This window comes from Amia ocellicauda, chromosome 23 (genome assembly GCF_036373705.1).
Source record: "Amia ocellicauda isolate fAmiCal2 chromosome 23, fAmiCal2.hap1, whole genome shotgun sequence".
Taxonomy (NCBI): domain Eukaryota; kingdom Metazoa; phylum Chordata; class Actinopteri; order Amiiformes; family Amiidae; genus Amia; species Amia ocellicauda.
Genome location: NC_089872.1, coordinates 11009747 through 12130384, shown reverse-complemented (window position 1 = coordinate 12130384; position 1120638 = coordinate 11009747). Strand labels below are relative to the sequence as shown.

The 1120638-nt window shown below is 37.9% G+C and overlaps 18 protein-coding genes and 2 long non-coding RNA genes across 40 annotated transcripts; 8 read left to right on the top strand and 12 right to left on the bottom strand.

The window, feature by feature from the left end:
* Window positions 1-22465: 22465 nt before the first annotated feature.
* Window positions 22466-27330, bottom strand: prokr1b (prokineticin receptor 1b). Its single transcript, XM_066696715.1, has 3 exons — window positions 27204-27330; window positions 24899-25502; window positions 22466-23612 (listed from the first exon to the last, which is right to left on the bottom strand). Exons 2-3 carry the CDS (start codon window positions 25348-25350, stop codon window positions 22907-22909), a joined length of 1158 nt encoding a protein of 385 aa, XP_066552812.1. The 5' UTR covers window positions 25351-25502; window positions 27204-27330; the 3' UTR covers window positions 22466-22906.
* A 32355-nt stretch (window positions 27331-59685) lies between these two features.
* On the top strand, window positions 59686-70115 carry bfsp1 (beaded filament structural protein 1). The gene is made up of 8 exons (XM_066696689.1): window positions 59686-60224; window positions 61003-61063; window positions 61481-61576; window positions 62820-62912; window positions 63681-63794; window positions 67318-67538; window positions 68169-68260; window positions 68856-70115. Exons 1-8 carry the CDS (start codon window positions 59854-59856, stop codon window positions 69809-69811), a joined length of 2004 nt encoding a protein of 667 aa, XP_066552786.1. The 5' UTR covers window positions 59686-59853; the 3' UTR covers window positions 69812-70115.
* Window positions 70116-70458: 343 nt separating this feature from the next.
* pcsk2 (proprotein convertase subtilisin/kexin type 2) lies at window positions 70459-107361 on the bottom strand. The gene is made up of 12 exons (XM_066696865.1): window positions 106921-107361; window positions 103750-103854; window positions 96865-96978; window positions 96030-96138; window positions 95685-95722; window positions 90275-90351; window positions 88263-88351; window positions 86917-87092; window positions 81932-82147; window positions 80183-80283; window positions 78180-78407; window positions 70459-72680 (listed from the first exon to the last, which is right to left on the bottom strand). The coding sequence occupies exons 1-12, from the start codon at window positions 107101-107103 to the stop codon at window positions 72194-72196; spliced, it is 1923 nt and encodes a 640-aa protein (XP_066552962.1). The 5' UTR covers window positions 107104-107361; the 3' UTR covers window positions 70459-72193.
* A 4744-nt stretch (window positions 107362-112105) lies between these two features.
* On the bottom strand, window positions 112106-146155 carry LOC136719138 (uncharacterized). 2 transcript variants are annotated; one of them, XM_066696982.1, is made up of 10 exons: window positions 146072-146155; window positions 143031-143132; window positions 138779-138841; window positions 134416-134516; window positions 125964-126195; window positions 125137-125210; window positions 124505-124686; window positions 119438-119556; window positions 118190-118271; window positions 112106-112678 (listed from the first exon to the last, which is right to left on the bottom strand). In XM_066696982.1, the coding sequence occupies exons 1-10, from the start codon at window positions 146093-146095 to the stop codon at window positions 112359-112361; spliced, it is 1299 nt and encodes a 432-aa protein (XP_066553079.1). In that variant the 5' UTR covers window positions 146096-146155; the 3' UTR covers window positions 112106-112358. The 2 variants fall into 2 exon arrangements, with proteins under 2 accessions (XP_066553079.1, XP_066553080.1); XM_066696983.1 differs by having other exon boundaries at window positions 134416-134513.
* Window positions 146156-147225: 1070 nt separating this feature from the next.
* LOC136719178 (otoraplin) lies at window positions 147226-150333 on the bottom strand. 2 transcript variants are annotated; one of them, XM_066697032.1, is made up of 4 exons: window positions 150149-150333; window positions 149824-149963; window positions 149256-149366; window positions 147226-147779 (listed from the first exon to the last, which is right to left on the bottom strand). In XM_066697032.1, the coding sequence occupies exons 1-4, from the start codon at window positions 150270-150272 to the stop codon at window positions 147771-147773; spliced, it is 384 nt and encodes a 127-aa protein (XP_066553129.1). In that variant the 5' UTR covers window positions 150273-150333; the 3' UTR covers window positions 147226-147770. The 2 variants fall into 2 exon arrangements, with proteins under 2 accessions (XP_066553129.1, XP_066553128.1); XM_066697031.1 differs by lacking the exon at window positions 147226-147779 and adding an exon at window positions 148700-149028 and having other exon boundaries at window positions 150149-150332.
* Window positions 150334-151506: 1173 nt separating this feature from the next.
* On the bottom strand, window positions 151507-154367 carry snrpb2 (small nuclear ribonucleoprotein polypeptide B2). Of its 2 annotated transcripts, none has more exons than XM_066696935.1 (7): window positions 154267-154367; window positions 153829-153907; window positions 153251-153423; window positions 152934-153068; window positions 152788-152829; window positions 152233-152321; window positions 151507-151976 (listed from the first exon to the last, which is right to left on the bottom strand). In XM_066696935.1, exons 2-7 carry the CDS (start codon window positions 153890-153892, stop codon window positions 151817-151819), a joined length of 663 nt encoding a protein of 220 aa, XP_066553032.1. In that variant the 5' UTR covers window positions 153893-153907; window positions 154267-154367; the 3' UTR covers window positions 151507-151816. The 2 variants fall into 2 exon arrangements, with proteins under 2 accessions (XP_066553032.1, XP_066553033.1); XM_066696936.1 differs by lacking the exon at window positions 154267-154367 and adding an exon at window positions 154245-154263.
* A 1947-nt stretch (window positions 154368-156314) lies between these two features.
* kif16ba (kinesin family member 16Ba) lies at window positions 156315-258183 on the top strand. 7 transcript variants are annotated; one of them, XM_066697201.1, is made up of 28 exons: window positions 156315-156616; window positions 159344-159413; window positions 159728-159841; window positions 163611-163727; window positions 165263-165360; window positions 166823-166932; window positions 167154-167296; window positions 167835-168003; window positions 168450-168581; window positions 169058-169233; window positions 169933-169998; window positions 170363-170422; window positions 194415-194534; window positions 194664-194715; window positions 194953-195090; window positions 198857-198939; window positions 200063-200151; window positions 206762-206794; window positions 207157-207210; window positions 207693-209051; window positions 210017-210175; window positions 210762-210867; window positions 213246-213296; window positions 213784-213834; window positions 220731-220853; window positions 223261-223350; window positions 244214-244297; window positions 252690-258183. In XM_066697201.1, the coding sequence occupies exons 1-28, from the start codon at window positions 156570-156572 to the stop codon at window positions 252846-252848; spliced, it is 4053 nt and encodes a 1350-aa protein (XP_066553298.1). In that variant the 5' UTR covers window positions 156315-156569; the 3' UTR covers window positions 252849-258183. The 7 variants fall into 7 exon arrangements, with proteins under 7 accessions (XP_066553298.1, XP_066553299.1, XP_066553300.1 ...); XM_066697202.1 differs by lacking the exon at window positions 213246-213296; XM_066697203.1 differs by lacking the exons at window positions 206762-206794; window positions 213246-213296.
* LOC136719128 (uncharacterized) lies at window positions 183974-185381 on the bottom strand. Its single transcript, XM_066696971.1, has 2 exons — window positions 185261-185381; window positions 183974-184951 (listed from the first exon to the last, which is right to left on the bottom strand). Exons 1-2 carry the CDS (start codon window positions 185346-185348, stop codon window positions 184041-184043), a joined length of 999 nt encoding a protein of 332 aa, XP_066553068.1. The 5' UTR covers window positions 185349-185381; the 3' UTR covers window positions 183974-184040.
* Window positions 258184-303705: 45522 nt separating the features above from the next.
* Window positions 303706-887678, bottom strand: macrod2 (mono-ADP ribosylhydrolase 2). Of its 5 annotated transcripts, none has more exons than XM_066696761.1 (19): window positions 887469-887678; window positions 881918-882022; window positions 876998-877108; window positions 751987-752016; window positions 695161-695277; window positions 495507-495628; window positions 444002-444032; window positions 431235-431308; window positions 354400-354481; window positions 343991-344038; window positions 334102-334155; window positions 333728-333784; window positions 332316-332387; window positions 328222-328299; window positions 327305-327388; window positions 322699-322755; window positions 309497-309568; window positions 307127-307198; window positions 303706-305280 (listed from the first exon to the last, which is right to left on the bottom strand). In XM_066696761.1, exons 1-19 carry the CDS (start codon window positions 887503-887505, stop codon window positions 305252-305254), a joined length of 1332 nt encoding a protein of 443 aa, XP_066552858.1. In that variant the 5' UTR covers window positions 887506-887678; the 3' UTR covers window positions 303706-305251. The 5 variants fall into 5 exon arrangements, with proteins under 5 accessions (XP_066552858.1, XP_066552859.1, XP_066552860.1 ...); XM_066696762.1 differs by having other exon boundaries at window positions 333728-333781; XM_066696763.1 differs by having other exon boundaries at window positions 334102-334152.
* Window positions 675820-677090, top strand: LOC136719263 (uncharacterized). Its single transcript, XM_066697137.1, has 2 exons — window positions 675820-675940; window positions 676254-677090. Exons 1-2 carry the CDS (start codon window positions 675853-675855, stop codon window positions 677066-677068), a joined length of 903 nt encoding a protein of 300 aa, XP_066553234.1. The 5' UTR covers window positions 675820-675852; the 3' UTR covers window positions 677069-677090.
* On the top strand, window positions 794538-808974 carry flrt3 (fibronectin leucine rich transmembrane 3). The gene is made up of 3 exons (XM_066696649.1): window positions 794538-794822; window positions 803605-804413; window positions 805655-808974. Exon 3 carries the CDS (start codon window positions 805691-805693, stop codon window positions 807656-807658), a length of 1968 nt encoding a protein of 655 aa, XP_066552746.1. The 5' UTR covers window positions 794538-794822; window positions 803605-804413; window positions 805655-805690; the 3' UTR covers window positions 807659-808974.
* Window positions 887679-892030: 4352 nt separating the features above from the next.
* LOC136718983 (nuclear RNA export factor 1-like) lies at window positions 892031-894801 on the top strand. 2 transcript variants are annotated; one of them, XM_066696799.1, is made up of 11 exons: window positions 892031-892461; window positions 892547-892610; window positions 892747-892799; window positions 892934-893041; window positions 893203-893255; window positions 893483-893604; window positions 893779-893821; window positions 893987-894059; window positions 894163-894306; window positions 894473-894533; window positions 894614-894801. In XM_066696799.1, exons 2-11 carry the CDS (start codon window positions 892548-892550, stop codon window positions 894647-894649), a joined length of 756 nt encoding a protein of 251 aa, XP_066552896.1. In that variant the 5' UTR covers window positions 892031-892461; window position 892547; the 3' UTR covers window positions 894650-894801. The 2 variants fall into 2 exon arrangements, with proteins under 2 accessions (XP_066552896.1, XP_066552895.1); XM_066696798.1 differs by having other exon boundaries at window positions 894473-894801.
* A 5464-nt stretch (window positions 894802-900265) lies between these two features.
* ndufaf5 (NADH:ubiquinone oxidoreductase complex assembly factor 5) lies at window positions 900266-905650 on the bottom strand. The gene is made up of 11 exons (XM_066696483.1): window positions 905213-905650; window positions 904833-904873; window positions 904213-904276; window positions 904062-904109; window positions 903133-903236; window positions 902585-902624; window positions 902219-902416; window positions 901624-901684; window positions 901308-901391; window positions 900782-900864; window positions 900266-900381 (listed from the first exon to the last, which is right to left on the bottom strand). Exons 1-11 carry the CDS (start codon window positions 905648-905650, stop codon window positions 900286-900288), a joined length of 1257 nt encoding a protein of 418 aa, XP_066552580.1. The 3' UTR covers window positions 900266-900285.
* On the top strand, window positions 905584-918497 carry esf1 (ESF1 nucleolar pre-rRNA processing protein). Of its 3 annotated transcripts, none has more exons than XM_066696482.1 (14): window positions 905584-905670; window positions 906556-907177; window positions 907300-907616; window positions 907958-908071; window positions 908168-908277; window positions 908855-909007; window positions 909193-909307; window positions 909570-909714; window positions 910079-910237; window positions 913884-914011; window positions 915320-915410; window positions 915725-915819; window positions 916095-916244; window positions 917345-918497. In XM_066696482.1, exons 2-14 carry the CDS (start codon window positions 906601-906603, stop codon window positions 917663-917665), a joined length of 2475 nt encoding a protein of 824 aa, XP_066552579.1. In that variant the 5' UTR covers window positions 905584-905670; window positions 906556-906600; the 3' UTR covers window positions 917666-918497. The 3 variants fall into 3 exon arrangements, with proteins under 3 accessions (XP_066552579.1, XP_066552577.1, XP_066552578.1); XM_066696480.1 differs by lacking the exon at window positions 905584-905670 and adding an exon at window positions 905809-905893; XM_066696481.1 differs by lacking the exon at window positions 905584-905670 and adding an exon at window positions 905814-905902.
* Window positions 918498-922124: 3627 nt separating this feature from the next.
* tasp1 (taspase, threonine aspartase, 1) lies at window positions 922125-961287 on the top strand. 4 transcript variants are annotated; one of them, XM_066696640.1, is made up of 14 exons: window positions 922125-922273; window positions 923400-923615; window positions 924738-924805; window positions 925830-925898; window positions 926451-926571; window positions 927416-927500; window positions 928245-928324; window positions 931243-931349; window positions 937122-937241; window positions 937400-937478; window positions 944329-944439; window positions 947166-947276; window positions 949746-949819; window positions 959271-961287. In XM_066696640.1, exons 2-14 carry the CDS (start codon window positions 923477-923479, stop codon window positions 959382-959384), a joined length of 1278 nt encoding a protein of 425 aa, XP_066552737.1. In that variant the 5' UTR covers window positions 922125-922273; window positions 923400-923476; the 3' UTR covers window positions 959385-961287. The 4 variants fall into 4 exon arrangements, with proteins under 4 accessions (XP_066552737.1, XP_066552736.1, XP_066552739.1 ...); XM_066696639.1 differs by having other exon boundaries at window positions 922125-922316; XM_066696642.1 differs by lacking the exons at window positions 947166-947276; window positions 949746-949819; window positions 959271-961287 and adding an exon at window positions 946639-947151 and having other exon boundaries at window positions 922125-922316; window positions 937400-937465.
* A 7215-nt stretch (window positions 961288-968502) lies between these two features.
* ism1 (isthmin 1) lies at window positions 968503-986231 on the bottom strand. The gene is made up of 6 exons (XM_066696841.1): window positions 985058-986231; window positions 973801-974028; window positions 972431-972692; window positions 970181-970324; window positions 969933-970022; window positions 968503-969548 (listed from the first exon to the last, which is right to left on the bottom strand). The coding sequence occupies exons 1-6, from the start codon at window positions 985193-985195 to the stop codon at window positions 969031-969033; spliced, it is 1380 nt and encodes a 459-aa protein (XP_066552938.1). The 5' UTR covers window positions 985196-986231; the 3' UTR covers window positions 968503-969030.
* Window positions 986232-990855: 4624 nt separating this feature from the next.
* Window positions 990856-1020670, bottom strand: sptlc3 (serine palmitoyltransferase, long chain base subunit 3). The gene is made up of 13 exons (XM_066697386.1): window positions 1020467-1020670; window positions 1020125-1020256; window positions 1016536-1016727; window positions 1014914-1015068; window positions 1014602-1014750; window positions 1009500-1009624; window positions 1008043-1008136; window positions 1002811-1002916; window positions 1001833-1002052; window positions 998096-998222; window positions 994428-994563; window positions 992479-992608; window positions 990856-992269 (listed from the first exon to the last, which is right to left on the bottom strand). The coding sequence occupies exons 2-13, from the start codon at window positions 1020233-1020235 to the stop codon at window positions 992153-992155; spliced, it is 1662 nt and encodes a 553-aa protein (XP_066553483.1). The 5' UTR covers window positions 1020236-1020256; window positions 1020467-1020670; the 3' UTR covers window positions 990856-992152.
* Window positions 1020671-1046425: 25755 nt separating this feature from the next.
* LOC136719457 (uncharacterized) lies at window positions 1046426-1048771 on the top strand. Its single transcript, XR_010805405.1, has 3 exons — window positions 1046426-1047100; window positions 1047810-1047867; window positions 1048392-1048771. It is a non-coding gene; the product is annotated as an uncharacterized LOC136719457 (long non-coding RNA).
* Window positions 1048772-1049085: 314 nt separating this feature from the next.
* On the bottom strand, window positions 1049086-1051467 carry LOC136719458 (uncharacterized). The gene is made up of 2 exons (XR_010805406.1): window positions 1049844-1051467; window positions 1049086-1049358 (listed from the first exon to the last, which is right to left on the bottom strand). It is a non-coding gene; the product is annotated as an uncharacterized LOC136719458 (long non-coding RNA).
* A 43161-nt stretch (window positions 1051468-1094628) lies between these two features.
* On the bottom strand, window positions 1094629-1108542 carry btbd3b (BTB (POZ) domain containing 3b). 2 transcript variants are annotated; one of them, XM_066696554.1, is made up of 5 exons: window positions 1108255-1108542; window positions 1104665-1104914; window positions 1103192-1103282; window positions 1100362-1100480; window positions 1094629-1098499 (listed from the first exon to the last, which is right to left on the bottom strand). In XM_066696554.1, the coding sequence occupies exons 2-5, from the start codon at window positions 1104799-1104801 to the stop codon at window positions 1097467-1097469; spliced, it is 1380 nt and encodes a 459-aa protein (XP_066552651.1). In that variant the 5' UTR covers window positions 1104802-1104914; window positions 1108255-1108542; the 3' UTR covers window positions 1094629-1097466. The 2 variants fall into 2 exon arrangements, with proteins under 2 accessions (XP_066552651.1, XP_066552650.1); XM_066696553.1 differs by lacking the exon at window positions 1108255-1108542 and having other exon boundaries at window positions 1104665-1105740.
* Window positions 1108543-1120638: the final 12096 nt, after the last annotated feature.

The following is a 1120638-nucleotide window of genomic DNA, read 5'->3' as shown; positions in this document are numbered from 1 at the left end:
CAACGTTTTTCAAGTTAATGACGAAAAGTATGACCTGCCTCAGTTTCTTTTGATGTACTGATGTACTTCCAACAGTTCACGGCTTTCAGCTTTTTCTATTTCACAATCCAGACCTCATAACTTATAACATTTAAAATCAAGAATAAAAAAAACTAAAAAACACACACAAATAAACCCCCCAAAATAAAATAATCCCACTGTAGTTACGCATGAGTATCTTAGGTGTTCATAGATTTACACTTTTCAGCCGTGTTGGTGCTAGTGATCAATGAGAACATACTTTATTAAAGTACATTGACTTTTAATACTTCCTGCAAAACATCTTGTTCTAAACGAAGAAAGTCACCATTGTTTATTGCATCGCGTTTCATGCAGCCGAGAAAATAGCTTTGCAGTTGCAGGGAGTATATAATTAAAATGTGCTATAACAACAACACAACAAGAGAGCACTTAAGTGTTAACTGGATTTCCCATTTTCACCATCCATCGCCATAGAAATCATTACACAAAATGACTTTTTTGCTAAGCGAGTCAGTCTCCCCTGAGGTGTGTAATTATACAGAACGCCTCTTAAACGAATCCCCCTTTTTTTAGAGATTTGTTTTGAAGAGCTTGGATTTTATAATAACTGAGAGGAACAATGTGATTTCTATGATCCTGACAGTGTGTTATACTTGTAACGAAGTGTGGCGTCAAAAAGTATTATGGACTATGTATTATAACAGCAGGTGCAAAATTCCTCCTTTTTTATGGTCAGCACCCCCAGATTGACGTGATTTTAGCGTAAGCTCTACTTCATGTTAACGGGCAGTAGTGACAGTTTCCTTGGTTGCCTGCTTGATCCTTTTATAGGGATCTTTACATCTCAATGGAGTTCTGCATTGTGTTCAATTATTTTCTTTGAAGTGAATTATCAATAAATGTTTTAGCTTTTTGTTTATCTTAGTGATATTACATTAAAGCAGGGTTATCTACATTAGTAAAATAGTCTGTTATTGGGCTACAGTGTAGGCAGTGAATATAAAGTCAATTTTTCTGTTGTAAAATAACTCCTTAAATTCTTTGGTGATAAACAAGATTAGACGTGTCACTGAAAACAAAACGAAGAAAGCAAATGTTATATTTTTGTCTGCCACTTTTAAATTTAAATGAATTTTACCATCTGGTTTTTTGTGTGAAATATAAATGTAGCTATATATAATGAATTTGGTTACCGGTGTTAAATTCTAACTAGATTACCTCCCATACAATGTTTCATTGTTTGTTTAGCGCTGCAAATAAACTACGTCATGGAGAACATCTATTTTAATTTTTTTGTATAGCAACCTTTTTTCCCCAAAGCTATAATCAGATAAACAAATTAAGAAGATGTGTATTTATTTGACACTGCAGGTATTAATACAAATAGGTTTAGAAACATGGAGTTCAAACCATTTGCAATTGTAGTCAGGGTGACTATAATTGTTTGAACTCCATGTTCATGTTATTAATGCGCTCTGATGAACTTATTTTCTCTATTCTTCAAGGAACTTGCAGTTTTATAATTGACAGGCCTTGAGGCAAAAGGTCACCCATGCTCTTTCATCATTTAGTGTTTTTTGGGCAATGTTAAAAATTAGCAAACTTTGGAAGGGGTGCGTGCTTTATTAGTTTCCATTACAAACTTGGGAACAAATCTGGACATAGCAGAAATCAGATTGTGAGCTGGATTCTTTAATTAGATGTTAGTAGGATTAAATATTCGATTTAGTAATTTGATATATATATATATATATATATATATATAATTTATATTATACAGTAATAGATAATGTAGTAATTTGCTAATGGAACACATTTCCATAAATTGTTGCTTGTGTAGAGCAAACATTTAGCTTGTCTATAGTGTGAAGATGTTCCCTTTTGCCTTTTTGGGAGACACTTCACAACTGAATCTGCTCTTGAAAAGTCAATAGACTCAAAGGCAGCAGAAAAGGGCATATCTATGAACTATACACTATATATGAAAGAAAAATAGTTATCCTCACAAGTGAAGTCACAATGTCAATGTAATTCAGGCCAATTAAGAGCATGCTCTTATCTGTGCTTATAGTCCATCCATGAGTGAGGGAAATGCACATACAGGCAAGTCAAGAAAATCAATAGTCCTTTTGAGATTAGAGAGAGAGAGCGAGAGAATGAATAGAAAAGATTCTCCCATTCTTCCCGAGTCTTCAAAGTGTGATTAAAAGATCTTTGCAGCATTGTGAGGGACTCCGGTTTGGCTGGAGTTGCGTTGAAAATGCTGTAGTGGCAGGCGAGCATAATTTGTGCTCATTACCAACCCTTTGGAGTGTATGTGCAAATTGAACACCGTCTTTTTAGGCATTATGCTTGACTGTAAAACCCTTTATGAATAGTGCATTAAAATGGAACATCTTTCCATTCTCATTATTTACAAATAAAGTAAAATGTATGGGTGTATACAGACTGAAAGCTACTGGGGGTTCAGTGATTCATATGCAAGCCTGGCTCATTATAAATAAGCATCTTTGTTGCCAGACAACATAAGAGTACATTTAAAATATAAATTAGATTACAACATTGCACATTGACAAGTTGACTAATTAGCACAGCGTGTCACAGTATGGTGCTGGATAGTCCCCGGCGCTTCAATAGTAGTACAATAATAACCAGAGCAATAACCTGGCCTTGGCAATATGGATTAAAAAAGGCAGGTGAAAGAGATTTGCAACCTTTTTTTTAGTAGGATCAGATGAAGTTTATGAAGCATGAATGTCATTTATTCGTCAGCTCCCTCATGCAAATAGTTACTATGCAGAACTGAAGTAATACATCTCTGCTCACAAGAGTGTTTTATCTAGAACTGCCCTTCCTCTTGGTGGCATTGATTAGTAAGACATTTCAGTCTTTTAATTTGTGTGTGTGTGGTTGTTTAATCGTTGTGTTGATTGGTTTGTTAGCAGGTGCACACGTCTTCATCCATGCTCCGTACAGGGGACAAATTGCCCCAGGCGGTGGACTGAGTGTTTGGGCACACACACAAGCATGTCATTAAATCCAAGCCTTCAGCTCCGTTGCACATGAAAGCCAGTGCCTATTACGCCAAATAAAATTCAAACTCTACATCCTTGTTTATTACTTCTGCCCATCGCAAGGGAGGTAGTGCAGTATTGACATGATTTTAAAAGGTCTCTCTTTATTACGGGAATTATTTTCGAAGCTTACAGCATGGCTATTAGAAACCTTCTGCCGTGGTACAAATACTGCTCTGTTGTTCATCAGAGGCAAAGACAAAACCAATAAACTTACCACAGCTTCATCTCACTCCTGGCAGTGTGCCTCCATAAAACACTCAACTTAATAACTTTCAGTCATTCCCCGAGATGAAACTAAATTCAGTTTTCTCACGCCTACACTCACCATACTGTCCAATGACACGTATCGTGACCTCAGTGTTTCCTTGTTCTTTTTTTAACCCTGAGATTATAATCCATGACATGCGTTTCTTGTTTATAAATGGGAGCTAGAAGACGCCACATGGCATGCAATCCTGACATATACCGTCTTCATAAACTGGAGTGCAATGACTTATGGGAACTCCTGTGAGGCTTTTTGTTTCTCCATTTATATCAATATCAATTTCAGCCTTCTTCCACACTCGGTGGCTTTTCTGAGCAAAACAAAGCAAGAAATATCTGTTTTATCTGTCTACTTTACACTTTTTAGATATATAAATGTACTCATTGTTTTCTTTTTGTCATGACAATTAGGTGTGGATGTGCCTGCCTGTCATGAGAGTTATGTTACCCAATGGAAAAACATAATTGAATTTTCCTCCTCTTAGTTTTATAATTTGTTTATCATTTATCATCCAAAGTCTTTGATCCAAGTCATGGCACCAAGTAGTCAGAAATCTGTGGTATGGCTTGCTGTGCAGGATTTTATTTTTCCCCCCCTTTTATTTTGCTCCACTTGTGTTTCTGCATGGAATACGCTGAGGTCTGACAAAAGGAAATCACAACACAATACCTTTCTTAGTGTTGTGTCAGTTTTCCATGCATTTTTTATGTCCTTCGTGTCTTTTGAGTGTGCGGTCTGGTTCACCTGCCAGCGCGGAAGAACTCCTCTACCATGCCAAATGAATATATCCCTGTGGAGAATGCTCTAGCACAGGGGTCCCCAATTATTTTTTTCACCACGGGCCAGTTTCAAAGGATCACATGAACCAACGGGTGAGTTCGTGCTCCATATTCAGAGGAGGTTGAAGTGGAAAACAATATAATCTGCATATTGGCAATCAAGCTGGGGTTATTATTGGCCAAGAATCCATGTTTACACACAGAGCTTTCACACACGTTACAACAGACAAAACTGTATTACATAAATGGAAAGACATTATAAGAAGAGAAGCGAGGAAACACTATACTTGCTTCTTAAAGACAACACTGTCTGCCCTGTTACCTCCAACTCCTCTATCTATAAACTGACTATGCCAGTACTGTACAGAATAGAGGGCGGGCAAGGCAAAACAGTGCGTCTCAGTTAAAATATTTATACTAATATATGTGCACGTAGAAAGACATGTACATTGCTATACACAGCACCCTGTATATGGGTTCATTACAAAGGCATGTGTTAAAAAGGCCTATTTGGTTCGCACCCTCCCCATAAACACAAATACAAGTTTATTGAGATGCCTGAGCATTCACCATGCTGTCTCTTACAAGTTCAAGAAAGGTACTTATCCTTTAGGTACCCAATACCTAAAAAGACACAGAGCTCGTCCTGCAGCACAAACTCTCCAGTACTAAGCCACTGTATTCATGGTTTCCTGCATCACTCCAGTGTTACTCAGAGGCGGACTGGTGAATTATACAGGACAGACATGATCGCCAGTTTACAGCAGCCAGATCATTAACCGAGCCGCTCCGAGAGCCGAGCAGAGACGGCTTTTCATTTTATGAAGATCCAAATTGTCTTTTTTTTTATGTTCTTCAAGAACTTCACCAGTATATTCACCCATGCATAGGAATCAGACGTAACAGCTCCTCTGGATAAGAGTTGCCATCCAAAAGCGGTTATCAATGGAATTTGTTTGACCAGCTCTATGGTGGATATATGGTGGATCATGATTTAGCACATGGGGGAGAAGATTTTTTAAAGCTGCCATGTATGGGCTCAAATTAGCGCCATAAGTAACGAATTCCAAAAAGTATATGTTGTAAACAAAAAAAAAAGTTGAGAAAAAATTGATGTTGAGATCAAAAATAAAAAAAACGAAAGCAAAATGTATAGAATTACACTGAAATAAAAAAAAAAACTTGAAAGCAAAAATTTTGAGCAAAACTTGCTTGCAGTCCCTGTGTTTGGCTGCCATCTTTGCTTTCACCACCAGTTTCTTTGCTTTCGGTTTATTTATTTTTTCGTTTATGAGTTTTGGCGCTGTTTTGCCGTGAGGGCGGGATTTACAGGGAGGCGTGGATCATGGGTCTCCATTGGTCCAGCAGGTTTGAGTGACAGTTCTTCCTAACCCAATCAGTGAGCAGGTGGGCTGGTCTGGTGATCTCTGTGTGGGATGGGAATCGACTGGACAATCCCCACACTGGATCCCACCACTGTCTTCAAAATACACCCCCAATACAGCACTGAGACAAAACACAGGATTCACCTGCTACGTGCACAGTAACATGTTTAATATCATGTTCATATTAATGTCACCTGCAGAGCACTTTAATTCAGCTGCTCAGATAACACAACGCCAGACTGATGGAGCTCACAGCATTTAGCAAGAGGCAAACCGAGGGGCATCGTATTCATTAAGAGCATGTGATGCCCCAGTTTATGTTTAGGTAAGAAACACACACACACACACACACACACACACATATATATATATATATATATATATATATATGCACAGTCACCTACAGAATTACTGGCGCCATTGATAAAGATGAGAATAAAGGCTGTATAAAATAAACACATGTAATATGTAGAAAGCGATTGTCCACAACTTTTAATAAAAGCATGCTTTGTTTATAATTAAATTCCGAAGCCATGTAGCTGCACCACTCAGTCTATGTGTCAGTCAGCGGTGAAGTCAGATGTGTTGCAGAGAGGTGACTGTCAGACCAGCCCACCAATGGAGACCCATGATCCACGCCTCCCTGTAAATCCCGCCCTCACGGCAAAACAGCGCCAAAACTCATAAATGAAAAAATAAATAAACCGAAAGCAAAGAAACTGGCGGTGAAAGCAAAGATTGCAGCATCGCAGCCAAACACAGGGCCTGCAGGCAGCGCGGCAGTGAAATGGACTCAATCAGTTTGAGTTTTGCTCTCGATTTAACATTATTTGCTTTCAAGTTTTATTTTTTTGCTTTCAATGTAATTTTTTGTTTACAATTCTATACATGTTACTTTATTGTTGATCTCAACATCATTTTTTTTGTTTACAATATATATATATATATATGTGGATGTGTGTGTGATGAGAGTTATGTTATCTAATGGGAAAAAAAAAACTTTTATCCTCTTTGTTTTATCATTTCTTTTTCATTCGTATTGCATTTTTTGGAATTTCACATTACATGTTCACGATATTGATTAAGCCGTTGTTGACATTGATGATGATGTTGATGACATTGACATTGTTGACTTTGATGATTTTAACTTTGAAGACTCTGATGATGTTGAGGACTTTGTTGAAGTTTTTGATGACTTTGATGACTTTCAAGACTATGATATTGATGACTTTGATGACTTTCAAGACCTGGATGACTGATGATGTTGTTGGATGTTAATGATGTTGATGACTTTGATGACGTTGTTCATGACATTGTGAACTTTGAAGACTTTGATGACATTGATGACGTACACAGAGAATCTGAACATTCCCAAATCTTAAAACATAAAAGTCAGCTGCTTGAAGCTGCAAATTAAATCTGGGCCGCCTATTGGAGACCTCTGTTTTAGGGTTTCAGGGACGCTAAGAACATAACAGGCCTGATTCCTATGCTCAAGATGAATTCAGTACTGTTTCACACAGGTGATGTAATAAAATGAACCCTAATTTGTATCTCTTTGCTAGGCCTATTTCAAATCCTGGCACGCCAGGTTTGACAGTTTTCTTTGAAATCCTTTTAGTAGATTAAGTTTTAACAACACTGACACTCTACTGTGCTGATTTTAACAACATCAAACATTTGCATATTGTGAGAATATAAATCACAGTCATTCTAATTTCAATACATGCCAAAATAACAAGTATAGTTTGTCCTTATGACTTTTTACAAATGCTAATGCCACAGAACGAGGGCTGATGGGGAGACTGTTTGGGTGTGCAGTAGAGGACTCACTGTGTCAAACGAGCCTGCTACGCTGATGTCAGTCCCCTGGCTTTTCATCATTGCAAAAACCTCTGTGTGCCGGTGGAATGGCTTTTAGGCAGAGCAGTTTGTCACTTATCCTGCTGTACAGATGCAATGCCCCAAGGCAGGTTTAAAGCAGTGATCCAGTAGTTGGGGATTGATCACACACTAGCAGCTCAGTTATAGCAGATAGACTGATCACCACCATTTCAGTGACTGCATTTCTGCAATGTCTCCCGTTAACAAGAATAAAGAAAGCGCACCTGAAGTAAAGAAGGAATTGAATCTTCAGAATAGTGGAGCAAAAAAACATTATTCTACGCAGACTGCTCTATGAGATCATCATGCATTTGTAATGAAGTCCGACATGACCTGGACTTAAGAGAGAAAATGCAAATTGCTGAAAGTACAGTAACATTTAAGATTATTTTTCCCTTTCTTTTTTAATAGTCAGCTTATTAACAATTGGAATACTCTTCTTTTTCTATACATGGTATAGTTTTTTTCCAATTAAACAAGGTTATAAGACTTTTAAATCCCTATAAAAGTATTCAACTAAATAAAGCTTTTCACTTTTCATTTAATTCAGCGAGATGTTCTTAAATAAATCCAAACTCCACAATGTCAGATATTTCTCAGTTTTTGGAAAGAACCACTTTGTGAAAGGTTTGGCATAATTGTAACTTGTAACACATAGATGTCATGTCAAGATGCTTAGACAAGATGATGTGTTGTTGTGGCAGGTTCTGACAGTTGAATACTGAGCTACAGACAGGTACTCAACTAGGTTCAAGAGGTGCGGTGAACCTGGGCCCAGGCCACAAGGGGGCCCGAAAAACACAACAATCATATATATTTGTTTATCTGTAGTGTTTCTTTTAAAACAGAACAAGTATTACGTTTATTGAAACGGGACTGTCCCTGCATGGGTTAAGGGCTTACAGAAGCCAGTATAGCTTGAAAAGTGATATGCTATTGAGCAGCAGGTTGATAAGGGAGCTTTTCAGAATCGCAGTTTGCCTTGTTAATGGAAAAGTTCAAGAAACCTTTGCTTGATATTATAATGTAAGCATTAAAATAATAACAAAAAGTATTATGTACCCGCAAATGTTTCTTATAAAAGAGACAGAGCTGTGCATTTATTTTGTGTAATAAATACATATATATCTATCCCAGGCTCTTTTTTCTCTCCATTCCTGATGTAACTTCGTGCTTATTGCTTGGCAACAAAAATCATACAGCTTTGATTTAACGAGAGCGTGCTCACTGCCCACAGCACCTTAATATACTTTCAATTGTTGTTATTATTATACGTTAATTATATACAGGTGATTTGTTAAATCCTAAATTAGCTGGTATATTTTTAACAGATTATTTTTTTATGTTTCTGTTTTCTCGGTTTGCGTACTGATGAGTACTGATGTTTCATGATTCAAACTGTAAGCGCATTTTTGTTGTTGCTTTTTTGTGCTAAATCTTGGTATCTCCCACAGTTACCTCTTGAACCCCCTCCTGTGAAACACTAGTTGCGCCCCTGGCTACAGAATATAATCTTGAATAACATGGTAGAGAATCTCCAAACATACAATAAATGTAGACAATGGTAATCATTTTGAATGTGAGTACTTGTGAGACCTGATGTGAAAATATTACTCTGAATGTGTTATTCATATATTAAAAAATACATTGAAAAACATTGAAATTGCGAATGCACGATTTTCAACATTATTCTTTCCACTTTTATCTGTTCAGATCCCACCACTACAGTGCCATAATAGTACCAGCGTGGACAAATCTGCTTCCTTTGTTGGGTTAAGAAATAAATTAACTGAGTTTTAATAAACAGGACCCTGATAAGACATCTATATTTTTGTCAGTTGTTTGGTATTTCAGATACGGTTTGAGGTTTGTGTCTGCCATCAAGCAGTTTAATCAAAAGCACCCGACACTCCATAAGTCATATCTGAATCAAATAACAGCCCCATGCTGATAATGGAAAAAGCCTGTAAACTGGAATCTCATTGATCTACCTTGTGCAAATGTCATGTTTTGCTGCATATTAGCGCAGTGGGTATGATGTCTGCATTTCCCAAAAGTAATATTTTATGCAGAAATACAGTCAGATATTTCTAACACATATCTTAGATGTATTGTCAAGCATTGAAGATTAATTAAATATTGATGTTTCTTCTGCACTTCAAGAAGAAGTGGAAACATTACCCACACTACCAAAGTACCCTTTGTGGGAACAGTGATGTCATTACATTGTAATAACTTAGGAAACAGAATTTCTTGAACAAAGGTATCTCAGTACTATAGACACATGCTATTTGGTTTGGTTTAACAACATGTCGTATTAGAAAATATAGCTTGTCTGTCCATTTTTATTTCCTAATCCCATTTTAGGATTTAGATACAGTCCGACGAGCAATTGTTAGGTTGTCAATAAATAACCGAATGTCCATGTCCTCCTTTCTCAGTCCAGTATAATAAATATTTGGAGTATTTTCCTTCTCTAGTTACTATCCTTCCCCAGTCATTTTTATACAGACTGCTGTAAAGTAGACTCTGTTTTTGATGCCATCCCTTTTGCTGGTGATTTTCAGTGACCAGTGTTTTAAAAGCGGTTTCTAATATTTGCTCCCAGAGTGATGAGTCATGGTGAAGCGGCGTGTGGGTGGAGGTGACCTCAGTCTTTCGTTATCCAGAGGTGAACTTAAATAATTCCCAGGGGATCAATTTCTCCTTTTGTGGTATTTCAAAGGAGTCAGCTCCTGATTTTCATGGCTATAACCTCTGGAATTTGCTTAGAGGAAAACCCATTTTGGGATAACATTATGAAAATGAATTATACTGATCCACAGATATATATAAACAAAGGGAAGAAGTGGCTAGTCAAACACATTTTTACAATTTAAACTCCTATTCTTTTACAAAGATAAACCAACAATAAAAAATGTGATTAACTGTTCCCAAAATCAGGTGCTTAAATTAATGCCCAAGCATTTTTGTGTTTCAAGTCAGGTATTTATTAAAACTGACTAAATTATTAAATAAATCATTTCCTGTGGCATGAACTAGCTCTGTATGGATTATCAGTTTTCCATGTTAAGATGTTCTTACATTTTTGTACATTGATCAGTGGTGTTTTACAGATGTCATAGAGTACCACAAAAGCCAAAATAGCTCACCTTCGTGAAGCAAGGTTTTAGTTTCTTAGGTCTGAGTACCAGCTGATGCATTAAAACATATCGTGAGGTCTGTTTACTGCACAAACATATTGAATATTCCATAGGCATGTTTAACATTACTACTATAATGTGATATAACATGTTTCACATATGTATTGTATATATTTTTTATCTGAACCAGTTCTGTGACTGTCTGTAAAATTGCTGAAAACTGGTGAGGGGAGCTTCTCGTCTACAAACTGCTTTCAAGGCATGGCATTTCTGAGGTGTGAAATTATTGAGACAGCAGTTAAGTCACCCGGCTTGATTTTCGAAGTGTATCAATACACCAAAAAGCAGCTCTATTGGATTTAAGTTTTCTATTTAAAAGGAAATCATGGGGTTTTCAGAGCCTTTAAATTAAGGATTTGTCCCCCACAACAAAGATATTCCTTCTACTTTTGAAAGATGTCATGGGATCAGACAGGACCTTTTTTGTAACATTATAGTGTCAACTTATCTCCAGAATAGGGTATTGATTGCTCATTTTTTGTGTATAAGGAAGAGTGCCACCTAATGGTCCTAAAGACCACTTTCACCTGCCACCTGTTTTAATGTCTCCCATCCAAATTTGTAACAGAATTCTGCAGAGTGTTTGTTCAAGAATATATTGTCTCAATGAGATTTATTGACATTTAATGACTGGCTTTTAAAAATACCATGGCATTTCTTGTACTGGAAACATCCAATTGTTGTTTGCTTCTCAGTATTTGTACTGTATTATTTTGTACATAGATTAGCTCTCTTTTCAATGTCTTTTCATGTTTTCTTTTCCTTTTATGGTGTGCCAGCTCTGGTTCTCCAGAAAAGTTTTAAAAATAATGAAATAAAGCAGATCAAATACTTACACAAAAGATGTATAATTTATTTATTATACAAAATGGACATGTAGGTGAATTGCAGGCCTAAGTATATTGTTTTTTAGACATAAGAAACCCACTCAATGAATGGCTCTTACCTCCTGAATAGCACTTATTGAATTTTGCCCTGTTAAATATTGACCCTCTTCCGTCTTTTCTTCTCTCTTAACGAATTGGTTTTGATGAAGTGAGTAAAATCATAATCTTCAGCAAAAACACCATCTTCTCATCAAGACTGAGAGGAAATGGGATGAGTAGAAACCAATCGATAAATGTCTGTCCATCCCTGTGTAATGTATTCCATTTTCTGAAGAGGACGCAGCCTCTGTAATTTAATCAGAAGGAGAAAACCGAATTGATGTCAAAATCCCATTAATCAATACGACGCAAACCATAAAAAAACACCTGATTAGAAATGAAAGGGATATGGGTACCATCATCCATCCTCTCTAAAAAAACAACAACAAAACAGCAATAACACAATGTTAGATTTTCAATTAGAAAAGTTTATTTAATGAATTTTTAATGTTTCTTGTTTATATGAAAAACAGATTAACTGCTAAGAAGAAAAGCACATTGGAAGCAGCTAACTGAACACTAGGGAGAATGAAAAACAGCAAAGTTATTAAAAACATACAGCTGGCAAAGTTTTTAATTATACTTTACAATTTTTTTTTTTTTTAACAATTTCTCTGATGATTTACAAGACTCATTTTTCTTCCTGTGGCTAAAAATCACAAGAGGGGAAACATACGTTTGCAGCTTCAGTGACCCCACAGTGGAAACTCACCATGAGAGATAGGAAATATTTTTTTATTGCACATTTATTAGCTCTTCTGACAGCTAAAGGTATCAGACGGAACAAATCTGTCTGATGTACAGGTAATGGTGGTGTCAGACATGAACCATGATCTCATATCTCAGTAGGTCAAGCCTGAGTAATGACTCCAGGAGACACTGGCTAAGGTAACCGAGTTTCCCTGGGAGTAATGGAAAGAGTTTCCAGATTTTGATGGATTTTCAGTGTATCGGCTGAGGTCCGTATTGGGACTGGGGGAGGATTGACCCTCGCAGCCATTCTGGCAAGGTGGTCAGCTTTCAGAAGGATAAGACCGTTTGGGTAAAGGATAATGGAGAAGCAGATGATGCAGATTAATACTATTGTTTCGTCCTGGATGTACTCGCACCACCTCAAGCTCAACCTCTCCAAATCAGATCTCCTCTTTTTCCCCCACTCTTCCTCACCTTCTGCTGACCTCCCCATCTCAATCCCCTTGGAATCCACACACTCTCTCCTTCTTCTTCCGCTAAAAATCTAGGAGTCACCCTCGATCCTGCGCTCTCCTACAGATTCTTCCTGAGCAACATACGCCGGATCCGTCCCTTTCTCACCGACTACTCAACTCAGCTACTCATCCAGTCACTGGTCCTCTCCCGCCTGGACTACTGCAACTCCCTCCTGGCCGGCCTGTCTGCATCCACTACCCGCCGCTCCAGCTCTTCCAGAACTCTGTGGCTCGTCTGGTGTCTCTCTGCCACGATTCGCACACGCTACTCCACTGCTCCGCTCCCTCCACTGGCTCCCGATAGCGGCACGCATTCAGTTCAAGACTTTGACCCTCACCTACCGCTGTCTTGACCACACTGCACCAAGCTACCTTCAGTCACTCGTCTCTCCATACATCCCCTCCAGACCACTGCACTCCTCCAGTGCCAGAAGACTAACTCTACCTCCTCTCCACTCTCCTTCCTCCAGAGCCCGCTCCTTCTCATCCCAGACCCCTAAGTGGTGGAACGACCTGCCCACCGAAGTCAAAACAGCAGAGTCCTTGACCTCATTCCGGCGCTTACTCAAGACGCATCTCTTCCCACAGCACTTGTAATATTAGTCCTCTATCCCTGCTAGATAGCACTTCAGTTTTATTATGCTTCTCGCGTTCTTGATTGTTTTCCTCCTTACTCCCTTTCCCGTAGCCCTCATCTGTAACCCTACATCTTGACAGCACTTAGCTTTCACCGTCCAGGATGTAGGAAGTCTCTTACTGTACTTGTGTAAATTGTAAAGTGGAATTTGTAAAATGTATTATTTTGAATTGCTATGTTTTAGCTAAGTTGAATTGGAATGATTGATGCCTTGTACTTCTCTGTATTTTTGCACTTTGTTTGCACTTATGTTGGATAAGGGCGTCTGCCAAGAAATAATAATAATAATAATAATAATAATAATAATAATAATAATAATAATAATACTGTTTCTCACTTATGCAAGGTTTATAGTGAAGATGCTTGTGATTCATCCTACATCTACAGTGAGGGAAAAAAGTATTTGATCCCCTGCTGATTTTGTACGTTTGCCCACTGACAAAGAAATGATCGGTCTATAATTTTAATGGTAGGTGTATTTTAACAGTGAGAGACAGAATAACAACAAAAAAATCCAGAAAAACGCATTTCAAAAAAGTTATAAATTGATTTGCATGTTAATGAGTGAAATAAGTATTTGATCCCCTATCAATCAGCAAGATTTCTGGCTCCCAGGTGTCTTTTATACAGGTAACGAGCTGAGATTAGGAGCACTCTCTTAAAGGGAGCGCTCCTAATCTCAGCTCGTTACCTGTATAAAAGACACCTGTCCACAGAAGCAATCAATCAATCAGATTCCAAACTCTCCACCATGGCCAAGACCAAAGAGCTGTCCAAGGATGTCAGGGACAAGATTGTAGACCTACACAAGGCTGGAATGGGCTACAAGACCATCGCCAAGCAGCTTGGTGAGAAGGTGACAACAGTTGGTGCGATTATTCGCAAATGGAAGAAACACAAAATAACTGTCAGTCTCCCTCGGTCTGGGGCTCCATGCAAGATCTCACCTCGTGGAGTTTCAATGATCATGAGAACGGTGAGGAATCATCCCAGAACTACACGGGAGGATCTTGTTAATGATCTCAAGGCAGCTGGGACCATAGTCACCAAGAAAACAATTGGAAACACACTACGCCGTGAAGGACTGAAATCCTGCAGCGCCCGCAAGGTCCCCCTGCTCAAGAAAGCACATGTACAGGCCCGTCTGAAGTTTGCCAATGAACATCTGAATGATTCAGAGGAGAACTGGGTGAAAGTGTTGTGGTCAGATGAGACCAAAATTGAGCTCTTTGGCATCAACTCAACTCGCCATGTTTGGAGGAGGAGGAATGACCCCAAGAACACCATCCCCACCGTCAAACATGGAGGTGGAAACATTATGCTTTGGGGGTGTTTTTCTGCTAAGGGGACAGGACAACTGCACCGCATCAAAGGGACGATGGACGGGGCCATGTACCGTCAAATCTTGGGTGAGAACCTCCTTCACTCAGCAAGGGCATTGAAAATGGGTCGTGGATGGGTATTCCAGCATGACAATGACCCAAAACACACAGCCAAGGCAACAAAGGAGTGGCTCAAGAAGAAGCACATTAAGGTCCTGTAGTGGCCTAGCCAGTCTCCAGACCTTAATCCCATAGAAAATCTGTGGAGGGAGCTGAAGGTTCGAGTTGCCAAACGTCAGCCTGGAAACCTTAATGACTTGGAGAGGATCTGCAAAGAGGAGTGGGACAAAATCCCTCCTGAGATGTGTGCAAACCTGGTGGCCAACTACAAGAAACGTCTGACCTCTGTGATTGCCAACAAGGGTTTTGCCACCAAGTACTAAGTCGAAGGGGTCAAATACTTATTTCCCTCATTAACATGCAAATCAATTTATAACTTTCTTGAAATGCGTTTTTCTGGATTTTGTTGTTGTTATTCTGTCTCTCACTATTAAAATACACCTACCATTAAAATTATAGACTAATAATTTCTTTGTCAGTGGGCAAACGTACAAAATCAGCAGGGGATCAAATACTTTTTTCCCTCACTGTACATCTACATGGAAAAAAAAGTATACAATATTGTCCTGTGGTTATTGATTTCAAAAAACTGAAATGATATTATGTAGACAGACATTATGGCATATCCAGGCAATGATGTGCAGAGGAGGCGCTGCATGCTTTTCTACAAAAACAACATTGTTGGCAGTGACATCAAAGCTCAAAATGCTGCTGTTTTAATTGTTCGCTGCTTTTTATGGACTTCAAAGGAGCTGCCTTTCTCTGTTGCCAAAAATACTGTTTGCTATCAGAAATATATTTAACTGTGATGCTGGAATGACTGTGATCACATTTGAAGATAGCACCTGTAAACCAGGTTTTTTTCTTTTCTTTTTTCTTTTCTTTTTTTAAACAAAATAAAAGCAATTCTAAGAAAAAAGATCCAAAAGCTCACTCCTTCTAAAAGCTATAGTTTCCCAGAGGCACTGGCACATCACACAGAACTGCTGTACCCTGCGGTTACTGATAGTAAGCTTAGCAGAAAATTCAGTTGAAAACAAGTGGGGAAACTAGGCTGGAAACCTCTCTGTTGTAGCATGGACGACCTTCAAATAACAGGTTGCAGCTCAGTCTTCAAAAGGACAGATATAGTAAACAGCAGAGCAGTCCAAAGAGAGGAAGAAGCACTGAACAATACAATTTGTCACCATAATTCTGGCCCATAAGGCTTCCACTGTGCTCTCATGTATGTGGGAGACATCAGTCATTTCAAGATTCTTACCTTTTCCAATAAATCAGTAAGAGATGTGAGTGTGAACTTTCCTTAAACAGATTATATTCTAAAATACCCAGAGAGAGAACTTAGTAATGTGCTTTGTGATTGTTTTGTGTGTTGGTAATAGATGCATAAATAATCTGGAAGAACAATGTTTCCATCTTAATGGAGTTTCTCAATTATCTATGTGTAACGTTCCCTCGCTGCAATGAATAAATATCTCTGTGAACACATGCTGTTCGCACACTGTTTGTTAGACAAATTAAAAATGTTGAACAGTGAGGTGTTTACCATTGATTGATGAATTAAAGCAGTACTCACAAGCTGCGTTCTTTCAATAAAATAGGATATAATGGTTGCAGGACCGCATGAACGATGCAGGGGGTGTTGGACAACATTTTGTGTTTTGAAGGTGATTTTGAAACACTTGAATGGACCTATACAACCTTTAGTTTTTGATTTGCCATGGTAACAATCCATTGAGCTTTTCTAATAAGCACATAAAGTATAAGGTATTGATTGAAGTTAATAAAAATCTAAGAAAACAGAGTTGAAAGGGCTGTTTGTATATGCTAAGGCCAAGTCTATGAAATGAGTTAATATTGCACAAAGAGTAGGAAATTGAAGCTCTTCATATGAGAAAACCATATGAGAGAACCAACAAACATACATTATAATCCCTAATTAACCCATTACACTCAGCCCCGTTATTTTCCAATAAATATTTGGACAGTGACACAATTGTCATCATTTTGGCTCTGTACGCCACCACAATGGATTTGAAAGGAAACAATTTCATGAACAACATCTTTAAGTGTAGACTTTTATCTTCAATTTGAGGGTAGTTACATCCAAATTGGGTGAACGGTGTAGGAATTACTTTTTATATGTGATCCCCCCAATTTTAGGGGTTCAAGAGTATTTGGACAAACTAACATAATCATGAATTAAATTGTGAGTTTCAATACTTGGTGGCAAATCCTTTGCAGTCAATGGCTGCCTGAAGTCTGGAACCCATAGACATCACCAGATGTTGGGTTTCTTCCCTGGTGATGCTCTGCCAGGCCTGCACTGCAGCTGTCTTTAGTTCCTGCTTGTTCTTGGGGTGTTTTGCCTTCAGTTTTGCCTTAGAAATCAAAGCAAACCAATCAGAGAGATAGCAAAGACATTAGGTGGCATACAGAGACCATTTTTGGGCATTTAACTGTTAAGATCTGGCATTGTGTGGAGATATTGGCTTGCAAGGTGGTGGACAAATTGGTGATTTTAATACATAATAAATAAATGATCATAACTCCTTAAATTTGTATCTAATTGTCACCCAATTTGTCTTTAAAGTTGTATGTTGACTAGTAGTTTAAGAGTATAACAAGAGTTTAACTAGTACTTTAAAAATAAGTTTAAATATAATTTTTTTCATAAAATCCCAAAATTATAATTATTCACATTATAATATTATTTATCTTGGAAATAATGGTGATAGTGTTGCAATATAGTGTGTCTAATCATGATCAACAATAATGCAGAAACTGAAATTTGTATGCTTTCATTTCAGTAGTATAATGGAGAAATGCGGGTATTTTGTTGTGCAAATGTTTTCTAAACTTTTCCACATAGGCTAGGTTCTTTCAAATGCACATTATTCCTTCATTTCTTATGCTATTTTCAGCCAACAACTTCTACATATTTCAGTTCGAGTGGCATTTCAACATATTTCCCATAGACTTTAATGGAGGAAAAAGGTAACCGTGTCAAAAAACGTGTTTCTGTTTTTGTGACAAAACTTGATAGTACTGTAATATAGTTTGTCTAATCATGATCAACTATGCAGAATATTGTAGTACAGATTGTCTAGTATAATTTGACAGTTGTCACATACCTGTACTCCTTATAATGTCCATATAAAACACTCGCACATCTAAGAAGTTCCAACCAGACGAAAATGCATCTGAGTAAGTGCTAAAATGCCCCCCCCCGCCCCACACTCATCATTAATTAGACTACTGTGAACACCATGAATAAAAATCCATTACGAGAGACAAATATTTGCAATAAGCACGGCCCGCGATTATAGCAAATAAAAGTGCATGATGTTGACAAAATTACTTTATACCAAATTATCATCACGAGTAACAAATGTTTTTCGAGGCTAGGCAATGATGGGCATCTAGAAATGAATGGGCCCATTAAACAGATTGTATTATGTTGTCTCTCAAAGAAAAAACAACAACAACAACATTTTTCACTGTGCTGCTGAAAAGGTCATTTTTATTTTGTTGCCTATCTACATATTTTATGATCAAATACAACAATAGGGGCGATAGTCAGGAGCTTTTATAGTCTGACATTTTGTTCTGATTAACCGCGAGGCTAACTGCTGCTTTTATATGTCAACAAGACATATCAAAGACTGCAAAATAACAGAATAACAACATTGATATTGATGTCACATCGGGTTGTCTCGGATCTCTTCACCCGACTCAGGTTAGTCACATTAATTTGCAACAGACACCTTTTTCATCGCAATATCAGATATAATTGTCTTCACTTGAAAAATGTGCTCCAGAAATGGTTCTAAAGTAGCTACTGTTATGCCCCTGCTGTAATTGTGCTGTGGATTATCCGAGGGTGTGAGAAAAGCTTTGCATTATTAAGCATAACAGTGTTTTCACCTGACACCTTCACCTAGATGCTGACGTCTGACTGACTCCTTTGAAATCTCTGAATTAAAAAGAATTGTTAAAGTTATATATCTGGTTTGTTTCTAATGCAATGCTTGTTATAGGGATTTTTTTGTGTCTAAAGAAATATCGCTTCTCCGTGGGAAATAGTATTTGATCAGTTACAGTTCCAAGAAGCTAATCCTTAATCACTTAGTCCAGTATGTAAACACATACTATAGTAACATTCTCTTTGAAGGCGTGCAAGTGCTGCCAAATATTTATTTTCCTCTTCCTAATTAGTTGACTCGAAATGCAACACAAACTTTTTACATGCTCAAAATGCCCATTGCACTATAAAGGGGATTTAATGAGTCACACAACACCCAAAATATAGAGTTATCATGACAGCAATTTTCTTTCCTTAGAAAAATTGGGTCTTCAGAATGATCTCATGTATTTTTAAATCAAATCAAGCTTTTTTGTCCTGTCTTCCACTTGAACTCTAAGGCAGCATTACTCTCTGTGGGCAAGAAAAGTTAATATGTTGACAACCCTTTCTTCCTAGCTATTTCAGCAATTAAAATATGTGTGTCAGGTCCCCTTGACTGGGTTACAGTTACAGTGAAGATGCCTTATATTGAGATTAATTCATTCTCTTTTTATATAATACGGCAAGTGCAGTATTATCATTATCATCATTATTACTGAGAAGAGTTTATTTTTTACCTCTGGTGACTTGTATTCCTCTTTTGTTTTACATTGTTCTATTGCGTTTAATTAATTGACTCAGGGAGGCATTATTTCACAATTTGAAGACAGGCACTGTCAAGCTGGGTCCTGGATATTCTTCTGTCTTCTTTCATTAAAAAGATACTCAAAAGATCAATATCTGTACAGACCTGGGCTTGATGTGTAGAAGTAAATCTGCAACGTGGTGTAAACATTTTCTGTAAATGATGGCAATATTTGCTTGAATCAAAAACCTATTTAAAAAAAAAAAAATACTATAACTTTCATTTTATTTTCTTCAAGTTCATAAGGTGCATAAGGAATGGATTCTACATGTTTAACCTGATTGAATGGCTTCCCAGATTTCTTTACAAATGTCAGTCAGGTTAAATGTCTCAGTTTACTCCAGTCACACAAGAAGGCTTGTGACAACCACAGAGGAACAAAGTGGAAAACCGTGAGGGAGCTTTGACTGGAAGGTTGCTGAAAGACCTTTGCCCTTGGATTGCCAAACCATTAGTGCATTGTGTTGTTGCAACTCCTTTGATTAGGAGACCTGGATCCTGGATCAGGGGAAATTGCACACGGACAGCCTATAATGATAATCAAAAGACTCTTCAATTACATCCACTGAATATTTTACATGAGAAGAAATCTTGAGGCAGGAATGAATGATCTCAGCATGAACAGAAAGAAGCAAGGATAATTGAACACATGGCACAAATATTGAAGCTCAGCTGGGCTCCGATATAGGGCCTGGAAAATGCCACACACAACCGTGGCATCTAAGCACAACACCTGTGGTTAGTATTAAGAGGAGGTGTGAAAACAATCCACTCGGGGTTAGTTGTAATTAATATTACCATTTTCTCAATCTGTCATTCTAATTAAAATATAAGGAGGTGCTCATGTCAAGCAATTTCCTATCCAGGGATTAGTACTTCTTCCGGTCATGTGTGAGTCAATTGTGCGTTCCCTCTGGTTGTCAGATACCATAGCAGCAGCTTTGGGACACTACACCATGGCAGTCTAACCCCGGTCACTGTACAACACTCTTTCTTACAGCATTTATGCATAATTCCCAGAGTTACATCATGGTTTCAGCTGGATTGGTAGATCCCTGATTGCAGGATTGCAGTCCAAGTGAGTGCTCTACTGTTCGTCAAACACAAAAGCATTCAAAAGCTTTCTCCTAGCCTTGCTGAAGCATTAGACGGTGGGAAAAAATGAATAAAACACAGCAGCACCTAAGCTACAATGCAATCTCTGAATCTTAAAGTCAGTATTTATTCTTCTGTGTTGTCAGCAAGAGCTGGATGCCATTGAAATGACAATCTGATGGGAAAATAACGTGCGGCATAATGGATGCTTTCCAGTTGGCCGTGGTGTATAGTGGAAAGATGCTATGGCACTGAGATAAAAAAAAAAATCATGCCACAGATCTTGACTTCTAACAAAAAAAGTCAGCACTGTCACATAAGATTTTCTAGTAAGATGATCACAGATATTTATACTGAAATAAAATCACAATGAAAATGTCATATAGGCTTTAAAAGATTAAAAAGTAAGGACATATAGGTCACTGGTAAAGAGACTCAGAACTATTTATATGAAAATATGAATTGAGCATTATCCCCAACTTTAAAACTCGTAGTGAATTATTCACCACCTCAGAAAGCACAGTGATGTGGAGTATAAAGGATTACCCTTCAGTATGAATCTTATTGCTGCAAGGGCTTGCTGATATTTTCCCCCAATTCCTGCATCTGCTGGCAAAAAGATTAGTTTTGTGTGTGATTCACAAATCCTATTATATATTAATACCATTACCTCTTACCTTCAATTTAACCCTCCCTTCTCAAATGTAAATGGTGAGGCACGAATGGCAGGAGCTTCAGTCACATAGAAGCTCAACTGGCTCGTGTTCTCCACAAGTGGGCGAGTGCATGTGTGGGACACCAAGAGAACGGTACAGGCCTGACTGATTGACTCCTACAGTGAGGGGGTCCGGAAGCTCTGTTATGCTGTGGGGGGCATTTTCCTGGCATGGTTTGGGTTAACTTGTCCCCTTAGAGGGAAGGGTCACTGCAAATCATTACACAGTTATTCTGAGTGATCACCTCGATCCTATGGTGAAACATTTCTATCCTGATGACAATGCCCCCATCCACAGGGCACGAGGGCTCACTGAATGGTTTGATGAGTATGAAAATTATGTGAATCATATGCTTTGGCCTTCGCAGTCACCAGATCTCAACCCAATTGAACACCTATGGGAGATTCTGAACCGACGTGTTAGACAGCGCTCTACACCCCCATCATCAAAACCCCAAATGAGGGAATATCTTTTGGAAGAAAAGTGCTCCATCCCTTCAGTAGAGTCCAGAGACTCGTAGAATCTGTGCCAAGAGCACTGAAGCTGTTCTGGTGGCTCATGGTGCCCGACACCTCACTGAGACACTTTATGTTGGTTTTTCCTTTAATTTGTCACTCGTCTGTATATAGACATAAAGAGATAGGTGCCCTCTCTGAGAAACCTTGTTGATTCAGACCTACCTCAGACAGAAGAGCCCAAGTGTCCTGGACTTGCACATTCTGCTTCATCCTTCCTAGTTTCATGGGATATATGTCTTGTGACAAGGTGGTGCCCTAGAAAAATGTGCTTTCATTGATTCTCAGATGCAGAGATTAGAGAAGGGCATGCTGTTTGATCTGAGTCAGAGTTTCACTTTTCCCTCTCAACATTTTAAATGAAAATAAAACAAAAAGAGCCAGATATGATAACCATAAAAAGCTACAGCAAAGATACCACTCGATTTAGAGTTTCATGTTATCTCATTTCACTCTAATCACAGCTTGTTGTATACAGGAATGAGAATCTAATAAATACTATGGTATATAATGAGTGACATCGATCACTAGCATCTCAATGAAAATACCAACCAGCGAATGCTGCGCTGAGAAAGAGCCACTCACGTCTTCACTGCACATTACATTTTTATTTTTGCTGTCACCAAGTAAAAACATACAATAAATGTCTGTACAAATAAAGTTTTAAATATCAAATTAGAATACAAATATTAATACTGTTAATACCAAAGTACTTTTTCTTACACTTAAGTAAACAAAACCGACTGAACAGAGGCAACGATAATCAGAGTTTTCTTTTTTACATTCAGATGACACACACACACGTTTGTATACACACACACCACTACCGGGCAAAATATGACTAAGTATTGTGCCAGCGTAAGGCAGTCGTACCAAAATAAATATTTATTTTTTTCTCCACTGAATTGAATGGTGCTGAAAGTTTCCCTTTACAAAACCTCAGAAAAATAAACTCGAGCCTTCAGCACCATTCAAGCGTGTGACGGCTGGAGTTAGGGTGGCACTGTAACTCGTAGCATAAACGACGTCACACACCGGCGCCTACATCACAGATTTCAGGCGAACGCAGTCGATCTCCTCGGTAACGGGCATGGTGGACGAGCGCACCTCCAGCTCGTCCGTGGTCTTGCTGGAGGCGTAGGTAGAGCGCCATCGCAGGAGGACGATCTTCTTGAAGTACTTGACCGTGTTGTTCTTGACGCTCACGAAGCACAGGGTGTTGATCATGCTGTTGCTCATGGCGATGCACTCGATGATGTAGAAGGCGATGAGGGAGTTGCGTTCCCTGGAGATGATGGTGGGGTGAAAGTCTCGCAGGATGGTGAAGCCGTAATACGGGGCCCAGCACAGGATGTAAGCGGTGAGGATGCCGATGAGAACCATGACGGTTTTCCTCCGGCACCGCAGCCTCTTCCTGATCTGCTCCGTCTGGAAGCCCGGGACGCTCTTGAACCACAGCTCGCGGGAAATCCGGGCGTAGCACATCGCCATCGTGATCACCGGGCCCACGAACTCCACTCCGAAGATGAAGAGGAAGTAGGAGCGGTAGTACAGCTGCTGGTCGACGGGCCAGATCTGCGCACAGAAGATTTTGCTCTGGCTCGTGCCGTGCGGGAACATAGTCTCGGTGGCAAAGTAGGCCGAAGGTATAGAGATGAGGATGGGGACAATCCACACCCCGGTGATGAGGCAGTAAGCGGTCTGATACTTCATACGCGGCCTCAGAGGGTGAACGATAGCCATATACCTGAAGGGGGAGAAAAGATTAAGATAAAATCACAAACATCAGTATGGAGCATTAGTGCTCACTCTCTGGACCCCCCAATCCTCAGCTACAAGATTTGGTTTACAAACTTAACACACTGTTAATCAGTCCAATCACAGTATTCAAGAACTGATTACAAACCGTGTTACTGCTAGAAAAATGAGAAATTCCGTTCTCATAAGCATAGACATCAGTCTTCAATATATAAAGTTGAAACATCCATTGAATTTGGATGCCTGACTAGAAGATTCATTTTCCATGCTGCTCAAAGGTGATTAGAGACAGCATAATGTACACCTTAGGGCAGTTGCGCAGACATTGTGCGTGTCTTGTGGATTTTCTGAAGTACTGGTGCACAGCAAGATCTGCCAAGCCTGATTTAGTCTGTGAATGGCTGTTTAAATAAAGAGATGGATGATGAGGTTCTTAACAAAAAGTGATGTGATGAAGGCAGATTTCCCGTCAAAAGGTTGCTGGCAAGTTTTAACTCCAGGTGTGCAGCTGTTGCCATAAATAATTCACCAACTGCTGTTTATGCAGACGTGGCACGGATTTAGATTAATTTATTCGCATGGTTTATGATGCCTGGAAACACTATTCCAATTAAGATATGTATTAACTAGATTAAGCTCCAAGAATAAAAAGGGGAGGGAAATCTGGCTGCAATATTAGCAATGTAGACGATAGATGAGGCTGTTTAGAGTGTCACTGAGGCACTGAGCAACGTTACAGAGGGATGGCAGAAATTGATCCAGACCTTGGATACCACAGGAGTGTAATGATAACTGCATACTGTAAGACAACCTTCCCAAGATGTGACGTTCCTGACAGCTGCATCACAGCTAACAGATCAACGGTGTGAGTCACTCTTGTGTGAATTTCTCCGCTCTTGGTAACCTAGTCTTTGATTCTTCTGCAGACTGGAAGCAACAAGCACTAATCCTCTTTCTTCAGGGGATATTTTTAACATTTTGACATCAAGATGGTGCATAAAATTAAGCTTTTGTTTGTACATAACCTGATTGTTTCACTTATGTGGTTCAGTTAATGGTTAGCACAGCCAATGGGACACTATATTTAGTTTAAAAACAGTGTGCATTTGACTAATTTGATATATAATATATAGCAAAAGCACTGGAATTCTAGTGTCTTTGTGGTGGCAGTCTCCAGGTGAAAATGCAGGGCTATTAAAGGGGCTGCGTGTTTCTGTCATTTTAAACAACTGCGCTTGAAGGGAGATGCATGCAGTGCACAATCACAAGACTCACCTGTCAACGGCGATGGCCAAGAGGGCATTGGTGGAGACGTACAGAGACACAGTTCGGAGGTAATTGACCGCGGCGCAAAGCATTAGTCCGTGGTCCCAGGAGAGCTGCTTCACCACGTAATAATCCACTAAAAAGGGGCAGCACACGATGGCCACGATGAAATCTGAAATGGCCAGGTTAGCGATGAGCAGGTTGGTGAGGTTTCTCAGTTTCTTGTACCTAGCCAGGGTGGCAATGAAGAGAAAATTGCCGATGCCACACACTAGGATGATGCAAATCAGCACCACACCGATCAGAATTGTAGCCACAAAGAAAGCCTTGCCTTGGGTCGTGTCAGGAAATTCGTCAGCTGATATCCCGTAGTCAGTGTCATAGATAGATGTGTAAGGGTACATAATGTTTCTGGAGAGGTTATCTTCGGTCACGAAAGAGCTGCTGTTATAGTCGCCCATGACTGTCTTGACGTGTTCTGTTCCAACTTTGTGCACTAACTTTGTTTTTGCAGATAAAACTCACACGGTTTTAGCAGTCATTGTTGTAGGTTGAGAAGCAATGTCATTTCAGTCCACATATTACTCAGAAGGGAGAACCTTCACATCCATGCCTGAAATATAAAGTACCATGTTTTATGTTTTTTGGAAAAAAACACCAAAAGAATAACATAACACAGGAACCTCAAACAAAAGGCCTAAGACCTATTAATAATGCTGTTGAGTAGAAAGACTGGATAAAGCTGACCCTTTAATCTCTTTACCTGAATGCCAAGTGTTTACTATCAGAGTACTGTGACTCTTCTCTGAAAGAAATACACCCACATCCTCACAAACATTTCTTCACATCAGCCCAATACATTGATTTATGAGATTATAATGCATTTATCTAGATTCTGTATATTGAGCCTATATTTTCAAAGCCTGTTGATACAGAACGGTAACACCACAACCCTTGGGAAAAATTCATTGTTTCCCATTTCTTATTCAAGTAAAAGGGAGGCATCACATACATCATGACAATGGATTCATTTTGTTTGAAGAGCTGTCAAGCTGTCAGAAAGCTCTGATTGATTATCTGCCCAAACACATCCTTGGAAGAAATAACATTTACCCAGTAGACTTCGCTCCTCAAGCAAATGTATCTAATCAATCCTTTATATGTGTATATAAACAGTATGACAGGTTTATTATTATTACTGGGGTGAACAATATATTTTCAAATGCACATGACACCTCTGACAATGGTATTTTCAAAATATCCTTCCATCTCATTTGTATTTTAAAACTCTTCACTTAAAATTAAACAAAACCCCTTCAAATGTGTGTATAAGAAGAGGTTGTGCTCTGTGTCAATATGAAGGACAAGCTTGCTATAACTAGACATCATTACAACAATTCCCGAAGTGATTCAAGATTCAGTACTACACAAAACAGTCCCAATATTTTAGGAGATTTCTGTAGCATTTCTATTTATACATATACATATACATATACATATACATATACATATACATATACATACATAACTCCAAGACAAAATTAAGCAAAGTCAACATATAAAAAAACTACTTTTATATTACATAAAATATCTCACAAACTTCAAAGGAGAGACAATTCAATTACTCCTCTCCCTGCCTGGTAATGGTTACCTTATACCATCTCATCAGAGCAACTTGATAACTTTATTTAGTAAAATAGCAACTTCATTTGTTTCTGTTTTTTACATGTTAAAGTCGACATATATACATAGGTGTGACGTGTCACTTGATAGTATTGATCCTTAAGCTTGCACACATACCCATATATACAAAAAGTGTTGAAAAAAAAACCCCATACAGAATTAGTTTTCTTTTCTAACTTTAGAAACGTGATTTCGGTTTGATCTTTTTAATACTTCTTTTAATCCATGCCTAGGTGAAAACTAAATATTATTACCAAGAATTATTGATATCATCCAAAATATCCCAAGATAATTGATTAAAGCAAACTGGACGTGAAAGAACAAGAAAAGTTAAACATTTGAAACCATTCAAATTAAACTGTGGACCTCATATGTATGTTAATTACTTTTAAAATAAAAAAAACGGAACAAATACAAAAGTTTTAGAAAATTCAAGTATTTATTTAGTATTTGTAAACAACTATACTCCCAGGTAAAATGATTAATTAAGCAAAACAGGTTTTAGTTACACATCTATGAGAATATTATACCTCTTAATATGCATCTTAATCTTAAATGCATCAAGTGTATTAAATAATCATATAAAACACATCTCCATAAAAACGTATACATAATATAAAATCAAACCTACCTTCAATATCATTCCATAGATGTTCCTGCTATATCTAACCTGACTTTTCCCACTAATTGTGCATCACTGTAGGTAGTGGAATAAAGCCCAGTCCTTGCTTTAGTACTGGACACTTGTCTCAGCTCTCTGAAAGCCCAGTCTGTCTGATCTGGACTTCAGTAATACATGTGCCTTCAGTTTCCCCCTCTAGTGGTGATTTTGCATTACAAGAAAGTCTGACGCAAGTCCAATTATTTTCTATTCGGCTGTTAAAGAGATACGAATCCACTCATCTATGTATTTGTTTGTTGGTTTATTTATTTATTGGGTGCAATCATGGGAATTTGGAGCCACCCTGCAAAAAAGGACAGGTTTTGTTTTCTCTCTCTCTCCAGATGTTAGTATTAGCTTTAAGAACTAGAACCAGGTATCAAAAGTGTCTAGTGAAAGCTCTGGTGCTTTATCTTATTATTAAAATCTGAGACTATTTGTCATGTCTTGTGTATTGATTACAGCAGGGAGACAGATACTGCACAAGTATTGTTACATTGTCTTGGACGAATTGTACTTTTTGTGCACCTTGCTGGATGAATGCAAAAGTTTTGAAAACTGTGAGCGTAGGTTGTTACTGAGTACAAGCTGAATACAATGTGATAGGAGAACAGTCTGTACCATATTGATTAGGGAGAACATGAATTAATATTTGCAATACTTGGTTGGTCAGGCTCCATTTAAATGAAAATACACAGCATTATCAAGGACAATACATGTGCTGGGAATAAGAAATTAAATTACATGAAATAACAGCTTGTATGAGTTATTTACTTTATGTGGAGAAACAGTATACCATTGATATATGTTAAATGTAAAATATGTTTTAGAAACTGGGAAAGGGAATTGTGGTTAAAAGGACCTTGCAGTTAAAAGTAAATACACATTTCCCTGTATGATAACTGCCTTCTTCCTGACGGTCCTGTCGTTGTTCTGATCTGTGTCTTGTGTTTTGTGTTGTGTTATTCTCTCTCCATGTTTTTGGAGACCTATTTTAAATCATATTAACATCCTGTTTTTATGTAGGCTTGTACACTTATTTATATTGTAGTAGCTCTTTCCCTGTCCCTATGTGGGATGTTCTCAGTGCAAAAATGTGTTTGTACCACACCTGGACATAGGTTAACTGAATCAAAATATGTTGTATTGATGTAAATACTGAAAGCTTTTCAGAGAAATATACTAAGGTACAGTCATGAAGGATTAAATAATGTACTGCTCTGTATTACTGGAAATAAAATTCAACCCACAGTATGAAAAGTGCAGCTGTGTGGATTGTTTATTTGTGTCCCCCATCCCCCCTTTTAAAAATACTTTAAAGAACCAGGACTTTGTGACCTGACAAACAAATTATGACCTGGAAGGTTATATATACTTTATATTAGGAAAAGACATTGTGTTGGAATACACTGAAGGTGACCAATATTATCAAAGAGCTTGATTCATGTTAAGCCAGGGCATGCATCTCCTGAAGGACTAGCTCATATCTGTACCAGCCTTATGTTACAGAAACTGAAACCTCATAGCGTTACATGTTTGTTCAAATAGTTGCCGTTAGACATGAATCTACAAGAGTGAATCTGCATTATGTGCATCACTGAGTTGTATGGGTACAAACATTTGTGGTGAAGAGATGGCATAAACTATCGGAGGAAACATGCAACATATTTTGTACTCCAGTTATATCAAAAGCAGATTAAAATGAAGATTAAAACATTATTTTTGTTAATACACATGAAAGGCATGGGAAAATAAAATTAAAAACAAAGAAATGCATGAAGCTAAATTCTCTGAAATCATTCATGGTAAATTTAACCATCGACCCTTGTGGATGTACGTATCTTTTAGCCCTGATCATAAGATATTTTGCTCAACACATTATTGTGCACTAGTTAATTTGTGGGTCTGATTTCACAGGAAAATATGCTTTGGAACTTCAGTTGGGTAACACCCAATATGCAGAAAGAATATCTGCTATTATAATGCTAAATTATTTGAATGTATTATTCCCAGTGGTGAAAGGATGGATCTTTGATTTGATGAAGTCTGAAAGGTCACAGCATGAAAAGACAAAGAAAAAAAGAAGAAGAAGAAGCAGTGTATTTATTAGAAAGTGTCATGGCTTTACTCAGGCACCATATTCATCTCTAGTCACAGTACAGTTGCACCTCACTGAAGAAAAGTATGTGTAATGTATTGGATACAATTTATGGTTCAGCTTTAGTAATTAGATTTTGTACAATTCACTTATGTACCAAGATGGGTAAATCATCTGAGAAAATCTATACTATCGATTCATTCTTTTAAAAGCCCATGCCTAGATCACAATGCTGACATTACCAGTTGTTTTGAACTATTAACACCGTCTGTCTGTATTGTAATATATTGATGAATACCAGCCGATCAGTACTGTATGCGTGGCTGTGCTTTATTGGATAGAGAAGCTGAACTGACCATTTAAATAGCAATGCTTTCCATAAACATCACCACAGGTGTCTTAAGTTCATTTAGTAAAATTCGTGTCAGTTTCAACATTGTTGCCTGCATAGTGTTTAAACTTGTTTGTATAAAGCTGGTCGCTTTGAAGATGTCAGCTTGTAGTGTTTGCCTATCGTGAGAGTTTGATGTATATATATATATATATATATATATTTACATTAGCTAGCCATTTGAATGAGTAGTTTAGCTAGCAGTTTTTTTTTTTAATGGGTAGTGTAAGCTAGCTAATTCTTGTCAGAGGTTTCCAACTCTGCCTCCTTTAACCACTGGATAACAGACCATTTCAGTGTATTTTAAAACGTGTCTTGATCTGAACAATGATAGGAACTGTGATGGGCTTGTTTAGCAGGCAATTGAAGCTCGTCATGAGGCAAGGCTATTTTTGGTTGGAAACCCACTGTCTGCACTGTTTATGAAAATGGGAGCTTCTAAAGCCTTGTGTGTAGCACAAGAGAAAAAACTGAAAAGAAAAGAAATGACAGAGTAGGTCTGAGACTGACAAGTAAGGACATGTTCCAACAGTTAAGCAATAGCAAAGCAAAATAACTTTAGGATTGGCTGTGGGATTGGAGTTAGGGTTGGGTCTGGAGTTGGGATTGAGGACAGGTATTGACGTTGGGGTAAATTATGACATGTTGGGTTCTAATTAATGTTATGGTTTACTATGGAGTTGGGTTTAGCCTAAGGTTTGGGATTCATGTCAGGGTTGAAACCAGGGTTAGAGATGGTATTGTAGGTGTTTTAAAGTTATAATTTGAGTTAAGACTGGGTTACTAGTTGGAACAATGGTCAGGGTTTGTGTTAACTCTGTGGCAATAGATGGGATTAGAGTTCAATTATTGTAGTGTATTCTTAAATAATTACTCTTATAAAAATACCCACAAGGTCATCTAATTGACCTGTAAAACTATATATGAATAATGTTTTCAGATTGCAAATGAAAGGCACTCAGCTTTGTTGGCAGCTCTGTTATGTTGGCTTTCAAAGGTGAGGAAATAACAGAGATTAGAATAATGGTTGGAATAAATGTCTAGCGCATTCCAAAAAATCACATTCTATGGAGAAGGTGATGTATTTTGAGTAACTAAAAAAGGGGAATTGATTTGGAAAAATACAAAGACAACATTTGCAAGAAAGGACATATGAACCCATTTCCATATATTCATTTCAGTACATCATTCTTGGTAACGTGAAGTACAATTTCTTCACATTTAACCAATTTGCTTGGTCTGTCTCAATCATTCTCAGCAATAACATTTAATTGAATTGCATCCTTAATGTGGCAGACGGAGCTGTCACTTGCCTTGAGATAATTGACACCAGGACGGCTGTGGACTTGGTCTCTGTTTGAGGTGACGCTGTCAACCGTTTACAGATGGACTAGAATTTTGCAAATTATCTGAACCTGAGAGGTTGTCATGATTTTCACAGGCTAACTGAGCCATTCATGATTTAAGGGAATGACAGATTTACTGGTTACTGTTTTTTAGAATCGGCAAACCAAATTATACCAGATTATAATCTAACTTTTGCTCCATTGCATATAGGGAGTTTGTATGTGATAAATTCATCTCCCTCAGGAAAGGAGAAAAATGCTTTAATCCTGTCCTATATACTGTATATAGCTGGGACTACTATTGTCTGTATGTTATAGGTTTGAATTTTAATTCTACAATCAGTAATATGTTTAATTTTGCTTTACACTACTTATCTCTAGCCATAGTAAGGACTGACAGTGTCTGCTGTAAGTGAAGTTTTACCTCATGAATATGTAGTCTGCTGGTATAGATTACTGTACTGTACATTGCATGCATAAGGCATATCAATAATCCGCCAAATTTGTTAATCCACCAAATGAATCTGCTAAATTTGTTAATCCGCCAAATGAATCCGCCACATTTTCAGAAAACGAAATGTGGCAGAACATTTGGCAGAGAGTAGACCTGTATATTAAACCATGGCAGCATCTGCAAGGCTGACTTCTGTCCTGGATTCAGAGGGACTTCTTGACCCAATAATAAACTCAGGATGATCGAAAGCGGGAGTATGTGAGCATTGTTTCTGTTCTGCTTTTTCTGCATCTTCCTTATATGGAATTGTTGTTTTGCTACACTTTGCAATAAATGTATGTCATATGATGGTCTAAATTCAGAGATGGTGAGACATACCAGGGGTCTGATTCCCACTGTGTTTGCACTCACTCTCTGATGGTCTTCATAATGAAAACCCGTTGATTCCTCACTCCGGACTCCGACTGCATTTGTGGAAGGATATTGTCCTACAATGATAATCTTCCAATCAGGCTGACTCAATGTGTGGGCTTTTGTGAGACTTTTTAAGGTCACCTCCCAAACTGGCAAATTGATGTTGCAGTCTTGAAAGCTTTAAAATATAGCTTCCATGCCCCACACAAGCCTTTTATAGCATGACAGTTGGAGCCCTTTCTCAATAACGCAGACTTTTTCTGAAATTCATCAGGAACCAGTTTTATTATAACAAATTCAACACAGGCAAAACCTTCACATGGGAGAAAATTTCAAATATCTGCATATAAAGTTGAAACAAGATTTTAAAGATTTTTGTTACTGATACTAAATGAATGCATTACAGAAGAAATTTCACTGACAGTTACCATTTATATAAGTCAGACATCCCACAGAAATCTCTTTTCATACTGGTGCAGTGTATGGCATAAAAAGAAAGAAACAAATTTGCAGTATTTGTAGAGATACTGGTTCTGCATTTTGACTATAAAATCTGTGATGTGTATTATCTGTGATTTCCATATAGAGCTTACTCTATTAGAAGTAATATATACAGAATATATATGAACAAAAACAACATAAACATTACATGAGATGGAGTACTTTGGTGAAAGGGCAGGTTTGCCTTCTTAACACTTCACCGAATAAGGCTTGGTTTTGTCAGTTCTAATCTGTGCATTTCCTCCTTCTGGGCAACAAATACAGTACTTGTCAGAACTAATGCAGAGGTTCGTCTTGAAAAAGAAAATGAAGATCAGGGATGAAAATAGTGCTCTCAAGCTTACTTACTGCACATGCTCCAAAAAGCTTTGTTTTTTAACCCTGATAATTCATGTCCACTCTTGTCAACGTCCTGAACTCAAATGGTGCTCTTGTCTTTTTTGTTTTTCTTGGTATCCTACACAGAAAGTGAAACACAGTTAGGTCCATAAATATTTGGACAGAGACACAACTGTCATCATTTTGGCTCTGTACGCCACCACAATGGATTTGAAAGGAAACAATCAAGATGTGCTTTAAGTGTAGACTTTCATCTTTAATTTGCATTCCTTGGCCACACCTAATGTCTGTGCTATCTCTCTGATTGGTTTGTTTTGATTTCTAAGGCAAAACTGAAGGCAAAACACCCCAAGAACAAGCAGGAACTAAAAACAGCTGCAGTGCAGGCCTGGCAGAGCATCACCAGCGAAGAAACCCAGCATCTGGTGATGTCTATGGGTTCCAGACTTCAGGCAGTCATTGACTGCAAAGGAACTGCAACCAAGTATTGAAACTCACAATTTCATTCATGATTATGTTAGTTTGTCCATATTCTTTTGAGCCCCTAAAATTGGGGGACCACATATAAAAATGGGTGTAATTCCTACACCGTTCACCCAATTTGGATGTAACTACCCTCAAATGAAAGTCTACACTTAAAACACATTTTGATTCCTTTCAAATCCATTATGGTACAGAGTCAAAATGATGATAATTGTGTCACTGTCCAAGTATTTATGGACTGTATGTGTCATATGGGGTGGCACGGAGGCGCGGTGGTTAGCGCTGCTGCCACACAGCTCCAGGTTTCGAGTCCTGGTTGCTTGTCTGTGTGGAGTTTACATGTTCTCCGCTTGACTGCATGGGTTTCCTCCCGGCACTCCAGTTTCCTTCCACCGTCCAAAGACATGTGGGTTAGGTTAATTGGCCATGCTAAATTGCCCTGTAGGTATGTGTGTGTGTGTGTGTGTGTGTGTGTTGCCCAGCAATGGCCTGGCATCCCATCCTGGGTGTATTCCTGCCTTGCGCCCTATGCCTGCTGGGATCGGCTTTGGCTTCCCCGCTACCCTCACCAGGATAAGCGGTTTCGAAAATTGATGGATGGATGGATGGATGTGTCATATGTCTGTATATCAAAATGAGTTTTATAGAATTGTTTTTGTGAGGCATCATCTTTGTGTGTCATAAAGAACAAAAAAACAAACTTGAAATTACCTGAACATAGTCATAGGCATTATTTCACATACAAAATATCCAAAAACAGAAGAAAAATCCAAAAAGCAAAAATCACGTTGAAGTGGAATACATATTTGATTCTCCCATCTATGGCAAATCATATCTCGATGCATCACTTACAGGTACATGTGTTGAAATGCCAGTCTTGTGGGTAACCTGAGGGCCTTGTGAGAGAAGCTGTTCTCAAGTGGAATAACATTAAACTACAAGGGGTGTCAGCCAAACCTTTTCTGTGAAAGCTATCGTTTGAAATTCAAGCATGACAATATCTGCCCATTTTCTGAAGTTTGGGAATAAACACAGAAAACAAAAACAACTAAAGGTTTACCCACTGGGAAGTACTTCCAATCCCTGGACTATTCTGTACTATACTCTGCACTATATATATAGTGATTGAACAGTTCTTTCTCCTTTGATAAAAAAATCTATTTTAATTGAGTGAAGTCTGAATCGAAATGTTCACGACAATGCAGTTTTTTGTCTTGTAAGCATAAAGGAAAGGATATTCGCTATATAGAGGAATTATATATGCGACAAAGTACTTTTCAAAGCTTACCCCATTTCATCGCTCCTGCTAAAAACAAGAGCATGATCTCACCCCAGGGTCATATCTCACCTGTTATGCAAGCGACCTTGTTAAAAGTCTGTAATTTATAAGACCTTTTCCCCTTGTTTACAATGCGATGACATTTAAGGTGTGCTTCCTAAGGTCCACTAAATCCAGGTCAAAAGAAAATAGTTTTATTCCTTTCACCTGTCATTCAAAGGACAAGAACATATAATTTCTGCAGTAGTAAAGTGCAATACACATTGAGGTTATGATAGCGGTGCCCCTCAGGGGTCTTTGTAATGAAAATGTAATTGGTAGAGTGAAAGAAAAGCTTCTGAGTGAAAATGACAAACTGCACTGAGAACAGCAAGTTATCTCCCGGCATCTGATGGCTCAGATCTAAGACCCAGATTTGACTGGTTTTAGGAAATGGAATTGAGGGAAAACAATGGCCAGAAGGGCAGGTTTGAGGTTTCACAGGTGCAGTCTGGACAGGTGTGTCTTGAGCAGAGTGGTCGGGATTGGGTGTAGGGTGAGGATGAAATGATCTAGAACTTTCCTAAACTGCCCAAGGGTCTTTCATGAAATCCCTTTACTTTGCATGACTGACGATGCCCTTGATGATGGTGAATATTTACGCTTGGTCAACTTTATTACCTGAATTAACTTCACCATCAAACAAACTGCCAATCAGAGATTCCAGTTCTAGAGCTTAGTGGTGATTTTCCAACGGTCAGACACCAAAAAGCCTCTGGCAAACAGAAAGCTTCAAGTGAGATTTTTGGAATTTGCATTTTCATTGAATTCATGTTTTCCTGTAATCCAGGCTATTTTTAATTTTAAGTGAGATATTTATTAGCCGGGTCTTATGAAAACAACTGCTTGTTATTGGCAGGATTGCAGTCAAATGTGCTCCTGAAATTACCAACCAGATCAGTTTTGATCCACATGCAAGCTGACTTAATCAATAAAATAATCAAATTCTTATCATCAGAATAACTTCTTGTTTAGTGTGAAATCTAATCATTTGTATTTTTAAGGCACACAATCAGCATATTCAAGAAACTATCAAATAATGAAACATTTCCTTTTGTCTGTATTTTTATACAACTGATACAAACACAAACAAGCACTTTATTGCTGTTGTTAGAGCACTATATTATGTCTGCGTGGTTTTCAAAAGACTTTGGCATTTAGGAAGCATTTCAGCACCACTCAAATAAATGATAGCCTATTTAGGAGTTGTGTAGCTCTTTGAAACATACTTCCCCCCTGATTTATGGTGTTTCAAGTCTGCTGTAAACAATAGCTGGGAACTGTTTAATATCTAGGAAAAAATGTTATAAGACCAAAACCATTGAACCGTGGGAGCATTATCACCTGGTAATGAAATCCATCTCCTGAAGAAGTGTTCATCATGTTACCAGACGCCTGTTATCGTCAGTTGCTCGGTGTCATGAAAACACTGTTGCAAACCCGCTGACTGGCCTTTACTCTCTGTCAGCGGAGAAATCCTATGTCTTGGTTTGAGAGATATACTGTATTTGTTTATTGACAGTTACATCTGGACAACTTTACTGAAATACATCAAATGCAAAGAAAAAAGCACATTGGACATTTTGTTCTCATTTTCCAGCAGAGATTGTTTATCTGCAAGTTCTCCAGGTAACTCCATAACCGTGACCCCTGATGCATATGTACAGAATTTTAAAGTAAAAACGATATTAGCACTATATAAAGCTGGCAATATATTTTCCAGTGACTTTGGAAGCCTCTATTATGTAAATAATATGTTTTTAGTCAGTTGAGTCAAGAAAATTGTAAGGAATTGTAAAGAAAGTCATTCCACTTTAGTGGTCCGGTAGGCTTCGTACTTGTTGTTTACTTTGGTACCTTTATGTGATTTGCATGATTGGCACACCCTGTACCTCAACTGAAAGTGTATTTCCTGTTTGCTAAGAGATTTGATGATGGCTAGCTGTAAAAAGCCCTTTTTGACAAAATGAAAATGGGAATAGGCAAATTATAGTGTTTTGGAGATTGCTTCTTATTTACATAGATCCCTTTAAGAGCCTTTTAGAATGAAGCCATTTTAAGTCGCAGGAAGGTATGAAGGTAAATGCAGGGCTGCTGTGAAGCTCTACTGGAAAGCTATAGTCTGTAGGTCTGAAACAGGCAGATTGGGTTATGACATCTCTGAGAGGCTGCAAGAGCAGATGTGTTGTACTGTAACAACCTGGGATCGATGTAAGCTCCTTAAACTTTGGTAAATGGAGCTGCATCGATTGGGTAAGGATGATTCCTGGGTGGAATTGACTAATATGGCGATGAGGTAAGTTAACCCCAGGTGGCGGCCTTCAGCGCCCAGCAATAATGAAACCTCGATTGAGTCATGATTTGTATATGCGGTCTAACAGCACACACTATAGCGGCATAGCATACTATACATATATTTTGCTTATTAAGTTTAGGTATCGGCCTCCTTGGATGGATAATCTTAATTATTCTTATACTTTATGATAAATTACTCTTTGGGAGTGAGTCAGTCTGTCCTGACAATTGGTCCAACATGATTGCTCCCCATTACAATTCGCCCTTCCTCTCTTTAAACTAATGCTTGAATTCTGAGAACAAATTCATGGAAAACGAACAGAAACAATGTAATACATAATGCAACAATCCTGGGGCTGGCTCAATCAGATGTCTTATTAAAGCAAGAAAGTTATTTTGTTTTAAACTGGTTACCCAAAGCCTGTATGGTGGGATGACTGTTCATAGAAATATGTGTGATTATAAAAGCATTATGCAATTCTGTGCAACAACCTAAAATAAGGCTACCATTGACCATTGAATGCTGCATATTTTATAAGCAAGACTGTGCAACAGATTGGGGACCTGGAACTAAATATCAGTTTTCAGCCATTTGGCAGTACACATTTTATATAGATTATTTGCATGATTCAAAATATTTCTCAATAAAATTCCATTGATTGATTTTTGTCCAGTGTTCTAATGATCAGTACTCTGATCTCAGACAAGCTTTCCTCCAATCAAATCATCTGACATTGTAAGGCATCAGTGGAAATAAAAATGTGCTGAAATATGTTTTGACGCCCTTTATGAAAATAAACTTTATTTAATTTTTCAAAAGATGAAGTAAATGGTATTTCATAAGGTTGATTTAAAGCCTAGGTTGACATTTAGCCACAGATGTTTGTAGATTGTCTTGGACCTGCTCATGACACAGCCGTCATTCCTAGGCCTGAGTGCCAATGACAAAAGTTCCAGTTAATTACTCTTTAATCTTCCTGCCATTTCATTTTGACCTTGTTTGGTAAATTAAATTTGACATTTTGTGGACTATGAATATTCATCTCTCACAAATTACGTGTCAAATATGCTGTTAGAAAAGAGGATAATTCCAAATATTAAATTTTTGGCAATCATCTAAAAAATCGGAGGTCCAGATTATGAAAAAATAATTACTAGGATATCGTTGTCCAACCCAAACTAAAAATGCCAATTTGGTGAGAATTTATGTATGTATCTATGTATTTATAAATTTTTTTTTAAATAAAAGTACTTTCTTCCTTACAAATATTGAGATTTGCTGACATATGCTCCAGCACAAGAAATGAAACTCTGGATACCAAATATGACTGATATATTAGACCCAAAGTATGTAAATGGGGCAGAGATTTTCCCTTTTATTTGTATTTTGCAAAAGTGACCTGTCAGGGTTCAAGAGCCTTTGACTGAAATATAAAGCCAGGCTTCAGATACGTCTGCATGGCCTACAGGGCATATAGAAAACTTCAATCTCCGCTACTGTCATTTTCTAATCTTTCATAACCTCTCAATATGTCACTTCAGATGAATGAAGACACTATAAAAAGATGTAATGGAAGGGGCTTTATGAACAATGAATTATGTATTCTTCTCTTCCTGAAAGGTGTGTCAACTATGCTTCGGCATGAATATTATAGGATAAAGATGAGGACGGAATTGGTTTTGAATTCAAAATATATTTGCCGATCTAAAACAGGCTTGAGGAAATGGAAGGAAAGACTATGGCATTGACTGCTGTAAATGTGGGTTACAAGGTTACCCTTCAATATTAATGTCTTAAATTCATGATGTTTTGATCTGTGATTTATTTATTACTTTGTCTTTAAATACAGTTATTGTGGCAACGAAGAAATAAATGCCTTGGGCTCCTCCGCCTAGACCAGATCAAAACTTTGACCTACTTGTGAATAGCAAGTACATATTTGTAGACAGTCATGGTTTATTTTATATAGTCCATCAAAAACAAGAATACATCCTGGCCCTAAGCTCCATAAGGCACCAATTAAAGATGTTATCATAGAACAACATCTTATCCTTTCATTTTTCTTGCCATCAGTGCTTAATATAATAGGAGACTTTAATAACTCCAAAATCAATATAATAACCACAATCCTTAGGCAAACAGAAAATGGCTATGCATTAACCTGACAATAGACGCAAAATAAACACTTTACCACGAAGAAGTGTATTCAAATTATTGAAAGCTGCAGTTGTTTTTTTCTCCCCATCCCCCCGAGTAGCATGTATCTGCTCTGAAATGAGGTTCTTGAGAGAGCGGACACACAAATGACAAATTGTATCATCAGAAACTTGCTATTAAAGAGATTGCCTGTAAACAAATAGCATGATAAAATGTATAAGAATGAGGTTGCTTCCACACCATCAAACATTATAGAGACTGAGTCAGATGGCTGCAGTGCATTTTATGTTAATGTAATATTATCTCAGGAATGCTAATCAGATCAAAAATGTTGAGATCAAATGTAAAAACCTGGAAAATTCTATGTCCATTATACATCTTTATATTCATGAACATTAGTTAATGGCTCATATTTAAATTACCTTTTTATATGTCTATATATATATATATATATATATATATATATATATATATATATATATATATAATGTTTTATTTCCCTGTACTAAGGCAGTTTTGTACATGGAGTACATGTGCAGATTGAATTGCCTGTCCTTTGTTTAAATGCTTATTAGCATTAGCAAGACTAGCAGTTTTTATTCATTTTTATTGGTCAGGTTAAAAAAGCAAAAGTACAACATGTTCCTGAGGAAATATTTGCTTGTTAGGACTAAAAAAAACATACCTCTCATAAAAATAAAGTGCCTATCGAAGAACAAATGATATCAAGCCAAGGTTTCTTCTATTTGTTTTAGTAGAAAGCTATTACTAATAATTACAGGATAGTGTGCCAGGCCTGACTTGCCAGTTCATAGCAGAGTGTTTGTTTTGTGTAGTTGTTTATTTGTATGCACTATTACGGCAGTATATTTAATGAACTGGCACCAGGCGATGGGACTATTTGATGTAATATAAGTTAGGTCCATAAATATTTGGACAGTGACACAATTGTTTTGGCTCTGTACGCCACCACAATGGATTTGAAAGGAAACAATCTAGATGTGCTTTAAGTGTAGACTTTCATCTTCAATTTGAGGGTAGTTACATCCAAATTGTGTGAACGGTGTAGGAATTACACACATTTTTATATGTGCTCCCCCCAATTTTAGGGTCTCAAAAGTATTTGGACAAACTAACATAATCATGAATTAAATTGTGAGTTTCAATACTTGGTTGCAAATCCTTTGCAGTCAATGGCTGCCTGAAGTCTAGACACATAGACATCACCAGATGCTGGGTTTCTTTCCTGGGGATGCTCTGCCAGGCCTGGACTGCAGCTGTCTTTAGTTCCTGCTTGTTCTTGGGGCGTTTTGCCTTCAGTTTTGCCTTCAGCAAGTGAAATGCTGCTCAATTGGATTCAGGTCAGGTGATTGGAGAACATTCCACTTCTTCACCTTAAAAAAGTCTTGGGTTGCTTTTGCAGTATGCTTCAGGTCATTGTCCATCTGCACTGTGAAGCATTTTGAAGCATTTGTCTGAATCTGAGCAGATAATATAGCCCTAAACACTTCAGAATTCATCCTGCTGCTTTGGTCAGCAGTCACATCATCAATAAATACAAGGGAACCAGTTCCCTTGGCAGCCATCCATGCCCATGTCATAAAATGCTTCACAGATGAGGTGGTATGCTTCGGATCATGAGCAGTTCCTTCCTTTCTCCATACTCTTCTCTTTCCATCATTCTGGTACAAGTTGATCTTTGTCTCATCTGTCCAAAGGATGTTGTTCCAGAAATGTACAGGTTCTTTAGATGTTTTTGGCAATCTCTGATCTGGTCTTCTTGTTTCCTGTTTACATCTTGTGGTAAACCCTCTGTATTTACTGTGGTGAAGTCTCCTCTTGATTGTTGACTTTGACACAGATACGCCTGCCTCCTGGAGGGTGTTCTTGATTTGGCCAACTGTTGTGAAGGGGTTTTTCTTCACCAGGGAAATAATTCTTCTGTCATCCACCACAGTGGTCTTCCGGGCCTTTTGGTGTTCCTGAGCTCACAGTGCGTTCTTTCTTTTTAAGAATGTACTAGATAGTTGAATTGGCCTCACCTAATGTTTTTGCTATCTCTCTCATTGGTTTGTTTTGATTTCTCAACCTACTGATGGCTTGCTTCACTCACAGTGGCTGCTCTTTGGACTTCATATTGAGGGTTAACAGCAACAGATTCCAAATGCAAATGCCACATTTGAAATCAAATCTAGACCTTTTATCTGCTTACCTGTAATTGAACTAATGAGGGAATAGCACACACCTGGCCATGGAACAGCTGAGACAGCTGAGCAGCCAATTGTCCCTAAAATTGGGGGGACCACATATAAAAATGGGTGTAATTCCTACACCGTTCTCCCAATTTGGATGTAACTACCCTCAAATTAAAGATGAAACTCTACACTTAAAGCACATCTTGATTGTTTAATTTCAAATCCATTGTGGTGGTGTACAGAGCCAAAATGATGACAATTGTGTCACTGTCCAAATATTTATGGACCTAACTGTATTATAGGGATTTGTACCTGTAAAATTTGTAAATTTTACTTATGTAATTGCTTATGCTCCTATATATATTTATAACTTTTAATACATTTTAATACTCCATAAGATCTTAAAGCTGACTATTACCATTATGTATTATTTGTATTGGAATCTACACTTAATAATACCTAGCCAAACCCAATTTACTGTTTTATATATACATGTTATACATTATTTAAAGGACTCAAAGTCAGAAGGGAAGGTGTATTTGTTTTCTTGGATTACCTTTTTCTTCATAAAGTATTACAAATTATACCTTTTAAGAAGATATCTCAGACCCACTCAAAACAACACATTACCATTTGAGCTGGGAAAGGGAATTAAACATGGTGCTTCCTGACAGTTATTTATTTTATGGCATTTTTATTCTCTGCTACTGAGTTATCTTAATAATAATTTGCAATTAGATGAGAGCTTGATGTCAATCGGATTAAAAGAGATATAGTTTTTATTTCTTTGGCAGCTCCCATTAGGCAGACAGTGTAAATGGTTGTTTTGACTCGCTGACTAATATTCCCTTTTATTCATAGATCTACTTGACAAATGACAGCTTTTTAAAACCATTGTTCATTTTGAAGATCACCATTATCTCATGGCTACATCCTGAAATATTTCCAAGGCATATGTGACTTAATAACTGTGACTGCACTTGTTACCTCATTGTGCAAGGATGTATGCTGATTGAATTTTGTTTTGATTGTGTTACTATAATTTTTTAGTGCTTTACTTTGTATTTTTGTATTGATTGTTGTACTGCACTGTTGCTTTAAAAATGCTTCTTGTGTAAACCGTAAAATCGCCCTCTTAAGGGAAATCGGTAATCCTCTTAAGGGAAAGTTTCTTTAATGTGGTGAACTTGGACTATTTAATATCAGCATCTGCATTAAATTGCATTGACCATCATATTAAAATTAAAAGTATATTAAAAGCTTCCTGAAACTTCATGGTCTCTGGAGGCTTGACTAATGGTTAACATAACGGGCTTCTATAAGGACATCCTGGTTCAAGCCCTGGCTCTCAGTCTGTGTTCACCAGAGACAAATATCTAATCTCTCTATATTTTGTGGTTCAGAGGCCATTCAAAACCAAAGTTCTATTGAAAATGACTCGACAGAAGCAGCTTTTGATGCATATCTCACCCCTGCCTTCGAAGTCAAGTATATTCTACATGTAGTTATTTTACACAGATAAGAATACATTCAGAAATTACACATACAAAGTTATGTGTTCAACACAATACCAGTAATCTAGAATGTGTTGTAAATGAACAGCAAAACAATAGATATGCCAAAAGATCCAAACTTAGCTAGAGCTACAGTATAGAATGATGCTGAATATTAAAAATAGAAAACATTGGACCCTGTCAAAATCTATGCCTTTTAGCTGGCTGGGATTGGCTTTAAAAGCACTTCATTACTGTAAAATGACTTTCAGCATTGACTAAGACATACTTCAAATCAAACAATGGAAAACTTTCAAAATGATGGCCAATGTTTCACTTGAATACAGACTGAGCATCACAGGAATAGAAGCTGAATATTCTGAGACTTCCTCTGATTTCTAGAGGAATGCTTTATGTTTGTCATTAATTTCAGTACTGACTGGGTATTATTACCTTAAAGTGTTATTGCAAAATTATTTAAGGGCAGACTTTTCATGTTAAGCTGTCAGTAATGAATTTATCTGCAAACTATATTTCTGAGATTATATCAAAGCAAAGCAAAGACAGTACAAGTCTGGAGGTACATGAGTAGAGTATATCAAGAGTCAGTAAGAAAAGACTGAAAACTTAATACTTTTTCTTATTCACTCATCATTATGTCTTTTCTTTTTGGGTCCTTTAGCTGACATTAGCCCCTTGTTCATTATGTTAAGATAATAAATGTCAATGGATGCTTCACCAAATGGCATGCTGTAATATAATACGCACAAATGGTCTTTAGGGTAAAGTACTTTACTATGCAATTGTTCAACAGCCTTGCAGAAATCCCAGACTAACATTTAACCGATTTTTTTTCTTTTTTATGAAAGAATGAAGAATTAACTCACATTCTGACAGATGCTGTTTTGTAATAAAAGCTTCTATCTAGCAAACAAATGCCAAGTCCAAGCAAATCCTATGCTAAAAACCACTGCAGATGGTATTCCTATCTGTTTCAAATATTCATATTCATGAAGCCACAAATTTGAAAGCTAGTATGTTTGGCATTTACACACCTTTGGGACTACAAAGCAATTCTTTCTTTCAGGAATCTGTAAATGTGCTACAGACATTTCTGGGCAATTAAGCGGAGAATATACAGATATCATGGAATTATTACAACAACAATTCTGATCCTCTCCTGCAGGAAGACTCATTTGGAGTAAAAAGGAAGGCCAACAGCTGTTTCAGCGAGCTGATGTTATGATGACATGGTTTTACATGCATTGAGAAATTACTCACAATCCTTGTTACCTGGGGAACATTTAAAATTAGAATGTTCCAGCTTTAGATGTTCTCTGCCACAAGTGGAAGATACCCTGGATAGAAAATGACTTTACCTCATCTCACATCTGCCTTTCCCTGTGCAAAATTCATTTTTAAGGACATCTAGGGAAATAGAGCAAATATGACGTATAAAAGCCCTATAAGAAGTATCAAAGCTGATTTATTTATATGGTACATTTTTTAAAATATGGTAAAAATGTGGTACAATCATGGTAAAAACTTTGTAAACACACAGTAAAAACTTGGTAAAATAAAGGAATGGAATTTTGAGTGTTAAACCAGAAGGGATTTTTGGTGTTTTCGATCCATTTTAAATCAAGAAATATTGATCATATCCATACAAAAAGCACAAGCAACATAATCTATATCGTGGTGAATCTCTTCAAAGTTTGGTCTGTGTAGGGCATGGATTGGCTAGCGAGGGACACCCAGGAGAGGGAAGACCACAGTTAGCAGCACCACTTATAAACTTCCTGACCTTCTTGCTTGCCTGTATCATACAATTATACTGCCTGGAAGGGATTAGGCCTAGGCCTTAAACCACGGACCCCCAGAGATTTATTTTCTCCTATATCAATTTGTCATCCTAAAGGAGTTGTTGTTTTTCTCTTCTCTGTGCCTAATGGTTTATTTATTTATTTGGTTTGTCTGTTTATTTTCAATCTGTAAAGCACACTGTATGGCGCTATACTAAATAAAAAATGATTGATTGAATTGATTTGCTACAGGATACCAACATTTTATCTCAGTGACAGACGACTATTCCTTGTCTATCTGAAAAGGACAGGTGTTCAAAAGTGCTTGTAGCAGGCCTACATCTGACGTCCAATTCTTCTGTGTTCTGCATTTTACAGTTATTATTACCCCCTGGTACAGTGAATGAAATCTCCAATAGCTTCCAGCGGATCATTTTTCAGCCCTGTCACAGATAATATAATAATATTCCATTGTGAAAGTTCAGCTGTAGTCTCCCATGAGCTTTTATTGTGAGGAAAAGGCTCAATCTTTCATGTAAGTGGTCCTCGTGACATGCCTATGTACTTCACATCTTATTCAATTTGGCTGAAATGAAAAGTTTATCTATCAATCCTTCAAATAGCAGAGAACGTTGATTTAATATCCTGCTGTTTAATGGAAGAGCCTGCATCTCTCATAAATTTCTATCATGACAATTTAAGGTGAAGGAAATGATAATTAACTGTACTACAAAGTAAATCACACTCACGGGTTGGTTCTTGGCATCCATATAAATTAATATTCTTTGTTTATATTTAACACTTTATATAACAGTGTGATTAATAAGTAATTGATAAATAGTTTGTATAACAGTTATGAAACATTAATAATACCATTTATAAATTAGCAATAAAGTGTTATAAGTAATTATATGTAATAAAGGTTTATTGATACATTATAAACATGACTATAAACTATTTACGAATCATTTATTAATGATGCCACAATATAAAGTGTTACCAAGTTATTATACCAGCCCTAGCATTATATGAATTATCATATATATCACTTTTTCTCCAAAGACATGTGACTTCCGCTGACTCCCCAGTGATCACAGGAAGACTGGAGTTCAGATAGTTTACTGCTGCCTGTAACGGTCTGTGGGAGATCAGTTAAGTCATCTTCCTTCCTTTGGTGTCATCTCATAAAGTAAGATGATAAAAGCATTTATAGATCTTTTAAATTGTCATATAGTGTGATTTAAAATGTTATGTAATTCTTTTGCGAGATATAATAGTTTGTGTTTGAGATAAGCGCATTGCTGGTGCTGGTAGTAAATACATATGTGCTTTGTTATCTCCATATCAGTACATGCTGTTTTTAAATCAATTAATTACTTTCTAACTTTGAAAAAGTCAGCCCATATCTGGCGTGAGAGGGCTATAACAATTCATACTGCTTCTTTGGCTGGCATTACAAAAGTGAGGTATTTTATTTTACTGCTGAAATGCTGGTGCTAAAGCAACAGTTCTGAAAGGATTGTACAGCCAAATAGCAGACAGCGGGCTGCCATAGCTGTCAGAATGAATTGGTGACATTGGCCTACATTACTGCTGGGAATTTGAGATCTTATTTTCTTTCTGCAGAGAAAAACAGTTCAATAAATTCAGCAATTTTGCATTTAGTGTGCTGTAGTGGGAGTATGTGTGACAGGTATTTTCATTTTCTGAAGTATACAGTGTGCTTCAAAATGTAAGGTCCAGAGCCATTTTAATCTATGCCCTTTAAATTGACACACACTGTGTAGAAACAATTATTGTTTTTGTGTTAGGTAACCTGGTAAAAAAGACAACAACAAAAAAAGACTTTGTTGTAAGCCTGAATGCAGGCACCTTCACAATCCTCTCTGTTTGTTTGTGCCAAAGTGGGATTCCCTGGATACTAATGATTAGCATTTTGTCTGTCTCTTATTATTACTTTACGGCTTCAGCTTTCACTGGATAAAGGTACTTTTGTATGCACTTCTGCCAAAGATAGTTTTAAGTGAGAATGACAGTATTAAAGCTGAGTGATATTAATGCAAGTGGGAGTGGAACAATATTGTAATATTTTGAAAAAGCTGAGATTAGAGTGCATTTTTAGCATTTGGTGCAGAGATGCCAAAGAAGGAGATACTTTTGAAGTTCACCTGCAGCTGTTTTTTTTTTGCAAGCTTAAACCCTCACTAAATTATATTTTATTTGTCTGTTAAAATGTGGAAAGGAAAAGGAAACTTCAAGGAAATGTTTTATACATGATTTACAAAACATACCATTTAGCTTTACAATTTACAATAACACAGCAAGCTAACTAGTAACAGAATTGCTTATACAAAATGTTATCAAGTTTTTCTGCGAATCACCCTCAAGTCAATTATTTAATGGAAGTATGAAAATCATCTCCTTTTTTTTTAAATTGGGGGTATATTTATTAAGAGGGCATACAAGCTTTTTTCCTAATCTATCTAAATGGGTTTGCAGTATTGTCCAGAATAGAGAACTGCCAAACAGATTTCCAGGTTATTGAAAACCTACAGCTAATGCCAAACACTTTCATAGTCGTTCTGCAGCTCGTATGTGTCTCCTTATGAAGGATGTTTTTGTCAAATTAACAAACAAACAACCACCACCACAAATGCATGTATTATCCCTGTATTTCAAACACCGAATGTAATACAAATAATAATACCAATGCTTTGGCTTGAGCACTGAAGGAAATAAAAAGAAACTGGAACTCAGACTGATGTGTTTTTTGTTTTGTGCTTAATGCACACTAATTAGTCTGGATAAGTGATAATGCATCTTATGTAAGTTTATTGTCAAAAATCATCACAGTGCTGTTTGTCTCTGATGTGTATAGACAAATCACTATCAATGCATTGTGTGTATGAATGTGTGTGTGTGAATTGGCCATCAATGGACTGATACATTCAGATAATGTCCATTCTATGGTTGATAACATACAGATCGGGGGTCGTGTGGCTGTCTAGTCCTGCTTCTGACTTCCCTTGAATCCACAATAATAACAATAAGTTATTAACAGAAAGCAATTTAGCAGGAGATACTGAAAGGCTTATCATATCATTAAGTCTTAATAAACCTATCATTCTGAAGGTCCGTACCCTCGCTCTGTTTAATGAATCCAAGCTAATTTTGTTACAATAGCCGTTATAAATGTCACTGTTGCTATGTCAGATGCCGCCACCATTTAGATGCTAATTATAATAGCTAATTAATGTTGCTGGAGACACAGACCAGTCTCAAAATAAATATTTGCTAAAAGCATAACATTTGGTTTGGTACATACAATGTAGTCAAAGTTCAGCAATCTAGATACATGGAGTTCCCATTAGCCTGATATCCCTTTTGCAGGTAATTGCGTGTCCATTTATTTTTGTTGGCTTTGATAACAAAACAAAACAAGAAATGAGATATCTGCATTTCATTATGTCTGTACACATACTGAGCTGTAATTGTGTCGTCAAAACAAACCCAGATCATGTTTTTCACCTCTTGGCACCTTTTAGTTTTGAATTTGATTTGAGTGGTTTTCATATGGTTGTACCAATGTTTTTATTCCTAAACCAAGAATAGTGTAGACCAAACATTTTTTTTTGTCCTTTACTACGCCATTCTAAGAACTTCTGGGCCGGTGAAGATGAATAAACACATCCCCTTACTCACATCAACCTCATGACCCAGGTCTATTTTTGTCTTTGATCTCTTAGAGTTCCTAAAAGCCATACCTCACTTTTTCCCCCTGGCAGTCTGTAATAATAGCAATTGTGTTAAAAGTAGCTGTATCTGTCATGGTTCATTTTCTTCAATAATTCTTCTACAACGTAAAGAGATTTACCAGAGATTTCTAAGGCATACTGGTACTGTACTGTAAACATTGTTTTTATATTGTAAGGTCTCTGACTAAATAAGCCTATTGCTTGAGAGAATTGTATTTCACAAAGCAAAGGCACAACAGACAACTGCAAATAATTATATGGACGTTTTTATGCAATTAGTACGCATTTTAAGAAGGAATTGTCAAATCTTCTAGACACAGAGTATATTAATAAAATAATTATGACATAAAACATTGAGCTGCATTAGATGTTTTCGTGGTTCTTTAGGAATCATATGTCTGGCTTAGAAAGATTCAGAGTCAGCAGTTTAACACATGCTTTGACATCCTTTACTCTAACAAGACGACATGGATGGCAGTGTCTTTGATGCTCTGCTTTACCTTCAATTCCAAATCAGCAGAAAGGCACACTATCAGGGTATGAAGCCCCTGGCCATTAGAAACTTCAGTGTTGATGCAGAGTCTTTGATGGAGATTATGTTTGCTGAACTATTGCTCTGGTCCCTTCACTCCTCTCTTTTACCAGACTTGACAAGCGACACCCAGATCGAGATTCAGACAGAAACATACAGATCTATTATCAGCTCAATGTGACAGGAGTATGCTTTGATACACACTAGTATTATGGCTGGAGCAGATTAACAGCACTGTCTACCAAGGTCGAGGCCTCTTTTCAAATAGAGTGGATTTATGTTTTAACAGCAGTAGTCAGTCATTTGATCTGAGACAAGCCATTTCACTGGGTGTTTGGATGACAAATCTGCTCCGGTGCTCTCTTTCATTTCCATTGGAAGGGCTAATATTAAACAGCTCATATACAGCGTGGTGCATCAATAACCTTTTTGTTTCATGTGTTTCTTCAGAAGCTTTTTGACATACAGTATTCAATACGAATGACTCAGCTACTGACGGCCCACAATTGTGTTTTTGTTCCATATCAGGCTTGTGTTTTAATTTCTCACTGGCCACCTGTGGTTTTTATCATATCCAAAACCATCACTGGTGCTTCAGCCAGACTCTTTAGCACACCAACTGCTAACCAGCTGGTTGTGTTCATCCTTGGAATAGCACTACATGAAGTGCACCATTATGATAATAATTATAATTATGATCAGTTAAGTTCATTATGAGACTATGCAGTTCCTGGCCAGCAGTGTGGATGCAGGGTCTGTAATGGTGATTGTATTTGCTGAACTATTGCTCCAGTCCTTTCTCTTGCCACACGGATAGAGATTCAGACAGAAACATACGGATCTAATATCTTCTCCAGTTCAGTTCAGCTACTGGTGACTTATTTACACTGAACAATAGTTTCAAATGTAGTTTTCTTCCTCATTTCTAGGTTCCCTGTAACTAAAGTATTTCCACACGTTTACTCCTCTTCAGTCTCCAGATCAGTAGATAATCCCCAGGAGGACATCTAATTAATAATTATCCCACCATGAAAAAGATCTGCGGGTAATGATTTTCAATTGAAATGCTAGATTTCCCTCCATTTATAATTATAGAATTAGTTTGTTACAAAGACACATTGATATTCTGGAAAAGTGCTTACTGTGCAATTAAACAGCATCTCAAAAAACAGTTTTATGTGTTTCTAAATACGTATTGTACAAAAGTATTTGTATTCAGGTAATCCATTTTCTGTGAAACTGATTTTAATGACATAGAGGAGGCTGTCCTGTGACTTGGCTTGACTTCTCTAAGTAATGAACATAATGATTTTTGTATTTCATCCCTTTATTTCACTGAAACGACAAGTGAAGATGAATGTATAACGATTAGCTGATTTATTGTTGCTGGTAGGGAAGAAAGTTCTGCTCTAATATAAACCAAATTATAATTGATTTATACAGATCTCTGGTGGGTAGAGTCTCAGACATGCAGAGAAGCATTGCCAGTGAACCAGCAGCATTGGCTTAGCTGACCTTAAAATCACCTGGGCCCAGTTTTTCAAAACTTTTCTGATAGGATTTAAGTAATTGGATTGGATTAAATTGGAGAATTGGGTATTTCAGAACTTAAAAAGGAGATTCTGATCTTTGAGATTGTGATTTGGATCTGGTAATCCAATCCTACCTTTAATCAAGCTTAAAAGGTGTTTTGGGTTTTTCTTGGGTGACATAAGGATAGTTTGGATGCTGAAAATCAGGATAATCTTGATCGCACTGGTAGGATGGATTCAGGGTGGATTTAGACACATATTGTGATGTTACTACAGTGGGGAATCTTGGGAAAGATATACAACTTGACTATAAATCATAAACATTACTTAATGTTTAGATTTTATTAAATTGACACAAGAAATAAGATGTGTGTGCTGTGGTATCTGGCACCAAGACGTTAGCAGCAGATCCTTTAAGTCCTGTAAGTTGTGAGGTGGGGCCTCCATGGATCGGACTTGTTTGTCCAGCACATCCCACAGATGCTCAATTGGATTGAGATCTGGGGAATTTGGAGGCCAAGTCAACACCTTGAACTCATGATTCATCAGACCAGGCCACCTTCTTCCATTGCTCCGTGGTCCAGTTCTGATGCTCACGTGCCCATTGTAGGCGCTTTCGGCAGTGGACAGGGGTCAGCATGGGCACCCTGACTGGTCTGCGGCTACGCAGCCCCATACGCAACAAACTGCGATGCACTGTGTGTTCTGACACCTTTCTATCAGAACCAGCATTCACTTTTTCAGCAATTTGAGCTACAGTAGCTCGTCTGTTGGATCGGACCACACTTTAAGAGTAGGGCTGGGCGATATGACTTAAAAATAATATTTCAATATTTTTAGAAGTTTGGGCGATACACGATATATATCTCGATATTTTTATCCAATCAAGCTACAAAATAAGACCAAAGACATTCAAACTACAAGTATTTTGTTAATCTTTAAATATGCAAAACGTTCTAATACCACATGCAGGCTGTCATGGTAAATATATACAGAATGTAACACATTACAGCGCAAGTGTTGATTACTATTACGCGTGTTATGTTATTATGGGATATATATATACACTCACCTAAAGAATTATTAGGAACACCTGTTCAATTTCTCATTAATGCAATTATCTAACCAACCAATCACATGGCAGTTGCTTCAATGCATTTAGGGGTGTGGTCCTGGTCAAGACAATCTCCTGAACTCCAAACTGAATGTCTGAATGGGAAAGAAAGGTGATTTAAGCAATTTTGAGCGTGGCATGGTTGTTGGTGCCAGACGTGCCGGTCTGAGTATTTCACAATCTGCTCAGTTACTGGGATTTTCACGCACAGCCATTTATAGGGTTTACAAAGAATGGTGTGAAAAGGGAAAAACATCCAGTATGCAGCAGTCCTGTGGGCGAAAATGCCTTGTTGATGCTAGAGGTCAGAGGAGAATGGGCCGACTGATTCAAGCTGATAGAAGAGCAACTTTGACTGAAATAACCACTCGTTACAACCGAGGTATGCAGCAAAGCATTTGTGAAGCCACAACACGTACAACCTTGAGGCGGATGGGCTACAACAGCAGAAGACCCCACCGGGTACCACTCATCTCCACTACAAATAGGAAAAAGAGGCTACAATTTGCACAAGCTCACCAAAATTGGACACTTGAAACAGAATGAGAACATGGATCCATCATGCCTTGTTACCACTGTGCAGGCTGGTGGTGGTGGTGTAATGGTGTGGGGGATGTTTTCTTGGCACACTTTAGGCCCCTTAGTGCCAATTGGGCATCGTTTAAATGCCACGGCCTACCTGAGCATTGTTTCTGACCATGTCCATCCCTTTATGACCACCATGTACCCATCCTCTGATGGCTACTTCCAGCAGGATAATGCACCATGTCACAAAGGTCGAATCATTTCAAATTGGTTTCTTGAACATGACAATGAGTTCACTGTACTAAACTGGCCCCCACAGTCACCAGATCTCAACCCAATAGAGCATCTTTGGGATGTGGTGGAACGGGAGCTTCGTGCCCTGGATGTGCATCCCACAAATCTCCATCAACTGCAAGATGCTATCCTATCAATATGGGCCAACATTTCTAAAGAATGCTTTCAGCACCTTGTTGAATCAATGCCACGTAGAATTAAGGCAGTTCTGAAGGCGAAAGGGGGTCAAACACAGTATTAGTATGGTGTTCCTTATAATCCTTTAGGTGAGTGTATATACATATATATATATATATATATATATATACAGTATGATTTACTGTTACATAACAAGAATAACACAAGTAATAGGCCTAGTAATCACGCAACACATGCGCTGTAAAATGGTACAGATTCACGTAAATTTATCACATCCGGGTTTATAGTGGTGCATTAACATCTACTAGACAGGTACATTTCTTCTCTGACTGTTATGTTTCGATTCTGCTTACCGGTACAGCACATGTTAGTACAAAATAGTTATAATAATAATAATAACAATCAAAACTGTTGTACCACTTCACCATCTTAATAAAAATAATCTGTTTGCATTGCTTTCCAATTTATTAAAATGCAAACAAACTTTATTATTCTTTAATTTTATACAAATTATATACATCTAAATTAGCGGGGGTGGCGGGGTGCGATAGCGTATTGTCAGGGGGGCTTGCAGATCGAGTTTAGCCCGGCAGCGAGAGCGGGGCGGAATGTGTGCGCTTGTGCATTAAAGTATCTTTTGGTTATTTTGGTTATTCTGTGTCAAGTTCACTCTCCTCCATGTTTGTTTGTGTTTCTGAATTAAATTTCTTGCCTGCATCCGGCACGTATGGAAGAACCGGGAAGAACACAAAGCATCGTCCAAATGATTAAACATATTGCCGCAAGGAGTGGGATTTGCGACACAACAAAATGAATGATAGAGCATAATATGAAACGATAGATGTTTTTCTATCGTCACACGATATATATCATCATATTGCCCAGCCCTAATCAACAGGATCAAACGCAAGTTTTTTTATTTGGGAAAAATGCCAAATACTATTGGGGTGATGTATTGCACCCATGTCCACATCCAGACACCCCATGAGAGGGAATGGGAGTTTGTGAACAGAAAGGGGTGGCACAGCATCAATGTGCAACTTGAGGGAGATGCAGACCTCATCATAACCAGCTGTGTGGTGAAATGGCCAGGGTCTGTCCATGACACACAAATTCAGAGTATCTTCCAAATCTTTCAACAAAACCCCCCATAGGCCATCGTACTAGGTGACAGTGTGTACCCACTCTTACCACGGCTAATGACACCTTTTGCCACAGCAAACACTGATGCAGAGGAAAGATTCAACATAGAACAACCAAGAGCACAATTGAGCGCCTAAATGGAGTGTTGAAGAGGCACTTTGCATGTCTGAACTACCTACGCGTTGAGCTACAGTGAGCATGCAACATAATTCTCGCCGGTATTGTCCGTCACAACATAGCTCAAACACACACAGTTCCTCTCCATGATGACAGCGGTGATCTTCCACAGCCCCAAGTGGATGGCCCTGTCACACCACTGACAGCATTGCAGCTGAATGGACCAGCTGGAAGGTCGATGAGAGATGCTCTAGTGAACCTTTATTATTAAAAGGGTCCTTGAATTAATTAATTATAACATTTTTCAGTGAAATGTGAAGTTTTGTGTTGTTAGTTATTTTGTTATCCATTTGAGAGTTGAAGTTTGTCTATACGTTATCTTATGCATTACATTTATGTATATGTGAATAAAAGTAACATACAAACTTTGTGTTACACTTGTTCAGTCTAGTTCACTCATGTCTTTTTGGCCTAACATGCTAAACAGAGGCCTATTCAAATCCAGATTCTGTAATCTTGATCTTGTGGTATCTGGATCAGAATGCTTCTATCTGATTAATTTCTGAAAAATCAAAATCAAAACTGGGCCCTGGACAGATGACATGATTGTTGATTAGCAGTGTTTTTAATTTTGCAATCATGAAAACATGTTATATTCTTAGTATAATGTGCTGTGCCTCTTTCATACTTGTATTGGATTTAATTCTCTCTTTCTTGGATTTATTTTAACCACACTGGGAAAACTAAGCTTCATATACTTCCGTTTGGTGGTATTTTTACCCAAATACATACATTATTTCAATTTTCTGCTCTCTTAGCTTTCTTCCAGTGTATTTTTTATCATGAATAGAATATGTTCCTGTTCATTTTTAATATCCTTCAGAGCACACACTCTCCTTTTCGCTTCACAAGTTCCCATTTGAACATTATGAATCTGTACATATGGCTTATGCAACACACTACCATTGAAGGCTATCAATACCTTTTGAATCCCAAGGCATAAACTGTCAAACACATAGACTGACAGCTTGGTTAATTGTACTTTATGCACAGGATCTTTGATGAATCATCTCTTCATTTCAAGGCTTGTACTCCCACTCATTGAAAATGTGTTTTTGGTCTTAGTAGTGTTAATAATATATCAAATCCAATGACAAAGCTTTTGGCAACATTTTGAATTTCCTGCCTTTCATATTTACTGTGAAACTGGAGACCATTGTTTCAGATAACAAATATAATTGAATGAGAGACTTTCAATGTTCATGTTATTTAAATTGTAACTAATTATACTATCTGTCTAGGGAAAAAATAAAACAATTATTCAATCTTCTCATAAAATTACAATGTTAGAAATAATGTTACAAATAATTATAGTAGTTACTATATAAGTTACAGATGAATTAAAAATGCAAATAAAATTCACTTTCATATTTTGCTCAGAATTTTATCTAATTTAGCTTAATGTGTATGGCACATTTAAAGCAATAACTGAACAATTAAGCTAAAATAAAAGTAGGTACAGAACAATTGAAATGTAAGATATCCTTCCCACCTGTTTGGTAAATCTGAGAATACACATAGATTTCTACATGCATTTCTTGTTTAAAATAAAACCTTACTGAATTGAATGTAAAACATAAAACTGTTTTCAACTCATGTACACAGAACTCTCTGAGGGTAAAACTAGATGAAAATTATCCTATCTAGAAATCAACACAGCCTGAAACACAGTCCAGCCAGTGATATTTATATCTCTTGTAAGTCAGGAGGATTCGTAATTGAATTACTTACCCTTTATAAGAAGGCATTTGACATTTCCTGAGGAGAAACACCTGACAATTACAAGATATCACACAGTCCAAAAAACTAAAACAAAAACAGGCCAGGTGCACCTAAACATGTCTAGCAATATATACCACTAAAATAAAACTAATAAAATGCTACACTGCAGTACAGCACAATTCATAATATTCTGCATTCATTAAAGTAATACACATTATTTTCCTATCAGAAAAGGCCTTTATTGTAGTGTTGCTTTATCACCAGATGTTTAAAATTAGAACAAAATAAACATTTCATAATCAAACAAACAAACAAAAAAAACAAGGACAAGTAGATCATGCAGTGTTACCCAGTAGCTTTATTTCTTTGATAAAATCAACCAACCCACCATAAATCAATGAATCCACAGGACATGATAACTGCCAAAATAACTTTTGAATGAATGTTAGGAGGATTAGCTGCTGTTTGATATGCATTAGTTGGTGACATTTAAAATGATTTACAGCCCAGACTCGTGTTCCTCAGACCAGTCACTTACATTTAAAAAAAAAAACTCATTATGACCATAAGAAATATTGTCCAGCTACAATGGCAGACCACTTGTCAACAATACGGGAGTTGCGACTTCCATGTGTCGTAAATGGCAGTGAATCTGTCAAAAGAGTCAATATTGAGAAACGTAGCACGGGTCTCATTTGCATGCTTATTGAAAAAGAAAGTAAGGACGTGTTCTAAGCTGCCATTACTCGTGATGTAGCTCTCGTTTAAATTTGCTGTTTAATTCTAGTGGATAGATAATGTGATCGCTATGGCTCCTGTCAGTACCTTTAACAACTCCCAGCGTTTTTAATTGAATTGCACAATTCTGTATATTTATCTCAAAGCCATTATATGTCAGTGTCTGAAAGGCACAATTTTAGGAAGCGAGGAAGATTACTGTGACAGAAGAGAGCTATCTTTCTTTGCCTATTGTATTATTCAATGCTAATGAATTAAACCTGTGCTGAATACACCCGGCATGCAGCACTATTCTCTTGAGAAACACTGCAACCTACTGGCACAACAGAGCTGTTCAAATCTATCCAGACTTTAAATTGGGCTCTAAGTGCTCTTACAGGTACTCAGTCTGTTTACCCACACTCTGTTATAGCCACTCTGAATATAGACTTACACAAGGAAGAAATCTCAAATCTGTCAGTCTCAATTCACCAATTCAACTAAGGGGGGTACACAAGGTTGCATTTTCAACAGTGCAGCTAATTCAGTAGACACAGACACTTGGGGTCTCGGGGTGTGGTAGCTCAGCTATTCAACTGTTTGCAGCCCTCAACTTAATTCTCTGCTTCATCATGCAATAAACATATTTGCTGTACACATGACCACTGTCTCCTTGGTGTCTAAACCCCGCAGCACAGGAAACTCAAAATTAATAAATGAGACAATTGAATGTAGGCTCTTAGCTAGTAGGTGCTTTTTCAGTTCCAGTCATGTCATCTACAGATATCCGTCTCTGCCTGAACATGTTTAACCTGTTGAAGCTGGGCACAAATATACTATAATCTGGATCAAAACTTCAACAGTTAATATTCATAGGGGAGTTGAGTAAGATAACTAACATAAAACAAATGAGTACCACCAAGCTGGTGTCTAATTCAAAACCTATTAGTTGGCAGGTAAATACAATTTCAAATTATCTTGAATGAATGTTAACTTCATTTGAAGTCAGTTCGATATTGTTATCTGATTATTTTAAATGTTCCTTGGTGTCTATAATTCATTTCATTGATCATTTGTCCAAAGATCAATGTTGGAATGACTGTAGGTCAGAAGTTGAATTTTGATCACTTTTAGGTCACTGTGTTGTGTTATGGATCTAAATACCATTATTCTGCATAGGATTGTGTATTTTTGAAAGTAATTGTTTTGTAAGTGCAATGTGAACAATGGGTAATTGGGTAAAATTGGATCAGTAATTGAAAAGACAGATTCAGAGAAACATTGTGTTTTAAATCTGTACAAATTTCAGTATTTTTTAATCTTTAGGAAAATGTCAAAACACCCGCAGTGTCTGAGAGTTGGATAAATGGTCATATTCTAGTTTCTAATTTCAAAGGTTTAAAAGTACCTTTTCCACAATTGATGAGTGGGTTCAGTGAAATCAGTGTACCTCCATTTACTACACATGTAATCAGCAATAGCATGAAAAGAGAAGTCAAGGGCCTGGTTTCGGTACATGAACAAATTTAACGGTTTCATTGTGGAATCTATAAAGGAACACAAAGAATAGGCTTGAATGTGAAAAAAGAACCTCCATGTCATTACTTTTTCGCCCAAAAGCTTTTATAATTCAGGCAGCAAACGTTTATCCTTTTGAGATTAGCGAAATTAGAAATTACGACTAACAACCTTAGAGAGATCTCTGAGACTGATTTTTGTGTGTGCTGTATGCTTAAAAATACACATCTTTTTACAGGATCCTGTTTATACACTCGTAAAATGCACAGCCAAACCTTCCAATATCCTAATTACGACTCCCGCAATCGACTAAGTACTGATTTTGATTAAGCTCCAACTCCCTTTCGTGCAGAAGCAGCTGTAATTTAGCGTGTAATTATCTAGTTAGAAATGCTGAACACAAAGTTGAAACATTCCCGTTTAACTTACAATTAAGTTTTATTTTATTTTACATTTTTATAAGACCTCCATTTACATCCAATACAACACCTTCATGGGCATCTCAAGAAATCCTTACAATTTTGTTGTAAATTTACTATAGAAGCTTGTGGCAGCCAGTGGAAGTCTACTAACTGCTCCTGCATGCCTTTGAATGTATACAACATCTATCAGACAAGTATAGTCTGACCTGCCCCAGTATGAACCTGTAATACTCCCTCAGGTTCAGCACTGAGCAGCAAGCAGATTACTCATGACATGTCTAAATCCCCAAACCCGGCTGACCTCAAATGAAGCCAAGAAGGCAATGATGTTCTTGACATTGCCTGAGGCATTCCAAACTGCATCTGCATTTTACTTTGCTAATCTTTTTTGCAATACAATAAGTCCATTGGGACACATTAACATGTTAATACCTTTGGTCTGTTACATTCATATATTCCCTCCTACAAGCTTTCAGGATTCGTTTCTAGGTGGTTCATTCAAAACAAGATAAGGTGTAGAACTAAATGCAAATATTTTTCTATACAAGAAAAGATTAAAAAGAAGTTGAGAATTCTATGACTATCAATATTGAATACAGTTCAGTTTATGAATATCCAGTATTCTGCGAATTTTCATTTGGCTTGAATAAGTAGGTTATTCTTGTACTTTTAATAGGTTCATTAGGGACCAAGCTTGAACTTCTCAACAGAGGGTGCCAGCTGTATCGAATACAATACAATATCACAGGATATTTTTGAATCCATCTGTCCCTGAATTATAAAAATGTCAACGGGACTGGAGGACGTGATACAGCCCTGAAGCAAAACAGATCCAACAGATCCAACTCCATCAATGGTCTGAAAAGGAACTGGAGGCTACTGTGTTGTCAATACAATATATATGTGTCATTTGTGTCAAAGGACAGTGATTTTCTTTATATATCTTTATATAAGCTATTATTTTTTACCATTGAATCTTTATTTACTGTGAGCATCAGGCCCATACTGACTAAACAGTATAAATAATATAATAAATCATTCATCAATCATATTATAATAATTTTGTAAAACTTTACATGTCGTCATTTATTTTATATTTAAAGGGACACTCATAATGTGAGGCCCTCAGCTGTAGTTTGGTGAGTTTATGCATAATTCCAGCACTGATGCTACAAACTTAGATTGTGTTGAATTTGACATCTACATTTTAATGAAATATACCATTCAACTGGAGCACCAATATGTGCTAGTTTGACTTATGTTCTGCTGTAACATATCATAAGTTTAGTTGGACAAAAAATAAATCTAGTTCTTTCAGTGCCCATCAGCTGTAAACTGTATAAAACAACAAAAAAAAAAAGCATTGCTTGCTTTTTTCTTTTCACCCTGGGTCATATGACTTACTATAGTCACAAACAAACCCCACCAAAAACAGCTTAGTGGAAACAAAACAATTACATAACAGATCATTTGACACAGCAAAGCTCATACCATTATAATCATTTTGATAGTCGACAATGGGTCTTCTCTTTTGTGAGTTAGAACTACAATGTGCTGACAAACTCTGGAAGGAACGGACGCATGGCTGGATGGTGTGACTTTTACTTATTTTGCAGAAACACAAAGTGGCCATCCTTTAGTGTAGCATGCGGCAGTGAAGGGTGAACATCCCGGTTTTCACACATTAAAGGGGACTGAGAATATCATCAGTTTTGGGGAAGGAGAAGAATAAAGCAGGAGGGGGATGTTTAAGACAAGCTACCTGCATGAAGTGCGCAGGGAAAAATATGAACGCTCGGACACGTTTGAAGAGCAAAATGCCCCCGACGTCTCCAGTCTGGGTTCTGCCATTCAAGGATGGGAAAGTTTACAAGACTTGAACGACCGCTTCACCAAGTATATCAATCGTGCCCGTGTCTTGGAGCAGAGAAATGCCGTATTCCGGAAGCAACTGGAGACCCTCCAGAGGATGGAGGAGATCGCTGGTTTGGAGGAAGTGTTTGCCGAGCAGATCAGTGTCAATCGCCAAAGAATCCGGGAGCTGTCATCAGACCGAGCCAGGCTGGAGAGAGAACTGAAGGATGCGGAGAGGATGCTTGATGAATTCCATATCAAGTGAGTAAGGGACATCCTGGAAAGTGGTGCATACACATTGATTTGTAATATACTGGTTCATCAACATAATGTAGAATAAGGACACATGAGGGCAAAACGCTGCCAATGTTCTGGAGCTGAAGAGCAGAAGATAACTTTCCACTAAACTTGAATATTCTTGTTCTTGTTCTCACACATAACTGTGGCCAAACATTTGTGATTACATATTCCATTGCCAAAGTACTTCTAGGTGTTTCTAGAATTTTTAGGTGAGATAGGGGTGCGAATTCGTAAGAGGAACAGAGAATATTGCAGGTGTGAATTTATTTCTATTACTCATGAGGTATACTAGTAATAATCTTGTTGGTGACTTGAGTGAGTGAGAATAAGAGGTTAAAATTTTTTACAAAGTGACTAAGACAGATGTATAGGGATTTTGGAACGGGTCAGTACTAGGATAAATAAGACAGATGGGGCTGCTTAGGTTAGGACAATGGAAGATTCAGTTCAGTGGAATTGGCGAATGAGGGCCAGCACAAGGATTATACCCAGAATGGTGAAGATAGGGTGATCTTAAAGGTATGCTGAAGAATAAAGGGTTAATTTGCACAGTGCTTTCACCTGACATGGAAGTGTTTATTTCAGATTCCCTCTAAGGATATTCAAAGAAATGTATCACTATGTACCCAATGGATGGGCTTTTTATATTGTGAGACAGAACTGCTTTGGGAGACTCATTTTTTGGGCATTGATGCAGTGACGTCTAAAAAACAATTTTCTTTCCATCTGCAATTTTCAGATACAAAAATGAATGTGAATATCAACAGCAGCAACGAGGGACCCTGGAACAACTCAATAAGGTAAAGTGATAGACTGGAATTTGTATTACAATGACATTGCATTCAAAATAATTGTATCCCTCCGTGTGTTCAGAGTTATACATCAGATGCAAAGAATAAAAGACCACATTGGTATTCCTAAGGTGAACCAAAGTTTTCCCAGAGAAAAACAAACAAACAAACAACTACAACAACAGAATATAACTATAGATTTTTGGATTTTGTCCTGAGAGCAAATAAGTCTAGACCTTATCCAGTTAGTTGCAGAAAGATCCCAACTGACTAAACTGAATGACCAATCTCAATCTAAATTAACTCTAATTTAATTTAATTAAGCTAATTCAGATTAATAGGACAGTTACCTTTGTATGTGATTGATATGCATTTGAATGTGGTTTATTCATGTGTTTGCTTGTTTGTTTGTTTGTTGTATTCCAGGAGGCTGACGATGCTTTGTTGAGGAACTTGGAACTTCAGATACAATCCCAGTTTCTGCAGGACGATATAAATGCCACTAAAGATAGACACAGAAAGGTAGGCTGTTGACTAAGTTTGCATCTATTCATGTGTGTTGCCATAGTGCCAGTAAATCAAGTATTATTCCATATTAACCAACCTCAGGCTCTGCTGAGCTTCCATTGGATTGAATCATATTAACCATGCTTAAATATTGATTAATGCTAAACCCCTTCACTTGTCATTCCTTCTTTAATGTATCTTCCTAATTTGCAATATTAATTGAGGAATACATCGCTTTCATTTGATGTTCAGCGTGGAAGAACTAAAACTGGACAGAAACGTTATTCAAAACCCTAACACTGTGGGAGTTTAGTTTTATTAAACACCTGCGACACATCTGTACATTAATCTTTGTTCACATCAATGCATTGTAAGTTAATGGTTTGAGGGAAGTAATGATTAAAATGTAAGTTATTCGTCCCCCCCATTAATTTCGATAAGAGGTGGGTTGGTTAATGATCAGGGTCTTTAAAACATAAGTTGGGTATAGAGCTTGTGACAGAAATACTGCTTCTTTTCTTTTTTTTTTTACTTAAGTGTTTCTCTAAATAAACCACTCACAATTATTGAAATCTGGTTCGGTCATAAAGTGGCAGGTTTCACCTTTCTGTTCAGAGCACAATTCATGGCAGGGCAGCTCTTGAAAACCTTTTCACAAAATTGAGTTAGAGCTCCTGTCATTAATCTCAGATTGAACGCCAGTCAAGTCTGTTCACTGTTCACTCATTAGATAAGAAGCATGAAAAACAGGATTTCAATATAGACGTGACTTACCTTTTGCATTTATTGTAATTTAAACCCTGAGACCAGTAATTATGTCTAATACTAATTATACCCATTCACATTCTCATGCAAATTCAAATATATTGTTTTTCAAGGCTTCTGATATATATAGTCTGTGTTTATGCTTGTTATTTTTCTTTCCTTTTTATTTTTGTTATTATTTAAGAGATATTATATAATATTTCCAAGATCCCCCCTTCACTTCTGCTTAAATATGTGCAGATTACATTGAATTAGTAATATATATTTTTTTATTTTAACTCCCTCAATACTGTGTAGTTCACCATTCATCTAAAAAAGCCCTGTTGATGAAACAATGCACAAATGTGTCTTACAGGCAGTCTTATTAAAACAAAAAAGTCTGTTCTTAAACCATAGTTAGTTCTTCACACTTGACATGACAGGAAACAATGAATTTCCCTCTGTTATTTCATTATGTTTCTCTTTGGTTGTATTCTCCGCATCCTCCTTACAGAACCTTGCAGAAATTCAAACCTATGTCAACATCCTGCATCAGATCATACAGACCACCCCTCGTGTGCCAACCATGACTGTTGGCGTATCTGAGGTAAAAAATCACTGTCATTTTCTTGAAATGTAATGCTCCCTGTGGATGCAACAGCAACCCCTGTGCCTTACTGTCTGTCTGTAGGGCTGTAGTGCCAATAATGTTAACAGCATCAGCCCATACATTTGCAATGTGTTCGTTGTTAATAATAAGTAAACTGTCTGCCAGTTCACATTTAACTGTGTAATTTACATCCATGTCTCCTCTGCTAGTCCAGGAGTTGTAGCAGTGAACTTAGCTGATTAACAGTTGGCCGTCACAAACTTAAAACATTAAATAAAGATACATAATTTGACATTGTAAATTAAAGCACACAAACAAATAAACAAACCAAAAATTTCCCGGGGGCAAGTGTTTAGCTGAAGGGTTGCTGATTTGGGTTCGGCTAATGCAATTAAATTTAGTGTCACTATCTGTTTTACTGATCCCAATATACAGTGGCACAATGATAAGTTAACATGACAGCTGAGATGTGACATAGAAAGCCTGAGGACATATTTCATAATTAAGGAAAAATGGTAACTTCCTATGATTAATTAAAATGCAAGAAAAGAAATGGGAAACATTTCAGCTGCTTTTAGAAGGAATAGTTAGTGACTGTCTCGGTGTAAATAGAAATATGTGAAAATGAGAAATCACAGCAACATAACAACTTCCTCTTACCATGTTGTCATATTTTGCTCGAGCTGTTCAGTTCCATGTGCAATGAAACTGCGACAGGAGTTTTTTTTTTTTTTTTTTACTTTTTCTGTCTGCTTTACATCCCAGGAGCAGGAGAAGTTCCTGGCACAGAGACGAGTGCCCGCCTTACAAAGCCAACTTGAAGAGTACAAGAGTGCCCTCTGTCAGCTGCAGACGCAGAAACAGAGGTTGCAGGCCGAGGTATGTAGCCATGGCAGCAGAGCAGCGTCTGTGCTCAGTTCCCTCGGTCAGCACTAGGTGTCAGCATGTGTTGGGTGTGGTGTCCTCTGAGCCACTGATGGCTAATTATAAATGTTCACAAAGCCTGGTGTGCGAATTGAGAAGGCAAACCAAACCAAAACACTACAATTGTCACTATTCACTGTTAATCTTTGCTCGGATTTGTCCTGAGGATCCCACTACAAGTGTTTGGACTGTAAAAAGACAGAGAGCAGTAGATAATATGGTCATGAGTCATGAAGGTTTTTGTGTGGGGGGGGATGGGGGGGAGTATGAAATACACCTATAGTGGATGGCTAAAAAGTATGACCCCAGTTTCTTGAAACCAGTATGATAGATCTCTGTGCTTCTGTCATGGTTTTGGCAACAATAGAACAACAATAACAAGTGATAAAAACACAAAAAAACAGAATGTGAAATAGCACTACTCGACAGCCTCTCTGCTGCATAGCTCTTGGCTTGTTCAGTAAGGACTGTTCGAGGACCCTTTGAGTTGAATTGTATAATACTGCAGTTGTAGATAGCTCCTGTTTCTTGTGTGTCCAAATCAAATGCCAGTCCCGAATAGTGCATGCTAACACACACACATTTTCCATGTAGGAGCAATGTGTGTTTACATGTATGCCTAACATGAACGCTTTGAGAACTGAAGCTTTACCGTAAATATTTAGTCTTGATGGCTCAAACACAAAGCAAAGAAGCAATACCTAAAACAGATACTGTAATCATGGATCCTGAGGAGGGAATTAAAGAGAGAGCTTTAACGAGCTTTAACGCCCTGTCACATCATATTGCACTGAGATATGAATTCTTAATTTCATTCATGTTTTCCTTTTGCAGGTAGTGTTAGAAGATCTGCCATTGCTGTCTGCCACAGTATTATTTCTTACTATTTTATTCCTTTGCAGCTTGTATATTCTGTTGTACAGTTGGTAACCCCGAAGTGGCAGCAAACAAACTATATTTGCAAATTGGGAGTTTCTTAGTCTGTAGAGCCCAAGTGTATTAAAATAAATTAGCACAGATGCAAGTTCAAAGAAGTACAAAATAACGCATTTTTCTAAAGCAACAACTAAACTAATAACACAACTAATTCATTCAAGATACTAATAGTATATATGCCTAATGTACTTTTAGGCGTTAGTGACTACAATAATTAATGAAGATGAGGGTTGATCTTAATATTAATATTGTTAGCCTGACACAAATATCTAATTGAGTTGCTATTTTGTGTTAACGAAAATCATTATATCAGTCTCATTATAAAAGATTACAAAAGATAATTAATGTACAAATTGGTTGCTATCACTTTAGATACAGACAGAGTTTAGACACAAACCAATCTACTATTAACTCCTGTTAAAGGTAGATTGAAGAGTGATTATCTTTAAGTGCACAGTGGTAATTAACTAAAATTACACACAATGTACATTTACAATCATTCTCATTAACCTCAAACATGAAATAAATGGGGATGATATCTTAACAGGTTATATCATTAATACACTGATATGATGATGCTTAATAAATGACTAATATTAAATGACAAGTGATAAGTGTTGCCATTCCCAGGCTTGTGGAGATGTTATGCATCTTTCAAGGGTGCTGGAACTGTTTCACACTTTTAGGGGTCCATCGATCAGAGGAGACTCAGTTTGCAGAAAGGGTTGCAATTAACGCTCTTTGTTTAAAAGGATTTATTTGTATGTTCCCTGTAACTTAAGGCTAGCTGTTGGATTGTCTTCATTTCTGGATTAGGAAATTACAAAGTGGTTTGTCTGAATTGGGGCCTTTCTTGGAGGTACAGAGTGCAGCATATGGAGGTAGAGTGAAGTTAGTAGCTGAAGTTCAATTGTGAATTTATCAAACTTCTTCACTCTTCGGTTCCTGTTCCAAGTCTGTTGAGTCTCTAAGCTCACAAATCTGTATTTGTGTGTGTGTGTGAACCTTTGTGAAAAAGTTTCCCCTGCTGTGAACTGAGGCCACTAGTTCTTTTCACACTTTCCTTATCTGCGGTGATTGGACAGTTCAAATTCATATGCTTTGATCTGAGGCGATGTGGTGACTCCTCGTTGGCCTTTCTAGTCAGAGGACAACCCACCACGGTCGATTGGTGTTGGCTGACCTGCTTGTGTCAACAGATTTATGACTTGATAGCCCAATCTCTCTGATGACGTTGTGCCGGAACCCCTGTTGAAATGAAGTATCCTGCTCGGCTTTGTGTTTGGGACAGGCTTTCACCTTGTTTGTATCAGCTGGTACTTATTTGTAAATATTTTAAAAAGAGGATTTTATCACCTAGCGTAGCCTATGTATATATGTATTTATGTTTTTCTCCGTTCTGTCAGTGCCATCCAGTGGCAGAAGTATCCCATTGCAAGCTCTAACCTTGAAACAATATATTAATATGTAATAAATATAACATGTTTTAGCTAATACCAGCTGACGGTTGTGATTCAATTATAATGTGAGTTTAAGCTACAGAGACTAATTAAAGCTTTCAGTTAACATTTGATCTCAGTAATGCCTGTCTACAAAGAAGAAGTCCCAGTCAGCACACACAGACTGGGGGTGGAGATTGGCATAATGCAGTTGTCCTTAATTACAGTCCATTGAGAGGCACACAGTCAACTAGTCTTCACTCCACCCAAGCTCAGTATTATGGGATCAGACTAATTAAGTTCTCTGGATCAGTTCCCCAGTCTAATGCAGATAATGATTTAAAGAGACCTAAAACCTCCCCAGGGGTTGTCCTCTCGGACCAGACTTGAGAAACACTGGACAAATGGCATTTATTAAAAGGAGAAAAAAAAGGACGTTTTGGCATTTCAGTGAGTTATTAGAGATGTATGTTACCCTAGGCAAGGGTATCAGCTAAGAAATCATTTAAAATAATAAGTTTATTATGAAGGGGACATCAGCTAAAAACATGTTTTATGCATTATGAGCTGTTTTTCAATTTGTTATAGCAAGGCTCTAATTTAGTTTTTGTGGTCGCAAAGTAACATTTCAAAACATGGTATTAGCAGTTAATTCAGCTTTCATAGCATTTCTATTATACTGTTATACCTAATCAGCAGTCATTTTTAAAGACTTCAGCTTAATTCAGCAGTTTTCATACAAGGTGTTGATGACTGTACAACAGGAATCTGAACTATTATCTGCCAGTTTTAGATGACGAAAGCCATCGATAAACCGTTTGTAGATTTGTTTGTGTTTGCAACATTCAAACTTAGTGAGAATGTTATGAAAATGCTGATGCTTGTAAATGTGCTTCAGTGTCAGTATCTTTCGCACTGAATCACTAAACACCATGAAAGCTTGTTAGAAAGCTTGTAGTAGTTGTATGAATAATGCACTTCAGAGCCAAGAAATGTGGAAGGTTGACATTGACCTTGCCAGAATTAAAAGCACTTCACCTGAAAGATGTATGAGTGGATATTCACTGAATAAATAACCGCTATTCTCTGGTGCACTCTTCCAGACTTCAATGCTGGAGCAGGCTATTAAAAACACCCAGGACAGTTACGATGACGAGATCCAGTTGTACAACGAGCAGATTGAAGCTCTCCGCAAGGAGATCGAGGAAAACGAGAGGACTTTGGAAAAATACACCAATGAGTCCCGCCATCTGGCCATGTACCAAACATCATTGGAAAACGAGCTGGAGAGATACAAGAGAATCATAGAAAATGAAGACAACAGGTACTGTAAAAACAACATGGAAATCCCATTTACTGTGCTGTTGGACATGCAATCACACAAGTGTTTTTCTTGGCTGTGTAGTGTGTGTTGTGGTTCCACTTCTGTGTTAAGTACAAGTTGTTTCTGGTGCTTGTATCATCTTCAGCTCTGAGAAATGGTAGGAACCGTTGGGTAAGTGATGAAACGCACTAAATTTGTTCTGTTTGAGGTGACCACAGGGTGGTGCTGATTCACTGCACACAGCACCGGCCGCAAATCAACCGGAGCACACCTTTCCACAAGAGAAATCAAACCCACAAGAATATACTGGTACAATTAAAATGGAAAACCATAACACTCTGCAAATGGCAAAACTTTCTATCCTCTTCAACTATTGCCACCCACTTGTTTTCAATAAACTTTAAATAATGTTAAATTTCTTCATGGATAGCTGCATCCTGTACACTTATATCACACTCTTACATAAGATTGGCCACATTTGAGGCACAGTTTACTGTGCAAACCATAAGGAGAATGTATGTTTCTTACTCTTGCTGATTAACCTTGTTGAGAATAGTCTCACAGAGATGCGATTATTTGCTAATATGATTTGACTATATACTTAATTATACGTTTTTTCTCCCTCCTCAGATTAAATTCGGCAATAATTGGAACTCCTATTACTTTGTTTACAACCAGTTACCGAAGCACTCATAGCCCCTCGGTCACCAAAAGAGGCAAAGGTAAGAAACAGGGGAGTCTTGCTGAAATCCTTTGCTCTGCAGTCATGTTGATTAAATGGTGTGGGTGAGGGAGACAGCTGCCGTAGACAGAGATTTTCCAGTGGAACCACAGCAGTGGCTGTGGGTTGACCTCGGCTTGGAGCGTTCCTTAATTTCAATATATTTTGGTTCTACACATCGAAGAAGTAAGTTGGTCATGCAATAGCATAACACACTACTAATTTTACTGAAATAAACCCCTCAGTACCTTAGGAAGGGATGCATTTATCTAAGAAACTTATTTCGCAGCAAATGTTTGTCCTATAGAATGCTGGCACCAATAGACAGTATGTGTGGCTTGGAAATTGTACAAGAATTGTAAACAAAAGTGTGTATTTGTATGGTTAAAATGTGTTAACTTCTCTGTATGTAATGTCCACATCCAAAAATCAGAAGATCAGCTTATGTTTATAGAAAAGATCAAATACAATAACTAGTTATCTGCAAAATGTATTTTTCTCAGAACATCATTATGTATTTATGAAATGAGTAAATTATCGCCACAGGCTAACGTCCAATCTCAAAATGTTATGTAAATGTCTGCTTTCTTCTGTAGACATCACCCAAGCTATGCAAGATATCACGAGTGCAAAACCCAGACAGAAGAACCTTGCCAAGAAGGTGCTGAAGAAGAAAGAGATCACCATGAAGGATGTGACGGACAGCAACAATGAGGATAAGACAGGGGACCCGAAGGACGAGCAGGCAGAGGGCATCGTAGAGGAGGAGGAAGTAAGGAGGGAAGAACAGCCCCTGCATTACCATGATGTCGCCCCCGAGGACGTGCCGGACGGGGCACAGATCAGCAAAGCATTTGACACCCTGTGTAACATCGTGAGGGAGCGGATGAGGAAGTACAAGAAGCCAGAGCCCATCGCTGACTTCTACACGAAGGGACGGTATGTGCTGGTGACGGGCGAAGCCAGCTATGTAGACCCCTTCTTCTGCTCCTCTTCGCCTTCGGCCGGCCAAGTCATCGTCACCATCAAGGACGGCATGATGGACGATGATTTCCGTGAGGACGACGGCAAGCCCAGCCCTGCTCCTCCTCCGATGCCAATGAGAAGTGGGGATGGCGAGGGGGAACATGGAAGAACGGCAGACAAGAGCAAAGACAAGGACGGAGCTGGGGGCAGAACTAGCCAGATGGGTGGCAATGGAGATCAGCCCAAGCCGACGGGCAGGAAAGACACAGGCCCAGGGGGACCTGGCCCAGCTCCAGCCCCCTGCCCACAACCCAGCGTACCCCCGAGAGACCCCGGAACTCCAGGGAGTGACTCCAAGAAAAGCAAGGACAGACACCAGGATGATACCTGCAAAAGAGACATGCCCCCCATGCCCAGAACCAGCCTCCCAGCCGACTCCATGAGCTACGAGAAAGTGGAGGTGGTGGAATCGGTGGAAAGGTTCTCCGACAACGACAGAGTGCAGGCCTACGAGGAGACGGCCATGATCGTAGAGACCATGATCGAGAAGACCAGCAAGAAGAAACATGGGGACAGAAGCTCTTAGAATCTTAGTGTCCCAGCTAGTGTTGTGCACGAGGTTGAGTAGCTTTGTTTTACACTGCTGTTGCAATTTACATTGAAGTAAAATTGGCCTTTAATGTCCGAAAACCTGGGAAAACCTGACAAACAAACAAAAACATTACAAAAGAACAAAAAAAAGCAGATGTGGTGTATAATTTGCAAAGCACAGATTTCCATTTTGTATTCATGCTGCCTGAATGATGTCATCACCTGCCCCTGAAAGAGTTTGAGTTTGCCATTGATTTAGTCAGTTATTCTTTTTTAAATTGGATTCAAATGATTTACTATGAAATGGTTTAATAAAATATGCTTCTTTCCAAAATGTTTATTTTTCATGAACGTGTCTTCCTTGTTGCATTTCAACTAAATATCTTTTGGTTTTATTTGTACCAGATAAATCTGTAGGCTACCTTCAGAAAGTTACCTTCCTGTGCACTTATAATGGTCCTACAAACCACTTCATTCTTACATCCGGATTCTTCTTCACAATGTCTCTAAATGCAAACATTTCAGATGCTACTGCAGACCAAAAAAAAGGTTCCTCACCAAAATATGTGAGCAGTACTCTGGGTGTACACCTTGTCATTGACCCTGCCTTGTTTACACAGAAATAATTCAGATTGTTTCAGATTCACTTTGTTATAATGCTGGAATAAAGCAATTTATTGATGATAAAGATTAAACTTTATCATAATCAGAAAGACTACAGTAACATAATAGGCTCATTTCATTCTATCAGAGATTGAAGAGTTTGGCAATAGTGTTACTACGTGTCACATGGTTTGTGTAGACATTTAATGGCACCATAACAATACTTAAATAAGACTTTAGTACACTCAGGTCTATAAGCATATCAGTTGTGTAAGACTCCCATTGGGGCTTGTCGAGAAATTCTGTGGCACATTGTACAAATTCAGTGCCTGCACGATTTAATCAAAGACTGAAACATACTGAAGCACTTGAACTTGGCAAGGCTCAAGTATTGTCCATATCCAGAGAAATTACAATTGGCTGAGCCGTACAGTACATTTGTTTTTCAGCTGTGAGTGCGACACACACATGTGCACATGTACGTCTCCGAAATACGGAACTCAGGAAAATTGTGACAGGCACCCCATCTTCATAAATACATTATTATTTATTTATTTTGTATCGTAATCATCATTAGTTACAAATAATAACCAAACCTGTAACAGATTAATAAAATGCCATTGCTTAACCTTGTTTTCATGGAAAAAGCCACATAATCATTTCCCTGCCTATCGACAAAGCATGTACTGGCAAAAAACAAATGGCAATGTACCACCATGCTAGTAACTTTGCTGTTCAGTAAATTACAGTCACAGGAACCTATTCTCCTTTGAACTATAAATTGCTGTTTCTGGACTTTGTTTATTGAGTTGTCCAGAGTTGATCAAAAGGTGATTATTGTGATTTAATCTCTGTGATGGGCAGTGGAATACAATGAAATACTTCCATATGGATTAACAGCCCATACGGAAAGCATTCAGAGCAGATTGGTAATTGTTTTATTCCGGTTAGTAACTGTGGTCAGAGGGGCTAAGGGGGCCAATTCCATGAAAGCAAGGTTTGTAAAGAGCCACTGCTATACAATAAACTAGATGTTGCAGTATGTGGTGCTTGTCTTTTATTTCCTGAATTCTTTTATTGGCAAACCTTTTCAATAGAAGTGTTAATTGTTTCATTTGAACAATACCCTGATGTTTTCATGCTTTACTTCCACGGCTGATTCATAAGGAACACTCTGTACAATAATTTTGTCTTAGTTACTTTGTTTTGATTTAGTTCATCTGTTTTAAACCAAACGATATCTCTCAGTGTAACCGCTACACGCAGTGGCACGTCCTTCTGAATTAGTCAAGCGTCTTAGCAAACGGCTTCACAAATTTATTGTGGGGGTACGAAATATGCTCGAGAACCACAGGCTGCAAAATTGACCACACATTTTCTTTCCATTTTTATATAAACAATATTTATCACAAAAATATAACGGAAAAAAAAATGTCACTGCTCTGTTTGCAAGATATTAAACTTTAAGTAGAAGGACACAGAGAATCATTTACAGTCACAAACTGTACAGAGGTTGCAGTGGAGGAGCAACAACATAATATCGTATATATATTGAAGTGTAAAAATAAACCGAACAAAAACAAATCAAAAGGGTTGATTTCTTTCTTTTATCTGATGATAGACTGTTGTAAATTACAATTGGTAATAATCTGGTTACAAGAAACATTCATTAAATAAGGGCTAATAAACACAGAAAGGATGTTAGAAACTTGGCTAAAGGTGTATAGAAGGGGGACTCAGGAAAGTGAAGACCAACATGCACATGACAGGAGGGCTAGTTTTTGCTCAGCAAACTCTTCAGACTTCTCTCCACGGCCTCGTCCAGTTCCTCTTCCAGCTCCTCCTTTTTGGACATGGCCAGTTTGGACTGGTAATCTCTGACGATTTGGTCTATGTAAGGGGCACTTTGTGTTCCGTGGAGCATCAGAGTCCATTCCTTGAGCACGCCTTTCTGCAGGGCCCCTCCCTCGAAGCCGACCTCCAGTACCCAGGTCCCACGGGGGTCCTCCCCCCAGGTGTGCGTGGTCATGAACGGCCACTTATCGAAGCCCACCTTGGAATCCTGGTCTCGCGGGCGCCGGCTCAGCAGGATGGACTTGGTGCCCATGGGTGAGGTCATGTTGATGTTGAGATCTCCCCTCCGGGAAGCGTTAACCGTGATCACAGCCTGGACATGCTCCAGGTAGCGGACAAAGTTGTCCTTCCCCTCACAGGCATCGGTAGTGATGGTGAGGATCAGCTTGCCGTCTGAGGGAATTTTGCTGCGGGGACAACAGAAAGGTGACATTATAAATGACATTATAAAATCTGAAACCTAAAACCATTTAAGCTTTTGATAACTCCCCATTGTCATTGATTAATAATAATAGCAGTAGTAGAACCTGGCTTTTCCTTTTCAAAACCTATATTCTCATTCCAGTTCCTTAAAATATCCCACCATGTTGACTTTTTTCAAGTGGTTGACAAATAGTAATAGAACTACTGCTCACATATGTTCAAAATTCCTCTGATCTGGACAAAACATGTTCTTCAGTGAAATAATGCAAATCTCCTTTTACTAATTCTAGTCACATAAAACATTATTAGAATTCATTCACCAAGGTTGATATTCCTTGGTTGTTTGTATTATTATTATTATTATTATTATTATTATTATTATTATTATTATTATTATTATTATTATTATTATTTATTGTGCTGTTATAGTTTGTTCAGTCTTGTATGTATTTTCAAGGGCTGTAAACATTGTGCAGATGAATAACCCTGCTTTAATTACAATTTAGTACACTGACACAATCCTCTCCAGGCTTACTCCATCCCACACAGTTTATAATTAGACAAACTAAAAGCTTAATATTTTTTGATTAAGTGTTTCTAGGCTGTGGTTTCCAAATGACAATTGTCAATATTGTTTAGAGGCAGTTGAAGAGCAAAAAGCCCCCACAGCAACTAAATATCCATCAAATGGAGCACGGATAATCAGCCCAAAGATGAAATTAATAATTTACTACACTGTTAATGCCGTTACATTTCTCAGTGTGACTTCCTTATTGATAGTTATTCTAACATTAAGTAACACTATGCTGACAGGAAACCAAGTTAGCTGGAGACACTTAACTGGCCCGAGCCTGGATAAACATTTGGTACTGACACAGAATTCTGTTAATGAATTAACATATGTGAGGGAGACGGCCTTATGAGAAAAAGGTTTCATTAAAACATGTCAAGACATTACACAAGCTTGTGAAGTTAAACAAATAATTATCGTAGCTAGGAAACAATTATTACAGTTGTTTTAATAAACTGGTGTCAAAGAAAAATAAAGAGCATCTGACTTGCAGATACAGTATTGCACGGCAACGACGACCGCCAAATAAATTACTTTTTTTTTTAAATATTACTTTTGTGATTAAAATATTCTGGAATTAGTATGGAATACCGCATTCATCCGTAAAAAAATAATAATAATTAAAAAAAAATAATAATAAAATGAAGACTTCTCACGGGATTGAATCAATTCATTTTCTCTTAAAAAACAATATAGTGTAACAAAGAAGCAAATAATGAATATGCTACAATAGTTATGAAGTTTTCCTTTTCAAGTAAGTAAATATTCTGTTTCTGATGTTTCTGAAGTGTGGGAGTCATAATGTCAGAGCATCCACATCACAGCTAAATTGCTCCCATTGGAATTGCATTCAGTACATAGTACACCACATGTCCCTGTGAGAAAATGAAAAAATCTTCAAAGAGCCCTCAGCGGAAAAATGATAGGGCTGACATGCACTTTAAATTCAGTAAACGGCAGAAGATAAGGAAACTACTGATTAAATGCTACATATATATATATATATATATATATATATATATATATATATATCATTCTATATCATTAGTCTTTCTTCCCCCAAAGCTCTCAAGATGTATTGTAAAAGCAGGAATAACAGCAATCTCTCCACTCAATATTATGTAAATCAACCTACAGGAAAACAAACAATTATTTGCGTAACCAGCCTACAGTTTAGTTTTGTTATGACCTGCATTAAAGACTGTAATTACCTTATTAATGTAGTACTTAAATGCACCATATTTGTGCATTCATTTATTATTGTGGTAATAAGAATTATACATACATTAATATTGTGATACATGTTTTTGTTTGTGCCTTTTGATGCTAGAAGAATGATATTCAAAATCATTATTTATTACTTTGTATATTAAGATCTATGGGGGAATAAATCATATTTATATGATGTATATACACTCATTCGAGCACTGACATCAAATATTAACACTTGCTTTGGATATAAATCAGCCAACAAGATAATGAGAATTGTTGACCCAAGGCCAGTGTGAGCCTATACAGTCTTCATGAGATTAATGTCTCCCAGTTTCATTGAAGGGGTCAGATCGGTATTAATAAACATGCCCTCCTACTAGATTACAGGGAGATCTCAAGTTTTGATGGTCAGATTACAATGACTGTAAAATTAACGAGGTTCTGCCCAGTTTGGCAAGAGCATTAAATCTTGAAAAGCCATCACAAATGTCATATATTCCGTTGGAAGGTTTGAGAATTAATATACATTTCGATATAAATGCAGACTAACAAAATAAAATGATTTGCTTTGATCATATTACTTTTTGATTCCATTATTAGTTCGAAATATTTCAGTAATATGGAGTACAAAAAATTAAACAATGCAGGATTGCCTGGATGGGGCTGGTTGGCTGATTGACCGGCCGGCATGAGAATGTGAAATGTGAATGCTCTCTTCTCATTGGCTGCTCCTACAATTGACCTGCTCAGACTAAACACTATAAAAGGTTTGCATGTGAGAGTAGGTTGTTCCTTATTTTAATTCACTAGAAAAAAAAGACAGAGGTTAAGCTGATAAAGGTTATATAGAATCTGAACATTTTCACATAAAGACATTCACTGAATCAAGAGTGGTGGTGCCAGCCAATTAATTTTTAAAACCATGTAGCTCAACAGTCTGACAGTTGCTATAACTGCTCAGAAATTGCTTTTCGCAGCGTGTCTCAGCCTTACAGAGATCTTGGTGCTGTTCTCACACAGCAGGATTGGACGAGGAACATGGGGGTGGCAAAGCTTTCTTCCTCTGACTACATTTTTTAATAGGCCTGTGGAAATGTGAATCAAGAAGGGGTCCATCTTACATTTTCCATAAACTTGTGTATATTTATGTATGTAGATATACATACACGCCTATCACTTGGTTCAGTTGCATACAAGTATGGTAGGAAGGGAATCTTCATATCTATAATCTGGAGACTAATTGCATTTTCCAGTGACCATTTTCAAATAAGTGTGGGGGGGGAATTGTAAGGATGTCAGCAAAGGAAATACAAAAGCTTTCAGATCAGATACAGGAGTGAGCAGACTGGGGAAATGAAATGGAATATAAATCAAGTTCATGGCCTTTCATACCGAACAATTTATTTTTTCTTCAGTGGATGAGTATTAAAGGAGAATAGGAACTCTAATATGCACCTCGTGCCACTGAGATCCTTATAGTTCTACACAATGTGGTGAAAGGCACAAGCCAACAGGGTTATAAGAAGGTGTCCTTCAAAAAAAAAATGTGGTTAATTACCTAGGAAGAGAAAATATTTGACTGGGTTTTAGAAATGGGATCATCCAATGTGCTCTTAAGTAGTGCATCAAAAGGCAGAGTGAGTGATTAGTAAGCACCTAGAAACTCAATTTAGGGATTTGAGAATACAAGTAGGGTGTGATGGAGAGGATAATGGTTCACTAAACAAAATGCCAAGCTTTAATATGGATAAATATGCTGCGAGCAAAGAGACATGCATTATCAGCATTTATATGTCTTATAGCTACAGTCTCCTCCAAAATCATTGGCACCCTTGATAAAGAGATAAAATAACACAGGTAATGAACAAATCTGGAATTGTCCAACATGTGGAATATTGTACTTTATGAGTGATTCAAGGGAATCAACCAAAAAACATTTCTCAATTTATTCCCCCCCCCCAAAAATGTCACAATTATTGGCACCCTTGTTTTCAGTCGTTGGGCCTCCTGCCCTTGCAAGGATAATGTCACTGAGTGTTTTTCTGGACTTTTCTATAAGATTTGAGAACACTTAGGCCATGCCCCAAAGACAGCATCTTAACAGATCGTTGAGATCCTTCAGTCTGTGCTTATGGACTACCCTCTTCAATTCAAACCACAAGCTGTCAATGGGTTTCAAGTCCAGACACTTAGTTGGCCATGCAAAATGTTTTTTTGTGGTCAATTAACCATTTTTAAAATGTCCTAGTCCTTGGTAGAGTTCATGATGCTTTTGAACTAAACAAAGGGACCCAAGACCAGTGGAAGCAAAACAGTCTGCATTTTGTGGATGCAATTTTGGTCACAAAGAGGCAAAACAATTTTAAGAACATTTGTACACTAACTTGTATGTCAAGATTTATTTCAAGATATTGCATTTTGAGGTTTAAATGCTTCTTATGATAAAGCACAGAGTAACTGGTTATAATATGGTGCACAATGCTGAACAAAGTGAGATTAATTCAAATTCAAAACAATTCTCATATGACTGGCTACCATTAATTCTAACATGTTGCTGTGACACTGACTTACAGTTGGGTTAAAACTTGAAGAATTGCATTTTAACTGTCAGTGAGTTTATTAACACTGCTGGCTGTATATTTACCCTAGCTTGTTTCGTCTAATTGACTATGTGTTGCTATGGTACAGTGCACTCTGCAATGAGAAGACTAATTATAGAATATGTCTGAATCAACTATACACGGGTGCATAAGCAACACACAACTGCATTAAGCCAGCATTATAAGGAAAGATATAGAAGTTATTAAGAAGCTACTTTCTGAAATTATCCAACACCTACATTATTTCAAGTAATGGGATTAGAAGGAACTTTCAATAAATAAAAATGTGATTTCAATATATTATTTGTAGACAGATGCTCTTAAGAACAAAAGCCATTTTTACAGTTAACTTATAAATACAGGCTACTGTAGTTTTGCTGTAGCATCTGTTTCAGGAAAAAAACATGAAAAAATCAGCCCCTTGCCTCCAGCCTTTGTGCCTCAATTAAATTAATATCATACTTTCTAGTTGCATTTGGGTGATAAATAGAGCATTTCAAATAATTGTGTTGTAGTATACACTGCAAAAATATTTCTGATGGGCTTTTAGCACTCTGCCGAAACAGTCAATGACCTGATTATGAGTAAGGTGAGGAAGGACTGAAATATGTATTATTTGTAACACACCGAAGACCAAAAGCTGATGTGAATATCTTGAGTGAGAGAGGGGAAACTGCACAAGGAAGGCTTTCATTTGCAGGTAGCGAGATAAAAGCCATTTGCCTCTTTCCAAACCGAGAGAACTTGGTTCACAGATAATTCACTGTGAAATTACAGAAAATGAACAGACATTCAACGAAGCATAAGAAATCCTTTAACAAAGCACTGAATACAGTTTTAGTCAATGTTAATTGCTTGACACTTTTGCCCACTAAAAAAAAAGTTTTTGAGCTCCTGGAATACACTCACAGCCTAGTCAGCAAAGCCTGAGTACCATCTTAATTAGTATGTCTTTAGCAAACATTAATGAGGATGGTCCCCAGGCAAGACCGACCATTTTGTGCAGGACTCTTGTGAATACTCCAAGGGCATTTAAGCAGATAAATGGAGAACATACATGTGTGGGTGTGTGTGAGAGAGAGATTGTCTCTCAGACTTACTGTGTTTCTTGTATTGAACCTCCAACGCAGTGGAACCTCTCTGGCACAGTCTTCCAATCTTTGGCCATTTTCACCATGCCTCCTGCATCCAGGACGCCGTACCCAAAGAGGTGGTTGAACTCTAACCCAACTCCATTTCTGCGCCATTGGTGAACCTCATCGTGGAGTTTATTCCTCTTGGAGGTCAGGACCGCCAGGTGCTGCATGTCACGCCAAGTCAGGTTCGGGCTTTGGATATCAATGAAGAAATCCAGCGTCAGAATATGAGAGATTTCATATGTGTTGAAGTCCTACTTAGTGGTAGGAGATGTGTTAGGCTAACCCAAACATCAAAGGCGAAGAAGTAAGACCACAACCAAAACAATCAATCGATATAGGCTGATGGTGATGGTGATTCACATATATTTGATGTTATTGTTATGTTATTTTTGCAACATGTCCAGCCCATTGCCATTTCATATATGTATATGTATACAGACAAAGATATTCCGATAAACTGGTTACATTTTAAGCATAATCATAGCATCAAGTATTTCCGTAATTTCATATTAAATTCTGCTTGTGATAGGAGATAATTCAGAACAAGAGTTGACTTCTCTATTACAGAAACACTCACAGAAAAAAGATTCTGTGTGAATCTTAAACTATCACATCCAATTTAAAATTGTACCACAAGCCCAGGCAACTGCATTAATACAGTAAATGTCTGATTCTAGACATCGTGAATGGCCATAGTATTTCATTCTGCTGCTTGCGCTCTGAGAGATCAATAGTGGTTAGGATCTCTACAATAGTGAAGTGTATTGGGCTGTAAAAAGGTCTCACAATCAACAACTGCTGTTTACCCACTGCCCAGCCTGCACTCCCACTCTCCCGCCAACCACATCATTATTCTGCACTAACCAAACAGGAACGTAACAAAGGACGTTCACATGATAACCCTTCACTCTGGAATCACATAGACACTACTTTCCCTGAGAGAGTAAAAATATCAACTCTACACAAAAGATAACCTCACATTCCTTTCACTCATGTGTTCTGTAATATTTAGCAATGATGTTACAGATAATATCCCATTTTCATTAAAAAATAAAGACAAATATGAGAAAGCTCCTCTAGTAGAACAGTTGCTCATTACTCTACACCTCTCCTGTAACCTTTATATACATGCAATATTATTTTTTGCAGATTGTTAGATAAAGGGAGTTGGTGCATTGGAAAAATATGATCGGTTATTAACTGTTTTAGAGTTTAAGAAGCATAATATTTATGTATATAACTGTAAGGACTCCATTAGTCTCGGATTCTTCTCACCATGACTCACTTATATGTTCCATGACTCATTTATAAAATATAACATGAAAATCTGCCACCCACCACTCGTAGCTTTGGGGCTCCACTTTAGCATATTATAGCAGTGCTTTTATTATTGCATACAGGGCATAGTCTAGTGTTCATAAAAAATTGATGTGTCCCCAAAGCAGTTAAAGTGCAAGACAAAAAGCATATATGCACATTCTCTATTAGTAACAGATGCCTATCAACATGCTGATTAGAACAAATTATGATTTCTTAACTGGCATCCAAGATGTGTCTCGATTTTGTTTGTTTTTGACCAAGAAGACCCAGTTTTGGTAACACTTTATAATGTTTCCCAGTTACAGTGTATGCACATTGTAATTACTCAGTAACTACATATAATAACAGTGTAATTGTGCATTATTGAAATGTACATAAGGTGTAAAAATGATTAACGGTTGTAACTACATTGTAACTACATTTTTAACTAATTTTTTTCTTAAATGTACACGTGATTTAGCTTATGAAAATGCAGCCAAATTAATTTACGGAAGGAGTGTGCTTCAGCTCTGGGCTCTGCATTGATGATTTGTATCTGTACCTCTGTAACACATTTTAAATGCAGCTTTTCAACGGTAATTTGCCCATGAATTTTTCAGTAGTAATTTTCCTATGTGGTGGAAAATATTGCACAGTGGTCATACTTAGCCTCCAAAGCCAAAGCAAACACGCCGGCAGCTTCTGGAGCAGCAGCAGATGTTCCAGAGTGACGCAGGGTGCAGTTTCCATATAGATCCGTCGTAGCCTGCAACAACATCACGTCAAAACCAGTTAAGTCCCAAAACAGTTAAGGAGGAACATTTAAGCCTGTTGATCTAATTGTCGGCAGAAAACAGTACAAGGATTTGCAACGGTGCTCAGACATCAATTACAATATTTTACACGCATGCAGTGACAATTCTGACAAATATTAAAAGAAATAACTAATCCCAGAAACAACATTAATCACAATATTTTCCAGGCATGCAATGGCAATTCCGGCAAAAATAACAATTAATAAATTATCCCAGAAACAACGTCGATCAGTATCTATCAAACACAACAGCAAAGGTACTGGGTGCAATTTCTAATGTATGGATTTATTGTTGAGTTCTGCTGAAACTGTATTGAACAACTGATTCAATGCATAAACCCCCCACCTTTGTGCAAGTTTCTATTTCAGTTATTAGGTTATTAGTAGCATATTACATATGGCGCCTGTGTATGGAGTAATATCCTTTACTGGACATACCAATGGAATAAAATATTGCCTGCCTGTTAATTTTGAGATGAATGAGAAACATCTGGTTCATGAATTAATACGAAAGTCGTTTTTGTGATGAGGAAATAGTCATGAACCACGATGTATCCAAGGAAAAAGGGAGCCAACAAAGTCCTGCTTAAGTAACTAACTACAAAACATCCATCCTGGCTTCTAATGCACTGCTTAGTTAATAATTTAAAACACACAAAAGCAGCTGTTAAGTGTACTTTTTTCACTTTGTTAATCTAATTATCTCCTTTCCGGCTGGCAATGCACACGCAGAGAGTGTTTGCCAACCGATTTGAAAGATCCTTTTCTGGTTTCCCCTCTGAACGTTTGCCCATCCTGTAGCAAACGTTAGCTAGTTATTTTTATTATTATTATTTCTGAATTTCTCCCCATCTGTATCAGATCAAAACATTCCTTACACAGCAATCACATGTCAGCTATTGAAAATTGGACTTGATTATATGTAAAAATAAAAATAGCATATGAAAGCAATAGAGATTTTGCTAAAAAGATTGCTTTCATATAAACTTTATTAGAGGATAAGGATTCTAGGTCACAAAGAAGCTCAGGAATAGTGTCTTAAAATGTCAATTTTGACAGTAGTTAGGGGCACAAAGTCAATGTGTTATGAAAATGATCAAAAAGGGCCTAGGGTTACTGCTGATATTTCAGAGCTGTCACAGTGTACATTTATTTAGAATTCTCTGATAATCCAGTTTTATTTATTTATTTGATTTTATTCACTGTGCTGGATGGCACGTACCAGCTCTCTTAGTGCAGGCCTACGTGTGCATGTTATTTACAATTAATTTCTTTGGAACTGTTTTCACTTGGATTACAGGAGCTATATTGTGCAACAGGAATCCGGAACAATTACCAATGCACATTCAAGACCTATTCACAAATATATATATATATATATATATATATATATATATATATATATATATATATATATTTATAAATGCTGTACTTGAATTTCCAACTGCAGAAACAATAGGTCTTCCCACCATTGTAAGTATATCATTGGTGTACAGATGAGAAACCATTAGCCATTGTCAGTTTTAAAATTGCTTTCAACAATAGGAACATCTGCTGCCTGTTTGAAATGGGGAAGGAAAACAATAATATCTACACCCACCACACCGGCTTCAGGGTTCCTCTTTCTCCCATTGCTGAACGTCGACGCCAGGGTTGAGGAACAGCTTTCGTCGTAAAGGGCCGTGCGCCCATCGTTGATTGCCGAGTTGATGGAGATGGTCCACATGCTTGACGCGTAACCGTCACAGTTGCAATCATCATAACTGCCTCCATCACCCGAAGCCCAGACGTAGATGCTTCCCTTCCCGCCTCTGCCCTGTGAGAGATAATGAATCTGTCAAGTTAAATTATTCACTTTGGTGCGATCGCATTGCGCATCTGACAAGGTGCCCCAGGAAGGGTGAAATTTATTTACAATCACACCTCCCCCCCACCCGGCTTGAGGCAGCACACTTCCCTTAGATTGCTAACCTTGTTTGGCCAGATTGATCATTAATCAGAGGACTTCACAGGGCATCTGTTCACGGGGGACTGAATCTGCCCCTCGACCTTTCCACCTTCTGCATTTCTGATGACCTAATGTTTGTCTCGAATTCTAATATTTGTATACGAAGTGTACCAAAACATCATAAGTCATAGTATTCACTATCAACTCAAATTTTAAACTCTTGCTTTGAGTGTATTGAAAGTTATGTTCTGTTTAGTACAGTTGTCAAAAGGTGACTAAGGTTTCTGCAGTAAACATCTAATGTAGCATTGGCTGGGTTCCATTGTGGCGCACACTGTCTAGCGACATTAAATGTGGCTGCAAATTATTATTTACCACAATACCCCCATTCAGTAATTATTTCCACACATCCAAACTGCCATTTTTTCCTTTCTAGAATATCCTCATAATAGTGTGAAAAGAAATATAAATGGTGATTCGGATTTTATCATGGAAGGGGAGTTCATATGTAAGCCAGCTGCACTTGGAACAATACTATCACAATTTCTGCGTTCAAGCTAATGAACGTCTTTTGGCTGATGATCTGGTTATCTTGTTCCAAGTTTGGTCTTCTTTACCTCAGGCATCTTGATTTCATAACATTATGTATCCAAGTAAATTAAGGAAAGAGAGCAGGGATTGAATATTAGAATAACAGAAAGCTCTCCATATAAGCTGAGTATGAGAAAATATCAGTTACAAATTGCATCGCGGATACTGAAGTAAGTACTGAAGTACTGGGAGTACTGAATTCAATACAGTACAGAAACGGCATTGTCAGTCTTTAGCTTCTCACAAATATGAAAAGTATCAGGAGTCTTGCAGGCACTTTTTAATTCAGGAATTAAATTAGAAGGGTTTACTGATTGCAAGTTCTAAAGGAAGAGATGACAAACCTCAATTTTGCCTCTGAAAGATTTCAATTTATTTTCTTTCCCCAACTTACATCTGTGTTTCCTTTCTTTTCCCCTGCACAGTGCTCAGCTTTTATGGTATACTTAAAAACACATTGCATGTAACTTTACTTACAGCCTATGAGAATATATAATACTCTGGCAGCTAACTAAAAATCTTTTTCACATTAGCAATGTTTTTAAAAAGTGCAATCCGGTCTGTATTATTTTGGAAAGCCTGAGTGCAAATACTCCTGTTTCATCTAACACTTGCATACCTCTCAAGATATCAGAAACATATGTTTCCCATTTAAAAAAAGTATTTTTTAAATTGGTCAGTCACATTACAGTGTTAACTAACTTAATTCCTCTAAAGTCATTAATGGTATTCTTTGCGTTAATGACTCCAAAGTCACGGAATCTTTTAGCTAGTGCAACAAATGACAAGTACTACCTCTATGATTAAGCCAACAGGATACTTGGGGGAAATATGCCTTTTATAAACACGCATAGGAAGTAATTAGGGCATGGCATGACATTTGCTTTAATTACATATTATGAACAACATTTCAAACAAGATTTACTGAAAGGTAATAGGTGCTCTTTTTAAAAGCTAATCTTTTTCGTAATTTGAATTAAAAAATATACAAGGTCCAATGATTCACTGACACAATAAGAGAGATTCAAATTAGGAAAAGGCCTGTTTTTCCAAGTACATATCCCACCCAGTTTGCAGCTAGAGTTTGCATACATCACCATCCAGACATTTCCTAAGGGATATCTCTCCAATGTGTTTGATGTTCTCATTAGTGGGGTGAAGATTATTTTCCTACAATTTACAATATCTAATCCAAACTCTTAATGATTCTGTTTTTAAGGCGTGCAATGTATGTTTGCAGATGAATCTTCTTTCGTATGGTGTCTGGATGAACAGCTATTGTAGATTCTATGGTTAGATTTAGCCTATCAATTGCTTTGTCTGAGAGCTGCCTTCATTTCTGTGGCAGATTGAAGCCATGGTGTCTGTTGGTGACGTTGCTGGTGACATGTTTGTCAGGCATGTTGTTAATTGACCAATTCAAGCAGTTGTTGTATGGTACTCTGTGGCTGAGGGCACTAGTGCAATGACTCATGATCACATGACCAAGACATCCAGCCCACATGTTTTCACCAGGTGTTTTTAGGATGAGGTCAGCCATGTTTTGATGTCACTAGTGTATCCATTTTTATTAAAATCCAGTATGCAGTCAAGAGTCAAAGCAAGGCAGGTGGGGTAGGAGTAGGCAGATCGATGAACGTTTGTATCTCACCACCATTTTGTATTTGTTTCAACTCTTAATAAATGGTACATGTATAATTTAGCTACTCCATTGTAAAATATATCTTTATAATAATTAGACACACTATTACAGTGAGGGAAAAAAGTATTTGATCCCCTGCTGATTTTGTACGTTCGCCCACTGACAAAGAAATGATCAGTCTATAATTTTATTGGTAGGTGTATTTTAACAGTGAGAGACAGAATAACAACAAACAAATCCAGAAAAACGCATTTCAAAAAAGTTATAAATTGATTTGCATGTTAATGAGGGAAATAAGTATCCCCTATCAATAAGCAAGATTTCTGGCTCCCAGGTGTCTTTTATACAGGTAACGAGCTGAGATTAGGAGCACTCTCTTAAAGGGACTCTCCTAATCTCAGCTCGTTACCTGTATTAAAGACACCTGTCCACAGAAGCAATCAATCAATCAGATTCCAAACTCTCCACCATGGCCAAGACCAAAGAGCTGTCCAAGGATGTCAGGGACAAGACTGTAGACCTACACAAGGCTGGAATGGGCTACAAGACCATCGCCAAGCAGCTTGGTGAGAAGGTGACAACAGTTGGTGCGATTATTCGCAAATGGAAGAAACACAAAATAACTGTCAGTCTCCCTCGGTCTGGGGCTCCATGCAAGATCTCACCTCGTGGAGTTTCAATGATCATGAGAACGGTGAGGAATCAGCCCAGAACTACACGGGAGGATCTTGTTAATGATCTCAAGGCAGCTGGGACCATAGTCACCAAGAAAACAATTGGTAACACACTACGCCGTGAAGGACTGAAATCCTGGAGCGCCCGCAAGGTCCCCCTGCTCAAGAAAGCACATGTACAGGCCCGTCTGAAGTTTGCCAACATCTGAATGATTCAGAGGAGAACTGGGTGAAAGTGTTGTGGTCAGATGAGACCAAAATCGAGCTCTTTGGCATCAACTCAACTCGCCGTGTTTGGAGGAGGAGGAATGACCCCAAGAACACCATCCCCACCGTCAAACATGGAGGTGGAAACATTATGCTTTGGGGGTGTTTTTCTGCTAAGGGGATAGGACAACTGCACCGCATCAAAGGGACGATGGACGGGGCCATGTACCGTCAAATCTTGGGTGAGAACCTCCTTCCCTCAGCCAGGGCATTGAAAATGGGTCGTGGATGGGTATTCCAGCATGACAATGACCCAAAACACACAGCCAAGGCAACAAAGGAGTGGCTCAAGAAGAAGAACATTAAGGTCCTGGAGTGGCCTAGCCAGTCTCCAGACCTTAATCCCATAGAAAATCTGTGGAGGGAGCTGAAGGTTCGAGTTGCCAAACGTCAGCCTCGAAACCTTAATGACTTGGAGAGGATCTGCAAAGAGGAGTGGGACAAAATCCCTCCTGAGATGTGTGCAAACCTGGTGGCCAACTACAAGAAACATCTGACCTCTGTGATTGCCAACAAGGGTTTTGCCACCAAGTACTAAGTCGAAGGGGTCAAATACTTATTTCCCTCATTAACATGCAAATCAATGTATAACTTTTTTGAAATGCATCTTTCTGGATTTTGTTGTTGTTATTCTGTCTCTCACTGTTAAAATACACCTACCATTAAAATTATAGACTGATCATTTCTTTGTCAGTGGGCAAACGTACAAAATCAGCAGGGGATCAAATACTTTTTTCCCTCACTGTAGTTAAATTAGGAGCAGCTCCAGATGATGCTTTTGCGTTAGCTGATCTGGTCCCCAAATTTAAATTGCAAAGTGGGATTTGAATCATTCCAAGATTACCTCGCACTCTGCTTTGGACAAGGGCCTGTTGAGTACGGCACTCGAATCCATTTGGTGCAGCAGAGGGACGTTGTTTTTTTTATTTTTCTTCTTACCAGAATTTCAATTTTCAATTAAATGAGTTTGGAGAAGAAATGTAAGTGACATGTTGACACTGGAGTGATTGAACCCTCTCAGTAAGCAAGTGAACCTGGAGAAATGCCCAGACAACAATTCCCCTTTGTAAGTGTGTCCTCTTCTTTTTTTTTTTTTTGCATCTGTTCTCCCTACATACACAATAGTTGATCCTACGCATGGAGGCGGTCCAGAGCTTGTTTAGTTTATTTATTTTACTCATTTTCAGCTTTTTACAGTGAGTGGCTCCTTAACACATTCTTTGCCAGGCTTTGTGCTCTGTTCCCCCCACAGCTATGGTAATGATTAATAAATCACTTAATTAAAACTGTCACCACAAGCACGGTTAAGTGTGCGTGGGATAAACTCAAATCACAGTTGTTCTTCACTCTGCTGCTTTATTTATCATTGCCTCAACATCATTTTGCCTTAGCCTTGTGGAAAATTGCATGGAATGTACTGCCCTTTTCACTTGACAGAGCTATTATTTTTCAAAAAGACACACCTTGTTCACACCATCTGCCATGGCCTGCAATGTCAGCTCCCTGGGTCCATCCACGGTCTTGCCATCATCCGTCGGGCCCCAGCTGGCACTGTAAATGTCAATGACTTGAGGCATGTGGCTAATTGACGATGCTTCTATGATGTCTGTCATGAAAGGCTGGTCCAACATTCGAATACCTATCCGGGAAAGAAATGCGTAAAAAAAAAATCTATGAAATCATTCTGGTAGCAAAAAATCAATAAGAAAACTGACACAAGATTTATTGTTCTGCCATTTTTGTTGTGTTTCTGAGGTTTGGATGTGTTTCGGGGTTTCGTGTGGAATAAATATAACTGAGGACTGGGATTTGGTGTCAGCAAGACCCAGCACTAAACACATTCAGCATTTCTAAGCAGAAGTCTGTGTGTCTTCAAAGGGTAATCCTTCAACCCTTTTCTCTCCTGAAAAATAGTCTACAGTATCTGCTTTTTCAGTTGCCACTCAAGAGGCTGGAATATGCATTGTGAGAAGTGCCACTCAGCCACTGGCCACCTTCACGTCTTTATCCCTAATAACAGGGTATTTATTTCGCTGTCAAAGTAAATGCTCCTTCGGTAATCCTATCACTTGAGCAATGAGTGGTGGTGCCTCTACATTGGTAAACCTACTGTGTGGAAATGCAATTCTACATTGCAAAGGCGTTGACACTCTGGTAACCAATTGCCGAGTGTGACACCGAATTTAAAGTCACCAACACCCAATAAACATGGTCTTAAAACCAAAATATATTATTATTAACTCATTGAGTTAAAGAAACCAATGCAGCTGTCTCCAAATTCATCAATGAATTATCTGTCCTTGTGTGGTGAGATTTATGGCATTTATATCACAGAAATCTATTAACACAGTTGTCAAAATAAAATGGATGACAAAACCATGAAGCATAGTATAGTAAATAAGAAAATTCTCCTCCACCACTGCTCTACAAGTGAGTTCTGTCTTACTTCTTTGTGATAAGGACAACATGTAGAAACTAGTTATAGAAAGTATTTTATCGTGTACAGCTGAACCGTATATATATTAGCTTCTTAGTCATTGTGTACCTCACCTTTGTCAGATCCAAACTGCCAAGACAGTGATGAATCATGAGACCTCCTGTTATGCGGTCTCTTTCATGCCAAACAAACCACATTTTAGGATTTTATTCACACCTCTTTGTGACTGTGAGAGGAACATCAAACACAGAGTTCCCTTAATCCAGACCCACATCTGCACCACTGCCTGAGATGTCAAACTTGGCCTGGCGTATTCATCCAAGATGATGTATAACTCAGCTTCGACTACAGATGACCTGGCTGTGTGCGTACCTGCCACCTTGGAGTTGTAAGCTACTCCCACACCACAGATGTTGTTGTTTGCTGCGGCTGAAACCTCTCCAGCACATCGGGTTCCATGGCTGCAAGTATATAAAGACATTCATCAGGAACACTATACCAAATCACAGAGAAATTACAGAGAAAACTGATTACTCTGAAGGATGGATGGCTGTTGTGATTTGGTCTAATGCCTTCAATCCTTGTAGGTTACTCCATTATTTAATGGCAGAAGCAGTTGAACCCTGTTGTGTTTTAAATTGCAAGCTGTGAAAAGGAAAACTGAGGAAACTATATGTAGGTTTCATTAACAGAAGACTAATTTATAGTGGCAGAAGTATGGAGTAGTGGTTTGGGCTTTGGAGTCCTGTGCAGAGGATTGTGGGTACTATCCTCAAGATATGCCCACCTTACGGTATTAACGACAGCAACTTGAACTTTGATCTGCAACTTATACAAGAGATAAAACGTTCTCCCGATTTTTGTCTTTTGTCGTTTGAGACAAAAATGAAATCAGGTGGGTATAAAGAGCATTCTGCCTTCCTGCAATCCAGTTTGTATTTCCGCAAAAACCAAAAAAAAACTTAAATGTGAATTGTGGGGTTGGCAGCTAGTATTTGCACTGAATTGTTACTAAAATGAGGGGTGAAATCATTTTATTTCTATTTTTTTTACAAACCATCAAAATCAGGCATTACTTCCAAAAATAACAACCAACTTAAAAGCTATAATAGCACCCCTGTCTGTTTATGTGGCTCACGATACCAAATGGCAGACTCTGTTTGCTGGCCTCATCGGGCTTGGCTGAAGCACGATGCTATTTTTAAATAATCAGCTGATTAGACTGCAGACCACACATGCCACACGCTGAATACAGGGATACTGTTAATCAGTCCTGTAAGTGCTTTCGAAACACACTCCTGTTTATGTATTCAGAATTGAGGCATGTATTGTTTGCAAATAAAGGACCCAAAAAAACACACACAAAAACAACAACTTGTCCTTGAGCTCCCCTTGAATGCCTCAAGCTGTCGGCAAAAACAATAGGGGCAGGGTAATAAAATCTTCGACAGAAAGTCACTGCTGTGCAGCTCACTGGCGCGTTCAACTGCCATCCCTGCATGCCCTCATATACTCCGTCTCAGAATATTTCAAAACGAAACGACTTTTCCACTACTGTGGGGAGATACATTTTCCTGGGAATAGTCGAAGCTGCAGGAAACAAGTCGAAGCTCCAGCAATAGCTCAAGACTAGAAGGCATCGCTGATATTGCAATCAGTGGAATTGGTAAATAGAGATAATAACACTGAATTGAATTACTGAACACTTAGGATAATGTTATTATGGGTCAGATGATAAGAAGTAGAGATATCACAAAACCAATTTTCCCAAAACACAACGTCTTATTTATGTTTTGATTCGATTTGATTTTGCAATATATGTATTACAAGATAACATACATAAAGTATCCTGTTACACTTGTCGTGCAGTAATTACTTACGAGAAAAATTTTCAAAAATAAAAAGGTTTTCAATCATGTGTATTTGAATAGTTATTAAAATCAGTATGTGTGACATATACTATTTTCTTTGCAGTTTATGCTTTATTAACATTATTATTACATTTTTATTAGGAAAAATGATATAGCTCTACAAGCTATTTGATCGATATATAAATAAATATATACTTTTACAATAACAGAAATGGATAGATCAGTCTGTCTCTTGCTTATGTCTTCTTTGGCCCTAAAAACAGGATAAAGCATATGGATACTGGACACTTCATATTAATGCAGCTGAGTTGAGTGCCTTGAGATATGGCTTAATGGAGCAACATGTAAGGAAAATCAATACCCCTGACTCGGAGTACCGTCCGTTAGAAAGCTGCAGTCACGGCTACAGATCTGTGTTTAGTATTAAGAAACTGAGGCTGCTTTGGCCTTTCTGCCAGGTCCCTAATGGTCTGCTGACAATACAACGGTGCCTGGTGACCAGCTTTAAATCACCTGTTAAACCAGTCATCCGTGTAGCGGGGGTACGGGAAGGGGTCATTGCTGCTGAAGTCGTAGCTGGCCTCTGCATTCTGAAATAAAAGACGGAGCAGGATAACAATAGCACAAAATAGAAAATAAAAGCAACTATATATATAGACAGATAGATAGATCAATCATTTATGTTGAAATGTACTCTGGGGAAAAAAACTGAAAAGGTATAAACTGAAGGAAAGCAGTTCACATTTGGCAAAAAGGGTCACGGTAATCCAATCTATCGTTCTAGTGTCTGGTGACAGTTCATGGATTAAGACTCAGTCTTTAAAGCGCATACATCGATAGAGCTACGGGGCCAGTAATAGCATTTGAGATGCAGTTAAATTGTAATTGAATAAATCAACTGGAATGAAGAAAAAAGGGAAACACAATTAAATTAGTAAACATTAGTGCATGCAAAGCTATACAGCAATAACAATAACCACAATAAAACAATATCAGAACCTGCCTCGGATTGAACAGCAGCCAATAATTTGATACAGTATCACTGGAGACCTTTCACTGCTGCAATAGAGTATTCTCCCCCATGGTAACCTGCAGTTCTGTAGCTTTTGACAATTATATCATCATGAGAAATTCAAGTGAATCATGCTTATTTTATGCAAATTAAAGGATCATTATTGTTTGCACTGTAAGGCTTGACTCTGCTGCAAACCTATTTGGTTTAACAAGCTGCTTTTGTCCCAGACTCTGGGAACACTTTTGTGATTGTCATTCTTTATTTAGTTTATATATGTATATGTGTGTATATCTATATAATTCCTTCAGCTTCAAGGAAGAATGTTTCATGTCAAGGTTATCTACACATTTCAGAGATCCTAATTAGTATATTTTAAATGGATATTTACGAATTGTTTGTTCTGTGCTGCATGTAACAATGAGGAACTTGAGATCACCATTTACATTTTCACTATCAACAGACAACCTTCTGATGCTCTCAAATCTGAATAAATAGGTTAACTCAGGTATCTTCACAATAAACGTTATTTTGCAGCACATGACATTAAAACCCCATACATATTTGCAATCACAAAGTCACCAATGCACTACGTAGAATATATGCGATGCCGGTATTCAGTCGAGTGGCTATGAAAATTGGAATTTTAAAACATTCTCTGTAAATCGTTTTGACAGTTTGAACATACAAGCCCTGAAATCTCAAGCTGTTTCCTTCTTGCTCCTTGCTGAGAACACAGTCTCACTGGAATGTTACTTTACTGCAAAAGCATTAGCTATGCTAGCAAGAAAAACATAATATTTTCTAATATGCTAATAGCTGTGTATGGATCTTGAAGTGATGGTATTTTGGCACTAAGCATAATGTAATGCCAAGACAGATTTTACAAACATGACCACACAGAGAAAAGAAAGCTAAAAGGCATCATACTACTAATAATGTGTTACGAAACAATGGTTCCTTAGTAGCTAATCTTAGGTAATAAAATGCATTGATTTTCAACACCAGGCATCATTAGGTAAAGTTTAATGTGAAAAAAGCGGCTCCAAACTGAGCTACATTTGCTTATGGCATTTTTGCTTCTTATGAATCAGCAGCCTGGAAATGCGGAACATTGTTTCAAACCTAGTCTCAAGGTTGCAGGACTGAGGCGTATAAAAGTAATCAAACAGCCTGGAGGAATTGTTAAAAAATAACACGTCGATTTGCAGGGTTTTGCTCCCTAATTTATTCACTGTAATCCATCTTCACTGTTACGGAAATTAGAGTTTTTGATGAAGAGGTTGCAGTTTGTGTGTGCCTCCCCACCTCCTTCTGCTAATATCTTCATTCTGGCAAGAAGTCTGCTACCCTTGGATTACCAAACAACACACGACAGCAGCAAAGGAAAAAAAACTAAAATCAATGATGAAAAATAATTACAGAGACAGTGAAATATTTCCTAAGTGCTCAGGAGGAGATGTGGAGGTGGTTGTGATGGCGGGGGCTGGGGGTTGCAGTAATAGAAGTGGGGGCTGCCTGGCAGTGGGCACAAGACCACTTTACAGCCCTCTGAATTTCACAGGGTTATCTTATTGATGCCAAACACCAAAATGAGTTGAAAAAAACAAACATCCCACGAGGCAGTGGTTATTTCTGTGCTGTTGAATTTTGTAAGGCCTGTCGGACTCCAAAATACACACTGAAATATCCCCATCATATTTATGTAGTCTACTGCCTTTATACAAATCACACAGTCATCATTTATTATTCCAATTGAATAGTTTCTAACCTCCCCAATTATATAATAAATACATCAATGACACAATTATTTAGGCTATCAGAAAACACATTTTTAAATCTATGGCAGGAATACATATCCTTTTAAATAAAAACAAACAAACAATACGTACAGCGACAGAGCACTGACTTTTTCATTAATGTCGACATTAAAACCTGTTATTACTACATCATCATTTGGAGAATCTGTGAATAAATTTATAAATTGTGAAAATGGGCATTATTCCACTCAAATAGAGCTAATCCTGAGGAAGATGACAGGAAAATCACAAATGCCAGTAAAGGAAAGACTGGAATTAATATGATGCACCCTGAGTGAGGGGGGTTATGCTAATAAGGAGATCACTAGTTTATTACTTTGCTTTAGCACTAAAACACTTGGCTGCCTCAAAAATTAGGAATAGACTGAATATAAAACGTGCAATGCAGACGTGCAATGGTGTGTGGATCTTTCGAACATACACATGAAAGATAGGCTGAAAATAATTTAAATTGTTAAAGAATTATAGTGATTTAAAAAGCCTTTAAAATAGGGCGGATCAAGACCGGTTTCCTTACAATGATGTTCAATTCAGCATTAAAACTTAACAATGACAGAATTGTATTAGAATTGGGGCATCCCATTTGTTATTTATATCCCTTCAATACAAACTCTTACATAAACAAGTTTCAAAAGGAGTGCATTTTTGTTCAGCGATGAATAATACATACTTTTAGGTAAGCCTTAATATTTGCATATGAAATTTTGATGATATCTGTAGGAGACTTTTGCAATATGAAGTGATGTCAAAATATATAACAGCATACAGATATGATCAGACATGGGCTTGAGATTTCAGCAATAATAAAACCCAGTTACTCAATAATACTCAGATTTGTTCTGTATATTTTATTAAACCGTTTTCATTAAGGATAGCTTTGGGGGGGATCAAGCTGGCCCTAGACTTTACTGACTGACTAGGATATAAGGATTGTATATTTATTATATTTTTCTTGAAGGAGCTTGGTTCTGATCACGGAAATAAAGGCTGAACCTGAAGCTTATTACCTCTCAGTGTATTACTTACTTATATATTCATGTGTGTGTTTTTTCAAGTTTTGTAATATCTCTTATTTTGAGGGGGGAATAAAACATGGTCAGTATAGAAGTTATACATTATTCAGTACAATACTCTCACTGGATTGAGATTAAAAAAACATGGATGGCTTTATTATGAACCATAACATCAGGCTTTCAAGGTTACTCTTAAAAGTAATAACTATTTAATACATTCAGGTATTTAATTTCTGAGGTCCATTTTTTTTTTTTTTTTTAGTGTATCTTGCTGAGATCGGGTATCTAAAAAGGAATTAACACAATTAAATGCAAACAACATAAGCTTTCTACTAAGATTACACAGGGAGATATGATGATATAGAATGATTGCTCGGACTGTGGCTTCAATTAAAGCTTAATTTTCAACATGAATATTTTATTAATGGGTTTTCCATTGCAGACTAGTTGGTAATGAAGGTTGAATCTTTTAGCACCTGCGCTACCATATTACTCGATGATCCACTCTGAGCATTGATGAGTTATTTTCCACATTTCCAAGCTATAAGAATGTTTTCCAGCTTGAACAGAAGTGTGACCTGGACTCAATGTCTCTGGGGGCTACCCTGTGATATGCCAAGCCCGAAATTAACTTGTCTTCAAATACGAATTATTCAGAAAACAGTGCAACACACAAGCTTGGCTGGAACTGAATTAATCATGAGAGCGCAGAGAAGAAGCATCAAAAGAGATTGTTCCCTAGGAAATGCTCCAGTGTTCGGGAGCCAAAAGAATTTTCCTCATTAGCAGGTGAATGCAACACCATAAAAACAAACACATAACAAACCTTTTTTAGGAATTAATGAATACTGATTGCAGTGGTTTGCTTCTTTGTTGCGATTTCAATTAATAAAATGCAAGCAGGCAGTGGAGATGTGCTCGTAGATCAAATATTAAGATCTGTCTGAGCTCTGTGCTGCCGGTAAGATAAGCCCAGTGGTGCGTGGGTTTGCATCCACTACCCACAGCAGCTGTGCTGGTAGAATGTTATTTTTGGCTTCAGAATCATCATCCGTAATGTCAAGTACAAATCCGCAGCGCCAGTCTCCGGTTGAGAATAAAAGGATATTTCTGGGGTGTTCAGAGCCTTTAATATCTGGCATAAAAATTCCCATTTCTACTTTTAAGAAGCACGATTAAAAATATATAGAAATAAAGTGTCTCCTTCATTTGCATATTCATGATTTTGCATCTGGCATTCCCCTTTAACGAACATTGAACACACCGTTTCTTAGGACTGAATTAAATTCCTGCACCATACACAAACCTAATTCATATGTGTTCTTTGCTTTTACTTTCACGGCATTGACAAAGATTGACCATAGCAGTTAATTCTCTTTACACAATGGCAGAAAAACAACACACAGCAAGCTGCTCAGAAAACAAGCTCGGCCCCAGTTAAGGCCATCATTTTCCAGCGAATCTTGTTAATATCTTTCTTATCTTCCCTTGAAACATCAGCCATTAACAATTTATGGTGGGAAGCTGCTGCTCTGACTGTATTTATTGCCAAAGTACTGCGTATTCCTGTCCCACTGGTTTCGCTGACCGCATCATAAATATTCAGATCCTCCCCAATCAAATGCATGTAACAATGTTATGTAAGAGGCAGGCAATGTTATGTGTTTCAGCAACCATAGCTACCAAGGTGCATTGCTGCACTGTAATCAATTTATGGACTTTATCGGAACACAAATATAATACTGTACATACAAAAGAATGTAATTTGTTTTTATAGCAATCCAATAGTGAGGAACTCATTGTATGGCCCTGCTGCATACAGATTAGCTCAATCTATAATTCTGCCATAGCACATTGTAATGTTGTGCTGTTATCTTAATCCTCTGACTTAAGTTGTTAGCTACCATTAGCATTAAACAGCGTAAACTTAACCAGTCATGGCCAGGCTCCTGCAGTTGTTTCCTCAGGAAAATGTGGGAAGTATACTAGATCATTTGTAGGATTCATTATATTTCCAGACAGTAAATTACAAAATATGGTTCTGCCTCTGAAAATAAATAAATACGGTATATACTTACATAGTTTGATGCAAGATCTGGATGTAAATAATCTATCCCTGTAAAAAAGGAGACCAGGATATCAACAGTCAGGTTAAACTGATCTTAACAATTTCAGATAAAGTTCACAGAGTGATAGAAACATCTGTCAGCTTCTGAAGGAATTTAGGTATTTAGTGTAGTTTAGTTTAGAACAATGTAGAGAAATGAATATCTGTAATATACTGAGTTAATAAATAATTTTAACTTTGATGCCCCCCCGCTATGTTAAAACTTATAAATGGTTGTTCTTCTCTCATGTAAATACACTTTCAAAACAGTGAAATACAGTTTGCAGATTCAGTAGACCAAGCTTCAAATTCTTACCATCGTCCATGATGGCTATGGTCACTCCTTTCCCAGTAAATCCCAGTTCCCAAGCCTCCGCCACATTGAGATCCAGTCCGGGAGTGCCATCTGCTTGACCTGTGTTGATCTAATCAGTCAAACAATATGGAGGCACTCTATGAACACAGTAGCCCAGGCGTGTGTGTTACAATCACACAATGTGAGGTGTAGTCAGGATTATAAATGTCACCAGCATTGCATTTGTCACGGCCACAGACTGGTCCCAAACCTGGTTCCTTGCTTCCCTCTGGTCCTCATATAAACCCCTCACTGTCTGTCACTAGTCACAATGTTTTGTTAGTGTAAACTACATTTCTGAGCTGTCTCCCCATGCCTTGTTTAGCCTTGAATCTACCAAGAATCCTTGACCTCCCGCTTGACTTCACGACCACGACTTTGCTCTTCCCCTGATTGCCTGTTTGCCTGATCGCCCGGTCCTTGCCCGTGACCACGATCACTTATTTGCCCTGCCTTGATTGTACTGTCCTGCCGGTATCCGACCTCTGCCTGTCTTGACAATCCCACCAGCACCGCAACTGCCCATGGTACATTACAGCACTGACTAAATGCCAGCTGGAGATTACTTAAAATGACAAGCTAAATAAAGACAAATTAAAAATATAAATGAAGTCCAGGCAGCCACTGAATAAGAGCTAAAGGTACAGTGACCTTCTTGGTTTAAGAAGTTGTCAAAATAGCTTAGAGGGAACAATTACACCGAAAAAGTTGTTTAAGTATGTAAATGTCTTTGTACATACATGACTTTGTATCATTAGATATGTATTTATGTGTTAAAATATATAAAATGACTTACGAGGTACCACTGTTTGGTAAATAATGGATCATTCATGTTGACCTCAATTTCATTTATGTTTCTATAGCCTCTCTTCTTCCGCCCAAATCCTTCCTGCTGTATCACATTCTTCACCTGGAAAGGAATAAAATACAAATCATATTCTTTGCACTTGTTCTGCTAAGAGAAATAATACAATACATGATTTCAATAAAATATTGAAACAGAAACTGGCAGAACCACAGAAGAGTTTAAAAAAGTAAACCTGGACAGGCAATAAGTTAGACAAAAAGAAGGGTAGAAAGATAGACAGGTGAACTCTGTGACCAGACATTCAAATGCATAATCCTAATCACATTGTTACAGCTCTTCAGAATGTTTTTCAAAGCAAAATATTAGTTATTTTTTTCTCTTTTCTGTTTTCATTCACTATTCAAAGCCTTATAATGTGGCTTATTAAGATTTAAACAGAATGCAAGTGAAAGGCTTAACTAGGTTGTCCTATTCACTGAACCATCTAGTCTAGTCTAGTGATATGCAAATGAAAATTGCAATTTAATTAAAATCATGGTGTATTTTTACAATTGAAGTATCTATGATTTGTGCGGCTTCACAATACCTGACTAATTTGCTTCAGCCAACTGCACGAAAAGAAAAAACTGTTTACATTAATGCAATTTTGAATTCATCAGAAGCTTTTAATTCCTTTAACAAAGACTTCAATTGAATTATGGTGATTGTCCCAGTGCAGGAGCCAGTCAAAGCTTTTAGATAACACACTTTCCCAATCCAACTCAGAGTGGGAAAGTAGAACATACCTTTTTTGTTCTAATAACTCAAAATATAGAAGTGCATTTGCTTTTAAACAACGTGGGTCCTGCGAAATGTCATCTCTCCTTTCTCAGGTAAGGCTTTGCATAATAATATATTCTTTTCAGAGTGAAGCGTATTGCGCAAGCCGAATGATAGTGTTTGTTGTGTGCCTGTAGCTGTGCTTTCATCTGTTCTTTGTGAATATACTGAGTTGACAACAGAGCCATTCCTTATGCTGGCATTAAGCCTATGTTGTTTTTCAGGAACATAACCTAACGGAGATAAAACGCAGACGCACTCAGTGCCTTTTTTTTTTCTCGGCAGAGTGTTTCCAAAGACACTGAGTGCTATTCACAAATACTTTAAACAATATTTAGGTACAGGATGTTCTCCAGAAGCCTTTTTGTGCTATCAAATTAATAAATTAAATTAATTTAATCACCATTTACTGATCTGAGGCTGTTAAAGAGCAATCTGGAACAGCTGGCTGATCAAATAAATCCTAATGAGAAAATAACACGCTTAAATACTGTCATCTTTAATAGTACTGTGGGGTTCCAGAAGATTTTTATTTTCCAACAACACATTTCAACAAAACATCTCTGTTTGTGATTCCAGCCACACAGGCAACAATGTTTTCTTAGCAATCTCATGGAGGAAAGTACAACACTATTTTCCTCTTCCCAAACCTGTCCTCATCAATATATTTATTACTTTTTGTAGCTGTTTTCTGTTATTAAAATTGTTTATAAAGTTGTAATATAACATAAAATTGCATTCATCGCATCTGCCATCTATCCACCTCTCTAAAAATAGGACTCAGACGAACAGAGTGAGAAATTAAACTGATAGCGTGACCACCAGTGGAGGCAGATTTAATTTTGGCTGTCATCAATCATAATCCAGTGCTGATATTAAATTTGGATCACTGTTGGAGGTAAAAAAAAGGCAATACTGTAGGGCAATGTAAATAATAATTATAGTACTTGATGTTTTCAGTCGGGAAAAAATATATCTGTTAGACAATGAAAAGGGTTTTTGTTCATGGTTGTGCATTAACACTTTTCTCCTGCGTGTCTTCCATGTTTAAAGACCATGACCTGTTCCACTTTCAAAACCCAAAGATCTAATAAAGAATACCACAGACACACAGGACTAGACAATAGAAAATATATGTAAATTGTGGTGCTGCATATGACCTCCAATCATCCCAAGTTTCCACATTATGATCTCCTCTGTAATTGTGGTCTTTCTTCACAACCTTGGGCACTTCCTGTCCTCTCCTCACAATCGAGCTAATGTGTTCGACATATCAAGTCGGTATTTATTTTTTTATTTTTGTAGAGCAAGTGGCTTTTCCATTACTCCAATGAACAAAGATAATTATATTTGAATGTAAAGTTGTGCAACGGAAAACACTGGCAGGACCGATGGTATTCAACGTACGCCTGATTTAAGATGTAAATATTGGTGTTTAATTGTTTTTTTTTTATTAGGTCTTGAAATGAGACTTCAACCTTCTCCATTAAAATAAAACACCTGCATGTTTCCAAACCCAGTAGAAAAGACATCCCAGGCCCCCAGGGTAGAATATCTGAATGGTTACTGTGCTACACCTATCAAAACGTACGCTAGCAACCGGTGAAAATAAGACCGGGCAGATATTATCAGTGCAACACATTTCTCATTGTGTTTCTCCAGATGACCATTCAAACTGCTACAAACACGGACAAATAACCTTTTCAGATAAGCACTATCCCTTCCAATATTTCTAAATTTAGCTTGCAAGTCTAGTAAGGCTTGGCAATGGTCCTTGATTGAAGCAGTGAGAATGTTAACAATGTCTTTAAAAAAAATGTTTTGACAGTTACAGGGCCAGTCGTCTGAATTGCAATGAGTGCAACAAATCTGCCTGAATGTCCCATAAGCTCTGCTCACAGGTGAACGTTGTTATAATGAATTGGCAATATCTTACTTACAGACCATTTAATTGTGGCTGTTCTGTAATAAAACCCAGCGAGCGTATACCATAAACTGCTCATGTTTACCAGCGAAGGCCTTCAGTCACTGCCGCGTCATGCTTGAATTGTTTTTGTTCATTCAGTGTGCAGCTGCTAATTGTATGGACATGTAATGGTAAAATTAAAAGCTGCTGCTAATCGTTAACAAAGCTGTGTTACAAGACCGCAATATAAACCTGTAGTTAATTATATTTGTCATGGAAACAAATTATGACAATACTCACGATACTATAACCAAATGGAAAATGTAATACATTTCAATAATTTTGCGACCCTAGAATATCTTCCTTTGTTTACAGGTTTATCTTTATCAGACGCATCCCAATTAAACACCAATATGTCTATTCCTCTTCTGGTTGAAAATATGGATGCCTATGGTTAATCCTACAGTAAACAAGATTAAACAATCTATGGTGCATGCCATACCTACTATAGATCTATATCGCAACATCTAATTGGACCATATTATAAAGTGTCTATGTGATTGTCGCGGTTATGACACAATGCACTTGTGTATTGTTTAGCGTGTAGCATATTTGTCCTATATATTTCCTCTTCAGATTTGTGGATTTACCTCAACAATATCCCACAGGATTCCCTAAAATCTGACCAGTCTAATTTCTACTTTCTCATCACTCATGTTGCACTACTGGTCTTGTCCCTAGTATATCACTGAAATCAGAGAGCCCCATTTGATGCTTTTCGTCCGAGTAATCTGTGATAAATCCTCGACTAGAACAACTACAAGATCACCTTTAGTCTGTCCATTGTTTGCAGGAGCAGATAAGCATCAGCAGTTAAGCATTTGCTTTCAGGAAAATAAGACTCAATGTTTGCATTACAATGGGAAAATATCACTCTCTAGTGCCATTCTCTTTTTCCTCTCACTGCCTGACATGTGGGCATTACTTACATCTGTCAGCACTTACAAAGCAGGGGGGGGTTGTGTGGCGATGTACTTCAGCAACTATACTGAGTTTAATTCAGCCCCTGTTCTTTAATAAAACATTACAGACTGATTAAAGGGAAAATATAATTATACGGATGAGGAAATGAGGAGCTGGAGCTGGAAAAGTGATCTGAACCCCAGAAAGCCATGGCAGGCAGCACGGTAATATTAGAACAGAAGTTATATAACTCACTGACCCACCTATGTGCAGTAGAAGAATCATGTAAAGATCAAATAAATAGATCACTGGTAAAGTTAAAGGAAAAAATATAAAAATCAATTGATATAATGTGTCATCTGTACATGTTTTTTAACTCAGCTACAGTCTGGACCAAATTAAGACCTCGACCAGCCAACTGATAATAAATGTATCGTTCCAACACTCTGTGAATTTTTTTTGCTTGACTTATTGCAAGCCCTGTGTTATTAATTTGCAATTTAGTTTTTATGAGCCTTGCCTTTATTTGGACTGCTGTGCAAACAACACACTGCTTGCATATATATATATATATATATATATATATATATATAAACTTTTCTCTTTTCTTTCTTCTCACAGTATGTTAGTTCTTTGTTCTGTTTTGATTGCATAACCAGACATTACATGCTAGAGTGGCTCACCATTACATATGGCCACTTTTAAATGGCTCTGTTGACATTTCAAGCACTCTACTTTGCATGACCTTTCTCAGAATTCCAACGAGACACATTAGATTGAGCACCTATGGGATGACCCAGTGCGGCCGCCTGGTTCACTTAAAATGGCCTGCTAAGCAAATGAAAGCCCGGTGTTGTTTAAAATCAAAGCTCACTTCAAGACACTTTACCACTGCCAGACAGATAATTTAATATCTCACAGGATTAATATAAAGAGGTTTAGAATTAATGTATGTACATCCCTGTTTTCCTGCAAGCTAGGGGGGTGAACAAATCAAGTCTGCTGTGGAAAAAAGGCAAATAACTATATAAATAAAGAAATGCACAGATAATGAAGTTCAAACACGCTTGTGAACGGAAAATGTGTAATTTCAAATATCAAAACGATGGCGGAAATGGTATTCATTTTCCCAGCATGCTCCAGTCCCACCCCCCTCTCTCCGTCTCGCCATATCCATTGCGCAGTTTTCTATCATGTGAGGCTCAGTGAGTTGTTTCCCATGAGACAGTCAGCTGTACTGAATTCAGCACCGCCAGGCATTTCGTTTTCTTGTGTCTTGATCATCAAACACGGGGAGATACTGAAGAACTGTTGTTGCAAATGTATTTAATCAAAACCATCATTATAGGAATGGAAATCCACTTTTTATTGTAGTTTTGGTCTGTTTTACAACTTAGAATAAGACTTAAAACTGAAAGCCACACACGTAATAATTGATCCAATACACGGAAACAGGTTTCTGTAGTTCTGCTGGTGTGAGGCTGGCCTTGGCTCTCTTTAATGCCATTTGCCTGACAGGGACATGTTGCGAATGTAAGTGTTGCTGCTGAAAGGTCATGTCTAGCTGTACCATACCTGTTTCCCCTTAATTTAAAGGTTTGATGGAGATGTCAGACTAACAGGGTTATTATACAATGGCTAAAAAGGTAAAGAAGACAGATAATGTCAACAAGCGATAAAAACAAACACCGGCTAGTGGTTAAAATGGACACACTTCCACTGCAGTGCATGAACATACATGACACAAATCAATAGGTCAGCAGGAATTGAATTGACATATCCCACAAGACTGGTGTATATATTAAAAGAACGAAAATTAGTAAACATATAGGGCAAGATACTGCACATGTTTTGTTCCAGTTTCTCAAGTCTTATTCCATGCAAAAACAATGTGATAAATATGATTCTATTTATTCTTCATTTTATATTAAATTATTGTATTATATAACATATTATGATTAATTTACTTTATTTAAGCAGTGCATTTCAAGAATAGGGAAAGAGCTATTAGGGATACCTTACCACTTACACAATAAGTACACAGTCAAGTTGGGTACATAGATTTTTGCTAAGTATCCATTGCAGACCGTAGATACATATCAGATTGTTAATTACATATGAGTAGCAAACAGTTCCGTTTGAGTCCTCAAGTTGTTTATTCAGCTTTACAGCCATTACCCATGTTAACACAGGAGAGTAGATTTATTTTATTGTCATTTACTCTGCCAATAGAAGAAACTGTACCAGTAGTACATTATTACAGCATTAGTACGCCGGTGTTTCTGTCTTTGCCAGTACCAACATTCAGCTTTATTTTTCAGCTAAAATTGGTTCCAAATGAAGATGTGCTCATTGAGGCTATGTAATTGAAAATAAATTAATGATATCCTGTGCACCTTACAACAAACAATTACTTTAGTGTACATATCTACCAATTGTATGCTATAATTGTATCTAGGAGTATCTTACAGTGGTAGATATTTTCTTCGAAAGGGAACCTGAACTTTCTCAACTGTATGAGCCTATATGGTGTTGGGGACTTCAGAGTTTTGTGATTCTGATGGTTTTGATTTTCACTATGTTATTAGTCCATGATCTGTGTTTTGCATCTCTGTTTTCAAATGTATGGGTCAGAGGAGTAGGAGCTAAATCACGACTGTGTCAATTTATGAAACATGATTCTTTGGGCTCCTTATCTTTGCGAGATGCATATTTAAAACATGCATCTCATCAAACATGCACACGTAGTCAGAAGGTAAAAGGAATGTAAATTAAACGGCATATTTTTTGGTATTGCTTCAACACATGCCAAATGATTTGCAATGCAAATATGTCAGAATCCCTCCTCTAATTAAAACCTAATAATCATAATTTACTGAATACATTTAATCTGCTATTCTATTCTGCTTCCAAGATTATATTTTCTGTATACATGGGGAGTTTAGATTAATCATTTAGTTACGAATAAGAGATTAAGTAATTAAGATCTTTTTAATTTTCGTGAAGGTGCTGACATTCCATAGATATTTAAGGACTAATGATGATTTACTTTTGTTCCAGCTCTATATGTAGGAATAGCCCTGAAATTAGCCATTGTTTTCCCCCTGATTAGCTGACCATTTACAACCCAGTTTCTATGGAAACCACTGTTAGAAGGTGGAAACTATTAGCATCAGGCAGCTCACCCTGTGGTCCTTTTCAAGTCGTTGCTTGTGTTGAAGGCTACGTCTTCTCCTTGCCTTTGGAATACCATTGTGATAAAAATGGAAAAGTCCCTCTCCAAAAGGAAGCTGAAGGGAAAAGATAACAGGGTCAAACACATCTTGTTTAGAGCTAAAGCTACACTAAAAATCCCTCCATAGCACCACTACCTTGAGGGTACTCTTCTACTTATACAGTCATCCCCAATAAATTACCTTTTTTATTCAGAGAAGAACTGTAGCAGTGAAGCACATTCAAGTCCAACGACAAGACCGCTCTCATTTTGTTATAGTCTCGGGGTCACCAAAGCCATTTTAATTAATATTTTAAAGGAGAGGAAATCAAGTCCTTCATGGAGTACTACATGGAGAATTTCACTGATTTGAAAGGAAAGCGTTCAACTACGCTGTCAAAAAAACAAGTTAAATTTAAAATTCTCCGCGTGCTTCCGTTTACGTCTCAGCTACGGAAATTATGGCATTTGTTACACTTGGGACGTGCGGCTGCTGCGTGACATAAATCTGTAAGAGCGATAATCTAATGTTCAGTCTGTAGATTAGGTTTCGTAGGGTGACGCATGGGAGAAGGGAAGTGTATTTAATCAGACTTCAAAGAGCAAATAGTGGGGTTCCAAAATATTGCGTTTTACATCAACACGGTGCTTCAGCCATTTGGGTGACACAGTGGTAATGTCAGTGTTGGAAGTCTAAAGCTTTCAAGATGTCAGCTTGTATTCGTGCAGGTGGTGGGTCCTCAGGGCTTCTTTTTATCTGACGTCTATCGCATCTGCTGCTCTAGGCAGTCACAGAGAATGTCTCCCTTTATCAAGACTTAATTCCAGGCTAGGCTTCAGAGTGCCAAGCAATACAACCCAAGCTTTCAAACAGAATTGTTCAGTATACTACCCATCTCCCTTGAAATGAGTTATTTATAGCACAGTTCAAACATGACCTTCCCAACATCAAATACAACCCTTTGTTACTTCTTTTGTTTTGAGCTTGTAGAATGCAATAATCCACACAGGGTGAATCAAGGGGTGCTTTCAAAGCAAGAGAACAGTCATTTGTAAAGATGTCCAAACCTCTTCTCATGTTACATTATTACACTGGTACAAAAACCAGATTGGAGGAATTTAGTTGTCACAAATCCTGTATATTCAATACAATACATGGACAATGCACCTTAGGAGTTTGAAATTGTAATGACCCACATAGTTTTGTTCCTCCCTTTTAAAACCTCATCAGTCCCAGAAGCAATGTAAATTGATGTTTGCAAGCCCTAAAATATCACTTTTAGCTACAAATCTCAAATTTGAATGGATATCTGACTAAACCCCCACAACCTGAACTTTGATTTGATATTTGTTGAAATTGGATTTTGTATTCAACCCCATTCATCAGTACACACCTGTGTCTGAATTATTCTCCTTCATGATGGTGCAGGTTTTTTGTTTTTTAACTAACTGAAATAAAATAGCTTAGAAAAGGTAAGGCCACTGTAAATACTCTTGGCTTGTTAAAATATCGAATTATTATCTAAGTACTATGAAATTCATAGTGGAGAATGTGGTGATCTATATTTTGATATGTATACATTTTTCACCTGTCAAATGTAGTTCATTTAAAAGGAACATAGACCTTTATTGTATGTGTGGGGGGGAAAAGGACAGCTGAAAGTGCTACCTCTGGAGCAACACAAATTTAAAAAATGATATTCTTTTGTTCTTGTGTTCTTTTCAAATAACACACCAAAGCTGTTTCATGCTCAGGGACAATAAGTTACTTCATGAAGACTCTTTCATATGGAAAAAATAAACACTTCGTTTTTGCCTGGTTATCAATAATGGATTACTTGATGTATAACTCAGACAGTATCATTTATATGGCTCTCATCATTGAATGTATTCAAGTTAATGCAAAGTTAACTCTTAACTAAGAGAATAACATGTAACTGTCCTTTTGTTGGTTTGTTTGTTTGTTTAACATCCTACTTGACTTATGATTAAGCAGGTTAGGTTATATTATCATTATATTTTCATATATGTCGATTAAAGTAATGTAATTATAAAATGGTCTGCAAAAGTCCTAATCCTATCAGATTCTAATGTCTCTCAGAAGATACTTTCAGCTTTCAATTATCCTATTGGATTCGGAAACGTCCCAAAGGGTTCCTTAATAACCTATAACAGAATAGGTTCTGACTGTCTGTGTATTGAACAATGTGATACAATTCTGTTAAAGGGAGTATATTTGTATTGAGTTATGTCACAAACACATTTTACACTGAATTATGCATATTTACATGTGTAACTAATAATAATAATAATAATAATAATAATTATTATTATTATTATTATTATTATTATTATTATTACATTATTAATAGTAGTAGTATTGTTTTAAGTTGTGTGCTATATGATCTTGCATTTTACACACACAACTGTATGTTTTATAAGTTTTTGTTTTCTTGTAGTGTGTACACTTCTATTCACCTCATAGCAATCCTTTTTTGCTTGCATATTTTATATACGTTACTAAACTAAGTTAAAAATGTCTGTTGCTGAACTATGGAAACGTTAATTGCGAGGTGATGACATTGTCAGCACAATGTAAAGCTTGATGTTGTTGTTGTTGTTTTAACAATTATGCTGTACAATTGTGTTCTGTATATCCAGCACAGCTTTCGTTTAATTTTCTGTCACTAAAATACGATGTCAGTCAATTGCTATTCAGCTACTGTATTTTAATACAATAAATCACACCAATTAGCTGGGCAAATGACAAACCATTTTAATAGGTTGAATTAATCATGGAATGAATCGTCTTTTGATGTAGAACAAGATCCGACCAATGCCTCAAAAGTCAGCATGAGATTCTCCCATGTCAGCCTCGTTTCCTTTACTCTCTCCGAGTTATAGCCTATATCAAACAGTAGCCGTTTATTGTCCCAGCAATACATATATTTGTGAAAGATGTAAGTCAAGCTCTGCTGAGATGAAAGGATGCAATCACAAATATATCAATATACGACTGAAGTTGAACTAACAAATAGGAAAAAAATAAACAAATACAATAACTTTTAAACTGAAGCACAAGCAACATCACGTTTATTGCATTTTCGCATTTTGAGCTTTGGCACCAGCCCTCATCTCTTACCTTGCGAACATTGTTGAACCCGTTATCCACTGCAACTTGGCTGCCTACATCGTCCTCCCCTTCATGCAACTGAACCAAAAAATTATTGGTATAGATCCCCTTCTCCGTAGCTCGGGTTGCAACAATAAATGCATTCAGCAAAATCAAGACCACTGTAGTCCCATCTCTATTGAATCCCAGCATCGTTGCTCCTTGCACAACGCAGAGATGGATTTCAATTCTGCAAATGTTCTGCTCCACGGTGGACCTGAATCAGCGCTTTGCGGGCTGCATCTCGTTGTTGGACTGTGTGCCTGTGCAATGCTGGTTGTGTGTATGGCTGTGTGCTGGTGTGTGGCACCCAATCTGCATTTTCAGCTTCCCTTTTCATCTAAAATCCAGCAGCGCGGTGGTGAGGGTTGCACACCATGACGTTCCGCTCCGCACGGTCCAATACGCGGGCGCGGGTGTGGCCGCGGCTCCCTGCGCTGAAACCTGCGGCGGCTCCAGCACCCTGGACAGCTCCTCCATTGCGCACTCCGGGGTGTACAGGGCTGTCAACATACCAGAGGAAACCCCGAATTCAGTACTGCGCACATCATGTCAGTGCATTACATAGGCAGGGGGATTTGTTTCATGTGTTGGGTTTTCCCTGACTTCATGTTAGAGATGTTTCTTTTCTGGGAGGCTGGAGAGTGAAATAATAAACAAGCCGTCACGATGAAATGTAAGATTGTTTCTGTACAATGATGATCCGCTCCATTATTGTTATACTTTTTTTGTTTTCCCCAGCATGTTGAGGGAACATGTTTTAAATGCAATTATGAGTATATTATTCACACATTTTTTTGTAATTCGTCACTTTAAAATAAAAGTGTTTCCAATGTTTGAATGAAGGATTCGACTTCATCCTAATGATTGTCTTTGTATGATTGACGTTTGTGTTATCTTTAGCCAGTCTTCCTAGAAATCTTCAAAGATGCAAGGTCTTGGTCATGTCTTCAATCACATCAAACTTTAATAAGAGTCCCCTTTGGAATAAAAATAATGTTCAGCCTTTTTGCTCATTTGTTCTCATTTAGAGAATTACTAACATTAATAGCAAAATTTGATATGCATTCACGTAATTACAAAAATACACATTGTCTGCCGACCGAAAAAGTCAGCACACAGTGTGGCTGTTGCCTAATATCCAACAGTGAGCTGTTTAAAATATGCATGATGACTTTCTTACTAAACAAACTGATGATTCATCGAAAATGATTGACTGTGGGGCTTGAGGGTCACTCTTTCCTGGTATCCATTCTATCCAGGTTGTAAATGACCTAACTGGGCTATCAACGCCCTGCATGTTTGTTTGCCTTGTGTCAAGGTTGCTCTAAAGCTTGCTGGACCTGGCTCATTCAGGTCTAAAGTAATGAACCACAGGCCTAAACCTCGCGGCTTCTGCGCTACATGATGCATCCTGAGGTGAGAAGAGGTACAAACCTGCTGTGACTGCTGTGAAGTGAGAAACCCCACAGTGCAGTCATGCAAATTGCACAAACACACTTTGACTAGAGAACCAGTGCAAATGTTCAACTATATTTTACATGTACAGATTCAGATTTTCCTTTAGTACACTTCATGTTATACACACACAAACATAAACACTTTAAATTAATTTAAATAAACATGTTTTTGATCCACTGCTGGATGTAGCAGTGGAGGAAGAGGATATGACTCGCAAACACAAATGCATCACAATTTTCAGGTCACTTGGAAATGGACACTTTTACTGAAATACAACTGGGAACAGGAGACAGTGAGAAAGACATTGGAGATGCCCTTTTTCTGCTTCACTGTTCCAGTTTATCACACAGTTCTTGCCCTTCCCATAAGATGCTGTCAATGCTGACCGTACAATTCATACTGGTAGTCATTGTGCACAAAATACAAATGATAAAACCCCACCAGCTTCTTCAGTAGAGCATCACCTGCAGTAAAATATATTTTCCCAGCAGGGGAACTCATTTACCTTTCATTAGGGCAATATAATGTAAGTACTATGTAAATGGTTAAAAATGTCCTTCACAAACTCCTACTATCCTAGATCCAGGCCCTCGAAGTGAATGTGTTCAGTCAGGCAAGGCTCTAGAGCCCACACTTAGAAACATTACAATTTACTTTGGTATGTACTGCAGACTGTTAGTGGCATGAATTGGGATTTATTTTGTCAATTATCAATCTACTGCTCTTTCAATCATAGTTTATTTGTGTGAGACAAAGCACAAGGCAGATGAAAGCAGTAGCTCTTAGGCAGTGATGGAATGGTTGAGGATGTCTTTACCATTTGAAAAGAAAAGGTTTATCATATCATATTTTGCTCTATTCATAAAAATGAAAGATAACATGCCATATAAATCTAAGCATCTTTTATACCCACTTGGATCTAAGCTGTTTTGTGATGTCTCTTTTTGTTGTTTTCTTTTTTTCTACCGGAGATGAAAATTGAGTTGAGATGGTTGATAGCAAATCACAATGCATGCTCCCTCTTCCTGTTCCTTCTTTTATTATTGCTAAACCTCAAAGCTGAAAAGCAAATAGACTTGTATCACAAATCAGAGACTTACAAGAACGAGTGGACCTTTCAAAATGAGTCAGATCTAATTTTCAGTCCTAAACAGATCTTTTTTCTAACCTGTTTATCTGCATGAAAATAAAAACTATATATATACCAGTGATCCTGACACAGAGAAACAGAACAACAGCCAGATATATAAACACAGACACAGTCAATTGATTTACATTCACATAGAAATTAGGAATTGACCTTGTAATACAATATGAATCTTTTGTTATTTTGAATCGTCCCTGCTGTTAGCATTCTATACTTTCCCTTTTCAGGAAGAAAATGTTCATAATACTTTTTTAAGTTATTACAACACATTCAATTCAATTTGCAATTATCCTTTATAGCTTTCATTAACAAAAACAATTAACTTCAATGAGGCTCAAATATAATTTTCTGTAGCTACATCAAAAGAGTTTCGGGAGAATTCTATTTATATGCTCTTCTCCAGTATTGATTTGATCATATCCTCCTTAGTTTTACTCAGCCAAGGTTTCCAATAAGCAAAAATAAAAAATCTTTAAGTCCTCCCTGTGGCTTACTCCATGCCTCAACCAGTATACTGCTTTCAATGGTACTTGCTGCAGCAACCTTGGTTAGTGAATCAGAATAGTAAGTACATAGAATGAAAATCAGTATTCTTTATGAATTGTGAAATTTTGGGATTAATTGACTATCTTTTGTGTATGCATATAGTGACGAAACTATAATCAATCCCTATTAAAATGATATTAATGTACACTAATCATGTAATTTGGGCTAATACTTAATTCCCACTACACGTAACATGAGTGCACCCAATAGGGAATCTCTTCACAAGGAAAGAAAAATCTCTACACTACATCTTTGTAATACAATGAATCTAAATCATGCGTATCTGCGAAATGTCTAAAGAAAAGGGATAATTTATTGCAAATTTCCAGTGGTCTCATCAGTGCTCACCAGTAAGAACATACAGTCCCCAATTAAAGGAGTGAGGCAGATGTACCAAATTGCTTTGCAATTCCACAAGGAGGTTGTTATCCTATATGAAGCACATTCAGAAACTCGATTTGCTCTTCTTACTTACAATAATAATGTCTTTAAAGTGTTATATATAAATATACAGACAGGTGACAAATTAAAGGAAAAACCAACATAAAGTGTCTCAGTGAGGTGTTGGGCACCACGAGCTGCCAGAACAGCTTCAATGCTCTCGGCACAGATTCTACGAGTCTCTGGACTCTACTGGAGGGATGAACACCATTCTTCCAAAAGATATTCCCTCATTCGGTGGTTTGATGATGGTGGTGGAGAGCGCCGTCTAACACGTTGGTCCAAAATCTCCCATAGGTGTTCAATTGGGTTGAGATCTGGTTACTGTGAAGGCCATAGCATATGATTCACATCATTTTCATACTCATCAAACCATTCAGTGAGCCCTCGTGCCCTGTGGATCAGCATAGAAATGTGTCACCATAGGATAAAGGTGATCACTCAGAATAACTTTGTAATGATTTGCAGTGACCCTTCCCTCTAAAATGCCCCCACAGCATAACAGAGCCTCCATATATATATATAAAAAAGATGTCTACTGTCATGCATGGTGTTCAGTGTCTTCTTGGTATCCTCGCTGCCCCTTTTACAGAAGAAAAACAAACTGCAACATTGACCAAATCAAACTGAAAATGCAGAAATAATGAAATATACTATTACATGAACCAGAAAAAAGTGTCATACTGAAAAAGCTGTAGAGATAGAGGAAAGTATTTTTCTGAAGCCCTGTTTGCTATTTGTGGTGTCCTATTTACCAGACCATTTTTTTCTGGAGGTTTTTATATTAATTCAGTGACGGACAGTTTCTCATGCATCTTGATTTATAGTGTGGAGAGCAAAACTTTTGATTGCATTATGTAAATTGTCTGCAGTACTTTACGGAATCCAATAAGCCAATTAGATACAGTGAAATGGAGGAACAAGGATTTTCTGTGAAAACGGTGTCAGTAATATAGCTTTGATGAATAGGGATGCGGGAAGAGATTTATAATTTACAATGCCTTGACGCAAAAGAGTTTTGACTGTGCCAGGCAGGCAAGGTGAGCTCAGGCATAGCGTCGCCTTTCTGACTTCAATGCAGGGGAATATGGTAATGAACAGAGCAAAAGGTGAAAGGATGCTGAAATGAAGGTGGAAGTGGCAAGGAAACAAAGGACAGGGAAGCTTAAAGAATCGTTGTTCTTTTTTCAGTTTTTTTACCCTTTACAACTAAGAAACATAACGGAAACTAATTAAAATATCTAAAAAAGACAAAAATGCCATGTGACCTTTCTGGGATTCTGTCTGGTCAGCTGTAAAGGTGTACAGATGTAGATGTGCACCGTCTGGAGCAAAGCAGACCATGAGTGTGTGTTGATGTAACTCTATGTGTTTTCTTTGTTGGGTCGGTACAGGTCTGCAATTTACCATTGTGACCGTATATACACTTACATATTTTCTTACATTTGCATATAGACTCATTATCATGGCTACAAAGGTGTCTGTGTATGTGTCAACAGGGTTTATGTATATGAATGTAAAGTAACATCATTAATACCATTAATATTTTCCAAGACCATATAAGATTTGATATCTTTGAGGTTGTAATTGCAGGTAGCTCATTTGATGGTATACAAAATTCCTTTGTGTGTCTGAAAAAGTCCTGGAGTGAACCCTAGTTTATAGAAAATGCACCTAAATTTTATTGTTTTTTCTCCTTTATCTTCTTATTTTGACTATGGTTACACAAATAGAAGGCATATTACTCTAACTTAGTAAGTAAAATGGACATTTAGGCATCTGTTGTTGTGGAACACACCCAAAACCACTGTGCTCAGCCCTCATCTGAACAGTCTGACTGAGTGCTTTCTTCTTTGGTTTTCAGATTAATGATAACCTCAATTTGCTTTGCATGCCGTGTCTCTCCATTTAAAGCGGCAGGTTGCTGTGGCTCTGTGGCTTCGTCTCCAGCACATGTTTGAGAAGTGACTTGTTGTGAGAAATGTCTCGCATTATTCACGGGATCACAGCTGTCAATTGGTTGGTTGTTCTTTTCTTCGTGCTGTGTGTTACGAATGGTGTCCATAGACCCTCCAGTAGCTGCAGTGTCTGTTAGGGAAATATGCTGCTCTTGAACAGCAAGTGCATCTTTTCCTGTAAATGAAGAATATTATATTACATATCCATAGCACAGAAAAGCACTTTCCCAATTTGTAATGCATCTCAGGCCTGCACAGCATCAGTCAACAACAGCACTGGAATAAAAACCAACAACAACAAAATACAAGTATAATATATCCAGTATATGTTTCTACACAGAGTATAGATATAAAGTTGCATTCTGTTCCTTGTAACTCCCACACCATGTTAGCAGAATACACTACGCATAAACACATTCTCATAAGCATGTATACTTAACATGTGTGTAACTCTTTTTTTCTTCTTCTCCAACATTGGAAAGTAAGAATTTACCTTGTGATTCCATTTATACACTGTACTACATGCAACTGCATTACAAAGCCATTTTTATATACCTTTAATTGCACTATAATAATATTAAAGGAATTGTGGATTACAATACATTTTTTATTGCATCTGTTTGTTTTTCTGGGTAGTTTAAAGTATATTCCATAAGCTTTATATTCTAGTGTAAATGATATATAGAGTAGGTTGTGTCAATGACTTTCAGAGACAGCAGGCAAATACCCCTTTTCTCCCTCCTCATAATAACAGAACAAACTATTATTTTTCAAGACCGATACAATACATATTTTAACCTGAATTGAAGTCTTATTGCATTGCCCATGACAACCTAGAAACGCATTGCGGCTTCAAACCCTACGAACTGAGCAATTAGACTGGAGCTCTCATTTCAGCAGGGACATTTTTCTTTCCAACATGGTGAGCGGTTAGTAAGAGCAAGACAGAATTTCATTTTTCCTGTGCCTTTGTTGCTTTGCAGACTAAATGATGGCGTTTGTCTCCAGAAGTATTAAAATGCCACGGCAGTTTTCGTGCAGACAGCAGATGGGAATTGATCTGAGGCTGATACATGACCACCGAATCTGCATTATTTAAACACAACGTGGTGTGTTTAGATTGATGTTTATGAGCTGCTTTGTGAAAGTGCACTGAGAACAAGACAATTTTAGAATCCAGCCAGCAAATTAATATTTTGCTGGTCTCTTTTCAATAGCTCTTTCTAGCATGACTGTAAAAGCACACCGCACATCCATTTGTTCACATTTGAACCAGACATTGGAGGACATTTTAGCAAAACACTCTTCTCGATGCTATACAAATGTAAACTCTGTCATTTATTTGATCTCTTTAGACCCAGGGTCTCTCTATTTATAAATCACCCATATCTCTTAGTGTTTAGTTAATATTGAAAATGAATGTTATTGTGTATACTATGCTTTGGAAGCTTATTTTTCATCTAATTCAATTTAACTAATGAAATATAAAAGTGATGGCATTTTATATTGGCATTAGGAGGTAAAACCCTTCTACTTTGAATCAAACAAACATTGGAAATGCCTGTCTTGTCATTAAGGTGGAAAAATACATTTATAAAGAATTATGGAATTTTGCTTTCTCTCTCCAACTGGTGGAAATATATAAAATTGCTTTTCACCCCACCCTGTTCAAAGCTTGCCTTGACCCAAGTCAATCATATCCCAGAGAAGTGGCTAAAATTGTTAGGGAAAATACAGCTCTGGAAAAAATTGAGACCACTCCAAGTTCAGAAATCAATGGTAAGTGGTCTCTTAATTTCTTCCAGAGCTGTAGTCCTTTCAACCATCACTCAAAAGCTGAGGGAGCTTATCTGCTTGCTTTCCGAACTGCCGACGTACTGTTGAGATGGTGAAGGTGGTGATTACTCATACTCCTATCGTACTGGTGTCTAATATTAGGAGAGGAGATATTGGATATGGGATACTATCTTATTCCCTTGCCCTTAAAAGCAAATGTATTTCTACCCCTTTATCTTTCAGAAGAGTTATATCTAGGTGGTGGATCTCACAATAACATATATAAAGACAGGGAAGGCACAGAGTTTGGCGATTATTGCGTGTCTCCGGTAGCTCTATTGACACCAACTGTGCTTTGTAACTCTGTACTATTCATATATTTTATTTCACTTCAACTGACTCATAGATCAACTGAAACATTACCTACACATTGTAAAAAATGTTTTGATATACACAACATGGTAGGTGTGGTTTGGTATGGACAAGTATGGAACTACAGGTAATGTTACGTAAGGACAAGCCATAAGGTTTGAGTTCAGTTTGGGCTTGAGTTGTATTTAAGGTCATAATTAATGATTCAGTTTGGTTGTATCGAATTATTTTAGTGAAAGGTATCAAGATAAATGATGTATGTTCTTGAAACAGACGAAACCTAATAAATTAAATGTCACACTGTCGCGTTTCTGTGTTTTATTGTCAAACTAATGAAGGTTCATACTTGAGAGTTAATCTGCATGATTATGAAAATGGATTTCTGGGCCTAATTTAAAATTTTCTAGACATGACATCCATTTTAAACTGTCCTTTAATTATAAAACTAAGCAAATATCAATATTCTTCAGAGTGGAATTACAAAACAGGGAATAAATGATCTCTGAGATGAAACAGAAACTCTTCAGTGTGTTTGAGGCTCTAATTAAACCCTGTCATTCTAGTTTTCTTTATAAAAATAATACAATTCCTTCTACACTTAATTTCCTTTAAAATTAAAAATGTATAGAGTCCATGCAATGTACTGTATTTAAAACACATCGTACTAGTTGAATACTGTTTTAAACAGTTTATTTTTCTTTTAACCAGCATCCGGTCATTGTATCTTCCTGCTACTACAAGAGATGTGAAAACAAAATCAATCTGCAGCACAATCAATAAACACAAGCTCAGAATTCATCTTCCTTCCATTAACGTACAGTATTGATTGAACTATGAAAGAAGTTTTTTATATATATATATATCATTTAAGTAGGTCAGTTCCACTGAAGGAAAGCACGATCAGTTTGATAAAATAAATGGGAAAATCCTCTCAAAATAAACTTCTGCTTAGATATATTTGAAATCCAGTGTCTGTTTTAACCAGTGGATTCTAAATAGCAAAAGCAAACCATTATGGGGCATTTCACTAACTTTGCTTAATATTGATTTTAATTAAAATAATCAGTAGTATAAACAATGTAATGTCACAATAACTCATGCACAAGGTAATAAATAGTTTGCATCGGATACAATATTTTAAATCTATATATTTTTTTAGAATTCGCATCTGTTTCTCATTGAATTTGAAACTGATATATTTACTTTTAACTAATATAATCATACGGTAACATTTTTTTGTATGTGAACTGTTGCTTGTGATTCATACATAGAATACAAAACAGCTTTACAACTCTGTGTAGGTTTACTGAAATAATTTTAACAGCAGATAATTATTAACAATTCACTAACAAGAAACCTTTCATGAAATGTAAATCAATAAATGAATGTTTATTGATACGCTAATCTTAGCTGGAATCTACAAATACAGTAATATATATGTATGTGTGTGTGTGTGTGTGTGTATTGGGTAGAGTGTTCTGCTCTACGACTAAGCTTTCTCAACACCTATTTCAAACATGATTTTCTTTTTATCTATAACCTTCAGTGTTTCACCTTTTTCTGTAATTGACATAACAATATACATTCATGTAATGTGAATGGATTGACACTCAGCTGTTATTAATAGGACTGAGCTAATGGCTTAGCCCTTCTTATCAACAAAACAGCTATTACATAAATTCCAATGCAGGAATGTGTAGCATATCCTCCGCACATTGAGGCGGTGAGTAGTAATCAATGCACGGGTTTAAAGCTCATTCTTGAATATGAACCTATGTCATTTCCAATTCCAAGGCTGCTGTGACGGACAATTGCAAACCGGACTTTCCTGGACATACTTTACAACCACAATCGAAATCAATGAACTCTGTATGTGTTTTCCTAACAGCCCTTTCTAGCAACAGCCAACGTACTCGGTCACATGTTTCTTCCCACTGTTTCCAACATTTTCGTCTGAATGTCTTTACGCAGGTTCGCAAAATATGTACGGATTTCATTTTTAAGTATAAAACCACTGCGCTGGACCTCTAGGACTTGATGTTGGCTGCTATTAGAGAACCAATACAATGTTATTTAAAAGGCTATTTTGTTTTGCCAATCACGATTCTAACCACTCTAGTTCCATACATTTATTTGCCAACTAGCAATTCCCATTATGTGTGTGAAGAAATACGTCTAACTGCAGCAATTTCAGATTGAGCGAGAGATCATTGTACAGCACCAGGGCCTATATTAGATATATTTTCATAAAACAGAATGCAGAGTTGAAATTGACGCCCCAGCACTCATCAGAATGCATCAAAATCAATACAAAATGTGAATTATCAGTCAGCCCAACAATCACTTATCATGATTATCCGGTATGCATTGTCACATTTCTCACACTGGATGCACTGAAGCATGCTCATCAAGCCACTTATTGCTACCATTTAATTTCCACTTGGTAGCTGGAAGAAGGGCTGCAGATACCTGCCTCACTAATCAGGGATATTGATTGCCATGTTGTGCTGAGCTCCAAAACAAAGAACAGTGGGGCGATATGTAGGCTGCACAAACAGATGGCCTTTCATGTTGGATTTTAAACCTGTCAGAATCATTTGCTTTTATGATTCAACGCCAAACCAATGTTGACTTTTGTGGAATTAAGATTTTGCTGTTGTGAAGTTGCATGTGCTATTTAAAGGTTTTGATGTATTATTTTTGTTTCAGATTCTGGGGTTGTTAAGAAATCTTAATTATACATTAAACACAACAGGGACAATCTATGTATATGTGAATCCATGAAATCAACATATAATTCAAGGCTTTAGGAAAAAAAAAAAAAAAAAAAAACCTTTGTTAGTGTTAGCCTGCACTGAGAGAAGTATTAATTAAAAAAAACTATCAATTTGTAGACTGCTGCTTATTTTATCTATGCCTGCCTTATCAGATTATGCATTCATGAATATTGTGACCAGTATTGACAATTGTATATCATTTATAAATGTCAGCTTGAAGTGGGACAAAATCCATCCAAGAAAAAGCAATAATGCTGCTCTTCCTTATGTTTATTTCCATGATAAGGACCAACTGAACACCCAGCATGTACTTTTGATAGCGTTGTGGGCTGCAATGAAAATAAAGCACTTGAACTAAACTAAACATTTTCGAGAAGGAGCTCACCATACAACTGATGACTTGCTTACCTAATATACTTTATAATTAAGCCATTTATGTTCTCGAGTGTCTCTCAGGAGCTTCCACGGAAATAGCAATTGCCAAGATGGTGGAAATAATGAAAAGATTCACATTTCCTTCAATGGGAATTGAGGAAAACACACACACACAAACACACACACACACACACACACACACACACACAAACACATAAACAAAGGTAATAATGTATGAATTGGTATGGTAAGGTCTAAAACTGCTTTTGAAATGACCAAATTTCAAATTGTTGATGTGCGATTGTTTGGTTTGTTTATTTTGTTTTTGTTTCCTATGACTATTTCATTTGTTTGTACATAATTATTTATTAAGACTAAAAACGTACTTTCAATGACGTCTTTACTTCTTGCTCTAGCAGATCCTGGGCTTTTGTGTGGGTGTTCGGTAGCTGTACAGTCTTCAGACACCTGTTTGGTAAAAAGCATTTTAATACTTAAAAGGAAAAAAAAACACCTCAAATGACATAATAGACTTTACACAAACATGACCCATTAAAGCAGAACTACTACAATTCTGAACATCTGTCTTTCTGTCAGAGTGTACAAGCTGAAATGTAACATCTGCCATCATTTAGTAAGTTTTAAATGTTACATTTTTTAAAGTTACTTATTTCATTGACTCACCACAACAACAGCACCACAGAAAGACACATAAAACAGTGATTTTAGGAGGCGTACTAGTTCCACTTTAAGTATATTATGTATGAATTAGGTCTGTAATAGAATCTCGGGTGTCAGGGTGATACTGTAAACCATATTAAAAGCATGAATTTTATTATGTTCACCGCACCTCCATGAAAATACATTACTCGGGCTGATTAGCCATTAATAGTAGAATCTGTTTAACCACATGCAGCAGGGCTGTAAAAAACAATTCTCTGAAAATATAGTGATTTATTTATCAGTTAAATGCTATGCAGTCATGTGAGTTCTTTGTTTTCCATTTTAACTTCTGATTTTGTCACTTTTATGGGCCGCCATTAATGTCGCAAGTGGAACTTCCGAGAACTGAAATTCCTCGGTTTGTAAAACAGAGAATATATGTCAAGGAAACCTACAGTAAATACATGTTATTTGCTTAAAGTCACAAGCTGTTCTGTCACTTAATTTTGAGCATTGCATCCCATTCACTGATGTACATTTCAGTTTGGGAACAAGCTTATTTTGATTACTTTATGTTGCTAACTGCACTCGTAGGATAATGGTACCATTCAGTTACACTAAAACACAGGCATACAATACAAGGTCTGTTTTTTTTTTTGCTTTCCTTCAAAAAGTGCAGCTAATAATAGTGTTGGCCACATCTATTGTGCCGGTGGGTGTGTAGTACTCTGTTTGCCCTATTTTGAGGCAAACAATATTTGTGGAGTAAAAAGCAAAATCAGTAACAATGCAAAAAATAATTACAACCCAGATTTATATTGTTTTGTGAGCAAGACAGATTTATTTTGAATACTTTTGTATACAGTCTGAAAGTCTGGTGCCGACCTTCTACTTTGCAAAACCATGTATTTCAAGTAATTATTCTTGACATAAAAGGGACTCCTCTGCAAACAGTCGAGACTTCTACTTACCTGAGGAAGGCTTCCGTGTCCAGTTAATCTTCGTTTTAGCTCCAGTGATCTGGATACAAGACTGGCTGGCACAGATGATACAGCTATTGGCTTTCTGTTGCCTGGGAAACAACTGTACCCTAAAAATAAAACATGGTTCAGGCCTTGTGACAAATTCACATCTTTCCATCCTAAACAATTCCCCTTTCTCATTCTCCCAGCCTTGATTTACACTAACAATTTCCTCCGAAATGTTTAAGGCTAGCTGGCAGGCTCTCTCGGGTGCTGAAGTATGGGCCGCAGTGTTCCTCTATTCTCCGGCACATAATCACTGCTATTAAAGCTGCATTGATCCAGGGTTGTATTCTTAGTTGAGACAGCACAGCAAATATTGCCTGAGATCTATTACAATAACGATGGCCAGTTTAAACTTCGCCTTTTGGTTTCTGAATATCCTCTGTAACACTGCTAAAAATAATCTGTTCCTTGTGATCTAGGCCTTGGGTGTGATGTTAATGTGCTGTGACCGCTCCTTTATCTTCCCGACTTGACCTGAAGACATATAACACGTGTTTACTCTGTTGTGTTTGGTTTTTCAAAGAAAATATTAAAATACACTGAACATTCCAGTCCAACATACAATAAACTAGGTAATGTGCTGATTGTGACTGCATTTTCAGTCTTGGTGCAAGCCTAAGATTCATTCAACTTAAACACTAAAAGAAATTCAGCAAGAAAACTGAAATATGGCGACTTGAAATTAAAACAAGAAATCTGGCCGCTAAGTCAAGAGTGCTATACCCTTAAACATAGGTTGTCAAGTAAAATGTATAAAATCAGTTTTACCTATTTTTTTTCTTCCCCCAGAAAGGACTAACTTGTCACAATTTCATCTATAAATGTGCAATGCATCAATTTAGATTCAAGATTTCTGCACCGTGTCTGTGATGTTAACAGTCTCCTGCTATACCTTTCCGTGCCCACTCGGCTGTAATTGGCATAGTTACACAGCGCCTCTGAGGAAGATAATATATTTTCCAGGCTGGGAATCCCATTCTGCTGTTTTTAGCAGTGCTACAATTCGGCCTTAATACCAGCTATAAATCTCAATTTTTAAAAGGACAAGAAGGCGAAAGGGCTTTTTGAGGAACAAGAGAAAATAAAGTCACTTTAATAAATTGAATAAGTCAAGTCTTATCGTTGTCGTAACGTGAAAGAATAAGTCTGTATTTTGATGTGACAAAAGCTGTTGGTGAACTCCCAGCTTTTACACATTATATTGCTTTGTTCTGTGTACATGGATTCAAACTGTCAAATGGGGGCACAAGGACCTGTTCCTGAGTGCACAAGGGGTGCATATTTAATCGTGAACTATTGTGATACTTATGCGCAGAAAACATGATTAATTATACCAGCTAATTAGTTCAATAAGGAGAACAATACTTAAAAAAAAAAAATGCTGCTGCCTTCCAACTGTGGGAGGCCTAGCTAACGATTTTCCGTAGGATTTGTGAAGAAATCCTACAGAAAATATTTGTGTTTTTATGTGAAAATATATAAATAGCTATGGCAACACTACCTACATTATGTTCACAATAGCATTCACCCAATGTGTTTAATAACAGGCTACTGCTTATGTCGTTTTCCACAATGTGTCTTCTGCCATGATTTCAGCTCAAACAAGTCTACTCTTTTCTCTTCACTTCTCCAAATTGATTATATTAACCCCACTAATCAATTTCACTTGTTTTAACTTCTTATCCTGTGGTACCTAACAACTTCCAATCATTATAATGGCAAGAACTACTATGGTAACATCGATTTTTCAGCATTTGTGCGGATACTAAACTAATATGGAAGTAACAGCATGGGATTTACATGGAGACTGATGTCTAACGATGACAACCGTTCGTATTTCCAGATCATTATCGTTCTCCTGCCTTACTCGTACGCCATCAAATGAAGTCAGCCTATGATATGAATCATGTATCTTCTGTATCATCTCATTGGAAGCCTCTGTGACTCCAGTCAGATTGCTATCACCTAGCCTGGCAATTTACTGAGCCTCCAGCTAGACTAAGCCCTCTGTTTCAACCTTCCTCTCGGAGATGACCAGCACTCGCTCAGTTCAATCTCCGGTGAAACTGGGCAGCCACTGATTGGCCGATTGCTGTAGCGTTCTGCGTTGGATATCATCCAGACAGAGCAACATGGACTGGCCATCTAGATAAGAACTGAGCAAATTACTTATCTTAGACATAAAACCAAGATCCTATAGTAAACGACTCTTTGGATAAAAGGATCTGCTAAATGAATAATTATCATTAATTATTTATTGGACTGATTTGATCAGGCCCTTAGCCATCATCTCTCTCACTAGCGCTTACCAGAGATTGATGGTTGAACTACCATTATGTCACCTCAGTATTAGCCTGCTGTTTGTTTTGCCCCCCCAGATCCTGACATGCAAATCTTTCAAGTTGCAGAGTCTGCAGGGTGATTCTTCAGCCTGTCAATCAAAGCCTCTCTCTCTCAGAGCTCTGTATTTGACTGCCACAGGGACTCCATTAAAGCCATCTAGGGCTGAGTGTCAGACACCTGCAGAGAGGTGCCGATTTGCTCTCAGATTTACTTCCTCACAAGATTTTCTTCAAATTTTTCTTCATGTTTATATTGCCTTTATATGCAGATTACAATAAAGAGCAAAATGGCTCTGTTTGTATCTGCAGTAATCTACACCATACTGCTTTCTGAAGATGATTTCTTTGCCATCAAGGGACTTTTATTACATCGCACTGCCCCAGATAATGAAGTACATGCGCTTTTCTTTTCCAGTTTAAAGGGAGATGCAGTTCTTTCTCTCTCTCTCTCTCTCTCTCTCTCTCGCTCTCGCTCTCTCTCGCTCTCTCTCTCTCTCTCTCTCTCTCTCAATATACACTTCTTCATTACGGCTACATCCACAGATTTAGACAAAACCACAGGTAACTGAAGCCACCTCAGTCAGCCCCGAGGTGTTACTTCTACTTGATATGGAGAGAAAATGTATTCATCAGGCAAATTAATTGTTAAATTGAACCTATTAATTCATTTTTCAGGTCTTAAGAGACTCACAAGATAACAATTTGGCAGATTCATGGTTTACAGTATTAACGTGAATGGAGGACATGTTTATTAATTAATGTATCTATTCATTAAGGTTTGGAACAGGAATTCACCAATACACCATCTCACTTAATGCATTAACTACAACTGCTCATCTTATACACAAATCCAACCTCTGCTGTTTCTTCAGGGATCGGATATTTTACTGTAGGGGTCAATTATCTAGGTCTGAATTGTGTTATTGCTATTCTGAGCACAGGCACAGCAAGCAGTCTGAATGTGGGATGTGCAAATACAATGAAGGACAAACAATACAAATATAAAGGAGCAACAGTGGCAGCTTAATTTCTTTTGGGAGATGACATCCATCCCATTCATTCACCTAACTTAATTTACATTTTAAAGCAGTGTAATTGGTAATTGTAATGAACCAACAGCTATTGAGACACCGAGACTGATATCTGAAGGGATTTGGAGGCAGTTAAGGAAAAGGAAAAGAAATTGAGGACATTTAGTTGGATAAATATTCCGATCTTAATTGGCATTGTAATTTGTTGCATAACACTCCCCTGCATGTTCACAGTACCATAAACACAGCCACAAGTTCTATTTAAAACTCTAGCCCTCTTCTGATCACCTCGAGCGGCTGGCGGTTGCTGTTTCAGATATTTCACAGGGTCTGTTTCTACCTTGGTCCGTGGCGACAGCAGGATTGTCTCAGATAATTAGTTAAATAATCTCTATTTACTGCCAACAGGGCATCACGGTGTCTCTAAAGTGATATTAAAACTATTATAAAATATCCATCACACGCTGAGTTCAAATATGGAGTAATCTCTCTAAACTTTAATTGCAAAGCTTTCTATTCTAATGAGGCTCGAACACTAGATGAGGTTCTTCACTGTTAAACTGCAGGAGGTATTGAGCCAGTCATCGTTTTTCTATTAATTACTTTTAAGACAAAGATTCACCCATAGAGATATTTTTTAAATCTAAAGGGTATATTGTTACTTGTTTTTGTTAATAAGGCAGCACAATCAAACAGATTAAAAGGCAAATGCATATTTGTGTCAGGAATTAAAAGCAGAATTTCAGATTGAATTAGTGCTGTTCATTTTTCATAATGGTATTGTCAATAAAATACATTTAACTTGTAATTTACCTTTTGCTGTTACAAATAAATAAAAAATGAGGGGTGGGGGGGGACTATAGATATTAAACCTGATTAATAGACTCCCTTCAGATCCACATAAACCAATTTGCATTTATAGTATATTAAATTAATCCATAAGTAATGCATTTATTTATTTACAAAAAGGCAGAAGTAAAGGCAACATACTATATATATTTGGTTAACACTTTACATTAAGTGTCCGTAATTACTGTGTATTTCACTGTTATTACTTGTTACAGTGTAAATACAGTGTAAATAGGCATAATTACACTGGTAGTTACCATTTAAATACACAATAATTAGGGACACTAAACGTAAAGTGTTTCCGATATTGGTGTTCCTCAAATGTTCTGAAATGTATTTATTTTTTGTTTTGTCTGTTAGTTTTTCCTCAAATTTGAGGCTCTCAATCGATATAATATGTATTAAACAGTAACAGTCATCAATTATCTGTCAACTATAAATGTCATATTTCCAAATGACTCTCATAAAAATCAAATTAATGTATTTATTTTTCCCCAATTTTAAATACATTCAGTGCTTTCTTTTGTGTATAGAGCTAATCAAAACCTGAAAATGCTACATATTAATATCGAAATTAGGACTTTCATGTTTGTGTCTAAAACATCTTCAAAATAACCACTACTATTAGTCCTGCAGGGCCACTTCACTCGAGGATAGAATTCACCACTTCTCTCCGAGTTATTAAATATATTAATTGGAAATGTTGGAGGAAAATTGAGCTCCAGATGGGAGGCAGCAAATCAATAATTTCTCCTGCCCATGTCAGAGCATTTCATTTGGAGCCTTACACGGTCGCCCTGCGTGTCTCACTCTCTCCATGGAGACTGCGGTGCGGGGGAGAAATGCCGGCACCACGCTGGCATTCACTGACGGCAGGAGGAATTGGTTATTAGCAGACGTCAACCAGCAAGAGCTTTCGAATCCAGCAGGCTGGGGCAGCTTTTTATGCTCCAGATGTATTTGTAGATTCCTGTCAAGATGAAAATGAATCAGGATCATCATAAGGAGCGGGGAAGCAACGGGACTCCAAACAACTGGGGTTTTAACATATGCAAAAGAGTGGCTAGTTTTCAAACTGATTTAAATAAATGTCAAGTATTGGTCTTCGCATAGTTCAGACTGTGGCATAAAATATTATACCTTTATCAGCATAGGAACAGTCTTTGATAGGGCTGATGCTGTTATCAAAATAGACACAGTGTAAATCTGGACCAGGCAGCATTTATGTATAGGGATGGTGTAATTAAAAATCCATTGCCAGTATATGCCAGTCTGTGCATCATAGACATCAAACTTGTTTACTGAACTTGAATTCCCAGGACATGGATTTCAGTAATTAGTCTATCGTAAGGCAAATAAACAGACATTTTTCATTAGAGTATATCAACAAAAAAGGGGCTTTAATAAACATTTTTCTTACTGTATTGAGAGAATGCGGTGAGAGTCATGTGACTGCCTGTGGTGTTCACTGCACTGAATACCGTGAGAATTTCCCTAAGGAAATAAAACATAATATAGAGCATAATTTATATTATTTAATTGCTGGTAATGCATCTATTAAAACAGACACATGCAAAGTCTACTGACGCAATTTATGTTTTCTTAATAATTTGCAAATGAATCTCTAGAAATATCTTTCTATCAATAAACACACTGTCTAAATCTTACTGGATTCCTTTGCATTAGTCAGATGAGTAAATAATTCTGAGGTTTTTGAACTATATATACAGTTGCAGACACACACACATATATACAAAGACTAATAGGTCATGTGAAATAGCAAAACTACAACAATATTCAATTCCTTCTCTGCTTCACAAAATAGCCTTGCAACCACATCACAAATGGAGACCCATAAATTGGAATTCAACTTTTCCTAACAGCGTTTCTAGCACAGTAATGTTCCTCGTGTGTCCCAGTGGAAATCAGCCGATTTCATTTCAAAGCCTTCTGCTTCAGGCTGAATTCTGGGGAATCTGGTGGTTTCCAAAGTCAGCTGCCTTTCCTTAAATATTTCACATCCTGAGAAATGTGATTTGAATGCATGTCAAAGTAGAATTGTTTATTACAGTACGTGGCCAAATTTCCTCAGCTACTGAGTGTTAAATGCTCCATAGCAAGGATGTCCATGGCTGTTTCAAAATATGAATTAATTAATTGATTGATTAATTGATTAATTCATTGTATTATTCAATGTACAATTTGTACAGTAATCACACATACACATAGCATTCATTTGGACCTTACATGGGAATGCTGATGAAGCTGCACTGTATCACCGCTCTGCTTTCTCTGTTTATTGAGCACAGTTTTCAGGACTGTAGCCTCCATTGCTCCTGCACTGTTTTTGGGCAAGTTGACAAAGGGGTCTTTACCCCAGGATTTCCAGGAACAGGCCCTGAAGGTGCAGCATTGGACGATCCTCGGTGACCCCCCGCTGTCCTTCATAGACGGAGTGGCATACTCCCTTAGAATCTTCCTGTAACAGACACCGGCATTTTTTTGTGGTCATTGGTAGCTGACTGCTCTGGTCAAAACAAATCAAGCCTAAGAAAAAGCTTGGGACTTTTTGTGAATAATTTCAAAATAAAGAAAAGCACAACTTTAACTTGCAGAAAATGGATGAGTCATTTAAGTCACTTGAAAGTGGCATTTGCCTGGCTTCCACTATCTTCAGTAAGGTACTGTTGAACTTAAACATTGCAAATTCGCACGGAGAATAAACAGACAGCCCACCTTGAGAGAGAAACATGTAATTACAAAGATGGAGGCTGATACACTGTAAACTGTGTAAATGTCATGTTCGCACTTCAAGGTAAGACCTTACAAAAACAGTGAACATCATTCTTTGGATTTCAATGCTTTTCCATTTTAAATTTAGATTAGTGCTAATGCTAATGGGATCTCACATCTTCGGCACATATGCCAGCATTTAACCTTTAAAGGAAAAAAAAAAAGCTGGCAAAGTACAGCCTCCATTAGAAAAGCAAACATATACTTTTAGAAATGAAAGGTATGGGCTCAACATGTTTCCAATCTCTAAGGAGGCATTTGAAGTAATGCACAGCGTCTCTGGCACGATGTTTACTCTCAAGAGCAGTGCATGCATCATTATGGCAGAAATGAAAAGGGGGAAAAAGGTAAATGAAAAATGAAAAAAAAACATTGGAAAAGCTTGTAGCCCTTTCCCTTTGTATTTTAAAGATTAGACATATAGTAGATGGACAAGTGACATCAGTGGAACAATGAGGAACTAAAAATAAAAACGGAAATGAGGTCCCTGTTGGAGCAGGGAAGTGCGCCGTGCGACCTTATAGTTCGGTGATTTTAAAGTAATTTCCTTGGAGTTCGGTAATGCTCAGCAGTCAGGTATGTAATAGTGTAATATCTCTCCACAAGGCTTGACCTCGACTTCACAACCCGATGAGCGGAATGCAGCTCAGAACGGCATTTTCATTAAAAAAAAAAATCACATTTAAATATTTATTTATTTCCCATGTCGTGTTGGTAATAAACAATGCTATTACCAGACTATTTAAACTTGCCTAATATAACAGAACATTGATTTCTCAATTTCCTAAAGCAGATATTTCAACTATTATCTCTCTATCTCTCTATATCTATCTATCTATGTATCTATCTATATATATATATATCTTGTAACACTATGGTGGTTGACCACATTGCTGGGCTCCTTAAACAGGCAAGGTCTTTGGAGAACAGACACACAATAAGGGAAATATGGAGCAAACTATGTGCTTTTATTATATACAGTACTGGGTGCTGAATATTTCTCCTTTTCTCTTTCATTAGCCAGCTCCTCTTACCCCCCAACAACAGAGGTGTTCCTGCTCCCTTCCTTTATTCTGGCACTGGCCAATCACGGGAGCCCTGCAGGTCAGGTGCTCCCACACACCGATTCACCCTCCCAGGGCTTCTGTGAGGTGTAGTGCTCGTCTGTCAGCCATTTTGTGCCCCTCTTAGTACCATGGCACGGTATATATATCATATATGTATATCAGCAGCAGCCTTTATCGATCCACTGCTGGATGAAGGCCTCCCCAGGATTTTTGTTTCAATGTACAGCATCTCTTTTCCATGTCACACCAAAACCCCCCATTATACACTCACCTAAAGGATTATTAGGAACACCATACTAATACTGTGTTTGACCCCCTTTCGCCTTCAGAACTGCCTTAATTCTACGTGGCATTGATTCAACAAGGTGCTGAAAGCATTCTTTACAAATGTTGGCCCATATTGATAGGATAGCATCTTGCAGTTGATGGAGATTTGTGGGATGCACATCCAGGGCACGAAGCTCCCGTTCCACCACATCCCAAAGATGCTCTATTGGGTTGATCTGGTGACTGTGGGGGCCAGTTTAGTACAGTGAACTCATTGTCATGTTCAAGAAACCAATTTGAAATGATTCGACCTTTGTGACATGGTGCATTATCCTGCTGGAAGTAGCCATCAGAGGATGGGTACATGGTGGTCATAAAGGGATGGACATGGTCAGAAACAATGCTCAGGTAGGCCGTGGCATTTAAACGATGCCCAATTGGCACTAAGGGGCCTAAAGTGTGCCAAGAAAACATCCCCCACACCATTACACCACCACCACCAGCCTGCACAGTGGTAACAAGGCATGATGGATCCATGTTCTCATTCTGTTTACGCCAAATTCTGACCATCTGAATGTCTCAACAGAAATCGAGACTCATCAGACCAGGCAACATTTTTCCAGTCTTCAACTGTCCAATTTTGGTGAGCTTGTGCAAATTGTAGCCTCTTTTTCCTATTTGTAGTGGAGATGAGTGGTACCCGGTGGGGTCTTCTGCTGTTGTAGCCCATCTGCCTCAAGGTTGTACGTGTTGTGGCTTCACAAATGCTTTGCTGCATCCCTCGGTTGTAACGAGTGGTTATTTCAGTCAAAGTTGCTCTTCTATCAGCTTGAATCAGTCGGCCCATTCTCCTCTGACCTCTAGCATCAACAAGGCATTTTCGCCCACAGGACTGCCGCATACTGGATGTTTTTCCCTTTTCACACCATTCTTTGTAAACCCTAGAAATGGTTGTGCGTGAAAATCCCAGTAACTGAGCAGATTGTGAAATACTCAGACCGGCCCGTCTGGCACCAACAACCATGCCACGCTCAAAATTGCTTAAATCACCTTTCTTTCCCATTCAGACATTCAGTTTGGAGTTCAGGAGATTGTCTTGACCAGGACCACACCCCTAAATGCATTGAAGCAACTGCCATGTGATTGGTTGGTTAGATAATTTCATTAATGAGAAATTGAACAGGTGTTCCTAATAATCCTTTAGGTGCGTGTATATGTGTGTGTGTGTGTGTGTGTGTGTGTGTGTGTGTGTTACTAGAACAGTGTAGAAAATGTCAAAATTATGCTTTGTATCCCTGTGAGATGGTTTGTAAATTCAGTTGGCTTGAGTTCATAGTTTAGTCATTACTGTAGAGGTATAAAAGACACTAAAGCCATTTTTAAATTTTTGAACACCAGCATTGCGGGGTGAGCTAATGTAACACAGGGTGGAATTAATATTATATAAATGATTCAGACGCAAATATTCAAAAATACTCTTAAATGTCAGCACTATTTTATCTTGGAATATATTTATCTTTGGAAATCCTAATAAAACCTTTTGTTTGCCTCTCTAAACTGAGTTTCATTTTTAATAACCGAGTCTATTTTCCAGCCATTAAAAACTAGTAACCTAGAAATGTCTTGTTTGCTTACAGGCTGTGTTTGTATTTCCCTTATGTAGCATTCATGGATTAACAGTACCTTCCAACTTTGCTCAGTATAATGTGTGAAAATCTACTTACAAAGCCAGCCATTCACTGAGCTCCCGTTAGATAGAGTTATGATACTGAAGCATTGTGGTTGCAGCTTAGCATGACAGTGTGTAGTTCAAACTTCATGCTGAATCACATTGCACACTAGAGAGGTTTAAAAAAGATCATACACATGAACAACAGACACCATTCTGCCAAGCACATTCACATTTATGGGCTATGACCGAAAATAACCAAATTCCAGATTCTTTCCTGTAATTGGTTAAGAAAAACACATAAATACCTACTCCTCCATTCCAGAAACTGCTACATTCACTCTTAGATCTTTCCAAAAAGCACTCATGATACTGCTTCTTCTGAAGGTTATCCTAAAGATCATAAATAAATGCATGTCTAAATAACCATCTTCTAAGACAAAATGATCCAGGAAACCACTTGGAAAAAAAAGTCCATGGCACCAGAAACTAGTTTATTTTTGCAATGATTTATGAATGCCTCATGAGGGACAATGAATCCTGCCACCCAGCTATATCTGACAACTCTACTTTTGCTTCTTCTCTAACCTGAGTAGGTGCGTGCAATTCGATCAATAAATCAACCTGAGCAATCTATAAACTTGTTGAGTCTGCACATAAATACCAGAATATCCCTGGGAAACATCGAGTTTCTCCGGAGGTCTGTATGAAATGGTATGAAAGGGAACACTTTGGGTATGACCTAGTCTGAATTCCCATGTGTCCCGCCAGTATACAGCTACAGAAATATGTATAATTCATATATTCATTGAGATAGGAAGAGTCCCAGCAACAGGTGGCCAATGTCCATACTCTATATGTGATGAAATCCAATCCTACTGGAACTCCTACAAGTTTTGGATACATTGTTTAATTAACAACTCATTAAGACCTGAGGGAAATTACTATTTGACCAGCTAAGTAAATTATGACATAGATGAAATCCAGACATCTGTTGGGACTGGGACTGATCAGACTTATATAATTTTTCCTTTTGATATTGGTTCATCGATATCGTTAAGGGAGATTTCCTCAGCAGGTTGACAATTAAAAAAATGTTCTCGTACCACTTAATTGCCTTACTTACCCCTTCCTGTTTGACTCCGCATAATTGGTTGTCATGACAAATGTTGCGTAATTCAGAAGCAGGGGTGTGAAAGTTGCAATAAAACTCAAGAGAGATTCATGCTGTAAGTGTGCAGAAACAGGCAATTTCTGGCTGTAATGTGCTGTGTCATTTCTTCCAACAGATGGAAATTGCTAACTACTGTGTTACATTTCGCTTGCCTCTTATCTGGAAGAAATCCATTGCGGGGTGACATTTTAAACGCAGGATCATTTACGCTTGCTTGCAGTTTTCTTGCTTCAGACAAGACAACCGTGTCTAACAGCCATGACTTTTGACATTCAACTGTCTGTCACATAGGAAGGAGGAAGGTTTCATATTTTTTGCAGCTGGCGGAAGATCTGGACTAATCACAATAGTGATAAGCTAGCAGGTGCCTGTGAAAATTAGTCATCTTGAATTATCCATAAATAAAAATTACCACACTAAATACAGGGAACTGACCAGTACATCAGGGTTTGGGGTATTTTCTTCCTCAGGATTAGTTATATTTTATTGTTCGTTCTGACATGTTTAATCTATCTAAAACTAAACCTCATGACCTTTTAGATGTGTTAGACAACTAAGTGATGCTATTTATGGTTTAACCTGAAGATAAGGAGTTGACACAGCCAAAGGCATGTACCTCAAACCTCAGCACACACTCTGGGATCATACAATAAAGCTTTTATGAGGAGCCAAATTATGACTGCGTTTATATTGTGTTAGATGCCCTCAGAATACAATCTTTGATGCTAACTGTATCTGGCACTGGCAAATTACCCTTTGACCCACTTGGCCTTTTTATGGACGTCACCAAGATCTTTCTGAGCGTTATATATCCTCTCACTCAGCATCTGTGAGCCTCGAGGGGGCAGCCGGCGCTTGACCTTGTCCGTTGTGTTCCTGTGCGGAGCGTCATGATGAGGGCCGACCGTGTGAGATTGCGCTGTTTGGGTGTGAGGTTCTGGGGCTAGCGGAGGCGAGTGGGACTAGATCAGGTCGACGTGCTCGAGACCCCCAGCACTGTGAGGTAATTATATATTCCCTGTACTAGCGAGATTCGGGCAGGCAAATTGAATTAAATAGCCGCGATAATAAAAGAGATGTCATTGGTTATTATCGCCACACGCCGAGGAAATGAACACTATCAGATTTAGCTGCATTCTCTCAATAAGTAACTCATTTGTTACCATCATCCTGGGTTTATTTGTACTATCCGTTGGTGGCCTGTTACTGATATGATTTTTGCTGCAGCTCCATATTGGATTTTAGACTGAATGATTCTTTTGACCAGGATATACAATACCTTATTATTCTTCCTATTACATTTGGTTTGTCCTACATCATGTTAGCTCTGGGACTCCTTTCATTGTATTCTGAGTTTTGTAACAACATGTGTGCTGAAAGGTTTTGTAGGTATCTTTTCTGACATATATTGATTTAAAAATCTCCAGTACTCTGCCTCTGTATGAGTGGCCTCAAATCTCAAACACTTTAGATGGACATTCAAGTAGATTTTATGTGATTGTCAAATGTATTCTGCTATTATTAATTATGTAGAAAGGGAATCTGGGTATTTTATGTTTGCTTTTGGTTTTTAGGTCAATATGAGGCAAAGATATTAATCCATATTTATCACCGAGCTAATAAATATCAATATTAGTTTGATTGTAACACTACTTCAAGACAATGGAATGTGTCATGCACTCCATAATTCATCACAGCAGTGCACAGCAACTGTACGTTTCGAATATAACTTGATTAATGATTCATATAGTTGAAATGCAGCCGCTATTACGCCTCCTCACTACCTTCAGTTAAGGGAATTCCACTCCGAGTGATGACGTGATTGAGTTTCTCCCCAGGATGCTGGGTGTGTACGTGCTAGGCTCCCCTACTGTTAAATGGTTGCTCATTCCTCCTACCTAAACTCAGCTGGAATGGATATTAAAAGCGAATCAGGCTTCAGATTAGCTTAATAATACACAGGGGCTGAATTACTGAGTGGGGAAATAGTTATTTATTAATTAACTTGGATTCTGAAAGTCCGCAATGCAGTGATTGATATTTATCAGGTGTTTAGGCCATTACAGGAACTAATTTGAAGGTTTTCATTCAAATACAGAAATACCTGGAGAAAAACAAAAGCAAAGTGAACTAGCCACTACTCATAGTTGTGTACCACGGTTCCTTCTTTTTTCTTTTCGGTTTAAGATGTTCTTGACAGCTTGAAGCACATCTCCTGGTGTTTTTCTCTTCTGTACAATCCTCTCTGGTCTTTAATTCAGTTCGCTCCCATTCTTTAATGAGGATGGCACAAAGAAGGGTTTGAAGGCCAACCACTGTGTATGTGAATCTCAAGAGGTATTTACTTCCATTTAGCATGCTGTGTCCAATGCACCAAACAGATGTACTTCTATTTCAGAGATGAAACTCTTCTCCATTTACCAGACTGCTTAACAAGAAAAGCACTTTGGTCACTAACCTTAGATTGAGCTTCGCAAATAGGTATCCTTTTATTACAGGCTTCATCACTCTGTCAACTAGCACTTTAATTAGCGATGCAGTCAGTCGAAGGATTTGTTTTTCAACTTTGCCTTTTGCTGTCTTCAGTGGCATGGTTTCAATTTTGAACAGCCACCATTACACACGTAACACAACACAGTTCTTATTCGGGGACAAACTGGGGTACCAAATTGCTGCTTGAAAGCCTTTCAAACCAAGAAACCATTTGCATTCTGTAGTGTCCTTTCCCTAAAAATACTTTACAGAACAAAAACTCAATGAAACAGTCAACGAGCTAAATCGAACAATATATATAAACTGCAGGAAGCGGTGCATTTTATAAGAACAAAGACAGATTGTTTCAGTTTCTGATTTATTTTGTCAATGTATGTGTCTGTTGTGAACAAATTGAAGTCATAAAAAGGCAGGTGGTTGGGATGAGAAAACAACACACCATTACCAACAGCAGTAAATGCTTTTGACAGCACAATAGGTACACATTCAGTTAAACTCAAAATTGAAATCACTTATTATCACACAATAAACAGTATAATTGCATTAAGTGCAGTAAGTGCATATAAATTACTGTTACCAATAAACACATTCTTACTCTTGTATATGCTACAGTCATAGGTGACATTTTAAAAACTGGTAACAATTCTACAGTAACATTAATACAATAGGGAGGAGCCTATTTCAAATTGAGAATACTGTACCTAATGGTAAAGCCCTGCAAAAATGAATTTATAATTTGCAATATGACAATAATATACTTTTTAGGACTTAAATTTGGGAGTTGCGATAGGATCTATCAACTCTGCTGCTGATTCCTTCCTGTAATCATGAACAATTACATGGAGTACAGTTTTACAACCTCTGATTTTGGTAATTGATTAACAATGACTTATTATGTGAAGGGGCGGGTGAATTTCAATTATCAGACGGAGATAATGCAAACGGTGAGAGTGTGTGGGGGTTGTGTGCTGATGCATTTCGATTTCCATGGCTTTTAAATGTAATGAAAAAACAACAACAACATAGAAAATGGTATCAGGAAATAAGGACCAAAAACAATGATATACACTGGACAACCATGCCTCCCTCCTGACATTCGTTTGCTTCAGGTAAGAGTTTCAGCGGATAACACACAGATAAGTAATTTTAAGGCCCTCAGATCAGATTAGCAGTCTTTGCTCCTGCATTCCTGACCGCAAACTATTTTAAAAACCACTCAGGTCCGTAATGTATTACCTTGTCAGGATCTTAAGCTCCTCTGTTGTGGGGAAACTCTTCTTAGTCAGACTGAATGGAGGCAATCCTTCTTCTTCACCAACAGTCTTCACCTTTGGCTGCTGGGAACGGGATAATGAAAATGTATGAGTGCGTATCATTACCGACTACTGTTTAGCGTTTGTAGCAGGATATAATAGGAAGCTTCACAAATAGCTTGAAGACTTCCATTACAATTTTGAATGCCTGACAGGTGAGTAGGAAGTCCTCGGTTGTACAAAAGTGATTAACTGGTGCAACATAGCTCGACGTCCCCCTGTCTTTATTGTGGTTCAGAAGATCATCAGACTAAGGTCAAATGTGAAAGATCACCTAAATTCCATCAACTGAGTTGTTTAAAAGAGATTCAATTTTTGAAAACGGTTAAGAATGTATTATTTTTGGTATGCACCGTGGAATATCACATTCCACAATATATCAACCATATACTGCATTTTCCAGCTGATATGGTGATATACCGTACCGATACATGTATATGCATATCAAGCTGTTCCTCGGGTTTGCCTGCTGAATAAGTGGATGGTCTCTGTGTGTGTTTGAAATATGCTTTAAACATGTTCTTGGCTAGCCTGGATGCATACATGAGGCTTGAATAAAAACTCAAATAATTCTGATATTTTAATGTGATCTTCAGCTCTTTCGTCCTAAAAATGTATAATTTTCATTGACTTTCAAATGAATTATTGTGCTGCATACAGTTAGAGAGTGAAAACAGCTTTGAAAGGAAAAAGGGGAGGGCATTTTCCCTCTTTTTCTTTTTAATTGACTTAATTTGCTTTCCACAGGGGAAGCAAAGGTCACACGTCGCTTAAACCACACCTCCTTATTTCCACTTCCTGAAGCATGGTGGTTACCATGACAGCAGTGAAAGCAACAGGGGGAAATTAAGCGGTGGACATTAATTAAGACGTGTGCCGTCACAGTGCTGTCTGGGAGCCAATCTTATACGACGGGGCAAATTGCTCAGCAAAAAGAAAAATACAACATTTTTGATCATTACCAGTAATTAACAATTACTCCGTAATTAAACTCCATTACAGTTTCCTTAATTTCCCATGCTACAAAGACTGTATTCAAGAGGTTACACAGGGGGGAACACAGAAACAACACCTTTAATTTGGAATAATTTCTGTGTTGAATAGTGTGAATTCATGTATTATTAAAACAAGCAATTCTGCTCTTTAATGCGACCAATATCCTGACATTAATGGATCATACCAGAGATGTTGAGCTATTTAGAGGTTGTTTTTGCCTTATTTTTTATTAAAGGGCACCATGACGACCAATACACATTGGGAAGAATAAACCAGGTATTTAGCAGGGCTTTCCCAGCATGTGTGCTGTGCTGGACTCTGTGACTTTATCGAAAATATACATTGGACTCCAAAAAGCCAGTAAGGTCTACCAACAAAACGTCCATGAGTATTAACTAAATTCTTATATGTGTCTACATAAATAATCCCTGGCCCATGTTCTTCAACTGTTTTCCTTCCCAGTTTTGTGAACGGAAGTTCCCAAATGTCACTTTAACGCACAAAACAACCCACTGGAAGATCAATGATGACGGCACATGGCCGAGATTTTGCCAGTGAATTGAGAAACCCATTAGGCCAGACACATTTTAACTGTGAGTCACAGGTACGGGTTACGGACTCGGATGGAAGACGCAGCTGTCCCCAATGCCTGCTATGACATCAGCGCTAATGTGATGCCTGCAACGAGACAATGGGGGAGAGGGCTCACTAGGTAAATAGACAAAAAACCATCACAAAAGGTAGTGCTGATGAATACCTATGTGCTTTGTTCTCCGTATGAACCGGAAAAAAGAAAAAGCTTTCTCCCTATAGTAGATCCATCGAGGGCAGCTCACAATTCTTCCTCAAGGAAAAAATCAATGCCCGGAGACTTTAAAAAACCACAGATACCACCTTGATACTTTTAAACCACTATTCCTGCCCAGCTGCATTACACTTCTACCATCAGCCATCAATTTATTCTTTGTTGCTCTGCTGTTTAAAGTGCAGCCATCTCGGGCAGTACAGCAGCACACAGGGTCTCCAAGGGCAACAACAACAAAGGGCAATTTAACGTCTCAATGACTTATTTAAATAATAAAGATATATGCATCAGAATAAATAAGTTGATAACATATAATGATAAGAAGACAGAGAACAGTTTAGCGCTCCCGTGCATGACAAATTAATCCGTATGACCTACATTATTTTTTAGTAGAAATTATTAAAGAAAGGAATAGCTAGTGCACCCACCAGTCCCTGATTTCATAGTCTGCAGTAACAAACTATGGGACACTGTAAAATAGACCAGTTATCCTGTTTAAGATTAGGGAAAACAGGAGGGGGGAAAAAAGACGTTTAGCTAGTACCTCAAATTGGAGTAATGGTATTTTTTTAATTTATTTTTTCAAAGTGAGAGAAGTGGAAAGATCCTGTTTCAGAACTGATAAGATCTCCATTTACACTAGAAGACTGAGAAAAGGCCAGCAAAGGAAGCACTAGGACTGTGACACATTATAAATGGTCAAAGAATGGTTTATCTGTGGGAAAGAAAACCTGCTTAAGTTGACCTCATGAAAGGCAACGGGGCAAGCTGATGCTGATAACGTGAAGCTAGTTGTGTTGGGCTGATCTGTACTAGGATCTGAAGAGGAGATTGGAGTATGACAACATGCTGTACAAAGGAAAAATAAAGCCTTGCTCTATAGCGGAAGACTGGAGACTTCGTGTCTGAATACAATGAGACTGAACACCTTTAGCACGAAGTTGGGCAAGACCAGATTCATTACGAAAGCCTGAATAAGCAGAAGCCAAGGAGGACACAAATAAATGGCATTAACCTTTCAAATGTGCTGCCTTAGAGATTGCAGGGCTACCTAACATGACACTGCCCCCACTATTAACATGTTCAAACACTTTAGCGCTCATTGATCATTGTGCTGTAGAGACACGGGGCTCTTAGCGATCAAAAGGGGGAGATAATTACAAAGGCCACCTGTCAGGTTGACCACTAGTGAACAGTTTTTCCACGAACGAAAATCTTGTGTCAACAGCACGCTCTGCGGCTGAAAATATTTGTTCATTTAGACCAATGAACTGACCATAAAGATAAACACTTCAGGACCTCTATGCCTGGCAGCCATTTTGTTTGCACTTCACTCTCCAGTTGAAGCCTGTAATGATTTTAACTATTAGAGTGATTTTCCTGATTTTCCTTATTTATTTGATCTTGTTTTTTAAATCCAGTGCTATACCCAGTGGTTCAGAATTACATAGCTGTATCTCCTCTCAAAGTCAAACAAACCCCCATGCTTGATTTAAAATAGCAACGTGTAACAACATACATGTTTCAAGTCATTCTGGAGTTTGTTACCCTTGTGTCTGTGTGTGAGGATGTGAGAACATGAGTACATGCGCTGGGTAATCCAAATGTTGATATTATGATATATTATGATATTATTATGATACTAGATAGGCAAAATTGATTCACCACTGTGTTGTCAGGAGTCCCTGTTCCCCCCCCGTCCCCGTGTCATCGCTCGAGAAGATTCTGTCAGAGCTGCCACTACATTTACTCGCACTGTGATTTCCACTAATCACTCTCTGTCACTCAACCCTGGAAACCTGCATGCTTGTAGTCATAGAAACCTCCTTAGAGCCATCTGATTGGCATTTTAACAAGACAGAACGTAGGCCACTCGAAGACAGGGAAAAAAAACAAAGTCGCAAACACTGGAAGGGGAAGAAAATCAAACTTATTATAGGCTTAATGTATGACAGCCCTGATTTATGATTGATTGTGTCATGTACTCAAAATATTTGTGGGAGAAAACCTTTCAGATTACTTTTAATATTATATAAAATCTCATCATTCAAATGAGCATATCATTAATGTGGGAATAGTTTGTGATTTTCAATTACTTTTAGACACATTGTTTGTCATATCATTACAATACATCTTTCCTGTCCTCGTTTAGTGACAGCTTGGCACAGTACACCTGAAAACCCATAGTCAGAGTTTAATGTGGCATGCTAAGAGAAAACAAATTATGATTTTCTTTTTCTTTGACGTGCCCCCATCTGTTTCAATAACTTAAATCTGTTAACTTTGTGTTACATATTAACTGCATTTATTTTTGTAATGTTATGTATTGTTTCCATTGGTCTCTCTAATGGAAATGCATGTTCTAATATAGTACAGTTGTGAACAACAGTATAGAAGTGCAAATTATTGTAATTTAAAACAAAACACGAATTGTATAAGGTACAATTACATATTTTAGTATGTTCGACACATGGTTCCAACTCACCTTGACAACGGCCCCAGTAAATCCTAACTGCGGCTCCTTTACCCGAAGTAACTCGATCTTATTCTTGGGGGACAAGAAGATGGGAAAAAAATATTTATTGATTTGGCATCAAATAAATCTGCAGACCTTGGTTTTCAAATGCATATTGACCAGCAAGGAGAAATGTGTAATCTCCTTGGAGTGACAACTTTGTGCCAAAACATATAGATGTTTTTTTCGTATCTGTTAAGTCTCAGCGAGACTTAAGTGTTGCAAATTACTTGCAGGAATAAAGTATTTCTGAAAGTGTGTATTTGACAGAGAATGCTCTGTGATGAGGGACACATATCTCATTCTTCCTACAAGAGAGATTCATGGGAAAGTGCAGAATGCAGTATTGGGTCTGTCATCTTCCAAATAATTGTGCAAATGTCTACAGGCACATAAAATGTATATACGGTACATATGTGCTCCTTTACATGATCTGCTATATTGTAAGGTCACAGAATGGTTCTCACACATGTACATCGGTTAATGGAGCAGAAGCATGAAGGAAATTATTGCTATTTAATTTGATGTATTCTGTGTATGTTGTTTTTCTTCTTTAAATGCATATATATGAGAGTTAGAATGTAAAGATATTGATGTTTTACAGCAGCAACAAAGCAAATACAAAACAGTGTAAAACATTCTCTAATTCTGTGGTTTTTTTTGTACAAAGGTGGGCTAGGAGTTTGATTTTTATTTCTAATTTTTTACTGGGATCCGGTGCAACTGTTAAATGAGATGTCTGATTAAAATGTTCCCCTGTCATGAAATAGTCAGACAGTTTCTGGTAAAGGGTTCCCTCAAGTGGTAGATAGTGGCATTTCATAATGACTTCACTCAATGCTTCCCTGAAAATATCATCTTGTGGTTAATATTGCAGCTATTTATCTTTAATTATTGGTAGTTCAATGGAATAGTAAATAGGATAGTTCAAATTAGTAAATTAATCCAACAGCTGAGAACAGGAAAAGGTTTATTCTTTAAAAATCATTATTATTATTATTGTTGTTGTTGTTGTTGTTGTTGTTGTTGTTGTTGTTGTTGTTGTTGTTGTTGTTGTTGTTGTTGTTTACATACTTGGACTGTGAGAAATGCTGGAAGATTCAATTAAAATAATATTGCATCCCAACCCTGTAATACCTAGATATGCTGACAGAAAAAGAGACTGAAAAACAGTGAACTGATACATTTAATACTGTTCACTTTAAGTGCCTGCTCTGCTATTTGAAATGAACAGACTCTTCATCCAGTATAATTGAAAGGTACGGAAACACACTCCTGGAACTTAATTGCTTAAAATCAATTGAACAAGAGCCTTTCTGCTTTTTTAGAGGTAAAGAATCTGTCTAATAGAGTCAGATAGTAGCCCAGGTTTAATAGCACTTAATAATACACAGTCAAAGACCACAGCAATCTTTGAACATGTGAATATATTATAAAAAAAGAAAATACAGCAATTTTCTATTGTTAATCAGCAAGCATTTTACTGCAGGCATTTATTGCTCAATTTATCTTGAACCTTTTGCTCTAGGGTCACCCAAAGCTTTATTTCTGTGACATACCACTTATTACAGGAAATCAATACTCAATTTGCATTCTGCTCTGCTTAAGATCAGCAGCTCCCCATTAAAAAGACAGTTACAATAAATATAATTCCCTAAACCACCACCATTGACAACTGTCTGTTTTGGATATCTTAATTACATGTAGGGCATAAAAAGGGACACGTGATTCAAATTTATCCTCAGGCAAACATCATGTGCATACCTCACTTCATGCCTATAAACACTATTCAAAGTTTGCTGTCGTTTAGGAAGTTTTGAGATCCTCGACACTGTAATGCCGGCCTTTTGCAAAATCAATCCAAATGAACCTTTCCCTGATTGTGTCTTTCCCCATAAGAAAAGAAATCACAAAAGTTCAGCAACACCACAGAGACTATTAGAGGAGCCACAGCAGGTTTAATATGAAGTCCTGCAGCTTGTTGTTGTGAGCGCAAATCCCAATCTAAGATAATGAAGTCATGAAAAGATTTCCTTGGGGTGGACATGCTCTTGAAATGGTTGCCCTAAAAAGGCCTGTTTCAATCAGACCTGTGCCGATGCAACAGGAGGGACGTTTATTAACAAAAGCATTTATTTTTTTGCATGGCAGCTTTAACAGTCTCTGTCAGCGTCACTGCCTGATGGACAGTTGACCTTGTTTTTGTTTAGTGTCCTTCACAGCGTGACTCTCAGGTATTGCCAATTACTCTGAAGATACCGTTTTCTGTGTCAGGCATTGATATTTAATTATAGTGGCCGGATTTTGGCAGGTATACCTTTACTATATCACAAAAGAGTCACTGGGGCTGAGAGCTTGGTGGTAAAAATACACACTTTCAGCCAACAAGGCCATATATATACAGCGCAGGATAAATATCTTTGTGTCCAGGTAAATATATAGATTAAGAGCTTCAAGCCATTTATTTATTTACTTACCTACATATTTGTTTATTTGTGGGTGGGAGGGTTTTTACACTGGTAGTACGTATTATTTAATCAATTATTCAAGCAATATCTGCAATTTTATACCAGGCTTTCGTCTTGACTCTCCTGAATCAAACAGTCGTGCCACTATAAACAAAAAACTATGCCGCCACATGTTCTACAATAATCTTCTCCAAGATTATCTCCTCTGTCCAGTATTGAATTGCAACAGAATAGACCGGATTACACGGCTTCTTTACACTATAATACAGCTGCTTGTGTCCACCGTTTCTATAGTTGGCTTTTGTGATGCTCAGACAACAAAAACATGGAAACAAACACTAATCATTTGCAAACAATGAAGAGGATATTTAAAAGTTGAATCAGGTACACTGCCCTCAGATAATTCCCTCATGCACCTGTAGTTGAAAAGAAGATGTGTGTGTGGGGGCTGTTTGCGCTTCAGGACGCATTACTTTAATTATATTTGAGTGCAAAAATTGTAAAGGTTCATTAATAACTTACCGAAAAACCCGGCTTCCTGGGAAGTGATGTCATTATTAGGCAGTGTGAACAATCTCGAGCGCATTTATTTGGATTTATCTCTTCACAAAGCACATATGCATTGTCACTACACGATGACGTCTGCTCAGAAATGTTAGGGGATTAATTTTGTGCCTCGAGAACACGAGCACAACAGTAAGCATCAAAGGAGATAATGATCCCGAGTTTGGTCCTGAAGCGATTGCTAAATGAAACGGCAAATGTCACACTTTGCTTTAATCAGAATGATGTATAATGTATGCAAGGACATGTATTTCAATATGGATACCTGCTGCACAAGGACCCTGACTCATACACCACTGCCACTATTAGATTAGACTCTTGATTATCACTTCTATATGCTCAGTCACACATATACCCATTCTAGCACTGACATTTAAACTCCTTTATGGGATCTGGTGTGTTTTTGGTATTGTAGGGAAATAATAGAAGGATTAGGCGCCCAGCTACCGTGAACGTCCTTTTGTGACATCCTCGCTGCTTTTGAACGTTAATCAGATTCCTACGGCATTTGAAAATTGAATTCCTCAATGTATGAAGTCTTAATTATCAAGCTGTATATATTATACTACTTTTTCCCATTTGGTTGTCAGTGTATGCCAGCTTGTTGCCCACAACGGGTCTGTCTGAAACAGTGATGTTCAAAAGCAAGATAGTTTGTCTATAGCTTCACTCTTTATGTAGTCAGAGGACTTCAGATATCAAACTAGTACCAGAAATGGTGCATTTTGATACGTGACTGTGGAATCTCTGTTTGAAACCAATCACAGCCACATCTGGCAACACAAAAACATCAAGCTATTGCACATAATTCTACCAGGAAAACCCACAGCATAATACATAACCTATGAATGAGTATGTGTGTTCAAACTTTATCTTTGATCGTGAGCACCTCAAGCTATTGCTTTGGAGCTGAAAAAAAAACCCACCATCTGTCAATTGAATACTTTCATTTCTTCCGCACTGGAGAATTTCTTTCAAAGTCGTCCAGCTATGTCTTATCAAAACTCAACACAATATACCTTTTCTTTTTCAAAACTGCTCTTACAGTTCCTCTAGAGAAAGAGTTGAATGTTTTCTATACAAACTGTGAGGTGGTGTGAGGATTGAAGGTCTCCACAGAAACTCCAGAGCCCACACAATGGAAAACTTTAGAGCGAGAGAGAAAGTATGCTGGGAATGGTCCTACGCACATAGCAGCGGCACTCTGTTGGCGTTTTGACGCTCCATCTGCCTCGTCTGTAGATCCTGTGAGAAGTCATGGTGGGATGTTTCACTCTGGGAGGGACCCCATCCTTGAGACAAACAGGGAACATGAGAGTATTCCTATATTATATTTTTGTTAGGTCAGTGGTGACTGAAAATATGTTCTTCATTCACAAAGTATGTGAAAAGAAATAGAGCAAATCCATAGGAAAGTGTTAGTCTTAATAATATATTAAATGTATTTTGTTGCTAAGTATTTATGTATCTTTCTGATTCCAAGCATTAAATGACCTAGTCACACACAAATTGCCACTATTGTCAAGCAGGAATTGAGCACCTGTGTCACACTGTTTAAATATAATTTATAAGTAGTGCATATGTTTCAATGCCATTCAGAACCTCCAGAAATAAACTGCCGTGCCGTAGGAATGGAATAGAAAAGCCAAATGGAGAGTTTTCACCCTAACCATTTTGCACTATTGTCTGTACACCTACCTGTCACTAACAAAGGATAGTTTTCCTACTGTATTGTAATGGTTGGTCTTTCCACAATGAATGAGTTCACCTTTGCCTGAGGGCAATTGCGTCCATTGAAAAGCATGTCATGTCTATTGAGATATTCATTGTCACCTTGAATCAGGTTTTGACTGCATTTTTAAGCTACGTGCTTATATGCCATGTAATTAAATTATCATTTTGGGGAGTGGAACTTCTGGGCCAGGTTTCAGGAACTACTTTATGGTCCAGATATAGTATTGAAACATTGCTTTAATCAAGAATTTAATTGGAATTGAAAAATCATCTGGTTAACCATACCCACAAATCACCATCAAATATCCAATTCGCTAAGAAAACAAATATAGATATTTTAATTTTTTACATTTTTGTATTGCTTTCAACTTTAGCACTTAAAATTAAAGAACTAAACTAAATAACTACATCTTTTTTTTATCTAAGCTGAACAATATTCTACTCACAAATTGCATATGTACAGACGGGTGACAAATTAAAGGAAAAGCCAGAACAGCTTCAATGCTCTTGGCACAGATTTTACGAGCGTCTGGACTCTACTGGAGGGATGAACACCATTCTTCCAAAAGATATTCCCTCATTCTGTGTTTTGATGATGGCGGTGGAGAGTGCCGTCTAACACGTCGGTCCAGAATCTCCCATAGGTGTTCAATTGGGTTGAGATCTGGTGACTGCGAAGGCCATTGCATATGAGTAGCATCATTTTCATACTCATCAAACCATTCAGTGAGCCCTCATGCCCTGTGGATGTGGATTGTCATCCTGGAAGAGACCACTCCCATCAGGATAGAAATGTGTCACCATAGGATAAAGGTGATCACTCAGAATAACCTTGTAAAGATTTGCAGTGACCCTTCCCTCTAAAGGGACAAGTGGACCCAAACCATGCTGGGAAATTCCCCCCACAGCATAGCAGAGTCTCCGGACCCCCTCACTGTAGGGGTCAAGCAGTCAGGCCTGTCCCATTCTCTTGGTGTCACCACACATGTACTCGCCCACGTGTCGAGAATATGACCATATCACTTTTTTTCCACATCTCTGTAGACCAGTGTCTATGGTGCCCCAATAATGACCCCTCTTTCAAAGCCACTTCGATCCTTTCCTCTTGCCATCTTGATCCAAAATCGAGGTCAACTGGGCCTGCTCAGCATTTTTATACATGCCACAGAGCAGGATAGGATGTTAATTGCTTAATTGTATCATGCAGTACACTTGTTTGGAGGCATCTGCATTCGTTGTGTTCCTCGACTCATTTATTTAGGGTTTTCCTTTAATTTGTCACCCATCTGTATATATTAATATAAAATGTTCAAACTGGATATAATTACCCTGTTTTCCCATTGTTAAGTTTTAGGGTTTATGGCTCATTCTTAGGCAAGAATTAGGCAAAGTGCATTAGTTGTCAGTGTTCAACCACCCCTAGTGAGGCAAGTCAGAACATGTTCTCCTTTCATTCAGTTTCACTCTTTGCCACATGGCTTCTATTCAGATTGATTTAAATGAACAAAACAAAATGCTCTTGGAAGGTTTTGGTAGTTCTAGAAGTTCTAATTATAACACTAAAGGCTTGGGAATCCTGTTTCAGGCGCGACCTGTTTGAATCTAACCTTACAAAAGTTACATCAGCCAGACATTGAAGCAACAGCAGGCCAAAAAAACAAACATCCTTTGTGTTCGCAATTCAATTTGCAATTGAAGGTGTTTCAGCATTGTGCTCCGAAGCCATAGTCAATGTCCCTTTCATAAGCAATTTTCACATGTCCTTCACCGGCTATACCTATTCAAATACTGTTGACATTTTCATTAGAATATAGTCGCAAACAAAACACATTATGAACTGTGGGATTCTGTGATGCGTTTAATTAGTGCACAACACAGAAAATAAATATACTCCTCGTGGTCATAAAAGGGATTTTCAAAAAGCCATTAATATAGTAGTGGAGGGACTAAGGGAAAATTTGCTCTCTAAGATAATTACATGCAATTTATCAGCTATTCAACAATGCCGTTCACACATGATGTATAATGCAAAGCCAGTAGTTTTGAGATGAGATCATATATGCCTTGTTTTTAAAAACATAAAATTGCATAAATTCCCTCAACACTGGAACAATACTTTCTCTTGATAATTTCTTCCATCTGCAGCTACAATCTAATTAAAGCATTGAACAGTAAAGAGAGATCACCAGAATTCGTGTTGCTTTTTTCCAGTCTTTTGAGCATTCAATTAATAAGAATGTGTATCAAATTATATTTCCCTCGAAAGGTCATGCTACCAATATGATTAATAGCAGATTACAAAAATGAGAAAAGACTATCCCAGTACTGACATACACCAGTGCAGCTATGGATGTGTAACCTGTTGATAATATAGCTGAACTTATTCTTTAAAATGATACAAGATAATACAAGATAAAAGACTTGTAATGGAGTTCAGCATAACAAAGTAGCCAAATTATGAATTTCTATATACTCTTTATATTCCAAAAATACATACCATTCCTAAGTATACTCCAATCATGTTTCAGGCTGTGAGAGTCCAGCACACAAGTCCTCCCTCACAAAGTTCCCCTGTGAACTAAAACAGCCTGCAGCACTTTTTTTTTTTCAGGGCAGTACACAGACTCTTAGTTACTGAACTTTGAAGGGGATCTGTCTCTAAGCAAACAAATGGCCGTCATGGGTCTAATAAGTGACTGCGGGGTGGTGAAACCCAATGAGGACAGAATGTTTCCATTAACAGTGAAAGGCGGTAGATTCCTCACTGTTCCGGTGAAATAATGGTCGAAGCCATAATCCGTACCATTGTGAACAAAAGGACAGAAGGCGCAAACAAGGGAGAAATTATTAGCACACCATTTTATAGATGGCATGAGCCACTTATCTGGCTCTGCCGGAGGCTAGGTCGAGAAACGTCTGCTGTTTTAATCCCTTTTATATACAAATCTGCCCAATTCAGTCTCAAAGGTAAGCACATGTGGGGGGGAATAGAATCCATAGTAACTGTCTTGTTGTTTCCACCATTTAGGAAAAGATGAGGAAAAGTTACACCTGATTGAACTGTCTTACTGATACCATATTAGGACTAGAATTGATCAGTAAATACAGTGTGGTTGTTTCACTAGATTAATCCCGGTCGATCCTGTTGGAATTATACTCACCTGGAGGCAAATTGTCCACAGTCGTATCAACAAAGAACGTTTTTTTTTACCCATCTTTGCATATTTCTGAACTAATCACAATGATGATAGTCCCTGGACAACCAGTGTGGACATCATAAGTCAAGAATGACTGACAGAGAAGCAAATACAGTGACAGAGGCTGACCTATAACTGGATATTGCAATTCTTCTCCCACCAAGCATTCAACTGGCAGGAGAAAAGGACAGTGCTTGACAGTCTTAGGTTGTATATAGGGATCAAGAACAACAAAAGCTGCTGTTCATGAAAAGGCGCTGTGCGAGCCAAAGCATTCAAGTCCCTGTGAAAAGCTTTACTACCCAGCACTGTTCTAAGACTGTTTTCAGCCAGGAAATGTCACTCCCAAGGAAATGAAAATGATCCAGTGAGGGATTGTAATTTCTGGGGATTGCCACTTCCAAGTCCAAACTCATATTCTGGCCAGACAGTTAATTAGGAGACAAACACATAATATTTGAATATTATTTATTGGTCTTTCAGCCAGCAGAGGGAGACAACAGCACATGGTTTTAGGTCCTGTGCAAAGCCAGGCATCTTGACAAGGAAGACTTATCGGACATTTATACACCTGGATGATCCGCTGGTTCGCTACAGGATGTCTGTAGAAAAGATGTTGCTTACATCACTGCCACAGACATTAATATTGTGTTCACAAGTACATCTGCCACATCAACACATCTGCCTGCTCCTTCTCATACTTTTATTGCAGTGGTCTGCTTTTTCTCAGTTGGGACTGTCTATACAATTATATGTAGATAAAAGTGTCTTTTAACAGAAACACTTCTCTTCTGAGTGTCAAAACACAAAGGGAAATCTGGCATAGGCGCAATATACTCAAGAAAATGCTCAGAATTTTGGTTTGTAAACTGCTGTAAAAGTTAACCTCACTGCATTATCTAAGGAGGGTCCGTCAACGTCTTGTTTAGTCTGACACGTCTGCATTTGCCTCTTCGGCTGTCGGTTTCTTTCTTCATTGCCTCTGCCATCCATCACCTGCTACAGTCCCTTCCATTATAATTAAAATAAAAGAGGCTGTATATTTAGTAGCGAACAAAGGCTGGAAAATAAAATCACATCTTGTTATTTTTATACCATGTGTGGCATTTTAACTGAAATTTTGCAAGATGGGATAGTTCATATAGTTCTAAAAATACAGTAATAACTAGAATGAAAATAGTTTTTTTCTGTTAAGTGTTTGCAAGGTGGAAACTGTAAGCAACATTAATCATTTGTCAAACACATTTAACAGGATGGATGTTTTCCTTAGTTTTGTTTTCTCAGTCAGTACTGCCCGAATGATCGTTCCTGAATGGTGTATCAAACATTTTTGAAAAAAAAATGGAAATTTACAAGTCTCCTGTTTACCTATGTTAGGCAAAATATTTTCAACTACTACACAAAACACTGCTATGTTGCATTTTTGGACGATTTCCTGAAAATTGGTCTAAATCAAATTTTCAACCTGCATGTTAAAACAACAAATGCGAGGATGTGATACATTACTGTTAATCTTAATGGTAACACTTTATATTGCGGTGTCATTAATAAATGGTCGGTAAACAGTTAGGAACCATTAATAATTCAATCAGATAAGATTATAACTAGAAGATATGATTTATCATTCAAGGAGACAAAGCTGCCAAAACACTATTTTGTTTCAAGTATTTATTATAAATATTAAATAATATATTATAAAGGATTATTGATAATTTATAAATGAAAATATTCCGAACTATTTTATAATCTATTTACCAATCATTTATTAATGACACCATGATATAAAGTGTTACCATCTTGATTATAGCTAGATTTTTTACAATTACTAAATTGAATAACAAATCCTCTGAAATGTTTAATGAGGTTTCAGACCTGTGGAAGAAAAACATGAAAATAGTTTCTAAATGAAGACCAGTTAACACATGCAGCAGAATTGTCTAGTACAATTTTATTAATAAAATGACACAAAGTAAAGAAAATACAATATGAGTACAAAGTTAAGTTTCATATTTCGGTGATAAAGATACTTTTTTTTTAATGACATAATTCACAGAGACCTTTTTTCACACCTATTGCTGATATAATTGTGCTCCACATAAATGTAATTGATACTCCTTTGATTTAGAGCTTTAGAAAACAAGGTAGGACATTCAGAAGCAATGTTTTTTTAAAACATCTGATTACATCTTGCATACTTCAGGATTATATATATAAAAAGATCCTCCACTTGGTTTTAAACACAGTAGAAATCAACTTCCTGTTAGGAGAAAAAAAAAAAAGAAATTGCTAAAAAGTGGCTGAAATTGCACATTAATTTCATGTCACATACAAAGAACAATACTTAAAAGCTACCACTGAAGTGCAGTGCCGTAAATCCAGTCTTAAACAAACATCTAAAACGTAAATCAAGCATATAATCTCGTATAGACTCTCTTAAGATCTTGCGTGAGTTACGAGTTGACAGGAATTTATGACTCTACTTACGCTGGTGGGAATTTCAATGCTGCCTTCTTTGTAAACTAGCGTTTCTGTGACCAAGGTGCTGGGGAAGTAGCCGATAATCCCCATCTGGTCCACATACCGGTCACCATAAACCTGCCAGGGTGCAGAACCACACGGTGATGAGAGACTAATAAAAAGCAGATATGTCTGGAAATGAACACAACGACAGCTGCTGTACCCCACTCTGTTAAACACGACGTGTGAAATAGTGTGTGGAGTTACTATGAAAGCCATAGGAGCGGTCATGGTTGTGAATATGTGAGGAGCAGACCTCTGTTAAGGGTCAGCGCTCATCCATCAGATGCAGAGAGGATCTCAGACTCGGAAAGTTAGTCTGCAGGAATTCTAAGACTAGTGTTTAAGGTACAAAAAACACAAACGTCCAGTGCAGGCTGAAGAAAACTAACTTTTTGCAGACACTGTACACCATATAGTTTATAAAACCAAATTACTTTCACCTTAGATCCTTTGCAAATGTTTATAATCTGGATAAATTTAGAAATAAGGACTAAAGAAAGCTAACAATACACACACACAGAAATATACGTACACTTCCAGACCAGAACTCTCCCGTCCCTTCGTCAGGCAGCAGTTTGGCATAAACGTAGATCTGCTGGCCCTTCTTTAAGTTAATGAACCTGCAGTCTGGTGCATTGTAGTCATCGTTAGCAACAGCCAGGGAAATGACATCTGAAAGAATCCAAACTGAGTCACAGAAACCAGAAACAGACTTCCACCAGTATCCTAACAGAAACATCTTATTAGACGAACAGAAAAATGTATCAAGAAACAAAAATAAAGAGAATATGGCTATTTCTGCAGAACATTTAGAGTTACAGTATTTCGTCACTCTCCATAAAACATGCAACACTCACAGGAACACTCCTCATCCGCACAGAGCTTTGTATTTGAGATTTTATCCATCTTAACCCCGCTAACACTCTGGTATGGAGAGCAGAGCAGAAAGAGCCCACAAACAAGGTAGAGAAACTTTGGCATCCTGTCAGCTGTGAATGAAAACTTACTCCTGTGAAATATTCTCCCAACTCAAAGGCTTCTTCAGGAACAGGGGCAGGACATCTGGATGAAAGTCTCTGACCAATCATTGCAGATCGGCTCCAAATTCCAACGACTGTTCCAGAAAGCTGCTGGCAAAGGGGCCACACCGGATGTTTTTGCAAAACAGATTCGGCTTCTGCTTCAAATTATCTTGTCAACACATATACAGCCCTCACAATTTATGTACATGATTTAATTAACTTTCGGCTCAGCGTGCATGCTTCATAACCGACTGGGCTTTTAAAATCTATTGCAATGCCTGCTATTATTGTCCCTCCTGAAATGAAAATAGAAATGCATGGTGTGAAAATAACACACCTGCACAACCATATTTAGCTCCTTTCTTTTTAACAACTGTAAATAGGACAAAAAAAAGAATAGCAGAGAGAACATCAAAGGGTAAATTGAATATTAATTCAGTATTAAACTGCCACAAACACCAGCCACAGGCCCCAGAGATGAGAAGAAAGCGACTGCCTTAAAACTGTAATTCATACTTCACAGAGACTGCCAGAAGGGAGAGCTCTACACCTTCTAATAGAGGATCACCGAAGCTTCGAGCTTTGAACATTCACAGCATTTTAAACTATGAGAAAGTGTGAAAAAAAATATTAATTCCAATTTAGAAGTTATCTTGAGGACATAAAGCTACAGTTAGCATATGGTTTGATTAAACTTGTGGAAACTTGGCCTAATCAGTTACCTTAGTAACTTCTCACCCTAAGATTTTCAATTTAAATATGAAGATGCTAAAAGTTGAATAATTCACAAACACAGTTCAGTGCTTATGAACCTGTGTTCTCCTCCCAGAGGGAATGTATCGGCAGATGCAACCTGTCTCATTTCAGAAAATAGTTTTAATCATGTTTTTCACAACTGTCTAATCAGAAGATCAAATGCAAAAACCCTTTCAATCCTTCTGCAAACTCCTTGTGAATAAACTGATAATCTGGAAAATTCCAAGGAATTGATGAGAACATAGGGACACAAGAGCCTAATCCATTAAATCCCATTTATCAGTGGGTGAACCAGCTGCATTTGGGCTGATTTCAGCTTTGGTTCACAGCACTTGCAAAGACAAGTCCCTAAAATCACATGCAGTACTTGTCTGCCAATGTTGAGAAAATGCAATGGATCATTAACTTGGAATAGCACTCAGGAAAAAACAGCAACATTCAGACAAAATCTAAAAACTTTATTTTACAAAAAGAAAAAAGGCATTTGTTTATTGAAATTAAGTTATACTCCCATAATCCCTCAAAAAACGTAGCAAAGATCGATTGCTGTAAACTTAACAAAAGTGGTCAGCTTTGAGACAATCGTGACACCAGTCCAAGTTCATCCAAAAAAGCAAGCCTTCCAGGGCCACATATTGCTGGATTCACAGGAGCCCTTCTTTACTCTGAACATCTTGGAAGTTTAAAAAAAAAAGAAAAGGTCACAACTTAGTCCAGAGAGATCCCCTGATGCGAGGCCCCTGGGGGTCATTTCTTGGCGTAGGTGATCTTCATGGCGTTAGTCGAGGTGATACGGAATCCCTGAAGGGCGTCCCTGGCTGCTCCCGCCTGCCCTTCACTTTCAAACTCAACGAAGGCAATGTCATGCCTTCCAGGCACGAGGCGCACCTCTTTGAACCCGGGGAACCTAGGAAATCAAATGAATATTTAGATCCTAGCAAAAGGCAATGTTCTTCTGAGGTTATTCGATATGTATATCATATCCCTAGAGGAGTTGGGACTCCTGCCATCTTGTGTCCAATTAAGGTAGGGTGCAGATGGAGTTATGACTACCCTCAAAATAAAATTAAAAATGTTCTGATTCTAGATTGGATTTCTTTCTCAATAAGACATGGCATGTGCTGCATATTTTAGAATCACAGGAGAGAAATATCTTCACTTACTGGTTGAAAAGCATGGACAACATCATCTCATTGGTTTCTTCTGGCAGATTATCAAGGAATAAGATGTAGTTTGGTGGATTGTCAGGTGCCTACAAAGAAAACAAGGTTCGTCAATAACTGTACAAGAATAACAAACAATTCACAGAAAATGTTTTAATGTCAAAACATACACGTACATATAGATTTTTTTATTGACAAAAATAAATGCTTAAAATTCTTAATCCTTTTCTGGCAAAGCAGAAGCACTTCAGACAGATGGGACAGTCAAGACTGAACTTGGAGGAATGCACCAATAAATCAAAAGCCGTTTACACTTTATATGAAGCTGCTGTTAAGCATTTCATAATTCTTGGTTTAGTAGCCTTATAGGAACTTGCAACACTAGAAATAATAAATCAAGACAGACATCTCCAGAAGGGGAGGGGAACATTTTGTTTAATTAATCAATAAACCCTCAATCACATCTGCAAGTAATTTAAAACTTCCAAAAAACAAAAAACAGAGCATCATCTAGAGAAAACGTGCCCAAATGATTTTAAAATCCAAGACACTTACCTGCTGTGCTTGTGGAGCATTTGACTGCATGTTCGTAGATGCCTGCAATACGAAAAGGGTATTCATGAAATTCAAATTAAAGCTTTAAAACTAGTTCTGAATATAACTCTCGCATGTATAGCACATTCAGCATTCGGTGTATTTACCTGGGTAGGTTTCTTGGCTGCATTTCCTGCCTGCTCTTGGGTTTTCTTCTTCTTGTCCTTCTTCTTGTCTTTGTCCCCAAAGGTTCCTCGCATTTTAGAAATCACATCAGAGTCCGTTTTTGCATATTGGATGCGCTAAGAAACATTAAAAAGGTTGATAGATATTGAGTGTACACGGCAGAAAGACTAAGAGTTTCTTCATAACATTAGGAAGATTAAAGAGTTACAACGCTTAAACGATATACTTTACAAAATTAAAAATATATTACCAGTGGCAAACCTGCAACATATGCCTACAATCTTGATTTGAAACTCACCATTGGCTTATCATAAAACGGAAATCCTTGTAGCTGTCTCAGAGCATTTGTAGCAGAGCCCAGTTCTTTGAAGACAACAAATGCCTGTCCCCTCATCTTCATGGTCTTTAAAGCTACAATATCAACTACCTGTCCGAACTGAGAGAACAGGGCATACAACGACCTCTTCAGCTCTAGTGAGGGACAAAAAGGGACACCATTAATAAGACACAGGTTTTGATGTACAAACTACAGTCAATCCCACCAAATCTAAATACACAAAAACAACAACAACAAATAATCTCTGGAGACAACAAGCTATTACTATGAATAGTTCAAATTCTGTTTCAAAATGTTTCAGTTTGGTGTTGAATTTGACATTTGAGCAGATCTTGCCAAATGTTTGAATTATTTTTTACATAATAAAAACAAATACACTTCTTGTTTTTGACACGTTTGTTTCCCAGGAGAGAAAGAGAGCTAGATTTCAGATCATAATCAGATCTAATTTTCACACGTGTGTTAATCTACGATCATACAGTCATGCTTTACGAGTAGTCTTTCTTTTGATACACTTTAAATACACTATTTCTGCTTACCTTCTTTTTTGATTTTATCATTTATATTATTAATATAAATGGTGTGACTGGGTCTTATATCCATGATGGTATTTTATTTCTAAGGAAAACAGAAAACAATCGTCAACACAAGTAAGCCGATGTAAAACATACATTTATATAATTATAGACACGTTTTTTGTTTAGTTTTTTTTCCGGAATTCAAAAAGTAAGCAACATAAAAATACACAGGGCTTCAACTTAAATATGTCTTGATTAAACATAATGCTCCGCTTGTATGGAAATCAATAGAAAACGTGCGTGCGATTTGTAAAGCACATTCCAATAGCAAATTACCCAAAACAGATCTAATAGTGAGGTAGACACTAAAACATAGATGTACATTGGACACAAAGACCAGAAAAACAAACAACAACAACAAACGAAATCGCAATTACAATATATGAGGTATAAACTCACGCCACTCTTTCGAAAAAGTCCACCGGAAGTAGTCGGCAATTTCTAGTTCCGGTGTACCACAAATACGCGTCCGGTGTGTAACACAAATACGCGTCCCAGGCAGAACTGGCTGTGATGTTTAGTTCCTACCGGTTTCTGACTCCCTCTAGTGACACCAGATACATGACACGAATGTAGTATAGATGATATGTTCTTATAAAGTAGGTTGGACAAATAAATCAAAATTGCCAGTGCTTTAAATGCTATAATCTTGTATTCTACTGTTACATTGTGTAATATGCTAATGATGGATTTAAGTCTCACAGATATCTACATGTTTTCAAATTTGATATTGGCACATCATTTACATATAGAACATATGCATTCTTTGTGTTTTGCATTGCCTTAGATGAACATTTAATGAGAATTATTTTCATTTCATGTAAAACAACTAAGACGCACCTGCAGCAACTTAATTTTCTGCATGCTTTTAAAATGGCAAACCACATGCAGAACACCATAGGCAGGAGTTGTGGAGGTCTTTATAGCAAGCTCTGGTCAACACTTCTGTGACAGGATGGAATTTGTTCAGCAGCTAAGATTAGTATTCATATGTCTGTTTAATAAGCAGAATTAACTGAACTGAACTTTAAGGCACAAACCTTTTGAAAGCATTCCACTTTGAGGCGTGTTTGAAGAAGAAGAAGAAAAAGAAGAAGAAAAAAGCTGAGCACATAAACTTTTCTGGAGGGATATACCTTAGTAAGGCATACGAGTAAATTATATCAAGTTGCAGATTGTGATTATTGGAAAACTATAGGTATGTGTTCACTACAATTGTGTAGGTATTCAGATTCTCTTTGATTTCAGACTGTGTTGGTATGCTTGAATTCAATTTTTGCATTGGCAATTGTTTCTTTTATGTTTGTAGCATATATTTCTACAAAATACTTCTAAACAAATTGACACATGCAGATAAATAATACTATCTTAAGGCATACATGTTTAAATCTAGATCAATTAAATCTAGGTCTTATTTATTTATTTATTTATTTATTTATTTATTAGCAGGTGCCATTATCCAGGGCGACTTACAAAACATACCTCTAATAGGGCTCCCAGGGTCGGTATTGTCCAGTACTGTTTCCTTTCAGGTTCGTTCCTAAAAGGTTATAGATCTTAGACCTGCTTTTAAACACTGAATGAATGATTCAGGTGCACTGAGAGTTAAGGATCAAGCCTTCATATACAGAGCATGCTTCTTATTGCTGTAAATGTATGGTTCACTTCAAAAGATTGAATACTTAAGCAGCAAAGCCAGCTAATTTTAATTTTGATCATTTCAGGCAAATCAGAATGACATAAATAGATCAAGAAGTACCTTGGCCATTCTTCAAATACATTGTGCAGAACACATACTGCAGGAAAACACCCCACCCATGGTGATTTTAAAAAAAAATGATTTAAAAACAAAAACAAGGTACCCTGTTTAAAAGGTATAGTTCAACTGTGCTCTAACTGTAATTTGTTTTTAGTGCACTACTGCAATAACCACCACAGTTTTTAAATCTGTAACCTATTATCTTATTCCTATTCCTGTCCCTTTTCTCATTGTTCATTAATCCGAAACCAAAGGTAACTTGACATGGCACAGGATCAATAAAAAAAAAAAACATAGAGGAAAGCTATAATGCTAACTCTAATCCTAATCCGTTGCCTTCCCTAACCCTGGTTAGACTTTGCAGTCTTTAACCCAAAGTCATACAGAAGAACCCAATTGTTAATCTATCTATCTATCTATCTATCTATATCTATATATATCTATATATTACAAAACTAAATTATTTTCTCTCTCATGTATATAAATTCAAATTATTGATATACATATATACATATATTAATATTTGTCTATTGTGGGATTCACATCTGTACCCTCCACACTAGCTGCCCTGTGGTCTATTAACTACTCCCGCGGTAGAGGAGGGCGGTTTGAGCAGTGATTTCTCACTTCCCTTTTTTGAAACGCGTTACTCAATTGAGGTAGTTTGTCCCTTCCCTGCTCCCGCCCTTACTTTGGTGCTTTGTCAGCTGACGACGGCAGCAGAGTTTGTGAGTTTATCCAAGGGGAGGAAAGTCTCCTAAAGCAGCTACACAATGGAGCGAAAAACAAGGAGTGAAAGCCCATAGCTGCTTCGCAACGTGTCTTTGCCCGTAGCGAAATACACAAGCGCTATTGCATCGTTGTCTTTGACTCGGTCTTTGACTTGCATCCGTCCGGCTGTATCGGTAACAGGTGAAGTGACCCACGGCGACAGGGATGTGCGATGGCATCGGTGAAAGTGGCTGTCAGAGTCAGGCCCATGAATCGGCGGTAAGTGTCAAAACCCAGTACCTGCTTTCTGCATTTATTTCAAATCGACTGCAATACACTGCCTTCCTCTCCAATGCTGTGGTTTTGCATACTGGTTATGCACACGGATGCTGTGCTTTGCAACCTGCCTCTCTTTAGTGCAGTGCATTTCTGGTATTGCCTTTCCTGTACTCCTATTAAGAAGGGATTTGGCTAATGCTGTCATTCACATTATTTATTGACATACTTTATTTATAGCAAGAGTGCCAACAGCAACCTTGCACTGGATCATAAAGTATAGCTATTCTAGAATGAGTGAAGAGTGCATTGTTGCAAATGAATGTACTAATTTACCTGATTTACATATTGAAATGGTTATTCAAAGCACTTCTTTGGGCTAGATGCCTGATCAACAAAGCAGCCCAGTCTGCTTGACCGCAGGAGGTCAGTGCTGTGGCCATGGGGCATTTAAACACAAAGTCAGATGCAGTGATTTGGGTAATGTCTTTGTGCTGCAAATACAAAGAAGGATTCAAAACACAACAGGAGAGGTGGCTGCCGGCTCTCATGCAGCCTTTTCTGCTAATGTCACAAGTTGAAAAGTGAAAGTTGCTAAATATGTACATGCTAAACACAAATATAGAATATAACATAGGCAATCGGTAAAACAATGACGTAACAAGGTTCCATAGAAGAGAGATGGACCCTAAGACCTGTAGGATTTGAGGAACTGATAAAGCAAAACAATATTAATCCTAAATCATAGTTTTTTTGCACTCTAGGAATATTTTGTGTTTCCCCCTATTGACAGAGAATTTTGCTTCTGTACTCATTTACTTAGACTGACAAAACTGTACATTTACATAGACTATATAGCCTATATTTTGGAATCACCTGTTCAAAATGACTTTACAAAATTACAAAAGTGCCAAGTCTAGAGTGTTTACCCAGTACTGTGCACACGGGACAGCTTGTGTTTGTTTTATGTGGAAAACAAGGTTGTAAATGCATCTTGTTCAAATACAGAAAGGCCCAATTGGGACTGACCCATTTGCTAGTGTTTGTATTGATTTAACCCTTGTCCACACTGAGGTCTTTTCTGTAAATTCACAGAGCATAAAAAGCATGTTCTTCTTTTATTGCTGTATTTTAATCCCATGTTTGTTCTTCCAGTTTCAGGCTTGGTTCATCCTGATATTTGTCTCGTATTGTAAACCACTCTTAAGTAAATTTCAGTAGGATATCGGCCTGTTTGCTTTTGGGATTACATAGCGAGAAAGAGAGCCTGCATGGATAGACAAAATTACAATACTGCGAACTTAAATCGTATTCACAATCAGATCAATTTATCTATTTCCCCCCCCCGAACCTTCTTTAGAAATGATAAAATAACCAATTTTTTGCTGTCCTTAATTCGTCCCCTTTTTAGTCAACTAGTAACAGCAACATGTCTCAAGTGAGTGATTAATTTGCAGATTTGGTAAAATCTGCAGTGATTACTCTCCCATTGTAGTGTGAATACATAAGTTTAAATGATGGAGATTTATTGAGATGCTCCCTGGCTTCTGCCTCAGTGCAGGCTATTGCCTATGTCTTGCTATAAACTCAAGTGCCTTATTTGATCCTCTTCTGTTGGAGTTCAGGATAGCTGAAAGAATGATGCAACAGGATCATCTGTTTCTACCGGTAAAGCAGCTTATTGTGCCTGTCTCATTAATAGCGCATTGTCAGAAGTTAGCTAGTTCAGCTGAAAACTTCCAGTCTCAATGGAGTATGGTTCATATAGAGAAGTAGGGCCTATATCCTATTTCACTGGCACCAAGGGTGTGGTGTTTTTCAATGGCTTTATTTTTATATCCTAGGATTGCCTGCAAGCACACAACATTTATATCGTCAAGTGGTTTTTATGCTGTTGTTTTCAAGGAGTATGTTTTTGCAGAAATTGCAATACTGTACTTGTTATGTTTTTCAGTAAGATCAAACCAAAAAATCAAACCCAACAAATGCACCCTTTTTTATGCAGTGCTGTTATACATGCATTTTGATATAATTTTTTGTCTTCCAGATATGTGAAGTCTTATTTTTTGCAGTGTCATCATTTTGGCTTGGTTTATCAATCACTCATGCATGTGTAAAATTGCAGAAGTATAGTGATTGACTTCAAGGCTAAATCTTATCTCATCTAGACATGGCCTGAAGTCATACTGTAATGCAGGCTGATGTTTGTTCAGTGATGTGTTAATTATTAAAGATTATTGCTGCAAAAACTGCCAGGTAGTGGTCTCATCGTTGCAGTAAGACAGAAGTGTAATACAATCAATCCCAGCTGACATTGATGCTACACTTCTCTCTTCATGGCATTGCACATTGTGTACTTTTTGTTTCCTTTTGGAAGTGATAACATTGACCCGAAGCGCACACAAAATAGTCATTTAAAAACACTTTCTGTTCTTATCATACCATTGCACCTAATTTTCAATGCAGAACTGAGAAGTGATATTCCTGGTAAATCTGGATCTGAAAACTATAACTGATATGAGATCATAGGTGATATTTGTAGGGCTGGTTTCACAGATTAAAACAGGTCTTGGACTACCCAATGTTGTTTTAGTTAGGGTACATCAAGATTAGTGCTGATTAAGGTCTGGGAAACCCCTTTAATTCTAATTATGTGCTGTGATTGAAATAATTTTCCTGTTCAGTAGACAGAATTGTTAATGTACAATATATTCTCAAATTGTGTTATAGGGAGAAGGATTTGGATGCAAAATTCATCATTCAAATGGAAGGGAACAAGACTTCTATAACAAACATAAAGGTATGCATTTTCTTTTGTCATATTATGTTTTCACAGATTCCTGTTGACTTCCAAGAAATGTCCTCCACTTACTGACCATTATCTATTAGATGAGTTAATGCTTTGTAACCTACATGATGCTTTTAAATTGGTTGCTAAAAAGGTGCTTTGTATTGAATACAATACCCAATTACATTTAACCTTTTTATATTGAACTGTGTGACTCTCAAATAGAAAAAAACAACTGTAAGCCTTATTGCATAACGGGGGAAAGAAATAAGGTAAGCTCCCCGAGGTCTAAAGACTTTGTCCATTTTATTTTTGATTCAACACAGATACCAGAAGGAATCTCGGGAGATACTGCCAGAGAAAGAATCAAAACATTCACATACGACTTTTCCTACTCCTCAGCTGATAGTAAAATCCCAAACTACGTATCTCAGGAAAGGGTACGTTTATATCTTCCCTTCCATTTCTCCTTTAACAGAGACCGTAGGACGTTGGAGTGCTGGGAAATGTGGTGCCCAATAAACTGATTTGGCATATTTTAGACGTGCATATAAACAAATATCTCTTCTGTATGTATTCCTATTATGTTGTGCAACACAAACCAAATAAAAGACTTGTTTCTGATCAGTGACCGATTTGAAATATTTGAAAGTGTATAAATCCAAAAATTATATTGTGCCCTTTTTTAAAAATGATAGACCTGAGAATTGTATCAGTAATAAATACATGATTAACTGAATGTATTTCAGAGACTGCATTGTTTGATTTATCTCCAATCAATTTAATTTACAGTCTCTGCTATAAAACCGATAATAGTTTAATGGAGAGGAGGGCTTGCTTTTCACTGAAATTTCAGCTTTGGGTTTTGGCTTGAGGGCCCCATCTACTGGCCAGATGTAGCTTACAGAAAAAAGTTTGCCAAATTATTCATCTTCTTTAAACTGTTACATTGTGTGATATATTGTTTAAATAAAAAAAGTTTTTTTCTATTAATTCATAATTATGAAAACATCTTATTGGTTTAATTCAGTAGTTTGGGTTTCTTTTGTCTAAGCCGATTATGTAGTCCAAGATAAGTTTTCACTTATCAATTGGTGTTTGGTGCAGTTTGGATTGCCAAATTTCTCCCACTTGACACATTGTTTTATGATTTTGAAGAAAATACCAACATTAAATACATTAAACATTATAGATTTGTCTCACTGGAGTTCATCAACAGCTATTTCTCAACATTTGAAATCGCATTGGTTAACTTTTTCCTGGCACCCATGCCAGAGAAACGCTTGTGTATTCTTGGCTCACTTCGCTTCTGAAGATCTGAAATACCAAATACTTGTTGTTATCTGCGAAGAATATCAATTTAACTTTTTAATTAATTCAGACTTTTTTTTTTAATTATTTTCGTACAATCTGTTTATTAAAAAAAGTGTTTGTGATGGAGTCGCTCAATTAATTAAAGCTACAGCAGAATTAAAATGCTAATAGCCTAACCTTTCAGACTCTTCCTGCTAAATATCTGAAAACTTTAATTAAAAATGTTGCTACTATTGTCTTACAGAGAACTTCACACATTCTTATGGAAGGCTGGGAAAAAAACTAAAACCCTCAGTAATGTGATTAGGGTAGAAAGCAATTATGTGGAGAAGCATAGGGCATGCTGTAACTTAGATTGAATCTATCTTGATATTGGTTTCAATTTGTATGCTATCTAAATAAAATTAAAAATAAATGTTATATATCCCCTTTGTGAACTCATTACTTGTATGTGTAAAATATTTGCATAGCCTGGTGCCATTCTTTAATACAGCTGTAGCCCTTTTTTGTTCCAACATCAGCCTTCATTATTTCTTGTAAGCCAGCATGTTGAAATAGCAATACGGTTTGAATAATTTCCTCCTTTTAATGTCTACTTGAAACCCTGCATATAAATAGGTGGCACAATTCGTTTTTATTATTTACCATTACTAAATGGAAAGCTTTCCCATGGAAGCAAACAATAACAAGAAAGTATTATTTTATTTTTAAAATAGACGCTGGCCTCTTATTCATGACTAAAATGTCCCGCAGGCACACACATTGAAGTCTTTGAACAATTGTGCTTTGTTGCTCAGGTTTAATTACTAATGAACCATTTTAAAATTGACAATATTTTAACCACTTGCTTTCTGACCTGAATTTGAAACACACAATGGGTTTTCATCATTAATATCTGGCAAAGAACAACACAAACCGGCATCTGTGAGCCGCTGATCTTTGATGATGTTTTAAAACCAATTGTATTGTATTGCCATTTGTTTTTTAATGTTTTACATGTTTTGAAGTTATTTGTCGGTTTCATTTGACAGGTCTTTAGCAGGTAATTATTTTTATATCAAACCATTCTCTTGGGTAATTTCTATTGCCACTGTAGTTTTAATGAACGCACATTCAGAAGTAAAGTCACCTTTGAAAACTTTACAGTACAGCTTGAAATGTGTGACCTTTTAGTTGTGTTTTTCAATGTGCTTTGTAGCATTAAATACATGGAAGTCGCATCAAGTGTTGGCAGGAACAATAAACGGATTCGAATGAACTATTGAGGCATTTGTTTTTGACAGGTACTGAAGACTACACTTGATTTTGGAAGCCTTGGAACTTTCAATTGTTAATTCTCCCAAATTTAGATTCTCAGACTCAATTTGCAGCATGTCATAAACAGTTGCGAATTAGTGTTGTTTCCGCAAAGAAGCGAGGCACAATATTAGATACCTGTCATCACCTTCGTGTGGAAACCTGGAATGGCCTCGATTGTTAGAGTAGTTAAGATCAGATCTGACATGCTGTTGGCACTTCAAATTGAGAAACACAGGCTCGCAAAGTGCCTGGAGAACAGATCAAAACAACGTCAATATGCAGTGCAGGTGAAACAGTTAAAAAGACAGCAAATGTTAACAACACCTTTTGATGAATGGCATAATAATAATTATATCACTAATACTACAGATGCATGTGGTTTTCTAGGTCTAAAACTGAATTTAGTTGCACACCACATAGGAAAATGTATGATTTCTTACTTATGGATACTCCATCAAAAAATGTGATTGTCACCCCTATTCTGAATTATGTTTAATATATTTACCTCTTATTTAAAAGCAAAGTGGAAGTGAAACTATAAGAGAACACATTATTTTTTTATTTGTAGAAGGGATGAATGCATAGTCATCTTGCATTCTGAAACGGACCACCACTCCTCCCTTCTCCATTAGCAGGGTATTAGAAATGTACAGAAAACTTGGTGTGAATACAGGTATTAAGAATTCTCTGAATACAACCTGTTCTGTGCCGTATAAATGCTGAGAGAGGCCCTGACGGCTGCTGGCAGAGTTTTCTATGTTGGTTGTTTTCCCCAGACTTTAATTATACACAATCAGTTTGCATTTTAACAGTTACTTGTCCATCCACCTGAATTTCAATTATGATAAATGCTTTTGGAGGTGGGCAGCTTGCATTTTAATTAGCCAGAAACCAATTTAAATGCAGCGAGCCTTACTTTTCTGTCCTATTTACATCAACAGTACGTCCTCTTTTCCGCTAACTTTCAATGCGACTGTTTGAAAAATGCAGCTGTGGGTTTGTTGTGTACAGTTTCGTTAGCCTTACCCCGCCCCATTCAGATGGCAAAAGCATGTATAAATAAATGTAGTTATTTTGAGTTGTTTTTCCTTTCTTTTCTGCCTGTTTCTGTTGCAAATTGGCACCTTTGAAACTGTGGTTTTGAGAAATTCATGGAGTAAACACAACAAGAATGGCTAAACTGTCTCACTGATCGATAGCAAGGTTTAGTCTTGGATTCCTCCTCTGTTAGGTGTAGATCATTGCTGCAAATGCTTGAGTACTTGTAGTTGTAACTCTCGGTGTATTGCTGAGTTGGCTGCTTTGTCACCATTGTAGATGAATGATTATGGGACCACCTACTATCCTACTGCTGAAGAAGTCCCCCTTTTTAAAAATGTCATTCTAAATTGTAACTTGGCTGGTCTGACTCTGCCTTTTTGTTCCTTCCCTTGTAACTAGAGGGACTGCACTTTCGGCCATATAGACTCTGAAGGATATTCAGACCGAACTTGGATTTAAATTACCATGCACGGGCTGCCCTTCACCTGCACTCTGATATGTCGTAAATCTGCGTGTGATCTATCTTTTTTTTAAATATCTTAATTGTCATTTCAGGTTTTTAAAGATCTTGGCACTGATGTGCTTAAAGCTGCTTTTGAAGGTTACAATGCCTGCGTCTTCGCCTATGGTCAGACTGGGTCAGGAAAATCCTACACAATGATGGGAAACCCGGTGAGTTAAGGGCATTTTTTTTTTTTTTTTTTAATCTCATTACCTTTCATAACAGCCACACTAGACCTAGGATTCACACATCATGACATGGTTGTTGCAGTGTGGCATTAATTTCCCTTGGTTCGATATTCTTATATAACGTACAAATGTTATAAGTTTTCTGCAAAACTGTTCAGCTTGGATTTACTTTAAACGTTCAATTAGGAATGTGCAAGAACCACTGCGAGAACATAAAACCAATCAAGGTTCACAGTTTATGGTATTGGTGAGTACGAATAACTTGATGAATAGCGAGCGATGATCCACCGCCGAATAAACAGATGTGCATCACAAGGTTCTGCGAGACGCTGCCACCTTTTCTGAGTTTTGCCACATCGTAAATAAACTCATGAAAAGCAAATGGGGTAGGAGGCCTCTGTGTGACCCTGGTGGAGATGCTGTTGAATAATAGAAAAGGCAGCGAACAGAACATGCTTGCCTGTCTCTTCGGAGGGTCGCTGGAGGAATTCAGACAGTTCTTGTTCGTTTCTTTCTCTGAAAGGCGAGAACGAAAATGGAAATGAAACTAAGGATGTCTGTGTTTTGATGACGGGGCGCTTTTCTTTCCGACACACTGCAGACATGATACTCTGGGGCTGTTTCCCTTTCCCTCAGATGTGGGTTTTCCTTGCTTGTGGCCTGAGTGAAAGTCATATTAATAACACGTGTTCATGAACTAGGTTAATTAAAAGAAAATAACCCTTCCCTGAGTGATCCTCTCATTAGTGGGAAAATAGACTGTATAATGTCAAGCCTCATCTAGTAATATAATGTCATTGTTTTCCCTGTTCACGAACAATTTTCTGCATTGTGCTTGTGTGTTCTTTTTTCAACTTTCTGCCTTTTTTCTCTTCTTCTCCCTGTGGCTCTGAACTTCTCATCTCAGCAGACACATAATTCAATGTGTCTCTTCTAACTAGTAGAATAAGTCTTCTGGTTTCAGGTTGAATTATAGTCTCCAATACAATGGCATTACACAATTCACCATAATTAAGTATCTCCGAAGCCCGTAGATGACAGGTCAAGGATTAGATAAACCTGAAGTGTGAAGCAGTCACTCACTCTCGGACTGAGTGATCGGCCCAGGGCCAGGTTGAAACGTCATTTTGAGGATGGTGTGATAGTCAGCCACAATCCTCGGTATTTGAGAAATATATGAACTGATAATTACAGTGGCTCAGACAATAAGGGAGTTCATATAAAGCCATGGCAAGCGCAGTAGTTGATATGTCAGCCTGACGTTTCGAAGGTTTCATAAAAACCCTTTAGCTTTGACATTTACAGTCATTCCTTAGGCAGTAACTTAACTCTTCCTACATTTTTCCTTTTGATTGTTGTGTTCATGTTAACAATGGGGAAAGTTTTCAACAGTCGGGCACCTAAGCAATGTATGACCTTCTGAAAGCTGCTTGAAATGTTTGTTTCTCTCAGATTTAAATAAAATACGACAAAGTAGAAGTTTATATGCATTAGTTTATTGATTTCGTCTTCTAAAGGGCGACGCAGGTTTGATCCCTCGAATATGTGAAGGGCTGTTCAGCAGGATCGCCGGCATGACGCGCTGGGACGAGGCCTCCTTCCGCACTGAAGTGAGGTGAGCATCTCCGGACGGCAGGGCCGAGCCGCGGCAAGCACTTCATCATCGTAATCTCACGCGGTGCAGCAGGCGGTGCGGCCAAACTGTTAATTACTCCGCGCGCCTGGCTTTTCCAGGAAGGACCGTACCCTCATTACCGGCCCACTCCGGAGACGCGGTTATTTAGCATGTTATAATGAGGTACAAATTAGAGTGAAGGTCACTGTAGGACGTCGTGTGGTACTACAGTGGATGCCCCTGTCAGCGCCAGCAGGATACCGGAAGCTCCTGAACTATATTGGTACGTTTCTTTGAAAAATGGGCAACTCTCGCCAGTGATCTGGATTAAGTCTTAAAAGGACTTTGAGTGTAAAGCTACAGCTCAGGTAACTTCATGTGTAGCAACAGAGATGTCCTTTGCTGATATCACATCAAGTGTGCGGCGGCTCCTTTGTGAGACAGATGGCAGCCTCACCTCCTGATTGATTTAAGCGATTAGGACATATTCTTAATCCAAAGCAGAGCAGGTGAGGAGAATTAATTATGCAATAGCCCATTACGGTTTGAGTTTGGCAGTTTGCAAGCGGAAAAGTACGATTGCTTCTCCTTGATGGTAATTTAAACTAGGCCAGACACTGCCACTGAAAGCCTGTCTTGAGATTTTTGCTCATGTTGAATGTCATCATTTAAAGTGAACCAGTATTCGCAATTCTCATAATATGTGATAGGGTTTAATAACATCTCTTAGGCCAAAAAAAAAGTACACTTTGAAACATTGCAGTAATTAAAAACTATTGGGGCACATATGTTAAAAAAAAAAAACTATTTTAATGTATGTATTAAGTTAAAGACAAGGTTTGTTTTTGTACTTCTGTCTAGTAACAGTATGTGCCTGCTGCAGAAGACAACGAGAATTACTAATGAGCAGATAGCTATAAATTATACAATTATACTTCAACATTTTCAAACAATTGAGCATAGTTTTTCACTGTCAGCATTCATGCTAATATCTGGTCACTCTGCCAATTGCCAAATAGAGATTTGCATTAGAACAATAGGGATTGGAAGCGGGAATGTACTTTTTAACTCCATTGGTATGCAAATCTAATTAGAAAAGCATGACTTATGTCTTCAAAAGTTGTTCCTAACAAGGGGGGCTTTCTGACTGGTTGGTTTTAATATCAGTGTTTAGTGTATTACAATTTCTGCCGTGTGAAGCATCAAAGCGTTTCCATTTATTTTATTGACACTGCTCATTGGAGCAAGGCTCTGGGGAGATTAGTTTGAGTTATTATATCATTTGGAGTTAAGGCTCACACAAAGATATTACTTCGCAAGGAGCTGAATTAAAGGACAGAGTAAAGGATCGTAATAAAAGATTGATGATGACTCTAGAAACGGTTAACTGGCTTCACATTCTGTTTTGCACAGCAGGCTTAAACTAGTTCTGAAAGTTTTCCTTCTCCTTTGATGTCGACAGCTACCTGGAAATCTACAATGAACGTGTCCGGGACCTGCTCAGGAGGAAGTCCACCAAAACCTATAACCTGCGAGTGAGAGAGCACCCCAAAGATGGGCCTTACGTTGAGGGTAAGATTTCATCGGATGACTGCCATGTGCAAGGGTTGAATGGAAGCTTTGTCAATTTAAACGTCAGTTGGTGCTGATGTAAAAAAGGTACTTAATTAAATATTGAGGTTCAGTTAGGAGCACCCCGAGAGACTAAATTTAAGGCCTTGTGGCAGCAAATTGCCCAGCTCTCCAATTGAGCCAGTCGAATTCCAGGAATGAATTGTTTCACAACCATGCAGATTTGTCGAAACACCTGGTTCAGAACTACAGCGACGTGGAGGAGCTGATGGAAGCTGGAAATATCAATCGAACCACCGCCAGCACAGGGATGAATGATGTCAGCAGCCGGTCCCACGCCATTTTCACCATCAACTTCACTCAGGCAAGTGGACTGAGAGGAACATGAATGCCTTCAGTGTGCAACGCACACCTTGTCGTCTCAAATGTCTGGCTCTTATGCTGTCATAGAGTATACTAATTAATGTATGACGTGGATCAGCCATATAATTGGCTAATGAGAGAGAGAGAGAGAGAGAGAGAGAGAGAGAGAGAGAGAGAGAGAGAGAGAGAGAGAGAGAGAGAGAGAGAGAGAGAGAGAGAGAATTGTGGTTCTTCAGTAAACGTTTATATATTTATTCACTTATCGCAGTCACAGGTGAGGGGATTTCGATTGCTTCAGTATAAAAAAATTATAATAATCTGAGCACCTTTTTGACCATTCTTCTGTTGCTCGCCAAATTAATTTTCAAACCCCATTTCAGAAGAAATACAAATGTTAACATTTAACATGGTAAACTGCCATCATAAATTCTTTAAACTATAGCGCTGCCCTTTTGCGGCTCTTGAGGCATTCAGTGAATTGGGCACTGTGTCGGCTCGAACTGCTCGTCCTTCACTTAATTGCGCTCTTTTGTCTCCAGGCCAAATTTGATGCTGAAATGCCCTGTGAAACAGTCAGTAAGATCCATTTGGTGGATCTGGCTGGCAGCGAGAGAGCTGATGCCACGGGTGCCACAGGTGTCAGGTTAAAAGAAGGAGGAAACATTAACAAATCTCTGGTCACACTGGGGAACGTCATATCTGCTTTAGGTCTGTATGCCTCACTTAGCAAGGCTTATTGTAGACATACATACAATTACTTAAACAACTCTTAAACACAATTTTCTGACTTATATACACAAATTAATATATTTTTTGTAAGAAACTATGTGTATATGTATGTGTATACTGTATATATTAATACCATATAAATATGCAACACAATACATGTTTTATAGATGTATATTTTATTCTCTATATTTAAAAAGTGGTTCACATGGAACAAACAGAAAACGAACACAGCACATTATTATGCATTATAAGTATTATTGCATTTGATTTGTCTGTTTTCACACAAACTTTAATGGTCTGGCTTATCTAGAGATGAAGCTTGAAGGGAGTCTTTTCAGTTGATTGATATTTAATGAATTTCTGGGCTTGATTGTGTGTTGCGATTCCTCTTCAGAAGATTTATTCGCCCTTTTTTCTCCTCGTAGCTGATTTATCTCAGGACGCTCTGAGCTCCCATGTAAAGAAGAAGCAGGTTTTTGTGCCTTATCGAGACTCTGTATTAACGTGGCTTTTGAAAGACAGTCTTGGTGGAAACTCCAAAACTATTATGATTGCAAGTAAGTGCGTCTGATTTTCTGATGCCTTTGTGTTTTTACTGCTAGTCGTGTTTGACAAAGTATGTATTTATTTACTAATTAATGAAATTAGAAATAACAGAAAAGCTTATTGGGTGTTTCTGTTGTACTCTTTGAAATTCCCTTTGACATAAAGAAGTACAGAAATAGCTATTTTTGCCCTTAAAAGTACAGCCAGAAGATAATAAACATGTTATGAATGTGTTGAAGTGTATTTTGATTTAGTAGAGCACATTGCATGTTCAATATGAGCTTTTAGAGATATTTAAGTGTACTTGAGCTGCATTCACTTGATAATTATATAACACAAAGTTATTGGAGAAAAACTGTTTTTTTGTTTTTATCATTGAATATGTTTTTTATTCCCCCATACCCTTTAAGTCTTTGTGCTGGGATATGAATACATCTCTATTGTATTATGCAAGTATTATATTGTGTTATTTGTCTTGTGTCAATAGCTGTCTCACCTGCTGACGTCAACTATGGGGAGACTTTAAGCACACTTCGCTATGCAAACAGAGCCAAAAACATCATCAACAAGCCCACCATTAATGAAGACTCCAATGTCAAACTGATCCGGGAGCTGAGAGCCGAAATAGCCAGGCTGAAAGCACTGCTAGCCCAAGGCAACCAGGTTTGTATTAATTTCATAGCGGGAATCCATAATTATACTCCAAACACAGCAAGGTTCTTTGTGCTACTGGTGCAAAATCCCCAAATCAGTTTTTAAGTCAAATGAAAAACCCCTGTTACTACTATACAGTTGATGTTTAGACGCACAGAGCTCTATTATTATTATTATTATTATTATTATTATTATTATTATTATTTATTTCTTAGCAGACACCCTTGTCCAGGGCGACTTACAAAATACAAGAGAGATACAAAGTGCAATAATACAGTGCAATTCAAGGCATAATACATTTTACAAATTCCAATTTACACAAGTGGATGTGAGATATACAGTAAACAATATATGAGGTCTTACATTCTATGAAGAATAGTCTGAAGATGAAATTAGCTCTGAGAATGAGTTTGACCGTGTTCTGTGCTCTGGATAAAAAGGCAAAAAGCAAACAAAACAGGTTTACATACTTTAAATGGTGAAATGTGGTCATTTCAGTTTGATTTGCTCTAATAAAAACCTAATACATACATGGAAAAATGATTAATCTGTACTTATTTTCTTAAGGCATAATTCAATATGTATATACATATATATTTAGCTTAATGCTATTAATTTGATTCTGTGATGCTGTATGTATTTCACAGTCTTCTGCACGTCTGTATTTGTTCTGCCAAGACCAACATATATAATTTTTTCTCCTTTCAGATTGCTCTCCTAGATTCCCCTACAGCTTTAAGTATGGAAGAAAAACTTCATCAGAACGAAGCCAGAGTAAGTAAATGTCAGTGTTTTATTAGTTACCCAAGTAATTCCCTTTTCCATATATGCTCAAAGCATTGATTTATCAAAAGATTAATTTAATTCATTATCTTGTGCTTTGGTGTATTAATTCCTCCCCTTGTTAATTCCAGCACTTAATTTAAACTAATAATAGGCTTGCACACAAGGAACTGCATTACATGACGGTTTCAGTGGAAAGTCTGCGATTGATTTTATTTTTGCAGTCATTATGCATATTAGAAAGTCCTGATTTATATCCCTTTCTGCAGTCTGGTTTTAATAGGCAAATTTAAAGCCTTATTTATTCAGTACAGTTCAATTCTTTGTCATTAATAAGCTACTTCCTGTTTGACAGGTACTAGAACTGACAAAGGAATGGACAAACAAATGGAACGAGACCCAGAACATACTCAAAGTAAGAGCATACAAGAAGTATTTGTGTAGTTGTTGATTACTAGGGAAACAATACATATTTGTGTTATCTTTAATTTATAATATTACATAATCTATTCACTCCATCTTCACATAAGCACCGTCTGTTTCCTCAAGCATCCGTATGCAGTTTTGGATGTAGGATGCATATGTTTTGCTCTGTCTTTGTAAAAAGATTTTCAATGAATACAGTTGACTTGGATCAATGACAACTGCTTTATTCATCCATTACACTGTTGCACATTTCATTTATTTTGCTTCATTAGAAAATGCCTGCTACAGATACATATTCATTCATTTTATTTAAAGAGAAGACATGCTTCATTGTCCTCTTACATCAATACTAACAGAGCCATCTTTGTTTGTTTTGTTTGCTGTGTAGCTTTTTAATGTTTTTGAACCCAGATGCTGGCTTTTCCAGTTTTACTCATTAGTCAGTTACACATACGGCTGCAAAATCATACTTTGCTTGGCCAGGCATAGCTTATTATATCCAGGAAACTGTAGCTAATTTAATCTTTAATATGATTAAGATGAACTAGCTACATGATTTTTATGACAACCCTTAAGGTGTTAAAAAAACAGTTTCAAATGAAGTGCCATTATTTCAGCGATGGTGGCCAACGGAGGCGGTTGCTGTGTGGCGCTATGACAGGGACATTGCCTTTCCAGTTTTCTGCTCATTACAAGACAGTGATGTGGTCACAGCTTTGAGCTCTAGAGCGTTATCCGTTTGTAATGAGGCCGGGATGCAAGCAGCTCTAGCAGACTTTTAACTTATTGGATGTGGTTGAAAAAACAAATCAATACTTCTTCCTTGAGCGGCCTGAGGAAACATATTGGCACAAAAGGGAATTGGTAACAACGGAACTACTGATCGGATCTTCTTGGTGTCAACCGCATGACCTTGTGAAGATTTGAAACCAAAATAGGAGAATCACAGTCAACTGGGTATCATTTACTCTTAGGAGATATGTTTGTTCATACATGTATATAATTAATTAAAGAAGTTTACTAGTACTTGTATTTACAAATGGATGTTTTTCTGCATGGGTGCATATGGTATTTTGTCCTTTACCCAAAGTAACTCGGAGCATGCTGTGCTTTACCAAAGCTGGGAAACCAAGCCCCCAGCACATCTCCTTCATTTCTAGAGCTCCCCAATATCATCTCAATTTCGTGTTTCTACTCCCCATACCAGCAGCAGCGGCAACATTTGCAGGCTGCCACGTGTTAAAATAATGACTTTGTACCTGACAATTTCTGCCTTTTTTTCCATGCAGACTTAGTTTTTTAGCTTTATTTTTTGCTTAATTTTGCACAAATACATAATGCATGATAGGATACATGAGCAAATCTTCATTATAGAGAAAAGCATCTAATTTCCCTGTTGAATTTGGTTAAAATGCAAATGAAGGAATCGTTTGGCCACCTGTGCTCAAATTGAACATTAGAAGTTTGTAGAAGTGGAAACAAACCACTTGAAATACACATTTATGACTTCTATCTGCAATATATACATTTTCAAGCATTTCTCAGTGTCAAAGTTGTTGTACTCATATTAGGTAAATCTAAAATGGCTCATGCATTTCACTGGAATTGGTTTTTCTAAAATACCAGCAGTGCTTGAGTTTTTGTTTTTTTTCTCGTGGAGATCCAGATGACTTAACAAGATGAAATGGAAAGTAGTTGTTGCTGGAGATTAGAAGAGCGCAGCAGATGGCAAAGTGCAGCGAGACAACTTTGCATAAAATCTGTCCAGGGACCCGGCCCGTGATTAGTGCAGAAAGAGTCACAGTGTGCTGGAGTTTAGGTCTGAAATACGAAGTCTGTTCTGTTTCATGGCTCAGTCATTGCTGGGACACCTTAATTGCATAGCAAACCACAAAAATATCTAGAGAACAATTTATCGTTGGCTTGTAATAGACTGATAGAGACCCAATTGTTTTAACGATCAGCATATAGGATTTAAATGAGGCATCTGGAGATCAGTTGAATTTAGCACATATATTAAAGGTTATTCATTTTTATGAACTGTTGCTGAATGCATTATCAGATTACCATTAGATTTACACATGCATATAATAGTCATACAAGTTTTTGTATTATGGTTAGATAAGGGAAGCAATTCTTGTGATAATTGCTGTATAATTATTTACATACTCAGTCTTTTATATATTTCATTCTGGTACCTGGTTAATTAAATGCATGGTTATAGCTTTCCTAATTCAGACTGCATATTACCTGGCAGGATATTTTATACATTCCTGTAAAGCTGGAGCACTAACTAATTGAGTTATAGCCCTTAATATTACATAGTAAGACCCCAAAGTCCTATACATATGTTGTCTGTTTTCTATGGTGACTGTTTAGTGTTGCCTTTTTAAGCATTTCTGTGTTTTCCAAAAGAGTCCTGTTTATTTTTAAAAAAAATTTCCCCCTATTGCGGGAAGCAGGTTTCCTGCAGAAGGACTATCATGTGTTGTGGAATGAAGGTTGTCTGTCTCCCCCATCCCTCCCTCATTACCAGGCAAAAAGAGAAATGTGAATAAACACAGAAGGCTTGGCCAAAATATATTTATATTGGAAAGCACTGCCTTTCTCTCTAATGCTTCATGATAGGCATCTAAAAAATGGACCAAACAAACAAACCAAAAAATACATTATTTATTAGTTAAATTACACTGTAACAGCAGTCTGAATTACTCCGAGGAAGCAGCACAAATTCAAAATGCTTGTTTGTGACAGTTAATCAATTATTTAATCACAAGCTTTACATAAACTGATTGTGTCATACTTTTCTGAAACGTGTATGTTTGACATGCTCTGTTCTAAAGCTTGCTAAAGGGCACAAGTCTCTTCTTTAAGTGAGGTTATGCTCTTAGTGATTTTTTGTGATGTAGATTGATGGTTTGGAGATGAATTGATTTGTTGTGGAGATGGCAATATGGACCCTATTCGAGATCCAAATTGTGTTTGTATTGTAATGGAAAACATGATTAATGCAAATTTGGGATCCCTTGTGTAACTTTTTGATTTGCATATGTGCAACTTTGTTTTTAAGTTATTATTTTATTCAGTCCAGGTTCTTGGTTTGATGTTTTTTAGGATTTGGAGAGTGAAATAAATGCAGTAGTGAAAAATGCAATGCAGGAATAGTCAAAAAGTGGAGAAGATTACAGGGTTAATGTTTTAGTGCTGGTTTCTTCAGGATCAGTAAAATTGTTGTAGTTTTTGCCCTCTGCTTTGAGGGTTTGTGGTTGGTATGTGGCACCACTAGATGTCAGTGTAGTATCATGAAAACACTTTAGCAACCCAGAGGACACAGAAGACGCCTTTAAAGTTAAATCCAAAAAGTCAACCCAGCGTTTATATTTAATTTTCCAGTTATTTAGATTAGAATGGCTTCCAACAAGCATTAAATCAGTTTAATGATCCTGAAGTCTACTGCTGACGCACTGCACATAACGAGAGAGGTGTACACTGGATCAGAAAGATATTTATTTCCCTGTATGTTGGTGGTTGATTGTGTGTGAGCTCTGTATTTCACGGTTAACTCGTATAACGAACCAGCAATTATTATTTTTACCATTGTGTGTCATATATATATATATATATATATATATATATATATATATATATATATGGCATGGAGGCTGCCTGGAGAATGCTCTTGATCTGTTGTGAATAATTCTGTTCAGTATTGTGGTGGTGGGGTGGGACTGTTTCTTGTGGTTTGGACCTGGCTGTTTTTTTTTCCTACACCCTATTGTGGGTCAAGGGTTTGTTCTTCAGCATAATGACCCTCAACATAGAGCCAGACTCATACTAAATTATTTAGAAGATCAACATGTTTTTCTTTTTCTGACCTTATCCCATTTAAATGTTATGGAACGAGCTTGAGAACAGTGTAGCCATCATGGGTGTGCTATGAGAAGTTGAGTTAAGCGACAATGTAGACTGCTAAACACTGCTTAAGTAGTGGGACATAATTTATATTTGCACTGTTCTGCTAAGAGTGGAATATTTTCTAATGAGAGAAGTTGGCAAAGAAATGCAGGTGAAGTATCCTCTGATGCATTTCCCTTTTGAAATGGTTCATCTTAACATCTTAACTCAAATGAAGTGGCACACATTCTTTTTGATATATAGCTGCAGGAAACCCTGAAACTCAGTTTAAGGTATGTGCGAATGAACCTCCAATATTTAAAGTGCACCGTTTAAAATACAAAGTCAGAGCTTCTGACATTTTCTTAACAACGACCTAGCAGCATCGCCGTTCCTAGAAATGACATGCCACTGACCTAACATACTCTGAGCAAATGCACTGACTTCTGCAAATACCTAGGCAAACAGCCGACACATCTTAACTGCTGTTGAGAGTATTTTCCACGTGAGGGAAGGTCGATTTGACATATCAGAAGCTATATAATTATAAATTTATTGGGCTAAAATGAATGTTGGCAGCTCTACATGCTACACTACATTATTTGTGCAATTATTATTTTAATTAGAGCAGATCTTAGTCAGCTAGTTATGACTACATTTCAAAATCAGATGCTAAAATGTTAGCCTATATATTGTGCACTTTCTAAATAGAGAGAAGCTTTGAACTGCCAAACTGATGAAAACCGCTGTCCTTGACTTACAAACGGTAAACACCTGTTTTTGTTCGGCAGAAGAAAACACTAATGGAAGGCCTTGTCTACTCAATTCACAGAAGAGGATGTGAATGTCTAGGAAGCAAGTGTATGCCAAATTGTATTGTAAATGGATGATTTAACTTGATTCTGAGAACAAGGAAGGGATGGTAATCACGCCGCTCTGAGTGACTTCAGATTCGTTTTCTTTCCTGTCGAGTTGGTGGTTTATTTTTTATCTTGTTTACTCAAAGGTGTTGATGCGCAGGAGTCTTGAAGACACACAAAAGATACTTTAAAAAAAAAAAAAAACAGGAGAGGGCTTAGATGGTATTTCTTGTGTATGTGTGGAGAGGGTGTAATTGTGTGTCTTTCGGGGGTGGTGGCTAATATTGGACTACCATTACCTTTTTTAGTTATGTTTATGAAAAAGAATTGGCACTCTCTGATCTCAGCTTTTTCAAAGACCTTTTGAAATTTATTATTTTACCTGTCAAAGGCTGTTGACAGTACACAGGGAGAGGGTGGTGTATTTTTCCAGTAACAGTAATTACATGATGGATTGGCCCGCCACTTGTGGTCATTGTGTTGTTTCTCCGCAAATATGAAAAGCAACCCAATTATAAGTTATTCAGGCTCTCTCTCAGAGCTGTGCTTGGAAATATCCACCTGTTTTCTTGTGACAGAGAAATTGATTCGCCAAATGAGACGAGGAAATGTTGGGGATATTAAACATGGACACGTGACATGCTTTCTCATGTGGAGTCGGGTACACGTGCAGTAAAGAAAAAGGTCGCAGACAAGACTTTAACTCGAGCGTTGCTTCACCTCTTGCCTTAGGTCGTTCTCATATTTAATGCTATTTCACCCTGATTCGATTCACTGTATCACTCAGACATCACACATTTTTGTAGCAGCTTTAGAACTATTTAAAGATCTACAGTGTGAGGGAAAAAAAAAAAAAATCAAATGTTACAAGATTATTGCATATATAATGTTTTTACCTGTGCATCCTTGGGAAACATTTAACTTTTGTATTAAAACAGGAATTTAATTATTCATGTATCTTTCATTTTGACAATTTGCAGTCAACTCAACACATCTGCCGATTGAGTATAACAGAAACTTTATCACATTCAAAAGTGAAAGAGTGATGCTAACATGTACTAATGGATTCTATCAGTTTCTTGTGCTTGAGTTCCTGAGATTCCCATTTACATTGCGTTGGTTTGTGAGACAGTTTTGCAGCAAACGCTTTTGTTGAACGTTTCTGTACAGTGTTTATTTGAATGAGAAAACTGAACTACTGCATAGCTTTAAGGTCTTTTGATCATCTATGTAACTCAGTAGAGCATTATTGTGGCAGTTAATTAAATTATTTAATTTGCCACATATGGTGTGCTCCTCTCTAAACATTTCCTACATTAATTAATCTTGACCTGAAGCAATAAATCTCACATTACGTGTTTTATGAAAAGATTTCTAATTAAGAAATTAATATCTGAAAACTGATTGTGACCCGCACAAAGCCCATCGCTCTTACGTTTATCATATGCAAGTTATATCCAGTTTTATAATTTATGAGCATGTGCAAGCAAATTACAAAAGATCTCTCTTTAATGGAATACATTTTTTCACAGTGCAACTAATCATGCAAACTAGAGTAATGTGGCAGTTTTGTGATTTGTGTATTAATATCGGAATCAGTATTTACTAATACTATTATTCATGAAGGAAATGTGGCCGTATTTAGCTTTAATAATCCTTAAAGGAAAGTGTATCCATTTGTTAAAAAGACTGAGGACCTCACTTGGCCTTTTCCATGGGAATACAGATTTCTATATCTGTAAAACACGGATGGATATGGATTTTGCATCCATTTCATGCAGCCTTATCTGCAAAGCTATTTTCTCCTCTGTAGGAAATCATTTAAGATAATTTGTAATGGAAAGGCCAGCCACTTAGATTTGTTGTGGAAGCCTCGTGTAAACTTGCCTCCTTTAGTTGCTGGAAAAATAAAACGGCATTATCGCTGTTTGTTCTGAAAGAGAATAAAAAAAAGAAACAAACATGTACAGTTGTTCCGGTAAATAAACTACCATATGACACCCAATCATTAAGGTAATAAGTAAAAAGATTTAAATAAATATTTCCTTTACAGTAGCGACTAAAGTTTATCGATGGTATAAAGTTACTGTCTAGTACTGTCTAGCTTTACCATCAATATAATAAAATCAGCATTTTTGTGTCTTAATTCCTGTCATGTGTTATTTTAATATAGCCTACTGTGATTTCTGATTCACCTACCAATCTACAGTGGTTCGTTTGCCCTGTGCCATTTTGTTGTTGTTGTTGCTGTTCTGCAAACACCACCTTTGTTGCTCTTTTCTGCTCATTAAAGTGCACCCCACTCCTTTTCTTCAATTACTTTTCTACTGCCCAAGAAAAATGTAGCCAACTAAGCCTTCGTGAGTGTGACCTTATGTAGAGCGGGTACAATTTCCATTGGAAATAATTCTGGTCATGGATAAGAATGCAGACTTAAAGCAGCGTTTTCTTTTTGAAAGGGGAAGTGATCATATATAAGGACAGCACTGGGGAACTATGGGAAACAAAACAGTATTTGAAATGCCAGTAATGTCTTCCCAAGACTCCTGTATTTTTATGTAAAAAATACATTTTGTCTTGTTGCTAATTACAATAAATGACAGTTTTAATACAATATATTGATGGGAAATGTTATCCTATGTGTGACTTTTTAAAGGTTAGTTGTTGCAGATTGTGGAAAGAGGGTTAATTCCATTGATGAGTGTATTTGCTGAAAGCGAAAGTAAATTGCTACTTTTGTAAGACGAAGCAATTCTTCAGAGGAAAGTAAACAGAATTTTAATTCCATATCCAGTGTATTTCAAATGCAAAGTTATTCAGCTGTGAATTGCGAGATTGGTTACAGGGTCTACAGAAAGTGAACGTGATAAATATGAGCTGAGTCTTCAAGCGACCACTTTATGAAAGTGCTCAATGTCTGGTTTCGAATTGTTTTCTTTATACAGTGTGGCTGGTGAACCATGCTGAAAGTCTTGAGGGAAAAAGAGGACGCAGGCCCTTTATTAGTTTTACAATATTTGTAAATTTTAAAGTGCACGTTCTTCAGGATACCCAAGATTGATGGTAGACATGCTTCCTAACTGAAGTAGTTTATCTTCTAGGGAATCGCGCCATTTGTTTTCATTTTCACAAAAGCTGGTGCAAATCTCCAGGGAATAAACAGTTTCATGTTTATGTGGCTCTTTAAAACCCGAGTGTTTCTGCTTATTATTTCCAAAACTCCTTCTTTCAACGCTGACTTTTAATGAAGGCAATAAAAAAGAAGAAAAAAAAAATGTATATTGCATTTGGATGACTTTGTGAACTAAGGACACTTTTGTATCTGCCTGATTCCACTATTAATCAAAATTTCCCTCAGAATGTGTTAAGATAAATCTATTTCAGTACTGCAGGAGGTTATTGAAATATGTCATGCAAATCTAGATTAACAATAATGTGTGAAGTCATTAAACATTACTCTTCCAAGATATGTTGATGGCACACAAGTCTGACTTTTAGAGCTTGCTAATAGGTGAGTACGTAATGGAAAAAAGAACAGGATGTTTGTGTTTGCATGCAACATAGATGCAGTGACAACAATTGTACATATGAATGTATGGATTTGGTTTTATGACATTTTTAACTACAGCTTTATTTTAAATGCAAAGTTGTGATTACAGTCGAAACCCCTATAGGATATGGGACAAGTTTATGTTGCACGTGACCCGAGTTCTTCACTGGCAACTAATGTGAAAGGGCAGCAAAATGTTTTCAGTGAGTTTACTGTGAAGATGACATAAAAAAAAAAAAAAAAACATGGCACAGTGTTTCTCCACTAAAGACTCCCAGTTTCATAAGGTTATTGTTGCTGTACATCTGTTTTGTAGGGGGATTCATCTGGTGGACAGAACACATACACACATTTGAAATAATGACAATAATCATACTGTTTTCGGTCACATAAATGCAGTAGTTGCCCTCTCCTAACTGTAGCTTAGGACTTTAAACAAAGTTCAAGAAAGTAGGAAAAACTACCTGGGGCTCAGGGACTGTGAATCAGGCTGCTGTCTCCACCACTGCCTTTGTTAATACTCTGTTAGTGGTTTCAGCATGAGAATGTGTCCCAAGGGATGTCTCTTGTCTAAACCAGGGATAGTACCCGTCTTAAAAACGGTGTGATAAACAATTTGCAGCTCCAGTGAGTGTTTTGAAAGACAAGGGCGCTCAAGAGTCGAGTGTGAGCATGCAGCGTGAGAACCACCAAGGTTCAGGTTTAGGTTACGCTTATTGATGCAAGATATTAAACATGATTGTTTTTATAATATATAATATTTAAAACAATTGCATGTGTTATGGGAAGAATCTTGTGTTTTACATGACTTGGCTTGGTTTTTCAGTCATGCAAAATGCAGGAGCCTAGTTATGGGGACCGAGGACTGAGAACTTGTCTTTGATATCTTTGTGCTGTGTTAGTGATTACTCCAAGACTTCAGGAACCTTTTCTGCTACTTCTGCTACTCTAATTGACATTCCAGAGATTTATCATTGCCTGAGTTAGCTGCACCAACAGTACCTTTTTTCAGCATTGAACTGTTCAATGAAAACTGATTTTTTTTTATTTATTTTTTTAATCTAATGGTTTAGACTGATTGATGACATGGCCTTAAGCAGCTGGAAGAAAAGAGGGGGGGAAAGGTGCGACTCAAAGTGTCTTCAGACCTGAGGACTGATTTTAGTTGATCATGATCAACTTGTTTTCATAGTACAACTGTCAATATGTAGTGTTAACACAGTGAAGCTCTGCAGCAGATCAGTCACTGGTAGAAACGTGTCACTGCGTATTAATAGTTTTTTGGTCCCAGGGGGCAGTTTGTCAGTGTTGCTCTGTATTTTAGGCCCAAGCATAAAATATGGTTGCTCTGCCCATTTATGAAATCCAGTAATTAATGACGTGCCTTTTGTCTGGACAGGAAAATGGCTAGATATTATTGCAAAACCATATTCCATGTTTCAGTAGTCTTTTAATTAAATTAGATCTTATTCACAGAGGAAAACCTATTCCCCAAACATTTCTACAAAATTGTAGAAGCTCATGTGGGGCCACTTGAGGATCAGTCCTGGTCAGTGCATTGCTGTTGCTATACAAGGCTCTTTCAACGTGTAAGCAGAATCATTTATGGCTACCAACTGTAGCAACTAATTTGCATGGAAAATAACCACTTATGTGATGTAATGATGCAGTATGGGATTACAAAATGTATTGTTGGGAGGGTATTTTACTGCTTAGGTTAATGTTGGCTGTACTGCACTCCTTTATTAAGAGCTGCCATTCCCACAATCCTGCTTAACTTGGTGGCAAAACTATTTAAAAGAGAGATCATGTGAATTACAGGAGAAGTACCCTCTGTCTTTAATAAAAGTTTAAGGATCTTTCATTTTCATCTCTCTTGTGCTTTGCAATGGTTTTTGACCCATCTCCACTCCTCTCTTGGCAATTGCACCATATTTAAGAGGTCTGTCAGTGCTCTAACCTGTATCTATATCTATACATTTCAATTTTGAATTGTGAATGCAGATACAATACAAAATGCAATACAAAAATTATGACGAACTCTACAGTCATATTTCACTGATCTTTGCCACCTTCAAAGCGGATGTATGCTCTTGCATTGCTTTGATTGAACCACATTGATGAAACCAACATTTTAAAAGGTTAATCTAGAATGCATCATGAATTGCAGGTCGGATTACCACTTGAAGTGTAATTTGTAGAAGTCAGATCATGACATTTTTATGAAAGAGTGTGTAATTTGCTCAACTGTAAGTGCATATTATTGGCCAGGTGGTCTGAATGTAAACTGAAAAATGGCCAATTATGAAACGACTTGTTAAGTATTTGTTTTTAAGAATATCTGTGTCTTTGTGCCTCCTGTGAGAGATTTTTTATTTATTTTTTATTCCTTTATCAATTGCTTTTTTTTTACCTCTTTAAAAACATTCTCCATAGATTAATTTTCTGGGTTTAGCACTGAAGTCCTTTAAAGTAATTGTGAGTTCTTAATCGAGCAAGCTGCATAACAGCATCATTATTGTAATTTATCTTTAATTAACCTGGTATGATTAGCCTCCAGGAGCATACATAGGAGGGGGAAAAGAAACTTGCTATGGTCTGCTTACTTCTCATATTTTTAATTATTATTATTATTTGTTGATGTTTTTAATATATTTTAATTTCTATAAACACCAATCCTTTGATTAATTCAATGTATATGTGTTGTGCTTGTGATCTGTCAACTACAAACAGTGGTTTAACGCAGCATGAGGCTGTGAACTCATTCTGTTTCACTCCACAAAAAGGCAAAGAAATATGGTAATCTTTGACAGAAAAAAGTAAAACGATACTGTAACTGTATGATGAATCTAACATATTCCATATGTCTGTTGATTTACAAAGATGGCAGCATAGAAAGCCTTGCATTAATGCCTGACAGGCTTTTATCAAATTCCCTGTGACAGAATTCGTCTGCAGTTTCATGGCTTTATTTTATTTCAGAAATAAAACCCAGATGAGTGCCAAGGAATGGAGTGATGCACTTTACATACTTGACATTTCAGAAAGATGATTATTGAGTTTGAAATTGTGTAGAGTAATAGGCTCGCTGTCGTAGGATGTGTAGTATAATTATTACAGTATTTCCCGTTTGGTCTCTTTGTATGTGTTGTAGTTTAAACTAAGGACATCTTATGTTTGCTGGCTTTTTTGTTTATTAATTCAGCATGGAAATACCGTATTTTGTTGAATGCATCATATACATTTGTACATTTCTAAAGGCAATAATGGCCTTTCAAATTTGAATGTCAGTTCTTGAATGATAGGAAAATATTGTGGTGCTGCATATTATGTTTGAAACACAGTACTACTAGTAGATCTGCAATTTACCCTTTATAGCATATGTGCATCTTATGTGACCTCACCCATGGGACAGAGTCATTATAGATGGGTACATGGGTGACGGACGTTATCCTGATAACTTTCCACTCTATGCTACAAGTGCCGACATGACCTAATGATTTTCCTTTACTGCCAGGTATTCATTCGAGATTTTGTCATTAAAAAATAAACGGTTGCATACTGTGTACACCATTGGTACTGTAATTGGTCTTACTACTGGGGCTATTAGGCTTCCACTAATTTGCCGTGTTATCTTAAACAAAGATTTCACTCACTGAGGTATTTATTCTGTGTTTATAATGAATGCTGTATGAAACCCACTTGACATCCTCACTTGATGGAGGAAATTCAAAGTAGTTTCCCCTTCTGTGTTTTGCGTATTGAATTGCACATAATGTCTGCCATTGCATAGGACTTTATCACACATATTATAGCCTAGCATGTATTATCATACATTATCGTACATATTATATTTTGTCTTAAAGCCTACAGGTAAAGTACTACAGATGCAAATCCCTTCTCCTTTATTTTCCATTCACTAATGTTTTGCAAAGAAAAACAAAACTGTTCTTGATATGGATTCAGTGGATTCAGAAATGTAACACTTAGTCTCTGTGTTTGATCTGTTACAACTGAGAAACCGAACTTTTGGGGACCTATTGGCAACTTTTTGCACATTTAGTAGTTACAGAATGTCAAAGTTTTGCATGCATGCACTGTTCATTTCATGTTTTTAATTAAATGCATTTCAAAAAATCCAGTTCATGTAGTTCTGTGTTGATCATAATTGAATACAAAAATAACTATTGGTTTAGAAAAGTATTTGCTAGCCTTGATTTGATTACTTATAACTGATCAAATGAGTAGCAATCAATTGGATCAGCCTTGAGGGAGAACACAGTGAAGTGAATTACAACTCTTGTGTGAGTAGAGGTTAAGAAAATGTGAAGTTTTTTTTCCCACTTTAAATCGTATTTCTTCTGTCAAAACTGCAATAAAAGTAATGAAAGGCATGCACTTAGACAGATTATTTTTCCTGAACACTGTTTTGCAGTGGACCGTTATTGCAGAAGAGAAATGTGGTTCAAGAGATGGAGCAAAGAGTCTCCAGATATATTTTGAGATTGGAAGTTAAGGGCAGATATTCCTCACATTGTTGACCGATCTCATTTCCTAGAATACCGGGGAAAGACAACTACTTCAAAATGTACTTTCTTATACATGTTTTTAATGAACAAATTAATCAATCACTTTTTATTAAATGTAGTGCCCTTTTTGCAACAAGTTACCAAAGAGTGCTTCACGCTAACAAAAAAGGGAAGAAAAACAATGTATGAATGGAGAAGTAATATACTGTTAATAAGTAATACTGTTAATAAGTATAGTACAAAAACACAAAAAAAGGGGATGGGTATCCAGTCACTTTTCATCACCAGCGACAAATCACCACCAGCAATTCATGATGTACAATAAAAATCATAAATAGCAGATATCGTACGTATTCAATTCAGTAGCTACATACCCTACATTAGTACATGATGTCGGTACCCAGAACAATGCCATGGTTTTTAGGAAACTGCTGTGACAGCACAATCTTCTCAATGGCATTGAGGTGCTTTAAAGCAACTGCTGCTCGTAGTTTGGGACAATAAGTAGGAGGGGCACTCTGTTTTAAATCAATAAAATGCCCATCAATAGGCTCTTCTTGATCAGTCTTGTAACATTAGATGTGGAATCTGACAGGTGGGATGAATTCACAGTAGTTGTGTTTTTGTTAGTCTAATAATGAAGACAGTGCAAGATGTTTTTATAATTATTACATTTGTATTATTGCAAGAAACAATACACACACAAAACACAATATATTTTTTAAAATGAAGCTTTGAATGGACTTGATTGCCCTTCAGTCTTGGACAGCGAAGTCACTGGCTGATTTTGTCTGTAGGCAGTTGAGCTGATTTCCTGCTCTTCTTCCAGCGCCTCCACATTGCCCTCCAGGGTGCAAGGAAGCAGGAACCATTGCCCTTTCCTCTGTCCTCCTTCGATGTGAGGCCCACTGTTGGTGCCCCCTGAATTTGGGGATGCCAAGTGAGCTCTTCCATTCCCTCATTTGGCATTTGATTACCAGCAACACATTGATAATTAGTTGCAGTTGTAGTTTTGTGAGCTGAAGCCAGGTCTTCAATTGCTGCAAATGGTTGTTTGTCACCAAGCACATGGTCCTTGATTTGTTCACTTGAGGTTGGTTGACAAGAGGCAGGCTCTTCCACTGATTCCTGTGAGTGGTTAGCACTGGCCCAGTATTGATTTAGGCCAGCTGGTGTTTGGTGGCCAGAAACTGAATCTTCAATCAGTGCCGGTGTGGTATTGCGGTCTTGACAGGTGGGGTCGGCCTCAACTGGTGCACTCAAGGTTTGGTCACTAGAACCGTTTTCTTGAAGAGTAGGCTCAGCCTTCTGGGGCAGAACAGGTTGGCTCTCCTCACAGGGGGCCAGGTCTTCTAGGGACAGTAGCAGCTGGTAAAGTAGGGAGCTGCACGTCAGTATAGGCTCCCATTGATCATGGCTGTCTGAGCAGTCCTGGAGGCAGGGAGGCTGCATGATTTTTGGGTATGGAAATGAGAAAGGTGTGGTCCAGCTGCCAGCCTGGGCAAGTCTGCAACGAGGTGGGGTGAAGCAAGGCACAGAGGGGGCGTAGGCATATTTCATGAACATCTGCTTGTGGTCATGAAAGGTGAAGGGAGGAGAGGGGGTCCGCAGATCGACCGCAGGGTCAGAGCGGTGAAAACGCGGGAAACTGGGTCCTATCTCCACTCTGGGGAGGTCTGTAGTCTCTGTAAAAGAGACAGGAAACAGTGTTGTAAGCAGGGATACACCACTTCACAGTAAACAGTAAATTTCCCCACAGCATTTACTATATTTACAATCCTAGCATATACTTTTCTCAAATTATGTAATTAGTATGATTGTGTGTTACACTGTCTATCATTGCTTCATGTGTTTTTCTATTTACAATAACATTTGTTACATTTAAAACATAAAGCATAATTCATGTTCATATTTAAGTAATTAATAAAGCCTATAGCCTGAATCACAAGTCTAAATCTAAGAAGACAGATTTTATAGTGATAATAGCTCCTTACCTGGTTTAAAGAAGAAGGTCGGCTCTGACCTTTGCTGACTTTCTTGAAGTTGCTGTCTATCACGGTCCAAACAATATTTCTTGTCCATTTTTAAACTCTTATTTCTCTGGGTAATAATGAGTTGTTCTTCAGAGCTGTATGTGAAGTCAATGGCAAATGCGTTTCTGATGGTGCATGAAGATTCTTCCGTTTCCATGGAGATTTGAGTAAACAGAACTCTTCTGCACTTGGAAAGTTCTAAATGGGCATGTTGAGCATTCTAGCACTGTTGGAAGGGTTCCATGTCATAATGGGGGTAATACGTAACAAATAACTGTTAATACCTTTATTGTTTGATTGATTTGTGTATTGATTTATTTGTGTATTTAATTGAGGTATTTATGTTGATTGTTGAAACATCATAATGATATGTATAGGACATGCATTGTGATTGGAAAAGCAAATTAGCAAGTTTTGTTACTCTTACTCAGGGTTTCCCACAGTGTTTTACAAAAATCAGTGCCGCCTGACCAAACATGCATGAAATGAACAACTTTAAAGTACAAGCGCACATGTTCTGTCATCTGCTCTTATTCGCCACGGCTAAACCCCATCCACAATATGCAATCCCCCCCCCCCCCACTTAACAGTACGCACAATTTAGTATCAGATCACCTTTACTATGCTATGCGGGAAACACTGATTACACCAAAGTGAATGTTATGTTTTAAAACTCGTTCTCCAATCAAACCTTTTAGGGATGTCTTTACATTTCTGAAGCTAGATATGGTGGATTAAATGTGCTTGTCGACACCATCTCAGATTCTTTGGACACCATTTAGTTGTATGATTACATTTTTGTATCAATAACATGAATTTCATTATTTTTCATTATAAATGCTTCTGCACATAAAAACTTATTCTTCTCCATAATATGGTTTGATGCACATTACCATGCTTAGACATGAACTTTTAGTTAAATCTTTTGAGATTAATTTTAAAATTACATTACTGCAGATGATACTTTAATGGGACTATAAACGCCAAAGAAGCCTTGTTCCAAGTTAAGAGCAAAGTTAATTATTTTCACCAGCTACTTTCAGCATTCATCACTTGTAAAAGGGGAGAAAAAAAAAAAAGTACTTTAACTTATCAAACACCGAAGATGCAACAGCCCGAGAATGAAGTGTGTGCTATATACCCTTGTTGTGTTAAAGCCTCATTTATACTTGATGTTTCATAAAAATGACACATCACATTAATCTGTGAGACTACACTTCACCTCTAATGAAGTCTTTGAAGAATTCCTTTAATTAAATGTGGGGCTGAAGTAGATGTCTTCCCTGTTAGTGTGTTAAGGAAGGAGCTTTTCTACTAACTGTCGATGGGTGGAAATGGAAGCATCGTTCACGCTATAGCCCAGCTGGTAAAGAGATAAAAAACTCATTTATGCACGGTATTGACTTTTTGCCGTGATATATTTTCACTTTATGGTTCCAACTTTAAATGAAATACGTACAATAATCCATATAAATGTAATGTGTGCCTCTGAAGCTTAACACAGAAAAATGGTTATGACAGAGCTGTTACACTCATTTTTGAAGTAATTTCATTGCCACTGGGATGGAATGGGGAAAAGTGCATTTCTCCGCATTTAAGGTGTACGTTTTAAAAAATTGATCAGCATTTTAAACCTGTCAGTTTATGCAGATTTGACATGAGTGTGCTATAATCATTCCCTTTGCCACACTTGCCACACTTATTAGTTTTTTCATCCCCAAATTGGTATTCATGTAGTCCAACTCACTTTGCAATCTTATTTCAGTATGCTAACAGTGTTTAATGACTTTGAAGTCACTTGTACTGCAAATTGCTGTCATTATTGAGTCAACAATATTGGAATTCCCACTTAGGAAACAAACACATTATTTAAAGTAGAGTTTGGTTGTTTATGAGCCTATAGCCTATGCTATTCCTGTAATCTGTTTAAATAAGCCAAGGGAGGACTGCTGACTTGTGAACGATTACTGTTAAATTGCACAATAGCACTTATTTCACCCTCATTTATGTATTAATCACTTCATTTATAAGCATGGCTCTAGTGACTCAAAACCTATATCGGCACACAGCCCTGCTAAGTTTATCAATAAACATTGTTTGCTTTATTAGTCTGTTTCTTGACTATATATTTGATTAAATGGTTTTCTTTGCGGTCTATACAATGTTTCCCCCCCCCTGTCTTAGCAGCTCAGAACATCCTTTGTTGAGAACATGTTTGTAGCATCCCACTCATGATTCTACAACCTTCTGTACTTTTATGAAAACCAATTACATTTGGTCTTGGAAGATTTTGTTGGCACACCATGAAGGTAGTAGTAAGTCTTGATCTCTCAGTGTGTCATTGTGTGAAGCAAACAGTCGAGCCCCAGCTCCTGCTTTAATCCTCAATAAATCATGAGTGCTGTGTTTAAGCTCAGTGTAGCAGGGCGTAATGTTTCAGAGAACATGGATATCCCTTTTTTTTCTTCCCCTTTTCTTTTACATATATTGCTACAGGCTTGAAATTATGCACAAGAAAAGGTTGAAATGGAGGTTATTGCATATTTCCAGAAAGTTTTTACACATACACAGGCTATAAGATGTACCAGTAAATACATAAACAATTAAAGGCTTAAGTTTCTTGTCATATTTCTCTGACCATTTTCTTCCCACTTTTGTGAATTGGGTCATTTTCTGTTCAGAAATGGGTAAAGATTGATTTTCTCTTAGGGTGTTAAAAGAATGAACTGTAGATGAGTATCTTTATTTTTTCTATGTGGTCAAAATATACTCTCTGTATTTTGCTTTACCTTTCCAGGTTACAGATTATTTTGCATACTGAAGCAAATCTCTACCATTCTCTTTGCTGTGCTTAACAACTGTACAGCTGCTAGATTTTGCTATGACATGTTTAACATGTTTCCTAGTAGTGTCACTACATTAGGTTACAATACAACCCCCCTAAATAAATAAATAACAGCAAGGTAACAAAACCGATGCATGACAACACCGTATCAACAAAATCTGTTTAACTCCTGTGATCACATTTCTCCAAAGCACCTGAACACATTGCTTGCAAATGTGTCTTTGAATCTCTCTTAGAAAATCAAAGATACATTAATATTGCTGTCTTACAAAACATTTACAACATTTCGAAAGAACTATGCACTGCATGGTTGTTGTCCGATTTTGATTTGTTAATAAAACTCAGTTGAGAGCTGAAAATGCCATCAAATACATATTTAGCAGTTATTTTTTTCCATGCAGAATGACTTTTTCTCTTGGACAGTGATTTAAGAGTGACTTTTAGTTTTATGATGTGCCACTTGTAATATCTGGGTATAATTGACTATAATCTGAATGTCATTGCTGTAGGGCAACATTAATCATTAATTCATGTGTATGGATTACAGACTAGGTATCCTTTATATTATTCATGTTTTTGACATGTTATTTGTGTACATAAATCCCATTTCTGGAAGAAGAAATGCCTAGTGTGGTAATGGTTTTCTGAAACACTGTCATGTTTTATTAGAATTTGCAAGTGTTAGAGGGGGGGAGCAAAGTAAAAAAGTAAAATCATTTATTGTAATGATTGTGTTTCTCCATTCCAGAAAAGGGAATACAAGCAAACTGTATTAAAAATGAATGAACATAATCTTTTTACCCAAATGTTTTCTCAGTAGTAAACCATATGAAGTGTACATTTAACATGGTTGACATATTACCTATGACACAGCAGTGTAGGCTTACACTCACCTAAAGGATTATTAGGAACACCTGTTCAATTTCTCATTAATGCAATTATCTAACCAACCAATCACATGGCAGTTGCTTCAATGCATTTAGGGGTGTGGTCCTGGTCAAGACAATCTCCTGAACTCCAAACTGAATGTCTGAATGGGAAAGAAAGGTGATTTAAGCAATTTTGAGCGTGGCATGGTTGTTGGTGCCAGACGGGCCGGTCTGAGTATTTCACAATCTGCTCAGTTACTGGGATTTTCACGCACAGCCATTTATAGGGTTTACAAAGAATGGTGTGAAAAGGGAAAAACATCCAGTATGCAGCAGTCCTGTGGGCGAAAATGCCTTGTTGATGCTAGAGGTCAGAGGAGAATGGGCCGACTGATTCAAGCTGATAGAAGAGCAACTTTGACTGAAATAACCACTCGTTACAACCGAGGTATGCAGCAAAGCATTTGTGAAGCCACAACACGTACAACCTTGAGGCGGATGGGCTACAACAGCAGAAGACCCCACCGGGTACCACTCATCTCCACTACAAATAGGAAGAAGAGGCTACAATTTGCACAAGCTCACCAAAATTGGACAGTTGAAGACTGGAAAAATGTTGCCTGGTCTGATGAGTCTCGATTTCTGTTGAGACATTCAGATGGTAGAGTCAGAATTTGGCGTAAACAGAATGAGAACATGGATCCATCATGCCTTGTTACCACTGTGCAGGCTGGTGGTGGTGGTGTAATGGTGTGGGGGATGTTTTCTTGGCACACTTTAGGCCCCTTAGTGCCAATTGGGCATCGTTTAAATGCCACGGCCTACCTGAGCATTGTTTCTGACCATGTCCATCCCTTTATGACCACCATGTACCCATCCTCTGATGGCTACTTCCAGCAGGATAATGCACCATGTCACAAAGGTGGAATCATTTCAAATTGGTTTCTTGAACATGACAATGAGTTCACTGTACTAAACTGGCCCCCACAGTCACCAGATCTCAACCCAATAGAGCATCTTTGGGATGTGGTGGAACGGGAGCTTCGTGCCCTGGATGTGCATCCCACAAATCTCCATCAACTGCAAGATGCTATCCTATCAATATGGGCCAACATTTCTAAAGAATGCTTTCAGCACCTTGTTGAATCAATGCCACGTAGAATTAAGGCAGTTCTGAAGGCGAAAGGGGGTCAAACACAGTATTAGTATGGTGTTCCTAATAATCCTTTAGGTGAGTGTATGTTGGTGTTGCTTTTCTCAACTTTCTCAGCAAGGGGATATCTTCTAGATAACTTTTTTCTTCTTCCAGATGCAAAGCTTTGTAGAGAGAGCTGTTTAAAGCGGAATCTCATGTTCCACATTATCCATGTTTATAAAGCTTATCTTCAGGGAATGTGTGCAAGTGGTTGACTAATCCGAAGGCTGATTGCATCTCACAAGACACTTCATCATTTTGCAACAGCTATTAAATGATTTATAACAGTGATTGAAAAGAAAACCCTGCCAGACCATAACTTAAAGATATCATGATTTCTGGCATATGGAATATGCAAAATTAAAAATTAAAAAATATTTAGCAACATTCTAACATATTAAAATGTTTCAAAGCTTCTGAGCAGTCACAAACTTAATATGATGGTGATTATTAATAATAAGTATTAATAATAATGCTTCCTGTTGACTCCAGGTTGTCCTTTCAAAATTGATTGTGGCAGGACACTTCATTATAAGTATTTCCCCTCTGATATTGTGCAAAATAAAGAATCGTTGGCACATTTAGATCAACCTAAGCCTCTCGTAAACTCCATGGTGCTTTATGACTTGTCTCACAATTAAAAAGTAAACTATGTCATGTCTCTTGGCTGTTGCCTGCATTAAGGATACTACCTGGGGTCCCAGTATAACCGCACACACACAAAAAGAGCAAGATAAAATTAGGTCAACTTCCCTTCTTATGTATTTGTTAAGGATGTAACAATGGTGACAGCTACGGAAATCTCTACCAGTCTTGCTGATGGTTCACTATTGGCTACATTTGTATACTTTCTTATGAGTTTAGACACTTTATTAGTTATAAAGTGGCCTCAACATGAATTTGCTGCCATTCTGTTCACCTCTCTGCTCTTATAATTTGGCTGACATTTGCAAGTATACAGTAATGCTTAGATAGTGTAGTCTTGCGTATGTCTTATGTGGAATAAGAGAGAGAAAAACTTCCCTAAGTAGTGGTGCATTGTATTAGCTGAAATGTGTATATTGCATTGCATATACGTCTATGGTTTTGGCGAGTTGTTCATGGTGTGTCTGTGGCTCGCTTCAGCAGGTTATATCTGCAGTGATTTGCTTTGTGAATGGGCTTCTGCATTTTAGAATTGTTACTCATAAAGTTGCTCACTGAATCGCAATATAAACTATAGTAATAGACCCTATCCAAAACATGATGTTGACTTTTTTACTGCCCGAGAAAACAAGGTGATAGTTTTTATTTTTTTAAAGCTTTACAATAACCAGTCAGATTTCAATAACCAGATTCCAATACTCACCAGGTCTCAAATAGTCGCCGGGTTGATTAGCATAATCATGTAAACAAAAGCCGGTCTCTAATAAACACCGGGTTATGCATCTTTCTTGTTTTCAGTAAATATATTAATTTAAAAAAACACAATTTGTATTAATTTATTTCTCACTTTAACTCTCTCTCTCATATATATATATATATATATATATATATATATATATATATATATATATATATATACATAGCTCTGGAAAAAATTAAGAGACAACTGCAAATTTTTCTTAAATCAGCATCTTTACATGTATGGCAACCATTCCATTCCAGTGTCTGTTGAATTCCATTCCAACACAGGCACACCTCATTCTACTGCATGAGGTACTGATTAGGTGATCACCTGAACCAAATCTTATTTAATGAGGAAAAGTATAAAAACCAGTCACCACTGTCCTCTTGCAATAGGACCAGCTGGATGGCAAAAACAGTGCTATTTACCTCAAAAGTAATTGGAATCAAAAAATAACTATTGACCATGCCAAAAGAGTTGAAAAGGAAAGTTTTGAGTGAGGAAAAGAAGGGTTCAATTCTGGCTTTACTGGCAGAGGGATACAGTGAGCGCCAGGTTGCTTCCATCCTTAACATTTCAAAGATGGTGGTTCATAAGAACAAGGTCAAGCAGCAGACATTGGGGACAACAAAGCTATGTCAGAGGGCGAAAACGACTTGTCACTGAGCGGGATGACTGCCAACTCATGCGAATGTCACTCAAAAACCGTAGGTTGACATAAAGTGACCTACAAAAAGAACGGCAAACGGCAGCTAGGGTGAAGTGCACAGCGAGGACGGTTTGAAACGGGCTCCTAGGGACAGGGCTGAAGTTGTGCAAAGCTAGAAAAAAAACCTTCATCAATGAGAAGCAAAGAAGACCTAGACTGAGGTTTGCAAAAGACTGTAAGGATTGGACCGTAGAGGATTGGAGTAAGGTCATCTTCTCTGATGAGTCCAATTTTCAGCTTTACCAAACACCTGGTCATCTAATGTTTAGACGGAGACCTGGAGAGGCCTACAGGCCACAGTGTCTCGCACCCACTGTGAAATGATCGGTGATGATCTGGGGGTGCTTCAGCAAGGCTGGAATCAGGCAGATTTGTATTTGTGAAGGATGCATTAATCAAGCCACGTACAAGGTTGTCCTGGAAGAAAACTTACTTGCTCCTGCTCTGACAATGTTCCCCAACTCTCAGGATTGTTTTTTCCAGCAGGACAATGCTCCATGCCACACAGCCAGGTCAATCAAGGTGTGGATGGAGGACCACCAGATCAAGACCCTGTCATGGCCAGCCCAATTTCCAGCCCTGAACCCCATTGAAAACCTCTGGAATGTGATCAACAGGAAGATGTATGGTCACAAGCCATCAAACAAAGCCGAGCTGCTTGAATTTTGTGCCAGAAGTGGCATAAAGTCACCCAACATCAATGTGAAAGACTGGTGGAGAGCATGCCAAGACACATGAAACCTGTGATTGAAAATCAGGGTTATTCCACCAAATATTGCTTTCTGAATTCTTCCTAAGTTAATACATCAGTATTGTGTTGTTTAAAAATGAACTTATTTTCATTGCATTATTCAAGGTCGGACAACACTATCTTTTTTGTTATTTTGACCAGTTGTCATTTTCTGCAAATAAATGCTGTAAATGACAATATTTTTATTTGGAATTTAGGAGAAATGTCAGTAGTTTATAGAATAATAAAAAAAAAGTTAATTTTACCCCAACACATACCTATACATAGTAAAACCAGAGAAACTGATAATTTTGCAGTGGTCTCCAGCACTGTATATATATAGCTGTATATTTGTATTGCTGTTAATTGTTGTGTTTGAACTAACTGTCAGTTGCAACATAAATAATGCATTAATGAAGTATAATGTTGATGGTTGGGTTTAATGCGTATTTCCACATGTTTTGTTGAAGTGCTTTTTGTTTATTTAGCGAGAGTATATCGAATCTTAGACTGCAAACAGAATTACTGGTATCTTGTTTTCAATCCAGTGTATAGTTCAGCATACATTGATTTGTTTGCATCTTTGGAAAGCAAATTATTAAAATAAATAAATAAATACATAAATACATAAATAAGCCTGGCCTGTTAGCCTACTTCTACAATGAAGCAATGTTTCCAGGCTTTTCTTACCCTGCATGAGTGCATGATGTCTTTCTATTTATGAATGTTCAATACAAACGCTGATCTTCTACAATTGCCAGTCTCCAATTGATGCTGGGGCTTCTTACAGTTATTTGGAATAAACGACGGTGGCATTTAATTGAAATTTTACAGTATATTATATTAGTGTATGTGGTTGAGCAGTTCAAGTTAATAAAGTGCATTTAAGCTTCATTTATTTTCTATATTTTAACAGTGTTCTTGTAGAGTTTAGGAACTCCAGAGTATCTGCTTGTGCTAATGGTAGCAATAAATATATATGATGTTTCGATAATAAAGGTGTAATTGTATTTCCATAAGTTAGCAGCTGATACATTTTTAAAACGTAATGTAAGAGGACCATCCAAAATGATATTTGGGTGATTTACAGGAGGTATCTTCCTCGCAGCCAATTATGTACTATATCAACCTCATTCTGGAAAAAATTAATCTGAGCAACACGATTTTTCACAGTGACTTCAAGGCCAAGATTAAGGCTGTCTCATGAAACAACAGCAGTTTCACAATGAATAATAGATGCACACTAGTGATTGTATCTTGTTTTTGTGTTGGTGCACCTCTTAGTATCAAACTAGGGACCTTTAAAATAGATTTTAAAATGAACATTGAAATGCAGTCACACAAATGCTGAGTGTGTTATTTTGCTCTTTGTCCCCCTAGGAGGAAACCCTTGCACTACGGAAGGAGGGGATCGGCGTGGTTTTAGATTCAGAGTTGCCTCATTTAATTGGCATTGACGATGACCTGCTTAGCACTGGCATTATACTGTACCATCTGAAAGTAAGTGGGTTTTTGAAGAACCAGACAGACCTTTAGTTCCAGTTAGAATCACTGATTGTATTTACTGCATAAGAGCATGTGAATATCATGAAATGGAGGACTTTTGAAAATTAAACATTTTGTTTTTAGGAAGGAAGAACATACGTTGGCCGGGATGATGCCCCAACTGAGCAGGACATCGGTGAGTGAAAGCTAGAGAAAAACAATGTAGAGAGACAATTAAAGAAGCACCACTTTATACATCTGCTCTTTCATCACAGACTAGTATCACTGAGCTCTCAAAGCTTACGGTATTATTACGCTGTATTCTATTGTGCAACAACTGAAAACGTTTTGGAAAGTTGAACTGCGACTTAAAAATCCAAGCTTTCTTTGACTGATTAAAGTCTTATTTATTTTTGTCTCCTGTCTCTCCCAGTTCTTCATGGTCTTGATTTGGAGAGTGAACATTGTGTTTTTGAAAACCTTAGTGGTACTGTCACCCTCATTCCACTCAACGAGGCTCAGTGTTCGGTGAATGGAGTGCAAATCATGGAGCCGTCGCAGCTCAACCAAGGTATTCTGACTTTCAAGGGCTGCAGGTATCGGGCCTGATCTTAGAAGTGATGTTTCAGTTTTACTTTGTTTTTCAAGCCACCAAAAGGAACATCTTAATATTATATTGATTTTATGTGTCACATTTTAGATAATGATTGTTCATTGCACTTGTCAGTGGGCAGTAATATCTGCCCTTTAAGAGGTGTTTAGCTTAGTCATTTTAAATTAATTATATCAGTAGGTGTGCTTCATAAAATTTGGTGACTGTTACATACCGTAGGGGGTCTCTACATTTCAGAAATTGGGACCAAATATTTTCTTTTTTAAACAAAAAATGTAATGTATTTACAAGCTTATGAGCATATTGTTTGTGTCTGCCATCAAGATCATGTGGATGTTTATGAAAGAGCAGGACCTCTAATCTAACTTGCCATTAGCTTGTTGATCCAGGAGCTTTTTCATGTTTGCTCTTCAAAGACCACAAGGCATGCTTGTTTGCTCCACAACCCCCCCAATACATCTGTTTAAAGAAGAGTTATCTTATGAAAACACACTAAAGTACAAAATCCTTTGTAAGAGAGTTCATGAAGAAATGTTGTTGGCTTCTCTATGCATCTGACTGTAACAGTCTTGGAATGTAATATGGAAAGTTGGTCTACTTTTACGAAAGACATTTAATCTCCTTTGGCAAAACACTCCCAGGAACATATTGGCAAGGATTAACAATTTCACAACCTCGAGAAATAAATCCCTTGCGTCACAAGAACAACATACTTCCCATGTCAAGATCCTTTGCAGTGTTAATTGGAGTTTGAGATTAATCGTATGGGGGAGGAATATATATTTTTTTTATTTCAAAATATCTGTTTTAATTTACTAGCTCCCTAATGTAGCACATGCATATACCTCAAGGCTGAAGTGCCTGTTTAAGTATCACACTCTACAGAACCAATGTGAATTCTATTACAAAACATTTGTACGGGCAGAAGGCACTGACAAAGCCCCAGGCTTTGCAATTTAATTGGCAGATGGAGTTGATAGCACTGCAAGGTTTAAGTGGGAAGAGGATTAACCTTTCACAAGGAAAAGTGGCACTGAAACTTTTAGCCCCAAGAGAGCATTGTGTCTGGTAGCAATGGAATCTATTCTCACCAGTTCCAATAAGATAAAAAAGAAAAAAAAAGGACTACGTATCAAGGAAGCATGCCACAGTAGCTTTCTTTATAACAATTTCAATTTATCCAATATCCCCTTTAGAAATTGCTGCATCTAAAGCCATTTTCTTTGTACAAATGATAGTAATTTTCAGTTCTGCAGCAGCAAAAATCCATCAGAAGCTGTCTTTTCAGGTGTTTTGTCAGTCGTCAGAAGTCATTAATAGCAGGTGGTTTTGGATTTGGTTGACGGAAAAAGACTTCTTAGGAGTGAAAAATAGAACATATATGTTCCAGGCTATATGTGTATATATGTGTGTGTGTATGTATATGTATAGTAACACCATGCAGGGTGCTTGACTGTGGGGATGGTGTTGACTGGGAAATGCGTTGACTCTGTACCAAACGTAACGCTTCGCATTTAGACCAAAAACTTCCAATTTGGTCTCATCTGACCACAACACCTTTTTTTAGCAATGACTTCCTTCTTGCCACCCTACCATACAGGCCAGTTTTGTGAAGTGTTCTGGATATTGTTGACTGATGCACATTTGCATGTCAGCCAGTGAACTCTGCAGCTCTTTAAAGTTGTTGTTGGTCTCACAGTGGCATCCCTCACCAGTGTCCTCCTTGCCCGGCTGCTCAGTTTGGAAAAATGGTCTGGCAGTGTCTGGGTGGTACAATGCACCTTCCATGTCTTGATGATTGAGTACACTGTGCTCACAGGGATATTCAGAGACTGATATTTTTTTGTACCCTTCTTCTGACCTGTGTTTTTCAGTTACTTTATCCCTGACTTGTTTTGAAAGTTGATTTGTCTTCATGGTTGAGTAATTGCTTGAAATTCACTTCCTGACCAAAGATCCTCACAGAGACGGGTGTTTTATTCTGAATTAATAAAAAACACTATTATTGCACACAGACAGAGACCATTCAACTAATTGTGTAACTTGTTAAGATAATTTTGTCCACCTGAATTAATTTGTTTGGCACACCAAAGGGTTTACATACTTAGCAATCATGACTCTTCCATTTCTATCTCATATTAATTCTCTGTTTACATGTTTCTTTTTGTTTTTGATTTTGAATGTAGCAAGTAGGTTGCATATATAATAAAATATTTCCTACTTCAAAGTGTCATGATTGTAAACATCAAAGGAACAAAATGGAAATAATCTTTGAGAGGGTCTGAACACAATTTTGCAACTCACTGTTTAAACAGAGTTAAGATCATTCATTAAATTAACCTTTTTTCAGCTTAAAATGACTAAGGGGAACTGGTATATATTTTCAATGGATTATGTATCCTTGCACTTTATGATTTAGTTTTTAAAAAGTTATTTGAAAGTGCATCTGAACTCTCATAGTCACCTGAACTTTGCAATGTAAAAGATTCAACTCTAAGCTCTGTTACATAAAAGTAAATAATATAATTTTCTATTTACAAAATCAAGTGTTTTCCTCCCTCATTCTCTAATTTGTATATACATATTTTTCATTAAACATTGTCCATATCCTAAATTGTCTCTTAATACAAATGGGAAGGTAATTTGTGACCTCCCATTTATCATATGTGTCCCTTCAATTTTATTTAAACTCAATCACCCCACACCATTAAGCATTCTCTCACAATATCCTCCTACACTGCTTGTAATAATTCCTCAACCTTTTTAATGTAAGTTACCGGCCAGTGTTTTCTAATAAAAATTAACAAAGCAAACAAAAAACAAATACAAAAAATGTCACAAAAGCCTTTTCTAATGTTTACTTTTTTTTTTTTTTTTTTTTTTTTTTTTTTTTTTGACAAGCTTTTTATCCATGAGTTAAGTTTTTACCTCTGGGACAATAAACAGCTGAATTTGCAAGGTGTAATTTTAGTATTCATGAAGTGCAATGACAGACTTGTTAAAATGAATGTAACACCTGGTTATGAAATGTGAAATGACTGACAACACAGCTCAAATCTGGGTCTGAGTCACAAAGCAAAGAATTTCTCAGCATTATATGAATTCTTAAATCAGGTTTACTTGTCAGATTGACCAGGGCCACTCTTGATGGTTATTGGACACTGTGTACATATGCTTTGAAAATGCCAGGAGTAGGCAAATATGAATGTTAATATCACCAATACAGGAGAGATTCCTTAATATCCCCTCCCCCCACACACTATTAGTACTGTAGATTGTTTGCTTTGTTTCCTAACCTTTATCTTCTATGTGTGTGTGATCTGTAAGGTAAATAAATACGATCCCTCATTTAATTTGCTTTACCTACCAAAGATCATGACTCTAATTCATTTGATTGCATTCATAGGGTGTTTAATCAAAGACATGCAAAATTCACTTTTATTATAGGTTTATGTAATGTAACCATAACTTGCATGCTTTTTTTTTTCAAGTGAATGTATATTAACAGAATTTGCATTTCTTTAATTCACTAGTGCAGAGGTTTAAACTCAAATGTGCATGCTGGGTGTAGAAATATTGTACTTCTATAGCAATTGTTGGCAGTAAATATACATGCACCCTTCAATAAACAGACTTGACACTAAATTGGAAATGACCAAGAAGGTAATCCAGATATATTTTTTTCCCCTCCATTTCTAACAACTGTGCTTTTGTATTCTTCAAGGTGCCGTCATCCTGCTTGGGAGAACTAATATGTTTCGATTTAATCATCCCAAAGAAGCAGCTAAACTCAGGGAAAAGAGGAAGGTAATACAAAATGTAAATGTATACCTAGGTTGTGAAAGTACATGCATTTGAAAAGCCTGTTCAGTGCTTGGGCTCTTAAGGTCAGGGTTAGTCCTTATTCCGCTTTTCATTTCTTATCTTTTTGTTTTGTCCTGGTACAAAATAATACTATAAACCATTAAAAAATATTTCCCAGAGTTTTTTTCTTGCTGGCGATTAAGTGCATTCCAGATGTCAGGTCAAAAGAAAAATATAACCAGGATATCTTCTCCAAGGAGAGAGTTTTCAATTGCCATGCTTGTTTATTAGCTTGAATCTTGTCTGAAAGGGAAGGTGTTTGTTCTCTCAGATAGGTAAATAAACATAATTACATTGCCGCACATTTCGCTTTCAGAACCGGGAAGAGTGGTAGTGCCTTTAAGCTTTAATCTGTGCCTCTTATTCTATATTTCATACTTATCCCACCAGATGCTGTTTGCTTTGATGGCATTTAAATATTTGCACATAACAGAGTACATTGTTTTTGTTCTATTCTTGGGAGAAAGGTGCATTCGATGCCAAGGCTTGTCCAAGTTCAAAACAACCTTAGGCAGTTCTGGTTTTGGAAGTTAGTCCTTTGTTTAAATGAGCATATTGCTTCCCAATGGCAGTGGCATTAGTGATTCATACCCTGCACATTTACAGCTGTAACTCTCTTTTCAGTCATGAGAAGTCTTCTATTGTCGCATATTACCCAATGTTGTTTGGCGGTGGTGAATTTTCAGTGCACCCTTAAGACACCTGTACTAGTTTGTATTCTGCATTTCTGTTTATTTCTTGTTTGTCTGCCGTTTGCATCATTATAGGGAATGGTATTACTGGAGGAAGGTTGTCTCTTAAGAGCATTAAAGGATTAAATGCTCCTCCTCTCAGCTGAGGCAAATTTTGAGATGTTAATTTGAGAAAATGTGACATTACCCAGAGTTAAAAAAGCAACCACTTAGCATTGATACATTAGGATACAATTAGGCAATCTTTTAAGTCGCTTGCATTAATGTATATTATTTCTTATTCTAAATATGTCATTCAAAAATAAATAGATAGTAATAAAATCTATAAATAGCATCCTGTTGATTTGAATTGTGATCCCTGCTTGATTTTTCAGAGTGGACTGCTTTCCTCCTTCAGTTTGTCAATGACAGACCTTTCAAAGTCATGTGAAAATCTGTCTGCTGTCATGCTCTACAATCCTGGGTAAGTAAAGTCCAATGTTACAGAAAACCTGTTTTTTTTTTGTCTGCATGTTCTCAGCGACGGTCTGTGAAAGCTTTGACAGATGTTTATTTTTAGCTGCCCCCCCCCTTCACCCTGCTACACCCATTATTAAGTAACTTTGCTAAATTGTGTTTTTTTTGTGTCTCGATTTTGTAAATAATTAAGCATTCGGATTGTTAGGACCCTATTTAGAACAACAAAATGATGATGATTATAATAATACCAGGCAGTTTAAGACTAGACCATTTAACCATTGTGCCATATAATTAGGACAGAAGCTGCAGTTTCAGAATTTAACAGTAAATCCCTTAAATCTATTTAACATTAAGAATCTCTTGTAAATCCTGGGAATTTCTTTCTGATCTTGCGAGTATTAAGTATTCTTTAAAATCCTCTCGAAAGCTCCCCAACTCTATTATCTTGATCTTTAAAGCATAAAGTACATTTTGAAACACTCTCCTAGCAGCTCTGGAAATAGCAACCAGATGTGGGTTAAAAAAAAAAAAAAAAAAAAAAGAATGAAGAAAAGAAAAGATAAAAGTAACCATCATGAATTACAAAGGAATTGGGGAGGGGGGAGAGGGGGAAAAAATGTAATTATTTGCGCCCTTGTGGATTCAAAAAACAGATTGCCGCACAGCAATCTTCCTTCTATGTCTTTGTGGAGAGAATTGTCACGTTGTCACATTGAGTTTACAAATGCAGACTTTATGTGCCTAAACTATTTCAGTTTTCCTCTATTCAAACTCTTGGGAAATAATAGATTGAAATTTGAAATTCATATCACCGTATGCATCTGTCCAAATAAATAAATATATTTATATATCTATATATAACACAAAAACTCCCTTTCCCTTACAGTTGTCAGTACAAAGTAGATGAGACCATGGTCAAATGTCTCTTTCTTGTTCACCTGATGCTTTAGTTTGACTGTTAAATATCCTTCGATGCAGCTCAACAGTAAACTGCAGAGATGACACATGGCACGTTGCTGTATTTAGTGCTTTGGGTGTGTGGATAACTGTTACCTCACACTTGTTTTTTTTAATTTTGAATCCGCAGTCACACATGGCACACACTGCGAGGAAGTGCTGAGTGTGTTATAAAAATCGCAAGGTGATTTGTAAGAGGTAACGGGGAGTGTATTCAGCAGTTTGTCTGTGACTGTGAAAACAAACTGTCCTCAATCCTCAACGGAAAAGTTATTTCTGACACGCTCCAGTCTGCAGGTCTAACTAAGCACAATCCGCATGCACATTCATATATGTGAGCTCTCTCCGGATTCAAGGGGAGCTGGTTTACCCTGCTACCAAAAATATTGTAAATAGATACATACATTTCACTCAAATTTGCATAAGACTTTATTTTTATTTTTTAAATGTGAATTACGATGATAATGATGATATAATTATATATTTTAAAGTTCCTTATCCTTATCTTAATTAGGTTCTTTATAAACTAATAAAGCAAAGTTTCTTATTGATTTAGACTTTTTCAAACTGATTTAGTCAGAAGCTTATGGTTTTTCACTTTTATCATACTTTTCCTCTCATGGAATTCCAGTGAGGTCTCAGTCATTAGTTCATTAATTCACAGAGCAGAAATGATGGCGGATGGTTTACCTTGGAAACTTGTAAAAATATGTCTTGAATGCTACTCCCGTCTTCTTGCCAAGCCTTGATTTTCCTCTCCGGGGTGTTAGAATTACCTCGAGCACAAGAAAACGATTCCCCTGAGGCTTTCATTTTTACACCCACGTGGCTGTTGAAAATGTGTCGCAGTTCTCGGAGGATGCAGTAAGCAGAAGGTGCCAGTCGATTAAGGTTTCATTAAAAGAAGAACATATGTTTCTCCCCTTCCTCCCGTCATAATGTGTTAATATTTCAGAGGGTCAGAGTGTTTACTCATCCCGAAAGGTTTTGCCCCCCCGGAAGGAATTTGGCTCTTTTCTGCTTGAGTTCATGCTTTGAAGGGGCAGAGAAATCCTTTCGGGTTACAAGGTGGCGCTTACTGTTTCTTGCATTGACTGCGCACGTCTTTCTCTGCAGTGGTTGCAAGACGCGTTAAATTATTTTTGGTTTCCTTACTTTGAGCAGTCACTAAATCAGGTCAGGGATAAGTTGCATATTGATATGTTAGAGAAAAGAGAGAGCAGATAGAAAATATTCAGAGGATGCACTACCTGGTTGCGTCACATGGAAACAAGAAGATCTAAACTTTTAGCTCTTTATATTTTTCTAAACAAGCAAAACAAGCACCCCTAGTCAGGCGTGGCGCTTAAATTTCTCACCGCTTTTCAATAGCACAGATAGATCATCAAGCTTTTATTCTGAAAACAGAGGTGAGCTATTCTTTCTCAAACTGAGCTTTGGGAGGAGGTGATAAACGACTCAATGATATGCATGAACAGGTATGCTAGATTCCACGCTTACATAAGCAGCTCTTGCATTTTCTTTAAGGTCATCATGGACCTGAAAACATGTCAGCCTCCTAAAGCTCATAGAGGCATATAGAACAAAAGCTTTTTCTATACAGTTTTGTAGCTTCTTAACTTTATCAAACATCTGCTTCAAACTACTGTCGGTTGACTTTTATGAGAATTTTGTGTTCCGTTGAGCCGAATAACTTACAGCAGACATCTCAGTGGAGGTCATGAGGAGATCAGATAACTTTCAGTTAACATTTCAGGAAATCTCCCAACAAGCACACATTTTGCTGCTCAACACGATTTTTGCGAAACTTGAACCGATTACATTTTCCCAAAAATACAAAAGTAATAAATGCGGCAGAACCCACTCAGGATTTATGTCACTTAAGCAGTCTGTAATATTGAATGAAACAGCAGGTAAAGAGCTGGTCTGCTCTCATAAAGCAATTTATCTCTGGTGGGCTACAGATAACTTGGAGCTTCCACCCCACTGCACTTCACAAGTTGGATTTGCCATTTTTTTTTCCCTTTCCCAACAAGTTTAGTGATTGACTGAGGGCAGGATCCATTACTACAGACCCTTTTTTTTTTAACACAATTTGATAGATCTTGCTGAGGTTAGTTGTGCGTTCCAGGCATTGTGTAATGCAGCTGGATAAACCCTGACCAAGGAATCACGTTTGGAGTCGCGGTTCTGGCCGGCTACGTGAATTGGCAAACCAACTTTCGCTTTTTAGTATTTCACAGGGACAGATAGAAATTCGATGTCTGGGACACTAAATATAAAAAATGTCAACATTTATTTTGATTTCATTTTCAACCTGATGGGTAAAGAATTTACGTTTACAATATAAACCAAGCAGGAGAAACATTCTGTAATATGTAAAAAAACACACACAAAAATGTTTTTTTCTCACTCACTTGTTTTGGTGAAATGGTAGCTTCATACTTCACTTGATGCTCAAGTTGACTTCATTTTATTTGTAAGCTGGATGAGTATATTTAATTTATTCATGTATAATGCTGTATAGCTTTTTATATTATTCCAAATGTGCTATCCCATGCTTCACCTGTTAGCTGTTAGAGAGCAGCAATTCATCTCATTAGAGATTAATGGATTTAGTCCAAGCTGAATCTTTCCTTGTGTTCATCACATCAGCTGCTGGTCTTGACCACAGTTACGCATCACTTTATGCGCTGTGATTTTTTTTTCCTCCTCTTCTCCCTTCTTGCAGTGTGACCTCAGTAGTACCCTACTCCAATTATATTAATTCAGTTCGTTCTCTCCTTGTATAATGCCTGTAGCCAGTGTAATGGGCCAAAGAGCATGAGCTTGAGAGATGTTCAGTCTCAGACCTAGGAAGATGAAAAGGAATATGACTGGTTTCAGTACTGAAGTAACCTTGGAAACCTTGGAATTAAAAGACAAGCTTTGTATACCGATGAGATCGGAGGCATGAAATATTCTCCCAAGCCGTATCGGTGCCTTTTGGTCATTTTCTGAATCAGTGACTGTACTTTTTTTTTTCTTTTTCCATCAAATAGTCTACTGTCTGCGGTTCAGTTAAAGTTTCTTCCTAAACGACTTTGTTGCAGTGTGTGCAATGTTAGACGGGGGAGTTTTCAATAAAACTATTTACATTGTATTGTCTATTAAACTATGCTTTTGACATTTGTGATCTTAAAATAAGAAACTTCATGAGGCAGAGAATATCTTCTCAAGTCTAAATCGCAGTCCTGCTTACTGCATTATGCCCTGTCTTTGAAGATCCTAGCTAAACTATTATGGCACATACGCAGAGCTTTGAAAATGTTCTTTGTCGGTTTTAATCTTCTTATGAAATTAAGCAGTTTGAGGAAAGAACAATGACTTTGGATCGAATAAATATTGCTGAAGTTTTTTTTCAGGTGATTCAAAATGGATTTATTTTAGCTCTTGCCATCAGTATTTCCATTATTATTATTTTCTTCTGATTTCATAGCACCATCTGTAGTCCAGATCTTCAGCTACGTTACCTTTCATAGTGCCAGTTAATTGCAGCTCTGGCTCTGTGAGGCTTAACATTTATACAAGGATGAGCCGGTGTAATGGCCTTGAACATGCTCTTTAGTTTTACTGAATGAAAGGGTGTCAGTGAGTTTAACATTTATTTACCTAAAGGAAACCAATAAGTAGTCTCAAAAAACAAATCTCATCTCTTCTGTAAATCAAACCACCACAAAGACTGGGATTTATAAAGGGTTAAAATTCAACACACTCTCCTGAAAATGTACCTTTACATCAGAAACCCTCTTTTTAATGATCAGCTATTATTAGTTATGCACTACTTGTATCCCACAAGTTCATGAATCCATGTAAAATCAATGGTACCCATGTTGAATGGAGTTTATTCTTTGTACTTTTTGGATTCCATCCGTAAACATGATATACAATAGTTCATTAAAATAATAAAAGCATATTGATTTCTCCATCTGCCTGTCTATCTGTCTGTCTATGTATGACATAATCAGAAGCAGTAGTCTTTGGATTAATAGTTTTTCCTTCCTCCTTCCTTGCTTTTAGTAAATGGCAAAGAAACTGCAATTTGCAGAATAATTCACACTTCCTGAGCTATAAGAGATGATGGCTGGTGTTAGCTGCCTGCTAAGTATTCCCAGCACCAGGTGGTATGTGAGCCCGTAGGTATGATAGACAAGTCTCTCCGAGCATGCTCTCCGGATACGAGAGTCCACTGGCTCTTCCTGAGAAAGCTTTGATTCACATCGGTGCGGCTTGACACAGTAGTCGTGCCGAGCTATAGTCACTGTGCAGGATGAATTTGCTTTAGTGTTATTGTAATACCTAGTCTTATGGAGCTATCAGGAAAGAACAAATGTCGAGAGACTAGTTCTATTGATTTTCGAATTTGATCGAGCTAGTTCATTTATAAATACAAGTGCAAAAGCTACTAGTTTGTAAATGAATCGCCTGTTTCAGTTGGTTTTAAAGCGAAAAGGACTTGAAGGACCAAATGAATATAAAATCACAGCCTGCAAAAATGCCTATTTGAAATCTAAGGAATTAAATCTATCACTGACATCACTATTTCTTAAACCCTCCTTAAGATGGAAAGTTGTTATATTATTGCATGACTCTGATTTAAATGTGTTGAAAGATAAGTTGCATATCAAGACATCATCTTTGTAGTATTATAGTTTAAAATCATTCTTGATATGCTAATGATCATTACACAAGCAATAAGGTATTGTAATTGTACAGATCTTGCAGTACAAGATTTCCCTTGTGCACATCTGGTTTATTGTCCTTTTTCCAGATGTTTCGATGTTGAAGACTGCTGTTTGTTGTATTGTACAGGCCCGCTTTAAAATGCGGACCATGTTCTGATGATAAGACTGAGTCCATTGCACTTCGATTGGATTTTCTTTCCTAAAATACTATCGGATAGAAGTTACTTTTCAGAAAAAAAGGTTATTAAATAAATTTGAAAAAAGAAAAATCAATAATGCCCTCTGAATATAACCATTGTCCAGAAAACATGTGAAGCCTGGCTTTCAAGGAACGAGAGGACCACAAACAAAGGACCTGATGTATGTTTGTAAAATCTTCCTCTCTGAACCTCAGACAACAGCCGAGGTGCTTAATCTTAATGACATCATGGATCAATCATAGCTCAGCAAAAGGTATGAAAGGAAGAAATTAAAACCCCGCATTGGAGGTTTCATTATTATGTCAAGGGTTGTGGAAATAGATTATCGTGTGCCACCCTGAGGTATTTCATATTATTTAGCATTTGACTGAGGTTTAGCTTGTGACATTTATGTAACTCTTTATTTTAATATAGAGAAAAGGGTAGTGGTTGAAAGCAGTAATTTATGGTTCTCTTAAGGTGTGCCTGTGTGTGTGTACCATATATAGTATATTAGATGTTTAAAAAAACATTGTGCTATTTGGCATGTTAAAATTTGCATTAACTACAGTCTTTTCTGACAGCTTTTTGGTTCTTTCCACCATATCATTTCCCCCAATTTGTTATCTGTACCTTTGCAATCGCTGTAAGAAAAGGCTGTCTGCATGCACATTTTGCAGCATGCTCTTTGATTAATATTTGACCCATGACTTGTTTTAATGGATGTCTTTGCTTTCCTTGAACCTCCTGGCAGTCTCTTCACTGTAAAGGGACCAATCTGTCTAAGGTAGACAAACCTAGTGTTTCTATATTGATTGCTTTGACTGCATGCAGCTAACCTAGCTTAAGAGATGCATTTATCTTGGTTGACTAGTACCTGAAACTGTAATGTTGGATTACATTGGCTCCCATCTCCATGTCACTTCATTTGGCTTATTTAGCGGCTTGTTTTGCGAAAATGGCTGTAATTGTAATAACTAAAGAGACGCTCATAACATTGTAAAAGCAGCTTTTTTTAAATTCACCTTCACGTTTGTGGGCTTGAGCAATCATATTCCATGACCACATTGTGGTATTTTCAGTCACACATGTTTTGTTAGCTAGAACTAAACCAATTAACAATAACCTACTTCCATGTACCATCTCTAGGTTGGAATTTGAAAGACAACAACGAGAGGAACTGGAGAAGTTGGAAAATAAAAGGTATGAATAAAAGTCTGTTTCTTGGGAGAACTTGTATTTATTTTATTATAAGACTTTGCAGATACACTACATCAGCTTAAGCAAAATGTGACTGATCAATTTATAATGTTGAAATTCCCAGTAGGTATCGTTAAAATGTTAAATCCTGCTACAAAATACAATACTGTACTATTTAAAGTGTTTTTTTTATTAATCTCCAGTTACAGTGCCGTATAATTTCAAGTATAGAGAGCATTTATTTACTTCTGCTCCATTCATTCGTGTATTCATCTACTGGTCAATATTTTAATAGGCCTACAGCACATGCTTTTCAATTAGTTCCAATTAGTACAATAAGCAATACAATTACTCTCATTAAAGTATTTTTATGTCCTTTCAGAAAGGGAGTATACTAGTACTAACGTAAAACTTAATGCAAGAAAATCCCCTGCCTACATTCAACTTGTAAAGTTTAATAATCACCCTTGGTCCATTAATTGCAGGAAACTGATCAAAGAGATGGAGGAGAAGCAGAAATGCGAGAAAGCGGAGCTGGAACGCATGCAGCAGGAGGTGGAGTCCCAGCGCAAGGAGTCCGAGCAGGTGCAGCTCCGGATCCGGAAACAGGAGGAGAGCCTCAAGAGACGGAGCCAGGACATCGAGAGCCGGCTGAAGGACCTGCTGGCCGAGAAGGAGCGCTTCGAGGAGGAGCGGCTGCGGGAGCAACAGGAGATGGAGCTGCAAAAGAAGAAGCAGGAAGAGGAGATCCACAGCCGGGTGCAGAAGGAGCAGGAGAGGCTGCAGGAGATCCACCAGAAGGAGAGGGCAGAGAAGATGGAGATCTTCCGGGAGCTGGATAAGCTGAAGAGGGAGAGGGACGAGCAGGCAGTCAAGCTGGAGCTGGAGAAGAGGCGTCTGGAGGAGCAGGAGCGAGACCAGCTGAGCTTGGTGTTCCGGCTGGAAGAGCAGCTGCGGGAGAAGCAGGAGATGATCAGCCTGCTGAAGATCGACGACGTGCAGAGGGTAGAGGGGGAGAAGAGGGTCCTGGAGGAGATAAGAGGGGTCCTCCTCAAGGCGAAAGAGGCCCGGCCTGATGGAGATGAGGAGCACGACGATGTGAGGGACGCCAAGCAGAGATACATGAGCTTCAAGGTGAAACAGCTGGAGCAGCTTCAGCACTTGGAGACGGGACTGTTTCAGCAAAAAGAGCACCTGGAGAAGGATATATTGAGCGAGCGCAAGGCTCTGGCTCACCTCCTCCAAAGCCATGAGGAACACCAGGAGCTGCTGAGGGAGACGCAGGAGAAAGGGTCTCTAGATGCGGCCAATGTGGTCCAGGAGAAAGAGCGGATTAAGCAAGCGGAGCAGCGCCTGCAGTACAAAGAGCGCCAGCTGCACTGTCTCACCGAGAACCACCTCCCCACCATCACAGAGGAGAAACATAGGTCCACCGAGATTGTGGAGAAGGGTCTGCCCGGGCTGGACAACACCTTGTACCAGATAGAGAAGGAGATTGAAGAGAAGGCAGAGCAGCTGGCCCTCTACTGCGCCAGCGCCGACCAACTGCAGCAGCTCCAGGAGACGTACGAGTTCACGGCCAACGTGGCCCGCCAGGAGGAGAAGGTGCGCAGGAAAGAGAAGGAGATCCTGCAGTCCAAGGAGAAGCAGCAGAGGGAGGCTCTGGAGCAGGCTGTGGCTAAGCTGGAGCGTAGGCACTCGGCCTTGCAGCGCCAGTCCACCATCGAGCTGGAGATCGAGGAGCAGAAACGGAAGTTGGCTTCGCTGAATCACAGTGAGGATCAAGTAGGGCTACAGGCCAGCCTGGAAGCCGAGCACAAAGCTCTGGAGCAGGACAGAGTCAGGTGTGTCTGGAGTTTACTGACCATATGAAGTGAAATTGCCTTCTAGTTTTTAAATAACATCTGTGCATCTGTTCATAACCTTATTTAACTCAAGTCATTAGTGTTAATCAGAAAGACAGGGAACTTCTGATTCTTTGTCACTTTAAGAGAAATTTACGGTTAATTTCTCCTGTGAACTCGCCCACTATCACTACCAGGATGACTTAAAGCCAAAACACTTCTAATGTCAAGGTGTTAAAAGGGTATTAGACTTTAAAAATGTGAATGCATTTTCACTGGCTGTTACACAGTTGAAGGTAATTTCACATCCTTCACACTGGACTGCTTTTTTAAGATCAGATTGTAGCCTGTTACAGACATGTGAAAGCATCATTTACTTCCCAGGCAGGCTTTCAATATGCGTGTGATGCTCGTATTTCCACCATCATGATTGATTAATTTTCATTACAATAAACTCAAATTAAAATTCCTTTTATACCAGAGACAAATATGCAGGCACAATCATTCCTCCAGCATTGTTCCATTAATAGCATTCTGCAACAGAAGAAAAACTGGGCTCACTCGAGGCTATCATTTAGCAAAGATACAAGAATGACAAACATATTTCATGTGGGGTTTAATTAATTAGCTACATATGAAATTATTTGGAATACACCTCATATTGTGTGATCAGGAACCTTCTGTTTGTCCTTGCAGGCAGTGATCAGAACTGGACTAAGAACTTCAATAGATAGCACTTTAGGAGTTTTAGTCTTTATTTTTGAAGTTACCAATGTTGCAGATATATATATATTCTTACTATATAAAGAAACCATGGCATGTCTTTTGTAAATTAGGATAATTTGTTACCGGTTTTACACACTGTGCAATATCAGCTATCACAGAAGGCCATTAATGTCCCGGATCAGAAATGTAGTAAGATTTAAAATGAGCAATAATGTGATTCTTTCTTTCCTGATACCTAGACTCGAGCGTGAAATTCAGCAGCTCAAAGAGAAGATCTGTGAGAACGATGGCGCTCTGAGGAACCTGTACACAGGAAGTGACGATAAACCGAGTCATAGCAGCTCACCTGTGAGTCCTAAACAACCCCTGCCAAGCCTGATGCCAGTTGTGGACGACCGGTAGGTGACTTTATATTGTTGATGTACAGTTCAGCCATTCACATGGTTGTTCAATTGAAAACAAAATAAAATTGTGTTTGTTAATTGACTGATTAGGTGGATGATGGCTATAACTATCATTTTTGAGGGCGATATGCTTTACAATACGATATACGATATAAGTTACATAAGCCAGGATGATGTTCTCTTGGTCTTTGTCTCCTTCTGTGTCCCTGGGTTTCCAATATAATCTTCTATACAAATCCACATGGGCAAACTCCATTTAATTTCACAGCTAGTTGAATGGCTTTATTCTCCTTCAGACATTTGCTCATCAAATCAAATAAATGGTTAAGAAATGCATTAACGGTATCATCTTATTTTGTCCATAAACAGTTTGAAGTCGGCAGCCCCATACGACGCAAAATAATTAAAATTTCTATTCAATACAAAAGACTGCAGCTGAATATAAACATAATTGCTTTGCTCTAGTTTGCCTCCTTGTAAATATCCTTGATATTAAATGCTTTCATTATAATAAAAATGAGAAGTATAATTTTTTTCCCTTTCAGCAAGCTTAATGAGTTGATCTTTTGTAATGAAACAGGATCAATGCGTACATTGAAGAAGAAGTACAAAGGAGGCTACAGAAGTTGAATCAGACGAATGGCGACAGTAACATCGAGCTTTCACTGTCAGCAGAAGCCTTGAAGGTAAATATATTCCTGGAGAGATGAGACATCCTCCCACGTCCTCACAGTCCTCACAGAAGGGGCTGCAACACAGAGCTCGTGGGAACCAGTTGGGATCTGATCAAAATGTTTAGAACACATTCAGTGACAGCTGGAGAAAAGGATTTTAGTTACGGGGAATAGAGACACAAAAACATTCCACTGTGTCACGCTGTCCACTCCAAGCAGGATTTCCTCCAGTAAACATTCATACGCTGGATACTTCAAAACAAATAACCAGAGCTGAGTATTTCAAAGCCCTGAAGAAATTCTATTTGATCCTTTTACTTCGGTGGCTTATTGTGTACCTTAAATACATAGAAGACCGTCCTATGGAAACATAAAGCATGAGAACCAGAGCTCTATAGAAGAATGAAAAGTGTATGATTGTGTCACTATTATGTATATTTTTAATTCACAGTGGCACTAAAACCTTAGATGGTGATATAAGCTAGATAGAGTTAGGATGGGCCCTGTGTTTGTGTTGGTCTCGACTGGGAGGTGGATGAAAGTTACAGTACATTAGTAAGGCTGATGTTTGTGGGGAACATGCTAAGAAACAATTCTGTGTAAAGAAATGCAGACTGTTGTCCTTGTTCTTTGCAACAGGCAACTTAAATTCTTCCCAACGGGAGTGTTCCCGAATGAAGACAGCAGTTTATTAGGCAGGCAATGACACCTTGTAAGGTTCAGGAAGCAGAGCGATATAAGTACTTGACAGATACAGTGAGGGAAAAAAGTATTTGATCCCCTGCTGATTTTGTATGTTTGCCCACTGACAAAGAAATGATCAGTCTATAATTTTAATGGTCGGTGTATTTTAACAGTGAGAGACAGAATAACAACAACAAAATCCAGAAAAACGCTTTTCAAAAAAGTTATACATTGATTTGCATGTTAATGAGGGAAATAAGTATTTGACCCCTTCGACTTAGTACTTGGTGGCAAAACCCTTGTTGGCAATCACAGAGGTCAGACGTTTCTTGTAGTTGGCCACCAGGTTTGCACACATCTCAGGAGGGATTTTGTCCCACTCCTTCTTTGCAGATCCTCTCCAAGTCATTAAGGTTTCGAGGCTGACGTTTGGCAACTTGAACCTTCAGCTCCCTCCACAGATTTTCTATGGGATTAAGGTCTGGAGACTGGCTAGGCCACTCCAGGACCTTAATGTGCTTCTTCTTGAGCCACTCCTTTGTTGCCTTGGCTGTGTGTTTTGGGTCATTGTCATGCTGGAATACCCATCCATGACCCATTTTCAATGCCCTGGCTGAGGGAAGGAGGTTCTCACCCAAGATTTGACAGTACATGGCCCCGTCCATCGTCCCTTTGATGTGGTGCAGTTGTCCTGTCCCCTTAGCAGAAAAACACCCCCAAAGCATAATGTTTCCACCTCCATGTTTGACGGTGGGGATGGTGTTCTTGGGGTCATTCCTCCTCCTCCAAATACGGCAAGTTGAGTTGATGCCAAGGAGCTCGATTTTGGTCTCATCTGACCACAACACTTTCACCCAGTTCTCCTCTGAATCATTCAGATGTTCATTGGCAAACTTCAGACGGGCCTGTACATGTGCTTTCTTGAGCAGGGGGACCTTGCAGGCGCTGCAGGATTTCAGTCCTTCACGGCGTAGTGTGTTACCAATTGTTTTCTTGGTGACTATGGTCCCAGCTGCCTTGAGATCATTAACAAGATCCTCCCGTGTAGTTCTGGGCTGATTCCTCACCGTTCTCATGATCATTGAAACTCCACGAGGTGAGATCTTGCATGGAGCCCCAGACCGAGGGAGACTGACAGTTATTTTGTGTTTCTTCCATTTGCGAATAATCGCACCAACTGTTGTCACCTTCTCACCAAGCTGCTGGGCGATGGTCTTGTAGCCCATTCCAGCCTTGTGTAGGTCTACAATCTTGTCCCTGACATCCTTGGACAGCTCTTTGGTCTTGGCCATGGTGGAGAGTTTGGAATCTGATTGATTGATTGCTTCTGTGGACAGGTGTCTCTCCTTTAAGAGAGTGCTCCTAATCTCAGCTCGTTACCTGTACACCTGGGAGCCAGAAATCTTGCTGATTGATAGGGGATCAAATACTTATTTCCCTCATTAACATGCAAATCAATTTATAACTTTTTTGAAATGCGTTTTTCTGGATTATTTTGTTGTTATTCTGTCTCTCACTGTTAAAATACACCTACCATTAAAATTATAGACTGATCATTTCTTTGTCAGTGGGCAAACGTACAAAATCAGCAGGGGATCAAATACTTTTTTTGATCATATCTATCATTAGCAGTCACCTCTCTGGGGATGTTGAAAAATAATAAGTCAATAAAAGTATGTAAATGAAGTCCTTCTCCTCTTCTGCAGGAGGAAGAGAAGTCTAATACTGATGGTAGCTCTCTTAAATTAACAGATGAGGTAAGTATATAGCATCTACCAAACACTCTGCACATGCAGCGCGTCTCTGAGAGCGTGTTATGTAAATGGATCAATCGTTCTCAAATGTGCCCCCCACTCAGGCAAGCACAGAACCGGTTGCATAATACTGGCAACACTTGCCTTTCGTCTTTGTGAAGTAATGTTACAGATGTTGGCAGTCGTGTAAAATGTGTTTGATATGTTACACAAGCCTATAAGGTGCTTTTTCAGTGCTTGCCGAGGCATTAAATTCCTTGAAATGAGAGCTAATGACATTGCGCAGATTCAAACCAGCCATCTGCAGACTGCAGAGCCGAACCTGCACTCAAACTGCAGGCCTGTACTGGTGGGTGGATTCACGCAGGACCCAGATGCATGCATTTTTAATAATCAGCTTCTCGATTATCTACACTTCATGCTCTCCCTTACCAGCTTTTTTATATATTAAAATACATATATACAAAACATATTCTCTATTACTTTACAGGAAGACGAGCTGCCACACAACGGGGCTGATCCACGTAAACTAAAATACGAGGTAGGCACGAATTATTTTAAGATTTTGCTGGGGGGATGGGATGGGTGTGCGGGTGATTGGGACCAAATACGACCTAATTACATGCGTTTGCCAATCAAGAATAATTTCACAATCCAATAACTTGTATAGTGAATTATCTTAGCAAAATTAAAGGACCCACAACACAATCTTTGCTTGCTGTTCATCCTCTGCTTTTCTCCACGTTGGTGTGCTTGAGTTGATCGGGATGGTGTTGGCCTTTTTGTTTCCTCTTTCCGTAGCAGTATCCCATTTTTTTTGTAGAGGCTGCTGTTTTTTTCTTTGACAATGCAGTGACGTAACATTTTTAAACCCTTACATCCTTACAGATCCCCTATATTAGAAGCTAGTTGAGCTCAGTTGAGCTCCGTATAAGTGTTTGTAGGCTAACTTCGTGAAAGGAAATGAAGAGGAGGCAGGAAAGTAAACCTCCCTGGCTGTGATTTTGCAGTATATTATTATCATGGGGTTTTGTTGAGTCAGGACTGCTGCCAGCAGGTGTCGCTCAGACATAGTGATGCACCAGAATACATTAAACATCGGCTTTTTATTCTTTTTTTTATTTTATTTTTTGATTCAGGTATATCTATTTTTGTGTAAGTCCACTCTTAATGTAGTTAGTCATTTGGTTCAATACATCTGCAGGTACATGGATAAATTCATGGATTCGTACACACTGAGAAAGTAGCTAGGAACAAAGTGTACCCTTTCCACAACATGAGAAATCTTAGCTAATAAATTCACAAAGAGACTAAAATGAAATGCATCAGTGAAATGGATCTAAAGGTTACAAACCACATTTATGGAACGATTCAGCAAATGTTTCCAATAAAAAAGTGACAAAATGTACAATATTATGAAGTGGAAACACAGAGATGGATTAGCTAATGCATTATGATCAATAGCATTTTCAAGGAGTGTATATTTGAAGGCTGTCAAAACGAGCAGAGCCAAGAAAAATGGATACTGTATGGATTCTTCAGAGGATCTAAAAATGAAAAACTTAATCTTCCTCTATTAAAATAACTGTCTTCTTCTTCTACCTTGTTCTATACTTCAAAAAAATGGAAAAATCTGCAACATAAAACAATCATCAATAGATTAATAACGCAAGCATTTAACTGGAAATCTTATCATTGAGCTTAAGCCAAAGAACCCTCTTTTCACACAGACAAACCCCATCCCCACGCCATGGCCTAGCTTCCCATCTCTACCTGGAGCGGTTACTGCTTTTCTCAGGGACTCTGAAAAAAGACCAGGATCTGAAGAACAGGAGGGGATACGTTGTCTTAATGAGCCATGCTGGCCGTGTGATTGGGGCTATGATAATGACATGGAAAAGGGTCACATTGCCGAGGAGAAGAAAACTGTGACAAAACAGACTGCGAAAGAATGGGATTTGTCACCTCATAAATCAACCGGTGATGAAATACCAGTGGAATTGCGAGGGGGACTGAAGCCACATCAGAATAACTATGATTGGGACGCGGCAAAAGTTCAGCTGTGGAAATACACATCCGTCTTCGTAGGGAGTGATGGAAATAGCAGCAATCTGTGTCATGCACATATAATACAAACTAACAAGAGTACAGATGTCCTAGCTGACTTAAGGCATTGTTGCTCAGAGTCTGAACCTGGAGGGACCTTGTTAGACGATTTGACCAACCAACATCTTGCTAATGTAGAGATTGAGCAAGGAAACGCTGATAGCCTGGGTCTCCCTGAGGCCAGAATAGACTCTGAAAGCCCTGCACAGGAGCACAGCCCATCAATTGAAATCCCTGTTGAGGGCCAATTTGGCCACTCTGTGATCTCCTGCGTCTCCTTTGAGAATGAGTCTGGGAGAGGGCAGAGGAGCTTTTCGCAGACCGAAATTGTTTCTCCAGATCTCGAAACGGAGCAGAACTATGGCCTTGGGTATTTTGTTAGCAAGCTCTCTTGCATGTACAAAGACGCTAGCCGTCATCTGCAAAACACTCAGAAAGTTATTAAGCAGGTTAGAGAGGGAGACTTCCAGAGCCGCAGCAGCTGGTACGAGCAAATGTATTCGGCAATAAAAGAGCTGCCGTTTGTACAGCGGATACGTCTTGAAGTGACTTTAAAACCAGATATCAGGCAGACAAATGCATGTTTCTCCGACTCGCCCAGAATTCATCTGTATGAGATCAGTAAGCCTGCTAATATATTACCATCAGAGAGTATCACAGGGTGTCTTGGATCACCAGTGAGTTCTGTGACAGCGTATAAAAGTGAAAATCTTCAAGTGTTCTGCCAAAGGCTAGTACAATATCCTGGGGACCTCCTTAGGCTGCAAACTCTCCCTGTGCAAAAGTTGTTAACCTGCCTGGGCTGTGTTTTACCACTACCTTATAAGCCACTCCATGGCATATATTGGGTGGCAGTGGCTAATTGTGAGCAGCCTGTCCCGCAGCCTGGCGTTGTGCTGCTCTATGGCTCGGTCCTGTATGCAGTCACATCCAATTCCAGCTTGCAGAATAACAACGGCCACTTTTTGGCAATATTCCACGAGCTCTCTCTGGAGCTGATTAAGGAAATCCACATCGGTTTTGCTGGCCAAAATGTTAGACTTCTCGGGCCTACGGAAAACAGCATATTGACCATCTGTACTTTCAACAAGCACTTGTCCCAAGAACTATGTCGGACTCTGTTAAGAGTTGTATCCTGCAAATCGGCCAACTATAAAAGCCACCCCCTTCTACAAGCAGACCTGATGCAGCTCTCCCTGGACTGGAGGTCTGACGCTCCGGACCTCCTCCTGCCTGGGGGCCTTCTTGTCACCTGCAAATTCAAGAAGATCCTCGCCGACCTAGTTTATGTGCTTCACGGCAATATGGTGAAAGACAAACCCTCTCTGGGGGATGTCAACCTGCTTCTGTACACGACTGTGGTGGCAGAGGTGACATCCCACACGCACAGCACATCCTTCACTCAGTTTGTCCTCACCGACACGCAGGTCGGGCTTGTGCAAGAAGACAGCGTGTTCTTTCCCCTCCCAGACTCTATCGTCATGGTGCCGAAAAGAGCCCAGTTCGATAAGATTGTGCTGCGCAGCCGTTCGGACCTCAGGTGTGTTCTGGTTGCCGACAAGGAGAACTCCACGAAGCTGGAGCTGGTGTTTGTGAAGAGTGCGGAGAGTCGATCACAGCCACCGCAACACAAAGGTCAAGATAGAAACCGAATGGAGGTCATCCCATCTCAGCACGGTGGAAATGTACCCCTGCACTCCGAAGTCTGGAAATTAACTTTTGGCACCACAGAAGAGGCGGCTTTTCTGATTCATAACTTGTCCAGCGCATGATAAAATGTCTAGTGAAATAATTACTACCGCCAAATCAAATAAATACGTAAACTGATATGAAATGTAGAAGTGAATTTCTGAACCTCATAACATTGTAAGGGATTTTTGGGTTTGTTTGTTATTGAATAAGAAATATACGACAGCATTTAGGAGCCAAGTGTATTTGCTTATTTAAAGATTACATCTCTAGAAATTCACTCTGGTTTTATTCCAGCACGTTATTAAACACGGATTCATTGCTTGTTTTCTTGTGGGTATTGTATATCTTGGAAAAACACAGCTGTAAGCATGAGAGAAAAGGAAAAAAAAGGCATTTAAAGAATACATTTCTTTTTATACCAGTGTGCATAGCTGAAAAATCATTCTTAGCACCTGTTTTGTAAGATAAAGGTTTAAAGATCGTCTACATGCTGTTGTTCCCTGTACTGCCATTGAGAATGACGTTTGCAGACATTTTTAAAAGCTCTGGAAATAATAACAGTGGGGAGAAAGAAGAACAGAATGTTTCCCACGTTGCTTATTTTTCCCCATTCTCATTCAAATTGACAGACACTGCTTTGTGACTAATTACACCCATTGCAGATCTCACAGCTGACAATAAATGTAAACTGATGTCCGATTGGAATTTTTACCTTGACGGCAATTGTGCTGTTTGGTAAAATTTGTAAGCAGTGGGAGGCCAGAGAAGAAAATAATGAATCCTGCAGGGATTGAAGTTGACGTACCATCATTTTTTTAATATATATATATATATAATTGTCAGTAATAAGAAAAATAAATACATATCATGCAATTTTATCTAGTCAATGGTTAAGCTGTTGAACTTCTGGATTACCCCCCTCCCCCCAAAAAAAAGATTGATTGAATTAATATTTAATTGAGTAGATCCTATCCTCAAAAACTGAAAGCACTTTGTATAGTTTTCCAATTAATACCACAAACAATTTTGCAACTCTCCATTTCACATGTGTACCCACACTCCTGCAATTGCCTGTTTTATTACTGCCTTTCAGTATAGCATGAATTAGGTTTTTAACAATCAAACTAATTATGGGATGAGACCGTCTGCTACAAAGTATTGTTATGGCCATTTTGTTTTTATTTTATGTTTGGCCATTTTTAAACACGTTTCATTTGAATCCAAAGAGGAATATCATTTTTTGCACTGCCACACCTTTTTCCCCATGCTTTGTAACTGATGGATACACATTTGTGCCAATTTGAAAGATGTACATACAAATTGCTATTTAAACTAAATCACCACCCTTTCCAATTATAGCATATGCATTTTATGTTTGCTGCCACAGAGAATTAAAACATCTTCTTTTTTTTTTTTTTTTTAGGGAAAGATTATACACTTTAGAAGTAGGTTACAAATGACTTGGATGAAAAACTTCAGAAAACATGATTAAACAGCAGAACATTAAATGGCCAGTGTTTTATAATATTTACATATACATTACTAATATAGCTGCATAGCATAATATAATGCATAGTGCTTTTAATCTTTCAACAAAATGAGCTAAGTAGAGTATGTGAATCATCACTGGTTGTTTGGTTAGCATTTCAGAATACTGAGAAATATAAAGCACACCTGCTTTTGTTTTGCTTTATGTTATTGGTTTTCTTTTTCTTTATTTATGCAGAAAAAATGGTACATTAAAGTGGAAGGAATGTTAATTAAATGTAATAGATCAAATGCTACTTATTTTAATTTCAGTGTGTTGTGTTTGTTTGCATATAAACCTCTTCCTTTTGTGTGTGTTGACTGATGTGAATGAAAATAGAGCTCTTCTGGGTTTAATTATTTGAGTATAACAATATAATATATGTGACACAGTTATGCAGATCACTTATTTTAGTATTAACTTGCCTACAGCCCAAAATGTTTTAGTTTATTTATACACAATCTAACATTTATTGTATGAGTATTATTATTTTATTATAATTAAAACTGGTTTGGTTTACTCATCCACCCATCGCAAATCGCAGACCTTCTCATTTCTGTTGTGCACACCAGCCATCAAGTCATCAGTTTGTAATTTATTGTTGGCAGGTGTGTCAAAGTTCGCCATTGGCCCACATTCATAAATACAGTTAAGGGCACAGGATACAAGTGATTTATGCTTTTGTAACCTTATATAATGGATTAGTTTCAGGTCTAATTGGTAATCTCTGTACATGAGGTGTTGTATTGTAATTTGTGAGTTCGTAAATTGGTGTATTTCTATGGACTTATATTGATACATTAAAAGGAAATTACTACATCTTTCTGGACAGATGTTCAAAAGCCTGCGTTGTTACAATAGGAGTCTACAAATCATTTTACTACTCACTATTCAAGCAATTTAGGACCCAAGGAGCTATCTTATTTTCTTAAGAATTCAGCATTGATTTGGTGGCTGAATGTTGCGCATTTCTTCATATTGAATTTCAAATCCAAATGTGCGGTTTCCTTACTGTGCTACTCCTTATTGTATCCTCAGGATAAAGGCTGTTAATAATTTTTTATACCTGAACTTCTAGAGTTTAAGTATAAAAGGAGTGGTAATGGTGAGCCATTTCATTGCAGTGAATAGAAATGTATGAAAATGATATGCTCTGATGAATAAATTGACTTCACTTGTGTTAATGCACTTAGACGTGGCATTAAGTAATCAGAGATCATGTCGTGTTTATGTAAAGAAATTTAAATAAAGATCTTCTTTATCTGGACTTTCACTCTGGCCCTTTTCATTTTTGAAGCTTTGCTGGTTCGGTGTCTTTCTGCTGCTGTTATTTTTATACATTGTTGGGTTTGGAATATTTTGGTAATAAAAGCTTCAGTTCAACGAGAATATAAATGCAAATCACACATCTACATATGTCAGACACAGACACAGAACAAGCACATGAAAAAAGGAAACGGCTGAGGGGCTGTCTGAAAACTGTCTATACATTTATATGCAAATAGTCTTTAGGATGGTGGTGTATTTAAAATATACATGTGTTCTCTATACCCGCTGTTTCATAACCGTCGAATAAGTACTCTTTTTCAATTCAGCCGCCAGTTTCACAATACTGCTGGCGTTTATGCATGGATACTCGTGTGTTATGTGGGTCGCTCGAGAGTACTTGCAACTGCAGTGTTTAAGTGGCTCAGAATATGTAAGGAATCACAGTGTTGCATGTGTGTTTTTCCAGTCCTGCCAACTAGATTTCATATGACTGGCACCCCGGTTCAGAATACACTGGCGTGGAATATGCCAGCACTTAACTGAAAATCTGTCATCTTCCTACTGTAGAGACAAAGGGCAAAACAAGATTAGTATGAATAATAACCTGTATGGGCATATTTTTAACACTGTGCTTGTATTTAAGGAATTCAGTATTCCCTATGTATGTGAGATTTCACCTATAGAAATCAATGGGACTAATTGTATGTGGAAAAACTTGCTCTTTATCTCCCTGGGCACATGTTTTGCATCAGATCTGAAACTGTCAACGTGTTGTGCATTATTATACGTATTACTGATCCTCTTTACCCTTCGCTCTTCCTTTCTGGTACTTACTTTGGCAGCGACTTGTTTCTCGTCCTCTGGGAGCCAATCCAGACAGCCTGAAGGACCCGGTTAAAATTGGCATCCCTCGCTATGTGCTGCGCGGCCAGGGTAAAGATGAGCACTATGAGTTTGAAGTAAAGGTGAGTATTAATCTCGATTTAGTCTTATTTCTGGTCTCATTTGTAAATGACAATCTTTATGGACTGTTTATTTATTTTATTTTTTATTGATTTCTTATTACCCAAAATGACCAAGCAGGAGTGAAAATTATCTTTTTTTTTTTGCGGAGTAATTTGCACATCTAAATAACCCGCGTATTCAGCATTGAAGTGCCCAGGCAGGTCTTCAAACACATTTCCCATCTTGAATGAGTGGTGCTATTCAGCACAGCAAATTACTGGTTGAATTGTGCAATCAGGTTTCACTTATCAAAAGACTATAGGTTAGAGAACAGCACATGAATGCCAGCAGATACTTTGCTTTTGAGAAATGAGTTTTTTAACATGGAAAAAATAGCTCTACTCTAAGAAGGGTTTCTTTATCGGCAGTACTTGTTTTTAACATTTAATTAGTATTAGTTGCATCATCTTCAAATTCTGTCATCTGGAGTTAGTGAATAAAGTAGTCTTCAAACATGTAAATTTGCTTAAGATTGCAGATACTGCTATTATTACACACACACACACACACACACACACACACACATATATATATATATCCACCGATTAGCCATAACATTATGACCACCTGCCTAATATTGTGTAGGTCCCCCTTTTGCCGCCAAAACAGCCCTGACCCGTCGAAGCATGGACTCCACTAAACCTCTGAAGGTGTGCTGTGGTATCTGGCACCAAGACGTTAGCAGCAGATCCTGTAAGTTGTGAGGTGGGGCCTCCATGGATCGGACTTGTTTGTCCAGCACATCCCACAGATGCTCGATTGGATTGAGATCTGGGGAATTTGGAGGCCAAGCCAACACCTTGAACTTGTGATTCATAAGACCAGGCCACCTTCTTCCATTGCTCCATGGTCCAGTTCTGATGCTCACGTGCCCATTGTAGGTGCTTTCGGCAGTGGACAGGGGTCAGCATGGGCACCCTGACTGGTCTGCGGCTACGCAGCCCCATACGCAACAAACTGCGCTGCACTGTGTGTTCTGACACCTTTCTATCAGAACCAGCATTCACTTTTTCAGCAATTTGAGCTACAGTAGCTCGTCTGTTGGATCGGACCACATGGGCCAGCCTTCGCTCCCCACGTGTATCAATGAGCCTTGGCCGCCCATGACCCTGTTGCCATAATGTTATGGCTGATCGGTGCGGTGTATATATATAGGTGTGTATGTACTTGAAATCAAATGAAAAGTGAAAATGGGATGCAGTACATTTAGAAGGGCACTGTATTGAAAGAAAGTCTTTGGTCAATTTGATCAATACATACTACCAGTGTTCACTCAACCTGGTCACTAAATGCAAAAATGATACAGCAACTGCAAACAACACAAGGAATCATGGGAAAATGTATACGTGGAATAACAAGAAAAGACAAAAAAACAAAGAAATTGATCAGAGAACAAACAAAAGTGTGTGGCATCATTGAAAGTGTTAATATGACAAGGGACTGGACACTTTGCAAAATGAATTGACAAAAGATGGACAACGTAAGTTATAGAACGGATCCCAAGAGGTGAAAAGAAACTTGGAAGGAGACCACATAAAAATTGGGAAGATGAAGTAATGGCATGACCTAGAAAATAGATGCTGAACATGGAAATGAGGGGAAATATCTGGGGGAGGCCTTCATTCAGCAGTGGATCGATAAAGACTGCCACTTCTGCTTATGATGATGATGTAATAACAGATTCAAGTATTACAGTTATGTCATCATGCATTCTGTCAGTTCATTTTTGTCTTTAATTCTAATATGTTACTTGGCCTTGTAGAGAGTAAATATTTCCACAACTATTAAAGATTGAGAGGTGTTAAACTCTATGGCAACAGTGATAAGGTGGACATAGCTTTTAAATATAAATGGTAACATTTCATTAGGGCATATAGGTGATACTTTCATCTTATAGGATTGTGTGTTTATTATGGAACAGGTAACCCTTAGTTACTCAAAGAAGCAAGCTTTCCCCATTGTGTTTTCACATCTTCTCATTCCTAGGGAGGTTTTAATATTATTAACTAAATACGTCATTGTTATTTCTTGCTCTCTATGGCTCTTTTGTGTTTTTCTTCCACCAGGGCTAAAAGCTTTTCTAAAACATGGATTAGAACTAGAGGAGGGATGTCAAGCGGGTGTCTGAACTTGTTGACATGTCAGATGAATGTCACATAACTTAGTAAGGAAAGAAAACAGGGGTTACTAAAATCCTCCCAGATTGCTGTCCCTGGGCTGAAAATGTCATGCCTGTTCCGAAAGTATTGTAGATTCAGATCTGAAAAGAAACATTCATGCAGAATCCAAACGCACACCTGTGTAATACGGGATGCTTCCAACTTTTTTTGTTTCGGCCAAATCAGTTGTATTTTCTTTCTTTTATAGATCACAGTCCTGGATGAAACATGGACAGTTTTTAGGAGATACAGTCGCTTTCGGGAAATGCACAAAACGCTCAAATTGAAATATCCAGAGGTAAGGCCATGACTATTCAATCCTTCTCTTTTTATCTGTTTCTGTTATGACTCTTTTCTCTTCTCAATCCAAAGTTTCCTTAGTGTGTGCGTTGCAATATTTTGTTTTTGTTTTTGCTTTATTGTGTACTGTGCTCCTCAGTTTTGCAGTGCAAATCTTTTGATAATTGACTTCATTAATATATGTATCTATATCTTTTTACAATTCTCGGTCTGTTTTCTGGGGTACTTCATTTATTTTTAAACAAAGGCGGCTACTTTATTTCATGTTTTACTGCCACTGCATGAAGGTTAAACGCACTACCAATAATGCCTGTGCAGAACGAGTCGACTGCAGACCGCAAGAACAAAACGCCACCTAAAATGGTAGTGTCGGGATATCAGTGTGATGCGGCTGAGCTACACCTGTATTACCCTCTGCACTGTTGCATTTCTTTTGGAAGTGTGAGATTCAAATGTACCATTACAGACCTTTTCATTCTGTTATTAAGTGCCAGCAGTCTGGGAGATATCAGTCAGATAAACAACATTGATGGTAGTACTAAACAAAACCGATTTAGCTTTTTTGGCTCCGTTATATACAGATGAGAAGTAAAAATAATAATAAAGGAGACCTGGTAATGTGGGAGGTTGTCCACAAGCACGGTGATTGTTTTTTCCAAATATGTCGATGACCTATTGAGTTGCATTTGAACTTCCATCGTATCCTCAGGCGGTTTCTCTGTATTTCTGTTCTAATCTCAGCTGTATCTTGTCTGCTGATGTTTACTCCTTAATGCTTGCTCTCCGCCAGTTAAGAAATGTGTGAGTCATGTGGAGAGATCTTCTGTGAAGTGGATGTGGTCATGAAAAGACTGAACTTTATGCAGATCTTGATTTCTCCATTGATAATGTAATTTATGGGCAGGTTGCCTTTGCCAGACTGTTCCAGGTGTGATTGCAGTTAATTCACAGGAGGCATATTGGGAATCTGACAAACTGCTGCAGATTTATTTTATTCGGCGGAGTAAGGATGCTCTCTACTGTGTGATATTACTGGCAGGAGAGACCAAGCGGAGCAGTGGCTCAGCCCTGAGCTAAGAACCTGCTTTTAACCCTGGAGTGGGGAGTTAATGATGTTCAGTTCACCCCCCCACACTGTCAGAATTATGGCAGTGGAAAAGCGCAGGGTTAAGTACTGAAGTCCACTTTAAGATTTTCCCCCTCCGGATTTGCTGTGACCAAATCAAACATTTCTCCCCTCCTGTAACAACAGCTGTTAACTTGCTATATTAGAGCCAAGAGTAATGAAAAAGTGCATCTTTAAACAATGCTTTAAAAGGGCCTTATAGACTCGCAACTTCAGAATGCTCATTATTTATCGTATTTCGCCCAGGGAGGGGATAAGGAGATTGAAAGTGTTGGAAGTGATTTTGTTTTATATTGGATCTCATGCCAATCATTACATTATACATATATCACTGTCCCTAGAGTTAATGATCTATAATCTCTCTAGAATACTGTGATATATCACAGTATATATAGGTTGTTTGTCAGCCAGTCTCTTATAACTGTATTGATGGGCGCAAGTAATCGTACGACAGTGGGATGACAGAATCAAACCAACACAGCTATTGAATTATAAATGGACCAGTTGTTACAGAAAAAAGGGTTCATAGCAATTCACAAGCACAGTTCTGCCATAATGTAAATTGTAGTGAGGTTGTGCAGTAAGAGTCCATGTTATGGGGGTTTGATACAGCAGTATAACGGAGCCCTTGTTGAGATTAATGTATTCCGTGTAAATAATTGATAGGATCAATTACGTGAGCCTTTTCGTTTTTGAAATATCCAGGGGATAAGTTACTATAAATCGGTCATTTTTCATTGCCGTCTTGCAGGAAAGCATAGAGATCTTATTAAATTGTTTTTAGCAGCCTGTGAAAAGGAAGATATCACCAAAATGCGCAGCGATAAGTGAGTGCAAGTGCGAGTTCCTTTAAAAACTCAGGAATACTTTTATTCAGACTTCATCTGCAACTCACTGTGTGCTACGATTCGCCACAGGGAGGATAGCATTGCTGTGGAGAATGTGTCATTAAAGTAACAAGAAATGTCAGGTTTCAAGATCGAAAGATTAAAAAAAAAAAAAGGTTTGCTGCTTCCGCTTGTATCATTAATTAAAGTGCTGCAACAGAAATACGTGAACCCTTAATCTCCGCCGAATTTCTTCTTTTCTTCTGAGCACCTCGGTTGACTCTTTTGAAAGGAGTTATGCACTGAAAGAGACTAATGAGAAAAACAGAATATATTAATTGTACGGGCAATACAAAGGGAGACAGGGAAAGATACCTTTATTTATATATTTATTTAGTTTGTTATTTAAATGAACCTTTACAGCTTTTATATCTGCAATGACTGAACTGTTGGGGGGGGGGGGGGGAGAGAGGAATATCGTGTTATACAAGCTTATGAAACTGCTCTCTTAATGCTGTTGAGGTAATTACCATTGACCTTTTTGTGTGCTGCAGTACATCGAATCTTAAGTAGCATTTGGTGGAGAGGTAAGGCAGGCAGCTGTAGAGTGCCTCTTGTTTTACAGTCTCATTTCCCACAGCTGCAGGCCTCCATTACAAAAAAGACTCTTTATCTGAATTATGCGCACTTTCCAAGGAGCTGAATAGTACAGTGCCAAGGGTCCTGATAACCAGTCCTCGAGAGAGCCACTTCAGAGAGCACGGTGCTCCTTTCTGGATCTCTCGGCGCGTACGGATGGCTGTCTCACCTTTGTGAAGTATTGTTCCGCACAGCATTAACAGGTGAACTAATTACCATTGCTTGTATTGCCATGATCCTCTTGTCGGCAACGAGGCCCATTAATTTGAAAGGTCCAAAACGTCGGTTTGCAAGGCTGAAAAATGATAGCGACACTTGCACGTCTCCAAAGCATAGTCTGAAATCTATAATGCGGTCAAAGGTATTGCTGGATCTGTTTTCAATTTCCCTAACTTGTAAAGAATTTGTTTTTCCGCCCTTGATCCCCACTAATTATGTTATTTACTTATTACTCCAATTATGTTTGGCACAAATGCTGATACCATTCTGTCCTTTGAAATATTCTTAATCTCCCCTTTTTCTATGTGAGTGGTTCTATTTGATAGCTTTATTTAGATTTGTTTTTAATAACTTTTCATTTTAAGCGTATTTTATAAAGAAGTCTTGGGGGGATTATTGCTGCAGCTGTCGTACAAAGGGAGAAAGTCATTGCAAAATAAAAGGACGTATTGATTTTCTGGCTAAGAATACCTTCTCGGTCTGCCGAGGATTAGCTTTACATACATTCATTATTATAGTTCTTAGCTATTCTGTTAATCGGCATTCTGCCTCCTTTGTTTTTCGACAGTCTATAAACCGATCCAGTGATATTAGACAGCCTGTTTGCTTTTCAGAACATGTAGCGATTGCTTTCCATCCAAGTTCTCTTAAATGACATTGTGACTGTCTGTTATGTTTTGTACCTTTGAAAAATAATGTATGTGATGTGTCCCTGAAAGGTCCTTTCTCCTTTCACTGCCCAGTCGCTACTTGTAAGCGCCGTATTACAGTTTTTACTAATAAAGACAAAGCCCGCGCATGAATGATGCGTGATAAATCTGAAATTGGCTCTGACAGGTACAGAGCCTCATTACCTGTAATTTAGGATGAATGAGATGTGTCAGTTTGAGGCATCAGTAGCGTATTATCTCTCTTCTGCAGCTCTCACGTTTTTAATATATTATTTCTGTGGCTGTTATTAGCTTAAAAATACATGGAGGAAGGGATGTTGGCAGGTGGTTAGAAGCATACCTCAAGGGCGCATTTGGGCTTTGAATAATTTGGCGGAATATGAATGTGTGAAGATGTATTACAGATGAGGTCTGATTGAGTTATGTCCTTTCACACCACACATTGTTTATATAGCACTTTCCTCTCACTTCAGTCTTTACATTCATTCCTTATCCAATGGTATTATAAATAGAAAGCTAAGACTGCATAAAATCTATATTGTACCCATGACAGAGCTGAAATGTTCTGTATTGCATCATTAAATATTAAAACTTCCCATTTAGCAGAGATGTCATAGGATGAATTATTGTAGTCGAAGGCTTGGGCCTGTGGGGGAATGGCAATGTGCTGTGCCTGCCGTTGCCCTGCAGGGTTTAGGTAATTTGAACACATCATTTGGTCTTCTTGTAAAGCAGTCGTGGATGCTCGAGAAGGATCGCTTGATATGTAATAGTTAAAGATGTAGAATCCCAGTTCTGTAGGAGGGAAATATTCAAAAAAGGAAAAAGAAGGTCACCTAAGGGAGGAACATCTAGAAAAAATGAAATTTGAGCATTGGCGGGTTGTACTTTGACTATCTGCTGTTCAAGAGCAAATTGGGGGGATACTGGATATGTTTTGTTTAGGTTAATTTCTGTATTTTTCATTTCTTGTACCATCCAAAATATCCTTTAAGATCGGACAGTTCCTTCCTCTCATTATACTCAAGGACATTGGTACCAAAGAACTGAGAATGGAGTATTCCCTCTGGTGAGTTCAGTATCGAAGCAGACAATTCACAGCTCTGCGTCACTTTCATAGACATCCTATTGCCTGCTGTGGCATAGCATGCTGTTCTCAGAGTGCTGTCTTTTAAGAATATTTTCTTCTCTTCATGTCATCAGATTTGCAATTTTGTAGAGGAAAAAAAGGAAATAAGAGAGAGAAATAAATAAACCTTTCCAAATTTTTATATTTTGTTACCTGGAATTTAAAAGTATTACAATATATATATATATATATTTTTTAATACAATTATGGACACATCCTACCCCACAATTTCCAAGTGAAAATTACTTCAAAATAAAAACTGAAATAGCCCACAGCAAGTTAAGTGGACCACCTGTGTTAAATTGATTTGAGGATAAATTCAGCAGTTCCTGTAGGTTCCCTCTGGGACAAAGTTGTTGAAAGGCACAGATCAAGGGATGTGTATAATAAAATATCAAAGGCCTTGAATATCCCTTGTAGCACGGTCAGGACGAGTAGTTAGAATTGGAAGGTGTATGTCACCACCAAGACCCTGCCTAGATCAGGCTGCCCCTTCAAACTGGATGACCAAGCAATAAAGTGACTGATCAGATCATGGGCAAATTTGCAAGAGCTATAGGCTTTTATGCCCAAGACTGGTCAAAGTGTGTATGTGACAACGATATCCAAAGCACTCCACAAATCTGGCCTGTATGGTTCACAAGAAAGCCCACATTGAATCCCATTGGAAATATGCAAAAAATAACTAAAAAACAGGAAATGTTGTAGCCATGTGACCAAATGTTTTGTGGTCTGCCGAAACTAAAATTTTCGTTTTAGGCCTAAGTACAAAGCATTATGTTTGGGGGTAAACCCAACACAGCACATCATCCAAAGAATGCCATCCCTACTGTGAAGCATGGTGGTGCAGCATCATTTTATGGGTTTCTCATTGGCAGGTACTGGGGAGATAGAAGGGAAAATGAATAGAGCAAAGCACAGAAAAGTCCTTGAGGAAAACCTGCTGCCCTCTGCAAGAAAACTGAAATTGGGACAGAAGTTCACCTTTCAGTATGACAATGACCCGAAGCACACAGCGAAAGCCACACTGGAGTGGCTAAGGAACAAAAATGTAAATGTCCTTGAGTTGCCCAGTCAGAGCCCCACCAAAATCCAGTCCAAAATGTGTGGCATGACCTTTGGATTGGTGTCCTTCAATGCTTTCCAAGGAACCTGACAGAGCTTGAGTAGTTTTGTAATGATTGGTCAAATATTGCCAAATCTAGGTGTATCAATATAGCCAAAATCCCAACAGCCCCGACTTTTATATATATATATATATATATATATATATATATTTGTGCATAGATCATTGTAGACCATCCTCTATAAATGCATGAAACTCTGCGACACTGACGCAACAAAATGCGATAAAGGTTCAAGGGTCTGTAGACTTTCTATAGGCACTGTATATTATATCTCTCTCTCTCTCTATATATATATATATATATATATATATATATATATATATATATATATATATATATACACACACACACTGTTAAATATATACACTACGGGTCAAAAGCTTTAGAACACCCCAATTTTTCCAAATTTAAGCAGTTCAAGTCCAGTGAATAACCTGAAATAGTACAAAGGTAAGTGGTAATCTGACAGAAGTCAAACGCATCTTATTTACAGTTTCAGTGTTGCCCACCATCATTCAGAGCCCAGGGGGTAAACGCGCAGTCTGCACGGGGAGGGTGGTGGTACTTCTACCAAAACGTGGATGGTCTTGTTTTGATCAGTAGACTGTCTGGTTCCAGAATATGTCAATTGTCAATATTTTCTGAGATTTTGTATTCCTACGCAGACCAAGTACCTCCCCCCCCCCCTTTCAGATGCGAGGTGGGGGGCATAAATGCTGGGGGATATAAAAAAAACATTTTGTTCACATCATTAGAAAGCTGATAGTCTCAGCTTCATAAATTTCAATAAAAACTGGAAAAATGTAGGTACTGTATTTATAAAGAAAACCTTCCCCGTATGTTTCTGCCAAGTTCAACTAATAAATTGCATAAGTTACAGGTTACCATAAATACTCACCTTCAGACTTATAAGTACAGAGAAAATCTTCAGGGAAAAAAAACTGAACAAACCAACCTTCTTGGGTATAGAATGAGATTTGAATGGGATAGTGGAGACGTTTGTTAATTGAACTGAGCTGGGAATGGAATAATTAAAACTGAAAGAAAATAGTAAGAATTAAGCTTAATGAGGTGAAGTAATCTGTTAATTGGTACAACACTAAATATATGTAAAAATCAATTTATCATTTTTTCCTTACATTCACCAATTAAGTAAACAGGATGGCTGAAACATCTGTTTTAGTTTCTTTTTTGGATTCAGCTTTTAGAAGGTTTTGTAGCAATAGGAATATATAGATAGATAGATATGGTTTTCTGATATATACATACATTTTTATTTCTCAAACAATAACTCGAGATATGTTTTCAGTGTAGAATTATATTTTTGTATTTGTATACTTTTTATAATTACTATTGACATTTATATGAATGATATTACAATAAATTTGAATAGTGTCTCAAATGTAATCCTGTACAAAATGCTTAAATTGGACTATTATATACTTTTGTGGCTTGACTACTTTACATAGAAAGATTTGAAGCACTTCCACTCAAAATCTGTAGGCCTCAGAACACCCACACCAGATATCACTCACACGGTGTTGGAAGACTTTTTCTTGTCATATTTAAACAAAAAAAAAGGGATTACATGCTCTGCTTACTTGTTTTACAGATTACATATTCAATTATTTTCCTGTAACAGATTTATTTAATCTCAGCCTCTGATGAAGGCTCCAGTCCCTAAAAACAAATACTACATTGCAAGTTGATTGCTGCCTTTTGGTTTCAGTAATTCTGCCTAATGAAGATTTTGGTTCGGCTCTGTTCCAGACCTTCCTAGTGGGCAAGGTGTGTGGTTTGTATCTGTTCATACAGTAGCAGCTGTGTTTTGCTATTGAAACCCCGCTGCGAGGCTCAGAATTAGTTTAATTGAGAATCCATCTCATGTGAACTGAATTCACGGTGCGAAGAACACGCCTAAAAACCTCAGAGAGCAAAAGAGAAGAACTGTAGAAGGTGGCATGTGATGTACACAGTGGGATATTACCTCTTTTGGTTAGATTCAAGTGATCTGGGGCATTTGGCATGCACTTGGCGTGTGCAGAACATTTGAGGAAATCTTGGCAGTTGATGCAAAGAACATCATTCAGACTGTTGAAATTATTCTGTGTTCTATATGTATATTTCTGCATACTTATCACATGTGAGTGTTTATATATAAATACACTGTTAATTTCCTTTTAAATTTCTCCTAAGCTTTTAAAAGCCCTATGGCAAGGACATATTTGTAGTACTATACTAGCCACTTACAGAGAAATCTTTCAAGTGCAGCCTAATGATAGAGTTGAATGAAGTGAAGATCCTTTTTTAACTTTTTTTTATTTTATTTTTTTATTTTTTATTTTACTTTTAATGAAACTCAATCTGTACCAACAAAGGCAGTTTTATCAAAACCTCTGATGGAATTTGTCGGCGGCGAACCTCAAAGGAGAGCCTCACAATGGTTTGCTGAATGTCACCCGTGTCTTTGAGACTGGCTCATTTGTAAATGCTTATCCTCGGGCCAAAGAAATAAACTATATCATTTCAAATTTCAGTGCCCTTTAGAAAGTGATGTTGTCACAGAGTGTCATTTTTAAATTAAAATAAGAGTTTCCTTTCTTTTCTTTTTCTTTTTTGTTTTTTCTTTTTTTTCCTCCCCCCTCATGCGTGACCTCGCCTGAGTGTTATTACCATTTTCAGGAAGTGCATGACAATCCCCCTGTAAATGGTGACAGATATCACAACTGTGACTTTTGTCCAAGCCTTGAGGGAACTTCGCAACACGCCATCTGTTGATAAAAATAATAATTCAGGATCTTCAAGTTGCGGCGTACATTTTTTTTTTTTTCCCATTTCTTTTCTTTTCAATCATTTTAATCCTATGAAAATTGCAAAAGAAGCCAGCTTAAGGCTATCCATATCTGTAAACCAGGTCGACATCCATCCTGAGGGCATCGCTGGAGATAGTCACTGCTAAATTGACAGATTCAGAGAAGACACGACTCCAGTGCAATTTCTTTAATTGTTAATTGAATAATTGACAGTTTTTCAATAAAAAAAAAAACTAAAATGTTTAAAAAACACTTTTCCTTTTTTTACAATCTTAACTTGAGACGGTTTTAAAATTCAAAGGAACTTAAGACTCAAGACCCAATACAGTGACTAATGTTTCAAATCAGATTAAAAAGTAACTATCAATAATGTCAGATAGTAAAGCTCATGAAATAAGTGAGTAAGTAAGCAGGGTAAACAGTATATACCACGACGATTCTAATAAATGTATTTAATTTGTCTCGTGTATGATATATATGTTATGGGGTGTTACTTACTGGAATAAAAAGTGGATATATGTTTCCATATATTTTCCCACTAAAAGCTAATGGTTTAAATGTACTTCTGTGATGTGAGATACAGAGGCAGGTTGCAAGGTCAAGGTGAGTCCTGAGGGGCTGAGCAGAAATGGCAACAGCACAAACAAACAGAGAGTATGTGAAATAGAAAACTGAAAGGCAATCTTTTCTCTTGCTGGGCCTCTCATTTGAGTGAAAACTGAGGGATTTGTCACGCTGCTCTGTTCCTGGAAAGAGTTATTTACTGTAGAGGTACGGGGGGCAGACAGGGTGGGAGCACTTTGTTGCACTTGAGTAAGATCTTTTTGGTGTTAGCATTGATGCTGGTCTTGCAAAGGTTTTTTTTTTTTTTTTTTTTTTTTTGGAAGTGGATACAAAATTGTTCAAAGTGCATGAACATGAGTCATTTTACGGTATTGTATTCTCATCTGAAAATACCCTATAGTTAGCTATTATACCCACACATACCCGGAGAGTTCTGTTACACAACTCTCCTTGTGTATCATAGTTTATTTTTCATAGTTTACACTTAATTATATACTAGAGCATAGCTTTGCTGGTTGATATATTGTGTAATGATTATTGGTATAGTAGATAGTTCATATCATATTAAATGCAAGTAGTTAAATGCTTTAAATACATACATAACATTATCTTGAACTTTTTAAAACATGAAAAGCCATTAGGTATATGGTGATTAAATTGAAGATAATAATCACCAGTTAGACATATTTCTTGGGATCAACCCATTTTTTCGCCCCTGTGAGCATGTTGTGCCAATATTATTTTATAATTACTAATAATAAAAGGCTTTTGCTAACTTGATAGAATGATGGTCGTCCCCGTGGGATTGTGTAAAACATCTTGGGCAAAGGATGTTTCAGTGTGGGTGTCTGCCTAAAAATTAAAAACCTAAGATAAGCTGATGAAAGTCTCACCAGGAATTTTTAATTTGTATTTAATCTTTCCATTTATTTATTTATTTCTTGTTTAAATATTCATTAGCGTGCCATACTTAAAAGCAGTATTTTTTTCTTGCAATAGGCACTTGATGGGAAGACGACGTGTTGAAAGTCTTAGCGGTTTGTCATTTTATTGATTGAAAATATTTAAATACTGCAGCAATTCTCCATAGCAGCCTGGGTACATGTTGTTATGAACCTCATGAGAACAAATAAAAGGTTCTTCGACTCAAACTAAAAAACAAGAATGATAGAAGATCTCCAGTGGCATTTCACTGAAAACCCGTATCTCCGATCACTATCGAGCAGTGATGGTGAGAGGATACTCAGAGGCACAGTAGCTCAGCACATTCCCTTCATTAGTTTTGCCAAGTGGAAAGTCCATCTGGCTTGCAAGAAACCTCAGGAGACCCATGTAAAGGTCAATGATAGGGTCATTATTATGTGGGTTTTGACAGAGAAATGGAAAATTAGTTGCATGTTTGGGGGAAAACAGACTGAAAAAAGTAGATGTATTCTGCTCGTCTGCCCCATAGACCCTGGTATTCTGTCTAGCTGAGTATACACTAAGAAAAAACATAAAACCTAGACCTGACCTCTGAAGGAATTTTTCGACAGGAAGTTGTGACCTGCCGGGTCAGGAGGACACCGATGAATTATGAAAAGCGTTCCAGAAACTTCCTGCCCATTTAGTATCAATGCTGCTTTTGTCCTATCACTTGAACCACAACTGCTGCAACGTAGAAGTGCATGCACACACACAATCCAGACACTATGTTTGTATAGGTACAATAGGTACATACAAACACAGATGCACGCAACAGGGAGCATTTTATCAGTAGCAATTTTCTTTCATGGACATTGGTGTTTCCAGTGGCCTATTAGACACCCTGCTAACTCTCTCGCTCCAGGTGCACAAAGTCCAGCGGTTTCAGCGCACACTGCAGCTCCTTGTGTTTGTATTTGACAGCGGGCAGAAACAGATGACATTTTCTATTGTTTCACCTGAAAGAAAACCATGCTGAAACTTCTATTTACTGGGTCGCTTACACTGTGAGAGATGTCTGTGTGGTACTGTGTTGTGCAGCAGGTTACCAGAGTTTAATTTAAATCGGTTCTTACCCTCTCCCTACCAAGGGCAGAAGAGACCAGCAGAATACTACTTGGTTAGTTTATTTGAGACATTCGGAGTGAGATGCATATAGAACACATATTTAACTGCAGTGCCTTTTACATTTGAGTGAACTCCCTCTGTAATGCCAACAAACGTTAATTAATTTGTAATATGCACCACTCTAAATATATTAAAAGTTGTGTGACTGTAAAGTATGATAAGGAAATTAATCTGGTTCTTGCTAAAAGTCTTATTTTGTAATATATTATTATTCATTGTTAGTGTGCTTTTCCTTCTTGTCATAAAGTCTTGCATATCATGTTTGTAGAATTAATCAGTTGTCTGGCTGAATCTTGAAGGTACTGCTCGGCTCCTTTCCTGATCCATTCTTAGACTTATTTTTGAAGTCATCTCTTGGGTAAGGTATCAATAGGTGGCATTTCCACGCAGAGGGGAGTTGGGAGGGAGAGATCTCGCGTTGACCTCTGTTCGGCAAATGTAAGACATCTCAATAAAAAAAAAAAATGACAAATTACTTTTTTTTGTGGTAAATTTGCAAAACCTTTAATGATGAGATTTTACTCCTCCTTTGATATATAAAGTACATTATGTGAAAGGGGGGTTATTTGACAGATACTGCTATGGAAGATAAAAATATGCAATATAGCTTTGAAAACTGTTAAGTATTTAATGTTGCCACTGGGCCCCTTACTTCCATATGCTGCTCATGTCAGTACACTAATTTAAAATGTATCCACTAGGCTTTGTTCCATGAGCTGTTTGGACTTTAACAGAGTTCATTATTAAGCAAAAGCCTTTGCCTTTACTGGATTATGCTGATTTCAATCTGTATTTAAGTCAATGGTGCGTTATTAACTAAGATTGCTAAATTGTACTCTAGATTGGCAAGATTTGTTCTTTCTCGCACTTTTAACGCTCAGTTTTGCGAATTGCTGAAAGATTAGATTGGCTTTCTGAAGATGTAAGCATGAAGTTAATTGGCTTAATATTACTTTCATAAACTCAAAGGGACTTGCTGCCCTCTATTAACTCCTGAATGTTTTGCATATTTGGTATGTCTCAGAAACCGTTACAGCTACTGAATATTAGACAAGTTAAAGGGGCAAAACGTATGAACTGTTTCATACATCTTTTCATACCTATTATTTCCATTTGGTGCTTCCTGAGACTGGAAAACTGTATTTTATACATGGTCAAACAATAGGCGTGGGAAATGTAGAGATGTGTAATGTTGAACACACTGGAAAATACATATTTTGAGTCAGACACAAAGTCACAAGGGCAGAGTTTTAATTAGGTAAATATCTCAAATGAATTGTTTCACTATATCGCGTTCATCTGTCCAGGGGCCTGACTATAGACATTTTCAAGTATTCTGGTATGAGATTCTTGAAGACAGTCCCTGATGAAATAGACCCCAAACACGTCCTTCAAATATATCACACTAATACTACATTACTGAGACACTCCAGTTAATTAGTACAGCTTACTTGCGCAAAGCAGTATTTTATTTGCACAACAAATCAACTTGCAGGTGGAAAATAAAAGGAAAAATTAAAAAAAAAAAAAAAATCTGTGTGTGACAGAATATTTTACAGTGACAGCTTTTCCTTTAGGACCCTAAAATGTGCTGTATTTTCAGATCAGTCACCAATGCATCCAGCTCGTCTGCAGGGAGAAATACAGCTCTGTCCGTGATGAGTTTTCATTACGGACATGTTCCGCAGCCAGAAAAGCAGAAATTTACGGCGTACCTCTTGACAAGGTTGCGTCAGAAACCGTGCCAGTCTACTGCACTATAGGGGAACAAGTCACTGAGACGAGGAACAGCTACAGCGGCTTGCGGATGGAGAAAGTTTCCTTCCTTTTCTCCCCCCTTCCCTGCCTCTAGCTTTAATATGATAGTATTAATCAAACGGCAGCAACAATGTGTTACTGGAGGCGTCGTGGCATTATAAATTGCTTTGGAAAATTCAAAATTAGTTCACAACAGATTTCTTACAGCTATCCTCCATAGAGTCATATTTGTTCAGATGGCTTTTCTTTGGGGTTATTATCTTGCGGTTTTTACTCTGAGCCATGTTTTATTAAAATACTGTAGTGAGCATTTGCATAATTCGTACAGAAACCTTTAACTGGTGCCATGTGAATAACTAGAGCTCACTAAGGCAATTAGGGGCCTTAGATGAGAAAAGTACAACAGCATTAGTTCTCCTAATTACTCATATTAGTTCACTAATATTGTTCTTAATTAGTACATCGAGATCGATGAAGATACATCATCTATATCTTCTGTGATGCTTTTGCTCGTATTACTGCCAAAATTCCTGGTGTTCTTGAGTTATGTACACATATTTAATATAAGGTCTGATAAGGCCTGGTGACAAAAGGCATCTTGGATCTCTTGTGAAGGATTTTAGTAGTGCATTAGTACTAAGCTATTTAAATGATCCTTTTCTGATGTTCACTTAATACATTCAGTTTTTGCTATTGTCAGGTTTTGGGTAGAAACCTTCAAAACCTAGACAAATGTTCATGAATACAGACAATGGCACAGTTTGGGTGCCAACGAATGCAGTGTGATTCTAGAAGTATGACCTTTCACGTTTATCTTTCAGAACATTCAAAACCTCCCAAATGAAAGAAGACAATTACATGTTATAATGCATTTTGTTTGGGCACAGATAATGTCCAAAGCAAAACATTTTTGTGATATAAAGAACAAGGGCATTGAATATTTCTTTATCGGGAGTGGAAACCTGTACATTGTAACTTGGGTTTGAAAATCCAATATTTTGAGTGCTTGCAGAGTATATAGGATTGAACTTTAAAATTCACCTCCGGTCTTAATTCGGTAGAAAGTTTAAACTTGGAACATGACACCAGTGATATAGCAGTTAGATTAATTTTGAACTGGACCATCTATATTTTGCTGTTTGAAGAAGGGCAGATGTGTTTATGAAATAAAGGGAACTCTCTACCATCAAGGATACAGGGAACTCTTTATCTGCTCTGAAAAACCTTGAACGATTTTTAAAATGTAATTTCCTTGTAGTTTAAGGAAGAAGATAAGTGAACTTTGTCTCAGAAAAGGGAATATTTCTCTGAGTTTTCTCCATTAATATTTATGCTGTAAAGTCTCCTTAACAAGAATTTTCTACTCTTCATCAGATAAACAGGGGTTTTTCTTCCTGCCTATTTCTCCAAAACACCTTTTGTTTCAGCTTGTAAATATGCAGGCTGGAGAGATGTAGCAGGTTATATACACCAGGCTAATCATAAGTCACTATTTTGGGGGAAAAGTATTGCAAAACTCTCACTCTTACTACTATATATTACATCTTTCTTCTGCTAGCCCATGTCACAAAATGTTTACTCTGCACATTTGTACAACAGAAATGCATATTGTAGTATGTTTGAGCTGCAAATGACCTTTTTTTATACATCTGCTTTTATATGTCCTAAGTTGCAGGGACTGTGCTATAAAGAAGTGGTAGATTTACCTTATAAATGATTTTACACTAGCATTATCACTGAAACAAGTACCTGTCTTAAATGATATGCAGCAGCTTGATGCAACTCAGAAAGCAAAAAAAAATCAGTGGGAGTTTGCTTGAGGTACAGGAGGTGACAGTCATTTCTCACTTGGTAGAATGCCATACTGTTTTCACAGCAGGATTACTTCTGTGCCGCAGGCACAAAGAAATCTGCCCGCGCGTTTCTTTTTCTTTTTTTGCTCTCTTATAAAGTGTGGAGAATAACAGATAGCAGAAGCGAAAATAAATATTATGAGATTCAATTGCATTCCACATGGACCAGAGGTGTGGAACTTTGTTCTTTTTTTTTTCTCGAATGTAGTTCCATAACTTCAAATTTCAACTCGGCTTTCCACGGGTCATTCTGCTAATAAAATAGGTCACTGTATCCCTGTCTTAGAATATATGTGAAGACATCAGTATGGAAGAAAACAAAATGAAAAAGCTGGAAATAAACCCAAGAAACATCAACCCATTATCAATAGCTGCTGAGCCTGATTGTATAGGGTCAAAACAATAGGCCATTCCTGATATAGGCTGTATACACAAGGAAAGTGCATCAAGTGCTTTACGAAAATTTAATCAAACCTCTTTTCTTTCAAACTTAAAATAACCAGAAAGGAAAGATTTATTTTGGGGATAAGTTGGGTTTTCTGGCAGCTCAATTTACCTTATTATGTTTTTCTATCTGTATGCCTTTAAGATGCTAATTACTGTCACCTTCCATTGAAATAAAATTGGGAACGTTTTGATGATAAGCTTCAAGAGATTAAGTGTGAGTCCTGACTGTCAAGACTAAATTAGTCTCTCTCCTGTTTTTCTTTTGTCTCTGTTTGGATTTAGGAGGATTAATAAGTATGTTGTTTTGTTTTCTTTTGTACTCATAAAATGTTTTGCAGAGCTATATAGTGGGCTACTAGCAAGTGTTGTGCTTTTGATGGTAAATTACGCCTCGTTTGGGGAAGCATTTGTGAGGGGGCAGGAATTGTATTTTTGTTCTTTTATTGTTCTCCTCGTCATTGTAGCCAAGCCAAGTGCGCAGCCAAGCAACACGTTTGATAAAACTTTCATATTCTGTGATCATTCACTTCAAGCAATCCAGTTGTATAAAATATTTTTACCAGGCAATGGTTTGGGGCTGGTGGATGTTCTGTAAACTTCACTAGCTGGAATATCAAGGTGTTTAATCACCCTGTGAAATATAATGAAGTCCTCACTCACCTTCAGCAACTCAAGATGGACATTGTATGTCTACAGGAAACACACTTCCATGCTTTTGATCACTCCAGGATTCGAGAGGGCTGGGTGGGGTAGCGTTTTTAGTCAAACTATCATAGTAAGACTTTTGTGTCATTCCAAATTACTGCTGATGCGAATGGAAGGTACATTATAGTCACTGGGAAAGTTTTCAAAACTCCCATTATTTTGGCCAATGTTTATGCTCCCAACAGTCATGACAGGGTTTCATTACTAATTATTTTCTCCTCCCTACCTTCCGTTAACTCCCACCACCTCAGAGAATATTTTAACTGTTCTCTTGACCGCTCTTCCAATACGTCTGCCCCTGATTCTACAACCGCATTAACTATTAAATCTTTCTGGATTTCCTATGTAATCTTTGACCCTTGACGTTTCTTATTTCCCTCTCCCTCTCCCAGGCCCATCACACTCCCAGATTATTATTTTTTGCACAATAAATTACTCCCTTTCATCCATTCTAGTGCATATGGCAGCATTACCATTACAGAACATGCACCTCTTACCTTAGTTAACTTTTGCTAATATAGATCTCTTTTTGGAAACAAATACCACCCTAGATATTTCTCCCTACATTCTGCGAGAGACCCGTAAGGCCTATCTGTGTGGTCAAAACTGACAAATCACATCTGGCAAATAGATTAAGTTTATGCTAAGACCCCCACACTGGAACTTCACAAGGAGCATCTAGCTTTGAAAACTGAATTTTATCTCCTCTCCACAAAATAGGCGGAGTATTCACTATATAATGCTCAACATACATTGTACGAATATGACGAAACAGCCAGTAAAAAACTCGCCCATCACCTTCGGCAGTTGACTGCTTCACGGCTTTTAGAACTTCTACTCTGCACTATATGCATCGGAATCGCCTTAATTGATTCTATAGTAACCTCAGTGTTCCCTCTATCGACATGGATGCTAAGTCTTTATTAGAAAGCTCACCCCTGATGAGATTACCAAGGCTATCAAGTCCATGCTGAGCAGCAAATCCCCTGGCCCTGATTGCTTCCCCATAGAATTTTACGATAGGTTTTTCCAACAGCTTTCGCCTGTTCTAGGTTCTGTGTTCCTGAATGCTATTAATTCCTCAACTCTGCCCCCATCTCTTTGTCAAGCTTCAATATGTTTACTGGAAGAAACAAAAAACAAAAAGAACACAGCCGCAGGTCCTGTTGTCCCATTTCTCTCTTAAATGGGGATGTTAAAATCTTAGCCATGCATCTCATTGTGTGTATTTCAGTTAAATGAAAATCTTTTTAAATCAAATTTTACTCCACCTTTAGAACACACTAAACAAGACTTTGTTTGTTGGTTCGCCATGCCCTTGTCACTTGTTGGCCGAAGAAACTCCATGGCTGCTCTGCCCAATTTTTTGCATCTCTTTAAGTGCACTCCATTTGTTATTCTTAAATGTGTTCTTTAACAATCTTACTCAAATACCTCTTCCTTCATTTGGAATGAAAAATCCACAATCCCAAAGTTTTCCTTCAAAGACCAATAAAAATGCCATTACTTGACTTTCAGATGAATTATTGGGCAGCTAATATTCAGCATTTGTTAGGCTAATGCCAGCCCCATTAACACTCCAGCATGGCTAAATATGGTTGCTAATTCCTGTATATTTTCATTTTTATTTAGCCAGAATCCCATAGTTAGACACTCTCTCAGAATCTGGACTGAATTTAGAAAACATTTTCACCTGATGTCACTCTCTGTACTCTCCCCTATTGACATTAACCACCTGTATCCTCCCTCGCTTACACACCAAATATTCAGTGTCAGGTGCAGAAATGGTGCAACCATTCAAGACAACATTTTTATGTATTTTGAACAGCTTGTAAATTGAATCTACCTTTTTTTTATACCTGCAAGTTAGGCACTTCATATGTAATTGACTCCCCCGATTTCCTTCACTTTCTCCAATAAGGGACATGGATTCTATACTTTGAATGCTACCAAGTGACAGGCGTTATGATAACCCAAATTAATTCCACTATTTTTCAGAATTAGTTAATCAGTTAATTATGGTTGTATTCTACAAGCAGATCTGTAAGAAGTTCATCTTTCATTGCAAGGGGATGAACCCCCCGATGACTCTTCTCTCTCACAGTCTCACAATTGAAATGTCCCCCTTAAACTATCAAAGGATTTCAAGAAAGCAGTGTAAATTATTGGGAAAGAAAGGTAGCACTCAATTGAGTCCAGCAGCTCCAACAACAAGCATTCTTGATACACATCCTATTCTAACCATCTGCACCATGATAACTTCAATCACAGCCTATTGAAAACAACAAAGCTGATTTGCTTGGATTCCAAAAAGTCGACCTCGTCATCAGAGAAAATTCCTTTTAACAGTTCCACTCTGTTCCTGAATTCCCATGTTACAAAATAAGTAATTGCACAAAATATAGGTATGCCTTTATTTTTGGAAGATTTCATTACTTCTGGCAGAATAGTAAAGATTTTTCTTTTCTTTCTGTCAAGTGATGGATGGAATAGATTTTTCTTTGTGATAATAGGCTTACAAAATCAGCCTGGCAGCACTGTCAAACTGATTAAGGTTTAAAACACTTGCCATTGAGCACAAAGTTTCTGTGTGGGTCAGAGGAAGTTTTATCAACACAGTTTATGTAGGTGTGGAGAGTTGGACACGTACCATAACTCCAAAACATACTTTGAATTATTATGAAGTTGGACAATGAGCAGACATCTGCCTTGCTTTTTTATAAGGTGCAGTCTTTTGAACATGTTGATGAGTGTTTCATTCATCTCTGAGAGCCAGTCTGCTTTATCATCCACCTGTCCTCCCTTGGGCTGGCCAGCAGAAACCGTATGAGCAGTCCTTTTTTTATTGCACTTTCTTAGTTTTTCAAGAAAGCGTGGACTTGGAAAGCATTCAGTGCAGCCTGAAATAGTTTAGAGTCTGTTTTATGTAATATTCTATCTCTTCCATTCTGGTACATTGTACATTGTGAAGCAGAAAAGACGGAAATGAAGTTCATGGCTTTCACCTAGCGTAGAATAGGTATGTTGCTTTGCAAATAATCCCATCCTTATCTCTCATGAAAGGAGAGTGCTCAGTACTCTGTAAAAGCATGCAATTGGCACTCTTATTACATTATTTTAGAAAGGTGTGCTTTTTGGGTGAAATATGAGAAGGGAAAGGTGTGAAATATCTGTGGCAGGCTGCTGTATGCTCCCAGCTCATAATAAAGAATTACTACTAAGATATCCTCCAATATAGTGTCTTCTGCTAGTGGTAATTTAGCACACAATTAAGGCCATTTGCCAGCCCTGGATGTTTACCTGGGGAGCCCTAACCCTCTGTTTAACGACCTCGCCAAGTTGAATTTTTAATATTCTTAAGAAAGTTATTGTATTCTAGATTGCTTGTGTTCTCATCTTCTATATTCTCATTTAAAGATAGTGCTATTCATATTCAAGGTGATCTCATTTTTCCTAGTGCCTGCGGTTTAAACTCGTTCCCCCATCGCAGCAGAACCCTGAGGGATTTAAAAGAATCACTATTTAAATGTTCTACTCTAGAAAATTCAAGCATGGTTTCCTCCAGGATCGGCAAGACCCTGCCAGGCATGAGGCAGGCTTTAAGGGTCTGCGGTAGATTAGTGTTTCTGCATGTTCCTGTTCTTTTAGTCTGTGTTGTATGTCCTGTTCTTTTCCTGCTTAAAACATATTCCACAAAATGTGCCGTTTTGATGGCAAAGGAAGGGAAAACAGTATCACAGTCCTCTGAAATGGTAGCCCTTACTGTAATAGTAAGTACATGAGTACCATCTCAGCATGAAAAACAAGACGATAGAAAACAGGCTAAGAAATTATACAAAAGGAACATTTTAAATATGCCTTTAAGCTGTATTTTAATTGTCGTAATTACTTGCTTTTCCTCAATGCTTATTAAGGAGCAGATTCTAGATTTGTATCTCTAAGAAAAGATGCTTATGCATAGCTTTTACATAACACAGTGTTACCCAGTCCCGAGACACAGTACATCTTCAGATTTTTGTTCCAACTGGAAATCATTTATTACTTAGACTTATTCAGATCCCTAAATTTAATGATTTTCTTAATGATCTGTTTTTTTTAAGCTTTTCCTGCCCTCAGTCCTGGGGTTTAAGGAAATGCTCTGCTTCATGTTTGTTGTTGCCCGGACATTGAGCAGACAGAAGTCTGCCACCTTCTTGATTTAATAAACCTTTGCTCTTTTAAATCTGTCTGAGCCGAAATTGGTGGTAATTATGTTGTATCCCATAACAAGGCTGGTTCATTCTGTATGGGCTCAGCTGCTTACCTGGTTATTTACATTGCTCATACTGACTGAGGTTAAAGAAATTAGGAAATGTGTTAATTGTTATAGGATGAATGCTTTTTTGTTAAGAACTGGAATAATACCACATTACTGTTATAGAGGTACACATAAAACGTACTTAGTGGGTAGTGTGAACCTGCTTGCTACTGCATGATTTATGGTTTCTTATTAAACGGCATTACATATATGCATTTTTTAAGTACAGATGACCAAACATACGAAGACACCATAGATCTCAAGAACCAGGCTTGGGAAACACTGCCTTAGCAAGTACATCATTAAAAAGTATATACACTGCCATTACATATCCAGTTTTTTCCTGGATTAGTGTTTTTTTTTTTTTTTTTTCTCTCTCTCAGCAAAGTAATGTCAGCATGACCAGTCAGGGCTGTCACTGCTTGACCAGCACAGATCCAGCTCACACTTGAGTGATTGAGCAATTTGGTCCAAATAAGTGACACGTGGTTGACGGCTCCTGTCTGCCCTGCTCTCCTTTTTCTGCATCCGCGTCTGGTTTCATTTAATTTTTTGACAAAATGGCACTGATGTTATCTTCTGATCTCTGTTACAGCTTGCTGCGTTAGAGTTTCCTCCGAAAAAGCTCTTTGGAAACAAAGATGAGAGAGTAATTGCTGAACGACGGAGTCACTTGGAGGTATGGACCGCTGAGCTTTTTCAGACGAGCAACAATTGACTTGTCCTGTCAAGTGCCCTGTGAAACCCAGTGTTGTTTTCAGTTTAAGGGTCATCGCTTTGCATTAGTTCCTGAGCATGTTACAGTGCTTGAAGAAGAGTGATAGAAGTTGTGGACCAAAGTACTTCAAATGATACTACAGGTTTCAATAAAATAGAAAACAATTTGAATGCTTTTAGCTTTGGCTCTTGTCAATTTTAAAAAAGAGACACACATAGAAGTGTTGAAAAAATAAAAGTAGCAAATGTATTTATTTACTACTTAAGGAACATTATATGTATGTATTCCTTCTTCTTCCAATGTTCTGACAGAAACCATTTATATTCCCCTCATTGCTTCTGAAGCATTTATAATGGCAAGTGGGCTTTTTATTTTGTATTTCAAGTCAAAAGTGAATTATGGTGAGTTTGTTTTTAACTCCAAGAGTCATTAGACTTGACGAGGGAGACTGGCACGTCATTTCCTGCTATTCGGTCTGTGAAAAATAAAGTTCTGAAAGAAATTAGTCTTTGTAAATGTTAGTGAGGATGTTGTAGAACAGAAAGGGTAAGTCCTAACCACAGTTTTTAGCAAGTAGTTTGGTCCTGTCTTTCAGTTCTGAGCCTGTTCTTGACAGCAGCCAGTAAGAGGCAGTATACACAAACGTCCATTGTGGAAGGTATTGTCACCACAGAAGCCTTGTGAACATCTGGATTTGCATAATCTCCCTTTTAATTAGTTATAGGGTCTTCTCCATCTTTTCAAGCAATATAGCTAGAATTGATTTGAAAAATGAAATAAAACGATAAGGCAAATGATAATCCTTTAAATTCAAGATCGAAGCTGTCAGTGCTTCATCTTTTATCTTCAATTAAAAACCTGTGCAATTAATAGGTGAAAGGCAAAAGATTCTTTAACCCTATTTGCCCCTAACAAACAATTGATCACTTCCCTGCTGAATGTTCCTGTCAGTTCATGTGTTAAGGTCCTTGGTAATTACACAAAGAGGTTAATTTCCTTTGCTCTGTCTTATGGAGGTTTTCCCAAGCACCTGCTTTATAAAAGAAAGACATGAAAGGGACGACAGTTAAACTGTGACTGTTATGTAGTCTTGTGACTGTTTATTTATACACTGGGTGGTGTGAAAAGAATCGATCCCCTCTGAAATGATGGCATGCAATCACACATTCACTCACACAGCAGAACTGGAATAGAAATTAAAGAGACCCACTCTAACGTATTCCAGTTCAATAAAACTATAGTTTATGTGGCGCAGACAGGCTTAACACCTGAAGCGCAGTGAGCAGATTTTCAGATTAGCAAAATCAAATTGAAAAAGAAAATATTGTTTTCCATTGAATTTAGCTTTTGTATTTGTTTCACTAACTCTAATCTGAAATGCTTTTCGTTATTTTTTCTGTTCCATCACCCCCACTGTCAGAGAGGCACACAGTGGAGGGTTGCTTTGTCACTAGGAGCAGCTGCTTTTCCATGCCACTGTTAAACCCTGTAATGGTGTCCGTCAGAGCGTGTCTGCTTCGCTCTCCAAATGACTCCTACCACAGTCTATCACCAACCGTGCGCCCAGAACTCTTCTTACTAGAAGATTATTCCTGAGCTTTGCGTCAATCCCAGTAGACATATGCCACATATGGGACTGACCAGCCATGGCAAGTGTGTTTGGCCAATTAAAACAAAAGCCAGCTGGTCTCCCTGGCCTGCCTGTGCTTCCTCTCGCCTTTCTTTCCAAACTCCACTGAGTGCTTCTCTTCTCTGCTCAAAACGGCTTCACACTACACCATTGCAGAATGAAGAGAGAGAGCACAGAAGGGATTGTATTCACCTTATTTTCTCTTCATTTACTCTTAAGCATCATTCTGTTGAACATCTTTAATGCTCCCCCGCTTCCTCCCAATTTTCTCCAAAGGAAGATGTTACATTAAACTATTAAGGGAGAAATGTTTAATAATAGAGCTAAGATAATTTGTTATCTATGTACCATCTCACTGAAGGCTTCCTTTTGCAAAGCTGTCTGGATCATCTGTTCGCTCACAGCAATGTTTATTGTTTTGTTTATTTTATTCTTGTATATCCCAATTAAGAATGACCTTTTTCTTGAAATCATCATTCATCCGGGCTTAACTAGCAAAACTAGCACAGAAGATGACGTCAGAAAGCACTCACTTCACCAGCAAGCGCGCTCTCTGAAGGCAACCGTTTCCTTTCAAGACCCAGATGTTGACAAATCCTTGGTCAACATCTAATCTGGAAAACGCTGGGCAGCGCGCCAAGGCCATTCACATCAAGAAACTCAACTGCAGACTCAAAAGTTATGCAGTGTAAAAGGGGTTCAACAAAAATATGACCTAATGCAATTACTTATACAATGGGCCAAATACAGCCCAGGATACAGCAACTGCAACAAACCAGGTGAAGGATTATAATACCATGCACTTGAATAACCAGAATGTAGTAGATTTAAGAATGATCTAGGACTGTGGGATGTATTGGAACGTGGCCAGTTTTAAAGACGGCCAGCCTTGACAAGTTGAACCATTCATGAGTAACACATACTGCAAAATTAAAATATTAATAAAGTATCGTTAGGGTTAAATTGACAAACTGGCTGTAATGTTACTTGCTGTCCGAGTTGCAAGATGGCTAGTTTGTACAAGTGCTCCATTTGTCCACAGAGCAGGTGTCTTCACACTGGGGGGCACTGGAGGAAATGCACACTTAGAGGATGAGCGAGTGTTGCAGTCCGCACCCATCAATCTTTGGCCTGCCCTGGTGCTTTAATGTGGTGAATCATGTAGATTGATGTCCTTTGGGGTTTAGAGTAAGACCATAAAACTAATTTGACTTGTAACCTTGTTAGAATTCCAACAAAAAAAACTTAAATCTGAGCTAGAAAGGAGGAGGAGGACCATCTGTCCCAGTTGATGCCCTGTGAAAATTCCTCCCCTTCGCGAACTCGCCTTTTCTGAACCCTCTGTGCCCTGGAATACATCTACCCCCCCTCCTTAAAATCGAGAATCATAAAACTGTCCAGATTTTAATCAGTACGACCTGACTATTTGTGAAATGCACTGTATGCTTCAGTGAGTCTCTGGGATGTCAAGAGAACCGAATAAACGTGCAAAGTAAAATAATGTGGGTGAAAAAGCCCTTTGGTGAATTTGTTAAATTTGTATGAATAAAAAAATGTATATTCTAAAGTATTACAAAAAGCAGAGCAAAGCAGGATCAGAGCAATACATCTCATTGAAGTCAGAGTGATTACCAAGAAGTAGAAGTTTCTACTCTCACCGTATCTAGGGCCATAACTTGTAAAGATTTTCCGAAGATGATAAAAATAAATAATAAAAAAACAAAATAGCCAGGCAAACGATTGATGGGAATTTAAGTGTAAAAGAAAATCAGATGACTAGTCTGATGATGTTAATTAAAATGTCAGCCCTCTCTAGCTTCAGGAAACGTATTTTAGAATTAAAAACCATCCTTTAATTAATTCATACTTGTAATTTTAAATTGAATTACTCCCCCACCAAATAAAAAAAAAGTGAGACTGCCATTAAAGCAAGAATCGAACTTGGCTGTAATGAAAATAAATTGAGACAAGCTTCTGGTAGATATGCTCATAGGCTGAAGACTGCAGCAAAAAATAGTGGAAAAGTTAGTGGTTACGGGTGCTGTGTCAGAAGTCAGAACTTTTCCTTATGCATCTCATTTCTCCTCATCGGTCCTTAGAGCGAGATTAAGTTTGCGGAGGAGTTCAAGTTTACCATTACGATTCCTGAGATGCGAAAGCAAGGAATGTTGCCCTATGCTGCTCTCTTTCTTTTTTCCCCTGTATTTCTTTTTTCATCATTGCCGGTGATCAATCATCCTCCCTCTTTTGATTTCACCCAAGGATGCTGTATTCAATTAAGTGAAGACACAAAGGTGACGTGTGTCAAGCACCGTGATAGCCCATGTCATGCCCATCGCAGCACATGACAGACTGTCAATTCGGGCCCAGGGATGCGGGGTAAACTCAATCCTATTGTTGTCATCTGGAGATAGTTTCTGACAGATCTTGTTGTGGTTGGTCTTTTCCGAGACTTGGGGAAGAAATAATTGATTTCTTTCTTAGCCACTCTTCTTCTTCTGTCTGAAGAGGGCTATTAAGTGTCCAGGGAAACAGATTAAAAAAAAGAAAGGATCCACACAGTTTATTACTAACAATGTCTCAGAAGAGAGTTGGTCAAAGGACAGACACGGCAAGCACAACTGAAGTTCAGAAGTAAATCCTTTATATACAAAATAAATAATTAAGAAAACCATAAAAGTTCACCATCTAGTAAATCTGATTATTTTTATTAGTATAATTTTTCTACACAGGCAGTTAGTATAATTATGCATGCAGGCTTCTTTTTAAGCAGGCATTTGCATTTTGGTATTCAAATGAATCATTGATTATCAGAGTTCTTTTAAATCTCTATTTATAATCGGAACAACACATACATTTTATGCATGTCCGTTATTAAATATGTGCAGATTATTAATTTATTATTATCTTCAATCACCCTAAACAATCTGAATTCATGTTTAGTAACAAACCAGGACCCAGAGACAGTTTTGCCTACATTTTAATTCTCTTTAAAAATAGAATAATGCACTATTATTTAAATAAAACAGCAGAATGTTTAATCCCATTTAAAATATTTCTGTTTCATAAAGAAAGATGCGTCTGTTCATACTTTTCTTAAGTCATCTTACGTGATTGAAAAAATTGCAACAGTTGTACTTTGTAATATTATTGAGGCTCTTAACAGCTTTCTCTTTTCTTCTTGGTAATCAGATTAAAATACTTTTGTACCCTGTTCTCTGCTTTAATTTCCTAACTTCAGTCTTAAACCAATTTATATGCATGATTCGACTCTGTTTTAATTGAAAGAAGAAGCGATTTTGTTGGGCATTTCCTTTATCCTTGAGATTCAGCCTTTTCCCATTACATTTGCTGTCCATTTCAATTACGATATCAGTTCCAACTCTTCCACCTGAGTGCCATACAAACACAGGCATAAACATTACGGTTTTTAAGTTTTAACAGCACAGTGGTGTGAAGGCACAATATTTCCTTTTTTACTACTGTATTTTACTGCTTGTGCAAGAATTTGAATAGACTGCAAGATAATCCGAGCTGTTGTGTCTATAGATATTTTGTGTTCAACGCAAACAGCCACAGATTTCTGACCTGAGAAAGAACCCGAACCAGATCTCTAAATGTAATTGTAAATATTGAGCTACTGTTATTTTTTACTGTATGTGTTAACCCACCTGCCCACAACTTGCCCTGGATTTTCAATATCAAAGGGAAAACTTAACAATCATTGGTATAGACATTGTTAATAAAGAATATCTTTCCAGTTATGAGCTCAGTTAAGAGATCTCAACTAACAAAGGAAAATGCATGTTTGCTGTTCACCTCTGCCTTCAGCATACATTTCATACTAGTATCCGCAAGGATTGTGTCATCAGACTTAAACAGCCATAGTTCTGCAGCCATTGTGCCCAGTCCATTCACTTTTAGACAATTGAAACTGCAGAATAAAAGAAGGAAATAAGACTTTTGATATACACTCACCTAAAGGATTATTAGGAACACCATACTAATACTGTGTTTGACCCCCTTTCGCCTTCAGAACTACCTTAATTCTACGTGGCATTGATTCAACAAGGTGCTGAAAGCATTCTTTAGAAATGTTGGCCCATATTGATAGGATAGCATCTTGCAGTTGATGGAGATTTGTGGGATGCACATCCAGGGCACGAAGCTCCCGTTCCACCACATCCCAAAGATGCTCTATTGGGTTGAGATCTGGTGACTGTGGGGGCCAGTTTAGTACAGTGAACTCATTGTCATGTTCAAGAAACCAATTTGAAATGATTCGACCTTTGTGACATGGTGCATTATCCTGCTGGAAGTAGCCATCAGAGGATGGGTACATGGTGGTCATAAAGGGATGGACATGGTCAGAAACAATGCTCAGGTAGGCCGTGGCATTTAAACGATGCCCAATTGGCACTAAGGGGCCTAAAGTGTGCCAAGAAAACATCCCCCACACCATTACACCACCACCACCAGCCTGCACAGTGGTAACAAGGCATGATGGATCCATGTTCTCATTCTGTTTACGCCAAATTCTGACTCTACCATCTGAATGTCTCAACAGAAATCGAGACTCATCAGACCAGGCAACATTTTTCCAGTCTTCAACTGTCCAATTTTGGTGAGCTTGTGTAAATTGTAGCCTCTTTTTCCTATTTGTAGTGGAGATGAGTGGTACCCGGTGGGGTCTTCTGCTGTTGTAGCCCATCCGCCTCAAGGTTGTACGTGTTGTGGCTTCACAAATGCTTTGCTGCATACCTCGGTTGTAACGAGTGGTTATTTCAGTCAAAGTTGCTCTTCTATCAGCTTGAATCAGTCGGCCCATTCTCCTCTGACCTCTAGCATCAACAAGGCATTTTCGCCCACAGGACTGCCGCATACTGGATGTTTTTCCCTTTTCATACCATTCTTTGTAAACCCTAGAAATGGTTGTGCGTGAAAATCCCAGTAACTGAGCAGATTGTGAAATACTCAGACCGGCCCGTCTGGCACCAACAACCATGCCACACTCAAAATTGCTTAAATCACCTTTCTTTCCCATTCAGACATTCAGTTTGGAGTTCAGGAGATTGTCTTGACCAGGACCACACCCCTAAATGCATTGAAGCAACTGCCATGTGATTGGTTGGTTAGATAATTGCATTAATGAGAAATTGAACAGGTGTTCCTAATAATCCTTTAGGTGAGTGTAGTTTCAAATATAGAATGTACTTCTACTCAAGGCTCACAAGTTGCTGTTTTTCCCCTGTACTTTTCAGAAGGAAGCCTGTAGACATTTTTAAAACCATTGAAGATACATTTTTCCCATTTATTTTTTTCTTCCATTGTTTCATTCAAATTGACAGACTGCTTTGTGACTGATTACAACTATTGCATACCTCACATTTGATAATAAATCTAAATTGTTGTCCGGTTGGCATTTTTACCTTAATGGCAATTTTATGAAAATGTCACTAAGCATTAATTTAAGCAATGGGAGGCCAGAGGAGAAAATAATGAATCCTGTAGGGATTGGACTTCTCTTGCCATCATTTTATATATATAGATGCATATGCAGCTCTGGAAAAAAGTAAGAGACCACTGCAAAAGTATCAGTTTTTCTGGTTTTACTATTTATAGGTATGTGTTTGGGTAAAATGAACATTTTTGTTTTATTCTATAAACTACTGACAACATTTCTCCCAAATTCCAAATAAAAATATCAGTGGAATGGAATGGCTTCCATATATGTAGAGATGCTGATTTAAGAAAAAACTGCAGTGGTCTCTTAATTTTTTCCAGTGCTATATATATAATATACATACATATATACACATATATATATATATATATATATATGTAGATGTGTGTGTGTGTATATAGATGTATAGATAGATATAGATCTTATACTGCCTGTTATTAAAGACTTTTTTTAATACTACCCAAGCTGAGACATGGTGATGTTTACTGACCCAAGAGAAACTAAATTCACCCTCATTGTGTTTAATCACGGAGGACAAATTAAGCAATAAAAAGGCCTGTGTGTGCTATATCATAGACATTGGAATAGCACAAGGGAAAGCCAGGTGAAATACTGGGTCTCATTCATTTGTTTTTACTAGCCTGCATTTGGCAACAGCGTACTGATTGTTATTGCTGTGAAACCATTAGGCTTATTGATAAATTCCAACCCCAGAATGTCTTTGGAAGCATTTTGTTCTGCAAAAAGAGAACCATTTTGGGGAAAGTGTTCAACAAACAGAATTATCTGCTAATAATTTAACATCAGCAGGTCCTTTTAATGTATTTTCTCATTATGGTTCCCCTGTCATTCTGCTTCACTGTGCTAAGTTTGAAGACAATCACATATGCAGATAAAAGACTTAGAATAGCCTGTGAGAAAGTGAATTGTGCGTTAATTGGTTGTGGCACCTTCCTCAGGAACAGAGATCTGCTTTGTTCCTCCTGTTAAACTCTCTTGCTATGCAGTCTCCAAATTTTGCCTAGGGGGACTGAATGTCTATACATATGGATATAACAGAAAGCAGACCTTTTCTCGAGTTTAAACAACGGTTTGGATGCATTGATCGTGTGAACAACTGTTTGGTGGCATTGTTCATCTTGCTATTGTCAACTGACTTGTGCTTCCCCCCCTTTAAAATAATTCCCCTTCAAGTAAATTGTATTTTGTTTCCCCATCCCTTGTCTCCATTAACTCTGTTTTCTTTCTTCTTCCGACAGAGGTACCTCAGGAACTTTTTTAAAGTTATGCTGGAGTCTCCCCTGTCTCCTTTGCACGCAGACAGGACTGGCCTACAGTTGTCAAAGCACACCATCTGTGAGTTTTCACCATTCTTCAAGAAGGGCGTGTTTGACTACAGCAGCCACGGGACTGGTTAAGTGTGTGCCATGGGGGACCTGCGCCCATGGAGAAGGACCAAAAAAAGCAGTGCCTTTCCTAATCTACATTTCAGATTTGCAGACCACTGATCTGTGAACAGAAATAAAGCGATGTGGCATGGTGGGAACTTACAAGGGAGCTCGGCAGAACTGGATATTTTCAAGTCTCTGCTTTTTTAGTTTTCCCTCTCCCTCTCCCTCTCTCTCTTCCTAGCATGCAGCACTAACACTTTTCTGAATGTAAGATGTTCAAGCACTCCAGCCTTATTCATTCTGAGAGAGGTTCAGTGGAAGATGACAGCTTTTGCCCTTTCTAGGAACAAAGGCAGCAACATCTACATGTTGTTGTTTCTTTTTCTGCACAGTACGTACTGAGGCTTGGAGTTTGTCATGACAGCATCTGAGTCTTCAGTATTTATTCTCCTGTCGGATCTTACCCGAATGTCGAGCGCTGTCTTGACGGTAGCTCCGTGCTCTGTAGTGGCAATGAGCTGCTTTTAAGCTGTCGAATCCATTTGCTTCACACACAAAACACACGAGTGCCCTGATCCACTTTTACTATGCAGTGCGTCTGAGGAAGGTGGGACAAATCTACTGTTCAGGTAATAATAATTAATAATGTAACCTCTTCCAGCTGTACACTTTAGGCAGCAAAACTACAGGCTTGACTGTTATAATTAATTGTTAAATGGAAAAGAGAGAAATCAAGCCTGAACTGGAAATATCCCAAACTAAACCGAGACACTGTTGAAGTACTGGACAGCTCAGGATGTTTGCAAAATGTAATCTGCTACTTTAAAAGGAAGTCAGGAACTGCACTGCACTCCTCCTGTGATTTTGTCTGAATGCTTCAGTCTCTTCAGGTTTCTAGATAACCTGAATCTGCTTCATTACTTAGTTCAAAAGAACATGTTTCAGTAGCTGCCTGTAGTGGCATTTTGAGATGCATCAACAATGTTTGTAAGTAACTGCATGTTCTTAATCATCTCTCCGGCTCGGCTACAGTAACGCGTGTCAGATCTCACTGCCATGCTCCCGTTACTAAGGAAACTGTCCATGGGCGCAGTCGAGTATTGTACAGCTGTGAGGGGAACGAGGAGAACTTTAGGCAGAGATGAAAGGAGCTGTGTTTCCAGCGACAGCCCTTTTTCATTTATTTAACTCGGTTCTCTCGCACAGTGTTGACTCTTGGAATAAATTAGCTAGAGCTTCAAACTTTATGATGATTATAATTATCACCACTACTAATGTAACAGTGTCAATAATGATAATAATTGTTTTTCAGAAAAGTTGGTGCTATATTATAATAAAACTGAGCATGATTCAATTCCAAAGGTAACTAGATATTTCTCCAAGATATTTTCAGACAATATCGGTACACTCTTTCAGTTTTGCTGTGAAAGCACCGACCTCTTGGCCCCAATTGTTGGTTGCTCATCTATCAGACTTAGGGCTAGCTGGTGGACCTTAATCCTCAATCCCAACCCAGTGATGAGGTCTGTGGAATTGAGTGTCAGGATCGGTTTTTGGATTACAAATGACTAGGTCCAATTGGTTGAAGGTCTGGGAAAACACAAAAGGGTTGTCCCTCATCTCTGCTACTCATTTGGTTTGTGTATTGAAAACAACATCTCTCAGCTGTACAAAACTCCCTACAAACTTTCAAAATGTAGGTATTTCCAAATATTGAGTAAATAAGTGTACCTTTGTGCCAGACTAGTTTATATGGGGCACTGGACAAGACCATCTATTATTGTTATTATCATTATTAGTACCAGTATGTGTTTTAATTGTTATCCCCTGTTAACCCCTTTTATCCCCATTTTGGGATATCCATTTAAAAATGTACCTCATCTCTGCAGTAGATGCAAGAACACTGTGTTTTGCATGCTCTGCTAACCTCAGTAAGATTACCCAGTGAACCTAGTGCCCTACAGCTGAATAATATTCGGCCTTTCCTCCCTCCTGTAGACCAGCCAAGCTCAATAAAGTAGTCCCCGTGGTGTTAACGTCAGGACAGGCCACTCAACACATGGCATTTTGGACTCGCTGACCTGCGGGTTTCACTCTAGACAACCAGCAATATGCTCTTTCAGGCAGGTGAGCCCCAGAGAACGGCAGCCAGGTGTGTTGTAACGATTTGACTGTTACCAGATCAAAATGCTTCCGGTTTCTATCGCTTTTTCTTTTTCTTTTAATGTTTTATTCAATTATTTGCAAGTGTTTTAATAGATACCACATTTATACATTGTCGGTTGTTAATCAACACCAGTTGTCTCCGCAGTACTGCACTGACCTTGGCTCGTTATCCATATAGCTTTAGAGCTGTTAGGCCAAATACTTGTTTTATTTTACTTCTCACTGTGATTCAGATGTCATAGAGGAAGGACAGAGCCATAACTAAAACCACCGAGTCCCCAAGTGGAAAGTCCTCCCTGCTCTTGGCCTCTGTCTGAAAGGGGCACTGGGACTTCCATCTCCAGACCGCTGGACTCCTCCTGAACTCTGGGTGGAGATATCTACTGGATGAGTCATTCAGGAGCCCTGAGGCAGCCCGTCTTGTATATTCATCCTCGTATATTCCCTTCATGTCCCGGCAACTGCTTTAAGGAGAAACGCATGGGAGGCCCTCAAACACCAGACGTAACTTCCTGAGCATGGAGCTGTGAAGAAAAAATTCTGGAAGAAAAAGAAGTAAACCCCAAAATGGTTTTAACCACTCGCCACGTAAAAAACTAAACCATTTAAAGTGTGTGCATATATTTATTCAACTTTTATATGGATAAATGTATATTTGTTTTATTAAACCAATTAGATTGGCAGTACATAATTAAATAAAACCTCACATAAATATAGTCTTTGGAGCTTTCAATAAGCATCTGTTATTGCTTATTAATACGCCACGGAAGCTTCTTACAGAAAAATGTCAACAGCACCAATTTATGTTTAAAGAACACACATTTTAAGCTTTCATTTCCATTAAAAGTTTATGGATAACAGAATACGGTCCAATATGCAAAGGGAATCACTAGTTATTACTCTTGAACTTCAGCTTAGGTGATCTGTTTGGTGTAAAAAGCTGTATAAATGTAGTCGGCATGGATTTGCATACTTACACTTTTCAGAAAGCACTAACAAAAATGATTTATCGGAACAAAGCTAATGCATTTATTAATGTCCAATTTAATTGCCAAACATTTCTGAAATATTCCTTTTCATTTTCATTCATTAAGCATTCTGTGCGGTTGCCTGTGAGAAATCCAGCAAAAGGAAATTTAATCAGTACTGAAGAAGAAACTAATAAGAGAAGCTGCAAAGATTTTTTTCTTTCCCTAAGTTTCTTATTTCATGTTTTAGGATGATAATTAAAATGCTTAAAAAAGGCAGAGCTCATTAAAATGTAAGTGAACATCCACAGTTCTCCTTTTTATTCTACAAATCTGACCTCAATTACATAAAGAGATGTGTATATTTTAAAGAACATGCTTCAGATAGGTGGGCATTGGATGATGAGAGCATTTAGTGAGTGGGGTTTACGATTTGCATCAAATATTGATGAATACACCACAAGCGGAGGAATGATCGCAAAGGGGTTTGAGCACATTAAATACACAAAGACCGGCAAAATACTGTTGTTCTTGAAACGGATGAAAGTTCGCTCTGACCCATTTTCTGCCCCGTTTGTCCTCCCCCCTCAATACGCAATCAAAGGCTGTGGTACTGGAGCTTGTCAGACAGTACTTTCATACCCACGGGGCGGCCATGTTCCCTCCCCCTCAGCTGTGAGAGACGAACTGAATCATTCCACATTGATCAGCTACCATCCAAAGCTTTCTGTACCCTGCTGAAAGAAGAGTAGTTAAAGAGGCCTGTTTCATATACTTGTCTGTGACACACTTTCCCTTTCAGATTTACATTCATAGCCCAGTGTCGGGTAGTCTTGTAAAGTCTTGTATTTGTCATTGTTTGTTTTAGGTTTATTTTCCAGTTTTCCTCTGCATTCGATAATCACAATGAAGATGCAAATACTCAAGCGCTGATTGTTGTTTTATTTTCCCTTTGGAAACAAATTTACAACCCAGCCAGTGTGTTATTTTACTAGAACATTACACTGCAAGACATTCGTCAACGGACCCCTTTCTCTCTGTCTTTTCTGGCGTGCGGTTCTTTGTTTGCTAGTTGTTAGGCATTTTTTAATATCAGCAGGAATCAGCTCTGATTGCAGGCAGAGTTGTATGCATGATGGGTTTCTTTGTCTCGTTTGTACAGCAGCTCATTTCCCCTTAACTTCTGCAGTTAGAAGATTTGGCAAATAATAATTTTCATCATAGCGCAGCGGTTTGTGTGCGAGTGCTGAAAGGGGCCTGTTGCTTGGTTATCGGCTAGAATGAGGTTTGCTTGTGCAATAAACCTAATCTGTGCTTTTCAACCTCAGTCAATTTCGTGTATTTGCAAGTTACACGGGTAATTATAACTCAATGTCTTCCATTTAAAACACTGCTATATACCAATGGTTAAAATACATCCTGAGCTGAGTGACTGAATAAGCTTTTGATTGTAATTATTGGCTGCAGACTGGAGTAGAATACCATGCGAGTCAAACGGCATTTCAACCTGATGGTTTATGTATTTGCTCGGAATTGGATGTAACATTTTTGGGCTAGGCTGTAAATAGTTTGTCAGCAGTACTTTTTTTATTGCTTCTGAATGATAAGCCATTTTATATCTGTAGCCATAAATTAAAAGATGTTTATGTTTACCAGGTTAAAAGTGATTTGAAGTGTCTGCAAAGGTCGGTTGAATGTCATAAAAGGAATGGATTTGAATTACTCACAGGGTTGTTTTTTTCACGTGGAAGGAAGGCTTAACACAGATGTATTTTCCCCCCTGTGTTATTCCATTTAAATGAGAAAAAAGCCCTGGTTTGAGTGAAATCCTCAGTGTGACAATCGTGTTCTTCCATTTCTTCCGTCATTTAGGCTCGTGCTAGTTCCCCACTTGAATCATGCATCCATACCAATCTTAAGGTATATTGGTAAGAATTCATGAGACTGTATACAATAAAAAGGTATGAGTTAAAATACTGTAAAGGACAGAAGTCAAAGTAGTGCATTCAATTGATGAAGAAGAGAACATGTTTATTTTATAGGGAAAAATGTAATGTAGGGATCTGTCTCTGGACATTGGCAGCAGCTTGCGTAGTAAATATCTGGTTGCGTAACTCAACGCTTCTTATTATATATTTGTTCATTCTGCTGGCTCTGCAAACTTTTTTATACCTTGTAGACACAACTTGTATAGTTACTGAATAAAATGCTCTTTTGAACAACTTGCAGATGTGTGTGTCATGAGTATTTTGTTGTGTTTTACCTGGCAATTTGTGTATTTGGTATTGGGGTTTTCTTGTCAACACTAACAATAAAGGATTGAGAAATGCATACCTCTGACACGGTGGGAATAGCACACCCCCATGTGGGAGGTGTAACATGAATAGAAAATAATTTGTCAGGATGTCACAAACAGCAGATATCAGGACGTGCCTACTGTACAATGCTGTTGCTCCTGTTTATGTTAAATGTGTTAGCCTACCCTTGTCTTTCCAGCACTTTAACACTTTTTTCTCAACCTCGCTGATTGCACCTCCTCCTGCTTAATACGCTTCAAAATCATTAACACATGCTTGTTAGAGGTAAACAGTGATCGACGTCGCACAGCTGCCATGTCTGCACGTTGCTTTCTAACTGCCATCCCTACAGCGTTAACCAAACCGTAAGGATTTCTGTTCTTAAAGGTCTTTTTCTTTTGTTTTGTCGAAATGCAATGGAGAAGTGCGTCACTGTACAGTTGTGGAGTTTAACATAAGTTACACAAAAAAGAAAAGTTTCATGAAAGTAGATACCACAAACAGCATTGCAATTACTATACATAGAACATCGCAATATTGCCTGAAGACTGTGACAGCGGCGCTATCTCGCAGTTTGCAGGCTGATGTTTTTTTTTTTTTTTTTTTTTTTTTCGGTTTCACTTTTGTGACAGTCTCAGTCCTTATCTATGACTTCTTTTAATATGTTATGTAAATTGTTATTGCATTGAGCCCCAAACATTGGAGTGCTACTACATCTAACATCGGCATGTCGCACAACTACAAGTTGGATATGTTCACATGTATTGACGCAGAATTTGTTACCATTGTACGGGGAAGATTTTTGCGTAAAAAAAGCAAGTATGTTCAATGTGCAGTCATGATCAATTCGCAAGATATCCCTATGAAACTACTCAGAATGTGGTATGGTACTTTGTTAATGATCATAATAAAAAAGCTACATTCAGAAGGCTTTTACTTTATTCTATGAATTCCTGTCACTTTGTGTGTATTTTCAGTCCAATAAGCATCAATAGTGTTTAATCATATTTTAAATTCCAGTGTAGATGACACATCTGTAGACCATGCAAGTCCAAGATCTATTCTTATTGGAAACCAGTACTGTGATCAGGCAGGGGGCGCTCTTGCTTTCCAGTGGCCTAGATTGTGATGGCAAAAAATGAGCAGTTCAATTTGCCTTTGCTCACCTGCTTCCATTCCAGGAAAGAAAATTAAAAACAAATCTGCAGTACATTTGTCAAAAAAAATCTCTTGACTCATTTAATTTCCCCTTATTCATAAATGGGTGGGGGGAATCTTTTCATTTTTCTTTAACTATTCTGTATGACCTAAATTAAGACGTGTTGCCCAATTGGCCTTTCTGGATGTCAGGTTAATAACAATTAGGAATATGTTAGAGCAAGCGATTTTCCCTCACTGTCTGGGGAACCTAGAGCAATTTCCTTTGACAAATGCTTGCTAACGTCAGATTTATGAATTCAACTCCAGCATCTCTCTTCGACTGTTTTATAAATCGGCATGTGCAAAAAAAAAAAAAAAAAAACCTTCTGTCCAATGACACGGCAGGCCCATAATTATGTTAATTTATTCTGTAGAGATTTTATAAAAATGTTTATTGTACAAATTATGTCATTGTACATTTTTATAACCAAAATAAGTGGATAATATAGAAAATCATTAGGATTAGTAGTTGTCATGCTCTCTCTAATGCAGCTACATCAAAGCACTTTATCTATGTTCTTGATCAAACATTTAGCTGTCAGTCAGTACAAAATGCTTTAATTCCTCAAAGGGGTTTGAAAGCCAAATTAAAGGTCAGTTTCAAAATGATGTATACCTTTTTTTTTTCAGATGAAAACAGAAGCCAGTGCTTCTCGATGAAGCCATGTCTCAAAGGTGCATGGGAACTTTTTGAAACAAACATCTTCCCTATGAATCAATAACGTTTAAAAATCAGATGTTCACCTCTAAGAGCTAACAAGGAAACAAGGTATATCCTGCTAAAATCAAGAGCAATGTTTGAAGCAGCTGAGAAGGAAAATGCAACAATACTTCAGTTTTAGTGCTGACACTTTATCCCACAAGGGGAGCAAGTACACCATGGCCAATCAGCAGCTTGAGGAACATCTTGTCCACATGAGGCTACAACAGCACACCTGGAGAGAAGCGCCTTTGATAGCTGCAGTGTCACACACAATCCAGCACGATTTGACGCAGTAGAAATCACTGCTCGGCAGGAAGTTGACACGTTGGCCACAGGCCTTATAACAGCATGGTTGGTTGTAGTGTTCGTGTACCTGCATGTCATGATTGTATATATATCATAGATGTTAAGGTCATTTTTGTTTTTGGTTGCCTTGTTTAATTTATTGTATTATTCCTTTCGTACAGACTTCAAAGCAAAATACCACTCTTCGCATTGGAAGTCCACACTCGTCAAAAAGCAATCAAGTAGATCACTTATTCATATTTGATTTTTGAGGTTATAAAGAACAAAAAATGAATGTTTCAACCAGACAATGGCTGCCCTCCGCGTTTCTCAAACGCTTCTCAAATATGAAAGTGATAATTTTTTTATTATTTATGTAAGCAATCTTTTTTTTACCTCTTTATTTAATTGTTTTCCCATTCTGACCCGATTTCATTTATTTTTCTTTATTTGATATATTTAGTTTTATAATCATTGTGCAGATGAAAGTTTTTTTTTTCTCTCTTTACTTTGAACAGATCTTGTCATTGCTTGCGAACTTCCAAGTAAGTTGAGCAGGTTTTGTCATCTAAAAAGCGTGTTTTCCTCGTTATTCTGGTCCTGCTTTATAGAATATGCTGAACTATAGTTCATATGATTGATGTAACATTCAAAAGCTTTCCTCTGTTCCCGTGGGACTGTCATTAAAAAGAGATTGTACATCTCATGAGGCTGTACTGATGAGCAAAGTTTGTACGTTTATTTTGATAACATCAACAACTTGTCATTTGTGTGAAAACTTTTCAAAGTAACGTTTACATTGAAGCCAGGAGGAGTGAAACAGACCCACTAATGAATAGCATAAACCCAGTGTAGTGATCGACAGCAATTGCCAAAATTGTGAAGGTGCTTTGTGAGCTATATAGCCTACTATATAATGTGATATATTCTGCTCATAAAGAATGTATTAAATATATGAATTCACAGCTTTAGGTCTAACCTTATAGTTTGTGCAGAAACTGTGTATGTTTGTGGAATTCCTTTTCTGTAAAAATTATAACAGATAGATTGGCTCCAAGTATTACTTGTAGTAAGGCATGTATTTTAGTAGCTGTGTATGAATTGCTATTAGATGTCAATATGTTTTATGCACTGTAGCAGAGGACACGCTATTCCTTTGCATGTGTAGCAGGTGACAGCTGATATTGCAGCAGTTGTTCATTATAAATTATGAATGTGTAATTATTTAGTTTTACTAATTGCAGCTCTTGATTATGTTTACTGTGAAATGGCACGCAACCTGATAGTCAAAGGGGGTACTATCCTATATTTAGGAGCTGAAGTAAGTTTAGTATACACAGGTACACACCTTTAACACAATTATGGAGGGATAGAGAACAGTTTAACTGTCCTGCTGGAGATTACTTTATTCAAACTCATTGAAAAGTATTTAATAAAATGTGGGAGTATCAGTCCTGGATTGCAGATGAATTTCCTGAAAACAGTGGCTATATCTGATGAGGTGCAAAGAAAATGAAAGGAATAGACACGGATGAAAAACAGCAAGCCAAAGTTTTCTGACATTTCAGAAACGTTCAATGTGAAAGAAATACCTTGACTTTAAGGAAGTAGTCCCGTTGATAGGAAAAATCTGTGTTAAACCTTTTTTTTTTTTAATGTTCCATTGTTTCTTCACTGGTGATGACATTTGTGTCCCTATTTTGTTTGTTTTAGTTTTTTTACCCGAAAAGGCAGTGTTTCCCAATTTTCAGACCAAGCAAGGATAATAGTCTGTACTTCATGTGTTTTGTTATTTTGTTTTCTTGACTTTTATCGCTATCTCACATATATGTGCATTGGGCCTTAATTGCTTGTAAATACAAAGGAAGAGGTCACCTTGCTACAGAAAACGTTTAAGCTTTATTCAGTAGGGTCCTGATACAATGTGCTGGGCCAGCTTTTTCAAAGACTGCACTTGAAGGATACAGCTTACTCACAGCTTTTGCGAAATGGGAAAGTAGCATGTTTGCATTTCAAGAACAGTAGCTACCCCTGAACTTAAATCTAATAAGATAAAGCATACTGGTGAAGCTTAATCCTGTTGTAGTGGAGACCATAGCTCTGCAAAATCATCTCATTAGGATCATCAAGGGGGGAAAAATAGATAAACAGAGCTGCCGTGTCAGCCAAATGAGTGAGAATGGAATGAGATCAGTGGACATGTCTCTTGATTGTTCCTCCTATGTCTTTTCCATACTTAGGAAGACTCTTGCTATATTTTCACCTTTAGATGTGTCTTGACTTCAAGAAAATGTTCTCTTAGTACTGAAGGAATAAATAAACACTCCTGCAGTTTACAAGAGATACAATCAAATTCTTCTCAAGGGATATTGGTGTCCTGCTATAAGCTATATGGACATAAGGAATTATTCTATACTTGTCCCTAGAACTTATTCCCTTTTCCAGATCTGCTATAACCTAAGGAATGAAGAACTAAAATATCTGACATTAATCTAACATATAGACACCAGATACCTCAAAACATGAGCAAATCTTTGCAGGGAAAATTGCGTAAATCAACTAAACTTTTATTTGCTTAAAATAGTTTACCAGGTGGTATAATTGAATGCTAGAAGAATAAGGTTGAGTCTAACACTGTGGACTCTGTTTGCATTCGTTACATGTAGTGTTTGGATCCTTTAGTCATGGAGATAATAAGGTCTGAATGGCCTGCTCTTGCTTTTGACTCTCCTTATATTCATATGAGTTTTGCTGTCTGTTTCAGAACAATGGCAATCTATCAAATTATTACCTGTGAACAAACTCGTCAGCGTAATACGTCTTGCTCCGATCATCTGTCAGAGATCCTTTCTGGAGAGCAGAAAATCCAATGCTTACCCAGGGGAATGAATGGAACAGAAAGGGAACAGGTTCCCAAATAAACCCTCTCCTTATGTATTTATATATATATATTTAAGCTGTTTACCATTCTAGGTTGCATACTTCCCTTCATATGAAAATTATTTGAGTAGCCCTTTTTTTTCTGATGCCCAACTTCATGAGTCAGCACAAAGTAAGCTTCCTCATGTCTCAGCCATGCAAAGCCCATTTTGCTTCTACATTAGCAAGCGGCTGGTGGAAATATTATCACATCAACGTCCACGGCGGAGCAGCGCTGTTCGGTAGAGATTATTCTTTAGAGACAGCAAAGTGCTCAGCACACCACAGGAATATCTACACTCAGCCAGTGTTTTAGTCCCCTTGACCTTCTCGAGGGTACTAAAGTGTTTTTTTTTTTTTTTTTTCGTTTTTTTTTTTTTTTCTCCCCTTCGCTAATTATTTCTACATTAACAAAAAGCTGAGATTCCGTTATTAGGGATCTGACCCCAAACAAAAAAGAAACCCATTTAAATGTCAATGGATACCTTCAGCGTGTACTTAGTTATCACTTACAGTATCTAATGGCATTAAATAGCTGTCAGAGATCATTAAATAGGAAATTGTTTGAATGAACTTCAGAAGATGAAAAGCCAGTGTCTTTTAATAACACTATTTAAAAGCAGAACTTTCTATGACTCAATTTGTAAATGCTTTCCCTTAAAATGTTCTGCATTTGCAGTATTATTATAAGCAGAGTTGGAAGACTGACCCTGAGGAAGGGGAAAAACAGACATAAATACATGCAATAAGAGAATCTATTCTGTGTTTCTCATCTTTTCTTTTTTTTTTTTTTTTTTTTTTTTTTGAATACTCAAAATACTAGCAATATGACCATTCAAACTTCAATATGTTTCTAAAGCAGGAATTTAAATGAATGGAAATACAGGAATTAGAAGATATTAAACAAAAACACCAAAGCAGCATTGAAGCTCAGGTAAAAAGTAAAGCAGAAGGAGATGTCAAACTCCATATCAAAATATATAGAATACAGATTCATTTTTACTTAGTTTTGGATTTCTTACTTTGAGGGATGTTTTATACCAATTTGAAATGAAAATGTGATTTATTTTGCACTTGAACAAAATGTGAGGCCCATGTAGACCTCTTCAAATGCATCTTTGAAAGATACCTTGCGATTCTCTATAGAAATATTGGATACCTCTTGTTTGATGTGGAAGATACCAGTCATCACATCACATTACAAAGTTAATTATGAAAAAAAAATACAACAAAATGTCATCTAGATCCAGTGCATGTCAATTAACCAGGTGTTGATAATGTCTGTAAAAAGATCAGGAACATATACCATGAAACAAAAGCTGACACCTACACTCACTTTAAAGAAGCTGCCTAAAGCTTATTGTTGTACTCTTTAAAAACATAAACAAAAATACAATAGGAAGTTGTTGTTTTTTTTTCATATAAAAATATTGTCTGTGTCTCCTGTTGATATTTCGCTTTTGAACGACTCGTCTTAGATCTCAGAACACATCTCTGGCATCCTGTGATCTCTGGCAGGATGGCTTCTAATTAAAAATATGCTCCGTGTGCTTTGATATTTGATGTGGAATTTTGAAACTATAAAAAGCTTTAGTCTGATGAAACATCCCCACAACATGAAACTCCTTCTATATGTGGGGCTACCCTTTTTACTGTTTAAGTTGAAGACATACAATTAGGTCCATAAATATTTGGACAGTGACACAATTGTCATCATTATGGCTCTGTACGCCACCACAATGGATTTGAAAGGATGTGCTTTAAGTGTAGAGTTTCATCTTTAATTTGAGGGTAGTTACATCCAAAATGGGTGAACGGTGTAGGAATTACATCCATTTTTATATGTGGTCCCCCCAATTTTAGGGACAATTGGCTGCTCAGCTGTCTCAGTTGTTCCATGGCCAGGTGTGTGCTATTCCCTCATTAGTTCAATTACAGGTAAGCAGATAAAAGGTCTAGATTTGATTTCAAATGTGGCATTTGCATTTGGAATCTGTTGCTGTTAACCCTCAATATGAAGTCCAAAGAGCTGCCACTGTGAGTGAAGCAAGCCATCAGTAGGTTGAGAAATCAAAACAAACCAATGAGAGAGATAGCAAAAACATTAGGTGAGGCCAATTCAACTATCTAGTACATTCTTAAAAAGAAAGAACGCACTGTGAGCTCAGGAACACCAAAAGGCCCGGAAGACCACTGTGGTGGATGACAGAAGAATTATTTCCCGGGTGAAGAAAAACCCCTTCACAACAGTTGGCCAAATCAAGAACACCCTCCAGGAGGCAGGCGTATCTGTGTCAAAGTCAACAATCAAGAGGAGACTTCACCACAGTAAATACAGGGCTGACCACAAGATGTAAACAGGAAACAAGAAGACCAGATTAGAGATTGCCAAAAAACATCTAAAGAACCTGTACATTTCTGGAACAACATCCTATGGACAGATGAGACAAAGAACAACTTGTACCAGAAAGATGGGAAGAGAAGAGTATGGAGAAAGGAAGGAACTGCTCATGATCCGAAGCATACCACCTCATCTGTAAAGCATGTTATGACATGGGCATGGATGGCTGCCAAGGGAACTGGTTCCCTTGTATTTATTGATGTGACTGCTGACAAAAGCAGCAGGATGAATTCTGAAGTTTTTAGGGCTATATTATCTGCTCAGATTCAGCCAATGCGTTAAAATTCACTGGACGGCACTTCACAGTGCAGATGGACGATGACCCGAAGCATACTGCGAAAGCAACACAAGACTTTTTAAGGCAAAGCAGTGGAATGTTCTGCAATGGCCAAGTCAATCACCTGACCTGAATCCAACTGAGCAGCATTTCACTTGCTGAAGGCAAAACTGAAGGCAAAACACCCCAAGAACAAGCAGGAACTAAAGACAGCTGCAGTGCAGGCCTGGCAGAGCATCACCAGGGAAGAAACCCAGCATCTGGTGATGTCTATGGGTTCCAGACTTCAGACAGTCATTGACTGCAAAGGATTTGCAACCAAGTATTGAAACTCACAATTTAATTCATGATTATGTTAGTTTGTCCAAATATTTTGGTGCCAGACGGGCCGGTCTGAGTATTTCACAATCTGCTCAGTTACTGGGATTTTCACGCACAACCATTTCTAGGGTTTACAAAGAATGGTGTGAAAAGGGAAAAACATCCAGTATGCGGCAGTCCTGTGGGCGAAAATGCCTTGTTGATGCTAGAGGTCAGAGGAGAATGGGCCGACTGATTCAAGCTGATAGAAGAGCAACTTTGACTGAAATAACCACTCGTTACAACCGAGGTATGCAGCAAAGCATTTGTGAAGCCACAACACGTACAACCTTGAGGCGGATGGGCTACAACAGCAGAAGACCCCACCGGGTACCACTCATCTCCACTACAAATAGGAAAAAGAGGCTACAATTTGCACAAGCTCACCAAAATTGGACAGTTGAAGACTGGAAAAATGTTGCCTGGTCTGATGAGTCTCGATTTCTGTTGAGACATTCAGATGGTAGAGTCAGAATTTGGCGTAAACAGAATGAGAACATGGATCCATCATGCCTTGTTACCACTGTGCAGGCTGGTGGTGGTGGTGTAATGGTAGGGGGGATGTTTTCTTGGCACACTTTAGGCCCCTTAGTGCCAATTGGGCATCGTTTAAATGCCACGGCCTACCTGAGCATTGTTTCTGACCATGTCCATCCCTTTATGACCACCATGTACCCATCCTCTGATGGCTACTTCCAGCAGGATAATGCACCATGTCACAAAGGTCGAATCGTTTCAAATTGGTTTCTTGAACATGACAATGAGTTCACTGTACTAAACTGGCCCCCACAGTCACCAGATCTCAACCCAATAGAGCATCTTTGGGATGTGGTGGAACGGGAGCTTCGTGCCCTGGATGTGCATCCCACAAATCTCCATCAACTGCAAGATGCTATCCTATCAATATGGGCCAACATTTCTAAAGAATGCTTTCAGCACCTTGTTGAATCAATGCCACGTAGAATTAAGGCAGTTCTGAAGGCGAAAGGGGGTCAAACACAGTATTAGTATGGTGTTCCTAATAATCCTTTAGGTGAGTGTATATGTGCGTATGAATAAATAATATTTTGTCATGGTGCGGTAAATGCATGGTATTACTCTACCATAACACTGCAGCTTCCAGACAATTTAACACTTTCTCAAATGATATTGGTGTCCTGCTATAAGCTATATGGACATAAGGAATTATTCTATACTTGTCCCTAGAGCTTATTCCCTTTTCCAGATCTACTATAACCTAAGGAATGAAGAACTAAAATATCTGATATTAAAGCAACATATAGACACCAGACACCTCAAAACATGAGCAAATCTTTGCAGAAAAAATCAGGTAAATCAACAATTTCATATAAATATTGGGGTGAGCATTAATGATAGGGTCAGCCGAAGTATTGAAGTTTAGGTTAAGGTACTGTTTAGTAATATTAGCTTTAGTGTGTTCCAGTTGGGTGTAGGGCTGGGATTATAGTGTATTGAGTTTTACTGTTATCTTGTTTCTAACCAGTATTCAAGTACAAGCAGTGTAATGTTCAATATTTATACTCCAGGGTTCTTTAAAATAATCCCTCTTTCTCTCAAATATCACCGTGCTTAATAAATAAATACGAGAGTAAAGGCGATGTGGTTTAAGTTTGCTTTTCTCCTTGTCCCCCCCCCACCACCAGACACAGTCGGTGAACGCACACTTCTCTCCGGTTTCTGATGACTAATAAGTTTATCAGTTGGCTTTGAGATAATGTCTTAGCCTCTTACCCTTAATCTTTGTCTTCTGATTTTTGCATTTTGTAAATGAGAGATTAAATTCAAAGTAAGCCTGTGAATCTGAAAGTCAATTTTCTTCACTCATTTCAATAGCTTCCTTCTGCCTTTGAACACAAGCGTGATAATGAATGCCATCAATTTTCATCCCAATTAAAGTGTTTATCACAGCTTAGTTCACCTATAGTGTTTCCTTTGGTGGGTGCAATGATGAATTTTCATGAAGGGCAAATGCAGTACTTCAGCTCAAAGATTACCCTGTACTGGGATTTAGCTTTTGAGCAGGCATTAATTTCCCAATTTGTTTGCATTTTCAAAAAACAGACTTGCAATAAGGGTCCAGTGCCTTGGGGTATTATTTTTCTATTATTTATATACAGAATAGAAATAACTTTTCAGAAAGGAGATTATGGAATGATGTTTTTTTAATTGACATTGGTTGTATAGATGTTTTGGTGTAAGGGCAAATAAATGATTCAAAATTATAAAGTAGAAAGGATAATGTCTAGCGGTTAAAGAACATTTCTACCCGCGTTGTCCCTTAGTTTAGTCCTGGCACATGTTTTTATTTCAGTCATACCACTATATAGACAGATCACTCAAGTACATTTTATTTAGCTAGACTGCATGTATCTTTTTTGACAAGCAAGGTTAATTCCATCTTTCCTGTCTGCTGGGTTATTTGTCAGTCCCAATGCAGACCTGATACTACCCATTAATCTAACCCGCTTCTTTGTTCACTGTCTTCCATATGAAGAACAGCAGCCACAACCCCTCTACAGTTTCCAGGTCCTTGCATGTGAACTGCATGGAGACCGATTCAGTGAAACTCTTGGCCTGTTAACCCTGTGAAAAGGATTTGTCTCTCGTTCTTGATGAGTTCTTTCTCACCTTCCTGGAATTCATTTTATTGGCTCAGTCATCAAAACTGCAAGCCCCCGCCTTCCCAGCATGGAAAAATTGAAAATGTCTTAAATCTACGAGATTATCATCTACATCGTGATTTTCCTGATACTTTTATTTATTTAAAAAAGATGACAGCTTAGACATTCATCTGCACATGAAAGGTTTGTATAGTAATGTGCGTCAGCTTGCTAAGCCCACCGAGAGCAGCAGAGCTTGTTTCACACAGGCCTCACAAAGCAAAAGCACAAAGACAGCGATTTCTTTATCGAGGGATATGTAACTGCACCAATGGGCCTTATTATCCGCCAAATAGTAGGTATAGGTTTGACGGTATAAAAAGTTTTTTTTGTTTTGCTAAGTTTTTTTTCATTCCAGAGCAGGTTTCATTATTTCTGTTCAAACTTCAAATAACTATATATTTTTTTCCCCAAATATTATTTTTCTCTTTAATTTGGAATCCCTGTTCTGCGAAACACACTGTTACCGCAGCTCTCAGTACTAAACTCTAGCCATTTTAAACTATTTACTTGAAAAACTCCCAACGGGAAAACTGTAATGCAATGTTGTGTGCTCACCACTTGTTGCGGAATAAAACAACTGCCATTTTCCATACATATGAGTGTTAGAATAAATGAAGGGACCAAAATATCAGGAGCTCCTGAAAATTAACGTTATGCAACGTTCACAATGATTTTTTGAAGAATAGCTGGATGGATTGGAGACGATTGTAAGGAAACACTACAATATGACAATTTCAGCACCAAACATTCAGATTGGTTTTTATTTATTTTTGTTGTTATTTTGGGAGAATTAATCATCAAAGCTAGTTTAAATCTGTAGCTACAAATGCAGTACAAAATGATAGTGATTTCAAACAGGAAAATGAATGACTCAGACACTTGATACTTTAATGGATTCTGTTTGTTTTTTTGGTTTGTTTGTTTTTTCCCGTGTATCACTCAGAAAGGGGTATTTTTCATATTAGAAATGTTGCCATGTGGAAGATGTTTTGAACTGGTATTGCTTTATCACTGTTGTTTTTCTCCTAAAATCTGATGAAGCAATATATAATCAGACAACTGTGGGATTTTTGAAATGGCAGTTAAACACTTGTAAATAAGCATGTTTTGAAGCTGTTTGTTTGGGCTCAAGTGTATAAGAATGTCCTATCAGTGATAAGGATACAAACAGACACCTAGAGCAATTAGAAATATTAGAGATGAAGTTGGCTCGTTAGTCTGAATGACGCACATCTGCAGTGTGAATATATTACAACCCTTGCATGCTTTTAGTCTGAAAACAGGATATTGATTCTAGTTTTATGTTAGTTTTTGATTAAACTGGAAGCAGTTTTAATGTATTTATCACTGTCCAACCTGGCAGTGCATATTGTATTTTAGATCAAACTGACTGGAATAGTTAAGAAAAGTTCCATTAGAGATTTGAGTGAAATTAACTAGTGCAAAAATGGGTCATTTGAAGTTGAAATGTATATATATCTTTTCAAAATGGAAACATGTTTGGAGATATAATGGTTACAAAAAAATGAACTTACAGTGCTCTTGAATGTACGTCTGCACATTCTAAATGCAAGTGTGAAAGACTTGATTACAATTTAAAATAATTGGGAATGAGCAGAGATCTGACGATATAACACTCTGGTTAGCAAGTTATTAAAGATAGATTTTTATAACACATTTTTCTAATTGTAACATACACAATGATACAAATATATCTTCATATTAACTATGTCTGATGTGCACTGTGCATAACAACAGATGAGTATTCTTGCAAAAGTTCAAGACTTTAATGCCTACACCAGGCATTAAAGTCCAGCTAGTCACTGCAGTAAAGATTTTCATGTTGATTAATTGAATTTTGAAACACAAGTCACACATTTTTTGTTTTCGAACCGATATCCGAGCATTTCCAAATTTGTTCATTCATATTTAATAGTATTCCAAGTTATACGCATTTTATTCAAACCTCTAGTTTGTTGCCACAACTTGAATATTTGCCATATACACTGACATTGCCATTGAAAAGGCAGTTTAGCGTCATGCATGTTTAATGAATTGTCTGCTTAGAGATGCAACATTTAAATTAGAAAATTAAAAATTTAAACCAAAATGATTTCCCTTGGAACAACAAATCCCATGGGCCTTTTTCGAGTGTAAACATAAAAATAGTTGACGTTAATGTAACACGCACATCATTTTACAGTCGCAAAGATATAAAATAGGTTGTACTTAGTCAAGGAGTACACTAACTGCTGAATGCCAGGCTAATATTGAGTTGAGAAATAAACAATAAAGGATCATGTTATATATTCTAAAATGGCTTTGCATTCATTTCAAAGAAATAACAATAGTTTCTGTGGGGAACCATTTTTAAGCAGATTTAGAGAGGCATCACTGGTCAGATAATGTGGTTTAAGTGTCCCCCTAAATATGTAAACTAACAAAACAAAACTGGCAATTCTATCACTTTGTAGCCTACGCTCATCAGATCTCAAGATCTATGTAAGTGTGGGCCCAGTAACTACTCTGATGCAGACAGCTTTAAAAAATCAGCTTTCTTTCGTACCCAGTGTTGCCATTAGTTGACCACAAGGTGTCATTATTACCCCTGGATCAGATATTCCAACCCAAATGCCCCATTGTGGTGGAACGGGGTACTTTGCTGTTCAGTCTTACAAAGGAGACCTTAAACCAATGTTCTGCCCACACTTTAGACACTGGCCTCACGTGGTATTTTCGTCAAAAGCAGGGATGACAAGAGAACAGAAGGCTAAACCTCCTGTACATTAACTGGGATTAAAGAGCTTTGTCCCGGGAGAAGAGAATATCTTTATTGATGATCATCGGAAACGCAATGATTCATATTGAAGTCATTCCTCACACAGTACAACATGGGCACCTGTATGTCATATAATATTGTCAAGATATCGGACTTCACTCCCAAAGCCGAATCTGATTTGCTTAGTAAACCTTTCTTGATCCCCAGCACCGACTAATTAAAAAATATATACATAATACAGTATTATGACCAACAACAACAAAAAAGTCCATTCTTGAGAAACTAACAAAGCAATCCAGCAATTGTATGTTGTCATCTTCTAGGTCTGTTCCTCTGTCTTCTTTGTCCATCTTTGATCTGTTCTTGCAATGGGTCCGGCCCAATCTTTCAATGATTTTCACATTTTCATTTGTTTATTTATTTCTCTCTACTTTTTGATTCCATGCTTCTTTGTGTCATCTGCAGTTTCTCTAATATTTTTGAGTTTAGTGACCAGGTTTCACTGAAGCAAAGGTTAATGCCAATTGCTACTTCCTGTTGGGAGAGGTGTCCCACAAGATGACACAGCAATAGTTTGATAAGCAATATTATCCATGGCCTTCTCAGTGACCAGATCTCAATCCAATCGAGCATTTAGAGGATATTCTGCACACCAGCACCTGAGACGGCCTTTATCAACCAGGCGTGGGTAGACTGACTTTCTCCTTTAAGAATGGCGCCGCTACCTTGATGAATCGATTAATCGGGCCTATTAATCAACTGCCGAATTGATCGACGATTATTATTTTTTCTATTTCATCAAGCAACATTTTTATTTTCCGCTCTCATTATAATTACTGGCGATTATACGGTTAAATTATAAAGTAGGCTAATCACATGAGAAGTTGCACATCACGCGTCACATCGCGAGAGCTACAATGAATCTCGCTCTGGATTCACAGGATTTGGAAGGAAATGAAGAAAAATGTAATGCAACAAATACATGTATTACAAGGGCAGTGTGAGCAGTTTACAGTATAATTTGCGACAAAACACCTGTTTACTGTAGGAGGTGAAGGACACTTCACTGGAGAAACAGTAGTAGGCTATTGTTTTTGTGTATTTTTTTTTTTAACCATTCTAGTGTTGTTATACTGTAAGATCAATGCCTAGTATTTAATACAGTATTACTGTGTAGCACAACCACTTTAAGATGTTACACTTATTTTAATAAGTGCCCCATTAATCTACCGATTAATCAACTAATGCCATTGATTAACCGACCAAATATTTTAATTGACTGACCGCCCTATAAATAAACATATTCCCTGGTAACCTTCATTGTGGAGACAATATAAAATTCACACCATAAGTGTATTATATGCCAAAATAATTGTTTAATTATATTATTATTAACAGATTATGCTTTGATAAGGCCTGCTTTTAGTTTTTGTATAATTAATGCAATAATTAATGTTCTAAAACGCCTGTGTTTGGCAGAAACTGTAAGAAAATAAAGAATTAATTAAATCTGGTTTAATCACAATCTGGATATCTGCAGTATTACACACACAAAACAAAAATCATCACACATTTTACTTTTTAAAGTATCTAAGATCTCGAGAGCTATCCCTGCAGATCGAAGGGGCTTTAAAAAATAGCAAGTAATATAGACATTGATGTCCAACTTAAAACACTATTCCAAAAGATTGAGTAAATATTAGAGAGACATGTTTTTGTATCCCTTAGTCAAATATCGACACAATGTCATTTTCTTTTTGGTATGGCTTGTCTCCTTAGGTTACAGGAATATGTGTATGTGTATATATATATATATATATATATATATATATATATATATATATATATATATATATATATATATAATATGCAAACATTTTAGACCCTGAGATTTTAATCAGCTTTTTTCAATCGTGCTCAAGATGGGATTTCCACTCTTGAACAATTTAACAGTTGGATCCATTAGGCAGGGCACTTGCTCTCACTTTGCATGTTGATTACATTCATTTTATTTGGGATTTAGGGCAGAGTTTAAACACCTCAGCTCTCTCCAAAAAGCGTGCTGCAATTACACAGTACAGTGTCAGCGTTACCTACTAGTACTATAATTAAACTTCGTTTATTTTACACAACTTTACTTCACACTCACCAATTACAGCCCCCCCAACGTCAATGCAAAATTAAAAGCATACAATTAAGACTAAAGAAGTATAGGAAGATATTTCTCTACACAAGAGGTGATCTTAAAAGATTGCATCCCCAGCTCAGAATAATGTATATTTGTGCAGATATGTTCTCTATAGTTGGGGATAGATGAGCATTTATTAACAGTGATTGACAGTTTCTGTAGCTCTGGGGGTGTAGGGTTGTGTTGTTTAAACGTGTTCCATAATATGTAGCTTTGATCACTCATAATTTAAATCAGAAATTTGGTATTCATGAGCCAGTCTTCCAATATCCAATACCAGGCATGTATTAATGATGTGGTTGTGAATGGCCCTTGATGACTTTGGTATTCTTTTCTTTAAGCACTTCAGCATATTGAGGAAGTGTCTGTCTCAGGGCGATTGCATGGGTCAGCGCAATGAAATTTAATTGAATTCTGCTACACGCTCATTTCATGTCTGTTGTGTTGGATATGAGAAATTCAACATGTGTGCTGTTTCTGGGATTGCATTAAAAGAGGCATCCTGGCCTTTCCGCAATATCTGTTCCTTTTCTCTTCGCTTCTGTGTGCTTCTGTGTGTCCTAAAGGAGAACAATGCGGGGAAGTTTGCTACCAGGCTTTTTTATACAGAATATACTGTGATGGATGTTTGAAGTTAGAATGATACACTGCTAGATACAAGAAAAACCTGAGGAAATATACTATAAAAAGTCTCGAGGCTGTTAGTAGTTTAATGGTATATACTTACAGACAGATGCTGTGGATTAAATAAGGAGCAAGACAGATCTGCTGGCAGTTTTTCATTTTTCACTAAACAACTGTTGAATATTAATTACATTTTCAAGTGAGACAAATGTTTTTAAAGTGTTCTTTTAAATACTAATAACAACTAAATATATATGTAACTAATTCAAACTTTGATTTAGTTTGTTTTGGAGAATACAACTTTACTTTTTCTTTAAGTCTTTTCAAGGCACTTGGTAAATCATATGGTTAGGTTTGTACTTACTATAAAGTTCTGAATGTATTTTCACATAAAGCACCATATGTTCTTATTTTTCTGAATTATCTCTGAAAAATAACTGTCAAATAAAAGGAGGGGGGGAAAAAATCTAGTTATAATCTTTCCATCTCTCTTCAAAAGCTCCCTTTAAACTTTTTATACTGATGGATTTCATTTCACTGTTTAGACTGACCAGAGTCAATCACAGAGGCTTTAACAGATAACCGCAGGATTGTTTTTCACAGAATTCACCCACTATTGACTTGAATTAAATATCTTGAAAAAAAGTGCTTTTACTTTTGAAACATAACAGACTCGATGCTGGCAGGAGACGCACTGTGTGGAAGGAACACGAGTTGCCACACAAAGCTGCACTTCCTCTAATTACTGTAGGCTTGGGTGTGTGGTTTTCAATACTTTTTTGGCTTATTGAAAAACTTCTCGTTTTAGTCGAGTTAATTGGCGACATTTAGACATATGCTGCATCAAAAATTGAAATTAGGCTTGCTGTTGAATTGCATCATCTGAAGGTGGAATTAATGTAGCCTCCCGTTATCATTTTCTATACAATTTATGTCTGCCACTGTAGCACAAGGCATCAGATCTCAAAATTTCTGTCTATTGTTTTGACATACACTTTCTATTTAGTTGAACCCTTTTTGCAACCCTCTTTAGCTTAGTTTTTGTATTTATTAGGCCTATGTATTGAATTGCATTTCCCTGCAGTAAATTGATTAGCTAAATCTGAAGGAGTGTCTGTGAGTTCTCCATTGACGTTTGCTGTGCGGTTGCAACTATTGTTTGTAAAGGCTACTGTCTTTCTCCCTCTCTTTTTTTTTTTACTTGACATTCTGTGAGCCGGTGGGTGGACTATAGTTTGCTCAGCTTGCTGTTTGACCTTCCCATACTGTATTCTACCCTGCGGCGCTACTAAAGGCCAGGCCTGAAGGGAGTCCCACACCGCTACCCATCTGTTTAAGCCTGCCATTTCAAAACCCTTTGCCCTGAGCAAGCTTCATCAGCTGAACATGACGCGCAGACAAGAAAGAATAATATTGACAGTGCACACAGCATATACATACCGCAAGAGTTTAGTCTGGGAGCTGTGGGACTCGCAGTGTTTTGAATGTTCAACAGAAATATCAAATATTAACAGTGTTGATTGCCAAACTGCTGTTTGCATTTAGGTGAAAAAGGGGGTAGGTAACTGGGCTTAATAATGCCATACTGTGCTAATGAATGACTGCCGTGTTTGTTGTTGTGGTGGCATCGATTTGGGTTGTTTTGAAAATGAATGCAGGGAAAAGCATAATAATTTCAGGAGTAGTCTCGGTAGAACCAAAGGATATTCAGGTGAGTAATACATCTACCATCGCATACAGCAACATGATCTTTGAAAAGGCATCATTATTTTCATTTCACTGGCTTGCAACTGTGGGAAACCTTGGCTGTTTTGTGTGGTAGCTGATGCACAGCACTAATGTTTGAGTCTTCAACGAAACAAGCAGACTTTTTCCATCACTTCCAGTGAAGAGTAGAACTTCCATTCCCAGAATTCCAGAAATGAAAGAAAAGTTACTTTTCATAGTTTGTTTCCTCCTGTTTTCTACTAATTATGAATGAATTGTTCTCAAGTCTAAATCGCTCAACATGCTACTCAAAATGTTCCCAAATATTAAGGACAGATGGCACAGGGAAGAAAAGACCTAGAATCAGAAAATAGACACATCACATGCAATTTTAAATTGAGATGAAGCTTGATGATTTATTTAACTTCAGGAGGAAAAAAAAAAGTGGTATGTCATGTTTTTTCTCACTCTGCTTTCCATTTTGTTATTGTCATTTGCAACTGTATCTTTTATAATTCATTTTTGGTATCTCTTTTGGGAAGAGAAAATAGGTCAGGATTACACAGCACAGACTTTAAAAATATTTTGTGTGACAAGATTTTACAGGGGGAAGTGTTGCAATGAAAATGCTTACTGCTATAAATAATAATACTCAAAAAGGCTCCTGTTTAATTTGTTTCAGTCTGTTTGAGACCCAGAATCATTTGACAACATTCTGCTTTGTTTTTCTAGAGTCCCACAAAGCATGGCTAAGGTTGGGGGCTCTTTCTTGCAAAAATGCTCTATTTCGATTTGTAAAACTGAGAGCGTCTCATTAATCAAGCAGATGCAATATTTCAGATAGGGAACGTGGTCTACTTTAAACTCATTATCAGTAAGTACAATTCAAGAATACATCAAGCCTATCCTTGACTCCTTTGAGTTCACCTTCCTACATGCATCAGTGCTTTGTGATCTAGACTAACTAGGAACCCCTTTTGTTATTAAAAGAAGATCCCATAAATGGCAAGAAAACCAATGTTTATTTGATTGGTTTTACCTCAAACCAGTGTGCTTGTTGCATATTTGACTACTCTCACCTCCTCAACCCTTGTGCTCCTTCTGCTTTAAAACTGGTTACTATTAAGTAGAAACATGATGCTATGCTGTCTGTTTTTATGCTTATTACCGGTCCTCCATAGAAATAACTCGCTTTTAGTGAATAATGTAGGAAAACAGCAACCAATCATATGTGAGTCCATTGCCCATGCCTGGTCTTCAGTCAGAAAGTGCAACAGTTACTGATTTCAATTGTCGCCTTCTATACATCGTGGGTTTAGGTTTTGAGTTCGTAATCGACACCAGAGAGCCACATACAGCTGAAAGTCAATAGATGTTTCGAAGAGGCTCAGACTCAACTCTGGCAGTGCTCGGCTACCGCAGGAAGCCTCTCTCTCTCTTTCTCTCTCTCTCTCTTTTTAAATGTATGTATTGATTAGCTGATAATGAGGAGCAGGGAATAAACCTTTAATTTGCTGCTCGGCTCAGTCTGTATGGATGGATAGACATAATTGAATATTTTTAACATAGCAAAAAGGCAAGTGGCAGATAAGGATATCTGAGAGGGGCAGCCTGAATGCTGAGATAGATATTCAATAACAGTTTTGTAGATTGCTAGCACTTACAGTGGACTTTTTCATATTTTCCATTTTATTAGACAATGGAGGGGGCAAAATCCATAATGGGTGCATCAATGAGGCATTGCAGATTGGCAGAAGATGTGTATTAGCCAATGGACCCTGGCTTTATATCCCTGACATCACTTAAGAACATAAGAACATAAGAAAGTTTACAAATGAGAGGAGGCCATTCAAAGAGGCCATCGTGCTTAGCAGCCGTAGTGTCACAGTAAAAGTTATTCTTTGGCATAGTTGTTCTTTTAAAACACCTACAGTGAATGCTTTTGTTTCCTTCCACAACTGAAGGAACTTTTGTATTTATATATATATATATATATATATATATATATATATATATATATATATATTAATACATTGAAGCTAATTAACAAGTAAAAAAAGATCAATATATCCTGAGAATCACTTGATGGATCTTGTAGGAAGCTGCTCATGGAAATATTTCAACAATTATTCAAAAGCTCCTCTTTTTGACAGTCCTTCCAATTAAATTGAACCTGAGATGTGTAACAGTTTGAGAGATTCATACACACGCACACATGCACACACGCGCACACACACACACACACACACAGAAAAAAGGAAAAGAGCGCACGCTGAATTTTGGCATGAAACAACAACATAACAACAGTGCTGTGAAAGAACACACCATTTTATTTGACAGATTTTGCAGTCAATGACAGTTCTCTTGTCTTGTGACCATATGTAAACAGTGTTTGTATATGTTTTGTTTATATTATACAGTTGGCTTCTCTCATACTCCAATTCCGCCTTATTAGGAAACACAAGTGCATATGCTTGAACATGAATCTCATTTCTTAAATTGCCATTTTAAAAGCAACTTCAAAGAGCTGCCATTTATTCCTGTTCTGGGTAGGAAGCTGATAGCAACAGGTACAAGAGTAATGACTGAAAAGTGTGAAGAACAGGAAATTAGATTGTGACTATATATGAACATGCATGTTTTGTTTCTCTCTAATCCAATCAATCCCTCTGTCTATCATTTATTTCTTGGCAGACACCCTTACAGTTAATACAAGACGCATTTTAAAGCATTACAAAGGTGCAGTAGTACAGAAAACTAAATATAATAGGCATACATCTTAGTACAAAGGTGGGCAACTCAACTTCTGTCACAGGCCGCATATCCAAAATAGTTAAGGTCTTTAATTCTGTCTTTCCTGGATGTTTCTCTACCTTCAGGGTAAGAACTTACTAAATGCTCTGTGAATTGGGCCCTTAACTCCATAAACAACTCAACAAAGCAAACCAATTTTATTTAGTGATTTTAATTTGGCATATATCAATGTGACCTTTCTATGTAATAATGAAGCCTGGCAGAGTAATTTCCTTTAGTATAACTGTATATCAGTTATCTGTGCAATGAACTTATTACAAAAGAAAAAAACAACCGTAAATCTAAAGAAAAGCTTTGGCGATGCCTTGATTTCCTCTCCGCTATGCCTGCAGTGACATCAACAGACAGCATGCATGCAATCTCAGTAACAGGAGGAGTAAATGGTACTGTTGACACTTATATTGGTCTTAGTGCTTCCTGGCCTCTGTCTGTGTGGCTCCATTAATCTATCAGGAGGACACTTGACGAACCATCTTAAGATGCTCCTCAAATGGTAAGAGCATTTTACTTACAGGGCTCCTGCACTATTAAACAGAGGTAATGAATCGGACAAACTATGAGAAACGAAATTGTTTAAGGAACAGTAATATTCCCTTGGAAATGTTGTGGGCAAAGTGTATACCGTTCATGTTTTTGTCACAGACGGTTTTACCAGAGGCCTGCCTGTCTGCTCTTGACATGAGATTTCTTGTTACAGTGGGGCTCGTCTCACTATGCAAAATATTCACTTCTATTCAGAAAGATTACTTATTCTGAAACATGAGCACAGAAATGAACCTTGACATATGCACGACTGCAGGACAAGTGGCAGGATTGGAGAATTAAAAAGACGAGGGGAAAGGGAATGGGTTCGCAATGCTATTTGGGTTTTTTTCTCGGAGGTTTAATTCTGGCCAGGGCATTACTAATTAAGTTATTTGGTTTGATAGTTGCCTATGGCAGTGGTGTGTAGTGCTGTATTAGTTCTTACAGGACTTTGTAACATCAAATCATTTTTTAGTTTTCCCTTTGTGAACCAAATCTTTAGTTAACTTGAAGCCATACTGTGTCACACACTTTTTTTTTTTTTTTTTTTTTTTTAAATAATTTAAACAATTTAAGTCCTAATCAAAGACTTTGTACATTTTATTTATTTATTATTATTTTTTAATTCAAGCCTAGTATATTGTAATGATATTGGGCTGGCCGATTGCCCTGAATAATGGATTGAGACTGCATGATTTCTGTAATGTACATGGAAATTCCTGTACCTTTGCAGCTTGCTTCTAACACAAGCCTTTTAGACCACGGGGAGTCCTGTAGTCTGCAGCTTTTCTGGATGCAATTCCATCTGCAGGTAGTCATATCAAAATCATGCCTGCCCACTATCCATTAGGAAGGCTTAACAGGACTTTATAAAACATGAAGTATATGTCTATGAATCTAAACATTATTACATTGTTTCTGAAATCCTCTGTAAGGCTGCTTTTTTTTTTAATTATTGCTTGCAGTACAGCCAGTAAGCGAATTGCTAACACAGTGAGCAAAATAGCTATTTTTCTGTTACATCATTCTACTTGTTCTTCCAGTGTTCTACTGAAGATGAGAAATCTTTGCTTATATATATAAATGAGATAGATAGATATAGATATAGATATAGATATAGATATACAGTTAGGCCCATAAATATTTGGACAGTGACACAATTGTCATAATTTTGGAAACAATCAATATATTTAATTTAAGGGTAGTTACATCTAAAACCGGTGAACGGTGTAGGAATTACACCCATTTTATATGTGGTCCTCTCAATTTTAGGGGCGCAAAAGTATTTGGACAAACTAACATAATCATGAATTAAATTGTGAGTTTCAATACTTGGTTGCAAATCCTTTGCAGTCAATGGCTGCCTGAAGTCTGGAACCCATAGACATCACCAGATGCTGGGTTTCTTCCCTGGGGATGCTCTGCCAGGCCTGCACTGCAGCTGTCTTTAGTTCCTGCTTGTTCTTGGGGCGTTTTGCCATTTGTTTTAAAATTATAATGTTGTATACACTACCGGTCAAAAGTTTTAGAGCACCCCCATTTTTCCAGTTTTTATTGAAATTTAAGCAGTTCAATTCCAGTGAATAACCTGAAAATGTGCAAAGGTAAACGGTAAACTGACAGAGGTTAAAAAAAAGTTTAGTTTACCAAAAACTGAAAAATAATGTACATTTCAGAGGTATATACTGTGTTACTACACCTTCTTAAGCATTATTTGGCAGGGTTACGCACTGGTCCTGTGCATAGAAGTTAAACTGTATTCCTACAATGCGCACATCGTTTGAAAGCTTATTCTCTTGGCTACCAGCACGTTTAATTCTCAAACACATCCGACTTACAGTTTCTGTGTCGTCCTCCATCATTCACAGCCTGGGGGTATTATTTGATGTTCTATCAAACACAGAGAAATTCAGATCCAATTATGTAAAATTGTTGTGTATTAATACACTGTAAACAGAGTTTTCCATCTTGACATTTTTCTCTCTCTACGGGTGTGTGTTGCTTCTACCAAAATGTGGATGGTCTTGTTTTGATCAGTAGACTGTCTGGTTCCAGAATATGTCATAATTGTCAATATTTTCAGAGATTTTGTATTCCTACTCAGACCAAGTATCCCCCCACCCCCCCATTTCAGAATGCAGAGGGGTGGGGGGTGTAAATGCGGGGGGTATAAAAAACGTTTTTTTCACAGCACAGAATACTTCACATCGTTACAAAGCTGAGAGTCTCACTTGGCAAACAACACAACAGTGCAGAGTACACATGGGATTAAAGAGAACCACACAGAGTTGGTGCTCTTTTAAGGGTACCAGAGGGGATTCTCAGCTTAAGGGTTACGTTTTGTTCAACAAAACGATTCAATGATTTCATTTTATCTCCAATTGTTTATTTGTTCTATGCTTTAATTTCAGAGTACATTGAGACATTAAACTGCATAAATTACAATGAAAACTGGAAAAATGTAGGTGTTCAAAAACATTTGACTGGTAGTGTATGTTACATGCTGAAACAATTTGAAGTTAACTTAATTAGTTGATTATTTTAGTGTTGCATTGCTAATAGCTTTCTCAAAGAAGTCAATACAATATACACTCACCTAAAGGATTATTAGGAACACCTGTTCAATTTCTCATTAATGCAATTATCTAACCAACCAATCACATGGCAGTTGCTTCAATGCATTTAGGGGTGTGGTCCTGGTCAAGACAATCTCCCGAACTCCAAACTGAATGTCTGAATGGGAAAGAAAGGTGATTTAAGCAATTTTGAGCGTGGCATGGTTGTTGGTGCCAGACGGGCCGGTCTGAGTATTTCACAATCTGCTCAGTTACTGGGATTTTCACGCACAACCATTTCTAGGGTTTACAAAGAATGGTGTGAAAAGGGAAAAACATCCAGTATGCGGCAGTCCTGTGGGCGAAAATGCCTTGTTGATGCTAGAGGTCAGAGGAGAATGGGCTGACTGATTCAAGCTGATAGAAGAGCAACTTTGACTGAAATAACCACTCGTTACAACCGAGGTATGCAGCAAAGCATTTGTGAAGCCACAACACGTACAACCTTGAGGCGGATGGGCTACAACAGCAGAAGACCCCACCGGGTACCACTCATCTCCACTACAAATAGGAAAAAGAGGCTACAATTTGCACAAGCTCACCAAAATTGGACAGTTGAAGACTGGAAAAATGTTGCCTGGTCTGATGAGTCTCGATTTCTGTTGAGACATTCAGATGGTAGAGTCAGAATTTGGCATGAACAGAATGAGAACATGGATCCATCATGCCTTGTTACCACTGTGCAGGCTGGTGGTGGTGGTGTAATGGTGTGGGGGATGTTTTCTTAGCACACTTTAGGCCCCTTAGTGCCAATTGGGCATCGTTTAAATGCCACGGCCTACCTGAGCATTGTTTCTGACCATGTCCATCCCTTTATGACCACCATGTACCCATCCTCTGATGGCTACTTCCAGCAGGATAATGCACCATGTCACAAAGGTGGAATCATTTCAAATTGGTTTCTTGAACATGACAATGAGTTCACTGTACTAAACTGGCCCCCACAGTCACCAGATCTCAACCCAATAGAGCATCTTTGGGATGTGGTGGAACGGGAGCTTCGTGCCCTGGATGTGCATCCCACAAATCTCCATCAAGTGCAAGATGCTATCCTATCAATATGGGCCAACATTTCTAAAGAATGCTTTCAGCACCTTGTTGAATCAATGCCACATAGAATTAAGGCAGTTCTGAAGGCGAAAGGGGGTCAAACACAGTATTAGTATGGTGTTCCTAATAATCCTTTAGGTGAGTGTATAACATGCTGTAGTATCTGGATACATTTACAGAACATATTATTTTGTTAGGTTTTAAGTTTAAAGATTCCAGTCTATATTATTTATTTCAAATAATATTTTTATATCAAATTGATTCTTCGATCTGCAACAATAGCTTGAATTTTTAACCCTCTATATCTTAGGTAGTTTAAAAAAGTACATTGGGAAGATAAGGCTATTTATGATGATTTTTTTTTTAATTCTGCAGATATCCAGATAGTGAGTACAAGGTTTAATAGTATAACATTATATTAATGTAATTATTATAATTATGTTCTATATCATTGCAAAAACTAAAAGCAGGCCTTTAATCAAAGTATAATCTATTTATAATAATATAATTAAACTAATAATCTGTCTGCATAATATATATAGATATAGATACAGATAGATATAAATGAATGCAGTATTTTTGTTTGTAGACTGTATTTACAATGCACAATGCACACGTTTTCATCTTCCTTTTCAGTTGGCTCACTGATGGCCAAGTGGGAATGATTGTGAACCTACTTCTATTAGGTTACAAGCTCCAGAATTACCATTAAATTGCTACTAATAGTGGCAGCAGTTAATTGACAAGTGAAAATTAGAAGAATTGCCAGCCATTAAGTGCTGGCAAATATTGACTGTGAGTATTGCTGGCATTAATAGTGGAGTGTAAAATCTGCATACTGTGAGGTAGATCATTTCATTGTAAGCTGACCTAATTAAACAACTTGTCTACCCAGATTTGTGATAACGGGGAACAAAATGCTCATGTGTGAATGAGAAATCATTAAAACCATGTATTCTGCACCTTTATTTGTATATTTTACATGCCAATAGAAAGAAGACTTCAAGGGCCCACTTTGTCCCACATGCTTTGGGATCATCGGGACCTTTTTATCTCGTCACAAGGTGAGGAACAGTTGCCGTCTGAACACCGGTAGGTGTAGGAGATCAGAGTCCCAATCTGTTCTGCATATGAAATAGAAATGCCCTTCACTCTTCAGGGCCTCCAGCTCAGGAGTTTGTAATAAAATTCTCTGTCAGACTGTGATCTCTGGAGGTACAGGACCTGCTTTACAATTGATATTTCGATTTATCACCAAGGCTCTTAGCATCAGCATGAAGCAGACTTGTACACATGCTTTCTGACGAGCTCGGGGAGGTCAAGCAATACAGCCCATGAACATTGTTGGGATGAGTGACCGGCAAGCGATTCATCTTCCGTGTAAAAACAGTTTAACTCTTTGTGCCAAAACATCACTGTGTTTATCAGACTGAGGGATTGCTTTGTTGCAGCTTCTATTTGTTTTGGTGTAATCTAAGTAGTTATTGCATTTATGATACATTATTTTTAAAAATTGCACTTTTTGCACCCTTAGGTATGTTTAAATAGTATATTCACTATTGTATAAAACTTGAAACTACTATCAAGATACATGTAAGTATGCTGTAACAGAGGAATGAGGCTTTCCTGTTATTGTATTTTAAATTCTCTGCGTTGAAAGTTTTAATCTCTGCAAAAACAGGTAAATATGTTTTTAGTGCGCCACTGTGTCTCAGCAAGTGATGCTTTTGTTTGTGTGATATCGCTTTATTTTAATTCGCTGAGCAACATCTGAACAAAGATATCAAGGCTGTTTTAATGATCTTGAAATGTGTTGCAGTATTTATTCAGCCTCACACTAATAATTAACATTCAGGGATGGTGAAAATATGCATACATATTGTTCTACCCTGTGGACAAGCTCTACGGTACCAAGTACAGATAAGAATTGCAGAACAGAAATGTTCTTTTTTTTTATCAGCTAAGGGACATTTCACTGAAGCCTAAACCACAATCCTTGCATCTTGATGTCTTGATACCTGAAGCCATTACATCACCCCTCTATATATAAAAATGTTCATTTGTTTGTAAAATAATGGCAAGAATACTATACTATTATTATAATATTATTTTGTGTTCGTCAGATTTTATATATATATATATATATATGTATCGTATGGGTTAATATTATATAACCTTTATTTTGCAGCAGATTTTGAGATTTTGCTGGCCACTAAAAAGTTAGCCTAAGTCTGATTCCCTTAACTTTCACTCTCCAATCCACTGTTTTAATAATTTACAAACCCCTGACATAGGGGTCGTATCCATAAGCCGTTAAAGCTGGTAAAAATGCATTGGATCACAATTCATTTACTTCCTAATACTTCCTAATATTGGCCTGGGGCAGCAGATATCAGGAAAGTAATTATAGTGGGAACACTGAAAAACCTAAAACAAGCTTTCTCATTTATATTGTTTTATTTGAAATGGAAGGAGGGGAGGGGATTTTTTTTTTTTTCTGACTTTCAGTTTTCTATTGTGAATTAATGAGCCTGTATATTGCAATATAATCACACTGATTTAAATTATATATGCAGTGTCAACTCCCATAAATCTACGGTGTGGTCTGGAATTCGTTGTGGTTTACCCTGTGAATGTAAACGAAAAGAAAAAATATAAGCTGCGGTTAGCAGTTCATTAAACATCAAGAGTATAAGGAGTTTACCATCCTCTGTGAATCATTAAAATCTTATATTATACATAATATATCTTTTTTAAATAGTCTGCAATGCACTGTTAATTAAGTGTGCAGCACGGCATAAAGATTTTAATTATTTTAGATTATTTATAGAGAGATCCAAACTGATTACAATTATAATCTTAAGTATCTTCCGAATACTGAACAGTATGTCAACTCTGGTTCTTGGGGATCATCCACGCTTCAGTTTAACCATCTCTCCAAAACCGTATTGTCTGTTTTCAAATTCAGGAAGAAAATCACTTCATCACACAGAGAAGGAATAAGCCCACTGATTGCCATGAAAATAGTACAAAGCTAGAGTATGTAAACACACCAAAAACACCCCTGCCATGTATTTGAATTCACCTCCACCTCCCTTGCATCCACCAACATCCTGTCTCCCAGCTCTGCCCCCTGCCAGAAGTTGGTCAGGCATGCCAATATTACCAAATTAACAGTGGGCAAGGAACCCTTGAATGTGAGGCCAATGCCAAAAGCCTCTGTTAAATGTAACCCTGTAAATAAATGATTACGTTATCGCATGAGTTGTCCTGACTGATATAACAATTTGATCACAGTGCAGATGAAAATGCCCATCATCTTAGTTGTAATGGCAGAAGACATCTTCAAAATCTATTTTCAATTACAAACTCCAATTTGCATAACATCAAAGCTATTTCAAACTTACTGCATGCCTTCACTGACGCAGCAATGGAAAAAATGACTATTATTTTTTTCCCTGTATTATTATTCATTTTGGGATCATTTTTGTCCTTCATTTCTTGTTTAATGGACTTAGCCTCAGGTACATTTTTCTCATTTATTATATTGTTTCGACACTTTTCTTAAAATAAGATTTTACGTTTTTTGCTCTTCTCTTTTTTAAGTTCTAATCTAGTCTTTACTGTGGGAATATGATGTATTCCTATTGTACAATTCTCTGCGGTGCTAAGCAAATCTACCCCGGCAAGCTGCTCATTGTTCAGACCAATTAATCTCAGGCGCTGGAGGCTACTGTTAGCCCCTACCTTTCAAGAAACAAGGAACAAGTAATTGCATCTGCAGCCTTTAAAAATTGTATCATTTATTAACAAACAGGTTTATTGTTCACTGCAAACATGTAATTGCTACAAGGCATTTCATTGTTACCAGACCAACAATAATGAAACCTGTTACATTATCCAGATAAATGTTACCATGGACATTTAAATAAGCAACAAAGGTTACACACACAAAAAAAGAACTTGTTAGTTTCCCAGCCAAGCTACACAGAGACTGATGTCGAGTGAAAGTCATCCAAAGCAGCAGAATAAAAGCTTTTGATCTGGAATGAATGCACTGAGGAATAAAAGATCAGGACGTCTCCGAATCCAGGTACTGGAGCGGATCAATACCTGCGTGTCTTCTAGCTTGACCTGTATCGGGGTCAGGAGTGAAGTCTAATTAATGTACACGTCATATTGTCTTTGCAGTGAGTCTTTAATTCTCTAGATCTAAAGCCCTAAGTGGGAGTGTCTCTTTCAGCACAGCAATAGTGCATCTGCTTTAAGTTCAGGGAGTTGGGGTTTTGCATCTTTCACTAGGCTAAGAGCAGGAGATTTGTCTCAAGTGTTGCCAGGACAGGAGTGGACAAGAGTGAGTTAATGGGGTGCATCTGCCAGGTGTCTCTTTGGTCTCTAGTAAGAGCTGGTTTTGCCGCTTGAGAAATTATCTTTGTCTACCCAGGGGAAGAAGCACCAATCCACCACCCCTATAAAGAGGCCAGGTGTGTGTGTGTATAATGGATTGCAGGGGACTTGGGTTTGCATCCCTCCTCATAAGTCATTTAGCAGATGCTTTAAACCAAAGTGGCTGAACTATGACTTATCAACTGGTGCTGAAGAATCACTTAGAATTAGACTGCAGTTGCATCTCATCTGAAGGACAGAGGATGAAGGGGTTAGGTCACTTGCTCAGGGGACCTCACAGTAAATCAAGGCAGAGTCAGAGAGAAGTACTGCTGACACATGTTAAGGTTGTCTACATATAAAGGGCTAGTTTTGTTCCCTTTGTCAAACAATTATGTAGAAGCTGGGTTTATAGTGCTGTGTTTGTGTCAGGATGTTAAAGCAGAACTGGTAAGACTGAGTGCTCAGTGCTTCGCTTTATAGCGTGATGGTTTACTAGCTAACAGATCCTCGCTTCAACTCCTGCCTGAAAAGTCAGCAACTAGAATTCTGTGGGGATCCTATGTGAGGGGATGTCATATGTTATTTCTGCAATGCTAGAAATAGTCCCAGAGAGGGCAGCATGAGGTTGATATTCAAGATCATTGAGCACCTGAACCATGAGTCCAAGGTAACTCGTGTGTTTGAGTGCTACAAGTCCTGCGTGATGGTCTGCCTCGTTTGTGGTACTATAGGGCTGTAGTTTAGTGCTTGGGGGGCAGCATGAGATTTATATACCAGAACTTTCCTTAAATCAAAGTTGAGCCCCTGGTGACCATTCTTGTGGAGATATGGTCATGACCCTGTGGCTTCAAATCTTGGGTGTGGAGCTTTTTTCAGAATTCCTGCTGTCTTGCTGGTACTGTGTTTTAGGCCCACAAGGGGGCAGTGTGAAATTGATGTACAAGACCATAGAGGGTATATGTTGTTAGTCCCTGGTAGATCACAGCTTTGGTCACTGGCCTTAAAGTTGGCAGGTTGTAGGATCAAAACCTGTGTGACCTGCTGTCTTCTGAAAATTATATTGTTTGTGTGCTGCTAGTGCTTTGTTTTAGTGTCACAGGGGGCAGTGGAAGGTTGAGATACCAGATCTTTGGAGTGGAGTGCTGCTCTTAAAACTAGCAGGATGTGAGTTCAAATTGAGCTTGTGATGCTCTCTTCTGAACATGTGTTGTTTGTCCAGTTTTAGTGCAAGAGGGGGCAACGTGAGATTGATTGTCACAATCTTGGTTAATATTAGAAATCAATGCTATGTAGACGGAAGGATATATGTGACAAACATGGTTCAGGTGCTTTTGTACTGTGCTACTACTGCATTATTTTACTGACCTAGGGGGCAGTGTGAGGCAGATATACCAGATTATCAAGGTAATAGACAAGTCATAGATGTAAAGTTAGTAGAACTTGGTTTCAAATCTTGCTGTAGCACCTGTCTTTTGAATGTAAATTGTCCGTATTCTGTTTCAGTGCCTGAGGAGGTAGTGCCAGATCTTTAAAAAAGCAGAAGGAGAGTGATTTGTGGCTCAAGACAAAGAGTGACTCTCTTTAGATTGGCAGAGACAAGGTTCAAAGCCTAGTAGACATTCTGTCTTCTTAAAATAGATCTAAGTTGTTTGTTGTTTAAGTAGCAGGGGGTGCAGTGTAAGGTTGATATACCTGATCTTTGAGCACATCACAGGTGAGTGATGTGAGCCTCACTGCAGTGCTGACCTCAAAATTAACACATCAATTAAAATCCTGGTGCAGCATCAGTTTACAAATCTGAAAATCTTAGTGCAGTATTTTTCTTTCATAAAGCTGTAGTTTATTCAGTTTTTGTGCTAGAGGGGTTGCTTTGAGGTGGATATACCAGATCATCAAACACCAGCTCTAACTTCTAAGTTCAAATCCTGGTGGATCAGCTGTCTTCTGAAGATCTGTTGCTTGTGCATTGTTTTAGAGTTAGAGGGGGCAGTGTGAGGGTGATATACCAGATCTTTGAGCAAGTAGTAGGAGAATCCTTTGTGGCTCACTGCATGTGGTGCTTTCCTGGAAGAGGGTAGGACCTGAGTTCAAATCCCAGTGCAGCACCTGTCTTCTGAAAATCCATTGTTTGTGGTGTGTTTTAGCGTCAGAAGGGGCAGTGTAAGGTTGATATACCAGATCTTTGATCAGGTAAGTGAGGTTCAGCTTTGTGGCTCACTGCATGTGGCACTTCCCTGTAAACTGACAGGACCTGGGGTTCAAATCCTGGTGAAACACCTGTCTTCTGAAAATCTCTTGTCTTTTAAGTTCTCTGTTTTATGGTGAAGGGGGGCAGTGTCAGGTAGATGTACCAGATATTTGAGTAGCTACTAAGGGAGTCCTTGGTGGCTGACTGCACAGAGTGCTGGTCTTGAAGTGAGGAGGGCCTGGGTTCAAATCCTGGCCTGAGGTGGTTGCTGGTGACAATAGTAAGTACATGAAGACATATAATAGTAACCAAGGTTAATTGGGCTGTGTATATATTTCAGGTGGGGTAGGTGTGGATGCAGTGAGAAGGGTCAGGTGTAGGTAAAGGGTTATGGTGGTAGAGGAAGGCTAGGATACAGGGGTTGGGGACACAAAGGGTTAGCAGGTAGAGGGGCTTGTGGTGGTTTTGTGGATGGTGAGGGATACAGGTAAATGAGTGGAGCAAGCTAAATTGTCTGCCCTATACCTGTATCCCTCTGTCTACACCCTACCTGCCTTCCCAACCCCTTTACCTTCTCACATCTCTATCCACCACACCCCTGAAATCTACACAAAGCCCAATTAACCTTGGTTACTATTATATGTCTTCATGTACTTACTATTGTCACCAGCAACCACCTCAGGCCAGGATTTGAACCCAGGCCCTCCTCACTTCAAGACCAGCACTCTGTGCAGTCAGCCACCAAGGACTCCCTTAGTAGCTACTCAAATATCTGGTACATCTACCTGACACTGCCCCCCTTCACCATAAAACAGAGAACTTAAAAGACAAGAGATTTTCAGAAGACAGGTGTTTCACCAGGATTTGAACCCCAGGTCCTGTCAGTTTACAGGGAAGTGCCACATGCAGTGAGCCACAAAGCTGAACCTCACTTACCTGATCAAAGATCTGGTATATCAACCTTACACTGCCCCTTCTGACGCTAAAACACACCACAAACAATGGATTTTCAGAAGACAGGTGCTGCACTGGGATTTGAACTCAGGTCCTACCCTCTTCCAGGAAAGCACCACATGCAGTGAGCCACAAAGGATTCTCCTACTACTTGCTCAAAGATCTGGTATATCACCCTCACACTGCCCCCTCTAACTCTAAAACAATGCACAAGCAACAGATCTTCAGAAGACAGCTGATCCACCAGGATTTGAAGGTTAAGACCAGCACCCTGCATGGCAAGCCACAAAAGACTTCCCAAGTGGTTGTTTGAAGATCTTCTATATCCACTACACAGTGAATCCTCTGGCATCAAATCACAGCACACATACATTTATGGAAGAAAGATACTGCTTTTGGATTTGCACCCAGGTCCTGCTAGGTTTCAGGCCAGCACACAATAGAGTGAACCAGAAGGGTCTCTGCACTTAGTGGCTCAAATATCTGGTATAGCCATCTTACACTGTAAAGTTAATGTCTCAATGTCATTTAGCATCTGATCTATCTAACTGGAGATGGGAATCTGGCACAAACCTGTTCATATGTACAGATGTACAACTGAATGCAATTTAGTTTTCTGATGAATCGCTACAGATCCGAATGAGTGCGTACAAATTGGTCTGCTTCTTTGGGACAGACTGTCCATAGGTCAATTTAAATCATAAGCTTTATAATTTTATATTACCTGGATGTTTACCATTGCATAAACAAACTTATTATGTTGTTTATACATGTTTAAAGGTTTCTACTGTATTACTTAAGAACTCCCTTTTTCTCTTCTCTCAACTAATTGGCTGCAAACCACTAATTAAGTACTTTTCAGAAATAATCAGTTTAATAATGGTATATATTTTTTGTCTCATTAAAATAACAGCAAGTTAAAATGAAGAAAGGTGACAATAATAAAACGCTTCTGTCTTCCATCGAGGAAGAACGTTCCACACTCAGAGCTGGCTGTAGTTCATTGTCATTCTTTTTTGCTTTGTGGACTTGATAAAATATTTATTTGATTGAGCCTGGTGTTTGTTAAATAAGTAAGCACACCCACAACACATGCTTGTAACCCCACCTCATCCCCATTCCATACAGAATGCACTATTGAAATAAACCAAAAGAGAAAGGGTATATTTAATTCTCCGAACTATAGCTTGTTGATTTTTACTTGTTTGTATTTATGCCAGAGCATATCTCTGCATTGCATTTGCTGAATCAACTATTAGTTACACTTCACAATTGGTCTGAATATATTTGCAGGATACTGTATACACATACACACACATGCACACTCAGGGAGCAAAACCAGGGAAGCAGGGAGTCTGCTTTATTCCAGTGCCCCGGGCAACTACGGTCTCATTTTGTTCTTCGTTTTCTTGCCTGCTCAACAGGGACAAAGGCAGAAACATTTCCATCGTAATTAATGAAGGATTTAAACACTGGATAGAAATCACATCACCGTGCTACAAAATGTTAGGAGAATATTGTTTTCGAATGAGGCAATGTCCAGTTTGTCCCAGGATTTATGCAATTGAGTGCTTAATGCCTGGAAAAGCTGATAGAACAGGAATGGCAATCTGTTTCTTCACTTGCAGTTCAGTGGACAGGCTGCTGATTACCTGAATGTCACCACTCATTAGATGGAATTTGATTCTGGTTGTGGATCCTGCCCCCCGCCCCCCATCTCCTCCTCCATCTCCTCCTCCATCTATTCTGTTTGGGATTGGAAGATATTATTCACTAATCTTTATTTCTGAGCTTGAGAAGAATGATTATTCTGTATCAGATAGGTTCAGTGTTAGTTGTTACCACATAAGAAACAAAAAAGTTTGCAGTAGAATCACTTCTTCAAAAATATTTATAGAGATTGGGTTTATATAATCTAAAAAGACGCTGAAAAAGACCATTTAATTATGATCACAGGATGTAAAGGTATGGATTATAAGTGATTATTGACTGCATGTCTTTGTTAGGTTATCTTCTATCAAAGTCAAATAAATTATAAATTTTCCTCTGAATAGTCTCTTTGATGAATTATTCGCTTTTTTCATTTTTGAACCTCATACACAGAATGGAAAATAAAGTTTTGTATAGAATGAAAAATAAAGTTTGGGGTAAAGAAAAAGAAAAGCTTATTTTATTAGTAGAAAAATAAAGCTCTTTTTTTCTTAAGATAGACATCTGTCAAAAGTGCTATCTTTTGAATTCACTTAGATGGATATAAATCGAGACATGGGAGCTTAAGAGATGTTCTACTAATTATTTCCATCTAATTAAAAAAAAAATGTATAACTGGATTACCTAACTCGTGATATTTAATTTTGTATTTTTAGGCTGATTATCCATATAAAGGTTTTCTTTTCTAGACAAACTGATCAAAACAATACTTTTTTCTTAAGCAATGTATGATTTGAATTATACATGTTTGTTTAGTTTGTGAATGTATTAATTTAGTGCACTGCTCATATATATATGATCCTGTTTTCCAGTAAAGTATATACAATTTAAGAGCATGTTTCTTAGTGTTTGGTAATCCTTTTTAGATATAAAAAATACATTAAAAAAACTTTCCCAAAGTTTCTATGGGAGGTTAATAGTGGATGTTGGATGAATTATAAAATAAACAACACAAGCTACTATATGTTTTTTCTGCTCTTGCAATGCACAAATATTGATACATAACTTTACTATCATTTAACTTCACTAATTTCCTTAAATACTGCACACACAACACACTCTTTTCCCTAAACATGGTTTCTTGTTAAACTGGGCAATTTAAAATTCCTCTCTCACATCCTATTTGTTCCAGTTGGTTTCTTTGCAATTTATTTTCATAAGATGCTCTAGTTTTTCATTGAGTAATCCTAGCCTAAATCTCCACGTTGCACACTGACATATTTCAAGAACTATTTAAAATATAGTGCACGTCTAAGCTTCAAGCAATACCTGTGATAGCAGAATTAAGGGGGAAATGTGTCATGGAGTGTTTTACTTTTACAAAATCTGAGTGCTATACCCCTTCGTTCTGCTTTTGTTGTAAATCACTCTTGGAGAGACATTGCCACTTTCATGGAAATAACTGACTGAGAGCATTTACATAAAGTCATAAAAGACTCCTTTTTGGAAACAGTTATTAAATAAGAAAAGTACACTCTAAGTGGATGTATCAGGTAAGAAAATATTAAAATAAAATAAACTCGGCTGTTCCTCCCACCTGGTTAACAAGACCGTATCAATCATTGCAACTGTCAATGTTTCACTTCAGAGTTCTTCACATATATTTAAAGGAAGATGCTTACTCTTTATGCGACTTTAACACATATGTTTTCAAACCACTACAATTATATAATTCTCACTTTATTTTTAAACACCAAAAACACAACAAAGGGAAAAGGAAACATTAGGCTTAGTTTTACTTATTACTTATTAGTCTTACTACTGTGTATTTTACATTTAACCAGACAGACTGATTATAATGCATATGCACACACTGAGTTTGAACTTATGCATGATCCACTAGTGTCACTATATATTTGTCTATCTGTCTTATCTTATCTTATCTTTTCTTATCGTTCCACCACAATAAATGCAAAGCTATTCACGTTCAGAGAAGTAGATACCATAACTTGTGTTTGAAGGCAAATACATGACACTTAATTGTCTTCCAAATGAAATCACAAACATGACAAGACTGTGCTGTTGGGTACTGCAGTGACAGAAATAAAAGGTAATTTATAATAACTTGCTAGCTAACTATAAATAAATGGATAGGAACACATTTTAGTAGAGGTGTGATTTGTAGATTTGATTTGATTTGGCTGTAAAGCTGCAATTTAGTAGCTAAAGCCATTTTTACTTTGTTTGGTTGTTTGTTTTGGTATCAAGCAGCAAATTAAAAGATGTGATTGACTCGAAAAGCTCCCCAGTCTTGACATCTGAGCTTCTGTGTTTCCATGCTTGTGTTTCATCACTTTAGAAATATGCCTTCATCATTCTGTCCTATGATGTCTTGCAGCCTCAAAATGTTACCTACATATAATATATGATGCAACACACATTAAATCGAGGACAATTAAAATGTATTTCAGGAAAAGTCGGAATACGTGCTTTCCTTCCTTCTCTTTAAGCATGAAGATACGATTTCGTATTTCTCCAATGCGAACATAACATACATAACCTACATTCCAACTGCCTCTCCCCTCGGAGGCTGAGTACTTTGAAGTTGACCTTAGTGACCTTGAGATTTCGAGTTACTCTAAGTATCCTAAAGGGAGGTTAAGAATCCTTGGAGGAAAGGGGAGTCCAAGACCAAAAGAAGACGCCTCAGATGGAACTTTAAATCTCGTCAGGCTTGAACTAAAAACTTTAATACAATATCTCTGATTACGGGGGTTTTGCAATGTTTTATCCTGCCAAGGTCTCTTTGAACATCCTTAATAGTATATAAAATAACAATGATCCGCAGACTTTAAGGATAAGAAGTGATTCATCAGCTTCACAGCACAAATCCATAATGTTGAAGGACATTTTTGTAAAGAGGGTCATTTAAGTATATTAATGAATCATATTAGGTGACTTTTTGGTTGTGAAGGAGGGACTTCAATTGTTTTTCAGATATTCTTTCTTTTCAGATGAACATTCTACCACCTACATATGTAATACACTTGTACTAGAAGAAATTAAGTCATAGACATACTGGTTGATATGGAGACTGGATCACAGTTTGTAACCATTTACATACTATTAAACTGAAATTAACATGACTATTCATGAAATCAATTAAAGCTTCCTAATGTTAAATATGCCATAATGTATATGTACTGCTTAATGTACCCCAACATGTATTTCTTCAGGCGCCATTCAATCTGATAAGTGTACAATTTTACCAACAGGGTTCTTACACTAATTTGTTTGCGTGTCTTTAGGGGTCTTCAATGAGCCAAGCTACTTTCACAGCAGGAGTGGTATTGTGAATTACTGGTTTCATTAGCGTCTGAGCATAACGGGGTTGCCCTGATAAACCCAGGCCATTTGAGATATTTGAATTCTGTGGTCAAGGGCCTTGAAACTTTGTGTCAACTATAATTGCCCCAAGGCTTTGGACTGAGTCAAAGAATTCACTTCCTTTTAAAAGTCAGCCCCCTGAAAATATGTGGATATGCCTGAAGAAAAAACAGGATAGTGTACCAGCAAAGACAAAAGTAGGCTTAAAGACAAAACTAAGTTGGATTTACTTTAAAAATGAGATGACTTGTGAAAGAAACAGTTGTGTCCGCTTTCCATTTCCCAGTAAAACCATGGAATTATGATTTGTCTTGAGAGGGAGCAGTATAGAGCCATCTGGTGAGGCTATTAAATGCATTGTAATGCAGATCGAGAGAGATTTGTATGTTTTCTTAGCAAACTGTTGGCAATGTAGATAGAATTGGCTTCTACAATGTGATCCAAAGGATTCTGTGGATTATTACATTATTATATTCTTGTAATATAATTTTCTTGTTGATCTGGCATTATATTGTAAGCACATATATATATATATATATATATATATATATATATATATATATATATATATATATATATATATATTTTTTTTTTTAATGTGACCACTAAGTGAAAAATGTGTAATACAATCCTTATACACCACCAACATTGTACTGTATTGAATAACTCCTGGGCCTTTGTGATGCTTATTAGAATGGTGCATCTTTAGTACTTTTTTGGCTGCAGTTCATCTGAATATTATTGAATATAAGTATGATACCAGTCTACTGTGGGGAAACAAAGGCTTAAATAAGGTGATCAAGTTCCTCATGTCTAATGGATAGGATTCACGTTAGGATTCAATTATAAATGTAATAATTGGTCATACATATGTTCAGACTGTGGCCTAACACAGCTCTTTTTCAACTTTACAATATGTACACTACATACATCAATTATTGATTTGTGTGTTCCAGTAAAGTCAGCAACAAATTGTAATGTATTTATTTTTTTGTTTGTTTCTTTTGTGGGCTGATGACTTTGTGAAGTCGCAAAAGACAAACTTCAAGGGGTTACAGACTCGGCATAATTAAACACTGTCATTTGTCAGGAACTTGGAGAAAAAACAAATCGACAATGAAATCAGCCCTCATTCCTAAAATTGGTTGGGAACCTTAAAAGATTGAACAATTTCACAATAATAGACAGTCGGTTACACAAAAAGTCTCTGTGGGAAAAACTAAATCAATAAATAACTAATATCTGAAAATAAGAATCCAATGAGCATGGGCTTTGCTGAAAACCTGGTCCTGATGTGCTAAATCTATATTGATTGGCTGTACAATATTGATGGTGCTTAGTCAAGACCACTTTAAAAGTCATGAAGAGATAACTGGTATAGAAATAAGGTCACCTGTTACAATGAAGAGATAAAAGGGTTAACTGAAGTTTAGAATTTCCTTCAAAATCTCAACTAAGCCAAAAGCAATCTATAGCCAAGGTAATCTGCCTGGACATGTGGGAGTCGGAAACAAAAACTGAAAACCCTGATGGAGGGGACTGATCAATTAGAGAGAGAGTGGTAGAGAACAAAGCAATACAAAATTGTTTTAAAAATCAATACGTACACTCACTACACATTTGGTTTTGAAACCTGAACGCGTCTCAGAGTATGTATTTGAATGTCTGATCGTGGAACGGTTATTTTTTAAAGCACCACACTCACCTGGGTAGTGCAAGGTTTTCTTCCAGGACTCTCTTACTGCCTTCATTTGGTTTCCTTGGGTCATCCTTCCCAGCGTCTCTGCTTCTGTATCCATACTGTCCATCAGGTCAACTCCAATGCCATAGACTGAGTGAGTATGTAAATCCCATTCTCCACCAGCCTTCACCAGTCATGATAAGACTTGATGTAAGGGCTACAAAGTGTTGCAGTCATTTCCCACAGTGAAAACCTTGTATTTTGTGTGACTTTCAGTTTAAGAAATAAGAATGGTCACTTTAAGCATTAAGCAGAGGATCTTATACAGGTAGGATTAAAACAAAAAAGACTTTCTAAGTGTATCTAAAATGGAATCTTTTATATTACTATTATCCCAGGCAAGCTTTGACTGTCAATAAATAGATAAAATCATACATACATGTATACATAATGTGTGAAAGAGGTGTAAAGGTAAACATAAAATATTTGTAATGTGACAGAAGTTTATAATGCATATATCTCAAATTAAAATGTACAGAATTCTACCACTTCAACTCAATAAGTTAAAGTTAAAAATAAGTGTACATGTCTAAATATATATCCCAATAGATTAAAAACAGATTTAAAACCTAAACAACAAAATCATCTAGTAACTAGCCAGCATGGAATGGAAGATACTATAATTGACTGCGTGGGAGAATCTAATCTGTAGCTAGAAGATGCCACCTGGGGAGAGTCACCTTAGGAAATAATTATATGATATTAAACATTTGCTAATAACATTTGCATGACTCTGGTCTGTGTGGTTTGGGGAAATCAGACATTACAGACATCTTGTGCTCAAAACCAAGGAAAAAATGTATTGGAATCAGTCAGGTTTCTAAGGATCTATACAAACAATGACTGGAGATAATAATTGTATCATTTTACTGTTTACTTTTTTTATATGTGACTCTAATAAGGCACTGGGACGGAGTTTATTTTTCCTTAAACAGCTGTTTGAGCTATCCCCCCCTTTTCCCGGCTAATCTTCTCACATAATTCTCTAAACATGACCTGCTTAATTAAATGCAACAATGTAAAAACTGATGTCCACGGCAGTCAAAACCATCTTTGTTTTTCCTTTTCTTTCTGAACACTCTGTGGGCTCTTGAGATATATAATGTATACATAATGTTATTCAATTAAATAGTGCTTTTCTGTCCCAGAGGATCCCAAAGCAATTGCAGATCCGTGGGGAGTCGCTCTACCCCACAGCTGGGCTACTATATCCTCACAGCAGGCACGTGGCCCCAACACCTCAGTGCAACACAGATAATAGGGCCAAATTAAGGAGGTACATCACAGAACGCAGGCAGAGCAGACTGTGGAATACTGAATTAGACTTTAGCCAGGACAGAATTAATGGGATACTTAAATGGCCTCAGTTAAACATCTAAAAATAAATTACTTACTACAGTACAGCGTCCTTCACATTTCAGGGTCATCAGATTGACATTTCTGGACCACACTACCTAGTAATTGATGAATGCTTCCCCTTCCAGTCCAGGTTCTGATGAGGCCCAGTCCGGCCTAGCTCATCAGATGTGGTTTTGAGGTAGTATAGCTGCTGACTAATACTTCCGAAAAAAAAAAAAGAAAAGAAATCTAAGCTAGTTTTCTAACATTCACAGCTGGATGATTGATGGAAAATTGAGTTCCAAATATACAGTATTTCATTCATCAACATTGTCAAAACTGACACATGAATAATTTCTAGGAAGTTCTGAAGGTCACTATTCTCAACAGTTTAAAATGGAATTATAGAACTCAGTGGGAACAAAAATTAACTTTGAAATAGGTCTAAAGGTCAGAAGAAAATCAATTAAAGACAAAATGATTCAATATGAGGCAGCATATGATTTCGGCCCCTATTTGGTTAGCCAGAGCTGCTGCTGTATTTTACCCATGTAAGAATAACAGATTTGATGCATGAGACCTTTCTAAAATATATTTTTTGTTATCTCACAGTGAAACACATTATGTTTGCAGTCTGTAAAAATGTATAGAATGGCTTAAGATCTTGCCTTTAATTTCCTTTGATTTTGATCACTAAACTGCAACATTTCATATCATTAAGTTGATCAACACGTGTGCCTATGAAAAACATGTGATTTATATTGGTTAAACACTTTTCTCAAATGGTAAAGCCAAAAGTTCTTACCTGAAACCCCCCAGAAAACATTGGGGAAACCTTTGTTATAGAAATATTACAGTTCAGAATATGGTTGAATAAATATGACAGTGACATAACATTCTCCTGAATTATGATTATTAATCATAATAACATTGTTTCATTAAATATGAGGAGGAATTTGCCCATGGGACACTTTGATACTATAGAGCCTACGTAGGATTACATGAGCAAATAAAAGGCAGTCTACAGAAGTATTTGGCAAATGGTGATCAGCTTAATATATTTTTAATTAATATAGATCATATAATACAAGCCAAATTACAGCAAAATGTCCTTGGAAACATTAAGGAAGAATATAAGCTGCTTATGTTGCAGTGTTGGAAATGTTTGCAGTATATTTGGCATATCTCAAATGGTATAGTCATCTTTTGTATAGTTGATTCATAAAACAAATAGCTTGGAGCTTTGGTGGCAATATATTACCAACTCGAAGCTTCCTTGTTGCATATAAAGGACATATAATTGCATTTTAATTTTTAACAAACTCTACAGAAGAGGAGTTTGTTCAGATTTAAAACTAATAAAATAAACAGGGAATTGTAACAGGAAAATATGTGTTTTGTACAGAACAAATAAGCCCCTGTAGGGTACATTACTTAGACAGTGTTATTTGCTGGTGTCTTCTGTACAGAAACCGGCGATAGCTTATATCTTTTCTTCATGGCGAGTAGTCACCCTTGAGCAGATCCCTTTGACTGTGGAAGATGTTAAATGCAAAATTAAAAAGTGATCGTCCCCGAAATCCCTGTTAACATCATCTGTGCACTGAGACATCTTCATTCTGCAGTTAATGTGTGGCAGTATTTCACTGAAGGCTAGCCACTCAAAAAGAGAACATTTACTATCTTCCTCCTCCTCCCACACCTTGTGATATTCTTTTATCACTCACTAGTTAGCTTTTAAATGTATCTTGACTAATATTCCTCAGTCCCTTGTTCTTTAACCATATGATGCCCAATGCTCAGGCTAGGCAGCTGGTACTGGTCCCCCTGGACAGGAGACTATATCCAAAGCTACTTTTCTCCAACACAATATAATAAGATGACTTCTCCTTTAGTTTCCCCATCTTTGTGCTTGTTATACAGTCTAATTGGCTCTGGCTTCCTGTTTTGAATGTGCGCTGTCAAACCTCCCTTTTAACAGTGCATATCTTTGTCTCAGTGCCTGTAAACATTGTCTTTGATAAACTTGAGATTCCAAGTCATCCTGATTCCACAGTGATTCGAGGAGTTGTTGTCACTGCGGACTTTGAAACTCGAGTGGAATAGAATCGAATTTCACGCCTGTGACATCACTGCTTGTTATACAGCAGTATAACACAGTCTTGCATTGCATAAACAGCTAAGATTTGAAAACTATATTTAGCGCTTTGTTTTTTTTTCTTAAACAAAAGTTCCTAGATCTAATTCTAATATCTCTAAGTGTTTGGAATTGTATTTATTTACACACCAACAGTTTTCTGAGACAAAGACACCTAATGCTTCATGACTGGTTCTCCGAAAGGGGTGCTCTTACTCTTATTAAAGATGTAGCCTAGATGTCCTTTTCATCTACAATAGATGCATCTATTCTGATTTGAGAAAGTGGGCTGTTTTGCTGACATAGCTTGTTATAGGTTATAAATGACAGGATTTGGGAGACTGAATTATTGGATTCTTTCGTTAAAGGTATTCTGCTTTGCAGGATGAGTTCTATTTGTTATAATATTGTACAAAGCTACACGCCTCCTTAAACCCTATTTTTCTTCAAGACATATTCTTTCTTTTCCCCCACTATAAAAATTCCAAACATTTCCTTCCTAATCCTGGCAATTTATACACGTCTGTATCTTGGTGGCAGCCCCTATTTAGCTTTGTGGAAGATCCATGTGAATTGAAATGTTACCCTGCTCTTGGGTTTTGGTTTTGCTCTCCTGTATATATTTCCAAGACCGGTACAGAAACGTTTGAAATCAGAAGGTTGCTTTAAAGTAGTCAGTGTCTAAAGGTACATATTCTGATTTGTGTCCAGCACCCTGAATTTCTATTGAAAGGAATTACTCTAGTGGAAGAAGAATCTTGTGGATGGTTTCTCTGGATCATTTCTTTTTTTTCTCCCCACCTGATTAATTCCAAACACAATTTTCACGCTGGAACCGAGTCCATGCATTATAATTCAAACAAAACGAGGAGCTGTATTAAAAAATCATACCACACTGATATATTTTCTCAACATTGACCACAGTGCCCGAAGACATGATTTATAGCTCCTGTGGTCTTTCAATAAGAGACTATATTAATTCCACTCAATTTGAACCACCTTCAGACCCTCAAGTTGGTGAACTGCCAGTGTAGAGCATTAATTTTTTATCATTAATCTTATTCGCTTTCTTCATAGAAAATGTAGCTATAGAAGGATTTTTTTTTTTTTTTTTAACAAAAGTCCTGCTTTGTATATTGCTTCATTTAATTTCACGCCATGACAACTGATCAGGATTTAAGCTATAATTCCATAACTCAGTATGGGGAGAAAACAATTTCTGTTAATATGATAGTGTTATTACAGGGCCACATGGAGTATAGCATCTTGCAGTTGTTAATTTACCCGAGTATGTGATAATTATTGTAATGCTTTTTCTTCCCTTCTCAAAACTGAACAAACATTCTGAGTAGATGGATAAACACTAAAGTGCTACAGATACTGACATCTGTGGTCATTAACATACTCGCTTCTGATTTTTATCCAAATTAATAATAAGCAAACTGAAACCTTGATTAAACAAATAATTTGCTGAATTAGACCTTTTCACTCATACAATGTTACAGATTTCACTTTATGTTATATTTGCTTGGAAACATAACTGTTTCAGAAGGGACGCAAGTTGAAATAGATTGCTTTTAGTGACATTATGTGGATGTTTATTAACTTATTTCTGTAAGTTTGAAATCTTGAAACTGTATGCTATTTCAATCTTCTGATAGAAACATCCTTTTGGACAATTTGACAACTGGAACCTATGAGCAAGGGGTCTGGAAAAATCACAAGTCTCTCTGTTTTTTGCTCTAGCCGAGCTCTGAATGACTTCACTGGGATATTATTTGCTTAATTAGTTTACAGTAACATGTGCTGCACATCCCTACTAAATGACCATTTTAAAGAGAATTGAAAACTGGCAGGGCTGTAATGCTCTTAGTTCTGGTTTAAAGGAACTTGGATATGTGGTCTGATTGTTTAAATGTGATAAGTAAAAAGTGACTGAATGCACAATCCTATCTAAACACTTCTGCAAACACCCCCTCTGGGTTGAAGTCACCAATTTAGAAAGATAGATTGGCAATTCCTCTGTTGCCTTCTGCAGCCATTGGGTGAGGTAGCCTAAGGGATGGCTGCTGATGGGAAAAGCCATGACTCAAGTAGTAAGCTAACAGCAAAAATATGCTGGGCCCAGGTGGTTAATTGTTATTGGTTTGTTTGTTGTTGTTTTTTTATAATTGATTTCTAGGGGAATTTTTTTTTTAAACGTGGACAGGAAAATTGTTATTATTATGAATAGAAAAACTAAAACTCCTTAATAATAAAGTGGGGTATTCTCCAGCACACATATCCTACAAGTGGTCTAATAATAATAATAATAATGAGTAATAATAGTAATTTAATATATCATTAACCAATATAATTCAGTCTAAGAGGCAACTGAGCCATGCATAATGTTTCAATATTTGTTTTTTAATAAGATAAATGCACATTTTTCAGCATTTTCTTTTGAACCAGGGCCCCTCAGAAGATAATACGAGAACCCCCCCAAAAAAAACTAAAATCAAACATTGCAAAAGGAACAGACTAAAGAGATATCGGACGTCAGTTCTCATGACATTTAATAATGAACATTTTACAGAATAACAGGTATTCAGGCATGGAATCAACTTTCACTTATTTTATTTGTAGTTTTTTGTCATTTTTTAACAAACATCATAGTATGAAGGCATCAATTATTTTAATAAAATCTGAAGTATGGCACAGATCAAAGGAAACCAAAACGATTAGGAGAAAGAAACAGAAACAAAACCTATTTTGTTTGTCACAACTTAAAAAACATAAAAGGCGGCAGCCATCACATTAGGTACTAATAATTACAACTCATTTGCAAGCAACGCACTACAAGTATTTGCACTTACATGGTCTTTATAGTATATAATTATTTTCTTGTGTGTGTGATCATGTAGTAAAATGTCAAATAAGGCAAAGGCATGAAATGTCATAAGAAACAATCTATTTAACTCAGAGAAAGTGTCATGTCAAAAGCAAAGCAAGCATGTAGTGGAAATTTACATAGAAAGCATACCTCTGTTTTAAACAAAGCATACATAATCTAAATAGCATTAGCACCCCAAAATAATCAACGGGTCCTTTAGAAAAAGCTATACATGTTGCTGTAACCTAGATCAAAACAAAACAGTGCACTTTAAGATACAGTGTGATGAAAGCTATATTGAGACTATATTGCCAATTTCAGTCCAGGGTGCTCTCAGGCTGGTGAGTGAGCGAAAGCAACACGGTTAATGCACTCTAGAATGAAGGTCGTTAGAAGAAGTGACAAATGTACAGAGATTAGGGTGTAGACTTTCGTTTCCACCTCCGGCCTTAAATCACTTGGCCTCGAAGCTCCTGACCAAAGCTCTTAGTGAACACACTCACAATTGGCTGAATCTGTAATATTTCCGCTTTTGTTTTTCAATAAATGGTAATGTTTCACGTTTGGTTTTGTTTAGTTGTGTATGATCTCAATAGAACAAATTAAAAGGTGTCGACCGGTACCACAGCGTAGTCGCATTGCATGGTAGTGTTCTTTGCTGCAAGCCGAGCTGTAGTAGACCTTCCAAGTAAATGTGTTCAGGATATGGATGATTGGTGGGCATTGGCATACACAACTCCAGCATGACATAAGCAACAGGACGGGCTCAACACCTACTCTCAGATGCACCATTGACACAAAACATCATCATCTAGCCAAAGGATATTCCGGTATAGCTCATGATTGGCTGCAACCAGTACTAAGCATATGATGTCACACTGTACACCACTCACCCATGAAACCTTTGATATGTTTATTTTTTTAAGGTTTTTTTTTTTATATATATATATATATATATATATATATATTTATATATATATATATACACACACATACATATGCATATATATGTATATATATATATACATATATAAAACATTCATATATATGAAGGAAAGCAATTTAAAAAATCAAGATACGTAAAAGTTGATGAATTCATCCTCTAGTTCCTTAGCCTATAAGAATCCTCCCACTGTGTACATATTGGTGTAATGTGTGCCTTCACACAATCTGATGTCTCTCAAAATGTAGCTGATTGTCATCGTATCCTCTTCACGGGTCCTTCAAGTCTCCTGCATCATCTGTGTGAAAATAAACAATGAAATGGGTTCAGCTGGGGAGGCATATAGCATTGCAATTACCTGTGTGGAGCTCTCTCTCGGCACAGCATCAGATTTTTTTTTTCTGGCGGTTTAACGCTTTCCTTCGCCAAAGCTTTGTTTGCAGCATGTGGAAGTACTGTTAAAGGAATGGTTATTCTGTTCAAATCTGGTTCCTGTAAGGAAAAGAGTAATACATAAATACACGTATCTATTCAACCAAGCCAAGTATCACTTAGAATTTAAAATCTAATGTGTATAAAATGTGTCATTTCAGACAGAAGTAACATGAACTCCTGTACAAGGAATGAATATTAAAAACAGTCCATGCTCATAGCTTTTGGGTTCCTTCTTTTTGTTTGGGTGAATGCATGAATTTTGATACATCAATTATATGGAAATGCCTGTTATCAAATGTATCTGATTTCAAAACAAAAGAGAAGACGGAAGGCAGAATGGATTGCTGCAGGTCCGAGGAACATCCTCTCCTAATGAGCCCTCAGCTGGCTGCGGATTTCAATTTCACATCAAATCTTTCCATATTAAGAAACTCTCAAATATTGGGCACCGGACCACAAAGTCAAAAGAGCACTGGATTAAAATGTTATGGACACATGAAATATGTTTGAATTTCAAAGATCCCAGAGGAAACTGCGTATACATTTATTTATATGCATCTACATATTGTAACGCTGGGGGGGTTCCACAGTGCTGGGCTCATAAATAGGCGCAGTCTGGGAAAACAGGGCAGGGATGTGGTGAAAGGAGAGTGATTTATTGTATACAGTAACGTGACACAAATTAAACCAACCCAAATCGACAAAACAATGTCTAGCTCCCTGAGGCAAACAGTCCAAATCGTAATCCGAGTGCAAATCCAAGTCCAAAAGCCAAAGTTCAAAGTTCTTTACTGTTATAGTTTTTGTTCTCTTTCTGTCCATTTTCCTCAACTCCACAGTCAATTCTCTCTGACTCTCCACACCAGAAAGCAGCCCCTTCCTGCTGTATCAAGCCGGGGAGCCACTCACAGGGGAATCTGGAGAGGGACGTTGCTTCCCGGGGTGGGGTGGTCCTGTTGAGCCCCTCCTATGTGTGTGTGTTTGTGTATGTAACATTCATTGTATGTTACTCATACTTTTAACATTTAAATAGTAGCTTATTACATGTAAATACATTCTTTCCATGTTGCGCTTGGAATGCAATTTGGGCACTCACTTTAACATTTTCACATATAAAATGTGTTGTCTATGCACTCGATGCATTTTTAATCCTATAAATTAAGCCTTTTAGTTACATAAATCAGATTTTGCAACCTAGTTCCTCTGTTGTCCCTATTGCAAATAATGCTGTATTTATTAACAAACAAAATTGAATATATAGTGTGTTAGAGTGTTATTTGTAGTTAACTTTGTGATGTTTTTTCATATTTGAAGAATAGCATTTATAAAATGGCCAGAAAAAGTAAGGTACTGTGTGTACTATGAGAAGATTTAATTGTGACATTATATTTCTAATGGTGTATTATGGTCCAGCACCAAAATATGTGCAATATAAAGCCTCAATATACACTGATATGTTTGACAGTCACAGAGGATTCAAATAGGTGAATGTATATATTTACAGCTACTGGTGTAACACAATTGTCCAAAAGAAACAAACAAAGCAACAATGAATGAATACATACATACATGAATACATAAATAATGGAGAAGGTTTCTTTTTTCAAGGTTAGACTGAATTTTAAATTAACAGCTGTGCCTTCTAATAAGGATCTTGAAGCTGACAGATGAAAGTGACTGAAAAGCTCTTTTGTTGTTTTCTCTCTTACCTTTGGACTGATTGGGTTCTGGTTGAGTTAATTCAGACACTTGCGAGTCCTCAGTCTGAGTGTTCATTTCAGCTATAGTAGGTGAAGGAGAGAGAGGGGGGGGGCATACAGTTTTATAATAACAGACACTTTCTGAAACCCTGTTGGGTGCCACAGCTACAATTAATTTACTACCTATATTGCAGGAGATTAGCTAGAATGGTGGTGGATAGCTGGCAATGCTTGAGGACTGGGGGAGTGCAGATTCAAATAATCAAATTAGGGATTATTCTGACTCGAATGAAGCTTGAAGTGAAAACCCTTGTGCAGGCTACCCAATTGTCCAGGGGCACCGCAGATTAGTTATTTGTTTAAAAATAAATGTACTGACAGGCTGACGATGGAACTCATACTTCAATTACACAGACTTAACGCTTTGGAGGAGATCAGGATTTTAACCTTTTCTTCGTGGTATGTTTTCAAAGAATTCAGTATATTTTTCATGTGCGTTCCTGAGCTGGGAGGCTCATGGTGAAGGATTTACTATAGCTTCAATAATAAACTTTAATAAGCAATACTTCCCCTGCAGACTTTAGAAGATACTTAACAGAACAGACTCTTGATGTAGGGCTTAAAGTTTTAAGATCAGATTTAAAACTCAAGAGATGTTCTAATTTCACGCTATTAGGTCCACACTGCTAAGAGCTTGTTTACATTTGCTTTTTGGTGGTTAATGAATGAAACAAACCCGACAATATGATCTGACAAGCCTGCAACATGTTGTTGAAATTCATCAAAGTGGGATATGTTTGATCTCAGAGGGGAATCTATGAACAGTGCCCTCTTACACAATCTAGGAGGTGCTTTTAATTCTATATAAAAGGGGAAAGCGCCTTCAAAACACACACTACTTGAGTCAGTGCCAGTTTAGAAGTCTTCACTCCCTAAAACATAAGCCGTCTGTGATGTGCAGTGTATAATAATCCTATCAGGTCACTCAATCCTCTTTTTTGGTGATGTCTCCCTAAAGGACAGGTTGGGGCCATGGTTGAAGAACAAAGTGACACATGCCCATAGATAACATTAAAAAAAACCTACAACATACCCCAAGGAAAGCCAGCCAAATAATGGACGTCACTGATAATAAAGGATCACAGAGTGATTGCTGCCCACTGAACTGCACCGACGAGTAGTCCATCAGGGTGCTAAACTATTATTTATTTTGTGCTCGCATCTATTGTTTTTCCTTAGTTCAAATTGTGTTTTAATACTTATAGACCTTATAGAATAAAGGAGAAGCGTGACTGCAGTCATCTTTGTGATATAACAATAGGAACTGGAAGATAAATCCTGTTAAGCACCCCATTCAATTAACTTCGGGCTTGGATAACAAAAAGACTTGGGGGTTTTACCAGTTAAACCAATCTTTTTTAATGATGAATTAAGTTAATGAAAATGTTTTTACATAAAAAAAAAAAAAAACTTAACTTCCTGATAAAGTTAAGTTCAATTTATCTAAATGAAATAGCTTTTGTTTTTCACAGGGGCATGTAGCCTAACAGAAGTCAGAGTTTTTTAAAAGATTGTGGTGAAATAGGGCTTTGAAGTACATACTGAAATATCTTATCAGTTAAGCCAGCTATTTCACAGCTGACATGCGAGTACGGATTCAGTTGAATTAAGGAAAGAACAATTAATTCCATTTAAAAATGTGTTTATGAAAGCATTTATCAAACGTGAAGCTAAAAAAAAAGCATTAGTGTCTGTTATTCTAGTGAGGTAAGCAGAGAAATGCATTCAATAGCAGATGTTGTCCCAGTTTTATGTTTTTTAATTGTGCACCACATTATTTTGATGCTGGATGCATACTTATCATAACTCAAGTCAGTGACAACCTTTTTCCTTTCCTCTTATAAATCAGATTAACTGCATGCATGCATGTATCAGGTTCATATTTGGGCCTGGCCTGCAGGAGCGATAAATTCATCTGAAAAGGCTGTCCAATTCTATATTGGCGTTGCATGCCATACTGCAAGTCAAGTTGGGATAATAATCACAGAGCTGATCCAGCAGGTTACTGCAAATAACAGTGTCAAGTAAGGGCTTTAGTGGGGTGGGTGCCTTCCGGGAAGGAAAACATAAAATGTAGTTATATAGCAAATGATTTCTGGCAGACTGCTTCACCAGAAGTGGATCCCATCTGGGTCTGGCTCCAGGGGTGGACTGCAATTTTCACATTATTGTTGAAGAAATACGAAACGATGTCTATGCCTTTCCGAATTCACTACATCAAAGGATACACAGGATCAAAAATACCTTTTGTAATAAAATTACCTTTTGTAAGGCTTTTTGTCCGACCAAAAAACAAAAAACATCGTCTCCCAGACTCACCTTCTTCAACGTTACAGGTTTCTTGCTTGCCTGGTGGTTTGTTATCCGTGGGCACAGCTACTTCTATGACACCTGGCAGATGAAATTCAATGTGGAAAAGTGCAAGGTATTACATGCAGGTAACAAAAATGTCCACTATAATTACACTATGGGAGGAATAGAACTAGATCTAGGAGTCTACGTGGACTCTTCACAAAAGTGTAGAATTTAGATAAGAATAAGGTTAGTAATGTTCAGACTGTACAATGCGCTAGTTAGAGCTCATCTGGATACTGTGTGCAGTTCTGGGCTCCACACTTCAAGAAAGATATAGCTGCTCTAGAGGCAGTTCAGAGGAGAGCAACCAGACTTATTCCAGGTCTGAAGGGAAAGTCCTACTGAGAGACTGAGGGAACTGAACCTTTTCACCCTGGAACAGAGGAGACTACGTGGGGACTTGATCCAAGTCTTCAAAATCATGAAAGGCATCGACCACATCCAACCAGACAAGCTTTTCCTGATCAGCAGGGACACACGCACCCGGGGACACAAATGGAAATTGGACTTCAAGGCATTCAAGATGGAAAACAGGAGACACTTCTTTACACAGAGAGGCGTCACAATCTGAACAAACTCCCCAGAGATGTGGTTGGAGCTGAAAATTTGGGAACATTTAAAAATAGACTGGATAGGATCCTTGGATCACTTAGTTATTAATGGACACCAAACGAGCACGATGGGTCGAATGGCCTCCTCTCATTTGCAAACTTTCTTATGTTCTAAGACATTTTGTAAACATGATAAAACAGGCACAAGACGATTAAATCAAATAATATGAATTTGATTAAAATCCTTTTTTAAATCCCACAAACATTACCCCTTTTATTCTGACTGATACATGACTGAGAAAACGGCTGTGTGTTTCTTATTGGCTCCCACATTTGCAAAGGATTCAAGATGCTGACAAGTCCTTGGGATAGTTGGTGCTGTACACTTGCAATGTGGAGCTCTGTGGTTTAGGTTTAGCCATATATCACCAAAAGGGATAGAGATATAAGGAGCAGTAGGAAGCCCGAAGCAGGCGAGATGGCTACTGGTCTGTCACCAGCTGCGAATTGAGAGCATTCCATTCTCAGCTCTCCAGACTGTCACCCAGCAACAAGAACAAACAACAAACAACAAAACCCCCCACGCCCCCCCCCCCAGAAAATCAATTACAATTCAAAACCCAAAACGGAAATTTACATCAAGAGATGGATAGTACTTAACGCATCAAAGTCGTTCATGCCTGGAAATTCAATTCCTTCCTAAAGAGTCTACTTCAAAACAACAAAAATGCAAATAAAAAGAAAGAACCATGCAAAATTAATTACAGGCTGTTTTCAATCTCTGGCAAGAAAGACTCAAAGGAATCCACAGAACTGTTTTCATTCCCATTCTCATATCAGCATTCAGAGTTGTTGTTTGCTTTTCACTTTACTTCCACACCAAGCCATACGATAAAAATAATCTGCATCCCTAGGCTGTACTAAGAACGATGTAAACAAATGCAACTTCACATATCAAAACATAATAGCTAAAAAATAAATACAATTGAAATATTTGAATTTCAGAATATATATAGACTCACATTTGTATCTTCACACTTTATTTTACTATTCTCCTATTGCACTGCGTATGTCGTCCGTATACTATAGTTAGGTTGCTGCTACTTCACAGTGACGGCAGCCATCATAACATCAGAAGCTCACAGGGGATAAACCAGGCTTGAAAGTCTAAATGGCTTTGAGGCTACTCTTGATGAATATGCATCAATGCTGTATTACAACTCTGAGTATCACATACGGCTAAAATTACAAACAAACTTTTCCAAACTTCGCGAGACTTGTGGGTTAAAAAAGGTCTTTCAAACTCTGATCTACCTGTGACATTCTGCACAACCTCTTACTTCCACAACTCTCACATGAAACGACAGAGAAACACAATGAAATACCTCCAAAGCCCGTACTTTACTATTAGAATTAAGCTTCACCGTGGCAGGCAATCTCAATTATGCATAATTCCACAATTTTTTGCAGCTGCAGGATATAAAAACTTTAAGAGCAATCCACTTCTACAGACAGCGGGTTTAAAATACTGAGGAAATTGTCACACATGGGTTGCATTCTGGTGTTTATACATTTTTAAAGGAGGTTGGAAAGGGTAAAGCAGAGACTGTATGCTTCTGATTAACCGCGAGAACACAGTATGGAAATTAAGGGCACTTTTACGTTTGCCCACTGAAAAAGAAATGATCAGTCTATAATTTTAATGGTAGGTGTATTTTAACAGTGAGAGACAGAATAACAACAAAAAAATCCAGAAAAACGCATTTCAAAAAAGTTATAAATTGATTTGCATGTTAATGAGGGAAATAAGTATTTGACCCCTTCGACTTAGTACTTGGTGGCAAAACCCTTGTTGGCAATCAAAGAGGTCAGACGTTTCTTGTAGTTGGCCACCAGGTTTGCACACATCTCAGGAGGGATTTTTTCCCACTCCTCTTTGCAGATCCTCTCCAAGTCATTAAGGTTTCGAGGCTGACGTTTGGCAACTTGAACCTTCAGCTCCCTCCACAGATTTTCTATGGGATTAAGGTCTGGAGACTGGCTAGGCCACTCCAGGACCTTAATGTGCTTCTTCTTGAGCCACTCCTTTGTTGCCTTGGCTGTGTGTTTTGGGTCATTGTCATGCAGGAATACCCATCCATGACCCATTTTCAATGCCCTGGCTGAGGGAAGGAGGTTCTCACCCAAGATTTGACGGTACATGGCCCCGTCCATCGTCCCTTTGATGCGGTGCAGTTGTCCTGTCCCCTTAGCAGAAAAACACCCCCAAAGCATAATGTTTCCACCTCCATGTTTGACAGTGGGGATGGTGTTCTTGGGGTCATTCCTCCTCCTCCAAACACGGCGAGTTGAGTTGATGCCAAAGAGCTCGATTTTGGTCTCATCTGACCACAACACTTTCACCCAGTTCTCCTCTGAATCATTCAGATGTTCATTGGCAAACTTCAGACGGGCCTGTACATGTGCTTTCTTGAGCAGGGGGACCTTGCGGGCGCTCCAGGATTTCAGTCCTTCACGGCGTAGTGTGTTACCAATTGTTTTCTTGGTGACTATGGTCCCAGCTGCCTTGAGATCATTAACAAGATCCTCCCGTGTAGTTCTGGGCTGATTCCTCACCGTTCTCATGATCATTGAAACTCCACGAAGTGAGATCTTGCATGGAGCCCCAGACCGAGGGAGACTGACAGTTATTTTGTGTTTCTTCCATTTGCGAATAATCGCACCAACTGTTGTCACCTTCTCACCAAGCTGCTTGGCGATGGTCTTGTAGCCCATTCCAGCCTTGTGTAGGTCTACAGTCTTGTCCCTGACATCCTTGGACAGCTCTTTGGTCTTGGCCATGGTGGAGAGTTTGGAATCTGATTGATTGATTGCTTCTGTGTACAGGTGTCTTTAATACAGGTAACGAGCTGAGATTAGGAGCGCTCCCTTTAAGAGAGTGCCCCTAATCTCAGCTCGTTACCTGTATAAAAGACACCTGGGAGCCAGAAATCTTGCTGATTGATAGGGGATCAAATACTTATTTCCCTCATTAACATACAAATCAATTTATAACTTTTTTGAAATGCGTTTTTCTGGATTTTTTTGTTGTTATTCTGTCTCTCACTGTTAAAATACACCTACCATTAAAATTATAGACTGATCATTTCTTTGTCAGTGGGCAAACGTACAAAATCAGCAGGGGATCAAATACTGTTTTCCCCTCACTGTAAGCAACACGAAACACACTATCATACATGTGTATCATATTTAGTTACAAAATCCTGGCTGTCTGTAGATGTGTAAATATCATAATCTGGTTCCCTTTATAAACGTAAAGGATCATTTGGGATCTATGTATACATTGTACATGCCGGTAAATTAAACGTACTGTAGAGGAATTAAAGAATGTGGAAATGGAAGCATTTGGGGGAGGCTGTGAGAAAAGTCAAACAGCTCTGTCAGCCAGAGTATCAGTAGGTAACCAGCAATTACTTTCTTTAACATCTGGTTGGTCTTAATCTGTCATGTAACAACTACCACCTTTTGTTAAGATACAAATAAGCATTTCATTATTACTTTAAGTGCACTTCTGTGTATGTATGTATTTTTAGCCAAGGCATATGGCACACGAGTTTTCACTGCCATTTTTGGTCTCGTATAAAGACATTTTCAGGTTCACACAGCCTATTTACTAGTTTTAAGGACAAAAGCTGTTTAAGTGTTCAGTTAAGCAGAAACTATGCCCTTCACACTGCCTGCAAAGCAGAAACCCAAAGTGTCATTTATAATAACAGTCCCCGGTTTTAGATCCAGTTCTTATTTCCACATAGCTTTCTCCTGCTGGGTAATAATATTGAAGCTTCGGAGCGATAGTGCTATTTTTCGTTCTAATGACCAGCTCTGATCAAAGCAAAAAAGTGCTGAAACCAAATTGATTCTGCATTTGTTTCACCCCCCACGCAGGCTGATGAAAACAGAACTGGCTGACTGTCTCCCTAATTTGCTACCATTAGATGGCTGTTCTGGAGACAATGGCAGCAGGGCAGTGATTCGGAAGGGCTACCGTAAAAGTGCAACCCGGAGATTTCACCTTGATTCAGGAGAGAGATTATGCCAAACAGCACTCGCAGGTTAGTTTTTTCATCACCTTTCGCATACATGGAAAGACACGGATGAAAAAGACCCGGCGCCAGCCAGGAGATTGTCAGGCAATATGCAAACCTCTCACAACACTCACTTTAGCAGCAGCACAGATTGCCGGGAATGCCAGCATGCAGATTGCCTAGCTGTGATAGAAGTTGCTATCTATCTGACATTATTCATCCCGTTTATTTATTTATTTTCTGCTTTTTTGTGTCACTGATGGGTAAACAGCCTTCTTCCAGCTGTATATCATCAAAATTACTAATGAGTTTATGCCCTACTTTCCATTTTGTTGAAGTATAGGGAAAGGGAATATGCTTTTACAATCATTCCTCCGCCACAGCTATTATTTACGGTGCCGTATTCATGGTAAGGAAAGATCAATTAGCATTAAGTTTGAAAATGCTACATTGGCTGCTGAAAAGCTGCTTTGTAATTATATGAAAGGCAGTTTACTACGAAGGAATAAACTTACATTTTGCATATTCTCAAGGTGATTTTTCTCGTGTGTTTATTGTAAATGAATGCCACCATGCCTTAAATTGTGAGAACTTTTCTTTTGGTGTCTCACTGATCGATTGCTCTGCATCACATGGTAATGAACGTATGGACACTTTTTGATCTTACTCAGTATCTGAGGGAACAGTTTAATAGTCTTGCGATGTGGGTGGTACAGTGGCTTTCAAATCAGTTTAGGCTGCACTGCCTTGCACAGAGCGTTTTTAAACTGCTAGAAACAAACTTCATCACAGAAGTGGCAGCGGGGGAGAGAATGCATTATAAGTCATATTCATATTCAGACAGGCAGAAAATTAAATCCCCACCCCTTGTTCTTTTAAGTTCCAAGTGTTACTTGTAGTTAGTCAGCATAAATCTAAGAGACCACAGAAAAACAGTGCCTTCAGATGCCACAGACTTAAAAATGTTATCAATTATAAAGCTATTCTATCCTTAACTTTTCATAACAGGTTGAAATGGCAGAACTGCAGTTTATCTTTGTTCTCAAGTTTTCTTTGTGTACAAAACTCCAATGTTGAGACTTCTCTGCATTTGAATTACTTTACAGTGGAAGTTTGCTACATCAAAAGCAGTGATACTAGTCCTTTGTTTCAAATCAAATACGGTTCTGTTTCATTAATCCGTTCTACTGTGACAACTTGAACTTATACCAAATTGCATTCTATCGTGGGGGAAAAGAAAAAAGACTTCTAACATCAATACTGAATATAAAATACTACACAAGATATGACTAGCAGAAGCAGTGCACAGATATAACCTTTCAGTACATCTATACTGGCAAAAGGATAGATTCACCACGATACCATGGCATATACTGTGCAGAATCTATTTTGGTCATTTTAAACCTGTCTTTTGCCGTCTTATCTGATTTGCCAGTACAAACGCTTGCATTGTAGGGGCTGCATTACACTGCTACAGCTCAGAAGGAAACAACCTCTCGAAGCAAAAGAAAATATAGCCTTTTTTCAACAGATTCAAAAGCACAGTTTGTTCATTAAAAAAAAAAATCTCTGCAATGGAAGAGGAGAAATCTGCATTGACTAGTTTAATTGTTTTCATCAGAGTGGAGCCACAGTTGGAAAAAAAATGAAGGTGTTGCAACAGTATTTTAAACTCTGAATTAAATGCCCTATTTTCTTTTTATTCAGCTCGCGTTATGCCACGAGCAAGAGCTGTTTGTCATCTGTTCAGTGCACTCAATTCAGTTCCCTTAGTGGTATTTTGTGTCAATCTAAATTTTGTGTCAATCTTCGCTTCAACGCAAATGCACTACACCTTCTTCATTGAGAATATTAACTCTGTGCATTCCAGATTGAACTGGGTATTGTGGTTATCATTAGCTGTTACAGGTCATTGTCACCTTAACAAAGCTAGAATCTTAGCACATCTCAAAAGACAACAACCTGTGAAAGCTCCTACCCTTTCACTACTTCCCCAGAAGTTTGAACAGGCTAGAACCTGTGCACATTGAGACGTTACTCACCCAGCCATCACAAAGGGTTAATATTATTATTCGCTTTGCTAGTCTTCAGGCAGGCTAGTTCCCCGGGGTGTTTTGTTTCAGTGTGAGTTTTGGCTTTTAGGTAACAAATGAAAGGTAGAGCCGAGATTGTTTCTAGCCATTAAACCCAATGCCCTGAGCGGCAAGAGGATTTGACACTCTTTATGCTCAAGTCTCATTAAAAAGTTTCTGCTTAAATAATACTGTTTGCCAGCTCACAGCTATATTTAACCTTTATTAATACCCAACAATAAGGAGAGGACAGGGCTGGCTTTCCCAACGGCCGCATTTTAATGAAGATGGGGGTCTGTCGCATCTGGAACGGAAGGCAGAGCAACGTAATATGTAAAATCCTGCTCACTTCCTTGTTCAATATTTTAATTAGGCTAATGGTATTAAAAATGTAAAAAATACTAAAGCAAAGTAGACATCTTTCAAGTCCTGCTTCTCGGTTCTTGAACCTCTTAAGGATCTCGAAAATCACAGAACGTTTCTAGACTCAAAAGCCTGGCTTTATCTGAATTCATCTATGTGTCTGTCTGTCTTTATTTGAACCTCATCAGATTTAAAATGGGTTTTCATTCCTAAAAAAATGAATATAGCTGATAGATGCCTCATGATGCTAATGATTGAGATGGTTGTTTGCGTGCCAAAATTGAGTAACTGTAGTTAGGAAGATATATGAGCACTATTTACGTGTCAGTGGGTCCCGTCAGCTCCTAAAGTGTTTAAAATGGTCATTTGGATCTCTGAAGAGTACATTTTAAATTCTACAGATTTAGATAAAGATTATCTCTAAACAACTGCGCTACTATCAGTCTTCCAAAAAAATACCTGAGCGTGATTTCCTATCTGGGGGAAAGGTACATCAACCACAGACAGTCCTCCATCTGTTTAACCACCACCTGTGTCTAATCCAGGCATATGGAATCTGTTTTCATTACCATTAAATGTCATTTAGAAAATTTGTTAAAAAACGACAGTGTAATTCACCCCTGAAGGTTACAAGTCTGCCCCCTCCATCAACCACCCCTGATATTAGCTCAGAAAGGCTGCTTCCCAAAAAAATAAAATAACATAAAAATCCCTGCGATATTAAACTGTCAGCTTATTATCTAGAAGGGATGAAGCTTAATAACAAAAATGTCACCAGAGATTGCATTCCTGGGTGAAAGATTGCATTATTAGGCATAGCCAGTCACTGAAAATTATCCCTGGAATGATGGCATCCCTACAAGAGGAGTGCATCTGGATCTGACGGTTGATTTCTGCCGTCATTTTTTATAAATTTAGGAATCAGAAAGTTTTAAAGAAGACGCACAACAGCTTAGTGTGAGAAATGTTCAGGTTTAGTCGGAGAGACGTGCCACAGCCAAAGTCCCTTCCAGTACACTCTGAGTACACTGCTGTAGCCCTGGTGCGTTTCATCAGTATTTTATGTGCTGTGAGAGTCGTGTGAGCGATACTCCAGCAATGCAATGGAAGACACTCTTCTGTTTGGCAGCAGAAGGTAAAAACCTAAATATCGAGCTTGGTTACTAACACATAGCTTCTTAAACTGTCATCCCTGCTTAACCTTTGCCTACAAGTGCTGACAATATTATCAAAGACAATAAGAGTATTTTTATACAGCTACTTTCATTGTCCTCTTCCTGCAGCCACTGATCTGAGCTCAGCGGCACGTTACACGATCAAATCTCCTCTCCCTTAACAGGATGAATTCTTTCTGGACTTCCGCACGGACTGCTGCCTCCAGTACATCAAAGTCGAGAACAGGTTGCTGTTTCTTAACCTTATTATTCTGCACAAACAAACCTGTTCATGCTAAAGGCAGCCCCTCTGTGTTCTGGTCTTAAGCCAAATTTTAATTTGCCATGGCACCTTTTTTCTTCTGTTTTCTTGACTGTGCACCTGGAACACTTCCTATAAACCATTCTTTGAAGAAGGAAAAAAGGAAAATCAATCGGAATACCAAAGTGCATCTTATGCCCAGCATTCCACTGGCGCACCCAGACTAATATCTAAGGAGAGGGCCTTTATGTTAGTTAAGCATGTCCTCCCCTTCCTGAAACCATGCTGACTGTCCTTAATCCAGCTACGCCTTCCTTGTGTCCGACTGCTAGATCCTGGCAGGATTTTCTCCCTCCGTCTGGCCTGTATGAAAGCATCATTAAACGGCACCTCTGCAATGCCCATGCAGATCTGTCAGAAATGCCAATCATAAATAAGCGAGAACTTGCGTCACTGTCATGGGAGAGAAACTCAAGTCACCTTATTTAAATCCTACCAAAGAAAATTTAAACTGCCGCAAATCTCTCAGATGTCAGGTATATTATATACATTGCTTAACCATTAGAGTCACATAACAGATGTCATAACAGACAAAAAACAACCAGCATTAACTAGTATTAAAACTATGCAAAAAATATGAAAATGAGATCACCTTAATCGTATTATATGTTAATCTAAAATTGAATTATGGTTATTAATCTACTACAGTTTAACATCTTAAACTTGTACATGTGTCTGTCTAAGCTGGATTTGGAGCAATACAAAAAAAAAAAAACATTCAATTTTGTACGAAGCACTGTGAAGTTCAAGCACATCATATATTTAAAGGGACATCAGTCCGTTCAGCAGATACAAGTGGATTCCATTTTAACTGTAATAAAGACATGTGGGTGGTCTGACAGTTCTGTGTGTTTGACCTTAACATTGACCAAATATAAAAGGTATCAAATACCCTTTTACTTCTTTCTTCCAAAATAGTTTCTTGGCTCCAAGCTGCCTAACTATCCTGCTGGGACGTTGTCTTAACATGGGAAAGCTGCACTGTTGATCTACTGAGAATTAAAGTACTTGCCCCTTCATGCAAAATATTCAGAGTGAGTCTGAAAGGGCTTACTTTCAAGACTAATGAAGTGGTAAATTTGGAAAGCAAACCATTTTCATATGTAAATAATAAAAGGTCGTAGGTTTTGAGTGTAAAAAGCTCCTCTGAATGAAGCTACACGCTTAGAAGAAAGCACTTTGTGAAACACTTGATTGTGTATACAGTTTTTATAGCTTGGAGATAATATAGGATCTCATAATCTAAACCAATTAAAAAGTACTGAACTGTGACCTACCCTGAAGGAAGGAGACCCGTTTTTAATGCCCCAACCTTCCCAACGTGCTTTCAAAGTGAAAGCCAAACGAGTCCTCATCAATATTCTGCGATTTAAGAGAAGAAAGGAGAAAGGTCTCCAACGCTAAGTGGTATTGTGCTCTCCTGCGGATTTGCCTAACCTTACAAGCTTTGCTTTACAAATCTTTTATTGAAATCACTCAGGTCTTTAACCGATCCCCTGCGTGGTCTGAAAAGCCTAAAGCTAATTACACATAGCTAAGACATGCTTGATGAGATGGGAAAAACATGAAGCTCTTTGAAGGGGTGAAAAGAAAAACTCCGACCATCTGCTCGCAGCGTTGTGGAAGATGGAATGAGGGAACAGAAACAGGGGGCAGCTAGCCAAAGAGTAAAGGTAGAGAATGCATTTAATTAGCGGGTCAATGAGAGCCATCAACTTGAGGAAAGCCGACCAAAGCCTGCCTCCAATAATACTGGGATCGAAAAGGGGGCTTTTCCAACAACAGACAAAATCTGTCACAAACTTGGTTCGCTGAGGACCTGTTTGAAAGTCTTTCATTTAAGAGTTTTTCAACTTGAAGAGAGATGCCCATTGCTTGTCACGATGATCTGTGAAGAGTGAATATTAAAAATATCTTAATGAAATCCATTCCAATTATTTTGCCTCCTGTTCCCTCATTTTGATACAAAACAGGTTTCAAAATGGTTTCACAAAGCTACTTTAAAAATATTTGTATGAATAAATGTGCTTTTAACAAAATTGTCTGAAAAGTTCATATCTTTAAATGTAGAGTGATGGCTTACAAGTAGAAGTTGGATTTATGTATTTATGTGTGTATACTTAGGCTTCTGCATTTGGTATCAAATGTTTTTAGTGCTATTTATAACCGGAAGCATGTATTACCCAGGTTTGTTCCTCTTATTAGTCTTTCTGCATTTTCTATTCTGCCTGGAATCGCTTGGATGCATGAATATCCATCATCCTATAGGAAGAATTAGACCCTATGCAGTCAGTAAGCGTGGAACTCTAGAAACTTAATAACGATGGATTTTGATGTCATATTGTAAAGGTACGCATCCAGCTGCAGAAAGGTCAGACTCTGGGAAATGCACATAATATACATGGCACATAGTGACAGGTGAGCCATGTACTGTAAGTAAATAAGAACTCCAATAAACACAATTACCTGGTGTGACAATACATACACTAACAGGAGCCATACACCCTGGGGATTAAAACACCACAATACAATACAGTACAAATAAACAGGTACACTATACACTGTCTGAAGGGCTGCATTATTATCAGCAAAAGTAAATGCAAGTCATATAGACGAAGGTGACGTTTTCAATTTTAAAATTAAAGTAATTCAAAAGACAAAGATAACAGTCATAATAAATAAGACTAGTCAAAAATCCATACAAGGTATTTTAATTCCCAACTCATTAATTAGAAGTGGCACTGTTTTGCTTGATATCAAGTCAGTGCTAGACAATGTAAGTGGAGGTGTCATTAATTCTAGATTTTATATAAAAATATCTGAATTGACATACATAACCATTCAACTATCAAACATTAAATAACTCACAGTGAAAATGATAAGCAGGTATTCAAGACGAGTAATCGTCCAGTGGGAAAAATGGGTTGTTTCACAGATGTCTGATCATCCAAAAACCAAAATAGCAGCTTGCTAAAAATACATAAAGTGACACCCACCAATGTGCCCTACATACCTGCGATACCCACCTGTCAGTGGCTGCTATGCCATTTGTGAATTACTTTGCATAATCCTTATTGTATAACCTATACGTCTCAAACCCCCAATCAGAATAAAATAGTTTTTGTCTGCACTACAGCCAAAGTACAGAACACAACAGTAAGATCCAGAAAATATGAAACTGCCAAACGCGCCTTGAATAAAATGGAATTGTAAATGGCAACCATTATTTAATAACTATGACCTAAAACTGCAAAAGTCTATCCAGGCTTCCAGGTTGATTGATACACACTGATAATAGTTTTCAAAAATACAAGGACAGGAATTCATCTTCAAATTATTAATTTCCTTCAACAGGTCTGTCATCTCTGTGCGTTAGGAGATGAAAATGCCATGGTCTATCAGTAAACTATGGACCGTTTCAGTCAATCCTTTTATCTTCAACTATGAATCCGTGGAGAAGAAATAAATGCTTTCGTCACAGCGGCTTTAAATATTATGAGACTTCTTTATGTTGAGAAAGTTTTTTTTTTCTCCACTCATTTTATTACCCCTTCAAACAAAGCTCCTAAAAGAGATGTTTTCTGATTCTTCTCAGATCACATTTTCAGCCTTTGAATATATCACTTTGCCGTTTTAGCACTTCATCTAAATCAAATCTGCTTTTACAGAGAATTGTGACAGAAATACAGAAATGCAGGCAGACACCAGACAGCTGTTTCAATTTTCACCTTCTAGCACTTGTTAAATTCCTGAAGGCCTGTTTACAAACACTTATTATAAAAATTGATATTTGGTTGACACAACACAGATTTCTCAGTGATATTATACGTACATATGCAAATGTATGCAAGTTATTTATTTAATATGTATTTAATATTTATTAGGACACCTCAAATTATATTTCTCTTCTGTTTTTACTTAATGCAATGTCATCATATCATGGAAAGATGTTTACATTTGAAATCAACATAAAACACGGTTGCAGTATCCTGTACTTCAGGGCTTCAGTACCTTCAGGTTTTCTTCCAAACAGATTTGTGTTTCCTTTATTCAACTCATTATTGGCTGAGCTGCAGCATGTTAGCAACATTCCCATATTCTGAAATATTTTGTGAAGTCTGACACACCGGGGCCATGATAATGCAACCCTAGTTAAAAATAATATATATTTGCTCATTAGGCGCCGTGTACAGTGCAACTATGGGAAAACAAAACTTCTGGAAGGTGCCATTGTTATTGTGTACAATTGAGCACAAAACTTAGATATTTAGGTTTGTTATTTTACTGAGTTGCTTTTCCCCATCTTAAATAGCTCATTCAAAGTAAAATAAACTAAAATAATTGAAGTTTGTGTCTAAATTGGTCAAAGTGGCATAGTCACACAACAAATGATTTTATCTGGTCATACTGTCAAGCCATAGTAGCTTTTTAAACCACAAGAGTCATTATTTTCAAGCCAGAGCTTAGCTACACATGGTTTCCTTTTGTTTTTTCTACAGAATAATGCATCTATTACATGAATCCTAATATACAGCTCTAATGCTCTAATGAAAACATACTAATGTAGCTCAAATCCATCCAAATGTGGAATGAAAGCTGCAGATTGAATGGGATCTTACCATCACACTCCTTTGGCTCTTCTTGTGATCTGCAGCCCTCTTTGACACTGTCAGCATCTGGTTGGAAAACGACGGAAAACAAAGCCATTCATTAGCAGTGTTTATTTTGCTCAACGAAGGGGTGTCAAAGAGTATGAGTATAATCTGCATTAGGGTAAATAGGGAGTACAGTTACTACTCATAAATGACCTGTTATGTTGTTTTTGATTTTGTTTGTTGAATAACTTGAATACGTGTCTGACAGTGGAATGATTACAGTGCAGTGTAAACTCAACAGCAGCCATTAAACACACAATAAAAGCTGAATTAACCCCCCCTACAGTCACACACATATTCAAATTGACACAGTTCCTATTACATGCACACTCCACTATATTTAAACTACATTTTATCATGTTAGTTAAATACATGAGTCAACACTATCAGGATGCATAAGTGATTTTCCTGTTACTGTTACACAGAACTGAACTCGCTGTAGTGGATGCAACCCACTTTTTAGATAGTCTGGGCATCCAAAGTAAGATGAGGTAATTAATAGAGTGAGGGGGAGAGTAAAGCAGGAATACAGGCCATTGTATGTCACATTGTACTGTACGTCACGTGTAACTAAATTATACTCCATACCAGCCTTGCCCCAGAAAGGGCAAACGGACAGAAAATGTGATGAGTGACACCAGGCAGCTGATGCCACACAGAGGGGTCTGTGGAGCTGGTGTTGAAATGAACTCGCTAGACAATGGAGTAGCCCTGCTTTGCTACTGGCAGCAAATTATTCCATGACCTTGAATGTAATCCTCTCTCATTTCCCCGCCACAAAATAAAAAGGACTGGGGAAAAAAAAAAAAAAAAAAAAAAAAGCCACTGATCAAAAGAGTGTCTTCAAAGCTACATTGAACTGATGTCCCTCCAAGCCCATTTGTTCAAGGCATGTCCTGCGATACTTTCTTTGATGCTAACATGGAACAAGCCGGGGGTGACCAGATAATGGACGCTACATACAATGGCCTCACATCACCACACTGCTGGCCAGATGACTCAGGAAGCCGTTTTGAAAGTCCTGTGTCTCTCAATCAATCAGAATGATACTAACATCCACTGATATAAGCTACCTATATTTAGTCATCACCTGTTTGCAGATCGGAATTTGTTTATTTGCTACTTGTTTGCAAAAGTCATGGTTTATCTATATCCCAGACTTTTATTACAATCATTTCAGAAAAAAAAACAAAAAAAAAACATATGTACCCATTACTTTACTTCCTTATATAATTGATACAGTATGGAAATGATGACTGCACTACTCAGGTAAATTATGATCCCTCTCCAAATAATAAAATAAGCGTGGAAGACATTATTTTACATTTCCGTTGCTTTGTATGCATGTGGTAAAGATAGTGAACCTTTCTTAAATGTTCAGATTCCAAAGATTTATTCAATGGTTTCTCAGCCAAGTCTCTCAGTATATAATGAGCCAAATCTCCTCTCAGTTCAGCAGGATTTGACTGTCCTTAGTTAGCACGTACAGTAAGCAGCACAGGGAAATAATATATACAAAGCCCAGCAAAATCATCTCTTGAGTCCCACTCAATGATATACAAACATAGGGCAACTGTTAATTTTGTTCTGACAACGCTTACCCAGAGGCCATTCCTACTGAGCTCTCCAAAATTACATTCATGTCAAACACGTCCCACTGTGAATATGGGATGACCAAAAAGTGGCCCAAAACAGCCAATTAAAGAATTCTCCAAGTCACAAAACCAATTCCTTGGTGGAAATTCCTTCCAGTAAAGAATATTCCTCTGTAGGAAAGCTCTATAAAATGCACTTCATGTGAGACAAATACTAGGACAAAAGCTTCAGTGTTGTCTAATATTATACAATAAAGAAACAGGAAAAAAGGGCAAAGATTGATTTTAATAGTAGTTCCACTGTGAACAACTTAAGCTGTGGCCTAAAAAGAACACCAGATTGTTCGCTGTATTGAAGCCCACAATCCATCCCTCATGTTTAAATAGTGACATGTTGTATTGTTGTATCATCCTGTCTCCCATATGAATTAGCCAGCAATGCATAAGAGGCTGCTATTGCGTTTGGTGTTAGAAATGCTGTTTGTTTGCAGATGCAACTACCAGATTCAAGAGAAAAGGTTAACAAAGAAATCAACCACAAAAACAAGCCACTTGCTTAAAATCTCACTCTGATGTATGAAAGCTAGTGTGATGATAGATGGAAAAAGGTCACAGTGCAAAAAGATTTGAAAGCCATGCCAAGTTTGGTGCAAGTTTTTCCTTATAGAAGGGAAAGCAAATTATTCATTGTTCAGAAATAAATAAATAAATACATAATAGATTAAAATGCTTGATTAAAAATTCTCATCACAGCCTACGACTTCGATGCCTTGTTTCCTGGCTATGAAAATTGGATAAAACGTGTCTTAAAGATTAAATACATTACAATGAAACCCACTTGACCAAATAGACTTTTCTTTAAACAATTGAAGTATTTCCTTCCAGTCTAGCCAAGACTGTGTTAAGTTACTTTGTTTAAAAAAAAGAAAGAAGGAGCACTTTTGATAAATTAATATCACTGTCTTTATTTTGGCACACTAACCTTTCTGATTACTTACTGCTCAAATCTTTCAACTACTGTTCATCTGCCCAGCTGTCTGGGCACTCTGCCTGGCTGGCTCTTTCACACTGCATTGCAATGTCATTATTCCCTGCCCCCTGTGACCTTTTCCATCCACGATTCTCCCGCATTTTCGGGTAAATCCAAAACAGAATGATACAAGCAGGCTCTGCTTGTGCAAGACAAGCACAGACAGAACTAGACTGAAAGTTTTAAGTTCTGTTGTTGGAAATGAATGAGAATGGTAAAATTGGATTGCTTTCGCCTTGCATGCTGCAGTTTAATTACACTGAATATGTAGACTATAATTTAATTTGTAATGCTATTCATCTTGGAAGCAATTTGGAACCGTTTTTTTTTTTTTTTTTTTTTTACAAAATGTGTTTCTTAGGGAACAGTAAGACTGAGACCTGAGAAGTGTCAATATTCACAGGTTCAATATTTTCCTCCCACAGATACATTCATAAGAGATGACAGAGCTACTTAATCTATTGCAATTTCAGACATCTAGCTTTATCACTGTTCTGTCAATATCCAGTGTTCCAGGCTTTTAGTTTTAGAGAAGCAGTCTGCAGCTAGGTAAATTATATCTATTCATGTGTATCACATGAATGATGCAAGAAGTGTCAACCATATATAAGACAAAATCAAAAATAAAGCAAGAGTCACTGAAAGGAATTGGTTTAAGATGGTGTCGCTTTCTTAGCTTGTCACGAAATGCGGAGAAGTTGCTCCCACATAGAAAGTGCCGGGGGGATAAATCATAATTAAAAATCTATCTGGGAAAATATCTCTAGCAAATGCAAAACAGAAAAATAAAATACATGTCCAAAACAAATCATTTCTTAATACATGGATTTTACAGTTTTTTTTATGAATGTTACATTGGAAGCTTCATCTATCTGGTGTTTTTTGAACGTTTTACTGAACTTAATTTATAATTCTCTGACAAATATTTTAAAAGCTTCCATTAAGTCAATACGATATAGACTTCACAGTTCTTAGACTCTGCCATTCAAGGCACTGAAAATATTGATATAATGCTGCAGAATCCATGCAGCATGAAGGAAATAAGACAATTTATATTTTGAAAGTGATTTTCTTCTTTGCCTAGGGCTGAAAAAAGGCTAATTTAAATGTATGCATGCTCTACAAGAGTTCTCATGGAAATTCTTTAAACCTGATACATCTAAGTTGCTCTCAAACATGGAGGTAGTACATATTATTGTATAATAGCTATATATATAATATTAAAACAGTTGCAAAAAGCTGTGTACAAAATATCTAAATAATTGTAAACTGGAATGCATAACAATCAGCTGATGTGAAGCACAATGAAGCTCAGTTATAGATTTTAAGGACATTTTTATTTAGAAGAATTCGGTGTGTGGCCAATTTTTTTTTATAAATTAAATGCAGCACTTTGACATTCAACCAATATCTAAAAATAAATAACATTAAAAAGTCTACCCAGAGGATTATATGAACTTTATTTACAGTTCCACTAGCTGAAGGACCCATTTCCCCCTTGTTTAAGCAGGTGTCAGACAGATGGCGCGGATGAAGCTCCCTGCTCTAGTGTGACATGGCCGGTTTAAAGAACAGATGGTGATGGGGAATTTGAAAAAGAGATCCCAAGCCAGTGACAATGCTGGTTTCAGGTGTATAACTGAGACTTGAGCCTTAATGGTCTATGCTTCAGTGACCTCCATCGCCAGCCCAAGACTGAGCTTCGAAAACTGCCAATAATATCATCTTTCTGCCACAAGAGCACAGGACGTTTTGACCCTCCGTATTATTTCACTGTACGTTTATTGCCGTCGCGAGCCGCACCAGGCCCCACGATCCCACCGTTATTGTGCCGCAGCTCTGATTGTCTGTGTATCTTTAAACTCGCCGGGGTAGTTTTCCCGTAACAATGGCAGCCATTAAAAAGGACTGCTGCCAGCTGCCGAGTGAGCCGTATTGATCTTACCTTTATTGTGACACTCGACTGCCTCCGTTTCCATCTCCGTTAATTGAGATTTCACTTCATCTTTATTTGAACTTCTCTTGCTCTCTGTTATCAGAGAGAAATAGGGAGAAAAAATAAATAAATAGTGACCTTTACCTTACTATAAAAATAATTATTTTGATTTAGTTTTTTTCCCCTCAATAAATTTAGGTGTCGGTAGCTTTTGTGGTTATTATTAAAACAATCGTGATGAATAGATTGGAAAACAATTTGGGAATTTATATAGAAACACAGTGGACAGATTTATATAAAAATACCCCAGCTGTGTACTCATTACCTACTCATTACCCAGTGAGATCCGGCATTGTGCAGAAATGTTTCTTTCAAACCGGCCTGCCTATTGGAATTTTAGTTTGGTGCCTGATTGGCAATTATATACATCTGAACGTTTTTTTTTTTAAATGTTTTTGGCAGTTCCAGGTTTTAAAAAGTATCCAACTAAAAGCACTACTGTTATCTGTGTGTCAGTTAGTGTGTAAAGGTATTAAGAGTAAAGTAACCTTATGGGAGATTACATAAAAGAGATTACTATAATGTAATTATATGTCCTTCAGAGAAAGTTATAAATATAAAGGTGATAAAGGGTGAAAAGCACTTATTATGTACTTGGTGGCTCTTAATTAAAATACTGCTGGGTTTCATTTCATCAGGGGACAAGCCCAGTGCCCCACTATATCCCAAAAGGGGATTATTGTTAATTAAGTACATAGTGTTTTTTTTTTTAATGCCTTTTACACAAGACTGTCCTGGCATTTGTTAACTAGGTATAGAAGAAAAAAAGGTGGGAGAGGTAAAGTAACTGCATTGCAAATATAACAGAAAGCATTGTGTGCAATGCCTGGAAGTAACATTGCACTCTTTCAACAAACAGTTCTCACCTTCAGACTCGGTGTCTTCCATTGGATCGTCTTCTTCAGTGGGTTCCTGGGCCAGTTTGTTCTCTTCTGGACTCACATCTTAAACAAAACCAGACAATGAAGTGAAACTGCTGTTATTTCACTGGTCTGCAAACTATTTTAAACCTTGAAGGCCACATAGATTGTTGTAGAAGGTTGTCCCTTTTTTTAGAAGTTCTGAATCTGGACCAATCCCAGGTCAAGCGAGTTCTGTGATCCATGCATAGGGTCTGTGGCATCGCTCCACATTGGACAGTGTTACAAAACATCTGTCTTGGTGGTAGGCCCAGAACCCTGCAGCAAGGGTATTGAGGTCTATGGTAGGTTTCCAAAATCAACATATCAACATCAGTATAACGATGGAAAGAAGACATTCTCTCATTAGAAGTAAATGAAAAGTACAGGAATTTAAATAAACTATAAAATACATCAACATTAATTAACCAAACTGCAGGGTTAACAAAAATGGATACTACAACACTACTAACACCTCGTTTGTCACATTTACAGCACACAGAATATGAAGAGGCTCAAAAGCTGCAAAGAAAAGCAATCTTTACATGCTCCCGTACTTGCATTACCAAACATGTAGTACACCACAGTGACCACTGCTTTCTTTAACAAATTGTACACGGGTTGGCAGCAGAAAAACAATGGACAACCGGAGCCCACAATCTCTTGCTCCTGGCACATTGTTTAAGTGGAAACAGGTGTTTTGGGTTTCCGAGACTATTGTTGAAGATTTCTGTGACTTCAACCACTGTAGCATGACTGTTCTGTGTCACAGTACGCTGCACATGCCTTAAGCCTCAATTCGTCATGACCTGCCTGCCGAAAGACGGGTGCATTCTGGGGAGAGCGGAGACTAGGGGGGGATTAAGACTGCCATTATAGGACAATCCAAGAAACTGCCTGAAAGAGCATGCAGCGCCGAATCCTATTGCACAAGTTTGCATCCGTTCCCTTTGTGATGTCACCGCACTTTCCCCCCTGCTTTATCTTTGTCTCCTAAATTTGGCACATCTCTCTCGTTTAACTTCCAGACATCTTTGGAAATGACAATACATATAACAGAACAGGGTACATGCATATAGTTGATTTTATTGACCTGTCTTTAAAGGTGTTCAGCTGCATCTCATAATAATTATAATTTTTCTGTTTGTTTTTTTCCTTCTCAGAAACTGGACAAGCAATAGGAGCAACTGCAGTGCCAGAAATTATTAAAGATACTACAATAGTAGCAAGACACATCAAATGATTCAATTTTCAGATTCCATCTGAGGCGACCACAGAAGTGAGAGAGAGAGAATACTGGCTTCACAACAGAAACGCATTAGAAATATAATAAAACACTGAAATGTTACACTAGTTTCTCAGTTTCTTTTACATACATACACAGATGTCATACCAGATTACTTGCCACAGAACTCTTGAGCAATATTTACTTTTTTGTTCAACTTTATTTATACTTAACATAAGCTATATATTTTACTTTCTCTGAATTCATAAGATGTCCAATACTTAATGCTCTCTTAAGTCATTATCAAATTCCCAGTTAAGATTCAAATGAAAAGCAAACAAACACACAACCAACAAAGAAACAGTAAGCAGCGAAATAATTAACAGTCAGCAATTTATGACAACTGTGCCATTTGTAAAGCTTTCATGAATCCTGCGAAATCGATACTGTTGGTAAAACAAGGAAATTGCTGACAGCATTTGTACACTGTACAAGGAGAAGTCTACATTATTTCCAAATGATAGTTCATGAAAAAGCCCCAGGCAGGAAAAATAAAGAAGAAAATTAACCACTTTGCAGGACACCAAAAACTTTACCCAGAAAGGAGTACAGTTCAAAAATGTGTTTTCTGATTCTGAGTCTCGCATAAAAATCAATCTCTTAAAATAATTCATGAAAAGCAAACCCCTCATGGGGAAATTACCAGGATTTACAATTTACAGACCACTGGGTTGCAAAACATTTAGAAATGCCCTACACATCTCTACAACTGTGTACAGTGTAGGATATTTCAGCTACTGTTAAATCAATGTGGAAATATCCGATGTGTTAAACATTATAGGACTGGTATATACAGACCTTCTTGGTGCCATTACGTGAACTGAAGAACGCATGTGAGTTAAGGAATTTTTCCAAAAATAATTGTGTAAATTTGTTGACCCCATCAAAGTTGTTTTGGGTGGATTAACATGGGTTACATCAAACTTCAGAACATTTGGGAGTCTTATTTTTCTTTTGAAGACCATTTTTCCTGATTCAAAAGCTAAGTGACCCAAGTAATGTGGTATGATATGAATCTATCTTTTACTGGTAGGAAAATTGCCAGCTATTGTACTGCTATTTGCACAGAATGTAAAAGCACCCGGCCCTCGCCGACCTGAAGACGGTAAGAAACAAACTGGGCACAAGGGTCAATTACCTCACATCACAATTCTCATCATCTGCCACTTATGTACTAAGGCCAGTTACCTGCCACCAGCCATGACAGAACGGGCAGGACGGCACAGAAAGCATGCTCAGCTTGAACATTGATCTGCCTGATATCTACATTCCAAGAATTGATTTTGAGCAAGATCAGGAAATGATTTCCAGATGCATGCAAGCAGATGGCACACAGTGAAAAATGCAATATTCCAACCCCGTGGCATCACATCCAATCAGGTCTGGCTCTGTTAATATTTGCAAGGCAACAGCCAGAGCACCAAGATGAGATATCGTTCTTACACCACAAACAAGGCTGAACAACCATTACGATCCGCACTGAAAGTCAACTGTGAACGAGCTGCCAGTCACACATGATGAAATACATGAAAAATAGCACTAAAAGTAACCCCATACACACTTTTTTTTTCTTTACTACCGTGGCCATTTAATTTATTTTTAAATTTATAGCCTGCTTTTCAAATATAGCCTTGCTTGTGCTTTTAAGCGTTGACACTGACATGCACAAGATATGTCCATTCCTAATGATTATATATCCTGGTAGAAAAGAAAAACAATACTGACAGCGTATTTAAAATTATGTTTAGTTAAACAAAAGCTTTCATACCTTTCTTAAACATCAGCACTCTTACCTTTAAAATGCTTCATTTTTATCAAACAAAATCTAACTTAAAATACTCTTTGGATATTTGTGTCAGGTTTTTTTTTATGTTCTGAGAAAAGCAAATAAAAAATAACAAAAAAGAGTTCTGACTTCTTTTGTTGAGTGCGCTCTTTTCAATGAGTGTCAACTGTCACTTCAAATACGGGAAAATGATCTGAATGTCTTTTTGAAAGTCTTCTGCATTTCACAGATTCTCTTCCCGATTGGGGGGGAAGATTAAAAAAAAATTGGCAGCAAAATAAAATGCACATTAATGTTTCCCTTAATTGCAAGGTGATATGCTGGATTCCATCAAAAACTCTTCAAAGCCGAGGAAAGAAAAACGCACATTTGTGACCTGTGGCTTTGAAATTAATGGCATGTCGCTAAACAACCATTTTACAGCTGCTCAGGCACTGTCAGCATCTGTTTCAGAATAATGTCTATAATCACTTTGTGTTTAACATGAATTTACATTGCTTCTGATTGCGATGCTACGATTGGATCAGCGCTCGGTTCCATCTGGGCTTCATACAACACAATACGTAGAGGCAGCGCCCTGTGTCACAATTGGAACGAGCTCAACAACTTTGCAGCTGTAAATCTATTAATCCTGCAGTCCACACACACACACACAAATCAATCTTACAGTGGGATGCGTGGTATTGATTTTGTGATAGCAGTAGCACTGATGAAGGTCTAAAGCGACTTATCAACATTGACTTGCCTCTATCAGCTTCAATCACTAATTTAGCTGCATTTTGCTGGGGCTCAGAGACGGCCTGCTTAGGTAAGAGAAACCCAGGCCATGCAGATTGAGTGCACTGGCAGCTTTTCGAATCACCCCATCTCCAACAGCAGTGATACTGGAGATACAAACTCCAAAATCAGCTCAGGCGATGTCAGGGGCATTTTTCACTCCCTCAGCTGCTTTATGAAGAAAAGAGACTCCGAATGTAAGCATGGCCTCACCTGAAGCTGGGACCTTGTTGTTCACCTCACTCTCATCCTTCTGTTCTTCTGAATTTGGATTGTTCTCAGGTTCTGATAAGAGATCAAACACAATGATAAAACAAAATCCATGTTCTGTTAGTCAATACAAGTGTCGCTCTGTGCTGGTGGTAGTTATGTTTGCACTTGAAATGGATTGCTATCGACATATTTTTTATTGGAAGAATGTGGTTTTGGCCCCCAGAGAATGATGTTCTCCTGTGCCATCAGAGAACACCCCCATCTTCACAGCTTAGTGTAATTGCCTCTTGCTCAGAAAATCATTACTGAAAATTTCTGTTTAAGCCGATCTGTGTTCACATATCCTGGGCTCATTTGTCATCTGCAGAATTATGACCAATGCCATTCCTATCCGTGCCATTATGTTGGCCAAAAATACTCATAGGTAATTGTATAGACAGCCAAAGATTTAGAAATGTAACTGTTTCAATGGTTAAATGATTTTGTGGCTTAAAATAAATCCAAGTCGTCATCAGTGGTGTCACTTTCATTTCAGAAGTGTGTGTGTGTGTGTGTGTGTGTGTGTGTGTGTGTGTGTGTGTGTGTGTGTGTGTGTGTGTGGGGTGGTGTTTGAGTGCTAAATACGTCCACGCTTGAGTGTAGACTTTAAAAGCACGAGACATCGCTGCCAAGCCAAGCCCTGCTATTATTGGACAGTCCCCTTACTCAGGTTGCACAGAAATTGACTTGTTACCCCTTGTAAGTACTTTGAGCCTGGCAGTGCCTTTGAGAGCATTTAAATGTCTCAAAACAATATCGCTAATGTCCAATCAATGTCCAAGGCAATGTGCGTTTTCTGACACAATTCCATAAATGGATATAAAGATTGGAACAAGGTCCTAATGGAAACAAAAAGTCTTCAAATGTGCTGCAAGCTGCCACTTAATGTCCAAAATATGTTTTTGTACATCTTTACTTTTACAGAAATCACCCTGTTTTTGTGTCGTTTGGTGGATTTAATGAGGCATTCATCACGGATAGAACTGCATAGAAATGGAGATTCCCCACTTATTCCTATAGTTTCCATGACCACTTGTCAAAGCCATAATAGTCTTGTTGAAAGGGGTATCATAAAATAAATGTATGTATGTGTGCATCTTATTTTGAACTGTGGGTACATTTCTGATAAACCAAGTTATGAAACACAATCCATCTATGTACAATTTAATTGAAGAATATGAAATTCTCCATCGTACAAATGTTTTCATAATGAAACACTTTAGCTTTACTTTAACACCTGAAATCTGACGCACATAAGACAAAAATGTCAATAATCTAAAGAACAAATTGTATGCCTCTCCAAAAAAGTACTTCACACCTTGATGTCACTTATACAGAGCTTTTCACAGGACACAAGCAATCATGAATCATACCTAAATTCTGACTCTCCATTTCAGCATCTGCTTTGTCAGTTTTGATTTCATCGTCTGCTAAAGGAAAATACAAGACATTATATTTTGTTCGATGATTAACATGGTATTTTGTACATTTATACTTTATTAAAATGTCCAGACGGGCTTCATCTTTGGACGTATCTATCTGTATTTATGATATGTACGTTTTCATACTACTACTACCACCATTACTGCTACTACTACTAATGATATAATAACTCATCATGTCTGAAGATAAGCCATGAGAGGGAGTGGAGTTGGAGATGCCAGGTGCTATCTGAATAGATCAAGTTCACAGAAGAAACACTCCACTGGAATAAACAAGCCGCTTTCACTTGTGGTGGGAGCCATACCTCTCTGGCTTTTCATTTCGGCTTCCCCAGATCCCTCTTTGTCATCCTCTTCTTCTGGGGGAGAAACAGAAAGAGGAATAGATAAGCGAGGCATAATCAGGGCTGACCTGGAATACAAAGAGCACTTAACCTTTCAATTTGTGTTCTTTACGGGTCTCTGCCATGTCTCCAGATGGCTATTATCGGTCAGACTGAAGATGAAAAACAGGCAAAAGGTAGGAACCTGTTAATCAACCTGAGCACTTAACACCAAGCAAACAGGCAGGTCCGGGAGAAGAATGTGTGCCCATGAACTGAAACCTTGAACTGCTGATCTCATTTCACTATCCATCCCTTCTATCGCTGCATGTGCGTTCTCTTGGAAAATAGCTGTATCCCATTTACAATTCAACTACTCATCTGTTACACTATGAGTGGGACAAATCCACAGATTTTTAAAGTCTTGTTTTAAATGCTTGTTGTGCATCTATTTTAAGCTGATCGTAATGGAGATCTGAGGAAGATAACTAACCTTCTAGGTCTCCATATGAGATTATTAATAAATTATGTCAACTTCAAATGAAAAGTTTAGTACATGAAACAACCACACCCAAGACTGAATACACAATTTTAGTAATAACAGTCAGGGGCTGTATTTTCCTCCGTGAATCAACACCATGAGAAATGAATCCAATGCTTACAGTGCAATACAGTAGAACTGAAGTATCGGAGGAGGACTGATAGAGTAGCCCATGACGCACATTGAAACCAAGTGCTGTAACCCCAGTTACACTCGCCAATCGTACACTGACCCCTTGTCACGGAAACTAATGACAACCTTGGTTCGAGCCAGAAATGCCTGGACTGTAGTCCCCAACTTGTTCTCCGTGTCAAGGCCCTGACTGGACGAGCCACCTGTAAGACCTTATTCATGTTTAGGCTACATATTTGGCCATCCAATAATCATCCCTGGTTCCTTTATTACATGTTATCAAATATCTCTACATATCTGTTTGCATATGACAAGTGTGTTATATTAAGTAAAGTATTTCCGTCGTGGGAGGAAATAAGTCAGATAAAAAAGCCAGGGAAACTGTCTTTCAAAGTTAAACAACAAAGTTCATTTCGAGAATGCAAAATACACGGACACTTCAGTGGAAATGGAAGAAAGAAAGGGAGAAAGGAAAAAAAAAAGACAAACCATTAAGGAAACGGTGATAACATAAGACCAAAGTAATTCACCCTGTTTATCTTGTTTCCATCTGATTAAAAACGAGACCCTATTTTCATTAGAAAGGGGGAATGGAATCATGGGCATCAATGACTGTTCTGTCTCCAAGGTGACGCGCCGAATTAGAACCAGATGAGTCTTATCAGCCTCATAATGCTGCCGCAGCCTTTGTGCTGTCAATCATGATCTACAGGAGCAAATGGAAAACTCATGACTCACTTGACGATTATATTTATCGATTCGCTCAATAATACTTTAAAGATATATATAAAATCTCTCTCCACACACACTGCCACCATTCGGGTCCCTGCCTGCACTTCCAGTTATTGGGTGTCGGGGGGGGGGGGGACGGACAGACAGAACGGTGGCTTAATTCCATAGATTGTTACAGCGTTAACCTCTAGAGGATTACAATCAAATCCAGTTGAGGTCAGAAGTGAACTGAAATGGGTTGACTCTCACTTTGTAGAAATTAGTTTAAGAAAGAAAAAAAATAATAATAATAAAAAACCTTCAACCGCTTTGATTTAGTCTTCCACTGAGATTTGGAAGTACAATTGGATTAGAGACTCATATGGGGCTGTATTCACTTTAGTCTCCATTTCCACAGAGGTTTGGAGATGAATCCATTAATGTTAATTGGTAATGCCTTTCTTATTTTTGTGTGTGTGAGTTTTGATAGAGTTTTCTGGTCCACAAGGGTAACTGATAAAGAACGGCCTCAGAGCATTAGGTGCCTTGGTGGCTCATAAAAAAAGATGACGGGCTATTTCAAGTGAACTGTAGCGGCAACCTGCAAAATTTGTTTGACCCCAGAGATAGCATGACAGATAATGTAGATTGTCGGTATTAAACTGCGGCCAACCGTGTAAAAGAGTAAAGGGAACCCGTCAAGGTTCGGTACAATGTTATGGGATACACTGTATAAAAGGTAAGGAGGTAAATACGTGGATTTTAAAATAACATATAAAGGGTTTAAGCTTCAAATGCTTCTGTGAATGACATAAAAGGCTGCAAATAAAATAAACAACATCATTTCACCTCCTCTGATAAACCACCACCATAGAACAGACTCGGAGACTCAGACTCAGACACACAAACACACACAGACACACACACAAAGCTCACATGTGGAAGTTATATCTTTAACCTGAAATACCCATCACACACAGCGCCCTGCTTCCACTCCTGTACACATCTACCACATCCCCCTTCCACCCGAGTAAGTATATTTTTTGCCCAGCAGGTGGCACCAACGTAATGGCGTTTCACCAGCAGTGGCCTAATTAACAACACCCACTGACTGCCCGCTCAGCGACTGGTACAAATCAGCTTCACTGCAGGTATGGATTTGTGACCTTTTTTTTGTATTATTATTTTTTCACTCCGATATCCTCTGTATGGCTGAACATTTACATAAACATTACCTTTATAGTTGTACAAGCACTCCCCTGATTGACATTGGGGTGGTAATGGGGTGGGGTGTCATGGTAGTGGTGGGGGCCTGTAATAGATCTAATAGCCTTAAGTGAAAAAAGCTCAGCTGCTCCCTCCCCCCTTCCAGCCTTCTGTTTGGATCCTAAAAAGCTTTTATTCAATATGCAAGCTACTAGAGAGAGCGAGAGAGAGAGACTTGAAAAATGCATGAGGAGATCTGCTCCCCGGTGACGGGACTAACAGCTGTCGCTCACAGACACCGGGAGTGTGACGGCCAGGCTCTCGTCATTCAGGACGAAGCTCAGAGATGTGATTCGCAGCGCCGGTGACATGGGGTAGTGTGCCTCCTGTGGGGGGGGGGGGGGGGGGGGGCTGCCGGGATGGGCAGCCGGAAAACAAACCACCCTCTCCACCTCCCCCCTTGCTCGGCGTAATCACATTTATGCCAAAATATGAAATCAATATGATTACTAGTCATTCCACTGCTTGTTGTTAGAATCCCGTCTGTGGGATCAGTCCCCGTCAGGTGCAATTCTCTAAACGAATCCTGCTTTAACGCGATTTCATTTCAATTACATAATAAGGGAAAACCTCGAAGGTGTCTGCTACACTGAAGCCATGACTGCAATAGTCCGACTGTAAACATGTTGGCTTATTTTTTCTATTTCATTCACTGTGGGCACTGAGGAAAACACTGGCACAGCTGCTAGCTGCCTTGACCCAGTGCCTTGGAGGTCTACCCTATGTTCCCCCTATGCAATTCTGCAAACATCTACTACTACTGCTGTTACATCCATATGCAGGCAATAAGAAAGAAAGGCTGGAATATCCCCTGTGTTCAGACGTGGAAATCTTCAGTGATGCTGCATTTCAAATTAGGATAAAGAGTTCATTTAACCAGCCAATAATTAAATCCTATAAATAAAAGTGGAATTCATTTTTTGAACCTGAAGCGAACAAGTAAGCAGATGTATCAAATGATCTGTATCAACTGAGAGAAAAAGACTAACCGGAAAACAAACAGAAGGAATAAAACAACCACTCAGTTGCTACCAGTCATGGGTGTTGTATTTTCCCCTCACAGTGTGATCTGGCCTTGTTATTGGAGTAACAGCAAGACAGGCGACTGGAAATCACAACACTGTCACCGGCACGTTAGACTTACACTTCCCTGAGAATGGCAGCACCTGTCCAAAACTTTAAATCATGCAGAGGTCAACATGATCAACCTGTAACCCAGAGGGACGAGCCATTGATGGGTTTTATTACGGGAATGTTTCCACCAGCGCCGGTGAATCCCCCCAACTCCGAATGAAACGCCTGCTTAAAAGATACAATCCCCAGATGTCTACAGAGCGGTCTTCATCAAATCCAGAGGGATTGCAAATGCTGTGATGTGTGCTAATAAATCAAATGCTGGCTTATCCTGGAGGAAAACTGATCAAATCAAACCATGGAGTGCAGTGTGCGTAACTCAATGGGGCCGCACGCTTGCACAAACACAGACATTTCACCTTTCGAATCAGACACTAAGTAAATATCTTTAAAAGCCTTCAAGTGAGAGATAGCGAGACGATTCTGTGGTCTCTAAACAATATAATCCAATTTCAGAGGTGATATTGCAAACTAGTAAAGAAGAAATAAGAATCAAATTTTCAAGAAAGAAGAAATATAAAGGAGCAGATATGGTGGGTAGGTCCGAGTGTATTTATTTAGGTGGATTTTCCTGCTACGATCATTTATGTTTTGACTAGATAATTTTGATCTGAAAGGCTGATAAAATCTATAATACATATTTAATCACTCTGAGAAAGTGGAAAACCTTTCTTGGCATTTCTTTCTCAGAAGGTGAAAGAGATGATTGCAGTTATGGAGCTGTATTGTTACCTTGAGAGTATAATGCTATCTTTCTAGGTCTTTATAAGATGCTATTTGGTATTCTATATTAAAGTCAAAAGGCTGTTTCCCCATAGAGAATAGCATTGGCTTATATAACATTTAAATTTCCCTACGAAACCTTAAGGCTTGAAGACAAATGGATGGTATGTGATGTTAATTGCTTATTTTTTTCCCCCCAGTACAAGAATTTAATTATCTTTGGTCCATCTTATTGGAGAAGGCAGTAATTGTTTTACATTGTACAACTAAAGGGGCTGAAACTGCAAAATGGTCAGATAATGGTTTCTTAAACAACTTTAACTCAAAGGAAAACATTCTTTTAAACAACGCTCCAGCTTCTATTCAGTCGGCCAGATAAGGATCTGCAGCTATATCCTGATGTCAGCAATAGCAGCAAAATTGCATGTCTAACAGAAATGAAGTCAAAAGTTATATTTATACATTCAATGCTACCGTCACCTTTGCTGGTTTTCTTTGTTTTGGATTTCTTAGTAGGGGGTGAATATTTTTTTACCTTGGGGGAAAAAGCATATTATGAAATGTAATACAATAATTGCATCCTCCGATATATATGTATCCAACGATCGGTGTATCCAATACAATGCATAGATGCACTAATAATATGTATGTTAATGACAATTTCAGAAAAAACAAAACAAAAAAACAACACTAAAAACACACAAAAAAAAAAAACTGCTTTTATTCTACGCGAGAAAAGACGTTATTTATAAATTTGAATTCGGTCCAGACTTCACAGAATGAAACCTAGTCTGACTTGAAGAGTGTTAAAGACCAGTCCTGGAACGGGTTCAAGCATTCGTCTAAGCTGGAGTGAATTAGGCAGGACTATTCGGGGAAAAAGCACAGAAACAACAATGGGGATTCTGGGTGGTATCTCAAAGCAACGAACTAGCCTAGTGTGTAAGCAAGGTGGAGAAGCTGGCATCCATTCACACTATACAGTCCCTCTTTACACAAGGACATATAGGATCACTATGCATAATGTTATTAAACACAATTTTGATATTTAGATACTTTACACACTGCTATCTGTCGACACTGTAGAGAAAGTTATCTGACTGTTGCTGAGAAATGCTGTAATTCAGAACAACGAAACCAGACTGTTGGCCAGCTACTGAAATTCACAGCTTTTAATAAGTGTTAGTCGGCAGCGTAAAGTGTCAATTACTGCAGAAATCGTTGAGAAACATTTTATTTTTCACAGAATGTAATAGCAAAAAGCTGTCCTTTAAAAAAAATCCATTTAGCAAACTTAACAACTACATTTCAGAAGTCTAATGTAGTCAGGATGTAGTATAATTACATGCTGACCGTGTTGTGGTCATTCAAGAGGCAATGATATGCTCCTAAAATACTGGTATTTTGTCATTGTTTAGATATGTTTGTTGAATTTGCATTGCAATGATTCCACAGAGGGCCTTGTACGTTAACAAAAATCTCCTTGCTACGCCTACTGCAGTCATACAAAGCTAAAACTATTTATTGCTATATGCACATATGCTCAGATTTTGCTGAGGATGCATGCCAAAACCAAGTTCTAAAAAGATAAACAAACAACATATAAAATTCACAGGATAGCAGATCCAATAAAATTACCTAGACATGCCAATTAGTCAATACACATTGTAAACATATTGCAATTGGTCTTGCCCTAGCTTCAGTTGTTAATGTTTAAAGACCGCTGTGCAACTCGTAGCTTATTAGCAATGTACCGTGATCTGTTGGCAATATTTTAATTATGACGTAAAGTTAAAGATTCATAAGTCTATAAAATAGTGTTTTCGGCATACTTTAGTTCTCCCGTTTTAATGGTATTTGATATCAGTTTCACTGCATTGGAATGGTAAATCAAAGAATTCCCTGCCCATGTAAAGTCTTGTGATGCTTTTGAAAAAACTACCAGATAAGCAACATATATAAATAACTTATTACAGGTGAGTTTCCAAAGTGGAACACTAGACGATATTCTCATCCCCAATAAAAAAAAAAAAATCACAAAATCCACTCCAACTAGGAACGTCAAACAATGAATAAGAGACTGGTTTACATATGCGATGGGTTTTATTTTGCTTAAAACACATGCTTTGTAAAAATACTTTCAGGCACTGGAAAATATGACTTCAACAAGAGGCCAATACTTTGATGTAAAGAGCTATAGATTTTTTTTTTTCTCTTTGGCAGAGGAGTTGTATATATGTCATAGGACTCCGATGTAACTCTTGGGTGTGAAATAAAAGCCTCGTTTCTATACTCAAGGGTGCAAGGAGGAAAATATTGCCAGGTCTCTTATAGGCGTCTTTTAGCCCACAAGCTGGCTCTGAGTAATGGCAGAAAAGAGTTAATATGCAATGTGCACCATGCCAGATGCTTGTGTTTTTATATTTGCCAGCAATAAAGAATAAGACTGGAGGGAAAGGGTAGAAAGAAAGCGAAACTGGCATGCATTAATGAGAGAATGTGTTCACAGCATCTGCATGTCTCCCTCAGAAACCGAGCACAATAGGTGGGAACTTCAGTGTATAGAGTCCCTGAGTGTTGCCTACTATGTCACCAGTTATAAAAGGTGCACTTCACAGGGCCGATGAGAATACTAAGCTAAATGGGATTTCTCTACAATAACTTTCGGGCCCATAAATTTCTGAGCTGAAACCTAAGTTGCAAAGATCGATGGGGCACGTAGGTTTGTGTTATTCTCTGGGATGGAAAAGACAGTGGTACAGTAGCAGTATTGATCAGACGGTCAAGCCAGTGCCCATCACAGCCCATATTGTAGGGGTTTATACATTAACATTTTAGTTTTCCATGCGTTTTATTGATTTCATTTCTGTTCTTTTATTAGGTGCCTGGTTTTCCATTTGCTCTGATGAAATACTACCAGCAAGTGATGAAGGATGTTGTTATTAATATACTTTTCATGTCCATGTATTTATTTTTAAATAAAGAGAACAAAAGATAGACCCTAATGGGAATAAGTCTTCAACGGTGATCATGAAAAGAGTCTGTTCCTCTGACAGCACATTCCTTAAGAAAGTTGGATATACAAGAGGAATGCTGCACTCTTTCCTTTTCAGATAAAACTTTATGAACTCGCGCCAGACCTTACCTTAGAAATCTCAGAGCACACGAGGAACAAGTTAAGTCATAAACCTCTTTGTCTCTTATCTAAAAATAAGTTCAAACACATGATCAATTTGTGCTTCTGGCTGGAAGGTACAGGTAATGCCAGGAATCTAGGGATTGAATACATTCCTTTTCAGTGCAAGAGAGAGAAAAGCGTCTTCAACTTCATGCCGAGAATTTTCATTTTTATTTCTTTTGAATATCATTTTAAATATTGATTCAACTGATTCAGCCTATGCAGCGATATTTGAGAGACCTTGATTTTAACAGACAATGGCTTTTAACTGTAACCAACCCTAATCAGAAACATAATCCATCTACCTCCTGTTAAAGACAATGCAGCTTGTCTTTTATGTTGCTGCCCAGTCAGTGCATCATTCTATTTTTGGCTAATTGACCTAAATATGCCGATGCAATTTGGTGGACAATTTAAACTACCTTGTTCATCCTTATTGATTAGTATAAAGAATCTGCCAAATGTACAGATTGTGTCTTTATTTATAAAGAATGCAAGAAATTCTCAGAATGTTTCAGTGATTCATGAGGTATGTTATTGTCCCAGTTTATTTTTTGATTTGGCCAATATCATTTTGTGATAATAGCTCATCCGGAGATTATTTTACATTGCAGACTTGAGCATGGAAGTAATTGAACAGTAATATTTCTTATTTTGTGCTGTTTATTGTGTATAACTTACAGCCCATTCAGAGAGCAGAGAAAATCTGGAACGACCAACAAATCTGACATCTTTCAGAGGGAAGATTATGCTTTTAAACGACACTAAACTGGAATTTAAATGTCATTATCAACATTTCTTCAATTTATACAGACAAGACTGACATTACAAAAACTGATTGGGAAATGCTCAGGAGAGAGAAAGCCCCGGTAGTCTGCATCAATTGTACTTCAAATTGATTCATACACTTGCTCTAAAGCACTCAGATGTGGTTGCATGTGATTAGCTAATAGCCAGTCAATCTCTGGGACAGTGCCATATGTGTGCAGTTTAAAACCAGACTATATACACATTTTTAATTCCCGTCACTGACTGGTGCAATGATAAAAGAAGGTAAAAAATACCTTGAAGTCATTGAAACCTTGATGGAATACACTATTTTTGATCTGTACAGCAGAACAGATCCAGCAAGCAAAATGCATGTCTCTTAAGAATTTATTTCATCTCGGTTTCTTAAAGGGGGAGTAAAGTTCACAAAACACAAGTTCTAATCCAAGAAGTAATCAGTTTTTTGGGTAGGTACATAATCCAGCAGGGAACTGGTAAATAAGATGTTAAAGTAAAGGCATTACTTCTCGCATAAGAGTAATACAGCAGAAATTAGTACAGAATGGGCTTCTTTGAAGGCAAATGTGAAGCAAAGTAAGACAGCACCAGGAGACTGATGTGCATTCAGCTAGTGGGCAAGTTTGCATTCTGTATTTTGTGATGTTGTCAAGGAATACATGCCTTTATACATTTTAGTTTTGAGATTACCTGGGCATAGTATTTGCTTCTGTACTTTACATTTTTTTACCATTAAGTGACGGAAAACATTAAACCTTTATTTTTATGGACCATTTTTACCTTTGACCTAAAGACCTATATGTCTTTAAAGAGCCTATGTCAACCTATTCCAACAGGAAGACAATTGGACATACGTACAGGAGATTTCTAAACTGTTCTGCATATTTTGTGCTTTGTGTGTTCATTTGTCTCAGATTGGGAGTAACCATAGTTATTTCTGTGTTAAGATGATTCACTTGGAGACATTGCGACGATCCATCTTGCAACCTCCCTCCCCCGCCTCAAAGACTTTGGTTCTATATATTGATTATAGTGTCAGCAGAACTAAAAATCATCATCATGCTGGTTTATTAAAAGTTGGAAAATAAGAAAACGTTTATATCAGCTTTAAAAACGTGTTTTAATTTTATGTTTTTGTTTTTTTTCTCTGTGATGTAGTCCAAAGAGGGTTACAATCCTACATATCCCATCCCATTTTAAACATTGGGTGAATAAGAAAATAAAAAGTAAAGTTACCATAGACTGATTGGTATTCATTCGTCCTACTATACATATGAAAATACCATTGGAAATTGATAAGAAATGAGAACCGGGTTTGCCGACAAACATAATCAATAATAAGACCTTTAGAGGAGGAGAGAGATGCATAGACTTCATACAAGAAAACAGGTTTCACAGACCTTCTTCCTTAGTCGGTCCCTCAGCTGCTTCTTCATTCAAGTCATTTTCTGTAGGGGGGAGAGAAAAGAAAGGGAAAATGTTACCGGCTGGTGTGAAAAGACCAAAAGGAAGGGATTCTCATGCCAGTTTTCATCGACAGCACTGCGTCCAACACAGCTGCTAGGCAGACCAGTACCAGCAGTAGGTGGGGAGTTCTGACTATATTGTGACAGCCCAGTGAGTTGCCTTTGCCAGTCCGTTTCATGTCAGAGAGGGGGCAACTCTCTCAATGCAGTTTGTGGACTTTCTCAGGAGTTCGCACTACGGCTACCAGTGTCTCCAGACATCCCCCCGCCATACCCACCCCCCGCGCAAGCCAATTATTTAGACCTAGCCAATAGGCCCCCTCTCCCCTCTCCGTTCCCAGTCCCTGATTCGCACTAATCCGCGTGCGGGAAGAAAAATGATTCAGAGATGACGAGAATCGCTGCAGTGTCAGTTATCACTTAGTGTTACACGGGACATAACACGGAAAGACGTGTACTCTGTCTGGAAGGAATTCTTGCGAAAAAGAAAGCATGTAACTAAGAACAAATCCTCCGCTGTGCAAATCAGAGAGCTTACCTAGGTATCTCATGTCAGTTACTAATATTATTTGACATGCTGTAGGCGCTATGTTTTTGTATTTTCCAGTATAGCTTTCAAGACACACACGCACAAACATTTACAAACATATTATACAAGCGCTGCATGTTGTATTTTGAACTGAAAAGGAGTTGTATAGTACAGTACTAAACATCTACCTTAGTAAGCTTATCTCACAACTGACATTTCAGTTTCAACCTTTAGCTTTTTTTTTTTTTTTTTCATCCTTGCTGATGCCAGAAAACCTTGTTGGGACCCCATAAATTGTAGAAAAACTATGCATCTATTAGCTGGTTTCGATTAGCTAGTCCTGACATTTTTTGAGCTATTATAGAAAATTATGGAAGTTCAAATGCAAGGGACATTCCTTTCCAATTAGTCACAGTCTGGTGATTCTGATGTGAAATAAAATCTCTTATTTTTACAAGTCATTTAGCATTCAGTGTTAGCCTGCTTTCTTTCCTTTTCAGGGGACCCTTTTTATTGACCTCTTTTGCATCAGTACAACAGGTTACTCAGCAAATTTAATTCAGCCCGCTTGTAATAATACAGTGAAACTTAAGGACGGGGGTGGGATTACGTGAAGGCCACAAGCCTGCAAACCAAAAAATGTCAGAAGCTGTAGCCTGCCTCCAGCGCTGACTGTTCACAGGGAGACTTCGATATCATTAAAAACATTGAGATTTATAAAGCTCAGGACCCCATGCAGAGTTTCATGTCAGTCCAGCTACTGGTTGCGTACTTTGAGATGCCTCTGAACAAAGCCAGGACAACGCACCGCCGTCTAAACACAGAGTGATGCGGCGGTTAAAATAACAACAAAAAAACTACTTCTTCATCCAAGTTATATGAATGTTGTTGTGATAACCTTGAGCATTTAAACACATATGAGTCATTCCCCCCAGTGAGACGCTCCCTGAGTTAAACTTAGTAGGGTTTCAGCTGTCTGTCAGTAGGGGGGGGGGAATTGCTTTAAGCCTTAACAAAAAAATGTATAATTATGAGTATTACCAGTTGTCACACAGCTGGTAACTGCAAGTGGCAAGTGGCTATTGATGAGAGAGAGACAGTACTTGGAAAAGAATGGGAAGCTTGGAATAAAAAAGGGTACAAGATTACTTTTAACTGCCAACTCCATAGCACGTCCAGACTGAAATTTGTTTCAACGATGTGTGTGAGCTTTTCAGCAATCAAAACACAAGCCTGTTTCTAAAATGAACAGGCTTGTTTTCTGTGAAAAACTGTGCTCGTCTTTAGCAACATTTCCTGATAGGCTAGAGTTATATGAAACTATTGCTGACTATACATCTTTCATTGTTAATAAACTCTCATTAAAGCCATCATTACCAAACACCTCTTTTCTAGCCAACAGTGTAGAAAATACATGGCTACCGCAGGTCAGTGACATTATTGCATATAAACAAACAACACAGCACTTCTATTATTAAATCATACCCTTTCTTAAAGCAAATAAGAGGTCAGGTGTTAGCAACTATAAGAAGGGGAAGCAGGAAATGGAGATTTGGTTTCTTGACACAAAGGGGATTAACAAGATTTATGGATAATGAGGGCTGGATTCCAGAAAACATCAGGTAGCAAAATAATAAGATGACCTTCATTTATTCTAATCTAGACCAAGTTCGATGCACAGAGTTGCTTATAATGATCCTTACAAAGCAAAACTGAAAAGAATTCTGTACCTGTACTCATTATTCAATACGTGTCCCCATTTCAAGTGATCAACATGACCACATGGACAATTTTACTGAAATACAACTAAGAAAAGATCAGTATAAACTATTCTATTCTATGTATTTATTTAATCCATTTGACAGGGAACAAGTTACAAATGTAACACATAAACATGTCATGAGATTTCACTCTTTAATAACAAGCTAATTTTCATTGGCAGTGCCTGGGCATGTGAAAACAACAACCACCACCACCACACAACACTATTTACAATAACAGAAAAGTAAAAAAATGATTGTTGACTGTTAATTCAAATGAAAAGTTCTGAACTTTCTGAGGAGAATATTCAAAAGTGGACCTATTCTGTTACCATTTACTGCAAACCATTATATCCAACACCCCTCGCCCATTGTAATATATCAAACAATTGAATACTCAAAGCATTCTGACATCTAATCATATGGAAAACATCAGCACTATAAAGACTGATCAAACAAGAATTAGATAGATTGAATACTGAATTGTGCAGCTGGAAGAGGATACAGTAATTGATAATACAACCAGACCGGAGTTTGTCAAACTTCTTGTAGTGCCTGTATTACATGTGTGAAAAGTGTAAAAGTGTGAAAAGGCTTGTGGTTGTTTCACTGATGCACAAACATTAGATATAGTGACGCACAATGCCATACCACTCAACAGTATCATGCAATACCCATAGGAAGGTGACTAGAGGATAAGGGCTTACTTCTGAACAGGTTGCCAGACTACATCGAAATTACTTCAATCAGAAAGAACAATAGGTTTTCAAAAGGTCTCGCCATTCACCTTACCTTCATGCCAGATGAATTGTATTTTTAAAAAGAGAGAGGGGGAAGAACTCCCACCAGGTTAAATAAGCTCAAATCCAACTATATAGGATGTTTGCGATGATGTAGACAACAACAGACATTGGACTGTTACGTGTGTGACAGAAATGTGTTCTGTTTCACGATGGTTTATAGACTTTCAAAGAGATCTGTCATCTATGCAGATTCTTCCTGTCTGCAGCTGAAGGCAATCAACACTTAGAATGACAGTTGCATCAGTAAAACTGTGAAACAGGACAAAAGGAGAAAGGTATGGCATCCAATGGCTATAATATTTCCTGCTTTTAATGCACTGTATGGTAGAAATTCATGAACAAAAACAAAGACGATGCTCTCACAATCTTATTTTGATCTGGGATGAAAACCATGCCCAGGCTTAATTTTGTAGCTGTGAGAAAGTCTCATTTGCTTAACAGGTTTTCAAAAGATTTGACGATTCACCATCAAATCCTGTTTAACAAATTGCAGGCTTGAAAACTCACAATAAGAAACACAAACAGACCATAACAAACAGGGTGTATATTACACTCAGCAGGGTATCCTTACAAGTAAGACAAACAAGACCATAAGTACCATGTAAACAGCCAGCTATTTACACAGTAACTGAATCATAATCTCAAATGCACTAAACATAGCATATTACACTGATATTAGCAGCAATGCAGCCAATTCTAACCAGGAAAGAGCAAATTATGGAAATGTGTGGGCATATAGTCCTCCAAATATGTCTGTGATATAATAATACCTCATAATTACAACACTTACAGCATGTTGTGTTTACAATTATAAGTAGAGAAAAATCGGATCATCTGTAAAACACTTAGGGACTTATTTTTATATAGGAAAGTTTCACTAATCTCCTGACAGATGCTCAACAGAAACTATCCTAAAGGTGTCTGTTTATTAATGGTTTAATATTAATAGATTTGTTTTTAACTACAACAGAAAAGCACATACCTTAATAACACACAGTTATTAATGTTTGAAACAGGTGGCATTACAAGATTAATCCTCTTACAGTTATTTTAATATTAAAGCAGTAACATGAGATTCAATTTTTGCCAGTGGCTCGAAGCAGACAATACCCATTAGATCACAACTGATATTCTTAATTTGAAAAAATAAAAAAAATTAAAAAACGTTTGTGGGGGATAAATGTATTTCTTTATTTATTTGGGGAATTAAAAAAAAAAAAAAAAAAAAAAAACATCTGCTCTGAATTGTCTTCCTTTAAAAGCAAGACTGAGGTCAGCATCTTACACCCAGCATCTTCTCACCCAATCTGGGACTGAAGGACTAGCGAGTTGGTGTTAAGCTACCATCAGTGAAAATGTTGCTTTTGCACCTAATCCTGTTGAGCCAGTTGTACGTATTTATTTTTCTATTCAATACCACAGAGTGATTTCCTAGAGAAATAACAGATGCCTCCATAATTGGAATTTATTTTCCTTGCCCAGTCGGTACATACTGAACACTGCACCGGTTGTTCATTGTTTAGTCTTCGATTTATTGTAGCTAATTCTTCTGAACTGCTTTACAAAGCTATGTGTTTGAATACTTATAATTTATATTTGTAGTACAAGTAATAGTAATTTTAGGATTCTTAAAAGATTTATGGTCACTCCCAAAGGGATTAACAAACAAACAAACAAACAAACAAACAAAGCTGTCACATTGTCTGAATCAGAAATGCATGTTTTTGTATTCTTGTATTGTGAATCCATTAGAAACACTTTTGAATCACTGCTGGCCCTATGAGATCATAGGAGCTGTGAATTTTGGACCACACTGCGGACACCAAACTGAGAAAGACACTTTAGAGATATCTTGATGTAAAGTTAGTCCACAGTGGACAGTGACACAATTGTCATCATTTTGGCTCTGTACGCCACCACAATGGATTTGAAAGGAAACAATCAAGATGTGCTTTAAGTGTAGACTTTCATCTTTAATTTGCATTCTTTGGCCACACCTAATGTCTTTGCTATCTCTCTGATTGGTTTTTTTTTATTTCTAAGGCAAAACTGAAGGCAAAACACCCCAAGAACAAGCAGGAACTAAAGACAGCTGCAGTGCAGGCCTGGCAGAGCATCACCAGCGAAGAAACCCAGCATCTGGTGATGTCTATGGGTTCCAGACTTCAGGCAGTCATTGACTGCAAAGGAACTGCAACCAAGTATTGAAACTCACAATTCATATTCATATTCAACATTCATATTAATTAATTAATCATTCATTCTTTCCTTTCAAATCCATTGTGGTGGCGTACCGAGCCAAAATGATGACAATTGTGTCACTGTTCAAATATATATGGACCTAACTGTATCTACGCTTCTTGAAATGTGCACCTCCAGACAGATTAATTTGCATATTTATAAGTCATTAAAACCGGGTTACTACTACATGAAAATGTGCACAAAACCTCTAAGCTATCAGAACTATTGGCCTTCTTTGAGGACCATTAATTACATCAGCACACACAAAATCCATTACGTTCAATTCCCATCTTGATGTGCATTCAAGATCAAAGTGGGTATCAATAACATCCATCTGTTTATCCAAAAACTCATAAGTCTTCAGTTTCTCCGCTGCCATCCCCATCATTGGAATGAGCTGAACTGTTCACATGCAGGTTGCGAAGAGGGTCAGACAAGTCACTATATTAATGAAGGAAAGAAATTAATGTTGTACCGGGATGCTTAAAACTGTCTTCTGTGTCTCATCTAGTTCAGCATTGACATCCCAGACTTAATGGAATTCACTGCCAGGGTTGCTATTTAAGCCTATTTGAGCTTGAAAGAGCTCAAAAACATTAACTTTCAAACAAATGATTCCACTGACACTTACATCTAGCATTTATTTGTTTTTCTGAAAATGCATTATCTGTAGGGCGTTTGTGTTGGACACTTGAACAATACAAGTGACTGAAGATAACTAAATGCAGTAGACAGCAATATTGTGGCTCTCATAAAACTGACAGTGTTTTAAATCCCCGATCTTCACTGCTAGGACCCTATCAATATCAATAAAACTTTGGTTGAGAGGAAAAGATCCTGCTTCGGCACAGACAATTTGGCTGTTTTTAGAAATGCCTTTCTAGAGTTTCATTAAAGTTATATAAAGGAGAAAAGGAGACAATTTGATGTTTAATATGCACATCTCCAGATAGATACTTTATGTTACAAAAATCGAAATGTATCCATTACATTTGCATTATATTGAGATACATCTATAAACCGAGCAGTAGGGCTACAGAAATTCACATTATATATATATATATATATATATATATATATATATATATATATATATATATATGTTATACAAACACACACCCACATACATATTCCTCACATCAGTCTAAATACATTCCAATAGGCTAGGCAGATTTTTTTTTTTTTAACTGACTGACAAATGGTGGCTTTTGACATGAATATTAGAATGTCAAACTGCACTTGTGAACAATCAAAACGGCAGCTAACAGACAAAGGCGACGCACTGCTTGGCAATATTTGCTGGTAGATGGTATGCTTACGAGTAGAGACGAATTTGCATTTTATTTCTGTAGCGCTGTACGATGATTCATAGTCAGTTGGGCTGCTTTCCTCTATTGTTTAGACAGTGAAGACGGCGATGCAGTGTTGTAGACAGGGCATCATTATTTCAAGATGTTTATTTAAGGTAGTTCTCGGGACACATGTGGATATTCTAATTTATAGTTCCGAGCAATCACCCAGCCATGGAAGATTAATTCTTTATTTCTTTATTTTTTATCCCATTACCTACTTCAGTTTACGAGAATGTAAAGCTTTGAGGATCATTTTAAAATCTCAGCAATGTAGATGCTCAAAAAACAAAACGCAGAACAACAGATTCACAGAAAACCGATTCTTACAAATTCAGTTGATAATAAGGAATCTATATTGCATTAGTGCTTTATAGTCAATACTCCACCTCATCTTTCACTAGAGCCAAAACAAGTCACAAACACGCCATGGTGAAGGACCAGTGCCCAAGGGATTTTTACAGTCTAGGAAAGTAATGTCACGGAAACTGGGGACATATAAATGAGCCATATGTTCCATCTGTATTGTCTTACCTTAACAATGCTTATATCTGGCTGTCTCTTCTTCCTTCTTCAAGGTTTGCTTTCTTGATTTCTGTATTATATATTTTTCTACTGGACCTAACTGTGTCATGGCATCTGCTGTTGAGAAACATGCCTCCTCTGACTGAAAGGTAACCCACCCAAGTGGACCTCACACGAAGAAGCCCCCCTCAGGTACTCTGGCACCAAAAAATACAAACAAAAGAGCCGATACTTCACCTGCTATCTGATGAGAGTTGCTTCTTGCTCAATGTGAGATACATTTATAACAATAAAGAATAACAACATCTATATTTGTTAAAAGGCTACATTTTTTTCCCCCAAAGTGTATGAAAGGAGCTATGAATAAGCGTTTGAAGATACAGATTATGGTAAAGATCTTTCCTTGGAGCTACTCATGTGCTGCACATATTAATCTCAGACTCATACATCTATATAGCTCTATCAGAACGGTGGCTGCCAGTCTGTTGAATATGAAACTTTACTTAGATTTCTGCAGGCTGAAATTTAAAATGAAAGCTGGGAACAAGCCCATAATAAACATTAACTTTAAAAACAAATAAAAGCATCTGTCTGAATGAAACAGGTGATTTATTAAGCACAAGTACGTACTACATAAAATGTTCTAAATGTATGATTCATCTCATATTGACTTATTAGCTATAAGACCTTCAGAGCGTATCGACCGTATGTTGGATTGATGATTGGATGTGAAGGTCATAACAGCGACTGCAACATAGCTGTACCCGAGGTGATAGTGTTCTTTTGATATGTGATTTTACATGCGCATTTCCCAGAAGATATTTCAGTTCAGTTTTATACATAAAGCAGGTCTGTATTGTGTTACATTGCATGGCAGCAAACTCCAGCTAACAGAAATTTAAAAATTAACAGACAGAGATGGGACACCAGTCGCTATTTTGTTTTGTTTTTTAAGAGGTTATGGATGTACCTGAAAGAAAGGGAATCTCAGTAAATATGCCACATCTCGTATGCCCTCAGCGAAATAAAAGAACAAAACATCAGTGGACCGAAGCTAACGAAAATCTATTTCTTTCCAGGGCATTTTACAGCCCTTAAAAAAAAAAAAAAAAAAAAAAAGTAGACCTTACTCTAATGACAGAAAACCTAACAAAGTCCACAGCAGAGAGTGGAGGGCCGTTAGATAGATGAGGCCGCAGTATCCCTTCAAGCAGGAGTTGAACTGGAGTGTGTGCATAGTACCTACTCAGCTACTTATGCTATTAAAGGCTGATGAATGACATTAATCATACAGGTTCTCCACATGCATATTTACCATTTCCAAGGCCTTAGAGGAAATAAAATAAATGGCCTTAACCTCACGGGTCAAAAAGCACATTCAAAACAAGAATGCATTATCCGCAGTAGCATCGTTTGGATTTACACAAGATATAGAAGATGCTTTTCTCTTGAGTCTTCTATTTAATTTGACTTAAAATGTCAACTGCTTACACTTCTATACTATAAGCATTAGATAATTTATTTTATTAATTTTATGCCAGAGAGCCAGGCTGCCCTTTGCTCCCCCCTGGGGTTACATTATAGCATTACAGGTTTATCTGTAGATTGCATGATCTTCATTATGGGATATTTAATGTATCCATCTTTTTTTCCCCACCTGTAATTTAATCTTGGAAATGATCAGCTATAAGCTGTATATATCCCTGTACCCAGAGGCTCTATTAAATATTTTCTGGCCAAATAAATACGAAGATGACGTGATATGTGTTTAATAAGCACCAGCTAAGTGCATCTGAATATGTGGAGGAGATGTGGAGACCAGCAGCTAATAGTTATACAGAGGCTCATAGAAAAAAGCAATGCACCCATGCTGGTGAAAGCTAACACTTTTACAAATTATGGTAAAGATCTTTCCTTGGAGCTACTCATGCGCTGCACATAATAATCTCAGACTTCTATGTCTGGAAGAAAGAGGTGATATGCCGAGCATGAGGGAGAGATGAGTTAAATAAAGAAGAGTAATGAACTAACTTCTTTTGAAAAAAGACATTGACATTTGCACTGTACTGGGGAAAATGTTAGTTTAAGTTTGGGATGTAAAACCCAATAACACTTTCAATGCAATATCTTATGAACTATATGAGTCTTGTAAGAAGGGGGCAAATCAAATATCATGGAATGCATTTATTAGCTCTGGTGGCTGTCATTCTGTAGTCTGCCTGCAATGTACATACACTAACCCCCGTGCTATAGGAAAGGTTCAATAGGAGTGCTGTGACTGCCAGGAATGTTTACTGTTCCTGTTTTAGACCGCTTGTTCGCCATTCACAAAAAGACAAGCGCCCGAGAAAGGTCAATCAGTCAAATCATCTGCTGCTAACCTTCTTTCATTTCAGGCGTGCAAGCTAATCTCCAGCATCTATGATAACCCCCTATGAATCAATCTGTAAATATCTGTTCGGAATGTAACAACAAGATCAGCCGGAGATGTTTCTAAAAGCTTTTCATTTCATTTTGACATTTATTTCTGTTACATTGATACATTCTATCAGTCAGGATCTTATGGTTTGTCTAAAGTGTTATTGTACATATGTAGGGAGCAAACGGCGAAAAAAAAAAAGGTGATATAGAAATAAGAACTGGCGTATTGTTTTTTTTCGGATCTATTTTTATAGAGGGCAATATATCGCAGCCCCATTGTTCTGCATTGACACTTCATGAGAGAGACTATTTATAAGAACTTACATTGTAAAAACAATCATGCGTAGCTATTTGGGTTGGCTCGTGCCGGCAACGGAGAGGCAGCTGTGCAACGATTCGCAGTTAGTCATGGTTTACAACATTCATTAGGGGTCAAACTGCAATGACTTTCAAATTGATGAAAGTGTCTCCTCTCATACCCAATGAGCTATTTGTCTTCCAATTTAGATCCACTGCACATGGGATGTTGCGTTTTGGATGAGTTGTGTACATACATCATGCTCACCTACCTACCTCTTAGTATTGTAATAGTATTATTCTTTTTTTCATATGTTTTAGAACAGTGTCACTATGTTTACCAGTCCCGGTGAGCATTGGAAATTCACACAGCACATGCAGACTAAAGGCAGAAATAAAGAAATAATGGAGCACATACCTTGCGAAAAGAATTCGGCCATTTTTTCCTTGTAGATCTTGAAGTCCGTTTCCAGGAAGACACAGAATATGATACGGTCGATCTGTGAAAACAGAGGGGACTAGCTTTAGTAAGGCTGCATGTGATAGCTGAGGATTGCTTACTGGAACCTCAGATTCAGAAAGTCACAAACTCAATTACAAAAGTCATAGTTTTCAAATGTATTGGTCAGCATGGGATTATAGAATACACTTTTCACATATTGCTCCACATATTCTCCACATATTGCTACTACTAATTTGCCTGTTTATATTCATACACAAAGTCTAGTTGTCATTTTGGTTATGACAAATAGAGAAGTTAAAAATGTGTCTGGAAACACTAAAATCCACATTTACACTAATTCAAATAGAAGAATACCTACTACAAAACCAAAGCATTTTTTCAACCTAATTTCCAGTCCCTTTTAAATAGGTAAATACCCTTCAAACTGTGGACAGGCTCCATAGTATATTTCAGATTTCTTAATGTGCACGGTCTCCTTAATCATTTAGTGAATGTAGTGCTTAACCCTAGCATTGCCCCAGTCTAATTTAATTGCCCCATTTCCTCCCCGTTACATGCCTGGGCCAGTTTAATAGCCCAATTTAGGTCCTGGATGTGAGCCATTAAAAATGAAACTCAATGGTGCCTTTGAAATCTTAGAAGCAGCAAACTGTGAAGCACGTGACGATGGTAAAAAGACGAGTTATTGATTCAAGTGGAAACCATGCTCATTTTCATCACCGTTTCTCTAGCCTCATGCTTCTGCACCAGAAGGTGAATGATATTACTTTCCCTGGGTCTGTTCTCATGTTTTCTCTCCTGATGGGGAAAAAAATAACTGACAGCTGTGTGTAGATAACGAACAATCTAATTAGATTATATATATGACCGTTTTCCAAAATGGGACCACCCAAACGGATTGTGTATGAGGCTATGGTGTACGGGATCATGTCTGTCTGCTGTGGGATGGGGAACCAACGGTTATTTCGAGGCAGTCAATGTCAGAGCACGCTTCGTAGGAGAGAACGATTTACTGTTGCGGTGGCAACTCTCAAGGCCTGTACAATTCTGCACTGCAATTGTGTCCAAACCTCAAAGAGTTTATTATTTTTTTTAATGCTGACACCACATATTGCCAATTGTGTTTTTTTTTTCTTTTCTATATTGGATTGCTGTGCTCACGTCTAAGTGCCCTTGTGGAACTCCATTGCAGCTGTATGATTTGGATTTTAAAAGGAGTCCCTTAGTGTAGGCTGGGCTATAGGTTTCACACAGCATTAAGGGTACTTAGGTGCAGTTTCCAGTTTCTAAACCAGTTACACTCGTCGTTTATCCCTTTTGAAAAATGTGTAATCGAAAAGGCAAGCATTATAAAGGTATTTGAGCTGAATATACTGTACTGGTAAGTACGTCCATGCCCCTGTTGAGCACTTGAATCCTTAATAACAACTGTATCAGATATTCTGTACTATTTTAACTGTAAATCGCATGAACATTCATTTTTACTTTCTACGAGATGCTGAACATTTATAAGCAACAGACATTACTGTGCATTTGGGAAAATAAATAAGTAAATAAATGCATTATTAATGTGGTCAAAGCTGCAGTGCTCTCTATGTAGAAGTGAACACCCGAGATAGTGAGCGAGGAAGTCCTGATGTCCATTTGCCTCCCACAACAAAACCACACGTCCTTGTCTCCTCACCTTCTGGGAGACTAAATTGATTTATATCGCATGACTCCGACACAATACTATCCCAGGAAAATACATTCATCACCGGCAGAAGTGGAAGTGCATTTTCTTGGCAAACTCAGTATATAATCGCCCCCTTAAATATTGCAATTTTGAAAACAGGTCGGTAATGAGTACTCTGAGCATTTACAGGGGATTCTGGAGAGTAAAAGATAAAAATTACGGAATGTGAGAATACACCCCTGCATTTAGATCACAGACACGGTGTGGATTTAAAAAAAATATATATCAAAGATGAAACACTGTAGAAAAACTAAACAAAAACAAACAGAGAATCTAAAACTGTCTGACGTATGTAAATATTGGTTTGGGGAGTTAATGTAAGAAAAACAACCTCGTCTTAAATTTTCAAAATGCAATGATGCAAGATTATCCTGTGTACCTGTGTGATACAGAACAGGTATTTCAGACTATTGGAATTTGCACTTCTGTGTTTAGACTGTTTTATGATCCCACCGAGGGCACACACAAGACACTACATGAATGTCTTATGTATTTGAGGCTTCTTTAGTGGACTTTTTGGGATTTTCTGTCATGTTTACCCCATATGACAAGTGTTTAATCACATGAGTTTATGAGCTGAAGAATTAATAGGGGTTCACTACACTTCTACCTAGTTCAAGTCCCCTAAAGAAAATAAAGAAGATATATTTAAAAAACATAGACATCTAGTCTGTAGTAAACTAGAGGAAAAGAGAAAATTCCCCATACAGCTTTCTGAAGACACTCAACGTGCCAAGGGTCATCAAAGAATGTGGCCCTTTAAAGCTGAAGGGCTCGGAGACTGCGATAAATTAGCCAAGCAGAGAAGCCAGAGGAAAGCACTGCACTATAAATCCTGACAGTCGGACAGAAATTCAAATTACGCCAGCATTGTTCGAGCTTCAACGCCCAGCTAGGGGTACTGGTTTAATAAATAACAAATGTCTATGATTAGTATTTGTATTTCTTCTGTTTATTTCCTTTTTGGTTGGTTTTTCTCACAGTCTCAAAATAAGTAGGCGATTAAAAAGTACTTTCCAAGTTCTGTCCCTTCACTGCCGAATTCTATCAGATTTGTAAAGGCTTATGCTTTTCAAGTCTGTCTTAAAGCATACATACACACAATGTCCAAAACATCTACATACAGTGCATGGCTAGTGGAATAAACTCAAAGGGATTCGCAAGTTTGTTTAATTTGTTTGTTGGATTGTTTTCATGGTGTACCCCTGCCCTTAAACCTGCATCCTTTGAGTGCCATTGCTTATCAAAATTGTGCTCAAGCATGAGATTAAACAAGTACATATATATTTGTTTTTCCAGAAGCTCAGAAAAAGCAGGCCTTACAAATAAAATAAACCTTTCCCGTATTGATAAAGTTCTGCAAAGAAAGTCAGGTCCCTACAAATGAGCTCCCAGAGACCTTAAACATGACCCTAAATATACCAGAGTTTAATGGATCCTTTGAGGAACAAGACATCCTAAAGAGTCACAGTGAAATTCAGATTACCTGTACTATAGTTTATTCTAAATGTGTGAATGTGATATTAAAACAGGGACAGTTTAATTTTGTGTATTACATTTTACACAATACATTCAAACTCATGAAGACATTATTTCATTTGATAAAAACTATATTTTTATATTACATTCCTTTTCTTTATTTTTTTGGCAAACTCAGTGGCACAATTAAACCGTACTGTGTACACAGCGATACAGTGGAAACTTTAACTTGAGTATTAATTATCTTTTGCATATTTGCATATTACATCTCTTTAAGCTTTGGAATGTGTCGGTGGGTAATATTTTACTTCCTTTTTTTCTTTTCGTTAACCATTCCAACCTTAGGCATTAATTACTATAATGGTGTGCAGCTGTCATTGTTGTTCTGTTTACTCGATGGTAGTCTGAGAAAATAAATGCAGGCTACCCTGCTTATTTCGGCTAAAGATTGCCTAATCTTATAATACTGGTCTAATTTTCATTGGCTTTGAAGATTTGCTTACATCTGTCACTAAGACTCGAGTGAAATCAGAAGCGCATTAAAATAAAGGAAGCCACCGTCCTTATTTTCATCCTATGTCAATGTCTTTTTATCTACAATTTATAGAGTCGATTTTCTTCATTTTTTTTTGTTTGTTTATTGTACAGTGATTTTCCTCCACTTTATTTGAAAAACTAATGATCCATTTGATCAGACTGGAGAGAGAGAGAAAAAAAAAAAAAAATCCAGCAAGATATTCAAGACCACGCATGTCTAGGAGTGTTTATGTGAAGCAATGTACCATTCAACGCATTAATGCAGTACCAGCATCATAGAAGCAGTCCCACTGACGTAGTGTTGTATTTTATGAATTATAACAGACATCGATGATAATAACAAATTGCGGCATTCATTTTTGTTTTGTAAAGTAACACTGGGTGAAATTCAATACACCACCGTGTGTTACAGCCTTTATGAAGAGGGCTTCTTATAAATATACTGTAGCCTAATCTCCCACTAATTGCTGCCAGCATTAAAGAAGATTGAAATGTAATTTGAAGTTTACAGTTGAAACATGCTTACAGCATTAATATGGCATGAGAAGTTATAAACAGTCCCAATATGGTGAGATATATTTATAGAATGGGACCCTTATAATCCCTGAATCATGATGTATGCTGCTTTTTTTAAGATACCTGGAGAGATGCATCCCCAGGAAAACAAAGCGAGCTCCGAATCTTGCTTTACAAACAGTTTAAGAGTCCCAGCGTTCTCCCAGAAAAGTGTACCTTCATTCTGAGTAGCTAATGTGTAGAAACACATCTGGGTAACTCAAAGTCCCACAGCACATATTGAGAGCCTAAATGAAACGCAAATGCTAAAGATCTGGATGGTAAACCCAATATGTTTAGCTCCGTATCTGGGGTTGAAAAAGCTAATGGAAGTCTAATTAGGAAGCTAGGTTCACTACATGTTTCGCAGTGTGGTCATCATTCATCCTTGATTGGAGAAATGTTGCCAAAGGGAAAATATTCGGTTTCTGAGTCCCACAGCTCCAGCAGGAGCGATCGTGGGTCGCTCCAGCGATAGGAGGCTGTCTAACACAACAAGTACTGGGATAGAAGAGGCAATTCGGCCCATTGGGGTTCATTTACTTCCAACTTAATAGCTACAGGGCAAAATCAAACTATAACTTGAGTGATCCCAATATGGGAGCGATTTAAAATTCACCCAGAAACATGCATCCTATTTGTATTACTAGTTGTGCAGTTGTGCATTTCCATTTACAAGCCAGGAACTAAATATTTGCAGTTATGGATGTAAAGATAATTTAGAATTTACAAGTGTTATGTATGCATTTAATCAAGGATTCTTCCGATTTCCCCAGCTAATTAAGTTTTCTTCCTTTGTTAGATTTGTTTAACTGATAATTACGACACAAACGTAATGAATATATTTTTCTTTTCACTTGTGGACAATTAACTGGAGTTTATTCACAGTAACTAAAAGTGGGGCACATTTGCACTGGAGCAAAAAGCTTTGAAATTGATTTTGTATATTTTTCGCTGCTTATTTGAAGAACTTGGATGCAAATGTATCCTGTTTCTCTTTGAGACAAAATTGGGGCAAGTGGTTGTATGAATTCCCCCGAGGAGAGTCCACCGAAACGGCAAACACAATGATGAAAATAAAACACAAGTATGATGATATCAATCAATTTGTTTGAGAAGTTGTTTTTCTACGTTCAAGCGAGGGATGCTTCTTCGTATCCTCTATATTGTGAAGGTCCTTTCACACAGACAATTTGGCAAGATAAAAATAGTTTAATGGTCAAATTGTTTGTCTAACTATTTGTTCCCTTCCTCTAGTCATATTTTTAGTAATTTCTTTTGTACATTTTTTTAAATAGTTTTCCTTTAGTGAATAATCTGACGGATGCAAATATTTAGTTTAACAGGGGAATAACGGATTCACAAAATTAACAGCAGCTTGATTTTTTTTGCATAAGTAAGAAGATTGTCTCCTTATAGAAATTGCCAGTGGAGTGCACAATACTCAGAGACGTGAATAGCAGATGCATTGCGGGATGCCAAAAGCTCCAGCAAACAGATGATCTATCTTCACTTGCGCACCCATGCTCATAATTGAATTCAGGGCAGTGGCAGTAATTAGAAGCCGTTGGCTTTTCGCATACACTTTGCTCCTCATGTTACCTTCTTGATGCTATCAGAGGAAATAACCAGGAATTATGCTCTTGTTTCTCTCCTCCAGTTTTGAGACCAAAAATAAAAATCACCAAACTCAGACATTTTGACATTAAACGTGTTGCCACGGGACACGCTTAGTGGTAAAACATTGCTGAGGTAGAGGGTAATCATAGCAGAGTATAGGGAAGCACTGTGCTGACATGTCATAAAGCACAATGAATACCATAACAAATGGCAGTAAAGCACAGCAATACTGGCGATAGTTTAACACTGACAGACTATAGAGCAATGAAGGTTCACCTTGCAAATATATGAAAGGATAACCTCAGAAACTCAAGGCATGCAGGTTAACAGAACAGTCTGTATATTTCTTCATTGACTCTTTGGTTTATATTGATATATAGGCAGTACAGATGCCTGGCTACCCTGCAATGCACAGAATCTAAGGTGGCGCTGTGTGTGCATACCCATAGGCATGGACATTCATACTGGCATGGGCATTTGAAGGGAATTACAGCAGTAATGGCTAATTCAAGTAGCCGTGTGTAAAAATGTCCAAAGCAGAAATATACAAACAATGACACGAGAAGACAGGCTTCTACGGTATATCAAACACTGGCTCTTTTGCAAGGCGAGCTCAACCCACTGCAATCAAATTGATCTAAAGAATAATTAAGTAATCACCACATCGGACACAAGCTAATTATAAGGTATCCGTGAATAATGTGGGACAATTACAGCTTGTGATGCATTTTAAGATAACGCTTAATGACAGTAGGCCGATACATGATGCAATAGTAATATAAACTGACTGTGAGGAAGAGTGTGTCATATAAAAGGGGTTTATATATATATACACACACACACACACACACACACACACATTTGAAAGGAGGGAAAAGTCACTGACCAAAACAAAAATTCTTTAAATGCATACTTTGGGATAAAGGGAACGCACTTCCAATACAAATGCCACCGGCCATCGCAAACCCCTAACCACCTATATCTATTACATGCATCAATTGTAGAATGGACATAATTGTCCCTCATTGTTAGGAGATAATTAATAGTCTTAAACTCTTAAGTCCAGCTGTTTCTTTAAACAGTGTGGAATAAGTGACAGCAAAGCAATATATTTTTTTCTTATGGAATACATAGCTTTAAAACACACACACACACACACACACACACACACACACACACAACAATTGAGCTTCTTTTGGTATCAATGATTCACTTAAGAAACTGGTACTGGTTTAACAATACTAATTACAGCTTTAAAGTTGAGTGGACAGATATAACCAGCAAGGCAGGCAGTGTGCGCACGTTGAACTGTGTGGGTTCACTTGCATAATCGAAACAATCAAATTGCCAATTTGTATATCCGTACAGTATGCATTTGCGAATGTATGATTCACTACGATTCTGCTTTCCTGCGTGAATACAAGTGAAGGATGAAGTATGTTGAAATCCCTATAGAACAGAGGTCATCATGTAGCAAAATCAATTTAGGAAAGGTTTAACTCCCAATATAGAAGCTCATTTACAAGTGAACTCTCAGGTTTGCTTCAATTTAGAAAGATACATTCTGCCTCAAAGTGTCCCTGGGATTGTGTGGCCATCTGGTCCCCTTACTGTGGTTACTACACCCAAAGCAGTCATTTAAACTATAAAGCAGTGGTATCCTTTCCTCCTCCTGGATGGCCCAAACTCTTCCTGTTTCATAAGTGACTTCAGCGAGTTGCTAAAGATCACGTTTGAATAATGAAGCCAAGAGTGGGTTCAATTAAGTAACAGATAGCTTGGTTGGAATGATGACCTGCCGGACCCTGTAGCTCTACAGCATTTGGGCTGGAGATTCCCGCTATGAAGCAAATTAAGCCGCAAGTGATTTTAAAATAACATCTCATTTTGGAAGGAAGGTGGTTGTGGTAATTTCCCCACAAAGTGCGATCCTCTAAGCAGCTGTGTGATTCACGGAAGGGCATTAATGGAAGGGAGACTCCCATCGCGAAGCAGGTGGAATCCATCCAGGCTTTATTATGGGGCTTAATTACACACACCTGAACTGGCTCGGTTTAAACTGAAGATAATTAAAATTAAAATAAAAGCAGACCAACCACTCCAAAGGGAGCTTTATTTCAGAGCCTGGAGGTAGCCACAGAAATAGTCAAATAAAGTATGCAAATATATACTATACATATATAAAGGGACCTTTTCAACAAGAGGCTAGAATTGCCATGCTGCTGTATTCAAACACACTGCTGGAGATCTTTTAATAATTTCACTCTTTTATGAAACCTCTCGATTTAGACTTGGAGTTACATTGCATTTCTCTCATTATTGTTTGGAGAAATTCAAGAGAATTGACATGCTGGTGAGCTGGCACTACCCTCCATACACCTGTGCTGGTATAGCGTTACCATGGTTTAATATTGAACAACACATACTATCCACACCGAAGATCTATTGTGAAGTCCCAAAATGTTGCAATGCTTTCAACCTAACATTGATTCTGTCATGTCTGTCTGGTACACAACAAAATCCTAGCCAATTTGTCTTGCTCCCATGGAAGCTTTGTTTTGTGTAACCAGCATTGAAACAGACCCCCTCCCCAAACAAATAACTACTCAATAAAATAATTGAACACATACATCAGCCTATTTAGATAGCTATCTGGTCCATCATATGAAAATCACTGATTGTCTTCATTGAACAATGTCTCCCATTTCCAGAGAGACTTTAATTCTGAATAAGAGAAGGTCTTTAATCTCTCATATCTGTGGGTCAGGGAGGGTTTGACACAATAGAGATAATTTTACATCAAATGAAACTAGGATGAAAAAAAAAAAGGATTTTTGTGATGAATGTAGGGCGCTATGTAAATGATAAATGGCGATCGTGACGACAGATAAAGCACAGGCAAATACCCTAATAAAACAAAGAATGTTGAAGGATCATGTCCTATAAATATTTGATAGGCAATTTTACATCAGTCATACATTTCTCTTCGAGACGGACCACCAAGTCACATTCCGTTATAAAAATTTAAACCAGTACTACATCATGAAACCGATTCCTCTTTCTTTTCCACAATATGTCTTCCCTGATTTGTTTTTTATGCTAATATGCTGGAGGCGAAATATTTTTTTTTTCTTGGTGCAAAATCTGTTCATTTGAGCAGGTCTAAGCAAGCTGCTGCCAAATCCCCAACACATTCAGCACATTTTTACAAGATCACCCATCAGTCGGCACACCTCCGTGCCCTGTCAACAAAAAAACATAGAACTTCTCGTTTATGTACTTTGAGTAGAAGTGTGGTGGTGTTGGCGATTCAGTGATATGCTGTCCAGTTGATGGTTTGGCTATGATGCGCATCTATCAACTCTGACTTACAGATTTACCTTAATCATCTCGCAGTCTATTTATATATTTCTAAGTATCTGTCAATCGGGGAAAATGATAAGTTGAGTGATGCTTGGTGACACAGCCTGGCAGAAGTCTTTCTCGCCCAGGGTGAAGACATGGTCACATAATCAGGTTGACAATGATAGACTTTGGCTGTCAGAGTACAGTGTTCAACCTGGAGCGATGAAATCAGCATTTTAAAGAGGTATTTCCAAAGGTCAGCCCTTCAGAAAGTAAATAAATAAATTAAAGGTCTGGGTTCCCAGTAGCAAGGAGAGAGCTTGAGTGCATGGTTTAAGAAAAGGACCATGAGATATTTCAGAATACCATTAAGTGTTGAAAACAGACTGTTTACTTTCCACTGCTGTCTAATTTGGCCAAACATAAGTGTAAACTGTTCGATGATGCAGATATAAAGCACTCAATTGTGGATATGGAAAAACAAATGCTAATAGCCAAATGATGGGGAACTTCAGAACATCAGAATTAATGTCTGGGGGTTACTTGGGTTAAGTATAGAATTTAATGATTCTAAATAGACATGTTAGCATATTAAATGGAACGCTTTCTGTTTAATTTACCATTCCAGGCTATTTTTTTTAAACACAACACTGTACTTTTTTTAATGAGATGTGATGTGCTTTCTGGATGCCTGAGACACGGTTAGATAATAAATAAGCATGGAATTAAACCTCGGCCGGGTAAAAGCGGTCGGTTTTAAAAAGTAATTTTCTGAAAATATGTTTATTAAAGTCATTTATATGTAAATAGAGTATCAACATTTGTTTATTGTTTCTCGGTAAGCCGTTTCACCGCAAAGCAATTAAATCTTTTATTTCCCAACTGGCCTTCTAGTCGGACAGATTAAATGTAGTCCAAGACATAGTGTAACGGGCTGACGTGTCCTAGCTTCCATCTGCAATAGGTGGAACAGTTGTCAGCTACATTTTAATGCTACAGAAATTTTTTGCCATCAGTCTATTCGATAAATTCGACTCCTGTTTCACAAGCTACGTAGCCAACAGCAATAGCTGCAGCAACAAAACAAAAACACCGCCAACAACAATTACAACAAAAACAAGAACACATAAGAAGTATAAAACGCCTATACTGAGTATCTTTTTTTTATTTAACAATGTGTTTACTGGACTGGCTTCGATAGACCGAATGCTTTGATCTACAGTCTTGATGTATGTACTCCAGTGGATTTTGAAGTGGGTCCTTTACTATATCTTGTTTTTATAGCATCATCAATGCAGATCTCAATTTGAAAGAAGCTTCACCCACAAACATGGGGAAGAGCAGCAGTGATTGTCAGTTGTGTAGCTGAGAGATGTAAATAATAGTCTACGTTATTATTTTTTGTTTACCTATCTGCCTTTAAAAGAAATAGCTGACATAGGTTCAGTGTAAAGCTGTATTGCCATCCAATTCTGAGCTTTAATAAGCCCCGAAACATAAGATGTATTACAATGATAAATTAATGAATAGGAGGAAAAACCGCCCCAGGTTTTCTGCAGCATAATAACCCTGTGTTACCTCTTGTGGCTGCATTAAAGAAACTGTTTGCAGGTTTGTCGTGTGCAGATGGGCCAAACTTCTGTTTCAGCATGGTCCTAGATCTGTATGCTGTTGCTCTGTGCTTCACTGTCAACAAAGGGGCTCATTAATAATACAAAGGCAAACTGAACTCGTAACACATTTTACCTGTATCAGACTTTAGTTCAAGGGAATCCAAGAAAGAAACTGTGCCAACTGAAGATGTTTTGAAATGTAGGTAGTCAAACCCACTTTGACAGCCGAAAAACTGCCGGCTCTACTAAAAGGTCTGCTACATTGTCATGCCTCAAGCGGTGGTCCAGTGAGATTTCAGGCATACCTTTCCGTCTGTTACTTTTCCTCCTGTCAAGATGGGTTATACTGTCACAGGCAGCCATATTACTGTAAATCAGTAAAAAATGACATTTATTTATGCTCTGTTCTGCAGCCACTGACAATGCAGGTGGTCATGGGAAGAAGTAGAAAAACATGGTCTAGATTTAATTATGAGAAAGTGATTGGTTTACATCAAACACCAAGATATTTTTACCCCCAACTAAGTGATGGTTGACATATCTGCATTCATGTCATTACAAACAGGTTTAGTAAAAGTGAGGCTTACTGTTATTAAAAAAACACATCATTTTCATTTCTGTCTTTGAGTAAACAAAACTATCTTTTCACCACACTGTAAGATGTAAAATATCAACTGCGAACCAAGAATGACAGACAGCAAATTTCCATAACCGCATTTCAATTCTATTCTGCGTGAGATTATTACTTGTGAATGATTTGTGTACCCAAAGTGTCTTTAAAGAAATCCACGCTACACATTCAAGTTAGCTAGGTTAAAATGCAAGAGTAAGAAACCCTTGGGAATAACTTCACAATAAATAGGAACTGAGCCGACAGGACAGCTTTGGGCGTCCCACAGACTCTTCTTTGATGTTATATTTTAATGCAGCTTTAAACAGTTGGTATTTCTCTGATTTATAATTACATCAGTTTGAAAAGGTTAAACGCAGTAGTTCACTCTGCGCCGTTTAAAAACACAGGCACATTTTCCCAACACGATTTTATTGCTCACAATCCCGCAAGAATCTTGGAAAAGACGGCTTCACACGCAGCCCAACTTCCCGAGCAACGCACCACCCCATAAATAAAAAGCTAGGGCATTAACAGTTGAAAATGTCACGACATAACGCTTGTCTCACGGGACACGCCACTCTTTGAAAGGAAATCTGCAAGTAAGTAAATGTCAGCCACAAGACGAAGCTTCTCCGGAAGACCAGAAAAAGGACGCCTCCTCCCCAGGATTACTTGCAAATGGATTTTAATTGATGGTAATGGACAGACAGCTTTCCCAAAATAACCAGCAGATGTTTAGCATTTTGACAAGTTGTGTTGTCTTTTTGAACTAATCCTATAAAATCCATCTTAAAGACCTGATTCTGTTTATGAATCTCATTCCTGAGGCCGGCTGACGGAAACTGTCCGCCTATAGGTCCTCAGATAGGTAATTACAATGATAAAAGGCTTCTTTATGAATCCATTTCTAGGGTGTGGGGGTGATCAGGAGAGAAGAAATAAAATAAAAAAAAACAGGAAGGCTGCTGCTCGTATCAAAAGTGAAACACAAACAAAGAACAAACATAATCATGGGATCCATAACTCCAAGGTTAATACTGACTTTAGGTCACAAGGCAGTCCCCAAAGGTCATTTCATCTTAATGTCAGAGTAGGGGAGGGAGTTATTAAAGTGGATGTGCGATAGGGAGTCTAGTTGCATGACTGATCATCTGAGCCCTGTGAAGAGTGAAGCTATTTATTTATCTATTAGCCTGCTTCCATTTCCATTCCACGGGGGGGATACACAGCATTGCAACTGCTTCGTTTCCAGAGGCCTGTATTGCTGACCTGGCTAGTTTTAAGCTATGCCCAGTGTGTGGGCAGAGTGATGGCCTGGGAATTGCATTTTACCCTTAATGGGCAAAGAACAGCCACCTCGGCAGTATAAAATCATCTCTATATTGCTTGACCAAAAAAAAAAATATATTAATACCAAAAATAAAATAGAAATAAAAAACGAAAAGGGGTAGCTAAGCAGCTCTTTCAGTAAAAGTCCTTGCCCAAAGAGCATAGAATAAAGAAACTTCATAGCATCTATCTAAAGGTTTCAACTGATGATGACTGCATTCTGTATGGTACAAGATGCACTAAATACAAGGAAACTGGTAATGCTTGTCCCTTTACATTGACCAGTCTATACACACGAAGGCTATGCTTTGTCATTCCGTTGAAGATGTTGTGAAGTAAGGGCATCAAAGTTTCAGTTTATTATGCCTTTAAATGTGTCACGGTTTCTTTGCATTTGTAAACAACCTAGGCAGGATTTACCATAATCTGTTGTATAAAAGTGACAATCAGGCTTGAACCACACAATGTCACATTTTTAAATCTGTTGGAGAAATGGTCATTTCAAATTTACAGTGTGGTCATTCACAGAAAAGTTAACACTCTTCAGACTTTGATCGAAAAACTAGGTGTGAAGGGGTAGCAATTTATCGCATTTTTAGTAATAGTATTTTATTCTTTTAATTGCTCTTGGAGAAATGTGGTTTTCAGCTGAGATTTTATTTGAATCCCCCCCCCACTCAACAGGACTATGGCGTAAAGTGTCTCAGTGCGAACATACAAGCAGAACCTTGCAGATGTATCTACCCTGGGGCCACTGAATCTGAAACAGTCCACAGCTCATGTTTCTCACTTCCAAGGACATCTGGCGTTCAGCTGATTTCTACCATGACTTTCTGTCTTCTGGGCATCTGCTACAAATCACTCTTCTCTACGGAACCGACAATATTTGATCACTGTAATCTACAGAGTAAACACTATTGGAATCCCAAACCAAGAAACAAACATTGTAAATGTTCTCGGCCCAGATGTCATTATGCGATGTTTTCAATGTCTCACAAAGCCTTTTCTCTAAATTGCCTCTGGAAAGTACTTTACCCGGTGGCATAACTTTTTAAAACAGCAATCGCAGTGGTTGATGTTGACAGAGGCAATGTCTTACCAAGGGACTCTCCAAGAGACGCATAATGTCTACTGTTTTCTCAGAGTATTTCCTACTGGGAAACCATGTCTGATCCGGCATAACAGTCTCCTCCTTTAAGCATCTAATATCAAATAGTAATGTGATGTATAAATAGGATTGTCATAAACATATATACAAATATACATTTAAATATATTCAAAGCAGCCAATTCAATGATTTGCATTGTACTTCCAAGTTTTTCTTATGATTGGTTTACGGACTGACTAACTTATCCCAACCAATAGCAAATACCCTTTAAAGGAATTCAAATCAGTGCGGCCAGAAGAGTTACTGGGATGGCTAAACTCTAACACATTACCCTTGTTCTTAATCCTTTTATTGACTGCCAGTTGGGTTGCATTAAATGTCAAGTTCTATTATTGGTGTTCAAGTGCTTACACACTCAGACTCCTTGATAATCTTTGCAGCACCATGGGTTTATATAATCCGTCTTTGTTTTTCTGGGTTTTACAAAAAACGTTTCCTTCATAGGCCTGAGAGAGTGGCCAACATTCAGGAGCTACACAAGACTGTTTTAAGGCTTAGCTCTAACCATGAAACAAATTACCCCCCCACCCCACCCCACTCCCTTTTTTCCATTAAGTTTAGAACTGTTTTTATTTTTTATGAGTATCAAATCAAAATGATTAGATGTTGCAAGAGACTGGCTGTAAAGAGAACGGGAGAAAGGGGTAGTTAGAATTGATGTATGGATTGCGTTGCCGTATCTGTATGTTAAACTCATCAAGCTTTAATTGTACTTAATTGTACTTTAATTGTACAGGCGAGGGTGGTTATAGTGTGACGACACAGTTATAGCAGAATGTTTTACAATTTATATATTTCCACTTCTCTTTTTTTTAGCTTCCTTAAAGACCCAAGGCCAATTTATAAACCAGGAATTTGCTGATAGTGCAAAGGTCTGAAACCTCAATTATGTTACTTCTTCTCGTTGCCATATTATTTGTGACAGATTCGGCACTGCCCTGCTGATTATCTGAGAGAAAGTCGCAGGGATGATAACTTGGATCTGCTTCAATGAAGTTCAATTTCTACTACATGACAGGGGTATTAGGAAGACAACTTTAAGTGGAATACAGAAAAGTTTTATCTTGATGAATATATCAAGTAATCCCAGTATGACAGTTAAACTCTTGACTGTGGTTGGCAATGTTTGTGTTTTGTATTTATGTGGGCACAGAACGTACACATTAACATTAAATGTAGTCTTTTTTTTTTTTTGTAAGTATTATATTACCCATAATTTCAGAACTTGAATTTGCCTTTGATGGTATTTTTATATTTTGCTGAAAAATGTATATGCAGCATTTATTGAAGAGTTGTTTTTCTATTTTTGTAGATAGGAGTAAAACACAAGGTTTATGTTAATGTGAATCAAAATGCAAATCTTTGTTTCTTTTAGATGTTTTCATGCAAATATTTCTTTTTTAAAAAAAACTAAAATTTCCTTGTAGAACCTGTTACAAATTGTATGCAGAACCCCTTTCAACACCACCATCTAAACTTGACCCTTTTCTATATAAGAAATGAGAACTTCAATGAAACATTTCAAATATATTTTATGGGCAGCCAAAATGTCAATATACGCGGAAGACAAATGGGAGGAATTACAGCCAAGTTACACAATACTTTCAAAGAAGCAGGAAAAATATATTACATATACCTATGTAATAATTCAAAGATTTTAATTTAGCAATACAGGTGTCATTTTGAAATGTGACAACTTTAGTCATTAACTATTTTGTTTCAATGTATAGAGCATTACATTAAGTTGTATTAATAATATTATTGCTAAACAGCTGTTTTCATTTAATGTGAGTTACCTTGGATAAATATAACAATAAGACGAAACAAATGAATACAGTAAATAGCAGGACCATTAAAACTATATATACTATCTCCAATTGGCTGGATTTAGTCATAATTTCACCAGAGTTTTGCCGTTTTACAGAAATTTAAAATAGAAATAGTGATTTGAAAAAACAAAAGCTCCCTTAAGCCGAAGGTATTAGAAAAATCTGCCAGACTAGAAACAGTCGAATCAAGGTTGCCTGGTGGTATTATTACATGAGCTCCATTCAAGGCCTTAAAGACCTCAAAGTAAACTGGATAACAGACCACATGAGCTGATGAACAACTGTTAGGAAATAAAATAGACGCTTTTGTTAAGGCCCTGAAACCTGGCTAGGCTTCAGAAAAAGCTGGTTCACCACGAATTCAAATACAGCTTTTTATGTGCACTGCCATTTCTGTTCCTAATTTATTGTGGCATTGCGCTAGACATGCTATCTCCAGTTAACATTTGGCTTCTGTGAGAAAAGAAATAGGAGTATCTGTGGTATTTTGCAGCCAATCCCTGTTAAAACTCTCCCCCGCTGGAATGCAGATTATTTCCTCGCGAGTCTGCTGAGGTTTACCAAAATGTGCAATTTCTGCAGCACAGCTTAGGTTAGGAGGTCCACAGTGAAGTCATTAAATAGCATGTTCCTCTTATACATCTCTTGGTAAATCTATTACCTATGATTATTTTATTAAAATGCACGGTTCAGTTTTGACAGCTTACAGAGTATATTCTGAAATAAAAATTATTATAATTTTCTCAGTAGTCTAGTTAGAATGGCTACAATAACTTGGAGTATAGCCCTGGAAATTGAAGTGGCTAGGCATGGTTTTTCCAGCTTTTCTGGTGACTGGGGGCCCATTAAATCAAGCAGAGGTGAGGTAAGGAGCACAATTAACAAGCCCCCACTATTTCAAGGAAATTGGCACTGTTTAGCTGCAATACTGCAATGGTGTCAGGAAATTGTGTTACCAAACCACACCTTATAATTTCAGAACTGTGTGCTATTAAAATCACAATTTCTACTGCGGCCAATTTAACAATTTCTTCTCGTAAAAAAGCAACAGTGATTTGTCTTTTAGTGTGTATGAAGATGCAATACCTCAGAGAAGGAAATTAAATGGGAAAAAATTACAACAAAACAAATAAAGAAATACATTTAAATGCAGTTTGTAAAGTGACAGGTGAATTTCCACGCAGTTTGCTTCGTATCCTAAGAGTGAATATCCAATTCCACACTGGAGGTTGACTTGTCACCCGTGTCATCCATAAAGCAGAAGCTTGACAGCAATAAAAATGAAACCTATTGCTCATTTGAGGGTCAGTGCATCACATCGTTCTAATCCTGCTATTAACTGCACAGACTACAACATTCATTACATAAGAACTATAGTCAAAGCTATGGGAAATATACTTCAAAATAAAATAATATCCACATAGCCCAGTCTTATTACTACAAACAGCGTAGTTCAAACATTATATTTGTGTTTTATTAATGATTTGTGTGTAATGACAAAAGCACATGTACTGTTACAAAACATTATGTTAAACCTTTACTTAAATATAACTGACTTTTTATTGGAGAGTAGCCATTTCATATTATGTAACTATTGTATTGAAAAAGAAAAGCATTTGTGTTTCTCTACAAATTGTTAGTGGTTTCAGTAAGTTCTAGTATTTTTTCTAATTACAAACTTTTAACTAGTTTTAATTGTTTCATTTAAAAAAAGGAATCTCTGCAGCTGATAGGAATAAAGCATACAAAACACGTAGTTAAACAATAAATGTTTATCTTGATGAAACATAGTGATACCAAAACCCGGCTTTAAAATCAGTGTTTAATATCTTAGTAACAAGAAACCTGCACCGTTAATGTTAATAAAGGTGTTGACAGAGGGTTAATGAGCAAGCAGACACATTCATAAATAATTAACATGCAAGCATAGTCTACCCTAATAAATACATTAATAAATAAGCACATTAGGCACAAAGATAGGGTTATTTCTCAATGTACATGACCCAATATTATTAACATGTTATTATAAAAAACAATACAAATGCACCATCCTATTTTCAAACAGCAAGCACCAATTTCACAGTTGGAACACTGGGGAGAAAACAAACAAAAAAATAAAAAATAAATAAATAATAATAAAAAAAAAATATATATATATATATTAATGGATTTCTGTCCTGGTGAGACTGTAATGGAAAATAATGGATAAGGAAAAAACAATGAGAACAAAGGAAAAAGCGATTTTTACTTTACTGTACTGCTTCTACCAAAGAATGCAACTTCTTACTAAATAAGACACTTTTTTTTTTTTTTTTTTTAAACACATTTTCTTTTTTTGACTGAAGATACGATCTCTGTTTTATGAGAGACTTCAGGTAGATTAATCCTACAGTCCAAATGTGCAGTGAATAGAAAACTAAAATTACAACCAAGGGATATTGGTCCCTTGAAAGGGTAGGTGAAGGGCATACAGAGAAGGGAGAAAAAAAAAGTCCTTTTAACAATATTCTTTTTTTTATATATGTACGAAGTGTCAGACACCCCCTTATCATCACTGGATCATCTCATGTGTTCTGTTGTGTGTAAAGACCCCTGAGGCAAAGTTAAATAGGTCTAGTAGGGAACACAAAGCACGGGCTACTTTTACAATGATAAGAGTCACTCATGTAGGGCATTCAACTCATCTAGTCCAGGTATATTATGGCTATGCAGAGAATTAAGTATTTACAACAGGGTTTTGTTATACAGATGTGAAAAAAGCAAGGCTGCATGAAGCACAAAGGGATTTGCGCTGAAAAATTTAGTTTTTCAATAGTACTTATTGGCAGTTAACTGTATTTTGCAGACATACAACACCATACAAATATGAACAAATAACTATATATATAAATATATAAATAAAAATACAACATTAAGCAGCTGCCTACTTCTGAAAAGCAATTCTATTAGTATAACTTACAATCACTACTCAATACCACAGATTTCATTACTTTATGGGCATTCAAATCATAATTATGAAAAGCCAGAGGACAGAGTGCCTTCATTATACTTCTTCTTTAAAGGGTTGCCAAAATGTAGAGCTATTCTAATGACTGTTGGACCTCAGTGTAGGTTGGGCAATTATGGGCAAACATCTTGAATCTATAAAAGCCATGAGGAGGTTAACACTTTGCAGTATCTGGCATCCTCGCTGTGATATGATTTCACACACACTCAAATATTTAATCCCTGGGAGCAATGCTTCTACACACACTCTGGTATCGTGCCCTAGAAAAGTGATACACATTCATTCTCACTTGTCGTTTTAATCCCAAAAGGCAGATACCTCAACACAAACAAATGGACTATTACACGGCACACCCTAAGAGTGATAAACAGTTCAAAGGTCTTAAATTCAGAGCCTCAGGATTACTCTTTTTCTGGTTATTCTTTGAAACACTGCTCTCCTCAACATGAATAAACAAGCTCCTTTCCTCTCGTACACCTTGGTGTTTGATTAAGCCCATCCACTGTGCCATTGAGAACGTGTCTGACTTTATACTCTCCATTCTAGCGAGCGACTCTTGTTAAGTTGATATGGCACTAAGTGTATCAAGGATTGCTAGCATACTTTGGGGGACTTTCTTCTGTAGGAGAGAGTGCTCCTGCCTCGAGAGCATGGGGTCAAAGGCTCGCATCTCAGCAGGGAAAGACGAATATTCCAAACAACACTAGATGTTAATTCTTTACAACTGTCGCCCAGCTTGTGTTTCGCGTCAGCCCCACTGGAACCTCACTACCAAGTTCAGTTTCTGCTCAGCTTATTAGCTTGTCCGAACGCTGCTGGATGTGCTTGGATTTGATACGCTCCAGGCTAAGCTTTCCCTAAATGGGGGACAAATGCACGGGGCGATCTCTGCTGAGTGGATCTCGCCTCCACAGAAAGGCACTGAGTGGAATTTCCTCTGTAGCGGAGGCACCTCTGGAGCAGAGGACGGCGGCTTTGTTGCCTGAATGGGGACATCAAATAATAAGCCTGAAGATTAATTTCTTATACTGTCCTCCCAAGTCCCTGCTCAGCTGGCATAGGATCACTAAACCCATCTTATTTTGGCAGGAAAAATAATGTTTAATAACCTCTAACACTGCCTCAAATAAATTACTTCCTCTGACCTGCAATGGAACTGCTGTCACACATTATTGTACATACTGGTAACTGTCTGTTACAGGAGTATGTCAAAATAAAGATGCAAATAATCCCTCCAAAAGCCAGGAGCAACACCCAGTAGGTCTCATTTAAGGAGCAACATATTTGTCTGTCCACAGCAATGCATAAGAAATGGATTTGCAGGAGTTCAAGACACAACTTAAACAATGCAACCTGTCATTTTCCCTCTGCCACAGATTCGGCTATAGTATGAATTTGTCAGTGGCTGTGTGTGTAACAGGGGATCAACTCAAAATAATATATATGATAAACAGAAGCATCAACTATTTTCAAAGTAATTCATGTATAAAGGGTACTAATTAATGTTTCTGATAAATACACGCCGTTAAAGAGGTGCCAGGGGACTAATTACAGTAGCTTCTGAAAACCACTTGGCACCGCATGTCTTTATGGAGAAAATGAAGTGAAATGCAGTAACACACACTCCGTCACACACTTCAGCGTGGACTTATGGAAATATGTGCCATTCCAGGGAGAGGAAAACCGCAGGCTAACCTAATACCTTGAGATCTATAAGTAGAACCCCTGCTGATATATCAGTGGTGAAATAATTAAATGTAATTTATCTTTACCTGGCAAATTGCCACTTAAAACAGTGTTTCCATTCTCCTGGCGAAGAGGGTGAAAAATAAGAATGGTGGTAATAAGGACAAACTTTTAAAAAGAGGAGGGGGGAAAAATACTTCCCCTCAGCTTCTACAGTCTCGGTTTTAAAAACTGTAATAACATTTATATGGAAGCAGACATAAATTATTATAAATAATCCTCTCCATTTATTTTAATCTTTTTCTTTTCCAGACAAAATATGATTTTAAAATTACATTTAAGACTATTGTATACTGGCACATTGACAGACTGTATAGTTCTCACAGTATGACCTCACAGAGTGCAATAATATTTATTGTAATGGTAGACCACGATATTTTGGGGGGGGGTTATTTTATTTTTTAACATGTAATTATGTAGTACTGCTTTTCTAAACCTTAGGTACTGCACAGAGTAACGCAAATCAGACACAGACACTCACACACAGACGCGCACGAGCCCATACACAGAGAGGAATTACCAAGAACCGAGAAGAGAGCCCCAGGGTGAGCAATATTGATGAGTATAAAGCCCAATTTGACCTTTTGACTTTTCAACTACATTCCTTTATTACAATTCTAAGCAGTTGTGCCTTAACCTTTGAAAATGATTTTAAAGGTCATGTGTGTTCACACATCTGGCACTTATATGAAGCAAGAGCAAAAACCCTGGAAATCCCAGCCTGGCTCACACGCTACATCACCTACAGTTTTGGGGTCTTTAAAGCGCACTTTGCTGCTCTGTTTTGTTCTTATTTAGCAACTGCGCAGCTGAAGTAGGATATGTTGCAATTAAAGTGTGAGAGCAATGAGAAATGATCATACTGGATGGCATAACCGAATAACTGAATAACTACTTAAAATAGTATGTACTAGTCCACTCAGACTCCATACCTTAAGAAACACTGAGTTCTCAATACATTTACAAAAGTAGCTGTTGGAAAATGTTGACATTTTAACATGTATTCTATGATTTTTCCAGGGAGGGGTGAAGCTAATCTGGATCTTTGAGTGTATGGTACCTTTAAATCATTAGCCATATTATAGGGCCAATTAACCAATTAAGACATCCATAGGCTCATTTAAGCAGGTAATTAGTTACAGAGCTCAGTGAGAACAAAGAGTCTGTACCAAGTGACTTTGACCTCTGCTTTACACACTTCTGATGCTTAAGACAGTGACCAAATGTGTCAACATATGTAATGTTTGACTTTTTCAATGACTTTCCAATAGCATAACATGCTCCTCACAAGGCATTTCAGTACAAAACCACTGAACGTGAACTTGAAATTGAACTTTAGATCAATTTACATTAGAAATAGTGTGTCCTGACTTTGTGTTACATTAAAGAGAACGAATGTCGGAGAACATATAAACATGCGCAACCTGTCAGGGAAACCAGGATGTAATCCTGAGAAGTCAGCGTGCTGTCTCATAAAGCATTCAGCCTCCAAAACCCTTTCCCTAAGGTGTATTAATCATATACAGTAGCATCCACCCTCACCACTTCCTGAAGAACAATTGGCAATATATTTTGACCCCTCAGCCTTCCAGCATCTACGTCCTCCCCCAGGATTTCTGGAATGAATTCATGTGTCACTGGTTTGGGATGGTAACAGAACAAAAAAAAAGAAAAGAAAAAGCGAGTTCTGTCACTTGCTCTCTTGAAAAGAAAAAAAAGGCCTTTTCTGCATTGGTAATGAAATTCTAACGGCTCCAGCCAAGCTATAGTCACAATGGAGAACTCAAGCTTGAAACCGCACATCTGAATTTAAAATCCAGTAATTATACTGTCTAGGAACAGATGCCTTTTTTTTTTGGTGCCATTTGCCGAGTGATCTTTTTGACGATGCACTTGATAACGGGTGCCAAATCAGAACAGCTGTCAATATGCACGGCCACCTCTTCCCCGACTGGTCCCTGTAATTCACAATCTAGAGACGTGTATGATAAGCAAGCTCCAGTGTACAAGCCAACCAAAGGAAGTCATTTTACAAAGGGGGCTGCTGGTAGCTGTGGTGATGTTGCAGCTGCAGAGACAGAGACACAGAGATCTCTCTGTGGTCGTCCCGTCACAGTCGCGATGTTTGCATTCCATGAACTCACAGCACCAGCTTATTAAGAGCTTAAGCGGACCGGGCTGCTTAGGATTCTCCTGCCAAAATGTCCTTCACCCCCCGAGATGCACTAGCGATTGAACCCCAAGGTCTCCAGATGATAGATGGGAGCAGTCAGGAGTTGGGGTTCAGACCCATTTGTAAAAGCTTCCTGAGATGCATGGCCATTGCAATGAATGAATTATTGAGATCCTGCACTGACTGCTCGTGCAAGAGCTTTGTTCTGCTCTGCCACTGTTTATCTGCTCTTCATTTCAATGAAAACTCAAAGCCTAATTTCATATAATCAATCTATATTAAACCTAGTCAAAACATATTCACATGAGGGTATCGTTCTACTGAGCTATTTCATTGGCTCATAGCCTTCTAAGGATTGTAAATGAAGGTCTAGCCTTGATATTAAGACCATTCCTCTTGTGTAAACATATTTTGTCTTAACTTCCTATGTTGGCATCTAAACATATTTTCATTATTTTTTTCCAGTGAGATCTGATTAAATGACCATATTAACAAATGTTCTGCTTTAGAATCATAATTAGGATGGATGATTGAAGTCAAAGTCAGTTTATAAATTAGTTATATTTATCTCATCAAATTAGTTATGCATTGTATTGAGGTGGTTAATTAGCACATTTAATAAATATCATCCAGTGTAAAAACAAAAATAAACATTTCTGACAAAGATACAAAGGTCACAGAGATAAATGACTGGAGATCATTGTAGAAAGAAATCTGTCTCACAGGGTTAAAGCCTTTGTGCGTCTCTAATGGGATGCAGAACAGATGTATGACCCAAACCAATCTCAGGGTTTCTAAGACAGTTTCTCTTCTTGAATCAGTGAACAAGAAGCTTATTATTCCAAAAAACTTTTTTCTCGATGTTGTATTCATACTGGCCCATGAAGCTTTTCATAGTTCTTTGTACTGGTTGTGCTACCATAAACAACAATCAATTAACACATATTTTAGCAATTCAAATCCATCCAGCACCCAGATAATGTTTAACTTTCCCTCATCTGTTTTCACTGTTTGTTTGTTTGTTTGTGTTTTGCTTGTTAGTTTCAAAGCAGTTTTATGAAGCTCTTGTTATTGGGATCATATTTCGCCACAGCTGCTAAGCCACCCAGTACAGTCCTTTGCTGGTAGAGATGTATGGCAGGATACATTTCTGGGATGGCTTTCTCTTCCTGTTTTGAAGGAGCAAGGTCAGACAGGGCAAGAGCCAGCTTATGCACTGCAGCCCACACAGTGGAGCCAGGATATGACTTGGTCACTCTTTCATAATGAAGAAATAAAAAAATATCACAGCACAGCAGCTTTCAAGACAGCACAGCGCCTGATAAGTCTCTGCTCTGTACCCTCTTGTCTAGATCTAGGAGGGATGCTGTCTATAGCTCTCTGCCCAGGCTCAGCTAGATGGCGGTCAGATGAAAGTCGGAAAGTATGATTTTCTATCTGATGAAGACAGATTTATTTTCACATGCTACACATGATATAATAGTGATCCCAAATTTGTATTTGATTTTATTTCACTAGAAAGTAACAAACTGTAATATGCAATTCAACACATTGCATATATATATATATATATATATATATATATATATATATATATACATATATATATATATATATATATATATATATACATATATACATATATACATATATTTATATACATATATATATATATATATACATATATACACACACACACACACACACACACACACACACACATATTAAACACACATTTTTATATTTATATGATTGCACCACTGAATTACAGCTAGCCACAACACAGATACAGCTACATCTCAGAATTATGTAGATTTTATTATTATTATTATTATTATTATTTATTATTATTCTTTTTTCTATGCTAATTGAATGTTTTTCTATGTGCCAATATCTCTACTTCGGATTAACATTAACTACAGAATAAGTTGTAACTCAGCTTCATATTTATTTTCGGCGGCAGCTGTCAGAACTTCACTTGTATTTCTCTTTTAAGAACTTTAGGAACTTTTCCTTTGTCCAAGTATATGACATTCCATGTATTATGTAACTAAAAGAGCCAGAAAGTGAAATATCAAAATGCTCTGTCATTGTGAAGTCAGCCATTGCTGTGATTTTTGTGACACTCTGTAACCTTGGATATTGTCTGAGGGATTTTCAATCCAATATGTTAAAAAAGGGTGTGGGGGATGGAGGGCTTTAATGTTGTCAAGAGTGCAATGTTTTCTGAAGCAATATTCATTTGAGCCATCAACCACTCGATGTTATGACATTACCAACAGCAATGAAATCTAAAAACAAACAGGGGCTGACATTATTTAATTCAACACTCCCAAACCCAGACACACAACCACAGATCCAGCCCCACAACCCACAAGGAAAATAACAAAACAATAGACATTTCTGCTTGTAGAAAAAAAAAAAAAAAGCTAAACTTTATATGTTACATAAGTTGTTGTAGTTCCATTGCTTAAAATCAACTTTTTAAATGTAAAAGTAATTTACAATCGATAAGATTATGGATCCAGAACATTAATCTTATACACATACAAGCAATTAAAAAAACAGAAATTCAACAGAACAGAAATCATAATTTAATAGTTTGTCTGGAATTGATCTGGATTATCTGATAACAGCAACACTGGTACAAATGGCTAAATGTCCTCCTATTGTTTGATACATGATACAATTAAATGATTAATACCAACATCCTAACATTAACATACACAATAGACTCCATAAACATGCTTAAAGCTATCAATTAAATGTTAATAGTTTTGAACAAGAGTGGCATTACTCTTTCTATCCGTTGTCTCAACTTAAATGGAAAAAATTCTGTATTCTGTAATGTCTGTATTGCCTTATATATATATATATATATATATATATATATATATATATATATGGAGAGGAAAACTCTATAGCTTTTCAAATTTTAATCTGGTGGAACAAGACAAGATTAAATTGAGAAGAGACTGTTGTAAGCACTCAAATTAGGAACAGATGCGTTCAATTTCTCCCTTTTTTATCAAGCATTTCTTTGAGCTACATCATGTATATTTTTTTTTAACAAATGATACATTTTCTAACAAATATTAAAATGTCAAAGTCAATCAGCTTCAACTGTGAGAAAACACCTATCCCCGCCAACGTTCAGACAAAAAAAAAAGGCCTTGAAAAAACATCTGATTTTCTTTTACTAACTGTTTAGTTGATATGTCTTACACACTGTCATTAAAACATCCAGAGTTACAGTGTGTTAGAAAAATCAACGATTTGCCAGCTGTCAGAAGACATTTACAGTTGTCTCTGGGGCATTACAGAATTAAAAAAAAAACGGATTTGGAGCCCATATGAAAAGGCTGATGGAAGCCCTTCTACTCTGAATCACAGGACAGCCTCCAAAAAGTGGATTAAGGTTCAAGTCCCATCTGTGTCAGAGACATCAGACAGAGCACTTAGCAGACTATTATAATCCTTTAAAAGGTAATAAAATGCTATCACATCACGGCTTCTGCATAACCTCTCCAATACAGGCTCCGAAGGACAACTGGTTAATAAACTATTTATCTTTTACTTTGCATTAAATACTAAAGGGTAGACGGTACTTTAATTCCTAAGCCAAGACAGACAGATACATTCCATGCAACTGCTTTCAATTTGAAAGTTTATGATCCACACCTTAAATCAAATTAATAGTGTCTATAATGGGTACCATTTTTATTTTTCATGGCTAATTCCTATAGGTGAGGTTATGACCTCGATATCAGTTAACCTATTTAAATGCTTGGCGGCAATCCTTTCCTGTATTACAGTTCTTACGTTCTTGTGTTTCACTTCCTCGCCATCATATAAAAGTAAGGATGTTTCAATGACACAACCTCCACCCTAAAATATGTTGCTTCACAAACAAGTAAACTATATATATGTAAAAAAAGTTTTATACATGTTGCCTTAAACTGAAAAAAGTGCTTACTAGCAAGCTTGTCCAGGATCACCCTGGATGAAAGAAAATTATTTTGGAAAAATCATGTAAGAACAAATCTGTGCATTTGACCAGCCTGTTGTTCAGAGGCTTTCATCAGCCACAAAACTGCTCACTGGGGACCTTATTAAAAGATACTTTCCTTTTTAGTGAGTTGAAGTTCCTCCTTTCCAGCCTGAGAACAGCACCAGTAGGTGCACTGGGAACTCTAATAAAGGTCAATGAATACCACATTACTGCCCAAGATACTGAAGCTTTTCCCATTCCAGGAATCACTAGAGTTGATGACAGGATGGGATTCTTCAGAGGGCAAATGACCTCGGGGGCCTTGTGAAGTCTTGATGTAATATTAATACCACGAGCAACCTCATTAGCTGGACAGAGGATACCATGGGACTTGGGAATACAATGCAAAGATTGCTTAGGGGGGACAAAAACAACCAGGCAAACAAACAAAATGCGGTCACTTTCATCAGTGGAAAAAAAAAAAAATCAGTTTCCTCATAAATATGTACATTCCAGCCAAGCCGTAAACATTTGCCCCTGTGCACTTCTGAGTATTGTTCTAATGTAATGGCTGTATAAAGGGGCACTATAAATACTGAATGAAGTTCAAAGGGAAAGGCAAAATGAGATGACTAATCACAACAGTACAGGACTGGAGGTGCTGTTTATAGCGAGAATGAAATTCCTAGACTTAGCGGTTTCAATGTTAAGGTTCAGACTCCCTATGTATTTATATAGAAACGTCTCAGTACAAAGTTCATAGGCTTAACGTAATTCCATTTCACCAAAATGCTTTATCATTCACAGGCAAGTATATTTGGATTTAAACAAGACCTGGTCAACAAAGATAAACAAGATGTGAATAAAGGTTAATCCAAGTATGGAAGAGTAAATAGACAGCGGGGACGATGAGCTTGAAGACAAACAAATGTAAGGTTAAATATACAAATATACTTCGCCTGAGGGACAGAAACCATATAATCTGCCAGTAGCTGGATGCCATAACAATTGTATGTGTATTTTCCCTCTTAAAAATAAAGACTATGACAGCTGATGTATTTTTACCCAATCTGGGTTTTTCTTGAAATGTTTCTTAAAAAAAAAAAAAAAAAAAATACTCTGGAAATGTGTCAGATTGTCTTATTGATACAAGATGAAAAAGGACTCTTCAAATAGGGTTGCAGCCCACAGACAGAGAAGGCTTATTTGTCATTCTTCTGAGTTTTCATTCATGCAGATACAGCCATTGAAAAGCAATAATTTAATTGGCGGTGGATGGAAATTAAAGTCAATTATTCAAAACCACATTAAAAAAACACTTTTCATTTCTTAGAGAGCCCACTTTTTTAATTTCTTCATTAGCTCTTGTGGCACTAACAGTGAGATTTAATCTACCCCCTAGTGTGCAGTCTCTGAATAACATATCCAGAGGTTTTAATCCACCAACTTTTAAGTACATAGAAAAATTGTCCTAAAGACACAAGCAATTAATTTAACAGGCCAGTTAAAGACCTGATATCGTGGATGGCCGCAAGCTACCCTTTCTCCTTCATGCAGCAATTATTAATAAATGTATATCACATCGCTGAATCAGCCTGGTGGATGTCTAAATGGAAGTAGGTTGGGGAAATAAGCAGCATGAATAGAGTACCTACAGGGTGCAGCATTGAAAATACTCTCTTAAAACAAAGTAATGTGTTGGCATATGCCAGGCAAAGCAGAAAAAAAACAAATGTTATCATACAGACATTCACATGTGAATATAATAGTTCAGTCAGATCACATTAGCTGAGTTCAGTGCAAATCCTCATAAACATTTATGTGATTGACTGGGACACATTTATGGTCGATGTATGAAAAGGTCATTTTTATTTATTTATTTTAGTGGCAGTGCTAACATGGCATCCTCTGGTAACAACACTTAACATGCAATGTAACTTGCCACTTCCGCAACAAGACGCAGGATGTAACAAAGGAAAGGGAGATAATCACTGAAAGTCTGAATATAATCAGGGTTCCTCCCATTACAGGAGAGCGCTACATGCTTTAATATAATGCTTCATTCTCAAAGCATTCAATAACAAAGCATCTGCATAAATAAAAAATAAAAAGACACAAAGACGTTTCCAATGCCTGGGCCTAACTTTGACAAGTAGCTCTCCCTCTCATTGAGCAATGGATAGTGGCTTTTATCTGAGTACCTTCATAACTAAAAGACAAAGGTCAAGGAAACAAGCCGGAGAGCATTGGGACCAGCCTGGAATTATTTTATTATTTTCTAAACAGACGTATTTTTTCCCACAATTTGAGAAGGGAGTTAATCATTTCTCCTCAGCTATGCCTTGTTCAGTGACGTAAATGTACTGGGAAATGACAAGAAAATGTGATCTAGGAAATGATCTTCAAAAAAAAAAAAAAGAAACAAACAAAAAATACACAAATGGCAGGCAGAGGATATCTACAACATTTTAATCAGGTTACATTGTGTTCGCATACACAATCACTAATAAGCACGCACACACACACCTACACACTGCTGTCACATTTTATTCAAATACATCTACAGATATGGTTTGTCATTCATAATATTATTATAATGTATTGTACAAAAAAAGAAAGAGTCCAAAACATGTTTGAACTTTCTCATGTCTTCTGGTCTTGACTCGTGTGCTTAGCCTTTCAATATGAAAACACCTTAACATACTGCGCTACCATGCCATTATACTAACATTAATAATCTCTGAGGTACAATGGTACTTTCCACATAATATAGGGATACATGGGTAATTACCTAGTTATTGTGATGCATATACATGTCCAGTAATACTATGATGCTAGCTATGATTTGCTATAGAAGGACCGTTTCAAATGTTTTGTGTTTCTGATATTATATTAATTCCACATTAACTTTTGACGCGAGTTAAGGCTCGCTGAAAGGCAAGATTCACATTTTGTTGGCACTATTTAAAGTACCCTTCAGCTGTGCACTTTTAAATGCGTGATTTATCTTGTGGTCAATGCGTGTTTTGTACATTAATATACCAGTAGTAGGGTTAATAAATGACACTGACAAGAAAGCCCCCAATCACTGACCACTCACATGTACGGCAGGTATGCTTCTCTTATTCTAAACACCTTAAACTTAATAAAACCACAATGATATTTCATAAACAGGAAAGACCTGAGGCTTAACTTGCCTGACCCTTTAGTACTGCCTCCTGATATCAAATTTCTGACTAAGATTTTTTTTTTTCTCATCCCCTCCAGAAAGCAAGCAAGCTCCCTCAATACTCTTTACTTCATGAGCTGTTTAGTAACCAATTCCACATGTTTAATACAATGTGTGGAAAATATCTGTTAACATTAGCAGATGGGTAATTTCCCCTTAAGAAATGCATATAATCTAGGCATCACACACACAAAAAACTATTTCACACACTATATATATATATATATATACATACACAAACACATATATTTAAAAAAATGTCAGCCAAGATTGTTATCCACTCGCTACAACGTAAGATTATTAAATGCAGCTTGCTGGGCTTCAATGAGTGAAACAAGAGACTTCTGACAGTTTTAGGAAGTTTATTATTAATGGAGAATCTGCCAGTTTCACATACCTTGAGGGAGCTCTAAATGTAAGTCCACTAGCAACAGGGAGTAAATCATACAGTCTTTTCCTTTACAGTACAGCTGCAAAAAATCATTAACAATTTTACAAAATGGGATGTTCCTTGGCAACACTTCACTTTAAGTGGTGACAATAACTGATGTTTCCCCCAGGGATTATAGCCCAGTAACCCAAGGACTCTGGCAAGGCTTTATCTGGAGGCCATGCTGCTGTTAGATGTCAAATAGAAGACTCATAAAATACCCAACTTGTCTAAACAATTCTGAATTGAAACCGTCTGCAGAGAACGCATCTTGTGCACAATAAATCCCTTTAGCCTCTTAATTTAGGTATGAATAGCATAGGCACAGTAGACAGAAAGTGAAAAGTATGAGAGTAATTAGACAGCATTGTTGAACGTTCAGCACATCGTATATAAAGTTTCTAACACTTAAACTCCCCGTGACACTGGTGCTGCTTCAAGGAGGAACACATGCCAACAAAAACATGAACTGCCATCTGAGTCTGCTTTGGAGATTTTATTTATTTAAAAATGTAAAACAAGCCTTTAAAGAACAAAGAGGGGGTATATTTATGGCAGTGCAAAACATGAAAAGATTGTCAGTTACAGCTGTACCATTAATATTCTTTGCGGATATTTAACCATTTGACTGTCAGGATACATACACAGATATGTACAGAACATGGGGGGAAACTTGCTTTATTTAACTATTGCAAATGTATTCATATAAAAAAAAAAGCCAAAGAACCAATAAAACAAATACATAACGATGTAGGTATTTCATAATGAGGTAGGTACTGAAAACTCTGAAGAAACATCCCGTTCTTTCTTCTGCGATGTTCCTCTGCCGTGACAAACCGAAAGCGCAAGAGCTGGTTGAGTTTGGAAATGACATAATACACCATCACACAGAACCAGCTACATAATTGTGTCATCAACGATATTTAGCCTATTACCTAAAATTCCATTCCTCACACAACTGCACTCAAGAAACGCTGAATTAAAATAACACTGGCTTGACAGTTACTTCCCTCCTCCTATACGAGGTTTTTCTTTTTTAAGGAAATTCTATCATCCTTTGCCAACATGATCAAGGTTACCAGGAAGAGTAAAAGACCAATCAAAAGGCTGAAGAACCCACCAAAAACCACAGTGGAAGAAGAAGTGACAAAGGCAATTTAAATTAGTTTTTCTTGGTCAAAAAGGTAACAAAGATGCATACCTTTTCCAGCTACTTAAAACCATATTTTGCTACACTATTTCATTCTAAAATGTAATAGGATTGCGTGCTGTCAGGTTCCCCTCATTAAAACAATGCCACCCAGTTTTACCACAACCAGAGTAAATGGATAACATCTGGGATATTGCTGAACTCCTGGGGTATCTTATATGTCTTCGACAATTACAACCGATTACAAGTCTGAACACACCTCACATAAAGCAAACAGCACACTGTTGTAAGCTGGGGTTTGCGATTGTCTTGATTTTCCCATCTGCGTTTTTGCCATTGGATCGCTGAAAAAACTAACAGCTTCCTACACGCCTGATACACCTCTGCTGCAATTTGATAAACTACTGCAACAAACAAGGGCCGATAACCTTTTCTGTCACTCTCCCATTCTCCCACTTTTAAAATGCATAATGATAAGGAGGTAAATAACCTCTCCAGAGGACAATGCATCTTTTATATAAATACCAATGCCCTCACTCACACATTGAGCTGTCCTGTGTTTCTGGCATAATTTACAGAGTGGTGCCGTGTCGGAGGGTGCCAGGGGAAAAGGATGGGTAAAAAACCTGCAACAGATGGTAGCCGTGATGAGGAAACAACAAAAGAAATGTTTAGTTAAATCAGATTTTTTTTGTGTGTGCACAAATCCGGGAAACCGCCCAAAATAAAATCGAAATAAATAAATAAATGATAATGCAGATCGCTACTCTTGCCAAGTTCTTTATTTGTCTTCATTTTTTATAAAAGTTTGAGGCACACGCTGAAAACTGTGGCCGCTACACATTTTTCCATTCATTTTTTTTATCTTCTCTGACAAGCAAGCAGGATCAAGGACCTTTTATTCTCTATTATCCGAAGTAAGCACTATGTCACATTCATAGATATAAATTTCCTCCTAAACTGAAAACATTAAACTTGAACTGCGGGGTGGGAAATAATGAAAATGGACAGCCTGTGGAGATTAAAAGTAAGAAACTCCTTTCAAGTTTATTTATTAATTACTTCAAATAAATGTGCCCATATTAAATTTAAGACTTTTTCTTGCCCACTGCTCTCTTTACTAAGATGTTCCCTCCTAATTCTTGTCTCGTCTCTCTATTTCCTCTTGCCCTCAAAGTTCCTCTTCTGTAGGTCGATTAGTCATGCCGTCCCCCAGGTGTCCGACTGCTTGGGTTCGCGCGTCTTCATTTTGTTATTAGTGACATCATTAGTGGGAATGGTGTTGTGTAGATCTGGCTCCGGTTACCCCAAAGCCTTTGTTGTCCATTAAGTTGTATATTGTATTCCTCTTAATAGGGCATCTCTCTTCTTCTGTCGATGAGCTCCCTTGGATCAATTCTACAACATGCTCAGATATTTTCCCTCCATCTCTTCCCCTGAGAATCACTGTGGGTTCCCTCTTCTCATCCTTATAAGCTCCAACCATGATGAGTTACTATTAGCCTACATCAATTATTTTTGCAAAACATACGTTGAAATGGTGACGTCTTGTTTTGCAACTTAGATACAGAAATCCCTTTTCAGCGCATTTAAGAAAGAAATATATTTCTAAAAAAGATACAAAAATATGATGTAGAGTTCATTTGTATTAAATTTAAATGAAGCTGAAACTCAAGGTTGTTTTTCTGGGCTGGAATGTTTTGCGTTTTCTTTCTTTTCATATTTTAACTCTGCCAAAGGCAAGAAAATCGACTTCTTTCCTCCCACTCCACTATTATACCCCAGATCCCACTAATAATGACTACTGTGGACATTTTGCACCAATATAGCTAAAAGGTCAAGAAAGTTACGTTTTTTTTTTATTTACTATATACTTTAAAGCATTTTTCAGTGATTTTAGGACATACAAAGCATCCTTCCTTTTCTTAACCTGTAATTTTTTTTAACCTGTATTTAAGATCATTACATGGGGTCTGGATTGGATTTGTTTTATATGATATGGATTCATAGAATTGTTTTGCACCATTTGGATTCAACAGATTCAAATTATCATTTCTTCAGGTGATTTATAAAAAAAATAGATTAAATCCACCTGACAAACCATCATAAAAAAGACATGCAGAATATATTTTGTATTGAACTTTTATTGAAAAAATAAAATACTACTATTAATAATAAAAATATATCTATATATCTGGAGTCAAACAGACATCTGACCTCTTGATTTACTCTCGAGTTTTCTATAGGTGCAGTTTTCTATCAATACTCTGCACCGCACTTCAAAAACACATGCAGACTCAGGGATGCTGGGGAAAAATGATTACTTAATGTTTAACAAGAAATGGATCACCTTTTTCTTGCTTTTTCTTAATAAACCAAAGCCAGGCATAGCAGGAGAGGATTATTATTGAATTTCAGGCCTGTTGTGTCATGTGACCCTTTATTTCCTCTTTGTGAATCGATATAATTGTTCTGTTAATTAAAATAAAAAGAAATCTCTGCACCAAAGTGAATTATTATTATTATTGTTATTAATAATAATCAACACCACAAAACCATAATTTGCATAAGTTTTGAATGTACATTTTTGCTATTCATAGTTCAGAATAAATTAAGTACAGGGAATATGACTAACAGGGAATAGCGAAGGACTATTGCATTTCAGTTGTGTTTTCTTTATTTTTAGCCTTGTGACCCTCTGTCTTAATGGTATTTGACTGTCTAATTCTGCTCCTTTTTAATGCCCAGGTGAAATTTGGGGCCAAAGCCAGAGGGCATCGCACCGTACAGCTGACACTGTTAGGTCTGGCGCCCAGCTGTAGATACAAGTGTGTAGCTTAAACAGTAATGGCATTCTGGACATAAAAAATTAAAAAACAAACTAAGCGGTCGGTGACTGAGTAAAGCAGTCCCAGGAGCCTGACAGGAAATTCAACTTTACTGGAACATATGCATGACCATTAATTGTAAATTAGCTTGTTAGGGGTTGTGCTGAATAAAGGAAGTGTGCCAGGGGAACAGCCTTATATTGATCTGGTCTTGCAGAGACTTTTAATTTACCCTTATTTTGTTTCACCACTGTGTTTCGTAGTGTTGGCTCCTACATCTTGCTAAGAAAAAGAAAAAAACAAATCTGTTTTGGAAATGATTGATAAAAATCTGTTTAAGATCAACATCCATTGTCAATTTAATGTCCGTTAAACATTCCAGCATTCGTTCTACAAAACCAGTCTTCATACCAATAATGCCATGGACACGGGTCAGGCATATTTCCATTCTCAAAACATCTGCCCGAAGCCACGGAGGGACGACTGAATTCATTTCCAACCATCCATTAACAGGAAAGGTTTCTCCAGAATGAAAGAACATACCTGCTTTCAAAACACTGAAACCGTGCAGTATCTTCACCCACAAAGGCAGACGTTAAATTGCGATAAATATACATGGTGTGGTTTAAACACATATCGAGACATCAGGCATTGTGACATTTCAAATTATTTCACCAAAACAGCAAGACAAATTCAGTCTCTACAGATGCAGAAAAGAGACCAAAAAGACTCTCAAAAGGCAGCAAATGGAGGGGGCTTCATCTTGCATGAAATACTACAGTGTAATTGTTCTCCCTGTATTCTGGCTGAGAGCTTTATTTAGCCTCAATCTACCTCAATATTGAACACAACCTAGAGCTTGTAGAGCATTCAATTTAACTGGGCTGCCATTCATGAACACAGCAGCAACTCCCAATTTCTTCTGACAGTGTCACCTGTACGGTTTCTGAAATTCAAAGCCTGTAGCTAAGGGATGCCTTTTTAATATCAAACTGTCTTAGTAGACTTTGGCGGGCTGGAAATGTGGAATGAAAAGAGGGAAGAATGCATAAGTTGATTTGCACAGCTTGCTTCAGGCAAAGTAATGCTGCTATCTCTTCTCAGAAGTAAGAGGTTAACTGTACCAGCCTTCCAAGAACAGGAGAGAAAGGTATGATGAAATGGAAAAAACTAACCGGTGTGGCTGAGTCCCAAGAGACATTAAAAATAAATGACGTTTGATAACAACACAGCCGTTGTCCCAAAACATATCCTTAAGAAAAGGGAACTTGGCACTGCAGTCTACTGTCACTGGAAACATGCTGTGCTAGACCGGCATTGGTTATACAGGAATCCTTTAACCTCATTCAGTATAAGCCTTTCTCATGTGAAAAACAGACAACCACTCTTGTTTGTCAACACTGACATTGCTATAACTTCCTATCTTTCCTCCTGAACACATATTCAGGTCAGATGTTTCATCAACTATTATATTTGTGGTGACTAGGATTAATTTAACTCCTTATCTTCAACAACAACAACAAATACTCTTCAAAACCTGGATCAGCAAGAACTGAAGCATAATATGCATGTATCCATTTGTAAGAATTTCCCATGGACACTAAAGAACATACGTTTAGTAAAAAGGAAACGGGAAAGGAGGTCAAAAATATAAATTTCAACAAAATGTCAGACCCCTGTCTATGAACAACTGTGGAATGTCTTCTCTGTGGAGTTCTCAGTGAATCGCCAGCAATGAGCTTAGCTTTGGTAACAGTGGGTCAGAGGTCGTTAAGCCAGGCTTTGAAGGCCTGAAGGTACATCTTTAGCTCTAACTTATTCATTTCACAAGCAGAGAATATATCAACACCATGGAAAAAAAAAAGGATTGTTAAAGGCCAGAGATGCCAAGCCCTGGACTACAAGAAAGGGTTGAATGCAAACATGCATTTATTTATTTTATTTTAAAAACCTTCTCTATACCACAAGTTAATCATTTCCTGTGTATTTCTTGAAAGGGTAAAGTCAGTAAGTTTCAAATATAATAATGGAATTTATATACACTATTTACACTGTGATACTAAAATACATCAGATAAATACCAACATGTTAAAAGATGGTTTAAGTCCTATTTCTTCATTTCCTCCCACAGCACATATTATAGTCCAGCATTAGGTCATCCATAGGTATTCGATGGCATTTAGATAAGGACTTTAAAAAGATGATGAACATCTTATGAACAGAATATTAACAACATGGTGTGCTATTGTGTTGGTAGATGTCTGAGCCCTCAAAACTAAATCTCAGATTGTATACTATTGTCCAAAATATCACAACAGAGACCTGGCCTCTCTGACACAGTCCATTGAATTGTGTGGGGGGACTTGTTGGATTACATTTAGTGATATGGAGTACAAAAAACAAATCCAGCTGGTCTGACATCACTAGTGAATTATGAAGTACCATGACCATAAAGTATAGGGTTTGAAAACAAGGAATCTAAACTATCTGATAAAATATGGACTTGCACAGAGAGGATAATATATACAATCTGAAGCTGACAAACACATTTCAAGCTAAGCATTGCTATGAACTAAAAGGGAAGTTGCCAAAGTTGTTTTTTTTAAGCACTTTTATTAAGCACTAAAATAAAATATACAATCATAAAATAATACCTAGGAGTGCGTGGAATTAAATGTACACCTTATGAGGAGGCAGAAAATTAGTCAAAGACTGTCGAGTCTAATAGACACAAATGGTTCAACAACTTTGCATCAGAAAAGCCACCAACCACCCGACACGTTACAGGGTTTCAACGCCGGCTATTTAACAAAGAGGGGTGATTGTGATTGTCAGCTCTCAATTGGTTAATCTCACTGATTTTACCAGGCGCGAGGAGCCTGACATTTAATTAGTGACCCAATTATATCTTTTGCTGTTGTCAGCTCTTTTTTCATTTAAAGTGAAGGAAATAAAATTGAGCCGCGATGAGAAGGAAATTACTACTACAGTTATTAGCTGGTGCCTCATTCTCAAAGGGGCTATAACTAGGACAGAAACCCACAAGCTCCTTTAACAGCTGGAGGAGTTGTGAAAACATCCGCTGAACCCCGCTGCATGCAGAAAAGGGCACAATAAATAAGTTCAGGCGAAATGCATCTAAGTGTCAGTGATGAACTATACTGTATATCTCAGTTTTTTTCCTCTTCTGAAAAGCTCTCTCAGTTCGGGGCGAGAGCTATCATTTAGCACTGTGCTTCAGTATAAGTAGACGTGCTGCATTGGTAAGGATGCAACAGATCAAATCCTTCGTGACTTCTTTGCAGAGTCAGAAATATGTCCAGATTATTGCATTGTATAAATGTTTTTAAATCAGGTGAAAAGTGATAGGAATATTGGGTAGGTTGAAACCCTGTAAGCAAGACAATTTTGGTGAACTTTGGTGAACAGGGTACTTCTGTTAACCCTTTCTTGTTGTTGTCTTCTGATCCAAGAACTAGTCTAAGCTGTCGAGGCCTTGCATATTTAGGCAATACTGGAAGATTTTAATTACCAACATGTTATCAAAGGCTGGTTGTTTACACAAATATAGCACTACATTATGCTGTCCATTTGCCAAGATATATTTAGTGGTTGTAAATTAGATCTCATAAGATTAGAACTGAGATAAAGTATATTCAAAAATAACAGATTGCGCTTTTAGAAAACCAGGAAATGAACACAAATACATTAAAGAACATCGGTGTAAGAGGTCAGGCTAGGCCCATCTGTTTTGCATCTTACAAATTAACTCCTCCTTTGTTTTATAAAACGATATGCGTTAACAATAGGCTTTTTGTTTTTGAGCGGAGTAAACCTAAAGTAGCACTTTGTAACCAGGTTTAGAGATTTTAGAATCAAACAGACTGCAGCAGCTGTGGACTACTGTGTCTTTAAAACTAAATAAATACAAATAGAAAATATGTAAATGCAGAGAAAATCAACCCCCACCATCTTTGAATACTATAAACTCTTTTTCACATGAAACATCTCCATGAAAATTAAAATGACATGGATACTAGGCCATGCCTAATGAGAAAAACTCTGAGCTCAGACACAGACTTGAGTTGTGTTAAGAATCAAAGTTCCCTGCATACCAGCTTTCTGGGGAAGGCAATATTTTGTGAAGCCCTAATTATGAAGATGATGTCTTTCATTATTCCTGATCGCCATGTCCAAGAATAAACCCCTTTGAAATCCAACTCTTAGACAGGCTGATATAAAACAACCATCCCTTCAATCCCACTGTTTTTCAGATTCGCAGTATACAATAATCAGTGCCTACAGCACGTAACTTGCAGACCTCTCCATAATGTTGTTTAAAGCATAAAATTATTTTTTGACAGAATGCAAAAATAAACGGCTACAACTCTGTAAGGGAATCAAACCAGAGAAGGAGTTAATAGGAAACGTTGTTTTCTTCCCTCTTGATTTTACCAAAGCAATTAACAAAGCAAGGGGTGCATCAAATTACTTTCATTTGTGCCAATTGATTTTTGTCAGTGTAATTATGACTATCAATATTACGTCAAATTAAGCATTAGACCCTCTCCACTGTTACCAGTTTTAATTTAGCCACAGTGTGTGAGCACAGCCAATAATGAAAAAGGGCAGCGTGGAAAAAGGGACAGCAAACTAATTCGGTTTTTCTGTCTGCAACAAGTAAATATCCTTAAATATTCCTTTTTTTTTTTTTTTTTAATCCGGCTCGAGCAGACAACCTCAGAAATGTAGATGGAAACAATATTAGGAAAGCCAGGTATTGATGTATCAACTTCCTGGCAGTAACAAACATTGCCAAAATGCGTGCAGACTCATTATACACTGCCCCTTATAAGCAGATTGGAACGGCTTTCTCTGGGGGAAAGTACAGTGCTTGATCAAAGGCAAGCGATGGGGAATAAAACCAGCTAATGTGACAGGCTAGGCTGAATGAGTTTTCCTTGATAAGAAACTGCTCTCCTTGTTTTGGCTTATGCATCCCCATCCCCCCCAACCCTCCGCCTCTTTTCCCGGATTTACGGATTTCGCATAATGTGAACATTTTCAAAAGTAATTAAAATTTAAATATTATCTCTGTATATTTGCTTTGTGTTTTATTTATTTTGTTCCCTTCATCATTAAATTATTCCCCTTCCTGTTGAACACATTCCCTCCATGCTTATGATTTACATTGCAAATAAGGCATCAAGCAGAAGAGAATTTCTAATACAAATTAATAACCGAAGATTTTCAGCTCTAGCCTCAGATTGAACTCCTGTTTGTCCATTATCATTGAAAACTTAAAAATAAAATGAAAAATCCGACATTGTGATCATGAGTAAAGATTTGCTATACATCCCTAAAGGTTTACTTAATGATCCTGTTATAACCCTCTACTGTAACTCACCATGACTGCATTGTTGTGAAAGGAAACCGGTTTCCTCAAAATTCAGTCTTGCCAAACACAAGCAAGTAACTCACCAAGGTACATTTGTTTGGCTTTCAATTGTAAATCCATTCTCCAAGTACATATTTTCTCAGAATAACTCCATATCTTGAATAATTGAATTTGCATCGAGTCTTTCTTGTGGCAAAAAGACTAGAAAAATCAGCTGGCGGTAGGTTCCAAATATGATTTTTTTTCTTAGCATTTAATCTCAAAATGCAATTACAACCATCATGTTTTGCAAAATGAGAACCATACTGTATGGAGGATTTCTTCTCGCATAAACCGGGGGATTTTACACAGGGAAGAGAAGTTGGCTTTCCCATTCCTCTCAGGAAAGGTCAGGAAAAAAATAACAAATTCTCATCAAAGAATATCATGAAGCAAAGTTTTATATCTCGCCTAAATGAAAGCAACATGTTCTTCTTTGGAGAGTCACATCAGAGAAGGAGTACATCATACGGCAAGCTCCTTATGCTTATTAGGGTTGAAGTGAGAAGCCCTCTGATAAAAATAAGAATATATAGTGCTATATGAAGTCTAAGTTATCCTACAGGAATTGATACCAAACATGAAAGGCACTGTATACAAGGGGACAAGGAATTAAATAAACCAACCTATCTTTTTCAATTCAGACTCTTATTGTTAATCCTTATTGAACCTGATCACCATATAAAATAATCAAACAACCTGAACGTTAGTTTGTGTAGGCTGTTTACAAAAAATTAGGTGTAAGAGCTTTCAAAATTCTCCAGCCAATATAACCCTCAAGCATAAGGTTTCAATATTAGCATCAGATGATCAACTGGCATCTGAAAACCTGAAAGCTTTAAACCCCTGTTCCAATGCGTGCATATCTAGGTTTGTAACTTTGTGATCAAAAGCTTTTCTAACGTTTTGAATACTTGGTAGTTTTGTGATGTTTTGCGAGTCTGTCTAACTCGCTCTTTTTTATATGCTACCTGATTTTGCTCTGCAGCAGCAGCCAAGCTTATATCATCGTTTTATCTTCTATCAGACATATAAAACAGCTTTGTGTCTCAGAAGCAACTGTTCCTTCACTGCTTTTTCTGCGTTTTCATCCTTCATGTCTGACATAATTCCGATATATCATGAATCTTACTAAAAAGCAGCATATTCATCAATAAACAGTGGCTTAGAATCTAATTATTGGAGCCTCCCTCTCAAACAGATCTTGTTACTAATACCTAATGTGTACAGCTGCTCAAGCACTAATTCAGATACAAGACTGACAGATAGCTGTGGGTTTTTATAGTAATTCTGTGGTCAGGCTCATTGAATGATGTATTAATGTATTTATTCCTTTATTAAGTCTTTTGCCAATCAAAGTTGCCACACTTCCTTGACATGCCTAGAGGAATGTTTTTCCTCGCCTGTGAATGAAGAACACTGTTACTTCTTGCTTGCCCTACAATTGGCTGCAGGGAAGGAAAAGCGATTGCAAGGTTGGTATGCACGATTGTTACGTTCCCTGACTTTGCAAAGGCCACTAACCAGATGCTGCATATAACAAGAAACATATTCAGGGGCTGCAGCAAGCCTGTTTTAGGAAAGTTAAAATTGTCCATCCCCAGAATGGAACAATAGTTGAAAGGTATCAAGGGAGGGGTCCATCAGGGAACACAGTTAGGGCCACATCTAATTGTGATCTTGTGATTAATGACCCTAGGACCTCAAGTTGTAATGTGTTATGTGTTGGCAACATCCCAAATTATTGTGTGTGGAAACAGAATGGAACCCCGCAGAAGGATTTGAATGCATTGGAGGGCTCTACAAACACAAATGTGACAAGAATCAATGTAAAACTAAAATGGATAATACAGAGAAGATTACTTACTATGCTGAATTTAAAAAATACAGAATTGTTTGGGTACACTGTACTAAATTCATAATGCATAGCTCCCAACTTGTTCAAACTTCAATCTTGTCTCATTTATTTTATTCCATTTGGGCCAGTATAGTTCATTTGGGTCTTGTCGCAATATGTTGCAAAAGTCTTTGGGCTCCATCCATCATGACCCACTTGTGACCAGAGCTGTGCTTTCTGGTGCTGGTTTTCTGCAAACGTTGCCATTTCAGGAACACCCAGGAGACTGCCATGATAGACAAGTTGGTCAATTCAGGCACCTCCTCGAGGAATGAGCTGACTGCATACAGTAGATTCTCTACATAAAACCACCACACTTAAAGTCACAGAGTCCCATGTACATGCATGAGGGTGATTTTTTTTTCTTTTTTTTTTTTAAACCAATATGAAAAATAAAGGACGTGAGAATACATAAAACTAAGATTAAAATAAATTAATCTGTGTACATTTACTAAAAAAGGGCTGAAATTGAACTACGTACAAATTTGACATAATCACATATTCTGAAGTGATAGGTCTACCACATAGCCAATAGACAAAATCTAAAGACTTAAAGAACTTTATGATAATTTACACCATTCTCAATCATCGCTTTCAAAACTAATTATCACCATATACACATGTATATTCATGATGTTTTCCTTTCATATGTTGAAATAGCTTTTTGTTGGAGTTCTTGCTGAATGTAACACCCACAAAATATAACAATATAATAAAATAAATCATCATCACCACCACAGATTTCATGCACGATCGATGACCTCAAAAACCACATCCCTAAGACACTTGTTCCAAAGATTCAACAGAAGGATCTGATGATCCTGGAAAATAAAAATGGACTAGGATGAAAACCAGATGGTTAGAACCCCAGGGCCTTTGACCAAAAAGTTAACTTAAAAAAAAAAAAAAAAAAAAAAAGATGTTTTGAAACAGCTCAGTGTTGAAAACCCTGCCACAATTTGCCAATAAGGTCCGGACCACCCACAGTGCAGAATCAAGATAACTTACTAGCATGTTCTTACAAGTGATGCAACTGAAACACCTGTGTTATTGATAATAATACTAATAATAACAGCTTGAGTGCATACACACACACTCATGTACACATTAAAGACTGTCTGTAATTAACATTTAATATGAAAAAGCAAAGTACTTATTGTAAGCCACTGTTGAAAAACAAAGACATTTCTTTTGTACTGTACAATGTGAATAAGAAATTACTCCTTAAGAGCTATAGTTGCTTCAAATAGATTATGTATTGGCTTGGTGGATAATTAAAACAACTAAATAGAAACACAAAGTGCATAACATGTCAAATACCTTTTCACATTAATACATGAGAAGAATTCATAATAGGTCCAGATTTATAAAGAACATCTAACAAAACAAAAACGTATATATCTATGGCAGTCGTGAAACTGAAGCGAAAATTATTATTATTTCTAGCAGCATGCATACAGAATATTAACATACCAGACAAATAGATTATGAATCCCCAGATGTGAATGCAGATTAAACTCTGGGACAAATAAAAGTTACAGCAAGACTAACTTTTACCAGCCTGTAAAGTAGGGAGTGTTACATAATTAATCTCTATTGTTTATCGCTAAGGATGGCATTGCTAATGAAAGTTAATACCTCCAGATAAAAACGCACTTAGATTAAAAAATAATAATAAAAAATAAAAATAAAAATGCTTGGGATTAAAAATTCAACTTTACCAGAGAATTTAGTAGAGATGATATAGAGGTTGTGGGCACAGCAAGGATGAGGCAAAGCTCCCCACATTATTCACTGTTGTCTACAACCTTGCACAGCTGGAACTGGGTCAAAATAGAGACGATGGGAAGATTATAATAAACTGGCCATATGAGTTTAATCAGCAGTCAGTATGAAGAAACTAATACAGCATATATACAGATATGTAGATGTACTGCATTAATAACAATACCAATAAAAATAGAAGTAGCAGTAAGAAGTTAAGGATTATTTTTAAAATTAAAAACATTGGCATTCTAAAAGCTTTTATTGATGCCCTCCAAAAACAAAATTTCAGGAAACTGTTCCATCATACTAGGATCTATGTCACCTTTCAAAAACATGAAAACATGCATTCTTTGGCACTACATAATTTCTATAATTTTGCTCGTAACAACCACAAATTCAGAGACTTAAATGTCCTAATGGTTATTCCATCATTTATTGAAAACTGTAAATTAATGGCAGGGTAGATCAAAGGCTTAATGAGGTGCTTTTAACTGCGGCAAAAGACATTAAAAAAATTCTCTCAGCACAAAAATTGATAAAAACGTGGAGATTCTTTGTTCCTATTTCTCAACCGTATAATATAAAAGCTGACAACAGTTGGGAGAATTAATTAATGAAATAAAAGCACCTTCTCCCTGGCTCATGTTTAAACTCATCTTGTGTAATTTCATCTTTTCACTCTGTTAGTTATTCCTGTTTAAATGCAAGAATGTCTTGCATTCTGGTTGAGCGACACGGGCGGGAAGCAATGTTGAGCAGAAGCCTGTGCTTGATGATTCAGTTAGTTGTTGTCAGCCCAAAAAATGATAATAAATAAATAAATAAATAAATAAATAAACACAAATGTATCTGTGTGAGATCAGTCCAACCTGTCAACTCTAATGAAATGGAATATTAAATGCCATATAAATATGGATTGGTGACATGTAAGTGGAAGCACTGCAAAATTAGTCACACATCAATTCAACAGTACTGCTATGAAAAATAATCATCACAGTAAACAGATAAAAATGGTTCTCTTGAGCAGCTCAACTGGCAGTGATGCACATTGGGCTCAATGCTCCAGAGACGGCCATGTGAGACTGTGAGCTCCCAAAGTGGGGACGGTTTGCTGGGTTTGAAGACATTACATTGAATGTTTTTAAATGCAAATCTCTGGTTCCAATGTAATACATATATCAACTTCCAACATGAAGAAGTAACAACACATTGCTACTGTGAAGTTGGCAACAATTTGAACACTGAATTATTGATTTGTCAACGCTGTCGATATGAAATTATTATTGAACCACTAGATTTAGCAGATAAGCTTTGACAGCAATTTGTTTAGTAAGGCTAAAACGATTGATCTCTGTTAGAGTTAACAAATGTATTTCAAGTGGACTCCAAAGACTATTGTTAAACTAGCTGTACAACAGCATACACATATACTTTGTAAAATGGGAATATACGACCCAAAAGACCTAGCTGGTGCAAAAGAAACACAAAAGGTAGCTTTAAAAGTACCAAAAAACATTAAACAAACTCCTTTCTTTATCTGCAAACCAAACAGACAGAAGCGTTACAAGAACATTTTAAAGATGCCAGTTTTAGCGGCAAAACATAATTTGTTTCACAACTGAACCGATAATTCCTTTAGTTCGTGGGCATGCACAGTGAAATGGCTGGGGACTAATTAAGACTGATGTTTTGCAGGGCTGATGTGACTGGTGTCAATTAGATCTTCTACTGTACTAGTACCCTTGGCCCGTACCAGGCATGGCATCATATTTATTCATCGGAAGGCATGTAATCCCAAAACGCCAAGACGTCTCATAAAACTGCAGCTCTCTTGGTTTAAAATGGAAATTAACACTGCTCTAATGCACAATCACCACATGAAGCTGAGGCAATGAAGAAAATAGAAAATAACTATTTATTAAAACTGATGCGGTAATACAAATGAATAACTACCAGAGTTTAATTACACAGAACTGTGGTGCAGCTCTCTGTGGAAAGTATCCTGCCCGACTCCTATGCCTCGCGCGGCTGGATGGCACTCACAGGTCATTTGCCAAAGAATTGGCTGGCTCGACTCCTGAGTGGTTATGTAGGACAGAACTGGGTGGTGTGAGGCTGGATTAACAGTATCTTCCTGTCAGGATGATTTAAACCAGCAAAACAGTGAGCACAGAAGTACCTGACTGACAACCACTCAAAGCTTCATGAATAACATGAGGGTTTTATGTCAGGGGCTTCAGCCAGCCTCTGTCAGAGCACTTTGCAGGATGGTCGAAGACAGCAGAGAGAAAGGGCCCCTGGGAGATTAGCATTCAAATTAAGTCTAAATAGAAACCTAATTCAAATGAAAATGCATTATAAGCAATGAAGCACACCAAGAAAAAAAATAAAATAAAAAAATCATAAATCAACTTCAACTACTAAAGACCACAGACCTAAGATTAATAAACTCATCCGCTTTAATTATTAGACTAAGTTATTTATAAATCATTACATTCTAACTAGTATAATACGTTGAAGGTAAATCAACTAGGGTTCATCTAGATGCTGATACTGAGATATTAAGAAGCCATACACAATACCAGGACATAGAAAAGAAAATCGTGATAGTATTTAACTGTAAACCAATGCTGTGTGTGCTATTTAAAGATAAATGGCAAAAACAACACAAACAATAACAACAACAACTAGTCAGGCAACAGTGTACTCTTAGTACCTCAGCTGCTGCTGCTTTGGAATAGTCTCTAATGTCTTTAAAGGCAGAAGAATGTGATGTTTGACATCCATGACAGGGAAATTGGTTCATAGTCTCCTATTTACAAAAGAGAGAAATTCCCGATAAATAGCATTCTCCTGGTCTGTTCTTTACTGGCAGATGAACAGTGCATTACATTTGGAAACTTCTTCTATGAATGATAGTCAATACACAGAAGTATACACAAAAGTTTCTCTGGAAGAATAAAACAAATCATCAGATCAAGTTGTTGTCTCAACAGTTAAGTTCTGAAGAGGCCAGAACATGGTTACAGGAGGGACAGTCCCAGTATTAGATTATTAAAATCATACCAATGTTTTTTTAATGAAAAGTATTTACAGGTATTCCACAGAAATTACAGTCTATTTTTTTACAGCAGTGCAGAGCAGTGGCGGTTATTTTTTACGAACATCATTGTTTTATGTATATTCAGACGCTTTTGCAACACTCACAGAACAGCTCATCAAATATTCATTAGACTCAAGGCAGACATATTCATGCGGGAATGGCCGAGTTAAAATTAAGGCAGATCTCCACTGAGTGATCAGGAAATTGCACGTTAGAAATACATTTGAAAACCGCGTGTGGGGGCTGCGGGGCCTTGCAATGGAGTGTAACCTTAATCAAGGTCCAATCCTGGGTTTTGAAGGAATTCATCACAGTTCAGCTTTGCATGTAGATTGCTTTAATTGTGCGTGGCTCTCAAGTTTTTTGTAAATGTGATGTGATGAAGGTAGTGCAAATAAGATGAAGTCAAAGTCACTGTGTAATCTCTTATGAAACCATTTGGAAACCTATAAATCAAAACCTAAGGGATTACATGCTTTAATTTAAAAAGAACATACTGTTACATGCACACGAAATTGGCCCTTTAGCTGGTTTAATCTTTAAACCTCAAATATAGAAATGCATAAAGTAAATGCATGCATTGTAATTCATATGTGCTGTGCAATTACATGCAAATCATTTTCTAAGTGTGTAAACTGTCCATATTCAGATCTTCTTCTGCTAAATACATATCATATTCAAGCAGTCATATTGTGTATTGTATTTACAATTTAAGTACATTAAATCCAAACATTAATTATGAACATATTAAAAGTGAAAGAAGGACGACGCAACTTGTTTAAATAACTTAAAACGTATAAATGGACAAAACCTGGCTTATATATGGACGAGCGCTGCCTGATAAAATCAGAATACTTCAGGAAACATAAGTAGCAAATATCATCATCAAAGCATCACAGACAGAGCTGCAAAACTCAGTCAAAAGTGTGATTGAATTGGGTCTTACTGCCTCAATACTCTGTAACATTCATCAATATCCCTGCCATGAATTTGTTTTCTGAAGTTCTTCTCTGACACATCCAGAGCAAGGTCATATAAAATAACAGCCCCACTAAATGCAATCCCTGAAGCACATACTACAGACTACATTTCCCCTTTGTTGTTGTTTTTTATTTTTATTTATTAGGTTTTAATAGCACTTTATTCACAACAATGCCAGACTTTTTTTGAGGGGGGGACCATGTCTGAGAGGCTTAAGTTGTCATTAAATTGCCAGCAACTGTATCTTAAAAGGCAAAAAAGAAAAAGAAAAAAGGATGACATATATACAAACTCTGGAATTTGTGGTTCAGAAAAAAAACTTAAACTTTCCATGTAATGTCTGCATTTTCCCAATAATGTTACATAGCACATACATAAAACAGTGCATACATGTTAATTAAACAGTATAGGAATGTTGCAGACAGTTGCATACCAACAAATCTGCACAAATGTTTCTAAAACAATATAAAACAACTACATTTTCAGTGCATACAGGGGAGAAAATGGTGCATCACAGAGCACTGCTGTCAGAGGCACTGTTCTTTGCATATCATCCTCCACTAGGATCCATTGATCTTGAAGATTACATCGCAGTGTGTTCTGAGACTCAGTGTTTCGCTGTCTTCCTGTCCTTGTAAAGAACGGCAGTATATCAGTGGATGTCATGAGAACACACACCTATTCTAACAGCAAAACACCTATGACACAAAAGCCTATGGTGTTGGGTAAGTGGCTTTACTGAAGGAATAAAATACATTTCAATTAAGGTGACTTTTAAGGGTAGGCATCTCTCCCGGAAATCAGACTCACAGCTGGATCTGTGGGGAACTTATGAAGGACTTGCGGGCACAGAGATGGAGATATCAAGCGCCATTCCTCATTAAAAACGCATTCATCACTGGTTTGTGATGTGTGGATTAAACTGAATTTCTTGATGTTTTTCTCCATGTCATACCTTGATAATCCCACTAATGAGGACCTTTTATACTTCACACAGAGAGGATTCATAACCTCTTATAATCACATGAAAGAATGTGCCATCAGACAGCAGAGTTATTCAGAGAATACAGATCTCTTAATTGATCCCCAGCTGTTCAAATCTATCTGTATTCATTTGTTTCGCTTTCAGATAAGTAGTAATACAGTGTTCCCATTATCCAAGTGAGGTCTGCACACACTATCATATTATGTCTGAGAAATAAATGTATCTATTTTTTTTTTATGGTCCACCTCCTTAATGGACCAATACACACAGGTGAAAAGCTTTCTGTTAATTTGTAACAATAATCATAATTTGAGATATATACCACCACCATCAGCCTATATCGAATCACTACTGGATGAAGGCCTCCACAAGATGTTTCCAATACATACACATTTTTATTTTTTATTTAAACCATGTAGCCAATTTTGACTCCCACTTTCAGGACAGTCCCAGAAGTAACATGCACTGTGCCACTCTGCTACTGTGCTTCAACTTACTGGCATCTCAAAACAGGAATTTGCTTGAGTTTTTTGGTAATTGAATATACTGTAGACATGGGTAACTCTAAATTGCCTCTTATATAAGGCATATCAATAAAATGCTGAGGGACTCACATGCTGGCAAACAGACACTTAGCAGTGCCATTTATTGATATGGTCTGACATACTCCTACATTTGCTCTACTATTCAGCGTGTGACAAATCGCACAGCGGAGAGTCACTGAAAGTATATTAGGACGGGAGGAAACAGAGGTGCGTGTTTCAGTGCCTGACGAGGGAATGTAGCCCAAAGCTAATAACACCGAAGTGATGGTCTTCGTACCAAAAATCATTTAGTATTTTTGTGCCGCTACCTGGAATCTGGCAGACTGCTGATAACGCTATTGTCACACTCTGTGTGGTGCCAAACAACTCTCTCTCGATCTCTAGTGGAAATCCTTTCAGCATGATTTGAGCCAGCTGCAGCGCATGACAAAAATATGACGAAGGCCAAAGAGGCTAACCATCACAAACTATTTTTTCATTGCTGATTCCATTTTGTCAGTTTGTTCCTCAGTTGTTACAGGAATTTGTAAAACATTTAATCAGTTAATAAGAAAGAAGACAAAACAAAAAGCAGACTGAAAGCACCTTCAAGATTGGATTCCTCACTTCCTTTTATTTAGGACTGACCCCTAGATGCTTATGCACCTGCTCATTGAAAAAGCAGCTGACTTCCTGTGTCCTCCAGTACCCCGTAAACTTGATTGTTTCCAGCTGACGGAGCAACAGCTTTGCAAGCCCATATGAACACTGTTAAGCTAATCAGGACATAATGGTTTCATGAAAAAACGAAGATTGGTACTATCATGGAAAGTGATTACAGAGATATGGGGGACGTGGGCTATTCAAAAACAGGTGATTTGACAAGATTAAAAGCCTTTTACCATTTAAATATGCATTAACTTTTTTTTCCCCCAGTCCTACACGAATCAGGTAATTAAAATTCTTTCATTTTTGCAGAAACCCCCATTGGAATTCCAAAACACAAATGACTGAGAGCAAAACAGATTTCGAAAAGGACCTTACCTTGAATCCTGGCGGGTAAATAGTGCATTTCATTTTTCAGATCATGCAAATTGTTCAAGGATGTTCCTTCTATACTCTAAGGTATGTACAGCAACAGTTATTAGATAAGATACATAAAACCTTTAGCCTAATTTAAGTGTCATACTGCGTGAATGAAGAAAGGAAAGTGCATGAGTATTGTGGAGGAAATGGTATTTAAGAGCACAGCTGGTAATTTAAGGTGGGAATGAAAAACAGTCATAATAAAATGCCACTGGTGACGAAAGCTAAATATATATATATATATATATATATATATATATATATATATATATATATATATATATATACACTCACCTAAAGGATTATTAGGAACACCATACTAATACTGTGTTTGACCCCCTTTCGCCTTCAGAACTGCCTTCATTCTACGTGGCATTGATTCAACAAGGTGCTGAAAGCATTCTTTAGAAATGTTGGCCCATATTGATAGGATAGCATCTTGCACTTGATGGAGATTTGTGGGATGCACATCCAGGGCACGAAGCTCCCGTTCCACCACATCCCAAAGATGCTCTATTGGGTTGAGATCTGGTGACTGTGGGGGCCAGTTTAGTACAGTGAACTCATTGTCATGTTCAAGAAACCAATTTGAAATGATTCCACCTTTGTGACATGGTGCATTATCCTGCTGGAAGTAGCCATCAGAGGATGGGTACATGGTGGTCATAAAGGGATGGACATGGTCAGAAACAATGCTCAGGTAGGCCGTGGCATTTAAACGATGCCCAATTGGCACTAAGGGGCCTAAAGTGTGCCAAGAAAACATCCCCCACACCATTACACCACCACCACCAGCCTGCACAGTGGTAACAAGGCATGATGGATCCATGTTCTCATTCTGTTTACGCCAAATTCTGACTCTACCATCTGAATGTCTCAACAGAAATCGAGACTCATCAGACCAGGCAACATTTTTCCAGTCTTCAACTGTCCAATTTTGGTGAGCTTGTGCAAATTGTAGCCTCTTTTTCCTATTTGTAGTGGAGATGAGTGGTACCCGGTGGGGTCTTCTGCTGTTGTAGCCCATCCGCCTCAAGGTTGTACGTGTTGTGGCTTCACAAATGCTTTGCTGCATACCTCGGTTGTAACGAGTGCTTATTTCAGTCAAAGTTGCTCTTCTATCAGCTTGAATCAGTCGGCCCATTCTCCTCTGACCTCTAGCATCAACAAGGCATTTTCGCCCACAGGACTGCCGCATACTGGATGTTTTTCCCTTTTCACACCATTCTTTGTAAACCCTAGAAATGGTTGTGCGTGAAAATCCCAGTAACTGAGCAGATTGTGAAATACTCAGACCGGCCCGTCTGGCACCAACAACCATGCCACGCTCAAAATTGCTTAAATCACCTTTCTTTCCCATTCAGACATTCAGTTTGGAGTTCAGGAGATTGTCTTGACCAGGACCACACCCCTAAATGCATTGAAGCAACTGCCATGTGATTGGTTGGTTAGATAATTGCATTAATGAGAAATTGAACAGGTGTTCCTAATAATCCTTTAGGTGAGTGTATACTGTGATAGATCATGAAGTAAAGAATCACACTGATGTCATGTGAGAGATTATTATGAGGTTTTTAAAATGTCCATCTTTAAATCAATGAAAACAGATTTGGGGACAATCTTATATGGGTATATATGGAAGCCTATGGGACACAACCAGTCTTATTAAAATGTATCATTTCAATACTCAACAGAAAATAAGCTTATTTCTTGATAAAGGGAACAGAAATGTGCACGAGATGAAAGCAGACAATGTTTAGTTCATTATTGTAATCTACAAATGTTTTACATCCATATTAGCACTTTAAATATTCCATTCTAATTAAAAAGAGAAAAGTTCCAGGGCAATTCTACATTGCAAATGCAGTGAGTATAATGATAGAGATCAGTCAGTCTTTGCAAAGCTAGCAAACAAACTATATGTTAATCCTTTCCCCAGAGTAGTTGTCACAAAGCCGAGTCTGCAAGCAGAAGCCACAGCAGTTAACAATTTCATACCAGCAAACTGCGATTATAGAGCATTTATAGGCGGTGTTATACAGCTATTAAACATAATTGTGTGCATGACAGCTTGTCAAAATCTGTCTTACTAATAGGACGATTCCTTAAGTATAAAATATAATATTTTAATGAAAAGGTTATAGGTTAGCAGAATACCTGTGAAAAAGGATAAAATAATATGAAAACTTGGAAAACAGATATACAACTTTTAGCTGAATCAGATTTGATCAGATTTATGAAATGCAAACTAATTGTTAAGCACTATATAACCGTTAGAAACCTTTTTTTGTACTTGAGCATTGTTTGTAATCTCTGCCCTAAAGCAAGTATTAAGCATTTGCAATGGCTCATTTAGTTTGTAATTTAAGATTCATAGGTACTGTATGGCTGAACTGTGACTCATACTAAATTGGATATAATCGGATTTACATTTTTTAATTACATTACACATAACCGAAATAGCCACAGCACATTTCAACAACTCTCCAGTGAATGTATGAAAATATGTATGTTCAGATTTCTCTCCTCCTTGAATAATCAGTTACAAATCTGATTCCATACAATCAGATTGACTGACATAATGAGAACAATTGCAGCTTTTGTCCAGTTTAGGAACAATTACCTTTATGAGTGTCATGTATAAGACTACTCTCTCTGTGAAGATCTCTGTGACAGAACACCTGTTTAAACAGCTGATGCCAGTTTTCAGTACATCACCCTGCTTAATCCATGCTACACAATTGTGTGATTACCCGATTACACTCCTGCCTGCTGTAGGGAATGAACAATCACTAATTCTGTGGATAGATAACTATAAAACCACCAAGAGCGAAGTTGCAGAGACATTAAACACCCTCGCATGAGTTGGTTTTATTCCACTTAGCCCTTTGCAGAGGTAGAAACAATATTTCGCCATCTTAAAACACCTGCACACCATTTAATGCAGTTTGTATTACTCATTATGCTTTCTTCTGTAATGGGTTTGTAAATAATTATGAGTGTCATTTGAGGTTTTGAAACACTAGGTTGCCACTGGGCATTTGATCCAGATGAGTAAGGTACAAAATAATGATTACAGACACAGGAACTGAAGTGACTTCCCTATAATATGTTTCAGTTTTTCTTCATCCACACAGCATTGTGACCTATATATTTATTGTATATCGATGTCACCATCTGCATTTACATATTATGCACACTCTTATGCCCTCTCTCTCTCTCTCTCTCACTCGCACACACGCACACACACAAACACACATAATTTGCTCTCAATGTGTAGAGAATTAAGCTAAATGCTGATAAACAAGCAAAAAAAGAAAGAACAACTTTGAATTGCAAAGGTTGCATAGGAGAAAGGCTCATTTCACATGTTTAATGCACCTATGCTAATGGGATCCTACAGCAGCAATACCAATTCTGTTCCTCAAGGTTCCCAGTTTACCTGCATGACTTCATAAAATAACTCATTCTAATGCGATGTATAAAATTGACCATTATGCTGCACTAGAAACATTAGATGCTTATGTATACCGGGGCTTATACTACGGTGTGTCTTTTTTCATCACGTTAACATAACAGTGTTAGTACAATGTTTCAATTTTTTTTTTAATAACATTAAATAAAAGTGGCAGTTAAGGTATCATCATACATATATATTTGACTAATAAGTAAATAATAATAACTACTATGCTATGCAAATGTAGTAAACAATGTTCAACACACTAATGAACTGATTCATGTCAGCATTACATTTGGGTTTCATTAATTTGTTTCTAGTTTATACAATTTATTATTACTAGTTTGTAATGGTGTTCAGACTGTTTTGGGTGTGGGCCAGGTCTTTACTAATATTTGTCTCTGTGCGTGTGTGCGTTTTTATGGCTTTACATTTGTATTTTGCATATCTTAAGTTGGTGTGGGCTGGAAGTCAGGCCTAAAAACGTGATAAACAAGGTAATAGTAGGCCAAAGATTAGGTTTAGAAGAACTGGAAGATGTTCTCAATCTGAGTTGCATAACGGAAGTCAAATGTTACACTACAAAAGTTTGAATGACTTAATAAATCCCTTTTTTACACATGGGAGCACTATACATCTTTGAAGAGGAGTCAACAAATACATTTAAAAAAAAAGATGTCAAAAATGTGTCCCTAAGTTTCCAATACAATTGTCTGTTTCGCTGGAATGGAAATAATTAGATGCATTTTAAGACGGACAGTATTTTGATCTAAGCATCAAAAGGCTGATTTTCTCATTCTTCTCTCCTGCCGGATTTGGCAAACAGGGGAGCATACTGTGAATAATGCCACTTTGAGAAATGGTCAAAAACATAGAAGGAATTGTGGCAGAAACATTTTATAAATGATTGACTTATAAGTCCTCTAGCGCTCCATAGGCCATGCATCCGCTCACAACTGTTTATCTCCTGTTATTTTTAACCTAAGACCCGTCACACCCCATTGGATATACTGTTTTAGGGTTAAGAGAGAAAAAAAAAAAAAAAAAGCACATAAAAGATTTCTGATGGTGACTGGAAATAAAACCCTGCCACAGGACTTAAATGTCAACTTGAAACATTTATGCAACTAGTCCTCCACAGACCCGTGGCCACAGCATTTCAGTTTTCAAAAGACCTGTCATTTCTAATAAAAAAAAAAGAAAGGATTGCAGCCGTAAGATATCAAAATGTTCCTGTTCTCTAACTACTTTTTCCCATCCTGAAGGTCTAGGTTGATGTCAGTTTTTACCAGGGCCTGCAGTGCCTGTATATTGGAAATACAAATAGGTCTAAGAGTACCAGACATTGTTCTTCTTGTACAATAATGTTTCATTTTTACTCCGGCATTTTATCTATCCCTCTGTTGCTTTTTTGCTTGTTTACATTCATCAAACAATTTAATTTAGCAAGTATGCAAACATTTATTTTTAAAATAATCTTAAAGTCATCCGACTGATAGCGGTGTGTTTCAGAGGAAGTACGATAGACACAATGGCTGTGCCCCTGTGAAGTGCACTAATCTAGTTCGCCACTGAGAAGAGAAAGAGAATAAGACCTTTGCTGCGATCAGATATCCAATAAAGAGTAGGTACAGAGAGACATGTGTTAAAGGAGCCAATGAATGAAATCTCCACAACCTCCAGCCTGTGGCCATTGACCTTTCGAAACTGAAGTTTCAACCTCTGGTGAATAATATAAATCAAATAAAAGCCCATAAATGTCTCTGCTTTAACAGATTAAGAATGTAAACAAACCCTTTTCCTGACCAAATGCCCTTTTAAATAGATGGCTAATAACAAGCTGCTGCCTGGATTTTTAGGAATAGTCAAATTACAGGGAATTACACAATCAAGAAACATTATTTTATTTCTAATTGTGTCACAGCTGGAGAAACTTTCTTGAATTTTTCATGCTTTCACAGATTTGTGCAGTCCAGTCATGTCGTCCGACCGATGGAATCTTAGGAATGGCCTAAAGTGGTATAAATGGACTCTTATCAGGACCTGTACTTCTCCCTCTCCACAAACACCAGATAGTAAGGATACCAAGGATTAAGCAAAGGAAGATGATCAATCTGCCAAGATGGACTAAGTATGTCAATATTAAGCTGTGCGGGGTCACCGCATGCGCCAGTGATCATGTGCTGATACAGGCCGAAGCGCATCGACATAAAAAAAAAGTGAACGGATAATTGCTTCGTGTCGTGCGCCCGCAAGCTATGACAGAGAACATGGGAGAACCGGCACCCAGGATGCCGTGTATCTCGGCACTCTAATTATCAGCGCAAAATGCTTCAGACTAAAAATATGTTGGTGATGCTTTTCTAACCTTGCCAACAAAGGGAGACCAATGAGCTGGGGATGCATGGGGAAGGCAGTAAACTAGAGAGATTCAGCCATCATCTCATTCAGCTATCATATACGTGTCCTTGTGCTGTTATATAGAACAGAGTCCGGAGCATCAACACTGAATCAGGTTACCCACCATACATCAGTGTTACAGGACATCCCTGCACTATTATATTCACAATATATTTCACAGAGGTTCATATCCAGTGACAATTTATATTTGAACAGATCTGTCAGTATATTTTTTTCTCCCCAAATCAAGTGTTCTATCCGAGTCTCGTAAGCATCTGCCAATAATATGAAATGTTAATTACACGATAAACAAGTGGCATTTATTATGAAGTGATGTGTCACTCCATATGTATAAATATATTATTGTTAGTCCTACTGTGGAAACAAAAAACGTCATAAGCCTAGTTTTTGGCACCACATTGAAAGTGTCAGGTACAGTAGGATCTAGTCTTTTATCAGACGTTTCTTCTAACTGAAAAAGAGGTCCACGTCAAAACCTTTTCTGAAATGCCAAACAGAGCAAAAGCTTTTTTTTTTGATAGCTGCCTCATTTAACTGATCTAAGACTCGAGCAGCTCTTTGAAGACTCCTTGCTAACGTGAACATAAAAGTAAAAACTGCCCTGTCCTTGCTACAGATCAGAACATAGTATCCATGCAAAGAGAGCGAGATATAGTCTGTCATGAAACTTGCAACGGACTTCATCTGCGGAAATGTCTTCCTGTAAATCATCTGTGAAGCTGTGGTAACGGTGGGAGCATTTCTGGAGTAACCTTGACTTCTTAGAGACCATCAGCAGCTAAACTCCCAGCTTATATATCAGGAAAAAAGACAATTTTGATGACAGAGGATTTGTCACTTATCTGTACAATATAATTTTCATGAAACTGAATTTGTGTCCATGATTTGGAACCAAAGCTCAGCAAGGAAGCACTATATTTCTCTACATGTTAACTGCAAAAGCAAACATAGCAGGAAAAGCAGAGCAAAGTACCTTGCTTGGGGTTAGATTTTGCTCAGTGTAGATTTAGAACATGTGGGTTAATATCTTGTTTAAACAAGAATTAAATTAAAGCAGAATTCTGCCTTTTCTGAACACTAGATGAGTGGTTTCCTTTTAATCTATCACTTATCGGTATTAGGCGAGGATGGCTACTGTGCAGTGAAACCTTTATTTTACTGATAAAATAAACATTACTATGAGTTTGATCAAATATGAATGTATGCTGCTTCAGTCTCATGGAATTTCTTTTATATAACCTCAACAAAATCATTAGATCATATCAAAATCCCCAACTCCACTCTCTGTAAGCACAATGTCCCATAAAGTGTGCAGCTGGGTTATTGACATGCATACATTTGTACTGTACCTGCAGGCTACTAAAGACTGTAGACATTCAGTATTCAATTACTTCTGGAGTTTCACCAGTACATTCAATCCAAATGTGAAGCCTTGTTTTACCACATTAGAAAAGTATACAAGTATGTCAAATTAAAAGTCATGATGCAGTACTTATTCCATAACACTACTTTTTAGATTGATTAACTACTACTACTACATTGTATTTTAAAGTGTCAGGAAGTAGATTATGGAAAGAATACACCAGAGACTTTAGTTGTACGTGTATATTTATACTATATGAAACATGTATTTACATATTTCTCTTATGTCTGCAATAGTCCTTATACAATCAATCACTATTGTTTTCCCCATTACGAGACATTTAAGATTGTTTCATATGGTTAAGTGTTCTAGATTTACGGTGTCAGAGAACTGTTTCACAACACTGTCACAGCAGTTTTTTATGTCAATGAATGGTTGTAGAAATGTTGCCTTTATATTGCAACTATATTCTATTTATGTTCCCACAACATTCAACAATCCATTGTACCCCGAGTCTACAAATTCACATTGTCCAAATTTAATTTTACATAAACAGAATGTTGTGACAACCTTAAACTGCAAACTGGGATCCTACTATATTATAAGCTATTGCCGAATGAGTTCAATGTGAAAACACATATTAATATGTCTGGCAAAGACCCTGACTGCAAAGCTAATCCAAGAGCTATTTATTTCTTTGGTTTGGTTTCACGTCTAAAAAAAAAAAAAAAATGTGTTGGCCTTGTTATGACCAATTATCGAGACTGCTGCCAGATAAGCAAAGCCAATCACACAAAAAAAGACAAGATGAATGACAAAAGTCAAACTTTCTATTATCTCAGACTTCCTTTGGTGAATAGGGGGCGTCTACTACATTTTTCAAAGTATTTCCTCAGGAATACACACACACACAATAGGAAAGTCTAAGTATCAAAATCCCTAGTTGAAAAGCTTCCTTCTGCACAGAAAGGGTATGCTCTGCATTTCACTACCTTAGGAGCCAGCAGCACTCATAAAAAGGCTCTGATGAGTATTTCTCTTCTTGGATGCGTTGCATAAATATGTGCAAAGACAGGGGCTTCAAACACTGATGTACTGTCAAAGATCACTACATAAATAGAAATCCATAGCCACAGGCAAAGAGAACAGCAGAAGACTTCTCAAGACTACAGGAGTATTAGGCTTAAGAGAACCCCTACCACATTACAAACGAAGGAAGGCACAGCGGAAGAGCTGTGTATTCATCCACGGTTATTAACGCTGCTCTTCGCTGTTTAATTCATTTGAATTTCAAACCAAACATTATAAAATAAATCCAGATTCAGACCAACCTGTTTTGTATTTCCGTTTCTTTTTCTCTCAAAAGACTAAATCATGATCTCACACATTGTAGGTCACATTCAAGTCCGTTACTGTTTTGGGTTATTTGTTATGTGCAGAGAGGTTCAAAGCTTAAACAATCAATCACTGCCAGATATGAATTTGCTTTTTATTCTTCCTTTTTTAATGATCCCATTTTAAGCCTCAATGGCAACTGTTTTACATTTTAATTCACACTCAATCTTACTGCCCACTGTGTATGCAAAGTTTTTGATACTTTTAAATACTACCTTTTTCTATATGATAGAGGGCAGTGTGTCAGAAGACCTGAGGAACAAGCACATTGTAATATAGGCCACTGTACACTGACCAATATAGCAACTGCCTTTTCAAATCATAATTCAGACCATACAGACTTGTCTTGTCAAGTTACTTCATGTTGACAGAATGCCACATGCTTCAACTTGACATTGCAATTGTGGTTTTATATTACCTTGATATATTTGTTGCTTATTTGTGTCAGACAGCCAGAGGAGCAAGTGTTAGATTAAAGGAAATTGTTGTTCCATGTGACCTGTTCAATTTGCACGAAAATGTGATTACATACAATCTAATCAAAGTAATAGTAGGCATGCAAGAACATTTCGTCTTTAGCAAGAGATCTACATTCATAAAGATCTCTCTCTAATCCATAATATATATTTTACTTGTGAAAAATATATAGAATTTGTCCAGTAGCTCGTTAAAGCCAAGACCAAATTAAAATGGAAAGTGAAACCTCTAATGCAGGTGTATATTTCAGTTAACACACAATTAAAGCAATTGTAAGGTAATTGAATTATGTTCTAATTGTTCAACATTCATCAACAGAGGAAGTGATGTTTTCTTTTTGTTTGTTTGATTCTTAAAGCAGTAGAGATTTTTAGCTTAGAAGAATTTCCTAAGAAGAAATGTAGGATATTATAAAACATACAAAAAAAAAAAAACTTATTTGGAACATTTCTTTTTGTTTCCATTACTTTGCAAACCTACCATTCCCCCCCCCTTTAAAAAGCATTAGCTTAATTAGATGGAAACACTTTCAAACTACTACAGTAGAATTCAATTACGTGTTTCAAATAACACATTATATAATAAGAAAGTACTACAACACAAGAAGGTGAGAAGATACTGTAACTGCTTTCATTGGCAAGTGCTGGCTATCTTTGCTGAAGGGTGCTGGTGTAAAGCATTGTTAATTAACTCTTCTCACTGACCTCTTCAACACCGCTCGTTAATAACTGGGAAATGCAGCAACAGTTCCAAATTAGCCTGGGCCTTTTCATACCTGGCTCATTTTGGAGAGGAGAATTCACACTCGAGTTAACACCATCGGTTCTTATCGTTTTGTCAGGTATGAAAAATCTAAAATGGTAGTCCACACCTTTACGTGCAATTCATGTGAAAATACCCTCATTTCATTTGTGTCTGCTATCAAACAATGTACACTTTTATATGAATAATGTATCAAAAAAGCTCAATTTCCAGCGTTTTGTTTAACTGAAAACCAGCATACAGATGGATAACTAGCCTAGCCATACAAGAAGAAGAATGCCTGAAAGAAGTTTGTTCAAGCAGTCCTACTGAGCTAATGGATTACTTTCAATTTCTGAAAAAGAAATGGAATAAAGTACCTTGTTTACTGCATTTTTAAAAGCAAAGTTTCAGATGATTCAGAGGGATCCTTCCATTTAATTTGCAAAGGAAGCTCTTAAATATGAACCCTACCACCTGAACGATATTTTCAAAGGAAGGAACTAAGTGAACACCAATTCCCTGGGTTGCTACGTAACTCGTGGCCTTCCTCCAAACCTCTGACTTCACTGTGCAACATTTTCATAATCGGTCTAGGAAAATGTGTTCAAAGTGCTAAAAAGAGAATGTTTGTAATGCACAGCAGCCTTGAATGATGGAACATATCCTCTAATGAGGAAAGTGTATTCATATATACAGCTCATTTTCTCTGGTTTTACTATTTATAGGTATGTGTTTGGGTAAACTGTACATTTATGTTTTATTCTATAAACTACTGACAACATTTCTCCTAAATTCCAAATACAAATATGAATGGAATGTAATGGCTGCCATACATGTAGAGATGCTGCTTTAAGAAAAATTGGCAGTGGTCTCGTAATTTCTTCCAGAGCTGTATATCTCCATGGTGTGTCGTATTAACGTGAACTTTTATTAGCATGCATATACTGCCAGAGAAATGTCTCCGTTTCTCACGAGGACAAGTTAACACAAACGCATGAAGGAGCAATTTTTCTGTTACCACATTCATCAGTAAATAAGCAGTTATTATATTTGTCTGAAAAAGCACCGTCACAAAAGAGGAGATAATAGCCCACTGTTCTCTCAAGCGTTCCCTTGCCCCACCTCCCATTTAAGAATCTGCTTTCAATGCAGGTTCCAAATAATTGTTCTATTGTACTGTTTTATTGTACAAAGTAGGTAACAACCATTGTTTTCTAGAAAAGGGAGTACAATAACAAATCCATTTTTTTTATCCAAAATTCCAAATAAAATGCTTCTAGGAAGATTCTCACATCATCATTCAGTCTCTGAGATAATTGTTCCACTTCAAAAAGATACATTATTTCAAACTGAAAAAACATGTAGCCATTTGAGTTATCTAAAGTTTTTTTTTTTGTAACAGGTAACCAGAGAACTTTAAATAGTACAAAAACAGAAGTGAAAATACAGACACCAATGGATCAGGCAGGTTGCAAGAAAATAGTTCTCTCACAATTACATTAAAGTAGAAATAGTCTCTCTCTGTCTGTTTCTCTCTAAAATAAAAGACAACTGTTGCACTTCTGCTGTACGCCTCACTGCTGCAATGTGTTAAAACGGGTGCAATTTGTAGCATATGTAATGGCGATTTCATAAACAGAGTTCAAATCAAAGGTAGCCTGTTGAACTGCAGATGTGTCACATCTCCTAATGCCCTTCACAGCTATAAGCATAGACAAATTACCTTTGCTTTTCCTGCTTAACTTTTTTTTTTTTTTTAATCACATTTACTTTCCTTCCACACAATGGGCTCCCCAGGCAGCGCAAGCCCTACACACATCAATCGTTAAAAGAAGTAGTGTGCGAACAGCTTGTGAACCCCAACTGTTCGACAGAAAGTGAGTCACGCACCGATTTCACTCTGCATGGAAAAGCCGGCTTCCGTAGGGAGGGCCTCTCTGTCAATCACTAGTTCAGAGATCTAGCAACATGCCGCCGAAACAATGACATCAATTAGAAAAGTTAAAAATATAAGCGCCGCGCACGGCACCGCGATAGGGATGGGAGTCGAACTGTGAATGTGTAGGTTCTGCCGTGTGAAGCCCTGATAATAATGCACAGAGGTATTTGGTTTAAAAATTAATCTCAGCGGCTCTCTAATAAGTTTACATACCGAGCTTGACAGTTTTCGGGGATGTTGAAGAAGTGGCCCTGCAAGCAAGGTGCGGCACGAAACAAAATCTGCTTTCGATGATCATTAGCCGAGTGGAGGTAGACTTTCCACACCAACCATCTGCCCCGGCAATCTTAATTTACAGGGCTGCAAAATCAAACAGGTGTTGCTGAGTCCTCAGCCACACGCTGTGCATGAGAGTCACATTATTTGCATCCATTAAAACCCCAAAAGTTTGCAAAATCTGATTTCACTCAAAGCCTGACACTGCAGGTCAATATGAAGGAAAAGAGGAAAGTTGATGCATCAACATACCAATTTCATATACTTATTTGGATACTGCCTAAGGTGGAAAATAGAATTTGTAAAATAATTTATGAAAGAAAAGAAAAAAAAAAAAAAAGGCATGGGCTTTTCAATGTAATATCTAAAAGAGCCTGTAGCCACATCAGCTTGGAGCCCGATGCTCAGGTGGGAAACCTGCGAGGAGTACTGCAGGACGCGGCCTCAGCTGGCTCATTAAGGGAGCATTGCCCGTCTCAGAGATGGAGAGCTATACGGCACAGAGTAGCAGGAGGGATCTTAATTTGGGCCAAATGTTGAGCAGGACAATAACGCTCCATCTTGCACAGAGTGGTGATGCGATGCAACTGGATAACCTTGGTGAATAAAAAATAACAGGCCGGATTCTAGTGCTCTAGTTTTTTCCCCTTCATGTTACAGAAGGCACTGACAGAAAACCAGTCCTAAGAAAGGTCAGACATCATATCATGGGATAAACGGTAAACCTTGCAGCTGGTAAAAACAAATACTCTATATCTATCGGGCTGCAAACATGGCACTGACCACAGGGAAGCAGTAGCAGCTATGCAGAAATTACACCCAGCATCAGCATGAATGGAGAAACTGCCTCCTCACATTTGATTAAATCCTCTAGATATTTCAATTTACAAATTTTCCATATCATCGAATTACAGTTGTCAATTTACATGGAATTGGGATGATTGCATATAAATGGGATGGCACATAAAACACTTAAAAATCTGCAAGTGTGCCGTACATTGCTTGTTTGTTCCCCGTCTCATTCATATTACTTGTATTTCCCAGAAAAAGTGCCTTGAGGTATTGCATAACATTTATTTCTATAAAAGGAAAGCACAGCAAGCAAAGGGGGAAAAAAAAAGCTGGGTTTTCATTCGCATCCCACTGTAACAGTGAAGCAGCGAGACAGAATCAGACCCTTACAGCTGTGACTGTGTCGAATATTTCCTATCTCTGCTTGGCATCATTGCATTAGCCAAGGTGAATTGGTGCAAGTGTATTCAGGATGAGCGCATGGTGCGAGCGTCGTTTTTATTCCGCAATTACTGAACTGAAAAACTGGACTTTAATACAATTACTTTCAGTGTAGAGCACAGAGTGAAAAGGATTTGCTATTCAATAAAAATATACAATAATGAAAAAGAAGGCTGGGAAATTCAGAAATATCTGGTTTGCTCACATATATTAAAATAGTTGTACCAAGAATGATATGCCTTGGGATGAATGGAGTCCTGCCATTCTTAAAATTTCAGTAAACTATTGAGAATGGCATAAAAATTGAACACATTTCTTCCACAGAAATAGCAAAACAATCTTTCCAAAAAAATATTTCATGCATTGCAAAACGTTTTCTCCCAGAGTTTTGACTTTTTTTTATTGTTTTTCTGCGCATGAGTTTACAGACAACCCACATTGCACCTGACAAAGGTGCTGTATTATCTCCACTTTAATCTGCAGCATGAGAAAGGCACTTACTTCCGGGATTTCCTAGTGCTGTAATTGTGATTATTTTGCAGGTGAAATAGACTGTAATCGGCGGAGGTCAAAAAAGTTTATTAGCCACGATCCCTTGCATTTTCTAAAGGTTAATATCATAGGATATGATGATAGAAAATCCTAGCAATTTAAGAGAACAGCGCAATATTTTCTAAATTCCCAAAAAAGACGATTTTTCTATTATCTTTGTCAACGGAATACACAATGTGCTTTGAGTAATGATAGTCCAGTTTTACAGGAGAGAGAATTGCTGACAAAGATTGCTTTGTGGCTCAAGGTTTATGGCTTAATCCATATTAATATGAGCATCTTGAAAAAAGGCAAAGTGGTCATTACATTTTCCATAATCTTCATGTTCCTGCAAGCCACAGATAGGGAGCATAATTAATACCCTTGACAAATGGAAAAGTGACGTGCCTACTGTCGAGGTCTTTTTTTATTTTTTGGTGGTGGTTTTGTTTTAAGGAGCTTAATACGACATTTTGGGTTCGTCTTACTCGCGGATAACCCCTTTTTAATAAGCAACTGCACAAGGGCTTTCTTCAGAAATACTTAAGATAACAGCCTCAATTGTTTCACAAAGTGGAAAGCAAGTATTTCACTTGAGCGGTTTGTGCGGTGCGGAGTTTCGGCAACAGTTGAGGATTGACACGCCTGCCCTGAATTCCCCTTCCAAGCTGAAAGCGAGGCGCAGAGTGACTTTATCACCGGGAACCAGCCACTGACTGGCTCGGTATCTGCAAATTAATTAGCATGCTATTAAGATAGATTGTCAGAATATAATCCCCTCAGAAATGGAAATGTTGCCGGACAAAAGGCAAGGAGGAGCCTGGTTTTGCAAAATAGTTCACTGCTCTTCAGAAATGTCAACCATTTCACCTCCTTGTAAGCAAACGAGGGTCCACACAGGGTTGTTTTGATAAACAAGAATCAAACTAACCTTTCTTTCTCTCTGAATTAAAAAAAATGAAATAAAAGCACCATATCTTGAGGAATGTCTCTTCCAGTGAAGCATTTTTCTGATATTCTTTGATCTTTGCTTTGCTAAGTCACTGGAGTGTACAAAAATCAATTAAGCATATTGATTAAACTGTTTATGCACCCACTCCTGATAAGACTGGTAAAATTATTTCTGTCATAGCCACGTATACGTCCGATGTCATCCTTGAATACATATAATGAACCAAGTCTGGAAAATTGAAACAGAAAATAAGCAGAAATAAGAAAATAAATATTCAAACTGCACATTAGTAGCTATTACGGTGCATTAACATTTATAATTTAAAAAAGTCTTCGGTCTGCCAGAAAATTCGCACTTCACAAGAAACGAGGACAAAAAAAAATATGGCTAAGCCAGGCGTGTGTAGTCATACAGTGTGTACCGATATCAATTTGCATAGATCTTCTTGAAATTGATGAAAACAAACAACAAAGCTACATAACTGTTAAATGCTATTAACAGCTGGTATAGACTTATTAAATATTTTATCTTGCAAATAAATGTATTTAGTTAAATGGGCTGTCTACCAAATGTTTGTTTACCCCGCAGAAACATATGAAGCGCAGTTTTAGCTGAAGCAGTCATAACACAGTAATGGTGTTCTAGGAAAAATCTGAAATATCCCTTCAGGTTGTTTATAAATACTGATGCTGGTCTGCTGAATCACTAAAAAACTTTCTTGTTTTGATAAGTGTTCATACAGTATGTTTTTTAATTTCTATCTCTAAGTCCCTTAATGCCTCCTCTCAGAGTTAACCTGGAGGAAGTGTGTGCGAGAGTGTGTGTGTGTGTGTGTGTGTGTGTAGGGGGGGGGTCAGTAATTAAATTGTTGTACAACATTACTTTTACTTGGAATGAGGCTCTCCTTTGGGCTATATAATTTGAAATCATTATGGAGTTGTAAAAGGTTCGTCTGTGTAATTGATTTATGATAGCTGTTTGCTAGGTACTCCTGTATATTACAATGAATGATGAACTTCAAGGTTAGATTAATTTAAACATTCAATCTGTAACAACAAAGTTCTTCTTGCAATAGATTGGAAAAAAATATGGTTTACATTCAAGACCTTTATCCTACAATTGAGGTCACTGAACTGTTCTGAAAACATTTGCATACAAAAAATGAATGTTTATTTAGTCATTTACTGAACATAAAAATCTCATTTGTCAGGAGAAACTATTTATCATACAAATAATTAATTCAGTTGAAAGACACAAACAGTGAATTTGAGCTCATTTTCATACACTTTTACTTGCATATGGCTTTGATACATATCTTAAAGCTCTCCAAATGCATTTATCAGAGTGAATAACAAAATATGAAGGAGAAATCCGAGATATCATTACATTTTTGCTCTGGGCTACTTTTCAATTTTAGTTCTCAGTTCTAACACAAGGATTCATTTTTCTGCTGACGTTATGTGTCGTTTTCTGTATATTAAGTCACGGGACCTTCCAGAAACTTCTTAAACAAAATTGCAAAAGAACCCAAAAATCTACTTGCTCAAGACTAAGACAGTGCTGCAGGGTCAGAAATCCTAAAAGTCAACACTGCATAACACTACTAAACAGCCCTATTCCTGGTTCCCCAAAGGAAATGACACTTGAACTGTACAACTTCTGCAATGTATTAAAATGTTAGCAGAGCCAAGAATAGCTTTCGTAACAAAGTACAAACTGCTACACAGATCCATTAATGATAACTTTGGAATAAATATTAAAGAGCAGCATTTCCCACAAGATGTTAATGAGTAGCCCTGAGTTGTTAGGCTATTCTGTCAGATGTGTTTTTGTATAGAGATTTAGCAAGTTGCCAAGCTCCGCCAATTCTCAGCCAGGGACTAGGTTTTCCTTGGCGACAAGCAAATATGAGGACACCAGGGAGAAATGGATCCTGAAGTGGCAGTCACTTCTGGTCTGCAGACCAAGTTACACACATGCCAGACAGGAGCGCCAACTGCTGCGGTCTCCAGTGAGCAACGTCACTCGGATCTAATTAATCATGTAATTAAAGAAAAAAAAACACTCCCATCCTATAAATCTTATTTGTGCGGATACCACTTTGTGAGTTTTACTTATGCGTTACATGCCTTTTATGAGCATTAAATCTACAAGGAACATGTAAGTATCAAAACTTTCCCAGAACGTTACAACAACATGTCACTTCTCAAGCATTTAAGGGCTGAAGGAGACAAGTACAGTTATTGTAGCCCTACATCGTTTGGGCTGGCTAAATGATACAGCACTCCTGGGAGAGGTCCGGTTAGACCTGTGTGTGCATTAGTGCTCAAATCTGGGCCATTGGAAAAAGAAAGGTACGCAATTTGGTAGAAATCTTCAGTTAACCAGCGCTACCACTAAAGGATATACCCTTATTAAAAGAGAACACAGTAATAAATGGGTGACTCATTTATTTCCTTTTTTCCCTCCTCTGGGACCATAATTACTGTCAATTATTGTCAACAAATGTTTCTGTTATTTTATTAATGACATTTAAACCTCAAAATAAATTAAAATAAAGAATAATACAATATATAATCATGATACCTGGAGATGCCCAACAACCACCCCACTGTGTAAAATCACTCCTTCCTCCTGGCTCATTACACTTCCATATGGTATGCCACACAAAGCATTTCTGCGCGAATATCTCCTGCAGCATCATTTTACTCTAAACACTGCTGCTCTGATGCTTCTGTTGCCGAGACGGCTTGTCCTGTATGAACATACGTCTTTGATTTCATGCTGTGATGCCCTTTCAATTATTTTAATGAGCGCATTTAATAGTTAATGATATTGGTTCAAAATGAGGTGCCTTGGTAGGATACCCCTTAGATGTCCACAGGCCGTAGAGAGCAATAAAGAATGCATGTAATGAATTTCTTTCAAGTGGAACCAAAATATGCTCATGCATACTTTACAATTTGTAATGGCATTAAACAGCATTTAAAATGACCAGTTTTGTGTTCTCTCGCTTTTTTAAAGTCTGTTTGGTAGTGAAACCTAAACTAAACTAACGGCCAACTTACTGATGACTCTAATTATACAATTACTTTGGGGTCGTTATACAGAGGCACTTTAGATATATTTATGTTTTCAGACTCAGAAAAGGTCCAGACCATTTTATCAGCCCAGTGAGCGTTAGTTAAAAAAAATGAGCAGAGATTATATTGTAACACAGAAAGGCCCTGAAACCTCCATAAACTAATCCACTGAGTAGCATGTAGGTTGTGAAAGTGGGTCTTGGTGGACAGTATACCTGCTATTTAGAAAAACAGAACCAGTCATCGCATTTCACACTGTTACCATAGCAACAACCAAGACCAAAGCAAAATGCTATTGTCTTTCAATTAGAAGAAAAGTTGTCTTAATTGAAAGACACAATAACATCTGAATGCGTTTCTAATGACTCAAATGACCTGAAAAGAATATTTAAAATAATATGATCTGTGGTTTATACATCTCTACAAGCAGCTTAATTAAGAAGAGAGCACACACGTCAAGAAACTGTGCCTGAAGAACAGCCAACTGTACTTATCTTTTTTCCTTGATTTTTTATATGTAATATTTACTTGATCTTTCATGCTAGTTCCTGTTATCCCTTTTTTTTTTTCTCTCACCCGGAAATTAAAGTATATGCAAACAGGCACACACACGAAAAAGGCCTTAAATATGAATTTATAGAGACACAGACAACAGTGGTAACGAATGCATGGAGTTAACATGTACTGTGGTTTTGCAGACTCCCCCTGCTGTGGTATCCACTTAACACTTTTCAGAAGAGATTTCAGGGTGCATCAGAAGCAGTTAAATCAAGTCTACTTCTCCTTCAAAGGCAAATCAACAGGATACATGAAAAAGACAGTGCACTCCAGGTACATAAAAAGTACACTGGGTTTACTGAGAAAAGCCTCTGCAGAGAAAGACCTTCGCCATTACCATATCTGTAAAAACCTTATTTACTTCACATTCTGAGGAGCACACTGGGAGCTTATTAAGATCCTATTTAAATCTAATTCCCTGGCTGAATTTAAATTGCCGAGATAAATGATCACATCAGTGAGTTGCATCCATCTCAATACAACCCTACTGAAGTAAAATAATATGTAGTATGTTTTAAGAATGGCTATCTACACAAAACCACCCAGTAAGGCCCGATAAATATGAATCTGTTTGTCTGTCTGTGTCTGTCATGCTCACTCACTCTCCCTGTATCTATCTGTCTGCATGAAACAATAGCTTGATTAAAAAACTAAAATAATAATCATAATAAAAAAAGGAAACTGAACATCCTGTTCTCTCCGTGTCCTACAGCATCCAGAGCCAGGTTACGACCTACCCTTTTTAAATATGAAATATTCTGGTACTTCATCTCATAATAAAGTATCTGTTCAGTTCCATGAATTAGTTTCTAACCCCTCAGCTTGTACTGTGCCCCTTCTGTGTCATCCGCAGTTCAAAGGGATTGACAAAGCTGCTGAAAGACAGCGTGGTCTTTGAAATGTTTTTGGAAAGTTTTTCAATCCAAAGTTTTAAGAATATATGTATATTTAAGTACAATTTCACACAACAGACTAGAATTAAGACCAATAATACTTCATAGTACAGCATGATGTTTTAAAAAGTCTTGGGTAGTTTGTAGACTATTCTAATTATTCTAAATATTTACATTTGGACTAACACTAAAACCATCAAGTGACCAGAAACTGACTGAATACAAAATGTATGAGGCACTACCCAATGGGGAAGGAGTCTGTCTATAGGCAGCTTTGTTAGACAATCTGCTCATGAGTTCCATTGTAACGCGGGCTGTCCCATCCTCCTTTGGGTAGTATTCCCCCTCTCAGATACCCGAGGTTACGTTCAAAACCAATCGCTTTCTTCAGTGTACCGGGTGCACGTGAGCCTGCGGTGTTACCTTAGAGAGTTGCATCCATCCATCATCCAATTATAACTGTCAATTGTCTGTACAGTGTTCAAGATACCAAAAGCATGCTATACTGTCTTTTAGAAATTGTATGTCAAAAGAAATGTGAATGCAAAATGCATACATTATTTTCAAATTAATGTGTCAAATCTAATTTCATCTCCAGATTAAACCTATCTAAACCGGCACAGCATTTCAGAGAAGGAGAGGTAAATCTTCCTATATGCATATTCTCTTGGTACCACCTGGGCCACTGCCACTGCCACAGCACTGTTTTCTGTCACTGTTGATATACATGTAGAGATGAAAAATTAACTAACAATCACAACGAGGCGGGAGGACTTCTGTTGATCTGGTTTAATCCACATGGAGCGCTCTGGAGTCAGCAAAAATCTAATGTAACATATCGCACGTTAGTAATTTTCCCAACCATCCAACCCCTGTCCCTGTGTCAGCCCTCCATGTTTTGTCCAGGAGATGTGAATGTCCAATATCAAACTTACGTTCCATTTGAGTTTTTATTTCTCATGCAGCAGTATTACAGCATGTGAGACACGTTCCTAAAATCTCTCCACTCAAAGAGCTTCCTTTATTAATTTTGTGCTCGTTTTCAAGCCCTTAATATGCGAGCCATCTGTTGCCATACCTCTATGTCCTTGCGTGAAGCATTTACAAAACAAATACCTAAATAAGCACGCTGTGTGTCATGCATAAATAAAGTACTGCATAGGAAATAAAGTTTTATTATTTACCTTTGATTGTGCAATTAAAAAGATGTGTTCAGCTTCTATTATGAGCATAATTAATTAGTCCCGTTTGAATTCTGTGCTCTGGCTGCAGCCTGAATGGACCAGGTGTTTTAGGCTGTTGCTAAATTGGGAACAAACCAGACAATAATAGGAGCCAAGCATGATCTATATCATTGTTTAATTTCCATTGCTTACTAACTGCATTAACTAATTGAATGAAACCCCTTTTTTGCACTAGTTTCTGTCAAAACCATAATTTAATTTAAAATATATTCTCGTAAACAGTTATAAATTTAAGGATTTAGTCACACCCACATTTCTGGTCTTCACTGCCAATATATATTGTCCCAAAGTGATGGGAATGTTTTAATTTTGAGCCATTAATAACATTATTCCAACCATATAGCTCTGTGATGACATCAGACCCCAGTATTTCCGAGTTTGACAACAATAAGTCGTCATGTCATATGTCGCAAAAAAGATTTGTGTCATTGAAATGTTGCTAACTGTAGGTTAGATCTTTTTTGAAGTACATTCAAGTCACAAAGCCACAATTTGGAGTTTCATGCAAAAATGTACCTCCAATGACATTGAGGTACTGATGCTTTGATTAAATACAGCCCTTATAAGATTAAGGGATCTTTCAATGCTTGCTATCAGACTTTGTTCATCTACTATCGATTATCCAATATTAAAAGTACACTCATATGTAACTTCAGACTTGTTATTAATTTAAATTGGGATGCATTTGCCAGTCCAAGATAATAACTTTTTTTAATCAATCAGAGACGTCTTTTTTCATTTCGTGCACCTTCTTGGTGTTCTGTTTGTTTATGAATGAGTCTGAAGCAACCGATTTACTACTAAAACAAATTCAACAAAATCCTTAAAGATCTCACTCACATGCTCTGCTGAGCTTCTGTTTTTGGCATTGCACTAGTTTTGTAAATCTGTGGAACAGGTTAGGGAAATGCATTTTCTTTTTTTGAGTCTAATAAAAGGCATGCTGACACCTGTCACAGGGAAGTATTTGTTGCTGCTCTTATCGATGCACAAAAGGAAGGACAAGGCGCTCTGGCCTTCCTGCACTCGCGTCTCAGATCATCCGCCAGGCCATTGTCTGCAATTTATCACGCTTGCACCTGAATAGTGTTGTGGAAATGGTGTGAGACAGCCTCATCTCCATAGCAGCTCTCTTATCAGGCCTACAAGATGACTTGTCTGCTAGGGAAAAGCACTCTATCTGGGCGTTGGGGACACTGTCAATGTGCCATGAGACCAGGTAGAAAAAAAAGCTTTGAGTGTAAATACACACACACACCAACCTCACAATCAGTGCTGCATTAAAAGCAGTCTAATCAAAATGTCAAAAACTAAAAACACAGAAAAACTGACAAAGAAACTGCCATCACCCATCAAGGAGGAGGATTATAAACCAAAAGAAATACCAATATTTCGCTCGGTCGCTTAACTTGTCGTCAGCGATTTATCTATAGCTAAATGCAAGGTCTATGAAGTCCAGGTTATGCTGTCTGTCTAATGCATGGGTTTTCAACCTGTAAGTAAAGGCTTATACATGTCAAACTGACAGACTTACTACTAGTTCTTATACCTCATTTCCATAGGGATCCCTCATAGAATATCTACCTAAATCCTGTGAAAGGTAAAGGTCAAGGCATGCTGACTTCTCACAGAGAAACACAGCCATCTCGTGTGTGATAGACACTTTACTGAAGACGAGAAGACAGCCATACTCAAGCTGTTGATTAACACTTTGTACTGTCAGCCATTTTTATTAAGTCACATGACCTTTTCCTCTGACAGCACAACTGAGCATCTATTTTCCAGCCACATTTTCCCTCTCATCTTCCGAACAACACATGTTCAAAATCCTTTGATTTATGTAGGAAAATCACACTGAAGCGCCGAGTATTAATTTAGACATCCACCCTTCAATTTGGAGGATATATAGCTCCATCTTTGAAGGTTTAGAGTGCTGCTGTATAATAAGATATTCAAGTAACTATAGCTTTCTATACGGTGCCCCAGTTTTATTTTAAGTTACACATCAACATTAATGTAGAATTCATATGGTGAAATTCACATTTCCATGGCTTAAGGACATGTATTTTTTTATCTGCAGTTGTCTGGTGAGGTGCAGTCTTCACTCACATGGGACTTGGGGACACATTTCCAGACCTCATTGTAGGTCAAAGGCTGGTTCTTGATGTTCAAGGTGAACATAAGTGAATACTGCAATCTTCATCAAAAGTGGTATTTAAAGAAATGAAGGAAAGCATGGAAATATGGTATGAAAAAAAAGATTCTCATTTTAGTATATCTCGGCACCACTGCATTGTCTATCGCACAAAAAAGCGATGTATTATATCACAATGTCTTTGGGCTGATCCTTGACTGAGATCCTGGAAGATTATTTTGCTCTGATCCTGATAAACTAAATTGGTAGTAAAAATTCCTGGCAAACTTCCTGTCATCTGTGGTGTCAAGGATTTGTCTGCATCCCACCAGATGAAAAGATTATAGCATGACATCCTATTAATGATCTGAAATGTACTGATCATGCTCCACAACAGCTGATGCCAATGATGAACAAAACCCTATGCTGAAAAGAAAAGCTGCAGCTTTTCACAAGGCCTGGATATCCGGCACAATCCCCTGACCTTTCAGATGATCCAAGCGCCTGGACCAGCTAACCATAAATAAAGGCCTTTTCTAAAAACAATCCCCCTTGATGCAGTGGTCTTCAATCAAGGTCTCGGTGTGTCCAGTTCTTCAGGTTAAATGGGTGATTTTGGTAAATTACTACGGGAGGCCCTCTAGCTCTTCGGGATCAGGGTTTGAAAGCAGGCAAGTTCTGAAAAGACTCAAAGGACTCGAAGTGCAACCATGCATTAGAGAGAACCAGACCTCCGGTTTCCTAGAACGACTGCTTTATTTCTACCGAATGTTCAAGTTCTTCCCCCTTTTCATTTTTGATTATGTAGGCATTTTCGCATGATGGTTGTACTTTCCGGCTAGATTGTAATGTAGCCTACTGATTAACTACACCGACAAGCAGAATCTCAAAGCTGATTATGAACAAGTGTGTAGGAAAGCAAATTACCACTATACTCTGAAACTCGGTGCTTTGACCCATGTGCAACACCGATATGCTTACTCACTTTATTCCCTCACACTCAGCCATGAAATAGAAGCTATTTTTCTTTGCATATAATAGAATCAGAACAAAAAAAAAGTATATAGAAAATCACTAAGCGTTAACACAGTAGGATGTGAAACAAGTACGACGTAATATGTAAATGAGTTCTAAATGGAATCTAAATGCATTCTGCTTATTTTTTTTTGGCTATTTTTCACTAAGGCATGTATGCTGAAAAAATAAACTATTGATGAATTCATACTCAGTTACTCAGGGGCTTTGCTAAATAGGAAAATATTAAAAATGAATATCTTGGGATGGATTCATCAAGTGCTTTTTTAAGTACATTAAAAGCAGCATCACATTTGGTCTACTTAGATGTTAATTAAAAAGGAATAAGGTGTCATTTTGAGATTCATGAGATTCACTCAAGGGGCTCCTTTAGTTGGTTTACTATGTTAAAAGCTCCGTTTACAAAACATACAAATTAGAGTTCTAACTAAAGACCACAATGCATTCCTGCTGAAATGCCTTATACATATCTGAAAAGATAATTATTTTACACCGTATTGCAGGTCAGCACAGGTCTGTTAAACACGGGATGGAAATCAACAGCAAATCTGAAATAGTCTAATTAGTGTTCAATGACATTCATTATAAATGTACAAACTTTATATTCTGTTGTTGCCATCACACTGTTTTTTGAGATCTTAAAGCAAAACATGTTTTTCCCCATTTTAATCTGTTAATTGGTGCTTTGATAAATGCTGTCACCTCTTTCTTGGTGCCACTTTCTTTTCTAAATAAGACAATTTAATTCCCGTGGGTTTCCAAAATAAACTTCGCAAATAGTAAAACGTGTATTATTTTGTCTGTCCCATCTGTGTCAAACGAGCTATTTGCATTAACAGTCCCATTTTTTTTCAAACCTCTGTTTTTTTAGTAGTTTTTTTGTAAGATGCTTTTAACAATCTGGCTTTATAAAATAAACACATTTATTTTTTTCCTGTCAATACCTGCCTATGTCTGTGTTCTGTCAGATACAATTAGCACATTTGTAAACCAATAGGAAGTGTCACCCATGCATTTGAATTCAAAATGCCACAATACAGAGAAACAATTTTTTTTAAGGATTCGTTTATCTCTGATTCTGCTGTACTGTACATCTGGTTTCATGAAGATAGCAGCACACCGCTGAGAACAGATTCATCTTACATCACTTTCTCACATCCAGCCATTTATTATCAGCAGCCAATCTACCAACAGCAGTTTACCATAATGTTCGGGGCAGACAAAGGCACCCATAAATCTGGGAAAGCAGCTCTAACATAGCAGATCATTCCCAAGACACAAACAGACACCTATATATATTTATACTTTACAAAGGCAAATTTAAAATGAATTCCTTAACTTTAGAAATTTGACATGTTCCTCTATGAAAAATGGCTTTGGATGTAAATGCAAAAAACATTGTGTAGCTTTTACTTTGACCTGTGTTTGTAAGGTTAGATCAGTTTCGTAAAATATTATAATGCACTGCTGGGAAGACAATGGGGCCTCTTGTTTGTTTGAGGATTAATTAAACCTCACCAGCCAAAACTCTATATATTTAAGAACAGTTTAGTAAGGGGGCACTCACTTTAAACAAACACAAGACACTGGTTGGATCAAAAATCTTTCAAATAAATCTTTTAACTCAGTGGAGCAGTGGAGAATACCTGAAGTTGAAGTTGCTATAACCCTGTCTATCATAGTACATATATATTTTTTTTTCAAAGCGTCACAGCCAGGGGCAACTGATAATTTTAATTTATGCCATGTGTAAAGGTTAAACCAGTCAACAACATCCCCAAATGATCTGTGTGTTACCAAGGCTGCAAAAGACATACAGATTAATATAAAATCCAAGTTGTTTACATCTCAGGTAATTAACTATTAAATAATTACCCATTAAATACATAAATAAATGTTTCAAACATAACAGCGAGCCAGCCAGTGGTATTCAGGTGGAACGATTCTGATTTCCTAACACATATCAAGACGATGCAGTCGAGACAGGAAAATGTAGTCCTATAAACTGCAGCCTGCACTGTTTATTCAAAGGCAAGGTCTGACACAAGCTCTTTATCTTGCATAGAGAGTGATGAACGCTGTAGCAGGGCCCAGCAGTGCCCAGGTACACTGGTGTAAATACCACTCTGCCAGCATGCCTTAATCCTGGCCTGGGGGCGGTGCATCGAACGGTCCCCGGACACTCCCACACATTAATTAAGTCTAGTTTGTTGTTTCCTGTATTAGTATGTCCTGTGTTCCTTGTGCCACAATGGACTGATATAATTAATTCCTGCTGTTTAAAGAAATGTGCCCCCCATTTCTTTTTTTAATCCTTGACTTCTAATTTATTGGTTTTCCGTCAATCTGGGGAAGACTGCGTATTCATTAACTGTCACTGACATTCATTTCACATGGAAAACAAAAGCAAACACTTAATACACACCTACGCAATAGACCTTTCAAAAAACATCAGTAGCATATATTCATCTTGTGCCTTCACAAGAGCCTTATTGATAAGGTTTGCTTTTGCCCGGTTTTACACGAACACACAAACTGAATAATTCTGCATAATCTAGAGGTGTTTCGTTCATGCTTTTTGTAGCTCAAAGAAGTCCCTGAAGAGCACCTATTTTGTCTCCTTCATATGAAACAAGAGAGCCATCACTCTTCACCAACAAAGGTCTACATGTGGTCTGTTAGTCAGAACGATATGATAGAATCAAAAAGCAGTTGAGGATTTGCATGCTTTGAAATACAGAATGCCTCGCTCCACAATGGCGTTTACTCATATGCTTCTCAACCATTCACCACAAGTGCTCTCTCTCGACTCTTTAACACTCAACCCTGCTCTTCCAAATGGGCAATGTTTAATACATGAATTAACACACAACAAATCCGAATGAAAACCGGACATACCTCATCACTGTTTTTCTGGATCCAGTTCTTGACGGTCTCAAGGGCAATCTCAGCAGCTGGCTCGTTTGGAAAGCCTAGAATTTAAGATGAGAATCATTAAGGTTGAGTCTATTCAGAGTGAAGTAAACACATAACACCACACACACTGGATGCAGTGGTTCGTAAGATATGCATTTTCCTGCTTATGTCATAAATAAAAACAAACGGATAAACAAATGCAAACATGGGCATAAAAAAAGGGAACCATTAAGAAGCTCTACCAGTATTTTAATCGGTAGAGATCTGGTACATCATCATCCAGAAAAGTTATTAAAAAATAAACATAGTTCTGATGAGAGATTATAGTAAACACAGAAAAATATGACCTATATCAGTTTGGGAATAAGGTCTGTGAAACCTTGAGGGTTAAAGAATGGAAGGCTATAAGTTCAGCATATTTTTGGTTCTTCCTTAAGGATCGAGTCTCAGATCGGAGGCTCTGCTTCCGAAGGGCTTGGAAGTTCAGAAGCCACCCAGATGTAGAAAATGTGGAGGAGAGGAGAGGAAAAACACAACATCGAAATAAAAATGCTTGAATCGGAGCATGTATGTGGCAACCTCAATAAAGAATGAAAAGGAGAAGTCCTCTCTGGAAACTGATTTCACACTCTTAAAACAGCGTGGGAACTTGATTTGTACTTTCAAAGTGCAATGACAGTGGATTATCCTTCCTACCTATAACAATGAAGGATGATGTATGCTCATGAAAATCATGATTTTAAGGAGCTAGCTCTACATCAATACAACCATAAGGGACCCACACTCATATATATATATATATATATATACACACACACACACACACACACACATTACATGCATATATCATGAGGAGGCCTTCATCCAGCACTGGATCGATATAGGCTGCCGCTAATGATGATATACATATGAAGTTAGCATTTGTATGTTTAAATTACATTCAGTGAGTGACTGCCATGTTTGTATGTTCTTCTGGTAGGATTGTTTCACTTCAACTGTAATCACCCTGCAGTGTGAGAATATCATTACCAAAATGTATCAGAAATGTGACAGATTAGAATTGGGTTAAACAAAAAAAGGAAATACTCTGCAAGATAAATCAAATGATTCTGTCTATTCTGTCTGCTTTTCTCAAGTAGCTTTTGTGATACCTAGTGGGTGCTTCTCATCTTCGTTTACAGTGTACCTAGTGCTTATACCTGTCATTACTAATTGCTGCAACTCGCTCAAAATATCAGAGTATAGCCTTGTAACGGAAAATGGAAGACGGCAGACAACCAATCACTGTAGTGACCTTCATTATGCAGGGTACACTACCACATGTCATTCAGTAGATCATTGCTAATAACATTTATTCTTATTTATTATAGTTCCTGAAGTTATTTGCCCAACCAAACTAAACCTATTGAGACCTATTGATCCACAAAAGATTTACAGATCTAGCCATGTATGAATACGTGATCTTTTATGTTTTCTTCCTGCGCTGTACCATTCCACTGTCATAATGAAAAAGTAATGATGTATTGAACAGCATGGCGAAGGAATTGTACTGTTAAATGCTATATTAATCACAACATTTATACCAAGGAGTGGATAGAAATGCAACCTCCGTGTTAACACCCTATATTGATCAAGAATACATTGATTTAGAGTGGATTAATTTTTCATAAGGCCCAGCATATTTTGCAGTCTACAACACTCAAAGATCTTCTCCTGAGCTGAAGTGTGCTGACCCTGTTGCGATAATAACCAAACAATAGCACATTCAAGACCAGGGGTCTCGGGGTGGAGAGGGAAGGTAGATGAGAAGGGATAGAACTGTTTTTTAACGCTGCATTTGTCAAGCTCCCGGCCTCTCACTCCGCCTGTCCCTGCATTTCAACACAAACCAATCTCCTGACGTACAGGGGAATCAAATTACTTGAGAGACACAGAACGCTCTGAAGGAGCCTCCCAGTTAAGTGATTTCTTGAGCAGTGGCTCAGACAATTTTGACAAAGGCTCAATTCCACAAAAGACAGAGAACAGGTAAAGTAATAAGACAGGCTCGGGCCCTGGCTATAGTGAGTGAGCGTGCGTTGAATACTGAAGGGGGTCCTTGAGAGCGCTGACAGGTGCTCGTACAGCGAAGGCAGACTTTAAAAAGTCTGTCAATAATTCTGTTTGGGGGGAAAGTTAGAGAGAGTGAATCCTCCTAGGCGTTTTGTAGAGGTTGCATTCGTTTTGGCAGTTTCTAGCTATGAGCACCTTTAATTTGATCAGAGGTGATCAACCCAGTCCTATGGAGACTGCTGCATTTCATTCCAACCTGCCTTTGAAATGACTTAATTGATCTCATTATTTACTTAATTGGTCAGGATAATCATTTTTTCCCCAAGTCATAATGAGTTGGTAATTAATTCAAAGATACCTATAAGACCTGCAGGGTTATGGCCCCTGAAGCCCTGTGTTTAACAGCCTGGGTTTCCTTCTTCATTTTCCCCCTTCGAAGTAACAATCATTTAGATCAATTTCTCCTTAAATATTGACTAATGTAAAGCTTTTCCAGGGAATATTACAAAGTATAGGCCACGTTCAGTGCGCCTTACTCAAACTGATACACAACATACATGGTCATATAAATAATTGTACGTACATACATTCATGCATTTCAATTCTTGACAGTCAATGGAAGGACTTTTTTAAAGCATGGATAACATAATTCAATACCAGAAAGAAGAGGTATAACTTTTGTAAAGCTAGCACTTGCAGAAAGTCATTGTTGATCTATTGAGATCTCTCTTTCGCCAAACGGAAAGTGTTCATGAAGTAATGGCTGTTTTTTGTTTTGTTTTTTTACAGTCTATGTTTCTGTGGGCCTATAAATGTGCACTACACTCTTTAGTGACATGAACTAAAGGAGAAGTTACTTCTCACCTACCTGCACTTACCAGGTCTCCTAAAACTAACAGCAAATTTAACCTCCTCTATTTCTTCCTGGTTGTACTTGCAAATTCGCCACACAGCAACAACAGGGACAATAAAACAAAGCCTCTTCATTCCCGTTTCAGCTTTAAAGAAGCACAGTCTCTGTGGCAAGGAACTTCAATTGCATTGAAAGTGGGCTTCAAGGTAAAAAAGAAGAAAAAGTAAGACAAAAGATGGAAGAAGAGGATATACAACTTGAGAAAAAAAAAAAAAAAGACAATGATGTTAGTAAATGCCAGGCTCCCTGTTTATTTACTCTCCCCACCCATAACAGCGAGGCAGCCAGTGGTAAGCAGCATTCAATATTTTATGTTGAATAGGTCTTAATCATAAGAGATAGGGCAATCCTAGCCAAAAGGAGCAGTGGATTGCGCTGAGTACATTTAATCTATTTAGCGAACAATTTCTACAAATGCAATATTGATTTTTGTTTCATGTGCATTAATCATGCTGGGAAGGGTTCCAAGCCCGTGACAAGCCAAAAGTAGGGGTCAAACAGACCCACGGCGGCCGAGAGAGAAAACGGGGAGGTTGAAAGCGGAGAGACGAGACTATGTACTTACAAGGTCAACAATGCCAAAATTGTAACGCATTCCGGTTTCTGTTTGTTCATCGTCTCCTGAAAACCTACATTGTCTGTGATGCTGCCAAGCTTATTAATTTCTTTCCCTGGCGCTTTCTGATTGATTCACTGCTCCCCTCATCTTTATACACAGCTGTGGTACTGCCACCCCTCCCCACCCAACATCTGAAGTGCACAGTTCTGTGTCAATTACAAGCCACACAGCTAACAAAAGAGAAGACTAAGAGTTATTTGTTATTGATTATTTGTTGGGGTTGTCGATATGCATTTTTATTCCTCTGTGAAAGTTCCTGCATTTGTTTTATGGTGTACATGTGTTATACCACTATTTGGTACTGTCCGATGTAGTTTGCTGCATTACAATAACATCATAATTATTAATGTATCAAACCACCATAAAATGTAAAAACAATGCGTATACGTCTGGAAATTAATAACATTTAATTAACAGGAAATGTTGATAAAAGGAAATTCCTGAAATGTTTGTACCTCAATGCCAGGAGTATAAGGAACAAGATGTTAGACCTAGAAGCCACAGTGCTGGTGTGTGACTATGATGTTGTAGGAGTGACAGAAACATGGCTCAAAGAAAATGATGGGGATGAATACAAGTTGAAAGAATACACACAGTTTAGGAGAGACAGGCAAAATTGAAGTGGTGGTGGGGTAGGATTATATGTCAGAAATGACATTGAGGCAGAAGAACTCAAATCAGATCCTAGTAACAAAACAGAATCTTTGTGGGTTAAACTTTTGAATAAAATATCCTGAGGATTAGTGGTAGGAGTGTGTTACAGACAACCCAAGTCAGATATTCAGAAAGATGTTGCATTGTACAGTGTAATCAGGACTGCATGTAGCAAGGATGTGGCTGTTATAATGCGGGATTTCATTTTCCCAAACATAGACTGGGAAAGCCCAGTTGGGACTACAGAAGCAGAAATAGAAATGGTTGAGATGGTAAATGACTGCTTTCTAACTCAATTTGTCAGGGAACCAACCAGACAGCATGCATGCATGCATTGACCTGATCTTTTCAAATGACCAATATAGAGTCGGAGGGACACTAGTTAGAGAACCAATGGCAAACTGTGATCACAATATGATTAGCTTTGAGGCATTCTTTCAAAAAACAACGACCAAGTCTAAAACAATGGTCTACAATTTTAGAAAAGCAAACCTTGATGGTATGAGGCGGCACTTAGAAGAGGTAGACTGGAGCACACTGGATACAGATTCAGTTGAAAATGGATGGTTATATTTTAAGAATATACTACTTGAGGCTCAGGAGAAATTTGTACCAAAACTTAGCAAAATGAGGACCAAAAAACACTGGCCAGAATGGTTTAATAGAAGTATGCAAAAAAATATCAAGAGAAAGAAAATGTTGTATAGTGCATATAAAAGGGTTAGAGACAAAACAAAATACAAAGAATATGTTGAGCTGCAAAGAGATCTTACGAAAGGGATCAGGAAAGCAAAGATGGAAATAGAAAGAAATATAGCTCCTGGAGGTAACACTAATGGATTTTTCTAGATGCAAACTAGAAAAATATTAATGAACAAAAGGTGATGAAAAGAACAAAAAACTTTCCACTTTCCTCTTTCGCTCTCATTTTGTTCCATATGCAGTACAAGTTCACAGAAACCCTATCTGTCAAGCGGTCGAATACCCACATCAGCCCTGGACTGATTTGATTGTCTTCTGGGTTCCTTCCTGTGTTGCCCTATGCTGGGAATACTGCGGGCCCAAGAAGATTTGTCTTTTCAGATCTTGTGATATGATCTCCACGGTGCCTGCTGCTGATGAGTACCCAGGTGACACTCTGTTATTTCTGCTACCAGTGCCGTACTTCATCATAGGTGGTTCCACCAGAGAGAGCACAGCTACGGATGTCACCTGCACACCTTCCCTGCTGCTGCTACTGTGCCTAGGGCCGCACTTAGTAGGAGTCAAGGGCAAAACTGCCGTTGGCTTGTGGCTGGTGTATAAAAGAAAGTGGGCCAGCAGGGGTTGTTATAAAAAAAAAAAAAAAAAAAAAGGATTCACAAGCTTGTCTGCTCTATCCCCTTCTACAAAAATTTAAAAGCGAACATGAATAAAATATGTCTTTCTACTGTCTTGTTTATCACCTACACCTTCAGTTTTATTATTCGGCGTGCCTTTTGTCTCTGGAGTACCTCAGCTTCACAAAGAGAAATAATAATCATCTAATTCAAGCAGCTTTAGTTCACTGCTTTAGAGTGACGTGGCGGTTCCAAAAGATAATTTTCACATTCAGAAATAAATAATAATTTCTTGTATAAGTTGTTATAACAATAACAGTACAAACTTCACAGCTTTACTTGATATGAGGTGTTAATGAAAAAAGGCGTTTCGTTCCACATTCATCAGTAGATGGCACACCGGTCACTGATCATAGACTGATCTCTAGTCAACGATGAAATGGTTTACAGAATATAACACAAAACTATATGCTTAGAACAAACAGCTGACCATTTCCACCGAATCATGAAACCTGTGCCGAGTGACAGCTTAAGCTTAGCCATCATGTTAACCAATAGATATATTTATAATATGGGATGTTAAAACAATTATAATGAATAAACAGTTATGCCTCTACTCGTTTATTCATTTATTCTTCCCTCACCATGGTTCACACAGCATAATGCATTTCAATGTTTCGCCCTTCAAGGAAAAACAATGTATTTATTTTGTAATAATAATTTATAACTTTAGTTGTTCATTTTGAAGCTCAAAATCAGGGCTTACAAAGTGGTTAATCACATTTAAAAGCCACCTATCAGAGCGCAGCATAAATCCCATGCCTTTGGTTGGCACCTCCAAGCAGCAATGCGACATGGGATGCGTTCACTGTGTTTTGGGTTTAGTGTCAGCTGGTCTATCCCAGCTTACTGTGCAGCAGTGTCTCGGTCTCGGGCCAACTGGCTGCTGGACTCTGCAACTGGCTGTTATCACCAATAGCTGCATTTGTCCAACAGTTGACACACGAGCACCAGGATAGCAGTGATAACGCACACAAAGGACTGCTCTGCAATGCCCTTCTCATGCCTTCGTATCTCTGGAGGCCTGCAGCAGTAAGCTGGGCAGAACCACCTCTGGCTCTTCCAAAGCAAGACGTTTAAAACCACCTGATTAAAATGGAAGAGGTGCGTTTACCACCACCTACCAAGGCACACACAACACGTCATCCTTGAAATGCCTAACCCGGAGTTAAAAGAAAATCCTTGAGCGCGGCCATGGGCTTTCACTTTGAGTACCTCTCTAAAGTCCAGACGGGAGGAAGCCAATTTTCCATAACAGCTGCTGGGGGTTAAAGAGTATGTACTACAGCTCTCAGGACCGTATCAAGAGAATTGGCATGCGGATGACAAGTCGTACAGTGTCGGTAATGTGCTTCTCTGAATGGTACTAGCTGGTTTCTGATTCTTTCTTTTTCTTTTTTTTCTCTCCCAAAAAGACCAAAAGGACAGAGGGCAAGGAGTCAAGTCACATCCGCTTTTGTTTTCAGGTCAACAGGGATCTATGGGGATGGAGGGAAAATATTCTGGCCCTAAATTTGCTCTGCAGATGACCTTGGACACATTCCAAGTAAGTGACACTCACTTGTCCTACATGCTAAAAATACTACAATACCACAATTTAACGTAGTGAAAACAAAGCTCTTTTTTAAATGAATGACCTTGCAAAATCACAAAATTTCCTCAATGGGTCAGTCTATTTCTTTTTTCCGGTTTCTTCCTCTCTCACTTTCTTTTTTTCTCTCTCTTCTTGTTGATTAAATATACTCGGATGCAAGATAAGAAGAGAACAAAACAAAGATTAGTTACATAACAACTCAAGGGTTGCGTGTGTGCAGAATGAGAGCATTGAACAAACCACACTGTTTTCTCTATATTTTAGGAGGAGAAACCTGGTTTTGGAGGGGGATTATTCGCCATGACAGCAGCGATGCCAGAGAGACTGTGGTCAGAACAGAATCACATTAATAAATGACGAGAAACCCAAGTGTACCACCACTGCTGCTGGCAAAGCTCACCTTGGTGTCTTCAAATAGCAGGAAACAGAATGGTGATGTTGAAAAACAGATCATCAGAAACTATATTAAATGAACTTGGACAAGCACAGGGGTCCAAGTCAGATGCATATTATATGTGAGGGGGAAAAAGGGCGAGAAGTAAATGGTATATTAAAAAAGAAGGAACTGAAGTTGCCTACCCTTTGACTAAAATATGAAACAACACCCTTAATTGTTTTTTTTATTCTACAGTATGACCACTTTTAAAAGCTGTAGGTTCTCCTGTATGTGACAAGGCTACAGCAAGCTCTCTTATCCCGTAAACTGACAAAGTAAGCCACACAAACACACTGGTGGGATTTTTTATTTTTCATTTATTTTTTTGACTTTGTCTTCTGCAGAGTGATGTTCCACTCTGTGTACCATTAAAATCCTAGCCAAACAGGCTGAACTCCACAAGTTAAATCCTCAGATAAAACTGGACATCCTGCAAAGCACACCATAAGCCAGCGCTGAAAAGATAAGGCGGCATGAAACAACTTCTTTAATCCAGAGCAAGGATTGAGGGAGTCAGCATGATCGCTCAGCATCTGAAAACACTAAGTGCGCTGACCCTTTGATCTCAGATTGGAGATCGGTTCACATCCTGACCACGCCACCAGGTTTTGGATAAGAGCTCTATCTAACCGAGCCAGAGTCCATTCTCAAGACTTAAGGGTCAAAAACTCGACACTGTAAACAATGCAGCTATGGCATTGTCAGGACACAAAATAGATTCTTGTCCCAAGTTAACAGGAAGCTATTTCCACAGCTCCTACAGTACATCAGGTATCGGCACAAGCAATTGAATGAATAATTTCAGTCTCACTAGCATGCCTGACTATATGAACTTTAATAATCCACTGAATTCAAATGAAATGCAAAAAGGCAACTACATTACCCTTGTATTCCATTTCAGCGTGAACTATAAAGGAAGTTCAGTACATAATTTCGGTCATAAAATGTGTTCAGTACAAATGGGGAAGAAAAAAAATTAATTTAACAAAAGATATGTGGGAATTGTGTGTAAAATGTTGTCAAAGATTACCAGCAGAGCATTTGATTATGTTTGTGTAATGGAGGAAAATGAACTGTTGATAGAGTGAATTGACTTTATTTGTCAGGTTGCAGTATTCGTTGCTGCATTTCTTTTAATCTATGCCAGTAAAATTCATGTTCGATTTACATTTCAACTCATTTACAAGCTCACAAAAATGTAAAGCTCTGAGATAGAGATTCCCTTTCAGCACTGGGCTTTAATGACACCGCGATGAGTGAAATGGACTCCACGTCCCCACTCCCAGACTTATCAAAAAGCAACGCTAATGTGTAAACTTGAAGATTTCTCTTTGTTCTCCAGATAAACCGTGTTGTTTGCTGGTATTCCAGAAAGATAACCTGGTTTCTCGGCAGGAAACCAACGTCTCACCCAAGGCTAAGATCCACATTCATTAGCTGCTGATATACTGCGACTCACTACATGTGACAGAACACACGAGCATGGCTGCCGCGGATCTGGACTTTATTACAGATGACAGAGACGTAGCTGTAATATGCACACTCATTATCTGCACCTCAGCTGACAGACTTGATTAAAAAGAGAGCTCTGGGTCTAATGAATTTTTATTAAATGATGCTACTGGCTACTAGTAAATTATTTCGCTGCTGAGGGGCAGGCTTCACTGACAGCGTTTGTAGAGACAAAATTTATGTACTCAGTCGGTGACATTTACAAGCTTCTTATAACTAGAACTGTGGCTCGTTTCATGTTTGTGTGTGTCAGTGTAGAGGGGGAGTGTGAGGCAATGTTTTAGTCTTTTTTATTTCCTCCTGCTGTTTATCTGTGAAAGCATCAGCGATGTGTTTATTAGCTGTGTCATGCTATGTTATAATGCAGTTCAAACCCTTCTCCGTGGTAATTGCAGGGCTCGACCAAATAAAAGTTCATTATGTTGAATTCATATATCATGGAAAGATTATTATTATTATTGAGAAATGAATAAGAAATATTTATACTAGTACTCTTAATTGACAGCATATTAAACTGTGGCATAACCCATAACAGTTTATATTGACTTTTTTATGCATGATCTTTAAATATTTATTAACTGTTTTAAAACCAGCTGTAACGTTTCAATGGCCGACCTGCACTACATGATTAAAGCAGTGTCCTTAAAACAAATGCATGATTTTATTCTTGAGCGTTTATTCCCGAACTCAATAGCAGACAATGAAGACATAAATGCTGACATATATTGCCCCCCCACCCCCTCTCCTTCAACTCTATGTATTACAGCGCTGAGTGAATTTGTTGACAATAGGGGAAAATGGGAAGGGACGGCTGGCAAAGCTCGTAATGTTATATTCCCTCTCAGAGCGAGGAAAAGGGAAGGACACCCACGAGAGGAACTCCACTATCGGTCTCGGGGATTTAATTCAGGCTGTGCTATCAGCGTTGATCTTGTAAGACATTGAGTGGTGTCTCCTCCTTGGGAGAAATAATCTGTTTGAACCTCAGCTCCTCGGCACTGATTGATGAGCTGGCGGACCGGCACTCAATAGCCTTTATCACACTGCCCGACCCCGGAGCCCGCTATGGTGCCAGTTTGTTTATGGGTGGTACCTCTGACACGCTAACTGCACTCGAACTCTGTTGCATCTAATGGGCTGGACTGAAGGATTGGTCTGTCAGGCCGGCGCGGGGCCTCATTTTTCTTCACCGTGGCGCACGTTACCCCTACACTTCCTGCGCCCTGATTGTGATTAATTTGTCAGTGATGGCCGAGCCTGTGGAAATTAAGAGAAAGATTGCCAATTACCGTTATTCATCTGACAAACCGGGCCTATTTCTGTAGCAATGACAGTGTGGCAACAATGTTAATTGAGCTGCAGTCGGAGGCGGTTATTGATTTATTTTCTAGTTTTTTTTATTTCTGAAGCACCCAAAAAAAAGTATGCAAGGTGCCCTTCAATGTCAATTTGAAAATTAAAGAAACATCCTTGTATAACATTTTTTTTCTTTTCTTTTCTCCAAATGCCAACACATCCAGGATCTTACAAGCTAGATATGACTGTGTATGCCCACAAGTAACTCAGATAATGATCTCTGCACCACTGGTGTAAACCCCCGATATGTGAAAATGTCATCGATCACTGTTGCTTCCTGGAATCTCAGGAATCTCGTTTGCTCCCTGTGATGATATCAATGACAGACGAATTTAAGATTGCATAATGTATTGATTGCTAATGAATGACTTACCTCATGAATACATACATAAATATATATGCATCTTTCAGTTGAACAAATTAGCAATTAATCTTGGTCATGAAGAACAAAAACAAAGTGATAATATTTAGATTACATACATTATTCTATCTCTTTTCACCTACAAATCAATGGATTTTTTTTTCGATAGTAAAAAAGTCTGCTAGCCTTTCGTTGACATGTTTTTGTTTGTTTGAAGCTAAACTCAGTTCATTCAAGGATTCAGATGTTTTATGTTTCTGACGCATAGCTAGTTGAAACTGCAGCTGCTAGGAGAGTTCATATGAGAGGAATATGTAGCGGAGTACCTTATTTAAATGACCCAATACATAAAAAGATAATGATTTATGTAAATTTCGAGCTCAGCAAAAGCAGATGTTACAGGTACTTTGCTTTATTATAAACATTTTTTTTTATTTGAGAAGATCAAGCAACGTTTAGAAAACACATTGCACAGAAAACTATAAAAGCTTTTACTTTGTTAATTGTAGTGATTATTACTGTTATTATAATTATTTTAGAATAAATGTTTACATTAAGTCATGACCTAATTGTCTGATCATGCTGACATGTTTAAATAAAATGAATTTGCCACATCTTAGCACTCGCTTTATCATGTCATACCACAAATTCATAATGGTTATATCACTTCCCGTAAATAAATAAGACATCGCTGGAAGACCGCGATTTAAAAAGGCATTGAAACACACCTGATACATGGCTTGGCCTTTTCGATAGTAACAGATGGGGCAAAGGTACAAGAAATTGATATAAGAGTACAAGGAATGAATTCACTCGGTGGGTCTGCAGCTGCATCTCAAAGGTCAATGCGAGCAATTATGAAAAGCCTTGTCTGTTTTTCCAATAGGAGTATAAATAGCCATGGAATTACAGGATCTCAGTGCAAGTGGTATATTAGGAATGCCTTATAGAATAATATTTAATTTTGTGTAGTGGCATTGCTAAAGCCTTGTTGGGTCATCACTGGATGGGAACAGTGAACTGAAGATATCGTACACTTATGTGCCTTTAGATATGTTCGGCAGCCCCCGGAACATTTTAATTGGCAGATATAGAAGTGGATACGCCGATTCATCTCTGACATTCAACAGCACTGTTACACTGCGCACACATACACCGCTGGAGTAGGCCGGCTCCCTCTGTCTGTAGGGCCTCCAGCCTCAGAGATCACGCTCCTCTACTGCCCACAGAGTAAACACATTTCTTAAGGTCAAAGTGTAAAGACATTGTATATATTTAAAAAACAAACAAGTTTATTTCCACCCTCACCCTCCTCCCAAATGTCTCTACTGGTAAAAAGCTTCAGGGAGACCCGAAGTGATAGAGAGTGAAAGAGTCCTCAGGCTGCCACGCAACAGAAATCCTGGTTAATGACAATCGCAGAGTGATGGAGAAGGCCCAACTCACAACACATGCCCAGGAGGACAAAGGTGTATATATATGGCTCATCGGGAGGCAATGGGTAATTGGGCTGTACACAATTTCAGAAGATAAATCAATGTATTGAATTGTACCCTCTTATAGCTGAAAGCAAAATGTTCTGCTATCTTTTCTGAATAAAACCTGTTGCAGTCTAACCTTTATGTAAATTCACATACATCCACATAGAAATTAACGTTTTAATAATTAAGGAGACCTCAGAAGACGCTCCGGTAAAAACAACGTGTTGTTTCACGTGTTGGTGTGAGTGGATGTTGATTGTCATGCAAAGTGAGATTGAGATATCTTTTTTTTTTTTTTTTTTTCAGGAGAAAATGGGTGGATTTACATCATATCTATAGCCATAGTACATATTACCTTTTAAAATAATTAATTTTTGAAGATAAAAGCTTACCATAAATGCCGGTGGATATACATGGGAAGGCCTGCAAATCAAACAAATACACAATAAGTGAATACACACAAAACATGTACATTGATATTGCAAAAGAAAAGGACGCATACGTCGCTATGGCAGTGCTGGAATGAAAAGTCAGTTTAAATGTAATATTTTAATGGAATTATTGAAAACAAGTCAATACAACACAGTATTCTATATCTGGACTAAACTAAAATAGTATGAATAATTCTAAATTGTTAAATGTACCTCAAGCATAATCTTCTAGCTAGACCCAGACAGCACTGATAATTCTATAATAATTAGTAGCTTTGCAATGATTGCTTATTAAAATTACTCATAATTACTCAGTAGGAAAAAATGGCCATTTTGAACCATATGTGAGACACACAAAGAGGAAAGAGCAACTGTTCCATTAAATTCGGCTTTTAAATTAATTCTGACATTGTAAATCACATGCTACACTTATTTTCCTTAGAGAATTAGACTTTCTTTCAGTTGCATTTATGAAAAGTCATTTTCAGTGCCAGAACTGAATACATGTGACTTTCATTAAGGGAGAAGTAATCAAATGTATTCGCTAATTTTGTTCAGTTTAAATAATAGGCAGTATTGAAAAGGTGGTATTCTGCCCAAATGTACTGATTTTCAGATTAAAAAGATGGCAAACAACAGCATTTAAAACAAAACCTACAAAAAAAAAACTAAACCTGTATAATTAAGCAATTTAAATACTATTGTAAACATGCACATTGAACAACAGATCAAATTGACTTAAATAATAATAAAACATAATAAAATAAAAGCATATAAAATCAAAACATCCCATTTAGTTAATCTGTATAGTATATTCTTGTAGATTTATGATTTTTTTTTTTAATAATAATAAGAGAATAAAATTAAACAACTGTAGACCTTGTTTCTTTGAGGGATGACTGAAGGACTGTAACATTTATTTGATTTTGTAAGCTCCCTGAGACCCCTTGGATTCTCATTCTAGTATAAATTCCTTGTGGGTGCTTTTTCACAGAGGCCTCCAATTGAAAAGGAAATACCTGCAGTTTATCACATGCACAGTATCACTCGAGCCCAGCTATTGGTGCTGCCAATCTGAGTAATTCAACCCAGAGTGGAGAGAGTTCTGACTCTGCAGCCCACAGAAACCAGGTACCAACTCAACAGTTTTGCCTCATGCTTCAAAGTAACTCCAGGGAAACATATTTATTTTTTTGCTAACGCACTGTTAAGAAAGTCTGACTGTGCGAGGGCATTATTGGAAATTGTTATGTAGACCTGAGACTTTGTGTAGCTCGTGACACCAATCACAACTACTTTTGTAATTGCACAAAGAATGGTCTTGCATGCCTTGTGTATGTGACCAACGTCATTCTCAGACCTAATCAATAGATTAGTCATTCAAAACAGATTAGTGAGTGATGGATAATATAACATCAGACAGCGTGAATAAGCAATAACGTAGCTGTTGATACGGGAACCGATTCTATATATTAGAATTTATAATTGAATTAACGAATTCCACCTATCCACTTCCACTCGACAATCTACAAATACTAATGCACACACGTAAACCTGTGTGTTTTTACAGACTGAATTCTTAACACTAACCCTATCCCTAAGGCAAGCAATACAGTTATAAGCTAGCCAGGTACATCATTTTACGTTTTGTGCCAAAACTTACATGAGCCGAGGTTGGCGTTTGTTTAATTTCAGCACATCAGGCTTGCCGTCTGTCACTGCTGTTGCAGCTCATTACGGTGACTGCCGGTCACCTCCGGTCATTACAGCACTAAATGAAATATTTTCACTTCACAGGCCGATTAGGAGATAACCCAGAGAAACAGAACGCTTCCCCCAGGATAGGGGCGTCCGGTTGTCATATTTGCTTCTCTGTGGCCAACACCTGTTTAACTTTGAGATACCATCAGGAAAGCTCATTTCACACAGAAAAAAAGTTACAGGGGGCAAACATTAAGTGCCCTAAAGTACAATCTGGTCCACTGCACACTGTTTTGCTGCATCTCTAATGCAGCCAACTCCACGAGCTACAATATGTAGAATTACTCTATGCAAACTGGGAGAGAGAAGTAAAGAGTATATACATAATATTTATTGCAGTCTCTTTTAATAATTAAAAAAGCTACAGACCTATAATAGGTATTGCTTTGCAGCACTTTATACCAGATACATTATTCAGCTGCTGGTGTATGGCTGAAAATAGTTTCATTATTCTTTACTTCTGTGGGCATGTGTATTATGATTCATGGCCCTGATGTATGGCACAGTATAACACATTCATCTTTTAAAGTATATTAATAAACAGTAAAGAGAAATGATTTTTTCAAAGTTCCCATTAATCTTGGAAACCAGCTGAATGTGTGCTTTAGTTACTGTATTTATCAACAGGCCTGACCCCTTTGGTAACATAATGCACCTCGTAATGAAAAACACAGTTTCACTAAACCTCACTTCCAAGGATTTAGATTTATTTAGATCGCTGTAAGAATAAAAATAATAATTTGTTAATAACCAAAAGAAAGGAAAAACAAGGTATTACAGGGTGGCTAGGCTAGATTTACAAGCACACACCTTTAATACAGTATGACATACAAATGATTGTTATTATTTTTAAATACAGCATAATTCAAAGCGATGGAGCATTCGGCTGGATGTATTTTCATTTATGTGCTGTAAGAAGCGACGTCAATCACAATCTCACCACTACTATACTAACACAGAGCACAAACATGCATATATCGCAAAGACATCTTTCAGACGGCTGTTAGCAAGACAGAAGTAGAAATGAAGTACATTCATATTTAGAGAGTCAATTTTTGGATGGACAGTGTCCTCACCTCCCAATTGAAACAGATGTGTAAAGGGCATGTTGCAAGCTTTCTGTAAAGCAACACATTTTTGCACTTTTTTCTTATGAGTAGCAAAAGTAAAGTAGTAATGACTGGACAAAATGCTGCTTGCACACTGATTTATACGCTGCATCAATCTGCAATTTAATCTTTAGCTGCTATAGACCTGCTGAATTTGTAAATTATAGCAAATTTGCACTTTAGGAAAATCTGATGAAACACATAAGCAAGCATGAGAGTCCTTAAGGGCTTTCTTCAAAAATTTAAATAAAATAAACGTTAGCGTAACTTTTTGTTTTATTCACGGTGCATTAGTACAGAATCTTTCAATAGAACTATAGAAACAAACGTCAATTTCTATTTTTGTAACATACGATATGTAAATGTTCATAAAGGTTTATGACCCAAGAAGTATGCTGTCTAAGATACGTATATATACAAATGTGTAAATTCTTAGCATAATTATAAAACCACTCACAGTCATACATATACAGTAAAACTTGCAAGTGAAACACGACTTCTGAGAGTTTAGATCAATAGCCTTTCTGTTTGTCCATAAACCACCAGGGAGACAAGCCTTCCGGCAAAGGGAAACCCGGCAGCGTCCCAATTTTGCTCCAGCACCTGAAGGTGATGTGTAAGGCAAGAGGAGAAGGAGACTGACGGTGAGCGGCCAAATTATAATTGACAAGGATGTCACTGCAGTTTTCTTCTCATCAAACACAATGCAGATGGCACCGTGGAGAGGCCAGATCCAGTTACACTGAGATAACAGACCCCAGAAAACAACACCTCCAACTTTCAAAGTCTCAGCAGGACCCCAAGATTTATAAAAAAAAAAAAAGACAGAATAAATCTTTTGAACATCTGAAGAAAAAAAAAAAAAAAAAAAACACTCTGAGGCATAAGTAGTAAATTAATAGAGGACAGCCCTGTTTTCTCTGCAGGTTATGTTGAAAGATGCAGGAGCGGGGGCTTATAAAAGTGCAGGTTGCAAGCAACAGCAAACGATCGACTGTGAAGTAAGGAGAATAAAAAGGTGCCCTCTTGAAAATGCTGTTTGACGGATAAAGCCTGCCCGCTGTGAAAGAGTAATGTGTCAAATTCGGTATCACTGACAACTCCCCTAAAATGCTAATTCACGTTAGCTCGGAGAGTGACTTGCATTGCTTGCAGAGATTAAAAAAGAAATACCTAATTTCTTCTCTTACGAATTTTAAAATGATCTTCAATTGTATTATTCTGAGTCGTAATGTAGTAGTCGTGACTTGTTTTTAAACTACGTCGTTAACTCAATCTCGTTTTGCTTTGCTAGGTGAGTCTCCATGCAGATCAATCATTGGCCTTTGATTTAAATCTTTCCTGAAGGTGTCAGCTTGCACCAGACTGGGGCTCATTTTCAGTGATGGATCTAGGTACACAGTGAAGTAGAAAGGGAATACCTAATACACACATTTCTGACTTAAAACCAGATCTGACTCGAGACATTCTGCAGTAAACAAGTATTGATTGAATCCACATCATCAGGTAGCTCCATACTTCCGAGTTAAAAATAACTGACAATGGAATGGTAATGAGAGCAACAGAATATATACAAGTTTCAGATTTCCATCCCAAATCGATATCGTCAACTAACTCCAAATCCCATGCGACTGCAATTTTAAAACCAGGAATACCTCTTCTGCATATGTTCCACCAGGGCCAAACAAAAGAAGGCGAAAAACTGAGAAACTACTTTGACATGTTTCTGGGACAAGGCACCGTCTTTTGTAAGACTTAATTAAATTAATTAAATGTATCGACCCTTGACATTAATTCAAAAGCAAAAATAAATTACATTGTAATCTTTATTAAAAAGCAAAAGGGGGATCTTCCCAGCTGTTTTAATTCTTCTGAATAATTTTATTTTGGTGTAATTTATGCAAATTATGTACTTTGTAATTGTTTTCGTTGAAAGGTATATTCTAGTCTTTTTATAGATCCTGGTTACTTGCATGCAGATATCAAACCGTAAAACTCTCAAGACTGTTTTATTATAAAAAATATTATTTAATTTAACATTCATCCCCGCCACCCAACACCCCCTTCCCTCCATAGAATCAAATACATTGTTTTGTGGAGTGCCTTAACATCTAAATAGCACCAAGCGCACATATTACAAGAGCTGGCTCTTTTTCTCCTGCTCAGTTAATCCATAAATCATTAAAATATTAGGAAATAAATAACTGGAGGAACTTAAGTGCTCCGTGTACATAACCGTCCTGTATTTAATCAATGTGTGGAGGCTGCGGGTGGCTTTCCATTTTCACCAAGGCATCGTCTGACATAGACAACGTTATGGCATTTCTGGTAACACATAACACTGCCCGTGAAACTTAAAACCGATGGGATTTGTAAACGTAATTTATGAAGAACACAATAGTACGCTCAAGTGACAAGAATAATGAACCCGTGAACTGACAGCAGTGTAGGATTACCCTCAGATCAGGAATACTGTATCGTTCAGCTTCATCGTATCGATTCAAATTTATTCTCAATCAACAATGGATTGCTGCTTTCGTTTCAGATGAGCACCATATTATACAAGACATATGAACTATTACATTGTGTTTATACATGGACACACCAATACCAGAGCTTTTCAATAAGCTCACTGAACGCATGTCCATCAGTAATGCAAAGTGCCAATGTATGTAAATTGTAGAGTACTTATTCAAACTCACCATGAAAGGTATTAAGCTAAAATAAAAATCTCTCTAAAATAAAGTCTCTGATATGGATTTTCCAATGTCAATGCAGTGGGTTATGCAAGATACATAAAGGATATATATATATACACATAGTGGGCATTGTATAGTGCTAATTAAGAGTCGTGACATTAACTTACACTACATTCATGAGCTATGATCCCTGATTTTTGCTATTATTTCTATCTTGTCAGCTCATTAAAAATAAATCAGTTTGTAGCCCTATCCTTTGACATTACTCCTGTACCTGCTTTTTTGCTTAAAGAAATATCCAGAAATTGGTCTACAGGGATCTAATTATGTTGCCATAATTCTCCTCTAATCAGTCACATTTCCCTGCAAAGTGGGACACTCCTTTAGCCACTGTGTGTTCTGCAGGGTTGTTAAAGGTAAAATACGTTTTAGGACACAGTAAAAAATAAAATAAAATCATGACAAGTGAAAAGGATAGTAGTTAGCTGAACTGTTTTTTTTTTTTTTGTAAAAGGTTAACAGCTTTACAAATAGATGTGTGGAGGGGATGACATTTGTAGAGCATGATAATGAATAATTAAATTGTAGTAATAAAAAAAAAAACATCTCTCCCAAAACAATAAAACATATCTCTTGGGGAAAGACGAGTTGATGACATGGCCTAGTAACACACAAATAAAAACAGACACCCTTCAGACAGCACACAGAGGACTTTTTTAAACTTCTGAAGGGTTCAACAGAAAATGTCCTATTGATTAAATACAACAAAACGACTGGAAATCCTATAATTGTAACACATGACCTTGTTCTGTGAACTGGACTAATTTAAAATGCCGGAAATCAGGTTTATATTACTACAGCTTTTAAAAGCGGCTTATTTGCAATGCCAGATAATAATGACGATAAGAAAAACTTAATTCACTCCAAATCAAACCTAAAAACCCAAACTACAACACAAGCTCCTCTGAGATGACATCATAAACAGGACGTCCTCACCCACTCACATAATTCTTTAGTCCTCAGAAGCTGACAGCTGCAAGATGCTTCCACTGGTACCTCAACTGCTGTGCTGTCATATCCATAACCTGACAGGACCTGAATGCCGTGGCTGCAAGGGAGGCATCTTGTCACAGTAAGTGTGTCGTACGAGGGCTCTGTCCCCAGTGCTGTGCTCAGCGTCATCCCACGAGCAGAGCAATCGGAGGCATCAGTGGAACAGCTCTGTAAACAGCGTGCAACCTGGGAGCTTGACCTACAGTACAGTAGTTGGGAATGTATTTGCTAATGGAAGTAGCTGTTATAAATCATGTTAGCAAGAGGAGACCTTTTGTAAATGAGACCAATGCCTCAGTGGGAAGAGCTGACATAAATATGAGAGCAATATATTATGTGATACTCTTGGACCTTACTTTGTTATGTATGCATGTATGTATTTATGTATTTGTTTATGTATTTATTTATTCATTTATGTGCGTAAATAGGGAGCTGTTAAATATAAACTGCACAAGCTTGAAGATTATTCAAGATTTCAAAAAGGGAAACTCTTTAAGGTTGTATTTGATGAGGAAAAGTTATGGGGAAAAATACTGAATACATATTTTCAAATTCTCTACAGTACACAACTCTCAGCTATTCACGGTATATTAATTTCAATGTCATGAAGTATTTTCGAATGTTATGAAAGCTGAAGACCATATTTAGATTTTTATTAGGGTTCTCAATAACTGACTCAAGTTCCAAATAATTGGTAAAATTGCAGGGGGAGGGGGATAAATTACACTGCTAAGTAGATATTCACTGCTCATTACTGAATGTAATTAATGCATTAGCGTACTGCCATGTTGGAACTTGGAAACATCATCAGGATTCATGATGGAAAGATATCTTCTATACGTATTACTTTGGTAATTGTTAATGCATAAGCATGTGTGCCTTCCCAAAGACATATTGATGTGACTGTCTATTAATATGCAGGAATAATTCCGATTAAAAATAAATGGATTGTTTCACAGACCTTGACCTCATGGGCATCCTATCGTGATTTACGGGAAGGAGTAAATCTAAGGCTATTGCTGATCAAGATCTATAAAAGCTCTACAATTTAAATATTGCATTATTGTTTTTACAGAGCAATGGAAATTAAGACTAGAACTAAGCAATCCTATATTCATTAATTCTAGTTTAAATCATAAACACTTTCTCAGGCTATTTATAAGAGAACACTTAATAGCATTCCTGTTCCCACCCATTTCTTTATCAGTAGGCCAGACTTTTACAGACAAAGAGTTACTGAACTTAAAACCTTTTGTTCTTTAGGAACAACTTCTTCAACTAGATACAGTAGCTATTTTAAAAGACCTGTCTTTTTCTTTCTTTCTTTCTTATATCACACAGGCAAGCACTGAAAGAAGAGCTACAGTAAACAGACTATGTTTTGCTGATTCAGAGGGAAAGCTGAAGAAGATGAATGGTGCTACCTTACTTATTTTTTCATCCTTTTATGGTATCAGAGAAGAATTTGAATGTTCATAAAACTGCATTTTTAGCTGGAAGCTTTGTTAAAAAACAGAATGGAGATGTGAATCATAAAGCTGAAATGTAGACTCGTGTGGAATGCTGACATTATTCTGAGTTTCTGTTCGTCTGTATGAAGAGATACTTAATGCACTTACATAACATTATGTCATGCATGAAATGTATCACTCAGATCTTGCAAATAAATTATTCAGAGTAAGACCTTTTCACACTTCAGGGCAAGAATTAAATGGACTCAGTAGCATACAAATAGGCTTGTCTGTCAGTTGGCCGCCTGCAAAAAGAAACAGCTGATAATACAATGTTTCAATTTATAAAGCTGACACGAGTTCTATATTCTTTATTTTCATATGGGGAAATGTAATAACTTTGAAAACCAAATACAGGTCTATTAGTTATGACTATTTAAAGATAGAGGATTTACTTAAAACACACATTTGACAGCAATATTAGATTTTGGATCCCTCGTTCAATTCAATAGTTTGGCTAATCATGTAACTATCAAACTGACTTAAGGCACAATTGACAGAACCAATGCCCAATTGCAGTGCACTCATGGTTTGTGTTTCTTTTATACTTTTAGCACTACCTCACACCTGCAGATTTATTTTCAAAACAAGACACATCTGAAAAAAAATCTGCATTAAATTAATAGCTGTACATAAATCCCCTGTCTTCCTACAAAGTACAAAAACAAAGCATCAGTGGGGATACCAAAGAGTATAATATCAAGTTATAACATCTAGATTTATGTGTGTTCCCTTGAAATAATCAAATAACTCCCATCTGCATGTCTGGCATCCATATCTCCGAGATGCTGAAGTGATACTTCACAGAGATAGCTTTAAAAAAGCCAGAGCAGCACAGATAATCCTTATAAAGCCTCCCTTCAAACATGTAATAAAATGGATCAAACTGAAGTTTCACTAATAACACAAGTCTGCCTCCCTCTAACTCCAGAATGATCATTCTAATTTTTAGCTCACCCTAAAGGCCATGTCAGTCTACAGTTTCAGTAATCTCATTCTGCCTCCATTTCATGACATCTGCTTAGGTGCAATCCTGAACCAAGTCTGGGGAAAACCATTATACTTTATTGTGTCTAGCGTGGCATTCCACCTACGCTTCACGCTGACAGAGTGACAAACCATTTCTTTACTAACCCTATTAATTTGGAAGGGATAGCGACTAATCACTGTACAGAAGGTCTTGCCCAATAAATATACCTTGCCAAAACGAGTTAAATTGTCCTGTGTTCCTGTGATTTAAACATTGAAGAATTCCTATTAAACATGACTGCAGAGTTTGCTCTTTCTTCACCCCTACTTTACATACCAGAAACCAAAATAAGGCTTCAAAAAAATACATTATAAAAGAAATTCGAACCCAGGGGTTTTCAAACCTGTCCTGGAGTACCCCCTGCCCTGCTGATTTTTGTTCCAACCTGGGTCTTAATTACTTAATTGATTGGTATTTTGCTTTGTTAGGTCAATTAAGGGTTCAATTATGCAATTAAGACCTTGGTTGGAACAAAAAACAGCAGGGCAAGGGGGTACTCCAAGACCGGTTTGAAAACCACTGTTCTAACCTATAACACAATGTGAATTAATAATAAGCAAAATGAAAGGTTTACAGAATTGTTAAGAGTAATTATCTCTTAATTTGTGATTAAATTATAGTAATACAACTTATTATTGCATGGCATTATCACTTGTTATGATTTGTGTACATTACAGGGCTGTGGAAGAAACAGACAGCTTACATTTATTTTAGTAGAAAAACAGAATCATGGACATGTCCCAATTCTTCTGGCTATAGGTTCAATTTTGGGATTTGTTGATCTTCTTTGAGGTTCGGCAAATGTGTTTGTTTTCTTAAGCAACTTTAAAAAGTGAGTTAAACGTTCAATTTTGAATCCTCTAGTCATTCTCCAACATCAATAGAAAGCAAGGAATTTGATTAAAAAGCTCCATTATGAGAAAGCGCTACAGAAGACTATTTTTGGCGACACCTTTCCCCCCCCTCTTCTTCTCTGCATCTCAGTTAAAGAATGAACACTAGATGACTTCGGTCCTGTGATATTTTTTGTCAGGTAGAAGTCTGCTGGGATTGCAATGATGCGGTAGCACTACATGACACTGCTTTTCAAATTTCACAGTGCCGCATTTCAAAAGTTACACTGTGTTCATTGATCGCTTTAATCACAGATAAATGGTACATGCTAAATGCAGACACACCTCCGTCACGCAGCCCGCGCTGTGTCAAAATTATTAAAACTGAAAAAAAGTGATTTATCACTATCTGAGATCATTGTGTTTGGACAGCCTGTTCATATGCTATCTTTGTACTTAGGCCAAAAGGGAAATTTAATCCAGACCTGGGTTTCACAGAGAATTACAGACCAATTGTTCAAATATAACAACACCACCTCACGTCTGTCAAGCAAAAGCCTCTGCACACGTGAGCTGGAATGCACAGTCAAACGGCAGCATGCCTGAGGACAAATGAGCATCATGTCAGGAACAAAACCTCTAACTGACTAAGCAGCTGGTTTAATGGTTTTGATTAACATGAAATGGCCTGCTTAAATCTAACCAGCTCGATTTGATTACAGCATTAGCAACATAGATGATCGCATCCTAAGCTGGTCTATCATTGTGCTTAACACACTTTATTAATACTTGCTGCAAAATAAACATCACAGTTCAAAAGAGAAGAGCATTGGCTTTGTAAATATAGGCTTTGCAAGGCCGATGCATTGCAAGGCCAATAAGATACCTACCTAACATATTATTAACAACCCCAACCCAAGCCAATACAGACATTTTAAACTACATCCAATACTCAAAAACACATGTCTCAGTTAGGGGAGGAACTACATCTCTAATGAAAGTCTAAGTTTACTGGGGAGTTTCACCTGCTAAAATCATAATAGTTTAGTCTAAGCTAGTTACATTTCTTCAAATTCCCACAATTACTTGAATGCCCACTTAAAATGTAACCTTAAAAGCATTCATACCATTACCTATATCATATATCAAACTTAAATGGAGGAAACAGAAAAGAGATACGTTTGAAAAGATGGGTAGTAGTAAGGAAAATGTAAAAAAAACATTTTGAATGGTCACTAAATCAAGACAAAAAGATACTGGAGAATTAAGGTATAGACAATCAATGAAAAGAAAAATAAATAAATGCAACTTAATTTAGCATGTGAGAAAAGGTAAATATTTTGTATATTGCCTACAGGTGGAAGTGGAAATTTGAAGGGGTTGTTTTGCTGCTGAAAAATAAGATATCTTGAAGGTTCAATATGTAGACCTACAATGTTTGCAGTAAGCACAATTTGTCTTTAGGAAGTTAATAAATGTCCAAACAAATCAAGACTCGTAACAATGATGTGTACATGAACATTAGAGGTGCACACACAGTTAATCACAGAATGAAAGATGGATTTTAAATGCAACAATCAGAACAGATTTTGTGCCTTTTCTTCCGATCAGGTTCGGAGCACTCAAAAGCACTCATATGTAATGAAAAGACATTTCCAGCTTTATCTCGACTTCTGACCTTCTCTATAAAATTGAGTCCAATGCAGTACAGGATAATATAACATATCTACTGTGTTAGGCTCATAAAATGGAGGCAAACGTGAGTGGCTGGTCAGTTTTCTCCACTTTTTAAAATGAATTCTATTGATTTATTCTTTTTTTTTTTTTCTCTCATGAAACAAAGCATTTCTGCTCCACTTGGTAGCGTGTTTATCCATAGCGAGCAACAACAGCATGTCTTGTGAGATGAACTGCCACACTGACAGAAGCCATAATGGAACCGCTCCCTTCTTATCCGTTTTACAATCTCCTTTTTTAATAAAATGTCCAAATCAATTTCTTTAAAGCTTTGAACTTTACATTGATTAAGATCTTTATTCTGACATGTTGGTAATGATCTTATTAAAGGTTTTATTGTATTTATCATGAGAGGTATGACATTATAAATTGAAAAAGGCATTTGGAACCTGCTTTCATATGCTGTTGATAAAAAGAAGAAGTAGTAGTATAAGAAAATGCAATTTTCTGCCGCAACAGAATTCGGGAAATGCAGGCACAGAAAGAATGGGAGAAGATGCTGTTGGTGTTTTTTATATATATATATATATATATACAGATTAAATGTCATTTTGCATTAAATCTACAACAGAAATGGGTGGAGAAGTTATCACATTGATGTGATCTGTATGGACTTTCAACAAGTCTTTAGCTCGATACGATACCTCCAGTGAGACGCATTTCGAATGTCATAGATATATGTTCAGGGGAAAGACTGAAACAGCAGCCAACATTTGATATTATTCAGCGGCCGATTGAGAGGTTCATTTTGGTTTTCATGCACTGGTCAGAGAAAATTCAGTCCCTTGATGGTTTTATTTATTTTAAGATGAAGTAAGAATCTGGATGTGAAGGGCATTTAAAACATTACGCCATTGCTTTGTGTGTCGAGAAACTTGTTCACAAGGGACCTTTCATGTAACTGGTTCAGTGGACTATATTATTTTATTGTAGAGTGGTTTAGAAAACAATATTATATATAAATAATAATACATAAACTACTGCTTGGTAAACACTGAATATATTCTTATATTTGTAATCAAGACATCTCTCTCCTCTGTCCTAATTAACACTTAATACATCCAGTGAACGCCCTAGAGATGCACATTTCAATTTGTTCTCATTTGCTGCATATGAAATTAAAAAGCACCCTCTATTTCACATTTTTTAATTTATTTAATTTTATATGTACACATCCAAGTCTAGTTTAAGGCCTAATTGCATGAAAAAAAAAAGCTATTATATTATTTTATATTTTAGGAAAGCGTATTATAATTGAATAGCTCTGTGCCTTTATGAATTACAAAACAGAAGGCTAAGATCTATGCTTTTAAATAAAGAATGCACATTCTTGGTTATCCCTAGCACTGCCGTTCCAACTTGTAAGTACTTTGGAAAACGATGCATTCACACTCAATAATCGTGGATCACTTCTCTACATTGTTCCTGCCCAAAGGATCAACTATTAGTCTACTTTACGCTGCTTCTGTGAGCTCCAATCCATTCAAAAAAGGAAAAAAAATAATAATAATAACTCGGATTATATTTTATTCTCACATCATTACAGAAGACATAATTTATGATCTAATGTAAATTAATAGAAAATTCTTCAGAGGTTAATCTAGCCCAAGTGTTAAATAATAATGAAGAACCTTTTTTAACGTGACATTACTTTCATTTTCATACATAAATCAAACTTAATAGCATATTTCATGAATAGCAGAATTCAAGCCCCGGAAAATTCGCCAGTGACAACGCGTTTCTTTTTCAAAGTTTCCAGCTTTTTTTTTTTTTTAAACGTAAAAAGGAACTCTGACTAATTAACCGTTATTTCCTTTAAAAGAAAAATTGTCCTTCAAAAGTTCAAAAGATCGAAATGAAAGCAGGTTCAAAGGCAAAACACAAATTAAAATCTTAAAGTGAGTGAAGATTATCCAGATTAAAACATTTCAATTATTAAAAAAAAAAAAGACTTGTATCCCTAGAATTAAAAATCAGATTACTACTAAGATGATTTTTCATTTTGCATTTTTACGAATGGTAATAAATGATCGTATATAGCCTATAGATTTGCTTTGAAAGACACAACATTTAATATTAATCATCTTGTCCCTCCTAATAAAGTTACATTCATTCTTCCTGATGTAGTCAGAATTAACATATTTTGCCTACAGTGCCTATATTATCTTATATTACCATTTGCTCCTATGACTTGCATGATAAAATGTATATTATCTCAATGGCCACTGAAGTCAGTTTTAATTATATGCCCATATCTAGTCGTTACTCAGGTCCTATATTTCGATGTCCAAGTCACATGACCTTCATTGAACCTCATTACATATCATTAAAACATAGTTAACAAAATGGAAATGTTTATGAGAAAGAAACATGTTCTACAGCAAACTAAAGGGGCACTTTAACGCATTCTAAATTTTTCTTAATCGACACTCATTATAATCTAAAAGCCAAAGAAAGCTAATGACTCTTTGTGCCTTTTAGCAGGGTCCCTCTCATTACACAAAGAGTGGAAAAGCTGAGACGGTGAAATGAACATCTAAATTGCATCAGCTGGAATCTTTGGTTCATTAACATTTCGATTAAAAATTATTCATTAGGCTCAGTATGTAGGTGTTCTTAATAAAGGCCTAAACCTCCATTAGACGGAGCCCAGAATAATCAAAAGGTGATTAGAGTACGGTCTCCAACGTGTCCCATTATGCACACTCTCATTTCTGCATACCATGACATGTTTATCGATACACTTGAGTTCACCGGCACAAATGACCCTTCAAAACCTATGATGTGTAAATACACGATGAACATTGTTTCTTAATGACAATGAATAGGCACAGATGATTTTAAAGTAGTGATTTTTTTTTATTATTGTACTAGCAGGTTTTATACTGCTGCAAAAGGCCACTCTAGGTTCAGTATATAGTCGACAGTTACTTTTCTAGACAGTTTTCTTCATGTTCTGTCAAAGGAGAAAAAAAAATAGCCACTTGCAGAAAACAGAAATGCCCAAATCAAACCGTTTGAATTTAAATGATGGTAGTCACATGTCTAATGGACTTCCTAGTATTAGAAATCCCAAACGAACAGTCGGATTATTATTTTAATCAACCTATACACCGATCAGCCATAACATTATGACCACCTGCCTAATATTGTGTAGGTCCCACTTTTGCCGCCAAAGCAGCCCTGACCCATCGAGGCATGGACTCCACTAGACCTCTGAAGGTGTGCTGTGGTATCTCGCACCAAGACGTTAGCAGCAGATCCTTTAAGTCCTGTAAGTTGCGAGATGGGGCCTCCGTGGATCGGACTTGTTTGTCCAGCACATCCCACAGATGCTCGATTGGATTGAGATCTGGGGAATTTGGAGGCCAAGTCAACACCTTGAACTCGTTGCTGTGTTCCTCAAACCATTCCAGAACCATTTTTGCTTGGTGGCAGGGTGCATTATCCTGCTGAAAGAGGCCAATCCCGTCAGGGAATACTGTTTCCATGAAAGGGTGTACATGGTCTGCAACAATGCTTAGGTAGGTGGCACGTGTCAAAGTAACATCCACATGAATGGCAGGGCCCAAGGACTCCCAACAGAACTTTGCCCAAAGCATCACACTGCCTCCGGCGGCTTGCCTTCTTCCCATTGAGCATCCTGGTGCCATATGTTCTCCAGGTAAGCGACGCCCACACACGCGGCCATCCACGTGATGTAAAAGAAAATGTGATTCATCAGACCAGGCCACCTTCTTCCATTGCTCCGTGGTCCAGTTCTGATGCTCACGTGCCCATTATAGGCGCTTTCGGCAGTGGACAGGGGTCAGCATGGGCACCCTGACTGGTCTGCGGCTACGCAGCCCCATACGCAACAAACTGCGATGCACTGTGTGTTCTGACACCTTTCTATCAGAACCAGCATTCACTTTTTCAGCAATCTGAGCTACAGTAGCTCGTCTGTTGGATCAGACCACACGGGCCAGCCTTCGCTCCACATGTGCAACAATGAGCCTTGGCCACCCATGACCCCGTCGCCGGTTCACCGCTTTTCCTTCCTTGGACCACTTTTGATAGGTACTGACCACTGCAGACCGGGAACACCCCACAAGAGCTGCAGTTTTGGAGATGCTCTGACCCAGTCGTCTAGCCATCACAATGTGGCCCTTGTCAAAGTCGCTCAGATCCTTACGCTGCCCATTTTTCCTGCTTCTAACACATCAACTTTGAGGACAAAATGTTCACTTGCTGCCTAATATATCCCACCCACTGACAGGTGCCATCATAACGAGATTATCAGTGTTATTCACTTCACCTGTCAGGGGTCATAATGTTATGGCTGATCGGTGTATATTGTAAAAGAACATTGGAAATGAGCATGCATATAAATGTTGATAACATTGGTCAATATTTACACATTTACGGAGTATGTTACGTTAGCTGCCAAAACGTGGAAATGTCATTGTAGCACGATACCTTCAAGAACAAAAATGTGAGGAGGTGGGAGAAATAAGTAAATGATATCTCAAAGTATATACTTGTTGAACTGAACTTCATAAAGATCCAGAAACCATCTCTTCTGATATTGGAATCTAAAAAGAATGTCCATTCCACATTCTGCAAATTAGACATTTTCACAAAACTTTTTATGTGAAAGTAGTAGTAGCAGTTAATAGATATTTTTTAAATGGGGGGCAAGTTTGCCCCTGCAGAAACATAAATGCAATTAAAGAGCAATGCAAAACTTTTAATACCTGATCTCTTGCTGACTCACACTACCCTGGGGCTAAAAGACACTTTCCGTATAAATCCAATTTCTGTTATAATAGCAGACTTAAGCGTTTCTCCTTAATTGCCACCAGAAAAGAAATGAAAAAGGGAGAAAAAATCGTATGAAAAATAATGAATTCAGGTGTAAATTAGAACAGTGATTAGATGCAATTTAATATCTCCTGAACTCTTCATGTGAAACGAGAGACTGGCTTTAAAAAGTATCCTTCTGTACTGAAGAGTTTGGTGCCAGGGTTTTCAAGAACTTTGTGAGCAATTCATACCAGATAACTAATAATGAGCAGATTACCTAATAACAATCATTAAAGTTATATCCTGTGCCAATGGAGATTAGACTGAGGGAATGTATTGTGAAATTATTATATTTTAATGGGAGTATGCACAACAATTTGAATCCACTCCACAAACTCCATAAACAAGCTTTTTCTCAGAGGACACAGGAGGACAGGGTGTGGGCTAATACATTTCTCAACTTCCCTTATGTCTGTATTTAATTTGTAAATGTATCTCATGCTCTTCGGTCACAGATTATTGCCTTAATCTCAAAAGGAATTTTCAAACAAATATGAAACTTGATGCGAGATGTTGATTCAGGTTCAAGGACAGCATGGTGCCCAACCGAATCTTCTTCACATACACACAAAGTCTCAGCGGGTAGCAGACAGGACAGCTGAGGTGAAATGCAATCCAGTATGTATTTCAGAAATTTGTTTTATCAGTGCCAGATTTCTTTAATACAAATTGCAGTTATTTAATTCTTAGAGGCATTCTTTCTTAGAATTTTACAATATTTCGAGTCATTTGAAAAAATAATAATGAATTAATAAATAAATTAAGCGCTGGACAACATGTACACCTACCTATCTGCATATATACATATTTACACACATAAATAAGCATGTAATTTCATTTAATCTTAACCAGGAGGAGATGTGCATGTATGGAGTAACTACAGCTCATGTTTAGTGAATATTGTTCTTTAAAGAAGGAGAAGAACAGGAGACCAGGCTGTGACAGGGGAGACTAGGCACTTAACTGCTTTGCCGTTAAGTTTCCCTTCTCTCACCTGACAATATATGTGCATAAATCTGTAGGCGCCCTAGGGTGTGCGGCGATAACATTAATTGACTGTTGTAAGTCTAAGGTCATGGCCTGAGGAATAAAAACATACATAACTGAACTTTCAACTCATATTCTGGGAACAAGCCAGATATAATTTCTGTAAGAAGACTTCACAACCAGGCTCCTAGAATTTCACTTAAATCCCTAAACATATCCCTTTGTGTTAATCTCTGCACACTCGCTTTGATCTCAGACAGGCGAGCGACAATAAAACACCACGATTTAACTGGAAGGGGAAAAAAAAGGTTAAAAAAAGAACATTATCCCTAAGGCTAGATTAAGTGACCTTTTTCTCTTTCTTTTCTCTCTTTAGTGTTTGGTCCAGGTGAATTTAAAACTAATAGTAAGTCCTGGCTGGATGCATTGTTAGCAAGTGTGCAGCTGTCAGTCATCACATAACTCATTTGTTCACCGCTGCCAAGCTTTGTCTCGAATGCTGAGTCTCGGGACATTCTGCTTTGGAAACAGGGACTTCAAAGTCCTTGTGTTGAGGACAAAACTGCCTTTATTGCCCTCGGTACGTGAGCCATGTGCATTTAAAAAGTACTCTGGCTTTTCTAGTGCATTTATCCTTTACCTCTGTAAGGTAGTCACTAGCAGGGTGGAAGGAAACATGGTATGTCGCTGCAGCATATTATATGAAAGGTTACTGTTTTTGGATTACATATACTATAGGCCAGCATACCTGACATCACATATTATGAATGATAAGAGAAGCTGCACAATGACAAAGAGGAACAACTGTGCACATCGCCTAGCTTGGCGATAATGGAATATCGCTGTGTGAAATAACAACCGTTTCAATGAAACCAAGATACAGTTCATATCCAGCTATAATGGCTGCTGTGCTTCATTTACATCTGCACTTTTTTCATATCAAGCCACATGAGGATCCAGGGACCCATTATGTGAACCTGTGGGTAATGATATTCACACCTACGGGAATGTGAAACACTCTTTATTATTCTTTGTCTAAATGAAAGCACAGTTATTCAACGGCTCTCAGAAGGGGAGTGTGTTTTTGTTCGAAGGCTACAGAAGGCTGTCTTTGAATGGTTTCACCCCTATTTCAGCCCACCAAGATTGTAGAATTTTGTATCGCTTAACAAAGTAAATCAATCAGACGCAAATGTATATAAACAAAACGGTCTAATAATGGTGGCAACGTGCGGGGTGTTGTCGCTATGGCGGGACAAAGTGGATCCCCCTGCTGGCATCACCTCGCCACCACATGGGAGATTCCACACGGGCACCTGCTGGTAATTAAGGGAACCCTGGTGCTGTATAAAAACCCGGCACAGACCTTCCCTCAGGGGAGTGGACTGGAGGGGAAGTGTTGACAAGCTGTATAGCGACCTCTATTGATTTCCTTGTCATTGTGGATTCTTGGCTTGACCCTGTTTTGATTGAGGACCCGATTAGGATAACAATCCCGGATTGGAAGACGATTACAACCACAGAACAGGAACACAAACCGCCTGGACTATGAGACCTATTCTTACTGGGAACTGTTCAGCAGCCCGACGGATAGCTAGGGTTTTACTTGCAGATACAGTGTTAGCTTGCGCCCATGCTAGGTTTATTTAGTTTTTGACAGCTTTTTAAAGGCTAGTTTTGTTTTGTGCTGTGCCAGCTCCCACAGTGGCTGTAAATAGGGCAACCTGACCCCCTGTCACAACACCTATGGTGCTACAAAATTGATAGATGCCAAATTGATTTTTGCTTTGTTTTAATTATGTATTGATGTGTTAAAAGCAATCAGTAAGGCAATCAAGAACAGGTTCACTTTGAGGCTGCCAAATTTTTACAAATTAAAAAAAACAAAAAAAACAATGGAAAACAAAAAAAACTACTTAACATGAAAATCACCTGGAGTTTTATTGTAAATACATACATTTATTGAGCAAATGTTTGCTCTTCAGAATCTGCTGCATAATAATGCTTTAAAGATTGAACTGACAAGCATATTCAGATTTTCTGACAAGCCTTCTCTCAATTATAATTGGATCAAGGGCCTGAGAATCCTGAGGAGGAAACAATGTTTATTCCCACCGTGCAGCACTCTTTGTTCGCACCTGAAAGAAGACCTTGAAAATATTAAACACGAAAGCTACTGTTTTGAATTTAATGAGCCACGCCAGCCCCCAAAAGGTTGTCATGGAAGAAATGATCGTTCAGCACCTGTGTCTCTCCAAGGAAACTATTTTATTCACACAATCCCCACAATATGAAAGATCAATGAAAGCCCAGCATTTGGTAGGTTGATTCTCTGGGGCAGCACTGGCATTTCCTCTTCTTTTTTTGTCACACATGTTGCCATCATGAATATCTTGAATAAGGAAGACTAGAAGGCACTTGAGAGCATTCTTCCATCCTTCTTTGCACTGATATCCAGAAGGCCCTGTATTGATCTTGCATTGTGTTTAATTAAGCTGTAATTCCAGAGGTTGAAGGAGGCCAGGAGCTTCCAGGAGCCACTGCCCTTAACAGCAGCAGTCATTAAAACAACTGATAGAGCTGCGCCTGCTTTAGGATCCGATCGGAGCTCTCCAATCATCACTATCCAGTTTCCAGGTAGTGTCACCTTTATGCTGCATTACTTTATTGGACATAGGGTACCATTAAAGAACACAGCTGTGGAAGTAAATGACCCTGGTCAGGTTTGTAGGATAAATGTCCACTGCCGAGGCACCCTGTCGAAGTAAAAAGAGAAGGGCCTGACCCTGAGTGCATTTTAATATCTAACATTTGTCTTCGAGATTGAGCAATGGAGGTGACTTCATTGTCTGCAGGCGGGTTTCTGTGAAGCAGTGGAAATCGATATTAAAGGATTCCTTGACTAATCTGGTTTCGTAAATGTTAAGGATGTTATTTTATTTACTTTTTTCATATCAAGAACCACTTTAGTCCACGGACATCCATCATTTCAGTGGATTTTACCTACCAGCGCAAAGACGGTTTTCCGATCCTGCTAGTTCCCACTGTTTATGTAGGTATTACAGAGGTTTTATGACAATTTAACTTACAAATACTTCATAATATACGGGCCTGTTGGTGGAAGTAGCTACGGGACCTTCTGAGATCGCTGGCCTCAATGCACCGTGGTTAATGTTCATATTTAGTGAATTGGATGAGCTAGCTTTATTTATACATTTTTCCAGGCTGTCTATTGAATTATAGATATGGTGATAGAGTTAAATTAAAAAAAAGAAGAAGATCTAAATAAAAAGGTTTAATCACTGTTATTCTACAGTATGCTATCCTGTTGCTGTCGATTGAGACTATATTCATTGCTGCAGGGCTTCTGTATCAGAAATATGAATGGCATGCAAGTTAATGATGGAGAACAAACTCATGTTGGAAGATCAGTGCAATGGTGCAACGTTGTAGTGTAATGTAGAAATGGGAGCATTTGCATATCCTAAAGCATTTCCAGTTGCACTTCATAGACAAAAAAAGAACAGCTCAATCTGGCAACGCACACTCAGAAGTAAATGCTCAAATGGCTATCATACTAGTCATACAAAGAAAGATAATTTAACAAGTTAATCCCCAGATCCCAATGTCCTTATATTCTGAATGCATGGATTTTCGGATTGAACATCTGGCAGAGATCCCAGAGTTGTTGACTGCAAACCCTAATAGGGAGGACTAGAATTACACAAAGACCTATAGGAAAACTATTATTAGCTGCCAAATATTCTGAAAAACAAAGCAACAAAAATAAATAAAAAAAGTACTGGTAGTCTGCCATCTAAGTTTAATGAAGTCTTCCTTGAATGCATGCACATTTTCCTCCACGTATGGCCTTTATGAGATTTCACAGATTGCCAGGCATTGGTCTTGGTAAAGTAAAATATTGGACTGCCAATTGATATCCTAGGAAACCCAGGATGAATGGAAATAAGGGGCTTTGAAAACAACTAACGGGCAGGGACTGGACAGGGGTCTCAAATAAAAGGAACATGGAAAAGACCCAGAAAATAAAGTTTACAGGGAGGGACAACAGCTGCACAAACGCCACCCAAAATAGGGAGGGGGGTGGAAAAGAAAATCAGACACAAGGTTACGTTTAACACCTCTAGCGCAGCTCCCTGATTGATTGGGTGTACGAGAAGCATCTGGCTGGGAGGAAGTAGGAAGGTAGCTAGGGAGTCACCAGGTGGTTTCAATGAATTATAGTCACTTTACCAGGTGCCTAATTTATACTTTAAGTACTATCTGGAATGGCTTTGTTCATCAGGCTGATATCCTTTGATTTATGAATGTTTTGTTTTCTATGAGATTGCTAATCATACAGGGAACCTAATTTATACATCAATGTATGGTATGCACCAAATGCAGCACAACGTACTTCATTGTAAAGATTCAACTTCGATTCCAATTAACCCTTCAAGATTTCTGCCTGTCAGTTAGGAAGAGCTCCTGGCTTTTAATCTATTTATAGTGCTGTAATTTGTCTGAGCCACGCTGCAGCTTGAAAGCATTGTTTGTATGGTGGATCCAGTATGGTCTCTGTGGTTTTGTCATTAAACAGTAAGATTATGTCAAATTGAAATACTTTCAAGCGTTTGAATTTGTCCTGCCATGAATATTGATTCTCCATAAATTAGCTTTGAAATTTACCAACTACTTTAACTAATTATAGTACTTCTTTTACAGAGCACCTGGCCCATATTAAAATGTATAAGGCAAAATGTCCTAATTTATTTTTATAATAAGGCAAATTACTCAGACTTTCTCAGAGTAATGCCATACAACTTGTGGTAGGACAAATAAATTCACCATACTAATCAGATAATATTTCAATTTCCCTTTTCATTTGCATCAATTCACAGTTCGAAAAGAGATGCACACATTAGAGGGAAGTAAAGAAATTTGTACGGTTTTGCAAAATTATTATCTTCGCCACCTGCGTTATACAACTCAGAGTGCTTCGGTTTTCCAACCACTATATATAAAGTGCTGTATTTACATATTAACAGGGTATCACAGTCACTGCTATTATCATCCATCTGCATCAAATCAACTCCCATTAGACAATTTCACTCTCCTAGTGAAACTCCCACACAGAGGAAATTTAACCTACAATCGAACCTAGGACTGGAAGTACATAATGCCCCATCCCGTATAAAACTAAGCTAAAGAGACAATTAAAATATAGATCTGGCCCGGCAGTTATTGTCTTGTTGACAATGGCTTTCCTAAACCCTCCGATCATGTATGCAAGCCTCTAAGCACTTCACATCAATTACATAATGTTTCCACTCAAAAGCTCTGCTCTCTGAGTTTAAAATGCAATTTTAGTTTTATTAACTGCTGAAGCATTTAATTTGTGTGATGTTGAATCACAAACTTTTCAAAGTCCAAATCTAAAATGCAAATATCTGCATCACAAAACAAGAGTCTGTGTTTTGAGCTCCGTGAAGTTGCCCCCCCCACTTACAGCACAAACGATAAATTCCATTTCATTCGTTTGTGCTATGTTTGTGCCGGTTTGTGCCGTTGAAATAAACGTTTGTGCTGCTTTGGTTTTGAAGATATTAACATTTATTTATTTTCGGCAAGTGACGTCACTCAGGCCCCCCACAACAATAGAATCAAACCAAACATACCTCTTTCGTTTGTGCTACGTTTGTGCTGGTTTGTGCCATTGAAACTAATGTTTTAACCATTATGGTTTTAACTTTATACGTGATTTTTTATTAGACGAGTGACTTCACTCAGCCCCACCACAACATCAGAATCAAACCAAACATATCTCTTTAGTTTGTGGTACTTTTGTGCAGGTTTTTGCCATTTAAATGTTTCAGCTATTCTAATATTAAAGATATAACAAAATTAAATTATAATTACATTATTTTTGCAGAAACTCCTATTGCATATGAATAACAGAAACAGTAGGCTACAGTCCTAGCAGTAACAAGATAAAAAAACAGGATCAGATCCAGGCTCAATAGATCCAGATCATGAAAAGGCTTTGTATGAAGCAGATCAAGATCCGGCAGCGCTGCGGTGACTATGATTCTCCTGTTAAACCAGCTGCCTGACTGCTGTTGTATCTGAACGTGGCTCTACCGCTACAGTGAAAGAGTGAATAATACAACTTTCACAAAACGAACGGGATCTGTGCTCCGATTTTGATCTTGATCTCAATTGTGTTGTACTCAACGAAGTAATGCGACTTAACTTAACGTGACGGATACCGTGGGTATATAAACACAGGCAAAACCCTTTAGAGGTGTTTGGTGAGCAGAGGCGATTCAAGGGTACGTGGGGGCCCCAGGCAAAATAATTCCTGATGGTGATGCCGCGGGAGGGGGGTGGGGGTGCGGTGGAGTTTTTTTCCGTGAGAGCGGGACTACTAGGACTGTAGCCTACTTTGTCTGTTATTCATATGCAATAGGAGTTTCAGCAAAAAAAAATTAATTATAATTTCATTTCATTATATCTTTAATATTAGAATAGCTGAAACATTAGTTTCAATGGCACAAACCGGCACAAACGTAGCACAAAGGAAAGAGGTATGTTTGGTTTGATTCTGTTGTTGTGGGGGGGCTGAGAGACATCACTCACCGAAAATAAATAAATGTTAATATCTTCAAAACCAAAGCAGCACAAACGGGTATGGGTAAAAGGGGGTGGTAACATCCAATAAACACCAGCACTGTCGACAAAAAGGGGAGACACAGTTTAGAAAATGGCTGTTGAAAGTTAAGTGTTGTGCCGGAAATGGGGTAGACATTACCAGGTCACAACAGTAAATACAATCTACAATGTGAAAATAATGTGTAATAACATGCATAACAAAGACAAATATATACACAATACAATCAAAACAGACTTTTTTTATTATGTAATCTGGCTTTATCATTGAAGCAAACACTCAAAACACAAACTATCAATTGTTTTAATACGTTTATCTTTTCTCCCGTGTGATGTTTTTAGTTTTATGACTTTTTCTTTGATCTCATAAAATTCCTGGCTGTCCAGCTACACTTTGTCTTTTCCTCATTGTGCCCTATTTGCAGATTATTTAACTTATCAATAATAATAATACTAATACAAATTTTGGCAAAGGTAAATTCACTCGTATATAAAAAGTGTTAATAGACTTTATTAGAATGCAACCAAACCTTTGTATTGGCTATACATTTCTGGCACAACATTTTACTTCTGTCAGACATTTTCTAAACTATTTTGGCAGCCTTGATTTGGATGCACCGCTGCTGTGTTTTTACCACCCTCAGGCACTCCCCTCTGGCAGGCGTTGCTTTGCACCTGTTGGCTGCTGTACGTATACACATAAATGTATATGTTCATATTGGTTAAAAACTATGTCCAGTTGCCATAATTCACTAAAAACAGCAGGCTCCATGATAAAAAAATAATTTTCCAATGAATCTGTTTTCAGTTACTTTATAGCCAATGTAATTAACTTGCAAATGAATTTGCTTGCTAAAGTTTTACCAGTGACAATTGATTCAATTCTAACAAGAACTTTACTGCAGAGCTTCCTCTAATAAAATGGAGATAATTCATCTTCACTGTAGCAGGACTCAGGTTTAACAATGTGCACCAAACAAAGTGCATAGAAAACCACATCTGGTGATTTTACAGCATGTTCACTCCATGGAACATCTTCAGCATTACTGAGAACAAAATTACATAATTTTTTTTCCAAATTCATAACAGAACAAGTGCTACATTTTGCAACATCCTAGGTAATAACTCCAACTTCGTTAAAAGCATTCTGTCATCTATTTGTGCCAGTTCCCTTGATTCCACATTCAATATTTTCCTCCAAGGAATAAAACATTAGATGCTATTTGCATTAGTTATAAGTGCTGTATTTTTCATAAAGTAGAGCGGATCACAGAATGAACTGTATTGAGACTGTACATTTAAATCCAGCTTTAAAAGAAATGTTTATATTAAAAATATATATATACAGCATAAGTGGGTCTTGGGCATGAGTTTCAAAGTGTAATGAATGTTGCGAGGGTCTCCAACCCTGACCCCAGAGAAGCCCAGCCATTCAGGGTCTCTTGCCAATCAATTGCTGGAGGGCAAATTCACATTGACTAATTAGGAAAATAATTGGTGCAGCTAAGTAATTAAGACCTTGGTTGGCATGGAAACCCATAGGTCCTGCAGCTTACCAAAATCAGGAGTTTTTTAAACTATATATTACCCACTGACTCAGGAGAGCGTTCTGGATAAAGCACATTCAGGCTTGAGACATCCACCCTGTCCAGGTCCAATAAAACAGTTTCCAAATCAAGGGTTCAGATTGGCTAATGACAGGACAATGATACTCACCCCTAGCCCTGGAGATCCAAAAGGTCATCTGATTGTCATTCTATCTGAACTCCTAATTACTTAATTTAATCAATAATTGACTTCAATGTCCTGAATTACAGGTTTCAAATTCTTTAGTCCAATTCTTTTTGCTTCTCTGGAGCAGGAGTGGATTCCCACTATACTAAAAGGTTTGTGTCCAAAATAAATGTTACGGTTTCAAAAATTGAAATATATTTAATAAGAATTACTCAAAAGACATGGAACTTATGTAATGCTAAAATGTCACATTATTTTCAATTACTTCTTCAGGGAAAAAAAGAACATGTGCATCGTCAAGGACTACTTGTCTATTAAACAGACAGACAAAGAAGAATAAGAAAAAAGCTTTTAAATCTAATCAAAATAGCTGTCAAAACATAGAAAGTAAAGTCAAATATAGCTTGGATCTTGTTAGTAAAGTAAATGTTAGTAAGTAGGGCTTAACCACTGCATAGCATGTATGTATACATATACATACTGTAAAGCAGGGTTCTCCAATAGGCAGCCCGCAGGCCACATCCAACCTGGGAAAGCTTAATTTGTGGCCAGTGCAACACATGCGGTTTCAAACAGCTGAATTTTGTAATGTATTGTTGTTTTGTAATGTTTGGGAATGTTTAAATTCTCTGCATATTGCAAAGTGAAATAACAAAAAATAAAGAAAAATGCAATACAAGTTAAGATGAAATTAAAAAACAGGATAAAAGTAGAACACATTTTTTTACATTGGACAACATAATTCGGTAGTGTTGTTCAAGTCAGCACAGTGTTGTTAAAAATGCATCTCCAAATGCATATGAAATAACCTTGCATGACTCCAGCTGAAGAGTCCTGGTCTAGATAATGGGTTTAAGGTAATAGATTGAAAACCAATCCAATTTAACCTTAGCTATATACTTTTGAGCCAATGTAAATACCAGGGTTTTTCCTGCATAGAGGAATATTTGGCACCCCCAAAGAGGTTTTAGTGAGTGCCAAAGGCAAATCACCAGTGCCAAAATGATAAGATTTGAAAAAAAATAATAATATAGCAATTCAAATCCTCTCCGATTGTGTTTAAGGTCTGCCCTTTGCAAATCGTCCCGGGGGCGGTATGAGCATTCTACGTCATATTACTCTAATCCTGTCTCCCATAGGTGCTCAAAGCTGTCACTCCCAAAAACCACATATCTCTAGCTTTAGAATGAGCCTAGTTAAGCCATTTCCTTATAAGCAGAGCTGAGCTACCTCCCCATTAAGAAAAGCGTATGTTGATCTTGGTGATGACCCAGAGGGGAGAGGGGGGCCGCATTCCATGCCCTGTTATCCAAATCCTGTCACTCATTGGCCAGCGGATCTGTCATTCATACAGGGCAGGGTTGTAGCTTTCCAATGATACCAGACACGCCCATATCCGAGTGCTAGGCTGCCCCCAGCTGTGTGTTTGTGTGAGAGCAGAAAGACGCGATACAGCAAGAAAACCAAATACAAAGTAGAAAAATGGAATCTGACACAATAAAACAAAACACCTTACTCTTCAGAAACAAATCGATGCTGAGTGTTTTCACAGCTCTATGAGAGCCACTGACAGTGCTAGAATAAAACACCATGGCAGTGTGCTGGCTGGGATGAGTTACTGCATCAACAGACAGGAGCTCTTGTAAAGAATAGCATGCGTCTATGTAAGGCCTAAATTGACAATATTCAAAAGGCAGATGTTTGGAATTCTGTTTCCTTGTTTAGTATTCTTTTTCACTTGTATATAGTTATTCTGGTTGTTGGTAGTCTAATATACTACCATGGCCTTGTCAGATCCTTTTATTTAGTTAATAAAAAGAGGAGGGTGAAATGCTCTGAAGCAGGATGTGACCTCTGCAACTGACTGCCTCCCCTCTCCCAACCCCACACCCCTATCCCTCAAACTCACTCCCCATAAATGTATTGTTTTTGACATCAAAACAGTTGTCCCACAATGTGGGATACTCAACTGAAGACAATGCTGCCCAACCGCATCTGAATTGGTAATGTTGACTGTGAACAGGGCTTTTGGATGTTAAAGTATTATTGAGAGGAGGTGTTATGTCTGATTGTGCTTCAGGTGAAGTTTTCTTTTTCAAAAGAAAAATTTGGAACTTCACAAAATTAACTCAGTCATTACCGATGGTGCTCCGTCTCTGCTCGGCTCTCAGAGCAGCTCAGTTTACCACCTGGCTGCTGTAAACCAGTAATCATGTCCTGATCACTGTGTACAGCAATGTACGTATATTTCTATGTGAGCTTATATTAGGATAAGTTTTATAACTGTGACACACTTTTTTGCCTTGCCCACCCCATTTTGTGTACTGTATCCGTTAGCATAGTCAGTTTATAGAGAGAGAAGTTGGAGGTAACAGGGCAGATAGTGTTGTCTTTAAGAAGCAAGTATAGCGTTTGCTCGCTTCTGTTCTCCTAATGTCTTTACATTTATGTAAAATAGTTTGTAAGTCTGTTGTAACGCGTGTGAAAGATGATTAGTGACAAAGCTCTGTGTGTAACCTTGGATTCCTGCAGAATAATAAACCCAGCTTGATTGCTGCTACACAAATTAATATTGCTGTTCACTTCAACCTCTTCTGAATATGGAGCACGAACTCCATACCCTATCAGACATTGCGTCGGGGGCAGGGAGGAGCCCCGTCTGGTCTGGCCCGTTGGTTCATGTCATCCTTTGAAATTGGCAAACAAATAGAAACTACCAAAAATAAAAAAATAAAGCATTTTGCAATTTGGTAATATGAAGTATTACTAAAAGTGCAGACTGAAGATAACTGTACAGTGCACCTTCACACATTAGCAAATGACCTGAAGTATTTGGAAGTAATGGCAGCACAATAATTATCTAATGAAAAATAAATTGAGTAGCTCAAAACTTTCTCAGAAGCCTTTTTTGAACATGAACACTCGACCACCTTTGAACACATCTACTTAACACCAGTCTGCATGGCAGGAGGCAATCGGTATTGGAAATTACAATGGATTAGGTTTGAAGGGGGGAAATATCATGGTTTGAACTTAGATCACAAATCAAGCAAGTACCCATGTATATAAGGTTGTTAATATAGTTAACAGAACAGTACAGAGAAGCTGTATTTTTGGGAATAGGCAAGTATGCATGCATGCTTTATAACAAAATGCCAATAGCCTCTGACAAGCTATCCATTTCATATTCATTAGCTGCTGTAAGAAGCTTATCTAATATGTGCTCTTCTGGAACATCAGCTTGAGGAGACCTGAAGAATGCCACCCTACAGCTGGAGCTGGACTTCAAATGCTGCTCGAACTGGCCAATCAGACATTGTTGGCATTTCGAACACAAGGCCATTAATTATGCTATAAGACTCAGGAGGTTGTAAAGCAGCCATCAAACCAGATATTATTGGATACTTGACGCAGCTCAGTTACATTTAGTGGAATGTCTCGGAGGAAAATCAATACTTGTAAAGTGCCACATTGTTGTTTGAATAGGATACAAAAAAATCATATAAAAATCAGAAATGACAAGCATTTGGACCTGGGAGTAACTGATCTCACACAACAACTAATTATTCAAGTCTCAGAATGTAGATTTCTTGTATAGATTTCATCGTTATGTGTGAAGAACAAAGGCAGTGAAAACAATCTAAACAACATAGTTCTTCTGATCTAGACATGTTATACAATTTATTTTGTTTACCCAACATTAATTGAAACTTAGATATTGGGTAAAAAAATAATAATAGGATATCCATTGCACTATTCAAAATTAAAATAAACATACCTTTACTTTTCACACATTATATGCTCCTTCTGAATAACAGGCTGCGGAATTAACCAACTTAAAAATAAATACATGCATAAATAAATAAATAAGAATGAAAAATAAAATACCTCTCACAGACCTGGTGAGGGTTGATATAGTCCAGCTTTATCATATGCCTGTTTGAACAGGTCTCTTACGCTTGAATTTATAATGCAGAAACAATCAGCATGAGCAAAGCATCAACAAATAGCTCTTGTTAAATTTGACCTTGAATGATAATAATGACACAAAACTGGGTATGTGGTATAACAACTCCATGATTAAAGAATTACCGGGAAAGCAATAACCGCGGCCTGCTTATAAATGAACACGGCTCTCTGTGGTACTCTCGGCGCTGCGGCCTGCGAGAGCTACGCTCGCATAGATTAAGTGAAACTAAAAGCTCTTGGGCTGCAGAATCCTGGAGTAGATCCATTACAGACGCATTTATGCTTTTATTGCATGCGTTTGGCTAGGTTTTTAATCAGGGCAAGTATGCTACATTGTACCGAACGCAATACAAATCATTATCATTTGCTCGTTGATTGTACAAGGTCATCCTCTTTTCAGTTCACACAGTAAAAGTTATTTAAATAAATTAAACAATTAATAAGGGAGAGAATAATAATAATAATACAGGGGGGAATAAAAGTTGTTCACTGGACCCAGATCTGTGTAGATGACATAAATGGTACTGTCCATTTCAATTTGTGAAACACAGAACTGCGGGCTTGACAGGTATCTTTAAATCATCATCGGCTTAAGATGTGTGGAAGCGCTGGTATGTTTTGTTTTAACATATTCTTCAACAATGTACAGTTTCAGATTAAACAAAACGACCCCAGGTTCAAACGGAAGTGAGTATTCCCTCAACACAAACTACACTTTTCAATATCACACAGAGACACAGAGCACAAAAAGCACATCATCACATCTGAGGAGCAGATGAAAGAAACAGAGCCCCTAAGGACGGTGCGCCACAGAGCCAGGGTGATTTCAAGGGGGAAGCAGAGGCGTTGCCTGTGTAAATGCAATATGTGTGTTTACACAATGTCATCCGGGCAGTTGCTCATTAATTTTTTACAGAACATCAGATCAGAATAATTAAATGAGAGCTGTGTTATGTGCACCCTATCAAATATTAAAGACAAGAAAACAACTAATGAATAAATAGTAACAATCAAATAAATTAATATAACAACAGGAAACAAATAATGCCGGAATTGCACAGAAGGAAGGACGTTTCATGTAACGAAGGGGGGAAAAAAGTCAACATGTAGAAATTAATGACGGTGAAGAATTAATAAACAAAGAAATGAATGAATGAATAAATAAATATGTATTCTGTGGATGGATAACCTGTTCAGAACATTGCAACATAGGGTGAAAGAAACTGGTGGATACATGGGAAATATTGGGGCATATGGAGTTCAATGGAATAAATTACATACATACATACATTCATGCAGTATATCAACATATACATAAAATGAGCCTCTGTGGAGTTATGCTTTAAAGTAGTCTTAGTATTCAGTCAAACTCCCTTCTCTAATACTCTGGTGTCTTCTAATACTATATCTTCTTCCTACCTCCTGGCCTATTTGTAAGAATTCAACTAACTACATGCATTATAGAATGATTCTCGCAGCCAGCCAATATAGGCCTTTCCTTCTGCAAATTACTGTAATATACACACAGCACCTACAGTCATTGAATGTGAACATATTGACAAATGGGAAATGCACATGCAGTAATATGTTACATATTGCGTTATTAAGCATAACCGCAATTCAAAACTTTTTTATATACCTGGATTTCTGAAGGTTCAAAATCATTTTATATATCATGCTTGAATTTAAATGAACAAACAAGGAAATGTATTTCAAATATTGCAACATAGCACACCATTAACGTGACCACAGATATGATGCATTTTGTATCACACAAAGTACAATTATCATGACATCATCGCGATCCTACACACTGGGCTTTTTATTTATTAACGGATTTATTCCTCTCCCTTTCGCACACTCTTGTTTTCAAGGTATTTCACAGCTCATTAGCTGGAAAACCATCTGACAGCTGAGTAGTCTTGTCAAAATGACAGGCCATCAGTCAGATCACGTTGAATATTGATACACATAACAGTGCATGTTAATACACTCACCTAAAGGATTATTAGGAACACCATACTAATACTGTGTTTGACCCCCTTTCGCCTTCAGAACTGCCTTCATTCTACGTGGCATTGATTCAACAAGGTGCTGAAAGCATTCTTTAGAAATGTTGGCCCATATTGATAGGATAGCATCTTGCAGTTGATGGAGATTTGTGGGATGCACATCCAGGGCACGAAGCTCCCGTTCCACCACATCCCAAAGATGCTCTATTGGGTTGAGATCTGGTGACTGTGGGGGCCAGTTTAGTACAGTGAACTCATTGTCATGTTCAAGAAACCAATTTGAAATGATTCCACCTTTGTGACATGGTGCATTATCCTGCTGGAAGTAGCCATCAGAGGATGGGTACATGGTGGTCATAAAGGGATGGACATGGTCAGAAACAATGCTCAGGTAGGCCGTGGCATTTAAACGATGCCCAATTGGCACTAAGGGGCCTAAAGTGTGCCAAGAAAACATCCCCCACACCATTACACCACCACCACCAGCCAGCACAGTGGTAACAAGGCATGATGGATCCATGTTCTCATTCTGTTTACGCCAAATTCTGACTCTACCATCTGAATGTCTCAACAGAAATCGAGACTCATCAGACCAGGCAACATTTTTCCAGTCTTCAACTGTCCAATTTTGGTGAACTTGTGCAAATTGTAGCCTCTTTTTCCTATTTGTAGTGGAGATGAGTGGTACCCGGTGGGGTCTTCTGCTGTTGTAGCCCATCCGCCTCAAGGTTGTACGTGTTGTGGCTTCACAGATGCTTTGCTGCATACCTCGGTTGTAACGAGTGCTTATTTCAGTCAAAGTTGCTCTTCTATCAGCTTGAATCAGTCGGCCCATTCTCCTCTGACCTCTAGCATCAACAAGGCATTTTCGCCCACAGGACTGCCGCATACTGGATGTTTTTCCCTTTTCACACCATTCTTTGTAAACCCTAGAAATGGTTGTGCGTGAAAATCCCAGTAACTGAGCAGATTGTGAAATACTCAGAGCGGCCCGTCTGGCACCAACAACCATGCCACGCTCAAAATGGCTTAAATCACCTTTCTTTCCCATTCAGACATTCAGTTTGGAGTTCAGGAGATTGTCTTGACCAGGACCACACCCCTAAATGCATTGAAGCAACTGCCATGTGATTGGTTGGTTAGATAATTGCATTAATGAGAAATTGAACAGGTGTTCCTAATAATCCTTTAGGTGAGTGTATATATCTGTTGATAGGAGTCGTTGCCCCTTTTTCAATATGTTTATCTGTCCTTTGCTATTTTATAGCATACATCACTTCCGTACACTGTTGAACAGTACTGTGTTACTTTTTAATTTGGGTATTAATCAATTCATATATGAGTCTTCAGCTAGCACCACCTATCCATTTGTTACAGATGTCAGATACTCCTAAATTGGTTAATGAGTTTCTTTCATTGATAAACTATTCATTATGCATCGCTTTCTGATTTTGGATGAGCTAGCTTTTCAGCATTGCAGAAAGTGTATTGATTAAAATAATTGTAATAATAATGTATTGTTTAATATATGTTTGTGTGTGTGTGTAAGGAGTTTGTAGGCCTCTTCATTGCCTAATGTAATCTCCTGATGGTTTTCACTTTAATTGGGTTAGGCATCTATCCAAGATAAGTTGGATCATTTTAGCTTTCCAGATATAGAGCAATTATTTCAAATTGCACTTAAAACAAACAAACAAACACTACTGACAGGAATTTCCTTGCAGATAGAATTGGATGGGGCTAGAGTTTTAAGAAAATTACCCAAGAGAATCATACACGCAAAGCATTCAGAAATGACGTCTTAGAAAAGTGTTTTGATTTCCTCCCACAGGATCTGCCCGTCTCCTTCCAGCCTACCGATGCGGAGGCCTCTCTCTGCCAGCACCTGCCGCTGTCCACACGCCACGAGATTGTAAATGTCAAGAGAGCAAGCTCTGTTTAGACATTGGCAAAGCTAAACAGGGATGAAAATAAAGACCTGCTGCTTACAGGGACAGTTCTTTTCAAAGCCATCATGCTTGAAGGGAAAGCAAACAAAGGCCTGACCTGACAAACTGTGTGCCATTAGAACTGTAAATGTAAGGTATCTATACTGCTGTCCCTACTTTTGGGAAAAAGTGCTTATGTTTTGTTAGTTAGTATTGAACTACAAATACATTTACGGATAAAGATAAGGATTATTTTTAATTTAAGGACCAATGTTACCAGAGTTTGTTTCCCCACTTTGATCTTCACCACTGGAATACAATTTCCAGTAGATTATCAATTCAAGTATAATGCAGTAAATACTTTTTTTTTTTTTTTTTGTAATGGATGGTGCTATACAGGAGGAGGTAAACGGTTTCAATTTGCAAAACAAAGAGGGTTGAAAACAAACCGAGAAATCATCTCCTGCCCGTCATTATTAATCCCCGTTTTACACAAAACTGAGATTTTGCTCATGTTTTAATTGCATTCAGTACGCCTTGTGCTTTAATTAAAGTGGACGTGATTATTAATCTCTCAATAATAACTGAAATAACCTGTGTGGTATAATTTAATTGACAATCCCTCGTTTCATATTGTCATTAAAATAATTGCAGAACTACTTAACGAGAAGCGAAGCGAATGGAGAAAGCACTGCAAATCAAAACAATTCTTTGGTAATGCAAGGCCAGATCTTCTGTTAAGCGATGCTGTTTAACCCCAACACAAAGCTCAATCTCATCCACAGGTACTGGCCCAAGAGCCACACAGAAATGAATGGCATAATCTCCAAAATGTTGCAGGGAAAGTATTAATAATAAAATACCAGGGTAAAGGTGCCCCCTAACAAGAGGGGTGCACAGTTCCCCGCTGGACTGACTTTATTTATTAATTAGCCGTAACGATGTAAACAAGGACTCATCCCGTCAAGCATCAGAGCCACAAGAAAGCAATCAGTAAAAACAATCACAGTGCATCCCAAAATAAATAAATAAAAGGAACTGCATGCTTGGCTAATTAGATATTACAAGTACATTTTACAGCTGGATGCTCTTAATTTACTTCTGAAGAAAAAAGATGCTGGTTGAGAGATTAAATGCAGCTGCTAATTTATGACAAACACTGGGGACTGATTGTGAGAAGCCTGTTGGCACAATTCTGCTTGCTACACAGGAATATTTTGGCTCTCCTTTTCCTGCGACCCATGAACGGAAAATGACACCGCGTTGAAACGATTGAAAAAGAAAGAGAAGCAGCAAAAATTACCATGGTTCTTGTTTGCTCTATAAGAGTTCATACGGTGCACTGCTTTCATACATCATCAGCTTATTAGCTATATCTTGCATCGTAGACCATTTATGATCCTGATATATGCTATGTTATAATACATTTATTATACTATGCCAAGTTTTCACCTCACTTTCTTCAAATGGCACTGACTGTACAGTATTAATTCAAGTGGCTATGTTTTGAGAATATTTTAACCAAGATCCTGTGCCTTATTTGGGATACCTTTGTTACTGACACTTATCAACTGTGACACTTGTCCCTGAACCTTGAACATTAATATATTAATCAATTCAGTCATTAAAAAAGGTACCCAATGTTGAGTTGATACAGAAATGTTACATCTCTTGAATTAAACTAAATCAAACATCTTGGAGGCAGTGGACAGAAACTGGAAGGAAAGGAGCCAGAAAACACCTACATTAGGGAAACCAGGATACAGCTGTCACTAACTTTGAATTCCCCTGACAGAGCCACACTGTCACGAGACACGATACTCTCAAGCCTCCAATGTTTAATTAGAGTTGATTGTCGAGATCTGCATATGCTAAATGGAGCCGTTAAGATATTCAGAAACGTCAGTCCCTCAGGCATTATCATCTTCACAAATACAATATTATTTTAATTTGATTGAATATAAAGTAGCTAATCATGACTAATTGCCAGAAACAAAAGAGGATGTGTTCTCTGGGTATTTTCTTTTTTTTGTGTGTGTCTATCGTCTGTTATTTTTTCTATTTTTATGTAGCATTATCTCCGTCTTGCATCAGCTCCGGAGAAGCTTAAAGCCGCAGTAGCAGGGAGCGATTTCTGTGTGATTTACAATACAATCCCCTACAGTTCAGTCCTCTGTGAGACAAAAACACTGCTTGTTTTTCAGATTGTTCCAGAATATTTACATTCTCCTCAGGCAGCTTTAAATTCACTACAGGAATTCTTGTCCCCCAATATAATACTAATATATAAATATAAAATATAAAAAAACTAAAAATCAAGAGCTTACAATGACAACACCATCAGGGAAACATCCAATTTAGCACCGTCTCACCATACTGTACTGTGATTTAGTCTGTGCCATGAAGGAAGCCTACACTTATTAAAATGTTTAAAAGCTTCTGTGATATATGAAGAGAGCAAGCGTATATATTTGGCTTCATCTCTCCCAGGTTAGTATAAGGGTTAGAACACTGGGCTGTGATGATTAATAACAACCGGGGTGTACAGAAACAAAATAACCTGCCAATACATTGTTGAAATAGCAGTATATAATGGGAACTGTCATGTTACACATTTGGGTATAAGCCTCTACTCTGAATACAGGATGAGGACTGCAACCGGGAAGGCACAGGGGATTGCCTGGGATTGTGCGTGACAGTCGGTCCCTGTCACTGGAGGTCTGACTGCAGGACTGTGCTGCTTCAGTGGTCTGTTCTACAGCTGTCACTGAGACTCATAGGTTTCTATTCTGTACGTACAGAATAGAAGGATGTAATAAGCTTTCAACATGTTTTAATACAAAAGGGTTAAACATAACGATAAAAACAAGGATTGCTATATAATTTCCCCACGAATGCTATAAACACAAAAGAAATATGAAAACTAAGGGGATATAATAGTGTAAAAAGGACTGCTGGGAAACACTAAGACACTACATTCTACATATTTCATACACTGATAGTAACTTCTAACGTGAACTTGTGTCAGGAAACAAAAAAGTAACAAATCAAATTTACTTACAGTACATTTTCGTATCTATAAAAAAAGTGACAATTAGCCTTTCCTTCCGTTTTAATTGGAGCAGGGTGACATATCACTAAACCCCCTAATTGGAGTTAATTAGCCCGATGTTGCTGATGTTTCAATGCAGATAAATAGGAATAGCAATATTAAATGCCATGATGACCTTTTCAAACTGTCCTTCTAATTAACCTTCCAGATTTACATGCAGGTGCCCAGAAGTGGAGCACAAGAAGACCCTGCAAGGCCTACACGCCATAACCCACAACTCTCTTTTGGCAGGAAGAGAGAGACTAACACGAAGATGAGGAAAACTGGGACACTACTAGCTCAAATAGCTACAAAGGTACCTCAGCAGAAACAGAGCTTTGGAAGTAGAAACGACATACAGGGCTTTCGAAATGAACTAGCCATAGACATCACATTTTTTTTGTGCCGTATTTTTTTTGCTACTAAGAAAAAGCATGAAGGTTTGGAAAAGCATCACATATAAACACATTGTTCAGCCTAGGGGAGAGAATGAATATTTCTGGGCAAACATTACTTCAGTTTCAGTAGACCTTTGAGTGCGTATCACAGTGAGATTCACATGAGCTTTAGTCTTGCTCCGAACACTTGAGGTGCGAGAGGCTGTGACCAGCTGGTAATTAAAGGATGTCTGTTTCACACGTTGATGCTGTTTGTGCCAAGAAACACAAAGCAGAGATGTAAGTTCTTAGAGCAATCTGGAGCTGAAACCAGGTTCAGCAAAATCAGACTGTTATCAGAAGCAAGCACTTAATCCTGTAAACTTAATTAAGCAAAGCTGGTTATATACAGCTGTCCTCACACGTTCGTTTCTTTACAGTCAGCACAGCACTCTACATTTAAGGTGGAGTTCCTACTCTTCAAGCACTGCACTGTTTTGACCTTCCGCCATTTTGTAATGGTGTCTCCATGTTCCAGTTTTTAGTTTCATAAGCTCTGTGAGTCACCAGTATTAGAAACTGAACCCACATGTCATGGGGAAAAAGCTGGGCCAATTAAAACTTTAACAGAGGACAGCGATTGAAGTCTTCCCCATCCCAAATGAACGAAGACGATAAATATGCCTCTCATCGATGCAGAACTCTTAGGGGATAGCTAGGCTGTACTCTTTGAACTACAACTCTGGAGGGACACAGAAATAATTATTACTGCAGCTATGACATGTGCACTACAGTCACATTTCATTACATATTGAAACTCTTTAGGGGTTTCTTTGGGTCTGTCTTCTCTTGCATTCTAAAACTCCCCAAAAGTATGCAATGCCTTTTTTTTTGTGTGCTATCAAACACCAGGGTATTTCTTACAAATATTGCTGAACTTATTAAAGTTTTCAAAGCATATGTATTTTGCAAACCTTTGTCAATTTATATTTTGTGTCTTTAATATTATACAGACCTTGTAGACCTTGCAAACAAGAGTCATATCGATGATGTTATTTTGAAGCTAAAGAGGCAAGACTTAAAACACACATAATATGTTCTTTCATAAGCAATGTAACTTTAAAATTGAAAATTCAAAAGGCCTCATCTGTCACCTAAACCTTTATTCTACCTCTGGCTGGAGTGATTGTAATGACCCAATGAAGCAGAATACCAAGGTTGAATGGAAACCATAACTCCCCCTGCAAGACATTCAATCCTACTCACATGGCGAGCCTTCAGGAGGAAGTCATCCTACAAGAGCAGGAAATGTTTAGCTTCTCTACACCGTAGTTTGACTAGGTGGACTGGGGAGTGGAGAGCAATTCTTTCTCTCGGGAGAGACAGAGGCGCAGCCCAGTGCATGACTGTGACACAGTACCCAGACACTCCATCACTTTAACAGGTGAGTGTTTAAGAACAAGCACAGAAACGGTTTCTATGACATCAGTAGCAGTGATGAATACTTCTAAGTGGCCAGCCCTTACTTAACGATTTAAATAATTTATCTACGTATTATTGTGGAAATATTGGGCACAAAGAAGTTCCTATGTTTATAATATTAGTAGCTATTCCATACCATAGCATATACAAGACAAATGTTAATTTGGTAGTAGTTCATATTATAAAATAAGTACACCATCCATCCATCCATAATACATAAACACAAACATACATACTGAAACAAACAAATACAATATTAAAGCAATCTTAAAGCTTAAACACACTAACATTTGGTATTATTAAAACCAAATAAACTTAATAATCATAATCATATTAATCATACAATAAAAACAGGGGGAATTCTCATTAGCGTGCATTTGAAAGGGGGACAGTAACATTTTGACAGGCATTGCAATATTTTTTTCTCTCCAGCATTTATGTTTCTTGTTTTTTGGCTTCTGATCAAGTAAAATGGTAAACAGGAATATGAAAATCAAAGCTTTATATCCCACACTCCCTCTATATTACTGGATATGGAGACTCATTCTGGGATACACGGTAATTAGCAAAAAGAAAATGAACATTTCTGCATAATGTGTTAAGTACATTAATGTTAATTAATTAGTCACAGGGGAAATTAACACACACTATTAAAAAAAAAAAAAAAAAGTTAATTACACAATATTAACCACTGGAAAACATTACAAAAATATACAATGGAGCACAATGGAGTTAACAACTATGGATAAAATGCTGACAGACATTTCAATAGTAATTTGTAATATATATTGAGAATAAGTCCATTATGCTGTAAAATGCTACATTATCATATCATTCGAGATCTAGACACATGCCTACATACATAATACAAAAATACAAAATGTAATTCTAGACTCACGCTTTTGAAGAGATTAGACAACAATTGTGTGTTTGTTCCTTTAAAGACCTGATAATTAAGTTGTTTCTATAGAAACTTAAAAGTTAAGGTATGCTTACAAAGTACAGTTTGTAACAGGGTACTGGACTTTAACTTGCACAAAGGCTTGAAAGTACAGTATCCATGAAGTAGACCGTTAGTGACTGCCAAGATGTATTGTGATAATTTGCTCAACACTGTAAACACTGCTTACATCTACAATAATGTTGCGTGACAAAGCTGGAAGTGGAACAGTGGTTCAAGAAAAAAAGTATTCATGAACTGCTTATAGTCCTAACAAAATGACTGAAGTGTTCATTAAAGGACAAAAGTGTTACTTGTTAAAAACACTGAACTGCTGTCTAACTTTCATGTTTCAACACATTTTGTGATCTAGTGTTCATCTCTGAGCCAGTGGAGGTTAACCTTCAAAGAGCATTACTGTTATAAACTGGATGTAATAATTATTTAGAATAATTTAGAAGTGACTGCAGTGAAACGGGAACATCCATACCAGCAGTGAGCGACACCAGGGATGTTTAGAAGTTCTGGCGTCGCTCAGTTTGAAACTTTGTTTTATTCCTTGCACGACTCGAAGGAGACTGGCCAATCAGTGTTAGCCCCCTTGACTCACATCATACACTGAAAAAAGTTACGGTAAAAAGAATAAAAAGACTTGCAGGGCTTTGGATTATTAAAATTTAAGTAGAAGTCTTTTTTGCACCAGCTGTAATTGATACTGGGTTTTGAATTAGATGCTACAGTCAGAAAAATCTCTCTTATTTCTCTCTTACAACTTGCAACTACTCTGACAAAAGGTATTTAAAAAATATTCTCACCGAAGTATAAAATTCCAATGCAGCCTGGTCCAACTCACATGTCTCTACGCTGCCTGCCAGAGATTACGTCAGACATTAAGATAAGACAGTAGCAAACACAAGAGGACCTGACCCTACGAATGAAGACTTCATCAGAGACCTTCTCACAGTCTGTGTTTCATCATGCATTACCCTTCCACCTTCCACACGGGATTAAGAAGAGAAGAAACAGTCTCTTGGACAGCATTAGCTTGTTTTGCACTTGAGCAGGCACAGTCACTTTTGGTTAAATGAATAATCTATTAGACTCAAAGTTGTCAGACGTGGTCACCTTTGAGCAATTGGATTTCAAACTTTCATGACTGAATGTCAGCTGCATGACTAATGAGAAATCTGCTGTGTACATTTTTTCGGACATGATGGAATAGCTTGTTTGCTTTTGCGCACCTATCCCTGCCATATTCCTCGCCGTGTTAATAGGACTGGAGATAAGCCGTGCAACCTGTGAGCTGCTGACTTCTGTCGTGTCATCTCCGGTTGACACCTGGTCCCAGCAATCCCTTGGCTAGAAGCAACTAAAATGTTAATCATAACATTTCACGGGAAGTGGAAGACAACCTGAAGGAATTACGCACCTTTCAAGATAAAAAAATAAACTATGAATAGAGGATTACACTTATCACTGACTACAAAGCCTAACACTAACACTGACGTGAACACCCATAGGGACAAATCCTTCAAGGTGGACTGCCCGTCAAAACCACTTCCCTTATTAGGAGCACCCAAAGTAATAGCTTGCTCTTACTCTGCAGACTCACTATTCCAGAGAGATCTCTTAGCCAGTTCATCACAAACAACGAGGATGATCCCAGACTGTGTTCCTCCCTGAGGGATAGTCTATGCCAATAACTTACACTGTCTGTAAAGGATTAAAGGAGTAACAGAATCATATATTTTTTAAAAATAACACTAGACCACCCTTCAATGACTTTGATATGCAGTGTTTTTAAAAAGTTGCAGGCTGTCTGTTTCAGATTACCTTGGATATTTGGTTATCTGCCAAGTAATGTGCTTGCAATCCATGTGGCTGTTTATGTCTCTTGACTTTTCTATGGCTTTAATCTTCATTTCATGGACACCAGTTATGGCATCTTATTTCAGATGCTGATAGTTCCGTGCACATCTGTGTCCTATTAGAGATACAGTAAAGTATTTCTCATAACTGCTCAAAGATCTGAACCTTGTGTTATCTATGGAGTGAACAGCTTTTGTTATTACCACTGTGTATAGAGCACTCTTAAATTCTTCACAGGGAAGCAAGCCTTGATGCATTAGTGATTTTTAGTCATTCTTGTCAGTAAAAAGCTATAAGTGTCACTTTTGTGATCCTTCAAACAAACCGAGTTGTGGCATTTTGCTGCTCCTTTGTTGTACTAGTATAAATAACTCTTGTCTTCAAGATGGGCCTATCTTTTTTCCTGCAGTTCTTTACAAGTGCAGGCTAAAGGAACTGAAATAAATATAACGCGGTTCAGCCACAAAGTAAAAAGTGAAAGTTTTCATTTGATTTTACTTTAAGACATAATGGGGACATTTGTACAAGACGGATGTTGTAAAGGATTCGGTAAAAAGAAAGAAAAAACAATTTGATCAATTAAAACAAAAATTGTATGCTGAAACTATGAGATTGATACTGATTGATTTAAACTGTGGGATATAAAGCGCAGACTGCTAAAAGGATGAGATTTTGAACATATTTGATCTCATTATGCTGCACCACCATCAATGCAATAGCTTCCAGAGTTTTTCAGCAGGCAATATGTGGGATCCCCAAAGACTCTCCCAGTGTGCCAGTGTGCTAAATAGCAGAGCAAGAGCACTAATGATGCAACGTCAGGAAACTGAAGAAGTACCAATGAAAACAGCTTGCTGTACTTGCAGTGTCCAAAAGAAAAACAATCAAACACTTGTAAAATATATATTTTACTGAAATACATTACAATAACCCAAATTACACACACCAGAAAGGAACAAGTAGTCATAACTGATTTGTACATTTGTACAACTTTGTCTTTGAACAAGACAGATCTTAAAAAATAAATAAATCAGAAACTCAAATACACTGAGCCTTTTAAAGTGGAGCTATAAAAGTCTTGCTCCAGTTTATGAACCCACGATCACTGAGACTCAATATGGTTTTGTAGTCACAAAGCTCACTCCAGAAGAGCAAATGGTTCAACAGAAGGAACCCTGGGACTAAAAAGGACTTCCAGCTTCTGATGATAAAGCCAAACATTCACCACACTGGCATTTAAAGCGGGACGACTAACTAGATGCTTGCCCTTATGAAAGCTAAAAAAAAAAAATACTTAAGTCAACATACAACATAAAAAGCAATGAGCTCTTGATGCCTTTTCAGTGTGGAGCATATTGTATTTTATGTGCACTGTGGAGAGTGAAACTGCTGCACCCCACATGACTAATAAAGTAAGAAAAGCTAACGATCCACAACTTCCCAGGGACCCCCTGTTCTCCAGAAACTGCTCTCCAGCATAAATGACCCAGTGCTACTACTGGAGCTTCGGCCCTTCAGTTCAGTTCATTTCAGTTCAGTTTGCTCTGCTTCCAAGTTTCCATCACGTACACTTTTGTCCTTTCAAAAAGCAGGCTTGCCAACTCTGTTAGGATGTTTTCTGGGAGGTTTTATCATTATGACATCATGGGTTAAAGGACAGACTCTCCAGTAATCTGATACTCGTTTAAAGCGCTCTTTGCAACCTGTGAAATTAATTAACATTTTCAAGCCCATTGTTAATCAGAATGTGTATGTGTGAGACTTTGCAAGAGAAGCCTTAAAACCTAACCAATCCCAGCCACATCAGGACATATACACTTACCAGTAAAACCGCCAGAAAATATTTAATAAGCTGAAAGCCATTTTTCCTTTTTTTATTTATTTTTGGCTTTTTGCTTCCTTATTAACTTTTCTGAACTGGGAGACTGAATTCCCTCTCTGTACACTACCTGGCTCATTCCCACAGACTGCATTTACATCACCCATCTTTGAAAATGAAGAATCACATGCACATATCCTCACTCCCCACCCCTTAACTCTGTACAAGACTGTGGAGTCCCGAGTTTCCGAACAACACCGACTGCCTCCAAAAGGGACATAATAAGAGGACCCTTCCATTTATCATGATTCCTGAAATGTGACCACTAAATGTGTCCTGGCTCGCGCTAGCATAGACAGTTGGCTCCAATGAATCTTCCCCACCAGCTGGGCTGACAGCTCTGTGCAATTATTGCAGTTTAACAGAAAGTCGCTCAAGCTTTAGCCTACTTCGATGTATATAAATATATATTTTTTTAAATACCACTGTCAATTTTAGTTGACAGCACATTAGAACGCAAAAACTGCAGCTGTGGAGGTGTTGAATGGGGGTCTTCAAAACAACGGAAATCTTGTGCGGCTTCTTCAGCAGTTGGGATTCCTTCACCTAACCTGTATTCCCCAGTGTGCTGTTCCCCAGCCCAGTGTTTCGAATGCCTCTGTCCCTGGGATCGGTCTTGCACAGACTACAGGTAGTTGGAGGAATTCTGCTCTCAGAGGAGGAAAGACAGTCAAGACTACACTTCCATTTAGCGAAGGACAAAAAAAAAAAAAGTGTCAATTCTCAGCATCTGTTATTGAATACATGCCCCTAGACATTTTCTTACACTTACTTTATGATGAAACAAAGAAAAATCATCGGTCATCATTTCTAATCTTAAATCCATAGATTGACCAGATTTTCTTCAGCCTTTTATTTCACTTCGCCTTCTATTTTCTTTATTACCCAAATTGAACTTTCATGCACAGGTAATTTAGTGAGATTTAGTGAGGTAATATGTTGGGCCCAGCAGGACTTATGAGTGAATTTGTATGAAGGGAGAATGACATCAAGGAGCTGAAATGCTTTTCAAATGCTTTGCTAAAAATAGTATGGACAGATCAAATCTTTTAAAAAATGTATTTACGAAACCTCTGAATGACTACTAGCACTATTAGTACTCCAATCTCTATTAATATTAGTAATACCAACACTAATAATGACAATTCTTGAGATAGTAATAGGGGTACATTAAATTGCAATAGATTAAATTCAATAGAACATGTTCTTCTTATTAACTGGCTAATATGTTCCAATTCACCAAATAGAGATAATAAATGTGAGGGTTAAGTAATTGCTGATTACTTTGCTTGCTGTGGAGTCTACACTGACCTCCTGCAACTGGTATATTAATTTGCCGGGAAACAGTCCGGTGAACAATCTGAGGGGAAAAAAAACAGGATCAAATAATGAGTTTAAATAATAGTTTCATAAAAAAAATATATAAAACAGGGCTTAGGGTCTCTGACAAAAACTGCTTATTCATGTATTTTTCACAAATAAATACTTATTATAATTTAGAGGTGCTTTAAAGTTTGAAACTTTCCTGGCATTCAATTGTACTTTCTAAGTCAAAGAGTGTCTTATCAGTTAAAAGCAGCAAAAAATCTAAACCAACCTAAACATGTCTAAACATAGCAAAGAAGTACATTACAGATTGTAAGTTAAAAGCATGTCTTTCATCTTGCTTTTTTATGACTACTTGATTCCCATATCATACTTCAAATGCCAAATATTGAAATATTGAAATGCATTGTGTTTTCTTTCTTCCATTGAACTTTATCATTCTTTGCAAATACAGTCAAAAGAAACTAAGATTTGTGGTAGCTTGATACAAAAGCCAAAGAGAAAGGAGAAATAAAAGCCCAAACGTATGTAGTTAAATAAGCACTTTTGCGTAACTATTTCACACTATTTCCACAGTCTCATTAGTAGCAGTTCTAGAATTGCACGGGGAGGGGCGGGACACAAATGCAATAAACTCCATGTACGCTTTTTGTTCTAAGTTGGAGTCCGAGTCCGGGCCTGTAACTCTGAAGGGTGTTTTTGATTTTAAAGTCCGGGGATTAGTTTACAGGCTTTGCTGGGTTTAATCTTTTATACTCAAGTTTATTTTGCTTTACATTTTGTTGCGACATTTATCCCTTTGTAATGCCTTCGAATCCCCATTAGAAAGAACCTCGTCTAGGGTTTCCAACAGCAGCCCGTTTCACTGCTGTATTGGCTCAGACTTTCTCTATGGCTAGTACCCCACAGTAATGTTACCCAGGGCATTTGCCAATGCCTAGCTATGCAGAACAAAAAAGCGATTGCTTTCCAAAGAGCTTAGCACTAATCTGCCAGGGAAGAATCAGGCACCTTTTTTGCTTCTAAATCATCATAAAAGGCATAAAACGAATACAGACATAAGCTACATGTTATTAAGAAGTATACACAGCAAAGTATTCCACTTCATACTTCAGGCTTTCTAAAACTTTGCTTTTATCGTCCTTACCTTGTGGCACTTTTCGCTAAAAATCTGTTGCAAGTCGTCACTAAGGGAATAAACTGTCAGAACGTATCCATTGTGTTCCAGTCAATCACAGAACTACAGTGTTTCTGTGGAAGGCGGTGGAGGAAGAAGCAGCTGTAAAAATACATTCCGAAGGGTTTGGCTCTGTCTGAGGAAAATCCAATTTTATAAATAAGTGAATTATTGAATAAATAAATTAGGAGAAAAAAGAAAAAAAAAGGAAAGCACTGGAATGTGTCTGAATGCAGTAAGAAATGTCACGCTGCTGTCGGATAATGCAAAATAGCTAAATTGCTTCCTACTGGTGCTATACTTATTTTCTATAACTTCGAGATTTTTTTTTTATTTGCTTTCCAACAACATCAACAACAACAACACAAAACACACAGATATTGCGATTTAAGAGGATGAGTATCGAGCAGTAAAAGTCAAGGACCATAAAGGGATAGGTTGTATACATTTCCACTTTCCTGTGATTTAATTTCTACCTCTCACATTTGCGGTTACATATGTTCAGCATAATGTTATTACGAAGACTTCAGGAAGAAAGCGCACTGGGGAAGCGTATAGTAGAAAATCCAAGCAGGTAATCCTGTGCAAAGCTGATATATTAGCCATGTCCTTGCCTGTTATTTAGATTATATTTGTCCTTTCACTAGATATAATATGCCACAAAACTAAATTTGCAGGCATTTTAGGTTTCTTATTTGCACCATACACTTATTTTGTTCCTTCTTAATTGGAGGAATAGACTCTTTCTTTCTGGCAGCTGTATTTTTATTAAAAGAAATTTAGAAATGAATAACTGACGCAGATGGAATTAGCCGAGTTATTGGCAGAGGCCGGCAGAATATTATCATGAAAAATGTAGTTAATAATCCCTGTAATGTTTAAATACTATACGCTATAATAAATACACATAATGAAATACTAAAAACCCACACAAACTCTTATTTTTAACATTATTAAACTACAGGTAATATGATAATTCATAGCACAATACATTACAAAACTATACATATCTCAGAGAAGAATTAAAACAAGAAATGCAAAATTATAATTCATGATCACAGATTTGTCTTTATTTTAATCCTTTTTACTTAAAAGTAGTTTAAAATCATGAGAATGTATAATTTAATAATTAGTTGCAAAATTAGGCAACTTTAATTAAATGTTGACTGACTAAACTAAACTCTAAACTAACAAGCACATGAATTATTTAAAAAATCATCAACTTTTAATAGTTACATGGTGGTGACATCTTGATTACATTATGGCTATTTTGTTTAAATTTTATTTTTGAATACTTTGTTTTCACAAAGAGGCTTAATTGCAATCATACGAGCTTGTGACCAGGTACCTACGCAGGTAGTCTTTGATGACTGAAATCAAACCATCTATTATGCAGCTCCTGTCCGCGAAACAAGGTAGGCCCACCCTGTGCATTTCTCACCACTGACGTCTTCTGGTCTGCTTTAAATCTGAACACTAAGCTTCCCTTCTTCTTTGAAACCAGAGCCATTCCCATCACATCTCCCCCAAACCTCTCCCATTTACACTTTCAAACATGAATACAGCTACAGCTTTTTGAGGCAGGAGGCGAGGCATAAAGCGGGTTTGATGCTAGTTAGCCGAGGCCTCCAGGTGCCATGCCAATGTACCAAGCGCCCACTGCTCTGATTCCTAGCCAGCTTTGTTAAGCCTAATGCTCCATCCAGCTGGAGATTCATTTAAGAGCGCCACCCCGTACACACCAATGCACAGTAAAATACAGGAGTTAAAAGCTAGACATCCTATGTGTATGAATTTGTTTCCTAGCTTTGAAGCAAATTCATCATATTCCAATAAACACTTTGGTAGCAGAGGACGCAGCACCCAGGTATTCTATCAAAATGCAGGTCAGTCATCTACATAATACTGTTTATTTTGTTCTCTTTTTATTATTTTTCTTTTCCTTTAAATGTTTCCAGCAGCTTGTTGATTATGCCAAAGAAGTGCACTACTAACTCACCTTCTGAGTCCCAGATTATTAAAATGTCAGATATTTCAGAAGGAATATATCTGAATATATCTCTCTCTCTCTGTTAACTCTCAGCTTCAACGCTACAGAAATGGTCTAATTCCTCACTGGAAAGCTTTAAAAAACACATAAAATAAAAGAAAAAAGACAAAGACCTGATGTTTTTACATTTCCTGAGAAAATAATATCTCCAGGAAATGATTGAGACATACTAGGGGAAAGTATTGGGTGATAAAAATTTTGATTTGGTTTTAACATGTTTTATCTTTATACTTGTTTAATTTCAAAACCCCATACCAATAATGCAAAAAAGGTAAATTAATTACCTTTAATTTTACCTTAAGGTAAAATAAAAAAAAAAACACTTAGACAATTTAGGATCACAGTTGTCTGGATACAAATTAAGAACTATTATATTAGCCATTTCAAAAAGGCGGGGTCTTAAACACCCAGACCTGCAGAAAACCTGCAACTGTGAGAACATCTCCATGGATCTTCCCTGAGTTCTCATCACTGTAGCAATATATTTGATTGTTATTTATTAATTTATATTCATACATATTAGAACAGACACACCATCCTGTCTTTTCACACATGAGGCAAAGCAGTAATTGGTATGTAAATATAAGAAGCACAAGAACTGTGAGCTAAGATAACGATGATCTTCTGAAGTTATGGGTAAACAAAAGTATGTCATATAAATTAGAAGAAAATGGCTTGTAAAAGGTTTCAATAGCCCCATTCACATGCCGGAAAATAACAGGCAACATTTGCCTGCTTTTCTCCTGTTGCACCCCATTCACACTGGCTTTGAATGCCGGAAAACTTCCGGCAAGGATCCATTCACACAGAAAACAGAGACTGTCGGCAAGAGCGTTGTGGCCACGGGAATGAGATGCTACAGAAGCCCGTGGATTCGAGAGAGGAGACCCGGACCGACACTCTGGACGTGTTTGTAAAAGTGTGATCATTTCCCCGTTTTGCCAGTTTCCTTCCATTGTGTTTACTGGGCTATTGGTTATAACCAGAGTGCCGGTTTGGTTCGGACTCACTAGCAAGAACTAGTCAGGAGGGAAAGGCAAATGATATGTCAATCTAGGTGCGTTTCGCGCTATGACCAGTTCACCAGGCTGTATGGTTGTGTGTTTTGGCGTTGTGGTCACTGGACCCAGCGATCACAGAGCATTTGAACCCAGTATGAGACTCGACTCAACTGAAATAAATGAGATAAAAGCCTGACATTACATGTGTGTATATCTACATCTTCCAAAAGTGTGGGTTTGCCGATCTGCGATTGATTGATTGCTCAAGTTTGACATTACTGCATTCAAATTAAATTAAATAATTCGAAACAAACTACCATCAGAGTCACTGTAATGCAACGAAAGAGCTGGTCTCGGTCCGTTTGACAAAATCCTCGGTTCAGTTCGGTTCGATTGGAAAATTTGAATGTGACACAGGATGGTCTCGGTTCTTTTTCAAAAAGAAAACAAAGTGCACATTTCACCCAAAAACATGTACAGTACCAATTCAGATAACACGCATTTGTATTTGTTCATTTACTTATTGTTAACAGTAACATCAGTAATCTGACAATTGGATATTGGGGTATATTCATCAAAGGTGTTACAAAGGTATTTCTATTTTTTTTTTCTAAATGGAATATAGTGCAAATTAAAGTTAATACATCAGATCGTACATTTTTATCTAAAGATGCTGCATGTGAGTGAGTCATTTTGCGACTTATCTGTACTTTTGTTTGTGTGAGAAAATAAGTGTCAGAAATAAAGAATTGCTATAAAAAGCCTTAATTTAATGTATTATGTAAAGTAACACTGTATGTTTAAAGGTATGGCAGTAGCCGTAAGATACTCCTAGATGGATATTTAGGGGATGTCACACCGTGTTATTGTATATTTGTATATAGGCAAAACAATCACCATTCGGCAGCACAACACTGATTATAATATTCACAAGTATAGCAGCATATTGTTGTATTCAATAACTCCATACAGTTTGTTTAAATATTGGATGCATTCATGATACAGACAATCATCACAGATTGTGAAAATGAATCACTTTGCTGTTCAGATCTGTGAACATTCTGCACAACGTGAACCCATGTATTATTTGGTTGCATCAGAAGTAGACTGTCAAATGTGTTAGACTACTGCATGTAGTTACTTTATTGCCATCGTATGTATTTGTTATTGTACATATTATGATGCCATTTCTTATGCACTAATGATGTAAAATGTAAATATCTGTTGTTTTATTGATACAAAACTAACTGTGTCCACTTCATTATTGAAATATGATCTGAGTCCTGGGAAAACACGGAAGTGAACCATGAAAATGAACCCAAGTTACGAACTGAGCACATTTGTACACAAGGCAAGTGTGAACAGCGAGCACACTGACTGATACATTGTTTCACAGCAAACAAACTAAACCGATTAAGTTTGAAACGATCCCAGTGTGAGGAGGTAACATGTTTGCCTGTATAGAGAGATTATATTTTGCATGATTTATTTGTATATAACATCTGACATATGTGACAATACTTAGCATGCGCCAACCTGTTAGTTCATCAATAACACTCAGAATTGCTGTGACTGTATTAATTAAAACCTCCGTCATTTCTAACGACATGGTCTGTTTCTCGTTAGGGTCACAAGTTCTTGGTCAAAGGTGGATTAACCTTTGTGTTGTGGTCTCAAAAACGCGCCCATATTCTGACTGGTTAGGTCAGTTAGCTGACGCACTGCTTAGACCACGCAAGGACGTGACGCGTCATTTGCCGGCAATCATTTTCCTGCTCCATTCACACAGACCTGTTTCCAGCAAATTGCCGGCAATTAGACTAGGAACCTTGCCAGCAATAACCCGTTCACACAGGCCTTGCCGGCAACAAAATCCTGCCAAATTGCCGGCAAATGTTTCAGTGTGAATGTGGTTAATGACAACTAAATATATTTATATGAGCCGTGACCAATAATGCACTTGTCAAGATTATTTCTCAATCATTACTGAACCCAGAAAAATTAAGAGTTACAAGTTTAAGATCGTTTTGCAGACAGACTAAAATAAATGAAAGATTTGCGACATTTCAAGAAATAAATAGCTACAGTTACTATAAACAAGAAAGCAAGACAAATCTATTTAAAGCTATACAATAATAAGGGTGAACTAATTATTATTATTATTATTATACTCTATTATACTTTAATATGTTTGAAACTCCTTTATTCCTAAAACGTGTTATTTTCCAGTTATTCTGTCAAACCTTACATATTATACCAAACTGGGGAGATTTAGAATAGAGTCAAGCACTACAAATGGGACTGGAGTTCAGAGATTTCTCCAATGAAAAATGTGATCAAATATAGTTACCATGGAGATGCTGTTTAAAAAAAAAAAAAAAAAAAAAATCTACTTACCACGGATCTTAATCCATTTTCCTTTAGCAGCTTCAAGGAGTTTTCATAGCAGTCTTTAAGAGATTCCCTCTGAGACTTCCCAACATGGCCTCGTGCTACAGGGCCCACTGTGTGGATGACATCTGTTTGGGACAATCAAGAAATAGGAGTTAATATCAAACAGCTATGGTTGGTACAGGCACTAATTTTTTTCCCCATTATGGCACAGACAATACAAATGATGCAGATATAAATCATACAGAGCAATTGAATTTAACGCAACAGATTGTCGTAAATACTTCAGGTCCATTCAACACAACAATATATATCAAACTTCATTTTATCCTCTGTAGAATGCGTTTAACTGCTAATACTTTATTTATTGATTTAACGTTACTTTACTTACTTATAGTACCAAACTATCATACATGCAAAAACACAAAACATTTTCCAAGTTCCTGAATGACTGTGAATGAAGAGAAATGGCTTTTGTTTAGAGTTTCAGTCTTTTTCTTCAGGAAATGAATTGAGGATTTCAATACAATTTCAATATATATATCTATCAATTAGTGTGCGGATGTGAAGCACACAAACACCCACATGCTTTACTACATTTTTTGATCATTGCCTGTCATTTTAGTTTGTTTGCCTTCTGCTTTGTATTGTTTTTTAAGAAACCATACCACATGGTGCACATTTCCCAATGAAACATATGTTACCCCTTCTTATACAGCTCCTGCTATGAGAAATGTATTCATTAAACAAGGATTGTACATCAGAGGCAATCAGTTGCTTTAAAAACACATAATTTAAAGAGTTCCATAGATTCCTCTGAGATAATCAGAAATATAGCCAAACAGCAAACAGAGGTGGAGCAGACCTTGCTAAAGCATTATAGCAATCACTTCTGATGAGAAGGGAGGAAAGGTAAAGAGAGACATGCGAGTCACCTGTTTTTCATGGGGGGGAGAGATACGAACATGGAACGCTAAACAAGATTTGAGTTATGTCACCACAAAGGGACAATGGAGACATTTTTAATAATCCCTTGCCCAAAATGAACACATTCATTCTGTTAATGAAATGGCAGGCCAGATAGAAAATCAATTACAAGATTCTTTTATCCTATCTATTCAAGTATTCATATCTCTCATTCTTCTCTCCCAAGCTGCATAGTAATGTGCCTCCCTGTCAATCACCATTCAATTGGTATGAATTAAACGACCACAAATTCAACTCTGTTTAATTGAATCATAAGAGCAATGACAATCATATAGGAGAATATAAGGTCCAATTCAATGGAAAAAATATTCAGTTATTTCACAATGCTCACCAAAGCCATCTTATGGAAAATCGCTACTCTAACATTGCAATAAAAAAAACAAATGACACCTAACACTTGCTACTTGGCATGTACAATGTAAATCTCCAGCCTTTATCGTTCTTTTTGTCACTTATTTTACCATTGAAAGAACGTGTTTTTACCATATTGCAGCTATAAAGGCCATGACACACACAACTAGGAATGAACAGCGACCACAATATTATATTTAAGTGATTAAAAAAGGGTGTGTGTCAGCATTAGAAATGAATGGTCTGGAAATTGGGGCCTGCATTTCAGAACAAGCCTGCTTTGGAGGTAATTATGAAAACGGCCAGGTGTGTTGTAAAACACATTTTTCATTTCTCCCTGTTGCCTTGAGAATTCCTTAATGGTACCTGACTAATGAGCTAACGAATCATTTGCCACATACATTTCACTCCACAGGACAACAATCTCCACACAGAGGCAATTCATGTATGGTTTTTATTATGGCTAGGTCAGCACTGCTAATTTTCATATTACTAGGTTATTATTGTGTTTTACCTCCAATGTATTGTCTAAAACACAGTTAGTGTAAAATCCATTATAGCAAAATAAATTGTCAACTGTCACACATTTACAATGTTGTCTCTTGCTAGTTTTTTTTTTTTTTTTTATAGTAAGACTGAAGTGCATTAACTATATATATATATATGATGTAAAAGGGACCATAAGTTTGATTTACCTAATGAGATATATATTGGTATTTTCACAGCTCACAAGTTATGGTTTTTGACCTTTCATGGGCAAATTTGCAAGTAAAACTTTGAACTGTTTATGGTTTCCTGAATGCATAAAAAGTAAGAACTGTCCTGTAATTAATCCTTGTTTGCAATCATTTTATGAAAAAAAGGGTTGTTATTTAGTGCAATTAATGCATAACTAATTGTCCATTCTTTCCATTATACATCTATATATAAGATATAATAAATATTTAATAAGATTTATAATTCAGTTATGAGACTGTTTTAGATCTATAAAGCACACTTTACATGCTTTTAAAGATGGTTGTGTGATGTTTTATTTGAAATTTACACAGCAACATATCACATATATTTATTAACTATAAATAAAAGAACCTTAACCAATGTCACACACACACACACACACAATTGTTATTAGTTGATATGCACATCAACAATGAATATGGCAAAAAGTCAAAACACATAGAGTTACAACAGTCTTTTTGTTACTATACTGTTTGTCATAAATGCATTTTCTAATTGGATGTGTTTGTTTTAATTTGATAGTGTATTCTTTATATACTGTCCATTGTAATGGTCTGGTTGATGTTGGTCAGATTGTTCAGGAAGTATTGTTCTCTGCACAGTGCTAAGGAAAGTTGTTTAAAATTATACTTGTGTGTGAGTAGCAAAGTCAATCGCATTAAAAAAATATATACATTGATACATATGGCGAGTTCACAGAATCTGGTTTACTGGGATGCTTTGACAATAATCTGAATACAGACAGAATAGTTTTGTTTTTCCTTAACTTTTTTTCACAAATGACAACAAATGTCAGTTTTAATTCAGTACATCCAAAACAAACAAACAGTGCTGGGAAAGTAGGCTGCTAAATTATTATTCCATGTACATTTATTCATTTTTTTGTATTCTAATCAATCACAGCAAAATTATTACTGTATTTTGTGTTTCTTCATTTTGTAAACAAGAAGCTTAAAGAACATAAGGTCAAAGAATCATGCGTCTTGTTACAAAAAAAAAACACAAAATGTTTATCTAAAACAGCTGTTTTGCATCTGTCATGTTTAGCCTTTTGATTCAGGATTGATGACTCAGAGAGCTAAGCTTCATTTTATTTTTTTGATTAATAAAAAATAACTTTTTTCGTAATGCAAGGTGAGAGCATCTTTGAAAAATAAAGCTTTCAAATTAGAGGCACAAAGGGTGGGTATGTAACAGGATGGTACCCATAATACTATGCATGTGAATAATATAAAAAACCTATTGCCAAACTGGCCTTACTCATTCTGAATGCAAAACTGATAATACATATACAGCAGATATCTTTTATATTGATTCTTAGAAGAATGGGTGTGGTATAAGTTTGTAATCAAGGAGTAACTCCACTTTTTTCCCCTTCGAGTTGCTTTTTTCCACTCTTACTCCCACTGACCTGAAAAAGCAGAGCTATACAGCCAAAGCACAGCTGAGTTTAGGGCACTATTTGCTGCTAATGTTTTATTATTCGCTGAAAACTGTCAGGCCCAGCTCTGAGTCTCGCCAGCCCAGGCTAGAGCAATCACTTTCAATTTGCAACTTCATTAGTAGGCATAGAGGCTATCCTGCATCTATCTGGAAAGTTAATAAGTAAGCAGATCGTGAGGTTAACATGCCGGCATTTTTTATTAAGACTCTGATAGAGGGCAGGACGGGGGTTACGGAAAAGCGATCGTGGAGACTTGGCTATTGGGGACAGCTGAAGGCACCCGTTTCTGTTAGGGTGAGCCAAAAAAAAAACATCAAGAGTACAATATTAAAGAGGATCAAGTTTTTTCTCTACTACATGAGCTCACCTACATTTTGTAATCAGCTGGGCAGCAATCACTTGATTCTGCTAAATGCAGACCCCGCCGTGATCGAGAGAGAGGAATTAACAGCGGTAAACAAATGTCAGTCTTTCTCGTGAAGATTGTTTTGTGAAAATAAAGACAGCGTCAAGTTGCTCAGGTTTTTCCTGTGTTCTTTTCAGTGGCTGCCTCTTTGTTTCCACTGATCCTATTTATAAAGTTACTATAGAGAAACATGATGACTTATTCAGGAACCACAAATAATCCATATTGTGTTATAGAGATACTCATAAATCAGCCCGCCAAAATTAATGGGCCCTTCTTTAAACTAAACAAGATGTGCTTTCTCATACATCATCTTTCCAATGATGTCTGTGACAACGATCCTTTCAAATACTACTTGGTTGTTTCCCTTCATATCTGAAGCAGATGGGTGCAAAACTGCCTGGTCTTTTTTTTTTTTTTTCTTTTTTTTTGTTAAATTGAGACACATGGCACGTTTACTTTTTTGTGTTTTTCATTACTAGTTAATTTCCGAGTAAGGATCTTGAACTGAAGGATAATACTACAATTACTATAATTACATTTTTACATTCGATATTCTTCATGTTCCATATTTAGAATCTAGCAGACGATGATCACATTATGATACAATCCATTTTCTGATTGTTCATAATGTAATAACTAAATATAAACTTTCATTCATTAAATCTGGACTCGGTTCATGTAAAGTTATTAACAACAACTCAATGAATAAGTTTGAATATATATATATATTTTTAGAAATTTGCCTTTTGTTGTGGGGGGTGCGGTGGAAGACATTTGATCTTTAATTTTCTAAATCCCGTTCCTCACTAAGAGAGACATAACACATTGAAGACTAAAAAAAGACTTAAACTGACATTGATTAACCTTTCTTCAGTCTAATGGTTCAAATAAATCTTAACAATAATAATAATAGCACAGTAAAGTTCACGTCAATGGCAGCTACTACATTTTCAGGCTCCCAATATACCTCTCGAATTCTCACTTAAAAATGTTTAAAGTTGAGTGATTTACTGTATGTCAGCTTTGCTAAATAGCAACATCCCTCAAAAAAGCCATTATCAAAGACAAATATGCTTCACTCGAGCTACACAGCGAAATCAAACTTTTTTTTTTTTTCCTCCAAATGCCAACAAGCTGGAGATGTGTATTGGGAAGTCTGCTTCAAGCTGTCACTTGTGTAACCTCACTGTTCAAATTGCAGAAACGATATAATTAGAAAATGACTGCTTTATAATAGTGTGACTAAACTGTTCTAAATTAGACTGGATGCGATCTCACCTTGGTGAAGTGCAAGCTGAAGGTTAGTTATCAAACAAACATGGATAATTATAAAGAATTAGACCTATATGCATGCACAGGCATACCCAAACATAAACAGCGTATATGTATCCCGTTCTGGCACTGTAGAGCATGTGGGTAAATATTGATATTGATCATTTTGAAGAGTCTAAATAAATAAATAAATACATTGACAGATAGATAAATAGACACTCAATTATCAATTTCAATTACAATACCGCTGCAAAGTGACTATTCAAAACAACTGAAAATAATAATACTACAATACTGACACTTTTTTGCTTCATACTCTGTTTCTGAGTACAATAGGACACCTACAGTGACCATCCCCCCAAGGAACAGACTGGTATTTTTGGGATCTGCTTGAGACACATCACCTTGTAGAAGCTTTCCAAAACAAGGTAGAAAACAAAATTTAACATGGTGCACTCCAATATATAAAGGTATTGGACATAATGAGGTTGAGGATATATATGTTTGTTCTGCTTACAGATTTATTTGTTATTTACAATGTCAAATATCCATTCTATTTTTCTCCTTTAAAACCTTTAGAATCTGGGATGTATGTTTCCCTGCTATTACTTGAAATCCCTGCACTTTTCAACCATCAGCAACACAAGTTAACAATACTAGCAGTTACAGGCAGTAGCAGGTTTTAAAAAGAACACACTCAACTACGAGAAACAAGCACTTAAGCAGCTTAGAAAAAAAATATGAAAGTGAAATTGGTTGATTGATTAGCCTGCTTTTATTGTTACTGAACGTAGGTGGAGAAACAAACAAAAAACGTAGGGAACAAAATTACGGTCATCAAGCATAAGCTTACAGAACTAAATTAACTGAATAATGTAATCAAGAAACACTCTTCAAAAAATTGCATATGGTACAAAAGCAAGCAAGACAAGCACTTACACAAGGAATTAGTATGCACTGCGTTTACTGTACGGTTTGCTGTACAGTATTCAGTATAAGGAATGTGATGGTTGGTTTTTTAATTCTGGATTAGAACTAGATTGATATTAGTACTGGGTTTGGTGTAAATTAGTTTACATCTGGGTTGGGGCTGGAGGTTGGAATGAGAGTTCATAGAGACGGATTAATGTTTTCTTCCAATCCAATTCACACACAACTGAAGAGGAACATTTATACCACCACTAAAGTATAACACAACCTAAAGTCATGTCCCTAGAACTTAACACTCCACACTTAAATGATAGTTGAGAACTTTCTGCGCAACAATCACAATTTAAAAATGCATGCTCTTTTACTGATTCTATTAAACTCAACTCGACTACAGTTTTACCAGGCTGTATTTTACACTTGGGTAACTTACAGAAAACGAGCGGTTTCTTCTTTCAGTTTTGATGTTGCAGATGAGATTCATAGACCACTGCAGTGATTATGACACTATTGTAGCGAAGATTGACATGTAAATCAAGGAGAAACATTTTTTTTTCATCCAGAATTGACAGTAATTAATCATAGAGTTATTGCTAATTATGTACCTTTCAAACTTTTTCCGATTCACTGCGTACAAGTATTACGGTGGTAAAATATATTCTTACAGTACATGATAAAACATCCTTACACTCCCGGAGGCAGTTTCGATCTTGTTTTGTTGCTGCTGTAGGCAATTCACAAAGCACAGACTGACACCAGTACCTGTTACATCTGTTTGAAAACAGCATGTAGCCATTTCCTAACTAAACCACTTACATTCGCAAAAGTAGTAGCATTCAGACGTCTCCAAATACTATAATTATTGTACCTGTGTGCATTTCTCTCTCTTTCTAAGAAAAATAAACTCGATGTTGAATTAAAAGTATTGTAAATCCTTGGGCCAGATCAAAACAAAACGTTGATCCAACTGCTACTTGTATTTCAGTATCAAACTAATTTTGTAGAAGATCCATTTTTGTTTTATTCATACATACACACCATGAGACGCATGTTTGTAGTTTTCTATTAGCAGGTGGGTACAGGTTTTGATTTAATCCAGTACTTTCTCTGGGTTCATATTGAAAGAACTAAGATGAAATAAAAGTAAGAATGGAAAATGAAGGAATGAAACCAAATAATTAATCCAGAAGAATCCCACCATACATTCAGAGCAGATTTGTCATATTCCTTTTTCTTCTTTTACAATTTGAATTCCATCAGACAATGTCTTTCGCTACATTATTTGAAAATATTCAATATCATTTTTATCAAACTGGAATCTATGACACGTTAATGGAACTTGGGACTATCATACAAAGGATTTATACTGTAAAAGATGGAATATGCCAAAACTACTTTGAATTCACACACAATTATTTATTAGAAGGACAAAAACGAATATTCTGTTCATGCATTTAGACATAATCCGGTGGTTAAAAATGAGGGGCCCATATTGAAACAGTACTGAAATGTAACAGAAGGAAGAATCACAATGTATTGGATGTATTAATTTAAAAAGCAAAAGATTTATGGACTGCAAACTTCTTATCAGTATCTAAGCAGTCAATACAGCATATATGCAAAGCATTCTGTCACATTAGCAGTGTCACAGTTTGTCTATTCACCATATACATAACTAGAGCCAATTGATCTTTCTTTCCGGACTGTCAATCTCATACTACAATATATGATTTATTAACATTCCCTTAAATTATCACCCTAATTTTGTATCATCTGAAGTACACAATTAAAGCAACTGAAGTGTATGAACATATGAGCTTCAAACTACAAAACAACTGAAAACAAATCCGTAAAGTCTGAATCTCAAAGCTTTTGTCCGTATAAGTTATTGACCGATTACATGACGTTGGGAACACAAGTGCCTCCTCTGTGTTTTTGCAAATTAACTAATTAAGTATCTATTGATGTCAGACCTGTTGCGCACTGCATATACTGTAACTATTTGATTTTGGATGATGCTTACACCATCAATACCAGTTACTTGTTCTGTAACACCTTCAATACATTGCTTTTGTTTCACCGGGATGGGTTGCACGCACAAAAATCGAACAACACATCCCAGGCTACCCCCGTGGAATGAAAGATGATATCATGCTATCTGAAAATCTGGAAGGAACACACTGCTCGTGCAATGGAGGCAAGGGAAACGTCCAGTGTGACTGAAAGATGGTGAGGATCAATCCCTGCTTATAAGAACAGGCAGTCTTCTGGTAAAGCATGTCCAGTGGTGTGCTATTAATACAACTCAAGGGGGGTACATTTTCTTTTCACCTTGTAGGCTTCACTACTTAAAACTGATGCAAGCATGATTCATCATCATCACCACTACCTGTCATGCCTCTCCTGCATAATGGAATGAAACATCCCGTCTAATCACTCTGCATCTATAGTAGCACTGTGTGGTGGATTTAGATCTTTGTTTTTCATGTACATTTTTCCGAATGTTGTCATCTTCAAATCTCCCACACATTAGTGCCTTGGGAAAGGGAAGGGTGATGTGGATATCTACACAATCATAAGTGACAAGCTTGAAAGTAACATGGGAATATCTGCATCACGAACACAGGAATATTAATAAAGTGTGCTGTATACGACCACCATGTAGTGTATATATTTATACATCTAATATCAAAATAATGGCCGCTGACAATGGTTCCTCAATGCCTTTGTATAGCCAAGTCTGCAAAGTACCGTTGCAAACACATGTTGATTTTCTTAGGGAGAACATGCGGAGATAAAGGTAAATATGCAAAACTAGATTAAAAAAATAAAAAAATAACAATAATACATTAGAAGATACTGAACATTTTTGACATATGGTAGTAACCCGTCTTATTTTGGGCATTGACATATAAAGCAACAAACTAAAATCTAGACAAAACACACACACGCACAAATTTATTATTTTGTATTTTTTTCTTTTATAGACTTAAATATATGAATTACCTCCTCCACTGGAGAGTTGCTAAACTCATTAACACAGCCAAGTAAAAAGCAAATACAGGACACACAGCTTTATTTTGTATACTTTAGCCTGTCAAAATACCACTGCACTGGTATCTAATCTAATTTTATAAAAGGCGCTACATAAAAGCCATCAGTCTCACAGATGCGTGTTATAGAAGAATGTCTCAATGTTAAATCACACTCAGTCTATATCGGGAGAATGCGGGCGTTGTCTGATATCTGCAAGGTGTCATTTATTTTACAATCATTTCTAAGAAGTGTCAAAATAATGATAACAGAAGAAAGGCTTTGTAGCACCTTAAACATCAATTAATTACTAATGGCACTTTTACAGGAGTAATAAAAATGGATGCAATGGTTAAATTCTACATTACGTTTGTATTATCAAGGTTTTATATCTGTAATTGTATATTTTCTTCACGCTTGTGTTACTGCAGGGAAACGACTATATAACACCTCCTGACATACTGAAATTAGAGGGAAAAAAGCTACTGTATTAGACTGAGCTTCTATTTCTATCCAAAGTCAGAGCAAATAAATATCCAGTCATCATTTCTTAGAATTCACATAAATAGAATCAGCTCTTTTGATGTTCCAGGTGAGAAGAGAAAAACAACAACTCTGCACACACCTTGAAATATGATGAATCACTAACACCTTTTAAGACACACCATATGACTCAAATGTCAAAATATGCATAACCTGAATAGGATTATATATTTTTAGGGATCAGTCAACAACAACAACACTTAATTGCCCATAACCGAGTGTAATTTTTTTTGTGTGCTGATCAGTGTCCAGCTATGCCTTTATTTCACCCTGTATTCTGGGTGAATAGTCCATTATCATAACCTAATTATCCCCCCCCGTATGAACTTGATCAGAGCTGAGGAGATTCTGAGTGTGTACTGAAGCACATTATTTTAGTAGTACCAGGCTGAATCGATTATACAGTCATTTGTGTCTTTCACTTCGCTCCCCAGACACCGAAAGTCACTCCCACGAGCAGTGTGTTTCCTCAAGATGCTGTCGAAGGAAAGGGCTTTTATTCAATGTGAGTAACGTTGGTCCTTCCTGCCCGTGTTTACTGCATACATCTGCATGAATTAGTTTTTCTGCATGATAAACGGTTTCAATATGTTTGTAAAGCACAGACGCCTTATTCCTACCCACAAATAATATACAGAAACAGGCGCCAAAAGCCGCTTCCGAACTTCCTGCCTCAGTTTAATCACCCTAAGATCTGGAAGGCAATGAAAGGACCTTATAGTCTTGTTTATATCATAATTAGTAATGTATCTAAAGCAGAAGAGCTATACATCAATCGTTGCAGCACATTTCCTGTCAATAGGAACTCCGTTTAATGTCTCATCTGAAGTTTCATCGAGTTGCTTAGGGTAACAGTTACCAAAGTTAGCAAATGCCTTTTTCTGTCCTGCAGACAGATCCACATTTTATTCAAGTCAATAAATAAGAACAACTGCATACATAAAAACCCTGCATGTGCACAATTCATTATTTTTTTTATATACAAATACATAATTATCACATTTCTATCACCGCCGCGGACGTCCTACTTCAATTTCTGCTCTCCTACAGCAAACATCTCTAACATAACAGATGTCTTTCTGATAGGCAGTTTACAGAAAGGGCATTATGAGTGATTAAATCACATTTCACTCACTATGCACCACATTGTTGTCACTAATATTGAAGACAGGAATTTAAATGCCTCTCAGGGGACCGATAGGAATTGCAGGTTGTGTGTAACTAGTTATTCAAGGGAACCCATCAGAAATAATCATGGAATCCCTTCAACTGCCTGTATGTTTGGAGAGGAAGCCCATTATAACACCTAGTTCAATCTTGTAGAATCATGTATTGAATTATTTTAATAGTAAGGCAGTCAGGGATGGTTACACAATGAAATATGAGTGCGGGGAAAATAAAATAAAAGTATTGATAATGTACTCTATCACAGGGTTTTATATATTTATTTATATATAAAAAAAAAAAGATTCATGACTTGTATTCATCTACTAAAATAGTTTGAGACATTCAGATTGTATGTGGCTTCCCAACAAATCCCGAATACGTGTCAGTCTGAGCTCTGCAATACAGTCTTTTCAAGCCATGGAGGTATTACTAAAAAGGGAAACCATGACTCCTGCTGAACAGCACTTTCTGCCCTGGAGAAGTCAAGGGTTTTGGTCACAACTCCCTGGCCTCTAAATGCGAGCCTGGTGCTACTTTGTGGGTTCACTGTGAATTATTTAGCATTTTTGAAGTAGCATCATGCCATCCCTGGGACTGAAGTGGCGGGGGACTGACAAACGACTTCCACCACTTTGTGAGCAAGGCGAATTCCTGCCACCGATCCTCTGCCCTCTCAGATCAAACCCTGCTGAATTAATGGCACATCCAGCGTAACAGCGTGGCGTGTGTCACTACACAATGCCGGCAGGAAAGGGAATCTCATCAGTTTCCTTTCACCGTGTTCATCAGCATTCACAAAGTGTCTCTGCTCCCTCTTTCTCCCATTCGTAGATGGATGCATGCCCTGTGCGCTCTTTTCAAGGATTCTTTTGTTTATTTTAATTTCATTCCTTTTCATTTTTAAATTTGACAATCTCTGGCCATACTTTGTGCAAATGACTCTCTCTTTATAGTTAATTTTACAAAACACACAATAAAACTAATTTCTAAAGAACTATTAACAATTTCATAATCTACTTTTCTGCACATTTCTCTCCCATCCTATGGACAGCACTGACTGGACCCCAGAGAATTGAATAGGACCTACTATATATACTCCCTATAAACATTTTTCCTATCCCATTAATGTCTGCACAGGTAACGCTGCTCAGCTAAAAACACCTCCTGAATCCCCCTGCCAATACTTCGGGGTGCTAGTTGGCTTGCTGGCTAAAACGAGACCAAAGCCCCACCGCTGTGAAGGTTAGTCGGTTGGATCAGGGACTCCTGTTTGGTGGCAGTGGTCAGGAGGAACTGGCTCTCTCCTGGGAGAGAGAGAAATTGGAAATAGAGACAGTCCACATCTGCTCGGGCGGCAGACACTGTTGAACAAAGAGCAGGCGGTGACAGAGAGCGTCTGTGCAGCAACTGGCAGCTGCTCTCATACCTCACTCTCCCAGCAGGTCCAGCTATTAGACACTGGCGTTGGGGGCGACTCACATTGGCTATAAGAATAAAAAGAAATACTCTCCATTACCATATCCCTGAGAGCCCTACAGGGGCTTTGTACGGCAGGTATAACAGCCTGCTTCTTTTAAAAACAGACTGATAGAGAGGGAGAGGGGCTGGAAGCAACCTGTTGCCTTTGAAAGGTACTCTCCCTACAGCCGGATCCGAATTCCACACACGTCACATGGAACAAACTGAAGATTAGGGTTTTATTCTGAAAAGTCACTTTATTTCTGCATCCGTAGCTCTGCCTCCACACTGCAAGTCGCAGTATGTTGGAGACAATGAAGCTATCAGTGCATTCCTTCAAGAAGGGGTTTAAATCCTGCTTCCTTGGACCCAGGCCAGGAAAATAAACCACTGCCCTCGCCAACATACTGGTGCTTTATTCTCACAGGGAAAAACAAAGACAGAGCTGACAGTTGTTCAATACAATATAAGCCCTATTCCGCGAAGCTGCATTAGAATTTTAATATATTGTACTTATGCTTTTTATTTTCTAACCCCACTGCTATTTTGAATGGCTTAGCGTGAAAGTTGTCAACCAAGTTTGTGCTTCTCTTGAGATACTTGTCGCAGGCAAAACTGTTCAGACATCTATAAATACTGCTACCCGTTTGTCAACGTCAAGTCCCATTTCCCATCCTTCCAGGTAAAGAGGTCAATAGACTAAAGAAGCCCACCGGTTTATCGTAGGTTACCTCGGGTAGCCTGTTAAAAACACGAGGGAGATGACTTGGGTGCCTCGTCTCAAAGCTGACAGCAGTGCACATCAGAGTCTGTCACAAGGGCTATTCATCACCGATTCAGACACTCTTAGAAAGATGCGGCGAGGAGTGGGTGGATCTGGGGAGTGAACTGTCCAAAGGAGAATTATTACTCCAGGGTTGCCTGCAGGCATCCCAATGACTGTGCTCTCCTCTCCGCAGCTCTCCAGATCCACACACAGCTGCAGTCTGTGCTGCCGTCATTACAAGGCTTTTCACATTAACCTGAAACGTGGAGAAGAAAGTGAAGCTTAGGGGACACGTGACGGTTCTTTCAGACTCAGACTTGGCATCCGCAGAAGGAGAAGGCGGCAGCCATCCAGTTTTTTCCCTCAGAGCTGGGCTAAAGCCTCAGAAAGGGTGTCCCTGCGAAAACAACATCGCAGCAGGGGGAGCCGCCTCCCACAGAGGAAGGAAATTAGCTTAAATGTAAAGATTGCAATAGGAGATTAAAGTGTGACAAGCTTTTAGTAGGACTAGTAAAGCCAAAAAACATATCTTCAAAAGGAAATTACAGAACACAATCTGACAACTATCAAACACGCTGTAGGGTAAATTACAGGGCTGATCCGTAATGGGGTAGCTGTGGAATATCTCTTGAAAATCCGGATTGGGACCTTGATGCTAAAGGAAATTAAGATCCATTCCCTAAAACACAAACACTTTTGGGAGCAGATCGTGAAATTAGATGGGTTATGTCTTCTTTTTTTTTTTTTTTTTTTTTTACCCGCAAGAGTGTATTAACAGTGGCTAACCAACAAAGTTAGAAAATTTTACATTTCCATAACCACAATCCAAACTTAAACAGGTTTGTGGTATATGGGTTTTGGCGATACATCCAAATCTTTTTTCTGCATAAATGATTTTCAATATGATGCATTCAATGTTGACAAAAAAAATGAAAATGTATAAACGACAGTAACAGACTTGACTTGAATGAACTGCATCTATAGATTTGGATTTGCGACTGGGATTGTCAGCTGTGTGTCTTGTTTGTACTATTAGTTACATGTATAGAGAGGGTGCAGTTTATGGATGTAGAGTTTTGTTTATGTTTTTATATATCTGTTTATTTTGACCACTTATGCACTGTATATAATAAAAGCACATCTTTGTACATACCCCTGCCACTGTGTTAACTAAGTCCCGCCTGAGAGTCCCAGACACTGTGTCCAACCCCACACAGTGTCACAATATATACACATATAAATATTGTCCATTTTATTGACTTTGTTGAGCGATCAAGGTGCCTTTCATATCTAGACTCAGTTGATTTCAGGAACAAGTTTTGTAACAGCAACATGACTGAGCTCAAACCAATTTCCTTTAGGCTCTTAAATTCAAATTTTGTACTTTTTGTTTTGCTCATCTACTAAAACTCTTAATTTCAGACAACATTGTCCTGTAACTGTGATACACAACCTATTATTCATCCTGGATACAATTTCAGGACCTTGGACATTTTAATTAAGTACATTAAGATAAAGGTATATAAACAAAATGTATGTAAGTAAAATACACATTCAGTTTTATAATTAGAATACTTCATAACGGCAAAAAAAAAAAAAAAAATTGGCTGAAGGACACCAGGCTACTATTGATTGTCACAAACAAATGGACATACTTAACATGTCTGAGTCCTTCTTTAGCTCAGGAAGCAAAATATTTATTAAAACCATTGAGAGGTAGCCATTGTTTTCCAAAAAGCTATTTTTGTGAGATAATGAGATATTTACACAACTGCTATGTTCCATCTAAAACAGGAAAGTAAAACCCTTCATATAAAGCACGTGCTCAGGATGTACAATTAAATTGGAACAAATGCCAAGTGAATCCTCAAATTCCACCAGACGCATCTTGAATGGGAACACAAAACAGTACACAATATATACAGTAGTAAGCACTGGTATAACTGAATCAATATTTGTCTTAAAGCACAGGCAGCAGGAAACCAGCAGAGAAAAAAAGTCAACTTAATTGAGCAAAAAATAAGTGTCACTAATCGTATATGATTTTTAAAACTTGTACACCATTCATAACACCAATACATTTCATCTCATCCCATTAAAGAAACAAAGAGTATCTGAACAGGCTGTCGTGCTGCCAATACCTTATCTGATACAAAGAACCAAATTTAGACCATGCCTCCTGTCATTATTAAATGGCTAACTCCCCTTCATCCTTTTAAGGGGTATATTAAAACACACAGTTAATAAGAGGAAAGAAATGATGCTGAGATGATGAATTGGCACTATGCAATTAGACCTATTAGAATTCACAAGAGCCGACTGACAATAATCAAACCACTTTCATGCTGCCCATTGCAATTATCTTTGCACTTAAGAATCAACAAAGCACATAATGACTTACACTCGATTAAGGAATTCATGAGAAATGGAATTTGAATGCGAGTTCGGGAGACGGCGCGGTCCTCGTCACTCTCAGCGGGACAACCGATGGCGGGGAAATCTGCTGACTTGTTAAGGCCAACTTGAGATGGGTGCAATTTCGAGACAAGAGCGTCTGGGTGATCTAATCGTGCACAGCTGAAGATACAGACATGGCAGAATGTGACAAACAACAGAGCACATGGTATTCAAAGTTGGTGTCTATTTTTTGTGTATTTTCCTTTTTCATTTTTTTAAGGGTACTTTCACAAGCCTATTAAAATTACAACAGATCCTTACAATGCAACGCTCCTCAGTCAACTTACAAGAAGCTTATCTCTACGTTACACTTTTTTCAAATGACTCCTGGCAGACTCATTCCACCAGACAGATCTCTTCCTCCAAACTGCTAGTACAGAGGAGAAGTTTCTAATACGAGTAATGTATGCCTTTGGCCATGAAGATGTCATTTCTGCAAATGGCTTAAAGTCACTACCCCTCCTTCTCCCCTAACTCCCGCTGTTTTTCTCTTTCATCACACAATGGTGCTATAAACAGCAGAACATGTTCTTGAAGCTTCCTTCGGTTTTTTAACCTGTTCCCACTTACAACATTGACATTGCATCTTCTCCTGCTGGATTTCCATGCAAGCTTCGAGGGTATTTTTCTTTTAAAAAGAAAAATCAAAACACTTCTGTTCTGAACAATGCTGCTAAGGCCTCTGTTGAGAAGGATGTAGGTTGCACAGTAAGGTTCAGCTTCAACATATCCAGTTTTCTTCAAATACAAGGGTTTTGATTTCCCTACCTGGTGATGGGGCTGTACATACACCACATCAACTCCAAATTCACATCCACCTTGGCTCTTTGTCCTCTTAGACAAACTATATATTTCCACAGAAAACGAAAACTAATCCACCTTTATAGACATGAACTGCCTCTATTTGCAGGAACCACAGCAGACCTCAAGCCCCAGCAGCGTTAACAGCCTCTTTTACTCTTCAGTATTGGGTTGGGATCTTTTTTTGAGCAGAAAAGCCTAAATGACAAAATGCTGGAGAACCTGAGCCCTCATTAACATCTTTATTGATATCCTGCCTAGGCAATCAACACCTAAGTGACTAAATGTTTGGGAAATCACAGCTACATTTGCACATCTGAAACCAGTGCTTGCAGTAGGAGGGTATTTAGGTATCTAAACTTATCACAACTGACTCACAGGCTTAACAACTCAAACACAATGCATTTGTGTTTATTTTTTATTTTAAAATGTATTTAATTTAAACAGGGAGGGAGAACACCTGTATCTATATACAGTTAATGTTGCCAAGGAAAATTACATGATTCTTGTGTCATAATTGTTTATAGTTGGTAATGATATGCAAGAACAAGCTCATTTATGGAATTGCAGACGTTTTCAAGGTGTGAATGTAAATGATTGAATTCCAAATGCGTTACAGTTCCTGGTTAGTTTCCTGAAAGCTGATGTCAGGCCGATCACAGACTGGGAACAGACTGGAAAGCTTGCATAGATACAACAGATGATATTGTACACCAGAAAGGAAAAACATAACAAACGTTACAAAGGTGTAATTGCAACCACTCACATTTAATGAGTTAAACCCTGCAGGCAACAGGTCCATGATTGCCCGTATTTGGTAACAGAAGACGTATACATTCTAGACTTCCCTCCGAATATCTTATTAGAAATCCCATGATAAGCAGAGATATTATGGGAAAATATCTCCTTGAGCTGCAATGTCCCCCTCAGGATTTGTTGACCTACATGAGCATTGAAACATTATGTCCCGGGCTAGAAGGCCTCAGTTTATTTTCAATCTCCTGAAAGAAGGATGTGCTGTAATGAGCAACAAGTGAAAGGGCGAAAGCAGAGCAAGGCTTGTCTCAGAAGATTAGGTAAGAGAAATAAGCCATCTTTGACTCTTATGGAAAGTCATTTTTGGTTCCAGGACTGCAGATCCTTTTTTTTTTTATGTATGTTTGTTTTTCTAGGCTACACTTTTGTTTTGGAGTTTCAGAATGTCAAACATAGCCAGTCAAAAAAAAAAATCTGAGTCATTCCATACCTAATTAAAAGATTGTTGCCAACTTATCATGACCTATACGATACCTCCCTCCAATTAATAAGGGGTTTGCAGAGTTTCAGTCTTTTGCCAGACTCAAATTTTCACCCTTTTACTTATGATTCAGGAAGTGGAGTCCAAACTAGCAGAGTGTTGTAATGAGAAAAAATATATAGAATTGATATTCCGAACGTGAACGTCCGAACAAGACAAGCCTCTGAGAACCCAGAAAAAGAAAGGAGACCTTCATGACATGTGTACCTGACACCCTAGCTCAAAGATTAACCATCTCTCTCTTGGTCAAATATGTACAATTAGGCTGTTTTTACGCACATTTTCTTTGTAAGGACTTTAGCAGTATTGTACCCAGTGGGTGTATGGTGTCAGAACAAACTGCACTTCTTTTCTGTGTATTAAAATTAAAACAAGCGTGCTTGTTCTCATCTCTTCATCCCTGCAGGCTTTGATCTCCAATTGAATTGACCAGAGGTTGGAGATATGTAAAAGACTGAAGTTTACAACAATGTCAGATCCTACTTTGATTACTTCAAAGACAGAAGGGTCATTCAATATGTGTATGTGTCAGACTGATTGAACACAAAAGACTTACACCGTTTCTGGTAACTAGCATGCACATTCTTAAGATTTGAAAAGTGTCACAGCATTGGGTATCCCAGGAACAAAAAACAAAAAAAAAACGACTAATAAAGCAACTACCACAATACATGTATAATGCATCTATTGTCACACACATGTAGATGCCAATGAAGCTGCAGTTTATGATGATACATTAATACTGCACTTTGACAATCAGTTTAATGTTGACAGTTCTGCGTCTGTAAATACAATTGATCAAAACACAAACAAAAACTCCACTTTACTCCATTTTACCAATCCACTTAACTTCTGATCCTTTCATTTTAAAAATCCAGGAAAACTTAACAAAAGTCTATTTATATATAAAATAAATAAATTCAGATGTCCTCCTCATTCCCATTCCAATGAGAGCAAGCTGACATAGACAGAAGAAAAAAGCAAGCTGCTTAACTTCACTTCACAGGGTAGATGTAAGGCATAACGCTCCGCACTAAAAGGGGGGATTACTTGACATGTATGGTTAAGCTGCCGATAGGAGAACTCTGACTTCTGCAATGCTCCAAAAAAGGGCAGGTGCTCAGAATGACAAGCAGGGCTGAGTGGTGATGTTAAAACACCCAGAGCCCCTGCAGAAAGAGAGAGAGAGAGAGAGCCTGCAACCAGCTAGGGATTCATCTGGGCAGGTTTTCTAAAAAAATCTAAATAAAATTTATAAAAACATTTTCATTGCCTTCCCATTTCTCTTTGCATAGGTTAATTCCATTCACAGCAAGCAGACAGGGAAAACACCATGGTGCACACAGTTGGGTAAACGATCAGTGAAGTCCCCTGCACTTTGCTTTTATTACTTATTTTGTTACTGTGGCAACTTCGGACTTACCAAGAGGCGAGATCAAAAACTTAATGGATCAGTCAGGATACTCCTACATTCATACCACTTAGTACAGTCATAATTATCAGGTGAATGTGTTAGTTTTAATTTGTATATGTATGTGTGCAACATAACTTACTAAATTAACATCAGTTGCTTACTAAAAAAAGAACAATCCCATGTGTATATGAACTATATACATGTTGCTCATTTCACACCATTCCTATAGTCTGTAAATCAGCATTGCGTAACAAGGTACCGACGTGCCACTTCTTGAAAGCTATTTCAGTCTTGGAAATTCCTCATCACCGATTACAATTCACTAATAATACAAAAATCTAATGCATTCAACTGCAAAATTAGAGATTTTCCCTTTGTCTTCTGAAGGTATTTTAATAGAGACTAAGGTCAAAGAGTGTACTTCCATACCACTGAAACAGGCCAAGCAGTTTAATTAGTGAGGTTTATGTGCACACTAGTACTTAGTAAATTACAGCACTAGTCATACCTTTCATAGAACTGTGACATTTGCTTTCCATAATTGGAGTTAATATTAAACTGTTGGTATTGTAGCAAAGACTACTGCAATGCTTTGTCATGTTAAAATGGATCATCCACAGTATGTTTTCACCTGCAATAAGCAACCCAACACTTTTTTTTGGTATGATGCATGAGTACACATAAAAAAAAAAGGATTAAATAATTAAAATCATTGTATTGTATAATTAAATTGTAACAAATATAATTAGTAGGGATGTCACCATTTTTGTACTGAATATGCATCATTTAGGACTCAAAGGATTTCATAAATTCTCTATCATGACTACAGTGTTTAAGAAAGCATGACAACTTTTAGTATTCCAATTAATCTCAGGCACTACAAACTGTCTTTACTCGGTTGCTTTTGCGCTCTTATTAATTATTCCTTTGAAAAAAGCATTTTGATGCTCCTGCCATGCTCTCGTGGTGGTTCCTCAGCTGTACCCAACTGTCTGGGGGGTTAGACTGAATATACAAACAAAAGCACCAAGACGTGTAAAGAAAACAATACAAGAAAGGCAGCCAAATGGAGATTACGCCCAATATTCTTGCTTAATGTTCCTGAATAATTATGAAGTTTGAAAACAATAAGACACATCCAAAATAATGAAAAACAAAGCTTTGTACACCGCTGCTGCTACTAAACTACTACTACTAGTAATAATACTCTTGATAAGTCATTTACATATATTTGCAAAAATCAAATACTTTTTTTCCCCACTGTTTTTGTCTTTATGTTGCAGTCTTTTTTTGATCCATTTCATGAAATCCCTCTTCTTACATGTATTAGAAGAAAAATCTAGAAATCATTTCATACATTCTATGCATAGCTAATCTCAATTTGTAGCAGGTCATTTCCACTGACATTTCAGTATATGACTGTAAACATTGTATATGTAAATATAGATATTTAAATATATAATGCCACCAGTTTATGCTATATACTTAAACATCTTAGAATTAGAAATTAGAAAATAAAAATATACAAAAACAACTTATTCCCTCATTTTAAATGCATTTATTGCTGGGTTTACATGAATACCAACAATAGCAAAGAGAAGCAGCTCAATTTATACCTTTCACGCAAATCCTCACAATGCAGTCAGGAAATGTGGAACAAATGACTGGTCTGGCCAGCCAGAAATAGGAAAAAAAAACGACCATAATCAAAAGCTAATTTCCATTTTTACTATAGCGCCACAACAGCAGGTGCTAACCTGTTTTTCCCCAGACATATCAATACAAATAGCTGCAGTTTTGCTTGATAATATGGCCATGTTTATCCTCTGAATGTCCCCAATATAAAACCATTTTAATCATTTGTTGCCGTTGTAAAAGCTGATCTACTGTGGGAAAGCATAATTAAGTGTCAGCGTTTCAAAATGTACGGCGCTCAACACATTGCGCAGGAACCAGGTTGTACGTCTCTGATAATTCAGTTTATGGCTCAGTGATAATGGAATTCAAGATTATCAGCTGAGAGGCACAATATTTTACCTCTTAGTGTCAGGCCAAAAACGGCAGCTGTAAAAGCTGGCAGGGACCACAAAATAAAAAAAAGGTAAAGACAGTCTGCCCACAGCCCTTTGCGACAGCCATGTGGTTGGGATTAAGGTGTTCAGTCACAGAGAGACGGCCCGTGCTCTGTGCAGTTTGGTGTAGTATTAGTTACGAAAGATTACAAAATAAAACACTGTGCATTTACTCGGGCTATTGAGCTAGCAAAACACGGGTCGTCATGGCAACCGTGACTGCTGCGTGAATCCCAGGTTTATGCAACTGTCGGCCTGAAAAGAAGCTTTTAGTCAATACGGAATTAATTTGATGAATGTCAATGACTTTAATTTGGACACAGTTGTTAGTACATTAATTTCCTATTATTTTGGGGGGGATTAGTTTGTCATTAATAGATATTTGCGCACATGGCCTGTGTAAGCTTAAGAAAGTTTAATGCCGTGATTAGTAGAACCTTTAACACGGATGCTGCTATTTTAAAAACCCGAAATAAAAGTGTATAAATACAATCCCACAATTTGGCTGTTGATGGATTTATTTTTAAAACGAAATTAGGTAATCTGTTTTCACATTTATTATCTGCAAATTAGGCAAATGCCTGCTTCAGCACAATGTGGAAGAGATTTATTCATATTGCATGTGTTTATATAGTGGGGGGTTAGAAAATATTGAACCACCAGGTGAAAACCCTTTCCCCCCCCCCTGAGTTCATGCCAGTACAAACCTATTTTGTGTCTCCCTGGGGATCCCCTCTCAGATGTGAGACAAACAACAAACAAATCAATTCAGAATTTGCTGTTAGAGATCAAAAATAGATTTGCATTGCTTTCACAAAACAAAGCAAAATCCATCCAAACTAGCATGCAAATATTTACTAGCTCACTTTTACAAGGAACTTTTATTCCCCCCAATACATATGCATTTGCCAAAAATGAAAGGATGTAAAATATGTGGACAGCCTTCGTGAAAATTAAAATTCACCAGGTAGCACTCTCATCACCTCAGGTTGTTAGTCTTTTTAAGATGCTCCTAACATACCGTCTGGTGTGAGTTATATGCAGAATAACACAGAATTTCACACGTGGCTTTGCGACTCAATTTTAGCATATGTGGATGTTATACAGAAGAAGCTGAATATTAGTGAAGTTATCTAATCATCACACAGAGCATTGATTTAGCGGTTATTTTTCTCATAAATCACCCATAACTAAAGCTGTGCTTCTTGTCAAACCATGTAAGATGATGGATGTGGCAGCAAGGTATTTGTTAAAAACCACGTGGACAGAGAGTCAATTAAAATAATAAAGCAAGATCGGCAACAATACGAAACTGTTTCTGACTCAGGCTGCACATGTTCCTGTTCCTTTTCAGAGCAAAATGTTCATCAGTCCAGCTCTGCAAAAAAGCTTTCGGATACTCCCTGGGGAAGAGTGTTTAATTCTCAACCAATATGAATTATCTTTACCATGTAAAAAATTCAACAGGACGATATTGAACAGATGTCAATAGCCCTGCGCCTGATGTATAAATCAGCTAATTTGTTAAATACATGGACAAGCACAGACGAGAAAAAAAAAAATGATGACACAAACGTCAAAGCATAGCTCAGCGTAACCAAGGCATAAATTGGCATACATACTGTCATACGCTGTCAGAAATGTCATTTGGTAAAATCACAGGGGCTCTCTCTAATAATATTCACTTAAAAAAAAAAAAAAAAATCTTTGATCCTCCGTAAACTGCAGACGGATGCACTTGTATACTTTAGGGAACTTCTGTTTGTTTAATTATCCCCCCCCCTCCTGCATTTTCAAACATTAATTATCAATGTTTGGGTGGCCTCCTGCCAATCAGGAGGTCTGTACAGGAGCCATGCTTTATCTCTGTCACCTTTTAGGACTGGATGTATTTAATCTCAAACAATGCTCAGAAACACCCGCAAGTGGGTCAAAAGCAAAAGTTGCCAAGTATAAGCGTTCAACTGCTAAATTATGTACGCTTTAATGGCCTATGTTTAAAACCACTTACCTTCATTTAAATTATGTTGGGTGCTCCAATGTCTTTCAACCTCTGTAATTTTAAATACTGGGTAGCCTTTCATTATGGAAAAGCACCACTTATCTGCCATTTTTATAATCTTACTTCATTATTCATTTTGTACTGTAAACCATTTTGGATGTCCACAGGTTATTTATTATTTTCTTTCCTTCACTGACGCCTTACCAGCTGTTTGCCAACGTTTTCATTTCCATGACCTGACAAGAAATCAAACTGAACTACATGGAATTACAGTCAGGAATTCTTTCTGTTCAAATATAATTAAAAACACATTCTTAACGCCTCTTCATGTACAATCCAATTGATGCAATTACAATGCACCAATGCAGTGACATATATACTATTAACAATGTAAATGAACCCTAACAAATAATGTATTATGGTCGTTATTATCTATAGATAGATTTAATTGAACATTGATTGGTGATTGGGGGTATTTTTCAGGGCGGAGTATTATTTCCATTGGTCATTTTAACTCTGAAGTACATTCTGTTGCCTACTGCAGTCAAACTGACAACCCATTATCATATACAAACAGGCAGAAACAAGGCCAGTCTTTGTCAAAGATTAGTCAAGGGGTAGGGAGGCTTCAAGTTCGTGAAGCTGATTGAGCAACAAGGCTCCCAGAGGGCCTACAACTAATGAGAAAAAACAAAGCAGCTGCCTGCTCTTTTAATCCACAAGTTCAGTTTAAAGTCTGTGTATCTTTGCATCTTCCTGGGATTTACATTTCACTGCAGCCCAGCGTTTATGTTCTATCTGCATGAAAACAAACACCAAACTGCAGAGCAAATAACCTATCAGGAATTTCAAATGTGCTTTAAGCCTGGTTAAAATTAATATCAACCAAGTGACCAAGCCAATTACTCGGCCTGCAGGGCCTGGGCCTCCATGGAAAGTGAATTCCAGATCTGGAATGGCAGTCGAGGAAATGGAATAACAGGGCTAAATTATGAAGGCACAGACTTTCCTTTTAAGGCAAGGCTGGTGTGGGAAGTAGAACTTTACAAGTTTCATTTGTTTATTTTCCTTTTTTAAATCAGTATTTGTGTCACCGCATTAAGTGTTTTAATAATATTCCTCCTAGCATCCATGGGGAGAGACTTACATATAAAAATCCATAACTTAGCCCTGGACAAAATACCTTCTGGTTCCCTTTGAATTTAATTAGATTTTTCCTACCTCAAAAAAATGAAAGAAAAAACAAAAAAACACAACTCAACATTTGCTATGATATAGATATACTGCATAACATTTCCCCATCATGCTGTGCTTACTGTTTGTTACAAATCCCTTTGTCGATGAATCTTATTACTAGCACATTCAAAATTCAAGCAGCGCATTAAAGCAGACAGCAGATTCAAGTAAGAGCAAAATAAGAAGGACTGGGACTTGAAACACTGCATATATCTCAATACATTATCAATATGGTATAACACTGAAACAATCTCCCAAATACTGGAGCTTTTATTTGGGTTGAGAGAATTAAAACATGAGAACGGGGTGCTGTCTTTGTCAGCCTATTTTACAGTTTAGCAATATTATTTCAGGAAATATTAGCAATTATGGAGTATGAACACTTAGGTAATTCCATACATATAGAACGAAGTAATTTTTTTTCCCGGAAAGTTGAGAACAAAGAAATTCATTGTAGGCTTAGCATTCCTACACATTCAGCCAGAGGGAGGAAAGACAGATTCATTCCAAGTATTTTATTATATATATGTATGTGTAAGAGTGTGTGTGTGTGTGTGTGTGTGTGTGTGTGCGCGCATCTATGCATACATACATATACACACATGCACACATACATATACTATATAGTGTTTGGGTCAAAAGATTTGATTTGAGATTTACTTCAGATCCTTTCCAGGGGTTAAACAATGAATTATTAATGGACAAAATTGTGTGAAAAATTGAAATATAATATGTGGCAAATAAACCTGATTCTCCACAAACTAAACAAAAAACAAATGTACATACCACAGTATAATGAAACTATTTTAAACTAGCAGTCACATTATACAATTGTGTCATCTTATGCTGTGTATCTGTGCATGTTTATTCATTGGTGCTCCAAACACTTTTTGTTTACCAAGTGCATAAACATTGACTGTAACGCTGTGAAAACAACCTAAATAATACAATGGGAAACCACACAACCCCAATTAACAAAATAAGCTGGTAAATTGTTATTTTGCAAAGTGAGGTGTCTACAGTATACACACAGATGTTTACCATACACCTGTGCACCTGGTATACAAATACTAAATGGAGACACTGTATCAACCTCTTTCTGGGATTGCTTAAAAAAAAAACTAAAAAAACTAAAAACAATGTATCTTTATTCATTAATGCCAGTGTTTTTCATAAAGCACTTCCAATAAAATGTTGCAGTGATGCTATCAAGCTGCAAACGTGCTCTGAATAGCATAAGCTGAGGCTTATTACACCAACTGATTTTACACTTAATTAATAAGTGGTGGCCTGTGACCCCTGCAACAAAAACCTCTTCCAAATCAAGGCGCTTGCGGCATGCCTGGAAACTGAGACAAAATTCCGCACAGCTCCACAACGGGGGCTAGTGTTTTACAAACCACGGTCTCGATTATTTAACATACACAACTGACCACTGGCATGCACCGCACGGCCAATCCATACCCCAATAACTAGCTCAAAAGAAACCGCAGCAAAATCCCTAATAAAGGCATCTCTGTTTCAATCCACAATAGTCATTTTATGCAGGCTTCACTTTTACTGTAATCCCTCTACACAGTTCTTCTGCCTGGAATCAAATAGAGATGAAATATGTAAAAAAGGAGAAACAGGGGCAGCAAATTCCCTTTACTGGCTTTGCCTTAATTTCCATACTAAATGTAAGAGTCATCCTTGATCCCCTCTACAGCCAAGTCTAGAAAGAAGAATCCTTCTCCGATAAAGTGCACACCGGTTATGAAGTCAACAGATCCTACTACACTTCAGTGTTTGTCCAAAATTAAAAAGAGAAGTGACACAATAGAACAGTTATAACAGATTCTGCCACTCTTCCAGCAGGGTTCTGGATGTCCAATACTATGAAAAGATTTCTACGAAAGAAAAAAGTAAGTTAGAAATCTCCTCAGTTTCTTCAAAACCTGAATGTGATTCACACTTTCCCCGAATGTTAACTGACACTCAAGAATGCTTTGACTGGAATGTCTTGAAGCCAATTAAACCAATTTCTGTGAGGGAGAGGTGGAAAACGATTAATCAGGAACATTTTTAACTGTTAGATCTCGGGTTTTGATGCGGCATATTTCAAATCAGAATTACATTTGCTGGTGTCAACGTTTTCACAGTATAGGAAAAAATATATATCTAAAATTCAGTGTAAATGGGCAACACCTTACCAGAACAATGTATAAACTACCTCTCCAGCTTTGTCCATGAGAGAGTGAACGGGCTAACACATATCCCAAAATAATACTGCAGAGGTTTACATATTTCTTCTATGTGATGACTGTGCAAATACACCTTTCCAGTGACCTGCGCTGTACTTAAATTGAATTGTTTTCAAATGTGTCCACCTTACAGCATGGACCATTCAGACAAATGACTGTTGTTAAATGAACACCACCAAATAAATCATACTTGAAAAATCACAAATCTAAGAGGATAATTTCCTTTCACTGCTACAAAGACAATGGACTAGAAACTGCAATTTTATGAAGCGGCAGATCTCAAAAGCAGACTCCAAAATAGCGTATGCTAACTGGTTCACCGATACTACCCTGCAAGAAAGAGCTCATCACTGTGTAGTTTGAGGTGGAAAAGGTTAAATCTGTCATTTGTAAGGAATTCAAACACTGCTGGCCTGACCCACGTTGGATTCAAAGCAGCCCCAGTATCCCAGGGCTGTGTCCAGAAACAGATTAGCCAAAGCTGGACTTGTGCAAGAATAATAGATGAGTTATAAGAGATTAAAACCACCGTGATTCCAAAACATCCCCAATGACACGCGATAACATCAGAAGCTGCTGCATACACATAGCTTTGTTTTCCGAATCATTTCATCTAGGGAATTAAGGGCAATTTCAAATAATGAAGCGTTCCTCTGTTTTTTACTGGGGCTTACTAAACTCTACAATGTTTGTCGCCCCCCCCCAATCAAAATAGCGGTATTTCAATTCACTGCTAAAGGGAAGGGGAAAACAAGCCAAAAAACTGCCCAAACACTATGTTACAATTAGATTTTACTGTCAGGCTGAAATGGGAAATTGCAGATTAGATAAACCTCTTTCAGGATTAAGAGTTCGAAAATCAGCATGGAAAGAAAGCAAACTGCGTCCCTCTGAACAGTTAAAATGCATGTGCATCCGGGCACTTGGTTCAGTCTTTCAACAATAAAATGCAAAACCAGACAGATTTAGGTTTTCCCTCCATTTACACAATGTTTTACAATTTCCACTTACATCTTCTTAATAGCTGCAGCGACCACAGCAAGACTCTGATAGACTAAAGGCACTTGCACAAAGAAACCTAAGTGTTTCATTTGAACTGAAGCCATTTAAAGAAAACAAACCTTCCAAATAAATCTATTAAACAAAATAAAATGTTCATAGAAGCATTTGCCCAAAAACATTAGGGATTTTACATTCAAAACACTTTTTTCTCTTCTGTGGTAATGAAATGCATGCTGTGTATTAAATAAGTACACTTTTACCATCTACAACAAACATTAAAGAATAAAAAGTAATGGTAGTGAGAATTACCAATTTAATATCAGCTGCATATTAGACATACTAGATACTCACCTACAGGCTGTGGACACGTTACATGTTACATACAACACACACTCAAACATTCAGAGGGAATATCTTGATTACTACTGAGATATGATTTCAAACCAAACTTGTTCTTATATACATACAAACACGGTCATGATCATGTTATGAAGAAACCTGGGTATGTTTACTGCATAACAATTTGTTGCTTTACATTAAACACCAAATCTTATGACTGAAAGAGAATAATTGCTGTAATCATTTGCCAGGTGCTTTGTTGTGTAGTGGTGTGTGTGTGTATATATATATATAGATGTTTTGTTTAATATTTAAAATTCTAGTGTCTGTAAAGATGTCTTAGAGAGTTATGTTTCTCTGCTTGCAATAATAATGATGAATAACTTTGGAAAAGTAGCATTATAAAATCAAATAAATAATCTACAAGTTCAGCTTGTACGTGTCCAAATGCTTGTAAATTACAGAGGCTACAAATATTGTTTGGACAGCATTAATGAGAACAAAATGTCTTGCCAGGAAGTTTCCTGGAGAAAAGGAGGAAATCATTTTAGTATTAACAAACTTTATAAAGCATTTGTCATTTGTTGTGGGCTATACGTGTCAGGAAATAAGTATACAGTTGTTGCAGAACAACTATAAAAAGTGAAGAAATAAGTTGTGAATACATTACAACAGCCCAGCATGATGCAGAAGTAAGTGATTTACAAGTAATAGCTACTGAATTGCAGCTGCAGCTTTTGACGGATGAAATCAAGACTGCCTTTTCCACAGAGACAATTAGAAGCTATTTGAATTAAGACCCATCCGCATCTACAGTTTCACAGAATAAGACATTGCAGGTGAATGGATTAAGCATTCGCTCATTCCAGGAATGTGTGCTACATTCTAGAAAGGTGAAATAATGCTTAAGGTTTTATTTATGCAAGGAAAGGATGAGACAAAGAGAGTGTACCACAATCTGTTTTTATAACTGCTTTGTGTACAGTACTTATACTTCTGTTTTATAAGGCCTGCATGTTTTGCATCTGGGAATGTCTTTTCAGCCTCTTTAACAGAATCTAAGACTGGGGTTGTGGGTACAATATTAATTTACTGTGATGTCTCCCTCTGTACTTGTATATCCTGAAATCATTACTTCTTTCCAATCTGAGACTTTTGAATGGGTATACACTCACCTAAAGGATTATTAGGAACACCTGTTCAATTTCTCATTAATGCAATTATCTAACCAACCAATCACATGGCAGTTGCTTCAATGCATTTAGGGGTGTGGTCCTGGTCAAGACAATCTCCTGAACTCCAAACTGAATGTCTGAATGGGAAAGAAAGGTGATTTAAGCAATTTTGAGCGTGGCATGGTTGTTGGTGCCAGACGGGCCGCTCTGAGTATTTCACAATCTGCTCAGTTACTGGGATTTTCACGCACAACCATTTCTAGGGTTTACAAAGAATGGTGTGAAAAGGGAAAAACATCCAGTATGCGGCAGTCCTGTGGGTGAAAATGCCTTGTTGATGCTAGAGGTCAGAGGAGAATGGGCCGACTGATTCAAGCTGATAGAAGAGCAACTTTGACTGAAATAACCACTCGTTACAACCGAGGTATGCAGCAAAGCATTTGTGAAGCCACAACACGTACAACCTTGAGGCGGATGGGCTACAACAGCAGAAGACCCCACCGGGTACCACTCATCTCCACTACAAATAGGAAAAAGAGGCTACAACTTGCACAAGCTCATCAAAATTGGACAGTTGAAGACTGGAAAAATGTTGCTTGGTCTGATGAGTCTCGATTTCTGTTGAGACATTCAGATGGTAGAGTCAGAATTTGGCGTAAACAGAATGAGAACATGGATCCATCATGCCTTGTTACCACTGTGCAGGCTGGTGGTGGTGGTGTAATGGTGTGGGGGATGTTTTCTTGGCACACTTTAGGCCCCTTAGTGCCAATTGGGCATCGTTTAAATGCCACGGCCTACCTGAGCATTGTTTCTGACCATGTCCATCCCTTTATGACCACCATGTACCCATCCTCTGATGGCTACTTCCAGCAGGATAATGCACCATGTCACAAAGGTCGAATCATTTCAAATTGGTTTCTTGAACATGACAATGAGTTCACTGTACTAAACTGGCCCCCACAGTCACCAGATCTCAACCCAATAGAGCATCTTTGGGATGTGGTGGAACGGGAGCTTCGTGCCCTGGATGTGCATCCCACAAATCTCCATCAACTGCAAGATGCTATCCTATCAATATGGGCCAACATTTCTAAAGAATGCTTTCAGCACCTTGTTGAATCAATGCCACGTAGAATGAAGGCAGTTCTGAAGGCGAAAGGGGGTCAAACACAGTATTAGTATGGTGTTCCTAATAATCCTTTAGGTGAGTGTATATTGATTAAAACCCAAGCTCTTTGAAGTATGTATGCAGGCAGGTAGTAAGTATGTATGTACCGTGAGGGAAACCTCATTTGCCCACTGACAAATAAATGATCAGTCTATAATTTTAATGGTAGGTGCATTTTAACAGAGAGACAGAATAACAACAAAAATATCCAGAAAAACGCATTTCAAAAAAGTTATACATTGATTTGCATGTTAATGAGGGAAATAAATAATTGACCCCTTCGACTTAGTACTTGGTGGCAAAACCCTTGTTGGCAATCACAGAGGTCAGACGTTTCTTGTAGTTGGCCACCAGGTTTGCACACATCTCAGGAGGGATTTTGTCCCACTCCTCTTTGCAGATCCTCTCCAAGTCATTAAGGTTTCGAGGCTGACGTTTGGCAACTCGAACCTTCAGCTCCCTCCACAGATTTTCTATGGGATTAAGATCTGGAGACTGGCTAGGCCACTCCAGGACCTTAATGTGCTTCTTCTTGAGACACTCCTTTGTTGCCTTGGCTGTGTGTTTTGGGTCATTGTCATGCTGGAATACCCATCCACGACCCATTTTCAATGCCCTGGCTGAGAGAAGGAGGTTCTCACCCAAGATTTGACGCTACATGGCCCCGTCCATCGTCCCTTTGATGCGGTGCAGTTGTCCTGTCCCCTTAGCAGAAAAACACCCCCAAAGCATAATGTTTCCACCTCCATGTTTGACGGTGGGGATGGTGTTCTTGGGGTCATTCCTCCTCCTCCAAACACGGCGAGTTGAGTTGATGCCAAAGAGCTCGATTTTGGTCTCATCTGACCACAACACTTTCACCCAGTTCTCCTCTGAATCATTCAGATGTTCATTGGCAAACTTCAGACGGGCCTGTACATGTGCTTTCTTGAGCAGGGGGACCTTGCGGGCGCTGCAGGATTTCAGTCCTTCACGGCGTAGTGTGTTACCAATTGTTTTCTTGGTGACTCTGGTCCCAGCTGCCTTGAGATCATTAACAAGATCCTCCCGTGTAGTTCTGGGCTGATTCCTCACCGTTCTCATGATCATTGAAACTCCACGAGGTGAGATCTTGCATGGAGCCCCAGACCGAGGGAGACTGTTATTTTGTGTTTCTTCCATTTGCGAATAATCGCACCAACTGTTGTCACCTTCTCACCAAGCTGCTTGGCGATGGTCTTGTAGCCCATTCCAGCCTTGTGTAGGTCTACAATCTTGTCCCTGACATCCTTGGACAGCTCTTTGGTCTTGGCCATGGTGGAGAGTTTGGAATCTGATTGATTGATTGCTTCTGTGGACAGGTGTCTTTTATACAGGTAACTCCCTTTAAGAGAGTGCTCCTAATCTCAGCTCGTTACCTGTATAAAAGACACCTGGGAGCCAGAAATCTTGCTGATTGATAGGGGATCAAATACTTATTTCCCTCATTAACATGCAACTCAATTTATAACTTTTTTGAAATGCGTTTTTCTGGATTTTTTTGTTGTTATTCTGTCTCTCACTGTTAAAATACACCTACCATTAAAATTATAGACTGATAATTTCTTTGTCAGTGGGCAAACGTACCAAATCAGCAGTTGATCAAATACTTTTTTCCCTCACTGTATGTATGTATGTATGTATGTATGCACATACCGAGGGACTTTTAATTTTTTTTAACATAAGAAAGAAGTACAATTAATAATTTATTTAAAAAATACTGTGATGCTGTGTTGGGCGGCATGGCGAGGGACTACCCTGAACTGCCCTGCACACCTCCCTGGACGCTGGTGGGAGGAAAATTACTGGGGGGAACACCTGACCGCTGTTCCCACCCTCGATAAAACAGGAATCCCTGGTGTGGAGAGACAGGGAAGAGAGTCTGGGAGAGAGAGTGATATATATATATATATATAAACCCTGCCTCAGAGCCCCAGACACTGTGTCCAACCCCACGCAGTGTCACAGTACATAAAAGCATCCACACCTAAAGATCTGACTGAGATTGTCTTGAAAACATTTCTCAAAACCTATTCATTCCATGCAGGAGTGAAATAATAACCAACTAAATAATGTAGCCCATTGTTTATGAGATTTAAAATTAAAGGTGTGAGTGTGAATACAAACTGAAATGGAATGATTCAATGATTTTTAATGCAATAAGTAGTCTGTAGCTTTTGACGAGAGTCCCTTGGAAGTGGAATTCAACTTTAATTACCATATAAGATGACATCAAAAACGAGAGACAAAGGACCAAGAACAGTGAAGGAGGCTTTTCTGCAATTAAGGGTTCTTGCTTCTGGAGCCAAAATAATTGAGCTCAGTTTCTTAAGGTTAATTTCTTGTTTTGTATGTGCAGGTTCGAACGTTCAAAACCGTGCACATTTTTACATCTCTCTCGTAACCCTGCTTGAGTTGTGAATGAATTAATGTGAGTCAAGGAGAAACTAAATATATATCACAGCACTGTGGAAGTGACTGAATTAACAATTTAACACGGGGAAGTAATCGCAGATCTCAAGGTAGAAATAGACCGCAAATAATTCAGGTGTGCTTACAGAAATCTTGTTCTCACAAAATAACTTCTGTATTGAGGGGCAGAAAATATAATTTTACAGGAAGAATGTAAGTCATATAAATAAGGTGAGGGCAATATTTAGCCTTAAATGAACAGTTTTGACAAGACTTCTGTGTGTAACACTTGACTATTCATTGTGTAACTCCACACAAAGATCAGAAATTATGTCTTTGTCTAGATGATATCAGTTAAGGACTTCTTCAGCTTACAAAGCATAGAATACTGTAAAGAATTCTCTTATGCATACATTGAAATTAATATGCCTGTCATAAAATCTGCAAGATTATTGTATAAAGACCCTTAACCTCACATTGACCTTCATATTTGTCTAGCCTATAGCACAAGCAGTAAAATATGCTTAAGACATGCTTCATCAGCGAAATACAAGTTATTTACAAGCAACATTATATTCAAGTAATTTTCTAAAAGAATAGTGTTACCATTATATTTTCTGAAGCTTATAAACACACACTGTCAGATTAATGGGAAAAATAAAACGGCATTCTTCTTATCACATCTTTTGTGTATTGTAGGCTACTCCTCTTTGAAAACAAAACAAAGATAAGGCAGAATTTGTGTTACATGCATTGTATGTATATTCAGTCATAACAAAATGTCTTTCTTGTTGTTCTGTATTAGCAGGTATAACTGTCTGAAAGCGGCATTTACTCTTTAAACAAGAAACAGAAATTAGTTTGTGATGCTGACATTTTTACAGGATTATTTATGACACCTCACAATCTGTGAGTAGACGAAACATGCACACCCTTTTTCCAGCATCAATTTTGCATCTCTCTTCTAAGCTTTATTACTTCTCATAAAGGATTTGTGGATTTGTCCACAGCTCACCTTGCAATACACACAACAAGCTTGAATATTTGACCTCAAGTTATTTTATAGCTCATGTGAACAACTGTAGCTTAGTGCCCCTATAGCGCAGGCCCACTTTCCCCTGGCATATGTCCATATTATGTCGAGCACCATCTGATACCTTTAGGATGAAAGGAACGTGGTACCAGCTGAGAAGGTGAAGCAGTGAAAACATGTGTCAGCAAAATACATGATAAAGACTCCATTTCATCAAGTAGAACCCAGCTGCTGCCAAGAATATGGATTTTATAACAAATTATCTAAAAAGCCATAGCACAGATTTAAAGAAGAATGTCGCATATTATCTCCAATGCCATCATCGTTGCTCTTGGCTAACACACGGGCAGATGGTTTAAACTGAGACAGGCAAGTCTTAACTTATCCCAGAAAGGTCTACCGTTGACAAAACACTGATTAAATAATTATGACGGGGTATTCACAGAGTTTGGAGGAATCTCATTATCACTTGCAAAGCTTCTTATAAAGTGTTTTCAAATATTCCAAAGGGAGGCAAATGTAATTACAATGTAATTATCGCACGTCTACACACTGAAGGGGTAGAAATAAGACTACAGCATTGTAGTAGTTAGACCTACTCAATGTTTAGTGAGCTGCAGGTCCGTACAGAAGTCAACACTAGGCGTGCATGTGTCCTATTTATATGTACATTAATATAGACAAATATGCGACCTTAACGTGACATTTACAAACATTTGTTTTTGTGCATGAAATATATAATATTATGTCTGCAGCTCACAAAACCTGTAATGGATCCAAATGGCGAATGCAAAAAAAAATATATACCTTTACATATGTGTAGCATCATACCATTTTAAAGCATTAGCTTAGTTGGTTGCATTGCCCCTCGTCAGGATGTGATATAAATGAACTAAATAACAGGAACATAAGCAAAGCCGTGCACATTGCCCTCTGTTTTGGTCTCTCAAAGAGCCATATTGGACTCTAGATGATAGGTAGGGCCTTAATGAACACAACCTGCTGTTGGTTTCCAATTACACCCCATTCAGTTTGTGTCTGAAGGTCTCTTAATAAACACACTGAAGTGCTGCCAAAGAAAAGATGATAGTAACCAAACGCAGGGACTGAAAAGATTCCAATTTGAAGCCATAGTGTGCTCTGCCAAAGATAATAAGGAAGTCCTTAAATCTTTAAAAACTAAATGAAAATCATTACAACACAAACAAGGACAATATCTGTACAATCAAGCGAATGCTAGCACTTATTTCAGGAAGTCTAAATAAATGTTCAGCGTATCTATTTCTGTATTTTTCTGATCATTATTAAATTAGAACACACTGCTCAGGAGATTGACAAAGAAAACAAAAATCCATTGTACACAACAAACATTTGCTTTATTAATTTTCAGATATGTATTTGAGAACTAATTAGTTGCTCTGTAAATAATGACTGAAGTGCTTTTTGGTTTTGTTTATGATTAGGTTTTTAATTGATAGATCTACTTCCTGTGATATTTTATTAATGTTCTCAAGATTAAAGTAATATTTTAGTTGTACACTTAAAACGACTCACTGAAACTTCAGAGCTCAAAGAGAAGAACATTCAAAGTTAGGCGTAAGGTTGGGATACATGAATTGCCACTCAATTCAGAGTCCATTAGGAATTGGTCTGAGGTTATACTAGGTTTCCTGAGATGGACTGAAAAAAAAATGAAGACAATCACTCTGAAGACAATTTGATGGGCGTCAAAATCTTCATCCAAACCTAACCCTAGCTCGGGCCTAAAAACAAAGAAAGCCTTTAGTAAACCTTGACACTATAAATGACTGTCTTTAACTCAATTCCTACATGATATGCCATGATATAACCCCATCACGCTTTATCATTAAAAAGACCACTGAGTCTTGTGCTATCTTTCACAGACACTGAGGGATATATCTGGATATTCTCAGGGGGATACAAGGACAATGAAAATCCCACAGCTCTTATATGCATCTGATGGTTTATCGGAGGCAGTTTAAATTCACCAATCAATCACTGCCACCCAGACAGCCCATCCATAGGAGTAAAATAAAAATAAATAGAGGTTACCACTTCCCTCCCAAAGAGTTTTCCTGTCCAGAGAGGCAATAAAGAAGATGCCTGACAAACGAAGACAATGTGTTTTTAAAACCTATGGGACAACTTCAGCCCGGTATCCATCACAAAGCATTGTGGGAAATTTTTCATGTGCTCCTTGGTTTGTTTTGTTTTTTCATTTATTTTTAGCAGAACACTCCATTCGCTGAATTCTTAATCATGTGTCATTTGTTTGGCGGTGAGCACGATGGAGCCAAATAACCAGACATGTTCTCATTAACGCGCTGCTCTGATGGGGAACAAAAGGTCACATAGGCCAGGCTCTCACCAAACAATAACATTACAGCTATATATATATATATATATATATCATATCAAATATAAGCGTTTACACATGTGAAAGATATCAACGGCATGCATATACTTTTCCTTATTATCCAGACAGAAATCCCTCTGAGAATAATAGAACAATCTACGGGAGAGATTTCTTTTTTGCAGGTTGACAGCATACAATTCTATTTAGTCATTCAGAGGAAGCAGAAAGGCTCAGGGGACCAGCATGCTCCATTCTTCGGTCCTTTAAAAATTAAGTGTTTGAAGAATTAGAACAAAGTTTATTTCTGCTCCTGGATGTCACAGATGTCACATTCACAAGTAGCATTAGAGCCCCATTTACCAACGGGCATTTCAGAGCCGCCGCACTGAAGACCAGGCGGTTAACTACGCAAAGTGTGATCGGAAACAGAAGCTTTCATTTCCCCTCTCAACAGACCTGTCACCGAGGCATTGTAGAAGGAACATTTAAATCACCCTTGGATAAAACAAATAACATATATTATTGAGGACACTATATTTGTCCACCCCAAATGAATGTAATGAAACCCACATGCAGGCGGAGAATAAAAGCCAAACTATTGTCGTAGAAGTTTCACAGTCTGTTTAGACACAAGTTAAAAAACAAATAGTTTAGATATCAGGAAAATAATATTATTAAATCAATCAGTATCAGTATGAAATGGGAAACCAAATGTATTCCTAGAGATAATCACAAATGGTCTTTAAATCCCTAAGCATAAGGCACAACAAGCATAATAGCATTATTTAATGGATAGTAAATCCATAAAACTGAAAAGAATACAGCTCTTTACTCTCTCCTTCACCACTTCTTAATATTTGCAGACAGGGCCCCTGCTTTAAAGGTAATTATGTCCACAAATGTAAAGAAAATAAACTAAATTATGACAATTAAATAAGACAACACAATGCCTACAAGAGGTTAACTGAGAGATTTAAACATTGAGGTCAAGGAAAAGAGAACTCTCTTGGCAGAATAAAGGTCCTATTGTTGGACACGGCGAGGATTGCAGGGGTCGCGAACATCAGATAACCAAAGCAAACATGAGATAATAGATCGCAACTGTATCTTTCAACATGATGGTATTAATGGACAGAATAATAGCCATACTTACAGATGTTAGAGATTTAAAAGACATTGACCGACTAGAAACATTTCCTTATATTAAATAAACACATGTGGCCCAAGGGGCATGCATGCTTTTATAAAAGTTAAACGTGTACAGTGCCAGTGGCTGACCATTTTTAAGAAGCTCTTCTGCTAAACTGTTTTGCATTAAGCCACATCCACAGTTTTATCTCATAAGCAGCCCCTGTTTGAAAAAGAAATGGAAAATAAGAGCCAGATGCTGACTTACATCCATCATTCCTTCACAAATAACTGGGGTTAATTGAATCATAAGGCCAATATACTGCTTTATAGTAAATAAATATTCCAATTCCAATGGTAAAAATAAATAAAGGTATACTCTCTTTCTATATATATATACACACACATAATACAATTATACAAAATAATGTAATGTAGACTCAACATTATATTGAAGAGCCATAGTGCTATAGAGAAATTCAAGTAAAAAGCAAGATTTCAATGAGCAGGTGTGTTTTCAAGCTAGGCACAATTCAGCTAACTAAACTGTCCTTACCAGGGATTTAGTGTGGATTATATGACTTGCATTTAAACTTTTCTTTTTATCTGACTTTCCTTTTAACACTCGGGAAAGGCTGCTAATTATGAAACAAGGTCCCTTGTTTTTGCCTTCCAATCTTGATGGAATCCCTAATTATTTTTTGCCTTATTTCTTAATGCAAATGTAACGTTGACAGATTATGTTAATTGCTCATCTCTGATTCTACTTTAACTCACATGGCATTCTTGGACTTGCCTAACTAAGCATCTGAAGGGGTAGTTCATCATTGTGCTTTTATTTTCCTCATTATTTTTGGTTTAAGTCTTGACAACTTGTTTTTGTGCATAAAATACATTAGAGTTTACATTGATCATATTTACATCTTACTGAATCCATCACAGAGTGCCATGACAGTTGCTGGCAAATGAAAAAACAAGACCGCTAGTCTAGTACTACTGAGTGATTTAATAAGCTACAGTGTACAGTAGTAGATACCCTGTGGGTACTAGTAAAATAAGTTACACAGTGATACATATACACTACATTACACACAAGTAATCACTAATTGTTTAATTCAGGCTCACAATTTACAATCAAAAGTACTGCAAGAATCATTTCATCAATGCAAAAGTTGAAGCAGTTTGTATGTCTCCAATATGTTTGTATTACTACTAAAACCCTTCACAAACCCACAGGCGCTTGGTAGTGGCACTTGCATTTTCTTTCCATACTGCATTCAATTTCACTCTCTCTTCTGTCTTTGAAAACACTTGTATTTCAGATTGAGTATAGATATTCAATAACATTTCAGTCAGTAGACTGGGAAGGCCAGCTTAGAAGTTAAACCTGATTTTTTGCAAACCTGCACCGCTATCATGCGGTCTGTGAAACCGAGCATTTCCTCGCTGAAATCGAAGCCGATAAGACATGTAAGTAAGCAAGCACATATTAACAAGAGGGGTTAAAACTATTCTGATGCATAATTCCAACCTCCCACAAAAACTGTTTTCCATCCTCAGCCAGCTAAAGATGTACACAATAAGATTATGATGCATATATTGCAGTTTTTAAAAGGTGATACAGTGCCATCAGGGAGAATAAGAATAAATTGAACAGCATAATGAACTTGCATATATGTGGTTAAAATGTAATTATTTATTATGTGGTTCCAGTCACATGCATTAGTTCACCAGCTCTGAAGATGTTCCTGTGTGTCTCAAATTGAGATGTTTAAATTCCCTGTCTTAAAATAATTCTGCACCTGAAAACATTTATCTTGTGACGGACAATTCCTGGCAATAAGCCCCCTGACATATTACATCTTGTCGCTAATTACTCCTATCAGTGTCCAATTGTCTTCTCGTGGATTTGTATCATAATCATTATCCAAGTTCCTAATCATTTTGGCCTAGGGTATATATATATATAGTATGTGTGCACGTGTGTTTTACAATCCAGTTTGCTGTGTAACTAATTGAATTACATCACAGGCGTCCCGTGTACATATTTTACAGCTGGTGCTTATTATGAGAGTATGTGAACTTAGAACAATGTCTGAACTAGTTAATTCCATATGAGTATGCATTGTGCTTCTAACTGTCCAATTATCTCAGTATATTAGGTATGCTTATATTTGCATACACAATCAGAAGTGGAAGAATGAAAGATACACCTCCGCATCTTCTGAAAAGATCTCTCTTTTTATTTTTACAAATTCTACAAAACCAAATGCTTTGGAACTCCCCAATCTGCCCAATGATTCCAATAATTATAGCCCCAATGCTTTTCCCCAGTGAGAAGGTGATTGCGCATAATGACAGAAAAAGCCACGAGGCAGAAGTAGCTAAAAATGTTATTTCTGGGACTGCAAAACCACTGCAGGTCAAAAAACCACCCGCATCAATCCACTGCATTTGTGCTGGTCAGTTGTCAGCACGTGCCATCACACATCGTTAACCTCAGCGGCTAACAAAGGTCCTCACTACAGCAGTTGTTTCAGAGAGTGTTCCTAATTATTTCTTCAAACGGATGGCATTTTTTTAGGGACATTATGAAGGTGGCTGTTTATGATAAATCCATCCCGTTTATTAATAATGGAAAGCGACAGTTCTATTCAGTCATATTCTTTTCAGCCCCCAGCTATACAAACATCTGTTCTCTGTATTTTTCTAAATGATAATAAATGGGAGAAACAGGATGCACATAGCTGTCAGAGGGAAAATCCTTTTAATGATTTGGGGCATTATATACCCCAATCATTGATACAGCAACCAGCAGAATAATGATATCCCAGTTCTTAGTTCTTGTGCCGAGAAGTGAAATACATGAACTACTTTAAGTCTCATCTTTGTTAACCTGACAAAAGCATCTTGTTTGATGTTCTCTTTGCGTCTGTCGCAACCCCAGAGATGTGATTCTGTGTTCTCTTACAGACTTCTAGACAAAACCGTACAGAAACTACGCCTTCACACGCGGTATCTTGAAAGCTGTGTCAGAAGATTTTGGCTTTACTTCCAGAGCTGTGAACAAGAAAGCTCAGACAGCACAGGCTGAGTCAAGGAGCAATGCTGTGTATGTGTGCGTTTGTGTGTGTGTGTGTGTTTTAAGGTAGGAAAACAAAACAAACAACTATACGTATACATTTTTGCATGACTGTAATCCAGTAGATTTGTTTTTGGTAAAATAATGATTTAGCACTGCTTGGGAAATAAAATTACAAAACGAGGGCTGGAAAATTAATATCAATGCTCAGAAGCCACTGTTTTTTGAAGAACAATGCTCTCATGAAAAGCAGGTGGTTGGTTGACGTATTTAATGTTTCATCTCACTGATAATGATCTGCACGTGTAACCAAGAGTTCCCCTGCCATTTTATTACAGCACTTCTGTTTACCTTTGGGGCTGAGGAACAGGGGAAGTAATGCAAAATACTAATAATAGACATGAATAAATAAATATCTGCATAGCGTCATAGCGACGACAAACTATTTTAGTAGGCCTTCATTTTACCATTTGTTTTCTCGTGTGGAAGCTGTAACCACGTAAGCTGCTATTTATTCATGGAAATGAACCTCACTAATTGACTGGCATCACACTTTTGAGTTGTCATACTCTTTGATATGCAAGATGACACTAATGGCAAAGAAATTAAACTGAATGAATGTGCTGACATTTCCCTCCTGCTACTGCTTTGCAACTGCTGGTGGCCTTTTAAGTCACCTAAGAAGGAAACTCGAGTCTATTTGACAATCAGCTGAGGAAATTAATGAAGTATCTTTTAATGAAGAACTAATTAATTAAGTTCACTTGGGTTTCCAAGTACACAACGTGGACGTGCTGTCTTGCATCTAGTTTTAAAAGTGAAATATTGCTTTAATGAGCCGAAGAACGTTCAGTGTGAATATGCGAGACAGATTTCAATTAAAATTGTCAGCTCAACAGGTCCTCGCTCGGCAGCCCTAGCCGAAAAGAGCTCTTCCGTATGCTAAGTGTTAACTTAACAGTTGTTATAGTTTATTTAATTCCTCATGAAGTGTATTGTTGTGCCACTCCAACATTGTTGTGCAGAACACAGCAGTAATTCTGGAGCTCAGAGAAGGAGAAGGCAGATTCTTCTGCCAACTTTAACAGCTGCAATTCACGACTACAGTGACCTTTAAAATCTGTCTCTCCTTCTGATTTTACCTTCAAAGCTCATAATGCTGAAAATGTCTAAACTTAATAAACTGCGAAGAGGAGACAGGAGCAGGTGGCCAAGTTCTCCTGCCGAATCAGCTCAATAAAACAGGACAAACTGGGGAGTAAAAAATAAACACAAATTCCAGCACCGTGGTGATTCATTGATTGTTGGATTGAATAGGCCATCAGAGATTTCTTTTTTTTTTTTTTTTGTAATCCCTTCCCAGCTCCCCGCCCCTGTTTTGTCCATTTACCACTTCCTGGTTTTCACAGGAAAGATTCAGAGAGAGACTGGCAAGGAGAGCAGATCTAGCTATAATAAAAAATAGGATAGAAGCATGATAGAACATAATGTAACTTTTTATAAGAACATTCATGATGTGCATATATTATAAAGTTGTAGGTCTGCCTGACTTCTTGACAGCTCTGTACTATTAAAACTTTCAGTGAACATTGTTACTCTTGGCCGGCTTAAGAGATGCTGCTTTGAAAGAAGACTCGGCAACAAGACCTCAATTGACAGCAGTGATCTGGTCACAGGTCAGCCAGATTCCAATGCCATCCGAGTTCTATTTGTGTGCATTCCTTGAGCTGAAGAGACACAAACCTACCTATCACTGAGATCTTCACAGACACGTTGAGGATTTATACAGTTAGAAATCCTCCATGGAAATCAGTTTTAACTGTAACTTCCAGAGAATGAGTTACTTCTTACTTTAAGATATCAAAAGGTACAACTTAGGATTTAGTTCAAATCCCAAGCTGACAGCTTGAGCAGAGATCAAAGCTGTGCAACCTTTGATGCACTTATTTGTACCATCATGGTACTTTAAACGTGATCCACGACATTTCACTTCTGCTCTCTTTTAAGAAATGCATTAAAATATATGCTATGCCCTATTTATAAAGGAAAACCAAAATAATGAAGGACAAATGTTGATTTATATGGGAACTGCATTCACTTTTAAATCACATTTTATGTGGTCATGAAGGCACGATGCATTTGAACCTCTTGATCTAAGTACAGGTATCTGATTATGAAAAACTACCATCTATAACTACAGTGTCACTGAGATAGATGCAAGACTGATAATTTGGGAGGGATCCGAATTACGTTTTACTCAAATAGAATATCACTTGACAAGCCTCTGTCATTTCTTAGTCATTACAGGTATATGAAATAGAAAAAACAAACACGTAACATAACTAACAAATAAATAATGCAAACAAGTTCATATCGTTTTTCTTGCGACAGCAATATGCACAACAATGTTGTTCTCCTGTTATTTATTGGACTTTGCTTCACCCTTAATTATAGCATCTCCATTAAACATGTAACTGGAAATCAAGAGCCACACCATGGCTTTGAAGTCCTCGCTTCAGAAGTGCTATCTCTGAGGGACAGCTGTTCTCCCACAAACCTTGGAGCTCCACCTGGCAGAGGCAAAGACACAAATCAGAGAGCACCCAGGGCCCTGAGCTCTCACTGAACAAGACACCCTCTCTTACTGACCCAGGGCAGCACAGAGCACTCAGCATGTCCTCACGGTCTACGCAACTCTTAAGGTGAAAATGCACACACACAAAATGGCATAACAAATTATTTATAATGTTCATATCAGCACAGTCCCTGAACACGTTCCAGTGTAATCTAATTGCAGAATGATTATTGTTCTCCTGGCCTTACAGCAAATCTTAACTGGTGTCAGAAGGAGGGATAGTGACCCTTGTGTTCAAAAGGCAATGTACACTTTAAGAAATGTCAATTTGATTTTGTCCACACATTCTGTAAACAAGTAAATGTTATTATTGACTAAATCTATATGCTTCTGACACATCTCCCTGTGACTCATCATACTGAGGCTACCCCCAAAAGCCTTCAAGTCTGAGATTACATTTTGATTCTGCTCCCTTTATTGTGGTTCCATCGTGATCAAAGACCAAGCCTTGTACTACATGATCAAGAAGACACGGGCACTCCTGGAAATTTGTCAGCAGCTGTGCCAGGGAGAGGTGGGGATGGGTTTTTATTGTATTACAGGACCGTTGCGTTAAAGATCAGAGAGCACAGGCACGAGCACTGCAAGTTTCCTGCCGAACAGGGACCGTTCCTGTGTAAACATATGCTACAGGAAAGAGCTCTCAGACAAATTCATAACATACTCCAAAAGACCCTCCCTTCGGTGTCCTTGCACCCTCGGTGGCTGTGGATCTTAATGTAGCAAACAAGCAAACAATGTTTACGTTTACGCTGTCATTTTACGTCCTTGTTCAGATTCAAGACGCGCTTGAAGTCAGAATTGTGCAGTGTGTAGATCTGGGTGTGTGTGCATGGGGGGGTTGAATAAAAAATGCATAGCAGACACACACACACACACACACACACATACACACACACGAAAATGCACAGATGGCCTAGGGGTTGGTGTTCATATCTGCCTTGTGATTCAAAGGACATAAATTCTGCAGTTAGCTGCGGGGTGGTGCAGTTCAAGTCTAAGTTTAGTATCGAGACGAAGGTTGGTCACTTGTCCAGGAGGCAGGTAAATCCCTCTTCATTAGAGAACAATAACCCCAGGGAGCAAATTATACACTGCAGTCCCACACGTCCTAGTGGAGAAGAGACGGCCAATCGAAGCAGCTCACTGAACCTGCAACACAATTCTGCAGAGCACGCGGTCGGCTGAGGGGTATGGGAACATGGTGAGAGATAAGGGATAACAACAGACTGTTGGTAGTAAATACATCCATTTTTGCCAGGATGTATAACAGATGAGCCATCCTTATTTTAAGTTGTTTGTCTGTACCATACAAAAAGGCACATTTCGGATTACCGATTACGGATTCATTGCATTATTTTCTCCTAGTTATATTGTTTACGATTTGGCAGGTATTAGAGAGACGGAAAGGGACCAGTTTTTGGAAAACTACTCGTTACTCAACCTCCTTTTTAGTCATCTTTCCCCACCCGATTTTATTTATCATTTAACTTGCAGGCCTAACCATTTATTTAAACCTTTAAGGATTCTTAACATTTGGCGTGGAAAAGAGCTTCGTCTCGGGCTAAAAAAAGGTTAGAAACACCCACACCGAGCAAATGTTTTTAGGACCAAAACGGAATACTGCTGGTAGTCATGGAAACAGCAACTACTGGAATAAGGAAACTAAACCTTGCACAAAGCATAGTCATTGGGATGTTAGCACCCTTCATCAGAGGTTATTTTTAGTAAATAAACATTGCAAATCATTGAGAAATAAATATTTCTGCTGGAAGAAAATATTGTAATCATACTAAATGATACAATCATAAGGGAATCGCAACAGAGTACAAAATCCATTACATTATGAGAGTAATGTGGCACCATTGCTGGGGAATTGTATATTTAAAGATAGACTAGGAGCTATGTGAAGGTGATTATGTAAATACTGCGTACAACAAGGAGAGTCAAAAAGCTTTTGGTATCTTAAAAATGAATTGTGCATTGTTATAATCCTATAGAAAAGTTTAATTATACTTAGTGTTTAACATTAAGATCTCAGAAGGTTTAAGAGCACTTGATATCAGACATTATTCATTATTATAATTAGTTGTAGCATCCTAGTAGTAGTTATTGTATTACCTTTTCAAAAGTACTTTTGTCTTTCCACTATCCAGCACCATTAGTTATGAACAATAGCGCTCTTAGCTCTATATGATATTATATGTGGGCACACTGCTGTGCCATACTCCTTTTCAAACTGCTGAAGAACTGTGCATGCCTGAGGCACGGAATGCATACCTTCTCGGTAAAACCGTCCTGGGTAAATGGAAACGGCTTCACAACATTAGTTGGCTTTAATCAGGAAACTAATGTGAAGCAGACGGACGCTCCCATGTTGAGACTTGGAAGCACTTTTCTGCAAATACGGCAGAAAGTGTATGACAGCAAGCTTAATTATTGTTGGCTACAGCAGGGCCAGTAACTGCCTCAGCGAGCGTCCCGATTCCAGCTTCACAGGAGGAGGTAACCCCGATGCAGTGTCGCTACCAACTGACCTCTTTTTTAAACAGTCGGAGCAAAAATATAAATAATGTTGTAGTTCAAGGGAGACGGAGCAACAAAAAATCTGTTTTATCCGGCTTAATTCTGGTTTGCTTAGTTTAAATAATAAGACATTTGTAACCGCGAGAGGCTTTACCCAAAAACCTGCTAAGAGTTACTGTTCTCTGGAGAGAAGAGTACGGCAACTTAAGAAAAACAGTGCCACAGGCTGCCAAGAAATAACACTGCCTGCCAGTCAGGCACTGGCAGTTGAGATTAAACCACTGTGAATTCAGTGCATTTCAAGTCTGTTGTCAATGTTCACAAACCTTGGCTTAAAGTGTTACAGGGCTTTTGAAATAACTTGCACTGTATTGGGTACAGTGGCAAATGTTTCTAACAAACTTTGTAATGTTTAGCAGACAGAGCACTAACATACAGCTTGGCAGGCCTATAGTAACTGAACACACAAAGTTTAAACCACACTCCAGGGGGCCACACTAACTGGGGCTCGGGATGCCAACTGGCCCTATAATCCCAAGATACTTTGAGTGGATTTTAAAGTTGATTTTAAAGTTGAGCTGAAACTGAAATACATGACAGTGTAAAAGTGAGCGTAAACCTGACACTGATGCCTCATAACAGTGCAAGCCTAATAAAACAAGTATTCTACATATGAAAAAAAAAAAAGAAAATGGCATCTTGAATATTTCTATTACTTTGCCATTTAAATCTACCTAAAAGAAGGGTTATGCAGGATTTAAAACAAGATTTAACAAGACCACTTTAAAAGTATGGATATCTGCACACTTTCAATTAAATGGAGTAATTCAATTTTCAAGATGCCTTAAGTATTCTTACATCCACAAGATGACTGATGTCTGGTCATGCCCCAGACAGCAATTAAGCGGTAATATTAATTTAGGAACGTTTAAAGCTCAATTTAAATGTTAATTCATTTCAAACTTAAAACTCAAATTTTGTCGCAAAGTTTCCTGTGATTGTGGTGAGCTAACTACCCTAGATGGGGTCATTATATCTCTAAATCTCAGTGTATGTACAGAGATTCACTTTTTAAGAACCAAGGTGAGTTACCTTAACTTCCACAAAAAACATAAGAACACAAAGCTAGTGAGAAATACCCTTTTTTTTTTTTCCTTAAGACTGCACATCTGACAACACTGGAGTGAAACTGTGGCTTTGGTTCAGTCAGTTCTCCTGCCAGCCACTTCACTTTAAGATAAATCGAGAGCGGGTCCTCCTTTATAGACGCACACAGATGTTACAAAGTGGCACGTATTCAATGACAGGCATCCTGACAGACACTCAAGCATAGGCGTCTGATTTGAGTTTTATTTAGGTCCAATGGGGCGATCCAAATTGAAGCTCACCGGGAGGCATTCGAGCGTTTGATAATGATAAATCCCCTTTACTTCATTAGTGCCTCGATTGTTTGAGCTGCCACCACTGACTGACCGGCCTCACCAGTGCATTGTAATTTCATCTAATTAAAGTTAATTTGCAGGCAGTGGCTCTGCAGGTGGTCGAACCACACGGAGCCCTGCGATGGGACTGTCAACGGCATGTGCGTCGGTCCACAGTGACGAGAGCTCTGCCCTCCCAGTCTCAGGGTCATGGCACCAGCATGACCCCCCGCAGGTTGGACAAGTGTGTTCACAACCTGTGGCACACCGGATTAAACCCCCCAGCAGGCACACGTCTTCCCTTTGTCTTAAGCCAAAAGTGTTCATTTCAGAAAGATAGCCTGTTTTTTAATGTTACAAACTGTACTTTGTATACAAACCGTTTAGTATTATTCTTTGCAGCAGAGAGGTCACTGCCTTTCCTAGATCCAAACTGTTATTGCTGGGGTCAGTTTTTCTCTCATTTTTCTTGCTCTGGCTATGAAGGGCAAGCCACTCAAAGCATTGATTTATATTATTCAATGCTGCTTGCTGGAGCAGGTTTAGGAGAAACCTTGTTACTTGAAAGCAACCTTGACACAATTCCTACTTTTAAAAAGCACTTTTTTTTTTTGTATTTACATTTATTTAACACCTCTATAAGTCTCTAAAAAATTGTATGTATCCATATTTCCAATACTGCATTGATTGCATTTGACGACATGACAAGTGATCACAAGGAGGAAGATTAGGGAATGTTGCTAAAACAGGAAAAAAAAAAAAAAAACAGCACTGCATCATGATTATGGATGAAGTTAAGTGCTGCCAATACTTTACAGTATCATGTTTATTCCTTAATCAGATCAAACGCAAAGAACAAGGTGTGTAATCCTTCATATGATTGATTGCTCCTAACTACATCAAGCGAATAAAAACTCTTTGCTGCGTACCTGTCTGAAAGATAAAGACACCAAGTTAAATGCCTATACTTATGCACAGTAGCCATATAAAATAGAAAAATCAAAGTGACTTTTTGACTTTTGCTAAGGGTTTAGATAAAGTAAGCGAAAACTGAGCTAAAGCACATTTAATGAGGGCTTCATAGGCTGTTCTTTCAAAAGACACTGATCCATATCTGAACCTAGGACGCCCTTCACAACGAACAACACCTACTGCAGCCTAGATTATCTTTGTGTTTTTAACGATATCGCTCATCTTACTGGTCATACTTCAAATATTACTTCAAGAGCCTTGTTCAATTTCCATTTACCTCATAAACTTGACCACCCCGCAAACAACACAAAAAAGATACATTGGCAACACTCAAAGTTATGTTTGCTTTTCAGATGTTTAGAAGTCATAAAGTTAAAATGTATCACATTCCAAATTAAAGACAAGTCTGGGATTAAAGATCAAAGATCAAAGATCAAAGATCAGAGAGATTTTAAATGTAACGGTCTCTACTGAAATCAACCCAAAAATAAATTGTAAAAAGGTTCCTATGAGTTTTATATGTTGAGCACACTGACTTTGAACATGTATAATGCATTTTATATTTCAAATAAAGGCCACAAAGTTTTTCATGATATATGTTTCATGAAGTAATAGTGTTACATTTTCTCATCAACAGGGGTCAGTGGCAGCAAGGCATCACAATGCAGAGCTGCTTCATCCTACCTAAACACCTTCAGTCAGTGCCATCATCTAAAGCACCAATCAGCCGTCAAGATCAGAAACCTTTTGATTTCAGATGCCAGATACTCTTCAGTGAAGATTTATTGGACAGAACCGTGACCATCACAGTTGTCGATGGGAAGGAAAGAAGGCCGCTTAAAGAGAAGTATGTCTCTATAACTGAAACAGTGCCAAGAATCCATTATTTTATTCATGCTGTGACACTGTTCAAGGCTCCTCAGCACCCAGACGGCCCTGGTTGACAGCCTGTGGGGTGAAAGACACAGCTGACAACAATCAGCTCATCGCATCCAAGCACTATATAGAGACCACTCCCCCGCTCTGTATGCTGCAAAGTACCACACAGCCAAAAGCAGGGACAGTGTTTGGAACGAGAGAGAGAAGGAGAGAAGGAGTGCAGAGGAATATGACTTAACGACGGGATCGAACTTTGGATTTAAACATTATTTAAAGCAATGATACAAAGCAATTCAAGGCATAATACATTTTACAGATTCACCATTTACACAAGTGTGTACGAGATATACAGTAAACAATATATAAGGTCTTACATCCTAGAATGAAAAAGCTGATAAGTGCATACAAGATGTTAAGTCAAAGTTAAGAGAAAGGGAGCATAGGGGGATATTAAAATAAGCAATACAAGTGCAAGTAATGCAAAGGCAGTAGTATGACAAAACGTTGTATATTTCAGACTATGGCTTGTTTGCCTGAGTGTTTGTGTGTTTATGATTAGTATGTGTGTAGTTATGGACCTGTTGCTGGATTTAGTTTAGACTCAAAGAGGAGTTCAGTTTTCTTTTCGGTTTATGTCTGTCTTGACTGAGTTGGATCACAATAACCAACGATACACGTGCCACGAACGTCACCCCACCCTATCGTGCGTTTCCTAAACCCCATCTTCAGAGCCCAGACACTGCGTCTAACCCCACACAGTGTCACTATATATATATATATATATATATATATATTGAAATGCTGGAGGTGGGTGGCAGTGGGTGATGGAAATGAAACCCTGATCTCCTGTCCTGCAGTCATGCAAGATACCAATTTGAAAAAAGGTCAGGACCCACTCCAAGGCCATGCTGATTCCAATATTGTCTATCACAAATTAACTGGAAAATAATCTGAGAGTAAACATGTAAACAACACAAACAAGCAATAAAAGACTTAAGAAATTATCCTTTTTATGACTCACAGCCAAACGACTGCATTCAGATACAAAGAGGAGGACTGTGGCATGAATCAGTCTTCGGGAAGTGTGAACTGACAACAAAGCTGGGTTTGACCTCCAGTGGATTACACTGTGAAGGCACAGCACAAGCCTGAATAAAAGGCAAAGGCAGTAGGCTACTAGGACTTGTACAATAGATACTGTAAGGAAGCCACAAATGAAAGGTTAGGTTTACACAGGAAGCATATGGAAAAGCAGCGTGCAGTCATGAGGGCACTTCAGAGATGTTTACGAGGAATGTGAAGGGACCGCAACATCGGCCGGCGAGACTCTCGGTTTCAACTACAGAGCCGTTGCAATCCCAGATTTCTGTAAACATTATTTGTTTTGGGGATCTTTGCTTCCTGTCCCTAAGTCCGAGACGTTTGAGAAACATGTGAATAATTTAAGGACTGTATCCATAACCAAATACAGCTAGGGATCATTACCATTACTGCACGAAACACCACCAGAAGAAAGTTATTATAAAACATCCCCCACCCCCTAGTCTGAGGCATAAGACTCAAAGGCTTCTGCAGAACATGTTCAGTGAGCAATGAATGTCTACAGCAGATCACGTATCTGGCTCTGGGCCTTGAATAGACTCTCCTTCACAAAAGTTAGACAGCACACAGAACTGGTAAGAAATTCAAGTTAATTTCACCTCTCCCCCTGCCAAAATGTATGATTCAAACATTCTCCACTGATGGCTTTTAAGTAATGTGACTTACTCACTTTGTTTGTGACTTGAGACAGATGTGCGTCCGGTCCTCTACACGATAATGGAAGGCTATTGAATGAACCCACCGTTTAACACGGTGGTAAAACCAAAAATAATAGACATAAAACAAATAATGAAAGTGCAGTACATTCCATAAATCTACTGCACTTAGATTTTAAAAGGCATTTAATTTTCTTAAATGTCATATTATGCATGGCTATGTATTTTGATTAGCTTAGTCAAGACTGTAAAACATGAGTGTCTGCAGGCTGGTATTTAGACGTTGAAGGGTTTCGAGAATTATTATTATGATTACATGTCATCGAAGGTATGACAAATATTTGTTTTATTAGTGTTATTCCTCGATTTTATATATGTATTTACTTATGATTGGGTTTTGGGCGATTGCCTAATAATAAGCAATTCATATTTAGCAATCAACACAGCAACAATGGTTTTAACAAAACATAATTGTAAAAGTCTTCATTGTTGCTCATATACAAATTTGGCCCCATTCAAAAACAGTTTGAATTCATAACAGGCTTTAACAATGTGCTTTGACCAACATGCCAACATGCTGTGATTTCCAATAACCCTTCTATGATGAAAATGTGTAACAATCTGTAGTTAAAATCTATCAAGGAAATGCTTGACTTCTTTCACAAAACTTACATTGATTCGACGACAGAGAAACAGATACTCTTGTTTTGAAAAGTCACGTCGACTACTTAATTACAGAGTAGGATTAAAACGAAAACGGAGCAAATCATCTGATTATCAAAGCCGTTAACAAGCAGAGCAGAAGTGAGTTAGCAAAGATCCACTGTATGGCAGGAAAATCCTCTCGTTGTTTATGTTGGTGGGAGTCGGAGAACAGATGGATTTAAGACTGGAACCTTGAGTTTTGCGTCTTCAGCAAAAAAAGGAAAAAGGAAAAAAGTGTTATGTCTGGAGCAAGACAGAGCATGGAATTTATTTTGTTCCTGAACATTTCATTACGATTACAAGCTGTTAAGTATTCAGCACATTTCGATTTGAAATGTTCCCTAAAGTAATGAATCTTCCAAAGGATAATCAAATTACTCCTGCTTTTATCACTGTGAAAGTGGGACTTTTCTTAATAAATCAGAGATGAGAACTCCATCCCACATGTGCTCATACCATTAGTGCCAAGCTGTATGTTTGCGTTTCCATGAATTCAGACATAGTCCAGACCTTGATTTCACATAGGACACATTTAGTTTGTTTTAGTGTATGACGAAATAGATTCTGCAAATGATAACTATATGGCAGGCAACAAGAAGTCAAATGTACAATTAGCGTAGTCAGTATGACTAAATTAATTAATTTAACCACATAAATCTAACAAAAGCCCACAGAAGAAAGTAAGCCGTTGCATTTAACAATGTTAGAAAACTAAACATCTGAGTCATGTTTTAAGTGTGTAATTCAGGGTTAAAGGTCAAGTCCTTTCAATTCCAAAAGGGATGTGAAGGTATTACAATTTCAGACAAAGGGAGCGGGAGGGACAAAAGCCTGGTTAGTACTTTTGCAATTTGAATTAAATTTACTATTCTGGAAACCTATACATGGATTTAATTCACAAGTCAGATATAAAAACATGAGCTAGAGGTTAGCTCGACTTCTCCTCCTTTGTCATCTCCACGAATGGTCAGAATTGTTATAAAGATAGTTGACCTATTAAAAAAAATATTTGGTAAAAGGTACACAATGGAGCAATGAAATGTGGTACACCGACAAAATGGGACCACTGGGAACATGCCATTTGACATTGGATTGGTGTACTGAATTCTTAACCTGTTAGTGCAGCTGTCTCTTATGTGTTCCCATGCATGCAACCATCGTGGACATACACTGCACCTCCTGTTAGTGTGTACTGTCATTACACCCTGTTCTTATCACCCTTCTGGGATTTTAAGCGTTATCGAAGAAAATTATCAACTGTAATTTACGCTTACTGCTTTATTTATTACTGTGTTAATCTAGGAGTTCTAGAAAAAACAACAGCTGGAAGTGAAAAAAACTACTATACTACTACTACTACTCGTGATAATAATAATAATAATAATAATAATAATAATACATGAATTTGGGATTATATACAGGTTCTATGAGGCATACAGTATTAGAGAGAAAGACTAACATATGCCAAAGCACAAAACTCATATTCGATTACAGTGGTTTTGCATTGAAATCTGTTTTGTGTTTGTTTTTTTTTGTTTTTTTAAACAAATCAAAATACATACAAGTATATGGAAATATTAGCTTATTTCCAGCGAGTGCATGACCTGAACTAGAGTCACACAAACACTTTATACTAAGCACTCCCCATTACTGGAAAAGCAAGCCAACATCTGCCTGCCATAGAAGGTGCAACACAAACCACTAACGATAATGGCAAAGAGAAATCCTCAAACAGCTGCGCAATGTTCAGCGAGAAACGTCTAATTCAGCAAAGCGCCTCGTCTGCCTGTAAAGCTGGCTGTTTTATGTCTGTTAATTACACCAAACGTCAATATAAGGAACTTCAGACTCGTCCACTTACCCTTCATACCACCTTCTAACTCTTGTGCTCAGCAGTCTGCCAATAAGCGATGACTCAAAGTCTCTGGCTTTGATTTTGTGCTCAATTTGGTACGGTACACAGGCAGCGCCACAGTGAATTCTCATATCCTTCCAGGGGCAATCACCACAGCAGCGCCTAAATCATCCCCTGCTGTCCCACCTTTAATGGTTTCTATCAACACTCGGTGGGTATTCATTAATTTAGCTCTATTGATAAGGTGAAAAGCACATGTTTATACTCCAAAAAGAAAGATTAATATGTGTGATTGTCTCATCTCTTCAGAGCTGAAACTGAAATCCACAATAAACTCAGTGCCAGAGGCAGCTCTCTTTCACATCATCATTAATACCTAAGAGCTACCCAGCTGCTCAAAGTAAGTGAAAGTTTCTAATAAAGCAAATGCATTATCTGCTTCAGTGACATTTAGCCTGCCGTTGGAAGCGCTGACTGTCGAACAATTCCTGCTGCTGTCAAAAAAAAAAGTTTCTCAAAATGTGCTTCATGTGAATGTCTTTTTTCTTTTTCCAATTAAACAAAAAGTCTTGGAAGGCAAGACGATCAAGAAAAGAAAATAAAAGAAAAAACACAGGCCTTTTGATTTAAGTTTCTAATCCTACCCAGAAAGCTGTGAATAAAATATTTTGTGGATATGCAGGGAGAAAAAAAAAAATACAATATTCACAAACAATTAATCCTGTGTCTTCGATGAATACAAAATGAAAATGCTGTAGCTGCAGGCCTGTGCATTATTTCATGTCTTTTGTGGCTCATGTCTCTGTATTGCAACTGATTTGTACATGTGCTACTTTATTTCTTGATTATTTCTCTATTTAAGCTCAGAGGAATCCCCTGTTACATTCAATCACATTTTGGGGACAGCGCTGCCAACTCACCCTGGCCAGCACATGCAAACCACGACTGGCCGAGGAGAGCCATAAACGCGCCCACACACGCGCCCTTTGAGACTTGTGCTGTCAGGCCTATTTTGTCTTTTAAAGCATTGTGATTTCATAATGGATACAGCAGTCATTAAGCTGAAACTGAAGGACAGAGAATGTTCCTCTGTTGTAACGCAGTTTTACATACATCTGGCCAACCAGAGGGGTCACTATTGTCACAGCAAGATGAGGTCTCCCCATATCCCACACAATATCAGTCTCTGGTCGATCACAGCTACCTCCGACTGGATTGAAACTTGTGATCTGTAGTTACATTCATGCCTTTATTGAGTCCAATTCAAAGCACAAATGAGAAAGTGATCAAACACGAGCCATTTAAATCCTTATTTATTAATCAACAATTTTTTTCGAGGTTATGCATCCTGTGGCCGTCTTCAAGGAGCTATTAATTTTAGAAAGATTTTGATTATATAGAGAATAAAATTGCTTCAAGAAATATGAAATCCCATCAAAGCATCATGGAAGTCAACCACCAGAACTTGTCTAAAGTTTGTCATAGGCACCGTAGCTTAGCAACAGAATGATACAAAGGAAGAGAGCCCTGCTTGCAGTCGTTGCTAGGGAACTGTCTGTGAGTTTTACCAGTACAGAAAGAGGCTCAATACATAATAATAGCTTAGAACTGATGCAGCCCTACCTATCAGGATATGAGGAATCAGGGTGGAAAGATTTTCTCTCTCATAACCCAAAAGAGAAGTTAAATTCAAAAAGGCTTGAGACCTGAATTTATTAGTGCTCATAATAATAGGACAGTATTTGCATGTAGCATGAAGCTGAATTATCCTAAGGTGAAAAGAACAGAGTAGGAGAGAGAGAAGGGGAATTTGCCTGCCGGCCAACACTATTAGCAGGTTTTCTTTATACAGGAGAGACCTGATGTGAAATTGTAGTTATTTGACACAAAGGACATTCTACCTAATAGTTAAAGGTCCCTTCATGGATATGCCTAGGGGAGAGGTTATTCCCAAATGATGAGCAAAGACTGGGAAAACAGGACCGGATAGAGGGGGAACAAGGCGTAAAGCAAGGTCAAGGGGGTGAACGGAGCAGAGAGACAAAAAAATCTTCACGGTTTATGCACTTGTCAGCTAATGTAGAAACAGTGTAGCATATGGCATAATCACCATACAGCAGGGTACGTTCTGCATTTTAAATTCACTTTGAAGTTGATCATATTCTCGAAAAACACCACAATAACAATAAAGGATGAAAACACTATTTTTATTTCAGTTCGAAGTAAGCAAAAATGTGTATTTAACCTTGCTGACTCTTACAATTTTTCTTTGTGAACATTTTAGCATGCAAAGTGTTTGGCACTGCCACATCAAAGAGGAGTCTCGTTTCAGTTACATGAACTGAAAATTGTTTTCCTACCTGCAGAATGCTGTATACAAGACTTGGGAAACAATTTCACATTACAGAAGACACTGTCATTACCCCGTCTGTGTTGTGGTGCCCACACAAGGTGAAAATCACTTCTGTAATGAGCGGGAGAGGTGTGACAAGTGCACCGTCTCTTCTGACAATCAAATCTATAACTCAAGGCTACTATAAGTTTAGATTGTTTTCATTCTCCCTGTGCAGGCTTAATATGGAAATCATTAAGCCCTGACACTCTTTAAAGGCTAAACAGGGATCTCTTATTAGTAATTAAGGCAAATGGATTCACTACGCACCTGTCTTTTCTAATGACAAATTCAAAACATTAGTATAGAGGACAATCCAGGCACAACTTCACATCTGGTGCAAAAGCTATGCAAAAGCTTGCATTTAGCCATTGTCATGCATTTCTGTGGTGGAGAGAAATAACCCAAGATGGTTATAAGAAAGAAAGAGTCTTCACATAATTAACGAGATGTATTGTTCCACAAGAAGATAGGAAAGATGCCTAGATCTCTGCAGGTTTGTTCCTGACCCAAAGTGAAGTGCACAAGGTTGAGAAAGGTTCACGCTATACTGACCTCGAACGATCATCTTGTGTACATTACAACCTATTTGTAGGCCTGTATGTAACATAATAAAAACACAGCAAAGCTCAGGAGAGGCTCCATTGATTATGTGTTTATACAGCCTGGTAAATAAAGGAAATCATATTTCTAGGTCAAGAGAGAAATGTCAGACAGTAAACAAAATTCCCTGAATGTCTTATGTTAAAGATCTATATCTCAAGCAATAAATCAGTGTTGAATTTGTTTGGTATAATTTACGGTATTTGTTAAAAACTATATTGACAAAGATGCCTCTATTTTTAACTTCCTGTACAAAAAACTACTGTAAACTTTCCTTTAACTCAGACAAAGTGCAACAACACTAATTGCACACTACATAGAAATCAGCCAAGGGTCCTTCAATCAGACAAACACATTCATTACCTAGAGTTTAACGATCACACCTGGATGGTGAAAGTCACACGTTTCAAAAGGTGTCTCACACTCTCAAGTTCACATCAGTGAATGTAACGCAATAAACTGACGCCGTCTCCTGTGTTCATTAACAGTTATACCTGTCAACCACAGCCTATATTCTTTTGATAGACCAAACAAGTACAAGCCTGAGATGTAAGTAATGTATAACGCCGTTATGAATACCGGTATTATGAAAAGCAGGTCATAATCCTATGTGGAAATGATTACAGAGCGAGGGTTTGGAGGGATTATGATTTGTGCTGATATTCACCTGATAAAATATTACAATTTGGTTTGTATGTGTGTGCATTAGTGGTACAGCAGTTGACTTTTTTCATTATATTGTCCTTTGTGTACCTCATACAGAAACATAAGAATTAGCTATTGTAAAGAACAACGGACAGCAAAAGCCTCCTTAGTAAGTTAATTTCAAATGCTTAATTAAAAACTTCACATGAGCCCCATTCAGTTTGCTGCAATCTAATATTAGAATTTAAAATACAATACTGCGTCTGACAGGTCACACCATTTATAATATACAACCTGGGAATCAGTTCTCAGCTCTTAATGCAGGGTTTAAGGGAGATTGTCCCATATAACCAAGGAGCTCATGATACACATTACATTTTTACAACACTGGATACGTGTTTTAATCATTTAACAAAGACTATTAAAACCCTTGACTGACCATTAGCAGAAGTGTTAACATCAAATGCAAAAACCACCTCACGCTTTTCAGTGGCAGGTTGGTTTTTATACTCCAGCACACAAGTCTGAAATTAATTAACACTAGCTGAATCATTCATATTAATGTGCCATAGAAAGCTGTAAAATCATTCATGGTAAAAGCCAGCCCCACATATGTTGAAAATATGCCTGTTTAAAAAAAACGAACTGCATGGAAACAAAATTAAGTCAAGGCTTCCAAAAGTTCAGAACAGTGTAACTTTTCTCTAGCGCCTGAACTCCACAACTCATCCATTAAAATAGTCTAAAATAGCTTTTACATAACATGTTACATCCAGGAACTGCTGGGATAAAGGACTCAATCCTGGTATTGAAAATCCCCAAAAGCTGATTCTGTGTCCTATTAAAACCAGTCATATTTTTGTTCCTGGAAGCTGGCTGTTCGCATCGTATGCAGCAAACAAATGGTTGCATTAAGTCTGTCTACATTTGCAAAGTTGTAGCAAACTCCTCCTTTTTCATCTTCAGGCTATGGAGTTGTTATTTTGATCTTTCGAATAGAGCATCATTGGCCCTGGGTGAAAGAATGTTTGTTTCTTCTGTTATGAATGTCGACACACAAATAGGAGAGCTTAGAAATTTGCATATTTGCACACGCCCCATAGAGCAATTTGGAAGTGGAGTGAATCAATGATGAATTGTTTTCTCCTGACTATAGACGCAGTTTTTGCTGCAGATTGCTGTGCACTTCTTCATTGTACAATCTCATATCTCGAGTAATACACGCAAGTTTTTGTTTATTTGATTTTTGTTCAGCTCTTTGTTTGTTTCTACCTTCCAGATGGTGCTTCCCAGACTAGATTAAATACTGTGGCTTCTTCACAGCTTCATGTGCCCTATAGCCATTCTACAACTGTGAATACGGAATCTCACATCCATCGCAAATACAAACTGGAATAATTGCAGCAAATAAACCTAATTAAATCAAAATAGAAGCAAATGATTGATGAAAAAGGAAAGAGTATTCTCACATACTATATTATGCACAATGCATTACAACTCTTGTCCATATCATAAGTAGAGCAACATACTTTGTGTTTAGTGCAATATAGCAAGAAAGATGCAATTTTAGAAAGATAAATATCTTCTATATGTTTTGTGCTACTCAATTTATATCTTCTGTCATTAAAACTATCAGTTTCTGTATAGCAGCGCTGACCAGATTCTATTATTGTATACATATTTAAAGGAACACAATATGTGCAATGCCTTTGTGGAAAAAGAAAATCGAATCTAGCAATTAAACTGAGAGTCTTTATATAAAATCAGACTTCCAGGTATGCAGAATAAATGACAGGGCAAAAACAACTCCACCTGGAGATAAAGGTTAACATTACATGTCACAGCAGTGAAGTCCCAGCTTAACTTCAGCTGTCAGGGAGAACAATTTTAGCACACATTTCATCAGAGTACTGCAGCTTAGCTATTCACTCTGAAAAGTTTTATACCTAGAGATCCTTGAAAAATTACAAGCCGTCATGCAAGAGACCCCTGAGAGTTCCCGTGCCGAGTGCCTGGGATCAAGTGCTCTACCCACAGTGCACAGCAATCGTAACACCTTGCATGATTCGATCCAAATAACTTTGCAGGAGAAGATTTCAAGATGATTGATTCCTCACCAATGAGAGATATTTGTCACGGCACGTTAACAGCGAGGCAGCCCCTCCGACGCTGCCAAGGAAGATATTGCATTTAGGCACAGCGGGTTGCAACTTTTAATTTTCTTACCCTCCGAATGCTTTGTAGAACACACAGCACATTAATTGAGGTCAGCTGCAACCAGCTGTTTTAGATCAAGTATGTCCTTATGTATTTTTTTAATGTTCCAACGAAATAAAAACGAGTGTTTAACACTAGACTCACGTTCAGTTCTGCTTCTGGAACCGAAAAATACAAATACAGGGACATTTATAAAGATGTAGGTGTAGGTTTGGCCAATAAAGAAGTTAGCCATGTGAAGGGCAGGAGCTGACACAAGAATCTTAATAGAGAACAGTCCCAATATCTTTTCTTGCTTGACATCCATCCATCTCCTCCCTTACGACAGGTTCTCCTTTGCCAGTCAGACCACATATACCATGACAAAGATATTCCGGTCATAGATAATAAACAACCATGGATATATTTAAACCCCCTATCTTCCCCCAGCCCTAAAGACTATTTAAATAAGAAAGTTTAAGATCTGCCACCCTGGAATTAACCCCCAAAACCATTCAAGCAAGACATCTGAATACGAAAGCACACTTCTATTCCAGTCCTGTCACAGAAGAGCATTAATATTCAGAGTTCACTGTATGCACATAAATTAACCAAAAAGGGAAGGCCTCCAGATAAGTCTTATATAACTGTGACACATAAACTGTGTGGCTCTTCTTCCCGCAGACAAACTATGTGGGAAGCCGTTCTTAACAGTAAAGGGTGTTTCCTGAAGTAAGCTCTTACATTACGAAGCAAGCATGGAGTCCACATCATTTACAGAGCTGCCAGGCGGTTTCATTAGTGGAATGAAAAAACAACAAGTCACTTGGCAAGGACAGAGCCAAGGTTTTATCCAGATCAAAATAGATCACCGTTAGAGGGTCTCTCGAGCCCGACCTGATAAGCTGCCAGAGAGCCATCCAGTGAAAGAATGACTAGTCTGACCTGTATGAGTTCAGGGATATCAAAAATAAACAGAGCTGCGCTATAGTAAAACATCCTCTTGGACTGCTCCAATAGTTATAAATAACGACAAGCCCATTCCTAAAGACAATACAAACTGCTTCGGTGTGACCTTTTAGATGGACTAAACTATACTCAAATTAGCATGCATTAATAATCAATTCAACATGAATTAAAAGGGACAGAGTCTTCTAAAAACAATCCAACTGCTTCTAAATAGCTTACCCAGTGAAGAAAAGTTTAAAACATAATATATCACGAGTTATGGGTTTCCCAAATAACAACTTGTGATATAGTTGAGCTTGTGCCGTTTATTTTCATTTTCCTTGACATTTTAGTTATTATATTGTTATCTGAAGCCTGATGGGACCCGCCTGCTTAAGATTTACATGTCAAGTGTGAATGCGTGTGGACAGCCGATACCTGGGCTGCTTCTCAATACCCAGTGAAAAAAGTGTTGATCTCTGATGTGAGCACATTTGAAACGTTCTGGTTCTCCCTTGAGTGCAAGCATCACAGTAACAACCTCTACACAACAACGCCACATTTGATGTCTGTTGTCAGCGATTCTAATAAGAAAAACAAACGTGTGGGAGCGGCTTGATTCAACAATTTAGCACAGATGTTGCGTCCCACGGATTTTCCCTTATCCTTTGGGTGTTATAAAGCTTCGCAATTGATAATGGTTTGTTGAGATATATTTTAATTAAGTTCCCCCTAACAAAAATTAAAAGTTAAATAGACAAAGACAGACAGACATGGAGACAGACAGACCATACCATTTATACATCCTCTGAATTAGAACAATCTAAGGCAAGCGAGAACTCGAGCAGCTCTTAGGGCTGACTGAGAGGAATACTAATTCGCACGTCTTTATTTTGAATTCACTGTGGAAGACGGGGCTTGATATGGCTTGATACAGTCCCTGACCCTGCATGTGCTTCATAATTATTTTTCGGCCTGTGCAGGAATAATTTTTCCCCAAATGAGTTGCTTGCTCTGGCAGAGCTTTAGGGCGTTCAAGATCATTATGCTTTGCAATAGAACTCTAATGGAGATATTTTAAATTATTTTTTTTCATAAGAAGAAAAAAAAAACATAATTCTTATGGTTTCATTGCGTTTTCATCTTCTACAGTTCTCAGTAATTATACAATACTACAATAAACCATATTTAGCAAGGATCTTTGCACAAACACTACACTTCAGCAGTGAATGTATGTTGAGTTTGTGAAGTATGATCTAGCTTGACCCCACTTATTTCTCAGAACTACCCAAAGTAGTTAACGATGATTGTAACTCATATGTGAGATTGGTTGTTACCAGTTGTGTAGTCGAGTGCATAAGCCAAATGCCCACTTAAATATAGAGGAACTTTGCATATGCCCACTTAACTTTGGAAGATATTGCATATACCCTAATATAATTTCCTAATACGAATCATGTCATCGGTCTGCAATTTCCCGCTCGACGAACGATGGAAGGGTGCATTATAGACTACTGTTGGAATGTGAAGTGTTTCATAGACCTTGCTTTAGGCATTTTTTTTATTTATTTGAAAATGTATATATTCCAGGATGCAATTATACTTTTGGGCTATCACTTCTTTGCCAGCAACAAGACATTCTATTGAAACAGTTCGTCAAGCGGTGAATCTGGAAATCTTTAGTTGGCTAAAGGACTATATAAAATGTGTGCTCATATAATAGTATATTTATAGCATGGAAGCTTAGCAGTTGATGAGGTCCTTATGGGTAAATAGTCTTCAAACATCAATGTGATATATAGCATGAGAAAACTGTGTGTGTGTGTGTGTGTGTGTGTGTGTGTACATATGGGAATCTAAAATATATTAAAATCTTTGCTAGCAAGAGTGTTAGCACGCAAATGCAGGTGTACACTACATATTTTTCAAAATAAAAATAAAGCAAAGTATGCTTGATAGTGTTGCACGACCCTTACACAATTGAGAACAAAACAAATCTAGTATGCTGAAGACATTTAATTAACTTTAAAAACCTCTGCACACTGTGACCATGAGTGCAATATAACATGATTTAAGCATCACAGAGTTTGCAGCATACATGGTAAAGCCCTACCACTGTTAAGAAACACCTTTTTTCCAAGGACAGAAATAAATGGCTCCCCTGGAATTTCAACAGAGACATTTTAAGTAAAGACAGAATCTGAGCTTTCAGATACAGGTGATACAGTATTTCAATAATTCATACAGTTGTGTGGGCTCAACACTTTCTGCCAGGTTGCTTGGGGGTATATAAGCATAAAAAAAAGAAAAGGAATGCTTGGGTAAGCCCACATATTGGTGTTGCATGGACAATATTATATGAACCTGTCACGTTGTTATGTGAAAAAAGCATCAACATACAATGCATCCGGAAAGTATCCACAGCGCTTCATTTCTTCCACATTTTGTTATGTTACAGCCTTATTCCAAAATTCATTATTTTCCTCAAAATTCTACAAACAATACCTCATAATGACAACATGAAAGAAGTTTGTTTGAAATCTTTGCAAATGTATTACAAATAAAAAACAAAAAAAGCGTAAGTATTCACAGCCTTTGCTCAATACTTTGTTGAAGCACCTTTGGCACCAATTACAGCCTCAAGTCTTTTTGAGTATGATGCTACAAGCTTAGCACACCTATTTTTGGGCAGTTTCCCCCATTCTTCTTTGCAAGACCTCTCAAGCTCCATCAGGTTTAATGGGGAGCGTCGGTGCACAGCCATTTTCAGATCTCTCCAGAGATGTTCAATCGGGTTCAAGTCTGGGCTCTGGTTGGGCCACTCAAGGACATTCACAGAGTTGTCCTGTAGCCACTCCTTTGTTATCTTGGCTGTGTGCTTGGAGTCGTTGTCCTGTTGGAAGATGAACCTTCGCCCCAGTCTGAGGTCCAGAGCGCTCTGGAGCATGTTTTCATCAAGGATGTCTCTATACATTGCTGCATTCATCTTCCCTTCAATCCTGACTAGTCTCCCAGTCCCTGCCACTGAAAAAAATCCCCACAGCATGATGCTGCCACCACCATGCTTCACTGTAGGGATGGTATTGGCCAGGTGATGAGCTGTGCCTGGTTTCCTCCAGACATGAGTTCAATCTTTGTTTCATCAGACCAGAGAATCCTTCAGGTGGCAAACATCAGGCAGACTGTCATGTGCCTTTAACTGAGGAGTGGCTTCCGTCTGGCCACTCTACCATACAGGCCTGATTGGTGGAGTGCTGCAGAGATGGTTGTTCTTCTGGAAGGTTCTCCTCTCTCCACAGAGACACGCCGTTCAGTACCCTTCCTCACATCCGTGCCTCGATACAATCCTGTCTCGGCGGTCTACAGACAATTCCTTGGACTTCATGGCTTGGTTTGTGCTCTGACATGCACTGTTAACTGTGGGACCTTATATAGACAGGTGTGTGCCTTTCCAAATCATGTCCAATCAACTGACTTTACCACAGGTGGACTCCAATCAAGTTGTAGAAACATCTCAAGGATGATCAGTGGAAACAAGATGCACCTGAGCTCAATTTTGAGTGTCATGGCAAAGGCTGTGAATACTTATGTACATGTTTTTTTTTGTTTTTTTGTTTTTTGCAAAGATTTCAAACAAACTTGTTTCACGTTGTCATTATGGGGTATTGTTTGTAGAATTTTTAGGAAAATAATGAATTTAATCCATTTTGGAATAAGGCTGTAACATAACAAAATGTGGAAAAAGTGAAGAGCTGTGAGTACTTTCCGGATGCACTGTATGTGCTGCTAATTGTGCCCTGCTACTTTGAACCAATTTGATATTTTGCATTTTGAAATACACCACACAATTATGTTCAGCATGTATAGCAAATTGAAACAAGTTGCCTTTTGCGTTAAACTTTCCTTAATCGTGTTACATTTTGCGTTCTGTTGTTAGTTGTAAATGCAGTGTTAATTCTCAAACATGTCATTCTTCCTCATCCCTGGAGGCTTGCGAAGTGCTCTGTTATATTGCTCTCAAAAAGAAAATGATATGGGGCTAAGATGTCACAAATTACACATAGTGTCTTAGAAGGCAATTCAACGATGGAGAATAACATAAGGAAAATACAGGTAGGTGACAATTTGAATTCTCGACATTAAGCACGCATTATAAATAAACAGTACAATATTAACAGTCACATATTGTGTCTTATTTGCAAGTGACTTCTTAAATCTTGACACTTACAAATGTTGACACGTTTTCTCCAATATGCATGTGTTTGCTTTCTCTGTTCTCTATCCGCCATTGTTTGTGTATTAATTCGAAATTGAACACAGACATTCCTTATTTGGGCTGCGTGTCAGAAACAAACAAATATGCCATTCAGACTCGGGGCCTGCCATCTGTTCACAGCATTAAGGGGAATTTTATCATACCGTTCGACATTCAGCACTACAACATGTTGACAATTAAGCTAACCTTTTCTGTAACTTGAGGTAGTAACACACCAGCAAGGTTAAATGGCAGGTGCTGACAGAAAGGCATTATATACTGCGCTGTAATGTTAATCCCTCAATTGAATTAAAACCCCGGGCAGACAGACTTCTCCTACATACCTCACAGTTCCTAATACTGTTTTAGTGCTCACACTACACAGAAGAAAGCCTTACAATCTGTTTATACAGAAGATGGAGAATAGATTGCCCCAGTGTTATCTTTATCTTAATTCTCTTCATGGCTAGAGGGACCCACCCTTTCAAATATGCACAATAAGGTCATTTAATTCTAGTTGGTTTTGACTGAGTCAACTGTTTCTTCTTATTATTAATGGGCCTTCTCTTGTTTATTATAATATGAAAGATGGAATTTGGTGGCTCAATCATGTATGGCCATTGTGTGTTGACAGCCTTGTTTACTAGGGGATATACTTTTTTACCTGGGAGTTCTGGAGCAGTGGTGGTTTCTGGCCTCTATTTCAATGTCACACATTATATATTTTTAATGGAATGCAGGCTTAATTACTGAGCAAACACTATCAGTGTTTAAAGCCTCCTACATTGAGAACACAGACAGGAATGTCTGAAGCAACAACAAAGACAAAGCATCTTTACATGCTTGCCTGCAAATGGAACAAAACTATAAAAATTGTTTATACGAGAAACCTTTTTTTAAATGCATTATGATTGCAATTGCGTGAGTTTTAAGTGTAAACAGGTAAAGTGAATCGCTGTGTGTGTTCAAACATCTGTGAGCACATAAACAAAAGTAACAATGGAGTTCAATACAGTGCTTCTGGAAGTACACTGGTCTCGGCATATTTAGGAGGTAACAGCTCAGAATAAAGCATTTCGCAGCTGCTGAGCATGAAAAAATAATACTTTAACTGAGAATTTTGTCCTGCCTGTTTAATGGCTAAAGAGATACTTGATTACTGCTGCCAATTTGTAATTGTAGAGAAATAATAGCATTCTATATTGGGTTGTATAGTGACAAGAGTGTACTAAAATGACACTGGCATTTGGAGGGGAAGGAAAAAAAAAGCATTAACACAGCACAGAGAGTGCATTATGAGTGAATAATGCACACTAATACAAGTCTGGACATGAGGCAAAGTGAATGTCAAAACTAATTTTAACGCACATTCTTCAGCCAAATTACCCCAGCTATTATGCACTACAAACATGTAACGAGTGTTTCTTTCTTAATTTGATTGTAACCCTTTGTCTCCTAAATAGCTGAGTATGCGGGACAGATGCATGTACACTAACAGGAGGACAGACAGAGACAGACAGTCAAACATCAAATAATACTAATATCAACAACAACAATTAATGTAGGAGGTACCTTTCCCTTATGTATGTTTTTCCCCAATATTAGATCAATACCACCTAACTCACTTAGGTCCCATCCTGTCATGAAAAGCAGCTGTTGTTCTCCGGTTGACAAGGCTTTTGCGGGAGGTCAACTTTCTGACACACTGGATCTGCACACAGTTTACTTAAACCCAGGGGACAGGGGTTTGCGTTATAGCTGTATAAGCTCTATATGAAACTTCCTTGCTGACGATGGCATGTGGGTTTATTTCAGCTGTTCTTAGCAGTAAGACAAAGACAATTATCCTTTGTTCCTCCCGCAGACCAACACCACGCTGTGAAAATGTAGAAAAGCATAAGGAAAAAATTAAGGCCCGTTTTAACCAGACGGTCCTCTTTTCAAAAGTGACTTCAGAACTGTCAGTCTCATTAAAGCAGCTGTGCACACAATTGGTTTATATAAGCAATCGGATTAAAGTACACAACTTTTGAAGATGACAGAGTATCTTGAACCTTTTCAGTGGCACAACAATCACTCTTTGTTTGGCATAAATTAGTCCAACTGTAATAACATTTAAATAAGATCTTTTTTCTATTAGTGTCAGGAATGGGGTCCAAGATGCAACATCTGATAATGTGCATATTATGGGCAAGGAATCAATCAAATAAAACCAAGAATTACCATTTAATTCCGATGGCTAAATATCTTGTTCCTATCTTGGTAAGCTCTCCAATGAGGACTATCCACTTTCGTCCTCATAAACCAGGCATTTAAAAAACAGTTTAAAAAACCCTTGGATTGTCAGCAGGTATCATGTCTAAATCTCCAGTATCATTATTAACTTGTCTTGCGTACTGGAAAAACACCAAATGGCTGTTTAATAAAAAAAAAAAAAAGGTAATGATATGCTAATGCTGAAAAAGAGGATAAATGATAGAAATGACAAATTACAAGCCAATTTCTCCCCTGTCAGTTATTTTTTAAGCTCTAAAGAGGTTTCTTCATTCGCAGGTCTATGATTACCTTTTGTGACACAACCTTAGAAAAGGTAATAACAATCTGACTTTTGACCGTTGCGTTTTTTAGCTCGACTGCAATCACCGATGCCATTGTATTTAAGTGAACAATAGCACTGAAGTAAACTGCACTTCTGGCCTCCATTTCGTGGGCTTCCAAAAGACTCTGATTAATAGAAAGAGTTCACTTGCTTCATATTTGAGCTTTAATGACTGCTGGGAGAGAGAAATGACTGATATTATCTCATAGATTTCAGGAACAGAACTGTCACACTATTGCCAGGGGCTGCGTCCCTCCCAATGACTTTGTGAGGTCACGTATGTTTCATTTTCAGATCTGAGCTGATCTTCAGACAAACTATAAAATCGGTAAAGGCTACAGAAGTTCTACCAAGAACAAGCTTAGTTGGCTTTAATGTTGGTTTTATAATGGTTTCCCCTCATTTGTTTGTCAGACTTTGCACAGTAATTGAAATGGTAGTTCACTTCAGTCACAAGAGTTGAGGGTGCTGGCCTTGACAGGTTTCTCAGATGAACCTCAATCCACTTTTTCAATGCCACTAGCCTCACTAGTCTGTCTTTGATCTCTCCCAGGAGAAACGACAAAATAATGTGATGTTGTGTGGGACAGCAAAGATATGGACTCATTTTCCCTTGATGTGGAGTGATGTTCACAAAGCGCCTAGGTGGCATCGCTGAACCCATATCACTTAGACCTCATTCATACTGGAACCATGGCTGCCAAAGTAGAAAGCAGCGATTTTCTCTCTGGCAGGTGTTTTTATACATTTACACAAACTGCTCACTGTGACATTGAAACGGCACACATTTCGATTTGAAAACAAATCTTATGGATCCGAAAATGTAATTCCAGATGACTCATAATATATACAACAATGGGGTGGTTAAGCATAGCTTCCTGTAGTGTTGCCAAATAAAATAACAACTTTTGCACAGGCCAAAGCATATTTAATTGTCACAGAGTAAGGCAAAAAGGGAAATTAAGATCAATTGGGGACAATACATCAATTTGCCTTTAAAACACAGATGGAGAAAAAAAAAATCTAATATTAGAGCTCTTACTCTAATAGCAGCACTGCATTTAGTCTCAAGGACATGCTTCTTGTAAAGGGCTTTATTAACAACAATCAAAACTGATTGGTTAGTTAACAAGGAAAATATGTGGAAGGGAAGTGCGTTATTGACTTATTGTCACCAGCAAACTCCATAGGTATTCGAAATAAGGTTAAGATTAAAAAATATATACATTTTGACTATTGCTTGTGCCAGAACAGTATGATTTTCATACCACTGATGATACATTTACATCATATCATGTTACTGAAGAAATGCTATTGTGAGAGAGCCTCCTGGTTGAACAAGACTGACAAGTAATAAATGCAGATTGTGTTGGAATTATACGGTGTTTCACAGACTGTACAGAAAGAGGCGTGATCACTGACAATTTATTCTCCACTTCATGTCTTTTTGCTCACAAATTCAAGAGATGCAATGTAAGTCAAGTTGTTGGCTCCTAAGGAAACAGCCAGCATGCAGTTTCTGAATGATCATCGCAGGAGTTTAAGTGTTTAAAACATATCAATTATTAATGAACAGTTTTCTAAACAGAGATAATGATGAAACTCTCGGGCTGAATGGTAAGCCTTACACAGATGCTTCGGCGGAGCTGCGGTGCGCTTCTCTTAAACTGAAAATGTTTGCCTCCAGGGCACTTCTTTGCTATTCCAGACTCCCAAATGTAAAACTATTCTGCATGAACTCCTCCAGCAGACCTTTCCCAAACTTGCTCCTCGTTTTCCCTTTAGGCTCAAGTTCCTGTGAACCCGGCAATAACCCACCAGGTGACTTCTGGGCCAAGGTGAAATAAAGCACATTTCTCTACTTTCCAAACACTGCACACATGTTTCATCTGTCCCTATTTTATCTTAAAGGCATTCTTCTCAACATAATCGCCATTTCTCTGATTCAAAACCTCAAATAGGCAAAACTCCTGGTAATGTTTTGAATACTTGGATTTTTATATGCTATTCTTTTGGACACATAATAATCTGTGCAGGAAAGAGATGAAAAAACATCAGGGAGGAGTGATTTTGTTATCATAGGAATCTTTTAATAGATGTCACTAATAAAGGATTAGGAAAGTTATAACTGATAACAGAGTAAGGTTTCAGAAGGGACTTGGATCCTTACATGTGTGTGTCATACATGTATCATCTCACCACACCTCCATTTGTGTCTATTCAGGAAAACCATTGTGCGTGTTTTCCAGTGTTGTTGGTTAGTGAAGGAGTGAGAAAATGTTATATTTTGACATTTCTCAGGACTAACCAATGAAATACCTGCATGCTTGTGTTGAAATGTGTGTTCACATAACTACTTCAACACATGGAATATAAACAGCCATAACTAAATTTATTCTATGAAAAAGTTAAGGAAAATAAAAAAATATCACATCAAATCCAAAATTCTCCTGTTATTTGTTTGGTGTATACACCTTATCATCACCCTGAAATTGAACAAACATTAAACCTCAGTACTGTAAATGCCGAAGCTATTACACAGCATTTAATTCCCAGCAAGATTCAAATCTATCTGATGTGAGTTTAACAAGCAAATAATGTGCCTGAACAGGGTATAAATGGGAATGAAGTGTAAAGCAGCCTATAGTTAATGGACCCTATTCTTCACTTTACAACCTTTAAAAAGGAAGTAGCAGATCACTGTTGGTCCATTTTGCTTTGCATTCCCCACCAGCTAAAATAAGCAAGAAATAATTGCGATCTTTTATCAATGCATAAAACAACAGGCTTGTTAATAGAGTACCAGCATGCACTGACTCATCAAGATGGCGATATGCCATTGTGTCGGAAATCTTCCCTTTTCTAAACCTTGTAAACATCATTAAAATGTCAGGGCTAATAAAACATTTTTATGAAGTAATCTGGCAATTTTACAGGCTTCGTATTATTGCTACTAAAATGTATGCCATTCCCTGTTGGTGTATTTCAATAGGAGGACAAATGAAAGAGATACTAGATGCTTTTTTCCTCCACAGCTGACAGAAAAGGTCTTTCTGTGCAGCTATTGCTCTGTACTTAATGGGAGTTTCATATCCTATTGTCTTTTGCAATGAGGGTCCACTGTGTGGCGTTTCCAGGCCTCACTGTGCAAAGAAGGCCTCACACTCACTTGAAAAGCCATCCCTAGTTAGCATTCAACTCATTGTGGGCCGCTGTCAGAGGTTAACACAGCAGTTCCCCACGCCACATTTTCTTATTTAATAACTCTCTAGGAATCTCCCAAGTTATGCCGTGTGGCACTGTTTATACTTCACTAAAGCGTTGAGGAATAAACTGTCGGAGGCCAACATTAATTTTGCTGTGAGTTAATACACCACCATTTAAGAAAAAAACTAAAAAAGCCTCCTAATCAAATTGGGCAGAAAAAAGCCTCAGTTTGTAAAATCACACGGATTTAGCTAAAGGCATTCATCACTGTCATGACGTGTGCAGCTTCCATACTCTAACGTGTCCTGCTTCTTAAAGACTTGAAATATATTCAGCGTTGAAGACCAAGGGGCACGCGAGTACAAAAATACATCTTCAGTGTTAGTCTATCTAGTATGGCAGTCACCTTCTCGGCAACCCCGAGCGACTGTAGGTTTTGTTATTAAATGATAAATAGGCCCATCCTTTGATATTTAACAAATTCTCTTTTGCAGTGAGTTTTCAATAACGAGGGCTGGAAGACACCCTTGTAAGAAGTCTTGAAAGACTGACACGATTTCTGCAAGACTCCAAGAAACCTTCAGATGCTTTAGCCCATTTTAAAATACTGATATTGATTTAGTACTCGAAGCATGTAATTTGAAGGAACTCTGTTTGCAGCAATAAAACATTTAAAACAACCAAACCCCTTGCCGCCAAACGGGATTCTAAGACTGGTTTATTTCTCTGAAAAATACAGTTTAATGACATTCGTTTCTCCAGTTTTTGATACCACTGGTTTTTCCAAATCACTTAAAATGCCTTATCTCTGTTTATATAAACACTGGAAGATTTTAGACACGTTAGCCGTTACTTTACGTGCTGAGTGAGACGCAGTGCACTGTTTGAATAACAGTCTGGTCTTGCTATGTCTGTCTAGGCTTGCAGAGGTTTGGAAAATGACCGCCGTGTAAAAGTGAGGGGAAACCTCGGAACACTGTATTCAAATGAAGAACAGCAAGCGACCTAAATTCGGGCACCTCCCGCTGGATTAAACGGCGACCGAATATACAGCGAATCTGTTTTGATAGACACCCTTGGTATCAGCTACGAATTCCCACATGCTCAACATGACAACCTGGCCTCCGTACAATAGATAGGGAAAGCCACAGCAGAAACAACGCATTCCATGTAAATCCAAAAGCCACAAGCGGGTTATTGCAATCATTTGAATAAACAGGGCACCCTGTTGAGAAACACAAACCAGAAGTAAGAAAGACAGGGAGCTAGGTGGATGAGGTTATAGATTTGTTGGTTTCATACAGACAAGTATTTGGCTATTTATACTGGATTCTTAAACAAAAATACTTCTGAACTATTTATCTTATGCCGACTTATTTTGGTAAAGGATATTTCAATTGAAACACATTTAGTGCAGTAAGTGGTATTTAAACATTCTTTATTCATCATAGATAAGATACAAAATATAAGTCAATATTTCAGGGAAGGATGTTACACTGACCATCAGCAGATTCCAATTACTGAAAATGTGCTGGAAAATACAGGCAGACACTTAGAGAAAAGGCTGTTTTCCAGGTTCTCTTACTGTACGATGTTAACAAACCTGTATGTAATCAGGCATGGTCTATGGCTAGGATGCCTCCACTAGGTTTAGCACGGTGACCTGCATAAACCTGAGAGAAACACAACTGCAGACACAGTTGCCATTCGATTTGAGTCTCCTGTCTCAGAGAGTAAATGAATTCTCCAAAGCTCCAGCACCTTCCAGGAAAATAAATAGACGCGGGGGGGGGGTTGGTAAAGAATGAAACTCAAGGACATTTTTAACGATATGTTTGCTGAGGAAATTTTTTATTGCAAGCTGTTTTTCCCTGAGGACTCGCTTCTATCCCTCTGTTCATGAAAAATTTAGCAGGGGGAGTTTGTTTATAACTGTATCTTTACAGTCCTCTGTCACACTGTACCAACCATGTGAATTGGACATATAGGAGAGGTATTGACGCATGACACAAGCTTTCAAAACTCATTATTTCTTAACCCGTATGGCCAAAGTCGCTATGAATATGTTAAAAAAGCAAATTTACTTGATCTGCTAATCTAAGAAGCGTCTCCTTTGAATGAGAGGAATAGAAATACTTGATAGAGTCATGTGGAATCGCAGTGGGGGTTTAATTCATTGCTTGTCAAACAATACTTTGGGATTAGAAAAGGGCATAAAAGAGAAGATGATAATACAGGGATTCTAGGCATAATGCAATCTGACCATTACCATTGTAATCATTCTTTCGAATATCTAGAATAACAGGGAAAAAACCTCTTGGAATTCCTCCCTACGTATTTCTGTCCTTTTACGCATTGTAAAAACCTTGGCTGGCAAGTGTTTTCGCAAGGCATTCTTGACACTGAACTCATTCAGTCAGCTGTAATGAGCACCACAGTCATGACCAAACAAATGGCCTTGGGACAAAGCTGGAGAGAAATAAGTTAATTGGGTGTGTGTTCATGTTAAGCAAACACAATTGTACACCAGTAATTATGGCAATTGCATGCTACTGATCTCCAGTGTAGTAGAAGAGTATGTTTTGCACTTCGCTAAAAAAGTCAGTGTGCTGTGAGCCAACACTTAAAGCAGAAATCATCCCCTTTTGCACAGGAAGTTTGCATTTAAACAACGCAAACAAAACTTTTCCACTTAATGCGAGCAGACCGAGGATTTATGTAATGAATTATGCAGAATGTTCTGATAGATCTAAAGTCATATTGATTATTCCATAGGGGTGGTTTAAGATCTAATCAGAAGTTAAATAAAATCCAGCTTGCTCATGCAGTTCACTTTTGATTTACAACACATTTTTTCACCACTATTTTCTTACGAGGTAATATGACTTTAATATCTGAAACGATAAATTTGAGGCAAGATGGCAGGGGTGTAATACGTTAAGCCATCCTAACCGTACCGAGAGCCTGGGAGCTCTGCCAGGAATTTGCAAATATGTACTCAGAGCGAGGCTCCATATTTTAAACAAACTACTACGAGAAATGATTTCATGGAAAAATGAATTGTAACAGCATGCAACTGCTGAACAGTAACAGCATGCTACTGCATTGCTAAAAGTTCAAGCACCTTTCTTTTGTTTTCACACTAGAAAGAAAGTGTCAGATCATGTTAAAGCCTACCGTGTTTACCCAAGAGTCCCCGGTGCCGCTTTAAAATCAGTCCACAAAGGGACTCACTCGAACACCGTGTCTTGGTTAGTGCCGTGCGCTTCGGTTTCAACAAAATCTATATGAAATAATTTTCTTCACAGCGTGCATTCTTCTATGTTTACTGTGCCACTGTTGACAGATGGAAAAGAAACCTGTAAGAAATAATTTGCATCCTTTAATTTTAGCCCCTGGATAGGTCGTTTTCAGTAGGAGATTCTAATGGACAAGCTGGAAGAACATTTTAAGAGAAGAGTGACATGTGAAGGGTGACAGATGCTTGCCAGCCAGATTAGTGGAGAGGAAATGACAACTTTCGGACTTTGGAAAAAAACCGATATACACTGATTTTTTTTTATTGCTTTAAATTAATATTTGCATAGAAAAGTACACAAATTCCAAGATTTATGTGAAAGATATTTTGTTGATGAGCTTCATACCTTTCAGAAAGCAGGACTGACCAGACAAACCCTTCTGATCGGGCTTGAGCATAGGATGATGGAAGTGGCATCGGTCCAGCTATTCTGAAATGCTAACCAACGCTATTTCTTTATAAATGAATAACCAAGGAGGAAAGAACCAATTCAAAAGACATTTGGAGTTTGCCATTCCTCATCTGGTGAGGAGCAGGACTCGCCATTTTGTCTACTGCCTCCAGGTCTGCCAAGTCAAAGTCATAGCTAAGATTTATATACACAATCTTTAAGCAAAGGAGATCAACACAGTAGCCTTATGTTCTCTTGGTTTGCTCAGGGCTGTCTACCTCTCACAGGCATAACAGACATAAATGCATCTTTCATCCCATGCATCTCTGAGTCTATTTATGAGACTAAACACAATCCTGGGAGACGACTACAATGAACAATTCCAGTGTAACGCTGGGCTCCGGGAACCTTGAGATCTTGTTCTAATGAATGCACAAAGGCAGGCGCTCTCACTGTGAGGCTTAATAAGAAATGGAAACAAAACTTCCACTTCAAGTTAGTTGTATGCTTTCATGACTAGCATTTAGTCTTACATGAGTTGAAAAATGGCTCATCAAAAGAATACAATATCCTCCAAAGAATTTCATATATGAACTATTAAACATGCATTTTATTCACATCTGTTTCTGTTGTGGCCCGAGTTTTTTTCTTAACGTACAGTAAAAACATTCCTGTTGTCTCAGGAACTTAGCTTAAAATTAAAAATTAAAAATTAAAAATAAAAACATGCTTTAGAATATCTGAATCTGCAATTTCATGCTCTTGAAATCCGAGGGAGATTTTCACTATAGATTTCCACACAGCTCAGTTTCAAGGCCATGTAAACAGAGGATGCACAATTCCTGTTGGTTTGTTTCACACAGAACCTAATTACCGAAATGCCTCTACTATATCTTTTCGTCTTAATTTACTAGAGGAAATAAAGTATAGCAAAAAAAAGGTAGTTGACTTGGAAAGGTGTAATTAATTAGGTTTCTCATTGCTCTTAATATTTTCTCAACCAGACAGACCCAATCAATATTGAATTTAATGTTTTAGTTACCAGTACTGTTCGCATGTTAACAGATGGAATCTCGGACACAAAAAAACTCTTCAAAAACGAGCAACAAAGGCAGACAGCAAGCTGCTCGACCAAATGCCAGATAAGCTATAAAAGTCAGAGGTGTAAACTGCCTACACAGAAGCAAATAAGCAAGAAGGAAATCCACCCACTGTATAAACCTTGAATTCCACCTGTAATGCGCATCAGTTGTTTGACAGCTGAAAGTAGATATATCCACCTCAAAACATAGGCCTCTTTAAGTTGGAAAACCCTGAATGTAACATCCTGTAGTTTAGGTCCTTAAAACTTTCCATTAAAGAGGGCGTCCTTAGTTCAAAATCCTCCAATAATCAATTTTCGATTCGTTAACAGACCAGGCTCTAATTGCAACCAGCAGCAGACACAAAACGGCGCTGTTTTCCGCCCATCATTTTAGAAAATGAATACAAATTAAAAACAACAACAAGAATAACAACAACAAACAGGTGTTTCTACTTTTTGTTCTATGCAAAACCAATCATAACAAATGCAGATAGTATACATGTTTTTAGGCATTGGTATTTGCATGAATGGTCATGCCCACATTCCTGCCAGAAAGGCTTCTACAGCTGTCATTGAGTCACTGTGGTAACTGCCAAGTCAGGTTATGAGCAGACCATGTAAGGAATGAATAAACTCTGTCCCTGTACTGTACATAGCAATCAGTAAACCGCAACAGAAAACAAAACTGCAAAGATTAACAGTGGATGGGCAAATCGCACTGCAGTTCAATGAGGTCACAGCCTGAAGGCTCGATATCGCAATGCATCTGGGAGAAAAAACTCCACAACTCTGGAATTCAAACACTCTATCAAAGATGCATTAAGTGTCAGCACCTTTGTGTGTTGTGGGATATAATTATAAGAGATAGGGAACCAAGAAAACAGGGTTTAGACCGGAAGAATATTGACCAGAGAAAAATAAATAAGATATATTAAGAAGCATATGACTGCTTCACAGAATTACACAAGGTACATAAAGCAATTGAAGAATGCATTAAAATATCTGGAAGATGAAATTTAAAGTTATGGAAAAGCTCCCCACAGAACTGCTTGGATCATGGTGAGCAGTTTTTGCTCCACTTTAATAGCTTCTCCCTCATTGGATTATGAAAGCGAGGGACCCATCTGTTTTGTTTTATAATGTTATCTTATTATGATTGTATATGTATGTGTGTGAATATATATATATATATATATATATATACGGTTATAAAAACATAAATACAAAAAATAAATACAAATAAATCAGCAGGTTGAAGTGACACAGAATATCCTGACTATTACTAGGGACTTGTGACATAAATTAATATAAATACCCTTATAACATAAAAATAAAAAGTGCAAAAATGTACATAGAAGAAAACATGGGCTCTGCAAGTCTGAAGGCTGTTCTGGCATGACAGAGAAGGAGATGGAGCTGGGTGGGATACATCTGCATCTCAGCAGTGTCAACATTGCACTGAAGGCCTGCAAGGACAAGCATGGCTGCCTTTGCCATTCATCACTTCCTCTGGCTGACCTACGGAGCAGGTAGGAAAGCTTCATTTATTTCCTTTGCTGTCTGCCATAAAAAGCCAACCATGAAGCCAGTAACATGGGGGCATTCAAATGAGCGAGTGAACAAGCCAAATGCTTGGAAAAATAAGCCAGGCCAGCTGGGAAACATTTGGGGGGTGAGCCTATCTTTTAGCCCCGCACGTCGGGACAAAAATAACAATGAAAACCAGATGAAAACGCACACCAGGGAAAAAGATGTCCCTTGCATTCCTCGTTTCCCACAAAACATGCCTAATTAGGGACATGGCTTCTTCCCGAGGAACTGAAGAGGAATATTCTCTTGCGATTATTTTGGCATGACATGACAACAAACGAGGGGATTATGAAGCGACGTCCTCTGCCAGGAAAGAAGTTCGCTACAGGGCGAAGACTGAGATTGTTTGGACGGTTTCCATGCTGAGGTAAATCAGTTTTCTGAGCATCCCAACCACACAAGGCCAAAGTATCACTGAGCTTACCTGTGAGGAGGACTGGGAGGATAAATGAGTGCCTTAAGCAATTACTTATTTGTGTGCTTTTTCTTTTTTGGTCCAGCTTTCTTCAGCCTCCCCGGTAAGAGTGAAAGGAAGAGCATAAAAGGAAAATGCAAGAGTCTTTTTTTTTTTTTTTTTTTTTTAAACTTGCTTTAACATTGTGTGATTTGATATCATTAAACTTCTCAGTTCAATTCAAGGGTGCTTTATTGGCATGACAAACAGTTTTGTAGTGTTGCCAAAGCAGTTGATATTATATACATACATTGAAAAATAATAAAAGGTAAGAAAAATGAGAAAAAATTAAATAAAAAATTGAAACAGTACAATATCATTTATAAATAAAATCTTAATAGACGTACATTTACTTTATTTATAGTTTACAGCTGGTGCTCATGTATGGTTTCACATACATACACTCTCTCTCTCTCTCTCAGCTAGTTATCATAAACTGCTGCTAAATCCCCCGGTGTCACACCAGTGCAGTCAAATGAAGTATAAAGCAATCATATTTCCTGATTAAAAATATAATGCAATCCGCTCTCTTGGACTGCTGCCAGGATTATTAATGCATAGATGGTATTATGTTCCCATTATAAAGAAGTGAAGAGGCTGTTCACTCATGCAGATATTATAGCTCCCTCCTCCCACTATTTTTTAGGAAGAAAAGCGATGATCTGCTACTGACCATTTTACTGTCTCATTCCAGACGGTGGATGGGGCTAGTCCCGACTAGACTGAGTGAGGCTATTATTTAAATGCAGAAACTATTACCTATGAAGCTATATATGCTTTATATCTGTGTTGCAGTACTCTATATATGTATTTCCCCTTGAAAAACAAACTGAAACATTTGCAGGAGATTATGTAACAAATCAAGTAATTCAAAATAATCAGTCAATCAATTAAAATAATGTTGTTTGCACTCCAAACTGTGCGCACAGGCTTTAGACAAACATAAGGAAATAATTTTGAGCAATTAGCATCACCATTACCACAGATGATGCTTTTCTGGAAACAAGATGGCCATTAGAGATACTTTGAGAAAGATGGCAGATTTCTGGCAGCTTTATTATTCTTATTTGTTTCCTTTATTTATTTATTTTTAAATACCATCGAGCTGAAATTATGTTTCTCCAGCACATTTATGGGGATAAATACATGTTTGCTGTAGTAAGAAACAACCTGTTCGCAATATTTGCATACTGTATCTTTTATCATGCACACATTAAAACTTAAAGGAAGATAGGAGGAGTTGTATATCATTTTTGTTGTTGTTGTTTGAATATATTTCAATCCCTTTGCTGCTACAGGAGGTACCTACTTAATCCAGAATAGGAGTTCAACTGGTGCCCCACAATGCACTCTCCTGGGGGTCTCCTTTGCTTTCGGTTTTCCATATGGAACCGAGGGTCGTGGAGGGGGTGGGCAGGGAGCCGGCTCCGAGAGTCCAAGGTCACAGTGCAGATCTGAAGCTGGGCAGGGGATTGGGAAACCCAGCGAGCTCTGGCTCTCTCGGTCTAGTCTTGGCCGCATTGCCAAGCGGTCAGTCTCCGAGGAAAGGCGCTCGCTCATGCAGTGTACAGGGAGGCAGGAGCCAATGGTTCCTTCGGTCTTTCCATCTGCCTTCGGGGCCTTTGGGGCCTCCATTTGCAAACAAGCTTGTACCGTTGCCAATCCTCTGTTAGTGCTCTTATGATGGTATGTGTACGACCCTGCCGTGAGTACTGAGGGGAAGCTGGGGGTTGGGGAAACAGCGGGGTTGAAATTCTTCTTCTTTGCTAAACGTTTAAAACCAATCTTTTTGTTTCTGGTTAACTTGAGATTTGAAATCTCACCACACAGCCAAGTCAGCAAGCTCGAGTCAGAGGAGTCAACTAATAAAAACCTCTGTGGAAATCAATAAGAATCTGGTATGAAGCCATAGCTGTGCCACGGCAAAGGTTGGGCTCCAGATGCTTGTTTCTCCCGTTATATTACATTGTAAAACACTGTCTTTCGCTCATACATACACACATGATCACACTCCATTGTTTTATCAATACCATAAATTGACAGTATGAATGCCCTAGAGGTTCCTAAGGCTTTATGCACTACAGATGTTCTTCATATCAATATAAATAAATAATGAATGATGGCTCTCCAACAGCTGCACAGTAAAGGGAAGACAAATAAGCTGTAGGAAAAGGATTCAAGGTGGGAGACAGTTTGTCAAAGCAAGGCCAAATAACTGAGTGGGGTGTGAGCAGACTGAACCAATTCCCAGATGCCATGTTGGCTCAGCAAGGCTTTGGAAGATGTGGCCTCAACAATCTAATTTGAGGAAATTAAGTCCGTTTCTGATCAACCTCAAGTTTTCTAACGATTCATAAAAATATAATCAGACAGCGGGCAGATACAGAAACTCCAATTTGTATAAGACCACATATTAGATCAAATGTTAGCTAAAGGCAGGCTTGGTGATAATGTTTTTTTCAATGCAATTCCAATAAACAGGGGATAACAGTGGAGAAGACAAAATAGGGCAGGCAGGAGATGAAAGGCAAGGCACCCTCAGAGAAACGAGAGGGAGAGGAACGCCGGCACATGCAACGCCTCACTGAAGGCTCTTTCAAGGAGAGCTTCATTAAAGCAGCCGATGGTGCGTTTTAGTTCGAGGCCTTTACAATGTGATCTACTGGGGAAATAAATGTCTAAAGTAGTGAAAACCGCAGCTTCAGATCAAATTCCTTCTAAACCTTAATAAGTGCCATTGAACATCGGAATTGAATCCCATCCCGGCCTTTTATTATCTAAATATTGCATCTGTATATAAAAAGTTGTTAGAGATCTGCAGGGGAATGGAGAATAAAGGACATTATTGCTGTTTAATCACACAGATGAAGCAAGGAGACCGCAACATACATGTACAACTAAGTCACGGGAGCAGGACTCGTATATCAACTGACAAAATGATCCGAGACGATCCCAAAGCACGGCTGATAGGTTCAGAGAACAAACAAATGAAAGAGCATGGATAAGATCAAGGTGTCAGTTATGCTGAAGTATCTAAAGGATCAAGTTTTATTAAGGCATCTAAACCTAACCCAGAAGTGGAAATCTACAAGCCAGATTAAAACAAAGGGTAGATGTTTTTTTATGTATTTATTATTATTATTATTATTATTATTATTATTAAATATGACCCTATATCTGCAGAAACATCAGTGCAGTGAGACATCTTTGGAAGCTTTCAGAAATAGCGAAGGAAAAAAAATGACAAACATGGAAATTATACCATTTCAGGCTCATAAATAGATTCAGAGAAGGGCTATTTTTATCATGTCTGGATTGTGGATTCCTTAGAATTTCAGAGTCAAACCTTATCCGGTCCAACATTATATATAGAAAAATATATAAAGATAGGGCCTACATGACTAAATAGGTCAATGATATGTCATTCTTTTTGATTAAAAAAAAAACAAAAACAAAACAAAAAAAACATTTTGATGCTTTCACTCAACTCAATGAAAAACACATTTTTTGCAGCGATAACATCTCCAAAAACAGCCGAGACGGTATGTTTCCTATCTTGCAGTACTGAAGATCACACCAACACCCGCAAACTGTCACTCAGGGTGATTATTGATGTTTCCTTTAAAATGCTGGAGGCAACAAGAGAACAGAACATCCCCTAAGCCTCTCAGTCACGACGGACACGAAACCCATTTTACCACTAAATGAAGCCGCATTGTACAGGACTTTAGCAGACTTACAATTCTGATATACGGATATCATTAGTTAAAAGGTCGGACACTGAAAACGCGTCTGAGGCCGGCCTTGAATCCAGGTTTCGCCACACAGCAGACGCGCTCTGTACAAAATTAAAAACAGATGCCTATAGGTGGAATACACAATCCTGCAACCAACCATCTGATACAATAAAAATGTCTGACCGCCAAAATCCGTATAATGAACAGCCATTTAGATAAACATTAAGTGCTGCACAGATGGAGAAAAAAATAATAAAATAAGGCTCCTAATTTTCTTCATTTTCCTGTTGCATGTAATCTGATCCATACTGATGAGAGTAGGCTGATGCACTTGGAGTCTCCTGACAACTCTTAACAAGAACACAGAGCTAAATGAGTAGGCAGAAACTACGGGAAATGTCATTCATGTAATCACAAGTGCTGTTGGCTGGGGAACTGAGGATCTTACCCAGGCAAAGAAAAATAATATAAAATGAAGAAAGAAAAAAAAATAAACCAAACACATTTTGGAAATTCTGTATACGAAATCCAAGCTATAGTTCGGGGACTTTGGGGGGGCTAAGGGAAAATCTGATAATTGAAACCACTAGTAAATCTTCCTATAAGTAATTTTCTACTGGTAAATCTAGTGCAATTGCCAGTGGAAGCGCAATGAAGCACCGTTTCACAAGTGCGTGGGCTGCGGAAGAAAGATCAGGGCTCCGCACGAAGGGACAAGTGACGGAGAGGGGAGAGGTCAACGGCAACAGAGAGCGAGTTCGAAAATTAAATATTTAAAATGCACAGCATGCATACACATATAAAGTAGCCTTCCACTAGCGGTTTGATAATGGTCCAGATATTTAAAGCAGAGTCAATATTGAATAAATATACCACTCATGCTCCACCACTCAAACCTCTCCACTGAGAGTTCAGAACCTTTAACAAACAAGAGTTTTTGAGTGCATTCAATTTGTTTTGTTTAATTTCTGTCGCTGCTGTTGTGGCTGTAACACAAATAAATACAGTTTTCCTTCTTCCACTTACTTACAAGGGGAAGGTCTAAGAGACGCATCGAGATGGCGAACAAGGTTTCTCTGCTGGTCTGACAATTCATTGAAATTATCAGCCAATTATGAAAATAATCCGGTGTAATTGAATGCTATTCTACTCCTATACCACTCATTAAATGGTTCAACAATGCAAGCACTAATTCCTCCAAGGGATTTAGACAGTGCTAGACTACGGGAGCCTTTGGCAGACCACCCTTAACTCACATAAACTGCCATAAAAATGTTCCATTAAAGTGCTATTTTCACTGCAACAGACAGAATTAAACTGCAAAGACTTCCGTTTTGTTCTGGGCCTGTCTTTGGCTTAGTACGGATTAAGGGGCTAGACAGCGAGTCTTCACAGATGTATACACAAATGCACACATGCATATACACACCAGAGCATGCAGGCACACACACACACACACACACACACACACCTGCCATTTGTTTGCCCTTGGGTGGGTACAGAACCCTTAATTCTCCAGGGATTTGGGCAGCAGTAGATAAGCCCGGCTTCCTTCTACGAATCATTCCCAAAGGAGGAGACTACAGGAGGGGCCGTGACTGAGGAGACTCTGTCTTTTGATGTTCTTACAAGTAGCAAGAGCTGTGGGAAATCTCAGCAGATGGTATAGTCTCACATCCACCAAATGAACAGGCATCGCTGCTCTGCTACTTACTATACCTGGGTGAATGATAAACACATTTACAACAGAAATATTACAACTGCACTTCCATCCCTTTTCATAAAAAACAACAACTTTGTTTTACAAAAAAACCAAATCCATACCTTCAACAACAAGGTTGATGATGACATTCATAATATTTGTTTTTCAGTAGCACAGGCAATATGTTGCATTTGATCCATGATGCATTTTCACGGCAGTAGAATTTACCATTCTATTTTTGTGTTTGTGTTTTTCTTTTTAAAAATATATGTTTAACATATATTTGAATTGTATATTGGCAAAACCACTCACAGCACTAAGTTTCTTATAAAAAGAAAGTTGTATCTTTAAAAAGGTACATTAGGGGAGAATGGTGTTTTTAACAATGTGTCAGCGATAATTCTCCCTAAGACACACTCCGACAGCAAATGGCTGTGGCCCTCATTTCTATTAACCGGAAACCCTACTGGGTGGTCCTAAGTGTCAGACTCAGTCATTTCTACCCAGTTGACATCTTCTAATTTCAGGGAATCCAAAGAAATGGTCGAAGCTTATACTCACAAATTGTCACCGTCTCTTTGTGTACACAGACGCATAACTCTGACGGTTGATCTGAAAGGTTGATCGTTATTCTAGCGGATGCTACCTATTTCTGACACCACCTCTGAGTCCCAAATACCTATAAATCTCATGTTTTATACATTTTTATTACTCTATGATTCTTTCCACTTCTGTTAAGCAAGTATTTCACATCACTCCAGTTACTTTTTAACAAACCTATTCCCACATAAAGCATTTCTAAGATTTATCACTTCTTTTAATACGAAGGTTCAAAGGCACTTCTCCCTTGGCATTTAATTTCATTATGCATATCAGTAAAGGGGTATATTAAAAGTGATATTTCAATATCAGTCTCCGAATGAAAGGAATTGAGGTTTCAAAAGATTTGGGGGGGGGAATTAAAGAAATTATAAAGATGCATCAGCTATTGTGCACAATAAAGTTAAACCAATCTGTTAGCTGTTTTCTGAGGTGCCAAGCAAATAAAGCTTGAGCGATAGCATGAATATCCCAATGGACCAAAGCACTCTTTACGTACAGACTTCAGTCTGTATACTACTTTAAAAATGAGGGTCAATGCACCAGATTTAAACTAATTTAAAAGTTTCCATTCCAGTGTTGTGTCAATTAAAGCAATTATAGAAAGAGGACAAGCTGTCTATGATCTTTCACTGGGACAGCACAGTAATTATAATATCTGATTGCTCATTATTTGTCCCTGGGAGAATATACATCCATACTGCTGATCCCACAGTACACTAACCACTAATCACAGCCCAATCAGTGAAATTGTAACACTGCAACTTTTGGCAAAGTATCCTCCAATCTATTTTTTTTTTTTTTTTGGTGCTCTTTGGTTCGCTCAGATCCAGTTGCCGACGGCGAACATCACAAAGACACCAAATGAAGAGAAAATCATTCTCTTTGCTTCTATGCCAGTGCAGATCTACAATAGTGAAAAAGCCATGATGTCACCAACGTATTGTGTTATGTTTGTTGCTGTCGTGTTGTTTGTTTGAACCTTTTTAAAAGCCCCACAATCTCTGTGTTCGACTTTTCATCAAAACCTTTCAAGTCAATCCCAAAGGCACGAGGGAGAGGAGATAGATGGACAGTCCTGTTCTCTGGCTTCCTTTAGAACCTGCCTTAGTCTTACTTAGTCAATCACAAAATGCATTCTGGGAATTTTAAGACACTTGAAGAAATTAAAAAAACATGGAGGACGCTTCTCTTATACAGCAATAATCCCAGTTTACAGTAACTGAAAATCTGTTGGAATATAATGTAGGAAAATATATACTTCTGGGGACATTTTCTGAAACTTACACTACTTAACAGCACCAACCTGCTTTGTATGCACAGCAGTCTGTAAAAAACATGCAGAAACGATGAAAGAATGCACTAAAACAAATATTTAAGAGGAAACATTAAACTAGTCTAACAGTCAAATTAATACTAGTCTAATGGTTTAGTCCAATATAGTTTTATGCAACCCCAGCACTGCTGGCACTTCCTTCAGCAGTACGCTGATAAACTTCAGTACTTAACGGACTGAACCCTACTGGTTTTATATGTAAACACCAATTAGCAAATGCCTTAGACCTGGAAAAAATTATACTGAATTAGATAAAGTAAAGAAAATTATTGCTGTAATTAAATAGTTAGCGACTCGTGTGGAACAACATTGAGAAATCACCGGAGGCGTTAACCACCCAGAGTGCTTAGCTGTCTCTCAAGTTACCCCCTACCCTTGAAGTAGTGTCCTAATATGGCCAACTGCCAATGCTGTCCATATCCTGTGAGGATTTGATGAAGGGCACTTATTAGAACTTTATGTACTCTACCTTGCCTTACTTTAATGGGTACAAGCAGTGGACAATTTATAGATTTTGATTAGTTTGGCATGGGAATTGTGCCCATGCTGTGCGTTTGAGATGAAGACCCAGAGCTTCCCCTGCACAAGCTCCACAAATCAACGCCCTGTATTAAGTCAGTTTTACTTGAGTGGTGAAGATCTTTAGAAATTAAGTTTTTCAGCTCGGCAACCACTTTTGTGACACCTTGCGTTGCAGTCAGAATAAGATCTTGAGAGAAGTTATTGAGAGTTCCATCACAGATAAGACATATAAATAGTTAAACATCCTGACATGTAACAGAATCCATTATAAAAGTGATTTTGTTTATTATGGGTAAAGGCCTCCCGCTCTGGAGACCCAAGCCCTCAAGATTATTAAGAGAGCACTTACGAAAACTACTGTGGTAATTAACTGTACTGTGTGAGAAATATGTTCTGCGGTGCATAAATGACAGTGGATTAGCATATTTTTGATTTTCCCTGTTGTTTTAAATGAAATATGAAACATCGGGTTAATTCTTGGTTGCCTCCACAATCCTCCTGCCTCTTACTACAATCTACAATTGCTCTTGTAAAAATAATCAGAGTACTAATTCAGAGCAGCCTGGAGCAACATTATAGCCTAAAATATACTTTTTTAATTGTCATATTCAAATTATTGCTTTGATGGTCCCCTTGGTAGAACTGAACATTTTTCATTTTAATGATGGTGTTTGGAATATTTGTGAAAATACTCAGTTTGGAGAACAATACATACATTTTTTTAGCTATGAAGAAAGAGGAAAACTAATACTCAATGCCTGTAGTGTGACTTATGGCTACCTGTCATCTCTCTCCTAAGCAATGGTGTATAGTCTCATTGTATTCAAAAGGCTTAATGTGCACAACTGTACAACCCCTGGATAAACCTTACACTTTAGGTGACAAGGATGTCCATGAAATAATTACAAAGGCATTTTTAACAATACAAATGGAAGAAGCAGTGACAGCATCTTCAGACAGACAGCAGCCTGAGGAATACTAGCTGATGCTTTCAACTGATTGCATTACATTTCAAACATATACATTTAAAAACTCATCAGGATGTGAGCAATGAAAAGGAAAATGACTCGGATGTTATTTAAACAGCTGAAGCATCACATATTAATATACAATACAATCTTTCTGGAAGCCTCTTTTAAGGAAAATGGTGCATTTTTACGATATTATTTTGTCAAAACGTTGGTTAAACGTTTCAGGCAATGAGAACGTTAAAAGTGCACGTACTGAAGTAAAACACAAAGTACAATATTAGTTTATTACATGTACAATAGCTGCTTTGATACATTAACCTACTATGAAGTCTGGTATAATATTTAAATGAGAGGTGCAATATATCTATTATATGCATAGATAGATGGATAGATGTAGTACTATTAGTGTTCTCAGCATTTTTTGACATATAGACCAGTTAGCTGAAGAAGCTGCATATTTAAAGTGACATTTGCAATAAAGTTTAGTTCGACAATGACTCTCCTGAAAACAAAACTCATGTGTCTATTGCACAACTTCCCTTAAGTTAATTTTAAAAATCAATAAACAAATACAAATTTGATAAATAAAGAAATAAAGAAACACAAGGCACAGAAGCCAGGCCTTTTCTCTTTTGATCAGTTCTCGAAATCTCCCCAATATGCATAAAACGTTATAAATTTGCTTTGTCCAAATTGTATTTAAACTTCCTTTGACATATTGCTTGCCTGAACCAACTTTATTAAGCGTTTCCACACCTCCCAGTTCCCTGTAATTTATTTATTTCAAAGAAGTATATATTTCACAAATGTCATTTTGAGAAGAGGTTGCATCATTAATCTCCGTGGCACAACTAATGCCATTCCCAAGTTAATCTTGTTGTAAATGCAGAAGTCTGGCGCGGTTTCCTCTCTGCTTCTGTAAATAATTTAGGTCTTTTAAAATTCCAATCTCAGGTAATGCCCTTTTACCTTGTTGTTGAGTATTGACAGCCTACTTTATAAAAATGTCATTACCAGCTGTAATTGATTCTTTTTTTAAAACAGACAAATATTTAATAGATTTTTTCGTTTGAGATTCATGTGGCTAAACAACTAGGACAATTCTTTGTTCTACATATTTAGCCCCTACTCCCCATTCCCAGCAGCACCACTAAATCCTTGAAATAATCATGGTTTGAACAGTTTGATAGTTTACCGCTTCTTATTCTGTCAAAAACAAAACAACATTGTGTTGTACTTCATGATGTGACACAATAATAATAGCATATATGTGTAACAATAAATCATGGACCTTCACTGCTTTAAGAGACACTAAGAACATTTGTGTACAAATCTGAATCTCACAAAAGCCCAAACCTGGATACTGTGACCTACCTGTGTCTGTTGTAGAAACTAAAGCACAGGGCAGTAAAAACAACACACAGATAGACCAACATCAAAAATTAAATATGACTTACCTATTTTGATATCCAATGTCCAGACACAGCAAGGGGTACATATGGGAGAAAAAGAAAAATATTGAATACGTTAATATAAGCATCGATTATACATCTTAAAAGCTTAAACTGAGTTTGATGCTGTTATTTATCGGCTGTATATTGTATAGTGCATAATTACCTGGGCTTGTCCGAGAACATGCACTCAAAATAGGCCCAGTTTAAGATATGGGATTGTTGATAATTAATAAGACTTAAACAACATTGACTAGAAAACCCAGAGAACATGAATGGCCACAAAGAGTTCAGAGAGCTATACATCTTCAATTGATAATGCACACAGATACTCCAGTACTAAAGATTTGTGACTGGATAGCGATGCAAAAGTTGCTTTTAAAAAACAATTTCATTGACTTTTTCTTTTTATTCACGAGTATTTGAATCCCTCATTCCAAAAGAATTCTGCTCTTCATAAGCAGTTCTTAGTTCTTTCTACAATGGCGATGGCGGCACAGTAACTTTGATCGGGCCCACCTCTCAACGCTCTCAATCTGTCAGTTATACCAGTCTGAGCAATGGGTTTTTACTGGAGACCGAACAGATTGACCATACGGAAAGGCAAAGCTAAGAACATCTGTTTTGCTTATCAAACATTGATGGACTGCACGTCAGTCTCTGAATTGAAAATATACGGTTATTAGATAAGCATTGCATAATTATACAGTGCACAGAACGTTCCAACATTAGTCATGTACTTTCCCTGATAAATGTTGTAACAGTAACAACCCAAGTATGTTCTGAAGGCCAGCATGGGGAAGATTGTTTGTTTCTGTTCATTATTTAACATAATATGATTAAAGAAATTGTAGACTTTGAAACATCATCAAATTGATACTTTGATTATGTTTTGTTTTAGTACAATATAGTATGATGCACAGCTCTGTCTATTTCTGTGCCAATCACAGCTTTGGTACATACCAGCTGCCTGTCAAACACATCTTGGAGGGAAAACGGAATGAAGTGACTTTGCCTCAGCTGGTCAGAGCCTGCTCAACACGCAGCGGCTCATATTTGATCAGATCACTTCAGGTGCTGACTTCCAGTGCCCCAGGGACAGCACAACCTCAAAACATTCACAGGGCAAATAAGGCTGAGAAATTCCCCAGCTGTGCATTTGGAGGACCAGTCAGTCAAAGTCCATCATTAAAAATCATGCCACAATTTTTACATCATCCCAATATGGAATATTCCACAGAGGGAACTGTGTTTCAATCTTATGCTGCTTTGAATCCTATTGTATGCATGCTCATAGATGGTAAGAATGCCTTGTAATATTTCATCAAATCCATGACATGTTTCTCTGGATAAACAGCAGTAAAGAATGACTTCCGCTGTCCCGATGATTAAGCGATTCCTCCTCTCAGCAGCTATCGAAGACGAATTTCTAATACCTACATTAAGAGTGACAGTCATAAAGTGATACTTTAAAGGAACACAGTGAAGTCTAGTTTACTTGTCCGTTTCCGATAGAAACCCGCGCTTAAAGGAAGGGAAACCGCCTGCACGTTGGCACTCTGTTGCAGTTACTAACGGCACGCATCGGGTGCATGTTTACAGCTCCCTGTTGCCAATCAGACAAGATGTTTCAATCTCCACACATTCCTGTGTTACAATGCACACCTGTGAGAACAAAAAGAGCTTTGTGCTTAACTCATTGTCGCAATGATTCTGATTGATTGGGGTTAAGGCTAATTTACTTGTGTTTAATTAAGGACTACTAAGAAATACAATTCTGCCAATTGCCTTTCACAACAGACAAAACGCAACATAAACAATGCAATTGAAGAGCAGGAAAACAGTGTGATACGCAGCACACTGTACAGAAAGGAAGCGCCTAATTCATGAGTCTGTCACGTCAGCTGAGAATGCATGAACATCTCCGGGAACTAATGGTTGTCTTGAACAAGGACACACGTTGTCAGCCATGAAAAACTAAAGGGGTCTCCAGTTAGTTGTACTGCAGGGAGATGCAACTGGTTTGGGAGAAGATTTTTGCTGTTATTGTTTTAGTTTTGTTTGGTTTTAATCTCACCGGTTGCACCGCCATACAGACATAAATGTAAACTTGTATATAAAAGAAGAAGCTGCAGGTCTATGTAGGTCTGTTTCAATCACAAGTGTGCTTTGCAATAGCTCTTTCTGTACAATCAAATCAAATCTTATCTAGATTTTTCTCTAAAGTGAAATTATAGCATGATTTGCATATCAATAGCTAAACTGAGCAATAAGAAATGACTGGCCTTCACTGTATAATTCTTGTTAACCGAGATTAGACATTTATCTATTCCTCATGCAATGGAATCACTAATTTCATTACAATCACATCCTGGGGCTGCAAAATCAGGAGCATTCAAATGTTGTTTGCTGTGCCTGTGTTTTTAACTTCAAAGACTGGGAAGAATTGACAAAAGAAAGAAACAGTAGCCATTGTATGCAATTCCTAATTAAATGATCATTGCATGGTATAAAAAAATACACTTCTACTTGTCCTGAGCTGTACCATCATATTATTTTTCCTATTGAAAACTGAAGATATAAAAAGAAACGTGTCGTTGCTCGAGTTCTTGGCCGGGACACATTCAGCACTGAACTACCCTCCTGCTGTGAGATAGAGTTTCTTTATTTGAATGGGGAATTATAATGTTTTCCATATAATTTTCATGTTTCTCTGAAACAAAGCAAACCTATATGTAAAACAAGAAACTTCAACTCTCAACAGGAAATGCTATCTGCCTCTGGGGTGAGACAATTGCTTTGGTAAGCTTTTTCTTAGTGTCAGAATAATAATAAAAAAGAACACAAGCCGTAGGAAGCCGTGTTGGTGTCTTGGTATGGGGCACTCTCCCCTTAGGGCTACATCTCTTCTAACACTTCTGCAGGTTGCAATGGAGGGCTGTGCTGTTCATCATGTTAAAGATGGGGGTTGCTACTGTTTATACTGCAGATGATACCCTGTATTCATCTAATGAAGATCAGTGGTGTCAGACCTCTGGCTGAGATCCAGTGACTTGATTGCACTCAGGAACCCAACACAGAAGCGCCATTAACCCAGATCTGTATTTCTTTAATTATGTAATGATACTATTTAAGTTGGATCACTTTAGATGTCTAATAACATAATACATTTATGGAAAATATACTTTGCAATAAAATGCAATCTTTATAATTAGGTTGAGGTAAGCATGGTTCATCTCTGTATATTCCAAATCCGCCCACCGAGATCTTTAGAGAACATGGCTCATGCATCCAAACAACCCACTGTCTCTTCACCACCAAGAGACTAGATCTGCGTGCAACTGTTCTGTCTGAAGTGAAGTAAAAATCTGGCATTTGGTTTATGATTTCATTCCAGTCTAAATATCTACTAAAGCTTCCTTCACTTTGATGGTTTGTCTTTTGGCCAAAATGCATTTCTCAAGACAAAATATATCCTTTAAATTGGCGCACTGCATTTCAATCAATCTTGCACCAGCGAGCTTAGTGTCATTTAATCCACATGCACTTATGGTGTTTCACAGCAGGCATTTATCAGGTCCCATGAAATATATATTACTTAAGATAATTTCCTCATTTAAGTATTAAAATGGCTCTTTATAACTCTGATACACTCAATCAACCACCATTGGTTTTACATTTTCTTCACATTTAAAAAGATAATATAAACCTTTTCATCTTCGGTGGTAAATTGTCAAGCCTTGAACATTCACCTTTTTATTTCACGCCTGCAAGAGCGTACAATAAAAAATGTGTTTTAATTGAGGGGAAAATGGCAACAAGTCATTCAAAGGGAGAACTGAAGTTTGTCTCTTAAGAGTGTAAAGGAACTAGGATTCATTTTGAAATACTATATATGTATATATTCTGGGAAGCTAAGAATTTGTAGAAACAGAACATTTATTTAATTCACATTTGAAAAGCAAACGTGCTTCAAAAAATAAGGTTTGTCCATTACAAATTCTGGAGACAGATTCAACAAACAAGAATGGTATGTGAGAGCAGTTACATGAAAAAGCCTTTATATAAAATGCAAGGTGGCTTTCTTTTAAAATAAATTCTAATCTGACTATATAATATATGAGTCCCAATTACTAATGACGATGATCAAGGATAATAAACATCAACACCAACACCAGCATTTGTAGCTTCTCATTTTTCATCTAAAGCACCATTTACTTGTGATAAATAAGTAAATAAGTGTACCACAACATGTTGCCTATTAACAAAGCTCAGAAACAATATTCAATACTGCAATTAATTTGTCTTGAAGAGTTAAAGGGGTATTTGTCACACTTGGAAAGAGATGCACAGAAAATGAAACTCATAACAAATCTAAAAGCACTATTATGACAGCCATATAGAGGAAAAGGCAACCATAAGAATGAATGATGATAATGAATCCAAGATTGTTCCCTTTCATCCACACCCTGTATGGTATACTATAGAAGCACATGATATGTAATATGAGGAAATATGAAGGAGAACATTACATAATGTCTTGAGCTCAGAGGAACTGCAAAGTCCAAACGACTAGCTCATGAATGAAAAGGAAATGTCACACTAATATGTATTAAATACATTACCAATAATTCATAACAGAAATTCTATAATCAGACAATGATCGCAAGTAGGATTTCAAAGCAATGCAAGGAATTTTAATTTACGCAATCGCTCACACAACGCAGCACTGTACTGCATTGCCTCCATTTGATTTGGAGGTCTGCACTATCCGTCTCTGATCTGCTGCCAAATAACCAAATCTGGTTGCTGAGAAAGATCAATCACCTTGTAATATTCACCTTCTAATAAGCAAGAATACATACTAGGCTTTGTGCTGCAGCCCGAAAGACTAGCCTGAGGTCTGATAATGAATTTTAATTTGCTCCCTTCTTTTGTAGCTGGAGCATTGGTTTCCACAAGGTAAAAACTAAGGTGCAGGTTCTCAGCAGAGTATCTAGGCTTCAGAGAAATAGAAGTGATTAAGCTGTGAAAAGTCAGAGTGAAACTACAGAGGCTTGGCTATTCTCATGGACACAGCCCAACGAAGGGAGTGAGATATAATTAATTTGGAGGAGGCGGTGATAATCAAAACCAGATTAATTTCACATTGACCCTAATAGAGAGAGGAATGCAACATGTCTAGGTTTGAGAGTGACAGATCGATAGATAGAAAATCACACCGAATGTCAGTGTTTACATGTATTGAACCTCAGACAGAAGATCTAATATATGCGATTTTAAAATGCATATTAAATAAGGTGTTTGTCTCACACCACACACATTGCAATTTACACCACTAATGGGGGGGATTTGCATTTTAAATAGTTTTAACTTCTGTCCATTTGTCCTCCTTGCAGAAACTCTATGCCAAGACTATTTAATCTACAAGATAAACCAATTTGGACCTTCTAATAAAGTAGGCATTTGTGCCACTGGAGTAGCTCCACCTGGAGAAGATTAGCCCTCAAAGACTAGGATTGTGCACAATTAATACAATCAATTTGTCCAAAGAGACAACTTGCTGACAGCACACCTATCTCTTGGAACATTAAAACAAATAAACACGTCTCACATTTTAAATTAATCAAGTTTCTATAGTCAACTAGGGCAAAGAGAAGACTCTTCTGAGAACAAGAACATGTCAAAACAAAATCCTAATTAATCTCATTCTAAAGTGCAGATGAACTTTAATTAAGAGTCCAATTGCATTTAATTATGTTCTGACTGAAAAAGTGGTCACAAAAGCATTTAATGAAGTCATTAATGATAATTAACAGCAAATGCTACTCTTAAACCATTGTTAATGTGTAAAATGCAAGAAGAATGCGCCAAACAATTTAGTGCAAGTGATCAGAGTTTTACCTTGAATTACTATTAGGAATATATTTTACAAGAATATATACAAGGCAGACACTGAATTACCAATTGAGATTTAATTTCTCTGATGCATCGACCCTTCCTCTGTTGGCTGCAGATTTCAGCGCAGATTTCTGACTTACATTTTGACCACTGCCATGAAGCCAGTCTTTCATTTGAATGTGAGTCTGTGTTTATAGTCATTTACACCAGAGAGCAGAAAAAGCCAGAGTCTTTTGTAACTTCAAAGAATTATAAACGGCACAAGCATGTACGCATAATACGTTTTTTAACCAGATATTATACCATGTTTGAACTTACCTTGACCCTGAAAATAATAATGCAGGCAATGTTTATCTTATACACACACACACACACACAAACATTAATTAATTCCTAACAAAAATTCTTGTGCCTTGGTAGAAACACAATTAGTAGTTTTATGGGGTGTTTTTGAGGTATACGTTACAACTTACAACACTGTTCATGCAGATATCCACAAAGCATTCCTTATCCTACGAGAGAGTCTTATCAGTTAAATGTAAAGCGTCTCAAGCATCAGACAATGCCTTCACTCACTGCCAGGAGATAATGTTTTCCAGGGGACATCCCAGTGACAGAGGACTGGATTTCTTGGGGAGCCCATAGTGTGTTGCCAAAGATAAGGTTGACCATTAAGAGAGTAACAAACAAAACTGAGTTGCCGCTCTCCAAGGTCGGGCCACTAATAAATACGAGCCAGTGCGAGATTGTATACACAGTCCCCAAGGCTATCTTTAAACACTAACCCAGAGGTCAGTCATTAACTATGGCCAAGTATTCAATAATTCTCAGGGAAAAACGTATTTCTGTTAATTTTAGCAATAAAGTTATTTACTAGTTTTACAGATGTAGTCCCCAGTGCCTGCTAGTTACTGTGTGCATCATTGGTGTGTGTGCTTGAAGGACTGATAATATCTTTAAAAGTCATTCAACGAAAGAAGAAACGGTGACACATCTATAAACAGCGCTATCCTTTCCAGGTATGCCTGCATTTTGCTTTTGTTGGGAAAGTGATTGACCACAACAAGGTGAGGAACCTCAATCCAGCTCAGGCACACATTGGACAGGCTCCTGTGAGTATAAGGGCTTTAGCACCTGCTTCTTAAAAGATAATACACAGATATAGATTTTGCTCACCTGCTGTCACTAGAGATGTCACTTGAGATGAGCGCGTGCACTGTGAATTAATACAAGACATTCACAGGGTTGAGAGAAGCAGGATAATAAATAGGTGAGAACTTGCCAATGGGTGGCAAAAAAACGAGGCCAAAACGAGACTGTAATCTTTCCCCAGTTTGGGCTGATTAACAGCTAATTCACATTACACTTTACAGGTTCAGAAGGAAACTGGAAAAACCTCAGGTAGGTGCGCTGTGGTTTAATCAGGAGGATGCAGAGCGCTTCACAGATAAGTAGGATTAATTTAAGTAACGCTCTCTTTTTTAATCACAGTTAAAGGAAGAGGAAAAGTTAACTGGCAGAACATGTTTTCATCACGAGGTGCAGTAGAAATGAAAGCTACCCAGATAGGAAGTCCTCAGACATCTTGCTGCCTTTTCATCAAAGGGAGACACGCAGGGTTTTGTGCGCCCTGTAACATTATCGGATAACACAGTGCAGGCAGACGTCTAAGTGCGGCACAGAAGTTTTGAAACGCCAGAATACAGCCCTCTTTCTTCTCTGTGAAAGCTCAAACGCCTTCTATGGAAACCATGCACTCGAGGAGGAAAAGTGTTCCCTCAAAATCACTGGTTTATTGACCCTAATTTTAATCGGCACTTGTCTGCCTTCCTGTATACTCAGTGAAGACAGCATCATTAATGGTCAATCTGTGAGGGAATCAATGTTGTGTTTATCTTTCTTTTCTCTCTGCTGAACACAATACACTGCATGTCAGATTTGGATATGTACAACTTTGTTAAAAATAAAAAAAAGTTAAAAAAAACATAAATAAATAAAAACACACAACACACACAAGAAAATCTGGAACAGAAATTCTTGCTGTCATAAACAGACAAGAAGGATGAATTTAAGCCTTCAAACTAAAAAATAAATAAATAATAAAAAATAATAATAAAAAATGTCAACACTGTCAGCTCAAATTGCTAGGAGCCAAATGTTCGCTAAATCCTGACACTAAGTTGCTGTCAAGTTGCCTGAAGAATACTCAGTGATATTTGGTTGGAGGCACAACTCCACGTTTCCTGACCCACACGAGGCAATGGCCATTTCTGCCATTATAGACTCCAGAGGCCTTCACAATACAAAATTAAACATTTATTCTGTGATAAGTAAACAGTGGAAGTTTTAGTAATAGCCTTTCCACACAGGGGGAAATAAATAAATAATGAAAGAATGACTGAATGTTGATACCTGAAGTTGCACTGTTGCAGTCTGAAGTTAAATCAATGTTCCCCTTCGATTTCCTGTACTTGCATACACTCAGCAAACACATTTTAAACATGTATGTTGTTTTCTTAATGTGAACGCTTAAGAGATCTTTAATACTACTGGCACAGCTGCTGAGGTTTTGTTTGTTGTTGACATACAGACGTCAGACTTTCATTCCAAATGTGTTGACCAAAGACATCTTGTAACTACATTGTTTAATCCTGGTCAAGTCATTTTCTGTGCATACGGAAATGAGCTTCCACTGTGCATGAATAGTGAACCTCTCTTTAATGCAGCTCAATTCTTCGAGAATGGTGTCCTGCAAGGATTGTCTTTATTGACTTAATGAATCATCTTGTATGTTCCCAGACAAATGAAAAGCTCTGACTCACACTCTAGTCATCTGAAAATGTACAGTGCATAACCCATTCTGGTGAAATGTCTCAAAAAAAAATCTCAGTGTGACCTTTATGAAGTTTTTGTGTAATTACACCACTTAGACACCGGGAGGTAGAGTGTTCCATATTAGATTTTCATTATTTGATATAGTATTGGATTATTATTTTTTTATTCACCCGACTGACAAAAATACACCTTAAGTCATAGTCCAACTGAAATTAGAATATTATAGTAAAATAAACGATATGGTGATAGCAATAATACAGCAATGAGTATAAGTCACGGCAGAGGTTCAACTCAGAATCCAATAAGGAAGGAAGTGAGGGTCTGTCACACAGGACTCAACATGACCTTACATCAGACTAAAACTATTATCATTGCCTATTTGCAAGCCCCATATGCTATATAAGGAAATGTGAGCCAATGAATCTGGGCAAAATATCAAAAGCTATATGAAGCTGAAACAGGAATCCTACAGGAAAGCCAGAGGACAACATATTGCTTTTCATACTTTTCAATACCTTTATCTGGCAACAGGAAATCATCTTACTGAAACTGGTTGTATTCAAAAATGTAATAGCTTTAAAGTATTGTTTCCTGTAGCACAAATGGTTCAACTTGGTGAACACTTGGTGAAAAAGATTTGATAAGCGAGAAAAGACAATTTCTTTGTTTCTTTCTTACAAGTCCCAAAGACTCTTGTAAAGCCTCAGGTCAGTGTTGAGGAATTTGTGAGCAGAAGCCAAAGCGTTTCACCGGTGTCAAGAAGAAAAAATTATATTTATTTATTTTCTGACGGCTGATATATGTCCAAAAACAACGGTGAACTGCACCAAGCCAATAAAAATTATGAATGCTGATGCCTGTACTTGGAGCCTTGGAGTTTCTGATTGGCTAAATGAAGCACAAAACATCTTGTCTGCAAATTCAAAACAGGTGATTCCTAAATGCCAACAGATGCCTCTGCCCCGAGAAGAGCCAATCGCAAAACAGATACGGAAACACTTGCATCTGTTTACCATTTATAGTAATTTATACATAAAAATAGTTTATCAAATACAATTCAGATTTGGGACTGCATCAAACGGCATTCTCTCCAACAGATATAGCATTTCATCTTAATCATCAGCTTCTGTCAACATTTCTCTAGCCAAGAACTGGAAATCTTTTGAAGTTCCTTAGCTTATTACATCCAAGGGCACTCTAGGAAAAACAGTGTTTCTAATGCAGTCTTAAAGATGTCCATTACTTGAACAATCTGAAGCATAAATACTTCATTCTCTTCGGCATTTTTTTGTTATTGTTGTTGTTGGTAAATCTAAATGTCTCTGTTTAAGTGTCTTATAAGATTGTATTGAGCTTCACCTGGCTTACCCCACTGTTTTCCCATCTTGCTGAGTGAAGACACACTTAGCAACCAAACCCTGTTCCAGTGAGCTTCATTCGGTGTCAGGATGTGTTGACATTTAAAGGCCCTCCAGCAGCTAATCCAGACATCATTAGGTTCTGGAAATTTCATCTGGGGCCCTTTTATTAAATTATATCTGTACAAAAATCAACTGTCTTAAGGTATTATGTGCTTTAATTCTGCTTCCCCCCACATGCATTGTACCTCAGGGTTTCGGTTACAGATCTAGGACATTTAAAACACTGTTAAAGCCGAGTCTCTGGCTTTGCGGACCTGTTTAATTAATGGATGGTAGGCTTAAGGAGGCTAAATCACAAGGTTTTTCTTATTTTTCACTACCACACCTATCCTCTCCCAGAGATCACATCTCAAAGTGGAGTGAGCTGCTTAAATTAGCCCCTGGTGATCATTTGCTCACATAACAAACACACCAAGTGGTTAGGTGAGATGCAGTTCAGTAGATTGTTTCATGAAGTCCTAGAACTAGATTAGTGGGACTGTTTCATCACTATACCAAAAAAATAGGCACCATATACTTTCACATGTACAATCATAACACTAAATGGTCAACATGTAAATTATGGTTCCAAGGGTTTCTGTTCTTGTTGTTGTCTGGTATTTCCTCAGTAAATCTTGCAGTTATAGGCTATGTTATTCTTTCCAGCATCCCTCATCAGCTAGCCAAGGTATATAAGCAAGTTCAAACAAGGTACAAATAAAGCATGAATTTATAGTAAGCCATATAAAACCCAAAAAGGATGAGTAGGATGTTTTTTCCAGTCAGTATTAACAGTAAATATAGAAGAACTTAAAAAAAGAAAAACTGTGTGTATAAAAAACAAAGTTTATACCAGTAATTTTGTCCAGCCAGCGGAAAATCCTTTTTTACAATCCAATTGGTATTATAAAGCTATATAGTATTGCATTCTAATGAAAATAATTACATTTTCTTTTCATTCCCTGACTAAATATTTTCATCAAACCAGCATCTTCTTGCGCAACCATCCCATGTGAGAGAAGATCCAATAAAAGCACCTTTTAGTTACGGTGATGTTTTTCTACAAGATGCATCTTGAACGTCTAAAACATATGTTCCCATAATGTGGGGATGTAAAAGGACCCTCTTATTCAAGCTGGCACCCCGAGGACAGATGAAGAGGGTCAGTTTGGGGGCACTGAAGCGTTCTAACTCCTCTTCAGAATACAAAACCGAATAAGTAGGACTTGTCAACGATGGCTACTACACAACAAATAAAGACAGTACTCCAATCTCATATGCCACTATTTGTGTTGTGTAGAAACCGGTTCAAAGGTGAAAAACATTGACAGAGCTCCACTGGGAAGATGCCAGGAGGCTCTGGCACACAGATTACTGCCATCAGGTAACACATTTTAAATCCGCGATTGGCAGATGGGCTGAAGACCTGATTTAATCCACGCCAAAACTGAAAACGTGTCAATGTATATATTTTTTAAAAAGAATCTATTCTGATTCATTCCTAATTGGCTAGGTTGGGTTCTTGGCTCTTGCAGGCAACTGTCCAGAGGTCTGTCAGTCTCCTTGGCAATATTGGGGAAAGAAAAGGCCGACTTCAAGAGCTCGGCAGACTCTTTGTGCAGTTGGACTGATCAGCCCCCTGTCATGTGAAACAGCACACATTGATTCTGTTTCAAAGGAAACTGGAAGAAAATAAAAAATAAAGTATTCTACTCTTCATAGTGGAAGTATCACATGTCCAGTCATGTCTGGCAAAATGCAGTGCGTGCCTACATAATAATACAATTTCGTAACATGTATATTTGCCTTGAGATTTCCTCCAAAACTGTGCTAATCTCCAGCCCTTAATTTTCCACTCGACCATAATGATGTTATACAAAATTACTTTAACAGCTCTCGCCTTCACACCTGAAAACATTTAACATAATATAGAGAAATTCTATTGTATAACCACCAGCGATAAAACATACCACAATGGTATTTAGCTGTGCAGAGAGGAGTTCAATTTATTACTGCAGATGCCTTTGAGGTTGACTTTGCCAAGAGTTACGGCAACTTCTGCTGTCAAACTCAGAGTCTTTGAAATTACCCTTCCCTCTTTCTATCATTAATATTTTTTATTATGTTTCACTTCCGTTTGCAGGTTTAATCAAATCTTGCAATTATAAGGAAATTAGGAGGACACAAACTGAAGTACAATATTACATTTTTGCTAATACTGCTTATAACAAAAGAGGAAGGGGACGTAAAAGTAATTTATATTAGATTTAATGAACTGATACTCCCTGTTACAGCTCTATATTTATTTTACTTCCTGCAGCCTTATAGTCTCAGTATCTGTCTTGTGTGAGGACTGCTTGGTGACATTGCAGTGCCTTAGTGGAACAAAATAAACATGTTCAATAATTCAAAACACGCTGCTCAAATATATTTAATAATTGGGGCTCACTCGGTTGGAAAGCTCTGTGGTAATGATTTGGGTTTGGGCAGCAGTTTATGGCAGCAGAATGATTCTGCAAACACACTCTACTGCCCCTGACACGCTGCGCCCAGAGTCAACACCTCACATTAACAACTGTAAACTATTGTACTTCCACTGGTGGTGGGGAATTGAATTTACATTTTAAATTTACTTGGTAAACACATTTAGAGATTATTGATTTTGTCAATAAAAAGCCCTTACTTCTCATTCTTTGGGGAAAGGATTGAAAACAAATGAAACAAAGAAAGCTAGATTTGACAAATTATAAACATAAGTGAATGAATATGATTTCATCTCAGACCACACTTGCCAATCACACAATACATAATCAGCGCACAGTTTTCCATCGGTTGGAAGCAAGAACCCCATGGCGGACAAAAAAACACCACATAGCTGGTCAGTCAAATGGTGAGTGGGTTGAAGTCTTGATATAATCAGGGTCATCATTTGACTCTCTTTTTGCAATCAGAAGATAGTGGTTTAAATGCACATAAGTACATGACTTTCCTACATGAAAACAACCGTGCTGAATAATCAAAATCTAAGTTTGGAAGAAGAAGAATCGTTCTTTTCTATATTACAATAACTTTCTAGATCTGTCCATTTAAACTTCCAATAAAAAGTTTGTTCTCCAGCCAAAGATATGAAACCCCCCCCTAAATTGTTACTTTTGAGGTACAAAATAAATAAACAATAAATACATAAAAAATAACACTATTATATATATATACATATATATATATATATATATATATATATATATATATATATATATATATATATATATATATATATATATATATATATATATATATATATATACATATATATATATATATATACATATATACATATATATATATATACATATATATATACACTCACCTAAAGGATTATTAGGAACACCTGTTCAATTTCTCATTAATGCAATTATCTAACCAACCAATCACATGGCAGTTGCTTCAATGCATTTAGGGGTGTGGTCCTGGTCAAGACAATCTCCTGAACTCCAAACTGAATGTCTGAATGGGAAAGAAAGGTGATTTAAGCAATTTTGAGCATGGCATGGTTGTTGGTGCCAGACGGGCCTGTCTGAGTATTTCACAATCTGCTCAGTTACTGGGATTTTCACGCACAACCATTTCTAGGGTTTACAAAGAATGGTGTGAAAAGTGAAAAACATCCAGTATGCGGCAGTCCTGTGGGCGAAAATGCCTTGTTGATGCCAGAGGTCAGAGGAGAATGGGCCGACTGATTCAAGCTGATAGAAGAACAACTTTGACTGAAATAACCACTCGTTACAACCGAGGTATGCAGCAAAGCATTTGTGAAGCCACAACACGTACAACCTTGAGGCGGATGGGCTACAACAGCAGAAGACCCCACCGGGTACCACTCATCTCCACTACAAATAGGAAAAAGAGGCTACAATTTGCACAAGCTCACCAAAATTGGACAGTTGAAGACTGGAAAAATGTTGCCTGGTCTGATGAGTCTCGATTTCTGTTGAGACATTCAGATGGTAGAGTCAGAATTTGGCGTAAACAGAATGAGAACATGGATCCATCATGTCTTGTTACCACTGTGCAGGCTGGTGGTGGTGGTGTAATGGTGTGGGGGATGTTTTCTTGGCACACTTTAGGCCCCTTAGTGCCAATTGGGCATCGTTTAAATGCCACGGCCTACCTGAGCATTGTTTCTGACCATGTCCATCCCTTTATGACCACCATGTACCCATCCTCTGATGGCTACTTCCAGCAAGATAATGCACCATGTCACAAAGGTCGAATCATTTCAAATTGGTTTCTTGAACATGACAATGAGTTCACTGTACTAAACTGGCCCCCACAGTCACCAGATCTCAACCCAATAGAGCATCTTTGGGATGTGGTGGAACGGGAGCTTCGTGCGCTGGATGTGCATCCCACAAATCTCCATTAACTGCAAGATGCTATCCTATCAATATGGGCCAACATTTCTAAAGAATGCTTTCAGCACCTTGTTGAATCAATGCCACGTAGAATTAAGGCAGTTCTGAAGGCGAAAGGGGGTCAAACACAGTATTAGTATGGTGTTCCTAATAATCCTTTAGGTGAGTGTATATATACATATATATATATACATATATATATATATATATACACACACACACACACACACACACATACACACACCGATCAGCCATAACATTATGACCACTGACAGGTGAAGTGAGAAACACTGATAATCTCGTTATCATGGCACCTCTCAGTGGGTGGGATATATTAGGCAGCAAGTGAACATTTTGTCCTCAAAATTGATGTGTTAAAAGCAGGAAAAATGGGCAGCGTAAGGATCTGAGCGACTTTGACAAGGGCCAGATTGTGATGGGCGAATGGGTCAGAGCATCTCCAAAACTGCAGCTCTTGTGGGGTGTTCCCGGTCTGCAGTGGTCAGTACCTATCAAAAGTGGTCCAAGGAAGGAAAAGCGGTGAACCAGCGACAGGGTCATGGGTGGCGAAGGCTCATTGATGCACGTGGGGAGCGAAGGCTGGCCCGTGTGGTCTGATCCAACAGACGAGCTACTATAGCTCAAATTGCTGAAAAAGTGAATGCTGGTTCTGATAGAAAGGTGTCAGAACACACAGTGCAGCGCAGTTTGTTGCGTATGGGGCTGCGTAGCCGCAGACCAGTCAGGGTGCCCATGCTGACCCCTGTCCACTGCTGAAAGCGCCTACAATGGGCACGTGAGCATCAGAACTGGACCATGGAGCAAAGGAAGAAGGTGGCCTGGTCCGATGAATCATGAGTTCAAGGTGTTGACTTGGCCTCCAAATTCCCCAGATCTCAATCCAATCGAGCATCTTTGGGATGTGCTGGACAAACAAGTCCGACCCATGGAGGCCCCACCTCGCAACTTACAGAACTTGGTGCCAGATACAACAGCACACCTTCAGAGGTCTAGTGGAGTCCATGCCTCGACGGGCCGGGGCTGTTTTGGGACCTACACAATATTAGACAGGTGGTCATAATGTTATGGCTGATCGGTGTGTGTATATATATATATATATATATATATATATATATATATATAAAAATAACATTTTATTTCAAGAACTAAGAGCACCTCTGGAGTGCTTTTTGTCACTTAAGACAATTACAGGATTCCCTCAGAATACGGCTTGTTATTTTAAATTATGGAAGTGCTCTCAGGATATGGTTTTAACAAGTAGATTTTTTTTTTTTAAGTGGGCATGACTGGGGCGGATGTGTAATGTAATGGCACACAATGCTGACAGATGAGAAGTTCGGATCTAAAGTGAACAGCACCACGTGGGTTATTAAATGGTTCCCTTGTGCTCCTTAAGCCATGAGACTGTTTGAAAATAACATTTTGGAACCAATTTGACTAATCAAAAAACAAGAGCACCAAGGGATTTTGAAACCAAACATTTTTATGGGGCATTAAAGGCACTCTATAAATGGAAATTTAATTTAAGCTTTCTTCCATTATTCTTAGCTTAGTTTGCAATGCCTTTACTTAAGCATATTGAAGAGAGCGGCAACAATAAAAGCGATTCTTGCTTTATAGGCATGCACGAATATGATAGTCATTGATTCTGTATTCTACATTTTCAGTTTCAGGCCCTGCAAATGTAACGGGGACAGTTTTAAGCAGAATGTGTCCAAAATCCTACACTGCTCGTCTCTTCACTTGGGTTCTGATGCTCTTATATTGACTTGAGGGGGAAGCAGTGTGTAGGGAATCAAACTCCTTTCTCCCCCAGCTGCAAACACTAACGCATCATGTCGTAAAATAAAAGGTCCGGGCCTATTGGCAAAGCAGTTATTCTCAGTGCTTACAAGATTGTAAAGCTTTGTGTACCCACTGGCATTAGCCAGGATATGCAAGTTTTCTTCATTATTATTATTTGAAAATGTCATTGTGTGCCTCAGACAGGGGACTGGTGGGTTGCCAAATTTCACAGTGAAGGAAACAATCTGTCTTGTCAAAAATGCCCAGGGAAGCCACGGAGCATGATAACAATATTGGAAACAATAGCCCATCCCTCATGCCTGGCCGTGTCATATGTGACACACTGGAAGACGGAGACTGCAGGGGTCACTTCCTGCTTTCATCAGTTAGAGGCAAAACTACCATCACTGCTGCCCCTGGGGGACTAACAGTGCAGTCACCGTAAGCATCGTACCGTGAATGGAGTGATACTTGACTTTAAATGGTGGACATGTAAATCACATTATTAAACTGTACAAAACTGAAGCAGAGAAGGGGAGTTACAGTTGTTTTTGTAAAGGTTAAGTTTCAAAAGTGTTTTTTTTTTTTTTTTCCTTTTTCAGATTATTCTAGGTTTAACTTTATCAAAACTATTCATTAACCTTCCACAGCACAAAGCGGCTGTGTCACTTCCTTATCACTGAAACCACGTGTTATGCTGAGATGGGGATATCTAAAAAGCACACCATAGTTATCATCATTATAATGACTTATTATAATAATACCACTCGCACCACCACTAATAATAATGCTTTGACACAGTAATGTAAGGGAATTGAAAGAAAAAAAAAAATCTTATTTACATTATAATATAAATGCAATGTGATATTGTTTAATGTCATAATTATATTCAGAGAAAATTAACATCATTATCATTATTCAAATTATTTAGCTAAACTATAATTGTATTACATTTTCTTGCCAACCAGCAAATTCTAATATTCAATTTAAAAGGCCAAGGAATATATAAATCTAGTGATCAAAGGGAGAAAGGAAAAAAAAAGTGCCAATGTAATGAATTATACCTACAGGCAAAGCCCAGAAATTTGCTTTAATAAGTTACTTTTGCCATGGGCTCGGAGGGTTGCCTTCCCACAACCCTCAACCATGATTGATCATCTCAGCTCCCTGGAAAGTGCTTGATAAAGCAGTTAAGACTGTCCTGGACCATCAGTTCCACTAGATTAGAAACCTTTTAGGTAAAGTTGGAACAAAGAGCACTAAACAATTGCACTGATAAAGAGAACATGCTGGACTAAAATCGGGACTTTCGCTCATCTGTTACTCAACTACAACTTTCGCTATGAATTAGAAACGAAAGCCAGATATCGAAGTGGTTTCACTCGTATTAAGGAAGTAGTTATGGTAAAGGTAGCTTTTGGCACTTATACAGGCCTAACTTTTTACATATTAGTTGCCAATTTGAATTTTGATTATTGATGTCTGTGTGTTCATTTTTAAACATATTTGTTTGTGTATTTATTTACTCATTAAATCACACAAATGTGGAACTGCTGCTATCCATACTGTGTCACGTTTCAAGAAATCAACCACATGGCCTATATATAAAAAAGGTGTGAGCTGCCACAACTTAGACATAAACCTGATAAAAAATAAGGGGGAAAGAGTTATAAAGAATAAAAAATGCCCCCACAAAAAAAAGAAAACCTGTAATTTCCAGTGCTATAATTAAGCATGATTATACATACTGAGACTTAAGACGGTTGTCTGCTGCTGCTGGTTTCTAAACTGAACAAAAACTTTATTTTTTACAAAGTGGGGGGGCATTAAGATGGGAGCATGCTGTGCTTTTCCCCAGTCGTGTCACATCTCATTAGCTTCGGCAGTCTCTACTCCCATCAGTAATCACAGTTAAAACAATTAAAATCCCACAAGGAGGCATGCTAATGGGACATTACCCAATGACTTAAATTTAACATGACGAATAGCATTCCTCTCCCTTTTATCCAACCCCCTCAAAACACAGAAAAACACGTATGGAGAATTAACTGGGAGCCGCAAATGGTCTGGGGTTGAATTTATGTCTAAAGAAACTCAACAAAGGCCGTGGACAAGTGTGTCGCCCCAGCGCTTTGGACTGAAGGCCTGACGTTTTTTTTTTCTCGATGGGTGGTTTGATTACATTTATGGAGATGTCACATCCAGAACTGTCACCATCTGCTGCTCTCGCTGGGCCTCCGAGGTGGTCATGTGATTACAGTATGTTCAGGGGCAAGTAAGCTAAGCTTTCATTAACCACCTACAGATACATCATTGCTAAAAAAAATAAAAAAATCACCAAAGAACATGTGAGCACGGTCTACAGAAGACTGCAACCAACAACATGCTATCGGCATTAGCCAATCTGTAGTCGGGAGGATTGCATTTGATTTTAGATTTATCGTAAATTCTATCAATTGTGATAATCAATTTCACCATTCGGTTTCCAACTGTTTAATGAACTATTGATCTTTGGAGGGCTGATTAAGCTGAAGATGGCAATCACAGCTCATGTCATTCATGTACTCCACTACTTTTCCCCCCTCAAACCTTTTGAATTCATCCTCTGAAAAAGTACATGTAGTCCTCTTGATGATAGGTTCGCTGCATTTTCTATGAGTGCAATTCACACCATCAGAGAGACATACTTTGTGAACTATTGATTGGTTTTCTTGGCAACTGCTCAACAAGTCCTTTAAACTAGTTTAGCTATTTTATCTGAACTCCACGGGGAGCCACATTTGGAGAAGCAACCTTTTCAGTCTGACTTTAGTAACCGTTATTCCTCGAAATCACGGTCAGAAATGGTTTCTGTTAGTGTCAAAGTCTTTATGATCACAGGCGTGTGAAAACAATGCGTGCACATAATCCATTACCTCACAGGAAATCTAAATTCTTGTGATCATTTTTAGATCCTTTTTGTATTTGAATCAACATGTGGGTTTGAGAGGATGCGACATCTCAGAATGAAAGTTAATGTATGTATTTTATGTGTTTTGCTGCTATGCGCTGGCCAAAACCATTCTAATAAGGTTCAGTAGTTTCTACAGTTGACTTGAAAGAGCTTAAGAGATACAGAGAAACAGGGGGTAACTAAAACTCCACTTCAATGAATTAAATTATAGCCACAGACTAGTCTGTTGTACAGGAAGAATGCTTAAATGAAAACAAAAAACATGTAATTGCAAAATAAATAAAAAAAATGGTGCATGGAGAAAAGTTAAACCCATTACACCTCTTGACAACATTTACTGAATGATTTTTAGTGTACTGGACTCCCTGGAGCCAGCAGGTATAAATTACTTTGTGCTGCCAATGATCAGCAGAGGAACAAGACCTGCCTGTGAACCTCTAAATAAATATCCAACAAAAAGCTATTTAAAACATTTTTAACATGTACAGGAGATACACAATACTTAGGACTGACAAGCTAGTAAGTTGCCATCGACAGATCCCCCAGATTATTCTGAAGTCTGGTGTCCAGCAGTGGGCTATAATTGATTTATTGATCGTTTCTTTATAAGTGGTGTGAAAAGCATTAGCTTTGTGACTGTTCTGGGATGACTAAACCGTCTAGGGTCTGCGATTTCCCAAAAGCTTTTGGCTAAGGAAGAAAAAAATCTGCCGAAAGTCATCAAAGGTTAACTTTTTGGGTGGTTGTACTTTTTGGACAAACCTTTTATTATGTCTGTTTACACCATGTCATATATATTTTTTTCTTTTTCATTTATTTATTGTCTTTACTATGCTGATTCTGCCCAGATCATAAAAAGAAAAAGCCTACATACATTTTATATCTAACCATACAGTAAAACATTTTTCAGGGTTTCACTGCAGTATCTTCAAAGGGCTTTTTTTTGACGCAGCCATGGCCGCATCTGATACTACTCTTCTTTTGGAGCAAACACTACAGTAAAGCAGTGTCTTGGGATTTCAGTCTGACTACCACATGTCTACACATTTTATGTATTGTGTGTGGCTCTCTTTCCAGACTGTAAATAATGAACTAAATAATTAAATAAATACACCAAACAGGACAAGGAATCTATCCTCTGTTGGCTCAGTCCCTGTTAAAATTGCTCAACAGTGTCCTATGGGGAAGCACATCACAAGGGGGTGTCATATTTATTTCGTAAAGGCTGCCCCTCGATTATTTCCACTCCTCCCACCTCCAAGATTGATTCCCAGCCACTTCCCATCTCAACAGGCTACAATCGCCACCATCTCTCCTTTTTGCTCTCCCGTACAGCAGAGAGATAATTAAACACACAGAGATCCGATTGCTTGAAAGTTGGTGACGTTCTCATTTTCCAGACACTTCCCCTTTCAACTGGAGCATCTGTCTCTTGAGATTTTTCCTTGGCTACTATGATCCAGAAACACTGCCACGCAACAGATGAGGATAAACAACTCTGGCATTCAAACCCGCATCAAGGTGTTTGGAGACCAGAAGCCCTCGCCCACACAAATACAAGCATTTCCGAATACAAAAATATCCATGCAAATGTAATACATGCACCGGAAAGGAAATTGTTGCCTCTTTCAACGTAATGAAGCACCAGACTCCATTAAACTCCACGTGCCAGATTATAATACCAACACCATCTGCATTCAATCTCACCTCTGAACTGCTGAAGGAAACAAATAAAATATATGCATTCATTAGAGGTGGGGATATTGCACCTTAAGCAGTTTTAACATTTAACAAATGCACTCATCAATGTAGAGAGGAAAGATTTAAATACTCTGAGAGAAAGTAGGGGATTATCTTACATTCTGTCACTACAATACCTTTTAGAATAAATAAAAAAACACACTTGTTTACACTTCAAAAATAACAAAGGGTTATTTATTCATTGAAGCTGAGTCACCATCATTTCAGCACAAGAGGGCCTTCATCAGGGGGGAAAAATACAAAATAAAAATACTTCAACCTTAAAAACAAAACCAACAACAAACTAAAGCACAATGTTAAAAACATAAATGAATAATCATAATCCTCGTCTTTGGTTGTGTGCTGAAAATATGTGTATCCTGTTCAGCAGCTCAACTTTTAAAGATTGACAATCATAAATGTGTCAGTTTTCTTCTCCTGGGAATTTATACATTTCCCATTTTCGACACTCAAAACAGACACCAGATGAAAGTGACCGCCATCAGTAAAGCGTTCTGTGTGCAGGAGCCAGTTGTATGTCACTATACTGTATGGCGATCTTTCACTAAAGATCACATGTCCAACTTAAAACACACACACATCCTTCATATAGTACTGCAAATGCTGGTTTTATTCACAGTGTGTATTGTATACAGTATGTTCTTTGGATCTAAACTCACCCACAGGTAAGAAGTATTAGTTGAGATTTCAAACAGGTTGCAGAGAGGCTGGTTTCGACATCAAACCTCCGTGTGCAGCCCTGTAGTCTGCTGAAGAGAACTGATAGAGCCGTGAATATTAGCATCTGCGTTCAAAAACCTCCGACAGCTCCTTTCTGAGGGCAGATCAAAGCTCAAAGCAGCCATAAACCCTTATCTTAATACAAAAAGCGCTCTTTAAAATACATTTTCTGTTTTGCATTGCTGAGTAACAGACGACAAGTGTGGGGTGGCTGGCGTCTAATCCAGAAGAACAGTGAATGTCTCCTTAAAAACTAATTCCAAATTAAAACATATGGCTGATGCAGATATTGGCCTATAGTGAGGATGGGGAGAGTGTTTTGTTTCACTCTTTGTTGATTGCGTACTTCTCTTAACTTTTAAAAAGGATTCGTTGGTGTTTCATGTCTGTCGGCCTTATTTTTCAGCCGCACAAACAATTATCTGGATCAGTGGGAAAGCTGTCAGAGAATAAATGACCATATTTACTTGAAGTTCTGGACATGCTGCTACATCCAGTAAACAACCACAGGCCACGAGCTAATTAGAACCAAATGAGAGAAGGTAACATCACTTGTCAGTAAGTAACTACAAATACACAGGATCCAGAATCAGAGGAGGGTCAGTGAATAGCGAATTCACGTGGAGCGAGCATTTGAATCACTTGATGTACCTACGGTGCGGTTTTATTAAAATGGCCTTTTAAACAGCCCATAATTCCTGATCACAATGCTGTGAGAATTCAGTACAATTGTATAACAAGCTGTTGCAGTGTTCAAACAGCCAATCTGTTTTTGAAAGGTCTACTGTATTTACCACATACTACTGTAACCTGACACACAATAATCATAATAACATCAACATAATTATAAGGGTCCATTTCTTTAAAGTCTGGGTGTGGAGAATTTAGAATTTAGTAAGTAATGAAAGAGTTAATCCCTTAGAATACCTATTATTGTTATTTTTTTAATTACTAAGAAACTAAGCAATCATGCATCTCATGAGCAAAACTTATAATTAGTTGCTATAACATGCTTCGGTTAACACTTTTAATTTGTGCTCTTCTGTCTGAATAATAATATTTACACAGGCATGTCAAAGATGTTTTTCACAACACTGACAATGATCTGACCCAAAACGATACCCACAAAAAAGGTGTGGAGAATTCATACCTTTCAGTCTCTGCAAAAAACAAATATTAAGCCTAAAAAGCAATTGCATCAATGTACTTCAACAAAATCAAATAGCAAGGTTAAAATAAGCATAATAGGCAAAATTGTTACAGCTTAAATAACATAATAACACAGAGGATGGTGATCCACCAAATAAAATTGTGTGTGAAGCCCCTCTAGAAAAAAACCCTGCCCTCCGCTCATGTTTTATTATAATTGTTTTGTCATTTTGAGGGCAGTTACAGTAGGGGAACAAAACTGAGGACTGAGGATGGGGATAGACAAACAGCCACAGTGTGTGAATACAGTGCAAATCCCAAGAGAACAAGGAGGGCGGAGGTTTAGTTTGGTTATTATCTCATCTGTAATCATAGAAAAATAAATTACTGACCTCTGCCCTGAGCCGGTTTAAAGAGCGCCTGCTACTGAGATTCACAGGGATTTCCCCGTCCGCCTGTATACCTGACATTACAATATTACATAACTCGGCTACTGCAGGACAACATAATTGGAACTGCAAAGAAAACTCATTTGGAGAAGTGACATATAATTAGAGGCTCTGGGTCTCAGTTTTTATTTCTGATTAGCCTACTTCCTTTTAAGTCATAACTGATTGGTACTTGTATCTCTGCTGCGCAAATATTGCAAAGGTTTTTTTAGAGGAGGGGAAAAAAGATGTAGGTGAGATGTGGATAAACAGCTTTGGACACCAGGCAGCTGTTTAACGTCTCCACTTTCCACCCACTGCCTGTACCAGCTGATACATACAGACTCCACGTAGAAGTGTACAGAAGCACACAGCCTCCCAATCTTCACAACAACAATTAACTTAATTTGTGTATCAACTGAGATAAATAGTTTAAGAGCAATCAAAAATGACCTTAACTGGAGCTGAGAGATCAAAACTCTCTAAGATCACATATTATTTTGTGTGGAGTCAGTCGAGTGGATTGAGCAAATAATGTGACTTTTAGGAAGCTGCTGCTTTGGTCAATAACTAATCAGGAGTTGCACAGTTCACTGGAATGAACGAGTAAATGCTCATTTCTTTCAGTATATAAACAGCAGAAGTCAAAACCTGTGCAAACTTGGCACATTTTACCCATGTCAGTCTTCTTTTTCAATGTTTAACTTTTATATTTCACCCTTTTTTAATTGGTTCGAGTGCGTTTTCAAATTAATGGCACATAGCACATACATAAATACGCACATGACATTCAATTATATCTCAGTTTAATTTGCCATTTCAACTGAGCAAAATATTTGATCCTAAAAACACTGCAGTTAGACGTGAAATACAGATTTATCGTGCCAGGGTGAGACCTCAATAGATTATAATTTTTGATAACTGCAGCTTTGATTTCACAACTTGATGCAGGAGCTATCGAACCTTGCAGACAAATCTAGGAGCAGTCCTGAGATCTGGTTCACATTTTAATTAAATGTAAATTGATTTTATAATTTAAACGTGTTAAAAATGAAAGGGGAAAAAAAGAAAAACTGAAAGAAAATCCTATAATGGGAAGATGAAAATTGCAACTAAAATGAGTTCAGAAGAAATCAGAACCTGTTAAAAGCTTCTTGAAGCAGGTCACCATAACCATTAACTGCATTCTCACGATTAGAAAAGTAGGTGGAAACAGATGTCATTCAGTTGATTAATGCAAACTGCCAAGTTTGTAACAGCAGGTATAGACTTGCATCTCAGAATTAATTAGCATTTAGAAAGCCGTCACATTAGACGATAACATTTCAAGACAATCCTTGTCCTTTGCCTGTGCATTTCCATATGCAGAAATATAGACAAGGACAGTGTGAACTTTCTAATTAGACCAGAGGAAAACTGTTTGGAAAGTCTACATTTGGTGTTAATTCAAGGATTGTTTCTAAAGAAGAATAACGTGAAATCACATAAATAGCAAAGCCAATGGAAAGGTTTCTGATTAATATGAAATCTACCAACACACACCAAAACAGTTGATTTTGTTTTGCGTGTCTATATTGCGTGTATACTAGCTTAATGCTTTACTACTGTTACACATTCATTTTTGCAACCTTTTAAAAATTTAATGAAGAAGTAATGAAAAATTAGATGCATATTGTCTAGAGTATAAATATGGTACAAACAAACAACAGTGATATCCTTTTAGCTTACACTTAATGTAAATATTGGGAAAAGAACCACATGTAATATCCTTTAATCAACACCAGTAAGGAATCAGGCATCACATCAGTTATCAATTGGAGTCTAAATGACAGACTAAAACTGCAACAGGGTGGAGTCAAGAAGACAACACTAGATCATGACATTAGGATGTTTGCAGGTGCAAGCTGGACCAGGAAAACAGAAAACAGATGAAAACAGTTAATCTATAAAAGACTCTAGATCATGATTGACAGACATTTAGGTAGATAGTATAAGAGAGATGGAGAGATAGACTAAGATAGAGACAGATAAACAGCATTCCTCTACTTTACTGAGCCACGGTCCATAGCAAAAATGTCTTTTATGAAAGCCCAATGCCTCACTGTAGCTCAAAAACGATTCAATTTAAACGCGATTTTAATGTAAATTTTTGCAATTTCAGTAATCCATTAGACTACATTATATGGGGAATATGGGGATAAACTTTAATCAGACAAGTATCAAAGCTCAGTTCAGTTCTATGCTTGGGGAATCCAGGGCAGGAAAATTAGAAATTACTGAAATGTGGAATAATATCAAATACTTATATTTATACTTATGTTTGATATAGCATATCAAAACTTACAGTAGCATTTTAAGTCGTTATTTGAAATTATTTCAGTTAATCTACAATTTTATCATGTATTCATTTATTTTTCTTTAATCAGATTTCTGAACGATTTCTTCAAACACTCAAGCATAAACTAAGTAGAAAATATGGTATTTACGGGAAATGACAGGAAATAGTCACAGAGGACAGTTTTTCAAAACTGTTAAGAAACCTGAAACATTCAACACTTATGTATGAAGTTGTTTTGATATTGATTTGTTTATACTTCTTGAACAATCACAGCTTTTTGTAATTTTTACACCAAAAACAAACAGGCAAAAAAAGCAAACTGAACTTCGTTTAATGTGCCTGCCTTAAATTCCTTGAGGATTACATTTCCAAAAGATTGTCAAAAAAAATCACACCTAAGTGTAAAAAAAGTGAAGATCTCAAAATAAGCAATGCCATGCAAATCTAAATACCTTTTATTGACAGCAAAGAAAGTCAGAAGTGTGTTCTCCAACTTTTCTAAAACGGTATGCTGTAAACCTCCTTGATAGTCTTGCTGTTTGTTTCATTAATATGATGGTTTGTGTGACTGCTTCATTGTATAACTGTAGAAGGAAAACTGATCCCAATCAAGTGAAATCAATAAAGCATGCAATGCTGGAGTACTGACTTTAGCACTCACATCAAGCATCTCAGGGGCATGATACTTCACTCACCAGATTGAACACTTATTTTTCTTCTTTAAATCAACTCGATGAGTCTGAATTTGTCCGTTTCTTAAAAATCTAAGAGTGCCACTCAAACCGTAGTCATCCAATACTAGAGACTGCCAAAACTTTTTATTTCAAAGCACAGTTTGTGAATCTCCCGAGCTACACAACAGTGTTTCTCTCGCTCTCTCTGTGTGTTTTCGAGGAGACTATAGTGAATGACCTCACCAAGAATCTAAGAAACACCCCTAGGCCCTTTTAATCCCTAATGACGATGTAGCATCATATTAACTGTAATCTTTCCCACAATACATAATAGCTGTGTGCTCAGCAGTTACTCCAGAAAGAAAATATCCATGGGCAACCAAAGTCAGCCAGTTGACCTAGTTTGATTCCCCCATTAGGTCTTCTAGTTCCTTTGGAAAAAAGAAAGACGCCGTCTTGATGTGGAACAAATGTGTAAATGGTCTTATTGCTAACTTGGTATTTGTTTAGGGGTTGATGATTGTTAGCATCATCATTAAAATTATGATTTTATGGAAATATGCATCACAAGTATCATGCCAAAATTAAATTCAAGTGTTTGTTTGTTTTTGTTAATATTTTAATAGTAAATGTTCCTGTTAAATAAAACATGAAGTAATGTAAGTGGTGTGAAACATCACTCAAATGTCAAAAGCATTTATGTATTTAATTAGGTATCTTTTATGTGTCTTTGTATGTTGATGACATTATCAAGCTTAAAAATGTAAATTATGACTGGAATTTCAAAGAGTAGAAACGGCACATATGCACAGATTATAAATCCCCATGTCTTTAAGGGTGAGTCCTGTGATTTTGCCACAAAACCTAATCATTCTCATTAGGTTTCCTCCCTTGAAATTTACCACCATATATATTTCCATAGTTTGAATTATTAACACGTTTTTAATGAAATAAGATTACAAACTATGATCAATGATGGAATTTTAATTACTGGTAATAAGTGACCATCTGTCGGGTAGCCAAGGGGTAAGACAGAGACACATAATTTGTCCCCAAAAGAACGGGGGATTTAAATTTTAAATAGCACATAAAATGTTGCTGCTAATTAAAAGGCACATTACAGTTGTCTAACAGCTCTGTCGCTGTGTGCTGCCAAACTGTAATCATTACCAGGGTGCAGTACATGGCTGACCTGGAGATATGACAGTGGCCCAGATGTGTCGTTTGGATCTGGTGCTCCGGCTCTGCACACGGCCACACTCACACCGGACAACGGAGACAGCTCGTTATCTGGCATGTCTTCAGGAGCCTCTTCTATCAGGCCGATAATGGGCCAGCGGCTTCTTCAGGGTACAGCTTATCTCTTGTGAAGATAATGCCCTAGCGTTTTGTGTGGTTGTCAGGAGGGCACTAATTACGAAGCAGATAAATACCTAAAATAAACCCAAATAAGAACATTTATGGGCCCAAAAAGAGCATGTGTGAAGAGACTGCCTCATCATGGAGAGTGTTTTATGTTTTATTGGTCTCAGTTGTCTTGTGTGTGGTTTAATTTCTTGATTTTGGTGCTAGTGGTGATGGGGGGCAGGTTGGTGACTGGGAGAAGGGAAATCTGGGTCTATTGAGATACCAGAGGCTGACGAATCTAAAAATAATTTCCTCAGGCAACAAATCCAGATGGTTAAATCTGCAGATATAAAAAGCAACATGTCTGTGGGAAAACTAATGGCTTGTCTTAGGAAGACCAAAGGTAACCCTGAGATAAAGTCCTCATGGTCATGGGACTCAAGCAAGGCAAGGGTGGGGGCAGAATAGTTGTATGTATACTTTCTTTTACTTACTAATTTATTTCATTATTTTATGGACTAGTTTTTTTTAACTGAGCTGGTCTGAAATCCATGTGTCCATAAAATCCAGGATTGCTCGTGTAAAATCAGATAAAAGTGTTAAGAGTTTGGCTTTGTTAATGGCTTCACTTGCGGTCTACGAAGAGTTTTATTGAAAGTTTCAATTTAGCTCCACTGTCAACAGAATTGATGGAAAGTATCTGTGGACAGGGTGTATTGTTGACAGATCACACTAATGCCTTCAATTTTTTTTTTTCCATGGAAGACTGTTTCCTAGTGGACCCATATGAACACAATGTGTCTCCCTAATACATTTTTCATACAAAGTGGATACGAATCATTTATTTTTCATACAAATCCTTCTCACACACAGTCGGAACACTCTATATATACACATACAAACATACATGCTCATATGTACTATACACAGATGCTTCCATGTCTGCACACATTAAAAATATATATTTAAATGCACTGAACAATAAAGTTGTATATTTGATCAATCTCAGTTCCCAAAGAGCTGACAATTCTCCTGTTATTTCCTACTGAAAGGGAATTCAGCAGGTTTGTGATGATCCATTTCATGTCAGTCTTCTCTTATAGCTTTATTACATTAAATATTGTTATTCTTACAAAATTGTGTATATCAATACATTGAACCTTATATCTTATTGTGAAAGCATGTAAGCTGCTTTCAGTAAAGGCATCTGGTGTACAACGTAATATTAAAAACAATCCCCGTTTTTACTTTTCCTTCACTGGGTTGTGTTTTTTTGTTATTTACTACTATGGATGGATATTGAATTGAAGTCATGGTCATAAAAGCAATGATACAGTATGTTCATGCATTATGGAGTCATAACCATTTGCCAGACTAGACCCAATTTGATACAGTGGATTGGTCGATTGGATTGTCCAAAAGACGGAGAACAACAGAGTGCATTAGAGCAATGGTCTGAGAGGAGGCTAAAAATGCAGACTGAATGTGTTGTCTAGTTGAAAGTTATTAAAATAGCACCACAAAATGTGAACCAAACCATCTACTAAGCACCTTTTTTATAAAGCTACACATTTACAAGGAGTATTTTGATCTGCACAGCTTTGTGGTTGGATGTTATTGGTACAGTTTATAATTCAGACACCTTTACATTTGCCATTTCTTCATGATGCGATTTTACACAGAACACTAGTTATAAGGTTTGCACAAATATTTGAAAAATGTAATACAGAAAACAGCTACTCAGCTGAGCTGAGTATAAAACACAACCATAATTCAAATATGGGAACTAATCAACCAGGGAAAGTTTTTTTTTTATACACTTTGACAGTGAATCTACATGTATAACACATTTTCTTCAGCCTTAAAAGTTGTGAAATGTAGCATCTCACACTTCTTGGGGGAACAAAAAGGCAAACGTACAGTATAGCTTTCACACGTTGAAAACAAACACCCTCTGTGAACATAAAAAGGAGTATGCAGACAAAGACTGAAACTAATGACCATTAACATATTAAAAAGTTACTTGTGTGCTTAGAGTGCTGGGTGGTGATGTGTTGCAGTTGTGGTTGGGAGTTGACTTGGCTGTATTGAACTGGAGGGTGGGATTGGTCTAGGGTTGCCTACTCTACTAGGATGTGGTCTGGGAGGTTCTCTCATGCGACAAGAGATTAAAAGATCGATCCACTAACAAATCAGAGCTATTGTTTGGGATTGGGCTGGGAATTGGTTTGATTTACAGTTCTTATCCATCTGTATAACTGTTTGCGTGTGCGTGCGCGCATGCATGCAGCTTTAGCTGTGAGTTGTTCTAAACGTCATCTTTTGGTTGGGTTATTTACTAGGCCTCAAGATTCGGAAGGCAGGATTAAAGTATTAAGTGTAGGCTTAGAGTTACTATAAGAAAGGTTTTGATTTTGAGATAAAATTGGTAATGTAAAGGTCAATAGATTTTGTCTTTGGTGTGTGGGTTTGGTTAGAATGACAGTGTACATATAATATATTTAATATGAGAACCTACCAAAACACCAAAGTCTCATATGCCCAAATTTAACTTACGTTAACAAAGTATAACCATAAGACTATGCCTACCTTTACCTGTATCCCTACTCAAACATAAGCTTAAACCCAAGTCTGTCTTTAAATCTAGTTCAGATATTACACCTGAACTTAGAACTTATATTAAGTTTGGAGTTTGAAACAAAGATAGGCTCCATCTTAGCAGTTAATGTATTGTCCTTGTATGTTCATTCCCAAGTTCATTCAAGTCTGAAAACTAAACACCACCAAGATGTTGGTCAGAGAGGACAAACGCTGCCTCAGTTTACCTTTGAGACACCTTGATACAAAACTGCGGAGAAGATCACAACAAGATACTGCAATCTATATCACTATTAAGAAGACATTTAGATTACTCCTGACAGAGGGTGTTTTATCTTTTTCTTTTCCTGGGCCGCTCCCAGCAGCATCCTGGAGAATTCAGATCTCATTCCTGGGGACACAAGTTCAATCCTGGAGGGTTGTCAAAGCTGGCTGGGTAGAATTTACTCACAGGACGGAAGAGTGATCGCTCATTCTGTGTTTATTTGCAGTGTGAAAGAAAGGGCTCAGCTCTGCTATTGCACTGCAGACTTTAACATCCAGAGCTAATCCAGGCTAGGCTCTAAACATTTCTTCTGTACGTACTAAGGACATACAGATACAAGCAGAATGCATTACTCACCAGCTCCAAGACAAGATAGCTGGACACATGCCTCTTTATCTGCCCTAGTAGACCGCTTTTCTACTAGAGTTGCTGATAATATAGCAGACATTGGGCTGATGTTGTTACTACTGGTATCAATGAGAATAAAGGGCTACTAGCTATTGTCTTGCTATAGATTTATTCCTGTTGCTCATAATCAAGAGTGAAGCAAAGTGTATGTAAGGAAGTGCATCACCTTCAGGTTTGAATTATAGCCTCCAGTTGATTTCAGCAAAAAGCAGCCATCATGAAAGGGGCTGTGCAAAGCTTCCATTGCTAAAGGCAATTTTCAACCCACTTGAAATTGCCTGGGGAAGCTCCTCAATACTCTATAGTCTCAAAGTAATTTGCCAGCTAAATAATGCAGCTCATCTTTCATCAGCCACTCACTATCCCTCCATGTAAAAGGAAAAGGAACGTATGTGAACAGAACTATACAGTAGAACCCTTTTAATGTTCATTTGATAGGACTATATTTAAATGGTTTTAGTTGGACGTGTTGACGTGAGTGGGAACTCCACAAAAAAGTTTCAGAATCGTTACCCGTTTTCAAAACTGATGCCGTGTTTCCCAGGAAGCTGCAGTGCCAGGCGATTTTCTATTTTCATCTGAGATGATTTTTTTTATAATTAAATAGACAATGAGTATGTGCTTCTTTTCTGTTGTTGGCCCTACTCGTTATTTTATACCAATTACTTCACACATAAAAGACGTCTTTATAAACAGCATATCAGGTCTTGTCATTAAACTTGCCAAAGGCATTACAGAGAACAAGATTTGAAATAATACGATGTGAAAGAGCTTTGACCCAGGACTGTGCCACTCCAGGCTTGGGATAGAGACCAATAAAAAGCCACAGGACAAATTAATCCAATGCTTTTTCTTTTTCATTCTACAGATGGAAGTCGTCACCATGAGGATAACTCAAAAGGAAAAAGGAGACGGGGGTCTGCAAGCCCATCCGAGGGGCAGATTACACACTGACAGATATAACATATCAAAAACAATCTCCAGATGTACATGCGACTCGCTGTATCAAACAGAGAAATGCAATTGTCATAATCCAGACTCTTTCCGAATCTGATGAACCAAAATAAAAGTTCAAATTGGAAAACTAGTAGATGGTATTTTCAGGGTTACAGAATTCCCGGAGCTTGGCAGTATTATAAATGCTTCTTTTCTGTTTCCTAGTAACACACCTAAGTCACCCTCAGATTTAAATTGACTTCAAGCCGACAAGTGCCCAAGCGTAAGATTAAACCTATATTTTCTCCACTGCTTACCAGGGCTCTAACAGCAGTAGGCTGAGTTACCTGATCTATTTCCCCCAACAGGAGTCAGCTGCCCAAGTTTCTCCATATTAAAACCTTGTGGATCAAGACTGAAACTCACTAAATCGTATAGTTAAAAGCCACTTACATTAGTGGAACACTTACTTCTTGTAATTTTCCTAACGTGTTTCTTGTGATCCCAATCAGAAGAAGAAAAAGGAGGGGGAGATAAAAAATAAAAAAATAAAACGACATCAAAAACACCAGGCCGGTGAAGTGCACCTCGGAGATGGGGATGACCACATACAGGATCTCTAATATCCTTTTTAATTGGCGGTTTGATGATTAATGGGTGCCGTCGTGTAAACCCCGGGAACGCTCATTAACGAGCAGCATGCGGCCGAGACAGATTGCGCGGGTGACCATTACCTGTGCGCGGCAACAGGCTCGCATGATGTTCTGAAGATAAATTGCGAGCAAGGGTAAGCCCTCCAAAAATCAAAGTAAACACCACCGCAAATAGCAAGCTGATTTTCTCAGTGGCCAGCTGTTGATTACATGTAACGAGCCAGGGTACAGTAAAAGAGGAGAGATGTAGAGAAAGTACTAGAACACTTGATTGGCACAGTCCCATGTTCTATTTGTGATTTCAAAAGATTTTTTTTTTTTTTTTTTTTTTCCGTCAGCACAGAAATTCCACACAAAATATAAATTTCAGATGGGCTGCCGACCTGTGATTTTCGTTTGTTAGATGGAGCATCCTAATCATTTCAAGGGTGCATTACCAAGGAGCGGGCGCTTCTTGGATCGTACTTCAGAAAATGAGATGGCTGGCCGGTCTCTAGAGCTTCTGCACACTGTGAGGATTTTTGTTTCCATTTGCTGACACAAATGTGAAATTGTATTGTTATCAAAAGTGGCAACTCCTTGCAGATGACTCTGGTTCAGAAGTCAAGACACCTCGTGCACGTCGATGCGTCGGACCCCTCCCTCCGTTTCTACCTCTGCACCTTTTAACTCAACGCTCACAAATGTGCACTTGCAATAATCAACAAACACATAACTCATTTACAGGCATGTAAAATTAGAGGAGGCTGTTTTCAGTTTCATTGATAGCTCACACATCGCTGTATGTGTTGAAACATGCAGAAAACATAGTAAAAAAAATACTACAAATCAGAAAATCAGGAAAAACTGTGTTTAACATACATATATTTTTTTTACATTCTCAAATCAGGTTGGGATGCAAAACAAACACACAAAAACGTACCTAAATAACGGCTTAAGTGTGTTTTGTTCAATTTTCTAATGCTCAGCAACTTAAGCACTTAGAGGTGCATTCATTATAAATTGCAGTCACTCAGAAACTGAAAATGTTCCTCAGATTTAAATTACAACTTAAAATACTACTCATTATCAATATTAAACACAAAGAAACATTATGCAGACTTCAAAATCACAGCCACAACCTCCGATGCAGCGAGCGCAAGATATTCAAGGAGAACCTTTTTATCTGTAATTGAAGCAATAAACACATTCAAACAAATTAAAGGCTCACCTGTGTATAAGGAAACTCACTAAGCCCGTGCATTTTCATTTTTAATTGGAAATGGGAAATGGTCAATGTCATTAAAAAAATAAAGCATATCAAGTGTACTAGGACAAAAGTGTTCCTTAAGAGGCATTAAAATACAAATAGATGTTCCTTTTCTATTGTGCATTACAAATGCAAAAGAAAGGGCTAACAGGTCAGCTATTAGCATTTAAGAACAGTAGACATTACCTGATGCCATTTGCATTAATTTAGAAGAGAGCAAACAGATTTGAGCTTCACTAGATTTACAAATTACATAATCGGGGAGCTTGGCACTTAGACACAAAGAGTGGATGGCAGGAGAAAGACAACCAAGAGAGAAGCTCAACTCCGGTCTTAACGCCTGAAAGATATTTGGAAGTGCTTTTGAAATCGCAAACCACTTTAAAAATCAACACTGCCAGCTTCCTGAAGTTTAATCTCTTACAGAAGCCCCAATACAGACAACTGAAATCCTGGCTCACTGATGCAAACCCCAAAGCAATGAAGACCTAAAGACACAGTCCTATCACACTCGCCCCAGAGGGCAAATCTGTAATCACGAAGGACGAGATGTTAGTGGGAGGCCTAGAACCCTGCGTAGGCCAACGTCGTCCAACATCGCTGTGCTTCCTTTGTAATGCATAAGGTTCAACGGGTGGGGGGGAAATGTGATGAATTGACGTGTTTGTGCAACCCATGCAACCCCCATCTACTGTTAAGTATATATATATATATATATATATATATTCTGTGGAAAACAAAGAAAGACTAAATCCACCTATTTGAAAAAATCAATACAGGGAAAGTAGCTAATTAAATGCACACCAGGAACGATCATCCCTCAACAGATTTTAAGCCGTATTTAATGAACCCCTTGGTGTAAAAAGACAGGAATAGGTAGCGGGGATTTTTTTTTAAAATGTATTTTATTTAGGCAATATATAAAAATATAGCAATGCATTATTAATCGTAAAATACTAATTATGCAGTAGCTTATAAATCTTATATATATGCCTTCACTTAGCATGGGCGCATCCTCAGATATCAGCTTGACTTACCAAGGTCATTATGGGATCAAGCAAACTTTGAGGAGATTTTAAACAGGCCTGGTTTTTGTTAATGGGCCTGTTAAGGTACCACCATTGACCTGGGTTCCCGATAGTGCACAGATCCCCCGTGTCAAAAGGGGTCAGGATTCTGGTTTAGCAAGTTACTGAGGGTTGTTACACAAAACCTCCTAGAGACTCTGAACCGGAAAAGAGAAAAAACGGTTAGTCTGGAGGCAGGGATATGGCCGCGGTGCCCTCACTCTGATGAAATAATTGATGGTATATCAATTGCCGAGGGCACTGCAGGGTTTAGAGGGGGAAAGTGTAACAATATGTATTGTAAGCTTATGATTGTGAAATTGCTGTCCGGGGTTAATTAACTCTCATGTGTGTGCAGGCTGGACTTGTGGTGTAGCTGGTTTGTTGCTAGTTGACTTAACAGAATAAATACGAGAGATTTTCTCCTTACTCCAATACGTTGGATCCATATGACACTAGCGATGAAAAGCCAAAAGGTTGTCCCCTCAAACATTAATGAATACTAACAGTATGTAATTTACCAAACCGGACAAGGTTACACCTCTTACATGCAGCAAGTCAAAAGTTAAAGTCTTCTCATCAGAAGGACCTTCTTAATTCCGTTCTCTGTGCAAAAGCCTATTGTCGAGTAAAATTAATACATTCTGGAGTGTGGGTTTTGGGTGGTAAGAAGAGCCCTGATCAAAATCTGTCTGCAATCAATCCACAAAACTGCCTGATGTGCTACACACCCTGCTCGGCTTGTCAAGAAAAGAAAAATCTCATAATCAGTTTTAGCACCCCAGAGCCTCTCCAATTCTCAAAATAATATTGCGAACAGCTCATGTACAGCGCCGTTGTACGTAATGCAGCAGCCGGGGTGCTGTAACACTATCAAACTGCTGAGCTTCCCGAGATAGGCGCTGTAAATTTACACAATCCTGTTAGGCTGTCCCTGCCGTGATCTGAAGCCCAAATTATTGTTTCTCTCTCGATCCGCTGGGTTCCCACAGGCGTGTGGAGCTCAGACAAAAACGCACCTTTTAACCAAACCATTGTAAATCACTTTGGTAATGCAAAACTTTATGCCAAGTAATTTTTTTCCGGACAAACCTCACATGATCAGTTTGAAAGGGATTATAGAATGTCTCCCCTGTCACACATCAGTTGAGTGTTGCTCGGTGATTCACACACAGTATAACGTTTCAGTATGAATTATTTATCTGGAAAAAAAAAAGAAAAGAAAAAAGATTTATGGAGCTAATCAAACCTCAACTGAAGCTAATGATGTCTGAATCCAGAGGACCTTGTGCACTTGTCACCTGTCCGGCTGGCACAAATACACACACACCTGTCTTGCATTAAGGACTGGCATAAAATCACACCGCCAAAAACACTCGATGAAAAGTACCTGTAAGGAAAAACATGGAGGGTGAATCGGTGAGAGAAAGGTACTGTATAAAGAGTCTGTATGTTTATTTCACTATGTGTTTTTCTTATGTCCTACCATTTTTGAGAGAGAAACACAGTCCACTTGTCCCCACCCCACCCTGGCAGTATTTTTATTGAATTAGATTCCTGGGAGCTTCCTTTTCAGTACATAATCTCTTTATCAATTTAATTCTGTGAATCCCCTTTTTTCCTTCCTCTCCTCTACAAAAGTCATTAAAATGAACAAACAAATCCCTGGATATCAGCCTTTATTAAGTATTTCAAAGAGATACACCAGACAAGAAAATCATAAAACGGATTACAGCCAATCCAAGTGGGGGGAGGTGAGGTGAGGTGGGGGGGGGCAAACTCATCAATACCGACATCTTCAATGAAGACAAAAACAACAGAGGAATAAAACCAACTTATTTTAGTTTAATCCATGTCAAAATATAATGGCCTAATTTATGTTTATCAATATCGCATCTTAAAACATTGTAATCCCAATGGTCATCTTTGCTGACGCCAGCAGTAAAATATGCAGATTACGAATAAAAGGTTGACATTTTCCATCAATAAGGTCCCCAATGCAACCCATTACATAATTTGCGGTGACATCCTTTTTTGTTTGACAGACAAAGCCATATTGGACATGCTTGGGACCTCTGATAGTAATAATAATGGGATGTCATTATGTATTTGACTCACTTCCCAATCCCCTGATGTAAAAATGCAACTGTCAAACATATGCGGTGTAGTTGACAAGTGATAACAGGCAAGAATGCCAACAATTCTTAAATAATTCCTTCTGTGTTTCATTGATTTAGCCTAGTTACGATTAACTGCCATAAACAGCATTAGTCTTGACAATAGTTAATGATCTTTTCAGTTTTATGTAACATGGTATGATTTTAATATCGGTGCAGACTGCACATTACTACAAAACACACTGGTGTGTAAACAATCCAGTTCTTGTCTATTTAAAGTAATGATTCCATACATACAGGGTGTTTTTACCCATTTCTATTTTACATCTTTGAATATAAATATGAATTTGGCACTAACTTAAAATTAGTCTTACAATTTCTAATGATATTGAAAATATCAATAACGTGTCTCACAAATGTGTCTTTAAAAGCAGTATTATACATTATGTATTGGACAGTACACAATATTTTTTAGATTTACTGAGATGGAACTGATATTTTGTATTGATAATAAATAAATGTTGGCATTGTGGAAATGATATAGGAGTGTATTGCTATTGTCGGAGCAGTCTCGTTTATTTAAAAAGTTCAGTGTTGACAAGTGTGTTCTCTGAATTGTAAAGAGATAAAATGATGGACTTTTGGTTTTAATTTGACTTCCAGGCTGACAAACCAAGAATCCACTTAATAGTATGGGTCATTTTAAGTAGAATTTCAATATAAAGTACTCTTTAACCACATAAACATTTTAGTTTGTACTTGGATGCTTGGTAACTTTGAAATTGATTGCCATATTCATAAATGCCTGCTGTAGTTCTCTAATTTAATACACTCAGTGCGCATTACATTCGTGTTAAGGATTCTGCACGTGACTGAACATTTTTATGAGCAAAGCTAAACACAATGTACAGAGCAGTAACTTTGTTGGGAAGATCAATACATTAGAGTGTTAATAAATAATCCATAACTCAAATATATTTGATTTGATGAAGGAAAAGAGCGGGTTATATCGGGACATTTATTCACTGTACAATATTCCAGAGGATCACGTCTTCTGAACAGCTGGGTATTAAATCACAAATGTTTTAGAATAAGTGCTTAGTGCTCAGACTCTGCTTATTATATATTTTTTATATTTTATTTACGTTGTTCAGCCCCAGAGATGTGCCATAATTTGCATTGAAATATAAATTATAAGGCATAGGCTAAAACAAATAAATACATAAAGACCTCAACATCGGAATACAAAGAAAAGTTGCATAAAAGTGGGACCTGTACCATTAGATCATCTCTGGAATTAAATAAACTCTCTTTGAAGTTTATGGTCAAATGGCTTTGATGGGATATCCAATGTAAACTCTGCAATTTTAATCTTTAATTGGATAAACTGCCTCCGGTGACCTTGGAGAGGGCAAAAGAGGACAGGTCCTTCAGTGATGCGAATACCTTTTGGGACGTCCCCATTCAGATCTAAAGATGTAATTATCTGCAGTTGTATGGCACTTTGTCACTTTTAATCAATTACTGAGTGAAATATATATATTTAAAAAAATCAGGCTTGTGGAACAATATTAATGCATGAATAATGTATCAAAATATAATCATCTTATTTAAATGCAGTTCACTCCTTGCTAGTCCTTTTGATTTTTTTTTTTTTAATACAAGTCTCCAGACTCCAAATTTCAATTTTTTCTTTTTTCTTTTCTTATGTCCAGAAGCTATTGTTCAAACATGCTGTACAAGGTCAGAAGAAGAGCAAATATATATATATATATACACACACACATTAAAAAAACTTTGTTCCTTTATTTTTTTTGTCCTCAATTGTGTTATAGTAATCTAGTTAATTTCAAATTTGTATTTGATGTTTTTCTTTGATGGCCATATTTTTGCATAATTCAGCCTGATTCACTCAATTATTTCAACTTTTCATTTTCCTATCGTGCAAATGTCAGTAAAGCCTTTATGGACCCACATTTTAAAAGCTAAATTCCTGTGGATTAACATTATTTTCCCTAATCCCAAATAATCTCTTTACATTTTCTTCATGAGCCCCAGAGGGCAATCAATTACCTTTTTAAAAAATCACAAATTTGTCAGTCACAAAGTGTAAGAAATCCCTCTGGTCCACTAATTAGCGAAGTGGTATCAGAAATGAAAATCAGATTCAGTGTTTTGAATCTGGAACCAGACCTAAATGAACATAAAACAAACACAATAATTTGTTTCCTATGCATACGGAGCATTCATAGAATATTATGTTAATGATATGCCGCTACATTTTAAAGCTGACACATGATTTATAATCTTAAATCAATACACTTACTCGAATAAACATTTGCTTAAGAGTCTTTAATTTTCTTGTTAATGATTTCTATTTAGTATCCCTGCAAGGAGGAATTGTGATGCATGTTTGAGAGAAATAGATTCTGGTGATATCTGGAGGAGGTTATCGAAGGTTGTTCCTTGTTTGTTTTGAGCCAGTCCAGTGATTATTGTCCCAACCATTGTCAAACAATATGGCTTTTTAGTCTTTATCTTAAACTTTACAGTGCCCCGTAGACAAAGATAAACTTAGTGCCAAATGCGATTAACATACCATGAGACAGACCTAACGGAATATAAAACATATGGGATTGTGAGGTTTCAAAAACAGAATCAAAAGGGTTGTTTGCTTGTTTGTTTTTTAAATATCATACGTATGTAAAAGGCAATAGAGATCCATGCATTCAAAAATCTGCATACATATGACTTGTGAGGATAAGTAATTGAATATAGTTTTAATTAAGTCTGTTAATTTAGCTAACCCTGTGTTTGTGCCACAAAATCCCCTCCACTTAAGTCTGAAGCACAATCATCCACTGTGTTTGATTGAGATGCGCTTGCAATTCAGCGGGTTCATGAATAATCCAACTCGGTGACATAATGATTTGCAATTAAAATGTAAAAACCTTTGCAATGTGTCGGAATTTATCACAATCATCTCCCTCTCAGACCCGCTGCTGGTGTGTACCTGTTATTTCTAGGACAGCAGCTTTAGTGGCTGATTTTAAAATTCAATTAATCATTATAATTGTATACTGTAGTGCCAGCTATTTTCTTACAATAATTTATGACCATTTACTGACACAACATATGACACGGTCGTATTGGAAAGAATTATCTGAACCAGGCTGTCCTGCGCTGTGTCCAAACACTGCTGTTTTGGACTAATTATTCACACGAGCAGGGAGGAAAACAGCCCAAATCCAGTAGGTATTATTATTTCGATATTAAAGTTTTTACTTAATCACATTACAGTGATTTATGTCTATCTGTATCCAGACATTAATATTGGCTGAAACTTTTTCCAAACACTTCCTAGTATTTGGAGGATTTTGTTAGCAATTAGATTGCCTCTCTAATAGCTTTAATCATATTTGTTAATAGCATTATGAAAATGAATCATTACTCCTGATGACAAACAAAACACAGCTCTTCATAATTAAAAAAAAAGAAACCATCTCAGACTGAATTTGCACATTACAAATAAAATGAGTGTGTGTGTGTGTACAAGAAAACACACAAATAATTACATTAACTAGTAGCAACACTAAGTTGCCGAAACAAAACTATATAGGGATGAAGACAAATTTGGTGTCATGTAAGGCAATATAGTACGATTGTAGATCTACACTTCTCTGTTTATAAAGTATTATTTGACACGTCTGCTATTATACGTCTTGTGTGTGGTTGTGCTTATATTGCTCTTTGCCACGTCGCCCGACCTCTCCAGTAAAGCTAGACTGCAAACAGGCCTCGCAGAAATGACAGGACTGAGTGTGCAGGGGAAGTAGATTATTGTACCTTGCTGTGAAAGCACTAGTGGAAAGTTAAATTACTGATGCTGCAGTGATCATTTAAGGGAACATAAAACACAGCTTCTTAAAGGAGGGGATTCTGACACATGCAAGCTGTATCAAGCGGTGACGTGCTCTGTTATAATTTGAATGGTGAAAAATGGCAGCCTACATTTTATTTGTCTGACAGAGTGAGCAAAACAATCACACAATCCACCAGGGAGGTGGTCCGAGAGTAGAAATAACAGTAAGCAGTAGCAGACAAGTTTATTCCTGCAATATGTTGTATTCTACTTAACCATCTGTCTCACTGAATGTATTAACAATGTCTCCTGAAGTGTCTTGCACAGCTTACTACAATCTTCTATGCGGATTCTTGATTAAACCAAAAAAAAAATAATGCCTTCGGGCTATTTTTTAACAGCATTATGGGAAAATACAAATTGTAAGTACATCTTAAAGAAATATGTTATGTTCAGAGTCATATTCGCAAAAGTACCTACTATATATATATATATATATATATATATATATATATATATATATATATATTAGTTATAGTTGGACAATATGAACTCCCTCTCAGATAGCTGACTAAAGTAACAGTGATGCTGTTTTAAATTTTCAGTCTTTACTGCTTATTAATTAAACATCCCTGCTCCAGGAGTCATGTCACACAGAGAGTGAAGTGAAGTAACAATTGGCACCTCGGTCTGCAGGTCATTAACATGGTTTCAGTTTGGAAATGTCCAAGGGAGCAGCCATTAAAGTAGCCCACCCAAGGCAGGGCTGAGATTTAAACAATCTTTTTCTTGTTATTTGGGGGATGTTATGAAATACAGGTATGGATGGTACATCCCCGCTAATATTTGAAACCTTGTAAAAGCTGCTCATCAAACACAGGCTTCTAGAGGTCGTGTGATGAATTGAAACTGATGGTCTTTTCATTCCTCTTCTGACGGAAAGGCGAAGAAAGGATAGACAGACCCCTCACACGACACTAGCTAGGTTAAAACATTAGGTCAGGGTCAAAGGTTGTCGTTTGCAAAGATGCATCAAGCAAAAAGTTACTGTGTTTCCACAGGGGGAATTGTGAAAACCCCCGCTGCTACCAAAGCTCATGGTTTAAATAAATACTTCAGTATCACGTCAATCCATTTACTCACACTGCCCTGCGTTCTCGTTGTGTGCTAATCAATATCAGCACAAGAACTGGTCCCCTGTTGGATAAAAACATTCATGAACTGTGAAAGACTGCATTACTGGTAAAAGAAAGTGCTTGTTTTTCGAATAAGTAATGTTTTTGGTACAGCCTTGCCACCATCCCCACCACAACTCATAACTTCATGTTACACAGTACAACCTATATATATATCTTTCTATCAAATGTATAATATTGTGTATGTATTTTCATATACACACACACACACCTCCTTTGTTATGGTCTACATATGTATTTATTTGTATGTATTATGTTTTAGCAAATACTCTGAAAATATTCTTAAGGGCATTTTAAGAAGTAGCTACATAAAGAGCACAATTTCCCTTGTTTCTTTGTTCTCTCTCTCATGCCCCTATACAGATTCCCTCTCAAACAGAATATCAACGTAACCCTTAAGATATTCAGTGTGGTTCAGATGCCAGGTACTTCCAGTGATGGTATGCAAGGGAAAGGGGAGATGCTTTCGGTTTTCTAACCACACCAGTTTTGACAGCAAATATAAGATTATGAAGCCAGTATATACTGTGCGATGCTTCACTGAAAACACATGGCTTTGGGGGCAAAGTGGGAAGAATGTTGCCGTGAAACTGGTGAACGAAGACTTAGTGCCCGAAGCAGCGTGCAGTAAAGGGCTGGAGGCTGAAACATGGTGAAAATTAAGGAGAAAAAAACTGATTTGCATCGACATCTGGAACACTGACAGAGTACAGCAAAATAATAACCAGCGAGATGCAGGAATCAGGAGTCAAAAGGAGTGAGTGAGGCGATCTGTTCCTCTCCTCTGAGCAGCGGTGCGCGTCCACCTGCTGCAGGCAAAGGCAGCAGACAGATAAAAGGCTGAGAGTAGTATGGCTTGGATGCCATCAATTAAAGAAAGGTTGCTTCATTAATCTTCTCTGTCAATGCTCCCGTTCTGCTGTGTTGGCTGCTTTGCACACTGTTTGTTGCATGTGTTTTTCTTTTTTTTTTTGTTTTTTCTCCCCCGTCTGACAAAATAGTTTCCGAGTTCACCTTGGGGTGTTCGAACTCAACAACTTTCTCCCATGGAAGGAAGGTTTGGGATAGTGTGGGGTGTGGTAGGAAGGGATGATGATGGGATCTGTCATTATTATTATTTTTAATCTTGGTGTATTCATCAGGCAGCAACCACATGTTGATATTTTAATGCTGTCCGCTTCAAAAGACAACTAAGTGCTGCCATTGTCTCAGCAGCTTAAGAAGCACACAATTGAGCTATATGCAGCATAATTAAAATGAATATCAAAAGGAATATTGCTGGAGCAGGTTACATGAAAGACATTGCGAAACCTGGGCTGGCAGCACTTGACAACCTTTGTAAAGGGCTTTGCATTTTGGTCCAGAGAGGGGGCAAGCAGTGCACTGTTTAATGGCAGCAATGCTTTCATATACCTTTAAGGCTTTCAGGAGAGATAATGTAATTCATCCTGCTTTGCATTTTTCATTGCTTTTCGTCCTTGGTCAACATGTCTCAATACAATTTATTTTATTTCAGGCTGTTATTTTGTCTGGATTTGGTGATAAAAATACATATAATACATTTGCATGAAAACAGCATTGCAGACAAGTCTGAATTCATCTCAATTAACAGGTACAGTTTGACTGGTGAGTGTGACCTGTGGCATGGAGCTGAAATCTTGTAATGCCACCAGCAGTAAGAGGATATGAACAAATCAGTAAAAACAGGTTATTAGCAAAACCCACAGTAGTCACTGTAACAACCAAGGATGTTTACTGTATCTATATTTCAGAAAACCTGATCTTAGCAATCACACAAAAACTGTTTGCTGGTCTAATAAGCTGTGGAGATTGCTATTGCAGATTGTCATGAGACTGAACTATGCCCAGCTAATGAAAAGGTTACTTTACTGACAAACAACACTGTGAAGAAATCTATGGATTATCAGTTTACCATTATATAGGACATGTTTCCAAATATAAAGACAACTATGGCATATAAAATTAGAAATATTTAAAACTGATCAGGCACACCGTTATGTGGGCAGAAAGAAGGAAACAAAGTGACCGACTGACTGAAATATTGATAGTGTCTCTCTCTCTCTTTACAGAAATTCTGGTCGGACAGATATTCTCGCATGTAAGTCACAGGAAAGTAAAGCAAATCGCTGACCCCAGCATGACCCTATTGCTTGTGCAACAGCAGTAAGTTTCCAGAATCAACTTTATTGCACGAGTGAACAGATTTGACATTTGAAGTCACCCGCTCAGTAGGAACTCACGAAAAGACGTGTTGTAATACATAAAATAGAGGGAAAAAAAAAAAATGTTTCAAAGGAAAGATTCTCCAGGGTGAACAACTCAGTAGCTATTGTCATCAGAAACGCAGATGGCGACAACCTTATCCTGCGAAGGATACTACAGTTTGCTGCATAGATAACATTGTGGCATTGAAGAATGAATTCCAACGTCTAGGTATTGATCCCATCGAGCATGAGTAAAACTTGCGGAAGGATGAGAAATGCACATAAATATGCACAGTGTAATATTCTCCTTTATCTGTTGATGCACTAAATGGCAGGCTTTGTGTATCCTGTTTACCTCTGCAGAACTGTTGACTGTTTTTTATTTCCAGGTGACAGTAATTTGGTCACAACTGAAATAAAAAAGCCATTTAAAATTGGTGAAATGTTCTAAACTGGTATAATATAAATCAAAACCTGTTCCACAGGATTTGTTCAATGTAGTGCAAAGCCAAGAGCTACTACCATCATGACTGACACTCTAATTATTTTGCGAAAACTCTTGTCACAAACTGAAGCATGCAAGTATAATCAGGATGTTATAGAGAACACACACACACAAAAAAACCATCTTGTCAGAATTGCTTTTTCTGGCTGGTCTGATTCAGGTATCTCTAAGGACATTATATATAAGGAAGATGTCTACTATATCTGCTAAGCATACATAATAGAAATGAAAACAAAAGAAAGGCATTGCATTAACATTCAGATTGCTTCCTGGATTTTCTAAATTGACACCAATGGAACGCTGCAGTCTTTTAAACTTTGTGTATTATTGAAAGGGGTCACGCCACACTGTAAACTTGTACTGTAAGTATGAACGCTTAACAGCAAATGGTGTAAAATATGAAACACAAATAGAAGAATACTGAATGTGGTTAGTCTAAAGGACGGGTAAGTGGAATTCAAAAGAGAGAGAGAACTACATTTTTCTTTTTATCACCGCATTTGATTAGAAGAAAAAACAAAATGTATGCATTGATAATAAAACAAACATTAGGTGTGGCTGGCATCTATATCTCTGGATTAGCATGCATTATAGATGGCTTCTTTATTCAGACTTCATATCCCAGGTGACAGTTTAAACTGGCAGAAGTGTTTTTTCCTCCCCAATTTACTGTAAATGGAAGAATTTACATAGCTATGCTGAGCACAAACACCTGTCTCTCGTCAAGTAAGAATTGTCATGCTTGGCATTGTATCTTTAAGATGCTTTTTAAAAAGGGGAAGGGGAAAAAAAAAAATTGGGAAAGTAATTGCATTGCCATTTGTGATTCACATCAATTTGCCTTGCATATACCAGCTGCTGTAAAAATACTGTTTTCAAAAGAAACGCAATAATTTCAACGACAGACAGAACTTAGCTGTCACATTTTATTTACAATAATGGCAAAAAAAGGTTGTGTGTGTGTCTGTAAAGTAAAATAAAAAATATTTCCCAGATAATGATAAAAAAGTATTATATTGGACTGGTTTATGTAGCCATTGTTTGGGTGGGAGCATAATATAAAATCAAAACCAATCTGCAGAATACCGATAAAGACGGACCTAAAAATGATTGCAAGTGAAAGTGCTAGATAAAAGAGTCATGGATAAAAGCAACAGCTTCATCATTAACCAGAAATCAACTTATTAAAGGAGTCTGGAAGCACAGAAACATTCTGCTGCTGCTTATACCTGCAGAAAAATCCTGTTTACCAAGGGCTGACACGGCAGTCTTGCGCAGGGTTGACTCCCGACAGTCCCAGTGCTTAATTGAAGCAGCTGCACCACAATCAGGCACATCTACTTTACAATAATGAACAAAAAGCAACTTGACTGCACTTAAGTTGTGACAGTGCTAAAACAATAAACCATTTGCATGCCTTTAATTGAGCTTAATAGAACTGCTGACATTCTTCTTACTCTTAATAGCGTCTTGTGTACCCGGGAACAAAACCTGGCATGGAGAGTAATTACTGGGTAATTTATTGAAAGACACCTGTTCGAGAAATGTATGTGGAAAATTAAAATAATTAAATGCTGTAGAGCTGACTATCTAATTACCTAAAGCAATTTGTTTACGTTGCTACGTCCTCACCCATTCCTTTCTTATAATTAAGATGATTCCCTTTTGTTCCTGGCACACACTTCAAACCGCCTGGAAAGGACCATGAACTGGTTAATTTTTGGAAATAAAAATGGCACCGGTTAGTCTTAAAAAGGTATTAATTGGTTTGCTTTTATGCACTGTTTCCATTCCGTTCAAAGCTTTACGTAAACCTTGTCTATCGACGGCACTCTCTGGATTCCAAAACAATGGACCCCCACAGTCAGGACATCATCTGGGGTACAAGCAGACAATAATGACAGAAGCTCAATTAATATTATACTAGCCATGATCTAGCAGGCTACTGGGAATATCAGCATCTGTTCACACTGAGCCGGAGAAGAAAGTGAGGCTATTGTCGATATACCATTCCAGGCAGGTTATTAAAAACTACACAGAAGGGATTTGGAGAAATCTGATATAATGAGGGGGAAGAATTGTCTCCTCTTTTGTGCGCTGCAGATTGAGGAGGATAATAGCTGCTTTGCATGGGAAGATGATGCTGTTTTTAGGCCTTTGTTGGTGGCAGAGTTGGAAGCGTCAGCAGTGCACAGACTCCGGGGGTCTCTGCCTTGTGCTAGGTCCTTTCTTCTCCCCCCCCCCCCCCCCCGCAGCATGGTGCTTCATTTTGATAGGAAGTTAGTTAAGTCTGCTGAGATTTGGAGCCATCAAACCATGGGCCCGTGAACTCGGTCACTTGTGAACCAGCTGCAAAATGATTGTTGATAGTCTAAATGAGCTTCACATTAAGAGATGTATGATGATGATGATAATAATAACAATAATAATAGTAATAGGACTGGTCTCCAGATCTGTGAACAGTTGGCAATGCATTACCAGCACATTATTCCCGGCAGTGCAATAATGCTCTCGGAAAAGAAGGCATATGTACGTATGTGTGAATGTGTTCTGCCTATCCGGTCAGATTCCTGCAGACGTCTTCACCATGGATCCATCATTATACCTCCTGTCTTCGCAACAATATGCTGATAAACTAGAGGAGGAGATACATTTAAACAATTATTCCTTGCCGCATTTCTGTCTGTCAACCGAATAAATAAATAAAAAAGTCCAGGCTCTGATTAAAACATGTAACGTGCCGAGCTCCAAGAATCAAATTAATGAAAAATCATCTCCACTACAGTGTGCTGCTCCCATTGAAAATGGTAATTAACCTGTCTTTGAAGTGGCCTTATTTGCATTACAAACACGGTTTTATTATAAAAATGCAACCTTCTGCTGTGGATTGCTGTATTATGCATGCTGAGGAAAACTTCAAAAACATGAAGGCTCTACATCCACGACAGAAGAACCCAGATCTGAAACCTCGATCAAAACTAACTTCAGTTACTTGCTAATTTAACCTTAATTCTAAACAAAAGATAATCTTCATACGTTCATCTCTTGCCAAAGATGTACCTCCTGGTACCTGTTCTCAGGGGATGGAATGCCCCCAAAGGAACCAATCATTAACATTGATCAGTAACACCTCTATAGCCTTCACAGCAGGTTGGGGAAGATGGTTGAATATATTTCATCCAAGGGTTTGGAGAGCACTTAACACCTTCTGGAACTGGGATCAATGAGATCATATGACACTGTATGGTCAAACAAACTATAATCTGTTATTTCCTTCATCTGAAGGTACAGTTTCTTAGTAAAAACAAATGAGCATGGAAGGACTATTTTATTTTTCTGTTTTTGTTCTAGTGTGTGTTAACCATACTAATGAAAACATTATGTAGGTAAACCATGTAGGTTTGCATTTATTTAAGTATTCAATTGAATCTGCAGATGCTGACAAATGAAAAGCAGGGTCTACTGGTATGTAGAATCTGAACGTTAAGACACATAAGTTCATTGTATAATTTGATGGGCTAATGGGCTGTGACCGAATGTAATGTTATTTTAGTAACCAAGGTATTGATATATGAAAACTAAATGAACCACCACATATTCACACACAAAGTATAATTATAGAATAATTAATTCAACGGTGAAGAGTTGGGGAACATGGACAGATATAACAGAGTCTAGAACCCAGACTATTTTTACTTATTTGTAACGTAGACACATCCAGAGTACTTACAGTCTTAAGGGAATAAAATAATGATCATATACTGATATTTACTGTTCTTGTTGCAAATGACACTGTTTTATGGTCAGGACCAAATCGGGGAAGGGAACACCAATCATAGCATAAATGATGAGAACATTTTTAAAACCTGCTGTGGAAGCTTTTAGATTTTACAGTAAAAAGACAAGTAATTGTTGAAAAATCGTAAATGTTTCAGCATTATTTCAGGCAAATATTCTTCACTGAATAAATCATAAACCGTACACAAAAAAGGCTATACAAACAGTAATTGTGCATATTTAGACCCAAGCAACAAGAATAAGGATTATTTTAAAATGCTAAAAGAAAATTACAGAAAGATACATATACAGGTCTAAAAGGATCTTTATTTCTTACATCTGGAGCAATTTAATCCATTGATAAGTGTTTGTTGAGTATTTACCATTAACAGCCTGTATTTATTTTTTTCAAACTCGAGGGCTCAGTGCTGCTTGAATGATTCAAACTACAGTATCACTTCAGAGCTCTGAAGTGCTTTATCTTCTGTTTTTAAATATTGATGGCACAATGGATGTGAGTCTAAGGGCTTTGGGACACACGGCAAGATCTTCAACCCCTTGAACTAGTATTCCAGTCCTTTCTGTTGAATTTCATTTCATAAATATGATAAATTATTGAGCGTAATATGCATTACCTTTTAACCTAAGGGAGACTTGGTTTCGACAGATGTTTGTGGACGCTTGCAGTCCTGGATTCATGGTAACGTGCTTTCCAAACAGCACAAGGTAAATATGAAGCAGCTAAAAGAAGGTTAAGCAAACACATCAAGTGTCAGCCTTAAACAAAGCACATTGGACCCCACACTCCTATTAATTCATGGCCGTTACTGCATGATAGACTCCCTTCTGTTTGTTGCAAAGCACAGTTGTCCATTCAGACGGTTTAAATCATGTTTATTTTGAATATACACTCACCTAAAGGATTATTAGGAACACCATACTAATACTGTGTTTGACCCCCTTTGGCCTTCAGAACTGCCTTAATTCTACGTGGCATTGATTCAACAAGGTGCTGAAAGCATTCTTTAGAAATGTTGGCCCATATTGATAGGATAGCATCTTGCAGTTGATGGAGATTTGTGGGATGCACATCCAGGGCACGAAGCTCCCGTTCCACCACATCCCAAAGATGCTCTATTGGGTTGAGATCTGGTGACTGTGGGGGCCAGTTTAGTACAGTGAACTCATTGTCATGTTCAAGAAACCAATTTGAAATGATTCCACCTTTGTGACATGGTGCATTATCCTGCTGGAAGTAGCCATCAGAGGATGGGTACATGGTGGTCATAAAGGGATGGACATGGTCAGAAACAATGCTCAGGTAGGCCGTGGCATTTAAACGATGCCCAATTGGCACTAAGGGGCCTAAAGTGTGCCAAGAAAACATCCCCCACACCATTACACCACCACCACCAGCCTGCACAGTGGTAACAAGGCATGATGGATCCATGTTCTCATTCTGTTTACGCCAAATTCTGACTCTACCATCTGAATGTCTCAACAGAAATCGAGACTCATCAGACCAGGCAACATTTTTCCAGTCTTCAACTGTCCAATTTTGGTGAGCTTGTGCAAATTGTAGCCTCTTTTTCCTATTTGTAGTGGAGATGAGTGGTACCCGGTGGGGTCTTCTGCTGTTGTAGCCCATCCGCCTCAAGGTTGTACGTGTTGTGGCTTCACAAATGCTTTGCTGCATACCTCGGTTGTAACGAGTGGTTAATTCAGTCAAAGTTGCTCTTCTATCAGCTTGAATCACTCGGCCCATTCTCCTCTGACCTCTAGCATCAACAAGGCATTTTCGCCCACAGGACTGCCGCATACTGGATGTTTTTCCCTTTTCACACCATTCTTTGTAAACCCTAGAAATGGTTGTGCGTGAAAATCCCAGTAACTGAGCAGATTGTGAAATACTCAGACCGGCCCGTCTGGCACCAACAACCATGCCACACTCAAAATTGCTTAAATCACCTTTCTTTCCCATTCAGACATTCAGTTTGGAGTTCAGGAGATTGTCTTGACCAGGACCACACCCCTAAATGCATTGAAGCAACTGCCATGTGATTGGTTGGTTAGATAATTGCATTAATGAGAAATTGAACAGGTGTTCCTAATAATCCTTTAGGTGAGTGTATATATACACTCACCTAAAGGATTATTAGGAACACCTGTTAAGTTTCTCATTAATGCAATTATCTAACCAACCAATCACATGGCAGTTGCTTCAATGCATTTAGGAGTGTGGTCCTGGTCAAGACAATCTCCTGAACTCCAAACTGAATGTCTGATTGGGAAAGAAAGGTGATTTAAGCAATTTTGAGCGTGGCATGGTTGTTGGTGCCAGACGGGCCGTTCTGAGTATTTCACAATCTGCTCAGTTACTGGGATTTTCACGCACAACCATTTCTAGGGTTTACAAAGAATGGTGTGAAAAGGGAAAAACATCCAGTGTGCGGCAGTCCTGTGGGCCAAAATGCCTTGTTGATGCTAGAGGTCAGAGGAGAATGGGCCGACTGATTCAAGCTGATAGAAGAGCAACTTTGACTGAAATAACCACTCGTTACAACCGAGGTATGCAGCAAAGCATTTGTGAAGCCACAACACGTACAACCTTGAGGCGGATGGGCTACAACAGCAGAAGACCCTACCGGGTACCACTCATCTCCACTACAAATAGGAAAAAGAGGCTACAATTTGCACAAGCTCACCAAAATTGGACAGTTGAAGACTGGAAAAATGTTGCCTGGTCTGATGAGTCTTGATTTCTGTTGAGACATTCAGAGTCAGAATTTGGCGTAAACAGAATGAGAACATGGATCCATCATGCCTTGTTACCACTGTGCAGGCTGGTGGTGGTGGTGTAATGTGTGGGGGATGTTTTCTTGGCACACTTTAGGCCCCTTAGTGCCAATTGGGCATCGTTTAAATGCCACGGCCTACCTGAGCATTGTTTCTGACCATGTCCATCCCTTTATGACCACCATGTACCCATCCTCTGATGGCTACTTCCAGCAGGATAATGCACCATGTCACAAAGGTGGAATCATTTCAAATTGGTTTCTTGAACATGACAATGAGTTCACTGTACTAAACTGGCCCCCACAGTCACCAGATCTCAACCCAATAGAGCATCTTTGGGATGTGGTGGAACGGGAGCTTCGTGCCCTGGATGTGCATCCCACAAATCTCCATCAACTGCAAGATGCTATCCTATCAATATGGGCCAACATTTCTAAAGAATGCTTTCAGCACCTTGTTGAATCAATGCCACGTAGAATTAAGGCAGTTCTGAAGGTGAAAGGGGGTCAAACACAGTATTAGTATGGTGTTCCTAATAATCCTTTAGGTGAGTGTATATATAAAAAAACAGCATGAATAAATCACATTTCAAGATCAAAATGCTTTAAATGTCAGTTGTTGTTTCCTTATTGTTTGTTTTGTATTATAAATAATCATGGTGAGGAAATTTTGAAGTACAAGTCTTTGAGCTTCCCCCACAGTTGCTAAATGTGCTTTGATGAAGAATATTAATCTGAACACTTGTTTACCTGATTTAGACTGTTTTCGCTTTCATTTGTTACAAACCTATGGCTCCACAGGGGCTGTGGCAGGGAGGGGAAAAAGCATCCATCTGCGTGAAATTGGTGACAACACAAGATTTACAACAGCCAAGGTGCCGTACGCTACACTTTCCATCCCCAGAAGACAATAACTGCTTCATTATCATTTTAAATGGAGGCTTTTGTCAAATAACAAAACAAACGCAGCATAAGTGAAAAATGTGAAACTATAACACCCTTTCCATGATGATGGAAACCTTTTGAAGGAGATTGAAATAATGTAAATACAAATTTTAAGATTTATTACGACAGCAGGTTAACTTGACCGCTTGATGTATGATATTTATATTAAAACTGAAACGCATGTACACCACCTGGCCAAAAACGCAGAAAACTTTCCAGCAAATGATTGGGGTATTTTTTAAGCATGAGTGTGTAAAACAGCTGTCCACATTCAATCACGTGTTTCCAAAATAGCTGGCATAGCAACAGCAGCAACTTTTAGCCGAACATGTCATGGATGTACAAAAAATACGGGTGTTGGATAGGAAAAGCACATCCAGGCATAGGATCACAGACGGTCACTTCTAGCAGATGGAGATTGAAATTCCTCAACAAGAAATGTGAAAGGAAACAACTACAGAAGAAAGACTTCTGGTGGACCAATAGAAAACATTTTGTGGACAGATAAATGCCAGTTTATGCGTTTTGTCTTGATAGGAAGTATCTGAAACTCTGCACTTTAGCAGTATATGCTTGAACTACAGAGCAATGTTGTTCACTTTAATGAGATAAAATACTCAAAACTGTAAGCCCAGACAAAGTGGACAAACAAGAAAGACAGCAGGATCGTGTTGAATTTTGGCGTGAAAATAATGAGGAAATAAAGACTCATTGAAAAAATGCTCTGTGAGCTCCTTATGGTTGTGAAATGTGAGGTTTCAAAATGATTTGCGGTCTGTAATCTGATATCAAAAGGTCATTAATTAGGCAAGCATACAAAAGTTAATCAATCATGCCTCTTTTTCTATAGGCATACCCTAAAGACATCTGACAGGATCGACATAGTCCTATATACACAAGAGCAGTTTGATTCACTGATTTAGTAGGAAATAGAATGGCTTACCATAATACAATCACTACACACACCTCCATACTTCAAGCAAGCCTGCTGGTATTATGAGTCTCCAGACTAGGCTTACGCTAAACAAAATATGCTAGAATCCCGCACAATATAAGCTTAATTGGATAAGTTGATTCCTAGATATGAGACAAATTATAAATATCCCTGGAATGTAATAATTTCAGCTCCGTTCGATGAAACATGTCAATAAGCCAAGCACATGTGCAAGTAGAGGCTTCTCAGATATGTCACTGACTAAAGATACCCATCACACATAAATGACAAAGGGCTTTCTTTGAGGAGAGCACTGCATTCCTGTGCTAAGCATTATACTTATCCATTTGAATCCATAGGACATTCTGCATAAATTCACTCTGGATTACTATTCATCCCATGAACATACCTTTCATGCTAACTTTCAGTGTTACTCAATATTAAAGAGGTGATTACTTAAAGGCTTACCACAGTATAAGACTAAATTGCTGGCTGGTTCTGTCAACCACAGACAGTGAAAGTCCAGAACAAATTAATAATGAATCGATATAGTTTATCTGTTCTTTTTTTTTCTTCTCTAGGCTGATTTGAAAAGTCTTTGGTATGCTGCTAATGACAGGTGTGAAATGAATATGCTCGGAGGCTTGAAGTAGTCAGGTTAGCTTCCAATGTAGGGAGATTCAAATGAGGCCTACTTTCGGGGAAAATCTCGAGGCCGCCCATATTAATTATCAGTTTACACAGCTCATTTCACAGCTCTTCTCCCTTTGTAAGTCACTTAGTCACACTGCAGAGGACAAAGGGACAGCATAAGGTGTCTATTATTTCAGGGGGGGGGGGGGGGGGGGGGGCAACAGGGCAGGTCGACCGATTCTTTAATTTCATGACTGTTTCTTTGTGACCCGTAGCATCTGTCTTCTGTTACTGGGAGACAATGTCAATCCCAGATCAGCAATTAAAAACTGAATCCAAAAAAAGTTGGACTCTCCCAGTCCTGGGCGACTTCTGGAACGGTGTGTGCGAGTCATCCAGAGGCCTCCCGAGCCGGGGGAATTTGATCCGCGGCGCTCAGATGATATGATATGAGTAGGATTGTAATGGCAACCTCTCCAGTGCTGCCTTATCTCTTTCATCTCCTAAACCTTTAACAGTCAAAAGGGACATGCGGAGAGTCTTGAGAGTATCATTTTCCAGCTCGCCGCAAACTTCCCGTGCAACTGAAAGCTGTGACATGAATTCAACCTTCCCCCTCCCCCTCCGTGTCCCTTCCCCTTTCCCCTTTTGTCTCGTGTTTTCATGTGTCGAGTAAATATAAAACTGCGAGTAAGAAAACAACGACTTCGCCAGCCTGCCTGGATCGGATAATAAAAGCTAATGTGCTGAAACGTTCTGTAAATCGGTGCTGGCATCGTTTATCTGATACGTGTCCCATAAAAAGGAAAGTCAATTTAAATTAGTTTTGCAGCACAAGTGTCATAACTGCTTCTTGTAGTCCTTTATTAAAGCCTGCACAGGTGCCTAACAAATATGTTTCCTGCTATAAAAAATGACACAGATCAGCTCCTGTTATCTGGAGCTCTTCCCTTCCCTGCAAACAAATCACAAAAACTAGAAGCATCCAGGTCCGATTATTTAACCTGCTGGATTTGTACCCCTCTGAAATTAATTCTAACAATTGTTTGTTACACAAGTGCCTCCAGTGCCCTCCCTTTCCAGACATAAACTTAGGATATTACATTGTGATTTGCTGGGAGCTACAAGCAAGTACCTCCCAGGGATCAACAACAGTCGTGTCAAAGTGCAGAGAAGTCTTCATGCAAAAGTTGACCTCTGATTTTAGGAGCGATTGTACAAGTGTCAATTTGACAGCGTATTTCCCGGAGTTTCGGATGTGAACTATGCTGACATTTCTCAATTCTTTTCCCTTAAGAGTGCAGAGCAACAAGATCTTAACAACAAACAAAGAGCCAAACAGGAATTGTTTTTCGCTGTTTTTCTTGTTTTTGTTTTTATCCCCCTTTGTAGGTATATCTAGTGGATTGCCAATAGTTTTCTAGTCATAGGCTTGAAAATACACATTTTTTTTATCTCTGGGTGCTGGTAAAAACAATAGCAACACCCCCCCCCAAAAAAAATAATAATAATTTTAATGCTAAATAAAGCAAAAAAAACACCAACTATTCCTGCTCTCTACCTGCCCCTTCACATCGTATTGCAGTTGTAGCATTATCTTTGAGTCAGAAACCCTTCATTAAGACAGCATGGCTCATTAGAGTGGAATAAACCACAGTAAAAAGAGGGCAGCTCTAATTAATTGTTAGAGCAATTTGGCGAACTTACATCAAAATATAATACAGCTTCCAGGCAAAAGCAAGAGTTGGTAATTTGGTTAAACATCATCCAACTCTTCTCATAAATCATAGCAACAATTTGTTTTTACGATATGCAATTTCACATATGTTCAGGAGGCGATAATACACACATACACACACACACACACACACACATTAAAAAGTAAGAACTGAATGCAAATCAGATATAAGCCGTGTTATGGTCGCACAATTATTTTGCAGTGGACCATCATTAACAGCAACAATAGATGGCATTGGTAGGTATTGTTTTAGAACAAGATATTACTCAGTGTCTGCTTCTGTGATTAAAGTTTTTGTGTACTACAGATATACATTTTGTTCAAGAACATTACATATATATATTTTTTAAATTAGATGATTTTCCAGCATCTTGGGTACTGACATTAAACCACCAATTTCCACCACTCGTTTTCCTCTGCTTAAGCACCTCATGGGTTTGCAAAAGACATCACCGTATGAGAGATCATCTACATGCCATTTTATCAGACTAATTTGCCTGGAAAATGCGATTGTACGGATTCTTAAAACACATTAAATTGTACAAAATGAAAACAGATTCCTGAATAGACAGGAAATCATTTCACCCCTAACAGGGATGGCAGTGTTTTATGAGAGACTAGAGTAAAAGGTGCAGCCAAACATTTTTCTTGTCCATCATGGCATCCATTTCTCAGTTAATCATTTAGACTTGACAGGTTTTGTATTGGCATAATCTTTCATTATGACCCTGTTTACAAGGTCAAAAAAAAAGGAGACGGGGAGGTTATTTTCCCGGCAGATACATTATATCTATACAGTCTAAGAAACTTTTAATGTTCAGTAATATTTTAGCTAAGACAATATATTTTAGTAAAATGACCTTATATGCACCTTGCCTCAGAAGAAATACCAGCCAGAGACGTAGGAGTCCTGTCTGTAGGCAAACTTACATACTAAAATAAATAAATACAAAAATGCCAGGTTTCTTATGGCTTTTATCCAAGCGGTGCCTTATAAAGGAAAAAAGAGAAAGAAATAGAGGTGTATTCATTCCGAACAGATGCAATCTAAATCCAGAAAATAGAAATCTAATTCTGCCGGAGCACTCTATATTTGAAGCTTTATGAGTGGCAAAGACATTAAAAAAGAAAGAAAAAAAAAAAGAAAGAAAAGAATGAAAGGAATCAGATTTGCACTTCGAGCCATCTCAGTGGTCACCTTGCACAAAATGCTATTGAATACTTTATCACATACATTAAAAGACATTTCATGTTCTGTACAATGCAGTAAAAGTTTAGTTCCACTTCAGTACATCTTATCTCCATTCTGCATTAACTTTATGGATCAGAACAGCAGGATTAGCACAAAATTTCTATTTCAAGTCCTATCAAACATTTTCTCTCCAATCTCTGTTAAATCTGAGGAAGGATTATTTAGGCCGCTTCAAACGTGACATTGCACATGCATGAAGTTCTCTCTAATGGATGTTATAAACTGGCAATCAAAAACGAGCGCAAAATAAAACAAAGATGAATTCTTGCGGGCGGAAGAAAGGATCTTCTGTTAGTACTTCCACTCTAATATACCAGGGAATGATAGGCAAGAGGCATAATACTTCCTTTACAGTTTGGATACAGAGCGAAACATCGGCAGAAAGAGCAGAGCGTGTCTTTGGCAGAAGAAGCATTTGAAGCATGTCGTGTTCTGTGATAAGCTTTGGGCTGGATTCATAAACCACAAAGGCTTGTAAACACTGTTCAAATAACCACCAGTATTACCTCATCTATAAGGCTAGTTGCAAGGAAACTGTAACCTTTCATAGCTGACTATGTCCCGACAGAAAGTCTGGAGTCAATAACAGTAAGACCAAGGTTTTATATTACTTTGCATTACTTTATTTATGAGGGGGAAGACCTTTATTTTTTTTTGTTGATGTTATTTATATATATTAAATACAAACTCATAAGTCAAACAAACTAGATTCTGAATTGAGAGTCTTTTAATTAGGTCTGAAAAGTCTCCTCTGGGCTTCTGTAAAAAACAAAAAACTTGAAATCTATAAAAGGTCGTCTTTATTTCAGAAATATGGTGCTGGCCAAGTATTGCTCATACAGATTGAAAGAAAAGCCATTTATATCCTAGTAATTACAAATCAGAACTTTTTTTTATTTTTTTGGCAAAACGAGACCTCTTGTTTCCAGTTTGTCTGGTTGGAAGAAGAGGGGGATATAAAGACTATTTCTCATATAAAGTAGAAGCTCTCCATTAAAGATCCACTATAATCACAGGTGTTACTTATTTATGAAACCATAGAGACCAGTCTTTAATGCTAAAAGGATAATGTGATGCATTTTGATGCCGAACTGAATCAGAATGAAGTTTTTTTTTTTTTCCTTTTTCAAAAATCAGAGATCACAGGTTTCATATTGAATTTCCTGGACAAGCACTCAAAACATGTTCATAGCAGAGAGTTGAAAGGCAGCGAGGAAACATGGAAAGCATTTACATGTGTGATTTCTTTAAAGGTGATAAAAAAAACATAACCTTACTCTTTACCGTGATTCCATTTTAATTTGATTTGATCACACAGTATATCGAAGACTAACAACGAATCCCCAAATTTTCAGTTTTCTTACTGTAGCTTCAGGGCTCTATCCTAGTCTGTTAGTAAACTGTGAATGACCTCATCAATTGCAACAGGAGAACCCAAAACAGTTTTCTTTTTTTGCTGTGTCATCGAAGACTCAGTGTGACATGGTTGACTGCCAAACTTAGCAGGAAGACAACAGGAGGACAGCCCAATCCATCAGGCGGCTGCCAGAACCGGAGGTGGCCAGCAAGCGGGAGGTAATAGCCAGTGAAGAGTCAGCACTGCTGGGCACTTTGGATCCATCATCCTGCCAACGGTTGCATGCCGGAGCAGAAGATATTTGATGGGTCCTAACCATACACAGAGAATAATGGGGCTCCACCCCAAGTCCTCAGCCAATACAAAAGTCTAAAAAATGCAGAGATAAGTCAAAAGAAAGGAAAGCGAGCATGTTCCCCAGAAGAAAGTAGCCAAGAGCGAACGAAAAAAGGACAAATCCACCCTTCTGCTCGCGCATATTTTCAAGACCCAATTAAAGCTTTTAAAAGTAATTCTTCCCTGACACCCTTACAGATTAAATACAACAGTATATTTAGCACCCTGTACAGACTATACGAATTAAAGTTGTAGAGTTGATTAAAAAAATTGTAATGTATTATAAATTGTTTACTAATTTGTTCTACTGATACATCAATCTACTTATAGATAGATAGAAATATGTGGTTAGATAGACAGACAGCTAGATGGATGGATGGATAGATAGATCGATAGATAGACATGGATACAAAGACAGATAGATGGATAGATAGAGAGGCACACATATAGAGATACATAGATAGATGGATAGAGCTTGGTAACAGCTATCATTAATGTTCACTTCTCTATCTGCTCGGCACCTCTAATTAGCTCTTTCCCAACAAATCCATCACTGTATTATTTCTGAGTGTTTGCTTAGCAGGATGTGCAAAGAGCCCAGATGCTCACAGAGTTCTCTGATTTGCTCCCACTGAAAATGCACCGCGCCCATTCATTCACCTCCACAGTCACCATCAGGGTTTCCTTTCCCCTCCATCACTTTACTGCTGAACACAGCTGGGAAACGCATCTCATTAATGGTGGAGAAAAAACACACGAACTAGCATGGGCGATGTGTGAAGCTGGCACTTTCAATCGCAGGGGCCTCAATGCCATCATCGGTTTTTAACAACATCATCTGTAGAATATCAAGTACTTGTCCAATTGATTTTGATGACCATGTATACGGTAAATATCTCAAGAAGGCAACCAATGCTTCCCAATCCCTACCAATCACATATTATGAATCTAGTTGTAATAATTATAGCTACAAGCTGTGGGCTATAGCTGTAGATCATTCAGGGGCATTGGATTTTTCCACACTCCTCGTATGTAAAATATTACCACACTTATAAAAAGGTGTTTACTGTTAATCGTGGCAGACATCCAACTGGAAGGCAAAACACAGTTGCTACCGAGCCTTACACCTAGGAGTAATCTCTGCTTTGAAAACTGCAAAGCTGCCAGTTGTAGCACTAATGAAGCGTGAGAACCTGCTGAAAGATTTCAATGTTTCTTGAGTGAACAGGCAGAAGACTTGGAAAGAGAGAGAGAAAGAAAGGGGGGAGAGATTGAGAGGGTGATAGATTGTAAGCATCAAACAATATGCAAAGACTAAAGAAAATAATGATAGCTTTGTATACTCATACACACACATTCTGTGACACTGTTATTTAAACCCAAAGGTAATACATTTTATATGAACCAAACCAATGAAGCCACAGCTTGCTTTCAGTGCTAAACAAAAATGCTCATTTAAATCTACATTCTGGAAATTCTCTAAAGATCTGACTATATTGTTCACTCTAACACAAGAATGTGTAGGATTGGAAGTATACAAATGCATGCCTGACTGAATGCAACAGCTCAACACAGCCTTTTTAATAAATAAAAAGACACTGACAATGAACAATTAAGCGTACCTTGACTTAGGGCTGTTTCTATGAAAGAAGAAACCAAGAAATTCATGTTATAGCATAAGGAGATTATTATTATTATTATTAAAATACAACACAAGTGCATGACCTTCAATAGCGCTTCTCCATGGACTATTTTCACAAGTTGCTGTACTGCATTTGACTCTGTGACTCTATGTGTTAAAATATTCGAAACACAAAAAAAGCTGTACTGTATTCAGCTATATTTCTACCTAATTGGATTCGATTTAACGGAATACGTTTTGTGAGTGTGCATGCGTTATGTAGAATTTCTTTACTTCTTTTGTTGCATAACCATTTGATCTGTGTTTCAGAGAAAAGAAAGGGAATGGTATTACATTTTTGTGCATTTATTTTTCTGAATAATAATACAAAAAAGTCTAATTAGCTGTGGTAGTGTAAGCCGTAGTAAGCTCTGCTATTTACGGAAGGTTGTTAGCAACATCTGCATTGTAAAATAAATACATAAATAAATCAAGCAAATAATCCTAATATAATATAATATAATCCTAAATAATTGTACTGTTATAATGTAGAGGTTGCCAAAAGAAGCACATTGAGATGCCTGGAGATACATAATTTTTGAAGAAATAATGAAAATACCAAAAGAATATGATATGATTTTTTTATGCATGTATCCCAAAGGTATAAAACATCCTTGAATGTGTATTACCTTTACAATTCTGCCTACGTGGTCAGAATTATGTTATTTCATAAACTGGGAAATGTTGCATGTTCGTATGATGCCCAGAGCATTTTATATGTAGACACTGTTTTGGATGTGGCATCGTATTTATCAGAAACCTTACAGAACAGTGAATCTTTGGACACAAATCTCACAAATCCTTGCTCTTTGGGCTCATTCACCAGTATAACTGAACCCTAAAAACTTCAGATGGTTTGGGGGGACAGCACTGTGCAAACAACAGAATATTAAAGTCTTCAAAACCGAAAAAGAGGAAAACTAAAATAAAAGCAACCATGAAAAAGAGGAGAAGAAAAGTCCCACGTGGGAAGCAGTACGCGAGGCAGTTTGCTCAGCATGTGATGGTTATCCATGTCTAAAGTGTTTCAAATTGCACTGGCAAATGCCTGATATTGTGGGTACAATAATGTAGTAATTTACCACATCCTGTTTATTCAGAGCAGGCCTTATTCGCTTTTGCATACACTGTGCACTGGGTAACTGACAGATTAGGCGAGATTTCCTTTGTGTTTTGCATTATTGTGCTAGCAGGCCCAAGGTGTGAGCAGTGCAAGTCAACCATTTAAAACACTCATAGAAAAAAGATGTCTGGTGATGGCGCATCTAAATAAGGCAAGAAGTCAGTTTTGTTGGACAACAGCGCCAGCCCATCCCTTCTATACTACACAAATACTTCTCCCTTAATGTTCTCCATGTTGTCCTAGGGTTATTTTTTGCCCCATTTACCTTGTCTTCCTAATTTTAACCTTTATGGGTAGGAGATTTAAATTGTGCTTGCTTACACTCCTTGGGAAGATGTGTAACACAAAGAGCTCATTTTACCGCTGGTGACAGAATTTAAATCAGCTACATTAGACTTCCACAAACCTCAGGGTACAATAAATTAATTAGGCTACATTTACTGTATAATAAGTGCAGTATCATGTCTGGTTATTACTACAAGGTTGCGTGGACTGATTTTGTTGCTGCTTTTATCACAGAAATAAGTGGGGGGGGAACATTCCTCACAGCTGATGCCAAGCTAAGTCAACAAAACACAAAACAATTTGACAAAAAAATACAGATCTTGCTACAGGCGAAATAGCCTATCAAGGTCTGGAATAGCTGGAAATGAACAGTGGATTCTTAGAGAAAAAGGTATCGCTGCGAGCAGAGCAGCCAGTGCTATAGTGTGAATACGAAATGCTCTTCAAATCAGAGAGACCAATATCAAGTAGAAAATATCCCAGTTCACTATGAGGTAAAAACAACAGCTGGGATTTGGTTTTTGGTGTTGTTGTTGAAGCGTTCACAAGCTGCAGGGTGAAAAGAAGTAAGAACGGCATCAGAATCACCCTGTCAGTAACCCGAGAACGAGAGCAGGAAAAACAGGGATATTTAAATGCTTTTCCATCAAACCCTGAATATGCCATGGCATGTTTATGAACTAAGAGGAGCTGCACACCTCTAACCACATTAAACAAGTGTCACCGTTGTCTCCAATTACTGAGCTGTAAACCCTGTGTTATTGTTAAGTTTGTTTCTTTTCATAACACCGTGATGTCTTTTAAACTTATATTTATGTTTAGAATTCCATATGTTTTGAAAGTCATATGCATGGAGATTGAAAAAGTAAGTGTTTGGATTGAACTCAAATCTGTAGCTGTAACAGTTAGCAAAGAAAAAGGCTCCAATAAGTACTGTAATACTTTGTATACACTTTTTAGAGAAAGTATTGATATAGACAATTAAAAAGGGGGTTTCTGGGAACTGAATCTTTAAGTCCATGACATATACGGGTCTGGCAGTTAGGAACACCCTGTGCATTCTTCACACTACAGTGAAAATAAAGTACATTTATAAATGCATGCAGATGCAATTATATTCAAGAGCAAGGATATAGTTCATTATTTAATGTTAACAGGCATTCAATGTTTTCAAATGTGAAGTGGGAATTGGGATACATCAATGGTATAAAGATGCCACAGTACCAAAAACAAAAAAACACACTTATTTAAGTGGAGAAATCCAAAAAGGCAGACACTGGGCTCATAAAACTAATGACACTTGACTACTGTTCCTTAATTACCAGTGTTCACTTCACAATAAAACAATGAAAAACAACGCATTTCTGCTGTTGTTTCTACTGACAGTACAATTAGCTGAAAGATCATTGTAAGACTGACAATGCAAATTATATTATTTTTATTTAAGCAATTACTCTGAATGACTGCCTCAGCGTTTTATCCCCAGATCAGTCAGGGAAATGCAGAAACACAATCAATCACCTTCTACAAAAGGCATAATTTTTCACTTCATTAGCAAATGAAGACATCATAGCAACAGAGAAGCAGGTAGTATGTAATAAATGCATACAAAAGGGGCTATTTTAAGTTCACACATTTACATCAGCATGCCTTTGTGTGATTTCAATGCTTTCCAGTTTGAAAAAAGGTTAACTTTCTTAAATTCTTGTCAGTGGGAAAGCAGACAATGACCTTCAATTGGAGAACCTCATTTTCAAAGCTTACTGGTCACAATTATGAGCTCTGTTGATGGACTGGGGGTGTAGGATCTCTGCACACCGCTCACAGGTAATTGCAACCTCATTCAGTCTTCGTTGGGTTTAATTAGAATAGAAATATTCAGGATTACATTATTTAAATCAAATAAAAAACAGAAACATCCTGGAAAGGCATACTCATTAAACTACCAAAGGACAAAAAGGAAGACTTTAGCAGCTGATATGCAGTACTTAGCAGCTGCTTGCCACACACAGGAAACAAATCATTTCTAATTAGCTTTATCTTCAAACCTGATGCGGTTTCCTGTTCTCATTGATAAATGATGCTCATTTTCAGGTGTTTTGCTATTTACAGAGTCACGATCCGTTCAAAGACAGCTAACACCTAACCACCATTTATCAAAATTAAAATAACGGAAGCGCCCTGGTAAATTAGGGAGAATGGCTACTTTAGACAGAGCTCAACTCTAATTACGAACCAGTGGATGTTATTCATGCTACAGGAGATCTAGTACAATGTGGTTGAGTACATTATCACTTCTCTAATTGGAGAGCATGCTGATATTTCAGTACCTGTACCTTTAAGCTGCCCTGGTATTTGGGTGATACATAATGAAAGCTATCATTAATTTCCCACTCCGATAACACTGCCTTTAGGCAGACTATAGTGAAAACAGCCAGTTCAGAATTCAATCAAATTCTTACAAATCACTCGTGCCTAGAAAAGGGTGTTGCTTTAGCTAAGCAAATAATGCACAGCGTCATCTCTGGCATTGCAGCTTCTTTCCCTGATGAATATATGAATGACATTAGGCCAGGCTGTGGAAAAACAGGAAGTACTAGAAACAGGAAAGCGAAAGTGTATGCTATATATATGCAATCTTCGCCAACATGTAAAAGGGATGCAGGGGGAGAGGGAGAGGTGTTTATTTTTAATAAAGAAGAGTAAGCTTGTCGTATGATCTCTCAAATCTCTGCAATGTTCAATCAATGACATCAGACTGTGGCTAAATTGCAAACATGCCCATATTTAATTTAAAAGCCAATTCTAATAAAGCGGGAGTGAAAGTACAATATTAAAATCTTACAAAAACAAATATATTTGATTGCCTTTTCTCATAGTTTAGGACGAAGTTTAAAATATGAAACTTTTAGAAAGCTCTGCACGTTCTGGGTTTTGAAGATCTTTCTGATTTGGCAGCAACAGTAATAAACTGTAACACTCCGGCACAGACAAAATAAGGCCTCAATTAAACTGTCTTTAATGGCTTCGGTTATTGTTTATCAACAGGATTTTAAATAATCCTCGATCCAATTCCTCTAGTCGCTGGAATTGATCTCGATGTTTACCCTGCCTCAGTTGGTCCTGGGGGAGTCAGGGCCTCCTTCCGTGTATGTCTCCCCCAGGAAGTGTTGTCAGGAATAATGGAAAAATCCATCACTACCATGGTGATTGAAAGTTACCCATATTGCAGCTGACTGGTGCCACATGCAAATCCATACAACTAGAGTGCGGCTGTCGCCAGTTGCACAATAGTAACAAGTACATTATATCAATGAGCCATTCGAGCAGCCATTGATTGTATGGATCGTCCACTAAAGTAGTGAAGCCTCCTGCAACAGGCACCTACAGACAGGTAATTGAATTTGGTGACACTTACACTTAAGACATCGGCAGGTGAAAGGGTATGTAGATGAGAGACAAGGTCAGATTCTTCAGAGATACAAGCCAAGGGTATTTCTGAATTTTTTTAATTTTTTTTTTTTTTTTTTTTACAAGAACTGAATTTTTCCAACGCTTCGAATACAATAAGTTGTCTAAAATGGTGTTTAGGCTTGAGACATTTACAAGGTGTGTGAAATGCACTATACAACAATTGTTTCTACAAGTACCTTATGAATATGCAAGCTAATGTATTATTCATAATAAAGGTAAAAAGGTCTACGAATATAGTGACAGGATGGAGATATGGGAACTAGGTATTTACGAGTCTCTGTAGCTGTATCAAACTTCTCAGAATTTCATTAAAAGATGTTGTAAAAAAGAAATGTTAAAAGTGCAGGAGGGGAAATAAATTATCATCTTTAAAAATGTTACTTCAACTCCGCAAGGGCGTCACTAAAACTTAAATTCAGTCTGCAGACTGCAAACAAAGGCTATGCTTGTTCTTTGACCATCTGTCAGTAAAATTAAACAAGAAAGAATAAATGAAAGTGGACAATACAAAAAGAAAACACTTGATGGTTCAAAAAGCATATCCAAGAGTGATAAGCAAATTATTATCATTAGCTTTTTGGTTTTGGCTTTAATTATACTAATACTGAGACCAAAACCGTTACCAAAGTCAAAGAAAATATCTTAAAATGTCCCTGACTTGTAATGACGGGTAAATAAGATATGTGTTGGCCAGTTTAATTGCCATTCACAGTCAATAAAACTTAATTTGAGATCTCTCACTTCAGAGAGATTCTGTAAATAATTAATTCCCTTTTTGTTGCTTGGTGGCAGGATAGGAAAACATATGGTAGAACAGGCTTTAGTCTATCCTACAATCTTAATTACAAGCCACAGAAAATAAATACTTTTTCTGTTGTGTCTTTTGAGAGATCCACTTTCCTGCTGTCAACCTCCCCCCACCAACCCTGGTAAAAATACATACATAAACAAAGCACTACCATATTAGACTTTTACAATGGTATATGCTTTTAGGAAATACAAATGTATTCATTAGAAGCAAATTTAATTTCAAAACAAACAAACTGGAATTGTGCCTATTTAGAAAATACACTGACAAAGTTCACAGCCATTTTATGTTTCATTCAGAAACATCAATCTTAACTCAATTTAACACTTACTGCTGGCTTTAAATTAGCACTAATCTTGGACTGCCCAACCTAAAATAACATTGGGTAGTACATGACTAGTGACTAGCCCAGTAGAGATTAACAACAGTCAAACTGTGGTGTACAAAAAACATGGTTAAAATGTATCCTTAAATAATATATATGCACTGTGTGTTGACAAATGTAAAAAGAAGACCCTTAAAATAGACATATTTTTAAAGATGAAGCCAAAGTAATGTCTGGCCTCTGTTTGTTTCACCTTCTTTGTCTATTGAGATGCACAGCACAGGCTTGGTTTAAAAGAGAAGTCTCACAAAAGGGTGTCTTTACAATACAATCATCACAGCTTAGAATTACCAAATGATTTCCTCAAAAAAAGGCATTCTGCTTTTCTTTTCATTTTTTCATATGTAAGCTTCTTTTCACCCATTTCAAAATCAGTTCATCGTTTTAAGAAAGATTTACCTTGACTATAATGCTATGTAATCCTCCTCCTTCTGAGCCACCTTGTTCTAACATAATGGTAAGGCAAGAATATTTCCTCCATTAACCCTGCGACCTCCACAGCTAATGGCTTCGCGTTCAGTGGAAATCAACAAAAATGGCTTCCATCTGAAACGAGCAGAAACCTTAACAGTATGATTTGTTCAATTACACCTAAAAAGTTTCCCCGGCTTCAATACATTGTTATATAACACTAACTGACAGTGACATGGTCTGTCTTTACCTTCGGGTTTTACTAGACACCCATCTACAGAACAGCAGGTACTAGATGAGACAGTGGTGCAAAAAAAGACATTGTGAAACATTGGATATCCTGTATACAGTCCCTGCCCTGCTAATTGTTTAATTGTCATTTAATTGCTGTCGTGAGGCCCCTAATCGAAGACTGTGGAGCATAAAGGTGTTGCACAAGACACCTCAACACATTGAACTAAATATGCTACTAGATTTCATACTTAAGTTATTGAAGACTGCAGGTGTTGTATACAGCTAGCCCCAGGTGCTTTGCATACTCTATCCTGTACCTCATGATAAAGAATGATGAGGAAAGAAATCATATCACCTGTTTTCTAAAGACGGAATGTGTGTCAATTTTCCCCATGAGCAAAGAAATGAACATCAGTCCAAGGCTAAATTGATAAACTCATTATGGAATCCCTGTCTTTAAAAAGTAAAGTCTGTCGTGCACTTTGTAATAACAGTCAAATAGTTGACAAAGTTTGGAAAGGCCAGCGATCTTTTTACAAGGTTATTGCGTGTGGAGAAGGTGGCGAAATACTATGCATGAATACTGCTGCATCACGATATGTAAACCGTGTGCGTGTTCGGTCGTGAAATACTCGGAATCTGTACATCCAGTGACACTTGCAAACTGGGTGTCTCTGCCAACAGATTATGCAGCACCTATAAACAGTGACAGATATCTGTGTATCTTGCAGTGCTTAGAAGAGATTACTCGTGTGCAGATATCTGTGTTTACAATAGTCATGAGAAGGTTTATTTGGCCCTAAAGCAGGGCACGGCAAAACAGATGTGCAGTAATCCTATAGTCAGCAGAAAAAACAAGAACACTGCCTTCTCTCTTCCTTTATTTGGTTTCGAAGCTGGACAGTTGCATACGTGACAGCCCGCAGATCCATAACTGTCACAGGTATGAGAACGCAGCTCCGTTCCCGCAGTTCCATCATTTATCAGACTAACATGATAAATGGTCACATTCACTGTTCGGCGTCTATGCATGCATCATCTTTTTACACAACAGAATTCTACACATGATCATATTTTACTCCATCGCATTAGAACTCCCATTGTATGCACAGTGTTGACATACACTTGCAAACCTACTTGGCCTAGACCATTTAGTTGATACAAGACACAAAATTGTATAATTTGGAGAATAGGTCACTGTAATTCTATGTTCCAATAATTTAATAATAGCAATAATAACCAATAGACAGGCATAGAAGTATAAATGGCATAGAGATGTTGTTTAATCAATGACCCCTGTATCAGAGGGAAATCCGGTTAATGCAAATACTTTTACAGCCATTATAGATATTGTAAGTCACTTTACAGAGTGCTTTATAAAACAATGTAATGTATATATTAAATGGAATGAGACAGTTGCATTCCTTGATTTGTGCTGCAGTATTCACCCAAGCATGCAGTACTCATTTGAGTATCAGGAATGGATGGTGAATTGCAATTGTTCAAAGACAAAATATGGAATACAGTTAAATAACTTAAAACTCACAGTGTGTTAGAAAGAAATGAAAGCAACAGGACATACACTCAACCTGGTGGTCATAAGACTTTACACAAACTTTAAAAATCTGAAAAAACACACAGTCTTAGCTCAAGTACATCCTATTTGTGTGACAAAAGACAAAAGTGAAAAAGAGGGCAAACTTACGAAAATGTCAATTTGCAGACAAAGGCAGTTAATGGAATGCTCTCTTCCTGAGACAGGTATAACTAACTTGGGCCAGTACAATACATTTGCCTTTCAAAATTGTCAAAGTAATGCAGTTCACTATCTGTTAATAAAGCTGTTACACAAGAGCTGACCCTAATTTAGATTTACAGCTCAAATATTTGCAAAGCATAGCAAACCTTGGAGAATACCCTTCACGAGCTGCTCTCAGGATGTCTAAAAAAAATCTCAATTTATTACACATGGAGGCTGCGTTTCACAAGGAGAGGAGCTGTATAAACGTCTTTTATCACGAGGGACAAATAGGCCTGCTTTTGTCAAACAAAATGTCGTTTGAATTCCTGAATCCGAATTCTTTGTGTAACTGGGTTTTATTCGTAGGTGGTTTCCTGTATTGTCTTACACTCGACAAATCACAGCATTAAACTTTATTTTTTGTGAAAGTCTCTTTGGACAATGTGAGGCAAATACATAACTACATACATACTGAAATTGTTTTAGGATTTTCACGTGATGTGGTCAAAGGATTGGATATCTTTAAGTGCAAATCCGGTTCCTCACTACTGTTTGGAATTAAGCAAACATCACTATTAAATTACACATACTGCCACAATTGCAATTAAGTATCATGTATAATTGGCCTGTGTTTAGAGAAATAATCAACTGCTGTTTTATAGCTCATAAAATGTAAGTAATAAATACATTTCATGATTCATCTTGTTAGTGGGATCATACCTCCTTGTAGTAGTGAAAAGAACACTTTTCTGCAATGGTCTAATTGTGCTTTGTATTTTTCTTATCTTCTAAAATGTACAGAGGCTGTCTTAGAATAACTAACACTGACTGTGGGAATCTCATTTCTGAGCCTTGTGTTGTCCAATAGTAATAATGTATGCTTTTAATATACCCAGCAATGTAGCCTCTCAACAGCTCTTTCCATTGTATTAAGAAAACAGCAGGTCAATGTCAAAGAAGCACTGATGCCTCAATATGAAAAACAATGAATAGCGTGTGTCTGCGTGTGTCTGCGTGTGTCTGCGTGTGTCTGCGTGTGTCTGCGTGTGTCTGCGTGTGTCTGCGTGTGTCTGCGTGTGTCTGCGTGTGTCTGCATGTCATACTCGTAAGTGATGTATGGTAATCACAAGCTTTCTTTGCTAATGTTGGACTCCTGATTAGTTTTACCAAACCATTATCACGGAAATTGCATTTTTCCATTACAACATGGCTGTTTTCCTGTGCTGAATTAGTGCTCTGTTTTAGGGAACACGAACCAGCTATTTAGTAGAATCCCATTTATTGAACTGAAAACTGAGCCACTCATATCTCAAGAGTGAAAACAGAATTGACAAAAATGGTCTGGATCCACTATTTACTCAACATGTGCTGCTCTAGATATACTCTGCTATTTTTAAACCTGTGTGTTGACAATAAATACATAAAAAGGAAAGAGCACATTTTCATCATTAATGCAACCTGAATTTCACACCAAAATGAAATGTATTTTTTACTTGATGGCTTCATTATAATCCATGCACACAAACTGATTTGTTCTAAATATAATTGAATATGGTTTAAGTTTGTGCTAACACAAACTGTAACTGGTTTCAACATCTACAGCAAATACAATTAGCAGAATTAGCAAACTCATTGTGTGGAGCCAAGCTTTATGTTAAAATGGAGAGAAAATAAACATGAGTTCTAATTAATATTTAAACAGGGAGAGAGATGAACCATAATTAAGGTCTGTCTCCATTATGTCTAACCCTTAGAGATACTTACACAATATATAATATTAAATCTATACTCATACACAAAATTACAAATTATGCATAAAAAAGTATATTGACTATTTAATGTTTCCCTTTTTGAAAGTCACAAGTCCTAAAAAAAAAAAAAATACAGATTGTGTATAGGATAACAGGTGCTTACATTGTCAATGGATTCAATGTAAATGCATTATGTACATTTCCTGTTCGTGCCCAGTTCCCAAAAACCAAATGATCAAAGAACTACAAACCTTTGAAAAGCTGATAACAGGCATGACTGTTTCAGTGTCTTAATTTGGGAAAGTCCAAAATCAAAGAAGTGAATTTAAATTCATGTAGCATCTTACCTAAGCTCAGCACAGTTTAATTTAAACTTCCTTCTCTTGGGAAGAATGAGGTAGTCCATTTTTTTTGTCTTTTTAATTTGCATACCAGCTCATTCACAACTAAGAGATTTTGATTCTGCGGTTTTAGATTTTATTTGTATTCATTTTTTTCTTTGTAAGGGGAAGGTCCCAGAGGTGAAAATCAAGCGCTCAAGGAAAGTTACCTCCTACTCACCTTATTTAATCATTCACTTATTAATTTATTTGGCTAGAGCATTTATGAAACAATGAGCTTCTTTAAATCAGACAAACTTAATGGTATTGAAGCAGGACAAGAACCATAAACTCCACTGTCCAGAAAGAGCCTTTTGTAATTGAACACTACATCATTTTTAGTACTATTGTAAGACAAATATTGCTCTAATAAGCTGAATCACAGGGAAACAATTCCTCAGTTTAAATGAATATTTACTTAACATACTACTTTATTCCTTCTGGCCAAAGGCTAACATTCTCCTCACCACACGGCTCTGTCTTACAGCACACAAAACCTATAATATACGTTTTTAATTTACCCACAAAGCAGAAAGGTAAAGCCCAGTACCCAAATGCAGCCTTTCATTAAACATTTTAATGAAACTTTGCCAATGCAATTTTAATTTTGTCACTGCAAAATTTAGCAGTGTAAAGACAAACTTTATTTTAAGCTTTTCCATCACCTGGTAGCTGATAAAAGGTCCTTCAGAGCAGTAATTGCTTTCAAATATCACACACTGATTTTAATAACTGTATTTGTTGTGAATATAGTACTGTAGATCAATCAGCTATCTAAGGCCAAGACAAAATTATACCTATAACACACTTCTACTGAGAAATTATAATTCCAATATTTGAAGGCAGCTTTTTTGTATAAAAGAGGATTCTTTCTTCTGCTTAATGCAAACCCACCATCAAGTACTGGGAGTTTAATTCATGATTGCGAGATGAAAGTTTGAATTTAATATTTGATAACAATGCTATAAAGATGTTTCTGTGGCACTGAAATTTAAAATAAATGACTAAACATAGTCCTATGCAATACCTATATGGTTCAATGAAGGAAAAGTCTGTAGCATTCAAACAATTCACAATTGACTGTATTTTACGACAGAATGCAATCCACTGTTGTGGTATTTTATTATTAGCCAAAAGTTTGTGTGTCGGTTACTTAATTATTTTCAGATCAATGTCAGTCTGATTTACATAATCCACAGCGGTCTGTGCCATGCAGGTAAGGAAATCAATCTAATTCACCTGGAAATTTTGCAGGGCCCTGCAATCTAGGATCTATAACCAGGTGCACTATTTGAAAACTACCACCTACTATTTATTTTAAATTTAAACTTGTAACTGGACCTCTTGCAGAGAACAAGAGACATACTGATAGATTTAAAACGATAGGGTTATTTTCCTCAATTGATACACAGCTTCAGAAGAATACCTTTTAAAAAAGGGAAATCCAGTTGTTGCACACACTTTAAATCATCCAGATCAAAACATTGTGGATTAACATTTCACCCTCCAGTTTAGTTAATGGGACCTTCACTATACATATAATTTACGATTTCATACGTCTCTACAGTACATTTTATTCATTGCTTCGCTTTGGGGAAGGAAAAAAAAATGAAAATAACCTTCAGGCTGAGCATCAATTTATAACAAAGGGGAAGGGCTTAAATTTTAGTTGCAGAGCAAAAAAATGTTATTTTTCCTTGTAATTAATGGAGGGAAAACAACATGAGTAATCAAGATTAAACTATGGAGACACACCTTCAGTTAGTATTCACATATATAAAACTGTTCAGGATGAAGAATTAGCTGTTTATAAAAATACCCAAATTAGTCATACTTAATGTCCTATGCATACCGTAGTACTGAGCACAGCAAATACTACAATTAATAGGGTTTACTGCTAGATATGAAAGGTGCTGAATATCATTTTTCAGCCAGCTAGACAGGCTTCAAATGAGATAATTTACTCTCTTTTTTTACACATGTAAGCTTTTACATTTATTTTCCATTGCCTGCCATAAATTATTGAAAGACAGAAAAAATAAAAACACAAGTACAAAATAAAAATCTAATTACTTATAAAGCCATTTGTATCATTTCCTACAGAAACCAGGCACAGTTTTGCACTGTAATCAGTTATTTTCTTTTTTTTTGTGTTGTAGTGCCGTCACACTAGGAGTCTTGGCAACTTTAAAAACATCTACAGAGCCTCTGAATCCAGAAGAGTGAAACTCACTGTAGTACAAATACCTCTGAATATTTCATTCGGAGATGCTTCACACTCTCGGTGTAGATATGACATCAATAAATAACAACAAAACAGAGGTTCATATAGTGCTAGGTGAACCCAGGTGAATAAAGTTGAATTGTAAACTCCCTGTAGGTTTATATGGCTCCAGGCATAAACCCAGGTCTGTGACGTTTCATATCAGCGATTTCAATCGGCTTCAAAAGTGGGCATAGATGTCTGCAAGCCACACTTAACGACTGCTGTACGCTGCAATATTTCTTTCATCTCCTGCAGAGCAAGATTCAAATGCATGTTAAAGACGTTTTAGTTGCCAGATCGAAAAGTTGCGGCCCTTGACTGGAAGCACGTGAAAGTAATACCTAAGAATTCTCTATTGATTTTGTTTTTTCTTGCAATATAAAGAGATACATTTGTTTACTATCTTTCTATAATACTACAGAGTAACTGCACAGCTGGGCCATTATTACCATAACGCTACGAGTACGAGCACCAATGCCGTCAGAGAGAAAGGTAGGCCAGAATCCCATAGCATTTTCTGCTCTCATTTGAGCGTTTCTTTTCTGGGTTCTTTGAAGTTAGTGAACAGGATGTCCTCGTTTAATGAATGTAATTGATAAACAAAGCATCAAAGAATTGGGGAATTGTGCCTCTGAGGGAGGAAGGAGAATGGCTCAACCTGGGGCTCAACTACTCTTCCAGTTTAAAAGCTTGCCACCCACCAACATCGACAAACTCCTGGATTTCAAAACAAAAGCCGGCACTTCAATTTGCATAGCCTCAAAAATCTCCTTGATCCCAATCCGCCCCCGAATACCCACACGTTCAAAGACGTTGAGGAACTTGCCTTTAGTACTTCAAGTATTGTCCAAAGCTCTTATTCAACAGCTACACGCATGAAAAAATGAAAAATCTAAAACGACTAAGGCTAAGATTTTAAATGTGTGTACTGTTGGTGAACTTTTCACTTCTGGTGGTGGGGTTGATATGGAATGGTAAATAAATAAGCTTCACAAACATCCCAGCCAGACCGATGATGCAGTCAGCGTCAACAAAATTGGTATGATGTCATAGGACTCTCAGGGCTTTTATAACACAATTGCCAAAAGTCACACTAACTGAACAAATGCATGCTGTTGTTTCTTTAGTGTTTGGGATACAAGATACTATATAAATGTGTACACCTAAATATAATGTTTGTTTCTATACCTAAACAGAATCTATTCAGTCTATTCAGCTGAATCACACTACTGTAGAACTTAGTTTATGTAGTCATCCTGGACTATTTTAAGTTGATTTCAAGTTTTTTTGGTTATTTATTTTTTTCCCATGCAATGGGAGCTTGCCATGGAAATTCCCACAATTTGTTTCGGGTTAAATGTTTTCTCATGATTAGAACTTCTCTTTTAGGAGAGTAATCCAAGCAATGTGTTTTTCCAATAGACTTTAAGGTATTTCCTAAGCCTGCAGTCAATATTACAGGAACTCTAAAGACAACATCAGTGAAACCATATTCAGTAACAATGAAATACAAAACCCTTGAATTACAGATAATGAACGATTTAACGTTTTTCTCAACCAGGATACTTCTTTATGCTTTAAGGTTGTATATGCAAGACGCCTTGCACACATAAATCAGACATGCTACAAAGTCCCAGGTTCATGATTAAAAAAAACAAAAAAACACCTTAAATGAACTTTGTCATCACCACATATCTCAGACGAATAACCTAGGGTAAAACAGACTAAATTACTCACATTGTTATGCCACCACATGGTGTGGGATAGAAATTGATAACTATGGCCTTGACTAGCACTGACCCAGTCTTGGATGAAACCGATATATACAATGGAAACAATGGATGAAACAAAATATAATACATAATTTGAAATAAAGCAGGCAAAGTCTCCCATTAACTTTAAGAGGTTGTGCCAGAAAGCAACTATTATGTTGAGGTTGTTTTTGAGTGCCTGTTGCAATATTCTGGTAACCCTCAACTGACAGCATTTACTTGTACAGAAACCTCATAACTAAATTTCAATAATACAAAAACATCCCCCTCAAAAATAATAATAATGATAATAATAATAATGTGTCTGCAGCATGCTCCAGGAAGCATCTGGCACTGAACATGCAAAGAGATTTGTAAGCACTTCAGGTGTGTTTGGAAAGTTATTAAAATGTCTCCCCTAGAGCCCCGATTTCATCAGGGAAAGCTAGTATTACTGTAATTATAATCAGAAAATATCCCTCCTAATAATATTCCTGAATAGGTTTCGTATACAAGTGAACACCTCAGGATATATACAGTGTGTTCCTAGCTTTTCCCTTGCCACCAGTCACTGATAAGCAGTACAAACAAACAAACAAACAGACAAGCAAGCAAGCAAACAAAGAAATAAAATACAGTAAGCACAGGATTGGACATCCTTGGACAACACAAGGACTCAACAAAATAGTGTGCTCCCTGATATTCTGCAGTGTCTAAAGTAAAACAGCGAGGGGCACAATGTTAACATACGTGTTTGTTTTAGGAACTCGACTGGGCATAATTGAGTGGGCCTTGTGTTTCAGAAAGCTCACAAAAAGATGGAATAAAGACTTAATAGGATTAAAACTTCAAAATTCAACATTAAGTCTAATTATAGATTTGTGTTATTAAAAGGTCACTTTAAAAAGTCTTCTTTCCTGAGAAAATGGTGTCAAAGGCCTCACATACATAATTCAGAGGATTAGGAATCAGGTCTTTGGCTTTGCAGATCTACTGTTTGTGGTGTCACCTCATGAGTCACTGAATTGCACCAGTTGATATTTTAGGGGGGGCTCTGTGGCATGAATTCAATTATTGACAGGAAGCACATATTTTGGGAGGGTAGCCACCGGCAGTGCATCTCTGGGGCAGGGGATCCTCAGCTGTCTGAAAGAGGAACTGATATAGCCAAGTAAGTGCCGTAGGTTTCACGAGCCATAACCTCTGGCCTCGGATGAGCGAGAATTTTAGCCAACAGATCCTGCGTATTCGTCATCAGCCTCGAGGCAACGGGAGTTCAAGCAGAGGTGTCAGATTGGTGAGCAGAGTGTTGACAGGACAGTCATTCCAAAAGCTTTTTTTCCCAAGCAAAAAAATAAGAACGACAGGCATAATAAATGTATTATGTATTATCTGTGCTTTGAATCCATGCTGCGAGTTCGTTTGTGTGCCTTTAAAGGAAGAATAATCAATGTTAATTGTAAAAGCGCCCATACAGCCAATGCAGGCTCCATAATGAGTCTAAACTCGGCGTTGCTTATCTGGAAGGTCCATCTGCTTCTCTCGGCAGTTCCAACACTTTTCAGTGTAATAGAAACCCTTCGGGGCAGGGGGGCTTTGCTAGTCTGATTTTCCATTTGAAGGGGACTTAAAAAAAAAAAAAAAAAAAGAAAAAGACAGTCAATCGTAGGGGAAGCATTAATTGTACCTAAATGCCAAATTTGCTCCTGAGCCATCTGTTTAATGCCTGTGTTTTATAGAACAAAATTATTTTACTGAAGTGCATTGTATATATATTCACTGATTGAAAATAAACACAGTGAAGAACACCACCCTAAATATACTCATGAAAATGGCTTTCCAAATACTTAACTTTAATAAATAAATACAAATCCAAGCAAATGTTTATTTAGTCAAAGAATGAACCAGGTTTATCCAATACCTTTGCCTCAATAAAATAAGCAAACAAACATAATTAGAACTAGAATACAGAACATTACACAAAATGTAATTACTTGGCTTTCCACAAAGAACAAAAAAATGATTCTGTACATACTTTTGGATATAATAGTACTTTAAGAGTAACAAAGCAGAAGTTGCTGATTATTCTGCACTGAGCTGCTATAAGAATCAACACAAAGTCAATGCCTAATTCATTTTAAAGGAAAACAATTAAGTCACATTAGATTATAAAGCTGACAACAAATGATAACACCACTGAATTATAAATGACCTCTTTGTAAGGAAACTTGAAAGCAGGCCAATATCCGAGGCATCAGAAGGAATACAACAGTGAGATGATGAAATGAGTGTTCGGCTTTGTCTGTGCGTGTTTGTTCTCTGTGTTTCTTTCTCGGGGAACTGTCCATAAAAGAAGCTTCAAAGGTTGCTCGTAGATTTTAAAAGAGTGTATTCAGCGGCGTTGTGGTTTCAGTCCAACAGTTCTTTTCAAAAGTGACCTACAGATATGACCCACTGAAACCCTAAGAGCCGCCAAACGGTACTCTGCAGCAGGTAACACAAGAGAGAGGGGTAATTTCGTCTGAGCATGCCAGCAAACCATGTCAGAAGCAAAAGATTACAAAGCACACGTGAACAAATGAAATGTTTCCTATTTCGGGACGGTCAGAATAACCTTTTTTTTTATCAGTCATAGTTGTGATGGTACTACTCATCTTTTTTTAATGAAACACATCTGAAGTCCTAAAACTCCATATCTAGACTGGAGGATGGATCAAGAAAGATTTTAAGTGTAAGAACAAACAATATCTCCCGCGAGGGCCAGCACTTGCCCCAGGAGTTTATGGCAGAGATGTGTGTAATCTTTACGGTGTCTGACATTCTGCTAGGAGGATGACCTTCACTAAATCCATTTTTAAGCATGCTTTTGTAAAGATTACATCTGCAGATAGAATCCTCAAGGACTTTGGGAAAGTGTATCAAAAGACGGAAAGTGCTAAAGAGGTCCACAAGCCATCTCAGCGAGGTTAGGGTGTGCTGAAGGGAAAAAGTCAAGTGCGAGCCAGGTACCACGATATTGAAAAGTGTTCCAGTGAAACAGTAGGTTAATCCCAAATGTCATCACACGCTCATAAAACAGAAAGAGGACACAAAATGCCTGAATGAAAGACATTTAGAATTAAAAGGTTACTAGATAAGAATTAAGAAAAAAGCAAGCAAGAAAGAATAGTGGGATTGTTAAATCATTGGTAGTCAAATGATACTATCTAACAAGAGATATTATGTTCAGACTACAACACCAAATCCCTGCCTGACACACATTCATTCACACATGATGAGGCAAATACACCACATTCTCACAAAAAAGGGTAAAAACCAGCTATCATAAAGAAATTCCAGTACACTCTCAAACCCTATTCATTGTAGTGGATTAAACTCATTATGGTCATTTACCCAAAACAGCAGACAAATAAACCCCAAGACATTCAAACAAATATGCACATCGCAGCAAGTAACACTGTGTAAATAAAAGAAAGGGTCCTTACTTCAAAGAGACTTCAGTATACTTCCTCATTGGAGGAATTCAATCGTTAAACAGAAATTAAAGACTCTGCATTGAAATGTATCCATGGCAAAACTGTAAATTATCTGAAAAATATGGGCTAAATTCTGGGCTCTCCTCAAGATCTTTATACAATCTAAGGTCATTGTCGCTGTGCCAGGTATTAGAGATTAATTAATCACTTTCTAAATCCAATTAAACTTTCTTCATAGGAATCTGTGCTCTCCCTGCCACACAATCCCTAAGTGTGCATAACCACACTCACACCACAGTCAACATTTAATTGTGTACCTCTTGTAGGTCTTTTTGTAAAACAGCAAAAACAAACATGGAACAAACTAGACAAATAATTCAGAGTCTAGATGAGGTCATCTGAGGACGTCAGGAATTGTTAGCTTCTGAAAAACACAGTTCTGGGTTTTGATTTATAGATACTTATCTACCGAATAGAGCAAGCATATAAATTAAGTTAAGCAGACATATTATTGAATGCTGGATTTCAAATTACCTTAAACATGACCCCTGTACATGAATATATATCAAGTGTGATATTCTGTCAGTTTCATTTCTAAAATGCTACACTTTATAACCTGACTCGTGCCATATTGCGGGTGCTCTTTGTGAAGACACCCCTGGGGCAGAAAGAAATCTCCGCTAAAGCTCTGTGGATGTGAATCTTTCAGAGATGCTGTCCTTAAACTCATATGTGAAAGAACAGGAGCCGGACAAAAGCCTTAGAAACATTTAGGCTGTATTAAACGTATAACTGTGTCTCTCAGGGACAAGGCATCTGAGTAGAGCTGATCCAGGAGTGGTTTATAAAGACGTTTTCATATAGCATCCAATAAAGCTGCTTAAACCTCTTTAATCCTGTCTTTGGTAAATTGCTTTTAAAATTCTGATAATAAATTGCACTGGGTTTATCAGTGAAGAGTAGTGTGTAGTGCACATATTCATTTTTATTTTTAAGGCTAAAAAACTTCCAGGAATGTACTGTGACCTGACACATTTTTACTTTCTTTAGCATCGTAGTGCTCTTAGTAAAAGCGAATTTGAATTTTTATCAATTCCTTTGAATATGCTGGCCACTAATAATTTGGCATTTAAATATTCTGAAAATATGATGAGTGTCCATTGCAGGGCACAGAAAACAAACGCATGAACATGAAATTGTAATATTCACAATAACAAATGACACAATGTCAATGACTGTGGGTCTTGCCTTTCTACAAGGGCACGAGATTGATCCACCTATAATCACACTTCACACAAACCTCGGACAACCCTTCAGTAATGTTATTAATAATAGATGTTTCACACATCTATTCTAAAAATCAATTAAGAACAATATCAATGCGAAAAGATTTAAAATCTGGGGGAATGGGCACAATCTGAATTATTTTTGTCAACTGATGATTGATCACTCACTGTGTGGTCATCAATATTCAACAGGCTGCATTCCAGTCGGGGGTGTGGGTGCCGAGTGCCAGTGTAAGATACCAAAGCACGGGCGATTGTGAAGGCAGTTCTCAAGGGATGCCGATCCCCTCCAAAGCAGTGGCAGAAAATGGAGAGCTCGACGGTGTACTGAGGGATTCGGCACAGATAGTTTTCGGTCTCTGAGGACTTCTAGAAGAAAACAAGGACATTGTGCGGCATGTACACGCACCCTGAGGCATGGGGGCATGTGACTCCGAATGTCATAACCAACAACTCATTTACTCAACTTCAAATAGATACCCTGGCACCGCTCTGAATAATTCCCACACACCCTTCGGCAACAAATCAATATGGCAATGGCTGCGGAGGGGGCCAGGCGGCGGCGGACACTTGTTCCCAAACAAAAGACAAAGTGTCGGCTCCAGTGTTGACACGCAGCATTCATCAGTCATATTGACAAACAATCTGGCATAATACAGCCTCCCTCTGCTCACTGTCCCCTTACATTAGTGTCTGGACATGCAAGCCTGTCTATGCAAAGAAAAAATGAAAATGTTTGGATAGTGTTGGTCTTAACCCTTACTTGTCTTATTTTTTTTTTTCCTTCTTGCTACTTCTTGGAGTCGGCCCTATTCTTTCCTCTCTCAAGCAGTGATAAGTGGTGAGGTAGTCCTAGATAAAATAATCGATGTAAAATAGATACACTAATAACTATGTGGGCAAGAAGACTTTTTGTGTTTTTTTCCCCATGGGGACAGGGAGAGAGAGAGAGAGACAGAGTGGGAGAGAGAGGTTAAAAGAGAAGGGATTGGAGAGTGGAGAGATAGGTTAAAAGATAAGAGATCCATGATTTTTCCATTTCATTAGCAAAATAAGATCGTTGACCCCAAGCAGATGACATTGGTTTGGCCTAAGAGACCACAGGTGTCCATCCTGCGGGTCCTTCATCGTCCTCAGCGCCACCATCACTCAGAACTCGCCAACATGTGCTTCAGCCAGGCTGTGCCGCTTGCCAGCCTGCTGTGAACACTTTTCCCATCCTCACCTATTCCAGCTGCCCAGCACTTCCATGCACAGACAGAGGAGTCTGGCCAGGCCAGCGCTGTCCTGGCACGGAGACTTTGTCACAGGGGAGAAGAAGTTGGTGTTGCGAAACCGAATGGAATTTAAATCTGTTGCATAATTACGTTACATTTACATGTATGTGTTTATAATGTCAGTCTTTATATAACTCCTTTATATAACAGGTTATGCATTTCTTCAGAGCACCCTACAGCACACTGTTCAATATTCTAAAGGGAGTTTTAATTTAGACGTGATTAATGAACCCTGATAATTTTGTGTTAATGATTAGGAAGCCAACGTGTGTTCTTTATCTTTCTCTCCTTTTATTTTTTTGTCTCCAATGTGGAAAATCATATCAGGTCGAGCATACAGATCCAATTCTTGAGTTTTAATGGGCTAAAAATCAGAAATTGACTCATTTTTATCAACAATGTTTTAAAGTCTGTTAAATTACAATCCTGTCTGGCATCATTCCACATAACATTTAGCTGACCTTAAATGATTACTTATTAGACCCTCCCCCATTAAGTAATTGCAATTGTTTCAAATTGGGAATTCACACCTACTTTCCCAATTTGTATCGCATCAGATTAATTCCCAGAGATGAATGTGTGCGTCTACAAATGGTATTGCCTTTCATCTGCCATTTATCTGCCAAACCCTCCAGCCCAGCTCTGATGATAGCACTATACAGAAAGATCATCAGGTTTAGCATTCAAGTCTATAATTATATCATCTAAGTCTTTACCCATTTTTATAAAGCATGGATTCCTCGAAAATTATGATTGCTATTTCATGTCCTTGATCTTAGCTCAGAATAGTAATCTATTACAAATAGCTCTCAAAGCTGAAAGAAACCTAAAGCGAATACAAAAAAAAAAAAAAAAATGTTAATCAGCAATAAATATTTTAGCACACCATTAAAGATTAACTAAATACAGGCCATGAGAACCCTTAACAACTGCTCTTCCATAATGGATCAGTTTTAATCAATAACAAATAAAATAAAATAAGCGCAGTTACACATCTCGAAAAATTACAGCAATGGGGTAAATTCCAGGTGGTGCCAAAAGCAGAGCTATTGCTATGAGTCATGTGTTCAGTACCAGTCTGTCATGGGAGAGAAACATTCAAAGCAATTGTATCATTTCAAAAAAGACAATATAAGATGTCCACCCACAACCTCCAAAATGAATTGCCACATTCGCCAAGCATTTACCACCGAGTTAAGTTACAAGGATTGCTTTTGTTCCGTTTCTTTTTTCCTTTTCTGCCGCGAAAACAAAAGCAGCATCGTCTCAAGTGCTATCAAAATGCCCAAGGGCTTTACATGAAAAAGCTTCCACATTCACATTGCATTTTTTGATTGTTCTTAAAAAATCTGAAATACATTTCATGTTCTACAAAACAAAAAATAGGCCAAAATAAGACGTCTGTGTGCGAGCATGACAATAAATCAGACGATCATCAGGAAGTGCCGAAGTCAGATCGGTGTGCAAACAAATCAGCAAACACATTGTTAAAAGAACAAGATTTAAAGTGATCCTGTCAAAATATTTTGCAAAACAAAATACTACGAACGTCAAAGCATACTGACAGCTAAACCCATACCACTCTGATATTCACTCCGGGCCCTGGAGGGATGTAATCCGGTGGGTTCAAATTCTGAAGAGCTAATCATAGAAATAATGGTAATATAAAACAATTAAGTCAGGAACGGATTTAACGAAGTTGTTATAATGACGGATAGAATGGAGACGCACTGCGACCCTCCATGATCAGTTAGTGAATATCACGGAATGACCCGCATAAAAAAAAAAAAGTTTGTTCCGACATATAAATACACAATTAAGCCCGCCCAGTATCTGCCCGACCGCCACTGATCGACTCTCAGAGCCCTTGACTTGTACGGCGTGTTAAGTCTGCAGTTCATTTGGTTAAGACAATTCAGAAATAAATTTCTCGCATTTGCTTTGCATGTATCGAGGGCAAAGATTAAATGAATCCCCGCCACACAGGGCCGCCCCCAGTCCATCCATCCATGCAGCGGTATGCAGTTGTAATACTGCGTGCTGTGAGAATGGCATTTACCAACATCTTGAGCAGCAGCCTGGAGACTCACGGCAGGCAGTCTTTTCTCCCTCCTGGGAATTGGGTAGAGTAAGCCCATTTTATTTATTTATTTTAACGAGCGGTGGAAACAGACGCAGGAAGGGACTGAGAACAGAGAGAAATTCCTATAGCTTGGCGTGAAACCACTCCATTAAAAAAAGCAAATGCGTTATTATTTATTAATTAAACTAATAAAAACTAAAATCCTGAAGGCAGAGGTGAGGTACCAGAACATCACAAGGTTTAAATGGTATGATCCGTGTTAATGAAAGCACTTTCCCTGTGTGGTCTGCCTGGATGAGTATCAGCACGGAGGATTTACAATTCCACTGTGCAGCTGTTGTTGGGGCACAGGCCCAACATCAGCTGTAGAACAGAAGCAGAGCACAGACACGGCATTAATCTCGTTCAAGCAGCTGTGACTGCATGGCGTTGCGTCTGTGTGATTGCAGGCCTCAGCCCCAAACAACACATCTTGACTAATATCTTAATCACCACAAAGGTATAAAGTTACTCTCCAGACACTCTGATTAACTGGACACACAGCGGGGTCCGTTCCTTGGCAGTGAGCTTGAAACGTCTTCGTGAGGGTGAGAAAGTTTCAGCTGCCACCTCTCTCTAGGGAATTGGAAGCCGAACTTTCCGCAGTCGTGCCTTTGTTTAAATTTGACAATTTATAGACGAGACTGCTGCCATATGATCCACTATTTAATGTAACACTGAACCGTTTATTGTTTAGCCATATTTATATTTAATCAAAAAGGGCCTTGACATCTGCATCTCATTTGGAATAGTATACAACCCACTTTAGACAATTTAGACATTATCCGAACAAGGCATAATCATAGAATATGTATTAAAATCCACGAACATTGTTGTGTGACTTATTATCTAACTAATATTTACACACCCCTCTATTTTTGTTTCAGAACTTTGCAATTTTTTTTTAAAAGATCTCCAGAATTATATCAGAAAGGTGATTTTCCCTCTTTTTCAGCTCTAAGCTTCAAGCACCCAACTGGAATAAGATGTATAATTACTGATCTGATTGTGGATAAAGTGTATTAAACCTCTGAGGACAAATTGCATGCACTGCAAATAGCACCTCTAGGCCAAGAAGAACCAACAATCCAATACTCGTATACAGCTCAGCGCAACAAGATGTGTGAGGACAGGGTAAAATAACCCATACAAGTGGCTACTTCTAAACTGTGACCTCTTCGGTGGCAATTAGGGAATTTAGATGACAAATATTGTCCTCCTCAATTTCCAAGATTTCCTTCAGTAAAAAATGGAGCCGTGCTCTTCATGGTAACCAGAGAATCCTGTAAACCTCCTCTTCATCTATATTCAAGCCATGTGAAGTGAAGAAAGAAAAAAAATTATTCTAACGAGTCCCATTAACTCTGGATGCAAAGATCTTCATTTCAGTTATAGTGAGTCTTGGGGTTGGGATTTTACAATGCAGACATACTATCACTGAGGTTGTAATTGTCCCCAGCAGAGCTGAGAGAACAGGAAAGTTCACAGAGGTGACTGATCCAGTAAGAAATTCCGAAAAATAATTGGAAGGTCAGATTTAATAATGGCCACTCGACAGAATGCAGGAATCTAATTGGTGTGAAGGCCATTTGTTGAGTTTTCAAGGTAAAGCGTGAAAACATTCATTATCTCTTTTCACACCGATACAGCCTACTTCACATTAAAAGACAGGTAATGTTCATATTGTTTATACTTTTACAGAAAAATACTGAGAGAGAGAACAGCCATTTTTGTTTCACAGCAATGGTGAACAATGTAATATATGTGTGTGCATATGTGTATCATGTTTAGGTATGTTTAAAACGTGCATGATAGACAGTTTACTAAATGCAGTACAGTGTAATAGAAAAGGCAAGACATCAGCTCTTCAAACACAATGGCAATAATGATGTTATTATAACTATTTATAATAAGTATTAGTGTTAGGCCTATTGTTTTTATAATAATAATAATAATAATAATAATATAATAATAATAATTATGATTATTATTATTATTATTATTACTACATTCACATGCTTGTGGATTTGCATTACTCTCTAACCGATTTTTTCATTTATTGGAATTGAAAAAAGTGGAAAAAGTTACTTGCTGCAGCATGCGAATGGAAAACGAGCTGTGAGTGCAAAAGCGTATGCAAATCGTTCATCTGAGCAAAAGTGTTAAACTTTATGAAGATGACTTTCATCAGCGGTAAATGCGATCCTCCTAATTCTGGCCACGCCATATGGGAAAACAGGTGATCGGAATGAAGGATTGCTCCCAGTCCCCTGGTTCTGAAATAGACACTATTCCCATTGTGTAATACAGTCGCACAAGAGCTCCAGCATTTACCTCTAGAGACCCAGTGTTTGAATTGTGCTCCATCACAAGCTTGGTGGTCTCAACACGTTGCCTAGCAGAGTGCCGCTTGAATTGACACAATGTCTCGGCTTCCAAATTCCACTGGATTAAAAAAAAGCTCAAAAACTGTGCATTCAATTACTTTATCGCCACGGTATATTGCTGGCCAAAAGAACTGGTTCCAAACTTTAGGAAAGCAATTGCTAAACACGTCTCCTTGTGTATCTCTTCAAATAGCACTTGCACAGAAGATCACACTGCAAGAACACAACCAACACGCCCCTCCTAAAGATGGGTCAGTTTCCCTCGCAAACCACAACACATCCCATCATTATACTCGGCAGCAATACAGGTTTATCTCAATATTAGATAAAATGTTACCCATCACCATCTTTACTTTTTAACCCTACTGTATAAGGAGTAACCAGGAAAGGTGAAGTGTTTAGTTTGATTTTCTTTGAAGTAATATGAATAAAGCATCATTACTATGAGTAGTAGTATATAATAACCTATGTACAGTGAAATTAATCAAACCATAAACATGGTATGGTCAAAGGAGATACCTCAACAGTTGACACCTTTTCTCCTCTTTCAAAATAATGCACTGAAATTCTCGGGAACGTCTGTTCTTTATCAATGACTGCTGCTGTAACCTATCAAGTGTCAGGTTGCTTTTATTCAGTTTCCTCTCCGGCGCCTTTGAATAAAACAAGACCCCATGAACATCACCATTATTTATATTATTTTTCCCTTTTGTGACAGCTTGAAACCTTTCTTGGAGCATCCTGCTGTTCTAGACGGGGGATTTTATAAGGTTTCTCAGCTTACAGGAAACACAAGGGTCATTTTCTGTACACTAACCACCATTGGGGGAAAAAAAAAAAAAAAAAAAAAAAAAACTTTAAATCTAATCAAAATCATTAATCACTGGGACTTGGTAATCATCGGGGATCATTGGTAACTCTTCATTGGCTTTGACTAATTAACCTATAATCATTCTTTAGTACAACCTTGACTGTAATTGTTTCGGTCTTTCAAAATAAATTTAAAATGCTGTGTATATATATGGTTTAATGAAATCTGCTTATGGATCCGATTCCTAAGTGTAAAATAACTTTACAAATGTTATATTTCATTCAACCCATTACCAACATATGTAAAAGAAAACATTTCAGAGCATTATTTGGTAAGCTCTAGCAATACAAGTTAATCTCAACACAAACCATTGTTACATTTTGATTGCCATTGTAAATGGTGTGCTTGGCTGACTCACTGGAAGCTAAATTATTCAGCATCATCCAATGTACAAAAATAAATAAATAAAATAAATTATACCCTTAGACACGGAAATGAGACAGAGAAAAGGAGTGAGGGAACGGATGGGTATTTGATGTCTATAAAGATGTAGTTAAGACCGTTTTATTCAAGCATCCCATACTGGAACTTGTGCACCTGGGTTAGCAAGGTTAATTAATCCCCTACGCCCCCACAGATTACCTCTGAGGGATACTAATTGAGCAGTCTAATGGAAGACGCGTCTCACATGATCATACCCCTTTGTGCCCCCGTGCTACAACTTTGACAGGCTTCTTTCCGGAAGTTAAGACACCTGATGTGGTTTGACAGCACATCCTCAACACATTTCCAAGATGTGACTGTGCAGTGGAATTATACAGGAGAAAAAGCCTTTAGTCTCTATTATGCGTGGATAGAAATATGAAATAAACATGAGAAACATTTCATAAAGAGAGATAAGACATGAGAATGTACTGACTTTATTTATGCCCGACTTTGTTCAGCGTTCCACATACTTAGAGCAGTTGCAGATTCCCTGGTTAGAAGAAGTAAATTAGCAGTCACACCTTAATGGGCAATATTTCACTCGGTAATGGTTTCAGGAAACAATGCTTAATATGATTTCAAATGAGTGGAACTGTATATCAAATACAGTACATTTATATTGTCTCCTCATTAGGATTAGCCATTTTATTGTGGTTGAAACAGAGAATCAAATATAAGCTTCCTGTCTTTGCAGATGTTCACTGTACATTGCTTCAGCAGTGTTGTATAACGAGTAATTAATAAATAAAAGACGTACTCATGTCACCTTCATAGTGCGTGCAGTTACATATAATAATAAAAGTGTTTCAAATCAATTTGCCGTCACTGCAGGTTACCAAGGTGAAATGTCAGGAGATGTCAAACAATCGGGAGTGTAAGAAAATAAAAATAAAACAACGGCACAACAACAGACTGCATTATTTCTTTCATAAATGTTAGTGCCACTTAGTCTTTCATTACGTTAGCAATAAAACAAAGTATGAATGGTTGGATATTCATTTCAACGTTATTTTCAATTCAAACTCCCTCCATGCTTTGGGATGGGTTAAATTCCACAGCCTGTGGAGTTATCAACAGATGGCATTATATATCATATTCTATGTTTCTGTCTGTGACTAGGTTTCTTGGCCCTTTGCCCTTTGAAATATTTCCTTCATAATTTACTTCAGAGCATTCTTGCTAAGCCTGCTTACATTGTATTGAATTCCATCAATTGTGAGCAAATGCACTATGAATAACATGGTACTGGTGGTGTTGTAAGAGTTTACTGACAGACAGAAAATGCCACAGTAATGCTATTTTGATTGATTTTGATGTGGCTGTCATTTTAATAAAGACCAATGTAATTAAGGGTAATAAAAGGAATCTGTGTTATACGTCTAAAGCCTCTTCTTTCAGAAGGCTGTCACATAGGGGTTTGGTTCAAACCCAAAAAGTAATTATAATAAAGACTTGCATACAGAGAGCACCGTCAAAAGGAACATTAAAGAAATTGTTAAAATTAAAAATGTAAACAAGCAAAGAAATAAAAGAAACTTAACACCATTCTACAAATATAATTTTATATTTTAGAAATCTACACTTTTCAGAAACAGTCATGGGGAAATGCTTTTTTCCCCCCACCTAATAGTAGCTCATGTTGTGGTTTTATAGGTGTTTGCAAACAAATTGCGTGTCATGCTGCAAGACCTCTCTGACATCATTAAAGACTCTCTTTTCAAGTTGCTTTCACATTCTGGCTTTTCTTGATGGTCTTGCAAGTCCTTTATCATCGACAAACAATCACCAAAAGCAAACTATACTGTAGCCTTTTCTAGATGACATGCTTAACAAGTGGGTTTCCATTAACAAAAAAAACATGTCAAAAGTATGACCTATCACTTATCTCCACGGGATGAAGAACATGTCTTGTATATTTTATTTGTATGCCAGACATCTATTATTTTTATTTTTTGTCTGTATTCTTGATGAAAACACCACTTGGCAGGAGCGGGGATTTATTAACTGTTTATGGAAGGTTTAATCTTTTCTACCCTGGACCACAGTCTCACTCACTGACGGATTTAATGCAGTTTCCCATCCATAATTTCAGACTCTGTAATAAGTTCTTGACCAATAATAAAAGTACACCTCATGCTGCCACAGTCAGGAATTTGACAGAGAACAGAAACAACACATTGATCAAGCCTCTCCTATGTGGTGCTTATGTATTCGGATTGTCCATTTGGTGTAGCCCTGTTTCACCCCTATTGCCTGAAACATTTCACACAAGGTCTGCTGTGCGTGTTGAGTGCTTCTCCTAATATTAGACATGACGCCTCTTCTTATTTGCTATAGCTCATGCATGGAAGAATATCAGACAAAAATAAAAGTCAATGACCTTCATCTGGTGATATTATCAAAGAACTGAGACAGGCTTTTCAATTCAGATGAACAAACTGTTTTTCTTTTTTTAACTGATTGACTTGTGAGTTACAGAGGACACTGCATTAGTTTGCTTTTTGAGCTGCAGCATTTTGTTGATGAAGCAGCAAACAATAAGTATCTGCTGAAGGCAAAGACGCATTACCATTATAAATGAGTTGTTAGCACTGGTACATCAGTAACATATACGCTTACATTTTCCTTTCTTAATTCCTCTTTCACGCAGAACATTCTAGTAGTATTTTCCAGTCAAAAGAATACATAAAATAAATACTTTAAATACTTTACAAGTCTTGTATTTTTTATTGGTTAGATATTCTAACCTGTGCACAAATATAACAATATTTATGCTTGGTATTAAGCTTATTGACATTTAGCTCAGAATCTCACTGCTGAATGGAACCAAGATGCCATCAAATGAATTATGCATTAATGATGCAAGAGTGTTAAGAGCACTTGAGCAATCATAATTGAGAAGGTTTAAAAGACAATACCTGCTGGGTCAAAAATGATGGTACTCTGCAGAAGAAACAACACACTTAAAATCTTCCACTCTTCTGAGGATTTTAGCTACACTACCAGTAGAGACCAGATCTTGTAACTAGAACAAAACAAGCCGGTGTATTAACCAGAATGGAGAGTATTGTCTCAAGCTCTGGTTTTATACTGTCCAAATGAAGAAAGTGTGGGGCAGTAGTGAATCTTCCCAGCAGGGGCCGTCTTGCCACAATCTTTCCAAGAGCAAGACGTAAAATCCAGGAAGTCACAAAGAACTCAAGAAAACATCCAGGCATCTGCAGGCCTCTTTCACCTCGGCAAAGGTTAATGTTCACGACTCCACTATCAGGTAGACACTGGGTAAAAATTGGATTCATGGCAGAGTTGCAAGGTGAAAACCTCTGCTCACTAAGAATCAATGCTCTTCTCAAGTTTGCTAAAAAGCATCTGGATGATCCTCACATTTTCTGGAACAATGTTCTATGGACAATCCTGCATTCCACAGTAAGAACCTCATACCAATGGTCAAGCATGGTGCTGGGAGTGTCATGGTTTGGGGATGCATCATTTCATTAGCTAAAACTGAAGCGCAGCAAGAAAATGATCCCAAACATGCAAGCAAGTCTAAGAATGGTTGAAGAACAGGAACATTTTGGAATGGCCAAGTCAAAGTCCTGAACCCCATTGAGATGTTGTGGCAGGACCTGAAATGAGCAGAGGGCCAAAATTCCTTGACAGCACTGTGAGAGAGTAATCAATAACTACAGGTAGGGTTTTGGTTTCAGTTATTGCTGCTAAAAGTGAATAGTTCAAGAGTCTAAGGGCACGATTGCTTTTTCACCTGGGGGCATTGTGTTTTGCATAACTTTCTTTAATAAATCATTGACATAATTATCAATATTTTGTGTTATTTGTTCATTCAGGGTCCCTTTTACCTAATTAGGTTTTGGTTGAAGATCCGATAACATTCAGTTTCAAAAATGTCCACGGCACTTTCCACATACACACACACACATTTGTTTTTCAAAGAGCTACCCGAGAACTGCAAACAGCACAGTGGTGGGAATGAAAGAGCATACCTAAATAGATGATACTTAAAACTAATCTGAGGCCCACAGTTAATATCCACCACTGGAAGCCATGCTGTGAAGTCGTTGTATTTTTCATAATACTGTCAGTTTGTGTAAACTACCTGACATTATTCATGACTTATTTAGCTGGAGGAGGTTATTGATTTTTTCCCCCCTTCATAAATCTGAAAACGCACTCAGCCTTCCCAAAGGAGCCATTATGTTCATTGGTCTCTATCCCAAAACAACAGTTCAAGGTTATCACTATAAAACTGTTCACTTGCGAAACATTTTTCACATTCAGAAAGTGAAATTAATTATGCTCTTAGAATAGTTGCAGCAATGAGGACACCTCGGCAGGTTATAACTAATATACAAATGCATGGCGCGTCTTGTTATTTTACATCAAAAAAACACCTTTTGGCCCACATAATACAGGAGATACAGTAATTGCCGCATTTAATCTTCCACTGTCTTCACTGGTTAATCCACAAAGATAACTTGATTGTATTTATTTATTTTACAGAAAGGCCTGTTGAGGTGATGCTGGAGATATTTAGGGCAAGGGCTCATAAAAAAAATAAAAAAATAAAAGTTTACGAGCATTTCACATGCAGTTTCCGGTATTCTCCCACACAAATATTTAATAGTTTTATAGTTTCTGGTGCTTCTTCTCTCAATTACTGGAACTTTCTAGTTGCCTAATAAATTAAGATTTTAGATTTAAAATAATAATACAAAAAACTTTTGCTAGCATTTCCAGTATTTCTCTGGAGATTAATTACCCTATGATCTGTTTAACGTATTCTGCTTACATGTCCCACAGTTTTATTACGGTGACATTGAGAGCCTCATTTCGATGTATATGGCATGTTTGTTGTCTATCCAAGTTCGTATGCAAAAAAGCTGGTGTCAGTGGAGATCATAATTCTGCTTCTCAATAGCAAATTCAGGGCCACATTCGGGTTACAGAGTGCGAGTAGTTACTAACATTACTACACTACTTACTACATTAGGCTTGTGCTGAATCTTATGCAAACAAGGTAATGAAATCACAAATGAAAATCACCAAAGTGCATTTGTTGATGTTGCATTCAGCAAACAAAACAACTTCTAAAAATAGATCCGCCATTACATTTTTACATACATATACACATATATATACATATACACATATATCACCATCACACTAATCACCATCAGCCTATATTGATCCACTGCTGGACGAATGCCTGCCCAAGATTTTTCCCCTTGCTTCGATCTAAAGCTCTTTCCATGTCATGCCTGCAAAGTTTCATCTCTTGGTCTCCATTCAATAGCTTCCTTTGTCCAGCTTTGATCTGTTCTTCTTGCAATGTGGCTGGCCCATTGCCATTTTAACATTTTCACTCTTTTAAAGAGGTCACATATTTCTGTTTGTTCTCTATCCATTCATTTCTTTTTCAATCTCTTTTTATTATTCCACGCACACATCTCTTTATGCTGCTTTGGGTCGTCTGCAGTTTCTGTATCATTTCAGCATTAAGTGACCATGTTTCACAGCCATAAGTGAGTAATATATTACTGATAGTAATATATATGTATAAATAAAATAAATACACCTTTATACAAACAGTATACAGTTGTTTAATTGTGTTTTCTAGATGGGCAAACTGTCCATGTTTGATCCTATAAGGAAATCCTGTAAACACTGGCACTGGCAGATTCTGCTGAGCTACACTTTGACAACAGCAAATCTACAGAAAGCTGGGGCAGGGGTAAAGAGCATAGTAAGGCATAAGTGTGTTTGGAGATCCGCCAGGGCACCGGCGGGTTGTCCAGTGCAGTGAACGGCAGTAAGTGAGCTCCCCAGGCCCAACGGACAAGCTGAGTCAGAAAGTCACGCTTGCATGATCCAAGAAAATACATAGAAACTCATACCAGCCCAGGGTGGATTTCTAGATATTTTCACTTGTCTGCACTGTTCTGCAGAAGCAAGAGAGTTTCTGAGTTGAGCTTGAATCAATATTTTATGTCCCGTTGGAAGTTGACTGGATTTTATGGGAAAAAAAATGTGTTTTGGATTTACAGCCTTCTTTTCACATTCAATCTGTGAACCAGACCTCACACATTCATATGCAGACAGCACATACATTCAGCAAATAGCTACAGATACAAATTGCTAAGGAATCCATATAAATTATTAAGTGTTTTAAGAAAACAAAATGTGCTCATTTGCTTTTCCAATAACAATACATGCCCTATATACATATCAATCAATATGATGTTTCAACAATCAAAAACATTTTTGACTAAAAACACAAATATATACACAAATCAATCAAACAATAAAGGTATTAACAGTTATTTGTTACGTATTACCCCCATTATGACATGGAACCCTTCCAACAGTGCTAGAATGCTCAACATGCCCATTTAGAACTTTCCAAGTGCAGAAGAGTTCCGTTTACTCAAATCTCCATGGAAACGGAAGAATCTTCATGCACCATCAGAAACGCATTTGCCATTGACTTCACATACAGCTCTGAAGAACAACTCATTATTACCCAGAGAAATAAGAGTTTAAAAATGGACAAGAAATATTGTTTGGACCGTGATAGACAGCAACTTCAAGAAAGTCAGCAAAGGTCAGAGCCGACCTTCTTCTTTAAACCAGGTAAGGAGCTATTATCACTATAAAATCTGTCTTCTTAGATTTAGACTTGTGATTCAGGCTATAGGCTTTATTAATTACTTAAATATGAACATGAATTATGCTTTATGTTTTAAATGTAACAAATGTTATTGTAAATAAATAGAAAAACACATGAAGCAATGATAGACAGTGTAACACACAATCATACTAATTACATAATTTGAGAAAAGTATATGCTAGGAATGTAAATATAGTAAATGCTGTGGGGAAATTTACTGTTTACTGTGAAGTGGTGTATCCCTGCTTACAACACTGTTTCCTGTCTCTTTTACAGAGACTACAGACCTCCCCAGAGTGGAGATAGGACCCAGTTTCCCGCGTTTTCACCGCTCTGACCCTGCGGTCGATCTGCGGACCCCCTCTCCTCCCTTCACCTTTCATGACCACAAGCAGATGTTCATGAAATATGCCTATGCCCCCTCTGTGCCTTGCTTCACCCCACCTCGTTGCAGACCTGCCCAGGCTGGCAGCTGGACCACACCTTTCTCATTTCCATACCCAAAAATCATGCAGCCTCCCTGCCTCCAGGACTGCTCAGACAGCCATGATCAATGGGAGCCTATACTGACGTGCAGCTCCCTACTTTACCAGCTGCTACTGTCCCTAGAAGACCTGGCCCCCTGTGAGGAGAGCCAACCTGTTCTGCCCCAGAAGGCTGAGCCTACTCTTCAAGAAAACGGTTCTAGTGACCAAACCTTGAGTGCACCAGTTGAGGCCGACCCCACCTGTCAAGACCGCAATACCACACTGGCACTGATTGAAGATTCAGCACCTGGCCACCAAACACCAGCTGGCCTAAATCAATACCAGACCAGTGGTAACCACTCAGTGGAATCAGTGGAAGAGCCCACCTCTAATAAGCAATCTGCAGCTGGTGACCAAATGCCAACTGAGGGGATGGAAGGTCTTGCCTGGCATCCCCAAATTCAGGGGGCACCAACAGAGGGCCTCACATCGAAGGAGGAAAGGGCAATGGTTCCTGCTTCCTTGCACCCTGGAGGGCAATGTGGAGGCACTGGAAGAAGAGCAGGAAATCAGCTCAACTGCCTACAGACAAAATCAGCCAGTGACTTTGCTGTCCAAGACTGAAGGGCAATCACGTCCTCTCAACGCTTCATTTTATACCCTATATTGTGTTTTGTGTGTGTACAGTTCCTTGCAATAATACAAATTTAATAATTATAAAAATATCTTGCACTGTCTTCATTATTAGACTAACAAAAACACAACTACTGTGTTTCCCATGAATTCATCCCACCTGTCAGATTAAACACCAACCCAAAAACACCAAAAAACGTTTTTTTTAAAACAACGACACATTTTTGTTCAATGACCCCTCTAGGTCAGTGAAATGTGTGTCAGTCCTAAATTAAGACAGAAGCTCAGCTACATTATCCATGTTGTCCATTAGGGTTTAAATGTCAGATATGTGCACTTATTAGAAAGTTAATGGTATTTGAAGACTGCAACTCAAAATCAACAGCTTTCCTGAGACCATTAAACCTGAAAGTGCTCCAAAACACTACCTCGGGATAAGATGGGTCACATTGTCATGTTATTGTAGTGGGACTATAAATACTGCCTGCTAAACAACCACATATTGTTTTGAGGACGTTGATGGAAGGAGGAAGACACAGTTGGTCTGATTCTCGTTCTCATAGAAATTGAGCAGTATGTGATGAATTGATGTAATTAATGATTAATAGATGTATTTCACATCGTTAATAAAAGCCAAAATAAATTAAACAAATGTTGTCCTTATGCCTGGGACTGCAGTTTAACTTGTGTCCAACTTTTGTAACAGTGATTAAACAGGAAGGAGATATAGTAGTCATGAGAGCCATATAGGTAGCCATATAGTAGCCCAAACTCTTGAACTATCAGTATGTATTCTACAGTTGGAGACAGGAAGGGCTGAACAGTGAAGGACCTCGTGAAATGTTTGGTTGTTAGCCAGTTCTCCTATTTCAAAAGGAGCCATTTGTTCCTTCTGCATTTTGTTTTATTTTTCCTATTTATTTATTTTTCAACTTAAAAAGAAGTTGCAAACGCTATTGTATTAGTAAATGTTTTGTACTTTATCATTGTTCTTGGAATTGAATTTGCAGTGTTAAGTAGACTCCAGAGAACAGAAAGAAAGGAAAAAAGGTTTAGTAAAGACTAAAGCAAAATCAACCTTCCACAATCCCTTGCTGCCTATGGCAAAGTTTTATGACACAAACGTATATCCTTCACCACAACATTGCCTCTGAGAAGCCCTTTCAGCAACCATTTTGTGTGGGAATGGAGAGTTATTATGGCAGATGGCAATTTAAACACAGGCAAGATTCAAAAGCACACACAACGCAGTTAACAAAGGTAGCAATAAGTACAGAAAGAAACCTTCCACTATCTGATGCTCCTTTCAGAGCTAACAATCAGAAGGACTCGTGTCGACACAAGCAGATTAGGTATACAACTGAATCTGATGTTACTGAAATGGGAAATTTGAAGGGAAACCTTGGGGGACCCTTCATCATTAGGTAGTGACTTTAAAGCTCTTTGAAAGTTACCATGTGCAGTAATTGATCCCACCAGGTAATACATGGTAATGACACGTTCCTATATTGTAAGCATTTGATCAGGAATCTGTGGCTTCTGTGTTTACCGCACACCATTACAGAATGTGCTGTGAATGTACACAAATCTGTGGACTTTTGATCCTTCCTGAACTGCTCAAATGGGTCGGAAATGACAGTTGATATTATTGTGCAATACATACCTCTATTAATTTAACAAATTTAATCTGAAATACTCCTTATGAGCTTTGCTGAAATCAAAGAACCTCAGTATGAGTTGTATTACAGAGAACCAGAAACAAATGGTGCATGTGCGATAACAAATAACGCTCCAGTTTGTAGCGTCTGATCGCCGTGCTTTGTTTTCCTTATGCCGGAATTTGAAATGTATTGCATGTTTGCTTTACTCTTTGATCTTCCTAAAGACTCTGGTTCAAATGAATACCCATAAAAAGTAGGAAAATTGAAAGCAGGAGGTGATGTGATTACAGTCTATAAAAGCGGTACAGAAAACAGTTAAATTATAGACGTTTCCATGTAATTTTTTCCCCTTCTTTTCATTGAGAAGTAAGTGCTTGTTCAGAGCTTGGGACAGTGACACTTACTGTGTCAGTCATCCATGGTGCCACGAGAGCAATAACATCTCAGCAAGCACCCTGCACTTCTGACCTCAACAATCCCTGCCATTCACGCTTTGGCCTCCTTCACAGACCTGAGCTAGTGTGCGGCGCTATCATGATGCGGAGTTGCGGTTTCAATTCTTGCTGATGCCGTGAAATCACTATCTCATACTCAAGTCCCTTTAGGTAGGAGGCGAGGAGACCTCTGTTAAAGGCAGCCTAGAAAACAGGTTATAAGGAGCGAAGCCAGTGAACAGACACATCAGAAACACTTGGCCAGGACAAAGCACCACTAGCTGGGATTTTTTAATTATTAAAAAATAAATAAACCACCTCTAAAAGATACGTCACAACCACATCATAGCAGAAATTACACTTCAGTTGAATGTATACACTATAAGACACTCCGGTTCCAGCTATAAACAGTGCACCGTAGCAGTAATTTACACCAACAATGACTCATTGTGCAGAATTCTTAAAATGTAACCACCTTTTAATTGCCAGCCCTCCAGTCCTCTAATGGGTTTTCCGCAATGTTCCCCATGACAGATCACTATTTTGCACTTTTCAGACAGTGTGACAGCTGATGCCATATAATTACTGTATCACAATTTAGTAAAAATGACTAAATTATGATCACCCTCCTGCGGCTGGATCATGCGAGAGATCATGGAAAACACAGTGGGGGGTGGGGGGGACAAGGAAAAAAAAACACCTGCTGCTTCTTTTCAATAGAGTTTTAAAATTAAACACATGGTTATTTTTTAATGCTTTAAACTATGAGGGGCAATTATGCAAAATGAGAAAAAAAAATATTTTCATTAGCAACTGAGCTGCGCCAGAATTTCCCAACTGATGAATTGTGCTACGCCTGGATGTGGCACTTCCTGTTTTCTCTATTTTTTATTTATTTATTCATGTATATTTGGAATGTCTTCAGATTAAAGTTTAGCAAATTTAATAAGACACACTAGCCAGACATTTTTAAGGTAATTCCCTGTTGGCAGAAAAGCAATCTGCTGTGGAGTTATCTTATCTTTTTCCAACAGTTTGCTGCATCAAATTATCATCACTGGGATAGACACACTAAAAAGTGCATTTTATATTATTACTCTCGCCATAACGGCAATGATGATTGTCATTTTACAATCACTGTCTCCTATAAAAGAGAATAGTGAACACAACATTAATATTTAAAAACAATTTATATGCAACCCTAAATGCTGCATACATTAAAGGGATTTTAAGTAAAAACACATGGCATCTGACAACTGAAATTAAGTTCTGAAAAATTATGCATGTAGCAGAAAACAACACAGGGTAGCATAACATTGTATAATCAAGGTAGAGATGCAAGTTTAATTAGGCAAGGGTTATAAGGCAATTATCTGTTGGCGTATATACTGGAAGAAAGGTTGAGAAAAGAATCTAAAACTCAGTTGCCAGGACTTCTGGGGTTAAACCTTTCTTCCATAAAAAATGAACATCAAAAATTGTTTAAGATTTTTTACCACATTAACTCAATTTGGATTTTTTTTACCATTTACAAAGGAAACCCAAACAAAAAATGTAAACAGAGAAGCTTACATCTTTTAACTGAATCCATACTTAATCTGGTGTCTAGATGAATGGGCCCACATTTTTAACTGCCAGTATATTAGAAAAAACCAATGTGGTGTGATTTCACATGCTATCAAAGTGAATGATGAATTCCACATTTGACAAATTGACCATTTTCGTAGGCTGTTAATAGGCAGCCTTGTTCAGCGCTCGGTCCTCCTCCTTTCTTAATTTACAGCACAGCTGCCAGTTGTAAGGCATTTTGTTTTTTATTGCCAACACTTTCCCATAATATCCCTGATCAAGGAGGTTAAAAATCAAATACTCCCCTTTGGTTTTTACACGAGATATGGAGCTATTTTATGGCCTGTGATTTCCATGGTTTGCAGGGTATGCATTTGAACCTGGGCAACTGAGTGTGTAAGCGATAATGCAAGATTTAGTTAAGACATTTCATTACAGCAGCTACTCAGATTCAGAGGACAAAATTCCACACAACTGTTTTTTGCCATTTTCTGAGCAGTATTAGTGAATTCAATGACATACAGCACATTATAAAATCAGCCTTGGAATACTGGAGCTATTTATCTACTTTAGAGACACCAAAAGTAGTTGATTATGGACAGAACCGGGTTTGGAAAAATGTCACAAATACTTTATTCTTTATTTACACATAGATGTCATCTGTACAGCTCAGTGCTCAGTCACGGTACAGGGTGTGGGAGCTGAAACCTTCAGGCCTTCTGCTCATTAACTACAAAAATATGAAAATCTTGTTGATCCTTATTTATTTTTTTCAATCAAAATATTGTGTTGTTTGGCAGTAAGAGCAAGCTATTCCTTTGATGTTGACGTTTCCCCCTAACCAACATTTAGTTTGATTTATTTTCATTGGCTTCAGTGGGCAGTACGATGTTTATTGAGTGTTAGCTAACGGTTAACAGATTTTCGTTCAGCTCAGCAGGCATTAATATGTCTGTAGTCAACTGGCAAGGTGAAGCGCCCACCTCCTATGAATACAGACGAAGCTTTTGCCTTTTCATACTTGGCGTAACTCACTGATTTCTAGTCTGTCGGCCTCATACATGTATTTTTTTCTTGGGACCCGAATGAGAACAAAAACAAAACTAAATTAATATATTGCTGCTGTTGATGGATTCAGACCGATTGCACATATGGATTGATTTCCGAGACGCAGCACAAGAGATCCCTTGTATTCGAGTTTCTATTGTGTCCAAAGTGTGTTGGATTATGTCACCAGAACTGTCACCAACTATCATGAACAGAGAAGTTTATTATTGGTTATTTTAGGTAATTAGTAAAAAGTAAAAACATAGAAACTAATGCATGCATAATTGAATGTTTCGTGTCTGTCATAACTGGTTAGCAACAATATAAAAAGCCTGTTTCTGCATATGCAAATCTTTCTAGGGGACAGTACTGTTGCATACATGGATTTTTGCTCTGCCGCTGTCATCAAATTCTTTACATTTCTCTTTCCATAAGGCTGACAGATGATTGAACTAACGCACAGTTTATACTAAATGAAGCTAGCAGGCGTTGCAAGAAGAATACATTAAAAGCTAAAAGTTAGGCATAGAAACGTTTTCATCAAGTTTATAAAAGTGTACAAACTTAACATGGCTTTATTTATTTGTATGTATTTTCCATTTGCTTTCTTGACAAATTACATACAAATCACACATTTATGCCAAAGAAAAAAGGCATAACAACTTTTAAATTAAACAGTACTTTAGAACGTCCAACAAATTACAAAAAAAAAAAAATCTTCACTCAGACATGTCAACTTTGACATTCTGTTGATGTGAGGACTTGAGTTTAGATAAACACATAGAGCAGTATGATAATGTTTTGGGTAATTTAATCAGAAAAAATGTCAAGTGATGCATTTCCATGTTTGAATGCTTTAAAATACTATCAGGCACAAAATACACTCTTCATCCAATCATCAACTTTGATGGAATGTTGTTCATCTGAGGTCATAGCAAAAATAAATAAAAAAATTAAATGGGGGAAAAGTGTATTTATTTTAGTCATACAACAACAACTACACCTGGGTATATGAAACCTCTTGTTGCGGTTTGGAAAGAAGTTGCAAAAAAAAAAAAAAAAAAAAAAAAAGCCCAGGTGCAGAGATTAGTTATGGTGTGACATGATTTAAAGCAAAAAGAATTGTCAAATATCTACAGGCTCCGACTTTAGATAGTCACATTCGCAAAAATAAAAATGAAAGCGCAAGAGAGAGACCTTCAATGGGCTGAGCTCTCAATTGTAAAACACTTAAATACAAATTACAGCACAATTGTACCATCGTTTTAGATTACAAAGCAATCTGGACTTTGTAACTTCTCTGATATCACACGGATAACAGTCTGTACTGTGCAAACTCAATTGGCTACTAAAGATACTGATACTGCACCGCTGCAATCATTGAGAGCAGATTGTGTGTTAGAAGCAAAATGTTTACCTCATTTTCCAGAAGTTTAACAAAGCAAGCCAAGTGAACCAATTTCTTGGCAATATACTGCTCGTGTGTTTTTCATTATCTACTACCAGTGACAGAATTTTACATTGGAAGAATGCACGCTCCTGTTCTGAAAATATAGCGTACGTTATATAGCTTCAATAAAAAGACAATTACTTATACATATATACCATTAGCAGGAAGTGAATGAGCAGGACAATTTTGAACAAGTTGTTTTATTGAAACAAACAAGAACAAATATTCTACATGCTTACTATTGTTTTTAAGCTAATCTTTTAAAATGCTTTTCATCTGCAAATAACATTACAGCATTGAAAACCTGAATATATCTTTTCCATTCCCAGTGCTTTTTTTTTTTTTTTTAACAGTACTTGCACCAGTTTAATGCCAGGCAATTATAAGCATCTGTAAAACCGATATAGTATTTAGTGAAAAGTTCAATATTTTTCTCATGCTGAGAAATGTTTGCTACATTTTTGTCATATTGTTTTTGTTGTTTGATGATTATTGTTCTCATAGCAGCCAATACTGCATGAAATTTATTTTCACAGTTTTCAAGACCCATCAGTTTCTCTGGAGGTACAAATCAAATTCTCAATTATGAGGTGAAAATAAAAAGCAAATCTCTTAAAAACCACTTAAGCGAAGAATGACATTCAACTTTATAGCGGATTTCTGGTTCGGCATAGCTTTGTTTTGTAAATAAAACAATTATCGGATTGGATCCAGCACGTTGAAAAACACAATTCATATAGGAAAATCATTGAAGTGTTTTAATTCACCGTATACCAAAACATTTGAGACGTGATTCTCAAAGCGGTTGGCTCCAGAGCAAAATTCGTTCCCAATTTTCTGAAAGTAATTGTAAATTTGTGAAGGTGTACATCTATCAAGATTAGCAAGCGATGGGAAAGAGGAATAAGTGACAGAACATGTATTGTTAGCTCTTTTGTTTATTGTGACTTATATTCCTTTAGCACACTCTAGGACTTGACTGTATTGTGTCTGCACTTGTTAGCTCATTTGTACTATGATACATGCTTGTTGTTGGTTGTACCGATTGTGTTACTGCACTTTGTAATCTTTAATTTCCATTTAGGAGCCTTGTTAGCTTCACAAATAATATTACATTATGTAACTTCTTTTTTTAATATTGTTATTTATGTTTTTATTAAAATGTTATGATACAATCTCATTCTACACTTTAATTAGCCTCGGGTTTATTAAAAAAAAGTCTTCAACTAAATTTAATCAACATTAACATTAGTATGTTTTCATTAAAACATCGTTTAAAGGTAGATTTTACCTGGAGATGGAAAGAATACATTTTGCACAGGGAAATCAAATGCAAGTCTGAACACAGAAACAATTTTCAGAGTTCAGAGACTTGTCAGAACAATGAAGAATTCACAATTTCAGGTTTGGACTCTTTTTCCAGAAATGGCATTAATGCTATTTATGTTGTCACCTTAGCTTTTGAGATGTCAAAGATGGGGCAGGCTGCTGGCATTATGGGAATAATTCCCAAACCTGTTCTACAACAATATACAGACAAAATGCATTTCCAAATAAGTGCTTTAACAGTCATCTCATTCATTTGTATGTAAACGTTATGGGGGAAGAGCCACTTGCTAACTAAAAGAAAATAAACGTGATGTTTAATTACTAGTGTCAATAAGATTAACAAGGTATCTCTCTGCGGAATAAAGTTTATAACACCAAAGATTAAATATTCATGAAATATGATTATTGTGCATATGCTGCTTTGGCTCAGCACAAGCATTTGCAAAAACACAGGTGGGGGGAGGAACAGTCATTAAATGTGCATAAATTAAGGAAATCCTCTGTGACAGTCAAAGATAATATGAAGTAAAGTACATTGTGAAGCTCTTATCATCCTCTGATTAATTGGAAACTTTCGGTAGGATTTAGGGGGCACGGAAAACATTTGCTACGTTATCTTGGCATTATGATGCATTTCTGTTTGACGTTTTTGCTTTTAGTCTGGCAGGGTTTAAGCCTTAACCCCCCCCCCCCCCCCCGAAAAAAGGCCTAGATATTGTACACGTTTTATAGAGCAACCCTCAGCATCTACAAACAAAAAGATCTGTCTGCACTCAGCTCTGTAAGCACTAAAGGTGTTGGCGGTGAGAGATAACGTGCTTCAGTGGCTTTTACCGCACGAGAGATACCAACCTGATTGCCCGTCTTTTGCCAACAAAATCTGAGAAATAAACCATATAAGTTATTATTAAACTCCAACTGACATGACAGATAAACCTCTCTGGCCAGCATGTTTCCACTCTGCTCTTTTATTAGACTTCAAAGGTTCTCTCAGATGTGGCCTGCTGAAGCAAAGACAAGAACTAGGGTCACACAAAGCAAACATTTGATTCTTTACATCTGCTTAAAAAACAGCACCCAGACTAAAACGTTGATTTTGGCAGTCTGAAACGTATAGTTTAATTGCTTCTGTCCATCCGTCAGACAGCCCTCCCACACATAATGTTGACAAGCCAATATTTATACAACATCTGTAGGATCGGTTTTGTTTTTTCCCCCTCCGGCCATTCTCTGTTTAAATGCTGGCAAATAATAATCTCAAATCAAGAGCGTACTACTAAAAACCTGATCAAAACAATAATTACAAAAATCGACCACTTAATAAATGAGTAAAATCCTGTCCTGTGAGAAGTCATCGGTATCATTAATGAGAATCAGTAATAAATTGAAGACAGTTTATTATTTTTACAGACCTAGTGGCTTTGATTATCTTCCCAATAAACGAGAGATTCAAGACAGCAAAGCTATCAAAATGAGAAACATACAAATATATATTAGAAAGTGTTTACGCTTTTGTATTATTGTTGTGTAAAGTTGAACTCTGTGATGTGTATATCAATATATAATATAGTATATATACTCAACAGTATCTATATCCAACTATAGCCTTAATCTCATTAAGCACAATTTAATTTGGGATTTAAGGAGAAATTTGAGTCAAAACATAAGATTTGTTCTTGTCCATCTTAAAGCTCCCTTTGGGATACTTACTTTCATGACAAGGCCTCAGGGCTTTAACAATTCATGCTGCAGAGAGTGGAGAACACCACTGTGAGAATTCATGCTTAACAGGGTGCGCTGTATCCTAATGCTTGCTCAAAGGATTTTTGCTCCAGCTACAAAACACACATTAATAAACATGGCTTCCACTGAGCTACAGGATAAATAATTAAACAAGACGAACAACAAAAAGGGGGCTTCTGACAACCCCTGTCCGCAGTGCCCGGGAGTTATAGGAGCCCTATTGCCCTGCGGCGCAACACAATCATTTACGGCGGGAGTCTCCGCGTGTGCTCGGTCTAGTGGGGACTCTCTGAACACCGGTGCTGCCGGAATCAACACCTTCAGTGTGAGTAATGAGGCACAGCCTAATTTACACTAAAACAACTCTTAACTCCTCATACTTTTAAATATAGGTTTAGCCCATGGATCACATGCAGAACTATATGCGCTTGCCAAACATCGGCTCCCAGAAACAAGGTTACATTTTGTTTTGTTTTGTTTCTCCTCAAACCGTTTTGCTATTTTCCCCAACGGTAAACCCACACGGACTTTCACCTTGAACGCTGGGAGTCCCAGAAGCAAGACAAATGTCCCGCAGAGCAGGAAAAGGAAGACAGGATCAAACAACACAGGAGCATTATCTCATTGGCAGGTAATAATTAATGTGGGAAACATCTCTGAAGTAACATACTGGAACAGTCAGCAGAGAGAATTAGTGTTGATTAATTGCCAACACCGGCATTTAAGCCATTTCAGTGCAACAAACATCAATGAGACGTAAATCTGCAACCTTTCAGAGGATTATCAATCATGCCCTACCAAAGAATAGATTTCTGTATTCTCTAAAAAGGAATTAACAAGAAAATACAGTACTTACTTATGCCAAGAAATGACTTGTATAAACAAAATGTCATTTTAAACTAAATAATATTTTTTAATAATGATTTCAAGCATTTAATTTGTCTTACTAAATAAAGAAAGAAAGCAAGAATAAATATTTACAAAAATAATGTGATTCTCTTGTTTTTACTTAAGCAAGCAGCATTTTTTCAAACCTGAAAAGGTATCTGCTGGTCTTAAATGTTTCCACTTAGTAATGAAATCTATATAGAGAAAACCTGTTTGTAAAATTAATACAAAGATTGATTCATGACTTTATCGTAAAAGATAAGTTAATGGAGATGTTGGGTTTGCTCCAATCTAAAATTTCCCAGAACACTTATAGAGTGAACATTAAATTATGAGGAGAAGATATTGTATTGAACAGAGCTCACAATGAAGCCACTTTCAATGTTAACACTTCAAAATATTTGGGGAAGTACTTTGCTTCCACAAGACATAAAAAAAAGAAAAGATTAATTTTACATTACATTTATCAGCTGTGCCAACAAAAAGGTCTTTCTCTGTGCAGTCATTATTTACATTGTATGAGAATGTTTGAGGCTTTTCACATACCTCTTCTATTTTAATGAGGAGACACGTTTCTTGTGTATAACATATGGCCATATTTCATCCTCTATCTAAACTGAATTCATATTTTCAAAGAAAACCAATAATATTTAACTATGTTTTTTTTTTTTGGTCAGGGCAAATAGAGAATTTCCTTCAAAAAATTATACAAAGGACACAGTTTTATTTTGTTAGTTTGCATTATATTAGGTGGATAATTACAGTAATTTATTAATAACTCCCAGCCCGCTTTTAATAATTAATTCCAGATGTGCCTGCATACATTTAAAGAAACGGCTGATGTGCACAATCACTTTTATAAAGAATCGTGTTACTTTTCTGCTCAGAACAAATTGACTGAATACAATTTTCATGTCATTAAAGAAATTACAAAATGACAGTATTTTAAACTGTCATTTTCTATTGCCATGTTAAGACAAAACTTCCAAAGGAGAGAATTACATAACATTAAACCATTAGTTTTAGAGTGAGGAAAGTATTTCCTTTAGGTTCTATACCCATTTCCAAGCAATTATGGCTACACTTACTACTCTGCCTAATGTTATTTTAAGCATACTTTTGTATTACTACCTGGGCACTGAAAAGTTTAATGACAAAAAGTTTATAAGTTTAAGATTTTATGAAAGCTATAAGGGTTTAATTACAAAGGGTTTCCATAAGTTTATGAACAGTTTATATTTAAAAGTAATAAATCAGACTATACATTTAAGATGGAAATATATATGCCATATCTAGTGACCGATTTATTATTAACTAATTAAATGTTCAATGCATTAGCAAACAATAAATCACTATAAGTATTATTTTTGGATACTGTCCTATAATTAAAAAATCTGACAAAAATGTTTTAATTGCATTGTTTGAATCAAACCCAGTTTCCAGTAACATCCCAGTTCTTTAAACAAATTTGTTTTCCAATTATAGATTTTGAACTTGCTCCATTGCAACATTATATTTTTGTTGTTGTAGGAGTTTCTTCTAACTGCAGTGAGGTTGTTAGTGGAGTTCCACAGGGATCAGTACTAGGGCCTTTGCTTTTTCTAATCTATATTAATGATCTGGACTCTGGGATAGTTAGCAAACTTGTCAAATGTGCAGATGATACTAAAATAGGTGGCTCAGCAGATACAATCTCAGCAGCACAGGCTATTTAAAGGGACTTAGATAATATTCAGTTGTGGGCCGACACCTGGCAGATGAAATTCAATGTGGACAAGTGCAAGGTATCACATGCAGGTAACAAAAATGTCCACTATAATTACACTATGGGAGGAATAGAACTAGATGAAGTCACGCATGAGAAAGACCTAGGAGTCTATGTAGACTCCTCACTTTCTCCATCCAAACAATGTGGGGAAGCAATAAAAAAGGCAAACAGAATGCTACGGTATATTGTCAGAAGTGTAGAATTGAGAACAAGGGCAGTGATGTTCAGACTGTACAATGCACTAGTTAGAGCTCATCTGGATACTGTGGACAGTTCTGGGCTCCACACTGAAAGAAAGATATCGCTGCTCTAGAGGCAGTTCAGAGGAGAGCAACCAGACTTATTCCAGGTCTGAAGGGAATGTCCTACTGAGAGACTGAGGGAACTGAACCTTTTCACCCTGGAACAGAGGAGACTACGTGGGGACTTGATTCAAGTCTTCAAAATCATGAAAGGCATCGATCACATCCAACCAGAGGAGCTTTTCCAGATCAGCAGGGACACACGCACCCGGGAAAACAAATGGAAATTGGGCTTCAAGTCATTCAAGACAGAAAACAGGAGGCACTTCTTCACACAGAGAGTTGTCACAATCTGGAACAAACTCCCCAGCGATGTGGTTGAAGCTGAAAATTTGGGAACATTTAAAAATACACTGGATAGGATCCTTGGATCACTTAGTTAATAATGGACACCAAACAAGCACGATGGGTCAAATGGCCTCCTCTCGATTGTAAACTTTCTTATGTTCTTAGTACATTTGCATCTGGTCAGTAGAATCTAAGATATGTACTTGTTTCAGTTATTTTAAACCCATAGTGATGTTCACAGGGGATTTGAGTTGCCTGTAGTGTCGATGCTATGAATGAACACATTGTACCACAACACACTGTTGTGTGCATGACCTCAAGGGTGTTTTATTCTTTTTTTTCCCCCTCCGTTTTCATGTTTGTTTTGATTTTGTTTGTCTGGTCTTCTTTCTTTCAACATAGCCTGTCTTATGGATAGCAGGAAAAAAAGAGACGCACTTAGTCGCATTCATGTTGCTGCCCCAGGGGCCTTTCCACACATCTGTCCAAGAACAGAGACGTGGAGCCCTCAGCGGTTCAGTTTCACAGTAAAGATGGGAGCACAGGGTAATCAAATGGCCAGTGATGTACCTAGCTCCGATAAAGTGTTCATTTTTGTTCAGGATAAAAGGGTTGACGAAGGCTTTGATTTCAAGAATGTTCATGAAACAATTCTTTAAAAAAATTGTTTTCCAATTATAGATTTTGAACTTGCTCCATTGCAACATTATGTTTTTGTTGTACTTTGTTGTACAAAACTTCAGGTCGTTTGATTTTCACATCAAGCACGCTCATTTGATTTTGTGAAGATTAGTAATGGCACTGTTGTCATTTAAAACTGAATGCTTCCTTTGACATCTTATGAAAAAGAAGAGAAAAGAAACACTTTGAGAACAAAGAGGACTCCTTTGACTTTGCATTCATTCCTAGAGGAACTCCAAGGTACAATGCAAAAGGTGTATTGTAATTTCACACAGAACACATTTTTTACATTAATTTAAAGTCACCTCTGGGTATGCAAGTATTCTTTTAATATTAGAGCAGGGAAGCACACTACAGCCCCTCGAAGAACTTTACATGTATACCACTTTAGGATCCCCAAAATGAAAGCCCAAAGCCCAGCAGTATTCAGTATGCATACTCATAAACACCATTACATACCACTTAAATTATTTTTAAACCAGCCTCTGCCACCGAAACCTGTGTTATTATTTCAATAAAGCAGCTTCGGATCTCACCCATCATCTGTAACACAAAGCAAACCTACTCAATAAAAACAACTTCTGTATTCCAATTCTGCAAGAACTTTGTCTAACTAATGGTACATTTTCACTTGGAGGACTCCATTTCGAGTATCCCCCTGTGGGCTGCGGGCTAGATTAGTCGGCTCATAGTTGACTTGTGTTATTGTTTACCGCCATGATTTCTCACTTGCAATATCTGTAGTGCAGAGGAACAAGGTAGGCAACATTTACAAGAGTCACAGGAACTTCATAAAAAGAGCCTACAGACTGGACTGGTTGGCACTTGCTCTCAGACCACAGACTGCACTACAGAGTGTCTCAGTTCTTTTTAAGGTAAACTCTTTAGTTTCGGGAGAATGGGGCAGAGTTATTTGTATTAACAAAGACAGCACTGCACAACTTAGGAAAAGTATTACCATGCTTTGGAAAAATGGAAATGAAAGAAGGTCTGCTGAGAAAACATTTGCCAAGAACATCTGTAAATTAGTAGAGTGTCACTTATACTGGCTTAACAGTTTGTAGGATACAAATAGATATCTTCTTGTAAGTGTATATGTGTGTGTAGCCTATATATATATATATATATATATATATATATATATATTAATCTATATGGGGCTAGAGCTGCTTCAGCGGCTCAATTAAAGACATGTTTTCCCACAGACACAGCCATAGCAACAATGACTTAAACCAGGCTTCTCTCCGTTTATGATATAGCCAGGTTTGCTGCGGTGCCCGAGGCGTCACATTTTCCTTTTCTGCCATCTGCACAGCTTCATCAAACCATGGGTTTTCAAAAAAAGGAAATGCCATAATTCCCTGCACTAACGGGGAGATCTTAAACTTATTGATGTCCTTAAAATATGGCATGACTACGAGACCAGCCCGGTTTGATCACTGGGGCCTGTGCTGGGAATCTGTTGACTGCTTTCTCCTGCTAGGTAACCCACTTGATCTGATCTTTCATACATTCATACATCTCATACTTTTCACTGGTGTCCTGCTTCCAAAAATGCCTTTGAGGATTGAGGAGCTATGAGGCGCTGCATTGTGTTAAGTATAAAACACTGCATAAAGCTCAGTGAATGTCCTGAAATGTCGAAAATGTTTGCTATTACAGTATTTATTTATTTATTTTTGGTTTAGTAAAATGGGTTATTATAATTTTTTCAAGATGTATAAATCATGTCAACTGTGGCAATGTCAAGTTAATACTATATTCTGTTGAAATAATATTAAATACATTTTCACATTACATCAAAAACAAGGGATGTTGCCCATAAGAATTCAGAAATGTGAGATTATCTGTGTTTACAAACCAGACCATCTTGCCTGACATGATTACACAAGCGTCAATTATGGCTTGTGTTGATTCAGCAGGATTTTTCCAAATGAATTAAGAAGCAGATGGTGAATCCCACTAAATAATATTTGACTAGGGCAGAAGATGCATATTAAGCAAGAGATACTGAAATACTTGACAAAGCAAACACTGGTGCATTTTGATAATCCAATTACAGGTAAGATGCACTTTGCTTGCATTGTTTAATCATTCAAATTGGAATTCTCATTTTATTTTATATAAAAAAACACAAATCGAACATCATTGTCATGGTCAAACTAAAACTGGTGTAATTACATACAAGGTTGCATTTCAAGGTGAATTCTGACACAGCTATTCACAGATTTCTCAAAATAATACATCTGATAAGTAAATCAATACAACATAATAACAAGGTCAACAGTCTGATGAAAATTGTAAAGGCCTTGCATTGGTTAATGTATACCATTCATCACAATAATAATATATGTCTGTATGTAGAGGCCTACAAAAATGTAATGGAAGTCTCTGATCAAAACACCAGATATTTCAACAAAAGTCTGAGCTTGCACTGAAATGAATTTATCAGTAGGAAAGTTGTGTGCACCTTTAAAAACTGTCATATAAAGTACATGCAAAGACCCTAACACTGAAATCAACAAGTGACACACATAGAAATGGCAAATCACTGTTTGTACAGACTTTCACTATCCTCTAATACCCATTTGCCTTTTGATTAGCTGGAAAAGGCATTTTACTGAAAGAGCTTTAGTTGATTTAAAAAGGTCTTAACAGGATGTACCGCGATTACATCTGTCCAAAGACTTTCTTTTTTCAAGGACCAAAGACAGAGAGATAGAAGGAAAGAATATTTAATGAACACTACGTGAAAACAAACCGCTTTGTTAAAAAGGAAAGGGGATCTGACCAAAGGATAAATTGAGATAAAACAGAAATATGACATTAATATGGCAACCAGAAATGAGCAAAAATTAGATATTTAGCCTCTTTATAACAAGACAGATGAAAACAGTGAAGGATATGCATCTCTTAATTTCATATTAGATATCCATTAGAATGTTTTCTCTGAAAACAAAACCATAACAATATATAAAATGGTTATTTGAATACAATACATTATATATAGTATAACCGTTAGTAAAAGTAAAAGGTAAAATACCATATAGAAGAGACAGGCCATGTGAGAGATGAGACAGTTCTTTGGATTTTGACACACACTTGAAAGAAAGGAACAAAGGTGTTCATGCTTAAAAGCAATCTTCAAAAAAGGGCCAGACTTTGTGTCAAATCTTTTTGTACAAAACTAGGTGTAACAGCTCAAGGATATACTTTGTTTGTTAGCTGCAAGACATCAAAATCAAAACATGAAATAGTAACTAAAAATGAGTCTAAATAACTGACAGCTCCAAAATATGTGCAACAATGTGGTATTTGTGAAAAAGCAAACAAAAAAACACCCAATATGATTTGGGTTAATTGCATCCTAATCAACTGATGACATCATGGTCTATTATACTGTCACATTACTGCAGTGCCTAAGGCAACTAACCTGGCATCAGCAAGTCTACCAAGACATTGCACAGTTTAATCTATTTTAGAAACCACTTCTTTGTGGGGGAATGATAGAACAAGGAAGCTATGGGATTGGAAAATTCTCCTAAGTACCTCTATCATTTTAGAAGCCTGAGATCAATAATTCAACAGCTTTAGCACTCAATGGTATTCTAACAACATTATATACATTAAAAAGAAAATGTATCTGACCTTGGCAGGTTAAAATATTAATGCGGTAAAAATATTTTACCCCCCACTGCCACCGCCTCCCTTTGTAACTTATCTGCCATTTCAATAATTCCAAAGCATTTTATGTAAAGACCTCTATGTAAAATATAAAATGAATATGTACATACATATTCACTGATAAGGTTTATTGTAGCTCAATATAAACGAATACAAACCAGAAGATCACGATAATGTAAAAATTTTAAAAACGTATTCTGAAACGTACATAAAGACTAGACCCTGCGCAAAGTTTCTGTTCCCGTCCTCGATGAAAAAAGGCATTGATAATACCTTCTGTTTTTCCAGCTTTTCTTGGAAGGGCATTTCAAATAGCACTCCAGAGTGACAGGTGCATTACCAATAATTACCCCACTCCCGCTGACCAGCAGCTGTATATACACTCCCCTCACTTCTAATGACTGCTGACCCAAACTGCAAAAGGGAGCACGCCTGACTGGAGACGCACACCTAATAAAAGTCTGTCAGCAAACACCGGCCCAGATATATCATTAGCTTGATTCCCATTAGGGCATGCATGCACACTACAAACCGATAAGCTATATTTTATCCAGCACCAAGGACAATCGTACTTTTAAGGTATTCCCCTTCGATACCCTTTTATTGGACCCGCTAAAGACTCAGTACCCTGTGTCAGGGGAGAAGAGCCCTGTGTTGATTTCCTCCCCAACATCAGTGCATTGAAAGGTAACATAATTGGTGCAGCCGTGTTTTAGCACCGAATGCCATTACTGTTGAAAGGAACTTGATTCATATTTTGTATGCCGTGGCAGTGTTGATTAATTGTCACCGGCTGTTAAGCTGTCTGCGAAGAAATCTATTAATTCAGTACAAACGGCATTTCACCCAACCTTTTAAAAGTACATAACGTCTGTGTACATTAGCATGATAAGTGTTTGTCTGAATTGTACAGGTTCGGCGCCGCAATTACAATTGCATATTTCTCAAATGTTTTCTGTGAAGCATAATGAAGTAACAAAGGCAGCTTTTTTGCAGAGCGTTTAAGACCAAGTTCAGAGCTTGTAAAATTGTGTCTGTAAAATTCTTGAATTCTGCACAGACAAAGCAAGATTCCTAGAGAGAAGCGCCGTCCATGAATCAATGCCACTGGACTCTGGACCTACCTTGTGATGGGCCCTAAAGTCTGAAGACTGGCCGATTGCTGCAAAGTCAGACACCTGAAGAGGGATGAATTCTTTACTTGCAACGGGTAGAAAATAGTTTGTCTTTGGTACTCACACTTTGCCGGGAGATCGTAGCCACAGGTGATCTTGGCGTGCCCAGTCTCACAGCCGTTCAGGGTATGGCACTCGTCAAACAGACAGGGGCCCGCTGCACGGTGTATGCAGCCATCCACTGAAACAAAGGAACACATGACAGATGAAGCCTCCATTTCAGTAACAGCACAACTACAATGCTCAGCAATCTGTGACACCAAAGAAAGAAACCAGTGTATATTTTTAAAGGTAGTTGGCACGAGACACTGGGGAAGCATGTCACCTTCAGACACAAAAATGCTAAAAACACATCTGAAGTTGGTCTTCTACTTCAACACAACAGTTAAGTCCTTTGTTTTCTTCTTTGCGGTTAACCTTACAACAGATGGAGTATCGAAGGCATTGATGAAGCACCATGATACTTCCAAGTGGTAAAATCTCTGTTGCTCTGGGTGGTGTAAGATAATACAGGGTGACTTCTCCATAAACAATGTTGCTTAAGACAAACTGTGTAGCAGTAAGTTAAACTCAATTCACTGAATTAGACCTCCACAAAACACCGGGCCATTGGTTTAGGACATAGCCACTGTGCTGCAGGAATGGCACTTGAAAACTTTGTTTTTTTTCATCATGAAGCCAAAACACTGAACAGATGTTTCTCATTTTGTTCTATCTAGTTTAGGATCATTATGTCTCCTAAATTATAGTAAGTGGCTTAATTGTCACATTACAATTTTCAGCTTTTGTTGTTTTTATGTGCACACTAAACTGGAGATAGATAGGCAAGGGTTTTCAGCCCTCTTGCATATTGACAAAACCCCAGCATTGCATTTTGAAGAACCGTTATCTTTCTTTTCACCCTGACATAAAACTCCAACACTATAATTAAGATGGAATTATGAAAATAAAACCTATTTTCTTAAACAAAAAGGTCTGATGTATGTCTGCCCCACAGGGAGCCAGAATGAATCAACATGAAATAATAACAGCTCAGTATGTCCCCTGATAAATGAACTTAAAATAAATTAATACATCAAACAAACACACCAAAGAATGCATACATATATGTATGTATGTATTTATGTATGTCCACATGTATGTGTGTGTACATCAAAGCAGGCCTGCGTAAAAAGCATTTCCACCTACAAAAAGGTATCCATATATTAAACTATTAGTTATAAATATATACACAGTCCAGGATTTTAAAGTGGTATTTTTCATTCTGTTAATCCTAATGAAACTGAATGATGTCAATATATTTATTGAAGCCCCGGCACTGTGAGCCCTACCTCATGAGGATTTAATTTCACTTTGTTAGAGTAGAGTCCCAGTTGATTGATAGCACATCTTGCACAAAAAGGCAGAAAGATAGAAATCCAAATTATCCATCTCCAAAAGCTGACACCCAGCTATGAGCTGGATATCAATCAAATGTAAAATCGTAGGGTTTAATTTGTGTTATTCTGTAGCACTACTATTGCTGCTCATAGAGAAACACCTGCAGCAGAGATAATGCAGGTAAACACTTTCTTTTCTAAATTGGTTTTAACAAACAGGACCGTCGTAGTTTTAGCCCCATTAACTGCTGCTATTGACCTCCCTTGCATCAGTTTGTTCATTCAGCTCATAAACCTACTGTAGCATAATAAAAACTACTATGAGGAATACTAAGTTTTATTAAGAGGTGCCTATGTCTGCACTTCCTTGATCAAATCTGAAAGATCAAGATGGCCTCAGTCATATTTCAGTCACAGGAGCACTTCAATAAGACTACAAGCATGTTTAACGAAAGTTGTACATCTTAAGTTTAAAGTCAAGGGAATTTGTTTAATAAAAGTTGATATCTAGGGAATAGTTTTTTACTTTAAAATATTCATTGTAACTTCATAATGTTTGAGGTTTTATTTCACTTCATATCTTCATATGGCAAAGAAAGAAAGAAAAAATGAATGACTGCCCACTCAAAGACATCATATATATATATATATATATATATATATATATATATATATATATATATATATATATATATATATATATATATATATATATATATATATATATATATTTTGGAAACGGCTCATATATAAACATAATAAACTTAATTACAAGTCTTACATGCCATTTCCAGGCCTAATAATCGTGAATCTTATAGGGCAGTGTCAACATTTTTTATCTTTCTTATCATGACTAGAGCCCTATAAGACAACAGCTGGAATGAAAGAAAAAACAACAAAACAACATATCACAAAAACAGACCTATTAATCATCTTTAATGGACTGAAGTACAGCAACTGGGTATAGATTGATTTCAACAGCAGTGTGGAAAGAAACAGCAATGAAAAACAGCGGCAATGCATCAAAAAAATGGGTGAGAAACCGATGTTTTCACCATATCTCTGGATGTTGTTACTTAAAAAAAAAAAAAAAAAATCAAGATAACACTGCCATTGGTCACTGGTGATAGGTGTAGTATTGGATGTCAAAGTTAATCTTGAATGAAACTATCTGTCTGGAGGAACATTGTGTTTGAGGATTTCAAGCCGTTGTCATCCTTGTTACCCTTGACAGATGCAAAAGTAAGAGTGCGAAAGTCACCCAATCCTTCTGGCTGAGTTTGTCATTTCTCCTTTATTCCTTATACCCACTTCTGTAAAAGGGGTATTGGAAAGAATAGAACAATATTGGTTGGCTTGGATTATTGTTTATGTAGGCCTACACTCAATATGTATGTACTTTATTGATTTATTCATCGTACTAAAGAGCAATATACCACAAATTTAAAAACTGTAAGTCAAAGCTGTCACGCAAACACGTTCATTTAACCTAAATACTCAATCTATGAAAAACATTAAGACAGACATTGTTGCTATTTTATTTTAACTGAAAGTTAGAGGGTTTAATAAAGGACAAAATAAAAAGTCACAGAAATAATTGAGTATAAAATCGAACAGCAGCCACAGCACACTGCGGTGGCGATAAAATAAAGGTTCCTTGTTTCAAAAGGCTCTTGCTCTTATTAATAGCATCCATCCGCTTCTCACAGCTAAATAGATTCATAAATCCTGCATCTGAGATGTGGAGAAACGCAATCTCAAACCATAATAATGAGACACAGGTGTGAATCCCGTGCTGTCTACTTACTTCACAGACATATGGCACTTTGTCAGGCAGTTAGATGTGTGCAACTAACTATCTGAGAAACACTCAATATTTTATGTGACTGTTTGAAAGACACAGTGCTTGCTAGGAAATGTCTGTCATGTGACGTGTAGTGCTTTGGGGAGAAAACATAACCAAACTGGGAGTTACTGAAACAAGCTGCAAATGTGAACAACTCAGGGAAAGAGAGATTTCCCAGCATCTCTATGAACACAACAGAGGGTAGACGTGCAGGTTCACCCTCTACAGCTGCGCTACTCAAAAACACTTCAAGATCACATTGACGCAGAAACACACATTACATCAAATCTGAAAGACACACTACTGTTCAATAATACTCCTCTGTATGGATATAAATGCACCCCTCAAGACAACCCGTTTCGAATCACTCCATCTAATGAACCGTTTAGTGCTGGTTTGTTTTGCTTGTTTTCGTCTTTACAGTTGCACGGCTATAACAAGAGGAGACATGACGTTTACGTGTTTTACATCTCCTCAGACAGAGGAATCAGACAGTCGATGACTAGTAACATTACATGAGTGGCACTCCGCTCAGTATCCAAATGCACTCATTAAAAAAGAAAACCTGCTGAAATGTCAGAAAGATCAATTTGCTGATGTGAAAATCTGGGTCGGAATGCAAAATTGGGGAGTTTGATAGACTTCTCTGTACCCTCTGTATACAATTGGCAGCTAAAATCTGCCAATACTACACAGGGTGATATATATATATAGGTGTGCACAGGATGAGGGATGATGTGGGTGTCATTTTCCTTCACTAACCCTACCTCCTATAGTGTAGTTACCTCATGAATAGACCGATAAGCATGTTTTTTTTTTGTTTTGTTTTTTAAGATCTCGAGATTTAAAGATATAGTTATAGAAATACTCTGCTCTATGTACTTGGGGAGTTGCCTTATGTATTTGTTTATTTGCCTGATGTCTTTAATCCAGGGAGACTTGCATTATAAAAAATAATAATTGCCTTATTAACTTAAAAATGTATAAAGCTACAGCGTATAGTGGTTTAACAAAAATGATATAGCATACAACATAATGGAGCAAGAGAAGCCAAGATAAAGTACAAGTTACAGCAGCTACAGCCTGTGAAGTGCAGGATTGAAATAGCATAAGCATTAGTAGCTTGAATAATTGTCATAATGCATGGTCACCTTCTACACCCTGGGGAAAATAGAAACATGCAACGGCTCAAAGATTACAGAAACATTACATAAGTAAATGAGTTGCTGGTACTTCTGAAAAGACACATACTGAATACTATAAGAGGCCGTGTGGTATATATAGTATACAAAATATGTTATATTTATATTCAGTAAGCACAGGAGTGCACTTTGTGGATCAATTAATATACTACCTCAAAATACAATCAGAATAGTGTAGAGTGAGTATATACTTTTTGCACAACAACAAGCATCAACCTGATTCGAACCTGGCAGCCACTTTGACAAAATTCAATAGCCAGCCTAGGGAATATCAATGCTATTGTCATAGAACAGGCAACACAAGAAACATGTACTTATTAAGTTAATTATGAAGAAAAAATGTATGGAGATGGGAAATATAATGTTAGGTAACACTGGATGACTAATAAAACAGTGGAAACATTTCTTAAAACTGAGAGAATAAATATAGCCACAGCTGTAAATTTGAATATGCTATAGATACTTGCTTCCTCATGTTCTCCTGTTTATTATACATAGGCACTTGAGTCGCAACTATAAAAGTGAGGAGTCATCTTGGAGCAATTTTTCATTCTTGTGTTCAGTTCTCCTGTAGCAAACTCATCTCTGCTAAAAGCGGGCAGGCGAAAAGCGCCACGTTTCTATTCATCTACGGGCGGGCTGAAAAGTTTTCAGCCGCTAAACAATTCTTCATCCCGAGCTATGAGCGATTGCTTTAAACATACTTTTATTTATTTATTTTCTATTATATGTTCATTTTATGTATACAGGAGGCATGGGTTACAAAGCCGCAGAGTTTTACCTCATAACAAACCCCACTGAGATGAGACAGACTGACTGGCTGATTTATAGCAAGGTCCAATCCAGTCCTAGCAAGCGAGACAGGAAATACAAATCATAAAAAAGCAGTCTGGTCAATACTAAGATGGAGCATAAGGCTTTGAATGATTTGGTCACATGGAAAACGCAACGACTGAGACTCATGTGTTTGGTCATCACTAATCATCATAAGATCACGGGAAGCTGGACTGTTTTACACCGTGCCCTGAAGCAGCGGGTCAATGTGCAGTGCGAGGGTGAAATCAAGTCACACTATAGCAGCATACATGCATCCATAATGCATGGCTTCAACATCGATTTCTCACTGCCAGTCAAACTATTTAGGTCAGACACCCACAAAAACCCATTCCAGGATCCTGTCTGTCTTTGCAGTCCCAAAAATGTAACGCACACACAGTGCATATAAAACAGTCGATTTAAACTGACAATGACATTTTAATATTTGAGATTTAATCCCCAACCTACTTATTTTTTGCTCCCATACTGTGTACAATGTCACATACATCATTTTTACACCATGTGGAAACTAATTAAAGACGATCAGAACTGTTGGAATATTACAGCATGTAAATTAGGTGACGGTAATAAAGTGAAGATACCATTCAAATGAGGCACCAAAAAAAAGGTGAAGTTTCCATTGTGCAAGCTTTCATGGATAACTGGTTCTTAAAAATAGTGTGTGTGTGTGTGTGTATTCAAATTCCTGTACTGTAGGTTTTCTGAAAATTACTTCAATAATAACATCACAAGTCCCTTTGTAAATAGCTCCGTGACAGTAGCTGTGAGGCACTGCACTCCCTCTGGCCAGCACTGTCCCAGCACTGTATCGGGATCCCGTTCTGCCCCCTTGGCTTCGCTCCTGGGACACTTCCACTATAAGTATCACTGCACTTTGCCTTTGGTATTGATTATCTGAACTAATCTGCTATGGAAAGCATCTCTGGGTTCTGTGGCTCGCCTCCAAAGATTACTGAAGTGCACCTGGGTTCATCTCTCATGGACAGAATGATGTTCTTCGCAATCACGGACTTTGTCCTGTCCTTGTGCTGGGATGCAAGTAAGACATTGTATGGTAGTTTGATCCTTTCCAGGTTTAACTGAGAATGCTCTTGTACACACTGTAGGGATAAAAACGGAAACAATAACGGTTTTAAATATTATTTCTACTGCAAATACAATAACCAAGAGGAAATGTCCATCTTGTGGCTTTGGCTTACAGACATCTCATTCAACATGAAAGGGTTGAGACGCCAAGTAACGGCATTCTCACTTCCATTCCAGTCAAGTAAATTTCACACAGTCTTCATTTGCTTTACTGTCAGTCAGCTATCAAAAACAAACAAAACCGTACAATTCACAAACAGTTATAGATGGTCGGTTGCCAAAAACCTACCTTCGTCCCATAGTAACTGACAAACTGTTCGTATGTAAAAATGTGTTGGCTTGCATTAAAAGTTATGATAAAATGAATGAATAAATACTGTAAATTCATAAAACCCAAATTAGAAAGGATCGCAATAACTTTGCAGTGGGCTATGCTGTAATGCTCTCATGCCATGGCAGAAATAAATGGAGATGAATGTTTGCCATGGTAACCTTTCCCTCTTTCTCCCAATAAGAGCACACTCAAAATGATTATAATCCATCTCCAAATTAGTCAAGGAATATTGTGTCACCGTTCCTGTATAATAGTTACAGGCTGCAAGTCACTCCAGTGCCTTTTAGAAAGGTGTGCATTCATCCTCCATGGTTAAGTGCCAGGGGATGCCGTCCACAATGGTGCCCAATCAGAAAGGTCAGTGGCAAGTAATTTAACTGTGAATCTGAGATAAATTCAGAATTCATCACCGGTTCTCCCTTATGCCTTGAACAGTGAAGAGACACATCTTTCAGCATTAAAATAAAATGAATAACATAAAATACAGGTCTCCAGCTTCCGGGAAAGAATGACCCAGATGGATTCTCATTATCAATTTATTTTCCAATATCATGGGGCTTAAAACTGTGTCCCAGGTACCTCTGGAGTCGTGTGATAACATTGATATGGACTCAGATGTTCATTAACTAAGTAGGTGATGCACATTCATCTTTGCGGGCAACATGTGTCAATTTACCATTCAGAACCTGAATACATTGTCCTTAACTTAATATGTGAAGATAGACTTTTATTGATGGCTACCAATAAACAATCCTTCCTTGCTGTTCTGGAAGTATTTGGTCATTGCATATTGTGTGTGTGTGTTTCAGAAACGGTAACAATTATACTCTACAGCAACTACAGCGTTGACGAATCATGATTGTCACCCAGACAAATGGGAGTTTACCTAGAGTTCAAGGATCACAGAGGCTACTCTGGGCATGTGCCAGTGCATGAGAAGACGACAAGCAGAAACCATGAAAGTAAATTTTTCCTGGATCAGGACAGTATACCGAGAAATCTGATTTGTGACGTTGGCAGTGAGCTGTAAATTCAGTTGTTATGGAGCATACAATTACTACACATTGACCAAAATACATGTGGAACATTTTTTCTATTTCATTTAGATTAAAACTGTAATACTTTAACCAGTGCTGGATTCAGATATACAGATATTGTGCTTTTTGAGAGACCACGTCACTGCAGCAAAAAAAAAAAAAAAAAAATCTGGGGTCTTTCTTTCCTCCAATCACTTAGGTTTTAATTATGTTTACTGAAAGACAACTCGATTTCTGTAAGTGAGAGCTACAAAAGATCAATCAGATTGTAAAATAAGAAGAAGCAAGCAAAGTCCTGCCTTTAGCGCTGACTTCAATCTTTTTTATTTTTTTGCCTTTGTAGGCGTCTCACATTTCTAAGCTTTTTTTGGACCGCTGCTTTGCAGCTCTTGGGGACAAATGGCCCCTAAGCACATATGTAAATTATCCTTTAACGCTGATGGTCCCACATGTAATATGTAATTTATTGAATCGGTGACAGTATGTTTAAAGTATTTCCCCTTTCATTTACAATTCTCAGAGTAGCAGTAGATTACTGCAGAGAAACTAAAAAAAGCTACTACTAAGTGATGCACAAATGATGGTGCCCAGTACAATATTTCAAACCACATTTCTTTTTCTGCCCCTTAGACCTTTTAACTGTGAAGTTTTCATTTAAGTGTCCCAGCCCGAGCTGTGCAACATCTGCTACTGTCCGGTGCTGCGCTCCTGTGAAATATAACTGCTAATACCTCATCTATCTCTCCCTTCACCTCCTCTGAATTCCAGGCGGCGCACTATGTGGGAAGGTGGATTTATTAATCTTCTTTCTTCGTTTCCTCTGAAGAAAATTTCCCTGCAACCTCTCCCCTGAGCGCACGTCTCTAATGAAGATAACTTTAGGCTGTGTGTTACTGGTACAGTTCCCAATTTAAATCATAAAAAAAAAAGATTAGACAGAACACTTTTCTGATCGATTTGTTTTCCTCCGAGTTGAAGACCTATAAATGTACGATTGAGGAACAATGCACACTGGAGTGCTTTGTATGGATCCAGTATTCAGTCAAATCTCCTTTAACAACCTTGGCAGTGAAATTCTTTTGGGTACCTGTGTTTAGTTTGTGTCCTTATCTACATATCCCCATATGCCTTAAAGCCCAGAAAGCTCTGTTTACTTGCTGTAGGCTTTACTTCTTGTCGGAGAGCCCAAGATCCACTCTTTGCAAAGGATTCCCTTTCTGCCATTATTAAAACGCCAAGCTTTTCAGAAGTGGGGTCAGATGCAATTTTCCTTACTTAATTATTTTGAGCCTCACAGTGATTTTACGAACAGAATTCCAGGGTGAAAACAGACAACAAAGCTAGTATTACCTTGTCAAAAATGTTCAAAAGGAAGACTTTCCTGTGGCTGCATCTTAGAGAAGAGGGATGAACCTTTAAATTGGTGAGACCAGACTTTGCAGAGGCCATCAAGTACCAATTGGCAAATGCAAATCTCCACCTCATCTAAGACTCAACCGGTTAAAACAAGAGCAGGCTTATTCCATCTTAAAAACAGAACGGGGGCAATAAAGCACTTCCTTCACAAATCAAGTGCAAGATGTAACACTTGCACTGCTTTGTTTCCATTCACATCAGTACTTTGTATATCAAATTAAACCACACGAAATTCTCACATGCTTTTTCCTCTTGGAGCTTAAAAGCTGAAACATTGTTTCATCTGTTCCTAACACCCTTCTCCTTTCAAGTTCTGTTGGTTGTGGTTTGCATTCCAAGAAACAACATCGAGACTTGTCTTGCACTTTCCCTCTCAGAATACTCTTCCCTTCTCTGGGGTAATTATGTATATTTTCGCTCTTACTTGCAGTCATGGTTACTCATTTGCTGTACATCCCTTTGCCACAAAACTTTTTCAGGGCTCCATGCATAAAACAAACCAAAAAACAAATAAACACAAGCTGAGCAGCTGGCCTGTCTGAGATTTCCACAAGTCCAATGTCAGTTGGTTTTAGCACCTGCTTTCTGAATGAGAAGTACACACTTAAATGCCAACAAAATGAATATTAAAAATAAAGACCGATGGATAGATAATATGAATAGTGACTACTACCAGAATAGCCATGTGTATGAAATACAGGCTTTAATCCATGCAACAGTAAGTTGTTAAACAATGACCGACAGAAAAAAGGAAACTAAAGCAATTTCAATTATGTAAATCACAGCTACATACAGATTAATCAATATCATGACAAAGGAGGATATATATACCAAATCATAGCAGCGTCTGTGTCTCTAGTTCAGCCCCCCCTGGTGATTTATAAGACAATTTTCTACCCAACTAATTTCACTAAAGGAGATAATGACTTGAATGAAATGCTAATCAAGTGCCAATCAGGGATCCTTGAGGCATAAATGTCAGATATTAGACTTTTTTTTTTCTGTTGTTCTTTTAGAACTCATAAAACATTTACATTTCCAGATGTATGCCACCGAATAATGGGAATTAAATGTGATAGTGATGAAGCATCCTTGTTTTACCAGTGTATTTCCAAATATAGTCTTTGGCATTTCCAAGCCTTCATTACGATCCCAGCACCAATTACAGTGTTGGGGCTTGGATTAAAATAATTAGCTGTGTAAGTGTAAATCACAGAGGATGATGCATCAAACAGGGTATTGCACTGTAAGTCCTCAGCTTCCTATCTTTCAGTTCAGGTCACTGGATTTTGGACAAGACCGTAAAGGTGTAATGCCTATAATTTTTCAACTAAGACGATAACTGACAATTGGAAAACGATATGAATGCAGATTTTGTTCTCCAATACATATTCTATTGCCTCACCACTTAGCAAGAAATCAATATTCTGCACAGCAAGGGAACTCATTGTGTAGAGATTATCATAACTACATATTAGGATATGAATTCAGTCAGATTCCATGTTTCTCTTGGGATGAAAACACACACCCTTCTTAACTCTAAAAATGGCATCAGGCCATGGGTGACTATGACACAGATGGGACTTTGAGAATAAATTAACATACTCTATTTGTTAGAACATATGAAAGTGTATTCAGCACATATTGCACATCGAGTTATAAGGAGTTTAATGATCCAAGAAGCCAATTGAGTTCTGCCAATGGATCAGTATTGACAACTCAAGTTGGCAGATTGTTCCATACACCCACAAGCTTCTGAGTAAATAAGTGCGGTCTGGTTTCAGTCATGAACATGCCCTCTGGTCCTGATCTTTATATTGATTTTAAAGAAACATTCTGAGCTAACTGTGTCACAACCTTTCAGAACGATATGCCCCTTGATCAAATGTCATGTCTGAATTGTTCCAGGGAAGAAAAAAGATTATTGTAATATATACAGTACTGTGCCAAAGTTTTAGGCAGGTGTGAGAGAATGCTGTAAAGTAAGAATGCTTTCAAAAATAGACATGTTAATAGATTATTTATCAATTAATAAAATGCAAAGTGAGTGAACAGAAGGAAAATCTACATCAAATCATTATTTGGTGTGACCACCCCTTGCCTTCAAAACAGCATAAATTCTTCTAGGTACACTTGCACTTGACCACCCTGAAGAAACTCGGCAGGTAGGTTGGCCCAAACATCTTGGAACACTAACCACAGTTCTTCTGTGGATTTAGGCGCCTCAGTTGCTTCTCTCTCCATGTAATCCCAGACAAACTTGATAATGTTGAGATCAGGGCTCTGTGGGGACCATACCATCACTTCTAGGACTCCTTGTTCTTCTTTACGCTGAAGATAGTTCTTAATGATATTCGCTGTATGTTTGGGGTCGTTGTCATGCTGCAGAATACATTTGGGGCCAATCAGATGTCTCCTTGATGTTATTGCATGATGGATAAGTATCTGCCTGTACTTCTAAGCATCCACTCTGACCAAATCCCCAACTCCATTTGCAGAAACGCAGCCCCAAACTTGCAAGGAACCTCCACCATGCTTCACTGTTGCCTGCAGACACTCATTTGTGTACCACTCTCGAGCCCTTCGGCTAACAAACTGCCTTCTGCTACAGCCAGATATTTCAAATTTTGACTCATCAGTCCAGAGCACCTGCTACCATTTATCTGCACCCCAGTTCCTGTGTTTTTGTGCATAGTTTCCACGTCGGAGGTATGGCTTTTTGGCAGCTAGTCTTCCATGAAGGTCACTTCTGACCAGACTTCTCCAGACAGTAGATGGGTGTAGGAAGGTCCCACTGTTATTGCCAATTCTGAGCTGATGGCACTGCTCGACATCTTCTGATTGCGAAGGGAAGTAAGCATGATGCGTCTTTCATCTGCTGCAGTAAGTTTCTTTGGCCGACCACTGCGTATACGGTCCTCAGCGTTGTCCTTTTCTTTGTGCTTCTTCAAAAGAGCTTGGACAGCACATCTGGAAACCCCTGTCTGCCATGACATTTCTGCCTGGGAGAGACCTTGCTGATGCAGTAGAACTACCTTGTGTCTTGTTGTGGTGCTCAGTCTTGCCATGGTGTTTGACTTTTGACAGTAAACTGTCTTCAGAAACCGCACCTTGTTAGCTGAGTTTGGCTGTTCCTCACCCAGTTTTATTCCTCCTACACAGCTGTTTCTGTTTCAGTTAATGATTGTGTTTCAACCAACATATTGAATTGATGATTAGCACCTGTTTGGTATAATTGTTTAATCATACACCTGACTATATGCCTACAAAATCCTTGACTTTGTGCAAGTGTACCTAGAAAAATTAATGCAGTTTTGAAGGCAAAGAGTGGTCACACCAAATATGGATTTGATTTAGATTTTTCTTCTGTTCACTCTCTTTGCATTTAGTTAATAGATTATATTTATAAATTAACAAGTCTATTTTTGAAAGCATTCTTACTTTACAGCATTTTCTCACACCTGCCTAAAAGTTTTGCACAGTACTGTATGTATTACAATAATCTTGTACATTGAATAAGTTGAAAATAAGTTGTAAGTTGTAATTGAAACCATACATCTAAATTGAATTAAATGTGTATTCTCCTCAAAAATCCATTTAGATTTCCTAACAGCATTAACAAAGAAAACCTTTTCATATGACTGTCATCAGTAACACAAAAATAGCTCTTTTTTAAATAACCTCTACTACAAGCTAACAGAATCAGTCAATTCCACCTCATTGTTGCAGACTGCAATTTATAGTACAGAAAGGTAAGCAGATATTGCTATACACCGGAAAATGCTCCTGCCAAGAGTAATCCAAATATGTTGTGAAAGAGAAGCTTACTGTGGAGACAGCTTGTTTGTAACGTTAAGTATTCTTGACTAACAATCTGCTGCTCACAGCATTTGGAGAAGCAATCCCTGGCAGTGTTTTGGGATGATATGCTGAATTGCGAAACAAAATTCATAATAATACGCTCGGTTTTGTTCACTTTCCCCCTTCTTCCACTCTTAGGAGTCAAGGACTTTAAACGCCTTTTGGGTTGGTAATCCCTGACTGGCATTAGTTTTGCATGTTAATCTCTCTGACCCTGAAGTCACATGCAATACATTATTAATATACCATTAATACTTAATTATTCTGTTTAATTTAATACTGTTGGTGCTTAAGTTTTAATGATCTGTAAAATCCCCTGCTGAAAATGTTAAATTCGGCCTTTTTATTTGTTAAAGGTCTTTTTTTATACATTTTTATTTTTAACCTAGACAAAGATTTAATAATTGTCTTTAAATATCAATTATTGACTAAGTCTATCGTTTGTATTGTACTTCCTCTGCCTCAATATATGAATCAAATTAAAAGGGGTTTTAAAAACACTGGGGAGGTAATGGTTATTCTTGACGCCTACAGAATATTGTTATTCTGAAGATGCAGAAAGGTTTAGTGTTATTACAATCTGTACAGTAACAATATTAAAGTCATAATAATAATAATAATAATAATAATAATAATAATAATAATAATAATAATAAACCCATTTTACAAATCAAAATCCAGTGTTAAACGATCAGATACCTTCTTTCAGATCACCTTCTGAGAATTAAAGAGTTTAAACACAGATAGCTTTTAATGTACCTAATTTCCTTTTAGTGTGATGCAGTCAGACAGGATAATTTACACCTTAAAACCCTGTAAACCGGTCTGTTGATTTTATTATTATTATTTTAAGAACCTAACAGAAATAACTGCTTATAGAATTTGTACGGGAAATGAAATAAAATATCGCCGAGTATAGTTTCATGCACAACCAAGATTACAATGGCTCAACAGGTTAGGTTACAGCAAACTATAATCCTTCTGTTGTCATGTTCATTAAATCGGACTGTTGAGGTTCGGTCGGTGCCAAACCCTTGTGGCGACAGATTCTTAGACAAACCCATCACATCCCTATGCTTGCCTGTTGTTTTCATAACTCTAGCTGTGCCCCACACGTGAGATATTTGCACCATCTGCAATTCAGAAAGTCTGTGACTTCAGTCCTATCAAAACACAGTCGCAATCTGATTTCCCAGCAGCCACTAGAGACACACAGACACACACACAAACCCCATCTCGGAAGCTCCCTGCACATAATCATTTTTCAACTTGTCTCCCTTTACTTTCAGCACCTTTCTCTCCCATCTCACATCAAAGCCTAACAACCTCTTTCTCGCTTTTACTTTGTAATCATCTAGCTTCCTTTCTACTGGCCAGCCACACGTGTTACATGATAAATTATCCTCGGTATGAGCTCTCCGAAGCGCTGCCTTTGTGCTGTGCTCTTGACCACTGCAGTAAACACGGAGGTGACCCTTTCACAACTTGTTTTCTCCAGCAGTCGCTAACTAGCAAATGCCCCTCCCCTTCTTCTTCCACCCTCTATATTACCCTCATTTTTCACCTTCGACTCTTCTTTAATCTTATTATAAATGATCCTTCTCTCTATGTGGTTCATTATCGACTTTGTCCTTACTTTCAGCAAACAGCCGCAACATTTACAATTACTGCTACAGCGTGAGGAACACCGGGCGAACAAAGGCCTGTCATTGGCTGCCGTACTCATTAAACTGATACGAATAGGGCTGTAAAAGTATCACCAATACAAGCTGGAGGGAAAAAGGACCAATTTCAAGTAGGTTCCTCACCAAAATATTAATAATGTATTGGGGGAAATAATGTTTAAAATGCTATTACTAACAATATCACAGTTGATCCCTGCTTGAACAAAATCAGGCATCAAAGGCCAGTAGTATATATAGAGACTTCTTCAAAGCTGTTAAACTACAAAAGATCTTTTGCATGCGCCCTCCCCTACACCAGAGTACACTCCTCCCACATAGCTTTCAACCCCACATGCAGATCTCCTCTCTACAGAATTGCATTCCATTGAACTGAAACAACTGAGAAAGTCTGGCTTTTTATCAAATTAAAATTAACCTTGAAAATCTGTCAAAAACAAACAAACAAGCCAGCGAGCAAACAGGGGAACAATCTTAAAACTAAAGAATCAAATCAAGGCAGGTGAGAAAAGAAATACTAAGTAACATTAGACATCTGTTTTCGAACTTGCTCCTGCATATTGACTCGTTTACTTTTTTCTTTTAAAAGTTTTAGTTAATTCAAATCAGTGCTTGACGTTCAAAGATTCCCCTTTTCGATATAAAAGTTTGGCCCTCATTCTGCCGTTTTCAGCAACCAGTCTAGAAACTGCAATTGCAAAGGATCAGAAGACAGCCCTATATTAAGCATAGTAACCATGCAGTTTATGGGAAATAGTGGGGTTAGAATTGTGTGGAATTGGTTTAAAGGAAACTATTACTATGGAGCAAAGGCAGATGACACAGAAGAGAAAATTAAAGCTTCAAGGGGGGTAAAACACACGGACCATAGCCAAGTGATGAGACGATAAAAGATTTTACACCTTAAAGTGTTTGCCAGCTATTACAATGCCACTGTGTGCATCTGATAAACTGTGGTTTACAACAGGCCAAGGAGTGCACATGGTTATTGTTCTATGAATCAAGTTTTATGGTTTCCATTTACAGAGAAGTGCAGCACCGCATCGCACCACTAATATTGTATGATCAGTCAACGTGAGGGTCCCGTGTTTAACATTTTTGAATCGCATGAGACGCAAGGGAAAATGTCAGAGAGAAGGGGAAAGGAAGCCCCTGACAGACAACATTAAACGGTAACCGGGAGTCTCCGAGCGTGCAAAGATCACATCTCAATGCAGAGAAGGCGGCGTTAAAAAAAAACGGATGCCTGCGGTACACGGGAGCTGCTACCTCAGAATGGATTACTCTTCTCTGTCAAACCAAGCCCCTCGCCCCCAGGCAGGAATTTAAACAAGGACAGGATTTGTTTATTTTTCAAATGATCAAATACTAAAGAAAAAGTCAGTGCATGTACAGCAGAAAGATCTTTAGCTCTGATTCTGCATTTTTCCAACCCCTGCTCCTTGCCACAAAATTCTCTTGGTCCTAAGCAGTTACAGCGCCCTACAGCCCAACCCCTTTCAGGAACCTGCTAAACGTTTTACAATTATTTCGGAAGGATGCTAATTGATATGCAACTGGTTGTATAAAGAGTAGGACAAAAACTAATTGTGTTTAACAGAGGATTCTAAAAATGTTAAGTTGTTTCCAAATACTTTGAACAAGGCAATAGTTTGTGTTAAATGTGTTAAGCTGTTGCATTTTGTTTTGTGAATAACTAAACAAAAAGGTGTTTCCATGTTCGTATTGCAAACCAAATTCTCTTAAAACACATTTTCTTAACTGGATCAAGCAGATTGCTGGGAAGAAACCACAAACTTATTGGAATTTGGTTTATGTTTATCGGCATATACAAGGTCAGCTGTGAGTCATTTAAATACGTTTCTTTGTAATTAATAAGTATGCTGTATTTCATTCAAACAACATTTTAGATGCATTTAGAAAAAAAAAAAAAAACACATGCTAAAAAGTAATAATTATAAAGAAGCCATTAATGGATCAAGATGTTGGAGAGTCTGATTTGAACTTCTGACCTTTAAGGAATTATGGTTATGCTATAATAATTACAGATCAATGGCATTCCTTTGGCACCACTTTAAATCAGAACTGAGGTTTAACATGAATCCAAATGCAGTTTCTTCTTTCAGTTCCTTGTATTGCATGCTTCACTACTTAATTGCCTATCTATACTTACATTACAGTATTTATATGATTGGCACAGTGAATATACTGCTCTAATGCATTCGGCGAGGCTGGCTGTTGTAAATATGTGCACAGTTCCGATAATTAACTCAATACTAAGCAAAGCTAGCATTATGGTGTATGGCCCAAGAAGCCTTCATATCAATGCTTGTTTGGCAAGGCCACTTAGGGGCCCCTGTGCTTTCTGCCAGTGCAGTGTCATACCTTCAGCATAATTTCAAAGTAAAATAATGTAATATTGACCCAAATCATGAAAATTATAAGGGGCTAATTAAGGGCAATTTGAAGTAGAAAAGTGCCCCCATTTAAAGGCTAAGGCAATAACTGGTATGACGATGTTGTTTAAAATCTGTTTGCACAATGACCCGGGGTATAATCGCCGAAGCAATTTCATCATAAATGACTTCCTTCATCGAAAAGTTCATCTTAATGTCATAAAACAAAAAGGGACGACTGGACCGTATTTAAAAATTGCACCCGAGACAAAGGTAACACTTTGTCTAGAGGGGAAAAACGTATTAAAATCAATAAAACAAAGAAAAACAACAGAGGAATGCTGGTACGTCAAAGTGCCCTGATGCTCTAATGGTCGGGCATGTGACACTTGACATCGTGACACTGTGAACTATTGATCTAACCTCTTTCTTGTTCTTTTCCCTCCTCTTTTAAGAGAACAGTAATTACAAAAATGAAGAAAAATTTAGCAATATAAATGAAGGCTGCTGTTTTGTGTTTAAATACATGAACAGCTGGTGTTATTATGCATGCTTTTACTACAGAGTAAAATCAATTCAATACTTGTCCTTGGCTAGTTTTGTCATGTCATATTTTTATGCATAAGTAAACCTGGCTGATCAATCTATTTATATCCAGCCATAAACAGTGATTGAAGGCTCACTATTACATTTTACAAGCTGTTTTTTCTCCAACAAAACATTTTGAATTATATGCTTTAAAATCAAACACACTACGTATACATTTATTAATGAGTAAAAGGAAAAAAGTCATCCACTTAAACTCATGTTCTTTTTTAATTGTTTAATGCATCAACAAAAAAGTTGACACAGTAATGAATGAACACATTCTGAACCTTTAAGATTATGAATGTATACGTTTTAATACAGAGGAGAGCGAAAATAATGTGTATTTGAATGCTGCAAACAGAGTTAGGTTACACAAGTTGGAGAGTAAAACACACAAAATACTGTAGTCTTGTTAACAAATTCAAGGACTTTGGAATCCCTCCCCCAAGCATAGCTGGAGATCCGCTAGCATCAATGTTTTCTTCATTAAAGAAATGTACTTTTTGCGGAGAAATTAGATGCTCAGAAAAATCTTCCTGAGGTGTGGAGGCAACAAACAGATACACATCAATATGTTGCTTTTCGCACATTCAAAATGTCAATAATGAAAGTTTGTTTATTTCATTTTTCAAGGTTTTTTTTTTGTTAGGTTTTTTTTGGAGGTAATGTTAGGATTTTGACACTGTTCTCTATTCAAAGTGAACTAGTGCGGGTGCTTATATATCTGTCTACATATGCCAGCCTGTGTCCTTTCTAGTTCATTGACAGTCACGCACGGCAGTCTTGTAATAGTGCACTGTCTTTGTGCCTGGAATGATTACATAGCACTGGCTCATTAAAAAAATAAGCAGAACAGAACTCAACAGATTTTTTACCAAATATTCCAAATAAAATGACTTTTTGTGTTTTTTTTGTTTTTTTTGGGAAGAAATGTTTGCACAATCTTTCACAAACCAAGATGACCGTTACGACTCGGAGCTATTTCAAGTATACGACATCACAATAAATAAAGATGTTAATCTCGAGCAATGTGAATAAAGCACGATATTTTTTACCCAGATTTGATTTTGTTGTAATGCTTTTTAGACACAAAAAAAATAAAGTTGCGGTAGTGTCAGAAAAAGGCAATCGTATTGAGTGTGTGTGTGGTGGGGGGGGGGATGTGTCATCTGGATACATTTCCAGTAACTGTGGATTAAGATTGAAAACATAATTTGTGCAAGTACTATTTTATTACAGCACACTTCGAAGTACAGTACATCAACTAATGCACCAACTCAGATCATAACTGAAGTTAAGCTTGTTTAATCAGTTTTGTGCTTCGATTTGGCATCTTATTTCCTAAAAGCAAATAAGAGATAATGCAATGTAATGCTAAATATTATATTACAAAAGGGTAACCAAGCACAGTCGAAGGAAAGTGTTTGCTGATGCACCAGCTACCTTTTTCAAAATGGGAAGGATCCCACAACGACTGCATGTCAGGTTTCCTTGTCTTGAGATACAGCTATTCAGACCCGTCAGTTAAAATGGATTGCAAGCTTAAATTGAGCTTATTCAAGTAAGGCCGGCAGGATTAAGTCAAACGAGCAAAGAACTTTCTTGTGTCTTGTTTAACATTATATTTCAGGTATATTGTTGTATCTCTTACTGATGCACATTTTAAAACAAAATCTTTACAGAATGTGATGTTGTAAAGTCGTCTGTAATCTCATATTCATCTCTCATATATGTAATCTCATATTTTAAAGAATGTCTGTTGCCTGATGGACTAAAATATGTGCCGTCGAGAAAATTATTTCCTGATCTCAAAAAATAGCTTCTCTGGGGTATTGAGTTTATTTGTGACACCCAATAAAGTCAATATTGCCTGTTGAAACCTTTCATTTGTCTCAGCCATCTTCCGTCTCTATGCTGACAAGGTTTGCAATTACTCATGCACATGACAGCTCTGATATTTATAAAAACCGATCCCCTTCTGAGTCCTGGTCTTCGCAGGTTATCTATCAAGCAACACTACCAGCCTTGAAAGACTTCACTGTTTAAAAAAAAACAACAACATGAAAATGAAAAAGTTTCACGCAACTGAATAGAATAAAGGCACAGGAATCACACTGTAGCTTTAAAGCACATTTCCTTGCTTTCTCTCGGTGTACTTAGCTCAGATACACTCAAACACTTTTCTGTCTTTCAGGTGAGGCGTTCTACCATGATGACGAGTGACTAACCACATTGGCGGCTCTTAAATCAAAACCACTTCCTTAGGAATGCAAGAGTGACTTTGGGAAAAACCACAGAGAGATATACACATATTTGTATGATTAGTAGGAGCAGTAGTAGTAGTATTAGCAGTAGTAGAAATACTAGCAGTAGTAGTAGCAGTAGTATCCATTTAAAAGTCTACATTTTAATTAAGATAAATTAGTTTTGTCTTATTTTGACTGGATTGTCCTTGGGCTTTCCATGGTTATATTTGTCCAAGGGTTATACTGCATATTTTACACTCTTTACACACTTTTATGCCTTTTAAAAGTAGTATCACACTCAGTAAAATGCTCACATCCAAATGTCTGTGGCCATTATTAGGTGCATTTTTAACAATAGTACAGTATGACACTCCCAACATGGATTTTATAACCAGATTTAACCGAGTACTTTGGATAACTTACAGAAGTAACTCTATAAATAAGGATTGTAACCGTTCTATACTCTAAATACATGTCCAGTAGGTGAGCATATGAGAACGTATACCTATTCATAAATGAGTGTTATCATGTATATCCTTCTAAAAACCTCTACATAATTAAAGCTTTGCTGCTCCCTGGCCTGTAATAGAGGATTGCAGGCTCTTAACGTGTGGAAAACCCAAGGACTGAACAAGAGCAACTTAGCAACCACTATCCCAAAAAGATCCATTGATCACGATGGCAGGAGCGTGGCCTAGATACAGTTGCAGTAGCTATATAATACTAAAACTTTAATGCCCTCTGTACTTCCCCTGTAAGGAGACGCCAGCATCAGACAGTTGTACGTTAAGAGCTTAGTTTAAAAAAAAAAAAAAAAAAATCTTTGGGAATGACACCAGACAGTGCCATTAGAAACCGTCATGCTTTTTGTGTATGTCTCGTTGAGGAAAATAACCCATTATGCACGGCAGACACCTTTAACCCATGACGAGAGGCTAATTGACAGAAGGACACTTTTTGACTTGATACTGCAAGGTTAGACGGGTGAGGGTGGGACTTGTGACACAAAATGGCAAATGGTGTTGACTTAGTAACCACAGCAAGCAGTTCAACAGATTTTCGAAGTAAATGTGCCCCGAGAGCAGAAACTATTCCATACGCATTTCCATTTACTAATGTACATTCGATCTTGTTTGGGTTATTTCTGCCGTTCGTGCCTGTGATCAATGGCATATTTGCATTCACAGCATTAATTTCCTTACATTTTCATCTATGGTATAAATTAGTCTTGTCCACAGGCTGTTAATATCATTCTACCAGATCTGCTGCGTGCTTTTTACGCAACGGAGGGGCATGAATTCAATGGCGTAGCGTATACCTCCTGTGTTGTTGTTCTGGGAGTTAATGACAGAAACAGAAGACCCCATTTCACTGCTTACAGATGAAGGTCCTTTGCTGCTAATGGGCCTTGATGAAGTGTCGTGATCCAAACCAACACACGATTCTGGAAACAGACGTCCCGTTTGTTCAGTGGCTTTCTGCCCAGTGACAAACTGTTCCGAAATGTATCGTCACATGTGGCAGACGCAAAAAAAGGCAAGAGAAGGACATGGAAGTGTTACAGTGAAAAATGTATGTATTTATACCAGGCACCTAATAATTGCACTATTGAAAAGTACGACAAATTGGTTCCGAGGTCAACAGAGTACTCTGAACGAAAAATACATAAATCGGTCAATAAATCTATCAAATACTGTGTAACAAAAAGTAATGAGACGTATGGCAATGCAATGAAACAGAGGTTGGTGTGCAGAGTGTTGCGTAGGGCATCATCAAATACATATTGTAATATTATTTTCAACACCATTATACGTCCAGATCTGACAGAATTATACAGTCAATTATATTTTGTAATCAGGATGGTTTCATGTATGTATGTATGTATGTATGTATTATAACATAAATGCAAGTGAAACATCTCTCTCTCATATATATATACACACACACATATATATATATATATATATATATATATATATATATATATATATATATATACACACACACACACACACATTATATATATATATATATATATATATATATATATATATATATATACACATACATATATATATATATATATACACATACATATATATATATATATATATATATATACACACACACATACATACATCATACATACATACACACACATCATACATACATACACACACATCATACACACACATCATACATACATACACACATACATACACACACACACACGTCTTTCTGTCTAATTAGACTAGAAAAGATCTGGATAACTTAGCCTACTTGTTAAACTACATTGGTTAAGCTTGGGCTTATTGTAATGTAATTTTCTACTTTTTCTTCCCCTTAATCACTTTAGGGGCTCTCTGGGTGTTATAAACAGTGAAGCTTCAGAGATTTTTCAATTGCCAGAATAGCCCCCAAGGGTGAGCTCCAGCCTTCAGCTTTATTTTGGGGGATCCTGGGCTGTATAAAGTATGCAAATGAAAAGACACAGTCGGGTAAAACTTTTTCGAGATTACAATAAGCCAGGAACCATGCTTTTTTTTTTTTCCTCAAAGACCAGGCACTTTGCAGCCCTAAAAGAGTAGTATCAATGAATTCTGGTGATGTCAGCACAAGAAGATTAAGCATTAACAGCTGTCTGGTGAAATACCTTCTTCGTTCCCAGCTGTGCAACACAAATCAAGTGGCATCGATGCGCGGCGCCGATGAAGCGCAGTATTTTTTGTGAGATAAACAGAGTAGTCAGCAGTACTCAAAGAACCTAAGTTGAATAAACCTTTTGACAAATTGTCTCTTAGTTTTGCTCTGTGAATTCGGCTGTCTAGATGTTAACTCCCATAAACCCCTTCCCTCCCTATTCCAAAAGACAGAGCAAGAGTACCAGCAGAGAGACATGAAAGAATGTCTGCTCCCCAGAATTTATGACCTGTTCGCTTCAGTTATTTATTTATATGCCTTTCAGATGAACGTGCAGAATTACAGATTCTACATGAAACATTATTAAACTAAAAACACATCCATAAATAAATGAATTTGTACTGATTGAGCTAAAAGCGAGGTGTGAAACTTGAGATTGCATAACTTAAAGCAGTTTTGAATACATTTGAAATAAATAGATAGGTTAGTCACTTTTTACCTTGGTCCCTTCAGGAAATTCAAAGCAAAATACTACAGTACAATATTGTTTCCTCATTCTCCTCACAGTAACAAGTCTCTGCAATCCTAGAATCGATAATGGAGAGAGAAGGATTAGTTTGAGAATGTCTTTAATAATTATACTGGCTTGATCCCAGTCTCTTCCTGCTGGTCTTTTTAATTAAAAAGATAATTTCTCTCTGGGGACGGTGAGGTATAACACACTTACAGGGTGATTTGCTAAGCTGCTCACATCAGAGCATATTTTGTTCCCCGTTTTCTTGAAAACAACCGTAAACTTAAATCAGTGGAATGTTGGTATGGATAAAGTTTTAGAGTAATTTGAGATACAACCAAAATTAAGTGAATTGCGCATAAGAACACAAAAGCATTGAATGATTTTCTGTCAGTATTGTCCCTTGGGGTGGCACTTGGGTCTAAAATGGTTAGTCAAAATAAAAGGCCCTACCCCCTCTCCCATATGAGTTACTAAGAGTTTACTCAAGAGTAACCAATCTCTCCACTGAACCCTGGCACATGACCAGTCATGCAGGACTCCTGTGTGAAATCTAAGGAACGGAGGAATTCATATAGAAAGAGCAATGACAAAAGGATGATAGCACAAAGCTATATCTAACACATCTCAGCAATTTCTGGAGCCCCACTTTGATCTGTGTTGGATGGGGATACCTCTAACATAAATATATATTGTAAGTTACACACATTAAAGGAATGTGCATGCTCAGTTTTCAGACAAGATCCGCATACACATTTTGAGAAATTTTTCAGGTGTTTGTGGGCCTTTAATAATGAGTAGCTGGTGCACACAACTGGAAAATAATTTCTAGGTCCAGGTCTTTAAACTTCAGATATCTGGTAAAGGTAGAAACAATTCATGTAACTGTTTTCAGTTAAGAGTGCATTGAGAGCCATAAAGAGCTATAAGTGTTGGATTGGTACTGAACTAATTTACAGTTCTCATGCCAAATGGCACATGAAACAGCAGATTATTCAAAAGATTAAACACTTTGTTTTTCATTCCTTTTTGATAGAGGAGAAATAATTACCTCATTAGTTGTTGTTTTTAGACTTAAAGAGTATACTATTAAATCTGTGTGCAGTCCATCTAGTCATTATAGTCTTATTATACAATTCCAATCTCGCCTAAAAGGACGGTTTCTTGAGAGAATGCACTGAAAACTTAAAAAACATCTTAAAACACAAACTTTGCAGATGACATTATATATATATATATATATATATATATATATATATATATATATATATATTGCCCTGCATTTAAAAATACTTGTCAGAACTGCATTAATTCAGCCACTGGAGCGAATGCTACACAAAAAACCTAATCAGTCGTCTGGAAGCAGTGTAAAAATTAAGTGATAAAAGATCTGCATTTACAGTAGGTGATGGGATTTCGTCTGTTCAGAAAAGTCCATAAAATTTTAACAACTTCTCATGGTAAGTGCTAAAGCTGCAAGTACATGACAATGATCCACTTGTATGAGAGGTAGGTTTCACAGTTGCAAAATCTGTTCAGAAAGATGGAGGCACATTGTCTTTGTTTAGAAAAATATATATACATAAAATAAAAGGCAGAGCTTTGGTTTAAATAAATAAATAAATAAATAAAATATATAAATGTGTATTATTAATTTGTACTCAAACAGAGGATTATGAGTTCATTAAGTCACGATTAAGGCTGCTATTGTGTCTCACAGTGTGCCTCTCTCATTAATTTACAAAAGAAGGCCTGAATTATTAAACTGTCCTTTTAATTCAGAACAAGGTAAGTTTACAAAGTGAAAGGAGTCTCTGAAACCTCATCATTGCCCTTGCTTTAGTCCCAAGAAAGGAGAAACTCAGTGTAGTGTTTGCCCACCAATGGATCTGGCATGTTTTGAGTAAATATCAGCCTCTTTGTTCAGGTCTGCATTGGCAGTTAGACATCATACACACTCAGTTTACTGAACCACCAACTGAGAGTGTTCTCTTTCACTAATAAAGCCGGTCCTTCTGGATGGCTTACTATTTTATATTATATATTTATTTTTGCTAACAGGAGGGTGAAGTGTCCAATTTCTTTGATTTTGTACAAAATGTTAATAAGAAAGGGTATTTTATCTTATTTTTAAATGTATGCTTATATCACTGCACATTGGAGGAGTCATTTATCTAAATACCAGAAAAAATGTAAAGACCGGTGAAAGTTGAGGTAAAATTAGCCATAAAATAGATGGAGATTTGGTTTTTGTGTTTTTCTTTCATTTTTGGAGTGAATGTTTTTAAATACAGTTTTGTGAATTACATTGGTTCTCTTATTTCAGACATAACCATGAGCTTACATATAGCGGTAAAGGGAAAGTCGTTAACTTAATGTATAGGTCAGGGGTACCTATAGGGTAATTATAGGTCTGGAAATGAATTGTTATGCCTTATGTTGCAGAAGTGGTAATTTGCAGACGATCCATTAAAAGTTTTTCCCAAGCTACAAGTTACAGGAAATTTACTTTCCAATCTATTTATGATTTGTTTTAAATATTTACTGGTGAATTTGGGTGCCCTTGAAAGACCCTGTATTTGCAGTGCTAGAGAACAGAATCCGTCTGTTTGATTTGCAAGGCAGAACGGGGCAGGCAGTGGGTAGATGAGCTTTCTTGCTTCACTCCTCAAGTCGACCTCTAGCCTACCTTGAAGGCTGAAAAACAAGTGGGTGAGGAGACAAAGCCACTCTCACTCGCAGGTCGTGTGCACAACCCAGCTAAGCAATACTTGATTTCTTGTTCATCTCGCTCATTGTTTCGTCCTCATAGTTCCACAATTTTGTTTCACGGTTTCTTTCTTCTGCATACATTTATACCGTTTAATGAGAAAACTAATCCAATGCGAAATACTTTTTATTTCGGCGTACACAATTACCTCTGCACAATAACCTTGCAGCATTTGCATGATTGTATCAGGTGATTACATCCGGCACTTGCACAATATATTCCAGGTCTCTGTAGCAGCAGTACTTTATTCAGTGCTTGCTCCGGTTACTGTAGTAACACACGGAAATATGCCAGAAAAGAGGCAGGCATTAACCATGAAGTGCAAATCATAAAGATGCACAGCCAAAGTGGTGTTTTCCCATTAAAGAAAGCTGTATATTGGGATAATACGATTTAACCACCAATTTAATATGCCTTGAAACCCCATTTAGGCTGGGAGCCACAGCTACCGAATGTTAAAGGTCTACAACATCAACTAGGAGGGCCCATCGACTCTAATATATGGTCTAAGTTTCAAATCCACACAGCCTAATCAGTCTTTCACCAAAACCATTTGTCTTCATCTTAAAGTAGTACATTCGCACTCTCTCGTAAAGTGCTCACATATAGTACCCATGCCATGAGTGAATTACTGCCAGTGTTTGGAAAACCGTTGATAAGAAAAAGTAAACTGTGCGTTTATCAAGTACAAAGAACACACAATCTTTTGCTAAAGGAAGAGACTTATAAGACTTACACATCAAGTCACAAGCAAGGCAGGAATTAAAAACGCCTTTCTAAAGTCATTTAAAAGGCTAGAAATTAGTTTCATTTAATTAAGGCCTCCAAGGAAGGGAACGCTTGCCCCAGTTATGTTTTCAATTTAAATGTTAAGAGTCTTGAATTAACTTGTTTGTTAGAGCTAATCAAATTCAAAAACAAATATGCTGATGCAAACTGTTTCTATAATTTGTCAAATGAATGACACTTCACAGATTATTTTATCGGAGAGAAACATTATGTAGGATGGTCACTGTTCCCCCAAAAAAACAATTACCTAATATCTCCCAAATCAGTGTGTTGGGACATTCACATGTAGAGCACAAACATTTATCTTTTTACTATTTTCTGGAGCGATAAAAATAGGTCAGTTCGGGGGGAGAATTACATGTGACATGAAAAGACATCTTGCTAGTAATAGTGTGTCATGGGATTTATTTTTATAGATAAAAGATTCCCCATTTCTCGCTCTTTTCTTGTTTAAATCAGTTTACTAGGATCAAGTTTATTGAGTGACAGGTTAAGGTGAAAGCCACTTTTAACACCGTTAAGTTTCCACCAGGCCTTGAGAAACAGAAATGGCATCTGAAGTTGTGGAACCTATTAGGTTAAAAAACAAATCCACCACATCCAGTTACACAATGATTTAAATATCTGTAGAGAAACACAGACGTGGACGTTGATAGAAAAAAATTAAAATGGCTCAAACATATTGAAAGCAGACAAGTATTGTAAAGGAAAACCTCAGCAGGCGACTCGTTAAACACTGCAATGGCTGTCCTGTGTACAAATATAATTCATCAGTGTTTGTATGTAAAAAGCCTACCTCCGAAAGCTTTTGCTGACACCCATTTTTATTTTTAAATTGTAGTAGTCTTCACTACTAAAGACAGCATAAATATTCATATTTTGTTGCCTCATTCTTCCGAGCAGACAATACGCAGTGCAATGCTATGCACATCCCTGAATTAAACAAGCTGCAGGTTTTGTTGCACACAGCGCTGTGCTTTTGAGACTTACACACTGTAGGATAGCAAACGGCACTCTTGCGGCCTTCTATTTATGTACGTCTGCACATATGTATCTATTTATTTATTTATGCTGCCAGTTTAAGCTTGACACTTAATTAAAATGTACCAATAAAAACATCCTTTATTGCTAATGAAATGTATTGCTTGGTTACCTATCATCTAGGTCATATTGTGGCTGGCGTTCCACTTGTTTAATTCATTCCTTTATGTATTTAATTATTTTTATGTTTGCAACATTTTCCTCATTAGATAATTCAATCACTTGATTATGACACCTAATGTCAACAAAAGCCACAAAACGTACGTCTCTAAATACACACTTACTATGGTCTTCATTAATACTGTTTATATTAACGTCCGTGGGTTTCATTTGCCTTGCAGAGAAGTACCTAGCAACTCATGTTTCTAAATGAAAGGGAACCACCCTGTAAATATTCACGCATTCATTACAAATATTAGAAGATGAAACCATCAGGGATTGGAATCTAACCACACATTTCTACTAACCACTCTCTTTTTCCTTTTTTGTTAGTATTTTTGTCTCCATTCTCCCAAAAATATCTTGGTTTACAACACTGAATTGAGGTCTCAGGCTGGATTACAAAATCTTGATACAATCAAAAGCCAAGGGGCTCCTCTAATTAACCTACCCCAAAAACTCTGCTAATCAGCAACTAATTTTAATTATCTTACCCTTCATTGTGTAATCCCTCTTCAAATTAGTTATGAAGAGCATCCATTCACTGGTGCATTATATTGAATAAGTTGTGCTTAAACAGCATTGCTTTGATTGCCCCTTCCATCACACATTCAGATGGTGTGAGCATGTGTGTGTGTATGCATATTTTTACATACACACCCACTGAATTTAAATAATAATACAATATGTATATGAATGTGCCTTCATTGTTTGAATTTAAATGCATCCTCCCTTGAGAAAGATGCTCACATTTTATATGGATAATGCCTTTATCCGAGGCAACTCGCATTAAAATCTCTTAATATTTAAAGAAACTGAAATTATGCACTAATTTGAAGAAATCATACTGCAATATGCATGCAAACTAATAATGCTGTCACTTACTAAGTAAACAAAAACAATAACATGCACAAAGAAAGATACACTAATGAAAAAGATGATGAAAAACAATAATGGTACACTTAAAAACAAACAATATAAAACAGACAAACTTAATCACACAAGTAAACATTCAAACTCTTGTATAAAACAAATAGTCATAATATAGAAAATATGTAACAACAATGTAATGCCATTATCAGTGTAATATGTCTAGTTAATATCTTTGTTTGCTGTTATTTCTTGAAAACGTCTTTTTATGTTGGAAATCGTTCACTGTATGTGGTCCATTGCCCCCAGGTAATATAACAATTGTGACAAATTGGGAAAATGAAAACTAGATGTAGCACAGAACCGTAATTGTTAACAGGACCTACAAAACGTTACAAATGGCATTGGAAGCTATTTAGTCTTTATTGAAGCCAGTCACATGACTAGTTAATTAAAAAATAACAGGGGAAGGAAGACCAGAGGGAGAAACAAAGCATTGCCTCACACACTTAGTTTGATATGGAAAGCGCTGAAGTCTCACAGGATATTGCCCACACCTCCCAAGCCAGTCAGATTCTTGTGTTTTTAAACTTACAATTAGGCCTAATTGTAACGTCAACAACACTTTTTTTTTTTTAAATATATACTGAGCTGTCATGGGCTTTAGCTTGCATGTGGAAAACCTGTGAACTAGGATTTCTACACTTTTTCCAAAGGCATCCCCCAAGGGGCAAAATCCAGAACCGGCAATTAGTTTGGCGTAGACGGTTGCCATACCCCATCCGTGACAAAGTTCGACAAGTTGTGCGATTTGATGTGCCTCATTCTGCACCACTGTTGTACTCAGCAGGTTTCTGACCACAGGACTGCCGTTGGCTGGATGTTTTTTGGGTGGTGGACCATTCCCAAAACACGTGTGACGCTGTGTGAAAACCCCAGAGGGTTTGCTTTTTCTGATGCCAACTGTCACCAACTAACATGCCCCATTCAAAGTCTCAAATCTTTAAAGGCTTGCCCATTCTCCCTCTGAGTTGCACCCACACAGAATCCATAGGTACCTGCTGCCTGCTTAAAATAGCACAGTTTGAACACATGGTGCTGTCACTGATTGCATGTACCCAATAAAGTGGCCACTCTGTGTATAATATACTATTAAGGAACAAGAATCACCATAACACAATATAGAGTTCAAGCCTGTTTTGAGGCTGCATTTTTTTTGTTCTTTAGCAAACTACCAACATGACAAATGTAACAAAGGAGCACAGTTGCTAAAAGCTTTTTGCAAGTCAGCAGCTCGGATTTTTCAATCATTAATGTGGAGAAACACCTCTGCTTAACATAGGTTTAACACAGCCTGCACCGTTAAAAACAGCACTGCCTTCACAATGAATGCATTTACCATGAAATATAATTAGTTCAATTATAAAAACAAACCAAGCTTTAAACTAATCCTGCTATATTGAAACCAGTAATAATAATCTGTGTAACAACACAAGAGCATGCGGTATTAAAATTGCTGATTGAAGATAAGCTTACAGCACTATTAACAAGGTTGCGATATTGATCTTACATCACCTCTCCTTTTTAAGTTTGGAAAGTACTATGAATACACAAATACTTATGTAAATAAGGATTGTCAAGTCAGAGTGATAATACAGCAGCAACATACTAAATCCCTAATAGAGAACCATACCATTTTCATGCTGATACTAATTTGTACCCATTAGATGAAAAAATTATATAAAATGTGATATTTAAGTAACAGCAGGTGTCTAGTTCTGCTATTCTTTGTTTACTGTATGAACCCCAGACTTTCACTTACACCCGAACCTTCTGTCCCAACCAATTTTCACCTACAACACCTAAAGTGATAATTATTATTATGAATACACACAATATATATTTTTATTAAATATACATATTGACCAAGTGAGATAACTACAAACTGCAAATAATTATAAGGAGGGGGGGAAAAAAACTATTTCCAATTTTAAAATGCCAGAAGGAAGGAAGGATGTGAATTCACACCTATCGCAAGTGTAAATATACTAAAACTAGATATATTTCAGATTTGTCTTTAGTGTTGCTGTTATTGTTTGTCTGGGGATAATGGTAGTAAATCTTCTGCACATTCAGCTTCCAATAACACTGTCATTAGAAAACTGTATCTTTAAGGTGAGATGATTGATTTCTTAACATTTCCCAGGTCATTCTTAACACATATTCTTTTTTTCAGCTAGGTGGCAGAAACCCCTATGGTATACAGTATCAAACTTGGCTGAGGAAAAGAACAAAACTGTTTCGTTTGAGCATTTTACCATATTTTTAAACATTTGTTCCAATCACATTCATTTTCCACGAGTGTAGAAAGGTTAGAAAATAAATTAACTTTTTCCTTCTGCAAAAAACAAAATTGAGGAAATGTTTTCCAGCTCTAACTGGCCCTTCCACTGTCTTTCATTTCCTCCGCATTGTCTGTATGGGGTTAGGCAAGAGGTGACACTTTTACCGAAGTCATTAAATCTACCTGAGGGACAAAACGTTTCTCTTTCCTTCCTACAAGTCTTTATACTTGCTCCTTCACCTCCAGTGAAATACTTGCTTCAGTTTTATTATGTCTAATCTTCAAATGATATTGTCTAGACAGCTGCTTTAATCTACGCCACACATTTCTGAATCATTACACTTGTGTCTCCGGCGAGAAGCGGCACACGCCTAAAATCTGCAGCCGTAAAAAAAAAAGTGTGAAATCAGAAGTCAGGCTATAATGATGACAGTTGTATTTGAATTTCTTTGATAAGAAGGGAAATACAAATATTTGTTGTGTGTCAGAAATATATTTTACGAATGCAACCCGCTCCTCATTGCAGGAAGAAGAAGAATACATTATTTTTTAAAGCATATTTAAATTAGAGAAAATACAAATACAGGTTTCTGAAGGGAGATCATCTAAAGTACCACAGTATTGTCAACCCACTCAGTGCAAGTAAATGATTTACAAATAATTGTACAGGGTAGGAAAAACAGTAATTTGTTCACTTCTTCCTTAAGGCTCTGAAGTATACAGCAACCCACACCAAGCCATAAGAAACACATCAGTGTATAATGATCTTTAAGAATCCAGACAAGACCATTTTTTCTTTGGGTTTTCCTGCGATGCTGGGCTCAGAAAATGTTTATTCATGAAGAAATGAACGACCAGTGTTGAGTTCTCATTGCAACAGAAGCGGCTGTGGTGAGCTGACCTCACCGCGGCTGAAAAGATGCTGGCGCTGCACTTGGAGACCCTCACTGCCTTTCCTGGCATCACTGGGTACTTCTTCATATTACTTGTATGCAAGCCTTTCTACAGCTTGGATGCATGGTGCCAGGGAGGGAACTGTGGAGGCATGGACTACTGCCACTAAGGCAATTAAATTGTTATTGCATCTGACTCCAAATATTGTATTATGTATTTATTTATTGTAATGTATTATTATTATTATTATTCTTTTTTTTTTTTTTTTTTACATGTTTCCCCTCTTTCTTTGAGGTCCCTTGGATGAAAATATGAAGGACCAGGGGGAGACCATCATAGGTGGGGCGGGCAGTGTAGACAATGTCCCCTATAAGCTGTACACATGTGTCCAAATATGAAAATAACATCTTGTTGGCCATAACTTCTAGATAAAACTAGAGAGGACCACTGGGTGGTGGGGTTTTTCTTTGTGGGGTTAAAGTTGTTGTAAGAAAACATATTGTGACTCAATATCCTGCACTTCATTACATAAAAAACATCTGATCACAAAAATATTATAAAACTACCAGAAAATGTGAATTCACAAATAAATAAATGCAGATATAAACTTCATAAAGCTTTTGCATCTTAAAGCGAGTGTTAGAAAGGCACATTGTTCTCATACCCTGGGTCAGCTGCCCATACTAATATTAGACATGAATTGTCTGCAGAGTTAGCAAGCGATTGGCTTTTGTATCAGTCGCCTTTCACTCCAGATCCTTCAGGTTGTGTCACAGAAGTCTCTTTTTACATGTGAAAAGACATTAAATATTTGCATTACTCTCCACTGTAACTCAATATTCTATATGTTCTATATTCATGGTATTTTATGGTGCAGAATGTATCCATTAACACACCTTTCTGAAACTTATTTATCAGAGATAAATGCTCCCCAGACAGCATTATATAAGCTTTTATCACAGGGACAGAGGCCAATTTGCAACACTGGGTGACGGCATTCACTGCAACACTGTGAGAGGTGAAAGCAGTTCCCATGCAAAAGCAAAATCAGAGGATATACAGTCAAAGACACATGAAGGCGATGCATTTAGTATGACAAAGGGCAGACGTAGAAAGAAAAAAGGTACTTCATCCACTTTCCTGCCGGAACAAAGCATTGTGTGTAAACCATCCATATTTTGTTATTATCAAAGTGGAAGGTACATTGTACCTTGATGGTACCTATTTAACAAACAATGCATTCGATCCCTATTTAAAAAATAAAAACAGTTTAATAGCAATTTCATTCCCCGCTTCACTGAGAAGGGCAGAATACGTGAAATTGATTGTCCAGAAATGTGTTAAAAGAAAACCGGCCATTGTCTTTGTGTAATGTTCACACAATCAAGCTTATTGCATAATTTAAAACCATTTCATATCGGATGAATCCCGCATTGCTCAAAGCGTGTGGGCTACTCAAGAGAATGAAGAGGACCGCTTTGAATGCAACAACAGGACAGAGAGAAAATTAAGTCACACCATCTAAGATAAAGTGTTCATTCACGATGTGACCAATTTATTTTATGTCACCCGGCATCTTGTTTAGATAGCCTCGCCAATTGTACTCATGATCCAAATATGGACTTTTTAATAACCTTTGAGTCTGCATGTGGTTTGAATGAGAGAGAGACGGTTAAAGAGCATCTGATAGGAAAGGAATTTTACACAGATTGTTTTCAACTGGATGCACTGAAAAGAAAATAGCTCAAATAAGCAACTTGGGCACTTCTTAAATTTTGACTGGGAAATACAAATTTTGATTTATTTCAATCCTTCCAATTAGGAAGTGTCAGTAAAGCAACTATGATTTCAGCATGGGAGAGATGAAAAAAAATTTTAACTCTTCGGTAGATAACCAGGATTTTGAGTTTATCAGACCCATGCCAGAAAAGAAAACATCTGAAACAAATCTATTTCTAACATGGGAGTTTTCTTTTTCTTAAGATCATTTGAGACTACACAATTTATGTGCCACTGTCGTGTACGTGGAAGACTAATTAAGTATCAAATAAATTAGAGGAAAATGTTTCAAGTTTATATTCAAAATATGAAAGGTAGGAACCAATTGATATATTTGAAGCATTATGAGAGAAAACTAACTCAATAGAGCACTGTTATTTTGATTAATTTACTGCTCTCATGGATGATTGACAACCTATCTTGGAATCTGAAAAAAGCCTATATTGTATGATCTAGCCTACTGAATTCATTTTGCTTCTTAGGCTGTTTGGTACAAACAGACTAACTAACTAATTACAAATCTACAAAGTCAGCTTTAGCTTAGAAATTTCAGGTTGACTTGGCATCTGCTAATGGGATATACAACAGGCTTAAGTCACACACAGAGAAAGCCTTCAGCTTAGGTGATCTGAGGTATCTAAGGAAGTACAGTCATCAATACTTCTGAAGCAGATCTAAACTGACAAGGAGGGCCGCTAATGCTCTTGGGGTTTTTTTTGTTCAAGTGAAACCGTAAAACAAAAAGGCCGGAAACAAAAGAACAGAAACAATCAAAAACAAATAAGAAAACCGAGCGACAGACTGGAACTCTGACATGTTATTAGCCAGCAATGTCTAAATCTCCCATTGTCTAAAGCTCCCATTGATAAGCGTATGTGCTTTGTGTCCCCCGATTTTCATGGTAAAATAGCAAATATGCAACAGGGTTCACTATTACCATTTAACCTTTCAATATCTGGTCTATTTCACTTTTTACTATACTTGTTTTTTAGACTATATGCTATCGAAAGCGACAAAATCTGTGTCTCATGTGGAGGTTTGCTTTACTTAATCATAATCAGAGACTACATCACTATCATCCTTTTGAGGGGGGGGGAAACAACACATTGACTTAAAAATCTAATGCTCAGGGCTGTCCTGGGTGTTTGCCATGTACACACCATAAATTCATAGAAACCAAACATTAGTCAGATGGTACTGACTGCTATTTAGCGCCATGGGCATGGACTGTATTTTGATCCGAAAGTGTAGGTGTCTCAGTAATTAGGAGAAGTAGTGTTCAGAAACGATCAATACCATTCAGTCAGCGCACAATAATCACAGAGCAAGTAACTTATTGTAAAATCTTGCTCATAGTACATCATCCCACCCCCAATGATCAATGCAAGCATATTAATCTCAATATAAATATAAGTAAATAACCCATCGTCTCAGAACTCGAATTTAAAAAAGGAAACAAATCTACAGCTGCCTCATTATACAGTTATCGGAGTCACTAGTCCAAGAGGGCCAATTTTTCCAGCTTCATTGATGATAACTCCATGCATTGAATAAGAGATATTCTTTCACAGGGGTCACGCTTTTGAGACTGTGAAGCTTCTGCCATTAGGTAATGTATTTGTTCAGACTTGAGAAGAAAGCAATACTTTCCACTCCGGTTTCTACGATTAGATACGCAGCCGCTGCACAGACTCCTGAGATAACATGAGCTGCTGTCCATTATAAAAGTCCTTGTTATCTTTACTTACTGATATACATGACCAAATGCTAACAAAATAGTTTGGACTGATTTGTTTCATTGAAGTCAAACATGACATTTTGGGCAACATTATTCCATCCCGTGTGAAGTGAAATAACTTAAAACATATTCACTAAAACAATAAATAAAAGCTAAAAATACAAAACCAAAAGCATTTTAACAGAGCCAGAATTTTTGTTCTCAGACCATTATTTATTGTAAAAAGTTAACTTTGAAGCAACAATTAAGTGAAGATTGAAATTGTATTTTAATTGATCTACATTTCAAAGCACTGTCTTTAATATATGCTTTACACAAAAAATATTTATTTTATTCCTGGTCCTTTACTTAACCTCTGTTTTAAAATTGTAGGTAAATCATGAATGTAAAGTTTGTTTTGGAATTACATATTAAAGTATTATGAATTCTGGTATCAATATGTTAAACCTTGAAGGGTTCAAACCTTGAGAAAACCCAAGTGACTAATACACTGAAATTATCTTAATACTCACTAAACAAATTATATTCATGAAATCCTATCTAATGGAAATAATTAAATCGTTACAATCAGTCAATGCCTTTTCCATCAAGTCAAAAGTGGAAGTATAATAAGAGGAGAAAAATAATTATTATTATTAAGCTGAATTTCATGTAAATATGCCACAGTACATTAACCCTGAAAGACAGACCGATCTAAAAAGGTACCTCAGATAGTTTTCAATTACTTAGTTGGTTAGTTTGTTGGGAACCCTCAGATTAACTCAAAGTACTGTTTTCTTTGGAACAGAACCTGATATAATCTCTGCTCCAAAAATGACGGTATATTGCTTAGCATTAAGTGGCTCTGAAATCGATTTTAAATGTTTTGGGGCTGCGTAACTCATTATAAATGGCGTTTATTTTCCCAACTGTGAAACTATGTTTTTGGAATCGGTGTTCTTCCCCCTTGGTAAGAGCTGCCACATGTAAAAATGGGCTCCGTTCTAATAAATCTGGTTTGTTTTTCTGAGATACTTTCCTCTTGAGTGTACTTCAACACAGGAAGAGAAGTATCTTACAAGCAGTCAGAGTGGCCATACAACTCCACTTTGTTTTGTAGTTCTCTTATTACATCATTAAAGGGCAGCCCGTTCTCCACACCTTTAACTTCCTTATTGTTCTATTTATTGCCGTTTATTTTTTACCATTGCTATTTCCTGTCTTAAGCAGACCGTCTACTACAATTAATACGATGCCTTGCCAAAGAAAGCAATAACATTGGTAACAATGTGTGACCTAATCGTACATTTCTGATGAATAACTGAGCCGTGTTCATTTCAACAGTCATTATTTTCTCTTGTCAGTCTCTTGAGCATTTTCACGGTTTAATACGATAACAAAGGAGTCTAAGTGGGACGGTACTTAAAATCCAGCTTGTAACAGAAGTGAAAGGAGGCCGTTGGCCCGAGTGTAGTCTCCTAAAGATATCAGAACAAGAGACCCAGGGATGCATTACAACACTGAGGTGGTGTTTGTTTATTTCTAATGCCGTTGTCTTCGTTATTTAGCAATAAATACTCCGGCCCCATTTCTAAGACGTACTTAGTACTTTAATGTTCAAATGTATGCATTTGCAGAATCATGTGTAAACAATCAGGCAATAGCTATGAATCCAAGTACCGTGAGATGTTGAAAACTTATTTGAACAAAATATTAAGTGACTGAACAATTATATAAACACAATACAAACTAAAACATTCAGTCATAAATATTACCCTGTTGATTTAGGACTTATACAAAGCAGTTACACATTAGGCTATCTCTATGCTAAACTATTAACAAAATAATTTTGGCTAAAGTACACAGTAATAATCCTAATATGCTCAGAAGCCAATCAAAATGTAACAACCCCAATCTCAGCCAGAACCAGATCAGTGATTTCATGTGTATTTTGTTTATTATGGAAACTGGAGAAACTGAAGTCACTGGTATATAATGACCGTTTTTTTTTTTTTTTGGCCGTTTAGCATTTTCCCTCCAGAGATTACCGTAAAACAGCCACTTTCAAGGCTGACAGTGTTCATTTGGAAACTGTAGGATATCTGTAGAGAAATGAGCACTTGACCCGTTTCCTAGTATCGGAGTATCCTTTGCACAGTAATAGCATTGTGCCTAATGCTATTAAGACACTGAAAGCATGAAATCTCTGTTTCAGCAAAGTTTTGTTGACGCAGATAAAGGGAGAAATAATGCCCTTGTAAAAACGATTCCCAAAGACAATTTTGAAATATTGTAACTGGAATATAAGAGAGGTCAGCAACCAAAGCAGAAACCTTCCTAACTCGCCTTCCAGACGGAAAGGCTGTCAGAAAGCCTTAAAGAATAAATCACTTCGCTACAGCTGCAAACTGTGTAATTCAGACAAAGAGTAATCCCAGACCTTATATGCATTTAGGATTGTTAATGATCGTAAATGCTCCATCAATCACCTTTCGTTCATTTGAATAGTAGCGGGTTAAACCTTGTTGTAAAGGGATCCAACCTTTATGACAGAGCCACCACATTTATCTTAAACACCTGGCTTGCATATCTTAAGAGCTGAGACAGACACAAGGCAGGGACAGGGAGGGGAGGAGAAAAAAAAGTGAATGTCCTGATCAGTGTAACCTCTATTTGTCATCAGGTGGCAAGGAAAACAAATTGGTATTTTCATCGCCAGTTTTCTGCTGTTGAACACATATGGCCCTTGGAATAGTAAGAGTGAAACATGTGACCTGTTAGTGTAAGAAAAAGACTGGTGTCTTTGGAGGTCTGCTCCAGGATTCACACAGTCTGACAGTCAGCATGCAGGAGACACCTATGGAAAGTCATGACCCCAGACAGGCACTCCAGGGTTCCTGGAGAAACATCTGACCTCACTCCCGGGCAGGACAGTTCACGCCAGCTGTAGCATTGATCGTATCGGCTCAGATTTCAAAACTGAAAAACAATCTTCTTGCTGGCAAATGGATAGCATACCTTTTCACCTTTAGGTCGCCAGTTCAATTGCCGGCCGGGAGAGTGGTGACTAAGTTATGTAGACAGAGACACTATAGTGTGCTACTGTGTCAATGTCTCCCAGTGACCACTGCCGGGCTGAGTTATGCCACAGACCAGTTATACTACTCTACAAACAGAGGCTCTTCCATGGGTCATTGAATGGTTCAGTCATGGCGATTTGGCCTTGGGACATCATTATTAATGTTTATAACACACAGTCACCACCCAAGATCAAAATGTAAACCTCCTATACCCATCCAAAGAACTAACATAGAAGTTAGTGACTTCACACTGCAACATGACAACATGGGCTGGTCCAAGATTTTAGTTTTCAAAAAATTCAAGCACCCCTAAAATTCAAACTCCTTGCCTTTTGTTAGGGTAGTTCACAGCAGAGTTCACTATATCACAATATTAAAGTATAGTACCATAAAGAAAACATTCACTTTGTTGTGTTTGTTTTTTTCCAACTGAATTCCCTATAATGGCTTATTTGCATTGGAGAAAAATCATACTTTCGAAGGTTATCACATCAGCAATGATAGCTTCATGCTTGTATGACTCGGCAACATCGCTTTTGACTGTAGGTGACTCCATCCTCGTAATCGGCAGAAACATATTTGTGACAAACCATGCCAATGAGAACCACATAACGTGAATGCTTATACTTCATTTTCCCCAAGGAATATATCGCCTAATGGATTCAATTATGTCTTTTCCTGTGGAGAAGGCTATACGCCAGTGAAATCCTGGGTGCTCAAGTACAAGAGGAGGAAAAATAATAATACAGGAAGGGTACAGAGACAATTGGTCATCCACAAAGAAATTGAGGTCAAGGGGGAGAGAGAGAGAAAGCGCAAGAGATTAAAAAATGCCACGCTGAATATTGCAGATTGGATGACACATTATCTCACTATTTGCATGACATCTTTGAGCCATCTGTACAAATAAGTGCAGGGGAGTACTTTAGGTGGTAGAAATCCACCCAGCCAAAGAATCACTAGCTTACACAAGTGAAGAAAACAGTCTTATACGTGGGCAAATGTTTGCAAAGCAGATGTAAAACAGTGTCAACATATTAAAATCAAGGAAAACAACTGATTAAAATCAACCTATATGCACTTGGATACAAAATGGAAAGTAAGTCTTCAAAAAATGAAATACAAAAATAGAACATGTTGAAGTTCCACATAACTGGAAGGACTAATGCACTTTCATTAGTCCATAAGAAAGTTAATATTAATAATCATAACAATAATAATAGTATTGGAAAAAAAACACTTCTAGAAGTGTTATACATTCAACAGCTGAATGTAAGGCTGAACTGTTATCACACATCTCAAACTGTACAGGTGTTAATGTTTACGAAGGATAACAGATGACCCAAATAACACTGAACAAGGATCACGCCACACCTCTTTACTCAGCCACATTCATATTAGAGCGAAAGAGGGTCAGCCCGGGGAATGTCTTGGTCTCAGAGCTCGCAAAGAACAGTACAGAAGTTGCTAAGCATTTATCTGGGGTGGGGGTGTCTTGGCTTGCTAATCGCCTGTGAACGCACCATGTTATAATCTGCTCTGCTGTTGGGGCTATATTACTATTCCATTGTCCACATGCAAGGAGCTAGTGAACCTCCATTGTTTATCTTAACTATTTGGTTGGTCATTGATTTGGACTCATAAATATTGACTGTAGGTTAGATATGGGTATTTAAAAATATTGGAGGGAAGAAAAATTGACAATAAAACAGAACTAAGGACGAGGCCAGAGAAAAAATACTTTTTATCAAGCGTCTTTAAATACAAAGCCAACTGAAGGCTGGTACGGCAGATTAATTAACTTGTGCAGCTTCGATTCCTAAAGAAGATTCAATTTCAGATCCCATATTTGGAGTATGGACAGTTCTCACTACACAAAGTCAGAGTCTGTGAAATACCCACAATGCCTGACTCGGTTTTAGTCACGGCACAGTCCGTTTCGCCGTTCTTTTCTCTCATTTTCTTGGTAGTTTGAGAGTTATGGAGTTCTTTTCTGAAGCCGCCTTATCATCGGTCTTATCTCCCTGAAAAAAAATATTCTCCATTTGTTGAATAAAGGTGAGTCAATTTGTTTTTTTCTCATCTGTGGCTTCAATTTGTCACCTGGTACCTCCATGATTAGATTTTATGTCCTCTGCAGATAAGCTATATCTATGATGGCCAGGGGTCTGTGGATCCATCTGCGCCACTAAAGGAATACCTAAAAGCTGTGTCATGATGTGATTACATTAATTTAAAATACCACAACTAAAAGTGAGGGAAGTTAAGCATATTCTGCAGCTTGCTATTTAGATATAGTGGAAAATGTACATAAAAATCTAAATAAAGGAATTATTTGGTACTGCATCTGCCAAGCAAGGTATACGCATATAGCATCTTACAAAAAGAGACATATTTACAAAGTCAAAGATGGAAAAATATCCAATCTTATATTAAATGCCTACTATGGTGCACTTATGTGTGCCATTTTTAATATGCCAGCTATATTCCTTGATGCTTTCCAGGCCTCACCAATTAAATGATCAGGGTTTGTTCCACTTTCCACTGATGTGATACTGCAAACGAATAATAATAATTATAAATCGTAATTATAATAATAAATGGCAAAATTGTTTATTTTCACACATCCTTATCAGCACCCAGTCACTGACTGCCCCCGGAATATTCCAAACACATGAACCTTAAAAGAAAATGAATGTGCAAATAAATCATTCAAGAGCGTTTTTGCTTTAGTTGTTCTCTGCTCATTTAATAGCCTGTAATGGAGTTATAATACATAAAGATGCCAGGCTGTTTTCTCACACTTTAAAAACAAGCCAAAGGGGACAGCTGAACCCAGAGCTTGTGTTGGTATACTGCAATCGGGAGGAAATAATTTGCCAAACCGCTAAAATCAACCCCACTGCAAGATACCTACAAGAAATGTTGCAGAAGAGCTATAGTTCAGACATATAATCCTTTGGTGATTAAGGCTGTTCAGGTAGAGCTCTTTGTATTTCCGCCAGCGAAGACTGCTAAACATTTCATTACACGCATGCAACACAGACTGCAGTGTGTGAACGGCACCAAAAGACCCTGCAGAAGAAGCCAGCGCTCATTCGGCCTAGTCCTGTCCTGACCCTCTCTCTGAACCTGTGGAGACCATCTCTAGCTCTCCTTTCTCTGTTGTAATTCTGTGAGGCAATTTCACCGGCATACGCCAAAGGGCGGAGAGCTACAGACTGATCTAAATCAGGATGCTCGCTGGCCTGCCAATGAATTGCATTCATCTAAGCTAAATAAAATAATACATTGTTAAAGGCTCTAAATAGGAACACGTCTTTTCTCAGTAGATAAGTATATACATTTTTATTTTAATGTTTGTTCGGTTTTCTTGATTTTGTCTTTTCACTTCAGAAATGTACTTTGTTTTCTCTCACGTGGGAGTTCTGAAACGAGTCAGAGACAACGAGTCTGTACGGTTTCGACATCACAATCCCATCAAACATCTGACATCTGCCATCACACAGAATCTTTGTGCAGATAAAAGACTAACACCCACGTGGAAAGGAGCAACCTTGTGGCAAGCATTAGAGGCTGAAATAATAAATGCATCAGTGACAACCTATCAGTCTGTCAGTTGTGGAGCATTTTGTTTTTATTGCTTTTATTTATTTGTATTATATATTATGGAAGCCAAATCTAAAATGATAAATGTGTAAGCTCAATGCAAGTTAATATAATCCTGCTTCCTTCATAATAATGCAATATAAAATCGAATTAAGGGAAGCAAACATTGAAACACACACAAACACTATTTACTACATTTTAAAATATGTTCCATTTCATTTATTTCCCATCTGTTATTAATTAGTACATACTTTTCATCTCTCTCATTTGATAGTTAAAGATAGATGGATAAATAGATATATTTGATAGAACATTAGTGTGCCTTTTCCCTCATTTTACTATAACCGCTACTCAATGTATTGCAGATTATTGCCTCTCGCATCCGATAATTGCATTACACGGCAGATAAAAAGTCAAACATTTGCTCACAAAGAAACAAATGCAATTAAAGCAAATTAGGATAAAACTGGCACTCACTTCATGAATCACAATGACCTGTTGAACTTTTTTAGTGACCCATGTGTTTGTCAGCAAGAATCCTTTAAGAAAGCTATTATCTAAAGGATAAAGAAGTGAAGAAGGCACTATTGTATGTATTCCCCCAAAGAAACACTACAAATTGCCATGTCAGGAGCTGTGCAACTTCAACACATTATTGCAGGACCTTTTGCCCTAACTGCAACCTTTAATATAAGAACTATGGAGCAGGGCAGAGCAATTGAGTAATTCCTTCTCCAAGTCAGATATGATCACATAAAGGAGGGCACCCATGTGCAATAACAGAAGTGTTTTAACAGAGACCTCATTAATAAGATTAAATAACATTCAAGACATTTCATCTTCAGGAATGCAATGAAAAATATTGTTGAAAGTCTTGCTGGCACGCTATAAGCTGAACAAACCCCTGGATGTGATACAAGTGACACAGACCAGTCCCATCCAACTATGTCTGTCTTTTGAGAAGTCCCCAAATGGTGATAAAATTATTTCAGAGATTTCAGATAAATTAAATAAACGCATAACATTGTATTCAGTATGATTAAGTTGTAAGCAATGTTACAGTCACGTACTGTTGTGCATCAGAGGATTGAGGATAGATTCTCATGACCCTTTTTTGAGCCTTCCCCAACCCCGTCCCCTCAACTAGGACAAACATCTTTCTTCTAAAACAGTTATTAAGGAAGGGTTTGGAGAAGGAAAAAGATAGATTGCCCAATTTAAAACATGGACTATTTCAAATTTTATAAATGTATACAAAAATAAAGTCGTACATTGAACCTAAACAAGAGTATTAACTGCAGCTGAACTATTGGCCTATAAATTGATGATATTTAAAAAGAACAAATATTCAATTATGTGCCTTGTTACATTTTTTGGGGTCCACTTTTCCACCGGTGGTCAGTAATCCAATTGTCCATCTGACTGCTAACATCATTAAGGTGATTTTCCTCTAGAGCATTCAGTGTTGCACTAAGTGACTAATCAAGCTTTGGTAATTAGGCTTTTAGCTATTCCTGTGCAGTTCAGATTGACAATAAGATTAATGACCTTTGCACCATGCATGAGTAGAGGTGAAATATTCCACTCATTGCTTCGGAGGTATTTCAGAATCATTAATGCCACATCAGTGCTAAGGTGAACTTCTAGTGTGTATATATAGATAGATATAGCTATAGATATATAGATTGGAAATGGCAGGCTTTTGAGTCACAGGAAATTAAATGGAAGTCAGATATCCACGTGGTGTTTCCATTTTTAACAGCTAACTTTCTAGATACCTGGATCTTTGACACGTTTGATTTTGAAAAGGATTATGATTAATATCATCAATAATAATACACTAATTAAAAATAACTTTCTCTTAAAATATACGGCATGCTTTCATTTGGTTGTTTACATTTCTACACTTTCCCCAGGGGCCCAAGAAAAACAGGATACCACATATTGTACATTTCTAATCAGCTTTAACTTGCTACTAAATGACAGCAATAAAAACTGTAAATCTTACAGGCAAATAAAAGGCTCAGTAAAATGAAATGCAAGTTTAATAGCCATCCGCCTTGTGCCCAAACAGACCAGAATATAATGCGCTATATGTGCGATGAATGGCAATATCCTTGTTCCGTCCTAGTTTCGTTCCTGTTGTGTCCATGAGAGTTAAAAGACGAGGGGGTTGGGTCACCACCAAGGATTAATTTCTGTTTAATGATCTTCATTGTATTCTAACTGCAGCTTTATGCTCCCATACTGAATAGTTCAAGTTAGAACAACGTGTCTCATGAAAACTGTATGACATAGAAATAGTGCCTCATCTGGGGCTGAGCTGGGATTTAAGTGGGCCTTCTTATGAAAATCAATGCATAATGCTGCCCCAAAGACCAATTTATGGCAACTCTGCATTACTGAAGGTGTTTTAGACAGAAACACTGTTGATATCTAAAATATATTTTCTTCCTGTTTTGCTTTGGGACTCCACTTTGGTGTTCGGTGGATAATGCCAAATGGACAAGGACCACTTAAAAAGGAACAAGTACTCTACCCATCGCACACAGACAACAAATGCGTCGCAATATTTCGACCTGCAGAGCAGCACAAGCCAGCATTTCACAAAGGCGAAATTCTTATCTAATCAAGAGTTGGTAAATAAAACATTTAACAGCTGCAACAAACCCAGGAATTCATTAAAGTCCCGCTGACGTGTTAACAGCTCTGCCTTCACACACCATTTTCAAAGCACAAATTTACAGTACACAAAAGCCTGCTTGAAAGTGTGCGCGCTGAATGAAGACATTCACAAGATAAGCATGCACTCTCTGGGCCACGGAGTTCAGATGGTGTAATTTGCATAAGAGTAAAGGCTTGTTGTCATCTTTTCATTGATAAAACAAGCTAATTTAAGAAGCACGGCCCCCCCGCTAGTGAGGCGGAAGAAATCTCAGGTGGTAAAACGCAGCTCACATGCAAAAAGGAGTCTGAAAGGAGTAGTTCTCGATTCATCAGGCCGCCATTCAAGAAGGTAATCAGTTCCAGCTCTTACAGTTTGCCAGATGTAGGAAGGTTTTTCTTAAGGTTTCACCCTTTAGTGGGTATTTATATTTCATGCACAGAGTCAAACCAGAAGGAAGCATGTTGTACACTTTGTACATATTTATGTAATTATTTCAAACGATAAATATCGGGTTTGCCAACCATTTTCATCAGCCAGCTTTAAGTTCTCTTATTCTTGTGCACATCAGTTCTTTAAAAAAATAAATAAATAAATAACCTTCTCAACAAACTTACATTTGCTCGATATTTATTTTAGTATAAATGTCATATCTATCTAGTTTAGACCACTTATTCAGATGCATCGGAGGTTGTATTCACCGCATTTAGGTCACCTAGGTCAGCTAACTGACTCGCATCGCTTTTTGAAGTACACAACTACACAATGCACTCGCACAAAATGTCAGTTCTGCCGGATGCTTCCTCTCTGTGCACCGACAGTGATGTAAGCTGTGCAGAAAACTAGAAGCAGAAGTTTTATAAAAAATATATATATTTTTTTAAATGTAAAATTACAACCTCTGTAAGCTTTCGCTGATAATCAGATTTTAAAAGATTGTAGCCGTCTTCATTTAGACAGCATAAATATTCATGCTCTGCTGCTTCACTGCTAATAGACAACATGTAGCGTGATGCCAGCTATGGGGTTTGTCGCACACAGTCCTGTTCTTTAAAGATTTACATACTGTAGAATAATATATCCACTCTTGCGGCCTCTTACTTATAATAAATCATGTTGTTATTTAAACCTATTGTTTGCTTACTTATGTTGTGGCTCGCTTTGATTTTTTATTATGCAAAGCCACAGATTTCACGCCTTTTTCAGTGATGTTTTGGGGGAAAAAGGGTATTGCAGTAAATTACAATCCCTGATAATCATGCAGATGGAGGTTTAATAAAGCTGCAGAGTGAAATACTAATTGTAATAATATTTCATCATTTTAACTATGTTAATAATTAATATGAAGGCACCTGTGTGTTTCTGCAGGACACGCTTCTGTTCCCTTCAACAATTCACAAGCTAACAAACAACAGACAGGGCTTCTTGTTTCAAATTCAAATAGATAGGACTTTGGCTGCAAACCAAGAGTGGATTTGCCCGTATTAGAGTTCTTATTATGGGAAGGTGCATTTATATTTATGTATATGTACTAACTATTGGTTGGAGGTTATATATATTTTGATGTTTGTTTGCTAGGGGTTGTTTGATCAATTCATTAATTAATTAAGTGAAGTACAAAATGTTAGACATAGATCAATCAAAAAAGTGGCAAAAAAGCATTTAGATTTAGAATTAACTGTTAAATAAACATCTATTACCAGGACCACCTGCACACAGAGCGATGTTCGAGACATAGCAGCTGCTCCATACTATTAAGTTTGAAGAGGATTTATGCTGACCTTTTCAAGCCAGTAATTCAGCAATCCCAGGGTCATATGAAAGAGACATTTTAAAAAGGTGGGCAGGCTGTATTCATTTTCCTTTATGCCCTTTTAAGCTCTTACTCTTATATACTCTAAATAAATAATAAAAATGCTTCAAACATAAATAAGTAATTCTAAACACCTCTTTGAAGAGTGGTTGCCGTTTCCTTGTTGAGCTATTGAAGGCTGGCTGCCAGGGCAATCAAAACTGACAACATTTTCTGGGACACTGAGGAAGCTTGATTTGAAAAAAATAAAATAATCTGTTATATATAAATCATGTTGAGTTTGATTAAGAATTGAAGGGCTGATGCAACTTGTTGATAATTTTTAAGTTTGTTTAATACATTGATGCAAATGTCAAAACCACTTAAAAAAGGTATTAACAAATAGTATATACAATATATTTATATTTAAATTCCGTTTCCAGGAATGTACTTGTTGCAGCTTATTTACAATCATTATTTAATTAAACTTTTTTATAGCAATACGTACCTAACAACCACAATCAAGAGAATGAAACAAGCCTAAAACCTGTCAAATGTATTTTGTTTGAAATCAGTCCAACAGAAAAAGACTAAACAAAACAAAAACAAATCCCAAAAATCCAAATTGAAGAAAAATGTCCTTCAAACTAAATGGTTGCATTCCCTGGATACTCAGTCGAACATTCTGGAAGCGTATGGAATTCGCTCTATGCATTATACATAACCCAACACACTGCGCTTAATTTGTTGGGTTTTGGATTCTCCATGCCCTTAAATGAAGTAATATTAATATTCATGCTTCATTTCAACAGCATAAGACAGTAAGTTATTCAGCACAAGTGGAAAGGAAGCCCAAGACAAAAGCAGCTCTGTTTCAGGCGGGTTTTAGGCACTGGCCACGATTACAAACACTTCATCATAACGCCTTCTCAGCAACGTTAAAGAAATCCAAACCCGGTAGGTAGTCTTACTGTTACAACCACACATTTTAGTGTTGATTTTTTTTCTAATACAAAAAAAGAGGGCTTGGTTTTAAGTAATTGAACAATTCTTTTTCTAAAACCGAAATTGCAACAGTTTTTTTTGTTTTGTGTCTTTCCAATTTATTTTCAGTTCCGACTGAGACCTGACTTTAGCGGGAGTCAGGCAGTGTGTGAAAATCTGTCCATTTCCGTAACTGATATTGATCCATTTGCCACATGGCTTTTGGAAATTCCACTCTGCCCTTTAAAGTCTGTTTACGCGTCGTCGTTAAATCGCCACAGTGTTAATGAAGTGGCTCAAGACAGGGATTATACAGAGTGCAGCAGAGGGATCCCACGGCTTTAAACAGGGAGCCCTGAGAGAAGTTGCACTTCTGATCTCCAGGGGGACTTTAGCTATTGTGTGCTTGATCTGAAACTGTTCTTATCCCTACAGCCTCCTGTGATACATGCATGAAACCTGTAGTAACCTCACACAGTTCCACTCCTTTACTAATCAGACAAAAACTAAATAAACAAGCAAATTATGCTTTCATCACACTTCTACAACTTTTCACCACCAACCGACCTCCAGGGCTAATTCTAAGAGAAGTGCGCTTTCCTCTATAACCCCACTTGTACTAGGATGCTGTTGACAGATAAAACAAACTAGACTGCCCCCAGTGAGATGCAAAATGCTTGACAGTTCTTGCTGGTTAGCTAAAGGGCACAATTCTAAGGCCAGCCTCACTCATTGTCAGTGTCAATAAGTTGTCATCATTTACACTGCCTTCCCTCTTCATTTATGCTCACGTCTCCCACAAGTAATACGTTTTCTCTTCTCAGAGATGAGATGAGATATCTATCTATATATATTGCAATAGTCATTTATAAATAGCAAAGCAGAAGAAAGCCTCCACTTTTCTAAACTCCTGCCATTTACTGAAACGTTTAGAATAAATATTAAACAGGAGCTGGTCACAGAGTCTAAGGGCTAACTTTGACTTTTCCATTGCCTTATTTGCACAATGTCCTTTATTCCACAATATTGCCACTTTTAAAACGGTTTCTCAGTAACTGCTAGAAGGCCTTAGACAAGAGATGGATATCTCAGCAGTTCCCAGTTATATAAATAAATAGTCTGAAGGCTGCAGACCAAAGCACCAAAACACATGAATAAACACCAGAAGAAATAGAATCGCTTTGTATAAGTAAACTTAAGAAAAACATATGAATCATAAGTTAAGTACATTTATTTATTTATTTTCTTAGTAATGTACTTGTGGCATGATCAGATTGGTATTTATTTATGGATTTATTATTATTTTCCAATGACATGTTTTACACTTCATGCCTGCTTGGAGAACATGGATGTCAATTGACCACTGACTCAATAAACAGAATCATTAATCTCCAGTCATGTTTGTGCAGCTCCAACACAATGAGTATTTTCTGTGTTAATAAATAAGCAGAGCATCGTAACCAATAGATGCCGACATGAGGTTCAGATACCATTCTAGCTCGGGTTATGGTACAGTAGAAGATTTCATGCACAGGTTGTTTAAAAGAATTGAATCTGTGCTGCATACGTTCTCAAACGTCAATACAAATGTGGAGCGACACCGCTGACACGGGTGTGCGGAGACTGATTGAGCGATGTTGTAGACCTGGGGAATGATGCGTGTCATAAACCAGCACTAGTTTTAGCCATCCTTGAACCCCTTAGGAAGGGAGAACCTGGCACTGAAGAAACAGACAAGCACAGGAGAGGCATGTCAGGGATGATGTGTTTTCTGATTGGTGGTGTAGAATTTGGAAGTCAGGAAGCTATCTGCATTCTGAGCTCTCTGCAAATATTTAGCACAAAATGTGGATAAAAACTGCAGGTCAAAATAAATAAAGTCCATTAATTTACCTGTTTTTATAGTTTTTGAGATTTTGACTGCCAACATACTGAATAAGTAACTGAGTAAACTAGATTAAAAAAAAAGAAGTCACATTTAGCTTTTCCAGCAGGTTTCTAATGATTGAAACCACCGACCGCATTTCCTGCTTTCACTAAATGAAATGCTTTTGGTCAGTCACATGCAAGAAACACAAGCAAGTTCATTTTGTTTATTAATGTGTTCCTGCAGGGAATGCATTACCAGCTTAAAGAGAATGCCAGATCACACATTATCCTTAATTTCTATTCTATAAATGCTTGCTAAAAGTTTTACACTCAGGGTGGCAATGATTCACGCACTGTAGATAAGTTTTAAAGATAGCAACAATACATTTGCATTACGTTCCAAACAGAAAATCAGTGTCCTAAGAATATTTGTCTGCATTGATTTAACAAATTAATGCAGTCCAGGGAATAGTGCATTAAATAGGGTGGAATTATTTAATCCTGCCAATCCTTTTAAATGGAATTACACATAAAAGTAATAGACAGCTATAATCGTCTGGCCTCCTTGCCTGATTAGTAACCAAACCAAGTCTCAGATTTTGTAGGAACCATCCCCGGTGCTTTTTAAGCAGTTTCACTGACATCTAGCGCGGAGGCAAAGATCAAGCGATGCCATTGACTACCTAATGACATGCCTTGCCGTTAGCATCAGCAAGCCTCCTGATATATGTGGGTAGACAGGAATGAATGATTCATCCCTCGGAAAGGTAGTGAGGCTACATGTAACTCAAAATTGCCTGACGGTTATTCGCCATACGGAAGCTCAGAAATTATGTTTTTTGTTCCGGTCAGCCTAACTGGCAATCATTAAGTACATTTATGGATAAGTGATACCAGATAATTGCTTACATGAAACATGTATGACTTTCTTGCATCTCTTATGCAAGCAGTGTGTGTGTGTGTGTGTGTGTGTGTGTGTGTGTGTGTGTGTGTGTGTTTAAAGGTTTGTTCCCTTAATATTTGGAGAAATCTTTACACAAGGTTACAGGCCGTGCCTTTTATCTGACTAACAAACAGTTTATATATAAACTGAAGGACCTCAGAGGTACTCCTCCTGGAATTGTAAAAGCCCAAAGAGCAGGTATTTATTCTCAAGGGTCATTGCAGATGGGCAAGAACAGATCAATAGGTGCAAGTTGCTGGGAAGTTAAAGATCTGGTGCAATCAACTCGGCCAGACTCACAAGGCCTGTGACTCAAGATGCCGCAGTCAGTAGTGTTGAAGATGTAAAGCCCAATCAACAGAACATGTAAAGAACTCATCTACTACAAAAAGGACTATTTTTTTTTTTTTTTAAATGACAGACTTCAAGATCAGTAATTTCACACTACACTGGATTGGGCTGGGCATGTATGAGAAACACAGATTTTAGGTGAAAACAAATTATGTTCTCAATGTCCTTGAGAAACACGATTGTATGATAGATCCTCGAAATTGTAACCTCCATAGGCAGCTTTTCTTCGAAACCAGGTTTGCTGTGCGTCTTGCTAAGCGAACAAACTGCATAATAAATCACAGCATCGGCTGAGTCTGGAGCTCTGTATACTAATTGTTTTGCAAAGCTGTCATCTACACAATATTTGCCTGACTCAAAAACCTCACGAGCATGCAAAACTGTAGTAAACCTGCATGCAGCTCATTTTAAAGTAATGCAGGTTTTCCTCTTCCATCGTGAACCATAAGTTAAAGTAGAAAGATTGAAGAAGTAAAAATGAATCAAGAGGGTCTGATCACACTTACGGTAAAGCAAAGTTTCCATAGGTTTAAGGACGTTTTTCCAAATTAAATAGTTTACAAAAGGCCCACCTTTTGACCCACCAAGATCCCAGTCATTCACACTTAATTAATAAAAGTGTGAATAAATAAATTGTCCCAGACTGCACTAATCCTGTTATGTGTCACATTGAAGAAAGACAATCTTAAACATTTCAAGAAATCGTTATCACCTGGGGAAAAAGGGTTACATCAGGAGACTTTCTTTTAAATGCAGGTCAGAACAAATGCAGTTAGAACCTGGTATTAAAAATTTGGAGCCCCAAATCAAAGTTAACGATAGGAACTGGAAACAGCGCTGGTTGTGATTATGACACAACTGTTTCGTAAATTGAGCTAATGGAAAAACACTGCAATTCAGTAGGAGCATTCTTCAGATTAGACTTCAATAGTGGAGATCAAAGCCCTTTTAGTACAAGCATGTAGGATCTAAGAGGGGCAATTCTTGAGTGCTGTAAACCGTCCGCGTGCATATTGTGATGAAAAGAACGCAGCTGTAAGAACAAAACGTCCATATCCGAAGACTTGTTATCGTGGATTAGCGTCTGAGATCAAGATGTCCAAGGATGAAAAATCGAATTGGCTGTAGAACAGTTGCTTTGTTGGAATAATTGAAAAACTTACAGCACTAAACCTGATAAAGGAGGGACATCTTGTAGGAAAAAAAAGAACAGGTGGTGAAGTCCTGGAAAGAGATTAACAGGTTAATGGGGGGACGGTCTTGACAGTAACGGGGGCATCACAACATTTCAGCAGCTAAACCAACAGAGCTTGTGGTTGGTGTTGCCGTGGCCATCGCTGATGTGTGTGCCAGAGCTGCTCCATCTCCAATTCCCCCTTAATTAAAAACCCTCAGGAATTAGTTGAGGTTAGCACATCCGGGGGTTGGGAGCAGCAACAAAAACAACAACATCGCCAATTACAAGGCACAAGCAGTACCACAGAGAGAGGAAAAAGTGATTAAAAATCACAATCATCAAGTACAAATATTTTGGTTAATAAATAATACATTTCCTCAGAGAAAAATGAGTGGGGTCAGTATTTTGTGACTCATTCCCTTGCTTCATGCAATGGCAGTATTGTGTGGATGACATCAAGTGGGCCAAATTATGGGATTTCATTCCTGGCACAGAATGGATGTGTGGGAATCCTCCAAATTTAGTGGGACCGTTACACAAGGGAGAATAGGGTCCCTAAACTCAGTTAAGCCTATGACTGGTGCAGATTCTTTCTCTAGTTTTCAGTTGCATTGCACTGGCAGTATAATATATTAAACCACTTTCCACCCATATTCTAATTTCAAAGCAGGTGAATGTATTAGGTGTCAGGTATCATTAGCATGGTTAGATGTGTGAAGAATCAATTAAAAAGAATGCCTTTGTCCACGATTGCTCCATTGCTCTGTTGTCAGCTTCGAGGTATGAAAGCTAGCATTTTAGGAGTGGGAGTTTCACCTGTATACCCATGGCTGGCTTTTAAAATGCAACCTATTACACTTTCCATGAATCCGTAAGCAATTTAAGCTAGTCCAAGTGTCACTTCAGTAAGAGAAGACCCCTAGGCTGGTGTAGCAAGAGAACGGCAGTGAATTGGCCTTAGAAAATGGAAAGGAATAATTTAACAGTATGTTCTTGAGTTGTGAGGGAGAAATTATTATATTGCGGCTCATTGAGAAGTAAGTACAAAAAATTAAAATATAAATTGAGTTTTGCAGTATAACAACTATTTATGCATACAGTATTTTTGTATTGCTTCAGAAGAATCTCAGAAACACTCTCGTTTGGGTGGTCTGAGCAAGGCTATAAGCGAAGTCATATTTATAAGGTTCGCAAGCCTCATTTTCAGATAAATAAAATCAAAGGCTTTCTGTTGAACTTTCCTCTTTTTAGAAACAACATTCCATGACTAAGAAGTTGCTCCGTGTCACAGAGGCCAGTTCCTCTCTCACAGGCCTGAGAAGAATTTCCCCGTTGTACCCACTCCTTGGCTATAATACTAATCTGAGTTATAAAACCGCCGATTATGTATGAAGTGCTGAAATCCATTTTTGTGCAGCACTTCACAACTGATATGTATGTATGAGATGCTCTTCTCTGGTAAATTGTACCCTGTAATGCTGTATGAGGTTTACAAAATCAGCATGATGTGAAAAACAGAATGCTTTTCCACCTGCATTTCTCACAATTATGATTAGAATTTTTTCAGGAACTTCTGTAAAGTAGCTCAACAATTTGAGGAAGTTTAATAATCACAACAATTATTAAAATCATCTTCATGTTGTAAATGAGGATCAGCCCGGTCTTAAATCTATGATTTAACCCACATTTTGCTGTATTCATTAATTTAACTTGTAAATGCCGTCCATACTGATGGTCTCAGTGGAGCTGTTGTACATCATTCACAGGACGATAACCTAAAACACTGTCCAGTTGACCATAAAATGCAAACGTTTTTCAGCTGCTGCAGCTCCGATTATTATTGTCCTTCATTTATTTAACTTATTTATTTAAATCTATGTTCAGTAAGAACTCTGGCAAGTTTTTCATACGTGGATATTTTGCTGTACGATGTACGCATTCATTGTTTCTTCTTGATCCCACACGGCACTTGAGATTCTATCTTCCGACATAATGTAGCTAATGCATCCCTATTCCGTCAGTCTACAAGTCAAGCACACACCTCCACCTCTGAAAATGACGCATTCCCTTTGTGGGCGTGCTGGCCGCTTCGGGCACTGTCTGGTAGCAGAGAATAAAGCGAGCCAACAAATGCGGCAGGCCGCTTAGTCAGTGGAACCGGGGCATTAAAGCAAAGAAACTCACTCCATTTAGAGAGACGAGGCCCAGTAGTTTTAATATGGAATGTAAAATCAACATGGCTCTAAAACTGGAAAGAGTGGTCCAGGGTACATTTAAGGTTGCATCAAAAAAGCCATTACAAGCTTAGATCCAATAAACGCTAGAGTACGTCATGACTCTACAGGATAAGGAGTGAGTATCAGTGTCTTATAGTATCCCAGAGAGTGACCTGAATCAGATACCAAGAGACATATATAGAAATACCACATACAACTGTGAAGTTAACTACACTACTCTTTTGGAAGGGTAATGATGCTGTAATTCATAAAGAAACGAACAAAACAAGAAAACCCAGCTATCAGCAGATCTATGTGCACAACATTTACCCCCCAAAAGACCACCACACCCTACATGTCTAAATCAGTAATCATGTGGGGAAAGATGCTGAAGCCAAAGATGAAAGGAAAAAGGAAAAAACATCACCATTAGACACCGTCAACAACCACTGATTTCTTTTTTGGTCGATGGTAATGAATTTGATTGTGTTTACGAGAACCGTGTTTTGAATAAACTGCACTACATATTGTAGGAATTGGTTTAACACGGGGCAAGATAATTAGGTACAAGATTGCAATAGTCTATTACAAAATGCAATCAAGACAGGCAATGGACTTTTGACTTAATGAAACGATGCACTGTTGCTTCTCTCATGCTGCCGCCACAGATGTATTGTAACCTATTGATGTCGAACATATTTTATTTGCTCCGTCGCTTCGTTTCGAGTTCAGGAGGAGCACAGATCTTTGATTAGCTGCACAAAGTAACCGTAAAGAAATAAGGGGAAAGACTGCAGTAAACACAGCAGCTGCTTCAGCAAGAGTAATTCAGCAAACAGTGCAGGAGTCTCCTCCATGACTATGCAAGGCTCAAAGACATTTATATAGTGGGGGAAAGGGAGGGAGGGCTACAGTAAAAAAGAAAGACAGACCAGAGGTGTTTAGCTACTATTATCTGCCCCCGAGCTTCATATTTTTGAGAGATAAGCCCTTCTTACGCAAACTCGGACTGAGTCGAGGGGATAGAAGGCCTCATCTCTGGTATGTTGAATGTGTTGCCAAACCCCTGTCTCAGTGCCGACAACAGGGATCCTTCAGCAACATTCTCGCTGCTGTTTTCTCAGAGTCCAGCATCTCTTTGTCAGTGACAGATTCACAATAGAGTAAAATTCCTTTTCTACGGATAACTTTTCCTACCCGTAAATATATCTCAGTGATTTATTTATGTTTTTACACCAAGTCACACATGTTTGTATTTTTTTAAAACTATTAGTTGTGTGGAAGTTTGCAAACTATACAGGGAACCACACTGTGGCTGGTAAGAGGTTAACAAGATCTTTTTTGTGTGCTAATTAACCACGCAAAACAACAGAAAAGACCATTTATAAAGGATATACTCTGGCGGCGAGATTTGATTATCATGCCTTTATAGTACAATACCTCAGAAGTACACGTTCTTCTGGGACTGTAAACTCTTTTGATCCATGAATACACTCCTAATGAGATTTCTTTCAACACACTTTTTACCTTAATAATACACTTCTACAGGACTGTAAACAAAGTACCACACCTGCACTGCCACTAATTTGAAGCAGGAAAATGTTATTTTCCTCATCCGTTACATAAAGAACACATTCAGAACAACAGGTTATCGGTTATATGGTTTGTCGAGTCCACATAGCTTACGGAGAGCCAATAATGGGGCAAATAAGCGGGAAGCAAATTCAATTTAAAAAACGTAACGATTTAGTGTTCATGCAAGTTTTTTACATATTTTAAATCAAATCAAATCAGTAGGCCTATATATCGTGATGCAGAACCTAAGTGCAAAATTCAAGTATAGTAAACAGAGGAAATGTGTTCATAAAACAGACGGGAGAACTGACGCTCCGTGCAATCGAAAAACCACTGTTATGTCTAACGCTGTGAGAAACAGTTTATGTTATGCAAGCATTCACATATTTGCTCTGTTTTTGTTGGCCACGTCAAATGCGTGACCTTTGATCTTAATCAAACAGTCTTTAAATTTGAACAGATCATATGAGCGGTGTCCTCTTTCAAAGATAAAAACCAAGACCAGAGTATCCACCAATATAATAGGTCAAGCTCTGAAGACTTAACCAAGCATTAGATCAGATAAAAAGCCCTTGGACAAGTGTGATTAGACATGGATAGTGTTTCAGCTGAACATATAGAACTGTTAATTGTCTGGCAGGACTGCAAGACGAGGCATACAGATGGACTGGCTGGGGACTTTAATCTTCACTGACAATGTGATAAGAAAAAAAATTGCCTGGTTTCAGTGTTTCAGGATTCCTTGAGCATATTCAATGTATATGTGGATCAAACTTCTGGCTCTAATTGGGTTAATTTTATTTCACCCCCCTGGGATGATTATTTTAATCATGTCAATCATGGAGTTTCAGAACAAGGGTCTCTAGAATAACCAGTTCTGAAGTATGGATGCTTGCTTTCTTGAATATTTTCATGGTAGGTCAAGTCAAATCTGGCTGCATCACTTGAAAAGCTCTCTTAAGTGTGGAAAGGTAATGGTTACTATCATTAAGAAAGTAATAAATAAATTATTCAGAAGATTGTACCCTCAAATGTAGTTATAAGTAGCATTAACAGAAAAACAAAAATGCTGTACATACAATTATACTTGGATACAAAGTAGAAAAGTTCATAATGTAAAACACACATAAAGCACATGCAGTTTAGAAATGCATATGAATGAATTAAATGTTAGATAAAGTAAGAAATAGGTTCTGACTCACCTCCTCCACCCCCCAGGAGGCTGGCGTTTGCTGTGGAAAACAAGAAAGAAAAAACAAGCAATAAGCACTAATGAAGCTGCTGTTTGATAACTTTTAGCATCATGGATTCTATTTTAGGAAAAACGGTAGAAAAACGTCTCTAATTAATTACGAAGTTGTGTGTGTGAGACAGTTAAAAGAGTAGGCTCCCCCAAAAAACACTGTTCTTCCAATCTACTGCTACAGCTTTTCTAGTAACATACATGGCATTTCTCATTACAATAGTTAACATCTGGAGTACTTTTGTAAATGTGTTTTTCCTTACGTGAAAGGTAAAAAGTAACACGGCAAGAATGACCCATGATATAACCGGGAAAAGGCACAAAACCAAAATGTTTGATTTAATTACTCCAGATGTTACTTTGATCCTGCTGCTGGCTTTTAAAAACTTTGGCATGTTGATCAGTAAGTAACAGTTAGACATTGTTGTGCCCATTGAACGGGATTCCCTTAGGCAACTGCCAATTTGACTGGAACACAAATTCCAGTTGGTCTTGTCCTTGCGAGTTGTAAGAGCCGCTGAAATGCAGACACGCAAAACCAAAACCTCCGAATCTGCTAAGAAGGTCTGTGGATCAGTATCACAACTCCAACTGGCTTGTCATGAAAACAGAGGGAAATGTGTTTATTCAATAAATCGGTTTGAACCCCCATCTCCCAGTCAAGAAATGGTTTGGTCCAGGACTGGCTTAAGATGACCTACAGTGCTTTAAATTCTATCCACCGGATGACATTTATACATTTAACATAATAGAATGTTTGGAAATGCTGCTTTGCGATTGGCTGGTCTCTTGTATGTGATTTACAATCTCTTTTACAGGTCACAGTCTTAAGTGACTATGCTAGTTTCCACATCAAGACCTTGACTAAGTAACACCGGAGCAGGATTTGAATTACTTGAAGAAAAAAAGATGAATAGGGATTTAGATGACACCAATAATGCAGGTGTTATTGAAAAAATATAGTGTGCGAGTGTTTTTAATGCAGTGCTAGGTTACAAAATTCAACTTAAACATCTCAGACTTAACTGGCTGAAGATTACAATATCCAGTTCCATGTTTCCATGTGTTTGAATCAGAAGCAAGGAGCAGGCAAGGGTTATTTGCTGTCCAAATCAAATGAACCAATGTTACTGTTCTAGCTGTTGCCATCATATACAGATAAAACGCTGGCTTTCCACCCATAAACAAATTATCTGCGTTCTGAATTTAGTTACAGACCAAACCCAGCACAACTAGTTCAAAGCAACTGGCATCTGTTGAAGGCACCCGCATGTCCAGGCCATTTGCCTCAAAACAACACACCTCACAATTTTCCTATTTAAATGTACTCTTATTCTACAGCTGACAAAGAAGAAAAGCTTGTTTTGGCTGACATTCAAAATCCACGCCTTTGGGCCTCACCAATAATAGCCTACATTGTACACAGGAAAAACAGACGTGTGTGTGGTAAGTATACAAAGAAAGCTCAATTCAGAAGGAATGTGCATTTGATAGTATCCTAACCCAAACACATACACACACATGCGCTTCCCTAATGATGTCACTCGTCGTAAAATATGTTTCAAAGTTATGTGTTAATTGCAGACTTCTGTCCTCTTTTCCCCATGTAATTATCCCTAATTCAATCCAACCATGCTTCAGCAACGAGTTATACAGTAACCTCCTGACTCCTAGTGAGTATTATCACGTTTCAATATGAGTTAAACACTGTTTACTTCAGCGGCTAGTGTTATGGAGTTCTTTATATTGTATATATTGCATTTACATTCAAGCACAATAGAAAATAACTATTAAGCACAGGATATGACTAAACCGTAAATTATACAGCGCAAACCTCCAAAGTATAAAAAATACTAGATTAAAAAGCAACGTGTGTGCATATAACAATTCAAACCACAAATAAAGACATTAAAAGAGAAAATATATAGGAATGACCTAAGGACTGAGATAGACCAGGTTCTTGGTTCTTCTCATTAGAGTAGGCTCTACGCTGAACCAAAACCAATACTTTACAAGTGGTGAGTAGGGAGGGCAGAGATCAAGGTCAGGAAGAGCAGGAATGGAGTATTATCACCTGCATCGAGTAGCATATTGGCCGTCCATACCAGTTCTATAAATGGCACTTACTCTTTAGAAACAGAACTATAAAAGTAGGACAAAAAAAAAAAAAAAAAGAGAATAAATGCTCATTTCATACATTTTGTTCATCTGAAGGACATCCAATACTAACATGCAGAATTATAACAACCAGGTTTAAATACCTGAAAGTATGGAAATAGAACGTTCTGAAAGCAGTTAATTAATTCAAGATGCCATACAGGACAATCAGTGAATCTCCAAACAATCTATTTTACATCACAATAATAACTCAAGAGCTATCTCTTCCCCTCTATTCATGGTTATAGCGCTGTCCACCACTATACACTGTCCTCCACGAGCAGATGATCCCACACTGTCTGCATGACCACAACAGCAAAGAATGAAAAGGGAATTGGTGCTTCTAATCTCAGCAGGGATTTCAGTAAATGTGTGTGCTGTGGGGAGAATGGCGTGGGCTGTTAGTGTTTCTTTTTATTTTTTTATTATTATTTTTCCTTTGTTATGTGTCTCTCTTCCATTCCCTTTGATCTCACCAAGCTACGTCTACGTAGAATGTATACGTTACCTACACAGTCGAAAAAACAAGACACCGCTTCGACACAGAGGATATATCAAGAGCTGCATTAGTACAACAAGGATAGCGCTCTAATTTAGGAGAGAGAGAGAGAGAGAGAGAGAGAGAGAGACAGAAACACACTGCAGACAACATGTCAGCAACCATTTTAGGCAGCCCAAGGATTACATTCTGTAACTGTAAATATATTTGAGCAGAAAATACTGTAATTAAAGACAATGCATTCTCTGTCTATTCTAGGAACTAAACCCAAAGATCAATAGTATGTGTTTGAGAGTCATTTATTTAACTTGTGCTATCAGAACAGAGCACCATATTTCTTCAGATTTCATTTTTGTTTTTATATATTTAGATAGAGGTACATCTGGCAGAGGGTAATTCTGAAGACATGAGAATAATGAGTTCTTTCTTTTATGCTCAGCCAAGCCCATTTCCAACTTTCCACCAGGGACTTCAGAGATCAAAATTTCCTCAAGCGCCCCCCCCCACCAAAACCAAAATAAAAAGGGTCTCAATGGCAGTATTAAAGGGGAAGATGAATAATTTCACAATCCCTTGACTTCTACCCAAGCTGTGGTGCAGGCAGATAAAATATCTAGTGAATTCAGGCACTTTTAAAATCTCCACTTTTACATCTTTGTGGGCTACAGATTACAGTCTGTCTTAGAAGTTAAGTCTCTCACTCTATTGAAACTGTTTGCCTGAGACACTGTCTCTGATACTGACAGACGGAGCATCCCATTGGCTCACAAACACACCCCACTCACATTGGCTCACACACACTCCTCTTTCCCGTCCACCGGCAATCCCCCTAAACATCAAGTCTCCCCCGCGACAATATTTAACTAATCCTGTTGAGGGAGGTCCTCCTTTGATTTTTTCCTTCAAGTGTCTTACATTTCCCAGAATGCATTTTATGATTGACTAAGTATGACCAGTCTAAGTAAATACAGTTTTATAACTGAATGTTTATCGTTAGTATGACCGATCAACCATAACATTATGACCACCTGCCTAATATTGTGTAGGTCCCCCTTTTGCTGCCAAAACAGCCCTGACCCGTCGAGGCATGGACTCCACTAGACCTCTGAAGGTGTGCTGTGGTATCTGGCACCAAGACGTTAGCAGCAGATCCTGTAAGTCCTGGAAGTTGCGAGGTGGGGCCTCCATGAATCGGACTTGTTTGTCCAGCACATCCCACAGATGCTCGATTGGATTGATATCTGGGGAATTTGGAGGCCAAGTCAATACCTTGAACTCGTGATTCATCAGACCAGGCCACCTTCTACCATTGCTCTTCAGCATGGGCACCCTGACTGGTCTGTGGCTACGCAGCACAATACGCAACAAACTGCGATGCACTGTTTGTTCTGACACCTTTCTATCAGAACCAGCATTCACTTTTTCAGCAATTTGAGCTACAGTAGCTCGTCTGTTGGATCAGACCACACGGGCCAGCCTTCGCTCCCCACGTGCATCAATGAGCCTTGGCCGCCCATGACCCTGTCGCCGGTTCACCGCTTTTCCTTCCTTGGAGCACTTTTGATAGGTACTGACCACTGCAGACCGGGAACACCCCACAAGAGCTGCAGTTTTGGAGATGCTCTGACCCAGTCGTCTAGCCATCACAATGTGGCCCTTGTCAAAGTCGCTCAGATCCTTACGCTTGCCCATTTTTCCTGCTTCTAACACATCAACTTTGAGGACAAAATGTGCACTTGCTGCCTAATATATCCCACCCACTGACAGGTGCCATGATAACGAGATTATCAGTGTTATTCACTTCACCCGTCAGTGGTCATAATGTTATGGCTGATCGGTGTATAATTATACTTCGATAAAGACTTCGTCTATGTTTATACAACTGAGCCCAAATCTGTACTGGATACACAGAAATATCTATAAATATGAAAAGGAAGGTATGTAGGAAACAGAAAGCCAGAGTCTATCAGGATCCTTGACTGTGGTGCAAATGGACAACCGGGTTTTGTGTCAAACAAACAAACTATACCTTAGCCATGGCCAGAAGGGAAGAGTTACTGTGGGGGAACGGGGGGAGCAGGGATGTTAGCCTTCAGACACATTGCCTCATCTTGAACTCAGAAAGGAAAAACTTTGCAGACGGTCACCATGTAGGAGTCTTGCAATATACCTTCATAGAGTGAGTTATTTATGGAGAGTGTTACAACTTGTCCCAGGCCAAAGAGAACGAAAATGGGCAATACTTGCACTTCCCCTACTAAAGGTAGTCAAATCCACATGTGTGCTGCAGCATGAACATCACTTAGTTGTAAACTGAGAACATAGATTGAAAACATGTGCTGATCACCCCTTTTTTAAAACATTCTTCAGTGATCTTCCATAAAGCAGCAATAAAGAGAAATATAGATTCATTTCTCCATCTCCCGACAACATAAAACAGCGGGTGCACGAAACATTTCAGCTTTAAATATTACAAGCTGGATCTCTGAAGAGCCAAAACACACTGTTGCCTGAAAATCATGCAAATATTTAATCTGGATTAACCTGTGGGAAGTGGAGGAAAAACACAGAGTTGTCACATTTCCTCAACATATTTGTGACCCCTTTTACACCCCTGAAGGTGTCCAACTGCGCTTTGAGATATACTAACTCAAAGAACTTCTTTTGGAAAATCTCCGTAAAGTAAAATGCTCAACTAGACTAGTTTCCATAGCCTCTGTGCAGATGAGCAGTTCTCTCTAGTGCATCAGAGCCGATAATTTGATGCTGTTTCTCAAACACGCTGTTTGTATAAAATTCCTTCAATGAAGTGGGTGCCGGGTGAAAGTGCTCCAGGTTTGAACTACTTCAGTTATGACTAACAGACAGTAATGAATGTGGTATTGTAGTGACTCAGCCGAGAGAAGGTACCAAATCAAAGGAATTCTTTCCAACTGATGCTCCATGCATGACCCTGTTAGTAAAATTTAAATTAGACTCAAGGTTGTTTATGTACTTTCTGCTGTTTAACATAGCCTATGAATATGTTATATGTTAAAAACATGCAATTGGTGTCGAGTCACCATGCGGAAGCAGCCGCTGGGTCACTGGACAGAGCTGAGTAATGGTCCAATCTCACCAGTTTCACCCCACTGATGAATGTCATGAGCAACTAAATGTAAACTAATGAAGCCAAGAGGACAGCATCTATCTTAGGCTATTGTACACTAGACTGGCTTCAAAAAGCACCTGCTCAGTAGGGTTCAGTGTGTCACAGAGAGATGTCTCGCATACAGACGATTTTCCTTTCATTCCCCCTACAGGAATTTCACCGCAGGGCTTCAGTCAAGATGTGGAACTTGGTGACATCAAAGATCAAACCAGCAACCCACTGGATGCATTATTCACAAGTTACTACAAACAAGGAGCGCTTGAACCAGGTGAAATGTTATCAGTGCAGTATGTTTTCTTTAATTATGACGTGATTATTTTTTGCCACTGCTGCTCAACTTTCAACTGAACCTTTAGGTCAAGAGAATTAACATGCTGTGGCAGACAGGACTGAAACAGGCCAACAACAGTGCTACAGGAGTTCATCAAAATTAAGTCTGACCAAGAGGCTGAAAGAAACTAAAGAAAAGCATGACCACAGAGAATCATCTTGTTGATGATAATTGATACATGGATTTCAGATATGCAGACTATTTATTTTATTGGGTGAGAAACTAAAACAAATGTACCCTACAACATATCCCAAACCCTCATTCCTGACACTACAAAAGACATATCCTTTTTTTCCATAACCTAAAACGAAGCACAGATTTCAAATCATGCTAATAAAAACAGCCATCAGATGAAGAACTTAGTACAGTATTTTTTATTTGTACTGCATTAAAAATGCATGCCGTTTCAACACACACAGTCTTGTCCAATAAGTCACGTACACTTTTAGTTTTCTTATTGCGAAGTTCAGTCCTCTGGGACCGGTTTGTGGAGATTGTAAAGCCAACACAAGCAGCACTGTCAAAACCTATAGAGCTCTACAGTATCATATCTCACAAATCTGGGCAGCTGGAGCTATAATACAACAGCAATAAAATTCCAGGTCAAAAGCACCATTTTAGAAATTACTTTCCCAGTGATGTTGTTTCTTTCAACTGTATATCACTGATTGTCCTACATTCACTAAGATACTGTTCTTGGTGCGAAGTGTAGCACATGCAACCAATCACACACATCCCAAGGTACTGCATTACATAACTTGTACATACAGTGTGTTAACCTACATGGTACACTACCAAGAGACTTCTGTACTACAACTATAGTAGGAAAGTCAATTGATTCCCATATTCTTTCACAAGTGTACTGACCAAACTTTGGTTTGTGCTTCCTGTCAAAAATCTTTTTTTAAATAAATAAATAATGCATCGCCCCATGAGGTCTTAAAGAGGAAACCTGCGTACATTCTGAGGAGATCTGTGGTTTCATGTGTTAAAACTGGTCTTGCCAATAGACTCTACTCGACAGCCAAATATGATACTGCATGGTTAAGGATAACCTATATAGATGGGCAGTGTGTCGGTTAATGAACTCCAACTTAAACAAAATACAAATAATAATTTAGCATGTGATCATAACCTCTAAAGACTTATGGAAAATGTTTCTAAATAGGTGGTGCCCCCAATTTTAGGGGCTCAAAAGTATTTGGACAAACTAACATAATCATGAATTAAATTGTGAGTTTCAATACTTGGTGGCAAATCCTTTGCAGTCAATGACTGCCTGAAGTCTGGAACCCATAGACATCACCAGATGCTGGGTTTCTTCCCTGGGGATGCTCTGCCAGGCCTGCACTGCAGCTGTCTTTAGTTCCTGCTTGTTCTTGCATACAGAGCCAAAATTATGACAATTGTGTCACTGTCCAAATATGTATGGACCTAACTGTATATATTTTTTGAATTATATAATCTTTACAAAGTAACTTTTAAAAATAGAGAAACAACCAAGCTCTTACTATATATGGTTTCCAATCTCAGAGGATTGGATCAATTTTAAACGTGCGCATTTCAATCACAAATCCAATGCTTCAAGGAACTCAGACAGACTTGTCAAAAACTTTACAGTAAGCTTCTGTCAGATTCTGCTTCATTATTAAGAGCCTCCTGCAGCAAGAAATGATTTCTATTAAATAATGTATGCTAACCAATGCATTTATTGTCTTTTGCACACCATTTGTGTTTTACAGCAAAGCACTCAGACAGGAATGTGGAGCATTTAGGATTTTGGAATTCATCAGCTTTTCGATGCACTAAATTAATGGTCCTAATAAAGAAGCGTTGTTTTGCACATCTTTGTCATTCCGACTAAATTGCAAATATGCAACAGAAATCCAAGTGGAAGACATGAATGAGACCATTCTACAGATTTTTACTGCATAAATCGAAAAACAGCAAAAGGTACTAATAGGATACATCACCATTATGAGGAGAATTACTTGTGTTATTATTGGCCAATTCAGTAATATAGCCTTTAACGTACACTTCATAATGCACATTGATATGCACTTCATTACCAAAAGCACTGGGACAAGCCATGATCGAATTGTAGCAGAGGTTGTGAACTGTGGCTGGTTTGTGTGGCGGGAGCTCTCTGCGCCAGAGCAGAGTGTGATGTTTTGGCCACTTGTGTACTGCCAGCATTCAGGGGACTTTCATGGCCAGGGCCTATAAATCTACCTACATGATAACAGACCATGTCACAAAGCTTGGAGCGTAACACATTGATTGAAGGGGAATAGAGTTGAAAACATTTCACAGGCTGCTCAGAATCGTGACCTCAATCCCATGGAGCACCACTGGGACGAACTGGAATGTCAAATCGGCTAGAGGCTGCAAATACCAACTTCCCTCGCTGCACTGCGGAGGAAGGACACTGTATTCCTCTGCTAAAGGGATTGCAACAGTAAGGCCTAGTCTGGGCTTAAACCCGGTTAAATGCATTGGCTGTCTGTATATACTTTTTCTGTTGTGCCAGTGCATTTGGCATTATAGGAGAGCACTGAACTAGAAAGCAAGACTAAATATAAGCATAAGGATTCGAGGTGCATTTCTTTATTTGGTCCTTTTTTAAGGATTTTCATTTTTTAATCATCTCAGGATTACATCTTCCACACATGTTAGAAATGGAGGCCTCCTTTTATTGCAGGTATGTCTTTCAATTCCAAAAGAGGATTTCATCGATTTCAATCAGCTACAGCAATGGATTGGTGAAGCTGCCGTACTCCATAATATCTACGCCTTTTCTCCTAAAACATGCCTGCTCAAATTGTGAGGATTGCTTCCATCAATAAGACCTTCACAGCCTGCTGCTTTAGATTATTTATTTGACAGGCTATGAGAAGTAGGGTTATGCAGTATATTAATAACAACGTGGACAACCTCTTAGTGGGGGAGGAAACTGATGCACTGTTTAATTGGACACACTGCTATGCTGTGTTACCTGCAGACTTTCCAAAATATTACATTCAATTAAGTTTTGATAAAGAAAGGGTTTAATGGGACATCCCTTATGAAGTAATGAAATGATAAATTTGCGGTGGACCACTGACTGCAAACAAATCAGCTTTTAAAATAAAATGCGTTGAGCGATTTTGAGAATGCAAAAGGTTGCCACCATTAACAGATTTGACTTGTAAGGCTCCTGTACATTTTTATTCCTGCAGAAAAGAGCAATTTTTTTACAGTTAGTGAAAATGTTGTGCTGAACATGTAGTTTTCCTCATATCTTATGGAATACCCTAATCAGTGGGATGTATGCTAGACTACAAGAGTCAGAGTGGAATTATTTGTATAGCAGCAGGGGTTACAGAATGGACCTTTCTTCTGTTGAAATTGTTGAAACAGTTCAGAGAATTGCAGGGCTCTAGACTGAGGTTCCAGGAGGGACACACTGAATTCTGGTTTGTGTATAACAGTGTTTATAGGTCTTTGACAATTGATGGCTTAAAGTATTCTTTTTACTCAAGGTGCACTGCCTATAACATTACTTCCACCCCAACAGAGGAGGATTAAACACACCTATTTATTCAGCTAATCAGACCAATTAGGTTCCCGGGAACTTGGTTGGTAGAAAAGCCAGAAGACACCACCCCCTAGTTATTGAGCGTCAGTGCCCTGCTTGACAGTGATTATCAGCCACATTAATAAAGCATTCGGTCATGTTCAGCAAAAGTAATATGAACTTCAAAAGGACCGGATCAGGGAAGATTAGCCGATCACAAAAGGTGACATCTTTCCCTGTGGAGATCAATACAAAAATCACAGAGAGGGTCTACCTCCTAGCCCCCTTCCCCTCTCAGAGTGTGTATATTCTCTGTGCATTAGATTGCACCACTGTTGTTTTTAAAAAAAATGACATTACCTTCATATTTGGATGCAAGTGGTTTCATAGATAGGTGGAGAGTTATGATAGTGCACTACAGGGAATTCTCTTAGCAGGTTCACTGATCTAGTCTGGGCATTGCTGCATGAGCAACAACGTCCCTTTTCAGATTTCGTTGTTGTTGACAGCTCTGAGTTTTTGGGTTGGTTTTGTTTCTGCATCAAAAGCACTGCAACAATTAATAAATGATGTGATGAGGAAACACAGCTGTGGAAAAGAAGCCCAGCTTTTATCCCCAGGCCTCTCCCCCAGGAGCCCCCGTGCACAAACACTGCCTGGCTACAGTTGCAGAGTAAAAATACCAAAACAAAGCTGACACCGTAGAGTAACATTTTTCTAGTGATGTGACACCACGGTTTCCATAAGGCAATGGCCAATCCACGTTTCTCTCCATCCTGTCAGAAAGTTGTGTCCGCTGCCATTTCCAGGTGAATTGCTTCAGTTCTATTTTACACTATAATATAAAGCAGGAAGGCTCCAGATTACCAATGGAAGAATGCGATTGCTTTGTCCTGAAGGCGTCAAGCTAGATATCAAACGAATTATATTAGGTGGGATTGTTTTATGTTTTTATCTGCCTCGCTTCACTTCAAGGTCACGCAACTGAAGTCTTTGATTTCAGGTCTAAAGAATTGTTTATTCTAATCAATCACTGAAGACATCTTGAATAAATACTTTGAGACGACAAGAGGGAAATTTGCAAACAGGTACAATAAAAATGTATATAAATGTTAATTTTGAAATTATCCAAAAATAGCTTAATAAAGAAACCCTACAGGATTATACTGACTATCAAAAATATAATCAACTACAATAATACACTCACCTAAAGGATTATTAGGAACACCATACTAATACTGTGTTTGACCCCCTTTCGCCTTCAGAACTGCCTTAATTCTACGTGGCATTGATTCAACAAGGTGCTGAAAGCATTCTTTAGAAATGTTGGCCCATATTGATAGGATAGCATCTTGCAGTTGATGGAGATTTGTGGGATGCACATCCAGGGCACGAAGCTCCCGTTCCACATCCCAAAGATGCTCTATTGGGTTGAGAGCTGGTGACTGGGGGGGCCAGTTTAGTACAGTGAACTCATTGTCATGTTCAAGAAACCAATTTGAAATGATTCGACCTTTGTGTGCATTATCCTGCTGGAAGTAGCCATCAGAGGATGGGTACATGGTGGTCATAAAGGGATGGACATGGTCAGAAACAATGCTCAGGTAGGCCGTGGCATTTAAACTATGCCCAATTGGCACTAAGGGGCCTAAAGTGTGCCAAGAAAACATCCCCCACACCATTACACCACCACCACCAGCCTGCACAGTGGTAACAAGGCATGATGGATCCATGTTCTCATTCTGTTTACGCCAAATTCTGACTCTACCATCTGAATGTCTCAACAGAAATCGAGACTCATCAGACCAGGCAACATTTTTCCAGTCTTCAACTGTCCAATTTTGGTGAGCTTGTGCAAATTGTAGCCTCTTTTTCCTATTTGTAGTGGAGATGAGTGGTACCCGGTGGGGTCTTCTGCTGTTGTAGCCCATCCGCCTCAAGGTTGTACGTGTTGTGGCTTCACAAATGCTTTGCTGCATACCTCGGTTGTAACGAGTGCTTATTTCAGTCAAAGTTGCTCTTCTATCAGCTTGAATCAGTCGGCCCATTCTCCTCTGACCTCTAGCATCAACAAGGCATTTTCGCCCACAGGACTGCCGCATACTGGATGTTTTTCCCTTTTCACACCATTCTTTGTAAACCCTAGAAATGGTTGTGCGTGAAAATCCCAGTAACTGAGCAGATTGTGAAATACTCAGACCGGCCCGTCTGGCACCAACAACCATGCCACGCTCAAAATTGCTTAAATCACCTTTCTTTCCCATTCAGACATTCAGTTTGGAGTTCAGGAGATTGTCTTGACCAGGACCACACCCCTAAATGCATCGAAGCAACTGCCATGTGATTGGTTGGTTAGATAATTGCATTAATGAGAAATTTAACAGGTGTTCCTAATAATCCTTTAGGTGAGTGTATATATGACTGTATTCAAATACATGTTACTGAGAAAGTCATAGGTTTATGTTATTAAATAGTGTTGTTTTATAGATAGACAGATAGACAAAGAAAGAAATGGAATGGAGTGCTAACCTTAACCTAATGTAATCAGTAAAGAAAAGACTATCAAATAAAAGGTACAACAAAAAAATAAATTAGTTTGAATCAGATTCTAAGACATAACCTTTAAAATAGTCTCACCGATTTATTTCACCCACTGCTGAATGAAAAACAACTGCTCAAAAGCAACTGCTACATTGTGCTTCTGTCCAATATCGTTTTTAATCAAATGCGATGCATCTTAAGTCACTTTTCTTGTCTGTTTTACATAGATGCCAACACGGACATGCTTTATTTCAGCATCTCTCAAATCACATTGTTTTTTTTAAATTATTACATGTCAAAATATCATCCACTGCACAGATGGAAAGATGAAACATAATTACTGACTTTATCAATCTGATTAGCATTATGTTGCAAGACAAAAAACTCAGAAAATGGTGGTGGGGCTTTTAGGACTAGATCATGAGCAATTTAATAATTTTTCTGGGGAAGGGGGATATACACAGTACTGTGCTGATGTTTTAGGCAGGTGTGAAAAAATGCTGTATAGAAAGAATGCTTTCAAAAACATGAAAAAAAAATGTTAATACATTATATTTATCAATTAACTAAATGCAAAGTGAGTGAACAGAAACAGCACCAATTGTTCTAGGATTGTGTAGGCACATAGACTTGACCATTGTGGAGGGATATGGGGAGACAGAGAAAGCAAGTTATCTCATTGTAATGGATGTATTGACTACATAATTGCTATACGTGCTAAAACTGCATCCCATCCTAAGACTTATTTTACTCAAGAACCTGCTGTGCTCAGAAAAATCCCTGTGCTCCTGCTGGCCTGGGGTGCCCCTTCTCTCCATGGCTATGCATATTTAAACACGTTTTACCATCTAACTAAAGCACCACACTTTCAGAGAGAAGCAAACAAAACAAATGCATCCGACAGTACAGTTAATCCAAAAAGAATCAGACATTGCAAAATCGATTTTCACAGAAGGCATTGTTTTTAATTGACTTGATCGCACTCATTTGACTCAAGTAACCATTAGAATCCACCCACCTGCCATGCTAACTATTCAAGCTGTTTTCCCCGAAAACGCCTTAAGAGAAAGAGGATGTTTCAGTTCAGTAAAAGAACACGGACTGTACAGTTCTGAAAGTAGGGACCCTGCTAAAATTACTTCAGTCATTAGAGGGATTTGGAAACATGGCTTGAGATCTGTAGCCACACCAAGGGAACAGCAGTAGCAATTCATAACTGGTAGATAGATTTTTCACAGAGTTGCCCTGCAGGCATCATTAGAATTGAACCCTGTGTGGCACAAGCTAGACATACTAATGTTTAGAATTGGGCGACGAACAAAGAGTTCACATTAATTTCGCCATTAAGCAATGAAAAGGCACTCTTCCAATTTGTAAAGCAGTCTCAAGAATATTAGGGATTTTATACCAGCATAAGATCTGCAATTAGAATAGTACGGATTCCTATAAATGGATCAAAGTAAAGTTTGAAACATACAAAAACTAAAAAAGGTGTTCATCTTCCATTCTGTAAAAAACAAACGTGTAGAGTAAAAAGCTTAACAATTTTCTGTTTTTTTATAGAAGCTTGATTGCGGCGAACACGTAAAAAATCCTTCTTATATTAATCACCAACAGAACTTACACTGATAAAGAAAGCCGTACATCAAAAGAATAGGAATATTTTGTAATATAATTACTGTAAAATTCAGTTTCAAGCATATTAAGAGGCTAATTTACATAGAGTGTGGTTTCAATTTTGTGCTCATTCGAACTGTATGAAATCCAAAAAAAAACGAACCAGAAAAAAAACACACATGGGAGTTTGAGAGTGCTCATAGTTCAGGACTGCATTTTAATTAAATGTTGTTAAAGCAATAGCACAAATAAATCTCTAAAATATAGCAAATATAAAAGTGTTCCAGGTTAAAAAAGGAAGGAAAAGGCAAAGCAAATAGCAGCATAAGCCTTTAAAACTCTTTTTCTTTTCTCATGTACAACACTGGCATTTCTAATGAAACGGGAGACTTTCAAACCGTTTATGGTGTTTTTTCAATTATTTTCTGTAATATTCTTGTAAGGACTACATTTAAACAATAATGCCTAGGGGATTGCCTGGGAGAATAATTTCACTTTTGTCAGATGAACAGCAGCAAAGTAAGCCTCGGTGTCAGAGGGAAAGTCGCATATTCAACACGGATGTCATTTTCAGAAAACAAGACTCATTAGAAGTCTGTCAGCTTGCTGCTATAAGACGGAGAGATTCTTCACCTGTTGTCCGGGCTATTCGGTTGTAATTTGCTGCATACCTTTTCAGAATTTTGCCTCCTAACACCTCTGCTGGATAGCTGACACTTCCCGCTACACTTTGTCAAATGAAGATTGTCTTACGCTGGTTTGAAATCTGTCGGCAACAATACTGTCTGCCTTGGGGAAGAATGGACTAAGTTAGACAATAGCCGAAATCAAACCCAGCAGTGATAACTTAGATTGCAGAGGGGGTGAAATTGTTTCACGCATTGACAATGTAACCTTGACAGGAAAGCAAAATGCAGCAGCATCACTTTATTGAAGTGGATAATTGACATGCCAATTTTTCCCCCCATCAGAAGTCTAACGTGTTAAAATAAACACTTGGTGAATGGTTCAAACAGCGTTGGGACCTAATTTTGGATTTCCTTCAGAAGCCGGTGACTGCTTTGAGTCGATACTTTCCTGTATGCATCCAACACCTTTTACAATACTGCTCATCAATTAAACAAATAAATAGTGGAAGGGTAATTAAGGTGAGCAGGTTATATGGAGCCCCTTATTAAAAGAGGGTGCCATCAAAACTCATACAATTTGGAGGATTTTTAAGGTTTTTTTCCCCACCACCTCACTGCTTGAATCAGAGCTAAAGCCATGAAACTTGTCTGAATGGTTAGATTTCAGACATAAGAAACAAGCACAGGCAAGCACTGTAAGTCAAGAAAATCATCAGGGAATGCAAAATGTGTTGAGGGAAAAACACTAGTTCTCATTCACTCAAATATGTGTTGATAGTCTAGCAAAAAGGAACGGATGTAAAATCATAACCCTTTACAGTAAATTACTTTTTCCAAAAATATCTCATTAAATAAAAGACTTGATGCCAAAAAAAAAGGAATCGACTTATTTCTAGAACAATTTCTGTTTCTGAAGTTCAGCTGCTGGAGACTACAGATCTCAACAGATTCCTCATTCCTCGACTAGTTGTGTTAGCAGGTCCTGTTGGTCTCCTGGCTGATGTTCATTTTACAGCCAGTATGTTCATCAAATAAAACAACAATCGGAGAGCAATTTTACCTAGAGCAAACACTTCACAGTAACCTTGCATTCCAAGGACAAATTATTTGCAATGCGTTGGCTGTCACTGTGCCCTGATTTATCTTTTTCCATGTTAACCTCTGAAGGCTTTCTGTCACAAGCCCATCAGAGTATATAGAAGCAGACAAGCAGTGCCACGCATTGCTTAATTCTCAACCCAGCTTTCATTCTGCCCTTTTAGTGTTGTGTATACTCTCGCTGTTTGGCTTCATGCGTGTGCACTTTGAGGCTGTAATTGACTGACTGTGTCAGGAGACCTGGGGTAACCAAACCTAAATTCCGATGGATTAATTGCAGCAATTTTACGAGAAGGATTAATAGCTGCAATTTTCCAATAGCCTCTGATCATATGAGGCTTCATCTTCACCACCCCCACCACCACCTAACTCCTCTGCGACCTTTCACCCCAGGTTTCTCTCATACGTTTAAAATTTGTATGACCATCAGACCATCAATTCAGGATCTTTTTGTGAATGTATAAATGGTTTCAAAAGCAACACTGGAAAATAAGTCCTTGCTCAAATACTGACAGATATAAACGTGACCGTCTAGAGCTCATGAGTATTGGGTCTACCACATGTGCTATGTATCTGTAGTGCATTGTGACCCATACCTGTTGTGTTGTAACAGCTGCATCTTGTAGTGTGTAAAGTAATGCATTATGCTGTATCATACATATTTAGTTAAACCACCATACACTGTGTAACGGCTCCACTACAAAACATTGTAAAGTCCCCTTTGGGTTTATAATGGAATTGGACTGTTAAATGTGAGCTGGTCAGACAAATAATACATAATAAAACAAATACATATTCTAAAGGCGTCTGTAACTAACACAAAAGATGAAAAAGGAACACCGTCAATAAAAAAAGATATTCTGTTTCCGTTTCAGAACAGACACCAGGGTTACTCAGGGTAACATTAGAGTAAGGGCGAAATTAGATTTTTACTTACAATTTACAAAACTACAAAGTAAATATCAACACAGAGAGGTAAAACTAAAACGTCCATGAATTTACATGGAAAATGTATCTATATTAAAAAAAAGTAATTGATTGTTTTGGAAAGGCTCTATTAAGAGAAAAGGGGGAAACCATACATAATTGTATTAGTGTAATCAAATCCTTGAATACTGAATTTAAGACCTAGAATAATGGGTCGTGCTACCATACAATCACCAATCCCTGAGCTAAAATGACATTTGGGTCCCAATCTGCTTTTTTAAAGACATTCCTCCCTCTATAGAGGAGAAGAATGCTGTACACTCTGGATTAGGAGTTGACTTCAAAGGAAAAGGGACTTTGTGATCGTTAATACAAGTTATAATTACAGGGACGCCACCACCAACTATGAAATCTCATAACGTTTTATAAAGTACGAAGCCAGACTACACAGAGAAGGAAAATAAAAATTGAGTAAAGTACTAAAGCATTTAATTGGTTTATCTCAAACGAATATGCCACTACATTTCCTCTATTTAAAGAGATGCCAACATTTTCCCATGGCTCAAAATGCACAGAACTGCACACGTGACTTTTTTTTTTTTTTGCTTCATGATAAACCATGCGCAGAATTGAGAGAGCAATAAGATTCGTTTTTAACCCTAAAAAACAAACCAAAAAACACTTCCCTGCCATTGTTGTGGAGATAAACTGTACAATCAGGCATGATTACAAAACACCAATGTCTAACTGGGTAACTCAGCTTGTGCTGGAGTGGGCTGGAACAATGGTGTTAAAGGCTGAGCACTGATAATGAGAGAGATAATGGCCACACTCCTTGAAAGCCAAAGCACCATGTGCATATCAGTTTGCTACATCAGATATTTCACGTCCTGGGTGACACAAAAGATAAGCCCTCTTTGTAAAGACAAGCATTGTTGGTTAAATCAGATTTATTCACAAGCAATAGATTGGGAAGGATGGCATGCTGGCAACAACGCTCAAGCAAAGGTCCGCTTTGCCATTTAGTCGCAACATTAATTAGATAAATTCAAGACCAGGGGTAATCAAAATTCTTTGGCACCACTGGATCTTCTTTCCTGGCCAAGTTCCAGCTTCCAATTCTATTTTCATCACAGCTTTGTGATGTTCTGTAAGACATAATCCACTGACAACATACATTCAATTAAATCTCAAGATCATTCATGCATCAAACGGAAAACTGGTAATGATGCTTCATGCTGTTCTCTACTTTTAAAAACTTTGGTAAAGGCCCCAGAAACAAAAAGCTATAGCTATAACAGTCGGTCCAAGATATGAAACGCTAAATACACCCAGACGAAACAAGGAGTCTCGTATTAAATGACAAATAGAGTTCCGTGACTTAATACATCGTTTCTAACCAGATTATTTTCATATGTATGAAGTGGATTCAATGGAGGGAAAATCGGCACTAAGATTATACAAATCAGCAACAAAACTGGCCTGTGACAGCCATTACAAAGTAGGGTTACCCTTTCAAAAGCAATCACAATGAAGCAGCATGCCACTCTGTAATTACATAATATAAAGTAAGAAGGATTTAAAACAGCTGCTTAATACATTATTTTCGCACCAATGCCAACATTACATGTAAATGTGTAATTTATTTATCTACTTATAATAAAATAAAATGACAAAATATTCTCTGTTGCTAAGCAGATTAGTGATTAGAACCCTTTTTTTTTCTCCTTGCATGGCCAACCCCCACTACTCCAAAAAGTAAGCCCATTCATTCACCAATTTCAGGCTAATCATGTCTGAATCAAGTAACAGCCTCATGTCAATCTCAGTGTGCACTCAAATTGCAGATACCTAATCTCAAATCAAACCTCCTGGGTATATTTAACTCCTACATAAATAAAATAATTGTCTCATATAATACATCACTGTTATCCAGACAACACAGATATGTTACTTTAAGACAGTCTAGACTACTAATATGCATTTTAAAAGTAAGCCTCTGGAAAGATGGGGGGAAACTAAATCTTACTTTTATTTAAATAATTTTTTGGGTGGAGGGATATTAAAATTCTTAAGAGTAGTAGTTCTGAATTCCATTCAAACCAATGCATTGGCAAGGGAAAAAAAGGCTCAGGAAAAACACAACCTGCCAGTATCTTTTTAGGTGTCCCACTAATCAGAAGATAATTATAATTGCTGCAAAATAAATGTATAGCAGGATAATGTACCTTTTGAAGGGTGATTTATTGAGCTTGAATTTATATGCTAGCAGTCCAAAGACACAAAGGGGAATACACAAGAACCATTTGGCCCGGGGTGTCTGGTGGTTTACTAATTTAATCTATGATCTTTTGGATACCAATTAAAAGGAGAAAGTGCCCCCAACAGCTGTAAAGTATAACCTCCCAGGAAAATGTTAACCATTTTTAATGTCAGAAGTCTAATTTAACCACAACATCTGTTAAAATTACTGCTTAAGATATCTGTTCAGATTAACCACACACTCCTCGCCATCTGGCTCTGCTGAGCTGATATCTCTGCGCCAGGGAGCCAAGTTCACCATTATTTACAGGCTGCCACGAAACATTTAAATAAAAATAATCTCGCACAGGAAAAAGACGTCTCCGCAACACTCTTTACATCATCGTGAAGTAATCAAAGTCTCTGTCTCGCTTTGGTATTTCTTTTCATTGAAGTGTACCATTCATCTGTCTAGCATTTATCTTTCCTACTTTCCTAAAAAAAAAAAAAAGTGCCCTCCCCCCGCTCCGCACACATACACACACAAATCTGTCAGCTTTGATCACATCCTGGGAAGGAGCTTAAATAACATTCAGGTGACTAATTCCACACATTTTAGAACGTGCTGCCATAAGTCTTCCTCATTAGAAGTTTGCCTTTTTGTTTTCTTCCTAGTCCAACCCTCGATAGCTTTTACTTTTACATCACAAACCTACCCTGGAATTCAAGAAAGTTTGTTATTTGAGGAACATCAGTATTCCACAATGAAGAATACACTGTTTTATTTTCTTTTGAAAGAATCCATATGATCAAGTACTCAAAATATTAATAAAGCTGTATTGCAATCTATGTAACCAGCAGAAGTTTGGGAAAGGTCTTTATGATGTCCTGTTCTACACCTGAAAACAAGGAGCCGAAAAAAAAAAAAAAGCAGACATTTAAAATTTATACCCAGCAGAGCAGACGCAGGACTATTGTAAAGGGGTTTCTCATCAGGAAGACATAAAGAAAGGATTTGTTTTAAAGTGAGCCATGTGTTAGTCTTTAAAGTACAATTTTGGAGCTGCTGTTAAATAAACACGTAGTTGAAACATTAAATGATTGTCAATTGCCTTAGAGAACATGAGGGTCTGTAACAGTTGAGAAAAGCTCCCTGCTGATTTTGTGTACATGTGTAGTATAATTTCAATTAGGCAGTGAAAACAAAGCTAAATATTATATATATATATATATATATATATATATACATACATACACACTCACCTAAAGGATTATTAGGAACACCATAATAATACTGTGTTTGACCCCCTTTCGCCTTCAGAACTGCCTTAATTCTACGTGGCATTGATTCAACAAGGTGCTGAAAGCATTCTTTAGAAATGTTGGCCCATATTGATAGGATAGCATCTTGCAGTTGATGGAGATTTAGGGGCCTAAAGTGTGCCAAGAAAACATCCCCCACACCATTACACCACCACCAGCAGCCTGCACAGTGGTAACAAGGCATGATGGATCCATGTTCTCATTCTGTTTACGCCAAATTCTGACTCTACCATCTGAATGTCTCAACAGAAATCGAGACTCAATCAGACCAGGCAACATTTTTCCAGTCTTCAACTGTCCAATTTTGGTGAGCTTGTGCAAATTGTAGCCTCTTTTTCCTATTTGTAGTGGAGATGAGTGGTACCTGGTGGGGTCTTCTGCTGTTGTAGCCCATCCGCCTCAAGGTTGTACGTGTTGTGGCTTCACAAATGCTTTGCTGCATACCTCGGTTGTAACGAGTGGTTATTTCAGTCAAAGTTGCTCTTCTATCAGCTTGAATCAGTCGGCCCATTCTCCTCTGACCTCTAGCATCAACAAGGCATTTTCGCCCACAGGACTGCCGCGTACTGGATGTTTTTCCCTTTTCACACCATTCTTTGTAAACCCTAGAAATGGTTGTGCGTGAAAATCCCAGTAACTGAGCAGATTGTGAAATACTCAGACCGGCCCGTCTGGCACCAACAACCATGCCACGCTCAAAATTGCTTAAATCACCTTTCTTTCCCATTCAGACATTCAGTTTGGAGTTCAGGAGATTGTCTTGACCAGGACCACACCCCTAAATGCATTGAAGCAACTGCCATGTGATTGGTTGGTTAGATAATTGCATTAATGAGAAATTGAACCGGTGTTCCTAATAATCCTTTAGGTGAGTGTATAACCAAACTCTAAAACTATTGTACACAACATACAAAAGATGCATTACACACCTATTTCCTTAAACTGCATTTTCCCTTTTTCATGGTTTTGAAAGTCAGTATTTCAAACCGTGCCATTAATGATGGTTTATAAAAGCTCTAGGTTCAAGGTCTTAATAATCAAATAATCAATTAATATCACTTATGTACACGGCTGTTTTATCCTAGGTACTTTACCTTTACTGATATATAGCAATTACGCCCTGGATAAGGCTGCTAAGATGCACTACATTGTGTTACTCTGACAGTTGTTAAGTGAGGGGTGGTCCACTGCTCAGAAAATGACCCACCCACATGGTGACTGGAAACACCACACATGTTGACTGGTAATTTAAATTTACAACAACAAACAAAAACGTTTAAACAAATAGAGTGAGAGAAAGATAAATCTGTTCTCCATTCAATTACAACTTTGGTAACAAACAGCTTTTGTCAGGTACTATGCAGAAAGAGAACCACATAAATGGCCAGACTTAAACAGGCTTAAAACAGTTGAAAGTGCGGCACCGGGAACATTTTTAACCATCAAAGTCACCTCTGGCGCCCTGATTCTCCCTGCTTTATGCGACTAATCTTTAAGGTCCACACCAATTCAAGATTTGAGTTACAGCTGCAGATGAGCAAATCCTGAATCTGTACAATATCCACACACCCGTCTGTACAGTGTGGCTAAACCTGCTGTTAGGCATTTCGTCTATTCCAGCTAAGCTGCTTAAAGGAAGGAGAAAAGAAAAAAGAAAAAGGACAAAACCCTTCCTGAGGAACAGGTAGCAAAAAAAATATAACAAAGCACTAAAGATATAATACTTGCAGACAAACGGTGAGAGATTTGGGCAAATTAATTTGATGTCTTCACAGCATTCTCTCCTCACACAGGGACACGGTTTTCCATTCACTTTCCATCTAGTTGCTATTTCTGTGTTGATTCTCTGTTACTCGTAAAGAACATTTTTTTTAACGGTGAATAAAAGAACATTTAAACAACATATAAATGTAATCAAATGACCAGTGAAACATCTCGTAAGATTCAACATTGCCCTATACCTGGGAAGGTAGACACTAAACTGAATTCAAACCCAATACGTGTAATCTTACTGATATTGAGGATTTAAGCTGACTTTTGCCTAAATATATATATATGCTCCCTCCATATTCTGATTATTTATCGTGAAAAACAAGTAACAGTAGCCCGTGTCTTGCCATTTATTTATTGATCTATTGAAGGAGGAGGGGAAATAACAGACAATATCGCCTTAACTTCATCTTCTGATTAAAATGTATACACCACTGTGACTTCAACTAAAAAAGTAATTTAAACAGCTGCAACTGAGTATTGGCTTCATTGCACATGCATTAAAAGCTGATGATAAATTGTGCTGCCTTTCCCTTCCCTGCAGTTCCCATCATATTTGGTGTGAGAAAAAGACTAAAGGAATATGTTTTTTCATCTCACCACTGAAAAAACTTAAGCATGTGAAATGATATTATTACTTTTTCCTTTGAAATGCATCTTCTCCTTTTTCACACTATTTCATCGGTACTTGGTTTAAAAGACAGTGAAGGAAATTGAGTTCTGCATGCTTGTTTATTAAATTATATTATATATATATATATATATATATATATATACACACACACACACACACACACACACACACATGTATATATATATGAATTCATAAAATTACAGAATTCTTATTTTTTACCTTTTGTTCTGAACTTGAATGCTAAAACTGAAGATTAAGAGATGTTACAGTCAATGTCAGCATGAACTAAAGAGAAAAAACTGAAATGTTGATTGCATAAGTATTCAGACCCGTCAGCCTAATATTTAGTGGAAGCACCTCTGGCAGCAATTACAGACAAGACTTTTTTGTTTAAGTCTCTACCAACTTTACACACCATCTTGGCACAATTTTTGCCCATTCTTCTTGACGGATTTGCTCAAGCTTGGGGATCGCTTAAGGACAGCAGTTTTCACAGGGCCACTGACAAGGACATTCATTTTCTTATTGTTAAGCCACTCCAGTGTAGCTCTGTCCTTGTGCTTAGGATCATTGTCCTGCTGTAATGTGAATTTTCAACACAGTTTAAAGTCTTTTGCACTGAAACAGGTTTTCATCTGGTATTTACCTGTAATTTGCTCCATCCATTTTTCCTTCAATCCTTACAAGCTTTGTACTGTACTGAGTAGAAGCATCCCCATAGCATGATTCTGCCACCACCAGGCTTGACTGTAGGGATGGTGTTGACTGGGCATCTGACCACAACACCTCTTGCCACATTTTTGCAGGATGACTTGGGTGCTTTGAGATTACTTATTTTCAGTATTTTTTGTTTTGTGAAGTTGTCTGGATATTGTTGACCGATTCACTTTTTCTCCAATCTCAGTCAGTGAACTCTAGCTCTTTAAAGTTGTTGTTGGCCTCAGAGTGGCATCTCTCTTCAGTTTCCTTTGTGCCCAGCTACTCAGTTAGTTAGGAGGGACGGCCCAATCTAGGCAGTTTGGGTGATAGAATACACCATCCATTTCAGACTGTGCTCATAGGGATATTCAGACTCTGATATGTTTTGAACCCGTCTCCCGATCTGTGCTTTTCAATGTCTATTCCTGACTTGCTTTGAAAGCTCCTTGGTCTTCATGGTTGAGTGTATGCTTGAAATTCATTACCTGACCAATCAACCTCACGGAGACAGGTGTTTTTTATTCTGAAATCATGCGAGCCACTATTAATGAACACTGACAGAGGCCGTTCAACTAATTATGTGGCTCGTTAAGGTCATTTTGTGCATCTGAATTAAATTAGGGTTGCACACAGAGAAGGGTTTGAATTTTTATGTAATCATGTTTTTTTTTTTTCATATTAATTGTCCATTTACGCCTGTGTTTCTGTTTTTGCTTTGAATGTGTGGTTGTGTATGTAACACATGAAGTCCTACTTCAAACTGTCATGATTGTAAGCTTTAATGCAACAAAATGTGAAATAGATACATATACGCACACACACATACATATATACATACACACATATATATATATATGCACACAGACATGTATTACAACAAATTACAAAACAGAACTAACATGCACTTATTTTTGGTTAGTAATGAAGGAACTGGATGCAAACAGGTGAACAGGCTCGCCAAACCATAATACATTTAAATTGCCTGTGAAATGTGCAGATACTGCAGTCCCTGTAACTTGGGCAACTAATCTGACTAATTTCAGCATTCAGACACTTCCCATCTGGGAGTGCAGTATTGTCTGGGTGTTTGTTTCCAATATTTCAATATGCAAATGTGAAAAAAGGGGAGAGAGAAAGAGACAATACTAAGCCTTGCAGAAAAGCGGTTGGGGACAAAGTATTTATGTATGATACAAAAATAAAAAAATAAAAACATCACAGCTGGTGTGCCATCTATGTAAATACACGGTGATAGAAGCCAGTTGAACATCAGGTTTAATGTCAGGCTGGGGTGGAGTTCAAAATGTAATACATGAAAACACTAATAGTTATGAGAATCAGCCACATACTTGAGTCTGTACATTATATAAGAGTATACTATAGCAATGAAAACACTTTACAACAAAACACTCTTACATAGAATGTCATGTTGCCTGTGACCAAGATAATTCACAAATGAGTGATAGCTAAAGAGCTTGCATCCCCAAAAGTATACTTTGCACAAAATGTTCAAAAATATGGTGCCCATTGCATGACTCAAGTATTTAATAGTATTTAGATAACGGTTCCCAATTAAATTCAGACTCATCATCTAATGGTGAGCCGGCACTTAGTGTAAAAAATGCACAATGACTCTTCCCTCCCTCAACTCAGCGTTTCTCAAGTATGTAAAGTGGAGCACATTTGTCAATTTTAACAAATTAATTAAGTAAAATGCAACACACTCGAAACACTGTATGTAAATTGTGTTTGTAACTTAACTCAGATGTTTAATTCATCAGCGAGTCTCTTAATGACTGTATCCCAAAGTCTGTGCCTGCTTGAGAGGCCCGAGTTTCAAAAAATATTTAATTAATAAATAAAATCCTAAAGCTCCATTGTGAAAGGTCTACGAGACACTGAATAAGCACATGGATAACACAAACTTTGGCTTCTGTCCGGATGCCTCAAACAACAATCTGCGTTATTCTGAAAGCTGCTTCAATATTACAGAACCGTGGAAAATGCCGGCGCGTCGACTTCTTTGATGGAGTTCTTCAGCAAGGCTCTGCAAGCTCCATCACATCGCTTGTCATTCTGTCAGAGTTGTGTTTCTTGGACAGTAGTGCTGAACGCCTGCAGGGGACAGGCCAGAGTCCCAATTTAAATCACTTCTAACCACCCTACAATGATCCAGAACGATGGTCATGGGGGTAGATTGGCAGACCAGAGAAACCTCATTGAACCTGCCAATGTTCCTTGGGCTTCCACGTCGCCAGCTCACCTCGCATGACTCGAAGCACCCGAAACCACTGACAAGTGCTTATTTTATTTTTTTAACTCGTTTTCAGATAAAAAAAAAAAAGAAAAAAAGAAAAAAGGAGAGCACTGTCATTACCCAAGCAGAAGGGTTTATCGTGGCCTCGCCCCCTTCGGCTCGGCAAAAGTTATGTGTCCCTCAACCAAAAAAAAGGGTGAAGAAAAAAATAGGGTGTCAACTTTCCAACACTCCTCCAGGTTCCAGTGTCTGTATAAGTATTTTTTATGAAATCTATTAATCCAACCTTAACTAAAATAAATGCACAGAAAATAAAAAGATTAGCCTGACATTAGACATTAGAAGTTAGCCTGACATGATGACACATTTTCATATATTAAAATAGTGACCGAATACATGTCAGCTTTGCCACTGAACTGGCCAAGAGACTGCCTGTGGCTGAAATACTCACACAGGTGTTTAAGAAAACACAGAGAAAATACATAAATAAATACATGAACTCTCTCTCACACACACACACGTATTTTTGTTTTTATAAACTGGGGAAACAACGTGCTCAGTAAGTCACTCATTCCCACAGTGTGCACTAAGAAACCTGGTAAATAGATGAAGTGTCAGTCAATGGCTAAAGTAAGCTTACACATTGTATTCAGAGACTGGTGTTAACAGTATTACTCCGGTGGTTTCTCTCTTTCTTTGCATTAATCCTTTTAATACAATAAGTAAGGTATTTCAGTGCACTGCCACACCCACAGTGAATGCACCCAGTGTCTCCACAAGCAACATGAAGTGCACAGATCCAACATTTACACAGAGCTAGGGGCGCTAGACTTGTTCGTGTTGGTTTTTTGCTTGGTCTATTCTCGCTTTACGTTTTGAATTTCCGTAACCTTCCACGGGGAGGAGTACAGAAACGGACATACATCCCACATCTCAACAGCATAGTTGCCAGGTCTGAGCTCATGTGGTTGCCATGCAGAGTTGCTGGCCTTGGCTGGAGACCCACGGGCCACGCAAAACCACCATCTGTGCTCCCTGGTGTAAAGCAGGGATAACAACCTGCAGTCGACGTCCTTCATTGTGCGAGTGCCATTACCACAGAGCGGGCTGAGGAACAGGCCCGGTTGAGGTCTAGGTTAAGCCCGTTGCCCTCCTGCTTGATTACTCAGCAGGTTCAGTGATTAGGTTAGCTGGGAGAAACAGAAACGCTCTGACTTGGTAATCACAGCAGAATATCCTAAATTGCCAAGAAGCTGCCTATGACTCCATAATGCAACAAGCACCCAAGGTCACACATGGAAATGAAGGGTATGTGCATTTCGGACTGAAAACAGGACAGGCTTTCTTGTACAAAAGACTAATGAATATCTAGAAGAAACCATCCATAATTCTTCTCCGTCTTCACTTTTTAGGAAGTGGATGTATGGAGGTTATGAAAATAATAATGTAATGGGTTTCTTTCAGTTTGTTTGGTTTCTTTTATGTTTGAATTCCTTTTCAAAAATAATGATCACCCCCAATGAAGAAAAGACATCCTTAAAATCAGTGAATAGACATACAGTTTGTTTTCAAAGTCCATAAAGTAAATTTAAGAGGCATCAGAAACTGGAAAAGCTTCACAAAAAGGACAAGATAAACAAAAAATAATATATGGATGTTTTTAAAAGTGTACTACTAATATCAAAGGCAGATGTATGCTAACTATCAGCTGAAAGTTATCGCACTATAGATGTTGGGAATCGTACTTGTCCGCTGCAGTTCCACTGATGATAGCACGGTCACAAATTTAACTAATGATGATCCACAACACTGGGCATTTATGGGAGAAAGGAACACCACAAGCGTGAGTGAACAAAAGTTGGCGTAGAGAAAGGGATTAAAACCAGGCTCAGAGAGACTAAAGTCACTGTCTGTAACAGAGAGATAAAAAAAAAGTCACTTCAGTTTCTTTTTAATCCTTCAGTTTGTCCTAAAACAATGTGGTTTATCCTGTTTCCAAGTTATTACAAAAGTAACAAATATGCATGCATGCACATCACACAAGTATGGAGATATGAATCGTACTGCATAGTCATATGTAATCAAAGCAAATAAACTCACATTGACGGTAAAAGAGGTCAATGGAGAAAACATGCAATGAAAGGGGTGGGTCTGACAGAGGCTTGGGAATTGAGTTTCCAGTGTCAAGCCAAAATTGATCACCTTGGCCAAGGCCGCTTTAAATGAAAACGTTTTGCTTAATACTTGCTAATGCATCGCGCCAATGCAAATAATCACAACACTGAAATTCAATCTTTGACCTGAAGACAAAGAGGATAACTCCACTGAGGATTAAACTGCACCACGACTAAAAGTGAACTCAGCAATACAACCAGGGTAATGATTTGAATGGTTATGATCTATATTTAGCTTTCAGGCAAAAGGATCAGGAAACAAATAAATATGTAAACAGGATGTACAGAGGATCCAGCATGTCAAATACACACCATACGAAGCAATGAGAATGCAACAACACTGACTGCATAGCAAGTTAGCACATTTAATACAGGACTAAGGAGTCTAGATGACTCTGTGTCTCCCATTTTCTGTCTTGAATGCCCTGAAGCCCAATTTCCATTTGTGTCCCTGGGTGCGTGTGTCCCTGCTGATCAGGAAAAGCTTGTCTGGTTGGATGTGGTCGATGCCTTTCATGATTTTGAAGACTTGAATCAAGTCCCCACGTAGTCTCCTCTGTTCCAGGGTGAAAAGGTTCAATTCCCTCAGTCTCTCAGTAGGACATTCCCTTCAGACCTGGAATAAGTCTGGTTGCTCCTCTGAACTGCCTCTAGAGCAGCGATATCTTTCTTGAAGTGTGGAGCCCAGAACTGTCCACAGTATCCAGATGAGCTCTAACTAGTGCATTGTACAGTCTGAACATCACTGCCCTTGTTCTCAATTCTACACTTCTGACAATATACCGTAGCAGTCTGTTTGCCTTTTTTATTGCTTCCCCACATTGTTTGGATAGGGAGAGTGAGGAGTCCATGTAGACTCCTAGGTATTTCTCATACATTACTTCATCTAGTAATTCCTCCCATAGTGTAATTATAGTGGAAATTTTTGTCATCTGCATGTAATACCTTCCACATTGAATTTCATCTGCCAGGTGTCGCCCACAACTGAATATTAACTAAGTCCCTTTGAATAACCTGTGCTGCCAAGATTGTATCTGCTGAGCCACCTATTTTTGTATCATCTGCACATTTGACAAGTTTGCTAACTATCCCAGAGTCCAGATCATTAATATAGATTAGAAAAAGCAAAGGCCCTAGTACTGATCCCTGTGGAACTCCACTAACAACCTCACTGCAGTTAGAAGCGACTCCTCTAATCGACACCCTCTGTATTTATCCTGATCTCTCTTATGTTATCTGTTTTTTTCTTATGTAAAAACCTCTGTGATATACAAATTTAGATCCTTCCAATTTTGCCCTTTAGCCATTTCACTTTTTCCTTTATTGACCTCTTGCTGTTGTAGTATTGAAAAAAGCTCTTTGCATTACTTTTAGCTCCAAGAGCTATGTTTCTTTCTATTTCCCTCTTTGCTTTCCTGATCCCTTTCTTAAGATCTCTTTGCAGCTCAACATATTCTTTGTATCTTGTTCAGTCTCTATCCCTTTTGTATGCGCTATACAACATTTTCACATACTTCTATTAAACCATTCTGGCCAATGTTTTTTGGTGGTCTGTAACACACTAATACCACTAATCCTCCAAATCTTTTATTCAAAATTTAACCCACAAAGATTGTTTCATTACTAGGATCTAATTTGAGAAGAAGGCAATATAATTTCAATTGACCAAGTATTTCAACACTTTCTTGCACTTTGTTTTGCACTTATGTTGTAAGTCGCCCTCAATCAGGGCATCTGCCAATAAATAATAATAAAAATAAATAAATAAATAAATAAATAAATAATAACAACAACAGCAGCTCAACCTGCAGGAACACTAGCTATATGGGCCCATGGACGGCCTGTATCATGCAGACATTTCACAATTAGTAAGTGAGACAGCAAATTTACATAGAGGAGTACATGGGAATCCCGGTGGTACAATGGTTGGTTAGTGTGAAGGAAGTTGCACCCTGCTAAAAGAACAGGAAGCAATCCAGTTGTGTGTCGGTCTCTCTTATATCCTTGAGAAATTACACCTTAGATGAAAATGTAGATTACCTTTGCATGCAAGTTCAGTTTCGCATGGTAACATTCTTAAGCCGCCAACTCACAAAAACTTGGGGAGAGGAGATATAAAGTAAAAATAAATTATATTTCTTAAACCTAAAATGCATATTCCTTGTTGGTCTCAAATGAATAATCTGAAACACAGCTCAAAAGATCCATCGCATACAGACTTCTCAAGTAAATGTATAAATGGAGTGAACATGAATGTGCTTTGTAACAACTAAAAATGAATTTTCAAATGCAGCATCAGAAATGCCTCTCCGACTTCATTTCCAACCATATCATTCTCCACATGGAAGCCCCAAAAATATTAGAATTATTAAGAGGTTATGATGCTTCAAATGTAGCCACTCTTGAATCTTGAATAACAGCAGGGAAAGATTTAACGGCACAAAACTGTGTTTACTGCTTACTTATACCTCACTATAGTATTAGAGGGGATTGGGAAGCATGAAGGAAAATGCTCCTTTTAAATCCAGTGAACTTTAACAGCAAGCAACTCACCAGAAACTAAAATATATTTTTATGAGGCATGAACAAAGAAGTGTTCTCCATTGTTGTATTGAATCTTCAAAGACTTCATTTTTTTTTTCCAGTTTCTAGGGATCTTGTGAAGTTTGTCAAGCCCTTCTGGTAAACTAGCCCGTGTGACCTGGCCTTGTCCAATGCAAAGCACTGTCAAGCTGCGGAGGACGTTTTTAAAGATAAGGCTGAAAATGTCAATCCGACGCGCACAAAAACCCCAAACGTACTCCTATCAGGCAAAAATGTAAGTTCAACTTTAGGAAGGCACTATTTTCAGATGCAATGGCAGCATAGTAAACAATGAAATTAATCAATAACAGATGCGTGGTAGTAATGATCTAGTTTTATACATTTTGAATATTCATAAGTTTCACCTTAAGTATGTTATTATTCATCTGCTGTGCTGGGTCTGTTGTGTGTGTAAAAAAAATTGTTTTAATAAAATCAGGAAAGGAACAGCTGCTTAAATTAAGGGAGATGAGTAAAAAGTTACCAAAACAAACCACCCACTGTAAAGCTCTGGCCCAACAGATAGACAAGTACTCAGTGTTTTCTGATGACTCAAGTCTCCGTCCATGTTTGCTGACAAAACACAACAAAGGATAAGGCCCTGTGTGTAACAATACTGTGGAATAAAAACAAATAATGAGAGGCAAAGGGTATCTAAAGAAATTAATTATTGTTCATTTGTATGTTTTAACCTAACTGTCAGCACCCCACCTACCACTGTCAAGTCTCACAACAAATAGTTGCAGCTAAAATCCTACACTTGCCGGCTTAGAGTTTACAGTGTGTTTACTGATCCGTGGGAGTGTTCAGAATGTGTGTAATTTAGGGATATTGAAATTCTATCACCTGCCTGGAATCAATGGATTTAAAACGCATTACTGCTGCAAGTTTAAGCAGGATAATGCTGGAAAAACTCAGGACTGCAGCTTCCTGAGGATCTGTGCGTTTTCCCCTCACTTTACTTAAATTAGCAATTTTGTCTGCGCCCGGCAATTCACCGTCGTGTTGCAACTGAAAGGAGCACCTGGTGAAGTTTATATAAACAAATAGCTTTTAAAGCACATTACGAACATGAATGGGCTAACGAGGAATATCATTATGTGCTTTCGGTTCGAGGTAATAAGCGGCTGGTCCGAACTGAAAAGCCTTCTCTTTTGTTCCAGTTTAAACAAAATTATATGTATACATTTCTTGATAACCTTCTATTATACGATTTTTGGTGTGTGTCCTGTGCAGGCATATAGAGATCTTATAAAAGAGCTGAAATTCAGATCCGTCTCACATATAATAAACAGAACAGCTTATACATCATACACTGATCATTGCCCTTTGTTTTTCGGTTTTTGTTTTTTTAATAGTCATTTTCTATAATAATGTAGGCTCCATGGATCTCTATTCTTAACTGCTAATTGTAATCCACTTAGAACATCACTCTTTCTGTAAAGCACCAAGTGTCAAAACTAACACCTAATTTGGCACAAGAACCAACCCGAAGCACAGTCTATGGGATGTTTATTGCAAGTGTATTGAGGCTAAGCAGTTGAAAAGCAGTTCGCAGAAAAAGGGTGTGTGCTCTAATCACAGAGCCTGGATCCTCTCTGTCCTCTCTTTTGAAGATGATGTTGATTGCAATTTTGAAACTGACAGCATTTCCCCTTGATCAGCTATGCATGCCAATTGCCACTTAATCTATTGATTGGGGCTCAGGGAATTCGCAAAAAAAAAAAGTAAAGAGCAAACAATTATAACAACAAACAAAAACAAAAAACCAAACCACATCATGTAAAAGTGAACACTTTGACTAGAAAAAACAAAGACACTCAAGAGTGTGATGCAGTATTGTTTCTTTTGCTATCTTGCAAACGGTTTCTGCCACTTCAGATTCAGCCACCCAAAGATGACAACCAAAGTTAAACATTCCTGTCTGGCAGTAAAGGCCCTAACTACTGAGAGCTGTCCCCACAAATCGAATTATCAGTGCGAGCAGCCCATGCTTTTGTCATTTTAATTGTGGTCAGCTGCTTAGCACATTGCAAAAGAGTGTTGGAAACATTTAAAAATGTGTTTGACATCATTACACTTTGTGAACTATAACCCTTTCATCTCAGATTGTAGCCATGGTGACCATCGGTTGACCCAGAAATGCTGCAAGACCCCTTTCAAGCGTCAGTCTGTGCTATTGTGGGTCATGCCAGAGGGTCACTAAAGTGCTGAATGACTAAAGAAAGACGTGGGCCTGGTTTGCTGAACACCGAGTGCAGGAGGTCAATTGGTGTAAATGCAGTCATGTGACACAGGAAACATGGAGATATATATACGGAGTTAGTGAAAATTGTGTTCTGAAACTGTGCTGAATGCTAGTACAGGCAAGACCGCTCCAGTGTTCATAAGATGGCTTTTTCCCAATTTTTTCCCCCTCCGTAATTAACTGAAGACATAACAAAAACACTATAAGAAGCGCGTCTTAAAAACTGTCTGGCGAGACTCACTCACCTGCCAGTTAACTTAATAAAAAAAAAAAAAAACAGTGCGAGAAGTTTACGGTGCGACATTAATAAAACAGCGTGGTTCAAGCGCTTTCTGGGACGATTCACTGCGGACCACATAAAAACGTTACTCTGAATTACAGACAAACGCAATTGAAAGCAACATTAGATGAGAGACTAAAACAACTGTCCTGGGATGAGAAAACATCAAATCAAATTTACAGCAACAATATCATGTTGCAATATCATATCATCAGCACAGCCCCTATTAGCAGTGGAGCAGCAGAGACAGTAGTAGTATTAGTAGTAGTACAAGTTATAGTAATAGTCGTCGTCACAGCAGCAGGAAATGCAGAAGTATTTGTACTAATCGCAGTAGTAAGTGCGATGAATTTGTAATTTTGTGTTTTTCATCAGGAAAAAGGTATGGCAGACCGAGCCACTGGTATGAGGCCAATGGAAGTGTTAGAAAAGGTGTTTTTTGTTCATTTGTAACAGGATTTTGAGCTTGTTTCCATTTGGGACTAATTTTTCTCTCACAAACAAGATTTTCAGTGACTCGCAAGCCGGTGGCACATCAAAGTTACGTGAGGGCTGCCTGTCACATTAGCAGAAGTGTCCTTTCACAGATTGCTCAAGCGTTTTATTTCACTCTGTAACTACCGCAGCTGGAGCTGGAAAAGGGCAAGTTTCGTAGATTGACAGGTGAGTACGTCTATGACGTGCTAAGTGATCAAATCGGGGGAACAAGTAGGCCAGGCAGATGTTTAAAATTACTAAAGATTAAATAAACGCATGGAGGCTGTGTCTGCGTACAAAAACGACATCTCAATTTGTACCCGTGTAATCACATTTCTGTAGGTAGTTATTTCCCACTACAATAAAAGTAAGGCAAAAAAGAAATGAAAGAGCTTCTATCAAACTCAAACAACTTGCAATACTATCATTTTATTTAATATGCACCTGAAATGATATAAGTAGCTGATGGCAAATCCACTGCATGCAAGTATACTGTGATTGGTGTGGTAGTAGAATTGGTATAAACTTGCACATGATGGGCTTAGAAACCTTGTGGAATCCATTTACTACTTTAATTATGATGATTAAACTAATGTTCACAGATGCTATGGAGTTAGACAAGTCGGAGCAGCCTATTTTTCGTTGGCTGCTAAAGGAAAGACGAGACAATCCAACAGTTTGTATAGTCATTATAGGAGAGATGCAGTTCAGCAATAAAATACCACAAGAGACTGTTGATCACTAGCGATTCCACAAGCTGCCTAACATCATTCTGATCAATAGTCTTAAAACCTCTCTCTGGGTGTAGAGAAACAGACAGACACAAAAATAAAAATCAAGCACACCTGGTAGAAACCTACTCATTTTCCCTTTTCAGTGTAACGCATACCATGGTTCCATGAGATGCAATTTCCATAAAATGGACAGAGGGGAAAGAAAAATAATACAATGTTATAAAAAATGAAATAGCTGTCAGTTTGCCTCTGCTTAATTACACAATAGGCAAGAGGCATAAAAAAGAGCAACATCTGAATTTAATGTCTCTATAAAGGACTGCCATCTACTCATAGAATAATGGCAAGCAAGTGTGAAATGTTTCTGTTGCTCTAAAAGTATATTCGTCTTTTTAACCATGCAGTACTTTATATTTTAATTTACATTTGTGCTTTGCAATACATGGTGAATAAATCAGTATGGATTATGGAGCCCTTTGTTACAACCCCGGCACACACAGTCCCCCCAAAGATACTGTGGAGTCTTGCTGGTGTTGTTTCAGTTGCTATCTGTCCTTTAGATTGAAACACAAAGAAGGACACAAATAAGGGAGACTGTTACCACAGCACCTAAGTCAAAAGTAAACAGATTCCATCCCATTATTCACTGCAGTCCCACCCATGAACTACAAAGAGGTTTCGAAAGTGGCAGCCGATCTTAAGACGGCACAATTAAATGTTTGAGGAGGGTCAGCAAATCCCAACTAACTGCATGTACAATTTCCGATCAGTTTGTTCGATTTTTTGAGTTTGGGATTTGTTTGGCAAAAATACCAAAACAATACTGCAATATTCTCCGTGGATATTAGGCAACAGGGCAGACATTACTGCATCAGGGCGCAACATGAACATTTTTCCAGTCAAACACGGGCAAACAAATACACTTCAGTACATCTAAAGATCTTTTGTTCTAGAAGGTCACAGAAACACGACTGCTGGGGGTAAAGGAAAATAAACTGCCTTTTCAGTTTTGTTTTCTGTATTCTTTATTAATTTAAAAGCTTTTGCACCAGTGTCAACTAAGCAGTACTTTATCTCTTAAAGTTGAAGGGAGAGGTTGTTGAAGAGCATATTGTTATTTCAACAGCAAAGAAAACTGCTGTTTTTAATTGAGAAACCCATCCGTTACTTATGTTACTTTTTCCTTTTCTATCTGAAGGAGAAGACAGATTAGAAGTGCTACAGAGTTTAAGAACATGGACTCAATGTATTGAAACTTTGTCCCCCCTTTGGTCTTCGTAAAGTAGGCATGGCCACTAATCCTCAGAGGTTAAGTGGAACCACTTCCAAGTGTTTTCACTTTTCTAGGAACCTCATACGCAGCGCCATGTCAATACACACAACTTTCAGGGCAGTTCAATAAATAAAAACTGTTGGGAGGTTGTTTGGATGAGGGTCACAGTTGCAGTTAGGATCCAGAACTAATGTAAAGATCTTGTATTACAAGTCTAACTCGGAAAAGATCTCCAATGCTGCTTTTTCTGCACTTCATATGGCACATGACCTTTAAACAAATTAGGAGTGACTCAGGATCCACTACAGTCATGCAAGCTTGATACCTTAGGCATTGAAGCAGCTGCCACTCAATCAGGGGAGATGGTTGTCTCAGATGATGTATTCTTCTGGAGTGTAATTTACATTTTAAATGACAGTCATTTTCACACCAAAGCTGTGAACGCAACGAAGTCTCCCAGGGCCTTAGGGAAGTAAAAGTTTATTTTTCCCCCCCCCCGTACTTCCAAAGAGCACTCGAGCAGATCTATTAAAACTAGTTCACAGGATGTCAAATGCTTGCTACCAAGACTCCTTCTACCAGACTAGAACTGCTCTAAACGAACATGCTGGGTTACACCACAGGGGAGCCGTGAGACTTCACAGAGAGGGAACTAAAAAGTTAGTGTTTGCATCAGGAGAGTGATGGAAACAGCAAAGACCTCAAGGACAACACAGATTCCAGCCAGAGATTATTTTAGCATTTCAGATGGACATACTATACTCTATGCTGTCATGTTTTCAGGATATGATTAGTTCAGATCTGCAAATGCCTAGTAATGATCGGTTTCGTCAATAAAACTAAATGCTCCCTGTCAGAGGCCCAAGTAGGTGTTTCATGCGCTTAAATTGGTCTGACAGCAAGTAATATTTATATTTACTAGCTAGTTAACATGATGATGGATAAAGCGATGTTGCCTTTCTTGCAATCACTTCTCAGTCAAAAAACATTTATAAGTGGAAAAAGTAATGTTTATTACGTTGTAAAAATAAATAAAATAACAGATATTATAATCAATATGTGGAACATAACTTTGGGATTGAAAACACACACACACACAAATGAAGAGGCTGGACATATTTATCTAGTTAAGGGTTCAGATCCTTAACAGAAAAACTGGTCCAACTCCTCAATATGATGACAGCACTGGATTAAAGAGTTTCTCGAGTTTCCTTGTCGTTTTTCAAGGTCAATCATGATTCGGTTTATGTGACTCGCTCAAGTGACCGATATTAGCCAACATTTTCATAGGGAAACAATATACAATAATAATAGGGTGGACGTCTGAACCCTTTTCATACCTAAAGTCATAAACAGTGCTTGTTCTGAAACAGCAGGCCTGAACAGTACCTTTTATTCAACTGTCATCACCCTCCTCGTCCTCTTTTGAGTGTGGTGATCGTACTTTAAAAGCTTTTGGGAACATACGATACTCTCGGCTGAACACTACAGCCTGGGGGCTCCAGTCAATCTTGAAAGCACAGGAAAGTACCCCATTCACCCCATTAAACGTATGCTTTAGCGTAAATAGAAAAATCATTGAAATCTACTTTGATGCTGACTGAGCGCTCCATATTTATTTTTCCCCGAATGCAACTCACTTTCACATGACAAAGTGGAGCAGTTGTTACATTGAAAACATGTCCTGTAATATCACTGCATGTTTTATATTCATGAAGCTACAGAAAATCATTTTAAGGAGGTAAGTACTAGGAAGTGTCAACAAGTTACTTTGTGATTTTTGGAACACTCACTTCTAACTAAAATCAGGAAAATAACCTTTCACTTGGGTTAAATCGGGAGTCATCCATAAAAAAGGAAAAACGAAATACGTATTAATGAGTGTTGTTTTAATTACAAATCCAAATGCTGCGCACATCATTCCTCACATCATTTTCTTGGACATATGGAGTATTTCATGCTTTTTCATTTATTGTATTTTTTCCCGGACGTACATTGAACAAAATAAATAACAGTTGCATAAAAAAAAAAAAACACACCAGCATGCATGGATGGTGTTGGTCACAAGAAGAATATAATCAGCACAATTTGAAGTCAAATCAGCAAGACAGACTGAATGGATTCCATTCAGCCATTCTGTGGATTAAATGCACAAGAAGAGAGGGGGGGACTTCCAGGATGCGATACAGGGTAGAGGTCAAAACTGGGGTCATTCTGCATATCCCTAAGGGTATATGTTATACCTAGAATGTTAAAATTAAATGCCTTTCAATAAAGTTGAGCGGTTCATTTTGCAGTGTCAGCAGCAGACACAAAAACAGAATTTTGTTGGGCACCACGGTTTTAGGTTTCTCAGTAAGAGGTTTCCCCACAATCTACGTACAATAAACAGTTGTTTAACCACAACACTTAATGGAAAAATACAACCAGCAAATGTTTTTATTTACCATTTTGTAAGTTGTATTGCATCTGGCAGGTCTACCAGCAAGGCAAGGAAAACCTGCGATCAGTGTTTTGTCAGTAAACCATAATTCTACCACAGAATGCAAAGGCATTTTACCACAATGGTAGCAAATTCAGAGTGTTTACTCTTGTCTTTTTGATGGGAATTGAGCGGTTTCACTTTTTCCTGCAGAACAAAACGGAGCACTTGAGAAGTAGGCCACTGTATAAAAAGTTAAATTTGGCACAACCTCAGTAACAAGAAAAGAGTGCTGAACATTGTGGAAGAAATTCCATCATAAACACACATGCCACCCTGCGCTACGGTGTGGGTTGAGGCATAAACCAGGCACATGTGTCCCTAATTTCAGGGAAGTGCACACCCTCCTAAAAGCACAGCGCATGAAAAGTATCACATTATGTATAAATCAAGTGAAGTGTGCAAAAAATGAGATCCGCTTCTAGGAAAACCACTAGGTTCTGAGTAGTAAGCATACATATATTTAACTTTAGTGCACTGTATATATACGGTATATAGAGAGAGAGAGATAGAGAATTTGAAATGTGTTAGACAACCTGTATTAATAAGAAAGTTGAACAATTATATTGTCTTTTGACACACACACACACACACACACATATATATACACATATATATATATATATACACACACACATATATACACACATATATATGTGATCCAATTTGGATTAAACTGATTTCATTATGATAAACCAATGTATTCAGGCTTTACCAGTAATCTGTGTAAATCATCTTGAGAGATTACATTAACAAAATCAAGTGTAAAGTGCCTCCCATTTCAATTTACCAGGAAATTGTTAAATCAATCGATGTTGTTGTTATCGATGAAAAAAAATGAAACAAACAATTCAACCTCTGATTGTGCACTAACATAGTGAAGCCATAGTTCAATAGCGACAAATCTTTAAAATATCAATAAGTTTCTATGTCTTTCCCCTGCTAGTGTGATATAATTAACACTTTCTTTAGAAACCTATATGCATTGGTATTAAAAACTTGGTGCCATAGGTCTAGGAGATGTTTTTCCTTCTAAAAGTGAACACATTACAGTAAACCATCACAAGCCATTGAATAATTACAACACATTTATCTAACAAAAGCCTTTTCTGCATTTAATTTCCAAAGAAAGTTTACATTCCACAGGGAACACGATAAAAGCCACAATATGATTTACAGGCGGCAAGATAATAAAGTAGTTCTATCTATCCGAGAAAGTATTTAGCATAGAAACAGTAAACCAATTAAAGAAATGGTGAGGGGGGAAAACAGTGAAATATTCAGGCATTGTCTGCTGATCTCCCTTTTCTTTATTGTTTTTGTCTTTGTCGAGCTACTCAGTGAGCAGGTCTATCTAATCTGATCAGCTGCCTTTGTCACTGCGGTCATTAGCCCCAGGGAAGAGGACCAGGCTGTGATTACATCAGGGGGCACCTCACAGTTGACAAGGCAGACCCCTTTGCTGTGGCCAGCACAAGAAAAGACGAAACTAAACTAAACAAAAGAGAAAAGAAAAACAGCTGAGAAGGCTATTTGTGAGGCTTCTCCTACATAAACACAAGAGAAGACAACAAAAATATCTCCTGACCGGGATTCCCAAGACACCCCTATGGGAGGATATGAGCCTTTTTTTTTTTCTTGTGCAGATCCCTGGAGAATCCCCACTAATTCTCAAACTACATGGTCCCAGTGGAACTCCTAAATCCTGAAAAGGGTTAACACGTAACAGATGTAATCAGCATTAAAAAGGGCGTCCGGTGAAGTGCTAAAGATGGTATGCTTCAGTCGAAAGGCCGTCACCATATTGTTTTTTCTGTCACCATGCTCTCTGTTGATCCATACCAGATAGCAACAAGCTGTTTTAAAACCTATATCAATTTGTGTTACCATATTGTCTGGCCACTAGCATATTTTAACGCTGGCTTCTTTCCAGTGACTCATGTTGAGCTAAACTTACAAGGTCTCTGTGAAATGCATCGTGAAAGCAGGAGTAGCCCAAAGCAGAATACATGCTAGAGAGGGAGATACCATGAGGAATTTTGAAAATTAGCCTTAATGAATGTGTATTGAAATCAAGTGGAATGTAAAAAGAAAGGTCAACCTGAATTGAAACAAAACACTCCCAATTAAAGAACAAAACCTTTTCATCCTCTCTTGATTATAGATGCATCCACAATTGAAAGAGTTGGAAAAAATACGATGTCCATTATACGGATTATATAAACACGTGCAACACTTTTTAAATAATTTTCTTTTTTTTAAATCCAAAAGGTGGCATGATGTAAAGTCAAATAAACCTGTCCCAAAAGAAACCAAACACGCTTGAAAAAGTTCTATACACAGTCCTCTTTAAAAATAAATATATGTTTATTTAACATTTACTAGTCTCTCCGTCTGCACAGAAATCCTGGATTGTAAGCGTTCCCACTGCATGAAGCATCTGTCTAACATTTTTGCATTTTATTACTCACACATTACTTTTTCAATCTGTTTCCCACATGTCTGGTTCCTTTGAGTAACTCAGAACTGGGAGAGCAGTATCTACTTATCTCTATCCTGTGTTACTTTATGGGTTGTACTGTGACTTTGTTTCATATATAGTTATGTGCTGCAGGAAATGGAGGAGTGTCGAAGATATCTCTGGTCAATTCATTGTTTTTATGGTTTCATACCCAGTGGGCAGACAACCTCCAAGCATACCGACTTCTAAACACGATTTACTTGGTATTGTTCCAGGTTAACGTTTGCAGCAGAAACCCGTCCAAACAACAAAGGTAGCAAACCATTTGCATGCCCAACAAAACCTGCAAACGTCCCTTTCATTCAACTGTAATTACTGACAGAGAAAAGCATTTTTGAAGGTGTTTAACGCAGAAACATAAGTTATCTATATTTTGATGCAAAGGAAAAATTCTACCCAAACTGTAGACCTGTAGAACTGTTGACACAGGCTTATACATAGTTTTTTGGGGGGCTTTGTTAAAGGAAGGAGAGAAAAAGAAATCTTGTTCACACTTAACCAAATCAAGTGGTTTAATAAACTAAGCTATGTTCCCCTCACGCACACACAAAAAAGAAGAAATCAACCTAATTTAAACTCTTCAAAGACGTGTCTGTTGTCAAAACACATTGAGATAGTTCAGATAATATAAATTGCATCCTCGGGAAAGACAAGTACCAGCCACAAACAACAGATGATCTCCCCAGCAGACCTCTACAATCTTGAGATAACAGAAACCGGACACTGCGTCTTTTACAACGGCCACTGAGGCTCTTTGTAAGGGGGGACAGGTCAATCGTGATATGTTGACAGACAAACTAAGGTTAAATATAAAGAAGGAAGCGACCAGGGTCAGAACTAGAGCGCTGCCCTGAAGGAAAGGGGCTCAAATGCTGGCGAGCTGCATTTATTTCACACCTTTTCCCATCAAAACAGGCTGCTATTCGTATTTGTCTATCACACTGCGGTCTCAAATACCTCTTGCTTAGGCAGATTTCCCTCTTATAAACAAAGGAATGCACTTTTCATTCAAAATGTAAAATGTCAAGGTGACTTTTTTTGAAATGAACATCTATCATTTTCTTTGAAACAAAATATGCTTTATATGGCATTTTAGTGGTGAGATTTATATATATATATGTTGTGCATTTCAACAAAATTGAATTCTATAGCTACCTATCCTATACAAAAACAATGAAGCGAGATGTCACAACAGTAGTAGTAAATAGACAAGCATCTGAGATCCAGCTTGTGTTGTTTTAAGCTTACGTTTTTACAAACAAACCGCATGCGCAGACTTCACAGATTGTGGGCTGAGAGAGACACAAACCACTACAGCACGAGCTGAGCAGACCTTGTTCTCCTGTGATATCTGCTAATGCGTATTCAATGAACAATTGAGGTCACCACTGCTCTTATCTGGTAGTGCAGGGCTTTCACTTTGATGGGTCCAAATCCTGTGAGGTGTCCGTTCCTTATAGGAGGAGGCCACTGGCTAAGAGATTAAAAGAATGAAGCTAATAAAGAGCCAATTACCAAAATCAATCAGGGAGAGAGGCAGAGAAGGATGACTAAATGCTTTTAAAATAAATATTCGAAGGCAATAACGCATTGGACTTCACATCACAGCGAGCGAACAACATGTAGGGCCAAATAAGCAGTACAGAAGGCTACCTCTTGCTGTTGTCAGTATTGGCCCTCTGTGGTCTTATTCGGTTCATCCTGATCTATGCAGTTTGTTTGACTTTTGTTATTAATATGTATACGTGTTCAGTCATGACCTAGTGTGTGTGTGTGTGTGTGTGTACAATAAAAGGAAGCTGTGGTACTGAATCACCTGGGTCAGTTTCCCTTTTTAACGCATCCAAAATGTGGGTTCCATGGAAAGATCTGACTGGTCGTTATTTTAAATATGCAAAAAGTCAGTGTGAACATTTGTATCCAATACTTTCCCCCTAACGTGACAGGAAAAAACTAAAAATCCCAACCGTGTACCGAAAAGCCACGCTCGGTAAAGTGTCCAGGCCTCAGGTGTGGGATATCGGAGCACAATCATACATCTCCCTGCATGCATTATGGATTCAAACTGTGCCTTTTTAACCAAGTGAGATGATCATCATAAATCCTGGGGTGGCGAGCACAGTCATATCGCTTTCTTTCGCTCCCTCTAGTGCTGGCAACCCGCACTGCCGTCTCTCCTCCGAAGCTCTTTGAGAGAGAGAGAGTGAGAGTGAGAGAGCGAAAGGGGGAGTGTGAGGGAGAAAGAGAGGAAAAAGCCCCTCCCACCGATGACATCACTGTTCTATTGAAGCACAGCTAGAGGCTGCTTTAACTTCAGACTTGTGGTGGGCTCTGTGCAAGTGATTGCTCCACTCTCCCAGTCTTTCTTAGTGCTAGCGGAGTGTGCGGACTGACACACCACTACTGTTATTACCACTACAACAAAATATCCATTGCTATCATCTTCTAGTTGGCGTTACTTTGGTTTTTTTTGTGTGCTTTTTGGAGCTGAAGAAACTTGAGGGCTATGTATTACAGCAGATACCCTTTCATTGGAATTACTCTTGTGGCTGTCTTTTAGCAGGATTTTAATGTTTTGTTCTTGATTCACCAGGTAAGTGTTTTGTTTTGTTTTTTTTGTTTTTCTATGGGGGGTAGTTTGCCTCTCTGTGTTTGAAAGGGGGACGATTTCCTATTTTTTAATTTTTTTTCCTTCGCTCTACTCTAGCAAAAACCCATCATGTTTTAAGGCACCGATATGGATATTACAGCTGATGTGACCACTATTGAGTCACTTATTGATTGATTCATGGACAAGGCTACACACAAGTATTTACTTCCAGTTATACGTTGCAGTACTAGAAATCATGTCTAATTGTTGTTAATGAACCGATTCTCAGAAATTCTTTGTCAATTTCGTGGGAGACTGCTGACTGTAGCACCCTGTGATATATAGGCTATACTTTTTGCAAATATACCTATTTCAGATTGCTGTAGACTTAATTAACATTACAGGGAAATTAGGAATTTGTATGTAGGACTTTCAAATGGCCAATTACTTTCGATTGTGTGAATTTACACAGCTAGGTAGTCACAGTACAGCGTTCTTCGGACCCGATTTCTGTGAAGAATCATCCTTTCATTAGTAGTTTCCTCCTGTGAAAGGAAATCAATGAGTCTTCAGCATATGCACACTACCTACATGATGAAAACGCATGAAACTCAGAGCCACTTGATCTATGTTTCACAAAACTGCCATTCTTTCACCATGTTACAGCCTACACTTACATCTACAGCAGCAATTACTCCTGTTTACATGCCTGGGCTGACTCATTTAAATTCAACTTTCAATTATACATTCAAATGCCATATACAGCAGGACGAATTCAGCTCTGGAGGCATAAATAGAAAATACTGTTTTGACAAATAGACACTGGTGTAAAACAAAAAGATAAAAATAAAGAAGAATCTAATACATACATGGCATACAGCTTTCGAAGTAAACTCAAATGCATAGGCTTGGTAGCTTGTCTATGTGACTGGCATGATTATTTTTCAAGCACAAGAGTAACACGTCTCATATTCGGAGACATTTTTAAGAACGGAAAAGTGAAATTAACATGCAGCCAACACAGTCTACGGCCTTGAAGTATATACAATGTAGTATTATGTAAATCTAAATATAATGTTATTCTATTGAAGTAATTTTGATAGACTACTTCCACCAGTGAATGCCTGAATCTCCTGTTTTCTCCCTTTTTTTTCTTTGAACTCATCAGTTGCATTTATAGCTCACAGCAGGGTATTTATTATATAGCCTACATACATACATGCAGAAGCTAACTGTATATAGACCTATAAAGACTAGTTTTGAGCCACAGTAAACTGCAATATATTCAATAATATTGTCTTCAAATGCAGTTAATACTACAATGCAAGGTTTCATCCCTAAGTAAATAATAATACTAATAATAACTCCTTTCAAAACAATTACATAATAACTGAGTCCTTCAACTTGTCTTTCTACTGGTCTCTGAATCTTAGACATTTGAATTTATGTAAGCTTACAGCAGTGCAGGGCTTTTGAATGTGCTACAATTATTCCTCCTTAAAGATACAGATCTGTTTATTTCAATAGGCTTCCACTAGCAAAGCCCAAGCTTAGATAATAATGCCATAATAAATCTGATCGAGATGATCAGATCAGTTTAAACATCTATATTCAAACAGTTTTTGGCTGCTGTAGTTCTAAGCCTGTTAGGTCCATACTGTACAAGTCAGGGGGGATATATTCTGGCACAAAACTCCAGGACTAATTGGATTTCAAGCTTTCTATTAATAAAGCTCGTCACCAGCTTTATTTTCCTATTTGCATGACTGAAAACCATGGAAGTTTCTAATACATTGCAGTTCTAACCCACTGGTGATATTTGCGTATTGGAGAAAGTGAAAGAAAATGAAGACACCCATTTTTCTGCTAATAGGTGTTAAACAGGATCTAGCCAAGTCCTTCCAGACTGAATCCACAATTTAAGACATAATTGTCATTTAGAAAAATACATACTGGTTCGCAGTAAGCTGCTACCCCTGTGATCAGTCTTATTTTACACTAAATGTAAGCTTTTTTCCTAGCACAAAACAAGTAAATCCTAATAAGTATTTCAATTAAATGTTAATTATATTTACTGACATCCCCACTGGGGAACTCCCATTGTCCTCAGTGTCAAATGCCTAAGGCATACAACCTCAATGGTCAATTTTATTCAATGGGAATCATAATAAAATAGATGGATCATTTATGCCTTCCAGAGAGAACTCTTTCAGTCTTTGTACAGCGGACAATGATAGACATGATTTTTTCCTCAGTGGCATTCATTCCAAACCTTTTAATTAAAACGATTAAAGCCAATTTTAAGTCGTTTAGTATGATGACTTCATTAATATACATTACAAAACTACAGCAACCATAAAATCCATACATTTTACCAGCAATCCCCAATATATGGACTGAAAGGTAAAAAATAAAAATAAACAGACAGAGAAGGGCAGTTCAGTCTAGAGACGGAGACTCTGCTAATATGCAAATATACAAAGGAACAACAATTGCCGAAGTCAACACTAGCGGGTCAGCGTGGCAAGTTTGGCCGAGTAAATCAATTTTCCTGCGATTCATGACTTTTCCGTTTGTCCCGAGGCTTGTGCTGTTCTGCTCAGTGGGGGGCTTTGTCATAATTAAAGGCGAGTAAAGTGGACAGCAGCAGTATACGTCTGACCTGTGATAGTTGCAAAGCCGGCTTCTTGCAGTGCGTACCACCCCCAAGTGGGGAAAAGCTATGCAGCTACAACACAGCTCCTTTTAGCCCTGCAAAGAAAACACCACTTTACCAGTAAGAGTAAACAAAAGAGAAGGTTCATCTGTTTAACACATTGCAGCAAGCAACAGCAGACTGAATTTAGATTAGTCAAAACCCAGAAAAGAGCTTATGTGGTTTAATTAGACCTGTTTATTTTTACAGTTTCACCATTAATCTCAAGACCCGTGCTGTGAAAAGGATAGCAGGCACACAGACACGTATACATGCATAAATATAAAAGTATCATACACATACATGTATTATTCTTAGAAGAAAGATCTTCAATGTTTATAGTGTGGTTAGCTGAGACTTTTTAACCCCCTTGAACTTTCCTGTAAAGTTTTGAATCCTCAGTGAGAGTGAGGGGGAAAAAAACAGTTGGTTTAAACGGTTCTTATATTATATATCTATTATTCATAACAAAAATCTGTTTCCTTGTATAAAAGCAGCCCTAAAACAATCCTTTCTAATCTTAGCTTTAATTTAGAGCACAGCGTATTATGTTTAAGACACAAAGTAACGTCCCCCCTAGTTGATACACACCAAACACTAAAGGCTTTTAAAAGGATTAGCAATAGATATTGGAAATGAAAACAGAAAAGTATGTCACCATTGTTCGAAATCCACGCCTTGACTGGGTTTAATGTAAGCAAAGTGTCTTGCTATGGCTTTTGGGTGAAGTGTCAGGAATTTGTTAAGGACTTTCCCAGGTAAAATTGCACTTAAGTTCAACAAGGTAGAAAAGACCGGCTGTACTTGATAAAACAAAACCTGCCTTTGTTCTCACAGATTTGATCCAGACAAGTTATCCCCAGACACTAAAGCAGACGTCTTTCTTGCGTTTTTCTTTTCTTTCTATTTATTACACATACTTTTGAATAAATATTTCTAAGCAAAACATCCTTTGTATGAAGATAAGAATACTTTAACATAAATCTGTTTTACAATATTACTAATAATGAAGTCAGTGTCCATTTTTCCCCAACCAAAGATGTCTTTGCTTGTTAATGTTATATTAGTGCTGAAATAATGTCTTCTTCCTTTTTTAAATGACACTGGCCATATTTAAAAGGAGCTGTAATTCTTTAAAATCCTAATTAAAAAAAAAGATGATTCATTACTTTTTAAAATATACCCCATAGTCTTAAAATGATGCATCTCTAAATGAAAAGGAAATATGGCAGCTACATTTAAGCAGCTATTGTATTCATTTCTTTAACTAGACTGAAACTGAATGATCTTCTATTTATTGTACAGAAAATGTCTGAATACCACATGACAGGCATCAAATTGTTGCCTCTTATTTTTCGTCTGAATATCTGACTCTAGGGTGAAAAGAAAAGTCTATAGACCTATTATTAACGATCCTAATGTGCATTAATGAATTGAGCATAGCTATCACTTCTCCCTTTATATTAAGCCTAATGCCTTTTAATGAGAGGTAAAGTCGCAAATGTACATTTTCATTTTAAGAATGCTCAATTTAACTTTACACGACAAAATAAATGAAGCATAAGTAGGTTCATCCATTAGAAACCTCTGAAAATTACCAGCAAAACTTACGAAACCGTCTCTAGTTTTAGCATGCCTTTTCCCACAAGATTGAGAAGAAAAAGAAACAAAGAAGGATAAAAGAGAGCGAGAGAAAAAGTTTTACAAATGGCGAACTGCTAATATAGGGCATGAAAGCACACTTAAATTTTTAGGAAAAAAAAACTCCCAAACCCCCTCGAAGCGAGATTCAGAGGTCCTTCTGCTTGCCTGGTATTAAACAATGGACGGGGCACTTTTGTGAAATCCGATGATCGTGGAAAAAAGCAGCCATCCAGGCAGGCCTGATAGAAAAGCAGTCTAGTCTCAACGTGAAGCCACCAGGCCTGGCTTAGTTAAGAAAACTGCCATACACACAAACAGACACCCACACACAGACTCAGACACAACTCTGACTTTGGCAAAGCCTAGTAACAATTCTGTATAGCAGTACAGATGCAATCTTTTTTTTTTTCTTGTTTTTCTTCCCCACAAACAGAGATTCTCTCAGCAACTGATTCAAACCCATTTTTGGGTGTAAAGTCCTAGAAAAAACAAACAAACAGAAATCATCTGAACAGAAATGTGGAGGCCATCTGTTTTTATGGAACACTTTTAGATGTGTTCTCAAAAGGGAACGTGTACCAAGTTCGAACTGTAGAAACCAATATTGTTTTTGCAAATCATTACAAATATTTCCTTAGCAGATAGGAAAAGATAATTTCCAATTGGAAAGTGTTTGCAAAGCTTGCAGTAGGTGTATATCTCTAGGACACTTTATATTCAGTTCCTTCAACTACAATTTTAATAAACTCTCTTAGGTTTTGCTGCTAACTTGAGTTAATGTATGTGGATTTTTATTTTGTTTAGTAATGTAGCCTTGTACGTACATGGAACACAAACAGGCTACCACCCTGTCTTGGCCTCACACACTAAGCAATCAAATTTTAATAAACAAAAAGCAATTAAATTAATTTTGGAAATTGAAAAGCATTTTAGCACCTTGCTGTTTCCCTGTTACCATGGCAAAGTGAAGTCAAGCATCATGACAAGCTAATTAACAAACTGATTATTCCTCTCTCTATTGCTAATTCATAGTTTTCCATAAAAAAGTAATACAAGTAAATATTAAAGTTATGCCCAAATTCATTGACTCAAACCATTTAAAATAAATCCTCCTGCTGTACTGAAACATAAATAATAACTCACACTTTAATTTTTTTTTTTCCAAAAACTAAAATGATTGGAAAAGCAGTCATTTTTGATTAAAAGAAGGAGAAAAAAAAAGTGAAGAATGTCTTTTAAAGTGAATTAAATTTAAATGTGCATTAAGGTTCATTGCATATTAAAGAGCGTAGCACAGAAAAAAATAAGGAAAGCAACCTCACAGATGACTAACAGCAATGGTGCATGGAGCAGTGTGTTAATTGTATGAAGCTTTCTGTAAAGCCAACACTTTTAAGGACAGCAGCCTCTTAGGATAGTAATATAAAGTTTTCATGTTGCTAAAGTGACATCTTAAATAACAACAGGGTGGCCTTCTATGCCCGATGGTAAAAATGCATATTATATATTAACTTGAGAGTTGTCAAAATGTAACATCCAGGGGAGGCCAAAGAATTCTCAAAATCATATTTTTAGTGGAAATGTCATCTGCTTCTGAAAATAACCTTTTTAAATTATTTGTTGTTTTCTGTTTTTTTGGATTGCATGTCCCTAATTATAACCAAGCATGTGTTTGTTCTTGTGTCCAGGTGTTTACATTGGGAGTAGATTCCAGTTTGCCATTCTGGTTTTAATTACCAGTTTTTAAATACCTATAATGTGTCACCTTAACAAGGGCCTCCTTCACACACACTGGTAGACTTAAAAACAGTAGGGTTGCTGCATTGCTTGCTATTGTTCAGCCTCTAATCTATAAATACAGCACTCGAAGCAGGCTGGCATTCATACACTATAGAAGCCACAAGTAGCATCAATCATCTGAATATTAAAATGTAAATCAGAGTTACAGATCTCTTGCAGTTGTTTCATCATCACAGCTTCCTCACAGATTTGGTTTTGTGTTTCAATTTACTGACAGACTGTGTAATTAAAGGAAAATAGACAGCAATAGACTTGTTGAAGTTTCAAGGAGAGCATGCATTGTCGAGGTATCATCAAGGGGTCCCATCATTCCATGCGACTAGAAAGGGGAAGTTCAAATTAAAATCTGTATACATGGTAGATTCAAGGAACAGAGAGGTTTTTTACAACGTTCTGAAGGAAATTGTGGCATGAGGTGCCGGTTACTGTGTTTAGGATGTTAGGGATGTGGTTCATCTCCAGTTTAAGATTTTAGCAAAGCATGCTTTATAATTAATGAGCTCATCGTCAGCCCCAGGCCCAGCCAGACTGCTCAAGGCGTAGGGATCCCCTTTCCTTTTTTCACTTATGCCTAAAACTCAAGGCAGTCTTGCATAACGCTGCCCAGTGAATGGAGCGCGACAGAGACTGAGAAAGGCGAAAGGCAAAAGGACAGCCCCCCCCCCCCCCCCGAGCCCTCCTCTGTGGTCGTATTTGGACTGGATTGTTGTAGCTTTTGATATGCAAAGACATTCTTCTCTGCCATCACCATAGAAAAAGAGGAGGAGGGCAGGGCAATGCACACAATCACAGACGTGGAGGTTGGGGGGGAAAGGTTTTATAAAAATCCACAGCAGTCCGGCTAATCCAAGACCCAGAAATGGTGTCCACTATCAAAGAACCCCTGTCAGCCCTTTTATCTCTGTGTAATTTGGGTAAAGGAAGAGAAATCCTTTGGTACACACCAACTTAATAAGCTTTAGGAGCTTTCACCTATTTTCTTTTTTTTTTTTTTTTTTTAATAAAACCACTGTTGCAATACTAGGGAAACCAGTGTTTGCATGACAAAAAAAAAGTAGAAGCGAGACGATTTCAAAGGTGAATGGAATTAAGCAAATACCATTAACTCCCACTGTGGTTTCCAAATTCATCTCCTAGCACCACAAATTAAAGACCATGTAGTGCATTAATGTGAGCATGAAAACACCAGCAACCATGGTATGGAGTGATAGGGTGAGCTGCATTAGGAAGGTACGAGATATCAATTATTTATTTTAAAAACATGTCAAACGTAATGGCATAGTCTGTTATGTAATGAAAAATTATGCATTCAAAAATCTTATCTGGTTAACATCATAAATCTGTAATTCTTCAATGTTTATACCTTTCGATCTCTATTCCAGTCTTTTTCCTGTAGGCTTGAAATGCTTTGAAGTACAGTGCAATAATCCCCTCCTAATTTCAAAAGAATCACTTCATTTTACTTGCATCAGTTCCATTATCCTACCTTTGAAGATACCATGTCCAGTCCCGTCCCCCCACACCGCAGCCTGATATTGATAACATGTTCTCAGCAAAAGACTGTGCAGCCATGCTACCCGATACTAAAAAGTACAAAATAATACTTTAACTAGAACAACAAACATTCGATTACACTAAATGACTACAGGGCCAGGTCCTGCTTCCTTTTTTTATATATATATAGAGAGGATAAAAACACCACTCTTTGAGCTTTTATCTCCCCCACCCCAATCCAGAGTTTGATTTCTAGGACAGATGCTCTCCTTGCAGGATGCTCTGTAATTACTGAGGGGAGAAGCAGAAGTGCAGTGGCAGCACTCAGTCGAATTCCAGGGTCAAGCAGGCCCGTTTTATATAAATGCTATCTGTGCGTCTTGTGAGCCTGACCTTGCTCAATCTGGAGAGGAAGGAGTCTCACCAGGGATCCGACATCTGCTCGCCAATAACAATACATTAAAAAAATTATAATAATAAATACGTGTGGCTTTTAAGGATGTTAACTTTGCAGCCAAATGCAACTTGGCGCTTTTCAGCCAAACCTGTGCTGCACTGCACTCCTGGGCAAAAGTTGATCTTGAACTGCTTCCAATGTTCGTTTGCTTTGGCTTGTGGATTTAGCGCATTTCTGTTGTATCCTGTACAGATATGTTTTGCATACGGGAGATCTACAGAGCTGGCTCGACTAACCTGCATGTCCAGAAATGTGTCAGTGTTTAAATTCATCGATGAAGTGATTCTGATTAAAATCACGACATGTAGGCAAAATTATTAGATTTTGGTGTCAAGTAGAATTACAATGCACAGTTTTCAAACAGGGTATGATTGCAACAGGGGAAGAAAACACTTGTGAAAGCCTATAAATGAATTAAAAGTAACACAGTTGGAAAATAAAAATGGAATTGGAGCACCGATTTCCTGTGGGGTCCCAAGTCCAGCATGAATCAACATGAAGCCTCCTTGTTTATCTCAGATTAACATTCCATACATTTACATAGTAATGATGTTATAGCGAAGACATTTATTACCCTTCAGCCATACTTGTCAACAGTAATTGTTGCGAGGGATGATATATTCACTTCTAATTATATCAAGATAAACTTGCTCACGTGTCTAACTTTGCCAATCTTACAAATTGTGTTTTTTCAGGCTCAAACTTGGGAGAGGGAGACACTTTTCTTCAATATGACCAGACTGGCAGTGAGAATCGAGGCCCCACAATTCGGCCTTTGAGAAGACAACCACACGACCGCAGCAGAAGTAGCAACTTTTGCTCATGGCGACGGAACTGTAACCGATGACCATGTGCAGGATAAATGCTTTCTATCAAAAATACCTTGGAAGTTACAAGTTGGCGTGAAGAAATCAAAAAGAGAAGAAAAAAGAAAAAAAAAGACACTTTGGAAACACCAGGGGAGATTTTCATCTGGAATCTGTCTACCATGTTAGATTTACAGTTGGATAAAGCATGCTAGCTGCTCCTCTGGAGAAGACACCAATGTTTGTGGCATCAGCAGAATGAATGGTTTCCTATTGTCTCTCTCGTTGCAGAAAGGAGATTTTACCAGATACAAAGGGTCTAATTTGGGTTAGCCCCAACAAAAAAGGAGTCTGTGCAGTGTTTTGCTGAGAACACGCACAGGGTTTTTAATATTAACTGAATCCCATTCTCGAACAAGAGCAGGAAGCCAAAGGTTCGTCTTCAAGCAGAGGTGCTCTTTATATGCTTATCTGCCGTGGCAAAACCTTTGTAGTAATGATCAGTGGAAATTGTGGGACAAGCCAGGAGGTCATCCGTACAAACAAGGATCAGTTGAGCAAACAGTGCGAGGACAGGAAATAACCAAAGACACCAGACCGTATTGACAGACTCTACTGAAAAAAACCCGTCTTATAAGCTTAAATTTATCTTCATTGGATTTCCGCAAGCACAGGATTTACCGGTTCTTTTAAATCAGGTATGACAAATATTGATGCCTTTGCCTTTTTACGCTTCAGCGACTAAGATACCATTTATAATGAGATATGCTGGAAAAGAGGTCATGACAGGAATGCATAATTGGAGTAATAAATCTGTATTAGACTAATTAAAAAGAAAAACAAATCAGCCTGCCACTTTGCAAATCTACCACTCTTCAGTGGATACACAGACAATAACTACAAAGAAAATAAGAACAAAAAATATATAACATGTCAATAGTCATAGTTCATACCTCCCAGAGTGCAAATTATTTAACAACACATTCAACTCCAGTATGACTCACCATTCTCATTTCACTTTTAAGGAATTAAGATGAAGATATGGGGAAAAGTTGATGTACTAAAAACTGTATTGTGTTAATGTTTAATCGCGGCAGTTTTGTCTTATTGCACTAGATTGATTAGATATCTCAAAGCTTCTCTCATACATGCACTGAACCTATGCTTTCAGTTTAAATGGATGGGTTACTCTTTTGACTGGCTAAAGACCATAGGCTTCTAATGCTGAACAGTACTGCATGGACAAACTACTTCTAGTATCACTATTTTGCAAAATATGCAAGACCTTCCTGTTTTATTTCATTTTGTTGAAGAAAGCTAGTCCAGAGGAACGTTGCCAAATAATGCGCCTAATGGCTTTCATATGGAAAAGAAACAGCAGAGACACATGACTACCTAACCAGGACCTGCACGATTCGAAAAGCAGAAGTGAAATGAACAGGCTTACTCTACGGTCAGAGCTAAATATTGCACTACACAAGCAGAAAACTAAATAGAGGACATTGATTCCACAGAATGGTTTGAGCTTTAAGTATATCTGGTGTATTAAAAGCTATTTGTAAGTCTCAAAGTATTTAAGCTATAGTTTATACATCTAATTTGGTGGGCTTCATTGATTGAATTAAATGTTTTACAAGGGCTTCAAGTTTTATCATCATAGCAATTCAAAACAGGCTGATAGAATCCAAACACGTGTGCCAATATTTTATTCTGATTTGTTCCTTTATTCCTGCTTCCATTTATCGTACAGGGAATATAACTATGGTTTGAGTACACTGCTGATTGGTGAGGATTTTGGCATTAAATAAAAAACAAAATTGCTTCAGGCAATGGAACATCCTCAAATTCAAATTTTTTACTTGTAGTCTGCACTTTTCTGCCTTTTTCCCCCCCAGAGTACCTTGTATATTAATCTCTTCTTCCATTTGTCTTTCTCCAGGGTGTTCAGAAGCTGCCAGCTGCCCCACATAATAAAATGTCACCATTAAGAATGATCTGCAAGTACAAGAGCTTCCTTCTCCTCCTAACGAGAATAGGGCTATTTCTCGGCTTGACAACTCCATCCGTCAGCTCTGCTTCCTGCCCCAAATCGTGCCGCTGTGATGGAACTTTCATTTACTGCAATGACCGAGGCCTAACGTCCATTCCCTTTGGGATTCCCGAGGACGCCACAGTCCTCTACCTGCAGAACAACCGGATAAACAATGCGGGCATACCAACAGAACTGCGCAAGCTCAACAAAGTGGAAAGAATCTATCTGTATTGCAACAACTTGGACGAGTTTCCCACCAACCTGCCAAAATATGTCAAAGAACTTCATCTGCAGGAGAACAATGTGAGGACTATCACACACGACTCGCTGGCTCAGATTCCCTACATAGAGGAACTTCATTTGGATGATAACTCCGTTTCTGCTGTCAGCATAGAAGAAGGAGCCTTTCGAGACAGCAACCACCTACGACTGCTATTCCTGTCTCGAAATCACCTCAGCACTATCCCAATAGGTCTGCCGAACACAATCGAAGAGCTGAGGTTCGACGATAACCGTATTTCCTCCATATCTGAGCAATCTTTACAGGATCTTATAAATCTGAAGCGCCTGGTTTTAGATGGCAACCTATTGAACAACTTTGGAATAGGCGAGACGGCATTCATGAACCTCGTGAACCTTACAGAGCTCTCTTTGGTTCGTAATTCACTCACTGCTCCACCAAGCAACTTGCCAGGCACAAGTCTTGAGAAGCTTCAGCTACAGGAGAACCACATCAGTCGTGTTCCTGCTGGTGCGTTCTCTTACCTCAGACAGCTTTACCGCCTGGATTTATCCAGTAACAATTTGACCAGTTTGCCCCTGGGAGTCTTTGATGATCTGGACAATCTAACCCACCTACTGCTTCGGAACAACCCCTGGTACTGTGGCTGCAGGATGAAGTGGGTGCGGGATTGGCTGCGTAGCTTGCCATCTAAGGTCAATGTCCGGGGACTGATGTGCCAAGGACCTGACAAGGTCAAAGGGATGGCTATAAAGGACTTGGCCACAGATCTGTTTGACTGCACGGAAGCGGACATCCCTCCCACCTTCCAGACTACGACTTCCGTTTCAAACACATTACCCCCTTCCAGAGGCCAGTGGCCTCCATCCGTCACCAGAAGACCAGCAGTGAAAGCGCCAGATCTAAGTAAAAACTACTGGAGTACGACCCCTTCGGGAAGAAAAATCATCACAATAAGTGTGAAATCCATTAGTGCAGAGACGGTACACATATCCTGGAAAGTTGCACAGCCCATGACTGCCTTACGACTAAGTTGGTTGAAAATGGGCCACAGTCCTGCTTTTGGGTCCATAACTGAAACGATTGTTCAAGGAGAGAAGACAGAGTATTTGCTTACTGCTCTGGACCCAGAGTCGTCTTACTGGATTTGCCTGGTTCCCATGGAAACCAGTAACATTTACCTGTCAGATGAAAAACCTGAATGTATCAAAACCGAGACTGGATCTTTAAAAACATACAACCCTACAACCACACTGAACCGAGAGCAAGAGAAGGAACCTTACAAAAACACCAGTCTGCCTTTGGCAGCCATTATAGGGGGAGCTGTGGCACTTTTGGCAATCATAATGCTGGCGCTAGTCTGCTGGTATGTTCACAGGAATGGGTCTCTCTTTTCCAGGAACTGTGCGTACAATAAGGGCCGCAGAAGAAAGGACGACTACGCAGAAGCTGGAACTAAGAAGGACAACTCCATCTTAGAAATCAGAGAGACCTCTTTTCAAATGATACCAATAAATCATGGACCTGTGTCAAAGGAGGAGTTCGTAATACACACCATATTCCCACCTAATGGGCTGAGCCTATACAAGAACAATCACAGTGAAAACAGCAGTAGCAACAGAAGCTACAGAGACAGTGGAATACCAGATTCAGATCATTCTCATTCATGATAATGGATACATATTTAAGACTTTTTATTACAGATATGTGACTTGAAAACTGGTTTGTCTTCATTTGCAAAACACTGGATTTAAAAGACTGAAGAAGCAATGTTCTGTACATTTGCCATATAATTTATATTTAAGAACTTTTTATTAAAAGTTTTAAATTACAGGTCATCACTGACCAGTCAGTGTATGTCTTGTCACTAATTGCAATTCTATATTTTAGAAATTTGTAGTAATTTGTACTGTATTTTCTTTGCTTAAGGTTTCAGACCAATTAAAATTTTGTGTTCTACTGAAATATGATGACTTGTCAACTGTGAAAGTGGGTTTTTATTACTGTGTTGAACAATCAGACTTTTTAAAGAGACATTGACCAACCTTGTAGTATAAGCACAGGTCATTTTTCACTTTGTTGGTACTGAAACTGTCAAAAATAAATCAAAAAGTTCAATGACAAGTTCTAGGTTAAAAGGCCACAGCGGGGTGACCACTGAAAAGCTGGTGTGCTGTGAACCACAGCCATGGTCATTTTTTTCAGAAGGAGAACAGAGAGTCACAGTCTAACATAGGAAAATTAGTTTTATAGGATTTTGAGTTAAAGTACAAGGAAACTCCAGGCATTTTCTGCTATATTTCACACGGTGGAAATAGAATTTTGCATTTAAATGACAACTGCTTTTGAAAAGCGAAGATGTCACACCATTGTAGAGTACAAATAGACCATGCGGTTGTGCTGCCACATAACCCTAAGGTAACAGTACAAAGCAAATAAAGCACACATATGATTATAAGGAAAACCTACTTCAAACGGTGGAAACAAGGGACTGACACAGACGTTTATCAAACAGAGTAACTCACACAGTCAAGGTGAAATTAAAATGCAACGTTCTTCAGTGCAGTGTACAGTTTGTCATTGTTAGCGTTGCCCTTTCATTTTACAGTACTATATTCTGGGTAAAAAAACAAAAGGACAAAAAAAAAAAAAAAACATAAAAAATACAAAAAAAATTGAAGTAAAAAAAAATGCATTCTGGCTTTTTTTTATATAAAAAGTGTCAGCTGTAACATTATTTTTATTATTTTTTATTATTATTTTATTTTTTAATTCAAGCCACTTTTTGTTGCCACAATTGAAAGGTAATTGTTCTTTACAACTGAAAACCAAAGTGCATTGTACGCCCTTTGGCCAGTCTTGTATGTGCCTTGATCCAATGCTTATTGTATTTAGCTTTTAAAAAAATCAGTGACTTAACTTCTTTTCATACACACTTGAATATGAGAAAATATTGGTCATATTGCAGAATAAAAGTGGAGAAAATACAAAATTGTGTGGTGATTTTTATCTCCTGAATACTGACAGGCTACCTCTCCGAACAGTGCTGGTTTTACAGACTCCCAGAATTCCCCCCAAGTTACAAGACATCTATCGAAAGCAATTACTGGTCGGGCTGCAGACCTCAATTGGTCTTTTGTGTGGCAAAGCCCTGAAATGCATCCCCGCTCTGCCTGATTGGACAAAGTAGAAGATATTATTCAAAATCAGAGAGAAACTAGATTAGCAGAAGAGAACACATTGATGCTCAGTTTGATATACCTCCCAGGCAGTAGAATAAGCGGATCTCGTTGCTGGCCACCATTTGTGCCATGTAAACTCTTCTGGCTCCACCACCAAGCTACAAGTGGGCAATGTTTTCACCAGGAAATTAGCTAGAGCTAAACAGCTGAAAAATGCAGTCATGCTGATTTTAATTTTGGCCCAGTCTCACACAAACATACAGTTCGAATGACTGTGTAAACATAATCAGTTTAAATACACAGAAGTATGACTGAATTCACATTTTTTCCATGAACATACAGTGACTTTTTTCATACATCAAATATTTTCAATGCAGTTCAAGGTATACCCTTTTGTAGTCCGCATTTAGATTTTATCTGAAAGATCACATCACATCACATCAATTAAGAATAGTTCTGCTGAAAACATGTGCATCTTTCATTTGTTAAATTATAAATGCATACATGTATATGTTGATTAATCAATTCTTGCTAAATGGAAGGAACATTAAATGTATATATCTTACTAAAAGGCCCATATATTGTGATTACCAAACAATAGGTTAAAGAGCTGGACATGAGATAATCGATGAGGGCTTTTTGGCTTCGTGAAATGAGGTTCCACTCACATTATCAAAGCCATGTCAATGGATGAGATCATTGCAATTTCATTAGCAGGAAAACAACCTTTTACCTCCTACATTTAAGACTATGCCTTTGATTTTAATGGACAGTTAGTAAATTACACTGTAACTCTTTGCGACACAAGCGTTTCACCAGCTATAGGGTAAACAAACACACAGAGGATGGCCACGATGGGAAAAGGCAATAGCTGTTTTGTAATATGATTTCAGTGCAGTTCAATCGAACAGCATGATAATAAAAATAAGCACAAGGCTGTTGTAATTTATTAGCCTTTTAGGTTGCCGGAATAAATACACATTTATGATGTACCTGGAGCCAGCATCTGAATATCACAGGTCCCGTAGATGTTGGAAAACCCAGCTGCATGAAATAATGCTTGGCAATATAAAACTAAAACTCACAATGGACCATAAAAATATTTTCAGACAGTTATCATCACATAATAGGATCGTCCTGTGCTCAATACAAACACATTTTACTGTCAGTCATCACTGGGATGTAATTGATCGGTTAAGAGTGTTCAAACCGTGTGATAGGAACAATCACTATTATTTCTCCTTCATAGAAAAATGTCGTCATGCATTTGAAAAAAAACAAAAACACAACACACAGTTCAAGTCAAAAACCAGCGGGCGACCCAGTCAGTCAGAGGCCGCTGATTTGTAAATTACCATGCTTTAAAGGGGATCATTTTCTCAAACTGAAGAGTGGTTGCTGATGGATTTCTAACAATGTCAATTGGAAAAATACTGAAACCCTAGCAATCAACTCCATTAAAGTGATCAAAGAAAGCAGTAGTTTTTTTTCTGACACTGACTTATTAGATGATGCAGAGAACAGGTGAAACACAGGTCAAGGATCCAAAGAATTTCAAAAGTGCTCCATCACAGGAGCAGTCGATTCTCCCACCCAGTTCTGGACTTTGCAAAACAGTGAACCACAACAGATAGATTTTTATGATTAGTAGTAGTAGTAGTAGTAGTAGTAGTAGTAGTAGTAGTAAATCATTGTTATTAATAATAATAAATGTAATAAAAATAAAAGACAACTTATAATAACAGCAGTCATTCATTTTTTGGAAAGTGGCCCAGCAAGGCTTACACAAAAACTACAGAAATATAGCTAGGCTACTAATCCATCCTTCACTGGCATCTGTTTAAAAAGGCTCTGAGATCACTACACTAAAATTACTGCAGATGAAGTGGTGAATATGGGATATAATATATATTGTTTGATGCAGTTGAAAACTTTTCTTTTTCTTAATAAGATTTGAACTGGAGTTCCTTTTACAATTTAACTTCACTTTGAAGCATTTCTTATAATAATCTGCATCTGAACATTGTTTGAAAACGTCCACCGATTATGTTCAATGATTAATGGTCGGAATATGGTTTCCAATTAGCAACATTATTGTTTAACAATAAAAAATTAAATGCTTTGTACTGCTAACCGGTTATGAGGCAAAATCTTATTAACTTGGCTGATTAATAAAAACGATATTATAAAAGAGACAAATTAAAGTTCTCTGGATTAAGCACACACGCACACACGCACACACGCACACACGCACACACGCACACACGCACACACGCACACACGCACACACGCACACACGCACACACGCACACACGCACACACGCACACACGCACACACGCACACACACAGCTGGGCAAGAATAGCCCGACCTGAATGGCACAACATCCACCAGAAGCATAGAAGGATGATTCACTCTGGGGAAGCACATGACGTTCAAGGTTTCCCTAGTGGCCTGACCCTGGCATATTCACAGGAAGCCAGTACTCCTTGTTTGTTGGAGAAGCAGGGAGGCATGCTAGGGGAGTTGGAGAGTGAAGCAAACAAACAAACAAACAAACAAACAAACAAACAAAAGAAACTGGTGATTGAACTGCTTTGGACTTTGAGCTTTGGAACTTGGCTTGTGATTTGGGTCTTGTCTGTTAATACTGCATGTTTGGAGCGGGACTTGTGAATACATTAGTTAGGCTCAAAGAAGAGCTGGGGGTTTGTTTATGGTTTTTGTATGTTGGTTTCTTTTGACAACACCAGCAGTGTAAATAATAAATCTGTTTACCTAGATGAGGGATTTATCCAGGTATATTACCAAAACTGCTTTGCCAACACCAGAGGAAGTAGAACACAAATGGTTAACTCGCAACTTGCTGTTTAAAATGCTCTAAAGTTTGAACTGCACTTTTCTTAGAACTACCCTCCTACCAATATTTAGAAAAAAAATGCGATTAAGAGAACTTTGCAACTTGTTCTGATGGCAGATGAAAGGCTTGTGTATTTTTCTGTTTCAAAGGGGACAAAAAGACTCTCGGGGGTATTGATCCAACAGTAGGAAATTATTTTGGGAAGAATCGTAACGTGTTTTTTTCCCCCCCGAGAGAAAAAGTCACAGCCAACTAAAACAAAACAAACATGCAGTAATAATGGAGACCATTGTATGAAAAAGAAAAAAAACAAGAACACCTAGCATCAATGCCTTGTCATTTCAATTTAAAGATGGCGAAGTTGTCAAACAAGATATCGTACTTTTCAGACATGAACTCAAATGAAAAGCCTTCAAATATCAAACATTTGCTCAGAGTACTGAAGCTTACTGGCAGCAGCAGGGCACTGCTCTCTACCTGTTTAGAAGCAGCTTAATGATATTGTCTTCCATCACCTATCAGATATCAAACCAAGCAAAAGTCATCAACAGCCGACGCAAACTGAATAATTTTGCACTCTCAGAATATCAGGCATTTATTGCATGCTGCTATTTTTATTGAGGTGGACTCTGAAAAGAACCCATCTTGAAATTTTCCATTTCATTTCCATGCATGCCTTGTGATCCTATGACTACACAAACACAGAGCAATCAGTTTTAGATTTAATTCTGTAACACAGCCAGGAGGGAGCTGTCAAAAAACAACATATATAAAAAAAAACAACATGCTTTAAGAGTCAAGATTTAATATAAATACACACTGCCAGTTCTAAAGTTTCACATTGTCTCCATTATTTCCACTACGACAACTTGATCATTTATTCAAAGTATTGCATTTATTTGGGCCTCTTTTTCAGTAATTTTTTTGGACTCATTCGAGGCATTCGACTGTTTCTGTTGTACGCCGTCCAAGATGTCTTTCACATCAAAGAGAAGAGTCTAATTTTCATTTCTTATAAATGCTCACTGGAATGGAGGTCAGAAGTCAGGCCATCGGTTTCTAGTCCCTTCCAAAGTCATTTTTCTCTTGCCAGTGGTGCATTAACAGCCTTTAAAGATAAGACGCCACTGTGTAACACAAAACAGGGCAGGGGGAAAAAAAACACACAAAAAAACTAACAATTCACTGCAGAACGGGAAATGAACCCTAACATCAAGCCATAATTCAGAGTACTAAGTGCATTGCAAATATATCTAGACCACTTATAACTTAAAATCCACACAGGCCTCCACTGAGTAAATTACAGCCAAATCACACCTCGACTGATATCAGTACTTATGTAACAATGGCGTTTTAAAGTGCCTTTTACTGTGATGCCGTGGCAGTGAGGGGAGGCGATTCCAGCTACACAGATGTATACAGAGACAGACTATCAAGGTGTCTGTCTGTGCCACGTTTCTCTGTCCGCGAACTCCTCAGCTCTGACACTCCTCAACCGTAAGAAGAAAGACATTTCTGACAGTGGCATGCATCTTTTCTTCTTAATTCACTTTCCACCCACAAAAAGATCTCACCAATAAAGGTCAGATTATCAGCAGTGGATACGTGGGAATTTAATTTCAACTTCACCTCACCTCACCTCACCTAACCTCCCCTCCCCTCACTCAACTTTTGGAATGACACCGAGTGCCTCCAACTGAACAGTCGGCAAGCATTAAAAAAACAACAACAACTGCAGTCGGGAAGCAAGAGACGATTCATCAATGAAAGTACCTCAACATGTGGGATCACGGCTCTGCTTTCAACAGGCCTGGGAACTCTGCCGGCCTGCATCATGTCATGATGAAAAGTAATAGCACGATTAGTAGCAAGGCACAGAAAGCAATGACCTGAAACTATAAAGACCAGGCGGGTCCTTTTCCTATCTCCTTAATGAATTCAATTGTTTGCTTGAAGGCACAGAGCATGCACATACTTGTATCCGGCTATAAATCACTGCAACGATTGTAAATGTGGGCCTGCTTTTATTCTTCTATTTAATTTCGGCTGCAGTATTTCTCCAGTGGGGAGGTCACTGCTTTAAATACGTAGCTGGTTCGAGGGATCAGGTGAGCGAATTCAGAGGTGGCACGTTTTTAATCTTGAACATCTAAAATGTGAAATTCGTCCTGGTTTTTCTTTGCCTTGGCCATAAAATTGGATTTTTGAAAAGTTCTCGGCCATTTTTCAACTGAATATATAATACACTACGCAAAATGTCGGTATAATTGACTACCTCAGATGGGATACTTTAATGCATGTCAGCCATTAACTCATTTTAATGATTTTTTTTAAAAGGTGATACATCTCACAATGCCCTTTTCAGAGTCAACATATTGTCCTCGTGAGAATTGAATTTGCCCCTCTTGACCATTTTTCTAGGAAGCAGGATCCTGAAATAATTATTAAAATAATTACAAAGCCATGTACATTACAGCGTATCGATTCACCTAAAAGGCCTTTGCTTGGAATGTGAGTGTTGAGGAATGAAATGTTCATTTTCCTTCCCCTCCTTTGGCTCTCCCTTTTATTAATTGGCACTTCTGATGTTCCTACTGAAGTGCTATAGTAGCGAGAACTGCAAACTGCATACAATTTAAAACGGAAAAGAGTTATTATACCGCATGAACTTTAGAAAAGTATTCTAATTTAAAACAGGGGCTTATTAGAGGCTCATTAGTGTAGTTAGTTGGCACCCTTTCATGAAATAGCTTGTCAATCCTACCAAAACTTTGTATAATTAAAATCTCAAAGAAAAGAATGCAGCTAAATTTTGCAACTCGGTGAACTTTTACTCCACAGGCTAGACATCACTATTGTGTTGACCTGAAAGAATGTGCAGCAAATTCCTTTTCAATACACACCTAATCTACTTTTTATGCCCTTTTTCATTGCTCTAGTAGTTTCCAGGTTTCAAGGAGATCTTGCTTATCCGATTTATATATATCATCACCATCGTCGTCATCAGCCTACATCAATCCACTGCTGGATGAAGGCCTCCACAAGATGTTTCCACTGGCTTCTATCTACAGCTTCTTTTTTCCATGTCACGCCTGCAAAGTGTATGATTTCATCTTCCCATCTTCTATGTGGTCATCTTCTATGTCTTGTTCTATCTCTTGGTATCCATTCAACAGCTTCCTTTGTCCAGCTTTGATCTGTTCTTGCAAAGTGTCCGGCCCATTGCCATTTTAACTTTTTTAATCTTTCAATGTTGTCACATATTCTGGTGTGATCGCTGATGCATTCATTTATGTATCTCTCTTCTTGTTATTCCAAGCATACATCTTTCCATGCTCCTTTGTGTTGCAAACATGATACAGAAACTGTGCACATTCATGTATGCATTGATCAAATACTTTTGTGGGTTTCCATTGATCTTTATTTTTCTTAGACTTAACAAAGCTGCTACACATGCATGATGATAGATCTATAAATTCCAAAGCTAGCCAAAGAGAGCTGTAAAACAAAAGGTATGTGTGAAATGTGCACCATATTCTCTGTGACTGCATACAATCTGCTGCCTTTTGACACTAGAAGTCATAAATGCTTGGTGTGGCACTGTATATTCCTATTCCATCAGACACATTATGCAATAGTATTCACTGGAACGTGGAATTCGTTTGCCTTTATTACATGAAACAAGTGAAACCCCAAGGGCAGGTGATACGTCTTATTTAGCTCACAGATGACATGCATTCTTAGCGTCAGCTGGTTTTACGATTGTAAATACGCAGTGTCACAATTCATCAGAGCGCTGCTTGCGGATTGCAGGGCTTCAAGGCTCTTTCATGCCCAGTCTGCAGGTTGGGAAAACTTGGATTGAAAAGTGAGTACAGATGAGTTGTGTGTATGAGTGTTGCGGTGGGAGATTAAGTCAAAAATTATATATATATTATTTTTTAATTAAACAGTGCTGTATAACAGTATCATAACTCACATCTCAGAGAGTTGATGCCTAGCCTAGAACCTGACCTTGATACCACTAACATTTGCCTTAAAAAGAAGATCTAAAACAAAGAGCAAGACATATCATTTATAATTTCATGGAACTTTACACACACAAAAAAAATCCCTGAAAAAAAATAAAAAAATCCATCAAAGCAATTTCAATCCAATGATCCGCTACAGAGTGAAAAGATATAAGCCACTCTAATCCGATGCTTTCAGCTGCTTAAGACCAGCCTCTAGCTGCTAGCACCCAGATGACAAGCTCTTCAAAGACAAAAAGAGGACTCTGAATGTCTGGCGACAAGGCGCTTCAGAAGGGTTTTAAACTGACAGCTGCTTGTTTAGGGCTTGATTCTTTTTTTCTTTTACCCCATAGCAAAAAAAAATCTGAAAACAGTGACAGAAATGACATTCGGTTCCAACACTTCTCTCGTAATGATTTCCTTTGCAGGGTAACTGTAACACTTAACATTGAGCCACATTCCAGTCCTAGTATTACATGATGAATAGCTGGATGACATACTGTCATTAACAGGGAGAGTGAACAGAAAGTGATGGCGTGGATTTGGGGTTAGTCGAGGTAAACGCTACACCTGGGTGAGCTGGCGAGGAGCCGCTACTTGAATTAGGCATGCACCTTTAAACATTAGGTGTCTATCAAACCTCGCAATGATTGACAGTGTCTGGTGTGATGTCAGCTTTCAATTTCAATTTTCACTATAGTTTAATACCCAAAGCACATTGCCCCGCAACAGCTGTACACCTGTATATTTCAAAAACGAATACAATGCAGTGAATAAATGACATACTTGGCCATTCAAATTGAAAGGGAAAACATATACCAATGATAAACCTTACAGATTAATCTGAGCTCTTCGGAGGCTCAAAGGAAAACCTGCAATGGATTGGCCTGCTAGAGAAAATGTCAGTATTTACTGCAGTAAATACTATTACTGTGAGGCAATAAAAATCATGACACGAGACATTCCTGAAGATTGCTACATTGTTACCCATTTACAGCATAAATAATAAATATCGCACTGAACACAAAACTAAACCCAAAACATTCAAACACCAGTCAGCTCCACATTGATTCCCGCTACACTGCTTGAGAGAAGGTTGTAATTAGATTTCTAAAGCTTGTTTTCCAGACTGTTCTCAAAATCACTTTCGAAACTCTATTCATCTATTGCAACTCCTAGGCCCTCCCTGGAGAAATTAAACTCGCCAGCCAATATGCTATAAAAAACATGAATTGCATAAGAACCACCAAAAAAAAAGGAAATAAATATTGAAATGTTGCCCTTTAAAAAACAAAAATCACTCAGAAAAAGGTGGGGTGGGGTGTAAAAAAAGGCTGCAGGTTTATACAAGCTGTTTTAAGGATTCAGACTTTCAAATACCAGGGACGTAACTGTAAATTCTGTAATGATATGGACGCTTAAGTAATGCTTCAGGTGTAATTAGCTTCATTATTCATTTAAGAGTGACAGCCCCTTGATAAGTGGAGTAACATGTGGCACGTGGTGGTACACTTCTAAAACTTTGCTGCACATAATGCAGTTTTGATTCAATAACTCAGAGAGCGTCTATCGAACACTTCATTATAATAATGAATGAATAATGATTACTCATTTTGATTTTCTTTGGTAAGTCTGTGCTTTTCTAAAATCTATCAATGTGACACTGCAAATTGTTAGGTTGGTTATCATGTGTGCGTTTTTTTCTACCACACGGAAATATGGTTTCAGCACAGGTATACGTGTATCATTTTCATTCGAATCTCAGAGCATTTCACCTTCGGTGCCTGATCAGAGCAACGCAAGGTCGATTTTCTGCAGTGATCCTAATAACCTTTGGCAGGATTCATTTCTATGGAAACTGGCTGTTTTCTTCTTATTACTATGACTCCTAGAGCATTTAATTATCATGGAGGACAGAACAACACAACTGTGATCACTGATTATGCGCCTTATGATGATTTCCTTAAGGAAAAAGGAGTTGCTCATGTTAGTTAAATACCCAGGACACACCGGCTATTTCACTGCAAGGGAAGATTCCAGTAAAATATAGATTCATTCACACATTTTAAAAGTAAAGCTGAAATTCTCCTGATATTAAAATTAAATAAAAAGTTTGGTATTATGCAGAATGCGTATCCATTAGCCTAGACACCAACTGATTCATTATGTTATTGACAAACCCTCATTAACTAATCACTGAAATGTAAATCCCAAATCAAGCTTTAAAATATTATTTTAATATTGATGCGAGGTGATTAGGAGCTTCATTAACATTGTAAATGGGAAAACATGAGTCAACAGGTGGAAAAACAGGCAATTTGCTTTTGATTACAATATGGCCCTTGCCTATCCTGAACCCACTAATTGAGAACACAGAGTGCAGATGTAAGCATGGGTAAAAAGCATTACGATCACTGCAGGAGAAAAATGCCTACATATCTGATGATTTCCAGGAAATGTATGTAGGCCCAATATTTCATACTGTGCGGAGTATCAATAAGAAAGCAGGGATGTCAGGTGCGGTTCATTTCTGGACGCCGACAAATCTGAGTAAGATACAGAATTGGTACAGGGCCACAAGCGCTACACAATGCCTCCACCCGCCGGGCCATTAATCATGTTGTCTTCCAATGTGCAAACAGACTGCCGTCATATAAAAGGGCTGGAATAGGGAGGGTGGGATCTTTTTAACTCACAATCTGGGTTCATGAAGCTCAATGCAAAGAGCGAAGAAATGAGTGCATTCATTACATTAAATTGGGTCACCGAAGCAAACGTATTAGTATCAGTATGATGAACTTTTTTTCCCGTGTGGGCTGGGGTGGGGGGAAGAGAATAGTCCCCATTTGCTACGTTAGTCACTCTCAGTTTACAAGGAATCTGTAGTGAATAAGTAGAAGAATCCTTTAAATTGCACAGGCCTCGCTTAAAACTAGCGTTAAAGAAACCAAACCTCTCGTCCATGTTCCACAGAGAACCAATTCAAATGTATAACACGTTCACGTGCCCAAATCTTTCGACCCTGGTGAATTGACTTATTTCGCATGAGATACACAACAGGAGACTAGATTAGATTAGATTGCGTTAGATTGAAAACAAAGTGAAATTATGTGTAGAAACAACCGTAAAATAATGACAAAGGAATAGGTACACTTGAAATCAATCACTCTATCAATCGAAGAATCCTTATCTTGGTGCCCAGTATGTCTAGAGAGGCGCCAGTGTGGTCGTGTAGGGTCGAAGGCAGGGAAAGATATTCCAGTCTCGCTTTCCAAACTCAACCGCCAACAGCTCAAAGGAGGCTTGTTATGGGCATTCTAATGGAGAGTACCTCCTCAAGCCAAATTCGGCTTTTGTGTTTTAATTACCCCTGCAATGACGGAGTGAGTTTGCCACTGGCTCTAGTGCGGGCTTCGTGCCAAGTGCCCCCACTGAGTCCTGTGGCTGACTCAGTCAAAGGCATGTCTGTTTGGACAAGTGCCCTCTGAATTCTAACAAGTCTTCAAATCGGACAAGCCTGCACTGTGGTCTGGTACAGGAGGGCTAGCACACATCGGCATTGCTCCTCAACAACAGACAATGCTTCATATACGTGGGGGGTGGGGAGTCTATCATTTCCAATTACGGAATTGCAAGACAGACGAAGTGAAATGGCAGTACAGTGCCTTTCTGCATTTGTTTTCTGCAGGATGGCAAGTATTAAAATGCTCATTGTTGTAGTTTACCAACATTCAACACGTTACAAATAAGCAATTTAAAAAATGCCAATTCTCATTTTATGATACTCATGTTTCTAAGCTGGAGTCCATCCAGTCGAAACGATAAGAACATAAGAAAATGCATGGAAAGTCAGAGGAGGGGAAAGAAGCAGAGGTTTGTGCTGCAATAATACGTGTTTAACATTAATAATTTAGAGGAACAACAATAAAATGCTGTACTCAATACCATCGGTTATTTAAATTACTCCAACAACATGGCAGCCAGCTTACTCACCGTCGTTATTTATTTTGCAGTCTATATTGAAAATTTAAATTTTAGTTAAAATGCAGATACAAGTTACACACAGACAATATAAAGTCACTTGAGTGGCAATGAGGGAATTTATGCATCACACATTTTAAAATCAAGAAAGTAATAACAACTAGGTACTTTTCAGATGGAGCCAAATAAGAGTTATGCACCAAAACTCTTGCTACACTATATGCATGTAGCATACTAAATAAGGTAAGGTTGTTGCCTTTCAAGTTAAGAAAACATTTTCACTTTTTTAGTTTTTCCTCCATCTGCTCTTCTGCTGGAATTATAGGCCATTGTATCATACTAAATTGTATGACACTCAGTTATTCAGAGTTTCAGCTCCTGTTGACGGGCTGTGAATGATGGATGCGGACTAGTGCCATCCAATCGCTAGAAAAATCGATCCACCCGAAATCACATGGTGTATCTAGGGATTCGGCTGATCTGTAGGCGAGGACTGGAGCCCTGACAGTCAGAGACAATGATGAGAAAGTCCTGGCTCATTTGGCTGAAAAAGCCTTTTATGATTGTTCATATTAATGACCACTACATTGATCTCCTGCTATAAAATGGCAAAGATCCTGCCAAGAAGTTCTCTTGACTTGTCTTCTAGAATACCACTAATTTATTACAATCATACTGTGTTTTATGCCATCATTAATGTCACAGCGTTAGCAAATGAATTAATCAAGATTTAGATAAAAACAAACTACGTTGTCTAAAACTTTTCAAGAGACATAATGCATAGAGAATCAAGCATCCATATTCAGTATATTTTGTTCACAGGGTGCAGACATCTGTTCCAAACTAATTCAATTCCTAAAATCACCCGAGACTTTTGTGCATTGTTACCGCTGGGCATTTGCATTACAGCGGTTTCTGATGTGAAGCTCTGCCCAATTAGGAATATTGAACAACTTTTCAGAAAACTAATCTCAGACTGTGCTAAGTAAAAGGGCTTTGCGTGTCACTCAGAACCTGGGCTCAATGCATTTGACTTACACCGACGTCCAATGTGACCTATGTGACAGCAAGCATTGCTTCTGTCTGCTTTAACGCACTCGGGGGATTATATATTATGAAGTGTGTGAGTGCAAGGCACACATCAACAGCCGAGAGGATGAAACCAGAGATTTTTTATTTTTATTTTTATGATTGATTGAAAAAACAGCCTCAAAACAAGTTAAGGGTTGACATTACTGTTAACACTGTTTAAGCCGGGGAGTTCCAGCAGCTACAGCACAGAGATAAAGCGTTGTGCTAAAAGAGCAGAGCGCTGACACACTGTGACGGTACAGATGCTTCTTGTACAAGAGAGCAAGCACTCGTACATCGCAGGGAGTTTAAGGAGTACTGCCTTATTAGCGTAACACACGTCAACCTGCTGAAACCAGCAGATGCAAGGAAAATGCTTGAAATAAAACATTTTCAAAAAGATTTGAAGTTCGGTGTAGAAACTACAGGAAGGCCTGCCAACATTCTACTCAAGAAATCTGGGGAAATGTTGGCAACCAGCTTATTTTCTATTAGTACACCTCAAGGTGGTATGATGAAGTGGAATAACAACAGAGCTGGATCTTGAGGCTGGTACAGAAAGCAAATTTTCCTCCCACATGCATTACTCAATACAGAATTCAACGTGCAAAAACCTGAAAGCCAAAAAATAAACCTACCAAATGAATGACCCCAATGCCCCCTGGTAATTTATAAGATTACAAATTAGCAAGGAACTGGGTTTAATAATCAAAACTGAATATGAATCAGTCTGCTAATACAACCGTGCAGAAGAGAGAGAGAAGTTTGAGATCTGATTTTACAAAATTAGTAGGGGTTCATTTCTAGATTAAATTAATTCAAGATTGTAAGAGTAAAAGTAAATATTAATCACAAATAAAATAAAATTGCCACATTAAAACATAATAGTACAGATTTGTCAGCTAGAAATGGTTTTAATGACACTGTAAATGTCAGTGTGCAAATTAACAAAGGGCAATCCCACTACAGATGCAAATGTACGCATAATTCACCACAAAGTTGAATTGAATATTCACACTGTATACGATGCATAATTAATAACATATATTGCACCCGGTCATTGAGTAAATTATAAAGAATATTATTTACTTTATATATTATCTTTACATATAGAAATTGTTATAAAATGCCTAGCATCATCTCTCCCTCTTTTCTCCCCTTCAACACCTTTACCATGGACTCTTATCCAACTCAAGGTTTTCTGCCCATCTCCCTCGTACTTTCAGTCCCTGGTCAATCACTATGCTCACACAAGGCTCTCTGCCTTGGCACCTACACATTGTTATCACCAGCGCTGAGCCACTTGACACTGTCACCTGCAAGAGGATCAGATCTCAAGTGTCTCTCGCTGAACTCCTTGTCCAGCTGCCTGCTTGCTATTCAGGCGTACAGTAATGTAAACCCACATCCTGCACTGAAATACGTGCAACAACGTATGTCTTTAGATTTATGCTGTATTCTGCAGTTTATTACACCACTTTACTCACTAATGAACTGCATAACCTTTCTTGTTTGATTTTATAGGTAGCAAGGTAACGGAATGTTCCACCACATATAATTAAACTATATTAATAGCAAGATGCCTTGGATAAAGGCCTCAGAAAATACATAAATATATCAATAAAATTAATTACAATCACAGAATACAGTAATCATAGAAATATAAGTCTTTGCATTTGAAATATGTTTTAAGATATGCTGATACAATAAGAAATATGTTAACAGCGCAAATTGCTTTCCGGTAGTGTACTGCATGGGAAGTGTGAACTATCAGCACTATCTTCCATTGTGCACAAGTGACTATTTAATAGACAAACAGTCATCCTTCTTGTGGCAGCTTCAGTTTCAGCTTTTCTTGCTTTTGTTGTATTTTAAATTTTCTTGACCATTAGTATTAATGTTTCATGTCAGACCTGAATAAATCACACACCGAAAACCTGCTGAACAGAATATTGCTAAATATATCAGCTCATAAGTCACATTAGTATAGATTTTTTTTTTTTAAATGACACAAAAGGGGATGTACTACAGCACAAGCAAAACAAACTCTGCAGTTTAAGCTTAAAGGATCAATACTGCAAACATTTGCAAAACAAAAAAAGGACTGTAATTTAAGGTTACAGACACTGTATGCGCGGTTTCCTGAAAGTCCACGTCATATTAGGACCTAACAATAAGAAACGTTTTCAGTATCTTTCTGGCACTGAAGGTTGTTTTTCTTAGAACACTGAATCCTTGCTTTTGTGACAGAGGAGAGTTCTCATGCCTGGTCCTGGGTTGGCCATTTTTGACTGCCGATTTACTTTGCTGGCATCGTAACCGAAGCATTAAATTTGCTTAATAAGATCTTCCTAGTTCTTTTCAGTTCAGCTCCTAAGCGTTTTTTTGTGATTCCCAGTTATTTACACAGAAATTGAGCAGGTACCTTGAAATCTTGAACTGCTTGAAATCTGAAAACAGCTCAGTTTAATGAAGGGTTTGAAGAAGTAATGGAGCTCAATTGGCATAGAAACTGACCTGTAGCACGATTACTAAAATAGATCTTGAGGCAAATGGACAGTTAAATAAAACTGTTCGTACTAACCGTTGGGTTTTTAAAAACAAAAATAGAAATTGTACAAAAAAAAAAGCACTAAGGGAAACACTTTGTGACTACATTTGTTGTACTACTTAGGGTTCCATTTAAATGTTGTTAACCATAGCTGGATAAAGACCCGCCTCCATTCAAAATCCATTAAATAGCCCTCTTTGATTAATTTGCCTAATCCTCTGGTTACCATCTTTGATTATGCCACTTATTTCCCACCCCCACCCCTAACATGAGCAGGCCAGTGATGTTTTCGGCGTGCACAGTCATCCATTGTGCACATACAGCTACAACCCACATTAGCAGTCGGGCTTCTACGTGTTTTTCCTCAGAGGCCACTCAGAGCCGGAGTGGATGAAATCCCAACACTACTGAGCACAGTTACAAAGATGATCTTTCATTAAAGCGAGGAACCGTCTCCAGGGCTGTGTACCACACATGAAACCAAACTCCGTGGATGACGGTGAACTTGAAGCGGCCCCCTCTAAATACATGCGCTCTGGGAAAAAAAAACACTTGTTTCCTGGTCTGCCAAAATAGGGCCCTGGGGATGCGTCGAGGCCTGCAAGAAAGCCCCCGTTCTCCGAGCCTGATATTCGGCAACACTGAATAGTTCAGCATGGCCAATTACAGACTCATTCTACAGTGTAGCTTTTCCGGCAGATTTTCAAGTACAGAGGATGTACAGTATTTCTCCGACCTCATATCGGGCTATTATGTAATTGCCTGGCCGTGGGTATAATCAAGAGAGCTAGGTAAGGAAACGGACTGTATTCACAAAGAATTTCATTACTTTCTTTGTTCACTTACAGAACTTACAGATTAGGTGGGTTTGGAAGGTTTTCCAATTATTTTTATTTACCACTTTCCCTGCCGAGGTATCACGTGAAACGGAAAGCAGCCCATTAAAAGATAAAAGGTCCAGTTCTTCCTGAATTTCCGTCAAAGCTTAGCCCTCATCAACGTTAATGACAACGCCTGTTCTGATGACCTTCATTTACATAAATTCTCTGTGCTTTTTACAGTGGCTTAATTCCTTGTTGATCACGGTTGCCGTTTATTTGTTGACAATTCTAAATTGCGAGACATGGATCAAGCGTTGTGCTTATAATAGACACATTCCTGTTCTGAATAAATTAAAATGCCCCTATTTTTTATGTGCAGATTAAAAACACAGAAGGAGGCATGGAATCTGAATTAGCAAGTCTTTAACAAGGTAGTTTCAATTTTAATGGAGACGTCAGCTTGAAACCTGATTCAGGAAAAAAACATTCAGAAACACATTAACTGGTGGGGTGCGTGTTCACCTAATTCAAATACTGCCTCAGGTTTTTAATAAAACTACCCATATTTCTAAAATTGCTTGTATTATCTTGGACATTTTCATTATGGTTCACCAAAGGTCACTTTATCTTGTAAAAAAACAAAATAACGGTGAAGAGAGGAGAAGGAAATGAGAGAATACCCATAGAGGACATTGTTTAAATCAGGCTGTTGACAACTCCAGAGTTAATTTACAAAAATTACAAATTCCCATAATTGGGAAACTGAAAATTACTAAGAGTATAAATGCATTATTCACCAAAATGCCCTCGGCTGTCCCCGCTCTTATATTCTTTGTTCTTTGCCAGTAATCAGCATTTTGCCTTTCCTAAGTAGGGGTGTAAGAAACCCATGTCCCATTGCACCAGATTTCTACATTAAAAAAGAATGGACTTTTCATGCATTTGGGTACAGCAGTTAATCAGAAGGAAATAGTTTGCCCTTTTCAAAGAGCAGAAATTGAATGCCTATTTTCAAAAGCGATAGGAAAGCGAAAGTGAAATTTGTTCTCTCTAGAAAAGGTGCTTTTGGCGACTTCTGATACAGGCCCAGGTGATGCAGAATAGGAATTAATGTAGGCCAGCATAAGTCACCGTTTAAATAAGGTTGAATGCTCTCACCACAGCCCCAACAGAAAAATAGTGAGAAAATATCAGTGCTCTGCACAGCTACAAAAATAATCATTCTGAATACGCAGTTAAAAAACAATGGGCATTCGAACTTACTGAAATTAAGCACATTTTCCATAAAAGTAAAAAAAAAAAAAAACAAGCTTGAATTTTACAATTAAATGAATCTTTAATTCTCTGGTGGTATTTCAAAAATGTGCCTGGCAGAGACTATCTCAGGTCTGGCAACGTCTCAACAACTAAGGCTCATTAAGTTTGGCCACCAAAAAGCTGTTGAACTTGTTACACTAAATGCTCTGCAAGAGCCAAGGACCGCACAGGGATCTGTAACACAGACCATAAAGCACTAATGTTAATTGACAGCAATAGTTCAAAATTTGTATTGGGTGGTGCATTTTTAATTGACACCAACAGGGAAAAAAAAAAATCAGACGTGTTTCAAGGGGTAGAAAATAAAGTGTAAAAAGTACTATTATTAATTGAAGAGGCAACTTTAAAAAAAAGAAATGTGAGCAACTAAGTGAATCTGTGGACTTTTTTCTATCTATCAAGGTCATGTGTATTCAGGCCATGACAGATTAAAAGACAGTGAAGGTGAAATTCCCTGAGAAAGCTATGCAAAACAGTGAAGCAGGAAGGGGGAAGTCAAGGTGTTTGTGTGTGTAGACAGGGTTCTGTCTTTTAGTGTGAGAGTGTTACCTATTTTATTCCTAATGAGCTAGCGGTCATGTGCAATACAGCAGCTTTTGTTCTTGATTTACATTCTCACAGAATACAAATTAAGTGAGTTTCGTATCATCTGGGGTTGCTGATCAGGTTGGCCAACACAAAAGAAGACCAAACATGTCCTGGAAGTAAATCAGTCAGAGTAATAGTTTTCTAATGGGCCGGGCCTCATACAGTACATCTTCAAAGGAGCTAGAAATAGACTGCAAAATACCGGACTTCTTAATGAATCAGAAGATACTAAAAATTCAAATACGGTTCCTTATAAGAACACTCTAGTTAGCGATTAAAAACAATGTACTCTAAATGCCGTCAAACTATACACATTCGCAGCCACACAGTAATCACTTGGGAGCAAAAGGGCCCCAGTTGGCGTGGTCTTTATTGATATTGCCATAAAGATGAATTGTTGACTGTGATATTAAGTAAACCAAACAAACTGGAAGCAGAGCCCCGAGAATGTTTTTCTATAGCACGGAAAATAACAAGGCAGGATAAATCCAGAGGAATGCAAGACTGAATACCTGTAATGCACACAAAACAACTTAATATCTCAGTGTTGAAACCTTAACAGTATCATGTTAAAGAGTGGCCCCGAAAAACAGTGGCAAATAATCCACTAATCTATCAACAGAGATTATACATTCTAACTGCGATGTTCCAGAAGAAGTTTTGAAAGAGTTTGTACTTCTTCACATAGATTAAAGTGCTGTTTCTTAATACTTGCCAGAACTTGCTTCAGACGCTATCATCTCATGTCAGAAAAACACAAATGTTTTACCCTATCTAGAATTAAATCTCCAATGTGGTTACCTTACCATTTAATATAGCTAACAGTGTAAAGCAACATAAGAATGCATGAATAAAATAAAGTTTACCAACTTGTTACAAGGGAGTAATAAATTCACCTTTCACACTTGATAATCGATTCTCCATTCTTTTCATCACCACTCAGACCTCCATAAATATAGTCATCGATTTTCTACAGACTTTTTCCTGCATGTTTTTGGTTTCCATATTCTTACCATTAACACAGTTTTCCAAGTTAAACCAGGAAAGCATTTTTGAGGCATACATTCATATCGGGCACCATCACGTCTAATTCTTGTTACAATTTTAAGGACCACACAGCCAACATGTCCCAGTACTTAACCATGTAATTAGCTTTAGCTAATTATGCAACATAGAAATACACTGGAAGAAAATCACAATTTTCAAGGTACTAAGTGGCACATTTTCAACAATGTGGTAATAAATAAATCAAATCAACCAATCCAGCTGAGACTTCATCCAAAAACTGTTTTTATGCTTTAGTGCAAACTGTTGATCAGCAATTTTCTTATTAGCGTCCCCCTCAATTTAATTGAAAGAGACTGATTGGAATTGAATTCTTCAAGTAACTTGAACTACACATACTTAAAGAATCCCAACAAATCTTACCCATTATACGTGTTTATTAAATTGGTATGAAAGCAATGGTAAACAGACTGCAAAACCATTAACTGTCACAATAAAAGGTACATATTTAAGCTGTGCAATCACACTGCTGGAGGGGTCTCAAGAGTATGAAGTGTCACTGGTCTGCCTTTCACAAATGCAAAGCACTGTAATTAATTTTACAGTTGTCTGCAGATTTTTAATTAACATTTTGCAGAGTTCCGATTGTGCAAAGAGTACTTCCTCGCTGAATGACAAGCGCTGTGGACTCGGTTTTTCCACTTGGTCGGGGAGGTACGCTTAAAAGAAGAAGACAGTCTGTCATGCCAGGCTGACAGAAAGACCGGATTGAAATTACTTGGCTGGATGCAAGATCAATAATCGGTCAGTAAGCGATCAAATTAAGGCAGCTGGGTTCGGGGACCGGTAATGTAAAAGGCGTCTTTCAAATAGTTGCAAAGATTAAAGGGTTCTAAGGAGGTGGAAAGGCAGAGTCTAAATCAGATGATACCAATCACTTGCCGATGTTCAAATACATCAACTGACCCAGATACAAATACATTTGGAAATCCTACCTATTGCATTATATAGCAATAAAGTGATTTAAAAAGCTATATCTAAGAATTGCCATCACAAATGTTTTATTGAACGTTTTAAATACATACTTTTCTTGAATTAATTATAAATATACAGCAACATAGAACTTCATACTTGTCCATAGGCATTTATCATAAATAAACAAACACATACAGACATTTATTCATTAACAGTTCTATAAAAAAAAAAAAAACTAGAAAATTATTCAGTATGCTCCAGTACCTTTTCACAATATTTATTTCTGCTATACATACAGTATTTAGCACAACCTAATTTTGTTAAAAGTATGATACATAGTGAACCTGGAGTGTTTCTGCACAGTCTATTCATTTAGACACATCCAGCAATCAAAGCGTAATCCTCTGGGTACGGGATATCTATTAGCGGTTTATTCCAGCAAGGTGTAAGATATTGCTGTCAAGTGCACCATATTTTCAGCAGCCCCCGTCCTTGGGGAGATCTGAATCCGAGGAGGAACACTGTGAGAAACACAGCTAAAAGGCCTCAATTTATCTACAGTCTTCCATGAAATCTGGCACCTCCAAAACATTTCTAATTTATTTTTCTTTTATTTTCCCATCCTCCCCATTTTCACAGTCCTCCTAGCACAGAACATGGAGTCTGCATCCATCACCACGTTGCACCCGAGTTCTCCTGCAAAACCTCCACGTTTTTCCAAGTATAACCAGACCTGCAGAGATTAATTCTACGGCACGTCCACGTGAATCCAATCTGATGGACTAGGATGGGACTTGGCGACTCTGCAAGACCCTCGCGACTTTAAATAATTACACTGATTAAGTCGAGAAGAAAACGAAGATGAAAAAGCACTCTGTTTAAAAATAGGAACAAAAAAAACAGAACTCTAATTGAATTCAGAAATGGTCACCCCTTGTATTTGCACATGTTAATTGGCAACTAAAAACGATATCGTCTCCCTCAGAACAGCATTAGGCTGATGTTTTCTCCTTCCAGATTGGAACTCGGAAGTGATGTTGATTTAATAAGGTGGAGAAGGCATCCAATTATGCTGACCAACTTGAACGTATGGGCTAATGGATATTGGGAATGCTATAAAAACATGTGTAGAAGGAGTCTGAGCCACAGAGCTACCAGGAGTGATAAGACGCATGTAGATAATCACAGAACAGCAGGCTGTTAATGTCACCACGGTTCTCCCTTATTGAGTAATTGACCTTTATCTGGCACGTGTTAGATCAAACGCTGATTCAGGCTGCATACTGGAGCCTTTCATCGACATTATTCTATCACACTAATGTTTCAGAAGTTGTTATTTTTTGGTAGGTATGCATTTAGTGTCTAAATGAGCCCACATTATATTTGTTGTAAATTGGATTGCCAAGCATGGTTCCACAGGGAAGGTTAAACACTATTCAAAGCGGGCATGCAATTTAGTCTCAAAGGGATTTAAATCTAGAACAAAAATTACAGCAGCAACCTCCTGTAAGGATAAGTGTTACAAGCAGGTATTGAACGGTTACAGGCAGTCATTTTTTTCTGCTTCTTTCTCCATTAATAAAGATAATGGGGTGTCTTCTAGGGGGAAGTGCATTCCAGTTTATAAGACCTACTCTTTCTATCTATCAGTCTATCATTAGACACACAGAAACACTGCTTATAGAAAGTCTATACGCCCTTCAACTTTTTCGCATTGTCTCAGTGCCTCAGAGTTTCATGCATTTAAATTAGGATTTTCCACTTATCTAAACACCATTCTCCACACTGTTAACGGAGAAAAAGTTTGTAATATGAAAAAAATACATATTAAAAATACAAAACTGAAAGATCATAACTGAAGAAGTCTCCACCCCGATGAGTTAGTATTTGGTAGAAGCATCTTTGGCAGCAATTACAGCTGTGAGTCTTTTGGGATAAATCTCTATCAACTTTGCCCAACTAGATTTGGCAATATTTGACAATTCATGGACAAGAAGACTTTATATACACACAGTGTCTATATATGAAATGGAATAAACATATTATGTAAATATAAATACACAAACTACTATTTCCTTAGAGAAAAAATAAGGCCTATTATAATATATTATAAAAATACAAACTAGTCTAATAAAATCTACAGGAAATTTCCTTAAACAGTATTGAGTTGTCCAGTTTCGCCAGGCATATTCCACTTGTATAGATGCATCCCATTCACATCCATCACAGCTCATTCAAACTGCATTACTCTACATCCAGTGAAGGATCCATCACACTGGGGTTTCTGTAGGATAAATAGTGTCTTCATTTATTACGAGAGAAATCACCGCCATTTTGAAGTATGGCCGGATAACTAAAGCCAAAGGAAGATCAGTCAACACAGAAGCTAGGGTTGTACGTGGGGCCTTATTAAAAGTCTTGGGCGATGGCATCTTCCAAGCCAACCCTACTAAAATAAATCTGCCAAAGCCCAAAATAAAAGCCATTTATCTTGAAGTGTTTATTATTTGCTGTGGCTTATCAGAAGGGCACTCCCCAAGAGACCTGCCTGCCTCTTCGAGGAGCAGATTTCACGTTTGCACTGTCAGCACTACAGCGGTGAGATGATGACTGCAGTTTTGTCTCTGTCCATTAACTATGTTTTTGGGCCTGTATCCTTGAAATATGCAGCTCTGACATTCATTGTGCACACACTAATAAGGCTTCAGCAACAAGACATCAATTGCCTTATCACTGAAGTATAATTAAAGAATACAGGGTGGTGAATTAATTGCACAATGCTCTGCTTTTATAATAACATAAGTCCAGAGCTGTACACAGGAGTAAATATACATTTTAACAGATTAAAGTTTTAATCAGAAAAAAGCCTTCAGGGTTTTCAAATTAAGGAATGTATGTAAGTATACATGTACGTGTGTGTTTATTACTTTTATTATTGCCATTATATTCTAAGCCTCAAAAACAATATGGAAAATATAATATAATACATAAAGCAGCTTTGTTTTCTAATATGTATATCTCTTCCCTGCACTAGAAGAATATTGTATAATAAAAAATATACTTCTCAGTTGTAATTTTAAATAAGGAGACTTCCCTTTTATGCAAATTAAAAAATGTAAATATGAGCAACAGCAAAGCATTATTGCAGCAAATCTTTTATAGTTTTCATTCTAATTTCATCCATCTCTTTATTCAGTTTGGCATCTCAGATCACCACTGCCTATATAAGCACAAGTCAATCAATGAATTCCAGTTCAAAATTCCTAAAAATCAAAATTTTACTTTACTTTCCCATTAATAATAATAATCATCATCATCATCATCATCATCGTTAAAGACATGACAATATCATATTTGGTTTCAAAAAGGCTCAACTTACTTTGCAGTAGCATTCCCTAGACCTAAACAAAAAATACAGACATAATATGTTGTGATTCACACAATCCCACAATGCATCACTGAGTGAACCACAAACCAGTGTTCTGAGTTCTGTCTGTTTGCCTGTGGACCCTTGGCTTTCCAATCCCAAAACAACCCCATTCATCGCATTTCAGTCACGTCCAACCGTGCTGTTGCTTGTGTGAAGCTGGACTCTTAGTCACAGGTGCACCCAGGCTCATTATACATGTAACCTGCTTTTCATAATGAATGCTTATGATGTCCTGTGGGCTTATACCAAGACCCACAAAAGCAAATAGATTTATGAAATACATTTTAAAAATTATTTTGATTGTAAAACAAAGATGTCTACACATTGCATTTCTTAATGTCTTGCCTTTTTAAATCAATAACATATAATGAAACCATTGGTTTCGGGGCAGTGTAAGTGGCAGCACTGTATATGGGAGAGGGGTACTTGACAAAATGTTTAGGTTCAGTGAAGCTGCATTACACTTTGTTTAACATGAATCTGTCAAAACCATGACCCACCAGTTAGCTTTCATTTCAGAGGAATCCCTTTCAAGTTTATGAGGGCAGAGAAGGGGAAAAAAGAGAGAGAAGAACACTTATTTAATAACAAAATGGTGTATTTTCATAAACAGTATTTTTCTGTGGCATTTCTCCAAGGCTTTGCAAACACAGATTGCTACAGTAGAAAGGAAGGCTCTTTGTGTTCGACTACAGAGGGTTTTACCATTTTTCTGCTTTCATGATGTTATGATCTTCTAATAGTCGGTATACTGTACATATAGAAAAAAGGCCAAAGCTTATGAGAATGTTTGGATATCCTTCTGAGCAGGCAAGAAGCACACTTGTGTGTCATTTTCCCGTTTGTTTTTTTAAATTACAAACCTTAATTAGAATGTACCAAAAATGAGTATTCCTGTAACTTAATGCAGTACTAATGAAGCATTTTTAATAAGGAGGACTCTCCACCCATCATCTTTAAATATAGCGGTTAACATTTAAGATCTGCTAGCAGTTTCAGAAAACTATTCCATCACAAAGTTAGTTTAATCCCTCATAATCGTAATATGTATTTATTTAAAAAGCTTTAAGAATTACACTCCAATATGAGAGCTTTAGCAGCAAATGATGGAATCAGCATACACGGATTTGGAAGAAATTCAAAACATAGAAATAGGGGATTAAGATTGAATTACCCCAAATGTTCCTTGGAAGAAAAAAAAAGTCGGGGGTACTATTGCACCAGACTGCTAAGCTAGTAAATCGACCCTTGTATCAACAGTTTGCATCAAAGTCTTGCCGTTGAAGTTAAAGTTTAATACAGAAGAAAACGTGTTTGATTACAAGTCGGTGCGTGCAATCTGAGACTATCTTCAATTAGCAACAACTGGAAGCCAGACCTAAAACTGAAGGAAAAAAAACATCCAGATGCATCCTTCATTAAATGCGTTTGCTGGATGCCGAGATGAAAGCCTGGCATTGAGAGAACGAGGAAGTTTGAAGCTAATCATATTCAAAGGCCGCCTTAGCAACCACTCTGAACTCCTATTATCATTCATCTGTATGGCCATCTCATTGGCACCATGGTTAACAAGCAATCTTAGGGCAAGAGATTAAATTTACTCCTGTTACCAATGGGTCTGGTGAAGCACTGAAATCGTACAAAATGACGGATTATCAAAACAGAGAGCTATTCAACTGTTCTATTATTGGAATGGGTTCATAACTGCATTAATCTTCAAAAAAATAAGTAGCAGCTATGCATATTGTATTGCAGACCTGTACATTTGTGCTTTGTAGCTGTAGAGATATCTGCAAATTGGCATTACTATATTTGATTTTTGTTTTTAAAGACACAAAGACACTTGTCCTATTAGTGTAAAAGTTAAAGCAAAACTAGCACGGTTCTTACAAAACTCAGGACATACCGTATTATTAAGGTAACATTAAATTAATCAGCACACCTGATGTTGATATAAATGTGTTGCCAGCAACAGCACGAGAATGATGTATGACTTGAAGCCACTGTCTTGTGCACCTCAGCACTACAGTATGGAATGGGTTGAAAATAGAAAAGGGCGGCTTGGTCTATTGAGATAAAGTGCCTGTCATGTGTACAGCATGACTAATAACGCAATGCTGCTTTGGCATTATTGTCAATGGTGGCCCAGAGGTTCCATTACCCTCCTCTGGAATGACCACAATATCTGTAAAATTATCTTATTGCTATATTTACAATGGTGTCGACGCCATGTAAATAAATTAGCATTGCTCAACAAGTGGGCAATAAGGCTTGATATGCACCAGATATATTGTTCCACGACAAGTTCATGACAAAAGCATTTATTAATTTTTGATTTATTATATATTTAAACTGGATCAGCCCTCTGAGATTACAGGCTCATTTCAGCATCCTGTTTGGCAGGCAACTGCAGTGCAGCACAAATTGCAAAATTAGCACAGCGCAATGGTAAGCAGTGAACTTAAGGCAATAGAGATAAATTATATTAAACTAGCCACCAATTGGACAAACTGAATCAGAGGTGAGCACAAAATCGCTAGCAGATTTAATGCCGGCCTGCGGATCATTCTGGAAAGCAAAGTGATCGATATTTGCTGATGAGGAGGAAAATCACTCCGACAGGGAAGACACAAGAAAAAACGTATTTTGCGAGATATGAATAATCTCTCTAAAATAATACCATTCCATCCCTGCTCGGTCTACACATAAACAAGCCTAGCTGGGGACCAGCTGAAGTGATCTGTGGAAATGTGCAGAGCCCAATCCTGTTGGAAAATATGTCTTATTTGTGGAGGAAAATAATATCCAGGTATGACACACTAAAGCTGCTCCCGTCCTGAGCAATGACATCACAGCTGGGAATTAAAAGTCTCAGGTCTTCCTTGAAGTTACAGCTTTCATGTGGTTGTCTATCCATTGTTTTGTCAGTTTATTTTTCTTTCTCCGTTCCAGATGATACGTGACAGATAGCATGTGAAGAGGAAACATGTCTGCCTTTGTGCGTCCTGGGTTAGGCTAGACAGTCTTTGGTGCAGACAGAGTTGAGCAGTTCAGGGGTTTTCCCAAGCTAAATGTTTTTTTAAATAAAAATCGGATGCTCTTCCAACAGTAAACGGCAGTATTTCAGTGTTGAGAAGTTCCTTCTTAAGAGTTTCCCCTGCCAGCAGGTGTGCTGTGCAGGTGTGTCTGTATATACATAACGCAATAACTATTTTAAATGGAAAAGATTAAGATCATTTGTATAACCAGAAACCGTGGCACCTTCAATCTAACCGATGGTTCCTTTGACAGATATATGAAACTAACCTTTGGATTACACATAACTTACCACAGACCTGTTTTTTTACAGGCAGAGTCCAAAATTCTCTGTCCATTACATGTCAGTTGGCAATGTGAATACCAATCACACCACCACAATGCTGAGAATCGTGGCACAAGTGCGTTTGGCCTTGACATTTCTGGAGCAGCTTATGAGCATGTTTGCGGGGGTAACTTAGTGACGGCGCCGTGTTGCAACTGTGCGCTGCCCCACCGTGGAAACCATCCATGTGAAAAAGCAGGAGAAGAATTCCAGAAAAGCATATAGACGAGGAGACCGAATACCTCACAATAGGACCACGACATTTACGTACTTTACCCGTATAATCGTTACAAAATGTCAAAAGGAACTACAATAAGGCTACCTCAACTCATGTGTCATACCTTCCGGAGAAGGAAACCGTTTTGTTAAAAAGATCTTTGTTTCAATCCCTTTTTTGAGTATTTTGTGTTCCTCCGATTGTGCCGATACTAAATCCTGTTATTTAAGCTGTTGCTCTAATTTCCCCCCATTTCTTGCAATTTACAATTCAAATGACTACTGTAAGAGTCTTAATGAAAACAGCAGATGTGTTCAGTATGGAATGGCATATCCAACCCCCCACCTCCACCCCTGTGCATTTGTCAACCTGACCGCGGCACGCCACACCAATCAGAAGAAAATCACATCCAGGTCTATATTTAGAATGAATTCAATACCAGGAAATCCACTCATGTTCTCCAGTGCTCCCTTCTTACCTGGAAGCAGAAATGAGTTAGTGCCTGACAAACACAAATGTACGGCTTGTTGTGAAGGGAAAAAAAGTGAAATAAAATAAAAAGTTGAAATACTGCGGGTTAAATTTGCAGCCAGTGGCCAGATTAGCTGTTAATCAGTTTAGTGCACTAATATACAAGATAGATTTGCCTGAATATATCGAGGTCAAATTTAAATACAGGTAGAGGCAGAGGTTCGCAGACATGTAAAAGGTAAATATAACTATGACCGAATTAAAAAACAGAGCATTATCCTACAAATCTTGCCACTTGCCTTAATTAGAGTTATAGTATACCTCCCATATCACCAACCCTATCAGGTCAGCGTTGTAAAGATTTTAATCGGAGTTGGTGGTTAAATGGTAAATAAAACAGAATGCATAAAATGTACCCGAGTCCTGGTAACACCTACTTCCTTATCCAATACCACATTGACTAAAGACTTCTTCCAGACCCCTGCAAGGCTGTAGATTAACTGATCCCTGATTGTCCTGCTGAGCTAATCTCATGATACTTGCACTCTCTAGCTGTTCCATGAAGATGCAGCTCACTGGGCACTACCCCTGAAAGACTGAGCCCTTAAACTGTGAAAACTCACCAACAAAGAGCATAAAAGTGAGAAAGAACCCCTCAGCCCTTCCCCGGTCACACCTCAAAAAACAAAGCCTGCACATCTATCACGGAATCCAGTTCAATATCATCGGATTAGGAGCCAGCCTGCCTGCGAATTTCCCTCCAAGTGACTACGACTGAGCTCAGTCCAGTTAATTTATGTGGATTCAATTAGGTGTTCTCATTGTAAATCACCCACCATGTGAGGTAGGGAAAAAGACGGCGGTGCATAAAGTGAGGAGGAGAAAACTGAAGAGGCACCGCATATATGATTGAAACCTCATCAACAGACTCGCTGATAAACATCAAAGAAGAGTTTACAGGAGAGGGCCCAAGTTTGCTTTATTAGGGCTCGATCAATACTGCATTAAAACAATAAGAGTCCTGTGTGAGACAGAATAAGAATATGTGACAATGTTAAAGAATGAAGCTGCTGGTAGACTAGCAGTCCTATATACGGGCTCCAAGGAATGTACAGATTGTTTAATAATGTATGTGGATTCAATTAGGCAAGCTCGCTGTAAATCACCACGTTTTTTTTTTTTTGCAATTGTTTATCTCAAGAAAGCTCTGGTTGCTGGGTCAGAAGATTCAAAGTCTCTTTCAACCTCTATAGGCTGGCTGTATTATCAGCAAATGTATAAGGAGTTGAGGGAAATATATTAAAAAAGAAAAAACAGGAAGAAGTATGAAACGGAGATCTTATTGTCATAAGGGAAGTGAAAGGTATGTGGACTGGGAGTTCGAATCATGAGAACAAAGCGAGACAGAAGTGAACTGTTCTATTTTATAACATTGGCTAAGCCACTGTCATATATTTGGTCTCTTCAGAGGCGGCACATAATTAGTTGAAAAAAAAAGCGGAATCCCCTCTAGCATGAAAACATTACAAAAATGCAATTAAACAAGAGAAAGAAAAAATACAGCAACAAAAAAAAAAAAAAAAAGCACTGAGTTTTAGCAGACCGTACCATTGAAATAGATTGGGCTGTAGTCAAAGCTGCATTCCTTGGCTGGAAAAAAACATCATCGTTGGCCTGAGTATTACGAAAAGTCTCACAAAAATGCAAGACGTACAATATAGAAGGAAAACCATTTATCACGGCCAAAAGAAAGGGCAGATTCTATTGAATATGAATGAAGAAATGCTGATGGTGAGGTTTTTGAAATGTAAAATATAATTTTAATGGTGTTTAACAACTGCCTTCCATAATGACCACGGGGTTTTTTTTCCTATATAGATGTTGATGTTGATAATGATGAAGATGATGTTTATAATTTGGCGCTCTCATTAGAGTTTGATTTAAGAAACCCCCACTTGTGCCTCACTCATAAAAGCACAAGGACTATCCTTACTCTTGTATAAATCAACAGCTAGTAAATCTCAATTAAAAAGCTTTTAGTCACCTGACACTCATGGACAGAGCTTTGCACTGTTACATGTCGTTTTTTTTTTTTATTAAAAAACCAAAGAAAAGAAACTGCCTTCTTTTTAATATATATATATATATATATATAATATTATATTATATAATATAATATATTCAGGTTGAGCATTCTGCAATAATCTATCCTATGTATCCTTCAATAACATTAGAAAAAAAAAAAAAAACTGTTAAAAGAGTTGCAGGATATTAACCTACTGCAAGTAATGAGCCGCCCATTTATCAGATCGACTGTTCATGAATAATTGAAAAGGATACAGCATGAGGTCTTATCAATATACATGTGTTTTGTGTATTTGTTTTGTATTCTAAAATCATAATGGCTCGTGGGCTCATTAAACCAATGCTCAAGGACTCGGCTCAGTGAAGGGGAGAGTGTGACATTGCGAACTGCTGTACATGAGGTTACACCCTTCTGTATTGTCGCTTGCTCAGTGAGATCAGCGTCATCACAATCTCCTGGAGCCCACTGAGTTTAGGCCAGCCACGCCTTCTTTTGTACAAGGAGAGCCATAACGTCTACCGATTACAGGGAAGGACTTTGCATTTGTGGCATCACTCATTCCAAAATAATGTTCGTCCGGGTTTTGTGGGTCATCAGACCTTGTAGAGTCCAGGGATTACCTTTGATTTCTGCTGGTGGTAAATTGAAAGACAAAATAGATAAACTGCTAAAAGCTGAGGAGCAGCAGTGATTCCCATCCATGCAAAGCCACTTCCGCGGAATAGAATCCGTGTTCAGAGGCATATATGCAAAATCACAAAAGGCTAATTCGTCTACTATTCCCAACCTGATAAAACAATACATGTATTGAAGGGGAAAATTAGGCTTTGTGTCATACAGCCAATGAGTGTTAAGGTCTGGCCTGAAAGAAATCAAATTCAAGAGATCCCATGGGTTACCCAGAGTCCCAGATGAAGCCCACAAGAAATACAAGAGGGAGCAATTTTAATAGAGGCTGAGACCAGAATCAGACACCAATCAGTGCAGAACATTTTCCTAACGCACTTCAATATACTTACACCCTATAGATTTCACTACTGAGGCTAATGTATTATACATCATCAATTGAGATTTCTTCCATTTGGCCTGATCTGTCAAATATCAAAGCCGGGAAATGAAAGACATGCATGTAGCAATGTCTTCTTATATGTATTCCGCACATTTTGTAATTATGTTCTCCCGGAGCTGACAAAGTTCTCCTCTTATTTTTTCGTTTCATATATTGCAACCATATAATCTAAGTCTACTGATGATTTAGACTAATCTGTGGAAACGTTTCTTGCATTCATTTTTACATATCTGTTAATGGCTGGTTGTCAATTTACCTGACCTGAATCTGTGGACTATGCCATAGGGATTTAAAAAAGAAAAAAAAAGACATCATTCAATATGAGCAGAAAGGTTTTCCCTTGGGCCCAGGGTTTCCTCTAACCTGGCACAAAACGATAAGTTGCATTTGCCATGAACTCATTTTTTATGCCTGCTTCATTACTGTGAAGCCTGTCTGCTTTTGTGCAAAAGTTCAGTGTTAATATGCCACATTTTAAAGCCCATTCCATATTTAAGAAATATGCTGACCCATAAACAAACTCTTTTCTTCCAAGTGAATAAGCAAGGAGAAGTCAGGTTAAATTGCTGAAACCACTGTCTATTCCTGTTAGATATGCTTAAAGGAAAAGCAGGGCATATAACTGGGAGTATTAGATTACATTACTTTGCTTACTTTGAGGTCACAGTTTTAAATGAGACATTTTCCCCAAATCTATATCATCAGAGAAGAAGCGTGGATGAGCAAGTCAATAGACAACTGCGCTTCTTGCAGTGTGAGGTTTCATATTCATCAAAACTTCATCCCTCTGACAGGCTGGGCTGAAAAAAAAGCTATAGATCTGCAAGGGACACGTACTCACAAATATCAGCGAGAGCCAGAATGTTTTTCTCTGTGTAACTCGAGCCGTGTTGTCCCTGGATGCAATGTGATTACTTTTCAGATTGAAAACCAAAGGCAGCCACGCTAATATTTGAAAGAGATATCCATTCAGGACTTATTGCTTTTCAGTATATTATTTCACCGGGGATGGCCAATCTTTAATCTTGGGGACTGCCATATTAAGAACTTTGCATAAGAATAGACAAAATAAGCACCGACTTAGCCATGCCGGAAATGTGTACCAGTATTAGCCCATAACAGCTGGATTTCCAAACCTTTATTCTCCTTGGAAACCACAATATAAAATCTTCCCTTTCAGGAAAAAAAGACAAGGCCTTGCTTTACCAATCATCACAATAAGCTACAGAAACCATTTTCAACAGCAACTGCTGCTTCTGAGAGATCTGTCATGCATGTAGTGACCAGGCCTAATCCTGCTTAGTTTATAGCATCTAATGAGATCAGAAACCAAAGGCACAGGGCTCCAAGCTCTGGCAGGAGTTATTTCTGATAATGAACAGAAAAAGTGAAAACCATTCAAACAATTTAGCAGTTCAGGCGCATCAACAAGGCGGAGGGAAACCAAAGGAAGTCGGTTGACCCGTCTTTGCTCTGTCACACTGAAGCAAAGGCGAGGACTCATTGTTTTCAATTGTGAAGAGAAACAAGGCCGAAATTAGTTTTCAGACCTTAAATATTTAATGGAGAGAACTATTTATGATCCACTGCACTAGTGGCTGCACAGGGAATAAAATGGGGGAAATAGAGAAGGGCATTTCACCTATTACTGATTTAAGTGTCACGTTTAAACAATACAGTTAAAAAAAACACACAAGCCTCCCTTTTTACTTACTGTATCTAAACAGTAACAAAAGAGTGGATATATTATTTGGACCCCCTTTATATGATCAAATGTTTGATGTGCAGAAGGCCAGATCAGCCATCGTTTTGTTCCGGGACTGTACATCTGAGGCATCCCTCTAAATCTCTTACAGTCGGTGTCAGTTATCCATGTTGCACTCATCTGCCCCTATCTGAGCCAACACAGCGAAAAAAAAAAAAGCCCAGATGCTTTGCTTTGCTTTTGTTACATGTAGACTACATTTCTGTGACAAGTTGTTGGCTACTCTCGCCAAAACAATGTTATCACAGCTGTCACTGATGCCAAGTTTACAGTTTTGCAATTTGACTCATCTAAAAGGTGTGCAACTAAAAAGACCCTGATCTATCCTTTGTTCAGTGGCTGAAGGCTAAACAAACAGAAGACATATGCTCAAGGGTATATGATACCTTAAAATGTTTAGCCTCTATTTTATTTTTTTTAATGTATATATAATAAATGTCATGAAGTCTGTGTGAGGTAAACTGAGCTAAACACCCTACTCTTCCAGGCCTGATCTCAGTGTCTTCATTACATACTGTCCTTGGTTAGATAATTCTTTGCAAGTCTGGAATGAAGTAAGGAGTTTCATGTCAGTCTAAATTAAACAGTTTTTTTTCGTTTTTTCTAACAGAAGATATTTTTCTTAACGGCTATTCTGGAATCATCAGACATATACGCATACTGTAGACCTGGTTTTTGAACCTAGATACTGTATACACCAATTGTTGTTATTACACAATACATTTTTCTAATTTCCCTGGGTTTTTATTTCCTTTTGTTTGTTTTTGATATGTACGATTCCATCTGAGAGGAAAGGGCAATGGAAGTTATTAACTCAGTGAATAAATGCACTGACCTTGCATGGAGTCACTGCACCATAAAATGGCACAGTGTTAAAAAATATGTTCCCGACAACAATATATAGTCCCTTTATTATTTTAAAAGTGAGGTATTCCAAAAATACATGTCACCATCCCCTAGTTTAAAGTTTAGTTTACAGAAAGTGTAATGTAGCCTATTAAACCAAATGAAAACGGTCAAGATTATAAAACCCCAAAAGAGCTTATTTTTCTGCAGGTACTGCACACATACCTCTTGCAAATCCCTATTTCAGTAAGATAAACTCTCTTCTGCGCACCAGAACAAAGCAAGGTATTTATACACTGTGTGGTGCTGGGCTTAAATGGAGAAAACAAAACAAACTGATGTTTTTTTACAGAGAAAATATAGGACGAATGGTTTAATGTTAATCCTATGGGTGACGTATGGCACATTGAGAACAGTGTTTGCGCTTCAATAAATCCAAGACTTTGTTACTTCATTTCTTCCTTGATTGATGTAATCAAGTGAGTATCACGAGCTCAGCGGATAATATTGATCAAAACCACCTCGACTGTCACTGTAGTGCTGGTTCATAAAGAAGGTTTCTACAGATTCGGAGGGGAAAGTAGTTCTACCCATAGCTTTCAAAAGACAATTTCACATAAATTGCAAAGATTTTGGCTATAATAGAAGGTGAACAACGTTGAATTATTCTGTGGTATCTGTACCTAGTCTACACCATCAAGAGAAGGGGTTAAAATTTTATATAACGTCACCAATGACTAAAACACAAAAGGTGCTTAACTGAAACTGCATGAAGCTGGTGGAATCAAATCTAAAAACACTAAATTGGTACTGATCACCTTGTTGTTATTGTTATGCAACTGCCTACAAATAGTCACCAGGTAAACTAATTTAAGATAATCGCTTAATTTAAAAACTAATTTTACCAATACAAAATGCAGAGACAACTGACTTTCCATGCATCGCACTAACCTTGGCCTTGAATTTTAATGAAGCCAAGTCAAAATCAATTATTGCCTACTCTTTCAAAAGTGGTCCACTGGCTGATAAAGCATTTGGTTTCAAAGTGTGTCCATTTGCCTGGAAGTCTCTCAAGCTTCCCTGCTTAGTATGCTTCTAAGAAAGAGGCTGGACATCTCTTGTCTAAAACATAACTTCAAAATGAAGTTCAATATTTAAAACCAAAGCACGTGATTAATAAAAGAAACCGTGCCTCAAAAGGATTCAAAATATAGGTTCTAGAGCAGAGAAACCACAAATGCCCTCAGTTTATCTTTCATTACATACAGTTTACATAACAAGGGTACCAATCTTCAGAGAAGAAAAAATGGGAAATTGTTGGAGATTGGAGAAATAATGGTTCCCATTTAAAATCAGGCAAGATTATACTAAAGTACTTTTTGTTCTATTACCATTATGTAGGCTAAAACTAGTTAGGCTATATGAGGAAAAATAAATCTAGCCTATGTATTATTTATTGCATGTTACTTCACTGCTTTTGTGCCTTAGATTGAACATTGTTCATTTAATTACTTATTTTTAAAACTTAAATTATATCAAATATTCTCACATCTTCAAGTGACGATGGATCTTCAAACTAATATTTAACTAATGTGCATAGTATATGTTAATAAAACCAAAAGACAACAGCCTCAGAACTCTGTGAAATCCCCAGTAATCCCATGAGATTTTGTATTATTATTACGATGATGTCTTTCCTCCTGCAAGGAAATACCTGGGATGTAAATAATAGAAAATGGTATTAAGAGTCTCGCAAGGATTAGTCTTCCAACATAAGATCTCATTAACAAATCCATATCAACAAAATCAGGTCAGTTCAAGTAAAAACAAATCCATGAAAGCTATGATTTAGAGTGTAGCAAGTGAACATTTTGTCCTCAAAGTTGATGTGTTAGAAGCAGGAAAAATGGGAAAGCGTAAGGAGTGGTCAGTACCCATCAAAAGTGGTCCAAGGAAGGAAAAGTGGTGAACTGGCGATAGGGTCATGGGCGGCCAAGGTTCATTGATGCACGCGGGGAGCGAAGGCTGGCCTGTGTGGTCCGATCCAACAGACAAGCTACTGTAGCTCAAATTGCTGGAAAAGTTAATGCTGGTTCTGATAGAAAGGTGTCAGAACACACAGTGCATCGCAGTTTGTTCGTATGGGGCTGCGTAGACGCAGACCAGTCAGTGTGCCCATGCTGACCCCTGTCCACTGCCGAAAGCGCCTACAATGGGCACGTGAGCATCAGAACTGGACCACGGAGCAATGGAAGAAGGTGGCCTGGTCTGATGAATCACAAGGTGTTGACTTGGCCTCCAATTTCCCCAGATCTCAATCCAATCGAGCATCTGTGGGATGTGCTGGACAAACAAGTCCGATCCATGGAGGCCCCACCTCCAACTTACAGGACTTAAAGGATCTGCTGCTAACGTCTTGGTGCCAGATACCACAGCACACCTTCAGAGGTCTAGTGGAGTCCATGCCTCGACGGGTCAGGGCTGTTTTGGCGGCAAAAGGGGGACCTACACAATATTAGGCAGGTGGTCATAATGTTATGGCTGATTGGTATATATATATATATATATATATATATATATATATATACACATACATACACCAATTAGATTTTTTTTTTTTAATAATAATAACAAACAACAACAACAACAACTACAAACAACAACATACAACATAGTCCACTTAGTGTCTATTGATATGGTGATAGCACTCTGGCAAAATTTGCCCAGTGTACTAAACATAAAAGGCATGCAAAATAAGTGCCAAATATATACATGAAAGAATAACTGCTCCTCTGGTTAGGAAATATAGCTGCTGCTTTTTCTCCAAAATGAATGTTTCCTTTGTCCTTTGAAGGGACTCTTTCATCCTTGGGAATAAACACACACACACACACACACACACACACACACACACACACACTTCGTTCTTGAAGAGGGGACATGAAGGCAGTACATTTTTGTATTTCTTCTAATAATCATATCAAATTGTAGTGCAATTGAAGGGGCTGTGGCAATTTCTCCCTCTATACTCCTGGTTCACACATACACAGGCACCTGGGAATTACTCAACACAGTTTCTGAGGAGCAGTGAACAAAGCTCAGGTTAAAGTTTCTATAGCAAAGGACAATGTCTGCGTTTACAGAAGTTCGGCATTCTCAAGGAACCAATACTTATTAGTAATTAGTAAAAATAAAAAAAATGAACAAAGCAGCAGCAGATTAAAAAGCTTAGTCTCATCTTGAACACTTACACACTCATTCACCTGACAGAACATTAACAAAAACTCCTTGAGATTTTGGTTTTCCAATCTGGGCTTTGGAAGGTCCACAGTGAAGATTCTAGCTGTGTAATAATTCAAATAGAAACTCAAACACATAAACCAAAAGGGGCTGTGAACGTGTTACCAGACATTTTCCAAAACTAATTCCAGATTGTCACCCATTTGCATTTCAGTTTCCACACTTTATTTACTCAATTTGTACAAACTGTGAGCACTGCTGTGTGGAAGGTACATTTGATCTCTTTTGGAGCCAAACTTGTCCAACTGCCAAGAGAGTGCTCCTCAAGCCTCCATCATTTGGCCTGAGCTCACATCTGGCTGAATCAGGTGGTTAATTAATAACCTTTGCAGAGAAAGTCGAGCGGTGACTGACATTTTATTTGACTAGAGCCTTTCCACTTATGATTCAAACCACCGTTCGAATGTGGTCATTCACTGGTAGAAGGCAAAAAGGACCCCAAAGTTTTTCAACAGCACCATTTTCAAATCCACACAGACTTAAAGGAAGACAATACTGGTTTCTTTGAATCGGATTGTCCAATTACACTCGTTTGTTTGATTTGCTTTCCTGTGTGGTTCAGCTGAATTCATTTTCAGTTTAATAACACATCTAGACAAAACATTTTGGAATGATGCAAAGCAACAACAAAAAAATAGGCCTATACACAAAAATAAAAATAAATCACTACTCCAAGGATATATTCCTTAAGAAGCATGAGGAGGACAAATAATCGGTAATAGTTGTAAAGGTCCATTTGGAATCTATGAACAGGTTTCATATAAAATGCCCAATGGTGCAAAAAAATAAATCTAGAGCAAATATATTTTAACAATAGCTGTAGAAATTCAGAGGCAAGCTTGCAGGGAAATGTTCCTTTGAAATCGGTCATTACCACTGTTGTAATAATTTTGTGCTCAATGCGTGTTACAGAAAAGGGAACAAATGTCACTATGAGTGTGCCGTTTCAGCAGAATGTATTCTCATGCTTATGAATTTGAGGCTAGGCTCCCTTATTGCCACTGATCTCTGCAACAAAAAGGTTTTTAGCAAAAAATATAATCCATAATGCCCAATAGTTTGCATCTCAGTTTGAACAGCTATGTGTATATCTCGGTTCTTAAGTAAAAGCAGCTGTAAATGTCGAATTTGTTCTAGCAGAGTGTGTGGTTGCCGACTTGAAATTCCAGAGATTGTTGGAATACAAGATCAGTACAATCTGAAAACACATGGTCCCATCTCAGTCTGAAGGGAAGACAAACATACCAATTGCTTTTAGAAACAGAATACACAATGTTTTCACTACTTACATATTTGTGAACCCTCAAAAACCAAGGATAAAACCATAATAAACAAAGTCCAGGTCTTGAGGAGATTTGGACTTCAGCACTTCCATCTGCACATCTCAATCTTTGACAATCATTTTAATTATTTTTTATTTAAGACAAAAAATATCTAAAAATGGATGAAATGTGCACTGCAATAACACATTACCTTGATTTCGATGGAGAACCAAGGTTTTAAATGAAGAAAATAAATTTGAAATGGTTTTCAATGACAGAGTGGGCGTTGTTTTGATTACTTTTACTTTTCTTCCTGTCCAATCATATTACTGTATGCTGGGCCATGACAGAGTTGCTATAAGTGTGAATAAGACTTTAATTCTCAGATTAATAAGAAGAAAGTCAATAGATCTTCCAAAAATATATACATTTGCATGAAATTATATCAAATGCACTTCAGACTAAAGAGACCAAAAAGTATTCAAGTGAAAGCAGTATCCCCTATTTAAAACTAGGCAGCTTAATTTAATTGGCTTAAAAGACATTTGAGAGAAAGGTTTAGAAGCTATATCCTAACTCTCAGGCACTTTCATTGTAATGTCATGTCATGTCCTTCACTGTCCATCCCATAATTCTCCTGAGTTTACATCAGACACCACTGGGGCCTGCTCTCGGATTGTTCAAGGCATCCGAGAATCGGGTTGAAGAGAACTGACACTCTGCATTTTACAAATTAATGTATTTTCAAAACCTATCAAAAATATTAAGTTGGCAAAAACCGACACGCCTGGGAGAACATTTTGTTTTTGAATATAGGGCGAAAAAAACAAAGGTATTTTTGAAAGATATTGTGCAGAGCTTTCAAAATTAACATTTTTTAAATTTAATGCAAATATATGCGGTTCTTTTACCCCCCTTCTTTCAAACCTTTGGTCTTAAAACTGCAGGCAGACAACACTACGCAGTTTAAAATTCATGAAACATTTATTTAATTCACTAGGTATAGACCTTTCCTACAACCTTATACTTCATTGCATGTGTGCTGCTGGGATAGTCTGACATTTGTCACTGACGTGTCTAATTTGATGTATGTTCAAGGCAAGATTATTTTATTTTATCATTTATACAGCCGCTACGTTCACTCGCCTTACACACACATCATCTTAAAGGATTTTCAAGCACGGAATAGCAACGAAGAGAATATGAATCTGTACAAAGAGAAGACACTGACTGCAACGGAAGAAAGAAATCGATGAAAGAATGTTTTTGGTGGCCAACATGAGTTTGGAGAGGATGGCTGCCTTCAACCATTTATTTAATGAGGCACAGGGGTCTTTGCACAAGTCACCAAGGAGCGATGGTTCAGGAAAGTAATCATTGCATTTGATAACAAATTACAGCTTCAATTAAACTTCATGGGTAGAAGTAAATTGTTCTGCTGACCTGCTGCGAGTCTCCCTCTATTCACACCACTAGTCAGTTCCTTCCATTTTCATTTGTTTCCCCTCTTTAAAAAAAAAAAAAAGAAAGGCTTTCATATCTCCACTTACTTCCCCCCCAGCTGTCAGCTGATCCCCTCGCAATTGACAAGACCACAGAAAAGAACATCCACACACACATCAGTCCTTTCTTAAGCGCTCCCTGCTTTTCTTTGGGTTCAGACTCTGTAAAACTCATCTACGCCTACCTAAACAATCCTTGGCTTCAACCAGCCAAGGCTCTTGCGGCAGGACTTCCCCCTCAGGAGTGATTCTGCAGAATTCCCAGTGGGACCCAGTCAATGCGTGTTCCTACACTTTAACAAGTTATTTGTTAAGGGATATTTACACAGGGTAGAACTATCGGCACACATTCCTTTTCCCATAGATGTTGCTCCCAGAGCTGGGGGGGGAGACGGGGATTTTCCCAGAGCATATGTTCACACCACAAGTTGAAAATGTAATTCATAGGAGCATCTTCTCTGTGTCACAATGTATTCACTCCTAACTCCAAAATAGAGAGGAAAACACTCAAAGTTGCAGAAAAAAATCTACATTTGGATGCATTTAACTCCAAGTAATGCAGAATTAAATACATAAATAAATCGGTCCATCACTGAATGTGCAATTGACAAATCTTGCCTACAAAATCATAATATGCTTGTAGGCAACTTCCATTTCAAAACAAGACAGGAAAACAAATACATTTTTTGAAACTGTATATGGAAAAGATTTGTTTCTATGTAATGACTGTGCTGAACAAAATGCACAGCAAAAAACACACCACAGTATTGAATTTAAATCCACAACTTGCCAAACTAGCATTTACAGAATTTTTGATATTATTATTTCATTTCAAATTGTTTCTGTAGTTCATTGGGAGTTTACAGATACAGTAAATAGGAGGAACATTTGCCACAGTGATGGATTTGTTTTGTTTGTTTTGTGCAAGTTTCAAACATGGTCATGAACAAACCTGAAATCTGTCGAACAACAAAAAAAAAAAAAAAAACGCTCCACGGCAGCTGAACGACAGACTCCTGATGAATACAGTTGTATCTCCTCCTCTCCCACCTCTCCCACTTGCCGATTGCAAAAAGAAAGGCTTATTCCTGAAGAGATTATCAACCTAATCGCTTGCCCTGATTAATACAATTAGAAGCATGACCCCTTACTCCACACACACACAGCCCTAGATCACATAGGTGTCTGAAATCTCTCCTGCACAGCACCAGAAATAACTTCACAAGCCTGTCAGGAGGGTTCAGAAATGAAAGCAGTACAGGACCATGGAGCTTTGACCTTTGTGATGGACATCAGGGGAAACAGGAATGGGCAATAGAGGAAAAGCTCCAATGGTTTGCGGGTGTATTGGAGCAGTGTTGATACACAGGGGGTTGGAGTCTTCTTTGTTGGTTGGAATGAAGGGAAAGCAGCAGGAAGATTCAATGTGGGGGGGGGGGGACTTTTTGATGTTGTACTTGAATTCCCCTTCCATAGCTTCGTCATACAAACGACAGATCCATCCAAGCTTATTTGGATTGCTGTTGCAAAAACACTAAGTTTACAAGAACGGCAAACTAGTAGTGTGGGCTGTATTGAAAGGACTTGCAACTGAAGGATGAAATTATTTAATTATTCATGGATAATATTTACATGTTTTTTTTATTGTTGCTTCTGGTAGGTGAAAAATAAAAAGCAACTTCCATAGGTTCTTCTACCAAAGCAAAAATGTTAAACTTGTTGTTAATACTTGCTGAATTCAGGAACATACATTTCATTTTTTGGGGGGCTTACAATGGTGATCAACAACAGCAAAGCCGTATCTGTGTAGACAACACTCATAAGACAAAAGCCTCCCTTCCCTTCGTTGAGTCATGCTTGAACGAAATCCTGAAATTCGCGATTCTCCCCAGCTAATGAAACAAACTTTTCCACAGTTAGAAAGAGCTGACAGGGCCTAGACAGGCAGCGCTCTTCATAATGAGGGTAGTAAAGCCTTACAAAGCCAGCAGTACACAAACCCACAAAAAAGCAACACACCACAGAGAGGGGTTATCTGTAATTTCAATCCATTATCCTCCCTCTTAATGCCAATAGGGGCATCTTACTTTCTTTTCATTTGTTCTCTTTTTCTTCACAGAGAGGCCCAGCTGTCTCAAACTAGGTTTCAAAATACATTAACACTTATAAAACATCAGAGGAGTGGAGTAAAACATATGACATTCTTTCCTGGTATGCATTATAGATGACAGGTTATGCATTCAAAAACACGTTATCAAATGTGGACGTATCACTGAATTCAAAGCAGATATTTCAGTACAAAAGCTTTTTTTTTCTTTAAGTAAAACCTGTGCTTTCATGCTGCTGAAAGAAATTCCTTTCCTCCCTATAAAGAAAAAGAAAAAGTGACAGAAAAAAAAACTAAATTAGGCTACAGACAAACAGCTAAAGAAATACACAGTCAATCCTGCACTTAGATTTGTATCCTGGAATTTCTCTCGCGCCATATTAAATAACCACTAAACTTAATAAATATGGGAATTTCATAATGCATGTTGTTTTACATTTAGTTCACGTAGCAGCGACAACTGATGCCTACTCGTCGTTAAATTTCAAATGAAGGTTTCATTTCCAATACTCGATAAGTGTTGAATTGGAAAATGGAACGAACACCACAAAAACAAAACTGGACTTGGACAATATTTTAGTTGCGCTATTCATCTGCATCAGCAGTATTATTTACCATTCAAAACTGGATTTTCTTTTTTTATTGTAGTTTTAACTATAATTATTTCCCCTCCTTTTAAAAGTGTTGGCAGAATCAGAATTCAACGCGATAGTCACACTCTATAAGGCATAATAGACTAAGCAATTAAAGATCGGGTTAATTAACTTGGAACAGAAAGCAATGAAAATTTTATGAATGCTTTGCAAGACTGAACAAAAACAAGCATGCAAAAGCAAAAAATAAAATAAAAATCGGCAGTCGCCTATGAATGAGTCTTTTTAAAGGAGCACCGATTCATTTTGCATTTTTTGTTGCCTGGTTTATAGCTTGGGTGACAAATAAGCTTTTAAATCAAGTTGAAGCTGGAATTTAAAACCTACTGAACCCATTATTCTTAGATTTTGTAAAGCAAAGAAGATTTTTTTTTTTTTTTTAAATACTATGGTTATAAAACACACACATACAAATACGAGGCTGTGTATGTATATATGCATGTATACATGTGTATTGTTAATGCTTGGTGAGGGCTAACTAGGTGTTTATTCCTTTGTAACCAACAGCTGTGACCTGGGCTCAGATAATGATATGGGAATGCCATGGAACAGAGTTTCTTTTATTGTTTCGACATCGGTTTCCCTGCCCTCTACCTCGACAGCGGATAGTCTCCCTCCTCCTGATTACACTTTTTAGTCTAGTTTTTTTTTTCTTTGCGCTGCCATTATAAGCTTAGGGTCCTTCAATAAAATAAAATGAAAGAAGAAAAAAAAAAAAAAAAAAAAAACACCTTGCCTAGGCCGCTCATGTGGAAAAGCATTCTTTATGATTATTCAGTGCTGAATGAGTCGCCGGGATCCCCTGCTTTGCCAAAACCCGCGCTCTGCGGCTCTGGTTAAGTTCCTCCTCTGTGAAGAAAGTAAAATTGCTTAAGGGGACAAGGACAATGGACTCCTGCCCCCCTCCGCAGAGAGCTAGCAGTTATGTTTGTCCACCAAATGAAACCAGGGTCAGTTCCCAGGGCATGGCTTAAGGTAGGGGCAGTCACACTCCTCACACCTCTTTGTTTTATAAACACGCTAACAGCTGAGCTCCACTTCTCCCTTCCTCCAATTTCAGGACGAAGTTTTCCCCAAAATAAGAAGAGAACTTTTAACCCTTACCATGCAGCCGTCACTTTACCTTTCCCAAACTTGAAGCGAACGACCCAGTTTCTGAGCACTAGAAAACACCCGAAATACCAGTGCTAAAAGAATCTCTCTTTAAAAGGGAGGTGTTAAAACATCCTTGCCCCTTCCTGCCAAACTGTCTCTCTCTATAATCTTTAATCACATCGCTTATTGAATTATGAAAATTAGAATTTCATAAGCGTGGTTAAAAGACAGAGGAAAGATGTTGATCCTATTGAGGAGCATACTAGTCCATCTCGGTTAAATCTCTTCTTAAAACAAAAGAAACAGTCACAATACCTCCCCCCGCCCCCCCCGCCACCACAACCACCACAACCACCACCACTCACCCACCTCTGTGAATCATCAGCTAATGGCTGCCGACAGAAAAACAAACAAGATATTCCTCATCACTCTGCCTTTGACAGGATTTTTTTCCTGGCACACTCCCTCATGATTTGCTAAAGGATGAAGGAGCACCTTGATGATATCGCCAGCATTAAGTATCATACAGGTAATTGCTCACCGTCAGGAGAGGCAAGCTTAGAAGATAAAAATCTCTTTGTTTAGAGGGAAAATATATTGACCTGGGCCTTTGGGTCAACTTCCTAGGGTAAAGGAACCCTTGGGATCAAGCTGTTGGTTGTGCTATTTTTCTCCCAAGAAAGGCAGCATGACATTTAGGAGCACTGCAGGCATTGTGTTAGTGAGGAGCAAAAACCTAAGTAAAACTGGGCTGTAAGGCTTCCTTTAAGTAGCTCTCAAAATGCATAAGGGCCATCAGCCATTGCATTATATGTCTTCTCCATGCACTGCATTGGAAAACAAGGGGAACATTTCACTTTATTGACACGGACCGCATTTGTAAGTGTAGTGGACAAACAATGGCGACCCTGGTTAAAAATAAAAACACACACACCCACCTATATATAAAAAAGATAAATACATCATGTTGAAATTCATTGGAGCAGCTGTCAGGAAAGAAAAAAAAAAGTATTCCACAATCTTTGGTTATTACAGCAAACTATTACTATAAACCCTTTCATAGTACTCGGCAAACTTGCACCATCAGAAATGGACAGAAATCAGGTCCATAACAAGGATGAGTCACATCCACAGCGCACACATAAAAAAGCACAGTGAAGGTCAGCACAACGTAACTGGTCGAGCAGAAACACTGGGATGGACTCTGACTACTCGTCTTGTACGCTTATGCCATTCTGGACTAAAGGCACTAAAACAAATTTTCTTAATTCTTTCTGATAGCATTTTCACTCCCAGTCACGCTCCAATAAATTAAGATGGGTGCAAGTGATAGTACTAACTTCAAGAAGCTAAGCTAATGAACTTTGTGGACTGCCAATTTCTACTAGATTAATTCACAACTGTCTGAGAATTCCAGTGCACTATTTACTGTAGGATAAATACCTACATGGATATAGAAATATGGAATAATATTCTTTCCAGACACACATCAGAAATTCATCAATATTGTCTGTACATATATTATCCAGTAAGCAAGCAGGTGCACAGCTAGAGAACCCATATTTAATACAGGCCGTGTGTGTGGTAAGATATGGAAATAATATTCATAAAAATGGTAGCAGGTTTTATTTTTTAATGAAACTAACAGGTGATTTTCTTCATGGAGAAGAAATTACACGTGTCCAAGTCTAAAGTCACCTTTCTCACGGACAAAGGTTTATTGTACATCATGGAAAAATAGCATCTAACTATAACATCGCCTGGGACTGAGTGACAGGACAGTTTTAAAAGGAGAGAAGCATTTCTAAGACTTATCACTTCATAAAAAGATATGAGTCATCTCTGTTAATGAAGGTTCATTTTCATGGAGGAATTTAAGGACTTGCTGGGGATTAAGTCTATCACACACTGCGGAGCAGCTGTCAGTCAATCCCAGTGCCCTTTTACTGGAGCCTCAGTGCATATCTGACTAAAAGCCTCAGAGAGCACAAAGAAATCAAGTCTTGGATCCAACCTTCATAGATTAAATATCTGCAACAAAAAGGCTGCAATCATAAATCAATTAAGGAACAGTAATATGTTTAAAGCAGCCTTGTGCTGCAGGGGGACAATATATAGACTGTGAAATCTCCAGAAAGGTGGATTTGACATGCATCGAGTTCAACTTTACAGCAGTGGATTTCAAACTAAATTTTATTTGCCGACCAGACGAGTATTGGGTAAGAGGTGTGCACGCCACATGATTGACAAATATTTCAGGAATGAAACTGGATATAGCCATAGACTCTGCTGTTGCCGCTTTAGTCCCACAATTCTGTCAACTTTCCATAGACTGTGATGGAGAAGAGCTCAGTTTTACCGTATTTCTGCAAACCCATTACTTGTATCCCTATTATCTTGACAGTTCTATGTCCCTGCCACACACATTGTCCTTTGATACGTCACGGTCTTTTTTTGAAAATGTTAAAATGGCAATAGGCTGGACACAGTGCAAGAACAGACCAATGTTGAATGGATCCCAAGAGACGAAAAAAAGACCTAGAAGATGAGCATATAAAAGATGGGGAGATGAAATCGTAAACCTTGCAGGCGTGACATAGAAAAGATAAGCTGCGGATCGAAGCCAGTGGAAACATCTAGGGGAAGAAGATGATCAAACGGCCCACCTCCCTCATTCTCATTTAAAACAGAGAGGTTTAGAATGTCATGAATTAAGCCCTAGACCACCAGAACACACGTCAGAAAAATGTAATGAAGAGAAAAGTCTACTACAAGTCTCCTTCCTCCTTATTATTTATTGTTTTTGTTCTAATTGGACTTTGTGGTGTTCGCAAAGTCTTTCCATACTTCTCATTGCTTGTGTCTCCTTCCTTATGTTTTGCCAAGCCTTCATTATGGGAAACCTTCCTAATTAAAATGTGATGTAAAAGTACATACTACTTAATGGAAAGCCATCTGTCTTACTGTTGTGAAATAACAATGCAATCAAAGACAGACACCCAAAATAATCTGTTAACCACTAATTACAATCATTCTGTTTGTGTAATGAGAACCATGCCCTCTCTGGTTTCCAACAAGCAACATTATCTGGGGAAAATTGAAGGGAACCATACATTTTTTGTTAGTTTAAAACAAAACAATTTTTTTTCTTCTTTTCTTGCATAGGCAATGATCTCTGCCAGTCACCATCATGCGCTAATAATCTTTTAACTACAGTAATTAAGAAAGCAGATAAGGCGTAGTAATACCTTTCATCGGGATCATTAAACATATACTATGCAGTTTTGTTCAGTACAGAGTACAGCGGATGCCAGGCAGTCATTGCTTCTCACTAGGCAATGACCAACCAATTGGAGACCGAAGCGCACTCCATTATGGTTCATAATATTTGTATTATCTGGCACGCATCACGGTTGCCATACACTTCAATTTAAGCACCATAATTCAGCACCTTACATCACCTAACCGATATTGAATTACCTGTTCTATTTTAAAAGGCCAGCTCTCTCAAAAAGGAGCGTGCTGAAGGCCTACTTTAAATACAATTCGCAAAGATAAAAACAAAAAATCTAATTTGAGCAAAGGCCATTTGACTGCCTATTAACTATCACCCTTTGTTTTTTTTTCTACAGGCAAAGAGGTATGTGCTGTTCTTTTGGCAGGACACAGACAGGCAACTTATCATGTGCCAGATGTTCCTTCTATTTATTAATTAAATGTTATTTTTCACCTCACACTAAGAACAATTTACCTCACTGAGCAGAAAATAACAAATAAAAAAAAAAAAAGAGTGGCACTTCCGATGAATTATTATTATATTTCTTAGCAGATGCCTTTATCCAGGCGACTTACCATTTTTACACTATGTCACATTTTTACTGGAGCAATCTAAGTAAAGTACCTTGCTCAGAGGTACAACAGCAGTATCCCCCACCTGCGATTGAATCCAAGACCCTCCACCCAGAGCCAGAGCTCTAACTACTACACACTGCTCCCCAAACTATAAAATAGTTTTACTCTGTAATGGGTTATTTAAAGGTAGCAATATTTACCCATCTCCTTAGTTCAATTACTGTGTGAGTCAGGCTTGTTTTCTACAGTTATTTTCTATTAACATTTAAACTGCTGGTTTTACAGACCTTGATTAGGATTAGTCTAGGACTACCTGAAACAACATTGACTACTGGGTGACTAGTGCTAATTTGGGTCTGTGAAGCCTGCCCAAAGAGCGGATTTTAAGCTGATGAGGTTTTTAATACATCTTCCAATCCATCAAGAGGATATTGCCTTTTCTGAAATACATCTGCAATGAGTGATCAACCTGTTCCTTTCACAACCTCTTGTCTTCAAGATCCCCAGATTAAACAAACAGGAAGGGCCCAGTGGAGTTTACCAATTAAACATTTTGGAGGAGTCCAGATGGTTGAACTTTTGAATAATACATCTTGTGCATAAGTGAGTATGGAAGTTTCCACACTTTCAGAACGCCATGGACTTGCCAAATTATAATTTTTTCCCACCTCCACCAGTGCCTGTTTAATAACAGCAATCAAGGGTTGTAATTAATCTATTTCAGGCTACAGAGAACATTGCAGAAAGATAACACTTTAAACAGACAAATAAAATAAAAAACATCAGTCTTTCAATTATTTATATTATAAATACATATGGTAAAAAAAGTAACAAAAAATAACATCTTTCACAATTAACCAATCAATGCTAATCAATGAAAACAAAAATTGCAAGATAGATCTCTCACCCAGGTCTACTAACAAATCGCAATTGCACTGTAATACACCCACTGAACAAAGAAGTCAAACAAAATCAAATACCACAACAAAAAAATGTTTTTTGACATATAAAAAGTAATGACTTCCTCCAAGTCCAGAATCTGAGCATATAGGTTCCCTAGAAATCTCTCTTTGGAGTTTTAAAAGGGAGCTCTATCTTTAACAAGCAAAACTTTTCCATTTAAACTGCATTCTGAGTCAGTCCCTCCCCGGTCTGTTCATTGTGGAGTTCGCTCACGACTCCCACAGTAAATGTGACATTCAGGGCTCCAGCGCGGCTTCGCTGCAGAATGGATTTCTCTACTTCTTGCAGAAAATCTCTCCCGCAATACAGTCACTGTGTGTTGCCAATCAGCCCTGATACCTGGATTCAATTCTATAATATAGTGGAATATTATTAATGATAACATTTACGTCAATGATTACTTCAAGATGAGACCGATAAGACCGATTTTGTGGCTGATGTTTTACACACATGCAAAAAGACTCAGTAGGGTAGCACTAAATAGAAATCCATTTAAATCCATGGAAACTAGACATAAAAATGTAAAAAGATACACGAAGTACTCCATCATCTCAGCTGGCGCCATCTTCATCATCACTTTCACAAAGAACCAAAAAATAAATAAATAAAGGAAATCAAGTTTCCAGCAGCAAAAATTACAGCCACTTTTTATTTTTTTTGCAAGTGTGTATTTTTTGTACCTTTTCAGACCAAAGTACCTAACCATGATAGCCTAGCATGTCAGCCAGGAAAGTATGATAAATGGGCCTCCAGATATTAATCTCAGAGCGCTGAAGTTGCGAACACAGCTGTCTTGACTCCATATAAAACTGTCAAACAGGGACAAGCATAGCCCAAACATCGCAGATGAATGAATGAGGAAAGGCATCTGTAGAACAAGGCTCAATGAAGGTGTGAAGACGTTTCAACATACCGACACACTCGCTGGGCCAGACGGACATCATTTCGAATGCAAATTTAACGGTAAACAATCTCTAAATTGAACCGCTCCTGGGACAGCTCGGAAGCCTGCTTCTGAAGCCAACATTCACAGTTGACTTGCTCACATTTCCACAGTTAACCTAACTCTCAACATTATTAATGCCAAAATCCCAGAGTTTAGTTCCATTTTACTGTGCCCCCCCCCTCATAATCATTTAAATTCAAATGAGGTGGAGGTATACAATTTTTTGTGGCGTCTTAAATTGAAACATGAAAACCCTTGCTGCAATGGTCAACATAAACGCATACTATCATAGGTATCATAGAGAAATGTGGGCCGCAGCTGTGACCATGTCCTAATTTAATCCGTCGTAAAGAGACAACCGACATCATTTGCAATATATTTTGTATTTTATCACATTTGTTCGTTTACCTTTTTCTAAAGCTTTTCTAACTATTGTAGAGAAAAACAAAAAGTGAACCAACACTCCTCATGGTATTGAAAAACAAAAAATATAAATCGATTGTGAAACACGAAAAAACATGTGCATGCAACCCATAATACATAAAAATATCTGGGGAAACGGATGTCTGTATCTGCACAACATCAAAAACAAATCCACAAACTGAAGATCACAAAAGATTTTTGTTTTGTGCGTGTATTTTTCTTTTAGACAACATGAATTGATCATCATTTATTTCAGTCAGGACAGACGTGCTAAGTGCTCACTGTCACCGGAGTGAATCTCCACAGCTTGGGCCTGAGGGAGGCAAGGAACAACCACATTTACATATACCCAGAATCCACCGTGTTAATAAATAGAATCAGACATTTCAAATAGGCTCTCAAGCTTCTCACTGCTTTCTAGTTTCATACATACATTATGTTTATATTCAATCATCACCATCCTTACACTAAAAATGAATTAATGGGCACTAAAATGGTGCTTAAAAGGTTCCCCCGCTTTTAATGTTGAAACCCAGTATCGGCACAGGCCACTGCACACACAAACAGCCTGTGAATGCTTTAAATTTGGACAGACACAGCTCCCTTCCACTCCTCAGCATCTTAGACACTAAACTCGGCAAAGTGACTTAGTGGTGACGGGTTTTACAATAAGAGACTGCCCCTGAACACGCAACCAGAGGGGGAAAAAAAACTAAAATACTGAAATGGGGAACGAAAAAGACCAGGTTTTATAAATTGAGGCAGAGGGCTCGTCAGTCCCATAAACCTAACCCTACTGAAATGTTATGGGTTGAGCCTGACAGGAGACAGAAAAGTGAAACCAGCTTGAATGTGCTCTGGGAAACAATTAGGACCGAATTCACAAAAATAGACTGCAATACATCATTAAAGTCATGGTAGAAAATGCCTGGAGTATGAGCAGCTGTGATATCCAACAAGGGAATATGTATTTTGATGAGAAACTTTAAAGTAAAATAATGACAGAACATGTTTTTATCCCTTTTGAGAAGGTTAATCAAATCTAAGGCAAAGCATTTTCTACTGGCAACATTTACAGTTCAAAGGTTGACAGTTAAGCGCAGGAAATGTATAAAAAATGCTTATACGGACTTTAAGAGTAATCGTTAGTGGATTTTTTTAATATGACAAAACCCCAAAAAGAAAATCCACATTTCCTAAATATAACTCATTTACAGGTTACCATCTGTGTGGTTTCTGTAGCTATGTTTACATACTGCAACTGAATGCTGTGATTGAAATGCCAGCTGGGATTTTTAGTTTTGAAAGACAAAACCAATTTCATATATAACGCTGTCAGTATCAGTCAGGTATCTCCACTGCGTTAAACCCACCTGACTATTCCTCCCTCTGGGTCTGGCTTTGTTTTGTTTTGGTTGCATCCCCCACCCCCCACCTCCCTCCTCTCCCATCACACAGACCCCCACAGATGACCGAGGCACGTGGAAAGGCAGGGGTTCTCAGTAGCCTCATAAAGGAAGAAAAGCTTCTTCTGTGTAGGAGGGGGTGGAGGAACTGAATGTCGAGCCCATAGGAATAGAGAGAAATACTCAAAATGTGCCACAAAAAGAAAATTTGCTTATACAGGAGAGATCATCCAAGAACCTTCCACAATATCCCTTGCCCTAAGGAGAGGGTACTGAAAGAAAAAGATTTGGAGATGCATCTTCACATCTTGATGTTTGCATGATTGTTTTCCTTATTTATTGATCGAGTAGGGCAGTGTTTCTCAAACCTGTCCTTGAGTACCACCTACCCTGCTGGATTTTGTTCCAACCGAGCTCTCAATTACTTAATTGAACCCTAAATTTAACAAATAATTTCCTAATTATTTTTAACAGTAGCGGTTTTCAGTTAAGTATAACATTGTTTAAGGAAAATATTCAGGAACCAACTTTTTATCAGTTACACAATTTAATCAAATTATTTCAATTAAGGGTTCAACTAAGTAATTGAGAACTCGGTTGGAACAAAAACCAGCAGGGTAGGTGGTACTCCAAGACAGGTTTGAGAACCACTGGAGTAGGGGAAGTGACCCAATTAAGCCCACCAAAAAGTTTTACATGTTCTTACAGAAATGTGAATTGCTTCCCAATAAAGTGGGTATTAAATCAAATATTAATCACTCATTTAAACAGTTGTGTTAGATTTTGTCATATATTTACTCAATTAACTTAACTTACTTAATTGCAAAAGTGAAAAGTCTGGAGTGGGCTTATCAGGTACATATTAACCCATTAAGTTCACGTGTCCCAAATAAGCCCACATGGTTTTTAACAGTACATTCTTCAAATTGTATTAAGCACTTCATATTTTATAGATTACTGAATTCAGACCTCAAATAACTAACCTAACCAATTCAAATTGTATTTTTATATTATCTAAGATTAATCTCCATCACATGTATTTGTTGCACTTGTAGGAGCAGTCTGCTCTGCTGGTATGCTGGTTGTTGGGGTTAAATTACTATATCGGCTATCAGGGGATTGCTTTAAAATGGCCGACATTTCTGTCTCATACCGGTGCATCCCTACATTTGACTTCACCAAACACAGTCTCGTCCAGTGGCTGGAGGATGTGGGTGAGGTGAGATGGGAGCCGGAGAAGCACAAGCACATTATCTCTGGCCTTGGTCATAAGTGTCAGGGAAATATCTGAGGCATGACCGTCAAAAATGTAAACTCTTGGCAGCCCCATGTCAGAGATCTTCGGCAAAAACAGCTTATAAAAATACTGTACTCTAAGAATACTACATTATTCTTCTCTGTCCATCCGTGATCCGCACGAAATTTGCAGCAAGTTTCCATCATGTCATTGCAGTCCCTACCCATTTTGTCCCCATAATGAAAATAAGGCAACTTGTTAAGTTAATGAATGAAAAGGATGAATTCCAAGTAATATTAATTCATTTAAGGCTTTTTAAAGATGAGGTACAATAGGTTCTGGGCTTAGTGGGCTTACTAAGTGGGCTTTACTAATACATTATTCTTTACAATTTAGACCATGTTTATTATTGTTGGCAGAACAAATTAAATAAGTCATGTGCTACTAGGCTTTTCAAGGGCACTGTTCCTTTTAAGCACATATGACAAAAACAATTTCATTTTAAAATTATAATAATTGATAGAACATTAAATATTGATTTATTTGAAGAAGCATCTAAAATGTATTATGGCCATCAACGTTTTTTCAAAATTTGTGTTGTTCTACTGCACCTATCTGTGTGACCATCACTCTGACAGTGTCCCAGGCTTGCTCCGGAAGCTCATGAAATCTTTATTTTGAAATACAAAATAGTGCTTTTAAATACCAAATTCATCATATTAGGTTTCATTAGATTTTTGAATCTCTTAATTTTAAAATTCTTATCAACACTCACCAACTTTGTTCACCAAATTCCAGAAAAATGGCTTCTTGGGAGGCCCCTCATAAAGCAACTCAAGAACAAAAAATGTGATTGGCTCCAAATAGTAACATGACAGTAACAACCGTAACTGTTCATTTGCTGTGAAACAGATCGTCCTTCTAATTTTTCCTGTCTTTTTTGTATTTCAAAATAAAAGAGCAAGTGGGCTTATATGGTACGGGAGCTTAATTGGGTCACTTCCCCTAGATCATGCTTGTTCGGTGGTTAGTAAGAAAGGCATTTTTAAAGCACAAATTAAAACGAATGGTGTCAAAGACTCGGTGGTGGGCAGGAATACGTGTCTGTGCTAGAAGTAACAGACTATATTATTATATTATATTATATTATAGACCCCCTCCTCCCCCTTTACACACAGCATTATAAAAACACATGGCCGGGCCAGGCCGGGTCCTGCACTAATTCTAGGAATATTATGTTGATTACTCCAATCAGGGAACAGAAAGGGGGAAGAAAAAAAAAGACATTCAAGCCTCTGATGATTGTCAAATTTTAAATGCATAAAAAGTGCCGTCTGTGATTAAAAGGACCTTTTATCCTTTTCTTTTTTTCTTTTTTGACATCCTCAGGAAAAAAGAAAAAGAAAGAAAAGCCTCAGGTCTTGCAGTTTAAAACCTTCCAAGAGGAAGAGGAAAGAAAAATGGTTGTCAAAGTGAATAAATCTGGTTATAATTTTAAAGCCCAAAAGATTGACCACTTTTCTGTGCCATTTACACAACCATGAAGACTAGGACTGCCCATTGTCCAGGAGAACCATATTGGGGATGGATCAACCAAAACCAAGGGTAGCTCAAAGACTGTGCCCATGCTACGTATTCAGGCTGGCATTATTCTTCACACACCTTGGCTACAATACTTAAGCTGAACTCATTTTTTCCATAGTGCGATCAGTATGTGTTGCACAAATAGTTTTTTACAGAACTGTTGTTACCAAACCATTAGGCCTACTGTCTGACATACAAACTCACACAATTTGTTATGCGTCACAACATTCAATTTACTGAGCCTTTTCTTCAGGTCTGAAAGGGATCCCGAAACACACCATGCACATATTTTTAGTGCCATTATGCATTTCTTCTCACGAGGATGGCACCAACTGTAAAGTAGTTTGGAAATCAGGATTCACATATAATAGGCTACATAACAGAATATCACATTAGATTAGGCCGACGGTGCAGTCCCCTTGGCCACTGTCACTGCTCTAATTGCAGTAATCAAGATTTGTACTCGCATTACAACTCAAACGAAACGCACTACATCAAATTAAGTTTTCCTGGAAGTGCCCAAAGGGCCAAATTTACATGCCTTTCGGAGGTGTAAAAGATGAACCGGGGGAGACAGCCTGTTTTTGTTATAAGTGCTTCAAGACCTGCAAGTTAATTACTGTGCATACAAATCGGTACTAAAGCAACCAAAGAATTCCTTTGCCCGATCTCAATCTTGCCACAGGGGAAGATTTTTTTAAACTATGCCAGACTCAGCCTAAAATCTAGAACATGGCCATCAGCACTACCGACCCAACTTACCTTGCTGAACCGATTAGACCAGTAAAAACCTTGGGAAGGAACTTTTCTTTGCAAACTACAGATAGTTTAATCTCCCCAACAAGTCTGACATCCTGTAGAGGCAGATTTTGTAGATAGCCGGAGGATTTAACTGACCATGGGCATATTGACACTCAGGAAACTCACACAAAGGTAAGTGCCTGTCTCCACTGATGAGAAAAAGAGATAGGTCACTGCTTTTATCAAAGGGTATTCATGCAAAAACCCTGTCTATCTTTCACACTTACACACTCGCCCACATATACACTCACCCACACACGCAAACACACACACAATTGTGCGCACAAATGAAATCTGGCCCATGAAATGAAGCAGTTGTAAAAGGTAGAAGGCAGATTTTAGAATTCTCTTTTCTGAATTGATGCCAGGTCAAACACACAAAAAAAAGCATCTCCATTGACAGAAAGAAAGCAACTGTTCAGACAAAGCGAGAAAAAAAAAAAAAAAAAAAACCAACAACCTTCATTTCTAATCAGTGCCTTCGCTGTCAGTCATTGCAAACTAAAGTATTTGTTTCATGAGAGACATCCACATCTGTCGTGAACGATGATTGGGGCCCCACTGGAGTTCACGTCATGGTAATCATTGAGAGAAACCAACACTCGAAATGGAGAGACAGAAGTTTATATTCCTCTCTGCTTAACACTGCTTTTGATATTAGAAGTCTTGTTTCAGATATAAAGTCTGATGCATAAAGTGTTGTGTGGGAGAACTTTGGAGGCAAACATTTACAATCGTGTTAGATATCCCAAATGGCGTTACATTCCCCACTTGATATGGGAAAAAAAAAAAAAAGTATACCAATTGTGTTAATGTATTCATGCAAAAAAGTGTTACAGCTGCTGGAAACTCATACCCCACAGGGCAAGGAAATGTCATACAAAAGAGACTTCTTTTTAAACTTTTTTTTTTATAACTCTTACCTTACCTGCATTTAAATCTACAAAGTCGGCCAAAGAAGGAAACCCTTTGAAGTTTACATAATTTGCAGCGATGTAAGAAGCCCAACACTTTCTCATATTTCCTTCAAAGAATATCTGGTTAGGGACTTTTTATGATTACATTGCCTCCAAGATATACATTTTTCTCCTCTTCTCTTTTCAATACTAAAAAAAAAAAAAAAAACAATTCACAAATTAGAATGTTACCCAAGATTCTCAATCAGTCTAATTAAAATAATTAAACCCCAAATCCCATTGCTGGATTAATATCTCACAGTAATGAAAAATCAATTAAACGTCTTTCAGAAAGAGCACAGCCCTTCAGACAAATGATACTAGCATGGCCAGTCTTTGAGGAAGTAAATTCAGCCTTAGAAATACTCTACTGTACTTTATAGGCCATAGGAGGTGCCTTTGACGATCCACAATACGTTAATAATATAGCAAAGGGCAATAAGAAAGGTCACCAACAAATGGAAGCGTCTTTACTGGTTCGGTTGCTCGGGGCTCATCGATCAGAGCAACAGTCCTACTGGTTTCTTGCAGGACCCCAGCGAGTCGGCTTTAACAGCATGGCGGGGTTAGCGTGTTTACAGACACCCCTGACTCTCGGTGTAAAGCAATACCTGCTGCTACTGAATGTACCCACGCTGAATGTGTCAACATGGGTTCCGTGTCCTCGATTTTGAAGCACTTTGTCAGTACCATTCGGCATTTTTGAATACCAAGTAACCTGCGAAACTGCTCGGTTCAGAGCCCAAAAGATCCAATTACTTTCATCTGTCGGCGTCGGACACACCTTTCAGACAGGGATCCAGTCTGGCCTCTCTTATCTGGACCCCTTCGGGAGCAGCAGTTTGTAGTTACTGGTTGGAATATTGGCAAACAAATCCAATTAGTATACTTTTATATATTTCCCATGTAATATTTGCTATTTATGCACTTGAGGTGGGTAACTTTAGCTATATAAATACCTTTGGTTGTTTTTCCTTCTTTTCAATTCTAAAAATAGTCAGATTCCCAATTCCCTCCCAGGCATGCATTCACACTTTTTTTTTTTCTGAATTTTAAGAGCCTAAAAATAACACCCCAACAATGGGGGAGTGATATATATATATATATATATATATATATATATATATATATATATATATATATATATATTTTTTTTTTTTTTTTTTTTTTTTTTTTTCATTAAAATGTTAATTGACAATCTCTCAAGTCAATCAACACCTACCTGCCTAAAGGAATAACTAAGAAAGAAAGAAAAGACAACAGCCTCACAAGGCTAAATCCCAGAGTTTTGACAATTGCAAGGCATCTCCATTTCTTGCTATCACACGTTGAGGGGAAAAAACAAAACATTAAAATAAATGTGAAGTTAACATCTGCGGTTTCCTTGAAGGTCATGTAAAGGTTTCTTTTAGGCCTCTCTCCTCTTTCTATAAAGTATATTGTAATTAACATGAGAAATCAACCTTCTGTTATTGTAGATGACAAGGACCCTGCAGCCGGTTTCTGAAAAGGCAGGCCTGGCCTCATTCCGTTCTTGCTGTGGATAAGCAAAGGTGAAAAACTTTACACGTTTTTTTATTAGGACATGGTCCACACAAGCAAAGCTTTCTGAAAGACAACCCCCCACACTTCTTTTCCCCCTCTCTCTAAGTGATAAGCACATTAGGAATTAGAGAGGTCGCAGGAACGGTTAAAGTGGCGCTCCCTTTTCTGTCGTCTACAGTTCATCTCATACCACAAGTCTCATCTGGCAGGGTTTCCGAATCTATTAGAAAGATTAAACTGTTTTCATAGCCAACAGTACTATCATAGGCCAACAAAACATGGACCCCAGACAAACTCGAACTTGTGGGGTTTTAGATAAGTCACTTATTTGCCCATTTCATCATGCTAATGGCAGGAGCTATCATCTGTTAGATTGTGGCCCCAAAGAGGTTAAACAAACGCTGTTTGTTTAAGGTCATTGCTTTAAAATCAGGTACAGCTGAACTCTGCACAAACAACTGCAGCTCTTCGGCTCCTCTGTATCTGGTCTATATAACCCTGCTCTCTTCCATTACACTGGTGTTTGATCACTGGGTCTTTTTTTCTTTTTTTTTTTTTCCGACCATGCATGCATGCATTACATTTACAGTTTAATAAAACAACGCTTATTGTAACTGCCCAAGCTTAAAATGCTTACGTGGGCAATTAATTGAATTAATTACCCAGTGTTTACAATTACCGTCTAAAATCAAAACCCCAGATAAGCCTGCAGACATTATTTTCACTTAGTTAAACTATGGGCAATCACGTAACTAGAAGAAGTTAATTTCGCAAACCTTATCCCTCCCAGTGCAGACGTTCGTGGTTATTTCAGTACTGGAGATTCATCCTAAATTAAATATTTGGGCACTGCTTAAATTGTCTTTTATTGCAAGTAAACAGATGCATTTAGAAATGTAAGCCCAGCATCTCTTATGGTTAGGAAATATATGGGACACTTTACATCGAGAGGGTACATTATTCTCAAAGATTTAGGAGCTACTTTTATTAGACTCGTGGAGTTCTTTCCTTGGCCACATTCATCTGCACCAAAAAAAAAATAAAAAAAAATGGGAATGAACACAAGTCCTCTTCAATCAGCCTGTGTTTGTGACCATTGCGAGGCACGCATAGCTTAATTGGGCAAAAGATACCCAGTATAAGATTATCACAGCAATCATTTTCAAGACTTACATACTTACATACTCCAACTCATTAGACTGCTGTTCTATTCACAAAAATATTAATAGTAATTCACTAATCCAATGACAAGTATCCGCCAATTTATACAAACTGGAATAAATAAGGACCTAATAAATCTGTTTCAACTTGTGAGTGGCTGCTTTTGACTGTGGGTTTTAATAAAAATTAGTCCCTGACTGGTGAATATTATTACATTCAAGTTGATAAATATTTGCATTAAGACCGCAAATACACATTTTCATATGAGTCCCCCAAAGCGTCCATTTGTTTTGACAATTCCAGGAGATAAAATATAAGAATAAAGAAAATACACAGGGCAAGCTGGAGTACATTTCTATTTAAATAAATCTACTTTTATTAATGTGTTAAACAAACAAGTGTTGCATAATTATGGATTGTTAATTAAGGCACTCTTCAAATACATTTTATCATAATTTACGATAAACACCACTGCCTTTTTACGGTATAATAAAAGTAAAAGGTTTTCAGGCTAGAAATCAATATAGTAGTACTTCTAATGGTCTGAAGAGAACATAAAGTATTAGTCAGTATTTACAATGCTTTAACTAAATGATTTCTAACTAAAATGTGGCTTTCCAATCAGCGCGTTTAAGGTGGACTACCTGGAGTACAGCCGTTTCTTTTTTTCAATCAGTGTTTCAATTCAAAACGTGCTGAAAATTACTGAAAATTTACCTACAAACAGAAGCTACAAACATCCGAGTTTTACCTGGATTTCTACAAAAGTATTTGAATCTACCATCAACAACATGTGCTTGAACTTTAACTTAATGTACTGTGTTTTATGCTATGCAATGGTGTTATTTTTCCCCCAAGAGAGAATTAAGAAATACAAAAATGATTGTATAATACATATTCAGCTTAGCCTATTTGTAAGAAGCACTTTGTCACTGAAGGTTTATAACCCATTAGTAAGCCAGGTACTGTATTACCAAAAATCTAATCAGCATTTTGCTAAGGCACACATTTTCTCCAGCCATTGTGGTGTTGATGGCTTATTTTCACATGCCTTAACAAAGCTTTACCATGTACAGTCCTAGCAATGAACCGATGTGGAAGAAAAGCAGTGCCACTTGGTAATTAACTGTTGCTGAAAGAATGTCTTGTAGAGGCATCAAATGTGCCCGATGATAAAAGGCAAGGAAGAGATTGCTGGCAGTACGATCATGTCTGACAACACAGGATTGTGCTGGTGCATTTAAGGACTCGGCCGGCATTCTGCACATTCAAATATTCACTTACTTGGGTTCACTAGAGTGCAGAAAAGCATGGCGCCGAGCACAAAGAGAGTATCATGGGAATTCAGTCAGTCACCCAGGCAATGCAAAAGCATCATGCGAAAAAAAAAAAAAAAAAAAAAATCCTGGTAGCTAAGCAGCAGTTAACAGTGAAATTGAGGGAAAGGAATCTATTGCAGATTTTAATGTTGGTGTGATAGAACCACAGTACCCTCTGGTGGCACCAAGATGTAACAGCAATTAGGTGTTTATATTTATTTGTATAGTTTTCATTATAATGCCCATTAAAGGCTCACATTCTGAAATATTGTAATTGTTGTGTTGGGGGGGTGCAGTCAACATTTAATTTATATATTTATTTATTCTGCATTTACACAATTTGTTGTTGGATAGGATTCAAATATTTAAAAATGCAGGTCTGTCGGGCAGCTATACAACACAAACAGTATGGAGAAATACTATACCACATATACTTTTGATTTTTTTTTTTTTTTTTTTCAATCCCTGAAAGTCCTCCAGAGAGGGGGACAGAGAGAGAGACTGATTGCATTATACGTTGATTTTAAAAAGTTCTCATCATGGTCAGCTGCACTAATGCACTGAAAAATTGCAATCTCCTTTCCTTTTCAATTAACGAGAGCCAGGACAGAAAGGAAGGGAAATGAACAATGTTTCACAGTGTAAACCTATAGATACGGACAGGACATATAATTAACAGTGAATGGCTGTTGTGAAACGAAATATTCTAGTTCTTTAAATCCAATGACTCACAGATAACCCTGTATTATTATTATTTCATTATCTAATTATTAGTATTTAAGTTGATGAAGAACTGCAAATATGGGATCGCCTTGTTCAAACCGTCACTGCCGAGAAGCACCACATTAAAACGGATGTATACGTCAAACTGATCCACTCAGTGAATACTTAACAGAGGTCATTTCCTTTAATACACCCCCCCCCCAATAAATTACACCCCCGGACATGCACGGAAATGCATTGATAACTCCGGTCCCCACGCACGGCTCTGTCCTTTTTCTCGACTGTCAAATAAAACTTTACAGGCAATGCGTCCAGTGACACTTTGAGGATGGAAAACAACTATGAAATTGACAAAACTATCTCCCGGCTTTATGGCCTCCTGGACGTTGATGGTTTAGGAGATAATGGACAGCGATACATAAATATGCTGACAGTGGCGTGATGTCCCTGGGGTTGCTGTGAATCCTAAGTAAGGCTCCCATGGGCCTGGATCTCTGCACTCACAAACTCTGAGCAAGAAAATGTTTTAACTAGCCAGTCAACGCAGGCAGCCAATGGAAATCAAATGCTCAGCAGACAAATGTTTTGTAGACTAGAGCATATGCCCAAAAAAACAGTGTGGAAGACAAGAGTAGTGTCAAGTCAGAAGAAAGCACAGTTGCTCCTGTGGTCTGGGTAATCTGTACCAAATGTGTTAAGGTAGAACAGTAAACCACGATCAATTCAGCAAAAAACAGGCTATCTTTCGATTTGGCTCACAAATTGTAAAGTCTCACAGTAATGTTAGTCTGCGGAAAATCTCCTCGACAGGGTTAAAAATGGCCACCCGCTTTCTACGGAGAGACAGTCCGCAATCCGAACAAAAACTCATTATGAAAAAACGAAATCTGAAGGCACTGCTTCGTTCACGCCTTGTGCTCCGCACAAAACAAAAGCAACACTCCCTAATAACTCAAACAGCTGAAATTATTAACTAGGTTTTTAAAATGCAGGGAGAACAGCGCCACACTCATTTCACTGTCCAGCAGAGCAGCAACGGCTCTGAACAACCGTCATTGATTTCCACTGCTTGTACGCACGATTACAACAATCCCCATTTCTCGTGCAATTTTCTCTTTGTTCTCCAGACCACACACACAGTCTCTTCTTCCTACCATCCCTGACCCTGACCCCGATTTCATACAAGGTTACCATACAACCCTGTGAGATATGATCATAACAAAAGAGACAGTCACCGAAGCCAACACACCAGTTGCAAAACGTTAATTATTGTATCCGTGCATGGCGATGAAGCTGTTGAATGAGGTCTTAGTCAATGTGACAGTATTGTGGCGGTGGTGCAAAGAGAAGAAGTCTTTCAGGACTTGGCAGCACTAAAGAAAAGCACCGACATTATTATACCATGGCCTCAATCCCACAATTCAGCATACTGGAAAGGTTACACGAGCAGACCGCTGACAAGCAGTAAGATATGGCAGTTTAACGGCAAATCTACCTTAAAGAAAAGTAGTGCGATTAAACACATTAAACAAGAAGACTTGCCTATCTGTGCTTCATAAGGTTTGTGTCCACGTGTACTGGTTTATTAGTGCACTAGAATGAGTGACACACAGGATTTGATTGCTCTAGATATTATTCAGATACGCAACATAAATCATCGAGAGAGACTAAACGACGCAAAAGCCTGCCTCGCCTCATCATGGCCATAAACGCTGAAAAGCTGTCTCCCGAGACGTGACTCCCTCTCCCTAGCAGTAGCACGCAGTCTCTCCAAGCTGAACCATGGCGAGGGTGAATAAGAGAAAGCTCCCTGAGCAGGATTTTCATGAAAATGAAGGTACAGCGAAGGTAATGGGATAAGGTGGCAAGGTGAAACAGAAGGGGAAATCTATTACTGGTAATATGAAAGCCATTACAGACTGACATTGTTAAAACATTATCCACTCAGAGTAGCAGGCAGAACAAAAAGCATCAAATCACCTTCACAATTAGACCATGGGATTGTATTTCATGTTTGAAATGCCTTATTGCTGAAGAAAAGGGTTCTTAAAAGCACATTTTAACAAAAGAGTTTTGCTACAGATGAATGCGCTTGCAAAATCACAAAAATGTTATATCCCCCACCCCCCCACACATTACAAAGCTATTATCCCTTAATAACTCGCTCCGAAATTAAACCAAATACGTGAAGGTTTACATTAGAGTGCATGGCTTGTGGTAAAGGTAATTTGTTATGTACATTACAGAAACCAATTACAAGCCGCTATGGCAGTTTTCCTTCCTGTTATTAACTTTAATCAGCAGGCCTTTCTGCTCAAAGTAAAAGATTCAGCTGACTTAAGATGCTCATTATCAATAGGCCTTACCTTAGTAATTGCAAAAAGTCGCACAGCTGTGAACTGAACAATTAAGTTATTAATAAATGGCCTGAGTGCTTGTAATTGAATTTGGAGACCACTTTAAGTTAGTACAGGATGAGATGGAAGGATATAAAGTCTTATTAATGGAAGTACACGTAAATTACTTTAGCTAGGCTGTCTATTAAACCACCCCCCACCTTAGGATTACCAATTGATTAACTAAATCAGGATAAGGAACTAAAGGAAATGCCATTTTTCTTCTGTGGATAGCCATTATTTTTCCCCCCACTATTTTAACTGGCCTGCAAAGTACTACCACTTGTTCTTGCTTTCTTGCTTGCTTGTTTGTTTGAATCATTTGTAAAAAAACTGAACTATTAACATTGCTATATCAATTAGGGGTGTTGTCAACTCTAATTACAATTAACCACACTCACAAGAAATTCATTTCAATAAAAATATTCAGCCATCTTGAAAGCGATTAAAAACCATTACAGTCGCATGATCAGCGCACTCCGAAGGCTGGGGACTTTAATTGTGATTAATTGCCGTGTTAGGATTCAATTTCATGCTGTCTGCGGCTCTTTATGAAGTCTACAGCACCGAGATGACATGCCTGAAGACCACGGCCCCAATTCCAGATCTCATGCGATTGCTCTTTACCAGCTCTCCCTTCAGTCCGACCACAGACAACAACCTTGAGAGCGAGCAACTGATTTTAAGTGTAAAGGTGTCCATCGCCTGCCTTTGAGGCCTGACTGAAAGAGAGAACTGTGCTATACATCTCCCTGGTGACAATGGGATTCGGTTGTCTTTAAATCCTATCACTGGATATTACATCTAGCCGATTTATTAGTATTATTACATCTCTACATTCATCAGTTTAATTACCCCATTGTAGTTCAATTTTTTCTTGTAGGGCTAGAATGGATATTTTGGAATTGTATTTATAGAATTGCATTGTGAAAATTGTGCCCTGATGAGGAACGCAGTTTCTAGATGTATTCCCAGCCCTGTACGCTACTCCCAAACACTGTGCAACATTAATGAAGGATTACCTTGCGTGGGTCACTAGTAATCTCATAAAATCTATAATACCTTTAAATCAATGGCTTTATAAAAGGTTATAACTGATATCTCTCATGGGCTTCTCAGCTGGGACCTGAATGTTTTATTGTATTAATAACCAGTTACTAAGTCTAACGTATCTCTATGTTGGTTTTACTCTTGTATAAATCGTTACGTAAATTATGACCCAGAATGCATGCTGCTTCTATATTAGTGTCTACATAATATTAAATTCTCACCAGGTTAAATAAATTTTTAATTTTGTGCTGTTGTGTTCTTAAGAAGAATGTTAAAGGATGGGGGGGTGGGGGAACCACATTTTAAAATGATGAATAGAATTAAGGGGGTATTTGAGCCTTAAAAGAAAAAAACGGCAGGGGATTTAAACTAAATCCAGAGAGAAAGCCATCTTAACACTCAACTGCGTCTGTTTAAAGCTGCATTTGGTCATGGTTTTGAATTCTTTTTTTTATACATTGAACATCGTAAGATGTTAATTCCGTGTGATAAACTAAGCTTCCAAACACAATGGATTAGCGATCAGCAAAATTGCCCGATAGGCTGTCAAATCACACTTGGATTAAAATTTATCCTTTCCCCACCTGTTCATTAACTGTGAAGGCCACTGCCACTCACTGATGGGACCAGGCTTTATATATTTAGAAAAAAAACAACCAACAACATTCACATAAGAGCTATTCACTCTCACAGAAAAGCTTTGGATCGATAGCTCGCACAATTCATCCAATCTCTCATCCTAAACTATTTAATGAACTTGCAAGCAATATGCATTAATTAAAAGATTAACACACATGCTGGCAGCTAAGCAGGCCTATAATTTTAAAATATAGACCTTGTTTATATCAGTCACAAAAGCATAGATCAGCATTTGGCTTTCAGTCGCTGGTCGCACAAAGGCAATTTTCAATCCGCATGCAGCCTCTTTTGCTGTACATTTTTGGTTTAAAAGGTGGCAATCTTAGTGCTGCGCATTATGTTCATAAACGAAAAGAAGTTGTCAAAAAAGTTTGAAGTATGAATTGAACAAAGGTTTTTATTGTTATACATTTAATTTTCTGTTGGGGGTGGTAGGACTTTGTCAAATGCCAACCAGCTGCTACTGAGCAGGGACCTGCCATGGTACAAAACGTCCTACTTAATCGCAGCTGCAGCAGAGATAATCATCTCGGTCTTTACCTCAGACTTGCAACATCAGAGATTACAAAGCGATTCCAACACATCTGATGTTCATGGAAATCAGGAGAGGCAATTCACTTTCACCCGGCTCCCGAGGGGGGAGCACAGCAAAGGCAAGTCCAGTGAAAGCAGGCTTTTGGGGGGTGGGGATGGAAGGAAATGCTCTACAGGACTGTTAAGGTAATCCAGCAAAAGCTTTGCATTCCCTCAGGTCATGTATTCTGTCGGTTGAGTTGGAGGTCCACCCACAGTTCCCTCTCCTGCTATAAACACTTTTTAATCGGTGTTGGAGAGTCTCCACTGTGCCGACACCTGAGGGTAACCAAGTCCCCTGAAGTTCAACACAAAGTGGCAAAGTGCCTGGGTGCTGTCAGGCCCTGGTAACAACTTCATATGATTTTGCGGTTTCAATCGCAATCTTACGCTGTCTAATACAATCCCTGCTCAGTCAGAGTGACCTGGGAATACCCAACCAGTTGGTAGCACTGGTACACAAATGACCACACACTCACACAACACACAACAAACCATATTGGATAAGATCGATAGCGCTAGAAATTCTGACAAATGGTCAAGCACAAAATCAACTTCAACATTCAAAGTCCACTTAGTTCTTGCTTTGTTTACATGGAGGTTTAAATAAAAAATCAAAACGTCCAATAACCTTCGCCATCAAAGTTATTTGAGCAGAAGACAGTACAGAAGTGTATGTGCTGGATTTGCATATCTGGATGGCTGTGGTTGTTGGTGGCGGCAGTAGGATTTGAATATGTTGCTATTCCCTTCGAGACCATATTGAGGGGGAGTGTGTCGTGTTTCTCTCGTACGCAGTGAAGACGACAATAGGTTAATTCAAAGCTGCCTCTGTTCCAACAGCCAGGAATGATGCCCTGCTCATTCAAAATGATGTGTGATTATCTGCTCATTACACAACAATGCAGACTGAATAAGCCACCTTTCACTTCTCTCTTTATTTTGTATTTAGCGACCCAAAACCATTGAATCCTGTCACATCTGGACACGTTGGGACATAATTACAGTCATTTTGTTTCAGACTTGAGAGAAAAAAAACACAAAATAAATTCCAGGCAGTTAGCACACAAATCACCTCAGATTTCCAAACACGTAAACAGTTTCCATCTGTTTCCCTCAGATTCCTTTTGGTTATATTGACTTGTTTTCTATCATTGTGCTACATTTAATTCAGCAGCAAGCCTGGCTGAACTGGATTTACCCTTCAGCTATTGTTATGTGAACCAGCAAGGCAGCTATCATGGATGGGACTTCAGCACTTCCGTACGAAGACTGATTTGCTAAGAACCACTCGGCTTCTCAGTAATCGTTTTTGTTGTTGTTGTGGTGGCGGTAGTTTGTTTTTACAGAAGTGTATAGGAAACTATTTAATCAGCTAATTCCTCATCTCGGCATCCACCTGGCAAAAGCAAAGGCTTTGGCAATTAACCGTGGCGCTCTTGGAGAGCACTACGGCACAGGCTGAGAGCGCCACTCACTCAGACTGAATTCAGAAGACACTGAATTGTACTTCTGTGTTTTTCAAGGCCTTGGACGCAGTATATAGCAAATTACACTGAACAGGAAATATCGATTTAGCTGCACATTAACCAACCACAGGAGCACTTTTAACAATATTTTTGTTCGGTGCACACTTTAAACTCCTATTTTGACAAAATAACATGAATGGAAGCTTTTATCTTCTGAGGTCCATTAAACACTTCTGTGTGCAATAAAATAGAATAGAAATGAAAAAGAAAAAATAAGACCTTGCCATGTTTATTTTGAGTTTGAACAGGCATTATTGACAGTTGCTTAAATTACTTTTTTTTTTTTTTTTTTTTTTAAACTAGTCACAGTCCTTTCAATTGCTGTTGTTAGCGGGTCATTTAAGAGACGTGTAGCCAATGCATTTAATGAAACTCCAGTGTTTACAAGTGTGTATTAAACATGTTTATTAGTTGATTTGCAGTTATTCAGTTTCTGAATATTCTGACTGGACAGCACTATACCCTGTCTGTGGACCAGTAAGACCATTCATATAGAGAATGTCAATATCCATTTACTGTCAATCTGGGACGAGATGCTCAGAGGAGTGGAGAACCGTTCAGTCCCTGTAAAGTATGATTCACGGAGATCTGAAGTGAAGGGGGCATACTGGCGCATGAAGAATTAACCACAATCCTTTATTTCACCCAGGCAGTACATCTGTCAGCCCACATCAATAACACACACACACACAGAACCAGAGTGTTCATCTGTATTAATTTTAAATCATGCACTGAATACTATACGACAGCTGCGATCTACATTAGACGTCCAACTCTGCCTCTCTTCAAAAGGTAGAGGACCACTCAGTTTGCGTACAGGATGGATAAATAGCAGGTGCATTTCCATTTTGACAGTGCACGTGCCTTGGAAATAAAAATAATACCTATTGGACAACAGGCAGGGAAATTATGCATGTGTAACGATATAACTGCCCTTCTGCAGATTAAACCTCAGGGAGAAATGCAAACGCCTACCTACCACAATTGTACATGACAGCCTGTGACACCGTGCAACATCAAATTACTCTGGCAAATGCGTTCCAGCAGAGACCGATTTCCAGAAACGACAGTTCACACTTTCTACACAAGAGGGCAGACAAGCTACACGGTACTGTAACCCAACATCTCCAAAGAAGTTTGGTTTCCGTCACCCTCAGTTTTACCAGTGTGACGGATGCTTCCAAGTAGTAGTGAATTACACACAACATTTGCATCAGGTCCTTATTTCAAGCCCCCATGGCTTTAACGGAGGTTAGCAGTCGTTTACGCCCCATGGTGTTTACAATGATGACTGCATTCCAGTTACTTTTCCCAGGGTTTACAAGAGGCACTGACTTTTTCCATCGAACAAACAAGAATAATACACACTTCACCGTGAGATGCAAAGAACAACTTCAATTATATTTTTACACGGTTTGCTTGTATCCGTCTTTACGATGCTTTGTTCCTCGGTGGATGCCGGTGCTTTCACAATATTCACAGCGTTGTTTGCCAGAACGGGAGCATAATAAATCACGGGAGAGCACCAGGCCAAGCAGGCCAGAGTATCTCACTCATGGTGAATTCATGTCAAGATGATGCCAAAGCAAATTAGGTTTTACTAGTTGTACACTGCACTGGTTCTGCTCATAACTTTGAACAATCAATCACGAAACCTCCAGTAGCACCAACGGGGAGCAGAAACTCCCTGAGCAGCTGTTTCCTTTGAAATATTAATTCCCCTAAATGTCCCGTTTTAAAGTGCACAGTGTAAATGTGGTCTAAGTTTAAAGACTGCTAATTGCCACCATATCTTTAAAGAGGGGGAAAACGTATACGATATCATAGCTCAGAATCAAACTGCTGTCAATCCTGGACCTCTGGGGAGCACCGTGTTTGCATTTCATGTACAGTATCAGTTCTGAGCGATCAACAGTCTCCGCAATGTCACGTTTCAGAGCAATGTATGGAGATGGTTACACAGCAGTCTACGCAATAATTAATCCCTCTGTGCTTAAATCTAGTGAAAGCTTGTTGGGGGCTTTTTGTTGTTTTTATAATGCTAAAATGCCTGATGTTAAAATGAACTGGTGTTGAAATACAGCTTTTTCAAATTGCACATTTTTGAGAGGGTCAGCTTACAACATATTAAGCCTGTACGGAAAATAAACAAGAATATATAAGCAGACGTGTACAGAAATGTATTGTTGTTCATATACATTAACACAAATAAGACAAATAATTCATGTTGTTTCAGTAAAGTAAAAGCTCTCATCTTTCAGGATATCATAACCCATGGGCTTCAGACTCAAAGCTGGTGGAATTGATGATGTGTATTTAACCAGCGATACTCACCTCTAGTTTGTAAAGCTCTAGAGAAAAACTAGAAAGTTCACCTACCAGCATTCACAATGGCGTCAATCTCCAAGATGGTGATGTCCCCTTTGTACAGAGACACGCGGTCACTCAGACTGACTGGCCGCACCTCAGACTCGTCCACATCATCTTTAGCTGAAGAAAAACAAAGGCACACGTTTGACAAGGAGCCGAAAATCACGGCCACTCGATATACTGTCACCGATCCCTTTCTTTGCCAGGTACAAAGGTCCAGTCCAGCAGATTGTATGTCTTTGGATTCATCTTCTGAAAAAGTCTTCGTGGATGAGGATAATCAGGCCTCAAGGTCACACTGGTGAGAATAATTAGAACCTCTCTCTGTACCACATGCCTAGAGGGAGGTAGCGTTCATAAATATTTAGACTTTAGCAAATGTCTACACAGTCTGATCCAATAATGGATGTCTTGCATATGGAGATATACATGTTAAGTGACACCCTTAAAATGATGCACAAGAAGATGGCCCTACACGGTTCATTGGTAATTTTCTTAAGTGTCACGAATGCTTTCAAACAACAGGTCTTTTTGTTCACAGTGCACGTATTACAAACGTTTAAAACTAATGATCCTGGCCAGTCAGTTGAACCTCACTCATTTCATGTCATTTTCAGGTGGAACCAGAATGAAGTGGTCATTCCAACATAAATCCACAGTGGAATGAAATAGATACACGAGTAACGGCAGTACTTTAAAACTAAATATTTCCTTGCAGGCTGAAAATCAGAAACCATATCACTAGGGAGACCTCGTGTGGTTCCAGAGTGTACTGTACATTTCCAAAGATGACCGAAACCGAGTTCAGGTCGGATGTTGCCCATTTAAGTAAGACTTAATACTGTAAGAGGTTTGCAAGAAAAATATATGTAACCTCTTAAATCTCAAACTAATACTGTCCGTGGCTCGATTTACTGTTAACGGCTTATTCAACATTATTAAACATAGGAGAGGAAACTGAAGAAGTCAGGATGGCTCAGCTCTTTAACAGAGATCAATTTTATGGCAAGCTGTATTTTCTGCGAAGCAAGGATGAGTGAAATAGATAACAACCATGATTTGTCAGAGGCTGACAACCATTAAAGGTCACAGTACGGATGGTAGGAAGATGCATTATACAGCACAATTTATCACAAAAATAAAAGAAAGCTATGATATAGTGGTTAACTATTGTCAGCTACATTCATCTCAGACTTGTTTGAAGAGATTTAAGAGGGCGTTGCTCAAAAGCACACTTCTCAATAGGTGGAAGCATCCATGCCGACTTCTACTGCAAGAGAAGAGGGACAAAGAGATAATGAATCCGACAAAAACAAACCAACAAAAAAAGCCTGATAGAAATCAAAGTTTGCTTCAAAAATCAAAGCTACGGTTTATTTGCTGTAAAAATCTAAACACATTTGTGAACCAATAAAGCGAGACTCCCCTTTTAAGTGCACGCTTCTCTGCTCGCTTTTGCCAAATTTTGTTTGTGAAAAAGGCAGTTAATGCTAATTGAAACTTACAGCAATCTTGCAAGGAGAGTGTTCACAGTTAATTCGCCACACTTTGCACTCTACTTCAAGTCTTCTGTATCAAATAAATGCTAAAGTACAGCAGATGACAGCTTCTAAAAAGGAAACTCCACAGGGATGATGAACTATGAACTAGGAATATGTAAGAATAAGTTCTAGCTGCATTACACTCAGCTTCCAAGGACATCTCAAAAGAAAGAGTCAGCATGTTGATTAAAAACCAACTTGTTAAATACTTACAGGTTTTAAACGGGCAAGAAAACCTGGGAGCTGCTGTAACGCAAGGGCCAGAAAGAAGAACGAATGATTTATTACACTACATTTTGGTGGGAGTTACTTTAAATGTAATGGCACATTTATGCTTATTGTAAATTGAAAGACCTCCATTTACACACATACAGCTTTAATAGTGTAGTGTAACTTAAGATTTCTAATTCAAGAGGTTTCGTATAAATTATTAAATGGACAATTTTTTTTTTTTTTAACATTAAAAGATATGTTGCCGTTAGAGAATCATCCAAATCTACATTTTGGTGTTCAGTATTCCTCAAGGATTACTTGCAAAGTCTCAAGCGATTTCATTTTCAGTAAAAATCAAGCGTAAACCTCAGAGAACATAGGGAGTGTGGAAACAAATACAGTACACTGAACTGCTTGGTGTACATTGAGCTGTGGCACTCATTTCAATCAATACAAAATACAGTTTGCGTACTGTAAGATTTGAAATGTGCCTCTAGATACTGAAGTATTGACCGTGAAATTCATATGCCACTATTTAAAACCATGTAGGGTAATCATTCACCAACATGCTGAGATACAAAGCAAAATGAAGGTTCAATTCAAACAGACCAGAGTCCAGAACATTCTTGTGTTCACCTTATGACCTTTGGCATGGGCACAGGAGAGGGGATCTCATCATGTGTGTTGCTCATGGTGTTCCAGCATGATAGGTTGAGAGTAACCATATAAAAGGTGCAAACTGAACAAAGGAAGAGGAAGAAGAAAAGAAAAGGGAGAAAAGGGGGACTAAGGACAGAAGTTAGAAGAGAGGATACAACAGGCTTCCTGCTGCAGACCAGACTGACCAAATCTTATTATGGTAATAATATACGTTTCAGTTCAAATGTTATGCAGATTGGCTGGAAATCATACATAGAAATAAATTCTCTCACAGAAAGGGAGGTGGAGCATTATTTACCACAACTCCAAGGTAGGAGATCAAATGTGGTGATCCGTAATTACCCTTCCCCAAGAAGGCTATTCAGTGAGTTAGACTACAAGGAAATTCAAGCATTTACAGGAAACACTCAAAATGGAAAAACAAAAAAACAAAAGGAGAAAACAGATTGACTGTTTGAGGTCCAAGGCAAATCTGTTTCCGAGGAGCACTAGGCCAGCTTCCCATGCCAAGCCCTAACTCAAGTCTTTCCACTTCAAAGGACACCAAGAGACGTCCTCATTAAGTTTGTGTTTTGGGCAAAATTACAGCTTGGAAAAGGAAACCATCACAATCTACTAGAACAGGCTTTCATCTCTAAAGATTGGTCAATGGATGAATAGTGAAGAATGTCATGGACAGATGAAACCATGCTTGAACATTTTACTTCCAGGAGGAGATGGTATATGAAATATCAATGAGAGATATACACAAAAATAATTTTCAACTGCTCTAACCCATATATTTGTAAAGACAGAATGGAATCATGTTTTTATTACAATAATAACACTAAACACTGAACCAGATTCCAGACACAATACTGATCAGAATGAGGAACAGGTTTTCAATCTGGAGTGCGAGACTTCCCTAGTTAACAGAATTGGATCCAGACATAGACAGTGTTGTCATAGAAGTCTTTTTTACATTTCCTGTCCTGTCCTCGAGAATGGCCTCACATATAGCCTACATAATTTTATGTAAGTAAAGTTTAATCACGTACTGAACTCCATTAGGAGTACAATGACTCTCGGGTACCAATTTGCACTTTCATTAAATTCAGGCACTGTTAGCGTCTTCATTTCTTTAATTTTCTTTGCAGAAGTCTACTCTTCCATTAAATGGAGGAAAATGCAGTGATGGACAGCGTTAGATTATATAGACAAAGCTTCAGTTAAATATCTGAGCCACCTTGTTGAAGGGCAGTGAGCAAATTTGATTGTACCGCATACAAAGGTGACACTGCCTCAGTTCAGACGAGAGACTGACCTGCACAAAGTAGTATTTATTAATTTTAAAATGCCCTTCTATCCTAACATACCAGTCACCAAATGTGTGACCCACCGCACTGCATCACCATTGCTGTGAGAGATTTCCATGATAGAAAAGTGTTGGGTTGTACTGTCATCCTCGGGTGAGTTTTGGAGGTGCAATTAAACCTCTTGATTTATTTGCATACATCCAGGAGCGTCACAGTTGTTCCAATAAAAAGCCATCTTAGCATAAATACAGTTGAAGATGCGACTTAATCATCAGGTGATTAATCTTCCGCCCTTGTATCTGCATAATCGTCATTAAGCTGCATGAGGGCGAATCTACAGATAACATTTTCTTTCAAAATCATCTCTGTGTCGATAACTGTAGTCAAAAATCTCACTTTTGTTTTTCTGATTTTCAGTTTTCAATTTCTAGACTATGCCCCCAGGTTTGAATTAACAAGTTATTAAAATCAGAAAAAGAGAAAACTAGAGGAGCTTTAACCTGAACCAGAGGATGGACATCGCCTACATTGTAGGGTCAATCAGGACTGGAAATATTTGCGTGTTACTGCACATCCTGCACATTCTTGAACCTGAAATCCTCAATCAAACCTAAACGGATCAATTTCAAGCAGAGTGGACAGCTTGCCAGCCTCTGAACGCTACTGTGAAGACCATTCCCTGGCCTCAGTCAGGCATTTGTGGCAGGCAGTGGGACCTCCCAACCTCAGCAGGATGGGAACCAGCAACCTCCCGGCAATAAGAATCGCCCTGTAGCACCGACACAAGATTTCAGTGGAGCCTGAGCCCTTTCATACCAAACCACCATGAACCCCAGGGTCTCGAGTCACAGAGTCGACCAGGGCCACTCACACGCTTCAGGGCCCAAACAAAAACCAGCACCAGTCCATCCCAGGTTAGAACAGAGCGTGAAGAAATACAGGAAAGAAAAGAAAAAACACAACCCGACACACACAGCATAATAACAGCCTGTACCCAGACATGCGAGACACTGCTTTTAATCTAGTAATCAATCAATGAAGCAGCTGTAATTCAACAGAGAAATCCAGTTAAGGCTGGAGAACAATATTCCAGAGTTCTGCTTCTGAGCACCTTAAGAAAAACTTGACATTTGTACTTTCTTTTTTTCTTTTTTAAGCACTGCTCCCCGGGTGAATATCATTGTAATTTACATTAGAGTGATCGTGAGAACAGCACTTACATTTACTTCTCTCCTGCTTCCTCCAGGTGGGGATTTTCTCCAGCGGGACATGGTTGCCTCTATAATCTTTGCGCCGCTCTTCCAGTCCCAGACCCAGCAAACGCTCTGCAGGAAAGAGGTAGAAAGCATTGCGTTATCTACCCAGGAACAGTAATAATATTAAATCAACGTATTGTAGTACAAATGCACGGCTGGTTGCTAGATTAAACATTTCAAACGTTTATTAATGGTGTTCAGGCTGATTGCTAAACAGGATGGAGAATGCTGTCGATGTTCATTTGTTACAATTGAGGACCAGGTTCTGCATTTCTTCAATTTATTTACTCTGGATTGAAAAATCTCCTTAACGCAGTCACTGCACTATTTTGTTCCCACAGGAGCAGCATTAAATGAAGCTCACATTAATAAAAGCATAATTGTTAGACTGCTTTAGCTCTTTTTGAAGTAGCAAGTGATCCACTTACACTCACTATGTTTACACGGCCAGTAATATTCCACTGTTATTCGGAATATTGAATATTCCCGATTACATATTCTACCATGTAAGCCCTATATTGGGAATATGAAACAGATCATTGCAGCTCTGCATGATATTCACAGCACAGGCGCATTCCGAGTTCCGACCCGCCGTAAGTCGTGTTTGCACGTAGGTCAGATTCGTGTTATTATCGTCTTATGTCATGTTAAATGATAAAAGTTGTAACCATAAGTTGGCCAATATTTAAATGCATATTCTGAGTAGTACATAAAACTGAATAAAAGCAGGGTAATGTACAATATTTAATAGCTACACTACATTCAAGTTAATACAATAAAGGTCAAGATCTCACCCAGGCATCCTGCATCCCTTGAGCGATTGCGCATGTGCAGTTTCAAACATAATATAACTACTGTGAACAATAATTCAAATCCTTTTTAAAAATAATTATCTTCATTATATATGACTGACTTGACATTTGGCTTTATAAAACAGTCTTCGATGAGAAGTCTTCACTTATCACATATCAAAATGTACGTACCTATATTTTCAATTGGCAAAATATGCATGATTTATATTTAAACTACTTGTAAATGGATGAAAATAGTCTGCCTTTATAATGTAATAAAGCATGCACAGTTGGGGTGAAAAAAAATGAACGTGCAATTCTCCTTCAACTGCGCAGTTTGGTGTCAAACTTGTCTTAATACCGATATTTACCATAAATCACAGATTCTATGTAAAAAACAAAAAAAAGCAGATGAATGGAAACTTTAATTTTTAAACAATTAATATAATATTATACATAATATTAAAGCATAATGCTTCTTAATAGCAGAATCAGAATTTTCCTCTTGTCATGTAAATGTGGAAAATCAGGAATTGTGATGCATGTAAACAGAGCATTGGGAATATATAAGACTTGTGCCATGTAAATGTACTGAATATTTCCCAACGTGCACCTTGTATACATTCAGAAACTATAAACCCATTTGTTCATTTTATACATCACTGTCTATGGACGATAGTATTGTGATCAATTAGCCAGATCAGTTAAATAGCTGCAACTTCAGGGAACATGTCAGTGGGAATAAACTGCAATGAATGTGGAGTCGGCTTGAAAGGAATCTTATAATGCAGCTGAAACCACAGAAAAACATGTCTTACTGGATACTAAAAATTCAATGAATGCAGTTGAGTGGGCTATTCTTTTTAAAGTGAAACATACAGGACTATATATATAAAAAAAAAAAAGAAAAATCAAGGCATGGTTATGTAAGGGACTTCAAGTTAAATGTACCATCAAGTCAGTGCCAAAGTGATATGTTTTAAAGCACAGCCCATTAGCTTGTTCTAACTGATTGCATACATTTTTTAGACCGTGGTTTTACTTTCAGCTTTATATGGCATGCCTTACATACCAAAATGTAAAGTTATCAATCTGAACACTTTGGATCTCAGTGTAATATTACTATTCTCAAGGGTACATGGTATCTTACTTTTAATTGCAGCTGAGATTCAATTGAATAAACTATTGGTTTAATTGGTCTGAACGAACTCCATTTTCTTTTTTTATGGAGGGGCGTTAGCTATTGAGAATATTAAATATTCTTTACAATCCACAGGGCCAGGAGTGAATAATTTTAGTATAGTAAAACCAGTTTTTCTTAAAATAGAAAGTACATGAAATATTTCAGTATGTAGTTTTTCAAACTTCAATATCAAGTAATTCCGATTGTATTTCCAGACTGTATTGTTCCTCAGCAGTAATGTTCCCTCTAAGGTTTTTGGGCTGCAATGAACTTCCCACACAAAGAGAGGTCGGAGATGGGTGAGAAATGTGGCTGCAGCTTCTGTAGCTGTCTCTTGTGCTACCGTTGACATAGTGTGGGCTCCATCTGCGTTAGAAGAACAATTATTGAAATTCATGGAAATGTGGTCACTGTGAAGAAATCAACTTATTTTTTTTCTCCTCACACAGAAACCCCAACTGGAACAGGAAATAATAATAAAAAAAAAAAAAATGAACAGATCTGTTGGAGGGTGAGCCTTCTGCTTCTGCATAAATGAAGACATCCATGTTTTTCTGTTGTTTGCGATTCTTTAAAGGAGATCAAAGGACTTTTCAGAGATCTCTAGATATAGCTGAGCTTCCAGACACTTCAAGGTTTCGAATTTATCTGGCTTTAGATTAAGCACTCACTCCAAAAAGGGTGGCAGCTGAAAGGTTTTCTGTATTAAATGGTGGGGATAGTGCATGTTTATTGTGCATATTTCCTTTTCTTTCTTTATTCCAACTTAAATTCCGGTCTCAGGCAAAGGAAATCAGTGCCAGGGATTAAACCCAGATATTTTGTTGTTTGTGGACTCATTCTTGAAATGAAAATGAATCAATTCAATTATACATGATGCGTCTCCAAATGGACTCGTACAAATATTTCTAGATGATATCATGATGTATCTGCTACAGCATAAGATTGATAGGAAATGCATTCTTAATACCAACCAAAATAAGAAAAATGTGCAAAACCTTAGAAGAGAAGAAACTAGGAGACTTTTAGGAAACCAAGAGGGACTGCCATCTAAAGCTGAAGAAAAAACAACCATATAATGATATGATTCCCTATATATAACTCCTAATCAACTTAAAAATTAAATAGGCTGCTCATATTATTATCAAATTGGTTGAGACAATTATATGTGCATAATCTATTTCATTCTGCTGCATTAATGTTACATGTTAAACAGTATAAAGTTTTAATGAAATGTTTGACAACTAAGTTGAAGCAGAATGCATTACATTTTACAGACATAAATCAAGCAAAAGTTGTTGTGGTCTCACTAAGTCACATATGAAGCACATTATACACTCCAAGAACAAATGTGTCAAAAATTACACATAATGGTAAAACAATCATGTAATAATGGGTGTGCTTTCCACTTCGCCCCGGGTCTTGAGATTAACTGCAAAGTGCTCCATTCCTCAAGTCTAAAGAGGCATTATGAAAGACATCTGAAGGAGGAACTTAAAAGGCCTAACTAATAAAATACTGATTGTATTTACTGCACTTTGTAATGCTTTGAAAATGTTTCTTTTGAAAACTGTAAGTCGCCCTGGGTAAGGGTGTATATGTTAATAAAAAGAATAATAATAAATCAGAAAGGCAGCTTTTCTAATGTCAGTTATTTCAGTAATTTGTAGAAGAAAATAACAAAAGACTAAATAACACTACACAGCACAGTTTTCTATGGAGTGAAGATTTCAGTACAATATCCATGTAATACTTAAAGTTATATATTTTTCAAATTAGTAAGATAAATAAAATATGATGTTATAGTAACTTAATATAAGTACATTGCAGGTTCTTGGAACATGATCCTGAGATTAATACCCTGAGCACGCACCCCTATCCAATACAATGTACCACTCTGCCTTCAGTAAGGATCATCCTCTTAGGTCAAATTAAAACCTACAAGTTGAATTAAACTCCCGTCCCGACTGACCTCCGAGCTCAGTTACTCTTTTCAACTGTCACTGTGCAATGGATGTTTTGTTGGACTCTGTGAGTGCAGGGTATTAATAGACTGCCCCTGCAATTCTATATCTGTAAAGTAGATAGGCAAGCAATGTTGCTTACAAAAAAAGTTCCTTGGCTTTTATGTGTAATGGCTCAGAGACTAATTACACATCAGTTACGTCATGAAAACAAACGTGTGCATTGGTACACTTGGAAAGGAGATCATGTCTGTCCAGCCTTGGAGCTAGGGTTGGGGTTATACCCAGTAAATATCTACTGAATGCTCTAAAGATAAGTCACACATACATCTCCAGTCTCGCCCAGCATGCAGCACAAACTATTGATGTCAGCGATCGAATGGGGTGGGAAACGCAGAGGAGTCACAGCCCCTCAGAAAGATTGTCAACTTCAACACGAGGCACTTAAGTGATCCGGTATGAAGCCCAGAAAGACCCACAGTTCAGTGGGACATCCACGATGGGAGAGCAATGCTCTTCGGTGACAAATCACAAGTCTGCGGCAGGATTGTACTGACAGGCAGGCGGAAGTCTGGAAGAACGCAAAGAGCTTTTCTGGCCTGATCGTGATGCGGTACACAATGGATACTGAAAGAAATACAGCATACTGCGGGCTGGAATCAGCACATAGGGGCAGCTGGGTCATCCTGGATCGGACCCTCACTGTCGCCGGGAAGCAAGAGGAGGCCAGGTGCCCAAAAGTAAGACTTGTGCTGGGGCAGCAAGAGCACACGTTATTTTAATTATCCTCCCACATTGAGAAAGCATCACAACAGATCTTGAAATGGAAAAGTAAAGTGAGCGGACTGTCAATTTCAGGATATTTCCGATATGGAATTTGCACAGAACCTTGTTTGCAGGGTGTGCCACTTATGTACTTTTCTTCTTGTTGTGCCTTATTTGCCACCCCTTAAACTACTTCAAACCCAGGATGTTTGCCATTCAGTACATGACACAAAATGAAACCATCTTTGTTGGAAAGCTACCCAAATAAGTTGATACTCCATACTGCATTGATTTAGAGATGTCAGGTGTAACTAACATGCAGTAGCCAGTCTGCGGAGAGAGCCCGTTCAATTCACCCCCGGCACCTCGTGTTTCAGCCATTGTCAATCTAACAGGTGAACTTGGACAGAGAAGAAATAATAATTGAAACGGCCTAGCGGATGAGGAAAGTATCAAGCTCGGTGGGAAAAGACACACATCCCCCGGTTGCACATGCAAATTGAGCCTTGCATTGGAGCTGTTTCGGGTTGCAAAGACGTGTGCAATAACACACAAAGCTACTTCAAACCCTGCAGTGCATGGAGCTGGTGTTGTTGTAGTAGTAGTAGTAGTAGTAGTAGTAGTAGTAGTAGTAGTAGTAGTACTCTCTCTAGTCTTGCTAGACTGCTGCACCACAAGCAATGCACACAGCATGCGGAGAGGTTGCAAACTGAGAAATAAATGGTAGCTGTAATAATGATTACGTCCAGTTGTAGATGCATAGGCAGTGAGGCGGTGGAAACGCTCTGCACCGAGAGTATAAAAAGGCTTACCTTTCTCCACCTTCCAGTCCTTTTTCTTTTTGCTCATGTTGCCGTGCTGGTGGGGCTTGTGAGTGTTGTTTTTGGCGTTGATCAGCCCCAGGCTCACTGCGAGTGTGTGGGGAAACTCAGAGAAAGTGAAACAGCTCCTGGACGAGAGATGTCTCACCTGAGAAGCTGTCAAAATATACTAGGACCCCGGCGAGCTCAACCGCACTTGAATATGTCGTGTGTTGAGCCCGCCTTTGGTCGTCTCTGATTGGCCACTGCAGGCCAGGAAGAGAAATGGTGATTGGATGGCGTGGATAGCACTCACAATACGGGCCCAAAATGCGTGCAATAAGGTAGGTTGAGCCCCCGTCGACGTCGCTTTCCTAGCAGTGCGAGGTTGTGTAGCAACGGAGGCTGGAAATGCGGGGCTGCGGGGCGCCGGGATGTGCAGGCGAGGCTGCCGCGGCGCCGTGCGTGTGGCGCAGATGCCCGCAGTTCTGCGCAGAGGCGCCCGATCCCTGCGATCCCATTGGTGGAGCCGCGCAGACCTCTGCTGCAGGAGCGCCGGCCGTGTTAGTGTTCGTGTTAGTGCTAGTGTGTGTGTGCACTTGGTAGTTCCGACGCTCATGTTTTATACATGCTCATGTCTGTGTGTTTGTTTGTGTGTTTTAAGCAGGAGAAGGACGCAGCAATAACGCCGTCCGGCCGAGCTGGGTTACGATTGACGTGTGAGGGGAGCTAGGTGTTTCCAGACAGTGGTAGCTTTTGGTTATGTGTTATGTAAAAGCCAAAGAGCAGAAACCCACGCAGAATCGGGGACGTGGTGGGTAAGAGGCATCGTGATCTGGAAACGCTCGTTTCAACAAGTGCAATGCATACCTCACAAGGCATATTTAACCCCATATGATCACACGGGTGCTGACTCTTGCCTGTTCTGCAACACTGGAGATCTGTTTCCATCTGAAATAGAAGCTAAGCTCTATTTTTTAACATACACAGTATTCAAAATGTGATTTTCAGTGATCAGGTATTCCTTATATTACAGTTAGAAGTCAAATCAATTGTCAGATCTGTATTGAAATACCTCTAGTTAGAAGCCACCCTGAAAGAGAAGTAGGCATAATTGAGACGTAATTGCTTAATTGATTGGCTCTGAAGGTTCGAATTTGGAAAACTGTTTTAAATGAGAATTAAACCCCCCGCGAGTTGATTATGTTACTGTAAAGTATTTAAGGGGACACCATGTCAAAACTCAAGGCCTTTCTGGTTCTACATTTCTTCACTTAAATTGCATACACAGTAGCTATATTACTAGTGTGGAGAATAGGAAATGAAATGTATTCAAATGTTATATCAGTTTTAGAAAATTAAGCTATATGGCTAGCAAGAATTCTCAGTCTGAATAAATATCTTTAACCAAATGTAATATCTATGGAGGGTAGGATGACTACAGGGAAGTGCTGTTTTTAGTTAAGGAACAAAATTATTTGTATTGTTCTCATTCACTTAACTTATACATTTGATGGCTTGTATGCATATTATATTGCAAAAGTGTATCATATTTCATTTCGGGAAAGGTAGCCTGAAATGAATCTGCTGACAGCATATTTAATAAGCTCAGACGCTTGAGATAGTTGTATATATTTTTGTGGCAACATAAATATTCAACACCTACAGCACAACACCCCCCCGCAAGGCACAATAGGCTAGTCATTAGATTTGTGCTGCTATAGCTGTCTTGCAAAAAATCCTGAATGTGCGTATATAAAGTAACGCTCACATACAGTTTGCTACAGGGGATTGTTAAATATGAATGAGATGGTCTTTAACAAACTAATAATTCATGCAAACATCTATATTTCACTGGACTTACCTGACCTTTTCCATGAGATGTTTTTCTTTGCAAGTATAATGCTGATACAGTTAACCTAATAAATGAAAAAGTTAATTCGCTGTTATCAAATGGATGTATATGTATGCAATGGCGGAGAATGTAAGCACTGAAAAACAGACTTAGGAAGTTAGGAATGCTCATGTATTTAAAGTCACAGTATAAACTAATAAATACATATATACCTACATATAGAGACATATTTGGCTGGGTGTCTTGTTGACCCCAGAGTCCAGGGTTTGGTCCCTTCCCACTTACAAAAATTATATTAACTTTGCTGTGTAAATACAATTCGTAAATGAAATATTAACGACTAAACTAGAGATTAATCAGAAGAAAACAGGCCAGTTGAAGGTCATACATTTTGATAAGGTTTGGAATTTATGACCTTTTTAACCAATTTAAATTCACAGTAAACCCATTCCTCTATAGTCATTTAATTAACAGTCTTTAAGATGCAGATTTTTGTGTTGTAAATGTTATTTATGTTTTGTGTGTGAAAGGTGTGTTGTGAGTTTACTTGCTTTAGACACTTTCACATTCTTTCGAAGCTCCTCTCTTCCTCCCTTCCCATTTCACTGACTCCAACTGACAAATTTCCAACAAAATGAACCCTTGCCGTCACAATGTAAAAATGCCCTGCCATAAATCTGACAAACTACAGATGCCCTACAGGTATGGGAAAGGTTGTTTGCATGCATAGCTGAACAGAAAGATACGACTGAAAGAGCAATTCAGGGCCAAACGTCTATCAAAACATTTGAGTGGTCTTGTCCCCCTGAAATAATTGAGTTAACAAAGGTGAAGGGGGCAAAGTCCCACTTTACAGCTTTCTTTTTTTTTTTTTTTAGGACAGAAAATAAATATTGAAAAGCCCAGTCCAAACTGGTGCCTTTTTAAGGTTCACTTTTGAGACAGTCGTAGCGATAACATAAGTGTGCACATAAGTGTGAAATGAAAATGAAACTGCATTATACTTACATTGCAATGGAGCTATTATGCAAGAGATACATGGACTGTAGAAACTGAAAGTCAGGGGAAAGATAAAATGGCCAAAGTGCACTGCTAGCTTAAGTAAAGTAATGATAATGGGACTGCCTTATAGCTACACGCTATATAAATCCTTCTTGTAGCTCTCTATATTTCAGCTGCAGTGTGGTCTAATTTCAGTCACACTACAGCCAGGCAATAGTCTCAATGTCCTTTTCTTTTCCTTTTCTTTGAGAGAATGTTATCTGGGGTAATTGTTTTTATTAGAAGTATATAAACTTGACAGTGCTATCAATTATCTGTTATTCAAACTCCTGCTTTTAGGGCCCTTGGAACTGGGTAAGAAAAAGGACTGGTTTGATTCCAGATTAAATGGAGTGAATCCATTCTTCTGTATAATTTTGGTATCATCTACTTTGTCTTGGGAAATGTTCTAAAATGATCCAGTCCTCACTGTTATGACAGACTTTTAAACAGATGGCATGCGAGAGTTTGATTTCAGGTCCAACGGAAATTGGCTTTGTTGAGGTTGTTTTTTCATGCTCAGTTTACTGATCCCTCAGACTAAAAGTTTTGAATAAGAGTTTTCCACTGCAGCTTCTAAGTAATCCCAAGGTTTCCTCTTGGAGAAGAATCCTTTTTAAACAATATTTAATGTGTGCATGAGAGAATGAATACATATAAATACATATACGCCTCTCTCAATCTCTAGCACTTTCTTGTAAATTGTACTCTTCAATGAGCAGATTTTAATAAAGCTAGGGACAGTCCATAGAGGTCAGGGAGCGTAGCCTTTTTTATTTGTTTAAGCACATTGTGTCATGTTGTTTTCCACCTCCAGTATTTAAGTGAATTTATAACCCTACAATTAAAGTAATCATTTTATGTAGGAATGTATGTGAAATTAAAAGCTAATTAACAACATAAAAGTATAATCCTTGTCATTTCCTTGTCCTTACAGAAAAACACCTTTAATTAATAGATTGTCTCATTATACACATCTAATAAGACCTACATAGAACGCATACAAAAATTACAGATAGATACCTAGATTGAGACATATTATACAGTAGTGATCATCTTCAAATATGTAGAATTAATCTTGCTTACTCTGTTTGCTCCCGAAAGCACCAAGGCCCAAGTTTGCTCACTGTTATTTGTGCTGTCTCTTCTCCTTGCCCCGGGGAAATATTTTAACCCAGATTCTATTGAATGGTTCCCCCACAACCACGCTATACCATCTCAAGCCCACTGCACCTGCTGTCAGCGCACAGCTTCATTACGTCTGCGTGATGACACGGGCATCTCTGTCACCCGTTCCCTCTTCTCCTCCTGGGAGACTCCATCTCTAATTAGTCAACATATTGATTATAGCATACAACAATCAAGGCAACCTGCAAACAGGCTGTGGTAGAGGAGATTCTTTAAACGGTGCATAAATTAAATTATCTGACACTTTAATATAGTAAATTTATAATAAATATAATATTCATGAAAATGCTATGAACTGGTTTTTAGATACACGTTTTTGAATTTCAATGTTGTAAATTGATTTCCCCCCTAATGAAGAACACTCGGCCATCAATTATTATTATATTGTAATATTATATTATTATAAATGTAACAGACCTTTTTAGTGGACAAGAGTATTTCAAGGCGGTATTACATTGGGGACATGTGCAGCTAACTGTACTCAATAAACCACGATAGAAAGAGGAAAATAAATGATCACATTTGGGTATGCTTATTACAAGTTTATTACAAAAAACAAATACAGGTGAACCCGAAAAGAAAAGAGCGAAGGATGTGAGTCGGAGAAGCCTTTTTGTATCTTCTGTCTCCATGGCAACTTACCCAAACATGTTGTATTTCAAACTAACAGGGTGCAGCCTGAGGTTGCCATCTGTTTCCAACACCACAGACGACACAGCAGGGAAGGCAGACAGACAGACTCCCAGAACTGACGCCCCCCTCTCTCTCTCTCTCTCTCTCTCTCTCTCTCTCTCTCTCTCTACATATATATATATATATATATATATATATATATATATATATATCTCCAGCAAATTTCAATTCAATGTTTTTATGACTCCCAGCAAGCTCTGGACCTCAACAACATTGTCACCGACTCAGGTAAACGTACACATGAGACAAATGTCTCCGTCTCACTCTCACACTCGCACAATAACACACACTCTCATACTACCCTCTCTCTCAGGATGGTTCTCCCCAGGCCCACAGCACTTGAAGCTGAAACACCAGCCGCATCCCCGGCCTGCGAAGTGAGTGATATGCCCCTCCATAAAGATTACAGCTGATGTCCCAGAGTGAGAACAGGTTTGCCTAACTTTCTCTCTCTCTCTCTCTCTCTCTCTCTCTCTCTCTCTCTCTCTCTCTCTCTCTCTCTCTCTCTTGCAGGGTAATCGGGAGCAGGAGGAGGTTAAGCGCGTGATTATGCGCTTCCTGAAGGAGTGAGTGTGTCAGTCATATAGTGTTTGTGTGACTGTCTGTGTTGGTCTTTATATTAATGTCCTCCCTCGGCTACTACAGAGTGGTAATGTGTCTGACTGTCTGCTATTATTGTTTTAATGTGTCTGTCTGTCAGCTACTACACTGTGTACGACTCGGGGGACAGACAGCCGCTCCTCGAGGTGTATCATCATGGAGCCTCTTTCTCCCTTGGCATCCCCCTCACCTCAGAGAACCGCTCCAGGTACCACAAGAGTGTACGCCTGTGTGTGTGCCTCTGTGTTTGTGCGCGTGTGTGTGTGTGTGTATGTGTGTGTGTGTGCATGTGTGTGTCTGTAAGTTAGTTCAGTCTGGTCAGTGTGTGGCAGTGTCTGACCCCTCTCTCTCCTGCTCTCTTGTGCACAGGTGCACTTTGGGATACTACCATGGCTCAAACATCAGGGAGCTTAAAGACTCCAGTGAGTGTGATTGTGCTGGAACACAGAAAGAGCACTGAACACACACACGCACACTCACACGCAAACACACACACACAGGCACTTAACAAATAATGTACAATACAAGCTGATCTGATGCAGTGCAAGCCATTGATAGTGCAAACGGTGGCTATTGTACAAATGGTGTGTGCAGTGAGTGTGATGGACTCCTGTGCGTGCCTCTCTAATCTGTCCCCCTGCCTCTCCAGCTACAGCCAAGTGGTACCAACTGCTGAAGCACACGCGCCTGAATGTGGTGGCCTTCCTCAACGAGCTGCCCAAGACGCAGCACGACACCAGCTCTTTCGCGGTGGACGTCAGCACTTACACTGTGAGTGACCACTGACCCGTGGGCGTCTGTGTGTCTCTGCATGTCTCTGCATGTCCGTCTGTGTGTCTCTCTCTCTCTTTCTCGAGGAGTCAAATTCAACATTAAAAACGAGCTTTATTGGGGAGTGTTTCAGTGATTGATGTATTGATGTCTCTCTCTCTCTCTCTCTTCCAGAACACGATACTGTCCTTCACCGTTACCGGGGTGTTTAAAGAAGGTGAGAGGGGCGGGGTTGGACAGTATTCTGCTGAGCTAGACTATAGCAAATTGCACTAGACTGTACTATAGTGGACTATAGAGTTTGAAGGAAGATGGGAGGACTCTTCTATACTGCAATGACTGGTACTAACTCTCCCTCTCTCCTCTCTTCTTCCTCTCTCAGTGGATGGGGAGTATCGGGACATGGTGTGCGCGTTCTCCCGCGAGTTCGTCACCGTCCCTGCAGGAAACGCTGGGTACGAGGGCCACTCATCCCTCCATCTCCGCCTCTCATCCCTCCATCCTTCTCTCCAGGCTGTGTATAGTGAATGATGAGCTCTCTCTCTGTCTCTCTCTCAGACTCTGTGTTGTGAGTGACGAGCTGTTTGTGTGGGACCACCCCACGCCGTCCAGCTGCTCCGCGCCCACGCCGACCGCTGTGCAGCAGGAAATGCTGTTCGTCTTCTCCCAGCAGTCCGGCATGAACCTGGAGTGGTCACAGAAGTATGTACTGCTGGACACTGACTGCTGACCGCACTGACCACTGCTCCACATCGATTACTCGGTTACATCGGTTAATAGTGTGTTAACGGCAGTATGTGTTGATAAATGCAATAGTGTGTGTGTTGATGTGTGTTGTGTCTTGATAACAGTAGTGTTTGTGTTGCAGGTGTCTACAGGACAACGACTGGGATTTCAACAGAGCCGCTCAGATGTTCTCCCAACTCAAGGTCAGTCTCTCTTTTACTCTCTCTCTCTCTCACATACACACACACACACACTCTCTCCTCCTCTCCCTCTTCCCCTTCAGGCTCAAGGGAAGATCCCAGATGTGGCTTTCAAGTGAAGAGTGTGATGGAGAGAGTGAGCGAGGGATGCAATAATATCTCGGCAATGAAGATCCCCTTCATGAAGACCCCCTCTCTCTCTCACTCCTTCATATTTTTATTATGGACTTCTAAAGATGTAAATATGGACTTTTTTCAAAATAAATCCCTTCCCCCTTAAATTAAAACTAAAAATTATAAATCAAGACCGTGACTGCTGTGATCCTTCCACCGAACTCGTACCTCGTGGCTCTCTGTGCATATATATGACCCATGGCAGTGTATATTGTGAAGTGGTTTAATGAATTCTCAGGATACACTGATGAAGAAGTAACAATCTCTTGTAGTCAGTTAATGTTCTGCATCTTAATTTATTGTGTTGGGAGCTCTGCACAGCTGGAAATTAGAGTACAAAGGGTTTTGAATGTACTTTCAAACTAACAGGGTGCAGCCTGAGGTTGCCATCTTTGCCACTTTTGCCACTTTTCAGACGTGAAATATAAATAGTGTACCTAATATTAAAACATGAGTGTTAAGAAATACGGTTTATTACTTTTTAACTTGGAACGATTCTCTACTGCAGCTTGGATTCTGGCTTGCATTGTCAGTGAGTGAGTGCCAATAAAGAAAGATTGCAATGGCACATACTGAGACACTGCAAACCTGAGACGTGACACTCATTTTCTGCTGATGTCTCTCCTTGGAGCCGCGCTTCATTGTAGTGCCTGAAATGGACGCATTTACAAATTTATAAATCTGTCAAAGCTGCAGCCTAGAACACATTTTGCAAAATGGAAAAATACTTGGAGACTGACATGGAAGTATTAATATTTAAAATTCTCCACTGGCTATACCATCTGACCTTTGGGTTTTGTTCAGAGTGGTGTTGTATTATTCTACACAAGCAAGCAATTATACTTAACTCTCCTGAAAGGACTATTTGCATTTTAAATAGTTATACGCACATAGCATGGTTTATTTTTGTTTTTAAATGCAAAGCATCCACTGTATATGTGTTAATATACTGTCTAAATGGTATACGATACTTTGAGACACAAACTGTAATCAAAACTAATTAAAATTCCTTTAATATATAGAATACTTTTCTTTACATTAATAAATTGATTCAAGAAACAAAAGCTTATATTCTCACTATTTCTGGAACTCAATAGGGGCAACATTGTTCGGTATATATGAATTGTGTATTTACGTTTTGATTATTTTTATTTAATCTCATCTAGTCTAGCTGGATTCTCTGGATCAGTGGCACTTTTGGTCAGGGAAAACATGGCACTGTTTAAACTGACATTTGTTCTGCTTGTCAGCCAGGAATAACCTCATGTTGGTAGATGTGAGCAATTAGGGTTTTTATATAGTACCACTTACATCAAATTAGTATCAGAAATGAAACCATAAGTGGAAGCCCTTCTTGCATCTGCTATGCCTTGCTGGAACGTCTGCTTCTCAGAGGATCCTCGTTCCAAAGACTGTTCACGAAGGAACGGCAGCTGAAAGAAACAGTTGATCTTAATTCCAGGACAGTGAAGAAAAAGTCAATTAGAGGGACTGATAGGGAGAAATTCCCTCAATAAATAGTTTATTCAGCTATAACTAAGCGCTCCGGAAACGACCAGTCGAGACGACACATCTAAAGTGTTTCTATAGAACATGCTATCATATAAAAGATGACTTCTTTTGGTTGCCGGGCAACTACAAGATGTCAATAAGGTACCCCAAACCTTATATCACACTTCTCCTGTGTTTTCTGTTCTCTCTTTGGCCTTGGATGAAAATGTTTTTCTAAAAATCAGCTACACAGAACTACTGCACCCGGCCTCTCTGGAGAAAAACATGAAGCTTAAATTCATACAAGGGTTACACAATCTTGCTGCAACAATGGTGCAAATGGATTAATTTTTTTTTGCATCTAGACAGGGCACTGTCCCGCATCAGGGAAAGTAAAACTGACTACAGTACATCCTTCTTTTTGAAATTGAAAAAAAACCCCACTGTTATGCCTTCAGGGTCTGTTTTGTTTTAAGTTAGCCCTGGCACTTGGCATGGGAATAGAGAAAAAGATTTTGCGTGAGGTTCTTCTGTGAATATGTACTTGATACTAGGATGCCAAGCAGATTCGTCCTCTGGGTGGTGTTACAAAGTCAGTGTTTTTTTAAGCTTTTGTTCCAGAATTAGCAGAGAATGATTGTCAAAGTGCATGAGTCATGTGACTGATGCACACCCCACGATCGGCGCGCACGACTGCAATTATGTTGTCCAGGTAATGAGATAAAATAGAATATAAGTTTTCATTTACAATAGTTCCTATTTTTCTAAAGAAGCTATAAGACTGTCAAGCCCAAATACATCTTATGAAAGTTTACCACAGTACATTTTGCAATATGGCTGGTATCTCCTGGTTTTACTATTGTTATGCCCTGTTTTAAGACACAATATTTAAAAGAACTGATATTTCACCCATTTTGGGAAGCATCAGTATAATTTACAACGTTTGTAATAAACAGCTGCAAGTGTTGCTTGTCACACAGTCTCAGTTTTATCAGATTCTCACCCTCACCATTTAGTAGTGATAAATAATGATAATTGGATAAAAAAAAAATGATTAGCATGGAGACACAAACACCTATAATTGCCTAAGGCATTGAAATGTCTGTTCAAAATATCAAGCAATGTTAGTTACCTTATTTTACTCTGTAAATTCATAGCTTTTATGATCATATTTATGAAGATAAGAATTATGAGATACTATATAATAATTATTAATAATAATAAATTATAATTATGAGATAGTAAGTCATGTCTAATGAGATACCAAGTTAATTAAACAATGTACTAAAAATATTCCTTTTGTGGTGGAAAATGGGCTACTGTAGATAAAATATGTATTACAATTAATCATTTTTACAAACATAACACATGGGTTCAATAGTTACACCATGTATTAGACAATATAATGATTTACAGATTTTTTAAAGGATGAATTTCTTTATTGTTGGCTTTTCAGTTTGAATCTAATTTTGATGTGTAACTCACTGCCTAACTGCTTTTAAAAGAGATCGCATTTGCAACCTTCTGTCTCCAGACTTGACTGATGTGTTCTGTCTGATCTCATCCCATCTGTTCACGGAGCTTCCTGGGCTACGACATTCAGTTTCATCTTTGTTTTATTTAACCCCCCAAACGAAAGGTAGAATTCATTCATAAACACAGCTCAAATAAACGTCACGTTCTTCTCCAGTACCTCGACACTGGTGATAGAAAACAAAAGAATTGGGGTTTTATTGTTGGAGGAGGGAAATGATTTACGGATCATTTCAAATGTAGCACAATAGTCATCTTGTGGAGTTGCTACTCCCTGTGATGGTGTATTGATAGACAGTAAAAGCGGTTTGGAAATGTCCTCCCTTTTCGAAACAGAACCCTATGCAAGGACCACTTAACTTAGCTTGCAGAAAGATGACCTTCCTGCCTCAAGTGAAAGAACCAGATTGGAATGATCTCTGTTTTATTAATGTATTGTTTTTAGCTACTTTGTTTAATGCAGTGGCTAATGTGAGAAAAAATTAAGCCATCGCTTTTAAATACTATTCAATCAGTATATGCAAAAGAACTAGCTGTAGGCTTTATGTTATTAACTCATCTGCATAATGACATCCACAGATTTGCATACTACCTCAGGTTTCAGACTGTCATTTAACAATTTCGAGTGAAAGTGGGATTCACAAAACTGGATGTGAAGCTTCTGAAGTACCACTGACAAGAGAGATGACAGAAACATTACAATAGAGCGATTTCATCTAAATTGACTCAAATTACCTTTCTTTTAGCTACGGGAACCTTTTGTCTTCCTGGTCATCTAAGAGCTTTTTACAGATTTAATAACACAGAAATGTTCCTGTCCCAAAAATCCGCCTGAAGGATTTCACTGTAGTGCACACTTAAAAGAAGAAAGAATAATGATAATAGTGATTCAAATGCAATGTTTGGAGATCATCTACACATAGTGAGGACATTTCATAAGCTGGGTGCAAAGAATATACACGTCCCATAAGGGCAATAGCTGATGAAGAATTAAGAATGAAACACTTCACCAACACCCCTGTTTTATGAATGTGGCCATCTATTCTTAAGATACCAACTGCCTCTTCTAAAGTGGCATCATAATGTGATGTATCATATAGATATCCTAATTCTTTATTTGAACAGCAATACAAAGGTATACCAAAGCACAACTGGAGGTAGATCTACTAACACCCTCTGGCTTTTAGTCTGTATTTTCTTGTTTTCTCAGCCATTCACCCGCAATAATCAAACCACTGCAAGAACATACATTTTTGGGCACTCTTGGCTGATGCAATTCAGAATGCACTTAGTCACCGCACAACCCGAGGGGGTACAGTGAGACAGTCGAGTAGCTACAGCACGAATACAGTATACCCAAGCAGCCTGAATTACTCGACAACCATGCTAGATAATTCTAGAAATATGCAACAACACATGACCTAGGAGAATGTAAGGGATTACCAGGATTATGAACCATAACACTGTACATGCCTCTGGTGTTGAAACCCCCAGGATTGTAATGGCACACAGCTTGATTTGTATGGCTGTCCTACGATTGAAGATTCACTGAAACCGAATTCATTTGAATACAAATTACGCCGTGTATATTATAATAAACTGTCACCTTTTTTAATACATGCATTCCAAATTGCAGTTCTCCTATAAATAAAAAAAATGTCAGCATTGACGAATAAGGGATGCAGTGAAAATGGAGATTATGAAATTAAAATGTGTCCTTTTACTTTGTCTGATTGATGTTTTAATATGCTCTACTTGTAACTCACATAATTAGGTTTAAACCTGAAGAGGCATTTGCTTCCATCGCTGCCTTGTGGAGAACAGCAGCTGTTAAACAGACCTGACGTCTGGGGTATCTATAATATCTCACGATAAAGTGTCGTCATTTTTCCTTCAGTCATCTTGGGCAGATTGAGCTTTACCAAGTGCATCATTAAATTTGATTTAATCCTTTTAAAACTGAATTCCAAATTATTTGAGAAAAGAACATGCTGTAATAGTCTGTTATGGACTATTATTGAAGAAATGAACATGGCAACCAACAGGAAGTAACTGTGGTTTTGATTCCTTATAATTCATAAGGATTATGGATGTATGAAATAACTGAAAGTGCAAGTCCTAATGTCAAATTTAGTTTTTCTTGCACTCCTTAAACTAGGCTTTACTCTTCTATGATTATTAGATTTCGATTACTACTAGTACAATTACTATAAGACAATTACAGCTAGCTTTGAATGCTGCAAATAAACAGAATTTAGACAAGGGTTTAGTGTCACTATTGCTTATTTTCTCCTAGTAAGATGGTAGTGTTGTCTTGCTGTTCAAATTATATTATCTGTGAAGGGTATATTAAGAACTTAACTGAAATATAAACTATCTCCCCAGACATTTAGAAATCCAATATAAATGAATACATGCACGCACGGCATCCCTTGAGTTTAAAGCCACTAACTGAAAGATGATTTATCTTCAATGAGACATACGTTATTATTGTCAATAATAATAAAACCAATCCAACAAACAAACAAACAAACATAAACAGTGCTTCTTTAGAAATTTATTTCTTCTTTGATCCATCTGTTGAGTATGGCTGGTTAATTTTTCCAAGGTCGCCAAAAGACAACATAGCTGAGCCTCTTTGTGCTGGTTTTGCCTGTTAATAGAAAACATTGATTGATTTAGTCATACTTGAAGATTTTATCAGAGACACAAACCCAAGCACAAAGCGAAGCACGCACAACTATCAAAGACTATGATGGAAAATGATCACAGTCGCTTTCCAATTCATTTATTTTCTGCTGTTCAATTAAAACCGAGTAATCTCAAAATACAGCCCCACTGCATCCATCTATAAATAAAACTGCATACAAATACAATAATGACTGGCCCTCACACTTGTTTCTATTGTTGGGAGTCATATGCTGGCAAGCCATTGACTAGGTGACGGAGAATCGAGAGAACAAACACTGGCGATTCAGTGCTAAAAAAAAGAAGATGGGCAACTCCTTTCATTGCTGGAAAGCGGTTGCATTAAAAAAAAACACTGTTAATACCTGAGACTCGTGGGGCTTCCATCCGATCATATACAGGATCTGAAAGGTTGCGGGCACAGATCCATCTTCGCTGCCATACATTTCTGACAATATTACAATACATTGGTGTTAGAAATGAATATGAATTTAAAGTCAAAACATCAGAAAGCAAAACAAACAAACATTTCATAAAAGAAAACAAGGCTTTTTGAGCGAATCTGTTACTGGCATGCTGACACTATGAATTTGGACTCAAGTTAAGAAACAATCGATATCATTTTTGTTCTGAATGTACAGTTCAGCATATGTTGCGTGGAAGAAAGCTTAGCTGTTCTGGTCCAAGCTAAGGGACTGAAAGAAAATATTTAATAAAATACAGCAACAGCTTTCAGAGCAGGTTTGTAAGCTCATTTAGAAAGCCTTGAAATATATTTTCTACAAAAGTATTTTTTCTAATCAGTAACGCTTATACCAACTTAATAAGGTTCCATATAATTACACAGATGGTTCGAATAGTGGTTATAGTACTTAAAAGTAGACCTCAAACCTTTGTATATTGCTGCAGCCGCTAACATGGTATCCCTGTGCAATATGGATTTCCTATTCCAAGCACAATTGCTTTCACCCATTCCTGGAAAACACATGAATAAACATTTTTAAATGATACATCTTCATCCTGGAGTGAAAACCCAATCTATCAAACCACCTCAACGTTGACAGCAGGGGAACAATAAAATGTCTCATATAGTAGCACTTGGTAAGAGAATTTAAAAATAATAATAATAAAAAAGTATCTTAATTAAAATTAGACAGTGCTGTTTAAAATATGAATTGTATAAGAACAAATTATAGTTAACATGTACCTTGCAAGTCATTCATCACTTCAAACATCCCCGGATAATACACTTGGATGTCATCAATATCCTTAATGAAAGGAACAGGTTACAGCAAGAAGTTAGAAAATGCAAATGTGCACATAGTATGCTAATTTATGGACTAATTATATAGTTACAAAATCCAGTTTTTAGTACTTTGTTTCTCATGAGGAAGGTAGTTGGTGTTGGTGCATCAAAAATTCCTGTAACTACAAATATTGCAGAAGTTTACCTTGTGATAAAAGATTTCAAATGCAAAGTAAATGTGTTTTCACAGATTTACTCTCACAGCTCAGAAAGAACTCCACAGAGCAATGGACTAGGAAAGAAAAGTGAAGCAACACTGAAAATGGTAAGGCTCTTACGATAAGATCACACACTATATAACGATATGTCCTCAGATGCTCAACACTTTGTGGCATTTCTTGGGTGGGTGTATACGCAACTTAAGTACAGACAAGAAGAATACATTTCCATATACAAAACAACATCAGACCTATTCATATTGAAGGTTTAAATCCAGTTTGTGGTTCGGGCAGTCCGTTTGCAGTTGGAGTGACACCTCCTAGGTACCTGAGCTTACCACGGTCAGCATGTTGAACCCAGCCTGGCCCAGCAGGTTCCCCAGGTCAGTAACAGACGTGTACGGAGACACGTGAGGTCCAAAGCCCCCTTCCCTCTCTAGCTCAGCGAGCTGCAGTGAACAGCGTAGCTCGTACAGCGTCTCCCCCCCCAGCATGGCGCCAATGAACACCCCGTCCGGCTTCAGCACATACTGCATCTGTGGTGACAGAAGAAACGCCCAACCTTATTACACCCGACAAAGTGCATTTCTGCTTGTATCTATACCTCTGGCTGTTATATAACAAGGATAAATCTGTGGAATTTAAAGATGCCACGTTACATTTTTTATTAACATAACAAATAAGCCATACCGAAGCTCTCATACCTGCCGCAAAGCTCCGGGGAGATCGTTTATCCAGTGCAAACTGCATCGAAAATAGAAAGGAAAGAGACTTATATTAGCAATTTGCTGAGAAACTCAAGTCAAGCGCAGTATTAGCCATGCAAATGTCAACTAAATCTTATTCACTTGGTATTTAAAAGCCATTCTTCGAACAGGTGACTTGAAAGCAGTTTGATGTGATTTACAATTTCAAAAAGAGCTGAAATTGACTTTGATGGGTTACTTTTGGTGAATAATTGCAAAAGCACCCTCTATAGAAAACAATTGGAATAAACTTTAGAGCAATGGCCTTGTACTTCTGGGAGCTCAGTGGCGGCTGAAGCTCGTGACAAAGAGGAGACATTTCTGAGGCAGGAAAGTTGAATGGCTTTGTAGTGTTTTTTTTAACAATTCAGACATGGCTTTGAATTGTGGGGGGGAGGGGGACTAAAGCTGAATTCAATTATGATTTAAGAACGCTAAAGGGCAGTAATAACGGTGTCAATGGCTAGGCTACATTCAATAAATTAAATATCGAGCAAGCTAATAACCTTAAGCTGCTGACAACAAGATCAAATGAGTTTTCCTTGAAAGGGAGGAATTCCTCGTCTGCCAGAACTCTGTGGGTGGGGATGTCTCCTTCCCGGCTCTGTTTCTGGAAGAGAGACGTCAGTTTGATATTGCCCAACACAACCGAGGTTTACACAGATACTACACTTCCCTGTCAGTTCACAATATATTTACTCGGCGCCTGTGCGTCACTTTGAAGAGCACCCAAGCAAAATAGCGTGCGGGGCCCTTGAAACGAGGCGCCCTCTTTGGTTTTCTCTTCCATTTAGTTCTACAACGAGCCCCCCATGGTCTCGTCTGTGAAGTCAACGATCACTGGGATTCCTCGAGGCTCAGTCTTTGCGTGCAGGACTCCAGCAGTTTTTCAGTCCCAAGGTGGATTCCTTCATGTGCTTCTTTATTGAAGCCTTGTACTTACAGCATCAGAACAGAACTGCCAAATAACCTATTATTATTATTATTATTATTATTATTACTAAAAAAACAACAAGATACATGCAAAGTTGCTTACAAAAAAGTACAGCTTCTACTGCAAAGTGATTCTACAGCATAATCAGTCTGATATATGAGGGTTATTGCAGTATAAAGAAAAGCATGCTGTAAATCATATACATGCCATTTGACCAATGGGGATAATTTAGAATTTAGAATTTAGCCCATAGAAGTCAGAAGTATTTACACAATGTGATGTTACTTCCATTAGGGTACAAATTATACCAAGATGCAAAATACTGTGCCAAGCACATTCTGTGGGCAGGTAAAAACTACTGTATGTCTCCACCTACTGGAACAAAACATTAATTTAACATGTAATATACTGTTTGAAATAACTGCTAATCGTGTCATATATTTTGGAACAGTTCATGGTGTGTGTATACAAACATTTAAACATCTGATTAGGTGTACTTACCAGAGCATTTTCGGTCACATCAACCATAAACATCTTTTCAACAACTTCCTACAACATGAAAAAGAATCACTTTAAAACCTCTGTTAATAAAAAAAAAACATATATTTTAAAGAAAGCAAGAGATGTCTTCAGTTCTTCCCCCGAGAAGCACCTTGTTCAAGTGCTGGGCAATGTGGCTTCTTCCGCACCCGACATCCAGAGCGAGAGAGAAGGTTCTGAAGAAACAGAGCAACACTTACACACATCAACTGAAGAGGTCATGTCCATTCACCACGTTAATACCTAAACTAATCCAGACACATTTATCATAAAACTTCAACATAATTGATCGGGGGTTGTCCTCCCTCCAGACTTCATAAACTCTATTAATAGAGCGGCAAGGCTGGGGCCTGTGAGTGTGAGTGTGATTTAATGAGATTAGCTGCATTCTGTGAGACAGGCTGCCATGAGCGACTCCCACGGTGTGTCAGAAAGCAGTACCTTGCTGTGCACCAGTTTGTCATGCTTTTCAGGTTATTTCTGCAAGGAGAGTTAGCAACTATGCAAGCAGAAACTACAAAAAAAAAAAACACGGGGCACCTAACAGCCAATAAATGAATCACTTTTTTTTTTAATCGATTACTGTATACAAGCTGCAAGGGGTGTGTGTCAGTTTAAATAAAATCATTATTATCATTATCATTTCCTTACTGTATTGAGCTCTCATATGAGCAAATGAAAATCAGAGTAATGTATAGCAAATTCATGTTTTAATAAGATTTCCCACCTTACCTTGCAACATCAAAGACTCTATCAGCAATTCTGCAGCCAACCTTCAATACATGAAACAAAATTAAAGTGTGTGTCATTCAGCCTGTTTCAAATGTAATATAAATTGCCACAGATGAACATTTTGTAGTTGCATATTAGAATAGTTTTGTTTCCCAGTAGTTCATTGTGTGCAGGGTATATAGTACCCCATGACATCCACTGATTGTATTTTATTTCTGTAGATGTATTGCTTTCTGATCAAGGAGACTGAATGATCAGTAATAAGACATCAATATTGGGTGTGATTCTTCACTTCACGTCTCTAGCTAGGCTGGCACCAAAAAAGGTTTGCAAACAGTCACCTGAAACACTATATACATTAAGGATGCTTCTGCCAGTACCTCATCTCTCAGGTAGTCATATTGCTCAGGGTCCGGCAGAGATGCGGCCCAGTTCTTCTGTTTTCTCTTCATGCTCCTGTCAAACACATTCATGGCATTGCCCGTCCTGCTGGAAAACCTCCTCCCCCGATGGGTGTCTCCACAACCGGGGACAAACGAGGGAGAAAGTCTCTTGCCATGCAACCGGTCCATCACAGCTGCACAACCGCCTGTGCGGGTCCTCCGACAGACACAGGGGACACAAGCACCCCCGAAAGCACGGCCAACGAGCAAGACGTTATTCATGTCCACCACGGATATGTCCTGTGTCAATGGGCTCCAGTCGGCTCCTTGACTTTGACCCCTCTCTCTCTCTCTCTCTCTCTCTGACAGGGAGCTGTGGTTGCAGCAATAGCAAAACGTGGAACTGGATTTGGACAGCAAAGACAGGACTGTCATTTGATTCGCTTTACAGTTAGGTAATGGACTCGTTCGTAATGTTTAATTTGATTTGGTTCGCTTTTCTCCATTTTACTCTTCGGAATCTGTCGGATGTTAAGTCTGATCCACTAGGCTTGCCATAGAAAGGAAGGGGAGGGAAGAAGTCAGGTCACGGAAGCAATGGATTGTGGGAAGAAAGCCATGTGTGTTGGGTGAACTGTGCTTTTCACGGAATCTGTTTGTGGTGATCATACTATTTTGGTAATATTTGTACGTTTTAAACTGATTTTCCTCATTATCATATTCTGACAGGATAAACGAAATAGTATTTGAATAATTTCGTGTTTTTGTCTCATAAAAGCACGCTCTTCCGGTATGACAAATGATAAATTAAAACAAATGTATATGGTTCACATGTTGATCTAGATCATGTATGGTGTCTAAAATGCTGAGATCAGATGTTTTGTAATGCTGTTTGAATCTGATGTATAGAAAAGTAGGATATAGTAGACATCTAAAGGTATTTATTCGCTTTCTTTAAATCTAATTGAATGGAAGAACTTTTTTTTTACGACGTGAATAGTAATTGGAGATTATTTTACCAAACAACAGGTCATCTCACTATATAGCGATATTCATGCAGAAATATAAGGGTCCTGTGAACATGTGGGGACCAACAGCCACTTGTCAGTTTTATTGTCAGCAAGATGTCAGTGTTAATCCTCATGTTTTCCACTGTTTCATGAGATGTATTCTGACAGAAGTGTTTTTATAAGAAAACCAAAATATCAGATAAAGTATTACCAGGGAGTTTATATTTTGTTAACAAGACAGGATAATGTTAGCATGTGCACAACAAATACATAAACAAGTATGTATTCAAATGCTTGCTGGTTACTAACACGTTTTGTTTCATTTTGCAGATCGCTGTTTTCTCATCCTGTGTGGTTCTTGACCTTAAGGCCACCATGACATCCAAGAAGATGCAGGACACCGATGACCGGTTCAGCCGGGTGAAGAAGGACCCTCGGTTTTGGGAGATGCCAGAGAGAGAACAGAAGATAAAGATAGACAAGCGGTTTCAGTCGATGTTTCACGACAAGAGGTTCAAGCTCAAGTACACAGTGGATAAGCGGGGCCGCCCGATTAACCACACCTCCACCGAAGACCTGAAGCGCTTCTACAATCTGTCAGATTCTGAAGAATCGGACCAGGAGGAGAAAAAAGCAGCCAAGAAGACAAAGAAAAAGAAGGCAGCGAAGGTGAAGACAGATGCTGAAGATGTCCCTGAGGAAGAACAAGTCAAATGCCCGGAGCAGAAGGGAGACGGTATAGAGACGAAGCTTGACAAAGCGCCTAAGAAATGCAAGGGCAAAACGACTTTGCAATCAAGTGGAATTCAGGACATTGACAGTGGAACCAAGGGCAAAAATAAAAAAGGCCTTGAAGGCAAAGGAAAGATGTTTCCAATTACTCGAAAAACTGCAAAGAACGTACCAGTGCTTAGAGAAACCACAGACACGGTTTCTGTCCTTGAAGAATCAGGTTTGTAAATTGTCATGTTATTACTGAATTTTGTAGCATTTTGGACAGCTTGCTTAAATAATCCAATCTTACCATTCAAAGTGAAGGGTTTAAAAGGTTTGTCATTTTCTGTATTTCTTTAGAGGGTGAGGAAAAGGAAGAGGCCATCTTTGAGGGGGATGAGGAGGATAACTCTGGAATTGACCTGCCAGAGGATGAAGTGGAGGGCAGCAGTGAGGAAGAGGAGGAGGATGACGGTGGATCTGAGGAGGGCGAGGAAGAGAGTGAGGAGGACTCTGAAGACGAGAGTGACAGTGGCCCTGACCTGGCCAGAGGGAAGGGCAACATCGAGACCAGCTCTGATGAAGATGATGAGGATGACCTTACGGAGCTGCAGGGGGAGGAGGAAGTGGAGCACGACTGGGGCGAGCTGTGGAAGGATGCCCCCCGCGGTGACGACGTAAGTTGAATGATTTGTGCTTCTGCCATTGGTATCGATTTTCCCAGTTTTCAAGGTGAGAACACATGAGGCCTTCATAAAAAATTGATTAATAAAAGAAATTAGATTAGGCCTAAACTAAAATGATTGCTGCTGATAAGTTGTGTGTTTTTAGGAGCTGTAACATTGCTTAAAATTAATTAGACATTAGACATTTAATTAGACATCCAGTTTACATTAAAGGGGAACCACAATTCCATAGTTTATCAGGGTATTCTATAAGTAGAAACATTCTGTGGAGTGAGCTTTTCATGATCCTTGCCTGTTGTCAGTGTGGTAGAGATCTGGCCTGTCTTTAACAGGTTACTCGCAGACTAGCAGTATGCAACATGGACTGGGACAGACTGAAGGCCAAGGACCTGCTGGCTTTATTCAATTCCTTCAAGCCCAAAGGAGGGGTTGTGCTTTCTGTGAAGGTAAGGGAAAAAGCCTTTTCTGCAGCCTTTAAAACTCTTAAGGAGAATTGGACAGTATTTATTAATTAATGTACATGTATATAATGTGTTCTCCAGATCTACCCCTCTGAGTTTGGGAAGGAGCGCGCGCAGGCCGAGCAGGCGCAGGGACCCCTCGAGCTGGTCACCCTGCCGGAGGATCCAGAGAAAGACACGGAGCAGGAGAGGTACAGGGCATAGGGGTCCCGTGAAATTAGGTGGTGGAACAACTGGCAAAGACCATGCAAGTGTGTCTGAATCCACCGGGTGGCAGTGCCGCCCTGTTCGTGCCGGACCCAGCCATTTTAGCAGATGTACTTGGCTTTTGTTTGTGTCACGATGCATTTCCATTTAATGTGGTTTGATGTGGTATTCTCTGTGATCCCTGAACAATGTAGATTTAGAAAAACTGCAGTTGTGTTGCAGTTTGGCAGGAGAGACCGTTTTGTGACCCAACTTTCCCAATTAACTCACAACATCCCTCCCCTACTCGCCTCTCCATGACAACCGTTGAGTTTTTGTTGTAATTACTGTATTATGTTTTCCTGGCATCCACTTTCCTTCCCCGAATCTGGGTTGTATTATTGCATAGTCTTGGCCAAGTCTTAAACTGAAAAATGAAGGAACTTGGTATCCACTCGGGTTAAACTGGTGTCAGCAATACTGTTAACGTAGAACTGACACCAGAGAGTGATGCCAAATGCAAACTGGGCATTGGATGGTTTGCTTTTTGAAGGGGCTGAAGCTGCCATGTTTTTGATGCAGGGTCTATCGAGAGAAGATGAGGGAATACCAGTTTAAACGGATGAGGTATTTCTACGCTGTTGTGGAGTGCGACTCCCAGGACACCGCCGCGAAGATCTACGAGGAGTGTGATGGCTATGAGTATGAAAGCAGCTGCTCTGTCGTAGACCTCAGGTAAAGAAGCGTGTGTTAAGAGGAGCCCATTCTTTTTCATTCACTTCAAGGAGGTGAAACACGTAATTGGGGGCCCCCTTGGCCTCGACTCAAAGAACCGACCGCCGAGAGAAGTCTGATAACAATTCTTTCACTGTTGAGACACACTGCCAGGATTGTTATGTTCTCCTTTTTATTTTTTACAGGTTTATTCCAGACGACGTTACGTTTGATGAGGAGCCAAAAGATGTTGCCGCAGATGTTGACTTGGCTTCGTACACCCCAAAATATTTTACCTCGACAGCGATGGCGACTTCAAAGGTAATGAGGGCTGAGAGACTTACAAGGCCTTTAAAACAAAAAGAGATCTCTATAAACGACGCTTGTAATAGAGATGCAATGTGTTTAAGCCATGTCTACAGTTTCTCCCGGAGATATCTGGTAATGGGGCAGAGAAGGGAGGAATTACTGGTCTTTTTATTATTATTACTGAGAGAGTGCTCTCCAACACGGGTCGGTGGTACGTTTTCCCTGTGCTGTAACCTGAAGCTGACCGGAGGTGTTTTTTCTTCCTCTGATGAAGGTGGAGCTGACCTGGGACGAGACGGATCACGAACGGGTCACCACACTCAACAGGAAGTTCAAAAAGGATGAGCTTCTGGAAATGGACTTCAAAGCGTACCTGGCATCATCCAGTGAGGAGGAAGAGGAGGATGAAGAGGAGGAAGGTGAGCACTAGTCATTTGTAAAGATTGGCAGAAACCACAGCATAGGGCAGACAGGCCAGGAGTCGGTCATAAATGTTCTCTGTGTACAAGTGCTTGTACAGTTTTGACTTGAGTGATTTTTCTGTGTGGGGAAATACATATTTATAACTAATTTTGAACCCTGTCAGAATGTAATGTATGCCACCTACTAGAAGTATAAAGAAGCCGGAGTTATTTCATCTTGTATATTTAGAGACTAATCTATGCAACAACTGAACAGTATGTCACCGTGATATCGGGCTTGAAGCTATAAAGTATTACTAGCATGGTTTAATTTAACATCCATCTCAGACCAGTCGTTTTATGTTAATCTTCTGTCTTTCAGCTGAGCAAGTAGAGGACAAGAAGGAGAAGGAGTCTCTGAAAGGCCACAAAAATGAGGCTCAGCAGATTGCCAAGTACAGAGAGCTGCTGAAGAGCATTCAGGACAAGGACAAGAAACAGCAGGACAAAGACATGGAGATGGAAATCACCTGGGTGCCAGGTAGGCCCTTGTCCGTCCCTTTGAGTCCTGTTTGGAAGTCATGAACTCTGACATCTGTTTACTCATTCATTTCATTTCATAAACTTCCGCACAGAGAATGGTCTGGTCATGTTTATACTGATGTGACCGTGAGCCCTACAGTCCAAAACCTGTTCAGTCGCTCCATATTGATCTCCTTAATGTTCATTGCCAGTCATTTTCATCATCGTTTTTGTTGTTTTGTGTTCTTCACTATGGGGATTTTTTCTTTTTAAGTGGATGTGTTGAAATGCTATATCCTAAACCTTTAGGCATTTTGGCATTCATTCTGTAGAACAACAATACCAGACCTGCTCTATGAAAATAAACTCAATATTTAATCAATTAATCCTATCTCATGTTCATGGACACTGTATGTTTCCATTAGTTTTACATGATCGTGCTTTTGCTACACTTAACATGTATGCATTGTTTTCAAAGCTGTTGGCGATATAGTTATCTGGCTAAAAACAGAGCAACCCAAACAAGTCTCTCATTGTGGGTTCATTCCAGTTCATTTATCTAATCTGTAACTTTGAAAGAAAACTAGTGAGGCATGTTTTTATTACAAATAGTATGCCATCATTCTTTGGAGATTTATTCGATTATGGTTCATCCTTTTCAGATTGCATCTGGTTTCTTTCTTGTTTTGCATGCATGCTTGTTTGCCATTTTAAATAGGAAAGCTCCTGTTGAGGGTGGTGAACAGAATTGGTGCTCTTTTACATGCTGTTACCTTCTGAGCCCCCAGGGTGCAGCACCGTATCAAGCCAAAGGCACACTGTAGTGTTAGGAGGGAAGGCCTAATTAGTTGAGATTTGAATCCATAAGGAAGGCGCCCAAGAAATTGAATGGATCACATAACAAGTGTAGCGGCTGGAACTCCTCGAATTCGATTGTTGCAGCTTTTGTAGAACAGATGCTGACGTTTGTTCATCTTTTATCTCTGGTAATGCACAAGAAGATAAACTATAATGAAGCAGTGTTACTTAAAAAAAAATACAAAACTTCCTACATTAAGTTAATAGGTGCAGTTTATGTCATAAAGTAGGGTTATTCCTGTCTGGTACAGGTGGCCAAACAATAGTGGAAATAAGTTATCAGGGAGGGATCCCATCCTCTTCTGTGTAGACGCTTGAGTATTTAAATTGAGGAAGTACTTCACCACAGATTGCAGTTCTGCAGCTGGAGGAGATTCCTTAATTGGGGCAATTTGGGGAAAAGTAGCTCTGATCAGCAGAGGTTATCTCTAAATATTTCCCAGAAGAAGGGTGCCCTCCAGAGGTTCTTTGATGCATCTCTAATCATTAATGGAGAAAATTTTATAGCAATTGTTCAAGCCCTAAAAAGTATTTGCTTTGAGCCAGATGCTTGTTTAAAGGGGATGATATTGACCTTGCTACACAAATAGGGTCATAAAATGAAGCCTCAATCAGTATCACTTTTAAAAATGTATTGTGCTTTGAATTTACATATCATATCTTCTCTTGTAAAGCAGTGCCAGTGATTTTAAAAGTCTGTGCAGTTTAAAGAACCACAAGTTAAAAGGCCAACAACAACACTCTCATTCGGTACCACATGGGGAAAAATTACATTTTCTAGTCCAGAGGAAAGTGTCGGCTACAAGCTTCCTTCTGCAGCAGTGTGTCATCTGGGACTGTGGTCACGCCCTAACCTAGTTTAATCTTAATTAGCTTTTTTTAAACATATATAAATCCATTGGACTCCTATACAATGTTTGCAGGCTATGAATGGGCTGAAAATGTGCAAGAATTAAAAGCCAAACAGGATTAAAGTGCTAAAATATTATTATATACAAACGCAGAATAGCAGAGACTCAGCACCCTCCCAAACACACAACCACCTTGTTTGTCCTAAAATCATTATTCTTGGAGTGTGTTGAACTTGTGAAAGCTACAGCTTTTCCAGATCATCTGGTCTCTCACTGCAAACTTTCCTTTATAACAATTTCAAGAACAAGATTAATGATATATTGAACCTAAACAAAACAGCCTTAGTGAAATATGACTGGGGACACCTGGCCATAACAGTGTTTTCTGGCATGGCTGAAGTGAATTTGTCAAATCTCGGCTACTAAATTTAAAAATAAAACACATTTCAGTGTTTTCTTTCTGGACTCCTCCGGGATTTGCTTTGGCAGGATGTTGTGTTACAGCCTGCTGGTTGTTTATTTTTGCATGTAATGAGGAATTTACAACAAGGATTTTCACACTAAACCGCTCCAGTATGACAACTCTGAGGCAAAGGAAAATTAGCTTTTTGGCAGATGTGTTTAAATTAAAAAATGCATATATTTATATATCCTTTTACTCAAGATATGTATTGGTGTTTTACAATGTAGATGGATGGGGCTCAAAGTTTCAATTGAGAAGGATGGCTGTCAATTGCATCCCATTCTTAAAATAATAAAAATAAGATGGAAGGAAATAGGTGGAGTATGGGGTTAAATACCAAGCTTTTGTCTTGTGACCCCTGTGGTTAGATCTTGTACTGGTTACAACTCTCAGTCATGAACCTCTTAGTGGACATTAATCACAATGTCAACAACAGTTTTAGAGAATGTATTCATCGAAAAATGAGAGGTGAGAGCAGGTCAGCTTTTCACACCAACCACTCTGTGCTCCCCCGTCTCAGTGTCTGCATTACACAGTTGAAGCACATTAACAGATTAATTAACGATTAACAGAGTGGTGGAGTGGTCACACTGGGGTTGCATTTAACAATGAGCGTCATTCAATGAAAAAGTGTCCATAATTTTCTGTGGGGTAAACTGAAAAGTTTGAAAAGAGACAATCTAAGTAGAAATAACCATTTTTGAAAGATGCATTTTATCTTTGACTTCTTTCTAAATTCATATAATCATCACACTGATAAGATGCCAGTGTTCTTTTCTTTTTTTTCTTTACTGACTTCAGCATTCAAGTTTTTTTTTAAGGTTTAAAGTCACCAAATGTAGGTGTGGCTGAACAGGAAGTCAATTATCGCAGACTGAAAGACCCCAGAAATAAACACTACTGCCTACATAAAGCATGGATACTACCATCTAAAAAGATTAAAAGCTATTCATTATTATTTTAGGCTACCTATTTGGTATCTCAATCTGCATTTAAGACCATCATATTACACTTTTTAGTGTAAACATTCATTTACTTTCCATTCAAATTAGACAGTACTAAACAAATGTAGACAAAAGCACGTACTTCTTATGATCACAGTGTTTTCATGTACGGAAACCTCTGGCCAAATTTACAAACTACAAACTTTGAGAAGGCAAAACTAAACATGGAACAATCATATCTAACAAAGAGACCATATATATCTGAAATATCTCCGAATGACAAACGTCTAACAGACTAGAAAATTGTTTCAGTATTGCTTTTGTTTATTCTTCACTGTCTTCCAAATTAATCTTGGTAACTCTTAATTGGTTTTGATATTCAGCTGGGTACTGTCATGTTTTGTTCCAAATAAAAGAAGAATGTTATTGAACAATAAAATCCCCTTCAGAATTCGATTTTATTTGTTTGACAGATTGATAGCTGTGATATTAGACATAATACCAACCACTGATTCAGAAATAAAATACAATAAATGTTTGTGTTTTCAGGGCTCAAAGAGACGGCTGAACAAATGGTGAAGAAAAAAAAGGAAGGCAAGGACAAACTGACTCCTTGGGAAGAATTCTTGGAGAAGAAAAAAGACAAGAAAAAACAAAAGAAGGCCCAAGGGAAAAAGGTAAGAACCTACTGGAAATGTGAAGCATTACAAATGAATTAAACTTGTAACAACACATTGGATATTTAGTAAGAATTCTCAGCTTTTATTGCATTTTGTAATTGTTCCAATTGTTTGATATGGCTTGTAAACCTTTCAGGACTGGAATGGATATAGATTTTCGAATTTGTAGTCATACTTTACTAGCTGTACAAAATCAGCATTACCATAACTGATTTATAGATGATAGAAGGATCTTTCTGTGGCTCTTAGTTTCTTGTAGTATTTAATTAATTTGCAAAGACAAAGGTGCTCTCAAGGGATTCAACTGCAGTTCGTGGCGCTGATGTCTGTAGCCTTGGTACACATACAACCTCTAATTATCTAGACGAGCTCTTTAAAAGTTGATTTAGTCAAGGGCAAATTAAAGAGGAGTGCCTCCTCTGCAAACCCCCCGCCAACGTGGAGATGAATTGTAACTACGGGATGTCCTCCAAGCACATGTCTGTTTACATAGAAACTGCGTGCCATGCTAAAATCATCCCCTGAAATCCAGTCCCTGAGTGCTGTTCATGGCCGTGCTCTTCCCAACGGCCTTGCGCATACTTTCAGCAGGCTGTGCGAGCCAAAATAAACATCATTACCCAGCGTATATGATTAAAGAAAAATAAACTTGTTGGTCCACCCAAAGCCTTTACCTTTGATCGCTTGGCTGACTAACAGACAAAGTGTTTCTAAGATCGCTGCTGCGCTGCTGAGAAGTAAATTATTTTAGCAGCAAGTCCTGGATTTGGGTATGATAGTTTACGTTTTGCTTTAATGATTTTGCTAGACATTTGTAGACATTTGTTTTTGGTATGATTTTTATTTTATAAAGTTAAATCGATGCTGCTTATCATTCGCTTTAGATGGTTGTTTCCAAGTTTAAGATTAACTGAAAGTGTTCATTATCCACATTATTAGTCTTTCAACATTAGCATTTTTTAAATCATTGTTATGACAGTGGCCATGTCAATTTCCTGTTATATAGTAGATGTATTAGCACTTTAAAGTCTCTTTTTTAATCACTACACATAATGAATCATAGTGGAGTCCCTTTTCATATTATGCTTGCCCGGTTACTCACCAGTGATCTCCCCCCATAATTTAATGCAATGAAATGTGAATGGATTGTTGTTTTATTACAGAATTATAATCAAGTTAAATATGATGACTCTGAAGCCATCCCATTTATGGATTTGATTTACAGGTTCAGTTTGGGGGCTAAAAAAATAAAGAAAAGTTCTCTGCCATGGTCCAAAGCTGCATTGTACCGTGTTGTTGTTGTAGGCCGCTGCCGAGTCAGACCTCAGCGATGATGAACTTCCTCCAGATGTTGATCTTGAGGACCCGTACTTTGCTGAAGAACTGGGAGAATCGGGTGAGGCATGCCTGCTCAAATTCAACGGTCATCTTCCCGTACATGAACGCAACAACCTTTCTGCTCCTTGTTTTGACAGATGCATAGTTTCACAAACTTACTGGGTACCAATGTATTCAGTGCATAGTAATTTCCTTTTTCTATTTATGTATTGTTTCCCACCATTTATTGGAGATTGGTCTTTGTCTTCAAAATGATATCTGTTGAGTATCATTTCCAAAGTGTAAAGTGAACCCGATTGCACTAGTGATACATCAGTCCTGCCTGAAGACCACAGTTGTGTTGTAATGTTTGTGGGAACCTCTCTCACACAGGGACAGTGCTGAAGAACAAATCAAAGTCTAAGAAGAAGAAGTTAAAGGGGGAGGACAGGACTTCGGAAGAAGAAGCCGAACAAGAAAAGCAAAGGGTAAGCAGTCACAAACTCACCATTTCTTGTGTACCAGCAACAGTTGATGCATGTACAGGATATGGAAATTGTCCAGTGGTTGCTAATTTAAGCAATAAAGACATCTCTAGATTGTATATTTTGATAGCTTGTCTTATGTGTTATATCTATTATTTATATTTTTATCCCCAGCTGATTGGGGCCTCATTGTTTTTCTTCATAGAGCCCTGTAAGGTTTATACCATGAAAGATCCATTTTGAATGCGTCTTCATATGCTTTGGGCCTCTTTTCACAGGCGGAAATGGCTTTGCTGATGGAAGATGACGACGATGACGAGCGAAAGCATTTCAACTATGACAAGATTGTGGAGCAGCAGAACCTGAGCAAGAAGAAGAAGAAGAAGCTGGAGAAAAAGAACGAGCTGCTGGAAGAAGATCACTTCCAGGTCAGGCCTTCTAGACATCATTGTTTAAGATGGCTTATTTTGTCACATGACTGTTTCACTGGCACACTGAGATATACATTTGAATAAGGGGCGTTTCGGGTAAAACCATCAATAACTAATTGGTATTCATGTCAGAGGGACCGTGGATTGTTTTCGCCGAATCTTAATGAGCTGTTAAGTTCAGGCAGGTCCAGTGCAATATTTTCCCATCACTTGTTTCAGGCTTTGTTTACCCATGTGTAGAAATTAACTGATATAATTAAGGGTATTAAATAAATAATGTAAGATTTGTTAGGCTATTTTATCCTACGCACCACAAAAACTATTTCCAGGTATTGTTTCGAAAACATTTTCATCTACGACCTGTGTGAATGTCTTCTTGCGATTTCCATAGCAATTATGTAAGTATCTTGCACACAGGCAGAACATATGGAACAGATGAGGGGTCTGTTCTCCTACAAAAGATTTTATGCATTTGATATACATGCTTATATGACGTGGAGTTTCAACTGTCCATTTGCTGTAAATAAGACGTATCTTGGCTAATTGCTGTATAAATATAGCCAGATGTGGAGTGCAAGATTCTATCTCTTTCGGTGCAATGAATTGGAAACGGTTAATCAGATGAAATTGGCCAATAAGCTTGGTACTTGAAGCCTAACATAACCCGCTCTTCTTAAAGGAGTGTGACCAGACTCCCCAAGCGTGGGTGTGCCCGAAATCCACAATAAACGTAATTCAGAGCTCGTGTATTTATGAGACTCTCCAAACCTCCTCTTTATGTTGGCAGGTACAAGGGCCTGTACGTGTGTACATTTTAAAGCTGAATTTTATTTTGAAGGGCAAGAGGCTCAAAACAAATTGATAGTTTTTCCTCCTCTTCAAAACTGTGCTGTGCATTGATGTTGTAACCTGACCTTTTATTAAATTAAACTCAGAAAGGTTACCATTTACCATAATTAAACTGCAGATGGATTTTATGAGTCGTACCTACAGCCATGTGTTCTAATCAGTGTTGCGTTTCAAAGGTCAGGATTTTCCTCCCGTCGGTTGAAAAGGATGTGCTCTAAAAGCTGTTTTTGTTTCTCGGTTGGGTTCAGGTTGACGTGAAGGACCCTCGCTTCCAGGCCGTGTACACCTCCCACCTGTACAACCTGGACCCCTCGGACCCAGGTTTCAAGAAGACCAAGGCCACCCAGAGCATCGTGGAGGAGAAGAGGCGGCGTCGGGAGCAGCAGCAGCACGTCCAGGAGGAGGCTGTAAAGAGGAAAGAGAGGGACCTGGGACAGGAGGGTGGCAGCACACAACTCAACACATCAGACTCCAAAAAAGCCATGGACCCAGGCCTCTCTATGCTTATTAAATCCATCAAGAACAAAACAGAACAATTCCAGGCACGAAAGAAGCAAAAGACAAAATAAGCAGTAGGGAGAAAAATGATAAACGAGTGTGGTGTTCTCTTCAATGCTATTGGTCATTATGGGAACGTAAAATATCATGAAAATATCATTTTTGTTCCAAATGGCTCTTCATGCTGTTTTAAAAAGTTATATTTATTCTGCTGAAAGGGGCAATGGAAAGCTTTACACATCGGCACATTTCAAGCAAAACTAAACAAGATGTCACATTTGAATTTCTGTAATTTCAAAAAAAATTACGCATTTGACATTGTAATTTGGGGTCGTGACTATGACTGTGTATTGTGAGTGTCATGTTAGGAAGGTCCTTTGAAGTGAAGTCCCAGTGGAATTTGGTGGCATAAATGCTCTCTTTGAAGCGGCCAATGTGAACATCAGAAACTCTGGATGATTACTTTTATGTTGTATAAAAGACACTTTGTACTCTTGTTTTGGCTTCGTTGTGACAAAAAAAGAACCGCGAGGCAAATGTTTAGGATTTTCATCTCCTGCATACTGGGAAATTTAAAAAAAAAAACAACAACAATAAAAAGAAGATCATGCAAAAAACAGTCTAAGTTACAAGTCGTTTCAGTGCAGGTCAGCAGAAAGGGGGGGATATGGCAAAGCCCATAGAGAGCATAGATGCCAACTAAGGCACAAACTAAGGCTTGCTATAAATTACAAGAATACTTCAAATTGATAATGGTCATCTTTCTTCCTGTGCGTCCTGTTTAGAATATTTTTGTCTTTCAACTTTGTGTCCTTTCTAATGACCCGCAAGGTTCCTATCACCCAAGCCATTTCAGGTACTTGCTTCCACTATTTAGGAATAAATCAGTCCACTTGGAATGTGCTGGCAGTTTTTATCTTTGACTTCAAACCTAATTGACTCCCACATTAAGGTTTGTCTGAATTGTTTCCAGAGAGCAAACGTGTTGACTCTTTAGGCAAGTGATTTCATATTTGCTACATGTGGGTAGTCTACAGTACTCTTGGATAAGTCTAATCACGTAAGGAATCTGTTATTTAGCTGCTACAGTTGTAGAACCAGAAGCAAAAGACTTGACTTCTGTGCAAAGTAAATAACCACAAATTCAACATTTTTTTTAAACAAAGATGACAATCTTATGAATGTAATCAAGATTACATGATTAAACATCCATCCTAGGTCTTGGTGTTTGGAGAGAATTGAACTGTTCTGTTTTAAGACTTTTATCAGTGATTGTGTTGTGGCTTTTGATACCTGCACCTGAATTACAATTGAAGCAGCCATTGGGGTCCCAGCTGCTGCATGAGGAAGATAATGAAATTATACCCAGTTGCAGCAACTAAACACTTGATTTAAATTGCATTTGTTAGAAAGAAAAAAATCCTCCTCCGATGGAAAGCCCTAGCCACCTGAATCAATGGATGTTGATTAAATGAATAGTAGTGAGAAACTAAACTAGAGGTCTTTGTTACTGCTCTGGGAATAGAGAAGATACAGCCATGTCTTGCAAGCTGGCATTGTTTGTATTCCAACTCCTAGACAAAAACTTTGTGTCGTGTTGTATTACAGCCAATATTAAACAGCCCACTCACTTGTAGGTACATGCACACAATGAATTATCAATGGATTTTTAATTTGCATCAACTTTTTGTTCAGAAAGAACAGACTATATTTTTTGTCAAAATATATTAACAGAAATCAGACTAGCGGTACCTTTGTTGAAAACATTTTATCATTGAGATTAATTATATTAAGGGCTCCAGGTTTTATGCATTAATTGTTTGGCAACTTGCCTTGCTTTATAGCTCTGATTGGCCACTGTTAATCCATTCCTGCTTTTAATTAAGCTTTTAATAATGCATTATTGGTGCTTCACAGCCTAATCACGTTTTTTTAGTGAAAACTGCTTTGATCTTGGTGTAGCTGATGTAGTCACCGCTTGTTAAACAAAACATGAAACAAAAAAAGCTTTCTAAAGGTCCTGGTGCTAATCTGTGAGAACGAGGGGGCTGGGGCTTTGGTACCGCTGATTAATAAAAGAAGAAAAAGTTTTAATTTTCATTCATTAGTTTTCCAGTCAGTGTCCTTCTCATTACTGAGTTAAAATTGGAACTTAACTCATAGCAAAAAGCTTTTTGTTCTCCTGACCACTATAAGAAAAGCAGTTAATGCTGATTGTCCACTTCACTTGTTAATTCCCTAGTAGACCAGTCCAACAATATATTACAAAATGCCATTGCTAATTATTTTAATGGATGTTTTTATATATTTTTATTTGTTATGATCTATAAATTAATCTTTGAGGTATAAAACACTCCCCAGATCCATCTCAGTAGTAGGTGAGAGGTCAGTTAATGCACAGATGCCAAATACACGATTTCCTTCATAAATGGTTCTGGAAAAACCCAGGTCCTGACAGACATCTGGTGTCGACCAAGTCTGCTGACCGTGTGATGTTACTTTGCTCATAGAGATGATTCCCAATTGTTTTGAAACACGGCCATCACCTGCTTTTTTTTTTGTTCCAGTCTCAGTGACGTGTCCTGTCTGTCTGCAGGGCAGGTCTCGGGGTTAGTAAATGCTCTGAATGTCTGTGGTTCAGTGGTGACTCCATGAGTTCAGATTAATTCAAGATGATCCTATTTTCTTCATATCCAACCATCAATGAAGTCCAGTATGGTGCTTGATTAAAGGCTTTTAGGAGCACCAGCACGAATGTAGGACAAGACTTTGTATTTATTTATGTATTTGTTCGTTTGTTTTGGCAGCTTTGGTTAAAATATCAAATTGTACTTTGCCTGGGAGGAAAAGGTTCTTGGTTGAGACTCCATTCATGATGAATTCTTCCATGACACAAACAGTTGTAATAAAGGCCCAACCGATTGTTTACAAGTTGCTGTTTGTGTGACAGGGTTCATTATGTATGTGAGCGTGTCATGGTGACATTGCTCCCCTACTCTTGGAAGAGCATTCAAAGCCCCTGTGTCATAGATCAGGGACTTTTACCGCAGTGTGTTTATCACTTGTTTGGGGTCAGTGCGGATCAGGCGCTCAGACGTGGCTGACATGGCAGTTAGCGTCTGAACAATGTCTGATCCTTTCCTCTCTCAGATCGAACTCCGCACTTAAAATTAGAGATGCATGCTTTTGATGTATTTTAATGTGTTCTTGAATGGGATCTGGTGGTCTGTTTAGAGTCTTGTAATTCATCTTGATAGTGCAATCTGAGACATGACAAACTCAAGACCGTGATAGCGGAGTGAGCCATGGTTATGCTTCGGTTCTCTTGCTTAATCAAAGCTAAACTTGAGGAGCAACATCCGTATGGCGAAAAAAAAAGTCTTGCACAGCTATATTTCTTGGTGCTGTAGTGCTGATTACATATTCTACAAAACTATCACTGTGTAGGATATGCTCACTTTTTAGTAGTAAAGTTAAAAAACAAACAACATTGTCTGTAATTGTACACGTAGTTCACGTATGACCATGTTGAGCACATTCATGTAAGGCTGTAAAAAGTATAATGTTTTTTATTTGAGTGAATACTGGCATACATAACTTATCACAGTTGACAAAATAATTTGTCTTCATATGATCTCTGAGACACAAAAAGCAGAAGTGATGGGAGGAATGTATTAAAAGAACAATTTCCTGAAGATACATTGTCCCTACTATACATTTAATTATACCTTTTTAAAAGCGAGCAGCTGTTGATTCAATTGTTTTGCTTCTAAAGTTGCAAGATCTTTATTAAATAGTCTGCAAAACAAATATACATACATATTATACAACCAATATATCATCCTACATTTATGTGTTGAAATATGAATATCTAGAAACTTAGATTTTCAATCAGGGTCTTTCGGTGATAAATATGGCCCACAAAAGGCTCAAACCAATTCATGATAATCTTACTCTCAGTGCAATTAGCTATTCTTGCATGCATGTTCCCATTTATATCACAGACGAGAGGAGAAAGCATTTGAAATGTGAAGGTCATCTTGTCCTTTCCCTTATCTGCAGTAAGACTTTCATCAATCTGAAGGCTGTGGATTGTCAGGAGGTGCTGGTCTCTTTGAATCTGGGTCTTGAGGTTATATAGTTAATCACATGGCAGAATAGATTACCTTGTGGTAATCAATTATTATAGTTTTATAGTTTGGGGTTGATTAAAACAATTCCTTGACAAAAAAAATAAAATAATATACATGCGCAAAACATTAGCTATAAATACAAAAGCATTACATTGTTTCTCTTCCTGCAAGTTTAAGATTACATAGGTTTCTCTGACGTCGAAATAGCAAAGGTCGCGTTCTTGTAGCGCAGATGTCCGCAGTTCTGCGCAGATCTGAAGAATCCCTCTGATCCCATTGGTGGAGCCGCGCAGATCTGCAGAAATGTGCGCAACGCGAACCCGTCCTATCCGCTGCGCTGAGTGGGAGACCCGGATCACGTGACGAGCCAGGATCACTGAACTAGGAAGTGATTTGAGCAGAGGTTACCGAGTTCACAGTGAAAACATGTCTTTTTCTCTCAGCCGCTGAACAATTCATTCGGAGCAATACTGGTTAATGCTGAGTTTCATGTATTGGTGATATCGACGGCCATGACTCCTTAAAGATACAAAAAAACAAAACTAAGTATGTCCGTGAGCTTATGTCTCGGTTGACGTTCACATTCAGAGTAAGTCTGTCATGCAAACGAGACGGCTCTGTGTAACTTTGGTGGGAGTTGCAATGATCTACGATATTTCGTTTTCTTCATAATAAGAGGTTGATGTCTTGCGTATGGGGGCTTCCACGGATATATATGTTGCATCTGAGCACAATGCATGTGTTTTTATTTATTTGTTGTTTTATTCCTCCATGCGCAGGCATCAATTACGTGAACTCTCCAAGATAGCCGAGTTCGCAGCTGTTTGGGTAGCTGCTGCAATAATATCACGTTGTGCATTTTCCTGCAAATACTCATATACAGGTCGATCTGTATGTGATGAAAGGGGCCCGTATATGCACTTCCACTGTATTTAATTTAAGATCCACCAACGAGGAACTTGCTGCGTATGATGCAGACAGTACTCAAATCCGGGTTGCAGAATGTAACCTTGCAGTGAGCTTTTTATTTATGCAATTAAACTTAACACATTTTATTTTATTGATTGCATTTGCATGACACGTCGTCATTTCCTGGTGGTAATATAGACTGCGTCATGCTAGTTTATCGGTATGTAGACTGTATATAAGAAATGTATTTATTTACGAGTGTACTTAAATGATAAACACACGTGTACTAACATTGTAAATCATTGTTAAGACAATGCATGGACGCGTGGAAGATATATCTTGATCGCTTAAACCAAGCTGTTTTTCTGTAGTGATGGAAACAAGTGATGTGATGCAAAGGTTTCTGAATATCTTGATACATTTCCCATTTGACTTCTCTTTGTGAGGATATACATTTTGTATCTTTTTTCATGACAATAATTTCCTCTTTACATAATATAATCTAAGTAACAATACCCTATATATGATGTATATGTAAGCAGGTCAGATATTAGCCTGCCTCTGCATTTTCATCCCAGAAGAGCAATGCAAATATATACCCTGATTTTGAATACAGTGATGTCAAAGGAAAAGAAAAAAACACAGAACAATTCCATGTGACCAAGTTTGCTCCCAGTGGAAGGTGATGAATCATGCAGCAAGTGGAATGAAACCTAATAAATCTGTGACAGTCTCATTTCCTGTCTTTTATCTGCCTTTGTAGGACTCTGCTGTTCGCTGAGATGCCCAGCCTCTGATTAGAAGAAAAGGTCAGGATGATGTGCCAACGCAATTGTGGTCATGGAGAAGAGAATCAATGCAGCCGAAGTGCAGCAAGCTTCCCCCTGTCTCAACGTCTCCGCTGGCATTGAGGTGGGAGGATGTGAACCAGATAAAGCCAGGAATGGGAAGGCAGTGGGATTCGTGCTGGTGCATGCAGGCAAGTTTCTCTGATCACTTCCCTCCTAGTACCGCAGCAGTAAAGTAGCACACCGCATCTCTTTAATTTCCCTTTCCCCTCAAGCTTCTGAAAACATGTATACTTTCATCTGGAGGCCTTTATAGTAATATGTGTTGATGTGTAATTCTGGAAATCCAATAGCTCTCTAAAATGAAATACTTTATTACTTTTACTAATGAGTCCTACATCAATGCTACTTTATTTAACATAAACAAAGCCTTGCACAGGAAAATAATTCCATAACAAAACCGTGATGGTGACTAGTGCCTTGAGGTATTTCTGACCAGGGATATGTGTTTTGAAGTATATTTATTTATAGTCTCCTCAATACTAAGATAATTGAACACTGATGCCAAATACAGTTGAGTTCTTGTTTCCAAATATAATATAAAAACTGCTACAACTTCAAAATAACTTTCATGAAATGTTCACTTGTTCTTGGCAGTAAAGGTCTGGGTGTTGGTGATTGTTGATTTGAATGACTGCCTTCTACAATAGTTAGGCCAAATTGTATTTATTTATCCTTTCACAATAATTAAGTTTCAGGAAGTTTTCTTCCTTATGTGAAATCAGTGGCAGTTCCTTTACCTCCCTCAGACTTTGGTCCAAGGTTTTGAATCTCTCAAAGGCTTCAAAGAAGATGCAAATAAAAGGAAAAAAAATGTAATTGATGCTCAATTTATTTTTCATAACTCCAAATGAAATATGGACATTCATATAATTTGGGGCTCAATTTTGTCATTTAATGTGTCAGTCGTTTGCCTTTAAGCACTTATTAGATTAGTATGGCTAATCTGAACCTTTCTAAGTTGTGAGCTTGTACTTCATATACTATAATTACGTCCTAGCCCCATCAAGGCTCAGCTCATAAGCGTCAACTATAATGTCTAACTTTGACATCCCTGGGGGCTAAACTACTGTCAAAATCCTTTTATTGATACCGGGTCTCTGAAGGGGATAGTACCTTTGCTGCCTTTAGACTGATGTTAAAAGCAGGATTGTAAGGTGATATCCCGACTAATTCTCGGTTGATTATAATGCATCTAAGGTCTTCAGTAAAGTATACAGCAATCAAACTTTTTTTTTTTTTTTCCTCCTCAGGAGCTGGTTACCACTCAGAATCCAAAGCAAAGGAATATAAACATGTCTGTAAGAGAGCTTGCCAGAAGGTAATTTTCAGTAAATGGAAAAATCCCAAACTCACACCCAACTATGATTTATTTAAAGATGATAGGTTTTAATCTGCAGGATTTAATGAGTGGAAATGGAATCTGATTTTTCAGTTGTGTAAGGAGAAAGATGATCGTCCTGTCAAGGTGATCCAGGGTTATAAAAATATTACGGTAATTGCAACAATGAAAGTATGCAGAAGAACTAAACAGTTGAAGAAGATAAGTGATAAACCTTTCCCACTCTGAATAAATCTCGTGCTCATCAAGTACTGCCGAATTAGTCAAGTATGTTTTGCCACGTTACTTTGGCAGCATGAACTGAATAAAGGCCACACAGGCTGCATGCTAACCTTGAGAAGGGACTCAGGTTGACAGTTTTTTGGTATTAGGCTCATAATGTGTAATAAAACACTTTGCTCTTGATTGAAGGGTATTTATTCTAATTAATTAATTTCTTCAATAACATATTCTAGATTTGTAGATTCTGGCCACAAATGTAGAAGCACAGGGAACGAGTCTGGAATTTTCCTATTGTTATAAATGCAATCGCAAAACTGCTCCAAAAGATACATTTAATCGCTTTATTATTATCGCTATATATAATTTGCTTTTGTTGTACTTGCATTTGCTTTGGCAAGGTGCGAGGCTAAATTTAAACCTTAATCTTTTGATTAAATTAAAACCTAATGACTAAACACCTTCCTTAGTAATGCACTGTATCTGAGAATTAGCATTAATACTAGTATTTCATTTACGCAATGCATTCCCTTTGTACTTTTTATCCATTTGACGGCATAATCCCACCTGTAAGCAAAAGCATTTTCTTTCTCATAGGCTTAAACAGTGGAGAAAGAACAATGAAGAGTATACCATATACCACTTGTTATACTGGTAAATGACCATGCACAAATTATTGTAAATGGCTTAGGATAATTTGCTGTTAGACTCTTAAATCTGAGACACACACACATGCATTTGCAATTTAAATAATTTTCTCTATGTCCAATCCATTATTTTCCAGGCAGTAGAAAAATTGAAAGCTGGTGCTCCGGCAGTTGAAGCAGTCACAGCAGCACTTGTGGAATTGGAGGTAAATCAAATAAAATTAAATAAACAATGACCTGCATAAGTGTCTGTTAATCCTACTAAATTGGCTGGATCTCTGTTTGGAAAACGTTCTTCCAATAACAGTAGAGCAAGTCAGACTGAGGTTAGACGGCTCAATTTTGGCTTCCATGGTGGTTTTTTGATAAGAGAAGCCTTTCTAACCAGATCTCTTTTTAGCCAAACTGGAAATGGTCTCTTGATTATAAGCTGCAAAGACAGAGCTCCTAGTTCAGTTTTGTACCAGTAAGCAAAAGAAAAACTTAGCACTACAAAGATGACACTGTAGATTTGTATGTGAATTTGGTTATAGGTTTTCATATTTAGGATTCGTCAAGACCTTGATAGTTAAAACGTCAAGGGGAAAAATAAGCTTCACGGCAAAGGTTGTCTGCCTTCCTCAGTGTTGCACTCAAAGTTTCACCGGAAACCACTTATGATTACTTATTTTTCATATAGTTTGTGTCTCTCTTAATTGAATCTGCCTCTTTGCAGGAATCTCAGTTGCAGCCTAAAGATGTCATTTTAAAATCTGCAGGATTCTCCATTTACCAACGCAGGGATGGGCTCCAATTTAAACCTGTCAGGGGAGATTGAGTGTGATGCCAGCATAATGGATGGGAAATCCTTACATTTTGGGGCAGTTGGTGCATTAAGTGGTATGTTTTCTTTGCGCAGACAGGAAATGGTTGTACTGTTCTTGAATAAGTGATACTTCTGAATATATATAAAACTATTACAATAACAAATGGCCTAACATGAAGATTTATTGTTAATACAGATTTTGCTTGCAAGGAAGTTTAGCCTAACCTAAAATTATATTATGTACATTATTGTTGCTTTTCTTTATAAGTACCCTCTTTTGACAGTTTATATATGCTAATATATGCTTTTTGCTCCCGAGGCCATTTCCAATCCTCAGCACTACAGAATAAATTATATTTTCATATTGGTTCTGTAAACTTTGATTTGCCTTCAGAACTCTAAGAGTGTAGTTGTGAAGGTTTTCATTATAGCACAGCTGTAAATTGCACACCTCTCAAAAACCCCAAATCCCAAGCATTGAGGATTGTGTTTGGCTGTTTCAGTTATGTGCAATGCCAGGAAGCATGCTTAAGGCTGAGCATTTCCTGAAAAAACAGGTACTGTTAAAACTGGCATACAGTGATTTTTCTGTACCAATATGTGAAGCATCATGAAAGGGGAAATTGAACAATACAAAAACTGTTGAAAATACTTTCTGAGCATTGTTCCAAATGAGAGAGAGAAGACAAATACGTTTACTGTAAATGTTCACTGATAGTATAAAATGTATTTATTTGCACTTTGTGTGACTCTAGCGATATTGGGGTTCAGTATGTGGCAACGCTAGTATTCCCCTGAATGATCAAACATGCCTCCAGTAAATATCAATTAATTAATGAGTACATTGCAGAATTAACTTTTCCCATCTTCCCTCTTCTGGAATGCTTGTCTTACGTTTCCAATTATTTTATTTTCCAGGCATAAAGAATCCAGTCTTAGTTGCAAACAGACTATTGAGCGAAGCCCAGAAAGGGAAGCTGTCGGCTGGCAGGATTCCTCCCTGGTAATTACTTTGTTCTGCTCTCGTCTCTTTGGCCTTTTGTGTTTCTCTGTTCCACAGAGCCGAATGCTATTCATAACGAATGCGTGCTGATGCTGTTTGCAACATATCAGCCTTTGTGTGTTTGTGAAAAAGAAAGGGCCCGCAAACTTTGTTCTTGCAGGGCTGAAATGGCTTTGCTAAAGTCGGTCCGGATGCGGCGGGGACACTGTTCAAAATCCTCTTTGGACTTTTTGCGTTGCGCTAACTTTTGAAGGGGTCTGTGTTCAGAAGCACATAAATCATCCCCTTGGCTGCCGCTTTATTCCCCAAAGAATAATTTGGATGACGGATGCTTTCCGATTTCTGAAGCTACTGCTCTTTATGTATGCATATGAAAACAAATGCCTGTCTCTGAATTACCAATAAAGGATCATGTTTCGCCTCATGTACAAGGGAACAGGCTGATGTTGTGAAAGCATTCAAACAGCTTCACTAGAACAAATGTGTAATAAATGTGTTGGACAATTTTAGTTATTAGGTTATTTATTTAAAGCCTCAATTATAAAGCTACATGCCTAATTTAACCTCAAATTAAAGCATAACCCTTACCTTTATACATTCTTTTTAAATGTACCTTTTTTACTCCTGTTAACCCCTAAGGTTTTGTAACAACCCTGGCCTTAACCCACTATTACTAAATCTAAGCATAAACTTATTCCATCTTACTCTAAGCATGAATGTTCATGGGTATTTCTTTAAATCTAGCTTTTTAGTTGGAAGAGGAGCATATCACTGGGCACTTGACCATGGGATACCGCCTTGCCTTCCAGAAAAAATGGCTACAAGTAAGTACTGTTCTTCAACTGCACTTTGTTATGCGCAATGGTGTTTGGAAAGCTCTTTTCCTGCTTACTGGAGATTAAAGTGCTTTCTGAACAGAGGAAAAAAAAAACATAATTGTTGCAATGCTTTTGTTTTTTTTCTTTTCATTCAGCGTTTCTTTAAATAGAATTTCAAAATCAAAAGCAAAGTATTGGCGCTGTCATTTATAGTGTGCAGCAGTTTTGGTTTTATTTATAGTTTCTCTTTGAATCTGTTCTCACAGCAAAATAATGCTATGCATTATGAGAGATTAATATATTAATGTTTCTCATAAGGTGAACTCATGCATACGCTGCCTCTTCTGTGCCTTGTCGAACTGTATCTCGGTAGTTTTTGTCACCTGTGTGGTTGGGTGGCATCCGTAGCAGCAATGCCAGTCCTCTGATTGATAGCTACACTCTAGGGTCTCAGTTGTCATGATGTAATGTTAAAAGAATCGATCAAATCAATGAATGCTGTAAAGCAGAGTTGAGGTCAATTCCACTTTTTCAATTGCAGTTCCGTTTTTCAGAAACATTCCAATACCAATTTCTTGCCGTTGACATAATAGGCTCTACTGGGATTGGAATTGAATGGAAAAAGGATTTCCAAACAGAACTGGAATGGAAAAACTGGAAATGACCCCAGCCCTGATGCAGAGCACACCTGTATGTGTTTGCTTGTCGTCTTTGGTCAGTGTGAGGGTTGTGTTAAATAGAGAAATATCTATCTGTCCATTCCATTCTTAAAAAACATGGTATCTATTTGAAGCATTTACACAGCTGGGATTACCTTGCATTTTGTGATCATTCATCCTCTTCTTTTTATATCAAATTAAAATAGTGATGTATTCATGATTGGGAATAAAGCTACAAATTCAACAAATGTATGACTGCGGCTGTATAAGTTCCTTCTTATATATGTACAAAAAGATCATTGTTTTTAAAGTTGTCTACATACACAAATTAAATGAAAAGTATTTTTGGCATTCTTCACAAATTATTTATAGCATGCGATTCAAGATATTGGCCTATAATTTATTCCTGCTATTTTGGATAAAGACTTATGAAGGATGACAGCGGATGTTATATTCCACAAAAAGAAGAAGGAATGTCAAATATCCCCTACTATGTATTAGACTTAAATGTTTTTTGTCCTAACATATAGAGTACAGTCTGTTCAGCACACATCTACACATGGCAGCACTAACTAATCAGACTCCACCATGAAGATTTACAATTTCATTGAACTTGCTTTGGAATTAAATTAATGTTTCAGAAGCAATAAAGTTGTTTACTTATCTAGCAATTTTCTTCCTTCACTGCAAAAATAATTTGCTGTATTGTTTTTATAAGGCTTGGTTGCATTCCATTTAATCTTTTAAATGGCTAAATTATATTAGGTTTATTTCAGCATTTTCTTTGATTAAAAGATTTGACATGAGCAAAATAAATAGGGCTGTAAACAATGATGACATTATTTTTTGGGTTTCTTTTTTCTCCCTTCGATCTGGTTCATACACTCACGTTTTTACTCAAAGTGGAATTTTTTGATGCAAAACCTCATTAAGTGAGAGGGGCCCTATTGATGTTGTGTAGCGTATTGCTCATTAGCTTTTGTTGGGTAACCATTTGAAGTTTGAAACAGTCCAGATCAGTTATTGCAACACAGCCCATTTGCTGTCTTTGACTGCTATAAAGGCTCACATGCCTCTTTGTTGTACCACATTTTGTACAAAGTACAGAGCCTCCAGTATTCCCTTAGTTGAGACCTACTCTAGAGTAAACTAGCACTACAGTCTTGGACGTGCTCGTTTGGTGTCCATTAATAATTAAGTGATCCAAGGATCCTATCCAGTCTATTTTTAAATGTTCCCAAACTTTCAGCTTCTACCACATCGCTGGGGAGTTTGTTCCAGATTATGACAACTCTGTGTAAAGAAGCGTCTCCTGTTTTCTGTCTTGAATGCCTTGAAGCCCAATTTCCATTTGTGTCCCCGGGTGCGTGTGTCCCTGCTGATCTTGAAAAGCTCCTCTGGTTTGATGTGGTCGATGCCTTTCATGATTTTGAAGACTTGGATCAAGTCCCCACGTAGTCTCCTCTGTTCCAGGGTGAAAAGGTTCAGTTCCCTCAGTCTCTCAGTAGGACATTCCCTTCGGACCTGGAATAAGTCTGGTTGCTCTCCTCTGAACTGCCTCTAGAGCAGCGATATCTTTCTGTACACAGTATCCAGATGAGCAGTAACTAGTGCATTGTACAGTCTCAACATTACTGCCCTTGTTCTCAATTCTACACTTTTGACAATATACCCTAATACTGTTTGCCTTTTTTATTGCTTCCCCATATTGTTTTGATGGAGAAAGTGAGGAGTCCATGTCGTCTCCTATCATCAGATGAAAATGTCCTACTTGTATGATGGCAGTTTGGCATATACTATGAAATATCTAGTCCTTTAAATATATAATACATAATTGCTTCCATATAAAATAAAAAAAGTTTAGCATGACCGGAGTTATGTCCTTATTTTACACTCCAGTTCGGAATTTGACTATTTGGTCACACAATTTTCTGTCCATGAAACTGAAAACATACTCAATGGGTCAAAATCAATAAAACCACCCCACGTTTGCTCTCTGTGTCCTGCCTCCCTTCTCACCTGCATAAGCCCTGACAGTTGGGCTTGGTGTGGAATCCCATTGTACCCCAAGCTTGCCAGAGCCATTACATACAATCAGAGCTATTCAAGATTGGTTTTATGCAAACTCTTTGTTTAAAATGCACAACAATGCAGAGCACCACTGTGTCGTTAAACCCACCTAAACCTTTTTTTAACATGGTGGAGGGAAAAAAGTCACAAATGCTCTTTATGCCATACCGAAATGTCTTTCTTTGTCTCATGTAGAGTTTAGTTTGTCAGCATATAAGAGGAACAAGAGGAAGATGGAGTTGGCAGAGAAGGTCGAAACAGAATTCATACAGACAAAGAAAAGAAGACAATCAAGTGAAAACGTTAGTAACTTCTATTTTGGCTGTCAAATTACAGTGGCTGCAAAAATGCTTGGGGAAAAATACTGTTTCTTTTTATACTGTTTTTTTATTTTGTATTACATAATGACAATAGTTGTTCTGTGAGTAAAAGTGACTGATAGATTCTTGTTAGAATTATAGTGAATACAGTTAGATAGGCTAAACTGTGAAATTGACTTGCCCCTTCGCATTGGGAGTTTCTGTACTGTTCGACTGTTGATCCTTGCATACCTGAATGATGAATGGTTGAAGTTTTAAAGATGTTAAATTAATGAAAAGCCAATTGTGCGATTAAAACCTACATAATCAATTGGAGACTTTATCATTTCATTCATCGCCATTAATTTCAGCTGATGTTAAAAATATTTTGCTACAGTTACTGAATGGTTTAATATTTCTAATTCTGTTTTGGCTGCAAATAACTATGTAGGCCTATTAAAGTGTGTAAAATATAAAAATCACTGTGATTTCTAGCTTTACACTTGCACACATTTTTTGTTACAAATGTGTGTGTGTATAGATATTAATGACAAAGTACAGGTGGTTGCTCAATCAAGAATATGAAAAATGTGTATAGCGAAGTTTAACTATAAGTTTTAGTATTTTATTTCACCATCAGCCTGTATTGATCCACTGCTGGGTAAAGGCCCCTCCAAGATGTTTCCACTTGCTTCGATCTTCAGCTTCTCTTTTCCGTGTCACGCCTGAAAACTTTTATTTAATCTGCCCATCTTTTATGTGGTCATCTTCTAGGCCTTGGTATCCATTAAATAGCTTTCTTTGTCCATTTTGTTTTTCTGTATGTCCAGCCAATTGCCATTTAGATAGATATACATATGTGTGCATTAAATTAACCTTGAACACAGCTTCATCTTTACATTTTAAGATAAAAGCACACATCTGTGGAGTCCTCAGTCTAACGTATCCCTGCCAGATGCACACGAGAAACAAACCGCAGGACGGTGACCAGTAGTTACGTGGGCGGAAAGGCTTCATTATTTATAATTGCAGAAAAACCGAATGAATTGGAAATAAACAGCTATCCAGGCGAATAATCCCTGTGGTGGTTTATAGCTATTGTGATCCGCTTTGGAATGGTTTTGAAAATGTTCCTGCAAAGGTATTTTCTGTTTCAAGGTGGTACTTTAAGACCCAAGCTATCTGTCCCATTACCACACACTCAAGCGCTCCTGACCACAGAGCCAGGCTTTTGTGAGTGAAAGGAGGGATACCTGCTTGAGTCACTTGGTGGCATCCTTACACAAAGCTGAGTGCCGGTATATTTAACAAGAACAACAGCTTGACTGCAATCCACCGGCAGGAAGTCTCTAGATGTTTGAAAACCCAATACACTACAGTAAAACCTGTTATATGTAAGAAAACAGTACTGTCAGAGATGGTCACATGCTGAGAATGTGTGCTCAGTTTGAAAATGCCAGCCGTTTCCTACAGCTAACAGTAATTTGAACTTGATGTTTTTATCAAGTATGAGTTCTGAAATAAAACGACATCAGCTTTTTATTCCGAAAAGCAAAATTCTCCAGTATAGTTCAAATTAAAGCCAAATGCTATAGCACAGAAAGCAGACAGCCCAATTGCAGTCTCAAAAAAAAGTATTCTGGAGAAAAGAAGCTTAAGACTGCTTAGTCCTGAATTTGTTAAATGAAGCAAAGCATTTTGATCTCAATTAGCCTTTTCCCTGCACTCCAGTCTTTCCTATGCTTGTTGCTATACTTCATTGAGATTTTTTAAAATGTAATTTCCAACAAATCTGTAGCTAATTACATTAAAAAAGAAAAGTACAACACAGTAAAATAACCAAGCTAGGATGTAAAGTTTGATCTTTTTCTCACTATTTATTATTTAGACATAATTGTGGTGTGAACCTGGTATGCTTTTGATTATTCTGTTATGCATCGCTGGGGGTTAGATATATTTCCTCATTATTTTATAATCAGTTACCATCCCATTATCACATCCCATAGCTACCAATTTTTACCAGCCCATTGAAAATGACAAAATCTGGTTTCGCGTGCATTTGGTTTTGGTGGATACTCATTTAGACACCCACGTCTGTTATGAAATACCACCATTCATTTGAACTGTGTAATATTCCATCAAGCTGATCCGTTTAAGCTTTTTCAGATATTTTTTTCCCTCCCCCTGACATCTCTTCAGTGGTTTATAAAATTAAGCAGATTACAGATACTGTCATAGCTCTCATTATTTTATTATTATATGTTATTATTGTTTAGCTGTGGTTTTCATTTCATTGAAATCATACAGTGGTGGCAGAAATCTAGGCATTGATGCCCCTTTAGAGGAATTATATCCCTCCTAATTCTATCTATGGATCTCTCTTGGGGGGGTTCCCGAGCCAATTACAGGTTCACCAGGAGGAAGACGTATTCTTTGAAGTGTATTGTGGGTATCAATCTTTTTTGCCCCCCATTTTCTTTTTCATTTCATGGGTTCCCCTTTCATTCACCATCTTGAAATTATTATGTAAATTCTTACCCGTATCATACTTAATCACATTACTTTCTTTTTGGGGGTGAGAGGTAAATTTAAACATCAAAGACCCTAGCATTACTCGGGGGCTTCTGGATCATTTTGCTGTGAATTTCAGTTTATTGATGTGTATAGAATGAGCAGGGCTTCGCAAAAAGGCGCTAACCCTGATGTGTCACACTCTCTGCAGGGTTTACCTTTCTCCCAGATATCTGTGTGGTCCTGCAGCATGAAGTGCAGTCAAATGGGCGGAGGCTTTTTATAAATTAGGCAGAGGTCATTCACGGGTTATTAACTATAAATCTTCGAGATTAAATCATAATAGGAGCCTGGATAAAGTTCAACCAGTGCTGTTATTCAACTGGAAAGACAAACACAGGGCTTCCCAGGCCATGTCTGTGATGCACGTCTTCAAGATATTAAAGGAAGTGTCAAAAAATGCTGGCTTAGAAATGGGGAATTGATGTGTAAGTGTAGGAATTAGTCCCAAATTTAGGGAGAGTGGGAGGGAAGTATTATTCAAATGGTAGCTGCCTTGGACATGGCGGGGGAACTATAAGAATTTAGGGAGATTTCTTGGAATTTTTCAAAAGTCTTGATTTTATTTTTTGATATTTAAGCAGTTTCTTAAAAGCATTGTAGTATTGCTTTGTATTAAGTTGGTAGTGCATTGAAACATTAATGAAATCCTTTAGACAGTATTCATATTTTTATTTTTTTTATATTTGTAAGCACAGTGACTAACTAAGAGTATCTGGTTTAAGAATAGCTCAAGGACATGTTTTGCTTTCCTGCTCTATTGCAATGATTGGAAATTGTATATGTGCATAATTTCTTTTAATGAGGGATTTATTTGCCTGGGAAAAGGAGTGCAATCTGTCTCTGTCGTCTCCCCTGTCATGCCATGTGTCCTCAACTCTGAAAGATTTCGGCAGCACTGGATTAAAGACAGGAATGTGGACAGTTCCACACCTCCAGTTATAGAGCCGGAGCGAAGTTTATAGTCTCCCTCGTGTTTGTTTTGGAGATGAAATAGGAAGTTGGTCACTTGTCATTTTTCACCACTTAATTTCCACATTCCCTTCCTCTCAGCTGTCCTCACCTTCTTAAGTCTGTCACCAGGGTCATGTGTTAAGTGCTTCCTCGCAATCCCCTTACAGCCCCCAGCCCTACCAACTTTGTGTGTTTGTGCCGTGTAGGTAGTATAAGGGAACATCAAACAGTGGGAAAGATGGCCTATTGAGTTGCGGATAATCACAGAAGGTGACAATGATGAAGTGACGGGGCCTTAGGTGTCAGCCTAACAACAGTTTCTGTCAGGATTTCATTAGTACACAGGACGCGAGGGATACGACAGAAAAGTCTCTGGTAACTACAGACATTAAAATGTAATCTATATGTAGTTCCCTTTCCTTTACTTGGAGTTTATGGAACAGCATTTGGGGCTAAGGATTTTAAATTGACTTGAAATATCTGAAAACGAATATATATATATATATATATATATATATATATATATATATATATATATATATATATAGTGTGTATATATGTTTTATGAATGTATTATTATTTAATTGATTACAGTTTATTTAAAAATACAGACACATTATAATCACATAATTATCTCGAGAAGCTTTATAAAATATTCAGGCCAAATTCATTTTTTCTTTTCCTATAAAAGTTTCACTTTTTACAATCTTTCAGCCTTATGCTTGGATCATTATTATTACCATGTCTAAAGTGAACGACGGCGTTTCAAAGCACACAACTGTATAATGAGTTTATTAAAGACTATTCTGAGGATTGCATGATAAATGGTGATTACAGCTTGCCTGTTTTTGATTTTTGTGCGATATATTTTTTTTGATTTGCCCTTAAGAACGTCTTAGTTAGCCAAGATATAAAAACTTTTTTTTTCCTGATTAGTCTGTCTTTCTTTAACCAGAAGCACAGCACCTGTTCCTTGTGTATTGGCAGGAGGGGACTCCAGTGTTTTACTCTGTCCAAGATCAAAATTAGCTGAAGCATATTTTTTATGAAACATTTCTTTTTCATCTGCTTATTGAAAACATGTGCAGCTGTGTCTTTTAGATTTTCCACTAACATTGCAATACAGGTGGACTCTTATTTTTCAGTTTCTCTCAGGATTAAATAAAAGGTCATTTGTTTTTGTTTATGAAATTAAAATATTTGCTTACTTTACATTATTTAGAAAATGTCACTGAAGTGCAACATTTGAAATGCATCTAAACCAGGACCGAATATTAGTTAAAGAGTATCCTTTGCATCTTGAATAATTCATCGATTTCAAATGTCATTCCCTCTTCGATGGCCGATGCCTTGTGGCTTTTACTAATGCTTATGTAGTACTCTGTGTAAAATGTCAATTGCTGTTCACCTAAGTTCTTTCAGCCTGTCTTCGTAGCTCATTCCTTTCATCCCTGGGGTTAGTCTTGTTTCTGCACAGGCAAGGAGACACTTTGCAGAAAAATTATGATGGATTAGAGCTGGTAATGTATCAAATCAATCCGTAATCCCTTGGAAGTATGAAAGCAATGAGGCTGATTCAAAGGCCGAGTAATGCAAACAAAGGGAGATGTTTAGAGCCGTGGTAGTCACGGGGTTTGCTGGTTGTCTTTAACCCAACTTTTACTTTTAACAAGTGCTCCCTTACAGATACAATCCAAAAGCGGATACGTATGTTTTGTGACAGTGACAATAATGAATGCTTCAGAAGGTACATGCATTTATGAACTGAACTATACATAGTCCTGCTCAAGTCCCAGACACTCTAGAGATGACTCAATACTCAATTTGTTTGGGAGTGTATAAACACAAACAGCCAAAAGCAATTACTCCAGTCTAATAGGTTTCTGAGTAATGGAATTTCAGTGAAAGGTAAGCTCAGTTCAGACTAATTTACTTCTGCTCGGAATTGAAGGTATATCTGTTTAGTGGCTTTTACTTTACATGAATTCAGTGATGCACTTTCAGTGTACTTTTTGCTCCTAATTTCTTGAACAGTTTAAAGATTCGCAGTTAGCAAGAAAAGCATTGTATTTGAAGCGAAGATAAATAAAATGAATATGTGCAACCTTGGGAATGTTACCTGAATCTTATTGTGGGGTTAGAAAGAGAGGAGAAAATGCTTTGAAGCTGGTGTCAGTGTGTCCTTGGATGTGTGTGTCAGTGTTTGTCTTTGCCACTGTCTGAGTAAGCTGATGGGTGACTTTCCTGCAGGAGAATGACTCAGGTTCTTTGGACACAGTGGGGGTGATAGTGGTGGACCATGAAGGGAACGTGGCCGCAGCTGTTTCCAGTGGAGGCTTAGCAATGAAGCATCCAGGCCGAGTTGGTCAGGTAATACCACACCCCTGGATCTGTGTTTTTTTGTGTGCATTGAAAATGTGTTGTTTTCATGAACACATTTTGTATTTTGACATCCACAGGTGAGCCAGTAACTCACTCAAGGGCAACTGCCATTTCACCCTTTACTGTGAACTGTTTTGGTCTCTTAGGCAGCTCACTATGGATGTGGTTGCTGGGCAGAGAACATGGGGAACTTGAACCCTTACTCCACAGCTGTGAGTACCTCAGGTATTTGTGCATCTTCTCATTTCATAGCTGTTTAAATAAGAGGACCTGAAAATGAAGAGCAAATGCCTCTGACGTCAACAGTCCTGGTAGTGTTTCACTTGACTTGAGCTATGCTTCCTAATTTATTCGATCTGACTGTTCCGAATCCCCTTTTCACTCAAACCATGTACTCTGTGTAGCATCCAAACCTTGTGAGGATACATTAATCAGCGGGAACTTCTCTCGTCAATGGTGCATGGCAGTCTGGGACTTTAGTTCACACATTTTTCTAATAAATCACTTTCTTACTGGACACATGAGTACTGTGCCATGTGGTAGCCAACAGCAAGAGCCCACAGTTAATGAATTGCTTTAGAAGAGTGACTTTAGTAGTTTCTGACTACACTGGACTGAAATGACATGTTCTTGGTTAGACGTTCTCCGTGACCCTTGCCTTTGATGTCTTGCTGTGGTGATTGTTCATGTGCTCGATATTAACGGTCGGAATTATCTTTACGTGTCTGGCAAAAAGTGAGATAGTTTCCAGTTCAGATCAGTAATTGGGTAAAGCTGCCTTTAGTTCTTTTATTTATTTATTTATTTATTTATTTTGAAGCCATATTTTATTAATGAAAATTTTTTTTGTTGTAAGTGTAGAATTACACATTAAAGTTTGGTTAATAAATGCTGAAGTTGTTGAGCCCAACACAAAGCCAAAGTGCTGGGACTATTTTAGATGAGAGATGGTCAAGATATGTGAAAGAGCGACCAACCTCATTTTGAATTTGAAAACAAATAGCAAGAATACAAATTTAGTCCGCAATTTCACCTGTTGCATAGCTGTTTTCAAAGCAGTAGTCTGAATTTTGCTGTTCATTGTTTTTAATGTGGTTTCAGTTTTGTTTTTTCCAGTCTTATCCTTCATTTTAGGAATTTTAGAGTTCGCTCTCATGGCTCTCAATTTCAGGAAAAAAAACAGCCCATTTGTCTTTGGATCCACATGCAAAGAAAATATTTCTTCAACAAATAATATTAAACACAGTGTGGTGTGACCCTGTGATGGTTTTGTTTAAAGAAAATATGATTAGCTTCTTTGCAAGCTGAGCCGATGAATATTGTCTGGGAGAATTCAAAGGGAATGTGAATGAAAACTGAGAAAAGCAGGGCTCTGGCTTTGTCTGTAAAGCATGCAAATTGTGAAAGAGCTGAAGGTATGGGAGCACACCATTTCTGAGTGTGGAGCCACTATTTCAGAATTCAAAATTAACAGTCTGTTATAGAGAACATTTTGCTACAGTTTTTGTTTTCTTTATCTTAACGACTGTGTGCGTAAATGACTCCACGAGTAACTGCTTCTGTACAAGTTCGTTCAATGATCCCAGTAGATGATAGACGAATGGATTAAATTCTCATTGTTTATGTGCTGCTTGATCAATACTCCACATTCACAGTCCAAATAACAATCACTTATTTGAAATGCAGTTTACTAATGTGGCCCTTGTCTTATCCTGAAGCTGAGTAAGGGTTCTTTTCACATATGTACAGCTTTACAAACAAATATGCTTTCTTGCTTTAAGCCAGTAGGGTTACTGAGTACATAGTTTATAAGCTAAATAAGATTTTCTGCTGCTTTTTTTTATTCCCGGAAACGGAACCCTGAGGCGTACTTTCCCACTAAATTGAACATTCAAACATAATTTAACTTGTCACATGAATAAAAATGGTTTCCTTCATACCATGCCTGTTGAAACCAACAAAGAAATCACATGTTGATCTATAATCGGGTCTGTGTATGCACATTTAAAAATAACTTGCATACGGATTCAAATTCTCAAGTGCAGTTTTTCTGATAAATATTTAATTCCCCCCCTAAAAAAAGCATCTAAAATTGAATTATAATAAGATTTTTTTTTTTTTTTTTTAATTGATGCTACAGTGGTGCAAGCATATTTTATTTTATTCCAGTGACTTATGGAAGTCTTAACACACACCGGTAATTTGATCGAGGAAGTCTTTGATCTGGCCTGATAATGTCCAAGTAATGACCTTACATCTGATTAAAAAAAAGTTTGCAATATTTCTGACTTTCCTTGAAGAACAATAAAACCACAACATTTACCATGTGCACGTGTGCTTCCCAATAAACAGTGAGATCATTAAGTGGCTGATAGTAAATGTAATTATGCATGCATGATTACCCCATCGATGCCACATTTGAGATCTGGGTTGAGATGGATTGACAAAAAAACGAAAACAAACAAAAGCATTACCATACTTCCATTATGTTTTATGCAACTCTGTAAAACAGGGTGCATGCAATTTTATTGTACAAATTATTTTAGCAAATTTTACAGCCAGCTACCTTGTAAAGCGAGCCATGCTTTTGGACGGCGTGGACATAAAAAGTTATTCACATTTTTATTAGAGTTTAAGAGTAATGCTTTGTTCCTCCCTTACACCTTATTTCTGATCTCGGATCATTTTAAATGTATGAGTCATGCAGGTGATTCAAAGCACACAAGTTGCTTTCATTATGTTTTTCCTGGGCAGTGATCAACAATCCATATGCTGAAGTTTGACATTATCAGTCTTGTCATATCAGGGAGTGAGCTTTTATCGATGCTGAAAGCACTCATGCGATCCTCATTGTTTTGATCTCGGGCTGCACAGTACTTGCAGGGCACTTATGACATGCGCCTGGGACAGAAACATGCGTCTGATCAGAGCAGAGACAGAGTGTGGACCTGCTTCTGTGAGCCAGGGCTGAGCAGGCATGGCTCTGATTAAAACATCACTGTATGTCCCCAAGCCCTGGTCTGCTTTACAGAGGCACTTGCCTTTCAGATGATTTATAACCTCCTGAATTTGTTGTCTGTCTTTAACCTTTCAGTCGTCACTGCTTAAATTTTCCAGAAGCTTGCTGCTTTGGAAGGAATGTGGGGGCGGGGAGAAAGAAAGAAGTATATACTAAATTAAGTCGTTTTGTCAGGACCTAGGCCACATTTGCATGTGGCACACACAAAACAAACGGATTTTCATTTAGTCGTCCCTTCTTTCAACATGAGTTTCTTTCATGTTTCAAAATTGGAAACGCGTGTATGGGGACGGCGGGTTTGGTTGTGTGTTCCCTGGCCCACCTGTTTTCAATTTCCTGACTTAAAAGGAATCCCCATCAAAAGAAGCAGAAAAACAATCATTTTCATTCTGACACGCTGAGCGGAGCCCACTCCTCTCAGGAGGGAGCGTTTGCCATCTTCGATTCACCAAGTGCTAACTTCACCGTAGCCAAAAAACATTAATCTGTGGGCGTTTCTAATGGGGTTGCGTTCTGTTGTTCTTTTGCTGTGGTTGTTTTAAGCTTTATTTTTGAGTTAGTGGCACTATTGTTAAATTTGTCATGACACGTTCATAGTGTGTCCCATGACTCCATTTAACTCGGCTTTGCTATTGGAAGTAGGGTTTGTGTTAAAATCCCAGTGAACTCGTTGTGGTTTTCCCATGGTCTCCCCTTCCTTGTGACAATTGGGAGAGTTTACTGTAAACACAGTACTGAGGACTACCACCCATCCTGGTAACCTTTTTATGGAACGGAAGAGACGATAGTGAACCTGGCACTATTGTGTTGAAGTGTCTGCCTTTCCTTGATAAGTGTAGATGGTGACTGATTGTCATTACCTCGTTTTCTGTGAGTCGTAAAATAGTTTACAATAAAACACAAGTTTTTTTTACTTAGAAAAATTTGTAAATGTTTTAACTTATCTAACTGCAACCCTCCTACCTATATAATTATATAATAAAGTATTATATATCATTTTTTTTTCTAGCACCAATGCATTATTAAAGGCACCATAAAGAATAATGTGATTATTATTATTTATCTATTAAATATGATAATATATATGTATCTGTATATAATTTTTTTTTTACATAACAGCAGTTATAATATTAATAATAACGGACATAATGTTTTACTTTTTCTAAAAATATAAAAGATTTCAACAATTTTACAGCCCTTGGTTTGGCAAGTAGGATTTAAACCCTGATGTTTACCACAAAAAGTACAAAACTAAATAATGATACCTTATAGCTATTTTAAAAGACTGAATCTCTCCTCCCAGAATTTCAGTCTGAAACTTCAGAATTGTTTTGTCTTCCTATAGTTGCCTGCATTTTCATATTGGTCTGAAAACAGTTGCATTGATTTTGTTCAGTTAAATTGTTTGTGAGTGCAGTAGAGATCTTAACAGGTGCCAAAAAAGCTTTGTCTTAAGAAGGTTACTCTTCAAGAAGGACATTTTAAGTGCTGTGCTACCGCTGTAACCTACATAATATACGTCTAGCCTCGCTTCAATACAGACACTGGAGGCGTCTCGATGAGGAATGCAGCCAAGCTATTATCAGTAGGAGACGGTAGCAGTACAAGTTCAGTAGCTTATTATGCGGTGACAGGGAACTTCTGAAACTTTGATTAAACTGTTATTTTGACATTTTGACTATTATTGACGTCCCCAGTGGAGCCATAAAACTACTCAGGTTGTCAACTCTAACGCCCACAAGATTGGAGAACCCTTACAGTGTGGTTACTCTATTTTTTTTTATTAGTACTGCAATTGAGGGCAGCTGGACCTGACCACTTTACATGCACATATTTAAAAATACACTCTAATGTATAGATTTATTTATAGTTTTGATTGATGTTTTTGATATGTTTTTTTAATCAAAATTAACCATTTTCTGCAAACTTCCCTGCTGGACTAGAATAGAGTTGCACGGTGGTCAGAGATAACATGTTGGATATATTGTATACATTTCCTTTCGATTCAAAAGTAAGCTTATGTTTCCTCTTTTTACATTCATATGTGTAAGTTCTTTCTATTTATGATCTTTTTTTAGATCTGAGTCAATTAACTGGAACCCTTTTACAAATATTCAAAGTCTTAATATTACTTAATGACTAACTCCTAACTAAAACTGCTTCAATCTAGGCCTTTTTGTAACTTGGTTTACTATGCGTGTCATTTTATACAGGGCACTATTTATTGTGGTGTCTTTTACTTTTTATTTTTGCAACTTGTTTTTACTGATTAATAGTTAATACTCAATCTTCAAATGCCATTTTCTGTCGGCATGTGTAGAAACTGCCATGTGTTTGTGCTGTTCAGACTATTGACCTGTTTTTATTCTTGTACACTTATTAGCTTGTGCTCATGCCTCTTGGAGAGTTTCTAATTGTATGGCTAGAGGATGACAGAGATTGATTCTAGCATTTGGTCCCTTTAATTTTCTCTTCTGCCTGCAACAAGCCAACTATTGTTTTCATCTGAACCCTGCCATATGTGAATGGTAAGAGATACAGGCCTTCAGTGTGCTGGACAATGAGGCATCATGTGTCTTTAATGGAAACCATACCCAGCAACTATAATTATACATCGAAAACATCTTCTCCAAGGTTTAACACTTAAAACCAATCCTGGAAACTAGATTTTAATGAAACATAGGTGTTGTGGTGAAAGAATAGTCATCCATGGGACTTATTTATACAAATGGAATGCCTTTTTTTCTTAAGTACAAGGCTTAGATGTTAGTAATGTGGAAAAATATAATAAACATTCCTAAAGCCATCAAGCTGTGTCAAATCAGTCATTACAGTTGGTACCTATTACTGAAATCTCACCTACTTATTTTATCGCAAGTCCTTAAATTGACATTATGGATAATATCTTTCACTTTCAGATGTTGCAAGTTTTTATTAGCTCTTCGAAATGTCTTTCCTGCTATACTGTAGATGAAGCTTGGATCAGTCTGCCCCTTAAGCTTTCATTATGAACAGAGGTTTATGTGATTGCTTCAGGTAGACAAGTATGAAAGGTGTCCTACACTTAGTCTTTAAATATATTATTTATAAGTTTACATATAGTTATGGTTAAAGCACTTTTCTAAAGATAGGAGAAATATGGTGGTGTTTTTCTAAATTACAGACTCATCTCTTGAAACAATCTTGTGTTGGCGGACACGCTCAGATTCATCTGATCATGGTCTTTTAAAGAGAGAAAAGAGTCTTGAAACATGATCTGTGCAAATTGTCATTGTTTTTCCCTGAGATCCAACCGTTTTAAGGCAGACACCTGTTGACTGTAGCCTTGTGCTACACATTAACAGGTGTGTGTCTGATTTATGATGAAAATGGCATCATTTAACTCCAGAAAGCCCAGTGACTTCTGATACCAATGGCACTTGACCTCTTTGGGTTAAGCTGTCCTAGAGGGCTGTGAGTTGATCTTCTACTTCATAAAAAGCGAGAATGAAGAAGTTAGTGGGAAGGATTAGATTTTGTTTCTTAAAAGCTTCTTGTTCTTGTGAGATGTCTATTATACTGCGTGGTATCGGCTTACTTTCTATATGTATATCTATATATATGTGAGTGCACTTCTTCAAATATGTGAACTGGATGAGGAAAGTAACCCATTACCCAAACTCATATGATAGGGAAGATAAAAATACCTTTATTCACTGAGAATTAATTCCCACATATTCTATATGAAAACAACAATGAACAAGTAAAACTAAAGAAGCTGGAGAGTCTGACCTCTTTCACTTTATAAAGAACAATTAAAGCCACAGTTTAATGTGCTTTTTACGGTAGACCATTGAACTCATATCCTTATATATATATGTGTGTGTGCATGTGTGTGCGTGTGTGTGTGTTCGGTTGTTCTATTCTCCTATTTCTTTGACATGTAAACTTACCACTCAGTCCTTCCTATGAGTTTTCTTCTCATGTTTGCTTCTGTATGCCGAGGGTTTTTTATGCTGTGTTTCTGTTCCAGTGAGCTGTTGTGTTGAATCCCATCAGAGTGTGTTTGTCGTGCAGGTTGTGGGGAGCACCTCATCCGCACCATGCTCGCCAGGGAATGCTCCACAGCCATGCAGTCTGAAGACGCTCACCTCGCCCTGCTGGAGACTATGCAAAATAAGTTTATTGGTAAGTTCTGAGGCCTTATAATCCTGTACTTCTGTTCACCTTGTTTGTTTATGAAACAGCAGGTTCTCAGTTTGACGACCTAATTGGTATGAGGCTCTGGGATTCATTATTATTTAGTATTATTGCAAGAACTGGAAGTTAGTCTGTAATACAATTACAAGTCATGTGAAAATGTTTGCTTTAGAGTCACTGAAAATGAAAAGATGAAAATAAAATAAAAATGAAAGGCTTTAAATTAACAAATCAATTGCAGTCAAGTGTTAAGTTAATGAAAGTTTCTTGTTTTAACAAATGACAGCCACAGACATTCCAGACAAAATAAATACTCTGTTGACAGCTTATATAAAGTTATTTTCTTAGAAGTGGTCAGTTTTTTTTTTTGTAGGCTTTCTCCTTGGCAGTTTCTTTCCCTGCTTATGAAAATAAGTGACCATTTGGATTTCTCTTAAAGAAGAAGAAAAAAAAAAAGCAATGGGTTATGTGTGGAAACAATTGGTGGTTTCTTGTTGTGGCTTTTTTGAAATTTTGTTGCCTTTGGGTTGATTTTACACGGACATGTGTAAAATAAGGACAGTCTGAGGGATTTTATGAACCAGTTTGTGTTCCCCAGTTAATTAAGACTGTTGTACTGTGATGCAAAGCTTGCATTAGCCAGTATAAAGCTTAGTATAGTTAAATATAAAGAGGATGTTGTGGTCTGGCTATAACTGACTCTCCTCCTGTTATGTAACCTGTTAAATCAGACCTAGAACAGAGAACTGAAAATCTCCCATCTATCTGTTCTTTTTTTTTTTAATATAGTAGAATGTTAAATGCTTTATATCTGTATAAAAAAACATTGACATGGAATACCATCAGCCCCTCACACTGGGCAGTTGAGTTCCGTTTCCTCTGGTGTTTTCCGTATAGTTTGACCAGCAGAAGGCCGGTGTCATGTCAGGTAGTCTTCCAAAAGGAAAACGGTTTGACCGGCATAGTCTTCTGCAGCTGATGCTTCTGGATGCTTCCTAACCCCCTTTACAATGATCAGCTCTCCTGCTGGGATCTAGGGCACAATGCCAAGCAGGGAATGGCTCCCTCGGATATTTGTATCTCTTTAAGTAGCAGGTGACAGACAAACCGAAGGCAGATGGGTTTATTTTTTATTTTTATTTCTCTCTTTCCTTTTTGTGAGCTACCAATGCAAACGACAGCTTAAGATGTGGAGGAACCATGGAAAATATTTTTAAAATAAATAACAAAAAAAAAAAGCGGAAGCTGGCATTTTTCGTGTGGGTGCAATAGAATGCAACATTATTGTGAAATGCTTAAGAATCCCAGATTAAAGAGTCCTTTCAATTTTGTGTAAACACTTTTCTGTTAACAGGGTCCAAGTTATACTATATTTTTTGTTTTAATTATGAGTGTTAGGGAGGTGGGGTGGGGGATCAGCGTGCAAAACCTCAGTACATAAAATGGAATCACATGGAGAGAATAAATAACAGACATGAAGAGAAGAATACCTCCTGTTTTCAGCAGCTTGAAACCATGTTTATTTAGAAAGAAGGCTTACTCAGTTGTGAAGGATAAGGAATACCACCAGCTTGGAAGAAAGCATTGCTAAATACCATATACCAATATTTGCCACTGTAGTTAGAATGGACCTCACTTAAAATTGTCAGTAACATTTTACATTAGTCATTTATGATTTTATATTTTTGCAATCTAAATAATTGTATTCCAAATGGAGATAATTAGAAATGCAGTTCCTTAAGTTATTTAAATATCAAATTAATGTATTCAGACACTGGTAGAGAAATCTTAATCTATTTGTAATATACCATGTCTTTTCTTTATTCCAAGCAACTTTCTAAAAAATCCAAACTGTCTGGGTACAGCCAGTGGTATTTATATTATACTAGCTGTATATTATTTTTTCTGTTCTCCATCCAAAATAAGGTATTTATCCAATTAAAGAAAGAAAAACAGCGGTATAGAAGGAGGAAAAATGCTTTGTATGCAAGTTATGCAAACCGTAACTTGGCACGTTTGCCCACATTTGTTCTCTTTGTATTTTTACGTGGTTTGTGTTTCATAGAGAACTGTACTCAGGTAACTGTTTAACTGTAGCTTTGTTTGACCTGTTTGAATGTTTGTGACTGTAACCACTGAAGAACAGGGCTAATTGCTGAACTTTGGCATCCGTGTATTGTCTCTCAGGTCCTGAAAAAAATGGCAATCATTCGACAGAGGATTATCAGAAGGAATCCTTCTTCAGGTCATAAACGGTCATATTAATTACTTGAGTCTTGTCCTAAAAGTTTGCATATTTCTGGAATAGTTGTCCAAGGTCAAAAGTATCCCGTAAGAAACTTCGCAGTGATTTTAAAATGTTCACTGCAGCAGAAAATAAACCTCTGTCTCGAACCCACGTATATAACCCATGTTATATATCAAGACCATGAGAGTCTCTTTCTATATACTGCATACCACATTTTTTTGTTTACTAGTGGTGACTACATGCCGTAAGTCACGTAGCCACTGATGTTTTACATTGTGTCAAAGCTGATTGTAAGACCTTATGCAGAGTATAGTTATCCAACATTTACTTGGAATCCGTCCCACAGAACACACATTAGAGGTATCAAAAGTTGAAATCACAGAGATGTATAAACTTCTCCTGACATTCTTACTCATGTTTCCCAGTGCGGTCCAATTAATGACCCTGTTTTGTCTCTTCTCGCCAGGTTCTCCCTTCTTGGCCAGTGAAGACTGTGTCCTGGGAGGAGTGATCGTGCTGCGATGCTGCAGGTGTGCCGTACAGTCCGACTCCTCACAGGATATTCAGGCACTCTTGGGTGAGAAATTAAATATTTGGCGGTCATTCAAAATAAGGACAACTTCCATTTCAGCTGCCCTTCCCATATGGCAATTATAAATGTTAAACAAGGAGTTTGCCACAAAGCAGATTGGCACAGTTGTACTCGCTGGAATCTTGTTTGTTTCACGCTTTACGTTGATAAAAGACCTCCCACACAAGTATCAGCTGATCTAAGCATTAGTGAAACCCATACCTTAAAAAGCTCTTTCGATTGCAATATATTTAATGTCCTTGGTTTGGTTGCATACAACATGGAAAATCTCCTTTAAACAAACAAAGAAATAGCTTTGACACTTCTCTCTCCATACCTGTTACTTAAATGCATTATAGACATTTTGAGACATTAACTGCTTCATCAGATTTTTAAATAATTCTTAAGATCAACTAGATGTTATTTCGGGTCAACTCAACACCTTCTCTTTGAAAAACAAATAAATAAAATACCAGACGCAATGTGTGTAGTACATAGCTGAATGTTGGCACTCGCGGAATAAACATAGTAACTAGCCAATTTTAATGGATGCAATCAAACAAAGAAGACTTGAAAGTGTAAACAGGTGCTTAAGTGTAACACAGTGACAGAGCAAGAAAGAGCTATTGTTTAAATAAGACTTGAAGAAATATGTTTTAAATAAAATCCCGTTCCCCCCCCAACTATCATTGTGAGAAAATGACTTCCTTAAATACGATTAGAAGTTATAGCTCTGTTCTTCAAAGCAATGGAATTACTTTGAAGACTTCAATTCTGTTTTATGTAGGTACTCTGTAATTATGTGCCCTGTTGTTGAATTATTATTATTATTTTTTTTTCATGGAGACAAATAAAATATATATTTAAGCACGCTGTCCAAAAGGTAATGGTATTACTTTTTCTTAAACAGCACATGCGGCACATTTTTAAGTACAGTTTCCACAGCATCATAGGGAAAATGTCCAAATGGTTCAGTATTTTGTAGAAGTATACCATAACTAGGCATATAACTCTAACTAGGCATTCAAACTAGTAGGGGAAATTATGGAGAAACCAAACACTCTTAACTAACATTTCAAACTTCTTGTTAAAACCCAGAAAAAACATTCCAATGTAACATATTGTGTACTTTATTTAGTGTACTAATAGAGATTTGATAATGCTGAAAACGCATGGAACAAATAATGCAGCAAGAGAATACCATGTATAATAATCCCATACATATAAGAATATGCCCCTTTTAGGAACTGTTAGAAAGTTTATTTAGTGTATGTAAAGAGACTGCATTTCAGCAACACTGCGGTAGTTTAAATTCGACAATTTGGATTGAAGTCTGTTACTTAACTGAAACATTTCCATAAGCTGACAGACTGTCACAATTTATTATGTGCAACAACAGGATAGTAACAAACGCACGGCCATAAAATACATTACCGCTAATGAAGTGACACTGTATTTTTGTTGTTCTGCCAACGCAGAATTCTTGGCCTTTGTGGGAACCTGGGAAATGTGTTTTGTAGGCTTGGAATCTGAAAGCAACAGCGCGCCCATTAAATGGTCAGTTGTTATTTCTCCCTTAAGTGGAGCTGCCCCCAAGCCAATGATCCCATTGAAAGTGGATATGAACCAATGGGGATGCGCTCTGTGAAGTTCTGCGGTGTTCTGGAAAAGGGCTGTTGGTTTTTGTGAGGAGTACTATGAATGCCAGTGTGTATCGCCAGCATGCATAGCCACCTAGCGAGGAGTCCTAACCTTTGTTCCATATAAAAGATGTGTGTGGCAGATGAGGTACAGAGTACAGCCTCTCTTGATGCTTTATGAAGACTACCCTCAGGTGGAAGCACACAGTATTTCATAGGTCAGTCCTCTAAAGCTTGTGAAAATTGTTCTTGTAACATACACACTATTACATATGTTCTGATGTCCCTATACTTTTAGAGATGAAGTGTGTCTATTTAAGTGGAGCTAGTCCCAGAGAAAAACGACTCGGCAGAGAGCAGTGAAGAGCATTCTGAATTTTATACTCCCATTGGGCAATTCGGATAGCACACTGCTAACCCAAATCAGCTGTTGGGGCTTTATATGTTATGCGGTTTTAGCCTTTAAATCCAACTTGAAATGCTGCGGCAAGTTAGAGTTTTAAAAAACGTGAATTTGTTTATTGAAAAACAATCCGAAATATCCACATAATCCTTTTTTGTTTATTTATTAAATCGATCAATCAATTTTGGTTAACTGCTCCACTAGAAGGGAGTTTTGTTTTGTTAAGTGAACCGCATGTTGTTCACTCTTGGTTCTGTGTTAATGGTCTAAATTTGAATTGTTATTTCACGGCTTTTGCAGAATTCAACATATCCAGTATTTAACACAGATATTAACTGCTCTCTAGTGAGTTCATGCCTTGCAGCCTCAAACAGGATTATTCCACAAATGTCCATGTGTAATATATACTTCTGTTTGCGTTTCATTTTATAGTGGAGTTCCTGTGGAGCCATACAACAGAGAGCATGTGTGTTGGGTACATGTCAGCTCAGGATGGCAAAGCCAAGGTGAGTTTTTAATAAGCATCCAGCAGAGCCATAAGCTCTGGAATTAGCATTGCTTCACAATAGTGTGTCTCTAGACGGAGTTCTGAAGGTTCAATGTCCAATGGCTGGAATGAAGAAATTATGATTATAATCAGATTTACCACCCAATACTAACCCCCTTTACAATGCTAGCTTTTTTTTTTTTTTTGTTCTTTCCTTTGTCTGACTTCACTGTATTTCCATCTTGGATTTTATTTTATTGTGCCGCTTTTTTGGTAACACACAGAGGATGCAATGGAGTGGTTTCACAGACCCAGCTTAGCACTAGTCATCATCTACCCAAAGTTATTTTAGATAAGAGTAGTCGAGGTCTGTGAAACCAGCTGTTTAAAAAAATAATAATCTCACCTTTCAAAACCATTGCATGCCAATCAAGAAGAAAATAATTTAAAAATGTCCTTATTTATTTTGTGTTTTTCTGTCTCATTTTAAAAATGTGCCCCTTTATGTGTCACCCTTCCTCTTGACAACTATGAATTTTTTTTTCTTTCTATAAAAAATAAATAATTGCCATATGGTCAAAAAGCTGAATATTAATGCAGTCCTTTTCACAAATGTGTTGACTTTTTAAGAAAGCCAAGTTCAACAAATCATCAGCCATTAAGAAAATGATTAAATGTAGAACATTTAGGAAAAAGTTTGATGAACGAGTTGAAATTTTATTGGACAATAAACTTTATGTATAAATAATTCACATAAAAATAGACCACATTGTTCCAACTTCAAAGTTCTAAGATATATATAAAAAAACTAAATCTCTTAACATAAAGTCCTTTTGCTCTTGTGAAATGCCTGTAAGTAGACTTGGGGGCAATGTGTACAGGCATGTTCGCACAGTAACATATCATAAGCTATCATTTCCATAGCAAAAAAACATCTCAGGTTTCTAGTGGTATTGAAAAAATTTAAATGGTAATTACAGTTATGTTTTACAATTTCAACAAGAAGTGCTAAAGGGCAACATTAATTTAAAATGTTATGTTTTTTTTCATAATTAATGTTTAGTTAGGGATTTTGTTGAATCAACAGAACAAGTATAATTTTCTGATTTTTTTATGGCTTTCATTGTGAGTCATAGACTAACTGCAGGCCTTGTTGAAATGTCTTTAATATAAAATGTTGTGGAATTAATGACTGTTTATTAGAAAAACAATAGCAGAAGAAAAAACTGTTTCTGAACATAAAATCAACCCTATTTCTTTTTTCACCCTGGATATGAAAGTGGCAAAATTGGTAACGGTTGCACTGAATTTGTGGTGTGACCTAAATTTACAAGGTGTACCACTCTAAAATTATTGTAAATTGGCATCTTCAGATGGTAATTACTTCATAATTGTCACCCTTTTATTGGACAGTAATGAAAAAACATAATAGCCTAAACAGTTATAGCTAGAACTATAATAAAAAGAGGTATATATGCATATGAAAAGATTTATTAGAAAATAAACAGGACAATCCTTTCTATTGTCAGTAACTTAAAAACTGTTCTTAATTGCAACTAATAAATCTAGATATACACATTTATTGATTTATTCCTAAAGAGACAGGTTGTGAAATAAAACTGTTTCTTGCAGGAGTGGAGTTCTATACATTACACCCGCAAGACTATTTACTAAGAACTGTGATTAATATTTGTTCGTATTTTATAGTGGTTGTAAAATCCACAGATTTGCGCACCCTAATGTGTGTATCTTTCCAACAGTGCTTAAGCAAAAGATGTCTCTGAGACCTACCGTAAAGCTAAATCAATGTAAAAATAATAAAAACCGGCAAAATGGCAATAATAAATCTCCCTGGATGTTTTCGCCTGCAGTGATCTGCTCCTTCAAGTTTTTGTTTTTCCTCTTACACCATCTGAAAGTAAAATTTGATACCCTTACATTGGATTTATGGCTCAATAGGAATATTATAAAAACCTGCTGTATTATTTGGCAAAAAAAAAAAAAAAAAAAATCCTTTTCAGAGATCCATGATTTCTTTGGAAGGGTGGCAGGACTGGGAATCATTAACACAAATGTGAGCAGAAAAATAAATTTTAAGGCACATGGTCAACAGCACACAATCACCATTTAAATCATCTAGTTACACGATAGCTTAGTATACTGTACCACTTATATTGATTTATAGGTGTCGTTCAAGTGAAAAGTCAGGAGAGCGGTGGTTAGGTGTTCAGTTGAGTTTTGGATTTGCTCACTTGTCATCTCTCATGAAATATACATTATGAAAATATGGGTGTGTCCATGAGCTAATTCTGTTGAACGGTTATTTAATGACGTTCAGGGTCTTTCCACATTGCCAACCCCAAAATGCAAAAAGCAAAGCTAAGGAATAGAGGGGAGGACTGACGCGGCTCCCACTGATAAATCACTGAGAACTCCTCAGAGCCCAGAAGCCAGTGGGGTTTGCTGTGGCATGGCAAACTGAAGAAAAGCCTGATCTAAACCAACCCCACCCCAGCAGGTTATGCCGATTGTAGACCATCCCTTTGGCTATCCCGGGCGCAGGTTCTTAATGGCATAGCCCAGACCGAATCCCCGAATCAGGCTCTGGTGCTCAGCATGCACTCCGAGCTCAGTTCAAGCTGTTCAACCGGAGCCCCTATGGTTCTTTTAGTTTTATAGCCAGAATATGGATCTCTCATTTATGTATGTAAATACAATGGAGGTATTAAAAATCAAAAGCTTAACATAAACCTTACAGATCTCTCAGGGTATAGGATTTGATATTCAGTATCCCTGAAGCTCATAAAGGCTTAATTTGCTTCTAGTACTTGCACTCTTCTAAGCTTGGATACCAAAGAGAAAAAACAGCCGGTCCAAAACCCAAGTATAACTACTTCAGGTTTTAACATCAGTCCTTGTCTGTGAATTTAGTACTGATGTTATAGGAGCTGGTAATAAAAGGTACAAAACAAATTGAACTCTGTATATACTTAGCCGTTAAAACATTAATTTGTTTTAGTTTTCCGGAAACGCGATATGAACGCAAATACCATATTGCCGTTACTTCTCAACACCTGTTAATGAATATGAGCAAATCTCACATTTTATGAAAATATAGACGAATGAGACAATGCATGGAAGGTTTGTCTGCCGACAAGCCCCGTTCCTGGCCATCTGGCGTACATTGTTTCCATACTGCCAGGCTGACAGACACAGCTGCTCCTCTCGGTTCACTTTTAAATTATGCTTTTGACCTTCCTTGAAGGGAGTTAATCCCTCTCCTTTCTTACTTCTTTGAGCTTGTGGCCACAAATGCTTTCCAGAGAGAAACCACAAATGCCTAGGCTGCCGACTTCTATTGATCAAAAAATAATCTGTTCTGTCATACAGACAGGAATTTTGTTGTATTCTGAGCGAGTCCAAATTGAAGACGTGCTGCTGCTTTGGAATTACAAGTGTAGCTTGTGGTTCAGGAAAACATTTTTCAAATATTGAAAACATTTGGCTGTTGTTTTTTTTTCTTGTTATTTTGTGTTTTGTTTTTCATGTATTCCTTTTCTATAAATCATATGTTTTTTGTTTTAATTTTTGGTGTGTAATGAGTGGTCTGAGGCCTTTAGAAGCAGTGGTGGGCTTTCTGCTTGTTACTCAGCAGATGGCATAATTTGTACTTGTCCATCTCAGCATGGCCTTGGCATGGGGTTGTGAGGATTGCAGGATATCCTTCGAGTTCTTTCTGCCTTCCATATATAAAACAAGATGGAGTTATATTTCTGTTTCTGAAAGGTTCTCAAATTCAGATTCTCAGGAAGCTCACAAAAGTTGTATAGTAGTACAGGAGTGTGGAAACATTTAGGCTAAACATGATGTTTTGTACTGCTCCAGTGGAAAACAAAGGATACCAGAAACAAAATTAGAATTCCTGATGAATTCCTGACATTTCTTTTAGACGGTTCATACAGTGACTGAGGTTTCATGGTTCACCCAAGAAGTGTCATGGACATTATGCATAGAGATGCCCTTTCTGAACATCAGTATCAATATCTTCTATATTATTTGACAAAAATAATTCCTTCAATCAGAACCTGCTTGGGTATATTTTATTAAACAATGAATTAAAAAAAGATTATGCCCAGGTGTAAGCACTCTGCCCAAAGTTCTCGTAACAAGGAATAAATACATTTCCTGGTGTGATTCTTATTTTCTTTCTACAGCAACAACAACCAAAAAATACTTTTATATGTGAGGAAGTCTTTCCACTGGTGGCTAGAATGAATTTGGCATCACATACTTCCTTGTTTTCACTGTTTATGCTCCAGTAAATATATTAAAATTGTAAAAAAAAAAAAAAAAAAATGAACAGTGCAAATAAAAATACAAAAAAGGGATTTGGGAAGACTTGCTTGGCCAAGTGATAGAAGTAGTTATGAGACTGTAAAGTGAAAGACAGTAGTGCTGGTATTAACCTTTAGTTTGGGTCTTCATTAGAAGGGTTGGGTTGTAATATTCTCATTAATTGTAAGGTGTTTCAGTTTTTGTATTTCATATATTTTTGAGACTGTATGGGGGAGGGAGTCCACCTGTTTTCTGGCCACTTGTTTGGGGCATGAGTTTGATATGGGCAGATATTTGGTGACCTGTTAACTGCTTTATAGCTAGTTATTGTACCCTTGAACTGTTTGAAAGCAGTTAAATAGTTTGCAGAGAGGGACTACTGGCCTCCCCGGGGGGTCAGCTAGCGTTCAGGTTTGCTGTGACTTGGCTGTTCTTGGTACATGTCTTCCAGGAATTAAAAACCTTTTTTTATTTAATCTGGTTGCTAGGTTTTGCATTAGGTGAGCGAAGTTAAAAATGAGCTGAATGCAGTTCAGCTGGCAAGGCTATTTGAAAGATTTTGCAGGACAAATATAACATTACTGAGTTATTGCTAACCCAATGGAAAATGCACAAGAACAGTCAAGGTGAGGAAAGGACGCAATAAAAGAAGACAAAAGAAGTCCTTTGTGTTTTGTGAACCAGATGTACCAAAATAGAAGCACAGTATCTGCTTACACATACAAAAGGGTTATTTTTGGGTGGTTAAAGGTGTCTGTGACTTGCAGGCTGGCAAGCTAATGAGCTTCTCCACATAATATGTCAAAACATTATGAAGACTACACAGATCCAAAATACAAAAATAGAACTAAAAATGATTTTCAATGTTGATCAAGCAACAATCCAGGTGTCATGTTTTGTGAAGAAACCAATTTTGGGATTCAGTGCCTTTTTTAGATTAGATTCAGAGAATATGAAATGTTGCTTCCCTATCTGAATGATTGGGCAGCATCGTTGTTGTAACCTATAGTAATCCTGAATCCTGTAATGTAAGTGGTGAATGTACAGAAAAAGCGACTGGTACATTCCAGTGGTATTAGGATTAGTAGGGCTCTAAAATGTAAAGCAGAATGACATGAAACACTGCTCTATGTGGAGGGCAGAATTCCCTCTGTCATTTAATATACTTCATATCAGACTCAATAGTTTAAACATGGTACTGGTATTGAGTGAAGAGATTTCCAATTAATCTGTACTATTAAAATAACAATGATAATCTCTCATTTGAATTCTGTCTGTCGATTGATCTATAGTGCATTACTGTTTGAACATGTACAGTTGATAGATGTAATGCATTTGAGTTTTGTGTAAGTGCATATTTACTGAAGTAAGCCACATGTCTGCATCTATAAAGGTCTGTTTACTCTTTTCGAATGAGTGTGCAGGTCTGTGTTTTTCTAAATACAGTTGGGCTGCAAGCTGTCTCCCCAGCAGGAGTCGCTGTAGGGCAGTGTTACCCAATTTTACAGAAAATCCATGTTTTTCTGCAATGAAAATATTACAAGTATTCCAGACCAGAATATACACAAACACAATATATCGTGTTAAAGACAATGTTTTTTTTTTAAATGCTAATCATTTTAATCAAGGTCAGAGCCCATACAGAACCTGAAGTGAAGGCTACATAATTGTAATATTTCAGCAAACCGTTTTCACCATTGCCCTTAGGAGAGAAAAAGCACGACATTTTCTGTACAAACAGAAATGGAAGTAAAAATGCCATTTAATGTTTATCCTTACTTTAGTCGTCTACATTACATATTTATGTATCTAGTCTGAGCAGCATCTGAAGGAGGGGCACATAAAACAACAACACAAATTGTATCAGCACTTCACTATATTTTAATTACTGCAGCATTTAGCACCCATTTTATGAGTATCTACAACAGTAATTTGTGGCTTAAATCTGCTTTAAAAAGAGACATTGTGTATCTGAAAACACCAGCTGCCTAATTGGATTCCCACCACATATAAATAGCTGTAGGACGTCATTCCTGAAGTGCACACCTAAGGGCTAGGATCTTGTGCCAAAGTCAATAAACCAACGATATCAGCTACAAAATAAAAATGAAAGTTTGAATTAGCCCGTCCATTGCCTTCTTGTAAGTAAACAGACATGTCTCTTTATTTGAACATTATATGAGTTGGTAGTTTTTTCTGATGTTTTTAATGTCCAGTTTTTCTAACCTCCTTTCTTCTTGCAGAATTGTTACATTTGTGTCGAAAAGTATGTCTGTTCGGTTTCATTCTTTAATAAATGGCTTATAGACTACCCACATAAATGGCAACCCTCCTCCATTGTCAAAATATCTGTGACTCTTTGGTCCAACAGGGGCCTTGCTTACAACAGGTGGCCTTCAGATCCTTTTAATTGGGTGCCAAAAAGCAGGACTTAATTACATCCTTGTTTTCCCACAATTGTGTACAATATTCATCAGCAGGTTGACTGGAGAGTTTGTTCTAGTCAATGTGATAGAAAGGAGACTGAAATGCAAAGAAATCCTACTGAATAACCCTTTGTCAGCTCCTGGCAGAAATGGAATCACTCATTCAAGCTGATGGTTCAGCAGAATAGTTTTAAACGTGATTTGTAAATAATGCCACCTTTGCTTTGGGGAGGTTGGATCAATGTCTCTCTGTTTTGAGCTGCTTTTGTTGACGTGTTTTTGTTTCCTTGGAAATGAACTAATGATAGCTGCTTTCCCAAAGCTAGCTTATGGGACCTGTATTAGTTCCATGCTGTGTTATTTGAATGAAGCTTTGAGGTTTTGTGTTCAATACAGGGGAGAAATTATTACTCTTTTAATCTCCTCTGGACGACTTTGATCTAATCTTGGGACTTACTGACAGAATGGACTAGTGCTACATTCAATTTGTAGTTTGTCCTGGCCAATTTTTACTGGCTGCTTTCCAGGGAGATAGAATTAGTGTAATCCCTGGGGGTTTTGGGTTTCTGTGAACCAAAAAGTCACAATTTTAATTGCCAGTGACAAGAACTAGGTCACCAGGGCTCTCTAGTCTTCAGAAGAAAGAGGATTTGAAATAAATACTGCGACTTTGGGGTTATGTGCTACAAATGACTTTTCTTGTGTTTTTTATTGAAAATCTGCTGATAGCAGATCGTCTGTTATAATGTAATCACAGGGTCACCTATTTGATTGTGAGCATTGAAATAAAGGGCTTCTGGACATATGTCTGAGATATTTTAGAATTATTGAGCAATTGATTGATTATCCATCATGTTTTACAGCACTTTTAGCTGCCCTGTGCATGTAATAACATTGTCCAGAAGCTACATGAATTCTGTCCATGTAATTATTATTATTTTTTTCCTTCATCTTCATTTAAATTGGTTATATTACACCATCAAATCAAGTATACTAGGCTTTTTTTTATTTTTTAAATAGAATACAGAATTGGTTAATGGCAATTGTTTTATAGCCCGTTTCCTCTTTTTTTTTAACACAAAACCAAAGCATTTTTATTTGATGTGCTACCATCACTAAATGCTCTTAATTATCTGCATCCAACCAACCAACCAACCAACCAAACAAACAAACAAATGTGAAACGATTATCCATGTTTATATATATATATATATATATATATATATATATATATATATATATATATATATATATATACACGGAAGGCACGAGCACTGCTCTGGGATAGCTCTTGCCAACCAGTGTCTATTTTAAAGGCCATTGTCTCATTTGCCGGGTATATTGTGTTTTGCCAAGGCTAAATAGAGACTGACAGACTAATGGCTACATCCCACAACACGGCTCACTTCACTTACTGAGCAGCTCCTCCCTATTTGTTTTATTAACAGCGTTATATTTTTAATTTTTACACACCAAATTAGAAATGTAATGCTCTCAATCTAGTGTTTTCTGTTAGGGGTCTCAGCTGGCATTTATGTCTAGTTCAAGGCCCTTCTTTCTCTTTATATCCTGTCATTCTGTTTCAGGAATGGTTTTCCTACATAATTACACAGACCCATAATTGCTTGGGTTCGAGTGGTTTTATATTTAATATTTAGAGACAATGCAGCATTACAAAACCTGGCAAATAACTATATACATAGTAAAGAAAGCACATACACCAGTAATATAACACCTGTTACATGTGTACAGTTCTTTCTGAAGTTTGTTTTTGTTGGCAGTAGTAGTATTGTACTTCGGATGAACAGCTTTAGGATATTTCTGGTTTGGAACTGGTGTGCAGTGCTTAATTACTCCCAGGCCTTTTTTTTGAAGTCTGGTGTTTGAATTTGCTTTGCTCAAACTCTGTAACATATAATCATTATTATTTGTTTTGATTTTTTTTTTTTTTTTTTTTTTTTTTTTTTAATTAAACCCGGGTTTTGTTTCCTCAGATATGTTTGTAAGCGTGAGTACGGCCATGGATACATCAGCGTACTTGACAGCAAATAAACAAAACAAACAAAGCAAGAAAACCTCCAATTGGGAGGTAGTGGGCAAGAGAGGATTGCAGCAGTTATCTGTTATTTATAAAACTAAATCAAAATTCTTGTTATAAAGGATATCAATTTAATTCATACGAGGTGTATGGTTAACAGGTGTGCTTGAATGATTGTTAAATGTAATCTACTTGTTTTTTTTCTCGGTAATCAATTCAGTTTTATTTATTATTTTTGTTTGCCCTCCTCCCTTCTAAAAAATGGAATAAATAGCACACAATGATGAAGTAGTACGTAATTTTCTCTGAGTGATGCCATGTGTTTTTTGGGTTTCACTGGATGTTGCCCACAGTAGTGATATGTGGCCCCTGGGTGTTGAAAGGCCAGAGTTCAATCCTAAGAAAGCAAAAAACAAAGATTACACCTTTTAATGCCAGTGTGATGTCAGATCTATTTTTCTTCTCCGGGCCGCAGTTGTGATTATTTAGTGGCCTCACTCGACCAGGGTTTGTTTTCCCCAGGGCTTTCGTTCTCTCAGAAGATGTAGGTATTGAGGGCATTCACAAGTTAAGTGAGTGGGGCCTCCTTTGATCCTCTTCTCAGCAGCTGTGTTTGTCCCCTTCGCTAAACACTGGCCCGCTCTGTTTTTCGTTTTTTTTTCTCTCCACAGACTCACATTTCCAGACTTCCTCCGGGAGCCGTGGCAGGGCAGTCGCTAGCCATCGAAGGAGGGGTCTGCAGACTTGGGAGCCCCAGTGACCGAGACGATGTCCGACTGGTCTAACAGCAATACGAACGGACCCCCGCCAACCCACACTCTTAATAAGCTGTGGTGTTTTAACAGGTGTCTTGGGGAGTACTGTAAATATCCCGGGCTTTTCTCACTGCACTATTACTTAGGATATAATGCTGCTCTTCCTTAAACCTAGCTGTATGCTGCTTTTCTTGTCTGATTACAGAACCAATCAACTCTTGCCTCTAGTTTACGTGAAGGTAGACTCGATGTTTCTCACTCGAGGGTTTTATTTGTTTTTGTTTTTTTTTTGTTCTTTTTAAATTTGACTAGGAAGTGTACGCACTGTCTTCGCTATATAAGCTATGAAAGTGAAACAGGGTTGGTAACGATTGCTTTTTTTTAAGCTCTATATTTAAATATTTGCTTTGAATGTGTTGCTAGATGAGTCTGGAGCAGTCTTGGAAGTGTTTCTTCTTGTTCATTTTTAGTGAGATGTACTGAGATTTTCGAAAAGGTGTCGCAGAAAGGAACACGCATTTTTCTTTTAACGTTTTCCGAAAAGGTTTAGATGAACGCAAATAAGTTTGTTAATTAACCTGCAAAAAAATATATAGTCTGCTAATGTAGACATTGAATACAGCTATTATAAAGATCTTTTTATTTTTTAATCTATGTTCCTCGGCATGGTAGACAACTTCCTCTCCGAGAACAGTTAAGGGAACTTAAAACACTATGAGAAAAAAGTTCTCTAGACTCTATAAATGAATGTTTGATGATGTGAACTCTCACAATGGTCATAAATTCATAGTGCGTTGCCCAGTGATGATACAGCACCTCGAAATGCACGTAGTACCTGTATGCCTGTAGGTCTCTGTGTGCATCACCAGCCGCTTTTTTTAGCGCTTTCTTTCAGAGAATGCAGGCAATTCCTTCGTTCTTCTTTTGCAACTGGGCAAAGTGCCATGTCAGGTGAGCAGTAGAATGACAACATGCATTTCTGATAAACAAGGAGCCATGGCAATCCTCTGACTGGACCATTCATGTTTATCTCACACTTGCTTCGTTTTATTAATGAGCTGTGTGGAGGGTTAATCCTCTAGCTAGTTGATTCAAATGAATTCATTTAGTCACTCTTCATATTTCTTGAAAAATCTACATATGGAGAAAAGGCTAATTGTAAAAATAAAAACGAAACAACAAAATCAAAGTTCATCTGATGCTGACATAAACAATCTAATTATAGGTACGGTCTCATTATTCCCACTAAAATCTATTTCTTACACCGCAAACATTTTAGGGACATCCATTATTGCAGTTGTATAATTTGAATTATTCTGACCTGGTTATATTGATAATTGAATGGGGTCAGAGGTTAGAACAACCTTAACATATTGCGTACATTGATGTTTTTTTTTGTTTTTTTTAGGAAAACAAGACTGTTACTGAGTAGTAAAAATCTTATTTGTATAATTGCATTGAAAGGGGCCTGTATTTACACACATGTATACTATAGTTAGTTATTTACAAATTGTCAAGCTGTTTGGGAAGGTTTTTAAAATGCTTCATATTAAAGGGAAGATAATTTATAGACGCTGTAAACATTTGTACTTGGTAATCCAGTTTAAAGAGTCAGTTATAATTAAACAAGCAAGCTTTAGTCAGTTTATTTGAAAGCTGTGTGAAAACAACATAGTTTTGCACTTAACTTTGTCAGGTTCTCCAATATTAACATTCTTATTTGTAAAATATTTTAGGTCCGATATTTAACTCAGATTTATGAATGTTTAAAAAAATGTATATTTGATTCACTGGTATATTTTACTCAGCTTTATGTGAAGTAATTGAAATTGCAATTTAAAGGAATGGGAGGTAAAAAGCAACCTCGAATGTGAGTTTTAAATGTCTTTTATCAGTGCTCAATAAATCTTATTTCTCACGGTCATAAGTTTAACTGAGTCTGTGAGACACTTATTTTTGACGAGTGCAATTAATCAGTCATTGTTTTTTTAGTGTTTTTTTCCTCAAATCATTGAATATTCCACCTGTTCATCTATTTCCAGACTGGATGGATTTAACGTGTTCGTGTAATCCCACTGAATAGCACGCAATACTATAGTGTTACGGCTCTGTATTGTAGCATTTTATTGAAAACTATGACTTTTCATACATACAAAATGCATCTACTCCTTTTGTTAGTGGTAGAATGAGTGCAGCCCTTTAAACATGTCTGTAAACAGTTTGAGATCTTTAATAAATAGAATACAATTTTAAAAAAGGGTCCAAAAAAGTGGTGCCGGACAAAAAGTTTGCTACTTCTGTAATCTGTTTACATACATTTAGTAAATACAAAATATCTATGACATGCTTTGTTTTCCACATACAATCAACAGCAATAGACGGCTGCCTGTATTCCACTACGAGCCACCGAGTACTTTGCGTCTTGTAATCTTGGCTGTGGGCACAAATAGATTTATAGTCTAGGAATAAATTACACACTGGACAATAACATACAGTAAAAATAGAAATTCAAGAAAGCTAAAGTGGGTGAACATTCAAATGATTTAGTCTGATGTAAAATTACAGATAATTGACAGTGTTGTGATGGGCTGCACAGGGAGCCTGCAGCATTTTACATAAGTATGTCGGGGTTTAAAAAAATATATATATATATTTAAAAAGGGCTTAAACTGGATGCTCCACGTGAGGTTATGTATTTATCTTGTAATTTACATGTTACATGTGCCACAGCAGGCTTTTTTTTTGGTGTGTTGTTGTTTTTCCCGGATGTGTTTTGAATTGCGTTCTGCAGGGCCCTGTCTGTCCCTCTCTGCATTGTTTGGAGCCTCAACTTAGTGGAATGTATAAATCAATTTCGGGAGTAAACAACTCAGATGTCATCACACTCACTTCCGGTCAAAGAGTATAAATACCCCGTCATCAACACACACCCCCAGCATTCGTTGTTTTTGCATAATTGAAGCGCTCGGCCACACACCTGCTCCTCGCTCTCCTGCCTTTCGTCCGGATGATTGCTTACTTCAAAGGATTCTGCACTGTCGCCTTTCTCCACCTGGAACCCAAACTTATTGATGTTGTTCATCGGCTCTCCTCTCCCCTGCTTCCCTGCGTGTCTTTGCCTCCAGATCCATCGGCACCAAGAGCCCTACTCCTGGTTCTCTCCCCCGCTGTCTGACTCCAATCTCGGCTCCTTTTTCCCATCCTCCTCCCTCCTGCTTCCACTTCCTTAGCTCCCGAGCACGCCAGCACCAGGTCTCCACGCTGCCTACTGCCACTCGGCATGGGCTGTGTCCCTCTGCCTTTCTCTCGCTGGCTCTCCGTGCCGCCCACTGCGGACTTCTCTGAGCATCTCACCTTTTGAGTTTCCAACTTGGAAACATCAACCAGCATCAACCGGCCGGTACCATTAACAATCTCTCTGGTCACCTCACACTTTTTCCATAAACAGACACTTTTAACCAGTCTGCTACACCTCATCTCACAAACGATCCATTACCAATCCACTCCACAACAATCATTCCACTTTACTCCATCACTAAATATCAGTCCACTCCTTCAAGCCTCTCCATTCTAGAGACTCTCCCCAGACTCTCCCCATTCAGTGCCTCCATGTACCAGGCTACCTTCCTCACCGCACAGATTAACAATTTCGCCTTTAAACAAAATAAAATGGACCCATCAGGAAATGATATTCAAACCAAACTCACCTCATTCCCATGAGCCTCTCACCCCTTCACGCAACTCCATTACTTCCAGGAGTCATGCCCATGGACACTGTTCAATGATAAAACGGATGCATAATAACTCGACCCCAGTTCATCATCTTAATCAAATATCCGTCCTTTTCCACGGCACACAAAGGAATACCAGATCACCTGATTAAGTCTCTCCGATGTTGGTCATCCGAAGCTTACCAAAATTACATCCGATCCAACATACGGGACATTCAACTAGCTGAAGCTCGACTTTGCTCCTAAAAATCTGTGCAGGCGGCACAGGGAGTTTCACAGTTTCACACTTTTGTGGGTTTGGACTCGGCTCCAAACCGTCATTCCCTTAGCCAAGAGAATATGCCAAATAAAATCAAATTACTTTCACCCCCCACCACGCAAATCGGTGTTGTCTAAACTACTGAATTTACTGAATACTGACACTGAATGGGGGTTGTGTTGGTGGCCCATACAGAAGATATAGATATATATTTTTTATCATCTATATAGATTTATATATAAATGCCAATTTTTTGGTATATTTAGAATATATGGGATGTATTTTCCATATGTTTTTGTGTGGAATCCATATATTTATTTTATAGATTGAAAATATATGGTGAGGTTAATTTGTGCAATATATTTTTGACATATAAAATAATGGTATAATAATATATGGATCGTAGACTAAAATCTGACGAGTTTCAAAAGCAAAATCAATCTGCAGAACTTGTTTTTGTACACATGAGAGTGTAATGATTTTGAGTGGTGCTCTGAGATCGCTGTGTGTCCTGCCATTGGCCGTCAAATTGACCTTCAATATCGTCTGGTCTTCCACACTTTGTCTCTCGTATGACATGTTCTGTAGAGCAAAGCATAGACATATTGTGTGCTCTACAATTCCTCTGGTAAGTGCTTTACATCAAATTAATTCATTCATTGGTTGATTTGGCTCTTAACTAACAAGAATCTTGGGTATGCTCCCTTCAAATGTATTTTATCTCTTAATTAAACCTGCCAGCATATATACACACACACGCATATATATATATAGGTGCACTTATTCCAGGAGTTTACATTTTAGCAGCATTATCCGATGCAGTTAAATCTGTCGTATTCAGCACAGAAGTGGTTTTAATCCTATTCGTGTTTTTGTTTGTTTTGTTTATTTGCTTTTTTGCCCTCTTTGAAAAGGGATCCTACATCTTTAAAATCTAAGTGGTCCTGGGCCACTCAAGGTGTATCAAATGCTTCTCGCTCAGCAAGACCCTAAATCCAAACCAGACGGCGGAGCGAATAAAGATCAAAGGCAAGAGCCCCCGACTGGCTCAGCGCTCTCCTCGGATGCCAGAGTGCGCCTGTCAGTGTAAATCACAACGGCCCAACTTTCAAGTATGCCCGTCAACAGGCCGCCTCCCAGACGTGTGTATGAGGGTATCCAAACACGGCCGATAAACCGAGCCGCTGCCCGCCAGCCTCGCAGGTCACCTCGGGCCTTTGTTCAAATCGGATGCTGTTTTACTAAATATAGTCTAAACTGTTTTTGTGCTTTAATGTGCAGGAACTGGAAGCCATTGCCCTATTAATTCATCCTCAGCCCTTACTCAGTGGCATTCGTCCACAAGTGTCTAGTATGCGGGAGAAAAGCCCTCGTCTCCGTTTCCGCTTCTTGCCCCCTAGTTTTAAACGTTTTCAGTGGATACTCGCTTTGTACATGTGCCTTTTATTGTAATATTCCTATTAACATTCTTGCTACAAGTCTGATCGACTCTTATGTTCGCATCAAGACCAGAGAAACTCGCCATATCTCAGGGGGATCGGTGCTGTGAGATTGAAAAGCAGGTGACTGGCCTTCCATCTTGCTAAACCACCACAGCTGAGAGTAAGACTCTATACCCCACCCTGCCATACGCATCTGTTTTCTGTCATGTGTCTAGAGGGTATCCAATGACCCAAACCCACGCCGCACTGCGAGCCCTTGAGTCCAACATGGCATGAGTTACTGTGATTTGAAACAGACAGCAGTAGGTGTTGCTCTGTGTAATAACATCGATGTTGAATTATAGTTGAACAAAGCATGGCCACCTGGGCAGACTGGTTCTTCACAGGAACAGTTCAAATGTTCTCCGCCGTCTCGTGCATTCATATACTTCAGTAAGCTCAGCTGAAATCTGTTTGGTTTCCTTTTTGTAGGTTTTTTGGTAGTAGGTTTGCAAAAATTGAATTAGATCTATGAGGTCTGCACTGGTGATTCTAATCTGAACAAAGGATTGTGGGGGAGACTTTGTAATCCGTTGCTCAAAAATGTAATGCACGGGCGAATGAAAGGGTTAACCGGCTCGTGCCCTCTCAGGAGCATGGCAGCCACTTGACCTATTTGTTCAGCTGTGCTCCCAAGTTCATTCTCTGCCTTCCCTCCGAACTCGCCAATTGGCAGCGAGCGGGGAGTGATGCCGGCAGTCTAAGCGATGACCCCAGGAGCCGGGTCAACTGCTCCAGATTACAAGATGCAAAGCAGCCTTTTAATTAGGTCTCCCGTGCGATCGCGGCCCTGTGGCATTTGCGGTTAGACACTTCCTGAAATGTGCTACACCACCCATAAAGTGGCAGAGGGAGCTAAAAATTGCTGCCACATCTGCGTCGTGTCGAAAGTCGAGATTTGTTGTGTTGTGGGCGTTGACAAACTGCACTGCGAAAACGGTGTGCTTTTCTCCCTCACTGGCATCATGGAAAGCCCAATTCAAATACAAATTCTCCTATGAAAATGTGTTATTTTCTTAAAAACCATAATTCAATACCAGGTGACATCAGACAGCTGATATGATTAGTTGCCAATCCTGCAGACAGCGGACACGCAGATAAGAGTGGTGTCTCAAAAAAAAGTCCCATCCGCACAGGAGTCATGTGTGGAGCCAGCCCAGATAGTTTGTCTGCCATCGCACTCTTTTTAAATTGACATATGGCTAAATAAAAGCACCTTCCTTTGATCTGCACGGCTATCTGATTAGATAACGATCAGTTGCTACTCACTGAGAGGAAACTGTAATCTTAGCTACAGCAGTGCTGTGCTTTTAGAAGACGATGGGGAATTGATAGCAATAGTTTGTAAAACACATTTTTACCAGGTTTTTCGTAGAGTGCCAAAGCAATGTAATAAAGTCTCTAAACATCCTTGGACTTGCATGTTGTAAACTTTTAATCAACATCACACTATTTTATTTGTTGTACTTTATGAACTTTTTAATTTCAAACGCACTTTTTCTGTTACAGTGTTAAATTGACCATTCCACACTGATAGATTTTGATGATAAGCTAAAACGTCTCGAATGCTTTTATTCTGAGGAAACTCAATTTCACAGCAATTTAGACTGTGCATCTTCAAAATCCCCAAATCCCCCTCATGAAACTTTTAATGTAGTCAGGCTGTGTGTGAAGTTTATTTATTTTATTTCGTATTCTTGCATAAATAGGAGGCGATCCAATGTGTCAAGGACAGACATAAAACTAAAAAGTACTTTTAGCTCTGGGATTTGGACAGGCAAATGCTATTTCAACTTATTACCTGTTTCAGATAGGAAATGAAACATAAACTACTCAGTTCTTTCCATAAGAATATAAAATTTAGTTGTTTTTTTTGTTTTTTATGCAGAAGATCTCCAAAGTTAATGGAATAGCAGAAAGTGTGACACAATGTATGGAAGGCTTCATCTTATAAATAATCTTTTCACAGTCTGCTGCAGTTACATTACAGAGATTTTTTTCTGTACATGCTGGTGCCTGCACACTCTGAAACCAGTGGGTGAGTTTTTTGTTTTTGTAATATTGTGTGAATAGAAAATTATGAGGAAAATCTCAGCTTCAAGTTTTGTTTGCTTAGTGATTTTCCTGCAGCGTTCTTCCACAAAGCACCTCTGGGCTACATATGTGTACCCAGAAAAAATTGAAAGGAATCTGTAATGTATGCGTGCAGGAGACAGTAGGGTCATGTTTGGGGGGAAAAAAAAAATGTATTGCACAACAACATCAAAAAGTTTTCATTCAAGACATACTGTAATGGGAATCTTGTGCAAATGCCTTCACCGTTGTAATTGCAGGAATTGGTTTTCTCTGTGGTAATGCATTTTGACAGGACTTTAAAAAGACCTAATATTAAGTGATCTTACTCATAAAATGACCTAATATGGTTTACTTTCAAATGTTCGACTATTCCATGCCATTCTGGTGGTTCCTGCTTTATTTATTCACAACTTTGAAAGCTTATGAGTATTTGTGAAAATTAAACCTTTACTTACTAATGTGAAGATGTAACACAGAAAATGCTCATATACTAAATGGTTTTATTTATTTTTTAATCGTAAAATAAGATGAATGACTTCACTCAATACAGTAACATAATACGCAGGTTTAGTGTAACCCTAGAGGTTCCCAAAGCTCGAGGTCCCCTTGAATGTAACGCTGCACTAATGTAGCAGTGTATCAATAGGTGGGGCTAATGTGCCATTTTTCTCTGCAGACTTTAACATTTAGCATCAAACTTGACTAATAATGATTTGCAGTTATTGAAAAGGTAATTCATGTAACAACTTTGGAACAGCATTTACTAAATGCCCTGTACATGTTTCAGAAGATCTAAAAGTATTTCTGATAAGTGTATGGTCAGTGCCAGAGTGTTTGTTCTTTCCCTGATACAGATATGGACAGAAAGCATCAGAAAATAGGAGCAGTTTAGCGATAGAGATAATCGACACATCTGGACTGCAGCGCTCTCTAGTCTGATGTTATTCAAATCAACCACTCACTTAAAAGTGAATAAATACATAAAATCACGTTGATTCTGAATTTCATTTATGATTTTATTTAAACATTCATTTCCCGGAGGTCTCTCGGTACATTGGTATGCACGCGTTCCTTCTGCCTGCACCAAACAGTGACCACATAAAGACGCCCAATGAGCGGGACATAGCTACAACTTAATAAATACTTTACAAAAATAATGCAGACTTTTTGTTTTGTGTTTTTAACATCGAGAAAGACGGTCAGGAACCAAAAATAAAACCATGAAACTCAAAAAGGACACTGCAGATTATTTTCGTTGGTGCATGCTAAATAATCAAGCTAATAAGCTTACATGAGAACCTGAATACTAAACCCAAGCAAATGTGGGGAAAAGGTTCAAGCCCTTTAAATACAAAAGTGCCACTTTCTCTGTTCACGGTTAGAGTCACTGGAAATAATTCCCATTCACAGAAATGCTCTTGAATGCGATGGCTGGTCTCTGCACCAAATCCCTTTTGTTGAAAACGAGATAAAACGCAGCCTTTCCCTTTGATTGTCTGCATTGTAGAGAAGAAGCAGAATTTGTTTCCCTTCAAATACAATGCACTTGCATCAGTCTCTAGTACAAGTGAAACATCACCAAGCTGCCAAGTCACTCGTGGTTTTGCTCTTTTTTTTTTTTTTTTTTTTTTTTTTTCTTCTGCGAGTAATTGTTCCAACTTCTAATTGCATTGCACAGATGGAACGTACAATCGCCATCAGAAGAAGTCTTCGTTTTTTCTCTCTCCTCATTGTGCAACAGAAATGGTTCCCCTCCCTTTGAAGCCCAACACAGATTGACAGCTCAGACAGGAGTCATTTGCAAACGACCGTTTTGCTTCGAATAGTGTTGAAAGATTTACGATATTAGAATATAAAGAACCTAACTGTACTTTGTTGTCGTTGCCGTGGCAAACAGAACTGCCCTTTGTACTTCTGGAGGAATTTAAATTATACGGGATAACGTATAGGGATCTGCTGCTCCCTGAATATTGTAGCCCATGTGCTAGATGTTAAACAGCAGAGCAGTCCTGATTATACTGCAGACTTGTTTAAAGCCTTGCACATCAATGTAAGATAAAGTGGTTACACCCCATCTGCTAGAGTCTCGATTTCTTTCTCCCTTTCGATGCACGTCAGGGAGCCGTGCCTCAGAACTCCCTGGCTTCCTGAAGCTGTTTGCCGTAGTCCTCGTCCACAGGGTTTTCGCTGCACTTCTGCCCGTTGTTGGGCGGCCGGACCTCATTGTAGCGGCTCCAGTCTCCTTTGCAGATAATCCAGGGCAGGATGTCCACTTTGTAATGGAGGTCGGCGGAGAACTCGGTGCTGATGAGGTTGGGACTGCCCGCCCCTTTGCCGCGGGTGATGAGTTTCATGCTGTCATCGTAGCAACAGTGCTGTGCCGCCAGCGTGGTGCTGTCAAAGGTCAGCATGGAGCGGATACAGTAGCGTGCTGTGGGCTTGTAGATCTCCAGCTTCTCCTTCGGGCCGCTGGCGTCCTTCCAGCGGAAATCCTTGCGCATGCTCCGGTCGTAGATGTCGGCCGTGCTGTAGGCCACCTCTGTCGGGTAGGAGCAGGGGCAGCTGGGAAGGTCGTTGGCCACTTTGAGCATGTACTTTTTCAGGAATTCGCTTTTACAGTTCATCCATCTCTCGCAGCTGTCGGTGTCTGGAAGGCATTACATCTCGGTCAAGTATTTTTTATAGGTTACACAATAAAGGAACATTAAGAACACTTTGTTTCATTGTGTGTTTTCCTCATTTGCCAAGATCTGCTCAGGACCACAGATTCAGTCATCTGGAGTGTTTTCATCTCCCTTCCTCACTGCGTTCCTTTTTATACATGTCACATTCATTCATTCACTGATTGCAATTTGTTACATGCCAAAACATTATGAAAGTATTTGTATTTTAAACTTGTAAACATTTGTATTTCATTCTAAATGCCTGACAGCATGAAATTCAGCTGTCTGTCTGAACTCAACTACAGGCCGTGATAAACTGTAATCAAACCTAAAAAAATACAACCCTAGATAACATAATAACATCTTACCAACTCCAAACAGCTCCGTGGCGTTGAAATCGTCCGTTCCTGCTAGAAGACTGACTTCTGTGGCCGCTGTTCGAAAGGTATCTTCAATTCCTAATACCACAAAAACAGAAAGCAACAAGAGCTACTTGAGTACACATGTCTAACACCACTACGTCATCTTTTTAGGATGACTTTCTGGGCATGTTGCCGATAGAGATGACCATGTGCTACGTTGGCGATGGTCTAAAACCGTGGTGGGGCGCTCTGACCTGGGCAGCTGGGCATGTCGCACGTCCGAGACTCGGTGGCAGTGCAGGCGTACCCACACGGCCTAGTGCGCTTCTGGTTCCCGTTCCCACAGGTGACACTGCAGGCTGACCAGGGGCTCCAGTCTCCTTCCCCGTCAATGTAATCTGGAGAAGAGAGAGAGAGACAGAGTCAACAGGCTGCCAGCAATTCCACTGCAAACATTAATTGGGGCCATATGTTTCTAGTACCTGCAGCCCAGGCCAGCCGCCAGTGAGCCAGCCATTAGCATGCCTTTCTAAATGGCTTTCACACGTGGGGCATTACATGAGCCCAGGACGCACATTTCCTCCTCCTTAACCCCCCAGTGCTCCCCCCACATCCCAACTAAAGCCGTTCTCCCTGAGCCCTGGGCAGCTGGGAATCTTCAGTTGTAAATCCCGAGCGCTGGAAGGCCAGGTTTTATTGCTGGACTCCATCCCCACTAGACCAAAAAAGCATTTCCCCATAAAGCAAGGGGGCCATGTCTTTGCGCAATATGGCATTTTGTCTGTGTCAGCAATGCTCAGTATGTATTGAAAGTATTTCTTTTTTGGAAGAAATGTGCTTTAATCTGATAATTCTGAATATTAGAATTGTGCATGTGATTATTCAGAAGTCAAAGATATGCGTTTTGAAGAAAAGTAATCCATTCCCCGGCCAACCAAGACCAGATTCCATTTAAAATATGTTCATAGATCTAATGGAAATGTAAAATAAATTCTTCTGGTTTGAATTACCTACATGGAACAGTAAAACAAGGCAGTCCTACTCAGCATTTAAAGATTCTTCCATCCAAACCTCAAACCCCTCAGTGGCCAACATGTCGAAGAACCTATCCTTAGGTGGGTTGATGACGTCACCACAGTTCAATATGTAATACGCCCACTCTCAGGCAAACGGCAAAAAAAAAAAATCGTCATTTATTTTGAAGAACCGGGATTCTTCTTTTGTTTCCCTGCTTTCTGTTGTGGCCTCAATTACAAACATCGCTTCCTCTCTTTGGAGAAAACACTGTATCAATGAGGAAATACTTTCTTTGAATTCCATTAGCTGGGCCTCCGTTTTGTAGCATAAATCTATGGTCTAATTTCTATAGTGAGATGTTCATTAATTTCCATCTTTGCACGGTATGCACTCATCTCCCAGCTCTCTCCCATACTGCTTTACAATGCTCTCTTGGCACCAGAAAGGCGTTCTTAATTGTCTTATCCATAATGAGCTTATTAAAAGGCCCAATGGACCAGTAAAAACCGCCCTATAAATTCAAATACTTTCTCATCATTAATGCTACTAACTACCTATTAGAGAAGCTGAAGTTCACTGTGTACATTTCTCTCAGCCAGAACGGTTCGCTGGTGATACCCAGAAGCCTTGCCTGGGATAAAGCGAGGTGGGCTCAAGCTAAATGATTCAGAAATAAGGAATCTGTTGGGGTTAAAACTTTGAAATAAAGCAAAATCAGATCTAAATTGTAAAATGCCAATGCTCTCAGGTGCCTCTCAGTGCCCAACATGGCCGTCTACACTTCTGTCAGGAGGACCTGTCTGATAGACGCCCTGCTGTTTGTGATTCAATGTTTCAGACGTGTTGAGACACTGTAAGAATGAGATTTATAGGAAGTTCACATTCTTTTATATTAACACTTCTCCCCCCCCAAGTGCGGAGAACATTTTGGCGGAGGTGCTATCACAGGATTCGTTCCGTTATTCCAGGTCCTTCAGCTGAGGACATAACATAATCGGGAATGTAATGAATGAATTAATGTAACAGAAGACATCATATTGAGGAAAAGACCTGCCAGCCTTCAAGGGTCCCTGATTCCTTAACAAGTCAGATTCCAGTATTACAAGTAGTCTCGGGTTAAGAGGCCGCCACAGTATATTAAAAGTCCAGTGTATCGTCTTCCCCCCTTTCTTTTGAATACGCAGGTGTGTTAGATTTGGTTTCACCATCTCTCACTGGAAAAAACCCCACATAAAAACACTTCTTATCCTTAAACGGGTCATTATAACCAGTGTGAATAAGAGACGTACATACATGTTCCATCTAGCATGTCCAATTGGTTCTTAAGTTGTGTAACCGATCAGACTACCTGACGCAGCTGCTGGATGCAAATACAATTCTACTCTTGTTGTGTCCTGCGCTTATACCATTACAAATCTGTGTACCCTTAACCGACCTCCCAAAGAGTAGCAGTTAAACTCCCAGAGATCCCTCCAGCCTGGACTCACCGTACTCGGGTTGGGCTTTAGTGTCGAAGCCCCTCTGGTGGGGGCCCCCTCGCCGCTCCCAGTCGCCCAGTGGCTTCAGGAAGTTGCTGTCGTCGGTGTTGCTGTCGTAGTTGTACTCTTGCTGGCTGTCCCCGTGGCGGGTGGTGGAGGTGGACAGCTGCCACCAGTTCCTCCAGTTGGGTGAGGGCCAGCTGGGCTTGTTCTCCTTCCGCAGCTCCTTCTCCGGTTCTCCCTCAGCCCCGTCCACCACCTCGATCGTTACCTGCGGCACAGAGCATCAGCAAACCTGTCAGTCTTGTACATCGCTGGCAGGGAATGCAGAACACTGCATTGAGAAGATGTAATGAAGGCTGGTATTACAATCTCAAATGGCTGTCTCTGAATTACCGTGTTCGGCTGAGCACTGGTTTATGCTCTTGTCACAAGAAAACATGTGTGTCCCAGATGAAGAGATTTATAAACGTGTTCATAAGTCAGCGGTCACAGGATCAACCTGCTCCACCTTAATGCTGGGTTCAAAGCAAATGTGTTTCAGACCAGATGAAACAAAGATCAAAGATCTAACTTTCAACCAGAAACACAATGTCAAATCTCTCTACAACTGGCCACATCTTGACACGTTTATACATTTACTCATACTTCAATTCATATTTACACTGATATAAACCTATGTGTCCCATTGATAGGTAAATAAGTATCTATGTATACAGAATCAAACAAGATAAGTATGCTTTATTTATGTCCACACAATGTAAATATAGATTTTTCTGCTTTCGAAACTGTGATTCTTCAGAACTCGTTTGTGGAATAATTTAATGCGAAATCCTGTTTATTCTGCTACTTGACAGCAACGTGACGTATTAAGAAACCATGCTAGAGATGTGATTAATTGATTAATCTGATGAAACCCATCAGAAGAGGAACATAAAGAACATTTTTACCAAAACAAACACAAACAAAAAGACACAAACCGCGGAAATGGGCCTCACTATGAAGCTTCATTAAGACTGTTATTAGCTCAGTGCCTTTAAAGGGGTCCCCAGTGAAAAGGAGTACTGGTGTGCAGCCGTGCATTGGGCTGCTTCCTGGTTCAGAGGCAGCTGCTCTGTGTGTTTGGGCAGCCATGGCGCTACGTACAAGCCAGCCTCTCTTCCTGCTCACTGTGTGCGTCTGCGCTGCCCCCTGCGACACAAGACTCCTTTGGCATGCGGGGTTTTAAATTCTAGATTTTTAACTTAACACAGAAGCGATACATAAAAGATCATCTCCAAGCAAGTACACACAATCAAGCCCCCTCTATCTGTATCAGCTGCGGTTGAACTTAGAAAGCCGTTCTTTCTTGATGGCTACTATACTGTGGAGTGTGTTACCTGAATGTTGGGGTTCTGTCCATTTATGTCCGCCTTGGAGAGGTCAGGGAAGTTGTGCAGATCCAGTAAGAAGCCCCCGGGCCCGTCCCTCTGCACGGGTGAGCCGGCACTGTCCTGGGGGGTGCGGTGTTTGGAGACGGGCCTGTGAGCCGCCCGGTGCGCAGGGCGTATGTGTCGCTCCCCAGGAGAGCGGTGTGTGGAGGAGCTGCTGTCATCATGGAGATTGTTCTGATGAGAAGAGAGAAAAAGAAAATCAAGATTTAAGGTACTTTTACAATAACCGTGTCCTCAATAATGATACTCCCCTCACCAGAACCTCTACAAAAAAAACTTAAATCTAAATGGGAGTGATATAGGCCTCCAATAAGAAGATAATTTAGAAACATTAAAATGCTCTTGGTAGCAACCTCATCATAAATCCTACAGGCAGCCACTTTAAGCTGAACTATAGAGGGAAAAGTTTTATCAGGAAAGCAATACTGGTTTTGAAGGACTAATACAAAAAAAAGTGGTAGATTTCTCTGTTCCCTGACACTGATGGCAACATTTGAAAAAAACTGTTTTGCAATAATGCCCTTCTAATTCCCTCCTAATTTCCTGTTTCCCTTCAGGCAGAATCATTTCCCTGGCATACACCCCTCAGATAAAAAGGAAATATCTCTCTGCAACCCAGTGTTGGCTCTGATTTGAAAGTGCTTTTTTTTTTTTTAACACCTTCAAAAATAAACAGAGAAGACGACTGCCTAAAACAGAGCCACGCAGCTCTTGCCTGCTCTTAGAAACATCCCGCAGATCCGACTGAAGGGGAATATGCAGGTGAAAGATGCTCACAGAAACTGGGTGGTTATTGTCCATGTGGGTCACTGGGTTGCTGTCATTTTGGCCTTGATGTCTGTCATGAATCGGTTGTCTGTAAACCGTTCTTCCCTCTTACTTTGGCCATACAGACCTTTTTTTCTCCATACATGTTTTTGCTGGCAGGAGAGAAAGCCTATCTTTCAAGTGCTTACAGTAAAGATCACACAATAAGGAAATACTCTTATGAATTTCGAGCTAAGAAGATTTGATTTCAAAGATTTCTTTCTTTAAAAAATAAATATACATTTTTGTTTTCTGCATACACCCATTAAGAAACTTCTACAACACTGAAGTTGTAACCTCTCATACTAGTGATTCAGGGAAAAGATTTGGCTTTTAACCTTTTAACAGAAAAGACATGTTTCAGAGAATAAACAGGATATATTGTTTGCCCATTTCAGCAAATGGTAACTTTGACTTTACATTCTTTTTTTTAAACGTTTTGAAGAATGAGCGCAACCACTAAAGTGCAGTTTGAGTCAAATGTGGCATTGAAAAAGATTAAAGATATGATTCATTTAGCCTAAAAGGACATTTTATTGTTTTCTCCTGACAATGAAATGCTCCGAGTCTTACAAATATGGTGAATAAATCCAAGAGATTGCCAACGCATGTGTTCCTAGTCAAAGTAATGCAGAAGGCGTAATTACTTGCAATTGGACAGGCAGTTATAACGAGGCAGTAATCCTCTGTGCTTGTGTGGTAGACAATAAGATGAAAGTAAGCCATCAATCATGTATTTTTCTTGGGGGCTACAGTACAGCCTAAAAGCATGGCAGCTATATATCACTATACTGCTGTAGCAGCCAGTGTCAGGTTGTTTTATAGCTATTTGTGGATGTAAAAGACTCCACCCTCTAAAAATAATGCCTCTAGAAGCAAAGGTACTGTTTCCTGACGAAGCCGTCCAAATGCAGCTTTCTATAGCGGGCAGGTTGTCAATGCCTACACACACCAGACGCAATGTTAATAGCTGCTGAATGAAATGCTTTTTTCAGAAAGGCTCCAAGACACAGGGCTGCACAAATAACCGTGTTGAAGGATTGTTCCCACATAACTGGGAGCTGGCATTTTAAAATGAAATAATAAAGACCGAACTATGAAAGCACCATTATTATACAAATACAAAAAAACAGAAGAGTAAATTATACTATGCATTGGTCATGTTAATAACTACATTTACCCGTATCAACATCATTTGGATAGCAATATTAAATTACAGCTATATGCATTGAGAATCTAGGAGCCAGAACCTTGTGAGGATTATTTTCCACAGTTCAACTAAATAGACACAAATAAAAACAAGTAAATGTAGAATATAGCACCTAAACTACAGTATCCAAACGTGTGAAGACTATTCCACTGGTATACAGTGCTACATATATATTAATGTATGTATACTTGAAACACAAATTAAACAACAATAGATGCAAACTGTGACAGGCCTTTGAAATGCTATGCTACCTTTGCGGTGTCACGCAGGGCCTTGTTATGTCAGTCGCACAAGATAACAGCCTCGGTCTTAAACTCTTAACACACAACAGGACAGACCTTTAAAGCGTTGGGTGTTACTAGGAGAACAAAAACAAAAAAAAGAGTGAAATGTTGCAATCTCCATGGCTTCGGGGGCCAACAACCACAATAAGCGCTGTTGATTTAGGCGGCAATTATGGAGAGGAAATAAACAGGATATGGCATACCAAGGGAAAGTATGTAATTTTAATAAACAGATTGCAGGGACTCGCCACCTTATATTACTGTACACGGTGCCAGCAGGAACCATTTTGCAAACATAATTGCTGTAAGACTTCAGATCCCTATGTGATAACCCCTTCCTAATCTCCAGTCCCCTGAGAAGCAATGTAATTACAGCGCTAGACCTCCACTCTCTGCGCAAATACCTTTCGCTGCCTGTCCTGAGTAAGCGAAACGTGACGGACACTTTCAAAGTGGCTAAGAAAAGGATGCAAGGAAAGGAAAAGCACTTGCTCGTTCACAAATGCTTCTTCCTTGCCTGAGGCAAAGGCAGCAGTACGTTTGAAACGCTTCTGTTTTCGTCGTGGATTTCTGTGTGCGAGAAAATTAAACCCTGCACCTCGTCGATTCGGTGTCGGCGCGGATTCATATGCTTCGGATAACGAGAGCATGAATGAACGGGTTGTCAGACAGGCATACCCTCCGAGAGATAGGATTTCCCATGTTCCCAACTGATCCCCGCTAGCGTACAGTAATTCATTGCACGAGGATTAAGGCTGCCCCGTAGAGGAATCCAACCTCAAAAGATGAAGTTAAGTTTTCAAAACAGCTCCTGATTAATGGCTAAAGCATTAGCAGAACTAGGCCTATAAGCCCCCACTGCTAGCATGCTACCTCTCGGATATTCCGGTATAGTTTTTCCTGCTAGAAAAAGAAAAAGACACCTTTCAAAACAGATCTCTTTTATCCCGGCTTTCTTAAAAAAATGGCTTTAAATTACCTTTAAATTGGCTTTGAGGGTGCAACCTTAGCCTTTTCTACTGCATGTTTGATCTTTTCATGCTCAATTTTAACTCATCTTTCACACTCCTCATCTCTTGGAAAAACACGAACAGCATGGTTCACTTTCAAGGTTAAGAACTGACAATCTCCATAAACATCTCTATTAAAAGATCCGTTTCATCATTTGCCAAGCGATGGAGGCTCCTTTCGGGACTTGATTCACGGAGATTTAGGTACACCTCTCCGTTAAGTCTAACAGCTGCTACGGCCATGTATAATTTGGTACGCTAGTCGGGGAAATGTTAAGAAGCATTTTGAAAACGGAAAAGTTGATGATGGAATAGTTAGTGGGGGCTTAACATCAGTGTATCTATTTGTGTACGTCTATATATAATGGTTTTATTTTGTCTGTCCACATGGGATATGATAGGATTTAAACAAGATAACAACGACTAAATGATCTCAGTTTCACTAGATTATTATGTTGTTTTAAATGGACATAAAAGTAGTCAGTCTACATTGAATAGCATAAAAATATACTGAGAACCAAGGTAGTGGTGGTGAACGATTAATCTGTAAACTTTAAGCTGATAAAGGATAATGAAGACTACTTAAAAAAATACAGGACATGAATCGTTTGTTGTGATAGAATAAGAGCTAACCATGTAATTGTTCAGCTTGCTATTCCCTCAAAAGTAAGGCTCTGAAATATGTATTTTTGTTAGAACCCTTACTAAGAGAAAATCCTCATCCACATACTTCATTCCTGAAACTACAAAGTCACCGTTGCTGCCCCATTTCCAGCATCTTCAGTTACTTCACAGTCCAACGGAGCTGTAATTCATAATTTGCTCTCACGCCTTTACTAGCGCTGACCTGTGCTTTTCTGGGAGTCGGCTCCCTCCCGACAGAGAGCCGGATAATCAATCTCTCCCATCTCCTGGCAGGTGGGTCCTTAAACCATCCGAAACCTCCTGCTCGTATTTGCCAATTAGTGGAGAGGCACTACAAGCATGTGTGCTGGAGCCGAATCCTGTCACTCTGCAGTATTTCAGCACAAACATAAGGGCAGGCCTGGAAGCTCCCATGACCGTGTGACATGTCTACTGTTTTACACGGAGACAGGGCATCCCCGTCAGCCTCGATGCTAAAGAAAGACCCTGGGCTCGACGAGAAACGAGAAAATCGTGAATAGTGCAGACTGTGAGTTAGATTACTTAATCTTCATTTCCTACAGTTGAAGTTGTCAGAAGGGAAGAGAAGTACCTTATGTAACACATACTTTGGAACAATAGTAACACACCTTTCTCTGAATGTCCGTGTCGGATTGCAAAACTAATTAATCAAAAGAAGGCTGTTTGAAAGCCAGAACATAAATAGAAACTACTGTTTAGGAGGAGTCCAACTTGTGTAGTCACAGACAAAACATTGTTGAACTTTTTTGCTCTAAATTTAGTGTATTACCAATTGCATACATCTAAAGGGAATAGGAGTTATGAGTATTTGTCCAGTACTTTGCTGAATGCTTATTACATTAATAACTACAATGTTTGTCCAGTTGACACTCTCCAAAGATGCGTTTTAGGTAAGTCCATAGCATTTAAATGTTAAACAGTGTCATTTGAAATGTAAATTCAACTGTGGAGAAAAGGCACCAACCCCAGGAGACCACTCCATTATGTAAATGAACCAGAAACACACTTGTCAATAGGCAAGAAATAGATCTTTCTCGGAAACCATCAAGAATTCTCTGACTCCAGTAGGTTTTGACCAAGCTTTCGTGACATGTAATGATTCAATACAGAGTTACAACTGTTTGTTAAGAAGTAAAAGAAAATGTCATGAAAAATCTACAGTGCTTGGATTAAGTAGTATAACTATACACTGGTGGTGTATAACCTATTTAATTTCAGTCATCTTTAAACCCACAAAATACAAATCATTCCTAATCCACTAAGAAACATACGGAAGTAAATAACACACACTACTTGAAAATTACTACTTTCATGAACCCAGTTCCTATCAGCTGACTCCTCCTAAGAAGTCTTTCTATGAAAACTTCCGAATGGGGAAGATCAAAGGTGAACGGCAATTATTCAGCTCATCGTGTTTCACTAAACATCACAGGAAGTGCCTTCAAAAACATGAATGAAACTTTTTTCCCTCCCCTTGCTCTCTCTCTCTCTCTCTCTCTTCCTTTTTCACTTTGCAAAGGTTGATTAAAGGAGCATGACTCCATTTTCAATTTGAAACAACTCAGGGGGCATTCCAAAGGGAGCGCAAACAGGAAATGAATACCATGCACACCGTGGCAGATGCCTTTGAATCTGACACTTAGGTGGAAGGGAAAATTATCTCTTTCTTTTCCTCACGTAACCAGATTATCGCTTGTGAGGATCAATCCTGCTTGTTTTCAGCACACAGCTCTGGCTTCTATTGGCCAATAATGCTGAGGAAACGGAGAAAAGCAGCATGAAGGAGGTAGTTGTGAGGTAGCAGAGTTTCAAAGTCTGTTTTAATGGCAAAGGTAAACCCAGTTTAAGGCTGGAAATACTATGTTCCTCGGTTTTAGGAGCTTAGAAACCAGCCTAGACAGGGCCACTTACCAAAAAGCCACTTTGACCATCAACTTGGCAGGCATCAACATTCAAGTTCTCAAAAACAGAGACCATCGTGACAGCAAGCTTTCAAAACAAGATGTTGTACATACTTGTAAATGCGGCCATTGCTGGTATATATATTGGTTGGTTTGACCAAATTATTTACTTCACGTATTCTATAAATAAGGAACATTTCTACTTAACGTCAGGGGGTGTACAGATCTTCCGCTGAGTGGTCAAAAAGTCTCCCGCAGCCCTTTCGGGATGCCCTTTGCTAAGGCCACCATTATAAATCAAATTCATGATGCTTTTTAAGCTCCCGAGGGGTGGGTTGTAAAATCCTAGCTCGCAGTCAGACATTACTCTATATGACATGCTCTCTGTAAATTCCAGGCATATTTTGGGCTGCCTTGTAAGGTTTGCAACTATTTTCAGTGACTAAACAAATTACAGCTTGGCAGGATGGGTCTTAAAGGATCTACGATTGTGTCAAAGGTGTGGTTCATTTTCCCAGTTTGTATTGTCTTTCGAAGACCATTCAGAATAGCGCAACACAAATTCAAGCTTTATTCAACTTTGACACATTTATTCCACTGTACAGAAATAATAGAATTTTGTATTATGTACTGCCTTAAGAAAAATAAAATTAGCCTAAAAGCGTTTGTTGCGCTGTATATAATATCTAATCGCACATCATACTGGTAGTTTGACAATACTAGCTGTGAGGGAAAACACACCAAATCAGTCTCATAAGGCCAACTACAAATGCTAAGATGTGCCAACATGTTTCTTCAGAAGGGAGAACCAGAAATGTTAGATTTCTCCCATGCCATCAGCCATAAATAAATTAAAACCAAAAACTACTCGGCCGATTCCTCTTGTGAGGTCTTCGAGAAATAACACAGGATTAAAACATAACTAGAAAACCCCAGTGTTCAAGTGGCAAACTGGTTCCAGAACCCGCCCTTCCAGAATGAGGGCGTACAGATATGCACAGTTGGTAATGCAAGTCATTGTGTGTTTCCAGTCAATGAGGCAATGAGCCACACGTTTGACTTATGCACAGCTCTGCCCTAGACCTCCATGAATCAATGCGCTAAGCCCATAAAATGGACAGCGAGTTGGCAGGTGATGGGCATTAAGAACTAGAAGGCACTCATTACGACTGATTAACTTTAAACTTAACACAAAACATACTTACACTAAATCAGATTACATTCAAAGCAATACCACATACAGCATCGATTTTTTCCCATGCTGTACCCACTAAAACAAACAAGATGCACGTATATATTTAAAAAGAAATCACCAAAGTCTTTTAAATGTTAAGCATTAACATTTCTAGGCAGACAATACAATGTTAAAGTGGATTCATAAATAAATGGTGTAGAGACTGAATTATCAGTTAGTACCACTGAGATCCCATTTTCCCTCCGTGCTCCGACAAGGACACTTCAGTGGTGAGCTAAAAATACATCAAAACTGACTACAGGGGATGTGACAGGCATACCACAAACCTGTTGATCCCCAACTCCTCTGCACTGTAAGGCCGGGGTATGCAGGTCCCCGTGCGGCTCTCTGCGCTAACAGTCGGAGTGAGAACTGGTGTGTGATGGTGAGGATTTTAAAGACCATTTTAGCATTGGAGTCACCGCAGCCATCTCTAAAGCCATCCTAGCTCTTGCTGAGTGTGGTGTGGGAGTAACGCGCTTTTTGGTGGCCTATAATTTCAGAGAAAGTGGTCAGAAGATATCAATTTTTAGGTAGTTGTTATTTGCCCTGTATCCGCTGCTGCTGTGAGCCTGGGTGTGCCCCCCTTGCAAGGCTACCATTAGGTGTCGCATCGGTCCAAAATGACAGGTTAATCCGAGCAAGCATTGACAGAATGATAAAAAGCACTGCGTTGGGTCGCCGGGTTTCTTATACGCAAGCAATAATAAGCGTTCTCTCTAAATAGGCACTGCGGCACGGAAACAAAGCTGCGAGATGAAACGAATGAATGAAACGCTAGCTTCTGCTGAAAGTCCCATCCGCCCCAATTTCCACACAAAGGGTAGAGCGCAGCCATGGCGATGTCAACAGGAAGCTTTGGTGACACTGACGAGGCCATGATGACAGCACACTGCCAGCACAGTATACATCACCTCAGGGTTGATGGGGATCTTTGAGCCTGCCCTCCCCAGCTACTTTGCCATTCCCTGGGGAAAGGGCTATAGTACAATGTGGGATCTTATTATGAATAGGAGGAAACCCAAGGGTCCCCTCTCATGGCTTTGTAAATGTAAAGAGTAAACTCTCGAAGGGCTGGGAGAAATATGGAAATACGTGGATTATCGCAGCTCAATCTACAATTTGTTATTCTCAGCCAACATGAAGAGTAAACAATATCATGTCAATATTCTCTACCAATAATCTGTCATAATCTGGTTCCAAACAATACATTCCTTTTCTGATAGTTAAAGAAATACGTGATCACATGTAGAAGCTTTCTGGGCGAAATAAGCGAAATGAAAACCCCTCCTGTAAAGTCCTGTAACTCCAATACAGCAAAAACACATGTAGAGTTTGCATTTAAATCTAAAAACTAGTTCTAAAGGATCCAAAGGTCTTCAAAGCTAAAATACAACACAAATATGTAAATGCAGTCCTATTCATCTACTTACTGTATGCCTATTAGTGATGAAGCTCACTCTAACAGAGACATTTTAGTCACAATAATGGTGTTAATGATGGAGATGACCCGCTTGAAGTAAAAGACAATGGCTTCTCACCTCTCTATAGCTCTAATTCGCATGTAAAGTGGAGTTAATTGAATTAATGCAAATGCCATTTCCTGTTCTCACCACTGAGCTTCTCTTCTGTTTATTCCTTTCACTGACCGACAACCATACCACAACAATCAAGGGCTTCATGAAGTCCACTATCATTTTCTTCTAAGTGAGACGGATTCGTGTCCTGTCCTCAGGCCTCATACATCTAAACACTGGGCTTTGACACCCAAATGCCATAAAAAAATAAGTCAGCACAGCATGCAGCTTTTCTTTGAAACACCTTTTCTTTTAAACTGGGGCACCAGGTGCTTTTGATAATTGTCAATAATTATAGAATGAAAGGATATTGTATTAGAAATGAATATTGTTATAATTCAAGTTTAATAAAAACTTGCATTTGACTGCATCTGCATGTGTTGCCAGGTTTCTGTTTAACCAAATTCATGCATGGATCGGTTATATCATGGCATATAAACTGGTGGGAGAAGGCGTGAGAATGGGGGGCCATGTGAGTCCAAGCATCCTGACATACTGTTGCTTTGAGGATACTAAGCTGTCCCAAGCCATTGACATCAAAGGTTAATAGCACTAAAGCACTACACTCCAGTAAACAGATAACGAGTCAGAGTGATTTAATTGCAAATTAAAAAACAAAACAATGTGGATTGCACTGCCAAGCCCTTTTCAGTTCATAATTGCAAAGCATGGCCAAAATTAACAGCAACTCCAGCCACTGTTTTCAAAAAGCAAATTGTAATAGTCTTATAATAGTGTGGGTGATAGGGGGCCATAAAAATCACCTTCTTGCACTTTGACCTTTCCTCCAAATAGACACTGACCAACGCAGAGAACCAAAAAGTGTTCCTTAATCCTTTAACTGGCCAGTCCAAATGCTAAAATACATATTAAGATTGGTAAAGTGGCGATTACTCAGGATTGATTGGTATAAAAATCAGACACATCCCCCTATACACTGTATATGCACTATAGTTCCCAGCCTTCAAGAGCATTACATTCTTTTTAATTGATTCATTGATTAAAACAAGCAATAAGTACAGGAATGCAGTTCAGAAAGCTGGAACTGACAGTAAGTTAAAATGACAAACAGTGCCCCCAGCGGTGGGTATACTTTTAAGCACAGGGATATGTTGAGTATTTCAATCCAAAGCATTCAATGAAATCACACACACACACACTTAAAAGGGGACTTAAGGGCAAACATATTACTTTGACTCCTGATTCAACTATTGAGAAGAAGCCACAAATCTGAGCCTATTTGTTTTCAGGGGTTTCAAAGAGTAATGTGTGCAGGAGTTGTCTATCCCAGGATTTACAAACTGCACAACATTATCCCTGCCCCATCTCAGCGCCTCCGCACCATGTGAGCGCAGGGGCTGTTTCCTGAGGTTTGCCGATGCCAACTATTGCTGCAGATGTTTCTCTCTCAGATACCACAATCCCACTGGAGAGATTCCCCTCAATGTTTAAGGCTCATCAAAACATGAAATTATCTCATTATTTATTATAATTTTGTTGAATCATGTTGCAAACAAGACATTGGCAATGTATTAGTAGTAGTAGTAAACTTTTGTAAACTTTTTGGTTTACAGATCAAAATTTCAGCTACACTTCTGCTGAATCAATTATTGCATTTTCATTCATTTATGGTTATTATTATTATTATTATTATTATTAGTAGTAGTAGTAGTAGTAGTAGTAGTAGTTGTATTATATAGATATGAATAGATACATTATGGTCTTGCAACAATAAAACAAGCTTTGAAGGTAAGTTGAGAACCTAACGGATAGGATCAAATGTAATGCAGTAGGCTATTGCACTTGAAAAATGCAGTACAATGAGTAAGTTGCCTTAACTCTCATTTCGGATGGCATCAAAACTTTTTTTTTTTTTTTTTACATAAAGATCTTTGTAACAAATGTTAAGCCTGTCAGATGACATCATAGACTTCACATTAAAAGCATATTGCCACAGATTTGGCATTAATAGTATATTGACTGATCTCTTAATGGCATTGGCATCCAAATTGGTGCCAACATGGGCACATCAGGACAGAAAGAAACATGTCAACCACCTTGGCACTCTTAAACCAATTCAATGTAGTCTACAAAGTCACGCAAATCTAAACACAAATGTAACAGCCTAACAATATATCTAAAAAAAAAATGTGCAGCAAAGTACATACTGTGCCACAAGTTTCCTCCTTTATAACCTGGTGCGTAAAACCAAGGCTAGACCTCCATAAGTATAAGGCGCATTTCAGAGGCAGGAACAGGACACGTTTATAACTTCCCTGCTTGTTAAATCCACACACACACAAGTTCAATGGCTTTTGGGGGAAGTCGTTTTTTGAAGTCACATTAGGAGGACTGCAACTATAATTTGATCTTAAAAGCCTTGGAGTTGTTTCTAATTTTAACAGCAGGCTTCCACGCAATCAATAGCCTTGCACAAGAGGAGCTGCACCAAACTGTGGATACAATATGACACTTGGAGGTTCAATTTAAAGAGAGGAGGGGGGGAAGCCTTACCTCTGACTGCAATATCTCCTGCTCGCTTTTCAAAGTCACATTGCCGGGCTGTAGGGGGCTGCTGCGCAACACGGTGACGTGCAGCGTCAGGAGAAGGAGTCCCAGCAGTAAGAGGAGCTCCGCGGCCAGGCGCACCATCCTCTTCACCCGCCCGGGTTTGGGACCCTGCGCCGGGGCAGGGGAGCCGCCGCCGCCGCCGCCTCCTCCTCCTCCCGCTGCAGAGGCTCCGATCTCCGGATCCGCTGCGGACGAGGAGCCGCCACACCACTGCGGAGCCACGTCGGGGTTCAACAATGCCCACTAAAGAAAAAGGTTGATATGGAAGAAGAGCGAAGGAGATCTCAGATAGTTTGCAACCAGGCTGCTGTGCCGCTGGGGGGGAAACCTCAACTTCAGACTTGTGTTGACCATGGATTTCCAAAGTTTGGAGTGGAAAATGAGCAAATATATACTGTTTGCAATATAAAAATAGCCATGCAAATATGAACAGTTATTTGGGTTTATTTGATTTGCGCTTCCATTGGCAATCCAATCACTGAAATAAAAAAGTGTTTTCCAAATATATTAAAAAATATTCGCATCATAGGATCACTAATTGGGCTTCTGGTGTCCAATTATGGAGCATATAGCAGCAGCACAGATAGTTTATACACACACACCCCCAATAATAAATTAATATCTGCTGGAGGAAGCAGAGGGAGCCTGCAAAGTCTTATTCACTCGAGTCCAGGTAGATGTCCCATCCGCAAAGATCAACCAACAGTTTGGGTTGCAGTTCTGTTCCTCCTGTGTTTGTGCCACATTCTCCGCTGCTGGTTATTTATGCCTTTGCTTTATATTCTGTATTTCTGGTTTTTCTCTCTGTCCTCTCTGCTGATAGATCCTCTTTTTGGGCGCACATGTTGCATGCTTTACTTTAGTATTAATGCTCCAAACGCATAGGATAGTAACCTTTGCTCGTTTGCGTCCTTTAGTTGCGCCTTTCTCTCACACAGGTTAACTTTGTGCAAATGCAGTTTCTCTTGCTACAGCCCAGTCTGCCAGTTTGTTTCTCCAACACATTGCATTAGGTGGCTATATCTTAAAAAAAAAAAGAAGAAGAAAGGGTTGCAACTTGGTGCAGAAAATGTCCTTAGCAAGGGACTCCACTCCAACACTCTGTTTGTATATGCCTGCTCTCCCTCATGTTTTTATACTCCTCTCTTCTGGTTTGCTGTCAACTACCCCTCCCCCTATCGTTAACCCTTTCATTCCCCCGTGTACCCGCCTGCCTTCTCCTGATTGGCACTGACCCATGCCCCAGTTACCACCTTAGGGAAAGCCTCTGTACTGTGGTTTTGATGTAACCTCTGCATTGTTGCCCACATAAACAGTAACCGTGCCAGGAAAAGACACAAGATAACCTGTCCAGGCAGGGAAGTATTTCATTCAAATATTTTAAGCGGAACATTCCAATGTTCTGTATTTTCTTCAGGATTAAAACCTATTTCAATAGATAAAAGTAACAACTGAGGTTTTTTATAGACATATCTGAACAAGTTTTAATGAGGAATAATAATGCATTGACTATGTTTTAGGAAGAAATGTAAACATACAACTTTACAACTTTTTAAACAATTGTTCTGGAACTCCATAGACATAGATAGATAGATAGATAGATAGATAGATAGATAGATAGATAGAGCATTTAATTTTGTTCATGGACAGGTGAGAGAACCTCCTTCTTAACCAGTATCAATTAATCAAGGATTAAGATTCCTTGATGGGGTTTTAAGGCTAATCCTGCATTCCCCCAGGGTTATTAACGAGTTGCATGACCAGTCAAGTGTATCCCTGACAATGGCTGAGGGAGGGATCCATTAATTAAAATATTAACTTCATTTGAATTTGTAGATTCAATTCATGATCCAGACCGTTAAATGACAAGAAAGGGGTAATTCAGCACCTTATTCTTATCCTGCAAATCTGAGCACCCTTTTTTAAAGAGTTTAACAGGTAAATTAATGCTTTTCAGTGTCCTGTAACAGGTACGCCCTGATGTTTTTGATGGGATGCCCTCTTTTCATTGGATTAGCAAATGGTCAATTTGAGATGTATACTGACAGAGGTTGCTAATTTACAGAAATGTTTCCAAAAATACAGTGTTCTTTAAACGTGCATGAGAGGTGAATAAGTGAATCCGTGAGGTACGGACACATACATGGAGGACATCCAAGATTACGGCAAGAATTCTGCAAACAACTCATATAGATTAGATTGAATAAATGACTGCATAATTACTGCAGCACACATGAACTCTAAATCAAGATAAACTGACATAAATTGTTAGATGCTAGGTTTTTAGAAACAAATGGTGAATGTCACAAGCAAAACAATACATAAATGGAAGCCAACTTTGAATGTGGATGATAATACAAAGATATACATACAAAGAGATAAACAGGGGAGATCAGAAAAGTCTACAGGTATAATCTGAAGGGCAAAGAAGAGGTGTGTTCTTATCATGTTACACAGATGAGACCTGACTCAGGGAAACCAAGGAACCACACTCCGTTATGATTAAGACTTGTGGAAGTCTGCAATCGTGGGCTCTAGGATGCTATCCATGGAGTGAAATAGCCAGGTGTAAAGTGTCTTGTAAAACAAGGTGATCCAAGGATTTTATGAGCCACTGTATGGAGTCCAACAACGCTATTTTATGGGCAGATGTACAATGAGAGAAAAACTTTCTCCTTAAAGGGACATGATCCTGTCCAACCCTACAAAGGAAGTCCAGTGCTATAATTGCAGAGCAGGGAATTTGTGGTACGTCTTTCAGATGTCCTTTAAATTGAGTTTCTGATATCCAGGGAGAACCGAGTTACGCTATTACAAGACATTTAAACTGATGCTTTTGTTGCTGTGGGGCACTGATCTTTAAGTTTTACTCTACAGAATTAATCAGTTTCAGCTGTTCACCATATTAGAGCCATATACTACAAATATATCTCTGTGATTTATATCCTTATTAATTTCACAAAAATTAAACCGTTAGATATGAAACCAAAATAACACCCTAGCTGGAGTCTATATACTCAGAAGAAAAGACAACAACTCTTTTAATTAATTAAAACAAATAATTCATTATAAATAATCAACTGAATGAAAGAGTGGCTGATGAACAACATTAGGCACTTAGGAAAGACAACTCTCTAATGCAAGAGTCTGAACTGGTTCAACTGGAATAAAATCACCCGTCTAAACAATTTAGACTGCTCTGTGGCAACCTTGTGTATGTTACCTTCATTTTGTTTGACGGAGAACTATGATAAAAGAGCTTCACAGAATCAATGACTCTTGAGCTACTGGCAAACTTCAAAGTAACAGCAGTGCTTTATACACCCTGATAACAACAGCACCCAATTCCAGTAAATGCCTGCCGTCTGTCCCAGGCTCCCACCGAACGGAATCCAAAGCATGGCTGTTAAAAGTTATAAAGGATGCTGCGAATACTTCAAGGAGCAATGGCTGGTCAAACAGATATTTCCATAAATAGTCTTCCTCGATGTTTCCAAAGGAATTAACATCTTTGAAACACTGGACAAAATTTGTCGAAACATCTGTTCGGCAGACACGAGCTCCTTTGACATTCTACGGGCTAACCGACTGCAGGCTGCAGACTCCTTACTAGAAACCCCAGTCCTTCATCCTTGCATTCCTCAAACCCATGTGTCTTTCACCGGTTCAAGATATACCGTCCTTGCGTACATGCCTAGAGAAATTAACGCAAAAGAAACAAGAAAATACATGAACAGGTTTCATTTCTGACCTTTTTTTTCTGCGGTGCCAATGTGCCATTTTCGGTCTCTGAATGATGCCCAGCTAAGTGTTAGAGACAGTTTAGGGATGGAAAAAATTGTAGTCCTTTACAATAATGGGCACAGATTGTTGGGAAGTAATATTTGAATCCCACGGAATGCCTCATGCACTTCCACTGAGTTCTGATGTTGATCACATGTATAAACCCTATCCCTGACCCTCAGCTTCTTATACCTGTGATTAACAGCAGAACTCAGAAGAGTTGACCTTTATTGTAAAGTTTGACAGTCTAGTGCTGGATCTGTTCCTTGAAAATACCAGAATATCAGTCGAAAAAGCACCCTTCAAATAGCTGATGAGCTTTTACCCTTTGACTATAATAAAATGCCTGGATTCGATCAGGATCCACACTTTAAAGTAGCCGCTATTATCGCCAATCCACAAAGCATATACAATACATCTGCCTTGTTTTTTTTACTTTGCAGGGTTGTTGGAGTTCATGAACTTGGAACAGCCACCATATTATATGAAAGGCCAGCAGTTAGGTGATAACCCTTCACTTCCTGTCTGAGGCAGCGAGACGAGGCCATTCTTCTGTAATGCGGAATGTGAAATGCAGAGCTGCTTGCGGTGATTGATTATTATTTTATTTTAGGAATATGTCTTCAAAGACAAATGGAACAAATTTGTCCAGAGGGCTTATTAAAGAGGCGAAGGGGTGATCTGGGAAATATTATTAAAGCATATTTAATACAAAATGATGTCTTACAGGACCTCGAGTTTGGAATGGACTTGCACAAAGACGTTTCCAGTTTGACACCCAGTAAGACTGACAGAGGTCTGGGAGGAAGCTGGTACTCAGGCATCCAACATTCTGGATTCGTACAAATGTGACAAAAAAGCAATAGAAATAAGAACAATATATGGAACATTTGTGTGTGTGTCCTTCCCCCCAAATCAATTACAAGCTTTAACATCAGAAAGTACATTATTCAAAACAAATAAGAAATACATTCTTAAAAAGACTGTTACCAAAATATCCCTTTTCTAAACCAAACAAACAAAACAAAATGTCACTCTGAGAGCATGTCTACTGAACCGGGCTGAATACACAATCCAACTTTGAAGTGAAGTCAGAGAAATGTGTGTTAACTTTCTCCATTTGGGCAGGATGTCACTCTAATCTAATTATCCTCTGTGCTCTTGATCAGAGAACATGGAGTGCTACCTCTCGCTGGGACACCGATGCCACCGTCCTGCGAGTTGACATGGTATCAGATCTGGCACTAACCTGTGCTACCAGATCAAAGACTGCCTTGATTGATCACGGTCGCCCAAATCAGAAGAGCCTTCAGATGTTACACACCAACTGGCAGTTTAGTGCCAAAACTACACAGGTGTGAAGCAGGGCCTTCTCAGCCACAAACTGTTTCGACGGGAGCCACAAACACACAGCAGTTTATTACACAGCACTGATCTCCTTTTGGCCTGTGAAAGTTTAAATTGGCTCTTGACATGAAGATGGGCTGTCTGACTTTGTCCATGCATTATTAGTTAATATGATTTTTTCTAGTTTCCATAGTTTTTTCCCCCTTTTCCACCAAACCACCTAGGAGCGGAAGACGAGGCTTTTGTGGCAGAGAATTAATGTCTCCGTCCTTCATTTGTATTCATGTGTGACGGACATCGTGAATCATCTTCACTAAAGCACATCACCCACCAAACGTCTATGAACAGACAAAGCAAAAGGAGAGCTATCCGCAACACGAGCCTTGCAGTTCCTTTCCAAATTGCTGTCAAAGCTTATTTGACATGTGCCTGACATTTCCATCTGCAGACACATAAATAGGGATTTCGGCACGATTCATTTCCAATTATGAAAAAGCAAGCCGCTTCCACTCCTCTCATGAAGTGGGTCCTCTCGCTGGGGGTGTTTATGCGATGGGGAAAAACACACAGGGGATTTAAAAACAAAAAAAACAAGCAAAGACAAGTACAAATTTGACAGGTACTGAAATGTTTATTATATCCGTCGAAATTCTTTCCATTATTAATAAAAACTATCCCATACCTTAAGAATTCTTAGCTCCTCTCTAATTGCTAGTTGAAGTTAATGTTGGCTCATTTTGTACATACCCAGAATGCTTCAATTCAGATACAGACTGCGATGGCTGCAGCAGGGGAAATTTCAAGAACCTCTCTGATAGTGTTTTATAGTTCTTTTAATTCGGATTTTCTGAATGACTCCCCCCACCCCCCATGTCAACATGTTCAATATTAGGATACTGCTGTAGTGGAATGGTGTCTTAAGCAGCTCTTTAGGGTGTTTTTTTCATTATTGCCACTGGTGTTTTCAGCATTGCTTCAGCTGCTCAAAACTGGCCGTAGCTTGAGCGTACAGATCCTCTGTGCAAGTTAAAACAGTAACGAGTAACAGGGTGCAGTACAGGGGAACCCATGCATATCTTCGTTATAAAAATAAATAAATTAAAAAAAATAACTATGCACATATATAAACCAAAAATAGATATTCCAAAGCAGTTACTAGTGATCCTTAGTGATGACAATTACTAAAAGCATTAATAAAATAATTAATAAAATTCACTTTACAGGAGAAAATCACAAGAATATATTATATTATTATACAATATATTATAAAGCAATTTACTCTTGAAGGTCACTGAAATTATTTTGAGAAAAAAAGAGCAGCTGAGGTACTACAAAAAACATCATTATAAAATCTGGAGTGCAGCATTAGGAACCATTTACACAAAAAAGTCCTTCATTCATTCACAACCCTGACAATCGCAAATTATAAACCCAGTGATGGCTTATTATTTGTCAGACGCCAGACATGAGAGACTGGGCTTCTCCTTTGTGATTGGCAGGTAGGTCTAAATTTGTGTTCGATAAATTGACCCGTCTGGAATGAATATTCGGACATTTCACAATGCACGTCTAGCGTACGTCTAAAACGATACTTGAAACATTAGTTTGATCGGTCAATGTGAATCCCGGTTTTTCTTCCCCTCCACGTTTGCATATCCTTCATCAAATGTTAACACAAATGATCCGAAAAACAATCAAATCAACATTTAAAAAAAATCCATGTATTTAATGCTTGCGTAGTATCTCAATTTACATCTTCAAATATCAACTGTGAAGGTTGCTCTTCAAAAACTTCTTTTTTTTTCCCTGTGTGTGCCACCTTTCACCTGTTGTCAATAAAGATAAATACAAAAAAACTCCTATTTACATTCAGTCTTGGTTATCCCAGTGCTCAGATAAGAGTGGCGCTCAGCTGTCCAGCTCAAAGTCTGTCTCGTCGTGGAGTCCTGGCCGCCCTGCGCTGCGTTTTTTCCGGGAGTATTTCAGCGTGAGGGAATCGCCCAACTCGTCGAGAGCGAGCAACACCTATAAAGACAGAGACCAGATCGGTTACCTTGCAGCAGCCATTTTAAATTCATTACTTTAGATTAAAACAAGAGCTAAATGTAATAAAATTAGGTCAGATGCAAACTATTTAAATAATATCAATGCCATCATAAGAATATAGTACATGCAATGCATTAATGATGGAAACCCAGTCTCCAGCTGCGTAACGCATGTGTCTGCGGCCCCACCTTGTCCAGCATCTCGCGTGTGTGGGCTGCGGACACACAGAACCGGGCCCTGGATTCCGTGATGGGAGTGGCTGGGAAGCCCACCACTACTACTCCAATCTTCCTCTTCAGCATCTCCCTGGCAAATGCCCTGATCGGAGGAAACAAGAACAAGTGAAAAGCAAAAACAGTGAGTGTCCTAGTTTGTGAGCAATTGAAACACCAGCCTTTTTTTTTTTAATTAAGACTAGAAAGGCACTTGTTTCTGCTTCATGGAAACCCACCATCAAATTGCTATTGGCTGCGGGGTCAAAGTTTTGATTTAATCCAGTTTTTCCATTCAGGTAGTATATTTCTAAGAGATGGCATTTGCGAGGGGATCTTGACGCGAGAGCATTACTGACACAATGAGAAAGAAATCCTCCCTAAACCTTTCTGACAGGACTAACCTGCTCGCGGAGTTTAAACCAGGAGCTATCAAAGTGAAATGGACAACACAAAAAGACAGGTGGTGTTGTGAAGTTTCTATTGCATTCTAGCTTCTCCAGGTCATTTCACATTTGCAGGTTTGTCCGAGCGGAACACAATAGGGACACGGGATGGCAAACAGTCAGATCTGCCACCAATGAGGTTTACCTGGCAGTCTAGCACTGAAGGAGCCCAAGGTGGATATTTTTTCCCCGATTCATGTTAGAGCTCTATTTTTAGACGGGGACCGAGCAGGCTCCCGTGTCCGTCAGTCATTAACGAGCCTGGAAGTGACCGTGCATTTCAATTCACAAAAACAAATGTCATTTCTACAAGCAATCCCAATCCAATAAATTTCAGTTGTTAATGAGCGCGGCCTCGGTATCCGCCATTAAAGGTTTTGAGATAACCCTGTTGCACAAGAGCTTCGAATCAGTTCCAGAGAATGAGCTACACCTGCTCCGAGACACCAAGTTCCTATTGGGTTTGTTCCATGTCCAGCACTTTTAAAGCTGATGCCATGTTTTAAAAAAACACAGAGTAATCCATTCTAAACACAACAGCTGCATGACCGTATTTATAAACTAAACCGCTGAGAAAGAGAAGGATGAGACTGGAGGGGGCATCCACATTTCACAGCAGAAAACAACAGCAAACAATGGTTTACTGCAAGCTTAGTAAAACCCTGCAGCTGCTGCTACCTTTGTTGCCTTGCCAGGAAGCGGTTATCTTTGGGCCCGTCCGAAATGCACGCATCGGGATTGTGCTTCCCTCGCGAAAGTTCTTTTTAAATTGGAGCGATGGAGCTTCACTTCTAAAAGCGGTACGATCAGATGTCTGGCTTGTGTAAGTGAAGTCTTAGGTCATGTTGAGTAACCACTTTATCTAGCCGAACCTTAAGCACCCATGAAAGTATGAAAGAACTTTGAACAACTTTGCCACTTTGAAGACGAATGTTTTGTTTCGTTTGCCTTTGAGTGGAGTTGTTCTTGGCAAGCCCAGAGCGTCAATTAAGGCCATCCACATGAGAGTAGACACTTACAGTTGTCATAAAACTAAATGGAACAAACACACTTATATCACGTTGATCAAAATAATTTTTCGACTTCATTCATTTATTTATCTTTGTGAATGATGTGGAAAATGTCAAGTGTTTTAATCTATTAACCCTGAATTCTGAAACATTCAGGTAGAAAAAATTGGAACATTTGTCTTCCTATACTGTAATGTTCTTGAAAGATTTCACACAAGAATGAAAACATTTGGAAGGAGGCAGGGAAACGCACAACCCAATCCTAACCAATATAAAACTAGGTTGAAAAAAATATGATTTACTGCCTGGTGGAAAATCAGGAAAACACAAAAACAACAAATAAAAGCCATTTACCCAAGTAGGATCTTTCTTATGAAGCTTGTATTCACGTGTACAATAAATGCAGTGATTGATTGTACTCCATCTATCATAACCCTTGTTATCATTTGCAGATCGATTGGACACCTACCCGACTTTCCCCGGCATATAGAGCAGCAGTGGGACAACGGGAGACTCTTGGCTGCCGTAAATGATGAAACCCATTTCGTGGAGCTTCTGTCTGAGGTACCTTGTGTTTTCTGCCAGTTGTCGCACTCGCTGAATGCCTAGGAGAGTCACAGGTCTTGAGTAAGTCAACAGAACATAATCCCCACTTTCAATGTTCAATTCATTATCGATTCAAGCTCAGGGTAAGCCCTCCTGAAGAGCCACTTCCTGGCTCACTAGGAGACAATGAAATCCTGTAGGCTGTTCTCGACATGTTTAAAGGAAAAGTTTTGTCACTCATTTTCTGTTGGTACAATACTGCATTATGAGCTTCATCCAAGAAGGGCAATTATGTAAAGATCATAAAAGAGCACAAGCAATGTGTAGCCCCGTGTCAAAGAACTTCTGAATGATTGTTTTTCCACTCCCTTTTTTTTGGCCTGCAATCAAATCTAGACTATGACAAAGAGTAAAAGCTAAACAACAAAAAAAATACTATCTTCTTTATTGGTTCTTTTCAAACGAATGAAGATGTGGTGGCTTTTAGGAAGCAGACCCTTGACTCAATTAAAGGGATGCTTGAGAGAACTCCTACGGAAAAGAGATAGAAGGCCAGAGTAGATTTCAAATAATGAAGTAGAAAAAGAGGAAAGGCAGAATAAATGTGAAAGAAGCACATGTGAGCAACAACACTGTATAAGTATGTTTCTGATAACTCCATGCCACGGAGTAGATTAAAACATTTTTAAACGGCACTAAATCGTCTGTGTCAGCTTAAGCCACAAGTAGCTTTTAACTGGCCCACAATGCAGTAATGAGAGCGCTAACATCTGTGCCAGTTAACAGGAAACAGAGAGTTAAAACACACACAAAAAACTGTGATGGCACAGCAATCTGAACAAAGAATGAAAGCCTGCGGAAACCTACATCGAAGAGCTGGAGGCACAGCAAAGATGCCGCAGGACTTCAGAGTGGGAGCAGTTTGTTTACTGCCTAATCACACCAGCCAGAATGTTTTAAATGCAAGTATTTATACAACCTCTGCTTTTTTAAAAAGATTAGTGCATGAACTCTATATTCATACTTCTAATTTTATAATGAATCCATCCACCTCTGATACAAGAGAGGCAAAAATACAATACTTTATTTTACAGTTAAGACATGGGCAACTTTCTATTTCTCCCATTTCAGCCGTGGACAGATGCTGTGACCTTAAAGGACTCCTTTTCAATGCTACATTACCTCGAATTAAATAAGGAAACGGTTTTATGGACAAATTCCACTTATTGCTCCCCCCACCATCTCCCCTCTCAAAATTGAAGCCTGGTTTCAGGGTAACCTGAAGCTGCAGAGTCCAATAATGCTGGTCTCTCAGGTGCTGCCTGGAGGAGTGCCACATTTTCTGGAAGCTGTCCAGTGTTCCAGAGAAACAAACTGTGAACTTTGGAGGAATGCGAGGGGCCATCCAAAAACAAATCCACCTGCTTTAATCTTCCCCACCTGTTCATCCACTGGGATTTGTAATGAAAATAAGTCCACCTCCAACTCATGAAATAGTGGAGTTTGTACATAGGCAGCAAAGTACATAATTGCTTGATATGAGCTCCACAACAAAGGGAAACCTACACCCATCTGGATAGAAAGAAGCACCCCTTCCAGTTTGTTTCGGCTTGAATCTTCTGCATTCCACCAAGCCGTGATGATTTAATTATACTGTATCAATGCAAAAAGGTCCGCACTCCACTCCACCCCCCCATCTCCAGTTTTAACACCGTGTCTTTGGGTGGGGGGCGGGGGAAGGCTGAATGAGAGACTGCAGAGATATTTAACTGAGTTACATGAGTTATTGAGATACATGCTCAACCCTGGCTCAGATTTTTCACCCCACTGGTGAAGTTGTACATTATAGTCCATAATAATAATCACATACTTTCAGGCTCTGAGAACACAACTTGTTAATGATTCAGGCCTAACTGAAGGTACACATGTTTTTGTTTTGTACAGCTAACTGGTCTACGCATTACATATGCTGAGATTGGTAGCTTGTAAATAAGATTTGACGAATTTCCAACAAAGCTCGTCTAGGGAGTTTTTGCTGGAAAGGAGCCATTGGCTACATCCAATGTAAAACGCATTGTGTGTCATACTTGCTTGGCACTGACATGGTAATTGTTTGCGTCTGACTGAAATAAATCAATTAAGAACAAATCAATAAAAGTGAGTAAGCCCCTGATGCATTAAAAACACATCATAGCTGCTCCAGACTCTGAGCATTGGCAAATCCAGGGCTTGGAACCAGTCCTGTACTTTCCCCTGATTACCTGGGAAAAGATTGGCAGGTATTTCAAAGGACACAAGAATACTTGTAGAAAACGCCATATCTCAGCAAAATATGTTTAACGACAGGCGATAAAAAACAAATGCGTACTTTGTCAAACAACAATCTATATATATAGATATAAAAAAAGAAAGCACTTCCATGTGTTTCAAGACATTGGACAATAAATGTGTGAACAGGTGAACTCCAAATTGAAAAACATGCACTTTTGTTTTGTTTTGTTGCCTGGTTTTAATGAGGAAAAGAAACTGAACCAAAAAAGAAAAAGATTAATAAAACCACATTTATGTTTTATTTTTTACAAATTATGAATGTTGATTTCCTCCAGCCTTGTTGCTATGCCGTCTAACAATTAAAATAAAACATCTTCAGATTTTCCTGTTTCCATGGGCTTTATTGTGATTATTCACAACGTTGCTACTACTGTTGATGTTTCATTTCTCCACAAATAAAGACTTAAGTGTTATAAGGCTCCCGATAGATCAAGCTTTGTCCTTTAACATTCAATGTCCACAAGGGACACATTTCGGTCTGATATAATACTGGATTACCAGAGAGTATATATACGTTTTATCTCATGTCTTGAAAGTGAAAGTCGGACATTTGTCTCATTGTAATGGTCGTACCCAACCTGCTCTATCCTTAAATGAGGAAGTACTCCTTTCCCCCCAGTGCAGTATAAGGATGCATTTATTATTTGAGGTAATATACCTGCATGTTGTTTTAATTTTTTGTTTGTTTGTAATACCCAGTTTAAGCACCCTGGCTATATGGAGTCTCAAAAAGGACTGATCTTAGAAAAAGATTGAGAGACTGAATGAGAGACTGCAGAGATATTTAGAATGAAGTTCACCATTTTCAATGTTATCCCCCCCACCCAAAATATATTAGTATATGTTGTATATTATATAATATTGGTGGTGTGGACACAAAAAAATCCAGTTCTGGTTTAATCTTGTGAAAGTCTGTTTTTCCATATGTAATATACAATTAACCTCAAAAACAGGCTGGCCTGCACAATGATTAATGCACTACCTCAATGTCTTAAGTTATTACTGTGGGGACTTTTTCTAAACACAGGTCTCCCCTGCAGCATATGAAACTTATTTCCACAGCAACCGAGGTCACGTGTGCTGCGAGTTAACCATGAGTCCATTCCCAAACGTACGATTAATGGCTCACACATTTTCAAAGGAAGGGGGCTATCTGTAAATACTCTTAAAGACTAAATGGTTCCTCAAGGCTTGGCTTAAGCTCATGTATGGCTTTCAAAATGACGCATATCGCCTCGGCACGTCAGCGCGAACTCTTACCCACGGTTGTCCCGTCCAGACCCATGATGCATTTCATGGCCCTGATGATTTGTCTGGCCACAGGGGGTGACATGGCTGAGGCGTACACGGTGCTGTGAGAATGAGTTCGTAAATAATCCACCAGCTCCTGCAACAAGAAGACAACGCAGTATTTAATGCCAATTTGTACATGGGAGGGCCAATGGTGCCAATAATGAGCTGTCAAAGGAAAAGTGGAGGTCAGTACTGAGCACCAGCTAACGTCACTGGCAATTAAAAGAAATTGGACATTTTAGTGCCGCAGGGCCAGTCCTCCCTGGGCTTCTTTCTTTTTCAGCTCGCAATTTGTACTACCGATTTATATCATCTGGAAATGCAAATGCTTATCCATAAAACCTACACAAAGTACAAATTAACTAGCTAGTCAGGAGGTCTTAAACTTTGCTTTCACAGAGACGGGAATCTAAATTATTAATGAACGAGAGTGGGCACAACTCACATAAAACGCATAAAAGGAAAAATTAATTTGGTCAGAACCATAAGCAGCCTATAGAACCAACGACACTGATAATTAACGTATTACCCCTATTAAATTAAGTATAAAATCCAACATATAAAGTGTGTTGCCATAGCCTGAGTCCCTGAAGCTCTCAAATGAAGGCTAGGACCTACATATACAATGCTACTCACTCTTCTTTGGCATGACCACTAGAGGTGGCATTTCAATTGAAGCCTTCAGAAGGTTACTTAACAAGAGATTTGAAAAGTACATTCAATAACCACAGCTCTCTACAGGAACTAGTGACATGATAAGATGATTATATAGAAATGATGATGATTATCAGAACAATTATTTTTACATCACATAACTGTTGCAGTTTTCTGAACCACAGTGTCTTTTGCTTCAATTTCCTGAGGTACAAAGCCTCGACTGCAAGACTTCAGTTTATAACCAAACCATATCCAATGACAAAGTATTCAAATGATTCAGAAACTCAGCCTCAACATTTTAACCATTGTTGTGTGGCAACCATGAGATTAACTTCAATCACCATGATTGTCTCTAATGCTCTAACGCTGGGTCTGCTCCTTTAGCACAACAAGTGTCAAGGGTAATTATCGTTCCTGGAAGATAAAACCCCAAGCCTTTCTGGACACAATTTACATCTTCTACCATCTGTCTTTTCCTCAGAGAAGTCAAATGAAGCTTGATTTTCCAGATGTGGAGCGTGGAGTTTGGGTAAATACTCACAGCAAACATCTGCTTTGATTTAGTGTTCAAAATGTATGGTTCATGCGTGTCCTCTTTGGGATACTTAAGGTAAACCTTTTGAGAGGAATGTGTCCAAAATCTGGTAGGAGTCACAGCACTATAAGCAGGACAGGAGGTTCTCAATCTCTCTCAATCCCTCAGTGCCTCGGTATCTATATTCTTGGTGTATCTTCCACATCTCCAACCCCCTACTTCCACAAATCAATACAGCTGACATTCCTTACAAACAGTCCTTAAGAGAATGAATTCAGTTTATTTCTTTACAGTATTATGCAAATTACCCGAGTGATATTTTATTATTTTTACACTGATTGTGTAACGATCAATTTGGATAACATGATGAACGGATCTTGAACAACATGTTACGCATTCCAAATTCTTTTACAGCGGCACTAACCGGTTGTTGACAGCTGTCGTTGAAGGCAGTATGTCAGAACTCGATTAATGACGGTGCTTGTTAAACAGCATCCTGTGATATTTGAATCTAGCCCAAATCTATCCACATGAAGAGGCTCATTTGGTGCACAAAGAGACTGCCAAGTTCACCACTTTCTTATTACAGGAAAGACCAGCTGACAGATGACAGTGTGGCACAAAGATTCAGTCTTTGGACGTTTAATTGAAAAGGCACTGCTCTTCTTCACTGTCAATTGATATATTCATGATGTGCTTATGCAGGGAGCTGCAGCTTTTTATAATCAAACAGTGCCTTTAAAAACAGCTGCCAGCGTTCAATATTTCTCCCCGAGTCTGTCAACAACTACAATCTCAAAGTGTCACGCTGACTGACACGTTTATTGTTCTCGCAGGTTCTACAATCTTTCAACTTCCTCCCATATAAAGATTGTGAATTGTTTTCTTACATTTAAAAAATAATCTGCGGCTCGATATTGAAAGACTTATAAACGCGGAGATTAACCTTTCCCAAAGCGTCACTTTTCATGGTGTCCGAGTCAAGGCTGTATAATCTACTCCAATTATTTAATCGCATGAAGAGCATAAAGATTTGAGAAGACAGACCATTTTGAAAATTGAATTCAGATATGCACAACAAAAGACAACCAGAAACCTTTAAAGATGGGTAGAACAGACAGGTACCCCCCTAATCACTACTGAAACCTTTCTTAATACCCAATTTTGAGTGGAATAGCGATCCCGAGACACACAAATGATGTATTCCCTAAATTTGAGTCAGGCACAAAGGAGACAGTTAATGTGTAGTGGAAGGACTCTATCTTAATTGAAGGCCTGAATAAAGCATCTGGTCTAACTCAAAAGGATGTCTGCTCGATATGACAAGGAACTTCCATGCTGCCAAAAACACTGAGAAATCTGTCTGGCTGCAAGAACTGGCTGGCCCCACTGATCTAAATAATGTCAGAGTAATGTTTGCAATTGCAAGATACACTTTGTTCTAGAAGTCTTAGTTAGTTGATTAATAAATATTAGGCAGAGACAAGTCATAAAATATTGGCATAATATTGGTGTAATTGCATATAGTTTAGAGTGTCCGTAAAACCGGGGGAAATATATTTATTTGATCACATCACGGACACACAGCAGAGCAACGTCAGACACTTTAGTGTTTAAATATTGACTTTGTTTTAATCTACCTTTGGAGTCAAGAGCTGCAAAATCCATGCCAAATAGTCTTTCATTCAAATAAATACAGTTTCAGTTTTCCATATTTTACTCTCACAAATACAAATGGATTCTTTTTTTTCTTTTTACTTTGGCTGTCGGTTGTTTTGTCTATAATATATGTATTGTCCACACCAATTTGCCTATTCAGTTCATGGATACAAAAAAAATCAGGAGATCATATCAATGTTATTTATTCTGTAAGAGAAAGAGGACAAAAAAACCTTTGATTTAAAAAGTAAACATTAAAATAATCGTTGGTAAAGTAAACATTGTATCTGCACTGTGTAGGCTATGGTTCACCGTTCAGTTATGCTTACAACAATAAGGGCGTTGCTGATGCTAGGTGCGATAATATGTTTACCTTTCTGAGAAACACGACTGAAAATTCTGGCAGTGTTTTGTTGTAAAGGATAAACTATTCAGAACTTCAATCCCTCTCTAATTAATGATTTTTGTAGTCATATGAATGGTATTTGTACAGTGATTATCAGTTGGCATAGACTAAGGTCACTGAACTCTTGTGGCACTATTCTTTGTTGCACTGTTGATATTTCCAGCATATTTACACATTCAAATAATAACACTCCAGACTGTAACTGTGGTAATAGAACTGCACTTGGTTTTGGAAGGGCACCAAATTGTTGAGTAACTTGTAATTCATTCACTTGGAGAAACCGTCCTTGTAAGTCAATGTTCCTGCAAACAAAACACTCTCAGAGCAGGAGAAGGTAAAATGAAGGCTTCTCATCAACTGGGTAGCACGGTGTACTTGAAAGACTTTATTCCAGACTTGGAAGACCACCACCAAAAAAAACAAAAAAAAAAAACATACGATTCATACCTTCTTGCCAGCTATGTACCCCCCGGCCGCTCCAAAGCTCTTGGTGAAGGTGCCCATCAGTACGTCGATGTCTGACGGATCCAGCCCATAGAACTCCACCACGCCTCGCCCCGTGGGCCCCACGGCCCCTATACTGTGAGCCTCGTCCAAGTACAAATAAGCTTTGTACTTCTTCTTCAAGGCAACAATCTCTGGCAACCGCACAATAGACCCTTCCATGCTGGGAGACCAGGGAGAGATACAGATAGCAAAACGATCAGACTTCATGTTGTGCGCTTGGGTTTAGTATTGTTCCCCGCTACCTTCAAAGTCTCCCCTCTCCCTTTTATTTCTTCCATCCATGCAACACAGTTAAGAAACAGATAGATAGTGCAAAGTGCTTTGGAGATTATATGGAGACCCCCCCCCCCCCCCACCAATAAAGCACTATTGCGTTTCAAGGAAATATCTAAACAAATAAGAAGTAAACTGTTTTCAACTATACTTCAAAAGGAAATCACCAATATCTCTGGCAATGGACCATTTGGCCTAATCGTAAGGTTTTGATGTCCTGTGGTAGGTACATAAAATAAGATTTCGTGACACCAAGCTAATTTTCCAGTCCCGCACAACTCCCCTGATACAGAGTACATCAAAGAACTTAAGGCAATGCATCACTAGCAAATAATACTTTAAAAAGTTACACATAATTAAAATTCTGAACTTTTCACTAACTGACACATTATAGTCCATAATGAATACATTCTATTATTAAGTTAGAAAGAGTTGTATCTTTTGCACAATCCACCTTCAGTGGATTCTGAATCTTCAAAGTGGGCAATAAAGCAGGTTAAAGGGTATTTTTCTATCAATCAGTTAGGGACTGTAAGGGGGAACAGGAGTTTCATTTGTATTTATTGGAAGATCCCAACTATCTGACAGTTTATTACCAAGGTATGAGTTGTCGACTAGAAATCTGTTCTTTGGATCTTTATTTACCTGTAAATTCCCTCCACAAGAATGAGGATTTTCTTCCAGGGCCGGTGGCTTCTAGGCTGTCCGTTACAAATTGCTTCGCGCAACATCTTCTCCAGACTCTGCATGTCTAAATAAAAACACAGAGCATAAAACACAAGAAACAAACAAACAAACAAACAAACACACAAACATTTTCACATTCCACGTGATGGGAAACCCTTCCTTTAAAAGGACAGTCTCAAAACAGCATTTCCTCTATTGCATTTTAACCCGTTTATACATTCACACCTGTCAAGTCACACATATTCCATTACTGCTTACGGAAATGCCATGCTGCGAATGTTATTGCAGTGCTGTTATTTTCTAAAGCTGACACTTGTAGCTGATGACAAATCAACTATGGAAAGATTAGGAAGTTACTGACCTGTGTAATCTCCCCAAAACACTAAACAAGCAGTATTCAGACTAACGTTTACAATGTAAATCTCAATTGTCTTTGGAACATAAAAGCAACAAAGAACAAGATTTTTTTTTTATGAACTACGTTTTATTAACTCTATTTTAGTATGAGATTAAGAGTTCTGCTCTTATAATATTTCAATATTTTTCCTTCTATGATGCATATCTCTTGCGCTTGTGTGCAGTACATGATGGATCGATTACAGAAAGGGCTCCTTTAAGAATAGCTCGAGTAAATAATAAAGTTAAATAGTATATGTTCAGGACATACAATTAAAACAATATAATGTGTAGCTTAAACATTTTATCCCAGAGAAATGATGATTATATATATTTTCTTTCTTTCCAGCGAATCAGGCAATGCTGGGGTTGACAAAATGCATTCTGCCGACAACCACTATTTCCATTGTCTCCTCACAGGGGATTTGGTTACAACTGAACTCTCAAATGGACAATACCCTTATTTCAGGAAGTACATAGTTTTTCCTTCAACCGACTGAAATGAAATGAAAAAGATGTCTAACAACAGAGATTTTGTGCATTTCATACATGATCATGGAAACACTAACCAAAACAAGCCACCAAGACTATGTATAATAGTTGCATGGCCTCTACAAAAATAAAAAGGACTAGCAGGAGGTAAAGCAGTGAGGATAATGATACATTTTAAAATGAATTGCTTATTAATATTCAATGTAACAGCTTACTCTGGCAGAACAGAACAGTTGCTATTCTGGTTTCATCCAGTAGATGGAACCATTTGAGCAACTATCATTTTCAAGAAGAGGAAAAACCTTTCATTTAAATGTCGACTGTTCTGTCTTTCAAAGAGGAACATGTTATTTTATTTTAATTGATATATAGAAAATGAATGAAGAAGGTCAACTCACACCATTACTAATCTGTTTGTAACCCTAACCACAGTATCTAAATGGTTTTATGAACCATTTAAAAAATATGAAAAGGCATGCATGTATGTATGTGACACTTTAGTGTGCAGATTTGTGTGGTACCTTGTATTGGTTAGTCATGCTCTTGAAGTCTAATGTCAAACACATGAATAAGGATAGGTATCACTGCTGTGCATTGCTCCCCCAATACGTGATGGTGTGGACTGTCTCAGACTGTCTCCAAAATCAATTCTATTACTTCGAACCAAGTAGCTTTCTGTTCCACATTTTGTTCAGAACAATCAACAATTTCATGAATGCCTTTCAACTTCATGGATTTACTGCAAAAGCTTTCAATAAAACGCTTCAAATGTGAAGATTGCATTTTTAAACTTCAACTGCATTCACACTGCCATGGAAAATGTGAATGTTTTAAAAGACTGTCACATAATATACAGATGACCTTGTTTCTCACAAGCGTGGTGCTCCAAGTTCGAAATTTGTTCCAAGTTTTTATTAAAATGGTAACATTTGTGGGAAGAAACAAATCAAAACTATATATATGCATCTTTTCCATCCCTCTATTGGGTCCTCCTACAGTTGCAGATTAAAGTTTTACAATTCTGGTCAATTACATTCTAAAGCTTTAAACCTAACCTCACCAATCTGCAGATCCAAAGTCCACCACTGTCTGTGTACCTTTCAAGTTAGTTTATTAGCGTGCCTTATCTGATGAACACTGATGAGTTTCTTCTCACATCAGAGATTAAAGCTACAAGCGATCTCTCAGAGCGAATTCATCAAAGAAAAACTAAAAAAAAATCCCAATTAAAATGCTAGATATTCTGCCTAAATGCATTAAAATTATAACAGCCCTTTTAAGTAAAAAAAAAGATTAATTACTGATATCTTGCTTAACAAACTGAAAAGTGATCTGCTTACCATACATGTTTGACCATTTACTGTTAATGTAAAAAATCTGAAAGTCAATACAGTATACATGGACAATGCTGATAGTACTGTTAAACGTGATTAAACTAATGATTAATTGACTATTAAATTGACTGCTAAAATGCAAGTCCTATAATGATTCAATGGCTTACACTTAATTCGTGAAATATATACCACATATATCCATCAGGAAAAAGCCATTTTCATTATTTATTTGATAATTATTTTATAGTGTTCTCACCCTCTCATACACACCATAACAATACCTGGGTACAACAATAGATTTGGGAAGAAAGCCAGGAGAGAACAGTTAACCGCATAAATCATGACCAGCGGATTTGAGTTCCTGCGCTGTGGCTCTACCCAATTTGCCTGCAGCATTACTGGAGATCAGACTGCAGCCAGACCTGTTTAGTCACTCAGCAGAATACCAGCACGATAACTGGTTACAAAAGGCCTTTTTAAGCTTCTGAATTGCCTCAGTTACATCTTGTTTAAAAATGGGCGGGGGGCACTGAGATTGCAGAACAAGATAAACAGCAGTACAGGTAATACATATGCTTTGACATTAAATTGGAGAACTTTGTCTGAAGTGAACAGAAAGATGAGGAAATTAATTACTTCCTGTCACAGTTAGATGACAACAAATCAACTGTTCAGCAAATGTGTTTGGAAAATCCTTCATTAAAACACAAAAACTATTGTCACTTCATAGCGAGGGAATTCAGGCATAGTAAATATAAAAAGAGAAATTGCATTAAACAGGCAAAACAGCAGATGGTGGGGGTTGTGTGGTGGATTTTCTGGTATCCTTAAAAAAAAAAAAAAAAACTGCTAACGTTCTGGGATCAATTAGCAAAAAGTAAACGTGAGAACTGACTGTGTGAGAGTGCTATACTACTCTGAACAAATCCCTAGATCGATCATTAACAGCTTCTAACCTGAACGATCATGAAATTGAACAACCTAATATAAAACTACAGAATGGAGTGGGAGACATCACCTAGCAACACCTGCACACCGCTTCCAACTTTTTACCAGCTGTTATGAAATCTTATTTTGATTTTTATTGAGCAGCTCTTTCACAAGACGTGCAAAAGAAAGAAATACCGCAGTAGCTGGTTATCTAGAACAGGTAAGATATATTGGATTGCTCAACAGTTGCCATTTGCTTTATTTTCCATTTGAAAACTTGAAACTACAGAGGACAGGAGCCATGAGAAATAGCCATATTTTGAGAGAATAACAACAAAACAAAAAAATCTGCGATGAGAAAAATGACTAGAGACAAGATAGAAAGCTGTAATTATGAAATAATGAAAAGGAAAAAAATACAATGTGGTCATGAACTCTATGCCGTCCAAAAGTAAAAATAATGGCAACCAAAGAAACCCAGATACATTGTTCAAAAGCTCTTACAAGAGACTGTGGTGTAATTATCCTGTTAAAGCATTAAAATAGGCTTTTCATCCATAATTCCACACAGTCAATCACAAAATCTGAAGCAAAAAGGATGTTTGTTACCAGACGAAGCTATGTTTTTGATTATAACCCAGGCCTTTGTGTCTTTGCATTTAAAATGCTTAAAAAGACTAAAATATAGTCCAGCCACTCAGAGATTTGAATGGTTTCCCTAATCACTTCATTCAAACAGGGATGTACGCCAACTCCATTTTACAGTAGTCATCAAATGCAGTATAAAGAATAGTTGAACTTAAGTTGAGTCAATCATTTGTTAGTGCCCACATGAACACCTTCTTAAATCTGTAAACTTACACACTCTTACTGTGCTAAAGCCACATCAGCATATAGCTCAATTACTCTTTAAATCTCACACTTTCAAGGAAAACTGAAAGAACCAAAGGACATGAAAGGAAACACAGAATCTGAGCTGGTTTGACAAGATACCATCAATCCAGCTAAATGACAACCGTTGATCAGTTTTAGCTGGAAACAAACACGCCCCTTCGCTCCCAGGGTTTTGTCAAATGTGGTATTCAAGAGCAGAAACACAGCAACGAAACTGCAATTATGACAGTTGCGATGCTATCAGGATCGTATTGTTACCAGCTGAGTTTCCATTCGCTTGGATAGATTGCACTGCCTCCTCTGAGGTCTCTAGTATGCGTTCACCTCGAAAACTGATATTAAGATTTATGAACAATTATGACCTGAGGCAGCAAAGAGTCTTTATTTCTGTGTACATTTCCCATGCTATTATGTTGTAGGAGTTCAGCTTCAAATCAGTGTGAATGATGGAAAAATGGCAGATGGAAAATCTTCACTGTAACAGCAACATCATGTCATATATTGATTCTAATATAAGGCTTCCAACTAAATTTACTTGTAACTGATTATCTGAATTTCCAGTCTGAACTTCCATGTTCCCTGTTCTCTGACTCCCAAGGTCGCTATGATTTATGGAGACATTCCAGGTGTGACATGATTTCATCTCACTGAAATTAATAAATAAACCCCGATCATTCAGAGGTGCACGATAGCTAACCAACCTTATGATGTTAATATTCTACTTTGTGCTGCAGCAAGAATAGATCACACACTGATACTGAACAGACTGAAGAGAATGTCTGGACTGTCATATTGCTTTAGTTATGTATGATTACAATAATAACTACACCCAATTGTGGTGTATGACTACAATATTTGAAATATCTACATTATATCCTCATAGAGACAGGATACCAAGAGATAATGCAAGGACATTTTCATTCAAGTCTTTGAACAAACATAATTTGCAATTATAATTAAAGATATGGTGGTTTTAATACATCTTCCCTCCTTTTGAGAGTGTTTAGATTCATGTAATTAAGGACAGACAAACAGAATAGATTTAAAAAACAATTTAAAACATGTTATTAGTTTTCTTGCAGCCGAAAAACATTCCAACATCCACCTTATTCACTGTTTAATGCATGGAAACTGATCGACTTACTGTTGTGTTTAAACACTCGGATTGTAGCGCCTGACAGCCGGGCTCCTAGGATGAGTGATGTGTGATTTAACTCATCGCTTAAAATAAGGCATCCCTGAAACAACAAAACACACACAGACACACACAACATTAAGGCATTGATCAGAATACTCCAAGTGATTTAACAACATTTATATTACATGTTTTTTAGCTGTGCAGGCCTGATTCTGACCTCAGTCAGGTCTACAGTAGATTCACCTCATGGTTTTAAGTCTCTTCACAAAACAAATGTAGTGGCAGCCTGGCAGTAAGCATCTAGGTCAGGACAGAACCATCCATGTTTACATTTTTTCAATTAAAGGATGTCATTTTCCACAGAAGTTCATAATAAGGGAGAAATATTTGAGTTGAAGTTCCTTGCACATTTGCCTTGTAGTTTAGTAAATACTTTACTTGTGTGCAATCTACACTTGAATTGACGCACAAATGAAAGCATTTGGCATAAAATATATAAGGTTGTGTGCAAACATTTCCATTCCTGTACAGTATAGATTGAAAAAAGCCTTTATTTTTAATGGCAGAGCATTTACACCTACCATCGGGACAAACGGAAAGAACTGATGTAGTTATAGCTGGCCCGTGGGTTTCCTTAGGGTGGCCACTGGGGTGGCAGACTCCTACAGCCACAGCTGTCAAAGTGAATTTGGCGTCATGGAATATGCCTTCCACACACGCCTGGCGCAAACAGCCACAGCAGGCCAGGGCCCAGATACTACACCTCAGCCTCCGGGGGGTTGAGCCCTACCGACACTGGGCCACAAAGGGATTGGGTCTCATCAAACGAGGAGACTGCTCTTGTCCCTGTCACTTAAACCACAACCTCGGGCTGTCTCCGTTTCTTGTCTGGTCCTATCAGTACCAGTGACGTCAGATATCGCCAATAGTGACCCCTATTGGCTTCCCATCCTAATCAGGTTGATGCGTGTCAACAGCAGGGAATTTAGCTCAAAGGACACATCATAAACATGCACCGCAGCCCCCAGAAGGTTGCAAATTTAGTCCCCCATTCCCTTTTATAAACATATTAATTATTTCTTTGTAATTCAATTTTGCAAATTTACTGCTTAAGATTTTTTCTCTGTAGTTTTCCTTGCAGGAATAAAAACTCTCTCAAGCCTTTGTTAATGTCCCCTCGGCTCTGCAGCTCCCTAATAGCAATCTACACGCTGCGTTACCCAAAGCCTCTTGAAGTTGTTTGAAGCAGGCTGGCAGGCAGCATTTTAAAAGTACACTGTTTCCAGTGTATTTTTGTTTCTATTTAAAATACCATTTATGGTGCAGTTTATTATTTGGTGTGATATTTTACCAAGCCTGAGTGAATTATGTCTTGTGTGTGGGTGTCAGTCTTTGGGCTTCAAAGACTAGAGCTTATAAAAAGCGGTGGTTTTATGAAAAATAAACAGAAAAAACAGGCCTACCTTGCCCACAAGAGCTGGGATGTTCATCGAATTGGTCGCGAAGCCCATGCCAAAGGTCATGGCTGCATCTACCCCAACAAAGGTAGCCACCAGATCCTCCAATTCTTTGTGGATATCCAGATTCCCTGTTGAAATCAAATCTGAATAAATCCTACAGCAGATGACTAACAGTAAAGGTTGGTAGGATTTTAAAAATATATGCCTACTAAAACTTCCCACGGTCTACATGTGAAACTTGCTTTATTATTCCGGTGCACTTAATAACATCAATATGAACAAATTAAAGGTTTTAATTTTTAAAGTATAATGGTATCACAAACTCAAGGTTCGTGTAATGTTGTTGAATCAAACCATTCATAGCCCTCAAGGACCATTTTGTTGGAGGTTAAAAAATAAATTTAGCAATGAGGGTTTTGAAGTGCATAGTAATACAATTCACTCTACAATGTCCAACTTTTTGTGTTCCCAAAAACCATTTATAGATATCAATTTGCCCGTGACATCAGCCGGTAAATATCAGCCTCGGTAAGGCAAGAGTGATTAAGTCTAGTTTTGAATTGCATTTATTCAATGAAATTGTTGTAGTTTCTACTAACAACAATGCACAGTAATCCAATGCTCAAAAAGTCTACTCCGTCCTAGTCTTTCATAACCGAGTGAAGTCAACCTTGAATAGCCTCACACCTCCCTTTTCAAACTAACCGCATTATCGGTTGGCAAATAATAAGCTGTGCAACAAATATTGCAATTAATGTCATTCTTACCGTAAAACACAAACTAAGATATTTTTTAAGCACACAGACATATTTATGTAGTTACTTAGTAAGCGCTTCCCCATTTTGAGCATTTTGTTTTAGCCTGAATGCTATGAAGCAATATGCCGGTGACTAGACCAGGAAAACACATCCACAGCAGGGACAAAGTCCTGTCCATTCATATTCTGAATACTGATATTCAGTTTCTCGTATCACTGGACCACACTATTACAACACCCCTCCTGAAGGTGACAGTTTTTTAAGGAGTTCATTTTTGGAGCTCCACAATCTCCCACTGATTCTTGGGAAATACTAAAAGGTATGCAAAGTCAGAGGGGTCAAAAGATCAGGCACTGGACTACAGAGGCGCCAGTGGACAGAAGGGAGTTAATGCAAAGCCCTGGCATTTTGAATATTAACAAATCAGTTTGACTTAAGGCTACACTTGGAAGAGAAATATTTGTAGAACAGTGTATACATCTCTGACACGTGGGTTAAAGGTTATTTAATTTTTTACTTATTTTTGGAGTCTCTGCTACACAAAGTTTAACTGTGTCCAATACAAAGTTGAAAGTAAATTCTTGTAAATTTATGTGAATTAACTTTGAACAATGGGAGTTTGGAGCTTTCTCTGGTGAGGGAAAAAAATAAACGTCACTACTTCATATCTTGGCATCGTACCAGGTTTGCGAGACATTAAATTGAGTCCGTTAATCATTGATGTACAATGAAAAGTCTTTAAATAAAGACTGCCAACTTCCTCAGTGAGCAAATGCCAATGCTGTATTTAAGTATATAACATATCCAAGTATTGCTCCTTTAAGTCTCAGAAAACAATATAAACCATGATTTTTGCTGTCCGTCTTAATTTATCTTTAAGTAAATATGTATCTCTTTCTATATATATTCTTAGCATTAGACAGAACGCGTGTACAAGGCTGTTATTTTGTCATGATGATCAAGAGATTTGTCAACCCTTGAATATGGAAATGAAATGACTGATCGTGAGAAAGACAGCTTTGAGAAAACATGTCAGGACAGAAAAAAAAAGTAAAAAACAAAAGTAAAAAAAACAGATTTAAATATGAAAACTGACTTGACGTGAGGAAATAATTGGATAATCACAATCTGCAAAAGGGCAAATAAACGTGAGGAACACTGAAATTCTTCATGTCCGTGAGAAATGTTAAATGTTAAAAGCAGGCAGGGTGGTCTAGTGGTTAAATATACTTGTTACTGGGAGGTTGTCCATTTAGGCCCAGGCTCTGTAACGATCTGTGAGTGATCTACTCCATACAGGTTACTGAAGTTAACCTCCTTAATCTCCAGGCTTTGAGATGTATTTCCAAAGTTGTAACTGATTCTGCAGAACCAGTTGTTGGTGCATAATTCACCCCAATTTATCAGCTTGGATGAAAGTAATTGCAAAGGTATTAGTTATACAATGAATCATTGGTTTAAAGATTGACATGCTCAGTACACTCCAGACATCGAGGGTAGACCACACCTATATGCACCTAAATCCCTTCACTATATGGCACAAATTGGTAAAACAATATGCCAATATGCCTCACAATTTAAACTGATATACACATGAAACTATAAATGTAATATTCATGAGTGGAAAACTATTGTCAGGTAATCAATACGTTTTATTTTCATCTTGTTGTTTAAAAATATTGTAACGTTTTTATCCTGCCACATTAAAACTGCAGCTTCAATGTGAGATTATTTTAAAAAAGTATGTCACAATACTGTAACATAAACTGGACTACTTTTCTGCCAGCTCTAAAAGGGTACAAGATGTCCCTACTGTGTCCTAGTTTCATTTGCTCGTCTAAAAAGAACAACAACAACAAAGAAACAGTACCTCAACATTTTGAAATAGTGAATATTACCAAATGCATCTGTGGGAACATGATGACCTGATTTGTTTTGTTTGTGTGTGAGTGGAGGGGGGTGGACATCTGTCTCAAGTGACTCCTTGCTTTTGTCAGTTAAACAAAATATAAACATATAATTTTACAGGTGGCATTCTTCATCTACCAACTATACTTTTCACAACTTTTCAATAAATATTAAAAGGCTTGATTTTGAAAGGCTATTGATGAAAAACTGTTTTGTTTAAAATGGTCAAATTAGAGTGGAAAACCGGAATTGCCCAGAATACGGAACCAAATCAGAATCACTGATTGCTACATCAATGTGGTTGTTTGTTTTCAAGACTCAGGGTCCATCAGTATCCTATGTCTAAGCAAGGATCATACACAACACACAAATTATAATAAAATACAAACAGACAATATGATCCAAACAATTGTACAACCTGAAATAAAATAGCACTCTGTGTCTGTGGGGCAGTACATCTTATTAAGCATACAATACGAATGAAACGGTAAATACCACAGTTACTAGGATACAAGCAAACATCATTTATTTAACTGGCTGGCTAACTAAAAAGTGCTATTGTTCTGCTGCTTTGATGATTGTTGATCTATTATGATAGAGTTGTTGCTCCCATCATTGTATGAATTGCCTTAGCTTACTTGTTACATTTCTAGTATTCAGATGCTTGTTACTGCTGCTGCCACCTACTACGCTATTCATTATATGTTTGTTGTGCTGCGGAAGATCGATATATTCGTACACAATTGTTTTTTTTGTCTGGTTTCTGGGCTGTGGCTCGGAAAAAAAAATGCCATCATGGATTAGTTTATTCTTTATTTTCTCCAGATTGGTAGGGTTGTATCTGAATATTTACTGGTGCGTATGTTTTGATTTAATTAGGCATTCCAGCTATACAAGATCCATGCTTTGGTTTGAATAAAGCACACTCAATATGACACTGTACATTCAAAACTTTGAGTCCTGCAAAAGACAAACCTTCTTGAATTCTGAAGCATCAGATTGGAGTCTCACACTAAGTTCACATATATTTTTGAGGAATAAGCGGTTAACCTAATTCAATATGCCTAGATTCAAAAAGTAGGAAAAGTCTGTTTTTATTATTTAAAAAGGGTTTGTGTACTTTACAAAACCAGATAACAAAAGGCTCACTGTGACACACTGAACAGATGCCAACATCCTAATCACAATCTCCAGTTAAACAAATGTTTGAAATGGTTTTGTGCCAGCAGTGTATCCAGTTATAAACTGGGCTGGCAGAATCGAAGATTATGTCTTACTGTGGTAAGAAACATCAGCATGGCACCAAGTTGTTTATAAAACAGGAAAACAGCAATAAACATAAGAATTATTCTTCTGAGAAATCTTGTGCCCGAGACCTGATAATCTTGAAAATGTATTGGTATTTTACTAAATTAAATTATTAAGTAAATCAAAAGTCATTCACATCACGTGTTTAGCCAAGGGCTACAGATTTAAAGACTTGTGCCTCATTTTCTGAAAGTAATTGTATATTTATTGTTGTTAATCTGGAATGATATGTAAGCATTATATATAGTAAATGTAGCCAAGTGTACCGTCTACATTTCACATGACCAGACAAGTCAAGCATTATGAGTCTACATGCCCATGATTGCATTTTGTTAAACTGCTGTGGCTGATCGAACATTTATGGTCTTTATCAGTTCTTTTTCAGTTAGCCTCAAATTATGCGTAATCTTTCAAATTTAATGTCAGTCTTGTCCCACATAAAGGCCTGGCCTCCGAATAAATTGCTGGAGAAAGACTAAGATATTAACTTTATCTAACACTGCAGCAAAGATTTAAATAAGAATTGTTGGAGTGCTTAGTTTGGCCATTTTTACACATTCACCAGAACGTTCAAACAGGAAAACCAACGAAAGGTCTATTTCTGGAGACCACACATCCAGGGAAGATATCCTGTTATTTACGCCTTCTCTTTTCATATCACCACATCGTAATTCTGTTATATTTGTGAATTGTCAGTTTAGGAAGAACCTCTCTACACCACAAACAGTCAACCCAGACTTTTTTGGAAAACTTTATTTATTTATTTTTAAACTCCAGGAAAGAAATATTGAAAATGAATGGATAGAGGGCGACAAAATGCTATTGTTAATATGTCCCACAGCTTGAAAGTTCAAATGATTCAAAACGAAACATAAATAAACCATTAGGTCTGTCAAGTTAACTTATTTATCTGAAATGACTTTCAGCTGAATAGAATGGGTTATTAGGGCAGCAAATCATGATACGGGCTTCACTTAAAGGACAAATTGTAATTTGCCAACAGTAACTATACCACAGTGCTACATTTAAATGTTTAAGATGCAAAAACTGTTTTGAACCCAACCACACACACAAATACAAGGAAACCACTTACCCGTTTAACTAAAAACAACAGCTACTGAGAGCACTCACCCATTTCCTGGCGGGTACTGCAGACCCCAACACCATACTCTTGCAAGTTCTCGGCTACTGTGGTCAGGAAGTTGGCGTTATTTTCCGCAAAGCCCAGGTAGTTGTAGGAGCCCATATTTATTACATTTTCAATTTTCCTCCCTGTGTGTCTGCAAAGCATAAGTAGCAAACATCAAATAAAGACACAGTACATCTTAATCCCTTTTTTATGTTTTGTAGATGACATCTGAGATTGTTACATGATCTGTGAGAGAGAAGACGTACTAATGCCTTGAAAGAATACATACTAATGCCTGTTGAAAACGGACATACCTGAAGGTCCAATTATAGTCATCAGAGACCCTCTCCATCATATCGAAGAGAGGGCCTGGTAAACTGCATATGGGCCGGTTCCAGTTGTCTCGCACTCTCATGTATAGATTGCGTGTGTAGAAGTTCTCAAAGTCTTGGTAAAGTGGGACAAAGTCCTGTAAAATCATTAAAGAAGAATTTCAACCATGCACGCGTTGCTATTGTTGGATTTCATGCATTCGAACCCATATCTGAACCCTCCACTGTTCACAGATAATGGGAACATACAAAGCATGGAATTCAAAATATAGGGTCAGGTTAATTAAACACCCCTTAGCAAAGGAGGTTTTAGTCCTTGTTAGGAAGACAATGTAACCTAGCTATACCAGGTCAAAGGATGCGTGCCCCTTTGTATTTAAAGGACTTCTGTTTTCTTGCACATATGTCTATTGTTACTATGGTGAAGAGCAACAAAGGCTACAGTGACCACAGAAACACTTCTCTCCGGAGCAACACTGAAATGATGTCAACTCTGTAAGGAGAGATTAGACAATGTGCTTCTTGAAATAGTTATTGCTGTACAACATCCTCCCATACTCATTAAAAAGCCTGATTTTCTGCAAGGAGTTCATTACTTGTTTCCCTGGAGAACTGAAATACCCTGATCAAGATAAAACCTTCTGTGAAACCTTCGTCAAAACAGCAGTACACCAGAAGACAAGCTTGTTCAACAGCTGGAGAAGTGGAACCTTGAGCCTGGAGCAAAGCAGTCTTGTTTGAAATTATGGAAGCTCGTGTAAATGCTGACGGGAGAATGAATGTCTTTAGTAGAGGGAACAAAGCGCAAAATGTATATATATATATATATATATATATTCCATTTGTTATGTCCTTGGTCAGGTTCCAATAGACCCTTTAAAGTGTCAATATAAGGAATGGCACCTATGCCTGCGTACATTAAATTACACAAAAGTCAGACACAAGCACACTGGAGATTAGCAAGATCTGTCATGCTTAAAAAGTACTGTGACTCATCTACATGTTCAAGCGTACTGCATGTCCTATTTAACAGTAGAAGTCTGGTTTAATTCTCCATCATTGTTTCTGCGTCGACTCCTGCTTGCCATGCTAATCATACACTCCATCAAGAATTGATTCTGTGATGGCTTCTTTAAGGGGTTTGCTGTGATGTGCCGAACAGGCGGCAAATCAGCACTAAACAACAAGCGTTAAGCTCGCTGGGGAAACATTATGCCTTTAAGCATATCACATCTCCTTTTCCCTTCCCCACTTTTAGCCTTCATATGTCTTTTCACTCTGCCAGAGCAGTGGGCTGGCATGTCAAATCGTCAGTAATAACAAGAGCGAATCGACCAGAAACATTTTGTAATGGGATCTGCGACAAGAAATTAAAATATATACAAATATTTACTGAAAACAGAGAAAGTGAAGGCAACATAAAGACATTCTAGAAACACAGAACACCATAGCATTGTCCCCATGGGAATGTGATAATTTAATTTCATGCACTTCAGTAAAAAAACAGCCTGAAAAGACAATTCCTCCCCAAACTGGGACAAAGGTGATGGAGTTCAGTGTAAATAATTCCAACATGAAAGTTTAAAGATAGTAATCAGACGTACCTTCTGCTCCTCCCTCTCTCGTGCTTGGTGACATTTTTCAAGGCCAACGGCCCTCAGAAAGTCTCTTAAGTAACCGAACAGGGTCACAACTCCAAAGCCCATGTAGGTGAGGACAGCAACATAAAGAGGAGCCTGTTCGAATGACTCCTTAAAGCTCTGTTTGTTGTAGCATCCGTTCACCGTGCCATTCTTCTATAATCAAATCCAATACATATGAATTGATTAAATGAAGAAAAAGAATGCACGACAACACACATAAAAACATTAACAGTAATTAATAGATTCTTACAAAAATATTTATTATAACTTTTTACTTTTAGGTCTCACTTTTTTCAAACAGAGCAAGTCACACATTAAAGGAGACAACTGAAATGCGAGCTTAAATGCTTTCATGATGTGGCTCATTATATTGCAAGAGGGTAAAAAATATTCACACAATACATATACATTTTATAAATTCTTTTAGAAAGAAAAAACTGGTTTCAGAAGCAAACACTTCTTTAAACTACTCTAAATGATCAAATATTTGTCAAATTAAAACAAATGAAGTTAAACATTTCAACGTGATATCAACAGAATCTGAAAAATATGAACTGAATATATGTGCCTTGACTAGCTGAACTCCTCAACCTTATATTTTAAGGAATGTGGCTTTTTAAAGTGTCATGTATTATCAGCCCCTGTATCAGTATTTCAAGTTGTACATGTTTTCCACATAAAAGAAGTTGCGGAAACCCAACGTGCTTACATTCTTTTTTTCCCCACCTAAATAATGTGGCAGAAACGTTTCCTTTCATCATAGTAATTAGTGAGGGAAGTAGCTGGTAGGATCCACACTGTAATTCTGTGCAAAGGATCACTACATTACACCAAGTGAATAACTACTGATTAGAGGATCGGCTCACATTCTGTTCTTATGCGATCATGCCTTCTTTTTATCTCAAAGCCTGTACGGCCCTCGCATATGTATCCTGATTAAACACATTAAAAATCATGTGGCGAGGTAATCTGAATGTTGAAGAACGAGTTCAGTAGAATAGACTGAAGAGAATTGCCACACACTATTGTGTCTGCTGGTAGGTTTGCAAACATGTTGAAACGAATCAAACACAAGATTGATCATTTCCACGTTTCAATAACCAACTAATAAAATACTTTCCATTCCCATTTCATCCTCATCGATCTAGACCTGCCCTCTTAACAAGCGTTACTCAATTCTTGCCCTCGAGGTCTACAGGCCTCTCCTGTTTTTTAAATTCTACCTGATGTCCTAATGAGGTAACTAACCAAATTACTCAATTGACAAGATTTAACCTTTGGTCATGGCCTAAAGCAGGTAATAATTTGAAGAGGCCTATTAAACCTGCTGGACTGTATCCACAGAGGAGCACAGCTGAACATTCGAACTCCATCACAACTGAGATTTCTACATGCATTAAAGTGCCGGGTTACAATCAAAGCACTTCAATAGAATCCTGCTTCCGATTAGATTAAAAAAATACTTATATTAGAAGACAATGTTATAATTATTCCAGTCATGATATATCGGTTTTTTTTTGTAATTCAAAAATGACAGATAAACAATCTATTTGGCAACACAATACTGGGGTATTTAAAAAACAAGAATAGACTTTTCCAAATACACAAAAATCCATCTCCAAGCTTCCAGATATTTCTTTGTTTTAATGGACGAGAAAAAAAATATTAAAACACAAACCCCTGCATGCAACTAATGTCAGCAAAACATTTGCAGAAATCACAAAAAAGGTCACGATCTCTCATGTAATCTGCTTGCTTTGGTAAAAACAGGGTGGAATGTACCTGCACTGGCGATACATTTCAATTACACCATCCTGCTTGACCCCCGGGGTGTCAACGCGGTGCATACATTTGGGCTCAGAATAAATGTAAACTTTGACATACTTTAAAAGGATTTAACTGTGGTTCTTATAAATGGAAGCTCGCCAAATTATACAGAGTGTGATTTACTATGGATGCATGGACCGTGACGTTATAGACCGTTGCTGATAATGCTTGAAATGTTGACTATGCTCCTGATTAGTTATGTATTTTTAATACTTCACTGCAACGTCTCCTGTTCCTATGCCCCCCCACACCTATTATGCTTGCCTACATTAGCTTATTTGTACCATGCATGCTTCAAATGGGTTTTGCACTGATTATATTTACTGAACTGTCTAAGGTTTTGAAAATGTTTCTGGTGAAAACTGTACGTCACCCTGGATAAATACGTCTTCTAAGAAATGAACAATAATTATAATATCAACATAGTGAAATCGACTTTAATGCAATTCTGGGGAAAAGGGTCCTTTTGTTGTGCATTCAAATACATAAACAGCGGAAGAGAAAATACACAAACCTTAATTTACCTCAGGATATCCTGATGTCAACTCATGTGAGCTGATGTCAACTCGTATAATAAAATCTTGAAACAATTGGAAAAATGAAGTGCAAGGCCAGGGAAAGGAATGGTCTACTGGGCTCAAGCTTTCGAGACTTTTACATTGCCATTATCTTTATTTGATTTATTACTGCATTTAACCCGAGAGTGACAGTTTCAAGAGAACGCTGAAGGCTTAAACCTCATAGGTGCATGTGACCTAACAAACATTACACTACCTTTCCCAAATTCACAGCAACTCCTACTGGCCACAAGGTTTTAATCACAAGCCTTTTCATATTGACATCCATGTAGAACAATATCTAACCATACACTAATTACATAGTGGTTAACATTTAGCTGACCTCATTAAAACGGTCAGGTAATAATGATTTACAGTGGCATCTGTGGGCGAGAGAAATAGTCATGATCAACAGATACATTTCTATAATGGTATTCATGATTATATTCAGTTATAAAACCCAAAGCTACCCTGGTCTACTAGTACTAGCTAGCACAGAAATAGAATGAAATATACTTTCTTATTGCAAAATATTGCATTGCGTTTTTTTTTTCCCCCTTCTACATGTATTAGTGTTAACTGAACTTATACTATAGGCTACAGCACTATATATAAGTCACTGTGTCATGCACTATATAATGCACAGAGCAGCTTGAGTACTGAGACATTAGGCTGTGTTGTGATTAAGCAGTCAGCATCAACAAGAATCATTTCTATGGGAACAAAGGTGACTTTCCAGTGACACTTGTTTCATCATGTGACTTTGAAATGTGTTGAAAGACACAAACGAACCAAACGCATTTCAAAAGATGGTTAACTTTGAAAATGGACTGATTCTGACATGTTTGTCGCAACCATAAACACACTCCAGTAGTAGTAGTAGTAGTAGTAGTAGTAGCTCCAACTCTTAATTAATGCGTATAACCTACATATACTTTATCATAGAGTAGCAGGATTTTTTGAAACAGCAAATACTACTACTACTACTACTACTAATACTAATAATAATAATAATAATAATAATAATAATAATAATAATGACACTGTTGACTAGAATCGAGACTTGCACCATGATATTGCAACCTAGTAGTAGAAAGTGCAGACGCCGTCACGCCTGTTGATCAATTTTCTACTCAACTTTCTCTTCAAGTTGCAGTTTTACTCACCTGGGGATGTTTGCCCAGTCCGTTTCTGGCGACGGGGTCACTCTTCAGGTGGTTGTGGTGTGAAGGCACTGGCACGTTTCCGTTACCGACCGGCTCGCCAGTGCCAGCCATGCCGCCTCAGATAGGTGTTGTCTGTGCAATGCAGGAAGTGAAGCCGAAAGTTTCGTGAGCGCAGCCCAGGTAAGGAACCGGTCTGCTGGGTGGCGGCGCGGAGGGGACTGCCTTCAGCCCTGCCTATGCTTGCTCACAGACTGATTACTCATGGTTGGTTCTTCTCCCCCCCCTAATGTCACAGCAACAGCTCTGTACAATAAAAGTGACATGTTTCCTGATTGATTTTACCTGTGCAGACCGGAGGGCGGCACCTGCGTCGCCCTTCAGGGGATTCATTTCAAGGATTCGTGCACCTGAGGACAGGACACACAGATGGTAAAAAAAAAAAAAAAAAGATGTTTCAGGTATGGATGGAGTCAAATAAATGACTAACATATCATGCTTTGTAATGGCGTCATAGCTTTTTAAGTAGTAAATTGGTCGCGTTCGTGTGGCGTAGTTCTGCGCAGATCTGCACAATCCCGCCGCTGCCATTGGTGGAGCCGCGACATCTGCGCAGCTCGAACGCGGCAGTAGAACTGGAAATGGAAGCGTTTGCGTAACACTTTCTGAATTGCTCAGTGCAGCTTTACATGTTTCAACTCGGGAATTTGAACTGTGACCAAGTTTTCGTATGGTGATCCAATATGAATTCTATTAAAAGACGTTACAACATGCATACAGGTTGTTTAAGTACACATGGTTCCTGTACTCTATATGGGAAGCTTGCATTGCAAATAGGGTACCACCAGGGTTGCCAGATTTTCGGGAGGAAATAAGCAACTTCGGTTGTGAAAACAAGCCCAACTTCCCATGAACGTAATTTCAATGGACAATACATTAAATATTAGATTCAATATCATGTTATTCAACTATATAACACAATAACATGTATGTGTGTATGTATGTGTAATAGTAACTTTGCAGTATATGCCATTAAACCACATGTTTATGTTTGAGGTCGATTTCTCAATATATATATATATATATACCAGAACAACTATCTACCTTTTCAATTGTGTGGGCTGATTAGTTCAAAATTCTAAATACAAAATAGTGGGGAATGCTGGTTGGCTGGTATTAAGGTCAATCAATTAATGTCAATCAGCGGTATTACAAAGCAACTAATGTAGCCTATACGACGTCCAATCAGAATCATGCATTTTAATTCGAATATTTCAATACAATTAGAATAGAAAGCATTCAAGATGGTTTCTCATTTTCACCATGCAACCACGGCTTAAACCAAGCCCAGAATATACCAACAAGCGGCAAAGCCACATCATAAGCGACGACGTGGATAGACGAGCCCAATGGCGCGGTTTATAAGCGGACTGGCAGCCAAGAGCAAAATGTTGTTACGTTTTGAATCAATGTGCATCTCCAGAGACAAAGTTCAGTGCATGTGCAAGTGCCCCCTAACCAGGAGGAGTTACTTGCCTGAAGGCCATGATCTTATGGATTTCATGGTACATATGGCAAAGTATAATAGAAATATAATATTTCAAAGTTTGTCAGCTCATCAGTAAAAGAACATGCATGTTTAAGTGGTGCATGCATACATTATAACACACTTTCCATGTGTGCATGTGTAAGTGCACATCTGGCAAGGAAAAACATAATAATACATACGTGTGTGTGTGTTTACATGTGTATTTCTCTCAAAGCACACATTAAATGTATATTGGAATCCAGTGTAAATATGATATTATACACAAAAAAAGAGTTGTAATGAATTTGCTCAATATGTGAGTATTTAAGCCTTAAGTATCCCAACAATGAGTAGGAATACATATTTTTACTAATGAAACATTACAGTTAAAGGGTCATAATGCTATGTCATCTTGTATAAAATGATTAATGACCCCCTGCTGTGATTACACTGTATTAATCCTGGTTTCGGTAAGACCAACCTTCTTACAGTTTCATCAACATTTTGGGTTACATAGGCCTTGAATCTTGCTTAAGGGGTTGCAAACAAAGCTTGTTTCCAATGTAGGAGTAAGCAGATGAAATGGCACAGGACTGATAATGGCAAATGTATGTTGACAGAGGTCAGCAGGCATTTACCCCCCATTCAAAACTGCATATGACAAAAGTTGTGATGTTTGAACTTATTACACAACTGCCCTTTTTGATGGTACAGCATCATGGTGTCATTCAGATCATTTCACCATAGAAGTCTCTATTCATTCAGTTACCAATTGTACCACGGGCATTATCATTTATTAGTAATTTGAACATGTACAAATAATGCACCACTCACTACCTACCCTCAAGAGTACCATGCATTACTATTAATTACTAATCCAATCTGTGTGTTTGGTATTAGAATACTTTTCTGAGGGCAGATGGCTGTGAGAATTTGTAAAATTTGATTGCTTTTGTTCTTTTGGACGTTTTTGCATGTATTTATTTGGCCCTTTGGTATTCATATGAATTTGGTTCATATTTGTGATAATCAACCAGTCACCACTGTGTGATTGCAAAGTGCTAAAGATATGCAGGTGCCATCTCTTTGATTGAGATTTTGTGGCTAATATTTAAAAATGTTACTTAAAAGTTGAATTGTTTGAAACCTTCATGCATATATTACATGCTCTGCCAGCTTTAATGAATATATATGTGTGAACTGCTTTCATTTCTCCACTGAAAATCAAAATGAAACAAGTAGTTTGTGGTTTGAAACCTCAGACATGCAAATGTAGACTTGGGCGAGCAAAGAGAGAACCAAGGAAAGGAACTGAAACTGAAAATACCCTTGGCTAACCTGTAGCAGGCTGTGTGACAAGAATAGGCATTGAATGCATAGCATGCACCCAAAAGATATTCCATTTGTTTCAATTGTGTATTCCCCTCATCTATCTATCCATGGATTTATATACTTATTTATTTTACTGTGATTAACTTTTATACCATATCAAAGTGTAACTTAAGAAGGCATTAACGTAAAATAAATTATATCAAACATTTTTTAATAGTCTTAATGCAGAGGCAGACAGAGTAATTAGCATAACCTAATTAACTTAACATTACTTTTTCTCCATAAGATTCTCCCACATAGTAATGGCATGCATGTACGTTTAAATCCCAAAGCCTTTTTTTTTATTTGTAATGTATTATCTCACAAAATGAGCCCCACAGACGGTTATTAATTCTTATCATCTGTTTTGTAGGCTAATAATTCCGTCATGTGTTTGAGCATAGACTTTGGACTGGCAAGATTGTTCTTTTGTTAAGGATTGTAAAAAGCTTAAAAATGACAAAAATAAATAAATAATAAAGTTGTGGTCATAGGTCTAATAAAATAAATACATAGTTGGAACAGGCATCAAGGCGCATATTTAATATGTTACTATTGAAAGCATTAAATGTTTGAAAGTATGATAATATTGAATGTGAATAGTTCTTGGTAAAGAATGGAAATCCACACTGTTAATACACAGGCTGACTATAAGCACAGTCTATAAAGTGGGTACTTTTACATTTCAAAGCATTTCAAGTATTTGAAGCAGAGAGGAAATGCTTGATTAGAACATATGTACATTCAAACTGTTCCATAAGGTTTGAAAAGCTTTGAATAATCATAAATAATCTAGCCAAGTGGTTGTAAAAGGGGGGACTGAGGGGCAATGTATATAATGGTTAATCTAAATAGATTAATTATATTATCATCACTAAATAGACATGTTTCCATTTTAAAAATATAATGTAATATTAAAAATATATAATATAATATATAAACCTTTCAGTTCATTTACAGAAAGAAAATTGATACATTTCAGTTTAAATAAATAGGCAACACAGAAGTTGAATATAATCTTGTAGTGTTATCAAAAATGTTTTTTTTATGAACTGATATAAAAACGAATACTGTGTTTAGAGATTTCTTTCTCTTGCTTTTTGCTCATTCTATTACAGTAGCTTTGAAGTAAATTCAACCCATCAGACGTTTCATTATAGTTTGGTGACATAGGCAATTTTCACCTCTCTTTTGGACATCGTGAAATCTAATAGGCATGATGTTCAGCCTTTTCCCAGGGTATTTGTAAAAGTGAAATGGATGCTGGACATCTAAACAGTCATTTTCAGGAAGGTGGTGCATACCGTTTCAATGATATATGCACTGACTAACACCGAGTTCACCTTAAGCCTTTATTCCTGTGGATGAGTAGATTCTTGGAATTTGATGATAAAATAGCTGAAAACCTGGTTTCATTTGTATATCAGCTCCAGAAATGATATGAGAAAAAGGTGGAACCATATCAGATAAACATCACATGATGCTTCAGTAAGTTGATAGAAAATGGAATAGCAAAGACTAATCAAGACTGTATCAATTAATTGTTCAATTTTAGTGTCAAGCAGGTTGTTGAAACAGGTTTTAGCTTCCTGCTGCGGTAAAGGGACAATGGACAACAGGTAAACATAAATAAACCCAACATCTTTATATGTTCAAGTGCCTTTTAGTCAGAGCCTAAATTCTTCTTATTTACCCATTACATCTTTGTCTGTTTTTTTACCAGAAAATTGGTCCGTAAAATGGTGAGTAAAAATAACACTGATTGATCGTATTTAAAGTATTGCGTTACAGGGGACACTCGTTGCTTCTTGCTCCATTTATTTTCTTCAAGCAACAGGAGATAGCAGGGCACAACACCAACCTCAAAAACACTAGCACACAGCCCACCAGATGGCTGTATTGTACTCGGCTTTATACTGCACTACATTTAATAGAAGTTCCTGGGAAATAATAGAAAATCTTCTGTTTTTTTTTCTTTTTCAGTCATCCATTTTCAATAGTTTCTCCTTGGCCCCACTGACTCAGTCCTCTTGAAACACACAACAAGGTGTATGCAATCTACAGTGGAAGCTATGTGAAGTATAAGGCTGTATTTACAGCACTGTGGAGTGACACCTGATTCAAAGGCTGATTCATGTTTTCAACCTATTCAGATTCTGTGAGAAGAGTGCCTCATACTTGCATACATTCAAATGTTTAAAAAATAAATTAGTTCAAGAACATTTGAAAACCCCAACAAGCAAATTTGGATGCAAAATGCTTGTTTCTTCTGTTGAATAAGGGTTATTTGCTTGTCTGATACTGCCCTTTTTATAATCATACTATAATGACCATATATTTTTTACCACTCTCACACCAGTTGGGCAATGAAGCCAGTGTGAGAAACCATAAGCCAACTATGTTACACGTTTACTAAGAATTCTTGTAAACATAGACTTGCTTGCTAGTGCAGACCTGTCAAATATGAAGTCATGTTGTCAGATTAAGTTTGTGCTTAAGGGCATTGCCGAGCAAAATACAGTGGAATGCATTTTTGTGGGGAGAAATTCCTGATTGATATTTTGGAAGAGCCAGAGTGGGTGTGTAGCTGATACTGGGTAGAGTTCATCGTGCTCACCAAATTTCAGAACAACAGGAAAATCAACTTACATTTTCCTCAAAGGCACACCGGATTAAATAGTTTGGCCTTCATTTGAATTTGAAGCACAAAGAACAGAAACATGCAGAATTGTCTCTCTCCTAGATTATTCTTCATTTCAATAAAACTGTTGTTTTAGACCTAGAGAATCTGAAGACATGTGCTGAAGTGAGCGAGTCTGGGATGTTGCAAGTTTTGAGTTAATCACCAAATGTTTTCATGACATTGTCTTGTCAATAATTCACTGAAAACACTGAGTGAGCCCCAAATGTGAAGAGAATGGAAAGCTTTTATGATATACCTTTTATTTTGCTGCTTAGACTACAATACAAACACAATTAAGTGCAGTGCCATGCAACACTAAATCTCCATCTCAAACACATTGATTACCACAAAAACAAGCAAAAACTGACTTGCAATTCATTAAATTGACTCCCCCTCCCCTCAGTAGGAGTCTGACATTTCAGAAGTCTAGCCCAGATAGAAATCAGGAGATATCTTTGTGGCATGTGTCCAGTTTCTTTTTTTCTCTCTCTCCCTCGAAAGCCTTCATATGAATTGCATGTGTGGCTTTGGGAGAAGATGTCTATTTAATGATTACAAATGATGTTTTGATTTAGAGCACTTGAGCCCTTAAGGTTGTCGGATGCCATTAATAATATTTTAAATCTTCTACACCAGTAGATGATGGTTTATTTCCCAAATTACATGACACTTTGGTGACAAAGATTGCATACAATCTAAACGTAGCTTGGTCTTGGCCTAATGTTGTCATGTTGTCGCCATTTCTGCATATGAGTGTCAATGCTAATTAATCAGGCACATTTTGTACTACCTAAGATGGTGCCCTCAGGGGTGTTTTGCTTGATAAGGGCTGGACCCTATCTCCAGAAGTGGACATTACTGCAACACTAGAAGCCAGTGTAATAAGTGAAATACTGTAAAACACAGCGCTAGCCCAGATCTGTCAAGCTTTATTAGTTCTTATAAAGATGGACATGTTTGCAACATTATTTATTTTTCACAGCTAGGTTCCTAAAATGCATCAAGCAAGTATGAACTGCCACTGTTCAAATTAATTAAGCATGGTAAAGCCTGATGATGCATAGCTGGTGCATTCTTTGTATTCCTTTTACACTTATCCTGATTAGCATTTTAAAATTTTAATGTGGGCAGGACATGGATGAAAGAAAGACGACTTGTGTGTCATTACAGCTGATTGCCTTGGACTAGCTGGATCTCTCTGGTTGAGTCAAAATGACTGATCTCTCGAGTGTGCCGCCTGCTTTGCTTCGCAGCTTTTAAACACCAGGTAGCTTGGGTAGCTGCCTGAGGTTAGGCTGTACTGGCACCAATAATTCTTGAAAAAGAGAACCTTTCAACTTCATGACTACTGTGATAAACCAACAACGACAACCATGAATATAACCAAAACAAACTGGCTTGCATAAGCTTCGTTTTGCACCTGCTAATTAATAGATTAATAATTAAGTTTGAATGCCGTCACACAAACAAATGCCGTTATATTTCACATGGAAAAAATAGATAACATTTTTAGTGACAGGATGTCCAGGAATGTGTTTCTGTTTGAATGTGTTTGCAGGTTTGGGAGCTGCATTATGTTTAGGGGATTTTAAATAAGCTGTTGTCTGCAGCCTTTTAAAATGTATTCATCAAATTCCTGTCATAACATTTTTGAATGATGAAGATAATCTGTTACATACAAACAAATTAACCATTTTAAATACACAGAAATAAATAATCAATATTAGTGACTGAATGACAAATTCATTATGTTTTTCACCTTTTTGGCTCTACAAAGCAGCCTGGATTTACACAAAGGTCCCAATCCCTAATCAGGTTTACCTAAAGATTTAGTTGAAAATATGTATGGACACTATTTAAAACTATGCTAAATACCTGTATGCTAATGAATCACTGATGATCTATAAATACATTATTTGATATATATACTGATGATGATCTTTGGGTTTGAGTGAAGTGCATTTGAAGGATTGTTTCCTAAACTGCAATCAGAAAGGGCAGAGGTAGCAAGAATACTGCATTAATGGAGTTAGCGTTATTAAAGTGTTGTCTCTCCACCTAGTGGTCATATCAAAGTTTACATCTGGAGGGGGGGTTGATTTAAAAAAATGTGCCATTTTCTCTAGATGTTCCACTTTTATTGAGATTTAACTGGGACACAGAGCAAATCCTGTTTCAAAACTGAAATCAAGCGGAACAGTTCTCTGCACACCTGAAGTCACTTCATGACCAGGTAGATATAGATACGAGAGAGATAGACATGAGAGCGGAAACTATGGGGAAAGATACTCATTAAAAATATCAGAATAGACTGAGCAAAACGCACTTGTGTATTCTTCTGTAATACAGTCAGGGGTGATTTCTAGGATTTTGAAAATGGGGTATTACAGAGGGACTAGGGGGGTCTGGGGGCATGCTTTTAAAATCTCAGTTTGTAAGCTAAGATTGAAGCAAATTACAAGGAAAAGCTGGGCAATTAATTAAAATCCAGACAAAAATTACCACCATATTTGTCACCATTTGCTAGTGACAAAATTATTTTAAAATTGGCATTAACACATTAGACAACAGCGATACTGTATTGCCATTTACACAATAGACCATATAGACAACTTCTCCACTTGCCTCACCCCCCCAAAAAGTGCTTCAATACAGATACATCTCTGTGTATTTGTTCAGTGCAAGATGGACTAGTATTAGTGAACAAAATAGGGTCGCCTTAATATGCAAAAATAAAGAAAGAAAATGCCTGATTGGACAGAATGGGTACACAACCCGTCCAAATCACTGGAATGCGTCTTTAACACTACATTAAGAAGCCCCTTTTAATTGTCCAGAATATGAATGGGAAACTAACTATGAAATATACACGGGGATGGCACTCTGGGGGGCGATCAGATTTCAGCAGGGGCTAGTGCTCCTGTGCCCCCCTGCCTGGCTCCGCCCCTGAATACAGTTTTAACGGAACGGAGGGCACGGTTGGTTCTTCATTCTTTGCATACCTCTCAGTGTTGTTGGATTAAAGCTTTGTCACACAGACTCCTGAGAGAAGTGTAGCAATCTCCTGCTATATTTATATTTGCCCTGTGGGGCCATTAAATCACTTTGGTTCTTCATCACTTGGGCCTGGCCTGATTTCTAGGATGCATCCCTAAGCAAAATGGGGATGTATTGAAAATAATTTTACGCAGGCTGGGTGGAGTGTTTGACATTTTTTTTTTTAAGGGAGGGGGGGCATCTATGTACAGTGTTTGCATACTGTCATAACTTTAAAAGAAACAGAAAATAGAAATCAGCCAACATTTGCAATACAAATCCAGATTAGGTTAAGCAGTCCTTTTGAATAAACAAGCAAAGCAAGAGAAATGTAATAAATGAAAATAGCAAAGAAAGGATGTGTCTATAATGCATCTATACATACAATTGTTATATAATGGCCTTTGGAGATATACAGTAATAAAGTAATTATACTTTCCTTTTCTATATACAGGCATCCAGCACTGCAGAAGAACAGCAGAAAAGCAGTAGGAAGGTAGGATCTGTAGGCTGTTGCTCTACTTGCTGTTATTCACATTTGTAGCTTTGAAAGTAAGTGGGTCAATGCAGCAGTTTGGTAATGTAAAGATGAAGTTTAGTGCAAGAAAACTAGACTAATACTAGACCCCCTTGATCCATCTCCCAGGAACACGCTCCTCTCTTCCATGTCAAAGATGTGGAGTGGACACACAGAGGGCTACTTCAAAGCTAAAGCCAGCCATGGGATTTCTCCTTTCTTTTTCCATTCTTCCGTGTTAAGGGGCCCCGAGTGACTGTGTTATTCTTGACCCTAATTAAGTTCCAGGATGTTTTGACTCATGTGGACTTGCTTTTCATTAGCTTTGACAGAACAGAGGAACAAGTAATGAAGGCTTTGGGGAATATCTTCAGATATCTTGGAATTCCCCAACCTTTTCTGTTGTTGTTGTTGTTTGCAGCTAAAAAGAAGCTTACACTCTCCGAGGGTTCCTTCCGACATTTTCATACTTTTACCACTACGTAAACCCATTATCACCTTCTAATTATAACTGGTAGAGAATTGTAGATTATTCCAACACTGGCTCCTACACTAGCAGGTAGTTGGTCTCTGGTAGCTCCCAAGAGCAATCAGAATTTCACACATTGCCTATCCAAGAAGATAGAGTCGTTTTCTCTGTTTGATTATGTGTCAGATGTTTCAAGACGATGATGCTCCTTACAAGCAAATTCCTGATATTGTACAACAGAATTTACATTACACATTCATCCTTGGTTTCTCTGAATGCACAGCGTGGTGGAATATAATACTATAGCATCTAAATCTACTATAGCATCTAAATACTCCAAATCGATTGTGGGGAAGAGAATCCCAAATTATTAGCACTGGGAATATTCACTCAATGTGATCAATTTCAGACGTGAATGTCCTTTGTGTCGGTGCCTTGCAGTTTTGTTCAAAAGGTCATTCTGCTTGGAATTGTCACTGAACTGTACTGTTTTAACAATTACCCGTACCTTACAATTTGATTTACTTCTAGCTCCTCATCGGGATGCAGCACGTAAATGGCAATTTGTTTTTAAAAAAGGAAATTCATCAGCCTCAGGGCATGCTGGTTCACCAGATTGAAATCTCCGTGCTGCCATTTCCTGATTTTGATTACTATTTTTACCAGCAGATACTATGCAAGCCAGGTCGATTTATAAAACGAACAAAGGTTTTGTTGCTCATCGCTGTCAGGGAACAGTATGACTCCCCTGAAAGCGAGGCAGTGTGCCCGTGTGATATATAGTTTTTTCTCCACTGAAAGTTTTGAGAAATGGTCTTTCAAGGCCCTCTGTGATGTATATTGCAGCGTGTACACTTCACAGCTCTGAGAAGATAGATGGGTTTTACTGCTGCGCCAAGACAATGGGAGAAAGTTTCCACAGTCAACTCTAATTTAAAGATTTTTGTAGAGACAGTAGGAGCAATAATACAGGGAAAACTCTCTCTCTCTCTCTCACACACACACACACACACACACACACACACACACACACACACACACACACACACACACACACACACACACACACACACACACACACACACACACACACCATTGTTCTTCTAGGTAGAAACAGTGTATCGGTGAGAGAGATTTAACGAAAAGGCATTTGTTTTCTGAAGCCCTGCGAATATGCTGTTCACAGGTCAGCCATATTCATGTAGGTTTAATGTTTTCCTCCTAACATTTTGGGTGACAACACTGTTGTTCAGATCACAGAAGTGATAGCCCATTTATTTTATATTATTACTCCAGCTGCATCATCTGCTATTCACTGTAGTGGGTGCTGTAGAGTGAGTTCGACCTTAAATAATTGTAGGGATCTACCAAGTACTGAAGTGTCTACTTGTCTATGATAGAGTTGGCGATGATGTGGGAAAGATGGACTTTGGGTCAGCCTCTTAAGTCTTCATATGGACAGGACATTAGTTCTGACTGACTCACTGTTATACAAACAAAACAATTGTGTATTAGTTTACAGGGCACAGCCATCTTATGCAACTAATTAGACTATGTAAAAACTATTTTGAAATCTATGATTTTTTTTTTCCAAAGGGTCTAGATTATCTACCAAAAACAATATCTTTACTTTAAGTAGTTATTTATTTAAAACAACCATGTGACACGACCTAAAAAACACAACCACTGAAAAATCTTGCCTATAAAATGCATCAGTTTAACATTCCTTAAATTAAAATGGTTGATGTAAATAGCGGCTTCTTCTGAAAAAGACTGGGACTCTATTAAAACCTAAACAGCTTGCCAACATCCTGTGCTTTCCGCATGTTCTCATAACAGAGCAGTATAACTTTGACAGCTTTGTTTAAATTAAAAACAAAACATCTGTCTCAAATATTCCCCATGCTGAAATACTGAAATTACTTTTTCATTTGTTACCTATGAAAAGAAAGTTAGGCTGCATAAAGGTTCTGATCCAAATTAACTAAAATTAGCCAAGATAGTGCATGGCTTAGTTGGATTGAGTAAGGTGCATATACAGCCAGGTTCTACTATTCAGTGCTTCTCAGGTTTTTTTTTTTTCTGAGTTAGGTGAGTTATAGCCACTTCTCTCAATGATAGCAAGACCTTCATCAAGCAGGGCACTTACAGCAGCGAGAGATGGATCAATATCTATTAAGTACAGAGCAGCAAAAATGCATTCTGGGAACGATGAAAGATTTCCGAACTTATATTTAAGGCCTCTATTTCACTTAAATTGAGTAACATATTGGCTAAATGGTTCTTGGATACCTCCTACAGTGACGGGTCTCCTGGGAAATCGGGGAACCGGTAGAAGAAATGTATTAATAATATTCCAGTACTCAAGTCAGGGTTTGAAATCATCCCTTTGAAAAAGTTTGAAGACTCGCTTTAAAGATATCTGACGTTGGCCCATTTAAATTTTGAAGACAAAGCAAAGCACACACCCCCAATTTAACTGTATCCAAGGTTTCCTTATGTGAGCTGCAATACATATTATGGTATTATGTATTATGGTAAATTTGGTATGGATTTTGTGTCGATACTGGAGGGGACATTGATAGCGAGGAGGGTTGAGGTGGACGGAGCCGAAGGAGCGATATGCACTTGATTGCTCATTGGATCGCAATGGAGGAAAACAAAAAGTGGATTAAATATTTCATCAAGCATGGCTGGCCACCTGGGATTACTGGAGGAGACTAGGCTGCATTAGTGTGGTTATATTTAGCATATTTAGAGTCCGTCACACTCAGAGACAGAGAGACCGGATTTTACAGCATTAGCAAATGAAACGTTTTTCACCGTGTGTGTTTTTCTTGCCTTGTTAATTTGCTTGATAGCCACCGAAAGCACACACCTGTATATCACACTTATACACAGTTTTCCAAGGACTTAGGACTTTCCAAGGAGTAGGAAGGGAAAGCAATATATTCTAAGACTTGCGTTTTTGCTCAAATATTGTGATGTAGGTTATGTGTATACCGTTACTTTGCCATTATGTTTAGTTTTATTTGAAGACCTCTAAACACTTCATATTCCCAGGGGGTGTGGATTACTAATTTGAAAAACAGAATCATATTCTGATTACTCCAGTCATTTATCATTCTTGTTGAGGACTCGCGCCACAGCTTCCAGCTAGCTTTCCCTTTTTCACTGCAGGAAGTACTCCAGACGCTGGTGTCAGAAGACTGTTGGTGGAAGAAAGCCCAATTGAATTGCTTCACCATTTTTTTATAACATAACACTTGGAGATTTATGATTGGGATAAAGTAATGAAATTATATTCTGTTGGTTCTAACCTTCTAAGTACATTTTTAACCCACTATGTTCAATGCATGGTGTAGCTTTCCTTTAGTTTTTCTATTTATTACATCTTACGACTGTATCACTATTACAAAAACATATTTTAAACATCCCCTGTAGTCAGTTATTCGTGTACAGCAATATAGACCAAAACCTCAAGCAAAAGCGCAAATAAAACTGAATGTTCTCTTTTACAAAAACCACAGCATTATATTTGAAGTAATTTGAATATTCTTTTATAATTCTTTGTTGATCTTAGGATAAAAGCTTCACTGCGTTTGATAGCAGGAAATGCTCAGTCATATTGTGGTTTGCTTGATAGAAATCCAAGCCATCCAATGCCATTGTCTTTCAAGTGCTCAAACGTGACTAGTTTTATGGCCTACAGCACTAATCCACACAATGTGTTTGTCTCACCTGAGTTGATTTCTTCACCTTTCTTCGCTGAGTGTCATTCCTCAGATGTCAGATTGTTTCAGAGTGCCATGATTAAACCATTAACAATACAGAGCAGACTTCCATCTTGTCCAAACTAACATAGTTTTACTACACCCACACTGAATAGCAGCTGGCCACAGACTGAAAGGACACCGCTCCCCAGAACACAAGTGAGCAATCTTACAAGCACTCAAGAAAAAGGAAAAAAAATAAAAAAAAATAATAAAAAAAAAAAATATATATATATATATATATATATATATATCATCAAGCTACAAAAGTTATTTCAAGATTGATCTCGGGTCTGATTGCAACAGCTAAACCCTAAGTGCTATAACACAATCCATTTAGTGCTTCACAACATCAGAGCTCTATTCCTGACTACAATTGGGCTTTTACTGAGATGGCATGAACCACAATATATTGATTCTGGTTGTCATGCTTTAAAACCCTGTGAAAAACAAGCAAACAAACAACAACAACAAATTACCCTGTCAGATCATTCTTTTTTTTTTTATGTAGCATAGCTGTCTGTCTCCTGTGACAATCTGAATATCTGCTCACTAACAGAGCGAGCTCCAGGCTGACAAGCACATGCCAATCATGTTGCTTGGGGAAAGTGCATAGTTTGCTATAATTTGCAGTGAGGTGAGACGTGGGCTGTCAGCAGACATCACTTTCCTAATTTACATTCTGAAGGACGGGCCAGAACGCATTTAAGACTATAACAATAGATCTTATTTGGACATTAGCAAGAAAAAGTGTCTGTTTTGATTGGAATAACTGGAAAGTAAACAAATCATTGCTTAAAACACCCCATGGCGACATTTTTAGCATGCATTAGGAAACACACCCTCCAGCAAATATTCCCAAGTAAAATCATACGCCTTTGATTGAATTAACAACTAACACCAAGAATGATCATTAAACTTGTTATCCAGCTTCCTCTTTCTCTCCTCTATGTCTATCTCTCTTTTTCTCAATACAGCCTATTCATTTCATTCTTTATTTGTGTTTTGCTTGGTACCATTTTCTGTTCAATCACAGGTTTTCTTGTGGCATCTTTAAAAAGCTAAGGGCCTCATTCAGACATGCCCTCCAAAGAGAAAAGCTTACCAAAGTCTTTTATACAGTATGAAGATACTGGTCATATTTAAAGTGTCCTCATGTGACTACGTTTATAAAATCCAGAACATTTACATAAAGCTTTTAAAATGAAAAAAAATGTTTTATGGTCATATAAGCAGGAATGCAGCCCACAGTTATCATTAGCCAACAGGTGGATAATTGTTCTCATAGTCAATAAGTGCCCTTGTCTTCAGCTCAGGACTTGTCCTGACAGTTGCTGTCATCAATTATCTAGCATAAATCATGATATATATTATTTCTTAAATATATGGGTGGAAAAGCAAAGAGCTGATACTTGAAATAGGCTCCAATATGAATATCTACAGCATCTTGTGACCTGCATGTATTTGTATGTGTGAATAAAAGGTTTAAGGACAGCACATCCTGCAACAAGTACAACAAGAAATGTTAATCAGTGTCAGACCAAACACAGCTGGCTATAACCTTGCATCCCGATGTAGAATGAAAACTAAATTGCACTCCCCAACCTCACTTTGCTGTAATGTGCCCCAGTTTTATTTATTGTTCAATTACCAGTAATGTCTTCAGAGCCATTTGTCTCCAGTTCAGCCCAGGCAGAGCATAGTTCATGTGTATAATCTTGTTCATTTTTGTTGTCTGTAAAAAAGAAAATCAACTTCGGTGTGTACCGTTCCAAATTTGAAATTCAATATGACATTCTGCATGCAATCAATATCAGACTAATCTCCACTTCTCTCGGTGACCTTCCTGTATGTTCTACGTGGGATTGCTATTTATGAATTTTTAAAATGGCTTTGCAGTTGGAGTTCCCATCACATTGAAACTCATTGCCATGCCAGCTGTAAAGCAGCACACTAGGGAAAAAAAAAAAAGCAATCATTAAGCTTCGAAGTAAACGAGCACTAGACTTGAGGAATTATTCTTGAAGTCTCTTTATGAAATAGAGAGAAGGAGTAAGAAGAATTTAATGCTACCCGTAACATTACTCTGGTACCTGTCAGCTTTGTCTGGATTGCTCAGGATTTTGAAAATCATTACAGCAGAAAAGGCACCCAGATCTTGTACCGAGGTGGCAGGAAATTAATTACTGTCAGATCAGGTTTTACCCAGGAGAAAAGCAAAATGTTAATGGGTGAAAGCAGATAGGATTGAACAAGACACACCATGAGCACCTAAGAGCAAAAGTGGCCACGCATATTGTCTGCAGTGGAATATGAAAACAAACAAAACAATGAACATATTGAACATGGATTGTACCTGCAAACATCCCTCTGTGACACCCACTACACATTTGCAAACCATGTGTTTAAAAGATAAAGCGGAAGAGTGGCCATGCTCCTGTTGAGTGGAATTGTAAGTAACTGTGACAAATGAACACCTGACAATTAAACCGATTTAATTAATCATGGAACCACTTCAAGTATTTAAATATACTTATATTTTATGCAGCTCATATATATACAGACACATGACAAATTAAAGGAAAAATCAACATAAAGTGTCTCAGTAAGGTGTTGGGCACCACGAGCTGCCAGAACAGCTTCAAATGCTCTTGGCACAGATTCTACGAGTCTCTGGACTCTACTGGAGGGATGAACACCATTCTTCCAAAAGATATTCCCTCATTCGGGGTTTTGATGATGCTGGTGGAGAGCGCTGTCTAACACATTGGGTCGATATAAAAAGTTGCTTAAACTCAAGATTATTACTTTCATATATTTCTAGAAAGCCAGACAAAAACAATGTAATGCACAGCCTGGCAATTTGTTCCATATTACACTCGGTAGATGAAAGGAAACAAGGTGCACTCTGCCTATTTTCTATGTAGTATTTGTAAACACAAAAGAAAACATCAATACTTTCACTGTTTTGATTCAGCATACAATCTCTACCCCCATTCCTGCCCATCTCCCCTGTATGGCAGGCACAGATGCATGTTCCACGAAGCGAAATGTAACTTGAGCACAACTATTTTGATCAAAACAAATCAGTAGCTCTCTCTGCTGTTTTCTGCCAAACTGAGCATACGTGATAGCCTACATACAAGATCCGCAGGTTGGCTCTTCTGACATGCCAAAGAAAGGCTAAAAATAGAAAGTAAAAGACCGAAGGAAGATTGTCTTGCTTGCATGGACTCAACATTTTCCACAAAGGGAGATAACACCAGATTAAGGCTTCAATTAGCCAGCAACAACATACATATGCAGCCTGAAATGCACTTCAATCAATCTTTATTTATATATATATATTTAAAATTCACCATGAGTTTCATTCATTTAAAAAGTACTTCTGATTAAATTACTATATAATCCTTGGTAATTTAGTTTTTCTTTTAAAAGCTCCAGTTCCCCTCTTTAATGAGCTAATGGAATCAAACATTACATTTGACCAAAATGAGTCTGAATTAACTTAATCTTTAATAGCTTCCATATCAAGAACACAAGACAAATCTATATTTTTAGGCAGCAGTCACTCTTTGAAGTGGACTGGAATCTGCAGGAAAGCAGGAAAATATCTTTTAATTGAACTGAAAAACAAGAACAAAACTGTTTTCTCCCCATCGATGCAAAAGGTAAATGCCAAATATATACTTCTGTGACTTCTCCTTTTCTCTCCCATTTGTGTCCAGTGTTTACATATATAACATCTTAATTATTTATAGGAAGTAAACTAGCAGATTTTGTGGGAAAGGGAACTCATAGTAGTGCTGTAAACCAAAGAGAAAGAAGTGTCTTTTTGTGAGGCGTAGTACTTACTCAACAGATTAGCAAACATTTAATTGAACAAGTCTAACTGTGATTGTGATTGATAGCACTCTGGTGCCAGCCTTGCAAAATCTTATTAAAGAGCAATGAGGACTATTGGGTACTCTTAAGGTTAATGTTATAAACTTCTCTTTAATTACGTGCCTTGTAAGAACCGTGCCTGTTCTAATAATGCAGCGCTATAACATAAATTACTTCAACGAGTTTTCATCAAGCCTTGAGCTAATTTTGTAGCAAGCATGTATCATTGATGATATATTAAGCAGAATAAGTCGGGTGGAGTTTAGTGGTAGGCTTATGTTAAATGCATTAACATCTATGTCAACTTTTTTCTGCAGCATTAAAACCATTAGTATCTAAGTTATTTAGATGGGTTATGTAGAACCCAGTCTCTCATATAATTTGACATGTCTGAAAGATTACCTTCCATTTTAATCTCAGCTGTCAGTGTTGCGCAATGAATGATTTATGGTCAGATTTGACAAGAGCATGTTCGGGAGTTTCAGCGTATACATTTTGTGTCTCCCGGTTATTTCAATTTGTACATAAAGCGGTCCAAACAGATTATTGGAGGTGGTGTGGGGAGCTGACATTTTAGCAGGTTTTTTTTATAGGGCTGACCTTTGGAAATATCACAGATTAAATCTTTAATTATTGATGAAGGCCAGTGGTGTTGGTGGAAGAAAGGATATGGAGTTGTCACTTGTGACCTTTTATGCAAAGGGAGGCGAAATTGCGCAGGTTAACAAATGTTTACTTAAAAAAATTAAGAGAAACTAAAAAACAACAAGTACACAGAACCACTTGCTTAGCTCCACAGCACCAAAATCTTATTTCTATCACACTTTAGTAATTCCTCATCAAGGCATAACCATTTGATGAATAAAAATGTTACAATCTCTTAGATGTCCTAGTAAACACTGTAAAAGGTTTAAAAAGCTTTCTTCTGAATCAAGGGAGGGGATAGAAATGATCTCCTAAGCAAGAAAGACTCGCTCGTCTGAGGCACTGTATCTGCCACGCTCTTTTGAAATCAATTTTTCTCAGTCTGTGGCTGTTCACACATCTCTAGGCTTGTCCTTCCAAGAGTCAGTTAATGCACAGGGCTTTGGGATAAACTCCTGTCCACCCAGAGCTGGAGGCTGTCCAGCCCGGCTCAGATGTGACCTTGAGACACATCAGACAGCAGCCTGCTCCGTTTCTTCAAATGGCTGCATTTGTCAGAAAAAGCAAACTGAATTGTGCCCTAAGAAAATTATTTTTCTTTCTTTTAAGATGGGTATTTTCAGTGCAAAAGAGAACCATCTATACCAAGCATGGCATCTTGTACTGCAGTCAGCATTTTTGTGTTCATTCATTTTCAAAGGCAGTCAAAGCCACATTTAACACGTATACATGTTACACGTTGTAAAGAAAGATGCGCTTGCTCACGCTCTGCTTGAGTGGAATACAAGCTGGCATGCTTTAGATTTCTTCACAAATATTAAATATTTTCATGACTTCAGAGTAGCTTCACTTGGTGCATTAACACAGCCATTTAAAACACATTCACATCAAAATAACCCAGACCTGAAAGCTGTATTGTAGCGTCTCCCTGGTTGAAATACAAACAAATAAATAAATGAAGCAATCCCAGGAGGCAGAGCTGCTGCTATTGATATGCAAATACTGTTTGCTTTTAATGTGATTTACATTAAACGTTGCGAGGTGGAATACATTAGAGGAGGTAAACAGTTCAATTAGTTCAAATAACAGATACTATTCTGAACAATATATGAAAGAGAAGAGTAATTCTTCTTCCCTGGATCATCAGTGAGAGTTTCCGGGTGTTTCTGGGGACACTAATCTAATAATGGCATACACAACCTCATCATATCTAATTGTGGATTCTTTAATATGGGATGATTCCCTGGCAATCTGCATAGTTTAATGCAATTAATGCAAGGCATCGGTCTCCAAAGAATAATGACTGCAAAAAAGCATTTCAGAAATGAACCAAGGTAACTCACTGCCTCATTTGCATCGGCCCTTATGATAATGGTCCAGTAGGTTGTCATTCACCAGCCCAGGCAGCACTGGAGGAGATATCTGCAACTATACTGCTCGGGCAATCTTACATTATCTTTCCTGTCACTCAGCTTCGTAATTGTGCTTCTATCCAGTCTGCACGAGTGATGAGGAGAGGTTCTGTCTGCAGTACAATCCCAGTATGAAGCAGTGACGGCAATTTGGATTCATGCCACTCTCTATATATTAAACATTCTTCTATATTTAATCTGTTTGGATTTATGTGTAGGTCTACTTCTTGGCAGTCTTTAAAGTTACTCATATGCTAAGATATGTGACAGTTATTTTATTTTTCTTTACATTAAGAGTTGTGGGTGTTTGGAACAACCTGAAGATGTTGTTGGAACACGTTCACAGATTCTCTAAAAATAATCTCGATTTGGTTCTTGGGTCAATAAGCTTTATAGCAACACAGGGAGTAAAAATGTGGTGAATAACATTCTCATCTTTGTGTCCTTCAATGGCCCTATGTTGTGTACATTACTCCAGGTGTTTTGGAATTGCAGTCCATAAAAGCTGTATCTGACAGTTGAACTCTTTTTGCAACTCATATGTCATGAGGAATAGCTGTAGAATCTGTAGAATAGCTTACTTCTCTCTTTGGTTTGAACATGCAGATTTAGAGAGCCTTATTAAACATGTTAGACTTTGGTTTCATACATCTCAACCCTTGTCAGTTTTGGATGTGTCTTACATTGTGGTTTAACCCAGAAAATATGAAAGGGATTTAATGTTGGGTATTTTAGAAATTAAAATAATAGGGAAAACAGAAGAAACTACAAAATATGTTAATATTGTGAGTGAATAATTGAATTAATGTTGTCCTTGATTAGGGCCATTCACTGAAAGGAAGTGATAGGTCACCACTGTCTTACAATACATTCTCTGTTATATCCTTAAGATATGTGCTGCAGTCGTGGCCAAATTAAAATAGAGCTCTGAGTTGCAGGGCTAAGAATGTGCTCAAATTTCATATTAGTGTCCTTAAGTGTAAAAGCATGTGTCACTTTGGTTTATATAATTTCCTTCAGGTTAAACAAGAAACCAGTGCTGGCATTCAGCTGACACACCATATGTGCAATTGCACTGTGTTCATGTGGTGTAAATGAACGCAGTAAGAATATTAAGACCGTTCAGTGTCAGGTAGCTGTTGAAAATGCACCACAGCATCACGTTCAAAGCATTATGGCTCTTTTTCATAGAATAGGAAGAAGCTAAAACGGAGCACAAATACATTCACCAGTAAGATAGCTGTTGGGATACGGAAGCAAAAGACTGACATTTATGTTATAATTCTGAGAATGTTCTGTGGATGCATAGAATTGGTAAAAACTTGGTAAAATCTTCACAATATATCTTGGGTCACAAACTGGGAACCTAAGAGATAGACAGAAACTGCACAAAGGAGGGGAGTAACATTTCAAAAAAGAATAACAACAAACTAGATTTGATCTTTTTCCTAATTATATTATTAAATGTGTATTATTTATTCTGGTAATATGCAGGTTACTATCAGTGATAGAAGTACTATAAGGTTTGGGGTAGTATGCATAAGTGATAGTATGTGACAGTTAGTAGTAGTAGTAGTATAAAAGCAGGTATGTCAGTGTCTGTAAGTAGAAGTATATGTCAGATGCAGTGGTAATACTACACTACACTGTATTATACAAGACTGCACTAGTATAAAGTACTGTACAAGACTGCACTTGTACTGTACAATACTGCGCTACACTACAGTACCATATAGCTTAATATAATCTTACAATGTAGTTTAGTCGATAGAAGCAGATATGCTGTACACAAACCATTCAAATCATACTAATTCTATATACAGTGAGGGAAAAAAGTATTTGATCCCCTGCTGATTTTGTACGTTTGCCCACTGACAAAGAAATGATCAGTCTATAATTTTAATGGTAGGTGTATTTTAACAGTGAGAGACAGAATAACAACAAAGAAATCCAGAAAAATGCATTTCAAAAAATGTATACATTGATTTGCATGTTAATGAGGGAAATAAGTATTTGACCCCTTCAACTTAGTACTTGGTGGCAAAACCCTTGTTGGCAATCACAGAGGTCAGACGTTTCTTGTAGTTGGCCACCAGGTTTGCACACATCTCAGGAGGGATTTTGTCCCACTCCTCTTTGCAGATCCTCTCCAAGTCATTAAGGTTTCGAGGCTGACGTTTGGCAACTCGAACCTTCAGCTCCCTCCACAGATTTTCCATGGGATTAAGGTCTGGAGGCTGGCTAGGCCACTCCAGGACCTTAATGTGCTTCTTCTTGAGCCACTCCTTTGTTGCCTTGGCTGTGTGTTTTGGGTCATTGTCATGCTGGAATATCCATCCACGACCCATTTTCAATGCCCTGGCTGAGGGAACGAGGTTCTCACCCAAGATTTGACGGTACATGGCCCCGTCCATCGTCCCTTTGATGCGGTGCAGTAGTCCAGTCCCCTTAACAGAAAAACACCCCCAAAGCATAATGTTTCCACCTCCATGTTTGATGGTGGGGATGGTGTTCTTGGGGTCATTCCTCCTCCAAACACGGCGAGTTGAGTTGATGCTAAAGAGCTTGATTTTGGTCTCATCTGAGATGTTCATTGGCAAACTTCAGACGGGCCTGTACATGTGCTTTCTTGAGCAGGGGGACCTTGCGGGCGCTGTAGGATTTCAGTCCTTCACGGCATAGTGTGTTACCAATTGTTTTCTTGGTGACTATGGTCCCAGCTGCCTTGAGATCATTAACAAGATCCTCCCATGTAGTTCTGGGCTGATTCCTCACCGTTCTCATAATCATTGAAACTCCACGAGGTGAGATCTTGCATGGAGCCCCAGACCGAGGGAGACTGACAGTTATTTTGTGTTTCTTCCATTTGTGAATAATCGCACCAACTGTTGTCACCTTCTCACCAAGCTGCTTGGCGATGGTCTTGTAGCCCATTCCAGCCTTGTGTAGGTCTACAATCTTGTCCCTGACATCCTTGGACAGCTCTTTGGTCTTGGCCATGGTGGAGAGTTTGGAATCTGATTGATTGATTGCTTCTGTGGACAGGTGTCTTTAATACAGGTAACGAGCTGAGATTAGGAGCACTCCCTTTAAGAGAGTGCCCCTAATCTCAGCTCGTTACCTGTATAAAAGACACCTGGGAGCCAGAAATCTTGCTGATTGATAGGGGATCAGATACTTATTTCCCTCATTAACATGCAAATCAATTTATAACTTTTTTGAAATGCGTTTTTCTGGATTTTTTTGCTGTTATTCTGTCTCTCACTGTTAAAATACACCTACCATTAAAATTATAGACTGATCATTTCTTTGTCAGTGGGCAAACGTACAAAATCAGCAGGGGATCAAATACTTTTTTCCCTCACTATATGTATTAAATGTATTAAACATGGAAAATGTATCCAGAAAATACATCATTACAGAAGAACAGCACAGAGAACTAAAAAACCATGTCGTGAGCCACAATGAGATGAAATAAACCATACTGATTCTCTACCATCTTTCATATAGAGGGTTTGACAAACTGGATGTACAAAAATCCTCCGAAATGCTCTGTAAGTGATTGTGTCTTGTTCCTACATTTGCATGAAACAACAAAGTCGGCAAAAGTTTGTTTAGTGTGTGGTTTCTCCAGAACTTCTTGATGGATGGTATTAAAAAAGACATCTGGGAACGTTATTCTCATTATACCATATGACATCCATTTCTAACATCTAAAATGTGAGCTGTAAGATGTAGAAGATTAAAGGAATTACTTGTGCAAAAAAAGAAAGCCTTTTTGAGGGCTTTAAACTGACCCAGTTTAAAATATGCTATACAGTGGCTTAGCATCTGTGTAGCTAAAAGAGTTTACAATTATAAACTGTAATAGGAAACTATGTGTCTTTATAAATTACCTAATCTTTTATTTGATTAATAAACAAAAAATAAATATGTATTTATTTCTTAGGACAACACTGAGGACAATCCATTATCAAGATTAATAGTGATGAGGACAATACCAGTAAAATGGGTCATAATTTCAGTAGTTACTTATTGAATATACTGAATATTATCAACCAAAGGCTCAAATATAAGATGTTTTATGATGCAGACAATCTGAACTAAAGGCTGATTAAAACAAACATGTAAAACCAATTCCCCAGTTTTGAAACCATGATTTATTACATTTTTAATTAGATATTCCTTCAAAACAGATCTGTTTGAAGTAGACAACATTAAAATGAAACAAAGGTCATTCTTTCTACAATCAGAAAAAGTTCTGCTTCTGTCTGCTTCCAACAATTATACAGTGACAGGGACTCCGAGTTCTGACCTCCGGCTATATAAAACGTATAAATGTCACATCTCACAAAAAATATAAAAGATCTCATAGTCCATAATGTCATCTCTTGCACAAGCTGCAGCATAGATAGTTTCTGAATTAAATGTGACATTTCATAAACTATCACTCACTGTCTGACCTGCACAGAATTTTAAACAACGGGCTAGCTCCTGTTTTATTTTAGCAGTATTAGCTGACCCTAAATCACTTGCTATGCCTTTTTCTTTAAACAAACACAATGAAAATTTCCCAGTAGAAAACATATACAACTTGCCCTCACCAATTTAACCAGAACAGGACAGGTCCTGCCCACTTGACAGTACTGTACTGATAATCTGCAGGAGCAGTACATTCCAAGGGCGTCACTAATGTAATAAATGATTGCAATGTCATTACAACACAATTTGTATTTACCACAACGTGCAATCTACCTGAAATGTCACCAAATTAAATTGACAGACTCATAGTGAAAGCTGTAGTGGGTTTACATTTCAATATCAGTGCTATTTCAAGATTTCTTAGCATAACCTTGGGTAAATCAGTATAAGGTTATGTTAAATTTGTGTTTACAAGGCTTTATGTAGTTAGTGGTGTGTGGAGCATAAACATAATAACATTTAAACCTATAATAACCATTTTCTCAGATGTGGACTTTATTTACTTGCAACATGTGTTCATTAATTTATTTACTTAAAGGTCTTACTATTAAGCTTTAATTATACACTAACTTAGCAGGTACCTTAAAAACAGACTGATTTTTGTGTGTGTGTGTGTGATTTATAAACATACAAATATCCATGTTTCAGCCAGAGTGCCTGTGACTTACTAGCAGTAGGAGCCAGATTAAATCATTGATACTAATGTCCAGCACTGCAGCAAACACAGATGTCTTTTAAGTTCTCAGTCAAAGTCCCCTCCTGCTTAAATAATAACTCTAATATGGCCTGGGTGGGTTCTGTCAGTATCAATATAAATATATAGATGGGCCACATGATTCCACCCAGCACAGTTCCAGTCACATGTGAAATACACTGAGAGCTGCTTTCCTTATAAAAATACATATTTCATCACATTGAAATCCTTTAATCTCTGTTATTCATCCCATCAAATCCATTTCAGCCGGGCGTGTCATATGTTTTCAAAATATAAATGATCATTACTATTACGCACACATGCGCCCGTTCATAGAGAAATGGGCATGCTTAGAAACGTTTCATTGGATTATCTGGACCTTAATGGCTGGGGCTCTGGAGACTAATAGTATCACAATTATCCTGTTCCAGTCTGACACAGTGGGTATTGTGTCTTTATATTTCTTCAACGTTGACCTTAAATGCTCTGCAATTTCAGTTTTTTCCCCCTTTAATCCTTTCAGTGAGTGTTTAACGAACAATATTTGGCAACAGCTCCACCCACCTAATTATTGTTATTATTATTATTATTGTTTACCACGTCATTTACAGTGCAAAATCAACCACCGATTTACATTTTCATCACTTATTCACAAGTACATAAAGCTATGTTAAAGCACTAAACCCACATATATAGTCCTTCAATGTAATGAGATAGATGGGAACAGATTTGTCTGTTTCAAAACGAGGCTTCTCCTCACCGCCTCAGACGCATTAGCCACAAAACAAAGAAAGGAAGAAAATTCCATTTGTGCTGTTTTATCTTTCAACAGAGGTTCTTATTACATTACAGTTATGCCTAAAGGATTATATTGACACTGAGTGGAGGAGTATTGGGTTTAGCCTATGCACTGAACAAAATGTCCTTCTCTTTTCATATGAATCATCCATTGTATTTATCACACAGTTTACTTTTGTGTTGGATTAGCATAGCTGTTTTGCTCTAGGGCTGAGTGTATCAAACTTTTTTATTTATTTCCAGACCAACTTGGTCTTGGGGGAGTTCTGTGCAGACCACACAATAAACAGCTTAGCTAAAATATTCTTAAAATGAATTACTTTACTATAACTTCATACAGTATGAGTGAATAGCTTAGATTTCTCATTTTCAGTTTCCAGCATTAAATGTTTTAGCTGTTGTGGAAGAAAATAGTATGAGTCTGCATTTCCCTGTAAGTGGTTCAATCTGACAACTGAATATTAATTTAAGATTGCAGAGCTAAAATGAAATATTACAAGATTTTTAAAATGCTACACGACTCATAAAAATTACACTATTAACTTTAATATAAGCTTAATAGCCCACATTACAGCAGCAAATTGGGCTGAAACTATCTTAACAAAACTGGATTATAGCCACACAGATGTTACCTGCCCAAGAAAACTAATTTTCATACTGTCATTTTGACAGGAGCCAATTTGTTATTGGGATAGCTGGAGTGAAAATGTAATGAGTCCAATGAATGCAGTTTATCAGTCATTTGATTCACTTTTGTATTTCAAAGAAAGTTATTTTCAAATTACATTCAGAAAACAGAACATGTTTAGAATTATTTTGTGATTTATAGGTACCATTAGGAATACATTTTAAACACAGAATACCACCTGTCCTGGGCTACAGTTTTTTTCTGAAATATGATGATGATGATGATGATGATTATTAATAAACATGATGGACAATGAAAAGATTGATGAGGTTTAGAAGATTACTCCGAATGAAATTGTTTTCACATTTTAATGCTATGCTTTTAATTATGGTGTGGAGTTAATTTATACTACCTCTAGATAATAGTTTTTTACGTTTTTGAAATAAATGTGATAAAAGTGTTGGAAATCTAAGGAAAAGCCCTTTCTCGGGATGAAAATAGCATGGCACTGATGAAGACTACAATGTTAAACATCTCTGTATTTAAATGTTTCTGTATGCTTATGCAGCAAACAAGAGGTAGCATGAGGGTCTGCAAGATAGAAACCATACTAGTTGAAAAACGTTTTTGAGGGACTGATGCAAAATGTATTTGTTTCGACTACTTACAAAACACATAGTATTTTTTAAAACACATTAATCATAATAGTCGTTTTTTAACGAAGCAAAGCTAAATATATATGAAAAATATTTAAATCCTCAGTTTTAGTTTACATTTAAGTATGCTCCCCATGTCAGACGGTGTCATTTCCGTGTCGGTAATAAGATGTGTAAACGGAGACAGATGATTGGCTGGTCCGGAACGAGACCCCGCCCCCTCGCAGGTGCGCTGAGGACGGGGCTGCAGGTGCAGCGGTAGAGGCTGCAGATCTGCTACAAACATTTTAAATATAGCAAATAAACACTTTATTTGAAGTTCAGTTTCTAGATATTTATTTTAATAATGTTTTAGGTAGTATTAGGTTTACCCTTGATCATGTTTAAGGAATATTCTCCATGGTAAGTGTTTGAACATATGTATATGTACGTTTGCATTGCATTTTTTGTTTTTTTTCGGAATGCATTTGTAATTATTTACAAGAAATACACATTTGTTGTAAGGTCGGTCATAAAAAATGCAATAGTATTGGTGTGCTTTGCTTTAACCGATATTAAAGGGTGGGAGGAGAACGAAAAAGAGATGCTTAAATGCCTTTTTAGTAAGGGTTTGTGGCCGTATTGAATTAAGGTCCGTTTCATTTTGAATGGAGGTAGAAACTTGCAGCCATGTGTGTGATAACACCTCAGCTTTAGTGCATTTTTTTAGTGCAAGTTTTGCCATTATATATACAATTGTGACGCATTTGCAGTTTGGGGTGTTTTGTGGTAGTATTTGCAGGGAACTGTGGTTAATTTAAAACGTGTCTCCTGGAAAATGCACCTAAAGTCTTTAGTAATAGCTGAGTCCGTCTTGTTAGAGAATATGCACTGCTTAATTTAGTATATTTATATTCATAATATCCAAACAGCAACAGTTGCAATCTCAACAAATTACGCATTAGTTGTAAGAATGTGTGTGGGCTACCGTTATTGACGGTTAATTTTTTTAGCTAAAACTATATTGTTTAAATGAAACATAAACACTTGGTAGTTTTTTCTCAATGTGTTATTATAGTAGGACGGTAATGCTGTTATTGCTTTTAAGCGCTCACTGGACGCTGTTTTGTAGTCTTCAGAACAGCTGTGAAGGAGTGGATACCCCATTGTACAATCGGTGTTTTTTAATGGTGAGTCCAATCCATACCTGATCTGTGCAAGTCGTCCTTTTCTTTACATGTTGCCTATTTCTAGTTTCAATTCAACTGTCAGCCAATGCATTTTTATCCATTTCTGTCAAATGAGTGATTGGATTAGCAATGCTATTGTTTTTGTGCATGCTAACTGTGGTGCATGGTTTCTGTTGTCGGTTTATATATTGTGTATTGTGCATGCTAATGCAATTGATGCTGTAAAACAAGTGCTTTCACTTATTCATAGTTATCAGGGCTCCCGTATGAGTTTTTCCTGTTTCATCTCCAGGTCCTTGGGTAAATGCTGCATTCATTGTTGCTTCGTTTCCGATGGTCTGAATTGAAATAGTTGTATTTTTATTTTGATGCTTCCATAAAAATTAACTGCTTTGTCTATGCATGCTATTAACCTGTAATCATAGTGTGCTTTAATTGAATCCTTTGAATGTCATGTTGATTTCCTGCTGTTGTCTTAATAAATGGACTCTGTTTGGAGCATGTGTTGTTTATTGGCGTTTCAGGTGGCAAGGGGCTGGAGAAACTTCCTCAGTATGGATGCTGCAATCGCTACCTGAGAAACCATGCAAGGGCAACTCTGTCGCATTGTTTCTTGCATAGCACGGATGCTGACCCCTCTTTCAATTGCTCCAGATTTTCCCGCCAAAAAACTTAGTATAGAGGGGATGTGGGCGTGGTTTGGATATGTCAATCATTACTCCGCATTTACCTAGACCACTGTTGATCACAACTACCAATAATGCTTAATTAGACAGACATGATGCATAAATGGTGAGTGTCTTCTGAATTGGAGAGCACCACCACAATCTAGCCTCTCTTTAATAGGAAGCATGGTTTGTTACATTATCTAATTGCCAAGGTTGTGCACAGAAGTAGTGGCTTTAACACTCCCATCTGGGGCCGGGCTACCTTTAACACTAATTGGGGAGTCAACCTTCCTCTATGAGTAAGAGCTGCGGTGTTGGTTTGATTGATTGGTCTAAACCCCACCCACAATCTTCCATCTATACTGTTTTTTGGCGGGAAAATCTGGAGGCACTTAAAAAGGGGGCAGCTCCCGCAGTTTCCAAGAAACACAGTGATGGGTGTCTGTGCAGAAAACTACACCAATAACAACAAACACCCACCCCATACTTTCTTAGAAACTGATACTAACACACTCATATGGGCAACTCTGTAAAGAAATACAACATTCAAGAGCTTTTCAAAGCTTTATTGCACAAAAGCAGCCAGAAGATGCAAACTGTAAATACAACAAAGGTATGGTGACTTTACAATACCAAACCATTATATAACATTTGGTTAGAAAAAAAACGGATACATGTAAGACCTACAAGAAAACGGAATACAGCACTTGATTTAAAAATAACACTTTAAAATGAAGACCGATCCACGGACTGCGGCTGCTCACCCCAGTGATGGCAGGATCCCAAGAAGAAGAAGAAAAAACGAGTACACGTGTGAATGTGCCTATGGAAACAAATGCACACTACATTATCAAGAGCATCAAAATAAATCAATAAATAGTGACCATGTAATGCATTGTGTCTAGTCTTTGAATCCTACTGAAATCACACTTAAAAACAAGATCAATCACACATTTAAGTCGTTTATTGAAAGTTGAACGCAACGCTACATTATGGTTTAAACCAATGCGAGTAAACCATCAAGCACAGACTTCATGGCCAAAAACAGAGTAGCTATGCATGCCTACATAGATGCCCTGATAATTACACGCACATAACATAAGCCAACCACCAAATTCTGCATCAAGATCAATGTGGTATTAATATAATTAGACAGTTATAATAAACAACACGTTATTGTAGATTCGTCTGTGGCAGTTACTCAGACTTTAATCCATAGTGGATTGCCCATACATTTCCGATTTGTTCTCCATAACGACTTTTGCAAGAAAACAATGCACACCACACTAAATCACTGAAACTACTCACACTGCTGCTCCATCCTGCGACCAGTCCCCAGAAATACCTTTCCCCCGCGAATAAAGGACACAAAAAAACCACCGAGGGAATTAATTACACTGGAACATAAATCCCTTATAGATAAACAGATAATAGATTGATCTCCACCTGTTTAAATGCATAGTGTAATGCTATTTTCATTGAACCTTATCTGGAAATGTATTTGCAAATGTGCTGCCAGTAAATCTATAGCCCGAGTGCGTGCACCTGCAATAAGTACTAAAAAAAAACAAAATTGTAACCAACAGGATATGGCATTCTTTTAATTAACAACAATTAAATAAAGTAAAAACGACACTACTTCACAATGGGATTGTATCATTAATTTAAATTAAAACGTATTGGGTTCAACACGCACAATATTTGTTTGAATGCAAAAAAATCAGACCAGGCTATGTCAGCCAACATACACACCGCAACATTTCGCAAATGTGTTTTAAAAGGGCAAGATGCAATGCTGCACATACTACACAATTCAAATAAAAGCAAATGTTGGTTGCTTGGTTTGTTTGCAGGCATTCAAGAGGCTGATAACAAACATGCACTTACCGCAGGTACTGAAGTCCAAATCTCCACGAGTTCTTAATAGTAACCATCCAATTTTTGTGAATCTTCTTTACCATATGAGCGAAATAGATAGGTTTATTAACAAACAAACTACATACATAAAATAAACCACAGGAGCGACAAAACCACGCTCTCTCAAACGAGCCCCCAGTTTCTGAGTCTCAGTCCTGGGGGCGGAGTCACAGCACAGGTGTACTATGTTCGAGGGCGTGGTCTTGCACAGGTAGACTGTCCTCCTAGTATGAAATACTTCAATTGAAGTATAACACCTTAATAAAAAAGTCAAGTTAAGGGTTAGTTTCAGTTTCTACCTAATACGTCACAAAATGCACTATATTGTTGGTCAGATAAACAAGTAAATTAAATCTCATACCCAAATCAAATATCATTTATCTCAATCTGAGCCCAAGATTAAATCTTTAGATCTCTTTCAAGCACCTGGCTCTACTAAAATAAGGGTAGTAGCCTGATCCCAGGTACAGTTACTGTTGAAAAAACACATCCCATGCAATGCAAAGACCACACTTATGATCCTCAGCTGGAAAATACAAGTGTGCTTGCAAACATCTTTTGCAAAATGTTCTAAAATAACTTCTTCTATTGCACTGCCAAAAACTGTTGTACAAATGGTGTGTACAGATGCATTTTGCACATGAGAATTATAATTTTTTGGTCTTTCTCTAATGTCCCCCTCAACTGCCACTGCTGATGCATTTTTCATTATCACATATGGCACGCTGCAAATATCAAGGTCAAAGCAAAGCCGAATACTCAAAAGACATGCAGGCAATGTGACAAGAACATACAAAAATATTAAAACAGAATCATAACAAAGCCAAGCATAGACTTATTACACTTGCACATATAAATATTAGAGAATATCCCACCCCATGCTGGGTCTTATTGCTTATATGCTGTGAGATGCATATGTGATTCATCACTCCAGAGGGAACAAGAAACTTTCGATCTTCATGTTTTCTGTCTGAAACTAAACTGAATACATAAGCACATTTAAAGACATACTGTAGGTTTATACTCTGGGAGTTTTTCACTGTCATTGGAAATTTGTTATTATGCAGTTCATTCATAGTATGCATTCATAATTCCTAAACTCTCACCTTCCACTATCTCTGAGAGAAGTGCTTCTTGGTTGGGCAGACCAAACATCTGGAAGGACTTATGGGAATGCTGTAAACTGAAGACACTGACAATGATACAGACCAGGCAGTGGACTGACTCTTACAACTTAACAGCAACTTAACAGCTTTCATGTACAGAATAGGCTTTTCAACCTTTTCAGGTGCTTTCGGATCTTTTATGATGCTTTTTCCTCCCCTCCGATATCATGCATTATTATTGAGTTTACAGCTGTAACCGAATGGCTCACAGATGCAGGCGCTTCAGGAATAAAATCTTTGCCCAGAAGGTGAACATTAATAGCACAAGCCAGTTTTCATTCAAAACAACAAGGGCACTTTCCCACTGATGTTTTTCACCAATTCCATGAGGGAAAGGGTTAAGACATACCGAGGGTGTTTACTCTGTCAATGTTAGAAATGTAGAAACACTTCACTGACTTCTGAAGAAATAATCTTTGCGAATCATGCTGGTATTGTTCACATCCCTAGGCTCCGGGCTTACCTTAGCTGCATTTTTTGGAGCTCCCTTTAAACCCCCACTTTTTATAAAGCTGATCTGAGCACAGTACTCATTGTGGGGTCTCATTTGGGCATTGCATTAATGCAGGAGATCCAACTCAGAGAAGATCTCCTCACTGCAGAGTAGCTTTGCTTCTGCATTGTGAAAGGAGGCCAGTTATTTGAATATAGTTGAAAATATACTTTTAACATTAGGTTAAAATACAGACAGAAATCCAAAGCACCAGAGGAAAACTGCGATTGCTCCTTGACTCGAGAGCTGTGAAATACAATTTGTTTCAAGTTAAAATGGAGTATATTCCAAACTTTAAAAAAAGAGGTCATGGAAACTTTGCTGTAGAAAAATCTGTATATTCCCTCTAAACTCTGTAGGGAATGAATTCCAGGAGCCTGAAAAGGTGCTGAAAAGAGTATTCAGTTAGCCTCTGGCAATTTCTTAACCCATATCTAACCACATGGCGTTTTAATATCTCGCAAAGGTGTGTTGTCAGAGTACTGCTGACACATCAAAGAATGCAAGCAAAGCCTCGCTGCATATCTGAGGCTTTGAGTGCAGTCTTTATGTCACACTCACTTCACAAATCCATGGTAGCTTCTCAATGAGTCCAATAATTTCATTCAAATTCAATGAAGACATTGTTTTCTTTTCAACTCTGTTGCCTTGAACCCATGGATTAAATGTCTATATTGAGATGTGTGCCATAGTAACAAGTAGAATGGTCTGGACTGAAAAAAAAAAAAAAAAAAAAAAATATATATATATATATATATATATATATATATATATATATATATAAAAATATAGATTCAAATAGAGTAAAACCTACAGGAGTATTTTATTTATATTTGCAGAATGCTAGTTTAAGTAGACTGTTCTTTATTCTGTCAGGTTTTGTTTTTAGTTGATTAAGTGTACTTGCTGTTACATTTTTAAGGTTTACCGGAAAGAGGTGGCTTTGCTATACATCTCATTCAGGGAAGTCCCTTTCAAAAGCATTCCAATATCACACTGTCGACATTGTCTGTCGAGTCTCCAGAAAAGCTGAGAAAAGAGCTCCGTGCTTTGACACGAAGGTTCGACACTCTCACAGCCAAATCTGCGTATCCATAAGACCGCTGTCCTTTTTGGTGGTAGCTGAGAATGAATTCAGAGATGTGTCTAGGAAAAAAAGGTCAAGTTAAAAGTTAATTATGTCTCACGTTTCTTTGGTCCAAAGCTGCTTTTGCTAATGGTGTAATACGAGGTAGGAAACTGTTCATATGCCATTCTCCTTCTGCAGAGCCCTCAATTAAGATGTAAAAGATATAACACAGACTGCAGCAGCCAGCAAGAGGCACTGCAGAGAATAACCCCCCCAGCCCCTTCCACTTCCCCCGCTAAACCATTCTAGAGCCTCTAAATTATTTCAGATTTTAAATTGAATTTCACCTCCTGTATTCTATCCAAAGGGTTTGCTAATTAAGAATTTAATTATAGCTGAGAGCCACATACCAACAACAAAACCTTCATGTATTAAACATTAATCTTTCATTCTGTAGAGCACTCTGTACTATACTTTACACTCTCAAACAAGAGTTAAAACAAAAACATATCTAATAACTCTCAAAACATGCATCAAACCAATATCCATTTTTGAAACGGATAGGCCTTTTTATTGTATCAAGTGGCATTGTAGGGTTTGGGATTGAAAAGGTGTTTGAAATGTGTTTTTTCACAATCTGATTGTATCCCCCTTAAACCAAGTATTTTCAGTTTATTTATTTTTTTAACTAGAGTCTGAATGGCTCTGACAAGACAACACACATTAAAAGTCATCTGTTGGGATTCTAGAACTTGAAATGGAATGTTTACTTATTGAAATGGTATAATGGTGACAGATTATTTCCGTTAAATTACAGTCACAGGAATCCCCTGTAGTTTCAGAGTCTTCCCTCCGTTTCCAAAAGCTTCAAGCATAATATCATCAATATCAAATGCCTTTGCTCTGAAACCATGAATGCCCATGTTTAGTATTTCACCATTTCCTTGTTGCAGGTTCCCTTGTGTTGGTCTGCTTCTCTCGCTTGAGGTGATGCCTGGAGCAACAATTTGTTGCTAACAGATACTTCAACAGCAGCCGAGCTACGGTGAGGGTTCACAGGAACTTTTCATTCAAAGTCAGAGAGTGTAGCAGGAGTCTGAGAGACCAGTTTATAGAGAAGGCCTTGCAGTGTTGTAAAACGTCACTCCTGTCAAAGGCAATGTAGTTTAATTTCAATTGATTTTCTACTGCAAACTGTATTTCAAGAAAGGGAGAAAATGCACTGTTTTGTCAGATCAGATCCCAGAGAGGACAGTGATTTGTGGATTTTGGTTCCCGCAGAGCTATAAAAGCTTCAATGTGGCTAAAAGCTCCCGTGACAGAAAAGCTAAGATGCTGATAAACATCTTCATCCTCTTGCTTTTATAGGTAATTGGTATTTGTAATAAACTAGCCCCTGCCTGCCACAAGCGTATTGCCAAGGAGCATAATGATAGTAGAAAGAAACAGCAACCTCACAGAGGCAATAGATATGCTCAATACACACAAATGAGTCCCTCTCTTCACTCAAATGTATAGAAACAGCAAACAAGGATTGTATCTATCAATCTATCTGTCTGATAATTTATTTATCTATGTATTCATTCATTTATTTACTTATTCAATTCCAGCTTCGGCTAATACATTTTAAAACAAATATGGGGCAGATCAAGTCAGCTGGAATCAACCGAACTGAAATTCTGCAGGTGGGTAGGGCATTGAGATCTCGGTTCCTCAAGAAATTTGTTATTCACAGTAGAAAGGTATTTCATTTTAAATTTTTAACCCAAGCACTGAGGGGGACTGGAAGCAACACCTCCATTAGTCTGTGTTAATCTCCTTTTTGTACTGCAAACAGGGGCACAGGTACTGAACAAGTGAAAAGAGCTGAAAATACCATTTTTGACATTAGCAAATGTGCTACTGCTCTAGAAGTCTGGTGCTCAGCAAACAACATCCTGCATTTGAGTAAATATAAACCCTAATCCAATTACCAAAGCGTGTTCCCACATTATTGTATTCAAGAAATAAATCCACCTTGACTGTTGTGATGATTTTGCAGTCCATTTGAGTGGTAGGGGAACAAAAAGATGCTATTTTCAGGCGTTAAGACATTACTCCCCTGTTGGTCATTGCTGCAAGTGTTGGTGTTGCTAGGATACTCCTCTGCAGGGTCAGTACAAAAGCTCTTCCAGGTCATCTATATCATCCGAAAACGTCCAATCAATCAAGCTTGAGTAGCCAATCATTTAAGTCTTCCTTTGCCTTTACTAGGACTAATAGGAAAATAAAAAAACAAGTCTCATATTAATGTGCAAATGAAGCTGGTTAATGTTAATTGAGTTCCTTTCAGAGTCCTCCCTGAATAGATCATTGATCAAACTATTTTAGTTTACTCCTGATATCATGGATATTATAGAGACTCCTTCAGCTGTTTTCCGTGTGAACTGACTGTTCTTACTCATTAAAATTAGTAATTCACTGCAGTGCGTAATATGGATATTTATTCAGTTTCAGACATCTCTAGCTACGTCATTCAGTCTTCTCACAGCTTGGTTTTTTAAATTCTAACCTGGGTCTTAACATCAATGTTGTACAATAATTTCCTATGAGAATTTGATTTTTCATCACCACACAGAAAAACTAAAAACAAAAACAAAACAGCTGTTTCTGTAACATTTTAATCTCTGGAACAGTAGAACACATCAATGTCAAACTGATGTGCTTGGTTCTAAAAGTCTAGATTCAAAGTGACATTTTATATGAACATTTGTTTACAATCTTTAATAATCATTAACTTTTGCAGTAATATTCTTTGACTATATATAAAAATAAATAAATAAAACAATGACCTGAAACAACATGTTTTGTAATCTCAGAAGTCACAATGTGTTGATACCAGCAACCAGTAAACATCATATCAGCAATTTAAAAATGCACACAAGACTTTAGAGTGCTTTAATAGAGGAAATGCCATCAAACGGGATATTTGCCTGGTGACCTATAGGGATTTATCTTCTGCCTGGGAAGCTGTGATGAGTTTTGAAACCGCTTAAACTTAAAAGACATGTAGTGAAAAAAGTGAAGAGCACTCAATATTCATCCGAGTCCCTGTGTGAAGTCTGTGTGTTACGCAGAGTAAACAAACAATCATCACATTAGCAAAGGGATGTGCAAGCACTGCACAATTAAAATCCCTGTTACAGCTTCCTCTGGGAACAGAAATAATTCACTGTGCAGCAAGAAGCAGCTCTGGGAGAAATCAGCCAATCAAAGTGTTACCTCACAGAGACTGCATTTGCTATATGTGTGAAAAAAGTAATTAGTATTAAGTTGATCAATTAATATAATTTTAGATCATCGGGAGGTGCTTTCCAACTTCACAATAAGGTGGATCTGCTCCTGTCCAGCACAACCATAATCCTTACTTAATAGAATCACATTGCAAATCTTGCTTTTCTCAAGAGAGTTAATGTTCAACTTTTGATCAATTAATTTCTTGTACACAATAATCTTTGTTCACTATGTCTCGATAAGGCATTTTACACTAAAACAAGTTGGCAGTTATTGCATTATTTTTCTGTAATGGAGCCATTTTGGAAACTGAAGAGAAACAAAAAAAAAGATAAGAAGGCAGAACAGAGGAAAAACAAAGAATGGAAAAGAAAGGAAGACAAAAGGAAAACAAAATGTGTAGATTAATAGAAATGGGATAGGGAGACTAAAAAGCCTGCTGGACTGAAAGGAAATGGGAGTTAACAGGAAAAGTGAACCTCCAACAAAAACAATGAAGGTGAGAAAAATAGGAGGGAAGAATCAGAAGCAAAACTGCCATCACCACCTCAACACCAATCAGAAAGATATTGGGAGCATACATTTGTTGAAATGAGCAACTTCAGCTAAGTTGATGCATTGGATTCTGATTAAAAAAGCAATGGATCCAATGTATCCATACAGTAATCCTGCATTGAAACAATTTGATCAAGTATATGTTTTGCTCTAAAGGGTGACCTTCCCAACATTTTGATATGCAAGAGAGCATGAGTCTGAATCCAGTTCTGTTTTCTTATCTTCTTCTCTATGTCTTTAATCTTTACAGATTCTCAGTAATTACATCTCCTTTGCATGGGAAGTATAAAACTATTGGTTCTTACAAAAAATATCAATGAGAGGAAGATCTGATTCCTCTTATCTATAGCTTTTCCTGCCTTCCCAACATTTGACTTAACTGCATTTTTTGGTAGGATATTCCTTTCATTAAAAACATTGCTACTTTTTTGACACATTCTTGACTAGTGCATGTTGTCTATATATTTAAACACTTTAATGTACAGGTATGTATAGAACCTATTCTGTCACCTGTTGTATGCTTCCTCAACTCCTCAACTCCTCTCTGGATGTTTTCCCTGTGCTTTCAAACATCATTTGGTGATTCCACTCCTCAAAAAACCCACCCTCGACTCTCCTCCCTTGCTGATCTTGGGAACTCTGTCACTGCTCTTGCCTGGTTCTCTTCTTACCTTAACAGCCCCACCTACCAGGTGACATGTCATGGATGTTCATCCACACCACAACCTGTCCTAACAGGTGTGCCCCAAGGCTCTGTCCTGGGGCCCCTCCTGTTCTTTGTACACCGACTCTCTGGGCCCCCTCATCGTATCCCACGGGTTCACCTACCACTTCTATGCAGTAGATGCCTAGATCTTCGTTTCTTTTCCATCCAATGATCCCCTCATCCCCTCTTGCATCTCTTTCTGTTTCTCTGCTATCTCCTCCTGGATGCACTTGCATCATCTCAAGCTTAACCTTTCCAAATCTGACCTCCTCTTCTTTCTCTCTTCACCTTCTACTGTCCATTTCAATTCAACTGGAATCTACCACACATTCCCCCTCTTCTTGAGTCACCCATAACCCTGCTCCATTCATCTGCTCCAACTCATCCAGAACTCAACTGCTCATCTGGCATTCACTCTGCCTCAATTTGCAAATGTTACGTGACTACTTTAGGGTTGAGGTAGACAGTAAATGAGAACAGATTAACTTTCTAGTCAATTTCAAACTTCTCTTTTACTTTCTGTGGTGTCAAGAGGACACATGTAAATGTGCCTGTGAGTAGTTTCACAGAAGTTAATTTCAGTTACACCTTCATTTTGTACTATAGTTTAAAAAAATATTTGTTTTTAAGCAGCGAGTGGCCACTTGAATTGTATTGTGGATTTTCAATTCCATTAAATTGAGATTGTTGCCACACTCCAATAAACATTATCAGTTAAATGAACATACATTATTTGACTGTTGACATGAGTGTGCCTATGAATTTAAAATGTTCCTTTGCAAAACAAGGACAGACATATGCAGCACTTACATAAACAGATCTTTCCATATTCTGCCAACAATTGTTTTTTTAATTTCTCAGATTGAAAAATAAAAAAAGAGTCACAGTACTGCAATCATTCCAGCGGAATACAGAATCAGTCCTCTGCATCTTCATTGCACCATGGAGCATAACTGCATCAAGATATAGCAGTGCGGTATGAATATGTATCAAAGCGGCAGGCACACAGACTGCCCCTTGAGTACTATCTTGTCATTCCACTGTACGGCATGCAAAGATTCATCACTCTCTCCTAGCAGTTCATCATGTATTCATACGAGAGACTCTCTTCCCCTTCTGATCCACTTCAGCATCTTAAAATAATTTGGTATTACAACTACTTTAGATTGAAACCCACCCAGACCATATTTACCCAGGATCTCAAGTGGAAAAAGCCAAATTGGAGAGCAGTGGCAACTCCTAGTTGATCTTTCTTTATAATAGCTTTCTCAAGATGGGGAATACATAAAATTAACATTTTTTTATGCCCTTTTCAATGACAGAATGAATTGTTGTTTTATCATATACTGAATTGTACATTGTGTCAAACGTTTAATGAATGTTAAGTTAAGTGATACGGATGTTGTGACCACTCCATACTTTAAACTATTTTCGTTAAAAAAACACGTAGATATGATTTGAAAAATGTTTTAACCAATGCAGGAATTTTATAAAGGAAATTATACTTGGAATTTAATAGGGTTCAGCAGGTTCAAAGAAAAGATTTCACATTAGGGAGATATCCACAAAATCAAATTTGTTATACATATAGGTGTGCAAATTGCTGAGTTGTAGCCAGCTGTTAAGCCCTGGACCAGTTTTATTGCTAGTCAGTCCTGTAAGTAGAGCCAAAACACATCTCCAAGTAAAAGCTGTTCTAGGCACATTTTGCACGAAGTACAAGGGGCTTTCAAGGTCTGCTGTCTCCTTTATAAAAGTTACCTGTGTGAAGGCACTAAAAGCATACTTTTATATAAAGGATTTCTTACAATTTCCCCATCTTCCAAACTTATGCTTCTACTTCTTTGGAAGAGAAAACAAAAGTTGCCACACAATTTGTAAACGGAGTCCTTAGACCTCGTTAGTGTTAATGATTGATTCAGCGCTGTGTACATCACTTGATAGAGCTCATATTAATTAGTCCAGACTTTGATTGCCTGTAATACCCTAATGGGTTTCTTGAAGTGCTATTGTAATCCCATGGTGGGATTTTATAAGATTAGCTAGGTCTGAGATGGTTGCTATGAACCTGAATGTAGTACGTCTACTTTAGAAATTTCCAAATGGGAGTTGTTAGTCTCTGCTGTGAGCTTTTTTTCTGACTTTTTCTTCTACACACTACAAAACCCCACAGCATCTCCACAGGATTTATACCCACTGCATCAACCTATTTCCACAAAATATTCACTGAAGTTATATTAAAAAGCACCCCTTTAAAAAAGCAAACATGAAAACAAGTAAATACAAAATATGTTCTCCAATATCTAGACTCGTTACTATATATTTCAAATGATGTAATAATCAACACAATCAATTAGGTAGACAAGCCTCTCACAGATAAGTAATGAGGCATTAGCGACATCCTATTCCAAAGACTGAATGTTTTCTGTGTACAGGTACTGAGACATTACTGATGCAGGAACTGAGGGTTTCTTTATTTTGTCTAATACATAATACAATATTCTGCCTTTTGAATCATATTGCCTTCTTACTGGTGTTGGATATAAAGGCGGTGTTTTCCAACTGCACTGAAAGTTCACATGTCCGTCTCTTGGGACAGGTGTTCAGTGCGATTTCAAATATGAGAGGCTGCTGGCCTAGAATTGTTACACTGCAATACAATGGGTCAGTGGTGCAACATGCTGATGGACTGCTAATTCTGGCTCCCTTTCTTCTTCTTTCTCTTTCAAAGGTTCTTCACTTATACTCAGGCTTTTATAACACTCACGACTTTGAAGTACAAGCAATAGTATTGTTTGCCATATCCTGTACAGAGAAAGGGAGGCCATACAATTCTACAATTATTATTATTGTTGTTGTCGCTGCTGCTGTTACACAAAGTGAGAGTATACGTATTAACTGAGACAGAAAAAGCTCTTTAGTAACTATTTTTAAAGTAAAGGAGGGCATTTCTCAAATCAACAGATTGTGTCATTATTTCTGAAACTGTTTGAAGTATTATTTTACCATACATAGACCTACATACATACAAAACACCAACATATTTCACCTAATGTGAGGCAAGGCTGGGGAAAAAAAGATGTAATTTCAGAATAACATGTTGATTATAAACATGCAGTCATCTTTACTTCTGTAGGGGGTTGGCAAGCAGACAGACCTTTTATTTATTCATATTATACAAACAGCGAAAAGTAATTGAATGAGTTGTCTATGATTAGGACATCTGCGTTATGCTAAGGTTTCAGTAACAGGGGGGGATACTTCAATGTGTACTGACCAGGCAAAAGTGTTCAGAGGTATGTACCCAGTGCTTTGGGTTTCTGTGATTTGAGTCACTTGAATTTGCTACTTTGCCAGAATACCACCTGACTGAAAATATTTTAAAGCAAATGTGCTATGATGTTCTGTTCATCTATCTGGACTATTTGACTTGGTGGAAATGTTCATAAATACTGGAGATGCAGAGCATAAAAATAGTCTTAAACTGCATAAACAAATGCCCATTAACATGCCACCATGAGGCCCTGTTGCTTTACAGTCCATATGGCACAATACTTTAATAAATGTTTGCCCCTCTGCAGTATATCAACCTATTAGTATAGCTCTATATGCAAATTTAGTATTTTAAGAATCAGTGCATTATGGCCCTGTGTTCATATCAACACACAGAACAGAATATATATATATATATATATATATATATATATATATATATATATATATATATATATATATAAAATCTGCAGTTTATTCACAATTCCCCCAAACTGCAGCAGCAAGAACCACAGCAGCTACAACAACAACAACAAAAAACATTTGGCACTGCAACTCCCCCCAGACGCAGATGCTAATGTAACGTGACAGGTTTTGACTAGAGGTAGCTCATTATACTGCAATATAAAAACATTATAAATGCATGGCTGAATGGAAGAAGGATTCAATGTGGAAATGCTGTGTCTCTTTCAATATTGTAAGTATTATCGGTTTATAAATATGTGCCTACTTTTATCATATAACTTTAAAGGGACAAACCTTCAAATTTGGTAAATTACATTGCATTTTTTATGGCTTTTGGGAATATGGGAGAATTGGACTATTTCTCAAGTTTGCATTTCAATGTCTTTCCTATACAATGCATATGGTTTTCCCCATTAGCACTGATTGAACAAATAACATTTAACAAAGCAGAAAAATACAATTGCTAGTGCTACATGATTTTATAGATTTGAATTTCCCTGTGTGTTTATAATTTCGAGTTGTGTTTTTTTAACATGATTGCAAAATGTAGAAAACAAAGCAAATCTTGTCATACATTTTCTAGTCTACTCAGCATTATGATTAGATAAAACAACATTTTCATTATACAGCAGTCTAGATGTATTCTGAAGATACAAACCAAAAGAAATAGCCCTAATTATGATCTTCAGGGATTAATTTAACTATTTAAATCAGTGTACCTTGACAAGGGCTACTCAAGTAGGTCCCCTGTGTAAAGGTTTACTGTAAAAGCTGTGCTAACCCTGAAAAAGTGGGACACAAAATGTTTGTAGTCTTACATTTTCTTCCCTTCTCACTAAAATACAGCTGCAGATTTTTCTATTTCTTTTTTTTTTTCTTACAAACTACATTAACGGGCACAAATTAAATCTTGTAAGTTTGCATGAACTTCAGAATGGATCTTTCACAGTTTTAGGAACATACATGTACATCTGTGGATCTAAATAAGTAAAACAGATGTTTAATTATGTGTTCACAAAGTAACATGAGTGCATGAAAAGATTTAATACAAAACAAGCAGCAACGTGAATCTTTAATTGATTAGTAGCTAATTAAATGTCCAAAGATACATCTCTAGGAAGAAACCAGAGAAGACAGAAAAGATATTAGGAGAGCAAAAGAATTCTGGATGAGGACAGACTGTTGATGATGTTGAGGCCATCCTGAAAAAGGTTGCAGTAGATCAATTTGGAAACATCTAGGGTCCCAGACCAACAGCTGAGTGGAGCTGAATGTTAAAGGGCAGGTCCTGGTGGAAGTTATTTAGATACGGCAGAAGCGGTGTACTGAGAGGACAGGCAACACAGACAGGTTCTTGGGAGAGAAGGTGACAGAATCGATGAGAATACAGACAGAGATTTCAGCAGAGTGTTGGAATAGAGAGACCGTGAAAAACAGCACAGCTCTGGCTGCAGGGTACAATATGGAAACCAAATCAGAAAGTGTCAAACAGGGTATTCAAGTGTGCAAAAGGCAATGGGCCGCATGATCGACCGCGTGGTGGTCCAGAGAAAGCTTCTTGAGCCTGTTCAAAATCAGGAGGAATGTAACGAGAGAGTAAAGACTTGCTGCAGAGGGTTGAGAATGAGAGCATTAGACAGGCGGACATGAGTGGGCGAGGCTCCAGGGTACAGGTTGGTAGGCTTATGATCCAGGAGTAATTAGTAGACAGCAGAGTCAGACTGGAAGGAGAGAGGAAACGGGGGAATAGACTACAAGGGGAGGTGGAAAGTTGCCATGTGCATTGTGGGAGGCGGCACAGGAAAGAGTTGGCGGACGCTGGAGACTTTGGAGCAGAAGAAGGAGGCCAAGGCATCACGTGAGATAGAGGAGGAGAGTGGGGGTGGTTGAGAGCCGAAGAGTGCCGAGGGTAAGGAAGAGGGATGAGGGCAGAGGTCCCATTTGTAGGGCAGCTTAGATACCCTCCATTTCCTTTAGAGGATTTAGAGGGAACCATATAGCTATGATATGGAGTCAGCAGGAACAGCTTTAGTTACTGCTGAAACGAGTAGACATGCATTGATCTAGAGGAAGGAGTAGGGATAAATATGGGGAATAAGAAGGATGGATAAAGAAACAGGAAAATCAGCACTATGCAGATAACATTTAACTTGTTGTAAAAGCGATTTTTCCTCATGTGTGTATATTTCAGCTCCTTTGGTATAAACACACTCCGGAACAGACACACACGTACAAGAAGAGTGCTTTTTGCTCCTATATTCAGCTTTTTTGGAAGAGGTATGTTTTTATTTATGTCTGCCTACTCGGACAAAAGGTCATACTAACGAACATACTAACGTGAAAAGAGAAACCTCAGACCGCAACCGGAAAAAAGAGGGTGCCATTTTTAATTTATTTTCAATGGACTCTCTCTTTGATAGGGTAATATTACTGAGACTAGCCAATCTAGCCTCAAACCATCCAAGTACTGTAACCGTGTAAAAAAGTGCCTAGCCTTCAGCTTTCCTTTCTATATTAAAGTGCCGGTGGCCAGAGCTCTGTCAGCACTTCAAGATGGTGATGAAATATTCAAAATCAGATGAGTCATGTGTATGCCAAGGGGGACTCTGTTTGATTTGCGCTTGACACTCGTCCCAAGATCAGCCCTGTTAGCAGGAGGCTTTGTGTTCTGTTTGATCCTGTATTGAGCTCCAAAGTGGCCATCGATGTGACGGCCAAGGTGTCATTTTTACAGCAGAGGAACTTTGTCCTCAGTCTGACCTTGTTAGAGCTGAAGATTTCCAATTGCTTCTGATCATCAAAAGCGACTATAAAATTCAATCTTTTTATAATTGGACATTTAATTATTTCAGCCAATTTTTTTTAAAGCATATAGGCTCTTTTCTCTGACATATCCTCTCAACAGAACACAGCTATCTTGATAAGACTGAGTGATCACATCTTCTATCAAGTGACTGTAAGTGTCGTGTATTTCAGGCTACTGTAGTTGATTAAAATCTAATAAACACAATATTGGTGCGTATGAAGGCTGCCTTGAAAGGGTTAAAAATGGCAGATACCCATATGTGCAGGTCCCTAATGGAAAGAAAGTATAAATTAATACAAACAAAGACTATGATCCATCCGGGCAGGCATAATTAATCTCACTTTGAAGGTTTTTATACCAGAGCCAAGGAGCAATGTGTTGCAAAGTCAAAAACAATTCACGCCACCATTTATTGCTGGAGCTCACAGAATAAATGGCAACAGAGCCTCTATTACATCCATAAAGGTCGCCTCTATTATTTCGCCACTCATTAAAAAAAGAAAAAGAACAAGAAAAAAAGAAACCAGAACTGATTGGTTCCCGGAGTGTGAATCGGAAGGTTAAAAGGACAATAAGGATCCCTTTTGTATTCAGTATCTTATGCTGAACGCAGGTCTTTCGCGTTAGATGGCTGAGCACATGGCACAATGAGAATGACAGGGAAATAATAGAGGGCACCTGTCCCTTCCCAAATCCTTGAAGTCTCTATTTTACCATTAACCTTTCCTGCTCCTCTGTAGGAACCATTAAAAAAGCTAAATCATATGGAGCGTTTTCTACAAAAAGAGCCCGTAAAACACCTTAACATTCTTCCTTGTTTAATAAATTGACAAATTCGCTCTGCATCAAGACATACCTAAGGCAACAGCCTGGGCCGAGCAGACCGTTGGTTTAACACAGAATACTGTCGTTCCGACTCACGGCTCCTGACTGAAATCTGTAAGGAGTGCCAATGTCTATTAGTTAAGAACAGCTTTATACTGAAATGGTCTATCAACAGACTGATGCTCGGCAGTGCCAGGCTTGGTTGGTTATTAGATTAGGGTCCTGACAAAGGAAGAGTGGAGCTTTACATCTTGATGGGGAAACTGAAGGCTTACGCTTCCTACAATTACATTTCAAAGAAAGCGAACAGTTTCCACCCCTGGTGACAGCAACTTGGGATGATTTACTGGCATCTTTACATCTACATGCCACTGTTTATGAAAGAGGAAAATTTGTCCAATTACATATCTACTCTAGTTGTCTGAATATGGCCAATTATATCTGGAGTTAAACATGCTTCCCATGCTCCTCAATCTGAACGATGTACCTTGTGACTCTTTAACACCATAACAGGCTATTTTTTATTATTTGTTTTAACTATGGAAAAATAAAAAGGCTCAATCTTGAATGACTTGAAAACAGCTACTGTATCTTTAATCCAATAACTTCAAGAACACAAGTGTAGTTGAAATATTCTTTGCATATAGTAAAGAAAAAAACATTTCCAACAGCAGAAGAACTATTATAATTCCTTTATAATAAGCACAATACTTTTTTCATGATTTCTGAAGTAAAACTTTTTAGTTTTTAACTGGTAATGCTTTGATTGTAATGTTTTTAAATGCAGAGCAACTACAACAAAATTACATCTGATTTAGTGATTTAAACCTTTTTCAATTACAATTTGATTGTAATTCAAGAGCACTTCACCTACACCCCTCTTAATGTGCAGATGTTTGATGTTAAATTCAGACGTGTATATCAAGCTGTACAATATCCAGGAAGAGATTCAGAGAGGGGAAAAAAAGCAACTGAGGGAAGGGAATTTAAGTTAAATCAGACGAAGATAACACAGTTTCTACTTTCCCATCACTGTCCTGTGTGTACGTCTTCTAGTATTGATTAAAAGGAAAAGCTCAATTATGCGTATCTGGAAATGCACAGTGCTCAGTCAGTGGGGGTGGCAGGGAGGGGGTATTGAACTTGCAGACTGCGCATGTGGGATTAGAAATAGCAGTTGTTAACAGGGTCACAAATCAATGGCCTGCAACTTACAGGTACTTAGCAATAGCCTTCTCTGTACTTTTTCTTTCTTTTGTTCTTGTTTGAAAAGTCAATCTTCAATGCTGTAACACAGTGAAATAATTATGCAGTTCAGAACAACACAAGACACGGTATTTATGCCATGAACATAAGAAACGCTGGGCAGAGAAAAAAACAGATTCCCTTAGTAATTATATATTTATGGAATATGTCTGTAGACGATAATGGAACCCTTTAAAATGGGAAATATGAGGCCGATTATGAGATGCTGGAATTAATTTTTCATGTTACCAAATGAAGTTGTTACATCTTCTTCCTTTGTTTGAAAGTGTTGCCAGATATTTAAATTAAAAGGAATGCAAAAATAACAATCCAAATAAAGCTTTAAACGGTATCTATTATATGTACATTTAAAATTAAAGATGCCTTTGTTTTTTATTGTCTGCATTAAAAGACAACAAAATGTGAAACAAGTAGGAGTCTTTTTTCTAAAGACATTTTCTTGGAATGAATGAATATATATATATATATATATATATATATATATATATATATATATATATATATATATATATATACACTCACCTAAAGGATTATTAGGAACACCTGTTCACTTTCTCATTAATGCAATTATCTAACCAACCAATCACATGGCAGTTGCTTCAATGCATTTAGGGGTGTGGTCCTGGTCAAGACAATCTCCTGAACTCCAAACTGAATGTCTGAATGGGAAAGAAAGGTGATTTAAGCAATTTTGAGCGTGGCATGGTTGTTGGTGCCAGACGGGCCGGTCTGAGTATTTCACAATCTGCTCAGTTACTGGGATTTTCACGCACAACCATTTCTAGGGTTTACAAAGAATGGTGTGAAAAGGGAAAAACATCCAGTATGCGGCAGTCCTGTGGGCGAAAATGCCTTGTTGATGCTAGAGGTCAGAGGAGAATGGGCCGACTGATTCAAGCTGATAGAAGAGCAACTTTGACTGAAATAACCACTCGTTACAACCGAGGTATGCAGCAAAGCATTTGTGAAGCCACAACACGTACAACCTTGAGGCGGATGGGCTACAACAGCAGAAGACCCCACCAGGTACCACTCTTCTCCACTACAAATAGGAAAAAGAGGCTACAATTTGCACAAGTTCACCACAATTGGACAGTTGAAGACTGGAAAAATGTTGCCTGGTCTGATGAGTCTCGATTTCTGTTGAGACATTCAGATGGTAGAGTCAGAATTTGGCGTAAACAGAATGAGAACATGGATCCATCATGCCTTGTTACCACTGTGCAGGCTGGTGGTGGTGGTGTAATGGTGTGGGGGATGTTTTCTTGGCACACTTTAGGCCCCTTAGTGCCAATTGGGCATCGTTTAAATGCCACGGCCTACCTGAGCATTGTTTCTGACCATGTCCATCCCTTTATGACCACCATGTACCCATCCTCTGATGGCTACTTCCAGCAGGATAATGCACCATGTCACAAAGGTGGAATCATTTCAAATTGGTTTCTTGAACATGACAATGAGTTCACTGTACTAAACTGGCCCCCCCAGTCACCAGATCTCAACCCAATAGAGCATCTTTGGGATGTGGTGGAACGGGAGCTTCGTGCCCTGGATGTGCATCCCACAAATCTCCATCAACTGCAAGATGCTATCCTATCAATATTGGCCAACATTTCTAAAGAATGCTTTCAGCACCTTGTTGAATCAATGCCACGTAGAATTAAGGCAGTTCTGAAGGCGAAAGGGGGTCGAACACAGTATTATTATGGTGTTCCTAATAATCCTTTAGGTGAGTGTGTATATATATATATATATATGAGAGAGAGAGAGAGAGAGAGAGAGAGAGAGAGAATTTGACTTCTGCACATCAATTTCAGAAACCCCAAACAGATTTAATTTAATGTTGAGGGTAACAAACAAGAGCCACCCCTTCTCTGTTCATTAAAAGAAATGGAATACTCCCGGGGGAGTTTTAATTTCCATTTTCTTTCAGTTAAGAAACCAGTGATCTCAGAGCAGATAGTCTGAAATGGCTCTATCTGGTGCAGTGCTCCAATAACAAGCCGGGGTCTCTTTCTCTCTTCATAATTAATGGTGGCATTTGTCCTGTACCAGTGGCAGATGACGTCCTTGTGTAGGAGATGAAACAAAGCCCTTCTTGCAGTTCATGCCACTCTGTTTGTACATCGGAATTACAGCAACAGCAGCAAAAGTTTAAAGCTGATTAAAACCAGACCCTAATCTCTACCAGTCTCTGTCCTAGACAGCAGAATGTAACAAAATGAGAACACACAAGACTTGTGAGTGGGAGTGCTAGTTTATATTTTACTTAATTATGCATTTGTCTGACACTTTTATCCAAGGCAACTTGCAGTTTATATTTGTGTGATGTATAAAGGCACAGTAGAAACAATATTAGGTTGAGAGTGGTAGAGTAGGTAGAATGGTGCAACGCAGTATAACGCATAAACCTAAGCAATAGTACAGTGCAAGATATCTACTAGAATAAGGAGATCAGTAAAAAGTGTTTCTGAGCTGGTGTTTACAGTCAGATAGCACAGTACTGGTCGTAACGTTTCAAGGATCTACAGCTGCAGCCTGGCAAACTTTTGAGCATTAGAGATAATCAAGGACAGAAATCTAGTCTTTCTAAATGTTATTAACCATGTCTAAATGTATTTTGTTTAGAAAACCAAGAGATTTTCTTTTTGTTTGTTAAGAATGTGTTTACCTCCCCATCTTTCAGATCTTAAAAGTGTAATTTGGTTTCTCTAGTATTTCTGATTGAATAGAAAGATTAAGTGGAAGTTGAGTTTTAGGTAGCCTTGTACTAACTTTCTAAGAGTCTTTAGGGAGTTACAGTAATTCTGTAGTGCAATAATTAGAGTTTATCCAATTTAATATCTGTGCCCTATAGCACCATCCTTTTCAAAGACTTGTTCAAGACAATAGACCCTGCCACTCTACAAGTTTCTTTATGAACTATTCCAACTTCTCTGAAAAACTGGAAAGTTATCGCTCAGCATTTCAGACAAATAGCTGTTAGCTGTTGGCTAATAAAAATGAAGGGCATTCACTAGCCATCAGTCCTTCCCACACATGTGTCAATTATACATTTATTCCATGATTATCCGTCTCTATTTTTAAGCTTTCCTGCGTTTCAGTGGATTTCCTGAAAGACATTAAAGGTGATACTGGTAACACCTCCATTGCCAGGAGGCAGTTCACTCAGATTGAAGGGTAACAGAGCAGCGTAGAAATGTATAATTACAGCGCTATTAATTCTGATGATCTGCGAGTTTCTGATGGGTCAGTGAGTTTCAAAGGGAAAACAAATTAACGTTATTTGGATCAGGTAGGTGTGAAGCTGGAAGGCATTTTGCTACGGTAATTCCATCTCCGGGATGGAGATAAATGCATTTATTATTCATAACTGGGGCAGATCGGAACAGGACAGCAAACAGAAGCAATTGACAACCGAACATTTTTGAAATATACTAATGTAGACAGTAGTCCTAATAATGTTCCCTGCAATGACATTGTAGCTTCATTTGGACTGACTGAAGATAAACTAGCTATAAGGTGATAACAATTTGAAATGTGTCTCAGCTCATCAGCTAAGCAAAGCAGAGTGTAGAATTTAGAAGCTGAATGAAAACATGATAGGGATCTATCTACCTACCTTCATGTACCAGTTTAAACTGTTCAGATAGGAAGGGATTAATACATAATGGTACAAAAAGACAGCACTACGGAATAGCTGCTGACAACATCATGACTAAACTTTATACATAATTACTATTCAATGTCCCAAAAACAAAGATGGCCTTAAAAACCTTCGTATGATTCCTATGGAGGTTATTAATGTTCCTGAAGAAGCCTTCCGGACAAGAATACATTCCAGGACTCCGAAGCAAAAACAGAACACAATTAGATCAATTATAGAAACATATTAAAGCTGTTCCTTTGTGTTACCATAACAGCTCAAACCCATGGCCTGGATGAATAATAATAAGGCTTTTGGTTATCATAGAAAGAAGATTAGACTTTGTATTTATTCCAGGGCTCTGATGCTATGTCTGGAGGCAGAGTGTTGTAGACTTTTACAGTGAATGGTAACAAATCTGAATATATTTTCTGCCGTCAAATGCATGAGATAAGTGTTATGCAGCCAAGCGTGTCTCAATAAAAGGATTATTAACAGAAGCATTAAATATTTAGCAGGTGAGGTCAAGTAACCTCTCTGATATCAATCGAGGGGTCAACTTGTTTATTCTGAAGCACTGAAAGATTATTTGCTTACAGGGTAACAAAGTAAAAAGAGAAAATGTTCATGCTGGGCGGAGGTTTAGTTTCAATGAATTGGAAAACACATTGACAAACTGCTCGTATTGTCTTGACAGCAGTGTTATAAGATGGTATTAAAATGCATGATAAAACAGGAGAAATATTCACACAGAGATATAGAGCACAGATATCGCTGTGTTATTGAATATATGAGGGCAGTGTTTTCGTAGAGCATTTTCATTAAGTGAGATGACATACACCGACTGAAGGCTTCTCAAAAGATCTTATCTGTCAATGTGATTAAAAAAATCATGGTTATCAGAAAACGAGGTCTGGCGGAGCGCAGAATGTTATAAAATTGTTGAGCTGGGGAATTTCAACATTAAAACTGACCATGAAGGAAAGCATAATTACCAGGGACGCTATAAAAATCTTCAAATGCCACTTTCTATATTTTGACTCAGCGTTTTAAATAAAACTGCTGATGCCTCCGTGCAGCACCGCAATTTGAATAAAAATAAACTGGGCTCTTAATTAAATATTAAATCTAACAGGAGCTGGTATGAATTGATGATTGAATTGGCACAGTGTGGAGCTCTGGTTCAGTTCAGTGCAAGGTCACTTCATTTCACCTTCAATAATGTCCTGCTTTCAAATCTCTGTATTCTTAGTACTCCCAGGAAAAACATTGGCAGCAAGTTGCATTTGGCAGATCCGTTTCAAAGCTGGAAGGTTAATTCAGAAAGCACAAGCAGAACTGCAGTTTGTTTATTTAACCCTTAGGAACCCAGTGCGACACATATGGTCACATACAAGGGCCTGGTTAATTGGGATAACATATTTTTGTCAAGCCTGGTAAGTGTGTGTGACATACATCCCACTGGGTTCTTACGGGTTAATTTTCAGTTAATGAACTTCAAGCAGATGTTGGTGAAAAATACTGGAGAGTAAACTTAGACTTTCAATGAAATAATCAAGGCATCTCAGTAATACAATCGATCACTTTACAGAAATTAATAGTTAAACTTATGATTTGATATTCTTGTGCTATAATGCCAAAATTGAAAGTCTCCCACAACTGGTGTGTGTATTGAACCAGAGGTCATGTGATGCGAAAGGTTATCCTAAAAAGCAGGTATGTATTACGAAATTTGGGAAAACAGTATACTGCTAGTGATGTAAGGTGGATAACATTAAACCATTGAATGGACTGAGCTCCATCCACCTATGGATTGAGCTGGGCCAGTGAGAAGCAAGAAGAGACCTCAGACACGAGCGCTGGACCAGTGAGAAGCAGGAAGGGACCACAGAGACCAGTGATGGACCAGTGAAGAGCAAGAAGAGATCTCAGAGACCAGCAGTGGACCGGTGAGGAGCAAGAAGAGACCTCAGAGATCAGTGCTAGACCAGTGAGAGGCAGGAAGAGACCTCAGAGACCAGCGCTGGACCAGTGAGGATCAGGAAGAGACCTCAGAGACCAGCAAGAAGCAGGAAGAGACCAGAGAGACCAACTTCTCTCACTGCACTAAGAACTAAGCTGAGGGTGGAAATTGTACAGTACTCCTTTAGTTGGGTTTCCAGAGGAATGGGCAGAAATGAAGTGTAATGGTGACCCTACAGTCTATTAGATATATCATGAACTGTGCTCTGCTGTATTTTGTCTATTGTCATAACACGCTCTGTGAAGGATGTGTGAAGGCTGGGAAGCCCTTGTTAGGCATTGTTTTTCTCTTGCTCAGGACTCTCAGGTCCGTGCACCGATTGATGGGTGTTCATCTGCATTTGGTGAGCGCATAGTTTACACCTGACGTATTCTGCATAATTCAATGACAATCGATGTGGGATTGTGATGATAAATCATACAGTCATTAAAACCCAGTGCTGTTGTAGCTCATAGCTTGATAAGAAGCCTGTGCTTGTGTTAGCAGTTAGGTGGGACGTCTGCTTTGAGCAATTCATTAAAGATGAATGGCAGATGGAGCTCAGTGGCTGACAGGAAACACAATAACATGATCAATGTGAGATGGTGGGGTTTTACCTGCTGTTAATCCCTCCTCAATCCATTTACAGCAAAACAAAGCCAGCTTAATCTGTGCACTGTCCTTTCACACACAGCGACAGGCCGACTGCCTCCCGGAGGAAACGGGAAAACTGAACGCAAAACAAAAACAGACGTTTCAAATGCAGCGCTCTCCCGAGTTCTGCTTCAGTGATAAAGCCACATCAGTGGTATTGTATGGATATAACAGATGTCATATACAATTTTATGGTGAAAATGAAAGCACTGTTATTAATTTAGAAATGTAGAAGAAATATCCTGTTGAGTACAGGAGGGAGTAATGCTTGTATCCTGTAGTGTTCATGCCATTTTAAATACTTTGAACCTACTTTGAGTCCTGCATTTCATGCTTTCTGATACACCCTGTTTAAGGCACATATGTTGTTGTTTTTTTATGAAATTTTGCAAATAGTATCCTGTGCTATCAGTTCTAGTTATGTTTAATAAATACTTGCTGTTAAAAAATCAATGAATGTGTCAAATACACAATTATTCATAGAATATAATTTGAATATTGTCAATCAGTTTATTTCCCCCTTTTCATATCTAGAATTATTCTCTAAACATTTTCAGTTCTCACCGACTTCACTATAGCACACTTTCCTAGCTGAAGATATTTATGATTGTGAATTTTGCACTGTGAAAGAAGCTGGGGAAGATATGTAAAACAAGTACCCTGATGATTTACTTTTTGTTTTGGTCACTGTATGTGGATATGCCTTTAGATTTTAAATAATGCAACATTATAAAAGCAGAAAATATGAATATTTCCAAAGCTTGTTTTTAGTGATGTATGAGGAAATAAAAGAGAAACTATAGTACAGGAAACCCATACATGCCTTTAATTCATGTGGATTTAGTATAGTCTCTATAACTTATGGATGTGCATGTTTTAAAGTAAGTGTGTGTGTGAGAGAAAGAGAGATTGTGTGTGTGTGTGTGTGAGAGAGAGAGAGAGACGTGTGTGTGTGTGAGAGAGAGAGATTGTGTTTGTGAGAGAGAGAAAGGGAGAAAGACAGAGATGGGTAGCTTCTAAGCTCACTCTAGAGCTTTATTGGATCTATCAAGAATATATCAAAGCTTGAAAATGAGCCAGATTGTTCAAAGAATATCATTACTTTCAAAGGAGAGGCACAAGCACTGCCTGGTCATGAGAATCTTCTGATTTACACTATGCATCTTTTGTTTCAGAGCTTTCAAGGATTAAAGAGGAAAATCTTGAAAGTAAACCAACAAAAATAAAAGATGACAAGATTTTATATAAAAAAAAGTACAATATAAAAAGATGCAAAAAGATTGGCTGAACCACAGAATATAAATTATACAAGCGCCGGACTTCTAAACCTTCCGAAGAAAACAGAATCCTTTCATATTTCCATATTTCATCGTTTGTCAAGTGATGGCGTTTAATGAAAGGGCAAGTACTTCAACCTTAAACACTTAGCTGAGATTTGGCGTCATCTTGAAGCCAAGTACAATCTGGCATCCTGCTGCTTGCAGTAACAAGATGCTTCCAGTTGACAGAATTAAGAAGTGCAAAAAGCAGCAGAAATTATTAGTTGGCATGAGGGACTGAAAACTGCAGACAGTTGCATAGAAGCGCCGTGTAGAAATAATCGCTGAGAGCGCACACCCACAATGCCTGCGAACAATGCAAAGTGCACCTATTTCTATCTGTTACTATTAAATCTTTTCCTCTATTTAACCTCTTCCTCTCTGGCATTTGTGTTTTATATTTATTACAAAAAACATAAATTGGCACTTAAAAATGGCCATCATTCCCTCTGTGCTCCTTTACGTTGCTATTGTCCAGAGTCCCTTCTTGAAATATTAAACTGGAGATCCTGTATAAAGCAGAAACTTGAATATTAATGATTTAGAAAATAGTAAATTAATATCGGTGAAAATCCAGGGAGTACAGAAAGGTGTCTGTACGGAAACTTGCTTGATATTTTTTAAAATCAACAAAAATTATGGCTTTTCTGGATTAGTGGTGAACTTTACACTCTGGCCTGCATATACAAGAATATAATCTTTACATAGATAAGGTTGAACAATGTACTAACATGTCTGTAAGCCAGGTCAGTCTATTATTAGTGGAGGAAGGCAGGAGATGCAAGACAAATACATTTCAATTTCGAACGATGACTAAAGCTGCATTCCTTATATCCATCAATTACATTTTCCTTTGTGTTTTTCTAACAACCACAGGAAATCAGTAAATGAAAATAAACTAGCTTTCATCTTCTATAGCTGCTGCCAACGCAGCCACAGTCTTATAAATGTCACTAATGTCAAAGAATACTAAGATATTTTTTTGGAAGGGAAAACATTTCAAAAACGGTGGGGGAAAAAAACATTTTGATTACAGCAACAGGAGTGTCGAGATGAGGATTTGGAAACATTTACTAGGGTAGACATTTATAATTGATTTGTGAGTTTACACCAAAGTACTTTCCTGACAGCTTCAACATGCAGTGAAATAAAATTACAAAGGGAAAAAAAATAAACTGTGAAGTTGGTGATTTATCTTTGAGTTTGCCTACATTTTTGCACTTTCCTGTCTACTCAGTGTCACAATGAAAAACTGTGTGTTTAGACATTGAGACAGAAACTGATATTCTGCTGTAACACTCAAAGAAGGTTCTTGAGGTGAATGGAGGCCCCTAGAGACAAGGCACCAGCGAGATGGGGAGTATTTGACTGCTGTAAAAGAGAATGACTTGGAACTGCTTTTTTATCTTCTTTAATACAGAATGTCTATCCGGGTTCCCGAGCACAATGGTGCGCCGTGCCAGCCACCATTCCAGCGGCAACAACAGCTGTTCTCCTGGCTTGGCGAGGCTTTGTCCTGACACTTTGGTGTGTCTGTCAGGATCTTGCAATGCGATCTTTGCAGAACGTGAGCTATTCGCAGCTCTGTAGATTAAATTCCCTGATAATTGAGGATGGCATTGAGGGAGAGTGTATTGTGTCGGAGTCGGCCTTGAATCCTTGTGAGAATTTGGCAGCTGTTATCTGAAGTGTACCGTTTACAAAGTGCTAACAATAATAAATGTGTTTCCATTCGGCATCTACTGAATGCGCATGTATGCCTTAAAGGGATTCATTTGTTGTAGGTTTGTGTAGTCTTTTTGCTTTTGGGCAACATGCTGTACAGCCCTGTGGAGGAGCAATACATATCTGCAAAAACTGTAAATTGTATGTGTATTTATTTGTATATAGCACCTTTTATGATACATCATCTCAAATGACTTCAGATACCAATGGAACATCAATCATCTGGCAGCAACGACCAACTATCACACATCTATACAGATTATTATTATTATTATTTTTGTCATTTAGCTGACGCTCTTATCCAGGGCGACTTACATTTGTACTAATTTATACAGCTGGGCATTTTACTGGAGCAATCTAAGTGAAGTACCTTGCTCAAGGGTACAACAGCACTACCCCACCCAGGATTTGAACCCACAACCTTCCAGTTATGAGTCCAGAGCCCTAACCACTACTGATGCCTATGTACACCCTTTTGCCACCAAAACAGCCCTGACCCGTCGAGGCATGGACTCCACTAGACCTCTGAAGGTGTCCTGTGGTATCTGGCACCAAGACGTTAGCAGCAGATCCTTTAAGTCCTGTAAGTTGGAGGTGGGGCCTCCATGGAACGGACTTGTTTGTCCAGCACATCCCACAGATGCTCGATTGGATTGAGATCTGGGGAGTTTGGAGGCCAAGTCAACACCTTGAACTCATGATTCATTAGACCAGGCCACCTTCTTCCATTGCTCTGTGGTCCAGTTCTGATGCTCACATGCCCATTGTAGGCGCTTTCGGCAGTGGACAGGGGTCAGCATGGGCACCCTGACTGGTCACTTTTTCAGCAATTTGAGCTACAGTAGCTCGTCTGTTGGATCGGACCACATGGGCCAGCCTTCGCTCCCCACGTGCATCAATGAGCCTTGGCCGCCCATGCCTCTGTTGCTGGTTCACCGGTTTTCCTTCCTTGGACCACTTTTGATAGGTACTGACCAATGCAGACCGGGAACACCCCACAAGAGCTGCAGTTTTGGAGATGCTCTGACCCAGTCGCCCATCACAATCTGGCCCTTGTCAAAGTCGCTCAGATCCTTATGCTTGCCCATTTTTCCTGATTCTAACACATCAACTTTGAGGACAAAATGACTGACAGGTGCCATGATAACGAGATTATCAGTGTTATTCACTTCACCGGTCAGTGGTCATAATGTTATGGCTGATCGGTGTATGTCCCATCCATTTTCACAGAAATGTTATTTAAAGACGAAGATGAACAATTACACAAATATTCCTTGCACATATGTACAATTCTGAATTAAACTTAATTTTAAACTTAAACTTAATTTTTTTTGAAGACTAGATAGAAAGCAGATCTTAAATGTGTACTGAAACAGTTTGTGTAACTTTCAGGATAATCAAGCATGATGTCTTTGAGATTACTGCTCCAGAGACAGTAGGAATTTGCTTCTATGGAACATTTTCAATGTGTTTTTAAATTGCTCTTGCATTTTATATCTGAACATCAGTGGCCTTCATGAAACTGAAAAAAGTGGCACTGTTCCAACATCCCATGATACATATGATTCAACTGAAAAAAACACAACAGTAGCATGAGATTTTGAAACTCATTATAGTAGAATTAGAATCAGGACAAATTTAAATATTCATCATGCTTTTTTCCCCACTCTCTCTACCGTGTTATAAACAAATTGTGTGGTGCTTCACAATTTCAGAAAATAGTCCAAAGTGTTTTTGAACATGAATTAATCCAGTTTTTTTCTACCCATCAGTTTCTACTTAATTTTTTGACCTTCGGAGTCTTGAACTGGAGTATATGATTCTCAGGAGGACTTATCACTATAGGAGATATATCTGACATCTTATCAGGAGGATCGCCAAGATGGAAGTCTCGACTTTACCAGCCAACCAACAATTTAAGACAACAATCACTGGGACTTAATGGGATTGCTTTTTTTTTGGCATCCAGCCTCAGGCAAGTGATATTTTTAGATTAAAACGATGAGGATGAGCATCTTTCAATTTCCAGAAGCATATTTTCCAATTTCTTGGTTATTAATCAAAACAGTTGCTGTCCTTCGGGTGAAATATGCAAGACGGAGGATGCGTTTTCCTCTGAAGTAGAACTCATTTCTGATAAAAGGGAAGGGAGGGAAAAAAGCCAAACATTATTTTGCTTCATGCCCCCGAGGATCTGATTTCAAATCATTGGCGTATCAACTTTTAACTTTAAAAATCAATATTTAATCTCTGCGTGCTTGTTTGACTCTGAAAGCCAGTTTGGAGCCGTGGCACTCACAATTCACGGAGGCTGGCCAGGCAGCGAAAACAATTCTGGTGCCCAGTGTACTTTTCTTGAGGACTTGAGATGCGAAGGGATGTATTGAGAGCACAAAATCCCACAGAAGCCTAATGAGAAAGTAAAGGATTTAAATATAGACGTATATCTATTTGCTGCTGCCTTTTTCATTTCCTGCATAGGTGGTGGTAGGTGTGGGGGTTAAGAGATTACATGTGCAAGTTTCCTACAGCTTACTTTCTACTCTTTTAAACTGCAGCAGTTCTGAATTCTTTCAAAGCAGCCATTTACAAAAGCTGACCTATGGAACCTGCAATTTTCTAAAGCTAAGGCTATTTGTGGACTGTAGAAGGTGCCTTTTTTCTTTTCTTTTATTCATGCTGGGTATGGCGTGAGAGTCAAATCCTTTTACTCCTATGTAGTAATCAATGTGGGCGAGAAGAGATGGTTGCTCACAGAGGAGGACACATATGATTTAAGATGGAATTAGTGGCAGCAGCGAGACACATTTAATGACCGAAGGAGGTGTGACAAATGGTCCCCAGTTACTCCTCACCTTGACAAATATTGTAATATCCCAAAACACTACATACTGAACACAGAAACCTCTTTTCAATAAGAAAACTCATGAACCAGATATCAAACTATTAAATGGAGTTACATCAATTAATCACGATAATGTCCAATGTGGACCATCACAGATGGTGTGAAGAAATATTGAGAGTCCCACCATTTGTTTTTTGAAGATTACAGATCTGTAAGTCCCCAGCAAATAAAATGCCTTCAAAGAAATTCATGTTTGTTATTTATGCACGAGCTGTTGATTGAATAATGTCTGTTTTTACTTGCTATCAAAGGAGATCCAGACCATGGAAAGTAATTTCCTGTCTCTCTGATGCCGCACTGTGGAGCGCACATGGTCAGAATTTCAAAGATTGATCACAAACTCGGAGAAACCCTTTAAAAACACACAAAATGATTATATATGATTAGACTCAAATTATTATAACATTCAATAAGAAACGCTAAAGTGTGCGATTAGGACACCCGACACAGCGTTTGAAATATTTGGGGGATTTTATTAAACCCAGGCGATTATCCACAAACTATCGTCTCACAGGAAATTAAAGGCATCAGGTTAAATCATTTGTAATATTACTAAAGTCTGCAATTATAAAATTATAAAATCAGAACTCAAACTCCCTGTGTACAATGACCTATAAATACACCAGGCTTAAGACAGTACCAGTGTAAGCAAGTGAGAAAGTATCTCAAAAGCAAAAACATTTTCCATTAATCTCATAGTAGCTCCCAATCACTGAGCCATCAGACTAATATAATTCAAAAATACCGAACGCGTGTTTTTGTCATGTGACAGGCTGTGAAGGGTTTTTAATTGCAGCGGGCCCACATTGTGTGGCTAAGAGTTCTGACATTCTCCTCATGGGAAATGGAGCAGGGAGTTGAAATATTGGAGGGCTAATTAGGAAGCCATTCGGCCTTTTTCCTCTCTCGTTTTCTGGTGCCATTTCATTTGCATGTTTCTGATGCGTTCCAATTATTGCCGTGAACCCCCAACTGCTCGCTGCAAGACTCCCAACGAGAGGGTGGGAGGGTGGGTCTGCTGGGCTGAAAGAACCTGCTTTGAGTTAATGAACTGGCAATTCTGTCTCTCTCTGGGAGGCTGAAGTCAGGGACTACCTTAATAACGGGCCACGTTCTTAGGTTCATTTGCGCTTTTGCCAATCCACAGGCTGCAGCCTCGGTATGTGAGAGAAAATGTAAGATTTCAGGCACATCAGACAAGTGTCAACTGCTCCTGAGTCCCTGAAGTGGCTTTCATATGGCTTTTTTAGAATTACAATCACCCCGAGGCATAGCTTTTCACAGTGACGTCACCCAGAAGGAGGAAGGATACAGGGGTAAGTGTGTTTTAGATGCATGCCTTTACAGTCCTAAATCACATGATGACAATTGTGGGTTGTGATGCCAGATTTCTTGTTTGTTTGTCCATATTTTTAATGCTAGGCTCTTTCACAGGAATGTGTGTAGTTCGCTTTTCTTATTAAACTGTGGTGTTGCCAGGTTAAAGAGATTTCTCTGACCTTTATTGCCCTTCCTAAATGGCTGTGAGTTAGCACTGGAGTCCAGCAAATTCAGCTGTCTGCAGTAGTCCATCATTTGAGACAATTCCAATTGTTAAGGTTTTCCACTGGTATAAAAAGTACAGGCTGATCTATAAAGCAGAGGATGTGTGGCATTTTAAAGGAAATGTTGAAGGTATTATAAATCTACTGGTGAAGATACTGTATAACCTCCACAGTGCTAGCTCCATACATCCTCACAAATGGAAAAAATGCTTATTGAAAAGCACAACTTGGTATGAAATAAAATGGTAGTTTAAAGTATATATTTGAAGTTCGTCTGCATCAATATCTGTCTGTGTACAGACATACAATATAAAAATGACCACAGTACACAATGTGGCTACTGCAAAAAGCAAAATGTATAGCTGAAGGAAAAAAAGAATATGGACAAAGCTTCTGACATACGGTTAGCTCTTCAGCTCAAGCCATTCCTGTAAGTTATTGTCACAATATTGTGTCAGAGGGGTTGTGATCTTTCCTCTCGCAAGATCTACCTTCCTTTCTTTCTTTTTTAATAGCCAGCTGTTGTAGTCCTCTCACAGGATGGAAACTGGCAATTCAAGGTGACAACCAAAGAGTACAGGTCAGGCTGCGTTTCATATACAGCAACAGCCTTGTGTAGGTTTCATTAAAGGAAGATGAAAAAACTAACTAGGTGAATTAATGGAACTGCAATGTGACTATTTTGTATTAAGACATTAATACAAATCATAATGGAGAACTAACAATGGATCTACATTTCAGAGATCCAACCACCTGCCTCTGAAACATTATCAGTTTAATATGAACCTAGCTTTCCTAGTCTCCAGTCATTGTATTACCGTACTAATTCACAACACATGTCCTGCGTACTTTAATGTCTTTTTGTTTGTTTGTGCGTTTCTTTTCATTTTCTGGGAGGGCCACATTGGAGTGTCCTGGAGTCTGAATTGCTGTGACGCATCATATTAATCAAATCTGTCTGGTTTACCTGTGCAAGCCATCCCTCCCCTCCTAGTTTTGCAGTGACATCGATCCGTTTGTTAGACATTCAAATTAATGTGGCGCATTTATCAGTTTCATTGCTTTGCTTAAATGCCCACTGGGAACGGCATCAGTGAAGGGGAATTTCCACCATATTGAAACTGTCGTGTCCGGCTGCTGAAGACTCACTCAGAACAGAATGTGTAAATCTATTATATTAAGAATAAATCATGCGAGATGAGAGGGAACTTTACAGCACATGCTTAGCAGATGGTAGTTTCCCTTGCCTATGCAGTATGTCACTGAGATTTTCCCTTTTTTATCAGATATGACACCCATATTCCAAGGTCACAACAGGATGCGCTTAAACCCAAGCCCAAGACCGATGGGCTCGGGGTTCTGTCAGCTAGAAGGTATGATTCCTTCCAGATGCTACATTATGCTGGCTGCAGTATACCATTAACTCATCACGTGACACACTTAATGCATTCTGCTGTGGATTATGGATAATGCCTTGCCAAGGATTTGACCCTTCATCCATCATTCTTACAATCTGCCAGCCAGCCGACTCTTACACACTGGACAATATAATAGTGTCCCTTGTATGCAGACCGTGACCATGTGCCCGTCACTACAGCATTGAGGGGTTGAGAGAGGGGGAAAACAAAAAAAAAAAACTAAAAGTCGTCAGCATGCAATTGATTAACACGGCAGAGTATTAACCTTCAGGTGAATCTAATTGTTGGGAAATTAAATCCTGCTTCCAGTGTCAGAAATCAATATATAGAATCTTTGGGCTACAGCCCTTAATCCTGCAAATCTTTTGTAGTTTCAAGAAGTCCTGTATCGAATATCCGAATGACCTACCAGTAATGTTTAAGTGTAATTTATGTAATGCATTGGCCCACGGCAAGTTTCATTCCTGCAAGTGCTTACTGATTTTAAAAGATAACCGTTCTCTCTTCAAGATATATTTAGCTGCAGCACACATTAAAGCTATAGCTGAAGTGTACTGACTCAATAGCACAGTGGACTTGAAGCTGATTATTCCTCATCCAGGAGTTGGGGACTAATCAGACAAAGAGCGGATCTGACATTATCTGGCATACCGAGGCCATTATTTTTTCACAAGTGCATTTGCAAGGTTAAAGGAAATGCAGCGTATATGTAAAAAAAGAAAGAAAGAGTAAACTCATTGATTTGAATTTAAATTATTTTCAACGGGTCACACACTCAACTTCATGTTATATTAAAGTATAACATTCCTCAGTCTGTGGGAAGAAAAAGAAAGGCTTTTTAAAAATGTATTATAGGTAAAAGTGCTGTAACCTGAAAGCTTCCATCACCCTCCACATCTTCACAATATTACACATTGTCTACACAACTATAGGTGACGGCAATGACTAAGATAAAGGAGGACGACAGCAATGACACAACCGGATGTTTGACTCATAAATCAGAGGCCCAATGTCCTTTTGGGGATATGCACATGACATATAAACTCTTATAAACAAATAGATCAAAAAATGAGAACCAACTTACACGTTTGTCACTAGCTTAAATGTTTGAATTCAATTTAACTGCATTCATTTATGTTTAAAACAACAAAATAAGTATAAAACATAATAATTATTAAATTTTAAGTTATTGCTTACCTGTTTCAAGCACTAATTGGGTCCAGGAAGTGAAATGTTTGATATTTATGTACCTGGTCAGCCCCTGAGGAGGTTTTGAGGAAACCCTGTTTTCAAAGTGCAAACTCAGACCACTTGTGGCAGCACTGAGGCAGGATGGGAAATTTGGAAGTTAGAACAGTATAAATCAGGTCACAGACTAATTTACCTTTATAACAGATTGCAGATGATTATATGCTTAATATTATTTACACATTTGTACCAGATTAAAGCATTTATAGCTGCTCAGTAATGGATTAGTATTATTATTATTATTATAGTTGTAACAGTTTTAGTAATTATAATACTCCTCAATTTTAGGTGGCATGCATCTCTATTACATTTTATGAATGTAAATTGATTAAAAATATGTATTGTAAAAGAATCTGAGGAATATTAATTAAGTGCTCCATTTTCACCTCAACTAAGAATCGTTGGACTGTTGTTGCACTGTGTTTCAGAGTCTCTTTACATACAGAGAGAGACAGAGAGAGACAACACCAAATGAAACAATCAGACGATGGGATTTCGTCCCCTTCAGAAAAGCTCTAATAAATGAAAAGAGGGCTAGACCTTTGGTATGACTTAATCGACCTCCACCTGACAGCCGAAACATTCAGAGGGAATGGCTGAAATGATAAGACCTCGATTTGTTCAGATGCCAGAGAAAAGACCCGTCTCAGAATGTCAATGGACGGCCATAAATCTCACACTAGGTTATCTCGCAGGCCGGTTGATTTGTGTATTGCATCGTGTCCAAACCAGAAGATAAACCGAGCCCTAAGTGAGCTATGTTATCACTTACTGTACATCCAAGCTGTCGTGGAACTGGAGGGCTGTTAAGCTCAATATGCTGCACCAGGGTGGACTTGCAATCTCTGCTTTCATTTATGGGGGGGATGTAGTGCTATTAAAGTTGTGCCATCAACTCGGAAAGGGAAATCCAATCCTCAAAATGAACAGACACACTGGAGCACTTTGAAAATTGCTTTACAATTTAATAGTATTACAACATATGGTATTACTGTTATGTAATCTATATTATGGAGCAAACAGAGAGATAAAAAAGAAAGCAGTTGTAGATTGACCCATTTGTTCAGTTTTTCTGGATATATTATTAATACAAATTTAACACTAACAAACCAAATTCTTTTCTTGCAAGTCTGAAAAGTCTGAAGTAATCATCAAATAGAAAATTAGTTTCAGATTAATTTCTTAATATACAATAGTACGTTAAGTAAAATAAGAACGTAAATATTTCATCGATCTAGTTATCAGTTTATTTACTAGAATCAATCTTAAATACCGTCTTTAGAATGAGTTCTTTTTATCTGAGCTTGAGAGAGAAGAGCAGCCCCAGGGAGATACTGAATAATGAAGCGGACTGCGACATTTTCTCAGGGACAGAAGATAGCCCAAGAACGTCCATTAATTACAAAAGCCAGATCAGTAAAGACAAATGTAAATCCTATTCTCTGAACTCAGTGACCTCGGTGGTTTCTGCAGTTACTGTAAAACACATTCTGCTTCGCATCCAGCTTCAGACCAATTCAATTAAATAAGTTTTCTTTTCCTTTTTCCTTTTCCCATCTCACTCAGCATTCCACTTTGTAATGTTTATTTGAAGCCTCGTTTAAACTAATATAAGCAGTAACTGAAGAGAGTATATCTGATTCCCTATCATTTCGTTTATTTCTCCTTTTACCTGCTCCTTCAAAGGTTTTCACTTGCCACAAATAACTCTGTTTCTGATTAACATTTTCTGTGCTAATGCCCATATGCTCAACTTTCAATTGAAACCATGCAATACATTGCTAACCTGTGTAGGTCTTCGGTCCAGATAAACCTTGCTGTCGTTGCGGGAATCCATAATTCTTTGGCATAAGGTGGCTCAAGAGAATTTGTTTCGCATCACTCAGGTGTAGGTGATGTCCGCCGATGTCCTTAGGAAGATGGACAGCAGCCGAGGCAAGGTCAGGAAAATTGCTAAGACAATTGGCAAAGAGTCAAGGCTTATTTATGTTGGCATTATGAAGGTGCTTTATATTTTTCCATCCTAGCTTTAATGGGGCTACTTTTCAGTTCCTCTATTGAACAATGACTTTGACTGCTGTACAAACGCAGTGGTTTGTTAATCATTTTGGAGCTACTTTCACCTCACCACAGAGTAAATAGAAATGTAATATTAGAATTGTTATTGCAAAGAGTTTGTGCTTTCTTTCCATGACTGTTTTCTGGATGATATTCTCCCATATTGTAACCCATGACAGTAGACAAATAATCTCAGGGCACTGACAGAGACAGAGAAGAGCTCAATCTGGGGGAAAACAGCAGTACTGAGATATTTTCTTTCTGAGCTCTGTGGTGTGTACCACTTTAAATCTCCTTGGCTCTAGAGTGGAGCCATAATGAAGATTTATGCAAACTGGCAGCTGTATTTTGGTAACCTTTTTATCCTGCGCTGTACCCCATGCTGTTCAGTATACCTCTTATGTTATTTTCCCTTTGCCTTTGAAAGTAACCTCTATCTGTCGCTTTTTCCCGTTAATGCTAGGCTTTCTGCCCCGTGATCCTTACCTGCACTAGCCCAGTACCCCGTTCCTGTTGTGAAAATTGACTATGACAGCAATTTTCGGAATGAGATTTCTTAAATCTTTTCAGCTGCATGGAACCCCTAACACGACCTTAATCATTCATAAATCGAAAACATCTGTAACAAAAAAATCTTGATTATATGTGAAATCTTTGTATTTGCTTGAAAGTACTTGAACCAGTTTGACTTAACCGCAATCTGACAGCTTCCCTGTTCAGATGAGACATTATTTATTCTACTTTAATTAACACTTTTTATAAAACAAAACCTCAGAGAGTGACCACAAACAGATCATCCCGAGAGAATACTCTCGGTCAAGTGTAGCATGTTTGTTATAAAGAATACGTGCTTCTGCAGCATGGAAACATTAAGCATTTGCTATGAGAGATGAGTGGGGATTGATAGGCAGATATCCTTTGTCTTGTCTTAGTCACAATGGTAAAAGCCAAACTCTTTTCTGTCATATATTTCATAAATTGCAAAAAGGCACAAATTACACTTCCCTGGAAATCTGAACAGAAAGATCTTTAGCAGCAGCCAGAAGCTTTTTGGTGTTCATTATTCTCATTATTACCGTTAGACCTTTCCAGTAGGCTAAATAGAAAGAAAAAATGCAAAATAATTTCCCCAAGACTAATTCACAATGAACAATTTTCTTCCCAATCAATAAAAAAAGAAAAGAAAAACAATATAACCTTTACATCTTTCACTCCAATTTCCAATCCAATTGTGCAGATGTTTCTTAGGACTCCTGCCTTTTATCATCTTTTATTTATTTATTTAAATTCCACTATTAGATTTCTCAACATGACAACTTCTTTTTTTATTGCGATGAAGTAATAAGGCCAAGTAATTTGAGAGATTAGTGGCGATTCGATTCAGGAGGCTTAGAGAATATGGATTTTTCTGTCAGGACTGTAGGGTGTAATTAACGCTTTTATTTTCATATTTATTCAAAAGACAGGGGAGAAGAGGGAATAATAATCTTAAAACTAGGACAATATAATAACATGTCTGTGTTCTTGTCTGTAGCGGCAGCACGCAGCTGTGTGTCGGCACAGAACCTGAACAAAATCTGTGTTACGTGCTCACATTGTTTCCTGACAAAAGCCTTCAATATTGTATATTGGTGAAAATAATTGAGCTGGAAGGATTAATTGCAGTATTGACATTTTTGCATGTACACTAGTCTACACCAGCACATGAAGTGGGGTCTGATTCAGCTAGTCTACAAATTTCAACCATTGTAGTACAAAAATTTTTTGGCATAAGAGACCTAATACATAAAAAGTTCAATATCCATTTCTACAATTGTACAGTGGTTTCAAGTCACTACGGTGGCTAAAATGGACAGAAACGACATAATAAATATCTATTGATTAGGCTAGATGCATTAAATGTTATATTATTATTTTGAATTTAACCTTCACGGTTTTCAGGAGGTAAAGGGTGCATTAATATCACAGCAGCTAGCTGACAACCATACAAACAACCAGCGCTCATTAGTTAAAGTAATTCAGGTAGTTCCTTCATGTTAGCCTAACATCGTCTCTCCCTCAAATCTATGAATAGGAACGGGAGACTAATACACTAAAAAGATACATTTTTCTTCCAAATACAGAATGCACAAATGACTGGATGCTCCATAAAATCAGCTCTGGTATTTTAAGCTGATTATTTCAAAGGCTAACCGATCTGGTTCAGAGATGTATTCCCCAAAACACAGGTCCCCATTAGACCAAGCTCCTCACAGAGAGGGCCCACAGGGTGAAATCATACCAGATGCTTCAGTACCAAAGAAAAACATCAGCCTTAGAGGACTTTCCCAGTTAAATACAAGAAAATAAAGGCACAAGCTGAGCATTTCTGTTTCTTTTCTTTTTTTACACTGCAATGTTTTGCCAACATCCAGTGTTTTGATCAAGGGTGTCATAATGCCAGCATTTGACAAGAAGATGATAGCTTGCTTTGGCAAAATAACAAGATTAGCATAATGCATCATGTACAGATTCGCTCCCTAAAGTCTTAGTAAAAAAAAAAAATAATAATAATGGAAAAAACACCCCAGCGTTTTCAGACAAGCCAAGGATCATAAGCTTTTTGGGTTCCTGTCTCCTTTTGTGCAGGGCTGTTGATGCTGAATTAGTAGAGAAATACCAAATTTTATATGAAGAACGGCGAGAAAGCATAAGTACTGACATCCACTGCGATGACTAGGTGTAATGCAGACTATTCCCAAACCGAGTATAGAAGCGATATCCTGTACTAATTCTGAAAGTTTGCACAGATTCACTGAACACAGATTTGGCACTAATCATTTTGTTCTCCACAGGAGTGTTTTACAAAACCTCCATGTCTTATTTGCGGAGCACCTTCTGTTACTATGGTTGCTATGTGACTTGTATTTCTTTTTCCGAGTCCATCAAGAGCTCTGCCACACTAAAAATCAGTTGATCAAATGTTGGGAGATTCAATAACCATACAAGTCATAACTCATTCACTATAAGGACTGGCTGTCATTTGAAATCAAGGCATATTGATTGCTTTTTGCTGCAATAGTCTGGCAAATCTTTACTAAAAGCCGGCCTCATGAATACCCCGCCTCGTGTGGAGAGCATTTAGCTGTGCCTGGCAACTGGAAAAAAATAAAATTAATTCTGATCCTGGTGCGGTCCAATTGATCTTTTCAAGAAGAAAGACAATTTTGAAAGTAACATAATATTGCAGGAATATTTATAGTTTGTGTTGTAATTGGTTACAATTTTTGCATCTTAATGAGCAGGATGCAACAGCAGCAGCAACAACTCGTCCATGTTTGTACCTGGTCGTCAGCCTTGACCTGAAAGTCTTTTTTAGATATGATTAATTGCAGGCCTTAGGGCCACAAGTAACAGAGTCTAATTATCACAGCCCTGGCTATCGTACTCGAATGTGGTGCAGCTTGTTGTGGCCGTGGGGTTTGTTTTTAGTTGACAAAGCGCTGTTTTATTGCTGATACCATAGAAGAAAATGGAAACATAACCTTGATTGGGCTTAGGGCTGGGCGATATGACTTAAAAATAATATCTCTATATTTTTAGAAGTTTGGGCGATACACGATATATATCTTGATATTTTTTGTTTTTATCCAATCAAGCCACAAAATAAGACCAAAGACATTCAAACTACAAGTATTTCGTTAATCCTCCAATAAGCAAAACTAACAAATACTACATGCAGGCTGTCATGGTAAATGTATGAAGAATGCAACACATTACAGGGCAAGTGTTGTGTGATTACTATTACGCGTGTTGTTATGGGATATATATACATACATACATACATACATACATACACACACACACACACACACACATATATATAAGTCTAAATAGCTGGCGTTACAATAGTTTTAATAAATTTTAAACGCGGGGTGCCTTATCCCAGGGATTTTATAGAACAATTATCCGGTCAAGGAAGGACAGCAGCTCCCGTCTAAAAACAGTCCATATTCTCAAAAATGATTTATTAGAGAAAAAGTGAACATCATAATGCTTACGCGTTTCGACTTCTCTTCCTCAGAGCACAAATATACACACACAGTATGATTTACTGTCACATAACACCAATAACACAAGTAATAGTGATCACGCAACACATGCGCTGTAAAGGTACAGATTCAGGCAGATTTACCACAGCCGGGCTTATAGTGGCGCATTAACATCTGCTGGACAGACATTTTTCCTCTGACTGTCGCGTCTCGATTCTACTTACGAGTACAGCACGATGTTAATACAAAATAGTTATAATAATAGTAATAATAATAATAATATTGAACCACTTCACCATCTTAATAAAAAGCAAATTATACTTTCTGCATTGCTTTCCATATTGGGCTCATTGTGTACATGGTCATGAAGTAGAATTCGAATCAAGCAAAATGAAACTAAACAAAAAACACACTTTAATATTATTGTAATGTCTACAAATATACTAAAATACATCACCAACATGCAGAAGAGTCTTAAGACAACCATTTTGTGTCATTGTTTCATAATTTATCTGAACCCTATGGCTGGAGTTGGCGAGTGCAACAGCCCAGACTGCATTGAGATAGAGTGAGAAACTTTAAACTGTGAAAATTGGGTGTGAAGGCATTGAACTTTCCAAGATGAAATTGTGAGCAGCAAGTGATATCGAGCGATCCGAGAGTGCTCAGAGGTTCTACGTGTGTTCAGCTCGGTCGAAATGGAAACACCTGACAAAACACTAGGAAGAGACCAGTTCTGAGAATCACCTACTTATCAAATACCCCCCGGTTGTGTAGATGTACCATTTGTAAGTGACACCGAGGCCCACTAAAGACTGCATGCCTCTGGTACTGAAGAGAGTTCTTATTTTATTTATGACTAAAGACAGACTCACACATTGCGGACTGAGACAGCAGCTCCTTAACTGACTGTGATACACAACTCTCTCTCAATAGGCTGCAATAGGGAATGTGGCCGTGTCTACTGATGGTTGTGAGCTCAACTGACCTACTTCACCTAAATATAACTTGCTTCGAAAGCCCAAAATACTCAGCTGTTGAGACTCATGTACGTCTTGGTCTTATCTATCAGGGCTGGGGTACTTCATTGTCTGTAGTCTACTTTTGTTCCCAGCGGCACACTGCTTTCCACCTAGCAGTACATATTTAAGCATGTATTAAATCCATTCAACACATTACTCCTATTTCATCTGAACTGCCTTTGTCTTCCAGAGCTGAAATTTAAATCCTCCTCCTCATGTTTTATTCATCCGTCTCTTTACTTATCTTTGCTTATCTCGCAGCAGATGTAAGAAGAAAAAAGGACATTGTTAACATCATCATGTATGTGGGCTACACATGCTGAAAAGTTGAACATGCACCACAAATTTCATGGGATTCAGAATCCTTGCATGGGATTTGAAAACAGCACTGTGACGCTTTGCAAACTAATTGGCTTGGAAGAACAATATATTTTAATATAAACAGTATGAACACATAGTAGATGTACATCTTATTTTAGCTGTTTATCTTTGTAATCTTGAGGCGACTTCAGATTGTGTACCCCTGAGACTTTAAATCTGCATTTTGATGTCTTAATTATGTTTTTATCAGTGGGACTGTAACAGCAACATAATTAACCATTTTAATTTGCATTCAGTGTCAGATGACTGATCAAAGGTCCTCGAGGTTGCTCAAATAATCAAACCTGAACTGAAATAAATTATATTTTATAATTTTCATATGAGAAAGCTAACAAATGTCCATATGAATCAACAGAACAAGTTGTTTCTTCCTTTCTCAACTAATTCAGTAGGACTGAACAAAGATTTGGCACTAATCACTTTGGGTTTTGGCAGCTAATGTACACATCACAATGACATCTATCTAAAAGGCAGCTCGAATTTGGAAAGGAATTTGGCCGGACACTAAAACAATTACCACGTTTTCATAGGAACAGATCTGAAACAATAGTGCTGCTTTTCAAGAGAAAATATTGATGCATCTTTCATGGCTAATGTTTTAGAAGTTTAAATAATTCACACCATTGAGATGAAAATGCAAGTAGTTTATATCTTCGAAGTGTCTAAACCTGCAACTGTTTTCTATATTTCATCTTACCTGAGTATGAGGCAATGATCCGTAAAATGACATGCATTTTCAAACATCAACATTTGTCACCTGGTGGATGCCCTTCTCTGTGTGCTACCCTTCAAGTCAAGTGTGCTTCATCTTCCTGACACGTGAGTAGTGTGTCTGAATTCCACCGGCCTACAGGACCCTCGATCATTATCAGACAAAAGTGACCGTTGAGACAATTGTCAAAACATGGCTTAAAAATACTATATTCTAATATATCCAAGTGTTCCAGGGTGCGATATAAAAACAATGATTTTAAGTGTCCCGAAGTAATGGATGTTCTGTCCGTTCGGTACAGTGATCTGCTGTGCTAATAAATAATTTTATCACACAGCCGAACTTCTGTCACAGTTGGCTGAAGTCTAGGATTAATTTCCTAGTTAGATTTGTTTAAGATGATATCGCTGTTGCCATTTTTGCAATACTTTCCAATCTTTTAAATTGAAGATGAGCTTTGCTATCCCCTACTACCCATTAGCTTTTCAATTAGGCAAAGTAAGTGTCTCACAGTATCATTAAAAAAACAACATATTTATGTCATTAGGAATTTGTATATTTCCGTTTGCATATTTCGTAGTTGTGGCGGGGAATATATCAAATGTTTATGAGCATTAACACAAGCCCAGGCTTGAAATAAATGAGCCGATGCACTTTACATTTCGAATGCTTCTTTGCATGCTTTTTGTCTTCTCACATACAAGTAATTTAGAAATCAATGAGATTTAAATATCTAGAGGTGACTCCTATTGATCCCGACCTGAAAATACATTTACATATGACACAGGTTCTTTGGAGCAACACACTCCGAAAATGTGTACATAGATGTTTTGTGTACACTACGAAAAATAAAAGAACAGTTTCCTGCTTTTCAAATATCACCATATGACCAGTTTCTGCAAATTTTTGGATTTTGATGACATAAAGGCACAAAATCTGTTTGATGCAGTATTAAGTACGTAATGTCGCAAATATATTTTGCGTATGACATTTTTTATGTATTGAATTTTAGGTTTCTTATTTTTCCTAGGGGGGAGATCTCTATTCTCAGCGGGACTCCATGTATCCAAACCACCAACAGTTCACACATCTTTCAGGCAGTCCTGAAAGAAGGTACGGCTTTAGACCGGACGTGTGTGGAATAATTTGGGAGAGCTCATAACCCTATTGACTTTTAATTTGTCAAAGGAAACAAACTTGCTGGGATATCAATTGAGAACCTTTCACAATAACATAAGCCATATGAAAGTATATAAAGAAAAAGAAAACAGAAAACTGATCTAGGATATAGGATGCAGATTTCTTTCAGAGCTTTGGAATATGGGTTTAAAATAGGCCTTCCCCTCACAGACAGTGGGATCCCATAAGCTGCCCAACATGAAGCATTATTCAGTCACCATAAAGTACAGTATTGTGGAAGACCGCTAGTGTGGGCACGGGGACAAAAGAACATTTGGGTTGACAATGATCCAGCTTCTGCAGATGACAATGCAGCCCTTTGAAAAGACTCTGAAATCAGCATTGTAAAACAAAGGTCATATCTCAAAAGGAACGTACTAGACATGTACTTTTGTAAATACAGGATTTTTGCCTGACACTGTCTTTGCAAATTTCTGCTACCTTTGTTTCTATGCTATCCATAAACAATACACACTCTTCCGTTTATACTTTCCTTTAAAGAACGCCTTGGTTTTAATTCAATTACGCTCAAGTTACAAACCATTAAAGACTAGGATGCGACACCTACAAATAAACATGTGGAATAGATGTTGTAATCAAAAAACCATGGGAACAACAAAGGGTTTGAAAAACGTGGACTCGGTGGTCAAATCTTTCCGGTGCGCATTTTCATTAGGTTCTGCGGATTAATTTCCTGCTTTATCGAAAACAAATTATTTTTATTATGCCGGGCTACTGATTGAATACCAGGTATTGATCCACACAGGTTTGCAATTCTCTTAGCATTCATTAAAATGGTTGAGAAACTGCTTTGCCCTCCGGGTATACAATTAACTGGGGTGAAATAATTCTCTGTGATTCTTTAATCCTGAAGAGGCCGTTTAGTAGAAGCTCTGGTCTTCAGAGAAAATTAACCGGCAAAATATTGATCGAGGGAGTCAAGCAAATAGATTGGCCGTCCAGAAATGGTCTCCTCAGCACTGACTGACATTACAGAAATTTGTCCCATATAACATTTTTGCTCATTCTGAATACTGAACGTTGATATATACCTGGGACTTTTACAACCGCCTGCCTTCTCCCTCCTATTCTTCCGTCACAATATCCAATGGCGGCTGCAAGGCTTGGCGGCAAAGATCCACCTGTTGTGAAATATGCCATAAATTATCAAAATTAGCTCATTAACAGAAGGCTAATGAAGAAAGACTTTCCAGATACTTAGGCAGCGAGTCTGAAAACATATCAGGCTTCGTTTATCAAGACCTTCCGACTGAACTGTGACGATCGCATTACGGGTGAACTCAGCACCCTTTTTTACAAGATTGATTGGTTCAGTAACAAATTGAGGACACTCTGAAGTCTGTAATAATGACCCCTTATGGGTACATGTAGCAGGAACGTTTTAGTTACTTTTTAAAACAATTCACTCTCTCCCTCTTTCTAACCAAGTTCAGTCAATTGGTGTGAATACTTGTGATTATAACTGCACATATACTAATTTATTGGAAGTAAATAAGCCGCATATTGGTGGACTGATGCCAGGGATACAACAGGATGGAATTAAGAGTTTAGAGGGTTAGGTTTAGGTTGATCAGATTAGGTCAGCATTATTTGTAGTGTTCGTGATAGAATTTGCTTTCTGCTGGTACGTGTGAGAATCAGGACAGCTAATAACAATAACGGACAATCTTTACACAACAGTGAAGTCTTGTGATGAAATTAACTATATAAAACAGAAAACTTTAAACAAACCTTCACTCTGCGTATTCAAACACACACTCCCCCGAGAGAGAGAAAACCTTTTAGAAGTTTTGGAAAGCAGGCACTTTTGAACAAAACTACAGAGGGGCTTTTATTTTAAAGTTACAACCTAATACTGTCTGTTAAATCAGAGCTACACCACTTAACTGTAAATTGTATTCCTGTCACCTAAATGGCAGTTTGAAGTGGTTCTAACAAGCATCAGTTATTTAAGCAATATCGAAGACAAAGCAAGAGATTCCCAGGGGGTACTGCCTGCTTCGTCAGTTAATGGGATGAGATGAAACTGAAGGCCATTCACATCAACCAAAAGGGCATCGTCTACTGGGAATAGACCACTTTAGAGAGGCTTCTTACTGTTAAGATGGAATGAAAAGAAAATTATAGGTTTTCCTCCATGTTCAATGTAAATATAAAGCATAGGTCATGATTGAAGTATCATGCATATTATACATTTATACATTTGCCAAAATATATGAAGTACAGAAGTGATGATGGAATTACAATATTATTACAGTATGGTATAACAGGATTATGGATACATCCTAACCCTTTGACATTACAATGACACCAAAGAACCCACCAATGGGTGATGTACAATTTTTCCACCTCAAAAAGAGCCAACATTTTTTAAATATATATATTTTTAATGAAAGATTCCACAGTAAGCACGCTGAAGTTATACAGAACCAATTTTATTTTAATTTGCAACTATCATACACATTCAAGTGTCAATCAGCACTGTTACACCAAAGTACAGTACAATAACATTCACTGTGAAGCTCTTCAGGATTAGACTTTTTCTTTGTCTCTATTATAGTTAGCAACAGCCTTCGGTTTAAAAAAACAAAAAAAAAAAAACCTCAAGAATGAAGTGAGAAGCGGCTTATTTTGTTTTTAAAAACAAAGAAAACACACACAAAAAACGTACAATCAGTGCAGTATCAACAAATGTTTCTCTCTGTACAAATTGATATGTTGAGCCATTCATGCCAGAACATGGAATGTAAACCAACCGCACATACATGTTACACTCCGAGAAAACTCGGGCATCGAGCGCAACAAATCAGATCAGTCCGGCCATTGAATGAAAGGTGAAATTGCTCACTGAGCATGCTGCTTGAATATTGCTTCCTTAGACGTATTGTATTGCAGTAGTATTCTGAAGAGTGTGAGCAATACATAAGTGCTAAAGCAACACTGAGTAGGTGTCGCTGACTCTTATGCAGCTCACACTGGGAGTTGAACCCAAAAAGGTAGAGAGTGGCTGACAAAGCATCATGTGTTAAGTGCTCCTTGGCTTTGCATGTTGCTGTATAACACATTTGCTGCAACTTCACACTGGAACTCATCCAAGGTCAACGTTCAGCAAATTGGTCAAGCAAACAGACTACTGCCCGGTTGAAACAATTATCACATTGCTATTGTTGCTCCAGCATCGCAAATGAAAACTGCTTTCAATATGCAGAAGGTGCAGATGAAATCGCGTCTGCTCACGTCAAGCTACCAGTCTGAACAAGGATAAATGACCTAAGTGCATTTTGTGCAAACGCATGTGATGAATGGTTCTGCTTCATTTATTTTGCTCAAAGAAACAATATGTATAGGTTTCTTTTTTTGGACCATTAGGCTTGACAAAGAATGTGTCCAGATAAAATAAAAGTGCAATACTAAAAAAAAAAAAAATACAGATTGATCTGACATTCGAGTCTTCTCTCTTTTGGTGATCAATAACAGAATGTTCTCGGAGTGTAACATATATAATAGATATAAAACTGTTGTTTTAATTGTTAGTCTGCTAACACAATATAAATTAAACAGATAACACGTAAGAAACAATTCACAATTTGTCCAGGTAGTTTCTGAGGTGGCATTCAGTCCCAGATGTTTCTGTGTGGACAGTTTTGCCTTGATGACTTAAGATGCACTTTTACAACACACAATACCACAATAAAATTAAAATTGAGCATTGAACATGAGCAGAGGTGCTTCCGGAGAACTAAAAAGGAAAGAAACAAATACTGTCAACCACCATGGAAGACGCCACTTTAATTTAATAAAGAAGCGACTTTCCTGCATATTTATGTAGCCAAAATATGCTTTTCAGACTGTGCTGTGTTTCAAATACCGGGCTAGAGCTGAATCTAGCTTTACCAGGAAGAGATGTTTCCGTTCTGACAATCAAAACCTTTCTGCTCTTAAATAAAGGTTATTGCGATGGGAATATTGACAAAGAACCCCACTGCCTCAGGGATGAATGTCACAACAGTAAACACATCATTAGGGTTCAGTCATGTGACTAACATGCCATCGTACAGTATTGGAGTTTGACATGAGCAGGAGTCTTCTGCATGGTGGTGATTCAAGAGCTTTTTTGATGCTTTAATCAGTGACATTTGAGAATAATTCCCAGTTCGCTGCGTTTGATGATGGCATACGTGTTTGCAGGGTTGTATGTTTGATCAGAACGGAATAAGAATCTGAAGAGGTAAAAGAAAGCTTGTAAATATAAAAGTCGGTTTTAAAGAAAGCAGGAAAGGTTACAGCAATTTTTAAGGCCTGCTGCAATCATACCAGATTGCATTCTCCATCCAGTCCTGCAGCTTTAACCATGTTCAATAAAACAGAAGACTGATGCCTTTAGCAGATCCAATTAGAGGACTTGTAGTGTAGAAATTAAGCCTAAAGCCAGAGTACTGTATTGCAGTGGTCTACTCTTTCAATGCTGTTTATTATATAATAGAAAATATGCTACAAATCCAGTGGTGGAGCAGTACAGAGATGCATTCATTTCAAGATGTTGCTATTAAAAGTTACTTTAAATGGTAAATACTTTGGTGTCCAACATCAACGTTGCATTTTCTTGATTTAAATTAAACCTCTGGGGTTAATCTTAAGAAATCCGTGACAAAATATATATATATATATATACACACGCATATTTATAGCTCACATGATCGTTTGGTATTGGAAACCCCATCGATGTGCTTGAACTGGGCAGAGTCTGCATTGACACACAGCTATGAACATCTCTAGGCAAGAACATCTCATTTGTATCTTTTCAAAGACAAAGCAGCCATGGAGTGAGTGCATATATATATTTATACAGTATAAGATATATCTAAGACCAAGCAGATTCCAGTGCTAAATATTTGTAAGACTAGTTTGAACACCACAGCGTATGTTTCTTGGAGGTGAAATTAATGGTGTCATCAGTGATTTATATATTTGATGCCTTTTTTCATTTATAAACGAGGGATGAATGAAAATGTACCAATCCTTAAAACAGGTGCAGAGCACATTGCATAAAATCACTCTCAGCTATCAAGTTGACATAAATAAAGCGGAGATCAATGCATAGTACATTAAGCAGTTTGCCAGGTATATCCATGCTTGGTTTGATTAAAGCAGTAATGTTACAAAACTGGTTTGTGGTCTGACTGACATCTAAGATGAAGACTTTCAGCAGAGTGGGGTTAAAACCAAACAGACAAAAACGAGGGTCCTTAAATTCAGGCATAAAATATGAGCTCTGGGATCTGTCCTCCTTGTACTCCCGTCCCATTGGTGCTGTCAGAGGAGCACTGAAACTGGAAAGTGACCTTCCCACACTGCACCTCTGTCATGCCTTCCTGTCCAAAGTAACTAAGCTCATTGCCGTCAAGCACAACGCTGGCTGTGTAGAAAGTGTCGGGCTCGATCTGCACCGGGTACTCGAACCACACGGGGAAGGTGTTGCTGGATCCGTCAGAGAAGTACTTGCTCAAGTTCTGGCCCAGGGTGACACCCTGCCGTTTCAGTTCGATCTTGGCGCTGTACTCGGCCGAGCCGCAGCTCGAGCCGTACAGGCCAAAGCCGGCGATGAACACCCGCTTGTCCACGGCGAATTGGATGCTATCGCAGCGGCCCCGGTAGCGCCACTGGTTGCTCCGATAGGCACAGGACTGGAACCGGTGGCAGCGCTGGGGGGCCAGGCCTTTCCTGGGTTTGCTCACAAACTGCAGGTCGGGCTTCTTGGCTGCCGTATACCACAGGAAGATGTCGTTCGTCTCGTTGAGGGTCAGCACGCCCGATTGGGCCGCCCCGTTGGCAAAGTCGTCCAGGGCCATGGTGGGAATCCGGATGAGGTAAACCGCTTTCCCCAAGACCTTGCGCTTGTTGTCGATGCTGACGGACAACTCCTGCCTCTGGCACTCGGCCTCGGCCCAGTTCAGCGCCGCTTCGAAGACCACGATCTCCTTGGCGTTGAGTGTCTCTCTCCTCAGGATGCTCTCCAGGGTCTGGCAATCGATATCGCAGAAGCCCTCGGACTTCAGAGCCAGCTCGGCTTGGGCGTCGATGACTTCCCAACACCGCTGGGTGAGGTCCGGCTCCTCGAACAAGCAGCTCTGTGACAGCAGGACACACGCGTTCTTGGCACTCAGGCTGGTCTCCAGGAAGTTGACGCAGGCACGAGCCAGGTGAGGCACAATGTACTTCTTGGCAGCGTACAAGGTGGCCAGCACCGTATCAGCACCCAGATCAATTTCGTCACAATATATATACCTGTAAATGACAACAGCATAGTGAGACTGGCAGATTAAAATAGTGAAGCGATTAGCATGTCCTTCACCATGAATCAACAACGGGGAACAATGACAAACAGGAAAAACTAATATAGTTTGTTTATCATGCGTTTCCTCATTCCAACCATTACCACAGCTCCCGTATATTGTTTAGCAAATCGTTGTCAAGAACAGACATACTTTGTGAGAAGACAAATACAGAAGTGCTGACACAGACCACACCACTGTCATTAAACGTGTTAGACCAGGTTAAGAACCAGAAGCTGAAAACATAGGATATATCACTGAATCATCAGAGATCATTCACCTCCTTTCCTGCATGGTAACTGCTGACAGACATGTACAAGTGCTCAGTACAAAAAAATAAAAATGCAGAACTGTTTTCAAACTATTATTCCACAAGCAGACAACAGAAAGCTCAGTGTTTATTATATTTCAGAGCGCTGGAACATATTCCTCCTACACATACCTCACCACTCAGTTCCCATGAAAATAATGCAAAATCATGAATTGTTAAAAGAAGGGGAAAAGGCTCCGTAGCCTCAATTTCCCACGGAAGCGTACGAATGAAAAGTCCGCTCCAATTCCGAGTGATCTTTCGGACAGATCTGACAGTGTACTACGTGCTGGAGATGGGAGTGCAGTCAGGAGGGAACCATAAAGGCAGGAAATTATCATTCTGTAGTGGCAAACACTGGTGTTTACATTCTTACTCCATATGTTTGTGCTCTTGGGTACTATAATTGTCTATAAAATCCAAATAGATCACTGAATTCCTTTACTTTAGATGCCATCAATACAAATATATGCAGTGCAACCTTCGTTTTCTTACTGTCTCCAAATTCAGACTTTTGACAGCATGCTTAAAATCATAAAACCAACAGTGTCAATAATTCCTCTGGATTGAGCAACAGATAGCTGAACAAAAACATCCAAATACGGCTTCAGAAAATACTTTGGGATTCCCGAATGGCCGCTGAAAAAAAGTTAATTGGTTTAATCACATCTTCGGGGGCGGGGATTCACTATACTCTATAAGATGACAAAAGATATGGTCTGTCCTGCCCTGCCACACCCCCCCATTTGCATAAATGTAAAACGTCACTAGCCAATTATAGCAATTAAGGCCGTGTGTCCACCAAAGCGATTTCCGCAGCTGAAAACGCTAGGCGCTCGTCTGAAAAGCGCCGGCTGCGAGGCTTCAGAGCTCTGTGGAGGCGAAGCGCTGTTTCAGCGGAAATCATGTGTTGAAGTACCTAATGTCACAGATAGTTTGTGTTGCTAACAAATACTGACTATACAATGTCGGCACAAGATAGAGGGAAAGCTGAAGTACGTAGAGAGAGAGGACAGACGACCAGAAAAAAACGGGCAGCGCTCGGCGCTCAGCGTGAAAAAGACGCTCAGTGCTGCGTCACGCTGCCGGCGCTTTAAAAACACGGTGCTCCCATTGCAAACAACTGAGAAAACACGACGACCTCAGGAAAAAACGCTTTGGTGGACACAGAGGCTAAGAATACAGTACAAACATTTTACTTTTTTCTTTTAACTTTTTGAAGTCTCCAGCCAAACATGATTCCTCTTTTTACTTATTCCCATATTCCGGAGTACATTCTTCCCTTAATAGGTAAAAATTGTAACAGTAAAAATATATAAAGATTAGACTCCAAGCTTCTGACAAAGCCATCAACTTCTTGGAGGAACGCCAAGGTGTGGACGCTTTCAAAACCTGATTCAAAATACGTAATTTTTCCATCAAAAGTAAAAAAAAATACATACAAGTAAATAAAATTCCTTTTTTTTTTTTCACAGTGAGAGCAATGACGTTAAAATGATCCTTACTTCAGCATGGCCAAGAAAGCCGCAGGTTCGACATCTGGGATTCGAATTTCATCCTTGTCCTCCGCTAGTTCACCATAAAACATGGCATGAAACACAGAGCTTCCCACGGCCAGCACGTACTTTGACAGAAAGACAGGAATGGACAATTAGCAAACAATTTGGGAAATAATCAAAGCTCTGAGAGTCCAGAACTGTGAGTGAGGCGTACGCTGAGTGGCAGGAGAAGGGTTTTTGGGAAACACATCACATTCACTCATCCCTTCTGCTACCGAGGAACTCCCAACAGCTGCCACTGCAAGTTACTCAGATAATTAATTTTGATACTCGTTTTATTCAAGTGTAAGAGAAAGAAGCAATCTGGGACAGTTCATACAGTCCACCCTAGAACGTTTCAAGGGAATACAAATCAAATTAAAAAAGCAACAGATGAGGATATTTCATTAGCAAAAATAACTAGATTTTTAAAGCTACACTAAATGCTAGAACTGAACCTGGGAAATCTTATAGTAGGATTTCTCTTGATGCAGGTTTAACAGAAAAGGATGTTTAAATCTCATCTCTACTAAAACGTGATTTTGTGATGCTTTGGCATCTTAAATCTTCCTATCCCCAAATAAAATGATGTCAACCACAGTGCCTACTTACTCATGAATGCATCAACACTCAAACACTAATGTTCCTTGTTAGACTTATACATGTAAATAATTGTATCCGTGCAGTCTTGTGCAGCGTCAAATACGCTTGATTGGAATCAGAAAAGATATTTAAAAATAAAAGCCAGACCTGAAGCCAACTAAAATTTGTAATTGGGTTTTATTTCCCCCGGATTTCATCTTTTAATAAACAGACATCCGCCGCGAATCACAGCATTATTGTTCGCTTAGTATTACGAGCTTGAGCAAATCAAATCTGATTGCATTTAGCAAGCAACAAAGGAACAGCTACACCTTGATCAGAGACCGGCAATCCACATTAATTACACTTGAATTCGAAAAACATTTGAATTGCAAATGACGAGCTCCATATAAGGACAACTTGTAAGTTCCAAGCTGTTTTCTAAACGGTGCAATCAATAGGCCGTCACACTCTCGTCTTCTCAATCATCACGTCTCAAGAGGAGAGACTCTTCATCGGCTCAGTATGCGAACGGCTTCAGACACACTAGCTGGCCCACTTGGTCACCAAGCAGCTGTCAAAGGCAGCATCACCTGCCCCTGTAGAGAGACTGTTACAATCGCTGGGCAGGTCTTCAGGCCAGAGAGATGTCCTCTGAGAAGCCAGGGATAAAGGGCTCATGTTCTTTAAATGACAGAGACTCGACGAGAGCTAGATTATGACTTGAATAACTATGCATTGTCCAACTGCTGTGATCAAATACAAGTAATTATTTTAGTTTTGTGTCTGTGACATCTAAATTATACATACACCATATTAATGTATAGATTTCCATTGATTTGTCATGTACTTTTAATTATAAAAGTATGTTTAATGCAGCATAATCACAACTGAGCCAAGTAATATTATAGCTGTGCATTCACATTCACAATTCTGTGGTGTAATCTTTCTATTTTTCTAATAAGCATACGGACGCTGACATATTTCAAGCACAAGTATTACAATTTCATTGGAGGACATGGAGTTCAATATTATCATCTTCAATTAATTACATGTATAAATAACACAAAATTTGTGTTTAATGTGTAGCATTCTGGAACTGTGGTCAGATGGATACTAAGAGCATTTCATGTTCATTGTTCATGCACCACTAGCTCAAGTTCCCTCACAAAGGATGTTTCTATACTGTATCTGCATAAAATTGTTCTTCAGAGCCAAAAGATACTTTTCATATGTATGGTTTGCACTTTGAAAAGGCAGTACAGTACTTCATTAGGACTCAGCCTTTATGCAAGGGATAAATAACACAGATTTAATTAAACAAATTAATTCAACAAAATAAATAAAACATTCTAAGAGCAACCTGGCAGCAGAAACTAGAGCCAATGTGAAAGAAAAGGTGTGTTGTTTATTGCACAGCTGAAAACTGCCATAAAGGTGACAAATAAGGAAAGAGAGATGATAAATGCAACCCTGCAACTACACATTTAAATATTAATAGTTGCTTGTCATTATTTAACATATGGTGCTGCAGCAGACTGCATTTCACAAAAACATGGAGAAGACGGATTTGTACGTCAGTCCACAGCATACAGACATAAATATTTAACACAAAACAGTGTCACATAGCCAATAAAAGATAATTTAGATAACGTAAGAAGTAATAATTAGCCATGCCATCTATGATTAGCTTTTAGAGTGTATAGTATTCAGTGGTGCTTTTCAAGTTGTTTAAAATATCGCTTTGCTTTCTTTTCTGTACACTTTACTGGACTGATGCACAAAGAAATCTGTCATTACAAATGTTCAAAACAATAAACGATAGGATCATACAAACTGCACAGAGAGAGGGGGAAAAAAAACACGTTAGATTTACAAGAAAGGAGACGCATTATCAAACAGTTTCTGATTTGGAAAAGGAATACTAATAACTGCTTATTCATTACATTTTTCTGTCATCCTCAAATCGAATTCACATTAACCGTGAAACATTAGCGCTGAAAAAATTAGTGTTGTTACACAGAATTGCAAAATAAAGGGCTTTACTTTCATTATGAATGGTAATGAGCCAATTAATTGATATGATTATGCGATACACAGGCTAATCATTGATGAGAAATTCCTTTTTCTTTTTTTTCTTTGTACAAGTTGTGCTGCTTTCAAGAACTGATTACACAAGACCACTGCTGCTTCAATGACGGCTATTAAAGCTTACTTTGTGTCCAGGCAACCGCTGCGTCCCTCCAGGTGGACCAACCACAAAATGAACATCTGCCATCAGCTCATTGTTAAACATCACCGCATTTCTGGAAACAAGAGCAACACACAACACTGGATCAGAGCAAGCCGGACTTGGACATCTTGCTTCTTCGACAAACACAGGTTTAAAAATCCCATAAAGTCCGACTGGGGTGGAAGCAGAAGTTTAAACACCCCTACTTTTTACTTGACAGTGAAGGTTCTTCCTTCAGAGGGAGAGGATTACAAACTTTAGAAAACCCACAACCCACAAATCAAACCCCATTTTTCAGACATTTTCTTTGCTTTTGATTAAAACCCAATGTTCTGTGAAATTAGCATTTTGAGAAAAGTACGACTAAACGTTACTGATAAAGAAGCGATGTCCCCTAAGACCGATTGCAATTGTAACGAAATGGAGAGAAAATGCCTGGATTGTGTCATGAGATTTAGGCAGTTAAACAGCAAATATTGTTGCCACAAACAATTCAGCAGAAATCTTTGCAGTTTTTTAACCACTATTTCTAATAAAATTAAAACAAACATGCATATATATATATATATATATATATATATATATAATGTCACTGTTCCTTTAAAAGCATTATTTTTCATGACAGCATCAGCTTATATCTACCTTTGGGTTAACAAGTGCCTTTTTTTGTGGCTCATCCTGAAGACCAATGACAAGGTACGGAATAGCAAAGGCATTAACCTACTAAAAATCCATGCACCAATATGGCTTAAAAGACATAAAAAAAAATCTGAAAACTACAAAGTGTAAAGACAGATTCAAAACATTTTAAAAAATCTGAAAACTACAAAGCGGTGAGTAAACAGACAGTATGTATCAAAGACAACAAGAACTAATAAATGCCAAAGAGCAGTTTGCAAGAGAGGGGTATTCCTTTGCAACAGAGTAAATATTATCTTTAACCATGTTTCTACACCCCCTGCATGATAACTGGCACTTGTCCCTTCTGTTTACTCAGACTACTCAGGATGCCGTCGCTCCATAATTCACTGGACGAGACTGCGTTACACACTGCTTACGCTTGTGGTCGGCTGTCAAGGAAAGACTGTGACAGAGTAGAATCCACAGAGATGTACTGAACATTCTCACTCAGAATTCGGGTTGTTTTTAACTATTTAACGCTATGACAGGCACAGTGAGACGGGATGTTACTAAGCAATGCCTTTTGTTGCTTGTATTCTTCCATCACAACAAGTGCTTGAAGGTCACTACACCCTCAGATGTTTCCCACAGACTTGAGTTTTAAAATAAATGTCAAGAGAAAAAGCTAGCTTTTTACTAGGACCAATTCAAGCACCGATGGAAAACACCTGTACATCAAACTTTGCATCAAGCATCCTGGTATAGGTCTACACCGATTTATGTAGGACACTTCAACTTCAACTTCAAACACCCCGACCACACCCCTTTGCTTACCTCTCTCGGATAGTGGGGTACAGCCCTTGCCAGTTGGTGCTTTGAATCGTGTTGTTGTTGTTCAGGTTCTGCTGCTGATACTGCTGGACCGAGCTGGCGTTGGCCGGCTTCTTCGTGGGGAAAATCTCTGCTGCCATCTTCTTCTTCTTCTTGGGTTTCAAGGTAATAATTTCATAGCACACCGGAGGCAACTTGGAGTTGGTTGGGCTCCCCTTTTTTGCACTTTTACTCGACCTGATCTTCACCGACTCTGGAAGCATCAAGAAGAAAGTGAGACATTTCATGTTCCTTCCCTTGGCATCGACCATGAGTGGTTTTACCTGCTCAGCAGTGGAGGGACATGCACAGACATTAAAGGAAAGAGAGGAGAGACTCCAAGGCTAGCGAAGGAGCGTGCCAGTGAACAGTTAACAGCTGCAGTCTTGGTTTATTTCGCTCTCTGTGAGCAAAATGACTTTTTCCCCCTCTCTCTCCTCTTCCTCGTAGGCAGATCACTATAATCTGATAATGCTATTGACTCTTTTTAAGTTTGATCCAGTGCTTGACAGTCCCCTTTGCTCTCCATTATTGTGAGTTATCAAATGAATCGATTGCTTGCTTTCTCACACTGCTCCCTCTCTCTCTCTCTCGCTTGCTTGCTTGACAGACCTAGATTTAGTGTTGCTGCAGTGGAGCTAGCAGCCCTACTTTTGCACAAGGATACAGTTCCCTGGGATTTTGCTAGAGATGCCTGCCACAGTATTCTGTTCTGGGTTGTTTTGCTGACTACAGGAGTTGAATGGATCAGGAGAGTACAAGTAACCCCCGCAGATGGAGCTAAGCATCCAGAGAAGCCGAGCCAATCCCTGGACTCGGGGTTTGTGATTGGATCCAGCCGCATTCTATGGCACCTACTAGAATATGTAAAGCTCTCCAATTAAAGTGACAGCTTCTTTTTTTCTCTTCCTCCCTCAATGATATATTTAGCTGCAGTTTATTTTAGTCATCCTTTTCCCCTTCACAAACTACAGGCCAACAGACATTCCAAGAAAAAACATTAAGTATTTAATCATTTAAATAAAAATAAAAAGGGCAATACAAAGAATGGTGCTCTGTTTCTTTTTTAATATATAATATATAATGTGTGCTTCAACAACATTTCCATTTCAATTCACATTGAGCAAATTAGATTGCACTTTACATGCAACAGATAATTAAGTGGTGAGAGGCACAAAGCAACACTGGTCTACATTTTCTCACACTTTCAGAGAATTAGCTCACTCTTAAAAACGGTGTAAATGAAAAAAAGGCAGGGAAATGAACCGGCGATTATAAATGCTTTCAAATGCAAGGCGACCTTCCTGCACAAATTCACTAATAGATACACCAATTAATTTGTTTTTAAAAATCTTAGTTCCCTACGAAAACAAGGAACCAATCACTCCTGTCAGTTAACAACTTTTTTGTTTTCCATCTAAAAGAATGAAGAATACATTGCAGAGAGGAATGGACTGGCATATTGTTTGCAACATCTGACCCACTTTATTAGGCCAATAAGGGTGTAACAGTTTTTGATGTGAATACAAATTGTGTCTGAATAGATATTATAATGCATTTGACTACCCTCTATATAATATTAATAATAATGATGTACACACTTCACTGCTTTTATACCTATTCTAAAATATTCTCAAATATGATCTATGAATGTCTCTCTTTGGTCAGTTATTTCATTACAAATCAGGTTCTCATTTATTATGAAGAAAATGCCATAAAGCTCAGTCAACAGAGACAATAAATAATAGAGTAATTCCACAAGAACATAATGCAAAATTAACTGTATGAGTTTAAAAACTAAAAAAAAGAAGAGAAAAGTTTTGCTTTGGGTAATTGTAATGTCCAAAACATACAATATCCTGTCAGCACATGAATAGTACAGCAACACTGTGGCAGGCGAAGAACACAGCTTACTGTAAAAGACGGCCAAAAAGATGCAAAAATCCAGAAATCCAGTATTTTCCTAAATCATTTCTTTTCAGGCACAAGATGGCTTTCCACGGTTCCTAAGAGACTGGATGCAATGCACCATTTCAAATTATCAGCTTGGAAAGCATCTGCACGGAAATCCTAATTTTAACACTGCTGAATTCTTATGGTTGGTGATATTATTATGCACAATGTTCAGTGAGGGCTACGAATTAAGTCTAGCACGGTTGTCAACACTATAAGGTTTGCATAAAATGTGCAGGAAACGCATGCTGTGCAAGTCCTGAGCTTTGTCCAGCATAATACAGAATTGATAGGGCTTAACCACTGCAGATCCATGTTTACAAAATTAAATTGCAAAGGAATTAGGTTTGGAAAACTTTTTAACAAACAAAAACAATCTGTAATGGAACAGCATAAAAACAGCTACAGTGATTTGTATATTTTTGCATCAGATTAAATATGTACTTAACCTTAAACAAAAAATGCCTTCCCAGGCACAGACCAAGGGTATTAAGTTACAAACTACACTTAAAACAACAGCTCATCTTCCATTCAAAACAAGGCTTGTGAAAAGCAAAACTATTCAATCACCAGTCACACAGGTTGTCCTCAGCTCTGCCGGGTGCACAGGAAGATGGCACCAACACGATTTGAACATCACAGTGGGATTTATGGGCATCACCTGACCCCAAATGATGGATCATCCTTTAACCCGATGATGCCACATCATCTGCCACCTTCATCTCACATTTCCATATAGGTCAAACTTGGCTTTCCCTTCACGGTGTTGCAAATTAACTATATATAATCACTACAACAATATGGGTGCAGATCTGAAATATGAATACAAAACACACACGCTCCATGTAAAGAAATGTAGTGATCCAAGTAAAACACAGCCCATATCTAATAATACACTGTGCAATGAAAAGAAAGAGCAGAGATAGAGGGGGCGGTGTGGTGATTGCATTAACCCCCAGGGACCCAGGCTTCATATGGGATTTGCAACCCAGTAACAATATTGTTGTTCCCGTTTCTCAAACCCTTGGCACAGGATTTCTGTTTCCCTGCCATCCCATCCGAACACTCATACCAAAGCATCACAGGGGGGTCCAATAATAGCACAATTCAAATGCTAGTAGAGGGGAACCAACCACAATCATTTCAAAACACATACTAGTCTGATATAAAGGGAATACACAAACTGATTCGAGTATTGGTGTTCTTACGTATAATATAAACGAGTATATATTTGGATATAATAATCCTCGGAAGCGGATCCCCCCACATCTCATGGCGAAATGGTTTAGTCCATTCTATTTGTAATTTGTAATAATTCTAGAACCAGAAAATAAATAAATACAAACAAACAGGTGCAAATAATAATATACTACACCAGTGTTAGACTAGAAAAAGACAATCGTTTATTTCATGGCACTATTGGTATACGTTTTAAAAAACCTGCACTTTCGGAGCGGAGCGGACCGGACTCGAACACCCAGCAAACACAGCCATGAAACCCACAATCCCCGGCGTGATCCACTCTCACTCTCTCTCTCACACACAGCCCTGTATTTCCACACCACTTTAATACCCATATCCAGGTGATCATGCACACTTACCGGCCTCACTTCCTCTTCGATCCGGATTAAAAAAGAAGCAACTGTTGTTAAGCAAAGCGACGGAAAGAGCCGTGCAGGAGACGCTCCGGGTTCGTTATTCCGTCCCAAATCTCCCAAACCAAACGGTCGCCTCCATTGCCACTCGTCCCCACCACCCGAACGGGGAGATCTCTGGAAAGTAAACGGGAAACTAGACGGACAGAGAGGTCTGAAAGTTACGGCATCCAGCTCCCAAAGTTTCCCCGCGTCCTCCCTCAGACTCCCTCTATTGTTTGGAGACAGGAGGCGCACGTCGCAGCGACCCTCGGCGCGGCCCCACACACACATCCTATTGGAATAACTGGGGTGAGGCTAATGCGCACCAATCCATTCTGCTCACTTCAAATTACTTTTTTTAGTTTATGTGGTGTCCAGTTTGTACCTGGCGCTACAGTAAACTCCTCATACACTATATTACCGTACATGGAGATAGTATTCAACTATGTGCATTTACAACATTAGCTCCCCGATGCAGCCACAAGTGCATAAACAGTAGGCTAGTGATTGTATTGCACTGCTCATGATTACAGTATAATGCAGTTCAGGTTGCTCTAAGGTTGTAAAAATGATCATGATAAAACAACCTTGAGTGCACTGTTTGGAGGTAAAGGATGTGAGCAGCTAAGCAGAGAGCTAAAAGCTGCATCCTGTGCTGAATGGCCTGGCATGCATGCTTAAAATTGCAACTGAAGAGTTTGGGTTGGTGTCTTTCGTCTTCCATGACAAACTTTAACACAATGCATGGGATATTGTCATTTGATTTCATACATTTCATTATTAGGCAGATATGGCTGAGAAATAACCATGTTCATTAAACCAATTACTTAGATTGGGGGATTTGAATCTTTATTTAATTTTACTGGGTTGTTTCATTAATAACCGTGGCTTTATACGGCACATTTTTAACATTCTATTTCGCTGTGGTGTTCTACCTTTTTTCTCACTAATGCTCACATTAAATCAAAACTTCGACCCACCCAAATCCAATGCTTCTGTCAAATACATATCAAGTGAGTTAGGAATTTACAGCTGAGCAGTGGGTTGAAGTTTTGATTGAATCCAAGCTGAAGTGAGAAAATACTTCACATTAAACAGATCCCATTATATACAGGTCTTTAGCAAGAAAACATAATTTGACATATATTAAGTCTATTAAATGTAATCTTATCAAATAATATTGATTTCCAGTAGTCAAAATAATGAAACTTAACTTTTCAGTCCAAACACAGGAAAAAAGGTAGCATGTAATTATAGCATCTTATAGTAAACTCCTCTAGCCAAAGAAGGAAACTCATCGGAATATACATGCTTCCAATAATTGCTACTAATCACTATCTGGATCTGCATCTGGGTCATTTCCTGTTTTTCTTTGCTTTCCTTCCTTCCGAAGCACATTGTGCGCACCAGCGTACCACAGTGGGTACAATTTGGCCATGTGCTTGAGTTCCTGCTCTTGTACCTTTAGGATTTTTCTATGAATGAAATAATAATAAAAATAAACAATTCAAATACAGAACATGTTTTCTTGATAAAGCTGTTCCTGGCATAAGTGTGTTTGCTTTTCCCAAAGCTGCAGCGGCCTGTTGTGTTTTTAGTGACACCATATTCTCTTTCTCCTACATTTCCTTCAACACTTTCTCTCCTGGACACTAACAGGATCAGGAGGCTGAGATGAGAAGCCCTCGGGTGTCATCTCTCAGGCATCCTGGCTGTTATTCACTCACTATTGCATTCCACAGATATGCAAAAGATATGTACACCTATATCTGTATGCCCTTCCTCTACACATGCTGTGCTGGTTCATTGTGGCCTCGGACACAATGGTCCACTCACCGCTATCCTGCCAGCCCACTGAATGTGTTCCCTTGGAAACATATCATACAGGAAACAGCAGGACAGGCAGGGAGTAGTGGGAGGGGGTCATGAAAAGTCACCCAAATATATCCTTCACACACTTCTCACACACAAGGTTGATAGAAAACTGCATGATAACAATTACAGCTGCTATAACAATTTCTTTCAATTCACACACTAAGGATTGTCATGAATAAACTGTCCTTATATGATCAGCTGAACACCAGTCCCAAAATATACTCCTCTCACCCTGTTATCTGAGATCAATTCTACCTATCTTTAGACTTACTTACTGGTCTACTCCATGTTGAGATCAACCATCAATTAAATTTCATAGGTCGTTGTGTTATACGTTCCTTGTTGGATTAACACTAATAGAAAACAAAATCGATATATTTTATCTTTTGTAAAATGTCTTCCTTCTACTCATAGATGTAACTGCTATGAAGTATAGGTTTGTATCTTGCTATTAGCGGTCGGGTCGAAGTTTTAATTTAATCCGTGCCATTGTCTGGAATTCCCATTGACTGTCATTTTGTCGATCATTGCTCATCAGCAGCCACTAGAGTACACAGATCCAGAAAAGAAAAAAAAGAAAAACTTCAGATTACTTTAAATTCAAGTCTAACACTTAATCATTATCTAACAACTTACAGGGTTCACAGCTATTTCCCCTGTTAGCTTCAAAGGGTGAAGAGATTGATATCAGTGATAATGAGATTTGCAAAAAAATCTGCAATGTGGCGTTTTAATTCACCCTTCATTCACTTCATACTCCAGTGTGTTACAATATACAGCAATGTCTAGATCCCTGCCAGGCCGACTTAAAAAAAAAATACATAAAATGCTTTTCTGTGGCTTTGGCCAAGCAAGGGCAAAGGAATGATAATAATGAGACCTTGTTAACAACTGAAAACACAGACAGGGCAATATTTAGTTTCATGACAACAAATAATAGGTATTTCATTTGGAAAAAGAACAATAAATTCAGGCGCTCCTTACCAGGCTATAGTTTGACATTTTCCCCCCCTTGCCTGAGACAAGCAAGCTTTAGCTTTCAAATATCAATGTGTCAACATTTTGACATGACTGTTGGGGGAACGTTGCCACGCTTAGTTTTTTGTTTGTTTCAAAGGATTTAATAAAAACAAGCCATCACATTTGCAGTTTATTACGCTAATGATAGGTGAGACAGATTCATTAATCAGCCTTAATTACATTGCCTCTGCTTTGACCTTAGAGATTCAACCTCAAATTTCTCACCGGCTTTCCGAGTTGCAATCATTTCAGACTCACTCTCGCAACTCATCAGCTTAATTTTATCATCCAGTTCACAAGAAAATATGTTCCGTTGTTCAGAACACAAACATGTAATAATGCCTAAATAATGATCACACTAAATTATCTGGTTTCATCATTATTACATACAATCTGCATTATTGCAAATAACATTAAAACCAGGTATCTTATTCCTGGGTAATGTTGTGAGAAGGTGTTGATGTTTCTCGTGAGTTCATTGTGCTACACCTTTCACACATAAGTGCTGATAAACACTCCGTTTCGTGTAATTCTCCCAGCGCAATATCAGTAGCTATATCTGTTGAATTCGTGTCGTAGGCAGCTTCGAGGTCAGTAAGCTTTGCTTCATGTTATATCACTTCAAACGAGCAAGGTAAGATTAAATCATGTGCATAACCTGCCCTTTATATTTCATATCCTGTCCATAAAATGTAAAACTGTTTCTCATGCTACAATAAATAGTTAATGTGATTTGGGTTAAAATATTGAAAGGGTGCGGATTACATTTACATATACAAAATAATATTTCACAGTTATCTCAAATGGAGACCATGTATGTTTTATATTCGGGACATCATCATTTGCAACATATAACAGGGCATTAAGCAATTCCATTTCAAAGCTCTCTCTCTCCGTCTCTCTCTATCTCTCTATATATATCACATCACCATCACCACCAGCCTATTTTGATCCACCGCTGGATGAAGGATCCCCAAGATGTTTTCAATTGCTTCGACCTACAACATCTCTTTTCCATGTCACGCCTGCAAACTTTAGGATGCTATCTTCAGTTTAACGTGGTTGTCTTCTAGGTCTTTGTTCATCTCTTGGCATCCATTCAATAGCTCTGTTCTTCTTACAACGCGCCCGGACCATTGCCATTTTAACACTTTCACTTTTTGTAAATTGTAAGTTGTTCAAATTTTCTTCCCTGTCCAAAGTCTTGAACACTTCTTCAACAGTTGATGTGAACAGTTTTGGTCTCCTTGATGTACTCCTTTACAAATCTTGATCTTGTCAGGTTCTTGCTGGAGTCGGATTGTTAATATAGCATCCTTGTAGATATATTTAATAAGAGTTATGTAGGTTTTCTCAATGTTCTCACTGTCTCTCTCACTATAAACACAGGCAGCAGCTTTTACATATCAGTGAGTGACCGAAATTGCCATGGGTAACAACTTTGTTCTATGAAACAGTTTGTGAAATAAAATCATTTGAAAATGTGGCCCCTCAAGCAACCCCGAAGACCGCCTAGAGGTGCTACTTCCATTTTCAGAAGTGCTCCTGACTATGCCTCAGTTTATGAGGGTGTTTGAAAAGGCACCTACGGCTTTGTTTTTTTTTTTATTGTGTCGAAGTCACAACTGTGGATTACTGTCCCGTTCTTATCCCTCAATTTTAAGTCAACGACCTGGAATCAAGAGCTGGTAGATTCATTTTACTGCGTTTAGCTCCATTTAGCAGGTCCTATTAACCTCTTCATGCTTTGTAATGAAACAAAGTGTCGTGCGGACAATATAAACCTTAGCTTTGTGCAGTCTTGGCAGTTTGAGTAGTTATGGGTAATAACCCCAGTCCGCGCTGTACTCTAATTGCAGTCTGAAAGCTGCATTGCGAAGGAGTCCCATCTATACTGGAGCTCTCTCCATATTCAGAAACACATGGCCAGTTCAGAACCAGACTTGAAATTCTCTGAGAATAAGTGCATCGTATAAATAAACTGCATGAGTTAAGGAGTGCCTCTGACTCATTGTTACCATTATAGACAACAATATGTATTTTTGGAGTGGCTTTCTATACAGAATTGTATAAACCATACATCTATAAAAAATCCCCTTTGCCTAACTCAAATGTATCTTAATCAAATACTCTATGTTCCTGGTATGACTTATATATTCTCAAATTTTCTTTTTACTGTAGGCTTCTGATATGGACATCCATTTTATTATATTGTAGTTGCATTACAGCGTTAGTGTAAGAGCACCAATTGCCTACCTTGAGCCATTCCCCTTTTTATTATTTATTTAATCATTTATTATTAAAGCAGCCTGTTTGCTATTTTATAATGTAGGAGCTTTTAAAAATCACTTTAAATATTTAAGTTAATTGTAAGGCTTTTTCTGGGGATGTTAAAAAAAGATTCAGCCTATCAATTAAACATACCTAACATGAAAGGCATTATAGTCTATTGATACAACAATAGAAAGCACAAGTTAAGTGATTCATTTACAGAAACACAATTATTATTATTATTTAGATTTAGACTGTCCTTTTACATTGTGTAAACCTATTCATGTGACACAAAACTAATAAATTAACTGTATTTTCAGACTAAACTAATGCGCTGTGAATAGACCTGATAATTTTGGTTATCTTTCAAATCGAGAAGACTAAAAGACAACCCCCCTTTGGGTCCTATTCTCTTTCTCTGGCAACTGGGTATTGCATTCACAACCTATCGTTTTAATAACAACAGCAATAAATACTGAAAATACATAATTTATAACAAGAAAACACATTTTGAATACTGATATACACTGTATCTGTTCACACAATGTTCATACAATACATCTATGGTAATATTAGACATTTAATTGCCTGCAATTTTTCAAATATCAATGTATATTCAGTGTTAAGCAAACAAGCATAAAGATGAATAATTACAATATGTAAACCTGTCAAATTAACCCCAAAAATTTACTTCTTCTATTAGTAGTACAATCATGGACCTTTTTCAATATATATAGATATACATCTCTGGAAACAATTAAGAGACCACTGCAAAATTATCAGTTTCTCTGGTTTTACTATTTATAGATATGTGTTTGGGTAAAATTAACATTTTTGTTTTATTCTATAAAATACTGACAACATTTCTCCCAAATGGAATGGCTGCCATACATGTAGATATGCTGATTTAAGAAAAAATTGCAGTGGTCTCTTATGTTTTTCCAGAGTTGTATTTGACTCACTTCCCCAAACAATTCTCTTAGCAGCCCAATTTCAACACCAGGCCCTATCATTAGTGGCACCGCTGACAGCCAATAAGAAATCACAATAAAAGCAGTTTGCAGGTCAGCCAGAGCAAACATTTCATTATATATTCAGGTTAATTTAAAATACGATGAAAGCCAGGCAATGCACTGAGTGAAGCAGGAGCAAAATTGAGTTTCTTATTAAACTCCAGGGTGGTGTCAGTACTTATAATGAGCTGGTAGTCTGTCTTAAATCTCTCTTGCAGAAGTCAGCCCCACCACACTGACTTGACTGCACGCAGGTCTGCCGAGAGATACCCACCGAGCTCCTTGGCAGAATGAATCTGGAGCGGGGGATTTTCAGCAATAGGGTCAGTGCTAAACCTGATTGAATCCGGCAGGCTGTCCAAGCTCCCGTTTCCTCTGTTATTAAAACACAGAGCACCTGACAGACTGGCACCGAGGAAGGAAATAAAGGTACATCCAGGAGACTAGGCTTGATGTCAAAACAGGGCTGCATTAGTTGATGTCATGTTAGATTGTGGAGGATCTAAGCAGGTGAGGGGGGGATTCAGAGGGGGAGAGCTGTCAGAACTGCTCTCCCACTGTCCCCTGCTGTCAGTCTGATAACACACAGGAGACAAGGACAGAGGCAACAGACAGCGTGCCACAACCACCGTACGGCACCCTCCCCGCTCACACTAATATGATAATCAGGAATATCAGGGCTGGGGGATTGGGGGTGATTTATTCCTAGTTACCTCAACATTTATGTAAATGAATGATAGCAATCAGGGTAAGGCTAGCTCACTTTATTATGTCTAAGAGAATCCAATATTCATCATATTATTTTATGCATTGCGATTTTTACATTGATCAGAAATTTCAGATGAAAATCAACCACTTCCTGATCCTTGTTTGGAATGAAAAAGTAGCAAATAATCACTGCAGCTGCTGCGCTTTGTTACATGACATCAGGAGGCCAATATGGAAGCTAAAATGATGAGCAATAACAGGGAACGAGGAAAATAAAATACAAAATGTGCATGTTTTCGAGCAAAGTCTCTCAGGGACTGAAACAGTTTGCCGCTAGGGGTAGCGTTCCGCCCCCAGGACCAGGGGGTTAAGAAACCATCACAGCTGACTAAATACTCTAGTCTGCAAATTTATTTATATTTTTCTTGAAAAAAAGTGCAGCAAGGCAGAAGACTGGAATCAGAGCATTTCATCTTTGAACAGAGCCCGGTTTTCCAATGGTATTGTGAGAATAGTGATCCCAATTTAGCCAGGCTATAAAATGAAATGTGGAAGGAAATATGGATCATACGGTGCATACATAAAACTCTCATTAAAATGAAAGATGTGCCGTGTACATGGCTTTATTTAAGTTTATGCTTGCTGACATGGTAACTGACCCCGGTCCACTGATTTACGCTGTGTTACGGAACAACAGGTCATGTGCATCCCTGATGTTTACAGAAACGTAACAAATTCTGTTTGTCTCACCAAATGAAACTGATGTCTTGAAAGAATAAGCCCAGGCCATTAATAATCCTTTTGAAGGCTTACTGAAGCTAAATGGAGAGAGGAAATGAACAGCGACATTCCTTACATCTGACACTGAACCAGCTGTTGTTTCAAAAACGGAGGGCAGAGATCACAGCGACATAATCAGGCTATTACTCGCTATCTCAATCAGACATCATTACGTTTTTGGATCTAATCATATCCTACATTTCCACTGTGTTTTGGGGGGGGTAAGTGCGATATAGTGCCAAAGTGCATAAGAAATAAAAAGATAATAACATCCCTATATCCTATGCAGGGCTCTGTGCTTTTCTCTACAACTGAAAGGTCTGGTCCTGGAGTAGATGAATGAATAAAACGGATTCAATATTTAAATGATCATTTCAAATAAAACGTGGGTCAGACATCATTAAGCATCCGATAATGTAAAAACAAAAAAGGCGCTGTGTCAGTACTGAGGTCCAGTATTCTTTCACAACAGCTGATGTGCGAAGAATTATTTAGTGCATCGAGGCACTGTTCAAGCTGCAGGTTTATTTAATTTTTTTGCAAGACAGAGATTCATACACCAAGATATGCTTCATGTTAGAGCGGAAGAGAAAATACTTTTTTATTTTTCTTTCTGAATGTGCCACAGGTCAAGATGAAACCACAATAAGGTCACAGAGGCAAAACAACAGGCTGAATCACGCCCACTCGTTTGAATCGGGTACAGAACGCTGCCCCCAGGATGTTGTGCACTGTGTTGGTATCTGCATTTATCCATCTGCTTTCCACTCAGGGTCAGGTTTCCTACAGCAGAACCATACCAATAAGCCCTTTAATCATCTCAAACTGTTCTCAACACAGAATATTATTAACCAACATTATTATTAATAAACAACAACAATAATACAAATATAACATGCTCTGTTTGGTCAACGTTAATCTAGAAAACCAAGACTAGCTCTCTTCAATACTGTTAATTTCTTTCTTGCCATGATATGGTCTCTGTGCTACAGATAACAAAGCAAATTTGTGTTTCCATGAGACAAGTGCCAAGCAAAACATCCCCCCCCATCCCCCTCAGACGATACATGAACGAAGGAAGCAGAAAAATGAAATCATACACTTTGTGAAAAAGAGTAAAAGGTTATTCTCATTTCTGGAATTGTTTTCTTCCTCCAACCCCAAGGTCAGTTGTGGTAACTTTGTGAGAAATCTAAACCCCTCCACCACACTCTCCATCCCCACCTCCATGAGGATGGCCTTGCTCTTTAACCAGATCCTGTAAAACAACCCTCACACACTCTGCTTCTGTCCCACTGATGCCATTTTACAAGAGCTGTGGGGCACCGCTTCCAGAATCAATGCTCACGGCAGATATTTAACACAGATGTTGAATCTAAGAAAACCTGGGTTCGTCGTTTTATGGACCTCAATTTGAGTGCACAGCAGTTATGCTAAAAAGAAACTACTTAAAATCTAATCTAATTTAAAAATGCAATCACTTAGATGACGACACAGACTTAGCCCACTACACCACCGTTCTTTCCATATATGGATGGCCAGAAGAGACAGAAAAACAAATAAATGTATCTGAGCACAAACAAAAGTATGCGACTTCATTAGAAAGAGGGAAACTTGCAAGAAGAACAGACCAAACATGGACAAAAGAAGCTATGGAATGGATCCCAAGAGCTGAAAAAAGTCATAGAAGAAGACCACACACACAAACATACACACACAATTTAATTATATATAAATAAATATGTACTCTGTAACTGATATAGTAAAGATAGTTGTCTCTATTGAAGACCTGTGCTAGGGATTACATCAAAAGCATGCACTCTTCACTTTATACATGGAAATGTTATCAAAAAGAAGGTTTTTATCCTTTCATGTCATTTTTGGCAAGGTCTTCAGTTGCTCCTTGACTAAACAGGATTTTCCTTCCATTTAATTGAAATATAAAACAGGGGATCATCTCAGCCAATCAGCTACTGAGCTAAAGAGTCATTTCCTGTCAGCTGATTAAAAACCTGAGAATGAAAAACAAACATACCCCCCCTGCCAAAAAATAAACTAAATTTAGTTCTATGACAATTGTCCTTCAGCTTTGAGTGGTTACTAAAACCACCCTAGACTTTTTCCTACCCACTAATAACCTTATAGTATTAATCAGATTCAGAGAACTTTTCATTAGAGTTTGTACTAGCTCACTTCACTGTCCACTGCCAAAGCTTTTTTCTTGAACGCAATAAATCTTAATGGTGAATTATTTATCCACAGAAGGATGTTCTGCCACATAAATTCACATCACATTATCGCACGCAATTTCTCATGTGAATATCATTCCAAGGTGCAATGAAATCTCACTCCATTATCTTAACTTTAACACCTATCTTAGAGAATGAACTTGCTGTTTCTATGCCCTGTTTCTCTCTCACAAGGGGATTGTCATAAATATGTTTAAGTTGTCCACATGTAGACAACATTGGTGGTGACAAGGAAGCTTGTGTCGGGAGGTGAGTTGTTGGAGTCTTACTTCTGAAAATGAAGAATGCCAAGAACAGGTCATTCCACGCAGTCTCATGAAAGGAAATGATTAATTTTACCTTAACATCGGAAGTAGAGAGGAAGAGAGCATTCCAAGAATACTGATGATGAAATAACCGCCAAAGTCCATGAGTTAGACTGTATTTGAAAAGTAAAGGCAAGGAACAGAAAAGGAGGAGGAATAAAAAATAATGTATTTTGTTTCTGACAGTCTGCCCATCACTTTGAGGTTACATGCAAATTCAGCGGGAGTACGTCAGCCGAGTAGAATACAAGTCTTTTCAGGGTAATTAAAAAGCCATTTCGACAGCCAGATGTAGAAGTTCTCATTTTGCGATAGTGAAGTTATTTTGGGCGTAGAGTGAATGGCAGCCTCACAATGGAGCCTGCTTGACAGATCTCATTGTTCCCCTCGGAGAGAAGTTAACAGCCAAATTGAGTTTGAAAGGAGAGAGTGACACGAGGTCAAAGAAAAGATTGGGCATATCTCATAAGATGTAGCCTTAGCTGTCACTGAATTATACGTTTAAAGCCAGGTATGGCACAAAAGGAAGTATATATTAAAGTCCTAGCCTTTCATTATTTCTTTGTTGTCTTTTCAAGTGTTAAAAATGACCAATTTTTAATTCACAGCAAACATCTTACGATTGCGGGGTTTATAGGCTCTTGAAAAGCTTCCACGGTCGTGGTTTTGTGACATAGACATCACATGTCACGCATATAACTCATGCTCAAGCAACGGCCCGCCCCTCGGGTTTTCAAGGCAGGTTCGATTGCTTTCACATGTTTGAAATAGCTTTAAAATGCCACATAAACCTGGCAGAAATTTAACTTGGGTTTCACTCGGATTTCAGCACTCAATCTGGTGAAACTATCTCCTGTGATATTACTATGAATTGAGCCTCTTGAAGGGGTAATACTTGTGTCGATAGTGTGGAATAATACAAAAATCTTCATGGATTTGTAAGCAATAGAAATTTTGAAATACCTTTATATACCCACTTCGGCTGCCTTTTCACACTGTGTTTATCAGCCTGTTCAGTGGATCATTAATACCTAATGATTTACTTAAAACATAATAAGAACTGTCAGGCAAATCTGACCTTTTCCGATACGATCAAAAGCAGCAGAAGCACGACTCTGGTAATCAGGCTAATGAGGTGTTAACAACAGTAAATGTATGAAAGATCCTGCTTCACACATCTGAGAAAATAATGGACACTTCCAGCAGAAAGGGAAGGTGTTGATAAGATGGCTTTATCCTGCCTCAGATGCATGGGATTACAAGAGAGGAAACAGCAACATTTTGAACACCTTGCACAGATGGCTTTTAGAATACAGCTGTGAGCTGCAAATACAGGAATTGGCAATACTTTCCTTGAGAAGTGGCTACATAATGTAATTAAACTCTATAGCATGCAAAAATAAAGTTCCCATTTGTCCCAAAATATAACCATGCCTTTCTTGCATCATCTATAGAATGGTTGATACATTTCAAAGGATATTGATGTGTATTGATTTTATACAGAGGTTGGATAAACTAAACGTTAAACATATAATTCAATTCATTTGTCAACATGTGTAGCTCTTGAAAAAATAAAAATCTTTGTAATGAACTATAGAAAGCATTCACATGCTCTTATATGTGAAAGACATGTAAATTAATGGGTTATAAAATCTGGTCCACAATTTCCCTGAGCACACCTACCACGAGAGCAAATGATTTGATGTTGAGATGTTCATGAAATACTTCTCAGAAGGAAAAATTGCCCATTGAGACATCTGTCTTGTGGTTTCCCAGATAATTGTATTTTAAATGCAGGGGAAGTCTCCCCAGGCCTGCATCCAAGTTATGAGGTCTTTGTCTCCAACATTAATATTTCATAGGTTTACCTTTCCTCGAGCCTTAATCAATATCTGTGAGTAATGTTTGGTATCATCAGACAGTTTCTAGTACTTGTGCTTCATCATAGCAAGTGGATTTTATATTAGTTGGCTAATTGTCTCGCTGTATCAAGCAATGTACGAGCGAGTATGAAATTGTGCTGTGTTGCCAAAAAGAAAAAAAAAAAAAAAATCCTGGAGACAGAACAAATTCGGAGCTCTCGAAAAATCAAATGACACGGCACCAGAATATCAAATCTGCAAGAGT

Excerpts from the sequence above, each read along its gene's own strand:
- prokr1b (XM_066696715.1), bottom strand. The coding sequence starts at position 25,350 with ATGGGCGACTATAACAGCAGCTCTTTCGTGACCGAAGATAACCTCTCC. Across the intron at positions 23,613-24,898 it reads TTGGCCATCGCCGTTGACAG|GTATATGGCTATCGTTCACC; the intron begins GTGAGTCTTGTG and ends CTCCCCCTTCAG.
- bfsp1 (XM_066696689.1), top strand. The coding sequence starts at position 59,854 with ATGTTTAAGACAAGCTACCTGCATGAAGTGCGCAGGGAAAAATATGAA. Across the intron at positions 60,225-61,002 it reads CTTGATGAATTCCATATCAA|ATACAAAAATGAATGTGAAT; the intron begins GTGAGTAAGGGA and ends TGCAATTTTCAG. Across the intron at positions 63,795-67,317 it reads AACAGAGGTTGCAGGCCGAG|ACTTCAATGCTGGAGCAGGC; the intron begins GTATGTAGCCAT and ends GCACTCTTCCAG.
- pcsk2 (XM_066696865.1), bottom strand. The coding sequence starts at position 107,103 with ATGCTGGGATTCAATAGAGATGGGACTACAGTGGTCTTGATTTTGCTG. Across the intron at positions 87,093-88,262 it reads TTACAACTCCAAGGTGGCAG|GTATTCGAATGTTGGACCAG; the intron begins GTACGCACACAG and ends TTTCCCGGATAG. Across the intron at positions 80,284-81,931 it reads GGAACCCTGAAGCCGGTGTG|GCTACGACGGATCTATATGG; the intron begins GTGGGTGTAGAT and ends ATGTTGTTGCAG.
- LOC136719138 (XM_066696982.1), bottom strand. The coding sequence starts at position 146,095 with ATGATTGGAGTATACTTAGGAATG. Across the intron at positions 125,211-125,963 it reads AGCTTCATCAGCATTCCCAT|GGAAATTCTCACGGTATTCA; the intron begins GTAAGGTCCAAA and ends TTATTTCCTTAG. Across the intron at positions 124,687-125,136 it reads CACCGCATTCTCTCAATACA|GAATCTACAAATACATCTGG; the intron begins GTAAGAAAAATG and ends TCATCTTGACAG.
- LOC136719178 (XM_066697031.1), bottom strand. The coding sequence starts at position 150,272 with ATGCCAAAGTTTCTCTACCTTGTTTGTGGGCTCTTTCTGCTCTGCTCT. Across the intron at positions 149,964-150,148 it reads TGCGGATGAGGAGTGTTCCT|ATGTCATTTCCCTGGCTGTT; the intron begins GTGAGTGTTGCA and ends GGATTCTTTCAG. Across the intron at positions 149,029-149,255 it reads GCATTGAAATTCCCACCAGC|GAAGTTGATTTCTACTGTGT; the intron begins GTAAGTAGAGTC and ends TTCTCCTAACAG.
- snrpb2 (XM_066696935.1), bottom strand. The coding sequence starts at position 153,892 with ATGGATATAAGACCCAGTCACACCATTTATATTAATAATATAAATGAT. Across the intron at positions 153,424-153,828 it reads TGATAAAATCAAAAAAGAAG|AGCTGAAGAGGTCGTTGTAT; the intron begins GTAAGCAGAAAT and ends GTCCCTCACTAG. Across the intron at positions 151,977-152,232 it reads TTGTCCATGCTTTTCAACCA|GTTCCCCGGGTTCAAAGAGG; the intron begins GTAAGTGAAGAT and ends TTGATTTCCTAG.
- kif16ba (XM_066697197.1), top strand. The coding sequence starts at position 156,570 with ATGGCATCGGTGAAAGTGGCTGTCAGAGTCAGGCCCATGAATCGGCG. Across the intron at positions 166,933-167,153 it reads AGATGGGCCTTACGTTGAGG|ATTTGTCGAAACACCTGGTT; the intron begins GTAAGATTTCAT and ends ACAACCATGCAG. Across the intron at positions 169,999-170,362 it reads TTCATCAGAACGAAGCCAGA|GTACTAGAACTGACAAAGGA; the intron begins GTAAGTAAATGT and ends CCTGTTTGACAG.
- LOC136719128 (XM_066696971.1), bottom strand. The coding sequence starts at position 185,348 with ATGGACAAGAAATATTGTTTGGACCGTGATAGACAGCAACTTCAAGAA. Across the intron at positions 184,952-185,260 it reads GACCTTCTTCTTTAAACCAG|AGACTACAGACCTCCCCAGA; the intron begins GTAAGGAGCTAT and ends TCTCTTTTACAG.
- LOC136719263 (XM_066697137.1), top strand. The coding sequence starts at position 675,853 with ATGGACAAGAAATATTGTTTGGACCGTGATAGACAGCAACTTCAAGAA. Across the intron at positions 675,941-676,253 it reads GACCTTCTTCTTTAAACCAG|AGACTACAGACCTCCCCAGA; the intron begins GTAAGGAGCTAT and ends TCTCTTTTACAG.
- flrt3 (XM_066696649.1), top strand. The coding sequence starts at position 805,691 with ATGTCACCATTAAGAATGATCTGCAAGTACAAGAGCTTCCTTCTCCTC.
- macrod2 (XM_066696761.1), bottom strand. The coding sequence starts at position 887,505 with ATGAGCAAAAAGAAAAAGGACTGGAAGGTGGAGAAAG. Across the intron at positions 444,033-495,506 it reads AAAATGGATTAAGATCCGTG|GCCTTCCCATGTATATCCAC; the intron begins GTAAGTAGATTT and ends TTTGATTTGCAG. Across the intron at positions 333,785-334,101 it reads CGAAATGAAAAGCCAGAGAG|CAGACGATGAAATCAAAACT; the intron begins GTATGGCTCCCA and ends ATTTTCCTTTAG.
- LOC136718983 (XM_066696798.1), top strand. The coding sequence starts at position 892,548 with ATGGTTCTCCCCAGGCCCACAGCACTTGAAGCTGAAACACCAGCCGCA. Across the intron at positions 892,611-892,746 it reads CCGCATCCCCGGCCTGCGAA|GGTAATCGGGAGCAGGAGGA; the intron begins GTGAGTGATATG and ends TCTCTCTTGCAG. Across the intron at positions 894,307-894,472 it reads AACCTGGAGTGGTCACAGAA|GTGTCTACAGGACAACGACT; the intron begins GTATGTACTGCT and ends TTTGTGTTGCAG.
- ndufaf5 (XM_066696483.1), bottom strand. The coding sequence starts at position 905,650 with ATGACAGTCCTGTCTTTGCTGTCCAAATCCAGTTCCACGTTTTGCTAT. Across the intron at positions 903,237-904,061 it reads ATGTGACCGAAAATGCTCTG|AAACAGAGCCGGGAAGGAGA; the intron begins GTAAGTACACCT and ends TCTCTCTTCCAG. Across the intron at positions 902,417-902,584 it reads TCCCCGGAGCTTTGCGGCAG|ATGCAGTATGTGCTGAAGCC; the intron begins GTATGAGAGCTT and ends CTGTCACCACAG.
- esf1 (XM_066696482.1), top strand. The coding sequence starts at position 906,601 with ATGACATCCAAGAAGATGCAGGACACCGATGACCGGTTCAGCCGGGTG. Across the intron at positions 908,072-908,167 it reads GGGTTGTGCTTTCTGTGAAG|ATCTACCCCTCTGAGTTTGG; the intron begins GTAAGGGAAAAA and ends TGTGTTCTCCAG. Across the intron at positions 914,012-915,319 it reads AGAAGGCCCAAGGGAAAAAG|GCCGCTGCCGAGTCAGACCT; the intron begins GTAAGAACCTAC and ends TTGTTGTTGTAG.
- tasp1 (XM_066696640.1), top strand. The coding sequence starts at position 923,477 with ATGGAGAAGAGAATCAATGCAGCCGAAGTGCAGCAAGCTTCCCCCTGT. Across the intron at positions 926,572-927,415 it reads GGCAGTTGGTGCATTAAGTG|GCATAAAGAATCCAGTCTTA; the intron begins GTATGTTTTCTT and ends TTTATTTTCCAG. Across the intron at positions 937,242-937,399 it reads ATCCAGGCCGAGTTGGTCAG|GCAGCTCACTATGGATGTGG; the intron begins GTAATACCACAC and ends TTGGTCTCTTAG.
- ism1 (XM_066696841.1), bottom strand. The coding sequence starts at position 985,195 with ATGGTGCGCCTGGCCGCGGAGCTCCTCTTACTGCTGGGACTCCTTCTC. Across the intron at positions 970,325-972,430 it reads TAAAGCCCAACCCGAGTACG|ATTACATTGACGGGGAAGGA; the intron begins GTGAGTCCAGGC and ends TCTCTTCTCCAG. Across the intron at positions 969,549-969,932 it reads CACGGAGCTGTTTGGAGTTG|ACACCGACAGCTGCGAGAGA; the intron begins GTAAGATGTTAT and ends AATGCCTTCCAG.
- sptlc3 (XM_066697386.1), bottom strand. The coding sequence starts at position 1,020,235 with ATGGCTGGCACTGGCGAGCCGGTCGGTAACGGAAACGTGCCAGTGCCT. Across the intron at positions 1,016,728-1,020,124 it reads GACTGGGCAAACATCCCCAG|AAGAATGGCACGGTGAACGG; the intron begins GTGAGTAAAACT and ends ATTTGATTATAG. Across the intron at positions 992,609-994,427 it reads TATATGCCGGGGAAAGTCGG|GGCATTTGCCAGGGAGATGC; the intron begins GTAGGTGTCCAA and ends TCCTCCGATCAG.
- btbd3b (XM_066696553.1), bottom strand. The coding sequence starts at position 1,104,972 with ATGGTCGATGCCAAGGGAAGGAACATGAAATGTCTCACTTTCTTCTTG. Across the intron at positions 1,100,481-1,103,191 it reads AGCGGTTGCCTGGACACAAA|TACGTGCTGGCCGTGGGAAG; the intron begins GTAAGCTTTAAT and ends TTTCTGTCAAAG. Across the intron at positions 1,098,500-1,100,361 it reads GCTTTCTTGGCCATGCTGAA|GTATATATATTGTGACGAAA; the intron begins GTAAGGATCATT and ends TGTCATTTACAG.